Source organism: Microcaecilia unicolor, chromosome 1, assembly GCF_901765095.1.
Source record: "Microcaecilia unicolor chromosome 1, aMicUni1.1, whole genome shotgun sequence".
Classification (NCBI taxonomy): Eukaryota; Metazoa; Chordata; class Amphibia; order Gymnophiona; family Siphonopidae; genus Microcaecilia; species Microcaecilia unicolor.
The window spans coordinates 303,651,684-304,722,184 of record NC_044031.1 but is presented as its reverse complement, the minus strand read 5'-3'; the positions used below and the strand labels follow the sequence as shown (position 1 = coordinate 304,722,184).

The 1,070,501-nt window shown below is 45.9% G+C and overlaps 3 protein-coding genes and 2 long non-coding RNA genes across 7 annotated transcripts; 3 read left to right on the top strand and 2 right to left on the bottom strand.

The window, feature by feature from the left end:
• Positions 1–34,077: 34,077 nt before the first annotated feature.
• SNU13 (small nuclear ribonucleoprotein 13) lies at positions 34,078–57,657 on the bottom strand. The gene is made up of 3 exons (XM_030207757.1): positions 57,074–57,657; positions 48,821–48,941; positions 34,078–35,893 (listed from the first exon to the last, which is right to left on the bottom strand). The coding sequence occupies exons 1-3, from the start codon at positions 57,074–57,076 to the stop codon at positions 35,631–35,633; spliced, it is 387 nt and encodes a 128-aa protein (XP_030063617.1). The 5' UTR covers positions 57,077–57,657; the 3' UTR covers positions 34,078–35,630.
• Positions 57,658–171,294: 113,637 nt separating this feature from the next.
• Positions 171,295–840,346, top strand: MEI1 (meiotic double-stranded break formation protein 1). Its single transcript, XM_030213469.1, has 29 exons — positions 171,295–171,441; positions 171,994–172,117; positions 195,139–195,189; positions 221,396–221,469; positions 281,959–282,064; positions 328,310–328,513; positions 328,914–329,044; positions 386,177–386,291; positions 431,033–431,149; positions 437,919–438,018; positions 463,220–463,354; positions 464,788–464,899; positions 489,055–489,146; positions 524,412–524,556; positions 575,704–575,815; positions 617,403–617,463; positions 619,884–619,978; positions 643,599–643,776; positions 651,403–651,550; positions 652,284–652,503; positions 653,134–653,285; positions 658,132–658,297; positions 685,139–685,243; positions 742,123–742,233; positions 757,737–757,909; positions 815,530–815,614; positions 818,491–818,669; positions 835,882–835,963; positions 840,186–840,346. Exons 1-29 carry the CDS (start codon positions 171,295–171,297, stop codon positions 840,344–840,346), a joined length of 3,681 nt encoding a protein of 1,226 aa, XP_030069329.1.
• LOC115473093 lies at positions 784,641–801,982 on the bottom strand. The gene is made up of 3 exons (XR_003942605.1): positions 801,973–801,982; positions 801,281–801,285; positions 784,641–784,726 (listed from the first exon to the last, which is right to left on the bottom strand). It is a non-coding gene; the product is annotated as an uncharacterized LOC115473093 (long non-coding RNA).
• Positions 840,347–914,238: 73,892 nt separating the features above from the next.
• CCDC134 (coiled-coil domain containing 134) lies at positions 914,239–1,043,087 on the top strand. Of its 3 annotated transcripts, XM_030190039.1 has the most exons (8): positions 914,239–914,323; positions 915,202–915,288; positions 917,987–918,107; positions 1,012,565–1,012,686; positions 1,016,713–1,016,797; positions 1,030,040–1,030,221; positions 1,030,679–1,030,750; positions 1,042,595–1,043,087. In XM_030190039.1, the coding sequence occupies exons 3-8, from the start codon at positions 918,005–918,007 to the stop codon at positions 1,042,718–1,042,720; spliced, it is 690 nt and encodes a 229-aa protein (XP_030045899.1). In that variant the 5' UTR covers positions 914,239–914,323; positions 915,202–915,288; positions 917,987–918,004; the 3' UTR covers positions 1,042,721–1,043,087. The 3 variants fall into 3 exon arrangements, with proteins under 3 accessions (XP_030045899.1, XP_030045898.1, XP_030045900.1); XM_030190038.1 differs by lacking the exon at positions 915,202–915,288; XM_030190040.1 differs by lacking the exons at positions 914,239–914,323; positions 915,202–915,288 and adding an exon at positions 915,412–915,491.
• Positions 1,043,088–1,043,766: 679 nt separating this feature from the next.
• Positions 1,043,767–1,053,924, top strand: LOC115473091. Its single transcript, XR_003942604.1, has 3 exons — positions 1,043,767–1,044,781; positions 1,045,300–1,045,302; positions 1,053,912–1,053,924. It is a non-coding gene; the product is annotated as an uncharacterized LOC115473091 (long non-coding RNA).
• Positions 1,053,925–1,070,501: the final 16,577 nt, after the last annotated feature.

Here is a 1,070,501-nt window from a genome sequence, read left to right as displayed (position 1 = left end):
CTGGACTGAGCCTTTGGGATTAAAGGAAAGAAAATTATCAGGTAATTTCAAATGGAGGGCTAAGTGACTTGCCCACAATCAAGAAAGAACATCAGGAAGATTAGAGCCTTTCTTTCCCTGGTTCTCAGCCTGTTACTGTAACCACCAGGCTACTTGTCCATTTAAAGGCCTTCTCATTCTTTAACAAAGTGGCTAATACATGTTTTAAATAACTACAGTGTCTTCTGAAAGTCTTCCTACCCTTGTGCATTTTTTGCATTCTGGTGTCAACAAATACAATTCAAAATGCAAACTCCTACCTTAATGTATTTTGAATTGTATTTTTTTCAGACTCCAGAATGCAAGAAATGTACAAGGGTATAAAGATTTTCAGAAGACACTAGTTATTCAAAACAATTTTATGCTGGAGTTCTCTCAGCATCAACTTAGTCAACATGTGTTGACCTTTGTTTCTGTTGTATGGAGTGAATCTGAAGCAGCTTCATACTTCTTCCAGACTTACTTGGATCAGTTCAACTACTGTGATTTGGTACAATTGAGCTCTTTAACTTATGGACCTTTCTAAGGTAATTGTGGGAAGTAGAGCTAATTTGCTATGACAGAGGTCACGTGACGCGATGAGCGGGAGAAGACGCTAAGTGCGCAGCTCCTGCCTTCCCTTAGATTCTTTATCAAAAATTTGTCTCCAAAATTTGATACAACACCCCACAAACGAAGGTAAACGAAAGACATTTGAACGGAGAAAAGTTTGATACTACTTTGGGTGAGAATGACATCTAAGATCACCAGAAAAGAGAGAGAAAAGACCCGGCCACCCGACGACAAGATGGCGGCTCCGGCGAGCCCGGGGACATCAGCGGTGGGATCCGCATGGGCAGCCGAGATTGTTGGGGAAGTTACTCAGGCACTGGAAGCCATCCTAGAGAAAAAGCTGGGAGCGCTGGATAACAAGTTGGAACAACTACATAACAGCGTAACGCAAATACAATTGGACATGGGGCAATACCAACAACGGGCAAGCGATACGGAAGATCGTGTGGATAAGATGGAAACAGAAGTAAGTCGCTTACAAAAGCTAATCGCTACTTACACTGACAAAATTGAAGACCTCGAAAATAGATCGAGGCGTAACAATCTTCGCCTCGTAGGGCTCGCTGAAGACCAGGGAGAACGAGACCTGGCCAAATACCTTGAGACATGGCTTACCAAAGAACTACAGTTGCCGACTGCGCTGGGCCCGTTGCGAATTGAAAGGGCACACCGGCTGGGCCTTAAGCAGGGAGTAGAAGGGCGGCCCAGAGTAGTTATATGCCGCATACTGAATTTTGCCCACAAGGTAGCCATTTTGCAGGCGTTGAGAAGCGGGAAAGATCTGCACAGCAGCAATAGGAAGGTCTTATGTTTTGAAGATTACTCGGCCGCGGTAGCAGCGCAACGAAAGAAATTTTCCCCAGTGTGCTCGAAGCTGATACAGCGAAAAGTTAAATTCGCATTGATGTATCCTGCGAAGCTGCGAGTGACTTACCAAACGGGAAATAAAATATTTACTACAGCAGAGGAGGCGAAAGAATTCCTAGAACAACTGGACGGAGAAAACTGAAGCTCCACTATGCTCACATGAAGAAAGTATAAAACTGGAGGAGACAAATAACCAGTGCACCAATTGATGGCACTAAATTCAAGAAACCTCAACTGAAGGTTAACAGTAATAAATAATACTTTCACCCTAAAGTTGAGACTGTGTTAAATTAAACATAACAGAACGGATATGGGCATATACAGCGGAAAACATCACCCAGATGCAGAAAGGATAAAATACAGTATTCAATTGTGAACAGGGTCCCAATGGATGATTCTGCGTTTATAGTGGAAACTGAGATTACAAAAGACGATACAGTAAGATAGCACTGAAACACAGACTGAACAATTTTGAAGAGGGACAATGCAAACCATCTAAGATCACTAACTTAACCACAACAGACATCTCGATCTAATCTGGCAGCAGGTAATACAGAGATGAAGAAAGGTATGATGAATAAATGTGTCAAGCTGTACTGTTGCTACTATTAAATTGATTTGCAAGATCTCAGATTAAAGATAGATACAACGATTGTGGAAATAGCAAAGCATAAGAAGCAACTTTAACGAGAGCTATAATGTGGATGTTAGAAGGACCCACAACATACACGTGGGACTATAATTGAAATAGTTGATTATGCTATCACTACAGAAGCCTTGGATTACAAATGAAGCTGCAACACGGCAGCAATGGGACATAGATGGTGTAACACTGATTTGGGCCTGTGGAAACCATATAAGTTTATGAGAATGACCATCATAGACTTACGGAGCTAGCCTAATAGCAGATAATACAGAGATGAAGAGAAGAATGTTGAGTAATTATAAAACACTGCATTGATGTTCATGTTAATTTGCACTGTATGGTTAAAGTTTGAAATCTGTAATCAATATAGGGGTCAAAAAACATATAAAAGACTCATCAGGGAGTTAATATATAGAGGGAAGCAATAGCAAGACACATAAGACAGGGGATAAATGATATAAGGGTAGGAACTACAGGGAATGGTTAGAAGATTATAAGGAGGAGGAGGGAAAATTAAGATGAATAGAAGATGATGAATATACTAAATACAAATTAGAACAAAAAAAAAAAAAAAACAAGGGAAAGGCGTTGATGGTGACCTAATTCCAATAGGAATAGAAGGGGGGGAGAGAGAATTCACAGGGGAAGGGAAGGAACAGGGGAGGGGAGGAGGGAGGGGGGCTATAGGAGAACTTACCAGAAAACACAAATGATACCTGAAAAGAAGGATAGACAACTCGCTCGAATATTAGGAACGGGGGGGGGGGGGGCTGGAGGCTGGGCTGGCTCTCGGGCATCAAGATCACGCAAATATGAAGATGGATAGGCCAAAACAGACGCACTAATTAAGGTTATTACATGGAATGTTGGAGGCATCCCTTCGCCCATAAAAAGATCAAAAATCTTAAGGCACCTCCAACGGCTTAGAGCTGACATAGCCTTTTTACAAGAGACACATTTATCTGCAGAAGAACATGCTAAGCTGAATAAATGGTGGGTGGGGGAATGTGTGTCAACAGCAGCGATAGGGAGAAAAAGAGGAGTGGCAATTCTAATTAGAAAAGGAATAGCAAGCCACGTTCATAAGATAATTCAGGATCCAGAGGGACAATATGTGTTAGCTATTGTCACAATTAATAGACAAAAACTCTTACTGGGCAGTATATATGCTCCAAATGTTCTAGACCTTAAATTTTACAAAAAACTAGTGGCAAAAATAGTACATTTAGAATCACTACCCATAATACTGGGAGGAGACTTTAATATGACCTGGGACCCACAATTAGATCGCTCGCACCTTCCGGCAACAACCCACCGGACACAAACTAGAGGGTTACCAGAACTATGCACCACACTAGATCTCATAGATATATGGAGGACACTGCATCCTGGGATCAGAGAATATTCACATATGTCAAGAGCCCATGGCACCTCTTCCAGGATTGATTACCTATTAACATCAAGCACACTATTTCCCACAATTAGAGACGCTGATATAGGACCGTGCGTTATCTCGGATCATGCGACGGTACATATGAATTGGATGGGGGGGATTGGAAGAAGAGAAGTTTCGGGGGTGGACGTTCCCAACGTATTTAGTAAATAATGTGAGATTTCGAGAACATCTACAAACGAAATGGGCAGAGTACAAACATTTTAATGAGGAAACAGTACCAACTTCAACCAATTTTTGGGAAGCCGCAAAGGTGGTCTTGCGGGGAGAAATTATCAGTTTTACCACCCAATACAAACGTGCAAGAGAGAGGGAAATCCTGCGACTAGAGAAACAATTGCGAGAAGTGAATAGACACTATGGCTTAAATCCTTGCCCCCAACTTAGACAGGAGGTACTGGAAATACAGGCGGCTCTCAACTCCTTGCTTCATGACAGGGAAGTGAAATCCCAAACATATTATAGATTTCAACTATATAAATTTGGGAATAAGGGAGGGAAATTTCTGGCAAGAATTATTGCCCCTAGATACGCTTCCAGAAATATCACTAGTTTAAAAACACAAGAGGGGAGTTTGATACATTCTAATAAAGAAATCAGACAGGCATTTAAAACATATTATCAACACTTATATAGCCCCACAGAACAGGAAGGACTATCAGGCAAGCAATATCTTCAAAACCTTACGATCCCAAAGATAAATGAACATGACCGCAATCTATTGAACGCGGAGATTAGTGAGGATGAGATCACATGGGCTATAGGACACAGCAAGACGGGTAAAGCACCAATTTGGATACAAAGCAGAATTCTATAAATTAATGGGAGAGTCAATTGTACCTACATTAATTAAAGTGTTCAATGAATGGATATCAAATGGCACACTACTCGAGCATTTAAATATAGCACGTATAATCGTGTTTCCAAAGCCTAACCGAGATGCGCAACTAGTAACGTCGTATCGACCTATATCGCTTATTAACCATGAAGCAAAACTATTCGCAAAAATTTTAGCAAATAGACTAGGCCGTGTTCTACCAAAAATAATCCATGAAGCTCAAGTTGGCTTTGTGCAGGGCAGGTCGGTTGCCAAGAACCTCAGACAAATTTTGACATCATTGGAATATTTAGAGCACACTAATGAACAAGCTTTAATGATTAGTTTCGACGCTGAAAAGGCGTGGAATGGTCTTTCTTATATGAGGTGATGGAGGGGTATGGTATAAAAGGCGAGTTTATACAGGCGATTAAAGCTTTATACGCTGCCCCTCTAGCGCAGGTAATGGTTAATGGGAATTTATCTGAGGCAATTCATATAGGCAGGGGAACGAGACAAGGTTGCCGGCTATCGCCCTTACTTTTTGCATTATATTTGGACCCTCTAATTAGGGATATTCAAGACTGCCCAGCAGTGCCTGGAGTGGACATACAACATCAGATGTTCAAATTGGCTGCATTTGCTGATGACTTGCTAATTATTTTAAAGAACCCAAGAGAAGCGCTGGGTAATGTATTAGAAATTTTTAGGGAGTTCGGAGATTACTCGGGATTCACGCTAAATCTTGACAAATCAGAAGCCTTAGCTATAAATGCAGACGCCCATAGTATATGGCCCATAGATTTCCCGTTAAAGTGGGCAACTAAATCTTTTAAATATTTAGGCATCATACTACTGGTAATTACAAGAGACCTATATGATTTAAATGTTAGCAAACTCAAAGAGCAGACCATGCACCAGTTAAATTCTTGGCATAACCTTACGATATCTTTGACAGGGAGGATATGTTTAACAAAGATGGTGATAATGCCGAGGTGGCTGTATGTTTTACAGGTTCTACCACTAAAACTCAAGCAAACTGACATAAAATACTTTTAAGGGTCCAAGAAAACAAAGGGGCAGACGATCTGCAAACTCCAAAGTGGAAACTGTACAAAGCAGATCGTAGATAAACCAGTTTCTGCTTTGATCTGCTGAATAAAATACTTTTATAAACTTCTGAGAAAGTTCTGTTGGGCTGGGAAAAGGGCCAAACTTCAACAGAAATTCCTATTAGGAGGGTGGAGACAAGGGGGAATGGGGATTCCAAATATTAAATACTATAATATGGCTTGCTTGCTACGACAGGTTAGAGATTGGCTAATGAATACATCGGATCATACACCACTTGAGTATGAGACGGTGAACTTTGCCCCATATAATTATATAGCGTTATTACACACTCAGAATAAAATACTCCCCCATAGATTTAAACATAGTGTTTTGCTCCAGCCTATCAGGGAAGCGTGGAGATATGTAGGGAAACTCCTGGGGGGAGACCCCTCTATCACCGAGTTACTAACTATTAGGGGCAACCCGATGTTTATGCCGGGGATAGAAAATCAAACCTTTGTCACATGGGAAAGAAATGGCATAGTAACCATGCAAGATATACTGGGGGCTGATGGGCATATCAAAGCAGTAACACAAATGCAAATTACTGCACAATGGAGGGATCATTTTGCGCATCGCCAACTCACGCACTATGTGCGCACACTAAATACAGACGAGATTAAGAAGCAATTAGGTGAGAAAGTTAGAAGATTCTTTGAAGAAATAGCCGAAGAGGTTCCGTCGATCTCCAGCATACATTTGAAATTGTGGGGACTGATGCCTGGGAGAGAGTTTAGCCAACTTCGTCAGAAATGGGAAACAGATATAGGAAGGGCATTGACAGGATGGAATATTGTAAAGCAAATACAGGATATACCCAGAATAGTAGGAGGGGCAGGCCTTCGGGAATGTGCGTTTCGTGTACTGCATAGGGCTTATTTTACCCAGACACAACTATACAAGTCAGGGGGCATCCATACCGCTACCTGCCTGAAATGTCAGAGGGCAGATAATACGCTATATCATGCGCTGTGGGTTTGCCCTTTAATAAAAAGATACTGGAGACACATAGCTGTATTTCTGTCTACAATTGTCAATTGTGATATAGCATTGAATCCCTTATGTTTAGTATTAGATAAACATGACACCTTTCCCAGATTAAACAAAGACAAAATAATGATGTGTCGCAAAGTATGTCTCATAGCCAAAAAATGCATAATGCAGCACTGGACCTCTGCACACCCTCCGACCTTCTGGCATTGGCGGAACCAGGTACACCAATTGCTTACTTGGGAAGCGAGAGAGGCAAAAGGAACATACAAGCGAAAAGCGCGCTTTCTACAAATTTGGGGGTGTTATTTGGATGGGATGACTCACAGAGGGAGAAGTCGAATTCTTAACACTCTGTAATATTCTTGGGTATCAATTGTGATCACAGAAGACTCATTTATAGGTTAATAGGGGGGGAGGGGGGGTCTTTTGATTGAGATGTGATATTGGCTATATTATACAGCTGAGACCAAAGGGTAACAAATGAAGAGGAAAAAAAACATAAGACAATGGAGGCTGATATTATTATACTTTATTATGTAAATGATGTTATTCTTTTTCTTTTGTCAACAATTTTACAATAATATGTCAGCTTATTGGAGGGGAGGGGGGGGAAATTATTACAAAAAATATTGTTGATGTTATACTTAGTTGACTGTGATGTACTATATGTACTAAGTTTGGTGTTTGTATAACGGTTTACTATTACGATAATACAATAAAAAAGTTGAAACATAATAATTTGCTATGACAAAGGCTGCCAAGATTTACACAATCTAGACTTTCTTATACTTTCGTTTTTTAATTTTTTTATAATTGTTTTATCATGTTGAAAAAATAGAGGCACATACTCATATTTTAATACATTTTGAATTAGATTTTTATAGGCCGAAGAATGTTAAAAATGTAAAAGAATGTGAAGGCTTCTGCAAGGGAAAGGGAACTTGATATACTGCCTTTCTGAGGTTTTTGCAACTACATTCAAAGCGGTTTACATATATTCAGGTACTTATGTTGTACCAGGGGCAATGGAGGGTTAAGTGACTTGGCCAGAGTCACAAGGAGCTGCAGTGGGACTCGAACTCAGTTCCCCACGATCAAAGTCCACTGCACTAACCACTAGGCTACTCCTCCACTCCAAGGCATTATTAGGCCTAGTTGAAAATATTTGCAGGCCATTTTTTCTAAGGAAAATTACCAGTGTTTTACATAAGTATAAAGTATTTTACCTGCACTAAATTGGTTGTGTGAAAATTGTGCTTCCCAGATGCCCTTAAAATAGTGATTCTCAACCCTTCTTTTGTTGTGGCACACTTAGACCATGTTCACATGGGTGACATATTGAGCACCCCAATCTGTGGCTGAACAAAAAAGAGCCAAATATTTATGGTAGTTGAAAACTGATGCAAGGGAAATCTAAACTATTCATAATAAAAATTTACTTTTTTATAGACTGTTATTGAAATCAGTTTTGTTTTTTCTTATAATAATTATATTCTTCATTTTCTTCATCAGTTAGAAGTCTGGGACTGACATCCTACATGCAGTTTTCAAAACTAGGTTGAATAGTAAATACATTCACACTAAACTGTTTCAGCTATTTCCCTTTCCAACTTGCTATACAAAAAAACATAGATTCAGACTCTGGTTATCACTAGCCAATGCTTGGTTTAATGCACAAAAACGAAAGCCTCTACTACTCCACTCTCACACCCTCATATATATTCACACCTAGATGCCTTGCTCTCAATGTGACAGTTCCTTCAATGCCAAATATTTTGTGAGGTAACACAAACCCTTGCAAAGAAACTGTTCAGAACCTATGTGGCAAACCTTCCATATCCTAATAGCTGTAACTTTCAAGATAAAGAACAAGAACTGTGTGTTTGAGAAGACAGTATTGCAGGCATAGATTACCAATACACTTCTGATTGAGAAAAGCCAAACAAGTTGGACTCCTATAGATCCTCATGCAGAAACTACATGCCAGCAGAATCTCTCATCTTGGTTATAGTCACACACAAGACAGCTCAATCCTCACCCATTAGGAAATAAAGGACCAAAAAGTATAACTGGAAATCCAGTTGGTAGGACTTTGGTTTGCGTGGTGACACACTGTTATATCCTGACACTGGTTGAGAAGCACTGCCTTAAAAGTATGCATATTGTGCTACAGCATGTGTATTTTTAGCTGCATAAAGAGGTGATTGTGGGGATAATGTTCCATTAGGGAAGGAAATATATACACATAAATTGCATTTTTCACTTTACCTGTGTATTCTGTCAGTTTTCTTTTCAGAGAAAAAAAGTGACCCTGTGCCAAGTATTAAAGCACAAGTGCACACATACTCTACTTTTGAGAATTGGTCTAAGAGCTGCAGTTAAAAAGTATACATAGTTTTTATAAAGGATTTTCCATGTGTAAAGCCTGCTTGATATGCAGAAAAGGCCTTTTATAAATTTGCACTCTCAACCATGCAAAGAGATCACATGTACTTTATATATATATATATATATAGATAGATAGACTGCATGTCCTGAGTGTGTAGTTTAGGCAGAGTAAGGACAGGATTGTTTATCTTAGCGTTATGGTCACAGTTCCTTCAGTAGCCTATCTTTCTAACAAACTCAACTGATTAGCAGACAGTGTGAGCAGGAACAAGACCTTTGCTAATGGTTCATTCAAGAGATAGCGGTGCAAGTCTATTTAGTTGGTATGAGGTGCCCACTGCGACTTACACCTCAGCCTTAGATAGCATGCTCTTCTATAGCTATGTTGGGGACAGCAATGACCAAGCTCCTTGTGATCTTGTGTCTCTTCTGGTTCTTAAAACAACACTCGGTGCCTTACCGACACAGCTGCGGAGAGCCCACCTGCGATTTAAAGGAGCCCCACCATTACCTTGTCTTGGTTTATACTACAGTGCTTGGCTCCAATCAACCCAGCAGGAACAGGATTCAATCACCTGCGATACCAGAGGAAGACAATAACCCAACGCTCATTACTCCACACCACCACAGAGAATACAGCTGTCCTTGACTGCAGAGAGAGAGAGTGTGTCACGCCCACAAAGTGAAGTTTTACTGATACTATATACCTACTCTAACACTTCATTCCTGAGCAAGCAGTGCTGTAAAAACTACTTATCTTTTCATTTTACTTACTCCTCTTAATAAGGGTGTTCATCTGACCCAGATTACCAAGACAAACCACAAACACAGTATTAAATCTTAAATTAATTTGTTCATTTTAGCTAATGCAGAGTTCAAACTTCAGTAAGTTTATTCTTTCTCAAAGAACTTCAACTTTCAAAGACAAACCGATCACCCAGTGTTAAAACTTAAGCAAACTGGTTCATTTTAGTTCACAATACAGTATTAGAAATTAAGTGAATCTGTTCTTTTCATTTCACAATGCAGTGCTAAAGATTAAGTGAATCCAGTCTTTTTAGTTCACAAGACAAAAATGTAGACTATAGTCTGATGTAATATTAGGCCTAATACTTCCCATATTACTAGCAAATTCCTTTTACAAAATAGAATCTCACATGCAGCAGAAGTGAAAACTAGTCATTTAAACAGGCAATAGGCTCTAAAGGGGATTTTCTGTTCCTGAAGATATGTAACCGTGTACCAAAAATTTCCCTAACTATCCCCCTTTCCTCAAGTACTGCAACGATGGATTCTTAATACTCCACCCAAAACCCATCTTTCTCCTATCCTCTCTCCACCATACCCGGCCCATGCTACCCAGCAAAGAGATCCTCATTACTGCCAAACCTATAGAAAATAGAAGAGATTCTCCATTACTGTCCTCCAAACCCAAAGCTGATCCCAGCAAAACAAACACCCTCACCTTCAATTTCACTCCACTACCTTATGTCCAACCCAGGACAATTCCAACTATAACAGCCTGACCCTAACTGATGATACCAACCCAATATCAGATCCCCCGATGCAAAACCAACAAAATCCATCAATGAAAATGTCCAACACCAGAACTAACAAACACATACCTCAAGTCTATCCTACTCACTATACTCCTCATTTTCTCCATCTCCACCACATCCAACCTCCACACAATTTATACAACATCCCAATCATCTTTATTTATTTATTCCTGGCATTTATACCCCACATTAGCTCAAAATATAATATCCCATGAATACTTTAATGGCATATCAACACACACCCACATTACCGATCTCGCATCACCATTTGCATCATACAACAGCTTCTGCAGATTAACCCACAGAAACAAGAAGGCAAACAAAATAGAAATACAAAACCAAACTGGCAAACATAACCTCATTAAAATTCACTGCAACAATGACCCAACCTCCAGCTACCTACCATTACCAATCACAAGAATAACAAGAAACTATTAGAGACTTGATAGAGGAGGAAAACCTAGGAGCTTTATTCATTACAGAAACATAGATTCAACCCCCATCCTAAATGAAATATGCCCCCCAGGTTGCAAAATCATATACACACTATGAGAGAAAGAAGAAAAGGAGATGGAGTAGCAGTGATTTTCAGATCCTTCCTCAAAACAGAACTTATCTCCAAAGTCAGCTCTCCCCAACTTGAAATACTATCATGCACAATACAAGATGACACACTTCAAGATCATGCTGCATGCTCTTCTACAGCCCACCAGGAAAATAGTCAGAATCCTGCAGGAATTCACAGATTTCATCTCCAACACATGCATATCCCACTCAAACATACTGCTTCTCAGACATGTAAACATACATCTAGAAAACATAAACGATACAAACACCAAAGAATGCTTCAACTTCCTTCAACAATGAAACTTCCAATACCCTTCTCCAGTGGTGTGCTGGTAAATTTTTAACAACAGGCTCTCTCCCCGGTCCACCTCGGCGCCCACCCCACCCCCCGTCCACCTCGGCGCCCCCCCATCCACCTCTGCGCCCCCCCCCCCCGTCCACCACTGCGCCCCCCCCCCAAATAAAATTGCAGAGCTGGCTATACCCGTGGGGGAGGGGGCGGTGGCCAACACATTACTCTCTCCAGGAAAAAAAAATTAAATGATCCCAGGTTCCAATCTAATTCATGTTTAATATGGGATAAAATGCCATAAATAAGTAAATAAACATAAACTTTTAACTTTCAGCACCTGATTCTCAAAGTGGACATATTCCAAACACTATAATGAAAATAAAATTATTTTTTTTCTACCTTTATTGTCTGGTGACTTTGTTTCTCTGATCATGCTGGTCCAGTATCTGATTCTGCTGCTCTCTATCTGTTCCCTTGACTCCGTTTCCAGGGCTTCCTTTCCATTTATTTCTTTTCTTTCCTCCTTTCTTCTTCATTTCTGGTCCTCCGCATACTTGATTGTACAGTGGATCCAGCTTCTACCTATTTTCTCCATCCATGTGCAGTTTCTCTCCTCACTTCCTTTTCCCTCATCTAATCTCCTTCCTCTATCTTCCCTCCATGTCCAGCATTTCTTCTCTCTCCCTTCCCTCCCTCCATCCATGTCCAGAATTTCTCTTGCTCTCCCCTCCATCCATGTCCTGAAACTCTCCTCTCTCCCCTGCCCCTCTCTATCCATCCATACCCAGCAATTCTCTTCTCTCCCCTGCCCCCTCTGCCCATCCATGCCCAGCAATTCTCTCCCCTGCACATCCATGCCCAGAAATTCTCTCCCCTGCCTCCCTCTGCCCATCCATGCCCAGCAGTTCTCTCCCCTGCCCCCCTCTGCCCATCCATGCCCAGCAATTCTCTCCCCTGCCTCCCTCTGCCCATCCATGTCCAGCAATTCTCTCCCCTGCCTCCCTCTGACCATCCATGCCCAGCAGTTCTCTCCCCTGCCCCCTTTGCCCATCCATGCCCAGCAATTCTCTCCCCTGCCCATCCATGCCCAGTAATTCTCTCCCCTGCCTCCCTCTGCCCATCCATTCCCAGCAATTCTCTCCCCTGCCCCCCTCTCCCCATCCGTCTAGCAATTCTCTCCCCTGCCTCCCTCTGCCCATCCATGCCCAGCAATTCTCTCCCCTGCCCCCCTCTGCCCATCCATGCCCAGCAATTCTCCTCCCTCCCCTGCCCTCCCGCTCCCATCCATGTCTAGCGATGTCCTTCACCCCCCCATCCTCCCCTGCCACTCCCATCCATCAGTTTCAATTACCTGCCTCAAAGCACCGCATTATTTAAGGCCTGCCTGCTGCCCGTCTCCAGCTGCCTTCCCTGCTTGCTTCTCAGGAGTTTGGTTCACGCCCTTAGTCCCACCGCGGGAAAAGGAAATGACGTCAGAATGATGTCAGAAGGCGGGACTAAGGGCATGAACCGAACTCCTGAGAAGCAAGCAGGGAAGGCAGCTGGAGACGGGCAGCAGGCAGGCCTTAAATAATGCGGCGCTTTGAGGCAGGTAATTGAAACTGACGGATGGGAGCGGCAGGGGAGGATGGTGGGGCGAAGGACATCACTAGACATGGATGGGAGCGGGAGGGGAGGTAAGCATGGCGCCCTCCTGCCATGCTTACCTCGTTCAATGGAGCCGGTTCGCCCCGTATAACAATCGGCTCGCAAGAGCTGTCAAAATTTAACAAGCGGCTCTCGCGAGCCGGTGCGAGCCGGCTCCAGCACACCACTGCCCTTCTCAACCAACCCACAACAAATGCCACACCCTCAACCTAATAGCCTATAAATTCACAGAAACACCACCTAGCACACAACGATCTAAAATGGGAAGAAACGCCATGGTCCAAGCACTTCAAACTACTCGCCACCCTCAACTGGAAAGAGGACTCCCCCCCAAACCCCAACCACCCATACAATTTATGAATCCTGAGGCAGAATCGACAATGAAACCTTCTGGACCAACATATATTCCAACTCTTGCCCCCACCCCCCTCACAATTCCTATCATCCTGGGAGGACAGATGCCAGACCGTCTTCAATATCATAGCACCGTTGAAAACAAAGAAAACCACCAGGAACATTTGAATCCATGGTACAACAATGAACTAAAGGAACACAAAAGAGAATACAGACAATTAGAAAAACTATGGTAGAAACACAAAACAGACAACAAAATGAAATGGAAGTCAGAAATCAGACAATACAAAGTAAAACTCAAGAAAATCAAATTCAACTACTACAAACAACTAATTGGATCTGACTACAAAAACAAAAAAAAAATGCTACAATGTAATCAACTCGCTCATTTATATGGACCAACTGATATGCAAATTAGCAAACTCACCGGGACGGGAGCATAAGAACTAGTCAACTATTTCGAAGATAAAATAACATCAATGAGAGCCACCTTCCAAAAAGATGACCCAGACCTTGATATATATTTGGATTAACTCACCAGGAAAGACGAACCACTTGATGCTGATAGATCATGGTCATCATTCTCACTCCCAAACACAGCTTTAATTCGGCAATTGCTACTCAAAACTACCAAATCCTACTGCTCACTGGACTCATGCCCTAGCTACCTACTAAAAGAACCTCCCACCCATTTCCTAGAAAGCATAACAGCCTACCTAACTGACCTGTTAGCTGCCGGCATCTTCCTTAGGGAAAAGGGAGCATCATTCTAACACCAATCCCCAAAAACCCTAAATCAAGCAAAAGTGATGACAAAAATTACAGACCAGTGGCCTCCATACCTCTCATTGTCAAGATATTGGAACACATAGTCAATAAACAACTCACTAAATATATGAACAACTTCTCATTACTACACGATTCTCAATCAGGCTTCAGATCATGACACAGCACAGAAACTACACTATCCGCCTTACATAAGTACATAAGTATTGCCATACTGGGACAGACCAAAGGTCCATCAAGCCCAGCATCCTGTTTCCAACGGTGGCCAATCCAGGTCAAAAATACCTGGCAAGATCCCCCAAAAGTGCAAAACATTTTATGCTGCTTATCCCAGAAATAGTGGATTTTCCCCAATTTAATAATTGTCTATGGTCTTTTCCCTTACATAGTAACATAGTACAACTGTTCAGGTTGCAAAGAGCAAATCATAAAGAGACTCGAAACTGCCCAAAACACGGCAGCTAGACTCATTTTCAAGAAGAAGCAAGAAGAAAGGGCCACCCCTCTACTACAATCTCTCCATTGGCTCCCAATCAAGGCCTGCATAACCTTCAAACTCTGCACCATGGCCTGGCTCATAGTCCACAGTGAAGCACCTGCATACCTCTCAGACATGATCATCCTACCTCTCAAGAACACCATGAAAGAGGTGAGGAATGACCTGACCCTTCACTATCCCCTGTGTCAGAAGCTAATCTACAAATCCGTTCATTCAGCAAACTTCCCCTACCAAAGCTCCAAGTTGTGGAATGACCTTCCCAAGTCACTATGGTCCTTAACACATCACACCAACTTTCAGAAACATCTCAAAACCTACCTATTCAAAATGTTCCTACCCACATACAATAAAAAATGAACATGCTAGCTGACTCTTCCAACCTCTCCCTAAGCCACCCACTTAACCAACACTCCCTATGCCAACTACCCCCACCTCTCTAACCAAGACCTTCTTGTCTCTCTACGTACCTAATATACAAAAACTCTTTTAACATGTTTCTTTCTTGTCATTCTTCTCCCACTTTCTTTCTTGTCATTCGTCTCTCACTTTCTCCCTTCCTTTTAAAACTGTAATTTGCCACCTTTCCAACTAAATTTCTAAGCCACAGTGAACCAAACATGTTTGGAAAATGTGGGATATAAATACTGCTATAAAATAAAATAAACTCTCCATTGCTTTAGCTATAAGCCAAGATTGTGAGCCCTCTGGGGATAGAAGAATACCAACTGTACCTGAGTGTGTACCACATCAATAGCTTTTGGGCTTGCAGGCGCTATATAAGACATTAACATAAAAAAAAAATATATATATATATCTATACAGTATATTATGTGCTCTGAACTATCCTCCCTGTCTCTAGGGAATTCTCCCCAATAAACCAGCTTAAGTTGTGCTGGTGTTTACAGAAACAAAAAGGCCTTCCACAACAGTTAAATGATCGACAAGCAGGGTGGAGAAATGTTCCAAAGAATGAAAAGAAGTCAAATGTCTTTCAAAAGGTTTATTCTCTTCAAAAAGTCACATCTATCTGCTGGACCCAACAGTATATGCCATATGGAGCTCTAATTTTTGCATATCTTCTTTCCCCTACTCAGCATGCTAGAACAGTTCTCTCATTTCACACACAATTGTTTTTTTTATGTATGACACCTAATCAATATGCTTTTATTTAGGATTACACTATTATTTTTGTCCTCGAAGAGATGTTTTCTCCACGAAACAATAGTCACACATTCTGAGGTATTTTATCATGTTCTGTTTCAGTATACTCTGTCCTATATCATGTTTTTCATAGCTTAGAGCACCTTTCCCTTGGCGTGTTTATCTTATGCAGTGCTTTTTTTGTAGAAAAAAAGGTGCCGGTACTCATTATGGGCGGGGTCATCAAATATAGCTCCACCCCTGTGATAGCCACACCCACATTAGCCACACCCCTTATGCCAGCCATGGCGCAAATAAAAAGACATCATTTAAAATAATATACTAATATAGGAGAAAAAAATAATGTGATTTTTTTTTTCACTATAAATCATTTCTGTAAGCTGTTACAGCTCCAGTATACCCAGTGCAAAATAAGACAGCCAATGTAAATTCTCAAATTGGACGTATTCCAAACACTAAAATGAAAATAAAATGATTTCTTCTACCTTTGTTGTCTGGTGACTTCGTTTTTCTATCCATATTGGTCCTAGTCTCTGATTCTGCTGCTCTCTATCTGTTCTCTTAACTCCGTTTCCAGGGCTTCCTTTCCATTTATTTCTTTACTTTCCTCCTTTCTTCTTAATTTCTTGCCCTACATCCATAAGTAAAAGCTGGGTCCTCCTCCGTGGAATTGACTGGAGGAGGTATAACATGGATCCAGCATTTGCCTATTTTCTCCATCCATGTGCAGTTTTTCTCCTCTCTTTCCTTTCCCTCATTATTATTATTACATTTGTACCCCACGCTTTCCCACTCAAAGCAGGCTCAATGCGGCTTACATAGTAATAGGGGTAACAGGATCTTGATAAGAAAATAAAAGTTAAATATAGCAGAAAAACAAATGTGGTAGGCAGGTAGAGAAGGACAGGGGTGAAGGAGTAGGAGAGGTGCAAGCAAAGGTAGAAGAGGCAGGAGGAGGAAGGGTAAAGGATAAGCAAAAGCAGATGAACAGAAAAGATAGACTCAGCAATGTGATTAGGTATATTGTCTTCACTACACAATATAACTAAAAAGAAATAGCCAGAGAAACAGACAAGATACAAATTATTTTCACTAATACAATATGATTTCCCACAATTTGTAGAGCAACAGGAGTTGTAGAGCTCCGACGCTGCCAGCCTCTCTCAACCGCTGCCTGCTGCAGCCTTTCTTTATTGCTTCATAGCAGGCAGGCAGTGGAGAAGAAGGACGGGCTGGGGAAAGAATCGATAGAAGGGGAGGGCAGGGGGGAGAGAGGGGAATCGCTGGACATGGATGGAAGGGGAGGGCAGGGGGGAGAGAGGGGAATCGCTGGACATGGATGGAAGGGGAGGGCAGGGGAGAGAGGACGGAGAATCGCTGGACAGTAGGGGAGTGAGAGAAAGGGTGCAGGACTCGCCAGGAAAAAAAGGTGCCGGTACGCCGTACCGTTGCATACCAGCACAACAAAAGCACTGATCTTATGGTCCTCACTCAGCACACCCCACACTTTCTTAATACACCAGTTAATTTTAATCTTTATATTCCACATTCTCTTCTTTCTCTTTATGCCATGGAAATTCCACCATAGTCCATCCTTTCACTCATTTGTTTATCACATTAGATAATCATTTTTGTATAATAATTTTTGCATTATCACTTTTACATTACAATTATTTATTTACTTTTGAACCGCTTATCTCTGTACTATTTTATAATGTATAATTATATGTTTATACATTCATACATTTATGTTTATGCTCATATATTTGTAATATAGCTGTGACCCTGAAGAAGGCATACCACCGAAACAGGGACTGTATGGCTCCAGGAGATGGCCTAGTGGTTAGGGTGGTGGACTCTGGTCCTGAGGAACTGAGTTCAATTCCCACTTCAGGCACAGGCAGCTCCTTGTGACTCTGGGTAAGTCACTTAACCCTCCATTGCCCCAGGTACACATAAGTACCTGTATATAATGTTTCAATTATTTTATTGACACCTCAGTATAAGTAACAACACAATAATTGCAATAATACCGATCGTCTGAGTCTTACAATACTTAACCACATAACAGTAAAACAGTACCAAACTTTTATTAGTAATCTCCTCACCCTTCCCCCCTCCCCCTCCCCCCCCTCCCGATTGTTCACAATTACAGGAGCATGTTGAATGTTTTCAGAATGGGCAAAGACATGACTCCAATTTCATCTCTCTAGATATCTGGAAAACCACCTTTCTGCTCGGTGTCCAGTCTCTGACAGAAAGGCGCCCTCCTATCAGCTGAGAGGTGCCCAGCTCTACCACCGGCTGCCTTTCAGGTGTTGTGGAGGACTTGCAGCTCATCTGCATATCCTTACAGCCTTCTCCGGGGTGACACCCAGGTCCACTCCGATCCACTCAGGGCCTCCGCTCTAGGTGCCCAGCGCTCCCACCAGGTGCTGTGGAGGACTTGCAGCCCTTCTGCATTTCCTCACAGCTGTATCTAGGGTGACTCCAGTTCCACCCCGATCTTCCCAGGGCCTTCTCTCCAAGTGCACAAGTTTCCAGGTGCTTTTTGGCTAGGATCAGGCGACCCTCAGGGGGAGGAATGCTGGCTTCGGCCTAACCCCTGGTAAGCCTTTCCTCAGCTGAGAGGTGCCCAGCTCTACCACCGGCTGCCTTTCAGGTGCTGTGGAGGACTTGCAGCTCATCTGCATATCCTTACAGCCTTCTCCGGGGTGACACCCAGGTCCACTGCGATCCACTCAGGGCCTCCGCTCTAGGTGCCCAGCGCTCTCACTAGGTGCTGTGGAGGACTTGCAGCTCTTCTGCATTTCCTCACAGCTGTATCCGGGGTGACTCCAGTTCCACCCCGATCTTCCCAGGGCCTTCTCTCCAAGTGCACAGAGTTTCCAGGTGCTTTTTGGCTAGGATCAGGCGACCTAGCACGTTGCGACCACATGCTCTGAGCGATCCCCTCTATTCTTAAACATCATTTTGGAACTGTAACATTTCTTGTAACACATACACCACCAAACTCTTCTGTTTGTAAAATTTATCAGCCTGGGGGGTCACGTGATGCCTTGCTGAGAGAGCGGGTGTCGGTAGAAAGAGCTCCAAAGACTTGCCCCTAAAACTGACCTCTAAAAGATTTTTTTGCTAAACCCTTGAATATGACAGTGAAGGTAAAGAAGCCAGGAGTCAAAGTTCAATCTGCAGCGAGGTATTTGGAGAAGGTAATGGCAGCTAAAGCACAACGCCAAGAGAGGGACAAAACGCAGCAAGGCGAATCCAGGATGGCGGCTGGAGGAGACTCTGGAACTTCTAGCGTTAGCTCCACATGGGTGGCGGAAATCATGTCGAAGGTGAAACAAGCCATTGAGGTGTCGCTGGATAAAAATCTACAGATGATTACCGACAAACTAGACAGTGTGGATGGAAAGTTGGAGGCGATGCGTGGGGAGTTCTCAGCATATTGCCAGTGCGTATCAGATCTGGAAGATCAAATTCAGCAGCTCACTGCATCAAATCTAAATTTTCAGTCTAAACTCAAATTGCTGGAAGAAAAGATTGATGATATGAGAACCGATCAAGGAGAGGGAATTTGCGGTTGGTCGGCTTACCAAAATCTATCCCTGAATCAGATTTGAGAAAATTTCTGGAATCCTGGCTGGAATCTGAGCTGCACTTGCAATCAGTGGCGGGGCCTTTGCGGGTGGAATGGGCCCACAGACTGGGACCCAGGAGGTCAGCAGAGCTCAAGCCTCGTGTGGTCATTCTTAAAATTCTGAATTACGCACATAAAGCAGAGATTCTGAGGGCCATTAGAGGTAAGGGCCCACTAAAATATGAGAACAAATCAATCTTGTGCTTCCAAGACTTCTCTGCTAGAGTCTCGAACATGAGACGTGCTTTTGCTCCTGTTTGTGCAGAGCTACATAAGCGCAAGGTCCAGTTTGTACCCGGCGAGGTTAAAAGTTTTTACAAATGGCACATCGCAACTTTTTGATTCACCAGAAGATGCAAAAAAAATTACTGACGACAAGCGTTTTAGCTGGGGGTGAGCTGGAACGTACAGCGGAGGCTGGATCGTGAGAACGGCAGCTGAGGCAACAAGAGGAGAATTGTTGTGGTGGTTTGCTGCTGAAGAGTTGGGATGTGTTGCTGTCTACAGGACTCCTGGTTTTCTTTTATTATTTGTAGCATTTGTATCCCACATTTTCCCACCAATTTGCAGGCTCAATGTGGCTTACATTTGCCGTAAAGGCGGATGCCATTTCGGGTAGTAGAATTGCAAAGGTTATTGCGTATGGTGCCTACATACTGTCATGTGATAAGAGTTTGGTTTTGTATGGTTCGTGTGTAGTGTTATTATTTAGTATTTAAGATGGATGTTTATGGTATGCCTTCTTGAATAGCTCTGTTTTCATTAGTCTTCGGAAGATGGTTAGGTCTTGCATTGTTTTTATGGCCTTCGGTAGTACGTTCCATAGCTGCGTGCTGATGTATGAGAAGCTGGTTGCGTATGTGGATTTATATTTCAGCCCTCTGCAGCTAGGATAGTGGAGATTGAGGTATGTGCATGATGAACTCTTTGCGTTTCTCCTAGGCAAGTCTATGAGGTCTGACATATAGTTCGGGGCTTCTCCGTAGATGATTTTGTGGACCATGGTGCAAACCTTGAATGCAATTCGTTCTTTTAATGGGAGCCAGTGCAGTTTTTCTCTTAGGGGTTTGGCGCTTTCGTATTTCATTTTCCCAAATATGAGTCTGGCTGCTGTGTTTTGAGCTGTTTGAAGCTTCTTAATGATTTGCTCTTTGCATCCGGCATAGATGGCATTACAGTAGTCTAGATGACTTAACACCATTGATTGTACTAGGCTGCGGAATACTTCCCTTGGGAAGAAAGGTTTGATTATTTTAAGTTTCCACATTGAGTAAAACATTTTCTTTGCTGTGTTTTTCGCATGGTCTTCGAGTGTGAGGTTTCGGTCTATTGTGACTCCCAAAATCTTCAGGCTGTCTGAGACTGGTAGGCTGTAGTCTGGGGTGTTTATGGTGTTGGGTTTGTTTGTGTTGTATTGTGAGGATAGGATGAGGCATTGTGTTTTTTTCTGCGTTCAGCTTCAGTTGGAATGCGTCTGCCCATGAGTTCATTGTCTGGAGGCTGTGTGTGATTTTATTTGTGATTTCGGTTAGGTCTTGTTTGAATGGGATATATATTGTGACATCATCTGCATATATGTAAGGGTTAAGTCCTTGGTCAGATAGTGATTTGGCTAATGGTGTCATCATTAGGTTTAAAGTCGCTCGATAAACATTGAACATAATAGAAAATTCAACAATTTTTTTTTTTTTGGGGGGGGGGGGTGATTGCGGGGTGGGGGGGGAGGGAGTTGGCTGTGGGATAGGGACGGACGTCTCCAGAAAGTATGAAGCTGTTATTTTTTTGGTTACTTGCTCTTCACCGATGCATTTGATTATGGAGAAGTTGGGGGGGGGGGGGCTGGGAGAAGAGAGGATTTCCACACTGACCTCAGTCCACGTGTTGTTGGACGGAGAGGGGATAGGGGAGAAGGGTTTAAGAGAAGTTGGTTTCAGGGATGGGGGTCTGGGGTGGGGGGGGGGGGGGAAGGGGAGGAAGGTTTTGAAGCTGGTTTTGTTTTTGTGTAAGGGTTTTAGTATGGGATTTTTTTTCTCCTGGGGCAGGGTGCGTGCAATACTGATTTTTTGGACGGTTGGGATCGGAGGGCTGCTGGCTGGGACAGCCTTTTGGTCGGCTATACTATATATCTGCATACGAGATCATAATTCTTATAACAAGACCTGAGGGTTAAACTGGTTTCCTGGAATGTTAATGGGGTAACTTCACCTATTAAACAACAAAAAATTTTACAAGCTCTGCATCATCAGAAGGCAGATATTGCCTTTTTGCAAGAGACAAACATCAGCGACAGAACATTTGAAGTTCAGGCGATGGTGGGTGAGGCAAGTAATTGATTCTCCGGCAGTTCACCGTAAGGGAGGGCTTCTGGTCCTTGTGCGGAGGGGGTTAGATGTAGTGATTCAGCAGTCCTGGAGGGATCCCAAGGGGAGGTTTCTATTGATTAAAGCTCTTGTTAATAAGAAACCAATGTTACTATGTAACATGTATGGGCCTAATGTGTATGACCATGGGTGGATAAGAGCCATTATTCAGAAAGTGGTGGGGATTTATTTTATATTTTTGTTACATTTGTACCCCGCGCTTTCCCACTCATGGCAGGCTCAATGCGGCTTACATATTGTATACAGGTACTTATTTGTACCTGGGGCAATGGAGGGTTAAGTGACTTGCCCAGAGTCACAAGGAGCTGCCTGTGCCTGAAGTGGGAATTGAACTCAGTTCCTCAGGACCAAAGTCCACCACCCTAACCACTAGGCCACTCCTCCACTCTGATGGTAGATTTACCCATTTTGATGGGGGGGAGGGGTGATCTTAATATGGTACATGACCCAGCTTTAGATAAATCTCGAGGACTTGTACGGGAGAAGGGGAATTCTTCCAAAGGCATCCCGTTACTTTGTTCGAGTTTAGACCTTTTACATGTTTGGAGAACGCTGCATCCCATGGAATGAGACTATTAAGTATTTGTCTCGGGCACATGGAACTCAATTTAGAATTGATTATTGGCTCCTGTCGGTGATGCTTTTTTTCGTCTGAGAGATGCTGGCATAGGGCCTTATAGTGTATCAGATCATGCTTTGGTGTGGTGCACTCTGGATTTGGAAGGAGCTGGCAGTGACTTGTATCAGTGGAGATTTCCTCCACAATTATACTGGGATCAGGCTTTTTGGGAGTATTTGGTTCATAAATGGGAGGAGTATCAAGTGCATAAGGATCACATACAGCAGCCAGTGCTTTTTTGGGAAGCAGCCAAGACAGTGCTTAGAGGGGAGATCATAGCTTATTCTTCCTTTAAGAAAAAAATCTAGAGATCGGGAAATCTTGAGGTTAGGAAAATTAGTGGTTAAAGCATGGAAAATGTATGGTGAGCATCCGACAGCGCAGGCGAGAAGTTCTCTTTTAGCGTTGCAAAAAAACTCTTGCCGAACTTCATGACATGGCGAAGAAATCAGTGATTTTTTTAAAAATATCAACTATATTTACATGGGAATAAGTCCGGGAAGTTACTATCTCATTTAATCAAAAAGTCGGGAGGATCCGGCAGTGTGTTTCAGCTAGACAGGGGGGAGGGAGTTCGAGTGCAGACTGACTGGGAGATAGCGGAAACTTTCCAACAATATTAACAAAAACTATAAGCTAGCCCGATAGAAAAGCCTCTGGAGAGTGACCTCTATCTTGATAGTCTAGATTTACCCGGTTTGGGCAATGGCGATATTGATAAACTTAATGCTCCCATAACTGAGGATGAGGTGGCTTTGGCAGTGCAGCAGAGTGTTCTTTTAAAGTCGCCAGGCCCGGATGGGTTCAGAGCAGAATTTTATAAAATCTTATGTCCCTCCGTCATCCCTACTTTGCAGCCTTTCTTTACTCATATTGCAACAGAAAGAGAACTGCCGAAATCTCTTCAATTGACCAATGTGATCATGTTGTTGAAACAGGGGAGGGATCCGGACAATCCATCTTCTTACAGGCCCATTTCGCTTCTCAATGTAGAAGCCAAGTTGTTCACAAAATGTTTGGCTAATCGTATGGCTAAGGTGCTCCCTGCTTTGATAGAGGATTCCCAAGTGGGCTTTGTTAGAGGGCGTACTATTACACATAACTTACGGAAGATTTTTATCGCCATGGAGCAGGTTGGGCGAATGGCTAAACCCTACTTGTCAGTTTTGAGGCAGATAAGGCATTTGATCGAGTGGATTGGGGGTTCCTTTTTGCCACTCTACGCAGGTATGGTTTTAATGGCTACTTCCTGGATGCAGTTGGAGCTTTGTACTCGGATCCTATGGCGCGCATCCAAGTGAAAGGCGTGACGTCATCGGCCTTTAGGATACATCGAGGTACACGACAAGGTTGCCCCCTTTCACCATTGCTTTTTGTTTTGTCGTTAGATCCCTTGGTTAGGAATATTATCAGTAATGGAGACATTCAGGGGGTTCGCAAAGTAAGTCAGGAGTTCAAGCTGTTGGCGTTTGCGGACGATTTGTTGATGCATATTGTGGAACCCCAGACATCTTTAGCGGAATTATTGGAGAGTTTTGCGGAATATGGAGATTTTTTCTGGTTTTCGGCTGAATGTAAACAAATCTTTGGCACTACCTACAGTTCCATCAATTCGGGATGCCTGGAATGGCCCTTTTCCCTTGAAGTGGGAAACTACCTCTTTTCGATATTTGGGTATTCAGTTACCTTTTAAGACTACTATATCAGGTGAATTTGCCATTACTTTTGGAGCACACTAAAGCACGGTTAGCTCAGTGGATACATTTTCCTTTATCGACTCATGGCAGAATACAGCTTTTTAATATGGTCCTATTTCCTAAATGGCTCTATACTCTCCAGTTGTTACCTCTTAGAGTGTTGAAACGGGATTTAACTGTTTTAAGGAAGCTCTTATCTCATTTCTGATGGGCAGGCCGCAAGCCGAAAATGGCTTTTAAGCATCTGATTGGTGCCTTTAAATATGGGGGATTGGGCCTTCCCAATATGCACCTTTATAATTATGCATGTCTTCTCCATCATTTTGGTGACTGGGTACTTGAAGAGCAGAATTATACACCCCGAGACTATGAGAGGGCTTATTATTACCCTTGGCATATTAACTCGTTGTTACACAGTGCGAGAGCGGATTTACTGCCAGCTTTGCACCAGAGCGTGATTGTCAGTTCAATGAGACAGATGTTGCGATATCTGGTGCCATTGTTGGGAGGACAGCCGGAGGTTTCTGACCAACTATCGATCTGGGGCAACCTGGGTTTCACTCCAGGTCATGATGGAGCTAGTTTTCAACGCTGGGATGCTAAGGGAATTACCTTGATACAACATGTTTTGGATGATGGGGGTAGGATGCTTTCCTGGGACTAATTACAGGCAAGGGGAGTAGTTGAGCCTAAAGATTTTTTGGCCTATTGTCAGTTACAACACTACATTTGTGATCTTTCCGGGTCGGCTCTGTCTCCATCGCTGGGGGAAAGGTTACAGGTTTTTTTTGACAAATTTAGAGATGGGGGCCTGGCAGTTTCGGGTTTGCTTGTGGCTTTCAGAAGAGTCATTCCGAAGAAATCCCTGGAGGAACTTGCCCGCAGGTGGAGTGGGGATTTAGGGCCCTCAGCAGTTTCTCTTGATTTTTATAAGTCGATTAGAATTCTGGAAATTTCGGTGAGTGTGGAAATCCGGGAGTGTCAGTTTCGCACTTTACATAGGGCTTATTTTACGCAGGAACAGAAGTTTAAGGCTAGGGGCTTAGAAACTCCTGAATGTCAAAAATGCAGGTGAGATACTAACTCCTTTTTTCATGCTTTCTGGGACTGCCCGAAGATTAAACACTTTTCGAAGGAAATAGCAAGGTACATGGAGAAGTTATTGGATCGGGTGCTACCACTGTCTCCGGAGGGGTGGCTGCTGGATAATTATTAAAATTATAGGATGCACAATCGCGCACAGATATTGTTGCTACGCAAGGCGGGGGCTGTGGGTAAACGGGTTATTATGAGTGTTTGGGTAGGGGAGATTGCTCTGTCCTTTTCAGCGTGGAGAAATCGATTACATACAGTATGATGCCGCTGGAGAAGAAGTATGCTAAGGGTTCCCTGAAATGTTGGAAGGATTTTTTTTAGCAGTATGGGGGGTATATGTCGGGTCCCTTCTGCTCAGGGCTAGGAGTTTGATACTGAATTCCCCTTGAAAGGAATCTCCTATGGTTAGTTGATCAGGTGAACTGCTGGGTTGCCCCAAGTCGCTGTGTGTCATCAGATTTCGGCCTGGAGGCTGGAATTGAACTGTGTGCACCTTGTCCGAGGATTTTTTTTTTTTGTAGGGTGGGTTTGTAGAGTACGGATATGGGACACAGTATAGATTTCAGATGACTTTTTTTTTTTAACATAGCTGCCTGGGAAGTTATTATTGGGTTGGGCTGTTCGGCTTATAGATGTATTGTTTATTCAGATAACTGGTACTGTGTCCTAATGAAATGATTGAACTATTATTACAGGAAGGGGGGAGAAGGGGGATCTAAAAAATTTGGTTAAAAGTTTGATGACAGATTATATCGGTTTGTTTTTACTATGTACAGTCAAATGCAAAGCGCTGATACGGAAGACTAAGAGGGACTTTGAAAAAAAGATTGTGTTGGAGGCAAAAACATATAGTAAAATTTTTTTTAGGTATATTAAAAGCAGGAAGCCGGCAAAAGAATCGGTTGGACTACTAGATGACCGAGGAGTAAAAGGGGCGATCAGGGAAGACAAAGCTGTAGCGGAGAGATTAAATGAATTCTTTGCTTCAGTCTTCACCGAGGAAGATTTGGGTGGGATACCGGTGCCAGAAATGGTACTCGAAGCTGACGAGTCGGAGAAACTTAATGAATTCTCTGTAAACCTGGAGGATGTAATGGGGCAGTTCTACAAACTGAAGAGTAGCAAATCTCCTGGACCAGATGGTATTCATCCCAGAGTACTGATAGAACTGAAAAATGAGCTTCTGGAGCTGTTAGTAATATGTAATTTATCCTTAAAATCGAGCATGGTACCGGAAGATTGGAGGGTGGCCAATGTAACGCCGTTTTTTTAAAAAGGTTCCAGAGGAGATCCAGGAAATTATAGACCGGTGAGTCTGATGTCGGTGCCGGGCAAAATGGTAAAGACTATTATTAAGAACAAAATTACAGAGCATATTCAAAAGCATGGAATAATGAGACAACGTCAACATGGATTTAGTGAAGGGAAATCTTGCCTCACCACTCTACTACATTTCTTTGAAGGGGTGAACAAACGTCGATAAAGGTGAGCTGGTTGATATTGTGTATCTGGATTTTCAGAAGGCGTTTGACAAAGTACCTCATGAAAGACTCCAGAGGAAATTGGAAAGTCATGGGATAGGAGGTAGTGTTCTATTGTGGATTAAAAACTGGTTAAGATAGACAACAGAGAGTAGGGTTAAATGGTCAGTATTCTCAATGGAGGGTATTCTCCAAGGACAAGCAGGCTGCTTCTTCTCACGACTGGGTTGATGTCCACGGCAGCCCCCACCAACCGGAAGAAAAACTTTGCAGGCGGTCCCGCATGCAGGGCATGCCCACCGCGCATGCGCGGCCGTCTTCCCGCCCGTGCGCGACCGTTCCTGCTCAGTTTTTTTCTATTCCGCACTGGAGAGAGACAGGTTCCCGTCTCTCTCTTAGTCAGCCCCGGAAACCGGATTGCGGCCTAGCCGCGGTTTTTCTATTTCGAGTACGTGTTCGCGTGTTATTTTCTAGAAAAGAAAAAAAAAGGAGTTTTCTCGTCGTTTTTAGCCGTGAGGGTGCGTTGTTGCGGCCGTTTCTTCTTTTTCTGGTGTGCTTTTCACCGCCACCATCGATGATTTTGACTTCACCGACGCGATTTTTCCGTCGATGTCCTCGAAGGTCCCGAGCGGATTCAAAAAGTGTGGTTGGTGCGGCCGGCAGATCTCGCAGACCGATACTCACGCTTGGTGTCTCCAGTGCCTCAGCCCGGAGCATAATTCCAAGAGGTGCACCGTGTCTCGGCTTAAGGAAGCGGACACAGGTGGCGAGGCAAGTTCTGCTGGACCGTCTTTTTGGAACTTGCGCCGGCCCTTCGACATCGACCTCTACGGCATCGGTGTTGATGGCCAGGTCTTCGGTACCGGTACCGATGTCGACGAAGTCGGCGCCGACTCTGGCACCGACCCCAGGAGTACAGGTACCTTTGGTCCGCTGGCCTGCCGGTGACGGCGGGGGTGAGCGGCCGCGCGGGCAGTCTGCCCCGGCCACTCCCTCTGCTCAGGGCCATCGGGACCGAACCCTGTCGGATCCGATACCTCGAGGCCGGGGGGGCTCCACCTCCTCCTTGTCTCTTCTGCCGAGCGCTGATGACGGGCATCGAAAGAAAGCCAAGAAGCACCGTCATCGGTCGCCCACGGCGCACGGGACTGCCAGCTCCGGTACTTCGAGGGACGACTCGATGCCCAGGAAGCAGCAGTGCTGGGAGGAGCGTTCCCTCTCGGTCGAAAAGGTGTCGCTGCGTCAGTCCACGGGTACCTCGGTACCGTCTCCTGGACCCGAGCAGCTTCCGGCACCGGCACCCACACCGGCCCCTCTGCCTTTCCCGACAGCGGGCCTTGACGAGTGCCTCCGAGCCATCCTTCCCGGGATCCTGGAAGGGCTGATGTGCCAGGCTCTGCCGGCACCGGGGATGCTTGCGCCCCTGGCACCGTTGATGGAGGTGCCGGTGGGCTCTGGCCCGATGCCGAGGCCTCCGACGCCACTTGCGGCACCAGTGTCGACTGCCACGCAGGTGGAGTCCCCGTCGACGGAGGGAACTTCGTCCCCACCAGCGTGGGAGTCCACCGCTCGACGCCTTCATCAAGGACGTGGTTCCCTGCAGTCGAGACGGGCCCAATTGAGGTCTGAGCTGAGAGAGCTCATGTCCGACATCGAGGATGAAGCCTCGTGGGGGGAGGAGGAGGACCCCAGATATTTCTCCTCAGAGGAGTCTGTGGGCCTTCCCTCCGACCCCACTCCTTCACCAGAGAGGAAGCTCTCGCCTCCTGAGAGCCTCTCCTTTGCTTCTTTTGTCAGGGATATGTCTATCTGCATTCCCTTCCCCGTGGTTACTGTGGATGAGCCGAGGGCGGAGATGTTCGAAGTCCTTGACTATCCATCACCACCTAGAGAGTTTTCCATGTTGCCGTTGCACAATGTCCTCAAAGAGACACTGCTTCGGAACTGGTTGAAGCCACTGTCTAATCCCACCATCCCCAAGAAAGCGGAGTCCCAATACAGGATCCACTCAGACCCAGAGTTGATGCGGACTCAATTGCCTCATGACTCGGCAGTTGTGGACTCTGCTCTCAAGAGGGCACGGAGTTCGAGGGATACCGCCTCGGTGCCCCCTGGGCGGGAGTCTCGCACTCTGGACTCATTTGGGAGAAAGGTCTACCAATCTTCCATGCTCGTGACTCGCATCCAATCATACCAGCTCTACACGAGCATCCACATGCGGAACAATGTGCGGCAACTGGCGGACCTGGTCGACAAGCTCCCTCCGGAGCAGTCCAGGCCTTTTCAGGTGGTCAGGCAGCTGAAGGCGTGCAGAAAGTTCCTGTCCAGGGGTATCTATGACACCTGTGATGTGGCATCTCGAGCTGCGGCCCAAGGTATAGTGATGCGCAGACTCTCATGGCTGCCTGCCTCTGACCTGGACAACCGCACCCCAGCAGCAGCGGCTGGCGGATGTCCCTTGCCAGGGGGATAACATTTTCGGCGAGAAGGTCAAGCAGTTGGTGGACCAACTACACTAACGGGAAACCGCTCTCGACATGCTCTCCCACCGGGCGCCTTCAGCATCCACCTCCGCAGGTGGATGTTTTTCCTGGGCCCAGCAGGCGGCACCCTAAGCCTCAGGCACAGTCCCAGCGCGCTCATTCCCGTCAACAGCGTGCGCCTAAGCAGTCCCCTGCGCCTCCACAGCAAAAGTAGGGGACGGGTTTTTGACTGGATCCATGGGAACATAGCCGCCATCAAAGTATCTGTACCGGACGACCTGCCAGTTGGGGGGAGGTTGAAAGTTTTTCACCAAAGGTGGCCTCTTATCACCTCCGACCAGTGGGTTCTCCAAATAGTGCGGTGCGGATACACCCTGAATTTGGTCTCCACTCCGCCAAATTGTCCACCGGGAGCCCAATTCTTCAGCGCCCATCACAAGCAGATACTTGCAGAGGACCTCTCCGCCCTTCTCAGCGCCAATGCAGTCGAGCCCGTGCCACCCAGACAGGAATTCTATTCCAGGTACTTCCTTGTGGCAAAGAAAACAGGGGGGGATGTGCCCCATCCTAGACCTGAGAGGCCTGAACAAATATCTGGTCCAAGAAAAGTTCAGGATGCTTTCCTTGGGCACCCTTCTACCCATGATTCAGAAAGACGATTGGCTATGTTCCCTGGATTTAAAGGACGCTTACACTCACATCCCGATACTGCCAGCCCACAGACAGTATCTCCGATTCCGTCTGGGGACATATAATTTTCAGTATTGTGTGCTGCCCTTTGGGCTCGCCTCTGCACCACGGGTGTTCACAAAGTGCCTCGTAGTGGTTGCGGCGTACCTACGCAAGCTGGGGGTGCACGTGTTCCCTTATCTCGACGATTGGCTGGTGAAGAGCACCTCAGAGGCAGGAGCTCTTCGGTCCATGCAGTGCACTATTCAACTTCTGGAGCTGCTAGGGTTTGTGATAAATTACCCGAAGTCCCATCTCCAGCCAGTCCAATCTCTGGAATTCATAGGAGCTCTGCTGAATTCCCAGACGGCTCAGGCTTTTCTTCCCGAGGCGAGGGCTCAGAATCGCCTGTCTCTCACTTCCCAGACCAGAGCGTCTCAGCAGATGACAGCTCGGCAGATGTTGAGACTCCTGGGCCATATGGCCTCCACGGTCCATGTGACTCACATGGCTCGTCTTCACATGAGCTCTGCTCAATGGACCCTAGCTTCCCAGTGGTGCCAAGCCACCGGGAATCTAGAAGATGTCATCTGCCTGTCCGTCAGTTGCCGCAATTCGCTGCACTGGTGGACAATTCGGACCAATTTGACCCTGGGACGTCCATTCCAAATTCCGCAGCCCACGAAGTGCTGACGACGGATGCATCTCGCCTGGGGTGGGGAGCTCATGTCGATGGGCTCCACACCCAGGGGGTGTGGTCCCCCCAGGAACAAGATCTTCAGATCAACCTCCTGGAGCTCCAAGCGGTCTGGAACGCACTGAAGGCCTTCAGGGATCGGCTGTCCTACCAAATCATCCAAATTCGGACAATCAGGAAGCCGTCAGGATGTGGCGTTGGGCACGCCAGTTTGGCATGCGTCTTCAAGCCACATACCTGGCAGGCGTAAACAACAGTCTGGCCGACAGGCTGAGCAGAGTCATGCAACCGCACAAGTGGTCGCTCCATTCCAGAGTGGTACGCAAGATCTTCCGAGAGTGGGGCACCCCCTCGATGGATCTTTTCGCCTCTCAGACCAACCACAAGCTGCCTCTGTTCTGTTCCAGACTACAGGCACACGGCAGACTGGCGTCGGATGCCTTTCTCCTCCATTGGGGGAACGGCCTCCTGTATGCTTATCCTCCCATACCTTTGGTGGGGAAGACCTTGCTGAAGCTCAAGCAAGACCACGGCACCATGATTCTGATAGCGCCTTTTTGGCCCTGGCAGATCTGGTTCCCTCTACTTCTGGAGTTGTCCTCCGAAGAACCGTGGAGATTGGAGTGTTTTCCGACTCTCATTTCGCAGAACGATGGAGCGCTTCTGCACCCCAACCTTCAGTCTCTGGCTCTCACGGCCTGGATGTTGAGGGCGTAGATTTTGCTTCGTTGGGTCTGTCTGAGGGTGTCTCCCATGTCTTGCTTGCCTCTAGAAAGGATTCCACTAAGAAAAGTTACTTTTTCAAGTGGAGGCGGTTTGTCGTTTGGTGTGAGAGCAAGGCCCTAGAACCTCGTTCTTGTCCTGCACAGAACCTGCTTGAATACCTTCTGCACTTATCAGAGTCTGGTCTCAAGGCCAACTCAGTAAGGAATCACCTTAGTGCGATTAGTGCTTACCATTATCGTGTAGAGGGTAAAGCCATCTCTGGAGAGCCTTTAGTCGTTCAATTCAGGAGAGGCTTGCTTTTGTCAAGGCCCCCTTGTCAAGCCTCCTGCAGTGTCATGGGATCTCAACGTCGTCCTCAGCCAGCTGATGAAACCTCCTTTTGAGCCACTGAATTATTGCCATCTGAAGTACTTGACCTGGAAGGTCTTTGTGGCACTTACTTCAGCTCATAGAGTCAGTGAGCTTCAAGCCCTGGTAGCTCATGCTCCTTATACCAAATTTCATCATAACAGAGTAGTACTCCGTACTCACCCTAAGTTCCTGCCAAAGGTGGTGTCAGAGTTCCAACTTAACCAGTCAATTGTCTTGCCAACATTCTTTCCCAGACCGCATACCCGCCCTGCTGAACGTCAGTTGCACACATTGGACTGCAAGCAAGCGTTGGCCTTCTATCTGGAGCGGACACAGCCCCACAGACAGTCTGCCCAATTGTTTATTTCTTTCGACCCCAATAGGAAGGGGGTCGCTGTCGGGAAACGTACCATCTCCAATTGGCTAGCAGATTGCATTTCCTTCACTTACGCCCAGGCTGGGCTGGCTCTTGAGGGTCATGTCACGGCTCGCAGTGTTAGCGTCATGGCAGCGTCGGTGGCCCACTTGAAGTCAGCCACTATTGAAGAGATTTGCAAAGCTGCAACGTGGTCATCGGTCCACACATTCACATCGCATTACTGCCTCCAGCAGGATACCCGACGCAACAGTCGGTTCGGGCAGTCGGTGCTGCAGAATCTGTTTGGGGTTTGAATCCAACTCCACCCTCCAGGACCCGATTTATTCTGTTCAGGCTGCACTCTCAGTTAGTTGTTCTTCGTAGGTCAATTTCTGTTATGCCCTCGCCGTTGCGAGGTTCAATTGACCTGGGTTCTTGTTTTGAGTGAGCCTGAGAGCTAGGGATACCCCAGTCGTGAGAACAAGCAGCCTGCTTGTCCTCGGAGAAAGCGAATGATACATACCTGTAGCAGGTGTTCTCCGAGGACAGCAGGCTGATTGTTCTCACCTACCCTTCCTCCTCCCTTTTGGAGTTGCGTTTTACTCATTCCTTTGCTTGTCATTCAACTGAGCGGGAACGGTCGCGCACGGGCGGGAAGATGGCCGCGCATGCGCGGTGGGCGTGCCCTGCGTGGACTGCCCGCGAAGTTTTTCTTCCGGTTGGTGGGGGCTGCCGTGGACATCAACCCTGAGAACAATCAGCCTGCTGTCCTCGGAGAACACCTGCTACAGGTATGTATCATTTGCTGTTAGTGGGGTTCCCCAGGGGTCTGTGCTGGGACCGCTGCTTTTTAACATATTTATAAATGACCTAAAGATGGGAGTAACTAGTGAGGTAATTAAATTTGCTGATGAAACAAAGTTATTCAAAGTCGTTAAATCACGGGAGGATTGTGAAAAATCACAAGAGGCCCTTACTAGACTGGGCGCCTAAATGGCAGATGATGTTTAATGTGAGCAAGTGGAAAGTGATGCATGTGGGAAGAGGAATCAGAATTATAGCTACGTCATGCAAGGTTCCACGTTAAGAGTCACAGACCAAGAAAGGGATCTAGGTGTTGTCGTTGGTGATACGTTGAAACCTTCTGCTCAGTGTGCTGCTGTGGCTAAGAAGGCAAATAGAATGTTAGGTATTATTGGAAAAGGAATGGAAAACAAAAATGTGGATGTTATAATGCCTTTGTATCGCTCCATGGTGTGACCGCACCTTGAATACTGTGTTCAATTCTGGTCGCCACATCTCAAAAAAGATATTGTGGAATTAGAAAAGGTGCGGAGAAGGGCGACAAATATGATAAAGGGGAAAGGCTAAAGCGGCTGGGGCTCTTCAGCTTGGAGAAAAGGCGGTTGAGGGGAGATATGATAGAGGTCTATAAAATAATGAGTGGAGTTGAACGGGTAGATGTGAAGCGTGTTTACGCTTTCAAAAAAATACTAGGGCAAGGGGGCATGCGATGAAGCTACAATATAGTAAATTTAAAACAAATTGGAGAAAATGTTTCTTCACTCAATGTGTAATTAAACTCTGGAATTCGTTGCCAGAGAATGTGGTAAAGGTGGTTAGCTTAGCGGAGTTTTAAAAAGGTTTGGATGGCTTCCTAAAGGAAAAGTCCATAGACCATTATTAAATGGACTTGGGAAAAATCCACTATTTCTGGGAGAAGCAGTACAAAATGTTTTGTACTTTTTGGGGGATCTTGCCAGGTATTTATGACCTGGATTGGCCACTGTTGGAAATAGGATGCTGGGCTTGATGGACCTTTGGTCTTTCCCAGTATGGCAATACTTATGTAACTATGGATACCTCCAATAACTCAACTAGGTCTGTGGGACAGGCTAGGAGCCACCATCAATCCAGAGCTGCACAGATTATGACCATCCACTTATTAGACAGAAAAATACTGAAGAGAAGTTGGCTCTTCAGTATCCTGTATGGCAGCGCTCTGCATTCTATTTCCACCTGCTCTTAATTGGGCATAACCCACAAGTCTCTTAACTGATATGTGGGGCACTATGGAATCCATACTTTGACTATATAGCTAACCCTTGGGTGTTATATCCTCTCTCTTATCATTCCTTCCAAAACAGGATTTAGATACAGCTTTATTCAAAATCATCTCCTTTCTCCTCCAGAAGGTACACACACATGCAAAGACAACATCACTATAAATATGTAGAGGTTGGAAAGAGATCATGTGAACCATGCTCTGTCTCTTTTCTACACTTTGTTTTTCAGTTATCTGCTACTTCCACCATCATAATGTTTAAAAAGCTATCTTTTTCTACTTCTTTGCTGTCCCATCCCAGATGGTCTGGTTACAAGGGCAGTTAACCTTAAGACAAAAATATAAGGGCTAGTTGGAGAGATGAGTTCCAAAACCTGTTTTAAGTACATTTTTTCAACAATAAAGTTCACACCAGAAACAGACTGTCTTCATAAATAGCCATAGGATGTGTGAAATTCACAATAAAAGGTATATGATATTCAGTAAAAGTGTTTGATAGAATTCTTGAAAATAAAAAAAACACTTGCATTTATCCAGAAAACATCTTTTCGTAGAACTCACCCCTTCAAATTAATTCAAGAAGTAGCGAGAACACTGAAAATGTGTGCTCAATCCTTTTCATAACCATAGTCTTATAAATCCTTGCTACTCTTAAACCCCTCAATGTTACTCTTAGGACAGAAGGAACCAGCAGTGACACTTCATTTTAAGAGACAAGCCTCCCCCCTCCCCAATGACATTCAAAGGCATTTAACCAGCCAGGATCAGCACCTGGCCGGTTAAATACCACATAGCCTGCTCTCTGTTGATACTCAGCGGGACATGGTTGGCCATGTCCTGTTGAATATAGCAGTTTAGTGGCTAGCCAGTTATATCGGGTGATATAACCAGCTATCTGCCGAGTTTCAGCACATCGCCACTTAACTTTAGTGGTCAAACTTGGCTGTATGCAAGGCACACCAATCTTTGGCCAGTTTATTTTATTTATTTGAATTTTGCTCACACCTTTTTCAATAGGTAGTTTGACTGTGACCAGCCAGTGCTGAATATCGCCTTGGTTGATTAAATATCTGGTTTTAGTGTCAACCGCAGGGATTGGCCCCGGCTAACTCCCATGGTCTGAATATTGGCCTCAAGGTCTTTTCTAATTGACATATAATTGAAAAAGCTCTCACTTTAAGCAGGGGTCTCTGTGTATTTAAAAAATAAAATAAAGAAATCACATGCCAGAAGAAAATCTCTTTCCCACCTAACACAGGTTGGGAAACAATGCTTTTGCCCACCACTAAACAGAACAAGTAGGTTTCCATTTTATTGTAAATTAAACAAAAAACAAAAATACAGAGTAATTTAGTAAAATAAGTAGCCATAATGACCTGTGGGTAATCTTCCCATTTATAAGAATACAGTGTAAATTTGGATTATTATTTTCACAATCCAAAAGTTGTGAAGCATTTACATGAACAGATGAGTTTAATGTTCGATACCTGGGATTTTTTTAAATTTCAGCCAGGGCTGAAAATGCTCCTCATTTCCTTTCATTGCAAATTTGCATATCTATCAAAATAACAGAGCTTTAGAGTCTAATGGGACAGAGCCATTATAAATATCACACACGACATTAGATGGGCTTCACACCAGAAGTCGCTCAATGGCCTGTTGAACAGACTGAATCTGGGGCTTCAGTTGTGACCCCTCTTTGATGGTGACAGAGCAGGCAACTACAGGTCGGGAGACACCACAGGCCCGCCCCAGAGCTTGCTTGGAGCGCACAAAGACATAGGGAACATTCTTGTCTTCACACAGCAATGGGAGGTGAAGAATGATCTCCAATGGTTCAGCATCTGCTGCCATCACAATGAACTCTGCAATCCCACGATTCAGTGTTTTTGTTGCTGCAGAAAGGAGAAGGAAAGAATGGTTAAAAAAAAGAAAACAAACAAACCCCACAACAGTGACATTATCAAATAAGAGTGAATAGGAACAGTGACACTGCAAAGGCACAATTCTAGATCTGATTTCATTTAAGAATGTTGATTAAACAGATTACTACTACTACTACTATTTAGCATTTATAGATTGCTATGTTAGTCAGATAAGTTGATCAACAAATTGTAGCCCAAGGTGATAAGGACACATTTCCATTCCTATGAAGTGACAGTACAGCATATGTAAAGCACAGAAGTATTTAACATGTTATTCACTGAAACACTTTCAACAGCAGACTATCATCCTATATTGGACGGGCAACCAAAGTCTTAATTCTGGCTTTCAAGGCTTTATGCCTGGGAGTCCCTCGGTATTCACTGAATTTGACCATTCCTTCTACTCCTGCTCAGTTGCTGCGATCCTTAAATGACCACTGTTTGCTACTTCCAGGCAAGACTGGCCCAACTGGAATCACTTGACGTTGTGCTCTCTTTGTAGCCCCCTTACTCATAAGAACACATTTGCCTGGGTTTATAAAGGGGGAGAACTGTCATTAAAGTTTTACAATTCAAATTTAAAACACTAACAAGCCTATGGGGAAAGCAAGGGTTAGGTACCCACGAGACCTCCCACAATCTGAAATGTCAACAGTTACTACTATTTCTACATAGATATTGTGTTTGGAGAGTATGCCCTACTATGGGGTCATTCCTGTCCTATTTCAATGGAGTGCTTTATTCCTTACTTTTATCGTACATTGTATACCACCTTGGCCTACTTTCAGGGGCATTTTCGAAAGAGAAGGGCGCCCATCTTTCGACACAAATCGGGAGATGGGTGTCCTTCTCTCAGGGTCGCCCAGATCGGCATTTCGAAAGCCGATTTTGGGCGTCCTCAACTGCAGTCCGCTGCAGGGATGACCAAAGTTCATGGGGGCGTGTTGGAAGCGTAGCAAAGGCGGGACTGGGGAATGCTCAACACATGTGCGTCCTCGGCCGATAATGGAAAAAAGGGTGTCCCTGAGAAGCATTTGGTCAACTTTACTTGGTCCATTTTTTCTTGCGACCAAGCCTCAAAAAGGTGCCCAAACTGACCAGATGACCACCGGAGGGAATCGGGGATGACCTCCCCTTACTCCCCCAGTGGTCACCAACCCCCTCCCACCCTAAAATAAAATTTAAATTTTTTTTTGCCAGCCTGAAATATCATACCCAGCTCCCTGACAGCAGTATGCAGGTCCCTGGAGCAGTTTTAGTGGGCGCAGTGCACTTCATGCAGGAGGACCCAGGCCCCCCACCCCACACCTGTTACACTTGTGCTGGCAAATGTGAGCCCTTCAAAATCCACCCGAAACCCATTGAACACACATGCAGGTGCCCCCCTTCACCCCTTAGGGCTATGGTAGTGGTGTACAGTTGTGAGGAGTGGGTATTGGGGGCCTCAGCACACAAGGCAAGGGAGCTATGCACCTGGGAGCAATTTGTGAAGTCCACTGTAGTGCCCCCTAGGGTGCCTGGTTGGTGTCCTGGCATGTCAGGGGGACCCAGTGCACTACGAATGCTGGCTCCTCCCATGACCAAATGCCTTGGATTTGGTTGTTTTTGAGATGCGCGTCCTCGGTTTCCATTAACGCCGAAAACCGGGGACGACCATCTCTAAGGTCGACCATCTCAACATTTAGGACGACCTAAATGTTGAGATTTGGGCGTCCCCGACCGTATAATCAATGGGAAAACTAGGTTCTTTCCTTGGTAATTTTCTTTCCTTTAGTCACAGCAGATGAATCCATTAACTGATGGGTTGTATCCGCCTACCAGCAGGTGAAGATAGAGAACACTGAAGAACCACAGTGACCCTTGGACGGCTAGCCCCATCTGCCTTCAGTATTTGAAATTTCCAAAGCAGAATGAATAAGAAAGGTAATATAACAAACTTTCCTCACAGTGAACAAACGCCCCAGGACCGGAGCAATAACCACACAAAGGAGGGAGGGACAAACTCAACCTCCTGCAATAGAACAGCATGTAGAAACTCTGAGAGCTGATCTTCAACTCCTCCTAATGAGAAACAATATCTGCATGAAAGATCTGAACAAAAAACAAAATCAGACAGGGAGGGTTCATGGATTCATCTGCTGTGACTAAAGGAAAGAAAATTACCAAGGTAAGAACCTAATTTTCCCTTCCTTGTCATCAGCAGTAGATGAATCCATTAACTGATGGGTTGTACAAAAGCACTCCCTACGTAGGGTGGGAACAGGCCATGCCGCGCGCAAACACCTGCGCTCCAAACTGCATGTCCTGCTTCGCTGCAACATCCAGCCTGTAATGCCGCACAAATGAGAGCTGAGACGCCCAAGTAGCCGCACGACAGATCTCTTGAAGAGAAGATAAAATTATGTATCATACCTGATAATTTTCTTTACATTAATCATAGCTGATCAATCCATAGACTGGTGGGTTGTGTCCATCTACCAGCAGGTGGAGATAGAGAGCAATCCTTTTGCCTCCCTATATGTGGTCATGTGCTGCCGGAAACTCCTCAGTATGTCGATATCCAAGCTCCATCCGCAGGACTCAACACTTAGAGAATTACACCCACAAAGGGACACTCTGCCCAGCTCACCACCGCCAAAACGGGGGAGGGGAATTAACCCAGCTCATCCCCACACAAGTGGGGGAGGGGAATCCGTCCAGCTCATCCCCGCGGAGCGGGGGAGGGACACCACCCCGCCGATGCGGGGGGATCTGGCTTATCCTGCAACCGCGGGAGGAGCTGACTAACCCTAACACCGCCGAAGCGGGAGGGGTACAAAGCTGCCCTACAGCCGCACGAAGCGGGAGGGAGCGCCGGCAGAATTTGTGTCTCAATCCAGCCACGTAAAACGGAGGGGAGAGGAATGCAGCAGCTCACTGTAACACAAACTCGTCTCAACTCTTGAAGAATCCAACTGAAAAAACTTGAACACGAAGTCCTCCTGAACAGGAGCTGAAGACTAAACTTGAATCTGAAATGCAACCAGAATATAAACAGTACAGATATCTGGGAGGGGCTATGGATTGATCAGCTATGATTAATGGAAAGAAAATTATCAGGTATGATACATAATTTTACCTTCCATATCATCATGCTGATCAATCCATAGACTGGTGGGATGTACCGAAGCAGTACTCACCCAGGGCGGGACATTGAAATCCCTGACCGCAACACTGAAGCTCCAAACCGGGCCTCCGCCCGAGCAGCCACAGTCAAGCGGTAATGCCTGGAGAAGTTGCCGCCTTGCCAATCTCTTCCAAGGAGACGGACCCGGCCTCTGCCATCGAAGCCGCCTGAGCTCTAGTGGAGTGAGCCTTCAGCTGGATAGGCGGCACCTTCCCCGCGGCCACATAAGCCGCTGCAATGGCTTCCTTGACCCATCTTGCCACTGTAGGCTTAGCAGCCTGCAGACCCTTACGAGGACCTGCAAACAGGACAAACAGATGACCCGATTTCCGGAAATCATTGGTCACTTCCAAGTATCTGATGATGACTCGTCTCACATCCAGAAATTTGAGAGCAGAGTATTCCTCTGGATAGTCCTCCCTACGAAAGGAAGGGAGACAGAGCTGCTGATTCACATGGAAGCGAGAAACAATCTTGGGCAGGAAGGAAGGCACTGTGCGAATAGTCACTTCTGCCTCAATGAACTGCAGAAAAGGCTCTCGACATGAGAGTGCCTGGAGCTCGGAAACTCTTCTGGCTGAAGTGATAGCCACCAAAAAGACTGCTTTCAACGTCAGGTCTTTCAGAGATGCCCTCGACAAGGGTTCAAAAGGCGGCTTCTGCAAGGCTCTTAGCACCAGGTTGAGATTCCACGCAGGCACCACTGAGTGCAGAGGAGGGCGCAGGTGATTAACTCCCTTGAGAAAACGTACCACATCTGGCTGCGAAGCCAGGGAAGCACCCTTCAGGCGGACCTTGAAGCAAGCCAGAGCCGCTACCTGGACTTTAAGGGAACTGAGCGATAGGCCTTTCTCCAGACCTTCTTGCAGGAACGCCAGCACTGAAGAAATTGGAGCAGTGAAGGGAGAAAGTGAGCCTGCTTCACAACGCGCTGCAAAGGTACGCCAAACCTTGGCGTAAGCAGTAGAAGTAGAGCGCTTCCTCGCTCTCAGCATAGTGGCGATGACCTTGTCTGAGAAGCCCTTCTTCCTCAGACGCTGCCGCTCAATAGCCAGGCCGTAAGACCAAAGGGGGAGGGATCCTCCATCACCACGGGACCCTGATGCAACAGGCCCTGCTCCACTGGCAGCCGCAGAGGGTCGTCCACTGAGAGCCTGATCAAGTCCACATACCAGGGACGTCTGGGCCAGTCCAGACCCACCAGGATTATCCGGCCCGGATGCTTTGCCACCCGGTCTAGTACCCTGCCCAACATGGGCCAGGGCGGGAACACATAGAGAAGCTCTTGTGTCGGCCACTGTTGGAGAAGAGCATCTACTCCCAGAGATCGAGGGTCCTGTCCTCTGCTGAAAAAGCGCGGCACTTGGCAATTGGCCGATGACGCCATCAGATCTTGGTTCGGCGGGCCCCAGCGCTTCGTGATGTCCAAGAACGCCTGAGCCGATAACTGCCACTCTCCGGGATCCAAGGTATGGCGACTGAGAAAGTCCGCCTTGACATTCATGACTCCGGCAATGTGGGCAGCTGACAGCTGTTCCAGGTTCGCTTCCGCCCACTGGCATAGATTCATGGCTTCTTTGGCTAGAGGGGCTCTCTTGGTACCTTCCCTGGCGGTTGACATAGGCCACAGCCGTGGCATTGTCTGACAGGACCCGTACTGGCTTCAACGCCAGTACCGGGAGGAACTCCAAAAGCGCCAACCGAATGGCTCTGAGTTCCAGGAGGTTGATAGACCACTTTGCCTCTGCAGGAGACCAGAGCCCCTGCGCTGTCCTTCCCAAGCAGTGGGCTCCCCAGCCCGTCAAAGAGGCGTCCATCGTGACGACAATCCACTCCGGGGTCACAAGAGGCATCCCTGCAGACAACTTGTCTGTCTTCAGCCACCAGCAAAGCGCCTTGCGCACTGCTGGGTCCAAGGGAAGGCGCACAGCATAATCCTCCGACACCGGAGTCCAGCGCTGCAGCAGAGAGTGTTGTAGTGGTCTCATATGAGCCCTGGCCCAGGGCACTACTTCCATCGTGGCCGTCATAGAGCCCAACAGCTGCACGTAGTCCCAAGCCCGAATTGGAGAGGCTACTAGGAACTGGTCCACCTGAGCCTGAAGTTTGACAATCCGATTGTCCGGCAGGAACACTCTGCTCACTTGGGTGTCGAATCGAACTCCCAGATACTCCAGGGACTGAGTCGGGCGCAGCTGGCTTTTTTCCCAGTTGATGATCCACCCCAGGGAGCTCAAAAGAGCAATCACCCGGTCCACAGCTTTGCCGCACTCTGCATAAGAGGGGGCTCGGATCAACCAGTCGTCCAGATAAGGATGGACTTGTACTCCTTCCTTTCGCAGGAAGGCCGCGATGACCACCATTACTTTGGAGAAGGTCCGCGGAGCAGTAGCCAACCCGAACGGGAGGGCTCTGAACTGGAAGTGTCGGCCCAGGACTGCAAAACGCAGAAAGCGTTGATGAGGAGGCCAGATGGGAATATGCAAGTACGCTTCCTTGATGTCCAAGGATGCCAGGAACTCCCCTGCCTTCACTGCCGCTATAACAGAGCGGAGAGTCTCCATGCGAAAGTGCCGAACTTAGGTCCGCGGAGCAGTAGCCAACCCGAACGGGAGGGCTCTGAACTGGAAGTGTCGGCCCAGGACTGCAAAACGCAGAAAGCGTTGATGAGGAGGCCAGATGGGAATATGCAAGTACGCTTCCTTGATGTCCAAGGATGCCAGGAACTCCCCTGCCTTCACTGCCGCTATAACAGAGCGGAGAGTCTCCATGCGAAAGTGCCGAACTTTCAAGGACCGATTGACCCCTTTGAGGTCGAGGATAGGCCGTACAGAACCTCCTTTCTTTGGTACCACAAAGTAAATGGAGTAACGTCCCTTGCCAAGCTGATTTTCTGGCACCGGAACGACCGCACCCAGGCGGATCAGATTGTCCAAGGTCTGCTGCACTGCCACAGCTTTGACCGGAGACTTGCAGGGAGAGAGTACAAACCCGTCTCTTAAGGGTCGGCAGAACTCTAGCTTGTAGCCGTCTCTGATGACTTCCAGCACCCAAGCGTCTGAAGTTATTGTGGTCCACTCGCCCAGAAACGAGGACAGCCGTCCTCCAATGTGCACTGGGGCGTGGACCAAGGCCCCGTCATTGGGTACGAGACCCTGGGGGAGGACCGGAGGGAGCACCTCCGGGACGGCGGTCTCTGCGAAAGGAATGCTGCTTGGGGGAGAAATTCCTCTTGAAGGAAGAGGGGGTAGAGGAGCCCGACCTGCCCGGGCGGTACCGACGGGCTTCCTGAAACCGTCCTCTGGAGGTACCGGGACGAGTACTAGCCCGAGCCCTGGCCTCTGGTAACTTCTTGCCCTTAGACGTGCCGAGATCGGTCACGATTTTGTCCAGCTCGACCCCAAAGAGCAGCTTGCCTTTAAAAGGCAATCTAGCCAGGCGGGATTTAGAGGCGTGGTCAGCAGACCAATGTTTCAGCCAAAGCCACCGCCGCGCAGAGACTGTCTGAGCCATACCTTTAGCCGAGGCTCTCAAGACATCATACAGTAAGTCTGCCAAATAAGCCAAGCCCGATTCCAGGGCCGGCCAATCAGCCCTCAAGGAAGGATCCAAGGGGGAAGCCCGCTGCACAATCGTCAGGCACGCCCTGGCCACATAGGAGCCGCAAACTGAGGCCTGCAAACTTAAGGCAGCCGCCTCGAAGGACGACCTTAAGGCCGCCTCCAATCTTCTGTTTTGGGCGTCCTTTAGGGCCGTGCCACCTTCCACCGGCAACGCCGTTTTCTTAGTCACCGCAGTGATTAAAGAATCCACGGTAGGCCAAAGAAAGGCCTCCCGTTCACTTTCAGGCAAAGGATAGAGGCGGGACATAGCCCTAGCCACTTTGAGGCTCGCTTCTGGGACATCCCATTGAGCCGAAATTAAGGTGTGCATGGCATCATGCACGTGGAAGGTTCTAGGCGGGCGCTTCGTCCCCAGCATAATGGCGGAGCCAACAGGAGCTGAGGGAGAGACGTCCTCTGGAGAGGAAATCTTCAAAATGCTCATGGCCTGCACTAACAGGTTGGGCAAATCCTCTGAGCGAAAGATCCGCGCTGCAGAGGGGTCATCCGCTCCATCCGAGCGGGTATCCGTCTCCTCCAAGGAATCCCCAAAGGACCGTTGGGAGAACTCAGATACGCTGCCCTCATCTACATCAGAGGAAACAGAGTCCTCTAAGGCCTGGGAATCCACCCGAGGGCGTTTACTTCCGGGGGCCTCAACCCCTTTATCGGACAAGGGAGAAGGGGCAGCGTTTTGCATAAGGAAGGCCTGATGCAGCAGCAAAACAAACTCTGGGGAGAAACCCCCCAGACTGTGCACTTCCGCAGCCTGGGCCACAGCCCTAGACGCACCCTCAACCGGCGCTCGCAAGAGCGGGGGAGAAACATGCTGCGCATCCAAGATGGCGTCCGGCGCGACATTCCGCGAAGGAGCCGCGCGGGAAAAACGGCGCTTAACTTTAGCCGCTTTTTTGCTGTCGCCCAAATCAAGGGCGGCCATGGCATGAACGTCTCCCAGCTCAAGGGCGGCCCAAGAAGAAGCCGTCCGAGCAGAGTGGCCGGCCAAGATGGCAGAGGCGAGCAGCGGGGGATGGGCGTTTATGGCGGGAAAAAACGCCGCACCGGAGGAAGACCCGGGATACTGACCGGCCTCCGAACTGACACCCAACAAGGGCGAATCAGACTTTAAGACCCCCGCATCCCCGCTAGAAGCGCACACGCGGTCCGGGGAGCGATTCTTCGCGCCCTCGCCCTCCGACGCCATAGGCCACGTGGAGATCATCGGGGAACCCCCTGCCCGCTATAAAAAGGTAAAAATTACCTGCTTCTCGCTCCGAGCTGTAACGACCTGGTGTCCCAGTGAGTAGCTGCAATAAACGTCGAAATAAACGTCGAAATAAACGCCTTTAAGGACGTCCAAAATTTTTTTTTTTTTTTTTAAACGGAGCCAGCGGGAGGGGGGAGAAAAGGAGGGACCTGGCGCCACCAGGTTTGCACTTGCTCAAGAAGAGCCCTCAACCCCAGGCACTCAACAAAACCTAAAAATTAGGCTTGGAGACCTAGCCAGAGCTGCTGCTGTGTGTGACCACCACCTGCTGAGATAGAGAACATACTGAGGGAGTTTCTGGCAGCACATGACCACATATAGGGAGGCAAAAGGATTGCTCTCTATCTCCACCTGCTGGTAGATGGACACAACCCACCAGTCTATGGATTGATCAGCATGATGATATGGAAAGGACACCGTTTCAGCCCACGAAGAGGAAATCGCTCTTGTGGTATGCGCTTCAGGCGGAGACTGTCCTGACAGCAGATACGCAGCAAAAATGACTTCCCTGAGCCAACGGGCAATAGTGGCCGGGCACCCGTGTCGAGGACCTGTCAACAATACAAAAAGGTGATCAGAAGTCCTGAAGTCATTTGACATCTGTAGATACTGCAAAAGAGCCTTGCGGACATCCAAAAGATGCAATTGCCCAAAGAAATCCGGAAAGTCTTCCCTAGAAAAGGAAGGAAGAAAAATGGGCTGGTTTAGGTGGAACGCTGAAACCACTTTAGGCAGGAAGGAAGGCACTGTAAGTACCGTTACTCTGGACTTCGAGAATTGTAGAAAAGGGTCTCGACAGGACAGCGCCTGAAGCTCAGATACGCGTCTAGCTGATGTAACGGCCACCAAAAAGACTGTCTTGAGAGTCACATCCTTCTCCGAAGCTCGCTTAAGCGGCTCGAAAGGCGAATGCTGGAGAGCCTTTAACACCAGCCCCAGGTTCCAGGCTGGACAAGGCAACCGCACAGGAGGACGGAGCCGAAGCGCCCCTCTGAGAAAACGGGCAATGTTCGGATAAGCAGCAAGGGACAAGCCAGAGACTTTCCCTCGGTAGCATGCCAACGCTGCCACTTGCAGCCATCCTGCAAAATGTCCAGGACCATCGAGACCGTAGCCCACGTGGGTGTGACCTCTTTTGGGACACACCACTCCTCAAACTTACGCCATATCCGAGCATAGGCTGCGGAAGTAGACCGCTTGCGGGTCTGCAAGAGAGTGGAGATGACCTTGTTAGAGTAGCCCTTATCTCTCAATTGCGCCCTCTCAAGAGCCAGCCGTAAGACCAAATCGGCAGGGATCCTTCATGGTCACTGGGCCTTGAACCAACAGGTTTGGCACTCGAGGCAAAGGAAGTGGAGTCTCCACCAGCATCCGACGGAGATCCGCATACCACGGACGCCTTGGCCAATCTGGAGTGATGAGAATCACCAATTCTTGGTGCAGCCGAATCCGCAGGAGGACTCGCCCTATCAAGGGCCAAGGAGGGAACACATACAGGAGGCCCGAGGGCCAGGGTTGAGCCAGTGCATCCAACCCCGCCGAGTGAGGATCTCTCTGTCTGCTGAAAAAGCGAGGAACTTTGGCGTTTGCACTTGACGCCATTAGATCCATTCCGGGAGTCCCCCATTTGGCACAAATCTGAAGAAAAACTTCTTCTGCCAGTTCCCATTCTGCTGGGTCGATTTGATGCCTGCTGAGAAAATCAGCTTGCATGTTGCTCTGACCTGCTATGTGAGCTGCTGACAGAAGCTGCAGGTGGAGCTCAGCTCAGTGGCAAATCTGAGCAGCCTCCGCGGTGAGGGCCCTGCACTGAGTGCTGCCCTGACGATTTATGTAGGCCACCGCTGTTGTGTTGTCTGACAGAACCCGGACAGCAAGGCCCTTCAGAGTCTTGTGGAAGGCCATAGCCTGGAATATCGCTCTCAGTCCCAAGCGACTGATGGACTTCCACGGGTGTCCACTGGCCCTGAGCATAGCTGCCCTGGTAATGCGCTCCCCAGCCCAAAAGGCTGGCATCCGTTATCACCCGGCAACAAGAAAGAAGCGCGAGCAGCATTCCTTGTCGCGGCATCCTATCGGAGAGCCACCAATCCATACTGTGCCGGGCCGCAGGGAGCCACGTTAGTCTGCGTTGAAATTCCTGGGAAATCGGAGACCATTGATGGAGCAGGGCAATCTGCAGTGGCCTCATGCGCTTTCGCCCATGGAACTTCCCTATGAGTAAAGGCTAAAGCAGCTAGGGCTCTTCAACTTGGAGAAAAGACGGCTGAGGGGGAGATATGATAGAGGTCTATAAATGAGTGGAGTGGAACAGGTAGACATGAATCACTTGTTTACTCTTTCCAAAAATACTAGGACTAGAGGGCACGCAATGAAGCTACAAAGTAGTAAATTTAAAACCGGAGAAAATATTTCTTCAGTCAGTGTGTAATTAAACTCTGGAATTCTTTGCCAGAGAATACAGTAAAAGCGGTTAGCTTAGCAGGGTTTAAAAATGGTTTAGATGGCTTCCTAAAATAAAAGTCCATAAGCCATTATTAAAATGAACTTGAGGAAAATCCACTGCTTATTTTAAGCAGCATAAAATGTACTGTTTTGGGATAATTCTAGACAGAATTCATGCTCCCAGATTGGTGCTTCTCAAGCACCCATCTGGAAGAATGAATTCTGCCTAGAATTATCTCACTAGGAGGCTTTGAGGTCCATTTTGATTTAATACAAATTTATATCAGGGCTGCAAGACAAACCGTTCATTTTCAAAGTGGCTTTCGTATTAGTGGTTTGATATTTTCCAGTTTGATTCCCTTCTGGTATTTTTATGAGGTAATAAAATTTAATAATTACATTTTAATTGTGTTACCTTTATTAGTTGAATATTTCTATTGAAAATACAAGTTGGCAAAAGGGCAACAATACACTAAAAAGATAATGAAATTAGCCACAAATAACATGCATTCAAAAACACAGAAGGCACCATTTCACCCTCCTCACCACTAATGAAGTTTCTTTGGCGATCACCAAGCTCTCCAAATCTCACTGCCATCTTGACCCATGTCCCAACTACCTAATGAAAGATGCCCCAGAACGCTTTATTACAGATCTCACCTCCCAACTGAACTTTCTGCTACAGCAAGGTTTATTCCCTACTGAACATGGCAATATACTACTTACACCAATACCTAAAAACCCCAAGAAGCCAGCGAGTGATGTCACCAACTACCGCCCTGTCGCCTCCATCCCTTTGCTAATTAAACTGATGGAAAACAGGGTGACCTCTCAACTCGACTTTATAAAAAAATTCTCCATTCTACATGAATCGCAATCGGGTTTCTGTCCAGCCCACAGTACAGAAATTGTCCTACTCACTCTAATATCCAAATTTAAACAGGAAATCTCATTTGGAAACAACATTCTCCTTCTACAATTCGATTTATCCAGTGCATTTGACATGGTAAATCATAATATTTTTTTTTTTTTAATCTTTAATATCTTTACTAATGTCAGAACAGAAGGTCTTTACATACATTACGCTCATTTCTATTTGAGATGTACAAAATGTGGTAATCTATTAACCATTACTTTATACACATCATCTTTGCAATAACCACCTCTAATCATAACATGTGAACAGCAACATAATTACCAGTCCCCTGTAATCACAAATCGAATACCTTCCGCTAACTGACTTTTTAATTTTATGTTCTCCCCTCCCCTTACCTCCCATTCCAGCCCCCCTTCCTCCCCACACCTACACATCTTAATTCCCTGGCCTTGGTGTGGCTCCTCTCTTTCCAGAGCCTAACGAAGAATATGTCTGCCAGATTTAAGACCTAATTTATCCATTTGAGCTCCAAAACAGAGGCTGAAAATACCCCCCAGTGATTTAGCACATATCACTCATTCTTTCAAGGATTTACAGTTCAAGTAAAAGATAAAACCACGAACACGAGGCAGACTTGTTTCACTAGCTTAATAGCTTCAGATTCCCTTAATTAGTACATTCAATCTTCACACAGGTATTAACCTGAAATTTGTTACTGCTATTCGTTTCCAGACCTGTCAAATGTTCAGAATAAATATGCACATACTGGAATTGCCCATGAAGCCTTATCTACATGCTTAATGTTACCTAAGGGAGTACAATTACCGTATTTTTCGGACTATAAGACGCACCGGACCATAAGACGCACCTAGGTTTTAGAGGAGGGAAATAGGGAAAAAAAAATTTCCTTTTTCCCTCCTCTAAAATCTAGGTGCTCCGGTGCGTCTTGTCCGAATCCCTCCCTCCGAGTTCGGGATCGCCCTCCCCCCGGCCCTGTCACCACTTCTCCCTACTCACGTCACGCGATCTTCCCTGGTGGTCTAGTGACTTCGGGGCAGGAAAGAGCCCCCTCTTTCCTGCCCAGAGCGCTGCTCTCCATCCTCCTGTATGCAGCCTGACGGTCTCGTCGAGATTCAAAATGGCCGCCGAGAATTGAAGTCTCGGCGGCCATTTTGAATCTCGCCGAGACCGTCAGGCTGCATACAGGAGGATGGAGAGCAGCGCGCTGGGCAGGAAAGAGGGGGCTCTTTCCTGCCCCGACGTCACTAGACCACCAGGGAAGATCGCGTGACGTGAGTAGGGAGAAGTGGTGACAGGGCCGGGGGGAGGGCGATCCCAAACTCGGAGGGCGGGCGGCCTGCCAGCCAGCCAAATCTACCTTCGGACTATAAGATGCACCCCCCCCCCCCATTTTCCTCCCAAATTTTGGGAGAAAAAGTGCGTCTTATAGTCCGAAAAATACGGTAACTACCCTGCTTTCATGATCTTGCAATATAAGTGGGATTACTGTGCCATCTCAATTCCTCACAACAGGCCTTACCTTCATTGGCTCCTTTTCGAAGCTGTTTGTAGTTGGATGCTTGCTGTACCAAGTCTAACAGCGTCTTTGTGAGCTGAGCATCACCTAGGGGGTATGCCTTGGGGTTCACTTCTGGCTCAGTCTAAGAGAAAGAAGAATTAAGCTATTTGTAAAATTCAAAGAAACAGCATCCCAGGACAGCAAACTCTGATTCAACAGAATAAAGACTCCACAGATTAAAGACTCCCTTCTATGAATTTAGGATACGCTGTTATCCTGATTGTTCAGAATTATTTGGAGTAGTAACAGTTTATAAGTTTTCTACATAGATTTGTTCCTATGAAATTGCTGTACAATCCATCTTGGATAAAGTGGTAGCCATGTTAGTCCACTTTTAAAGATGAGACATAAAACAGAATAAAAAACAAAAAAAGTGTTCCATTTCTATTACCTGTACAATCCATGAATTTCTATGACAGTCATAGCTTTAAATCAAAGCAGCTGTTCAACTATGGCTAACAGATTAACATTTGCAAGTGTGTTTTAGCCTTGTACTAAAGAGTTGATGAATATTTTTGAATGCAGTAGGGCTGTAAGGCAGGGGCATATGATTATAAATGGGGGGTGGGGGGAACACATTGGTGTATCATCTTGAATGAACTTTGCTGCTCTAATAGTTCTTTGTAAAATTGTTAGTGCTTAATTTCTGCTATACCAGTGTTCCTATACTTTTTTGGAAGCACATGTAAAGAATCTATATAAATAAAATCCCCCCTCAGAGTTCTGAAGCTCACTCCATCTGTGGCAGTGAAGCCCTGAACTCCTGTCGTCCTGGTAGGCTAGGCTACTATTGGGACTACTCACCCTCTGTACTCAGCCACGCCCATCTGCTCCCTATAAAACTCACCCTCAACGTTCTATTGGCTTCTGACATCACTGAAGCCAAGGTTCGTATGTTCGAAGCTCTGAAGCCTCGAAAAACACAGTCTCTGGGCCCCGCCCTCGCGTCAAACGTTATGACGTTGAGGGCGGAGACGGAGCAATTCACCACCCTCGCGTCAAACGTTATGACGTTGAGGGCGGAGGCGGACCAATTCACCAACATCGATGACGGGTGGGGGGGCAGGGGGGCCACAGGAAAGCCTTGCTAGTGCCCGTTTCATTGGCTCCAGAAACGGGCCTTTTTTTACTAGTATGTAATAATTACCATCCTGGGTTACTCCAAAGGTCCGTCAAGTACCGTATCCTGTCTCCAGCACTGGCCAGTCCAGGGTCCCAAAAAGTAAATTACATGCTACTGATCTCAAATTTTTACCTAGTTAATAAAAAATGTACGCCTTTTCTCTTTCAGGACCTTGTCTAAACCTTTTTTAAACTTGGCTACATTAACTGCTTTTATCATATCTTCCAGCAACAAAATACTAGCACTTAATTATGTGTTCAATGAAGAATTTTCTCCAGTTTGTTTTGGAATATACTAGTTAGCTTCATTACATGCCACCTAGTCTTTGTATTTTTGAAAGAGTAATAAAACCAATGTATGTTAAGTATATAAGTATTGCCATACTGGGACAGACCGAAGGTCCATCAAGTCCAGCATCCTGTTTCCAACAGTGGGCAATCCACAAGTACCTAGCAAGATCCCAAAACAGTACATTTTATGCTGCTTATTCTAGAAATAAACAGTGGATTTTCCTCAAGTTCATTTTAATAATGGCTTATGGACTTTTATTTTAGGAAGCCATCTAAACCATTTTTAAACCCTGCTAAGCTAACCGCTTTTACTGTATTCTCTGGCAAAGAATTCCAGAGTTTAATTACACATTGACTGAAGAAATATTTTCTCCGGTTTTAAATTTACTACTTTGTAGTTTCATTGCGTGCCCTCTAGTCCTAGTATTTTTGGAAAGAGTAAACAAGTGATTCATGTCTACCTGTTCCACTCCACTCATTTATAGACCTCTATCATATCTCCCCCTCAGCCGTCTTTTCTCCAAGTTGAAGAGCCCTAGCTGCTTTAGCCTTTACTCATAGGGAAGTTGTCCCATCCCATTTATCATTTTCGTCAACCTTCTTGGTACCTTTTTCTAATTCCACTATATCTTTCTTAAGATGTTGTGACCAGAATAGAACACAATATTCGAGGTGTGGTCACACCATGGAACGATGCAAAAACATTATAATGTCCTCATTTTTGTTTTCCACTCTTTTCCTAATACCTAACATTCTATTTGCTTTCTTACTGCCGCCACATATTTTGAGAAGAGGGCTTCAATGTACCATCAACGATGACAACTAGATCCTTTTCCTGGTCGGTAACTCCTATTATGGAACCTTGCATTATGTAGCTATTGTTCGGGTTTCTCTTTCCCACATGCATCACTTTGCACTTGCTCACATTAAACGTCATCTGCCATTTGGGCACCCAGTCTTGTTTTACAGACCTTTTATTATACCTCTCCTCAACTGTTTCTTCTCCAAGTTGAAGAATTCTAATCTCAGAGGGGAAGTCATTGTATCCCCTTTATCATTTCAATCACCCTTCTCTGTACCTTTTCTAATTCTGCTATTTTTTTTTTTTTAATGATAGTGAGCAGAACTACACACAATTCTCAAGGTGTGGTTGCATCACAGAGTAATACTTCCAGTTCTTAAATACTGTAACTGTGGTTCTTGCACCATGCCAAGACTAAGCAGACAGGTGCTATGGATGGATCCTGGTGGTCACCTGCCTACCCCCTCCACCTGGATAGACCACATAGCTGGATCCTGGTACTTGTACAAACCGGAGACATGTGTAAGGAGACAAGAGTGTAGGTTATGTAGGAGACAGAAGAAAAAGTTTGCCTGCATATTCTACAGCAGTAATTCACAAACTTGTCCCACTAGCTACTTGTGTTTTCAGTATAGCCTTAATGAATGTGCATGAGAAATATCAAACATATAAATGGCAAGTGACCGACTCACCTGCAAATGCGCAGTAGAGACTTCCCTCTCTGTCCCGCCCCCATGTCAAGACGTGATGACGGAACAGAGAGGGAAACTCTGCGCTGAGGAGGAGTGCAGTCACTGCCACACGGACGTTGACGCTACCGCTCCCCCCTGGAGGTCGCCGCTGCTGCTCCCACCCCCCTGCAGGTCGCCGCCGCCGCCCCCCCCCCCCCCCCCAAGGTTGCAGCCAACCCCCTCCACCAGGCCGGGCCCTCTCTTCTACATTTAACTTACAGCGCCGAAACCGCAAGCAGATCAGCTCCCGTCGGCCTTCCTTCCCAGCCTGTGTGTCCCGCCTTCGCTGATGTTACGTCACACGAGGGCGGGACACAGGCAGAGAAGGAAGGCCGACGGCAACTGATCTGCCTGCGGTTTCAGCGCTGTAAGTTAAATGTAGAACAGAGGGCCCGGGTGGAGGGGGGGAGCGGTAGCGGCGACCTCGGGGGGGGGGGGGGGGGTGGAGAAGGCAGGAGAAATGCTCAGAAGGAGGACGGAGGGGAGGGACGGAGGGGAGCCTTGGAGTTGGCTTGGACGGGGCCCTTGGAGCTGGGAGGGGAGGGAATGGGGCCTTGGAGCTGGGAGGGAAGGAGGGAGGATGCTGGACATGGGAGGTCAGAAGTAGGGGGGCCTTGGAGCTGGGAGGGAGGATGCTGGACATGGGAGGTCAGAAGTAGGGGGGCCTTGGAGCTGGGAGGGATGCATAGAGGGGGGGCCTTCCAGCTGGCTGGGAGGGACGGAGAGGGGGCCCTTGGAGCTGGGAGGGAATCGAGCCTTGGAGCTGGGAGGGAGGGAAGGGAGTTATACATCAAAATAGAGCATACCAATACTTGCCCGTTTTAACGGGCTTAACGGCTAGTTTCCATATAATAGAGATACAGGCATGTAAGTCTGCCTCATGCACATTTCATTATTTTTTGTTACATTTGTACCCCGCGCTTTCCCACTCATGGCAGGCTCAATGCGGCTTACATATTGTATACAGGTACTTATTTGGGGCAATGGATGGTTAAGTGACTCGCCCAGAGTCACAAGGAGCTGCCTGTGCCTGAAGTGGGAATTGAACTCAGTTCCTCAGGACCAAAGTCCACCACTAGGCCACTCCTGAAACCCTAACTGGCCGGTGGTACCCCAGGACAGGTTTGAGAGCTACTGTACTAGAGTAAGTAGTAGTGGCAGAACTGGCCTCAGTCAGCAGTCTCAGAAGTATTTTCTGATATTGCTGACTCAGGCCAATTCTTGCCAATTAAGTATTTTAAATGGCAAGTCTTTTGGGATTGTTCCTTTGTGCAAGGGGAGAAGAGATGGTGTGTCATGTGGCCCTGAAAAACTCCTAGTGTCTGTTCTGTGTACTTGTCTTGACTAGAATAATAAATAGCAGTATCGGAGTTCAAACCTCACGTCTGTTTTACTGTTGTATGTGAAAAGAAGCCAAATTGAAAACAGTGTATTAGATGCCACAACACAGTGATAATCAAGGAATCGAATTATTCTCTAAGTATTTCAGCAGACAGGCTTAGGTGCAAGAGACAGCAAAACTCCTGTTAGTCCATATCATTTATTGTGTCAGTTCTGAAAACCAAGCTTGCTCAGGGGATTAGACAAACAGAGGATACTGCATGAAAGGACCACTTAATAGGTAGTCACAATGGGTAGACCAACAACTGGTAGTCAACTTCCTACTCCCTCCCTTTACAGCCCGTTTACTAAAGTATACTAAGCACCTCGTACAGATTTAGCATGAGACTGCAGTAACCGCTACTAGCTGTTTACCAAAGTATGGGCAAGAACTGGGCATGGATCATAAAATGCGATTAGCAAATGGTACTTACTGCATGCTGTCACTTCACTTTGATATTTAGCATAGGTACATCTACCACCTCTTCAAGGGGGGGGGGGGGAAGACAATTGCAATTAAATATAAGACAGATAAATAGCAAAGAATATTACTGTTCTAAAAATATGAGCGATATGATGGGCACACACAACAATCTGTGAACAGCTTTTGCTGTTATTACATATTAAGAACTTCCAACAGCAAAAATAACCATAAAAAATTAAACATACCCCTTTGTGGCTGGCTACTGAACACTTGAGAGGTTTATGGCCGTTTTTGCTCTAGATTATCATCCTCCTTCAATCTTCAACTGTGCTCCACTGCCCCTACTAAGCAGAATGGCCACTGTCTTGATCTTGTATTCTTCTCAAACTGCTCTCCTCCAATTTCCTTGCCTCAACTCTTCCCCTATCTGACCATCATTTTTTAACTTTCACACTTAGACACCCGCCTCCTCAGTCCTGTCCTATTCTAACCAACACGTTTAGGAATCTACAGGCTATTAACCCTTCTACCCTGTCCTCCAGTATCTCTAATCTTTTCTCTATTGCTACATCAACCAAATCAGTCAATGAGGCTGTCTCTTCCTATAATACTATTCTGTCATCTACTCTGGACACTCTCGCTCCTCCCGTGTCTCGTCCTGTAAAACGTACCAAACCCCAGCCTTGGTTGACCCCTACTATCTACGCTCTTGTGCCTGCTCTGCTGAACGCCTTTGGCTTAAATCTCGTGCCCATGCTGACTTCTTATACTTAAAATTCTTGCTGACCTCCTTCCAATCTGCTCTCCAACTTGCCAAACAGGATTACTATATCCAATTGACTAACTCTATTGGTTCTAACCCTCGACGTCTCTTTGCCACGCTAAACTCTCTCCTCAAAGTGCCTTCTCCTCCAACTCCCCCTTCATTTTCTCCCCAGACTTTGGCTGATTACTTTCACGATAAGGTTCACAAGATTAAACTTATAATTCGCAATCAGCTCTCCTCCACTCCCTCTTCCCTTAATCCACTCTCTCAACCCTCTTACCCCTGCCTCCTTTTTCGAAATCACTGAAGAAACTTTACTTCTTCTTTCATCCTCAAAACTAACCACCTGCCCCACCGGCCCTATCCCCACTCATCTACTCAACACTATCTCTCCTGCTGTCACCCCTTTCATCTGTCATATCCTCAATCTGTCACTTTCCACTGTGACTGTCCCTGATGCCTTCAAACATGCCGTAGTCACCCCACTCCTCAAAAAACCTTCTCTGGATCCTACCTCTCCTTCCAACTATTGCCCCATCTCCCTCCTCCCTTTCTTATCTAAGATACTAGAATGTGCTGTCCACCGTTGCTGCCTCGACTTTTTCTTCTCAAGCTATTCTTGATCCACTCGAATCTGGTTTTCGCCCCCTTCATTCAATTGAAACAGCACTTGCTAAAGTCTCCAATGATCTTTTCCTGGCTAAATCCAAAGACCTCTACTCTATCCTAATCCTTCTCTATCTTTCTGCTGCTTTTGACACTGTTGATCACAGCCTACTCCTTGGCACGCTATCCTCACTTGGATTTCAGAACTCTGCTCTTTACTGGTTTTCTTCTTATCTCTCTCAGCGTACTTTTAGTGTACGCTCCGGTGGATCCTCCTCTTCCTCTATCCCACTCTCAATGGGTGTACCTCAAGGATCTGTCCTAGGACCTCTCCTTTTCTCCATCTATACTTCCTCCCTTGGTGCTCCGATTTCAGCCCATGGTTTTCAATATCACCTTTACGCTGATGACTCCCAGATCTACCTCGCCACACCAGAAATCTCGGCAGAAATCCAGGCCAAGATATCTGCCTGCCTGTCTGACATTCCTGCCTGGAGGTCTCACTGCCACCTGAAGCTCAATATATCCAAAACTGAGCTCCTTATCTTCCTACCTAAACCAACCTCTCCCCTTCCCCCACTCTCTATTTCTGTCGACAACACGCTCATTCTTCCTGTCTCTTCTGCTCGTAACCTTGGGAGTCATCTTCGACTCCTCCCTCTCCTTCTCTGCACACATTCAACAGATTGCTACAACCTGTCATTTCTTCCTCTATAATATCATCCTCTCCTTTCTGAGCACGCTAACAGAACCCTCATCCACACTCTCATCACCTCTCGCTTGGACTACTGTAACTTGCTTCTTACAGGTCTTCCACTCAGCCATCTCTCTCTCCCCCTCAATCTGTTCAAAATTCTGCTGCACGATTAATATTTTGCCAAAGTCGCTATGCCCATTTCAGCTCTCTTCTGAAGTCACTTCACTGGCTCCCTATCCGTTTGCGTATACAATTCAAGCTCCTCTTATTAACCTATAAGTACACTCTGCTACCCCTCACTACTTCTCCACCCGCATCTCTCCCTACACTCCTTCCCAGGAACTCCGTTCACTAGGCAAATCTCTCCTAATTGCACCCTTCTCCTCCATCGCTAACTTCAGACTCCATTCCTTTTATTCTCGCCACACCTTATGCCTGGAATAAACTTCCTGAGCCATTACATCAAGCTCCATCCCTGGCCGCCTTCAAATCCGGGCTAAAGGCCTACCTGTTTGATGCTGCTTTCAATTCCTAACCTGTCACCTGCTCGTAACCTTTATCTTGTCTTCCTCTCTTCAATAGTCCCTTTTCCCTATGTGTCCTATCTATCTGCCCTTCCCTTATCTCTTATTTGTCCTGTCTGTCCTGATTTAGATTGTAAGCTCTTTTCAGCAGGGACTGTCTTTTCTTCATGTTCAATTGTGAAGCGCTGTGTACGACTGGTAGCGCTATAGAAATGATTTGTAGTAGTAGATTAGGCTCTATGATATGAAATAAATATGCTGGCACCCAAGACTGGAACAGCTCAACCTTACCTCTACGTTTTAAATGCCTGCCCTACATTTCACTGAAGGCCTATACCTAAAACGTAAATAAAACGTTTTAGAATCATTTTCAATGCAACACGTTTCATCATTTTGCTTGACCATTCTACAGTACTGTACTGGCTTACACTGTCCTTATGGATAAAGAAATCTACTAGACGTTTTCCTTAACTTTAAAGCACCACAAAAGCATCTTCATGCTTCTCCTATCACATGCAAAAAAGCATACATAAAACATAAGGAAAAAGTGAGAGATACAAAAGGCTATATTTGAGACTGATTTTGCAGTTCTATAATAAATTTCCCTGGAGTCCTCTTCTGGTTTATTTGTCCGTCCCTACTTCTTTTCTCGTCTGGTTCTTCACGTAGAGACTCCTCTTTTTCTGGTCTTTTTTTGGCTACTAATATCACCAGGGATTATGCGGTGCACCTCTTACAACCTAGAAAAAAGAACAAGGCCATACATCCCCAAAGCTATGCGCGTGATGCAGGGAGACAAACACAGGCTCGGAGCGTCTCTTCCTTCTTTGTACCCGTAAGCCACGTACTATGGATTCGTCTCCGTACTCACCATGACCGCAGAAGAAACGGCTTGAACCTCAGCCGCAATACACAACACGCTGATCCCTAAGTTGTTCCAAAGTAATGCTGCTTTCTAACAGCGTCACTTCCACCGGAAGGCGCGCGCTGGACACTGGGAAATTTAAATGAAACGGCGCTCCAGTCTCAGCCTCCGAAGGGTGGTTTAATGCAAGGAGGTAATTAAAAAAAAAAACAACCCCCAAAACAAAAAAACACTTAGCCTCGAACATGAGGAGGATGTTCAATAAGACCGAAGATGGGCTTATGCGCACTTCCTCAGTCAGTCACTCAGTCGTAAAGTAGATAAGTTTCTTGAGACTGGTCCCGTCGTAAAACCTCCTTGAAGAAAATCTAGATGCCCCGCTCACAACAATGCAGCACAATCTAAAAGATTAATTTTGAGAACCTAGGGAATTTTCTTAGACGTTAGCATAATAAGTCACTTATAGTAGACTATGTCCCGACCTCTCAGGTTGTTGTTTTTTTCCGTAAGAAATAGTGGCGTGCGAATTTAACATCAACCTCAGTGCATCTGTTTTTCTGCACTGGCAATGGCTTAATCTTAGACCTCCTTCCTTGTTCTCCCTGTCAGCCTTGCTCGCACTTCGGGATCCTCCTGCGCTTGCGGAAAATTATTACCGCCTTTTTCTAGTGTGCGCAGGCAGTGGCACGGCAGCGATAGCAGTGTTCTGGAGGTTTGAGTTATATGGAGGGCAGCTGGGTATTTTACACTATCTTTAATATATCTATCCATTTATATAGGAAGATATCTATATAATAAAACTCACCCTCAACGTTCTGAAGACACTGACATCACTGAAGCCAAGCCACTGACGTCACTTCCTTCATGAAGAGTTCGTAGTGGTGGTGAAGCCACCGAAATCACCAAATCTCTGGGCCTCGCCCTCGCGTCAAGCGTGATGATGTCGAGGGTGGAGCAATGGCGTCGCACATCGAGGGCGGAGCAATGGCGTCAGTGGCTTCAGAACAAAGAAGGTGATGAAGGTGTGTTGACGAGGTGCGGAGCAATGGCGTCAGTGCAGTGGCGTCGCGAGGGCAGCTGACACGGGGCGGGTCGCCGCTGCACAACCCCCCCGGGTGCAGCGCGACGCACCCTCCCCCCTCAGTAGCGCAACCCCCCCCCCCCCCCCCCCCCGCGAGAACATACCTGGAAGGCGGTGAGGGGAGGGCCAATCCGCCGAGTGCACGCCGCTGGGGGGTGTCGGCGCCTCGCTGGTTCTGAAACAGGCCCTAGGCTAAGTGAATCAGGAGACGAGGCAAATGATTCCGAAAGCAGGACACCTTTATTGCTAGCAATGAACAGTACTGAGTTCAGTCTCAGGATACTGCCTCCTGAGCGTCATCTGACATTCGGTCTTATACAAATTAGTGATCATGTGCATAAAATACACCATACGTCACACATGCACTTGCGCAGTACCTGCACATGCGCAATACATTAGTAATTCTGTAGTTCTCACAGAGAAAAGATACGTCAGTTTCATAGCTTTCATAGAAATTGTTACTTTGCAAGAAAATGTAACTTATTGCAGTGTTCCAGCACGTTCACACAATACAGCCTCTATACATGGGTCACGAGACTGCCTTGGCAGAGCCCGCTGCCTTCCCTACAACCCTGAATTGCTGACTACTACAACTTGTTATCTGACTACTGGTTAACAAATACATACTACTAGTAAAAGTCCAAACTGCACAGATTTAGGTCTTAGTCTAGGCTCATTATATGAAAGCTGAGGTTTTGGTACAAAGCAAAGGTGCAAGTGTGAATTCAAAGTCCAAACAGAAAATCCTGTTAGTGCAAAAGTTCACAAAAGTCCAGTAGTTATTCAAAGGTGGAACATGCCACAGGTAAGGCAGAAGTTCATAAGTGTTAGGCACAAGGTCTGACACAGGTGGTCTTGTCGGTCCCACAGTTGCTACATTACAGCCTTCCACTCCTACAGTTCCTTGCTCTCTCTGCCCCGGAACAGGAAGTAACCTGTTCCGGGGCAGAGAGAGCAAGGAACCAGCGAGGCGCCGACACCCCCCAGCGGCATGCACCCGGGACGGACCGCCCCACCGCCCCCCCTTCCTAAGCCACTGCGTCAGTGGCTTCACAATGACGAAGGGGTAGGGAGGGGGGTTGGGGAGGAAAACCTTGCTAGCGCCCGTTTCATTTACTCCAGAAACTGGCCTTTTTTACTAGTTAGATATATTTGCATACAATGGAAATAGTACGTGCAAATCAACCTCATACATATACATTAGGACAAGGAGGTGGACGTCTTGAAAACCAGCTAGGTCAGTGTGTCCCTAGAGAACTCTCGTTGCTCATCCCTGGCCTAAAATGTTTCCAGTCAAACAGATGGGCAGAAATCAGAAATGAAAAGGGACAACATAATTTTAAGCAATCACTCTATGTTGCACCACTGTTCTTAAAATACTTTAAATTCAAGTGAAAATTGCTTGCTGTCTCATATATATACAAACATACATACATACACGCATGAGGCAGGGAGACAATCACAGGCTTGAAGCAACACTTCCCTCTTTGTACCCATAAGCCATGTACCATGGATTCATCTCAGTACTCACTATGACCTTATGAGAAAGCGAGCAATTTTCACCTGAATTAAAAGTAGTTTAAGAATGAGGGTACAGTGCATGATTGGAAGCCCAAACTGCATCTCTGTGCTGCTTTTTCAGATTTAGCTGATTCTTTACATATCTGATCTACTGGCTGTCACGATTGTGACTTTTTCTTGGTTTGTGCCCCTCTCGCCCTCTGGTGGCCAGAACCGGTGGCTGCCATGGACTTTCCAGACTATTCAGTCCGGTCCAGATATTTTAGCCCTCCAGTCTTGCTTGGAAGTTTGGATGCTAGCCTCACCCTTACTACTACTACTAGTACTACAAATCCTTAGCTGCCTTGAGATTGCTGCAGCTGAGCCTCAGCTGCTGATGGGCTTATTAGCCACCTGGAAACTTTCTGCTTTACTTTTGCAAATTCCAAAGGTCCAGGTTAGTGTTTGGTGCTGATAGGAGCACTTCTGTCTGCTTGTTTGAGCTTCCCTACTTTACCCTTCTGGTGCTGATAGGAGCACTTCTGTCTTTCTGTGCCTTAGGAGCACTTCTGCCTTGTCTTAAGTACATAAGTAATGCCACACTGGGAAAAGACCAAGGGTCTATCGAGCCCAGCATCCTGTCCATGACAGCGGCCAATCCAGGCCAAGGGCACCTGGCAAGCTTCCCAAACGTACGAACATTCTATACATGTTATTCCTGGAATTGTGAATTTTTCCCAAGTCCATTTAGTAGTGGTTTATGGACTTGCCCTTTAGGAAACTATCTAACCCCTTTTTAAACTCTGCTAAGCTAACCGCCTTCACCACGTTCTCCGGTAACGAATTCCAGAGTTTAATTATGCGTTGGGTGAAGAAAAGTTTTCTCCGGTTTGTTTTAAATTTACTACACTGTAGTTTCATCGCATACCCCCTAGTCCTAGTATTTTTGGAAAGCGTGAACAGATGCTTCACGTTCACCTGTTCCACTCCACTCATTATTTTATATACGTCTATCATGTCTCCCCTCAGCCGTCTCTTCTCCAAGCTGAAAAGCCCTAGCCTCCTTAGTCTTTTTTCACAGGGAAGTCGTCCCATCCCCGCTATCATTTTAGTTGCCCTTCGCTGCACGTTTTCCAATTCTACTATATCTTTCTTGAGCTGGGGCGACCAGAATTGAACACAATACTCAAGGTGCAGTCGCACCATGGAGCGATACAACGGCATTATATCCTCACACCTGTTTTCCATACCTTTCCTAATAATACCCAACATTCTATTCGCTTTCCTAGCCGCAGCAGCACATTGAGCAGAAGGTTTCAGTATATTATCGAGGACGACACCCAGATCCCTTTCTTGGTCCGTAACTCCTAATGTGGAACCTTGCATGACGTAGCTATAATTTGGGTTCTTTTTTCCCACATGCATCACCTTGCACTTGCTCACGTTAAACGTCATCTGCCATTTAGCCGCTCAGTCTCGTAAGGTCCTTCTGTAATTTTTCACAATCCTGTCGCGAGTTAACGACTTTGAATAACGTTGTGTCATCAGCAAATTTAATTACCTTGCTAGTTACACCCATCTCTAAATCATTTATAAATATATTAAAAAGCAGCGGTCCTAGCACAGACCCCTGAGGAACCCCACTAACTACCCTTCTACATTGTGAATACTGCCCATTTAACCCCACTCTCTGTTTCCTATCCTTCAACCAGTTTTTAATCCACAATAGGATATTTCCTCCTATCCCATGACCCTCCAATTTCCTCTGTAGCCTTTCATGAGGTACCTTGTCAAATGCCTCTTGAAAATCTAGATACACAATATCAACCGGCTCCCCTGTGTCCACATGTTTGCTTACTCCTTCAAAGAATTGAAGTAAATTGGTCAGGAAAGATTTCCCCACACAAAGGCCGTGCTGACTTGGTCTCAGTAATCCATGTCCTTGGATGTGCTCTGTAATTTTGTTTTTGATAATAGCCTCTACCATTTTCCCCGGCACCGACGTCAGACTCACCGGTCTATAATTTCCCTGATCTCCCCTGGAACCTTTTTTAAAAATCGGCGTTACAATGGCCAACCTCCTATTTTCTGGTACTACGCTCGATAAGGATAAATTGCATATCACTAACAGTAGCTCCGCAAGCTCATTTTTCAGTTCTGTCAGTACTCTAGGATGAATACCATCCGGTCCAGGAGATTTGGTACTCTTCAGTTTGCTTAACTGCCCCATTTCGTCCTCCAGGTTTACCGTGAAATCAGTAAGTTTCTCTGACTCGTCCTCTTGAAATATCATTTCTGAGACCAGTATCCCACCCAAAATCTTCCTCGATGTCTTACCTGTAAGCCTTGTTCTTGTCTGGGTGCCTGTGGGCACTCCTGTTTTGAACCCTAACCCTGTTTCTGTCACGCTTGTTCTGTATCCTATTCCCTGTTGTCCTGTTTCTACTATGGGTGAGCCCTTAGGTTCTCTGAGGCCCCGAAAGACCTCAGAGGACAGCCGTGCACCCCGAATCTTCACCCGCGGCGGCCGCCGTTCACCAAGGGTTGAGCCCCCAGCTGCAGGCGGCCAGCAGGACTGCTGGAACCGCGGGGTGACGGCTGGCCTGGCTGGTAGTCAGCAACACAGTCTATGGTAGCACAGTCTCTGAAGGGCAGCTAGCAAGGGCGGCTAGCACTCTGTGAAGAGAAGTAGCACAGTCTCTGAAGGACAGCTAGCAAGGACGGCTAGCACTCCGAGATGAAAAGTAACACAGTCTCTGAAGGACAGCTAGCAAGGACGGCTAGCACTCCGAGATGAAAAGTAACACAGTCTCTGAAGGACAGCTAGCAAGGACTGCTAGCACTCCGAGATGAAAAGTAACACAGTCTCTGAAGGACAGCTAGCAAGGACGGCTAGCACTCCGAGATGAAAAGTAACACAGTCTCTGAAGGACAGCTAGCAAGGACGGCTAGCACTCCGCAGACCCACTGCGCCGGCTTCTGACATACAAAACAGAAGCAATTGGATCCTCCAGTCTCTCTGTTTAAATATCGCGCCATTCCGCCCCTTTCCCTGGAGAGGAGCCAACCAACCCGGCCCCGGCAGGCAGTGGAGCTCCTGGATTGGCCGGCCTGCCCTCCAGGCGGAGTCTTAGTTCCGGCGCGCCAATCCGGCGCGAAGTAGGAGGAGCTTCCGCGCCGGTCCGCTCAGGGCAAGGGAGGCGTCGGCGCCGGCGCCGCCATCTTGGCCGGCATGCTCCCTTCTTCAAGGCCTGCGTTCGCTCCAGCGGGTCGCCGGCCTCGGCCTGACCCGCGGCAGCGCCGGCTCCCCCGGAGGTCCGTCTCCGCCGCCCTGGACGCCGCGAGGCTCGACGACCATCGCTCCCCACAGCGGGAGCGCAGGTAGGGACACGGAACGTGACAGTATCCTCCCCGGATGCCCCCTCTCCCCCGGGGCTGGGTTTGGAAGGAAACTGGGCGTGGAAGGCTCTGATCAAATCCGGCGCATGTACATTCACCGCGGGTTCCCAGAAGTTGTCTTCAGGACCAAAATGCTTCCAGGACAATAAATAATATAGCCTTCCCCGCCGCTTCTTTGAATCCAGAACGTCCTCCACCTCATACTCCGGATCGGGATCTGTTTCTAGAACTTCGGCCTCCTGCCGTTGGGGGTGCCATCGGGACCCTCGAAAACTTTTCAACAGGGAAATATGGAAGGCGTTATGCACCCGTAGGGTACTCGGTAATCGCAACCGATACGTCACAGTTCCAATTCGTGATTGGATTGCAAACGGTCCAATGTACCGAGGTCCCAATCTCCGGGAGGGCACCCGGAGTCTTAGGTATCTTGTGCTTAACCATACCTTCTGCCCTGGCTGTAATACTGCGGCGGGTCGCCGGTGGCGATCTGCGAAGACCTTGTATTTGGCAGCTGTCCTCTGCAATTGTTCCCGGGCCATCTCCCAGACCCTTTGCAGATCTGCCAGAGTTAGAGTAACTATGGGGGTCGGAGATCCAGAAGGGAAAGGTGCTGGAAGCCGAGGATGTCGTCCGTATACCAAGAAGAGCGGAGAGTCTCCCGAGGCCGAGTGGTCACTGTGGTTATATGCAAACTCAGCCCATGGAAGCAGAGAGGCCCAGTTATCTTGACGCTTGTTGACAAATGCCCGCAAAAACCCCTTCAATGTTTGGTTAATCCTTTCGACCATGCCATTGGTTTGAGGATGGTAGGCTGATGAAAAGTGGGTCTCTACTCCCAATGCTGTACACAAGGCCCTCCAGAAGCGTGAGGTGAATTGGGGTCCTCGGTCACTGATGATCCGAAGGGGCAGCCCATGAAGCCGGAAAATGTGTTGAATGAAGAGTTGGGCTAAGGAGACCGCCGAGGGAAGTCCCGGCAATGGAACAAAATGGGCCATCTTGGAAAAACGGTCAACCACCACCCAAATCACCGTGTGTCCCCGGGAGCTGGGGAGGTCGGTGATGAAATCCATGGATAACTCTGTCCAGGGGGCTGTCGGTACGGACAGCGGTTGCAAGTCCCCCACGGGGGGCCCAATTACTGGCTTAGTCCGGGCGCACACAGGACAGGTGGTGACGAATTGGAGAATGTCTCGCCTCATTTGAGGCCATCGATACTGTCTTGCAATGAAACGGAGGGTCTTTTGATACCCGAAATGCCCGGCCCATCTGGACGAATGCCCCCATTGCATTACTTTTTCTCGATCGGCGGGCGGCACTAATTCCTTCGTAGGAGCGACCCCCCCCCCCCCCCCCCCGCGGCCGCACTGAGGCATGCCGGATCCAACATGGGATGGATCTCCTTTGTCTCCTCCGGGACCTCAATGCTCTGGAGAGAGAATCCGCAGGGGTATTCTGAGCAGCAGCCCGAAACACCATTTGAAAGTGAAATCTGGCAAAAAACAATGACCAACGTGCCTGTCGGGGATTTAGCCGTTGGGCCTCTTGAAGATACAGAAGATTCTTGTGGTCAGTGATCACCGTAAACCGGTGTTCGGCTCCCTCCAGCAGATGCCTCCATTCCTGCAGGGCTAATTTTAATGCTAAGAGTTCTCTATCCCCTACCGTATAATTACGTTCCGCCGGGGAAAATTTACGAGAGAAGAAGGAGCAAGGTTGGCGCCGGCCTTTGGGGTTAACTTGAGAGAGGACCGCCCTGACCCCCAAAGCGGACGCGTCCACCTCCACAATAAAGGGTTTCTCTGGATCCAGGGCCAACAAGATGGACGCTGAGTTGAACGCCTCTTTTACCTGGCGGAAGGCCGCTTGCGCCTCAGGCGGCCAATCCCGGACGTTCGCGTGTTTCTTTGTGAGCGCCGTCAACGGCGCTGTCAGTTGTGAATACTGAGGGATAAACTGGCGATAATAATTCGTGAATCCCAGAAAGCGTTGTAGCGCTTTCAATCCCAGCGGTTGAGGCCATTCCCGAATAGCGCGGAGCTTGTCAGGATCCATCCGCAACCCCTCCGGTAACAGAATGTGTCCCAAAAATGGCAGAGACCGCTGATGAAAAGCGCACTTACTGAGCTTGGCGAACAGGCGGGATTGCCGTAAACGTTGCAGCACAGCGCGAACATGACTCACATGTTCGGCGGGGTCCTTGGAGATGATCAAGATGTCGTCCAGGTATACTATCACCGTGGAGTTCAACAAATCCTCGAGCACGAAATTGATGAATCGCTGGAACACTGCAGGGGCGTTGCATAGGCCAAACGGCATCACCCGATACTCAAAATGTCCCTCGTGAGTATTAAATGCAGTCTTCCATTCGTCCCCCTGCCGGATCCGAACCAAATTGTAGGCCCGCCGCAAGTCCAACTTAGTGAATATCTGGGCTCCTTGCAGCCTGTCAAAGAGTTCAGGAATGAGCGGTAGGGGGAACCGATCCTTTACTGTGATGGCATTTAACCCTCGATAATCAATACAGGGCCTCAAAGAGCCATCCTTCTTGGTAACAAAAAAGAATCCGGCCCCGGCAGGGGACGTAGAGGGGCGGATGAACCCTTTCTGAAGATTCTCCCGGATATACTCTTGCATCGCCTTGGATTCTTCCCGGGACAAGGTATACAGTCGGCCCCGGGGAGGCATGGTGTGCCATCAATCTAATGGCACAGTCGAAAGACCGATGAGGCGGTAAGATCTCCGCCTCCACTGGGCTGAATACATCTGTGAAGTCCCGATAGTCCATAGGCAGGGAGCCCAGATCTGTCCGTGCCCCCTCGGGCGCAATAGCTAATGCGGGGCAGCCGCCGGTCCGCCCCTTACAACAGATCTCCCGACAGGTGTCACCCCAAGACCGGATCTTCCCCCCGGTCCAGTCAATAACGGGACTATGACACCGCAGCCATGGCAAGCCTAGGACCACCGGGTGAATGGTCCGGGATAGTACCAGGAATTGAACTTCTTCCCGGTGATCCTCCCCCACCTGAAGTCCCAAAAAGGGGGTGATTTCCGTGACCGGCTGCGGTAATGTAGTTCCCTGAATGGAGGTTACTTGCAACGCCGGTCGACGAGGAAGCGTAGGCCAGCCCATCTGTAGCAGTAGTTCGTGGCAAATAAAGTTGCCCCCCGACCCAGAGTCCACCAGGGCCCGGGTCCGGATCATGGTCTCGTGCCATCGTAGTGTTACTGGCAGTGTTACCAGGGAATCCGGTAGGGGAACGGAGTGCCCCAAGACCCTTCCCCTCAAGGTGCCTTGGGGGAAGCGTTTCCCGCCCGAGCGGGGCAAGTACGGACAAAATGCCCGGCCTCACCGCAATAGAGGCACAGTCCGTCCCACAAGCGCTTCTTCCTGTCTGAGGGAGCCAGCCGTTGACGGCCAATCACCATCGGTTCCTCCCCATTCCCCTTGGAGTCCCGATTCCCACGGCGGGGGGACGGGCCCTTACCGGTCCGGGAGGCTCCCTGCGCCCACTTTTGCCGTTCAGCCCGTGCTCTAGCTCGCTCCTGGAACCGGGTATCTACTCGTATACAGAGCGAAATCAGGGCATCCAATTGCCCCGGGACCTCTCGTCCTGCCAATTCGTCCTTGATTCGCTCTTGCAGTCCTTCCATAAAGATTGCCATCAGGGACTCTTGATTCCATCGCAGTTCCGTGGCTAGGGTCCGAAAATGAATGGCATAATCAGCCACCGTCCCCTCGCCCTGTTGAATCCGCAGCAGTTCCGACGCCACGGAAGATGGTCTGCCGGGGAGGTCGAACACCATGCGGAAGCGGCGCTGAAATTCGCCATAATCGTCCAAGATGGGGTCCTGTTGTTTGTTTAACGGTGACACCCATGCCAGGGCCTTCCCTTCGCATAGGCCCATGATAAATCCCACCTTACTTTGGTCTGAAGCAAATGCCTCCGGTTGCATCCGGAAGGCCAGGTTGCACTGATTGAGGAACCCCCGACACCCTCCGGGGGCCCCATCATATCGTGCCGGCTCAGGGAACCGAGGTCCCGTGCAGAACCCTCCCGAACGGGGAGTCGGCCTGGTTCTGTACCTGAAGCGTTGAGTTGAGAGCACACGTTCTGGAGCGCCCCTGACAGGGCGTTCAGCTGCTCCTGCTGCTGCTGAAGTACCTTGGCCAGGTCCCGTAGATCAGGCTGCGTAGGCGAGCTCATGGCTTCCGTTTCCTGTCCTGTTTCTAGTATGGGTGAGCCCTTAGGTTCCCTGAGGCCCCGAAAGACCTCAGAGGACAGCCGTGCACCCCGAATCTTCACCCGCGGCGGCCACCGTTCACCAAGGGTTGAGCCCCCAGCTGCAGGTGGCCAGCAGGACTACTGGAACCGTGGGGTGACGGCTGGCCTGGCTGGTAGTCAGCAACACAGTCTATGGTAGCACAGTCTCTGAAGGGCAGCTAGCAAGGGCGGCTAGCACGCTGTGAAGAGAAGTAGCACAGTCTCTGAAGGACAGCTAGCAAGGACGGCTAGCACTCCGAGATGAAAAGTAACACAGTCTCTGAAGGACAGCTAGCAAGGACGGCTAGCACTCCGCAGACCCACTGCGCTGGCTTCTGACATACAAAATGGAAGCAATTGGATCCTCCAGTCTCTCTGTTTAAATATCGCGCGATTCCGCCCCTTTCCCTGGAGAGGAGCCAACCAACCCGGCCCCGGCAGGCAGTGGAGCTCCTGGATTGGCCGGCCTACCCTCCAGGCGGAGTCTTAGTTCCGGCGCGCCAATCCGGCGCGAAGTAGGAGGAGCTTCCGCGCCGGTCCGCTCAGGGCAAGGGAGGCGTCGTCGCCGGCACCGCCATCTTGGCCGTTGTGCTCCCTTCTTCGAGGCCTGCGTTCGCTCCAGCGGGTCGCCGGCCTCGGCCCGACCCGCGGCAGCGCTGGCTCCCCCGGAGGTCCGTCTCTGCCGCCCTGGACGCCGCGAGGCTCGACGACCATCGCTCCCCACAGCGGGAGCGCAGGTAGGGACACGGAACGTGACACCTGTCTGAGAATCCCGTATCCTCAGTAGTCCCGAACCCTGTGTTAGTCAAGCTTGTTTAGTATCCTGTTGGTCTAGTCTGCCTGCAAGCTAGGTCCAGTAAGTCCTGCTGGCCGCCTGCACCTGGGGGCTCAACCCCTGGGGAATGGTGGTCAAGCGCAGGTGAAGACCGGTTGCTCTGTCCTGCTTATTCCCTGCCTGCCTACTGCTGTAGTTCCAGTCCTGTGGTTCCAGTTCGGTTGTTCCAGCTTTGCCTGTCTACAGCTTCTCCTGCCTTGCTTGCTTACTCAGTCCTGGTTGAGGGTCTTGCCTACTGCTGCCGCTTGTCGGCAGCGGTACAAGGGCTCACGTGATGCCAGTGTCCGAGAGGCTGAGACCGTGACAAATTGCAAAGGCGCTTCTAACCGAGCCTCCGATTCCAGTCCAAGTGGTGCTTCCAGTCAAGCCTCTGTCCAGTCCGAGTGGCACTTCTAACTGAGCCTCCGATTCCAGTCTGAGTGGCGCTTCGAACTGAGCCTCCGATTCCAGTCCAAGTGGCGCTTCTAGCCGAGTCCACTCTGACTTCCAGTTCCAGCTGAGATGCTGAGTCTACTCCAAGTTCCAGTTCCAGCCGAGATGCTAAGTCCACTCCGGGTCCCAGTCCCGGTTCGTCCCCTGATTCCAGTCCGAGTTCGTCCTGATTCCACTCTGGGTTCCAGTCCCGGTTCGAGTCCTGACTCCAGTCCGAGTTCCAGTCCTGAGTCCAGTCCGGGGCCCAGCCCTGGTTCGGTTCCTGAGTCCACTCTGGGTCCCAGTCCAGCTACCTATGGTCACGTGTTGAAACTCCTCCATAGGTTTCACCATTGTTACCCATGGAGACCTGAATCACCCATGGAGACCGGGGGGGGGGGGGGGGGCCTTGAGGAGGAGATGCTATCACGATTGTGACTTTTTCTTGGTTTGTGCTCCTCTCGCCCTCTGGTGGCCAGAACTAGTGGCTGCCATAGACTTTCCACTCTGTTCAGTCCGGTCCAGATATTTAAGCCATCCAGTCTTGCTTGGAAGTTTGGCAGCTAGCCTCACCCTTAGCTACCTTGAGATTGCTGCTTTACCCTTCTTGTGCTGATAGGAGCACTTCTGCCTTGTATTGTGTCTTACCTGTAAGCCTTGTTCTTGTCTGGGTGCCTGTGGGCACTCCTGTTTTGAACCCTAACCCTGTTTCTGTCAAGCTTGTCTTTATCCTATTCCCTGTCTGAGAATCCCGTATCCTCAGTAGTCCCGAACCCTGTGTTAGTCAAGCTTGTTTAGTATCTTGTTGGTCTAGTCTGTCTGCAAGCTAGGTCCAGTAAGTCCTGCCGGCCGCCTGCACCTGGGGGCTCAACCCCTGGGGAATGGTGGTCAAGCGCAGGTGAAGACTGGTTGCTCTGTCCTGCTTATTCCCTGCCTGCCTACTGCTGTAGTTCCAGTCCTGTGGTTCCAGTTCGATTGTTCCAGCTTTGCCTGTCTACAGCTTCTCCTGCCTTGCTTGCTTACCCAGTCCTGGTTGAGGGTCTTGCCTACTGCTGCTGCTTGTTGGCAGCTGTACAAGGGCTCATGTGGTGCCAGTGTCCAAGAGCCTGAGACCGTGACACTAGCTAGCCAAGTCGTTGGAAGAAGGAGTTCTTCCTCTGAGAAAAGCAGATGTTCTGTAGTTCTACATCTTTTAAAATAATTTTTATTAAAAATGAATAAAAATACAGTAATTCACACAATCATGTGTGATTCAATGCTTTTAACATTTTTCATTCCTAACCCTAACTCCCCACCTCCCTCCCATCCCTTCATGTTCATCTTATTTATTCAAAAGTAACATATCACAAACCAGCATAAGTCACTTTGGGCTCCTTTTACAAAGTCGTGCTACTGATTCCAAAGTGGCAAATGTGACATAGCCCATTCAATTCCTATGGGCTTTGTTGCATTTGCTATGCAGGAATTGCTAGCGTGGTTTTGTAAAAGGAGCCCTCAATGAATACAACTACCCTTAGGCGCCCGGTATAAGAGACTTGGAGGCAGATGCACTAAACGTTTTTCATCGTTAAATGAGCCCTCAGGGAAGAATTTCCTATCCTTTCCATGCACTTAAGCCTATTTTCCGACGACAGTAGCAGCTAACGAAAACGGAATGGAGATGAGCAATTAGTGTGAAAACCCCATTGAAACGACATGCACTAACCTTTTCCGATTGCCTTTACGCAGGAAAAAGGCAGGAAAACTAACGAGAGGTCTGGACCTCTCGTTAGGACAGCTCTGTGCCAAGAAAAAGTGTTAATTGAAAAAATAAACAAACTTTGAGCCAATCCCAGCGCATTAGCAGAGCTAAAAGCGCTGTGATTGGTCCAAAGGACCTCAGAAAACACATAAAAAAATAAAAATAAAAAAAGGATCGGGAGGGGGCAAGGGCGCTCATCAGGAGCGTCCTGTACGGACGGCCTTGCCCCCCCCCCCCCGCTGCTCCCCTCTTTCCGCCGCTGAAAAAGCAAACTTCTAGAAGCCCCTGCCCCCCTCCCTTCCTCAGTACTGAGGAAGGGAGGGGGGGCAGGGGCTTCTAGAAGTTTGCTTTTTCAGCGGCGGAAAGTGGGGAGCAGCGGGGGGGGGGGGGGCAAGGCCGTCCGTACAGGACGCTCCTGATGAGCGCCCTTGCCCCCTCCCGACCCTTTTTTTTAATTTTTGTTTTTATTTGGGAGCCATGTGCTTGCGATTTGACTGTGTTGTGACTGTTTGTGGCATGCGCAGAGCAGCTAACATAACGCTTGGCTGCTCTGCGCATGATTTGGGGGCCAATTAACGATGTGTATTGTGATTCTTTGATACATTGTACGTTTCACTACCGATCTCAGCATGTGTGACTTTTTTTTTTGGTGCATTTTTCGTTATTTTAAAATCGTTAGGGACTTTAACGATTTAGATTTTTTTACGTTTGGTTGCTGCATCTGCCTCTTGGACAGGCTAAACCTCCCCTGCTGTGCTCTGAGAGATTTAAATTGTTGATTTACCTCCATCCTCACAGCAGGAGCTGCAGTGAAAGCCCTCTAGCCTTGTGTAACCAATTGTAGAAATTGGTTTATGGTTTGTTTACCTTACTGCTGGGAGAGCAGGGGGAGGGGGGGTTGGCTGGGTTGCCAGGGAGATATTTAACAAGGATGACTTCCTGACCTGCACTGAGAACAGATAGCAGCAGAATTGGGACAACCAGACAACAAAGGTAGAAAAAATCATTTTATTTTCATTATAGTGTTTGGAATATGTCCACTTTGAGAATCAGGTGTTCAACATTAAAAGTTTATATTTATTTACTTACTAGTAAAAAAGGCCCGTTTCTGACACAAATGAAACGGGCGCTAGCAAGGTTTTCCTTGGAGTGTGTATGTTTGGGAGAGTATGTGAGAGTGACTGTTTGAGAGTCAGAGTGAAAGTGTGAGTGTGTGAGAGAGAGAGTGAGTCTGGGTGTGAGTGTGTTTGTGAGAGAGTGTGTGTGAGAATGAGAGTGTGTGTATGTGAGACACAGTGTGAGAGAGAGTGTGTGTGTGTGGGCAACAGAGAGAGTGTGTGTGAGACACATTCTCTGTGAGAGTGAGTGTATGACACCAAGCGAGTGTGTGAGTGACTGTGTGGCACATAGAGAGTGAATGTGATACTGTGTGAGACAGAGTGTGTGAGAGTGAGAGTCAGAAAGACATTGTATATGAGAGAGAGAGTGTGAGCCGTGCCCTCCCAATCCATGGCCATCTGTCCCCTGCCCCCTCCATTCATCCTTTTCCAGCAATTCCCCTCTGTCCCTGAGCCCTGCCCTCCCAATCCATGGCCATCCATGTTTGTCTGTCACCTGCCCCCTCCATTCATCCCTATCCAGCATTTCCCCTCTCTGCCTGAGGCCTGCCCTGCAATCCATATCCATCCATGGCCATCTGTCCCCTCCATTCATCCCTATGCAGCAATTCCCCTCTCCCTGAGTCCTGCCCTTCCAATCCATGCCCATCCATGCTCCTCTGTCACCTGGCCCCTCCATTTTTCCCTATCCAGCATTTGCCCTCTCTGCCTGAGGCCTGCTCTGCAATCCATATCCATCCATGCCCATCTGTCCCCTCCATTCATCCCTATCCAGCAATTCCCCTCTCCCTGAGTCCTGCCCTTCCAATCCATGCCCATCCATGCTCATCTGTCACCTGGCCCCTCCATTTTTCCCTATCCAGCATTTCCCCTCTCTGCCTGAGGCCTGCTCTGCAATCCATATCCATCCATGCCCATCTGTCCCCTCCATTCATCCCTATCCAGCAATTCCCCTCTCCCTGAGTCCTGCCCTTCCAATCCATGCCCATCCATGCTCCTCTGTCACCTGGCCCCTCCATTTTTCCCTATCCAGCATTTCCCCTCTCTGCCTGAGGCCTGCTCTGCAATCCATATCCATCCATGCCCATCTGTCCCCTCCATTCATCCCTATCCAGCAATTCCCCTCTCCCTGAGTCCTGCCCTTCCAATCCATGCCCATCCATGCTCCTCTGTCACCTGGCCCCTCCATTTTTCCCTATCCAGCATTTGCCCTCTCTGCCAGAGGCCTGCTCTGCAATCCATATCCATCCATGCCCATCTGTCCCCTCCATTCATCCCTATCCAGCAATTCCCCTCTCCCTGAGTCCTGCCCTTCCAATCCATGGCCATCCATGCTCATCTGTCACCTGGCCCCTCCATTTTTCCCTATCCAGCAATTTCCCTCTCTCCCTGAGTCCTGCCCTCCCAATCCATGCCCATCCATGCTCCTCTGTCCCCTGCCCCCTCCATTCATCCATTTCCAGTAATTCCCCTCTCTCCCTGTGTCCTGCCCTCCTAATCCATACCCATCCATGCTCCTCTGTCCCCTGCCGCCTCCATTCATCCTTTTCCAGCAAGTCCCCTCTCGCCCTTCCATGACCCCCCCCTCGCATCCATGCTACTCTCTCTGCCATGTCCCAGCCTGGCCCGCCCTCTTCTCCCCCACCCCCTTCGCATCCATGCCCCCCCCTTCGCATCCATGCCTCGCATCCATGCCCCCCCCCTTCGCATCCATGCCCCCCCTTCGCATCCAAGCCCCCCCACCCCTTCGCATCCATGCATCCCTTTTTTTTTTTTTTTATTCTTTTTAACTTTACCTCCGTGGCGGTTCGTGCAGCGAAGCGTCAGGGAAGGAGGCGGCGCTCCCGACGTCTAGCTTTCCCTTCGCTGTGTTCCGCCTTGTTTTGAAGGCGGAACACAGCGAAGGGAAGGGTAGACGTCGGGAGCGCCGCCTCCTTCCCTGACGCTTCGCTTCCGGATTTGTTTGTTTAGACACGAGGGCGGGGCAGAGACGGCTGGATGGCTTCACACCATGAACACCACGAACCCTACGAACGCCACGAACACCACGAACCCTGCAGCCAGGGACTCAGGGAGTGACGTCAGATGGCTTCAGAACGTTGTCCTCATTAGAACGTTCACGGTGCGTTTTATTATATTAGATTTTTGGCATTTTATCCCACATTAAGCATGAATTAGGGTGTTTTGGGGCTCTACATGAGAATTGTGATGATATGAACCCTTGTTTCATATTGTTGACGGTCTGCATATTCCGTATGGGTGGTATATTGGTGTATTAGGTTCTGCCCAGTGTAATATTTATGGTACAGTAAGGTTCTGAGTGTGTTTTTGCACAAAGTTGTGCATAGTGTTTTGCAGTTGAGCAATTGTGCTTAGAATATGCTTTGAGCAACCACTTTATTCTTTGACATATGATACATATCTAATATCTAAATTTAATAAAAGGTATTGTGACTTTTATTTTTATTTATTTTTTTCTGTGTTATCAGACAATTATGGATTTAAGCTCCACCCCTGGCCCCACCCCTAACCCCACCCCCTTTAGCCTCCCTAAACAGTTGGGCCACCGACCGCCTATGCAACTACCTGAACAATGTATACAATGCAAATCTGCAATAAACTATGAAATAATATAGAACAATATTTCATTATAATCCCACAAACCCCTTTCCCAACCTCCCTTCCACATCCCTCTTCCTATGTGGCAGAACAATCAAACCAAGACAAAAAAAAAATCCCATTAACAGAGCAATCCAGATTATATGTCCCAATGAAAGGAAGAGGGAACTCTTTACATCTTTTTAAAAATACTGAACTGTCAATGGTTTTTGTTAAATTCTTAGAATTTTGAACTCACCTAAAGATAAACCTGTTCAGGAGGGACTGGTGCAAATCTTTATATTGAACCTCTGCAAACTTTTGTATTTTGGGACACCAATAAATCTCCTCATATCCTGGAAAGTGCAAGCATGAAGATATTATCTTGTCGTGTTGGAGGGCACTCCAGGGCCAGTCTTTTTCTTTCTCTCTCTCTCTCCTTCTATCTGGAGGCACATGTGGTGGAAGTGTGTATCCCAGAGGAGACAAGAGGCAAGCTAAGCACACCCTATCTGGAAGCAGATGCATGGCACAGGAGGGTATCCCAAGAAAGCTAGTGGAAAGCTAAGCAGGAACAACCCAGGCTAACCACTGGAAGGGGACCTGGTGACACATCAGCCACAGTCTGAACTTTTGTTGGATTATCCATGTGAAAGTGATTGGAGGGAACCAAAGGAAACTGTCCAATGAGCCCACCAGATAGAAAGGCCTGCTCCATACAGAAAGAAGAGCCACACTTGGCACATTCTCTATTGTTTCCTTTTCCAGCAAACATCAAGGGGAGATCACAGCATGGACCCCAAGAATCTATTCTCATTCATGACCCATCAATTAAAGAAACAACAAGAGCAGGAGTCTCTTGCTGGCTCCCAGGCCCAGCAGTAAACCTCATTTAATTTGTTCAAGGACCTGTTGAATGTCATGTTGAAACTGTGAAGGACTGAAGGTTTGAATTTAGAACTCACCTGAAGATAAACCTGTTCAGGAGGGACTGGTGCAAATCTGTATATTGAACCTGTGCAAACATTTGTATTTTGGGACACCAATAAATCTCCTCATATCCAGGAAAGTGCAAGCATGAAGATATTATCTTGTCGTGTTGGAGGGCACTCCGGGGCCAGTCTTTCTCTTTCTCTCTCTCCCTCTATCTGGAGGCACATGTGGCAGAAGTGTGTATCCCAGAGGAGACAAGAGGCAAGCTAAGCACCACTATCTGGAGGCAGATGCATGGCACAGAAGGGTATACCAAGGAAACTGGTAGAAAATTAAGAAGGAACAACCCTCACTGACCACTGGAAGGAAGACCCAGTGACACATCAGCAACAGTCCAGGCTTTTGTTGGATCATCCATGTGAAAGAGATTGGAGGGCACCAAAGGAAACTGTCCAAAGAGCTCACCAGATAGAAAGGCCTGCTCCACACAGAGAGAAGAACCACCACCAAAGGACCACACTTGGCACATTCTCTATTGTTTCCTTTTCCAGCAAACATCAAGGGGAGATCTCAGCATGGACCCCAAGAATCTACTCTCATTCATGACCCATCAATTAAAGAAACAACAAGAGCAGGAGTCTCTTGCTGGCTCCCAGGCCCAGCAGTAAACCTTATTTAATTTGTTCAAGGACCTGTTGAACGTCATGTTGAAACTGTGAAGGACTGAAGGTTTGAATTTGGAACTCACCTGAAGATAAACCTGTTTAGGAGGGACTGGTGCAAATCTTTATATTGAACCTGTGCAAACTTTTGTATTTTGGGACACCAATAAATCTCCTCATATCCAGGAAAGTGCAAGCTTGAAGATATTATCTTGTCGTGTTGGAGGGCACACCGGGGCCAATCTTTTTCTTTCTCTCTCTCTCTCCCTCTCTCTGGAGGCACATGTGGTGGAAGTGTGTATCCCAGAGGAGACAAGAGGCAAGCTATGCACACCCTCTCTGGAAGCAGATGCATGGCACAGGAGGGTATCCCAAGAAAGCTAGTGGGAAGCTAAGCAGGAACAACCCAGGCTAACCACTGGAAGGAAACCTGGTGACACATCAGCCACAGTCTGAACTTTTGCTGGATTATCCATGTGAAAGTGATTGGAGGGAACCAAAGGAAACTGTCCAATGAGCCCACCAGATAGAAAGGCCTGCTCCACACAGAAAGAAGAACCACCAAAGGACCACACTTGGCACATTCTCTATTGTTTCCTTTTCCAGCAAACATCAAGGGGAGATCACAGCATGGACCCCAAGAATCTATTCTCATTCATGACCCATCAATTAAAGAAACAAGAGCAGGAGTCTCTTGCTGGCTCCCAGGCCCAGAAGTAAACCTTATTTAATTTGTTCAAGGACCTGTTGAATGTCATGTTGAAACTGTGAATGACTGAAGGTTTGAATTTTGAACTCACCTGAAGATAAACCTGTTCAGGAGGGACTGGTGCAAATCTTTATATTGAACCTGTGCAAACGTTTGTATTTTGGGACACCAATAAATCTCCTCATATCCTGGAAAGTGCAAGCATGAAGATATTATCTTGTCGTGTTGGAGGGCACTCCAGGGCCAGTCTTTTTCTTTCTCTCTCTCTCTCTCCTTCTCTCTCTCTCTCTCTCCCTCTATCTGGAGGCGCATGTGGTGGAAGTGTGTATCCCAGAGGAGAGAAGAGGCAAGCTAAGCACCACTATCTGGAGGCAGATGCATGGCACAGGAGGGTGTACCTAGGAGTGGTAGAAAGCCAAGCAGAATCAACCCAGGCTGACCACTGGAAGGAGAACCCAGTGACACATCAGCAACAGTCCAAGCTTTTGTTGGATCATCCATGTGAAAGAGATTGGAGGGCACCAAAGGAAACTGTGCGATGAGCCCACCAGATAGAAAGGCGTGCTCCACACAGAGAGAAGGACCACAGTTGGCACATTCTCTATTGTTTCCTTTTCCAGCAAACATCAAGGGGAGATCACAGCATGGACCCCAAGAATCTATTCTCATTCATGACCCATCAATTAAAGAAACAACAAGAGGAGGAGTCTCTTGCTGGCTCCCAGGCCCAGCAGTAAACCTTATTTAATTTGTTCAAGGACCGGTTGAATGTCATGTTGAAACTGTGAAGGACTGAAGGTTTGAATTTAGAACTCACCTGAAGATAAACCTGTTCAGGAGGGACTGGTGCAAATCTTTATATTGAACCTGTGCAAACTTTTGTATTTTGGGACACCAATAAATCTCCTCATATCCAGGAAAGTGCAAGCTTGAAGATATTATCTTGTCGTGTTGGAGGGCACTCCGGGGCCAGTCTTTTTCTTTCTCTCTCTCTCTCTCCCTCTATCTGGAGGCACATGTGGTGGAAGTGTGTATCCCAGAGGAGACAAGAGGCAAGCTAAGCACCCCTTATCTGGAGGCAGATGCATGGCATAGGAGGGTGCACCAAGGAAACTGGTAGAAAGCTACACAGGAACAACCCAGGCTGACCACCAGAAGGGGGACCCAGTGACACATCAGCAACAGTCCAAGCATTTGTTGGATTATCCATGTGAAAGAGATTGGAGGGAACCAAAGGAAACTGTCCAATGAGCCCACACAATAGAAAGGCCTGCTCCACACAGAAAGAAGAGCCACACTTGGCACATTCTCTATTGTTTCCTTTTCCAGCAAACATCAAGGGGAGATCACAGCATGGACCACAAGAATCTATTCTCATTCATGACCCATCAATTAAAGAAACAACAAGAGCAGGAGTCTCTTGGTGGCTCCCAGGCCCAGAAGTAAACCTTATTTAATTTGTTCAAGGACCTGTTGAATGTCATGTTGAAACTGTGAAGGACTGAAGGTTTGAATTTAGAACTCACCTGAAGATAAACCTGTTCAGGAGGGACTGGTGCAAATCTTTATATTGAACCTGTGCAAACTTTTGTATTTTGGGACACCAATAAATCTCCTCATATCCAGGAAAGTGCAAGCTTGAGGATATTATCTTGTTGTGATGGAGGGCACTCCAGGGCCAGTCTTTCTCTCTCTCTCTCTCTCTCTCTCTCTCTCTCTCTCTCTCCCTCTATCTGGAGGCGCATGTGGTGGAAGTGTGTATCCCAGAGGAGAGAAGAGGCAAGCTAAGCACCACTATCTGGAGGCAGATGCATGGCACAGGAAGGTGTACATAGGAAACTGGTAGAAAGCTAAGCAGGATCAACCCAGGCTGACCACTGAAAGAAGAACCTAGTGACACATCAGCAACAGTCTAAGCTTTTGTTGGATCATCCATGTGAAAGAGATTGGAGGGCACCAAAGGAAACTGTGTGAGGAGCCCACCAGATAGAAAGGCCTGCTCTACACAGAGAGAAGAACCACCAAAGGACCACACTTGGCACATTCTCTATTGTTTCCTTTTCCAGCAAACATCAAGGGGAGATCACAGCATGAACCCCAAGAATCTATTCTCATTCATGACCCATCAATTAAAGAAACAAGAGCAGGAGTCTCTTGCTGGCTCCCAGGCCCAGAAGTTAACCTTATTTAATTTGTTCAAGGACCTGTTGAATGTCATGTTGAAACTGTGAATGACTGAAGGTTTGAATTTTGAACTCACCTAAAGATAAACCTGTTCAGGAGGGACTGGTGCAAATCTTTATATTGAACCTGTGCAAACGTTTGTATTTTGGGACACCAATAAATCTCCTCATATCCTGGAAAGTGCAAGCATGAAGATATTATCTTGTCGTGTTGGAGGGCACTCCAGGGCCAGTCTTTTTCTTTCTTTCTCTCTCTCCTTCTCGCTCTCTCTCTCCCTCTATCTGGAGGCGCATGTGATGGAAGTGTGTATCCCAGACGAGAGAAGAGGCAAGCTAAGCACCACTATCTGGAGGCAGATGCATGGCACAGGAGGGTATCCCAAGAAAGCTAGTGGGAAGCTAAGCAGGAATAACCCAGGCTAACCACTGGAAGGGCACCTGGTGACACATCAGCCACAGTCCAAACTTTTGTTGGATTATCCATGTGAAAGTGATTGGAGGGAACCAAAGGAAACTGTCCAATGAGCCCACCAGATAGAAAGGCCTGCTCCACACAGAAAGAAGAGCCACACTTGGCACATTCTCTATTGTTTCCTTTTCCAGCAAACATCAAGGGGAGATCACAGCATGGACCCCAAGAATCTATTCTCATTCATGACCCATCAATTAAAGAAACAACAAAACGAGGAGTCTCTTGCTGGCTCCCAGGCCCAGAAGTAAACCTTATTTAATTTGTTCAAGGACCTGTTGAATGTCATGTTGAAACTGTGAAGGACTGAAGGTTTGAATTTAGAACTCACCTGAAGATAAACCTGTTCAGGAGGTACTGGTGCAAATCTTTATATTGAACCTGTGCAAACTTTTGTATTTTGGGACACCAATAAATCTCCTCATATCCAGGAAAGTGCAAGCTTGAAGATATTATCTTGTCGTGTTGGAGGGCACTCCAGGGCCAGTCTTTCTCTTTCTCTCTCTCTCTCTCTATCTGGAGGCATATGTGATGGAAGTGTGTATCCCAGAGGAGACAAGAGGCAAGCTAAGCACACCCTATCTGGAAGCAGATGCATGGCACAGGAGGGTATCCCAAGAAAGCTAGTGGGAAGCTAAGCAGGAACAACCCAGGCTAACCACTGGAAGGGTACCTGGTGACACATCATCCACAGTCTGAACTTTTGTTGGATTATCCATGTGAAAGTGATTGGAGGGAACCAAAGGAAAGTGTCCAATGAGCCCACCAGATAGAAAGGCCTGCTACACACAGAGAGAAGGACCACACTTGGCATATTCTCCATTGTTTCCCCTTCCAGCAAACATCAAGGGGAGATCACAGCATGGACCCCAAGAATCTATTCTCATTCATGACCTATCAATTAAAGAAACAACAAGAAGAGAAGTCTCTTGCTGCCTCCCAGGCCCAGTAGTAAACCTTATTTAATTTGTTCAAGGACCTGTTGAATGTCATGTTGAAACTGTGAAGGACTGAAGGTTTGAATTTAGAACTCACCTGAAGATAAACCTGTTCAGGAGGGACTGTTGCAAATCTTTATATTGAACCTGTGCAAACATTTGTATTTTGGGACACCAATAAATCTCCTCATATCCAGGAATGTGCAAGCTTGAAGATATTCTCTTGTCGTGTTGGAGGGCACTCCGGGGCCAGTCTTTCTCTTTCTCTCTCTCTCTCTCTCTCTCTCTCTCTATCTGGAGGCATATGTGATGGAAGTGTGTATCCCAGAGGAGACAAGAGGCAAGCTAAGCACACCCTCTCTGGAAGCAGATGCATGGCACAGGAGGGTATCCCAAGAAAGCTAGTGGGAAGCTAAGCAGGAACAACCCAGGCTAACCACTGGAAGGGTACCTGGTGACACATCATCCACAGTCTGAACTTTTGTTGGATTATCCATGTGAAAGTGATTGGAGGGAACCAAAGGAAAGTGTCCAATGAGCCCACCAGATAGAAAGGCCTGCTACACACAGAGAGAAGGACCACACTTGGCATATTCTCCATTGTTTCCCCTTCCAGCAAACATCAAGGGAAGATCACAGCATGGACCCCAAGAATCTATTCTCATTCTTGACCCATCAATTAAAGAAACAACAAGAGCAGGAGTCTCTTGCTGGCTCCCAGGCCCAGCAGTAAATCTTATTTAATTTGTTCAAGGATCTGTTGAATGTCATGTTGAAACTGTGAAGGACTGAAGGTTTGAATTTTGAACTCACGTGAAGATAAACCTGTTCAGGAGGGACTGGTGCAAATCTTTATAATGAACCTGTGCAAACTTTTGTATTTTGGGACACCAATAAATCTCCACATATCCAGGAAAATGCAAGCATTAAAGATATTATCTTGTCATGTTGGAGGGAACTCGGGGGGCCAGTCTTTCTCTTTCTCTCTTTCTCTCTCCCTCTATCTGGAGGCACATGTGGTGGAACTGTGTATCCCACAGGAAACAAGAGGCAAGCTAAGCACCCCCTCCCCCCCACCCTCTGGAGGAAGATGCATGGTACAGGAGGGTATACCAAGGAAACTGGTAGAAAGCCAAGCAGGACCAACCCCGACTGACCACTGGAAGGAGGACCTGGTGACACATCAGCAACAGTCCAAGCTTTTGTTGGATCATCCATGTGAAAGAGATTGGAGGGCACCAAAGGAAACTGTCCAAGGAGCCCACCAGATAGAAAGGCCTGCTCCACACAGAGAGGAGAACCTCCAAAGGACCACACTTGGCACATTCTCTATTGTTTCCTTTTCCAGCAAACATCAAGGGGAGATCACAGCATGGACCCCAAGAATCTATTCTCATTCATGACCCATCAATTAAAGAAACAACAAGAGGAGGAGTCTCTTGCTGCCTCCCAGGCCCAGCAGTAAACCTTATTGGATTTGTTCAAGGAACTGTTGAATGTCATGTTGAAACTGTGAAGGACTGAAGGTTTGAACCTGAAACTCACCTGAAGATAAACCTGTTCAGGAGGGACTGGTGCAAATCTTTATATTGAGCCTGTGCAAACTTTTGTATTTTGGGACACCAATAAATCTCCTCATATCCTGTAAAGTGCAAGCATGAATATATTATCTTGTCATGTTGGAGGGCACTCCGGGGCCAGTCTTTCTCTTTCTCTCTTTCTCTCTCTCTCTCTCTCCCTCTATTTGGAGGCACATGTGGTGGAAGTGTGTATCCCAGAGGAGACAAGAGGCAAGCTAAGCACCCCTATCTGGAGGCAGATGCATGGCACAGGAGGGTATACCAAGGAAAATGGCTGACCACTGGAAGGGGGACCTGGTGACACATCAGCAACAGTCCAAGCTTTTGTTGAATTATCCATGTGAAAGAGATTGGAGGGCACCAAAGGAAACTGTCCAAGGAGCCCACCAGATAGAAAGGCCTGCCCCACACAGAGAGAAGAACCACTCAAGGGCCACACTTGGCATATTCTCCATTGTTTCCCCTTCCAACAAACATCAAGGGGAGATCACAGCATGGACCCCAAGAATCTATTCTCATTCATGACCCATCAATTAGAGAAACATGTGGTGGAAGTGTGTATCCCAGAGGAGACAAGAGGCAAGCTAAGCACCCCCTATCTGGAGGCAGATGCATGGCATAGGAGGGTGCACCAAAGAAACTGTGTAGAAAGCTACACAGGAATAACCCAGGCTGACCACTGGAATGGGGACCCAGTAACACATCAGCAACAGTCCAAGCATTTGTTGGATTATCCATGTGAAAGAAATTGGAAGGCACCAAAGGAAACTGTCCAAGAAGCCCACCAGATAGAAAGGCCTGCCCCACACCTAAAAAAGAGCCACACTTGGAACATTTTCCATTGTTTTCTTCTCCAGCAAACATCAAGGAGAGATCACAGCATGGACCCCAAGAATCTATTCTCATTCATGACCCATCAATTAAAGAAACAACAAGAAGAGAACTCTCTTGCTGCCTCCCAGGCCCAGTAGTAAACCTTATTTAATTTGTTCAAGGACCTGTTGAATGTCATGTTGAAACTGTGAAGGACTGAAGGTTTGAATTTAGAACTCACCTGAAGATAAACCAGTTCAGGAGGGACTGGTGCAAATCTTTATATTGAACCTGTGCAAACTTTTGTATTTTGGGAGACCAATAAATCTCATATCCTGGAAAGTGCAAGCATGAAGATATTATCTTGTCATGTTGGAGGGCACTCCAGGGCCAGTCTTTTTCTTTCTCTCTCTCTCTCTCTCTCTCCTTCTCTCTCTCTCTCTCTCCCTCTATCTGGAGGCACATGTGGTAGAAGTGTGTATCCCAGAGGAGACAAGAGGCAAGCTAAGCACACCCTCTCCACAAGCAGATGCATGGCACAGGAGGGTATCCCAAGAAAGCTAGTGGAAAGCTAAGCAGGAACAACCCAGGCTAACCACTGGAAGGAAACCTGGTGACACATCAGCCACAGTCTGAACATTTGTTGGATTATCCATGTGAAAGTGATTGGATAGAACCAAAGGAAACTGTCCAATGAGCCCACCAGATAGAATGGCTTGCTCCACACAGAAAGAAGAGCCACACTTGGCACATTCTCTATTGTTTCCTTTTCCAGCAAACATAAAGGGGAGATCACAGCATGGACCCCAAGAATCTATTCTCATTCATGACCCATGAATTAAAGAAACAACAAGAGCAGGAGTCTCTTGCTGGCTCCCAGGCCCAGCAGTAAACCTTATTTAATTTGTTCAAGGACCTGTTGAATGTCATGTAGAAACTGTGAAGGACTGAAGGTTTGAATTTAGAACTCACCTGAAGATAAACCTGTTCAGGAGGGACTGGTGCAAATCTTTATATTGAACCTGTGCAAATGTTTGTATTTTGGGACACCAATAAATCTCCTCATATCCAGGAAAGTGCAAGCATGAAGATATTATCTTGTCGTGTTGGAGGGCACTCCGGGGCCAGTCTTTCTCTTTCTCTCTTTCTTTTTCTCTCTCTCTCTTTCTCTCTCTCTCTCCCTCTATCTGGAGGCACATGTGGCGGAAGTGTGTATCCCAGAGGAGACAAGAGGCAAGCTAAGCACCCCCCCCCCCACCCTCTGGAGGCAGATGCATGGTACAGGAGGGTATACCAAGGAAACTGGTAGAAAGCCAAGCAGGACCAACCCCAACTGACCACTGGAAGGAGGACCTGGTGACACATCAGCAACAGCCCAAGCGTTTGGTGGATTATCCATGTGAAAGAGATTGGAGGGCACCAAAGGAAAGTGTCCAAGGAGCCCACCAGATAGAAAGGCCAGAGCCACACTTGGCAGATTTTCTCCATTGTTTCCTTTTCCAGCAAACATCAAGGGGAGATCACAGCATGGACCCCAAGAATCTATTCTCATTCATGACCCATCAATTAAAGAAACAACAAGAGGAGGAGTCTCTTGCTGCCTCCCAGGCCCAGCAGTAAACCTTATTGGATTTCTTCAAGGAACTGTTGAATGTCATGTTGAAACTGTGAAGGACTGAAGGTTTGAATTTTGAACTCACCTAAAGATAAACCTGTTCAGGAGGGACTGGTGCAAATCTTTATATTGAACCTCTGCAAACTTTTGTATTTTGGGAGACCAATAAATCTCCTCATATCCTGGAAAGTGCAAGCATGAAGATATTATCTTGTCATGTTGGAGGGCACTCCAGGGCCAGTCTTTTTCTTTCTCTCTCTCTCTCTCTCTCCCTCTATCTGGAGGCACATGTGGTAGAAGTGTGTATCCCAGAGGAGACAAGAGGCAAGCTAAGCACACCCTCTCTAGAAGCAGATGCATGGCACAGGAGGGTATACCAAGGAAACTGGTAGAAAACTAAGAAGGAACAACCCACACTGACCACTGGAAGGAAGACCCAGTGACACATCAGCAACAGTCCAGGCTTTTGTTGGATCATCCATGTGAAAGTGATTGGAGGGAACCAAAGGAAACTGTCCAATGAGCCCACCAGATAGAAAGGCCTGCTCCACACAGAAAGAAGAGCCACACGTGGCACATTCTCTATTGTTTCCTTTTCCAGCAAACATCAAGGGGAGATCACAGCATGGACCCCAAGAATCTATTCTCATTCATGACCCATCAATTAAAGAAACAACAAGAGGGGGAGTCTCTTGCTGGCTCCCAGGCCCAGCAGTAAACCTTATTTAATTTGTTCAAGGACCTGTTGAATGTCATGTTGAAACTGTGAAGGACTGAAGGTTTGAATTTAGAACTCACCTGAAGATAAACCTGTTCAGGAGGGACTGGTGCAAATCTTTATATTGAACCTGTGCAAACTTTTGTATTTTGGGACACCAATAAATCTCCTCATATCCAGGAAAGTGCAAGCTTGAAGATATTATCTTGTCGTGTTGGAAGGCACTCCAGGGCCAGTCTTTTTCTTTCTCTCTCTCTCTCCTTCTCTCTCTCTCTCTCTCTCTCCCTCTATCTGGAGGCACATGTGGTGGAAGTGTGTATCCCAGAGGAGAGAAGAGGCAAGCTAAGCACCACTATCTGGAGGCAGATGCATGGCACAGGAGGGTATACTTAGGAAACTGGTAGAAAACTAAGCAGGATCAACCGAGGCTGACCACTGAAAACAGAACCCAGTGACATATCAGCAACAGTCCAAACTTTTGTTGGATCATCCATGTGAAAGAGATTGGAGGGCACCAAAGGAAACTGTGCGAGGAGCCCACCAGATAGAAAGGCCTGCTCCACACAGAGAGAAGAACCACCAAAGGACCACACTTGGCACATTCTCTGTTGTTTCCTTTTCCAGCAAACATCAAGGGGAGATCACAGCATGGACCCCAAGAATCTATTCTCATTTATGACCCATCAATTAAAGAAACAAGAGGAGGAGTCTCTTGCTGGCTCCCAGGCCCAGCAGTAAACCTTATTTAATTTGTTCAAGGACCTGTTCAATGTCATGTTGAAACTGTGAAGGACTGAAGGTTTGAATTTAGAACTCACCTGAAGATAAACCTGTTCAGGAGGGACTGGTGCAAATCTTTATATTGAACCTGTGCAAACGTTTGTATTTTGGGACACCAATAAATCTCCTCATATCCAGGAAAGTGCAAGCTTGAAGATATTATCTTGTCATGTTGGAGGGCACTCCGGGGCCAGTCTTTCTCTTTCTTTCTCTTTCTCTCTCTCTCTCTCTCTCTATCTGGAGGCATATGTGATGGAAGTGTGTATCCCAGAGGAGACAAGAGGCAAGCTAAGCACACCCCATCTGGAAGCAGATGCATGGCACAGGAGGGTATCCCAAAAAAGCTAGTGGGAAGCTAAGCAGGAACAACCCAGGCTAAGCACTGGAAGGGGACCTGGTGACACATCAGCCACAGTCTGAACTTTTGTTGGATTATCCATGTGAAAGTGATTGGAGGGAACCAAAGGAAAGTGTCCAATGAGCCCACCAGATAGAAAGGCCTGCTCCACACAGAAAGAAGAGCCACACTTGGCACATTCTCTATTGTTTCCTTTTCCAGCAAACATCAAGGGGAGATCACAGCATGGACCACAAGAATCTATTCTCATTCATGACCCATCAATTAAAGAAACAACAAGAGCAGGAGTCTCTTGGTGGCTCCCAGGCCCAGAAGTAAACCTTATTTAATTTGTTCAAGGACCTGTTGAATGTCATGTTGAAACTGTGAAGGACAGAAGGTTTGAATTTAGAACTCACCTGAAGATAAACCTGTTCAGGAGGGACTGGTGCAAATCTTTATATTGAACCTGTGCAAACTTTTGTATTTTGGGACACCAATAAATCTCCTCATATCCAGGAAAGTGCAAGCTTGAAGATATTATCTTGTCGTGTTGGAAGGCACTCCGGGGCCAGTCTTTCTCTTTCTCTCTCTCTCTCTCTCTCTATCTGGAGGCATATGTGATGGAAGTGTGTATCCCAGACGAGACAAGAGGCAAGCTAAGCACATCCTCTCTGGAAGCAGATGCATGGCACAGGAGGGTATCCCAAGAAAGCTAGTGGGAAGCTAAGCAGGAACAACCCAGGCTAACCACTGGAAGGGAACCTGGTGACACATCAGCCACAGTCTGAACTTTTGTTGGATTATCCATGTGAAAGTGATTGGAGAGAACCAAAGGAAACTGTCCAATGAGCCCACCAGATAGAAAGGCCTGCTCCACACAGAAAGAAGAGCCACACTTGGCACATTCTCTATTGTTTCCTTTTCCAGCAAACATCAAGGGGAGATCACAGCATGGACCCCAAGAATCTATTCTCATTCATGACCCATCAATTAAAGAAATAACAAGAGCAGGAGTCTCTTGCTGGCTCCCAGGCCCAGCAGTAAACCTTATTTAGTTTGTTCAAGGACCTGTTGAATGTCATGTTGAAACTGTGAAGGACTGAAGGTTTGAATTTTGAACTCACCTAAAGATATACCTGTTCAGGAGGGACTGGTGCAAATCTTTATATTGAACCTGTGTAAACTTTTGTATATTGGGACACCAATAAATCTCCTCATATCCAGGAAAGTGCAAGCTTGAAGATATTATCTTGTCGTGTTGGAGGGCACTCCGGGGCCAGTCTTTTTCTTTCTCTCTCTCTCTCTCTCCCTCTATCTGGAGGCACATGTGGTGGAAGTGTGTATGCCAGAGGAGACAAGAGGCAAGCTAAGCACACCCTTTCTGGAAGCAGATGCATGGCACAGGAGGGCATCCCAAGAAAGCTAAGCAGGAACAACCCAGGCTAACCACTGGAAGGGTACCTGGTGACACATCAGCAACAGTCCAAGCTTTTGTTCAATTATCCATGTGAAAGAGATTGGAGGGCACCAAAGGAAACTGTCCAAGGAGCCCACCAGATAGAAAGGCCTGCCCCACACAGAGAGAAGAACCACCCAAGGGCCACACTTGGCATATTCTCCATTGTTGGAGGGAACTCGGGGAGCCAGTCTTTCTCTTTCTCTCTTTCTCTCTCCCTCTATCTGGAGGCACATGTGGTGGAAGTGTGTTTCCCACAGGAGATAAGAGGCAAGCTATGCACCCCCCCCCCCCACCCTCTGGAGGCAGATGCATGGTACAGGAGGGTATACCAAGGAAACTGGTAGAAAGCCAAGCAGGACCAACCCCGACTGACCAGTGGAAGGAGGACCTGGTGACACATCAGCAACAGTCCAAGCTTTTGTTGGATCATCCATGTGAAAGAGATTGGAGGGCACCAAAGGAAACTGTCCAAGGAGCCCACCAGATAGAAAGGCCTGCTCCACACAGAGAGGAGAACCTCCAAAGGACCACACTTGGCACATTCTCTATTGTTTCCTTTTCCAGCAAACATCAAGGGGAGATCACAGCATGGACCCCAAGAATCTATTCTCATTCATGACCCATCAATTAAAGAAACAACAAGAAGAGAAGTCTCTTGCTGCCTCCCAGGCCCAGTAGTAAACCTTATTTAATTTGTTCAAGGACCTGTTGAATGTCATGTTGAAACTGTGAAGGACTGAAGGTTTGAATTTAGAACTCACCTGAAGATAAACCTGTTCAGGAGGGACTGGTGCAAATCTTTATATTGAACCTGTGCAAACTTTTTTATTTTGGGACACCAATAAATCTCATATACAGGAAAGTGCAAGCTTGAAGATATTATCTTGTCGTGTTGGAGGGCACTCCGGGGCCAGTCTTTTTCCTTCTCTCTCTCTCTCTCTCTCCCTCTATCTGGAGGCACATGTGGTGGAAGTGTGTATCCCAGAGGAGACAAGAGGCAAGCTAAGCACACCCTCTCTAGAAGCAGATGCATGGCACAGGAGGGCATCCCAAAAAACCTAGTGCAAAGCTAAGCAGGAACAACCCAGGCTAACCACTGGAAGGGAACCTGGTGACACATCATCCACAGTCTGAACTTTTGTTGGATTATCCATGTGAAAGTGATTGGAGGGAACCAAAGGAAAGTGTCCAATGAGCCCACCAGATAGAAAGGCCTGCTCCACACAGAAAGAAGAGCCACACTTGGCACATTCTCTATTGTTTCCTTTTCCAGCAAACATCAAGGGAAGATCACAGCATGGACCCCAAGAATCTATTCTCATTCTTGACCCATCAATTAAAGAAACAACAAGAGCAGGAGTCTCTTGCTGGCTCCCAGTCCCAGCAGTAAACCTCATTTAATTTGTTCAAGGACCTGTTGAATGTCATGTTGAAACTGTGAAGGACTGAAGGTTTGAATTTTGAACTCACCTGAAGATAAACCTGTTCAGGAGGGACTGGTGCAAATCTTTATAATGAACCTGTGCAAACTTTTGTATTTTGGGACACCAATAAATCTCCTCATATCCAGGAAAATGCAAGCATGAAGATATTATCTTGTCATGTTGGAGGGAACTCGGGGGGCCAGTCTTTCTCTTTCTCTCTTTCTCTCTCCCTCTATCTGGAGGCACATGTGGTGGAAGTGTGTATCCCACAGAAGAGAAGAGGCAAGCTAAGCACCCCCCCCCCCCCCCCCACCACCCTCTGGAGGCAGATGCATGGTACAGGAGGTTATACCAAGAAACCTGGTAAAAAGCCAAGCAGGACCAACCCCGACTGACCACTGGAAGGAGGACCTGGTGACACATCAGCAACAGTCCAAGCTTTTGTTGGATCATCCATGTGAAAGAGATTGGAGGGCACCAAAGGAAACTGTCCAAGGAGCCCACCAGATAGAAAGGCCTGGTCCACACAGAGAGGAGAACCTCCAAAGGACCACACTTGGCACATTCTCTATTGTTTCCTTTTCCAGCAAACATCAAGGGGAGATCACAGCATGGACCCCAAGAATCTATTCTCATTCATGACCCATCAATTAAAGAAACAACAAGAGGAGGAGTCTCTTGCTGCCTCCCAGGCCCAGCAGTAAACCTTATTGGATTTGTTCAAGGAACTGTTGAATGTCATGTTGAAACTGTGAAGGATTGAAGGTTTGAACCTGAAACTCACCTGAAGATAAACCTGTTCAGGAGGGACTGGTGCAAATCTTTATATTGAGCCTGTGCAAACTTTTGTATTTTGGGACACCAATAAATCTCCTCATATTCTGTAAAGTGCAAGCATGAATATATGGTACAGGAGGGTATACCAAGGAACCTGGTAAAAAGCCAAGCAGGACCAACCCCGACTGACCACTGGAAGGAGGACCTGGTGACACATCAGCAACAGTCCAAGCTTTTGTTGGATCATCCATGTGAAAGAGATTGGAGGGCACCAAAGGAAACTGTCCAAGGAGCCCACCAGATAGAAAGGCCTGCCCCACACAGAGAGAAGAACCACTCAAGGGCCACACTTGGCATATTCTCCATTGTTTCCCCTTCCAGCAAACATCAAGGGGAGATCACAGCATGGACCCCAAGAATCTATTCTCATTAATGACCCATCAATTAAAGAAACATGTGGTGGAAGTGTGTATGCCAGAGGAGACAAGAGGCAAGCTAAGCACCCCTTATCTGGAGGCAGATGCATGGCATAGGAGGGTGCACCAAGGAAACTGGTAGAAAGCTACACAGGAACAACCCAGGCTGACCACCAGAAGGGGGACCCAGTGACACATCAGCAACAGTCCAAGCATTTGTTGGATTATCCATGTGAAAGAGATTGGAGGGAACCAAAGGAAACTGTCCAATGAGCCCACCAGATAGAAAGGCCTGCTCCACACAGAAAGAAGAGCCACACTTGGCACATTTTCTATTGTTTCCTTTTCCAGCAAACATCAAGGGGAGATCACAGCATGGACCACAAGAATCTATTCTCATTCATGACCCATCAATTAAAGAAACATGTGGTGGAAGTGTGTATCCCAGAGGAGACAAGAGGCAAGCTAAGCACCCCCTATCTGGAGGCAGATGCATGGCATAGGAGGGTGCACAAAAGAAACTGGTAGAAAGCTACACAGGAACAACCTAGGCTGACCACTGGAAGGGGAACCCAGTGACACATTAGTAACAGTCCAAGCATTTGTTGGATTATCCATGTGAAAGAGACTGGAGGGCACCAAAGGAAACTGTCCAATGAGCCCACCAGATAGAAAGGCCTGCTCCACACAGAAAGAAGAGCCACACTTGGCACATTCTCTATTGTTTCCTTTTCCAGCAAACATCAAGGGGAGATCACAGCATGGACCCCAAGAATCTATTCTCATTCATGACCCATCAATTAAAGAAACAACAAGAGGAGGAGTCTCTTGCTGGCTCCCAGGCCCAGCAGTAAACCTTATTTAATTTGTTCAAGGACCTGTTGAATGTCATGTTGAAACTGTGAAGGACTGAAGGTTTGAATTTAGAACTCACCTGAAGATAAACCTGTTCAGGAGGGACTGGTGCAAATCTTTATATTGAACCTGTGCAAACGTTTGTATTTTGGGACACCAATAAATCTCCTCATATCCAGGAAATTGCAAGCATGAAGATATTATCTTGTCGTGTTGGAGGGCACTCCGGGGCCACTCTTTTTCTTTCTCTCTTTCTTTCTCTCTCTCTCTCTTTCCCTCTATCTGGAGGCACATGTGGCGGAAGTGTGTATCCCAGAGGAGACAAGAGGCAAGCTAAGCACCACTATCTGGAGGCAGATGCATGGCACAGGAGGGTATACCAAGGAAACTGGTAGAAAACTAAGAAGGAACAACCCACGCTGACCACTGGAAGGAAGACCCAGTGACACATCAGCAACAGTCCAGGCTTTTGTTGGATCATCCATGTGAAAGAGATTGGAGGGCACCAAAGGAAACTGTCCAATGAGCCCACCAGATAGAAAGGCCTGCTCCACACAAAGAGAGAAGAACCACCAAAGGACCACACTTGGCACATTCTCTATTGTTTCCTTTTCCAGCAGACATCAAGGGGAGATCTCAGCATGGACCCCAAGAATCTACTCTCATTCATGACCCATCAATTAAAGAAACAACAAGAGCAGGAGTCTCTTGCTGGCTCCCAGGCCCAGCAGTAAACCTTATTTAATTTGTTCAAGGACCTGTTGAGTGTCATGTTGAAACTGTGAAGGACTGAAGGTTTGAATTTGGAACCCACCTGAAGATAAACCTGTTCAGGAGGGACTGGTGCAAATCTTTATATTGAACCTGTGCAAACATTTCTATTTTGGGACACCAATAAATCTCCTCATATCCTGTAAAGTGCAAGCATGAATATATTATCTTGTCATGTTGGAGGGCACTCCAGGGCCAGTCTTTCTCTTTCTCTCTTTCTCTCTTTCTCTCTCTCTCACTCCCTCTATTTGCAGGCACATGTGGTGGAAGTGTGTATCCCAGAGGAGACAAGAGGCAAGCTAAGCACCCCTATCTGGAGGCAGATGCATGGCACAGGAGGGTATACCAAGGAAAATGGCTGACCACTGGAAGGGGGACCTGGTGACACATCAGCAACAGTCCAAGCTTTTGTTCAATTATCCATGTGAAAGAGATTGGAGGGCACCAAAGGAAACTGTCCAAGGAGCCCACCAGATAGAAAGGCCTGCCCCACACAGAGAGAAGAACCACCCAAGGGCCTCACTTGGTATATTCTCCATTGCTTCCTCTTCCAGCAAACATCAAGGGGAGATCACAGCATGGACCCCAAGAATCTATTCTCATTCATGACCCATCAATTAAAGAAACATGTGGTGGAAGTGTGTATGCCAGAGGAGACAAGAGGCAAGCTAAGCACCCCTTATCTGGAGGCAGATGCATGGCATAGGAGGGTGCACCAAGGAAACTGGTAGAAAGCTACACAGGAACAACCCAGGCTGACCACCAGAAGGGGGACCCAGTGACATATCAGCAACAGTCCAAGCATTTGTTGGATTATCCATGTGAAAGAGATTGGAGGGCACCAAAGGAAACTGTCAAAGAAACCCACCAGATAGAAAGGCCTGCTCCACACAGAAAGAAGGGCCACACTTGGCACATTCTCTATTGTTTCCTTTTCCAGCAAACATCAAGGGGAGATCACAGCATGGACCCCAAGAATCTATTCTCATTCATGACCCATCAATTAAAGAAACAAGAGGAGGAGTCTCTTGCTGGCTCCCAGGCCCAGCAGTAAACCCAGGGCCAGTCTTAGACAGAGGCGACCAAGGCAGCCACATAGGGCCCCACGCCCAGGGGGGCCCCACATGGCACACCTCAACTCTGCCTCACTCCGACCAACCCCCACTCAGACAACCACATCATGATCCCACTCGGCCACCGCCGCTCTGCTCCTGCCACATTGCAGTAGAGTGCCCACCCCCCACTGTGCCCACCATCAGCAGCCTCCCGCTTCCCCCAACCCCAACAGTTGCACCGACGGCCCCGACAGACAGTTGCAGGGCCAGCGCGACGGCCCCAGCTCCCGACAGAGAGTTGCAGTGACGGCTCACCCCAGCATTTCACTTCCCGCTCAATGTCCCACCTTCTGATGAGGTATTTCCTGTTTGACGGGCGGGAGTCACTGAGCGGGAAAGCTGCCTGGAGCCTGGTCAGAGGTGAGCCAATGTGCGAGTGAGTGAGACTTAAAAATAAATAAAGGCAGTCAAGTGGAGCTTGAGCAAGTTTGTGTCACTGCAATTCAAAGGCAAGCCAGGTATGATGATAGCTTTTCTTATAAGGAAGAAGGAAGTTTCAAACCCCTTTTGTGCCATTTTAAAGGTAAATACTATTGCAGTAGTCTATTATTCTCCCATCAGTGATTAAGTCAAAATTCAGTGTTTTATGAAGGGCAGTGACAGGAAAAGATCAAGAGGTTAGCTAAAGTGGTGCATGTATGTGAGGGACAGGGGCAAGTGGAGAGGGGTAGTAGTGTCAGACTTTACTGTTAATTTGCCCACTGTTATTGAAAACCTGAAGAATCCCAAGTGGGCAGACTAAAAATTGTCCATCTAAAGGTACTTATCTTGCTACGCTGGCCAGATCATGTGTATTTAGGAGAATTTGTTTCCAAAGCAAATAGCATTGTAGCCTCAAGAAAGAGGGACGTTTCTCTGAGCATGTTCAGCTTAGGAGAGGAAAAGAGCACATAAAATCCATTTCCAAGGAACCTTTTTAAATTAAAAAATAGGGGAATTTGAAAGTACTGGATCTTTTTTTTAGTATTTTTCCTTTATTCTCCTTTGTTATGAGAATTTGATCTACAAATTGTAGTGGACTTGAACTGAATTTCTGGGGAGGGGGGTTCATGATAGCATTGTGCTTATTATTTCAATCAGTTTTTTGTACAAGTTGTACAAGTTTATCTTCATTTGTCTTTATTTGAAATTTCATAAATAAAACTTTCTAAAAATGGAATAATCTTATCAGTGGGGTGGAGCTAGGGTGGGGTGGGGTTAGGGAGGGGCTAGGATGGGGCCCCACCAAATTGGTCTACACAGGGCCCCGCACTCGCTAAGACCGGCCCTGGTCCTATCCTCCACCCCATGGCTGTTTGTTCATTTTAAACAATTCACAGTTCCAACATCAAAACTTTGGGGTCTTCCCTTACCCCAGGACTTCCAGCCTGCCTCAGCTTCTCACACACAGTTCCAACATCAGTACTTTGGGGACTTCTTCCCTTACCCCAGGACTTTCAGCCTGCCTCAGCTTCTCACACACACAGTTCCAACATCAGTACTTTGGGGACTTCTTACCCCAGGATTTTCAGCCTGCTTCTCTCCCTCTTGGACCCCCTCAGGCTTCCGGGCGTTGCAGGTCCCCCTATCTTCTCCTTCGGGCAAAAAACCCTCCTTTACTGAGAGGAAGCTATTTATGAGGTGTCCAATAAACCTCCCTACCTCTTGAGACCTCGCCCCTCTGGTTCCAGAAAGATCTGGGTCTAGAAGTCTCTTCTCACTCCCCCAGCTATCTCCCTGGAGCTCCCTCTACTGGCCCCTGCAAGTCAATACTCAGCTAGATCCCTGGCGCTCCCTCTAGTGACCAGAATGGGCATTTTCCCGGTTTTCAGTGGGAGAGCGCCCTCTGGCGGCCTCCTCAAGTAAGGGCAGACACTGTGTTTATCACAACATCAGTCTGATCTACTTAAGCTTACCCTACCCTACAACCCTTCCTTTGGCCTTGCCCTTTGTTTTTTTGCTGAAGCCTTACCTTGCGCTGTTTGAGCTTTTGCTCTATGTGTTGTGGAATTGTGCTGTAGCCCTCTGTTGCTCTGTCTCAGTGTGCTTGCTGCTCCCAGCGTGTGTCTGATTACCCCTCTTCCCTCACCTGTGATTTCCTCCGTTTGACTGTGGTGCTTTGTGGTAAGCTCGTTTATCATTCTGTTTCAGGTTGTTTGTTTTGTTTCCCTTGGAGTTACCCTTTGTGCTGTGTTTGTATTTTGTCGTGCTTCTTGTCTTTGTGGCAGTCTCGGGACCTTTGTTTCTTTCCGTGGGGGTTGTTTGTTTGTTCTTCCCTGTGTTTACATTAACCCTTGTCTGCAGTGTTTCTGCCTCTGGCAGCTGTGTGTTCAGAGCCTGGTTAACCCTTTGACTGCAGTCTTTTGCTGCCTCTGGCAGCTGAGTGTTTGGAGCAGTCTTTCCCTTGTGACTGTTTTAATTCTTTTTTGCTGTCACTACCCTCGTTATTACTGTGTACTGCTCTTTCTGAGCAGGGTCTCGGACTAGCACAAGGGCTCACTTCAAGAACCTCCTCCTTTCCTTTTATAAGCGTGACACTGCCCATGGATCCAACAGTGCCATTAAAGAAGAAGGTGGACACTATGCTGGAGATAGGGAGACAGGCAGGCTTTCTTACAACAAAAGAATTTAATTTTATGCATGTAGAGTTCCCAAAGATTCCAATAATTTATATCCTGCCCAAGATTCATAAGTCTCTCACAAATCCACCAGGGAGACCAATTGTTTCTACAATTGGGTCTCTTCTGGAACCAATTTCTGTATTTGTTGACACTTTTCACAGACCCATGATACCCCTTATTCTTTCTTACACACGATAGTGCTTTGTTATTAACATCCTTCATGACTTTCATGTGACAAAGAGATTTTTTTGGTAACCCTTGATGTAGAATCACTATACACTACAATCCAACGGAATGAAGCACTGAATATCATTAGAGAGGTACTAACTAAAAGAACAATGACACTGAGAGTAGCAACAGAATACATTGTAGAATTGGCATCTTTAGCCCTGAAAGAAAACTTTTTATTTTGATGGTGAATTTTACAAACAGATAAAAGAGACAGCCATGGGGGTGACCCTGGCCCCCTCTGTGGTTAACTTTTACGTAGCAAACTTTGAAAAGGCTTTTTTAACAGACATTATATTTAAATGTGGCAAAGATATATGGATGACGTACTTTTGATTTGGAAAGGAAATGATTAAAACTTCTTAGTGTTTTATGATTTGTTGAATTCCAGAGAAAAAAAAATCTTAAATTCCAATTAAATTATGATGAAAGAGAGATTGCATTTTTAGATATTAAAATCATTTATCGGAATGAGAAATTCATTTATCGCAAACCCACAGATGCAAACAGCTACATTATAACAGCAATCATAATAGGTCTCTGAAAAGGAATCTCCCTTCCAACCAGTTTTTGAGGGTTAAATGGGTGTGTTCAGATAAACAAGATATGTTAATGCAATCAGAGTGTATGGCTGCAAGGTTCTGTGAGAGAGGATTTGATAGAGTGTCTCAGCAAGACAGAGAGTCTTTACTTCAAACCAAGTCAGGGTTGCCAAGAGACAGAGCTGGGCCCAGGGCAGGACCGCTTCCACCTCCCAGGCCCCCCCCCCCCCCACTCAGGATGCAGTCGCAGTTGCTTCCCCTCCCTCCCTCACTCATTCGGGCCGCCCCTGCATGCATGTAGCCAGACTTGAAAGGTTGGAGGGAGGGGCTGAAGCCAAAAATTGGGGGCCACATTTTGCCCCACCTCCCTGCCCCCCGCTGCAATTACACATACCTTGGCTGGCGGGGGCAACAATGCAAAGAAAAGAACAGACTGGAGCCACCTCTGAAACTGACCACCGGAAGACAAAGTGAGACTGAAAAGTGGAGTCATGAGTACAATCATGCCAGAGGAAGGCCCTCCTTGATTTAACTGGATAGCCATCCCAGAAGGGGAGGCTGTGGTGGATGACAGACAAACAAAGGAGACAATTTACAGTGCATATGTATTTACAGAGTATCTTCTCTGGGTACAGATCAGCTAGGATATTTTTCCTTTGGAAGAGACCAATGGTCAGTCTTTCCTTGCAGTTCATATAGCAGTGAGCTTGCTTTCTGAGCACTTACTTTCTTTATCTTGTTATGGATGTCTGCAAGAGGCTAGGTCCTCTCTATTTTGGTCACATGTCCTTTAGGGCTGAGTAATTATTTAGTTGTTTTAGCCTTCAAGATTTCTCTCAGTAGGCTGCCATATACATCTATGAGGACACTTCGTTCCTCCCAGCAGAACATTCTAGTAGTACCATCTTTTTGCTATATACATTTAGATGCAATTCGGGATTCAAATTTAATGTAGTAGCTCCCTTCTTGTGGAATGATTACCATGACACTTACAGATGGAATTGTCTTAAAAAAAAAAATTAAGGTTTTTCTGTTCAAAGATGTTTATGTACATCAATGACAGCATTGCAGTGGAAAGATTGGTAAGAGCAAGCCATAGACCAGGAACTCACATAAATGGCTGTTCTTTCTTTCTTTTCTGTAATTCCCTTGTTTTGGATTTAGCTGTGTATCTTTATTTCCTTTCCACAGCAGGGAAGGCAGGATAGGGATGTCCAAGAGATGATGGTGCTGTGGGGCTTGTGGGAACTAGTCCATAAGCAACAAGGCCAGCTCTTTCTGTCTCCCATTTGTGATGGGGATTCAATGCTTAGTATATGCTGGCCAGTATTCCTTTGCAGCTCAGATTTTATGAGCAGATGTAGCTGAGGATGTGGCTCCTACTGTGATTGCAGTTTTTATGTCAGTGGGAGCCACAGCCACAGCAGCATGACACTGAGGAAGTTCCCAGCTGTGATTCCATCTTAGAGAGTCCAAGTGGGGGGGGGGGGGGGGGGGGGGGGGCTCCCAGTTGTCTTGGGACCACAGTTTTTTCAGCTAATAGCTTGTTTTCAGAAGGCCCTCTCCTCACTAGAGGTTCCCTTTCATGGACAGAGCAGACTAGTGAGCATCAGTAATATAGTCACGTATGGGCCCAAGTGGGCAGGGACCTACTCACTTTGGGCTCAGGCTCATCCAGCAGCAGCACACCCTTATGTAGCTGGCAGGGATCCCCAAGCTCCAAGGTGTTCAGAATGCCATGCTGCCAAGTCCTGGACAAGTGGTTCTTGTTATTCTAGACTGTCCCAGAAGGTCATGGTATGTGGATCTGGTTTGGCTCCAGGTAAGGCTTCCTCTCTGGCTTCCCCTGGAGAAGGGACTTCTACTGCAAAGTCTGGTGATGATGGAAGATTTATCTTCCTTTGGTTTTTGGCTTGGCTATTGAGTGGGCAAGTCTAAGGTGCAGGTGTTACTCTGCCAAGGTTATTTATACCGTATTCCAGGCCTGCAAGCATTCCACTTCAAGGACCTATGCAAAACTTTGGCAAATATGTGAAGCCTGGTGTTCAAACAGAGCTTTGCCTCTGTTTTGAACTTTAATTGCTTACATTTTAATATTTCTATATGAAGGACATTACAAGGATTTAGCAGTGGGATCACTGAAAGTTCAAGTAGTGGCTCTTGCATTTATGCATCCTGATGTAGTTCATTTTTTGAAAAATGGATTAGGCCTCTTTTCTGGTCCCCTTGTCGCGGGTGGAGTTTGAATTTGGTCCTCAAAGCCTTGGGCTAGTCATATGTACATAAGTATTGCCATACTAGGACAGACCTAAGGTCCATCAAGCCCAGTGTCCTGTTTCCAACAGTGACCAATCCAGGTCACAAGTTGCCTTTAGAACCTCTATATACTGCATCTCTTAACTATCGTAACATAAAGGCAGTTTTTCTTCTGGACATATCTTCAGCTTGGAGAGTATCGGAGTTGCAAACTTTATCCCACAGAGATCCATTCCTCTGTCTTATAGATGCCGGTGTTTCTATTCATATGGTTCAGTCTTTCTTTTCTTCATAAAGTTGGCCAGCCTTTTCACTTGAATCAATTTCTCAATCTTCCTTCCTTTAAGAGGGATAAATGCAGTACTAACTTTAAATTCTTGCAGCTCTTGGATGTTTGCCATGTGCTCATGTGTTATTTAGAAGTGACCAATGAATTTTGGAGGTTGGACGGATTGTCCTCTTTGCTTGAGTCATAAAGGAGCTGGTAGATTCTATGTCTTCTATTACCTGCGGGCTTAAGGAAATGTTTCCTTCTGTTTATATTCTAATAGGCAAGCAAGCTCCATAAAGGTTAACAGCACATTCTACAGGGCATAGCAATTTCATGGGTGGAGCTGCATGTGATTTTGCCAAAAGATATCTGTAAGGCCTTCTTTCATATGTTTCTCAAGCATTACAGAATTAATTTGGCTGCAAAGATTGATTTACCTTTGGGGCCAAAGTACTAAGGGCAGGGGTGCTGAATCCCACCCATTATGAGAAGTGCTTTGCTACATCTCACAGGTTCTGGACTGGTCTGGTGAGGACGATAAGGAAGGAGAAAATAGTTCTTACCTGGTACATTTATTTTCTTGAGGCCCACCAGACAAGTCCAGCTACCCTCCCTGTTCTCTCTATTGGTATTTAAAAAAAAATAGAATGTTACTTTTATGTTGTTTCTGTTTTCAACAAAAAAAAAAAAAAGGGAAGCGAAATTGATGTATTTCCAATGAATTTGACCTTATAAGAAAGGAAAAGTTATTTTGATTTCTTAGTTCAGAGTGTTACCATTGCTTTGTTATCAAAATACTGCAGAACTCTTGCACAATCTTTTGTTTTCTGTCTCCATCTGCTGGTTGATGGGCATAACTCATAGGATATAGACTGGTCTGGTGAGATTCTAGGAAAGAAAATTAGCAAGTAAGACCTAATTTATCTTTAATGTATTTTTTTGATAGTGTGTTTTGCATTTCTTTTTTTCCCCTTCTCTTTTTTTTAAATTCTGTTTTCACTTTGTTAGTGATGATTGCTGTAAGATTACGTGGTTAGAAACTCAAAAAAAAGTCTATAAACATAGGTTCCCAGTGTCCCACAGTAAAATGATGCAACTGTACTTTCAAAGTATGTCCTGATAATGTAGCAAAAAATGGCTTTTTGTCAGCTAGGCAGTTTCATTGCCTGAATGCCCTTTGTTGCCTTAAAGTAAATGATAATATGATAGTTTCTTGGAGTCATGCATATACTTCCTAGTATTCAGCCTGTGGCAGTCAGGGTTTTAAAGCCACTGAAAACTGTGGGCTAAATCTAACATTGATGTTCAATGCTGGGCCATGTTTGGGCACTGGCACTGAGTATTCAGGTCAGCTGCTGACCCTGAAGTGTGCGGGTGCTGGCCGATACTCATTATTGGCACTTCTATAGCTAAACAGGCCACGATAAGACTGCCTTTGGTACAGTTATATCTGCCAGCTTGGCTATGGGGCACTGGCACTAAATATGGCTGGTGCCCGGATAACTGCCAGCTTCTCCCCAACTCATTAACTACACAGTGCTGTGGTGGTTATAGGGGATATTTAGCAGTACTGTGCGCTTAAGTTCCATTGAATATTTCAGAGTGGAATTTAAGTGGGCATGAGAGATTCTTGCCTCCTTAAACCCCAATGAATGTTGACTCTATTGTTTATTTCTAGAGCTCTGTTGTGACCTGGCAGCCATGTCGGTGGAGGCAGTGTATGAACGGGTACATTATCGACATGACCTGTGTTGGCGGCTTCTTCTTAGCATTCAAGAACCACAGGATTCTGAAATGGAGAGTGTCGTGTTGCTGTGCCTGGCCTGTGTCATCGAAATGATGGAAGATAGCTCTGTCTCGGTAAATAGAATTAGATGACGGGGTAGAAAAGAAGTAGGACAGTTCATGCACAGATGGGAGAAGGGAACTATAGAGTTTTTAACATTTGTTTTTCTTTTCTCTTTAACACTTTTTTGTATTCCAGTGGAGTAATCTAAACAGTTATGACATGGTGGTTTGTAGTCTTGGCATTACTGCTTTTTAGTTTTAAACTTATTCAGGACCAGATGCACAAAGGTATGGCTGCCGTGGGAGAACTTAACAAGTTGCATACAGCGACCAGTGCACAAAGGCGATGGCATACAAATGAGATACACAGAATCTCCTTTGTGTATCGGTTGTTGTTTGCAACTCGGAAGCTGTGAAATGCAATTGACAGTAGACCACCATGGAGTTTTTTGAGTTGCACAGGATGGAGGCTCGAGAGGAGGTCTACCGTCCAGCAGACCCCCTCTGAAGACCCCCCCATGCAACTCAAAAACTACATGGTGGTCTAGTGACCCCCTCCACTCCACTTCTAGAAAACCTCCATGGTGGTCCAGTGGATTTTTCCCAAGTCCATTTAGTAGTGGTTTATGGACTTGTCCTTTAGGAAACCGTCGACCCCTTTTTAAACTCTGCTAAGCTAACCACCTTCACCACGTTCTCCGGCAATGAATTCCAGAGTTTAATTATGCGTTGGGTGAAGAAAACTTTTCTCTGATTTGTTTTAAATTTACTACACTGTAGTTTCATCGCATGCCCCCCTAGTCCTAGTATTTTTGGAAAGCATGAGCAGACACTTCACATCAACCTGTTCCACTCCACTCATTATTTTATATACCTCTATCATGTCTCCCCTCAGCCATCTCTTCTCCAAGCTGAAAAGCCCTAGCCTCCTTAGTCTTTCTTCATAGGGAAGTCGTCCCATCCCCGCACCATTCCTACCCATCATAAATGAACTTATAGCTGCTGATGTGTTTTGATTCTGTCTTCTTTCTATTTAGGGATCCTTTATGTTCATCCCACTCATTTTTGAATTCCGTCACTATTTTTGTCTCCACCATCTCCACTGGGAGGGCATTCCAGGCATCCACCATCCTCTCTGTGAAAAAATATTTCCTGATGTTACTGTGCTGGAATCTGAACCAAAATCTCCTGCAAAGGAAAGGTTTAATTCTGACCTATAAATCCCCACACTTCTCAACTAGCTGGTTTCTTTAGGTGAGCTACCTGATAATCTCTTTAAAATTTTACTGCTTATTGCTGCTTAATTTTAATTTAGCACTGTGAAACCTCTCTCTCTCTTTCTTTCTTCCTGTTCCTGCCAAACTCTGATAGAGAGGAACTGCTATAATTATTGGGAATATTTAGACTTAGTGATAAGGAAAGTTAGCAATATCAGTTTTTAAAAGTTAAATCAAGTGAAAATTCTTGCTCAAACTGGACCATTTGGGTCCATTCAACTAGAGCATTCCCTTGATAACAACAGCATTCAGCTGACACTTTGGGACTTATAATCCCACCCACCCCAGGGTTGTCCACTCATTTATAGACAAGCCAGTCCTCATTAACTTTACCCAATCATACACAGGCAGTCTTGCAGGCTACTACTCCAACATAGTACACCTGTTCATACACATTTCAACCAATCAGGATGACTTTTATTCTCTGCAATAATTGTGATGCTTTAGTTTCAAGGCCAATCATCTGGAGACTTAAAGCTTGTCCTATCTGTCTTCAGCTATCTACTTTAAAACAAGAGCTCTGTAAAGTAATGCAAGAATTAGATACAATTAAAGCAACTTATAGGACTGTGCAGAATCATAACTTCTCACCACTGCCTCAAAGAATAAAACCACATAAGAACAGATGGTTCACAGTAGGCTCGGGCAGACTTCATCATGTGACACAGAAGCATCCGCCCGCACAAGTGTTGCCACTACAAAATTCTTTTGCTCCACTACAGCACTCTGATGTTCCTGAAAATAAAACTGAAGTGGAAAAAGAAGAAAAAGCAAGGAAGGGGGAACAAAAATATGAGAAGGTACCCAAAGAGAAAACACCCTCACAAATCACTAAAACCAAAACACATACTAGGAAATGTACATGGAAAGCGATGACCACAAATGCTCGCAGTCTAAGCAAGAAAATTCCTGACCTTCAAGCCCTGATTTTAGAGTCTAACTTGGACATAGTTGCAGTCACAGAGACATGGCTCAATGGTTCCCATGAATGGGATGTAAACATACCAGGCTATAATCTTTTTAGGAAGGATAGAGAGGGACGTATAGGTGGAGGAGTAGCTCTGTATGTCAGAAATGATATCCCAGCGACTGAAATGACAGGGAACTGGGGAAAGGAAGAAGCGATATGGATCACCTTAAAAAGAGAGGATAGAACATTGGTCCACGTGGGTGTTGTCTATAGACCCCCGACACAATTGGAAGAACTAGATAAAGATCTGATTGCTGATATTCAAAAGTTGGGGAAGAAAAGAGAGGTGCTGTTGTTGGGAGATTTTAATCTGCCGGATGTAGATTGGAAGGTTCCGTCTGCAAAATCAGAAAGAAGTAGAGAGATTGTGGATGCTTTCCAAAGTGCTCTGCTCAGACAAATGGTGAACGAACCCACAAGGGAGGGAGCCATGTTGGTGCTCACGAATGGGGATAGTGTGTCAAATGTCCGAGTGGCTGCGCACCTGGGAAACAGTGACCATCAAACAGTTTGTTTTGATGTAACGGCTCATGTGGATGGCAGCCACTCTAAACTCAAAGTCCTGGATTTCAAGCGAGCTGACTTTAACAAAATGGGAGAATACCTGAGGAAGGAGCTGATGGGCTGGGAGGACATACGAGAAGTGGAAGGACAGTGGTCCAGGCTAAAAGAAGTAATAAACAGGGCCACAGACCTTTATGTAAGGAGAGTAAATAAAAGCAAGAGAAAAAGGAAACCAATATGGTTCTCAAAGCAAGTGGCTGAGAAAATAAAGATTAAAGAGTTAGCGTTCCAGAAATATAGAAAATCTCAAGAGGAGGAACACAGGGAGGAATACCGGATGAAACTGAAAGAAGCCAAGAGAGAGGTACGTCTGGCGAAGGCGCAAGCGGAAGAACAAATGGCTAGAAATGTAAGGAGGGGAGACAAAAACTTCTTCAGGTATATTAGTGAAAGGAGAAAGACTATAAAGGGGATTGTGAGACTAAAAGAAACATCAAAACGCTATGTAGAAAATGATGAAGAAAAAGCCAATTTGCTAAATAGATACTTTTGTTCTGTTTTCACTGATGAAAACCCTGGGGAAGGACCGAGAGGGATTGGCAAAAGTACACCTGAGAATGAGGTGGATAGAGCGCCATTCACGGAAGAGAGTGTGTATCAACAACTTGGAAAGCTGAAGGTGGACAAAGCCATGGGGCCGGACGGGATCCACCCCAGAATACTGAGGGAGCTCAGAGAGGTTCTGGCGGGTCCTCTTAAAGACTTGTTTAATAAATCCTTGGAGACGGGAGAGGTTCCGAGGGATTGGAGAACGGCGGAGGTGGTCCCTCTTCACAAAAGTGGGGATAGGGAAGAAGCTGGAAACTACAGGCCGGTAAGCCTCACTTCGGTTATTGGAAAAGTAATGGAAGCCATGCTGAAGGAAAGGATAGTGAATTTCCTGGAAGCCAATAAGTTGCAAGATCCGAGACAACATGGTTTCACCAAAGGGAAATCGTGCCAAACGAATCTCATTGAATTCTTTGACTGGGTGACGGGAGAATTAAATCAAGGACGTGCTATGGACGTCATCTACTTAGATTTCAGCAAGGCTTTTGACACGGTTCCCCACAGGAGGCTCTTAAATAAACTAGACGGCCTGAAGATAGGACCCGAAGTGGTGAACTGGATTAGGAACTGGTTGATGGACAGACGCCAGAGGGTGGTGGTGAATGGAGTTCGCTCGGAGGAAGGAAAGGTGAGTAGTGGAGTGCCTCAGGGATCTGTGCTGGGGCCCATTCTGTTCAATATATTTGTGAGTGACATTGCCGAGGGGTTACAAGGTAAGGTTTGCCTTTTTGCGGATGACACCAAGATTTCCAACAGAGTGGACACCCCGGAGGGTGTGGAAAACATGAAAAAAGATCTGAAGAAGCTAGAAGAATGGTCTAACGTTTGGCAATTAAAATTCAATGCGAAGAAATGTAAAGTGATGCACTTGGGGAGTAGAAATCCAAGGGAGACGTATGTGTTAGGCGGGGAGAGTCTGATAGGCACGGAAGGGGAGAGGGATCTTGGGGTGATAGTATCTGAGGACCTGAAGGCGACGAAACAGTGCGACAAGGCGGTGGCAGTAGCTAGAAGATTGCTAGGCTGTATAGAGAGAGGAGTGACCAGCAGAAGAAAGGAGGTTTTAATGCCCCTGTATAAGACGTTGGTGAGGCCCCACCTGGAGTATTGTGTTCAGTTTTGGAGGCCGTATCTTGCGAAGGATGTTAAAAAAATGGAAGAGGTGCAAAGAAAAGCTACGAGGATGGTATGGGATTTACGTTCCAAGACGTATAAAGAAAGGCTTGCTGACCTGAACATGTACACCCTGGAGGAAAGGAGGAACAGGGGTGATATGATACAGACGTTCAAATATTTGAAAGGTATTAATCCGCAAATGCACCTTTTCCGGAGATGGGAAGGCGGTAGAACGAGAGGACATGAAATGAGATTGAAGGGGGGCAGACTCAGGAAAGATGTCAGGAAGTATTTTTTCACGGAGAGGGTGGTGGACGCTTGGAATGCCCTCCCGCGTGAGGTGGTGGAGATGAAAACGGTAACGGAGTTCAAACATGCGTGGGATATGCATAGAGGAATCCTGTGCAGAGGGAATAGATCCTCAGAAGCTTAGCTGAAATTGGGTGGCGGAGCAGTTGAGGGGAAGAGGGGGTGGTGGTTGGGAGGCGAGGATAGGGGAGGGCAGACTTATACGGTCTGTACCAGAGCCGGTGATGGGAGGCGGGACTGGTGGCTGGGAGGCGGGAAATACTGCTGGGCAGACTTGTATGGTCTGTGCCCTGAAAAGGACAGGTACAAATTCAAGGTAAGGTATACACATATGAGTTTGTCATGGGCAAACTGGATGGACCATGCAGGTCTTTATCTGCCGTCATCTACTATGTTACTATGTTACTATGTAAATTTACCACCCCACATCCTCAAATTATGTCCTCTAGTTTTACTGCTTCTCCGTATCTGGAAAAGATTTGTTTGTAGATTTATACTATTCAAATATTTAAACATCTGTATCATACTTCCTCTATCCCTTCTTTCTTCTAGGGTATACCTATTCAGGTCGTCAAGTCTTTTCTCATATGTCACTTGGTTCAATCCCAATATCATTTTCATCACCTTCCCCAGGAGTGCTTCAAGTCTTCTTAAGTTCTTAGATATTGATAGATACCACCTCAGATTTCTTTCTTTGCTGCCAGATAGAACTTTAGCATGGTTGCTGATGTCTTAACTCTATGACCATCTGCTCCAGGAAAAGTCATTCTTCTCCTGCAGTCCAACACAGTAGAACCAGCTCCTGAGCAGGAAAAGAATCCAGGCGTCAATTCCAGGTACTTCCTGATCCATAGGAAGAGAGGAGGTCTGGGCCCTTTTTCAAATCTCAGAAATTTTAGCCTATTCCTGTGCAAGGAAAAGTTCAAGATGAAAATGCTTTTCTTAATTCTCCTCTACTTAAAAATGGGAGATAGGCTTTGTTCACTGGATCTCATAGACATACACATATCCCAATCATTCACATTATAGAAAGTACTGTATTTCCATTTTCTTATGCAAAAGACAAAGAGGGATCAAGAGTACACAAACCAAAGCAATACAAAAAAAGCACACAAGAGCCTTCAAGACTGGGACAATAGGAGAAGATTTATTCAGAAAAAGACCCAACAAGGGCTGTGTTTTGGCAGCGGTCCACGTGCCTCAGGGGTCAAAAAAATATCCCAATTTTCTTGTTCAGGAAAAATATTGATAAACTATACAGAGGATAAGTCTTCAATAAATCATCTGCTTAATCACAGAGAGTAAATCACCACTTCATCAATGGACTGAAAATCCAAGCATGCCATCGGTATTTTCATACAATTATGTCCCAATGGCGTTCTTGGATTTTCAGTCCATTGAGAAAGTGGCAGTTTACTCTCTGTGATTATGCAAATGATTTATTGAAGACTTATCCTCTGTATGGTTTACCAGTATTTTTCCTGAAGAAGAAAGTTGGGACATTTTTTGACCACTGAGGCAGCTGAAACACGGCCCATGTCAAGTTTTTTTCTAAATAAATCTTCTCCTATTGTCCCAGCCTTGAAGGCCCTTGTGTTCATTTTCTTTTGCACACAGACAACTATCAGTACAAATTTGTTCTTTTCAGCCTTTCCTCAGTTCCCAGGATTTTTACCAGATGTCTCATAGTGGTCACACAATTCACTCACTCAAGCAGTCAGTTTTTCCATCTCTATTACTAGTTTCTATTAACGTCCTCAGAAAAACCTACCTCTAATCCTCAGACACAAAATACATATACGTTTTTCAAAACCTGGGCTTTCTTATCAGTTATATAGACCTTCAACACAACTCCTATCTGAGAATTTATGACAGTTTTCTATACCATCTCTGACAGAAAATTATGTAGAGACTAGGCAACGAGTATAAGACAGTGGGAAGTAGACCATGAACTCAAGAGACAAGGACAGTGATGTGAAGCTTCTTAACACAAGTTTATTAGTTGGATCCTTCTTCCATTTTCTGAAGGATTTTCTTTTTATCTCTAATAGTTTCCTTCACCTCACTTTTTAACCATGCTGGCTGTCATTTGGTCTTCCTTCCTCTTTTTTTAGAGGATAAAGGTGAGCCGGTCGATATTGTATATCTGCATTTCTCTGAGGACAAGCAGGCTTCTATCTTCTCACAAGTGGGTGACGCCGATCTGCGTTGCTTGGTCCGGCATTTTGCCAAAACTAAAATGAGAGCTTTGTGAAGCACGAACCGCAGTCCACCATGCATACGCGATTGCCTTCCTGCCCGTTGCACAAACAAGGTCTCCTCAGTTCTCTTTTTTCCACGTGAAAAGGTGCTGTTTTTTTGTCCTCTCCTCACTCACCTGTTTTTTTTTTTTAGAGCTATTTTGTGCCTTCCGGCTATTTTTCTATGTTTTCTCTTTGGCTTCTTTTATTGGATATTTTTACCCTTCCTTTAATTTCCTTAAAATCATTTTGCCCAGTTTTAAGTTTTATTATTTTTCTGTCATCATCGGGCCGCTTTTAGGCCCTGACCGGTCGGGTCTCTCCCTTTGTTTTTCTCTGTGCCCTGCCTCTTTTTCATGCACCATCAAGTAATTTAATTTAACTGACAAAAGTTTTTCCATCCATGTCCATGAAGATTCCCAGTGGCTTCAAGCACTGTACCCGGTGCAATCGGACTGTCTCGGGAAAAGACACCCATTCTTGGTGTATGCAGTGTCTTGGGCCCGACCATAGCCTTGCTAACTGTTTTCTCTGTGTTCGTATGAAAAAGAGAACACAGATTTTCTGAGAGGCTCAGTGAGAGAGAATTTTTGGAGCAAAGCCCGGTTCCTCGATGTCAGCATCAGTATCGAGGTCGGAGGCGTTGGCATTGAGCATCGCACCAGTATCGGGAGCATCAGTAAGCATGGTTGCTTCTAGACTCTTAGACACTGGGAGCAGTGAAGCATCGAGTGGGTCTCCACCTGTCTTGAGGCCTCCTGCTGTGCAGGCCCCCCAGGACCCTCCATTGTTAGACCCAACCCCGAGGCAACATGAGAATTCAACGTTGTCCTTGTCGACACCGAGGAGCCTAGGTGACATACTTTGGGCAAAAGCCAAGAAGCATCGTCATCGGTCACTCTTGATGCATGGTTCCAGGAGCTCCGGGGCATGGAAGGATTCGGCTCCCGAAAAGCATCAGCACTGGGAGGATCGCTCTCCCTCTGTATAGGAGGTGCTGATGCGCCTGTCTTCAAGCAGCCAAGATCCCGCTCCCGCATCGACCCCAGTGGTTCTGCAACCTGCACCTCAGCTGGCACCCCAGTTTTTCCCGGTGTCGTCTCTTGATGAGTGCATCTGGGCCTTACTCCCTGAGCTGCTGGATGGCCTTATGCAACTGTGTGCATCGGTATTGGGGGTGCTTGCGCCTACCTTACCTCCTGTTGTGACCCTGCCTGGCCCTCAGCCTGCGGTGCAGCCTCCGACACCGGCACTGCTTGTGGCCCCAGTGTCGACTATCACCCAAGCCGGCACCCTCTCGATGTTGGTGGAGGAAGCTGCGCCGGAGTCGAGGTGGGAGTCGACTTCTCAACACCACTCTCAAGGACATGGTTCCTCGGCCCCGAGGCAGGTTCAGTCTCGGCAGTCCCATAGGGAAATACTGTCCGACATCGAGTAGGAGCGCTCATGGGATTCAGAGGAGGATCCCATATGCTGTTCCTCAGATGAGTCTTATGAGATTCCCTTGGAACCCTCCTCTGCACCTGAAAGGAGACGTTCTCCTCCGGAGAGTCTTCAATTTCCATCTTTTGTTAAGGAAATGGCTGAGGCCATTCCATTTTCTTTGGAAGTGGAAGATGAACCCAGGACCAAGACATTCGAGATCCTGGACTATACATCTCCTCCTAAGGGGGCTGTGATTACACCTCTCCACAAGGTACTCAAAGAAGTCCTCGTCAGGAACTGGGTCCCCTCTGTCGGTCCCTGTTATGCCCAAGAAGATTGACACCTAGTATCGGCTCCACAGTGCGCTTGGTTTTGTAAGGCCTCAGTTGCCTTACCATTCCATGGTGGTGGTGTCTGCTCTCAAAAGAACCAGGAGTACTAGGGATTATGCCTCGGCGCCCCCAGGCAGAGAAGCTAGAAACCTGGATTCTTTTGGGAGGAAGATGTACCAGGCTTCAATACTCATCTCCTGGATACAATCCTACCAGCTCTTTACGATCATCTACTTGCGAAACTCAGTGCGACAGCTGTCAGACTTCATTGACACGCTCTCTCTGGAACACGCCAAGCCCTTTCACCAGTTGGTCAAGCAGCATAAGGAGTGTCGAAAGTTCTTAGCCAGGGGCACTTTACAACACTTTTGATGTGGCATCCAGAATCTCTGCTCAAAGTATAGCAATGCGCAGACTCTTATGGCTGCGTGTTTATGACTTGGAACACTCTGTTTAGCAGCGGTTGGCGGATACCCCTTTGCAGGGAGGATAACCTTTTTGGAGAGAAGGTTAAGGAGGTCACTGACCAAATCAAGAAACACTCTGATACAATCTTTTCTGTCAATCTCTTCTGCATCAACCTCCTCAGCTAGGAGGACTTTTGATAAGCTAAGGAGCAGTTACTACTTCTATTCTAGACGTAGGTACAATCCTTCGGGTCGCCAGCCTACTCAGGCTCAGCCCCAGCATGCTCGTTCAAGCCAACAGCATGTGCCTAAGGGCCCTGCTGATCCCCAGGCAAAGAAGCAAGGGACAAGCTTTTGACTGGCTCCAGCAGAGCGTAGCCGCAGTAAAAGTGTCCATCCCGGATGACTTGCCGGATGGGAGGAGGTTACAATTTTTTCACCAAAGGTGGCTTCTTATAACCTTTGACTGGTGGGTTCTTCAAATAGTCTGTCTCGGATACGCCTCAGTTGGCATCTGAAACCTCCAAATTGCCCACCAATAGCTCATTCATTCAGCTCTCAGCACAGGCAGGTACTTGCAGAGGAACTCTGCCCTTCTGAAGACCCATGCGGTCAAACCCGTTCCACCAGGGGAAAAACGGCAGGGATTCTATTCCAGATACTTCCTTCTGCAGAAGGAGACAGGAGGGATGCATCCCATCCTGACCTAATGGCCCTGAACAAATTCCTAGTCCGAGAAAAGTTTGGAATGGTTTTCCTGGGCACCCTTCTCCCAATGATTCAGAAAAATGATTGGCTATGCTCTCTGGACTTAAAGGATGCATATACTCAAATACCAATACTTCCAGCCCACCAGAAGTATCTTTGATTTCGGCTGGGAACACATCACTTTCAGTATCAAGTGTTGCCTTTTGGCCTTGCATCAGCTCCCAGGGTCTTCACCAAGTGTCTAACAGTAGTTGCAGCATCGCTACGTAGACTGGGAGTCCATCTGTTCCCGTATGTCGATGATTGGCTGGAAATGCGAGCAGACAATCGTCTCACTTGCATCCAAGGTTCGTGCCTCTCAGCAGGTCACAACTCGGCAGATGTGAGATTGGAGTGTTTTCCAATTCTCATAATGCAGAACAAGGGATCTCATCTACATCCGAACCTTTACTCTCTGGCCCTCACAGCCTGGATGTTGAGAGCTTAGAATTTGCTTCCTTGCATCTTACATAAGTACATAAGTATTGCCATACTGGGAAAGACCAAAGGTCCATCAAGCCCAGCATCCTGTTTCCAACAATGGCCAATCCAGGTCACAAATACCTGGCAAGATCCCAAAAAGGTACAAAACATTTTAATTTCAATAATTTTTTATTGATGATCAACAAAATACAGAAGTTAGACAGTTCTATTTAGAATCAGCATATAACACCAACTTGTCAAACTTCACAGAATGCTTCTTTTGCATTGTCATCATGAATTTATATTTCCTCCCTCCCATTCCCTTATCTTATGGTTCAATCTACTCATTAAACCTCCGTTTAGGCTATAATTCTTATATATCACATAAAATCCACTGACACTGCAGTTCCCACATAGAACACAATAGAAGAACAGGTATGTAACTATGCTCTGCAACACCGACTGCAAAATAGCCCTCTTTAAAAGCCTTCCTTTGCTCCACCCTCCCCCTCCCAGTTATCCCCTTTATTAAATTGTACAACAAATCTATACCAACACAACAACTGACTACTAGCTCCCTCTCTCTGAGCTTCCCAGGCTACTCCGTAGCCTGATAATATACTATTAAGCAAAAGGAGCTTACATTGCGGTTGCTTGAAATAAGATTCAGGCAAGGTCCCCCCTGAAACATTCCTCCCTAGTTACCAACACAGCGGTGCACCTTGGCTCTGATGGCCCACCACCATGACTATGGATCCAATGGAACCTTATGCTACTACCACCCTCCTCTGCCTATTTGCCTATGGGTCCCCTTTCACAATAAGGAACCATCTAGCTTGTAAGAAGAAATTATGAGAGAAAAAATAAATAAATAAATCAAACAATAAATAAATTATAATAATAATAAATAAAAATGTTTCAGAGCCTATTTAATATTAAACTCCGTGCCCTGGGTGACAGCGACTGTATATATGGTTCCCAAATATCCAGAAATGCTTTTCGTCTCTTGGGGAAGGATCCCACCCCCCTACGCTCCCTAACCATGATCTCATGAAACTTGTTCCTCCAATGCCAGTACTCTGGTGATTTCTCACTCTTCCATGCGCCCATAATAATTTTTTTCCCCACTATGCTGGCCTTGCGTATGAGCTGCTGAGCCCCTCTACCACAAATTCTGAATACTTCGTATTTGTCCAATATTATTCCCTGGGGTGAAAACGGAATCCAGTGCTGCACCAGGGATTCCAGATATCTGAATATCTGTTTCCAAAAGATCTGAATCATGCTGCACTTCCAAAGAGAATGAAAAAAATGTGCCTTCTCCCTGTTTGCACTTGGAACATAACGGGTCCTCGACACCTCCAAATTTAAACACTTGATTCTTAGCCATATATGCTCTAAAAATTACTCTGTACTGGCATTCCCGCAAGCCTGCATTTACTGAAATCTGCGGAATGCGAGATATCAATTTCTGAAAATCCAACTGTAGCTGTGGTTGCTCCAAATCCACCGCCCACCTCTGACCAACTTGTCCCGTGTCCTTTGCACCCTCTAGCTCTCCAAGAGCTTTCTGTAATCCCGATACGGACAATCTATCTCCAGGGATATCCCCGAGAAAAACTCTTAGTCTACGCCCGTGACCACCCTCCAGCTTACAGGGCTCCAGGGATCTAACATAGTGTGTCAACTGATGGTATGCAAATAGATGTGTCGGGCTAATGCCCACCCCCAGTGCTCCCAGAAACAAAATCCTCCCTCTAGAATCCAAAACGTGTTCAAGTCTTGTGATCCCCAACTCTGCCCATCTGCGAAATGTTGGACTGTCAGAACCTGGTGTAAACTGTAAATTCCCCTGTAACGGAAGTAAGTCAGAGGTATCTGTTCCCAGTCCCCACAGCCCATTGAGGTCCCTCCACACCTCTCTCAGTGGGCCCAGTAGTACGCTATTGCGCACATGTTCTGGTAATTCTCTTCTGGCACAATGTAACAAATAATACAGATGGGTTGGCCGAAATAAATCAAATTCCATATTACGTGGAGTGTAATCTTGTCTCCCCAACATCCAATCCCCTAGGTGTCTCAACAAACACGCTTGATTATATCTCCGCACATTCGGGAGCCCCAAGCCCCCCTCCCTCCATGGCCCAAAGAGAAATTGCAGTGGCACCTTGGGCTTTGCATCTCTCCACACGAACTTCCGCAGGTGTCTATACAACTGGCGGAGATCTTTTTGTCTGAGTTGCAAAGGCAACACCTGAAATGCATACAGCCACTTGGGAAATTCCACCATACGAAACAGGTGAATTCGCCCATGTAAAGTAAGCGGCAGCGTCCCCCATTGACCCAACCGGCCCTTCATCTTATCTAATAAATTTGTATAGTTCAGTTGATATAATTTGGTCGTGCTCATTGAGACTCTCACACCTAAGTATGGGAGGAAATCCGTCGCCCATTTAAGCGGGAACCCAGACTCCCATTCCCTCTTCACACTTGCGTGTGCTGTTAGTGCCTTGGATTTAGAGTAGTTGATCCGGAGACCCGCAAAATCACCATACTCCTGAAACAGTTCCAATAGGGCTCTCAATGAACGACCCGGTTGTGTAAGGTGGACTAATATATCGTCCGCAAAAGCAGAAACCTTGAATGAAGAAACACCCCAGGTCCTCCTCCACCTCTGGGTGGGACTCGATTTCCCTAATCAAAGGGTCCAATGCAAGCACAAAAAGCAGAGGAGACAATGGGCACCCCTGCCGCGTGCCCCTCCTGATTTTGAACAATGAAGATTGCTCCCCATTCACCCATATAAACGCCCTAGGATTGTAGTAAAGCGCCCCCACAACCTCTCGAAACATACCTTCTATACCAACTCTTTCCATCACCTGGAACAGAAAGTTCCAAACTACGCGGTCAAAGGCCTTCTCTGCATCAAAACTGACCAACAGAGAAGGCCTTTTCCCCGCCTCCACAATTTCAAGAGACACCAAAAGAGCCCTGACATTCCTCCCCACTGATCTACCCATCACAAACCCGACTTGTGGGGATGCAATCAAGTCAGGCAGCACTCTAGACCGTCGATTCACCAGAATCTTAGCATAGATCTTTACTTCACAGTTTAGCAATGATATGGGTCTATATGACCCTACTTCTAATCCATCCTTTCCTGGTTTCTTTAATACTATCACTTTCGCTATGTTCATGGAATCCGACATCTCTCCTGTATTGGCCATCTCATTATATAAATTTAACAGGGGAAGTGTCACCTGCTCTTGGACTATCTTAAAGTAGGCCATAGTAAAACCATCTGGCCCCGGCGCTTTTTGTATCTTACTTTGTTGGAACGCCAACATCACTTCACCTTCCGTATTGGGGCCATTTAGATATAACTTTTGTGAATCCGATATCCGGGGCAGGGTGTGATTAAGTAAATAAAGCATACTGTCTGGCACTATATCTGTGGGCTCCCGATATAAACATTCATAATATCTTTTAAAGCACTCCGTTATATCTTTAGATGTCCTAAGAAGTCGACCTCCCTCTTCCCTTATTCCCAAAATGCTGTTATTACCCCCTTTCCTTCCTAACAATCTACCCATCAACGCTCCTGCCTTATTTCCATGAATAAAATATTGGTATTTATAATACATATGCAACTTCTTCGCCCTCTGATGGAGCAATTCATTCAAGGCCTGCTGCGTAGCTAGAAGAGCACCTTTCCCTTCCGGTGTCATTTTTACCCCACATCTTACCCTTTGCAAACGGATTTCTTTTTCCAATCTAAGAATCTCCTTATCTCTCATCTTTTTGACCCTGGCCCTATAAGCTATGATCTCACCCCGCATCACTGCTTTGGAGGTTTCCCAGTATAAACGAGGTTGGTGTTGATGATCCTTATTGTGATCCGCAAACTCCCTCCATTTCCCATCTATGTACTCCTTAAACTTAGAGTCCCAAAACAATTCCAATGGGAATCTCCAACCTCCCCTACTCCCCACATCCCCTAACCCTTGCATCTGCAGCCAGATAAGCGAATGATCCGATATTTCACACGGACCTATCTCTGCAACTGAAACTTTAGAGAAGAGATCTCTGGAAATGAACAAGTAATCAATGCGTGACTGCGTAAGGTGTGCTCTAGACACATGTGTGTAATCCTTCTGGGTGGGATGTAAAACCCTCCACGCATCGATCAAGTCCAGTGTCTTACAGAGAAAAGGCAGGCACCAAGCAGCATGACCCAGATTCGGAGCTTGCACGCCCGTTTTATCCATCTGAATATCATATACTAAATTAAAGTCTCCCCCAAGTATAACATTTTTCCCCTGGTAAGGACTCAGCAGCTCTATAAGAGTTTTGTAAAATTTGCGATCCCAAACATTAGGCACATAAACATTGCAAAAAGCGTATGTAACATTCCCCATCTCCACTTCTGCCAGCACAAATCTGCCCTCTGGGCTCCGTTTAACCCTTTTAATCTGAAATTGCAGGCCCTTACGAAACATTATAAGTACTCCCCCTTTCTTGCCTACCGCCGGAACTGAGAATGTACCACAACGCTGCAACCCAAGTCTGCTCCGATAAAATGATAAGAAAGGAGAAAAAGAGAGAAAAGAAAAAAAAACCCCACAAACCCCACGTCCCTCGTCTGCTGTATCCCCCTCCCTCCCTCCCATTCCCCCCCCCCCCCCCCCACATGCCAAAAGCTTTACTTGGGTCCTCATTGAGAACCGGTCATGTTCCCGCCCCTCCCCTCGCGACATCTTGCACCATACAGATTTACATTACCCCTACATAACACACATCCCCCCCCCCCTCAGAAAATGAAATGACACTCAGTCTCTCACTCCTCATGCTAGAACATTCATTCAATCTTCATTTATATTGTTCAATGTAGTTGCTTGTCCATGTCTCAGCCATCTTCCTCTTATGCACGTGCTTCAGACCAATCTACATGTCCCATTTCCAATCAATGCACTGGACTGCTTCTGGAGTCCACCGCTGTACCACTCTCCTCTGGGTGAATCGTCATCCGCTTTACAAACTCCTTCGCCTCCTCTGGGGAAGTAAAAAAATGTAGCTTGCCATCATTCTGGACTCTCAGCTTGGCGGGAAATAATAGAGCAAAACGTGCTCTTTTCTCATGTAGCTGCTTGCAGACCTCTGAAAACCGTCTACGTTGGGCAGTCACTGCTGCCGAAAAGTCTTGGAAACATAAAACAGTTGATTCTTCATATTGAATCCTTCCCCGCCGTCTCCAGGCGCACAAAATTTCCTGTTTATGATCATAATTCAACACTCTGCAAATCACGATTCGTGGTCTCTCTTCCCCTTGTCTGCGCTGCCCCAGGCGATGCGCCCTTTCAATCTTAAAGCAGTTCTCCAGTTGGTTCAGGGCAAGTACCTGAGGCAGCCATTTTTCCAGGAACCCCCAAAGATACCTCTCTCAGGGACTCCGGCAGTCCCACCAGCCTTAGATTGTTGCGTCTGGACCTATTCTCTAGGTCCTCAATTGTTGCCTCCAGGCTTTCCAACTTTTTTTGCATAGCGCTTTGGGCTGCCACTTGCTGTGTAGTTTGATATTCTACATCTGACAGGCGCTGTTGGAAGCCTGCCATATCTGTTTTTAAGCCTTCGAGTTTCCCGTCCATCTTTTCTATTTGGTCAGAGATCCGCTGCAGTTTTCTATTGACCGACGCCTCCAGATGGCTCGAGACTTCTGCCGCGATCTCTGCCGCCCAGACCGATCCAACCGATTCTCCCGAAGAGGCCGCGTCCGCCATTTTACCTTCTCCCACGCGGCTCCTCGTCCCGTCCTTTCTGTTTGCTTTTGTTGTAATGTCAGCTTGAACAGAAATCGCCGCTGATTTACACCGCCGGGAGGTTCACACTGCTCGATCTTCACTTTTTAGAAGGTTTTATCGCTGATTTTGATGTCGCTAAGTGCAGATGATAGCGAGGGTCCGCGGAGCTCTAACGTGCGGCGTCCTCCCCTTAGCCTAGCATCACGTGACCTCAGGTACAAAACATTTTATACTGCTTATCCCAGAAATAGTGGATTTTCCCCAAGTCCATTTAATAATGGTCTATGGACTTTTCCTTTAGGAAGCTGTCCAAACCTTTTAAAAACTCTGCCAGGCTAACTGCCTTACCACATTCTCTGGCAACGAATTCCAGAGTTTAATTACACGTTGAGTGAAGAAACATTTTCTCCAATTCGTTTTAAATTTATTATATTGTAGCTGCATTGCATGCCCCCTAGTCCTGGTATTTTTGGAAAGCGTAAACAGACGCTTCACATCTACCCATTCAACTCCACTCATTATTTTATAGACCTCTATCATGTCTCCCCTCAGCTGCCTTTTCTCCAAGCTGAAGAGCCCTAGCCGCTTTAGCCATTCCTCATAGGGAAGTCATCCCATCCCCTTTATCATTTTCGTCGCCCTTCTCTGCACCTTTTCTAATTCCACTATATCTTTTTTGAGATGCGGCGACCAGAATTGAACACAATAGCACCATGGAGCGATACAAAGGCATTATAACATTTTTGTTTTCCATTCCTTTCCTAATAATACCTAACATTCTATTTGCTTTCTTAGCTGCAGCAGCACACTGAGCAGAAGGTTTCAACGGATCATCAATGACGACACCTAGATCCCTTTCTTGGTCTGTGACTCCTAATGTGGAACCTTGCATGACGTAGCTATAATTCGGGTTCCTCTTTCCCGCATGCATCACTTTGCACTTGCTCACATTAAACGTCATCTGCCATTTAGATGCCCAGTCTCCTAGTCCCGTAAGGTCCTCTTGTAATTTTTCACAATCCTCCCGCAATTTAACTTTAATTTTGTTCTTAATAATAGTTTTGCCCGGCACCGAGTTCAGACTCACTGGTCTATAATTTCCCGGATCTCCTTTGGAACCTTTTTAAAAAATCGGCGTTACATTGGCTACCCTCCAATCTTCCAGTACCATGCTCGATTTTAAGGGTAAATTACATAGTAATAGATAATAGATAATAGATAAATTACACATAGTAAAATATTTTTTAGGTATATTAAAAGCAGGAAGCCGGCAAAAGAATCAGTTGGACCACTAGATGACCGAGGAGTAAAAGGGGTGATCAGGGAAGCCAAAGCCGTAGCGGAGAGATTAAATGAATTCTTTGCCTGATCTGTCAATAAAAGATAGCCGAACTATATAGAAAGGAAGTGGAGATGAAAAAGTTAAATGATTGGTGACATGATGCAATCAGTTTGTTTTATTGAAGTTTTTCTTACAAATGTACTAGGTATACGTTTACTGTGCATTCTGTATATTTGGCACTGTCATCAATAAAAAACTGTTGAAACTAAATGAATTCTTTGCTTCGGTCTTCACCGAGGAAGATTTGGGTGAGATACTGGTGCCTGAAATGATATTCGAAGCTGACGAGTCGGAGAAACTTAATGAATTATCTGTAAACCTGGAGAATGTAATGGGGCAGTTCTATAAACTAAGGAGTAGGAAATCTCCTGGACCGGATGGTATTCATCCCAGAGTACTGATAGAACTGAAAAATGAGCTTGCGGAGCTATTGTTAGAAATATGTAATTTATCTTTAAAATTGAGCATGGTACCGGAAGATTGGAGGGTGGCCAATAAAATAATGAGTGGAGTTGAACGGATAGATGTGAAGCGTCTGTTTACGCTTTCCAAAAATACTAGGACTAGGGGGCATGCGATGAAGCTACAATGTAGTAAATTTAAAATGAATCGGAGAAAATCTTTCTTCACTCAATGTGTAATTAAACTCTGGAATTCGTTGCCAGAGAATATGGTAAGGCAGTTAGCCTGGCGGAGTTTTAAAAAGGTTTGGACGGCTTCCTAAATGGACTTGGGGAAAATCCACTATTTCTGGGATAAGCAGTATAAAATGTTTTGTACCTTTTTGGGATCTTGCCAGGTATTTGTGACCTGGATTGGCCATTGTTGGAAACAGGATGCTGGGCTTGATGGACCTTTGGTCTTTCCCAGTATGGCAATATTTATGTACATATTTCTAACAATAGCTCCGCAAGCTCATTTTTCAGTTCTATCAGTACTCTGGGATGAATACCATCCGGTCCAGGAGATTTGCTACTCTTCAGTTTGTAGAACTGCCCCATTACATTCTCCAGGTTTACAGAGAATTCATTAAGTTTCTCCGACTCGTCAGCTTCGAATACCATTTCCGGCACCAGTATACCACCGAAATCTTCCTTGGTGAAGACTGAAGCAAAGAATTAATTTAATCTCTCTGCCACGGCTTTGTCTTCCCCAATCGCACCATTGGGTTGGTCGTGAGCCCTTGGGCCCTGGCCGAGGCCAGCAGAGCGCCGACCCAGGCCAAGAGGAGACCGACCCACCACCACACACCCCAGCTACACAATACCCCTAAGCTACCCTTCCCCTCAGTACCTCAGTAACTGGAACCCAGGCGCGCAGAGCCACTCGTGCGGGCCTCACGGCGGAACTGAACCCAGACACACACAGGGAGGGGTGAAAGAAACCAGAGGGCCCCCCCGGGACCCCAAGATGCAGGTCACGCGCTAAACAACAGCAATAGGGCAGAGGGAGTAACAAAAGAACCAGAGCAGGGACGCACCCTCCCAGGGGACTAGCGCAGGACAGGGGAACTAATACAGTAAGCCCCGGAACCACTCGAGGACAAGGGGAGGGCCCCCACAGGACCAGGCTACCTCCCAAGACAGGCCCTCCCCAGGACAGAAGGGAAAAGAAATCCTAAAGGCCACAGCAGCCAGAGATAGGTACAGCAAACCAAAAATGGAGAGATAGCCCCAGCCAGCGGCCAGAGGTACAAGACACAAAAGGGAGGCAGAAAGCTCTTGCCTCAAACCCACTGAAGACACAGTATACAAAGGGTTAAGCTTGCTGAGCCAGCAAGTCGGCACACGAGAGAGAGAGAGAGAGAGAGAGAGAGAGAGAGAGAGAGAGAGAGAGAGAGAGAGAGAGAGAGAGAGAGAGAGAGAGAGAGAGAGAGCTCCTAAAGTCAACAAACAATTAGAGAGGAGGGGGAGCACTGCCCTACTGAACAAACACCCAGTCAGAGGCAGGGACACAATACACACAGTACACAAAGGGTAAAACTCACTGAGCCAGCTGACCGGCACATGGGGAAGAGAAATCCTAAGTAAACAGTCAACCGGAGAGAACGCTCTCAGACGAGCAGCCTAGCTGAATCGGAGGCTGAACAAAACCCAGCCCCCACTGACAAACAAGCAGCTGGCTTCCCACAGAGAACTGCAAGCAGCGAAGGGAAGCCCAGCTGGAAGCAGGTGAGCTGATTGCACACACACACGCACACCCTGCACCCAGCTCTACACACAAAGGAAAAGGGAAAAGAATCTTAGCACAGGAACACACAGAATCAAAAGTCAGCTCACCGTACACTGTACTGACAGGCTTCAGTCACACACAGATGCAACGCCAAAGCAGAGTAGGTAGCAACATGCATGCTTAAGTACTACCCACTGACGTCAGCACAAACCCTGGCAGCCAATCAGAAGAGACGTCCCCCCTCTCCCCCTGCCAAACCGGCAGAATCATAACATCACCCCCCCCCTTCAAGGGCCCCCCCTACCCCGGCCACGAGGTTTATGTTTGTGAGGGAAAAGGCGATGGAACCGTCTGACTAAGACCGGCGCGTTTGACATGAGTAGCGTCCTCCCAGGAGTTGTCTGCCGATTCATATCCCTTCCACGCAATGAGATACTGGAGATGTCCCCGGAAGCGCCTCGCATCCAAGACATCCCGGACTTCGTATTCCCCCTGGGAGGCTGAGACGGCTGGACTAGCAGGCAAAGCGGCCAAGGCACCTTTTCTCAGAATCACGGGCTTCAGCAAGGACACATGAAAGGTGTTATGTACCTGTAATGTAGGTGGTAACTTTAGCTGATAACAGACCCAATTCACTTGCCTCACAATAGGATATGGACCCACAAATTGAGGTGCAAAGCGGGCGGAGGGGATCTTCAGACGAAGATTACGCGTGGACAACCACACCAAGTCGCCAGGCTGGAAGCGCGGTTCCACTCTTCGATACCTGTCTGCTTGGCGTTTCATACGAGCGGAGGTCACTCGCAGCGCTTTCTGAACTGAGTACCAAATTACTTGGAGAGAAGTCACCGCATCGGCCACTGCTGGGACATCCGAGTTGGTTTTTAAGGGGGATGGTATTCGCGGATGTCTTCCATATACGATGTAAAAGGGCGAAGCGCCCGTGGCCGAGCTCACTTGGTTGTTGTGCACAAATTCTGCCCAAGGCAGCAGCTGACTCCAGTCATTGTGGTGCTCATTGACATACATCTGCAGGAACTGCTTCAGGCATTGGTTAACGCGTTCTGTTTGGCCATTGGATTGTGAGTGATATCCTGACGAAACGTTCAGCTTTACTTCAAGGGTCCGATCCAGAGCTCACCAGAACTTCGAGACAAATTCTACTCCTTGATCGGAGGTAATAGATTCCGGCAGACCATGGAGGCGAAAAATAGAGCTGATGAAGTACTGTGCCAGCTTCACCGCCGAAGGAAGGGTAGGCATGGGTACGAAGTGGGCCATTTTGGAGAACCAGTCCACCACTACCCAGACAACTGTGTGTCCTTCAGAGTTAGGCAGATCCGTAACAAAGTCCATGGCAATGTGGGTCCACAGTCTCTCAGGTACAGGTAAAGGCATCAGCAACCCCTGGGTTCTCCAACGGTCGGCTTTATGCTGGGCGCACTCCGGACATGCAGCCACAAACTCTTTACATCCCAATCAAGTGAGGGCCACCAATACTGCTGGGAGATGAACCGCTTGGTTCCCAGGATCCCAGGATGTCCTGCCATTCGAGAGGCATGCCCCCATTGGAGCATCCTTTCCCTCAGCCGGGGTGGCACAAAGGTCATACCCGCAGGTACTGCTAGCATCATAGCGGCCACAATGGCGTCAGGTTTGATTACATACTGCAGGGGTTCCTCCTTCAGGTCAGCCTCCATGGACCTGGAGAGGGCGTCTGCCTTATTGTTCTTCTCCGCTGGCCAGTAGGTCAGAGTGAAATCAAAGCGGGAGAAGAATAAGGCCCACTGGGCCTGGCGAGGATTCAATCTTCTCGCTTCCCGTAAGTAGGTCAAATTTTTATGGTCAGTGAATACCGTGAAGGGCTCCTGAGCCCCTTCCAGCAGATGACGCCATTCTTCCAGAGCCAGTTTGATAGCCAGAAGCTCCTGATCCCCGATGGCATAGTTCTTTTTGGCAGGGGTATACTTCTTCGAGAAGAAGGCACATGGGAGAAGTCTCCCACTGGAGTGGGTTTGAGACAGCACGGCTCCTACGCCTACCGATGAGGCGTCCACTTCCATAAACAATTTACTAGCTGGGTTGGGATGGCGTAGCACTGGTGCTCCGACAAAAGCCTGCTTAAGGTTTTCATAGGCCTTACATGCCTTCGGCGACCAATTCCGGGCATCAGCGTCCTTCTTGGTTAAGGCAGTAAGAGGAGCAGTCAGAGACGAGTAATTCCAAATGAACTGCCTATAGTAGTTCGCGAAACCTAAGAAGCGCTGTAGAGCCTTACGCCCGGTGGGTTGCTGCCAGTGCAGGATGGCTGTCAACTTACTGGGGTCCATCCACAGCCCGTTGTTTGAAATGATGTACCCCAGGAAGAGCAGTTTGGAGCGATGGAATTCACATTTCTCCAGCTTCACACAGAGATGGTTCTCCCTTAGCCGCTGTAATAAGACCTTCACATGTTCCTGATGCTCCTCCTCAGCTCTGGAAAAAATTAAGATGTCGTCCAGGTAGACCATCACAAACTTATACAGGAGATCAGTGAAGACGTCATTCATGAAGGCCTGGAAGACGGCTGGGGCATTAGCTAGTCCAAACAGCATGACCCAGTATTTGTAATGCCCGTCGCGGGTGGTAAACACCGTCTTCCACTCATTCCCCTCCTTGATCCTCACAAGGTTGTAGGCCCCCCTGAGATCGAGCTTGTAGAAGATCTGGGCACCCTGGAGGCGGTCAAACATCTCAGAAATCAAGGGAAGCGGGTACTTGTCCTTCCGCGTGATGGCGTTAAGTCCGCTGTAATCAATGCAGGAGTGCAACCCCCCGTCTTTCTTTTCCACAAAGAAAAATCCAGCACCCGCTGGCGAATTAGAGGGCCGGATGAACCCTCGGGCTAGGTTCTCCCGAATATACTGGGTCATGACTTCCGTCTCCGGACGGGATAGGGGGTATACGCGGCCACGAGGAGTTTTGGTGCCCGGTAATAGTTCTATGGCGCAATCATAAGAGCGATGGGGAGGCAGAATGTCTGCTTGTTGTTTGGAAAAAACATCTCCAAAGGATCGGTATGGGCTAGGTAACATGACATTGGCTCGATCCAGGGAGAGCGTCACTGGTGCTGGCGAGACCTTGTCCAAACAGACTTTCCGGCAGCCCGGGCCCCATGCCGACAATTCACCCCGGGCCCAATCAATGCAGGGGTTGTGGAGGCGAAGCCAGGGTAATCCCAGGATTATGGACTCAGTGGCTGACGGAAGGACGTAGAAGGAGATAACTTCTTTGTGTAGGACTCCTACCCGTATGATCATAGGCACAGTCCTGGAGCGTAGAACTCCCCGAACCAGTCCCAAAGCCTCTGAGACAGTGATGGACTGAGGTAACTTCTCCGTAGGAATTCAATGAACCCGCACCAGGTCCGCACTGATAAAGCTGCCTCCCGCCCCCGAGTCAACTAGCGCCTCAAAACAAGGGGTATCCTTAAACGCCAGTAGAACGGGAACCAGAATCTGCGTCCAAGGGGAGACGAACTTCGGCCCTGACCCGGTCTCCCTAACCGGTATCAGGGCTGCTGGTTTCCCGAGTTCTTTCTCTTCGGGCAATCACAGACAAAGTGCCCCTTCACTCCACAAGCCAGGCACAGCCCCTTCGAGCGTCTCCGCTGTCTCTCCTGGGCCCTCCGGTCAACCTGCATAGGTTTGGACCCTTCGGGCGCCCTCAGCGACTGGGAGGCAGGGCTCCTGTGCGAGCTCTTCGAGTTAGCCCCTCCAAACTGCTGACCTGCGCGACGTTCACAGGCCCGCTCCCTGAACCGAATGTCCACCTGGGTGCAGAGACGGATGAGGTCGTTCAGATCCGAGGGCAGCTCCCGACCTGTGAGTTCGTCCTTAATGTTGGACGAAACCCCATGCCAGAACACTGCAGTAAGGCTTGGATTATCCCAACCTAGCTCTGCGGCCAGGGTCCAAAATTGGATGGCGTACTCGCCCAGAGAGAGTCGACCCTGATATAGGTTCAACAGCTGAGTCGCCGCCGAGGAGGGCTTCCCGGGTTCCTCAAAGATAAGCCGAAATTGCTTCAGAAACTCTGCCAAGTTATCCAGGAGGGGATCCTTCTTCTCCCATAATGGAGAGGCCCAGGCCACAGCGGGTCCCGCCAGTAGGGAGATAATATATGCCACCTTCGCCCTATCTGACAGAAAATCCCGGGCCTGCAACTCGAAAACAATTTGGCATTGATTGAGGAAGCCCCGGCAGGTCTTACTATCGCCCTCGTACCGAGGAGGCTGAGCCACCCAAAGGCCTCGGCCACAGGCGAGGGAACCTGCCGGGGTGAGAGCCGATGGGCCCTCCGCAGCCCAGTGCCGGTCAGCGAGTCCACAACTCCCGATACCTGTTGTAGCTAAGCATGCAATTGCTGGAGCAGCTGCATGGGGGATGGTTCAGTCGAGCTCATGGCTTTGGCGTTCTGTAATCCGTTGGGTTGGTCGTGAGCCCTTGGGCCCAGAGCGCCGACCCAGGCCAAGGGGAGACCGACCCACCACCACACACCCAAGCTACACAATACCGCTAAGCTACTCTTCCCCGCAGTACTTCAGGAAGAAAGGGAAATAGGCATACAGGCGGGCCTCGCGACTGAACTGGAACTCAGGCATGCAGAGCCACTCGTGTGGGCCTCACGGCCGAACTGAACCCAGGCACACACAGGGAGGGGTGAAAGAACCCAGAGGGCCCCCCCCCGGGACCCCAAGATGCCAGTCACGCGCTAAACACCAGCAGTAGGGCAGAGGGAGTAACAAAAGAACCAGAGCAGGGACGTGCCCTCCCAGGGGACTAGCGCAGGACAGGGGAACTAATACAGTAAGCCTCGAAACCACCCGAGGACAAGGGGAGGGCCCCCAGAGGACCAGGCTACCTCCCAAGACACCGCAGCCAGGCCCTCCCCAGGACAGAAGGGAAAAGAAATCCTAAAGGCCACAACAGCCAGAGATAGGTACAGCAAACCAAAAATGGAGAGATAGCCCCAGCCAGAGGTACAAGACACAAAAGGGAGGCAGAAAGCCCTTGCCTCAAACCCACTGAAGACAGAGGCAGAGACACAGTATACAAAGGGTTAAGCTTGCTGAGCCAGCAAGCTGGCACAAGAGAGAGAGAGAGAGAGAGAGAGAGAGAGAGAGAGAGATCCTAAAGTCAACAAACAATTATAGAGAACGCTCCCCCGAGGGGGAGCACTGCCCTACTGAACAGACACCCAGCCAGAGGCAGGGACACAATACACACAGTACACAAAGCGTAAAACTCACTGAGCCAGCTGACCGGCACACGGGGGAGAGAAATCCTAAGTAAACAGTCAACCGGAGAGAACGCTCTCAGACAAGCAGCCTAGCTGAATCGGAGGCTGAATAAAACCCAGCCCCCACTGACAAACAAGCAGCTGGCTTCCCACAGAGAACTGCAAGCAGCAAAGGGAAGCCCAGCTGGAAGCAGGTGAGCTGATTGCACACACACACACACACACACACGCACACCCTGCACCTAGCTCTACACACAAAGGAAAAGAATCTTAGCACAGGAACACACAGAATCAAAAGTCAGCTCACCGTACACTGTACTGACAGGCTTCAGTCACACACAGATGCAACGCCAAAGCAGAGTAGGTAGCAACATGCAGGCTTAAGTACTACCCACTGACGTCAGCACAAACCCTGGCAGCCAATCAGAAGAGACGTCCCCCCTCTCCCCCTGCCAAACCGGCAGAATCATAACAGAATTCATTTAATCTTTCTGCTACGGCTTTGTCTTCCCTGATCACCCCTTTTACTTCTCGGTCATCTAGCGGTCCAACCGATTCTTTTGCTGGCTTCCTGCTTTTAATATACCTAAAAAACAATTTCTATGTGTTTTTGCCTCCAACGCAATCTTTTTTTCGACTTCCCTCTTAGCCTTCCTTATCAGCGCTTTGCATTTGACTTGATATTCCTTATGCTGTTTCTTATTATTTTCAGTTGGTTCCTTCTTCCATTTTCTGAAGGATTTTCTTTTAACTCTAATAGCTTCCTTCACCTCACTTTTTAACCACGCCGGCTGTCGTTTGGTCTTCCGTCCTCCTTTTTTAATACGCAGAATATATTTGGCCTGGGCTTCCAGGATGGTGTTTTTGAACAGCATCCACGCCTGATGTAAAAGTTTGACCCTCAAGCCGCTCCTCTAAGTTTTTTTTTCACCGTTCTTCTCATTTTATCATAGTCTCCTTTTTTAAAGTTAAACGCTAACATATTTGATTTCCTATCAGGCTTATTTTCGAAAGAGAAGGGCGCTCATCTTTCGACAGAAATCGAGAGACGGGTGTCCTCTCAGGGTCGCCCAAATTGGCATAATCTAAAGCCGATTTTAGGCGTCCTCAACTGCTTTCAGTCGTGGGGATGACCAAAGTTCCCGGGGGCGTGTCGGAGGTGTAGCGAAGGCAGGACTTAGGCATGCCTAACACATGGGCGTCTTCGACACATAATGGAAAAAAGAAGGGCGTCCCTGACGAGCACTTGGCCGACTTTACTTGTTCCCTTTTTTCTTACGACCAAGCCTCAAAAAGGTGCCCGAACTGACCAGATGATCTGCGGAGGGAATTGGGGAGGACCTCCCCTTTCTCCCCCAATGGTCACTAACCCCCTCCCACCCTCAAAAAACAACTTTAAAAATATTTTGTGCCAACCTCTAATGTCATACACAGGTCCCTCGCAGTAGTATGCAGGTCCCTGGAGCAGTTTTAGTGGGTGCAGTGCACTTCAGGCAGGTGGACCCAGGCCCATCCCCCCCTACCTGTTACACTTGTGGTGGTAAATGTGAGCCCTTCAAAACCCAGCAGAAACCCACTGTACCCACATCTAGGTGCCCCCCTTCAACCGTAAGGGCTATGGTACTGGTGTACAGTTGTGGGTAGTGGGTTTTGGTGGGCTCAGGTAAGGGAGCTATGCACTTGGGAGCAATTTGTGAAGTCCACTGCAGTGCCCCCTAGGGTGCCTGGTTGGTATCCTGGCATGTTAGGGGGACCAGTGCACTATGAATGCAGGCTCCTCCCACAACCAAATGGCTTGGATTTGGTCGTTTCTGAGATGGGCGTCATTAGTTTCCATTATCGCCGAAAATCAGAAACGACCAAGTCTAGGGACGACCATCTCTAAGGTTGACTTAAATTTCATGATTTGGGCGTCCCCGACTGTATTATCGAAACGAAAGATGGACGCCCATCTTGTTTCGATAATATGGGTTTCCCTGCCCCTTCACGGGGCTGTCCTGTGAGGACGTCCCCAGGAAAACTTGGGCGTCCCTTTCGATTATGTCCCTCTATGTATACTTACTTCAAAGCTAATATCAAATCCGATCATATTATGATCACTGTTATCAAGCGGCCCCAGCACCATTACCTCTGCACCAGATCATGCGCTCCACTAAGGACTAGGTCTAGAATCTTTCCTTCTCTTGTCGACTCCTGTACCTCATAAGTACATAAGTACATAAGTAGTGCCATACTGGGAAAGACCAAAGGTCCATCTAGCCCAGCATCCTGTCACCGACAGTGGCCAATCCAGGTCAAGGGCACCTGGCACGCTCCCCAAACGTAAAAACATTCCAGACAAGTTATACCTAAAAATGCGGAATTTTTCCAAGTCCATTTAATAGCGGTCTATGGACTTGTCCTTTAGGAATCTATCTAACCCCTTTTTAAACTCCGTCAAGCTAACCGCCCGTACCACGTTCTCCGGCAATGAATTCCAGAGTCTAATTACACGTTGGGTGAAGAAAAATTTTCTCCGATTCGTTTTAAATTTACCACACTGTAGCTTCAACTCATGCCCTCTAGTCCTAGTATTTTTGGATAGCGTGAACAGTCGCTTCACATCCACCCGATCCATTCCACTCATTATTTTATACACTTCTATCATATCTCCCCTCAGCCGTCTCTTCTCCAAGCTGAAAAGCCCTAGCCTTCTCAGCCTCTCTTCATAGGAAAGTCGTCCCATCCCCACTATCATTTTCGTCGCCCTTCGCTGTACCTTTTCCAATTCTACTATATCTTTTTTGAGATACGGAGACCAGTACTGAACACAATACTCCAGGTGCGGTCGCACCATGGAGCGATACAACGGCATTATAACATCCGCACACCTGGACTCCATACCCTTCCTAATAACACCCAACATTCTATTCGCTTTCCTAGCCGCAGCAGCACACTGAGCAGAAGGTTTCAGCGTATCATCGACGACGACACCCAGATCCCTTTCTTGATCCGTAACTCCTAACGCGGAACCTTGCAAGACGTAGCTATAATTCGGGTTCCTCTTACCCACATGCATCACTTTGCACTTGTCAACATTGAACTTCATCTGCCACTTGCACGCCCATTCTCCCAGTCTCGCAAGGTCCTCCTGTAATCGTTCACATTCCTCCTGCGACTTGACGACCCTGAATAATTTTGTGTCATCGGCGAATTTAATTACCTCACTAGTTATTCCCATCTCTAGGTCATTTATAAATACATTAAAAAGCAACGGACCCAGCACAGACCCCTGCGGGACCCCACTAACTACCCTCCTCCACTGAGAATACTGGCCACGCAATCCTACTCTCTGCTTCCTATCTTTCAACCAGTTCTTAATCCATAATAATACCCTACCTCCGATTCCATGACTCTGCAATTTCTTCAGGAGTCTTTCGTGCGGCACTTTGTCAAACGCCTTCTGAAAATCCAGATATACAATATCAACCGGCTCCCCATTGTCCACATGTTTGCTTACCCCCTCAAAAAAATGCATTAGATTGGTGAGGCAAGACTTCCCTTCACTAAATCCGTGCTGACTTTGTCTCATCAGTCCATGTTTTTGTATATGCTCTGCAATTTTATTCTTAATAATAGCCTCCACCATCTTGCCCGGCACCGACGTCAGACTCACCGGTCTATAATTTCCCGGATCTCCTCTGGAACCCTTCTTAAAAATCGGAGTAACATTGGCTACCCTCCAGTCTTCCGGTACTACACTCGATTTTAGGGACAGATTGCATATTTCTAACAGTAGCTCCGCAAGTTCATTTTTTAGTTCTATTAATACTCTGGGATGAATACCATCAGGTCCCGGTGATTTACTACTCTTCAGCTTGCTGAACTGACCCATTACATCCTCCAAGGTTACAGAGAATTTGTTTAGTTTCTCCGACTCCCCCGCTTCAAATATTCTTTCCGGCACCGGTGTCCCCCCCAAATCCTCCTCGGTGAAGACCGAAGCAAAGAATTCATTTAATTTCTCCGCTACGGCTTTGTCCTCCTTGATCGCCCCTTTAACACCATTTTCGTCCAGCGGCCCAACCGACTCTTTGGCCAGTTTCCTGCTTTTAATGTATCTAAAAAAATTTTTACTATGTATTTTTGCTTCCAACGCTAATTTCTTCTCAAAGTCCTTTTTTGCCCTCCTTATCTCCGCTTTGCATTTGGCTTGGCATTCCTTATGATCTATCCTGTTACTTTCAGTTGGTTCTCTTCTCCACTTTCTGAAGGATTGTTTTTTGGCTCTAATGATTTCCTTTATCTTACTGTTTAGCCACGCCGGCTGACGTTTAGTCTTTTTTCCCTTTTTTCTAATACGTGGAATATATTTGTCCTGAACCTCCAGGATGGTGTTTTTAAACAGCATCCACGCCTGATGCAAGTTTTTTACTCTACGAGCTGCTCCTTTCAGTCTTTTTTTCACCATTTTTCTCATTTTGTCGTAATCACCTTTTCTATAGTTAAACGCTAGCGTACTTGATTTCCTAGTTTCACTTCCTTCAATGCCAATATCAAAACCGATCATATTATGATCACTGTTATCAAGCGGCCCTCGTATCGTTACCCCCTGCACTAGATCATGAGCACCACTAAGGACTAAGAGGCAGATGCAGCAACCAAACGTAAAAAAATCTAAATCGTTAAAGTCCCTAACGATTTTAAAATAACGAAAAATGCACCAAAAAAAAAAGTCACACATGCTGAGATCGGTATTGAAACGTACAATGTATCAAAGAATCACAATACACATCGTTAATCGGCCCCCAAATCATGCGCAGAGCAGCCAAGCGTTATGTTAGCTGCTCTGCGCATGCCACAAACAGTCAAAACACAGTCAAATCACAAGCACATGGCTCCCAAATCAAAATAAAAATAAAAAAAGGATCGGGAGGGGGCAAGGGCGCTCATCAGGAGCGTCCTGTACGGACGGCCTTGCCCCCCCCCCCCCGCTGCTCCCCACTTTCCGCCGCTCCCCCCACCCCGAAAAAGCAAAATTCAAGCAGCCCCTGCCCCCCTCCCTTCCTCACTACTCTCACCTCAGCTCCGCCTCACGACATCCTCCGTCCTGTGCCCCGCCCCCTTTTGGGGTCGTCACCGCCATTCCCCTCCTCCATCGGGCCCCCCTCCCTCTTACCGGGCCCGTGCAGCGCCTCTCTCCTCTGTCCGAAGGCGCTGCACGGGCAAGAAGAAAGCCTGATGCCTGCCTTTGCCCAGCTTCGATGGCGCGTCTTTCTCCTGCTGGGCCCGCCCCTTTCTGACGTCGGTAACCTACGTAGGTTACTGACGTCAGACAGGGGCGGGCGCAGCAGGAGAAAGACGCGCCATCGCGAAGGCAGGCATCAGCTGATTCAGCTTTCTTCTTGCCCGTGCAGCGCCTTCGGACAGAGGAGAGAGGCGCTGCACGGGCCCGGTAAGAGGAAGGGGGGCCCGATGGAGGAGGGGAATGGCGGCGACGACCCCAAAAGGGGGCGGGGCACGGACGGAGGATGTCGGGAGGCGGAACTGAGGTGAGAGAGTAGTGAGGAAGGGAGGGGGGCAGGGGCTTCTAGAAGTTTGCTTTTTCGGGGTGGGGGGAGCGGCGGAAAGTGGGGAGCAGCGGGGGGGGGGGGCAAGGCCGTCCGTACAGGACGCTCCTGATGAGCGCCCTTGCCCCCTCCCGATCCTTTTTTTATTTTTATTTTTTTATGTGTTTTCTGAGGTCCTTTGGACCAATCACAGCGCTTTTAGCTCTGCTAATGCGCTGGGATTGGCTCAAAGTTTGTTTATTTTTTCACTTAACACTTTTTCCTGGCACAGAGCTGTCCTAACGAGAGGTCCAGACCTCTCGTTAGTTTTCCTGCCTTTTTCCTGCGTAAAGGCAATCGGAAAAGGTTAGTGCATGTCGTTTCAATGGGGTTTTCACACTAATTTCTCATCTCCATTCCGTTTTCGTTAGCTGCTACTGTCGTCGGAAAATAGGCTTAAGTGCATGGAAAGGATAGGAAATTCTTCCCTGAGGGCTCATTTAACGATGAAAAACGTTTAGTGCATCTACCTCTAAGTCTAGTATTTTTCCTTCTCTTGTCGGCTCCTGAACTAGCTGTTCCATGAAGCTGTCCTTGATTTCATCAAGAAATCTTATGTCCCTTGCGTGTACAGATGTTACATTAACCCAGTCTATATGCGGGTAATTGAAATCCCCCATTATTATTGTGTTGCCCAGTTTGTTTGCGTCCCTGATTTCCTTTAACATTTCCGCATCCGTCTGTTCGTCCTGCTCCATAAAGCTGTCCTTGATTTCATCAAGGAATTTTTCCTCCCTAGTGTGCCCCGATGTTACATTTACCCAGTTAATATCGGGGTAATTTAAATCACCCATTATTATTGTGTTGCCCAGTTTGTTTGCGTCCCTAATTTCCATTAACATTTCTGCATCCATCTGTTCATTCTGGCCAGGCGGACGGTAGTACACTCCTATCACTATCCTTTTCCCCTTTACACATGGAATTTCAATCCACAGTGATTCCAATAAGTTTTTTGTTTCCTGCAGAATTTTCAATGTATTTGATTCAAGGCTCTCATTAATATACAATGCTACCCCTTCACCAATTCGATTCACCCTATCACTACGAAGTAATTTGTACCCCGGTATGACAGTGTCCCACTGGTTATCCTCCTTCCACCAGGTCTCAGATGCCTATTATATCTAATTTTTCATTTAGTGCAATATATTCTAACTCTCCCATCTTATTTCTTAGGCTCCTGGCATTCGCATATAGACATTTCAAACTATGTTTGCTGTTCCTATTTACACAGTGCTTTATTTGTAGGAAAAACGGTGCCGGTACTCATACAGTGCCAACCTTAAGGGCGGGGTCACTATCTATGGCTCCGCCCCCATAGTAGCCACACCCACACATTAGCCACATCCATTTTACTAGCCATGGAGCATATAAGAATGTAGCATTGAAAATAGTACACAAGTCCCTAGGCTCAAAACAAGAACCCTGAAGACTGATTATAAACTAATAAAAATGTAGACAAAAAAAATCAGCTACAACCTTATGCGTGGAAAGGCAGCACTATAATTACACCAGGCTCTAAAACACCAGTACACAACCTAGTGAAACAAAAAAAAAAAAAAAAAAGGGCTGCAAATACTACACGCTAGCAGAATACTGCATCTTGATCACGCATGAAAAACACATGACATAACAGATATGAAGGCAAAATATTGAACTGGAAAGTTACCTCAAGAAGTCAGACTCAGTATGCAGCAATACTTCCTGAGCCTGTACATCTAGCTCCATCTCTACCTGTTTTCAAATGTGTGCTGAAAACCCACCTGGTCACTGCTGCTTTTGGATCCTAGCCACTACTCATTTGCCCTCCCACTTGTTCCTTCTTACCCAGTACTTCCCTCGCCCTTAATTGTCTTGTCTGTCTGTGTTATTTTAGATTGTAAGCTCTATTGAGCAGGGACTGTCTCTCTGTGTCAGGTGTTCAGTGCTGCATGCGTCTGGTAACGCTATACAAATGCTAATAATAAAAACTGGATTGAAACTTACATGCAAAATATCACAGATGCACATTTCCAAAAGCTGACATATTCCAATTAATAAATTCTGAATAAAAAAAATGTTTTCTGCCTTGCTGTCTGAGCATTTAGTTTTTCTATTAGCTTTGGTCCCAGTGTCTTCTGTTTTAAGCAGTGTATTTTTTCCATTTGATATTTTTTCTCTCACCATGTCCACCATCCTTCTGTGTCCTTATGATTCTGTCTAACATCTGTAGCCCTGTTCCTATCCTTTTTCCAGTTTCAACATCTGCCCTCAAAGTGTTCCAATCCAGCCCTTAAAATTCAGCAATTTTCCCTCCATCCATATCCAGCATTTCTCCTCACTCCCCTCCATCCATGTGCATCTACTTCCTCTGTCTTCCCTCCCCTCCATCCATGAACATCATTTCTCCTCTCTCCCTTCCACTCCATCCGTGTGCATCTCCTTCCTTCTCTTCATCCTTGTCCAACATTTCTCCTCTCTTCCCTGCCACCCACTCCATCCATGTCCAGCATTTCTCCTCCCTTTCCTCCCCTCCATCCATGTGCATCTCCTTCCTGAATTCTCTCCCCTCCATCCATCCATCCATGTCCAGCAATTCTCCTCTCTTCCCTGCCCTCCCCTCCATCCATCCATGTCCAGCAATTCTCCTCTCTCCCTGCCCTCCCCTCCATCCATCCATGTCCAGCAATTCTCCTCTCTCCCCTGCCCTCCCCTCCATCCATCAATGGCCAGCAATTCTTCTCTCTCCCCTGCCCTCCCCTCCTCTCCAGCGATCTCTTTTCTGTCCCCCTGCCCTCCCCTTCTCTCCATGTCCAGCGATCTGTTCCCTCCCCCTGCCGTCCCCTCCTCTCCAGCGATCTCGTTTCTGTCCCCCTGCCCTCCCCTTCTCTCCATGTCCAGCAATCTGTTCCCTCCCCCTGCCGTCCCCTCCTCTCCAGCGATCTCGTCTCTCCCCCTGCCCTCCCCTCCAGCGATATCGTTTCTCTCCCCTGCCCTCCCCTACTCTCCATGCCCAGCGATCTGTTCTCTCCCCCTGCCCTCCCATCCTCTCCATGTCCAGCGATCTGTTCTCTTCCCCCTGCCTTCCCCTCCCCTCCATGTCCAGCGATCTGTTCTCTTCCCCCTGCCCTCCCCTCCATGTCCAGTGATTCTCCCTGCCCTCCCCTCAGCTCACCGACAGCCCTCCTCTCCATTATATTCTGCCCCCCCCCCCCAAGCGTTTAACCTTTTTACTGTCCATGGCAGCGACTTCAGTAAAGAAGAAGGCACTGTAGGCTCGCCTCCAGCTTCTCCCTTCCCTCTTCACACAGTGTCCAGCCCTTGCGGAAACAGGAAATGCATCATCGGAGAAGGCGGGACACTGTGTGAAGAGGGAAGGGAGAAGTTGGAGGTGAGCCTGCAGTGCCTTCTTCTTTACTGACGTCGCTGCCACGGACAGTAAAAGGGTTAAACGTTTGGGGGGGGGAGGAATGGAGCTGAGTTGGGCTGCTGGAGAGGGGAGGAGGAACGGAGCTGAGTCGGGCTGCCGGTCGGGGAGCTGAGTCGGGCTGCCGGGGGGGGGGGGGTGGGGAGGGGAGGAGGAACAGAACTGAGTCGGACTGCCAGTCAGGGAGCTGAGTCGGGAGGAAAGGAGACCTACTGATTACAATTTATAAACAAATTACTACTCTACCTATAAAAAATTATTCTGTTATTATACTTCTTCTATGTACATCTGTATGCTACACAAGTCAGTATGTTTGAAAATGTAAGTGAGATTAAGTAAAAATGCTACCAACAATAAAGAACAATGTGGATGCAGCAGCTCATAGGTTTGTTTGTTTTGTTTTGAGTGTACAGCGATGATGGCTGCGCAAGGAAGGGGAAACAGAGACTACCCTGACTTTAACTCTGTCCCTCCCTCCCTCCCATCCACCTCTCTTCCAACCCTGGATGACCTCCCCACACATACCTCGCATCACCCTGGTGGTCTAGTGGCTTGCTTCTGAGCAGGAAAGGTCCCCACAATTTCCTGCCGCTGCTGCTGATCCTCTCGCCGTGGCCGCTTGTTTAAAATGGCCTGCTGTCCTCGTAGAATACCTGCTACAGGTAAGTATCCCTGCTTTACGTGTAACAGATGTTTTCCATAGACAGCAGGACTGATCAGGCAAACAATCTTTCCCATCTCCCTGAGAGCACCTTTCATTCTTGATCAATAGAAATAAGTGAGGGGACTGAGGAGACCACTGTACGAGGTAGGAGCTGTGCATGTTCAGAACTTTACACTAGTTCTAAGCTCTGGGAGAACAGTTCTGTCCTGGTGCCATCTGATGGCATCAGCCACTTGTGTACTTGCTAAATCCCAATGTCTATGGAAAACATCTGTTACAGGTGAGACATAATGCTTTCACTTATTAGTTTTCCTAAATAAGTGATTATAAGGCTTGGTCCTCAAGAGCTTCCAACAGGAGTGGTCTTCAGGATAGTTAAATTATGCAGACTAAACTGGCTCTTAGAGCACTTGTACGAAAATATATCTTGTGCATGCCTGTTCAAACATATATTCAGAGACAAGTTTGTGTTTGCCAGATGCTGGCAAATGCATAATTACCTTATCTGTTGTAACAGGTAGGGGTCCTCTGCCAGCAGTGAAGGTTCGCACACTTGTATGCAGTAATCCAATAAGAGGTCCAAGTACTCCACCATGAAAAAAAGGGGTCCTTCTCCCTTCAGGGCGGTCCCACAACTCTGGAGACCAAAGAGGGCTGGGGTCTGCTATACCCTGTTTACTGCTAGGGTCCTGGTTCTAGACCACCCTCCCACTCAGGTGAACAAACAAGTTCAAATCCAGACATCAGCATCACCACTGTATGTTTTGACATTTATTTGTATAAGTTAATAAGGTAAACTCCAACTTTGTATTCATCCCATAACACCTTTTAATTCAGCAGTTTTAACTGTCCATCAGTCATATGTAAAATGAGTACCTTCTTTCTGTCTCTGGCTTGGTTAGGGCTTCTCAGCCTTAAGAGTTCTGGGATCCCTGACAGCTCCTCCTCTTGGGATAGTTTTCTCTTTTGTTTTTAATTTATTATTTATAGGAATTTCTTAAATACATTTTCAACATAAGTAAACTTCTTGTCAGAGAAACAATATTATTATTATTATTTATTGCATTTGTACCCCACATTTTCCCACCTTTTTGTGGGTATCTATATCTATGGCACCTGGTAGCTTTTGATTCAATTGTTTTTTGACAAAGGGTGGAACATATTAAATTTGTGAAACTGGAGGAAAATTGTTCTGATACCTTTAAAGTCTCAGCAAGATATTTCTTAAAAGTAAGGCTGCTGCTGGAACTCGAGGGAAATTAATGAAATGAAACATCTTCTGCCTTGCCAAGTTTTCTAAGTTCTCTATGTTTCTATGAAATTGCATATTCTCCGAGGACAAGCAGGCTGCTTGTTCTCACTGATGGGTGACGTCCACGGCAGCCCCTCCAATCGGAACACTTTCTAGCAAAGTCCTTTGCTAGTCCTCGCGCACCGCGCATGCGCGGCCGTCTTCCCGCCCGAACCGGCTCGTGTACGTCAGTCTTCTTTTGTCCGCGCTCGGTACGGTCGTGTTACTCCGCGCCCCTTAAGTCGACCTTGCGTGTCTTTTTGGCTTTTCGCTATTTAAAAAAAAAAAAGGGAAAAGGATTTCGGAAGAAGGCCTTTTCGGTCTTTTTCCCCCTCCGGTATTTCCAGTTTTTACCCCGTTAAGTTTCTTTTCGTTTTTGGGGTAGGCCCTTTTGAGGCCTCGGGTCGAATTTTTTTCTTCCCCTCTTTTTTGGTGCCTTACCGCAATTACGAGTTTTGATTTTGCCGGCGTGATTTTTCTGCCCATGTCATCGAAGTCTCCCAGCGGCTTCAAGAAGTGCACCCAGTGCGCCCGGGTAATCTCGCTCACTGACAGGCACGCGTCGTGTCTTCAGTGTCTGGGGGCTGGGCACCGCCCGCAGGCCTGTAGTCTTTGCGCCCTTTTACAGAAAAGGACTCAGGTAGCGAGATTGGCCCAGTGGAACGTTTTGTTCTTGGGCTCTTCGTCAGCATCGGCACCGGGAGTATCGAGTGCATCGACGTCGGCAGCGTCAAGACCTCCGTCCTCGGCCGAGAGTGCATCGAGGCATCGACCCTCTGCATCGGGGCCGAGACATCGGAAGGCTGCGTCGGTGGTACCGGGACCTCCACTTCTGCTGATTTCGTCGGACGGTGGTGCTTCAACTGGAGTGCAGGTGAGGGCTGTCCATTCCCCTGCTGGTGGCGGTGAGCCTTCGGGTGGGTCTCCCCCCACCCTGAGGGCTCCTGCGGTACAGCCCCGAGGAAGCGACGGCTGGATTCTACGTCCTCCTCGTCGGTGCCGGGAAGCTCCGGTGACATGCTTCGTTTGAAAAAGTCAAAGAAGCATCGACACTGGTCCCCTTCCCGCGTCGGTACCGAGAGCTCTGGGTCGCCGAGGGAGTCGGCACCCAGTAGGCATCGGCACCGAGAGGACCGCTCACCCTCTGTTCAGGAGGTGTCGATGCGCTCCACTTCGGACAGCCCGGAACAGCCTCCACGCCCGGAACAGACTCTGACATCGACACCTGCATCGGCTTCCATGTCTTTCTCTACAGCCGCTCTGCACGAGAGTCTCCGGGCCGTTCTCCCAGAGATCCAGGGAGAGCTGTTGCGCCCTTCCCCTCCGGTACCGGGGGTGCTTGCGCCGCCGGTACCGTCGAGTGAGGCGCCGGCTGGCCCCTTGCCCGGGGTGAGGTCTCCGACATCGGTGCCGCTTGCGGTACCGACTGCGGTCGCCTCCCAGGAAGGCTCCCCGATGACGTCGGCGGAGGGAGCTTCGCCGGTGCGGGCGAGGGAGTCTACCTCTCGACGCTCACACCGTGGCCGTGGTTCCACGGAGTCGAGCCGGGCACGGCTTCAGACACAGGTCCGTGAACTTGTGTCTGATACCGATGGTGAGGCCTCGTGGGAGGAGGAGGAGGACATCAGATATTTCTCTGACGAGGAGTCTGATGGCATTCCTTCGGATCCCACTCCCTCCCCTGAAAGGCAGCTTTCTCCTCCCGAGAGTCTGTCTTTTGCGGCCTTTATCCGGGAGATGTCTACGGCCATCCCCTTCCTGGTGGTTGTGGAGGACGAGCCCAGGGCTGAAATGTTTGAGCTCCTGGACTATCCTTCTCCACCTAAGGAAGCGTCCACAGTACCCATGCATCATGTCCTCAAAAAGACATTGCTGGCGAACTGGACCAAGCCATTAAGTAATCCCCACATTCCCAAGAAGATTGAGTCCCAGTACCGGATCCATGGGGACCCAGAGCTGATGCGCACTCAGTTGCCTCACGACTCTGGAGTTGTGGATTTGGCCCTAAAGAAGGCTAAGAGTTCTAGGGAGCATGCTTCGGCGCCCCCGGGCAAGGACTCTAGAATCTTAGACTCCTTTGGGAGGAAGGCCTACCATTCTTCTATGCTCGTGGCCAAAATCCAGTCTTACCAGCTCTACACGAGCATACACATGCGGAACAATGTGCGGCAGTTGGCGGGCTTGGTGGACAAGCTCCCCCCTGAGCAAGCCAAGCCATTTCAGGAGGTGGTCAGGCAGCTGAAGGCGTGCAGAAAATTCCTGGCCAGAGGGGTGTATGACACCTTTGATGTTGCATCCAGGGCCACTGCTCAAGGATCCAGCAGCGGATTGCGGACTCGCCTTGCCGTGCGGATAATGTTTTTGGAGAGAAAGTCGAACAGGTGGTAGAGCAGCTCCACCAGCGGGATACCGCTTTCGACAAGTTCTCCCACCGGCAGCCTTCAGCTTCTACCTCTACAGGTAGACGATTTTTTGGGGGAAGGAAGACTGTTCCCTACTCTTCTGGTAAGTGTAGGTACAAGCCTCCTTCTCGACAGCCTGCGGCCCAGGCTAAGCCCCAGCGCGCTTGCTCTCGTCAGCAGCGTGCGCCTCAGCAAGGCCCCTCGGCTCCTCAGCAAAAGCAAGGGACGAGTTTTTGACTGGCTCCAGCAGAGCATAGCCGACATCCAAGTGTCAGTGCCAGGCGACCTGCCGGTCGGAGGGAGGTTGAAAGTTTTTCACCAAAGGTGGCCTCTCATAACCTCCGATCAGTGGGTTCTCCAAATAGTCCGGCAAGGATACACCCTCAATTTGGCCTCAAAGCTTCCAAATTGTCCACTGGGAGCTCAGTCTTACAGCTTCCAACACAAGCAGGTACTTGCAGAGGAACTCTCCGCCCTTCTCAGCGCCAAGGCGGTCGAGCCCGTGCCATCTGGGCAGGAAGGGCTGGGATTCTATTCCAGGTACTTCCTTGTGAAAAAGAAAACAGGGGGGATGCGTCCCATCCTAGACCTAAGGGCCCTGAACAAATATCTGGTCAAAGAAAAGTTCAGGATGCTTTCCCTGGGCACCCTTCTTCCCATGATTCAGGAAAACGATTGGCTATGCTCTCTGGACTTGAAGGACGCCTACACTCACATCCCGATACTGCCAACTCACAGACAGTATCTGCAATTTCAGCTGGGCACACGTCACTTCCAGTACTGTGTGCTACCCTTTGGGCTTGCCTCTGCGCCCAGGGTGTTCACAAAGTGCTTGGCTGTAGTAGCAGCAGCACTTCGCAGGCTGGGGGTACATGTGTTCCCATATCTCGACGATTGGCTGGTGAAGAACACATCCGAGGCAGGAGCTCTACAGTCCATGCAGATGACTATTCGCCTCCTGGAGCTACTGGGGTTTGTGATCCAAAGTCCCACCTTCTCCCAGTGCAGAAACTCGAATTCATAGGAGCTCTGCTGGATTCTCAGACGGCTCGTGCCTATCTCCCAGAGGCGAGAGCCAACAACTTGTTGTCCCTCGTTTCGCGGGTGCGAGCGTCCCAGCAGGTCACAGCTCGGCAGATGTTGAGATTGCTGGGCCACATGGCCTCCACAGTTCATGTGACTCCCATGGCCCGCCTTCACATGAGATCTGCTCAATGGACCCTAGCTTCCCAGTGGTTTCAGGCTGCTGGGGATCTAGAAGACGTGATCCACCTGTCCACGAGGTTTCTCAAATCCCTGTGTTGGTTGACGATTTGGCCCAATTTGACTCTGGGACGTCCTTTCCAAATTCCTCAGCCACAAAAAGTGCTGACGACGGATGCGTCTCTCCTGGTGTGGGGAGCTCATGTCGATGGGCTTCACACCCAGGGAAGCTGGTCCCTTCAGGAACGCGATCTGCAGATCAATCTTCTGGAGTTACGAGCGGTCTGGAACGCTCTGAAGGCTTTCAGAGATCAGCTGTCCCACCAAATTATCCAAATTCAGACAGACAACCAGGTTGCCATGTATTACATCAACAAGCAGGGGGGCACCGGATCTCGCCTCCTGTGTCAGGAGGCTGTCAGCATGTGGCTCTGGGCTCGCCGTCACGGCATGGTGCTCCAAGCCACATATCTGGCAGGCGTAAACAACAGTCTGGCCGACAGGTTGAGCAGGATTATGCAACCTCACGAGTGGTCGCTCAATTCCCGTGAGGTGCGTCAGATCTTCCAGGCATGGGGCACCCCCTTGGTAGATCTTTTCGCGTCTCGAGCCAACCACAAAGTCCCTCAGTTCTGTTCCAGGCTTCAGGCCCACGGCAGACTGGCATCGGATGCCTTCCTCCTGGACTGGGGGGAGGGTCTGCTGTATGCTTATCCTCTCATACCTCTGGTGGGGAAGACTTTGTTGAAACTCAAGCAAGACCGAGGCACCATGATTCTGATTGCTCCTTTTTGGCCACGTCAGATCTGGTTCCCTCTTCTTCTGGAGTTGTCCTCTGAAGAACCGTGGAGACTGGAGTGTTTTCCAACCCTCATCACACAGGACGAAGGGGCGCTTCTGCATCCCAACCTCCAGTCTCTGGCTCTCATGGCCTGGATGTTGAGAGCGTAGACTTTGCCTCTTTGGGTCTGTCAGAGGGTGTCTACCGCATCTTGCTTGCGTCCAGGAAAGATTCCACTAAGAGGAGTTACTTCTTTCTATGGAGGAGGTTTGCCGTCTGGTGTGACAGCAAGGCCCTAGATCCTCGCTCTTGTCCTACACAGACCCTGCTTGAATACCTTCTGCACTTGTCTGAGTCTGGTCTCAAGACCAACTCTGTAAGGGTTCACCTTAGTGCAATCAGTGCATACCATTACCGTGTGGAAGGTAAGCTGATCTCAGGACAGCCTTTAGTTGTTCGCTTCATGAAAGGTTTGCTTTTGTCAAAGCCCCCTGTCAAGCCTCCTACAGTGTCATGGGATCTCAATGTCGTTCTCACCCAGCTGATGAAACCTCCTTTTGAGCCACTGAACTCCTGCCATCTGAAGTACTTGACCTGGAAGGTCATTTTCTTGGTGGCAGTTACTTCAGCTCGTAGAGTCAGTGAGCTTCAGGCCCTGGTAGCCCAGGCCCCTTACACCAAATTTCATCATAACAGAGTAGTCCTCCGCACTCACCCTAAGTTCTTGCCAAAGGTTGTTTCGGAGTTCCATCTGAACCAGTCAATTGTCTTGCCAACATTCTTTCCCCGTCCTCATTCCTGCCCTGCTGAATGTCAGCTGCACACATTGGACTGCAAGAGAGCATTGGCCTTCTACCTGGAGCGGACACAGCCCAACAGACAGTCCGCCCAATTGTTTGTTTCTTTTGATCCCAACAGGAGGGGAGTGGCGGTAGGGAAACGCACCATATCCAATTGGCTAGCAGATTGCATTTCCTTCACTTACGCCCAGGCTGGGCTGGCTCTTGAGGGTCATTACGGCTCATAATGTTAGAGCCATGGCAGCATCGGTAGCCCACTTGAAGTCAGCCACTATTGAAGAGATTTGCAAAGCTGCGACGTGGTCATCTATCCACACATTCACATCTCATTACTGCCTGCAGCAGGATACCCGACGCGACAGTCGGTTCGGGCAGTCAGTGCTTCAGAATCTGTTCGGGGTTTAGAATCCAACTCCACCCCCCTAGGCCCATGTTTATTCTGTTCCAGGCTGCACTCTCAGTTAGTTGGATAAATTGTTAGGTCAATCTCAGTTATGTCCTCGCCGTTGCGAGGCCCAATTGACCATGGTTGTTGTTTTGAGTGAGCCTGGGGGCTAGGGATACCCCATCAGTGAGAACAAGCAGCCTGCTTGTCCTCGGAGAAAGCGAATGCTACATACCTGTAGAAGGTATTCTCCGAGGACAGCAGGCTGATTGTTCTCACAAACCCGCACGCCTCCCCTTTGGAGTTGTGTCTTCCCTTGTATTTGTCTTGCTACATATGGGACTGACGAACACGAGCCGGTTCGGGCGGGAAGACGGCCGCGCATGCGCGGTGCGCATCGGCGCGCGAGGACTAGCAAAGGACTTTGCTAGAAAGTGTTCCAATTGGAGGGGCTGCCGTGGACGTCACCCATCAGTGAGAACAATCAGCCTGCTGTCCTCGGAGAATACCTTCTACAGGTATGTAGCATTCGCTTTATCTTTATCTAGGGCAATATGTTTATCTAACACTTCTCTAAAGTTTTTTTCTATAGTAGAAGTATAAACCTCCATATGAGAACATTTTTGTGCCAAAATATCCAAAGAGGCAGAAGATTAATTAAATTGCTTTACCATAGCTACCAGCTTTTGGAAAAAAGAGTCCTCTAATCTTGCCATAGTGTTCTAGAGTGATTTCAGTGTGATCACCATTGGTTTTTGAGGAAAAGGTGGTCTTAATAACTCCGTCTGAAGTTGGGAGAAATTGAATGTATGCATCAACTCAACTGATGCCTTTTCAGTTCCGGATCCCCTGGAACTTTGAGCAGCAGATAGAACTACTGATAACCTCCTTGGGCGTTGAGGACCTCACCTGCAAGTGATCTCTAGATGCCGTCATCATGGAAGATCTCGGCAGATCTTGATTAAGTGTATTGTCAACCTCCAGTGGAAAGAGCAGTTCCTTTCGTTCTGCTGTCTCCACTAGCGAGGACTCCTGTCCAGCCAGCAATAGTGCAGTTGCAAAGTGGTCCATTTGCCCCGTTATGGGAACTGCGGACTCAGCAGAGAAAGTCTCCCATTTCCCTCTTCTTTTTGGCATTAAAAATAAAGGAAAATTGAAATATAAGGTAAATAAAAGAGAACGGTGGCAGAGTTCACGCTCAGCACTTCTTTCCGGGTGCCATCTTGCACCCCTCAGGGATAGTTTTCTCATGTATTAGGCTCTATCCCCCGCCCCTTAGCTGTCAACCAGAAAGTTGTAAGTAGATCTTCCAAGGTACATGAGAATCCCTTTTTCTCTGTCACATTTCCATACTCTGGGGTTCCACTCAATTGGCTGCATCAGAGCAGTCCATAAACTCCGCTTCCGAAATTTGATCATCCCCAAGTATCTCAGTCCCCTCCACTTCCATAGGGATACCTTCCTCCGGCCTCTTGGATCCTACTAGGAGCTCCTCCCTCTAGATCTGTTGGAAGCCATCACATACTGTACGGATCCAGGGAGATTTATCTTCCTCAGGGCTTCTCCCTTCGCTAACCCTTCTCCTGCAGAGTCTCCTAGGCACCTGTGACCTCTCCTCCAGCCCAGGAATTCCTTGTCTCCTGCTTTTCATGGGAAGGGGATTTTGGGCTCAGATTCAAGGGCTGAGTCGTGGGCATCTTCCTGAATATGACACTGTATTTTCAGAAAGATATGAATAGTATCAAGATGTTTAAACTGTTAACTGGCCTGATGCTATCTATGCACTTGTAAGCCAGTTGTGGGGTGAGGCCGGGCTAAATATGTCAAAGTACATAAGCATCGCCATGCTGGGACAGACCAAAGGCCCATCGAGCCCAGCACCCTGTCACCGACAGCGGCCAAAAGAACAAGCAATTTGTCCCGCCCATCCTAGAAATACTGTATTCCCTCGTCCATTCAATAACATTCTATGGCTTTTTCCTGCAGGAAGCCGTCCAACCCTTTTTTTAAGCTAAGTTAATCGCCTTAACCATCTTTTCCGGCAGCAAATTCCAGAGTTTAACTACTTGTTGAGTGAAGAAAAATTTCCTCCGATTCGTTTAAAATTTACCACACTGCAGCTTCATCGCATGCCCCCTTGTCCTAGTATTTTTGGAAAATGTAAACAGACGCTCCACATCGACCCGTTCCATTCCACTCATTATCTTATAGACCTCTATCATATCTCCCCTCAGCAGGGCCGTGCCAACACGGTAAGCGAGGTAAGCATGGCAGGGGGGCGCCTCCCTCTGGGGGGCGCTGCCGCACCATGCTCACTTCACTCACCCTCCCGCTCCCATTGTTCAACTACTGCACGCCCTCTTCTCCTCCCCCCCCAACATCCCTTTTTTTTTTTTTTCTTTTTAAATTTACCTCCGTGGTGGTCCAGCAGCACAGTGTCAGTGAAGGAGGCGGCACTCCCGACGTCTCTAGCCTTCCCTTCGCTGTGTTCCGCCTTCTTCTGACGTCAAGGAAATGACGTCAGAAGAAGGCGGAACACAGCGAAGGGAAGGCTAGAGATGTCGGGAGGCGAGCGCCGCCTCCTTCACTGACGCTGCGCTGCTGGACCGCCACGGAGGTAAATTTAAAAAGAAAAAACAAGAAAAGGGATGTTGGTGGGAGAGAAGAGGGCGGGCAGTAGTTGAACAATGGGAGCGGGAGGGCAGGGGAGAGACGAGCATGGATGCGAAGGGGGAGGGGAGAAAAGGGCGGGCCAGGCCAACTGGGACATGATGGGAGCGGGAGGACAGAGGAGAGAGGCGCATGGATGCGAGGTGGGGGGGGGGTCATGGAAGGGAGAGGGGAATTGCTGGATAGGGATTAATGGAGGGTGACAGAGGAGCATGGATGGGAGGGGCAGGGCTCAGGGAGAGAGGGGAATTGCTGGATAGGGAATTAGGGATGAATGGAGGAGCATGGATGGGAGGGCAGGGCTCAGGGAGAGAGGGGAATTGCTGGAAAGGGATGAATGGAGGGGGCAGGGGACAGAGGAGCATGGATGGGCATGGATTGGGAGGGCAGGGCTCAGGGAGAGAGGGGAATTGCTGGATAGGGATGAATGGAGGGGACAGATGGGCATGGATGGATATGGATTGCAGGGCAGGTGTCAGGTTCTCCGGTTCAGAGCCCGCGGGGCCGGGCTCTGGAGCAAACGTGAGCCCTTGGGCTGCTGCCGAGGAGCGACAGCAGCAGGCAAAACCCACCAACCAACACTGGGTAAGCACACCGGCAGGGACTGCAGGCACTGCCCAGTGAACCGGAACACATGGACTGGAATCCCCCGGACTGGAGGACACAGGACTGGAACACACACCGGACTGGAACACACTGGACTGGAGCACACCAGACTGGAACACACACCGGACTGGAGCACACCAGACTGGAACACACACCGGACCGGAACACACTGGACTGGAGCACACTGGACTGGTCCGCACAGCTTCACCTGTGCTTAGCTACTAAGCCCCCCAGGAGTTGAGCTTCTGGGTTCGAGTAGCCGACAGGACTTACTGGATACCGGGTGACATAGGGACCAGGACTGGAAACAGAAGTGCTCCTAACCCTAAACTGATCTATGTGCTCCCAAGCCCTAAACCAGCAGGAGTGTTCCTAACAGTAAACTGACAAAAGGACTTCCTAAGCCCTATACTAAAACAGGAGCTCCTAATCCCTGCTCAAGAAAGGGACTTCCTAAGCCCTAAACTAACAGAGCAGGGAACTAAACACAAAGCTAACACAGGTGCTACTAAGCACCAAGCTACAAGCAGAGCTTTACACTAATAAGCTAAACACAGAACTAACCAGCTACCTAAGCACTGCTCTAGCAAGCTAGATACAACTAACAAGGTGCTTCCTAAGCACTACTCTGGCAAGCAACCAGAAGAGCTCCTAGCACTAAAAGGGAAGACAGGGGAGCCACGAGGAAAAAGCAGGGAAGCTAACACATAAGCCAAAAGTGATTCTAAATCACCAAACACCAACAGCAAAGACTGCAATGCTCCCAATAGCACAAACACCAGAAGTATTTCTAACAGCAAACTCTGCAGTGTTCCTAACAACACCAAACCCTGAAGTACTTCTATCAGCAACAGAGCTTCCAAAGCCCTACACACAGCAATGCTTCCAAAACCAAGAGGGAAAAGCAGGGGAACCATAAGGGAAAAGCAAGAAAGCTAAATACACAAACACCAGTGCACACTGCACTAACACTAACCTGGACCTTAGCAAAAGCAAGCAGGGAAACTAGACACGAAGTCAGAAGTGCACACTGCACCACCCTACCTAAAGCAAACACCACCGTTGCAAAGGCCCTGAAGGAAACAACACCACTTCCTTATCAAGGCCCTCCCTGATGATGTCACACTCCCTAGACCTAGGCAAAAGCACACTGACCCAGAGAGGCCCAACCCACACCAATGCAAAACCGTGAAACACTTGAAGCCAGTACACCCAAAGAGAGTTAGAGCAACTCAGACTACCCACACAGGTGCAGTATAGTGAAACAATTAGAGCCCTGCTGCTGGAAGCTGCCAGCACAGAGAGACAGAGCCAGCTCAGAAAGGACAGAGAAAGAAACAGAAGCCAGCTAAGAAGCTGACTCCCAGGAAAGAGGTAAGTTTGAGAGGGGTTCAGACCCCAATCATAACAGCACCTCCCCCTCAAGGCTCCCGTGTCCCCACGGGAGCTCCAGGTCTCAAAAGACAATTTAGGTCTCCATGGGTAGCTGTGATGAAATCTCCCAATGGGTTTCACAACATAAATCTGGGCGGCTGGGCAGGACGTGACAAGTACATCTGGAACTTGGAAACCAGAGTGGCTTTGGCCGCCACAAGGCTCTTTAGGATGGCTGCTAGGCAGGATCAGAGTCTTGGATGCAACAAGTGGAGTTCTATTCAACAGGAACCATTTCCTGAAGGAGTCCACAACTTCTTTGACTTCCTGGCACTCCACTGTAGCAGCCAGAACTGGGCTAGAGCCCACACCCATCCTGGAATCTGAAGCCGGACAGGAACTCGAACAGGACTTCAGACTGGACCTTGCCTCTTGGCTGGAGCTGGAACTCAGGAGGAGTTCAACATCTTGGTTGAAGTGGGAACTCAGAGTAGACTCAGCATCTTGCCTGAGACTGCAACCTGGTCCGGCCTCAGCATCTTGGCCGGAACTACCACTCAACTCGGACTCAGCATCTTGGCTGGACTCGGTACTCAGCATAGACTCAGCATCTCGGCTGGCACTGGAACCCGCTCTGGACTCAGCATCTTGGCCGGAACTGTAACTTGACCCGGACTCTGCATCTTGCCTGGGACTGTAACTCAATTCTGATTCGGCATCTCGGCTGAACTCTGCACTTGGTGTAGACTCAGCACTCATCGTGGACTCATCATCTTGGCTGGGCTCTGCACTCGGTGTAGACTCAGCACTCATCGTGGACTCATTGTCTCGGCTGGACTCTGTACTCAGTGCAGACTCAGCACTCATCGTGGACTCAGTATCTCGGCTGACCTCTACACTCAGTGCAGACTCAGCACTCATCATGGACTCATCACTCGGTGTAGACTCAGCATCCCGGCTGGGACTGCAACTCGCTCCAGACTCAGCATCTTGACTGGAACTACAACTCGATCCAGCCTCAGCATCTTGACTGGAACTACAACTCGATCCAGACTCAGCATCTTGACTGGAACCGCAACTCGATCCAGACTCAGCATCTTGACTGGAACTGCAACTCGATCCAGACTCAGCATCTTGACTGGAACCGCAACTCGATCCAGACTCAGCATCTTGACTGGAACTGCAACTCGATCCAGACTCAGCATCTTGACTGGAACCACAATTCGATCCAGACTCAGCATCTTGACTGGAACCGCAACTCGATCCAGACTCAGCATCTTGACTGGAACTCCAACTCGATCCAGCCTCAGCATCTTGACTGCCAATGCTGCAACTCACTCCAGACTCAGCATCTTGACTGGAACTACAACTCAATCCAGACTCAGCATCTTGACTGGAACTGCAACTCGATCCAGATTTAGCATCTTGGCTGCCACTGCTGCAACTCACTCCAGACTCAGCATCTTGACTGGAACTACAACTCGATCCAGACTCAGCATCTTGACTGGAACTGCAACTCGATCCAGACTCCGCATCTTGACTGGAACTGCAACTCGATCCAGACTCAGCATCTTGACTGGAACTACAACTCTCAGCATCTTGACTGGAACCGCAACTCAATCCAGACTCAGCCTCTTGACTGCCAATGCTGCAACTCGATCCAGACTCAGCCTCTTGACTGCCAATGCTGCAACTCGATCCAGACTCAGCCTCTTGACTGCCAATGCTGCAACTCGATCCAGACTCAGCATCTTGGCTGCTACTGTTGCAACTCGCTCCGGACTCAGCATCTTGGCTGCCACTGCTGCAACTCGCTCTGGACTCAGCATCTTGACTGGACCTCCAACTCGGTCCGGGACTACTAAGCCACCTTCTTTCAGCTTGGGCTTCAGGAGTATCCCGTAGGGTTGGCTCCGAGAGGAGTTGGAAGCGGTAAAAGAACAGCTTGGTAGAGGGATCAATAGCAGAAACTGGGTTTTCTTCAAACCCAAGCCAGGAGACACGCTTTCTCTCTGCGGCAGCTTCAGGGGTATCCTTCAAGGCTGGATCAGACAAAAGGGCAACCCGGTACTCCTGGAGCGTCATAAATGGATCCAGCTCAAAAATGGGGTTGAGAGAGGAAGTGACGTCACGAGATTAGATGGCTGCCTAAAACTCTTGCTCCTGCACTTCCCTGCTGAATAGAGCTATTTTCTGTGGTGCCCCACTACAAATTCAGCGCCAAATCGGGTGGACAAGGTTGGAACAGCCTGCTCCACATAATGAGCAAAATTACGACTTCGCAGACGCGGGAGGGAGAACGCCACTCGACTAGGCAGATGGCGAAAGGCCTATCGCGCCATGCGTCTCCGGAGTAGCGGCGCTCATCTGACTCTGACACTGCGTCTTCCCACGTGGATCAGCGAAGTTCGGCGCTCAAAAAGAAAAGTTACCCTAAAGATCTCGCGAAATGCCTTGAAGCAATACGCGAAGAAATTAAGGCGTCCAGGGTGGAAATTCTGGAACACGTGGACTCCATTAGCCTTGATTTACGGGAGCTGGGAGGCCGCGTGGTGACACTAGAGGAGAGGGCCGACGAGCAGGCAGAGGCTAACGCGGCCATGGACGCGCGCATCGGTCAACTGGCTGACCAGGCTGAGGAGCTACAATATAAGATGGACGATTTAGAAAACAGAGGGCGCAGACATAATTTGAGATTCCGGGGAGTACCTGAAAATGGCGGCGGTGAAGATATTCCAACCGTCGTGCGAACTCTCTGCGAGCATATCATGGGAGAGAGCTACACCCCTGGGGAGCTGGAGATCGATCGTGCACACAGGGCACTGGGTAAAACAATGGCAAACAGGCCTAGAGATATAATTGTGCGCTTCACATCTTTTACATTCAAGGAGCGGGTCTGGCAGCGGGCTCGTCAGCTGACCACGCTAGAATATAAAGCAGCGCGGATTACAGTGTTTCAAGACCTCTCATTATACACGCTGGCTCAGAGGAGAGCAATGAAACCAGTCCTGGAGATCCTAAATAAGGAAAAAATTGCATATCGCTGGAGCTTCCCTTTTGCTGTATGTTTTGAGTTAAAAGGCAAACAGCTCCGGTTTCGCCGGGTCTCCGAAGCATGGCAGATGCTACACGAAGCAGGCCTGACCCCAACACCTGCGCTGCCAACAGAGATAGCGCCTTCCACGAAAGCTCGCTTGCAGAAGTGGAAGCGTGTGGGTCAGAAGACTCAGAAATAAAGGAACTGAGTTGGTTTGTACACTGGTAAACTCTGTTATAATTATTGATGTCAGCATAATGAGACTTATCAAACTGTTTGGCAGTTGGAAAGTTTTCAAGTGGTAAATGCTCCAACAAAGGGTGGGGGTGCCACAGATGAATAGCATTACGAGCTATGAATCCAAAGAGAGGGGAATTGTGTCTTGTGTGGGAGAGGGAGGGGTGGTCTATTTGATCGGGGGGGTTTCTTTCTCTGACAACCCATTCGGTGCCTGTGGCACTGTCTGGTGGGGGGATGGAATTAGGTAGAACTGGGGGGAGTGGGGGAACTAGGAGGGCTTTCAAGGGTTGGGTAGAAGGGAGGGTAGGAAAGGGGGGAGAACAGTGGGAGGAGGGAGGGAAGCGAGCACGGAAGGGATCTTGGGGTAGGATCACAGAAGGGGGGGATGGGGTGACTGAAATGATCTTATGTACAGACTGTAATGTATGCTGGGTGACTGAAATGTTCTCACGCTCATATTGTGGCGCATACTGGAATGTAAAGTTGCTGCTAATATCAAAGTCGCACACTATTTACATTTTGAATAATGTGTGCTGAGTTAAAGTTATTATCCTATAATGTTAAAGGTTTGAATATGCCCCAAAAGAGGCAGAAGCTCTATAGAGAACTACAACAGTTGAAGCCACATGTGGTTCTCCTGCAAGAGACGCACCTCCGAAGCAAGCATGAAAAACTTCTCTCCTGCTCGGGATACCCTGGGGTCTATTGTGCTTCTTCTGAGGCCTCCAAAAAAAGAGGGGTGGCTGTAATGTTCCACTCAGCAGTAGCGGTAAAGGTGCTGCGAATAAAGAAGGACCCGGGAGGGCGGTTTATATTTCTACATGTCCAAATAGATCAGGCCGACTTAACGATAGCATCTGTATATGCCCCCAATAGTGGGCAGGCAGAGTTCTTTACTAGGGTGAAGAATTTGCTGGCCTTATTTGTACAGGGCCCTTTAATAATGGGGGGTGATTTTAATGCAGTCCTTAACCCAGGCATGGACAGAACAGGACCTACCAATACGGATGGGAGAAGAGAGGCTTTAGCACTGGAATCATTGGCCCATTCCCTAGGTACATTAGATCTATGGAGATTGACACATGTGGCGGACAGAGATTATACATATCACTCCCCAGTGCACAATTCTTACTCTCGTATCGACCACATATTTGTAGATGTCTCGCTGGTAGAGCAAGGTCCAACAGCTGGCATAGGCAACATAACGATCTCTGACCATGCACCTGTATGGGTCTCCTTGCCGAACATAAAATTGGAAATAAAGGATAGGAGATGGACACTGAACACGAGCTTGTTGCTAGAACAGGAGGTGGAGGACGGCTATAGAAAGTTGTTGAAGGAATATTTGGAGTTTAACCTCAATTCAGGCCCACCCTTAGCTATTGTGTGGGATGCAATGAAAGCGGTCTCCAGGGGTTACTTTCTAAAACTAGCAAGTGCACGTTCTCGGGCACGTAAACTCCAAATAGCGAGATGTATGGACCGGATACAGGTGCTGGAGGGTCAACACAGAGCTTATAAATCTCCTCACATATTGACCCAACTGCGCGGAGAACGGATGAAGCTGGACTCCATTTATACAGAGCAGCTTAATATGGGCCGAGAGAGGTTAAGGGCTGGAGTATACGAATTTGCCAATAAGGCTGGCCGGCTCCTGGCTATTAAATTAAAGAGGCAAAAAGTTGATCGTACAGTAAAGCAGATACGTGATGGCACAGGTTCCATAATATATAAATCAGATCTTATTCGTAAACGCTTTAGGGAATTCTATCAAGCACTATATACACAAGAGATCACACCCCCTTCGGAATCTATCGACACCTACCTGGCTGATAGTGAGATTTCATGCCTGACACCCCAGCACCGAGAATTGTTAGATAAGCCTGTTACTCCACTTGAGGTACAGGAGGCAATGCGCAGTCTGCCCTCTTGTAAGTCGCCTGGACTGGATGGGCTTCCGAACGAATTTTATAAGAAATTTGCAATAGAATTGGCCCCACTTCTCGCGGATCTGTTCAATCAGGTGGGAAAGGGGGGGAGGCTGCCAGCCTCAATGATGGAGGCTTGGATTGCGGTATTGCCTAAGCCAGATAAAGATCCGGTTGACTGTGGTTCTTATAGACCTATTTCAATCTTGAACGCAGATGTTAAAATACTGGCCAAAGTGCTGACAAACAGACTGGCACCATTGATGCCGACACTCATACATCCTGACCAGGTTGGGTTTGTGTCGCATCGTAAAGCCACAGATAACATCAGGCGTACCCTGGACCTTATATATTTAGCAAAAAACACTAAGCGGCCTCTGTGTCTGCTTAGCCTGGACGCAGAAAAAGCTTTTGACAGGGTCCATTGGCCCTTCATGTATAAAGTTCTGGAGGCCATGGGGTTTGGAGGCCAATTCAGAGGATGGATCCAGGCACTATATGATTCTCCTCAAGCGTGTGTCCGGATCAACGGGAGTAATTCAGATCTGTTTGGACTCCAAAGGGGAACTAGGCAGGGATGCCCGTTGTCACCCCTCCTGTTCGCAATGGTTATGGAGCCGTTTGCTTCAAAACTAAGGTTAGATCCGGGAGTGTCTGGGGCCCGTGTAGCGGATAGAACACATAAGGCAGCTCTTTTCGCGGACGATATTTTATTATATGTTACTCGTCCTGTGCCCACTTTCTCTAACCTTCTGTGTCTTATAGAGGAATATTCAGCAGTTTCTGGTTTCAAAGTTAATATGACAAAATCGGAAGCTTTGAATATTTCACTTCCAGAGGACATAGTAGAGACTTTGAAGGCGCAATATCAGTTTAGGTGGGCTACAAAACACATCAAATACCTGGGGGTAAATATTACTTCCAATCTCTCTGAATTAACCGAGGCCAATTATAAGGGGCTGACTCGCAACATCGTTAGATTTAGAGCGTTGGGGGGATCAGGAGGTTTCGTGGTTCGGAAGGATAGCCATTGTTAAGATGAACGTGTTACCCCGTCTATTATATTTATTCCAAGCGCTACCTGTAATGCTGCCTAGGCGACTCCTTGCATCCATGCAAGATTCTATTATGCGATTCGTCTGGGCAGGTAAACGTCCGCGTTTAGCGCGTCAGTTGCTCTACCAGGATAGGAGAAAGGGAGGACTGGGTGTCCCGAATCTCCTATGGTACTACAGGGCCGTTCAAGGAAAAGCTGCGGTTGAATGGTATCAGAATTACCCTGATAGACAATGGGTGCATATTGAACAACACTCTTTGGGGACGAGGCCCTTGGGATCGCTTATGTGGCTTCCTAGGCCTTTTAGAGTGCTGAGGGAGGGAGTGTGTCCGTCCATATGTGTCACTCTTCACTATTGGGATAGTATGTTTCCACAAGGGCGTTGTATATTAACACGTATGGCCCCTATAGCATTTAATCCCATGTTTCTACCAGGGAACGAAACGGGGGTCTTTCAGCGGTGGCATATGGAGGGCCTGAGCAATTGGGGTCAGATGTTCGAGGAAGATTCTCTGATCCCGTTCGAGACCTTGAAGATCAGGTACTCCATACAGGATGGGGATGAATTTGCCTATTGGCAATTAGCCCATTTCCTTAAAATTGAGGCTGTACGTCAGGTCATAAAAAGGGAATGGTTATGTTTGGAAGACATATGTGGGAAATTTGCCTTCTCCCGGGGATTGATCAGTCGACTATATCACAATATTGCTGCACAAGTATCTAGCTATACTCTACATAGGAAGAGTTGGGAGAGGGAGATTGGAATGGCCCTGGGGGAGACCGAGTGGGAGAGAATAGAGCGACATGCAGTTGGTGTGTATGGTCATGTCCCATTTAAAGAAAATGCAATGAAAGTACTATATAGATGGTACCTCACTCCGGACCGTCTTCATCGCATATTTCCGGATTCTTCCGGGTTGTGCTGGAGGGGGTGCGGACAAAGAGGTACCATGGGTCATGTGTGGTGGAGGTGTGTAAAAGTTCGGGCATTTTGGAAGTCAGTTCATACTCGGTTACAGCAATGGGTGGGGTGCTCAATTCCGTGGACTCCTGAGCTCTTCCTCTTTTCAGCAAAACCACCAGGCCTAAAGCAGCCCCAACAAATCCTGGTGCAACAGGCACTGGGAGCTGCCAGAGTAACCATAGCATCCCATTGGAAACAGACAGGGGTCCCGCCAATCACAAAATGGCATAACAAATTGAGTTATGTGTGTGAGATGGAGAGGTTGATAGCTGTAAGAAAACGCCAGATGAACAAATGGCAATCGATATGGAAACATTTTTTTGACCACTATGCAAACTCTGTAGTGTGATGTTATAATGATAGCAGCCTGTACGGTCACATCGCTAAATCAACTGGGAGGGAGGGAGGGAAGGGGGAAAGTTGGAAGGGGGTGGGTAGGATACGGGTGGGATAATTAGTATATTTTGAAAAGTCTAAGAAATTTTTGAAGTCTACTGAGGTTTGGTTTTGAATGTTACAGTTGTATATGAGAAGTGTACTGGCTCTGCCTATGTTTATGTAAGATTTGTGGACAGGCACATCATTCTTCTTGTATTGAAGCAAATCTGTATTCTTGAATTGCATAATAAAGACTTCTTACAAATAAAAAAAAAAAAAAAAAAAAATGGGGTTGAAACTGGGATCCACACTGGTACTAGGAGACTCCGTAGACAGCGCCACTTGAACTGGACGCAGAGACTTGGCTTGACGTGCTGCTTGGACTGGAATCGGAGACTCGGTCAGAAGCACCCCTCGGACTGGACTCAGAGGCTTGAGTGGAAGCGCCACCTGAACTGGAGTCAGCGACTCGGTTAGGAGCTTCCCTTGGACTAGGCTCCGAGGCTTGAGTGGAAGCGCCCCTTGAACTGGCATCGGAGGCTCGGTCAGCAGCGTCCCTCGGACTGGACTCTGAAGCTTGGCTGAATGCGCTGCTCGGACTGGATTCAGAGGCTTGTCTGGACGCTCTGCTTGAATGGGACTGGACCCCTGCTGGGCCCAGAGCGTGGAATTCCCAAGACATCTCCTCTCAGCGACAGCTTCAGGAGTATCCCACAAAGCTGGATTCAAGACCAGGCTGCGGCGATATTCAGCAAGCGTGATAAAAGGGTCCATATCTGAAACTGGGTTTTCAGCGATTCCAAGCCACCGGACACGTTTTCTCTCAGCTGCCGCTTCAGGGGTCTTCTTCAAAACAGAATGAGACAACAGTTTATTCCGATACTGACGAAGAGTCATAGAAGGATCAAGAACAACGATGGAGCTGGACCCCAGCTGGGCCAGCTGGGCGGGGGTTCTTGCCGGGCTCATGGCCTTTGCAATCTGTCAGGTTCTCCGGTTCAGAGCCCGCGGGGCCGGGCTCTGGAGCAAACGTGAGCCCTTGGGCTGCTGCCGAGGAGCGACAGCAGCAGGCAAAACCCACCAACCAACACTGGGTAAGCACACCGGCAGGGACTGCAGGCACTGCCCAGCGAACCGGAACACATGGACTGGAATCCCCCGGACTGGAGGACAGGACTGGAACACACACCGGACCGGAACACACTGGACTGGAGCACACCAGACTGGAACACACACCGGACCGGAACACACTGGACTGGAGCACACTGGACTGGTCCGCACAGCTTCACCTGTGCTTAGCTACTAAGCCCCCCAGGAGTTGAGCTTCTGGGTTCGAGTAGCCGACAGGACTTACTGGATACCGGGTGACATAGGGACCAGGACTGGAAACAGAAGTGCTCCTAACCCTAAACTGATCTACGTGCTCCCAAGCCCTAAACCAGCAGGAGTGTTCCTAACAGTAAACTGACAAAAGGACTTCCTAAGCCCTATACTAAAACAGGAGCTCCTAATCCCTGCTCAAGAAAGGGACTTCCTAAGCCCTAAACTAACAGAGCAGGGAACTAAACACAAAGCTAACACAGGTGCTACTAAGCACCAAGCTACAAGCAGAGCTTTACACTAATAAGCTAAACACAGAACTAACCAGCTACCTAAGCACTGCTCTAGCAAGCTAGATACAACTAACAAGGTGCTTCCTAAGCACTACTCTGGCAAGCAACCAGAAGAGCTCCTAGCACTAAAAGGGAAGACAGGGGAGCCACGAGGAAAAAGCAGGGAAGCTAACACATAAGCCAAAAGTGATTCTAAATCACCAAACACCAACAGCAAAGACTGCAATGCTCCCAATAGCACAAACACCAGAAGTATTTCTAACAGCAAACTCTGCAGTGTTCCTAACAACACCAAACCCTGAAGTACTTCTATCAGCAACAGAGCTTCCAAAGCCCTACACACAGCAATGCTTCCAAAACCAAGAGGGAAAAGCAGGGGAACCATAAGGGAAAAGCAAGAAAGCTAAACACACAAACACCAGTGCACACTGCACTAACACTAACCTGGACCTTAGCAAAAGCAAGCAGGGAAACTAGACACGAAGTCAGAAGTGCACACTGCACCACCCTACCTAAAGCAAACACCACCGTTGCAAAGGCCCTGAAGGAAACAACACCACTTCCTTATCAAGGCCCTCCCTGATGATGTCACACTCCCTAGACCTAGGCAAAAGCACACTGACCCAGAGAGGCCCAACCCACACCAATGCAAAACCGTGAAACACTTGAAGCCAGTACACCCAAAGAGAGTTAGAGCAACTCAGACTACCCACACAGGTGCAGTATAGTGAAACAATTAGAGCCCTGCTGCTGGAAGCTGCCAGCACAGAGAGACAGAGCCAGCTCAGAAAGGACAGAGAAAGAAACAGAAGCCAGCTAAGAAGCTGACTCCCAGGAAAGAGGTAAGTTTGAGAGGGGTTCAGACCCCAATCATAACAGCAGGGCTCAGGGAGAGAGGGGAATTGCTGGATAGGGATGAATGGAGGGGACAGATGGGCATGGATGGATATGGATTGCAGGGCAGGGCTCAAGGAGAGAGGGGAATTGCTGGATAGGGATGAATGGAGGGGGCAGGGGACAGATGGGCATGGATGAATATGGATTGCAGGGCAGGGCTCAGGGAGAGAGGGGAATTGCTGGATAGGGATGAATGGAGGGGGCAGGGGACAGAGGAGCATGGATGGACATGGATGGGAGGGCAGGGCTCAGGGAGAGAGGAGAAATTGCTGGACATAGAGGGGAGGGAAGAGAGATGAAGGAGATGAAATGAGGGAAAAGGAAGAGAGGAGAAAAACTGCACATGGATGAAGAAAATAGGCAGAAGCTGAGGACCAGAAATGAAGAAGAAAGGAGGAAAGGAAAGAAATAAATGGAAAGGAAGCCCTGGAAACGGAGTTAAGAGGACAGATAGCAGCAGAATCAGATACTGGGCCAGCATGATCAGAAAAAGAAAGTCACCAGACAACAAAGGTAGAAAAAAATCATTTTATTTTCATTTTAGTGTTTGGAATATGTCCACTTTGAGAATTTACATCTGCTATCTTATTTTGCAATGTATAGCAGTTTGTTTCTAAGAATATTGCTGACAATTCCTGTCAGTGTGGCAAGTGGTGAGCGATCATTTTCACGGGGGGGGGGGGGCCGCCGCCAACTGATAGTCTGCAGGGGGGCGCCAGAGACCCTAGGCACGGCCCTGCCCCTCAGCCGCCTTTTCTCCAAGCTGAAGAGTCCTCCATGTGTAGGATGCCAGCGCTAACATGCTACACCTGTTTACTTGTTCTTTGAAATCTCTTCCTTCACCAAGCAGAGGAGTAGCCTAATGATTAGTGCAGTGGCCTAAGAACCAGGGGAACCAGGTTTGATTCCCATTGTAGCTCCTTGTGACTCTATCACCTAACCCTCCATTGCCCCAGGTACAAAATAAGTACCTGTATATAATATGTAAACTGCTTTAATTGTAACCACAGAAAGGTGGTATATCAAATCCTAACCCCTTTCCTCCATTGACAAGAAGTATCTGTGTATAGGGGGAACCAAAGCTGATGCCGGACAGAGCTCTACAGTCTGTGTCCCGCAAATGGCAAAAGACTGAGAAAGATTTGCCAAGTTCAGCATGGGGGAACTGAGGCCAATGCCGGACAGACTTCTGCGGTCTATGTCCCACAAGTGGCAAAAAACAGGTGAAGCTTCGGCAACTCCAGTGTTGTAGATTACTTTGAGGTTCATTTTCGAAAGAGAAGGATGTCCATCTTTCGACATAAATCGGAAGATGGACGTCCTTCTCACAGGGACATCCAAATCGGTATAATCGAAACCCGATTTAGGACATCTCCAGCTGCACTCCGTCGCAAGGATGGCCAAAGTTCAAGGAGGCGTGTCGGAGGCGTATTGAAGGCGGAACTTGGGCGCGCCTAACACTTGGACGTCCTTGACCCATAATCGAAAAAAACAAGAACGTCCCTGATGAACATTTGGACGTTTTCACCCGGACCTGTTTTTCTTACGACCGAGGCACAAAAAGGTGCCCGAAATGACCAGATGACCACCAGAGAGTTACTCCCCCAGTGGTCACTAACCCCCTCCCACCCTCAAAAAACATCTTTAAAAACATTTCGTACCAGCCTCAGATGTCATACTCAGGTCCATGTAGCAGCAAAAAGAGGAAGGCTACTGTAACTCTAACTCAAATAATTAAAAATCAACACATGAAGAGTCCAGTGTAGTGCTTAATCAAATAGTCAACACGATGTATTTAAAATTTTCAATCTTTCCTTTATTTTCAAATATTCTCTTCTTTTTGTATATAATAAAAAGTTGTTGAGCACTTGACTGTGGCTCGACGGTGGCCATACCCGTTTCACTTTACATGCTTCATCAGGAGCAGTGCATTAACTTTCATATAATATCATGTGTTGATTTTTAATACTCAGGTCCATGACAGCGCATGCAGGTCCCTGGAGTAGTTTCATAGTAGGTGCAGTGCACTTCAGACAGGTGGACCGAGGCCCATACCCCCCTACCTATTACATTTGTGGAGGAAACAGCGAGCTCTCCAAAACCCACCACAAACCTACTGTACCCATATATAGGTGCCCCCCTTCACCCGTAAGGGCTATGGTAGTGGTGTACAGTTGTGGGTAGTGGGTTTTGGGGGGAGTTGGGGGGGCTCAGCACACAAGGTAAGGGAGCTTTGTTCTTGGGAGCAATTTGTGAAGTCCACTGCAGTGCCCCCTAGGGTACCCGGTTGTTGTCCTGGCATGTCAGGGAGGCCAGAGCACTAGAAATGCTGGCTCCTCCCATGACCAAATGGCTTGCATTTGGCCGTTTTTGACATGGACGTCTTTGGTTTTGAAAATCGCCGAAAGTCAGAAACGTCCATGTCTAGGGACGACCAAATCTAGGGACGTCCAAATTTAAGGATTTGGACATCCCTGACGGTATTTTCGAAATGAAAGATGGACGTCCATCTTGTTTCGAAAATACGGGTTTCCCCGCCCCTGGATTTCGCCATTTTGCAAGGACGTCCAAATTGCAACTTGGATGTCCCTTACGAAAATGCCCCTTCACGTCATGTGCTATGAGTGAAGGTGCTGTGCAGCTCGTGGGGGGGGGGGAGGGGGGGGAGACAACGTGACTGGTAAGTTGAATACTGTCAGCCATACTTGGTAATGCTATATACATATAACCAAGACTCTCATGTTTGGCTGCCTACGTGGTTCGCATGGTGGAGACTTGACAACCAGTGTTTAAGCATGGGTGGCTGGGGCCTGCTCAGAGTGGCGGGCACGGCTCTGGCCACCTTGTTGGGTAGAGTGCATGGACCATGCAGGTCTTTATCTGCCATCTTTTACTGTGCTACTGTGGAAGCATGCAGTGAGCACCTCTCAGTGTGTTTTAAGCAACATACTGAGATAGAATTTTTAACTGTTGGAGTAGTTCTAATAGAAATTCACCGCCACATGCAGGTTGTTTATGGTGATGACTGTGTTGATGTGTATACTGTGTGTCACTGGGCCAAAAAATGTAAAAATTATGGATCAGGAAGGACTGATTTGTGTTATCAAAAACAAAGTAGACAACCAGTGACAGTAACAAACAAGTCTCGCATGAACCAGGTTGATGAACTTGTAAATGATAATCAGAGGAGCATTCAAAGCATTACATTGCAACCCTGAAAACTTTTTAAAAAACGATTGAGAAATATCATGAGAATGAAATTCTATTGCAGCATAAAAATGCTAGGCCTCACACAGCACGAAACACTAGAGGCAATTGCAAAAATGGAATTCAGTCTTCCCTCATTTGCTGTACACCATGCAATATCCATCTTTTTCCAAAATTGAAGGAATACATTCGGGGGCAGCTGTTTGAGTTGAATAAAGAGGTGAAAAGGACTGTGAGCAATTAGTTGAAGAGACAAAATGTGCAGTTCTTTCACGATGGCTTTCAAAACTTGTCCATCGTTGGCAGAAATGTGTGGTGAATGGTGGTGACTATGTAGAAAAATAAATATATGTAATAAAAGAGCAAGTTTCAAGTATTATTTTTGTTTTCTATTCATGACAATCCAGCTTATTTTCGAAAGAGAAAGACGCCCATATTTCAACCCAAATCGGGAAATGGGCACCTTTCTCCTGTGGGCGCCCAAATCGGTATAATCGAAAGCTGATTTTGGGCGTCTCCAACTGCAATCTGTCGGGGGAACGGACAAAGTTGATGGGGGCGTGTCAGAGGCGTGGTGAAGGCGGGACTGGGGCATGTTTATCGGCCGAGGAGAGATGGGCGCACTCGGCCGATAATGGAAAAAAGAAGGGTGCCAGAAGCGAGAATTTGGGTCACTTTTTCTGGACCCTTTTTTTCCCAAACAGGTTCCCCAAAAGTGCCCCAACTGCCCAGATGACCACTGGAGGGAATCGGGGATGACCCCCCCCCTGACTCCCCCAGTGGTCACTAAACCCCTCCCACCCAAAAAAAGAACTTTAAAAACTTTTTTTTCCAGCCTGTATGCCAGCCTCAAATGTCATACCCAGCTCTATCACAGCAGTATGCAGGTCCCTGGAGCAGTTGTTAGTGGGTGCAGTGGACTTCAGCCAGGTGGACCCAGGCCCATCCCCCCCTACCTGTTACACTTGTGCTGGTAAATGGGAGTGCTCCAAACCACCCCCAAAACCCACTGTACCCAAATCTAGGTGCCCCCCTTCAGCCATAAGTGCTATGGTAATGGTGTAGAGTTCTGGGGAGTGGGTTTTGGGGGGGGATTTGGGGGGCTCAGCACCCAAGGGAAGGGAGCTATGGACTTGGGAGGTATTTTAATTTTTTTAAAATTGTTACAAGTGCCCCCTAGGGTGCCCGGTTGGTGTCCTGGCATGTGAGGGGGACCAGTGCACTACGAATCCTGGCCCCTCCCATGACCAAATGCCTTGGATTTGTTTGATTCTGAGCTGGGCGCCTTCGGTTTCCATTATCGCTGAAAAACGATACTGCCCAGCTCAAATCCGCACAAATCCGATGTACTTGCCCGGCACAAACCGTATTATCGAAAACAAAGATGGACGCCCATCTTTTTGGAAAATATGATCTGTCCCGCCCCTTCACGTACCCGTTCTCGGAGATAGACACCCATGGAGATGGGCGTTCGCGTTCGATTATGCCCCTCTATATCTTTATTTAAACAAAAATTATGGAAGTGGAGGAATTACTTTTCATTTAACCCTTGTAACATTGACATAGTTTGTGGCAAGGGCGGGCATTGCCCTCCCAAAATACTGCTAGACCGGGTGCCTCCCTCATCTTCCCCAGCATAAATCCTTTTTTCTCTTCCCGTCAGCACTATCCCTTCTGGCTCCTCTCACGGCCCACTCCTCTCCCTCCTGCTTCAGACCTGTGGCTCTTTCCCACGATGGTTCTGAGAGCAGCTGGAACAGAGTCATGTGCTGCAATACTCACAACCAGGCTCTGCCAGAAACTCCCCCATGGCAGCAGGAAGTGCCATCACAGGGGGAGATTCTGGCAGAGCCTGGCTGTGAGTGTTGCAACACATGGCTCTGTACCGGCAGCTCTTTTTCTTTTTAGAGCTCAGAACTGCTGCAGGAAAGAGCTGCAGGTTTGAAGTGGGAGGAGGGAGACGTACCAAGGGAATTAGGGGAGCCAGAAGGGATAGTGCTGACAGGAAGAGATAAGAGAAAGATGGATTTATGCTGGGGCATGTGGGAAGGGGAGAGACACTGGACTAGTGGAGGTATGCCAGATCATGGGGTCAGGGATTGGAGGTAAAGGAGGAAGGGGGGAGATGCTGAAACTTGTGGGAGGGAAACAGAGGGAAGAGAGAGCCAGAGACATGGTGCAAAGGGGAGCTGAAGAGAGGGGGATAGATCTTGGACCTGGGGAAGTGAGTGTAGAAAGAAGAGAGACAGAGACCTGGAGCAAAGGGGAGGGAGTTAAGCAGAGAGAGAGAGAGAGAGAGAAACTGGACTGAGGGAGAGAGATGCTGGACCCGGGAAGGGAATGAGGGTAATGGATTTGATACTTGGCCTTTCTTGTGGTACAACCAAAACAGTTTAGAGAGAGAGAGAAAGAAATATGCTATATCATGGGTGATATGATACTAGCAAAAGAAGATGGGGAGGCAGGGGAGAGAGATGAAGAGATGGTGGCCCCAGGGTAGGGGTGCAAGAGAAAGGGAAGCGAGAGGGAGGAACAGGGACACAGGCGAGGTGCAGGACAGGACAGATAGGAGCACGGAATGATGGTGGACATGGAGAGAGAAGAAATATCAAATAGGCAGGAGACTCTGGAAAGAGCAGAAGATGAATGGGACTGGCAAAGTGAACAAGGGGAACACAGCAGAAGGTGGATGGTACTGGGGAGAGAAGAGGAACAGATCAGAAGATGGATGGGATGGAGGGGGAGAAGGAGAACAGGAGAACAAATACGCTATAGAAATGATAAGTAGTAGTAGTAGTAGAATGTGGATGGACTAGGGATGGGAGAAGGGGAACAGAGCAGAAGATGACTGGGACTTGGTGATTGAATGGGAGAGTGCTGAGGAGCAGAGCAGGGAATTATGCATGGGAGAGATGGAGTGGGAATTTCAAGCAGATAGTGTAGGGTTACCATATGGCTCCAGAAAAAGGAGGATAGATTGAGCCAGTCTGGGTTTTACTTCCATTGCTTTCAATGGAAGCAAAACCTGGACTGGATCAACGTGCCCTCCTTTTTCTGGAGCCATATGGTAACCCTAGGATAGTGAGTACGTGGCAATTGGTGGATATGAGTGGAGGTATGTTAATGGGTTGGGAAAATGAGTGAGAGTGTGAAATGAAGGGTAAGAGAACGGGGTTAAAATATGGGGAAAGGTTGAGATGTAGTGTGAATGACCTGGAAGAACAGAGAGAGGATGAGAGGCATTGAAAAAGGATAGCGGTACTGGAGAAGGATATGAGAGGAAGGGGATGGGTCTCCCAAGGGATTGAGTGAGAGTGAAAATAGGGTTTAGAAGATGGTGAAAGAGAGGAAGTAGGAAATGGGGTGAAGAAGAATGGCAAGGGAAGGAACGAGAGACAGGGATGGAACTGGAGTTGGGGCTGGTGAGGAGATGAGAGGCAGTAGAGAGCAGATGAGTACAAAAGATGGAAATGGACTGAGGAGGGGAATAGGAAACTTGGGAAAAAGGAAGATAGGGGGGGCAATAAGATTGATGGAGAGGGGATGAGAGGGAGATGGGAAAAGCTGGTGGGTAGATGAGAGGTGAAATGGAAACTAGACTAGAGGGTGATAGGGAGAATGAGGGGTAAACAGCATATATAGGTGGATATAGAGACAGAGAAGAAAAAATTAAAATAAAAAAGAAAGATTAATGCCAGGTGGATATAGAGAAGGAAGGGAAGAATGACAAGAGGAGAGAGAAGAAATAGAAAGGCAGACCTACTACTACTACTTATCATTTCTATAGCGCTACAAGGCATACGCAGCGCTGTACACCATACAGAAAAGACAGTCCCTGCTCAAAGAGCTTAATCTAGATAAGACAGGTAGACAGACAGAACAATTAAGGGTAAGGGAATAAAGAGGTGAGGATAAAGGACAGGGCACGTGAGTTAGGAGTCAAAAGCAGTGGTAAAGAAGTGGGTTTTGAGTTTGGACTTGAAAACAGCTAAAGACGGGGCTAGACGTACAGGCTCGGGAAGTCTATTCCAGGCGTGAGGTGCAGCGAGATAAAAGGAACAGAGTCTTGAATTAGCAGTAGAGGAGAAAGGGACAGATAAGAGAGATTTATCTACAGAACGGAGTACTCGAGAGGGGACGTAGGGAGAGACAAGAGTGGAGAGGTACTGGGGAGCGGCAGAGTGAATGCACTTATAGGTCAAAAGGAGAAGTTTGAATTGAATACAGGAACAGATAGGAAGCCAGTGAAGTGATTTAAGGAGAGGGCTAATGTGGGCATAGCGACTTTGGCGGAAGATGAGTCGGGCAGCAGAGTTTTGGATTGATTGAAGAGGAGAGAGATGGCTAAGACGGAGGCCAGTGAAAAGTAGGTTAAAATAATCAAGACGAGAAGTGATAAGAGTGTGGATAAGGGTTCTGGTAGAGTGCTCAGAGATGAAGGGACGGATTTTGCTAATGTTGTAGAGAAAGAAATGACAGGTTTTGGCAATCTGCTGAATGTGAGCAGAGAAGGAGAGAGAGGAGTCAAAGATGACCCCAAGGTTACGAGCAGATGAGACAGGGAGAATGAGAGTGCCATCCACTGAGATAGAGAAAGGGGGGAGAGGGGAGGTAGGTTTAGGGGGAAAGATGAGAAGCTCGGTTTTGGCCATGTTGAGCTTCAGATGACGCTGAGACATCCAGGCAGCAATATCAGACAAGCAGGCTGAGACATTGGTCTGGATGGTGGTTGAGATTTCGGGGGTGGAGAGGTAGATTTGGGAGTCATCAGCATAGAGGTGGTATTGAAAGCCATGGGATGATATCAGAGAGCCAAGGGAAGAAGTGTAGATGGAAAACAGCAGAGGACCGAGAACAGAACCCTGAGGTACACCAATTGGTAGAGGGATAGAAGTGGAAGAGGATCCACCAGAGTGTACACTGAAGGTGCGAAGCGAGAGGTAGGAGGAGAACCAGGAAAGAACAGAGCTATGGAATCCAAATGAAGACAGCGTATCAAGGAGTAGGCTGTGATCAACAGTGTCAAAAGCGGCAGATAGGTCGAGAAGGATGAGGACAGAATAGAGGCCTTTGGATTTGGCCAGGAACAGGTCATTGGAAACTTTTGTAAGACCTGGACAAGAATTTAGAAGACCGACACAAAAAGTGGAACAGATTGGGACCAACCTAATTAGAAAAGTGCACAGTAAACAAAGGAAGAAAAAAATATTTTTAATTCTTTTTAATGGTTGGAATATGTCTATTTTGAAAAATGTACATTGTATCAATTTTTGTATTTTAGCAGAGTACAGGAGAAAATGCATTTCTGTTTCTTTTACCAGAATTGCACAACATATAGAGTCTGGGTTTCTTTGGCAGAGAGGAAGGGGGTCTCCATTTCAGTTTATGTCTGCTTGTGTTTTGTGGTCCCCTATTTTGTATGAGGTAAAGGTCTGGAAAACATAGAACTAACCCATGTGAAGACATTACTCTAGAAGATATGAAACTATTTTCCATCACTGTCAGCCATTTTGCCTCCATAATACTGTATTTCTACATCTAGAGCCTGTGTATTTCTAAGGTCCACATTGGGGGGAGGAGGGAAGTGCTGGATAAGGAAGGAGAAAGAGCTGGACTTTGGAGAAGGAGAAAAGGTGAAGGTGGTGTTGTCAGGCCTAGGGAAGGGGGGCAGGGAAAGTGTGCTCCCCCTTTCCTAATTCATTAGTATGTGATAGGGGTCATAATGAGAGAAATTTCCCATTGTTGGCTAATTTTCAGTTAAAAAAATTATCTACCGTGTTTCCCCGAAAATAAGACATCCTCCGAAAGTAAGGCCTAGTAGAGGTTTTGCTGAATTGCGAAATATAAGGCCTCCCCCGAAAGTAAGACCTAGCATGCCCGCCGAACAGAACACCGGAGCCCCGTATAAGCTGTGACCTTCCCCACCTTTCTCCTCCAAATTGTATCTTCTGCCTCCTGGCTGAGCCCGCACTCAACTCCCGCTCCTGCATCGTTCTGACCCGACTCCGTCCTTGCCTTGCTGCACCGCTGTGCTGTCCATCTGCTCAGCCTCCTCCTTCAATGTTCCGGAATCCAGATTGACTCGGTCTTTGTCTCCGTGAAGCTTTCCCTCTGGCTCTGGCTGCTCGTTCCACTCCCGCATAGGCGGGATGGTGATCATCATGCTGCACAGTCAGAGCCGAGGCACAGCACAGAGGAGCTTTCGGGAGCCCGAACTTACCGTAGCAGTGGGCCGTGCGTGCATGTCTGTCCGACTCCTGTCCCTCCCGGGCTGGCTCCCGCTGCAGTCCCTGCATGCTCCCTGGACCGCCCTGCACACTTCATTGTTCCGGACCCGGAAGCTGTGCAGGGCAGGCTACAGTTTCCTTTTCCTGTCCCGCATAGGCGGGAATCTGCAGAGGGAGAGCGCCGAAGGCGAAGGTGGTTGTCACAGACGGTCGGTGTGCTTACTGGTGGGCGGCCCTGCCCCCGATCAGAATAGAACAGAACTGAAAAAGGGCAGAGACGTTTCAGAGAGCGAGCCAGCCCAGAGAGAGGTACAACATTACTACTACTACTACTATTTAGCATTTCTATAGCGCTACAAGGCATACGCAGCGCTGCACAAACATGCCAAGGAAAGGTGCCAACCCAGCGTTAAAAAGCTGAAGAAGTCAAGAAGGTAACTTTTACTTTTCCCTCCTTTGGTCTGCTGTCGGGTGGGGTCAAGTGCTGATGTTGGATTGGGGCGGAGAGAGATAGAAAAGATATCCTGGGAAAGATAGATGGATGATGTTGGATGGGGGAAAAAACAGAGAGGAGATGTTGCATGGCCAGCCCGAGAGAGAGAGAGGGGAGATAATACATGGAGGGGGAGAGGGACAGGAGATCCTTGAATGCAAACTAAGATTTCTTTTTTTGTAGTGGCAGGAAGAGGGAGAATATTGGGTTGTGTTCAGCACCCCCAATCATTTTGAAACGTTGGCTCCTATGCTCCCCGCCCTGCGTTTAAAGCTCAGCTGTTACCCGTATTTTAAGTTGCAGCGGCTGCAGCTGAAGTCCAGTCTCTCCCTTCAGTGTCCCGCCTTCCTCTGATGAGGTATTTCTTCTCACAGCAATAAACCAGTCATAATTTCTCCCCAAACACAGCCCTTGTTTTTTGTGGCCCTGTGTGTGAGTCGGGCAACCAGTGTGTCACTTTGATTCTTTAGGGGGGTGTCTGCTTTTCTGCTGAAGGGTCTAAAGTACGGTACAAGAAATATACAGTGCTAGTATATTTTTGCCCCTACCTAGACATGAGCGCAAAAAGAAAGAGCTATTCCGTCGAGTACAAGAAAGGAATCGTGGAAGACTCTTGGGGCAAAAATTTTACTGCTTTCTGCAAAGAGAAGATGTTGAGTATCCGATTGGTCCGAAAATGGCGAGCAGATTACGGTAACCTCAGTCAACAAGTGGACAACGGAAATGCTAAAAAGCGCAAGTGTGGATCAGGTCGGCAACCATTATTTTCCGAGCTGGAAGGCCTGATCTGTGAATGGGTTGTTGACAGGAGAGCAAAGACTTTGGTTGTGAATAGGGCTCAGATTCAAGAATTTGCCCTTGCAATGGCACCACAGTTCGAAATAGCCCCCGAAGAATTCAAAGCATCACAACACTGGCTGGATAGTTTCCTTCAGCGAAGTGAACTGTCTTTAAGAAGATCCACAACACTGTTTAGGCTGGAAGATGCTGAAATTATTAAACGTGCATTTGCATTCAAGTCCTTTATTGATGACGCTGACTTCTCTAAATACAATCTGTTCAACATGATTGCTATGGATGAAACTGCAGTGTTTATGGGCCAAGCATCTCAAACAACAATTGAACAGCGGGGTGCCTCCTCAGTGTACATTCCCTCCACTGCTTACGAAAGTGCACGTGTTACCTGTATTTTGGCAATTCGTCTGGATGGCACTAAAGTCCCACCTTTAATAATTTCTAAGGGCAAGAAGGATAAGATTGAACGTGTTTCAGGCATTTTTATTCTTGAAACTGAAAAAGCCTGGGCCACACAAGCAGTTATAAGGAAGTGGGTTGATGTAATGCTGCCGCTTGTTATGCGAGGGAGCCAAAGAGGTCTGCTAGTCTGGGATGCAGCCAGCACACACCGCTCGAAAGACATGAAGAAATTTCTTCATGAAAGAAAAATAGATCAAATAATGATTCCCGCAGGAATGACGGCCTATCTCCAGACTCTTGATATTGCAATAAACAAGCCATTCAAGGACAATTTGCGCATGGAAATTAATGACTACATTGAAAATAGAATGGAGAGAAATCAGCGTGGAAACTTTGTGAGGCCTAAACTGGAAGAGGTTGTGACTTGGGTGAAGAATTCATGGGAGAAAATCACTGACAGTTGCATTGCAAATGCACTACGAGCAGGCTACCTTGACAAGAAGTACTCATTTAAGGACAGTGCTATTGCTAGACATGAGAGATTTGGGCCAATGATTCTGAAAGAAATGGAGTCACAAGAAATTCACCAGGAAATTCAGGGTTTGAATTGTTATGATGATGTTCCAGAAGATGATGACATCATTGTCATTGAATAAATCTTGCTTTGTGTTCATAAATATCGGGATCGGTAAATGTACCATAGATTGTTGTACATGGAAATAATGGTAGTAATAAGAAATTCTTGATAGGATTCACAGTTTGTCTGGTTATGCTGGTTTGTGATGACAACTACTGTATAGTATACAATAAATGTTCATTTTTTTTTGTTCAACAATAAATGTGAATTCTTCTTCATGAAAAAATAAGACATCCCCTGAAAATAAGACCTAGCGCATCTTTGGGAGCAAAAATTAATATAAAACACTGTCTTATTTTCGGGGAAACAGGGTATATATCTTCACTGTTTTGATATAGTGGCTTCCTTTTCAGTTTGTTTTTGTCTTTTTTTTTTTTTTAATAACCATAATGTATGTATTAGATGTATGTATGCAAATGAATATGCTAACGTGGGACACCCCAACCTTTGCCCCCCAAATGAAACAGTCAAACTACACCCAAGATTATCTGGATAGTAGTGATATTCATTTGCTAAACAGTGCGGCACATTGACTGGACTAATCATAATCAAGGTTAGTTCTTTTTCACATTTTTTCACATTTTATTCACACCCATCTATGTACATGTTTAACCATACTTTATACATAACTATAATTGAAGATAATGTAAGTGGTTTTATAGATGTCATATTTTACAATTTGTATTTTATAGGTTCCAATGTGCATTTAGTCATAACTTGCATTGTAGTCACTAATATGACTATTGGTAATTATCCTCGTGTTGTCATCCTACAATTTATTTTTCATGTAAGTGTTACTTTTTTATGCATCTACTTACATCAAATGTCAATTATCTTTTTGTTTTATGGTTTGTTATTTTATATTTGTTCTCCGGTATTTATATTATTTAAATTATCTATATTAGCATGGTAATGTTCTTGACATTCTAAAAATATGATTTTACCACTTAAAAATATTCCTTTTAGTATTTATATTAGCATGGCAATTATCTTTTTGTCTTATATATGTACTTATTGTTTTCCAATATCTGTCCTCCAGCATCTATATCAACATGGTTATGTTTTTGATATTCTATAATTTATATGTTCCTCTTTACTGGACGTTACATCATTGTATATCTTATTTATGTTCTTATTGTTATTGTTTTTGGTTTTTAGACTCCTGATGTAGGCCATCTGGCCGAAACACAATGTTCTGTCGAGTAATTTTTAATGTGGAAATTGTTTCATTATAATTTGTTTGAAAATTAATAAATATTGTTGATTTTAAACTTTACTTTGGGTCCAGTTATTGGATTGCCTGGCTCATATTCCCACCTTTTTGATTACACTTGACGCTTCGTGGGATCTATTGAGTTCTCCACGTTCGTGGATTCTCTTTAGACTAATCATATATTCATCACTGCTACCTATAGTAGCAGTGAATGTATGGATTAAGTTAAATGCTACCAATGCACATTCACCTCATTGGCTGAATATTGGCCCCATTGTGAATATCCTGGAAACCAGATCTGTTGAAACTCTGAAGGACTAAATTTGGGAACCAGTGCCAATGTTCCCTCTTAAGATATGTGGGAATCCACTGCCTATGATCGTATCATTTGGGTGGGGCCGGCAGGCTCTGTGGGACTCCCAGTGAACTTGCCTGCCCCATATAATTGAAACTGTGGCATTGGCTGCATCACAGTAGGAGCACAGGCGGTGGACTTTGGTATACCTCAGAGAGAATATTGTCCAGTGCCTAGCTGTATACTTTTCTAATTAGACATTAACTAAGAAGTTACTGCTGTATTTTTAGGGGTAAATTATATAAGGGCATTGAGCATGGTTCAGCAGTTTATACAATTGCCTTGTGGTATAGGCTCCTACTTTTATGCAATACATGCTCCCATTCCTGGGAGTGGAACAGGGGCAGGATTGACAATTATGTACATATTTTTATAAATTACACAGATATATGCCTATTCTTCCTGGCAAATACATTCACACAGGTTTAGATGTATACACCTTTTTTTCCCTGGGCAATTTTAGAAAGGCATATAATCCCTTTCCCACCTAAATGCCCTATTATAAAATTACTCTCCAAGAGGATCCAAGATGGCGACGGACTGAGTAGCGTAAACGGACGCGCTCAGAATCGGCCCCAACGAATGCCGCTGTTAGCACCTTACCCGTCGGAAGATGGGCAAGTGGAGAGGCAAAGTTCGGGAGGTTCCCTCCGTCCCGAGTGGAATGCCTCAGCTGCAGCAGACGACGATGGACCGTTTTGCGGTGTTGCCCGGTCCCGAGATGGCGTCTACTCCAACTGCGGGAGCCTGCCTTGTGGAGCAGGACAACAGTATAGACTGGGCTTCCCTTAGCCCTGTCGAGCATGCGGCACACCACAACCCGGAAGGGAGAATCTTCAGGCAAGCCCTGCCGCTATGGAGAGAGACCAGGCTGTGCAGGGAGGGAGTTTGCAGGAGAAGAGAGCTGGAGCTGGAAACTTGGAGGAACCAGAACTAACAACTACTCCTGTTGTTTCATTAAGGACAGTGAGTATACTGGAACAAGTTTCAAAAGCCCCTCTACCGGATTGTATAATGGGAGAGGTAATGAAACCAGCCGTAGTGACATTAGAGTCACTTTGGGACTTGACTTCCAAGACCCAATCTGCATTACAAACTGTAATCCTAAAAAACATGGGGACAATAAAAGTTTTATCAGAGACTGCGCTAATTCATCTAAAGACTAGTGAAAGCCATGCTTCTGAAGTTAAAAGATTGTCTGAAAAAGTTGGAAAGATTGAACTAGTGGAGCAAACTTTGCTAAAATACAAAAATTTTACCTTAAGACACCTGAAATATTTAGAAAATCAATCTAAGAGACTAACTTTGCGTTTTATAAATTTTCCTAGGTCACCATTGGTAATTCCGACGCAAATGGTTAAAAAATATCTCATGGAGACCCTGGGTATGCCCAAAAACTCATTGCCTCCAATAACTAGAGCTTTTTATTTACAGACTGATGCTAAAACATCAGCAAATCTATCAGAACAAAGAGCAATGGGTCTTACGGCATTCCTGGAGTCGTCCCTTGAAGTGATAACACAAAGAACTATTTTGCTTGTAACCTTTGCATTGGAAATGGATAGAGACACCGTTCTTAGACTTTCCCTTAGGCATTTGGATTCTTTATTTTTGGGATCAAAAGTGAGAGTTTTCCCGGATTTACCCAGGGAAACTCAAAAGAGACGCAAGATGTTTTTGTTGCTGCGCCCGACAGCTTTGGCGATCGGGGCAAATTTTCTTTTGAGATACCCATGTGTATGTAGATTAATCTTGCAGTCTAAGCAATACCAATTTTTTGACCCAAATCAATTGGAAGATTTTCTAAAAAGCAGGGAAGAGGTCAATGTACAAGTCTAGTCACATATGCAACGCTGTATGCAGTTATTGAGTAACCTACTCAGGAATGTAGCTACTTGTTTGATTTAATTTAATGTGAAACTGTTTATTTAAGCAGGAAAATTTTTTTTTCTATTTCTTTCTTGGATCGATTTCATATTATTGTGGTCGTTAGTAAGAGTATTATTTCATGTAGAAAAACTTTCTTGTATTGAATGAATTTAATTCAATTTGTGTAATATCACTCATAATTGTTATGTTTGGTAAAAACTTAAATAAGGATTAAAAAAAAAAAAAATTACTCTCCAGAGAGGTTAAAGAAAACGTTTTTACTTTTACATTGTTTTTGTACTTGAGGTCGTGCGTAAGAAGTACATGCTGTTCTGCTTTCGCAATGCCATGCTCTGTCAACCGGACACTGTAACCAAGCTGCTACTGCAGGATGGAAGAATCTGTGCCCATTTCATCGGAACTCTGATAGGTAAGATAACTTCCTGGAATACAGCAAATTGGGCTACAAGTCCCAGCTTCATTTCACGTTGTTCCTGACAGAGAGGAAGAATATTATTTTTTGTATAAAAGATATAACAGTGTTTTCCAGTATTGTGACCTGCTGGTGGTGCAGGGGTTTGTTCAGATTGCAGATTGCTCCAGTTCAACAAACTTGGTCATAATTAATAATTAAAGCATTTTATCATTAATAGCACATTACATCATTAATAAAATGTTACATCATTAATAACACAGGTATGCCGTGACAGAAATGTGCATTTCCAAGTGTGCCACAGTCTTAAAAAGACTGAGAACCATTGCCCTAGGGTATATGTATTCAGGTCTTCAAGTCTCTTCTCATAGGTCTTTTAGCACAGGGCCCAAGAGACAGGCAGAGATCCAGAGTCTCAATGCGTGGATGAGATGATGGTGCAGGGAGGAGGGTTTTAGATTTGTTAGGAACTGGGCAACATTCTGGGGAAGGGGGAGCCTATTCCGAAAGGATGGGCTCCACCTTAACCAGGGTGGGACCAGGCTGCTGGCATCGGCATTTAAAAAGGAGCTAGAGCAGCTTTTAAACTAGAAACGGGGGATAAGGTATCTTTCAAAGATACCACCAAAACAGGGAAGATAGGGTATACCGATAGTGAGGTTGCAAAAGAGACCATAGTAGATCAGGTGTCCTTAAATAAAAATAAAAATCAGACAAAAGATTGCAAATTAATACTGTCAAGTACTGAGCATGATGTAAATAGGAACAACAAACATATTGAAATGTCTATATGCGAATGCCAGGAGCCTAAGAAATAAGATGGGAGAGTTAGAATATATTGCACTAAATGAAAATTTAGATATAAACGGCATCTCTGAGACCTGGTAGAAGGAGGATAATCAGTGGGATACTGTCATACCGGGGTACAAATTGACACTGTCAATCATGACTTACTTCTTGCCACACTGTCCTCATTTGGGTTCCAGGGCTCTGTCCTCTCCTGGTTCTCCTCCTGTCTCTCCCACCGCACCTTCAGAGTTCATTCTCATGGATCTTCCTCCACCCCTATCCCCCTATCTGTTGGTGTTCCCCAGGGATCTGTCCTTGGACCCCTTCTCTTCTCAATCTACACCTCCTCCCTGGGCTCCCTGATCTCATCTCATGGTTTCCAGTATCATCTCTATGCTGATGACACCCAGCTATATCTCTCCACACCAGACATCACCGCAGAGACCCAGGCTAAGGTATCAGCCTGCTTATCCGACATTGCTGCCTGGATGTGCAACCGCCACCTGAAACTGAAATGTCCAAGACCGAGCTCCTCGTCTTTCCACCAAAACCCATGTCTCCTCTTCCTCCACTTTCTATCTCAGTTGATAACACCCTCATCCTCCCCATCTCATCTGCCCGCAACCTCGGAGTCATCATTGACTCCTCCCTCTCCTCTGTGCATATCCAGCAGATAGCCAAGACCTGCCGCTTCTTCCTCTTTAACATCAGCAAAATTCGCCCTTTCCTCTCTGAACACACCACCCTCGTCCACTCTCGTCCACGCTCTCATTACCTCTCGCCTTGACTACTGCAACTTACTCCTCACTGGCCTCCCACTTAGCCATCTATCCCCCCTTCAATCTGTTCAGAACTCTGCTGCATGTCTCATATTCCGCCAGAACCGATATACTCATATCACCCCTCTCCTCAAGTCACTTCACTGGCTTCCAATCAGATACCGCATTCAATTCAAGCTTCTCCTTCTTACCTACAAATGCACTCAGTCTGCTGCCCCTCACTACCTTTCTACCCTCATCTCCCCTTACGTTCCCGCCCGTAACCTCCGTTCACAGGACAAATCCCTCCTCTCAGTACCCTTCTCCACCACTGCCAACTCCAGGCTCCGCTCATTCTGCCTCGCCTCACCCTATGCTTGGAACAACCTTCCTGAGCCCTTACGCCAAGCCCCCTCCCTGCCCATCTTCAAGTCTTTGCTTAAAACCCACCTCTTCAATGCTGCATTCGGCACCTAACTCTTACCGTTCAGTAAATCCAGACTGCCCCATTTTGACCGCCCCTATCGGACTAACCGTTCATTTGTCTCTTAGATTGTAAGCTCTTTGAGCATGGACCGTCCCTCTATGTTAAATTGTACAGCGCTGCGTAACTCTAGTAGCGCTTTAGAAATGTTAAGTAGTACAAATTATATTCTAGTGATAGGGTGGATCAAATTGGTGGAGGGGTAGCATTGTATGTTAAGGAGAGCCTTGAATCAAATAGATTGAAAATTCTGGAGGGAACAAAACACTTCTTGGAAACACTATGGATTCAAATTCTATGTGTAAAGGGGAAAAGGATAGTGATAGGAGTGTACTACCATCCGCCTGGCCAGGATGAACAGATAGGAGGATAGGAGGAAATGTCCTATTGTGGATTAAAAACTGGTTGAAGGATAGGAAACAGAGAGTGGGGTTAAATGGGCAGTATTCACAATGGAGAAGGGTAGTTAGTGGGGTTCCTCAGGGGTCTGTGCTAGGACCGCTGCTTTTTAATATATTTATAAATGATTTAGAGATGGGAGTAACTAGCGAGGTAATTAAATTTGCTGATGATACAAAGTTATTCAAAGTCGTTAACTCGCGACAGGATTGTGAAAAATTACAGAAGGACCTTACGAGACTGGGAGACTGGGCGGCTAAATGGAAGATGGGGTTTAATGTGAGTAAGTGCAAGGTGATGCATGTGGGGAAAAAGAACCAGAATTATAGCTACGTCATGCAAGGTTCCACGTTAGGAGTTGCAGACCAAGAAAGGGATCTGGGTGTTGTCGTCGTTGATAATACACTGAAACCTTCTGCTCAGTGTGCTGCTGCGGCTAGGAAAGCGAATAGAATGTTGGGTATTATTAGGAAAGGTATGGAAAACAGATGTGAGGATGTTATAATGCCGTTGTATCGCTCCATGGCGGGACCGCACCTTGAGTATTGTGTTCAGTTCTGGTCGCCGTATCTCAAGAAAGATATAGTAGAACTGGAAAATGTGCAGCGAAGGGCGACTAAAATGATAGCGGGGATGGGACGACTTCCCTATGAAGAAAGACTAAGGAGGCTAGGGCTTTTCAGCTTGGAGAAGAGACAGCTGAGGGGAGACATGATAGAGGTATATAAAATAATGAGTGGAGTGGAACAGGTGGATGTGAAGTGTCTGTTCACGCTTTCCAAAAATACTAGGACTAGGGGGCATGTGATGAAACTACAGTGTAGTAAATTTAAAACAAATCGGAGAAAATGTTTCTTCACCCAACGCATAATTAAACTCTGGAATTCGTTGCCGGAGAACGTGGTGAAGGAGGTTAGCTTAGCAGAGTTTAAAAAGGGGTTAGATGGTTTCCTAAAGGACAAGTCTATAAACCACTACTAAATGGACTTGGGAAAAATTCACAATTCCAGGAATAACATGTATAGAATGTTCGTACGTTTGGGAAGCTTGCCAGGTGCCCTTGGCCTGGATTGGCCGCTGTCATGGACAGGATGCTGGGCTCGATGGACCCTTGGTCTTTTCCCATTGTGCAGTATTAATCTGCAAACAAACCTTTTCCGGAGATGCGAAGGCGGTAGAACGAGAGGACATGAAATGAAAATGAAGGGGGGCAGACTCAAGAAAAATGTCAGGAAGTATTTTTTCATGGAGAGAGTGGTGGATGCTTGGAATGCCCTCCCGAGGGAGGTGGTGGAGATGAAAACAGTAACAGAATTCAAACATGCATGGGATAAACATAAAGGAATCCTGTTCAGAAGGAATAGATCTTCAGGAGCTTAGCCGAGATTGGGTGGCAGAGCCGGTGGGGGGAGGTGGGGCTAGTGATGGGCAGACTTATACGGTCTGTGCCAGAGCCGGTGGTGGGAGGCGGGACTGGTGGTTGGGAGGAGGGCGTAGTGATAGGCAGACTTATACGGTCTGTGCCAGAGCCAACTGGTGGGAGGTGGGGCTGGTGGTTGGGAGGTGGGGATAGTGCGGGGCAGACTTATACAGTCTGTGCCCTGAAGAGGACAGGTGCAAATAAAAAGTAGCACATAAGAGTTTATCTTGTTGGGCAGACTGGATGGACCGTAAAGGTCTTTTTCTGCCATCATCTACTATGTTTTATGTTTTTTACTTATGTAAGTGGATGCAGAAATGTTAAAGGAAATTAGGGACGCAAACAAACTGGGCAACACAATAATAATGGGTGATTTCAATTACCCCGATATTGACTGGGTAAATGTAACATCGGGGCATGCTAGGGAGGTAAAATTCCTTGACGAAATCAAAGACTGCTTTTTGGAGCAGCTGGTACAGGAGCCGATGAGAGAAGGAAAAATTCTAGACCTAGTCCTTAGTGGAGCACATGATCTGGTCCTGGGGCTGCTTGATAACAGTGATCATAATGTGATCAAATTTGATATTAGCTTTGAAGTAAGTATACACAGGAAATCCAATACATTAGCATTTAACTTTAAAAAAGAAGGCTATGATAAAATGAGAACGATGGAAAAAAACTTAGAGGAGCGGCTGTGAGGGTCAAAAATTTACATCAGGCGTGGATGCTGTTCAAAAACACCATTTTGGAAGCCCAGGCCAAATATATTCCATGTATTAAAAATGGAGGACAGAAGATCAAACGACAGCCGGCTTGGTTAAAAAGTGAGGTGAAGGAAGCTATTAGAGCTAAAAGAAAATCCTTCAGAAAATGGAAGAAGGAACCAACTGAAAATAATAAGAAGCAGCATAAGGAATGTCAAGTAAAATGCGAAGCGCTGATAAGGAAGGCAAAGAGGGACTTGGAAAAAAAGATTGTGCTGGAGGTAAAAACACGTGGAGGGGCATAATCGAACGTCGCCGGCGAAATATTTTGGCGGTGGCGCAACAGCTGGCCGGAACCGTATTTTTTTCGATAATACGGTTTAGCCTGGCCAAATGCCAGAGTTCGCCGGGGTTGAGATCGCTGGTTTTGTTTTTCAGCGTTAATGGAAAAAACTGCCGGCCATCTCAAACCCGGCGAAATGCAAGGCATTTGGTCATGGGAGGAGCCAGCATTTGTAGTGCACTGGCCCCCCTGACTTGCCAGGACACCAACTGGGCACCCTAGGGGTCAGTGCGGTGGACTTCAGAAAACACTCCCACATGCATAGCTCCCTTACTTTGGGTGCTGAGCCCTCCAACCCCCCCCCCAAAACCCACTACCCACAAATATACAACACTACCGTAGCTCTTAGGGGTGAAGGGGGCAACTACATGTGGGTACAGTGGGTTGTGGAGGGCTCCCATTTACCAGCACAAGTGTTACAGGTAGGGGGGGGAATGGGCCTGGGTCCGCCTGCCTTAAGTGCACTGTGGTACCCACTAAAAGTGCTCCAGGGACCTGCATACACGCAGGCCTCTAGGACTTGTTGCTGCTGTATAACCTTGGCACACCAGTTGACACCTGAAGACTAATCTCCTTGAAAAAGTCCTTTATTTGAATAAGCACGTTTACTCACAGTTAACTGCAGATCAGAGGTTGTGCCCCACTGGCAAAGAGTCTCCCTGGTACTGAGATTAGCAGTAGGTCAGAGCTGGCAGAATGGTGTACAATGCCCTCTTTCAGCAACATTCAAGGTAATAACTAACTTCTCTTACATGGGTAACACATGAAAGGGATCTAAAACTGGCTGACAAAAATGGCCACTACCTCATGGACTACCGGAAACAAAACTGGACACACTCTGACCCAGTTAGCAGGGGGAAAGCACCATGGGAGTAGAGCCCACTACCCTACACCCACCACAATGCATTGCTGATGTGACTCTGCAGTGCACCTAACAGAAAAGGTGTCACACTCACCCGAGAGCCACATCACAACCAGGGAAAGGCTGTCAGAGGATAGAACACATTCTGCTGTCATGGAGGTGGGTACGGCATTTAAGGCTGGCATACAGGCTGGCAAAAAAGGTTTTTAGTTTTATTGTTTTAGTGTGGGAGGGGGTTGGTGACCACTGGGGGAGTACGGGGATGTCATCCCCGATTCCTTCCAGTGGTCATCTGGACAGTTGGGGCACCTTTTTGAGGCTTGGTCGTGAAAATTAAAAACCAAGTAAACCCGGCGAAATACTGCTGAACACTGCTTTTTTTTTTCATTATCCGCGAAAGCCGGCCATCTGGTAGCCATGCCCATGGCCCGCCTTCGCTATGCTGCCGACACGCCCCCTTGAACTTTCACTGGCGAGGCGACAGGAAAGCGGCGATGCTGTCAAAAAAGTCGCTTTCAATTATACCGATTTGGCCGCTTTTGCGAGATCACCGGCCATCTCCTGATTTATGGCCGGCAATCACTTTCGAAAATAAGCTTGATAGTAAACATTTTTTTAGATATATTAAAAGCAGGAAGCCAGCAAAAGAATCAGTTGGACCGCTAGATGACCGAGGGGTAAAAGGGGTTTCCATTATAAGGGCAGCCATCTCTAAGGTCGACCCAAATGTTGAGATTTGGCCGGCCCCGACCATATTATCGAAACAAAAGATGGCCGCCCATCTTGTTTTGATAATGCGGTCGGGGACGCTTCTTTACAGGGCCGTCCTTATAGATGGGCGCCCCTGTTCAATTAGTCAACATGGATTTAGTGAAGGGAAATCTTGCCTCAGTAATCTACTACATTTCTTTGAAGGGGTGAACAAACGTGGATAAAGGTGATCCGGTTGATATTGTGTATCTGGATTTTCAGAAGGCGTTTGACAAAGTACCTCATGAAAGACTCCAGAGGAAATTGGAGAGTCATAGGATAGGAGGTTAAAAGATAGAAAACAGAGAGTAGGGTTAAATGGTCAGTATTCCAAATGGAGAAGGGTAGATACTGGGGTTCCCCAGGGGTCTGTGCTAGGACCGCTGCTTTTTAACATATTTATAAATGATCTAGAGATGGGAGTAACTAGTGAGGTAATTACATTTGCTGACGACACAAAGTTATTCAAAGTTGTTAAATCACAAGAGGATTGTGAAAAATTACAAGAGGACCTTACAAGACTGGGTTTCTAAATGGGAGATGACGTTTAATGTGATCAAGTGCAAAGTGATGCATGTGGGAAAGAGGAACCCCAATTATAGTTACGTAATGCAAGGTTCCACGTTAGTAGTCACTGATCAAGAAAGGGATCTAGGTGTCATCGTTGATGATATGTTGAAACCTTCTGCTCAGTGTGCTGCGGTGGCTAAGAAAGCAAATAGAATGTTAGGTATTATTAGGAAAGGAATGTAAAACAAAAATGAGGACTTTATAATGCCTTTGTATCGCTCTATGATGCAACCGCACCTCGAATATTGTGTTCAATTCTGGTCACCGCATCTCAAAAAAGATATAGTGGAATTAGAAAAGGTGCAGAGCACTGGATGCTGAGAAGGCGTTTGATAGAGTGCTGTGGCCCTTTCTGTTTGCACTGCTGCGGAGAGTAGGAATTAATGGGCAGTATTTCTGCTGGGTCACGGCGCTCTATCAACAACCGCTATGTCAGCTGCGGCTCAATGGCACGGTCACTGACCCCTTTGCATTGTTTAGGGGAACTAGGCAGGGGTGTGCCTTGTCCCCTCTTTTGTTCGCACTGGCTATGGAACCGTTGGCAATTCTGATTCGGACAGACCCCACGATACGGGGTATCTGCATAGGGACACATGAAACTAAATTTATGCTGTATGCAGATGACGTTTTGCTCACGCTGTCGCATCCTGAGAGCTCATTGCAGTCGGTGATGCAGGTAGTGCAGAACTATGGACAGGTAGCAGGCCTAAAGATTAATATTCAAAAATCTGTGATCATGCCCATACAATGCTCTGTTGAGATGCAAGAATCACTACAATCGTCTTTTCCTTTTCAGTGGTCCGCTAAATCTATTCGATACCTAGGGGTTAATTTGACACCAGACACAGGGGATCTGTTTCAGGAAAACTATCTGCCAAAGATGAGAGAGCTTTTTCAGGAATTGGAAAGATGGGGAGGGTTACATATGTCATGGATGGGCAGAATTGCTGCGGTAAAGATGACACTGCTGCCTAAATTACTATACCTATTCATGGCAGTGCCATTCCCCATACCGCATACATTCTTTCATACACTTAATAAGAAAATGTTCGCCTTCATCTGGCGTAAACGACCTCCATGAGTGGCTCGCTCTATTTTGTTTCAACTTAGGAGGGATGGGGGTATGGGAGTACCCAACTTTGGCTTATATTACAAGGCAGCCTTATTTCAAATGCTCTCTAATGTTCAGAAGGGCCCGACTAAACTATGGACCTATGCAGCACAGTGGGGTTTGAAGGGAGTACCAATTTGGGCGGTGGGATGGCTACCTTTATCGCTACTGAGAAGCCTGGTATCGGATCTGAAAGGTCAGATGAGGGTAGTATTGGGGGAGTAGATAAAGTGTAGAGCAACCTGGTTTCCAGGACGTAACTATCATTTGACCACCCCCATCATCTATGCAACTGATTTTCCGCCTGGCCGTGCAGAAAGAAATTATGGGCAGTGGTCAGCGTCCTCCCTGCGACTTCTTGGGCAAATCTGGGAGGATGGGAAGTGCCACTCCTTTGACACCCTAAAAGAAGAATTTGGCCTGGGAGATAGGGACAGGTTTTTTTATTTGCAAATTAGAGATTTTATTCAGAAAAAAGCGAGGGAGGACCTGTCCCTAGAGCCCTCGGAGCTTGAACTAGCTATCAGATCAGGAGAAGGACGTGGGGGGATATCACGTATTTATAGAGCCCTGCTACATAAGACCCAACCCTTGACCAAATGTATTAAAAAATGGGAGGCTTTGCTGGGTAGATCATATGAGGAGGGGGATTGGAAAAGAATATTCAAACGTTTATTGACATTTTCTGTGGCTACTCCCTTGCTGGAAAACGGCCATAAAATGCTGTATCAGTGGTACCTGACCCCTAGCCGGCTGGCCCGCATATTTAAAAATGGGTCGGCAGCCTGTTGGCGAAACTGTGGGGCAACGGGCACCTTCTGGCATGTGTGGTGGGACTGCCCACTGGTTCAGCAGTTCTGGACAGATCTACAGCATAGACTGCACAGTGGTCTGGGGATAGAGGTGGGGTTTGACCCTGGCCTATGTCTGCTGAATACTCCACTGGGAGTGAGCAGAGCTCCTTGCTCGGGACTGTTAGCCTACATTGTTACTGCAGCCAGGACTTTAATTGCTAAACATTGGAAACAGCAGACGATACCCACGGTGGATCAAGTGCTAGCTAAAGTGGACTACTGTTGCATAATGGACAAACTTACTGCTTTGAGGCGGGGGGGCATGGTAAGATATTATAAAACATGGTCCGCCTATGCAGAGTGGCGGGGACTGACAAGCTGATGTTGATATATTAATGACTTACAGTGCTGATACTACAAATGGGGAGATTTTCATATAAGAGATACCCTGAGGGGGGAGGGGGGGCGGGGTTCAAGTTGTTGTGTATTTGCAATAATTAGATTGAAATGTTAGTAAGCATGATTGATGTATATGATAAAGCTTTACTAAATAAACAGATGTTAAAAAAAAAAAAGAAAAGGTGCAGAGAAGGGCAATGAAAATGATAAAGGGGATGGGACGACTTCCCTATGAGGAAAGGCTTAAGCGGCTAGGGCTCTTCAGCTTGGAGAAAAGGCGACTGAGGGGAGATAGAGGTCTATAAAATAATGAGTGGAGTGGAATGGGTAGACGTGAAGTGTCTGTTTACGCTTTCCAAAAATACTAGGACTAGGGGGCATGCGATGAAGCTACAAAGTAGTAAATTTAAAACAAATCGGAGAAAATCTTTCTTCACTCAATGTGTAATTAAACTCTGGAATTCGTTGCTAGAGAATGTGTTAAAGGCAGTTAGCTTATATGCCTTTATAAAATAGGTTCCCAGAACCAGCTCCAGTAGTGCAGAAATGCCCACTCACAAATTTACACCTGAGCCAAAAGGTGCAAATGTAAGCAGGCACCCAAATTTTTGTAAAATGTGTGTACAGCACAACTTTTATCTCCACTCCTGAAAATGCCTATATGCAAATCGCATAAAACGTAGGTGTGGTTTTTTTGCACCTACATTTTATGTATATATGAAGCCATACAATTTTATAAAAGCTCCTTTCTGTGTGTACAACAGGCTTTACATGTGGAAAAGCTTTACAGAATTGTCCTCGGAGCATCTGACTTGAGAAGATAAGAATGCTTCTCCGAGGACAAGCAGGCTGCTTGTTCTCACTGATGGGTGACGTCCTCGGCAGCCCCTCCAATCGGAATCTTCCTAGCAAAGTCCTTTGCTAGCTCTCGCGCGCCCGCGCGCACCGCGCATGCGCGGCCGTCTTCCCGCCCGAAACCGGCTCGAGCCGGCCAGTCTTCTTTCGTCCGCACTCGGTACGGCTGTGTTTTTTGCCGTGTTGAGCCCCGGAGAGTCGACCTCGCGCGTCCGTGATTTAATCGACGTGTTTTTTTCTTCGGAAAGTTTCTTTTCATTCGGAAAGTGCTCCGGAAACCCCCTTGGGTTTCGTTTGCCCCTTCCCGTATTTCCAGTTTTTTGCCCCGGTAAGTTTTCTTTCGTTGTCGGGGTAGGCCTCTTTCGGCCTCGGTCGAGATTTTTCTCCCTTAAAGTTTTGGTGCTCCAAATTCGTCATTTCGGATTTTGACTTCGCCGGCGTGATTTTTCCGCCCATGACATCGAAGCCTTCCAGCGGCTTCAAGAAGTGCACCCAGTGCGCCCGGGTAATCTCGCTCACTGATAGGCACTCTTCGTGTCTTCAGTGTCTGGGGGCCGAGCACCGTCCCCAGAACTGTAGTCTGTGTTCCCTCTTACAAAGGCGGACTCAAGTAGCGAGATTGGCCCAGTGGAACGTTTTGTTCTCGGGCTCTTCGTCGGCATCGGCACCGGGGTCATCGTGTGCATCGACGTCATCAGCGTCCAGACCTTCTTCCTTGGCTGCCAGTGCATCGAGTGCATCGAGGCATCGGCCCTCTGCATCGGCGCTGAGACATCGGATAGCTGCATCGACGTCGGTGGTACCGGGACCTCGTCTCCTGATGTCGTCGGACGGTGGTGCATCGAGTGGAGTGCAGGTGAGGGCTGTCCATTCCCCTGCTGGTGGCGGTGAGCCCTCGGGTGGGTCTCCTCCTACCCTGAGGGCTCCTGCGGTACAGCCCCCCCGAGACCGACCTCCTTCGGCCTCGGCCCCGAGGAAGCGACGGCTGGATTCTACGTCCTCCTCGTCGGTGCCGGGGAGCTCCGGTGACATGCTTCGGAAGAAGTCGAAGAAGCATCGACACCGGTCCCCTCCCCGCGTCGGCACCGAGAGCTCTGGGTCGCCGAGGGAGTCGGCACCCAGCAGGCATCGGCACCGAGAGGACCGCTCACCCTCTGTTCAGGAGGTGTCGATGCGCTCCACTCTGGACAGCCCGGAACAGCCTCCACGCCCGGAACAGGTTCTGACGTCGACGCCTGCATCGACCTCCATGCCTTTCTCCGCAGCCGCTCTGAACGAGAGCCTCCGGGCCGTTCTCCCAGAGATTCTGGGAGAGCTGTTGCGCCCTACCCCTCCGGTACCGGCGGTGCTTGCGCCTCCGGTACCGTCGAGCGTGGCGCCGGCTGGCCCATCGCCCGGGGTGAGGTCCCCGACGTCGGTACCGCGTGCGGTGCCGACTGCGGCCACCTCCCAGGAGGGCTCCCCGACTACGTCGGCGGAGGGAGCTTTGCCGATGCGGGCGAGGGAGTCTACCTCTCGACGCCCCCATCGTGGACGTGGCTCCACGGAGTCGAGCCGGGCACGGTTGCAGACGCAGGTCCGTGAACTTGTGTCTGACACCGAGGGTGAGGCCTCGTGGGAGGAAGAAGAAGACCCCAGATATTTCTCTGACGAGGAGTCTGAGGGTCTACCTTCTGATCCCACTCTCTCTCCTGAAAGACAGCTTTCTCCTCCCGAGAGTCTGTCTTTTGCTTCCTTTGTCCGGGAGATGTCTACGGCCATCCCCTTCCCGGTGGTTGTGGAGGACGAGCCCAGGGCTGAAATGTTTGAGCTCCTGGACTATCCTTCTCCACCTAAGGAAGCGTCCACTGTTCCCCTGCACCATGTCCTCAAAAAGACATTGCTGGCGAACTGGACCAAGCCTTTAACTAATCCCCACATCCCCAAGAAGATCGAGTCCCAGTACCGGATCCATGGGGACCCAGAGCTGATGCGCACCCAGTTGCCTCACGACTCTGGAGTTGTGGATCTGGCCCTAAAGAAGGCTAAGAGTTCTAGGGAGCATGCTTCGGCGCCCCCGGGCAAAGACTCTAGAACCTTAGACTCCTTTGGGAGGAAGGCCTACCATTCCTCTATGCTCGTGGCCAAAATCCAGTCTTACCAGCTCTACACGAGCATACACATGCGGAATAATGTGCGACAGTTGGCGGGCTTGGTTGATGCTCTTCCCCCTGAGCAAGCCAAGCCTTTTCAGGAGGTGGTCAGGCAGCTGAAGGCGTGCAGAAAATTCCTGGCCAGAGGAGTTTATGACACTTTTGATGTTGCGTCCAGGGCCGCTGCTCAAGGTGTGGTGATGCGCAGGCTCTCATGGCTGCGTGCCGCCGACCTGGAGAATAGAATCCAGCAGCGGATTGCGGACTCGCCTTGCCGTGTGGACAACATTTTTGGAGAGAAAGTCGAGCAGGTGGTAGAGTCTCTCCACCAGCGGGACACCGCATTCGACAAATTCTCCCGCCGGCAGCCTTCAGCTTCTACCTCTACAGGTAGACGATTTTTCGGGGGAAGGAAGACTGTTCCCTATACTTCTGGTAAGCGTAGGTACAATCCTCCTTCCCGACAGCCTGCGGCCCAGGCTAAGCCCCAGCGCGCTCGCTCTCGTCAGCAGCGTGCGCCTCAGCAAGGCCCCGCGGCTCCCCAGCAAAAGCAAGGGGCGAGCTTTTGACTGGCTCCAGCAGAGCATAGCCGACATCCAAGTGTCAGTGTCGGGCGACCTGCCAGTCGGAGGGAGGTTGAAAGCTTTTCACCAAAGGTGGCCTCTCATAACCTCCGATCAGTGGGTTCTGCAAATAGTCCGGCAAGGATACACCCTCAATTTGGCCTCCAAACCTCCAAATTGCCCACCGGGAGCTCAGTCTTACAGCTTCCAGCACAAGCAGGTACTTGCAGAGGAACTCTCCGCCCTTCTCAGCGCCAATGCGGTCGAGCCCGTGCCATCCGGGCAAGAAGGGCTGGGATTCTATTCCAGGTACTTCCTTGTGGAAAAGAAAACAGGGGGGATGCGTCCCATCCTAGACCTAAGGGCCCTGAACAAACATCTCGTAAAAGAAAAGTTCAGGATGCTTTCCCTGGGCACCCTTCTTCCCATGATTCAGCAAAACGACTGGCTATGCTCTCTGGACTTGAAGGATGCCTACACACACATCCCGATACTGCCAGCTCACAGGCAGTATCTGCGATTTCAGTTGGGCACACGCCACTTCCAGTACTGTGTGCTACCCTTTGGGCTCGCCTCTGCGCCCAGGGTGTTCACAAAGTGCCTAGCTGTGGTAGCAGCGGCACTTCGCAGGCTGGGGGTGCATGTGTTCCCATATCTCGACGATTGGCTGGTGAAGAGCACATCCGAGGCAGGAGCCCTGCAGTCCATGCAGATGACTATTCGCCTCCTGGAGCTACTGGGGTTTGTGATAAATTATCCAAAGTCCCATCTTCTCCCAGTGCAGAAGCTCGAATTCATAGGAGCTCTGCTGGACTCTCGGACGGCTCGCGCCTATCTCCCAGAGGCAAGGGCCAACAACTTGTTGTCCCTCGTCTCGCGGGTGCGAGCGTCCCAGCAGATCACAGCTCGGCAGATGTTGAGATTGCTGGGCCACATGGCCTCCACAGTCCACGTGACTCCCATGGCCCGTCTTCACATGAGATCTGCTCAATGGACCCTAGCCTCCCAGTGGTTTCAGGCTGCTGGGAGTCTAGAAGACGTGATCCACCTGTCCACGAGTTTTCTCGAATCCCTGTATTGGTGGACAATCTGGTCCAATTGACTCTGGGACGTCCTTTCCAAATTCCTCAGCCACAAAAAGTGCTGACAACGGATGCGTCTCTCCTGGGATGGGGAGCTCATGTCGATGGGCTTCACACCCAAGGAAGCTGGTCCCTCCAGGAACGCGGTCTACAGATCAATCTCCTGGAGTTGCGAGCGATCTGGAACGCTCTGAAGGCTTTCAGAGATCGGCTGTCCCACCAAATTATCCAAATTCAGACAGACAACCAGGTTGCCATGTACTATGTCAACAAGCAGGGGGGCACCGGATCTCGCCCCCTGTGTCAGGAAGCCGTCAGCATGTGGCTCTGGGCTCGCCGTCAAGGCATGGTGCTCCAAGCCACATATCTGGCAGGCGTAAACAACAGTCTGGCCGACAGGTTGAGCAGGATTATGCAACCTCACGAGTGGTCGCTCAACTCTCGAGTGGTGCGCCAGATCTTCCAAGCGTGGGGCACCCCCTTGGTGGATCTCTTCGCATCTCGAGTGAACCACAAAGTCCCTCAGTTCTGTTCCAGGCTTCAGGCCAATGGCAGACTGGCATCGGATGCCTTCCTCCTGGATTGGGGGGAGGGCCTGCTGTATGCTTATCCTCCCATTCCTCTGGTGGGGAAGACTTTGTTGAAACTCAAACAAGACCGAGGCACCATGATTCTGATTGCTCCTTTTTGGCCGCGTCAGATCTGGTTCCCTCTTCTTCTGGAGTTATCCTCCGAAGAACCGTGGAGATTGGAGTGTTTTCCGACCCTCATCACGCAGAACGAAGGGGCTCTTCTGCATCCCAGCCTCCAGTCCCTGGCTCTCACGGCCTGGATGTTGAGAGCGTAGACTTTGCCTCTTTGGGTCTGTCAGAGGGTGTCTCCCGCGTCTTGCTTGCTTCCAGGAAAGATTCCACCAAGAGGAGTTACTTCTTTCTGTGGAGAAGGTTTGCCGTCTGGTGTGACAGCAAGGCCCTAGCTCCTCGCTCTTGTCCTACACAGACCCTGCTTGAATACCTTCTGCACTTGTCTGAGTCTGGTCTCAAGACCAACTCTGTAAGAGTTCACCTTAGCGCAATCAGTGCATACCATTACCATGTGGAAGGTAAGCCGATCTCGGGACAGCCTTTAGTTGTTCGCTTCATGAGAGGTTTGCTTTTGTCAAAGCCCCCTGTCAAGCCTCCTACAGTGTCATGGGATCTCAATGTCGTTCTCACCCAGCTGATGAAACCTCCTTTTGAGCCACTGAATTCCTGCCATCTGAAGTACTTGACCTGGAAGGTTATTTTCTTGGTGGCAGTTACTTCAGCTCGTAGAGTCAGTGAGCTTCAGGCCCTGGTAGCCCAGGCCCCTTACACCAAATTTCATCATAACAGAGTAGTCCTCCGCACTCACCCTAAGTTCTTGCCAAAGGTCGTGTCGGAGTTCCATCTGAACCAGTCAATTGTCTTGCCAACATTCTTCCCCCGTCCTCATTCCTGCCCTGCTGAACGTCAGCTGCACACATTGGACTGCAAGAGAGCATTGGCCTTCTATCTGGAGCGGACACAGCCCCACAGACAGTCCGCCCAATTGTTTGTTTCTTTTGATCCCAATAGGAGGGGAGTGGCTGTAGGGAAACGCACCATATCCAATTGGCTAGCAGATTGCATTTCCTTCACTTACGCCCAGGCGGGGCTGGCTCTTGAGGGTCATGTCACGGCTCATAATGTTAGAGCCATGGCTGCGTCGGTAGCCCACTTGAAGTCAGCCTCCATTGAAGACATTTGCAAAGCTGCGACGTGGTCATCTGTCCACACATTCACATCTCATTACTGCCTGCAGCAGGATACCCGACGCGACAGTCGGTTCGGGCAGTCAGTTCTTCAGAACCTGTTTGGGCTTTAGGATCCAACTCCACCCCCCGAGGGCCCTGTTTGTTCTGTTCCAGGCTGCACTCTCAGTTAGTTGGTAAATTTTTTAGGTCAATCTCAGTTATGTCCTCGCCGTTGCGAGGTCCAATTGACCATGGTTGTTGTTTTGAGTGAGCCTGGGGGCTAGGGATACCCCATCAGTGAGAACAAGCAGCCTGCTTGTCCTCGGAGAAAGAGAATGCTACATACCTGTAGAAGGTATTCTCCGAGGACAGCAGGCTGATTGTTCTCACAAATCCGCCCGCCTCCCCTTTGGAGTTGTGTCTTCCCTTGAACTGTATTGTCTTGCTACATACTGGACTGGCCGGCTCGAGCCGGTTTCGGGCGGGAAGACGGCCGCGCATGCGCGGTGCGCGCGGGCGCGCGAGAGCTAGCAAAGGACTTTGCTAGGAAGATTCCGATTGGAGGGGCTGCCGAGGACGTCACCCATCAGTGAGAACAATCAGCCTGCTGTCCTCGGAGAATACCTTCTACAGGTATGTAGCATTCGCTTTCATGTGGATCAACTTTCAGTGCCAAAGACAAACATTGTGGTGCAGGGAAATCCCCATATGTGCTAAGTGCCATAGCACAGTCAATAAGCTGCATGGGGTAAAGAGAGCAAAACTGGATATTGGCAGTCATCACAGTGCAGATTATGGTAGAAAATAACAGTCACGTTCAACTGAGCACCATAAGCGTTGTAAAACCAACTACTCTGCTCCAGAAAATAAATATTTCTTATCTAGAATCACAAGTAAGGGGCTAGATTTGCCAAAGTACGCTAGCACAATTAATGTGTGTTATTAGTAAATTCCGATTGCATAAGATACCAAAATCTATAACTGAGTAGGAGAAAGGAAGGGATTTTGGATTTAGCTTATCCCCTTTTTTTTTTTTTTAGTAGTAGTAGTAGCTCAAGGTGAGTTATATTCAGATAAGTTATTTCTGTGTCCTTAGAGGACTCAGTCTAAGTTTCTACCTGAGGCAATGGAGGATTAAAGACATTGAAAGTTTAGCTCTTCAACAGTTGCAGGACTTTAGACACAAATGGTCTTTTAGGCAAACATCATTTTGGTTTTAGACAAAAATGCAGCACCGAGTCATTGTTGGTGTCCGTCTGATTGAGATATGGTTCTCCAAGCAAGTGGCTGAGAAAATAAAGGCTAAAGAGTTGGTGTTCCAGAAATACACAAAAACTCAAGAAAAGGAACACGAGGAGGAATACCGGATGAAACTGAAAGAAGCCAAGAGAGAGAGATGTCTGGTGAAAGCGCAAGCGGAAGAACAAATGGCTAGAAATGTAAGGAGGGGTGACAAAAATTTCTTCAGGTATATAAGTGAAAGGAGAATGATTAAAAAGGGAATTGTGAGACTAAAAGATACTGCAAACCGCTATGTGGATAATGATGAAGAAAAAGCAAATTTGCTAAATAGATACTTTTGTTCTGTTTTCACAGAAGAAAATCCTGGAGAAAGACCGCGATGGACTGCAAAAAGTACAAATGAGATTGAAGTGGATAGAGCACCGTTCATAGAAGGGAGTGTGTATGAACAGCTTGAAAAGCTAAAGGTGGACAAAGCCATGGGACCGGATGGGATCCACCCCAGGATATTGAGGGAGCTCAGAGAGATTCTGGCGGGTTCTCTTAAAGATTTGTTTAATATATCCTTGCAGACGGGAGAGGTTCTGAGGGATTGGAGAACGGCGGGGGTGGTCCCTCTTCACAAGAGTGGTGATAGGGAAGAAGCTGGAAACTACAGGCCAGTAAGCCTCACTTCGATTATTGGAAAAGTAATGGAAGCGATGCTGAAGGAAAGGATAATGAATTTCCTGGAAGCCAATAAGTTGCAAGATCTGAGACAACATGGTTTTACCAAAGGGAAATCGTGCCAAACGAATCTCATTGAATTCTTTGATTGGGTGACAGGAGAATTGAATCAGGGACAAGCTATAGACGTAATCTACTTAGATTTCAGCAAAGCTTTTGACACGGTTCCCCACAGGAGGCTCTTAAATAAACTGGATGGGCTGAAGATAGGACCCGAAGTGGTGAACTGGATTAGGAACTGGTTGACTGACAGAAGCCAGAGGGTGGTGGTAAATGGAATTCGCTCGGAGGAGGGAAATGTGAGTAGTAGTGTGCCTCAAGGATCGGTGCTGGGACCGATTCTGTTCAATATATTTGTGAGTGACATTGCCGAAGGGTTAGAAGGTAAAGTTTGCCTATTTGCAGATGATACCAAGATCTGTAACAGAGTGGACACTCGGGAGGGAGTGGAAAACATGAAAAAGGATCTGAGGAAGCTAGAAGAATGGTCTAAGGTTTGGCAATTAAAATTCGATGCGAAGAAATGCAAAGTGATGCACTTAGGGACTAGAAATCCTCAGGAGACGTATGTGTTAGGCGGGGAGAATCTGATAGGTACGGACGGGGAGAGGGATCTTGGGGTGATAGTATCTGAGGATCTGAAGGCGACGAAACAGTGTGACAAGGCGGTGGCCGTAGCTAGAATGTTGTTAGGCTGTATAGAGAGAGGTGTGACCAGCAGAAGAAAGGGGGTGTTGATGCCCCTGTATAAGTCGTTGGTGAGGCCCCACCTAGAGTATTGTGTTCAGTTTTGGAGGCCGTACCTTGCAAAGGATGTAAAAAGAATTGAAGCGGTGCAAAGAAAAGCTACGAGAATGGTAAGGGATTTGCGTTACAAGACGTATGAGGAGAGACTTGATGACCTGAACATGTATACTCTGGAAGAAAGGAGAAACAGGGGTGATATGATACAGGCGTTCAAATATTTGAAAAGTATTAATCCGCAAACGAACCTTTTCCGGAGATGCGAAGGAGGTAGAACGAGAGGACATGAAATGAGATTGAAGCGGGGCAGACTCAAGAAAAATGTCAGGAAGTATTTTTTCACAGAGAGAGTAGAGGATGCTTGGAATGCCCTCCCGCGGGAGGTGGTGGAAATGAAAACGGTAACGGAATTCAAATACGCGTGGGACAAGCATAAAGTAATCCTATTCAGAAGGAATGGATCCTAAGGAGCTTAGCCGAGATTGGGTGGCAGAACCGGTGGCTGGAGGCGGGGATAGTGTTGGGCAGAATTACACGGTCTGTGCCCTGAAAAGGACAGGTACAAATCAAGGTAAGGAATACACAAAAAGTAGCATATATGAGTTTATCTTGTTGGGCAGACTGGATGGACCATGCAGGTCTTTTTCTGCCGTCATCTACTATGTTACTATGTTACTATATGAGTTTAGAAAAGGTTTGGACAGCTTCCTACAGGAAAAGTCCATAGACCATTGTTAAATTGGACTTGGGGAAAATCCACTATTTCTGGGATAAGCAGTATAAAATGTTTTGTACTTTTTTGGGATCTGGCCAGGTATTTATGACCTGGATTGGCCACTGTTGGAGACAGGATGCTGTGCTTGATGGACCTTTGGTCTGTCCCAGTATGGCAATACTTATGTACTTATGCACAAACCCCCAGTCATTTTTGCTGCCTTCCTCTGAACCGCCTCAAGCATTTTGATGTCCTTAGCGCGATACAGCCTCCAAAACTGAACACAATACTCCAAATGGGGTCCCACCACAACTTGTACAAAGGCATAAATACCTCCTTTCTACTACTGGAAATGTCTCTTCACAACCTGGCATTCTTATGGCTACAGTCACCACCTTTGTCACATTGTTTTGTTGCCTAAAGATTCTCCAACACTTATCAGTTCCCACTTTAAAAAAATTCTCTTTTGAGTTTATATACCCCATGTGGAGTGGAGGAGTAGTCTAGTGGTTAGTGCAGTGGACTTTCATCCTGGGGGACTGAGTTCAATTCCCACTGCAGTTCCTTTTGACTCTGGGCAAGTCACGTAACCCTCCATTGCCCCGGTACAAAATAAGCACCTGAATATATGTAAACCACTTTGAATGTAGTTGCAAAAACCTCAGAAAGGCAGTATATCAAGTCCCATTTCCCTTCCCCATGTGCATCACTCTCCATTTCTTCGCATTAAATTATAACTGCCAAACATTAGACTTAATTTTATTAAATCACTTCTCTTGTTGTCGACTCCTTCCAGGGTATCCATTCTGTTGCAAATCTTCGTGTTGTCTGCAAAATAAAAATTTCCTTCAACAATGTCGATCACATATATATTGAATGGAATTGGCCTGAAAACAGATCCTTGATGCACTCCACTACTTACTTTCTTTCCTCCAAGTGAATTCCTTTCACCATCACCCTCTGTCACTTGTCAGTCAACCAGTTTCTAAACCAGTTCAGCACTATTGGGCTAATTTTCAAAAGAGAAGGACGCCCATCTTTCGACATAAATCGGAAGATGGGCATCCTTCTCACAGGGTCGTCCAAATCGGTATAATAGAAAGCCAATTTTGGACGTCCTCAACTGCTTTCCGTTGCAGGGACGGCCAAAGTTCAAGGGGGCATATCGGAGGCATAGTGAAAGCGGGACTTGGGCATGCCTAACACTTGGACGTCCTCGACCCATATTGAAAGAAACAAGGATGTCCCTGACAAACACTTGGACGACTTTACCTGGTCATGTTTTTCTTACGACCAAGGCACAAAAAGGTGCCCGAAATGACCAGATGACCACCGGAGAGAATCGGGGATGACTTCCCCTTACTCCCCCAATGGTCACTAACCCCCTCCCAGCCTCAAAAATATCTTTAAAATATTTTGTGCCAGCCTCTATGCCAGCCTCAGATGTCATACTCAGGTTCATCACAGCAGTATGCAGGTCCCTGGAGCAGTTTTAGTGGGTACTGCAGTGCACTTCAGGCAGGCGGACCCAGGCCCATCCCCCCCTACCTGTTACGTTTGTGGAGGAAACAGCGAGCTCTCAGAAACCCACTGTACCCACATCTAGGTGCCCCCCTTTACCCATAAGGGCTATGGTAGTGGTGTACAGTTGTGGGTGGGGGGTTTTGGGGGGCTCAGCACACAAGGTAAGGGAGCTATGTACCTGGGAGCAATTTATGAATTCCACTGCAGTGCCCCCTAGGGTGCCCGGTTGGTGTCCTGGCATGTCAGGGGGACCAGTGCACTACAAATGCTGGCTCCTCCCATGCCCAAATAGCTTGCATTTGGTCATTTCTGAGATGGATGTCTTTGGTTTCCATTATCGCTGAAAATCAGAAATGACCAAGTCTAGGGATGACCAAATTTAAGGATTTGGACGTCCCTTACGGTATTTTCAAAATGAAAGATGGACGTCCATCTTGTTTCGAAAATACGAGTTTCCCTGCCCCCGGATCGGGACGTTTTGCGATTACATCCATATCAAAACATGGATGTCCCTTTCGAAAATGCCCCTCTTTGGGTCCTAACTTCAGCTCATTCATTTTTTTCATGAGGAACCGTGTCAAAGGTTTTGTTGAAATCCAAATAGACCACGTCTAACATGTGCCCTTGATCCATTTCTCTGGTCACCCACTCAAAGAAGTCAATCAGGTGGGTTTGATAAGATTGTTGACAACTTGTATGCATGAGGACGTTGAGCTCAAGTAACAGCGAAAGCGAGGAAGAGGGCTGTTTTGTAAGCTATAGCTGGCGACGCATTTGAGATTGGCAACTCATTGTATAACGGGTTGCAAAAAGTAGAACTGCGACGCAATGGCGAATTGAAAACTTGTGCACAGATTGGGACTCCATTTTAAGGTTCACTAACAATTTGCATAACAGCTTACGAACGATTTATAAATCTTCCAGTGGTATGAAGATGGAATTTGGAACGCTGAGTTGGACTGTTTGTTCAGCTTAAATACTTGATTTTTTTTACCAACATAATGAAAACTGGAGGAGACATTGATGCTGTATATGTATGAATATAAGTGTCCTGATCTGGAGCCTTAAAGAGGTATGTTGAGTGTGTGTGGTATGAATGAAGTATAGTGAGTAGTGAGGAGTCTATTCGTTTTATATTTTTTACTAGTAAAAAAGGCCCGTTTCTGACACAAATGAAACAGGCACTAGCAAGGTTTTCCTTGGAGTGTGTATGTTTGAGAGAGTGTATGTGAGAGTGACTGTGTGTGAGTGAGAGAGAGAGTGAATGTGCGAGTGTGTGTGTGAGAGAGAGAGTGAGTCTGGGTGCGAGTGTTTCTGTGTGAGAGAGTGTGTGTGTGAGAATGAGAGTGTGTGCAAGTGCGTATGTGAGAGTGTGTGAGAGAGAGAGTGTGTTTCACACAGATACAGTGTGTACGAGAGAGAGAGTGTGTGTGAGACACAGACTCTCTGTGAGACTGAGTGTATGAGACCAAGAGAGTATGTGAGTGACTGTGTGACACATAGAGTGAATGTGATACAGTGTGAGACATAGAGTGTGTGAGAGACAGTGTGTGAGAGTGAGAGAGAGAAAGACATTGACTGTGAGAGAGAGAGTGTGTGTGAGAGAGATTGTGTGTGTGTGACAGAGATACCTCCCCCCCCCCCCTCTGGTGTCAGGCCCCCCTCCCTCCTTCTCTCTGGTGTCAGGCCCCCCCTCTCTCTCTGGTGTCTGAACGTTACTGTGCAGGACGCTGAGCTCTGGCTGTGCTTCAAGGAACTGACCAATCCTATTTAATAGAATGCACCTCCAACATTCTGAAGCCGAGAAACCTCGTGTGGTTGGTCACTTCTGCTTGTGACGAACCCGGAAGTACGTGATGACAATTCAGGAGATGGATACAGAGAGCAGGAATGCCTCAGTCATGCAGTCAGCTTCAGAATGTTGGAGGTGCGTTTTATTATATAGGATATATTTTGTTAATAGTATAAAGAAGTGTTTAATAAAGCATATTTAATAGATTTTGAGAGCTGTTAGTGGTTACTAATTGTGTAATAATACATATTTATTAGAGAAATCCTGAAAACACCACTGGATTGTGGCCCTCGAGGACCTAGGTTGAACAGTCCTGATCTAGTGTTTCTGTTTTTCCACTGTTGCTGTCACTATCATCTGCACTTTAGATGAATGGCATTAGCTTCAGCTACTGTTCTGCTCTGTGCCAAACTATAGCAAATACTATAATGAATATCCTGTGCTCTCTGCAGCTGTGAAGTGGCGCTTCTGTGAGAATTCACATTGATATGTCTCTGGCTCTTTCAGGTATGTTACATAGTGTGGAAGATGGAGCGGCCTTGGATGTGATTGTGGATGGTAAGGATAAACGTTTCTATGCACAATTCCCTTTCAAAGGTTTTAACTTTATTATAGATGCTGAGAATTTGTCATCCATTGCAAGCTAGTTTCCAGTGGTAATGCTATTCAGGTTTAGAGAACTTGCGTGTGTTAGAGAGTGAAGGGACAAGAAAACTCAAGAAAGGGGTCAGTGAGCTAGGGACTGCATATGGGAAATCATTACTTCAAATATATAGTATCAGCAGAGGAAGACTGCTTTTAAAGGTGGAAAGATACATATATACAATTTGCATTTCTAATTGAAAAATCTAATGAATTATCTTCCTACCTAAAATAATTATAAGATGGCCTGATATCATAGGTTTAAGAGGCACTTTAGAAAAGCTATGTGCTGTTTGGAGGAGTAATGTAGTGGTTAATGCAGCTGACTTTGATCCTGAGAAACTGGGTTTGATTTCCACTGCAGTTCCTTGTGACTTTGGGCAAGTCACTTAATCCTCCATTACAACAGGTACAAATAAGTACCTGTATATACTATGTAAACCACTTAGAATGTAGTTGCAAAAACCACAGAAAGGCAGTATATCAAGTCCCATTCCCTTTACGGATGTTAATTGGCATGTACATATAATTAGCGATTTTAAAAAAGGTGCAGAATTTCAAGGAGGCACATTATGGATGTGGTTTGGGCTGTCCTTCAAAGTGCACTTGTATTCTCCATTAAAAGGCAGGATTGAATCAAGCACACAAATGGGTGACATCATTGGATGGTGATGGGATGGAACAGTTCTCTTAGAGCACTGAGCGTAAGTTCTGAGCATGTATGGCTCTTCCCATGTATGGCACTCTTTTCAGTTCCCTCAAATTTGTTTTTTCCACTCTGTCAAATGAATGTGAAACAAAGCTCTTTCAAAGCTCCAAAATGGTGCCATATATAAATGCAAACAACTGCAACTTCTTTTTCTTGTGCCATCAGTGTTTGTTAAATGTCTTAGCATACTTCTTGTGCAGACGTCACTCATAAGAGCAGAAACAGAGTGTTGACTTTCGTGTGCAAATGTAACTTTGGTGCCATCAAGCACAGTGTCTCAGATTCTTCTGGGCAATGAGGCTTCCAATGCAGAACTGAAGCAGATTCAATTGTGTTCACTCAAGTGCAGGATTCTAGTGTATAAGAGGATATGCACACAAAAAAGGCAATCTCATAACTGTGCGCCTGTAGTTCTCTGAGAACAAGTAGAATGCAGTGATTATGACTGATTGGTGATGTCATCTAATGGAGACCAGTGTGAGAGTCATTCCCCAGAGATTATTCCAGAAGACTGTTAGAGTGGCTCACCACATATTCATGCACCTTCATGCCTGCCATCACTGCGCTGGACGAGATTAGTTTTGTCATTTCTGTGGAGCAGTGTGGATGCATTTCTCTTTTTCTCCCACAGAGCTCATGTCTTTGCCATTTTTTCCTCACATGATTGTTTTGTTTGCTATTCTTATCTAGCATATAAGTGCTTTGTGGGGCCAGTGTTCTCTCTCTCTCTTTTCCTCCTTTTCTTGCATTAGTTAGATTTTTCGGTACTTATATGTATTTATTCTCCAAGGACAAGCAGGCTGCTTGTTCTCACTGATGGGTGACGTCCGCGGCAGCCCCTCCAATCGGAGATCTTCTTTAGCAAAGACGTTCGCTAGCCCTCGTGCGCACGCACACCGCGCATGCACGACCGTCTTCCTGCCTGAACTCGCTCGTGTTCGTTAGTCTTCTTTTTTCCACACTCGGGACGGCTGTGTTTACCGTCGTTCTGAGCCCTGAGGAGACCCTCGCGCTTTCTTGTGTCCTTCCGTTTCGGAAGTTTTCTTTATTTTCTAGTTCGCGTGTTCTTAAAAAAAAAAAAAAAAAGAAAACTTTTCTTTATTTTCGAGTTGTTTTTCCCGTACAAGTTTCCTTTCGCTTTCGGTAGCGGCCCTGTTGGCCGCCCGTATGGGTTTTTCTCCCATTTTATTTTTGGTGCCTTTGCCATCATCGCAAATTTTGATTTCGCCGGCATGATTTTTCCGCCCATGTCATCGAAGCCTCCCAGCGGCTTCAAGAAGTGCACCCAGTGCAACCGGGCTATCTCGCTCACTGATAGGCACACTTCGTGCCTTCAGTGTCTGGGGGCTGGGCACCATCCTCAGGCCTGTACTCTGTTGTTCGTTGAAAAAGAGAACTCAGGCGGCGAGATTGGCCCAGTGGAACGTTCTGTTCAGGGCCTCGCCTGGTGTTTCGACGGTCTCAGTATCGAGGTTATCGGCTGGTGCATCGACGTTGGCGGTACCGAGGTCATCGACTGGTGCTCCAGCGTCTACGGTACCGAGATCATTGTTGGTACTGATGTCGTCGGAGGGTGCCTCTTCGTCCGGAGTGCAGGTGAGGGCTGTCCATTCCCCTGCTGGTGGCGGTGAGCCCTCGAGTAGGTCTCCCCCTGCCTTGAGGGCTCCTGCGGTACAGCTCCCCCCCCCCCCCCCCCGGGACCAACCTTCTTTGGACCCGGCCCCAAGGAAGAGGCGCTTGGATTCGACGTCCTCGTCGGTACCGGGAGGTTCCGGTGACATGCTTCGTGTGAAGGCAAAGAAGCATCGACACCGGTCACCTTCCCGTCGTGGTACCGAGAGCTCTGGGTTGCTGAGGGAGTTGGCACCCACTAGGCATCGACGCCAGGAGGACCACTCACCCTCCATTCAGGAGGTGTCGATGCACTCTACCCTGGACAGCCCGGTACCGCCTCCGCGCCCCGAGCAGATTCTGAGTTCGTCACCTGTACCGGACTCCCAGCCTTCCTCGACAGCCGCTCTAAGCGAGAGCCTCAGGGCCATCCTTCCAGGGATCCTGGAGGAGCTGTTGCGCTGTTCTCCAGTACCGGGGGTGCTTGCGCCGCCGGTGCCGTCAAGTGAGGTGATGGCTGGCCCCTTGCCCGTCGTGAGGTCTCCGGTGCTGGTACCGCTGGCGGTACCCACGTCGGCTGCCTCCCAAGCAGACTCTCCGACGACATTGATGGAGGGAGCTTCATTGCCGCCGATGCGGGAGTCTACTTCTCGACATTCCCACCGTGGCCATGTGTCTGCGGAGTCGAGGCGAGCACGGCTTCGAACACAGGTTCATGATCTAGTGTCCGACACCGATGGTGAGGCCTCGTGGGAGGCAGAGGAAGACGTCAGATATTTCTCAGATGAGGAGTCTGGCGGTCTTCCTTCTGATCCCACACCCTCCCCTGAAAGACAGCATTCTCCTCCGGAGAGTCTATCTTTCGCGGCCTTTGTCCGGGAAATGTCTACGGCAATTCCCTTCCTTGTGGTTACGGAGGATGAGCCAAGGGCTGAAATGTTTGAGCTTTTGGACTATCCTTCGCCACCTAAGGAATCGTCCACAGTACCTATGCATCATGTCTTTAAGAAGACTCTGCTGGAGAACTGGGCAAAGCCGCTAACTAATCCCCACATTCCCAAGAAGATCGAGTCCCAGTATCGGATCCATGGGGACCCTGAGTTGATGCGGACTCAGTTGCCTCACGACTCTGGGGTTGTGAATCTGGCCCTTAAGAAGGTCAAGAGTTCTAGGGAGTATGCTTCGGCGCCCTCGGGCAGAGACTGTAAAACCTTGGATTCTTTTGGGAGGAAGGCCTACCATTCCTCAATGCTCGTAGCCAAAATCCAGTCTTATCAGCTCTACACTGTTCTATCCCCTAATAATATCCTGAATTTACTCTGTCTTATATAACTCTTCACAATGTAACCCATAATTGTACTGCAACCAATTGCACTTCCATCATTTACAATGTATTGTAAGCCACACTGAGCCCGCAAATAGGTGGGAAAATGTGGGATACAAATGCAAATAAATAAATAAATACACGAGCATTCATATGCGGAACAATGTGTGGCAGTTGGCGGACTTGGTGGATAAGCTCCCTTCTGAGCAGGCCAAGCCTTTTCAGCAGGTGGTCAGGCAGCTGAAGGCATGTCGTAAATTCCTGGCCAGGGGTGTTTACGATACTTTTGATGTCGCGTCCAGAGCCGCTGCTCAAGGTGTGGTGTTGCGCAGACTCTCATGGCTGCGTGCCTCCGACCTGGAAAATAGGATTCAGCAGCGGATTGCGAATTCCTCTTGCCGGGGGGATAATATTTTTGGTGAAAAGGTCAAACAGGTGGTAGAGCAGCTCCACCAGCGGGACACCGCTTTCGACAAATTCTCCCGCCGGGCGCCTTCAGCATCTACCTCAACTGGTAGACGTTTTTATGGCAGAAGAAGGACTGTTACCTATTCTTCTAATAGATGTAGGTACAATCCTCCCTCTCACCAGCCTGATGCCCAGGCCAAGCCCCAGCGCGCTCGTTCTTGTCAACAGTGTGCGACTCAGTAGGCCCCTGCGGCTCCCCAGCAAAAGCAAGGGACGGGCTTTTGACTGGCTCCAGCAGAGCATAGCCGAAATCAAAGTGTCTGTGCCGGACGATCTGCCGGTCGGGGGGAGGTTAAAATTTTTTCACCAAAGGTGGCCTCTCATAACCTCCGACCAGTGGGTTCTTCAAATAGTCCGGCTAGGATACTCCCTCAATTTGGTTTCCAAGTCTCCAAATTGCCCACCGGGAGCTCAATCCTTCAGCTTCCAGCACAAGCAGGTACTTGCAGAGGAACTCTCCGCCCTTCTCAGCGCCAATGTGGTCGAGCCCGTGCCACCGGGGCAGGAAGGGCTGGGATTCTATTCCAGGTACTTCCTTGTGGAAAAGAAAACAGGGGGCATGCGTCCCATCCTAGACCTAAGGGCCCTGAACAAATATCTGGTCTGAGAAAAGTTCAGGATGCTTTCCCTGGGCACCCTTCTTCCCATGATTCAGGAAAACGATTGGCTATGCTCTCTGGACTTAAAGGATGCTTACACTCATATCCCGATACTGCCAGCCCACAGACAGTATCTTCGATTCCGTCTGGGAGCACGGCACTTTCAATATTGTGTGCTACCCTTTGGTCTCGCCTCTGCGTCCAGGGTGTTCACAAAGTGCCTGGCTGTAGTAGTGGCATCTCTACACAGACTGGGAGTGCACGTGTTCCCTTACCTCGATGATTGGCTGGTGAAGAACACTTCCCAGGCAGGAGCTCTACAGTCCATGCAGATGACTATTCGACTCCTGGAGCTACTAGGATTTGTGATAAATTATTCAAAGTCTCACCTTCTTCCTGTTCAGAAACTTGAATTCATAGGGGCTGTGCTGGATTCTCAGACAGCTCGTGCCTATCTCCCGGAAGTGAGGGCCGACAATCTTCTGTCCCTTGTTTCTTGGGTACGAGCGTCTCAGCAGATCACAGCTCGGCAGATGTTGAGATTGCTCGGCCACATGGCCTCCACAGTTCATGTGACTCCCCTGGCCCGCCTCCACATGAGATCAGCTCAATGGACCCTAGCGTCTCAGTGGTACCAAGCTGCTGGGGACCTAGAGGACGTAGTCCTGCTGTCCACGAGTTTTGTTCACTCCCTTCATTGGTGGACAATTCGGTCCAATTTGACTCTGGGACGTCCTTTCCAAATTCCTCAGCCTCAAAAGGTGCTGACGATGGATGCGTCTCTCCTGGGGTGGGGAGCTCATGTTGATGGACTTCACACCCAAGGGAGTTGGTCCCTTCAGGAGAACGGTTTACAGATCAACCTCCTGGAGTTACGAGCGGTCTGGAACGCTCTAAAGGCCTTCAGAGATCGGCTGTCCCATCAAATTATTCAAATTCAGACGGACAATCAGGTTGCCATGTACTACATCAACAAGCAGGGGGGCACCGGATCTCGCCCCCTGTGTCGGGAGGCAGTCAGAATGTGTCTTTGGGCTCGCCGGAACGGCATGTTTCTTCAAGCCACGTATCTGGCAGGCGTCAACAACAGTCTGGCCGACAGATTGAGCAGGATCATGCAACCTCACAAGTGGTCACTCAATTCCCGAGTGGTATGCGAGATCTTTCAAGTGTGGGGCACCCCCTTGGTGGATCTCTTCGCCGCTGAAGTCAATCACAAGGTCCCTCAATTCTGTTCCAGACTTCAGGCCCACAGCAGACTAGCATCGGATGCCTTCCTCCTGCATTGGGGGGAGGGCCTCCTGTATGCCTATCCTCCCATACCTTTGGTGGGGAAGACTTTGCTGAAACTCAAGCAGGATCGAGGCACCATGATCCTGATCGCTCCCTTTTGGCTCCCTCTTCTTCTGGTCTTTCGAAGAACCGTGGAGATTGGAGTGTTTTTCGACCCTCATTACTCAGAACGAGGGGGCACTTCTGCATCCCAACCTCCGGTCCCTGGCTCTCACGGCCTGGATGTTGAGAGCGTAGATTTTGCCTCCTTGGGTCTCTCAGAGGGTGTCTCCAGAGTCTTGCTTGCTTCCAGGAAAGATTCCACTAAGAAGAGTTACTTCTTTCTATGGCGGAGGTTTGCCGTCTGGTGTGACAGCAAGGCCCTAGATCCTCGCTCTTGTCCTACACAGGCCCTGCTTGAATACCTTCTGCACGAGTCTGGTCTTAAGACCAACTCTGTAAGAGTTCATCTTAGTGCGATTAGTGCATACTATTACCGTGTGGAAGGTAAGCCGATCTCGGGACAGCCTTTAGTTGTTCGATCCATGAGAGGTTTGCTTTTGTCAAAGCCCCCCATCAAACCTCCTACAATGTCATGGGATCTCAATGTCGTTCTCACCCAGCTGATGAAACCCCCTTTCGAGCCACTGGATTCCTGCCATTTGAAGTACTTGACCTGGATGGTCATTTTCTTGGTGGCAGTCACTTCAGCTCATAGAGTCAGTGAGCTTCAAGCCCTAGTAGCTCATGCTCCTTATACCAAATTTCATCATAATAGAGTAGTCCTCCGCACTCACCCTAAGTTCTTGCCAAAGGTGGTGTCAGAGTTCCATCTGAACCAGTCAATTGTCTTGCCAACATTCTTCCCCCGTCCGCATACCCGCCCTGCTGAACGTCAACTGCACACGTTGGACTGCAAGAGAGCATTGGCCTTCTATCTGGAGCAGACACAGCCCCACAGACAGTCTGCCCAATTGTTTGTTTCTTTTGATCCCAACAGGAGGGGAGTGGCTGTCGGGAAACGCACCATTTCTAATTGGCTAGCAGATTGCATCTCCTTCGCTTATGCTCAGTCTGGGCTGACTCTTGAGGGTCATGTCACGGCTCATAGTGTTCGAGATATGGCAGCGTCAGTGGCCCACTTGAAGTCAGCCACTATCGAAGAGATTTGCAAGGCTGCGATGTGGTCATCTGTCCACACATTCACATCGCATTACTGCCTGCAGCAGGATACCCGACGCGACAGTCGGTTCGGGCAGTTGGTGCTGCAGAATCTGTTCGGGGTTTAGAATCCAACTCCACCCCCCTAGGCCCATTTTTTCACGTCTGTGGTCGTGACCACCCTCAGACTTACCCTATTTCTGGGAATCAGTATCTATGCTGGTTTCTGTCTACTTCTGAGTTGGCTCTGTTTCTGTCTCTGGGTGCTGGCCACTTCCAGCATGGTGCTGATTGCCTCAGTATACTGCACCTGTGTGGGTTTAACCTCTCTGTGCCTCAGTATACTGTTCCTGAGTTAGCTCTATCTCTGTCTCTGTGGGCTGGCTGCTCTAATTGCTTCACTACGCTACACTTGTGTGTATTGGGCCTCTCTGTACTGCAGTGGGCTGTTCCTGAGGCAGCTCTGTCTCAGGCTGGGTGGGCTGGCTGCTTCCAGCTTGACACTAATTACCTCACTAGACTACACCTGTGTGGGTTAGGTCTCTCTGGGCTTCTGTATGCTCCCTGCCTGTGGCCTGAAGGGGTGACCTCATCTGTCAGGGCCTTCTTAAGGAACTGGTGTTCTAGTCTTCAGTGCCTTTGCATTGCCAATGCCTACGCAGTGCCTTAGGTCCCAAGGTTAGTGTGCTGTCTGCACAGTTAGCTTTCCTTGTCTTTTCTTGTGGGCTTCCATCCCTTCTGCTTTGCTAGTTACTATCACCTGTGGGCCTTGCCTTCTGGCTCAGGGTATTATTGCTCGTAGGCTTTTTGCCTAGTCTATTACTTACCTGTGGGCTTCTTGCTTTCCTGCTCTGGGTATTATTGCTCTGTGGGCTTTCAGCCCTTCTGTGTTTATTGCTCTGTGGGCTTCCATCTCTTCTGTGTTTATTGCTCTGTGGGCTTCCAGCTCTTCTGTGCCTATTGCTCTGTGGGCTTCCAGCTCTTCTGTGCCCATTGCTCTGAGGGCCTCCAGTCTATCTGTGTATATCCCTTTATCTGTGGGCTTCCAGGCCTTCTGGGTGTATTACTGCGGCCTGGGGGTTTCCAGCCTTTCTGTGGGCTTCTAGCCTTTCTGGGTGTATCTCTCTGACCTGTAGGCTTTCAGCCTTTCTGTGTATATTATTCTCTGTGGGCTTCTTGCCTTTCTGTTATCCCTGTGCAGTGGCTCTGCTCCCTGTCTGAGGTTGGTTAGCGGCTGATGCTGCAGCCATTTCTCTCCTTTCTATCTGTTAGCTACTGTAGCTCCAGTCTAACCCTTCCTCTGGCAAGCGAATCTGTCATTCCCATTCCCTTGAGCTTAGCTTGTATGTAGCTCCTGTGTCCTCTTCCTATCAAGCTAAGCTTCCATGGACACCCTGCCTGCCTAGTGTTTGGGTGAACCCGGATCCAGTCAAGCTGTGCCAGTTTCCCGAATCCTGTGGGAGAAGCCTGTATTGAGTATCCTGTATCCTGCTTCTCTAGCCTGAACCCTGCTGTAGGACGTTGTTCCTGGATTCCTTGTTGCTTTCCTCTTCAGCTCCAGCCCAGCCACTCCAGTCCTGTCTACTTCAGCCCGTCTTAGGGTTGCCTGTCTCCTGCTGGGTGGTTTTGCCTGCTGCTGCCACCTCCGTGACAGTGGCCCAAGGGCTCACATTTCCCCGAGAGACCTGACAGCATTTTTATTCTGTTCCAGGCTGCACTCTCAGTTAGTTGAATAAGTTTAGGTCAATCTCAGTTATGTCCTCTCCGTTGCGAGGCCCAATTGACCTATGTTTGTTATTTTGAGTGAGCCTGGGGGCTAGGGATACCCCATCAGTGAGAACAAGCAGCCTGCATGTCCTCCGAGAAAGCAAAAGCTACATACCTGTAGAAGGTATTCTCCGAGGACAGCAGGCTGGTTGTTCTCACAAACCCACCCACCTCCCCTTTGGAGTTGTGTCTTCCCTTGTCTTTGTCTCTGCTATTTACTGGACTGACGAACACGAGCGAGTTCGGGCGGGAAGACAGTCGCGCATGTGCGGTGTGCGTGCGAGGGCTAGCAAACGTCTTAGCTAGAGAAGATCTCCGATTGGAGGGGCTGCCGCGGACGTCACCCATCAGTGAGAACAATCAGCCTGCTGTCCTCGGAGAATACCTTCTACAGGTATGTAGCTTTCGCGTTTTAAAAATGTATAAACCACACTGTCTCATGATTCTAGGTGGTTTCTAAAGCAACATACATATTAAAATTGTTCTGGCATAAATTAAAAAAAACATTTTAACAAAAATTAATATTAATTACTAAACAAAACATAGTATATGCATGCATCAGTTAAATATAATAATTCTCCCTCATAGCAGCTGCCTCTAAATATCAGCAAATGCTTAAGTAAACATATATGCCTTTAGTTGTTTTCTAAATTGCATAATAGAGCACATCTTGCACAGTGCCTCAGATAATGCGTTCTATAAAACAGCCCTCTCTATATAAAATATAGAGGAATGATATATATATACCCAACCAAACATGTCAAAAAGATGGGACATCAAGCAACAATTTGTCTCCGGATCTCAAAGATCGAACAGATCCATACATTTTCAGCGAGCTTGCTAAAATCAAAGGAACATTATCATTCAAAGCCTTATGAATCAAAGTCAAAACTTTAAACTGTATCCTCCAGACTATGGGAAGCCAGTGTAATCCTTTTAAGACTGGTGAAACATGGTCAAATCGAGTTAGATTTGATAAAAGATGGGCTGCAGCATTCTGAGAAATTTGTAAAACTTGTAACTTATAAGCAGGCAACCCTAAATAAAGAGCATTACAATTATCTCATAAAAGTATAACAAAGGCTTTGCTACAGTTCTGGAGATAAAAAAAATCCAGCATTCTTCGAATTAGTCTAAAGACTTTTTGAATTGTGCATTTTACTTGTTCAGTCATAGACAGTCATAGACAGAATTGAATCAACCCATACACCTAAATATTTCAAACAGTTAACAATAGAAATCTTAAAGATGATTTAAATACAAAGATCTTGCTGGAAAGAAACAGTTCAGTTTAAATCTGTTGGCAGTAAATGTTGCCCTCACTGATTGGAGACAGACACTTAAATATTCTTTTATTTTCTGCGGCTCATTGGGTACCCTTAGGCTTTGGACACTTGGTTGGGGCCTTTTTTCACTATTGAACCATTTGATTTCACCTCAGTTATTTCTGCCATTCCCCAAAAACTAACAGTAGTTTTAAGAAGTGTACCTAGTGCAGGACTATGTCCCTTATGGACATTTATGATTGGTGCCTACGGTGCCTGGGGCCCAATTATAATCCCTCTTCTTGTAAATTCTGCTCACAGATTTCAAGACGAGGTATAAGAGGCTGTGAAAATGAGCAAGAATAGATTTATGGCATTGAGAAGTCTGGCCCTTTGACTGGCATTGGAAGCATCAGTCTCTGTGGCTTCAAGAGCTGCATCAGATACTGGGGATGCATTGACATCGTGAAGGCTCCATTGACAATTCCCATCTGAATTGGACTGGCTTTAGGCTGCGTCATAGCACAGAAACAACCATCCTAGGTCTCACCACTTATATCCACTACCACTTGAATCAGGCTAAATCAATTATCCTTGTGTCCATAGATCTTTCTACTGCATTCGACATGGTTGATCACACCCTCTTACTGGGCTGGCTTTACCAGAGTTGATGAATATCGTTCTTGCTTGGCTTTCTTCTTACCTCTTTGAGCGTTCCTACACTGTTCACCTTCCTGATTCCTCTTCTATGCCATTATCTTCAGCTTCTGGGGTTCCTCGGAGCTCGATATTTTTTTCACTACTCTTTTCAATATTTTTTTCTGTCACCGTTGCTCCACTTCCGCACTCCTTAGACTTTACTTTCTTTTTGCAGGTGACATACCAAACTTACCATGATTGTATCCTGGATTGAAGACAGCAAGCTTATTCTTAATCCTGACAAATCACAGGCAGTGCTATTCACTGCCTGCACAAATAAGACGCTAGCAACACCTATTCTCCTAGGCTCTGTATCTATCCCACTTATTGACAGTATAGAAGTCTTAGGTGTTTGTATTGATAATTCTCTTATATATGCCCCCAAAATATCTTCTGTTGTGCAACGCTCATTTTACAAGCTCAGAATGATTTGCTCTGTATGATCCTTTTTCCATCTTCCTGCTCTAAATATCTTAATTCACACCTTGATTATCGTTCAGCTGATTATTGCAATGCACTCTACACAGGACTTAAAATGAGAGAAAGATGTTTACAGATTATCCAAAACACAGCCATTGTTAATCACTGGACACAAGAAATATGATCATGTTAAACTCCTTCTGAAAGACTCTCACTGGCTGCCACTATTTCACCGAATTATTATTTATTATTTGTTGCATTTATATCCCACATTTTCCCACCTCTTTGCAGGCTCAATGTGGCTTACAATACATCATGAATAGTGGAAATAAGAAGGAAATAAACATCTGGTATTACTGAAGGGTTATGGGTTACATGGTAAAAGAAATACATGATAGTAATATAACAGAAAACATTATAATACAATTCTAGATATAAATGGGGACTTTCACATGTGTTGATCCTTATGATATATCTTGTCAAAGAGATGGGTCTTCAATAGTTTGCGGAAGTTGGTTAATTCGTAGATCGTTTTCAGGTTGCGTGGTAGCACGTTCCAGAATTGCGTACTCATATAGGAAAAGGTTGATGCGTGCGTTAATTTGTATAGGCCTTTACAATTAGGGAAGTGAAGATTAAGGAATGTACGGGATGATTTTTTAGCATTCCTGGGTGGTAGATCTATTAGGTCTGACATGTAGGCTGGAGCATCACCATGTATGATCTTGTGAACTAAAGTACATACTTTGAAAGTGATGCGTTCTTTGAGTGGGAGCCAGTGTAGCTTCTCTCGTAAGGGTTTTGCACTTTTGTGTTTTGATTTTCCGAATATGAGTATGGCTGCTGTGTTCTTGGCTGTCTGAAGTTTTTAAAGTATTTGCTCTTTGCAGCCTGCGTAGAGTGAGTTGTAATAGTCTAAGTGACTGAGTACCAATGATTGTACCAGGTTGTGGAAGACAGTTCTTGGGAAGAATGGTCTTACTCTTTTTAATTTCCACATTGAATGGAACATCTTTTTGGTTATGTTTTTCGCGTGATTCTCAAGTGTTAGGTGCCGATCAGTAGTAACTCCGAGAATTTTTAAGGTGTCCCAAATTGGTAGATTTAGTTTTGGTGTATTGATAGTGGTAAATTTGTTCGTGTTGTATTGGGAGGTGAGTATTAGGCATTGGGTTTTTTCTGCATTAAGTTTCAGCTGAAATGCATCTGCCCAAGTATGCATGATGTGTAGACTTTGGTTGATGTCGTTGGAAATTTCTCTTAGATCTTGTTTGAATGGAATGTATATTGTTACATCATCAGCGTAATCGAATTTGATGTTACTTGATATGAATGTGTGGTTAGGAACCCCTTAAACCAATTGAGAACGATGCCTCCAATGCCGAAGTATTCGAGGATGTGTAGTAGAATTCCATGATCAACCATATCAAAGGCACTTGACATATTGAATTGTAGGAGTAGTATGTTTTTGCCGGTTGCAATCATTTGTTTGAATTTTGTCATGAGCGTAACTAGTACTGTTTCAGTGCTGTGGTTAGAACGAAATCCTGACTGGGAATCGTGTAGTATTGAGAACTTGTTCAGATAGTCTGTGAGTTGTTTGGTCACCATTCCTTCCGTTATTTTGGTTATTAAGGGAATGGACGCTACTGGTCTGTAGTTGATTAATTCACTAGTATTTTTCTTTGCATCTTTGGGTATGGGGGTGAGTAGAATGTTTCCTTTCTCCTTTGGGAAGAGTCCATTTTGTAGCATAAAGTTCTTGTGGCTCGTTAGGTCTATTATAAATTGTTGAGGAGCCGATTTCATAAGGTTATTTGGGCATATATCTAGTTTGCAGTGAGATTTGGCGAATCTTTTGAGCGTTATGGAGATGAGGTCTTCCGATAGTATCTCGAATTCAGTCCAAGTCCTATCTGCTGGGTATACTCCAGGGTCTGGGTCTAGACAGTCTAGAAGTACAGCGTATTCAATGGGGCTGACCGGTATTTTGAGTCGCAGTTGTATGATTTTCTCCTGGAAGTACTTCACGAGGTTGTCGGCTCCTGGTGTGTCTTTACTGTTGTTTGTGACTGGTGTGGTGTCTAGTAGTTTATTCACAAGTTGGAAGAGTTTGTGTGTGTCCTTGTAATTTGGTCCAATTTCAGTTTTGTAGTATAGTCTTTTGGTTTGTCTTATGGTGTATTTGTATTTTCTTCGGAGTTGTTTCCAAGCATTAAGTGTGAGATCATCTTTCTTTTTGTTCCATGCACGTTCTAATTTTCTGACTTGTGTTTTGAGTTTTTTCAGTTCTTCATTGAATCATGGTATTGAGCTCTTTCTGTGTGAGGTTCTGGTTTGAATTGGGGCAATATTGTCTAGTATTGATTTGCATCTATTATCCCATTCTACGAGGAATTGGATTGTGTCTGTCTTTGTTGTCCATCCGTTGTGGTAGATCTGTTGCCAGAAGTTAACCGGGTCTGGTTTTCCTCTCGTGGTGTAAGTTTTTCGTATTTGTTTATTAGGTTAGTCTTTCGTTCTCCATTGGAGGGAGATGTGTGCTTTATAGTGGTCTGACCACGGTGTAGGTGTCCATTTAGTGTTTGTTAATTTAAAGTTTAAGTCGTGATCGAATTTATGTGTAATGATGTCTAATGTGTGTCCTTTGGTGTGCGTTGGTTGCGTGTTTGGTTCGTGCAGTTCCCACAATTGTAAGAACTCCTTACATTCTTGGGTGCTTGTTGTGGTGAAGTCTTCAAGGTGTAGATTGATATCTCCTATTATGATGAGGTTTGAGGTAGAGACACAGGTGTTCGAGATAAAGTCCATGAAGTGTGTTTGGGAGTCTTGCCAGTTGCCTGGTGGTCTATAGAGTATAACTGCATTAAGGTGTTCCTGTAATTTTGGGTGATTAATTCTTACCGAGGCAATTTCAAGTTGTGGCAGTATGGATTGGGCTGTATTTGTGACAGTGAATTCAGATTTGTATATTATGGCTATTCCTCCTCCTCTTTTTCCGTTTCTTGTCCAATGGGTAATTTTGTATCACTTTCAAACTTCTTGTCCTTGTATACAAAATCCACTCCACTGGTGAACCCTCTTTCCTTTCTTGCCTTCTGACCCCTACTGCCCCTCCAGAACTCTACAGTCTTTGTAACAGAATTGACTCATCGTCCCCTCCTTTCACAAGATCACTTCTAGTACTACCCGGTGCTCCACTTTCTCAGTTCAGGGCCCTATCCTCTGAAACCAACTATTGCTCAGTTTCAAGGTTCTGCCCTCCCTGTCCCAATTTAAATCAGGACTTAAGAATTTTCTATTTACAGACGACTGGTGACCTGCAGGCAGTGTACTGGTTAACACAGCTATCCATTTGTTCTTTTTTTTTTTGTTACATTTGTACCCCGCGCTTTCCCACTCATGGCAGGCTCAATGCGGCTTACGTGGGGCAATGGAGGGTTAAGTGACTTGCCGAGAGTCACAAGGAGTTGCCTGTGCCTGAAGTGGGAATCAAACTCAGTTCCTCAGTTCCCCAGGACCAAAGTCCACCATCCTAATCACTAGGCCACTCCTCCACTCCACTCTTTCTTTCCCCCTCTTTTCTTATTGACATTGTAGTTCTCTCCTTCTCCTCATGTTGCTAGTCTAGTATGTCCTCTCCTCTTTCTCTCTGTATTTTCTTTCTTTAGATTGTAATCCACTCAGGCACTCTTTTAATGGGTGGGATAGTACATTCTTTAATAAACTTAAAGCTTGATGCTGAGTGTTGACTGTGGCTGCCAAGATTGGACATCCTCTGATCACCTCCCAGCGGTGAGAATGGATTCATCATTGTCCTCATTGATGTTGAGGGATTTTTATGCCAAGTATTGGTCCAATCGGTGGGACCATATCCTGGAAGTGAATACTCTGAGCACAGATAGGTTTGTTAAACATCTGTTTAGCTTGTGCTTAGCATGGAAGGTTTTTTTATGCCTATGAAGTTACTGCCCTTTGAACCTATATTTGTTTGAAGACATTAAAGGTCGGGCTCTGAGGGTTTTTCCTTACATATTATTTAACCTTTATACTTCTACAGTGCAAGAACACATTTATTGAAGAGTTTCTTCTATCCTTTTATTTGGTTTAACAATAAACACTGAGGATCCATGTATATCAAGAGAATGGAATCAAAGCAAAGCATATGACCATGCAGATTACACCCCTCTGTCATATGTTTTGCTTTGATTTAGAGGGGTGTAATCTGCATGGAGTGGCAGATACAGTCCTAAATGAAGGCACAGAAAAGGTAACCTGTATGTTCTGCACACAGTGACAATATGATTCTAGCTACCTAGATGGGCCGTGCTGGTCTTTATGTGTTTTCTATTATTCCTTAGCTTCAGCAGCAGATGAATCCAGGAACTGGTGGGTTGTATCCGCCTACCAGCAGGTGGAGATAGAGAACACTGAAAGAAGACAGTGACCTTGTGTGTATAGGTCCTACCATCCTCCTTATATCTCTATCTCCAACAGGTGGTGGACAGAGCTTGCCAGCTCCTGGATTCTGTCTTTAGGGGACTCCTGGATTTCCCAGTTGAGCTGGGGGTGTGTGGCTGAGGGTGCCCACTTTGAAGGCATACTTGCTCTGCGAGTCCCTGCCTTACCCTTTTCTCCCCGTGTCCCAGTTCTGCCTCTCTGTGCTGTTTTCTGCTGTGTATTTCTTCCATTGCTTTGCTCACAGCAAAAAAAAAAAAATGATCTAACAGCTGCAGCACTATCCCAGATCCGAGCTCTCTACGACCGGGTGCTGGAGCACTGGGACGCCATTTCAGCTCCTCCGGGGAGTGGCCGCTTCTGTCCTGTTCAACTCATCGGGGTGAGTCTGATTTCTTGCTTTCCCCTGCTCCTAGCGTTGACTGCCTTTTTTTATGGCGGCAGAAACGGTGAAGCGCTGCCCTCGCTGTGGCAATAGGCGCAGTGCAGTGAGTCTTTGCAGCACAGGCTGCCTAGATAACTCGGGGTCAGCATGTTTGCCGGTGGCTGCAGATGCAGATTTTTCCTGTGCTGCAGCTCTCGGCGTGGGCGCCATCTTGGAAGCGCCAGCGGATCCCGCTAGTGAGGTGGCTCGATTGGAGGACCTCAGAAAACAGGCTGGGGGCCTTGTAGAAGGTGCTATTTCTTCTAGGGAGAATCGGGGGTCGATGGATCCATGTACTGTTTACTTGGAGGGGCAGGGAGACCTGTTTTCTCCTGAGTTCATTCTTCTGATGCATCGGGCCTTCTTGTTAAAAAGGGCCTCCCCGAGTTCTCCCTGTCTACCTCTTCAGCTTTCTGTTGCAGCTGCCCCGAGTAGTACTGCCCCTGAGGAAGAGCTGTTGCCTCCAATGCCTGCAGATCTGCCTGCACTTAAGCGCAAGCGAGTACTGTCAGTCTCGGACGTGGCTCCCTGGGTTCGCATTCCCCCCCTCTGCCCCTTTTTGAGGATGGAGGGCCTAGAAGAGGGAGAAATTTTGTCTGAGGAACAGGATGATCCAAAAGCGGTCCGTATTTTTCATAGGGAAGAGCTTCCCTCTCTTATTACAGATGCTTTGCAAGCTCTCAATATTGAGGATTCGGAGGGGGGCGGCAGCTTCTTCAGTGACCTTCAAGATGGCTAGCACCAGAAAGCCTGCGTGAGCTTTCCCAGTTCACGAAGCCATTCAGGAACTAATTTCTGCTCAATGGATGGAGCCTGATGGGAGTCTAAAGGTGGCTAGGGCTATGGGCCACCTCTACCCGGTGGGTGAATCGCAGCTGAGCCTTTTTGCGTTTCCCAAGGTAGACTCTCTGGTGACAGTAGTCACTAAGAAAACCACTCTCCCGGTTGAGGGAGGGGTTGCGTTGAAGGATATGCAGGACCGCCGTCTAGAGGCGTCCTTGAAGCGCTCCTTTGAGGTTTCGGCCCTGGTGCTCAGGCGTCTATTTGTAGTTCATATGCGGCCAGAGCTTGCCTTTCTTGGTTACAGCAAGCGGTAGAGCAGAACTTGGGCAATTCTTCCTCTTTGGCAGATGTTGCGCCTCATATGGAATTGGGGCTGGCATACTTGGCTGATGCCCTTTATGATTTTGTGAGGGCCTAGTTACAGCTAGGCATTTCTTATGGCTTTGCCATTGGCTGCAGATATGGCTTCGAAACAGCGCCTCGCAAAATTGCCCTTTTGGGGAAAGCTTTTCTTTGGTGAGGACTTGGACAAGATTGTTAAGGATTTGGGTGATTCCAAATCCCAGCACCTTCCTGAAGACAAGCCAAAGCTCGATCCCAGGGCCTCCTTGTCGAAACCAAGGTTTTGTGACGCCTGGTGATACTGCCCTGGGCGAACCTCAGGCCCTTTTTAGCGTCCCAGATTTCAGCAGCATTCTTCCTTTCGTTCGGACAAGAAATCTGCTTTGTCAGCCCAGACGCAGGGAGGCCCAGGCCGTGCTACCCAATGATGGGGTACCAGTCCACTCTTCAATTCCGGGCATAGGGGGCCGATTGTCCCTCTTTCTCAAGGAGTGGGCCAAAATCACCACAGACCAATGGGTTCTAGATTTGATCAAGGACGGCTACAAGTTGGAGTTTGTGGCGCCTATTGGAGGCGCCTTTTGGAATCAAGGTGTTGCACAGCTGGCAGAAGGGTGGCTGTGAGCATCACGTTGCGATCTCTTCTGGACTTGGGGGCAGCAATCTGAGCTTTGCGTAGGACGATACTCCATCTATTTTGTGGTTACCCGGAAAGGAGGATCTTTCAGGCTGGTGCTCGACTTGTGCAAAGTAAACGAGTCCCTGAGAGTGAGGCATTTCCGCATGGAAACACTTCTTTCTGTTATAGCAGCGGTGCAGCCCAGGGAGTTTCTTACCTTGCTGGATCTTAAGGAGGCATATCTGCACATTCCAATTTGGCCTCTTTATCAGCGTTTTTTGTGCTTCACAATCCTGGGCCAGCATTTTTAAGTTCCGGGCTTTGCCGTTTGGGCTGGCCACAGCACCTCGCACCTTTTCCAAGGTGATGGTGGCAGTGGCTGCGTTTCTGCAGAGAGATGGGATCAGAGTCCATCCATATCTGGACGACTGGCTAATCCATGCGAATTCCGCGCAAGAGAGTCAGATGGCCATAACCCGAGTGATCAAGGTTCTCCAGTCCCTCGGGTGGGTCGTCAACTTCCCCAAGAGTCAGCTGACCCCCTCTCAGTCTCTCGACTATTTGGGAGTCTCTTTCAAAACAGCTCTGGGATGCGTCTTCCTTCCTGTCAACAAGCGTCTCAAGTTGCAGTCCCAGATCCTCCACTTGATGAGCCTGCCTCGACCTCGAGCTTGAGATTATGTTCAGGTTCTTGGCTTGATGGTGGACACTCTGGAGGTGGTTCCGTGGGCGAGGTCGCACATGAGGTCCCTGCAGCAGGCTTTGCTCAGTCGCTGGTCTCTCATGTCTCTGGAGTATCACTGTCGGCTGGCTTGGACTCCAGCGGCCTGGGACAGCATGATGTGGTGGCTGTCCAAGGTCAATCTGCGGCGGGGGATGCCGCTCGGATTCTGGTGACCACCAATGCCAGTCCTTCGGGATGGGGGGCTCACTGCCTCCACCATTGTTCCCAGGGACTGTGGTCGGCTGTGGAGTTGAGTTGGTCCATCAATTGCCTGGAGTTGAGGGCAATTTGCCAAGCCTTTCTAGCATTCCACGAGATCCTGGAAGGTCAGGCAGTGCGAGTTCTGTCAAACAATACGACAGCGGTGGCCTACATCAACTGCCAGGGGGGTAAGCAGAGCAGAGTGTTGGCCTTGGAAGCCGCTGCCATTCTGTCTTCGGTGGAACATCATCTCCAGCTTTTGTCCCCAGCTCACATACAATGTACAATGTCCGGGCTGACTTTCTCAGTCACCATTCTCTCGATCTGGCAGAATGGGAGCTGGTGACAGAGGCCTTTCTTCAGATTTGCCACAAATGGGGCACTCAAGGGATCGACCTCATGGCGTCCAGCTCAAATGCCAAGGTGAAGCAGTTTTTCAGCAGACGAAGAGAACCCGGGTCTGCAGGGTTGGATGCCCTGTCACAGCCATGGCCTTCGTCCACTCTCCTGTATGTGTTTCCTCCGTGGCCCTTGATCAGCCAGGTGCTTCACCGGGTTCGGCTTCACTCGGGTCTAGAGGTTCTTGTAGCTCCAGATTGGCTGCGTCGACCATGGTATATGGATCTGAGGCGACTACTGGTGGAAGCGCTGTTCCGTCTTCCTCTGCTTCCCGACCTACATCAGGGACCAGTGGCTATGGAAGATCCTTGCCGCTTTGGTCTTATGGCTTGGCTCTTGAAAGGGTGAAGTTGAGGAAGAAGGTTTATTCTAATGAGGTCATTGCTACTTTGCTGAGGGCCCTGAAGAGGTCCACTACTACAGCCTATGCCCATGTCTGGAGGGCCTTTGAGACTTGGTGTTCAGCTCACGCTTGGTCGGTGTTGTGGGCTTCGGTTTCCCAAATGTTGGCCTTTTTGCAGGAGGGTTTGGAGAAAGGTTTGGCCTACAATTCCCTTCGGGTTCAAGTGGCTGCACTGGCGTGTTTTCAGGGCCGTGTGTCTGGTTCTTCATTAGCTGCTCATCCAGATGTGGGCCGGTTCTTACTCGATGTTTTATGGCTTTGTCCTCCATTGTGTACTCCGTGCCCTACTTGGAGTTTGAAGCTGGTGCTGCAGGCTATGCAGTTGGCGCCTTTCGAACTGAATCGGTGAGCTTCGGAAAAAGATCTTACTCTCAAGACGGTATTTTTAGTGGCTCTAGCATCGGCGCGTAGAATCTTGGAGTTTCAGGCCCTCTCGTGTCGAGATCCATTTTTGCAGTTTTCGGAGTCTGGAGTCACAGTGCGGACGGTGCCTTCTTTTCTCCCTAAGGTGGTTTACACGTTTCATATGAATCAACCTCTTTTTCTCCCTTCCTTTAGAAAGGAGGGCTACCCTGATGCCTTTCGGCAACTACGCCTTTTGGACATCCGTCGCGTTCTGATTCAGTATTTGCAGATGTCGAACGAGTTTCAGAGTTCTGATCACCTGTTCGTTCTGCTTTTGGGTCTGCGGCAAGGGTTTCCGGCTTCTAAAGCCACTATTGCTCAGTGGCTCAAGGAAGCGATCATTTCAGCTTATATTCTGGCAGGGAAATCTCCGCCGGAGGCATTAAAGGCACATTCCATGCGGGCTCAGGCCTCCTCATGGGCGTAGACCAGCATGTGTTAAATTCTGGAAATTTGTCGGGCGGCTACTTGGGCATCGCAACAATCGTTTGTGAGGCATTACCGCCTTGATGATGTGGCGCGACATGATGCAAGTTTTGGAGTGGAGGTCCTCTCACGAGCAGCTGTGGTTTCTCACCCAGTTTAGGGAGTGCTTCGGTACATCCCACCAGTTCCTGGATTCATCTGTTGCTGAAGCTAAGGAAGGAAAAATTAGGACTTACCTGATAATTTTCTTTCCTTTAGTCGCAGCAGATGAATCCAGGGTCCCTCCCTGTATTCATGCTGTGTATATTTAAATGACATTTGGAAGAGAAGGTTCGATGGGTTACTCACTTATGAGTTTGGCTTACTCCAGTTGAATGAGGTTGTTTTCTTGTGAGTAAAGTTTTGTCTCTATTTCTTCTCTCTGCTTCGGAATATGTTCTATACTGAGGATGGTAGGACCTATACACACGAGGTCACTGCCTTCTTTCAGTGTTCTCTATCTCCACCTGCTGGTAGGTGGATACAACCCACCAGTTCCTGGATTCATCTGCTGTGACTAAAGGAAAGAAAATTATCAGGTAAGTCCTAATTTTTCCTTATGTTATTATGGAGCTCATTTTCAAAAGAGAAAAATGTCCAAAAAGTGGCATAAATCTTCATTTGGGTGTTTTTCTCACAAAAACATCCAAATTGGTATTTTCAAACCCAATTTTTAGATGTTTTTCTATGAAGTCCGTCAGAAGTGCGTTCAAATCAAAAGGGGGAGTGTCAGGGGCATGTTAAGGGTGGGATCTGGGTGTTCCTAACACTTGGACGCTTTTCAGCCATAATGGAACAAAACAAAAGTGTCCAGGACTAAAACTAAGACATTTTGAGCTAGATCTGTTTTTTATAATGAATAAGGCACAAAAGGGTGCCCTAAATGATGAGATGACCACTGGAGGGAATCAGGGGTGACCCCCCAATAACCCCCAGTGGTCACTGACTCCCTCCCACTCCCAACAAATGTGAATACAAATATGATTTAGTAGCCTCTATGACAGCCTCAGATGTTAGACCCAGGTCTGTTAGAGCAGCATGCAGGTCCTTGGAATAGTGTAATGGTCAGTGCAGTGCAGTGCACCATGGAGTGGGAGACTCTGGTCCCTATCTCCCTCTACCTGTCACATTTGTAGGGGAAACTGTGAGCCCTCCAAAACTCACCAGAAACCTACTGTACCCACATACAGGTGGCCCCTTCACCCATAAGGGCTGTTGTAGTAGTGTACAGTTGTGGGCAGTGAGTTTTGGGTAGGTTTTGGGGGGCTCAGCAGACAAGATAAGGGAGCAACGGTGAGATGTGTACCTGGGAGCATGTTTTTGAAGTCCACTGCAGTGCCCCCTAGAGTGCTCCATTTATCTCCAGGGATATCTGGGACACCAGTCTACTAAAACTGCTGACTCCTCCTACATCCCAATGGCTTGATGTTCTACGTTTTTCACTTGGACTTTTTTTTTTTTTGAAAATGGACTAAAAAAGAAAACTTCCAAAGCACAAAGCCTTGTTAGAAACAGTATTTTCAAAAACAAAAAGACGTTTTTCTCTTTTGAAAATGAACTTCTTTCCTATTCAGATTTTGGACGTTTTTTGCAAAATGTCAAAAGTTGGACTTAGATGTCATATTGAAAATGCCCCTCCATGTATTATTCTTATTATTAGATTTTTTTAAAGATAAGGTTAGCTGTCCATTAAAGAGCTAATGAGAAAAGACAACTTGAGCTTTGTATGTCTTTTTCTTTGTACAGTAATTGGATATGTAGAAAAGGGATGTAAGCAGTAGTCCATTCCCTTATTCTATACCAGACTACTGCAATACTCTTTTTCAAGGTTTCCAAATTGCAGATAGTAGACTTCTCCAATTGATCTAAAATACTGCAGTCAGGCTCCTAATAGGTGCACATAAATGGGACCATGTGACTCCATTGCTAAAACAAGGATAAGAATTCCATTTAAAATGCTAACTGTGGTCGGACCAGTTGCAGTTTTCTTTGCGTTGGCAAACCTCAGGCCTCCCCAAGCCCTGTCAAATTCGGCAATATTACACTAGAGGCGTCATTGACCTCAGCCTATTCTGGAAGTCCCTTTACAGTTGCGGCATGGACTTGCAACCAACTACACCCACCTACCTCTCTGACTGGGAATACCGCTGCAAGGTTGTGCTGGACCATATTGCACCTATCCATCTCAAGACTTCCTACATCCGCAACTCTACACCCTGGTTCTCAGCTGATCTCAGAGCCTTAAAAACAGAGACAAGACGTCTGGAAAGATCTTGGCGTAAGCGACCATCGGATGTTGCGCTGGGTGCTTGGAAAAGCTGTCACCGCAGGTATAAGTATGCCATCCGGCAAGCAAAGCGAAAATACTTTTCCACTGTGCTACAGTCTGCTGGCCGGGACACCACAAAAATATACCGGCTGATAAACTCTTTCCTTGACACCCGTACTCTAGAACTCTCCAGTGCTGATCTTCCTTCTGCTTCACAGCTTGCAACTTAATTCAATGAGAAAGTCCAGACCTTACGATCTTCAACTGTTGGCTGTCTCTCTGATGTGGACGACTTCCTGGAATCTTTGACTATGCCTACGGGTGTCTGCCCGGCTGATCACATTTGGACCAACTTCAGCCGCCTATCACTTGACAAGGTATCCACTGCTTTACTTAAGTTGTCCAACAAACCCTGCAGACTGGATGTTTGTCCGGTTCATCTCCTGAAAATTGCACCAAAGTGTTTTGTTGAAGATCTGACTAGTTACCTCAACTTCATGTTAAGTACTGGATCTTTCCTGCCAGGCCATGGTAATATCCTTCTCACCCCCATTCGGAAGAACCTAAAGATTAAACCAGACGTCATCTCTAACTATCGCCCAGTGGCTTTGATACCCCTAGTTACCAAGTTAATGGAGAGTATGGTCAACGCCCAGCTCAACGAATTCCTGACTGCTTTCGAAATCCTACACTACTCTCAGTCTGGTTTCCGAGCTCAATATAGCACCGAGACTGTCCTGATCACCCTCTTATCTAACTTTAAACGAGAGCTTTCCATCGGATGGAAGGTTCTACTGCTTCAATTTGACATGTCTAGTGCCTTCGATATGGTGGACCATGAAATCTTACTTCATCTGCTGGATTCTTTTGGCATTGGAGGTCCTGTCTTACACTGGTTTGTGGGCTTTTTAACAACAAGAACTTACCAGGTCTCAGTGAACTCGGCTACTTATGACCCGTGGAAAGCCTCCTGTGGGGTTCCGCAGGGCTCTCCACTTTCGCCTGCTTTATTCAATATTATGTTGATGCCTTTAGCTGCCGCTCTCGCAAAACTGGGCCTCAATCCTTTCATCTATGCCGACGATATTACAGTCTACATCCCCTTTCGCACCACCATGTCGGAAATTGCTCACCTCATTGATGCCTGCTTCTCCACCATAGAACATTGGGCCCAGGTCTTCCGTTTCAAATTAAACAAGGACAAGACACAGTGTCTCATCCTCACCCCAGTACTTGACACAGTGTTCCCAGTAATGGGCTCGGCCCTTCCGATTGCCACCAGCCTGCAGCTTTTAGGAGTGCAACTTGACACACACCTCCAGCTGGACACTCATGTGCAGTTGGTCTCAAAAAAAATGTTTCATGCCATGTGGAGTCTTCGGCGCATAAGATACTTCCTTACTAGAGATTTGTTCCGCACACTTGTCCACTGGCTTGTCCTCTCCCACTTGGACTACTGCAGCGGAATTTATGCGGGCTGCCAGGCCTCATTGTTGAAAAAGTTCCAAACAGTTCAGAACACTGCCGCGAGACTCATCCTAGGAGAGCGACGCTTTGCACATGCCGAACACTTGCGCTTCAAATTACACTGGCTGCCTGTACAGGAGCGCATTGCCTTTAAGCTCTGCTCCTTGACCCATAAAATCATCTATGGGCTTGCCCCGGAATATATGCACCCCTTGATCGATCTTCCGCCCAGGAATGCCAATCCTGCTGCTCGTTCCTACCTCCATCTGCACTTCCCAAACTGTAAGGGTGTCAAGTACAAGAAGATCTTCGCCTCGTCCTTCCGCTATTGGAGCCCTAAGCACTGGAATGCTCTCCCGCATCACCTCAAAACTCTTCAAGAAGTTGTTGAAGACCCACTTCTTTGCCAAGACCTACTCCTCACTTTATACCGCTGCCTGATGCACCCTCCCTGACCCCTATCCTGCTAGTTTGCCCTTTTAGATGCTTTTCCCCCTGCTTACTTCCTGTATACTTTTCTAAGTTTCCAATTTTGTAATCTTATTAACGTTTTGTAAGCCACATTGTGCCTGCATGAGTGGGAAAATGTGGGATATAAGCGAACAATAAATAAATAAATAAATGCCACACTGGGAAAAGACCAAGGGTCCATCGAGTCCAGCATCCTGTCCACGACAGTGGCCAATCCAGGCCAAGGGCACCTGGCAAGCTTCCCAAACGTACAAACATTCTATACATGTTATTCCTAGAATTATGGAATTTTCCCAAGTCCATTTAGTAGCGGTTTATGGACTCAAAGTACTTCTTAGAGCCCCTTTTGACTCTGTATAAACTGTCAAGAACCTGACACTTCTAAGAATGACACTATGAGGGGCATAATCGAACGGGGCTCCCAAGTTTTCCTGATGAGCTCTTGGTTTTTATAACCTCTCACCACACAAAAACTTAATCCTATCCATATCCTACCAATCTCCATCCCCTTCCCCCTTATTCCTAACAGTCTTTCAGTATCACTCCTCGCCGAGTTAGAAGAGGTCTAACATTTCAGTACTAAATTGCTGCTGCATCTTATTCAAAATTAAACTTCTTGCCTTCAGAATAAGAGACTGTATGTAAGGTTCCCAGCCTGTTTAGTATTACAGGACCAGCACTCTGGAACAGCGGTTCTCAACCCAATTCAAGGGACATATCTAGCCAGTCAGGTTTTTGGGATATCCACAATGAATATGCATGAATTAGACTTGTATAGCATAAAATGGTGCATGCAAATATATCTCATGCATATTCATTGTGGATATCCTGAAAACCTCACTGGCTAGGTGTGTCCCGAGGCCTAGTTTGAGAGTCTCTGCTCTGGAATAATTTACCTCTGTATCTTTGACTAGAGTCCTCATTCAAAAAATGCAAAACAGTTCTTAAAACTGACTTTTTTGAAAAACCTTTCCAGTAATGAGTGTCCCTCCGTACTACCAAGAGACAGTGGGATGAGGTTTAGACCTGGATTATAATACAGAATAGATTAATCTAATCTATGTCCTTTTCCTCCACACTATCCTTTTTATAAATTGTAAAATTCTCTATCTTTACCTCACTTTTTTCCCTACTCTCTACCCTCTATCTTAATTATATATTTTTTAAATTATAAATATTGTAAACTGCTTCACTGGAACCCTAATAAGTGGTATATCAAAAATTAAATAAACATGAAACTTGAAAACTAAACTGATATTGCCAGGATGTCCTTAAACTATGCTGCCCACACATGCAACTCAAAGGTTTAGCTTTTACAGTGATGCCTCTATTGGAATGGTACTAAATTTTGCAGTTTAACTGAAGATCTGTTACTGTTCTTTCCCTTTTACATTTAGTTCTGGTACATCTGATAGTGGAGCTGAAGTCAGAACAGTTTGTGCATTGTGTGCTAGATGAGTGCCACAAACAGGTCAGTGAAGTTTACTTTAAATGTCCCTGTATAAAGGGAGAAGTATGGTCCAAGGACCTGTCATCAGTTCATATCTGACTTAGGTTGCAGTGACCATCTGAAAATTGTTTAGTGAACTTTATGAAATGATTTGGTAGTCTCAGATTATATCACTAAAAGCCACTATCAAAGTTTTTAAATATATTATTTTTATTGCTTTCAAACATAGATCAACATTATATAGTGAATGCAACATAAATGATTTACCTTACCCAATTTTCGTAACAAATTGAAGCAGCCACTGAAAAGGCAAACCTCATTCCCCCTCCCCCTTCTCCTCATCACATCCCATCCTTTTCTCAAATGAGGTTGATCATAATTACACATACTGAACATCCCCACCCCCTTCCACCACTTTTCCTTCTTCTGGCTCCCCCATATCAAATACTATGTTTGTGAATATTAAAAGTTTAAAATACAACTAGGAGGATTAGAAGGTACAGTTAACCAAAAAGGCTCCCAGGTCTCTTGAAATTGACATCCAATTAGACTATCCAAAGACGAAATCCTTTGTTGTTTCCATCTCATTTGATAAATAAGCTGTGAACACCAGTATTGAAGTGTTGGGACGCTTGTTGAAAAAAGTTCTTAATTCCTGTAGGAATAGGATCAGAATATATGTAGAAATGGGGGGAAGGCCGACAGTCGCTCAAAAGAGCATGGTTCGGGATAAGGTATCTTTCAAAGATATCACCATAACAGGGAAGATAGAGTATCCTGATAGTGAGGTTGCAAAAGAGATTGTAGTAGATCGGGTATCTTTAAATAACAATAAAAATCAGACAAAAGATTGCCAATTAATACTGTCAAGTACTAAGCATGATGTACTTAGGAACAACAAACATAGTTTGAAATGTCTATATGCGAATGCCAGGAGCCTAAGAAATAAGATGGGGGAGTTAGAATATATTGCACTAAATGAAAAATTAGATATAATAGGCATCTCTGAGACCTGGTGGAAGGAGGATAACCAGTGGGACACTGTCATACCGGGGTACAAATTATATCGTAGTGATAGGGTGAATCGGATTGGTGGAGGGGTAGCATTGTATATTAACGAGAGCCTTGAATCAAATAGATTGAAAATTCTGCAGGAAGCAAAACACTCCTTGGAATCACTGTGGATTGAAATTCCATGTGCAAAGGGGAAAAGGATAGTGATAGGAGTGTACTACCGTCCGCCTGGCCAGGACGAACAGACGGATGCGGAAATGTTAAAGGAAATCAGGGACGCAAACAAACTGGGCAACACAATAATAATGGGGGATTTCAATTACCCGCATATAGACTGGGGTAATGTAACATCTCTACACGCAAGGGACATAAGATTTCTTGATGAAATCAAGGACAGCTTCATGGAACAGCTAGTTCAGGAGCCGACAAGAGAAGGAAAAATACTAGACTTAGTCCTTAGTGGTGCTCATGATCTAGTGCAGGGGGTAACGATACGAGGGCCGCTTGATAACAGTGATCATAATATGATCGGTTTTGATATTGGCATTGAAGGAAGTGAAACTAGGAAATCAAGTACGCTAGCGTTTAACTATAGAAAGGGTGATTACGACAAAATGAGAAAAATGGTGAAAAAAAGACTGAAAGGAGCAGCTCGCAGAGTAAAAAACTTGCATCAGGCGTGGATGCTGTTTAAAAACACCATCCTGGAGGTTCAGGACAAATATATTCCACGTATTAGAAAAAAGGGAAAAAAGACTAAACGTCAGCCGGCGTGGCTAAACAGTAAGATAAAGGAAATCATTAGAGCCAAAAAACAATCCTTCAGAAAGTGGAGAAGAGAACCAACTGAAAGTAACAGGATAGATCATAAGGAATGCCAAGCCAAATGCAAAGCGGAGATAAGGAGGGCAAAAAAGGACTTTGAGAAGAAATTAGCGTTGGAAGCAAAAATACATAGTAAAAACTTTTTTAGATACATTAAAAGCAGGAAACCGGCCAAAGAGTCGGTTGGGCCGGTGGACGAAAATGGTGTTAAAGGGGCGATCAAGGAGGACAAAGCCGTAGCGGAGAAATTAAATGAATTCTTTGCTTCGGTCTTCACCGAGGAGGATTTGGGGGGGACACCGGTGCCGGAAAGAATATTTGAAGCGGGGGAGTCGGAGAAACTAAACAAATTCTCTGTAACCTTGGAGGATGTAATGGGTCAGTTCAGCAAGCTGAAGAGTAGTAAATCACCGGGACCTGATGGTATTCATCCCAGAGTATTAATAGAACTAAAAAATGAACTTGCGGAGCTACTGTTAGAAATATGCAATCTGTCCCTAAAATCGAGTGTAATACCGGAAGACTGGAGGGTAGCCAATGTTACTCCGATTTTTAAGAAAGGTTCCAGAGGAGATCCGGGAAATTATAGACCGGTGAGTCTGACGTCGGTGCCGGGCAAGATGGTGGAGGCTATTATTAAGAATAAAATTGCAGAGCATATACAAAAACATGGACTGATGAGACAAAGTCAGCACGGATTTAGTGAAGGGAAGTCTTGCCTCACCAATCTAATGCATTTTTTTGAGGGGGTAAGCAAACATGTGGACAATGGGGAGCCGGTTGATATTGTATATCTGGATTTTCAGAAGGCGTTTGACAAAGTGCCGCACGAAAGACTCCTGAAGAAATTGCAGAGTCATGGAATCGGAGGTAGGGTATTATTATGGATTAAGAACTGGTTGAAAGATAGGAAGCAGAGAGTAGGATTGCGTGGCCAGTATTCTCAGTGGAGGAGGGTAGTTAGTGGGGTCCCGCAGGGGTCTGTGCTGGGTCCGTTGCTTTTTAATGTATTTATAAATGACCTAGAGATGGGAATAACTAGTGAGGTAATTAAATTCGCCGATGACACAAAATTAGTCAGGGTCGTCAAGTCGCAGGAGGAATGTGAACGATTACAGGAGGACCTTGCGAGACTGGGAGAATGGGCGTGCAAGTGGCAGATGAAGTTCAATGTTGACAAGTGCAAAGTGATGCATGTGGGTAAGAGGAACCCGAATTATAGCTACGTCTTGCAAGGTTCCGCGTTAGGAGTTACGGATCAAGAAAGGGATCTGGGTGTCGTCGTCGATGATACGCTGAAACCTTCTGCTCAGTGTGCTGCTGCGGCTAGGAAAGCGAATAGAATGTTGGGTGTTATTAAGAAGGGTATGGAGTCCAGGTGTGCGGATGTTATAATGCCGTTGTATCGCTCCATGGTGCGACCGCACCTGGAGTATTGTGTTCAGTACTGGTCTCCGTATCTCAAAAAAGATATAGTAGAATTGGAAAAGGTACAGCGAAGGGCGACGAAAATGATAGTGGGGATGGGACGACTTTCCTATGAAGAGAGGCTGAGAAGGCTAGGGCTTTTCAGCTTGGAGAAGAGACGGCTGAGGGGAGATATGATAGAAGTGTATAAAATAATGAGTGGAATGGATCGGGTGGATGTGAAGCGACTGTTCACGCTATCCAAAAATACTAGGACTAGAGGGCATGAGTTGAAGCTACAGTGTGGTAAATTTAAAACGAATCGGAGAAAATTTTTCTTCACCCAACGTGTAATTAGACTCTGGAATTCATTGCCGGAGAACGTGGTACGGGCGGTTAGCTTGACGGAGTTTAAAAAGGGGTTAGATAGATTCCTAAAGGACAAGTCCATAGACCGCTATTAAATGGACTGGAAAAATTCCTCATTTTTAGGTATAACTTGTCTGGAATGTTTTTACGTTTGGGGAGCGTGCCAGGTGCCCTTGACCTGGATTGGCCACTGTCGGTGACAGGATGCTGGGCTAGATGGACCTTTGGTCTTTCCCAGTATGGCACTACTTATGTACTTATGTACTTATGTATTGCCCAAATAACAGTAGTGGTATATAAGTTACTGTACAATCTCAGATAGTTGCTACTGTCCTCAAAATATGTCACCAGAGAGGAAGTGACGTCACGAGGCTGAATGGAAGCCTGAGCTCTTAGCTCCTACACTTCCCTGCTTTTAATTAGCAATATCTGCTGCCATTGGTTCCCGTTTTATTATCTGATTGCAAGGTGAGGCTGGTGGTGTTACAGAGATCGAAATGAGCAAACATGCAGGCTCGCAGCCTAGAGAGGGTGAACGCAGTTCGGTGAGGAAGTCAGTGAAGGGTTTGTCACGCCACGTGTCTCTGGAGCCAGGTCGCTCTTCGGGATTGGAATCGGCGTCTAAACTGGAGATTTTGGAGCATATGGAAGATATCAGCACTGAGCTACACGAGATAGGGGGTCGGGTCGAGACTCTGGAGAAGCGGGTAGATGAGCAGGCTGAAAGGCTAACGGTGATGGATACTCGATTCCTGCAAATGTCAGACCAGGCGGAAGAGATGCAATACAAAATCGATGATTTGGAAAATCGTGGTAGGAGATACAATCTCTGGTTCCTTGGGGTGCCGGAAAACATATGGAAGATGTGCCAGCTGTGGTCCACGCGCTATGCGCCAAAATTCTGGGAGACTCCCTGGAAGCAGAGGCGGTGGAGATAGATCGAGCGCATAGGGTGCTTGGCAAAACAAGTGATAATAGACCACGAGACATTGTTGTGCGTTTCACGTCATTTGCTTTTAAAGAGAAGTTGTGGATGAAAGCGCATCAAATACCACATTTGGAATACAAAGGTCACGGTATTTCAAGATTTGTCGCTATTTACCCTGGCCCAAAGGCGAGCAATGAAGCCAGTTTTAGAGATTCTGCAACAAGAGAAAATTACATACAGATGGTTGTTCCCGTTTGCTTTGTGTTTTGTTGTCAGTGGTAAGCAGATCTGGTCTCGGAGGTCCGCGGAGGCATGGAAATTTCTGCATGAGGCAGGATTAACTACAGCGGCTGCACCGCCGAGTGGTATGGCTCCCTCGTCGAGGGTACAGTTGTAGAAGTGGAAGAGGATCCCATAGAAGGCTAAGAAACAGCGCGACCAAACTTGACTATGTTTTCATTTTTACTATCATTAACTTGTGTTAGCGGTTAAGGAGCCCTGGTTTTTGGGTAGCAGTTTATATAATTTTTAGGTTCAAGTGCTTTAGTGAGACGAGGTGCGCTATGTGGGGACTGATGTGTGGTCAGATGTTATATTTGAGGGTATGTTAAGCATGTGGGGGGGTGTAGATGGGTTGATTGTGAGCTGGGAGGGGGGTCTGTTTAGCTTAAGGGGGGATCTTCCTGATTTTCCCAGTCAGGGCCTTAGGGTGCTGTCTGGTGGGGGTATGAGTGGTGTGTGGGAAGGGATGGAAGGGGTGGGGAGGGAGGGAGGAGGGGGGAAGGGAAGGGGTGGCTCATGTAAGAATGGTGGCTATAAGGGGCTCCTGGGCTTGGTAGCTGGTCTTATAGGTTTGCCAACTAGAGGTTTGGTATGACTGCGGATCTAAGATTTTTGTCCTGCAATGTGAAAGGCCTGAACGCTCCACAAAAACACCAGAAGTTGTTTAAATAACGTGTCCATTTTAAACCATAGGTGGTATTTCTCCAGGAAACACATTTGAGAAGGGATCACAAAAGGTACCTAAGCCTTTCCTCAGTATCCTCACATTTTCTGTGCCTCTGCGATTGATGGGTCTAAGAAAAGGGGGGTAGCCATTTTGATACACTCATCGCTGCAGTTTCAGGTTGTGAAGGTGAAGCGAGATAGTGAGGGGCGATTTTTGTTATTGAGTGTATTGTTGGGGGATCTTGCTATCATGCTGGCATCAATTTATGCGCCTAATGAAGGGCACCCGCTATTAGATAGGTTGGGTTCGCCTTCTGGGGTGGATGTCACAATTTCCCAAGCTTTCAATAGATTTGCTAGAGATATGGGTATAACAGATGCCTGGCGGGTTTCCCATCCGGGGGTCCGGGATTATTCGTTCTATTCTCATCCCCACGATACTTACTCTCGTACTGATTATATTTTGGTAGATGTCTCTTTGACTCACTCTGGATGGTCGGCAGACATTGGAACAGCACCTCTGTCAGACCACACTCTGGTCTGGGTTGGTCTCCCCTTGCTAGGTGGTGAGGAAAAGGACAGGAGATGGTCCTTGAACAATGCTCTGCTAAAAGAAGAGGAAATCATGGCTGGTTATAGGCAGACATTGAAAGATTATTTGGAGTTCAATGTTAACTCGGGACCTCCATTGAGGGTTGTTTGGGATGCGCTTAAAGCGGTCACTAGAGGTTATTTCCTCCAAAAGGCTAGTTTTAGGGCTAGGCAACAAGGATGGAGGTTGCTAAGTGTTTAACGCAATTGAGTCTTTTATCAGAATGCCACAAGGTTTCTCATTCAGTAGAAACCTTGAGGGAGATCCAGGCGTTGTGCTTGAGATTGGATCAGACGTATTCTGATCAGTTGAAGTTCCTTAGAGATCGCCAGAAGCATTCTCAGTTTGTCTTTAGTAATAAACCGAGTAGGGCTCTGGTGGTTAAACTGAGACAGTCATGGGTTGATAGAACTATTCTTAAGATGCGAGACAAGGAGGGTAGGTTAGTGAATAACTCTACACAGATCAGGGAGAAATTTCAGTCATTTTATCAGTCGCTTTACACCTCAGAAACTGTGTCTTTTTGGGAAGCGACACAGGAATTTTTCTCAAGAAGCTCTTTTCCTGTACTTACAATAGATAAACGAGAGGCATTAGAGGGGAAGGTTTCAGTAGAGGAGGTTACTAAGGTGATCAAAGCCCTTCCAATGGGAAAGTCACTGGGACTTGACGGGTTATCAAATTTTATAAGAGTTTTCGGGGGGAATTGTTAAGACCCGGGTAGTGAGCCCTTGTTCCATGACTGAGCACGGTAGAAGAAGGGCAGCGCCGTACTCGGTCAGGCAGCCGGACAACCCCTAGCTTCACCTGGGAAGCGACCACCGTTCCCTGGGAGTTGAACCCCCAGGTGCGGGTGGCCACCAGGACTTTGGGATACGGACGGGGTTGAACAGCCACTGACCTGGCTGGTGGATAGTAGAGAACAGTCCTAGGGTCTAGGCAGGCAGCAACACAGCGAGTAGTCGAGTTCAGTCCCAGGGTCTAGGCAGGCAGCAACACAGCGGGTAGTTGAGTTCAGTCCAAGGGTCTAGGCAGGCAGTAACACAGCGGGTAGTACAGTTCAGTCCAAGGGTCTAGGCAGGCAGTAACACAGCGGGTAGTCGAGTTCAGTCCAAGGGTCTAGGCAGGCAGTAACACAGCGGGTAGTCGAGTTCAGTCCAAGGGTCTAGGCAGGCAGTAACACAGTGGGTAGTCGAGTTCAGTCCAAGGGTCTAGGCAGGCAGTAACACAGCGGGTAGTCAAGTTCAGTCCAAGGGTCAATCCGGAAAGCAAGTAAGCACGTAGGCAGCAAAACACACGATATCAAGCACCAAACCTCTATAGCAATAGAAGCCGAAGCGAAGACTGAAGACGACTGCAGTTCTTAAATAGTTCCTCCATCAGCAGTAACTCTGAGCAGCTGAAGAGAACGATCCAGATTGGTGGCTGCTGGAAAAAGGTGGAGTAGTGGCGAAAGGCGGCCAATCCCGCACCATCAGGCGCAGCGAGGGAACTGCGCCGGAAGCAAGCCTCACTTCCGGAATGCCAACAGTCCGCGTGGCCCGCCACCATGGCCATTACAATATGGCGGGCCAACGTCAGCATGGCCGGCCTATCTTGACCTGTCACCACGATCGGCCTGGCATGGCCGGCCATCACGACCGGACCGAGCAATGGCATGGCTGGCCATCACGACTGGACAGAGCAAGACCGCCGCCGACAACCCGCATGGCCGGCCACCGTTACTGGGATTGCGCTCAGAGGCGAACCGGCCGCGCAGGCCGCACTGCAGGTGAGGGACGTAACAGGAATTTGCACCCATTTTGACAGAAATTGTGAATGCGGTCTTAGAAAGCGAAGGATTCCCTTCATCTATGATGGAAGCCTGGATAGCAGTAATACCCAAGCCGGGTAAAGATGTGACTGAATGTGCTTCCTATTGACCCATCTCCATATTGAACTCTGATATAAAAATCTTAGCAAAGGTCTTGGCAAATCGTCTGGCAAAAGTCATGCCTGATCTAATACATCCGGACCAGACAGGTTTTATTCCTTATAGACAAGCATCAGATAATATTTGTAGAATGGTTAACTTGCTACATATTGCTAAGAAAAGGAATCTTCCTGTTTGTGTACTGGGACTGGACGCTGAAAAAGCCTTTGACAGAGTTCATTGGCCTTTCATGTTCCAAGTGTTGGACCGTTTTAGAATTGGTTCAGGTTTCATTATGTAGATTTGGGCTCTGTATATGTCACCTAAGGCTTGTGTTAGAGTGAATGGTGGTAATTCTCAGATGTTCCCACTGTCCCGTGGAACTAGACAGGGATGTCTTCTATTTCCACTGCTTTTTGCACTGGTTATGGAAAGTCTTGCCATGTACGTTCGGTCTGACCCTAATGTATCAGGTATTCAGGTTGGGGATGGGGAGTACAAATTGGCACTTTTTGCGGATGGTATGCTTCTCTCTTTGAAAAAACCATTACTCTCATTGCCAAACCAGATGAAAAATTTGTCATTATACTCAGCAGTTTCGGGATTTAAATTAAATGTGAGTAAGTCAGAGGCTCTAGCAGTTGGAATTTCTCGGCCGGTGTTGGAGTCACTCCAGCAATCTTTTAGTTTCAAATGGGTAAAGGGAGGGATAGCTTACTTGGGGGTTACTGTGACTCCTAATTTTTCAGAGTTGTTCTCGGCCAATTATCCACCCCTTTTGAAGGCTATTTATAGAGATTTAGAGAGGTGGGATAATATGGACTTATCTTGGCTGGGTAGAATTGCGGTATTGAAGATAAACGTACTACCTTGTTTGATGTATCTGTTCCAAGTTTTTCCTATTAGGATCTCTAGGGGCTTTCTGTTGGGGGTACAGAATAAATTGGTGCGCTTTGTGTGGGCAAACAAGCGCCCTCGATTACCTAGGTCCTTGCTCTACAAGGATAGGAGGAAGGGGGTTTGGGGGTCCCAAATGTTCTGTGGTATTATAGGGCGGCTCAAGCGCGAGCTGCTTTTGAGTGGTACCAGGATCATCCTCATAAGTTATGGGTGAAACTAGAGAGGGGAGAGGTAGGCCCTTGTCTGCTCCATGCTCTAATGTGGATCCCCAGCAAGCACAGAGTGCTGTGTAAGGATTTGTGTCCATCCATCTCTTCAACTTTCTTCTATTGGGATGAGCTGTTTGCTAGGAAGGGTGTGGTGTCATCTAAATTATCACCAATAGCGGACAATCCTCTCTTCCCCCCTGGTGTTTCCCCGGGGACCTTTCATCGTTGGGGTACTCTGGGGTTGGTATCTTGGGGTCAGATACTTGAGGAGGGTCGTTTACTTCCCTTTGAGTCATTGAAAGAGCAATATGCTCTTTTATCAACTGAGAGGTTTGCTTATTGTCAATTGAGGCATTTTCTTAGCTCCAAGGAGATTTGGGCCTCTTTGGTGAGGGAGGACACGTTCCTTGAGGATCTCTGTGAAGATTCTACAACTACCAGGGGTCTTATTACATGTTTATACTCTTTTCTCCGAGGACAAGCAGGCTGCTTGTTCTCACGACTGGTTGACGTCCACGGCAGCCCCCACCAACCGGAACAAAACTTCGCGGGCGGTCCCGCACGCAGGGCACGCCCACCGCGCATGCACGGCCATCTTGCCGCCCGTGCGCGACCGTTCCCGCTCAGTCTTTTCTTTTCCGTGCTGGAGAGAGCCGTGTTCGTCTCTCTGTCTGTCAGCCCCGGAAACCGGATCGCGCCTTAGCCGCAAATTTTTTCTTCTTCGTTTGTTTTTTTCCTTTATTCTGTTTTCCTTTAAAAAAAAAAACTTTGTTTCCCCCCCTCGTAAACGTCTAGCAGGGGGCGCTTCGTTGCGGCCTTGTGGCCGCGCGGTCGATTTCTTTTCGGGTGTGCTTTTTACCGCCACCATCGACGACTTTGACTTCGCCGACGCGATTTTTCCGTCGATGTCCTCGAAGGTCCCGAGTAGATTTAAGAAGTGTGGTCAGTGCGGCCGGCATATCTCGCAGACCGACACTCACGCTTGGTGCCTCCAGTGCCTCGGGCCGGAGCACGATACCAAGACGTGCACCTTGTGTCTCGGTTTACGGAAACGGACACAGGTGGCGAGGCAAGTTCTGCGGGACCGTCTTTTTGGAACTTGCGCCGGCCCCTCGACTTCGACGGCATCGGTGTCGATGGCCGGATCTTCGGTACCGGTACCGATGTCCAAGAAATCGGCACCGACCCCAGGAGCACAGGTTCCGTTGGCCCGCCGGTCTTCCGGAGATGGCAGGGGTGAGCGGCCGCGCGGGCAATTGGCCCCGGTCACTCCCTCTACCCAGGGCCATCGGGATCGAACCCTGTCTGACCCGATCCCTCGAGGCCGAGGGGGATCTACCTCTTCCTCTTCGGTACCGCCGAGCGCCGATGACGGGCACCGGAAGAAGGCTAAAAAGCACCGTCATCGGTCGCCTACGGCACATGTGGCTACCAGCTCCGGCTCCAGAGATGACTCGACGCCGAGGAAGCAGCAGCGCCGGGAGGAGCGGTCCCCCTCGGTGGTAGAGGTATCGCTGCGTCAGGGCACGGGCACTTCGGTGCCGTCTCCTGGACCCGAGCAGATTCTGGCACCGGCACCTCCACAGGCCCCCTACCTTTCCCCGACAGCGGGCCTTGACGAGTGCCTCCGAGCCATCCTTCCGGGGATCCTAGAAGGGCTGATGCGCCAGACTGTGCCGGCGCTGGGGGTGCTTGCGCCCCCGGCGCCATTGATGGAGGCGCCGGTGTGCTCTAGCCCGGCGTCGAGGCCTTCGACACTGACGCCACTTGCGGCGCCGGTCTCGACCGCCACGCAGGTGGAGTCCCCGTCGATGGAGAGAGCTTCATCCCCGCCAGCGCGGGAGTCCACCGCTCGATGACGCCACCAAGGACTCGGTGCCTCAAAGTCGAGCCGGGCCTGGTTGAGGTCTGAGCTACAGGAGCTCATGTCTGACACCGAGGCAGAGGCCTCGTGGGGGGAGGAGGAGGACCCCAGATATTTCTCCTCAGAGGAGTCTGTGGGTCTTCCCTCCAACCCCACTCCTTCACCGGAGAGGAAGCTCTCGCCACCTGAGAGCCTCTCCTTTGCCTCCTTTGTTAGGGATATGTCTATCTGCATTCCCTTTCCTGTGGTCTCTGTGGATGAGCCGAGGGCCGAGATGCTCGAGGTCCTCGACTATCCATCACCATCTAGAGCGCTGCGTATGCCTTGTAGCGCTATAGAAATGCTAAATAGTAGTAGTAGTAGAGTCCTCCACGGTGCTGTTGCACAATGTCCTCAAAGAGACACTGCTTCGGATCTGGTTGAGACCTTTATCTAATCCCACCATCCCCAAGAAAGCGGAGTCCCAATACAGGATCCACTCAGACCCAGAGTTAATGCGGCCCCAATTGCCTCATGACTCGGTGGTCGTGGACTCTGCTCTCAAGAGGGCACGGAGTTCGAGGGATACCGCTTTGGCACCCCCGGGGCGGGAGTCTCGCAATCTGGACTCATTTGGGAGGAAGGCCTACCAATCTTCAATGCTCGTGACCCACATCCAATCCTACCAGCTCTACACGAGCATACACATGCGGAATAATGTGAAGCAACTGGCGGACCTGGTCGACAAGCTCCCCCCGGAGCAGACCATGCCTTTTCAGGAGGTGGTTAGGCAGCTGAAGGCATGCAGAAAGTTCCTGTCCAGGGGTATTTATGACACCTGTGATGTGGCATCTCGAGCTGCGGCCCAAGGTATAGTGATGCGCAGACTCTCATGGCTGTGTGCCTCTGACCTGGACAACCGCACCCAGCAGCGGCTGGCTGATGTCCCTTGCCGGGGGGATAATATTTTCGGCGAGAAGGTCGAGCAGTTGGTGGACCAACTACATCAGCGGGAAACCGCTCTCGACATGCTCTCCCTCCGGGTGCCTTCAACATCCACCTCTGCAGGTGGACGTGTTTCCCGGGCCCGGCAGGCTGCACCCTACGCCTACAGCAAGCGTAGGTACACCCAGCTGGGCTTAAGGCCTCCTCAGGCACAGGGACAGTCCCAGCGCACTCGTTCCCGTCAACAGCATGCGCCTAAGCAGCCCCCTGCGCCTCCACAGCAAAAGCAGGGGACGGGCTTTTGACTAGATCCATGGGAACATAGCCGCCATCAAAGTATCCGTACCGGACGACCTGCCAGTCAGGGGGAGGTTGAAAGTTTTTCACCAAAGGTGGCCTCTCGTAACCTCCGACCAGTGGGTTCTCCAAATAGTGCGGTACGGATACACCCTGAATTTGATCTCCACCCCGCCAAATTGCCCACCGGGAGCCCAATCCTTCAGCTCCCATCACAAGCAGGTACTTGCAGAGGAACTCTCCGCCCTTCTCAGCGCCAATGCGGTCGAGCCCGTGCCACCTGGGCAGGAAGGGCAGGGATTCTATTCCCGGTACTTCCTTGTGGAAAAGAAAACAGGGGGGATGCGCCCCATCCTAGACCTGAGAGGCCTGAACAAATACCTGGTCAAAGAGAAGTTCAGGATGCTTTCCTTGGGCACCCTTCTACCCATGATTCAGAAAGACGATTGGCTATGTTCCCTGGATTTAAAGGATGCATACACTCACATCCCGATACTGCCAGCTCACAGACAGTATCTCAGATTCCGTTTGGGAACACGGCACTTTCAGTACTGTGTGCTGCCCTTTGGGCTCGCCTCTGCGCCACGAGTGTTCACAAAGTGCCTCGTGGTGGTGGCGGCGTACTTGCGCAAGCTGGGGGTGCACGTGTTCCCGTATCTCGACGATTGGCTGGTCAAGAACACCTCAGAGGCAGGAGCCCTTCGGTCCATGCAGTGCACTATCCACCTTCTGGAGCTGCTGGGGTTTGTGCTAAATTACCCGAAGTCCCATCTCCAGCCAGTCCAATCTCTGGAATTCATAGGAGCGCTGCTGAATTCTCAGACGGCTGAGGCCTTTCTTCCTGAGGCAAGGGCGCAGAATCTTCTGTCCCTTGCTTCCCAGACCAGAGCGTCTCAGCAGGTCACGGCTCGGCACTTGTTGAGACTCCTCGGTCACATGGCCTCCACAGTTCATGTGACTCCCATGGCTCGCCTTCACATGAGACATGCTCAATGGACCCTAGCTTCCCAGAGGTGTCAAGCCACCGGGAATCTAGAAGATGTCATCCGCCTCTCCATCAGTTGCCGCAATTCACTGCACTGGTGGACCATTCGGACCAATTTGATCCTGGGACGTCCATTCCAAATTCCACAGCCCACGAAAGTGCTGACGACGGATGCATCTCGCCTGGGGTGGGGAGCTCATGTTGATGGGCTTCACACCCAGGGACTGTGGTCCCTCCAGGAACAGGATCTTCAGATCAACCTCCTGGAGCTCCGAGCGGTCTGGAACGCACTGAAGGCTTTCAGAGATCGGCTGTCCTGTCAAATTATCCAAATTCGGACAGACAATCAGGTTGCAATGTATTACATCAACAAGCAGGGGGGCACCGGATCTCGCCCCCTGTGTCAGGAAGCCGTCGGGATGTGGCGTTGGGCCTGCCAGTTCGGCATGCTTCTCCAAGCCACATACCTGGCAGGCGTAAACAACAGTCTGGCCGACAGACTGAGCAGAGTCATGCAACCGCATGAGTGGTCGCTCCATTCCAGAGTGGTACGCAAGATCTTCCGAGAGTGGGGCACTCCCTCGGTGGACCTTTTCGCCTCTCAGACCAACCACAAGCTGCCTCTGTTCTGTTCCAGACTACAGGCACACGGCAGACTAGCATCGGATGCCTTTCTCCTCCATTGGGGGACCGGCCTCCTGTATGCTTATCCTCCCATACCTTTGGTGGGGAAGACCTTACTGAAGCTCAAGCAAGACCACGGCACCATGATTCTGATAGCGCCCTTTTGGCCCCGTCAGATCTGGTTCCCTCTAATTCTGGAGTTGTCCTCCGAAGAACCATGGAGATTGGAGTGTTTTCCGACTCTCATTTCGCAGAACGACGGAGCGCTTCTGCACCCCAACCTTCAGTCTCTGGCTCTCACGGCCTGGATGTTGAGGGCTTAGACTTTGCTTCGTTGGGTCTGTCTGAGGGTGTCTCCCGCGTCTTGCTTGCCTCTAGGAAGGATTCTACTAAAAAGAGTTACTTTTTCAAGTGGAGGAGGTTTGTCGTTTGGTGTGAGAGCAAGGCCCTAGAACCTCGTTCTTGTCCCACACAGAACCTGCTTGAATACCTTCTGCACTTATCAGAGTCTGGCCTCAAGACCAACTCAGTAAGGAATCACCTTAGTGCGATTAGTGGTTACCATCATCGTGTAGAGGGTAAAGCCTTCTCTGGAGAGCCTTTAGTCGTCCGATTTATGAGAGGCTTGCTCTTGTCAAGGCCCCCTGTCAAGCCTCCTGCAGTGTCATGGGATCTCAACGTAGTCCTCAGCCAGCTGATGAAACCTCCTTTTGAGCCACTGAATTCCTGCCATCTGAAGTACTTGACCTGGAAGGTCATTTTCTTGGTGGCAGTTACTTCAGCTCATAGAGTCAGTGAGCTTCAAGCCCTGGTAGCTCATGCTCCTTATACAAAATTTCGTCATAATAGGGTAGTACTCCGCACTCACCCCAAGTTTCTGCCAAAGGTGGTGTCGGAGTTCCATCTTTACCAGTCAATTGTCTTGCCAACATTCTTTCCCAGACCGCATACCCGCCCTGCTGAACGTCAGTTGCACACATTGGACTGCAAGCGAGCTTTGGCCTTCTATCTGGAGCGGACACAGCCCCACAGACAGTCCGCCCAATTGTTTATTTCCTTCGACCCCAATAGGAAAGGGGTCGCTGTCGGGAAACGCACCATCTCCAATTGGCTAGCAGATTGCATTTCCTTCACTTACGCCCAGGCTGGGCTGGCTCTTGAGGGTCATGTCACGGCTCATAGTGTTAGAGCCATGGCAGCGTCAGTGGCCCACTTGAAGTCAGCCACTATTGAAGAGATCTGCAAGGCTGCGACGTGGTCATCTGTCCACACATTCACATCACATTACTGCCTCCAGCAGGATACCCGACGCGACAGTCGGTTCGGGCAGTCGGTGCTGCAGAATCTGTTTGGGGTGTAAATCCAACTCCACCCTCCAGGACCCGAATTTATTCTGGTCAGGCTGCACTCTCAGTTAGTTGTTCTTCGTAGGTCAATTTCTGTTATACCCTCGCCGTTGCGAGGTTCCATTGACCTGGGTTCTTGTTTTGAGTGAGCCTGAGAGCTAGGGATACCCCAGTCGTGAGAACAAGCAGCCTGCTTGTCCTCGGAGAAAGTGAATGATACATACCTGTAGCAAGTGTTCTCCAAGGACAGCAGGCTGATTGTTCTCACCTACCCTCCCTCCTCCCCTTTGGAGTTGCGTTTTCATCTTTTGCTTGTCATTCAACTGGCGGGAATGGTCGCGCACGGGCGGGAAGACGGCCGCGCATGCGCGGTGGGCGTGCCCTGCGTGTGGACCGCCCGCGAAGCTTCTTCCGGTTGGTGGGGGCTGCCGCGGACGTCACCCAGTTGTGAGAACAATCAGCCTGCTGTCCTCGGAGAACACCTGCTACAGGTATGTATCATTCACTTTATCTACATTCTGTTGGTTATGAGTGAAAAACTCTGTCCAACGATCATTCAAATAAATTTGAAAATCTTTGTTCTTAGCTAAATATACAGGAAAGTGCCACCCGGGAGATGCTTGACAATTCAATGGTGCCTCTAAATCAATCCAAACTAGGGAGTGGTCAGAAATAATTTTGAAACCAATGACCGCCTCCGTTACTGTGGGAAATAATGAGGAAGATGCCAAAATATAGTCCAATCTGGACAATGTATCATGAGCCCTAGATCTCTGGGTAAAATCTCTCTCATTCAGATGAAGGGACGCCATGTATCTACGAAAGGACACTAGAGCACCACGTTCTGGTCTAGTCTTGAATCCTCATCTGGGGGTGGCAGTGCTATCGAGAACTGAATCCACTAACACATTTGTGTCCCCAAATAAGTTCTTTGTCCTGGTATGGTATTAACTGCATTAGAAGAGTGGGAAAGAATGTACAGTCAAATGGGGTAGGTCCATAAAGTGTGAGAAGATAAAGCTCCCTCCCCTGCAACCAAAGTTTGAGAAGTAGAAACCTGCTTTTACCATCCTTCAATAGTACTTGTACTTCTGATGTACACGCTAAATGTTTATGTATCAGTATAGCCACTCCCCCTCTCCTACCCCATGATGAAGCAAAGTGCACCTTTCCCACCCATGCCTGTCTTAGCTTCAAGTGTTAACTGTAAGGCGGGGTCTCCTGAAGGCAAGCAATATACACTCCCGTTTTAAAGTGGCCAGTATTTTCTTCCTTTTAATGGGGGAAGTAATACCTCCTACATTCCAGGTTAGTATTTTGCTACTTGAAGCAGGCATCTAGGAGACATCTAAAAGATAAGCAGAGTACAGAGTACATATTTGAAAACAATGAGCTGAGCCCAGTCTCTCCTCAGCCCAATAATCAGCACTACAGTAACAATGAGATACATGCAAAAGATATAAGGGGGCGCTGCCACTGACCCACAAAATGACAGTTTCCTCCCTTCATCCCACCCCAAAACATCCACTACACAAAATCTGTCTTCCATTACATAGCTCTGCGAACCACCCCCTCTCATAACTATCCAACCCTCTTCCATAGTCATTCCCTGTTACAAGAGTAAGACAGAAGAGAATTACTATTGATACAAGGGGTCCCATACCCCACCACCTTCCTTGCAGTTAAGGAACTGGTTCCAAGTCACATACAGCACACAGGCCTACCAATAAAGGTGTTGCATATGCTCTTCAACCTCAGACATTTAGTGACAAACACGTTATCCTGAAAAAGTTATTTTACTGTAACCCAGCCAGACAGTCATGGGCTGCTTCTGGAGTATCAAAAGCGCACCATTGACCTTTAATATAAAGTTTAAAAATGGCTGGATACAGCAGCATAAAACGTAAACCTTTGACCTGACATGTTGTGCACAGTGAAGTGAACTTTCTGCGATGCTACATAAGTACATAAGTATTGCCATACTGGGACAGACCAAAGGTCCATCAAGCCCAGCATCCTGTTTCCAACAGTGGCCAATCCAGGCACAAATACCTGGCAAGATCACCAAAAAGCACAAAACATTTTATGCTGCTTGTCCCAGAAATATTTTCCCCCAATTTAATAATAGTCTATGGACTTTTCCTTTAGGAAGCCAAACCTTTTCTAAACTCTGCTAAGCTAATTGCCTTTACCACATTTTCTGGCAATGAATTACAGAGTTGAATTACATGTTGAGTGAAGAAACATTTTCTCCGATTTGTTTTAAATTTACTACTGTGTATCTTCATCGCATGCCCCCTAGTCCTAGTATTTTTGGAAAGCATAAACAGACGCTTCACGTCTACCCATTCCACTCCATTCATTATTTTATAGACTTCTATCATGTCTCCCCTCAGCCGTCTTTTCTCCAAGCTGAAGAGCCCCAGCCGCTTTAGCCTTTCCTCATAGGGAAGTTGTCCCATCCCCTTTATAATTTTCGTCGCCCTTCTCTGCACCGTTTCTAATTCCACTATATCTTTTTTGAGATGCGGCGACCAGAATTGAACACAATATTCGAGGTGCGGTTGCACCATGGGGCGATACAAAGGCATTATAACGTCCTCATTTTTGTTTTCCATTCCTTTCCTAATAATACCTAACATTCTATTTGCTTTCTTAGCTGCCGCAGCACACTGAGTAGAAGGTTTCAACGTATCATCAACAACAACACCTAGATCCCTTTCTTGGTCGGTGACTCCTAACATGGAACCTTGCTTGACATAGCTATAGTTCGGGTTCCTCTTTCCCACATGCATGACTTTGCACTTGCTCACATTAAACGTCATCTACCATTTAGACGCCCAGTCTCATAAGTTCCTCTTGTAATTTTTCACAATCCTCCCGCGATTTAACTACTTTGAATAACTTTGTGTTGTCAGCAAATTTAATTACCTCACTAGTTACCCCCATCTCTAGGTAATTTATAAATACGTTAAAAAGCAGCAGTCCCAGCACAGACCCCTGGGGAACCCCACTAACTACCCTTCTCCATTGAGAATACTGACCATTTAACCCTACTCTATGTTTTCTATCTTTTAACCAGTTTTTAATTCACAATAGGACACTATATCCTATCCCATGACTCTCCAATTTCCTCTGGAGTCTTTCATGAGGTACTTTGTCAAACGCCTTCTGAAAATCCAGATACACAATATCAACCCGGCTCACCTTTATCCACATGTTTGTTCATCCCTTCAAAGAAATATAATAGATTGGTGAGGCAAGATTTCCCTTCACTAAATCCATGTTGACTTTGTCTCATTAATCCATGCTTTTGAATATGCTCTGTAATTTTGTTCTTTATAATAGTCTCTACCATTTTGACCGGCACTGAAGTCAGACTCACCAGTCTATAATTTCCTGGATCTCCTCTGGAACCTTTTAAAAAAACCGGCGTTACATTGGCCACCCTCCAATCTTCCGGTACCACACTTGATTTTAAGGATAAATTACATATTACTAACAATAGTTCCGCAAGTTCATTTTTCAGTTCTGTCAGTACTCTGGGATGAATACCATCCAGTCCAGGAGATTTGCTACTCTTCAGTTTGTCAAATTGCCCCATTACATCCTCTAGGTCTGTAGAGATTTCATTCAGTTTCTCCGACTCATCAGCTTTGAATACCATTTCTGGCACCTCTGCCAAATCCTCTTCGGTGAAGACCGAAGCAAAGATTCTTCTGAAGAGTGGCCAAATAATCTTGGAAAATCAAAATAGACTCTCCATCATATGTTAAAGAGTTGTGTTTTTGCTTAAATCCTCTCAAAATTTCCAATTTATGAACATAGTTATGGACTTTTACTATTACCACTTTCGGCATCTGTTGCCCTGTCTGCAGCCGGCACAACTGATGCGCACACTTCAGGCAGAAGGGGCCCGTGCTTTCAGATAGCACAAACTCCTTACTAAGCCAACTTTCCAATAAGGGAGCCAAATTCCACTCAGGCGCCATCTCTGGAAGTCCGACTATCTGATGATTGCTGCAGCAGGAGCAGTTTTCTAAGTCATCAAGATGTTCCGCTTGTGTACGCACTCGCTTTTCCAAAGCCTCTAATTCACGCATGGTGGATCCCACCTCATCTTTCACGGTAGATACTCGCTGCTCTAGTTCACTCGTGCGGTGGGTGGTTTTGCCGAGAAGCATTTCCAAATGATTTAATTGCGCTGATATTTGTCCAAACCTTGGCTCCGTTGCTTTGACTATAGTCACTGATAACTAAGTTGTTGATTTATAAATATATTTATTTATTTATTACATTTGTATCCCACAGTTTCCCGCATAGCTCAGTGTGGCTTACAGGTTCTGGAGAGGAGAGTACCAACTCCGGGAATATATACAGAGTGGAAAATAGAGTAACAATAGGTGCAAGGATGCTGATAAGGTTCCGGAAAAGAGAATACAACTCTGGGACGAATATATAGTAGCATATAGAGAGAAGTAATCCCAATGAGGCTGATAAGTCTCCGGGGAAGGGACTACAGCTTCTAGTGAGCAATACAGAGTAGGATAAGGGTAGAAGTACACTTAAATATAACTGGAGTGGTAAAATTCGTACAGTTTGAAGTAATAGGATTATGTGGAAGGGGTATTGTTCATTTCTTAGTTCGATAGATGTGATGCATTGTTCATGAATTAGTTCGGGTCTGCTAGGTAGGCTTTCCGGAAGAGGTGAGTCTTGAGGTCTTTTCGGATTTTTAGATGGGTGTTCACAGTTCTAATGTTTCTAGGTAATGCATTCCAGAGCTGGGTTCAAATGTAGGGAAAGCTGGATGCATGTGTTGATTTGTATTTTAGTCCTTTACAGTTTGGGTAATGCAGGTTTAGAAACGTTCTTGATGATTCGATGATGTTTCTAGTTGCTAAGTTTATAAGTTCGGTCATGTAGGTTGGGGCCAGACCATGGATTGTTTTGTGGACCAGGGTGCAAATTTTGAAGGCTATTCGTTCCTTGATTGGTAGCCAATGCAGTATTTTGCATAGGGGTTTAGCACTTTCAAATCTTGTCTTCCTGAAAATGAGTCTAGCTGCCGTGTTCTGCACAGTCTGGAGTTTCCTTAAGATCTGTTCTTTGCATCCTGCATATACGGTGTTACAGTAGTCAACATGTGATAGTACCATTGTTTGAATTATGTTACGGAAAGTTTCCCTTGGGAAGAATTGTTTGATCCGTTTGAGTTTCCACATTGCCTGGAACATTTTCTTCGTGGTGGCAGAGGCTTGGCTCTCCAGGGTTAGGTTGGTATCAGTAGTAATTCCAAGGATCTTCAGTTTGTCTGATATTGGGAGAGTATGTTCCAGGGTTTTTATGGATGAAGGGAGGTTTGTTTTGTGGTGAGAAGAGATAATAAGGCAGTGATTTTTTTCTTTGTTGAGTTTGAGTTTGAATGCCGATGCCCAGGCATCCATTAAGCTTAAACTAGTCTTTATTGCAACAGTGATTTCTGTTGGATTAGAGTTGAACGGTATGTAAATGGTGACATCATCTGCATACAGAAAAGGATTAACATTATGCTTGTATAGGGCATGAGCAAGGGGGAATCATCATCAGATTAAATAATATGGGTGAGAGAGGTGAACCCTGGGGTACTCCGCAATTGGTACTCCGCAATCGGTACTCCATGATGGTGATATGTTTGAGTTTGCTTTTACTTAATAAGATCTTGTGGTTAGGAAACCCTGATCCATTTGAGTATATTCCCTCCTATGCCTATCTTGTCGAGTATTCTTAATAGTATATAATGGTCAACCATATCGAATGCGCTTGACAAGTCGAATTGCAAGAGGAGTATGTTTTTACCTAATGCGATTTCCTTTTTGAACTTGGCTAGGAGAGTTACCAGGACGGTTTCTGTACTGTGGAGAGAACTGAAGCCCGACTGTGATTCATGAAGGATTGAGAAATTGTCAATGTATTCAGTAAGTTGTTTAGCTACAATGCTTTCCATCAGTTTGGTTGTAAGTGGGATGGATGCCACAGGTCGGTAGTTGGTGTCTTTTGGTAATGGTGTGAGTAGTATATTACTACTACTACTACTACTATTTAACATTTCTAGAGCGCTACAAAGTGTACGCAACGCTTACACAAAGTGTACCTTTGTGTTTGGGGAATATGCCATGCTGGAACAAGAAGCTGAGGTGGGAGGTAAGTTCAGCGATGAATTGAGCGGGGGGGGGGGGGGGGGGGGGGGGGGGGGGGGTGGTAGAGTTTCATTAGATAATTGGGGCAGGTGTCCAATTGACAGTAGGCTGTAGAGATCTTATTGGTTGCTAGTACTAATGTTTCTTGTGTGATCTGGGCGAAATTTGTCCAAGTTCGGTCGGCTGGGTATTCTTCTGAGCGTGGGTCTAGCTCAGTGATGGCGAACCTATGGCATGCATGCCAGAGAGGGCACGCAGAGCCCTCTCATTGGCACACGTGCTGTCGCCAGGGCCGCTGAGAGGGGGGTGCAGAGGAGACAAAATTCCCCAGGCTCGGGCCTCCAAGGGGGCCCGGCACTGCAGTCTCCTCCACCCAGTGGTGTGCTGGAGCCAGCTCACAAGAGCCGGTTGTTCTTGAGGGCGAGCCGGCTCTCCTTCCTCCCTCCCCCGAGCTACAGGGTCCCTCCAAGTACCTGAGGAAGGCATTCTTCGGGGCAGGCAGGAAAGATCCCCAGTCTTGCCTGGAAAGATCCCCAGTCTTGCCTGCCTGCAGCCAGCGCTGATCCTCCCCTGCTGCCAGATCGCTCTTTAAAATGGCTGCCGAACTTCCAGCGGCAGCCTCGCGAGACTTCTGCTGAAGTCTTGGAGGCTGCCCTTATAAGTCTCAGTGGCCATTTTGAAGAGCGATGCAGTAGCGCCGTGGCAGAATCAGCGCCGGCAGCGGGCAGGCAACACTGGGGATCTTTCCTGCCTGCCCTGAAGAATCCACTGGACAACCTGGGTTCCTGGAGGGGGGACAGGGGAGCGAGGAGAATCGCTGGATATGGGTGGCTGGAGGGGGGGCAGGGGAGCGAGGAGAATTGCTGGGCATGAGTGGCTAGAGGGGGACAGGGGAGCGAGGAGAATCGCTGGGTATGGGTGGCTGGAGGGGGGCAGAGGAGAGAGGAGAATCGCTGGGTATGGGTGGCTGGAGGGGGGTCAGGGGAGCGAGGAGAATCGCTGAGTATGGGTGGCTGGAGAGGGGGGCAGGGGACAGGAGAATCGCTGTGTATGGGTGGCTGGAGGGGAGGCAGGGGAGAGGAGAATCGCTGGGCATGGGTGGCTAGAGGGGGGAAAGGGGGAGAGAAGAGAATCGCTGGACATGGGTGGATGGAGGGGATGGCAGGAGGAGAGGAGGGTTGCTGGACATGGGTGGATGGAGGGGAGGAGAGGGCAGGGGGGAGAGGAGGGTTGCTGGACATGGTTGGATGGAGGGGAGGGCAGGGGGGAGAGGAGGGTTGCTGGACATGGGTGGATGGAGGGGAGGGCAGGGGGGAGAGGAGGGTTGCTGGACATGGGTGGATGGAGGGGAGGGAAGGGAGAGAGAAGAAATGCTGGACATGGATGGAGGGGAGGGAAGAGTGAGGAAGGAGATGAGATGGGGGAAAAAGAAGAGAGGAGAAAAACTGCACATGGATGAAGAAAATAGGCAGAAGCTGGATCCACTGGACAGTCAAATCTGCGGAGGACCCAGCTTTTACTTACGGATGTAGGGCAAGAAATGAAGAAGAAAGGCGGAAAGTAAAGAAATAAATGGAAAGGAAGGCCTGAAAATGGAGTTAAGAGGACAGATAGCAGCAGAATCGGATACTGGGCCAGCATGATCAGAAAAACAAAGTCACCAGACAACAAAGGTAGAAAAAATCATTTTATGTTTATTATAGTGTTTGGAATATGTCCACTTTGAGAATCAGGTGCTCATCATTAAAAGTTTATATTTATGTACTTATTTATGGCATTTTATCCCACATTAAACATGAATTAGATTGGAACCTGGGATCATTTAATTTGGAACAGCAAAAATCACATTAATTATTCAAAAGCATGCCAAATGCTTTTAAAGTTCTGTTATTCAGGTTAAATTGCCCTGTTGGCACTTTACGATAAATAATTAGATTTGGGTTGCTGTTTGGGCACTCGGTCTCTGAAAGGTTCGCCATCACTCGTCTAGCTCATTAAGGAAGGTATCAAGGTTGGTGTAGTCCTCAGAGGCGTAGCCAGGTTTTGACATCAGGGGGAGCAAACTTTTGTAAATTAGGTGCTAGTCAGTGTCGGACAGGCAGCAGTGCCAGTATTGTTGCTCAGGTGTAGTGACTGTGGCCGGCAATGATTAACATGGGCTGCCTGCTGCATCCCACCCAGGGGCGTATCTGTAATGGGGCCAACGGGTGCCTGGCCCCCTTACATTTGGCCCTGGCCCCCGCTACCGCTGCCAACCTCCCCGTGCCGCCAATGGAAGCCTATGGGGGGAGCGAAAAATGGCCCCCACACTTCGGGCTCTGGCCCCCCCTACCAGGGAAAGTCAGATACGCCCCTGATCCCACCTACAAGGAAACGGAAAGTTACATTAGGAGGCGGGAGGTAGCAGAGGTATCGGGACCGGCCAGAGCAGGCAACCTGTCTTCTTAATTGCAAGTAAAATTATTCAAATTGTGGCCATCACCTCAGGAACACTCCTTCCACTAGTAGAAACTGTTTAAATCAGATGGGCTTTTGTTTGTGTGGTGACTCTACAGGATGTGGAGCCCATTAGTCCTGAGCATTTTATTTTTGGTGACAAGGGCCACCAAAGGCAGCCCTTGCTCCAGAGCGTACTTTCAAATAGAGCCAGACAGTTTATGAAATAACACAACACAAAACCCTGCAAAAAGACACTAAAACCTATACAGAAAACTTACCACACCATATCAATCCTAATTCACCTATGAAAAGCTAGTACTATAAATATTACACTGGGCCCTAGAGCACCAATATACCTACTGCTGGTAAAACAGAACAAGTGAGACTGCTAAACAGTTCTATGCAGAAACTATCTGCCCACAGAATTCCACACCTTGGTCACACACCAAATACAGAACAAGGGATCACAAATATAAAGATAAAAATTGAACTGGGAACTCCAAGAATTCAAACTAGGCATGTTCCACAACATAGGCAAAATGAAAACACAAATGTATTTTCTCTTGTACTGAAAAAAAGACATCTGTGATGCACATTTCCCAAAGCTAAATAAATTCAAAATAAAACACTTTTTTCTGCCTTTGTTGTCTGGGTGTTTTCTTTTCTGTTCTCCCGTCTGTCTTCTGCTCTCTTTCCAGTGGGTGCAGTCCATTTGTCCTTATTTCCCTCTTATCTTTTACTATTTCCTCACTTTATCTGTCTCTGGCACATTTCCTTTCACTGTTTTCTGTCTCTCCCCTCAGATTTTATCTTCTCACTCTTCAGTCCTTCACCTGTATTTAATTTACCAGTACCTATCAACTTTCCATCTTCTCTCACCCCTACCTCTCCTGTCGCACTCATTCCCTGGCCTCATATTACCTTCTTTTTCACCCATTCCACATTATACAATTCTACCCTCTGTACTTACCATCCTCTTCTCACTCATCTCTCCTTGAGAACCTCCATGGTCTCTCCCCACATTGTTCCACCATGCCAACATCTCCCCTCCCTCTCCCTTCTTATTCCCTTGTAGCCCAGCATCTCCTTGTCCCCACAATCCTTCTCCACCACTATGGTCCAGTATTTCCCTCTCCCTGTCCCCTCCACTCCTACAGACCAGCAATTCCCTGTCCCCTCTCTCCCTCTTTCCTCCTTATTGTGCCAGGAGACATGGCTACACAAATCCCCAATGCCATGTGCCTTCCAGGTTGTATAGACAGCAAACTGCACACAAGAAGTGAAAGCCTGCTAAGTGTACACAATCCAGGAAGGAACCAAGCCTGGCGCTGGTGAGCCTTTAACGCTAATGGACGCCTGAAACACTTTCTTGCTCGCTCAGAACTAAAAAATCATATGGATAAGCGTCTTTTGACAACCTTTCATTGAATCAGTTCCTGGATTTAAAGAAAATAGGCACCAGAGCACCTGATATCTTCCTCGAAATCTGAGTATTCATTAAATACACAAGGTAGATCAAAACGACTTAAGCACGATCCCCCCACACCCGAAAAAATGGCGGCAGGAAAAAGTGCTCAATCACTGTCTTCGGACCCGGCTATGGAAGAGCTGCGAGCCCTATGGGATCTCTCCTCCAAACATTATGAGACCACTTGTCAACTGCTTTTCAACAGCGAGTTGAAATTGTGGAGGAACGCTCGGCTCAAATGGCTCTGCAGCTATCACAGCTAGACCTTTCTGTAACATCGCACTTCAAAAAGCTTGAATCAGATCTTGAAGATCTTGCTAACAGATCTCGGCGAAACAACATAAGAATACTCAGCCTCAAAGAGGGCTTGGAGGGAGCTAACATAATTGAATTCCTTTCAAAATGGATTCCAGCTGTGCTTAACATAACCTTTGATCCTCCTCTGGAATTTGAAAAGGCACATCGTTCTCCCTCCATAGTAAAGCTAAATCAACAACACCCGAGGCCAATAATAGCTAAGCTGCTCCGTTTTCCACATGCTCTTCAGATTCTCATCACCGCTCGTGCACAGACATCACTTCGTGTGGAAGGAAGGAATATACTAATTGTACCAGATCTTGCAAAAACAACTGCATGCAAAAGGAAGGCCTTCCTCAACATGCGTCCTCACTTGAAATCGATGGGAACATGCTTTGGCCTCCAGTATCCTGCATGGATGACGGTTACACTTCACAACACAACTAAAACTTTTGATTCTCCGGAGCAACTGCAAACCTATATTGATCAGATTAAATCTCAGGGTATGACATGACTCTTTTGCTTCTATATTATACTGCATTAATTTTGTTGTATCTACAGAAGATTTCCCTCCTATGGAAACATTATCTTTCATTGCCAGTAAGAATACCATTGTTTTTCTCTCTTTATTGCTGTGCAATTTTTTTGGATACTAGAAATACTGTAATATTCTTTACCCCTTAGCCCTTTTTCTTTTAGCTAAGGGTTTCTTGTAGCCAAATACATCATTGTTCTCTACAAGTTAAAATTCGCTTCTCCTATTTTCAAATGTGTTTATTACTCCCTGATCTCTCTGAGTGGGAGTGGGACTTTTGGACGTCCCTGTCACTGGAACCAGCACTATGGTTGTTTTTGTTATAATATGGTTTCTGTTTAGATTTGTTGCATTTAGTAGAAGCCTTGTTGTTATTGGCTTCCATAATATGTTTTTAGTTTCTCTCTGTGTGCCAGGGATTTATATTTTTGCTTCTGATTTTGATACTATCCCAAATAATATTCTTGAATTTAACAAAATTTGAATTATGGTCTCTCTTTTATCTAATTCTTCCTCAATGTCAGCTATTGCTATAATATCATGGAATGTAAACGGTTTAAGACACCCAGTAAAGCGGAAGAAAGTGTTTACACACCTAAAGAAATTTAAACCTTCAATCATCTTTATACAAGAAACTCGTGTTCCTGATCTTGCACATTTGCTCACTCCATACAATTGGATATCTAAGTCAATAGATGCTGCTTCACTAGGAAGGAAACATGGTGTGTCGATCCTTTTTTGCAAAGATGTTCAATTTTCTCTCATAGACAGTGTTGTAGATGTACAAGGCAGATGGATAGTTGCTCATATAGAAATCACCTCTCAACCTATATTGTTGGTTAATGTTTATGCACCCAATTGCGATTCTCCTGAATTCTTCACTTCTCTATTCCAATCTATTTCCTCTTTCAGTGTAATGCCTATATGTATGTCTGGTGACTTCAATCTCCCACTTGATGTTTGGATGGATAGTCATTCCTCAGCACAAAAAATTGAAACAAAAGCTATACAGACTCTAAAATGAATAATGTCACAATTTAATTTGGTTGATCCATGAAGAATTCTCCATCCTGATAGGAAGGAATATACTTTTCAATCCTTACCACATAACAGTTTTTCATGAATAGATTTTTTTCTTCTCTCAGGTACTCTATTACCCCAAGTTTTGAAGTCTACTATTCACACCAGAGTTATCACAGATCATTCTCCTATTTCTCTTTACATAACCTCCTCAACTATGCCTGTGCCAAAATCACCTATTTGGAGACTTAACTCTCAGATATTGAAAGATGACACTATCAAATCCCGTCTGGAATCTTTTATTACGGAATTCTTCCAATTCAATCCCCCGGGCTCAGCCTCTCCGCTCACTATTTGGGAATCCTTCAAAGTTACTCTACGGGGTGAGTTAATTTCTATCACAGCTCATATAAAAAAACAGCAAAATATTCTCATTAAAAAAATGGAATCTGAAAAAGATTATGAGCAAAAATATCTTACCTCTCCTGATTCTAATCTTCTAAATTCAATATACAAATTAAAATACTCTTACAATAAATTATGTACTAGCTTGGCGAGGGGAAATCTTTCAAACAAAATCCAGATTCAATCTTGAGAGTAATAAATATAGTAAACTTCTAGCCAACTACCTCAAACATAAACGTATCAAAATTCAAATTCCTTCCATTAAACATAATAAAGATAAAATAATAACTACTACCTCGGCTATCCTGCAGACATTTTCAGAATTTTATCAAAAACTATACCGGTCTGAATTCTCTGGAGGACCAGAGGCTATTGAAGCTTTTCTCTCTTCTCTACAACATCCCAAATGGTCACTATCTGACAGTAAGCTTCTCTCTAGTTCTATTGATTTAAAAGAACTCTTAATCACATTTTCTGATCTCCCCTCCGGAAAAACTCCTGGCCCAGATGGATATCCAGTGGAGATGTATAAAATTCTTAAAAATTCTCTATCGCCAATTTTATTGGACCTATTTAACAAAATATCTCCTAATGAATCAAGTTTCAACCGTTTTTCTGAAGCTTCAATAACAGTTTTACCAAAGCCTAACAAAGATCCTCAACTTGTCCAAAACTATAGACCTATCTCACTTCTCAATTCTGATTATAAACTATTTGCCCAAATCCTTTCCAACAGACTTAAAAAAATTATTGGTAAAGTAATATCCCCTTCACAAGTAGGATTTATGCCAAACAGGCTGATCACAGATAACTCAAGGTTATTTTTTCATATTTCTCACCTGGCTAAATTTTGTCCTGTCCCTGTCATGGCCATGTCTCTTGATGCAGAGAAGGCCTTCAATAGGGTTGAATGGCAATATCTATTCGCAGTGCTCAAATGGTTTGGAGCTCCTGAAGATTATGTTGATAAAGTTAGAGTACTGTATGCTAATCCCACTGCTAGAATTATCGTAAATAATTCTCTGTCAGAATCCTTTACGCTATGTAGAGGTACCAGACAAGGCTGTTCTCTCTCGCTTTTCCTATTTAATCTGGTACTAGAACCTCTCTTAATTGCAATTCAAATAAATAATGACATCACTGGATTCCCATATAAAAACAAACAGTATAAATTATCAGCGTACGCTGATGACATTCTTCTTTATATCACCAATCCATCTTCCTCCATACTAGCATTACTCTCTCTTATAGATAACTTCTCCATTTTCTCAGGTTACAAAATTAACCATTCTAAATCTGAAGTTCTACCTCTCAACATCCTCATGTCTCATGATTTGATAAGCCCCTTTAACTTATCCTGGTCTTGTAAAACCATCAGGTGTCTAGGTATCGACCTTCACTCCTCAATACAAGACACTATCAAACACAATTGTGATAACATACTGAATTTTCTCAAACATCTTCTTCTTTCATGGCATCCCTTAAACATATCTTGGTGGGGAAGAATAGAAAATATTAAAATGATGGTTATGCCCAAAATCAATTTTATACTTAGCATGATACCAATAATATTTCATTCTGCATTCTACAAACAAATTGACAAATAATGCCATTATATCGCTCCATGGTGCGACCGCACCTTGAGTATTGTGTTCAATTCTGGTCGCCGCATCTCAAGAAAGATATAGTAGAATTGGAAAAGGTGCAGCGAAGGGCGACTAAAATGATAGTGGGGATGGGACGACTTCCCTATGAAGAAAGACTAAGGAGGCTAGGGCTTTTCAGCTTGGAGAAGAGACGGCTGAGGGGAGTCGTGATAGAGGTATATAAAATAATGAGTGGAGTGGAACAGGTGGATGTAAAGCGTCTGTTCACGCTTTCCAAAAATACTAGGACTAGGGGGCATGCGATGAAACTACAGTGTAGTAAATTTAAAACAAATCGGAGAAAATCTTTCTTCACCCAACGCGTAATTAAACTCTGGAATTCGTTGCCGGAGAACGTGGTGAAGGCGGTTAGCTTGGCAGAGCTTAAAAAAGGGTTAGACGGTTTCCTAAAGGACAAGTCCATAAACCGCTACTAAATGGACTTGGGAAAAATCCACAATTCCAGGAATAACATGTATAGAATGTTTGTACGTTTGGGAAGCTTGCCAGGTCACCTTGGCCTGGATTGGCCGCTGTCGTGGACAGGATGCTGGGCTCGATGGACCCTTGGTTTTTTCCCAGTGTGGCATTACTTATGTACTTATGACACACTCTTAACCTCTTTTCTATGGAAATCCAAACAAATCAGAATATCACTTAAAAAGCTTAGAGCACCTAAGGAAATATTTGGTGTACTTTTTCCAGATTTCCTACTCTACTCTGAATAAATTGAAAAATATCAAGCAATTACCATCAAACACCCTTCTGGTCATGATGGATGTAGAATCACTATACAGCAACATTCCACATGCGGATGGCATAGCTGCATGTGGGAGACTCCTAAAAACATCCACACTGGACCATCAATACTCACCAGAAACTATTACAAAATTAATCAAATTTATTTTAACTCGCAACTACTTCCGCTTTAACAATGATATCTATCTACAAATAATGGGCACTGCAATGGGCACCAGGACAGCACCCCAATATGCCAACCTTTTTATGGCTGAGCTGGAAGAGACATTTCTGAATACATGCCAGACCAAACCTCTAAAATGCTACCGGTACATCGATGACATTTTAATGATTTGGACGGAAGGGGAAGAAACTCTGAAACAATTTTACTATTCCTTCAATGCATACCATCCTACAATCAGATTCAAAATTGACTACTCCCCAGAAAAAGTCAATTTTTTGGACACCGCAGTCTCAATCAGTGATGGCTGTATACAAACGTCTTTATACAAGAAACCCACAGACAGATGCAGCTACCTCCACAACTCCAGCTTCCATCCTTCACATACAAAAAGATCCATTATTTACAGCCAAGCCACAAGATACCACCGTATCTGCTCTGACCCAGGGGGACAGAGACAGACACCTTAAAAGCCTGACTGCATCCTTCAAACAGAAAGGCTACAACCCCAAAATAATCTCCAAGAATATTGCCTCCTCCTTCAAAACACCCAGGGAAAATCTGCTACAGTACAAAGAAAAAAAAGCCGCAGACAGAATCTCCCTTGTGGTGACATACAACCCAGAGCTGGAGAAACTGAGGAAAATCATAAGGGACCTACAGCCTCTACTCCAGGAAGATGAATTACTGAAAGAGATATTCCCATCTCCACCAGTGCTGGCCTTCCGACAGCCACCCAACTTAAAACACAAGCTAATCAGAAGTAAACTCCCAACACAGACTGAAAAGGAAAAGAAGGGCACATTTCCCTGTAATATAGCCAGCTGCAAGCTATGCCAAAACATTTCACAGGACCCCACAGTCATTCACAAAGGAAAAATATTCAACATAAAGGAATCTTTCACATGCTCATCTTCCAATGTGGTATATATCATTCAGTGTAAAAAATGTAATGAAGGATGCTATATTGGAGAAACAGGCCAGATGCTTAAGACAAGATTTAATCTGCACAGACATCACATGAAGATAGCCGGTGCCAGTCAGGTTCCTACCCCGGTGGGCCAGCACTTTACAAGACCAGAACACTGCACCAGTGATTTTTTTTTTTTGTTTTTTTTGTTACATTTGTACCCCGCGCTTTCCCACTCATGGCAGGCGCAATGCGGCTTACATGGGGCAATGGAGGGTTAAGTGACTTTCCCAGAGTTACAAGGAGCTGCCTGTGCCTGGAATCAAACTCACTTCCTCAGTTCCCCAGGACCAAAGTCCACCACCCTAACCACTAGGCCACTCCTCCACTCCACTCCACTTTCATAGTAAGAATCCTGAAAGGTAACTTTAAAACAATACAGGAACGTAAGACCTTTGAAGTCAGAATGATTGAATATTTTGACACCCGACAACAAGGATCTGGGTTTTCTAGCCCATTATAAACCATAAAATTGTTTATCACCCTCCTCTCACCTACCCACACCCATCCTGTTAGAATATCAATGAAATGCTTTGATGTCCCCATGCATACCTCCTACCCACCCCCACCCCACCCTGTCAGACTGTCAAAGTAATGCTGTGATGTTTCACTTATATATGCTATCTGCTACCACATTTGCTCATTTCCGATCTGACGAAGAAGGGCAACCTTCGAAAGCTAATCAAGAATTGTATTAAGTTATGTCCAATAAAAAAGGTATTATCTTATTTTCTTTTCCATGTTTTATTTTGTTTGATTTCTATTGATAACCTTAAAAGTGGACTAACACGCAAGGCCGGTTTGAGGCAGAGGCGACCAAGGCGGCCGCATAGGGCCCCGCGCTTAGGGGGGCCCCGCGTGGCACACCTCAACTCTGCCTCACTCCGACCGACCCCCGCTCGGACGACTGCATCATGATCCCGCTTGGCCGCCGCCGCTCCACTCCCGCCACATTATGGCATGGTGCCCACCCCCCGCTGAGCCCGCCGTCAGCAGCCTCCCGCCTCCCTGGACCCCGACAGTTGCACGGACGGCCCCGACAGACAGTTGCAGCGCCAGCGCGATGGCCCCAGCTCCCGACAGACAGCTGCAGTGATGGGTCACCCCAGCGTTTCACTTCCCGCTCAATGTCCCGCCTTCTGATGAGGTATTTCCTGTTTGGCGGGTGGGAGTCACTGAGCAGGAAAGCTGCCTGGAGCCTGGTTGGAGGTGAGCCGGTGTGCGAGTGAGTGTGACTTAAAAATAAATAAAGGCAGTCAAGTGGAGCTCGAGCTGGAGCAAGTTTGTGCCACTGCCATTCAAAGGCAAGCCAGGTATGATGATAGCTTTTCTTATAAGGAAGAAGGAAGTTTCAAACCCCTTTTGTGCCATTTTAAAGGTAAATACTATTGCAGTAGTCTATTATTCTCCCATCAGTGATTAAGTCAAAATTCAGTGTTTTATGAAGGGCAGTGACAGGAAAAGATCAAGAGGTTAGCTAAAGTGGTGCGTGTATGTGAGGGGTGGGGACAGGGGCAAGTGGAGAGGGCTAGTAGTGTCAGACTTTACTGTTAATTTGCCCAAAGTTATTGAAAACCTAAAGAATCCCAAGTGGGCAGACTAAAAATTGTCCATCTAAAGGTACTTATCTTGCTACGCTGGCCAGATCATGTGTATTTAGGAGAATTTCAGTTTCCAAAGCAAATAGCATTGTAGCCTCAAGAAAGAGGGGCATTTCTCTAAGCATGTTCAGCTTAGGAGAGGAAAAGAGCACATATAAAATCCATTTCCAAGGAACCTTTTTAAATTAAAAAATAGGGGAATTTGAAAGTACTGGATCTTTTCTTAGTATTTTCCTTTATTCTCCTTTGTTATGAGAATTGGAACTACTAATTGTAGTGGACTTGAACTGAATTTCTGGGGAGGGGGGGTTCATGATAGCATTGTGCTTGTTATTTCAATCAGTTTTTTTTTACAAGTTGTACAAGTTTAGCTTCATTTGTCTTTATTTGAAATTTCATAATTAAAAAATTTCTAAAAATGGAATAATCTTATCAATGGGGTGGAGCCAGGGTGGGGCGTGGTTATGGAGGGGGCGGGGCTAGGGTAGGGAGGGGCTAGGATGGGGCCCCATCAAATTGGTCTGCACAGGGCCCCGCACTTGCTAAGACCGGCCCTGCTAACACGGCTACCACACCTCTCTACCCTACCATAAAGCCTTCATAGCTCAGCAAGGCTGTTACTGGTTTCACTCTAACTGTGACTACACGCCAGTTTTGCTATCTTTGGAACAAATCACAGCTAAACAATTTCTTCTCTCCTCACTCCTCAAATCTACATTAAGTTCAGCACAAAAAGAAAATCCAGTCATCATTAACACTAAAGCCTTTTGTTTCTAGATAATCTTCTTGAGCACCCGTTGTATAAATCTATACACTCCTAATTATGGTTTAATCCAGACTTCCTTATAAATAATAAATCTTTTCATTGCAAAGTATGGTCAGATTGTAATATTTGGTATCTCAAAGACATATATAATTCTAAGGAGCAATCTATTTGCTCATTCACAGAGTTGCAGTCTAAATTTCATATTCCTTCCTCTCAACATTATAGATGGCTACAATTATCACACTGTATAAATTCATTAAAAAAAAGAAGCCTTTTTCTTGCTATGATCCTACCATTTTTCAATTTTCTGAAACTTCGCTTACTACAGGGCATGTTGCATCTGCTTTGTACAAAATTTTCTTGTCTTCAATGTATAAAAAGTATAATACCCTTATACAAATATGGGAAAATGATCTACGACTTTTACTTCCAGAAGAGTCTAATGGTCCTCTCTTATTAAACCCTTGCCAGCTGCCAGCTTTATACAATCAATGTATTTTCTTTACCACAGATCTGTATGGACTCAACGAAAGCTGCACTCCGCACATTTAATACCCACCAATATTTGCTGACATTGTAATGAATCATCTGGAACATTATTGCACATGATATTTGAATGTCCTCTCATACAAATATTCTGGAAAGCAATATGGAGCTCCATTTGTAAAATATTTGAATCTAACATTCCTTTAACTCCTTCATTAATAATATTCAAATCCTGCTCTCCAGAATTCACCTTCTCTCCCCATAATTATAGACTTTTTGATATTTTAATTACAATAGCACAGCGTATGATTCTTGCCAATTGGAAAATCTCTTCATTGCTAAATGAACATTTTTGGTGGCAATCTGTTTTAATGTATCACAAACTTGAATTGGCCTCAGCCAGTCTTAATGGATCAATAATCAAAACAAATATTTTATGGTCTCCAATTGCTTCTTATTTAGCTTCCAATGCTGTTGAGACTACATATACGATAATGAATACTTATCTCATAGTCACAATTATAATTGTATAATTCTCTGGCACACCTCTATTAATATGTATTAACATATTTTACTATTTTTGTTATTGTTCTGTACTACTTGCATTATATTAAAACCAATAAAATATCATGGAAAAAAAAAGGAAGGAACCAAGCCATCAGGGTTTGTGTACTGTAGCTGTATCTCCTGTACATCCAGCATCATATCTCCCCCTTCTCTTACTCACTCTCTCCCTCCTCCTCCTCCTATGGTCCGCCATCTTCCTCTTCTCTTCCCACTTTCCATCTTTATAATACCAGGCTTCCCAAAGCAGATTACAATAGTTAACATAAAATTGAATCCATCAGGAAACAGGATATCCTCACTGAAATTTGGCCATCTGTATTATATAGAACAGTGTAGAAAAATGATCACAAAATACAGAGTTTATTAGTGCTGTTTCTACCAGCTACAATAATTTTTTAAGCTGTTTTAGTGATATTCAGTTGTTATTTCATGATATTTATGTCTACATATGGGACGCTTTCAAATAAATTAAAAAGCTGTCATATAAGTAAAAAAAATAAAAAATATATTTTGTCCTCCACCTTTTAAGGCACTGCCTATCCAACTAGAACAGCTTAAACTTTTCATAGATGGACCATGCATAGGCAGTCCCTTATTTCTAATAATCAGTTTTTGCTATTGTTTTGGGTCAATAGGCTAGATAGCCTCACCCTGTCTCCTGTTTTATCTAACCTCCTTGCCTTCAATCCCCCTGCCAGTCCAGCACCCTGTTTCCCCTCTCTCTCTCTCCACTGCCATCAATCACCCTCCCTAAGTCCAGCACCCTCTGTTTCCCTCTCTCCACCGCCATCAATCACCCTCCCTGAGTCCAGCACCCTCAGTTTCCCCTCTCTCCACCATCAATCACCCTCCCCGAGGAGTTCGTAGACCAAATCAAGAAACACACTGATACCATCTCTTCTCTCTCCTGCCATACACCTTCTGCATCTGCTTCCTCAGCTAGGAGACTTTTGGCAAGTTGAGGGGTCCCTATTACTATCAGAGGCTTAGGTACACCACCTTTACTTGCCAGCTTGCTCAGGCTCAGCCCCAGCATGCTCATTCTTGTTAACAGCATGTGCCTAAGGCCTCTGCTACTCCCCAGTCAAAGCAGGGAATAAGCTTTTGACTGGCTCCAAAAGAGCATAGCCGCAGTCAAAGTGTCCATCCCAGATGACTTGCCGGTCAGGGGGAGGATGAAGTTTTTTCAAGAAAGGTGGCCCCTTATAACCTCCCACCGGTGAGTTCTTCAAATAGCTCATCTCAGATACATCCTCCTACAGTGCTCAGCACAAGCAGGTATTTGCAGAGGAACTGTCAGCCCTTCTGAAGGCTAATGCAATTGAGCCCGTTCCACCAGGGGAGGAAGGGCGAGGATTCTATTCCAGGTACTTCCTTGTGCAGGGAACAGGGGGGGGGATGTGTCCCATCGTAGACCTAAAAGCCCTGAACAAATTCATAGTCCGAGAAAAGTTCAGGGTGGTTTCCCTGGGCACCCTTCTCCCAATGATTCTGGAGAACAATTGGCTATTCTCTCAGCACTTAAATGATGCCTGTACTCACATCCTGATACTTCCAGCCTATCGGAAGTATCTTCGATTTTGGCTGGGAACACATCACTTTCAGTACTGCATGTTGCCATCTGGCCTTGCATCAGCTCCCAGGACGGTGGGTCTGTAAGAGGGACGTCCTTCGGCAGTTCTGTGAGAAACACGTCCTTGTTACTGTACTTTAAACTTATGAATGTTCCTTATATTTCCCATACCTGGATGTCCGCAACTACATGCACTGTACTTGCGGAACATACAGCTATGGGAAATATCAGGAACATACATATTTTATTGTGTATATAAGAAGAGGTTTGCACACTTGATAATGATCCATATAAACAAGGCTCCGCACGTGTGAACACGTACTCATTCAGATAAGGCCCCGCACGCGTGACGACGGTCCATGCCGACCTATCATATATGGGTCATGATGTCCACGTGCTGACCCATCCATATATGGGATGGCTGTCCATATATGGAACTGTGCATGTAAGGACGTCCATCACGCATGGGCGTCCATATAAGGCGATGCACGTTTTCCAATGGTTATTCACTGGGAAACATGGCTCTCAGATGCGAGGCAAACTTTAGCGTGGCTGAGAGTCTGCTCCTAGTGCAGCTCTGCCTGAGGCACCGGCGCAGGCTCTTTATGCACCACCACCTGCCCCCCAGGACTGTGTCCATTAGAACATGGACACAGATATGACAGAGCCTGGAAAGGTAGCTGCTTTTTTTTCACTCCCCCCCCCCCCAACACACTGTTCCTGGGTTATCAGGTCCCCCTCCTGTAGCACCACATTTAAGAGCTCACATTTAAGCACTAACTGTAGTCTGCATTCAAGGGTAATCAGTGATATGTGCACATGCACATTCATTAATAGAATCTATGTACTAGAAAGGAAAAACATTCCCACATCCTTACTATACTGCACACAAATGGTACTCTCTGTCCTCATGTCCACCTCAATGACATTACCTGTACCAATGTAATGTTCCCCCCCCCCCCCCCCCCCAATCATCAGTGTTGTGTGTCTCTACAATTTGGCTGCCAAATGAATTTGTGTTGTGAAAGCAAGAAGGGCCATCCCCTGACTCCTGGTGTACAAACTTGTATCTTGCAGACGTTTTGGCATTTGGAGGAACCTGGAGAGATGCCAGTTCCACCGTATATGGCGGGTCAGCCCTAACCTCATCAGGAGCTTGCGATGGCGCCTCAGGGCTCAACGTAAGTATTGTAAACAGGGCACTGTACTCATTTGTAAATGTATTTCTACGATGACAAGCAGGCTAGATTATACTCACAACTGGGTCGTTGTCCGCAACGGCCCAGAGACTGGGAAAAATTTTGCACAGCAAAAAGATGATCTTTCCAGAATGCTCCGTTGCGTGGGACGAACACACAGCGCATGCGCGAACGGCTTGCCACCCGCGATGCGAGCGTGCCTTCCTCAATTCTTTTGATCCATGATTGAAGATACACGTCTTTTTTGGACTGCGTTTTTTGGCTCAGGAGACTCGGGTAAGCGTTTACCGCTTTCCCTTTTCTTTTTCTTATTTAAACTTTTCCTCTTCGATGAAAAAAAAGACCCTTTTTTCCCTTACTTATTAGGTTTTCTTCACCTTTTTTTCTTACCTTTTCGTTGCGGCCGCCCTTAGGCTGCTCGGCCGGGTGATTTTTCCTTTTTTTTTTTTTTATAATATTTTTATTGGTGTATGAAGTCATTCAAAGTACAACTTATGGCTCGAACATAACATAACTTGAGCATGGAAAAAACATTTGTAAATCATCTCGTATTAGCTTCTGATCTATCTGACCTTCATAACAGTTTGTTTATAACCCCCTTTCCCCCCTCCACCCTCCCTTCCCACCCCCTCCCACTCCCAACTTCCCCTCCCCAGTGAACAGTAAGTTCCCCAAAGCACACGCAGACTCTCCTACTCAGGTTTAGATCACTGTTGTGAGAACAGGGTTTGAGTTCTTCCCCAAAGGTCTCGGTATTGGCGGAGTCTAAGAGTAGCAGCAAATTTATATGTCGTGCTTATCCAGCTGCCCATTTCCATCATACAAGACTTCCATGACTCCAAGTCCGGGGGTTCCTCAGTGACCCACACCCTTAATATACACTTCTTCAAAATTATCATGGCCAGCAGTACAAATTTAGTCTGGGCGGCACCCAGTCCCTGTTCTTTAAGTGATTCCCCACATCCTATCAGGGTGACAGAGTACTGCCACTCCACCGTAAGTTGCAGTATATCTTCCAATAGTTGCAACGCCCTCGTCCAGAACAAATGCAGTGATGGGCATTCCATGAAGGAATGTAAAAATGAACCCACACTCCCCTTACATTTATTACACACGTCGTCCTCCCACATCCCCAAAGCTTTCCCTCTTGCTTTTGTGATATGCACCCTGTAGAGAATCCTATATAGGAGTGGAGGAGTGGCCTAGTGGTTAGGGTGGTGGACTTTGGTCCTGGGGAACTGAGGAACTGAGCTCAATTCCCACTTCAGGCACAGGCAGCTCCTTGTGACTCTGGGCAAGTCACTTAATCCTTCATTGCCCACCGCATTGAGCCTGCCATGAGTGGGAAAGCACAGGGTACAAATGTAACAAAAATAAATAAAAAAATATATTGAATGTCCTGTAATGATGCATTCAGGGTTATTTTACCCAAGTTTCTAAATGCTGTCCCCAGGCGTTCCACCGTAACCTCTTCTACTACGTCTCTGCTCCACTCCTGTGACAGGTGAGGCGCTTTTTTGTGATCTCTGATCGCTTGGTGCCACCTTGACAACCCATTGCTTAATGGAGTGGTCTGCATGAATAATAGATCTAATTTGGTAAAGCGACTTATAGCCCGAGTCCTGCACTCTTCACTCAGCACATAGTCTTGAGCTTGTAAATAGGCGAAAAATTGAGAACCAGCTATCTGCAGTTCATTTTTTACCATGTCAAAGGTTGGGAAGGCATCGTCCCCCTCTTTCCTAAATTGACCTATAAATCGACATCCCTTTCCTCGCCAGCTCTCGAATACCGATGCGCCCTGCCGGAAAGGCCATATTCCCCACTAGTGGCATAAATGGACTGACCCCCTTGCCCACTTCTCCATGCCCTCTCCACCACCTCCAAGCCCGCTGCAATGCAGCCACAAAGGGGTTCCCCACTATTTTTCGGGCCCTTGCACTGCCCAGGACTCTAATACCGTAAAGGGGTCGTTTGGACTGCACCAACTCTCCCAAAAACCCGGGAGGGCATAATGCCCCTCCCCCGAGATCAGTTCATGTATCCACCGCATTAACGCCACCACATTATATCTCCTCAGGTCTGGGAGTCTGAGGCCTCCTTGTGCTTTACCGTAAATCAGTTTGGTAAATGCTATCCTGGAGCGTTTGGAGTGCCAAATAAAAGTGCCCACTATGCTTCTATACTTCTTCTCCTCCTCCCTACTCACCCACAAAGGAAGCATTTGTATCGGGTATAAGAGTTTAGGTAAGAGTACCGTTTTCACCAATGCGATCCTGCCCATAAAGTTTACTGGTAAGTCTTTCCACTTTTTACATAGTTTTTTAACCTCATCTATACGGTCAACTAAGTTTCTTTTATATACCCAGGCCTGGTCCGCACTAAGATACACCCCCAGATATTTAATACCTCCCTGTGCCCAACGCAGCGGGAAATTCGGCAATTCTAAACATCGACATGCTGCACTAACAGGTAATGCCTCTGATTTTTCAAAGTTTATGCTGAGGCCCGAGAATTCCCCAAACGCTCGGATAATATGCATAACTTGAGGCAGAGTTTCAACTGCATTATCTATCAGCAGCAACATATCATCTGCGAACAGGTTTATTTTATGTTCTTCTCCTCCCACTGTTATACCTTTCAGGCTCGTGTCCTGTCTTATTTTGGCTGCCAGCGGTTCCAAGGTTAGAATAAACAATAAGGGTGACAGTGGGCACCCCTGCCTGGTCCCCCTCCCCAAAGCAAATGTGTCCGTCAGGGAGTCGTTTATGATTAATTGAGCCGTCGGGGAGCTATATAACGCCCAAATCCAATTCAAGAATTCCCCCTGGATGCCGAAACACCCCAAAATCCAAAACATATATCTCCAACTCACCTTATCAAAGGCTTTCTCGGCATCCAGGCTGGCCAATATGGCATCCCCACTCCTCCCCTTCCCCTCCAGTAGAACTCTACACACTTTTAAGATGTTAGCCGATACATACCTCCCCTTAACGAATCCTATCTGATCAGGGTGTACCAAACAGGGCACCACCTGCCCCAGTCGATTCGCGAGCACTACTGCCAATATCTTTACATCTTGGTTCAGCAAAGAGATTGGCCTGTATGATCCCACCAACTCCCCGTCCTTCCCAGGCTTGGGGATCACCACTATATGTGCATGGTTTAACACCGATCCCATGGTACCCACTTCTCTAATATCCTCACACATAGCAATAAACGGAGCCACTATCACATCCTGGAGGATTTTATAATATTCCACTCCCAGTCCATCAGGGCCCGGTGCTTTTGCTAGGGTTAAACGCTTAATCACACTGGACCTCCTTTCCTTGAATCGGCGCATTCAACATCTGCTGCTGCTCTGCCGATATAGTGGCCAAGCCCACCCCCTCCAGGAATTCTCTACATTTATCCTCTGGGAAAGAGCCCTCCTTATATAAGGACGAGAAAAAGCGTACAAACTCCCCTTGGATTGCCATTGGCGTCGCGCCTACTCTCCCCTGCTCGTTTCTGATTTTACTGATATATTTCCTCGTTGATCTCTGGTTCACGAGGGATGCTAACATTTTGCCCGTTTTGTTGCCCCACTGATGTAATTTATATTTTTACAATTTAACATTATACAGCGCACCCTCATCCAGCACCCCCTGTATATTTTTCCTGCACTCCATATATGCCTTTCTGTTGCCTTCAGATGGGAGATCTACCAATGCTCTTCATGCCTCCCGCAATTTCGTGGTAAGAGCTTTTATTTTTTCCCCCCGAGCTTTATTCTTAGAGGCAATGTATGAAATAATTTTCCCTCTTAACACTGCCTTTGCGGCCTCCCAATAAATTCTCAGGCTCACCTCCTGTGCATCATTGTCCGCTATGTAATCCAGCCAGCACTTCCTCAAGTAAGAGCAGAAGTCCTTGCTTCTATATATCGCCGGATTCATCCACCATCGGCCTGAGCCCTCTCTCTTTCCCCAAGACACCTCTACCCACACTAGGGCATGATCTGACACAGCTGGCTCTTCAATTCCCGAGCGACTCGTTACAACACTTATTGAGTGTGATACTAGCAGGTAGTCAAGGCGGGAGTGGGCCCCATGGGGGTGAGAAAAAAAAGTGTAATCAGTGTCTTCTAAGTGTTGTTGCCTCCATACGTCCACTAAGTCTAAATCTCGCATTAGCAAATTTACTCCCTTGTCCTCATGGTCCTTCCCTGCTCTCCGTGCCAGTTTACAATCTATTGAGGGATCGCTTGTGATATTGAAATCTCCCCCAACTATAAGTTGATAATTATCTAATGTTACCAACCTGGCTATCAGTAAAGTAAAGAATTAGTGGCTGTAAACATTGGGTGCATAAACACTGCATAGCCCCACTCTTTTCCCTTGCAGTTCACCTGTCACTATCAAAACCCGCCCTTCTGGGTCCTGGTACATATTATGTAAGTCAAAGGCCACATTTTTCCGGAGCAATATGGCTACCCCCCCCCGCTGCCTTCCATTATATGCTGCAAAGAATATGTCACCCACCCAGTCTTTCTTTAATTTGAGATGTTCTAATTTACTTAGATGGGTTTCCTGAATCATGGCCACATCAGCCTTCTGACGCTTAAGAGCCTGCAGTATTTTAGTTCTCTTTACCGGGGAGTGCACTCCGTCCACATTTAACGACACAATCTTAAGACTAGCCATTAGTAGCAGGGTGTCTCTTGTCAACTCGTGCACTAATTCCCCATACAGTCTGAAGGCTTCCCAGCTGAACCCCCAGACTCAGAGTACCCTGCACCTTTCTCTGTTGCCTCTCACACTCTCCACTCTTCTTGCCCTCTGTTCTCTCCCTTCGTCCGCTCATTTTCCACATAAGTGTTTGTTGGGAAACTTTCACTCCCTCCCTCCCCTCCCCCCTTAAACGCTCCCCATCCCCCCCTCCACCAAACTACCCCTGCAATTCTTTCCCTCTGAGCACACATACCCCTTGTACATACCAGTGCTCAACACGCACACTCCTCCTCACACTACCAACTCTCCCGGACTCCTCCCTCTCTACCCCTCCCCTCCCCCCCATTGTGATACCCCAACGTTCCGTTCTGAACAGGCTCAACATATATCTGAACATTATAATCCTGCAACTAAACACTTGTGCACCTGAAAACATATAGATATAAAACAAGAGCTCAATTAAGGTTCCAACATTTTAAACCTGTGTAACTTGAATCGGGCAGTTCATGGCTCAGGATCTCTTCTCATATCCCTGCGGGTGGGCTTACATAATATACCGGCAAGCTGCATATCTGCTGTCCTCTTTGGATTGCATTGATACTTGCATCCGCCCCTCTCACTTCCATCTCTCTTCCTGCCCCCTCTGCTGCCCGTAAGTTCCAAGGAGAGAGAGAAAAGAAGAAAGAAAAAGGGGGGAAATGTCTCTCTTCCTACTATCTCCTCCATTTCCACAGTTCCAGCGATCCCACGACCTCTCTTTTATTACACTCTCTCATGGTAAAGTTGACACAAACTTTTCCAGGTCTGCTGCCTCACTGAAAAACAAAGTTTTGTTCTCATGCAATACCCGCACCTTCGCTGGGTATAGTAAGGCAAATCGGACTCCCTTGTCGTACAGCCTGTTCAGTGTCGGCCCATAACTTTCCGTTGCTCCGATACTACTACTACTACTACTACTATTTAGCATTTCCATAGCGCTGTAGCCGAATAGTCCTGAAAGAGCAGAATTTTCTCCCCTTCATATGCGAGGCCTGGATTTTTCCTATACGCCTGCAGCAGTGCTTCCTTATCCATGTAATTTAACAGCTTTGCTAGCACTTGCCTTGGCCTGTTGTCATTCACTCGTACCGCTCTCACTCTATGCACTCTCTCCACCTGCAGAGGTATCCTGCTGGTATCTAGGCCCAGTTCTTTTGGCAGCCATTGTTCCACCAGTTTTCGTAGATCCAGCGCCTTCACTGATTCTGGGATACCCACTATCCGAAGGTTGTTTCTTCTGCTACGATTTTCAAGGTCGTCTGCTTTCTGGGTCTGCTGCTCACATCTTCTTTCCAGCGTTGCCAGTCGCTCGCTCGTGCCCACAGCTGCGTCCTCGCAATTCGACACTCTTTCCTCCACGTGTTACAAGCGAGCACTTTGGCGTTCCAGTGTCTCGCGGATCTGAGCTACCGATGTTTGCAGTTTGGACAGCTTTTCTTCCAACATCGTGGAAATCTGCTGCATCAGGTCCCGCACCATGTCTGCTGGTATCGGGCCCGCCATCGCCGTCTCCGGAGCCGCCGCCATCTTGACTTGCGCCGCGCTGGTGCTCTGTTTTCCCCGCGGGATCTTGGCGGGCATAACCTCCTTCGCACTCGACGGAGAGCTTTCCTAGCTCGTTCTATTATTAGCTCTCATCTTCCGCCGTCAGCTGTTGCGGAACCGGGGATCACCCTGGGGGGGGGGGGGATCAAAGGTAAAATAGCGGATTTTTAAGCGTTCGAGTCGGAGCCGGTGTCAGAGGCTTCCGCTCAGCTCCACGTCATCACCTTTTCCTTTTTTTGTGCCTTTTTATTTGGCACCATCGAGTCTTTTAATTTCGTAGCCGCTGTTTTTCCGTCCATGCCATCGAAGACTCCCAGCGACTTCAAGCGTTGTACTCGCTGCAACCGGACCATCTCGGGTACCGACCCCCACGTGTGGTGTCTCCAGTGCCTTGGGCCCAACCATCTGCCAGCTGCCTGCAAGCTCTGTCTTTTGATGAAGAAACGGACCCAAGTGGCTCGGGAGGCTTAACGTGAGAAATGTTTTTCTGACCGGTCCGGCCTTTTGACGTCGGCATTGACATCGGTACTGAGGTCGGCGGCATCGACGTCGAGGGAAGCAGCGACATTGAGAGCTCAGATAATGGCTGCTGAACGACTGCATCCCGCTGGGAGCAGCGAGGCATCGAGCGGGTCTCCACCTGTCTCGAGGCCTGCTGCTATGCAGGCCCCCCGGGACAGAGCTTTGTCAGTCCTGGCCCCGAGGGGGCGTGAGGATTCCACGTCCTCCTCTTCGGTACCGAGGAGTCTCGATGACGGGCATCGAGCGAAGGCTAAGAAGCACCGTCATCGATCTCCTTCCATGCATGGTGCTCCGGGGAGCCGAGAGAGTCGGCACCCAAAAAGCGTTGGCGCCGGGAGGATCACTCACCCTCCATACAGGAGGTGCCGATGTATCGGTCATCTGGCAGCCTGGTACCAGCTCTCGAGCCCCCTCAGATTCTACCACCGACTCCTGCACTGGCCCCCCAGACTTTTCCGATGGAAGCTCTCGACGAGTGCATCAAGGCCCTTCCAGAGCTTCTGGAAGGGTTGCTGCGCCAGTCTGCTTCGGTGTCAGGGGTGCTTGTGGCTTCTGTACCGACTGTGGAAGCGGCATCTGGGCCATTGCCTGTGGTGAGGTCCCCGTCCTCAGTACCGCTTGTGGTATCGGCGTTGGCCGCCACCCGAGTTGACTCCCCCTCGGCACCAAAGCAACCACCCACCCGCAAGGGTAATTTCAGCAAGGGAAAATTGAACTGCTGGTTCAGGAAATCCAGAGAAGGCACACACATCTCTTTGCTCCCACAGGCCAGAGGCTGGCTGCTACAACAAAGCAGAGAGAATGGGAGGCAGTAAGGGACCAGGTCAACGCGGTCTTCCACTGTGGCAGGGATGTGGAAGACTGCAAACGGAAGTGGTGCCGGCTGAGGCTTGATGTCAGGAAGAAGGCTGGTGCCAACCCCCCAGCAGATGACACCGCTAACTTGATCTCCATCGAGCGCATCATTCATGGGCTGTTGCCCCAGGAGGCAGGGCCGCCGAGAGACTGGGCCAGGCCCGGGACAAGGCCACCCCCGGGCCCCCCCCCCCCCCAAGGTCACTGCCGCTCCCCCTCCACCCGTCCCCCCTCCGCCCGCCACCGGGTCAGGCCCCTGCATTGAAATCACAGCGCCTCTCACCTCCATGTGAAAGCGCTGCAGGCAGCAGCAGATTGCCTCCCTCCTTCGGGCCTCCTTCCCTCCCTGTGTCCCGCCCTCATCTGACGTAACTTCCGTGAGGGCGGGACACAGAGAGGGAAGGAAGTCCAAAGGGAGGCGATCTGCTGCTGCCTGCAGCGCTTTCACACAGAGGTGAGAGGCGCTGTGATTTCAATGCAGGGGGCCCGGCCTGGTGGCAGACGGTCGATGACGGACAGGGCCAGTCTTAGCAACTGCAGGGAGCTGTGCAGACCAGTTCGCTGGGGCCCACCCATCCCTCCCTGTTCCAGTATACCCAAAATGACAGAAACCAAATTAGCATACAGATTCTGCATGCAGCACAATACCTGAAAAACAGAACATTGCTATACATTGCAAAATAAGACAGCAGATGTAAATTCTCAAATTGGACATATTCCAAATACTAAAATGAAAATAAAATGATTTTTTTCTACCTTTGTTGTCTTGTAACTGTTTTTCAGATCATGTTGGTCCCAGTCTCTGATTCTGCTGCTCTCTATCTGCTCCCTTAACTCCACTTCCAGGGTTTCCTTTCCATTTATTTCTTTACTTTCCTCATTTCTTCTTCATTTCTTGCCCTACATCCATAGGTAAAAACTGGTCGTCCACGGAGTTATAGAGTGGATCCAGCTTTTGCCTATTTTCTCCAGCCATGTGCAGTTTTTCTCCTCTTTTCTCTTTCCCTCATCTCCGTCAGGATGCATCTCCTTCCTCTCTCTTCTCTCTCCTCCATCCATGTCCAGCATTTAACCTCTCTCTCCTCTCCTCCATCCATGTTCATCTCATGTCCTCTCTTCCCTCCCCTCCATCCATATCCAGCATTTCAACTCTCCCCTCTCCTCCATCCGTATCCAGAATTTCTCCTCTCCCCTCCATCCATGTGCATCTCCTTCCTGTCTTCCCTCACTTCCATCCATGTCCAGCATTTCTCCTACCTCCATCCATCCATGTCCAGCAACTCTCCTCTCTCCACTGCTAACTCCAGACTCCGTTCCTTTTATTTTGCTGCACCATATGCCTGGAATAGACTTCCTGAGCTGGTACGTCAAGCTCCATTTCTGGCCATCTTCAAATCTAAGCTAAAAGCCCACCTTTTTGATGCTGCTTTTAACTCCTAACCCTTATTCACTTGTTCAGAACCCTTATTTTATCATCCTCACCTTAACATTCCCTTATCTTTTGTTTGTCCTGTTTGTCTGTCCTAATTAGATTGTAAGCTCTGTTGAGCAGGGACTGTCTCTTCATGTTCAAGTGTACAGCACTGTGTACGTCTAGTAGCACTTTAGAAATGATAAGTAGTAGTAGTAGTAGTAAAGTAGGTGGGGCGGAAGCACAATGGGAGCACTAGGGCATGTCTTACAAGGCGCATTTCTGGCTTGCGACACTCCTGGTTGCTCCTGCTGCACAAGCTGGCAAATATGCGCTTCTGCAGGCATTGTAGAAAAGACTCTGCATCAGCATAGTCGGACCATTTTTTGTCTGAATTTGTTTTATCTCAAAAGTTGTAATGAGAGACCTCTAGGAGATGTATAGATGGAGATAATTTTTAGAATATAGTTGTATCTCAACTACTTTTTGATTTTTCTGATCCTGAGGATTCCTATAGCAATTGGCATAGGGTTCTGCCTGAGACTGCAGACACGTTAGCTCCATTGACAAAAAAAAATACCATCATCCCATAAAGTAAAATGGTTTACTGAGAATCTTGCAAAACTAAAAACCAGTTGTAAACACCTTGAACATCAATGGTGTGGAACCCATGATGAACAGTTTAAATTAGAATGGAAAAAAATGATGAAAATGTATAAAAGAGCAATCGGTGATGCTAAAAAAATCATATTTTACCTCTTTAATAGAGAGTTCTTCATCTAGACAGTTATTTTCCATATTTAGGGACCTTGTGCCTAAATCTTATATTAATATCGATGTTGGAAAATATCCATCATCAACTCTATTACGACAAAGCAAAACCACATGATCCATTCCGGTTATTGCTTCCTTCTTTTTTTGGTATTAAATATAAAAAGATTTTGGAGACTTCTTTTTTCATTTTTTCCAGCGGCCCTGCATTTAAAAAGTTGCAGCGGCGGCGAAAAAGCAGGCTCGCATCTCCTTTAAGCCCTTCTCCCCTTCTCTCTCAGCGTGCACTGTGCCGCCTTCGCGGAAACCGGAAATCGCATCAGTGCACGCTGAAAGAGAAGAGGAAGGGCTTAAAGAAGAGGCGAGCCTGTTTTTTCGCTGCCGCCGCTGCAACTTTTTAAATGCAGGGCGGCTGGAAAAAATGAAGCTGAGCGTCGCAACGATGTTGTAGGGAGGGAGCGTCAGGAAGCGCCGCGGGGCCCCAGGTGGCATGAGGTCCTGATGACAGAGGGCGGGTGGGACTCTGGCGCCGGGCCCCCCTGGAGGCCCGGGCCCGGGGACTTTTGTCCCCCCTGTCCCCCCCTCTCGGCGGCCCTGCCAGGAGGGGATCCACGGCATTGGGTCCCTTGACACATCAGCACAGCCTGAGGGCTCAGGTAGGATGACCATTAGGAAGCTGGGGTATCTGTTGTGTTGTGCTGCACTACACTCTGTTTTACACAAGTGGGGGACAGTGTGGTGCTCCTCAGTAGGGGAAGGGGTGAGAACACCACATGCAATACAAATCACTATTCATTACAGACCATGACACAGGGAGTAGCCAGGGGGAGGGGGGATGGTTTCCAGCAATGTGTGTGCAGGTTACCACTGTTTCACAGCTTTGGGGGCCTTCCCCACTCCCTTCTCTTTTCCCATCACCAAACTCTGTATATCTCCTTCCCACACCTCTGTCCTGTAGCCACTGTGTCCTCTGCACTCCTTCCACAGTTCTATGTCTACCCACCTACCTGTGTGGCTGTCTTCCACATCAGTTTCTGTAGTACACTGCGCTCTTCGTCTCCAGCTCTGTACCATGTACAATGGCATCTGTGGCTTGCTTGCCAATCCCATTCCTCGCCATCTCTTTGCTGGGTCTTTGCGTGTGGGGCTATGTATATGAATGCTGAAATACAAAAGTGGGTTATTTTGACCAACACACTTCCTCTCCTTTTGCTATGCAGGTGATGACAGCCAGTCAAAGGAAGAAGTTGGCCCTTGTGGCCACCAGCTCCAGCACACAGAGCAGCAAACCAGTGGGCCTGCACAAGCACACAGGACCATGGAGTGGAACCACAGGACCCAGCAGCAGTGCCAGCTCTCCCTCCACCACCCGCAGCAGAGGCTCTCCCTCCACCACCCACAGCCTTTGCCGATGGTGGCACAGAAGAAGAAGAAGATGATGAACGGGGGGCACATCCTCAGCGGAGGCCATCCAGCCAGAGGAGGCAGCTACTGCGCTTCGCCACACATTTGCTGGGCCAGAATGTGCACATGGAAGATTACTGGCACCAGAAATTGGAGCTGCAACAGGAAGTGCTCCAGGTGCAACAGGAAGCGGTACAGGCCCAATGTGAAGTGGTACAGCAGCTCCAACGGCTAGAGCACAGCATCGAGGGCCTACGCCGTGATCTGAAAGCACCTAGTACAGCCCTGATGCAGCAACAAGTGGCGTCTACTTCCACCACTGCACAGCAATCACCCACAAAGAAGAGGAGCTTGAGATCCTCAGCCTCCCCAGCCACTGGTCCAGCAGCTACCACACCAGCTCCCCTTCTGGGTCCTGTGCCCAGGTTGCAGGGCAAGCCACAGACCGCAAGGTGGCCGGACTTCCACAGGGCAGCCGAGGCAGCAGGCTGCCTTGTGGACACAGAGGAGGAGAGTGGGAGCTCATCAGAGGAGGACTCTCAACAGAGTTCCCCTGCAGCACCAGCTGCAAAGGAACACGGTGGGAGGGGTGGGAGGGGCCAGGGCCAGGGGAGGGGGCGGGGAAAGTGATGGGACATGCTGGGGTGGAGGTGAGGGTTGGAGGGAGGGGAATATGCACAGAGTGGGTGATGGTGGTGGGAGGGGTGGTGGTAGTGGTGGTGTGTAAATACTATGTGATAGAAATAAATGTTAACTTACTCTCACACAAAACTTGTCTCGATCAGTCTTTGCCTGGTTCTGACCCCCAGCTGGTGTGCACTCTGCTCTGCTCTGTAGGCGGGAGGTGGAGGGGGCTCCTCATCCTGTTCATCTGGGGCCTGCTGCTGTGGTTCTTATGGGAGGGCCTGTCCTCTGCACATTGCCAAATTGTGTAGCATGCAACAGGCCAGGAATATCTTTGCCACCTTTTGGGGGCTGTACAGGAGCTCCCTTCCAGAATGGTCCAGACATCGGAACCTGTACTTAAGTTGTCCGAAGGTGTGCTCGATGATGCCACTTGTGGTCCAATGTCTACTGTTGTAGTTCTCCTCTGACCCTGTTTGTGGGTGCACTATGGGGGTCATGAGCCACCTCCGCTGTGGGCAGCCTCTGTCACCTTTGGGGAGAAGCAGGATGAGAAAGATGAGTGTGTATTGTTTGGAGTGGGTACCTTGTGGAGGTGGGGGGGGGATAGTGGGTTGTGGAGTGAGCTGGAGGGAGACAGTGCTGAGGGTTGCCCGGTGGAGGAGGTATAGTTTGGGCAGATCCATGCTGCACTTACCTAGGAGCCATCCGCTGGTGATCTCCCCTTGGTCAAACCTGCGGAAGATTCCTGAGTGCTGCAATATATAGGCATCATGGGTGGAACCTGGGTCTAGAATCTCCCCCTGGGCGTCACACACAACTTGCATATTGAGTAAGTGGAATGCTTTCCTGTTCCTATAAGTGGCCTCTCGTGCCCGGGGGGGGGGGGGGGGGGGGGGGATCTGCGTGTGAAATGTTTGCAGTCAATGGCGCCTATGACCGAGGGGAAGCGAGCTACGGCGTAGAAGTCAGCCATGTTGTTCTGCAGGGCCTGGGGGGTGGTGGGGAAGGTGATGTACTCAGAGGTGTGGGTAAGGAAGGCATCAAGGAACTGGGTGAGGCAGTTAGAAATGGAAGCCTGGGTGAGACCCATGTTCACAGATAGGACAGACTGGAAACTCTCAGTGGCCAGAAAAGATAAAGCAGTGATCTTTAGGTGCATAGGGATGGGGTTGTGCCTATGGGTCCTGGGCTGCAGGAGGGGTTTGAGCTGGTCACAAAGGTGCTGAATAGCAGCCTTTTCAAACCGGTACTTAGTGAGATACTGCAGGTCAGTGAGGTCTAGGAAACTGCTATGGGGCCTGAAAACTCTGGGGCGCGAGTACCTCCTGCGGTGCCTCCCCTCTTCTTCCAACATGTAAGCCACCTATGCATTTAGTGCCTCCATTTCCCCACACTACAGGTGCAGTGCAATGATACCAGTGCTCACCTCTCCCTACCAACTTGGTGAAACACAGCAGCAACAAACAGAAGCTGACACTCACTCTCCCACCACCGACAAACAATGCGGTCACACACAGCAGAGCCACAATGCAAGCACTCTCTGACCCACTACAAACTCTCCTGCCACACTCTTTAGCCACTCTCCAAGCAGTCTTCACAAACATGCTGCAGCAGTACACAGGACAAAGGCCAAGATGCACTAAAGACTCATTAAAGCCCTTTCCTTACCGATTCCCTTAGCGAATTGGTAAGGAACGGGCATGCATCAAGGAATAGGAATGCAAATGAGCTGCTCGTTGTAGCTCACTTGCATTCTCTATTCCATCATTAAACAGTTGGCCAGTTGGCCTGTCGAGCATGCGCAGAGCAGCCAAGCGTTATTCTGGCTGCTCTGTGCATGCCAAGGACGTCCTTTATGGACGTCACTATATATAAAAAAAAAGACGAGCTGTGCCTATGGACGTCCTTCACTATATATAAAAAAAAGACGAGCTGTGCCTATGGACGTCCTTTATAGGCACAGCTCGTCTTTTTTTTTTTTTTTATATAGTGAAGGATGTCCATAAAGGATGTCCTTTGCATGCGCAGAGCAGCCAGCGTAACGCTTGGCTGCTGAGCGCATGCTCGACCGGCTGACTGGCTGACTGTTTAACGATGGAATAGAGAATGCAAGTGAGCTACAACGAGCAGCTCATTTGCATTCCTTTTCCTTGATGCATGCCCGTTCCTTACCGATTTGCCAAGGGAATTGGTAAGGAAAGGGCTTTAACTCGTCTTTAGTGCATCTTGGCCCCGTTTGGTGGATAGAAGGGGTAGGGAAAGCTAAAAAATTAAAACACAAATGAGGCAGGTGAGGGTGAAAACGTTCCGACTACAGCACACAGACAAAGGTAACAGGTACTGAACAAACTTTCAGCTTTCTCTGCAAACAATGATTCAGCTTTCTCTCCCATCAACGCTCTCTCCACTCTCCAACTCCACAAAATCATTAATGGGTCTAAAAACGACTTCCCCCTTACCCTGGTCGCTTTTATTTCAGGTCTAACTAAGGATGCCCATGTTCCCACCCATGCAAAACCATTTCGCTAGCCGTTATACGTTGGAGGCGCCCATCTTGTAATGCAGCTGATAACACGCCCCCTGTGGGGACGACCATAGATGGGCGTCCTCGCGCTGAGGACGTCCTTATGGCCCTGTTTCGATTATTGGATTTGGGCGACCTTCTTCCATAGGGACGTCCATGTGCCTTTTGTGTCGCTTTTTGGACGCCCTTCTCTTTCGAAAATGAGCCTGATAGGCACCTACGCTGCTTAGTATAAGGGGCCCTTAGTGCTTATCATAACTTTGTAGAAGCCCATCTCTGGACAGCTTCTAGCTGTTCGCTTCATGAGAGGTTTGCTGTTGTAAAAGCCCCCTGTCAAGCCTGTGCCTGTGTAATGGGACCTCATCGTCGTTCTCTCCTAGCTAATGAGAACTCCTTTTGAGCCACTGAATTCCTGCCATTAGAAGTACTTGAAGGTCATTTTCTTGGTGGCTGTTACTTCAGTGAACTTCAGTCCTTAGTGGTGGATGCACCTAATACTAAGTTTCATCACAACAGAGTAGTCTTCTGCCCGCACCCTAAGTTTCTTCCAAAAGTGATGGAGTTTTATCTGATCCAGTCGATTATCTTGCCAACGTTCTTTCCCTGACCTCATGCCCATCCTGGTGAAAACACCTTGCATAGCTTGGATTGCAAGAGCGCATTGGCCTACTACATGGAGTGGACCAGGCCTCACATTATCATGGTTGTGATTGTATCCCATGCCTGCACTCACCTCGCCTCCTGGTGGCCGGGCCCTATGGCTGCTGTGGACTGTCTTCTTCCTATTTCCCAGACACGTTCCAGAGTTCATTCCAGTCCTGATGTTCCAGCACTCCAGACTTGCCCTGGTGTTTCTGCTGACAAGCCTCACCTGTGACCTCATCTGTAATTGCCTTTATTAAGCACCTGGGAACTTTCAGACTTGCATTTGCAACAGAGGTCTTCAGATGAGTTTTCGTCTGTGCGTGCTTGTTGCAGTCCCAGCCCTGCTAATTCTTGTCTTGTTGTCTTCAGCTTCAGTTCCCTTAATGCTTATGTCTGCCCTGTTTGTCTTTAGCTTCAGTTCCCTTCCTGCTTGTGTCTGCCCTGTTTGTCTACAGCTTCAGTTCCAATCCTGCTTGTGTCTGCCCTGTTTGTCTTTAGCTTCAGTTCTCATCCTGCTTGTGTCTGCCCTGCAAGCCTTCAGCTTTAGTTCTGACCCTGCTTGTGTCCGCCCTGTTTGAGAATCCTGAATCCTGTTTATTTGAGAATCCTGAATCCTGTTCCAACCAAGCTTGTGTGAGAATCGTGAATCCTGCTTGTTTGAGAATCCTGAATCCTGTTCCAGCCAAGCTTGTTTGAGAATCCTGAACCCTGTTTGAGAATCCTGAATCTGGTTCCAGCCAGGCCAAGTCCGTTCCAGCATTCAATTCCAGCCAAGCCAAGGCCGTTCCAGCATCCGGTTCCAGCCAAGCCAAGTCCATTTCAGCATCCGGTTCCAGCCAAGCCTGTTTGAGAATCCTGAATCCTGTTCCAGTCCTGCTTATTCCAGCTCTGCCTACCAACAGCTTCAGTTCCAATCTTGCTAGCTCCGGTCCTGCTCGTACCAGCCTGTCTGTGTTCAGCCTCGCTTCCTGTTTGGGTGGTTCACCTGCAGCTGCCGGTCACTGACAGTGGTCCAAGGGCTCACTACTCCAGACTTCCTGACAGTTGTGACACACATACAGTCCACCCAACTGTTTGCTTCTTTTAATCCCAACAGGGGGGGGGGGGGGGGTTGCCATTGGGAAATGCACCATTTCTAATTGGCTGACAGATTGCATTTCATTTATTTATACCCAGGCTGTGTTGTCCCTGGAGAGTTATGTCACGGCTCACAATGTCAGAGCCATGGCTGCATCGGTAGCCTGCTTGAGGTCAGCCTCCATTGAAGAAATTTGCAAGGCTGCAATGTGGTCTTCAGTCCACACATTCACATCGCACTCCTGCCTTAAAATTGGTAGAGGCTATTATTAAAAACAAAATTACAGAGCACATCCGAGGACATGGATTACTGAGACCGAGTCAGCACGGCTTTTGTGTGGGGAAATCTTGCCTGACCAATTTACTTCAATTCTTTGAAGGAGTAAACAAACATGTGGACAAAGGGGAGCCGGTTGATATTGTGTATCTGGATTTTCAAAAGGCGTTTGACAAAGTACCTCATGAAAGGCTACAGAGGAAATTGGAGGGTCATGGGATAGGAGGAAATGTCCTATTGAGGATTAAAAACTGGTTGAAGGATAGGAAATAGAGAGTGGGGTTAAATGGGCAGTATTCACAATGGAGAAGGGTAGTTAGTGGGGTTCCTCAGGGGTCTGTGCTAGGACCGCTGCTTTTTAATATATTTATAAATGATTTAGAGATGGGAGTAACTAGCGAGGTAATTAAATTTGCTGATGACACAAAGTTATTCAAAGTCGTTAACTCGCAACAGGATTGTGAAAAATTACAAGAGGACCTTACGAGACTGGGAGACTGGGCGGCTAAATGGCAGATGACGTTTAATGTGAGCAAGTGCAAGGTGATGCATGTGGGAAAAAAGAACCTGAATTATAGCTACGTCATGCAAGGTTCCACGTTAGGAGTTACGGACCAAGAAAGGGATCTGGGTGTCGTCGTCGATAACACACTGAAACCTTCTGCTCAGTGTGCTGCTGCAGCTAGGAAAGCGAATAGAATGTTGGGTATTATTAGGAAAGGTATGGAAAACAGGTGTGAGGATGTTATAATGCCGTTGTATCGCTCCATGGTGCGACCGCACCTTGAGTATTGTGTTCAATTCTGGTCGCCGCATCTCAAGAAAGATATAGTAGAATTGGAAAAGGTGCAGCAAAGGGCGATTAAAATGATAGCGGGGATGGGACGACTTCCCTATGAAGAAAGACTAAGGAGGCTAGGGCTTTTCAGCTTGGAGAAGAGACGGCTGAGGGGAGACATGATAGAGGTATATAAAATAATGAATGGAGTGGAACAGGTGGATGTGAAGCGTCTGTTCACGCTTTCCAAAAATACTAGGACTAGGGGGCATGTGATTAAACTACAGTGTAGTAAATTTAAAACAAATCGGAGAAAATGTTTCTTCACCCAACGTGTAATTAAACTCTGGAATTCATTGCCGGAAAATGTGGTGAAGGCGGTTAGTTTAGCAGAGTTTAAAAAGAGGTTGGACGGTTTCCTAAAGGACAAGTCCATAAACCGCTACTAAACGGACTTGGAAAAATCCCAAATCCCAGGAATAACATGTATAGAATGTTTGTACGTTTGGGAAGCTTGCCAGGTGCCCTTGGCCTGGATTGGCCGCTGTCGAGGACAAGATGCTGGGCTCGATGGACCCTTGGTCTTTTCCCAGTATGGCATTACTTATGTACTTATGTACTTAAGCAGCATGCCCGATATGACAGCCGGTTTGGGCAGACAGTATTGCAGAATCTTTTTGGGGTCTAGAATCCAACTCCACCCTCCTAGGCCCGTTTTATTCTGTTCCAGGATGCATTCTCATTCAGATTGTATATAGTTTCTGGTTAATCTGTATTATGTCCTATTGACCATTTTTGTTGTTGTTTTTTGGTGAGACTGGATGCTATGGATTCCCCACGTGAGAATAATAGGCCTGCTTGTCCTCGGAGAAAGCAAAGATTCTTGTAGCAGATATTCTCCGAGGACAGCAGGCCTTATATTTTCACAATCCCTACCACCTTCCTTTGGAGTTGTCTCCTTTGGTTTTTATTTTTATTTTTTACTTTCTTGCTGTAATACTCAACTGAGATAACCGTGTTTACGTGGCGGGTGGGAAGGCACTCATGCCCGCATGATGGAACTTATCTTGCGCTCCACAAAGCTCTTATGCTTGTCATAAGAACCGGACCTGGCAATGCGGTCTGTGTTACCCACTTTTGAGAATATAAGGCCTGCTGTCCTCAGAGAATTCCTGCTACAGGTAAGTATCTTCGCTTTAAACCCAACGGTGAATCCTAAGGGTGGTTGAACAATTAGGTATAAACTGTGTTATTTCTGATTTTGCTTTGGGTCCTGCTGATCTGTACATATGCTTTCTGAAATGTTGGAAGTTGAAAATTAGAAAATAAAAATACAAATTTGGATGTACTCTGTAGACGATTTTTAAAATTTTGAAGTGTGTGTATCACTGGAATTATGTGATGTACTGCATGATTTGTGCTTAAACGACTGTAGGAAGTTTAGGGGATTAGAAGGCTTGTTGAAGTATAGTATTTATGATACTTAATTGTGCTTTTGAAGGACAATTTGCCAACTGCACTGGTGCAAAACCAGTGGATGCTTGTTAGCTGCGGTCCTTAAAATAGTTTTGAAATGGAAAATACTTGGAAGTTGCCCGAAGAAGCAATATATACTAGGGCTGTACCGAATATTCACAAGAAATCCCGACATGCTGCTCAGAGCCAGAAACAAGCAGTGGGGAACAGCAGCAGTCCATTTATTTGGCTGGTGGGGCGCAGCATCCCTGCCAGCAAAGGTATGCCTAGTGTGCCCATGGGGGGGGAGGAATGTGCTCCTCCTCCACATTGCAGGGCTGGCTACACCCAGAGAGAGTGCCTGTTGTTAAAAATTTCCCAGCACACCACTGGAGTGGTATATATTTTACTACTACTACTATAAATCACTTCTAAAGCGCTACCAGTCGTACGCAGCGCTTTACAATTGAACATGAAGAAGACAGTCCCTGCTCAAAAGAGCTTACAATCTAAATCAGGACAAACAGACAGGACCAAAAAGGAGAAGGGAAGGACAGACAGAAGGACACATAAGGATAAGATAAAAGTTACAAGTCAGGAGTCGAAAGCAGCATCAAACAGGTAGGCCTTTAGCCCGGATTTGAAGGCAGCCAGGGATGGAGCTAGACGTAATGGTTCAGAAAGCCTATTCCAGGCATAAGGTGCGGCGAGATAGAAGGTGCGGAGTCTGGAGTTAGCGATGGAGGAGAAGGGTGCAATTAGGAGAGATTTGCCTAGTGAACGGAGTTCTAGGGAAGGAGTGTAGGGAGAGATGAGGGTGGAGAGGTAGTGAGGGGCTGCAGAGTGAATGCACTTATAGGTCAACAAGAGGAGCTTGAATTGTATATGGAGATGGATAGGGAGCCAGTGAAGTGATTTCAGGAAAGGGCTGATATGGGCATAACGACTTTGGCGAAATATTAGTCGTGCAGCAGAGTTTTGAACAGATTGAAGAGGAGAGAGATGACTGAGTGGAAGACCTGCGAGAAGCAAGTTGCAGTAGTCTAAGTGAGAGGTGATGAGAGTTTGGATGAGGGTACTGATAGCGTGTTCAGAAAGGAAAGGGTGAATTCTGGCGATGTTATAAAGGAAGAAACTACAGGTTTTAGCAATCTGTTGAATATGGGCAAAGAAGGAGAGGGAGGAGTCGAAGATGACCCCAAGGTTGCGAGCAGACGAGACAGGAAGAATGAGCGTGTTGTCGACAGAAATAGAGAATGGGGGAAGGGGAGAGGTTGGTTTAGGAGGGAAGATAAGGAGTTCAGTTTTGGCCATATTGAGTTTCAGGTGGCGGTGAAACATCCAGGTAGCAATGTCAGAGAGGCAGGCAGATACCTTGGACTGGATTTCTGCCGAGATTACTGGTGTGGAGAGGTAGATCTGGGAGTCATCAGCGTAAAGGTGATACTGAAAGCCGTGTGATGAGATCAAAGCACCAAGGGAGGAAGTATAGATGGAGAAAAGGAGAGGTCCTAGAACAGATCCTTGAGGTACACCCACTGACAGCGGGATAGAGGAAGAGGAGGAACCACCAGAGTATACACTAAAAGTATGCTGTGAGAGATAAGAAGAGAACCAGGAGAGAGCAGAATTCCGAAATCCAAGTGAGGACAGCGTGTCAAGGAGTAGGCTGTGATCAACAGTATCAAAGGCAGCAGAAAGATCGAGAAGGAGGAGGATAGAATAGAGCCCTTTGGATTTAGCCAGGAAAAGATCATTGGAGACTTTAGTAAGTGCTGTTTCAGTTGAATGAAGGGGACGAAAGCCAGATTGGAGTGGATCAAGAATAAGTTGAGAAGAAAGAAAGTCGAGGCAGCGACGTTGGACAGCACGTTCTAGTAACTTGGATAAGAAAGGAAGGAGGGAGATGGGGCGATAGTTGGAAGGAGAGGTAGAATCCAGAGAAGGTTTTTTGAGGAGTGGGGTGACTATGGCATGCTTAAAGGCATCAGGGACAGTCGCAGTGGAAAGTGACAGATTGAGGATATGACAGGTGAAAGGGGTGACAGCAGGGATGACAGCTGTTTGATGTTCTCTCTTCTTTATTCTTGTTCATGTTTTTCTTTCCTCTTTTTTTTTTTATCCATCAGTGCCTGTTTCTTCCTCTTATTGTTGCATGTTTCATGGTTATCTCCCTTTCCTTTCATTGTTGTCCTTTTCCCTTTGCAACTACCCAGGTTTGCCTTGATCCCCACAGCTTATTTCTTCATCCCTTGCTCCCCTACCTTTCTTATTCTCGTTTTTGTCTCTTGTCTATGTTCTTTTTTTTAATAATATTTTTATTAAATTTTCAAAATTATACAACAATAGTAAACAAATGAATAAAAAGTAGATTGAATCCAATGCCAATATAGTTATAAGAATACAAAAGTGGAAACTTAGATTGTCCTTATTCCTTTTTACTTCTTTTCTTCCTTGTCATCCTATTTTCATTGCCTCTCATTTCTCCTTTCACTGCAGTGAGAAACCCTTACGTTTTCTCTAGCCTCCTTATGGGGCTGATCCTTGTTGTCTGACACTGATCGTCTATTCCCTATCTCCTTTTTTCTCCTCATACCTTAAACCCTAATCGGGCTATAGGCTAAGAGTTCCTGAGCTGTACTGAGAGATGAGATGATATGGGAGCTGCCAAACTATCAGTTCTCTAAATATCAGCATGATCCTGGGGAAATGTGGAACTGTGATATTCAAGCAGAGAACATGAGACCTTTACAGATCGTACAAAATCGAACTTCTAGATTACTATCAGGCTTATTTTCGAAAGAGAAGGGTTCCCATCTTTAGACACAAATCGCAAGATGGGCATCCTTCTCACAGGGTCACCCAAATCGGCATAATCGAAAGCCAATTTTGGGCGTCCTCAACTGTTTTCCGTCGCGGGGACGACCAAAGTTCCCGGGGGCGTGTTGTAAGTGTAGCGAAGGCGGGACTGGGGCGTGCCTAACACATGGACGTCCTCGACCCATAATGGGAAAAAAAAGGGTGGCCCTGATGAACACTTGGACGACTTTACCTGGTCCTTTTTTTCTTACGACCAAGCCACAAAAATGTGCCCTAAATGACTAGATGACCACCGGAGGGAATCAAGGATGACCTCCCTTTACTCCCCCAGTGGTCACTAACCCCCTCCCACCCTCAAACAAATTGTAAAATATTTTTTCCAGCCTCAAATATCATACCCAGCTCCATGACAGCAGTATGCAGGTCTCGGAAGCAGTTTTAGTGGGTTCAGTGCACTTCAGGCAGGTGGACCCAGGCCCATCCCCCCTACCTGTTACACTTATGGTGGTAAATGTGAGCCTTTCAAAACCCACCAGAAACCCACTGTGCTCACATGTAGGTGCCCCCCTTCACCCATAAGGGCTATGGTAGTGGTGTACAGTTGTGGGGAGTGGGTGTCCCCTAGGGTGCCCGGTTGGTGTCTTGGCATGTGAGGGGGACCAGTGCACTACGAATGCTGGCTCCTCCCATGACCAAATGGCTTGGATTTGGTCGTTTCTGAGATGGGCGTCCTTGGTTTCCATTATCGCCGAAAACCAGGGATGACCATCTCTAAGGTTGACCTAAATTTCGTGATTTGGGCGTCCCCGACCATATTATCGAAACGAAAGATGGACACCCATCTTGTTTCGATAATACGGGTTTTCCCGCCCCTTCACCGGGACATCCTGCAAGGACGTCCTCAGGAAAACTTGGGCGTCCCTTTCGATTATGCCCCTCCATGTGGACTTACAAATTCAATCATATTATTCCTATTTTGAGTGAATTGCACTGGCTCCCAGTTAAAAGCCAAATGTAATTTAAATTTCTGATGCTAGTATTTAAAGCAATTATTATTATTATTATTAGCATTTGTATAGCGCTACCAGACGCACGCAGCGCTGAACACCTGACACAAAGAGACAGTCCCTGCTCAAAAGAGCTTACAATCTAAGTAATACAGACAAACAAGACAGTTACGGGTGAGGGAATTAATAATGATGTTTCTTTTTCACTGGCCACAACTTTGCATATTTATTGTCCAATCTGCACACTATGAGGCATATTTTCAAAGCACTTAGCCTTCCAAAGTTCCATAGGTTTCTGTAGAACTTTGGGAGGCTAAGTGCTTTGAAAATATGCCTCATAGCTCATCAAATAAGTTACTATTGGATGAACATATTTTATGTTGCAGGTGTACATTTGTGGAATTCTATTCCACAGGAACTGAGAGTTATGGGGAATTTTCTCCAGTTCCGGAAGTTGTTAAAAGCATTTCTATTTTCTGAAGCTTTTTAATGGTAGACAAATAATCAATTTATCATCTAAACATTGGTTTTGAATGATAACAATTAATTAGATGACTAACCCCATGCTTGTAGAATGAATTTAAGATGATATGGTTGAAGTATATGGCTATATTTTATGAAATGTTTGAATGTCATTGTCTAGTATTGCCTTATTTGACTCACTGTGTATGTTTTATTGTTATCCACCTAGGACGATGGATAGTGTAAGCTATAAATATTTTAAATAAATAAATAATGGCAAAAGACTAGGCAAAGTTTAACAAAGAGTAACAATAATGTAAGTTTGGTTGCTTATCATGTTGCTTTTGTATTCTGTTTAATTCTAGTTATCTAAGGTTGGGAACATGAGAGGGAACCTGTCTGTATTCATTTACCTGGGGAAGTTGGTGGATGCTATCCCAGCATTAGCAGTCACATTAGTAATGGAGCATGGTAAGTGACTTTCCTTTGTTAATTCCTGCAAAGGACAACAAAGAGGACAGCTGGTCATAATGGCCACATAATGGAATTCATATCTGAGGAAGATAGAATGAGGGCATTTCTAATGTGAAATAGTAACATAATAACATTGGGGATGGTAATCAGTGCTAGTTGACCAGGTAGGAGAGGCTCTTGGTTAACTAGCTTTCATCGGATCCAATCCAGTATTTAGTGGCACATACTTGGATAGTGCCATTAAATATCGAGACAGATCGCTGCAGCATGATCTGATTAGTGATGGAGTGGTCTGGAGGTAGAGTCAGGGTGGAGGCGGGAGTTACTGGGGCACCGCTCATATTCAGCAGCTGTACCCGCCTATCTTGTTAATTTAGAACAGCAAAAAGACTGTCCTAAGTTAATGGGGTAGCTATCCATGTATTGCCTCTGAATATCAGTGATACATGAGTAATTCCTTTAGGCCACTGAATAGCCAGATATTCACAGCCAGTACCTCGATAGGCCAACACTGAATATTTGGGCATAATTTAGCTGGAGGCTGCCAATGTTTAAGAAAACACCGACGTATGCAGGCTGAATATTGACTAGATTCTAGACTGACAAAATTGGTTTATCCAATCTGCCTAGTTATATCTGATTTATTATGTTAAGAATATATCCAAATTGCCTTCTCTAGAAATTTGATCACTTACTGGATATCACTTCTTCTCCACCTCATGGCTCTGCCCTCTGGCACACCTCAATCCCATGGCCATTCCAGAAAATATTTTATTTACAGCATTCCTTGTTTCCATCATACTAGATAACATAGTATATGATAGCAGATAAAGGCCTACATGGTCCATCTTGTCTGCCCAACAAGATGGCCAGAGTTGTATCTGTCACTCCACACAGGTTACACTTTTTCATGATTAAACACTGGTATAAAAATAGGGCATTCAGCAATTTGCCACCATGATAATCCTAGATAGGCAGTTGTATATGATGCAGTCTTGGAACATAATATCATGCCAATTTTCCAAAAAGTGGAGGAGTAGCCTAATGATTAGTGCAGTGGCCTGAAAATCCAGGAAACAGGGTTCAATTCCCACTGCAGCTCCTTGTGACTCTGGGCAAGTCACTTAACCCTCCATTACCCCAGGTACAAAATAAGTACCTGTATATAATATGTAAACTACTTTGATTGTAACCATAGAAAGGTGGTATATCAAATCCCATCCCTTCTTCAGTATTATTATTATTATTATTTGTTACATTTGTATCCCACATTTTCACACATATTTGCAGGCTCAATGTGGCTTACATAATACTATAAAGGCATTCGCCAAGTCCGGTAGGGGATAAGTACAAAAAATGTTATAGTGGGATAGGGAAGATAAGATTCAATCAAGTTGGGTTTGAGGTAAAAGGGTTTGTTAATGTCCAGTACGATCTTTGATAGTGAAGTGTTGCAGGGTTGAGGCATTTAAGTTGGGTCAGTCGGATATGCCTTTCCGAATAGGTGAGTCTTTAATAATTTTCTGAATTTTAGTTGATCGTAAGTTGTTTTCACCACTTGTGGCAGTGCGTTCCACAGGCGCGTGCTTATGTAAGAGAAGTTGGACGCATGGGTTGTCTTGTATTTTAGTCCTTTGCAATTTGGGTAGTGGAGATTCAGGTAAGACCGTGATGAACTGGTACTATTTCTGATTGGGAGATTGATTAGGTCAATCATGTAACCTGGGACTTCACCGTAGATAATCTTATGGATTAAGGTGCAGAATTTGAAAGAGATATGTTCTCTGATAGGAAGCCAGTGCAGTTTTTCACAGAGTGGTGTGGTGCTTTGGAATTGTGTTTTACCAAATATCAATCTGGCTGCTGTGATTTGGGCCGTCTGGAGTTTCTTTGTGAGTTGTTCTTTACATCCCGCATAGATTCCATTGCAGTAATCAACGCGGCTTAATACCATTGATTGAATTAAATTACGGAAAACATCCCTTGGGAAGAAAGGTTTTATACGCTTGAGTTTCCACATTGAATGAAACATTTTCTTTACGGTGGAGTTAACTTGGGACTCAAGTGTAAGATTTCAATCAATAGTAACACCTAGTATTTTGAGACTATCAGAGATGGGAAGGGAATGATCTGAAGTGAATAAGGTTGTGGGTTTGTAATTGTTGTACTGGGATGAGAGGATAAGGCAATGCATTTTATCAGTGTTCAGCTTCAATTGAAATGAGTTTGCCCATGAGTACATGATGTTCAATCCACTCTTGGTATCGTTGAAGATTTCCGATAAATCATGTCTAAAAGGGATGTAGATTGTAACATCATCAGCATAGATGAACGGGTGGAGACCTTCATTTGATAGGGACTTGGCCAATGGGATCATTAATATGTTGAAAAGTATTGGTGATAGAGGTGAACCTTGAGGAACTCCGCAGTCTGATTTCCATGTTGATGATATATTTGTATTAGATTTAACTTGGTATGACCTGGTGGTCAGAAAGCCTTTGAACCAATCAAGTACATTTCCACCAATTCCAAAGTGATCTAGAAGTCGAAGAATACTATGGTTGACCATATCGAATGCACTCAACATGTCGAATTGGAGTAGGAGTATGTTATTACCTAAGGCTATTTCACTCTTGAATTTGGCCAGGTGAGTGACCAGCACAGTGTTGGTACTGTGGGAAGGGCGGAAACCAGATTGAGATTCATGTAGTAAAGAGAATTTGTCCAAATAGTCAGTGAGCTGTTTGGTCACCAAGCTCTCCATCAGTTATTATGAGACACATATATTTTCAATACATGATTAACTTAACAAACCAACAATTTTTTACCTGCTCATTCGAACCTTAAGTTGTCTTCCCTTACCCCATTGAGATACATAGCACCTGCAATCATTATGATATGAATGTGATATAAAATATGCATACTTGATCCTGATCTGTCTTTACCATTTATTGATCAAAAAGCAACAAGACAAATGGTCCGCCAAATCCAACATGGAAGATAAAACCAAGAGGCAGACCTTGTAAGAAGTACAGTCTTTATTTATACACTAGTAAAAAAGGCCCGTTTCTGACACAAATGAAATGGGCGCTAGCAAGGTTTTCCTCGGAGTGTGTATGTTTGAGAGAGTGTGTGTGTGAGAGTGACTGTGAGAGAGAGAGAGTAAATGTGCGAGTGTGTGTGTGTGTGACAGAGAGAGAGAGTGAGACTGGGTGCGAGTGTGTCTGTGAGAGAGAGAGTTTGTGTGTGAGAATGAGAGTGTGTGCCATGGGCCCCCTCCCTCCCTCCCAGTTCCAGTGTCCCCCCTCCCTCCGAGTTCCAGGGTCGTCCCTCCTCCCTCCGAGTTCCAGGGTCGTCCCCCCTCCCTCCGAGTTCCAGGGTCATCCCCTCCCTCTCTCCAAGTTCCAGGGTTGCCCCTCCCTCCGAGTTCCAGGGTTGTCCCCCCTCCCTCCCTCCCTCTCTCCGAGTTCCAGGGTCGTCCCCTCCCTCCGAGTTCCAGGGTTGTCCCCCTCCCTCCCTCTGAGTTCCAGGGTCGTCCCCCCTCCCTTCCTCCGAGTTCCAGGGTCGTCGTTCCCTCCCTCCGAGTTCCAGGGTCGTCCTCCCCTCCCTCCCTCCCAGTTCCAGGGTCGTCCCCTCCCTCCCTCCTTCTGAGTCCCAGGGTCGTCCTCTCCCTCCCTCCCTCCGAGTTCCAGGGTCGTCGTCCCCTCCCTCCCTCCCTCCCTCTGATTTCCAAGGTCGTCGTCCCCTCCCTCCCTCCCTCCGAGTTCCAGGGTCGTCCCCTCCCTCCCTGCCTCCGAGTTCCAGGGGACCGAGTTTCAGGGTCCCCCCTCCCTCCCTCCCTCCCTCCCAGTTCCAGGATCCCCCCCTTCGGAACGCGACATCACATACATGAGGGTGTCGTCGTCCCTCCCTTCCTCCCTCCCTTCCAGTTCCAGGCCCCCTACCTCCAAATTTTAAAAGTCAACTTTTTATGAAGTCGGGTTTACGGCGGCCGACAGCAGCAGCAGTAACAGGCATGCAGGCTCGGCTCTTCTCTCTCTCTCAGCTCTGGTTCCGCCCTCATTTCCTGTTTCCGCAAGGGCGGGACAAGAGCTGAGAGAGAGAGAAGGGTCGAGCCTGCACACCTATTACCGCTGCTGCTGTCGGCCGCCGTAAACCTGACTTCGTAAGTGAAGTTGAATTTTAAAATTTGGAGGTAGGGGGCCTGGAACTGGAAGGGAGGGAGGGAGGAACGATGACATCCTCATGCGTGTGACATCGCGTTCCGTTGCCTGGCAACTCTGCAGCGTTCCCTTCCAGTGATTGGTCTTTACGAACACGGAAGTACGTGACGTCATTTCAGGAGATGGATACAGCAGGAGCACGAATGCTTCAAGGCTTCACTTTCTCAGCTTCAGAACGTTGGAGGTGCTTTTTATTATATAGGATTAGCTAAAAACTTCCATGAATTCAAACATCTGTGTCCGACATACCATGTTTCGTGCATCAGGGGCAAGATTATCAGCTGGTGTAAAACTGCAGACGTCACCTTGGCTGGTTCAACAGATAAAATAAGGCAAGCAATTCTGATCCTAGATTTGAAATGAATCCATTGTACCCTATCTATAAAGATGCACAGTTCTTTAATGGTGAATCTCCCCTCTCAGTGCATGTTGTACCAAACAAAGTGGATACTCAGTATCATACCCAAAAGGCTTATGGATTTGAGAGGGTGCAATTGCCACATCACTCTCTGGTGGTCAAATCTGCTCTCAAACGAGCCAGAAGTTCCAGGACTCATTCCTTGGCTCCCCAGTAGAAAGGTTCAGACTCTGGAGTCATTTGGGAGTAGAGGAGTGGCCTAATGGTTAGTGCAGCAGGCTTTGATCCTGGCAACCTGCGTTCGATTCCCACTGCAGCTGCTTGTGACCTTGGGCAAGTTACTTAACCCTCCATTGCCCCAAGTACAAAAACTTAGATTGTGAGCCCTCTCAGGACGGAGATAGTACCTGCATATAATGTGTACAGTGCTGCGTATGTCTAGTAGCGCTATAGGATTAGTGGTTAATTAGTAAAATGATTAGAGTAAACTTTATCAGGCCTCAATGCTCACTAACTGCATCCAATCCCTCCAGCTCTACACAAGCATATACTTGAAGTCTTTGAGGTGCAGTATATTCAGTCTCATGGACGCTCCATCAGGAGTGGGCTGAGGAGCTTTGCCAGTTGGCCAGCAAGCAGCTGGACTGCAGGAAATATCTGGCCAGGGGTGCTTATGACACTTTTGATGTTGCGTCCGGACTTTCTGCTATGGGTGTGGGGATGTGCAGACTCTCATGGCTATGTGTCTCTGACCTGGAACCTACAGTTCAGGAGAGGTTAGTGGATGTACTGTGCCGAGGTGATAATCTTTTTGGGGACAGTGTGGAGGAGGTCACAGACCTTATCAAGAAGCATACTGACACCATTCAATTCCTCTTTCGGCAGCCTCCAGCTTTGTGCTCCTCTGCTAGGAGGTTTTAGACTGGGCCTAAATGGCAAGCCTATTACTCTCAAAAGCTTAGGTTTCCACTGCCATCCTGCTCTATCCGGCAGCCCCAGCCCTAATGCTTCTGGCCATGTCAGTCCCAACCCTATAAGGCCCAGCCAGCTCCCCATTTAAAGCAAGGGAAAAGCTTTTGATTGGCTCCTGGAAGGCCTACCGGTGGGAGGGAGACTGAATTTTTACTATCAAAGGTGGCCCCTTATATCCACCGACCAGTGGGTTCTTCAAATAGTCTGCCTTGGTATATGCTTCATTGGCATTATAAACCACCAAATTGCCCATCGAGAGCATCTTACATCAGTTCTCAGCACAATCAGGTACTTGTAGAGGAAATCTTTGCCCTTCTACTGGCCAATACAGTTGAACCTGGGGAAGAAGGGAAGGGATTCTATTCCAGATAATTCCTTGTGCCCAAGAAGACAGGAGTATTTGGTCCAATCCTAGACCTAAGGGCCTGAGCAAATTCCTGGTCAAAGAAAAGTTCAGGATGATTTCCCTGGGCACCCTTCTCCCCATGATTCAGGAACAAGATTGGCTGTGCTCTCTGGACTTGAAGGATGCCTATACCCAGTGGTGTGCTGGAGCGGGCTCTCATGGGCTCGCGAGAGCAGTTTGTTAAGTTTTTAAGAATTTTGGCAGCCAGTTGTTAAAGTAGGCCTCCCCATGGCTACTTTAACAACTGACTCCCAAAATGTGGTCTTAGGCCCTCTCCTGAATTCTCTTTTACTTTGCTGGCAGTGATGTTGGCCCCACCAGCCAAGTAAATAGACTGCTGCTGCTCCCTGCTCCTTGTTTCTGACTCTGAGCATCAGGCTGGAACTTTTCATGCAAGTGCAAGAAGGTTCCATCATGCTGCTTAGAGCCAGAAACAAGCAGCAGAGAATGGTGGCAGTCCATTTATTGGCTGGTGGGGCTCGGGGAGAGAGAGGAATGTATTCCCCCCCAAAAAAAACTTTCAGGGCCGGCTATGCCCGGAGAGAGAGCCCGTTGTTAAAAATTTACCAGCACACCCCTGCCTATACCCACATTTTGATAATTTCCAGCTACAGGAATTATCTCAATTATCGAGTAGGGAAACACCACTACAGAGCTGCCAAGGGTTCCTGATTTTTGAGAGGGAGATTTTAGTACACACCCCAGCCACGCCTCACTCTGCCTTGGCTCCACCCACTCTACCTCATGGCTCTGCCCTCTGGCACACCTCAATCCCATAGCCATTCCAGAAAATATTTTATTTACACCAGTGACAGCAGGGATGGATAAGAGGGAGTGTTTCAGGTCACTCTATTACATTCACTATCTAACATCTCTTCCCCCCATGGATAACCATGAGGAAGCCTTGCCCCCAGCCCCCCACTTTGAGCTTAAGCCCACTCCAAAATTGTGGCACTAGTTGAATCGCTGGTGGAGCTGCCCAAGCCCTGCTAGTTGAAGAAGTCCACTGCATGAGCCTCCTACCATGCTGTTTGAGCAGTGCAGCAGTTGGGAGCATTCTTCAGCCACTGATGCTGGCCCTCTCACATATGCTCAGTTCAGGCACTTGAAAATGGAAAATAATATGATACCTTTTTACTGTACTATCCTAATACTCTTTTAGATTAGCTTTCAGAGGCCTCCTGCCTCAGGTCAGGTCAGGTCCAAGGAAACAGCAAGGCAAATGATCCGCAAACTCCAAGGTGGAAAACAACGAAGCAGATCAATGGTAAATGTAAGCAAACTTTATTAATAAAATAGCATATAGATTATACTGCCCTACTCTCAATGGATTTTAATTGTGGAATATTTGTATAGAGACTTTCTACATCAAAAGTCACTAAGAGCATATCGCTGCTAGGAGTCATGGTGTTAAGTATATTAATCATATCAGCTGAATCTCGAGGATATGAAGGAATTTCATAAACAAAAGGATGTAAAAACTTATCAATAAAAATTGAAAGTGGTTCCAAGAGAGAACCACAAGCAGACACAATAGCAGGCTTATTTTCGAAAGAGAAAGATGCCCATGTTTCGACCCAAATCGGGAGATGGGCGCCCAAATCGGTATAATCGAAAGCCGATTTTGGGTGCCTCCAACTGCAGTCTGTCGCGGGAATGGACAAAGTTGACGGGGGGGGGGGGGGGGGGCATGTCGGAGGCGTGGTGAAGGCGGGACTGGGGCATGTTTATCGGCCGAGGAGAGATGGGCGTGCTCGGCCGATAATGGAAAAAAGAAGGGCGCCAGAAGTGAGAATTTGGGTCACATTTTCTGGACCCTTTTTTTTCACGAACAAGTCCCCAAAAAGTGCCCCAACTGCCCAGATGACCACCGGAGGGAATCGTGGATGACCTCCCCTGACTCCCCCAGTGGTCACTAACCCCCTCCCACCAAAAAAAAAAGAACTTTAAAAACTTTTTTTGCCAGCCTGTATGCCAGCCTCAAATGTCATACCCAGCTCCATCACAGCAGTATGCAGGTCCCTGGAGCAGTTGTTAGTGGGTGCAGTGGACTTCAGGCAGGTGGACCCATGCCCATCCCCCCCTACCTGTTACACTTGTGCTGGTAAATGGGAGCCCTCCAAACTGCCCCCAAACCCACTGTACCCACATCTAGGTGCCCCCCTTCAGCCATAAGTGCTATGGTAGTGGTGTAGGATTCTGGGGAGTGGGTTTTGGGGGGGATTTGGGGGGCTAAGCACCCAAGGTAAGGGGGCTATGGACTTGGGAGGTATTTTAAAATTTATTTTAATTGTTACAAGTTTTCCCTAGGGTGCCCGGTTGGTGTCCTGGCATGTGAGGGGGACCAGTGCACTACGAATCCTGGCCCCTCCCACGACCAAATGCCTTGGATTTGTTCGTTTTTGAGCTGGGGGCCTTCGGTTTCCATTATCGCTGAAAACCGATACCGCCCAGCTCAAATCCGCCCAAATCCAATGCATTTGCCCGGCACCAACCATATTATCGAAACAAAAGATGGACGCCCATCTTTTTCGAAAATACGGTCTGGCCTATCCCTTCGTGTACCCGTCCTCAGAGATAGGCGCCTATGGAGATGGGCGTTCGCGTTCGATTATGCCCCTCCACCTGGAGTTCTCCGAGGACAAGCACGCTGCTTGTTCTCATGATTGGGTTGACGTCCACGGCAGCCCCCACCAACCGGAAAAAAAAAACTTTGCGGGCGGTCCTGCACGTAGGGCACGCCCACCGCGCATGCGCAGCCGTCGTCCCGCCCATGTGCGACCGTTCCCGCTCAGTTTTTTTCTATTCCGCGCTGGAGAGAGACGTGTTATCGTCTCTCTCTTTGTCAGCCCCGGAAACCGGATTGCGGCCTAGCCGCAGTTTTTTCTTGTTTCGCGTACGCATTCGCGTAGTCTTTTTTTCTTAAGAACTAAAAAAAAAAAAAAAAAGGGTGTCCTCGTCGTTCCTAGCCGCGAGGGCGCTTCGTCGCAGCCTTGTGGCCGCACGGTCGTTTCTTTTTTCGGGTGTGCTTTTCACCGCCACCATTGACGACTTTGACCTCGCCGACGCAATTTTTCTGTCGATGTCCTCGAAGGTCCCGAGCGGATTCAAAAAGTGTGGTCGGTGCGGCCGGCAGATCTCGCAGACCGATACCCACATGGTGCCTCCAGTGCCTCGGCCCGGAGCGTAATTCCAAGACGTGCACCTTGTGTCTCGGCTTAAGGAAGCGGACACAGGTGGCGAGGCAAGTTCTTCGGGACCGTCTTTTTGGAACTTGACCCGGCCCTTCGACATCAACCTCGACGGCATTGGTGTTGACGGCTGGGTCTTCGGTACCGGTACCGATGTCGACGAAATCGGCCCCGACTCTGGCACCGACCCCAGGAGTACAGGTACCGTTGGCCTGCCGGCCTGCCGGTGACGTCGGGGGTGAGCGGCCGCGAGGGCAGTCTGCCCCGGCTACTCCCTCTACCCAGGGCCATCAGGACCGAACCCTGTCGGATCCGATTCCTCGAGTCCGGGGGGGTTCTACCTCCTCCTCGTCTCTTCCGCCGAGCGCCGATGACGGGCATCGAAAGAAAGCAAAGAAGCACCGTCATCGGTCGCCCACGGTGCACGGGACTGCCAGCTCTGGTACTTCGAGGGACGACTCGACGCCCAGGAAGCGGCAGTGCCGGGAGGAGTGTTCCCCCTCAGTTGAAGAAGTGTCGCTGCGTCAGTCCGCGGGTACTTCGGTACCGTCTCCTGGACCCGAGCAGCTTCCGGCACCCACACCGGCCCCCCTGCCTTTCCCGACAGCGTGCCTCGACGAGTGCCTCCGAGCCATCCTTCCCAGGATCCTGGAAGGGCTGATGCGCCAGGCTCTGCCGGCATGGCACCGTTGATGGAGGCGCCGGTGTGCTCTGGCCCGATGCCGAGGCCTCTGACGCCGACGCCGCTTGCAGCACCGGTGTCGACCGCCATGCAGGTGGAGTCCCCGTCGACGTCGATGGAGGGAGCTTCGTACCCGCCGGCACAGGAGTCCACCGCTCGACGCCATCATCGAGGATGTGGTTCCTCGCAGTCGAGAAGGGCCTGGTTGAGGTCTGAGCCGAGAGAGCTCATGTCCGACACCGGGGAGGAGGAGGCCTCGTGGGGGGAGGAGGAGGACCCCAGATATTTCTCCTCAAAGGAGTCTGTGGGCCTTCCCTCCGCCCCCACTCCTTCACCGGAGAGGAAGCTCTCGCCCCCTGAAAGCCTCTCCTTTGCCTCCTTTGTCAGGGATATGTCTATTTGCATTCCCTTTCCCGTGGTCACTGTGGATGAGCCGAGGGCGGAGATGCTCGAAGTCCTCGACTATCCATCACCACCTAGAGAGTCTTCCACGGTGCCGTTGCACAATGAGACACTGCTTCGGAACTGGCTGAAGCCACTATCTAATCCCACCATCCCCAAGAAAGCGGAGTCCCAGTACAGGATCCACTCAGACCCAGAGTTGATGCGGCCTCAATTGCCTCATGACTCGGCGGTCGTGGACTCTGCTCTCAAGAGAGCACGGAGTTCTAGGGATACCGCCTCGGTGCCCCCTGGGCGGGAGTCTCGCACTCTGGACTCGTTTGGGAGGAAGGCCTACCAATCTTCCATGCTCGTGACCCGCATCCAATCATACCAGCTCTACACGAGCATTCACATGCGGAACAATGTGAGGCAACTGGCGGACCTGGTCGACAAGCTCCCCCCGGAGCAGTCCAGGCCGTTTCAGGAGGTGGTCAGGCAGCTGAAGGCGTGCAGAAAATTCCTGTCCAGGGGTATTTATGACACCTGTGATGTGGCATCTCGAGCTGCGGCCCAAGGTATAGTGATGCACAGTCTCTCCTGGCTGTGTGCCTCTGACCTGGACAACCGCACCCAGCAGCGACTGGCGGATGTCCCTTGCCGGGGGGATAACATTTTCGGCGAGAAGGTCGAGCAGTTGGTGGACCAACTACACCAGCGGGAAACCGCTCTCGACATGCTCTCCCACCGGGTGCCTTCAGCATCCACCTCTGCAGGTGGACGTGTTTCCCGGGCCCGGCAGGCTGCACCCTACTCCTACAGCAAGCGTAGGTACACCCAGCCGGCCTGAAGGCCTCCTCAGGCACAGGGACAGTCCCAGCGCGCTCGTTCCCATCAACAGCGTGCGCCTAAGCAGCCCCCTGCGCCTCCACAGCAAAAGCAGGGGACGGGCTTTTGACTGGTTCCATGGGAACTTAGCCGCCATCAAAGTATCCGTACCGGATGACCTGCCAGTCGGGGGGAGGTTGAAAGTTTTTCACCAAAGGTGGCCTCTCGTAACCTCCGACCAGTGGGTTCTCCAAATAGTGCGGTGCGGATACACCCTGAATTTGCTCTCCACCCCGCCAAATTGCCCACCGGGAGCCCAATCCTTCAGCTCCCATCACAAGCAGGTACTTGCAGAGGAACTCTCCGCCCTTCTCAGCGCCAATGCGGTCAAGCCCGTGCCACCCGGGCAGGAAGGGCAGGGATTCTATTCCAGGTACTTCCTTGTGGAAAAGAAAACGGGGGATGCGCCCCATCCTAGACCTGAAAGGCCTGAACAAATATCTGGTCAAATAGAAATTTAGGATGCTTTCCTTGGGCACCCTTCTACCAATGATTCAGAAAGACGATTGGCTATGTTCCCTGGATTTAAAGGACGCTTACACTCACATCCCGATACTGCCAGCTCACAAACAGTATCTCCGATTCCATCTGGGGACACGGCACTTTCAGTATTGTGTGCTGCCCTTTGGCCTCGCCTCTGCACCACGGCTGTTCATGAAGTGTCTCATGGTGGTTGCGGCGTATCTACGCAAGCTGGGGGTGCACGTGTTCACGTATCTCGACGATTGACTGGTCAAGAGCACCTCAGAGGCAGGAGCTCTTCAGTCCATGCGGTGCACTATTCACCTTCTGGAGCTGCTGGGGTTTGTGATAAATTACCCGAAGTCCCATCTCCAGCCAGTCCAATCTCTGGAATTCATAGGAGCTCTGCTGAATTCTCAGACGGCTCAGGCCTTTCTTCCCGAAGCAAGGGCGCAGAATCTTCTGTCCCTCGCTTCCCAGACCAGAGCGTCTCAGCAGGTCACAGCTCGGCAGATGTTGAGACTCCTGGGCCATATGGCCTCCACGGTTCATGTGACTCCCATGGCTCGCCTTCACATGAGATCTGTTCATTGGACCCTAGCTTCCCAGTGGTGCCAAGCTACCGGGAATCTAGAAGATGTCATCCGCCTGTCTGTCAGTTGCCGCAATTCGCTGCACTGGTGGACGATTCGGACCAATTTTACCCTGGGACGTCCATTCCAAATTCCGCAGCCCACGAAGGTGCTGACGACGGATGCATCTCGCCTGGGGTGGGGAGCTCATGTCGATGGGCTCCACACCCAGGGACTGTGGTCCCTCCAGGAACAAGATCTTCAGATCAACCTCCTGGAGCTCCAAGCGGTCTGGAACGCACTGAAGGCCTTCAGAGATCGGCTGTCCTACCAAATCATCCAAATTTGGACAGACAATCAGGTTGCAATGTATTATATCAACAAGCAGGGGGGCACCGGATCTTGACCCTTGTGTCAGGAAGCCGTCAGGATGTGGCGTTGGGCTTGCCAGTTCGGCATGCTTCTCCAAGCCACATACCTGGCAGGCGTAAACAACAGTCTGGCCGACAGGCTGAGCAGAGTCATGCAACCACACGAGTGGTCGCTCCATTCCAGAGTGGTACACAAGATCTTCCGAGAGTGGGGCACCCCCTTGGTGGACCTTTTCGCCTCTCAGACCAACCACAAGCTGCCTCTGTTCTGTTCCAGACTACAGGCGCACGGCAGACTGGCGTCGGATGCCTTTCTCCTTAAAACACAAGTCAGGAAACTAGAACGAGCTTGGAACAAAAAGAAAGACGAACAAACACGAAACGACTGGAAACTACTTCGGAGAAAATACAAATACACCATAAAACAGACAAAAAGACAACACTACAAAACAATAATAGGACCAAATTACAAAGACACACACAAACTCTTCAGCCTTGTGAACAAACTGCTAGATACCACACCAGTTACAAATAACGGTAAAAACATACCAGACGTCGACAGCCTTGCGAAGTACTTCAAAGAGAAAATCATACTACTATGACACAAAATACCCACCAGTCCCATAGAATACGCCACTCTTCTAGACTGTCTGGACCCAGAAGAAGGAGCACACCCAGCAGACAGAACCTGGACCGAGTTCGAACCAATACCAGAAGACCTCATCTCTAATACTCTCAAAAAATATGCCAAATCCAACTGCAAACTAGACGCATGCCCAAACAGCCTCATGAAATCAGCCCCTCAACAATTCACAATTGACCTAACGAAGCATGTAAATTACATGCTACAAAATGGACTCTTCCCAAAAGAAAAAGGAAAAATCCTACTCACCCCAATTCCTAAGGATACAAAGAAAAACTTGAGCGAAATTACCAACTACAGACCAGTAGCATCCATACCACTGATAACCAAGTTAACTGAAGGGATGGTAACCAAACAACTCACAAACTATCTAAACAAACACTCAATACTGCATGATGCCCAATCCGGATTCCGGTCGAACCATAGCACAGAAACAGTACTAGTCACCCTTATGACCAAATTTAAACAAATAATAGCAACCGGGAACAATATACTCCTCCTACAATTTGACATGTCAAGCGCCTTCGACATGGTCGACCACGAAATCCTACTACACATACTTGAATACTTCGGCATTGGAGGAAATGTCCTAAGCTGGTTCAAGGGGTTCCTAACCATGCGCTCGTATCAAGTCACATCACACTCAACCACGTCCAAGGCATGGATACCTGAATGTGGAGTCCCACAAGGATCACCCCTCTCACCAACTATTTTCAACCTAATGATGATCCCTCTAGCAAAACTCCTATCAAACCATAACCTCAATCCACATATATACGCTGATGATGTGACAATATATATCCCTTTCAAACAAGACATCAAAGAAATCTCCAACGAAATCAATCAAAGCCTAAACATCATGAACACATGGGCAGACACATTCCGTCTGAAATTAAATGCAGAAAAAACTCAATGCCTGGTACTCACCTCCCAATACAACACCAACGAATTCAACGCGATAAATACACCAAACCTAAACCTTCCAATCTCAGAAACGCTAAAAATCCTTGGAGTCACTATCGACCGCCACATAACACTTGAAACCCATGCAAACAACACAACTAAGAAGATGTTCTACTGCATGTGGAAACTGAAAAGGATAAGACCACTCTTCCCAAGATTCGTCTTTCGTAGCCTAGTGCAATCCCTCGTCCTCAGCCATCTGGATTACTGCAACTAATTATACGCAGGCTGCAAAGAGCAAACACTGAGGAAACTTCAAACAGCCCAGAACACAGCAGCCAGACTCATCTTCGGTAAACCAAAATATGAAAGGGCAACACCACTACGAGAGAAACTACACTGGCTTCCGCTGAAGGAACGCATCACCTTTAAGGTATGCACACTAGTCCACAAGATCATTCACGGCGAAGCCCCAGCCTACATGTCCGAGTTGATTGACCTACCACCCAGAAATGCTAGGAGATCTTCCCGAACATACCTCAACCTCCATTTCCCTACTTTCAAGGGCGTGAAATACAAGACGCTACACGCGTCAACCTTTTCTCACACGAGCACGCAACATTGGAACTCACTGCCATGCAACTTAAGAGCGATCCACAAACAAGCATCCTTCCGCAGATTACTGAAGACCCATCTATTTGAGACAATTTACGGAAAAAACCAAAACACATAGAGCCCACACTCACTTACATAAATGCATCACACATCCACTTATGATCTCTCATCCCCCTAATTCCACATTACTCATACATATACTTACAGGAATATGTACACCATGTGCCTATGTGTCTTAACACTGCCCTTAAGCTTCCCATTGTCTCCTCCCAAACTCTCCCTGTTGATGTCCCATTGTGATATTCCTAATGATAATTCGATTATCTCGCATAACTTGTACAATGTAACCCATAACCAATTTGTAACAACTGTATTCTCATTATTCATATCTTATTGTAAGCCACACTGAGCCCGCAAAGAGGTGGGAAAATGTGGGATACAAATACAAACAAACAAACAAACAACAAAACAACATTGGGGGAACGGCCTCCTGTACTGTATGCTTATCTTCCCATACCTTTGGTGGGGAAGACATTACTGAAGCTCAAGCAAGACCATGGCACCATGATTCTGATAGCGCCTTTTTGGCCCCGTCAGATCTGGTTCCCTCTACTTCTGGAGTTGTCCTCCGAAGAACCGTGGAGATTGGAGTGTTTTCCGACTCTCATTTCGCAGAACGACGGAGCGCTTCTACATCCCAACCTTCAGTCTCTGGCTCTCACGGCCTGGATGTTGAGGGCGTAGATTTTGCTTCGTTGGGTTTGTCTGAGGGTGTCTGAGGATTCCACTAAAAAGAGTTACTTTTCAAGTGGAGGAGGTTTGTCGTTTGGTGTGAGAGCAAGGCCCTAGAACCTCGTTCTTGTCCTGCACAGAATCTGCTTGACTACCTTCTGCATTTATCAGAGTCTGGTCTCAAGACCAACTCAGTAAGGAATCACCTTAGTGCGATTAGTGCTTACCATCATCGTGTAGAGGGTAAAGCCATCTCTGGAGAGCCTTTAGTCATTCGATTTATGAGAGGCTTGCTTTTGTCAAGGCCTCCTGTCAAGCCTCCTGCAGTGTCATGGGATCTCAACGTCGTCCTCACCCAGCTGATGAAACCTCCTTTTGAGCCACTGAATTCTTGCCATCTGAAGTACCTGACCTGGAAGGTCATTTTCTTGGTGGCAGTTACTTCAGCTCGTAGAGTCAGTGAGCTTCAAGCCCTGGTAGCTCATGCTCCTTATACCAAATTTCATCATAACAGAGTAGTACTCCGCACTCACCCTAAGTTCCTGCCAAAGGTGGTGTCTGAGTTCCATCTTAACCAGTCAATTGTCTTGCCAACATCCCAGACCGCATACCCGCCCTGCTGAACGTCAGTTGCACACATTGGACTGCAAGCGAGCGTTGGCCTTCTATCTGGAGCGGACACAGCCCCACAGACAGTCCGCCCAATTGTTTGTTTCTTTTGACCCCAATAGGAAGGGGGTCGCTGTCGGGAAACGCACCATCTCCAATTGGCTAGCAGATTGCATTTCCTTCACTTACGCCCAGGCTGGGCTGGCTCTTGAGGGTCATGTCACGGCTCATAGTGTTAGAGCCATGGCAGCGTCGGTGGCCCACTTGAAGTCAGCCACTATTGAAGAGATTTGCAAGGCTGCAACGTGGTCATCAGTCCACACATTCACATCACATTACTGCCTCCAGCAGGATACCTGACGCGACAGTCGGTTTGGGCAGTCGGTGCTGCAGAATCTGTTTGGGGTTTGAATCCAACTCCACCCTCCAGGACCCGATTTATTCTGTTCAGGCTGCACTCTCAGTTAGTTGTTCTTCGTAGGTCAATTTCTGTTATGCCCTCGCTGTTGCGAGGTTCAATTGACCTGGGTTCTTGTTTTGAATGAGCCTGAGAGCTAGGGATACCCCAGTCGTGAGAACTGTTGGATTATTTGTAGTAAATAATTAGCAGATTTTAGTATACACAGCTTCAGCTTTAGAAATGTTAATTTCTTTCTTCATCTCTCTCTCATTCACCCCTGAATAATTCACTGCTGAGTCACTTTAAAGTTGAAGTAACAAAACATCTGTTTACTCACAGTTTGTAGTTAGATTATAATCAGACAGGCTTATATATACATATTACTATACATTTGTCTTATCAGCTCCTTCCATGTGCTTAGATGGTAATGGATGCTCACACCACCATAGATCCTCTCAGGTTAGGAGAGATCATGAGCTCCATGTGCTCCATGTGCTGCATCTGCAGTGTCTGACCCCCACAGGAAGTTGCATAGCTATGTGACCTCTCTAAGTAATTCACATCAGAGGTCACAGAGTAATCACAGAGAAATAATAGGTGACAGGCAATGCATGTAAAATACAATTACATTCCAACAAACCCCTTCTCATGCATAACTGTCATGCAATTATTTATTCATACAAAGTCCAAGCTTTATACGCAGATTCACAAAATGTTCTCTGGGTAACGGTTTGGTCATGATGTCAGCTGTCATCTCACTGGTGTGACAATAGTGTAGACTGATGACCCCTTCTTTCGCCAACTCTCGCACGTTGTGGTATTTCGTTGCGATGTGCTTGGTGCGTGACTGAACCTTGTCATTCTGTGACAGACGGATGCAGCTCTGATTATCTTCCATTAACTGGATTGGTCTCTGTTCATCTATTCCGAAATCCAGCAAAAGTTTTTCAATCCACATCAGTTCTCTGCACGCTTCCGATACAGCCACATATTCAGCTTCTGTAGAAGACAAACTCACAATACTTTGTTTATGACTGGCCCATGAAATTTGTACATTTCCATACATAAACACATATCCACTTGTGGATTTATAATCAGAATGATCCCCTGCCCAATCTGAATCACAGTAACATATTAGTTTTGGATTACTATTGGTTGAAATCTTTAATTTACAATCAATGGTACCCTTTAAATACCTTACCATCCTTTTTACTGCAGTCCAATCTGATTTGGTAGGTGAGCTGACCCTTCTGCTCAAAATTCCTACTGCATTTGCTATATCAGCCCTGTATGTGGTAGCTAGATATAAAAGCTTACCTATGGCTGATCTATATTGGATGTTATCTGGTAAAGGTTCTCTTACTGTTTCATCCTTCAGAAAATCAGTGATCATGGGAGTGCTTACAACTTGGGCATCTTGCATACCTAAACTTTCAATAAGCTCATTTATTTTCTGCTTCTGGCTTAGAAGATAAGAACCATCATTTTGTTTCTCAATTTCTATACCAAGATAGTATGACACATTACCAAGTTCTTTTATCTCAACATTGTGGTTTAAACACTTTACAATGTCCTTGTACTCTTGCTCACTTTTGCTTGCAATGAGCAGATCATCAACAAAAGCTAAAATGTATGCATATTGTCCATTTGTGCACCTAGTGTACAAGCATTTATCTGCTTCACCTTGCTTAAATCCTAAATTTGTCAATATTTCATGCAATTTATCATTCCAACATTCTGCACTTTGCTTTAATCCATAAAGACCTTTGTTTAATTTACACACTAGCTGTCTTTGTTTTGTATTTATGAAACCTGTTGGTTGTTCCATGTACAAATCTTCAGTTATTTCTCCGTGAAGAAACGCTGTTTTCACATCAATGTGGTTGACTTGCATGCCTTTTGAGACTGCAATGCTCAGAAGTGTTCTGATTGTCGTGTGTTTCACTACAGGTGCAAACACTTCATCAAAATCTTCTCCATATTTTTGAAGATATCCCTTTGCCACTAATCTGGCTTTATACCTTTCCACTTTTCCTTGTGCATTCCTTTTTAACTTGAATACCCATTTGCATCCTATAGCTTTCTTGCCAGGAGGTAATTTTGTAAGAATCCAAGTATTATTTTTATCCAATGCATCAATTTCTTCTTGTGCAGCTTTATGCCATTCAGCAGCTTCTTCTGCTGGCATTTTCTCAATCTCATCCCATGTTAAGGGCTCTTGAGCTTCTGCTGACTTTGTTAGGTAAGACAGTCTTGGGGGTGGAACACCTTTGTTTTCCCTGGATGAGCGTCTGACAACAGGTTGGTCTGACCTTTCCGCATCCTCTAAATCTGAGAGTTCTTCTCCAATTGATTCCCCTTCTCCAACTGTACTGTCTTCTTCAATGATCCTTTCTGTGTCTGCTTCCTCTGCCTGTTCCTCGTTAGATACAGGTGAGTTGCTTTCAGACATCTGCCTTGGTATGGCATTTATATACACTGGCATGTCTATTATGGTTCTAGTTTCATATTCTGGATGATAAGGCTCATCTGGGATAATCCAGCCTTTATCAACCCTTTTGTTTTCATCAAAATATGTAACATGTCTTATGCCAACAATGCCAGTTTTCAGATTCAAAATTCTATATCCTTTGTGTCCTGGAGCATAGCCAACTAAAATGCCCCTTTGTGTTGTGGAATCCAGCTTATGCCTTCTTTGCTTTGGTACATGAGCATATGCTGTACTTCCAAATGTTCTTATGTGTGACAGGTTTGGCTTCCTACCATGCCATGTCTCATGTGGTGTGCGCTCAGCGCCTTTAGTTGGCATTCTGTTTTGTAGGTACACTGCTGTGAGAATGGCTTCCCCCCATAGTCTTTTAGGGAGATTGCTATCTGACAGCATACATCTGGTCATTTCCACAAGTGACCTAAATTTTCTCTCTGCAACAGAATTTTGCTCTGGTGTATAAGCTACTGTTGTGATATGTTGAATGCCTTCTTGTTCTAGAAATGTGCGCATGCTTTGTGAAGTGAACTCACCACCATTGTCGGTCTGAAGAACCTTTGGTTTTCTTTCAAATTTATTGCTCACCATGGCTACGTATTTCTTCAGCATGTCTGTGACTTGACTTTTTTTTTTCAGCAAATAGGCCACACAATATCTAGAGAAATCATCCAAGAATATTAGCACAAATCTGTTATTTCCCAATGATGGGATATTAAACGGTCCACATAAGTCACTGTGTATTAAGTCCAGCACTTTATTACTCCTATTTCCTGTGTATGCAGGAAATGAGGGTCTCACACCTTTTTGAGTAACACAGTCTATGCATTTCTCCATTTTACCAGCATCTGCACTTATCTGAATGCCGGTGGCTAGTTGCTTACTGTAAAGATCCTGGATCACCTTAAAATCACGATGTCCCAGGCGGCGGTGCCAGATTTCCAGACTACATTTACCATCATTCTTCCTTACTTGCGCCATATGTGAGGCTTCACCTGAAATGTTCAGCTTATAAACATCATTATGCATAAAAGCTTCAGCATACACTTCATCATTTTTAGAGATTGTGCACTTACTGTTTTCAAAATGAATCACAAATCCCTTCTTATCTAATGTAGATACACTAAGCATATTGCAAACTGCTTGGGGAATATACAAGACATCACTTACAGGAATTTCTTTAACTTCATTAGACACTTTGCATTTTAAGAATCCAATACCTTTTGCTTGGATCTTAGCAGTCCCTGCGTTTGCAGTTTTAAGAATACCTTCCTCTGGACACATTTCCTGAAAGAAATCTTTACAATTGGTTAAATGGCATGTGCTCCCTGAATCCAAAATCCAAGTACTTTCATTTGAATTATTATTTACCATAGTCAAAGATTTTTCTGCCATTAGAAAGCCCTTGTGTTTATCTTTGTCCTTCATACATTTCCTGGTTTGAAAATTCTTTAGTTCCATTGGCTTAGGTGAGCTAGAGGGAGTGTTTTGTGTTTCCTTACACCATTTAGATACATGTCCCTCCTTTCCACATGAGTAGCAAATCAGCTTGCCCTTGGGTGGAGTTTTCCCATAGCTCCGCCTTCCTCTGTTCTTTGCCAAGAAATTTGTTTCATTTCTCTCTGACTGACTTTGAGAACACATCTCCTCAGAATCATTTATTATGCATTCCTGCCTTAGTTTTGATGTTGTCTGTTCAAAAGATTGCCCTTCAATGGCCTCATTTACAGACCTAAAAACATCAAACTTCTTTGATAGTGAGGTAAAAAGAAATGCTCTTTTCAATGCATCACACATGGGAATTCCAGAAAGTTCTAGCTTTTGAAATGAAGACATAAGATGCATAATGTGATCATTACATTTACTTTTATCCCTTAATTTGGTTTCATTCAACTCTGCCAGCCAAATTGGTTGCTGCTTTGCATATGTAGTTGCATACATAGTTCTCAGTTTATATAAAATGTCCTTTGGTGTATCTTTTCCCTCCACTAATATGGCTTGTTTCTCTGAGAGAGCTTCCAAAAGCATGCACTTCACATAATAGTTTGCATTGTCCCATTCAGCCATATTTTCAGCTGTTCTGTCTTGGTCTAAGCATATATCTAATCTTTTTGCTCGAAGGAAACATATGAATCTTAATTCCCACTGCTGATAATTAAACTCAGTTAATCTAGGCACCTTGAGAGAATAGAACAATGGTGAATTTCTTCCCTCAGCCATTTTCTTAGCCTTCTGTCTGCTGTGTGGGGGGAGAGAGAGACAGACTGAATCTTTCCTTTAAAACTTAAGAGAAAAATGTGGCCTTTTTTTCTGCCTGGTAATATTTCTCTTCTTTTTCAATTCCTGGACCCTGGGCCCATAACCCTTTTGTTGGATTATTTGTAGTAAATAATTAGCAGATTTTAGTATACACAGCTTCAGCTTTAGAAATGTTAATTTCTTTCTTCATCTCTCTCTCATTCACCCCTGAATAATTCACTGCTGAGTCACTTTAAAGTTGAAGTAACAAAACATCTGTTTACTCACAGTTTGTAGTTAGATTATAATCAGACAGGCTTATATATACATATTACTATACATTTGTCTTATCAGCTCCTTCCATGTGCTTAGATGGTAATGGATGCTCACACCACCATAGATCCTCTCAGGTTAGGAGAGATCATGAGCTCCATGTGCTCCATGTGCTGCATCTGCAGTGTCTGACCCCCACAGGAAGTTGCATAGCTATGTGACCTCTCTAAGTAATTCACATCAGAGGTCACAGAGTAATCACAGAGAAATAATAGGTGACAGGCAATGCATGTAAAATACAATTACATTCCAACAAGAACAAGCAGTGTGCTTGTCCTCGGAGAAAGCGAATGATACATACCTGTAGCAGGTGTTCTCTGAGGACAGCAGGCTGATTGTTCTCACCTACCCTCCCTCCTCCCCTTTGGAGTTGCATTTTACTCATTCCTTTGCTTGTCATTCAACTGAGCGGGAACGGTCGCGCATGGGCGGGAAGAAGGCCGCGCATGCGCGGTGGGCGTGCCCTGCGTGCGGGACCGCCCGTAAAGTTTTTTTTTCCGGTTGGTGGGGGCTGCCGTGGACGTCAACCCAGTCGTGTGAACAATCAGCCTGCTGTCCTCGGAGAACACCTGCTACAGGTATGTATCATTCGCTGTCTGGACAAGGATTTGTGTATTTTAGGGAGAGTGTACAATGTTGGGAGAACTGGTTCTTCAACTATCAGAAAACCAGCTTTTTTCTGTGTGATATATTGTGCTTATCTCTTGAATATAATTGGTCAATCAAATTATCGGTATTTTTAGAAAAAAACTCAATAATTTTCAATTTCCTAATGAACAAAGAGCTCTATTCTTGTCTTAAAGGCATTGTATTTGGGTGTTGGTATAAAAGAAAGTCCTTTATTCAAAATATGCATTTCAGTCTCTGTTAATGTTCTATTACAAATATTATAAACTGTATTTAATACTTTTCCAAGTTTTCCTGTCCATATCTATTCTAGAGGAAGAGGTTGTGGACGAGGAAGAGGAATAGTGAGAGGTGTTTTTTGATTGACCAATCAGTAGTTAGACGTGACAGTAAATGGCTCCCACCTGGTAATACACAACATCTGATACAAACATTTGAAACCATGGTTCTCGATGATATACTGACACTTGAAAAACAAGATAACAGGAGGATCTTCTATAATATGACCAAAGGAGAGAAGAATGCAGTTAAAGTTTTACAGAATGATCCTAGCATTATCATTAAGCCAGCAGAAAAAGGGGGAGCCGTAGTTGTGATGAATAGGGATGATTATATTCAACAAATTTTTAGACAATTAAGTGATAAGATATTTTATAAAGAACTCAAGGAAGATTCTACATCTCATATTAAAAAAGAAATCTCCTCGTTGGTATTATTAGGTAGAGAAGCACAATATATCACACAGAAGGAAGCTGATTTTCTGATAGTTGAAGAGCCAGTTCTCCCAACATTGTATACTCTTCCTAAAATACACAAATCCTTGTCCAGACCTCCAGGTAGACCTATTGTGTCTGGTTGTGGTTCTCTCTTGGAACCACTTTCAATTTTTATTGATAAGTTTTTACATCCTTTTGTTTATGAAATTCCTTCATATACTCAAGATTCAGCTGATATGATTTATATACTTAACACCATGATTCCTAGCAGTGATATGCTCTTAGTGACTTTTGATGTAGAAAGTCTCTATACAAATATTCCATAATTTGAATCCATTGAGATATAGTCTATATGCTATTTTATTAATACAGCTTGCTTAAATTTACTAGTGATCTGCTTCGTTGTTTTCCATCAGGTCAGGTCAGGACAGTAATGGTGTCCTCTCCTAACCTGAGGAAGGAAGTATTGGTCTTTGAAGGCTAATCAAAAATGTATTAAAATCAGTCCAATATAAAGGTATCACCTTATTTTCTATTTTGTGTTTTATTTGCATTTATAAACCTTTATTAACACAGCTACCACATTACTTTATCCTAAATTAAAAATAAAATTATTTTCTGTACCTTTGTTGTCTGGCCATTTACTTTTTCTAATTGCGTTGGCCCCAGTCTCTTTTATTTTTTTGTAAACATATTTTTATTATTTTCCATAAAGCCATCTGCAAAACATCATCCAATAATGCATTATAATACAAAAATCCAAGATCTATTGCCATAAACATGTTCCGGCCCCAGTCTCTTGATTCTGCTTTCCTTCATCTTCTCTTAACTCTCTTGCCAGGGTTTCCTGTCCATTTGTCATTTTTCTCTCTCCTTTTGTTTTGTTCAGTTTATTTTTCTGCCTCTCTCTCTGTCCAGATTTAATTCATTCTTACTATTCAGTCTTTAATTTCCCTCTTTTTACTTCATCCGCCTATGGCTTTTCATCTTTTCCTCACTCTTGTTCTTCCCATGCCCCTTCCTCTTATTCTCCAGTCTTTCACTAACTCTGTCTTCTCCCCCTTTCCATCCAACAGCTCCCCTTTCTCTCCATTCCATCCAGCATCTTCCCTCTTTCTCTCCCCATCCTTCCAGTGTCTCCCCCCTCTTTCTCTCTTCATGCGTCCATCAGGATCTTCCCTCTTTCTCTCCTACCCTTCCACATTTATAAAGCGCTACCAGGGTTACGCAGCGCTGTACAATTTAACACAGAGGACAGTCCCTGCTCGAAGGAGCTTACAATCTAAAGGACAAAAAAGTGCAATCAATCAAATTGGGGCAGTCTAGATTTCCTGAATAGATGAATAATGGTTAGGTGCCGAAAGCGACATTGAAGAGGTGGGCTTTGAGCAAGGATTTGAAGATGGGCAGGGAGGGGGCTTGGCGTATGGGCTCAGGGAGGTTATTCCAAGCATAGGGTGAGGCGAGGCAGAAAGGGCGGAGCCTGGAATTGGCGGTGGTGGAGAAGGGTACTGAGAGGAGGGATTTGTCCTGTGAGCAGAGGTTACAGGTAGAAGCGTAAGGGGAGATGAGGGTAGAGAGGTAATGAGGGGCTGCAGATTGAGTGCATTTGTAGGTTAATAGGAGAAGCTTGAATTGTATGCGGTACCTGATCGGAAGCCAGTGAAGTGACTTGAGTAGAGGGGTGATATGAGCTTATCGGTCTAGGCGGAAGATAAGACGCGCAGCAGAGTTCTGAAAGGATTGAAGGGGGGATAGATGGTTAAGTGGGAGGCCAGTGAGGAGTAGGTTGCAGTAGTCAAGGCGAGAGGTAATGAGAGAGTGGATGAGAGTATGGGTGGTGTGCTCAGAGAGGAAAGGGCGAATTTTGCTGATGTTATAGAGAAAGAAGCGACAGGTCTTGGCTGTCTGCTGGATATGCGCAGAGAAGGAGAGGGAGAAGTCGAAGATGACTCCGAGGTTGCGGGCAGATGAGACGGGGAGGATGAGGGTGTTATCGACCTGCTGCTGAAGAGAGGCGATCCGAGAATCCGGCAGAAAAACACGACCCACTGCCGTGTCGAACCACACTCCCAAGTACTCCAGACTCTGCGATGGGATCAACTGACTTTTGACTACATTCACTACCCATCCGAGCAATTCCAGAAACGCGACCACCTGAGCCGTCGCCACCACACTGTGAGCCCGAGACTTCGCCTGGATCAACCAGTCATCCAGATACGGATGCACCAGAACTCCCTCCCTCCGCAAAGCCGCTGCTACCACCACCATTATCTTGGAGAAGGTGCGTGGAGCCGTTGCCAGACCAAAAGGCAGAGCACAGAACTGAAAGTGCCTCCCTAAAACAGCAAACGAAGGAAACGCTGATGGGCCTTTTGAATCGGCATGTGCAGATATGCTTCCGTAAGATCCAGTGACGTGAGAAATTCTCGCTGACGAACAGCCACTATGACCGAGGTCAGAGTTTCCATGCAGAAGGATGGCACCTTGAGCGCCCCATTGACCCTCTTGAGATCTAAAATGGGTCGAAACTGGCCCTCCTTCGGCACCACAAAGTAAATGGAATAACAACCCATTCCCAGCTCGTGCCGAGGAATGGGTACCACAGCTCCCAACTGGATTAAGCGACCCAGAGTCTTTTGAATAGCATTTAACTTGACTTGAGAGTGACAAGGAGAGGGAAGAAACAGATCCGGCAGCGGGTGCTTGAACTCGAGCGCATAACCATCGCAAACGACCTCCAGCACCCACTGATCTGAAGTAATTTGCGTCCACCCCTGATAAAACAGACGAAGTCGCGCCCCGACCTTCACCAGATGCTGGACCCGCACACCTTCCCATCCCAATCCTTCCATTCAGTGTCTCCTTCGCTCTCCCCTTTCTTCTAGCCAGTTCTCTCTACCCTTTTCCATTCAGCATGTCCTCTTTCTCTCTCCCCATCCTTCCAGTGTCTCCCTCTTTCTCTCTGCAGCCTTCTATCCAGCATCTCCCCTCTTTCTCCCTACCCTTCCATCCAGCATCTTTCCTTTTTCTCTCCCTATCCTTACATCCAGTGTCTTTCCATTCAGCATGTCCCCTTTCTCTCTCCCCATCCTTCCAGTGCCTCCCTCTTTCTTTCTGCAGCCTTCTATCCAGCTTCTCCCCTCTTTCTCCCTACCCTTCCATCCATATAAGAAGCAGTATCCAGAACCAACGGGGCTAGAAACCCATCCACATATTTACATGTTCTCTCCAATAGAGAATCCCGAGCTGACAAAATAGGTCTCCCCGGCGGTACACTGAGACTTTTATGGATTTTAGGTAACAGATAGAATATAGGTATTTTAGCTTTCTTATAATTCAAATAGGATATCTCATTTTTAGTAAGAAAACCTTGTGTGGCTCTGGTGGTAATGTCCAACAATTTCTCTAAAAGATCATTGGTGGGATCTATATAAATCTTACAATAAGTGGTTTCATCTCTCAACTGTCTGTAAGCTTCTTTTATATAGTCTTCTTTACGAAGAATAACCACTGCCCCTCCTTTATCTGCGCGGCGGATAATAATCTCGGTGTCATTGGCTAGTATTTGAATCGCTTTTCTTTCCTTAGCAGTGATATTGTGCTTGGTGAAAATATGTTGTTGTTCAAGATCTTGTAAGTCCTTCAACACATGTCTCTGAAAAGTGTCAATCATTGGATCCATAGGTCCGGGAGGAGACTACTTGCTCTTTTGATAAATATTAGAGAAACCTCTGCGTTGTATTTCTTCATTCCCAAAATACGCCTGTAGTTGAAGAGTTCTAACAAATTTAGCTATATCAACTCTAGTTTGAAAAGGATCATGTGTTGTTGAAGAAACAAAGGAAAGTCCTTTGCTCAGTACTTGTAATTGCACTGTGGAGAAACATCTATCAGTAAAATTAATCAGAGAGAGTCATCCCTCCTGCGTTGCCTCCCTCGTGATCTGGACTGTTCGAACGTTACAGTAGCTCTCCCTCCATTCCTTCGAGCTCCCCTTCCTCATCCTCTTGTTCGTGTGTATGTCGCCTCCGATTTAGGATCCTCCTCACCACTCGATGTACTTGAGGATAATTCTCCTCAGGGTTTATTATTGTCACCTGTCTCTTGTCCATCACTATTCTTCATCCATACATAGATGAATCCGTCTGAATAATCTTTTTTATCTCTTGTTGATTTTTTGTATTTAACAGCTTGTAAATCCTTATTAAATTTATCACTTTTGTTGTTAAAATCTTCAAGAGATCTTTCTAGACCTTCTTTAGAGAATATTTCTCTCTTCTTCTCTTCCATAATTGGCCTCTCTTCATTGATCTTACTTTGTAACGTTTGAATCAAATGTAACATGAGATCTAAAGAGCATTGATTTAATATGCTATTACAACTATTCACAAACGTTTCATCATCAGGGAACAATTTAGGGCCACGTTGCATCTGTAGTCCTCTTGGTGTAATTTCCAATTTACAGTATTCCACCAAAGTGGCACTGTGTAATTCCCAACAAACAAGTTTTTTGTATTCTTCAAGTAACTCTGACAATTGAGTATTGTCAGTGATAGTGGTCCTGAGTTGAGATAATGTAGGTGCTTGTAATATCGAAGAATGCTGGTCAGCTGAAAACCTCAATCCTGTCTGCCAATTTTGGGCCATCATAACAGTAAAAATGAACACTCAAAAATCTGCTAAGAGTGAATGTGATCTAAGAAACTAACATAATAATCACTCTGTCAAAGTGTTAGATTCGGCACTAGGATCTAAAACCTAATAGTGTCTTTTTCAAATATAAAAATAGCCTCAAAAGCCCAGGGAACCTAAACATAGGACTACACTGCAATGGCTATCATCATGGGCTCCTACCTCCTTCCGAAAAAAAACCACCAGAACTCTTTGGCCTTATCAGTTGATCAGAATGATTTTACATGTTCCCAAACTCTAAGTATAAACAAATTATGTTTAGGATAACATCTGCGAAGAAATGACTTCACAGGTAATTTTGCCCTCCTCAGCTCCCCCCTCCCTCTACTTGCACCTGACCCACTACTCACTTGCATTAGCCATAACATCTTGCTCATGACTTCTCGCAGGTGCCAGTCCCAGGATTGTTGACAAGAGCAAATGCCCCCTCCCTTGCCAGCTCTCTGGGAACTCACTTCAGCTTGAGCTGCAGTGAAATATATTTTGTATCAGAGATGATTTTTGATTTTAAGAGGTCTATCTCTTAACCTGAGCCATTGGCCTGTATTTCACTGAGAGCAAGTGACAGTATATTTCTACACTACCAAGGAACACATCCTGGTTAAGGTTCGGCAACAATCAGAGCTTACATGGCAAAGTTGTAAGGTCAGTGTTTATCAAGATCTGGCTTGGTCTACTTTACAAAAAAGACGCTCCTTTCAAGAAGTTACCAGATTCCTACGGGTGCGCAGACTGTGATACCGCTGGCTATTTCCATTTGCGGTATGGTTGACTGTTGGGGGTAAATCACGGAAGGTAAAATCTGTTTCGGAGGCGTGGGCAGCTTTGAAAGACTTGGGCTGTGAGAACTTACTGTCCCCTTCTGTCACGGTCTCAGGCTCTTGGACACTGGAACAACATGAGCCCTTGGTCTACTGTCGAGGAGCAGCAGCAGCAGACAAAATCCCCCAACCAGGATTGGACAAACGAGCAATGATGGCGCTGGAATCTGGAACGGACTTGGCTTGGCTGGACCCAAATACTGGACTGGACTGGAGCAACTGGACTTCACCTGTGCTGACCACTGTTCCCCAGAGGTTGAGCCCCTAGGTGCGGGCGGCCCGCAGGACTTACAGGATGGAGCTGGTAGACAAGAAATGCTGGACCAGACTGACTGGAACAATAGGATTCTCACACCGGACACTGGATACTAAACAAGCTTGACTAAAACAGGATTCAGGATTCAGGACTCAGGATTCTCACACAGGGTATAGGATACTGAAACAAGCTTGTCTGAACAGGGACTGAAGGTCAGAGGGGAAAAGAACAAACAAGGCAGGCTAGGCAGGATACAAAGCTGGACCACACAGACAAACAATAAAGCAATGGCTGAAGGCTGACAGGCAGCCACAAAGAAGGATGCACAGACAAGCAAAAGAGCAATGGCTGAAGGCTTACAGGCAGCCACAGAGAAGGATACACAGACAAGCAAAAGAGCAATGGCTGGCTGACAAGCAGCCACAAAGAAGGATACACAGACAAGCAACGAGCAATGGCTGAAGGCTGACAAGCAGCCACAAAGAAGGATAAAAACAGTAGTGCTTAAGAGCTTAACTGCACACAGAGTAAACAAGAACAAGGCAAGGCATACAGGCAAGAAACAAAGCAAGGCAGAAGTGCTACACAGCACACCAACTAACCTAGAGAAGGCTGGAAGATCCGGACCAGACTGGAATGACTTCTGGAACATGCTTGAGAAACAGGAACAAGACAGTTCATAGCAACCACAGGGTCCGGCCACCAGGGGGAAAGTGAGCACAGACATGGAAAATAGTCACAATCGTGACACCTTCACAATCACCAGCTCGAGAGGAAGGCGTGTAGTTGCAGATCAAAGAAAGAAGCGGCATAAGAGTTCCACCTGAAGCAAAGTTTGGACATACTGGTTATCTGGTCCTGTAATTGGATGTGTGATCCCCTCTCTTCCACCCCCTTTTTTTTTTTAGACATGTTAGATGCTGGTGAATGGTGGTTAATGTTATTTTGTTTTCTTCCTTAGTTTGATATGTTCTTTTTAACTGGCTTAATTGTGAGGGAGGGAGGGGATGGGTATTGTGGATTTATTTGTAAAGGGAGGGTTTTCTGCTTGGCTTTATGGAGGGTCTTAGTATGTGAGTGGGATTTGAGAAATGTGAGGGGATTGGGTATAATTTTGTGGTGTAAGGGTGCGTTGGGGTTAATGGATGTGAGTGCTTGAGATGGATGAGTGGAGTTATTCAGTCCAGTAGTAAATATATTGGTGGGGAGGGCCTGGATGGGTATGTTTGAAATTGGTTAGTGTAAAGTTGTGGGTTCTTGGGGGGAGATAACTTTGGGGGGGCGGGTAGAGCTTAGAGGATGGTTGCATTGTGTGTAATTATATCTATGTACAGAAGGAAAACAAAAGAAGAAAATTTGAGGGGAGTAATGTTTACTTGGGGGGACTTGGGATGGGGGTGTTGGGGGCAGGGAGGGAATCTTCAGTGGGGAATTGAGCCATTTGGGAGTTAGTTGTTTCCTCGGGGCATGGCTGATTCATTTGGAGATTGGTCAGCCAGTTTGAGAGGGGGGAGAGGGAGGAGAGGGGGGTAGTGAATCGTGGAGGAATGGGGTTGGGGGGAGGGCGGGAGTTGGGGGAGGGTGTGCTCAGCGAGTCAAGCAGCATGGAGTATGGGATCAGTATAAAGCACAGCTGATAACGGTGGACTGTTGGATTGTGAACGGTCTTAATAATCTGTGGAAACGAAGCATAGTCTTCAAAGAATTGGGTAGGCTTAAATGGGATGTAGCATTCTTACAAGAAATGCACTTACACCCCAGGGACCTCCAGGTGCTAAAGCGCCGTCCTTTTGGGACAGTAGTGGGTCACCAGGGACAAGAGGGTAGGCAAGTAGGTGGCGTTGCTATTTTAATTAGAGACGGTTTTGGATTCACTGTTCTCCAGGAGTTTAAAGATCCCAGTGGAAGATGTTTGGTCTTGAGAGGCTTATGCCAGGGTAAAGGAGATTACTCTGGTAAATGTATATGCCCCAAATTTGGGTCAAGCGGCTTTTTTTCGGAAGTTGTTGGGGGAGCTCCAGGGGTTTGTCCAAGGATTAGTGATTGTGGGGGGAGATTTTAATGTCACTCTCAATGCACGTTTAGATCACTCTTCTGGGGGTGGTCTTTATAGTAGACTACATCGGAGAGTAATGCAGGATTTCTTTCGGGGTCTGAAAGCAGTTGATAGTTGGCGTTTGTTACATTCGTCGCAGCATAATTATACTTTCTATTCTCATTCTGGTGACTCATATACCTGTATAGATAGTTTATGGGTTCATCGTAATCTTTGGAGTCACATGGGCAATGCTGAAATTGGGAATATCCAGATATCAGATCATGCTCCTGTTTGGATTACTCTTAAGGGCCTGGGGGGTTCAGTGAGGAAAGGGTTTTGGAGACTTAATGAATCTCTGTTAGGCATAGGCGGTCGGTGGCCCAACTGTTTGGGGAGGCTAAAGGGGGCGGGGTCAGGGGTGGGGCTTATATCCATAATTGTCTGACAACACGGAGAAAAAGAAATAAGTGAAAGTGAAATAGTCACAATTAATACTGTAAACATTACACTGGGCAGACCCTAATACACCAATTACCACCTATAGGAAAACACAGATTATCAACAATATGAAACAAGGAATCATATCACAATTCCTCATGTACAGCCACAAAACAACCTTTTAGGGTGGATAGTGTTCACAATGAGCTCCTTTTATTAATGACCAGATAGAGATAAGAGTTTTCAATTTCAACTGACACTAATATGCAATGGGATGTACCCCTATCAACACTACACTGGCTACAATTTCCAAAACAACCCGCCTTACTTACATATACTGCTTACAAAATCATTAGCAAACTTGCATGTAAATCGAAGTTAACTTGTTAAAGCTGATTTGAAACAACGCCCGAGAGATCTTAAAAACAAAACACCAACCTTCAAGAAAATAAACGTTTCTTAGAGCAAAGAGCATTTCGCGGAGCCGCATACGCGCTGCAGCATAGCTCAGGATCGGGAGTCAGAAGAGAAACATGAAGCGAGCCTCGGGGGTCAACTGACAGAAAGCGAGCAGGCCTGGATGATGACGGAGCAGGAGAAAGGGGTCAGACACTGAGCAGGGGCTGGGAGTGGGGGGAGGGGTTGGGGTGAGCGGCGGACACAGACCAAACAGGTGGAAAAGGGATGTCACACACCGACTAGGCCCCCGGACGCTGATTAGGCCCGCTGCACCTCTCTCCCTTTCCCCGAGACGCTGTAACAGGCAGAGCGGGACGGAACCCAGCACCCTTCACCACACTCGCTACAGGCCCGTGTCCCCAGCGAGAAGCTGCCGGAAGGCAATTCCCTTCCGGCAGAGATGGAACCGCTGCCGGAATCGCTAGGGAAGGAGGCTTAGGGAGATAGCGAGTCAGACAGGCAGGCAGTCAGTCAGCCTGTAAGAAAAGAAATGCGCGGTGGGGTGGGCGCTGGCGGGGAGCGGAAGATACAACAATTTTGTTCCTGAGGAGTTAGGGGAAGGTTACTCCCCAAGCCTCTTATACGGGGCGCCTACGATGTTAGGCGATGAGCAAGTTATGAAGGCGATGCAGAAGGCTATTGTTGACTATAGACAAGATAATGATAATGGGGAGTTTGGAGATGGCACACACTGGGATGCATTGAAGGCAGTGATTAGAGGGGTATTCATCCAGTGGGGCTCTAGGAGGAAAAGGGAGAGGGGCTCGCAGAACCTATATCTGAGGCACCGGCTTGTTGAGCTTGAGAATAAGGAAGTCAGGATCCTGAGGTTTGGAATTAACTTTGCCAGGTGCGGAGGGCACTTTCCTGGCTGCAGTTGCCGGAGGTTGAGTTTTTTCAGACTAAACTTAAGCAGGGATTTTTTGAATTTGCTAATAAATCTGGAGCGAGGTTGGCTAGATATCTTCGGGGCAGGAGAATTAATATGAATGTGCAAAAAATTCAAAATAGGAGAGGAGAATGATGTTATACTGATTTGGACATTTAAGCTTGCTTTCTTCATTACTATAAAGAATTATATCGAGCGGACGGGATAGCTTCCGAAGATATTGAGTGTGTTTTGGACAAAATTACTATCCCACATGTTACGACCTTAGAGAAAGAACAGTTGGGGGAACCTATCCGATTAGGGGAAGTGGAGAGTGTCATTCGACACCTGAAAAATGGTAAAGCTCCTGGGCTGGATGGGTTTTCGGCCAGTTTTATAAACTCTTTAAGGGAGGAGTGGGCGACCTGTTGGTTAGAGTAGAAAATGGAGTTTTGGAAGGGAAAGCTTTACCGAGTTCTATGGTAGAGGCAGGCATTACTGTCTTGCCGAAACTTAGGAAGGATCCCACTACTTGTGGGGCTTATAGACCCATCTCTCTTCTTAACATTTATGCAACAATTTTAGCCAAGGTTTTGGCTGATAGGTTGAGTAGAGTTTTACCGCGACTCATTCATATGGATCAGTCAGGGTTGTACCGCATAGAACAGTGGGAGATAACATTCGACGCACCTTACATCTTTTGTGGGCGGCTCAGCAGAGTAAACATCAGATAGCCTTCTTAGCCTTGGATGCGGCTAAGAGTGAGATGGCCATTCTTTCAAGAGGTGATGAAGCGTATGGGATTAGGAGATAACTTTAGAGCTTGGATATCAGCATTTTATATGGAGTCGCGGGCTTGTCTTCGTCTTAATAATAAGTATACATGCTTTTTCAACATTGGCAGGGGTACTTGCCAAGGGTGCCCTCTGTCACCATTGTTGTTTGCTATGTATATGGAACCACTGGCTGTCTATATTCATGAACACCCGGAAGTTAGAGGGTTACAGGTAGGAGGGGTGGAACATCATGTGGCTCTATTTGCGGATGATGTCTTACTTTATCTTAAAGACCCGGGACTTACTTTGCCAATTATTTTAGAGATCTTTCGGGAATTTGGGTATGTTGCCGGATTAAAGATTAACATGGATAAGAGTGAGCTCTTAGGAGTCACTATCTCGAGAGGAGAGGAGGATAGATTGTGCAGCGCTTTCCATTTTCGGTGGGTGTCTATTCATTTCAGATATTTGGGCATTCAGTTATCACGGGAGGTACAGAGTCTATATAGTTTGAACTATGATAGAGTCTTGAATCAGGTTTGGATAGATCTAGCGAGGTGGAAAGGACTTTGGTTGTCTTGGTGGGGTCGAATTGCAGTAGTAAAAATGAATATCCTGTTGTGACTTCATTTTTTATTTCAGACCTTGCCAATGCCCATTCCACGTAATTTGTTGGGTCGGTTGCAATCCATTCTCTCTAACTTTATATGGGAAAGGAAAAGACCTCGTCTGTCTCAGAGAGTGTTGTGGGGGGCTCCAGAGGAGGGCCGAATTTAGAGTGGTATTATTTGGCAGCACAATTGAGGATGATTCTGGACTGGGATACGGGTCGGGATAAGGCAGTGGTGAACTTGGAACAAGATTTTCTCCCAGGACAACCATTGAGTGCATTACTCTGGAACTCGCAGGGGGGGAGGGGTCAAGAGGGGTTACTAATCCATTTTTGAAACATTTGAGGGACATATGGTTTGAAGTTAATAAGAGATGGAGTCAGCTGAATCGAACTTCTATCTTAGCGGTTATCAGATGGGAACCTAAATTTACAGCAGGTTATCAGGGAAGTGTATTTAATCAATGGGCCACATTGGGGCTGACTCGATTTATTGGGGGAATCTTGGAGGCATATTTTCAAAGCACTTAGCCTCCCAAAGTTCCATAGAAACCTATGGAACTTAGCCTCCCAAAGTGCTTTGAAAATATGCCTCTTGGTCTCCTTTGAACATATTCAAGATAAATATGGCCTACCGAAAGGGGATTTTTTTTTTACCATACATGCAATTTAGGCATTTTGCAATACAGCAGGGTTGGTTGCGGGAGGACCCTACTAAGAGGGAATATCTGGAGAATCTCTGGTTTCTGTTGAAAAAGACTCCCAGGCCTATATTGGTGATGTACATATTTATGAGGGGATGGGAGTGGTTCAAACATAAATTTATGCGTGCTTGGGAGCAGGGTTTGCAAGCTAACTTTGCAGTCGCAGGTTGGAAGAAGATCTGTTATGGAGTGTTTGTGTTCTTGTGCAGGAGAATGCTTATAAAATACTTACTAGGTGGTACTACTGTATACACCTGAGAGTATTCAGAAGATGTTTCCCCAAGCGTCTGATGTGTGCTGAAGATGTATGAGTGTTAGAGGTACTTTTTTGCATGTGTGGTGGGAGTGTGACTTAATATCCTCTCTTTGGTTGGAGGTGATGGGTGTTATTTCAGCTATGATTCAGATTGAGTTACCTCAGTCTCCACAAATATGTTTGTTGGGTCTGTATGGGAATAGACTAAATTGGTGGCAAAATAGGCTGCTGCATTGGGGCCTAGCTGCCGTGAAGTGTTTGATTGCTGCACACTGGAAGACTACAGTGACACCTACAGTGGGGATGTGGAAGGAGAGATTATCATTTGTTCCAAATGGAGTGGCTAACAGCTCAGAGAAGGGACTGCATTTGGACTTATAAGGGGGTTGGGATAAACTGCAAGAAAAGATTTCAATGTTGGCTTAGTTTATTGAGATGATAGGATAGGAGATGTTTATATGTTAACAGGGTGGATTTCAACTTTAGGACGATTTGTTGGAGATAGGTTTGAATGATGTTCACTTAATTGGCAAAATATTTTCAAGTTTGGCAGTTTATATAATTATGTATTTGGGCTATTAATGTGGTTCACTATTCTGTTTCTTGATGGAAAATAAAAAATCATTGAAACTTAGAAAGTGTGCACATGGAGGCCTACAATATTATTTTCAGTTCTGGAGCAGATATAAATGTTAGCATGTAAATTATGCATGTACATCGCTACTCTGCTTATTCTCCACCTAAGTTCCTCCCCTATACAGGTCTACTCTAAAGACATGACATGTAAAGTATGTACCTAATTGTACCGTGTGTATTTTTTAATTTTATAAGATTCATTACAGTATATGTGTGTGTGTACTTGTAACAGAATCTTCGGCTAAGTAAATCAGGAGACAAGAGGCAAATGATTCCGAGAATGAGGCAGCTTTATTGCTAGCAATGAACAGCACCGAGATCAGTCTCAGGATACTGCGTCACGAGCGCCATCTGACACTTGTTCTTATACAGATTACTAGTCATGCGCATAAAACGCATCATACGTCACACATACACATGCGCAGTACAGGCACATGCGCAATACATTAGTAGTTCTGTAGTTCTCACAGAAAAAAGATACGTCAGTTTCACAGCTTTCATAGAAATTGTTACTTTGCAAGAAATGTAACTTATTGCAGTGTTCCAGCACATTTACACAATACAGCCTCTATGCCTGAATCACAAGACTGCGCTGGCAGAGCCAGCTGCCTTTCCTACAATCCTAAATTGCTGACTACTACAACTTGTTATCTAGCTGCTGGTTAATAAATACATATTACTAGTAAAAGTCTAAACTGCACAGGTTTAGGTCTTAGTCTAGGCTCATTATATGTAAGCTTAGGTTTTGGTACAAAGCAAAGGGTGCAGGTGTGTATGCAAAGTTCAAATAGAAAATCCTGTTAGTACAAAAAGTCCACAACAGTCTACACAAAATAAACAGTGTGTTATGCTGTCTATCTAATGCATCTGCATCCTGTCTCAATCAGTTATCTATCTAGCTATCAGGAGCTGACAGTTGATAGTTAAGGCACAATACAAGGAGATGCAAATGTTCAGTAAACACCCAAGTATAAAGTATGCCACAAAGAAGGCAAAGTCCATAAGTTGTGTGCAAAGAGCAAAGTCCATAGGTAGTATGCACAGAGCTTGAGGTTGTCCTGCCAGTCTAGTGATGGCCGCAGGCCGAGTAAAGTGTTTGCTTGTCCACTCCTACAATTCCCCCCTTTTGATACTTGAGCATCCATTCTGGTGGAGAGTATCATCTTCATGAGCCCTAAAAAGAAGAGTGAGACAGGGACAGTTAGCAAGAGGAGGCAATAAGAGAGCCCTAAGCCCTTGCGCAGCCGTTGGTTGCTTCGCCGGGGTCGAGATGGAGGGTCCCTAATGGATTCTCCCCCCCTTTGTAGCCGGACTTGTGCTGTCACAAGGGTGCCGGCCCATTGATCGCCTCGGGAGAAGAGACTTCAGCTTCATCGTCAACATCGGATTGCGGTAAGGGGGAATACATCTGGAGGGCCATGATGTGGGCGGCTGCACGCCGATCGGCAATGGTTTCCATGGTGGAACGGAGACATCTGAAAACAAAGGGAAGAGACAAGGGTATTAATAAACAGGACAACAAAAAGAGGCCCCCCGTGACAAAGAGGCCCTTAAGGCTCCCAGAGGTAGGTAGCCAGTCGGTTAAGGAAGAAGTCCAATCCCAGGCACTATTCCAGGTTTGGACAGGGACGTGGGCCAGCTTCACCATTCGGTCGGTGATATCCTTGATGACGTGACTCTGGTCGTCAATCTGCAGGCAGCAGTTGCTGAGGTTGAATTTGCCACACACCCCGCCCTCCTGGGCCAACCGATAATCAAGGGCAAGGCGGTTTTGATACACCGCGGTTATCAGCTTGGTGTTCTGTCGTGCCAAGACGTTAAGCGCCAGGGCTGAGTCATTCGTGAGGATTTCAAGCACCGCCTGCAGGCGGATGATGCGGTTCAGCATATAGATAGGGGTACGGTATCCATACGTGCCATCCTCCGCCCAGGTGGCCGAGCCATAATAATGAATAATGCGTTCCAGTGGCCACTCGTTGTCCTTCCAAACTCCAATCCAGACCTTGGTGTCGCGGGAGGACCGTCTCCGTCTGTCTCTGGGCCCCTGTTCCATGTAGAGGGGAATACCAAGCGTCTCGCCCACCCGAAGGGGCAGGAGGAAGAAACTGGGCCGGACTGTGCCCAGGAGGCAGGTGCCAAACCAGCGGGCCGGGAGCTGTTCGTAGGCCCTGCGGCCACATATGTAATAGTAGCCTTCCGGGGCTATCCATTTAAGGGAGGCGTTACCCCCGTGTGTCCACGTCGCGTTCAGAGTGGGTTCAGTCCAAATGGGCATCGGGACAGGCAGGTCATCAGTTTGCCACCAGGTGGTCTGGCTGCCATTATACTGGAGGACTCCCGTGCAGGCCGAGTCACCAATGGGGACAGAGTACCGTTTCGAGGGGGCCCGGCTGACACACAGAGTGCCTATAATGTTTGTTCTCAGTGCCCATTCATAAGGGCGCGGACGTTGGGGAAAGGAGATATTAGTAGTGTTCAGGGCATCCCACATATGCTGATGGACTTCCTTCGCTTCCCAGGGCCATTGCTCACCCATGTCGGTGCCCCCGCAGACAAAACAGTTAGTAACCCCAAGGGAGAGGACAATGTTCTCGGCCAGATTAAGGAACATGTTCCGGGCTTCAGGGGAAACAGGAAACTTAGTAGCTACTTCCTCTGTGTGAGCGATTTCATTGAATACCTCCTGGAATCCAACGATTGTGGTCTGATAGTGCGTGGGAGGCTTCTCTTCGAGGCTCTGGCAGATGGTGATATAGGTAAGCGGATCCGTCCCGGCCCCGTCAATGCCAAGACCCCAGGTTTGTTTCCAGGGGGTTCCGGGTCCTCTGAGGGGCCAATCCAGGAGCACAGTGTTACCGGGACCCCGACGGAATTCACCCAGACCGGCGCATCCGGGATATCCGCCTCCTGTGTAGGCGCACACTCGCTCCCATCCTGAGGTCTGAGTGTCCGCCGCACATGGGAGCCAAGCCCAAGGGGAACCATATCTCCAATCCAAGGTAAGAGGACAAACATATTTGTGGTTGTTAGCATAAGACTTATGCCAGCTTTGGCTTCCGCACTTATGAGACCAGGGATGCTTGTCCATGGCAGCACAAACGTCAAAAGTGAGGGTGGCCGTAGTCTGTACTCCGGCAACAAGGACACGGGTGGAGTTAACGTAATATAGGATGCCACCTCCCTGGACCCCGGTAGACGACGTGATGATCCGCCCTCGATATGCTTGGCCCGGATACTGAGGAAGACCCACACTCAGGGTGACATTGTAGTATCTGGGGGCTGAGGGAGAATGGCAAACAGTGTGGTTCTTATTCTCAAGGCATCTGTGGAACTGCTGGGGACCACCCGGGGTAGTAATAACACATGAAGCAAGGGGATGACAATCCTTCTCCGGGGGCTGAGACTGGTGAATGAGGGTAGTAACTAGGTTATACCCTTCGGCCGTTCGGTGACGCACCAGGCGCAAACACTCGGTACAGTTCAGACTAAGGACAGCCGGCTCCACCGGGACTGGGCAGAGGTGGAGGATGAAGAGTAGTTTGAACATCATGGTTGATGGATGAGGTATCCGAGCTGTTGCAATAGGAAGATGACGAGGCTTAAGATGACAGCTCCAATAAACAGTGAACCAAAGGCGCAGAAGGTCCAAGGGCTGAGCTGCTGACTAGGCATGGACCTGGTTCACTTTCTCTTCAGGGTTAATCGCAGTGGAGCGTCTGGATGGCTGTGAGCTGTCCAAACTGTGGGTGAGCCGTCGGTAGGTGCAGCTAGCTTCAGCCGGGTCCAATGTATCCACACGGGGCTTCCTGCAATTTTAACAGCGGTTGGGGTGGTTAGGAGAACAAGGGAGGGCCCCTTCCACTTGGGCTTCAAGCAGTCAGATTCGTCCCATTCTTTCACCCATACCTCATCTCCCACCCGAAATTGGTGTGTAGGGCTGGTAAGGACTAGGGGACCTACACTCTCAGTGTACTGTTGGATGTCCTGCACTACCTCGCGCAAGGCCCTTAGCTGTATTACTAGGGAACTCTCACCCTGTATCTGCAAGGAGTCGGGGAAGGAAGGCAAAGGTGGTGGTCTTGTGTACATCATCTCATAAGGGGTAAGTCCTGTAGCTTTCGGTGTGCACCGTAGATGCAGTAATGCTAGTGGGAGCAGGTCGGGCCATTTGGCTTTGGCTTCTTGGCATAGTTTAGCAAGCTGGTTCTTCAGGGATCGGTTGGCTCTCTCCACTACCCCACTGCTCTGGGGTCTCCAAGCACAATGTAGCTTCCAATCGAGGCCCAGTCTAGTGCTAAGTTGCTGGGTCACTTCAGTGGCAAACGCAGGCCCATTATCAAAGTTGATTTGTTTAGGGAGCCCGTATCGAGGCAAGATGTGGTGAATGAGTAAGGAAGTAACTTCTTTAGCCATCTCTGTCCTAGTGGGTACGGCTTCAATCCATCCGGTATACGTACACACTGCCACGAGGACAGCTTTGTAGCCCCGGGCCGGGGGCATGTGCGTGAAGTCAATCTGGCAGACGTGGAATGGGCTGGTGCCCCGCAGGATGTGACCAGGAGCAGGACCTGGTCCTGTCCGTGGGTTGTTCCGGGCACAAGTTGTGCATTGGCTGGAAGCATTTTTGGTCCATAGGGATAGTTTGTTGACATAGTAGGTCTTCTTGAGCAGGCGTCCCAAGGCATCTCTGCCCAGGTGGGTGCGGTTGTGGGCTTCCCTGACCACTGTCCAGGCCAGGGCTTCGGGTATCCATATTCGGCCGTCTTGTAGTATCCACCATCCATTTCGTGATTCCAGGCCCTCTTGCCGGGCCCACTCTGTTTCTTGTTGGGCATAGATGGGGGCTTCGGTGGGGAGATGGACGAAAAGCATGGGGTCAGAGCAATGAGGGAGCTGACTTGCCCTTTTTGCTGCATCATCCGCCCGCTGATTTCCCCGGGCGATGGGGTCTGTCCGGCCTGTGTGAGCCCTGCAATGTATCACAACTACTTTCTTTGGTTTCCATACAGCCTCGCGTAGTTGGCAGATCTCAGTGGCATTTGCGAGCCCTTTTCCCTCAGCTGTTAAGAAGCCTCGTTCTTTGTACAAGGCCCCATGTACCTGGAGGGTAAGGAAGGCATACTTGGAGTCAGTGTAAATATTCACAATTTTTCCTTCTGCACAGAGGAGAGCCCTGATGAGGGCGATCAATTCGGCTTTCTGAGCTGATGTTCCGGGTGGCAGGGCCATAGCCTCGATCACATGATCCTCAGATACAACGGCATATCTAGCTTTCCGGATTCCTTCGATCACTTGGCTACTTCCGTCCGTGAACAAAGTGATTCCCCCCTGCCAAGGCTGATCTTTCAGGTCAGGTCTGCTGGAATGTACAGTGGCCATTACCTCTGCGCAGTCGTGGAATGGGGGTTCCGGGGCCGGGAGAAGGGTAGCAGGGTTGAGGTTGGTGGTGTCCTGGATTTGCACCTCCGGGTTCTCGCACAGTAGGGCTTGGTACTTGACTAGTCGGGAGTTAGTCATCCATCGGGGCCCATGACTCTCGAGCAGGCCGCGGATGGTATGGGGCGTAGTCACAAGGAGCGTCTGGCCAAAGGTGAGCTTGTTGGCCTCGTGTATCAACAGGCATGCAGCCGCAATGCTTCGGAGACACCCCGGCCAACCTCTTGCCACATTGTCCATGCCCTTGGAAAGGTATGCTACAGGGCGTTGCCAGGTGCCAACCATTTGGGTGAGGACCCCAAGTGCCAATCCCTTCTTCTCGTCGACGAACAAGTGGAACGGTTTAGTCACATCTGGCAATCCGAGCGCTGGTGGGGCCACGAGGGCCTCTTTGAGGTCCTGGAGAGCCTTTAGTTCGTGTTTCTCCCACTGGAGGGTCTGGCCCTCGAGTTCAGGTCCCTTCAGCTTGGTGTACAAGTCCTGGGTCAAAACAGCGAAGTTAATGATCCAGATCTGGCAGTATCCGGCTGCCCCCAGTAGCGCACGCAATTCTTTCTTATTTGCAGGAGTGGGTTGGTTGCGGATAGCTTGGGTCCGGGGTGTACCGAGCCTTCGGGTTCCTTCTCGGAGGCGAAATCCCAGATACTCGACTTCGATCTCACATATCTGGGCCTTTTTTCGGCTGGCTCGGTACCCTTGAGCTTCCAAGGTTTTCAAGAGGTGTAGGGTAGCTTCTGCACAATCCGTGTATGTTTCCCGGGCTACCAACAGGTCGTCCACTGGACGACCGGCCCATACTCGTCCTGGTAGACCTTTAAGTCTTGGGCAAGTTGGTCACCGAAGAGGGTAGGTGAATTCTTGAATCCCTGGGGGAGCCGGGTCCATGTGAATTGCTGCTTACTCCCAGCCTGTAAGTCTTCCCACGTGAAGGCAAACAACTGCTGGCTATCGGCAGCAAGAGGGATAGAGAAGAAAGCATCCTTCAGATCTATGACACTATACCACTTGGTTTGGGCTGGCACTTGGGCTAGAATGGAATATGGGTTAGGTACGAGGGCAACTATGTCAGCCACCTGGTTGTTAACTTTCCTCAGGTCTTGGACAGGTCTGTACTCTGATGTTCCTGGCTTCTTAACGGGCAGCAGTGGGGTGTTCCAAGCAGATCTGACCTGTTTGAGGACCCCTTGCTGAAGGAGTTTCTGTAGATGCGTTTGCATACTGTGTCGAGCTGCATAGGGGATGTGGTACTGTCCTTGGTTGACAATCTGGGCATTTGGTTTGAGTTCGACCCAGATGGGGATGGCGTTGATAGCAAGTCCGCCGGGGTTCACTTCTGCCCACACGCCAGGCACCCCAGCCATGAGGGTTCTTCTCTGCCGTGCGAAAGGGGTATCCTGGCAGTAGCGGCAGTCGTCAGGGCCTGCAAATAAGGGGGCGTGCAGTCTCCATTCTTCTTGTACAGGACAGATAAGTGTTACTGGCCGGTTTTCAAACTGGGCTTCTACTTCTCCCGTAGCCTTGAATCTTAAGGTGGCTTGGAGCTTGCACAGTAGGACCCGGCCAATCAGGGGGACTGGACATTCGGGGATATGTATGAACTGATGAGACACCATTGTCCCTCCGATTTGGACATGGCGTTCCTTTAGGAGCGGGGCAGTCAGGGATTTTCCAGAGGCCCCCACAATCGGTATGGTTTCTTTCGTGGGAGGGGCTATGGCAGTGGTGATGACAGATCGTTGGGCCCCAGGGACTCTGCCCTCCCGGTCACTTCATGCAGGATAGTCCCAGGCCACGTCAAGGGCCATCTGCCATTCCTGTTGTTCAATGTGTCCCCGGCCGCGGCCTCGGCCTCGCTGTCCTTGCCTGTGGCCTCGTGGGCGGTCGTCGTCTGCCCCTTCTCGATTCTGGTCTCGTGGCTTCTCCGGGCAGTCCGCCCACCAGTGCCCTTCTTGTTGACAGTTGGCACACTGGTTCCGTCCTATGGGGGACCACGTTCCTCTACCCCTTCGGCCCCATCCTCTGCCGCGCGGTCTTGCTCCCAGGCGCTCTTCCAACACCGCGGCCAGTACATCTGCATTCTCACGCATCCGTCTGCTTGCCTCTTTCCGAGCCTCGGATTTCTCTTCCTGATCGCGGTATCCGAACACGCGATCGGCTATGGCCTTCAGTTGGCTTATACTCATCCCCTCAAATCCTTCAGTCTTCTGGAGTTTCTTTCTTATGTCCGGTGCTGACTGACTGACAAAGCTCATGACCACTGTAGGGACATTTTTTGGATCCTCGGGATTTATTGGGCTGTGTCTCCTAAACGCTTCCATCAGGCGTTCTAGGAAATCCCCTGGGCTCTCATGCTTTTGTTGAACAACGTTATGAATTTTTCCCATATTAGTAATCTTCTGTTTGCCTTTTTTCAGGGCCGCCAGATAGGCCTGCTGGTATTGACGGGTGCGGATTTGACCATCCTCCGTCCGATAGTCCCAATCAGGACATGCGATGGGCACCTCCCTCCTTAAGCGGTCCTCTATTTGTGCTTCATCCGGGTGGGCCCTTCGGACCGCTTCCTCCATATTCTGTTGTAACAGGCGACGTTCCTCAGTAGTCAAGATGTGGGCACTCAACTGCCTGAGATCACCCCAGGTTGGGTTGTAGCTGTATAATATGCCCTCCACCAGTTCTACAAGTTGTTCGGTTTTTTGGTCATAGGAAGGCCCATGCACCTTCCAGTTATACAAGTCAGCACTGGAGAATGGAACGTGACTGTAGACGGTTGACTCGATGGGCTGGCCTCCCGGGGTCGGAGTGTATGTTGATTGTCGGATCGGAAACAGGTCGGTAACATCCGCCCTCTTGCTTGGAGGGAGGGTACTTATCGGGCTCGACTGGGGAAATCGGGTTATCTGTTTAGTAACCCTCTGACTCTTTCTGGAGGTTCCGGGGCCCATTGATTCGGGAGTACTTGCCTGGGAAGTTTCTTCCGCGTCCGACTCTGGGCCGGAGGCCTCGGCGTTATTCAGGCCCTCTGTCAAATTTACGAGGTTGGGATATAGGGGACTATAGGGGGGAGGCGCTGCCTCCTCCTCGTAGGCCTCTACCGTACTAAGTATAGGGGCCTTCGGAGGAACCTTTTCGGGATTCTGGGGGCCCTGAACTTTCCCTCGGATTGCTTTTGGAGGTCTTGGTCTTGGGAGGGTACTGGAAGTACTGGTAGTACGGGGCGTGGTCTCCGGGTTGGTAGTACAGGGCGTGGCTTCAGTGATGGGGGTGTTCCCTACGGCCTTCGCGACGGCAACGGTTGCCGGAGAGTTGAGAATATTGGGCATGGTCTGGGCTTTCAACTTGGTGTTGCGACCCTTCCTCTGGCTTATTACCATAAGGGCAGCCTTTTCCACCTTATGCTGGGCCCAGACCGGCGGGTTCCGGACTACATCAAGCCACCCCTCCACATATGGGATATCCTCAGGACAGCCTGGATTTCCCTCAACTATAACCACATTCATGAGTGCCGCCACTTTTTCATATTCGAATGACCCTTCCAGCGGCCAATCAACACATCTCCCTAACCCGGGCCACATAAACTGACATCGCTGTATCATCCCGGCTTTACTGCATTGTTCCTGGTCGAACACTTCGCTAAAGTGTTCCGTCATTAAATCTAACGGAGTAGATCCACCCCCGCCCATCCTAACCTGAGTGCCAAAGGATAGGAGACAGACAAAAGGGGGAAAGGGATGGTGGAGGAGTAAGGGGTCTCGTTCCACCGGACACAAAAGGGTCAACAGCTGGCCTGACCAGAATGCGGTCGCCCGATCCGAAACTGCAGGCCCACTCACTCAACTTTCATACGCCACAAGAAACCCTCCCGTTCGGTTCCTTCGCAGGGCCTAGTGGGTTTCGGGACCTAGTCCGTATTAGCCACTGGCCAAAAGGGTGATCAAGCCTCTTCTTCGACCCTTTACCAGGCCGGTCACTACCCAGAGTATACTCACCTGTCCGCCGTCTTCGGATGTGGCCTGTTGGCGCGCTTCTCTCCGGAGCTCGAGCAAACAAAAAGGAAAAAAAAAAGAAAAGGTGCCTCACCGGAACCACACGGCCCCACCGCCTGTCAGCCGGCATCTATCAACCCTCCTTCGGGAGATGGACGCTGAAATCAGCGGTGGCCACTTACCACCGTCTCGGAGGGGGGCAGATTACCCGACTCGACCGCGGCGGGGGAGGGGAAAGAATACAATCCGTTTTCCCTCTATGTACTCCTGGCTGGCTCGCCAGAAAATGTAACAGAATCTTCGGCTAAGTAAATCAGGAGACAAGAGGCAAATGGTTCCGAGAATGAGGCAGCTTTATTGCTAGCAATGAACAGCACCGAGATCAGTCTCAGGATACTGCATCACGAGCGTCATCTGACACTTGTTCTTATACAGATTACTGGTCATGCGCATAAAACGCATCATACGTCACACATACACATGCGCAGTACAGGCACATGCGCAATACATTAGTAGTTCTGTAGTTCTCACAGAAAAAAGATACGTCAGTTTCACAGCTTTCATAGAAATTGTTACTTTGCAAGAAATGTAACTTATTGCAGTGTTCCAGCACATTTACACAATACAGCCTCTATGCCTGAATCACAAGACTGCGCTGGCAGAGCCAGCTGCCTTTCCTACAATCCTAAATTGCTGACTACTACAACTTGTTATCTAGCTGCTGGTTAATAAATACATACTACTAGTAAAAGTCTAAACTGCACAGGTTTAGGTCTTAGTCTAGGCTCATTATATGTAAGCTTAGGTTTTGGTACAAAGCAAAGGGTGCAGGTGTGTATGCAAAGTTCAAATAGAAAATCCTGTTAGTACAAAAAGTCCACAACAGTCTACACAAAATAAACAGTGTGTTATGCTGTCTATCTAATGCATCTGCATCCTGTCTCAATCAGTTATCTATCTAGCTATCAGGAGCTGACAGTTGATAGTTAAGGCACAATACAAGAAGATGCAAATGTTCAGTAAACACCCAAGTATAAAGTATGCCACAAAGAAGGCAAAGTCCATAAGTTGTGTGCAAAGAGCAAAGTCCATAGGTAGTATGCACAGAGCTTGAGGTTGTCCTGCCAGTCTAGTGATGGCCGCAGGCCGAGTACAGTGTTTGCTTGTCCACTCCTACATACTGGCATGGAAGCATGAAAAATCCTTTATAAAATTATCTCCATAGGATACGCACACAGAGATGTAAATGTGTACTTGAGCATTTGTGCACTAGTAGGAATCATTGTAGAAGCCTATTTTATAAAGACACATAGGCCTCTGTCTTGTCTTTATAAAATAGGCACCATTTTTGGACTTTTCACAGGTGCCCTCTTATAAAATTATCCCCTTTGTGGTCACCATATTGATCTTCAGGTTTATGTTTCTTGTGGCCATTATCTTTTCCTGGATTTTCTTATAGCTAACTTACTGGAACAGCTGATGCCAGGCTTGATGTATCCCAATGAAGGACTGAAGGCTGCTGTCTGCTATCTTTACGGCAAACTTTTCTCTTCCCGGAGCAGTGCTGAAAAGCTGTCTGTACACTTTTCGGAGCAGTTGTGTGGCCTCTTCCTGGCCACACTAGAGAATGCTCAGAGCAAGGAGCTGCAGATTAACTGCTTGGGTAAGACAGCGCTGAAAAATGGGCTTTCAAAAAGCATCTAATATCCTCTAAAACTAGAGTGCCAATAGAGCAACTCCTGTTTTGGTGTAGTATTATCCAAAACACTGAGGTACAGGGAAGAAAAGTAGCTCAAGTAACACGGAAAGGAAGTGATCAAATACAAACTACAGAATTCCAGGGGTCATTTAGACTCTTAAATTGGCAATCCAGCTGAACTACAGCTGTCGTCCCTGAAAACTCTGTATGTTGTGTGATAGGAATGACTCATCATCACCTGTGTTTCTTAGCCTGGAACTGGTGTGTCACTGGAATTTGTTTGTTTCCCAGATTCTAAACACTGTGGTGCTTGCTTCGTTAATCCATCAGTTGCTTGACTGTGTTCTTCCCTCTCTTTTCACAGGTTTTCTGAAACAACTGCTGGAATATGACAATTTTGTGTCAGTGATAATGAATGCTTCAAGGCAGGAGAAAGATTCTGAAAACACACAGCTATTACATGCAGAAAATCCACTGCCTCTGTTATTGAAAAAGGTAATTTGCTGTGATGTGATATAGTTCAAGGGTAGATATACAAAGGAATTTTTTCCATTCTTTGACTGTATGAAAATGCTTATTATATCTTCCTCTGTGTAATAACAAGAAAAATAATCAAGTAAAACCTATGGCATGTTTGAACATTAGTGTGTTATAGCTGTACCTAATTGTACCTAATTGACATGTTCATGAACACTTGTCAGATGGATCATTATCTGCTTCCACAGGTGCCTAGACAAGGGGAGTCCCTTTCAGTCTGGGTGCTATAGACAAAGCTTAGTGTGGCATATTTGCAATGAGATGGAATTACAATGAAACACTGACACTAGCACAGAAGGCCAGTGTGTTTGTTAACCCTTGCTGTCTAGGTCAGCAGATGTTGATGGGCTGAGGCATTTCATCTCTTCTAGCTTGAGCAGCAAGGGTTATCTGACACCGTGACCACCTGATGCTGATGTTCATAGCACTAGAATATAACTGATGAACGAGAAACCACCATTTGCAGCTCCCATGAGGGGGACCATAGCTTGCATGGTCACATTATTAATAGCAGTAAGCACAGGGTCCTTGCCTTATCTTGTGTGGAATTAGTTAGCAAATATTGCTGGAAACTGATACCTGGAAACCATGAGTACATGCACTCTTCAGCTGTCCTAGCCCCAGCAACGTGCTTGTGTCTGGAATTGTGGCAGCTACTTGATAGTACCCCAGTTTGCATCATGGGGATTTCCAATTCTGTTTAGAATAAACTCATGGCAGGGGTTCTAAACATGGCTGCTTTCCGTGTGGACGAGTAGAGCGCTGTCTCCTGCTAGCCATCCCTTTGAAGTACCGATATAACAGCTGATGTATCTGCACTTACTGCAATGTCATCAAAATCCAACCGAAATGACAGCTGTGCTGTACATTCAGCATCCAAGCTGAATAAACTTGTTCCTTGTCACCAAGCAGATGAAGCCAATACGTATGGGTTGTGTCCATCAACCAGCAGGGGGAGCTAGAGAGCACTCAACTTTTCACAGTGCCTCATGGCCAGCCAGCTCCACTGCCTCTTCAGTATTCTCTATCTCCCCAAGCAGGGTGGCTGCAGCTTCTTCGAGCTCCATCAAAAATCTGCCTGGGGGTGGCTCCTGGCTTGCCAGTTGTTAGCTGGGGTGTTAGAGGCTATAGCAGCTTCACTTTGAAGGCACATAGGTTAGCCCTTTCCCTGCCTTACCCATGCCCCCGTGGATGTGGACATATTAGCTTGCTTTTCCCTGTCCTTTCCCACTCAGTGGATGCAGGCACATTGGTTCGCCTTTCCCTGCCTTTCCCACTCATCTGAGCCTCCAGAGTTCTTATTACCTCTGCTTTCCTCACAGCGTTAAAAAAAAAAAAAATGGAACAGAGTTTTTCCTTTGATTCTTCTATGGGACCGGAGCTGTGATACTCGGTCCGGTGAGGTAAGAGTGTTTTCTAACTCCTCCGGGGTGGGCCCACGATCGGGGCGTTTTTGGCGCAAAACCACCATTTTGAATTTTCCCGCCGTTTTCGGCGATGGCTGCAGAGAATGTAAAGCGCTGTTCCCGGTGTGGCAAGCGCAAATCAGCAGCGGGGCTCTGTAAATCATGCTGTACAGGTGTTAGAGCCGGCCCAAGCATGGCGAGCGATGATTCTTCCCTCTCAGAGCTGGCAGCGGACGCCATTTTGAATTCTCCGCATGGCACGGCCTCCGTAGAGACGGAGAGCCCTGAGCCCGGGGGGGGGGGGGGGGGGGACCTCGAATTGAGGCTATTCAGGGAGCGGCTAGCCCCGGACGGGATCTGGGTGCCCAGGGCGAGTTTTTCTCCCCTGATTTTGTGTTATTATTGCATAAAGCATACATGCTGAAAAGAGCTCTCCCTCAAGGGTCATCTGAGGCCCCTTCTATTGTCCCCCCAGGTGGGTTCTGGCCTGGGACTGCCCGCTGAGGCTATTTTCCCTGATAATTGGCATAAAGAAAAGCGTAGAAGGGCTAATTCCCCTTCAGATTGTGGTGCACCTCCTCCCCCCCCCCCCCCCCCCCCCCCCCCCGTGGTCGGGCTGTGAGGATTCGGAGAGTTCTGGCAGGCCTTCGTAGTCTGAGGAGCCAGAGTCAGGTGCAGAATTACCACAGGATCTGGATGATCTCTCCGCGGTGAGGATTTTCCACCGTGATGAGCTGCCAGTGCTTATTTCAGATGCCCTACAGGTCCTTTCTATTGAAGAGCCTGACAGTGGCACGGCCTCCTCTGTGAATCCTAGGATGGCTAGTACCAAAAAGCCTGCTCGAGCCTTTCCTTTGCATGACTCCATCCAAGAGCTTATTTCCGCTCAGTGGGCTGACCCCGAGGGACCTTTGAAAGTTTCCAGGGCTATGGGGCAATTATACCCTCTGCGTGAGAAGCATTTGGCTCGCTTTGCAAGGCCTAAAGTAGATGCCCTAGTCACTGCGGTGACAAAGAGAACTACCCTCCCTGTGGAAGGAGGAGTTGCCCTGAAGGATATACAAGACCGTAGGCTGGAAGCAGCACTTAAACGGTCCTTTGAAATTGCAGGTCTTACTGTTCGGGCATCTGCATGCAGTTGTTATGCTGCTAGAGCCTGCCTGGCGTGGTTGCAACAGGCAGTGGAACAGCCCGAAGATGGAGCGGAGCCCTTCTCGGATGTGGCTCTGCGGCTGGAGTCGGCCTTGTCCTTTTTGGCTGATGCCCTTTATAATATTGTCAGAGCTTCGGCTAAACAAATGGCAGTAGCAGTGGCAGCTCGCCGTCTTATTTGGCTACGACATTGGGCAGCGGACATGGCCTCTAAGCAAAGGTTGGTGAAGTTGCCCTTTCAAGGCCTTCTCCTATTTGGTGAGGAGTTGGAAAAAAAATTGTTAAAGGCCTGGGAGATCCTAAACCCCAGCGCTTGCCCGAAGATAGGCCGAGGCCTTCCTCCAAGGGCCAGGCGGTCCACTCCTCTTATAGACCTCGCTTCCGTGAAGCTAGAAGGTACCGCCCGGGGTGTTCTGCTGGGTTCACTTCTCGTGCCCATTTTTCAGCAGAGGAACTCCTTTCGCTTGGACAAGCGTTCCGCAGCCACCGGCTCTAGGCCTGGAGTTCAGGGGCGACCCTCTCAATGATGGTGCGCCGGCCCCCTCATCGGAGGACGTCTTTCCCTCTTTGCCGAGGAGTGGGTTCCTCAGATCAGTGGGTTCTAGACCTGATCAGAGATGGCTACAGAATATAATTCAACGCCCCAGTAAGAGACGTGTTTGTGGAGTCCCGATGCGGTTCTGCCGCCAAAAGGGCGGCGGTAGAGGAGACTTTGCAAGGTCTGATTCAGTTAGGGACCGTGTCCCCGATACCTCCTGCTGAACACGGCTACGGCCGATACTCCATCTACTTTGTGGTGCCGCGAAAAGGTGGGTCTTTTCGCCCTATTCTGGACTTAAAAGAATTAAACAAGTCCCTGAGAGTGCGGCTTTTCCACATGGAACCCTGCGCTCCGTCATTGCTGCGGTACAGCCAGGAGAGTTTCTCACGTCTCTAGATCAATCTCCTGGAGTTGCGAGCGATCTGGAACGCTCTAAAGGCTTTCAGAGATCGGCTGTCCAATCACTTGTGAGTGGTATTGATGATGGGATTGGAGGCAATACGCTTTGGAAGTTGCATACCTACTAAAGAAGCAGGAAGTAAAGAGCTAAGTAAAGTCTGCTCCAGCAGCAACCATCTGGGCGGAGGTTCTGTGGTAGATGAGGGTTGGAAAACACTCCAATCTCCACGGTTCTTCGGAGGATAACTCCAGAAGAAGAGGGAACCAAATCTGACGTGGCCAGAAAGGTGCAATCAGAATCATGGTTCCGCAATCTTGCTTGAGTTTCAGCAAAGTCTTCCCCACCAGAGGTATGGGAGGATATGTATACAGAAGGCCCCTCCCCCAATGAAGGAGAAAGGCATCTGACACTAGTCTGTCGCGGGCATGAAGCCTGGAACAGAACTAAGGGACCTTGTGATTGATCTGAGTGGCAAAAAGATCTACCGAGGGGGTGCCCCACTCCCGGAAGATCTTGCGAACCACGCCCGGGTTGAGCAACCACTCATGAGGTTGCATTATCCTTCTCAACCTGTCGGCCAGACTGTTGTTTACGCCTGCCAGATGTGTGGCTTGGAGAAACATGCCATGACGGCGAGCCCAAAGCCACATCTGGACGGCTTCCCGACACAGGGGGCGAGATCCGGTGCCTCCCTGCTTGTTGACATAGTACATGGCAACCTGATTCAAAAGGGAAAAATATTCAAAATAAAGGACTATTTTACATGCTCATCTTCCAATGTGGTATATATCATTCAGTGTAAAAATGTAACGAAGGATGCTATATTGGAGAAACAGGCCAGATGCTTAAGACAAGATTCAATCTGCACAGACATCACATGAAAATAGCTGGTGCCAGTCAAGCCCCCACCCCTGTGGGCCAACACTTTACAAGACCAGAACACTGCACCAGTGATTTCATAGTAAGAATACTGAAAGGTAATTTTAAAACAATACAGGAACGTAAGACCTTTGAAATAAGAATGATTGAATATTTTGACACCCAACAAACAGGACTTAATAAGGATCTGGGTTTTCTAACCCATTATAAACCATAAAGCTGTATTTCTCTGTTTATTTCTCTGTTTATTACCCTCCTCTCTCCTACCAACACCCATCCTGTTTAGAATATCAATGAAATGCTTTGATGTCCCCATGCATACCCCCACCCTCCCACTCTGTCAGACTGTCAAAGTAATGTTTTGATGTTTCTCTTCTATATACTATCTGCTACCAAATTTGCTTATTTCCGATCTGACGAAGAAGGGCAACCTTCGAAAGCTAATCAAGGAAAATAAGTTAAAACCACACGTAATCATTTACCCTAGAGAATTTAATTGTAGTTAAAATTTAATGCCAAGAAGTGCAGAGTGATGCATTTGGGGTGTAGAAACCCCAAAGAGAGATACCGAATAGGAGGGGAGAGATTAGCAAGGTGGACTCAGGAGAGAGACCTTGGGGTGTTGGTGTCGGAGGATATGAAGATGAAGAAACAATGTGACAATGCGACAGCCATGGCTAGAAGGATGCTAGGCTGCATAGAGAGGGGTATAACCAGCAGAAGAAAGGAGGTGTTGATGCCCCTCTACAAGTCATTGGTGAGGCCCCACTTGGAGTATTGTGTTCAGTTTTGGAGGCTGTATCTGGCTAAAGATGTAAAAAGACTGGAAGCGGTGCAAAGAAAAGATACAAAAATAGTATGGGATTTGCGTTGCAAACCGTACAAGGAGAGACTTGCCAACGTGAACATGTATACCTTGGAGGAAAGGAGAAACAGGGGTGACATGATACAGATGTTCAAATATTTGAAAGGTATTAATCCGCATACGAACCTTTTCCAGAGACGGGAAGATGGTAGAACTAGGGGACATGAATTGAGGTTGCAGGGGAGCAGACTCAGGAGTAATGTCAGGAAGTATTTTTTCACGAAGAGTTTGGTGGATACGTGGAATGCCCTCCCGCGGGAGGTGGTGGAGATGAAAACGGTAATGGAATTCAAACATGCGTGGGATAAACACAAAGGAATCCTGTTTAGAAGGAATAGATCTATGGTATCTTAGCGGACATTGGGTGGCGACGCCGGTATTTGGAGAATAAAACCGGTGCAGGGCGGACTTCTGAGAAAGGCAGGGACAAATCAAACTTGGATATACATATAAAGTGTTACATACGATGTAAAATGAATTTATTTTGTTGGGCAGACTGGATGGACCATTCAGGTCTTTATCTGCCGTCATTTAGTATGTTACTATGTTACTAGTTCTACCGCTTCCCCATCTGTGGAAAAGATATTTTGTATGGACTTGGAATACTACCTTTCTGTGGTACAAGCATAGCAGTTTACACATTCTATGCAGTTACTATCTGTGTCCCTACTGGGCTCATAATCTAAGTTTTTGTACCCGGGGCAATGGAAAGATGAGTGACTTTCTCCATCAATGTCCCAGTGCAGTAGAAAGTCCTCAGTTGGCCCTGAAGACTCCTAGTTGACAAAAACTCAAGAGGGCCATGAGGTCACTAGCCTGCTTCTTTTTGAACTAGAAGGCCGACCATCTTCCGACACAAATCGGGAGATGGCCGGCCATCTCCTAAACCCAGCCAAATCGGTATAATCAAAAGCCGATTTTGGCCGGCTTCAACTGCTTTCTGTCGCGGAGCCGGCCAAACTTTAAGGGGGCGTGTCGGCAGGGTACAGAAAGGCGGCCCTGATGAGCATTTGGCCGACTTTACTTGGCCCCTTTTTGTTCACGACCAAGCCTCAAAAAGGTGCCCGAACTGGCCAGATGACCACCGGAGGGAATCGGGGACGACTTCCCCTTACTCCCCCAGTGGTCACCAACTCCCTCCTACCCCCCCAAAAAATTAAAAATAATTTTTTTGCCAGCCTCAAATGTCATACACAGCTCCATGACAGCAGTGTGCAGGTCCTGGAGCAGTGTTTAGTGGGTGCAGTGCACTTCAGGCAGGTGGACCCAGGCCCATCCACCTCCTACCTGTTACACTTGTGGTGGTAAATGAGAGCCCTCCAAACCCCCCCAAAACCCACTGTACCCATATGTAGGTGCCCCCCTTCATCCCTAAGGGCTATGGTAGTGGTGTACAGTTGTGGGGAGTAGGTTTTTTTGGGGGGGGATTTGGGGGGCTCAGCACACAAGGTAAGGGAGGTATGCACCTGGGAGTAATTTTTGAAGTCCACTGCAGTGCCCTCTAGGGTGCCCGGTTGGTGGCTTGGCATGTGAGGGGGACCAGTGCATTACAAATGCTGACTCCTCCCACAACCAAATGCCTTGGATTTGGCCGGGTTTGAGATGGCCGCCATTAGTTTCCATTATCGCTGAAAACTAAAGCCGGCCCAAATGTTGAGATTTGGCTGGCTCCAACAGTATTATCGAAATGAAAGATGGCCGGCCATCTTGTTTCGATAATACGGTCGGGACGCCGCTTTACGGGGCCGGTCTTGTAGATGGCCACCCTTATAGATGGCCGGCCCCATTCGATTATGCCCCTCCACACCATCAATAGGTGAGCCAGGCTTCTGGTTTGGCCCTTCTTCCTTTGAGTTGTCACTATGATCCACTGAATCTGGGTCAGAGTCAACAGCACCAGGTTGCTGCCTACCAGAAGGGGCTGACCCAACCAGCTGCTGGTCATCCCGCACTTCTTGGTGCACTACTATTCTCTATTGCTCAGCTCTAAGCCAGCCACTCTCCTTAAGCACCGATTCCAGCAACATCTGCCTGCTAGAGCCCAGCTGTCTGTGGTGTTTAACCACCTTCAGACTTAGAGGCCTTGGAGTCCAGAGACCTTCTAAAGTCTTCAGCCTCCTTAGGATTATTGAGAAAAGTATTCTTGCCCCCTCGCATAACCATTAAGTGTACAGGAAACCACATCCTAACTTGGATCCCTTTGTCTTGCAGTTCTTTTTTGTAGGGTCACAGTTCCCTGTGATACCGCACAGTAGCTTGACTCAGATCAGGAAATATGCGCAGCACAACACTATCATAGGTGCAGCTTTTGTCCTTACGAGCCTGCCTGCACACCAGCTCAGTCTCCTAGTAATGTAACAGTTTGAGCACCAAAGCCCTGGGTGGCATACTGGGGTCAGCATTGGGCTGCAACTCCCAATGCACTCTTTCAACCTCAAAAGGCAGGCTCACAACTATGGTGGGAAAACAAGCATGCAGGAGTTTCTGAACATAAGTCACCACATTAGGACCTTCATAGCCCTCAGGCAGTCCAGTAATGCGCAAATTAGACTCCTGGAAGTGCACTTTATCTTGTTTCTCTTCAGGAATTTAGCCTCCACTGTCTCCAAACAGGCTGAAAAAGTTTCCATTTTTTCCTCCAACCTTGTTGTAACCGGATATTAGCAAGTAAATCAAGAGGCTCGAGGCAACGGATCCAAAATCAAGAAAACTTTACTGCTAGCAGTGCCGCAGCTGAGTGGCTCAGTAACACTGCGTGCCCTGTATCATTTGCCACTAACATTTATAGGTTTTATCAGCAGTCATGCGCATTGAGTTCACAAAAGATTACACAGAAGTCAGGAAATCGAAACTTATCACACAGTTCATTTTCATTACACAGACCAAAGGAATATACTGATAAGCATATGGCAGAAGCGAAACTCAGCACAAGCTATAACTGTTATCTGGTTGCACCAGCATCCTCTAGGCAAACTGTCCTTTTTGCAAGCTTCAGCAGTTCAACTAACTATTACAAGTTATAGCTTCTATAGCAAAAACACAATAGAGTGTCGTTTATAGCAAAAGCCTAACCCTGAATCTCCAGTCTCTGTAAAGCTGCCCCCAACAATCCCCCCTTTGATACTTTATCATCTTCATAGTGGAAAGTATCACAATCTTGATCCGTAGGTTTGACCACGGAGCTGATGAGACCTTTGACCTTTCCATCGCTCAAACGGTGCGGTTCGTGGTTGCAAGGAAGAAGAAAAGGTTAGTCACTGGAAACAATCAATTGGCCCTAATCCCCTGCTCCGGCCGCTGGTTTCTTCGCTGGGTTTGAGATGGAGCGTTCCTATTGATGTCCCCCCCCCCCTTTGTAACGGACTTAGCCGCAGCAAGGGCTGGTGTCCTTCAGATTGGTCCTGCAAGGAAAGGAAGAACTTCAGTCAGTGTCAGACAAGGGTACGGGGGAATACATTTGTAGAGACATAATCTGTGCAACAGCCCTCTGGTCAGCAGTGCGCTCCATTGTTCGGCGGGCACAGGACAGCAGACAAGGTATCAAACAGGGTAAGAAAACAACACCCCCTAATAAGCATAATCCAAAAAATAACATCTTTTTCCACTAGGCACCTCCAAGCAAAGAGTCCCACCAACTACCATCTAACATAGATTTCCACCGCTGGACTGGTACGTGGGCAATTTTACAGATGTTAGTGGCTATGTTTAACAGTGCCTCCCCATTGTCGTCAATCTCCAAACAGCAGTTAGATGTATTCCACTTACCACAAACCCCACCTTCCTCCGCAAGGAGGTAGTCTAATGCTAGGCGATTCTGGTAAATAGCTGTTCTCATTTGGGTTTGTTGCCTGGCAATTAATTCAAGAGCTTTGGCAGTATGGTTAGTAATAACCTCTACCACAGCTTGGAGGCGAATAATGCGGTTCAGCATATATACCGGGGTCCTCTATCCCCACGATCCATCTTGAGCCCAGGTCGCTGGACGATAGGTTTCAATAATTCTTTCAGGAGGCCATTTGTCAGACTCCCATTTCTGTTTTCCCCCAATTTGTAAGGACCTACTTGGTCGGTACAAGTCATCATATACAGGAATACCAAGATCAGAACCAGCAGAGTGGGGTAATAGGAAGAAGCCTGGGTGAATCAACCTGAGAACACAGGAGCCGGACCAGTTGCCTGGTAATCTGGTGTATGCACTGTACCCACGTATCCAAAATAACCCATCTGGAGCTTGCCAGAAATGGGCACTTCGGTTAGATGGGTTACTCCAGCATTTCCTTAATCGGGGAATACCTTGAAAAGGGTTGGTCCCAGAACAGTTATACAAAACAATATTACCCGTAAAATTATAGGGCTGGCATGAATTGTTAGGAGAGCTCGGGTACCAGGTGGCAGCTGTGGGCCAGTATTGTAGTAGAGAGTCATTAACGGTGAGGGTTGATACGCAAGGAGTATTCCCTACTGGGCTGGTGAAGTTGGCATCTGGGTACCGGGCAATACATTCCTGGCCCATGGCAAGAGAACTGAGGGACCATTGTTTTGCTCGTTGGGTATGAGGGGAAACCTTGGTTCAGTTCCAGACCACCAATTGCTCTGGAGTCACTGGGGAACCATGCCAGGGCCATGATTCTCCAAGAAGGGCTCCCCCACAAATCCAGCAATTGGTGACATTAAGAGTCTTACCTATGCGAATGGCTAGGTCAATAAACAAATTCTTTCCTAGCTTAAAAACCTCATCAACATCAGAAGTTAATTGTAAGACGGAATCATATATGGAGGCACTATGATCCTTTCTTACGGGGGGTAAAGAAACGGGCTGGGTAACCCGTGCAATTGCTTTCTTTACCAATAGTTCCTGAACCCTATCTTGCTTTCCTCCTCCGTCGGACAATCCCCATTGTCCAGCGTAGGTGGCGCAGACGACCTTTTTGCCTTTAGGGCAAGTGTGACAAGAGCCAGAACATACAGAACCATGTTGGTATGCATGTGGCTTGAGTTCGCCCATCCAATACTTCTTGTTGTTTTCAGAACATAGGGTAGGTGGAGATGACCAACACTCTTTGTGGACAGAGGTATGGGAGACAAACATGCTACCACCAGTGTGATGTCCACTCCGAACTGGAGACGTGCAGTGTTTACACGGCTGACTGTCAGTTAATAGGACAAGGAGACAGTTACAAAGAAGAGCACACAGCATCTTAAACATCGTGATATAGTGAGAGATAATAACAGGTGTTAATGAAAGATGTAACCAAGTTTTTCTAAAACCAACAAAAGGATACTCAGAATTGCGACTCCGGTTATTAGCAAAAACCCAATACAAAACCTCCACGGGTGTGGATCCGGATTATACATGAGGTTGACGGAGGAGGTAGAGGTCTTGTGTCTCAAAGGTGTGCCCACACTGTTTGACCGCACAGTTTCACAACAGTGGGAAAGGCTGAGTGGAACAAGGTTGTCACTTCTTCCTTAAAATCAGTCGTAGGGGGTCCTCTGGATGTGTGTCAGCGGTCCACAGTTCTGGGTGGGGGTTGGGTCATGCAGCTGGTTTCACCCTGGTCCAATGTATCCAAGTCGGATTTCCTGCAATTTTAACAGCAGTCGGGGTGTTTAGTAGGACAAGGGATGGCCCCCTCCATTTGGGTTTCAAACAATCAGCTTCATTCCATTCTTTAACCCATACCTCGTCCCCTACCTGAAACTGATGTATAGGGGTGGTCAGGATTAGAGGGCCTGTGCTTTCCGTGTAATTCTGAATTTCCTGCACTGTTGCGCATAGGCCTTTCATTTGCTTCACTAAGGAGTTCTCTCCCTGTATCTGTAATGAATCAGGAAACGAGGGTAGGGGTGGTGGTCAGCCATACATCATTTCATAAGGGGTGAGGCCCGTGGCTCGGGGTGTGCAGCAGAGGTGCAGCAGAGCTAGTGGGAGGAGATCTGGCCACTTGATTTTGGCTTCCTGGCACAATTTTGCTAGCTGGGTCTTTAGGGCCCTATTGGCTCTCTCTACGGCCCTACTACTTTGGGGTCTCCATGCACAGTGTAGCTTCCAGTTAAGGCCTAGCCTGGTGCTGAGTTGTTGGGTCACTTCACTAGTGAAGGCCGGGCCGTTATCGGAGTTGATCTGTTTGGGGACACCATATCTTGGCAGGATGAGGTGGATGAGTAGGGACGTAACCTCCTTTGCCATTTCAGTCCTAGTGGGTACAGCCTCAAACCATCCTGTGTATGTACATACTGCTACTAGGATGGCTCTGTATCCTTTGGCTGGGGGCATGTGCGTGAAGTCGATCTGGCAAACTTGGAAGGGACTGGTTCCTCGGAGTATGTTACTGGGGGCTGGACCTGGCCCGGTGCGTGGGTTATTTCGGGCGCAGTTTGCACACCTGCTGGAGGCATTTTTCGTCCATAGGGACATCTTGTTGACATAGTATGTCTTTCCAAGCAGTCGGGCTAGGGCGTCCCTACCCAGGTGGGTCTGGTCATGGGCTCCCTTGACCACAGTCCAGGCTAGTGTCTCTGGTATCCAGATGTGTCCATCTTGCAGTACCCACTATCCGCTGCGCCGCTACAGCCCTTCCTGCCGTGCCCATTCGTCTTCGTGTGGTGAGTATGTGGGCGTTTCTTCTGAAAGATGGACGAGGAGCAGTTTTTCGGGTTCAGGGGGGCATGGCTCTTGACTAGCTCTCTTAGCGGCCTCGTCCGCCCGCCGGTTGCCCCTGGCAATGGGATCTGATCTCCCTGTATGGGCTCTGCAGTGCATCACAGTCACTTTCTCCGGTTTCCACACTGCCTCAAGCAACTGGCAGATTTCTGTAGCGTTTGCGAGCCCCCTTCCTTCAGCCGTCAGAAATCCTCTCTCCTTGTATAGCGCTCCATGGACTTGGAGAGTGAGAAAGGCGCATTTGGAATCGGTGTAGATATTTACTACCTTCCCTTCTGCCCATTGGAAGGCTCTGGTGAGTGCGATCAGTTCGGCTTTCTGGGCTGACGTTCCAGGGGGAAGGGGCTTCGCCTCTATTACGTCATCCTCTGATACAACAGCGTAGCCTGCTCTCCTGATTCCCTGTATCACCTGGCTGCTCCCGTTGGTGAACAACGTTGTTCCCTTATGCCACGGTTGGTCCTTTAAATCAGGTCTACTGGAATAGACTGTGCCCATTACCTGTTCACAGTCATGGCTTCCTGGTTCTGGGGCAGGCAGCAGAGTTGCTGGGTTTAGGTTAGTAGTGTCTTGGATCTGCACCTCAGGGTTTTCACACAGGAGGGCCTGGTATTTGACTAATCTGGAGTTTGTCATCCATTTGGGTCCATGGCTTTCAAGCAAGCTGCGGACAGTGTGGGGGATGATCACAAGGAGTGTCTGACTGAAAGTGAGTTTGTTGGCTTCCTGGATTAGTAGGCATGCAGTGGCTATGCTCCGGAGACATCCAGGCCAGCCTTTTGCCACGTTGTCTATACCTTTAGAGAGGTACGCCACTGGTCGCTGCCATGTCCCAAATGCCTGGGTCAAAACTCTGAGCGCCAAGCCCCTCTTCTCATCCACAAACAGGTGGAAAGGTTTGGCGACATCTGGTAGGTCTAGCGCTGGTGCGGACATGAGGGCTTTCTTCAGATCTGCCAGGGCCCTCAGTTCGTGCTTTTCCCATGTGAGGGTCTGGCTTCGGGTTCGGGTCCTTTCAGCTTGGCGTACAGGTCTTGGGTCAGAATGGCAAAGTTAATGATCCATATTTGGCAGTATCCCGCTGCTCCCAACAGTGCTCGCAGTTCCTTTTTATTCGCCGGGGTGGGCTGGTCACAGATAGCTTGGGTGTGCCGAGCTTCCGGGTCCCTTTCCTGAGGCAAAATCCTAAATAGTCGACTTCGACTTCGCAAACTTGTGCCTTTTTCCGGCTTGCCCGGTATCCTTGGGCCTCCAGGGTTTTTAAAAGGTACAAGGTAGCCACCGCGCAATCCTCATATGTTTCCATGGCTATCAACAAATCATCCACATACTGAACAACTGGTCCGTATTCGGTCTGGTACATCTTCAGATCTCTGGCGAGTTGTTCCCCGAACAGGGTTGGTGAGGAATCCTTGGGGGAGACGAGTCCATGTCAGTTGTTGTTTGGCCCCGGTCTGCATATCTTCCCACGTGAAGGCAATGAACGCCTGGCAGTCTCTGGCGAGTGGTATGGAGAAAAAGGCGTCTTTCAAGTCTATGACGCTGCATCATTTAGTTTGGGCCGGTGCCTGAGCCAGGATGGAGTAGGGATTGGGTACTAGGGCAACTATGTCCATCACTTGGTTATTGACCTTTCTTAGGTCCTGGACTGGCCGGTATTCCGTGGTCCCTGGTTTCTTGACCGGCAGTAATGGAGTGTTCCAGGAGGATCTGGTTGGCTTCAGGACTCCGAGGCAGAGGAGCCTTTGCAGGTGTGTCTGCATGCTATGTCAGGCTGCATAGGGTATATTGTATTGGGGCTGGTTTACAACCTGGGCATTTGGCTTCAGTTCGATCTAGATGGGGGTGGCATTTACAGCTAATCCCCCGGGATTGGATTCCGCCCAGACCTTTGGTACTTCTGCCATGAGGTCCCTCCTCTGTTGGGCGAAGGCAGTATTTTGAAAGTACCGGTTATCAGTGGCCCCGACGATCAAAGGGACGTGCAGTCTCCACTCTTCTTGGACGGGACATATGAGTGTCACTGGTTGATCTTCAAAAATGGCTTCCACCTCGCCGGTGGGTTTGAATTTTAAGGTGGCTTGTAGTTTACACAGTAGGTCTCTCCCGATCAGGGGAACTGGGCATTCGGGTACATGTATAAACTGATGGGATACCGTCTTGCCCCCTATCTGAATCTGGCGTTTCTTCAACAATGCTGCCATGAGTGATTTCCCAGAGGCCCCCACTATGGGTATAGTTTCTTTGGTATGTGGGCCTATTGCTGTGGTGATGACGGATCGTTGGGCCCCTGAGTCCAACAGGGCCTTCATTTGCTGTGTCCCCACTCAGATTTTCACCAGAGGGTCGGTGGGGACTCCGCCCTCCCGGTCTCTTCATGCTGTGTATTCTCCCGTGTTTTGTATGGCCATTTGCCATTCCTCCCGTTCCGATCGTCCTCGACCTCTGCCTCGGCTTTCTCCTCTTCTGGGGATCTGAGGGCAATCAGGGGGACAGATTTGTCCAGCGGTAACTTCCTCACTTCCATATTTTTGTCGTCTTTCCTCGCATTCTGCTTTCCAATGGCCTTCTTGTTTGCAATAAGCGCACTGGTTTCTTCCTAAAGGGGGTCTACTCCCCTGTCGTCCTCTGGTTCCCCCACTCCTTGGGGGTCCTTTTTCCCGACTCCCTGCCCGGGTGTCTTCCAAGGCAGCCACTAAAAGACTTACTTTCTCTCACATTCGTCTACTTGCTTCTCTCTTTTCTTCCTGATCTCTAGTCCCAAACACTCTATCCGCCATGGCCTTTAATTGACTAATGCTCATTCCTTCGAATCCTTCGGTTTTCTGTAACTTCTTGCGTATGTCTGGGGCGGACTGACTAACGAAACTCATGACTAACATTTGCCGGTTGTTATGGTCCTCTGGGTCGAACGGGATGTGTTTCCGGTATGCGTCCATCAATCTTTCCAAGAAATCCCTGGGACTCTCTTCCTTTTTCTGAGTTATATCGTGGATTCTGTTCATGTTGGTGATCTTTCTTTTTCCCTTTTTCAGGGCCTCCAGATAGGCTTGTTGGTATGCGGCAATGCAATTCCGCCCTTCCTGGGTCTGATGGTCCCATCGGGGGTCAGTAGTAGGGACAAGTTGGTTGGTACGAGTAACTGGATCGTCTCCCTGGGGGTGGTTGCCCTGACGGCGTCTTCCATATTTTGTTGCACTTGGCGGCGTTCCTCAGTCGTGAGGAGATAGGACCCCAGTTGTCGCAGGTCTGCCCAATTGGGGTTGTAACTGGTAATTAGGCCCGCCACCATCTCGATCATCTGTTCAGGCTTCTGTTCATACGAGGGGCCGTGGAGTTTCCAGTTAAGGAGGTCGGAACTGGTAAAGGGCAAGTAAGTGTACATTGTCAGTGGTATGGGAAAGGGAAATGGGACTTGATATACCGCCTTTCTGTGGCATTTTGCAACTACATTCAAAGCGGTTTACATATATACAGGTACTTATTTTTTTTTGTACCTGGGGCAATGGATGGTTAAGTGAGTTGCCCACAGTCACAAGGAGCTGCAGTGGGAATTGAACCCAGTTCCCCAGGATCAAAGTCCACTGTACTAACCACTAGGCTACTCACCCGCAGCTACCTGGGGTACATAGGTGATAGTCTGTTGGATGGGAAATGTCTTTATTGGCTTGCCGTGTTGGCTGTCAGGGCTGGGTTCCCATTTCTTTGAGGCCTTCGGAGGTGCCGGGGTCTTCCGAAGGGGGATTTTGCTGCTACGAGTGCTGGGTCCCGGGCCCTCGGTGGTAGAGAATGCGGTCGCACTGGGTGCGGTCGAGTCCTGGGGGGTCTGTTGGTCGTGATCGGAGTCAGATTCATCCAGGTCGGAGGCAGTGGACGACTGGTCTCCGGGGCCTGGGATGTTTGGTAGGTTAGGGTATAAAGGACTGTAAGGTGGGGGCAGGACCTCCTCTTCTTCGAAGTTTGGAAATATAGGGGGTGCGGTAGGGGTAGAGGTTTTGCCGGGTTTTTATACTGGTTCCTCTATTAGTAATTTCTATCGCGGCCATGGTAGGTGTGGCCGTGGTGGTCACTCTGTTTTTCTTTTTCTTCCGTCTATTATTCCTGTCCTTCATTTGTGTCATCATGACGAGAGCAGCCGCTTCAACTCCCCTTCTTGCCCACTTTGGGGGATCCCTGATAACTTTGATCCAGGCCTCTATATATGGTATATCACTAGGGTGGCCTGGGTTGCCCTCAAAGATAACTATGTTCTGAACCCGGGCCGCTCGGGTGAATTAGAAAGATCCTTCTTCCAGCCAGTCAACTATCTGGCCGAGTCCTGGCCACATGACTTGGCATCTCTGGATCATACCTCCCTTTGTTCATAGTTTCTGGTCGAACACTTCGCTAAAATGTTCGGTCATTAGGTCTAAGGGTGTGGACCCACCCCCGCCCATCCTGGCCTGAGTACAAAAGGATAGTAGACAGAAAAAGGGGAAAGGGTTGGTGGAGGGGTAAGGGGTCCTGTTCCACCGGACACGTGAGGGTTTTTCAGCCTGCACCGGCTGGGACGCGGTCGCCCAGCCCAGAACCACGGTTCCAGTCACACTCTTTCACACAACAAGAAACCCGATATTCCGTTCCTCCTGGTCTCGGGTGGGTTTCGGAACCTAGTTCCTACTCGGCGCCCGGTGGGCGTTGATCAGGCCCCCCTTCGGTCCTTTAACGGACCGGCCAAATTCCCAAGTATACTCGCCTGGCTTCAGGATTCAGGATACTCCGGAGATTAAAGCTTGTCTTGTTCTGATCCCGTAGCCCTGGTGCATGTCACCCGGTCCTGTGCAGCACCTCTTCTGGGCGGTCGGACACTGAACTCTGTGGTGCGCACTCACCGATTGGCTGGAGAGGGGTTGCCCGTCCCGACGTGACCGTGTGCCAAAGGGGGGGAATATCCTCGTTCCCTGAGCCTCCTGGCTGGCTCGCCAGAAATGTAACCGGATATTAGCAAGTAAATCAAGAGGCTCGAGGCAACGGATCCAAAATCAAGAAAACTTTATTGCTAGCAGTGACGCAGTTGAGTGGCTCAGTAACACTGCGTGCCCTGTATCATTTGCCACTAACATTTATAGGTTTTATCAGCAGTCATGCGCATTGAGTTCACAAAAGATTACACAGAAGTCAGGAAACCGAAACTTATCACACAGTTCATTTTCATTACACAGACCAAAGGAATATACTGATAAGCATATGGCAGAAGCGAAACTCAGCACAAGCTATAACTGTTATCTGGTTGCACCAGCATCCTCTAGGCAAACTGTCCTTTTTGCAAGCTTCAGCAGTTCAACTAACTATTACAAGTTATAGCTTCTATAGCAAAAACACAATAGAGTGTTGTTTATAGCAAAAGCCTAACCCTGAATCTCCAGTCTCTGTAAAGCTGCCCCCAACATTGTGATTAGTAGCTCTGCTATCTCGGATTTGGCCTCCCGGAAGTCCCTCAGAAGCTGCTCATAGAAGCTGTAGAAGCACGTAGTGAGGAGCCAGGCCCAGCGGGGCTAGGAGTACTGCCACCCACACCATCTTTAGGCTGCTTGGCTGGTTTGGCAGCATACATTTCCTGTATGGAAGGCCGTTCTCTAGGCTTCATTTACTTGGGCATTGCAACACAGCAGCCATCAAGGGAAAAGCAAACTACCTGGTACAGAGTGAGCCAAAGAGCCGTGGCCCTGGAAGAGAGAGCAGAAGTCAGTGGGGGGAGAGGCAAGGAGCCAAGCTAAACACATCTGACTGCCACAGTTGCTCAACGGAAGTCCCCTAGTTGCAGCATTTTTAATGCTCCCAAAACACCCTGCTTCACTGCTCCTAGGAGCTCAATCCTGCACTTCACAATCCTGGGGCTATGTTCTTTTCACATGCACCACAAAAGAAATAATTTACTTTACCCTAAAATATGCTCTCTCCTTTCAAGTCCTGGTCAGGCTTCCAGGCTTGATAAGCAGCGACCTCCCTCTGCACTGCTTCTCTCCTGCGGTCCACTCGTGCTGCTTTTGTGCATTTTTTCAGTAACAACAAACATACTTCTTAAGTATACTTATGCTTATACCTCCTCTTTGGGGCTTTGCTTCTTTATGTAATTCAATCAATTTGTCAGTTTTATTTATTTATTTATTGCATTTGTATCCCACATTTTCCCACCTCTTTGCAGGCTCAATGTGGCTTACAATACATCATGAATGGTGGAATTATATAAGAAAATAGACATTTAGTATTACAGAAGGATCTTGGGTAACATTATAATGATAAAGCATGATAGTAGTATAACAAGCAGATATTATAAGACAATTCTGGATGTATGCGGAGGAGTTCACATTTGTTGATCTTTGTGGTATACCTTGTTAAAGAGATGGGTCTTCAGTAGTTTGCGGAATTTAGTTAGTTCATAAATCGTTTTTAAGTTGCGCGGCAGCGCGTTCCAGGATTGTGTGCTCAGATATGAAAAGGTTGACGCATGCGTTAGTTTGTATTTTAGACCTTTACAGTTGGGGAAGTGAACATTAAGGAATGTGCGGGATGATTTTTTAGCATTCCTGGGTGGTAAGTCTATTAGGTCTGACATGTAGGCTGGGGCATCTCCGTGAATGATTTTGTGAACTAGGGAGGTTATTTTGAACGTGATGCGTTCTTTAAGTGGGAGCCAGTATAGCTTTTCTCGTAGGGGCTTAGCACTTTCATATTTTGTTTTACCGAATATGAGTCTAGCTGCAGTGTTCTGGGCTGTCTGAAGTTTCTTGATTATTTGCTCTTTGCCGCCAGCGTAGAGTGCGTTGCAGTAGTCTAGATGACTGAGTACCATTGATTGTACCAGGTTGCGGAAGATGGTCCTTGGGAAGAAAGTTTCTGGCCTGAGTTTAGGGATGTGGGATTTCTCGTCTCCTCTTGACTGGGAGTGTCTTTTCCAGGAAACACCAGACTGAGCATTTTCCTCCTCCCTGCCAGAGCCTTCCTATCATATATATCTGCCTGGGGAAGTGTGCGTCTGCCTTTGCTGTGCTCCCTTCTTCGATGCTTTCCATGATAGGCTTGGGTTCCTGGCTCTCTGGAACTGAAGATCTCTCCCAGGTACCTCCTGATAGGGCCATTAATCCTTCTGGGTGGAGCAAGTGCCTATCTATGCTTCCATCCTCCAACCTTTAAAAGGACATGCACATGTTCCTGATATTTCCACCTTCACCTTGCTTTGTACCTAGTATGTACTGTGGCAAGCTAAGGGAATGTTCTTCCTATTTAATATGCCAGATGTTGATTGGGGCAACCCTATTGTGAGGACTTTTAGAAGCAAGGAGATCCTGGATTTTCTATAGAGGGAACTATTCTAGCAGTTGGTAATGGAAATGGAGCCATATTGGACTTAGTGCTTACTAATAGGGAGAGTGTTTCTGATGTTATAGTAGGTGATAATTCAGCATCCAATGGGTTACAGTACCTGAGGCAGCAAGGTTTCACTAGAGGCAGGTGTTGTCAGACAAATCTGATTCATTTCTTTGACTGGGTGACCAGAGAGTTGGATTGAGGGAGAGCATTAGGTGTGGCATATTTAGACTTTAGCAAATGATTCTGCATAGATGACTAATAAACTGAGTGCCCTTGGTATGGGCTCTAAAGTGACTGACTGGCTTAGGAACTGCTTGAGTGTAAAGCCACAGAGGGTAGTTTTAAATGAAACTCATTTTGAGGAAAAGGATGTTACCAGTGATGTGCCGCAAGGTTCAGTTCATGGGCTGGTTCTTTTTAACATTTTTGTGACATTGCTGAAGGGCTCTCTGGTAAGGTTTGCCTCTTTGCAGATGATACCAAAATCTGCAATAGAGTAGACACCCCCTGATGATGTGGATAACATGAGCAGCGAAGCTAGAGGAATGGTCTGGAATTTGGCAGCTTAGATTTAATGCTAAAAAATGCAGTGTCATGCATTTGGGCTAAAAATCCCAAGTTTAGGGGGTGAAGAACTTTTGTGCATGAAAGAGGAGTGGGACTTGGGTGTAAATGTATTTGATGATCTTAAGGTGTCCAAACAGGTAGAAAAGGCAATGGCAAAAGCTAGAAGGATGTTTGGGTGCATAGTGAGAGAAATGGCCAATAGAAAAAAAGGAGGTGGTGATACCCCAGTATAAGACTCTGGTGAGACCTTGTTTAAAGTATTGTGTACAATTCTGGAGACTGCACCTACAAACAGATATAAGAATGGAGTCAGTCCAGAGGGCGGCTACTAAAATGGTCAGTTGTCTTCATCATAAAGCATATGGGGACAGACTTAAAGATCTCAGTATGTATACTTTGGAAGAAAAGAAACAGCAACAAGCAGACCAACTTAAGATGAAATATTTCTTTAATGTATAAAAATGCCCAACATGGCTACATTTCGCCAAACGACTGCATCAAGGGCTTATGACACACTGTTGGATGAAACAAAACATAAAAATCCTTGCAACAGCCAAATCAAAACATATGACACAAAATTATTCAGGGTCGTCAAGTCGCAGGAGGAGTGTGAAAGATTACAGGAGGACCTTGCGAGACTGGGGGATTGGGCGTCCAAGTGGCAGATGAAGTTCAATGTTGACAAGTGCAAAGTGATGCTTGTGGGTAAAAGGAACCTGAATTACAGCTATGTCATGCAAGGTTCCGCGTTAGGAGTTACGGACCTAGAAAGGGATCTGGGAGTCATCGTGGATAAGACGTTAAAAACGTCTGCCCAGTGTGCTGCCGCGGCTAAGAAAGCACACAGAATGTTGAGTATTATTAGGAAAGGGATGGAAAACAAACACGAGAATGTTATAATGCCGTTGTATCGCTCCATGGTGCAACCGCACCTCGAGTATCGTGTCCAATTCTGGTTGCCGCATCTCAAAAAAGATGTAAATCACAATTACAATCTAGGTCTTAACTCTATAATTAGTTATACATTATATTACAAATTACTCACTAGTAACTGTTTAACATTTTAAAATATATTTCTTTATTAATAGATCAATACAATTTTCCTAAAATAAAATCCATTCCCTTAACCCATAGTTATTAACCAATCCATACACCAATACATTTAAAACCAAACAATTCTCCACAATACTCTTTCAATACACATTCAAATAGCATATATCTGGCAATCTTTTACATCAATGTGTGATCATAGCTCTTTAGTCATGTGTTAATCCACTGCTCCAGAGTCTCCCACAAGATTCAGCCTTGCTTCAAATCAGACTCATTGAATCACCAACTTGTAAAATAGTTCTGTCCTTTTTTCCAACAAACCATTGTAGCGTTAGTGATAAATCTTGAATAACCATTGATGATATCAGTCAGCAACATCCAAAACTGTCCATTTTCACCATTAGCAGTATCATGTGTTCCAGATATATATATTTTTTGAAAATGTGGTTACATTTGTATTAGAGTTTCAATCTCTCCAATTCTTATAGTATTCCACCATACGACCAGGACCCAACATGCTCATGTTTCGCTATAAAAGCGTCATCAGGGGTCTTGAATTTGGCTCATCCAGGTGGTGGGGTAGTCAAATATCAGCGATGCGTTTGGGAGAGCAGTTCTTCCTGCCTGTGCGCGACTGTTCCCACTCAGTTTTTTTCTATTCTGCGCTGGAGAGAGACGTGTTACCCGTCTCTCTCTTTGTCAGCCCCGGAAACCGGATTGCGGCCTAGCCGCAGTTTTTTCTTTGTTCGCATACGCGTTCGCGTGTTTTTTTCTTCGAAAAAAAAGGAGTTGTCCTCGTCGTTCTTAGCCGCGAGGGCGCTTCATCGCGGCCTTGTGGCCGCACGGTCGTTTCTTTTTCGGGTGTGCTTTTCACCGCCACCATCGACGACTTTGACCTTGCCGACGCAATTTTTCCGTCGATGTCCTCGAAGGTCCCGAGTGGATTCAAAAAGTGTGGTCGGTGCGGCCGGCAGATGTCGCAGACCGATACCCACGCTTGGTGCCTCCAGTGCCTCGGCCCGGAGCATAATTCCAAGACGTGCACCTTGTGTCTCGGCTTAAGGAAGCGGACACAGGTGGCGAGGCAAGTTCTTCGGGACCGTCTTTTTGGAACTTGCGCCGGCCCTTCGACGTCGACCTCGACGGCATCGGAGTCGACGTCTGTGTCTTCGGTACAAGTACCGATGTCAACGAAATCGGCGCCGACTCTTGCACCAACCCCAGGAGTACAGGTACCGTTGGCCTGCCGGTGACGGCGGGGGTGAGTGGCCGCGCGGGCAGTCTGCCTCAGCTACTCCCTCTACCCAGGGCCATCGGGACCGAATCCTGTCGGATCCGATTCTTTGAGGCCGGGGGGTTCCACCTCCTCCTCGTCTCTTCCGCCGAGCACCGATGACGGGCATCGAAAGAAAGCAAAGAAGCACCGTCATCGGTCGCCCACGGTGCACGGGACTGCCAGCTCTGGTACTTCGAGGAACGACTCGACGCCCAGGAAGCGGCAGTGCCGGGAGGAGCGTTCCCCCTCGGTTGAAGAGGTGTCGCTGCGTCAGTATGCGGGTACTTCGGTACCGTCTCCTGGACCGAACAGCTTCTGGCACCGACATCCACACCGGCCCCCCTGCCTTTCCCGACAGCGGGCCTTGACGAGTGCCTCCGAGCTATCCTTCCTGGAATTCTGGAAGGGCTGATGCGCCAGGCTCTGCCGGCACTGGGGGTGCTTGCGCCCCGGCGCCGTTGATGGAGGCGCTGGTGTGCTCCGGCCCGATGCCGAGGCCTCTGACGCCGACGCCGCTTGCGGCACCGGTGTCGACCGCCACGCAGGTGGAGTCCCCATTGACATCAACGGATGGAGCTTCGTCCCCGCCGGCGCGGGAGTCCACCGCTCGACGCCATCATCGAGGACGTGGTTCCTCGCAGTCGAGACGGGCCCGGTTGAGGTCTGAGCTGAGAGAGCTCATGTCCAACACCGAGGAGGAGGAGGCCTCGTGGGGGGAGGAGGAGGACCCCAGATATTTCTCCTCAGAGGAGTCTGTGGGTCTTCCCTCCGACCCCACTCCTTCACCGGAGAGGAAGCTCTCGCCCCCTGAAAGCCTCTCCTTTGCCTCCTTTGTCAGGGATATGTCTATTTGCATTCCCTTTCCCGTGGTTACTGTGGATGAGCCGAGGGCGGAGATGCTCGAAGTCCTCGACTATCCATCACCACCTAGAGAGTCTTCCACGGTGCCGTTGCACAATAACCTTAAGGAGACATTGCTTCGGAACTGGCTGAAGCCACTATCTAATCCCATCATCCCCAAGAAAGCGGAGTCCCAATACAGGATCCACTCAGACCCAGAGTTGATGCGGCCTCAATTGCCTCATGACTCGGCGGTCGTGGACTCTGCTCTCAAGAGAGCACGGAGTTCGAGGGATACCGCCTCGGCGCCCCCTGGGCGGGAGTCTCGCACTCTGGACTCGTTTGGGAGGAAGGCCTACCAATCTTCCATGCTCTTGACCCGCATCCAATCATACCAGCTGTACATGAGCATTCACATGCGGAACAATGTGAGGCAACTGGCGGACCTGGTCGACAAGCTTCCCCCGGACCAGTCCAGGCCGTTTCAGGAGGTGGTCAGGCAGCTAAAGGCGTGCAGAAAGTTCCTGTCCAGGGGTATCTATGACACCTGTGATGTGGTATCTCGAGCTGCGGCCCAAGGTATAGTGATGTGCAGACTCTCATGGCTGCGTGCCTCTGACCTGGACAACCACACCCAGCAATGACTGGCGGATGTCCCTTGCCGGGGGATAACATTTTCGGCGAGAAGGTCGAGCAGTTGGTGGACCAACTACACCAGCGGGAAACCGCTCTCGACAAGCTCTCCCACCGGGCGCCTTCAGCATCCACCTCTGCAGGTGGACCTTTTTCCTGGGCCCGGCAGGCTGCGCCCTACGCCTACAGCAAGCGTAGGTACACCCAGCTGGCCCGAAGGCCTCCTCAGGAACAGGGACAGTCCCAGCGCGCTCGTTCCCGTCAACAGCGTGCGCCTAAGCAGCCCCCTGCGCCTCCACAGCAAAAGCAGGGGACGGGCTTTTGACTGGATCCATGGGAACTTAGCCGCCATCAAAGTATCCGTACCGGACGACCTGCTGGTCGGGGAGAGGTTGAAAGTTTTTCACCAAAGGTGGCCTCTTATCACCTCCGACCAGTGGGTTCTCCAAATAGTGCGGTACGGATACACCCTGAATTTGATCTCCACCCCGCCAAATTGCCCACCGGGAGCCCAATCCTTCAGCTCCCATCACAAGCAGGTACTTGCAGAGGAACTCTCCGCCCTTCTCAGCGCCAATGCGGTCGAGCCCGTGCCACCCGGGCAGGAAGGGCAGGGATTCTATTCCAGGTACTTCCTTGTGGAGAAGAAAACAGAGGGGATGCGCCCCATCCTAGACCTGAGAGGCCTGAACAAATATCTGGTCCGAGAGAAGTTCAGGATGCTTTCCTTGGGCACCCTTCTACCCATGATTCAGAAAGACGATTGGCTATGTTCCCTGGATTTAAAGGACGCTTACACTCACATCCCGATACTGCCAGCTCACAGACAGTATCTCCGATTCCGTCTGGGGACACGGCACTTTCAGTATTGTGTGCTGCCCTTTGGGCTCGCCTCGGCACCACGGGTGTTCACGAAGTGTCTTGTGGTGGTTGCGGCGTATCTTCGCAAGCTGGGGGTGCATGTGTTCCCGTATCTCGACGATTGGCTGGTCAAGAGCACCTCAGAGGCAGGAGCTCTTCGGTCCATGCGGTGCTCTATTCACCTTCTGGAGCTGCTGGGGTTTGTGGTAAATTACCCGAAGTCCCATCTCCAACCAGTCCAATCTCTGGAATTCATAGGAGCTCTGCTGAATTCTCAGACGGCTAAGGCCTTTCTTCCCGAAGCAAGGGCGCAGAATCTCCTGTCCCTCGCTTCCCAGACCAGAGCGTCTCAGCAGGTCACAGCTCGGCAGATGTTGAGACTCCTGGGTCATATGGCCTCCACGGTTCATGTGACTCCCATGGCCCGCCTTCACATGAGATCTGCTCAATGGACCCTAGCTTCCCAGTGGTGCCAAGCTACCGGGAATCTAGAAGATGCCATCTGTCTGTCTGTCAGTTGCCGCAATTCGCTGCACTGGTGGACGATTCGGACCAATTTGACCCTAGGACGCCCATTCCAAATTCCGCAGCCCACAAAGGTGCTGACGACGGATGCATCTCGCCTGGGGTGGGGAGCTCATGTTGATGGGCTCCACACCCAGGGACTGTGGTCCCTCCAGGAACAAGATCTTCAGATCAACCTCCTGGAGCTCCGAGCGGTCTGGAACGCACTGAAGGACTTCAGAGATCGGCTGTCCTACCAAATCATCCAAATTCGGACAGACAATCAGGTTGCAATGTATTATATCAACAAGCAGGGGGGCACCGGATCTTGCCCCCTGTGTCAGGAAGCCGTCAGGATGTGGCGTTGGGCTTGCCAGTTCGGCATGCTTCTCCAAGCCACATACCTGGCAGGCGTAAACAACAGTCTGGCCGACAGGCTGAGCAGAGTCATGCAACCGCACGAGTGGTCGCTCCATTCCAGAGTGGTACACAAGATCTTCTGAGAGTGGGGCACCCCCTCGGTGGACCTTTTCGCCTCTCAGACCAACCACAAGCTGCCTCTGTTCTGTTCCAGACTACAGGCGCACGGCAGACTGGCGTCGGATGCCTTTCTCCTTCATTGGGGGAACGGCCTCCTGTATGCTTATCCTCCCATACCTTTGGTGGGGAAGACCTTACTGAAGCTCAAGCAAGACCACAGCACCATGATTCTGATAGCGCCTTTTTGGCCCCGTCAGATCTGGTTCCCTCTACTTCTGGAGTTGTCCTCCGAAGAACCGTGGAGATTGGAGTGTTTTCCGACTCTCATTTTGCAGAACGACGGAGCGCTTCTGCACCCCAACCTTCAGTCTCTGGCTCTCACGGCCTGAATGTTGAGGGCGTAGATTTTGCGACGTTGGGTTTGTTTGAGGGTGTCTCCCGCGTCTTGCTTGCCTCTAGAAAGGATTCCACTAAAAAGAGTTACTTTTTCAAGTGGAGGAGGTTTGTCGTTTGGTGTGAGAGCAAGGCCCTAGAACCTCGTTCTTGTCCTGCACAGAATCTGCTTGACTACCTTCTGCATTTATCAGAGTCTGGTCTCAAGACCAACTCAGTAAGGAATCACCTCAGTGCGATTAGTGCTTACCATCATCGTGTAGAGGGTAAAGCCATCTCTGGAGAGCCTTTAGTCGTTCGATTTATGAGAGGCTTGCTTTTGTCAAGGCCTCCTGACAAGCCTCCTGCAGTGTCATGGGATCTCAACGTCGTCCTCACCCAGCTGATGAAACCTCCTTTTGAGCCACTGAATTCTTGCCATCTGAAGTACCTGACCTGAAAGGTCATTTTCTTGGTGGCAGTTACTTCAGCTCGTAGAGTCAGTGAGCTTCAAGCCCTGGTAGCTCATGCTCCTTATACCAAATTTCATCATAACAGAGTAGTACTCCGCACTCACCCTAAGTTCCTGCCAAAGGTGGTGTCGGAGTTCCATCTTAACCAGTCAATTGTCTTGCCAACATCCCAGACCGCATACCCGCCCTGCTGAACGTCAGTTGCACACATTGGACTGCAAGCGAGCGTTGGCCTTCTATCTGGAGCGGACACAGCCCCACAGACAGTCCGCTCAATTGTTTATTTCTTTCGACTCCAATAGGAAGGGGGTCGCTGTCGGGAAACGCACCATCTCCAATTGACTAGCAGATTGCATTTCCTTCACTTACGCCCAGGCTGGGCTGGCTCTTCAGGGTCATGTCACAGCTCATAGTGTTAGAGCCATGGCAGCGTCAGTGGCCCACTTGAAGTCAGCCACTATTGAAGAGGTTTGCAAGGCTGCGACGTGGTCTTTGGTCCACACATTCACATCACATTACTGCCTCCAGCAGGATACCCGACGCGACAGTCGGTTCGGGCAGTCGGTGCTGCAGAATCTGTTTGGGGTTTGAATCCAACTCCACCCTCCAGGAGCCGATTTATTCTGTTCAGGCTGCACTCTCAGTTAGTTGTTCTTCGTAGGTCAATTTCTGTTATGCCCTCGCCGTTGCGAGGTTCAATTGACCTGGGTTCTTGTTTTGAGTGAGCCTGAGAGCTAGGGATACCCCAGTCGTGAGAACAAGCAGCCTGCTTGTCCTCGGAGAAAGCGAATGATACATACCTGTAGCAGGTGTTCTCTGAGGACAGCAGGCTGATTGTTCTGATTGATAGGAAGAGAGAGGAGAGGCTGTTAAAACAGCATTGAATTCATTTGAGACTCAAAAGTAACATTTTACACAGCTGTAATTATTGGGAATATTTAGATTAAAAAGTTATAATTCTTAGACAATTTTAAAGGTTAATTCAATTGGAAATTCTTTGGTCCTGGTCCCACCCAGCTAGAGAATTCCCTTGATAAAACAGCAGTTAGCTGACACTTGGGGAGACAAAAACTTCTTCAGGTATATTAGTGAAAGGAGAAAGACTAAAAACGGAATTGTGAGACTAAAAGATACAACAAAACGCTATGTAGAAAATGATGAAGAAAAAGCCAATTTGCTAAATAGATACTTTTGCTCTGTTTTCACAGAAGAAAATCCTGGAGAAGGACCGCTAGGGACTGGCAAAAGTACACTTGAGACTGGAGCGGATAAAGCACCGTTCACAGAAGAGAGTGTTTATCAACAACTTGGAAAGCTAAAGGTGGACAAAGCCATGGGACCAGACGGGATCCACCCCAGGATATTGAGGGAGCTCAGAGAGGTTCTGGCGGGTCCTCTTAAAGATTTGTTTAATAAATCATTGGAGACGGGAGAGGTTCCGAGGGATTGGAGAACGGCGGAGGTGGTCCCTCTTCACAAAAGTGGGGATAGGGAAGAGGCTGGAAACTACAGGCCGGTAAGCCTCACTTCGGTTATTGGTAAAAAAATTGAAGCGATGCTGAAGGAAAGGATAGTGAATTTCCTGGAAGCAAATAAGTTGCAAGATCCGAGACAACATGGTTTCACCAAAGGGAAATCGTGCAAAACGAATCTCATTGAATTCTTTGACTGGGTGACGGGAGAATTAAATCAAGGACGTGCTATGGACGTAATCTATTTAGATTTCAGCAAAGCTTTCGACACGGTTCCCCACAGGAGGCTCTTGAATAAACTAGATGGGCTGAAGATAGGACCCGAAGTGGTGAACTGGATTAGGAACTGGTTGACGGGCAGACGCCAGAGGGTGGTGGTGAATGGAGTTTGCTCGGAGGAGGGAAAGGTGAGTAGTGGAGTGCCTCAGGGATCGGTGCTGGGGCCAATTCTGTTCAATATATTTGTGAGTGACATTGCCGAAGGGTTACGAGGTAAAGTTTGCCTTTTTGCGGATGACACCAAGATTTGCAACAGAGTGGACACCCCGGAGGGAGTGGAAAACATGAAAAAAGATCTGAGGAAGCTAGAAGAATGGTCTAACGTTTGGCAATTAAAATTCAATGCGAAGAAATGCAAAGTGATGCACTTAGGGAGTAGAAATCCAAGGGAGACGTATGTGTTAGGCGGGGAGAGTCTGATTGGCATGGACGGGGAGAGGGATCTTGGGGTGATAGTATCCGAGGACCTGAAGGCGACGAAACAGTGTGACAAGGCGGTGGCCGTAGCTAGAAGATTGCTAGGCTGTATAGGGAGAGGTGTGACCAGCAGAAGAAGGGAGGTTTTAATGCCCCTGTATAAGACGTTGGTGAGGCCCCACCTGGAGTACTGTGTTCAGTTTTGGAGGCCGTACCTTGCGAAGGATGTCAAAAAAATGGAAGCGGTGCAAAGAAAAGCTACAAGGATGGTATGGGATTTGCGTTCCAAAATGTATGAAGAGAGACTTGCTGACCTGAACATGTATACCCTGGAGGAAAGGAGGAACAGGGGTGATATGATACAGACGTTCAAATATTTGAAAGGTATTAATCCGCAAACGAATCTTTTCCGGAGATGGGAAGGCGGTAGAATGAGAGGACATGAAATGAGATTGAAGGGGGGCAGACTCAGAAAAGATGTCAGGAAGTATTTTTTCACAGAGAAGGGTGGTGGATGCTTGGAATGCCCTCCCGCGGGAGGTGGTGGCGATGAAAACGGTAACGGAATTCAAACATGCGTGGGATGTGCATAAAGGAATCCTGTGCAGAAGGAATGGATCCTCAGAAGCTTAGCTACAATTGGGTGGCAGAGCAGGGGGGGGGAAGAGGGGTGGTGGTTGGGAGGCGAGGATAGGGGAGGGCAGACTTTTATACGGTCTGTGCCGGAGCCAGTGATGGAAGGCGGGACAGGTGGTTGGGAGGCAGGAAAAACTGCTGGGCAGACTTATACGGTCTGTGCCCTGAGAAAGACAGGTACAAATCAAGGTAAGGTATACACATGAGTTTATCTTGGGCAGACTGGATGGACCGTGCAGGTCTTTTTCTGCCGTCATCTACTATGTTACTATGTTACTATGTTCTCACCTACCCTCCCTCCTCCCCTTTGGAGTTGCGTTTTACTCATTCCTTTGCTTGTCATTCAACTGAGCGGGAATGGTCGCGCACAGGCGGGAAGACGGCCGCACATGCGTGGTGGGCATGCCCTGCGTGCGGGACCGCCCGCGAAGTTTTGTTCCGGTTGGTGGGGGCTGCCGTGGATGTCAACCCAGTCGTGAGAACAATCAGCCTGCTGTCCTCGGAGAACACCTGCTACAGGTATGTATCATTCGCTAAACATTATATATACTTCTATATATATATACTTCTCAAATGCACGCTCTGTGGAATATTGAACAAACATTTAAATTGATATCAATAGCATGCATATTAGAAAATACATATATACATTTTTCTCACATTCAGGCTCTGTAATGTGTTTGTGAGCAAACATTTAAAATGGATAAAACAGAAACAAATTATACAAAAGTGTTCAAGTGAAGCACTCAATTAGGAAACTATTAAAATTAATAAAAGGTTGATTCATACTGAATTCCACTCTTCTACTCTGCTGGAATACTGTTGCAGTAAAATGATTCCAAGAGGTTTAAGATTAAACAAAGAACCAAGAATGTATAAAGATGATATGAAATTTATGTTAAAATGGGAAGCAATTCTAAATAAATGTTCACTAGATCTTATGATCTTAATCATACAGACTGCTACCAAAATAAGCAGAGAAATTGAAAGAAAATTTAGGTAATGAACTTATATTTCATAAAAATCATGAAAACAGTTTTAAAAATTTATATGATGATTTTAATTTACAGTTGGAGAGATTTAAGAAAGAGGTAAAAGTAGTAAATATGAAAAATATAAGAGGGATGAGGCAGACTACAAATATAAAACTGTATATCCATGGCATAAGAAAAAGACCAATCCAAGTGTTATGTCTGTCACTAGCTCCTGGATCGTGAGCCCTTGGGCCCAGGCCAAAAACAGAAAGGGAACCTAGGGAATGCCTGGGGTGGACCGAACCACCACTAACATCGTAACAGACTATAGGGTACTCACCCCGGACTCCAGGCTCTCGAGAAGAGGTGCAGAACCCCTCAAAGGATATGGAACTTCAGGACACTTAGGGCCTGCACTCAGTGACCAGGCTGCACCCAGCTACCGGATACAGAGCCGCAGGAACGGCTGGCCCCCACAGGAACTACACAGTTGATGCAGGAACACAGATACCGGAACAGCTTTGCCAATCTTCACCTGCACTTGGCCACTGTCCCCCAGAAGTTGAGCCCCTGGGTTCAAGTGGCCGGCAGGAGTTGGGGTTAGCAGCAGCAGCAGAAGTATCCGGCAAAGCTGCACCAGACTGACAGGTGGGGTAGGACCCAGCCCAGCCAGGCAAAGAGTCCTGAGCAAAGAAAGAGTATAAGCCAGAACTTAGACTACTAAGCACAGAAACCCACCTACAGCAGACACAGAGACCGAGGGGTTAACACAGCCCACTAACCCCAGAGCAAGAGGTGAAACCTCAACAAGCAGAACTAAAACAAACAAATTAACTAACTAAACAAACAAACAAGTTGACATAACACAGAAGGCAGGCACTAACCTCAACCAGAGAACACCACTCAGCTGCAGGAGAAAGACAATTAACCCCACGCTGAGATAACCACAAACAATGAACACAGAAGAAATGCTGACAGCCAGCACTTCAAGACACAGAGGCCCAGATGCATCAACCAAACGTTAAAAAATAAGAATCGTAAAAGTGCTTAACGATTTTAAAAAAACGAGGGATGCACTACAAAAACACTCCAGAAATTTTCGGATCGGTATTGCAAAGTAGGATGTATCACAGAATCGTTAAACCCATCGTTAATCAGCGCCTAAAGCATGCGCAGAGCAGCCCAAGCGTTATGCTGGCTGCTCTGCGCATGCCACAAAGGCCCAGCTGTCAAAACAAAAAAAAAACCCCCCACAAACACGTGTGTTTCGGGAGGGGGCAAAGGCACTCGTCATGAGCGTCCTGGGCCCGCCCTCCTCTGACGTAGGTAAACTACGTAGTTTACCTACATCAGAGGAGGGCGGGCCCAGGAAGAAAGAAGGGACGTCTGAGGAGGCCTTCTGACTCGCCGATCAGCTGTTCTTGCCCGTGCAGCAGAGGTGAGAGGCGCTGCACGGGCCGGTAAGGCAAAGGGGGGGGGTCGTTGGACGGGGGGAGCGGCAGCCACGACCAAAGGGGGGGCGGCGTGGGCGGGGCACGGGACCGGAGCATGGCAGGAGGCGGAGCTAGTGTGGGAGAATACAGGAAGGGAGGAGGGTCGGCCCGGGGCGGCTAAAATTGGAGATTTTTCGTGCAGGGGGGGGGGGGGCAAGGCGTCCATACGGGACGCTCATGACGAGTGCCTTTGCCCCCTCCCAATCCTTTTTTTTTTTTTTCTTTTTTGGTGCTGAGGGAGAGGGGAGCAGCGGCGACCTGGGGCGTCAATAAAGGACGCCCCTGACGCGTTTTCGCCCCCCCCCCCCAGTTATTTTTTTTATTGGATTTTGTTAACTTCTAGCAGACAGACAGCCCTAACGAGAGGTACAGACTCTCGTTAGATTTCACGGTGTTCTCCTGCGTTAAACGAATCGGAAAAGGTTAGTGCATGTCATTTCAATGGGATTTGTAGAAGAATTGCTCATCTGCATTCAGTTTTCGTTAGCTGCTACTGTCGTCGGAAAATAGGCTTTAGTGCATGGAAAGGATAGGAAATTCTTCCTTGAGGGCTCATTTAACGATGAAAAACTGGGCCAGAGAGACAGAGAACAGATCCCTCCCACACACAGAGCAAGTTCACAGGGAAAAAGGCAGGTGAGAAGCTACAGCAGGGAAAAAATCCTTAACGCTAAGCACTGTTTACCTGAAAGTGCAGGTAAAAATAGCTCCTGGATACTGACCTCAGTAGCTGCAGACTTCAGCTACCACCCAGCTGACCAATAGCAAGCAAGTCCCACCCAGCTACCCTAGCAGGGAGATCCTAGCCCCTCCCTAGCCCTAGCAGAGTGGATACCAGCCTCCCTCAGCCTGCTAGCAAAACATAGCAGAAACATAACACCAAGATATGAACTTAAAGAAAGAGTAAAGAATTTTGAAAGAATAAAAAATAAAGTAGTTATGGGAACAAAACGCCCATCAATAGAAAGAAGGAACAAAAGGATTAGGACAAATTCTGATGATATATTTGACCCTCAGCAACATTGTACATGTCACCTCCCAAACACAATTTGTGAGTTATTTCAGTTGGGAAAAATCTGGAAAAAGGGATCAGTAACAGACACACCTTTATCGTTACCACAAAAAGTACAGAGGAGCAAACTACCTTATTATACACAAAATCAAGTGAACCAGTTCAGGGATCTAAACAGGTTTTGGAAATAAGAAACCATGTTAGTCAAAATATGCCAACACAAAAGGTATTTCATTTGTCAACTTGGGTTTTGAATAAAGTGGAGCTTGCAGTTTTGGAGAAAGGATGACATTTGTTCCAACCCTGAGATATAATGCATTCAACACTAGGGTTGATTTATTTAAACTTACAAGGAAGCTGAAAATTATTGATTATTTTTCTAATAAAGGGAAAGGGAAGTGGGACTTGATTATGCAACTACATTCAAAGTGGTTTACAAATATTCAGGTACCGTACTTATTTTGTACCAAGGGCAATGGAGGGTTAAGTGACTTGCCCAGAGTCACAAGGAGCTGCAGTGGGAATTGAACTCAGTTCCCCAGGATCAAAGTCCACTGCACTAACCACTAAGCTACTCCTCCACTCCATAAAAGTGCCCCTAGTGCAGATTTGTAAGTCTTAAGGAATGATAGTATCTGGGGCTACTAATCCTATGATAAAAACATTTGAAAGAATGGCATTGAAAGACGTTGAAGCACTGGAAACAAAGGAGAAACAAACATTCTTTAATATGACTAAAGAAGAAAAACAGGCCCTTCAATCACTCAGAGAAGATGTGAGTATTTTTATCAAACAAGCTGATAAAGGGGGTGCAATAGTAGTCATGAATAAGAGCAAGTACATAGAAGAAATAAATAGACAAATTAATGATTTAAATTTCTATAAGCCACTTTTACAAGGATCCCACCATAGAGCTGAAACAAAGGATTGATTTGTTGTTAACAATAGGAAAAGAATCTGGGTTTTTAATGAAGAAAGAGTATGACCTTTTGATGATCCCTTTTCCTAAAATACCAGTTATATACAAACTACCAAAAATTCAAAAATCAATAGAAAATCCACTAAATCCACCAGGCAGGACTATTGTTTCTGCTGTAGGCTCTGAGCTTGAGCCATTATCTAGGTTTACAGATACCTTTCTCCGTCTAATGGTCCCTATTTTGCCTCTTATATTCATGATTCTACACATATAATTAACATTTTAGAGAACAGATGAAAGTATTTTGTTAGTAAAAATGAACATCGCATATACAGAAGCACTGAGTGTTATTAGGGATGTATTATTAAAAAGAATGACCAATCTTAGGATTCCTACAGAATATATACTAGAATTGGCATCTATAGCTTTAGAAGAGAATTATTTTAACTTTGAAGGAAAGTTTTACAAACAGATTAAAGGAACAGCTATGGGGGCCACAATGGCATTTTTTTAATTTGGAAAGGTGAAGAAGAGAAATTATTAGAGTTCCATACATGGCTGAATAGTAAAGACCCTAATTTGAAGTTTGATTTGAACTATAGTGCAGTAGAAATTTCATTTCTTGATATAAAGATTAAGTATATTAAGAATAGATTCAAGACAGGTCTTTATCACAAAACAACTGATGTAAATAAACTTACACATTTTAATAGTTGCCACAGTATGGCACTGAAGTGTAATTTACCATACAACCAGTTTTTAAGAGCTAAGAGAATCTGTTCAACAAGTTCAGAAATTAGGAATCAATTTCATTGACATGTACACAAGATTTCAGGAGAGAGGAAGACATGGTTAAGGCACACCAAAGAGATGTTCACTGTTAACTGCTCAGTCCAAGAAATCCACAGATAAAATAGTATGTCCATTATATTTTGACCATTTAAGTTATGATATAAAAAAGATTCTTAAGCAGCATTGGCCGATTATTCAAGCCATACCATCTTTTATAGGGAAAGAGATAATTGTAACTTTTAAGAGCTATAAGAACCTAAAGGATGTGATTGCACCATTCATTCTACCAATGTCAATTAAAAAAGACAAGGTATGGGGACTTTTTCTGTGTTGCGATTGTCCCATATGTCATGTTAATCTCAGAATGAAGATTTTCACACATCCAATTAGTGAGTAACGTTATGAACTAAGACACTATTCAAATTGCAAAACCAAACAGGTAGTTTATCTAGCATTTTGTCCGTGCAAGCTATTGTATATTGGCAAAACAAGGTGATCATTTAATAAGCGGATAATTGAGCATAGGAGTGCTATTAAAAGAAAAATTGTAGAAAAGCCTTTAGTTGAGCACATTATATTGAAAAATCATAACTTTGATGAGCTATGTTTCATTTTATTATGCAAAACTGTACTCCATTGGAGGGATGTGAATATAGAAAAGTTGTTATTACAAGAGGAACAATACCATGATACCACATGGTCTCAATCAGGAATCAGATTTGACAGTATTTTTGTAAACCAAAAAGAACACATACTATACGAAGACATTGCTTAACATATTTATTTGTTATTTTTATTATGGCAATTTACTCATTTATGCTTTTTACTTGATTTAATAGTTTTATTTTTTAAGTCATTTAAATGTTTGTAAATGGTTGTATAGTTAATCCATTTGGAATTGCTTCATTTTGATATTAATATACTTAAAAGATCACCTTTTAATTCATTCAAGAAGTTTTAAGTTGTTGCCATACTGTATTATGGATTTTCATATTTGTGATGCCTCCTCGTTTCTATGATGTCATATTTGTTATTGAAACACATCCAAGATGGCCACTGGAATGCATAACTTTTTAAACATTTTTAGTGATTCTTTTTGAGATTCCAAAGGCGATTCAACTTAATAATTAGTGATTTCGGGTAGGCATATTGAGCAGATTCTGGAAATATAATTGGTTCTGTGTAAAAAAATATTTTCGTTTTGGTGAGTTTTTTAAAAATATACAGTTCTTAAAGAAATGTTAGGACAAAGTGCAAGTAGAAGAATCAATTTTTAAGTATATTCATGGTTTAAACCACTTTTGTTGCATTTTTAGCGAATATTTGAGTTTTACTTGGTGAGATTAGTATGTGACCTATGAACTTCCCAGCCAGTATTTAAATCAGTACTGATTCATTCATGGAGTTTTTTCACTGTCAGAAGAGGTGAGGAGCTGCTGCTGAGCAGAAATGTTGCTACTATCTGTCTTCCAAGACTCTGTCTGGTAGTAAGTACATTGATTCTGTGCCTAGCCTTATACAATTGTTTTTAAGTTGTGGTATTATTTAAAGACAGTCTTTTTTAATAGGAAGTCTTGGATGCACAGTCCACTAAGGGGAAGCAATCTAGAAACCCCTTCTAGGTATGTGTTATTTTAAACACAAGTATACTTTTGAAGTGTTTCACTTGAATACTTTTATCTGCTTCATTTGATCACTTTTGCATGATTTGTTTCTGTTTTATCCATTTTAAATGTTTGCTCACAAGCACATTACAGAGCTTGCATGTGAGAAAAATGTATATATGTATTTTCTAATATGCATGTCATAAGCCCCTGACGCAGTCGTTTGGCAAAATGTGGCCACATCGGGCATTTTTATACATTAAAGAAATATTTCATCATAAGTTGGTCTGCTTGTTGCTGTTTCTTGGTTGACTTGACTGCAGATCACTGCCTTTCTGGATGGATTAGATATTTTGGGAGAGAGAAGATATGATTGAGACATTTAAATACATATTCGGCATAAATGCACAGGAAGCAAGTCTCTGTTGAGAGGAAGCTCAGAAAAAGGGGGCATAGGATGAAGGTGATTGGTGAAAGGGGATAGACTTAGAAGTAACCTGAGGAAATACTTTTTCATGGAAAGTGTGGTGAATTTGTGGAACGGCCTTCTAGTGGAAGTGGTGGCGATGAATTCAAAAGAGCTTGGGACAAGTATATAGGATCTCTAAGCGAGTGATAGGGAGAGTAGGTGGCATGGATGGGCAGACTGGATAGGCCATACGGTTTTTCTCTGCCTACATTTTTCTATGTTTATATGTTATCCCTTCCCTCTTGGATTTCTTCTCATAGTCTTGGGTCTCATTTGGGATACTATAATCCCTTATGCCATTGGTGTGCTGGTAAATGTTTAACAACAGGCTCTCTCCCCGGTCCCCCTCTGCCCCCCCCCCCCCCCCCCCCCCCACACACACACAAATTGCAGAACTGGCTATAGCCAGGGAGAGAGCCTGGGGGGGTGGCAATGCATTACTCCAGGAAAAAAAATTAAATGATCCCAGGTTCCAATCTAATTCATGTTTAATGTGTGATAAAATGCCATAAATAAGTAAATAAATATAAACTTTTAATGTTGAGCACCTGATTCTCAAACATATTCCAAACACTATAATGAAAATAAAATGATTTTTTTTTCTACCTTTGTTGTCTGGTGACTGTTTTTCTGATCATGCTAGCCCAGTATCCGATTCTGCTGCTATCTGTCCTCTTAACTCAGTTTCCAGGGCTTCCTTTCCATTTATTTCTTTCCTTTCCTCCTTTCCTCTTCATTTCTGGTCCTCAGCTTCTGCCTATTTTCTTCATTCAGGTGCAGTTTTTCTCCTCTCTTCCTTTTCCCTCATCTCATCTCCTTCCTCACTCTTCCCTCCCCTCCATCCATGTCCAGCATTTCTTCTCTCTCCCCTCCTCTCCATCCACCTGTGTCCAGCAGTGACCCTCCTCTCCCCTGCATGCACCCATACCCAGCGACCCTTCTCTCCCCTGCCCTGCATGCACCCATACCCAGTGACCCTCCTTTCCCCTGCCCTCCCTCCACCCATGTCCAGCAGTGACCCTCCTTTCCCCTGCCCTGCATGCACCCATACCCAGCGACCCTTCTCTCCCCTTCCTCCACAAATGCCCAGCGACTCCCTTCTCTCCCCTGCCACCCCCTCCCGAGTTGTTCGGCGAATTCTCCTCCCTCCCTCCCTCCGGATCCGGTCCCTCACGTCACCGACCTGACTCTTCAAATTCTTCGGGGCAGGCAGTCTTGCCTGCCCACTGCCAGCGCTGACTCACCCCCGCTGGCGCTGCCGGTTCGTGCTTCAAAATGGCTGCTGAGACTTACAAGAGCGGCCTCCAAGACTTCAGCAGAAGCCTCGCGAGGTCGCCTCTGGAAGTCTCAGCGGCCATTTTTAAAGCGCGAACCGGCAGTGCCAGCGGGGGAGAGTCAGCGCTGGCAGCGGGCAGGCAAGACTGCCTGCCCCGAAGAATTAGAAGAGTCAGGTCGGTGACGTGAGGGACCGGATCGGGAGGGAGGGAGGGAAGAGAGCCGGCTCGCACGTCGGTACAAAATTTAACAACCGGCTCTTGCAAGCCGGTGCGAGGGGGCTCCAGCACACCACTGTCTTCTTCCCTCAGGAGATAGCAGCTGGGTGTCTCTGGCTCTCTCGCTCTCTCTCTCCCCCCCCCCCCCCATTTTTAACCTTATCCTGAGGTTCTTCTTTTTATTTATTTTTATTTATTTTATTTGTTGCATTTGTATCCCACATTTCCCACATTTTTGCAGGCTCAATGTGGCTTACATATTACTGTTAACGGTGTTAGCCGGTATCAGTCTGAACAAATACAAGGTATGAATGAGTACAAGGTGTATTATGGTAGATAAGGTACATGTATGGTAGGTAATTGGGGGTAGGTAATTAGGGGAGTTTAGAGAGGGAGAGCGGGAGGAAGAGTCAGGTAATGTCCATTACAGTCTTTGGTTATATTGTGTCGCAGGTGTCCAGGTATTTTTTATGTTGGGTCGGTGGGGTTTGCTCTTCTGAACAGGACTGTCTTTAGTGCTTTCCAGAAATTTAGGTGGTCTAGCGTAGTTTTTACTGATTTTGGCAGTGCGTTCCATAGTTGTGCGCTTAAGTAGGAAAAGCTGGATGCATAGGTGGATTTGTATTTGAGTCCTTTGTTGAATGGGTAGTGAAGGTTTAGGTAAGATCGTGCAGATCTTGTGGTATTTCTGGTTGGCAGGTCGATAAGGTCTGTCATGTATCCAGGTGCCTCGCCGTAAATAATTTTATGAACAGTCGTGCAGATTTTGAAAGTGATATGTTCTTTGATTGGTAGCCAGTGCAGTTTTTCTTGGAGTGGTTTGGCGCTGTCAAAATGCATTTTCCCAAATAAAAGCCTGGCTGCTGTGTTTTGAGCGGTCTTGAGTTTTTTTTTATGATTTGATCTTTGCATCCCGCATAGATTCCATTACAGTAGTCTGCGTGGCTTAGTACCAGTGATTGTATCAGATTACAAAATATTTCCCTTGGGAAGAATGGTTTCACGCGTTTGAGTTTCCAAATTGAGAAAAACATTTTCTTTATGGTGGATTTTGCTTGGGTCTGTAGTGAGAGGTTACGGTCGATTGTTACTCTGAGAATTTTTAGGCTGTCTGAGATAGGGAGGATGTATCCTGGGGTGTTAGTGTTTGTTGGTTTGTATGTATTGCATTGGGATGAGATGATGAGGCAGTGTGTTTTTTCAGTATTGAGTTTTAATTGGAATGCATTTGCCCAAGAGGTCATGATGTTTAAGCTGAGCTCAATTTGGTTGCTGATTTCTGCCAAATCATGTTTGTAAGGGATATATAATGTAACATCATCAGCGTAGATAAATGGGTTAAGGCCTTGGGTGGATAAGGTCTTGGCTAGTGGAGTCATCATTATTATCCTAAATGCAAATTAACAAAACACAACTATACAACATGTATTTTCTATATCTCAACTGTTTTTGCTAATTATCTTGATTTCCTGTTTAATGATCCTAATTGTTCAAGCTATTTTTGTCATGCAAGCCACATTGAGCCTGCAAATAGGTGGGAAAATGTGGGACACAAATATTATAAATAAATAAATAAATCATAAGGTTGAAAAGGATCGGTGATAGTGGTGATCCTTGCGGTACTCTGCAATCAGGTTTCCACGGTGACGATATGTTTGTTTTTGATTTCACTTGATATGTTCTTGTGGTTAGAAAACCCTTGATCCACTTGAGAGTGCCACCACCGATTCCGAAATAATCTCGGAGACTTAGCAATATGTTATGGTTAACCATGTCAAACGCACTTGACATGTCAATTTGGAGGAGGAGAATGCTCTTGCCTATTGCTATTTCCTGCTTGAATTTGGTTAGGAGAGTAAGTAGTACTGTTTCGGTGCTGTGTAGGGGTCGAAATCCTGATTGTGACTCATGTAATATAGTGAATTTGCTTATGTAGTCATTGAGTTGTTTGGTCACCAGTCCTTCCATTAGTTTGACTACTAATGGGATAGATGCTACTGGGCGGTAGTTGGTAATGTTGTTTGTACTTTTCTTTGTGTCGTTTGGTATTGGGGTGAGTCTAGCTGCCGTGTTTTGAGCGGTCTGAAGTTCCTTTAAGGTTTGTTCTTTACATCCCGCATAAATTCCATTGCAGTAATCTAAGTGGCTTAGTACCATTGATTGTATCAGGTTGCGAAATGTTTCCCTCGGGAAGAATTGCTTCACGCGTTTGAGTTTCCACATTGAGTGGAACATTTTCTTTCTTGTGGATGCCAATTGGCTCTCTAGTGTTAAGTTACGGTCCATTTTAATGCCGAGAATTTTCAAGCTGTCTGAGATAGGAACGGTGTGATCTGGGGTGTTGATACTTGTGGGGATGTCCTCATGAGAGGATGAGACAATGAGTGTTTTCTTTATTGAGTTTTAGTTGAAATGCATTTGCCTATGAATCCATGATGTTCAGGCCGAGCTTGATATCGTTGGTGGTTTCTGTCAGCTTGGTTTTGTAAGGAATGTATATTGTGACATACTCTGCATATATGAAAGGGTTAAGGCTATGGTTGGATAAGGACTTGGCAAGTGGGGTCATCATTAAGTTGAATAGGATTGGTGTTAGCCGTGATCCTCGCAGTACTCCACAGTCTGCTTTCCACAGTGATGATATGTTTGAATTTGATTTTACTTGATGTTCTTGTGGTTAGGAAGCCCTTGATCCAGTTAAGTATGTTTCCACCAATCCCAAACTTATCTAGTATTCTTATTAATATATTATGGTTTACCATGTCCAATGCACTAGACACGTCGAATTGGAGGAGAAGGATGTTTGGCCTGTTGTTATTTCCTGCTTGAATTTGGCTAGAAGAGTGAGAAATACTGTTTCCGTGCTGTGGAGGGGGCGAAAGCCTGACTGTGATTCGTGTAATATTGAGAATTTGTTTATTTAATCTGTAAGTTGTTTGGTTACCATGCTTTCCATCAGTTTGACCACCAACGGGATAGATGCTACTTTGTTTTTTTCTTGGTATCTTTTGGTATTGGGGTGAGTAGGATATTGCCATTTTCCTTAAGGAAGAGGCCTTGCTGAAGCATGTAATTTAGGTGGGATGTAAGGTCTGCTATGAAGCGGTCAGGGGCGGATTTCATTAGGTAGCTGGGACAGGTATCTAGTTTACAGTGAGTGTTGGAAAACCTACTAATCGCCTGGGTAACTGTTTTGACGGTAAAGAGGGCGAGGTTTAACCAGGTCTGATCTGCTGGGTATTCTCCAGTGGTTGGGACCAATTCATTAAGGAAGTTTTCAATATCGGTGTTGTTCTGAGGTAGTGTGTTGCGTAGGTTTACAATTTTTTCATTGAAGTACTTTGCAAGTTTATCTGCAGATGGGATGTCTGTATTCATGGTAGTGACCAAGTTGGTGTTTAGGAGTTTGTTCACGAGTTGGTATAATTTCTTCATGTCTTTGTAATCTGTCCCTATTTTGGTTTTATAGTATGATCTTTTGGCCTGTCTTATTGCATATTTGTAATCTTTGTATTTGTTTCCATGTGTTGAGTGTATGTTCCTCTTTTGTTTTATTCCATGCTCGTTCAAGTTTCCTGGTTTGTGTTTTTAACTTTTTCAGTTCATCGTTGAACCATGATGTCAAGTTATGCTTGAGTGGGGTTCTTATTTGTAAGGGCGCAATTTCATCTAGTATGCTTTTGCATCTTTTGTTCCATTCTATGAGGTAGTATATGGAGTCTGTTTGTGTTGCCCATTCGTTATTGTATATTAGTTGCCAGAATGTTTTCGTATCTACTTGACCTCTTGTGCTGTAGGATGTGTGTTCTAGTATTAGTTGTATACCATTCTTCCGCCAATGTAGGGATACGTTTAGTTTGTAGTGGTCGGCCCAGGGTGTCTCTGTCCATTTTGTATTTGTTATTGTTAGTTTCTGGTCTGTTGAGAGTTTGTGTGAGATGAGATCAAGTGTGTGCCCTTTGACGTGGGTTGCTTGCATTTGTGGCCATTTGAGATCGCAAAAACAGAGAAATTCCTTACATTCTTGTGTGTTGATAGAGTTCGGGTCTTCTAAGTGAAGGTTGATGTCTCCTAGTATTAGTGTATTGGAGTTGGTTACACATGTGTTTGAAATGAAGTCCATGAAGTTGGTCTGACCTTTGTTCCAATTACCTGGAGGTCTGTAAAACAAGACTCAATTCACATGATCGCGTAGGGTTTTGTTGTGGATCCTGATTGAGGCAATTTCAAGTTGAGGTGTTATGGACTCGGCAGTGGTTTTGGTGGTAAAGTGGGACCGATAGATTAGTGCTATGGCTCCACCTGTCTTTTCTTTTCTGGTCCAGTGTGTGATTTTGTATCCTGGAGGGTACAGGTCTAGGATTATAGGGTCCTTTTGGTCATGGATCCAAGTTTCAGTGAGGAATAGTAGGTCAAGGTTTTCTGACATGATTCAGTCTTCTGTTAGTATTGCTGTTTTATTTACAGCGGATCTGGCGTTGACGTACCCCACTTGGATTGTTTGGAATGAGTCTTCTGTATTTAGTGTTAAGTGGACTTTTGTTAGTTGTCGTTTCTTTGTTGAGATGAGTTTGTTTGGGCCCTTCTTTCCCTTCTGTTGTGGTTGTTCGCATGTAAGTGTTCTTCCTTTGTTTAGGTTGTTATCAGTTTTGTGAGATGTGGTGTATTTGATCAATCTATGATGATTGTGTAGTATGGGTATGATGTTGATTTCTGCAAGTGGGGTGGTTAGTGTTAAGTGGATCAGTGTTAGGGAGTAGATTATTAGGAGTAGTTTGAGGGTATTCATTATGGTATATATTTCCTGTGGTTACTATTAAGATCGTGTTGCCCCAATCTGCTCTCCTCACAAGCCTGCCTTCTCCAGTTGATCAAATGCAGTGCAAAAGGCTCCTTCTCAGGCATGCCTATCCTGCTGAAGGTGTCGTCAGTTCACTAGCAATTATTCAGTTTTTACTTTGTTTTTTTACTGTCAGGCCTTTCAAGCCTTGTCAGTTTTAAAGTCTCAATTATCAGCTCTTCATGGCATATACTTGAGGAACATTGTGCGCAGAGTTGTGGAGTTTACGGAAACTCTTCCTAGGGAGAGGACCAAGAAACTCTGCTTGCTAGAAATAAAAGGGAAGTGGTGTGGGAAATACTTGAACCATGCAACTAGTATGGTATAAAAAGCTTGTGCTATGGGTATTGGTGCCTGCAAACTTGCTTGGTTGAGGGCTCAAACCTGTGATTAGATGTGCAAGAAATGCTCCTTGATGTGCTGTTCCACGGAGAGCTTCTCTTCAAAGATATGGTAAAAGAGACTACCAGTCTGATCAAGCAGCACAGTTACACTTTTTTTTTTAATTTTCAAGAAGTCTTTATTAATAAGTAATACACAAAATCTGAAACATAGTACATCATGCATATCGTGTTACATGTCAATTATGTAAAACACAAATCTCTAAAAATGAAGCCAACATGCAAGACAGAGCATAGTGAGAGTTTCATGATATACCAAAAGAATAATTCTTACTGCATTAGGATGCCTATTGAACTATTCAGAGTAACCAGTCCAAAACTTCAACTTTTCTAAGTTTTTTATATATTAGTCCCCGCTTCATTTGCACTCTTACCACACAGAGCCCCAACCCACCCTACCCCTCCCCCCCACCCTTCCGAGCACCACCTTAACATAAAACATCAATCAAATTATACATGAAGGAGAAAAGAATCCCAGATCAGATGCCATCTACACATTTGATTACGCCTTTCCGCTAGAAGTTTTTCCATCTCGCAGACATGCCTCAATATTTGGATCCACCTGGTAATGGGTGGGATTGTGGGCTGCTTCCAATGAGCAGCAATTATGACTCTTGCAGCGCTTATAGCCTGTCCCACGAAAGTGTACTGAGTGTTAGAGAGACCCGCAGCTCCCACAGAGAATAAGAAAAAGGTCGGGCTCCACGGTATCGGGCTGCCCGTCCACCTCTGCAACCTGCTGTGATTCGATCTCCAATATGCCCTGACCTTCCTACAGGTCCACCATACAGTGGTGGAAATAAGTATTTGATCCCTTGCTGATTTTGTAAGTTTGCCCACTGACAAAGACATGAGCAGCCCATAATTGAAGGGTAGGTTATTGGTAACAGTGAGAGATAGCACATCACAAATTAAATCCGGAAAATCACATTGTGGAAAGTATATGAATTTATTTGCATTCTGCAGAGGGAAATAAGTATTTAATCCCTCTGGCAAACAAGACCTAATACTTGGTGGCAAAACCCTTGTTGGCAAGCACAGCGGTCAGACGTCTTCTGTAGTTGATGATGAGGTTTGCACACATGTCAGGAGGAATTTTGGTCCACTCCTCTTTGCAGATCATCTCTAAATCATTAAGAGTTCTGGGCTGTCGCTTGGCAACTCGCAGCTTCAGCTCCCTCCATAAGTTTTCAATGGGATTAAGGTCTGGTGACTGGCTAGGCCACTCCATGACCCTAATGTGCTTCTTCCTGAGCCACTCCTTTGTTGCCTTGGCTGTATGTTTTGGGTCATTGTCGTGCTGGAAGACCCAGCCACGACCCATTTTTAAGGCCCTGGCGGAGGGAAGGAGGTTGTCACTCAGAATTGTACGGTACATGGCCCCATCCATTCTCCCATTGATGCGGTGAAGTAGTCCTGTGCCCTTAGCAGAGAAACACCCCCAAAACATAACATTTCCACCTCCATGCTTGACAGTGGGGACGGTGTTCTTTGGGTCATAGGCAGCATTTCTCTTCCTCCAAACACGGCGAGTTGAGTTCATGCCAAAGAGCTCAATTTTTGTCTCATCTGACCACAGCACCTTCTCCCAATCACTCTCGGCATCATCCAGGTGTTCACTGGCAAACTTCAGACGGGCCGTCACATGTGCCTTCCGGAGCAGGGGGACCTTGCGGGCACTGCAGGATTGCAATCCGTTATGTCGTAATGTGTTACCAATGGTTTTCGTGGTGACAGTGGTCCCAGCTGCCTTGAGATCATTGACAAGTTCCCCCCTTGTAGTTGTAGGCTGATTTCTAACCTTCCTCATGATCAAGGATACCCCACGAGGTGAGATTTTGCGTGGAGCCCCAGATCTTTGTCGATTGACAGTCATTTTGTACTTCTTCCATTTTCTTACTATGGCACCAACAGTTGTCTCCTTCTCGCCCAGCGTCTTACTGATGGTTTTGTAGCCCATTCCAGCCTTGTGCAGGTGTATGATCTTGTCCCTGACATCCTTAGACAGCTCCTTGCTCTTGGCCATTTTGTAGAGGTTAGAGTCTGACTGATTCACTGAGTCTGTGGACAGGTGTCTTTCATACAGGTGACCATTGCCGACAGCTGTCTGTCATGCAGGTAACGAGTTGATTTGGAGCATCTACCTGGTCTGTAGGGGCCAGATCTCTTACTGGTTGGTGGGGGATCAAATACTTATTTCCCTCTGCAGAATGCAAATAAATTCATATACTTTCCACAATGTGATTTTCCGGATTTAATTTGTGATGTGCTATCTCTCACTGTTACCAATAACCTACCCTTCAATTATGGGCTGCTCATGTCTTTGTCAGTGGGCAAACTTACAAAATCAGCAAGGGATCAAATACTTATTTCCACCACTGTATGTGTCCCGCTGTGCCCAGCACCCCACAACCCCTCCAGCACAACCCTGTCGTTGTAGGGTTAATGCGCCGAAAGCACAGTTACACTTTTAAATCCCTCTCCAAGCCCAGTTCGACCCTGCCTTCTCTTCTAGGAGGTATCAGAGTGGAGGGTAGTGGAGATCCTATTACTCTCATAGACTTAGGAATTCTCCACTCTCTCTGCTCCTCCCTGTCTAGACAGGGATCTCACTCTCATCCCAGACAGCAGATGGCCAAAAGCTCCAGCTTATGTTGCAATCAAACCAGAGATTGGGTTTTGACTACGTTCATGAGAACATAGCTTCAGTTCCTGTATCCATTCTGGATGAGGTAGGAAGAAGGCTAAACATTTATATTTCAGATTGGTAGTTTCTCAAAATCTTTGAATTATCCTTCAAATTGTCCACCAAGAGCATTTCGATCAAGCTCTGAGCATCAGGAAATATTTACAAAGGAACTTTCTTTCCTCTTACATTTCAATATAGTCTCACCCGTTCCATCATTAGAAAGAGGACAGGGGTTTTATTCCAAGTATCTCCATTTTACAAAGACATTGGGAGGATTCTGCCCTATCCTAGACCTGAGGTCCTTGAAAAAAACATGCCTCCAAACAAACATTTAGGATAGTTTCCTTAGGCTCCCTCATGCTACTTGAAAAGAAAAGGGGACTGGCTATGTTCTGGCGGACCTGAAGGATACTTATACTCATATACAGCAGTATCCAAGTCACAAAGTATCAGCAGTTCGTCGTAAGAAAGTGCCACCACTAATACTGCATTCTACCATTTGGCCTCATGTCATAGAGTGTAGCTGTCTCGTAGCAACGTATCTATGCAGACTGGGCATGCACATGTTTCTCTATTTGGACGATTAGCACAACAACTTACCTGTAGTAGAAATTGTAAACCGCGTGGTGGGGCATAATCGAACGCGAACGCCTATCTCCATGGGCGTCTATGTCCGAAAATGGGTACGTGAAGAGGCGGGACAGACCGTATTTTCGAAAAAATGGGACGTTTTTGAGCTGGGCGTTTATTATTTTTTTTTACCGATAATGGAAACTAAAAACGCCCAGCTCAAAAACGTCCTAATCCAAGCCATTTGGTCATGGGAGGGGCCAGGATTCGTAGTACACTGGCCCCCCTGATATGCCAGGACACCAACTGGGCACCCTAGAGGTCAGTGCGGTGGACTTCAGAAACTGCTCCCACATGCATAGCTCCCTTACCACGGGTGCTGAGCACCCAACCCCCCTCCCCCAAAACCCACTACCCATAAATGTACAACACTACCATAGCTCTTAGGGGTGAAGGGGGCACCTACATGTGGGTACAGTGGGTTTTGGAGACCTCCCATTTACCAGCACAAGTGTTACAGGTAGGGGGGGGGATGGGCCTGGGTCCACCTGGCTGAAGTGCACTGCGATACCCACTAAAAGTGCTCCAGGGAACTGCATACATGCAGGCCTCTAGGACCTGTTGCTGTTATATAACATTGGCACACCAGTTGACACCTGAAGACTAATCTCTCTGAAAACGTCCTTTATTGGAATAAGCACGCTTACTCACAGTTAATTGCAGATCAGAGGTTGTGGCCCACTGGCAACGAGTCTTGCTGGTACTGAGATGAGCAGTAGGTCAGAGCTGGCAGAATGCTGTACAATACCCTCTTTCACCCACATTCAAGGTAAGAACTAAGTTCTGTAACGTGGCTAACACGTGAAAGGGATCTAAAACTGGCTTACAAAAATGGCCACTACCTCATGGACTACCGGAAACAAAACAGGGCACACTCTGACCCAGTAAGCAGGGGGAAAAGCACCATGGGAGTAGAGCCTACCAACTACCAACATCGTGAGCATTTGCCACAAGCTAGTGGAATCACGGAGCCCAATACCCTACACCCACCACAATGCATTGCTGATGTGACTCTGCAGTGCGCATAACAGAAAAGGTGTCACACTCACCCGAGAGCCACATCACAACCAGGGAAAGGCTGTCACAGGATAGAACACATTTTGCTGTCATAGAGGTGGGTATGGTATTTGAGGCTGGCATACAGGCTGGAAAAAAAGGATTTAAAGTGGGGTTTTTTGGTGGGAGGGGGTTAGTGACCACTGGGGGAGTCCGGGGAGGTCATCCCCGAATCCCTCCAGTGGTCATCTGGGCAGTTGGGGCACTTTTTTGGGACCTGTTCGTGAAAAAAAAGGGTCCAAAAAAAAGTGACCCAAAATCGCGGTTAAAAACGCCTTTTTTTCGATTATCAGCTAAAGACGCCCATCTCTCCTCGGCCGATAATCACGCCCCAGTTCCACCTTCATCACGTCTCCGACACGCCCCCATCAACTTTACCCGTTTCTGCGACGGATTGCAGTTGGAAACGCCCAAAATCGGCTTTCGATTATACCGATTTGGGCGCCCACGGGAGAAAGACGCCCATCTCCCGATTTGTGTCGCAATATAGGCGTTTTTCTCTTTCGATTATAAGCAGGATAGTTGCCTTAGGGATCACTTGTGGTATATCAAGTGCTGAAAAATAAAAACAAATGAGAAGGAGAGGAAAGATTGGTTCACATAACCCAGGGGTGACCAACTTCAGCCCTCGCCAGGTCTGGTTTCAGGATTTCTCCAATGAATATGTATTAACTACTTCCAGTTTTAACTCCTTTTCTATTCTTTATTTTGAAATATTATTGCAAAAAGTTTTTTTTATACAAAATCTGTTTCCCTTTGCCATAGATCCCAAACTTTAAAACTCAATCACACCCATACATACCAATCACACTCAACCGAAGCACACTGTTCCCATTTATGTCTGGAGACCTCTAAAGGTGATTCTACTTCTTAACCACTAAATAAATCCTTCCTTATTTTACATTCTGTGTACAACAACAAATTCCTCAGTTTTGCTAGAGGATAGGGTCACATGAAAAACTAGCCTTGGATGTCTTCCTTCTTCATTGGGGGGAGGGGGAAGTCTTCTATATGCATATCTGCCTACTCCGTTCATAGCGAAGATCATTCTGAAAGTCAGAGAAGATCAGGGAACCATGATTATCAGAACCCACTGTTGTGGTTCCCACTACTGTTGGATCTCTGTATCAGTCCAATGAGACTGGAGTGTTTTCCAATGCTGATCATGTAAGAGCGGGAAACAATGTTTCATTCCAACATCAAATCACTAGTCCTCACAGCTTGAATGTTGAGAGGTTAACACTGGCTTCCTTGAACTTGCCTGGCAATGTCTTTCAGGTCTTGCTGGCTGCCAGAAAGCGTTCCACTAAAGAGCATATGGGTTTATGTGTAATCTTTTTAAACTATTAAATATAGAAAAATAAACAACTAGCAACTTGAAACAGAACAGACATATGAATATCAATCCCAAACTTTACTCCTCCACTTTAACCGTTCCTCTGAATATACCTAATGTCATATGTCTTGGGTAGACTGGCCTTGGTGCTGATGCTCTTCTAGGATCCCCTCGACAAAACTTCTGCACAGAGATCTTTGATCACCAGCCACCAGTTTTATTTTATTTTATAACCAGAACACAGTCTTAGCTTCATCAGACAAGGTAACTCAGCAGTACTCCTTCTGTACTTTTTCAACGACAGGACTATCTTAGCTTCAGCAGTTCCCATTAACTCAGCAGTACTCCTTCCAGCAGCATCTTCTAATGACCCATTTCTTTCAAACAGCTTTACTCCCCGATGCACTCCTCCTGTACCTCCCAGCCTTCTGGCTTCTGTACAGGGGCTATCCTCTGTAGCACTCTTCAGGTGAGTCTCACAGCTTCCCACTGGCTCAGTGCCTCTCTGGCCACCTAAGACACTCCTTTGGCCCTTTACCCTGACCTCTGCTTCCCAGAGCTAATGAAGGCAGAGGGGGAATGGTCCCACCCTATATTTCTGCTGGACTTGGAACCCTCCCTAAGATCAATTCCGAGGCTGGGGTCAAACAGTTACATTTCAGCTACTATGCCTTTAAAGCCAGCCACAGCTATCCATAGCTTCTTAACATTCCCCCAATGTCCTTATCAGCTTTTGGGTACTGCAGGTCCAAGGCAAGCTTATATCCGTATCTTCACAGGGAGATCAGATTCACAGCTCTGTCTCTCTGGGGTGGCTGCCCCTCTCTCCTTCCCTCTTGGGAACCACTGTCTTCTCCCTGCTCCCCTGCAAACTGCTCTTTTTGTTGCCCTTGTAGCTTCTGAGCCCCTCCTACCTTTCTCCCAGGAGTTCACTCTAGCTACCTTGCTTGCCCATTGGCTGCATCAGTCCAAGACTACAATTCCCAGCCTGCCCCAGGATTCTCCCCTCTAGCTTGGGCTCTGAGCATGATTGCCTCAGTTTGTGCCTGCCCCTTCTCCGCTTCCTATTGCCAGCATGCATGGAAGATCTTTCTAGTGTGCTGGTATGCTAGTCTCTTTCCCTTCCCCCTCCTGGCTTTCCCAAACCATCCCATGAAGAACATGGCAGCTCACGCACCCCCTCCTCTGGGAGAACACCACAGCCTCCCACCTTTGTCAACCTTTCAGGTAAAAGCTGGTTTGTTATCCATTTCTTCAGGGTGCCTCCCATGTTTAGTGCTGTGATTTCATTAGGGCTTCCTCTTTAAGTTCCTACCCCGGGAAGGTTATAGTCCTACCGACACCTTAGACCAGACTTCTTTTTGCCTCCCTCATAGGTTATCCTTAAGAATGCCTTATAACAAGCAATCTTCTGGCCAGGCTTTCTCACCCCTGGCCTTATCTTTTGCTCTCAGCCCTTTCTAAACTCTAAACTTTTTTTCTTTCATACTCTTTCCAGGCCCCTCCGCAGGATTTCAGTACATGAATTCCCTAACTTCTTTCCTGTAAGATCTATTCCTTTTGAGGCACCCTACTAAGTCTTCTTCCATAGTATGCATATCTAGCCCTATATCAACCAGTGAAAGGCAACTATTTTCTCAGCAAAGCTCCCCGCACCCTTTTCCCTTTGGGAAAGCTAGCCCCCTTATCTTGGTTCTTCGCCTTTAGGGTTCTACTTTCTGTGGACAGGCTTTGACTTACCTTTTTTCCTACAGCTATTCTAATTAGTAGGCCTCTCCCTTTCTTATGCCGGTCTACATCTTCTCCCTTTCTTTTCTGACATCCTTGATCTCCTTAATTTAGGCATATAGCCAGCTCCTTTCAGGCCTCTATTTATGGGTGTCCTGCCCTTGGGATCCTGGGAATGTCCCTTTCCTTTTGGGTCATCCTCTGCTCCCTTCCATCTAGGACTTCGGCTTTACCATGCCTTAAGAATTTTTAGGCTCCCCCTCTTCATCCTCGATACCTGTCCCTGAGTTCTCCTTCTCAGTTTACTGGGGACCTTTACCACTCTCGGTGTCAGGTACTGATTTCTTGCTCTTCGTCCTTTCACTTTCCTTTTCTGGGCCTGCAGTCTGAGCCTCTACCCCCAACCCCTGACCTTTCACCTGAATACAGTCCTCTTCACTTCAATTAAGGGCTTCCCTCAGTTGCCCGTTCAATTCTTTCTCTTCCTGCAATTGAGTTTGGGTGGCCTGCAGGTCCGCCTTCAACTGTGGCCTCCTGTGCCCTGGATTGGGCTTCAGATAACAACTGACCCAGATCCTTCAGAGCCAGCTGTAAGTTCACATTTCCGCACCTACCTCTAACCTCCTGGTGTTTTCTTCCTTTAACTCATTTTGGAGGTCTAGGACACAGGATTTTACCACCTGGAGGTCCTGTTCCCTAGCATTCCTCTCCTGGGAGAGCTCCTCCACCCGATGGGTTAATCCCTAACATTTTTCTTCCAGGGTCTGCTTAACCTCTTTTACCGCTTCTATTTCTTTTTCTACATTAACCAGCTGGACCTCTAATTCCTTCCGGGCCTGTTCATGGTCCTCTCTAATCCCTAAAAGCTGGACCTCATGCACCTTCCTGGCATCCTCAGATCCCCTCCTACACTGGGCCACTTCTTTGTCCAGGCACCCCTGGAGCTCTTGCTCCTGAGTTAACTCCTGGCTCAAGGCCCTCCATGCCTGTTCAACCTTTTCTTGCTCAAATTGCCACTCCTCTTTTCCCCTTACTTGCAGGGTCCACTCCTGACCTTGAGTCTCCAATATTTTGTTACAGAGCTTCATGCCTTCCACTAACCCAGAAACTTGCTCCAACTCCTCCGTTAGTTTGGCCACTGCAAGGGCCTTCTGTCGCTGGCACTGTTGGCGCAGCATCTCCCGTTGTTGCCTTTCCCTAGCCCAGGCCTCTTTCATTTGGGACACCTCTGCCTCCTTTTCCTGTTGGAGCCTTTGCTCCTCTGCCAGCTCACTCTTGAGACCTGCTAATAGGCTGTTACAGACCTTTTTATGTTTTTCCAGCTTCACCCTTTTTGCTTTGAGTTCCTTTTCCAGACCTTCTAGGGTATTCTGCCACTACTTTTCTATGTCTGCTTTCCTATTCTGAGATTCCTAGAGAGCCATCCCCCATAAGTGGACATTTTGCAGGTTCTCCTCATAGCCCTTAACCATACTCTCCACAGACTGCATCCAGAGCTTTGTCTCACCCAAGGTTGCCTTCAACCTATACTCTGTGGACCCCGCCCTAGGATTTATGGTTTCCCAGGCTGCTATCTCCATCTCTAGCAGGACGAACTTCCTTTTTATCTCTCGCATAATACTCCAGGGGCTCATACTTAGGACTTCTTTTTATGGCTGCATCCATTTCGGACCCACAGTACTATGACCATCCCCTCTCTAATCCTGGGGACTCCCAGTGCTCTGTCCCTTCTGTAGACCCCACTTGCCCACTCCTCAGAAGCACTGGCCATACCCCTGTCCTACAGGGGCAATCTACCTCCTCCTGGATCTCACAACTACTCAATCCATAATCAGCCTCACCTTCTTCAGACAACCACTCCCTTCTAGGGTCACCTTGCGCCTCACCGAGATTCTCTTCCTTATACATCATAAGAGATTCTTTATAGACACTGTGCCCCACCATACCTTTTCCAGAGGATTTGGCCTTTTAACCTTTGTGCTGGTCCAAACTTTTTTTCCTTTCAGGTGTTAGGGTGGCTTCCTGTTTGGGGCACCATCCCTTTGCCTCTGTGCCATCCAAATCTGAGGCCTCCCCAGTTCCCAGGACCACCAGTGCTTCCCCAGCAGCTGGCACCCCATGGCTCTCTCCACTGCCTGCACCCCTTGTCCCCCAGGCTTCCGGCCTCTCCAGGGTTCCTTGTATTCATGGCTTCTGGTTGTCCTTGAACTTTTCCTGCAGCTGGCGTTCCTCTTCCCCACCATTACCTAACACCCCTACACTCCATCACCCTCTGGGCCCACTTACAACTGAGCCCTTGGGGATTTTCAACTACACTCAAACTTGAACCCTGAAACTTGTAACTTCCACCCCTGTGGTTCCTTTGCAGGCCTTCTCATCCTCTCTTTTCACCCCAACTTGGTTAGATAAAAGACTCCCCAAATCTTTGTCCTACCCCCAAATCCAGAAATTTTCTGTATCTTCTCAAATGGGCTTTTCTGAGTCCAGTTCTTTTTTACTATTGCTACTGCTGTGGTCTTCGGCTACTCTTGAAACTGTCACTGCCGCTTCTACTGACAGCTTCGACTTCTCTTGCACCTCCGTCGCTACCAGGAAAATCCGCTGCAACACAAAACATGAAAGCAACCCAAATACGGCTCTTCTAACCCTTAGGCTGCCACCCTGTTCCCTGCTCACACGTTACCTCCACTACGTTCCCTTCCCCACCTGCATCCAGTGACTCTTACCTGCAACTCAGTTAAGTCTTCGCTCTACTGAATGTTGGAGCTTCTCCACCATTGCAGCTCAGGCTCTGCCTTCCCTCTGGTCTGGTCTGGAGCCTCCCGAACGCTGGCTCTTCTCTCCCCAAATCCTCTGGTCAGTGCCTGGTTCCTAATCTGCACGTCTAGCAGATGATGACTCTCCAGCACTTCTACCCCACATGCAGTTTTTTAGCTCCCCATACAGGCCATCATTTATGTCTTGAGTAGACTGGCCTTGGTGCTGAAGCTGTCCTAGTATCCCCCCAACACAACTTCTGCATAGAGCTCTTTGATTGCCATCCACCAGTTTTATTATATTTTACAACAGGAACACAGCCTTAGCTTCATCAGACAAGGTAACTCAGCAGTACTCCTTCTGTACTTTGCAACTACAGGTCTATCTTAGCTTCAGCAGTTCCCATTAACTCAGCAGTACTCCTTCCAGCAGCCTCTTCTAATGGTCCACTTCTTTCAAACAGCTTTACTTCTTGGTGCACTCCTCCTGCACCTCCCAGCCTTTTGGCTTCTGCACAGGGGCTATCCTCAGTAATGTCCTTCAGGTGATTTTCACTGTTTCTCACCGGCTCAGTGCCTCTCTGGCCATCTAAGGCACTCCGGCCCTTTGCCCTGACCTCTGCTTCCCAGGGCTAATGAAGGCAGAGGGGGAATGGTCCCACCCTATATTCCTTCTGGACTTGGAACCCTCCCTAAGACCAACTCCTGGGCTGGGGTCAATCAGTTACAATTCATCTAATATGCCTTGAAAGCCAGCCAGCAGCTATCCATAGCTTCTTAACATTCCTCCAATGTCCTTAGCTTTTGGGTACTGCAGGTCCAAGGCAAACTTATGTCCATAGCTTCACAGGCAGGGCAGATTCACAGCTCTTGTCTCTCTGGGGTGGCTGTCCCTTTCTCTCTTCCTCCCTCTGTGGAGCCGCTGTCTCCTCCCTGCTCCCCTGCAGACTGCCCTTTTTGTTGCCCTCTTCCCTTCCAGTCAAGGAGGTTTAATAAGACAGAAGACTGCAGGAGTGTGCTTGCCATTTCTGTGGGTTGAAGACAGTAGGCAAAGCTTGCTGCCATATTGAGTTACCCAAAACAATAGCAAATGCTTAATAAATCAATGGCAAATGCTTATTAGAAATAACAGACTGCCTATGTGTGGTCCATCTGTAAAAAGTCTAGAGCTGTTCCAGGCGGAGGATAAAGGATTTTATTTGTTTATTTATTTTTATTTATTTATTTGGCATTTATATCCCACATTATCCCAAGCAAACTCTGGTTCAATGTGGCTTGAAAATACAGTGAAGCAAAGGAAACACACAAGAGCCTTCAAGACTGGGACAATCAGAGATTATTCAAAATTGGCCCGATATGGGCTGTTTTGGCAAAACATCTGCCTGCATAAGGGGTCAATAAAATGTCCAAACTTCCTTAATGAATAGTGCAGAGAAATCCTTAATAAGCAATACAGAGATTTCTCTCTTCATGTGGGTATCTACACATATTCAGAAGGCAATTGTAGCTGCCCCCTTCCTTCTGATCTCCCTTGCCTTCCAAGGCAGCACCTAACCCCACTCCCACCCCCCACTGCAGCTCTGATCCTCCAACTACTGAGTACTGTGAGGTTGCTGCAGCCATTTTGTTGAGTCAGCCACTAGGGGCAGGAGTGAGTGGAATAATTCACTCCTAACTCTGTCGCCCCTGCTGAACCACTAGCCTGGTGGCACCAGGGACTATGAGTAGGCCCATGAGGCCTGTCGGAGGTCAGGAGTCATGGGTTAGGTGCTGCCTCAGGGGGGTGGAGGATTGGAGCTGCATTGTGGAACATTAAGGGAATGAGAGGAGGATCAGAACTGTATCAGAGGGAGATTAGAGCTGCTACAGGATATGTGGAGGAAAATAAATTTTTAATGCTAGTCCTCTCCACTGAATATTAGCCGGGACCTGCATAAGCACCAGTGGCTAGCCTAGTACTTAAAGAATTAGCCCCGTTGAATATCTGGGACTAATTCTGCTTGTGGCAGTCAGCGTTTAGAAAAACATTGACTGCCACAGGCTGAATATCAACCATTGTGCAAGTCTCAGCTGATACTCAGCCAGGACCTGTATAAGTTTCTTATGCAGGTCCCCATTGAATATTGACTTGGATCCACATAAGTACCAGCGGCTAGCACCCAAAAACTTAGCCCCGGATATTCGGCCTGGCATTGAATATCTGGGACTGCTGCAGGCTGAATATCGACCAATTAAAGACTAACCAGGGTAAGGGGTTAGCCCTAGGCCTGCAGTAGGCCAAGTAAATTGGTTGGAGCAAGAAAATGAATCCTAGTAACCAAGTAAGAAAGCCAGGAAAGAAAGGACTTTTTGGGAATGCCAGTGATATACTCTTTGGACTAATTCATATACATTTTGATGGAAAGGTGATTTTGGAGACTGAAGTGACCTCCTTGTAAGGAAGATTTTCTGTTGGAATTACTCTTAAACTTTAGTTTGGAAACCCTGAGTGGAAACCTACAGGCAGATGCTCAGAAGCACATGCAGACGCTAGAGGCCATTAGCACCCGCATTTGCTAATGCAAAATCTTCAGAGCTGGTGAGCACGTGAAATAATGAGCTTGCTAGCTCTGAACGCAAATTGCATGCAAATACACGTAAAAGAGGGTCTGCCACATTCCTCCCTATTGCTCAGCGGGCAGCACGCCAAACAAGGGTGCTGCTCCTGTGGTACACCCTATGCCATGTATAAAAGCTGTGTGTAGCAGTGGAACGTTTTGGAGATGCATCTATAGCACATGCTGTTCTGGGCATGTGCATAGCATCAATACTTAGCGAGTGACTATCCTACATATAAGCTGCTTAGCAGGTGCCTATCCTACGCATGCACTGGTGCTTTCCCTACTGAGCTACTTTGCATGAGATTTCCTTTGAGCATCACTTGCTATTTCAAACTCGTTAACTTTTACTAGGGATCTAAAAGCAACAGGTTTTTTATGGGGACTTTTGTGCATCGTGGTCTGAGTTCTCAAACTCCATAGACTCTTCCCTGACTTCACCTGAATCATTGGTGGTTTCCACTTCTATGGGCTAGGGAAAATGCTCCTCCTCCTCCTCCCAGTCCCATGTTCTAGGAGTTTTAAAGCCCTCCCCCTTTTCAGGAAGTTCCCTCCCCATTTGTATGGATAACAAAGATTTTTCCTGAACCTTCTTCACTTTTCCTTGGGTGCCTAGCAATGTTTTACTAAAAGACTTGGGAACCCTCTTTTGGTTGCAACTTTATTTGCCACTGGTTTTCTTAGGCTATCTTTATTCCATAAAGTAGTAGGAGAGTATTGAGCTTGAGATGGCAGTGTCCTTTCAGAGCCCCTCCCTCCCTCCTCACAGAAGAGAGAGGTTTGTTTTCTAATAAATTATGAAAAACTGAAATGCCTGATAGGTCAACTCATAAGAAGTTTTGTCCTAAGTCTGAGACGTGCATGAGGTACTGAAGAATAGTTAGACTGAACATGAAGAGGGGTCTTATTTATTAGTTTTACACTATAGTGTGAATCTTTTCCACTTGAGAGTACAGTATGTGATTTATTTGTAGAAGGTTTTCTAAAGGCATCTATGATCTGTTGTATAGATTGAGAAAGGAATGTCACCTTTGTCCCTTGGTCCTCTATACTACTAGATCGAGTCTTCTTAGGTTGGGATGAGAAAGATGGCCCTCCTGTTGGGAGAGGAGGGAGGACTATCACATCACCCAGACAGTTTACTGAGCTAATGAACAATTCTTTTCCTTTCTATTTTTCTTCAGTTTTTGCTGTCCAGGGATGAGATTCTGCAGGTTGCTAGTGCTCAGTGCATGGCTGCTGTCTTAGTTCATTCTCCAGCCAAGTATGCCCCTGTCTTCATCCATGCAGACGTACCAGGTAAAAGCAATGTTGTTAGAAGGGGACGGGCTTGGTATTTAACTCATGAGTTACATTCAGTCACAGCAGATATTTCCCTGTCTCTGGAGAGCTTACAATGTAAGTTTGTAACTGAAGCAATAGAGGGTTGAGTGACTTGTTGAAGATGATAAGGAATATAATGGCTTCCCTGGTTTTTAGTCTGCTGATGTAACCATGGGAGCCAACTTTTCAGAATTATTGGGGGTGCTAAGCCCAGTGGAAATAACCCCTCCCTGGACATATACAAGGAATTTTCTCAACATTGGGGTGCTCAAGCACCCACAGCACCCACAGAGCCGGCTCCTATGGATCATGTAACCACTATGCTACTTCTCCACTGCCTTTGTCTTCGCAGGATGCTCCAAGAAGAGTTTTCCTCAGTTGTGGATGTGGAAAGAATGGTATTTTAGAGAATTCTACTATTTCTGGGAAGTTTGCTAATTTAATAATGACTTACTAGCAGGGAACTGTCAAAGAAGATGATGGCAACAGAAATCAGTAAAAAGTAAATACAAATTAACAGTATTAATTAGGGACGGGCAGCCAGAAAATTCTTGTTCTGTGTTATTTGCAGGAATTTTTGGTTTTGGCCATTTTTTCATTACAGAGCAATGTTATTAAGTGTGTGCCTTCTTTGCAAATAGTTCGCATTACTATTGGCACATGAAAAAATACAAAATGTTATGGGTTTTCTGCTCATTTTTGTTTTAATAACATGCATTGACACGAGGTATGTCATTTTGACATTTTCCATGTTTTTGCAAACAGCCCATTCCTATTTAATAAATAGTGAAATACAATTATATCAAAATGGAAAATATAAATCAGCGGTTCTCAAAGTTCAGGTTTTCAGGGTATCTACAATGAATACGCATGAGATACATTTTCATGCAATAAGTCAGTTCATGTAAATCTAGCTTCTAAATATTCATTGCAGATATCCTGGGAGTTCATCCATACAGGTTTTGGAACCTCTGGCCTGGTGGTTAAAGCAGTGGGCTGAGAAAACAGAGTTCAAATCTGCTAATATTCCCTGTGACTTGGACAAGTCATTTCACCCTATATGATCTCAACTGCAAACGTAGGGGTCTATTTATAAACTGTGTTATTGATCAATTAATTGTAATAATTGGCAATATCGCAGCTTGAAGTAAAAACTTTCACCCTAACACATATAAAAAATAATGAGCTGGAGCTACTAGGGTTTGTTATAAATTATCCCAAATCCCAGCTCCGCCCATTCCAACCACTGGAGTTCATAGGAGCCCTGGAGGGGCATAATCGAACGGCGCCGGCCATCTATATGGTTCAAATCCCACTGGTAGTACTGAAAAAACCAAGCAAAAATACTTTTGATTTAGGACGTCCCTGACGAGCACTTGGATTTTTTTTTGGGTGGGAGGAGATTGGTGACCACTGGGGGAGTAAGGGGAGGTCATCCTCGATTCCCTCCGGTGGTCATTTGGTCAGTTGGGGCTCCTTTTTGAAGCTTGGTCGTGAATAAAAAGGGACCAAGTAAAGCCGGCGAAATGCTCGTCATGCCTGGCTTTTTTTTTCCATTATCGGGCGAAGCCGGCCATCTCATGAGCACGCGCCGTCCCAGCCCCGTCCCGCCTTCACTATCCTACAGACACGCCCCCTTGAAATTTCGCCGGCTCCGCGACGGAAAGTAGTAGAAGCCGGCCAAAATCGTTTTTCAATTATACCGATTTGGCCGGTTTCAGGAGATCATCAGCCAAATTCCGATTTGTGTCGGAAGATGGCCGGTGGTCTCTTTCAAAAATGAGCTGGCTGGAAGACATGACTCAGGCTTGTGCATTTCTCCCATAGCAATGGATAGAATTTCTGACATCAGTAGCTATAGAAACACACCAGAGTCAGCAGGTATCAGCTCGGCAGATGCTAAGAATGCTAGGCCACATGGCTTCCACTGTTCATGTAACTTCCATGGTACGCCTCGTGAGGCAAGCTCAGTGGGCCCTTCTTCCCAGTCTGTCACGGCTCCTCTCAAGGAGTCTCTGACTTGGTGGATAGTTCACTTCAGTCTGACCAGGAGTGTACCCTTCCAAATTCCTCAAGTTCAAAAGACATCGATGACGGATGCATCCAGCCTGGGATGGGGAACTCAATGTGGTAACATGAGAGAGGGTGGACTGTGGAGCCAAGTAAGAAAAGCCACACACACTCAGCAAGTTATGGTTAAAGCAAATATTTATTTATTAAAGTATTTGGTAAGAACTCCTGTTCACTTCACAGGAAGGGAGGAAGTAATACTCAAAACTATTTCTGTAAACACAACAGTATTGAGGTATCCTGCTCGTGCAGGGCCACAGCATAAGAGCATAACATAAGAGTAGCCATACTGGGTCAGAACAATGCGCCATCTAGCCCAGTATCCTGTTCCAAACAGTGGCCAAGCCAGGTCACAAGTACCTGGCAGATACCCAATTATTAGCAACATTCCATGCTACCAATCCTGGGACAAGCAGCTGCCTCCCTATGTCTGTCTCTATAGCAAACTATATCATACAAATATAATCACAACTATAACCAATTACAAAACTGTTTTATTCATATGCATACAATTTTTTAAAAATATCTCAACATTATTGATCTGGTGATAGTGCTATAGCCCTACTTCAATATACACACACACTCTCAAACTTCAATAGCAACTATAGCTTGTTAATAATTGCCCATATTACCTCATGTAACAAACAATGAAAGTCTCAATGAGCAAATGAACATTTATCTCAAGATCTTTTGAAAATTCTGTTCCACCAAGTCCACAATGTTCATCACCATGACAATCGCGGTATCCATGTTTATCCAACAACAAAGATGTAATCAGTGGACCCTCATCATGTCAGCAAGTTCACAAAAAGCTGTAGATCATGAGAGAATAAAATATCCAACTTCCCAATATCCATGAATGGAGGAGCAGCTTAGTAGAATATTGTCATAATCATATCCATTCATCGAGCCAAGGTTTCCTCATAACTGTTCTTTTCCTTCAACGTCCGTGTTTCGCTCTTCAAGCGTCATCAGGGGCTGGATATCTAAACACATACAACGTAATCACTATCACCCCTTACCATACAAAAATATCTAATACCATAACCCAAAATATAAAAATCAAATCAAATGTTATAATGTTTCACAGGCAGGCTAGCGGTTGGAAACTCAACAACAGGCTCACAATGTTCATCACAGGCACACCAGAACACCCATACATGCGCATAGGGCCCACCAGAGATTCAGCAAGATACTCATTGGAGGCTCACGCACTGTGCACTCAATCGATCAACTTTCTTGTTGAGCCCATAGGGTGTGACCATGTTCCACTGAAAAATGAATTGCTGTTCTTTCCTAGACAAAATTAAAGGAACATTCCCCAAACTTAACATCTTGAATGGAATGGCCTGCCTCCACCTAGTGCGACACCACGGGGGATTCCATTTGTTGAACTCGCAAGTTGTTCAAATATTGGGCCATACGGACTTTCATTTTCTGGATGGTTTGACCAATATACCACATATTACAGGGGCAGCATATTCCATATATGCACTGAATAGAATTGCAATCTGTACGGGAATGCAGTTTATAAATACGATTCTCAGTATGTGGTATAGTGATCTCATCCACGTGTAAAGCATATCGGCAATATGTACAGCATCCACAACTATAATGCCCCCGTTCTAATTGATAATTGAAGCTTAAGCCATTAGAAACGTGTCTAAATAACATTTCCCCAAAATGTCTTCCATGAGTATAAGAAAACATCGGAAAATCTTGAAACTGAGGGTGAATAGATAAAATAGACCAATGTTTCCTGATTATATTAGTAATCATATTGGAAGCATGTGTATAGGGCAGTATACAAGTGAGACGCTGACATTCTTTCACCGTAGAGGCCTGACATAACCATTGACATTGAACATTATAAACCCGCTTCACTGCCCTGCATATAATTTTGGAGGGATACCCCCACTGATTGAACTGGGTGATCATCGATCCAGCTTGTTCTTGAAAATCCTGTCGGGAGCTGCACAATCTACGAATTCAAAGAAACAGAATATCTGGTATGCTATTTTTTTAATTCTGGGGATGGTGGCTATGATAATGTAGGGTGGCATTGCAATCAGTATTCTTCCTAAATGATCGTGTAACAAACTGATCGTCCACCCAACAAATATTAGCATCCAAAAAGTTAACACTGGTACCCCCCATGTGATGGACAAACTTGATATTAGGATCCCTAGAATTTAAATACTCAATGAACTGTTTCAAACTGGGCAATGTACCCTTCCATAAAGGAATCCTGTTCGGAAGGAAGGGATCCTCAGCGGAGATTGGATGGCAGAGGTGGGGCTGGTGGTTGGGAGGCAGGGCTAGTGCTGGGCAGACTTATATGGTCTGTGCCCTGAAAAAGACAGATACAAATCAAGGTAAGGTATACACAAAAAGTAGCACATATGAGTTATCTTGTTAGGCAGACTGGATGGACCGTGCAGGTCTTTTTCTGCCGTCATCTACTATGTTACTATGTTTCCAAATAATAAGGATGTCATCAATATAGCTAAGCCACCCCACCACCTTTGAAAAATACTGAGAGGGATACACAAACTGCTCCTCATATTTGGCCATGTAGAGGCATGCAACCATGGGGGCTACAGTTGCCCCCATGGCTACCCCTTTTATTTGATGAAAAAATTATTGAGACAGAATGCCGTCCTGGTTCCTCTCCTCCCATGTCACTTCCCCCTTGGGCGGGATTATGGGGCAGCGACGTACCAAGGGCGGGGTGGTTACTTCCTGTTTGGGGCAGAGGGAGCAGGGAGCCATTGGAGCCAAGAGGCGCGCGGCTGCTCCCAGCAGCTAAGTATGCACCTGGGGGGGAGGGGGGTGGTCATTGCACTAGGGGGGAGGAATGTCATGCTGCACCCGGGGGGGGGGGGGGGTGCGCATCGGCGATCCGCCCCAAGTGGCAGCCAACCTAGGATCGTCACTGTTATGGGGTTCTAATATGATTTTGACACTGAAGGAAATGGCAGCATCCTATAGACTCCATCACACTCATGTAGATGGGTTCCACACTCAAGGTCTCTGATCTGCTAAGGAGAATCTTCAGCAGATAAACCTCCTGTTACTAAGAGCAGTGGGGAACATGCTAAAGGCTTTCAGAGATTGGTTGGCAAACCAAATTGCTCTAGTTCAAACAGACAGCCAGGCTATAGTCAACAATCAGGAAGGCACAGGATCATACCTCCTGTGTCAGGAAACGGTCAGGATATGGAAATGGCCATATCCCTTAGAATGTTTCTCAAGGCCACTTATCTGGTGGGGAAAGAAAACTATCTGGTGGATAGACTGAATTGGGTTATGCAATTCACAAGTGGTCTCTGGATATGGGTGTAGCTCAGAAGAACTTTTGAGAGTGAGGCATCCCTTCGATAGATATTTTTCCACTCTTCAACAAAAAAAGACTCTTAGTTCTGCTTCAGACTAGGATCACACAGCAGACTGACCTTGGATGCCTTTCTTCATTTGGGGGAAGGATCTTCTGTACATGTATCTTCCAACACCTCTCTTAATGAGAACTCTCCTGAAACTCATACAAATGATTCTGATGTACCCTTACTGGCCAAGGCATATCTGGTTCCCATTTCTTCTGGAACTTGCCACTGAAGATCCATGGAGCCTGGATTTCTTCCCAGCTCTCATCACTCAGGACAGGCAATCCCTTCTCTATTCCGACCTCCAGTCCCTAGCCCTCCTGATAGATGTTGAGAGGGTAATGGTTTCCTTGAACCTACCAGACAGTGTCTCTCAGGTCCTGCTGGCTTCCAGAAGACTCCATTAGGAGGTTTTACAGTTTGAAGTAGAAAAGGTTTGCAGTCTAGAGTGAAGGCAAAGTCCTAGATCCTTTTTCCTGTCCTACACAAAAACAGGTTAAATACCTTCTACATCAATCAGAGTCAGGTCTCAAGACCAATTCTATTAGAGTTCATCTCAGGGCAATTGGTTCTTACTATCATCAAGTAGAAGGTCATGTCACCTCTGCTCAGCCCTTAGTTATTAGCTTCATGAGGTGCTTACTTCTACTAAAGCCTCACATTAAGCCTCCAGCAGTGTCATGGGATCTCAACATCATATTAACCCAGCTGATGAAGGCTTCTTTTGATCTGCTGGATACCTGTCATCTGAAATACCTGACCTGGAAGGTCCTATTTTTGGTTGCAGTCACTCCAGCGCACAGAATCAATGACCTCCAGGCCCTAGTAGCTGCTTCATCGTAAAGTAAGTTTTTCAGCAACAGATTGGTCTTGCATACCCATTCTAAATTCCTTCTTAAGGTAGTGTTGGAGTTCCATCTTAACCAGCCATTTGTTCTAACAATATTTTTTTCCAAAACACATGCCCTGAAAGGTGAAAATGCACTGTATACTTTAGACTGCAATAGAGCCTTGCCTTCTATCTGGAGTGGACTAAATTCTATAGAAAGTCTACCCAGCCTTTTGTTTCTTTTCACCCAAACAGGACAAAGGCTGCCATCAGTAAACACATTCTTTCTAATCAGTTATCAGACTGCATTTCCTTTATTTATGTTCAGTCTGGAGGGTCATGTCATAGTTCGTGATGTCATAGATGAAATTTTTGTTATTGTTTATATTATTAGAAATCATGTAAAGAACACAAATTATCAAGCAATCCGCTGGTACAGTAAAGTGGTAAGACAGAGTACATCAGATAAAAAGAAATATTAAAGTAATTTCTATGTATCTAAGGAGAAGACAGTACAGAATATAAGCAAGAAAAAGGAACAAGTCCATTTTACAGAAGAAATGGGGGCATGCTGAAAACCGAAACAAAGCTCAAATTCCTGCTTAAAGAACCCCATTTCCAGCTGCAGCAAGGAGTTACAGGAGCCTCTGCTAGTAAAGAGTTTACATGGAAGTTTTTAGGAAAAAGAGAGCTTCTAACTGCAATACTACAAGACGCAGAAGCAAAAACTCCCTTGTCTTCTCTGAGCCTCCATTATCCGAGGCATTAAATTGGAAGCAGACTCCATGAGCCCTAACAAAGTGCTATGCCTTCTAGTCTCCTCAGAAGAAATACAAACTAAATACTACTACTACAAATCATTTCTATAGTGCTACCAGTCGTACGCAGCGCTGCACAGTTGAACATGAAGAAAAGACAGTCCCTGCTCAAAAGAGCTTACAATCTAAATCAGGACAGACAGACAGGACAAATAAGGGATAAGGGAAGGACAGACAGATAGGACACATAGGGAAAAGGGACTATTGAAGAGAGGAAGACAAGATAAAGGTTACGAGCAGGTGAATACTGAATGCACTTAGAGAAGAGAGTAAAGATTCTAAGATTGACGTTGTAATACATGTAGGAACAAATGACCTAGCCAGGGATAGCATACCTGTAGGACATTTCCACAAGCTGAGGGAAGGGTTGAGGTCTTTGGTAAAGGCGGTGGCTTTTTCTGAAATATTGCCTGCCTATGGAAAGAGTGAGGAAAGACTACAAAATACAGAGAACTTTAATAGGTGGCTCAAAACCTGGTGCCAAAAAAGGTTTTAAATACATAGGAGGATTGGGCAATATATGGAAAAACAAAAGGCTACTTTGTATTGATGGGCTGCATCTTTCTGACACAAGACAAAGGATCGTTAGTGAAAAATACAGGCAATACATTTCTAGAGATTAAAACTAGAAGGTGGTGGTGCTAAATGGAAGCAAATGAACTCTGGAAGTCACCCCCCAAAAAGCCAAAACCAACAACAAAAGAGTAACAGTAGTGGAATAAGAATTAAAATTGAAATAAACCATCCTAGCAACTATCAGCAAGAAGGTAGATGGGGAGACTAGGCAGAAGGATAAATAGAGGGTGAGAGAGACAATATGTAACTAGAGAGCTATGTGCACAAATCCTTGCAGTCTATGCAACAGAATTCATGATCTGCAACCCTGATGTTACAAGCAGACTGTGATATTGTTTCTACCACAGAGGCTTGGTTCAACGACTCCCATGATTGAGGTGCAAACATACCAGGCTATACCCTATTTAGAAAAGATAGAGATGGTCAGAAAGGTAGAAGGGTAGCTTTTTGTGTGAAAAACAGTATTAAAGCAGCTAAAATGCAGGGGACCTGGGGAGAGGAAGAAGCAATATGGATTGTCTTAGAAAGAGAAGATGGAACCTCCATTCCCACGAGTGTTGTGTACAGACCTCCAACACAGTCAGAGAAGTTGGACAAAAATTTGGTTATAGATATCCAAAAGTGAATGAAGGGGGAGGTGCTGTTGCTGGGAGAGTTCAACCTGCTGGATGTGGATTGGAAGGTCCCATTTGCAGAATCAGAAAGAAGTAGAGAGATTCTGGATGCTTTTCAAAGTGCTTTGCTGAGACAAATGATGATGGAACTCATGAGGGGAGGAGTGACACTAGATGTCTATTAGATTGTAAGCTCTTTGAGCAGGGACTGTCTTCTATGTTTGTGCAGCGCTGCGTACGCCTTGTAGCGCTATAAAAATGCTAAATAGTAGTAGTAGTAGTAATCTTGTGTTCACAAATGGGATAGTGAGTCCAACGTCTGGGTGGGTGCCCACCTAGCTACTAGTGATCATCACACTGTATGGTTTGATGTAAGAACTGAAGGAGAATGCAGACACACAAAGCTCAAAATCCTCACCCCCCCCCCCCCCCCCCCACGATATTCAGCCGGTGGCAGACAGCTCTTTCGTCCCATCGGTGGTACTGAAACGAAAGTTAATGCCAGGCCTCATGTGGGTTTTCTCACTGAATTTCTGTTTTTTTTTTAAAACGGCTATTCGACATTCAGATTTAACTCGCCATGGGTTAATGGATAAAGATAGGACTGCTATATATGCGGCCCGATTTATCCATATATCAGAACTTAACCAGTCATGTCCCCAATGTAGCGGGCTTAAAGATCATTGCTAACTGGTTATTTTCAGCGGCGACAACCAGTTAAATGCCACTGAAAATGACTGGTTAAGCATCGACAAGTGAGTTAATCGGTCGGCAGACGTTCCCGGCTGGTTAACTTGTATTGAATATCAGCCCGCTGGATTTTAAACATGCTGACTTTTTGTTAAAATGAGGTAGTATTTGAAGAATGAGCTGATGGGATAGAAGGACATAAGAGAGGTGGAGGATCTGTGGTTCAAACTGAAAAGAGCTATAAAATCAGCAAAAGATCTTTATATAAGGAAAGTAAACAAGAACAACAGCACAAGGAAACCGATATTCCCCATCTGTGGATCATTTATAAATATGTTAAAAAATAGCGGTCCCAATACAGACTCATGAGGAACCCCTCTATCTACCCATCTCCACTGACCATTTAACCTTACTCTCTGTTTTCTATCTCCAGTTTTTATCCACGATAGGACATGCTTTGTGGATAAAAACTGCTTTGTTTTAGCCTGTGAATCACATAGTTCTGCTTGTCAGTATAGCGGTATAGCATATACTGATAAAGAACTTACTATTTGTAGATGACCTGAAACTCCACAGTTCCAGTGACCAGCAATTAGCGGAACAACTTCGATTGGTGAAAAGCTTTTGTGATGATATCAAGATGACTTTTGGGCTGGACAAATACTTCGAAATCAGTGATGGTACTCTCAATTGGATTAAAGGTTTCCTAACCACAAGAACATATCAAGTGAAATCAAAAACAAACGTATTGTCACCATGGAAACCAGGCTGCGGAGTACCGCAAGGATCACCACTATCACCGATCCTTTTCAACCTCATGATGACTCCACTAGCCAAGACCTTTTACCCAAGGCCTTAACCCATTTATCTATGCTGATGACGTCACATTATACATCCCCTTCAAACATGATCTGGCGGAAATCACCAATGAAATCAAGCTAAGTTTAAACATCATGAACTCATGGGCAAATGCATTCCAACTAAAACTCAATACTGAAAAAACACACTGTCTCATCATCTCATCCCAATGCAATACATACAAACCCACAAACATTAACACCCCAGGATACACCCACCCTATCTCAGACAGTCTGAAAATTCTCGGAGTAACAATTGACCGTAACCTATCACTAGAGACCCAAGCAAGTTCCACCATAAATAAAATGTTTTTCTCAATGTGGAAACTCAAACGCGTGAAACCATTCTTCCCGAGGGAAATATTTTGTAACATGGTACAGTCAATAGTACTAAGCCACGCAGATTACTGTAATGGAATCTATGCGGGATGCAAGGATCAAATCATAAAGAAACTTCAGACCACCCAAAACACAGCAGCCAGGCTTGTATTTGGAAAAACACGTTTTGACAGCGCCAAACCACTCCGAGAAAAACTGCATTGGCTACCAATCAAAGAACATATCACTTTCAAAATCTGCACAACTGTCTATAAAATTATCTACGGCGAGGCACCGAGATACATGACAGACCTTATCGACCTGCCAACCAGAAACACCACAAAATCTGCACGATCATACCTAAACCTCTACTACCCAAGCAGCAAAGGACTCAAATACAAATCCACCTATTGTGAGCACTCTGGAGGGCTGGTGCGAGGGAAAGGGGATAGTGGGTCTTTCATCCGGCATCATCCCCGTTCATTCAGCCCAGCTAGGAGAACAGGGCGCCATCTAGGGATCAAACTGCCAGGGAAAGCTGTAATGCAGGAGAAAAACTACACTCCCCAGAAGCCAGTGCAGGGTCAGCTGAACTCCCAGGAGGGGGAGGGTGGAGTGACTGATTGGGAGATGAGGTCTGATCCCGGAGATGGGGAACAGCTGGTGGAGCTTGGGGAGGAGGAGATGGAGTGGAATAAAGAGGAGGTAGAAGGAGAAGGTAAGGAGGAGTGCATGGAGGTTGGAGGGCTTGCTCAAACTTTCTCAGGAAAGGTAAAGGCTCTGGTGGCGGGAGTGTGGCCCAAGCTGTGCATACTTGGAGAGGATAAAATAATCCAGTGGGGAAGCCACTGGTGGAAGAAATTAACCCATAAACTATCTAAGGATAGAAGATAGTGCTGATGAGGGGAGGCTACAATTGGGAGCAAGACAAAGGTTTGCTAGGTGTGATATTCTGAGTTAAGATTGGACTGTGTTAATAAGCTGAATGTGGAAAAACTGAACTGACTCTTGCATTCTTGATGAAGAAACTGCTTGAAGATTAAAGCTGTATTAAAAGATGCTGAGAAAATAAAGACCTGTGGTTTTCAAGAACTATAAGACTGCTGGAGTTTTGTGTGTCCCAGTTGTGAGCTGATCCTGGGCGCAGGTCAGCTGGGCAGCAGTTACACTAGGACAAGCAGTGCAGCAAGGCGGTGGTTGCAGCTTGTACCGGGGAAAAGCTAGCCAGGCTAAGCAGGGTCGACCCCGGCTCTCACCTGGAAGGGTGACCTGGTTACACTATGCATCCAGCTTTTCCTACCTAAGCGCACAACTATGGAACGCATTACCAAAAGCAGTAAAAACTACGCTAGACCACCTAAATTTTCAGAAAGCACTAAAGACAGACCTGTTCAGAAGAGCATACCCCACCGACCCAACATAAAAATACCTGGACACTTGCGACACAATGTAACGAAAGACCGTAACGAATATTACCTGACTCTTCTTCCCCCTTTCCCTCCCTAAGTTCCCCCCAATTGTACCTACCATACATGTACCTCATTCTACCACAATATCACTTTGTATTCATTCATACCATGTATTTGTTCAGACCGGAATCGGCTAACGCCATTAACGGTTATATGTAAGCCACATTGAGCCTGCAAAAGGGTGGGAAAATTTGGGATACAAATGTAACAAATAATAATAATAAAAGTTGAGCAAAATTGAAAACATCTCTCTGACTGATGACTGTGAGATAAAAGAACTTGAAGAGGAAGGTGTACATAAGTATCTAGGAATGGAGAAAGGAAAAACTATCAAAAGAAATCACGGAGAGAAAAAAGTCAGTAAACAATATTATAGGAGACTAAAACTGATATTGAAGAGTGCATTAACATCATGGAATAAGATACAGGCTATTAATCTACTGGCACTTCCTGCTCTCTCATATAGCTTTGGTATTGTAGACTGGCCTCTTAAAGACCTTGAAAAACTAGATGTGCAAACAAGAAAACTCCTCCATCTATAAGTATCAGTGTACACCTAGACTATGCATTCCTAGATCTGAAGGAGTGATGGGTCTCATGACAACATAAGCATAGGCGTTGCCATACTGGGACAGACTGAAAGTCCATCAAGCCCAGTATCCTGTTTCCAACAGTGACCAATCCAGTATCTGGCAAGGTCCCAAAACAGTAAAACAGATTTTATAAGAATATAAGAGTATCCATACTGGGTCAGACCAATGGTCCATCTAGCCCAGTATCCTGTTTTCCAAACAGTGGCCAAGCCAGGTCACAAGTATCTGGCAGAAACCCAAATCGTGGCAACACTCCATACTACAAATCCCAGGGTAAGCAGTTGCTTCCCATGTCTGTCTCAATAGTAGACTATGGACTTTTCCTCTAGGAATTTGTCCAAACCTTTTTTAAACTCAGATACACTAACTGCTGTTACCACATCCTCTGGCAAAGAGTTCCAGAGCTTAACTATTCAGTGAGTGAAAAAAGTATTTCCTTCTATTTGTTTTAAAGTATTTCCATGTAACTTCCTCGAGTGTCCCCTAGTTTTTGTACTTTTGGAACGAGTAAAAAATTGATTTACTTCTACTCGTTCTACACCATTCAGGATTTTGTAGACCTTAATCACCTTATCCGTCTCTTTTCCAAGATGAAGAGCCCTAATCTCATAAGTACAGAAGTACATAAGTATTTCCACACTGGGACAGACCAAAGGTCCATTAAGCCCAGCATCCTGCTTGCCTGTGGTACATGTGCCTGACATGGGAACCAAAAAAGGTCTCTGTGCACTTTCTTGGAATGTGTCAGGTATAACGTCCCCCGGTCAAGAGTAGCAAAATTTTGGCCCAACTAAATAGATACCAGGCAGACATTATCTGTCTGCAAGAAACTAAGTTATCTGGGCTTGAACACCAAAAATTGCAACAAGGATGGGTGGGGGGAAGTACATTTCTCTGCACCTTCTCGCAAGAAGGTGGGAGTCACTGTCCTTATTTGGAAATCTTTATGTGAGGTGACTCCTGTATTTCTGAATGGTGATGGTGAAGATAATTGTGCCAGGCTTGACCTTTTTTCTTATCAATGTTTATGCCCCAAATCAGAATGAGCATGCTTTAAAAAAAAATTTTGATTTGCTTAGGCATGTGGGAGCCCTCAGTTCCTGTGTTGCTGGTGGAGGATTTCAATCGAGTTATGGATCCTGGGGTGGAGGTCTAACTTTGGTGAATATTGACTGAGGTTTGCCTACAAATGCGAATTCTAATTACTTCCTCGACGAGTGGGACAAAAGATGCAACAATATATTAGATGAAATAGCTCCTCTAAAAAATAAGGAGAAAAAAAAAGATTAAATACTACAGCTTGGTATAATGAAGAACTAAAATCCTTAAACTCAATAACCAGAAAAATAGAACACAAATGGAAAAAAACAAAAAATGAACTCACACTTGCAGAATGGAAATTAGGCCTTAGAAAATACAAATATGCTACAAAACAAGCACGAAAGCTATATTATAAATCAAAAATCGGATATGATTATTCTAACCCGAAGAAATTATTCCAAATTGTCAACAGTCTCCTTGAAACAAATCTGGTAACATATACAAGCTCAGATTCCCCATCAGCAAATTCATTCGCCTGTTACTTCAAAGAAAAAAATGCAAAAATTACGCAACTCTCTCACCCCACAAAACTCTGACATCGATGACTTCCTTAATCTCCTTCATTGTACCTCCGGAGACCACCCAGCAGACCGCACTTGGCTGCATTTCACCCCTCTATCCACAGAACAAATCACCAAAGCAATTTCTAAATTTTCAAACTCCTTCTGCAAATTGGATACATGCCTGAATTATCTACTTAAATCCGCCCCTCCCTGCTTCATCCAAGATCTCACATCAGGTCTAAACTTTATGCTAAAATCTGGCTTCTTCCCAAACAATTATGGAAATATACTCCTTACCCCTATTCCTAAAGATAATAATGACATTACTAATTATTGCCCAATAGCCTCCATACCATTGTTAGCAAAATTAATGGAAAGCATGGTAACCAAACAACTTGTGGAATACTTGGATAAATTTTCCATCATACATGATTCTCAATCCGGTTTTCGCTCCTTATATAGTACTGAAACGGTATTGGTTACCCTTATATCCAAATTTAAACAACAAATTGCTGCTGGAAAGAGCATACTCCTTTTTCAATTTGACATGTCCAGTGCATTTGGCATGATACATCTTGGTTCATCTTTTGGACCACTTCGGTATTGGTGGATCTGTACTTGAATGGTTTAAGGGTTTTCTCTCATTTAGATCCTACCGTGTGAAAGTAAATTCAACTTTATCTTCTTCATGGAATGCAGTTTGCAGAGTCCCTCAAGGATCACCACTGTCCCCCATACTGTTTAACATAATGATGGCCCCATTAGCCAATGCCCTATCCAGATTAGGCTTAAATCCTTTTATTTACGCAGACGATGTAACAATGTATATACCTTTCAGTAAGAACTTTGATGAAATTACCAATCAAATTAATCTTGGACTGACCACAATGGAAAAATGGGCACATTCTTTCCATCTGAAATTAAACGCCGAAAAGACCCAATGTCTCATTTTATCATCTCACTATTACAAATATAATCCTATCACTTTTAAATACCCCCAACCTTTCATTGCTAATCTCGGATAGTCTGAAACTTTTAGGAATCACAATTGATAGATATCTAACACTGGAGACTCAAGTAACCAACACCACAAAGAAAATGTTTTAATCAATGTGGAGACTCAAACGAATAAAACCATTTTTTCCCTGTGAAGTCTTCCATAATTTGATACAATCCATGGTCCTAAACCAGATGGATTACTGCCATGCTATATATGCAGGATGCAAAGAACTTCTACTGAAGAATTTACAAACGGCTCAAAATACTGCGGCAAGACTGATATTTGGAAAACCTAAATTCGAATCTGCAAAGCCACTCAGAGTAATTCTGCACTGGCTCCCTATAAAAGAACGAATAGCTTTCAAAATATGTACATTAATTCACAGGATAATCTACGGTGAGATACCTGAATATATGCTTGAACTGGTTGACCTACCACCCAGAAACAGATCCAGTACCTCACGATCATATTTGAACTTACACTATCCAGACTGTAATGGCTTAAAATATACATCAATTTACTCCTCAAATTTCACTTACATTGGCACTCAACTGTGGAATGCCCTACCCAAACCAGTAAAATCTACCCAGAACTACCTAAACTTTAGGAAATTATTGAAATCAGTATTGTTTATAAAGGCTTATTCCCCAGGTTCAACATAATCAGAATTATACCTTACCATCATATGATCCCATGAACACTAATTACATGTTATTATCTTCCTTATTTTATTATTGATTAATTGTTAATTCTATCTTACTTAATAACTATTGCTGTTCAATTGTTATTCCTACCTTGTTTCTTAATTTGCAAAACTGTACTTACTTACATTGCAGCTTTATTACAGTACTTTTGTAAGCCACTTTGAGCCTGCAATCAGTGGGAAAATGTGGGATACAAATGTGATAAATAAATATCTGTGTACTTCGCTGAGCTTAGTAAATGCCGGGGACTATACCCATATTTCCAGGGTAAATAGCACTTTGTCCTGCCTTGATTATATCCTCCTTCCCCAAGCTCAGGTGGCCAGAGCCTGGGGACCTAGGGCCTCTAAACATTTGTGTAACACTTGGAAATACTTGACAGGTGTGTTAGTGCAAATCACTCTAAAAATGTGAGTGTAAAAATAATAGGTACCTTAAAATTAGTTTGCTTATGTATAATTAGGCCACAAGAAAACATGATTTCAAATATATGTATGTGTGTAGGCTGAACAAAAATAATGTACAATGTGTGGGACAGGTCTGCATCAACGGGTCCATTGTACTCTTTGGTAGAGGTATTTCAAGGCATTGCACAGGTTAGTGACAGGGAACTCTGTCCTGACTAGAGTCTGGCCTAGTTGTGAAATCACTCTTACATATGCAGTTATATAATCTGTATATACAATTCAAGCTTGAGACTATTTACAAATTATTCTCTCTCATACTGTTCCCTGTAAGTGTGTGCACTGATATTTTGTCAACTGGTGGTGATATTAAACTACCCTTCCTGAGAGGCGGACAGGGAAGTCCACAGATGTCCTGGCAGTAAACCTGTCAAAACCTGCACAGACATCAGTATAAGAACTTCCTTTGTAGCCCTCTGCTAGGTAATGCTAAAAGAGTAAACTGGAGGAAGTACCAATACTGTTGTTTATTTATGGATACAACCATGAGGTGGCAAACAGATGACATGTAGAAGTGATTCCCTAGAGCATAGCAATGCAAGGGCCTACCTAAGTTATAAATCCATGCTCCAGAGAAGACCCACTTCCCCATAGGCAGTCGGTGGCCCAACTGTTTGGGGAGGCTAAAGGGGGCGGGGTTATGGGGTGGGGCCAGGGGTGGAGCTTAAATCCATAATTGTCTGATAACACACAGAAAAAAATAAATAAAAATAAAAGTCACAATTAATACCTTTTATTAAATTTAGATATTAGATATGTATCATATGTCAAATAATAAAGTGGTTGCTCAAAGCATATTCTAACCACAATCGCTCAACTGCAAAACACTGTGCACAACTTTGTGCAAAAACACACTCAGAACCTTACTGTACCATAAATATTACACTGGGCAGAACCTAATACACCAATATACCACCCATATGGAAAATGCAGACCGTCAACAATATGAAACAAGGGATCATATCATCACAATTCTCATGTAGAGCCACAAAACACCCTAATTCATGTTTAATGTGGGATAAAATGCCATAAATAAGTAAATAAATATAAACTTTTAATGTTGAGCACCTGATTCTCAAAGTGGACATATTCCAAACACTATAATGAAAATAAAATGGTCTTTTCTACCTTTGTTGTCTGGTGACTTTGTTTTTCTGATCATGCTGGCCCAGTATCCGATTCTGCTGCTATCTGTCCTCTTAACTCCGTTTCCAGGGCTTCCTTTCCATTTATTTCTTTACTTTCCGCCTTTCTTCTTCATTTCTTGTCCTACATCCGTAAGTAAAAGCTGGGTCCTCCACAGAGTTGACTGTCCAGTGGATCCAGCTTCTGCCTATTTTCTTCATCCATGTGCAGTTTTTCTCCTCTCTTCGTTTTCCCCCATCTCATCTCCTTCCTCACTCTTCCCTCCCCTCTATCCATGTCCAGCATTTCTTCTCTCTCCCTTCCCTCCCCTCCATCCACCCATGTCCAGCAACCCTCCTCTCCCCCCTGCCCCCCTTCAGTCATCCACACCCACCCAGCGATTCTCTCCTCTCCCCTTCCCCCCTCCAGCCATCCACACCCACCCAGCAATTTTCTCCTCTCCCCTGCCCCCCTCCAGCCATCCACACCCACCCAGCGATTTTCTCCTCTCCCCTGCCCCCCTCTAGCCATCCACACCCACCCAGCGATTCTCTTTGCTCTCCTGCCCCCCCTCCAGCCATCCATGCCAACCCTCAACAATTCTCCTCGCTCCCCTGTCTCCGTCGCAGCAGCCGCAGTGAAAGCCCGTCTCTAGCCTTGTAAGCCTTCCCTTCATTTCCATCAGTGTCCCGCCTTCGCGGAAAGAGGAAATGACGTCAGAAGAAGGCGGGACACTGACGGGAACGAAGGGAAGGCTTACAAGTGAAATATTCAGATCCTTTTCTCAATAGAGAAACCTCAAACTTTCCACCAATCTCTTTTCACTAATATTTTCTCATTTACCACATAATCAGGCACTCTTTTATAATTTCAATTCTTTACTCCCCCCTGAGTGACACACAAAAGCACCGTGCAGTAATAGCTAGAGAAGACTAGGCGACCTGTGTAAGAACAACTAAGAACCAAAAGCCACTTGCCTTGCCCTGCTGGTGCACTCATAACACTGTTATATTCAGTAATTGAAAATGCTTTTACAGTGATGTGCTCCCCCCCCCCCCAACCTCGGCAGAGGAGAAATGCTGACAACTGGGAAAAGAAAAGTTGCTTGGCTTTAATTCAGTGCATGAAAAAAAACAGTATTAAATCAAAGATGTTTAACTCTCTCTTTCCTGTGATGAGCCTCCAGTGATCTGCATCATCAAACATCATCAGGATTCAGGAACTGCATAATGAAGAAACTATAACTGCAATTCCTTGAGTTAAAGTTCATATCTTTAACCTATATATCTCTACGTTTCTGATATTCTGCTGAAGGCAGGGTCACCTTAATATACAAATCGTTCTTTACAGTAGAAGTCATAGCCTGAACATAGATCCCCTGTGATTGAAATCATGGCATTCAAAATCACACTCAACATTAACTGATCAATTATGCGCTATATTTTTCTACTGCCTACCTGGAAGATGATCCAATGCCCCAAGAAAACTTCATGTACTTCATATCAAACATATGCACAAACTTCTCTAATGTCCTTCTACTAGGTGATATCAATCTACACCTAGACAAGCAACTTGACGCCAACACCAGGCTTTTAACAAACTTCCTGAACCAATGGAACTTCAGAACGATACCTGCCACCTCATCTCATATTAAAGGTCACCAATTAGACATACTAGCTTACAGACTCCTAGCCAATAACAACCATATAATAGAGAATCATAACTGGGCAGAGGTGCTATGGTCAGACCATAACAAACTCGCCTTCACACTTCAATGGAAAGCGAACTGCAAAAACAGAGAACCGAGGATACCACACACTGCCCTAGCCAGAGAAAAAGTGGACAACCATAGCTTCTGGTCAACAGCGATGAATGACCAAACAAACATAATACCCACTAACATTCACTTAATGAGAAACTGAGACAAACAAGTGAAAACACACTAAATGAAATAGCACCACTGAAAATGAAAACTAAGAGGAAATGACAGCTGCACCCCTGGTTCAATAAGGAACTATTAGAGATGAAAAAAACTGTGCAGGAAACTGGAAAGAAAATGGTTCAAAACCAAATCAGACATGAACAAAACCACATGGAGAAAAGACCTAAGCAAGGAATGGATCCACAGAGGCTTAGCTGAAATTGGGTGGCGGGGGGAAGAGGGGTTGGTGGTTGAGAGGCTAGGATAGGGGAGGGCAGACTTATACGGGGTCTGTGCCAGAGCCGGTGATGGGAGGCGGGACTGGTGGTTGGGAGGCGGGAAATACTGCTGGACAGACTTATATGGTCTGTGCCCTGGAAAAGACAGGTACAAATCAAGGTAAGGTATACACATATGAGTTTATCTTGGGCAGACTAGATGGACCGTGCAGGTCTTTTTCTGCCGTCATCTACTATGTTACTATGACATAACTGTTAAATGTATGATATGAAAGTAAATTAAACTTTTCTACCTAATGCTGACTAGTATATGTGACCTACTAACAGAGAACAGAATCTTTATTCAGAAAATTAAGTGTAAATATCATAGGTAAAACATATATGTGTAATGAAGGAGTTAGTGTAAACTCATAATGAAGACAAATAAAAAGTGTCTATAAGTATTGTAGAAAGAAAATTGGTACCATATGCTCTCCTATTCAGGAGGAATGTATATATATTGAGGAAAGAAATCAGTTATACTCTTTCTTTTTTAAGGAGATCTGTACGTATAGAATTATTTATTTTTCAAACAACAGATCTGTGTTGACTTCAGATATGAAATGCATATAATTTTGAAATGTAATTTAGAATTTGATTCTACATTCAATTTAAATTTCAAAAACTTTCAGTAGGTTTCAATTGTAAATTGTAAATGGTGCATCACAGTATTAACAGAAGCGTTGTTTATTTTAAAAGTAATGTCATGACTAGGTAAAACCAAACCCAAAAATTGCCACTTGGCCAACAAAATGTTAAAAATGTATGCACAGTGCAAAAAATAATGTGACCTATAAAATTTAAAAATTGGATCATGATCCCTTTCCCTGTTTTAAAAGCACAAAGAAAGACACAGAGCTCAGAGCTCAGTTAATTTCAAAACAAAGGATTCCTTCCTGGCTCAAACTGCCAAGTACCAAGGAAACCAGATAGGACTTTTTCTTTCCTTTTTTTTTTTTTAAACCAGAGCAAAGAGTGAACCAGGGAAACAGTTTTTTTTCTCAGCGGTTCTCTTTCCCTCTAAAGTTTTACTCCATAAACAAAAGAAACAAACCAACTTATTATTTAGGTTTAAATCTTTTTTTATTGACAGTAACATAACTGGTACAACATCTCAAAGCAGAACACAATCACCATAAATCAACATCGTAGCTAATGTCACTGTACAGTTTTTCATTTTCTCCCCACCTCCCAACCCCTCCCCCTTCCTCTTAATCCCATACATATTCTATAGTACCATCATAGTCTGCAGTCACATTGCAGACGTAAAGCTGTGTCTTGCAGTGTATAGAAAGATGCCATCAACATAGTGCCAAACAAACTGTCAGCAACAATACATAAATCTGTCTAATACTTGAGGCTAACTGCCATTTAGAGTAATACTAGTAAACAAAGGCCCGTTTCTGAGAGCAATGAAACGGGCGCTAGCAAGGGTTTCATGGCTGCATAGGTCGTCGCAGTTTTACCTGGTTCGTGGCGTGCACCGCTGTTGTTTTCGTTGTAGCTCTGTGTGGGTGGCGGTCCTCGACGTCATCGCGTTTTGACACGAGGGCAGAGCAGAGCTACAGTGTGGAAATCCGGAGTTTGTGGCCTGAGTAGGTGAGAATCGGCTCCGCCCTGAACGTCATAACGTTTGACGCGAGGGCGGGGCCCAGAGACTGTGATTTTCGAGGCTTCAGAGCTTTGAACATACGAACCTTGGCTTCAGTGATGTCAGCAGCCAATAGAACGTTGAGGGTGAGTTTTATATAGATATTGCAAAGGGCCTTGGCTCTTATCGCCCTGCACCTAACGGTATCCCTCTATTATTTTATGTTTTATGTTTCAACAATTATTATTGATGATGCAACATAAGAAATAACCATCAGTCACAGATCACAACAAGGGAAAAAAAATAATAATAAATAAATAATTCTGACTAACAGCACACTACTAAGCTCATCATTTGAGTTTCAACAGTGTTCTTCCCTCCCTCCCTTGACCAAACTTACATTAACAGCAATCAAAACAACTCCCTCACCAATGAACCCACCCCCTTCCACTCCCCTCCCCCAATGCCCCCCCTGAGGAGATGCCCGAACCCCCAGTCTAAATACAGGGTGAGTGGCCTATACCTTACTCCACTCCTAAAGTGAATTTACCATCAAACTCCTCCCTCTAGCAGACAAGCTTTGAACGTATGGCCCCCCAAGTTTCAAGAAACAATCTCAGCCGCCTGGGGGAACTGCCCACACCTCTTCTTTCGAATAACATAAATTCATGCAGTTTGTTCCGCCAATGCCAAAAATCCGGTGGAGAGTCTACCACCCACTGGCCCATTATAAGCCTCTTACCCACCAGACAGGCTTTCCGAATCTACTGATGGGCTGAACATCCCTGCAGAATAAAAAGCTCATGTTTGTCTAGCAAAATCCCCATAGGGGAACATACCACTCTCGATCCCAGAAGGGATTCCAAATATTGAACAATGGAACCCCAAAATTGCCTTACCTTGTAGCATTCCCATAAACAGTGAAAAAACAACCCCGGAGCTCTCCCACATTTTCCACACAGAGGCGTCCCTGTCCCTCCCATCTTAAAAATCTGGGCCTTTGTAAGGTAGGCCCTATGCAAAATCCTATACTGACATTCACGCAATCCCGCATTCCCCGTCAGACCAGGAATTCTAGATGTCAACACATTAAAATCCAAGGAAAGATGCGGTCTCAACAAATCGCCTGCCCATCGCTGTCGAATATACTCTCGATCCCTTGATCCCCAAAACTTCCCCAGCACCCTGTGTAAGCCAGAAATAGAAAGCCGCTCCCCCTGCACCGAATGAAAAAACTGCTGCAGGAAGTGACTATGTCTAGACCCCAAAGCCAATTTGTCCAAGGAGGCAACATAATGTGTCAACTGGTTGTAAGCAAAGATGTTCCCCATGTCATAGCCCATACCCAGGGCTCCAAGATTTAACATTGAACCCTGCACAGTTAACACATATTCTAACCTCGTTATGCCTTGCTGCGCCCATTTCCGAAAAACCACATTTTCCATACCCGGTTGAAATGACATGTTCCCCCTGATTGGGAGGAAATCCGATCCCTAGATCTCAAAAGCTTTCCCAACACCCTGTGTAAGCCAGAAATAGAAAGACTCACCCCCTGCACCGATTGGAAAAACTGCCGCAGGAAGTGGCAATGTCTAGACCCCAAAGCCAATTTATCTAAGGAGGCAACATAATGTGTCAACTGGTTATGAGCAAAGATGCTCCCCATGTCATATCCCACACCCAGGGTTCCAAGATTTAACATTGAACCCTGCACATTTAACACATGTTCTAACCTCGTTTTGCCTTGCTGCGCCCATTTCCGAAGCACATTTGAGTATATTGACCTCTGATCAGAAAATTAGTGTCTATTGAATTTTCATATCTCTATATGGATGTGCATATATGTTTTTATTGGCATTATTTATATGTTATATGTTTTGATTTGTAGTGTATTTATTGACCCCTGATGCAGACGCTTTTTAGCGTCGAAACACGGCCTGTGTTGGGTCGTTATCTCTGATATAATAAAGACTGTTGGACTCACGTCTCCAGTGGTGAATCGTCTATTAGTCTCTACTTTTGCCTTCTGTGATTCATCATCGTAGAGAACTTTTCCTGTTCTATATTTTGGATTCCCATTTCCGAAAAACCTCATTTTCCATACCCCGTTGAAATGACATATTCCCCCTGATAGGGAGGAAATCCGACACCCATCTACTTAACCCAAACACCCTCATCATATCTCTCCAAAGATTCCATAGAGGAATCAACAATATGCTATTACGTAGCAAGGCCGGAACCATCTTACTGGGGGCTTGCACTAGGAACTGAAACTGACAAGGTGCATAGTACTGGCTTTCCAGTTGCCTACAGGTATAATCATCCCTTGGCAAAAACCAATCTCCAAAATACCTCAAAAGGCATGCCCAGTTATATCGCCTCACATCTGGTAAACCAAGGCCATCCTCACCCCAGGATCCCATCAGAATGTTCAACGGGAGCTTTGCCTTTTTCCCCCCCAACAGAAGCGCCGGAGCGCTCTCTGAAGCAGTTTGAGATCTCCCCCTGCAAGATATATTGGTAACAACTGCATCAGATACAATCATCAGGGAAATTCCACCATTCAAAACAACTGGATCCGCCCACAAAGTGACAGAGGCAGAGATATCCAAGCGCGCAACCTCTCCGTAGTAGCCTGCAACAATCTAGAGACATTCAGGTGATACAACTGTGAGACCCGCATGGACAAATGAAGACCCAAATATCTAAAAGAACCCTTCGCCCATCGAAGAGGGAACTCCGAGCCCCACTCCTGACGCACAGTCTCCACAGAAGGCAACGCAAGAGATTTAGAATAATTGAGTCGGAATCCCGCGAAATCTCCAAATTCCCGAAAAAGATCTAGGAGAGCGGACAGAGAACCGTGTGGCTCAGTAAAATGTACCAACAAGTCGTTAGCAAAAGCTGAAAGGAGAAAATCCGAGCCTCCGATTGGTACCCCTTTAATCTCCAGATGCTGTATAATTTCACGAATAAGGGGATCCAGCGACAAAACAAACAAAAGAGGAGACAATGGACATCCCTGCCTTGTCCCCCTATATATCCTAAATAACTCTGAACACTTTCCATTCACCCACATATAAGCCCACGGCTCCAAATACAAGACCCGAAGGGCCTCAAAAAAAAATCCCCCAAAGCCATAGCTTCTTAAAACAGCAAATAGATAGGGCCACTTCACCCGGTCAAACGCTTTCTCTGCGTCGAAGCTCACTAAAAGCAATGACAACCATTTTTGGGCCACAACCTCTAAAAATGTCAAAATAGAACGAACATTTTTAACTGCTGTCCGCCCCTTCACAAACCCCACCTGGGACACATCAACCAAAAACGGGAGTACCATCGCTAGCCTATTGGCTAAAACTTTGGCATACAACTTAGCGTCCACGTTCAAAAGAGAAATTGGCCTATAGGATTCCGGCTCCGCCTCATTTCCCCCCCCTTGGGTAGTACCACAATCTGCGCCACCTTAAAAGTATCTGGGATCGCCTGGGTAGCCACCATTGTGTTAAATAAAGATATTAATGTTCAAAGAACTGCTTATAAAACTCTATCCGGTATCCATCGGGTCTTGGAGCCTTGTGAGAAGCACTCCGCTGCAGAGCCAACATCAAGTCTCCCTCAGTAAATGGCACATTCAACCGTCCCCGTTGACAATCAGAAAGCTGAGGTAAATCCAAATTCTCCAAATACATGTTGCTATCCAAGTCCACATCCAAGTTAGGGGCATACAATCTACTATAATAAAACTCACCCTCAACGTTCTGAGGACACTGACGTCAGTGAAGCCAAGCCCTGACTTCCTTCAAAAAGGTTCGAAGGTTCGTGGTGGTGAAGCCACCAAAATCGCTCCGGGCCCTGCCCTCGAGGGCGGAGCAATGGCAGAACAACGAAGGGGTTGACAGGGAGGGAGGCAGGGAGGCGGTGGGAAATCGCTCTGGGCCCCGCCCTCGCGTCAAACGTCTTGATGTTGGGGGCGGAGCAATGGCAGAACAACGAAGGGGTTGGCCAGGGAGGGAGGGAGGGAGGGGGGTGTTGGCGACGAAAACCTTGCTAGCGCCCGTTTCATTTGCTCTGAAACGGGCTTCTTTTACTAGTGTTTTATAAAACCGACCAAAAGTGTCTGCAATATCGTTGTCCGAACGCATCATCCGACCGTCCGGTGCCTTCAACTGTAAAACACGATGTGCACCCCCTTTTTTACAGAGCATCCTGGCCAACAGCCGCCCAGCCTTATTGCCATGTTGGAACAAATTATATTTATAATAGAGCTGGGACTTAACTGCCCGTTGATGGAGCAATTCATTTAATTCGTTTTGTGCCCCCAACAGAGCTTCCCTACACGAAGCAGTATGTAAGCGCCCATAAGATTTCCGCAACTTTTGTATCAGTGCTCCCAAACGCACAATTTCCCCGTCCCTTGCCTTCCGACGTCTCGCTAAATAAGAAATAATATCCCTGCGTAATACAGCCTTTGTGGTTTCCCAAAAAAGAGCCGGTTGATCCACATGGATGCCATTATGGTGCACATAATCCTCCCATCTCTCCATCAAGTAGGCCTGAAATTTCTGATCACGTACGAGCTCCAAAGGGTAACGCCAGATCCGACTACCCAGGCCACCCAATTTACCAGTCAAGTTCAACCAAACCAAAGCATGATCGGACACCGAGTATGGTCTGATCTCCGCTTGCTGCACCTGAGAAAAGATGGACCGGGAAACAAACAAATAATCAATACGTGACTGAGAGCCATGTGCCCTTGAGAGGTGGGTATAATCCCGCTCCGAGGAATGCAGCACCCGTCATACATCCACCAGATCTAAAGCCTTACACAACAAAGACAATGCCTTACAACCCCCCCCCCCCCCCCCCCCCCGACCTCTGTGCACCCGGATTTGATCTATCCATCAGGGGATCAAACACCAAATTAAAATCTCCTCCCAAAACCAGTTTCCCCCCAGCATGCGGAGACAGCCTTCCGATCAAAGCTTGAAAAAAACTCCCAGTGAAAACATTGGGGGCATATATATTGCAAAGCACTAGATGGCGACCAGCAAGCACTGCTTCAGCCAAAACCCACTGACCATCGGGGTCTGCTCTAACCGACTTGAGCTGAAGAGAAATATTTTTCCTAAAGAGAATCATCACCCCTGCCTTCCTCCCCACTGCAGGAGCCTCCACCAGAGATCCCACCCAATTGCGTTTAAATTTGGCATGTTCACCTGAAGACAAATGTGTCTCTTGTATAAAAGCCACATCGGCTCTCTGCCTTTGCAGTGCCTGCAGTACCTTGGTACGCTTAATGGGCGAGGTTACCCCCCCCCCCCCCACACATTCCAAGAGACTAATTTAAGTGACCCCATTAAGCCAATACTCATCTAATCCTGTAGCAAAATTTCTCAATCTCAAAAACAACAGAGGATGTCCCCCAGACCATAGCCACCCGCTCCCACAAAACCTTCTCCAAATTATTTCCAGGCATCTCCTCAGCCTCCCCCCTTCCCTTCCCTCCCAACCCCCTCTGCCCCCTTCCAACCCCCTCCCCCCGTCCCCATACAAAAATCCTCATAGCCCCTGTAGAGCCTAATCACGCGCGCTCCCTCCCCACCCACACAACAATTAAACTGCATAACCCCCTCACACATTCTCCCACTCTATAACCAATCCACATACACACTCCCCACTCGCTCCTTACCCAAATATAAATCATCTTATCCCAACACTTGTTGCAAACCCATCCACTTCCTTGTAATTCCCACAAAGCCCACGAAAAACCACAGACCACCCAAAACCTCCAAAGTTAAACCAATCCCAATATCATTCTATTAAACTGTAAAGTCCAACATAACAATGCCAACGAAGCACCCTGGCTCGCGTAAAAGGAACACTTGGCCCCAGCGTTACACCAGATACCTGACAGTCCCAGCCAACTACTCAGCTTCTCCTGCCTTAAGGTCCATGCCGGCTTCTCTGCATCCAAATCATGTTGCATGAATTTCAATGCATCTTCTGCTGTTGTGAAGAACTTCCGAGATCCTTGGTGCCAGATCTTCAAGTGCACAGGGTAAAGTAAAGCAAATTGGATCTTTCTTGCAAATAAACGTTGGCAGACATCGCGGAACGCCTTGCACTGCAAGGACACTGCACTTGAAAAATCTTGAAAGCAGCGCACCACAGAGTTTTCATATTTCAGCTGCCCCACCTTCCTAAGCGCCCAAAAAATGTCCTCTTTATGGGCAAAGTTCAAAACCTTAAATATCACCACCCTAGGGTGGGAATCCTCCTTCCACACGGGCCCCAGCCTATGGGCCCGCTCCACACGCAAAGGGCCTGTAGTCAGCTGTAATTGCAAAACTTTAGGGAGCCAGGATTCCAAAAAGGAGCGCAAATCACTTTCTCTGATTGCTTCAGGCAGCCCCACCATCCGAATGTTGCTCCGACAAGACCTGTTCTCCAGGTCCTCCAATTTCACTTCAAGGCGGTCTACCTGCTGCTTCAAAGCTGCTCCCGACCTCTCTTGCTGCTACACCGAGTCCTTGACGTCCGATAACCTCTGCTTGTATAAGGCGACCTCAGACTGGATGCTTCCCAGTTTTTCATCGATCCCCTGTAGCTGGTCTGCAATCTTTTGCAGTTTTAGGAACCTCCGCCGCCACCTCCGCAGCCCACGTGGAGCTCACTGTCTTAGGACTTCCGCTGTCAACATCCGTCATCTTGGCTTCAGGTACGCAACTCCGCGCCCCTTCTTTTTTCCCCGATTTCGCCACCATCCTCCGTTCGCTCTCCTGTTCCGCTTTCACAAAATCGATCCCTGCTCTGCACCCGATCACCACCTCGGTCCGCAGAAACAAGAAATACCGCTACACTGTTGGAATTTCGCAATTAAGTGCAGGTGAGGAGGGAGCTCCGCACGACGACAGCCTTCCTCTAGCCGTGCATCACGTGATCTCCCAACTTATTATTTATTTATTAGGATTTATTTACCGCCTTTTTGAAGGAATTTAGTCAAGGCAGTATAAAATAAGAATAGATCAAACATGAGCAATAGGCAATTACAGCAGTAAAAATATTCAAGTAACAGTACAAAGTATGGCATGGTATACTACTTGCAATGACTACACAATATGTAATAGAACATTATAATTGGTAGTGAAGGGTAATGTAAAGTTGTAACATATAGATGAGTAAGAAAGTAGGAAGAATTAGAAAGTAAGATGACTGATTTGAAGAAAGTTGCACATAGAAACATAGAAACATGACGGCAGATAAAGGCCATATGACCCATCCAGTCTGCCCATCCTCTGTAACCCCTAATTCTACCTGTTCTGGAGCAGTCCTCGACTCCACCACCTCCACTGGGAGGCCATTCCACGCCTCCACCACCCTTTCTGTGAAATAAATCTTCCTTAGGTTACTCCTAAGCCTATTTCCTCTTAACTTTGTCATATGCCCCCTCATTCCAGAGCTCTCCTTCATTTGAAAAAGGCTCTCTTCCTGTACATAAATGCCTTTGAGATATTTAAACGTTTCTATCATGTCTCCTCTCTCCCTCCTCTCTTCCTACGTATACATGTTGAGATTCATAAGCCTGTCCCTAAAATATTTGCATTCAAGACTGCTTATGAATTTCGTAGCCGCCCTCTGGGCCGACTCCATCCTGTTTATATCTTTCCGTAGGTGCGGTCTCCAGAACTGCACGCAGTACTCCAAATGAGGCCTCACCAGAGACTTATACAATGGCACTATCACCTCCTTTTTCCTGCTGGTCATGCCTCTCTTTATGCACCCAAGCATCCTTCTGGCTTTGGTCGTCGCTTTTTCTACCTGTTTGAAAGCTTTAAGGTCGTCAGACACAATCACCCCCAAGTCTCGCTCTTCCTTCGCACACTGAAGCACTAAACCCCCTATACTGTACCGTTCCCTCGGATTTTTGTGACCCAAGGGCATGACCCTGCATTTTTTGGGATTAAACCTTAGTTGCCAAATATCGGTCCATTCCTCTAGCTTCGCTAGGTCCTTCCTCATGTCATTCACACCCTCCAAGGTGTCCACCCTGTTGCAGATTTTAGTATCATCTGCAAAGAGACAAACCTTACCAGACAGCCCTTCTGCAATATCGCTCACAAAGACGTTAAAAAGAGCCGGCCTTAGGACCGATCCCTGCGGTACTCCACTGATGACATCCTTTTCTTCAGAGAAAGCTCCATTTACCACCACCCTCTGTCTCCTACCATTCAACCAATTTTTTACCCAATCAGTTACTCTAGGTCCCACACCGAGGGCACTCAATTTATTTATCAGTCGCCTGTTCGGAACTGTGTCAAAGGTCAGAGAGATGGTTAAATATCATCTCAGCTAGGGTAGGAGTGGATAAACATGTCTCCCTGCAGTAGGTAAATGAACATGCAAAACATTAACCTTTTAATTTAGTTGACATTTAATTAGAAGTGACTACTTTTAGTAAGAAACACAAATTGTTAGTTTCTCATTCAAGGGAAAGATAAACATAACAATAAGACAAACAAAGCATCATGAGAGAAATGCCCACACTCCCCATGGCCCCCACTACATCTGTCCTCTGCGTCTCCATTAAAACTTTATAGTGGGACATTACTTCACCCAGATTTTTCCCATGCATATATGTAAACCGGGATTGCTGTTGGAAATGCTCATGTACAGATAAGATTGGCCAAAATCGTTTCACTATTCTTTCCACCGCCATACTTTCCAAAGTGTATGGCAGCACTCATGTCAATCTTGGGGTATCTCATGGTTTTCCAGAAGTAGTAAACCACTCTCGCTGGGCATTAAATGCCCGCTTTACTGCCTTATGAATAATTTTAGGAGGGTACCCTTGCTGCTTGAACTGGGCTGACATTCCTTGTGCTTGTTCCTTAAACGTGTCACGAGAAGTCCTTTAGGAAACCGTCCAACCCTTTTTTAAACTCTGCTAAGCTAACCGCATTCACCACATTTTCCGGCAATGAATTCCAGAGTTTAATTACACGTTGGGTGAAGAAAAATTTTCTCCGATTTGTAGTAAATTTAAAACAAATCGGAGAAAATTTTTCTTCACCCAACGTGTAATTAAACTCTGGAATTCATTGCCGGAAAATGTGGTGAAGGCAGTTAGCTTAGCAGAGTTTAAAAAGGGGTTGGACGGTTTCCTAAAGGACAAGTCCATAAACCGCTACTAAACGGACTTGGAAAAATCCAAAATTCCAGGAATAACATGTATAGAATGTTTTTACGTTTGGGAAGCTTGCCAGGTGCCCTTGGCCTGGATTGGCCGCTGTCGTGGACAAGATGCTGGGCTCGATGGACCCTTGGTCTTTTCCCAGTATGGCATTACTTATGTACTTATGTAAGTGCACAGTCTCCCAATCCAGAGAAACTGCCCTGCCAGTATACTATTTCTCAACTGTAGCAGGTGATTTTTTTTTTGTTACATTTGTACCCCGTGCTTTCCCACTCATGGCAGGCTCAATGCGGCTTACATATTGTATACAGGTACATATTTGTACCTGGGGCAATAGAGGGTTAAGTCACTTGCCCAGAGTCACAAGGAGCTGCCTGTGCCTGAAGTGGGAATCGAACTCAGTTCCTTAGTTCTCCAGGACCAATGTCCACCACCCTAACCACTAGGGCACTCCTCCACTCTGTGTCCTTGCGATAAGATTGAGTGACAAACTTACCCTGATGCCAGGTAATGTTGACATCCAAGAAATTTACTGTATCACCCCCTATATGATAGTCAAAATGAATATTGGGGTCTTGCTCATTCAAATAAATCATAAATTATTTTAACTGATCCTCAGCCCCTTTCCAAATCAATAAGACATCAATATACCGCAGCCATGCCGCCACGCCTGAGAAAAAGAAAGAGCTATACACAAAATTCTCCCCATATTGTGACATATACAGGCATACCACTGTGGGGGCAACCGTGGCCCCCATGGCGACCCCCTTCACCTGTAAAAAATATTGATCTTCAAACCTGAAAAAGTTTGGAAAAATAATCGATTGTGCCATCTGATATAATAGGGATACTTGTCCTTCAGACAGCTGTAACATATTCAACAGTTGTTTCAGCATCTGCACGGCTGCCCATTGTGGTATGTTTATATATAACGCAGTAACATCTAGTGTTACTAGAATGACCTTGGACCATATTTGTTCCGAAAAATCCTTCAACAATTCCAATAAATGATTAGAATGTCTTACATACGATTTAATTGTCACGTCTGTGGCCGTGACCACCCTCAGACTTACCTTATTTCTGGGGGTCAGCTTCTAAGCTGGCTTCTGCATATCCTTTCTGGAGTAGTTTTCCTTCTGTGTGCTGGCTGCTTCCAGCATGGCTCTAATTACTCCACTCTCCTGCACCTGGGGGTGCTGCCTGAGTTAGCTCTACCTCTGTCTCCAGCCTGGCTCTGTTTGCTCCTCTGTGCTGCACCTAGGTATTCTAAGTCTCTCTATGTTCTGTGTGCGCTGTGCCTGCTCCTTGGTTTGTGCTCCTCTCACCCGCTGGTGGCCAGAGCCAGTGGCTGCCATAGTTTGTCTTGCTGTATCACCCCCTATATGATAGTCAAAATGAATATTGGGGTCCTGCTCATTCAAATAAATCATAAATTATTTTAACTGATCCTCAGCCCCTTTCCAAATCAATAAGACATCAATATACCGCAGCCATGCCGCCACGCCTGAGAAAAAGAAAGAGCTATACACAAAATTCTCCCCATATTGTGACATATACAGGCATACCACTGTGGGGGCAACCGTGGCCCCCATGGCGACCCCCTTCACCTGTAAAAAATATTGATCTTCAAACCTGAAAAAGTTTGGAAAAATAATCGATTGTGCCATCTGATATAATAGGGATACTTGTCCTTCAGACAGCTGTAACATATTCAACAGTTGTTTCAGCATCTGCACGGCTGCCCATTGTGGTATGTTTATATATAACGCAGTAACATCTAGTGTTACTAGAATGACCTTGGACCATATTTGTTCCGAAAAATCCTTCAACAATTCCAATAAATGATTAGAATGTCTTACATACGATTTAATTGTCATGTCTGTGGCCGTGACCACCCTCAGACTTACCTTATTTCTGGGGATCAGCTTCTAAGCTGGCTTCTGCATATCCTTTCTGGAGTAGTTTTCCTTCTGTGTGCTGGCTGCCTCCAGCATGGCTCTAATTACTCCACTCTCCTGCACCTGGGGGTGCTGTCTGAGTTAGCTCTACCTCTGTCTCCAGCCTGGCTCTGTTTGCTCCTCTGTGCTGCACCTAGGTATTCTAAGTCTCTCTATGTTCTGTGTGCGCTGTGCCTGCTCCTTGGTTTGTGCTCCTCTCACCCGCTGGTGGCCAGAGCCAGTGGCTGCCATAGTTTGTCTTGCTGTTCCTACCCGTTCCAGACTTTAGTCCAGTCCGGTTCTTCCAGGCTGCCGGACTTGTCTCTCTTGTTTGTGCCTAGACAGCCTCCGTAGTTGCTTACTGATGGCTGCAGCTGCTCCTTAGGTGTTGAAGGGCTTTATTAATCACTTAGAGACTGGAGCTCTGTGCACTGCTACCTTGTCCAGTTCAGTGTGAGTTTCTAGCTTGTTACTAGTAGCTTGGGCATAGCTTTTCTTGTTGGCTTGTGTACAGCTTTACTAGTTCTCCTGTGTGGTGTGTTGTGTTGTGTGAGTTCCTAGCGTGTGACTAGTTAGCTTTGGCATAGCTTTCTTGTTAGCTTGTGTACAGCTTTACTAGTTTTCTTGTGTTTAGCTATCTGGTTTTCCCGTGTGTGTTTTCCTTTGTTTCTGGAGCTTCAGCCCTAGTCCTGTCCGCTGCCAGTACTCCTTGCTGCTGGAGCTCCAGCCATAGTCTTGCTACTTGACCTGACCGTTGCCTGAATCTGACTACTCTCTGCCTGCTGCCTGACCCGACTACTGCCTGTTCCTGGATATTCTCTGCCTGTGGCCAGACCTGACTATTGCCGGAACCCGGACATTCCCTGCCTGTCTGCCTTGCTTTCGCCTAGGTGCCTGGGGGCACTTCTGTATCCTGATTCCTGTTGTTCCTGCTTGCTAGTTCCAGTTCCGGTTTTCCTGTAAGCCCTGCCGGCTGCCCGAACCTGAGGGCTCAACCCTTGGGGAACGTTGGCTAAGCGTAGGTGAAACCTAGGTCCAGTGTGTTCCTGTCCAGCGGGTTCCAGTCCCGGGTGTTCCAGTCCAGTGGGCTCCACTCCAGTGTGTACCAGGCCAGTGGGTTCCAGTCCAGAGCGCACCCATCCGGAGCATTCCAGTCCTGTGTATTCCAGTGCAGAACTCCAGTCCGGGGTTCCAGTCCAGCCTTGTCTCGTCTCTGCTTTGAAGGTGACCTTGCCTGCCACTGCCGCTCCACGGTAGTGGTCCAAGGGCTCAAAAAACCCAGTGCTTCCAGGGAAGAAGCCTGACATTAATATTATTTAGACATGGACGCAGATGAAAATCAAGGAATTGGGAAAGGGGTTCAAACAGACACCCTTTACTAGAAACAGTAGGACGACCAGGAGGATGGTGGAGGCTCTCATGAATTTTGGGTGCAAAATAAATTACGGGGACCACTGGGAATTGCTTGTACAAATACTTAAATTCTCGGGCTGATATCACTCCCCCGTTTATTAGCCTCAGACAGAACTTCAAAAATATTCTGCTGATATCGGGCCGTAGGATCTTGGTCCAACTGCACATAGCATGTTTCATCAGAGTTGCCTCATAGCCTCCTGACGATACTCCTGAACATCTTGCACTACCACCCCCCCTCCCTTATCCGCCCTACTGACCACAATCGTGTGGTCCTGTTGTAATTGATCCAGGGCTTCTTTATGTATTTTACTTAAATTGTGATGACCTTTACCCATCATACTCTCTAAGGTCCCCAACTCATGCAATACCCACCGGATCAACTGGTCCCAGAGGGACCCATACTGAAGGTAAACAATATTTCTGAAAAAATGAAGATTGCTTCTCCCCCCCCTTTTTCCATACACCCCACTGTACTTTCCCTATCCGAAAAATGTAAATGTAAACGCAGTTTACAAAAACATTTGTACAATGCCACCCACACACTAAAGGCGTCATTAACTGTGTGGGAACAAATGAAAGGCCCAAGGACAACACCTGTTGCTGAGCAGCCGAGAGATACTTAGGTGATAAATTGAGAACTATTGATACGCCTTCTTCAGTTGTCGTTTGGGCCGTGTTACTGGCGTCACTACACTTCCTTCGGGTCGCTGATTCTCGACCCCTAAAAAAGGGGGCAGAAAATTCTTACCTTCACCATTAGCTATCCCCCCAGATTGTGGCCTCCCCACTTCAGTACTTTCATCTCCTGAGGAATCACTAGAAGAACTAATGAAGGACACTTGCTTGTTCTTACGAGTGCATCTAGACTTTCTATTCCAATCCATCCAAGGGTATATGAACCCTTTCATATAGTCCAACTCATCCCTCTTGTACTTAGCTACTTTCTGTGAAGGTATTTTCTGATGATATCTATCCATATTTAATAAATGGTTCGTATAAAGTTGATCAAAATTCTCCACCACACTTCCTTGTTTCAATCAATCTACCTGTGTATTCAATTCCTCTGTACTCTTACGTATGATCTCATTCAATTTATCAATGGTAATTTACATGAGATCAAGGGAACACCTGGAAATAATATCGTTCCATCTTGACACATAATCTGAGTCGTCTAAAAATCTCAGCTCCTTGTGTAATGCTATTGCTCCCTTTGGTCTCAACAGGGAGGTTGAATGGTTGAATGTGTGTATGGGTGGGGTGTAGAGTGTTTAAAACCGCTGAGAATTGGAGCACTCCATACACATGCGACAGCATTTTTGCTGGGACATGTCCGCATGGAAGTGCTGTGAGTTCCTGTCTACCCGATATCCATAAATGAGGTGCAATCAACAATTGTAAGTTGGGCGATATTATATTAGAAAACTTTTAAAGTGTGAGATAAGCAGATACATATGCATTTTGTTGATCAATTTGTTTTAGGAATCCGGTTGATATTGTGTACCTGGATTTTCAGAAGCCGTTTGACAAAGTACCTCATGAAAGACTCCAGAGTAAATTGGAGAGTCATGGGATAGGAGGTAGTGCTCTATTGTGGATTAAAAACTGGTTAAAAGATAGAAAACAGAGAGTATGGTTAAATGGTCAGTATTCTCAATGGAGAAGGGTAGTTAGTGGGGTTCCCCGGGGGTCTGTGCTGGGACCGCTGCTTTTTAACATATTTATAAATGACCTAGAGATGGGAGTACCTAGTGAGGTAATTAAATTTGCTGATGACACAAAGTTATTCAAAGTCGTTAAATCGTGGGAGGATTGAAAAATTACAAGAGGACCTTACAAGACTGGGAGACTGGGCGTCTAAATGGCAGTTGACGTTTAATGTGAGCAAGTGCAAAGTGATGCATGTGGGAAAGAGGAATCCAAATTATAGCTACATCATGCAAGGTTCCGTGTTAGGAATCACAGACCAAGAAAGGGATCTAGGTGTCGTCGTTGATGATACGTTGAAACCTTCTGCTCAGTGTGCTGCTGCGGCTAAGAAAGCAAATAGAATGTTAGGTATTATTAGGAAAGGAATGGAAAACAAAAATGAGGGTGTTATAATGCCTTTGTATCGCTCCATGGTGCGACCGCACCTCGAATATTTGTTCAATTCTGGTCGCCACATCTCAAAAAAGATATAGTTGAATTAGAAAAGGTGCAGAGAAGGGTGACGAAAATGATAAAGGGGATGGGATGACTTCCCTATGAGGAAAGACTAAAGCGACTGGGGCTCTTCAACTTGAAGAAAAGGCGGCTGAGGGCAGATATGATAGAGGTCTATAAAATAATGAGTGGAGTTGAACGGGTAGATGTGAAGCGTCTGTTTATGCTTTCCAAAAATACTAGGACTAGAAGACATGCGATGAAGCTACAATGTAGTAAATTTAAAACAAATCAGAGAAAATATTTCTTCACTCAACGTGTAATTAAATCTGGAATTCGTTGCCAGAGAATGTGGTAAAGGCGGTTAGCTTAGTGGAGTTTAAAAAAGGTTTGGATGGTTTCCTAAAGGAAAAGTCCATAGACCGTTATTAAATGGACTTGGGGAAAATCCACTATTTCTGTGATAAGTAGTATAAAATGTTTTGTACTTTTTTGGGATCTTGCCAGGTATTTGTGACCTGGATTGGCCACTGTTGGAAACAGGATGCTGTGCTTGATGGACCTTTGGTCTGTCCCAGTATGGCAATAATGTACTTATGTACTTACGACCCCCGATGACGCTCATGTAGCGAAACACAGACTGTGTAGAGTACGGGAAACTGTGTGCGATAAAGGGTTTGGTTTGTGAAGACCTGTTTCAAGGACCTAGAAGTTACAATTGAATGCCTGCCAAGTTAATGAAAAGTTTGTCAGTACTGAGCAGCTAAATGTGGAGTTGAGGAAGATACTCTGGAAGGAGCAACAAGAGCAGCAATAACAGTGTTGGCTGATAATATGGACAATTAGTAAAATTTCTGAGAGGAAGTTTTATGAAGGAACTTTCAACTGGAGCGGGAGTTTACTGCTACATTTTTAATATTGTAGGCAGGCATGTGTAATGTATTAGATAGGTTAGGTGTAAGGTTTGGATGAATGTAGGTGTGTGTGTGTAGCTGCTTTAACTTTGATATGTGATTTTAAAGGTTTGATATACTTGTGATATATAATAAAGTGCAATTAAAGGATAGTTGGTACATGGTTAAGCAAATTCTTATGATATAAGAATTACCAGTTCCCAGCAGAAACGTCCTATTAGATTACCTACAAAATGTAATTAATTGCTAGAAATCATAAAGAATTCTTCTCTGAACAATCATCCCATTCTTAACAATTCAGAAAGTAATATGCCATGTAAACAGAAATCTTATTATTCTTTTCCCTTAAAAGTCATCATAAATGCAGTTAAGCGCTTTGCTGCCCTCTAATGCATTTTAGAGGCAACTGCTCTTTTAGCAAACTTTTTTACAAACCTTTTTCTTTTTTGTTTTTATTCTAACCCTGTGAATAAAATGGTAGCTAAAAATCTGTATCTTTAAAACATGAAACAGGCATACTTCTAGAGAAATAGGAGACGTGAGAATGCTCAATTGAATGGGAGGTGTGGAAATGCTTTATTCTTTACTCTGTCCCTGGGATGGTTCTCTCCCTGCTACAGACTCATCTGCCTTAAATTTCATCCTTGCCTTTGGCTGACATCTCCTTCGATGCACAGACCCTTTTGGCAGGCCCAGAGCAATGTGGCTTTAACATCTGGGACACTTCCCCCAGAGATGAAACCAATCATCTCTGCTCTGTCATTTGTCCTGTATTTCTTCAGGTAACACAGACATATTAATTGCCCCTCCTCAGCATACCACGGAGCTTAATCTCCTCTTATCAGGTGCACGTGGGTCTCAACCGTACCTGCATTTTGGCTTAACCTGCTTTTAAAGGTGGGATTCAATTTAAAAGCCATATTTACAGGAAACCAAATTAAATGGATTCACTCCTTAGAAGGCCACAAAACGTTTGTTGAGGTGTAATCTCTGGCTTCAGTTACTTGCTTATTCTGAGTTTGAGCAAATAACCTGAGTAATTCCTAATCCCTGATGACTCCTAGCTAGCTGGGTCTCAAAAATGCTGTTAAAGTTTGCGACTGCCAGACTGACTAGAGCTCCTGTGTAATGACTTGCATTCAAAATACTGTCTACCATGTCTCTGCAACCAAATCAGAGTAGTTTAAAATAGTTAAGGTAGCTATTCAGCTGCCCAACTTAAGGAAAGCTCATTAGTGCTTTTTACTTGCTTTTATCAGCACAAACACTGAAGACAATTAAACACTCTGAATAGTTATGGTAGCTGCCCAACTTAACAAAGCAACTTTAAAGAAAGCTCATTAGTGCTTTTTACTTGTTGTTATCAGCACAAACACTGAAGGCAATTAAATATTCTGTGGATACAGAGAGTGAAAACAGACAGCACAGAAACCGCTGCAACCTTCATCACAGGTGCTATAAAAGGAACAGCTTTACAAACTAACACACAAAAAATGATGAGCCTTTAAACAGTTAACAGTTCTTACAGTAAGTTGTAAATTACAAATTACTTCTGCCACGTTCCACAGAAGTGCTCAGTGGAGAAAAATAAACACAATCCGTGCAAGCAGTTGAAGACAGCACGCAGCATGGCGGCTCAGATACCAAACAAAGGTATGACTTTTAAAATGTGTGCTTAACACTAGCACATTAGCAGTACAATGGTGTAAAACCATTATAAATCAAAGGTGTGACCTCCAAATATAATTAGAATGTATTGTGAAAAACACTGCGTCTTAGTGGAACCTTCAAATATGTGGGGACGAAGCACATATCACCAAATCCAAAAGGGCATTAGCAATGAGTGAGGGGTATAATTTATCATAGTACTCTGGAAATCTTACAAACAAAACCAAGACTTACCTCACATCCTAGCAATCCTAATCATAACTGTCCAACATTATGCTTATACAGTGGGGGAAATAAGTATTTGATCCCTTGCTGATTTTGTAAGTTTGCCCACTGACAAAGACATGAGCAGCCCATAATTGAAGGGTAGGTTATTGGTAACAGTGAGAGATAGCACATCACAAATTAAATCCGGAAAATCACATTGTGGAAAGTATATGAATTTATTTGCATTCTGCAGAGGGAAATAAGTATTTGATCCCCCACCAACCAGTAAGAGATCTGGCCCCTACAGACCAGGTAGATGCTCCAAATCAACTCGTTACCTGCATGACAGACAGCTGTCGGCAATGGTCACCTGTATGAAAGACACCTGTCCACAGACTCAGTGAATCAGTCAGACTCTAACCTCTACAAAATGGCCAAGAGCAAGGAGCTGTCTAAGGATGTCAGGGACAAGATCATACACCTGCACAAGGCTGGAATGGGCTACAAAACCATCAGTAAGACGCTGGGCGAGAAGGAGACAACTGTTGGTGCCATAGTAAGAAAATGGAAGAAGTACAAAATGACTGTCAATCGACAAAGATCTGGGGCTCCACGCAAAATCTCACCTCGTGGGGTATCCTTGATCATGAGGAAGGTTAGAAATCAGCCTACAACTACAAGGGGGGAACTTGTCAATGATCTCAAGGCAGCTGGGACCACTGTCACCACGAAAACCATTGGTAACACATTACGACATAACGGATTGCAATCCTGCAGTGCCCGCAAGGTCCCCCTGCTCCGGAAGGCACATGTGACGGCCCGTCTGAAGTTTGCCAGTGAACACCTGGATGATGCCAAGAGTGATTGGGAGAAGGTGCTGTGGTCAGATGAGACAAAAATTGAGCTCTTTGGCATGAACTCAACTCGCCGTGTTTGGAGGAAGAGAAATGCTGCCTATGACCCAAAGAACACCGTCCCCACTGTCAAGCATGGAGGTGGAAATGTTATGTTTTGGGGGTGTTTCTCTGCTAAGGGCACAGGACTACTTCACCGCATCAATGGGAGAATGGATGGGGCCATGTACCGTACAATTCTGAGTGACAACCTCCTTCCCTCCGCCAGGGCCTTAAAAATGGGTCATGGCTGGGTCTTCCAGCACGACAATGACCCAAAACATACAGCCAAGGCAACAAAGGAGTGGCTCAGGAAGAAGCACATTAGGGTCATGGAGTGGCCTAGCCAGTCACCAGACCTTAATCCCATTGAAAACTTATGGAGGGAGCTGAAGCTGCGAGTTGCCAAGCGACAGCCCAGAACTCTTAATGATTTAGAGATGATCTGCAAAGAGGAGTGGACCAAAATTCCTCCTGACATGTGTGCAAACCTCATCATCAACTACAGAAGACGTCTGACCGCTGTGCTTGCCAACAAGGGTTTTGCCACCAAGTATTAGGTCTTGTTTGCCAGAGGGATTAAATACTTATTTCCCTCTGCAGAATGCAAATAAATTCATATACTTTCCACAATGTGATTTTCCGGATTTAATTTGTGATGTGCTATCTCTCACTGTTACCAATAACCTACCCTTCAATTATGGGCTGCTCATGTCTTTGTCAGTGGGCAAACTTACAAAATCAGCAAGGGATCAAATACTTATTTCCCCCACTGTATATACTTTATACTGAGAGTAACAGACACAAGGCTCAGATGTTATTAAAGAAAGGTAAGCTGTTTATTGTACAATACTGGCAGCTCACAATAATAGATTTAATCAATGAATTGTGCTAACCCAGAGTGATAGTAAAGGGTCTAGGTGATAATTAAGAGAGCTCACACTCCCCTAATCCTTGAAATATTAGGATGCCTAACATCCCACGCACTCACAGCAAATAAGGAGATAATAGTTCAGACCTGACAGATGATATCACTCACGACACTGGATCTGAAGGTAGCACAGGAACTGATAATGATAAATGAGGCCTCAGACAGCTGGTGGACTCCCCAGCTGGGAAAGTCTACAGGCAGGCAATGCCACAGTTTAACAAGCCATCATTCTGGGCATCCTGTTACCAAGTTTCCGACAGTTCGCATACCAGCTAACTGATAACACCTTCAAGGATGGTGTCTTTATACCTTTCTCCCAACGTCTTGGGGCCAGATGTCCTGGAACATGATGACATGAAGTCCCTGCAATGACTTCTATGCTGATAATAATATAACAACAAAAAGTTGTTATTGTCCAAGTTGTTTTGCCTTGAACTGACCGGATGACTCCTTATGGACTCGAGGCCTTTACATAGTATCAGGCCTCTGTATTAGGTCTTAAAATGGTTAAGACTGTAAAAGTCAGGTTCATGATGCAGGCTAGTGATGCATTGTAGTGTCTTGATGCAGGTTTTTAACTCTACAGGGAGATGCCACTTCACAAGAGTGCAGCCTGAGGCCCCTGCCTCTGGTGGATTAACAGTAGGGCCACCACTGAGATTAGGGCTCTTCAGCTTGGAAAACAGACAGCTGAGAGGGGATATGATTGAGGTCTACAAAATCCTGAGTGGAGTAGAACAGATAAAGTGAATCGATTTTTCACTCTTTCAAAAAGTACAAAGACCAGGGGACACTCAATGAAATTGTATGGAAATACTTTTAAAACAAATAGGAGGAAATATTTTTTACTCAAAGAATAGTTAAACTCTGGAACTAGTTCCCGGAGGATGTGGTAACAGCAGTTAGCGTATCTGGGTTTAAAAAAGGCTTGGACAAGTTTCTGGAGGAAAAGTCCATAGTTTTTTTATTAAAATAGACATGGGGGAAGCCACTGTTTGACCTGGGATTGGTAGCATGGAATGTTGCTACTAATTGGGTTTCTGCCAGGTACTTGTGACCTGGCTTGGCCACTGTTGGAAGCAGGATACTGGGCTAGATGAATCATTGGTCTGACCCATTATGACTATTCTTATGTTCTTAACCTTGGACCTGACTAACATCCTTACAAAGGACCACAGACTCCCCCCCCCCCCAAACATCCTCACAGAAAACCCCGGAACTCTTATGACATCTTTACCTAAGACCCTGGACCTCCCCCCACCCTCACTTTTACCAGGGGTTCTCTAGTGCTTGTTGGGGAGCAGGAGCAATCCCCAGATGCTTGGACCCTGTTACTGGCCTGGGTTCAAAATGGAGCCTCTGGCCCTAGCAGTAGTGTAACTTAGGAGTCAGGCTACCAAAGAAGGAGGCACTAACTGCATCAGTGACAGTGCACTTATTGCAATAAACAGGTCACATTCATTCTCTGCCTATAATCCTCCCATTTCCCTCTCTATAACAAGTTGTGCAGTTAGTACATCATGCATTAACTGGTACCATTCTCATGTTTTAACAGCTTGTGCTAATTTAATGCTAACTGCTTAACACACGTGGAAACAATCGCAAAGAAACTATAAATATGCCATCAAACATGCTAAAAGAACCTATTATACACAAAAAATCTCAACGTTTGGCACAGACATGAAGAAACAATTCCAACTTATAAAAAACCTCTTAAACACAGATCCAGTGATATCATCACCTTTAAATCATCCTTCTGCAGATCAATTGGCAAAATACTTCAGAGAAAAAGTAACTAATCTTCGTAACTCAATCTCTAAAGATAACTCCACTATTGACACCTTCCTTGACGTACTGGACCCTGGAACTGTTGAAACACCTGTTGACCGTTACTGGACTAATTTTACCCCCCTTACTACTGAAGAAGTCATCATAACCATATCAAAACTCTCTAGATCACAATGGGGCTCATTTTCAAAGCACTTAGACTTACAAAGTTCCATAGGTTACTATGCAACTTTGGAAGTCTAAGTGCTTTGAAAATACGCCTCAATGCCACCTTGACCCCTGCCCGAACTACCTTCTGAAAAGCGCCCCTTCATGCTTTATCTCTGATCTCACCTCCCACTTAAACTTTTTACTTCAAAAAGGCTCTTTCCCCACCAAGCACGGTAACATATTACTAACACCTATCCCAAAGAATACAAAGAAACCTGTGAATGACGTTACCAACTACCGTCCAATTGCATCCATACCTCTAATCACCAAATTATTGGAAAACAGAGTGACCTCACAACTTAATGAATATATTCAGAAATTCTCCATCCTCCATGAGTCCCAGTCGGGCTTTCGACCTGCCCACAGCACTGAAACGGGTCTTCTAACCTTAATATCTAAATTCAGACTTGAAATAGCAAACTGATACAACATCATCCTCTTACAATGACTTATCCAGCGCTTTTGACATGGTTGACCATTCAATCCTTACCAAACTCTTGGACAAACTTGGGACCGGGGGGAAACATTATCAACTGGATTAATAACTTCATTACTACCAGATCCTATCAAGTCAAAGGAGCTACAAATCTATCATCCCCATAGTCATCAGAATGTGGAGTACCACAGGGATCTCCACTCTCCCCGATACTTTTCAACCTTATGATGATCCCCTTGGCCAGAATACTAACCAAACATAGTCTAAATCCTTTCATTTACGCCGATGACATCACATAGTAACATAGTAGATGACGGCAGAAAAAGACCTGCATGGTCCATCCAGTCTGCCCAACAAGATAAACTCATACTGTATGTGTATACCTTACCTTGATTTGTACCTGCCTTTTTCAGGGCACAGACCGTACAAGTCTGCCCAGCAGTATTGCCCGCCTCCCAACCACCAGTCCCGCCTCCCATCACCAGTTCTGGCACAGACCGTATAAGTCTGCCCTCCACTATCCTCGCCTCCCAACCACCAACCTCTCTTCCCTCACCTGCTCCGCCACCATATATATCCCCTTTAAATTCAATCTATCTGAAATCCACGACAAAATCAATACTGCCATTACCACTCTAACCTCCTGGGCTAATGCTTTTAAAATTAAATAAAGAAAAAACGCAGTGCCTGGTTCTCTCTTCCCAATACTCCCCTTATCTCCCGACTACTCTCAACACCCCTGATGTCAAACTCCCCGTATCTGACAACTTAAAGATACTGGGAGTAATGATAGACAGCCATTTATCTTTTGATAACAACGCTAAGCTCACCACAAAGAAAATGCTTAATATGATGTGGATATTGAAACGAGTGAAGCCTTATCTCCCACTAAACACTTTCTGGAACCTGATACAGTCTACTGTTATTACCCACGCCAACTACTGCAACAGTGTCTTTTTAGGATGCAAAACCCAAATACTGAAGCGACTCCAAACAGCCCAAAACACGGCTGCCAGACTTATTATTGGCAAATCAAAATTTGAAAGTGCATCACCTCTTCGAGCAAAGCTTCACTGGCTCCCCATCAAAGAAAGAATAAATTTTAAGATCAACACAATGACCCACAAGATTATCCACGGCGAATCCCCTGGCTACATGAATGAATTGCTCGACCTCCCTGCTAGAAACAGATCTATTTCTTCACGAACTTATCTTAACCTGCACCTTCCCAATTGTAGAAGAATTAAATACAAGACCTACTACGCATCCAGTTTCTCCTTTTTGGGCAGCCAGCTTTGCAACACTATACCCAGACCAATCCGATTAATAAACGACTTCTTGCCCTTTAGAAAAATGCTGAAAGCTCATCTCTTTAAGCAAGCCTACCCAAATGCCCCAACCTAATCTTGCCAACTTCCACCCCCAATTCTGTTCTGACTTAAATACCAACCTCCCATCCTTCTCTTTCCATCTCTCCTTAATTTTATCCCTCCTTACCCTTTCTCCCAAATTACACTATCCTATTCTGTCTACCCTCTTTTATCCTAATCATATATTATCTAGCTCAACTTATCATACACTACTAAGCCCAACTTTACATTGTTTTCTACTATTTTATTAAAATTCTATTAACTTTGTATTTCAAATTACTATGTAAGCCGCGTTGAGCCTGCATTATGTGGGAAAGCGCGGGATACAAATGTAATAATAATAAACTAGCCCCTTAGTGTTTGAAATGGTAGGCCAGCATACTTCTGTAATGAATAGTGCCCTCTTTTTAAAAGATCTGTTTAAAACCACACAGAGTATATAAAACAGAGTTGGTTTCCAGTCCAAGGAAAACACCTTGCAAGACTTCATGGTCATGTGCTCTTCTTACAAGTATATTCCAGCAGCCATATGACTGCACTGCTTCATATTCTCAAAAAATACCACATTAACTTTGCTGTTTGCGGTTTTTGCTTATGTTACTGAAAGGGGGAAGGTGTGAAGTGTGTTCCTATATAAGCCTGAGTTTTGGATTTGGGCAGTACTGCAATATGTTTTTGCTGTTTTTGTTCCCTTTACATGTACAGAATTCCTGTTTGAGCAGCTTTCCTGCACCAGTGAAGTCCTGATCTGGTCCCTCTATTGTTGTCTGCTGCTGTTGACTGAGGAGAGACTTTTCTTTTCAAAATGCCACACTGTGTATGGTATGTTACAACTCTGGTTTTCTTTATTATGTGCAGCATGTATAGGGAGAGGGAAGGAAATGATTTATAAAAAGACAACAACAAAAAAACCAAAAGGTAAAGGAACTCCCAATGTGCAATACAAACAAATCCAAGAGCAAGGGTGAACCAAAAAGACTTTCACAACTGAATGAGTGGTATATAAATCTTTATTGGCCACTACTCTTGCAGCAGACCTGACATGGGGCCTTGTTTCGACGGGAAACACCAGTCTGCCTCAGGGATCATACACTCTGGAAGAACAAAAATGGTATGAGTTGGTGCAGAAATGAAACAATGAAATACCAAAAAACCTATACCACTATAAATGCTATAGTATCTAAAAGACGCCGCCAAGCCACACCAAAAGTATTGCTCATTTCCACAAATTTGTATGCATCTTCTTTTTGTCTGGCTAGTGAAGTGTGAAGGACAGATTTTGGGTAGGTGTGAAGCAAGCCCTAGGGTTCTCTTTGAATGGCTAAGGGCTAAGCTTGTGAAATTGTCAGTACGCACCACACCAATAACGAGTCAAGTAGGAAAATTCACAGATTTTGAGTACTTGATTCTGGTGTTCACCCAAGGCATTATAAAAAAGGATACACAGTCCAGAAATAAAAATAAAAAGCTAAGCCAGCAGTCATTGTCCAGAAACATCATATTTTGATTAGATTTATTTCAACTTATAATCAACTTTTACCCAAAGCGAAGTATAATAGTAACATATATAATAAAAACATTTTAAAAAACATTAGCCACTAACAATATTCAGTACTACAGGCAAACTCAGTCCATCAGTCAATAATTCTGAAGGCTATACAGTCATAGTCCAAGGGTAGCCTGTAACAACAAATGTTTGAGTAGTCTTTTAAAATCCATCAAATTGTTCTGCTTCCAAAGATTCACCAGCAGTTTATTCCATTCTATTGGTCCAGCAATGGAGTAAATCCTCTTCCGTGTGTATTTCAACCTCGTGAGCCAAAAGCATGGCACCCCCAACAGGCGGAGTGCTCACCGCAGTCTAAACCATTGAAGATGTTCAGTCAAATATTGAGATGAATCCTGGTATAGACTTTGATGAACCAACACTAAAAGTCTGAATCTAATCTGTTCTCCTAACAGTAACTGTGACAGAACAGTGTGTTTTAAGCCTGTTAAACTACCTTTATTAATTCTTGAAGTGTGTTTCTCTAGTTTGGCCAGCAGGTGGTGCATGTTATGTTTTAGGCCAGTGATGGCGAACCTTTCAGAGACTAAGTGCCCAAACAGCAACCCAAAATCGAATTATTTATCGCAAAGTGCCGGTACTCATTATGGGCGGGGTCACCACATAAGACTCCACCCCTATGATAGCCACACCCCTTACACCAGCCATGGCGCATATAAACAGACATCATTGAAAATATTATACTAGTATAGGAGAAAAAAATAACATGATTTTCTTTAATTATAAATCATTTCTGTAAGCTATTACAGCTCCAGTATACCCAGTGCAAAATAAGACAACAGATGTAAATTCTCAAATTGGACATATTCCAAACACTAAAATGAAAATAAAATGATTTTTTCTACCTTTGTTGTCTGGTGATTTTGTTTTTCTATCCATATTGGTCCTTGTCGCTGATTCTGCTGCTCTCTATCTGTTTCCGGGGCTTCCTTTCCATTTATTTCTTTACTTTCCTCCTTTCTTCTTCATTTCTGGCCCTCCATCCATGTCCAGCAACCCTCCTCTCCCCTCCAGCCACAAATATCCAGCCACCCTCCTCTCCCTCCTGCCCGCCCTCCCTCCCAGCACCAGGCAGCCCTCCCTCCCACCAAGCACCAGGCCGCCTTCCCACCCAGCACGCACCAGCAGCACCCAGCATCAGGCCTCCCTCCCACCCAGCACGCAGCAGCAGCAGCACCCAGCATCAGGCCTCCCTCGCACCCAGCAGCACCCAGCATCAGGCCTCCCTCCCTCCCACCCACCCAGCACCAGGCCTCCCTCCCACCCAGCACGCAGCAGCAGCAGCACCCAGCAGCAGGCCTCCCTCCCACTCAGCACCCAGCAGCAGGCTTCCCTCCCTCCCACCCAGCACCAGGCCTCCCTCCCACCCAGCACGCAGCAGCAGCACCCAGCATCAAGCCTCCCTCCCACCCAGCAACAGGCCTCCCTCCCTCCCACCTAGCACCAGGTCTCCCTCCCACCCAGCACACAGCAGCAGCACCCAGCGTCAGAGTATCCCCCAATCTAAACTCTCTTTTTATAGAGTGAATGCCAAACCCCTAATGGTGAGAAATCAATTACCAATAAATAAGTTCTCCCTAAACATACTGTCCCCAGAGTTCACCTTTTTTGAAAAACTTGAGCAAAGTCTTGACTTATTTACAAACCCTTCTTTAGCTTGAATAATAGACACTGGAATAAAGAACCCAGACAGGAGCCAACTTCAGTGGACCTGAAGTTAAAACCCTGGAGGACTGCGAAAACCTGATGGTCCTGAAGCAGTTTCTTCAGCGTTGTCATCCAGAGGTGAGGGAACACGTTCACGATCACCAGCCCCATACTCCAGAAAAATCGGCTGAGTTGTCTGACATTTTCATGGCTCACTGGTTAGCAAAGATAATCATCAGCCAGTACCTAAGGGCAGCCAGTGCCCTAAACCAAATATCCCTGCAACCTCAGAGACTGTCATCAAACTCTCCAGTGTTCCACAAAAACCTAAAGACTTTAGGTATGAGCGTGTTTGTTATCAATGTGGGCATATAGGACTTTTCAAAGTGGATTGCCCAGATAATCCCAAACCTGCAATAAAGAGCCTTTCAGTTCTTGCACCTAACCTAGCGGCTTTCGTGGGTGGTTGCAGTACCATGAAGGAGATTACCAGAACCTATGCCAGGGTGGGAAGCTAGGACTCTTGAATTTTTTAGGAAAAAGGTTTTTTAGGGCTCTATGCTTATATCTCACACACAGTCCTGCCAGCTCTACAAAAGCATCCACTTGTGGAACTTGGTGTGTAGTATAGCAGAATTTGCAGACACTCTGCCTGCAGAGCAAGCCACACAATCCCATGAGTTAGTAGCCAAGCAGAAGGAGTGTCAAAAGCACTGGCCTTGGGCACTTATGATGCTTTTGATGTGGTGTCCAGAGTACTGGCATGCACAGACTCACCTGGCTGCATGCTTCAGACCTAGATCCAGAGGTTCAAGAGAAGCTCCAGATGTCCTTGCTGAGTTGATAACCATTTTGGGGACAAAGTGAAAGAAGTCAGTGACCTCATCAAGAAGCATACTGATACCATGAAGTTCCTGTCTTGGCCCACTCCTTCTGCGGCCTCCACTTCTTGGACGTTTTTGGGCACTGGTCAGAGGACATCCTACTACTCTCATAGGGATAGGTATATGCCCCCTGCCTGCCCTTTCCAGCAATCTTAGGGCCCCTGTACCTGCCTTTTTGCACAATGTGCCCAAAAGCCCAAGACAGCTCCCCAATAAAAAGCAAGGGGCGAGCTTTTGACTGGCTTCAGGAGAGCATAGCCACTGTAAAAATGACTGTCCCAGACAACCTACCAGTACGAAGGAAGCTGAATTGTTTTTAAGCAAGATGACCCTTTGCAACCTCGGACTAGTGAGTTCTTGAAATAGTCTGGGGTGGTTATGCCCTTCATTGGCAAGAGCTCCCTCCAAATTGCCTACCACAAGTGTCAAAGTTCAGATCTCAGCACCAGGATGTGCTTGCAGAGGAACTCTTTTCTCTTCTACAGAAAAACAATTGACTATGCTCTATGGATTTGAAGGATTCTTATACCCACATTCAGATACAACCATCTCAAAGGAACTGTCTAAGATTTTGAGTAGGGAAACTCCATTACTAGTATCGTGTCCTGCCCTTTGGCCTTGTGTCCGCTCCCAGAGTTTTCTCAAAATGCCTTGACATAGTCACGCTGTTGCTATGCAGACTGGGAGTGCACGTATTTCCCTATCTGAACAACTGGGTGGTCAAGAGCACATCTCAGGAGGGTGCTCAAGAATCCATGTGGAGAACCATTCAGGTGCTGGAGTTACTAGGGTTAATTATAAATTAACCAAAGCCACATCTTTTCCCAGCTCAACAATTGGAGTCCAGTGGAGCCCTGCTAGACACAGTTCAGGCTTAAGCCTACCTTCTAACTCCCAGGACTGATGCCATGATCAACATTGCTGACAAGGTTTAGCAAAGCCAGAAGGTCACAGCTTGGCAAATGTTGAGGTTGGTAGGCCATATGGCTTCTACTGTGTATGTCATACCCATGGTATGTATCGAGAGAGGCCCAGTGGTATCAGGTCTTGGGGAATCTAGCGGACATCATCTCTGTTACTCTAGAACTCACTGAGTTGTTCTTATGGTGGACAAGTCAGCCTAATCTGGTCCTGGGGTGTCCATTCCAGATTCCTCCTCCACACATGATGCTGACAATGATGGCATCCAACCTGGACTGGGGAACGTATGTCTATGGGCTTCACACTTGGGTCTAAGGTCCGCTCAGGAGACTCATTTGTACATCAATTTCCTGGAACTGCAGGCTATCCGTAATGCTCTAAAGGTTTTCAGAGATTGGCTGATGCACCAAATTATTCTAATTCAAACAGAAAATCAGGTTGCAATATACTATGTAAACAAATAGGGAGGCAGAGATTCATAATTCTTACGTCAGGAAGCAGTCGGGATGTGGCATGGTGCTCAGGGCCACTTACCTAGAAGGGGAAACGCAAAAGCCTGGTGGACAGACTGAATAGAGTAATGCAACCAAACGAGTGGTCCTTCAACATGGGTGTTGCCCGGGAGATCTTCTGAGAGTGGGGTACTCCCTCTGTGGATCTTTTCACCACTCATCTCAACAACAAAGTCCTTCTGTTCCAGGCCGAGATCACATAGCAGGCTATCATTGGATGTCTTTCTCCTTGATTTGGGGAAAGGTCTTCTTTATGCATATCCTTAAATATCTGTCATGGGAAAGTCTTTGCTGAAACTTTGGCTGGAGTAAGGAACCTTGATCATCATTGCGCCTACTGGCCAGGCAGATATGGTTCCTTCTACTTCTAGAGTTATCCTCTGAAGATCTGTGGAGACTGGACTGTTTTCTATTCTTCATCACTCAGAATAAGGGGTCTCTTCTGCATCTCAATCTCCAATTCCTAGCCCTCATGACTTGGATGTTGAGAGAGTAGAAATTGCATCCCTTCAACTACACGAGGGTGTCTCCTAGGTCCTGCTTGCTTCCAAGAAAGATTCCACTAACATGTGATATAATTTCAAGTGGAAGAGTTTTGCCATCTGGTAGGAGGGCAAGGCCTTAGATTGCTTTTCCAGCCATACACAGAAACTGATTGACTACCTTCTACACCTTTGTGAGTCTGATCTCAAAACCAATTCTGTAAGAGTCCACCTCAGTGCAATTGGCACTTACCAGTAAACTCATCTCATACAGCCTCTAGATTTTTGTTTTATGAGAGGTTTGCTTTTGACTAAGCCCCCAATTAAACCTCCTACAGTGTCTTGGAACCTAAATGTCATTTTTACCCAGCTGATGAAAGCTCCTTTTCAGCTGCTTGACACCTGCCCTCTGAAATTCTTGACTTGGGAAGTTTTGTTCTAGGTGGCAGTCACTTCAGTGCGTAGAGTGTGTGAACTTCATGCCCTAGTAACTGATCCACTTTATACAAAGTTTTACTACAACAAAGTGGTTCTCCACATACATCTTAAGTTTCTTCTGAAGGTAGTGTCGGATTTCCACCGTAATCAGTCAGTTGTTCTGCCAAACTTTTTCACAAAACCTCATGCTCATCCTGGTGAAAGCGCACTGTACACCTTGGACTACAAGATAGCCTTGATCTTGTATCTGAAATGGACTAAATCCTATAGACAGTCCACTCTGTTTTATGTTTCTTTTTTACCCAAACAGGATAGACCAAAAAATAAAATAGGGCAGACAATCCACAAGATCCAATGTGGTAAAAGCAAAGAAACAGATCTGAAGAAAATCTTATAATTAAAATGACTTTATTCACTACAATAGATAAAAGAACCAGATGCCCAACACAGACCATGTTTTGTCCTTTGCAGGGCTGCATCAAGGGTAAAAGAACCACTAGGTGTAAAACATAGGTATCATCTATGTGTTAAAATAGTAGCTCTCTCTCCAGCAATCTCTGCAGCACAACTTGTAGCAGTAGTCAATGCATGATACAATTGTCAAAGGATTCTGAAATAATCAGAATGCTGGGTAGTGTCCGTGCCAGGGCTTCATTGGATGACATCACCCAACTGTGGTAATGTATGTCCTGCTGTTCTTGGTGAACACCTGCTAAAGGTGAGTAACTTCACTTTACTGTGCAGTAAGTGTACTTATAGGTAGCTTGGATACACTTACCTCCTTCTGTTGAGGAGGCAAATACATCTTCACTGTCTGCAACTGTGACAACATGTTTTAAGGTACCATTCACTAACTACAATGCTCAGTCTACACCCATTCCTACTGTACACCGCCTTGAGCGAATTCCATCAAAAAGGCAGTAAATAAATCCTAATAAATAAATAAATATGAATTAGTGCATGCAGTTAAGCCAGTGAGGTAATGGTTATCACAGTTACTACTCAATAATTCACAGCTGGTTGCTTAGTGTAAGTCTGTATAAGAGCAACTAAATATGATTATTCTCTGACTATATTTCTGCTTTGTAAAAGGTCAAATTGTACAACTGAGAGGTGCCTTTGAAAATAACTTTTTCCTAGGTATTGAGCCTGTAGTACGAAGCCTGAAACAAGTACTCCTGCTGAATAATGTGGAATTGCAGAAACAGGGGCTTCTGCTGTTCAGTGAGATACTGAAAAAGTAAGAATGATTGTTTCATTTTTTATGGGCTATCAGCCATAGCTGTAGCTTTCTTTTTTTGGTAGAAGCTCCAGGATAAATTCTTTGACAATGGTTAAAAAATTCTATAGCACAGTTTAAGGTTGTACAGTGATTCTGCAACAGTTATATGGCAGTTGTACATTAGTCAATATGCAATAAAATATTATTTTATGCACTATGAGCAGTTAGGGGGCAACAATCAGACTTCATGGCTAGTTTGCAGTTGCATGGGTGACTATAAATCTGTGAAACTGCAAGATTATTTTCAAAGAGTTTTGCTTTGAATATGCAGCCATGGGAATGGCACCTGTGCCTTGGTGGGTACATCTGTAGCTGCCTGGAAACAGGTGAAAATGTACCTGTGGAAAGCATATGCAGGGCTTTGAAAAGTAAGTCCTGTATGTAATTTTCATCTTCCTTAGTGTCCTCACCAAACCAGTCCGGAACCTGTAGGTTGTGTTCATCGACCGACAGATGGAGAAATGAAATAGTTCTGTGTGATTCACACCTTAAGGGCACCATGCAGCCTTAGCTACTCAGTATTTCTTCGCCTCCAGCAGATGTTTATAGCAGACTGTGCAGCTTCTTGATTGGTTATTGAGGCAGCTTCTGCCTCAGTTGGAGAACTGGGTGTCAGTTGAGCAGAAGAGTACCTCAGTTGAGGATTTTTACTCCCATTTTTAAAAATGCCATGAAGCAATTGAATTGGACCTGGAGGTAATTATGGAAGGCTTTTTTTTCACCTCAGGTCCCAAGACCTATAATATTCTGGTAGCTCCCTCTCTTCCTCAGGAAGGTAGTCTTGGACAGAAGGTTTGACTGGGTTGGAACCTTCCTTGTTGCAAACTGCTGTGTCCTGGCTGTACTTCTTCATAGAAACATGAACTTACCCTCTGCTCAGGGATGTGCAGGCAGCTACTTATTTGCCTTATAGCCATCATGCTCCAATCCTGATGACAGTCATGCAAAGTATGTTACAGTTCATTCTTGATTGATGAGTGGTGAAATGCTTCCAGAATCATCAGGAGAACCAGAATATACATCTAATATTTCAAAATGGAAACCTTTGTTTAGTAATAGTGGCCATGCATCCAGGACAGTTCTTAACAGCATTACATCTCAACAGGCTTGTCTTCATGTTTCCTTGGAGCTATTCCATTCTCTTCTCCATGGGTAACATCTCCCTAAGCGTGTTCCAAGAGTTTTTACTTGTTGCATCCTTTAATTCCTGAGAAGGATTTGGAGTGCATTCATATGGCATCATCTAGTTGGTCTGAGCCATTGCTCATTAAGACATCAAGAGGTGGCAACCCAAGTGCTACTCTCCTAATCTCTTGGCTGAAGAATCTCTCCTAGGGCAGGCTGGTTGCCTATTGAGGCCTACGCTTTTAAGTGAGAGAATTGTCTAAAGCTCACTGTAAGTTTTCCCATGAGTTTAGGGAGTATTCCTTTTCTGGCATACTGTTGCTTCTGTACCACATGGAGCATCAGTCATGGGACCAGATGTACCTAATGGGAATCAATGGTAGTGCCTATAATTTTAGTCTAGTAGCCTCGGGCTTACTCAAGACCCTTACAGAGTTCTCTATTCTTACACTGGTTGCTGCACTCCTAGAGCTACAAATCTGATCTACTCTTGGAGTTCCTGACATGATACAATTAAGGTGGTGGTCTTGGTTCTGCATTCTGTGTTGAAGTGCCAGCCTTAAAGCTCCAAGTTGGTTAATAAAAACACCAGATTCTAGTCTGTTGACTGGGATGCTCACTATCAGGATTAGGTGGCACAAGGAACAGTCTTGGTGCATAATATTCTGATCCTTCATCTGCAGAGTTTCACTATTGCTTCACACCTTCTACCTTAATTTTCATGGAAGAGCCCTGAGGGCATTTTCTTCTGAAGACTTTACTACACAGCCTGAAGTCAATAGATAAGGAGATATGAGAAGCATTTTCCTCTTCTGTCTGTACCACTCATTGCCAGAATACAAAATATTCAAGCAGAATTCCAGTTTGGCACTTACCTTCTTGATCAAAGGGAATTGCACCTGCCTCCTCTGGCCTTTTGCACGTAAATCAGTTGGTTGAAAGTGTCCATTCTGGTTCCCATGATGTCAGGGGCCAACTTTAAGATTCTGTATGTAACCAGGGGTTAACTTTAGATTTATTTATTTATTTTAAACCTATAGAGGGATTCTCCGAGGACAAGCAGGCTGCTTGTTCTCACATGTGGGTCAGCGTCCACGGCGGCCCCCAGGACGGAAAGATTTTCCAGTAAAATCTAGAACTTTTGCAACAGCCAGCAGGACGCGGGACGGACGCACTGCGCATGTGCGGCCATCTTCCCGCCCGCGTGCGTCCGTTCCCGCCTCAGTTTTTTCTTTTCCACTGTGGAGAGTGGCTGCGTGTTGGTCTCTCTCGCTTAGGTCCTCAGGAAAAACATAGGCGCCTTTCATTAGCGTTTATCGCTGTCTTTTTGTTTTAGGTCGCCTTTTTCTTGTTTTCTTTTTCCAGTTAAAAAAAATAACGACCTCTTTTTCTTAGTTTTTGCCCTGGTAAGTTTCCTTTTGGTTTCCGTTGCAGCCTTCTTTGGCCGCCCGTCTGCGGTTCTCCTTTTTTTTTGTGCCCTTTGTTGGCACGATCGAGCCGTTTAATTTCGCCGCCGTGATTTTTCCGCTGATGTCATCGAAGCCTCCCAGCGGCTTCAAGAAGTGTGCTCAGTGCCAGCGGTCTATCTTGGGCACTGACCTGCACTCCTGGTGCATCCAGTGCCTTGGGCCCGACCATCGCCCAGATGCCTGCAAGTTGTGTCTGAGCTTGAAAAAGCGGACACAGGTGTCGAGAAGAGCTCTTCGGGACTATCTTTTTGGAGCTCTGACTGATTCCTCGGCGTCGACGTCAACATCGATACCGAGGTCAGCGGCGTCGATGTCAGCACCGGGGGTGGCATCAACATCAGGAGCGCAGGTAATGGCTTTGAGCCTTTGAGTGGGTGTCCACCTGTCTCGAAGGCTCCTGCTGGGCAGGCCCACTGGGACCGACTGATGTCGGACCCGACTCCGAGGAGGCGTGTGGATTCTACGTCCTCGTCGGTACCGAGGAGTACCGGTGACGTGCTTTGAAGCAGCCAGCGTGGTTGAAAAGTGAGGTGAAGGAAGCTATTAGGGCTAAAAGAAACGCCTTCAGAAAATGGAAGAAGGAACCGTCTGAAAATAACAAGAAGCAGCATAAGGAGTGTCAAAGCAAATGCAAGGCACAGATACAGAAGGCCAAGAGGGATTACGAAAAAAAAGATAGCATTAGAGGCAAAAAAACATAGCAAAAAAATTTTTCGGTATATTAAAAGCAGGAAGCCAGCAAAAGAATCGGTTGGGCCACTGGATGACAGAGGGGTAAAAGGGGCGATCAAGGAAGATAAAGACGTAGCGGAGAGATTAAATGAATTCTTTGCTTCGGTCTTCACCGAGGAAGATTTGGGTGGAATACCGGTGTTGGAAATGGTATTTCAAGCGGACGAGTCGGAGAAACTTACTGACTTCACGGTAAACCTGGAGGACGTAATGGGGCAGTTCAGCAAACTGAAGAGTAGCAAATCTCCTGGACCGGATGGTATTCATCCTAGAGTACTGATAGAACTGAAAAATGAGCTTGCGGAGCTACTGTTAGTTATATGCAATTTATCCTTAAAATCGAGCATGGTACCGGAAGATTGGAGGGTGGCCAATGTAACGCCCATTTTTAAAAAAGGCTCCAGGGGAGATCCGGGAAATTATAGACCGGTGAGTCTGACGTTGGTGCCAGGGAAAATGGCAGAAGCTATTATCAAAAACAAAATTACAGAGCACATCTGAGGACATGGATTACTGAGACCAAGTCAGCATGGCTTTTGTGTGGGGAGATCTTGCCTGACCAATTTACTTCAATTCTTTGAAGGAGTAAACAAACATGTGGACAAAGGGGAGCTGGTTGATATCGTGTATCTGGATTTTCAAAAGGCGTTTGACAAGGTACCTCATGAAAGGCTACAGAGGAAATTGGAGGGTCATGGGATAGGAGGAAATGTCCTATTGTGGATTAAAAACAGGTTGAAGGATAGGAAACAGAGAGTGGGGTTAAATGGGCAGTATTCACAATGGAGAAGGGTAGTTAGTGGGGTTCCTCAGGGGTCTGTGCTAGGACCACTGCTTTTTAATATATTTATAAATGATTTAGAGATGGGAGTAACTAGCGAGGTAATTAAATTTGCTGATGACACAAAGTTATTCAAAGTCGTTAACTCGCGACAGGATTGTGAAAAATTACAAGAGGACGTTACGAGACTGGGAAGCTAAATGGCAGATGACGTTTAATGTGAGCAAGTGCAAGGTGATGCATGTGGGAAAAAAGAACCTGAATTATAGCTACATCATGCAAGGTTCCACGTTAGGAGTTACGAACCAAGAAAGGGATCTGGGTGTCGTCGTCGATAATACACTGAAACCTTCTGCTCAGTGTGCTGCTGCGGCTAGGAAAGCGAATAGAATGATGGGTATTATTAGGAAAGGTATGGAAAACAGGTGTGAGGATGTTATAATGCCGTTGTATCGCTCCATGGTGCGACCGCACCTTGAGTATTGTGTTCATTCTGGTCGCCGCATCTCAAGAAAGATATAGTAGAATTGGAAAAGATGCAGCAAAGGGCGACTAAAATGATAGTAGGGATGGGACGGCTTCCCTATGAAGGAAGACTAAGGAGGCTAGGGCTTTTCAGCTTGGAGAAGAGACGGCTGAGGGGAGACATGATAGAGGTATATAAAATAATGAGTGGAGTGGAACAGGTGGATGTAAAGTGTCTGTTCACACTTTCCAAAAATACTAGGATTAGGGAGCATGCGATGAAACTACAGTGTAGTAAATTTAAAACAAATCGGAGACAATTTTTCTTCACCCAACGCATAACTAAACTCTGAAATTCGTTGCCGGAGAACGTGGTGAAGGCAGTTAGCTTAGCAGAGTTTAAAAAGGGGTTAGACGGTTTCCTAAAGAAGAAGTCCATAAACCGCTACTAAATGGACTTGGGAAAAATCCACAATTCCAGGAATAACATATACAGTATAGAATGTTTGTACGTTCGGGAAGCTCACCAGGTGCCCTTGGCCTGGATTGGCCGCTGTCGTGGTCAGGATGCTGGGCTCGATGGACCCTTGGTCTTTTCCCAGTGTGGCAATACTTATGTACTTATGGCATTGGTCTCCTTCGAGACATGGTACCGGGAGCTCTGGGGCGTCAAAGGATTTGGCACCCGGAAAGCGTCGACGCCGGGAGGAGCGCTCACCCTCCATACAAGAGGTGTCTGTGTGTTGATCTTCGGACAGCCCGGTACCACCTCCCAGGCCTTCACAGATTCTGACTTTGACTCCGGTACAGACCCCACAGCCTTCCTCGACAGTGACTCTGGAGGAGAGCATTCGAGCCATTCTTCCATGCCTTCTGGAAGGGCTGCTGCATCACTCTGTTCCGGTACCAGGGTTGCTTGCGCCTTCAGTACCGTCGATGGAAGTGGTGCCTGGCTCCGTGCCTGTGGTGAGGTCCTCGACACTAGTACCGCTTGCGGCATCGGCCTCGGCTGCCACCCAAGTCAACTCCCTGTCGACGTCATTGGAGGGAGCTTCATCTACTACTACTACTTAACATTTCTAGAGCGCTACTAGGGTTACGCAGCGCTGTACAGTTTAACAAAGAAGGACAGTCCCTGCTCAAAGGAGCTTACAATCTAAAGGACACAATGTCAAGTTGGGGCAGTCTAGATTTCCTGAATAGAGGTATGGTGGTTAGGTGCTAAAGGGGACATTGAAGAGGTGGGCTTTGAGCAAGGATGGGCAGGGAGGGGGCCTGGCGAATGGGCTCAGGGAGTTTATTCCAAGCATGGGGTGAGACGAGGCAGAAAGGGCGGAGCCTGGAGTTGGCAGTGGTGGAGAAGCCTCCGGCGTGGGAGTCGACTTCTCATCATCGCCATAAGGGACATGGTTCCTCGGTGTCGAGACGGGCCCAGTTTCAGAATGTAGTTCGAGAACTCTTGTCCGATACCAAGGAGGATGCCTCCTGGGATGAAGGGGAAGACTCCAGATATTTCTCTTCTGAGGAGTCTTGTGGTCTTCCTTCTGATCCTACTCCTTCACCTGAGAGGAAGCTTTCTCCACCGGAGAGTCTTTCCTTCTCTTCCTTTGTCCGGGAAATGTTTGTGGGCATTCCCTTCCCTGTGGTAAATGAAGATGAGCCCAGTACTGAGATGCTCGAAGTCCTTGACTATCCTTCGCCACCTAAGGAGTCATCCACTGCCCCTCTGCATAATGTCTTTAAGGAGACATTGCTGAGGAATTGGATGAAACCATTATCTAACCCCACCATCCCCAAGAAAGCGGAGTCCCAGTATCGGATCCATGGAGAACCTGAGTTGATGAGGTCGCAGTTACCTCACGACTCTGCGGTTGTGGATTCCGCTCTCAAGAGAGCCAGGATTACTAGAGATTTCGCCTCGGCACCCCCGGGGCGAGAAGCTAGGACTTTGGACTCTTTTGGGAGGAAGGCCTACCAACCCTCTTTGCTCGTGTCCAAAATTCAGTCCTACCAGCTCTACATGAGCATTCACATGCGGAACAATGTTAAGCAACTGGTGGACTTGGTGGATAAGCCCCCTCCGGAACACGCCAGGCCTTTTCAGGAGGTGGTCAGGCAGCTGAAGGTGTGTCGTAAATTCCTGTCCAGGGGTGCTTATGACACTTTTGATGTTGCATCCAGGTCCGCTGCTGAAGCTATAGTGATGCGCAGACTCTCATGGCTGTGTGCCTCTGACCTGGACAATCGGACCCAGCAGCGTTTTGCGGATGTTCCTTGCCGGAGGGATAATATTTTTGGTGAGAAGGTCGAGCAGGTGGTAGAGCAGCTCCACCAGCGGGAAACCGCTCTCGACAAACTCTCCCACCAGGCGCCTTCAGCATCTACCTCAACAGGTAGACGATTTTTCCGAGAAGGTGGAATGCTCTCTGTGCTTACAATAAGCATAGGTACAATCCACCTTCTGGACAGCCTTCTCAGGCTCCGCCCCAGCGCGCTCGTTTGCGTCAACAGCATGCACCCAGGCAGGCCCCTGCAGCTCCCCAGGAAAAGCGAGGGACGGGCTTTTGACTGGCTCCAGCTGAGCATAGCCGCCATAAACGTACCTGTGCCGGACGATCTGCCAGTCGGAGGGAGGTTAAAAGTTTTTCATCAAAGGTGGCCTCTCATAAGCTCCGATCGGTGGGTTCTTCAAATAGTCCGATTAGGGTACTCCCTCAATTTGGTCTCCACTCTTCCAAATTGCCCACTGGGAGCTCAGTCCTTCAGCTTCCAGCACAGGCAGGTACTTGCAGAGGAACTCTCCGCCCTTCTCAGCACCAATGCGGTCGAGCCCGTTCCACCAGGGCAAGAAGGACTGGGATTCTATTCCAGGTACTTCCTTGTGCAAAAGAAAACAGGGGGGATGCGTCCCATCCTAGTCCTAAGGGCCCTGAACAAATATCTGGTCCGAGAAAAGTTCAGGATGCTTTCCCTGGGCACCCTTCTTCCCATGATTAAGCAAAACTATTGGTTATGCTCTCTGGACTTAAAGGATGCTTATACACACATCCCGATACTTCCAGCTCACAGGAAGTATCTTAGATTTCGTCTGGGAACACAGCATTTTCAGTATTGTGTGCTACGCTGTGGTCTCGCGTCTGCACCCAGGGTCTTTACAAAATGCATGGCAGTTGTTGCAGCGTCGCTACGCAGACTTGGAAGTGCCTGTGTTCCCTTATCTTAACGATTGGATGGTGAAGAACACCTTGGAGGCAGGAGCTCTACAGTCCATGCAGATGACTCTCAAACTCCTGTAGCTACTCGGGTTTGTTATAAATTACCCAAAGTCCCATCTCCTTCCAGTTCAACAACTAGAATTCACAGGAGCTCTGTTGGACTCTCAGACAGCTTGGGCCTACCTTCCCGAGGCGAGGGTGGACAATCTTCTGTCCCTGGTTTCCTGGGCCAGAGCGTCTCAGCAGATCACGGCTCGGCAGATGTTGAGACTTCTGGGTCACATGGCCTCCACTGTTCAAGTGACGCCCATAGCATGCCTTCACATTAGATCTGCTCAATGGACCTTAGCTTCCCAGTGGTATCAAGCCGCGGGGAATCTAGAGGATGTGGTCCAACTGTCCACCGAATTTCACAATTCCCTTCAATGGTGGACAATTCGATCCAATTTGACCTTCCAAATTCCTCAGTCTCAAAATGTGCTGACCACAGTGATTCTCTCCTGGGGTGGGGAGCGCATGTAGATGGGCTCCACACTCAGGGAGCTTGGTCCCTCCAGGAATCTGGTCTTCAGATCAATCTTCTGGAGTTGCGAGCGGTCTGGAACGCTCTAAAGGCTTTCAGAGATCGGCTGTCCAATCAAATTATTCTAATTCAAGTGGATAACCAGGTTGCCATGTACTACATCAACAAGCAGGGGGGCACCAGATCTCACCCCCTGTGTCAGGAAACCATCCAGATGTGGCTTTGGGCTCGCCGTCATGGCATGATTCTCCAGGCTACTTATCTGGCAGGCGTAAACAACAGTCTGGCCGACAGATTGAGCAGGATAATACAACCTCATGAGTGGTCACTCAACTCGGGCGTAGTTTGCAAGATCTTCCGACCGTGGGGCACCCCCTCGGTGGACCTTTTTGCCACTCAGATCAATCACAAGGTCCCTCAGTTCTGTTCCAGGCTTCATGCCCACGACAGGCTAGCGTCAGATGCCTTTCTTCTTCATTGGGGAAAGGGCCTTCTGTATGCATATCCTCCCATACCTCTGGTGGGGAAGACTTTGCTGAAACTCAAGCAAGATCGTGGAACCATGATTCTGATTGCGCCCTTTTAGCCACGTCAGATTTGGTTCCCTCTACTTCTGGAGTTGTCCTCCGAAGAACCGTGGAGATTGGACTGTTTTCCAACCCTCAGAACAAAGGGGCGCTTCTGCATCCCAACCTCCAGTCTCTGGCTCTCATGGCCTGGATGTTGAGAGCGTAGACTTCGCCTCTTTGGGTCTTTCTGAGGGTGTCTCCCGAGTCTTGCTTGCTTCTAAAAAAGATTCCATGGAGGTGTTATTCGTTTAAATGGAGGAGGTTTGCCGTCTGGTGTGACAGCAAGGCCCTAAATCCTCGCTCTTGTCCTACACAGACCCTGCTTGAATACCTTCTACACTTGTCAGAGTCTGGTCTGAAGACCAACTCCGTAAGAGTCCATCTTAGTGCAATTAGTGCTTTCCATTATTGTGTAGAGGGTAAGGCTATCTCTGGACAGCCTTTAGTTGTTCGCTTCATGAGAGGTTTGCTTTTGTCAAAGCCCCCTGTCAAACCTCCACCAGTGTCATAGGATCTCAACATCGTCCTCACCCAGCTGATGAAACCTCCTTTTGAGCCACTGGATTCCTGCCATCTGAAGTACTTGACCTGGAAGGTCATTTTCTTGGTGGCTGTTACTTCAGCTCGTAGAGTCAGTGAGCTTCAAGCCTTGGTAGCCCATGCTTCTTATACTAAATTTCATCATAACAGAGTAGTCCTCCATACGCAGCCTAAGTTCTTGCCGAAGGTGGTGTCGGAGTTCCATCTTTTTTTTTTTTTATTGATTTTGTCTTAACATTTATGTCAAAAACATAAATTGGCATCACAGAAATCATAATATTCGTAAAAATAAAACAATCAGGAAAACAGTGAATTATATTAGTCCACATTTAATTGATCCAAGAAATAGGTACTTAAATAAAAATGCACAAAGAGGTTGAGGAGGAACCCTTCTTCAACCTACAAAATACAATAAATCTTAATAAACAGAGAGGAGCAAGGACTCAGGACGGGGCAGCAGATTTAGTGTTCAATCCAAGTTACAACACGTTACTCCTTACTAACAATAAATTCTATAAGCTTTCCAGGTTCAAAAAAGATATAATTGGTGGAATCTAAAGAAATATGACATTTACATGGGAACTTAAGAGTAAAGGTCCCACCTAATTGTAGGACCCTCGCTTTCAATAATAGGAAATTTTTTTTCTTCTTCTTTGTGTCTCTCGATAGAGATCAGGAAAAACCTGAATTTCTGAACCCAGAAATGGAATGGAGATATGGCGAAAGAATAATCTAAATATATTATTACAGTCCAGTTCTAAAGCAAACGATACTAGTAATGTCGTCCTCTCTGTGATAACTTCCAGTGAATTTTCCAACAACTGTGTTAAATTTAGCTGAGGAGATTGTAAATTTCCAACTCCAGCCCCAGAGATATAAAGCACTCAAGTCAATGGGGGAAAAGCCAGAACTTCAATAAAGTATTTTTTTAACATTTCTTTGGCTGGGATTAAAGGAGACTTAGAAAAATTAAAAAACCAAAGATTATTTCTCCTCTGCTGATTTTCCATGTATTCAGTTTTCTTCCTTTGAGCATTATTTTCATTGATAATAGCTAATATAGAATTTTTATTGGAGTTTACCTCAGATTCAATGGAGTCCATCCTAGATGTTTGCTCACTCACCTTACCAGAAAGCTCTAAATGAGCCTGTGACAACTTCCCCATTTCTCCTCGTAAAGATTCTGGTACCTGAAGCAACATGCCGTTTAATCCTTGAATTGCCTCCCAAATGGAGTCCATTGTAATCACCGCTGGCCTCACAATCTCCAGAATTCCTTCGGAGGTCTCGTCCCGACTTTGCGCAGGTTGGGAGGCCCTCGGCATCAGGCCTGCTTGCGAGGGTGTTTTGATCGGTGACGAGGTAGCCACGGGGTCTCCACCATCAACCGCAGGGGCCACACTTCCGGACGCCTCTGTCAGCTGTCTCTCCGTAGCCCAAGAGATTCCTCCAGGTCTTGGGGGTGTTATCCTCAGAGGGGGGGACTTAAAGTCACTCCCTCTACACTGGGGTCCGAGATCTCCGTCAGACCCCTCGAAGCGCCGGCTTGAGTCCTCTGGACGATCAGACCTGATTCCTCCAGCGTCATCTGTCGAGCGGCAGGGGAAATTGCCTGACCCGTGGAGCAAGGTACACCAGGCTTACCCTTTCTCTTCCCCATTATTGAACAGGGAAGATTCCCGCTTGCGATTTTCGATGGTGGTTCAGGAGCTGGCGTTCATGCGACCCTCTTAGACGCCATCTTGGATCCATTTTCCGGAGTTCCATCTTAACCAGTCAGTTGTTTTGCCAACATTCTTTCCCCGTCCTCATACCCGCCCTGCTGAACATCAGTTGCATACATTGGACTGCAAGAGAGCATTGGCCTTCTATGTGGAGCGGACAAGCCCCTTCAGACAGTCCGCCCAAATGTTTGTTTCTTTTGATCCCAACAGAAGGGGAGTTGCTGTCAGGAAACGCATCATTTCCAATTGGCTAGCAGATTGCTTTTCCTTCACTTACGCCAAGGCTGGGCTGACTCTGGAGGGTCATGTCACGGCTCATAGTGTTAGAGCCATGGCAGCGTCAGTGGCGCACTTGAAGTCAGTCAGTATAGAAGAGATTTGCAAGGCTGCGACGTGGTCATCAGTGCACACATTCACATCTCATTACTGCCTTCAGCAGGATTCCCAACGCGACAGTCGGTTTGGGCAGACGGTGCTGCAGAAGCTGTTCAGGGTCTAGAATCCAACTCCACCCCCCAGGCCCATTTTTATTCTGTTCCAGGCTGCACTCTCAGTTAGTTGTTTCTTCGTAGGTCAATCTCAGTTATGTCCTCGCCGTTGCGAGGCCCAATTGACCAATGTTTGTTGTTTTGAGTGAGCCTGGGGGCTAGGGATACCCCAAATGTGAGAACAAGCAGCCTGCTTGTCCTCGGAGAAAGCAAAGATATTTACCTGTAGCAGGTATTCTCTGAGGACAGCAGGCTGATTGTTCTCATCAACCCGGAGTTTTTTAATTAATTATTTATTTGCTTTTAATATAACTGAGGCGGGAACGGACACACGCGGGTGGGAAGATGGCCGCGCATGCGTGGTGTGTCTGTCCCAAGTTCTGCTGGCTGTCGCAGACGTTCTAGATTTTACTGGCAAATCTTTCCGTTCTGGGGGCCGCCGTGGACGCCGACCCACATGTGAGAGCAATCAGCCTGCTGTCCTCGGAGAATACCTGCTACAGGTAAGTATCTTCGCTGTCTCTGGACTCGGCCACTGGGATCTGGGATGACCTCAGTGGATGCTGGGAGCTGGAATGGCCCTTGGGGGTTGCTGGGAGCTAGAGGGGCAAGAGAAATTCCAGGATAGAGAAGCAGTGAGCTGCCAATCAGAGGCTAGGAGGCAGCAAAGAGAACTGGTAGCCTAAAAAAGGCACACATTTGAGCCAATGAGGAGAGAGAAGGTGTAGCAGCACAAGGAGAGGGTTAGCTGACACTGCAGGCTGGCAGAGAGAGAAACAAGCCTGGGCAGGAGAGGCTGCAGGCTGGCAGAGAGTAAGCCAGTCCAGACAGGAGACAAAGGAACAAGCCCGGGTAGGAGTGGTGGCAGGCAGACTGAAAACAGAGAAGGGAACCTGAGGAGAAAGGAAGCTGTAGGCTGGAAAGGAGAGGCAAGCCTGAACAGAGAAGAAGTGCCAGGCTGGTGGGGGGCATAGGAGCCAACTTTTCAAAATTAATGGGGGTGCTAAGCCCAATGGAAATAACCCTTCCCTGGATAGATACAAAGAATTTTCTCAATATTGGGGGTGCTCAAGCACCCACAGCACCCACAGAGTCGGCTCCAATGGTGGGGGGCAAGCCTGAGCAGAGGAGATACCAGCTGGAGGCCAGGAAAAACAAGCCTGCACAGGAGAAGAAAAGCTGGACTGTAAGTAATTTCTGACACAGAGAGAGAGAGAGAGAGAGAAGCCCAGCAGTTGTTATACCCTAATCTATGAGAAAGAGTGAGAGCTGCAGTCAAGTTCAAGGAGGAGCAGAGCACCAAAGCAGGCCAATGAAAAACCTTTATCAATAAAAAAGTTACATTTTTCAGAAAAACACATTTGAAAAATTTCAAATTGCAAATATCTATACTCTGTAATCCATAGGAAGTTTAGACTGTGATCAAATTTCTTACCAAGTTTCATCCACAGCCATTAAGAACTTGTTCTGCAGCTGATATCTATATATATAAAAGGCACCACCAACGTTCTAATGAAGCCTCACTTCCGTTTTGCATGGTGGTGTACATATCCGGTTTCACAACCACATCCACACTAGAGGGGCAGAAGGATACAGAATCATACTCCTTCCTTCCAAGAAGATGTCTTCATGAATTCAGATGGCAGTAAAAGAAGGTCCGGATTCTTAAAAGCGGGAACACAACCAGGCAACACAATGGCGTTCTGAATGGCAAAATTCTCAATAAACTTTACAGCCGACTCTCTGTCTCAATTGGATGTGCACTTGCTTCTAATGCCTTCTGCAAATTGGCATGTGACTTAGGTGCAATTCCGTCTGATTTTAAGACTGATTTAAGTTTTCTGTACACCTTATTACTGATACCGTGAAGAAAGAAGAAAATAAATTTACAAACTGGCTTTCCCTGGAAAAAGATTTTTATACCTTTGGAATGTTTTTATTTTTAATCTTGGCTGTTTCAGACCTAATTGCAATACAGCAGTTCATGCTGTCTAACAGTCTGACGTGCGGAAAGTTGACGTGTTCAGCTTCACTATGATTCGGTTTAGCAGCATTCATACAGCATCTGACAATTGTGTCCTTTGGAAATTTCTCAGTGCATTTAAATCTACAGCAGTTTTCAGAAAGAAATTTATCAACAGTCTCAGCTCCTTTTTGGTCTAGGGCTTCTGAACTGCTTCTGTCATCAACACAGCCAATACTGAAGATTTCATGCTATATTGTTGGTTTCTCATTTCCCACCAAGCCCAAGCTGGAATGTTGTCGATCATTGCATGAACTCTGTAGTTGTTCTTGGTTGCTATCATCAAATCCACTGTCATCAATGTTGCTGTCATTTTCACATACAGTGTCTCTATTGCAGAAGTAGTTCACCAGAACATCATGAAAATCATCAGTGATATCCAAATTGACTGCATTTAGCCATTGCACAATATCTTCATATCTAAGTTCACTGATATGTATATAAAAAACAAAGATTTTAATGCATTACACAAAGACAAAACTTGGAAGTATTCTAATCCCACAGTGAGACAAAACTCATTGGTGGCTCTGGGTAATTTTATATAAGAATGCAACAATTGTGAAACAATTGGTAAGCCTATTAAATTATTTTAAATGTTCATGTGGTAAAATATTTAATTTAACCAAATTCCTGTAACATCAGAAATTTAAAATTTTGTTGCACATAGCAATTAAATTATCTTTGTTTAATCAACGCTAAAAAAATACACAATGAATGACTGCTTACCTTTTCACACAAGAGAAAAAGGTACCTAAGGTGGACATACTACGATAGGATCTCAATAACTCAAAAGTAATACTTTCAGTGATATCTCAACAGAAACACCTATAACTTAACATTAAGGCCCTGTTCACTAAGGTGCACTAGCATGTCTCTATCATTAGTGCATGCTAAAAACACTAGTGCATCTATAGTGCAGCTTAGTAAAAAGGGCCATAAATTAGATTAACTTCCTCAAGTTTTTCTTTCTGAGTATGTAGTAGTTAAGTTGTCTGAAAAAGAGAAATTAACCCAACTAGGCACAATATCACCATTAAAACAAGCAACTTCTGGTAAAAACAAAACAAAAAACGTAAAACTTAAATAAGAACTAGATGGACAAAAAGTAAGACTGATTCTTGGATCCTGCTTAAAACACAAGCCTTAGTTGCATTTTATGCTGTAATTAACCCCAGAAATCACATATCCCAGTTTAGGTACCTTTAGGGTACATGCAGTTTTTAGGCTTTAGAACATGAAAAACATCAAAATTGTGAAAAAAATTGCATTGTCCCTTTCTACTGACACTGTATAGTATGTAAAACTTTCAAAAATGAAAGTTGCCCAAATTTACTCCTTCAGTTTTTTATAGCCTTCATCTCTGTTATTTGTAACCCCACTTTTGGTACCTTTTCACTCATTGGATCACATATATACTTGATTTCATAAAGAGGCAATTACAGATTTTTCTACTGGAAGTGTTCAGCCTCATGAGCAGAGGTACAAGCAATACCTCTGTACAGCAGCTGCAATCTGATGATTTAGTCGTTTCTTGTTTGCATTCACAAAATGTTACTGGCTCCCAGTAGGAATATGACTATATACTGTGTTTGGGACTGAAATTATTTGGGCAGAGATTTTGGCGTTTCACATTTTAGGAATGCTTTCATACATCCCATAGGTTCTGGACTGATCTGGTGAGGATGCTAAGGAAGAAGAAATTAGATCTTATCTGCTAATTTTCTTTCCTTTAGGCCCACCAGACCAGTCCAAAGGCCTGCTCTAGCATATGAATGGTTATTCAACCACTCTACTTTCTCTGATGGTATACTTTTCCCTTCTAGTTATATACCATCAAGTTTCTTCTGAGATTCTGGTTTTTTTTCTGGCAGGTCACCTTTTCTAAATTGTTTGAGCACAGCATATTGTCATGGGTACATTAAGTGTCATTCCTCAAGTGAAAGAGATAACATATAATACATTGTTTTGCCAGCTGAAATATTGAGTAGCTAAGGCTGCATGGTGGCCTTAAATGGCAAATCACACAGAACTATTTTATTTCTCTGTCTCCATCCACTGGTCAGTGAATACACCCCACATGTTCTAGACTGGTCTGGTGGGACTAAAAGAAAGAAAATTTGCAGTTAAGATGTAATTTCTTCCATAACTACCTCACTCCAAGGAGGCAGTGCTGAGACCACAGAAAGGCAGTATATCGTCCCATTTCCCTTTCCCTATTTTTAAAGGAAATATAGATACTAATGTGCCTCTATCTCCAATAGCACACACATGCTCTTGTAAGGATTTACACCTGCTCTAAGGCAAGTGTAAAAGTATGCATGTATGCCCATACATTACATCTCTGTCCCAGCTCCACCTAAACTACTTCCTCAGGAAAGTCTATGCACAGATGGCAATTTCACTATGCCTACATTTTGTGTATGTAAACCTCACCTCAATTATGGATCCATACTGTCACCTGTTTTATTTAATATCTGTCTCAAGCCTCTAGCTGAGCTACTTTGGTTGACACACATGAAATTCTATATCTGTACAGATAGGGCTAGATCCAGTAAATGGCACTCAAAAAATTGATGCTCAATGCTATTCTATAATGGACACTCAAAGATGAGTGCCAATTATAGACTAATATGGAGTTCAGATTTTAGTGCCCAGATTTGGGCACCAGGACTTACACTTGCTGAAATCAGGTATAATTCCCTGCATCCAATTTGAGCACACATCCCTGGTATTCTATAACGCTGCATGCAAATTTTAAGAACACTCCTGACCTGCTCATGTACCTTCTATGGCCACACCCCCTTTTGGGTTACACGCTATGGGATTTGGGTGCACATTGTTGTAGAATAGCGCATAGCAATATGTGCGCACAAATCCAAATTGGTGCCAGTTAGCACCCAATTATTGCTACTAATTGGCTCCTTAGCCAATTTAGTTGGGCGCACATCTTGGATCGGTGCCCAAATATTGGTGCCCAATTTTGGGTCTAAAGAGAGTCTACGTGCATGGAGAACTCAGTAGATCCCACGGAGAAGGAGATAAAACAAAAGGAGTGGGAATATGGACCAGGCTTATCCAAAGGCTAGGACCAGACAAAGTTGTTGTGTCGAGTCAATTTTAAGGAAATATTAATAAATGTTGTTTATTTTATTATTATAAACGTTGTCTGGTCCTAGCCTTTGGATAAGCCTGGTCCATATTCCCACTCCTTTTGTTTTAGCCCAATTTTGGGTGCTATATATAGAATCTGGGGGTTAATGTGCAACTACTCACACCCATTGAACCAGATTCACTCACAGCTTTGAGTAAACATACTGCCCGTCTAACAGCAACTCAGGAATGGGCAAAAACTAACAAACTGTGCCTGAACCCAAGCAAAATGGAGATTCTGTGGGTTTCTAACATAAGTTGACAGGTATCTGACTTCAAAATACCATTAGGGAAGTATGAACTCCCCCTTAAATCACAGGTTAGGAATCTTGAAATACTACTAGACTCATCACTTATTTTGATTCCACAAATTCAAACAGCCTTTAAAAACTATTTCGGTCACCTGCATCAACTATGAAATCTCTTTCTATACATTCGATCTATGCTGTGATAATGTCACAATTTGACTACTGTAATGCCCTGTAAATTTGTCAAACCAAAAAGAGTTTGCACTGGCTCCACTTCAGAATGCTGTAGTGTGACTGATAGTGTGACCAAATCACACCCTTCCTGCAAAATCTGCACTGGTTACCTCTACCTTATAGGACCACATTTAAAACTCTTACCTTTCATTTTCAAGTTCCTCAGACAAAATGGGACAGAGTACCTAAAGAATAAGTTATCTCTCTATACACGTATGAGACCTCTAAGGTCCTCTTAAGGAGCATCATTATCGGTAAATTGTCAAAAGAAATTGCAAGATGTGATACCCACCAGTGAGCCTTCTCAGGAGTAGCCCCTACACTCTGGAATTTACTCCCAGAGTGGCTATGCCAAACTCAAGACTACCTCTAGTTTAGGAAGCAGGTGAAAGCCTGGTTCTTTTCTCAAGTCTTTAATACATGTGGCAGCTGACTATCTACTCCCTCTGCTCCTGGGCTAACTTACTGCACACCTTGTAATTTAGACTAATTCCTCATATCTTATTGAACTGTACATACAGTTCGCCTTCAGTTTGTCCTGTCTATATATCTCAACTACACTTGCTCCCTTATCTACTTATTAAGATGTTCCATTGTACTGTATTGTGTAATATTTGAATATTCGAATGTGTGCCTATTATGGTGTTTCATTTGTATTTTGGTGACATTGTGAGTATCATATCTTTGTTATATGAACGTTCTTCCATGCTTCCTCTTTTGGTATCATTTGTATTCTTGGCATTTATTATATTTCTGTTATATGATTGTTTTATAGCATGTTTAAATGTTTGTATTTCTGATATTGTTTCATGTTAGTTCTCTTATTAGGATTCAGTTTGCCATGTTTAAGTTTATCTCATTGATTGTATTCGTGCTATTAACAAAATTGTGAATTCCATATCATCATGCTGATCAATCCATAGACTGGTGGTTGTGTCCATCTACCAGCAGGTGGAGATAGAGAGCAATCCTTTGCCTCCCTATATGTGGTCTTGTGCTGCCGGAAACTCCTCAGTATGTTCTCTATCTCAGCAGGTGGTGGTCACACACAGCAGCAACTCTGGCTAGGTCTCCAAGCCTAATCTTTAGGTTTTGTTGAGTACCTGGGGTTGAGGGCTTTTCTTGAGCAAGTGCAAACCTGGTGGTGCCAGGTCCCTCCTTTTCGCCCCCCTCCCGCTGGCTCCATTTAAAAAAAAAAAATTTGGACGTCCTTTAAGGGCATTTATTTCAACGTTTATATCAGCCTCTGTTGGCTCCGCCATTATGCTGGGGACGAAGCGCCCGCCTAGAACCTTCCACGTGCATGAGGCCATGCGCACCTTGATTTTGGCTCAATTGGATGTCCCAGAAGCGAGCCTCAAAGTGGCTAGGGCTATGTCCCGCCTCTATCCTCTGCCTAAAGGTGAACGGGAGGCCTTTCTTTGGCCTACCGTGGATTCTTTAATCACTGCGGTGACTAAGAAAACTGCGTTGCTGGTGGAAGGTGGCACGGCCCTAAAGGACGCCCAAGACAGAAGATTTGAGTCGGCCTTAAGGTCGTCCTTCGAGGCGGCTGCTTTAAGTTTGCAGGCCTCAGTTTGCGGCTCCTATGTGGCCAGGGCGTGCCTGACGATTGTGCAGCGGGCTTCTCCTTCGGATCCTTCCTTGAGGGCTGATTGGCCGGCCCTGGAATCGGGCTTGGCTTATTTGGTACTTGCTGTATGATATCTTGAGAGCCTCGGCTAAAGGTATGGCTCAGACAGTCTCTGCACGGCGTTGGCTTTGGCTGAAGCATTGGTCTGCTGACCACGCCTCTAAGTCTCGCCTGGCTAAGTTGCCTTTTAAAGGCAAGCTGCTCTTTGGGGTCAAGCTGGACAAAATCGTGACCGATCTCGGCACGTCTAAGGGCAAGAGGTTACCAGAGGTCAGGGCTCGGGCCAGTGGTGCCCGCCCCGGTTCCTCCAAAGGACGGTTTCAGGAAGCCCGTCGGTATCGCCCGGGCAAGTCGGGCTCCTCTGCCCCCTCTTCCTTCAAGAGGAACTTCTCCCCCAAGCAGCATTCCTTTCGCAGAGACTGCCGTCCCGGAGGTGCGTCCTCCGGTCCTCCCCCAGGGTCTCGTACCCAATAACGGGGCCCTGGTCCATGGCCCAGTGCAGATTGGAGGACGCCTGTCCTCGTTTCTGGGCGAGTGGACCAGGGTAACTTCAGATGCTTGGGTGCTGGAAGTCATCAGAGACGGCTACAAGCTAGAGTTCTGCCGACCCTTAAGAGACGGGTTTGTGCACTCTCCCTGCAAGTCTCCGGTCAAAGCTGTGGCAGTGCAGCAGACTTTGGACAATCTGATCCGCCTGGGTGCGGTCGTTCCGGTGCCAGATCAGCTTGGCAAGGGACGTTACTCCATTTACTTTGTGGTACCAAAGAAAGGAGGTTCTGTACGGCCTATCCTCGACCTCAAAGGGGTCAATTGGGCCTTGAAAGTTCGGCACTTCCGAATGGAGACTCTCCGCTCTGTTATAGCGGCAGTGAAGGCAGGGGAGTTCCTGGCATCCTTGGACATCAAGGAAGCTTACTTGCATATTCCCATCTGGCCTCCTCATCAACGCTTTCTGCGTTTTGCAGTCCTGGGCCGACACTTCCAGTTCAGAGCCCTCCCGTTCGGGCTGGCTACTGCTCCGCGGACCTTCTCCAAAGTAATGGTGGTCATCGCAGCCTTCCTACGAAAGGAAGGAGTACAAGTCCATCCTTATCTGGACGACTGGTTGATCCGAGCCCCCTCTTATGCAGAGTGCGGCAGAGCTGTAGACCGGGTGATTGCTCTTTTGAGCTCCCTGGGGTGGATCATCAACTGGGAGAAAAGCCAGCTGCGCCCGACTCAGTCCCTGGAGTATCTGGGAGTTCGTTTTGACACCCAAGTAGGCAGAGTGTTCCTGCCAGACAATCGGATTGTCAAGCTTCAGGCTCAGGTGGACCAGTTCCTAGTAGCCTCTCCTCTTCGGGCTTGGGACTATGTGCAGCTGTTGGGCTCTATGACGGCCACGATGGAAGTAGTGCCCTGGGCCAGGGCTCATATGAGACCACTACAACACTCTCTGCTGCAGCGCTGGACTCCAGTGTCGGAGGATTACGCTGTGCGCCTTCCCTTGGACCCAGCTGTGCGCAAGGCGCTGAGCTGGTGGCTGAGGACAGACAAGTTGTCCGCAGGGATGCCTCTTTTGACCCCGGAGTGGGTTGTCGTCACGACGGACGCCTCTTTGATGGGCTGGGGAGCCCACTGCTTGGGAAGGATAGCGCAGGGGCTCTGGTCTCCTGCAGAGGCAAAGTGGTCTATCAACCTCCTGGAACTCAGAGCCATTCGGTTGGCGCTTTTGGAGTTTCTCCCGGTACTGGCGTTGAAGCCAGTACGGGTCCTGTCGGACGATGCCACGGCTGTGGCCTATGTCAATCGCCAGGGAGGTACCAAGAGCAGCCCTCTAGCCAAGGAGGCCATGAATCTATGTCAGTGGGCGGAAGCGAACCTGGAACAGCTGTCGGCAGCCCACATTGCCGGAGCCATGAATGTCAAGGCGGACTTTCTCAGTCGCCATACCTTGGATCCCGGAGAGTGGCAGCTATCTGCTCAGGCGTTCTTGGACATCACGAAGCGCAGGGGCCAGCCGAGCCTAGATCTGATGGCGTCACCGGCCAATTACCAAGTGCCGCGCTTTTTCAGCAGAGGATGGGACCCTCGATCTCTGGGAGTAGATGCTCTTCTCCAACAGTGGCCAACACAGGAGCTTCTCTATGTGTTCCCGCCCTGGCCCATGTTGGGCAGGGTGCTAGACCGGGTGGCAAAGCATCCGGGCCGGATAATCCTGGTGGGTCCGGACTGGCCCAGACGTCCCTGGTATGCGGACTTGATCAGGCTCTCAGTGGACGGCCCTCTGCGGCTGCCAGCGGGGCCGGGCCTGTTGCATCAGGGTCCCGTGGTGATGGAGGATCCCTCCCCCTTTGGTCTTATGGCCTGGCTGTTGAGCGGCAGCGTCTGAGGAAGAAGGGCTTCTCAGACAAGGTCATCGCCACTATGCTGAGAGCGAGGAAGCGCTCTACTTCTACTGCTTACGCCAGGGTTTGGCGTACCTTTGCATCGTGGTGTGAGGCAGGCTCACTTTCTCCCTTCACTGCTCCAATTTCTTCAGTGCTGGCGTTCCTGCAAGAAGGTCTGGAGAAAGGCCTGTCGCTCAGTTCCCTTAAAGTCCAGGTAGCGGCTCTGGCTTGCTTCAGGGGTTGCCTGAAGGGTGCTTCCCTGGCCTCGCAGCCAGATGTGGTGCGCTTTCTCAAGGGAGTTAATCACCTACGCCCTCTTCTGCGCTCGGTGGTGCCTGCGTGGAATCTCAATTTGGTGCTAAGAGCCTTGCAGAAGCCACCTTTTGAACCCTTGTCGAGGGCATCTCTGAAAGACCTGACGTTGAAAGCAGTCTTTTTGGTGGCTATCACTTCAGCCAGAAGAGTTTCCGAGCTCCAGGCGCTATCATGTCGGGAACCCTTCCTGCAGTTCACTGAGGCAGGAGTGTCTATTCGCACGGTGCCTTCCTTCCTGCCCAAGATTGTTTCTCGCTTCCATGTGAATCAGCAGCTCTGCCTACCCTCCTTTCGTAGGGAGGACTACCCAGAGGAGTACTCTGCTCTCAAATATCTAGATGTGAGACGAGTCATCATCAGATACTTGGAAGTGACCAATGATTTCCGGAAGTCGGATCATCTGTTTGTGCTGTTCGCAGATCCTCGTAAGGGTCTGCAGGCTGTAGCACAATGGGTCAAGGAAACCGTTGCAGTGGCTTATGTGGCCGCGGGGAAGATGCCGCCTATCCAGCTGAAGGCTCACTCCACTAGAGCGCAGGCGCCTCAATGGCAGAGGCCGGGTCTGTCTCCTTGGAAGAGATTTGTAGGGCGGCAACTTGGGCATCGGCTCATACCTTCTCCAGGCATTACCGCTTGACTGTGGCTGCTCGGGCGGAGGCCCGGTTTGGAGCTTCAGTGTTGCGGTCAGGGATTTCTATGTCCCGCCCTGGGTGAGTACTGCTTCGGTACATCCCACCAGTCTATGGATTGATCAGCATGATGATATGGAAGGTAAAATTATGTATCATACCTGATAATTTTCTTTCCATTAATCATAGCTGATCAATCCATAGCCCCTCCCAGATATCTGTACTGTTTATATACTGGTTGCATTTCAGGTTCAAGTTTAGATTGTAAGCTCTTTGAGCAGGGACTGTCTTTCTTCTATGTTTGTGCAGCGCTGCGTATGCCTTGTAGCGCTATAGAAATGCTAAATAGTAGTAGTAGTAGTAGTAGTAGTAGTAGTCTTCAGTTCCTGTTCAGGAGGACTTTGTGTTCAAGTCAGGAGTTGAGACGATTTTGTGTTACAGTGAGCTGCTGCATTCCTCTCCCCTCCGTTTTACGGGGCTGGATTGAGACCTAAATTCTGCCGGCGCTCCCTCCCGCTTCGTGCGACTGTAGGGCAGCTTTGTACCCCTCCCGCTTCGGCAGTGTTAGGGTCAGTCAGCTCCTCCCGCGGTTGCGGTTGCAGGATAAGCCAGATCCCCCCGCATTGGCGGGTGTGTGTCGCGTTCTCGAGGGCCTTGGCATACTGTCAGGTCCTCAAGGCAGCACTGGGAATTGTGAGCCCTTGGGCCCCTGCCGCGGAGCGGCAGGCAAGACCGTCTTGGAACTGGACGTCCGGAAGGACCGGACCGGAACTCTGGACTGGAAGTAGGCAACTGAACCGGCAGAACAGGAACCGCTTCACCTGTACTTAGCCACCTTTCCGCTAGAGTTGAGCTCTAGCTTGCGGGCGGCCGACAGGACTTGTAGGGCAAGGCCGGAACTGAAGATCCAGAGGACCCACCTCGGGTCTAGGAAACACAGGGGAACAATACTAGACTGCACTAAGCGCTGCACGCAGCCGCTAAGCCAGGCACACCAGACAGACAGAAGCTTATCAGGAGCAGGGACTAGGGCAGACATGCAAGCAAGGGAGAAGGGGAGTGGGAATGCCCCCTGGGCAAACCCACTAGCTAGGTCGAGGCAGGTAACAGGATAAATCCCCCAGAAGATACACGCTAGCTAGACAGATACAGGAATCAGGATACATAAGCAGGGATCCGGATAAGCACACAGGATATACAGGCAAGGCACAAGGTAGACACACGGGACAGAAGGTAGCTAGGCAGAGCGGGAAACCGGATAACACTAGCTAGCCAAAACCAGGACTCAGGACGAACAAGCAGGGACCAGGATGTGCACACAGGATATACAAGGTTCAGGATGTGCACACAGAACATACAAGCAGGGAGTAGGGCAGGCTGAAAACACAGACAGGGAAACCGGGCTGAGCTGCAGAGGCCCTGAACACAGACTAAAGGCAGGAGGGCTAGCAGCCAGGATATGCACACAGGATATACAAGGTTCAGGATGTGCACACAGAATATACAAGCAGGGAGTAGGGCAGGCTGCAAACACAGACGGGGAAACCAGGGCTGAACAGCAGGCTAAACACAGACTAAAGGCAGAAGGGCTAGCAGCCAGGATGTGCACACAGGATATACAAGGTTCAGGATGTGCACACAGAATATACAAGCAGGGAGTAGGGCAGGCTGCAAACACAGACGGGGAAAACCAGGGCTGAACAGCAGGCTCTAAACACAGACTAAAGGCAGAAGGGCTAGCAGCCCACGCAGAAGGGCAAGCAGCCCACAGGTACTGGGAACCGAAGGGCACTAGCCCACACAGAAGGGCAAGAAGCCCACAGGTACTAAGCAGAAGGGCAAGCCCACACAGAAGGGCAAGAAGCCCACAGGTACTAAGCAGAAGGGCAAGCCCACACAGAAGGGCAAGGAAGCCCACACAGAAGACAGGCTTAGAAGCAGCGCAGCAACACACTAACTAACCTGTCGGCCTCTGGGCATGACACCAGACAATGACACCATGCGAAGGCCCTGACTGCAAGCACAGGCCTTCCTTATAAAGGAACTCACTGATGAGTCACCACCAGCAGGACAGAAGCAGGAAGTTCCTTGCCTCCAAACAGAGGCTTGACACACAGAGGAAGTGAGTCCACAGGAAGGACAAGCAGGAGCCATCTTGGATACTGGCATAGAGGAGGAGGCGGCAGCCATCTTTGAAGAGGCATAGCCCACACAGGTGAGGTCCAGTAAGGCAATCAGCACACAGAGCCAGAGAGAAACTAAGACAGACACAGAGACAAGCAGAAGCCAGCACAGCCACTGACTCCCAGAAACAGGGTAAGTCTGAGGGTGGTCACGGCCACAGACGTGACAGTGTGGTGTCCCTCCCCCGCTCCGCGGGGATGAGCTGGACGGATTCCCCTCCCCCACTTGTGTGGGGATGAGCTGGGTTAATTCCCCTCCCCCGTTTCGGCGGTGGTGAGCTGGGCAGAGTGTCCCTTTGTGGGTGTAATTCTCTAAGTGCTGAGTCCTGCGGATGGAGCTTTGATATCGACATACTGAGGAGTTTCCGGCAGCACATGTCAACATATAGGGAGGCAAAAGGATTGCTCTCTATCTCCACCTGCTGGTAGATGGACACAACCACCAGTCTATGGATTGATCAGCTATGATTAATGGAAAGAAAATTATCAGGTATGATACATAATTTTACCTTTTGTATCAAGCTCTATCTGCTGTACACCACATTGGGTGAATCTCTTTATAAAGGCAGTTAATAAATCCCAATAAATAAATAAATAGCTGCTTTCCACTTTTAAAACACACCTTACATATGGAAAATGTGTTATAAAATTAATCCCAAAATTTGCTCATACTCTGCTATTGGATTATCTGTCTGGCTTTCAGCAGCAACTTTTAGCCATCTTTTCTGTTTATCTCTTGCTCAGACAGCCTTTAGAAATAAAGTTGTTTGGTGCCCCAGGAATATGTAGAGATGCTATTGGTGTTCTACAGGAGGCTGTGAACTGCCCATTGCTGGAAGCAGCAGCAGAGGGTGTAAGAGCTAGTACAGCTTTCCTCAGGTGAGAGAGACATTTATAATATATTTCCAGTTGTGAGAGACAGGTATGTTTTCTTGAAGCACTTAGGTTCTGAATTGGAATAGAGTGATATTGAGAGGTTAGCACTACACATTCTTTGCTGGCCTTGAATCTGTCTCTCTAATTATGTCTCATATTTTGTTGCTTGATCTCCCGTTTTTTCAAGTTTTGCCTCTTATATTATGTAAAGCAGATGCTCAGAAGAAAATGTGAACGCTAGAGGCCTCTAGCGCCGGACTAGCATCCACATTTTCTACCGCACAATGTTTAGAGCAGGCAAGCCTGAGCTCTGAATGCTAATAGCTTGCAAACGCATACTAAACAGGGCCATTAATATTACTCCTCAATACTCAGTGTGCAACACGCCAAACAAGGTTGCTACTCCTGTGGCAAACCCTATACCAGTTCGGAGCTGGTGTTAGGGTCTGCCAAGGCATTGGGGAGGAATGGGGAGACCATATTCAGCACGCATTGGCATGCTTCCAGGACCCCTACCCCCCAAACATGAGGACCTGGAGGTCTGGTGAACCTCCAGACCCTCCCCCCCCCCAATGAATACAGAACCCTGGTGGTCCAGTGGGACCCTTGCCAGCCCTGGCCCAGCCTCGCCTTCCCTCTGAAAGCTAGCCCTGGGGATCTAGCATTCCCCCCAAGCCCTCATACCTTAAAGAAAAGTGACTCCAATCTCAAACAGGGACTAGCACTCTGTCCCTCTTCCTGCAGGTCCTGCTTCAAAATGGTGGCGCTCTGCCCTGTCCATTGCATCCTGGGATGTACTTGGTGGGGCTTAACTACCATATTAGGAAGAAACTCCCTTATATGGTAGTTTAGCTCCTCCCAGTGCATCCCGGGATGCGCAGGGGAGGGAGCTGCCATTTGGAGGTGGCACCTGCAGGAGGAGAGAAGGAGTGCTGGTTCCTTCTCCTGTTTGAGCCTGGAGTCACTTTTTTTAAGGTACGAGGGAGCTTGGGGAGGAGAGTCGACACTAGACCACCAGGCCTAGCTTTTGGGGAGAAGGCCAGGCCTAGCAAGGGTCCTACTGGACCACCAGCGTTCTGCATTCGTGGTGGTGGGGATCTGGAGTTCCACTGGACTTCCAGGCCCTTGTGTTGGGTGGGCTTGGAGGTCCACCTGACCACAAGGGTTTTGGTTTGATAGGTTCGGGCTTTTTTTTTTTTTTTGAGAGCCCGGACTTGTCAACCCTCTTCTGTGGGAGGATTGTCCTTGAGCACATGCCCAGGCACAGTCCTCCCACAGGAGTCCCCCTATGATCAACACTGATAACCTGCATGAATTTGCATGTTATTAGCGTAGATCATTGAGGAGTTAATTCCCCGCATTGTTCCACCTCAGCTGTTTTCCTCCCTAGTTATTCCTGATATTTCTCTTTCTCTTTGTCTCATGTATTTGATTAGGAAACAGCACCTTAGCATCCCAGTACAGTATGTAGAACTACAGAAACTCATTGAGTCCGTGCTGAAACGATGCAATGATCTCACCCTGCCACCAGCAAACAGCAGGTCTGTGGTAAGTCATCCTACAATGGAAGTTCAGCCTTGAAAGTACTGACATCAATAAGTCAGATCTGATTCTATGGAGTCAGTTTTGAGGGTGATTTACATGGGTAAATAGCCTTACCTTTAAGTTTTCCTCCTCACCATGGCTAAAAATATTGTCAGACTTCATTTTAGTTGGATTAAAAAAAGGCTTTCCAGTTGGTATTCTCAGTTTGGAGGAGTAATCAAGCTTAGATAAAATGTATTTCATACATTAAAAAAAGATTCTAAGGAAGACCAAACGACTGCCAACATTGTTAAATGATGAGATGAAGAAAGCTGGAAAAGACAAAAAGGTGTCTTTTAAAAATTGAAAGGTTGATTTAAATGAAGAAAATAAAACAGAAGATAAGTATTAGCAAGATAAATGCAAAATATTAATAATGCAGGTCAAAAATAATTTGAGAGGAAACTAGCCATAGTGGCAGAGCTAGTAATTAAAGCCTTTTTTTAAAGTACATCAGAAGCAAGAACTCTGTGATGCAATTTGTCAGGATGTTAGCTAATTAGAGATTTAGAGAGTGCTCAGAGAGGATGGGATCGTAGTAGAAAAACTAAGGACCCTGTTTACTAAGGCGCATGCTAAAAATGAGTTTGCGCTAATGCTAGGGACACCCATATATTCCTAATTTGCGCTAATTTGTAGTACATGCTAAAAATGCTAGTGTGCCTATATCACAGTTTAGTAAACAGAGCCCTAAATGAGTTCTCCTCTTTGGAGGATGTTGGGGACATACGTGCACAGAAAATGGTCTTTAAAGGTGATGAGTCAGAGGAACAGAAACAAATAACTGTGAAGCTGGGAGGTGTATTGGAGTATCTTGACAAACAAAGATTAGCAAATCACTAGGACCAGATGGTATTCACCCCAGAGTTCTAAAATAACTAACATATGAACTTGCAGACTTGTTATTAGCAACCTATACCCTATTATTAAAATCAGCCACTGTGCCTGAAGGAGGGTGGCCAATATAACACCATATTTTAAAAAGGGCTCCATGGATAATCTGGAAAACTATAGACCAGTAAGCCTCATGTTGGTACTAGCCAAAATAGATCCTTTTTCTTGATTGGTGACTCCTAAAGTGGAACCTTGCATTAGGTAGATACCAGTTGGGTTATTCTTCCCAATATGTATCAACTTTCACTTGTCCACATTAAATTTCATCTACCATTTGGATGCTCAGTCTTCCTCAAGGTCATGTGTAATTTCTCACAATTCACTGTGATTTAACAACTTTGAATAATTTTTGTGTTATCTGCAAATTTGATCACCTTACTCGTTCCCATCTCCATCTCATTTATAAATATGTTAAAAAGTACTGATCACAGTACAGATCCCTGGGACATTATTCACCTTTTGCCATTGAGAAAATTGTTTAGCTTTACTCTGCTTTCTATCTTTAAACCACTTTCCTGTCTACAATAGGGCATTGTCTCTGACCCATGACTTTTTAATTTCTTCAGGGGTTTCTCAAGAGTTACTTTATCAAACACTTTCTGAAAATCCAGATATACTATTGGCAGTGGCGTAGGAAGGGGGGGCGGTGGGGCGGTCTGCCCTGGGTGTACGCCGCTGGGGGGGGGGTGTCTGCTCCGCTGATTCCCTGCTCCCTCTGCCCCGGAACAGGTTACTTCCTGTTCCGGGGCAGACAGAGCAGGGAACCAGCGCAGGCAACGTAGCTCCCAGCAACGTGCACTCGGGGGCGGATCGGCCCGCCTGCCCATCCCTCGCTTCTCAATGTAAGTAAAAATGCGCTCCGGGGGGGGGGGGGGGGTGCGCAGCTGCGACCCGCCCCGGATGTCAGCCGCCCTCGCTACGGCACTGACTATTGGGCTAATTTTCGAAAGAGAAGGACGTCCATCTTTTGACATAAATCGGAAGATGGACATTCTTCTTCCAGGGACGACCAAATTGGTATAATCGAAACCCGATTTTGGACATCTCCAACTGCAGTCCGTCGCAAGGACGTCCAAAGTTCAAGGGGGCGTGTTGGAGGCGTAGCGAAGGCGGGACTTGGGCATGCCTAACACATGGACGTCTTTGACCCATAATTGAAAAAACAAGGATGTCCTTGACGAACACTTGGACGTTTTCACCCGGACGTGTTTTTATTACGAATAAGGCACAAAAAGGTGCCCGAAATGACCAGATGACCACCGGAGAGAATTGGGGATGACCTCCCATTACTCCCCCAGTGGTCACTAACCCCCTCCCACCCTCAAAAAACATATTTCAAAATATGTCGTGCCAGCCTCAGATGTCATACTCAGGTCCATGACAGCACATGCAGGTCTCTGGAGCAGTTTTAGTGGGTACTGCAGTGCACTTAAGACAGGCGGACCCAGGCCCATACCCCCCCTACCTGTTACATTTGTGGAGGAAACAGCGAGCTCTCCAAAACCCACCACAAACCCACTGTACCCATATATAGGTGCCCCCCTTCACCCGTAAGGGCTATGGTAGTGGTGTACAGTTGTGGGTAGTGGGTTTTAGGGAGGCTCAGCACACAAGGTAAGGGAGCTATGTTCCTGGGAGCATTTTATAAAGTGCACTGCAGTGCCCCCTAGGGTGCCCGGTTGGTGTCCTGGCATGTCAGGGGGACCAGTGCACTACAAATGCTGGCTCCTCCATTGCCCAAATGGCTTGCATTTGGACGTTTTTGACATGGACGTCTTTGGTTTCGAAAATCACCGAAAGTCAGAAACGTCCATGTCTAGGGACGTCCAAATTTAAGGATTTGGACGTCTCTGATGGTATTTTTGAAACGAAAGATGGACATCCATCTTGTTTCAAAAATATGGGTTTCCCCGTCCCTGGATTTTGCCGTTTTGCAAGGACGTCCAAATCGCAACTTGGACGTTTCTTTCGAAAATGCCCCTCCACATCAACTGTCTGTCCTTTGTCCACATGTTTACTTCACATCTTCAAAAAAATGTAGCAGATTGCTAAGGCTAGACTTATCTAGGCTAAAGGCATGTTGACTTTCAGGCTCATTTTCAAAAGAGATTGACGTCCAAAAAGTGACATAAGTCAGCATTTGGACGTTCATCTCACAGAAACGCCCAAATCAGTATTATCAAAACCTCTTTTTGGACGTCTTTCTCTGAAGTCCGTCAGAAGGGCATCCAAATCTCAAGGGAGCGTGCCAGGGGCGTGGTCAAGGCGGGACTTGGGCATTCCTAAGACTTGGACATCTTTCAGCCATAATGGAACAAAGCAAAAACGTCCAGGACTAAAACTTAGATGTTTTGAGCTAGACCTGTTTTTATTACGAATATGGCACAAAAAGGTGCCCTAAATGACCAGACGACCACTGAAGGGAATCAGGGATGACCTCCCCTTACTCCCCCAGTGGTCACTAACCCCCTCCCACCCCTCAAAAATGTGATTTAAAACATTACTTGCCAGCTTCTGTGCCACCCTCAGAGGTTATACTTAGGTCCATCAGAATAGCCTGCAGGTCCCTGGAGTAGTCTAGTAGTGGGTGTAGTGCACTGCAGACAGGTGGACCCAGCCTCCTACCTCTCCCTACCTGTTACAATTGTGGAGGAAACTGCGAGCCCTCCAAAACTCACCAGAAACCCGCTGTACCTGCATATAGGTGCCCCCTTCACCTGTAAGGGCAATGGTAGTGGTGTACAGTTGGGGGTAGTGGGTTTTGGGGGGCTCAGCAGACAACGTAAGGGAGCAATGGTCAGATGTGTACCTGGGAGCATTTTATGAAGTCCACTTCAGTGCCCCCTAGGGTGCCCTATTGCTGTCCTGGGATGTCAGGGGGACCAGTCTACTAAAGATCTGGCTCCTCCTACGTCCCAATGGCTTGATTTGGGGCGTTTTACACTTAGTTGTGTTTTTTTTTTTTTAATGGCCGAAAAACAAAGACGTCCAAATCACAAAACGTCCATAGTATTTTCGAACGCAAAAGATAGACGTCCATCTTTTTTGAAAATGACCGTCTTTCCTGTTCGGAATTTGGACGTCTTTGTAAAACGTCCAAATTCAGATTTAGACGTTTCTTTTGAAAATGCCCCTCCACGTCCCATAAAATCATGTTTGTATATATGTTCAGTAATTTTATTCATTATATTGGTTTCTAATATTTTGCCGGGCTTACTGGTCTGTAGTTTTCTGAATTATCCCTGCAACCCTTTTAAAAAATTGCCAATACGTTGGCTTCCATTCAATCTTCAGATACCATAGACAATTGTAATGATAGTTTACAAATTACTCACAAGGTGCTCAGTACAATGTTTGACATAGAGCTAAACCAGTATTTAAACATTACCATGCGAAAACTCAAACACTGATTCCAGTTGTTCTTTAATGCCAGTAATCCAACAGAAAAAATGAAAATAAAAGCACAGCTCAGATGCTTTTGGAATGTATAGAGTCACTACCCTTCCTTAGATAGGAGTTTGTTCAACATAGGATAGGAGAGGCTGGGGATTTCAGTCACACAGGCTTGCAGGTGAAGTTGTGAAAATACTTATATAAATGTGTGGAAACTATTAAGGCAAATAAATGAACATTCCTTTCTCTCAGGCACATGATGGGAAGGGGAGCTGCTTTCCCAGCAGGTCTGAAGCCAGAGCAGAGCCAATAAGAGCAATAAGTAAAAGGAAGTGACGTCACTGACCGGGATGGCAGCATAATCATGGAGCTCCGTCGGGGCTGTTGTTCAATTGAATATATCCTGCTGTTTTGCCAGGCTTCCCGATGTCCCAGATAGTAGGGGAAGGTTCCTAGTGCTATGCCGCAGAAAAAGAGCTTGGAGAGGTTTAGATACATGACGGTGCAGAGCAAGAAAACGAACGTGGGCACGGCGGGGCCTGAGCCTCGAGAGAGCAAGATGGCGCCGATTCCCTCGGAGGTGGAGGAAGAGTGCTCCGCGGATGGTGTGACAGAGACCAGTGAGATCACCAAATCAGATGTGGTGTGGTGGTGGTTCCAGGACTTGAAGGCGGATTTGGCAGGGGTCCGAAAAGATGTGCAGAATGCCCTGAAGGATATTCGGGCTGAAATTCGGGACCTCGGTGTTCGCATCGGTGATATGGAGGAGGGGCTGGTGACGCTCAAGACGGACATGGGAAACCTTCTTAAGAAGGTGGATATGGACACTACCGAAGTACAGCAACTTAAGGAACAGATAGAGGCAGTGGCGTAGCTAGGGTAGTTGACACCCAGGGCCAGTCATTTTTTAACACCCCCCTCCAAAATCTAGTACTAGGCATGCCGAGAATACAAAACACTCAGGACCTATAGAGCAATTCTACCATACCATAAGCAAACATTTCTATGAATCACACAAGGAAAAGGAAATCATCTTAAACACTATAGTGAGCACAACGAAACCAGACAGAATAGTACAGATCGTCGATCCTGCACAGTCAATGCCAACTGAAAGCCATGTCTTTTTCACAAACACAGATACACCCTAATCCGCTATAGAATAAGTAATAATAAACTTTCTATTTAGACAGAAATTAAACTGAACCCCCAAGATGCCAGACTCTGTATACAATGCAACAACACAGAAACAGAAAATGTCCCCTAGTACTGTGCAAAATATAAAGACAGCAGATGTAAATTTGAAAAAAAACTTAACAAGAACCAATCACCACTTTACAAATTAACAAATAGAAATAAAATAAATATAGAAAATAAAATAATACCATTTTATTGGACTAATACATTTAGCTTTCAGAGGCCAAAACATCTTTCCTCAGGTCAATACAGTATAGTGCTGTTACAGTATCCTATCCTGACCTGAGAAAGGGGGTTTTGTTCTCAGAATGTTAGCCAAAATGTATAAAATTAGTCCAATAAAAAATTACCTTGTTTACATGTTCTATTATAAACATTTATTAACACACTACTTTATCCTAAAGCAAAAAAATAAAAATATATATTTTATTTACAGGTGTTTTGTCTCTGGTTTCGGCTTTCCTCATCTTCTTTTCACTGTCTTCCATCCAGCATTTGTCTTTGTTCTCTCTCTGCCATCTAGTATCTGCCCTCTCTCCCGGCCCCTTCCATCTACATCTGCCCTCTATCTCTGCTCCTTCCATCCACCATCTGCCCCTGTCTGCTCTCTCTCTCTCCCCCTTCCATTCACTGTCTGCCCTTTGTATCCCTTCCATCCACCGTCTGCCCTTTCTCTCTGCCCCTTCAATCCACCATTTGCCCTCCCTCTCCCATCCATCCAGGGTCTGCCCTCCCTCTCACTCCCCCTTCCATCCAGGATCTGTCCCCTCTCTCTGCCCCTTTTTTTCAGCCCCCAGTTCCAGGCCCACTATCCCACCAGTCCCCAGTTTCAACCCCAGCTCTTTTCTCCCACTAGTCCCGAGCTTCAGCCCCCCAGCCACTTCTCCCTGTCCCCTTTTCAGCCCCCAATTTCAACCCCAGCCCTTTTCTCTCACCAGTCCCGAGCTTCAGCATCAGCCACTTCTCCCTGTCTCTTCTTCAGCCCCCAATCCCCACAGCCCCTGCCCCTTTTCAGCCCCCAGTCCCAGTACTAGCCCCCCTTATCCCACCTACCCTCCTTTTCAGCCCCCAGTTCCAGCCCCCTTCATCCACATGCCTTGCATTAGGGCCCCCCTTTTCAGCCCCAGACCCATTCTCCCACCTGACCCAGGCATGGCCCCTTCTCAGACCCCAGTTCCAGCCCTCTTCTCCTATCTGGGCTCCCCATCCCCTTCTCCCCTCTGTGCTCCCCATCCCCTTCTCGCATTTGGGCACCCCATCCCCCATCTGGGCCCCCCGACCCGCCTACCAGCTCCATCGAGACGACAGCTCTCCTCCTGCCACCACCCTGCCTTTAAAAAAAATCTGTAAAGCGGCGTGGCAGGCAGCACCTCGCGTCTGCCCTGCTTGTAAAAGAAGTAGATCTCCTCGTCGGGCCTTCCCTCACTGTGTCCTGCCCTCGCGGAAATAGGAAGTTACCTCAGAGGAGGGCGGGACACAGTGAAGGAAGGCCCGACGATGACGAGGAGATCTACTCCCCCACCCACTGACACCCGGGGCGGACCACCCCCACCGCCCCGCCCTTGCTACGCCACTGGATAGAGGACCTGGAAAACAGGTCGCGGCGCAATAATTTGAGATTTAAAGGAATTCCGGACCTGGATATATTTAGTAATTGTGAAGCAGTGATACGGGAGCTATGTGGACATATATTGTCTTCAGAGGATGATAATCAATCTTTGGATCTTTGCATACAAAGAGCGCATCGAGTTGCGGGACCACAACGAGATTCTAACCCGAGGGACATTGTTGTATGTTTTGCGGATTTTCCCACGAAAGAGAAGATCTTGATTAAAGCATCATTTTTTTATTTGATTGTTTACTTTTATGACATTATATCTTACATTTTTTAAATATTAAGCATACGTTTTATTTAATATGTCCATTTTTTGTATTGTTGTATGATATGATTTTATATATTCACTAGTAAAGAAGGCCTGTTTCTGAGAGGAATGAAACGGGCGCTAGCAAGGTTTTTTCCTTAGTGTGTATGTTTGAGAGAATGTGTGTGAGAGTGACTGTGTGAGAGAGGGAGACAGAGTGAGTGTGTGTGTGTGACAGAGTGAGGCTGTCTGTGTGAGAGTGTGTGTGTGAGAAAGAATGAGAGTGCGGCAGGCCCCCCCCCCCCTCCATCTGCCGACCTCCTTCCACCTCCCCCGTCTTCCCTCACCACTTTCCTTCCCCTCCCCCTTTCCTTTTTCCTTCCCTCCCCCCCTCTCAGCTTCAGGGTCGTTGGCCCCGTTCCCTTAGCCTTTCAGGGTCGTGGCCCTCCCTCCCTTCTTCTTTTATCATGTTGAAGCTGGCTCCCTTGGTCCCACTGCCACGTTGAAGCTGGCTCCCTCCCTCCATCCCACGTTGAGGGTGGCTGGCTGTGTCGCTCCCGCTCTCCCTGCGTCGTTCTTGCTGCCTGCCTCCGTCCCTACCTGTGACGTTCAGGCAGGCTCACTCCCTCCTTCTGACATTCAGGCTGGGTTGCTCACTCGCTAGCGCCTGCTGCTTTGCGGTTGTGCACGCTGCTGTGCCAGTCAGTGTCAGCTGATGAGCGCGATGTGATGTTTGTCAGCACTTGCCGGTTCTCACTGCACTTGCCGTTTCGAATTTTTTTGGCAGAATCAGTGTCAGCTGCTGGGCATGAGCCTGATCGGTGCCTCCACTTACCGGTTCACAGTTTTGTACCGCATGCTGCTTCCTGGTTCTCCATTGTGTCCTGGCGATGCTGTGTGAGAGTGAGTGTCAGCTGATGGGCGCGCGATTGCATTCGCTCAGTGTCAGTGCTCTGCCCTCGATGTCATGACGTTTAACGTGAGGGCGGGGCACACAGTCATGGTAGAACAGTGATCTACACCATGACGGAAGTTGGAGATTTCTGATTTGGCCTCATTATAACGTTGGAGTTGTGAATTATGTCCGGAAGGGGTGTGGCTGAGGGCGGGTCTGTGAGTGAGGGTGAGTGGTGCTGACAGCCTAGCCTAGGAACAGTAGACTCAGTGCTTCACTGAACGTTGGAGGTGAGAATTATTTATATAGATTATTACTCTTTATGTTTTTAGACTATCATTGTGACCCCTGATGTAATCGTTTCAATACGCTGAAACACAGACTGTGTTGGGTCCTGATCAGTGGTGTGCTGGAAACTTTTTAACAGGCTCTCTCTCCGGGTATAGCCAGCCGTAGAAAGTGTGTGTGTGGGGGGGGAGGCCAAGGTGGATTGGCGGGCAACACACTCCTCACTCTTCCCTCCGCCCCCCCATGCGAGCATGCAAGGCATACCTTTGCTGGCAGGGATGCCGACTATCTTTCTCTTTTGATCTAGGCACAGGAAAAAAAGATTTTAAATGCTCCCAGGTTTCAACCTAATTCATGTTTAATGTGGGAATATAAATGTCATAAATAACTTAAAATAAGTGAATAAATAGATAGAAACTCTGGATGTTGAGCACCTGATTCTCATAATATGATATCTGTTTTAGTGGCTCTTTCCAGGAGAAAAAAAAAATCTCTGCATGAATACAATACGTGCTAGAGTGTCTCTATAACCAGCCCCTCCTCCAAATGACACACTAATTACGATTTATAACAATTTACTACTGTACCTATGAAAAGCTGGCATGTTTGAACATATAAGTGAGATTAAATAAACATGCTACTAACATTAAAGAACGACAACATGGATGCAGCAGCTCAAAGGACTGTTTGCTTTGTTTGGGATGATGACTGCACGGGGTAGGGGAAAGAGACAAACCTCTGAGGAATCTTGACTTAAAATGTCTTCTGTTCTCAATCTAACCTCTTTGAGCTGCAGCCCTGCATTCACTGTTGCCAGCTTCCTTTCTTCTCCCGGGCCAGTACTTCGGTGGCCTCAAGCAAGTACCTTGAGCTGCGATCCTCATGCTTGTGGCAGGCAAAACAAAAAAACTGTATGAAACCGTGCGCGGGGCCATAGCCCTGTACGTGCTGCTGCCAGCTTCCTTCCTCCTCCCTCCCCTCAGGATGTAACTTCCTGTTCTGGAGAGGGAGGAGGAAGGGAGCCGGCAGCGGCACACGCAGGGCTATGACCCTGCGCACGGTTTCATGTTCTTTTTTGTTTTGCTGCGAGGGTCGTACTCGGAGTGAGACGTCCAGCCACAGGGCAGCTGGAGCTGACGCTGCCAGGAAGGGCCCTGAGCCACCCCAGCCCAAATTTTGGGGGCCAGTTGTTAAAGTTTAACAACCGGCTCCCAAAATTCTTTAAAAAATAACAAATGGCTCTGGCGAGCTGGTGCGAGCCGGCTCCAGCACACCACTGGTCCTGATGTATAAGCATTGAATAAAGCATCTTTTAAGCAGTAGTTCCTGTGTTGGAGTGTCCATTGTCCATCCTCCTCTTCCACATACCTCACTATAAGAATATATCCTATATAATAATTCTCACCTACAACGTTCTAATCGTCTTGCTGACTGAGACCGTGGTTCCTTGGTCTGCTAGGCGCCGTAGATCAGGCTGACATCAGAGCCGGAGGAGGAGGGGCGAAAGGGGAAGGGCACAGGGGCGGAGGCGGAGCTTCAACGACAACACAATCCAAGGCAGGCTTGAATCAGCAGGCAAGGGAGATATAGATTGGCCAGCCAGCCGGAGGAGGTGGAGCCAGGATGCAAGTGGCCAAACCAGGGCATCGGAGTCGTGGCAAGAGTTCCCGGGCCCCGCGCCCGGAAAAGAAGTACTATGATCCTTGGAGCGCCGGCGCTGCCAAAATGGCTGGTGCTCCAAACTGCAGCAGTGGCAAGAGCGCCGCACCGGCGCCGCCATGATGGCTGGCGTAGCAATCAGGGTGAGGAGTGTGGTGTCAGCGCGTCGGCCCAGCCAGCATGGCCGATGCTCCCCTTCACGGAGGCGGGGCCGAGGAGCGGGCAGGATGCAAGGAGCGGGCAAGACGCGCAGCAGGTGAGGAGCACGACAGGTGCTCAATTAAAAGAAGTTGGGGCAGGGAGAAAGGGGGGGTGGGGGCACACACTCACTCTCTGTCTCTCACATACACTCTCTGTCTATCACACTATCTCTCTGTGCACATCGAACAGAAGGGGGATGCCTGGACCCTGAAACTGGGAGGGAGGGAGAGCGGGGGACGGACCCTGAAACTGGGAGGGACGGACGGACGGACCCTGAAACTGGGAGGGGGGGAGGGAGGAGGAGGAGGGACCCTGGCACACTCATTCTCACACACAGTCTCTGTCTCTCTCTCACAGACATACTCGCACCCAGTCTCACTCTCTCTCTCTGTCACACACGCACACTCGCACAGTCACTCTCTCTCTCTCACACAGTCACTCTCACACACACTCTCTCAAACATACACACTCCGAGGAAAACCTTGCTAGCACCTGTTTCATTTGTGTCAGAAACAGGCCTTTTTTACTAGTGTATTATAAAGTTCAAACCTTATTTAGCAAGAACTGTTGAAATAAAAATATTTTTACTGCCTTCCTAAAAATACCATAGTTACGAATCCTTCTTACAATAGAAGGCAAAGGATTCCACACTTTAACCCCTTGGTACGAAATAGTGGATTTTAAAAATTTGTTTGATATAATTTTAGAGACTATCAGAAAAGTCAACATAATCTACTTTCTGAGACAATAAGTCTCGTCCTCGGATAATAGCTGTACAAAGAACATCATATAGGCTGGAGAATTACAGAATTTTGAATATTATCATTCAGATTTTAAATTATACCCTCACTTCAATTGGTAACCAATGTACTGTAATAAAAAGTGGTGTGATTCTTTCATGTTTATGTTATGCACTGAAAAAAATCAATCTAGCCACTGTGTTCTGAATAGTCTGCAGTTTTTTTTGAAAATAGACTTAGAATAGCCTAAGTAGACTACATTCTCCGAGGACAAGCAGGCTGCTTGTTCTCACTGATGGGTGACGTCCACGGCAGCCCCTCCAATCGGAATCTTCACTAGCAAAGTCCTTTGCTAGTCCTCGCGCGCCCGCGCGCACCGCGCATGCGCGGCCGTCTTCCCGCCCGAAACCGGCTCGAGCCGGCCAGTCTTCTTTCGTCCGCACTCGGTACGGCTGTGTTTTTCACCGTGTCGAGCCCCGGAGAGTCGACCTCGCGCGTCCTTTGTACAATCGACGTGTTTTTTCTTCGGAAAATATCTGATTTCGTTCAGAAAGTGCTCCGCAAACCCCCTTGGGTTTCGTTTGCCCCTTCCCGTATTTCCAGTCTTTGCCCCGGTAAGTTTTCTTTCGTCGTCGGGGTAGGCCTCTTTTCGGCCTCGGTCGAGATTTTTCTCCCTCAAAGTTTTGGTGCTCGAATTCGTCATTTCGGATTTTGATTTCGCCGGCGTGATTTTTCCGCCCATGACATCGAAGCCTTCCAGCGGCTTCAAGAAGTGCACCCAGTGCGCCCGGGTAATCTCGCTCACTGATAGGCACTCGTCGTGTCTTCAGTGTCTGGGGGCCGAGCACCGTCCTCAGAACTGTAGTCTGTGTTCCCTGTTACAAAGGCGGACTCAGGTAGCGAGATTGGCCCAGTGGAACGTTTTGTTCTCGGGCTCTTCGTCGGCATCGGTACCAGGGTCATCGAGTGCATCGACGTCGTCAGCGTCCAGACCTTCATCCTCGGCCGCCAGTGCATCGAGTGCATCGAGGCATCGGCCCTCTGCATCGGCGCCGAGACATCGGATAGCTGCATCGACGTCGGTGGTACCGGGACCTCGTCTGCTGATGTCGTCGGACGGTGGTGCATCGTCAGGAGTGCAGGTGAGGGCTGTCTATTCCCCTGCTGGTGGCGGTGAGCCTTCGGGTGGGTCTCCCCCTACCCTGAGGGCTCCTGCGGTACAGCCCCCCCGAGATCGACCTCCTTCGACCTCGGCCCTGAGGAAGCGACGGCTGGATTCTACGTCCTCCTCGTCGGTGCCGGGGAGCTCCGGTGACATGCTTCGGAAGAAGTCGAAGAAGCATCGACACCGGTCTCCTCCCCGCGTCGGCACCGAGAGCTCTGGGTCGCCGAGGGAGTCGGCACCCAGCAGGCATCGGCACCGAGAGGACCGCTCACCCTCTGTTCAAGAGGTGTCGATGCGCTCCACTCTGGACAGCCCGGAACAGCCTCCACGCCCGGAACAGGTTCTGACGTCGACGCCTGCATCGGCCTCCATGCCTTTCTCTGCAGCCGCTCTGAACGAGAGCCTCCGGGCCGTTCTCCCAGAGATTCTGGGAGAGCTGTTGCGCCCTACCCCTCCGGTACCGGCGGTGCTTGCGCCTCCGGTACCGTCGAGCGTGGCGCCGGCTGGCTCATCACCCGGGGTGAGGTCCCCGACGTCGGTACCACGTGCGGTGCCGACTGCGGCCACCTCCCAGGAGGGCTCCCCGACTACGTCGGCGGAGGGAGCTTCGCCGATGCGGGCGAGGGAGTCTACCTCTCGACGCCCCCATCGTGGACGTGGCTCCACTGAGTCGAGCCGGGCGAGGTTGCAGACACAGGTTCGTGAACTTGTGTCTGACACCGAAGGTGAGGCCTCGTGGGAGGAAGAGGAAGACCCCAGATATTTCTCTGACGAGGAGTCTGAGGGTCTTCCTTCTGATCCCACTCCCTCCCCTGAAAGACAGCTTTCTCCTCCTGAGAGTCTGTCTTTCGCTTCCTTTGTCCTGGAGATGTCTACGGCCATCCCCTTCCCGGTGGTTGTGGAGGACGAGCCCAGGGCTGAAATGTTTGAGCTCCTGGACTATCCTTCTCCACCTAAGGAAGCGTCCACTGTTCCCTTGCACCATGTCCTGAAAAAGACATTGCTTGCGAACTGGACCAAGCCATTAAGTAATCCCCACATTCCCAAGAAGATCGAGTCCCAGTACCGGATTCATGGGGACCCAGAGCTGATGCGCACCCAGTTGCCTCACAACTCTGGAGTTGTGGATCTGGCCCTAAAGAAGGCTAAGAGTTCTAGGGAGCATGCTTCGGCGCCCCCGGGCAAAGACTCTAGAACCTTAGACTCCTTTGAGAGGAAGGCCTACCATTCCTCTATGCTCGTGTCCAAAATCCAGTCTTACCAGCTCTACACGAGCATACACATGCGGAACAATGTGCGGCAGTTGGCGGGCTTGGTTGATGCGCTTCCCCCTGAGCAAGCCAAGCCGTTTCAGGAGGTGGTCAGGCAGCTGAAGGCGTGCAGAAAATTCCTGGCCAGAGGGGTGTATGACACCTTTGATGTTGCGTCCAGGGCCGCTGCTCAAGGTGTGGTGATGCGCAGGCTCTCATGGCTGCGTGCCTCCGACCTGGAGAATAGACTCCAGCAGCGGATTGCGGACTCGCCTTGCCGTGCGGACAATATTTTTGGAGAGAAGGTCGAGCAGGTGGTAGAGCATCTCCACCAGCGGGACACCGCATTCGACAAGTTCTCCCGCCGGCAGCCTTCAGCCTCTACCTCTACAGGTAGAAGATTTTTTGGGGGAAGGAGGACTGTTCCCTACTCTTCTGGCAAGCGTAGGTACAACCCTCCTTCTCGACAGCCTGCGGCCCAGGCTAAGCCCCAGCGCGCTCGCTCTCGTCAGCAGCGTGCGCCTCAGCAAGGCCCCGCGGCTCCCCAGCAAAAGCAAGGGGCGAGCTTTTGACTGGCTCCAGCAGAGCATAGCCGACATCCAAGTGTCCGTGCCGGGCGACCTGCCGGTCGGGGGGAGGTTGAAAGCTTTTCACCAAAGGTGGCCTCTCATAACCTCCGATCAGTGGGTTCTCCAAATAGTCCGGCAAGGATACACCCTCAATTTGACCGCAAAACCTCCAAATTGTCCACCGGGAGCTCAATCTTACAGCTTCCAGCACAAGCAGGTACTTGCAGAGGAACTCTCCGCCCTTCTCAGCGCCAATGCGGTCGAGCCCGTGCCATCCGGGCAAGAAGGGCTGGGATTCTATTCCAGGTACTTCCTTGTGGAAAAGAAAACAGGGGGGATGCGTCCCATCCTAGACCTAAGGGCCCTGAACAAATATCTCGTAAAAGAAAAGTTCAGGATGCTTTCCCTGGGCACCCTACTTCCCATGATTCAGGAAAACGATTGGCTATGCTCTCTGGACTTGAAGGATGCCTACACACACATCCCGATACTGCCAGCTCACAGACAGTATCTGCGATTTCAGCTGGGCACACGTCACTTCCAGTACTGTGTGCTACCCTTTGGGCTCGCCTCTGCGCCCAGGGTGTTCACGAAGTGCTTGGCTGTAGTAGCAGCAGCACTTCGCAGGCTGGGGGTGCATGTGTTCCCATATCTCGACGATTGGCTGGTGAAGAACACGTCCGAGGCAGGAGCCCTGCAGTCCATGCAGATGACTATTCGCCTCCTGGAGCTACTGGGGTTTGTGATAAATTACCCAAAGTCCCATCTTCTCCCAGCACAGAGACTCGAATTCATAGGAGCTCTGCTGGATTCTCGGACGGCTCGCGCCTACCTCCCAGAGACGAGAGCCAACAACTTGTTGTCCCTCGTCTCGCGGGTGCGAGCGTCCCAGCGGATCACAGCTCGGCAGATGTTGAGATTGCTGGGCCACATGGCCTCCACGGTTCATGTGACTCCCATGGCCCGCCTTCACATGAGATCTGCTCAATGGACCCTAGCTTCTCAGTGGTTTCAGGCTGCTGGGGATCTAGAAGACGTGGTCCACGTGTCCACGAGTTTTCTCGAATCCCTGTATTGGTGGACGATTTGGTCCAATTTGACTCTGGGACGTCCTTTCCAAATTCCTCAGCCACAAAAAGTGCTGACCACGGATGCGTCTCTCCTGGGATGGGGAGCTCATGTCGATGGGCTTCACACCCAAGGAAGCTGGTCCCTCCAGGAACAAGGTCTACAGATCAATCTCCTGGAGTTGCGAGCGATCTGGAACGCTCTGAAGGCTTTCAGAGATCGGCTGTCCCACCAAATTATCCAAATTCAGACAGACAACCAGGTTGCCATGTACTATGTCAACAAGCAGGGGGGCACCGGATCTCGCCCCCTGTGTCAGGAAGCCGTCAGCATGTGGCTCTGGGCTCGCCGTCACGGCATGGTGCTCCAAGCCACATATCTGGCAGGCGTAAACAACAGTCTGGCCGACAGGTTGAGCAGGATTATGCAACCTCACGAGTGGTCGCTCAACTCCCGAGTGGTGCGTCATATCTTCCAAGCGTGGGGCACCCCCTTGGTGGATCTCTTCGCATCTCGAGCAAACCACAAAGTCCCTCAGTTCTGTTCCAGGCTTCAGGCCCCCGGCAGACTAGCATCGGATGCCTTCCTCCTGAATTGGGGGGAGGGCCTGCTGTATGCTTATCCTCCCATTCCTCTGGTGGGGAAGACTTTGTTGAAACTCAAGCAAGACCGAGGCACCATGATTCTGATTGCTCCTTTTTGGCCGCGTCAGATCTGGTTCCCTCTTCTTCTGGAGTTATCCTCCGAAGAACCGTGGAGATTGGAGTGTTTTCCGACCCTCATCACGCAGGACGAAGGGGCTCTTCTGCATCCCAGCCTCCGGTCCCTGGCTCTCACGGCCTGGATGTTGAGAGCGTAGACTTTGCCTCTTTGGGTCTGTCAGAGGGTGTCTCCCGTATCTTGCTTGCTTCCAGGAAAAATTCCACTAAGAGGAGTTACTTCTTTCTATGGAGGAGGTTTGCCGTCTGGTGTGACAGCAAGGCCCTAGATCCTCGCTCTTGTCCTACACAGACCCTGCTTGAATACCTTCTGCACTTGTCTGAGTCTGGTCTCAAGACCAACTCTGTAAGGGTTCACCTTAGTGCAATCAGTGCATACCATTACCGTGTGGAAGGTAAGCCGATCTCAGGACAGCCTTTAGTTGTTCGCTTCATGAGAGGTTTGCTTTTGTCAAAGCCCCCTGTCAAGCCTCCTACAGTGTCATGGGATCTCAATGTCGTTCTCACCCAGCTGATGAAACCTCCCTTTGAGCCACTGAACTCCTGCCATCTGAAGTACTTGACCTGGAAGGTCATTTTCTTGGTGGCAGTTACTTCAGCTCGTAGAGTCAGTGAGCTTCAGGCCCTGGTAGCCCAGGCCCCTTACACCAAATTTCATCATAACAGAGTAGTCCTCCGCACTCACCCTAAGTTCTTGCCAAAGGTCGTGTCGGAGTTCCATCTGAACCAGTCAATTGTCTTGCCAACATTCTTTCCCCGTCCTCATTCCTGCCCTGCTGAACGTCAGCTGCACACATTGGACTGCAAGAGAGCATTGGCCTTCTATTTGGAGCGGACACAGCCCAACAGACAGTCCGCCCAATTGTTTGTTTCTTTTGATCCCAACAGGAGGGGAGTGGCTGTGGGGAAACGCACCATATCCAATTGGCTAGCAGATTGCATTTCCTTCACTTACGCCCAGGCGGGGCTGGCTCTTGAGGGTCATGTCACGGCTCATAATGTTAGAGCCATGGCTGCGTCGGTAGCCCACTTGAAGTCAGCCTCTATTGAAGAAATTTGCAAAGCTGCGACGTGGTCATCTGTCCACACATTCACATCTCATTACTGCCTGCAGCAGGATACCCGACGCGACAGTCGGTTCGGGCAGTCAGTTCTTCAGAACCTGTTTGGGCTTTAGGATCCAACTCCACCCCCCGAGGGCCCTGTTTGTTCTGTTCCAGGCTGCACTCTCAGTTAGTTGGTAAATTTTTTAGGTCAATCTCAGTTATGTCCTCGCCGTTGCGAGGCCCAATTGACCATGGTTGTTGTTTTGAGTGAGCCTGGGGGCTAGGGATACCCCATCAGTGAGAACAAGCAGCCTGCTTGTCCTCGGAGAAAGCGAATGCTACATACCTGTAGAAGGTATTCTCCGAGGACAGCAGGCTGATTGTTCTCACAAACCCGCCCGCCTCCCCTTTGGAGTTGTGTCTTCCCTTGTATCTCTTTTGCTACATATGAGACTCGAGCCGGTTTCGGGCGGGAAGACGGCCGCGCATGCGCGGTGCGCGCGGGCGCGCGAGGACTAGCAAAGGACTTTGCTAGTGAAGATTCCGATTGGAGGGGCTGCCGTGGACGTCACCCATCAGTGAGAACAATCAGCCTGCTGTCCTCGGAGAATACCTTCTACAGGTATGTAGCATTCGCTTTACAGTAGTCTACTTGTGAAAGTATTAAAGTAACAATTTAAAAGTATAACATTCAAACTATTTTTTGATTGTTCTAAGCTTCATTAATAACACAAATGAGATTTAATTATTTATCTGAAGGTCCATAGACAACTGATTATCAACCTGGACACCCAAAATTCAAGCTGATAAATCATATACTTAATTGTTGGTGTTAATACAAAGCAATTGGGAAGTCCAAATATTCTCAGAATATTCAATTAATAAAAATTTATTTTTTTCTCTATTAAATTCTAATCTATTAAATTATATCCCTTTATCTTCCAATCCAAGCTTTCTTTTATCTTAAAAAGAGTTGAATCACAATCTCGAGAAATTGGAAACATAATCATAATATTGTCAGCATATATATGAATCCATGCCCAACTGATCTAAGTGTCTACCCAAAGAATGCATCAATACATTAAACACAATAGGAGAAAGTGGACATCCCTGAGTGACCCTGCATTTTGCATGCCATCAAACATATAAATGGCAAGTGACCGACTCACCTGCAAATGCGCAGTAGAGACTTCCCTCTCTGTCCCGCCCTCACGTCAAAACGTGATGATGTCAGAGGGCGGAACAGAGAGGGAAACGGAGTCAGACGCTGCCGCTGGAGCCTGGAAACGAACATCGCGCGCACCAACCTCCACCCTACCCCCCCCCATCCCTGCCGCCCCCTCCGTATTGGGGCCCCCTGCACTGACCTGACAGCGCCTCTCACCTCCGTGTGGAAGTGCTGCAGGCAGCAGCAGAGCGATCTGCTGCTGCCTGCAGTGCTTCCACATGGAGGTGAGAGGCGCTGTCAGGTCAGTGCAGGGGGCCCGGCACAGAGGGGGGAGGGAGCGGCAGCAAGGAGGGTATCTGGAAATCTTGCCCGTTTTAACAGGCTTAACGGCTAGTAATTCAGAAAAAGCACCTTGTATCTTCACCCTATTTGTCAAAAATCTCCCAAACCATTCCAGAACTTTGCCTACAGTACTGATATTCAAAATAGAATGATACTGTGGTCAACCAAGTCAAATGCACTCGAAAGATCCAACTGCATTTTACTCTTACTAAGGAACAACCTACCATAATTAATAACAGTGCTTAGCATTTAGTGCACTGGGAATGGGCATGCATTGAGCAGGTCTCCACCCGCTTTGATGCTGGCCACTATGCAGAGCCCCCAGGACTGGTGAGCATCGGACCTGAAAGCGAGAGCATATGGGGATTCGACATCGTTCTCGTCAGCACCAAGGAGTGTTGATACTCGGCATCAGGCAAAGGCCAAGAAGCAGAAGCATCAATCCCCGTTGACACATGATGCTGGAAGCACCGGGGAACTGAGAGTTCCGCTCTTTGAGAAATTGGCAGACTTGTGAGTTCTTGTACCAAGTAGAGCACTTCTGAGCCCAGTACTCAGACCAGATTCTGCTTGGTGGCCGGACAACCCCAGGTTTCACCTGCGCTGACTGCCATTCCAGAGGTTGAGCCCCTAGTTGCGGGCGGCCTGCAGGACTTACGAGACGGAGCTGGAAGCGGGGTGGTGAACGTATTGGCCTGGCAGGCAGCATGCAAGAGAGTGATCCAGATACAGGCAAAGTCAACAGGCAGGCAGCAGGCAGGGGAGTAATCCAGGTACAGGCAATGTCAACAGGCAAGCAGCAGGCAGGGGAGTAATCTAGGTACAGGCAATGGCAACAGGCAAGCAGCAGGCAAGGGAGTAATCCAGGTACAGGCAATGTCAATAGGCAAACAACAGGCAAAAGAGTAATCCAGGCACAGGTAAAGTCAGTAGGCAGGCAGCAGGTCAAGAGTGTAATCCAGGTACAGGCAAAGTCAGTAGGCAGGCAGCAGGTCAAGAGTGTAATCCAGGTACAGGCAAAGTCAGGCAGTCAGCAGGCAGAGAGTAATCAAGGAACAGGTAAAGTCAATAGGCAGGCAGCAGACAAGAGAGTAATCCAGGCACAGGTAAAGTCAATAGGCAGGCAGCAGGCAAGAGAGTAATCCAGGTACAGGCAAAGTCAAGCAACGAGGGACAAGTAGATAAGAAGCAAACTACTGCGCAAGTAACACCTACCAAAGTAGAAGCCGAAGCATGGAGTCCAGGAAGAGCTCAGCTGATAAAGTGCTGGTGTCTGACATCAGCAGGGAGAAGGAGCACAGCCGTAGGACAAGAGCAGGGGAAGGAGGAATCGGAAGACCAATAGGAGAGAAGCAAGGGACGCCAGGCAGAGAGAGAGAGCAGACACAGGTGCATGGAAGCAAAGCAATTAAGGAGCCTGCAACCACCACTCTCTGAACAAACCCAGAGAAGAACTACACACACATGGCTCAGGGCAGTGCCAGTCAAGTGTGTGTGTCAACAGGACCCTGCGCAGCCCGAGGACGCCGCTTGCGTTGAGGTAGGGGACATGACAGAAATATTGGCATTGGGAGGAGCACTCTCCGCCCTTTGAGGAGGTACTGACACAGGAGTCTCCATGTTGCCAGGACAAGGCACCTGCGCTAATCCCGACCTTTCAGCAAGCTGTCTCTGACCCGATGCCCCTGCTTTTCCTGATGTTAGCCCTTGTTGAGTGCATCCGGGCCCTGCTCCAGGAGCATCTTTCAGAGCTTCCTCAACAGAGTGCGTTGGCATCTGAGGTGCTTGTGCCTGCTGCCTTGCAAGGCCCTCAGCCTGCAATGAGGTCTCCAATGCCAGTGCTGCGTGTAATACTAGTGTCTGTAGCTGCCCATGCTGGCATCCCCTTGATGTCAATGGAGGAAGCTTCGCTGGAGTTGAGATTGGAATCTACACCTCAGTGCCCTTCCAGACAAAGACACGGTTCCTCTTTCTTGAGGTGGTCTCAGCCATCCCATGATGAGTTATTTGCTGATACCCAAACAGAGTGCTCATGGGTGTCTGAGAAGGATCCACAGTACTTCTCAGAGGAGCAATCCTGTGCTATTCTTTTGATCCCTCTCCACCTGAGGAAAGGAGAAAGTCTCCACCTGAGAGCCTTTCCTTCACAGCTTTTGTCAGGGAGATGGTGACTGCTATCCCTATTCATTTGGAGAAGGAGGATGAGTAACAGCAGAATGGCCTATGCGAATTGCTGTCAGTGCCCTCAAGTCTTTACAGAGAAACACTGTATTAAAGTGGGAGGGGGGTTTAAAGACAGAGGGACATACTAGACATAAGGGCTTCCCCCAAAGTGGTCCACACAGGGAAAGGTCAGTCTTGACTGTAAGAGAGCCTTGGCCTTCTATCTGGAGTGGACTAAATCCCATAGGCAGTCCACCCAGCTTTTGTTTCTTTTGACCCTAACAGGATGGAGGTTCCATTGGTAAACACATACTATCCAATCGGCTACTGCCTATTACTGGACTCCTGGTGTGACAACTGGTTTAGTCAGACAGTTCTTCAGAATTTATTCAGGGTCTAGAATCCAAGTCCACCTCCTAAGCCCTTTTGTTTCTGTTTCAGGCTGTCCTAAAAAAAGAAAAAAACAACAACAAAAAAAAAGCAAAAGAGTTATTTGTTACGCATTGCTCATTGCAGGCCTTCAGTTTTATCTCCTTTTTAATTCACCCTGCAGCCACTTAAAGGGTCTATACCCAACACAGCTCAGGTCTGCCTGCACCTGCCGCTTGTGCTGTACAGTAGCACCCTCCTCCCATCTACTGGGTCCCACAGTTCCCAGAAAGCACTCAAAGACCCAACATGCAAACCACCAGGATTCTTTATCAGTCCAGACAGGGAGAGTCAACAAACTGAAAATTGTTTATTGTCTTAAAAATATTAAACAATTAACAGAAAAAGTGCAATCAGCAAACAATAACAAGTAACTGAAATATGGATCAATTATAACACTATCTAAACATTTGTTTACTTTCTAAAAAGTACCTGGGGAGATCAGGAAATATGCCGCTCACAGATTATCAAATATAACTGATCCAGTGGCGTAGCCAGGGGGGTGCCAGGGGAGCAGCCGCTCCCCCAAACGGAGTTCTGCCAGCTCCGGCGCCTATGTTTTTCTCAATGTGTTGCATTGAAAATGTGCGCCAGCGCTGGCGGAAATCTGCTTTTGCTCCCCCCGCGCCGTCAACCTGGCTCCACTTCTGAACTGATCATAGAGCCTCATCAAAGAGATCTGTTTCTCTCTTCTCCCAGCTAAGGCTAGGGAAAAAGTCAGTAAAATCCAAATGAAAATGAGCTCCTGGGCCCATCAGAGCTCAGAACAACAATCTTTGAAAATATACTGCAGACTGCTTTTCTAAAAGGCTTAAACAAACAAAAACAGCCTTGGTTGCAGCAGCTTCAAAACATAAACATGCACCATCTGCTGGCCAAACTAGAGAAATACACTTCAGGAATTACCCAATACAATTTACAGTTTTAAAACACACTGTTCTCTCATAGTCAGGAATTACTATTAGTGTGGATATAGCATCCTGCTTGTCCTCAGAGGGGAAAGGGAATGGGGTTTGGTATAGCACCTCTTTGTTGTTATAATCAAAGCAGTTTACATATTATATTAGATACTTTTGTACCTGGGGAAATGAAGGGTTGAGTGACTTGCCCAGAGTCACAAGGAGCTGCAGTGGGAATCAAACCCGGTTTCACTTGTTTGCAGGCCACTGTACTAACCATTAGGATATTCCTCCAAGTTGCTCACCTGTAGCAAATATTCGAGAGCAGCAGAATGCTTATCCACACTGCCCCACCCACCTCTCCTAGGATTTGAATTCTATCAGCTTTAGTATTTGACTGCACTTAGGGAATAGAAATCCATGGGAGACGTATGTGTTAGGCGGGGAGAGTCTGATAGGTACGGGCGGAGAAAGGGATCTTGGGGTGATAGTATCTGAGGATTTGAAGGCGACGAAACAGTGTGACAAGGCGGTGGCCGTAGCTAGAAGGTTGTTAGGCTGTATAGAGAGAGGTGTGACCAGCAGAAGAAAGGGGGTGTTGATGCCCCTGTATAAGTCGTTGGTGAGGCCCCACCTGGAGTATTGTGTTCAGTTTTGGAGGCCGTATCTTGTTAAGGATGTAAAAAGAATTGAAGCGGTGCAAAGAAAAGCTACGAGAATGGTATGGGATTTGCGTTACAAGACGTATGAGGAGAGACTTGCTGAACTAAACATGTATACTCTGGAGGAAAGGAGAAACAGGGGTGATATGATACAGACGTTCAAATATTTGAAAGGTATTAATCCGCAAACGAACCTTTTCCGGAGATGGGAAGGTGGTAGAACGAGAGGACATGAAATGAGATTGAAGGGGGGCAGACTCAAGAAAAATGTCAGGAAGTATTTTTTCACGGAGAGAGTAGTGGATGCTTGGAATGCCCTCCCACGGGAGGTGGTGGAAATGAAAACGGTAACGGAATTCAAACATGCATGGGATAAGCATAAAGGAATCCTGTGCCGAAGGAATGGATCCTCAGGAGCTTAGTCAGGATTGGGAGGCGGGGCTGGTGGTTGGGAGGCAGGGATAGTGCTGGACAGACTTGTACGGTCTGTGCCAGAGCCGGTGGTGGGCAGCGGGACTGGTGGTTGGGAGGCAGGGATAGTGCTGGACAGACTTGTATGGTCTGTACCAGAGCCGGTGGTTGGGAGGCAGGGCTGATGGTTGGGAGGTGAGGATAGTGCTGGGCAGACTTACACGGTCTGTGCCAGAGCCAGTGGTTGGGAGGAGGGGCAGGTGGTTGGGAGGCGGGGATAGTGCTGGGCAGACTTATACGGTCTGTGCCCTGAAGAGCACAGGTACAAATCAAAGTAGGGTATACACAAAAAGCAGCAAATATGAGTTATCTTGTTGGGCAGACTGGATGGACTGTGCAGGTCTTTTTCTGCCGTCATCTATGTTACTATGACTGGCATAGTCTCACGCAATGACAGTGGGTGGGGAGGCACGAGCACTTGTGGTGTGCTGCCTTCAAAGGCTTACAGAAGTTGCTGGGGAGCGGTTCCCACACAGAAGCTCAATTGGATGATGTTGCACATCAGGGTGGATATGCATTCTGCTGTCCTTAGAGAACACCTACTACAAGTGAGCAACTTTGCTTTACGTGTGAAGCCTGCTGTACTTAGGCACACCCGTTACGCCTGCCAGTGACCTGGCATAACTGCCTGCCCCTACATTTAGGTGCACCAATAAGAGTTTATTGCTAATATTCTATAATGGAATCAGGGCACCCAGGTGGTGTTATAGAATAGGTACCCCACACGCAGCATTGGGGCACCTGAAAGAGGGTGCTCTGTTATAAAATTGCCACCTTAGGTTAAGTTTGACTAAAAATAGGGCACAAGTTTAGAAGCCTAACTTAGAAGCTTAAATTTAAGGGATCAGCTTTTTTGGAATATCAAGCCCTTTGTTTTTCTCCCTCTGGACACCCCTCAATATTTGAAAACTGTTTTTATGGGGGTGGGGGGGGTGGGACTGCAGTCTCATTAGTATCCATGTAGTTTGGGTCTTAAAAAACTTTGGCCCATTGTCTAAGCATAAATATGCATCTATTGTTTCCTTTTTCTTTAATGTCATAGGTTCATACAACAAACAAACACCAGAGTAAAAGCATTTCCCGACAGGGGCAGTTTCTGGTCATTTCTCTGGAAACTTTCCATAGCGCATGCAGGTAAGGAGTATTAAACCTCCTCTCTCAGCAATACTTCTGCCTATTGAAGCCAGCTTTTGTATTATAATTTTTGTGTGACATAATCTCTCTGCATCATTCATCATATATTATTAGCAGTTCTAAAGCACTACTAGGCATATGTAGCACTTTACAGATAAGTATACTAAAGAAAATTTGTTTTTTTGAAGCTTACAGACTAATAAGACTGATAGATGTTTTATTGCTGTGGCAGTCTTTCCTCACAAAGGGCTCCTTTTACAAAGGCACACTAGTGTTTTTAGCATGTGCTAAAAATAAGTGTGTGCTGAAGGCTAGAGACACGCATGTATTCGCTCATATATTCCTATTGGCGTCTCTAATATCTAGCGCACACTAAAAACGCTAGTGCGCCTTTTTAAAAGACCCTCCTCCCAAATTCTGCCCCCGAGCTGGCTCAGGATGTCACTGTGTACAACATAAATGCATTAGGCCACAGGTGGAACAACCAGGTGGACACAGACATCAAAGAGAGCAAGCCATTCAATGTTGGCAACTGCCACTGTTTGCACACTAGCCATGTGGAGGATCCCTTTTGTGTATATTGCATGGATATTGTTGAAAAGAATACTCAAGATACATGTGTTTTGTTTGACTATCAATGAATTTATGTACCCCTGATGCAGGCGTATGTTGAAACATGAGCGATGTCGGGTGTTGAATAAAGGATTGCTCCCTTTTTTTTGTATTGAGATTTTTTTGCAAACTAATATAAGCAAGCAATGAGAAATATAGAAATACATCATAAAAGAATCAAACAAATCATAACATTCAAATTCAAGCCCACATCAAGGAGAGATCAATAAGCAAGAACCATTACAGAAAAATAATAATAATAAAAAAAGCAAATTCTGCAAGTACAAAAACAAATCTATAATTTCCAAAGTAACCTGCTACAATAAACCAGGAAATATTATACAGAAGAAACCTTAGTAGAAAGAAAAGTTTCTAAATGTGCAAGATCTAGAAACAAGTAGGTATATTTCTCATAGGTAACCAGGCATTTGTCACGGATTCTGGGATGGTGAGCCCTTGGACTGCAGCAAGGGCTGCAGCAGACAAGTGCTCTGGAATGGCATAGGGCACACTGGACAAAGCAGAGGCAGGACAAAAAGCTGGATCCAGACAAGACCAGGAAACAAAGCAAAGGGCAAGAACTGAACCCAGACAGGAACCATGCAAGACACAGAACAAGACTATAAATGGGGTCAGGCACAGCAAGACAAGGCACAAAACACAGCAAACAAAGCAGTGCAAACTAAAGACAAGGCAGGAATGGAGCTTGGCTGTAGCAGGAACCAGGAACGAAGCTTGGCTGTAGCAGGAACCAGGAACAGAGCTTGGTTGTAATAGGAACCAGGGACGGAGCTTAACTGTAGCAGGAACGAGGAACAGAGCTTGGCTGTAGCAGGAGCCAGGAACGAAAGGTAGAACACTCATATGGGCCACAAGGCTGAACTGAAACCTAAAAATACTCAGCGTCACAATTGACTGCAACCTTACCCTTGAGAGCCAAGTAAACTCCGTAATAAAGAAAATGTTCTATTCAATGTGGAAACTTATACGAATAAAACCTTTCTTCCTGAGGGAAATTTTTCGAAACCTTGTACAATCAATGGTCTTAAGCCATGCAGATTACTGCAACGGAATCTATGCGGGATGTAAAGAAAAACTTGCAAAAAAACCTCCAAACCGCACAAAACACAGCTGCCAGGCTAATATTTGGTAAAACATGCTTCGAAAGTGCTAAACCCCTCCAAGAAAAGCTGCACTGGCTCCCAACTAAAGAACAGATCATCTTCAAAATCTGCACCTTGGTTCACAAAATCATCTACGGCATAGTCCCAGGATACACAACAGACCTCATAGATCTACCAACCAGAAACAGAATCGGATCATCACGATCATACCTAAACTTACATACCCAAATTGCAAAGGACTTAAATACAAAACAACTTATGCATCCAGCTTCTCCTATATAAGCGCACAACTATGGAATGGACTCCCAAAAGCTGTGAAAATAATCCATGACCATCTAAACTTCAGGAAATCACTAAAAACCAACCTCTTCAAAAAGGCTTACCCTACTGATCCAACGTAAATCCCCACACCCAGCAACACAGCATAACCAATACTCGTACTGGACAATACACAATCTTCACTCCCTCCGACCCTCATGTTGCCTGACACACAACTACCTCATTCGACCACAACATAACCTTGTATTTGTTATCAACCGTCTGGCGAACACCTTTACAGTATTATGTTGTTGTTTTTTTAATCGTTTATTTATAATTTTTCATTTTACAAGGGTCACTTGCAAACAGTAATACAGAGATGACTGCACATTAATACAAGATAAGAAGAAAACAATCCCAACTAGATATATGGATTATATACAATCTTTCTCTTTCTTAGACCACAAAGTGAAGAAAAATAGGGAGAGTGAGATAAGACAAGGAGATCAATTAAACAGAAAAAAGAAAACATGGTATTAACCTGATTATCCCCAGATATTACTCATCTAATTCATTATTCCACATTGATCATCTGGTTGGCTTCTTCAAGACCAAATACAGTGTATAGTCAATTCATTTCATTGAGAACATACTTATTGTCCAGATTTTAGTTAGAAATAATAGATCTGATTACATTCTCTCTCGTTTAAAAACCAGAAATTATTTAACAATACATATACTTGAGGATCACGTGACGCCATGAGCTGAGCAAGTCGCATGTTGTCTCAGCTCCGAGGCCTTCACCCCGGAATCGTACAATTTTGCAACGAAAAGTCTGTAAAACCCTGCATATTTAACAGGTAACCCGCGCATGGACAAATACCTGCAGAAGACGTCAGCTGAAATGGCGCTCAGGTCGTGGAAAAAAGAAAAACTCAAATCGAGCGCTGTGGACGGGAAAATGGCGGAAGGCCCCCCCCCCCCCCCCGATGTTCCGCCAGTCATGCATTTCAACGAACAGCAACTATCGCAGCTGACTGCGGCAATTGCACAGGCGTGGGACCCGAAATGGGCAATGCTAAACGAAAAGCTGGATGGTTACCAAACAGCGCTGGATGGTTTGGGGCTCCGTGTGAGCGATATGGAAACCAGAGTGTCAGCTCTCGAAGATGACTCCCGCGGTTATGGGCCCGACCTGCGCGCCTTACAGCAGCAGATGAAGGAGCACAGAGATCGCCTTGATGACCTGGAGGGCAGATCTCGTTGTAACAACCTCCGTATAGTCGGATTTCCAGAACAACTCCCAGAGAGAAATTTAGGGGAAAGCAACAGAACAAGATCCCCTAAGAAAATACTAACCAAGCAGCGCACGCTGCACAAAACACAGCCACAAACAAAAGGTCAAAAGACCCTTACACATAGGCACAAACAGTAACTGAAGGGTAAAAGACAACCCCACACAAAGAAATAGCTCACACTGTGCTTGAAAGCACAGTGAGACAAAAGAGCAACATAGTAGAATCAACAAGTAAAAGGTTAAAGTGAAATCATACAGAAAAACAGCTCAGGGCTGTGCTAGAAACCACAGCTAAATAGAAGAGCAGTTCACACAAACAGAAACCACACAGAGAGACAGCTCAGGGCTGTGATAGGAAGTACAGCTAAATGAAAGAGCAGCTCACTCAGACTCAAACAGAAACCGCACTGAGAGAGCTCAGAGCTATGTTAGGAAGCACAGCTAAATGAATGAGCAGCTCACTCAGACTCAAACAGAAACCACACAGAGAGACAGCTCAGGACTGTGCTAGATACCACAGCTAAACAGAAGAGCAGCCCAAACAGATACAAACAACAGATTCAGCAAGTAAAGGGTTAAAGGGAAACCGAGAGCTTCTCAGGGCTGTGCTAGAAACCACAGCTAAACAAAAGAGCAGCCCAAACAGATACAGATTCAGCAAGTAAAGGGTTAAAGGGAAACACACAGTGAGGCAGCTCAGGGCTGTGCTAGGAAGTACAGCTAAATTAAAGAGCAGCTCACTCAGCCCCAAACAGAAACCGCACTGAGAGACAGTTCAGGGCTGTGCTAGGAAGCACAGCTAAACAAAAGAGCAGCTCACTCAGACTCAAACAGAAACCACTGAGGCAGCTCAGGGCTGTGCTAGGAAGCACAGCTAAATGAAAGAGCAGCTCACTCAGGACTCAAACAGAACCCACACAGAGAGACAGTTCGGGGCTGTGCTATAAACCACAGCTAAACAGAAGAGCAGCCCAAACAGATACAAACAACAGATTAAGCAAGTAAAGGGTTAAAGGGAAACCACACAGAGAGGCAGCTCAGGGCTGTGCTAGGAAGCACAGATAAATGAAATAGCAGCTCAGCCCCAAACAGAAACCGCACTGAGAGACAGTTCAGGGCTAGGAAGCACAGCTAAACAAAAGAGCAGCTTACTCAGACTCAAACAGAAACCACACACAGAGGCAGCTCAGGGCTGTGCTAGAAACCACAGCTAAACACAAGGGCAGCCCAAACAGATACGAACAACAGATTCAGCAAGTCAAGGGTTAAAGAGAAACCACACAGTGAGGCAGCTCAGGGCTGTGCTAGGAAGCACAGCTAAACAAAAAAAATGTCAGGACGTTTTTTTGTTCACAGAGAGAGTGGTGGATGCTTGGAATGCCCTCCCGCGGGAGGTGGTGGAGAGGAAAACGGTAACAGAATTCAAACATGCGTGGGATAAACATAAAGGAATCTTGTTCAGAAGAAATGGATCCTCAGGAGCTTAGCCAAGATTGGGTGGCAGAGCTGGTGGTGGGAGGAGGGGATAGTGCTGGCCAGACTTATACGGTCTGGCCAGCATGCGTGGGATAAACATAAAGGAATCCTGTGCAGAAGGAATGGATCCTCAGGAGCTTAGCCTAGAATGGGTGGCAGAGCTGGTGGTTGGGAGGCGGGGCTAGTGCTGGGCAGACTTATACGGTCTGTGCTGGGGCTGGTGGTTGGGAGGCGGGACTAGTGCTGGGCAGACTTATATGGTCTGTGCCGGGCTGGTGGTTGGGCGGTGGGGACAGTGCTGGGCAGACTTAAACGGTCTGTGCCAGAGCCAGTGGTTGGAGGCAGGGATAGTGCTGGGCAGACTTATACGGTCTGTGCCAGAGCTGGTGGTGGGAGGCGGGACTGGTAGTTGGGAGGCGGGGATAGTGCTGGGCAGACTTATAGGGTCTGTGCCAGAGCTGGTGATTGGGAGGCGGGGTTGGTGGTTGGGTGATTGGGAGGCGGGGTTGGTGGTTGGGAGGCAGGGATAGGGCTGGCCAGACTTATACGGTCTGTGCACTGAAGAGGACAGTACAAATAAAAAAAATAGCACATATGAATTTATCTTCTTGGGCAGACTGGATAGACCATGCAGGTCTTTTTTCTGCTGTCATCTACTATGTTTACTATGTCTGTGCCAGAGCCGGTGGTGGGAGGTGGAGATAGTGCTGGGCAGACTTATACGGTCTCTGCCAGAGCCAGTGGTGGGAGACGGGGCTGGTGGTTGGGAGGCAGGGATAGTGCTGGGCATAGGCGCCCCGTATAAGAGGCTTGGGCCCAGCTGTGAGCTTCGCGGCGGCCCCACCTGCCTCCCTCTCCAAATCTACCCCGATGAAATCTTCTGCTGCCGCCGCTTCTATTGAGCAGCGCAGCGGCAGCCGCTTCTCTCGGAGCCAGCATAACGTAAGAAGAAAAAGAAGCGCGGGGCCGCAGCAGCGTTCAGACATGCGCTGTCGGCTCTGCCGGTCTCTGCCCCGTGACGTCAATTTTCCGTTCTGGGGGCAGAGGACCGGCAGAGCCGACAGCGCATGTCTGAACGCTGCTGCGGCCCCGCGCTTCTTTTTCTTCTTCTGTCAGCGCTGCTGTAAAGAAGCCCGGGCCGGAGGGAGAGAAGAGAATGTGTGGAAACGGTAGGAGGAGAGAGAAGGAGAGCAGGGGAGAGCCAGAGAGCGATAGGGAAAGAAAGAGGAGCCATGGAAAAGAGCAGGGGAGAGCCAGGGACATGGAAAAAAGCAGGGGAGGGCCAGAAAGAGATGGGGACAGAAAGAGGAGCCATGGAAAAGAGCAGGGGAGAGCCAGGGACATGGAAAAGAGCAGGGGAGAGCCAGAAAGAGATGGGGAGAGAAAGAGGGGCCATGGAAAAGAGCAGGGGAGAGCCAGAGAGCGATAGGGAAAGAAAGAGGGGACATGGAAAAGAGCAGGGAAGAGCCAGGGACATGGAAAAGAGCAGGGGAGAGCCAGAAAGAGATGGGGAGAGAAAGAGGGGCCATGGAAAAGAGCAGAGGAGAGCCAGAAAGAGATGGGGAGAGAAAGAGGGGCCATGGAAAAGAGCAGGGGAGAGCCAGAGAGCGATAGGGAAAGAAAGAGGAGCCATGGAAAAGAGCAGGGGAGAGCCAGGGACATGAAAAAAAAGCAGGGGAGAGCCAGAAAAAGATGGGGAGAGAAAGAGGGGCCATGGAAAAGAGCAGAGGAGAGCCAGAAAGAGATGGGGAGAGAAAGAGGGGCCATGGAAAAGAACAGGGGAGAGCCAGGGACATGAAAAAAAGCAGGGGAGAGCCAGAAAGCGATGGGGAGAGAAAAAGGGGCCATGGAAAAGAGCAGAGGAGAGCCAGGGACATGGAAAAAAAAGCAGGGGAGAGCCAGAAAGAGATGGGGAGAGAAAGAGGGGGCAAGGGCAGGAGAGAGAGAGAGAGAAGCTGCTGGGGAGAAACTGGGGGAGACCCTAGCTGTCAGACTGAGAAATGCTGGCTGGATGAAAGGAGGGAGAAAGAGGAAAAATGCTGGAAGGAGGGAAGAAACTGGTAGGGAGGGAGAGAGGAAAGACACTGGAAGGATGGGGTGAGAGAGGACATGCTGAATGGAAAAGGGTCAAGAGAGAGAACTGTCTAGAAGGAAGGGGAGATAGAGGAAGACAATGGTCGGAAGGATTGGGAGAGGATAATGGGTGGAAGGATGGAGAGAGAAAGAGGGATGACACTGGATGGAATGGTAGGAGAGAAAGAGGGAAGGTACTGGACATGGATGGAGGAGAGAGAAGTATATGCACATGGATGGAGGGGAGTGAGGAGAAATGCTGGATATGGATGGAGGGGAAACTACTGAATTTAAGAGCTGGATCGGGATACTGAAGGATAGGGACAGGGCTACAGATGGTAGACAGGACGCATAGGGACACAGGAGGATGGTGGACATGGTGAGAGAAAAAATATCAAATGGAAAGAAGACACTGCATAAAACAGAAGACACTGGGACCAAAGCGAATAGAAAAACTAAATGATCAGACAACAAAGGTAGAAAAAAGTATTTTATTCAGAATTTATTAACTGGAATATGTCAGCTTTTGGAAATGTGCATCTGTGATATTTTGCATGTAAGTTTCAATTTTTCTAGTATTGCTCCATGCTGAGTCTGAGTTCTTGAGGTAACTTTCCAGTTTTGTCTTCATATCTGTTGTGTCATGTGTTTTTCATGTGCAATCAAGGTGCAGTATTCTACTAGTGTGTAGTATTTACAGCCCATTTTGGGGTTTTTTTTGTTTCACTAGGTTGTGTACTGGTGTTTTAGAGTCCGGTGTAATTACAGTGCTGCCTTTCCACGCATAAGGTTGTAGCTCGTCCTGTCCTTGGAATTAGTGCTGTTATGGTTTGCTATGGTTATGAGTGTGTTTTTGCACAAGTTTGTGTATAGTGTTTTGCAGTGGAGAGATTGTGTATTGGCCTTACTGAGGTGGCACCAAAACATCAGAATGGGTTTTAGAGCCTAAATCACGACACACTACCTCTTGAAGGATCTACATATAGTCGTTCATAAAAGGAGCTCATTGTGAACACTATCCACCCTAAAAGGGTGTTTTGTGGCTCTACATGAGAATTGTGATATTATGATCCCTTGTTTCATATTGTTGACGGTCTGCATTTTCCGTATGGGTGGTATATTGGTTTATTAGGGTCTGCCCAGTGTTAAGGTACAGTAAGGTTTATGAGTGTGTTTTTGCACAAATTTGTGCATAGTGTTTTGCAGTTGAGCAATTGTGGTTAGTACATGCTTTGAGCAACCACTTTATTCTTTGACATATGACACATATTTAATATCTAAATGTAATAAAAGGTATTGTGTCTTATTTTTACTTATTTTTTTTTCTGTGTTGTCAGACATTTATGGTGTAAGCCCTGCCCCTGGCCCCACCCCTAGCCCCGCCCCCTTTAGCCTCCCCAAACAGTTGGGCCACCGACCGCCTATGGTGCTGGGTAGACTTGTATGGTCTGTGCCCTGAAAATGACAGTTACAAATCAAGGTAAGATATACACAAAAACTAGCACATATGACTTTGTCTTGTTGGGCAGACTGGATGGACTGTGCAGGTCTTTTTCTGCCGTCATCTACTATGTTAAACAAAAGAGCAGCTCACTCAGACTCAAACAGAACCCACACAGAGAGGCAGCTTAGGGCTGTGCTATAAACCACAGGTAAACGGAACAGCAGCCCAAACAAATACAAACAACAGATTCAGCAAGTAAAGGGTTAAGGGGAAACCACACAGACAGGCAGCTCAGAGCTGTGCTAGGAAGCACAGCTAAATGAAAGAGCAGCTCACTCAGCCCCAAACAGAAACCGCACTGAGAGGCAGCTCAGGGCTGTGCTAGGAAGCACAGCTAAATAAAAGAGCTCACTGAACCCCAAACAGACACTGCACTGAGAGACAACTCAGGGCTGTGCTAGGAAGCACAGCTAAACAAAAGAGCAGCTCACTCAGACTCAAACAGAACCCACACAGAGAGGCAGCTCAGGGCTGTGCTATAAACCACAGCTAAACGGAAGAGCAGCCCAAACAGATACAAACAACAGATTCAGCAAGTAAAGGGTTAAAGGGAAACCACACAGAGAGGCAGCTTAGGGCTGTGCTAGAAACCACAGCTAATTTAAAGAGCAGCTCACTCAGACCCAAACAGAAACTGCACTGAGAGACAGCTCAGGCTGTGCTAGGAAGCACAGCTAAACAAAAGAGCAGCTCACTCAGACTCAAACAGAACCCACACAGAGAGGCAGCTCAGGACTGTGCTAGAAACCACAGCTAAACAAAAGAGCAGCCCAAACAGATACAAACAACAGATTCAGCAAGTAAAGGGTTCAAGGGAAACTACACAGAGAGGCAGCTCAGGGCTGTGCTAGAACAAACAGCTAAACAGAAGGGCAGCCCAAACAGATACCAACAACAGATTCAAGACATGCAGAAATAAAGCCAAGCAGGAAATGGATCCAGACAGGGAACACAAAGACAAGGTTAAGAGATCTGATGCAAAGGCAAAGCATGAAAGTGGCAAGGTGCTTTATAAAGGACTTTGCTGAAGATGTCACAACTAGGAATGAGGTTTGTGTAAATATAGAGACGAAAAGAAGCCTTTACCTTGCCCCCCCCCCCCTCTTTCCTGGGAAGGGGGCATCTTGCAGAGAGCAGGGAGACACAGAGGACAAGCTGAGAGCCAGCAACAATGCTAGCACCTTTTGTTAGAATGTTTAGAGTGTTTAAAATGCTCCAGCACTGTTGTACAAAGAACTCAGATGTCCATGGCTGCTAGATGTGTGTTTATAAAGTTTCAGCAGTTTGTAACTGTGAGAGAAGGGCAGACTTGTTACAAACCTTCCGATTGGCTGTCTGAGAGCACAGTACAAGGTTCCTGATTTGCTGTTTGAGAACTGGAAGTAGAGGAGGGGACAGTGTGTGAGATAGCCAATAGGAGACAGGATCTGCAAAAAGGCACAAATTTGGACCAATGAGGTGGCAGGAGGCAGTCTGATCCTTCGATTGGTGCAAATTTCAAGCCAATCCAGGGGACAGAGAGGTGGGACAAAGAAGTTTTTACAGTGCAGAGGCTGCCTGGGAAGAAGAAGGCAATCAAGGCTACAGACAATGGAAGCTACAAGCATGGTCTGAGGGAAGAATGTGCTGCAAGCTGGGGCAGAAGCAGGGCATGCTCAAATAAGAAGAAGCAGCTGCAGGCTGGAACCCACAGATGAAGAAAGAGAGATGACAAAAGCCTGCCTTGGGGAACAGCTGCCAGCCTAAGCCTCGAGTCCTGCGACTGCCTTGCCTTTTGTGAGAATTAGGGTAGCAGTCCATCAGTGAGATTAAGGGTGGTTGTATAGCAGAAGCAAAAGGGGGCATGTTTTGGGTGGTGTAGATAGGAATTTCCCTTGCTTATCTTTTCTTTGAATCCAGTTAGTGCACAAGTTCCACAGAAAGTCAAGGTTTTCCTTTTTTGAGTTTTTTTGAGTCAGAGTAGTAGGTATCGGGAGTCCCTGAACCAGTGAGCTGACCTCACCAACCGAGGAGACGTAGAAGTGAAGAAGACTAAGGTACCCAACGCAAGAAAGCAGCGATGCTAGCGAAGACTTTAATATACTGGTAACGAAATTGTGTGCACACAAATTGAAAACTATATATATCAGATCTGAGCACACTAATTAGTGCTGTGTACATGTGTGGGATGTTTTGGGTTACTGCAGATGTGGAGTTGGGGTCTTGATAGCTGTGATCCTTGATAACTGTGATTCTTGGTGACTGTGACTGTAGTTTTAAAATTGTTATTGCCTTTATTTCCTTTGTAACTTATCTCAAAGCATTTAACATCTTGCACTAATTTTATTTAATACCATCAACCTGTAAAAATTGGTACCAACATTTAAGAAACATAACCAACAAGTGTTTCTATTTACTTTACCCTCTATTCATTTTACCCTTTAATAAAACCTTTAATATTATTTTTCTTGCTAAATCCCTTGGTTGTGTGGAGTTTATTTGGGAACCCTATTTAAAACTGTGAAACTCATATATTTATTTCTTCAATTATTCAAATTTACCTGCTCCACGACTAGGGGGTTTACATTTGACTGCAGGAACACCAGAGCGAGGCTTGACTGCAGAATCACCAGAGTGAGGCTTGCATTCAGGGAAACTTGCAGCAGAAGCAGCCATGCAAGAATAAGGTAGTCCGGAGACATCACAGAGCCAGATTACTTGGAAAAAAATTAATCTGGACATGGGGCACAGCCACAGACATGACACATTTATAAGGGAATTTAAGAAAGAAAAGGCCTCCCACAGCCAGATTTGTGCCTTTAATAGGAATGCTTTTCGATGAAGCTGAGTAGCTCTGGCCATTTCAGGAAACATCATAACCATCTGTTCATAGAAAGGAACATCCTTTTTCATGAATTAAGTTCTCAGTGTGTTCAGTTTCTTTTCAACAGGATACATTGTCACCAACAAAATAGCTCTTAACTATATTTTCCTGAGATGATTCTAAAAATGTCATTAGATCCAAGCTGTCAGAAGAGTTCAAATTATCAAACTGCCCCTCCTGATTGGTCTGCATTATCCCCTTAGGCAAATAATACACACTAATAAGATCACCAGCATCAAAGGTAATTTGCAAAATGTCTTTAAGATACATTTTAAACAATTCAATAGGGGATAAAAAATGTGTTACAGGAAAATTAAGCAAATGTAAATTAACATCTCTGTGTATTCTCTAAGTTCTCAATCTTGAGATGCATTAAGAAGCTATCTTTAGCTGCTGCTTGACAAGTACCAACATACTTTGTTCCATTTTAGAAAGCTTAGCATCCTGTTGAGCTATAGTTTCTACCACCTCCTCTGTAAATTTATTAAAATGAGAAAGATTGTCTCTTAAACCCATATGCATTTTCAAAATTTCTTCATATCTCTCTCTCAAAGAAATAGTTTCTGAAGAGGACGGCTTAGGCAAACCAGCTTATTGAAAGGAAACACTAGTCAATTTTTTAACAGACGCTCCTCCTACATTTGAAAAGTTAACATAAGAAGGAGCAGCAACACCTCCTGAGTCAGGACCTCCAGACCCAGGTCGACTCCCTACAGTGGTGGAAATAAGTATTTGATCCCTTGCTGATTTTGTAAGTTTGCCCACTGACAAAGACATGAGCAGCCCATAATTGAAGGGTAGGTTATTGGTAACAGTGAGAGATAGCACATCACAAATTAAATCCGGAAAATCACATTGTGGAAAGTATATGAATTTATTTGCATTCTGCAGAGGGAAATAAGTATTTAATCCCTCTGGCAAACAAGACCTAATACTTGGTGGCAAAACCCTTGTTGGCAAGCACAGCGGTCAGACGTCTTCTGTAGTTGATGATGAGGTTTGCACACATGTCAGGAGGAATTTTGGTCCACTCCTCTTTGCAGATCATCTCTAAATCATTAAGAGTTCTGGGCTGTCGCTTGGCAACTCGCAGCTTCAGCTCCCTCCATAAGTTTTCAATGGGATTAAGGTCTGGTGACTGGCTAGGCCACTCCATGACCCTAATGTGCTTCTTCCTGAGCCACTCCTTTGTTGCCTTGGCTGTATGTTTTGGGTCATTGTCGTGCTGGAAGACCCAGCCACGACCCATTTTTAAGGCCCTGGCGGAGGGAAGGAGGTTGTCACTCAGAATTGTACGGTACATGGCCCCATCCATTCTCCCATTGATGCGGTGAAGTAGTCCTGTGCCCTTAGCAGAGAAACACCCCCAAAACATAACATTTCCACCTCCATGCTTGACAGTGGGGACGGTGTTCTTTGGGTCATAGGCAGCATTTCTCTTCCTCCAAACACGGCGAGTTGAGTTCATGCCAAAGAGCTCAATTTTTGTCTCATCTGACCACAGCACCTTCTCCCAATCACTCTCGGCATCATCCAGGTGTTCACTGGCAAACTTCAGACGGGCCGTCACATGTGCCTTCCGGAGCAGGGGGACCTTGCGGGCACTGCAGGATTGCAATCCGTTATGTCGTAATGTGTTACCAATGGTTTTCGTGGTGACAGTGGTCCCAGCTGCCTTGAGATCATTGACAAGTTCCCCCCTTGTAGTTGTAGGCTGATTTCTAACCTTCCTCATGATCAAGGATACCCCACGAGGTGAGATTTTGCGTGGAGCCCCAGATCTTTGTCGATTGACAGTCATTTTGTACTTCTTCCATTTTCTTACTATGGCACCAACAGTTGTCTCCTTCTCGCCCAGCATCTTACTGATGGTTTTGTAGCCCATTCCAGCCTTGTGCAGGTGTATGATCTTGTCCCTGACATCCTTAGACAGCTCCTTGCTCTTGGCCATTTTGTAGAGGTTAGAGTCTGACTGATTCACTGAGTCTGTGGACAGGTGTCTTTCATACAGGTGACCATTGCCGACAGCTGTCTGTCATGCAGGTAACGAGTTGATTTGGAGCATCTACCTGGTCTGTAGGGGCCAGATCTCTTACTGGTTGGTGGGGGATCAAATACTTATTTCCCTCTGCAGAATGCAAATAAATTCATATACTTTCCACAATGTGATTTTCCGGATTTAATTTGTGATGTGCTATCTCTCACTGTTACCAATAACCTACCCTTCAATTATGGGCTGCTCATGTCTTTGTCAGTGGGCAAACTTACAAAATCAGCAAGGGATCAAATACTTATTTCCACCACTGTACATGAGTCTCATCTACTATCTCTGGTAAAGCCACAGGGTGTGGGGGTGGGGAAGGTCCCCCAGGCAATAGAGAAGCTTCTGGGGAGCAAACGGTACTCACTGTTGAAGGAGGTTCTGGCACCTTAGATGACTGCAGGTGAAGAAGGTCTGTTGATCCCCTGATCACAGTAACCGCTTCAGGTTTTTTCTTTGCTGCCTTTTGCTTCCCCATAGGAGCAGAGCAGAATACCACAACCTATGATTCTCAGGGGCTCCAAAGGGGTGGGATCTGCCCCTTTTGCCACACCCCTTCAGGCACACATACCACAGCAGGGCCCGCCTCTTAAGTGATAGTAACAGGGCCTCTCTCCTAAGCATCCCAGAGCCTCAGAGCATCCCAGCAGGTGCCTGCAGCAGAGTCGTGGCTCACTTATAGCTCTTCCAATGTTCCACAGCAGAAACCGGCGCTTAAGTAATGGTAACAGGGCCTCTCTCCCACGTCAGAGGAGCCTCTGGGCATCCCAGCAGATGCCTGCAGCAGAACTGTGGATCATTCACAGCTCTCCCAAGGATTGCTCCCTTTGATATCTGCATCTTCCTGGTTGTTCCACCTGTGACCTAATGCACTTCTTTTGTACTTGGCGACCTTTTGTGTTGTTATTCCCTCTGATTTGCATGATCAGGATGTCATTGTGATATCCAGCGATGCTGGCACAGTAGATTCAGAATTTATACATCGTGTGGGCCATACATCAGGCTACTATTGCTCTGAAATTGCTCCTGCAACTAATACCAAAAATCTTCTTGAGGACCCATGGTATACAGGAGTGAGAGAAATGTTTGCAGAAACCACATTATTCCCCTGTGCCCTTTCTTAATCCTACCTATGAGTGGATGGCAATGGTTTGGTAGCATTGTTATTTCTCAGAATTTTAATGCAGTTAGTGGTAGATGTTCATTTACAGGTGAGGATAGTTTCTGATGTAATACATAGGAATGAATTTTGAGGTAAATATTCAGCCGGCGGCAGTGAGTGTTTTGTAGCTGTTGCCAGCTTTATGCCCTGATATTCAGTGCAGGGCCATGACTGTGTTCATGGGCCGGTTTGTCTGGTTACTCTATGCTTAATCACATAAGTACTGACTTTGCCCCCGGACCACCCACAACATAGCTAGTTTCGGCTTATTTATTTATTTATGGCATTTATACCCCGCTCTTTCTCGCTCGATAGCAGGCTCAATGCGGCTTACAGGATATGGTACAGAGTATCACAGAGATAACACAAAAGTAAGGTACAAAGTACACAGAGTATGGTACTAAGTATAACAGAGATGATCCAGTTGTAAGGTACAAAGTAAGGTACAAGGTACACAGAGTATGGTACGAAGTATAACATAGTTGATCCAGTTGTAAGGAGTAAGACAATTGGGAGAATTGTGGGGGAGAGGATTGGAGTATGGGTAGCGTGGTTAAGTTCAAGAATTAAGTTGGGTTATTTGGGTAAGCTTGTCTGAAGAGGTAAGTTTTCAGCAGCTTACGGAAGGCTAGGTGTTCATTGGTTTCGGCTTAGGTGGTTAGAGGAGATATACAGTGGCACGATCTGATTAAGTGCTGCTTGAATATACCTGGATATCCCCACACAAGCGATTTAACTGGATCTGCCCAGTTATATCTCTTTGAATATTGACCACTTTGTGTTTAAGTAAATGCATTGTGTATAAATCCTTTTTAAACAATCTGGCTCCCAAGAAATGCTTGCCAGTTTCTTATCAGTGGGTTTTCCCTGTTTTGCTCCTCTTGTGAAAACAAAGACAACTACACCAAAAATAAGAACCTTCTGAAAACCCTTGGGAGTCCAGAGCACATCACTTTATTATAGCTATCAAACCCCTCACCTGTTCTCTGTGGTCTCCAGCAGCATTCCTGGAAACCCAGCACTTCCTTTATAGCTCTGCAAGAGGGTGCTGGCTCATGTCATCACTTCCTGTTTGATAGTATTTAAAGAAGCTCCTGTCTCCCAGCCAGTGCCTTTTCAACAGGTCTGCTAGAATAGTCTAGTGTGTGTTGCAACCTTGTTCCAGTCTGTCTCCTGTTCCTGCCTGTGCCTTGTTCTAGCCTTGTTCCTGCCCTGCTTTCTGCCTTGCTCCAGCCCTGATTCCAAGCTACTACTACTACTCCTCCTATTTAGCATTTTTATAGCGCTACAAGGCATACGCAGCGCTGCACAAACATAGAAGAAAGACAGTCCCTGCTCAAAGAGCTTACAGTCCTGTCTTCCAGTTACAGCCCTGACTATAAGCTCCAGTCCTATCTTCAAACACCAGCCTTGTCTTCAGTACAACCTTGCCCAGGTGTCTCGCTTGCCACCAGTCGGGGTACATCCAGGCCATGAGTTGGCTAGATAGCGTCAACTCGGCTATGGCCCAAGGGCTTTACCCGAGTCGTGACAGATTGCAAAGGCCATAAGCTTGGGTGAGTTACCCGCCTTGCAGCTGCTCCAGAAGCTGGCCTTCCAGCTCCATCAACTTTATGATTTTGTTAAGGACCTGACCAGTTGCATGGACCATTTCCAGCATCTCTAGGACCTTGCCCAAAAGGTTCAGCAACAATGGACTCAACTTTGGCAGATTACAGAAACCCTTCAGGGAATGTGCTTAGTTTGCAGTGATGCAAGCTGCAGGTCCTCTGGGTCCAAACCTGCCTCCAGGATCCGCTTCAGCAGTGCCACGTCCAGCTTACCCAGTGCTCATCTTCAACTCTCGGCACCACCGCACTTTGATGAGAACCCCAAGGTGTGCTGAGGATTTATTAACCAGTGTTTGGTGAAAATTTAACTACAGTCCTCTATCTTTCCTTCGGATCAAGTCAAGATTACCTTTTTTGTCTCTTTCCTTTCTGGGCAAGCACTGGCTTGGACCTCTCCCCTGTGGGAGTAGAATGACCCGCCTTTTGTCCACCTCCCGCAGGAGGTGGTGAAGATGTAAACGGTAATGGAATTCAAATATGCGTGAGATAAACACAAAAGAATCCTGTTTAAAAGGAATGGTTCCGTGGAATCTTAGCGGAGATTGGGTGACGCCGCCGGTAATTGGAAACAAAACGGGAGCTGGGCAAACTTCTGTGGTCTACACCCTGATCATGACTGAATAGATACAGATGGGCTGGAGTGTAAATTTTAAGGGGCTTCGATGTTAGCTTCAGAACTTAGTACAAGAACAGTATTTGGAAAGGGGATACAGGGTCACTCATCCTTTTTTTTTTTTGATTGGCTTAATTACCAGGATCCCAATCTCCATTTTAAGATCCAGTATAATGAAAAGGAGATTAGTTTTTTTAGATTTATTAATTTAAAAAGATGATTATCATTTTACTACTACACTTTTTAGATTGTAATGCATTTTTGCATTTTAGCAGTTATCACCACCTAACGTTGAAGCAGACCCTACCCCTTTGTCAATTTTTAAGATTAAAAAGAATCTGCACAGATTATGATGACTTTGCCAATCAATCCAAGATGATGGCACAGAGATTTAAGAACAGAGGGTATCCTAAGAAATATATTGAAACGGGTTTCCATAAAGCAGCATCTAAAGGCCTGATAGACTAGCACCAGACATAGTATGTACTCTGAAGTTTTCACATCTGGCAAGACAAATACAAAACTCCATAAGACGCCGCTGGCACATCTTGGAAAAACACGATTGTTTTAAAGACAAGCGTTTAGTGGTTGCCTATTCACGAGAAAAAAATTTGAAAGAGTTCCTGGTCCCTTTAAGCCTACCAGAACATATTCCACAGAATATAAACAGTACTCCTCCAGGACATAAAAGATGTGGAAGATGTAGTGTTTGTGAGCATGCCATGGAGATTTTTGAATTTTTAAATACAAGCACAGGAAAGATGTACAAATTAAGACAATGTTCGGATTGTACCACTCCTAATGTAATTTATCCTATAAAATAAAACGCACCTCCAACGTTCTGAAGCTGCCTCCGTGGCACTTAAGCCTTGAGGCATTCGTGCTTTTGTATCCATCTCCTGAAATGATGACGTCTCCCACTTCCGGGTGCGTCACCAGCGACAGTGCTCAATCACACCATAGCAGTGCGAGCCAACTCCAACGGACTAAAGAAACCAGCTAAACTCGCCCAAACTCAATTGACGAAAGGCAACTGGCGTCAACACTGCCGGTAACACCGGGTTAACCCCCACACCCACAGACGCGACAACCCCCCCCCCCCCCCTCCAGGAGTTATCTCCCTTGCCCATCCCGAGTCGCCAGTGGACCATGTCACACGGCCACAGCCCCCCTCACCCACCCTCCGCCCCAGCACACACCCGCCTACCTCCCTCTCTTCTCCGACTTCGGACCACTACCCTCCACCTCCACCTCCTCCCCGACCAACTACCTCCCGAGTCGCCGTTAAAACCCCCCAAACTTTCCCCCCTCCTGTCAAGAATCGCCTCTGCACGTAGAGGGCCGCACCCTTTTCCCACGAGTTCCAGGGTCGTCGTCCCTCCGTTCATCGCTCCATCACTTCAAGTTCCAGGCACCCTCCCACCAAAGCCATCAGCATCTGAACAAACCGTGCAGGCTCTGCCCTTCTCTCTCTATCTCAGCTCTGGTCATGCCCTTGCTGAAACAGGACATCAGAGAGAAAAGGGCCGAGTCTGCATTCTTTGGTCCACTGCTGCCGGCCACCACACATGCTGACCCCACCTCTAAGCCCAGTGCCACACCCTCTCAGTTCACCACCACCCTCAAAACCACCCACCACTTCCTTCAACTTTGCCAGCAAGGGACATCCCCCAACCACCACCCTCTTCCAAAAAAACCCAACCCAATTAAAAAAAAACACTCCAGCACCACACTACAGGCAAAACCCACTCCCCCACCCCCAAAAAACACTGACCCCCCTCCAAGCCCCCTGCCACAACCTATCAGTTCACCCCCACAACACACCCAGCCCCTGTCATTGTGAGACACACACACAATATCACACAACCATACACATCCACCACAAAACACCCAGTGCGCCCAACACTCTCTCACCTACACACACTCACACACAAAATCTCTCTGTGAGACACACACAGACACACTCACTCTCTCACACACACACACTAGCACTGTGACACACATGATCTTTCACTCTCACACACAGACACACAACCACCGCACCCCTCCACCCCAAAACCACGCACAAAAACACTCACACACATACACACTCACTCTCTATATATATATATCACCCCTGCAACAATAACCACCCTCAAAGCCCCCCCCCCCCCGCCACTTCCTCCAACTTTGCCAGCAAAAGACATCCCCCCCAACCCCCCTCCTCCTCCTCTTACACCAAAACCCTCTCAGTTCACCAACCCACCCCCCTTTCCATTGTGAGACACACACACAATATCACAAAAACAAAGACACTCGCCCCCACACTCCCAGTCCACGCCACCCTCTCTCACTTACACACACACACACACACAAACACACTCTCACACACACAAGCTACCTCTGTGACACACATGAACTTTCACACACACAGACAAACAACCACTGCACCCTTCCACCCCAAAACAACGCAAAAAAACACTCACACACACATACACTGATGCGGAACAGGGACACATGCACACTCCCTCTCTCTCTATATCACCCCTGCAACAATAGCCACCCTCAAAACCACCCCCCACATCCTCCCACTTTGCCAGCATGGGACATCCCCAAAACCCCCGCCCACCCCCCTAAAACCACAACCCTCTCAGATCTCCACCCCCGCCCCCCCCTTTCATTGTGAGACACACACAAAATAACACAAAAACACAGACACTCGCCCCCAACCTCCCAGTACACCCCACCCTCTCTCACTTACACACACACACACACACACACACACACACACTCTCTCTCTCTAGCTCTCACTAGCTCTGTGACACACATAAACTTTCACAAACACACACAGACACACAACCACCGCCCCCCCACCCCACAAACCCCACAACAACAAAAGAAACAAAAACACATACACTGATGCAGAACATGGATAGATGCACAGTCCAAACCACAACCCTTTCAGCTCACCACCCCGCTCCCCCCCTTTCATTGTGAGACACACACACAATAACACAAAAACACAGACACTCACCCCCAACCTACCAGTACACCCCACCCTCTCTCACTTACACACACACATGAACTCTCCCTGTTACACACACAAACACACACTCTCTCACACGCACAATATAGCTCTGTGATACACGTGTAGTAACATATAGTAACATAGTAGATGACGGCAGAAAAAGACCTGCATGGTCCACCCAGTCTGCCCAATAAGATAAACTCACATGTGTCATTTTTTGTGTATACCTTACCTTGATTTGTACCTGTCTTTTTCAGGGCACAGACCGTATAAGTCTGCCCAGCACTATCCCCACCTCCCAACCACCGGCCCCGCCACCCACCACCGGCTCTGGCACAGACTGTATATGTCTGCCCACCACTATCCCCACCTCCCAACCACCAGCCCTGCCTCCCACCGCTGGCTAAGCTTCTGGGGATCCCTTCCTTCTGAGGAGGATTCCTTTATGTTTATCCCACGCATGTTTGAATTCCGTTACCGTTTTCCTCTCCACCACCTCTTTAACACATACATACACACAACCACCGCCCCCCCAACCCCCCCCCCCCCCCACACAACAAACAAACACTGATGCAGAACATGGATAGATGCACACTCCAAACCAAAACCCTCACAGTTCACCACCCCCCCGCCACATACACACAGAAAAAAACACAAACACATACACTAATGTGGAACATGGATAAATGCACACTCCATCTCTCTCTCTATATATCATCCCAGCAACAATAACCACCCTCAAAGCCACACAACACTTCATCCCACTTTGCCAGCACGGGACAGCCCCCCCTTACAAAAACGCTTACACCCCATCCAAGCCCCCTGTCGCACCCACTCTGATCAACTCCCCCCTTGGGAGACACACACACAATATCACAAAAACACAGACACTCACACCCCCTCCCCAACCTATGCCCCCCCAAGACCCCCAAACTAGCAAGACTCCTGTACCTGCAAGACAAAAACAATACAACCCAACAGCCAACCCCTCCAAGTTCACCAGACATTCCCCCCCCCCACCAAAGTTACACACACACACACAATAAACACAACACACACACTGATACTCGCCCCCACATTCCAACTTTGCCCCACCCTCTATCACTTCCACACACACACACACAAAATATCTTAAAACTGTGGCACAAACTACTTTGTCAATCTCTTTTACTAAATCCTACAAATACAATAACATAACAACCAACACAACAAAAAAAACAAATTAAAATATATATATATATTACACACAACACAAAAAATGTAAATTAATCATTACCATGACAACACAATTATCCTAAATATCCCATTCAAAACATTAATTGCAGAAAGCAAATACCTTACTAGCGCCCGTTTCATTGGTCTCAGAAACGGGTCTTTTTTACTAGCATTCTATAAGGAAAGTAGATGCCTACTTTCCTTTATAGAACAGGCTTCTACCAGGCACCTTGTGGGTGCCTAATTTTAAGCACACCGTTACTTAAAAGTAATCTTAGGGCGCCACAACCACTATTCCCTCTAAGCTGAGCAGGATTCCTCCAACTTCATTGCCTGCCAGTGGGGATGGGGTGTGTGTGTGTGTGGGGGGGGGGGGGTTAGTGCTACAATACAGTGTTTTCAATCACTAGGTGGAGGGCTTGCCTATCCATCACTATTGAAAATGTGATAGTGAAACAGCATCACCCATTGGTAGGACTGTAAGTGTTGGCGAGGGTACACCCACACTTACAGCTTAGAGGGAACAGTAGCCACAACCTCTTGAGCCGGCCCTGACCCCTACCTTGATCGACATCTTCATCTGGAGCTCTATCTTCTACTACTTTCTGCATGGCACTTGCCTTCCACCATGTTAGCTGGGTCTGTCCCAAGTGTTGCAGCTCCCATGAATTTCAAAAGGTCCACTGTTCAGCGTTGCAATTTCATTCAGCCCACACATCAGTTATTTCAGCGCACTATGGCTAGCCATAGAAGATCCAGTGACCACTGTGGCTTCTCACTAAAGGGGTTATTGTATAACTGTGTGCTTAAATTTAGGCACCCAGAGGGTGCCTGGTAGATGACTATTCTATAAAGAAAAATAGGCATCTATGTAACTGGTTATATGCATGCATATGTGCTTAGGAATAAGCAGTTAGTCCAGCCATAAAGATGGTATAAGTTCATGTGCCCAGCTGTAGGAGATATGTGCATAATTTATAGTAATCTATATGTTATGCCAATAACTGTGTGCCCCCACCTACACTCTGCCCAGACCATGCCCATGTGTACACCCATCTGCAAACTATGCACTATTGAAGATATGTACATGGGTGCATAGCCAACATTTAAATGTGTAAATGTTAGTAACTACCTTAGACTTACCCCCTAAATGCTGGGGATTATTATAAACTTGTCTCAGATCCTCAGGCAATTACAGCTATCTTGGAGCAAGATGTCACTTCCTCCAAGTGTACAACTGCTTTGATCTCTGAGTCACTGAATTTCTGGGAATCCTAGAATTCTCCTTTAAAACCCTAATAAACGATCAGTTTATGCAGGGTTTGGACCACTAGAATGTCTACATTTATTCTGAGTCATTTTTTTGCTGTGCACATAAAGCACCAGCCTTGAACTAAGGAGACCACTGTTTGAGGCCCGTTAAAGCACTTTGGAGGTAATTCTGTAACTGTGAGCCTATAATCTGTTGCCCATAGGGCACCTGGTAGGAACCTAGTCTATAAAGGAACATAGGCACCAACTTTCCTTCATAGAATACTAATGTAACCGTGAAAATAAGTTGGTATAAGTGGATGTGCCAAACTTCTGGTGCATAATTTACAATATTATGTAAGCAGAGACACCAAGGGACATATTCTAATCAATAAATAGAAAATAAGGGGTGGATATTCAATTCAGGTCTTTGCCGTCATCTACTGTGTTATGTTTCACGTAACCAGCCACAAAAATGGCTACTGGCCAGTTAAATAGCCTGTTTGGGACTAACTGCTAATTTTCAGTGGCACTCATTGGTTAGTGCTGCTAAAAATGACCAGTTAGCGCTGAATTGAAAATCGGGGGGGGGGGGGGGGGGGGGGGGTGTTCCGGCGTCAGAGTCAGCACTTGGCCAGTTAAATGCCAATATTCAGCACTTAACTGGATTATTGCAGCGGAGTTTATGCGGGCTGCAAGGTCCCTTTGCTGAAAAAGTTCCAAATAGTTCAGAACACTGCCGCGAGACTGATTCTGGGAGAACAATGTTTTGCACATGCCGAGCCCCTGCGCTTCAAACTCCTTTGGCTACCTGTACAGGAGCGTATTGCTTTTAAGCTCTGCTCCTTAACCCACAAAATCATCTATGGGCTTGCTCAGGACTATATGTTCCCCTTGATCGACCTTCCACCCAGGAATGCCAATCCTGTAGCACGGTCTTATCTCCATCTACACTTCCCTAACTGTAAGGGCAGTAGTGTGCTGGTAAATTGTTAACAACAGGCTCTCTCCCCGGTTCACCTTGGAGCCCCCCCCCCCATCCACCTCGGCGCCTCCCCATCCACCTCTGCGCCCCCCCCAAAATTGCAGAGCTGGCTATAGCCGGGGGGGGGGGGGGCAATGCATTAATCTCTCCAGGAAAAAAAAATTAAATGATCCCAGGTTCCAATCTAATTCATGTTTAATATGGGATAAAATGCCATAAATAAATAAATAAATAGAAACTTTTAACGTTCAGCACCTGATTCTCAAAGTGGACATATTCCAAACACTATAATGAAATTAAAATTATTTTTTTCTACCTTTGTTGTCTGGTGACTTTGTTTCTCTGATCATGCTGGCCCAGTATCTGATTCTGCTGCTCTCTATCTGTTCCCTTGACTCCGTTTCCAGGGCTTCCTTTCCAGGCAGCTCCTTGTGACTCTGGGCAAGTCACTTAACCCTCCATTGCCCCAGGTACAAATAAGTACCTGTATACAATATATAAGCCGCATTGAGCCTGCCATGAGTGGGAAAGCGCGGGGTACAAATGTAACAAAAAAAATTTATTTCTTTTCTTTCCTCCTTTCTCCTTCATTTCTGGTCCTCCGCAGACTTGACTGTACAGTGGATCCAGCTTCTGCCTATTTTTCTCCATCCATGTGCAGTTTCTCTCCTCACTTCCTTTTCCCTCATCTAATCTCCTTCCTCTATCTTCCCTCCATGTCCAGCATTTCTTCTCTCTCCCTTCCCTCCCCTCCATCCATGTCCAGAATTTCTCTTGCCCTGCCCTCCATCCATGTCCTGAAACTCTCCTGTCTCCCCTGCCCCTCTCTAGCCATCCATACCCAGCAATTCTCTTCTCTCCCCTGCCCCTTCTACCCATCCATGCCCAGCAATTCTCTCCCTTGCCCCCCTCTACCCATCCATGCCCAGCAATTCTCTCCCCTGCCCCCCTCTACCCATCCATGCCCAACAATTCTCCTCCCTCCCCTGCCCTCCTATGTCCAGCGATTCTCTGTCACCCCCACCCTCCCCTCCCGCTCCCATCCATCTTTCTGTATTACCTCCGTCGAAGCGCCGCCTTATTTAAAGCCCTGCTGCCGTTTTTCCCGCTTCCGGAGAGGGCGTTCTCTGGTTGAATCCAGAAAGTTCTGTAGTGGAGCACAGTGGGGGTCACGTGACGCGATGAGCGGGAGTGGATGCTAGGAAGATCGCTCCTGCTTACTCCTCAAAAATCGGGGCAAAACAATTTCCGCAGAAGAGCCTTATACATTAAGACTTGAGAGAAAGTACTTGCAGAATCGATAGAGCACATAACGAGCGGAGAAAGAACCGGTAATGGCGACAAAAAATACAAGAAAAGAGAAAGAAAAGATTCGCTCCACTGAAGACAAAATGGCGGCGCCGGCGAGCCCGGGAACTTCGGCGGTGGGATCCGCCTGGGCCGCCGAAATTGTGGGAGAAGTCACACAAGCCCTAGAGGTAATACTGGATAAAAAATTGAATTCACTGGACATTAAACTGGAAACTCTCAACAACAGTATAAATCAAATACAAGCGGATATGGCGCAATACCAGTAGAGGGCCAGTGATACCGAAGATCGAGTCAGTGTCCTAGAAACGGAGATCACCCAACTAAGAAAAATAATTACCTCCTATGATGATAAACTTGAAGACCTAGAAAATAGGTCGAGGAGGAACAATCTACGGATAGTAGGATTGATTGAAGGACAAGGAGACCGTGAACTTAGCAAATACCTTGAAACATGGTTCACAGCGGAACTAGAGCTGCCGGAAACGTTGGGGCCGCTAAGAATTGAGCGAGCACACCGACTAGGGCCGAAGAACGGAACGGAGGGAAGACCACGTGTCATTTGCAAAATTCTTAATTTCAATCACAAGAATGCAATTTTGCAGGCGCTACGCAATGGAAAAGAACTATACAGTGGAAATCGCAAAGTTCTTTGTTTCCAAGACTATTCAGCGGCGGTAGCGGCGCAAAGAAAAAAGTTTTCGCCGGTTTGCTCAATGTTGGTGAATAAGAAGATTAAGTTCGCGCTATTATACCCAGCGAAGTTGAGAGTCATTCATTCATCGGACACGAAATTATTTGCTACGGTGGAAGAAGCAAAACTGTTTGTGCAGCAGATGGCAGAGAGGCTGGAGTCTTGAAATTGTAAAGAGTGCGTCGCAGAAACAAGACAATTCATAATTGCCTTTGCTAAATGATTGAGTCTACTAGAGAAGCGGTGGGCCAATTAATATATAAGTAAGATGAGGGACAACATGAATATGAAAGTTTAACAAGAATGCTGGATATCATGAGGGAATGATGTAATAGATAATACAAATTGTTGTAAGTTAATGCATCTGTTATTAGAATTTAAAGAAGTTGGGCAGTTTACATGGTGTGATCGGAAATTAGTTAAATATTAGAGCACTAATTTGAAAGATCTTGATAGTAGTGGAACGTTATAAGACAAATAATTGATAATGTCTCACTACAGTAGAGAACGATAAAATTCACAAACAATGTGATGAGAGATTGAATGTTGGGAGTGTGATATGACCGCTCAAACATGTAATATCTCATTAAAAGAAACATGTGGAAAGAAGGGACGGATACAGATAATGGGAGGAGAAGCGTCGTCAATGACCTGCTTCCTATGGGAAGAAGAGGGTTAATGGGGGGGGGGATGGGGGAGGGGGGAGTTAAAGGAGCAATTAACTAAGAGACTGCAATTTAAAGAAGGGAGGAGGAGAGGAACAAGTCAATGTAAACCTCAGAATCATATACTAGTGACACCGAGAGTATGGTATCAGAACAGGAGTGGCTGGAGGCTGGGCTGGCTACTCTTAGAGATACAAGTTGATCAGATGATGGGAAATCAATATATAAGAGATGATCAATTAAGGTAATATCCTGGAATGTGGGGGGAATACACTCCCCCATTAAGAGATCAAAAATCTTGCGGCATCTTAACCGTATAAAAGCAGATATTGTAATGCTCCAAGAAACACATTTATCAACAGTAGAACATGCTAAATTGACTAAATGGTGGATAGTGGAGTGTGTAGCGGCTGCGGCAGTGGGTCGGAAAGGGGGAGTAGCCATACTTTTTCGGAAAGGGCTAACATATAAAGTAGGTAAAACGATTTCAGATCCGGAGGGTAGATTCATATTAAGTATAGTAAACATTAATAATGAAAATATAATTTTGGGAAGTATATATGCCCCTAATGTATTGGATTTAAAATTCTATAAGAAATTGTTAGCACAAATTACTCAGTTAGGGAATCTGCCCCTAATACTGGGAGGAGACTTTAATATGACTTGGGATCCGATTATGGATAGAACACACCCACCAAAAGAAGCGAGGAAAATAGATACTAGGGGTTTACCGGATTTATGTAAAATGCTAGATATAATAGATGTCTGGCGTACGTTGCATCCATTGAATAAAGAATATACACATCAGTCTAGAGCACATGGGACATCATCCAGAATTGATTATTTGCTTGTATCTCGCAATGTATTAACAGATATTACTGAGGCACACATAGATCCCTGTGTCATATCGGATCACTCGGTGGTCGGAATGACATGGAAGGGAGGGGAAGGTGAAGACATGTTGAAAAGCTGGACGTTTCCCACATATTTAATGAAAGATACACGATTTGGGGAGCATATACAAGACAAATGGGCAGAATTTAAACATTTCAATGAGGGCTCTGTTACTGAGACCAGTACTTATTGGGAAGCGGCGAAGGCTGTGCTGAGAGGTGAAATAATAAGCTATGTAGTGCAATATAAACGAATGAGAGATAGAGAAATAATGAGGCTTGAACAATTATTAGGTAAGCTAAACCGACAGTATGGTCTGAAACCCAATAATAACATTAGACAAGAGATCTTGGCTATACAAACCACTTTAAATACTAAAATACATGAGAGAGAGGTGAAATCTCAGGCCTATTATCGTTTCCAGCTCTATAAGCATGGGAACAATGGGGGCAAATATCTAGCGCGGCTTATAGCACCTAAGTTTGCTTCCCGAAATATAACAACTTTGAGAAATAAGAATGGGACTCTCATTCATTCCAATAAAGAAATTAGACAAGCTTTTCAAAATTTTTACCAGGAGCTTTATAAGGGATCAGATCAAGATGAATTACAAGGGGAATCTTATATGGAGGGTAGTCAAATTCCGAAACTGCAAAATGAAGACAGACAGAGGCTCAATGCTATAATCAGCACGGAAGAGGTTGGGTGGGCAATTAAACTGAGTAAATTAGGGAAAGCATCAGGTCCAGACGGATATAAAGCGGAATTTTATAAGTTGATGGGGGACTCGATTATACCTACTCTGGCTGAGGTATTTAATGAATGGATAGAGAAGGGCACATTATCAGATAATATGAATCTAGCTAGGATAGTAGTATTTCCTAAACCCCAACGGGATGAGCAGCTGGTTGCATCTTATAGACCCATCTCCCTAATAAATCAAGAAGCAAAATTATTTGCAAAAATATTGGCCAAAAGATTAGGGGGGATATTACCTCAAATTATACATCCAGCACAAGTCGGATTTGTTCAAGGGAGATCAACTACAAAAAATTTGCGGAATATCTTGGCCACCCTAGAAAGCCTAGGTCATTCCAAAGAGCAAGCTTTGATGATAAGTTTTGATGCAGAAAAGGCATTTGACAGAGTGGAATGGCCCTTTCTGTACTCGGTGCTAGAAAAATATGGGTTTAATGGCACTTTTGTGCAGGCGATTAGAGCACTATATCATAAACCAAGGGCACAGGTGTTGGTGAATGGAAATGTTACGGAGGAAATTCAGATTAGTAGAGGCACCAGACAAGGCTGTCCTTTGTCACCCTTACTTTTTGCGCTTCAACTAGATCCATTAATAAGAGATATCCATGAATGTGCAGCAATCAAAGGGGTAAAAATCAAAAGACAAGAATTTAAGATAGCCGCGTTTGCGGATGACTTGTTAATGATAATTACGAAACCGAAAGATACTTTAGCGAATCTTTTGCAAATTTTTAAAGAATATGGAGACTATTCGGGATTCAAACTGAATATTGATAAGTCAGAAGCGTTACAGATTAATGTGGACATACATAAATTGTGGGGGAGAGATTTCCCATTGAAACGAGCACATAAATCCTTTCGATACTTAGGTATACAACTACCAGCTACACCAAAAGAGCTATATCAGCTAAACATTGAGAAATTACTGGAACAAACTAAGCAACAACTAGACTCATGGGGCATGTTAACACTTTCGATGATAGGGAGAATCAATTTACTTAAAATGGTGATATTGCCGAGATGGTTATATATTTTGCAGATTTTACCTATAACTAGTGAGGTAATTAAATTCGCCGATGACACAAAATTATTCAGGGTCGTCAAGTCGCAGGAGGAATGTGAACGATTACAGGAGGACCTTGCGAGACTGGGAGAATGGGCGTGCAAGTGGCAGATGAAGTTCAATGTTGACAAGTGCAAAGTGATGCATGTGGGTAAGAGGAACCCGAATTATAGCTACGTCTTGCAAGGTTCCGCGTTAGGAGTTACGGATCAAGAAAGGGATCTGGGTGTCGTCGTCGATGATACGCTGAAACCTTCTGCTCAGTGTGCTGCTGCGGCTAGGAAAGCGAATAGAATGTTGGGTGTTATTAGGAAGGGTATGGAGTCCAGGTGTGCGGATGTTATAATGCCGTTGTATCGCTCCATGGTGCGACCGCACCTGGAGTATTGTGTTCAGTACTGGTCTCCGTATCTCAAAAAAGATATAGTAGAATTGGAAAAGGTACAGCGAAGGGCGACGAAAATGATAGTGGGGATGGGACGACTTTCCTATGAAGAGAGGCTGAGAAGGCTAGGGCTTTTCAGCTTGGAGAAGAGACGGCTGAGGGGAGATATGATAGAAGTGTATAAAATAATGAGTGGAATGGATCGGGTGGATGTGAAGCGACTGTTCACGCTATCCAAAAATACTAGGACTAGAGGGCATGAGTTGAAGCTACAGTGTGGTAAATTTAAAACGAATCGGAGAAAATTTTTCTTCACCCAACGTGTAATTAGACTCTGGAATTCATTGCCGGAGAACGTGGTACGGGCGGTTAGCTTGACGGAGTTTAAAAAGGGGTTAGATAGATTCCTAAAGGACAAGTCCATAGACCGCTATTAAATGGACTGGAAAAATTCCTCATTTTTAGGTATAACTTGTCTGGAATGTTTTTACGTTTGGGGAGCGTGCCAGGTGCCCTTGACCTGGATTGGCCACTGTCGGTGACAGGATGCTGGGCTAGATGGACCTTTGGTCTTTCCCAGTATGGCACTACTTATGTACTTATGTACTTATGTACTTTATTGCAGAAAGATATCAGAAGTTTGTACCGAATAATGTTTAGATTTTGTTGGGCCAAAAAAAAAGCTAAAATACAACAAAAATACATGCTGGGAGGATGGAAGCATGGGGGGTTGGGAATTCCTAATATTAAATATTATAATATGGCATGTCTACTGCGACTAGTGAGGGATAGATTATTCCAAACAGATGATCACACACCAATAGAGATAGAAGATGCATTGTTTAGTCCATATCATTTTGTTACTTTACTACATATGCGACATATTGAAACTCCCCATGAATTTAGACACAACACTTTACTTAAACCTGTGAGGGAGGTGTGGAAATTTATAAGCACATTATTAGGGGGAGACCCAAGGATAACGGAGCTATTAAGTATTAGAGGGAATCCAAATTTTAAACCAGGAATAGAGAATAAAACTTTTAATGAATGGGGAAACGTGGGTGTGACAACTCTGACAGATGTGTTAGAAAACAATGGGGATATCAAACCATTGCCGCGGCTGCTAAACCATGAGGAAGTGAGTTGGCATGATACTTACGCATATTATCAACTCCAACATTATATACAAAAGCTAAATAAAGAAACACTTAAACTTAGGACAGGTAACAAAATTCTCAATTTCTTTGAGGAAATTACAGAAAATGCCCCTACTATATCGCAACTGTATCAGAAAGTGTGGAGCATAACCCCTGAAAAGGACATGACTCTGTTAAGACAGAAATGGGAAAAGGATATAGGAAAAGAACTGCAAGCATGGGATATAGTAGCACAAATTAAAAGCATTCCAAATTTAATTGGAGGAATGGATTATAGAGAATGTGCATTTAGAATGATACATAGGGCATATTTTACTCAGATTCAACTGTATAAATCAGGGAGAATTGAAACAGCTCTATGCTTAAAATGTAATAGTGTTGAGAACTCCATATATCATGCGATGTGGACCTGTGTATTTATACAAAGATATTGGAGACAAATAACTACTTATCTTGCAGGAGTGTTGTGTAGCAGAGTGGCAATGAATCCGTTACAACTAATATTAGACATGAAAGAGACAAGACCGAATTTAAATGTGGATAAAATGTTGTTACGACGTAAATTGTGTCTGATAGCTAGGAAATGTATTATGCAACACTGGACGGCGCATAACCCGCCAAATTTCTGGCATTGGCGGAACCAAGTACACCAATTATTGGTATGGGAAGCAAAAGAGGCTAAAGGAAATGAAAAAAGAAAAAAGCAATTTCTTAGAATATGGGGGTGTTATTTGGAACAGATGTCGCAACAGGGAAGGAGTTTGATCATCAATACTTTATGAATGAATTCTATAAGATATCAGAATGAATAGAGATTGCAGAGGGTTGCAGAGGAGATTAAGAAGAAGAAGGGGAAAAAGGGGGGAGGGAATAAGAAAAGAGAACTAATGGTTAAAGGTTATAAAAATGAAGAAAGGCAACATACCACCATTGTGTAAGATAAATATTGTTTTATTATGTTATTACAAGATAATTGAGGAACAGAAAATGCTTGTATTAGTTATATAATGCCAACAAGCTGTGGATGTGTTGATTTCTTTCATAATAAAAACAGTTGAAACATAAAGCCCTGCTGCCCGTCTCCAGCCTTCCCCTGCTTGCTTCGTGATCAGGGCCGGTCTTAGGGCGGGCGAGGGCACCTCGGGTCGCCCTGCCCGCCGCTCCCCCCCCGACGATCGATCACTGTTCCGTAAAAAATTTGAGAAGCGCCGAGTAGCAGGCAGCGCCTCGCGTCTGCCTTGCTAGTAAAAATCTCCTGCACGTCGTCGGGCTGGCCTTCCCACATTAAGTCCCGCCCTCCTCTGAGGTAATAGGCTCTTCCCGCATTAAGTCCCGCCCTCCTCTGAGGTAATAGGCTATTTTTACTAGCAGGGCAGACACGAGGCGCTGCCTGCTACTCAGCAATTCTCAATTTTTTTTTAAAAGTTAGTGGGTGCAGCAGGAGTTGGTAGGTCGGGTCGGGGGGGGGGGACTCAGATGGGAGAAGGGTGTGGGATGGGGTTCTCAGTTGGGGGGAGGGGTAAGGGGGACTCAGATGGGAGAAGGTTGCAGGGTGGGGGTTCTCAGATGGGGGGAGGGGTAAGGGGGACTCAGATGGGAGAAGGTTGCAGGGTGGGGGTTCTCAGATGGGGGGAGGGGGTAAGGGGGACTCAGATGGGAGAAGGGTGTGGGATGGGGGTTCTCAGATGGGAGAAGGGGGCTGGAACTGGGGTTTGAGAAGGGGCCATATGGGAAATGGGGGCCATGCATGGGGCTGGTGGGAAAATAGGGCATGCGTGGGTCAGGTGGGAGAATGGTTCTGGGGCTGAAAAGGGGGGCTCTAATACAAGGCATGTGGATGAAGGGGGCTGGAACTGGGGGCTGAAAAGGAGGGTAGGTGGGATAAGGGGGCTAGTACTGGGACTGGAGGCTGAAAAGGGGCAGGGGCTGAAACTGTGGGTACTGGGGGCTGAAAAGGAGATAGGGAGAAGTGGCTGGGGCTGAAGCTTGGGACTGGTGAGAGAAAAGGGCTGAGGACTGGGGTTGAAACTGGGGGCTGAAAAGGGGACAGGGAGGAGTGGCTGGGGGCTGAAGCTCGGGACTGGTGGGAGAAAAGGGCTGGGGCTGAAACGGGGGACTGGTGGGATAGTGGTGCTGGAACTGGGGGCTGAAAAAAAGGGGCAGAGAGAGGGGCAGATCCTGAATGGAAGGGGGAGCGAGAGGGAGGGCAGACCCGGATGGATGGGAGAGGGAGGGCAAATGGTGGATTGAAGGGGCAGAGAGAAAGGGCAGACAGTGGATGGAAGGGATAGAAAGGGCAGACAATGAATGGAAGGGGCAGAGATAGAGGGCAGATGTGCACGAAAGGAGCAGGGAGAGAGGGCAGACATTGGATGGAGGGGACAGCAGAGAGGGCAGACACTGGATGGCAGAGAGAGAGCGAAGACAGATGCTGGATGGAAGGAAGACAGTGAAAAGAAGATGAGGAAAGCAGAAACCAGAGACGACAAACTGTAAATAAAATATATATTTTTATTTTTTTGCTTTAGGATATAGTATTGTAGCTGTGTTAATAAATGTTTATAATAGAACATGTAAATAAGGTAATCTTTTTATTGGACTAATTTTAATACATTTTGACAAACTTTCGGAGAACAAAGCCCCCTTCCTCAGGTCAGGATAGGATACTGTAACAGCTCTATACTGTATTGACCTGAGGACGGAGGTTTTGTCCTCTGAAAGCTAAATGTATTAGTCCAATAAAAAGGTATTATTTTATTTTCTATATTTGTTTTATTTCTATTTGTTAATTTGTAAAGTGGTGATTGGTATTTGTTAGTTTTTTTTTCAAATTTACATCTGTTGTCTTTATATTTTGCACAGTACTAGGGGACATTTTCTGTTTCTGTGGTGTTGTATTATATGCAGAGTCTGGCATCTTGGGGGTTCAGTTTAATTTTTGTCTAAATAGAAAGTTTAAATATTACTACTTATTCTATAGTGGATTAGGGTGTATCTGTGTTTGTGAAAAAGACATGGTTTTCAGTTGGCATTGACTGCAGGATCAACAAGCCCTGGAGCTGGGGGCCTTGGAGCTCGGAGGGAGGGGTGGCCGGCTCTGGAGCTAGGGTGGGGGCGGAGTTAGGGTGGGGCCCCGTCAAATTGGTCTGCATAGGGCCCCGCACTTGCTAAGACCGGCCCTGTTCGTGATGATGTTCGTTCCCTCAGTCCCGCCGCGGAAAAAGTAAGTGACGTCAGAATGATGTCAGAAGGCGGGACTAAGGGCATGAATTCATCAGACGCAAGCAGGGGAAGGCTGGAGATGGGCAGCAGGGCTTTAAATAAGGTGGCGCTTCGACGGAGGTAATACAAAAAGAGACGGATGGGAGCGGGAGGGGAGGGTGGGGGGCGAAGGACATCATTGGACATGTTTGGGAGCGGGAGGGGAGGTAAGCATGGCCTGTGATGGCACCCTCCTGCCATGCTTACCTCCCGTAATGGAGCTGGCTCGCCCCAAAGAACAACCGGCTCGCAAGAGCTGTCAAAATTTAACAAGCGGCTCTTGCGAGCCGGCTCCAGCACACCACTGTGTAAAGGTGTCAAGTATAAGAAGATTGTCACCTCTTTTTTCCACTACTGGTGCCCTAAATACTGGAATGCTCTCCCGCAGCATCTCAAAACGCAAACGGACCACATCCTCTTCAAGAAGTTGCTGAAGACTTACTTTTTTGCTAAAACTTACTCCTCTATTTACTCTGCTGATTGATGCACCCTTCATGATCCTCACCCTGCTTAGTTTCCCACTGTTAGCTATTGTTCCCCCCGACTATTCTTTGTACTCTTTGCAATATTTTTTTACATTGTGTATTTTCTTAACTTTCTGTAAGCCACATTATGCCTGCGTGAGTGGGAAAATGTGGGATCCTAATGAACCATAAATAAATAAATTACTCTCATCTTCCCTTTCACCATCTTGTTCTCTCTTCCTCCCCCCTACCATTCTGACACCTCTTGCTCTCCTCCCTCCCCCCAACACTCTGTCTCTCCCTTTCCTTTCCCTACTCCCGCGAACCAGCATCTTCACTTTCTCCAGCCTCCTGCCCCTGTGGTCCTGCCAGTAGCTTCTGCCAGTAATGCTGAAAAGCCTGTTCTTCCAGCTGGCCTAGTGTCTTCCCTCTGCCTTGCCCTTCTTCTAGAAATTGGAAGTAGTGTCAGAGGAGGTGGGACACGGCAGAAGAAAGGCCCCACACTGACTGGAAGGTGAGTTTTACAGTACTACTGGCACAAGCAAGTTTGGAAGACCATGGTGACAGGGGGAGGGGTGGAGAAAGTGAGAGATGCTGGACAAGAAAAGGAAAATAAAGATGCCAGGTCACTGGCAGAAACAAGGAGCCAGTGCGTGAGATCATGGCACTTAGGAATATGAGCTAGTGAAGGGGCTTGAATACATATGTCATACGCCAAACACGTGCACCACATGTCAAATGCATGTGATTTGGCATGTCTGAGGTAAATAACATATGTGCGAGTCCTACCCAGACTCCACCTATGTGTATGCCTACCTGTAAAATACATGCTATGTAAGAATGCACATATTTACAGAATAGCACATAGGTTGAATTTTGGCATTTATGTGCATGTGTGCCCACATACATGCATATATGCCAATATTTAAATGATTTATTCCGTAATTGGTGCATAATTAGCACATACTTTATAGAATTATCCTCCACATGTCCTGACAGTTGGCAGTAATTGGTATGGTTTACCAATTGGGTCAAGAGAAGATGCTGTCAAATTTTTTCCTGCCAGTCTGAGATGCAGCCACAAGGCTGGTCAATGAGTTTGTTCTTAATGGCAAAACCAGCACTATGAAGCTGTCATTCTGCTTCCTATTGATGCTTCTGCTTACCAAGTCATGGTTAAGGCAGTAATGCTATATTTCAACACCTGAACTTTCGCTCTGAATGTTAAATCTTGCTCTGAGCATTCACCGTTCGTCTATAAGGGACCTGAACTGGGTCCCACAAACAATTGTGTGACTTTGTTCTTTTGTTTTGTTTGTTTTTTTTTTTATTGTGGCAAAGGTGATCCCACTTTATATGATTATTTTGTCAGACTAAATTATGTTCTGCACATTAGGAATTCAATATATAATTACTGCATAATGCAATAATAAATACAACAAATTAATTCTGCATTGTTCAGGGAGAGGGAAGAAAGCAGTATTTGTGATTATAACTTTTGTGTATCTTTTTTCATTAAAGGTTAGCAGTGGAATGTCAAAGTGATCCATCTGCCCAGGAAAATGCATTCACTGCACCAGGTTCTGAGGACAGAAATGATAACCTGGAGACGTTTTCTGAATTTTTGTTGAAGATTTTTGATGAACTTTGCATCCCCATTGTAATGGTAAGGAGCTTCCTGGGTTCTAACTGTTAGGTTGTATTAGTTTATTTCCTTATCATCTATGCCAGACCAATCCAGAGAAGTAGGCTATGTCCTCTGTTCTCTCTAAGCTGAGCAAGGGTATGCCACCTACAGTCCTGCCAGTGGGGGGTGGGAGGTGATGTTTCACTATCATATTTTCATAAGAACATTAGTCATACTGGGTCAGACCAGTGGTCCATCTAGCCCAGTATCCTGTTTTCCAAACAGGGTCACAAGTACCTTGCAGAACCCAAATTGTGGCAATACTCCATACTACAAATCCCAGGGCAAACAATTGCTTCCCATGTCTGTCTCAATAGCAAACTGTAGTCTTTTCCTCCAGGAATTTGTCCAAACCTTTTTTATGTTTTAACATTTTTTATTGACGACAATGCATCAAGAATACAAACAACATTTGGCTTAAACATAACGCCAACAAACAGTCACAGCAGAATTAACCGACAGAGTCTGACATCAACTTATTTTATTTATTTTCCCTCCCCCCCCTTCCTTATTTGATATATTATTTAAAGTTGCTACTAAACAAGGCAAAACAGGATTCAACACCATATAATAATTATCCTAAAGGTATACCAGCATTTTCAACAGTGAGAAAATGAATATCAGGCAGCTACTATACCCCCCCCCCCCCCCCAGTTCCCCTTTTTGTTGCCTTCAGAAAGTTACATTAAAAGTTTATTCAACACCATATAATAATTATCCTAAAGGTATACCAGCATTTTCAACAGTGAGAAAATGAATATCAGGCAGCTACTATACCCCCCCCCCCCCCAGTTCCCCTTTTTGTTACCTTCAGAAAGTTACATTAAAAGTTTATTCAGAAGAGTTACTGAAGCTCCAGCGTCAACCCCAGAGCTGATCATAGGAGATTCAGGAGCAAGCTGCGCCCACGCGGGCTAAGGTTATGTATGTATCTATTCCAGATCTGTAAAAAGTCCTTTTTCCTCTTGGGGGATCCCCGCGCATCCCGAGTCTCAGGATGCCAGTAAATGCACTTGGTTCCTCCAGTGCCAGTAGGCTGGCGGTTCCGGAGAAACCCAGCTTTGTAGTTTGGTTTTCTTAGTCACTAGGCAGAGTTTACGGCACCACATCCGGGACCCTTTATCTCACGTTCTAAAAGCAGCTTGCGTGTCTAGAATGTAATGATCCCAAGTGCCCCCTGTTGTACCTCCTAAAGTGAAATCCATATATCTCCGGATCATTCCCCAGTAGCGTTTAAGCTTAGGGCACCCCCAAAAAAGCGTGATATAAAGTGTGGGGTGCCTGGTTGCATTTAATACATCTACCAGTGAGTCTAATATCCAAATGTGCAAGTTGCTGACCAGTCATATACGCCTTCATGATTCCCCGGTATCCACATTCCGGTAATCGTTCATCCACTGTTAGGGATGGGATACTCTTTAAGGTGGCCCCCACATCCCATCCCTGATTTGACCACCCGCCTCTCTTTCCCAGTTTAGCTTTATAATCTGAAAGTTTCTAGGGGTCGATCGTTGTACTAATGCCTTGTGCAACGCTGACACTGTTCGTCCTGTAGCCTCTAGCTCTTGAAAAAATCCCCTCACCTTCTCCTCTAATTTCAAGCTTAGAGCTGGCTGGTGTAAGCTGGCCAAACCTTTTTTAAACCCAAATACGCTAACCGCTGTTACCACATCCTCTGGCAAAGAGTTCCAGAGCTTAACTATTCGTTGAGTGAAAAAATATTTCTCCCTATGTGTTTCAAAAGTATTTCCATGTAATTTCCTCGAGTGTCCCCTAGTCTTTGTATTTTTGGAACGAGTAAAAAATTGATTTGCTGCTACTCATTCTACACCACTCAGGATTTTGTAGACCTCAATTATATCTCCTCTGATTCGTCTCTTTTCCACCCTGAAGAGTCCTAACCTCTTTAGCCTTTCCTCATACGAGAGGAGTTCTATCCCCTTTATCATTTTGGTCGCTCTTCTTTGAACCTTTTCTAATTCCGCTATATATTTTTTGAGATACGGCGACCAGAACTGGATGCAGTATGCAAGGTGCGGATGTACCATGAAGTGATAAAAAGGCATTATAGTATTTTCTGTCTTGTTCACCATCCCAATGTTCCTAATAATTCCTAGCATCCTGTTTGCTTTTTTTGGCCACCACCACACACTGAGCAGAAGATTTCAGCGTATTATCTACGACGACACCCAGATCTTTTTCTTGAGTGCTGACCCCCAAGGTGGACCCTAGCATCAGGTAACTTTGATATGGATTATTCTTTCCATTGTGCCTCACTTTGCATTTGTCCACATTAAACTTCATCTGCCATTTGGATGCCCAGTCTTCCAATTTTCTAAGGTCTTCTTGCAATATTTCACAGTCCGCAAATGTTTTAACAACCTTGAATAGTTTTGTATCATCTGCAAATTTGATCACCTCACTTGTCGTCCCATATCATATAAATATGTTAAATAGTACCGGAACCTGTGCAGATCCCTGTGGCACTCTCCTTCATTGAGAGAAATGACCATTTAAACCTACCCTCTGTTTTCTGTCCAATAACCAATTCCTAATCCACACCAGAACCTTGCTTCCTATCCCATGACTCTTTAATTTTCTTAGGAGTCTCTCATGAGGAACTTTATCAAAAGCTTTCTGAAAATCTAGATACACTACATCAACTGGCTCACCTTTATCCACATGTTTATTCATGCCTTCAAAGAAATGAAGCAAATTGGGGAGGCAAGACTTCCCTCAGCTGAACCCACGCTGACTCTGTCCCATTAATTCATGTTTGTCTACATGTTCTATAATTTTATTCTTTATAAGAGATTCCACTATTTTGCCCAGCACTGACGTCAGGCTTACCGGTCTAAAATTTCCTGGATCACTCCTGGAACCCTTTTTAAAAATCAGCATCACATTGGCCACCCTCCAATCTTCAGGAACTATGGACGATTTTAATGACAGGTTACATATTAGTAACAGCAGATCAGCAATTTCATGCTTAATTTGCTTGATTTCTTTGAGTACCCTTGGATGTATGCCATCCAGTCCAGGTGATTTACTACTCTTCAATTTGTCAATTTGGCTTAGTACATCTTCCAGGTTCACCAAGATGTCTTTTAGTTCCTCCGCATCATCACCCTTGAAAACCATTTCTGGTACATTCACCACCATAACCACCCCAAACTTCTCCCTCCCCGGCTCGAACAACTTGAAAATTCTGGGAGTTACCATTGATCAAAATTTCTTACATCTTTTTCCATAAAGACAGAAGCAAAGAATTCATTCAGTTTCTCCGCTATGGCCTTGTCCTCCCTGAGCGCCCCTTTTGCTCCTTCGTGATCTAACGGTTAGGGACAGGCAAGTTCTGCAGGACTGAAGGGAACCTTCCTGTCCCTAGGGATTGAAAACACAACCTCCCACTTGCAGCAGTGCAGTTGGAGAACTCATGCTCAGCTTAGATGGAACAATAGTATACCCCCCTAACAACAGATAACAAAGCTCTAAGCTGACTTCACTCCCCTTGTAGGGGACTAGTGCTGCCTTCTACTCTTCAGTATTTCTGTCTTTCAGCAGATGGTGCAGAGATGTGGACTAGTTTAGCAGGATTACTAGGCCTCAGGGCAGGATTTCCAGGCCATTCTTCCCTAGTTGAAGAGGATCCCAGTTGGACTCCAGGGTGACAGTTCTGCCAGTTTCTCTGATTGAGCAGGCTCCTAAGGCAACAAACAGTCTGTAGGCTGATCCTCCTGGTTGAGCAGGATTTCTGGCTCCCAGAAAAACAATTTTGAACTGGTCGCCCTGATTGGGAACGCTTCCAGTGCAGTAGTCTTGAGCTGATTCCCTGAGTACAGCAAGTAACAGCTACATGCAAGGGGTTATATACCTAGCTTTCTCCGAGGACAAGCAGGCTGCTTGTTCTCACAATTGGGTCGACGTCCGTGGCAGCCAAGGAATCTGCAAAAATGTTGCAAGCAAAATAAAACGAAGTCTTTCTGTAGAGTTCCCTTGCACAAGCAACTTGAACCGCGCATGCGCGAACGTCTTCCCACCTGCCACGCGAGCGTGCCTCTCTAGTTTCTTTTTCTCTGCGGTGAGATGTGGTTCGTTTTTCATATCGCTCCTCTCTTAGGCCCAGGAAAACGTTCTGTGAGACTTATTTTGTTTCTTTTTGTTTTTCATTTCAAATCAAAAAAAAAAAAAAAAAGTAGATTTAGTTCCCATACTTCTCTTACTTTTTTTCCCCTGTTCGAGTTTCCTTTCTTTTTCGACGTGGCCGGCCTTTTGGCCGCGCGGTCGGGTTTTTCCCTTTTTTTGTGCTTTTCTTTTTTGGCACAATCACGTTGTTTGATTTTGCCAAGGCCATGTTTCTTCCATATCATCAAAGACACCCAGCGGCTTCAAACATTGTACTTGGTGCAACCAGACCATCTCAGGTACAGATACCCATGCTTGGTGTATCCAGTGCCTTGGGCCCGACCATAGCCCAGCCGCTTGTAGTGTGTGTCTTCGTATGAAGAAACTGACCCAAGCATCTCGAGAAGCCCAACAGGAAAAGCTTTTTGGGGCTCAGTCTGGAACCTTTGACATCGACATTGGTACCGAGGTCGGCAGCGTCGACGTTGACAGGAGCTGAGAGACCAACTCGCGCTGGGAGCAGTGAGGCGTCGAGTGGGTCTCCACCTGTCTCGAGGACTCCTGCTATGCAGGCCCCCCGAGACCGACCGTCGGATCCAGCCCCGAGGAGACGTGAGGATTCCACGTCTTCCTCTTCTGTATCGAGGAGTCTCGATGACAGGCATTGAGCGAAGGCTAAGAAGCACCGTCATTGTTCTCCTTCGACGCACGGTACCGGGAGCTCCTGGGTGTTGAGAGAGTCGGCACCCGAGAAGTGTCGGCGCTGAGAAGACCGCTCCCCCTCGGTATAGGAGGTGCCGATGCATCGGTCTCTTGGCAGTCCGGTACCTACTCTCGAGCCTCCACGGATTCTGACACCGCCTGCTCCACCGGCCCCGCAGCCTTCTCCGATGGCGGCTCTTGACGAGCGTTTCCGGGCCTTGTTTCCAGAACTTCTGGAAGGCTTACTGCGTCAATCAGCTTCGATGTCGGGGGTGCTTGCGCCCTCTCTGCCATCTGCTGTAGCGGTGCCTGGCCCTTCACCTGTGGTGAGGTCTCCGACTGCAGTACCGCCTGCGGCATCTGCGTCGGCTGCCACCCAGGTCGACTCCCCTTCGACGTCGGTGGAGGGAGCTTCGCCGCAGTCGGATAGGGTGTCGACCTCTCGACACCGCCACAGAGGACATCGTTCCTCGGCGTCGAGACAGGTCCAGTGTCAGAGTACCTTGACACAGGTACTGTCTGACACTGAGCAGGAGCGCTCATTGGAATCAGAAGAAGATCCCAGGTACTTCTCTTCTGATGAGTCTTTTGGGATTCCCTCTGACCCTTCTCCTCCACTGGAAAGAAGACTGTCCCCACCGGAGAGTCTGTCTTTTTCCTCTTTTGTCCAGGAAATGGCTATGGCTACTCCTTTCCCTGTGGAGGTTGAGGATGAGCCAGGGTCTGACATGCTGGAAGTCCTGGATTATTCTTCTCCATCTAAAGAGGCTGTGACAGTCCCTCTCCATAAGGTACTGAAGGAAGTCCTTATGAGAAACTGGTCCGCCCCTCTGTCTGGCCCTGTGTTTCCCAAGAAAGCTGAGTCCCAATACCGGATCCACTGTGAACCTGGATTGATGAAGTCCCAATTACCCCACAATTCCATGGTGGTGGATTCCACTCTCAAGAGAGCTCGGAGTACTAGAGACTATGCTTTGGCGCCCCCAGGCAAAGAAGCTAGGACTCTTCACTCTTTTGGGAGAAAGATGTATCAGGCCGCTAAGCTTGCTGCCAAGACCCAGTCATATCAGCTCTTCACGAGCGTACACTTGCGGGACTCGAGATGTCAACTGTCCAGCTTGGTTGATGCACTCCCTGCGGAGTTGGCCGAGCCTTTTTGCCAGGTGGTCAGGCAGCAGAAGGCGTGTCGCAAGTTCCTGGCCAGGGGTACTTTTGACACTTTTGACTTGGCATCCAGGATCGCTGCTCAGGGTATAGTGATGCGCAGACTCTCATGGCTGCGTGTCTCTGACCTGGATCATTCGGTCCAGCAGCGGATGGCGGATGTTCCTTGCCGGGGGGACAATCTTTTTGGAGAAAAAGTAGAGGATCTTGTTAATCAGATTAAGAAGCATAACGAAACAACTCACCAACCACCTAAATAAACACTCAATTCTACACGAATCTCAATCAGGATTTCGATCTAACTACAGCACAGAAACAGTACTAGTAACTTTAATGAATAAATTTAAACAAACAATTGCAACCGGCAATAATATATTGCTACTACAATTTGACATGTCCAGTGCCTTCGATATGGTCAACCATGGAATACTACTACACATCCAGGAATACTTCGGAGTCGGAGGTAACGTTCTGAACTGGTTTAGAGGATTCCTGACAACAAGATCATACCAAGTAACAACTAACGCAGAGATATCAGCCCCATGGATACCTGAATGCGGTGTCCCCCAAGGATCCCCCCTCTCACCAACCCTCTTTAACCTAATGATGACACCACTAGCCAAATTACTAGACAACCAAAAGCTCAACCCATACATATATGCAGACGATGTCACAATTTACATCCCATTCAAACATGACCTAAAGGAAATCACCAACGAAATCAATCAAAGCTTCCAAATCATGCACTCCTGGGTGGACGCATTTCAACTAAAACTCAACGCAGAAAAAACACAATGTCTTATAATCACCTCACAACACAATACAAATAAATTCACCACCATAACCACCCCAAACTTCTCCCTCCCCGTCTCAAACAACTTGAAAATTCTGGGAGTTACCATTGATCGAAATCTCACACTTGAAAATCACGTGAAGAATACAACTAAGAAAATGTTCCATTCCATGTGGAAACTCAAAAGAGTAAAACCTTTCTTCCCAAGGGCCATTTTTCGGAACCTGGTACAGTCAATGGTACTAAGTCACCTGGACTATTGCAATGCACTCTATGCTGGCTGTAAAGAACAGACAAACTAACACACGCGACTAGCTTCTCTTATATAAGTACCCAGCTGTGGAATTCACTTCCAACTTACTTGAGAACGATCAACGAATTAACTAACTTCCGCAAATCTCTAAAGACTTACCTCTTTAACAATGCCTACCACGAGAACCCTTAACTAACTATAACTAACTATGACACAACACCTAGCTAACTTTATTCAGAATGTATCTTTCTACAACTGCTTGACCAAACCCTCTTGTCTTCATTGACTTCTCTGTAACACCATTGTTCTCTTTAACCTGGTATGGTGATGCCATAACAGGTCTTTGTAAGCCACATTGAGCCTGCATATAGGTGGGAAAATGTGGGATACAAGTGCAATAAATAAAATAATAAATAAATAAATGATGCTATGGATTCTCTCTCCCACCGGGTGCCTTCAGCTATAGCCTCCTCATCTAGGAGGTTTTTTAGAGGGAAGTGAAGTGCTCCCTATTCCTACTCTAGGCGTAGGTACACTCCTGCTTCTCGGCAGCCTTCCCAGGCTCAGCCCAGCGCGCTCGTTCTTGTCAACGGTGTGCATCTAAAGCCCACTCTGCTCCCCAGCAAAAGTAAGGGACAGGCTTTTGACTGGCTCCAGTGCAGCATAGCCTCTGTAAAAGTGTTCATACCAGACAACTTACCGGTAGGGGGGAGGTTGATGTTTTTTCACCAACGGTGGCCTCTCATAACTTCCGACCGGTGGGTTCTTCAAATAGTCTAGTTAGGATATACCCTCAATCTGGAATCCAATCCTCCAAATTGCCCACCAGGAGCTCATTCTTACAGCTCCCAGCACAAGCAGGTACTTGCAGAGGAACTCTCCACCCTTCTAAAGGCCAGTGCAGTCGAACCCGTTCCACCAGGGGAGGAAGGGCTGGGATTCTATTCCAGGTACTTCCTTGTGCAAAAGAAAACAAGGAGGATGTGTCCCATCCTAGACCTAAGGGCCCTGAACAAATTTCTAGTCCGAGAGAAGTTCAGGATGGTTTCCCTGGGCACCCTTCTTCCCATGATTCAAGAAAACGATTGGCTATGCTCTCTGAATTTAAAGGATGCTTACACTCATATCTCGATACTCCCAGCTCATAGGAAGTATCTTCGGTTTCGGCTAGGAACACATCACTTTCAGTAATGTGTACTGCCCTTTGGTCTGGCATCTGCACCCAGGGTATTCACAAAGTGTCTGGCTGTAGTCGCAGCGTCGCTACACAGACTGGGAGTGCATGTCTTCCCTTATCTCGACGATTGGCTGGTGAAGAGCACATCGGAGGCGGGTTTGCTACAGTCCATGCGAATGACTATTCAGGTGCTAGAACTACTGGGGTTCGTCATCAATTATACCAAGTCCCATCTCACCCCAGTTCAAACATTGGAGTTCATTGGAGCACTGTTGGACACAAAGACAGCTCTACTCCCCGAGGCCAGGGCAGACAATCTCCCGTCCCTAGTGTCTATGGTTCGAGTGTCTCAACAGATCACGGCTTGGCAGATGTTGAGACTTCTGGGGCATATGGCCTCCACGGTTCATGTGACTCTCATGGCATGTCTACACATGAGATCAGCTCAATGGACCCTAGCTTCCCAGTGGTATCAGGCTGCGGGAAGTCTAGAAGATGTGATCCAACTGTCCACCGACTTTCGGAATTCCTTGTAGTGGTGGACAATTCGATCAAATTTGACTTTGGGACGTCCATTCCAAATCCCTCAGCCGCAAAGAGTGCTGACGACGGATGCATCCCTCCTGGGGTGGGGAGCTCATGTAGATGGACTTCACACTCAAGGAGCTTGGTCCTTCCTTTCAGGAAAAAGGTCTTCAGATCAACCTCCTGGAATTGCGAGTGATCTGGAACGCTCTAAAGGCTTTCAGAGACTGGCTGTCCAACCAAATCATATTGATTCAGACAGACAATCAGGTTGCCATTTATTCTATCAACAAGCAGGGGGGCACTGGATCTCGCCCTCTGTGTCAGGAAGCTGTCCAGATTTGGCTTTGTGCACATTGCCATGGCATGTTTCTCCAAGCCACTTATTTGGCAGGCGTAAACAACAGTCTGGCCGACAGATTGAGCAGGATAATGCAACCTCACGAGTGGTCACTGAACATGGGCATAGTCCACAAGATCTTCCAAGCGTGAGGGCACCCCCTTGGTGCATCTTTTTGCCACTCAGATCAATCACAAGTTCCCTCAGTTCTGTTCCAGGCTTCAGGCCCACGACAGACTAGCGTCAGATTCCTTTCTCCTGCATTGGGGAACAGGTCTTCTGTATGTGTATCCTCCCATACCTCTAATAGAGAAGACTTTACTGAAACTCAAGCAAGACTGTGGAACCATGATTCTGATAGCTCCTTTCTGGCTGCGTCAGATTTGGTTCCCTTTTCTTCTGGAGTTGTCCTCCGAGGAGCCGTGGAGATTGGAATGTTTTCCGACCCTTATCACTCAGAACAAGGAGTCGCTTCTATATCCCAACCTCCAGTCTCTGGCTGTCACGGCCTGGATGTTGAGAGCTAAGAATTGGCCTCCTTGGGTCTTTTGGAGTGTGTCTCTCGGGTCTTGCTTGCTTCCAGAAAAGATTCCACGAAGAGGTGTTACTCTTTCAAATGGAGGAGGTTTGCTGTCTGGTGTGACAGCAAGGCCCTAGATCCTCTTTCTTGTCCTACACAGACCCTGCTTGAATATCTTCTACACTAGTCAGAGTCTGGTCTTAAGACCAACTCCGTAAGGGTTCACCTTAGTGCGATTAGTGCTTATTATCACCATGTAGAGGGTAAGCCTATCTCTGGACAGCCTTTAGGTTGCTTTTGTCAAAGCCCCCTGTCAAACCTCCACCAATGTCATGGGATCTCAACGTCGTCCTCACCCAGCTGATGATAGCTCCTTTTGAGCCACTGAATTCCTGCCATCTGAAGTACTTGTCATGGAAGGTCATTTTCTTGGTGGCTATTACTTCAGCTCGTAGGGTCAATGAGCTTCAGGCCTTGGTAGTTCATGCACCTTATAACAAATTTCATCACAACAGAGTAGTCCTCTGCACGCACCCTAGGTTCCTGCCAAAGGTGGTGTCGGAGTTCCATCTGAACCAGTCAATTGTCTTGCCAACATTTTTTCCTCGTCCTCATACCCGCCCTGGCGAAAGCAGATTACATACCTTGGACTGCAAGAGAGCAATGGAGCAGTGGAGCGGACAAAGCCCTTCAGACAGTCCGCCCAGTTGTTTGTTTCTTTCAATCCCAACAAGAGGGGAGTTGCCATCGGAAAACGCATAGTCTCCAGTTGGCTAGCAGATTGCATTTCCTTCACTTATGCCCAAGCTGGGCTCTCTTTAGAGGGCCATGTCACAGCTCATAATGTTAGAGCCATGGCTGCGTCAGTGGCTCACTTCAAGTCAGCCTCCATTGAAGAGATTTGTAAAGCTGCAACGTGGTCATCAGTCCACACATTCACATCTCACTACTGCCTTCAGGAAGATACCTGACGTGACAGTCGGTTTGGGCAGGCGGTGCTGCAGAATCTGTTCGGGGTTTAGAATCCAACTCCACCCCCCTAGACCCATTTTGATTCTGTTTCAGGCTGCACTCTCAGTTAGTTAATTTTGGTTTCAGGCCAATCTATGTTATGTCCTTGCCGTTGCGAGGCCCAATTGACCAATGTTCATTGTTTTAAGTGAGCCTGGTTGCTAGGGATATCCCAATTGTGAGAACAAGCAGCCTGCTTGTCCTCGGAGAAAGCGAAGATACTTACCTGTAGCAGGTATTCTCCGAGGACAGCAGGCTGTTTGTTTTCACAAACCCGTCCTCCTCCCCTTTGGAGTTGTTGTTCTTGTGTTTATACTTTTTGATTAAACTAGAGAGGCAAGCTCACGCGGTGGGCAGGAAAATGTTCGCGTATGCGTATTTCGCATTGCTCGTGTGAGGGAACTCTCCAGAAAGACTTTGTTTTAAAATTTTTGCCGATTCCTGGGCTGCCGCAGACGTCGACCTAATTGTGAGAACAATCAGCCTGCTGTCCTCGGAGAATACCTGCTACAGGTAAGTATCTTCGCTTTATGGTCATTCTCCCCTATGATAGCAGTGTAGCCATAGATCACTGTCCTTATGTGTATGACTACTGATATGCCCTCTGCACCATGGAACCACTACCCCCTATGGTTGTGTGTTAGATTTTACCACTGGCCAGTGAGATGTGATGTGACATAGCAGGAGCCAATCCTACAACTATACACTTACAGTTATGTAGTGTGACTGGGGACCCCATCTCACACAGCACAAGTGCTCTATCTTCTAGAAGCACTGGCGGTGGTAAAACTCAAAATACAGCAGACAGTGTTACTGGCCAGCATGACAGTGATTGTGTCCCAAAGGCATGTGGTTGGTGGTATGAGGGAAGGGGGAAATAATAGGGATTGCTTGGAACAAGCACCTTCTGTATGACCTGTCAACCTTTGATGTCCATTTTACATAAGTACATAAGCACCACCATACTGGGAAATGACCATGGGTCCATCAAGCCCAGCATCCTGTCTCTGACAGTGGCCAATCCAGGCTTCAAGAACCCGGCAACCCCCCCCCCCCCCCCAAATTTTTTTTATAATGTTCAATGGACTTTCCCATTTTATTATCTGTCTCCTGTTGAACATGCAAGTAATTAAATTATATATATATATATATAATTTTTTTATTTTTGTTACATTTGTACCCCGTGCTTTCCCACTCATGGCAGGCTCAATGCGGCTTACATGGGGCAATAGAGGATTAAGTGACTTGCCCAGAGTCACAAGGAGCTGCCTGTGCCTGAAGTGGGAATCGAACTCAGTTCCTCAGTTCCCCAGGAGGACCAAAGTCCACCACCTTAACCACTAGGCCACTCCTCCATATATATGTTATAGTCTATTAAATTTGTGGAAGTCCAAATGCTGCGAGTCTGCATTGTTTGGAAGGTATGGATCATCATTGAGGGTAGGTGTATCACTGGAGTGACATTGGCCAGACATTCTCCTCACAGGGGGTTGGCAGTTGTGTTGCACCATGGCATGGCAATGGTTCAACAAACCAAACACAAAGGAAAAAACCCTTCCAAGGGCAATAACCGGTCAGGCAAAAAGAGTGGAAGGCAACAGGACAAAGTCCAAGATACTCGGTTTATTCCTTTAAAAACAGTGTGTCAGGACTCTCGCGGAACCACTGGGTTAGTGAGCCCTTGGACCACTGCTGAGGAGCGGCAGCGGCAGGAGAATCACCCAAACACAAGACAAGGCAGCACAGACGTACCAGCAAACCCAGGACTGGAACTAACAGACGGAAACTGCAGCCGAGGCAACACAAGCTGGAGCAAGCAGGACAGGAATCAGCCAAACTTCACCTGCGCTTGACCGCCGTTCCCCAGGGATTGTGCCCCCAGGTGCGGGCAGCCAGCAGGACTAAGAGACCAAAGAGGAAGTCAGAACTGCAGGGTTCAGCAGCCGGCCAGCAAACAGCAGAACACTCCAGAAACCAAACCAGGGTCCCAGACAGGCAGCAAGCAGAAGAATATTTCAGGAACCAGACAGGGTCAAAGGCAGGCAGCCAGCAGTAGAATCCTCCAGAAACCAGACAGGGTCAAAGACAGGATAAGAATAACAAAGTAGCCCTGCAACAACACTCACCGATGAGAAACTCATCAGACGACCTCTGTTGCAAGGCAAACTAGAAAGCTTTCCAGGTGATTAATAAAGGCAACATAGATCATACAGGGGGGTGGGGGGGCAGGGCATAGAAGAAAATGTTAGTGCAATTATGCTTCCTGGATGGTATTTGAATATACTCTTGTGATGAATGTCATGTTGCTTAAAGTGTTGATGGATTGTATCAGATTGTGTGGTTTATGAGCATGTATTGTACTGATGCCAATAAAGAGAATTGAAAAAAAAAATAAAGGCAACATACAAGGGAGTTCAGGTATGTGTACTGCTTAGTTCTAAAAAACTCCCAAAACAATCTGGAAGGCTGAAAGATCCGGACCGGAATATCTTCTGGAACATGGGAAACAGCAAGCATTAATAAGACTGGTCATTTATAAAGAGGAACAATTGTAGATCTGGGAGATTCTGCATTTTGGAAGGAGGGGTTTGGCTTAGGAAAGGAGGGGGGTGTATTCCCAGAGATTAAATCTTTATGTGAAGTTTAAAGGTTCGTGTTGGTGTGAAATTAAACGTTATGAGCTATTCCCCTCATCTCTTGCAGCATGTGTGACATAATTAGTGGAAACTGCACTTGTGTAAAGATATGAGTACTGATTTGCCCTGACAACTATTAATGTAGTTTTCTTTTCTTTCTTTCTTTTTTTTTTTATTGTGGCTACCTGTTTTCCTTCTGCTGCTTTGTGCACCCAGCTCAGCTGGAGTCTCGTCTTCCGCCAGGGTCGCTTTACTCATACTACCCCTCTCCTCAAGTCGCTTCACTGGCTCCCTATCCGTTTTCGCATCCTGGTCAAACTTCTTCTACTAACCTATAAATGTACTCACTCTGCTGCTCCCCAGTATCTCTCCACACTTGTCTTTCCCTACACCCCTTCCCGTGCACTCCGCTCCATGGATAAATCCTTCTTATCCACCTGTAACCACTCGCCTCCACCTACCCTCCTCTCCTCCTTCCTGTACACATTAATTGATTTGATTACTTTATTTTTGTCTATTAGATTGTAAACTCTTTGAGCAGGGACTGTCCTTCTTCTATGTTTGTGCAGCACTGCGTACGCCTTGTAGCACTATAAAAACGCTAAGTAGTAGTAGTAGTAGTAGCAGCAGTCAGTCCATAGCAGCCACCAGGTCTAACCACCAGGGGGCGAGGTGACAGAGCATGAAACATGGACACAACCGTGACACAGTGCAAGTATTCACAATACAGTCTTCGCATGCAGTATACAGGATGCACTTGAGAAAACTTTTTCCAACACAGGCCATGTTTTGACACGTATGCCTTCATCAGGGAACCTGTTAGCGTTACATCAATGCTAAAACTGCAAGCCACAAAGATCTAATAGGGCCAGCAAGCAGCACACAAATTGAATTCTGCCAGTCCCAGCTCCTCAAGTTCACTGATGCAATCCTAAGCAGATCTAGACTGCAAGAATAGCTGAGCCAAACACATGTCTTGAAGTTTTAGTGTTGATACAACATTGATAAATTCCTGTATACTGCATGCAAAGACTGTATTGTGAATACTTTTATTGTTTTTAAAGGAATAAACTGAGTATCTTGGACTTCCACTCTTTTTGCTTGAATGGCAATGGTTCAAAGCACAGGTTTGTGACAGTGTATGTAGGGTTGGCACACTGTACAGATGTATGATCAAACATAGACAGATTCATAGTGTGCGGTAAATGACACCCTACGTGGCTGGCCCACACATCACCTTGGCTGCCTTGTTATTCTATCTGCTCATGGGGACAGGCAGCATATGGTACTTCAGATGGTGCTTCTTTGTGGCTTACTTTCTCCTGTGAGGGAGCAGAGGGATGCCTCTTCCACACACTCCATAGCCATTGTGCCCTTTGATGCTGTAGAAAGGTGAAGCAGGATCTAAGAGGCACCTTTTGGATCCAGAGCTACATATAGGAGAGGCCAGGGTTCCATATGCTTGCTCTTCTAGGTATATGTGCCATGGCTCCATCCCTATAAGTGATGACAGGAAGTGGGGGTCAGTCTACTAGTGTGAGTGCATATGAAATAGGATGAGGTGGTGGAGGTACTATGTAGCAGCAATAGCCAGAGATGACAACTGAAATGTGAAGCATATAAGAAATACCTTTTGATAGAATCATTTTAATAAGCTCCTGGCCACTGGGTGATTCAGAAATGCACAGGCAAACTGCCCCACCAAAGCAGTTCAAAACAACTTGTGGTGGATCCCTGGTAACTCCAGCAAAACAGTACAGAAGCAAACAGTTCAAAACAAACGGGGTTTCCTTTATCTTTCCCCTGGTATTCTTGAACTAAGCCCTTGAGGTTCCCTGGCACTTGACTCCAGGACAATCTGTAAAGACCCATGCCCTTCCTGCTCTCTACCTGGCCTCACTGGTCCCAGGCTCCTGAGTAGACCTCCAGCTGGTCTTCTCCCACTCCCGTGGGAGCACCCACCTCTATATCTGGGGCTCCTGCCTTACTCAGGGTGACTGCTCGGGCATGCCTTCCTTCGGCTGGAAATCCTCTCCTGTCCAGTCCAGTGTGCCCCAGTCACCCCTCTGATCCAAGGGCCGTGACCCCTCGCACTCTCCTGGCACTTCAACTAGGATTCTCCAGCCTTCCCATATATGCAAATGAGACAGTCTTCAAAATGCAAATTCAATTTATTAGACTATACTGCCGTCTTGTTGAACCCACTTATTTCCAGCCGTTAGTCATCTAGCACAAGTTCTCTCACTGAGCCCCATCTACTGTGGGGAACCTGGGTCTCAGTGTCTAACAGTCTCCACCCCTGGATAGGACTTTCTTCATTCACCACAACTTTATAGTCCTATCCTCCACCCCACGGCTGTTAGTCCATTTTCATTAGCAATTGCCCATAACAATAGTACACAATTCCCTCCATCCATTCTATGTCCTTAATCCAGTAAGTACCTTCTTGGTCTTTTTAGGTTCCTTCTCCCCCTTTCCCAAGGCATCTTCTCCACTGGGCATCAGGCTTCTGGCTTCACTGGATTCAGGTAACTGGTCCTAGGTCCCCATCTGTTCTCCTCCCTCCTCTTCAGGAGCTAGGGTTTATATAGGGCTGCTAATAGCCCACCACACCCTTTCTGGGCCCCTCCTCCCCGTTCTGGAAGAGTCCAGAGCCTTCTGGGTGCCCTTCTCTTAACAGGGAATCTCTACTACATACTCCCTGGTCCCCATGTTCAGGCCTTAGCCGGAGCTCCCTCTGCTGGCTCCTTCAGGTCATTACCCTGATGTCCCATTTGGAGCTCCCCCTAGGGATTAGAACAGAGCATTTTCTCTATTTCTTGGAGGAGAGTGCCATCTAGCGGCCTCCTCAGGGTAGAGCAACCACTGTGTTTATCACAATATGGATGATGCCAGCATGCTGTAAGACAAATGTCAGATTTACCAGGGTACCTAACATGTGTGTTAGAGTGCACTCCATTATCTCACAGCACTCCTGTATGGCCCACATCCTCCAGTGCAGGGCTTCATACTGCTGGATCATCTCCTGCACCAATGCAGTTACTGGACATTTTTGTCTTACCTTTTGCAGATATTTTCCTTTTATGTCTGGAGCAAGATTCATTTGATAAAACACTTCAGCAAATTTGACTTATGCTTACTTTCTAAAGCTAAATAAACAAAAAACGTAATTAGTTTGGTTTGGATATTTCCCAGAAGTACCATTGTCATAAGAATTTAACCATTTATACTCACGAACAGCACAAGACCAAGTCAGGCTTTAAGCATTTTATTTCTTGCAAGAGAGACAAATTCAGCTTACATTCATGAAGTTGTCTAATCTACACAAATCCTTCTGTTCTTATATATCTTTCTTACACCATTAGATCAATTCATAGAAACTAATTCATTATCCAGCTTGTCCAATTATCTATTCCCTTATATGGTCTATCTGCTCAGTTTCCCACTTACATTTCTCCATGCCTTACCTCATTCTGCACCTGGGTCATTATTTTTTAAACTCCTTTTGGATGAACTTCATGACCCATAGAATTAACACATTCTTGTACTTTATTTACATTCAGCTGTACCTAAGTTCGGATAACATGTATTATAGCTAGCCAAAAGTATGTCTAAGACAAACTACAGTGCTTCTTGTCTAGAAGATGTATATGTAAAAATGATTAACCAATTAATTTCCCTAATAACCATCTAAAGAACTTAAATGATCCACGGGTGAGATGTTAAAAATAGAAAACAGATCTAGGGCCCTGTTTACTAAGCCACGCTATAGGCACACTAACGTTTTTAGCGTGCACTAATGCTAGAGACACCCATTTATTCCTATGCACACCATAGTAAACAGGGCCCCTAAAGTTTTGGGGATCATGCCATATTCTAGACTGACTTTTGAATGTCAGATTAATGAATTAACTAGGAAATTCTGTTTTAATTTACGCCAGATATGATCTATTCGCTCTTCATTAGAAGCACGTTTTAGAACTATTGCTCAGTCTGTTTTGCTTCCACAATTGGACTATTGTAATTCTTTATATAGGTCGGTCTCAACAAAATTACAGAGGAGATTGCAGTTATTGCAAAATACTGCTGCAAGATTGATCTTTAAATTACTAAAATTGGAAAGAGTGATACCACTTATAGACTTCACTGGCTTACAGTAAATTCATGTATATATTTTAAAACAGCATGCTTGAGGGCCTTTTTACTAAGCCGTGGTAAAAAAATGGCCTGCACAAGTCTTGGCGCACACACAGCAGGAAAAAGGCCTTTTTTAAAACGGGGCAGTAAATGGTCGTGTGCTAATATTAAAATTATTGTGTGGCTATTTACTGCCTGAGCCCTTACTTCCACCTATTTAGAAGGTGGTAAGGGCTCACACGCTAACCCTGCGGTAATTGGACAGCATTTGAGAATGTGGTTGCGCTGCCGATAACTTCCGGGAGCACATACACACACACACACACACACACACAGAGTACAGACCTGTGGTGAAGAGGTGCTGAAAGGAGAGCTGCTGTACCCTGTGGCTGCTGAACAATGCAGAGGGGAGGGGGCCCCCCTGCAGGAGGGCCCCAGGCTGAAAGGCCTAGCACACTTGGAGCTGAGAAACACTATGAAGGGGAGGCTTCCTCCACCCAAGCCCCAAGCATGCAACCAGGAGAACCAGGAGAGCCCAGGCCTGTGGACGGAGGAAGGACCAGAGCCCAGCAGCGCTTGCTGAGGAGCCAGCTCACCCTGACTGTAAGTCCTGGCCATAACATTCCTAAGCTGGGTGAAGAACAGGGGGCAAGAAGGCAGGGCCCGGGTTCCAGAGCAGGGTTCTCTGCATCCAGTATCAGAGGAGAGGTGGTGGAAGAGAATAGCGGAGAGTCTGAAGAGGACGTTAGTGAGGAAGAAGAGGAGGAGAAGGAATCCAGGCCTAGGGCCTGGCAGAAGAAAGAGGCCCAGCATATGACTCCTGAAGAGGTAATTAGATCAGTGAAGAAAATGAATCGAGTAGAAGGTGAAATAGAGGTACTGAGGAAGCGGCTGAAGCTAGCAAAAACTATGTGTAACCTGGCTTCCACTGGCCCACGAGACAAGTATGTTAAGGGAGTTGAAGCACTCCAGAAGCGGCTTACAGCAAAACAAAGGCAGCTGCAAAAACTAAAGAACTGCAGAGATAATCCCCTTCGTGAGGTTTTCCTGAACAGGGAACGCATGCAGCAGACCCAGACGCAGTCCCAGATCCAGCAGGAAGCAGAACCCAGAGACACACAGGACTCCGTGGTTCCAGACACCCCAGAGGCTATGCTGGAAGGGACAGCAGGGGAAGAGAAACAGCAGCAGCCAGAAGGAGGAAAAGACAAGACTGACACAAATAATTCCCAGTTATCACCAGTATTTTATTTCCTACAGGATTCCCAAGAGCTAGGTGCTCCATCCACTTACCAGCCTTGTAGAACAGAGGCTCCTAGTCCAGTTGTGGCAGGTACTGTGGATAAGGAGGGGCTCCAGCACTGCATGCAGCAAGAGAGCCTGGCAAGTGTGGAACACAAAAGAGCTATGAAACTGAAAAAAATTCAAAAACGTCCCTTATACTTAGAGAGCTGGCAGGGCATAGCCGAACCCACAGAGAAGAGCTCAGGTTTGCTGGGAGAGACAGAGAAGAAAGACAGCCTGGAGAATCAGAACAGTTTGAATGCTGAGGAGAATCAGAACAGTTTGAATGCTGAGGTAGGAGAAGAATCACTACACACTGAGCAAGTACAGAAGTTACCAGGAACAACGGGAGGGAAAGTAGAGCAAAAACAAGGGGTTTTGCAGATGGAGACAGAGACTAAAGAGGATGGGAAAGTACAGGAATGGAGTAGTGGAGTACTACAAGAGATGGAAGAAGCTGAGAGCAAATATGGTGGACAGAGGGCGGGAACATCGTGGGAACACCACAGTCACTCATGGACAGAATTGATAGGGCAGACCTCTGAGCAGGGCTGTCCAAGAGCTGCCATCCAATCTCAATCAGAAGTGCTGATGACATCATGGGGGAAGCTCAGTGACAGGCAGGGGCTCCCAATAGATTCTGCCACTCAGAAACAAGAAGAAAGAGCAGAAGGGAGCTTCTCAGAAACTCATGCCCATCAAAGCAGGAGTCCCAGAAAGGAGAGAGAGAATTGTGGAGAGTGTCAGCTGCACCAGGAGGCGGAGCCAAGACCCAGATCGAGTAAGACAGGGCATGGAGGAGAGTGTCAGCTGCACCAGGAGGTGGAGCCAAGACCCAGACTGAGTAAGACAGTGCCAGATACAGAGAGAGTACATGAAGGAGAGTGTCAGTTGCACCAGGGGGCGGAGCCAAGTCCCAGACCCAGTAAGACAGTGCATGGAGGAGAGTGTCAGCTGCACCAGGAGGCAGAGCCAAGACCCAGACTGAGTAAGACAGTGCCAGATACAGAGAGAGTACATGAAGGAGAGTGTCAGCTGCACCAGGAGGCGGAGCCAAGACTCAGACTGAGTATGACAGTGTCAGAAACAGAGAAAGTGCATGGAGGAGAGTGTCAGCTACAAGAGGAGACAGATCCCAGACCTGGTCTGAGTGGGACAGTTGCAGAGCAAGGGAACGAGTGCTGGTTGGGAACAGCAGCAACTGGCAAAGGACTGGAAGTAGAATATTGCAGAGGGGGAAGAGACAGAAACAGCACAAGTGAACTGAACATAGTGGGGTTAGTGGACATGGGAGAGGAGGGAGGGGAAGAGAGGGGGAGGGGAGGAAGGCAGGAAGGGAGTGGGGAAGGGGGGAGCATACTGGTATCAGCCCCTTTATCCTTTGCAGCAGTAGTACGGGGAGGAGGGGCAGAGACAGGGAAGGAGGAGGGGAGGCAGGAGTCAGACATGGAGACAAGGGGAAATCCATTTTCTGGTCCATTGCGGGGTCCCGGGAGCGGTGTTACCCCAAAACGTCGAAATGTTGTCCAACTGCGTTGGGTGGGCACAGGGGTAGCACCACCTAGAGAGGTTGTTTTAAGAATGGTATTCTCCCTTGGCTTTATCCCTGAAGATTTGTATGCATGCATACACCCTGTGGGAATCCCTGAATATGATATTAGTTTCTTAACAGGGCGAGGTTTGGACCTGTTTTGGGAAAAGTACACAGAGGTGCAGCATCAGGGTAGATGGGTGGATTTTAAGGCTGTCCCCATCAGTAGACAGGACGCAGTCCAGATTACCATTTTGGTACGTAATGAGTCTCTTATGGCTGCAGACCTGTCATACTGGTTGGGACGGTATGCCGAAATTAGGACCCCATTAAGCAAAATACCAGACCAGAGTCGTGTGTGGGCGGGGGGGTGGAGTGCCCTTGTAAAATTAAAACAGGCAGGCTATGTCACCCAACATATACCTTCAGCCGCATACATTGGAAGGGATCGAATTCAATGCTTTTATGCAGGACAACCCAGACAGTGCTACAGGTGCGGATCTTTCCGTCACTTAAGCATGTCGTGTACAGTGTTAAAGTGCTCGCGATGTGGTAGTGCAGATCATGACACCAGCGACTGCACTACCATACGCTGTAACCTGTGTGGAGGCTTGGGGCACCCTTTTAGCAAGTGCCCACAAGCATCGCACAATCAGGTAGAGGGAGAGAGGAGGGGGGAGGAAGGGGCACAAGCAGAAACTACAAGGATACAAGGACAGAAGTGGGAAGCATTAAAGGGATTAATGGATAAATCAAATACCGGTATTCATACAGAGGCAGGCACTAAGGGAAAGGGAAAGGGGGAGAAAAGGGCATCAGGTTTGGATCACATTCAAAGAAGGGGTATTTGTGAAAGGATGGAAGAAGGAGGTGGGGAGAAGGGGGGAGAAGAAGGGGAAGCATGGACCCTGGTAGGGAAACATGGAGGGAAGGGGGGTCAGAGGAAGGAGGGGAGGGGGCTAGCCCGAGCGGGGAGAACAGATATTCTGGAGAAGAGCCAGAGTAATCGATATGCAGTGTTTCAGGTTTCAGGTGAAGGAGAGGGTGATCTTGAGATGAATCCACCCCAAAGGGAGGTTTTGGAGGAGAAGAGGAGGGAGGGGAGGGGAGCGAGGAATGAATCATCTGAAAGACTTAACAGAGAGGAGCCAGCAGTGTTACCCCCAAGTCTAACATCACATCCTACTAGTTTAACGAAGGGCCTCATGCAGGAAATAGAGGAGGGTAAGGAAGGGATGAAAGGGGAAAGGGCTGGTCCAGAGGAAACCAAGAAAAAAAAGGGTAGAAAGAAAGCCGGGGAAGATGACTCAGAGTGGGAGGATTTGGAATTAGAAGAAATTATAGAGGATCCTGAAGAAATGATGGGGGCAGGAATATCTGTGAAGAGGGATTGCGGTGAAGAGATGAGGAGGGGTAAGAAATTTAAGAAATAAACCATGGCTGCCTTGTCCTTAATCTTTGCAACTCTGAATGTAGCCAGCATAAAGGCAGAGAGAACTAGATTTGTCGCCTTTAGCGATTTGACCCAGTGCAAGGTAGACTGCATCCTGTTGCAGGAGACTCATTTGGATTCTTTGCAGCTCCTGCACCGGGCCAAGAGAGATTGGAAAGGGGGGCCCTCATTCTGGTCTCTGGCCAAAGAAAGATGCGCAGGGGTGGCTATTCTTTTTGCCACCCGAGAAGTGGAGATTACGAGGGAAATAGAGGTGGAGATAGGGAGGTGTGTTGTCTTAGACGTTTTCATTAGAGGGGTAGCAGTGCGAATCATTAACTTTTATGGGCCCCAGATTAGTTGGGAACGCAAGCAGCTGTTGCTCCGGGTGAAACCGTATTTATATACAAGCAAATTGGTGGTATTTGGAGGAGACTTTAATATGGTCTTACAGCAAGCAGATAGAAAGGGGTCCAGGCGTCAGGTGGGTTATGACAGCCTCCAGCTGGCAGCAATTGTAAAACAGGCAAGACTGGAGGTGGCGGGAGGGAAGGGGTTCACTTTTAGAAGGGGAGACACGGAGAGCCGTATTGACTGGCTCTTTGTAGGCGGGTTGGCTAAGTTTCAGGGGCAGCCGAATAGATGGACGGAATATTCAGATCATGCCTTAGTTTCCACAGTCTTAACAATATGCGAAGGGGCGCAGAAAGGCCCAGGATTTTGGAAACTGAGTGCAAAGTTATTAGAAGTAGAGGAAAACAGACAAATATTTGAGGGTTTTTTAGCAGACCAAGAAACACTATGGGAGGTGATGGATGATAAGGGAGCCTGGTGGGACATGGTAAAGGGGCGAGTCAAGGCCCTTTTCCGGTCCCTAGCCAGGAAGCAGAGTCTGGGGTTACAGGCACAGTGCTGTCGTCTTCGTAAGCAATTGGACCACGCGGTCTCCAACCATCTAGAGAAGGGAGAGATAGAAGCTTTGCAGGCCCAGTTGAGGCTGTTGCAATATGATCGATACGCTGCTTTGCTTCTGGAAAGGGAATATGGGCATCGGTATTCCCCGGATCCTTTCCAGAATTGCAAGGTAGCAGTAGGACACAAGGTCATTTATGCTATGAGAGATGAAGCAGGGCAGCGATTGACGAACCAACGTTCAATCGAGGCCAGGGTCATTCGGTTTTACACCCAATTGTGGGGGAAAGAGAGCTTGGTTTCTAACTTCATGCTATCATACGTGCAGAGTGCCCCAGGCTTGGAAAAGGTTTCGGAGGGGGAGATGGAACAACTGCTTAGGCCCATTACCACAGGAGAGGTAGATGATGCTATTGATACGCTATCAGCACGTACAACTCCGGGTCCCGATGGGCTGACCCCAGAGTTCTACAAAAAATTCCGTGTGGTCCTGATTCCAGTGTTAGCTGCAATTTTTAATAATTGTTTGCAGAACGGGCGTTTGGCCCCTTCACAGCAGTGTTCTATTTTGGTTCTCCTCGCAAAGAAGGGAAATCTGGAACTTATCGAGAACTGGAGACCCATAAGTCTTCTGAATGTAGATAGGAAAATAATGGCCAGGATTCTTTACAACCGCCTGGCTGGGGCAGTGGGTGGTCTCTTGTCCTCAGCACAGTTTTGCTCGGTGAAGGGGAAAGGGGCAGTGGAAGCAGTTTGTACCATCCGTGAAATAGTGGAAAGGAGTCAAGGTGGGACAAAGGGAAAGTATTTGCTGACCCTTGATCAGTCTAAGGCTTTTGACAGGGTGTCCCAGGAGTACCTATGGCTAGTGCTTCGGTGCTATGGGATACCCGACCAGTTTATAGGGTGGATCCAGACTTTGTATCGCAATGCAAGGAGTAGCACTCTAATAAATGGTTGGGTGGGCAAGAGCTTTGCAGTGAGGTCAGGGGTACGGCAGGGGTGTCCCCTCAGCCCCTTGCTGTACGTCCTTTCCTTAGATCCTTTCCTCAGAAGGTTGAGTGGAGGGTTTAGCGGTCAACTAGAGGGCATCTCTTTGGGTTCACACACATGGCGATGTGTCGCCTACGCAGATGATGTCACAGTAGTAATCAGTAGCAAGGAGGAAGCCGAGCGAGTTCAGACCTGGATGGCAGAATACACACAGGCTGCGGGGGCCCAGATAAAGCAGGATAAGAGCTCCGCAATTTGGGTAGGACAGGGCAGACCAGCTTTCAAACTTCCCAGTCAGTACCCAGTAGCAAGGGATGAAGTACGGATCCTGGGTCTCTGGGTAGGCAGACAGGACTATGATACGATCAACTGGGAGAAGGGGCTGGGGAGAGTCGAGGAAAGGGTGGCCCAGTGGAAATCATATAAGTTGCGGTTTGTGGAAAAACTGCATGTCATTAAGACCTATCTGATACCCCTTCTCCTGTTCATATCCAAGGTCTGTTTACTGCCTATATCGTTACATGCCAGAGTATACAGCTTGTTTTTCCAACAGCTATGGGGGAACAGGATGAATATTATCCGGAGGGAGGTGACCTATTTGCCCAAAAGGGAGGGGGGGTTGGGAATGGTCAACCCTGTGGTACATTTTAGTTGTTTCTTTTTCCAACAAAATCTGGGAGGGGTCTTGCGGGAAGGGAGGCCGGCTTGGGCAGACTGCATGGCCTCCTGGCTTCAGCGGTACTTGAGGGATTGGGTGAGGGGAGGTCAGGCAATGCCCCTGCGAGGGAAGGCGGGATACTTGCCACAGTACATCTCACCTCTGTTGAGATTGGTGAAGAGATGGGGTATCACAGTACAGGAAATCCAGAAGGAGGACAGGAGGCAGCTACAACACCGCATTATTCAGACACACTTTTCAACACGTCTAGCCTTGAGGGACTGCCCAGGTCCACTACAGGAGGAAGGTCTGGCTTTCCTCAATTCATCACGCCTCCCCCGGAAGATTGCGGACATGGCCTGGCTGACTTTCCACAGCCGGCTTTATGTTCGAGCTAACATGAAAAATAGAAACAGCAATGATCGTAAGTGCCCGAGGGGGGAGTGCGTGACGGAGGATGAAACAATGGACCACTTCCTCCTCAAGTGCCCGTTCAATCAACAAGTCTGTCAGGCAGTAGCCCGCCAATTAGGGATTCCTTTCTTCCACCAGCTATCTTATGCAGAATGGGCCTATGGAGGGTTTCCAAAAGGAAAGGGGTGGTGTAGGGAGACACTGTATATCATCGCTGCAGCCCTTTGTTACTTCCTGTGGCAGGCACGCTGCCAAGCTTCATTATATCGGAAGTGGCTGTCTGTACAGGAGGTGGCAGGGGATGTGGTACATTTTGTCCAGCAGCTGGCAGTGAGGGAGAAGGAGCATTGTTCTGGACTACAGTGGGCAAGGCATTGGAGGGGTTTTTCGTTTCAGCCTCCCTGAGTGGGAGGGTTTGTTGAGGGGCGGGGGTATTGGCCAGTAAGGTTTTATTTATGTATTAGTTAGCGGGTTTTATTGCTTGTTTTATCGCTTGTTTGTATGCTTGGTTTGTCTTGTTGCAAGTTTCAATAAAGACAATATGACACACACACACACATACCCCACGATAGAAAATAGAAAATTATTTTCTACTGCAAGAAACTGTGTGCGCCAGCTTCGGAACTACTGCCAAGCTCCCGTGCTACCCCGCTGATAGGGCCAATTTGGCATGCTACCTATGTGTTATCTCTACCGTGCCTTTGTAAAGAAAAAGGCCCCTTGGTTTTTAAATGCTTTCATGGTAAAATGCTGAAGATATATGGCATTTACTTATATTTCCAACGTATCAACTTAATTCAAGTCGAAAACAGAGACTTGATTTAGATTTTACTTATATGAAGAATATTTGGCTAAAATCAATAGGGGGGAATTTTTTTTCTTACTAGAATGTGAAAATTTGGAAAGATATCCCCCTCAAGTTAGACAATTACCATCCTAATTGCACTTTAGGAAGACTCTAAAAAAATTGTATTCTCTAGAACTAATTATTGAATTCAACTGATTTATCTAAGATAAATTGTCTGTAATTCCATTCACTGTGAAGGCTTCTTGTACTGTAATCCGCATTGAATCCTTAGGGATACAAGTGGAATATAAGGCTTAGTATAGAATAGAATAAAGTAGATCAGAGCAAAAGATGGATCGGACTGGAGGCGAGAAGGGGAACAAAGCAGAAGATGGATGGGACTAGAAGGAAAAGAAGGGAAACAGAGCAGAAGATAGATGGGACGAGGGAGAAGGTGAACAGAGCAGAAGATAGATGGGACTAGGTATGGGAGGAAAAGGGGAACAGAGTAGAAGATGACTAGGACTTGGGTAGGGAAATAGAGCAGAAGATGATTGAGCAATTTAATGGGATAGTGTTGGGGAGCAGAACAAGGAACTATGGATGGGAGAAATGGTGTGGGAATTTCAAGGGGATGAGTACTTGGCAATTGGTGAGTATTAATGGGGGTATGTTTATGATTTGGGAGAATGAATGAGGGTGTGAAATGAGGAGTAAGAGAACAGGGATGAAGTTTTTGGATAGGTTGAGGCACAGTATGAATGATCTGGAAGAATGGAGAGAGGATGAGAGGCATTGAGAAGAGATGGGGGTACTGGGGTAGGATATGAGAAGAAAGGGATGGGTCTCCCAAGGGATTGAGTGAGGGTCTAATTAGGGTTAGAATGATGGTGAAGGAGAGGCAGTAGGATATGGGATATAGAAGAATGCCCTACAGGCAAGGGAAGGAAAGAGAGACAGGGATGGATCTGGGGCTTGGGTGTGAGGGATGAAAGGCAGTGGAGAGTATACAAGATGGAAATGGGGGACTGAGGAGAGGCATAGAAAACTTTAGAAAAAGAAATACAGACAGACAGAGGAGGCAATGGGATTACTGGAAAGGGGATGAGAGGGAGATGGAGTAAGTGCTAGTAGGTAGATGAGAAGTGAAATGGAAACTAGATAGAGGGTGAGAGACAGGGCCGGTCTTAGCATGTGCGGGGCCCTATGCAGACCAATTTGGTGGGGCCCCATCCTAGCCCTGCCCACCATAGCCCCGCCCCAGCCTGGCTCCTCCCCCACCCTAGCCCCACCCCATTGATAAGATTATTCCATTTTTAGAATTTTTTTTTATTTATGAAATTTCAAATAAAGACAAATGACGCTAAACTTGTACAGAAAAACTGATTGAAATAATAAGCAAAATGCTATCATGAAACCATAAACAGCACTAATTCCAAGGACAAGACGAGCTACAACCTTATGCGTGGCATGGAAAGCCAACTGTAATTACACCGGGCTCTAAAACACCAGTGCACAACCTAGTGAAAAAAAAACAAAAATGGCTGCAAACTATACGCTAGCAGAATACTGCACCTCCTTTGATCACACCTGAAAAACACATGAAGGCAAAATACTGGAAAGTAACCTCAAGAAGTCAGAATCAGCATGCAGCAATACTACAAAAATTGAAACTTACATGAAAAATATAACAGATGCACATTTCCCAAAACTGACATATTCCAATTAATAAATCCTGAATAAAATAGTTTTTTCTACCTTTGTTGTCTGGTGACTTTGTTTTTCTGATCATGCTGGCTCAGTATCCGATTGTGCTGCTATCTGTCCTCTTAACTCCGTTTCCAGGGCTTCCTTTCCATTTATTTCTTTACTTTCCACCTTCCTTCTTCATTTCTTGCCCTACATCAGTAAGTAAAAGCTGGATCCTCCGCAGACTTGACTGTCCAGTGGATCCAGCTTCTGCCTATTTTCTATATCCATGTGCACTTTTTCTCCTCTCTTCCTTTTCCCTCACCTCATCTCCTTCCTCACTCTTCCCTTGCCTCCATCCATGTCCAGCATTTCTTCTCTCTCCTCCATCCACCCATGTCCAGCGACCCTCCTGTCCTCCATCCAATCCATATTTGTCCAGCAACCCACCCGTCCCCTCTCCCCTCCCCTGCCATCCACCTCTGTCCAGAAACCCCCCTCCCCTGCCATCCACCCATGTCCAGCGACCCTCCTGTCCTCCCCTGCCATCCACCTATGTCCAGAAACCACCCTCCCATGCCATCTACCCATGTCCAGTGACCCTCCTGTCCTCCCTGCCCTCCCCTGCCATCCACCTATGTGCAGAATCCCCCCTCCCCTGCCATCCACCCATGTCCAGCGACCCTCCTGTCCCCCCTGCCGTCCCCTGCCATCCATCTATGTGCAGAACCCCCCCCGTCCCCTCTGCCCTCCCCTGCCATCCACCTATGTCCAGAAACCCCCCTCCCCTGCCATCCACCCATGTCCAGCGACCCTCCTGTCCCCCCTGCCCTCCTCTGCCATCCACCTATGTGCAGAACCCCCATCCCCTTTGCCCTCCCCTGCCATCCACCTATGTCCAGAAACCCCCCTCTCTTGCCATCCACCCATGTCCAGCGACCCTCCTGTCCTCCCTGCCATCCACCTATGTCCAGAAACCCCCTCCCCTGCCATCCACCCATGTCCAGCGACCCTCCTGTCCCCCCTGCCATCCACCTATGTGCAGAACCCCCCGTACCCTCTGCCCTCCCCTGCAATCCACCTATGTCCAGAAACCCCCCTCCCCTGCCATCCACCCATGTCCAGCGACCCTCCTGTCCCCCCTGCCGTCCCCTGCCATCCACCTATGTGCAGAACCCCCCCGTCCCCTCTGCCCTCCCCTGCCATCCACCCATGTCCGGCGACCCTCCTGTCCCCCCTGCCCTCCTCTGCCATCCACCTATGTGCAGAACCCCCCATCCCCTCTGCCATCCACCTATGTGCAGAACCCCCCATCCCCTCTGCCCTCCCCTGCCATCCACCTATGTCCAGAAACCCCCTCCCCTGCCATCCACCCATGTCCAGCGACCCTCCTGTCCCCCCTGCCGTCCCGTGCCATCCACCTATGTGCAGAACCCCCCCGTCCCCTCTGCCCTCCCCTGCCATCCACCCATGTCCGGCGACCCTCCTGTCCCCCCTGCCCTCCTCTGCCATCCACCTATGTGCAGAACCCCTGTCCGCTCTGCCCTCCCCTGCCATCCACCTATGTCCAGAAATCCCCCTCCCCTGCCATCCACCCATGTCCAGTGACCCTCCTGTCCTCCCTGCCATCCACCTATGCTCAGAAACCCCCGTTCCCTGCCATCCACCCATGTCCAGCGACCCTCCTGTCCCCCCTGCCGTCCCCTGCCATCCACCTATGTGCAGAACCCCCATCCCCTCTGCCCTCCCCTGCCATCCACCTGTGTCCAGAAACCCCCCTCCCCTGCCATCCACCCATGTCCAGCGACCCTCCTGTCCCCCCTGCCGTCCCCTGCCATCCACCTATGTGCAGAACCCCCCGTCCCTTCTGCCCTCCCCTGCCATCCACCTATGTCCAGAAACCCCCTCCCCTGCCATCCACCCATGTCCAGCAACCCTCCTGTCCCCCCTGCCCTCCTCTGCCATCCACCTATGTGCAGAAACCCCCCCTGTCCCCTATGCCCTCCCCTGCCATCCACCTATGTCCAGAAACCCCCCTCCCCTGCCATCCACCCATGTCCAGCGACCCTCCTGTCCCCTCTGCCCTCCCCTGCCATCCACCTATGTCCAGAAACCCTCCTGTCATCCCTGCCTGCCCCTGCCATCCTGTCCAGAAACCCCCCTCCCCTGCCACCATGTCCAGCGACCTTCCTGTTCCCCCTGCCCTCTCCTGCCATCCTCTTCTCCCCCCCAACCAAGGAAGGTTAACTTTTCATTTATTCTTATTGTCCCGCCCTCGGGGGCGGGACAATGAGAATGAACGAATCAGGAAGAGCTTCTGTTCTGCTACAGACGTCGGGGGAACTCGGGAGGGGAGGAGCGTTTTCACTGACGCTGCTGTGCTGGATTCTGGCGACAGAGGGTAAATTTAAAAGAAAAATTATCCTTCCCCTTGGGTGGGGGGAGAAGAAGAGGGTGGGCAGGGTGGCGGTAAGCATGGCGCGGCGGTGCCGTGCCATGCTTACCTGGCTTGTTGTTTACGTTGGTGCCCTGGGAAGAGGCTGACTGAGGCGTGCCGCGCGGGGCCCCCCTAAGCGCGGGGCCCTATGCGGCCGCCTCGGCCTAAGACCGGCCCTGGTGAGAGAACAGGTGAATGAGAGGTAAAAATAATTTCCTTAGGGGGTCTTTTACTAAAGCTTAGCTCGAGTTATCTGCAGCAGGTTTCATTTTATTCCTATGGGCCCTGCTGCTGATAACTTGAGCTAAGCTTTAGTAAAAGACCCCCTTAGTGACAGAGCAGATGAATCCAGAAACTGATGGGTTATGCCCATCTACCAGCAGGTGGATATAGAGTGCATAACTTAACTCATCCATATAGGATGGTGAGACTCCTGGTGATTCAGTATTGCTCTGTCTCCAGCAGGTGGTGGACAGTTTCTCATCAGCTCCTGGATTCTTTGCTGTAACTCAGCTCCTGTTCCCTTAGATGGTTCAGGCTTCTGCTGGTGCCATCTTGGGGTACACTTGCTGATCAATGATGGTGTGATTGGTGCTCCGTTTTGAATATTTAGAGCTTAAACAACAAATCTCAGATCTTTTTCCTCCACTGTGTGGAATTGGTTAGTTATAATACTTTTATTGATATGTGGTCTTGCATGCCTCATAGAAATATTTTGTTGTTTCTCTGACTTTCTGATATTGGTGTTATTACTCATATAGTTTTTCAGTTCTGATTTGGACATTTTATCTAAAATGTGCCTCTTAATATTGTAAGTTCACCATCAGAGGACGTGTCATGACAGAAAGGTTGAGGAGAACAGTTTTGGCCATAGACACTACAAAGACTACATAGATAAACTGGCTTTTTGTAATACTCAATAGCTAGAGAACTCTGTAATCTTACCTGCTTTAAACAAGAATGTACTTTGGCCTAACAAACCAAAGATCTTTATGCATCCCAGTAATTTGGGTAAGAAGAAGCAATAGACTCCCCTGTCTGCCTAGAGGACACCAACTCAAGAGTCAAATCACCTAACTATAACCACATGAAAACCTACCTACCACCATCAAGTAACCCACACAATTATGAAACTACTACTTGGAAACTTGGGCCTAGTAAATGCAGATCAGTCAATAAAAATTTTTCCTATGATCCATGATATTATCAGTGAATACCACCTAGACATACTGGGAATAACTGAGACCTGGCTGGATGAAAATGAAGGGGTACCATTGGCTGAACTATGTCCCACAGGATTCACTATCCCACACCATCCAAAACAAGAGAAGCAGGGTGAAGGGGTAGCAGTCCTGGTCTGAGAGACAATCAAACTGCGCAGTCTCTGTCCCAGGGCCATAGCCACAGGTGGGCCCACCCAGCAGTGGTGCACCCTTAACAGCGCTGGTGTTGAGGAGAGCATGGTGGACTGGGCTCCCATGATCCTGCCTCAATGGGTTCTGTGATAGTTACATCCAGGATAGTTGGGTTAAGGCAGTTTCAGTTGGAAATACAAGTCCCAGAAGGCATTGCAGGCAAGGAGCCAGGGGGTGAGATGAAGAACTCAGACTGGACTCCTAGCTGCAATTGGAGAAGACATGGGTGTAAGCTGGCAGGATGTGTAGAGTGGCTGCCACAAGGGGGAAAGAGAGATAGGAAACCCTGTGTGCAGGAGCTCCTTAGTCTAATGCTTAACTCAGCTGGTATGGATGTGGGGGAAACTAATGGAAGGAGAATGATTGGTTGTGAGAGCAGAAGCCATGGATTGATTAGGCAGGTGGGAAGGAGTCCCAGAGGAGTTCAATTCAGGAGGAGAGAAGAAGTGAGAGAGAAGCAGTTGCAGGGAAAATCCCTTGGATGTGAGAAGTCCCTAAAGTATTGAAACCTCCTGAAGGTAAAGGCTGCTTTGTGATTTAACTGGGATGATGAACTGAATGAACTGTTTGTCTTGGGAATTGAACTACTGTTTACTGTGCACTGGATAAAGAGCCCAGATTGAAGCTGACTGTGAGCCTGTATTGAATCCTGGTAGGTGCTGGCAGCCTACTGCTTAAAGGGGACTATTTGCCACACACTTTCAGGTGGCTTACATGTGTTTAAGATTGAAGGTGAATGCTGCTGTTGGAACCGTGTATCAGGTCTACTAGAAACCTGCATGGAATAAAAGCTTTAAGATTGAAGTTGTTGGTGAACATTTGTTTCTTGATTGTACCGGGAGCGCTCTCCCTGGTGACAGTCCATGGCAGTGATTCCCACATTCTGCCTGCCACTAACCTGGAAGCCTTCCCTCTGCAATATCCCACCTCCTTCTGTTGCAACTTCCTGTTTCTGCCTGGGTGGGATGCAGCCAAGGGGAGGCTTCCAGGTTAGCAGCAGGCAGTGTGTGAGAATTGCTGCCACTGCCAGGGACCTGTTGAAGCAAGAAGGAGAGTTGTGGGTGGGGGAGGGAAGGAGAGATACTACACAGAAGGGGGCGAGAGAAGGAGAATTGTTGGACATAGGGTGGAGAGGGAGGAAGGGAGAGATGCAGCAAAGGGGTGGAGAGGGGTGAGAAAGGGAAACATCTTGCATATAGGAGTGGAGAGGGAAGGAGAGATGATTTGGGAGAAGAGGAGTGTGAAAGAGAGAATTGTTGGACATGGGGTGGAGGGGAGGAAGAGAGAAATGCAGCAAATGGGTGGAGAGGGATGAGAAAAGGAGAAATCTTGACTATGAGGGTGGAGGGATGAGAGGGAGAAATGTAGTGAACATGGTAGTGGAAGGGAGGAAGGAAAAGAATGCTGTATGGGGGAGGGGGAAGGGAGACTTTGGACCTGGGGCACAAAGGGGGGAGAGAGAGAGAGATAGCGGACAGTGGGAGAGATGTTGGACATGGGGGTGGATGAGAGGGCGGGAGAGATACACAAGAGGTGGAGAGGGGAGAAAGAGGGAGATGTTGGATCCAGGAGTAGAAGGGAGTGATGGAGATGCCGGACAGTGGGAGTGAGGGAAGAGAGAAGGAGAAATGTTGGACTATGGGGGTGAGGGCAGGAGGGAAGAGAGAAGGAACGGAGATGTCAGGACGTGAGAGTTGGGAGGGGAGAAGAAGGGAGTAGATTCTGGACTAGAATGGTGGAGGGAGGAAGATGCTGGGAATGGTGGAACCATGTGGGAGAGGCCAGGAAGAGGGTGGCAAGGAAATGAATGAGAGGATAGTGGTTACAGAGGGTAGAAATATGGTAAATGGGAATAGATTAAAGATTAAAAGGAATGGAGGGCTGGGGAAGGAGTGAGGTGGGAGAGCTAGTGGGTGAGAGAAGATGGAAATTTGATAGGTAGCTAAAAAATAAAAAGGAGGAGAAGGGTGAGAGAGGGTGAAATTTGAGTTGACAGCAGAAAAGAAAAAAGAAGAAAGAGCTAAAACGGAACAATCAATATGTCTTCAGAGACAGGTTTACTACTACTACTACTACTTATCATAGGGAATAGACAGGAGAGAGGAGAAAAGACAGCTGCCTCTTGAGGAAGAGTTAGCAGATGACAGACAGAAAAGCAGAAAAGAGAAACTAGAACCAACATGATGGAAAAATAAAATGTCCAGACAACAAAGGTAGAAAAAAGAATTTTATTTTGAATGCTTTAAATGGAATATGCTAGCTTTGGGAAATGTGCATAGTAAATGTCTTTGTATTGTGTTCGCTAGAAAAGGAAATGCATTTCTGTTTTTATTTCTCCAGGTTTGCAATACGTGCTAAGTTTACCTCTTGGGATTCCCAGTTCAATTTTTGTCTAACTATTTTTATTTCTAATTTGTGATCCCTTATTATGTATTTCATGAGGGTCTGTCGGTGTGATAGTAATGGCAGCTGAGGAAATCAGAGGGGGAGGCAGGGAGGAGAGGGATTTATTTATTTATTTGTTGCATTTGTATCCCACATTTTCCCACCTATTTGCAGGCTCAATGTGGCTTACAATATTCCATCATGGCATTCGTCATTCAAAGTAAAAGATACAAGTGATATTACATAAAGAACATGGATAACATACTAGAATTAAGCAATCAGGTACAGAGGGAAAACATTCAGAATATTAGGTAAGTGGTGATGCGTTACAGTTCCTATTATGGATCGTCGTGGTATGCCTTGTTGAAGAGAAGTCTTCAACGATTTACAAAAGTTGATTAGGTCGTAGATTGCTTTCAAATCAAGTGGCAGTGCATTCCACAGCTGCGTGCTCATGTAGGAAAAGCTGGACGCATGTGTTAGTCTGTATTTTAGTCCTTTACAGCTAGGGAAGTGAAGATTTAGGAATGTGCGTGCTGATCTTTTAGCATTCCTGGGTGGCAAGTCAATAAGGTCTAGCATGTAGGCCGGGGCATCTCCGTGAATGATTTTATGAACCAGAGTGCAGACCTTGAACGTAATACATTCTTTGAGTGGGAGCCAATGTAGCTTTTCTCTTACGGGTTTGGCACTTTCGTATTTTGTTTTTCCAAATATGAGTCTGGCTGCAGTGTTTTGGGCTGTTTGAAGTTTCTTGATGATTTGCTCTTTTCAGCCAGAATAAAGTGCATTACAGTAATCTAGATGACTTAGCACCATTGATTGTACCAGGTTGTGTAAAATATCCCTTGGGAAGAAAGGTTTTATTCTTTTGAGTTTCCACATTGAATGGAACATCTTCCTTGTTGTATTCTTCACATGGCTTTCAAGTGTGAGGTTTCGATCAATGGTAACTCCAAGAATTTTCAGGGTGTCTGAAACAGGTAGGGAAAAGTTTGGTGTGGTTATAGTGGTGAATTTACTTGTGTTATGTAGTGATGAGAGTATAAGACATTGTGTTTTTTCTGCATTAAGTTTTAATTGAAATGCATCCGCCCATGAATGCATGATTTGAAAGCTGTGGTTAATGTCACTAGTGATTTTCTTTAAATCATGTTTGAATGGGATGTAAATCGTGCCGTCATCTGCATATATGTATGGATTGAGGCCTTGATTGGATAACGACTTGGCAAGGAGTGGCATCATTAGGTTAAAGAGGGTCAGCGAGAGTGGCGATCCTTGGGGGATTCCGCATTCAGGTATCCATGGAGCAGATGTATTCGAATTAGATTTTACTTGGTATGTTCTTGTGGTTAGGAAGCCTCTAAACCAGCTAAGAACATTGCCTCCAACTCCGAAGTATTCTAGGATGTTTAATAATATCCTATGGTCTACCATGTCAAATGCACTGGACATGTCAAATTGTAGGAGAAGTATATTGTTGCCAGTTGCAATTGCTTGTTTAAATTTATTTAGAAGAGTAGTTAGTACTGTTTCGGTGCTGTGGTTAGACCGAAATCCTGATTGAGAGTCATGAAGAATTGAGAATTTATTTAAGTAGTTGGTGAGTTGTTTGGTCACCATACCTTCCATTAGTTTGGTTATCAGAGGGATAGATGCTACTGGGCGATAGTTGGTTAAATCACTTGTATTTTTCTTTAAGTCCTTAGGTATAGGGGTGAGTAGAATATTTCCTTTATCTTTTGGGAAGAGTCCATTTTGTAACATATAATTTAAATGCATCGTGAGGTCTGATATGAATTGTTGAGGGGCAAATTTTATAAGGTTGTTGGGGCATATGTCTAGTTTGCAGTGGGACTTGGCGAATCTTTTGATCGCTTGGGAGATGGTCTCATCCAAGAGTATATCGAAGTTAGTCCAGGTTCGGTCAGCCGGGGATTGGGTCTAGACAATCGAGGAATTTTACATAGTCGATGGTATTGACTGGTAGCGTGAGTCATAGTTTTACAATTTTCTCTTTGAAGTATTTCGCAAGATTGTCTGCTGATGGGGTGTCTATGGTGTTTGAAGTGACCGGTGTAGTATCTAATAATTTGCTCACAAGTTGGAAGAGTTTGTGTGTGTCCTTGTAGTCTGGCCCGATTTTAGTTTTATAATATGATCTTTTGGTTTGTCTAATGGTATATTTATATTTTCTTTGTAGTTGTTTCCAAGCGTTGAATGTGGGGTCGTCTTTATTTTTATTCCATACTAGTTCTAACCTTCTAACTTGTGTTTTTAGTTTTTTCAGTTCTTCATTAAACCATGGTATAGAGTTCTTTCTACGTGAGGTTCTAGTTTGCAATGGTGCTGTGTTGTCTAATATGCTACTGCATCTGTTGTCCCATTCTAGGAGAAATTGATTTGAGTCTATTTGTGCAGTCCATTTATTGTTGTAGAATTGTTTCCAGAATATTAACGGATCAATTTGGCCTCTTGTGGTATAGGTTAATCATTCTTGTTTGTGGCGGAAATCTTTCTTTCGCCATAGAAGGGAAAGGTTTAATTTGTAATGGTCAGACCATGATATAGCTGTCCACTTTGTAATTGTTAATACAAGGTTTAGATCTGAGGAGAATTTGTATGTGATGATGTCTAGTGTGTGTCCTTTAGTTTGGGTTGGTTGTAAATTTGGCCAGTGGAGATCCCATAGTTGGAAGAAATCCATGCATTCGCATACATTAGTTGAGTTAGGGGCTTCAAGGTGAAGATTGATATCCCCTACTATAAGAAGGTTGGAGTTAGAAACACATGCGTTCGATATGAAGTCCATAAAGTATGTTTGGCAATCGTGCCAATTTCCTGGTGGTCTATAAAACAGGACTATGTTTAGGTGGTCAAGCAAATCTATATGATTGATTCTAACTGAGGCAATTTCAAGTTGGGGAAGTATGGATTCGGCTATAGTTGTAACAGTAAAATGGGATCTATGGATTACAGCTATACCTCCTCCTCTTTTTCCATTCCTTGTCCAGTGGGTAATTTTGTATCCTGGGGGCAAAGATATAAGATTATGGGGTCTTTAGGATCATGAATCCAGGTCTCATTAATGAATAGAAGATCAAGATTGTCTGTTGTGATCCAGTCTATTATTGTTGTTGTTGTTGTTTTGTTGACTACCGATCTGGCATTTATGTATCCCAGTTGGATTGATTGGTAGGGGTTGGTTAGTGTCGAAGATGTATTAATTTTTATTAGTTGTCTATTGTCATGTCCTCGAGGCAGAACCGGAATTCGTGAGCCCTTGGGCCACTGCCGAGGAGCGGCAGGCAACACCACCTTGGAACTGGATACACAGAAGAGCAGGACTGGAACTCTGGACTGGAGTTGAGCTCCGGAGGAATGGTGGCCAAGCGCAGGTGAAGCTGTTCCTGTTCTGCCTGTTCTAGTTGCCTGCCTCAGTACTACTCCAGTCCAGAGTTCCAGTCCTGCTCTTCTGTGTATCCAGTTCCAAGGTGGTCTTGCCTGCTGCTGCCGCTCCTCGGCAGTGGCCAAAGGGCTCACGAATTCTGGTTCTGCCTCGAGGACCTGACAGAATGCAAAGGCCCTGAATGCAAGCACAGCACTTCCTTATGAAGGCTCTCACTGATGATGTCACCTACTGCAGGACGGGAGCAGGGAACACACACACCAAGGAGAGGCTTGGAACACATAGGAAGTGAACACACAGGAGGGGCAAGCAGGAGCCATCTTGGAAGCTGGAACAAAACAAGCGGGAGCCATCTTAGATGCTGGCTCCTCAGCGAGGCATAGCCCACACAGGTGAGGTCTAGTGAAGCAATCAGCACACAGAGACAGAGACAAAATTAACACAGAAACAGGCAGGAGCCAGCACAGATGCTGACCCCCAGAAATAAGGTAAGTCTGAGGGTGGTCACAACCACAGACGTGACATCTATCCTCTTGGAATCTGGGTTTGTTGTGTCCTTTCTTTCCTTGATGTTGATTGTTGATTTAGGGAGGGGGTTCTCCTTTATTTTCTGACTTGGGCCCTAGCATAGCTAACACCAGTCCTGACCCCTGCTGTATAGCTGGTTGGGATCTTCAAGCATTCCCAGCTGAGGAGATCCTCCAAAGACAGACAGAACTTACTTCTACCAAGCTCTGTAGTCAGTGACAGCATACTTGAGCCATCGAGAAGTAAACATGAGTGGGGTGCCAGCATCAGCAACTTAAGGATGTTGCTGCTGCCTGCCAAGCTTGGTAAAAGGGAATTCTGGCCACCTTCAGAAAATTGTATTTATATTTTGGGGTGGGGTAGGGCAGGGAAGAGAAACTTTTGTGTCCACCCACTTTGGGCTCAGGCCTGCCCAAAATAGGCTGTCTGGCTATGCCATTGCTCTATCCCCCACCTATCTGAGTCAGAATGCCTCCTAATCCAGATGGGAGATAAGGAGCCAGTGTGGCTGCTAGTAGACTAAAGAGCACCTTGCAACAACACATCATCTGTGCAAGAACTGCTGAATCTGGTGACTGAGGTAACCCTGAGCTACCTAGGTTACTGATCATGGGAGTCTTCAACTTACACATGAAAACTCCTGACACCACCACTGCTGCCTTCCTTGATATGATGGTAGCTCTAGGATTCATTCAGGTGATCAACACTCCAACCCATGAAAAGGGCCATATGTTATACTTGGTGTTCTGAAAAAAAGGTCTCCCACTGTCTTTGTACGGAAAAAAGGTCAACATCTTTGAGCACAAAGCTGGTGGCATCGAGATAACACCCCTATCATGGACAGATCATTTTCTAAGCAAATTTTCTACTAAGGACTACCTAAATGAGATGGGCCCAACCAAAGTTTGGAAAGAAATCCGAGACATGAGAAATCTGACTGCTGATAACTTCCTAGAGGCCTTGTCCTATCCCCATTTGGATGAAAAGATGACAACAGTGTCAGAACATGTTGATATCTGGAATGCACGCTTAGCGGTGGCATTATTAAAATGGTTCCTCTAAAGAAGGTCAATGCTCTTTGCACAAATGTTCCCTGTGGTTCTCCCCAGAGCTACAGGTACTTCAGCGACGAGGATGTCAACTTGAAAGAAAATAGTGAAAATAGATGAAGACAGGCTCAATTGTAAGAAACACATGGCAATGTACACCAAACTTTAATAGCAGCCAAAAAAGAATATTTTTCTCAACTATTTAAAATAGTAAACAGCCTACTGCAAATCCCACAACAGAACCTGCCTTCCCAATCACAATTAACCAGCAATGATTTTGCCACATACTTTGCCAACAAAATTAAAGGTCTCCATAAGGATCTACAGACAGTCCCATGAAAGCTCCCACCAGCTAATAAGGAGAACATGTCCTCACCCCCACTATGTACAGCCATCTAGGACTCATTCAACCAAGTCATAGAGGAAGCTCTTGAAAAAAATCCTGAAATGTCTATAGCTGACAACCTGCCCTCTTGACCCCTGCCAAGCAAGGATAGTATAGCAAGAAATCATAGGCCTCATTGAAGGGACCACTAAAATTGTTAACTCTTCTCTTTGGAAGGTCAGCTGCCAAAAATACTAAAAGGAGCTGTGGTGCACCCCTTGCTGATAAAAGAACTCCTTGGATCAGGAGAACCTCAAAAACTACTGACCAGTCTCTAACATTCCTTTCCTGGCAAAACTTATAGAATGACAGTCTGCATTCAAATCAATGACTGACTAAATGAAAATAATTGGCTAGACCCATATTCTAGCTTCAGACCTCAGTATGGAACAGAGACAGTTCTTGTATCCCTTTTTTTTTTATATATATATATTTTTTATTTTGCATTTTCAAAATTATACAAGCCAAAATTTAAACACTACAATTCTCCAAAGTACATTAACTGGTCAAATCATCAACATTGCCAATTCTTAACCAATATCAATAATGTATCTTCTGACAAAATTCCCATGCCCCCCACCCCCCACCCCCTCTCAACTCCCCTACTTCACTCTTCTGCAAATTATGTGGCATCAGGGTTTTACAGTGGTAGCCCTCCAAGTTGTATAAGGTTCCCAGATCTTTTGATGTTGAGTCAAACGCCCTTTTTTTAATGCTGTAAGTTTGGACATCAATTGAATATACTCCAATTTTCCCAATACCACTGAGGTGTCCGGCAGTCTCGGCTTTTTCCAGACCGCTGCAAGTACTAATTTGCCCTCTACAAACACCTGGGTGGCAAATTGGTGTATATGCCGTGGTATATTGGGTGGTTTAAAATGTAATAGGCAATATTCCATTTTCACTTGATAATGTAAAGTAGTCACTGAGCAAATAAAATCTACAATGCTTGCCCAATATCTTTGCACGTGTATACAGGACCACCAGACATGATACATATCACCCTCCTCTCCACAGAGGAGGTGTAGTACCAGCCATACAAAATCTTATGTCCATTCTCTACCATGGTGCTGGATACTGATACCCGCAGCAAAGATTTAAAAACCTTTGCCCATTGTGAAGGGTTATGGGTTGTTCCCATAGCTAGGTCCCATTTTTGTGTATAGTGTTCTACTGGGTACTCTCGTGCCAATAGGGCTCTGTATATTCTAGTAATACACCCCCGTCCTCCTCCTCCCGTCATCCCCATTTCCAACTGTGTTTCAGTTAGCTCAAGTTCCTCTCCCGCTTTTCGCTTAATAAAATTTTGCACCCTGACATAGTGGAAGGCCTGAAGCGGGGAGAGCCCATATTCCTGACACAATTCCTGATACGTATGAATCCTATCTTCTTTACACATTTGTCCCAGTTCATAAAGCCCCATTTCTTCCCAGTCTTTATATACCTTGCCAAATTCTTCAGAGCCAAACTGAGAAGCAAATCTAAGGTAAGTATGTTGAAAGTAAGTGCGCTCTGGGAAGAATTTTTCCCTTATCTTAATCCATATTACTAAAGGCCATTGTAGAAAATAGGGGCTTCTCTGGCTTAGTTCCTTAAGTGTCTGTTTGGGCAGCCATGGGATCGCCCTAAGTGGGTATGGTTCCAACCAGTGTTGTTCAATGCCCACCCATATCTTCTCTGTGTTCTGGGACCAAGTTGCTAAGAGCCTGATGTGTGCCGCACAGTAGTAATCATAGAAGGAAGGAACCCCCATACCTCCTCTGTCTCGGGGTTGGTACATTGTGTCTCGTTTTACCCTGGGCAGTCTTTTCCTCCAAATAAAGGAGAAGACTTTGCCTTGTAGGCCTCGAAAGAAGGCATCAGGTATGTCTATGGGTAGTACCATGAACAAATATAGCAATTTCGGAAGCATTATCATCTTAACAGCATTAATCCTGCCCACCCAGGATAGTGTCAGGCCCTCCCATCTTTCCATTTCCCGGAATAAGTCACATACCTTACCCTGGAAATTATGCTCGAATAGGTCCTCTATTCGGCGTGTTATATTTATCCCCAAGTATCTAATGTAATTAGATGCCCATTTATAAGGGAATTGCCTTTTCAGTAAAACTAATGTTGAGTTAGGTATATTCACATCAAGTGCCTCGGATTTGTCAAAATTAATTTTGAAACCCGATATTGCCCCATAACTTTGTATCTCTTCTCCTATCACTGGGAGGGCCCTTTGAGGATCTTTTAGGGTGAGGAGAATGTCATCTGCGAAAAGAAGTATCTTAGTTTCAATACCCCCTCCTCTAAGGCCCTGTATCTCTTGATTCGCTCGAATCGTGGCGGCCAGTGGCTCCATCACTAGCGCAAACAGTAAGGGCGACAGAGCGCAATCCTGTCTGGTACCTCTGTGTAGGAGAAATGGACGTGTCAGTGTCCCATTAACGCGCACTGCCGCCGACGGGCTTTGGTAGATGAGATGGAGCCACTCTACAAACCTCCCTTTAATTCCCACCTTTTCCAATACTGCGAACAAAAAAGGCCAACCGACTCTATCGAAGGCCTTTTCCGCGTCTAAAGATAATATACAAAGTGGTGATTTAAGTATGTGGGCCCCCTGTACTACCTGCAATATTCTCCGGATGTTGTCAAACGTCTGCCGTGTGTGAACAAAGCCTGACTGATCTTCATGTATAAGTTGTGGAAGGTATTTCTGAAGCCGTGTAGCCATAATCTTTGTAAATATTTTATAGTCCACCCCTAATAGTGAGATCGGTCTATATGAGCTGCATAATTGAGGATCTTTACCTGGTTTAGGTAAGACCGTAATTGTAGCCATGTTCCAGGTGTGTGGCAAGCTTGTGGTCTCATCTAACTAGTTAAATACTCGTAATAGCATTGGGGCTAGCATTTTCTCATATAGTTTGTAAAATTGAGGGGTGAACACGTCTAGCCCCGGGGCTTTATTCGGGGATAACACTCGAATCGTCTGTTCCACTTCTTCTAATGTGATAGGCGCTCCCAATGTCTGTACGGCCTGTTCTGGTAGCCTCGGGAGGTCTATGTCTGTTAGATACGCCCCATATCTCCTCTTCTCCACCTTCTCCCTCAGCACTATATAAGTGTTGATAGTATCTTCTGAATGCCATTTCTAAAAACTCGGGCTCCGAGTGCACCCCTCCTCCAACTTCTCTAATTCCCCCTATCATGTTCCTATTGGTGTGTTGTGCTAATTTATGGGCCAATAACTGGCTGGCTTTGTTGCCAAATTCAAAGTGCATTTGACGCACACGTTGTAATTTTTCTGCTATATCAGCCAGCTCAAGCTCATGCAATTGTGTGCGCAGCTCATACGCCTGTCCCCTTAAACGTAGCGGGTTTTGAGCTGTCCCCTCTTGCAGCTGCTTCTCTACTTGCGCTAGCTGCTGGCGCAGAGCATTGTCTTTCGCACATCTCTCTTTCCATCGCTTAGAGCGCAAGGCTATTAAGTGGCCCCGAAGCACTGCTTTAAATCCCTCCCACACCATTTTGGGGAAACTTCCTCATTATCGTTAAACTGTATATATTCTCTGATGTGTTGTTCTATCTGAGCTATGTTCTCTGTATCTGACAGCAGTGCATTATCCAGGCGCCACTGCCGCCATCCACCAGGTGGGCCTAAGCCCCGGAGCCGCAGAAGCACCGGGGAGTGGTCCGACCAGGTCCTTGGTAGAATAGAGTGTTCTCCAATTGCTCCCACCAGTGAAGTGTCTCCCAGCCACATATCTATTCTAGATGCCGATTGATGGACTGTAGAGAAGTATGTATAGGCCCTCTGAGTGGGATTGTCCTTACGCCAGTAATCTTGAAGTTGCCAACGTGTAATAAACTCATGAAGCTGTCTTCTGTTGCTTTTTGCATAGTTTATTCTACGTATCGTGTTATCTATTTGTGGGTTCAATGTGAGGTTAAAGTCTCCTCCCAATAATAATGATCCTTCTATGTGTCTGGTTAGTATTTGGTCTACTTCATTAATGAAATCTCCTTGCCGTGTATTTGGACAATATAAATTCACTAATGTGTATGTTCGTCCCATCAGTGTGAAGACGATCAACAGGTATCGCCCGCCTTTGTCTTTTATGACTTTTTTTATTTCCCAGGGTTTCCCCCTGCCAAAAGCTATAAGAACGCCTTTACTTTTCGTATTATCAAAACTAGAAACGAAGTAAATTAAGGGATATTCCTTTTGTTTGCAGAGGCGTTCATATCTAGGTTTTAAGTGGGTCTCCTGTATCAGCCCTATGTCCACCCCTTGGCTTTGCAATTCCCGAAACATCAGTTTTCGTTTTCTAGGTATATTCAGTCCCCTGACATTTAGCAACATACACTTAATGTCCCCCATTCATCTCAACATTTAGAAAACATGCCATTGAGTCCTTCAACCATATGAAGCATTATCCTATATCCCACCTGTATCCCACACCACGCCACTCTTGTTCCCCTCCCCCCTCCCTCCCTTCTCGAACTTCCCTCCACCCCCCCCCCCTGCATCACCCCTGTGGATCATAGGCATCACTTGCTATCCCAGTGAATGCCTAATCTAGGAGGAAGGTACCACCTATCCCGTCCCGGACACCCCGCAGCACCAACACTTCCCAAACTACCTCTTTGTGTCCAGAGCCCCAACGGAGGCTTGTTATAACCAACCTCTTAAACAACTTTTACTTAATGTTCAAAAACTTTACCAATAGTAAGTGTCCATATTTCTTCAGGTAATTCGTGTTGCTGATTGTTGGTGCTGTAATCTTCTAGGCCCCTTCCCCACCCTCTGCCACTTCGGTGGGGGAAGGCGAGAACCAGGCCTCGTCCCGGAGCTTGTCCCTGATTTCTCCCCTGGTGTTGCTGTCTCCGGGAAAAGTTCTTGAGCTTCCTCCAATGATTTAATTTGATGTTGCTTTCCATCCTTATAGAACACAAGGGCGAAGGGATGTCTCCATCTGTATTGAATCTTTAAGTCTCGAAGATGCCTTGTGTATAGCTTCAGATCCCCTCTTCTTTTCAGCGTCGCTGCCGCCAAATCCTGGTATATTTCGATGGCGTATAAATCCCATTTAAAATCCTGCGTTTGGCGTGCCAGTTTCAGCACTTGTTCTTTTTGTTTATATCTAGTGAAGCAAGCAATAATGTCCTTTGGCCTATTATTGCGCATAGCTCCTAGTGCCCGGTGTGCTCTTTCAATCTGTATTGTTTCAAGTTCTATCATTTCGCCATTCGCTTTGAACAAGTCTTGCACAATTTGCTGTATTACCTGTTCACAGTTCTGGTAATTAGGGGTTTCAGGGAGGCCCCGGAATCTGAGGTTGCTGTGGCGGCCCCGATTTTCCAGGTCCTCTACTTTATCCAGTAGTTGTTGTTGTTCGCTCTGCAGCCCTGTGAAATGTTGATCTAGTGCTCCCAGGGCCTCCCCGTGAGCCTCCACCTGCGCCTCTGTGTCTTCCAGGCGCGCACCCAGTTCGCGGATCTCCCCCTGCAAGTTTACTCCTAGCGTTGCCACTTCTGTTCATAGGGCTTTAAGATCGGAGCTGATATTTTGTAGCCACTGATGCAGACTGAGTTGCTCCCCCTCAGTTAATTCCACGGGGATTTGCTGTTCCAACTGGACATCTTGTGTTTGAGCACTCCCCACTTCTGTTGTGCTTTTTGTTTTGCGCGCGTCCGCCATCTTGGATTTGGGCTTCGACCCAGCGCCCACGAAGGCAAATCGAGAGAGATCCGTCGCCGTGTAGTTTAATTGCATAGGTGGGCGCCGCGCTGTTTCCTGAGCCCAGTGAGGTTTATTTCTTGCTCTTGGACCGAGTTTTAAGTCGCGATTTTTGCTGTTTTTGCCGCGGGGCGGCCGGAGCTCGTCTCTCAGACGTTCATCTAGGTTGGTGACATCACTTCCTCTCCCTTGTATCCCTTCTTGATGATCTCAATAGAAATCGTGACAGGGGATCTGCCTCAATACTAGTGCTGCTGGATTTCTCACCAACTATCTGTACCCTCATCAAAAGAAATTGTACAATCTGATATCTGCCAATGAGCCTTCTCAGGAGTAGCCCCCACACTCTAGAATTTACTCCTAGAGGGGCTACATCTAATTTGAGACTACCTCTACTTCAGGAAGCAGGTGAAAGCCTGGCTCTTCTCCCAAGCCTTTAATACATGTAAAAGGGCATTTTTGGTATGATGTCTAAGTCTGACTTTGGACGTTTTGCTCAAAATGTCCAGAATCCGAGTGATGAATATAGCAATATTTCGAAACAGCAAAACATCTATCTTTTTTTTTTCTTTTGAGATTGGCCACTTACTAGATGTTTTTGTGCGCTGTGTGTTTATCTTTTTTGGTACATTTTCGAAACTAAAACCATCCAATTGAAAAACGCACAAAACCAAACCATTGGGATGTAGCAGGAGCTAGCATTCTTAGCAAACTGGCCACACAGACATCCAGGCAGAGCAGTGGAGCACTCTAGGGGGCACTGAAGTGGAATTCACAGAATAGCTTACAGGTACACATCTCACTTACCCCTTTATATTGTATGGGGAGCCCTCCAAAACCCACCAAAAATGTACTGTACTCAACTATACACCGCTATAATAGCCCTTATGGCTGCATGTATCACCTATATGTGGGTACAGTAGGTTTTTGTGGATTTCTTTTGGGGGGGGGGGGCTGATCCTTTCCACCGCAAGTCTAACAGAGTGGAATATAGGACTGAGGGTAGTTAGTGGGGTTCCTCAGGGGTCTGTGCCAGGACCGCTGCTTTTTAATATATTTATAAATGATTTAGAGATGGGAGTAACTAGCGAGGTAATTAAATTTGCTGATGAGACAAAGTTATTCAAAGTCGTTAACTCGTGACAGGATTGTGAAAAATTACAGAAGGACCTTACGAGACTGGGAGACTGGGCGGCTAGATGGCAGATGACGTTTAATGTGAGCAAGTGCAAGGTGATGCATGTGGGGAAAAAAGAACCCGAATTATAGCTACGTCATGCAAAGTTCCACGTTAGGAGTTACGGACCAAGAAAGGGATCTGGGTGTCCTCATCGATAATACACTGAAACATTCTGCTCAGTGTGCTGCTGCGGCTTGGAAAGCAAATAGAATGTTGGGTGTTATTAGGAAAGGTATGGAAAACAGGTGTGAGGATGTTATAATGCCGTTATATCGCTCCATGGTGCGACTGCACCTTGAGTATTGTGTTCAGTTCTGGTTGCTGCATCTCAAGAAAAATATAGTGGAATTGGAAAAGGTGCAGCGAAGGGCGACTAAAATGATAGCAGGGATGGGACGACTTCCCAATGAAGAAAGACTAAGGAGGCTAGGGCTTTTCAGCTTGGCGAACAGATGGCTGAGGGAAGACATGATAGAGGTTTATAAAATAATGAGTGGAGTGGAACAGGTGGATGTGAAGCATCTGTTCACGCTTTCCAAAAATACTAGGACTAGGGGGCATGCGATGAAACTACAGTGTAGTAAATTTAAAACAAATTGGAGAAAATATTTCTTCACCCAACGCGTATTTAAACTCTGGAGTTCGTTGCTGGAGAACGTGGTGGAGGCGGTTAGCTTGGCAGAGTTTAAAAAGGGGTTAGACGATTTCCTAAAGGACAAGTCCATAAACCGCTACTAAATGGACTTGGGAAAAATCCATAATTCTAGGAGTAACATGTATAGAATGTTTGTATGTTTGGGAAGCTTGCCAGGTGCCCTTGGCCTGAATTGGCCGCTGTCGTGGACAGGATGCTGGGCTCGATGGACCCTTGGTCTTTTCCCAGTGTGGCATTACTTATGTACTTCTCCATAGTGCAGTAGGCTGCTACAGGGACCTGCTTGCTGCTCTAATAGGACTGGCCATAATATCTGATGCTGTCATAGAGGCTGGTATGTACTGTTTCTTTCACATCTTTGGGAGGTGGGAGGGGGTCATTCCTTTATTCCTCCAGTGGTCATCTGGTCGTTTAGAGCACTTTTGTGTGGCTTAGTTATTAAAACAGGTGTAGCTCAAAACATCTTAGCTTTTCTTCTTGAACATTTTTGTTTTGTTCCATTATAGCAGAAAAACGTCCAAGTGTTAGGAATGCCCTAATCCAGTCCTGACACACCCGCTTGTGATTTGGACACACTGCAGATGAAATGCATGAATAAATGTCTGCAAAATAGGCTTTGAAAATAATGCTTTGAATGTTTTGGCAAGCAAAATGTCCAGATGCTGCTTTATGCCACTTTTTAGATGTTTTTCTCTTTCGAAAATAAGCCCCATGCTGACTGACTATACATTCACTCTGTACCTGGACTAGCTTGCTGCACACCCTGTACCTTAGACCAATTCCTCATATCTCGTTTAACTGTTCAAAGAACTTTCCTTAAGTTTAGCCACCCATTTGTTTATCTCAGTCGCCTCTATACTACCCATCTTGTCCCCATCTGCATATCTTATTATTATTATTTATTACATTTATATCCCGCGCTTTCCCACTCAAAGCAGGTTCAATGCAGTTTACACAGTAAAAGGAATACAGAATATTGTTAGAGAGGGTAAAAGTTAAATATACCAGAATAATAGATGAGATGAGTAGGTAGAAATAGGCAATGGAAAGGGGGTAAGGTGGGAGATGTGGTCTGGGTCAATGTCGTTATCATGAGGGTATTTGTTAGGTTGATGGTTCATAAGATTAATCTGGATCGTTTGGATTAATCTGCATTTGGCCCCTTGACTACATAGTAAATTGTATTGTAGAAAAAGCCTCAGCATCATATCTGTGTTATTTGAATGTTCTAATGTGTGCTTATTAGGTGCTTCATTGGGATTATGCTGACATCGAATTACATCTCTGTTATTTAAATGTTTTCTGTGCCGTCTATTATGGTATTATTTGTATTAAACTGACATTTATTGTTTTTCTGTTTGATTTTTCTGCATTGCTGTTAAATGTATATACTTCTGATACTGTTTTATGTTAGTCCTATTATTAGGTTTAAATTTGCAGTTTCCAAGTTTATCTCATGTGAAGGGGCATGTTTTATATGATTTCTTAAGTCCAATTTTGGACGTTTTGCTCAAAACGTACAGAATCCGAATAGCAAATATAGCAATTTTCGACACAGCAAAATGTCTATCTTTTTTTTTCTCGAACATGGCCACTTGCTAGATGTTTTGTGCTCTATGCATTTGTCTTTTTGGTCCATTTTTGGAAAAAGTCAAAGTGAAAAATGCACAAACTCAAGCCATTGGGATGTAGGAGAAGCCAGCATTCATAGTAAACTAGCCACACAGACATCCCAGCAGAGGAAGAGAGGAGGGTAGGTGGAGGCGAGTGGTTACGAGTCAAAAGCAATGTTAAAGAGGTGGGCTTTCAGTCTAGATTTAAAGGTGGCCAAGGATGGGGCAAGACGTAGGGGCTCAAGAAGTTTATTCCAGGTGTAGGGTGCAGCGAGACAAAAGGCGCGAAGTCTGGAGTTAGCAGTAGTGGAGAAGGGAACAGATAAGAAGGATTTATCCATGGAGCGGAGTGGGACACCCTAGGGGGCATTGTAGTGGACTTCACCTGAAAGCTCCCAGGTACACATCTCACCACTGCTCCCTTATATTGTATAGTGAACCCTCCAAAATAAGTACATAAGTAATGCCACACTGGGAAAGACCAAGGGTCCATCGAGCCCAGCATCCTGTCCACGACAGCGGCTGATCCAGGCCAAGGGCACCTCGCAAGCTTCCCAAACGTACAAACATTCTATACATGTTATTCCTGGAATTGTGGATTTTTCCCAAGTCCATTTAGTAGTGGTTTATGGACTTGTCCTTTAGGAAACCGTCTAACCCCTTTTTAAACTCTGCTAAGCTAACCGCCTTCACCACGTTCTCCGGCAATGAATTCCAGAGTTTAATTATACGTTGGGTGAAGAAATATTTTCTCCGATTTGTTTTAAATTTACTACACTATACTACTACTACTACTACTATTTAGCATTTCTATAGCGCTACAAAGCATACGCAGCGCTGCACAAACATAGAAGAAAGACAGTCCCTGCTCAAAGAGCTTACAATCTAATAGACAAAAAATAAATAAAGTAAGCAAATCAAATCAATTAATGTGAACGGGAAGGAAGAGAGGAGGGTAGGTGGAGGCGAGTGGTTACGAGTCAAAAGCAATGTTAAAGAGGTGGGCTTTCAGTCTAGATTTAAAGGTGGCCAAGGATGGGGCAAGACGTAGGGGCTCAGGAAGTTTATTCCAGGTGTAGGGTGCAGCGAGACAAAAGGCGCGAAGTCTGGAGTTGGCAGTAGTGGAGAAGGGAACAGATAAGAAGGATTTATCCATGGAGCGGAGTGCACGGGAAGGGGTGTAGGGATGGATGAGTGTGGAGAGATACTGGGGAGCAGCAGAGTGAGTACTATAGTTTCATCACATACCCCCTAGTCCTAGTATTTTTGGAAAGCATGAACAGACGCTTCACATCCACCTGTTCCATTCCACTCATTATTTTATATACCTCTATCATGTCTCCCCTCAGCCGTCTCTTCTCCAAGCTGAAAAGCCCTAGCCTCCTTAGTCTTTCTTCATAGGGAAGTCGTCCCATCCCCGCTATCATTTTAGTCGCCCTTCGCTGCACCTTTTCCAATTCTACTATATCTTTCTTGAGATGCAGTGACCAGAATTGAACACAATACTCAAGGTGCAGTCGCACCATGGAGCAATACAACGACATTATAACATCCTCACACCTGTTTTCCATACCTTTCCTAATAATACCCAACATTCTATTCGCTTTCCTAGCCGCAGCAGCACACTGAGCAGAAGGTTTCAGTGTATTATCGACGACGACACCCAGATCCCTTTCTTGGTCCGTAACTCCTAACATGGAACCTTGCATGACGTAGCTATAATTCAGGTTCTTTTTTCCCACATGCATCACCTTGCACTTGCTCACATTAAACTACTACTACTACTTAACATTTCTAAAGCGCTACTAGGGTTACGCAGTGCTGTACAATTTAACATAGAAGGACAGTCCCTGCTCAAAGAGCTTACAATCTAAAGGAAATCTGCCATTTAGCTGCCCAGTCTCATAAGGTTCTCTTGTAATTTTTCACAATCCTGTCACGAGTTAACGACTTTGTATAACTTTGTGTCGTCAGCAAATTTAATTACCTCGCTAGTTACTCCCATCTCTAAATCATTTATAAATATATTAAAAAGCAGCGGTCCTAGCACAGACCCCTGAGGAACCCCACTAACTACCCTTCTCCATTGTGAATATTGCCCATTTAACCCCACTCTCTGTTTCCTATCCTTCAACCAGTTTTTAATCCACAATAGGACATTTCCTCCTATCCCATGACCATCCAATTTCCTCTGTAGCCTTTCATGAGGTACCTTGTCAAATGCCTTTTGAAAATCCACCAAAAACCTACTGTACCCAACTGTACACCACTACAATAGCTTTTATGGCTGCAGACCTATATGTGGGTACAGTAGGTGTTTGGGGGGGGGGGGGGGCTGATACTTTCCACCGCAAGTGTAACAGTTAGAGTGGATTATGGGCCTGGATCCCCTTCTCCATGCGAGCAGTTCACCAACCACTAGGCTACTCCAGGGACTTGCTTGTTGCTCTAATAAGACTGGCAATAACATCTGAGATTGTCATAGAGGCTGGTATGTACTGTTTTCTTCACATCTTGGGTATGGGATGGGGTCAGTGACCACTGGGGGAGTAAGGGGAGTCATTCCTTTATTCCCCCAGTGGTCATTTAAGGCACTTTTTATGGCTTAATCATTATTAAAACAGGTCTAGCTCAAAACATCTTAGTTTTAGCCCTGGATGTTTTTGTTTTGTTCCATTAAGGCTGAAAAATATCCAAGTGTTAGGAACACCCAAATCTCGCCCTTAGCACGCCCCCAACTTGCCTCCTTGATATATGGATGCACTGCAGACAAACAGCATAGAAAAACAAAAATGGGTTTCAAAAATACCAATTTGGATGTTTTGGTGAGAAAAACATCCAACTGCCGGTTTATGATGCTTCTTAAACATTTTTCTCTTTCAAAAATGAGCCCCTTATTGTATTTATGTTTATGTTTAGTCATTTTATTATTGTTACACTGTTAACAAAATTGTAAATTTTATGTTAAACTGTACCTGCTATATACCGCCTTGTGTGAATCTCTTCATAAAGGTGGTTAATAAAATCCCAATCAATAATTAAATAAATAAATAAATAAATAATGATGTGTTCAGCTCTACTGATCTGGGAGATCCATTCTTTTTAGTAGAGAAATCAAGTCTGCAAGTCCTTATGCTTAAAGGAGGAAAACTAGAACTAAATGAGTCAATCTATTAGGACATGTAATCGTTTGGTAATCCTAGAAACTGTCTATGTCTTAGTGTTTTATTTATATCTCTTGCTTTTCATTCTTCTGCAGAAACATTATGAAAGAGTCCTGAGCCCAGCTGTAATGGAGGTTTTCTTCTCCATCCTCAGTAGCCTTTTCATTGTAGTACCAAGCAAGAGGGAGAAATTTGCAATGAAATTAGGTATGCTGCTCTGAATTCCCTGTCGCCTATCTTTGGATAAAGAAATTAAAATCAGGCCTGTGGAGGGGTGGCCTAGTGGTTAGGGTGGTGGACTTTGGACCTGAGGAACTGAGTTCAATTCCCACTTCAGGAACAGGCAGCTCCTTGTGACTCTGGGCAAGTCACTTAACCCTCCAGTGCCCCATGTAAGCCACATTGAGCCTGCCTTGAGTGGGAAAGCACGGGGTACAAATGTAACCAAAAAAAAAAGTGGTAGCTCCTTGAGTAATCTTACATGACCTTAAGCATTTCCTCTATATTCTCTCATGTCCTATCGGCTTTCAATGACATCAGCAGCCTTCTTTGCTCAGTGAGGTTTGATATAGCCACCTGTGGAGGGCAGCTCTATGTGCCAATATTTAGGTGCCTAGAGAACTCCTGATAGGAGCATATTCTAGAAAGGAAAATAGGTGCTTACTTTCCTTTATAGAACATTAGCATAACAGGTTAAATATGTTCCTATAATTTAAGTACAAGCACTCAAGCAAGTCAGAGAACTGGCGTAAGTGCTCATATCTAAATGCCAGAGATACACACATAATTTATAATATTCTATAACTTACATATAGAATATAAGCGTGAGTCCTTCCCAGGCTCTATCCATATGCGTGCCTACCTTTACATGCTATGTAAGATATGCACATATTTACAGAATAGTATTTGGCGGAAGTTTGGCATTTACATGCATATATGCATATATATGCCATTATTCTAATTGTGCAGTCCACTTAGATGTACAATTTATGGGCCCTAAATTCAAAAAAAAGATGGGCTCCTAAATTTGTACCCTATTTTCAGCTAAACTTAGGAGCCTAAGGGGTTAATATTCAGCCTGCAGTTTTTATGCCACTTAAAGACACGGGCTGAACACATACTGGATATTCAATACCAGCCCATGTCCGGACACTGGCATTGAATATCTGGGTTACACCAATCACCCTGAAGCTAACCGTCTACTAGCTGGTATTCAGACAGGTGTGTGGTTAACTTGGTACAATAAAGTTAAGACAGCCTTTTTGCTGTCCTAATTTTATCCACTTAGGACTAGATTCTATATATGGCACTGAAAAAATCAGTGTCGAAAAAAAATGCACTTAGCACTGTTCTTTTAGCCATGCTTAATGTTACGCTCGGTTTATAGAATATGTTCAGTGCCCAGACCTACAACTAAATTTAGGCGCAACCATATACGCTAACTAAAACCTGGTATAAATGCCTGCGCCTAACTGAGGCGCTGATTAGGTGTATTCTATAACAGTACGCGTAGTTTCCATGGAGCAGGAAAGTTTTTTTTTTAATGTCTCAGCACGTCAGGGTTTTGCCTTTTTGGTTCCTTCTTTTTTTCGGGATATTTTTTCTTCATGTTCTTCTTTTTCAATATTAATGTATTCAGTTTAGTCATTTTTTTCAATTATTTTTCATTTTTCAGATTTTAGCTTTTGGGGCCTCTGAGCCCATCTTTTTCCTGGGAACCACTGACCATTTTCAGGTACCGTGACTACTCACTCCCCGGGCCATTGAGCCTTTTGACCTTGCATCAGTTGTCTTTCCCTCCATGTCAATGAGGGTGCCAAGTGGCTTTAAGAAGTATACTTGATACAATAGGACTACTTCAGGCACAGACCCCCATAACTGGTGTGTTCATTGCTTGGGTCCAGATCACTGGGACATACAGTGTAGCCTCTGCCTTCGCATGCAAGCGAGGACCCATAAAGTCCAGCATGAAAAACATTGTGGTTCGGCATCCGCATCGAGCATGACAGAGGATTCAGCACTTGACACAGAACCTGCATCAGCATCGACATCAACTACACTGATGCAATATCGAGAGGGTTTGACGTCGGACTCGGTACTGCGACAGTGTAAGGACTCTTTGTCCTCTTCAGTGCTGCGTGCATTGAGGGACCTGAAGAATATGAAAGCTAAGAAGCATTGCCATTGTTCTCCCTCCAGGTACTCTGCCAACACCTCCCCTGCTTCGATGTCCTCAATTCACTGGAAGCATCAATTCTGCAGTGATTACTCTCCTTCCCTCCAACTTATTTCGCATAGAGAGCCTTCGAGGTCTTCAAGATCTCCTATGCCTGCAAAGCCTATAACTCAGGCTATGACCACACTACTTTCTCAGCCTACTCTACAGGAAGAAATCCGGGTTATGCTCAAGAAGGAGCTTTCAGGGCTACTGCATTTGCAATCTATACAGGCTTACAGGGTGCTTGAGCCAGCCTCAGCCCAGCCTGTTGATACATCTGAGAGACAGTCATGGGAGAGGTCCAGCAGACCAGCTCTGTGCTGACCATCAGGGAAGGCATAAACCTGCCTGACATTGACAGAGGAACTTTCTCCAATCTTGGAGACTCATCTGCCTCAACGCAGATCCAACACTAGTCGACACTCTCTTCCACATACTTCCCATAAACAGTACTTTAGAGTCAGATTCAGACCTCTCCTGGGATATGGATCAGGATCCACAGGACCCCTCAGTTGAGAAGTCCTCTGGCATCCCATCTGATGCTTCTCTGCCACCTGAGAGATGTAGGTTTCCTCCAGAAAGTATATCCTTTCCTGGCTTTGTCTGTGAGATGGCTCAAGCCATACCTTTTAAATTGAGACAGAAGAGGAACCTCGTTCAGAGCTCTTTCAGGTTCTAGATTATGACTCTCCTTCTACTACTACTACTACTACTACTACTACTACTACTTATCATTTCTGAGAAGGAATCACTATTCCACTTCATACAATTATGAAACATTCTCTGATTAAAAACAGAGAGATCCCACTAATAGTTCAAGTGGCCCCATACAAAATTGATACCATGTATAGGATATAGAAATGCACTGGATTTGAGAAAACTCACCTCATCGGTCCCTAGTTGCGGAATCTGCTTTAAAATGCACATACATTGCAAAATCTCATGCTTCTGCTCCTCCAGACAGAGAAGCTAGAACATTAGCCTCTTTTGGTAGAAAAACCTTTCAAGCTTCAATGCTAATTGCATATTAGGTTATCAACTTTATTCCACAATTTACTCTCTCCTTTGCAGAATTCCTTCCCCCTGATAAGGCTGATGAGTTCCATAAGCTTCACAGAAAACTTCTGGGCTGTCATAAATATTTGGCAAGACAAGCCTTTGATATATCTTCATACATTTCCGCCTTAGGAGTAGCAATGAAACATCTTTTCAGGCTCAGGGTCTCTGACCTTGAATCTGCTGTCCAGGAGCATCTAGCTGATGTCCCTTGTCATGGAGAAAATTTATTTGGTGACGTGGAGGGGCATTTTTGATATGACATCTAAATCTGAATTTGGATATTTTACACAAAACGTCCAAATTTTGGACAGGAAAGCAGGTAATTTTCAACAACAACAAAAAAAGGTCTGTTTTTTTCTTTTGAAAATACTGTTTTAAAAAACGTTTTGTGATTTGGACGTTTTGTTTTTCGGACCATTTTTAAACGAAAAACGTCCAAATGCAAACCGCACAAAATCAAGCCATTAGGATACAGTCCATAAGAAAAGTTTCAGTCACAGGAAAGCATTCATAGAGGAGAACAAAATTCAAACTGCTGTACAATCAGTCAGTTGTATTACATCTGAAAATTATTTTGTAGGAAGACTAATATTTCAAAATATCAAAACATTCATAAAAATGAGAGACTAGTGCTTGTTCTGACTGTGATGCTAGTGTCCATTAGAAGGGAAATCTAGCAGTGAACCATAGAATCCATTCAGAAGTTAAAACAGTTGTATATAGAGTGTGGCAAAAGCGTCATTGACAGTCTCACAGTCCACCAGAGAATCCATGTTGCAGTGAAACAATATACATGCCCTGAGTGTGGTAAAAGGTTTAGGCAGAAGGCAGACCTCACAATACACAAGAAAATCCACAATAGAGTGAAACCATTCACATGTTCTAAGTGTGGTAAAAGCTTTGATTACATAGTAAATGACAGCAAAATCTCATAGTGCATTGGGGAGTCCACACGGGAGAGAAACATTTGCATTTACAGAGTGTGGTAAAAGATTTGGTCAGAAGGTAAACCTCACAGTGCACCAGAGAATCCACACTGGAGTAAAACCATTTACATGTTCTGAGTGTGGTAAAAGCATTGGTTCGAAAGAAAGCCTCACACAGCATGAAAGAATCCACACAGAAATGAAACCATTTACATGCACTGAGGAGGTAAAGCTTCAGTTGCATTGGGACAGGTAATTTGGGAATGTACACTCTTGCTATGAAGTATGGAAAAATAGCGCTCTGGTATTTAGATATATGTAATAAGACCTCCTTTTTATCTATAGATCTGAATTCAAAGCCCAAATCTACTGATGAACAATAGACACAAGACTCAGATGTTATAAAAAAATAGAAAACTTGGCATCAGGTAGAATAATGGAAAAGTGACATCCCAGGAAAGCAATATGGCACCCTAGGGGGCACTTCAGTGGACTTCATAAAGTGCTCCTAGGTACACATTTCACCATTGCTCCTTTACCTTGTCTGCTAAGCCCCCCAAAACCCACTACCCCCAACTGTACACCACTACCATAGCCCTTACAGGTGAAGGGGACACCTATATGTGGGTATAGTGGGTTTCTGGTGAGTTTTGGAGGGTCCACAATTTCCTCCACAAGTATAACAGGTAGGGGATGGTAGGAGCCTGGGTCCACCTGTCTGCAGTGCACTGCACCCACCACTAGACTACTCCAGGGACCTGCATGCTATTCTAATGGACCTGAGTATAACATCTGAGGGTGGCACAGAGGCTGGCAAGAAATGTTTTTCATCATATTTTTGGGGGGTGGGAGGGTGTTAGTGACCACTGGGGGAATAAGGGGAGGTCATTCCTGATTCTCACCAGTGGTCATTTGGTTATTTAGGGCACCTTTTTATGCCTTATTCGTTATAAAAACAGGCCTAGGTCAAAACATCTAAATTTTAGTCCTGGACAGTTTTGTTTTGTTCCATTATGGCTGAAAAACGTCTAAGTCTTAGGAACACCCAAGTTCCGCCCTGAACATGCCCCTGGCACTCCCCCTTGAGATTTGAACACACTTCTGGCAGACTTCAGAGAAAAACATCTAAAAATAGGTTTCAAAAATTCTGATTTGGGTGCTTTTGTGAGAAAAAATGTCCACAAACAGACTTATGCCACTTTTTGGACATTTTTCTCTTTTGAAAATGAGCCCAAAAGTCAAGGAAGTGGCCAACCTAATTAAAAAACATATGTACTATAAAAACTCTACCCAGGCCACAGACTTCTACTACCTCTTCTTCTTCTTCTAGAAGATTTGCAGAAGGATTTCGATGCTCCAAATATTATATAAGCATCATTACACTTCTATGCCTCCTCCATCTGAAAGGACTATGCTCCAACGCTCATGTCCAAGGCAGCATTGGGGTCAAAAATCCCAGACTCCTTTTCAGTCAAAACAACAGCCTAGTTTTTGACTCCTTCCTACACAGCATTGCCACCATACATTTGTTTGTGCTAAGTGGCCTACCGGTAGGAGGGAGACTCAACCTTTTTCAACAGAGGTGGCCTCTCATAACCTCTGACTGTTGGATGCTACACACCATACAGCTCAGATATGCTCTGCATTGGGAAAAAAAGACCTCCTGACCATCCACCAAGAGAGTCTTATTTCAACTTCCTCCAACTGACACTACTTCAAGAGGAGCTCTCGGCCTTCCTCTGGCAGAATGTAATAGAACCAGGTCATCTGCCGGACAGGGGTTGAGGATTCTATTTCAGATACTTTCTCATACCAAAAAAGATGGGGGGAGTACATCCAGTTCTAGATCTCCAAGACTTAAATAAGTGCCTACGCAAAGAAAAATTTTGCATAGCTTCCCTGGGATCACTACTTTCCATGATACAACTCAACAACTGGCTTTGCTCTCTAGATCTCAAGGAGGCATAGACGTACATACTTATTCTTCCTGTACACAGAAAGTTCCTCCACTTCTGCTGTGGAATTCTCCATTATTAGTATTAGGTCTTACCATTTGGCTTGGCTTTGGCTCCTCAAATCTTCACAAAGTGTCTGATAGTGGTAGATGCAACTCTTTGCAAATGGAGCTCCTCTGCATTTTTTGTTTAACTCCGACTGTTGACGAGGGCTACTCGATGCTGGTTTGGCCATTAACACAAGCGAACTGGAGAGATCGATGAAATTAAGTAAACACAGTGTTTAAGAGCAGTTTTGGATGAAGATAGTCAGGTTACACATTTTGTGGGGTTTATCATACGTTTTGGAAGACTCATCAACTGCTTCTTACTTGATAAACAGCACTTTTAGAATCTGACTGCAGTTTACTTAAATGTTGATGGATATAATGATCAATGTGATGTTAATCAGCAGTAGCTGACTACAAAAATTTTATTATGGACAATCACTCTTGAATTTTTTTGCAGTTAGGGTTTAGCCCAAGAGCAAAAGTGGAAAAGTGTATGAATGTGGTATGAATGTAATAGGTGTGAAGATTTGTATGTTGTTATATTTTGTGTTGAATAAATATTTTTGGATATTATTTCAATTTACTCTGTACTGATGTTTAAGCATTTTAATGATATAGTTTACTCCAGTTGTTTACCTTTTTTCCCCAAGTTTGTGGTTTAATTAAATTTTAACTGCCAGACCCTCGACCATTCTTCTAACGTTTGGAGATCCCTTCTCATTGTTTCTATTCCTTCCAGGGTGTCCACTCTATTGTCTATCTTCGTGTCATCCACAAAAAGGCAAACCTTTCCTTCCAACCCTTCAGCAACATCTCCCACAAATATACTAAACAGAATTGGCCCCAGCACTGACCCCTGAGGAACTCCACTGCCCACCTTCCTTTCTTCCGATCGGATTCCATTTACCATCACCCTCTGCCACCTGTCTGTCAACCAGTTTCCTATTCAGTTCTCCACTTTTGGTCCTAAGTTTGACCCTTTCAGCTTATTCATGAGTCTTCTGTGGTGGGACCATATCAAAGGCTTTGCTGAAATCCAAGTAGATTACATCTAGCGCACGTCCTTCACCAAGTTCTTTGGTCACCCAGTCAAAAAAGTCAATAAGATTCGTTTGGCAGGATTTTCCTTTGGTAAAGTCATGTTGGCTCGGGTCCTGTAACCTGTTGGCTTCTAGAAAGTTAACTATCCCTTCTTTCAGCAGCGACTCCATTATTTTTCCTACCACAGACATGAGACTTACCGGTCTGTAGTTTCCCACTTTTTCCCTGTCTCCACTTTTGTGAAGAGGGACCACATCCACTTGTCACCAATCTCGCAGAACCTCTCCCATCTCTAAAGATCTATTAAATAAATAAGAGGTCCCGCCAGGACCTCTCTGAGCTCCCTCAGTATCCTGGGATGTATCCCATCCGGCCCCATAGCTTTGTCCACCTTCAGATTCTCAAACTGTTTATAAACTCTTTCTTCCATAAATGGCGCAGTATCCACTCCATTCCCAGATATTCCCTCTGCAACCGACCGTGGAACTTCTCCAGGATTTTCCTCCATGAACACCAAAGAGAAGTAATTGTTTAGCACGTTCGCTTTATCCTCATCACTAGCCATTCTCATTATCTTTCAGTCTTGCAATTCCATTCCAATCTTTTCTCCTTTCTCCAATATATATGAAAAAGTTCTTGTCACCTCTCTTTACATCTTTAGCCATTTTTTTCTTCCACTTGCGCTTTCGCTAGCTGTATTTCCCTCTTTGCTTCTTTGAGTTTAATCCGATAATCTTTTCCGTGATCCTCTTGTTGCATTGTTTAGTATTTCTTAAACAAAGCCTCTTTTGCTCTTAATTTTTCAGCTACTTGTTTGGAAAACCATGTGGAGGGGCATAATTGAACGAAAACGTCTATCTCCATGGGTGTTTATCTCCGAGAACGGGTCCGTGAAGGGGCGGACCGAACCGTATTTTCGAAAAAAATAGACGTCCATGTTTTATTCGACAATTTGTGAGCTGGGTGTTTTTGTTTTTCAGCGATAATGGAAAATGAAAGCGCCCAGCTCAAAAACGAATAAATCCAAGGCATTTGTTCGTGGGAGGGGCCAGGATTCGTAGTGCACTGGTCCCCCTCACATGCCAGGACACCAACCGGGCACCCTAGGGGGCACTTTTACAAAAACAAAAAAAAAGGTAAAAGAGCTCCCAGGTGCATAGCACCCTTCCCTTGTGTGTTGAGCCCCCCAAATCTCCCTCAAAACCCACTGCCCACAAGTCTACACCATTACTATAGCCCTAAGGGGTGAAGGGGGGCACCTACATGTGGGTACAGTGGGTTTGGGGGGGGTTGGACGACTAAGCATTAAGCAGCACAATTGTAACAGGTAGGGGGGATGGGCCTGGGTCCACCTGCCTGAAGTCCACTGCACCCCCTAACAACTGCTCCAGGGACCTGCATACTGATGCCAGGGAGGTGGGTATGACATTTGAGGGTGAAAATAAAAAGTTGTGAAACATCATGTTTTGTGGTGGGAGGCGGTTAGTGACCACTGGGGGAGTCAGGGGAGGTCATCCCCGATTCCCTCTGGTGGTAATCTGGTCATTTAGGGCACTTTTTGGGGCCTTATTCGTGAAAAAACAGGGTCCAGGAAAAGTGCCCTAAATTCTAGCTACAAACGCATACTTTTTTTCCATTATCGGCGAAAGGCGCCCATCTCTCCTCGGCTGATAACCACGCCCCAGTTCCACCTTTGCCACGCCTCTGACACGCCCCCATCAACTTTGTACGCTTCCGCGATGGAGTGCAGTTGAAAACGTCCAAAATCGGCTTTCCATTATACCGATTTATTCGTTTTTGTGAGATAAACGTCTATCTCCCGATTTGGGTCGAAATCTAGGCGTTTTTCTCTTTCAATTATAAGGTGGATAGGCTTCCTGTTTCTCTTGTTTTTGTTTACTTTCCTTGCATAAAGATCAGTTGCCATATTTATAGCAGCCTTTAGCTTTGACCACTGATTTTCCACTTCTCCTATGCCTTCCCATGCCAATAGCTCCTTCTTCAGGTATTCCCCCATTTTATCAAAATCAGCACATCTGAAATCCAGTACTTTGAGTTTTGTGAGTCCGCACTCTGCCTTTGCCCTTATATCAAACCATATGGTGTAACTATTACATAAGTGGGCACCCACCCGGATATTGGAAACACTTCCTCCATTCGTGAGCACTAAATCCAGCATCAACCCTTCCCTCGTGGGTTCCGTCACCATTTGTCTGAGCAAGGCACTTTGACAGGCATCCATAATCTCCCTACTTCTTTCCGATTCTGGAGATGGGGCGTTCCAATCCACATCAGACAAGTTGAAATCTCCCAACAGTAGCACATCCCCTTTCATACCAATCTTTTGAGTATCTTCTAACAGATCCTTGTCTAGCTTCTCTGGGCCGGAGGTCTGTAGATAACCCCCATGTGGATACAGGTTTCATCTTCTCTTTCCAGGACGATCCATAAAGCTTCTTCCTTTCCCCAAGTTCCCCTCATTTCAGCCGCTCTGATATTGTCTCTCACATACAGCGCCACTCCTCCACCTCTTCGGTCCTCTCTATCCTTCCTAAAAAGATTATAGCCCAGTTTGGTCACATCCCATTCATGGGAATCATTGAACCATGTCTCTGTAATAGCAACAAAATCCAAGTTTTCTTCAAATATCAGGGCTTGCAAGTCTTGAATCTTTTTACTTAGACTATGATAATTTGTGTTCATTGCTTTCCATGTGTTAAGTGAGTTTAGATGTTTTTCTATATTATTACCTTCCCCACTGTTGTGATTTTGCTGGGGGTGACTTTCTGAATTCCTTGCTTCCTATTGTCACCTTTGCCCTCTAATTGAAATGTCTAGAAACATACCATCTGAATTTATCCCCAAGGATCCTTTTTTTCTGTTACAGAAAGATGTATCACATCATTATAGTACAACCTGTTATTTTTCCACGTACTGTCCCATCCTCCTATGTATCTGAATCTTTACACCAAGCTTCAAGCCATTTATTGAACTCCTCTCTTTTAGGTAGTATTTCCTCTCCCTTCCCATAATTAGAGATAACTTCAGAAAAAGCTTCAGTTCGAACCAAAGGCTTGAGTCCAAGCTCCTGGAATGCTCTCTGTGCTCCAAACTTGCTACTGTTGGCCAGGTCGTTTGTCCCCAGGTGGATAACAATATCAGTATTAGAATCCTTGCTTTCTTCTTGAATCACATTCAATATTTGGTTGGTACTTCTGGTAGCAGAGGATTCTGGAAGGCATTTCACTAGATTGGGAGCCTTGAACTGTGTTCCTATATTAACGCCTCTTAAAATGGAGTCTCCTAGCAGTAAGAGTTTTCTGCTTTGTGCCGATCTATCGTTGTTTTGGGGATGTCTTTTGAATTGAGTTACATTGCTTGCCTCTGGCTCCTCAGTACTTCTTTTCTGAGCTTTATAATGATCCAGTGCAGCAAAGGAATTACATAAGGGCAAAGACTGGGAGGGTGAATGCCTCTGTGACATAGGTCAGTCTACCTGAGCCTACTGTGACCCATCTTTTCCTTTTTTGCTTTGTTCTTTGTGGCAGCGCTGGTAGTAAATTGAGTGGGAATTTGGTAGTCTTGGATGCTTCCTTACTTGCAGCCAATTCATTTTTGAGTTTGTTGATTTCATCTTTCAGTGCTGATATTTGGAGACATATGGGGCAAACTCTAAGGTACCTGTAAATAAAAGACATGTTGATATGCTTAATATATGAGGTGTACTATGTTAAGGAATATCATTATGCAGGATTTTCAAATGAGGGTTTAGTGAAATTAATTGTTTCTTGGTTTTCCTATATATGTCTAATACGCAGTGAAGGGTTTAAACTTTTAATACAGCAGTCTACAATATCAATAATATATTTTCTCAAAGACCACTTCTTATCTCTACATCACATACTTATTTATTGAAGTTATACAGAAAATCTTTAAAATCTGTTTATCAACACAATACAAAGTAGACAATAATCTCTCACCAAATGCAAATAGCAGTACAACAATGCACAACTGAATGTAATAACAAAGAGGAAAAAGCCTCAGTTGACCTCTGCTAGTTCATATTCACATAGCAATTAGGGGCTACAATGTCTATCATCAGCATAAAAAAACTCTTTGTATACTTTACTAAGGCAAAAAACATCAAAATGCTCACTGCAAATCACTTTCAAAAATAGCAGTACTTAGCTTAAAAATCTTCTAACCACCACAATAATCCGATGGTGGCCAGCGTTTTGTTCTCTGCATCAGGGACTTGCAGTAATTAATCAACAGGAGCAAACATTTCAAAAATTCAGGGAGCTATATTTACTCTTGGTCTCACTCAGCCATAGTACTTCACCACCTTCCTAATTATTTTAATTAGTGGAAACTATCAACACATACAATCAGATATACCCATATTGCCCCACATAAACCATTAAATTTCTATTACTAAACAATCAATACTTAATCATACTTATTTATCTCCTTTATTCCTATATAGGGAGATCTAGCCTAGGAGTGGTTGGGAGAGAGATGGAAAGTCAGGGACTATAAAATCAGAAGGACAGAAATACAGTAACATAGGAACCAGTAGATCTCTAAGTCAGAGGAAAGGAAGTTTTGTTTGTTTTAATATAAGATAGGTAGAGATATAGTCAACAAATACAAGAAATCTATTGAGCAAGAGGGACTGTGATGCCCCGAGCGAGGGTTGAGGGTGGGCTTGTGAAATAACATAGCTGGACAAAGGGTTATAAATGAAAACAAGTGTTTATTTAATTGAATCCTGAGATCAGTTATGTCACAGGATCAGGAACAAAAGACAGAATACCTCTGTAGTTCAGTGAGCAGTGTTAAGCAGGCCTCCAACTGGCAAGACCTGGACACAGTCTGTGGCTGGTAGAGTGGCCCCACCCCATATACAGCCTGGGATTCTTTCTTAGTTCTTCTCCGAGTACTAGGGTCTGGCTTCAGCCAGACCTCAGAGCAAAGCTTGTCAGTCTCAAACAAGAAGTAAAAGCGGCTTACCTCAGCCAGGTCACAATTCTCTTACTAGGCACCAGATACAATAGAAGCCAAATTAATGAAGCCTCAATCAACTCATAGTAACATAGCAACATAGTAGATGTCGGCAGAAAAAGACCTGCACGGTCCATCTAGTCTGCCCACGATAAACTCATATGTGTATACCTTACCTTGATTTGTACCTGTCTTTTTCAGGGCACAGACCGTATAAGTCTGTGCAGCAGTATTTCCCGCCTACCAACCACCAGTCCCGCCTCCCATCACCGGCTCTGGCACAGACCCCGTATAAGTCTGCCCTCCCCCATCCTAGCCTCTCAACCACCAACCCCTCTTCCCCCCGCCACCCAATTTCAGCTAAGCTTCTGTGGATCCATTCCTTCTGCACAGGATTCCTTTATGCCTGTCCCACGCATGCTTGAATTCCGTTACTGTTTTCATCTCCACCACCTCCCGCGGGAGGGCATTCCAAGCGTTCACCACCCTCTCCGTGAAGAAATACTTCCTGACATCTTTCCTGAGTCTGCCCCCCTTCAATCTCATTTCATGTCCTCTCGTTCTACCGCCTTCCCATCTCCGGAAAAGATTCGTTTGCGGATTAATACCTTTCAAATATTTGAACGTCTGTATCATATCACCCCTGTTCCTCCTTTCCTCCAGAGTATACATGTTCAGGTCAGCAAGTCTCTCTTCATACGTCTTGGAACGCAACTCCCATACCATCCTCGTAGCTTTTCTTTGTACCGCTTCCATTTTTTTAACATCCTTCGCAAGGTACGGCCTCCAAAACTGAACACAATACTCCAGGTGGGGCCTCACCAACGTCTTATACAGGGGCATTAAAACCTCCTTTTTTCTGCTGGTCACACCTCTCTCTATACAGCCTAGCAACCTTCTCGCTACGGCCACCACCTTGTCGCACTGTTTCATCGCCTTTAGGTCCTCAGATACTATCACCCCAAGATCCCTCTCCCCGTCCGTGTCTATCAGGCTCTCCCCACCTAACACATACGCCTCCCTTGGATTTCTACTCCCTAAGTGCATCACTTTGCATTTCTTCGCATTGAATTTTAATTGCCAAACGTTAGACCATTTTTCCAGCTTCTTCAGATCTTTTTTCATGTTTTCCACACCCTCCGGGGTGTCCACTCTGTTGGAAATCTTGGTGTCATCCGCAAAAAGGCAAACTTTACCTTGTAACCCTTCGGCAATGTCACTCACAAATATATTGAACAGAATGGGCCCCAGCACCGATCCCTGAGGCACTCCACTACTCACCTTTCCCTCCTCCGAGCAAACTCCATTCACTACCACCCTCTGGCATCTGCCCGTCAACCAGTTCCTAATCCAGTTCACCACTTCGGGTCCTATCTTCAGCCCTTCTAGTTTATTCAAGAGCCTCCTGTGGGGAACCGTGTCAAAAGCCTTGCTGAAATCTAAGTAGATGACGTCCATAGCATGTCCTTGATTTAATTCTCCCGTCACCCAGTCAAAGAATTCAATGAGATTCGTTTGGCACGACTTCCCTTTGGTGAAACCATGTTGTCTCGGATCTTGCAACTTATTTGCTTCCAGGAAATTCACTATCCTTTCCTTCAGCATGGCTTCCATTACTTTTCCAATAACCGAAGTGAGGCTTAGCGGCCTGTAGTTTCCAGCTTCTTCCCTATCCCCACTTTTGTGAAGAGGGACCACTTCCGCCATTCTCCAATCCCTCGGAACCTCTCCTGTCTCCAAGGATTTATTAAACAAATCTTTAAGAGGACCCGCCAGAACCTCTCCGAGTTCCCTCAGTATTCTGGGGTGGATCCCGTCCGGCCCCATGGCTTTGTCCACCTTTAGCTTTCCAAGTTGTTCATATACACTCTCTTCCGTGAACGGTGCTCTATCCACTTCGTTTTCAGGTGTACTTTTGCCAGTCCCTCTCGGTCCTTCCCCAGGATTTTCTTCAGTAAAAACAGAACAAAAGTATCTATTTAGCAAATTGGCTTTTTCTTCATCATTTTCTACATAGTGTTTTGCTGTATCTTTTAGTCTCACAATCCCCTTTTTAGTCTTTCTTCTTTCACTAATATACCTGAAGAAGTTTTTGTCTCCCCTCCATACATTTCTAGCCATTTGTTCTTCCGCTTGCGCCTTCGCCAGACGTACCTCTCTCTTGGCTTCTTTCAGTTTCATCCGGTATACCTCCCCGTGTTCCTCTACTTGAGATTTTTTTGTATTTCTGGAACGCTAACTCTTTAGCCTTTATTTTCTCAGCCACTTGCTTTGAAAACCATATCGGTTTCCTTTTTCTCTTGCTTTTATTTACCCTCCTTACATAAAGGTCTGTGGCCCTGTTTATTACTTCTTTTAGCCTGGACCACTGTCCTTCCACTTCTCGTATGTCCTCCCAGCCCATCAGCTCCTTCCTCAGGTATTCTTCCATTTTGTTAAAGTCAGCTCGCTTGAAATCCAGGACAGTAAGAAGATTAAAACAAGCCACAGATCTGGAAGTACAGCACCCTTATTAAACAATCATTTTCAGCATAAAAAATAAAACACAAGGCAAAAGTACAGTTTAAGTCAGGACAGAAATATAGCAATTTATAGGAACCAGTAGATCTCTAAGTCATTCTCACATCCCTCCCACCTCCTTTGGAATTGACTTCTTAGCTTTAGTACAGTACTTCTGTTGCAGGAATTGATGCATGAATTTATGATACTTCAGGAGTCAGACAGCACACCAGAATGAGATATAAATCTTCTTTATTTGCCAGCAAACAAAGCAGGACATCAGCATTAAGTCTCTTCTCCTCTTTCTCAGCTCTCTGTGTCTTTGTCGCTTCTGTCTCAGCTGCTTCTCTTCTTATGCTGTCTTCTCTTCTCTTCTGTCTGTTCCTTCTGTCCTTCTTTCTGACGTAAACTGCTTCTGCTCCCACTTAAATACAGTTCTATCTAGCCTAGCCTAGCCCCCTTACTCTCCAATTGGTTAAGGAATAGATTGATTACCTTGCCTCAACCAATCAGCTCTATACAAATATCAGTTACATAGGTTCCAGACATTCTAAACTGACCTGTGACCTGGGGCCCCTTACACCAGACATTTGGGCTCCAGTCTCTTACATGTTATTATGATTGATTTCTCATATTCCTAGTACTAACTGCTAACTAAACTCTGGCATTCATTAAAGGGGTCAAGGGCCAATCTTACTTAATGGCATACATATCGGGTTATTACTTTCAAGACCATTCCTACATTTTACCTATAATTAATCAAGGAGAAGAGAGCTGACTAGTCCTGACCTCTTTCACCTATCAGCTTATACATTGAACCAGCCAGAACTGCAGAATAACTTAAAACACATGTTGGCCTCTTCACTGCAGTCTAATCTTACTTAGAACGTCAGACAAAGAATGATACAGAATTTAAAAAGGTTTCCTACATATTAACTACACAGAATACATATTCTAAAATAAGCATAATCAAATTCCCAATAAAACAAATCTAAACATCAGGAATATCTACATATTAAGCACTTCTGAATAGTATTTCAGCCTATTCTTAAACTACAATATGTCATATGTCTGGCTCATGCCTGCTTGCAAAACTATTCAGTATGCCTAATAGTATACAGATGTTGAGCTAGCCTTCATCATTCACAAGGGACAGAGTTTCATTTCTCACTGACCTTTCTAACCTTTAGCTTGGCCAAGCTAGATCTAAACCATCTGGCATTCCTTCACTGTACTTGCAGAACTGAGAATTTAAAATAGTATTTGAGCACCTTTAAACAAAATTAACCCTTAATATGATTTCTCAGAATTAATCAATTTCTTTTGCCCACTGCCTCATTCCCCCCTTTGAGACTAAAATCAGCTTATGCAGAGATAAGTCTCACTACTCAAACTCTGGAGATTATAGTGGTCCTAACTAGGAATAGACTTATGAACCACCATTACCCTACTTGTTAAGGTCCGACAGCATACTGCCGAAGCACATGAGGCCAGGAAACAAAACAACAACCCTGCTAAAACTAAGACTATTAGGGAAATGAACAAGGGACGTATCCAGGAGGTCAATGACCACCACCAGGAGGTAAGGTCTAATCCTCCTCGGTAATCCTCCACATTAAGGCTGGCCAACTGTAGGACTTTATCCATAGCATGCCTAACTACATGCGTCCTATTTATGACAATAGTACAGCACTCTGAAGAATTTAGCACTGTGCAGAGGCCACCCTGGGCTGCAAAGAGATAGTCAAGACCCATACGGTTATACCGAGAAACTATACTTAATTCATTAATTTGATCCTGCAATGCATTGACTACCACGTTCAGCTCATGAACTAGAACATGAAGTAGGGATTGAAGTCTCCGGGTGGCCATACCTAGTTCAGTAATACCCGCTACCGGGCCCCCAATTGGAATCCAGGCCGTGGCAGAAAGGGCTACAAGTCTCTTTTTAGTCAGAGGATAAGTAGAATTGATATACTGGAGGGCTAATTCAATCGCCTCATCCTCTGTGGCAACGGAGGAGGGTAAAGACAAGGCCTCTCGCTTAGAGCGGTGCGGGGATGGTGGTTTGAGAAGAGGAATAACTTTAGGAAAATAATTCAAGGTTACCAATACACAAAAATCATATGTGGGGGGAAGAATCATGTGGAGGACATTATCACAGAGCCAGTAATGACCAAGGAGAGGGCGACGAAAGTTCCCAATAAATGTAGGCACAGGATGGAGATTAGGATGCCCATAATGCGAGCCCCTATCCCAGGGGGAACGAAGAAGAAATGGAGACTTTGTACACCATAGGTGCCAATCCCCAATTGTAACAGACCGCTCATATGATGCAACCCCTTCATACCCCGGGGACTTATGAAAGTAGAAAATAGGATGGGACACTATAGTCTTCTCAGTAGTATAGTTAGGAGCCAGATAATCACCCTGGTCATAATCTACAGGTATGGTAGTAGGACACATAGGAGTACCTGGAGAAACTACCCACACAGGTTCCTCCTTCTCTGGGAGAACATTAGTATAGTTACAGGGAATGGGAAGAACAGTTGAGATGTCTCTTGTTAAACAAAACACTCCAGAAGCTGGATAGGGAGACGTAAAAACCGGCCTTAGAGAAGAGTCAGAGGGGGAAGTAGCATTATAAAAGGACCACCAAGTATAATCCTGGCTCCAAGGGCCTGAACTCGAAAAGTAGGGAGGTATAAGAGCTGGGAGCTGCACAGGGACAGGAACAGCTGGGACATCTGTAGTATAAGGAGAAAATCGGGAACACACAATACAAGGGGAAGTAATCTTTGCCTGGCTAATTAGTTCCTGGACAGAGTGTAACCAAAGGTTGGAGCGAGTTGGGGTTTTAGGAACAAGGAGGCAAGGAGTAGAAAACAACAAAAGCATCCAAACTACTAACATTTTCTTTCTTCCTAATCTAAAACAAATACAGCAAACTAATTAAGCAATAATATTTCAACAGTCTGTGCTAATCACAGATTACTCTAATATAGTGTTCTCAGTCTTTGAGTTCTTATACCAGTTGGGATAGACCCTCAACTGACAAGGATCAAGCTCTCAAATTCCAAGAAAGCCAGAATCTAGGCAAGAAAGAGTCTCAGTGTGAAGCCGAAGTTCAGCAGCTCCTGCAGTATGCAGTTGACCCTTCTTTTCAGCTAGTAGATTCTTTGGTTCGGGTCAAGCGCAACTTCAATGGCTCCGCTGGATCTCTTTCTGCTCTCCACTGTCTAGGCTCCGTCTGATCCGTGCTGGGCTCAGTCTGATCAGCAGACTTAATTCGAGACCAATGGACCCATGGAGTTATCCCTGCGACCTTCACAGCTGTAGGGGTAGAAAGCAAAACAGTAAAAGGTCCTTTCCATCGGGGCCCCAAAGGCTGGAGCCTCCAGTCTTTCACCCAAACTCTATCCCCTGGCAGGAAGGAATGTACCTGAGCCTGGAAGGGGACAGGGTTTATTTCTCTCACTTAAGACTGAAGCTCAGAAATTATCTTGCCCAAGAGGGCTACCTGCTCCTGCACCTGGGCAGACCCTAAAATCCCTATCCTGCTTATAATCGAACGAGAATAACGCCCAAGTTCCGACCTAAATCGGGAGATGGGCGTTCTTCTCACAAAAACAAATAAAGCGGCATAATCGAAAGCCGAACTTTGGACGCTTTCAACTGCACTCCGTCGCGGATGCGGACAAAGTTGACGGGGGAGTGTCGGAGGCGTGGTGAAGGCGGAACTGGGGCGTGGTTATCACCCGAACAGAGATGGGCGCCCTTCGCCGATAATGGATGCGTTTGTAGCTAGAATTTAGGGCACTTTTCCTGGACCCTGTTTTTTGACGAATAAGGCCCCAAAAAGTGCCCTAAATGACCAGATGACCCCCAGAGGGAGTCGGGGATGACCTCCCCTGACTCCCCCAGTGGTCACTAACCCCCTCCCACCACAACAAATGATGTTTCACAACTTTTTACTTTCACCCTCAAATGTCATACCCTCCTCCCAAGCAGCAGTATGCAGGTCCCTGGAACAGTTGTTAGGGGGTGCAGTGGACGTCAGGCAGGTGGACCCAGGCCCATCCCCCCCCTACCTGTTACAATTGTGCTGCTTAATGCTACTAGTCGTCCAACCCCCCCCAAACCCCCTGTACCCACATGTAGGTGCCCCCCTTCACCGCTTAGGGCTATAGTACTGGTGTAGACTTGTGGGCAGTGGGTTTTGAGGGGGATTTGGGGGGCTCAACACCCAAGGGAAGGGTGCTATGCACCTGGGAGCTCTTTTACCTTTTTTTTTGTTTTTGTAAAAGTGCCCCCTAGGGTGCCCGGTTGGTGTCCTGGCATGTGAGGGGGACCAGTGCACTATGAATCCTGGCCCCTCCCACGAACAAATGCCTTGCATTTATTCGTTTTTGAGCTGGGCGATTTCATTTTCCATTATCGGTGAAAAGCAAAAACGCCCAGCTCACACCTTGGCGAATAAAGCATGGGCGTCTATTTTTTTTTAAAAATACGGTTCACTCCGCCCCTTCACGGACCCGTTCTCGGAGATTAACGCCCATGGAGATAGGCGTTTCTGGTCGATTATGCCCCTCTAAGTCTCCCTTAATTCCCTGCAAAATGGCTGGGGGCTTCCCATACACAATTTCAAAGGGAGAGAGGGCTGTTCCTTTAGTTGGAGTGCATCGGAGGCGGAAGAGGGCTAGTGGCAGTGCCTGTGGCCATTTCAGTTGGGTTTCCTGACAAATCTTTGCTAGGCTATTTTTCAAGGTTCTGTTTGCCCGCTCAACCTGCCCTGAACTCTGGGGACGATAGGCACAATGCAATTTCCAGGTAATGCGCAATGCGCGGGACAGGGCCTGAAGTGTAGCTTCAACAAAGGCGGGACCATTATCTGAACCTATGGCAAGGGGCAGTCCATACCTGGGGATGACATCCCTAAGGAGGGCTCGAGCTACTTCTGTGGCTTTCTCAGTGACTGTAGGATATGCTTCCACCCACCCAGAAAAGGTACAGACCATGACCAAGAGGTATCGGAGCCTACCGCTCCTGGGCATTTCTGTGAAGTCTATAACTAGAGACTCAAAGGGTGTTAGTCCCCTAGACTGAACTCCTGGTGGAATACGGGGTCCCTGACGAGCATTATTCTGGGCACAGAGAGTACATCGGGCAGAGGCAGTGGCAACCAGACTATCCAATCCTTCCAGCACCACTACTCGACTGAGTAGGCGGGCTAGTGCTGTTTTCCCTAAGTGTGATAGGTCATGAGCTTGAGACACTACAGGCCAAGCTAGGTGGCGTGGCACCAGAACTCTGGTATCAGGGAGATGTAACCAGCCATCAGGTCTCCTTACTGCACCTTCCTCTTGAGCCCATTTCTCTTCCATTTGGGTATACATAGGCGTCCATTCTTGCAGTCGAATTTGGAACAGGGGAGTCACAGTACTTGCTGGGGGTCCTCGAGCAGCTTCCTTGGCCACCCGATCAGCATGGCGGTTCCCTCGGGCCACTGGAGTATCTATCCTTTGGTGTCCCCTGCAGTGAATGACAGCTACCTTCTTAGGTGCCCACACAGCCTCTAGCAGCTGAAGTATTTCAGGTCCATACTTAACAGGTTGGCCTGCAGCATTTATGAGTCCCTTTTCCTTATACAAAGCTCCATGAGCATGTAGAGTTGTGAAGGCATACTTGGAATCAGTATAAATGTTGGTTACCAGTCCTGCTGCTAGCTCCAGAGCTCGTATGAGGGCCACAAGTTCTGCTTTCTGGGCTGAAGTTCCTTGGGGCAGGGCTCTTGCTTCTATCACCTTGTCTTCTGTCACCACAGCATAGCCTGCCAATCGCTTGGAGTTCTCCACATAACTGCTTCCATCTGTGAAATAAATTACATCTGGGTCCCTCCACGGAACATCTTTGAGATCTGGTCGACTGGAGTACACTTCATCCATGGTTTGGATACAATCATGATCCGGAGGTCCCTCAGATGCTGGCAAAAGAGTGGCGGGATTGAATGTAGCCACTGTTTCCAGGTGTATCCGTGGATTCTCACACAAGCTAGCTTGGTACTTAACCATGCGGTTATTTGTAAACCAGTGGTTGCCCTTATATTCCATGAGGGTGAGAACTGCATGGGGGACTTTAACAACCAGTTCTTGCCCCAAGGTCAGCTTATCAGCTTCCTGGACCAGTAAGGCTGTTGCTGCAATGGCCCTCATGCAGGCTGGCCATCCTTTAGCCACTCCATCCAGCTGTTTAGACAGGTATGCAACAGGCCTCTGCCAGGATCCCATCATCTGGGTCAGCACACCCAGAGCAACCCCCTGTCGCTCATGGACATACAATGAGAAAGGTTTCTCCACATCAGGAAGGCCTAACGCAGGGGCTTGGAGTAGGGCTTTCTTTATGGCAATGAAGGATTGTTGAGCTATAGGTCCCCATTCAAATGGTTCCTTTTCACCCCCCTTTGTGGCTTGGTAAAGGGGTTTCGCCATCAGTGCAAAATTTGGAATCCAAATTCTGCAGAATCCGGCTGCTCCCAGAAATTCCCTAACTTCTCTTCTGGACTTGGGTTGAGGAATTGCAGCAACTGCTTGCTTCCTACTGACATCCAGTCTCCGGCTTCCCTGGGAAATACAAAAGCCCAGATACTTCACTTCTGACTGACAAAGTTGGGCCTTTGAGCGTGAGACCTTATAGCCTGCATCCAAGAGTAGCTCCAGCAATTCTCTGGTAGCCTCAAAACACTCTTCCTGAGTCACTGCTGCAATCAGGAGGTCATCTACATACTGGAGTAAAACTCGCCTGGAAGGCTCAGATTTAAAAGTCTTAAGGTCTTGCCCTAGGGCTGTCCCAAAAATGGTGGGGGAGTTCTTGAACCCCTGTGGCAGGCGGGTCCATGTATACTGAAGCTTCCTTCCTGTTACTGGGTTTTCCCATTGAAAGGCAAAAAGCAGTTGACTGGCGGGGGCCACCCGAATACAAAAGAAGGCATCTTTTAGATCTAGTGTCGTGAAATGGGTAGCTCCAGAAGGTATCAATCCTAACAGAACATATGGGTTAGGCACTACAGGGTGTAATGAGATAGTAGATTTGTTGACCACTCGTAAGTCTTGGACTGGCCGGTAGTCCTCAGTCCCTGGCTTCTGAACTGGCAATAGTGGCGTATTCCATGGAGACTGGCAAGGTCGAATAATTCCATGGGATAACAAACGATTCAGGTGTGCTTGGATCCCTTCCAGAGCCTTTCGGGGAATTGGGTATTGGCGAAGATGGATTGGCCGGGCACTTGGAAGTAAGTCTACATGGACAGGAGGAATATTTCGGGCCAACCCTGGGGGATTATCTTCTGCCCATACCCCTCTGACCTGAAAGCTATCTGCCAGGGGTAGGTCAACTTGGCCCTGTGACTGATGCAGCTGCCATTCTTCTTCAAGGGGGCAGCAGAAACTCAATATACCCTTAGGGCTAGATGTCGGGGGCCGAAAGGAGACCGAAGTCTGGCCATCAGAGTCAAAGGAAATTTGGGCCCTAAGCTTGGACAGCAGGTCTCGACCTAACAAAGGGATTGGACAGTCTGGCATATACAGGAATTCATGAGTGACTGTGTGTGAGCCTAATTGGCATCTACGGGTTGTCAGGAAGGGCCTCCGGTTCTGCACCCCCGTGGCTCCCACCACTCGGACAGTTTTTCCAGACACAGGCGCTAATCGCTCCGTAACAACAGAATGTTCAGCTCCTGTATCAATCATGAATGGAATTGAGCGGCTCCCTATAGTTAACTTGACCATAGGTTCCTGGGAGCCCAGTTTGTAGGAACCCGGTCTGTCCTATTCGTCCCATTCTGCCATCTCGGCTATCCCAATGATGTCAGATTCAGGAGGCTCATATCTTCCCTCTCGAACTCGGCCTCGGCTTCCTCGATCTCCTGGTCCCCTTCTCAATCCCTGGCGCCTCTGGGGGCATTCATCTTTCCAGTGCCCTCTTTCCTTACAGTAGGCACACTGGTCCCTCTCCAATCTTGGTCTGGGATTCTCCCCCCTTGGCCGGGATTGATTGAAGGAATCTCGGGGCCTGGCTGGTGGTCCGGGGTCCCACTTTGGCTTCCCATTAGCTAGAGGTCGACCTTGATTAAGGGTGGAATTAGTAATGGCTGCCGCCAAAAGGTCGGCCTTCTTCTGCATCTTCCGGTCAGCCTCTCGGCGCACCTCCTGATCTCTATTAATGAAAACCTTGGTTGCGATCTCAATTAGCTGGGTGGTATTCATCCCTGCGAATCCCTCTTGACGCTGCAACTTCTTCCGGATATCTGGCATACTCTGGGCCACCAATGCACTATTCACCATTCTCTGGTTTTCTAGGGCTTCAGGGTCAAAGGGGGTGTATGTTCTGTAGGCTTCAATTAGTCGCTCTAAAAAGGCCCCAGGGGATTCAGTTGCCCCTTGGAGAATTTCAGAGACCTTTGCCAGATTAATGGGCCTCTTTATGCCTTTCCTCATACCTTCCAGCAAGTCCCGGCAATAGCCAGACAACAGTTCATAGTGCTGCCCATTATTTGGATCCCAAGCTGGAGCTGCGCGAGGGAACCGAGCTCTAACCCATTCCTCTAGGTTCTGTGTCCCCTCGGGGGCACGCGCTCGCGTTATGGCCTCAGCATTTTGCAAAATCTTCCGCCTCTCCTCAGTTGTGAAGAGGGTCAGGAGAAGTTGTTGACAATCAGTCCAGGTTGGGTTATGGGTGGCCATAATGCTAGCCACTAGGTCCACCACTGCCTGAGGCTTTTCAGTATAAGAGGGGTAATGCGTCTTCCAATTCAGGAGATCGGTGGTTGTGAAGGGTACATACTGATAGGCCTGTGCCTGTATAACCTGACCCTGATTATTAGGATCCGGTCGAGTGATGGTTACCTGTCGGAGTGGCAGAACTCTCGAGGAGGTGGGAATGGAATCTGAGGTAGAGCTAGGAGCTATCCTCCTATCATGCTCAAAAGTGATTGCAGCAGGTCTAACCCATTCAGTGGAGGTATGTTGAACCCCTGAGGGATGGGGAGGGGTACTCATAGACTGAGAGGTGGTCACAGGTGATTCAGTCCATTGAAAGGGATGCCGGGCCCCTGATGAGTGGGGAGGGGTATTAGAAGGAAAGGCTGGGCTGTCGGGAGTTGAGGAGTCAGGGGGTGCAGCCCAAAGCGGGTCTTGGGAGGTTAACAGGGAAGGATGTGGCAAAGGAGGGTAGAGGTTGGCTGAAAGGTCCACCCTAGGATGTGACGGGGTTTGCACAGAAGAGGAGCTATCCGGAGAAGCCTGTGCTGGAGAAGCTTGGGCTGGGCGGCGTGGATCTCTGGGGGTGGCACGGAACCCCAACAATGGGCCATAAGGTGGTGGCTCAAGGTCTGAGGGGTCATCAGAGAGTATGGGTTTCTCAGACAGGGTAGGGGCGGAAGCCACCGATTGGGTGGTAGGCTTCCTAGGGCTCTTTCCCTCTTCCAGTTTAGATTTTCTAATCTTTCTTTGAGCACGGCCTAACATGAATTTTACTGGGGATCCCATATAAGTTTTCAACCAAGAGGGAGGGTCAGTCACAAGGCTATCCCAGGAATCTATATAAGGGAGTTGTTCAGAATATTCTGGTTCTCCTACAACTATGCTGTAGACCTTCCGGATTACTTCAATATCTAAGCTGCCACTAGGGGGCCACCCCACTCCCATAGATGGCCACTCAACTTCACACAAGGTTCTTAAAGTACTTGAGCTTAAAGTCTGTCCATAGTCATTAATTAAAAATCCTTTTTTGAAATTCTTAAGCATACAATCTAGGGGAGTATCAATTTGTCTAGACGATTTCCCTCCCATAATGCTTACAGTTACAACACACAAAGAGGGGGGGGAATTTTTTTGGATTTACGGTAAGGGGTCCGCAGATCCAGAAACAAAATGGTAGACAGACAACAATCGCTTCCTTCCGTTGCTGGCCAATTGAACTCGCGTTAATTGGAAACGCAGCTATAAGAAGTCCGCACTCGTTTAACATTCACGCATCACACATTCTGCACAAAAAATCCCACCCAACAATTTCAGATTTCTCAGATACAGATAAGCTCAAGCGGTTTCGCTTCTAATCTCCACTAGACTAGAAGGTACTAGGGCCTTCGCTGAGAGTTGATCAGACTCTCCTTCCCCCAATTTTTGAGGGGCTGGTTTACAATTTCCTAGCTAGGATTACAATACAGAATACAGAATACATACCCGGCGAATGTTCTCCAGTCAGTTGGGTGCTGGGATTAATGCAGGATTCAGGATCCCACCGCTGCCACCAAGAATTGTTGCAGGAATTGATGCATGAATTTATGATACTTCAGGAGTCAGACAGCACACCAGAATGAGATATAAATCTTCTTTATTTGCCAGCAAACAAAGCAGGACATCAGCATTAAGTCTCTTCTCCTCTTTCTCAGCTCTCTGTGTCTTTGTCGCTTCTGTCTCAGCTGCTTCTCTTCTTATGCTGTCTTCTCTTCTCTTCTGTCTGTTCCTTCTGTCCTTCTTTCTGACGTAAACTGCTTCTGCTCCCACTTAAATACAGTTCTATCTAGCCTAGCCTAGCCCCCTTACTCTCCAATTGGTTAAGGAATAGATTGATTACCTTGCCTCAACCAATCAGCTCTATACAAATATCAGTTACATAGGTTCCAGACATTCTAAACTGACCTGTGACCTGGGGCCCCTTACACCAGACATTTGGGCTCCAGTCTCTTACATGTTATTATGATTGATTTCTCATATTCCTAGTACTAACTGCTAACTAAACTCTGGCATTCATTAAAGGGGTCAAGGGCCAATCTTACTTAATGGCATACATATCGGGTTATTACTTTCAAGACCATTCCTACATTTTACCTATAATTAATCAAGGAGAAGAGAGCTGACTAGTCCTGACCTCTTTCACCTATCAGCTTATACATTGAACCAGCCAGAACTGCAGAATAACTTAAAACACATGTTGGCCTCTTCACTGCACTGCAGTCTAATCTTACTTAGAACGTCAGACAAAGAATGATACAGAATTTAAAAAGGTTTCCTACATATTAACTACACAGAATACATATTCTAAAATAAGCATAATCAAATTCCCAATAAAACAAATCTAAACATCAGGAATATCTACATATTAAGCACTTCTGAATAGTATTTCAGCCTATTCTTAAACTACAATATGTCATATGTCTGGCTCATGCCTGCTTGCAAAACTATTCAGTATGCCTAATAGTATACAGATGTTGAGCTAGCCTTCATCATTCACAAGGGACAGAGTTTCATTTCTCACTGACCTTTCTAACCTTTAGCTTGGCCAAGCTAGATCTAAACCATCTGGCATTCCTTCACTGTACTTGCAGAACTGAGAATTTAAAATAGTATTTGAGCACCTTTAAACAAAATTAACCCTTAATATGATTTCTCAGAATTAATCAATTTCTTTTGCCCACTGCCTCACTTCTGGTCCCACACTTGAACATTGGGTAGAAAGGCACGTGCGCATGCACAATGGAGGCACGGCCTCAAAGATTTCAAGTGACAGTGTACTTGGCAGTGTCTGCACCAGGCTCCATGGATGGTCACACACATATGAGAATATATGTCTGTTGTCCTTGGAGAACACCTGCTACAGGTAAGTAATTTAGCTTTTTATGAAGTCCTATTTATGTAGTTATCTGGTTAAGTACTGAATATTGGCTCTTAACTTCTAAGTGCAGACTCCACCCACAGAAATAACCGGTTTTGGCTTGGGCACTAACTAGGTATTTTCAGTGGCATTATCCAGTTAGCTTTTGTTGAATATGCCCAGTTAGCCTGGACAAGTGATTTAAATGACCAGGAGCTGTTTCTAGCCATTTAAATCACTTTGAATATCGACCCCTAAATAGATAAACATGCATTTGAAGTTATATGTATTTTCAGCAACATATATCCATCTGTCACGGTTGTGGCCGTGCCCTTATGTTCAGACCTACTGTTTCTCTGTATCTAGCTCTGTGACCTCTCCAGTCTGCCTTTTTCCCTATTCCCTATTCCCTATCATGGGGAACTGGGGAACTGAGTTTGATTCCCACTTCAGGCACAGGCAGCTCCTTGTGACTCTGGGCAAGTCACTTAACCCTCCATTGCCCCAGGTACAAATAAGTACCTGTAAGCCGCATTGAGCCTGCCATGACTGGGAAAGCGCGGGGTACAAATGTAACAAAAAAATATTGTTCTTTCTGTAAGCCAAGCCTCGCTTTGGTCTCCCTGCTTCTGCTTCATTTCCTGTTGTTGTTCTTCCTGTTAGCCAAGCCTCGCTTTAGTCTCCCTGCTTCTGCTTCATTTCCTACTTGTGACATCATCAGCCTACTCCTTTATAAGGACCCAAGGAGCTTTCCTACATTGCCTTTGCAAGAGATCTCTTAATCTTGTGTTACCTGTTTAGAGCATACCCATGCTTGGCATTGTTCCTGAGTGTTTTGCTCCTGAAGGTCTGTGCTGTGTTTCAATGCTTTCCTTTGTTTCTGTGAGTTTGCTTTTGAACCTTGTTTCCTGAAAGCCTGGCTGTAGAGCCACACCCTGCCCTTGGTGTCTGTATCTGTTTGACTCTACCCTTGGCTCCTGCTTTCAGTCTAGCCCTGTTTTTGACTCTTGCTATAGTTAAGCTCTGTGTTTAAGCCAAGCTCTGTTTCTGTATTCCCTGTTCTGTTTCCTGTGTGTGTGTCTGTAGAAGCCAGCATCATACCTGATTACGTCACTGCTATCCAGCTGTGGGTGCTGGTAAGCACATTGCTTCTTTGTTTGCTTGTCTTCCCTTAGTCTGCTTAATCCTTTGCCTGCCATGTTTGCTTCCTGGCTCTTGAGCTCTGTTTCTGCCAAGTTCTGTTCCTGTGTGTGTTTGAGCCAGGTTCAGCTCCTGTTCTATTTTTGAGCTAGTTCTGTCCCAGTTCCCTGTTAAGCCAAGTCCCTTTCAGTATCCTGTTCCCAGTCAAGCCAAGTCCCTTTCAGACTCCGGTTCCAGCCAAGCCAAGCCCGTTCCAGAATCCGGTTCCAGTCAAGCCAAGTCTGTTCCAGCGTCCTGTTCCAGCCAAGCCAAGCCCGTTCCAGAATTCTGTTCCAGCCAAGCCTGTTTGAGAATCCTGAATCCTGTTTGAGAATCCTGAATCCTGTTCCAGCCAACCCTGTTTGAGAATCCTGAATCCTGTTTGAGAATCCTGTTCCAGCCAAGCCTGTTTGAAAATCCTGAATCCTGTTCCTGCCTTGTTTATTGTCTTTCTTCTGTTATTCTTGTTGCCTAGCTCCTACCCTTTCTTGCCTGTCTAAGTGTGTTTTGTCTTGTCTGTTTTAGTCTAGTCCTGTCTGGATCCAGTCCTTGCCTTGTCCTTGTCTTGCCCTTTTCTGGACCCAGTTTTAATCTACTTCCGTGTTTGCCTTGTCTTGCATTTTTGGGTCCCAGTCCCAGTTTTAATCCAGTTCCGAGTCTTGCCTTGTCCTGTCTGGGTTCCAGTTCTGGCCCTTTTCCTTCTTTTCCTTGCCTCGTCTGGATCCAGTTCTTGTGTTGTCCATTGTGTTTAGTTACCTCTGTCCTGCCTTGTTGAGTCTGTTAGTTTATCCTAGTCCAGTCTGTTCTGATTCCTGCCTGTGCCAGCCCCGGTGATTTGTCTGCTAAAGCTCTGGCTTTGGTCCAAGGGCTCACCATTCCTGACAGTTGTGACACATCTAACTACTGCTTCCATATTGTCTTACCATACTAGCCTTTCCAGGAGGTGGAGAGTGAGAACTACTGGGCTATAATGTCACAGAGATGCCAAGTTGCCCAGTTCCATGATGGAGACTTCTCGACCAGTCCTAGTTTTGAACTTACATCCCAAAGCAGTGCATGATCCTGCCCATTGAAATCAGTGCTGCCAGTTCCATAATTCACCAGGATGGGGTGGTCAGAAACCTAGAACTGTCCCAGAATCTCCAACCTGGATTTGGGTAACGTGGCATCTCTAATATCATCACTTAACAACCCTATGCAAACCCATGCCAGTAAGTATTTCGCAGTCTTCAGCAGATGGTGTGTTCCCATGCAGTCTCTGGTGATCTGGTAGGACTATTTCTATTTTCTTGGTCAGTCATATTTTAGAAAGTCAAGGGGGGGGGTCTGGCCTTCTAAAAAAATAAATAAAGATTTTAGGAGTATAATACCTGGGGGTCTCAGGTCTCCCTTCCTGACCAACCCTTTTCTTAAGGGGTTAGGTTTTTTTTATGCCTCAGACCTTTCCCTTGAGGGAAAACCTTGAGTGCCCAAACTTAATTGCTGTTCCACAGACAGTCTGACTAGCAGTTGTCTGTATCAGTGCTTTATTTAACCTCTGTGGTTTACCTGAAACAAAACGTTTGCTTGATTCTGTTAGTTTTCTTTGTAAGACTATTCTTTGTGCAGTGTCACTGGTGTGCTTTCATTATGGTGCTGTATGATCAAAACAAACGCTGGTCTGTTTGTGGGGCACGAAAGTCAGTTACAGTGTTGATGGGAAAATGCTGACAATGTGAAAAGAAAGCTGCAGTTTCTTTTTCTTTCATTGTTAAATGATTGTTGGATTAAGAGCTCTCTGGTTCCTCCGACTGAGCACAACTGGCAGTTAATGTGGCTGAAGAACAGCAGACCTGATTGTGGTGGGAACCACAAATATGTTTACAGCACCCATTGCAGTTGTTGCCAGAGATGAACCTTCTCAGTTGTCAGCATCCCCACTACCAGCAATGGACCCTTTTTTGTGGGTAATATGTAGGATTTTGATTTTGCTCAAAATTTCTTGCCTGAATTTATTCTCTTGTTGCACAAAGCCCTTTGTTTGGACAAAAGTTTTACCATCTACTTCTTTTGCTTCACCTAATGTCTGTGCTTCATCTAATATAGCTGCTATGTGACCCAAGTTAGAAAGGATAAAATATCATGATGATAGACTGTATGTAGTCTCTGGAGCAGAGGAGGAGCTAAATTTGCATTCAGCAGAGCAGCAGTTTGGCCTAGAGCAGGGGTCCTCAAATCCAGTCCTCGAGGTCTACAACCTAGCATGGTTTTCATGATTTCCACAATGAATATGTAAGAGATCTGTTTGCATTCATTGCTTCCACTGCAGGAGCAGACTTGGAGATTTAGCTCTGCACCTTAAGCTCTTTTCCTCCTTAACAATAATTAATATTATTTATTTATATTTTGCTCACACCTTTTTCAGTAGTAGCTCAAGGTGAGTTACATTCAGGTACACTGGATATTTTTATGTCCCAGGACAGCTGACAATCTAAGTTTGTACCTGAGGCAATGGAGGGTTAAGTGACTTGCCCAAGATCACAAGGAGCAACAGTGGGATTTGAACTGGCCACCTCTGGATTGCAAGACTGGCGCTCTAACCACTAGGCCACTCCTCCATGAAGAATTTTATTAATTTGCTATTTGGATTCTTTTGGTGTGAACTCATTTATTAGTAGGGCCATTGGGGGATTTTGAGGGAGGGTCAAACCAGTGTTATTCTTCAGTCAGCTGTTGTTTGGATTGAGTATGTAAGTTTGTGCTAATGCAAAAACTGATGGTGTGCCTTGACAATTTTAGCATCTTGTCAGCGTGCTGTAAGATGAAAAAGGTTGAAAATCACTGTTTTACAGGGGGTGGGGGGTTATCTGGAGGATGTTTAAGAAGCCCAGGAAATATAAACAAGAAAGAGTGAGTGCTATTCAACACAGTAGATTTCCTTTTAGTTTTTTGGAACTAGCTGTAGAGGATGGCTCAGAACGGCACAATAAAGGTTTGCAGACATGCTCTCTGGTGCCTTCGGTAGGAGATCTGCTAAAGTCATTATATCAGAGGTGGGCCGACATAACAACAGATCTTTGGCCACTAGAAGTTTTTGGGGATAATTATGCCCTGGAGGTTTGCTTGACCTCCTCCCAAGGCATTTCTGGACTTGCCCTGTCATTTTCACCTAAAAAGTGGCAGCAGTTCGACAGACTTTATTCAGGTTACTTCAGTTAGAAGCAGTGGTTCCACTTCCACCTCTGAAAGAGAGAACAGGATGTTATTCAATTTACAAAGGTGATGGTGGTAGTGGCAGCCACCTTATGCATAGAAGGAATTTTGGTCCACTACTACTACTACTATAAATCACTTCTATAGCGCTACCAGTCGTACGCAGCACTTTACAATTGAACATGAAGTTGTACCAAGAAAGCGAAACAGTAACACAGTGAGTGGTGCACTTCTTACAAGAGTTGAAATGGGTTGTCAATTTCTCCAAAAATAACCTTATCCTGACACAAACATTGATATATTTAGGCGCAAAGTTTGTCACTCCCCATGGCAAAGTGTTTCTTTTCACGTTGAGAAGGGAAAAGCTACAGTCTCAGATCAGAAACCTTCTCACTCTTTACAAACCATCAGTTTGACTCTACCTTCAAGCTGTTGGGATTGATGCTGTGACCTTTCAGTTAGTGCCATGGGCCAGGATGGACATGAGGCCTTTACAGAGGTCTCTTCTCTCTTGACGGTCTCTACAGAGTCAGGAATACCACTTGGTACTACCACTTGCACCAGAGATGAGACATTGTCTACTGTTGGCTACACAGTAACAATCTGTCCAAAGGAAAGAATTTAGAACCCCCAAATTGGACTATTGTGATGATGAATGCAAATCTCACAGGTTTTGGGCACATTGTCTCAATAAATGGGCCCAAGGTTGATTTTCATTGGTGTAAGATAAGTGGTCAGTCAACCATCTGGAAGCACAGATGATCCACTTAGCTCTCCTGGAGTTTCATAATCTACTTCAAAACAAAGCTTAAGAATTCTCTCCAACACCGTGACAGCAGTAGCCTATGTCAATAAACAAGAAGGAACAAGAAGTCTGCAAGTGGCAGAAGAGGTGCAGATGCTGATAGATTGGGTGGAGGAGAATCTGGAAGACATCTCAGTGGCCCATGTGGCTGAAACCAAAAATAACTAGGTTGATTACCTCCGCAGGAATTCCATGGATCCAGGAGAATGGAGTCTAGGAGAGGATGCTTTCTTGGAAATGGTACACCATTGGGGTTATCCATTTGTGGACCTGATGGCAACAGGCAAGAATGCAAAGATTCCAGTCTTTTTCAGTTAGAGGAAAGATTGGAAGTCACAAGGAATAGATGCCTTAATTCAGCTATGTCATGGCTGTGGTCGTGCCCTTATGTCTAGACCTACTGTTTCTCTGTATCTAGCTCTGTGACCTCCCTAGTCTGCCTTTTTTCCTGTTGTTGTTCTTCCTGTTAGCCAAGCCTCGCTTTGGTGTCCCTGAAGCCAAGCCTCGCTTTGGTCTCTCTGTTTCTGCTTCATTTCCTACTTGTGACATCATCAGCCTACTCCTTTATAAGGACCCAGGGAGCTTTCCTGCATTGCCTTTGCAACAGGTCTATTTTTCCCTTTTCTTGTTGTACTGTTGTTTGATTCTGAGGGAAATAGTCTTCTTGTTAAGCTGTGCCTCTGGGCACAGCCCTGAGTATATGGTTTTGGTTTGAATCTGTATGGATTACTTTACTGTTAGGTTTGCTCTCAAGCAAAGCCCTCTTCTGTTTCCCTGTGTGTGTGCAGTTCTGGTTTAAACCTGAATGGATTACTTGCCTGTTAGCTTTGCTTCTACTGTGTTGAATAGCACTCACTCTTCCTTGTTATCTATGCTCTCCAGCATAAGCCTGCTCTGTTTCCTTGTGTGGTTTCCCTTGTTATCTTTCACTGTTCAGAGAGCCGGTTGTTGCCAGCCCCATTGCTTTCCTGGATTATTTTGCTTCTGTGCAGCTGTGTGTGCTCTGTCTGCTTTGTCTCTGCCTGCCTTTCCTTTCCCTACCCAGCTGTGTGCTGGCTCAATTCTGGTAAGAACATTGTTTGTTTTTCCCTTTGGTTGCTTTAAACCTTTGATTGCAGTGTAAGCCTTGCTTCTTTCTGACTTGTGTATTAGAAGCAGCCCTTCCCTTTAGCATGCTTTAACTCTTTGTCTGCTGTGTTTGTCTCCTGATTCTTGTGAGCATTGCTCCTTATCTGATTTGTGTATGTAAAAGGCAGCTTTCCCAGTTTGCTTGCTTTTCCCTCTTCCCTGAGTGCTGTATGGTACAGCTTAGAGTGTTCCTTCTGAGTGACTTCCCTTTACCCTTGAGTGCTGTGTGGCCAGCCTTGTGTATTCTTGAGTGGATTCCCTTTACCCTTGAGTACTGTGTGGCCAGCCTTGTGTATTCCTATGAGTGGCTTCCCTTTACCCTTGAGTGCCATGTGGCACAGCCTTGCGTATTCCTATGAGTGGCTTCCCTTTTTCCTTGAGTACCTGGTGGCACACCCTTGAGTATTCCTTTGAGTGGCTTCCATTTTTCTATGAGTGCCTGGTAGCACACCCTTGAGTATTCCTTTGAGTGGCTTCCCTTTTCCCTGAGTGCTGTGTGGTACAGCTTAGAGTATTCCTTCATGAGTGGCTTCCTCTATCCTTGAGTACTATGTGGCATAGCTGAGAGTGTTCCTTTGTGTGGCCTTGTCTTGTGTTTTCCCTGTGTGGTTTCTGTTTTGAGTTTGAGTGGGTTGCTCTTCCGTTTAGCTGTGACAACTAGTGCAGCCCTGAGCGGTCTCTCTGTGTGGCACGAGTGGACTGTTCTTCTGTTTAGCTGTATCTACTAGCACAGCCCTGAGCATCCTCTCTGTTTGGTTCTGTTTGAGTGGGGTGGTTCTTCTGTTAGCTGTGACTACTAGCTCAGCCTTGAGCTGCTTATCTATGTGGCACGAGTGGACAGCTCTTCCGTTTATCTGGGCCTACTAGCTCAACCCTGAGCTACCTCTCTGTGTGATGTCTGTTTGACTTGGTTAGGACTATTCGTTTATAGCTGTGGTTCTAAGCACAGCCCTGTGCTGCCTCTCTGTGTGGTTTTCTTATCTTTTACTTGTGGTTTCTACTATGTGAGTCTAAGTGGGGTTGTCCTTTCCCCTTCAGTTTCTTTGTGCCTATGTGTAGGGTCTTTTGACCCCTTGTTTGTGGCTCTGGGTTTAGTGCAGTGTGTGTGCACTGCTTCAGTAGTACTTGCTCAAGAGATTCCATTCTGTTTCTTTTCCCTTTCCTCTGGTATGAGTGGGTTCCAGTTCAACCTTGCAGCCCGTATGCTTGGACTCTGTTACGGGTAGGTTCCAGTTCGGCCTTGCAGCCCATATGACCTTCCTTTGTTCCTGGTTTGCTGCTTTTGTTAAGTTCCGTTCCTGGTTTTCGCTTTAGCCAGGCTCTGGTTTCACCTTGTCTTGAGTGTGCTCTGTCTATTTGCCATGTCTGGTATCTTGTTTGTATTCAGTGCCTGGTTCGCCTCTGCTCTGCGCCTCCCCAGAGGACTTGTTTGCTGCAGCCCAAGGGCTGATCATCCCAGGAACCGTGACAAGCTATGGCCATGGTTGGGTCTTCTATATGGATTTCCGCTGTGCAAGCTCATAGTCAAGTCAGTCAAAGGCTAGAGAAGCATTGGGGGTCTAGTAATGTTGATTGCTCCAGATTTACAAGAAGACCCTGGTATGGAGTCTTAATCCACTTGAAAGTAGAAGGTCCTCTATTTCTGGTGAGCAGGGAGTGTCTTAGTTCAAGACCTGATCAGCCTGCCGTGCATGTCTGTTTTGTCTTACAGCTTGGCTCTTGAGAGGGCAAAGTTTAAAAAAAAGAAAGGCTATTTTAGTAAGATGACAGCTGTCTTGTAAGTTGTTTTTTTTTTTGTTACATTTGTACCCTGCGCTTTCCCACTCATGGCAGGCTCAAGGCGGCTTACATGGGGCAATGGAGGGTTAAGTGACTTGCCCAGAGTCACAAGGAGCTGCCTGTGCCGCAAATCGAACTCAGTTCTTCAGTTCCCCAGGACCAAAGTCCACCACCCTAACCACTAGGCCACTCCTCCACTCTAGAAAAAAGTCTAATTCATTAGCATACACAACTGCTTGGAGGATTTTTGAGAAATGAATCAAGATAAATGTATTTTTCCTATCCATTCATCTGTTCCAGATGCTTTGGATTTGTTGCAACATGGCATGGATAAGGAGTTGGCGTTTGCCTCATTGCAGATACAATTAGCTGCTTTGTCATGATTTCGAGGCCTATTGAATAGAAAGAGCTTGGCTTTGTATCTGGACGTGGTACTTTTTTTTTCCCAGTGTTAAAATTATCAATCCACTAGGTCATCTGTTGATTTCCCCTGGGATTTAAACTTGGTCTTGTCTATCTTAGCTTAGCCTCCTTTTGAGCTTCTGAATTCCACAACCTTGAAAGATATCATCTTTAACATAAGTTTTTTGGTAGCTATTTGTTCGGCTAGGCAAAATTTCAGAATTTCAGATCTTGTCCTGTAGAGAACCTTTTTTGGTCTTTAGCAAGGTAAAGGATGTGCTTAAACTGTTCTATTTTTCCTTCCCAAAGTGATGTTGCCCTTCCATCTGAATGACTACTTCTTCACCTATTTTTCAGGATCTTAAAAATGAAGGTAGTGTAATTGCCTTGCATGGATTGGATTTGGGATGCATGTTGAAATACCTGAAGAGTACAGAGACAATAAGGAAATCAGATAAGCTATTTATTCTTTTTGGTGCAGCTCATAAAGGGGAAGCAGCATCAAAAGTGAAAATCACTTGAAGGATTAAAGAGGCTATTCTGCGTACATTCTCCATGATCATCCCATTCCAGATGTTTTGAAAGCTCATTCTACAAGAGGTCAATCTGTTTCTTGGGCAGAGCACTCGTTATTTCTTCCTCATGAAATTTGCAAAGCAGCAGCCTAGAAATCTATGCATTCTTCTGTCCATCACTACAGGTCAGATGTTCAAGCTCAAAGTTATGTGGCCCTTGGGGTCAAAATGTTAGCGGCAGGGATTTCAGTGTCCCATGCGTCTGGAAGGGTAAATTTGTTCTTACCTGCTAATATTCTTTCCTTAAGTCTCTCTAGAATATTCTAGAACCCACAGTGATTCTTAGCAACAGTTTGCTTTCTATCTGCTGAAGCATAGTTTTTAGTTTTTCAAGGTTTTAGTGGTAACATATCCTTGTTGCAATGAAAATTGTTCTAGTATTAATATAGATGGGGTTATTTATCCTTTGGTGGATTTTAAGGGTTATTTTAGATCGAAAAATGGCTTTTGAAAAACAGGCTGCAACTGTTAACAACAGAAATGTTTTGAAGGATGTGAAAACTGAAAAGAATTCAAGTTTACTTCCCAAGAGAAGTTTTTCTTATGTTGGATCAAACTATGGTATTAACGCATGCAGATTATTGCAATGGAGTATATGCAGGCTGTAGGGAGCAAGTATTAAAAAAATTGCAAATGGCACAGAGTACAGTGTTGATAGAACAAGTCCATTACTACAAGCATTACATTTAGTTTAGTTTAGTGTATTGGTTATTTAATATATATACCACCTTTCATAAAATCAGAGTGGTTAACAATAAAATCAAATCATAATTAGAATATTGAAAGGAGAGTATTGGAATGGAGATTCAAGATGGCCGCGGCTGAGGCATGACCGGTCTCTAGCTCTCTGAAACATGCCTGTTCTCGGATATGCCGAAGAGAAGGGGCCGCCCTGCTTCCACTGCCCCTCAGTGGCATACGCCTTCTACTGGAGGAATTCAATCGCATTTTCAGAGACTGTTGGTTCCGACTTCTTCAGTGGAAAGCCCGCTGAGTCGCACCGGATTGAATGGAGACTCAGGTGCGTATCCAGGGCTAGAGTTGTCGCTCAGCCCCGAAGCAAGAGTACCTCCCCCGCAACCTTCGAGCTGTAGTACTCCACTGTTGGCGCCCTCTATGTCATGGCGCCCTCTATGTCATTTTCCCCAGTAGGGGTGGCTGAGGAGAGGCGGTACAAACAACCGGAGTAGTCCGGGCAGTTGAGGAACAGAGATCCCAGTTGGAGCCTTTAGCGACTGCTGGAGTGACGAAGGAAAAGGAAGCTGTATGTTTGGAGCAGACAGAACAGACGGCAATGACTGAGGTACACAGGGCCAGTCTTAGGGCGAGGCGACCGAGGCAACCGCATAGAGCCTCGCGCTCAAGGGGGCCCCGCGTGGCGTGCCTCCACCCCACCCCCAACCGCCCGAGTTCCAGTCCCCTTCCCTCTGAATTTTAAAAGTTACCTCATCGGGTTACAGGCAGTGGCAGGAGTGAAAAGCGTGTGAGCTGCTCAGTGCTTCAGGAGCCTTCCTTTCCCTCTCTCAGCTCTGGTCCCACCCTCATGGAAACAGGAAATGAGGGAGGGGCCAGCGCCGAGAGAGGGAAAGGAAGGCTCCTGAAGGGCCGAACAGCTCGCACGCTTTTCACTCCTGCCGCTGCCTGTAACCCGATGAGGTAACTTTTAAAATTCAGAGGGAGGGGAGGGAGGCCTTGGAGGGAGGGAGGTCTCGGAAGGTGGGGAGGGAGGCCTTGGAGCTGGCAGGGAGGGAGGCCTTGGAGCTGGGAGGGAGGCAGGGAGGGAGGCCTTGGAGCTGGCAGGGAGGGAGGGAGGCCTTGGAGCTGGTAGGGAGGCCTTGGAGCTGGCAGGGAGGGAGGGAGGCCTTGGAGCTGGGAAGGAGGCCTTGGAGCTGGCAGGGAGGCCTTGGAGCTGGGAGGGAGGGAGGCCTTGGAGCTGGCAGGGAGGGAGGGAGGCCTTGGAGCTGGTAGGGAGGCCTTTGAGCTGGCAGGGAGGGAGGGAGGCCTTGGAGCTGGCAGGGAGGCCTTGGAGCTGGCAGGGAGGGAGAGAGGCCTTGGAGCTGGCAGGGAGGCCTTGGAGCTGGCAGGGAGGGAGGGAGGCCTTGGAGCTGGAAGGGAGGGAGGACTTGGAGCTGGGAAGGAGGGAGGAGCCCTGGAGCTCGGAGGGGGGCCGGGCCCTGGAGCTCGGAGGGAGGGGATCTGGAGCTCGGAGGGAGGGGGAATGGTCCTGGAGCTTGGAGGGGATGGCCGGCCCTGGAGCTAGGGTGGGGGTGGAGCTAGTGTGGGGGCGGAGCTTGGGTGGAGCTAGGGTGGGGGCGGAGCTGGGATGGGGCCCCATCAAATTGGTCTGCACAGGGCCCCGCATTTGTTAAGACCGACCCTGGAGGTACAGTTCACACAATTTCTTACTACTACACTTAAGCCCAAAGAAGTTACACTAGATTCCTTATGGTCTTTAATTGTGGACCTTGGCAAGGCATTAAGCCCTCAAGTGCAAAAATTGTCACAGGATTTAGTCCTATTAGAACAAAATACAAAAGAAATGGACTCGAAATTAGAATTGGTAAAACAACAATTCAAAGAACACGATGAAGAAATTAAAAGTCTACAAAATACGCAGGAAATTTCAATTAAAGATTTAACTCTCCTACGGAGAAAGACTGAATCCTTAGAAAATTCAATTAGGAGTAGCAATTTGCGTTTTTTGAACTTCCCTAAGCAACTGATGGTAACCCCAAAAGAAATGCTGAGGAGATATTTAAAGGAAGTACTAGGAGTAGCTTAAGAAGTTATACCTCCATTTTCACAGATTTATTATTTGCCTTCAAAAATTCAAGTGGAATGTAATAATCAAGATCTAAATTTTTCAGCAGTACTCGAATCTTCAGATAATGATATTCCATCGACATTGATTGCAACAGTAGCTCTAGCTCCTGACAAAAAGTGGATAATGACACTGTTCTTTAAAAATAGAGAAAAACTGTTTTGGGGACAAAAAATACAAATTTTTCCAGACCTTGCAAAAGAAACACAAAAAAAGACGTCAACAGTTTCTTTTGATGAAACCTGGTGTTCTTCAATTAGGGGCTACGTTCTTCTTGAGCATAGGCGGTCAGTGGCCCAACTGTTTGGGGAGGCTAAAGGGGGCGGGGTTAGGGGTGGGGCCAGGGGTGGAACTTAAGTCCATAATTGTCTTATAACACACAGAAAAAATAAATAAATAAAAATAAAAGTCACAATTAATACCTTTATTAAATTTAGATATTAGATATGTATCATATGTCAAAGAATAAAGTGGTTGCTCAAAGCATATTCTAAGCACAGTCGCTCAACTGCAAAACACTATGCACAACTTTGCGCAAAAACACACTCAGAACCTTACTGTACCATAAATATTACACTGGGCAGAACCTAATACACCAATATGCCACCCATACGGAAAATGCAGACTGTCAACAATATGAAACAAGGGATCATATCATCACAATTCTCATGTAGAGCCACAAAACACCCTAATTCATGTTTAATGTGGGATAAAATGCCATAAATAAGTAAATAAATATAAACTTTTAATGTTGAGCACCTGATTCTCAAAGTGGACATATTCCAAACACTATAATGAAAATAAAATGATCTTTTCTACCTTTGTTGTCTGGTGACTTTTTCTGATCATGCTGGCCCAGTATCCGAGTGTGCTGCTATCTGTCCTCAGTGCAGGTCAGGAAGTCATCCTCGTTAAATATCTCCCTGGCAACCCAGGACACCTCCAGCCAACCCCCCCCCCCCTTGCTCTCTGAGCAGTAAGGTAAACAAATTAAACCATAAACCAATTTCTACAACTGGTTACACAAGACTAGAAGGCTTTCACTGCAGCTCCTGCTGTGAGGATGGAGGTAAATCAACAATTTAAACCCTCCAGAGCAGCGGGACTCCACAGCTGATCCATCCTGCTGCAGCAAGGGAGGCATAGCGTCCCCAAGCCTCTTATACCGGGCGCCTATGTTCTTGAGGTTCCCTTGTAAATGTGTGATTAAATATCAATCGATTAAATACGTCTTTTTTGAACCTGCCCAGCTAACAGCTTTTTTAACATCTAAGCATAAGTAGTGGGTGGTGAATATTCGCTCTTGATATATTAAATATAGAATCGACTAAGTAAGGTAACATGCTAGCTATTTCTTTAAAGATGTTTCTAATTTAATTACTAACTCCATTGTGTAACATCTTGAATCAATATAGAGGACTTGAGTAAATACGACAAAACTTATTCTGGTTAAACTTTATGTTGTGATATAATTCATGCTGATATTTTCTTTTCTGTACAAGTTCTGTATACTTGAAAATAATTAATAAACTTATAAATAAAAAATAAAAAAAGAATATTGAAAGGAACTCTAACAAATTCAAGAAAAAATAGTTAAGGGAAGAAAATAGCAAAAAAAAACCCAAAAAACTAGTGCTGATTAGAGCTGATTAGTACGCCAAGCCAACAAAATCAATCAAGGCGCGTATTGCTTTTAAGTTATGCACTGTGGTATATCAAATAATTTTTGGCCTCACACCTGTATATAGGTTGGAAAGAATGACTCTACCATTATGAAATGCAGAAATGTGAATGAGGAATTACCTCATTCTCCACTACCCCAGCTTCCAGAATTTGCAGTATAAGTCAATATGCTCTACGGGATTTGCTTACTAATGTACAAAGTGGTAGAACTCTCTGCCTAAAGAATTATGTTGTATGAATACTTATTTAAGTTTCCGAAAACATTTAAAAGCCTTTTTTAGAAACAATTTTTATGATGACAGTAAGGGCCCTGTTCACTAAGCCACGCTATAGGTGTGCTAGTGTTTTTAGCATGTGCTAAATTCTAGAGATACCCATAGGAGTATATGAGTGTCTCCAGCGTTTAGCATGCGCTAAAAACGTTAGTGCACTTTAATAAACAGGGCCCTAAAGAGGTTTAAATTACTTTTAGGTTAGGAATTGTTGTCTGCTTCTTTGGCTATTTTGATGCATTAGAGATCAATTTAATAGTATTTGTGTTTATGTTTTTTATTGTAAACCATATTGAACCAAAGTAATTTTGGAAAATGTGGGATATAAATGCTGCAATAAATAAATAAAGAGTTTAATTTTGATTTTGGCTACTTTGTTATTCTTGTTCAAACTTTATTCTGGAGGGCTTTATCCTATGTTAGTGGTTCTTTGTTGAGTGGTTCTTCTGTTCCTAGGGGAGTTTTTTTCTTTTTAATTGCCTTTTGCATTTCTGCTTTCTTATATAAATACTGATTTGCCAGGGGTTGCACAGGGTTTTTAAGTGATGTCATCACAGTTCAGCAGTCAAGCATCTGGACTGGTCTGGACTCAAGGAAAGAAAATTAGCAGGTAAGAACTAATATGCACTTTGAAAATATACCTATAACTTTAAATGAATAGTTATTCATTTAGAAGTTATTCCTGCTATTACAATAAATTATATATATTCTGCTACTGAATTTTGTTTTTGAACATCTAACTGTGCTCCACCTACCTGCTCCAAACCACACCTCTTTTTGGATGGCTAAATTAGGCTGTTGGGGGGATAAAATAGCCAAATTTATCCATGTGTGCTGCAGATTTGTTTAAAAACACTTATGTGCTTAGTGTCACCACCAACCACATAATTGGTTATGAATATTGGCTTCACTATGTCAGTACATTTTGCTGCTACTTGCTGACCTTTTCAGAATACTTGAGGGGAAAGCTGTCAGTCCCTTAGGAGTTCATGGTTTGGAGTAAAGAATCCAAGAGATACTGGCAAAATGCAGAAGATTGAATATCCTGATAGAGAGGTTGCAATAAATGCTGATGTAGGCCAGGAATATTTAAATGATAAATGATTCCAAATTACTCCCATCAATTGCTGCACAGGTGATTAACATAAATAAATTTTATATGAATGCCAGATGTTTCAAAAATAAGATGGGAGACTTAAAATGTTTGGCAGTAAATGAAAATCTTTAGATAAGCAGTCTTTTGCAATCTCTTTGCCTAGCAGACCTAGCAGGAGGAAATTCCAAGAATCCACAATGGATCTGTAGAAAATATAAAATAAGGTGCAGAATGGCAGTGAGCAAGATATTCTGAGAAGTCACCAGGTGGTCTGAAGAGAAAGCTTTTTGAGAATTTTGCTGCATCCATAGAATATAGTATGTTCAAACTGTTTTATTGAAACCATATACACAAAATAGACAGATATCACAGATAACTTATCAGGAAATCTATAGAAGGATATGTGAGGAAAATACATATTTTAATTTCAAAGTAAATCATAATCTACCTTGAATTGACAGCATCTGCCTCGTTTATCAGACTGACACTAGAGATGAAGGTCTTGTTCTGTGCTGGACAAAGGTATGAGATTCTCATATTAAACACTAATTGAACTTTTCCTAAGTTGTTTTTTTTTTTTTTTAATTGTTTCTTGGTCATACTCCCTGTCTGTGGTTTATCTCTTTGTCATACTGCTGTTTTTGACAAAAGCTAACCACAGAGTTGATTTTTCTAGCTTCCTTTTGTTATTTTTGCTTTTATTCTTCTAAAGCCTTTTTTTAAAATCTTACTGATCCATTTCTCAGCTAGTTCTCTTTTCTTGACTTGTACTGACTAATATTTTCACTTTCCCAGCCACTATGGGGCTGGGTCCTCAGACCCAACCAAGAATGAACTACAATGATCTCAACAGGAAGTACAACATACACAATATATAAGAAACAGAATTAAAATGATACCCCTTAATATTTATCAAACAATAGGTCTGAAGCAGCATATCAAAAGTTAGATAGGCTGTAATACTTTACTTTGGTATCTCAGACCATGGCAGAAAGACATAACTTTATCTCTAGGTCCCAGGCCCAACATAAGCTGAATATACTGTTCTTGAGAGGCAGTAGTACATGCTGTGGGCTCTATCCAGTTGGCTAGCAGACTGTATCTTCTTCACTTATGTCCTAGTAGGGCTGGCCCTTGAAGGTCATTCCAAAGCTGTTAAGGTCTGAGCCATTGCTGCATCAGCCTATTTGAGGTCGATCTCTGTGCAGGAGATTTGCAGGGCTGAGACATGGACTTCAGGTACAAAACTTAGATTGTGAGCCCACTAAGGACAGAGACAGTACCAGTATATATTATATAAACCACTTTGGTTGTACCACAGAAAGCTTTTATATCAAATTCATTACCCTTTACCCTTCACTTTTACGCTGACATCAGTTGACACATTTACATATTATTTGAAAATCAATTCCCGATGCAACCATAGATTGGGCAAGTCAGTCTTCCAAAATCACTTTGGGGAAAAGGGTCTAACTCCATCCCCCTAGAATCATGGTTTTTATTTCCCTTCATTTCCAGGCTGTCTTCCAAAAACAACAATAAAAATTAAAATGGCTTGATACCAACAAAAGCATTTTTTGTTTCTCCTTTAAAAAGTGCCTTTCTTGTGCTTTTTTCCCATTTTCTGTTGAAGGTGGCCTATAAGAAGGGAGTCCCATCTATGATGACTTGATATCCTGCTTATCACTGGAAATAACCAAGTTACTTAATCTGTAACAGATGTTTTCTGTGGACAGCAGGATACAAACCCTCAAATATCAATCCACATTGCCTGGGAGTTATCTTCTACTCTAAGCTGTCATAGAGACTGAGAGAGTCCCGCATGACAACAACAGTCAGGAAAATGCATCTATGCACGGTGTTGCTTCTCAGTGGTGTCTTGTGTAATCTAAGCTGCAGAAGCTTCTCCGCACAGGCTTTGTTGGATGGCATCATCCTTCTGTGAGGACCTGTATCCTTCTCTCCTTGAGAACTTCTGATACAGGTAGGTAACTTTGTTTGTTTTCTCATCCACGTTCCACATAGCAGAACTAAGCAGCTCTCAAGTGTCAAAGAACAATGTGGTACCAGAGATCCCTTTTCAAGAACCCCCTTGCCACTGATTCTTGCAGCAGGTTTACTACCATGTTTCTACTCTTTCTTAGGCCAGTTTATCAGTGTCATACAGAGGCTCAGGAAGCTGCGCTTCTTTTGCCCAGCAGTCTGTCAGTTCAAATCTGACAGAACCTTTTTACCCTTAAAGTTGCATGGGAGATTTGTGTTTGGAACAGGTTTGAACCAATTTGCAAAATTTTAGCTAGAGGAATACAAAGCATAAAATCACTTTCCAAGCCTATTCTTTTGTGGCCCCTGCTTTTTGGAATGCGCTGCCAAAGGAACTTTGTTTTGAAGGGGATTTTCATAGATTTCATAAATGTTTCAAATCATGTATTATTTCACAAAACATTTGCTTTTAATTGAAATTGTTTAAATATATATTTTATATGGCATCTAATATGTTTACTTATTGTATTTTGATGAAATGTATTGTTTATGTTATAATGCTTATCACTTTGAGCCTTTGGAGAGGCTAGTAATTAAACTGAAATAAATTGAAATTGTGTTCAAGTCCATGGTTAAATAGGGCTGGCAGGGTATGAGTGCTCTTTTGGGAATACTGTGCTTGAACTCTGGGAGAGAGAGTAGATGGCTGCCACACTTGTGGTAGTGTCTACACACTGTACAGCTGTGGTAAAGGATAGCTTTGGAGAAAGAAAATGCTATTTCCTCCTATAAAGTACTGTTTATCATGGGGGACCAATTAACCTTTGTTGCTTGTTAACTCATTTGAATCACTGCTTTAATAAGAAAACCAAGTAGAAGATATTTTTGAAACTGGTAATATATTAAATATAGGAATCTAGTTTTCTTCTTTCTAATTTGTCGTTTCATTCTTCTTCAAGTAACTTGCAGTTAAACACAGCCTGTTCTGGTTTCTTGTCCAACTTATGTTTTGAACTTTGGTTGAAACTGGCAAGGACTGGAAAATCCCATCAAGGTATGTGCCACATGGAAACAACTGATCCTCAGTATAGTGGTTATTTTTAAATGATTTACAGTCCTATAAAAAAGTTTTACTTTAATTATTTATTACATCATCTTCTCATAAGATCATAAGAATAGCTATACTGCATCAGACCCATAGTCCATCTAGCCCAGTATACTCCTTCTGTTACAAGAAATGATTTATTTTGGGGAAAATAGCTCTAGAGCAACTCGCCACTGTTTATAATTTAAGAGCAGGCGCTGTATTTATAAGTTTTAGGATATTAATTTCTCCACCAATCACCAAAGGTGATAATTGCAATAAATTAAATAAATTAAGTATATATATATACTCAGAACACAAGGAGACCGTATTTTTAGCTTCAAAAAAGGTTGATTTAATATACAATTGCACACGAGAGGTAGGTTTTAAAAGGATCTTAGAACAGATAATCTGTGCATAAAATAGAACAAAGTAGCAGGTAGGTTAATTTACAAGTCCTTGTTACAAGCATGCTGTGGTCCAGCTGATTGATGAGCACATGTTGAGGAGCAAGGCATCAGGGCTTCTGCAGTGAGTGAATCTGAGTTGCTTGCAGCTGAAGAGAATCTGAGTTGTTTGCAGTGAAGAGAATCTGAGTCTTGGGGAAACAGCTTTTGCTTTTATACCTTGCAAGCTGCAGGAGGATATGCCATGTGGATCTTTGCTGGCTTCCTGGTTTTTTGCACACAACCCCTGAGTCCTGGTCTCATGTTTGCACACGACCCCTGAGTCCTGGTCTCATGTCTTATGACATCACGAGACTTGCTGTCTGGCAAATGGTCTTTTGATGTCCTGTTCAGTCTCTGGGGCAGATACACATTACAAGTCCTTCCTTTCTGCACATGTCTGGAAGCTGATGGGAGGGGCAGGTATACCTTTGACAAGCAAATGTCCTGTTTATGCTTCCTCTGAGTTCTTTTGTTTTCAATGGGGTATTCAGGTGTCCACCTTAGTCAATCTTTTGTTAGGTGGGAGGGCAGAGGAAGCTCTTTTGTGTTTGTTAAGTGTTTGTACTTAACTATCCCTGCTATCAGAAGTTCCCAGAAAAAGGGATGGGGAGAGAGGGGCTTGAAATGAAACTATTCTCTCTGCTGCAGTGTCAAATATATAAAAGCTGCACAAATATATTGGTGTATATATAATCCAGCAAAATATAATAAACTGATACCATTACACTTCAAACAGTGCCAATTCAGGTCACAAGTACCTGTCAAAATCACAAAGAATAGCAAGATTCAACTCTACCAATCCCAGGGATAAGTAATGACTTTTCTCATGTATATTTTAGTAGCAGAATATGGACTTTTCCTCCAGGAACCTGTCCAAACCTTTTGTGAACCCAGGTATGCTAACTGCTGTTACCACATCCTCTGGCAATGAGTTCCAGAGCTTAACTAAACATTGAGTGAAAAAAATATTTTCTTCTGTTGATTTAAAAGTATTACCATGTAACTTCATGGAGTGTTCTGTAGTCTTTGTACATTTTGAAAGAATAAACAATTGATTTATGTTTGCCCTTTCTACTCTACTCAGGATTTTGTAGACCTCCATCATATGCCTCCTCAGCCATCTCATCTGCAAGCTGAAGAGCAGCAACCTTTTAAGCCTATGCTTGTATGAGCAGAGTTCCATCCCTTTAAACATTTTGGTCGCCCTTCTTTGACCCTTTTCTAATTCCACTATATACTTTATGAGATATGGCATTCTGTTTGCTTTTTTGGCTGCTGGATTGTCTACAATCAGGCTCATTTTCAAAAGAGATAGATGTCTAAAAAGTGACATGTCAGCATTTGGATGTCTATCTCACAGAAATGTCCAAATCAGTATTATCAAAACCTCTTTTTGGATGTCTTTCTCTGAAGTCTGTCAGAAGGACGTCCAAATCTCAAGGGGGCATGCCATGGGTGTGTTCAAGGCGGGACTTGGGCGTTCCTAAGACTTGGATGTCTTTCAGCCATAATGGAACAAAACAGAATTGAGCTAGACCTGTTTTTATACCAAATAGCTACAGGGGGGAATTGCACCCACTCCCCCAGGATTGAAGTCTGCTGTACTAACCACTAGGCTACTCCTCTACTCTACACAAGTGGTGCCCCAAATGACCAGATGACCACGGGAGGGACTTGGGGATCACCTTCCTTTACTACCCCAAATCACAAAGCATTTTTCCAAACAGCATTTTCAAAAGGAAAAGAGACTTTTTTTTTTTTGTAGAAAATGACCTTTCCTGGTCTGATTTTGGACATTTTACAAAAAGTATCCAAATTCAGACTTAGATGTCATATCCAAAAATGCCCCTTGTGCATTTGACTTGCCCAAAGTCACAAGGAGCAGTAGGTGGAATTGAACCCATGTTGCCAGGTTCATAGCCCACTGCACTAACCATTAAGCCACTCACCCTCTCTTTTAGATAGCTTGCATTTGGATGTCTTTTGTTTGAATATGGACCCAAAAAAAGGACGTCCAAATCACAGGACATCCATAGTATTTTCGAACACAAAAGATAGACGTCCATCTTTTTTGAAAATAACCTTCTTTCCTGTTCAGAATTTTGACGTCTTTGTAAAACGTCCAAATTTTGATTTAGATGTTTCTTTCGAAAATGCCCCTCAATGGCCCTTAGATGTTTTTCTTGGGTGATGACTTTTAAAGTGGAGTCTAGCATCAAGTAACTATGATTTGATTTATTCTTCCCAATGTGCATCACTTTACACTTGCCCACATTACATTTCATCTGCCATTTGTATACCCAGTCTGCATGTGTAACAACTTTGAATAGTTTTGTGTTATCTGCAAATTTAATCACCTCACTCATTCTTCACATTTCCAGATCATTTATAAATATGTTAAATAGCACCAGTCTCAGTACAGATTCTACCTCTGAGAGAATACTTAGTCTGAGGTAACTCAGCTGTACACGACTAGAACAGGGTAAAATAGGACTGAAGTATTTCTCTCTGCAGAGTATTTATTTATTCCCTGAGGACAAGCAGGCTGCTTGTTCTCATTGATGGGTCGGCGTCCACGGCGGCCCAGGAACGGAGATTTTTCCAGCAAAAATCCAACAAACTTTATGACGACTTCCGGAGCACGGGACAGACGCACTGCGCATGCGCAGCCATCCGTTCCTGCCTCAGTTTTTCTTTTTCCGCGGTGGAGAGTGGCTGCGTGTCAGTCTCTTTCCCTCAGGCCCAGAGAAAGACTTCAGCGTCTTTAGCACTGTTACTTTGCTCTTTCTTTTTGTTTTTCATTGCCCATTGTCTTTCTTTTCCAGTTAAAAATAAAATCCTTATTTTCTTGTTTTTTTTTCCCTTTTTTAAGTTTCCTTACGCTTCCGAGGCGGCCTTATTAGGCCGAGCGTACGCAGTTCCCATTTTTGTGCCCCTCTGTTGGCACAATCGAGCCTTTTGATTTCGCCGCCACGATTTTTCCGCTCATGTCATCGAAGCCTCCCAACAGCTTTAAAAAGTGTGCTCGGTGCCAGTGGTCAATCTCTGGTACTGACCCGCACGTGTGGTGCATCCAGTGCCTTGGGCCCGACCATCGCCCAGATGCCTGTAAGTTGTGTCTGAGCTTGAAAAAGCGGACACAGGTGTCGAGAAGAGCTCTTCGGGACCGTCTTTTCGGAACTCCGACTGATTCCTCGATGTCAACATTGGTACCGCGGTTGGCGGCGTCGACATCGGCACCGGAGATGGCATCGACATCGGGAGACAAGGTAATGGCTGTCCAGACTTCACCTCTAGCTGGGAGTAGTGAGCTGTCGAGCGGGTCTCCACCTGTCTCGAAGGCTCCTACTGGGAAGGCCCATCGGGACCGACCGCTGTCGGATCCGACCCCGAGGAGGACTGTGGATTCCACGTCCTCCTCATCGGTACTGAGCAGTGCCAGTGACGTGCTTCGAGCGAAGGCGAAGAAGCATCGTCATCGGTCTCCGAGACACGGTACCGGGAGCTCCAGGGCGTCGAAGGATTCGGCACCCGAGAAGCGTCAACGCCGGGAGGAGCGCTCACCCTCCATACAAGAGGTGTCGGTGCGTCAATCTTCGAACAGCCCGGTACCGCCTCCCAGGCCTCCACAGATTCTGACGCCAACTTCTGCACCGGCCCCACAGCCTTCCTCGACAGCGGCTCTAGACGAGCGCATCTGAGCCCTTCTTCCAGGCCTCCTGGAAGGGCTGCTGCATCAGTCTGTCTCGGTAGCGGGGGTGCTTGCGCCTTTGGTACCTTCAATGGAAGTGGCAGCTGGCTCTCCGACGCCGGTACCGCTTGCGGCATCGGCCTTGGCTGCCACCCAGGTCGACTCCCCGTCGACATCGTTGGAGGGAGCTTCATCGCTGCCGGCATGAGAGTCGACTTCTTGGCATCGCAATGAAGGACAGCGTTCCTCGGCATCGAGACGGGCCCAGTTTCGGACTGCAGTTCGAGAGCTCTTGTCCGATACCGAGGAAGATGCCTCATGGGATGAAGGGCACGACCCCAGGTATTTTTCTTCCGAGGAGTCTTGTGGTCTTCCTTCTGATCCTACTCCTTCACCTGAGAGGAAGCTTTCTCCACCAGAGAGTCTCACCTTCTCGTCATTTGTCCGAGAAATGTCTGTGGGCATTCCCTTCCCGGTGGTAACTGAGGATGAGCTCAGGACTGAGATGCTCGAGGTCCTTGACTATCCTTCACCAACTAAGGAGTCGTCCACTGCCCCTTTGCATAATGTCCTTAAAGAGACATTGCTTAGGAACTGGACAAAACCACTCAGTAATCCCACTATTCCCAAGAAAGCTGAGTCCCAATATCAGATTCACGGGGAACCTGAGTTGATGAGGTCCCAGTTACCTCACGACTCTATGGTTGTGGATTCCGCTCTCAAGAGAGCCAGGAGTACTAGTGATTTTGCCTCGGCGCCCCCGGGGCGAGAGTCCAGGACTGTGGACTCTTTTGGGAGGAAGGCCTATCAGTCCTCTATGCTTGTGTCCAAAATCCAATCATACCAGCTCTACACGAGGATCCATATGCGGAACAATGTTAAGCAACTGGCGGACTTGGTGGACAAGCTCCCTCCGGAGCACGGCAGGCCTTTTCAGGAGGTGGTCAGGCAGCTGAAGGCGTGTCGCAAATTCCTGTCCAGGGGTGCTTACACTTTTGATGTTGCATCCAGATCCGCTGCTCAAAGTATAGTGATGCACAGACTCTCATGGCTACGTGCCTCTGACCTGGATAGTCGAACCCAGCAGCGGCTTGTGGGTGTTCCTTGCTGGGGGAATAATATTTTTGGCGAGAAAGTTGAGCATGTGGTAGAGCAGCTCCACTAGCGGGAAACCGCTCTCGACAAACTCTTCCACCAGGCGCCTTCAGCATCTACCTCAACAGGTAGACGTTTTTTCCAGGGAAAGAGGACTGCTCCCTATGCTTACAATAAGCATAGGTACAATCCACCTTCCCTACAGTCTTCTCAGGCTCAGCCTCAGTGTGCTCGTTCACGTCAACAGTGTGCGCCCAGGCAGGCCCCTGCAGGTCCCCAGCAAAAACAAGGGATGGGCTTTTGACTGGCTCCAGCTGAGCATAGCTGCCATAAATGTACCTGTGCCGGACGATCTACCGGTCGGGGCGAGGTTAAAATTTTTTCACCAAAGGTGGCCTCTCATAACCTCTGACTGGTGGGTTCTTCAAATAGTCTGGTTAGGGTACTCTCTCAATTTGATATCCAGACCTCCAAATTGCCCACCGGGAGCTCAGTCTTTCAGCTTCCAGCACAGACAGGTACTTGCAGAGGAACTCTCCGCCCTGCTCAGCGCTAATGCAGTTGAGCCTGTTCCACCAGGGCAAGAAGGGCTGGGATTCTATTCCAGATACTTTCTTGTGCAAAAGAAAACAGGGGGGATGCATCCCATCCTAGACCTAAGGGCCCTGTACAAATTCATGGTCCGAGAAAAGTTCAGGATGCTGTCCCAGGGCACCCTTCTTCCCATGATTCAGGAAAACGATTGGCTATGCTCTCTGGACTTAAAGGATGCTTATACTCACATCCCGATACTTCCCGCTCAGAAGTATCTTCGATTCCGTCTGGGAACACAGCATTTTCAGTACTGTGTGCTGCCCTTTGGTCTCGCGTCTGCGCCCAGGGTGTTTACCAAATGCCTAGCGGTGGTTGCAGCATCGCTACGCAGACTAGGAGTGCATGTGTTCCCTTATCTCTACGATTGGCTGGTGAAGAGCACCTTGGAGGCAGGAGCTCTGCAGTCCATGCAGATACCTATTCAACTGCTGGAGCTACTCAGGTTTGTGATAAATTACCCGAAGTCCCACCTTCTTCCAGTTCAAAAGCAAGAATTTATAGGAGCTCTGCTGGATTCCCAGACGGCCCATGCCTATCTTCCCGAGGCGAGGCTAGACAACCTTTTGTCCCTTGTTTCCATGGCCATAGCGTCTCTGCAGATCATAGCTTGGCAGATGTTGAGACTTCTAGGCCTTATGGCCTCCACAGTTCATGTGACACCCATGGCCCATCTTCACATGCGATCAGCTCAATGGACCCTAGCTTCCCAGTGGTTTCAAGCTGTGGGGAATGTAGAGGACGTGATTCAACTGTCCACGAGTTTTCTCACCTCCCTACATTGGTGGACATAGCGCTCCAATTTGACCCTGGGACGTCCCTTTCAAATTCCTCAGCCACAAAAAGTGCTGATGACGGATGCGTCTCTCCTGGGGTAGGGAGCTCATGTCGATGGGCTTCACACTCAAGGAAGTTGGTCCCTCCAGGAAACAGGTTTTCAGATCAATCTCCTGGAGTTGCGAGCGGTCTGGAACGTGCTAAAGGCTTTCAGAGATCGGCTGTCTCATCAAATTATTCAAATTCAGACAGACAATCAGGTGGCTATGTACTACATCAAAAAGCAGGGGGGCACCGGATCTCGCTCCCTGTGTTAGGAAGCCGTCAGGATGTGGCTTTGGGCTCACCAGCACGGCATGTTTCTCCAAGCCACGTATCTGGCAGGCTTAAACTACAGTCTGGCCGGTCTTGGGCAGTCGGTTTGGGCAGTCGGTGCTGCAGAATCTGTTCGGGGTTTAGGATCCAACTCCACCCCCCTAGGCCCAGTTTTATTCTGTTCCAGGCTGCACTCTCAGTTAGTTGGTTCTATTTAGGTCAATCTCAGTTATGTCCTTGCCGTTGCGAGGCCCAATTGACCACTGTTTGTTGTTTTGAGTGAGCCTGGGTGCTAGGGATACCCCAATCGTGAGAACAAGCAGCCTGCTTGTCCTCGGAGAAAGCGAAGTTACTTACCTGTAGCAGGTATTCTCCAAGGACAGCAGGCTGATTGTTCTCACAAACCCGCCCTCCTCCCCTTTGGAGTTGTGTCTTCCCTTGTCTTTTGCTTTCTACTGGACTGAGGAGCACGTTCACGCTATGAGCGGGAAGACGGTCGTGCATGCGCGGTTCGCGCATGTGCACGCGAGGGCTAGCAAACAGATAAGTCCTTAAAAAAATCGTTATTATTTTTCAAAAAAGTAATTTAATATAAAAAAAAAAGTTTCACAACGAAAGGTTACAAGACTGATAGTGGTAACAAATTTAAAGTACAAATTTCTTAGAAAAGTTTTAACTTTCTTTCTAAATAAAAGATAATAGGGAAGATAGAAAATAGTCCTGCAATATCTTTCCATAATCTAGCAGTTTAAACGGGAAGCGTCTTCTCAAAAGCTAGTAGTCTCTTCTTACCCTTAATAGATGGAAATCTAAAATAATTAGCATTATCATAGTGCTGCAATTTTAAGGAGGTTGCAAGCTGAAAATGACCAAGAAAACAACTAGGAGCCAGAGGTTTTAAAGAGAAAACATTCCAGTTTAAAGATAATTCTGGCTTCAACTGGTAACCAATGAAGTCTGGTATAATAATGGGAGACACTATCATATTTAGAAAGGCCAAGATTAGCCTTACCGCCATGTTTTGCACAGTCTGAAGTTTCTCAAAGCCCCTTTCATGCAACCTATCCAGCTTATAATCGAAAGTAATCGCCGGCTATTTCCCGACACAAATCGGGATATGGCCGGCGATTTCGCAAAAGCGGCGAAAAGCGTATAATTGAAAGCTACATTTGTGATAGCTTCGCCGCTTTCCCTTCGCCGCGCCGGTGAAAGTTCAAAGGGGCGTGTTGGCGGCGAAGCGAAGGCGGGACATGGGCAGGCTTGGGCGTGGCTACCAGATGGCCGGTTTTCGCGGATAATGGAAAAATAAATCCCGGCGATAAGCAGTATTTCGCCGGGTTTACTTGGTCCTTTTATTTTCACGACCAAGCCTCAAAAAGGTGCCCCAACTGACCAGATGACCACCGGAGAGAATGGGGGATGACCTCCCCTTACTCCCCCAGTGGTCGCCAACCCCCTCCCACACTAAAATTATTAAAATACAAACCTTTTTTGCCAGCCTGTATGCCAGCCCCAAATGGCATACCCAGCACCCTGACAGCAGTATGCAGGTCCCTGGAACAGTTGTTGTTGGTTGCAGTGGACTGCAGAAAGGCAGAGCCAGGCCCATCGCCCCCCCCCCCCCCCCACCTGTTTCACTTGTGGTGGGTAATGTTGAGCCCTTCCAAACCCCCCAAAACCCACTGTACCCACATGTAGGTGCCCCCCTTCAGCCCTTAGGGCTAGGGTAATGGTGCACACTTGTGAGCAGTGGGTTTTGGAGGGGATTTAGGGGACTCAGCACACAAGGGAAGGGTGCTATGCACCTGGAAGCTAATTTGGTTGTTTATAAAAGATGTTTGAAGTGCCCCCTAGGGTGCCCGGTTGGTGTCCTGGCATGTGAGGGGGACCATTGCACTACAAATGCTGACTCCTCCCACGGCCAAATGCCTTGGATTTCGCCGGGTTTGAGATCGCCGGCAGTTTTTTCCATTATCGCGGAAAAACAAGAGTGGCGATCTCAAACCCGGTGAAATCCAAGGCATTTCGCCGGCCCACACCGTATTATCGAAAAAAAAGATGGCCGGCCATCTTTTTTGAAAATACGTTTCCGGCCAGCTGTTGCGCCGCCACCAAAATAGATCGCCGGCGACCTATTTCGCCGGCGACGTTCGATTATTCCCCTCTATGTATACTAAGCTGCAGTAATCCAAGTATAACAGCAATAATGCATGTACATGATGCTCAAATTTATTTATTTTACTTATTTCCAAAACTTTCTATACTGCTCTAGCTGACTAGCAGTGCAGAGCGGTGTACGGGCTAAAACAACAATTAGGTAAGAAAAGGAACTCCATTGTAAGATAGGAAAGCAGAACAATCACTAAGATTCATAAATGAAGAGTGGGGGAAACAAGGATATGATGGGTAAGGGTGGGGAGGTATTTTAATCAAAATCACAAAGAGAGCAATAAAGGTCAGGGTTGTTTATGGTGTTTACAGTCAGATATACTCACCGAATGCCTGCTCGAAAAGTCAGGTTTTTAACTCAGTCTTAAATTTCTTAAAAGAAGTGGTATTACGTAGAAAAAGGGGGAGATTATTCCAAGCGTGTGGGGAAAGAAAGAAACAATCACAGCATTGTATAGATTCCAAAATAGTACACAACTTTATCATTAGGAAAAGGCATCTTTAAACTAGTTTATTAACCTGTAGTTCCATAGAGAAAGTGTTATCAACTTGGATATCTAATACCTTAGCAGCTGAAGAAATCTTATATTCAGAATGGTTGATAGTAATAGACTGAAGGATATATTCAGGTTTATTGTTAAATAATAGAAATTTAGATTTTTTTTTGGTGTTAAGTTTTAATTTATGTAAATAAATCCATTTGTCTAGCAGTTCAATGCAGAATTGAATTCTAATTCTCCGAGGACAAGCAGGCTGCTTGTTCTCACTGATGGGTGACGTCCACGGCAGCCCCTCCAATCGGAACACTTTCCTAGCAAAGGCCTTTGCTAGTCCTCGTGCGCCGATGCGCACCGCGCATGCGCGGCCGTCTTCCCGCCCAAACCGGCTTGTGTTTGTCAGTCTTCTTTTGTCCGCGCTCGGTACGGTCGTGTTACGCCGTTCGCGCCCCTTAAGTTGACCTCACGCGTCTTTTTTGGACTTTTCGCTAGTAAAAAAAAAAAAAAAAAAGGGAAAAAGGATTTCAGAAGAAGGCCTTTTCGGTCTTTTCCCCTTCCTGTATTTCCAGTTTTTGCCCCGTTAAGTTTCTTTTCATTTTCGGGGTAGGCCCTTTTGAGGCCTCGGGTCAAATTTTTTTCTCCCCCTCTTTTTGGTGCCTTACCGCAATTACGAGTTTTGATTTCGCCGGCGTGATTTTTCCGCCCATTCTAATTAAATCAATATGAAATACTGATTCTCCAGCGGCTTCAAGAAGTGCACCCAGTGCGCCCGGGTAATCTCGCTCACTGATAGGCACGCTTCGTGTCTTCAGTGTCTGGGGGCTGGGCACCGCCCGCAGGCCTGCAGTCTTTGTGCTCTTTTGAAAAAGAGGACTCAGGTAGCGAGATTGGCCGAGTGGAACGCGTTGTTCTCGGGCTCTTCGACGACAAAAGCACGGGCATTGAGTGCATCAACGTCGACAGCATCGAAGTGTTCGACCTCGGCATCGGCATCGACTGCATCGAGGCTTCTACCTCCTGCATCGTTGGCACCGAGACATCGAAAGGTGGTACCAGGACCTCCGCTATTGCTGATGTCGTCGGACGGTGGTGCTTCGTCTGGAGGGCTGTCCATTCCACTGCTGGTGTCGGTGAGCCTTCGGGTGGGTCTCCCCCTGCCCTGAGGGCTCCTGCGGTACAGCCCCCCCCCCCCCCCCGAGATCGACCTTCTTCGGCCTCGGCCCCGAGGAAGCGACGGTTGGATTCTACGTCCTCCTCGTCGGTACCGGGAAGCTCCAGTGACATGCTTCGCTTGAAGAAGTCAAAGAAGCATCGTCACCGGTCTTCTTCCCGTCTCGGTACCGAGAGCTCTGGGTCGCCGAAGCAGTCGGCACCCAGTAGGCATCGGCACCGGGAGGACCGCTCACCCTCTGTTCAGGAGGTGTCAATGCGCTGCCCCTTGGACAGCCCGGAACCGCCTCCACAGACTCTGACCTCGATGCCTGCATCGGCTTCCCAGTCTTTCTCCACAGCCGCTCTGCACGAGAGTCTCCGGGCCGTTCTTCCAGAGATTCTGGGAGAGCTGTTGCGCCCTTCTCCTCCGGTACCGGGGGTGCTTGCACCACCAGTACCGTCGAGTGAGGCGACGGCTGGCCCCTTGCCCGAGGTGAGGTCTCCGGTATCGGTACCGCTTGTGGTACTGGCTACGGCCGCCTCCCAGGCAGACTCCCCGACGACGTCGGCGGAGGGAGCTTCGCCGGTGCTGGCGAGGGAGTCCACCTCTCGACGCTCCTACCGTGGCCGTGTTTCCACGGAGTCGAGTCGGGCACGGCTTCAGACGCAGGTTTGTGAACTTGTGTCTGATACCGATGGTGAGGCCTCGTGGGAGGAGGAGGAGGACATCAGATATTTCTCTGACGAGGAGTCTGATGGCCTTCCTTCTGACCCCACTCCCTCCCCTGAAAGGCAGCTTTCTCCTCCTGAGAGTCTGTCTTTCGCGGCCTTTGTCCGGGAGATGTCTACGGCCATCCCCTTCCCGGTGGTTGTGGAGGATGAGCCCAGGGCTGAAATGTTTGAGCTCTTGGACTATCCTTCTCCACCTAAGGAAGCATCCACAGTACCCTTGCATCATGTCCTAAAAAAGACATTGCTGGCAAACTGGACCAAGCCATTAACTAATCCCCACATTCCCAAGAAGATCAAATCCCAGTATTGGATCCATGGGGACCCAGAGCTGATGCGCACTCAGTTGCCTCACGACTCTGGTATGGTGGATCTGGCCCTAAAGAAGGCTAAGAGTTCTAGAGAGCATGCTTCGGTGCCCCCGTCAAAGACTCTAGAGCCTTAGACTCCTTTGGGAGGAAGGCCTATCATTCCTCTATGCTCGTGGCCAAGATTCAGTCCTACCAGCTGTACACGAGCATCCATATGCGGAACAATGTGCGACAGTTGGCGGGCTTGGTGGACAAGCTCCCTCCTGAGCAAGCCAAGCCGTTTCAGGAGGTGGTCAGGCAGCTGAAGGCGTGCAGAAAATTCCTGGCCAGAGGGGTATACGATACCTTTGATGTTGCGTCCAGGGCCGCTGCTCAAGGTGTGGTGATGCGCAGACTCTCATGGCTGCGTGCCTCCGACCTGGAGAATAGGATCCAGCAGCGAATTGCGGACTCCCCTTGCCGAGCGGACAACATTTTTGGAGAGAAAGTCGAACAGGTGGTAGAACAGCTCCACCAGCGGGATAACGCTTTCGACAAATTCTCCCGCCGGCAGCCTTCAGCATCTACCTCCTCAGGTAGACGTTTTTATGGGGGAAGGAGGGCTGTTCCCTACTCTTCTGGTAAGCGTAGGTACAATCCTCCCTCTCACCAGCCTGCGGCCCAGGCTAAGCCCCAGCGCGCTCGCTCTCGTCAGCAGCGTGCGCCTCAGCAAGGCCCCACGGCTCCCCAGCAAAAGCAGGGGACGAGCTTTTGACTGGCTCCAGCAGAGCATAGCCAACATCAACGTATCCGTGCCGGGCGATCTACCAGTCGGGGGGAGGTTGAAAGTTTTTCACCAAAGGTGGCCTCTTATAACCTCCGACCGTTGGGTTCTTTAAATAGTCCGGCAAGGATACACCCTCAATTTGGCCCCGAAGCCTCCAAATTGCCCACCAGGAGCTCAGTCCTACAGCTTCCAGCACAAGCAGGTACTTGCAGAGGAACTCTCCGCCCTTCTCAGCGCCAATGCGGTCGAGCCCGTGCCATCCGGGCAAGAAGGGCTGGGATTCTATTCCAGGTACTTCCTTGTGGAAAAGAAAACAGGGGGGATGCATCCCATCCTAGACCTAAGGGCCCTGAACAAATATCTGGTCAAGGAAAAGTTCAGGATGCTTTCCCTGGGCACCCTTCTTCCCATGATTCAGGAAAACGATTGGCTATGCTCTCTGGACTTGAAGGACGCCTACACGCACATCCCGATACTGCCAGCTCACAGGCAGTATCTGCGATTTCAGCTGGGCACACGTCACTTCTAGTACTTTGGGCTCGCCTCTGCGCCCAGGGTGTTCACGAAGTGCCTGGCTGTGGTAGCAGCAGCGCTTCGCAGGCTGGGAGTGCACGTGTTCCCTTATCTCGACGATTGGCTGGTGAAGAACACATCCAAGGCGGGAGCTCAGCAGTCCTTGCAGATGACTATTCGACTCCTGGAGCTACTGGGGTTTGTGATAAATTATCCAAAGTCCCATCTTCTCCTAGTACAGAGACTCGAATTCATAGGAGCTCTGCTGGATTCTCGGATGGCTCGTGCCTATCTTCCGGAGACAAGGGCCAACAATCTGTTGTCCCTTGTCTCCCAGGTACGAGCGTCCCAGCAGATCACAGCTCGGCAGATGTTGAGATTGCTTGGCCACATGGCCTCCACAGTTCATGTGACTCCCATGGCTCGTCTTCACATGCAATCTGCTCAATGGACCCTAGCTTCCCAGTGGTTTCAGGCTGCTGGGGATCTAGAGGACGTGATCCACCTGTCCACGAGTTTTCTCAAATCCCTGTACTGGTGGACGATTTGGTCCAATTTGACTCTGGGACGCCCTTTCCAAATTCCTCAGCCACAAAAAGTGCTGACTACGGATGCATCTCTCCTGGGGTGGGGAGCTCATGTCGATGGACTTCACACCCAGGGAAGCTGGTCCCTCCAGGAACGCGATCTGCAGATCAATCTCCTGGAGTTACGAGCGGTCTGGAATGCTCTGAAGGCTTTCAGAGATCGGCTGTCCCACAAAATTATCCAAATTCAGACAGACATCCAGGTTGCCATGTATTACATCAACAAGCAGGGGGGCACCGGATCTCGCCCCCTGTGTCAGGAAGCCGTCAGCATGTGGCTGTGGGCTCGCCGTTATGACATGTTGCTCCAAGCCACATACCTGGCAGGCGTAAACAACAGTCTGGCCAACAGGTTGAGCAGGATTATGCAACCTCACGAGTGGTCGCTCAACTCCAGAGTAGTGCGCCGGATCTTCCAGGTGTGGGGCACCCCCTTGGTAGATCTCTTTGCATCTCGAGCCAACCACAAAGTCCCTCAGTTCTGTTCCAGGCTTCAGGCCCACGGCAGACTGGCATCGGATGCCTACTACTATAAATTACTAGTTGTGAAAACCGTATCTGAGGTCTTTTCCTTGCCCCCCAAAATTTTGAAAGCAGTTTTTGCAAAGCTCTCACTTCCCAGTGTTTGAGGTATAATGGTATTGTTTGCAGAAAGTATAGCCATTTGGGGAAAAGCACCATGTTGAACAACGAGATGCGGCCCACCAACGATATCGGCAGTCCTTCCCATCTTCCCAATGTTCTCTTGGTACTTTCTAGCAGATACTCTATATTAGTTCTATAGAGCTGCTTGGGGTCTTTAGTAAGCTGGATTCCCAGGTATGTAAACGCACTCCCCGCTCTTTTAAATGGACAATGTAAACTTTTCCATTGTTCCTCTCTCATGTGGAGTGTCATAACCTTAGATTTGTCTAGATTAAGATGAAATCCAGAATAATCCCCAAATTCAGCAAAAATATCCAGCAGGGACGGCAAGGACACCTGGGGGTCCTGTATCATAGTTAGGAGGTCATCGGCAAAGGCAGAGATCTTAAAGGAAGTAGTCTGTATCTGTACCCCTCTCACCTCTTCTGTGCTCTGAATTTCTCTAATAAGGGGATCTAGCACCAACACGAAAAGAAGAGGTGAGAGGGGACACCCCTGTCGGGTATCCCTGGCAATCTCAAATGTTCCAGAGGCCTGCCCATTAACCCAAACCTCCGCAGTAGGTCTTTGGTATAAAGTCTCTATGGCTTTCAAGAAGAACCCCTCCATCCCAAAGGCCCTCAAGGTGGCAAACATAAAGTCCCATTTGACATGGTCAAATGCCTTTTCGGCATCAAAGCTAATTATTAAAGCAGGGGATGATAAATCATGTAAGCTTTCCAGTGCCCCCAAGATCTGTCTCATATTGCGGGCTACTGATCTTTCTCGTACGAAACCCACCTGGGACTCCTCTACTATCCCTGGCAATATCCGTGCCAGCCTGTTTGCCAATAATTTCGTTTCAAAGGAGAGTAAAGAAATAGGTCTATATGAACTAGCTAGGAGAGGATCACGGCCTGGCTTTAGCAAGACCATTGTTTGTGCTTTCCGCAAAGAGTCTGGCAAAACTCCCATTTCTACAAACCGATTGAAGACCTCTGTCAGGCAAGGCATACTATCTGAGCTAAGAAGCTTATAGAACTCGGAAGAGAGCCCATCCACTCCCGGTGATTTGTGCAACGGGCTGGCACGTATACCCCAGCTCACCTCATCTTCTGAAATTACCCTATTGAGGCTGATTTTTTGCGTCTCTATGAGCTTAAGAAGTTGTTGTCCTGCTAAATACCACTCGGCCTGGAGCCCCTGGTCCTCTGGAGGGGAATACAAATCTCATAGAACTGCCGGAATACCTCATTCACACCCTCCAAAGTATGTTGAATACCTCCACGTGCATCCCTAATTTGTGACACGTATCTTGAGCCCCCCACCTGCTTCACCAGTCGCGCCAGCAATTTCCCTTGCTTGTTCGCATGATTGTATAACTGATAGCAATAGTAATAATTTGATTTTTGTGCTTTGGCATGGATTAACTGGTTCAAAGATGTCTGAGCCTCCAATAGCCTAGATTTATTAAAGCTCGTTGGGCTGTTTCCAAACCGCTGGCGCGCCTGCCCCACTACGTTCCCCATCCTGATTATCTCTGTCTCTCGGGATCTTTTCTTATAGGAATAATATGAGATGATGGCTCCTCTCAACACGGCTTTGGCCGCTTCCCAAAATAGTATCGGATCTTCATGGTAACTATTCTCATTGAACTCTGAGTATTTTCTCCATTGGGATTGTATATAGGGGGCGAACTGGGGGTCGTAGTAAAGTTCTCTGGGAAACCTCCAGCGAGCTCTCGGGATCCCATCCCCCCCCCCCCCCCCCACACACACAAATGAAATCCACACAAAAGCGTGGTCCGACACCTGTGCCGGCCCTATCGCCGCCTGTTGTAACCAGGGTACACTATTTGGCGAAACCAGAATATAGTCAATGCGCGATAGTGTGTCATGCACTCTAGAGAGATGAGTATAGTCTCTCTCTCCCGGGTGATATAGGCACCATGCATCGACTAGATCCAACATGAAGTGAATCTAGAAATACAAAAAAAAAAGTGGGAGGCTTAGGGAAACGGCTTTACCCTCGGCATCCTGAATACATTTTTCATTATGTTAATTGGTTAAGGATACTTTCACTTCTGCACTACGTGTTTAACTGCAAAACCAACTCTCTGAAGAATTGTACCTCCAAAGTGGATGGCACCCAAAAATATTTTTATAAACATAACATTTTTAACAAAATGGGGTGAATTATTAGCGTATTACCGAGTGCTCGCTGGCATTTATTCAAAGAGAACCGGAAAATTGTGAGCCTAATAAAGCAGTACTTGGTCTATCACATCATAGAAGCCCCCTCATAATATATATACATAAACTATTACTGAGTGCTTTCACTCAGGAGGCCGCCATTCCCCTGGTAGAATGAGCCGAAAATTCCTTAGGGACCACGCGGCCCTTCAGCAAATACGCCGAAGCAATTGACTCCTTCAACCATCTAGCTATCGTAGCTTTGGAAGCTGCCGCGCCCTTCCTTGCACCACCATGGAGAACGAACAAACGATCAGAAAGCCTATAGTGTCGAGTTCTGGAAATGTAACAGCGCAAGACTCTTCGCACATCTAACTTGGCCAGTCGACGCTGCTCTGCATCCCCGGCCAAGTCACCCAAAACTGGCAAGGAAATCACTTGATTCACATGAAACTCTGAAACCACCTTGGGCACAAAAGACGGCACCGGGCGCAACGAAACCTTCTCCTTGGAAAAAGACAAAAAGGGCTCTCTACAAGACAAAGCCTGAAGTTCTGACACCCGCCGAGCTGAAGTAATAGCCACCAAGAACACCGTCTTTAGGGACAGATCCTTATCTGAAACAGAAACCAAGGGCTCAAACGGCGGCCTCACCAAAGCATCCAAAACGAGATTCAAATCCCACGGAGGCACCATCCGCCGCCGGGGCGGGCGCAATAACTTAACACCCTTCAAAAATCGAACCACATCAGGACTAGAAGCTAACGACTTTCCCTGGAGCTTCCCACGGAAACACGACAAAGCCGCCACCTGCACCTTCAAAGAGGACAAGGCCAAACCCCTGTCCATACCATCCTGTAAAAACTCCAAGACATCTGTCACCGACGCTCGAAAGGGAAGAACCTGTCTACCTGCACACCAATGCTCAAAAACTCTCCAGACCCGGACATACGCCAGCGAAGTGGACTGCCTACGCGAACTCAACATCGTATCGATTACTCTGGACGAAAAACCTTTCTTCCTTAACCTGTGCCTCTCAAGAGCCAAGCCGTAAGCGAGAACCGATCCGGATCTGGCATAACTATCGGTCCCTGACACAACACCCCTGAATCTGACAACGGCAGAGGATCCGCTATCGCCAACCGCACCAGATCTCCGTACCACGGCCGACGCGGCCAATTCGGTGCTAACAAAATCACTTGTCCGGGGTGCCGAGCGATGCACTGAATCACTCGACCGACCAACGGCCATGGGGGAAACACATACAGCAACTCCTGCGGCCACGGCATTAGAAGCGCATCTATGCCTTCCGCTCGAGGATCCCTCCGGCGACTGAAAAACCTCTGAACCTGAGTATTGTGGGCCGTTGCCATGAGATCCATCACGGGAAGTCCCCAGACCGACACAATGCGATTGAACACCGACCGATGAAGCGACCACTCTCCGGGGTTTGGAGCATGCCTGCTTAGGTAATCTGCCTCCACGTTGTCTACTCCAGCCACATGTGCCGCGGAGAGCGCTAGAAGATGAACCTCCGCCCATTGACACAACAGCGCCGCCTCCTCCGCGACCGCCTGACTCTTTGTGCCCCCCTGACAGTTGATATAAGCCACGGCGGTGGCGTTGTCGCAAAACACCCGGACTGCTTTCCGCACCAGTACACTCTGAAACGCCTGAAGCGCTAGTCGAATGGCCCGGGTTTCCAAACGATTGATGGACCACTGAGCTTCTACCTGAGACCAGCGTCCTTGAGCTACCTGACCGAGACAATGAGCTCCCCAGCCCTGAAGACTGGCGTCTGTGACGAGAACCACCCACTGCGGAGCCTCCAACGGCATTCCCTTTTCCAGATTGCCTGGATCTAGCCACCACTGGAGACTGAGGCGTGGGGTTACCGGCAGCTGAAGGCGTAAATCCAACTCCTGCGACAGAGGCGCCCACCGACTGAGAAGAGCTGACTGCAACTGCCGCATATGCGCCCGGGCCCACGGAACTACCTCTATGGTGGCCGCCATTAACCCCAGGACTTGCAGGTACTCCTGGGCCGTCGGAGCTGCCTCCGACAGAAATAGCCGAATCTGATTCTGCAACTTGCGAATCCGGGGGCCCGGCAGAAAGACCCGACCGTTCCTGGTATCGAATAGAACCCCCAGGTACTCCAGCGACTGCGACGGCACCAGGTGACTCTTGCCGAAGTTCACTACCCAGCCCAGAGACTGAAGAAACTGCACCACTCGAGCAGTAGACTCCTCGCTCTCCGACTGGGACTTGGCCCGAATCAACCAATCGTCCAGATACGGGTGCACCAGAATACCCTGCTTCCGCAAGGCCGCCGCCACTACCACCATGATCTATTTTTATAGGACACTCAAAAATAGGAATTTCAGTGTGGCCCCAGATTTGTACAAAAAAAAAATCAATTCATTGTCCATAACATTAGACCAATCAACTTATCTGTTGCACCTCTTGGTAATATGTGCTATCCAATAAGGTGCCCCATTTTTGGTTTCTTCATCAATGACACACTAGTGCTTTCATAATCCGCCAGAACTTGTGCAACCAATAAATTCCAACTATTATTGCTCAGACATTTTTCACAAAAAGTCTCCAGGGCTTACTGAACTCCCAATGGATACTTCTTGTTATACCTCCATATCAATGTAAGAAATAAACCTGGTGAATGTGTGGTTGGGATTATTCCAGATATTTAAGTGCCTAGGCAATGGGCATCCAGTCCGAAAATGGTGAGATTTTATCTATACACTTTTCTGTGCAAGCATGGGCTTATATAGAAATAAAGCTGGCTGCACAATTGCTTATTTTTGAAAATGTATATCTGTAGGTCTAACCAAGTCAGTGACCTCCCTGGCAGAATGAGTTTATGCTGGCTAAAGATTTATGATCTCTCCTTGTGACTCTGGGCAAGTCAACCCTCCAATGCCCCAGGTACAAAAGAAGTGCCTGTTTGTAAACCATAAAAAGGCGGTATATCAAGTCCCATTCCCTTTCCCTTTATGCTAGCAGTGGGGAAAATGTCTTGGTTGTGCACCACTAGGGATCCCTTTTCAAGGTGATAAGCTTGGAATCTGTTTAGGTCTAAATTCAGTATCCAGCCGGGAATATTTTCACTTGACTGGGCAAGACGCCATCATGAATTGTGGGAATCTGTTTAAATAAAGAATATAGCTAAAGTATGGTGAAAACGAGACTGCTTCTGGAAAGAATAAGAAATCAAGCACATTAAATATGCAATGTACATCAAGTGCCTGCATTTGCTATTTTCTAATGAGCTCGTTCTGGCCTGTTAACATAGTGCAATTCTGTGGCGAGATGAAATTATCTAAGCAGCAGAGCTGTGAAAATTCATACCATGTTTTGAATATACAGTATTCCTTCCAACTGGGATCGTATTTTCTCAGTGAGATGTGTTTTCCACCTCGGTATTAAAGAAGCTGGAAGTGATATTGTCGAAGGGCAGTAAAATAAATGAAGGAAGATGAGATGAGCAGCTGTTAGGAGAGCCGGCGCAGGAGCTGGCTTCCGGGTTGATTGGAGTATTATTTGACTGTTTTGTACCACAATAGTTTAGCATGTGCAGTGATTGTGTACCAAGAGATTTTAAGTGTGACCTGGCTTTATGTATTTTGCCATCTGCTGAGCTATATCTTGGTATATACTGTAGTCGTTTGTATTTGCTTAGCTCACACCATTCTTTATTAATTTTAGTGGAAAGTAGCAGTGTTACTAGTTCATGGAGCTGACTTTGCAAATTTTATACGTTTTTACTAAATCACTCTCTTAGAGACCTGTGCCGTAAGCCCGCTAATGATAGAGAATGGATCCTCAGAAGCTTAGTGGAGATTGGGTGGCAGCACCAGTGGTTGGGAGGCGGGGCTAGTGGTTGGGAGGCGGGGCTAGTAGTGGGCAGACTTCTACGATCTGTGCCCTGAAAATGGCAGATACAAATCAAGGTCAGGTATACATATAAAGTAGCGTATATGAGTTTATCTTGTTGAGCAGACTGGATGGGCCGTGCAGGTCTTTTTCTGCCGTCACCTACTATGTTACTATGTTAACGTAGAACACAGCCGTGGGACTCCCTTTGTCAAGTTCACGAGCCCCACTCTGGAGGCACCAGTACTATCCAATAACAGGTCATAGACTGAGTTAAAGTCCCACCCCCATAATTATAGGCAGCTGGTCAAAGGAGTGCACATGTCTCACCAGGGTCTGATAAAACCTCCTGTTATATTGATTCGGTGCATACACATTAATTAGTAAAAAAGGTTGGTTGTTCACATGGGCCTCTAAGAAAACATATCTTCCCATCAGGTCCGCAATTACCCGCTTCTTAGTAATATGGAGCCCCTTGCGGAATAAGATGATAACTCCCGCCTTCCTTTTAGGCGACGGACTCTCCACATAGTCCCCCACCCACCATTTACATAACTTCTTATGTTCCACTGCTGTTAAGTGTGTCTCCTGTAGCATTGCTATATGTACTTTTTGTCTATTTAAAGTCTGTAAGATCTTACTCCTTTTAATTGGGGAGGAAATCCCCCCCACGTTTCAAGATACAAGCTTAACCATATCCTGTCGGAATTAGCCCAAATATGTTGTTAAATGTGTAGTAAAGAGAGAGGCGTCCCAGCCTACACCTCTCTCTGCTTCCTTTTTCTCCCTCAGAAACTCCCAATTGTCGTCCCTTTTGGCATCAAGTTGCAGACTCCTGTGACAAACTTTTAAGAAAGTCTTTAGCTGCAGACACCTCTTCAAAGAATTTCTCCGCACCCTCATGTTGAACCTTCAGTTTCGCAGGATTAATCAGTGCAAACCTGATTCTTCTCTCATGTAGGGCCGCACACACGGGCGCAAACTCCTTTTGTGCCGCGGCCACAAGTGCAGAATAATCCTGGAAGCAGAGGATTCTTTGGCCTTCATGGCTAAGCTCTCCTCCAGCCCGTACAGCCTGCAATATCGCCTGTTTGTGCCCGTAGTGAAGAATCTTCAATATTACCCCCCATGGTCTCATCGCGCCCTGTCGCCTTGGCCCCAGCCGGTGCGTTCTCTCGATATGCAGTGGGCCCAGTAAGTTATTCAGCTTTAATGTGCTCGGAAGCCAGGTCTCTAAAAAAACTCCCCAGCTCCAAGTCCTTGATCTGTTCCGAGAGCCCAATTAGTCGTAAATTATTATGACAAGACCTGTTCTCTAGGTCATCCAGTTTATTTTCTAGCTCCACGATTTTCTTCTGTAGGGCCTCCGCAGGTTGTTCTGATGCTGCCGTTCGGTCTTCCAGATCACTGACCCGCTGCTGCTTGTGGTCCAGGTCAAGGTGAAACCCGTCAAGACGTTCGTGGGTGGATTCTGCTTGGTCAAACAGCGCTTGCAATTTTTTATCGAGAGCCGCCTCTACCGCCGCTGTTACCTTTGCGGTGATTTCAGCTGTCCATGCCGAGCAAACACTCGAAGTCGGCGATTGCTGCCCAGGCGCCATTTTAGGTTCCGCGGCCTTGCCTTTCTCTTTGTCTTTTCTAAGCATTTTCGCCGCCCTTCTTCTTACTCGAGACTGTCAGGCAAGCCCCCACTCGGTCTCCAAATTGTTATGCTGGCGATGCAAGGGTTCATTTTTCCCCTTTGAGGCTGATAATAGCGTTAGATGAGGGGGAATAGCAGGAGCTCTGTTCGAACATGACTTCATTCCTGCATCACACCACGGAACCTCTCTTTTTTCTGCATTTAAATCCCTGCAGTCTACCTTCTAAGTGTATAAGCTGCATCTTCTTTAAAATCACATTGTATACATTTATGCTGTTTTACACATATAAATGTACTATTTATACATGTAAAAGGCACCTTCAACTTCTAAAATTCACACCTTATTGTGGCACAGTTTTTCTTTTCCCCTTTTCTCAGTTGGTAGTATGTGTAGTGGACGATTGCACAGAGGGAAGGGAGGTGTACAGAATAGGCTGTATATGTAGAGGGAGTATGTTTGAGGGGAGGTTGTGACCACCGTTTCCTTTAAGCTGAATGAGAGTCCTCCAACTGCATTGCTGCCAGTAGGGGGTGGTGCTTCAGTTTTGTGCTTTCAATCGTTAGGGACAGGCAGGTTCCCTGAAGTCTTGCAGATCTTGCCTATCCCTCACTATTATGTGACTGTAGGTACAGGATTCCTGCTCATCTTAGAGGGAACAGTGGTTGTGACTGTTTATGTATATGCACACTTGCATATGTGTGAGTACATGGACTTGAGTGTGTGAATAATGATTGTATGTATGAAGGGGTAGTGCATTGTGGGAGGCGGAGTTGTGGGATGTGTGAGTATAGAGAATACCACTCCTTTTCCTCTCTTGATTCCCCCTTTTCTCTCCTTATTCCCTCCCCCTCTACTTCAGCCAATGGGGCTTGGGAATCCCCGTCAGCACAGTGATTTTTAGACTTCACTATGCACACATTTTCCTTAAGCTGGCAGGGCTTGGAAACCTCCATGGTGCCCTTTGCAGTGCTGCATCAGTCTCCTGCATGCCCTTTGTTTTTTATCCGGCCACACGTGCACAACTGCTAATGTATATGGATGGACAAGACAGACAGCCAGTCCCGCTTAAGCAGAATGTATGTAGCTACAGGGCACAAAAAATAAATATTGAAGGTTTTTCCCAATTAATTCCTATGTGTAAATCCTTAGTATTTTAACCTACTGTATCTTAGGGATGTGCAGGTGCTTAGATTATAGAATTGCCCTTATAGGCAGCAATTCTATAGATTGGTGCTTCGGTTTAGGTGCCCCATTGCTAGGTGCTTGGTGCCAATTCTATGATGGCATCTTGGCATCAAGATTCCATTATAGAAGGCATTGGCATGCCCATGCCAGGTGCACCCTCTGATGCTATATTAATGGCACCTATTTGCGCAAAGTGGCATGCATAATTAAACATTTTTGGCCTGTACACCACTACAATATATATAGCCCATTAAGTTATAACATATAGGTGAATACTAAACCTAACTGAATATGTGTTCTCCACATATTGTATGACCTTGAATGTTATATTACCTCAAAGATTTTCTTTCTGCTGAAACCACTTTTCCACTTCCTGATTACACATTCATTCTCATGTTTTCATACTGCAGGACTCACAGAAGTGTCAGCTCTACTGCAAAGGAGTGTACCATATTTAAATTGTAGCATCCCAGAAAGTCTCATTCTTTTGTCAGAGTCCCCAAACATCCTTGGTGTAGACTGTGCTCTTCGAGACCAGCAGTACTGCCTCATACTCATCCTGTGCCTCATGTCACTTCTTGAAGATAGGTGAGATGATTTTCAATTCATTTTCAAAGGGTTTGTGATAAGATTAATGACAGACTCTTGATCTGAGAGACCAGATAGTTCAGACCACTTAGTTAGGCTTCATGTGGGTTTGAAGAAGCTTTGAAAGTACATTGTGGAACGTGGTGTTGAATTTCTACCTATAGCATACCTGCTGACGTTAGAAGAAACAGCATTGAAAATATAGGGACGCATGCAAGTTCAGTTAAGTACTGTCTCACGTTCCATTCAAGCTTCATACAGAATTTTGGTGAGGAATTGTGGTCTTTTTTGACAAAAAAGGATAGGGTGTTTAATAGGCAGCAAAGAAATAAATTTGATTATTTTGTAGTCCAAGCTGTTTTTTTTTTTTTCAACGGTGTATTTTTTTCCTCTTTAGGAGTTCTTTCCCACTGTTGTTTTTTTCAGCTGGGCTAAAGTCAATGATAGAAACCCCATAGAGATTTGTTGAAAAGTCTGACTTCCCTGAGTGGTTGAGGCTTTTGTTTTTTAAATTTCTAGTAATGACCCTATGCCTGGCTACACGGGGGCCCTTTTACTAAGCCACGTAGGCGCCTATGCATGCCCAATGCGCGCCACTTCAGAACTACTGCCTGGCTCCCATATGGCCTGGGTGGTAATTTCAATTTTTACGTGCGCCAGAAAATATATTTTCTCTGATGACAAGCAGGCTGCTTGTTCTCACATGTGGGGTCAACGTCCGCATCGGCCCGTGAACCGGCGTTTTGCAAGAGCAAAATATTTAAAACGTTTTGCCAGAGTCTTCTGGTACGTGTGCAGCGCACGCGCGGACTGCCTTCCCGCCCGCTGCGCGAGTGCGTCTCCTCAGTCGCCTTCAGTTTCTTTTTTTTCCGCAACGAGGTGCGGCAGATTACTCCTGTTCTCCTCGTTTAGACCCGGGAAAAAGTCTTCACTTTCGCGAGTTTTTCGCGTTTTTTTGTTTACTTTGTTTTTTAAAAAAAAGAGTTATTCCTTTATTTTTTGTTTAGTTTTACTTTTCTCCAATTTTTAAGTTTTATTTCTTTTTCGATGCGGCCGGTCTTTAGGCCGCGCGGTCGGGTTTCTCCCCTTTTGTGCCCTTTTCTTTTTTGGCACAATCGTGTTGTTTGATTTTGCCGAAGCCATTTTTCCTCCCATGTCATCGAAGACACCCAGCAGCTTCAAACATTGTACTCGGTGCAACCGGACCATCTCAGGTACCGACACTCATTCGTGGTGTACCCAGTGCCTTGGGCCTGACCATAGCCCAGCTGCTTGTAGTCTGTGTCTTCATATGAAGAAACGGACTCAAGTGTCTTGAGAAACCCAGCGAGAAAAACTTTTTCAGGCTTTGTCCGGTCCTTCGACATTGACATCAGTACCGAGGCAGGTACTTGTAGAGGAACCCTCCGCCCTTCTCAGCGCCAACGCAGTCGAGCCCGTTCCACCAGGTCAAGAAGGGCTGGGATTCTATTCCAGGTACTTCCTTGTGCAAAAGAAAACAGAGGGGATGCGTCCCATTCTAGACATAAGGGGCCTGTACAAATTCCTGGTCCGAGAAAAGTTCAGGATGCTTTCCCTGGGCACTCTTCTTCCCATGATTCAGAAAAACGATTGACTATGCTCTCTGGACTTAAAGGATGCTTATACACACATCCCGATACTGCCAGCTCACAGGCAGTGTCTACGATTTCGTCTTGGAACACAGCACTTTCAGTATTGTGTGCTGCCCTTTGGGCTCGCGTCTGCGTCCAGGGTGTTTACCAAATGCCTAGCGGTAGTTGCAGCGCCGCTACGCAGACTGGGAGTGCATGTATTCCCTTATCTCGATGATTGGCTGGTGAAGAACACTTCAGAGGCAGGAGCATGCAGTCCATGCAGGTAACTATTCAAATCCTGGAGCTACTGGGGTTTGTCATAAATTATCCAAAGTCCCATCTTCTTCCAATGCAGAAACTAGAATTCATAGGAGCTCTGCTGGATTCACAGACGGCTCATGCCTATCTTCCAGAGGTGAGGGCGGACAACCTTCTGTCTCTGTTTCCCGGGCCAGAGCGTCTCACAGGTCACAGCTCGGCAGATGTTGAGACTATTGGGCCATATGGCTTCCACAGTCCATGTGACTCCCATGGCCTGTCTTCACATGCGATCAGCTCAATGGACCCTAGCTTCCCAGTGGTTTCAGGCCACAGGGAATCTAGTGGATGCAATCCAGCTACCTACCGAATTTTGCAATTCCCTTCAGTGGTGGACAGTTCGATCCAATTTGACCTTGGGACGTCCCTTCCAAATTCCTCAGCCGCAAAAAGTGCTGACTACGGATGCATCTCTCCTGGGGTGGGGAGCCCATATAGACGGGCTTCACACTCAAGGAGCTTGGTCTCTCCAGGAATCAGGTCTTCAGATCAATCTCCTGAAGTTGCGAGCGATCTGGAATGCTCTAAGGGCTTTCAGAGATCGGCTGTCCAACCAAATTATTCAAATTCAGACAGACAATCAGGTATTATGTCAACAAGCATGGAGGCACCGGATCTCGCCCTCTGTGTCAGGAAGCCATCAGGATGTGGCTGTGGGCTTGCTGTCACGGCATGTTTCTCCAAGCTACTTATCTGGCAGGCATCAACAACAGTCTGGCCGACAGATTGAGCAGGATAATGCAACCTCATGAGTGGTCGCTCAACTCGAGCGTGGTACGCAAGATCTTTCGAGCGTGGGGCACCCCCTCAGTGGATCTTTTTGCCACTCAGATCAATCACAAGGTCCCTCAGTTCTGTTCCAGACTTCAGGCCTACGGCAGGCTAGCGTCGGATGCTTTTCTCCTTCATTGGGGGACAGGCCTCCTGTATGCATATCCTCCCATACTTCTGGTGGGGAAGACTTTGCTGAAACTCAAGCAAGACTGCGGAACCATGATTCTGATAGCTCCTTTCTGGCCGCGTCAGATCTGGTTCCCTCTTCTTGGAGGTTGGAGTGTTTTCCAACCCTCATTACTCAGAACGAGAGGGCGCTTCTGCATCCCAACCTTCAGTCCCTGGCTCTCACGGCCTGGATGTTGAGGGCGTAGAGTTTGCTTCCTTGGGTCTTTCTGAGGGTGTTTCCCGAGTCTTGCTTGCTTCCAGGAAAGATTCCACTAAGAAGAGATATTCTTTCAAATGGAGGAGGTTTGCTGTCTGGTGTGACAGCAAGGCTCTAGATCCTCGTTCCTGTCCTACACAGACCCTGCTTGAATACCTTCTACATTTGTCAGAGTCTGGTCTCAAGACCAACTCCATAAGGGTTCACCTTAGTGCGATTAGTGCTTATCATCAGCGTGTAGAGGGTAAGCCTATCTCTGGACAGCCTTTAGTTGTTTGCATCATGAGAGGTTTGCTTTTGTCAAAGCCCCCTGTCAAACCTCCGCCAGTGTCATGGGATCTCAACATCGTTCTCACCCAGCTGATGAAGCCTCCTTTTGAGCCACTGAATTCCTGCCATCTGAAGTATTTGACCTGGAAGGTCATTTTCTTGGTGGCTGTTACTTCATCTCGTAGAGTCAGTGAGCTTCAAGCCTTGGTAGCCGATGCTCCTTATACTAAATTTCATCATAACAGAGTAGTCCTTCGCATTCACCCTAAGTTCTTGCTAAAGGTGGTGTCGGAGTTCCATCTGAACTAGTCAATTGTCTTGCCAACATTTTTTCCCTGTCCTCATACCCGCCCTGCTGAACGTCAGTTGCATACATTGGACTGCAAGAGAGCATTGGCCTTCTATGTGGAGCGGACAAGCCCCTTCAGACAGTCCGGCCAAATGTTTGTTTCTTTCGATCCCAACAGAAAAGGAGTTGCTGTCGGGAAACGCACCATTTCCAATTGGCTAGCAGATTGCATTTCCTTCACTTACGCCCAAGCTGGGCTGACTCTTGAGGGTCATGTCACGGCTCATAGTGTTCGAGCCATGGCAGCGTCAGTGGCGCACTTGAAGTCAGCCACTATAGATGAGATCTGCAAGGGTGCGAAGTGGTCTTCAGTCCACACATTCACATCTCATTACTGCCTTCAGCAGGATACCCGACATGACAGTCGGTTTGGGCAGTCGGTGCTGCAGAATCTGTTTGGGGTTTAGGATCCAACTCCACCCCCAAGGCCCATTTTTATTCTGTTGCAGGCTGCACTCTCAGTTAGATGTTTTCTTCGTATGTCAATCCTTGTTAGAGGCCTAATTGACCTTTCTTTGTTGTTTTGAGTGAGCCTGGGGGCTAGGGATACCCCATTCGTGAGAACAAGCAGCCTGCTTGTCCTCGGAGAAAATGAAGATACATACCTGTAGCAGGTATTCTCCGAGGACAGCAGGCTCACCTTTGGAGTTGTCTTTCCTTCTTTGCTTTGTTATCAAACTGACGGGGCTCTCGCGCGATGGGTGGGAAGCTGATGGCTGTGCGTGCGTGCGCCTGCGCGTGATCGAAGACTCTAGCAAACTTTTGTTGCTAGGGAGATTTCCGATCTCGGGGCTGCCGTCGACGTCACCCATTCGTGAGAACAATCAGCCTGCTGTCCTCGGAGAATGCCTGCTACAAGTATGTATCTTCATTTTCTCCGAGGATAGCAGGTTGATTGTTCTTACAAACCCTCCCTCCTCCCCTTTGGAGTTGTTATGTGTTATTTCATTTGCTTTTTGATTTAACTGAGGAGACGCGCTCGCATGGTGGGCGGGAAAGCAGTCCGCGCGCTGCACGTGCGCTAGAAGACTCTGGCAAAACATTTTAAATATTTTGCTCTTGCAAAAGACCGGTTCCCGGGCCGACACGGACGTCGACCCCACATGTGAGAACAGTCAACCTGTTGTCCTCTGAGAATACCTGCTACAGGTAAGTATCTTTGCTTTATTTTCTGGCACACGGCGGTAATCAGCATTGTACACACACTGTTGATTACCACCTGGTTATCGCATGAGACCTTACTGCTAAACGAATGTGTGGTGGTAAGATCTCAGGCCCAAAATAGATGCACGCCAATTTTCATTTTGCCACATGTCCATTTTCAGCTATCATTCCCCAGAATGTAGCCCAGTTCCTTACAAATCTAAAACCCTCCTCCCTGCACCATTGCCTCATCCACGCATTAAGACTCTGGAGCTCTTTCTGTTTCTTGGGCCCTGCACACGGAGCAAGTAGCACTTCGGAAAATGCTACCCTAGGGGTTCTGGATTTGAGCTTTCTACCTAAGAGCCCAAATGTGGCTTCCACAACCTCTCTCCCACATTTTCCTATGTCATTGGTACCCACATGTACTAAGACAGCCATCTCCTCCCCAGCACTATTTAAAATACTATCTAGGTGACACGTGAGGTCTGCCACCTTTGCACCAGGCAGAGAAGTGACCAAGGCAATCCTCACGTCCACCCGCCACTGAACTAGGCCCTGCTGTGCCTTCTAGAGTCTATCTCTTAATGCTATGGAAAAAAATTCAAGTTTTAAAACTATGGGAAAAAGGGTATGGAGACTAGCTAAGGGTATGGAGACTAGCTAATAATGTCATTTACCCAGAGTGAACCCCTTAGCTGAATCCATGCTGACTCTGTCCCATTAAACCTTGTTTGTCTATGTGTTCCATAATTTTATTGTTTATAATGGTTTCCACTATTTAGGCCAGCACTGAAGTCAGGCTTAGCGGTCTGTAATTTCCCAGATCACCCTTGGAACCCTTTTAAAAAATTGATGTTACATTGCCCGCCCTCCAATCTTCAGGTACTATGGATGATTTTAACAACAGGTTACAGATCTCTAACAGCAGATCAGCAATTTCATGTTTGAGTTCTTTCAGTTCCCTGGGGTGTGATGTATCACTCTTTCATTTGTCAATTTGGCTCAGTACGTCTTCCAGGATCACTGAGATTTCTTTCAGCTCCTCCACATCGTCACTCTTGAAAACCATTTCTGGTACAGGTAGATCTCTTACATCTTCTTTCATGAAGCCCAAAGAAAAGAATTCATTCAGTCTCTCCACTATGGCCTTGTCCTCCCTGAGTTCCCCTTTTGCTCCTTCATGATCTAACAGTCCCACGGATTCTCTCACAGGATTTCTGCTTCTGATGCACCTGAAAAAGGTGTCACTATGAGTTTTTGTCTCGTTAGCAAGTTTTTCTTCATATTCTCTTTTAGCCTTCTTTATCAATGCTTTGCATTTAACTAGCCAGTGCTTATGTTGCTTCTTGTTTTCTTTATTTGGATCATTTTTCCTTTCTTTGAAGGATGTTCTTTTGGCTCTAATAGCCTCTTTCACTTCACAGAGGCAGAAAAGAAAGGGATGGAAGAGTTAAAAGGGAAACAACAGTATGTCAGAGACAGATGTAGTGAGGCAATGGAACAAGACAGGAGGAGAGAGGAGAAATGACAAATTGACAGCAGCCCCTGGAAAGAGAGTTAGCAGAAAACAGACAGGAAAGCAGAAAACAAAAACTGGGACCAACATGATGTAAAAATAAAATGTCGAGACAACAAAATTAGAAAACAAAAAGTGTTTTATTTTGGAATTTATTAACTTGAATATGTTCATTTGCAAAATATGCATTGCAGATATCTTTCTATTATATTAAGTACAATAGAAAATGCATTTCTCTTTTTATTTCTCCAGTATTGCAGTATATGCCGAGGTTGACTTCTTGCGGTTCACAGTTAACATAGTAAATGACAGCAGATAAAGATCTAAATGGTCCATCCAATCTGCCCAACAGTCACACTCACTATCAAGTCATGATTAAACTAGCAATGAATGCGATATAAAATACAGACAAAAGAAAGTAGAGGCTGGCAAAAGGACGATCCATCACAGGAAATGTTGCTTAAACACACTTTATTCACAACACCAGAAGAAGGGCCCAACACGGTCTGTGTTTCAGCAGAACCACCTGCCTGCCTCAGGGGTCACAATTAAAATCTCTAAAGGCCGAATCTGGAATGGATACATATACAAGTCGAGCCCACGAGGCCGCAGTATGCTCTTGAACCTGACCTGCTAGATATAAGGATATGCTTGGTCCTATGGCTGCTTTCCGATGTAGTGGAGTGACTCTGCTCCCTTGTGGGGGGGGGGGGGGGGGGGGGGGAGGGAGGGGGGAATCAATGTAAAAGAAAAAATGGATGACAGAAATTGCTGTACATAATTGTGGATATGGACATGTATCGCCACCAATGAAACAATTGAAACATAAGAGACAAGAGGCTATAAGAAACAAAGCTTCTTGCCTGGGTTTTCAGTTAGACTATTGTGGAAATTATAATGCATGGCATGCCTTTACATGACAAACCATGACTTGATTGTTTTGAAATGAAGTTTAAGTATGTTCCATGTTCTTTTACTTTAATAAAATAGATTTAAACATAAAATCTCTAAAGGCAAAAAGGTGTATAAAATGTTGGTGAATAAATGCTTGTGAAACACAGTGAAATAATTCTGCAAACAGAGCAGCCTGGAAAAAGCTACCTTGATCATTGTCTCTTTGGAATTTCTGGGACACAGACTCTAGAAGTCCGTCCAGCCTTGAGATATTTATGTGCATTGTATTTTCCATAATGACTTTGTTGGAAGCTGTGCTTGATTAATAGCCTAGAATTAATGGATTAGTATGAGTTTTCCCCTTTTTTTTGGTTTGTAGGTTAATTCCAGAGAGAGATTTATTCTCTGAGCTGAGTGTCTTCCTTCAGTCGGTGCAGGACAACGGAGACAGTCCTGCCTCAGAAGTGCTCAGAGCCATTCTTTTCCTTTTTGCAGTTTGTCAAGACAAGTGTGATGACCTAGACATGGTAAGAAACAGTTCTTCACTTCCTTACTAGTTGATCTTTGATGGGTCTCTTTGTTAAGTTCTGGTAAGTATTAATGCAGATTTTCACACATTATTGGTGAACAGGCCCCCTTAGACATAATGGTAGCCATAGTACATAATGCACTTTAACATGCTCTGCACTTCGGTAAATAAACCCGTAGGGATGCATATTATTGACCACAATTCTGTGGTACACCAGTGCAGTTGAAAATGTGTGTAAAGTAATTGCACATAGATAAAAACAGAGACCAGCACCTGAGTTAAAACATGTCAACTTGCCACATGGCTTTAATAAAAGTTTATACCTATTATGACCTCAGCATTATTTCAGAATTACTGCACCATGGCAAGTGATAATACAGTGTACTAATTATAATTGTTATTTGAATCTGTTATTTTGGAAGTACTATAGAAACGATCATGTTTACTATCCTGAACTACAGGGATCCTTGACATTAGAAACTGTGTCACAGACAATGGAGCCTAAGTAGTTCTTTGATTATAACTGAATTACAGCAACTAAAAGTCACAAAGATTTGTTTTCGTTATGGTGGAGTGAAGACACTGTATTAACCAACTGGATACTGGGCCACATGATAAAATTTACTCTTCATTTCAAACTTCGATGCTCCTTGAGGTACAGAGGCATAAAGAAATTTTTTAAGTAAATGTAAAAGTTAAACTTAGTATCCTTTTTTTTCTTCCTTTATCAGGCTTCTTTGAGTACTGTAAAGAGGATGCTGGAGCATATATCAGATCTTGGCTTGATCTACATTCATGATGTCCGTTTTCTCAAGTTCTTCTTGCGCTATCCCCAACTGGCAGACAAGTTTGGCCCCCAGATTCTTGAACTCTGGATCTCCTGTGAAGATTACCACCAGCCTGAGGAGGAAATATCTCCTGGGATTTCTGAATTGTCAGAATTCTGTCCTGGTATTCAAAGTGGCCTCCGTCCATTACTCAGAGTCTTGCAAAACAGTTGCAGTGCCTTTCTCATTCTATTGGTATAGTATATATTATTATTATCAATTCCCTCAGGCTCTTGCAATTTTGTGGATTCAGGAAAAACTGCATAGCTAGGGTGTTATCTTAGAATTTACACATGTCAACACAACCAACAAACCTGAAACTCCCCTGCCACATAATTTAGATATTTCAAATGATTTGCAAAGTAAGGCTAATTCAGCATAGGTTTCCTATCTTAGCCAAGAACATTACTAGAGTCAATAAGTATAGCAAACACATAGTTTAGTCAGTAGGGCAGGAGCAAGCTAACTTAAACAGAGAAACAGTTTTCCATATAGACTCAGTAGAAGCATCTGCTTCTTAAGATGTAGACTTACCTGATCTCATTGCTGTTGCTCTGATTTTGAGAGGTATGCACTGTTTGAAAATAATTTTGCCTCATTTTTGTTATCTACACAAATTTATTGTTTTTGCATAGTATTTTTATTCATCTCCCCTTTTATTTTCTATGTTAAGTATTATACCTTCCAAAAAGTTTAATATATTGTGGTGTGCTGGATAGCATTATACTATTTTTACATTGGTTGAACACTAAAGGGTGCGCCAGAGTAGGTATCAGTGCTCTGAAAGAAAGTAAGATCACAGGAGTGCTGGAATTTATAGTTCCTGGGAGTCCTGGATTGATTGGAAACTATTTCACAAATGCAAGCAGTCTCAGCCCACAAGTGAAGGCAATTAAGCATCTGCAGGTAATTAATTTGTCTGCTAGTGAATGCAAGAAGAAGAAAGATTGTTTACAGAAATGAGATGCAGAGATAATGCAATGGGAGCTCAGCAGCCAAAGCCATAAAAATGGTTTTAGGAAGAAAACTTGTAGGTGTAGAATCCTTTGAGAATTGTCAGAACCTGGAATAAGGAAGACATATAAATGCTGTTCTAGGTTTTTATGTTTATGGAATAGAGAAACTGTCCATTCTGGAGTAGTAAACAGATCAGAGGGAAACCAACACAAATAATCGTGGAGCAGTGACAGTGTGTGAGTCACAGATGGAACAATCAGGTGGAGCAAGAATTTGGAGGAAGCAATTTATTGTAAGACCCAACATGGCCCGTGTTTTGGCGAATATCTGCATCATCTGCGTACATAAACATACAGCAATTAAAAACCAAAAATCCAAATAAGCAATACAAAATAGAATAAAATAAAATTGCATGCTATATACATACAAACATATAAATACCAGAATTGGGTCACACCACAACGTCTTCCTTTAAGAATTAAAATGTAGAACAACAAATATGAAGGTACTGTAAAAATACATAAAATAATATTAATAATGTAAACATACGAATCTCAAGTTCTAATGTACTATCAAAATATCAATATATCACAAAGAACAATTCTTTCTATACTGAAGTTATATATGTAACTTAATTAACATAATAAATCATGTCAGGTATAATTGTCTTAGCAGAGGAATTGCTAGTAAAACACCATCACATAATTCAACTATTATTTAAAAAGTGTGATCATAAATAACATTGTTTGTTCATAAATAGCTTCATATAAAAACAATACTCACAAGCTCCTGATACATTATAATCAAAGTTAAATGCTGAGCCTACACCTAGACGCAATGTTATGACTCTATCTGTGACAGCAAATTACATTGCTGAGTACATAAGTACATTAGTATTGCCATACTGGGAAAGACCAAAGGTCCATCAAGCCCAGCATCCTGTTTCCAGCAGTGACCAATCCAAATTACAAATACCTGGCAAGATCCCAAAAAAGTACAAAACATTTTATACTGCTTATCCCAGAAATAGTGGATTTTCCCCAAGTCCATTTAATAATGGTCTATGGACTTTTCCATTAGGAAGCCTTCCAAACCATTTTTAAACTCCGCTAAGCTAACTGCCTTTACCACATTCTCTGGCAATGAATTTCAGAGTTTAATTACACGTTGAGTGAAGAAGGAATTTCTCCGATTCGTTTTAAATTTACTACATTGTAGTTTTATCTCATGCCCCCTAGTCCTAGTATTTTTGGAAAGCGTAAACAGATGCTTCACATCTACCCATTCATCTCCACTCATTATTTTATAGACCTCTATCATATATCCCCTCAGCCGCCTTTTCTCCAAGCTGAAGAGCCCTAGCCGCTTTAGCCTTTCCTCATAGGGAAGTCGTCCCAATCCCTTTATCATTTTTGTCACCCTTCTCCACCTTTTCTATTTCCACTATATCTTTTTTGAGATGTGGCGACCAGAATTGAACACAATATTCGAGGTGCGGTCGCACCATGCAGCGATACAAAGGCATTATAACATCCTCATTTTTGTTTTCCATTCCTTTCCTAATAATGCCTAACATTCTATTTGCTTTCTTAGCCACCGCAGCACACTGAGCAGAAGGTTTCAACGTATCATCAACGACGACACCTAGATCCCTTTCTTGGTCCGTGACTCCTAACGTGGAACCTTGCATGACATAGCTATAATTTGGGTTCCTCTTTCCCACATCCATCACTTTGCACTTGCTCATATTAAACGTCATCTGCCATTTAGATGCCCAGTCTCTTAAGGTCCTCTTGTAATTTTTCACAATCCTCCTGCGATTTAATGACTTTGAATAACTGTCATCAGCAAATTTAATTACCTCACTAGTTACTCCCATCTCTAGGTCATTTATAAATATGTTAAAAAGCAGCAGTCCCAGCACAGACCCTGGGGAACCCCACTAACTACCCTTCTCCATTGAGAATACTGACCATTTAACCCTACTCTCTGTTTTCTATCTTTTAACCAGTTTTTAATCCACAATAGAACATTACCTCCTATCCCATGACTCTCCAATTTCCTCTGGAGTCTTTCATGAGGTACTTTGTCAAACGCCTTCTGAAAATCCAGATACACAATGTCAACCGGCTCACCTTTAGCCACATGTTTGTTCACCCCTTCAAAGAAACGTAGTAGATTGGTGAGGCAAGATTTCCCTTCACTAAATCCATGTTGACTTTGTCTCATTAATCCATGCTTTTGAATATGCTCTGTAATTTGTTTTTTAATGATAATCTCTACCATTTTGTCCGGCACCGACGTCAGACTCACCCGTCTATAATTTCCCAGATCTCCTCTGGAACCTTTTTAAAAAATCGGCGTTACATTGGCCACCCTCCAATCTTCCGATACCACGCTCAATTTTAAGGATAAATTACATATTACTAACAATAGCTCCGCAAGCTCATTTTTCAGTTCTATCAGTACTCTGGGATGAATACCATCCAGTTCAGGAGATTTGCTACTCTTCAGTTTGTAGAACTGCCCCATTACATCCTCCAGGTTTACAGAGAATTCATTAAGTTTCTCCAACTTGTCAGCTTCGAATACCATTTCTGGCACTGGTGAAAACCGAAGCAAAGAATTCATTTAATCTCTCCGCTATGGCTTTGTCTTCCATGATCGCCCCTTTTACTCCTCGGTCATCTAGCGGTCCAACCAATTATTTTGCCGGCTTCCTGCTTTTAATATACCTAAAAAAAATTTTTACTATCGGGCTTATTTTCGAAAGAGAAGGGCACCCATCTTTCGACACATATCAGGAGATGGGCGTCCTTCTCCCAGTGTCGCCCAAATCGGCATAATCAAAAACCAATATTGGGCATCCTCAGCTGCTTTTCGTCACGGGGACAACCAAAGTTCATGGGGGTGTGTTGGAAGCATAGCGAAGGCGGGACTGGGGCGTTGCTTAACACATGGGCGTCCTTGGTCGATAATGGAAAAAAGGTGGGCATCCCTGACAAACACTTGGCCGACTTTACTTGGTCCTTTTTTTTTTAACGACCAAGCCACAAAAATGTGCCCTAAATGACCAGATGACCACCGGAGGGAATCAGGGATGACCTCTCCCTACTCCCCCAGTGGTCACTAACCCGTCCCACCCTGGTTGATCATATAATCTTCAAAAGAATACTCGATAAAACTGATATTGGGGAGAAAGTGCTAGGCTGGTTACTAGGCTTCCTAACTACCAGATCCTACCAAGTGGACAAACTCCTCACTCTCCCCTCCATGGAAAGCAGAATTTGGGGCTCCCCAGGGATTGCCACTCTCACAAATATTCAAATTGATGATGGCCCTCTTGCCTGAACACTATCCATACAAGGTTTGAACCCTCTCATGTACTCTGATGATGTTTCAATCTATATCTCTTTCCAAAAGAATCTGCACGAAATCGTGACCAGGATGATGGACGGCATAAACATAATGGAATCATGGGCAGCAATGTTCAAACTCAAACTGAACAAAGAAAAAAAACACATTGCCTGATACTCACATCACCACAGAGCACCAATCCCTTCTCAAGCACAATCATGGGCACATCCCTTCCAATAACCAACAACCTGAAAATATTAGGAGTCACTAAGGACTGCTACCTATCCTTCGATAAACAAATCTCATACACCACAAAGAAAATGTTCCAAATCATGTGGAAACTAAAATGCATAAAAGCTACTTCCCTAGAGATAAATTCCGATCACTAGTCCAATCCATGGCCCTCTCATATGCAGACTACTGCAATGGAGTTTATATTCCGGATGTAAGGAACAAATATTAAAGAAACTGCAAACAGCTCAAAACACAGCTGCAAGACTAATATTTGGAAAAAATCAATTCAAAAGCGCAAAATCATTGCTCCAACACCTCCACTGGCTACCCATTAAATTATGCATATCTTTCAAGGTATGCTTAGTGGCCTACAGAATAATTTTCAGTCTTGCACCGGAATACATGTCAAACCTAAAAGAATTACTTATACGCAATGCAATAAAGGGAGCAAGAACCTATCTCACCCTACATTTTCTCAAAATACAAATCCTCATACTCAACCAGCTTCACATACATTTGTCCCAAGATCTGGAACACATTACCCACAGCCCTAAAAGACTCAAATAATTACATAATTTTCCAGAAACACCCGAAAGCTCACTTCTACAGAAACTTCTTTGTCAGAGAACCCACATAACCTACTGGAACACCAACTAACACCACAATGACTGACCAATATGGATTCTGATCTAAGCCCGCATCTACACCAAACAACTTTGTAACTGATCTATTCAAATCAAAATGTAAGTCACATTGAACTGACAACTAGTTTGGAAAATGTGGGGTATAAATGCAGAATTAATAATAATGCATCTCTTATTGTTTCCTGTGTTCCCCTTGTGTTACCTCTCTGTACCTTCTGCTCTTTATCCTTCTCTCCCCTGTGCTCCTTTGTCTTTCTATTCTGCTTCCCCTATGTTCTTCATTCCTCTAATGCCATTGTCATTTTGTTCTTCCTTCTGCTATTTGCATTGTTCTTTCTTCCTTCACCTCCTGGCTGCTGCTACTTCCTTCTTCAAGAATGGCCTTGTGCCACCTGAGGCTAATTTACTTTAGCATACTTTGAGATATACTTTTGTAATTCATGTAAGCCACATTGTTCCTGCATTTGTGGGAAAATGTGGGGTATAAATGAACCATAAATAAATAATAATAATAATAAATAATACTCTAGAATTTCAAAATCTTTTTCTTCATTTTCCAGGATCTGATGTGCTCAAGCACTGTGGATATGGCTTACAAGGTACTGGTTGTGTTGGAAACATTTTTGAAAGAGAATGAGAATTTCCTCTTCTCTGATCTTTTTCGAAACAAATTTCTTCAGACTCTACAGAGGCTGCTGATAGAGAACAGTTCTGAAGCATTACAAGGTGTGAACCATGAGAGAAGAAAGCAAAACCAAGGATGGGGAGAGGAACTGGCAGTTGTTACAGCCTTCCTTTATGGATGACGCATTGCATTACCTTTTTTATATGGTTTAAGTATTTATTCAGATTTATTAACTGCCTTTATGTAGAGATTCACTTAAGGTGGTATACTACAATAGCAGTAACAATAGTAAAATGACTAAATGTCAGTATTATATGTAGTTAAAACAATGAGTTAAACTTGTAGATAGTCCAATTAAATCCTAGTAGTAGCACTAATATGATAAAGTGTCCGGAATATGCACGTTAAAACAGCACAGTAGAACATTCATAAAACAGAAATTGAATGAATTGTCAGCATAATATAATTGAGATACACCATAATAAGTAGCATAGTCTTGTATGTGCTTGGCATACATCTATCATAGTATACAGTACTGTACCACAAGGGCTATCATGTGTTATTTTGTTCATGTAAATCGTCTCCGATTTCCTTCTTGTAAAAGGGAGCTGTGGGTGCAAGATTTCCTAGCAAGAAGGGAAGATTCATTCCTATGCCTATGCAGTTTACACATTTGGACTCTGGTACATCATTTATCCCAACTGTGGATGGTGTTCTAACAGTAAACTTTACTCTTCAGTTGAGACAATCTGGCAAACAGATCGCTGACTTGGTAATGAATCAGTTTCTTCCATTTGCACATAGATAAGCCAAACAAGCTGAATTCCTTAGATTGTTAATGTAGGCTGTCCTAATGGGCAGGTTTCAGGAGTTCTTGAGCCTCTTAGGACACCCCCAGTACCTGACTGGCAATGGCTGTCTCCTGTTTTATAGGACAGTTTCCTTCTCTTGTCCTTTCACTTGAATATTGCATGTGTACAGGTTTCTCTTTACTTAATGATGATATAGCACCTTTTAGCACCAGGTGGCACTGACTGGAAGAGTCAGAATGAAATTCTCTTCTTCCTTGAATTTATAGCAGGAAGCTGTGTGATTTCCAGGTCCCTTATTAGCAAAACAATTGAATGTCTCTTCCGGCTAGGATATTTTCTTCCATGGAAAAACTCTAAATGCAAAAGCTCTCATGTATGAATAAGAACTTCTCATGTCCACAATCTTAGGACTTTAGAAAAAATATATAGGAATGTAAAGCTTCATACTTGATTTCCCTCCTTAATACTCCAACATAGGGGAGAAAACCCTTCAAACTTCTCACTCAGATCTGCAGCTACTCCTTCGCACACACTACAGCCTTTGCTGCCTGTGTGCCTCCCTGCTTTTCTCTACAAAGGGAGAGAAAGAGAAAACTGACTTTCGCTGAAGTACTATATCACAGAACTCCTAGAAAACTCTCAGAACCATTCCATTGCAAAAACCTGTTCTGATAACAAAGGGATACTTTTAAAGATAGATCATATCAAACTCTTTAGAAAAACTTATTCTCTCAAAAGGAGACACGTTATTTAATGGAGAACTAAGGAATCCCTACATTAAAGGTTTGTATGCCTGTCACCGCTTGATAACAGTGATCATAATATGATCAGATTCTGATTTGATATTAGCTTTGCATACACAGGAAATCCAATATGTTAGCATTTAACTTTCAAAAAGGAGACTATGATAAAATGAGAAGAATGGTGAAAAAAAACTTAGAGGAGCAGCTGCGAAGGTCAAAAATTTACATCAGGCGTGGATGCTGTTCAAAATTACCATCCTTTAAGGCCAGGCCAAACATATTCCATGAGGTGGATAATCGAAAGGCGCCGGCCATCTCCATGGCCGGCCATCTCCGAGTACGGCGCCACGAAGGGGCAGAGCCAACCGTATTTTTGAAAAAGATGGCCGGCCATCTTTTTTTCGATAATACGGTTGGGTCCGCCCAAATGTCAGAGATGGCCGAGTTTGAGATGGTCAGCCTCGGTTTTTGCCCATAATAGAAACTGAAGCCGGCGATCTCAAACCCGGCCAAATCCAAGGCATTTGGTCATGGAAGGGGCCAGAATTTGTAGTGCACTGGTCCCCCTCACATGCCAGGACACCAACCGGGCACCCTAGGGGACACGTCTAAAAAGTAAAACAATAAATAAAAATAGCTCCCAGGTGCATAGCTCCCTTACCTTGGGTGCTGAGCCCCCCAAAACCCACTCCCCACAACTATACACCACTACCATAGCCCTAAGGGGTGAAGGGGGGCACCTACATGTGGGTACAGTGGGTTTTGGGGGGGGAGGTTTGGAGGGCTCCCATTTACCACCACAAGTGTAAAAGGCAGGGGGGGAGGGGCCTGGGTCCGCCTGCCTGAAGTCCACTGCACCCACTAAAATTGCTCCAGGGACCTATATACTGCTGCGATGGACCTGAGTATGACATTTAAGGCTGGCATAGAGGCTGGCAAAAAAAGTTTTGAAAGTTGTTTTTTTTTTTAGGGTGGGAGGGGGTTAGTGACCACTGGGGGAGCCACTAAAGAATTCTTTTGCTCCATTACAGCACTGTAATGCTCCTGAAAATAGAACTGAAGCAGAGGAAAAAGCAATAAAGTTGGAACAAAAAGACATGAAGGTACCCAAAGTGAAAAGACACCCCCAAATCACTAATGTTAAAACACATACCAAGAAATATAGGTGGAAAGCAATGGCCACAAATGCTCGTAGTCTAAGCAATAAAGTTCATGACCTTCAAGCCCTGATGGTGGAAGCAGACTTAGATGTTGTTGCAATCACAGAGACGTGGCTCAACAGTTCCCACGAATGGGATGCAAGCATACCAGGCTATAATCTATTTAGGAAGGATAGAGAGGGTCGTAAAGGTGGAGGAGTAGCTCTGTATGTGAGGAATGATATCATGGCGACTGAAATGACAGGGACCTGGGGAAAAGAAGAAGCGATATGGATCACCTTAAAAAGAGAGGATAGAACTTCTGTCCACGTGGGTGTTGTCTACAGACCCCACACACAATTAGAGGAACTAGATAAAGATCTGATTGCAGATATTCAAAAATTAGGAAAGAAAAAAGAGGTTCTGTTGATAGGAGATTCAATCTGCCGGATGTAGATTGGAAGGTTCCGTCTGCCAAATCAGAAAGAAGTAGAGAGATCGTGGATGCTTTCCAAAGTGCTCTGCTCAGACAGATGGTGACGGAACCCACGAGGGAGGGAGCGATGCTGGATCTGGTGCTCACAAATGGGGATAGTGTGTCAAATGTGCGAGTGTGTGCACATCTGGGAAACAGTGACCATCAAACGGTTTGGTTTGATATAACGGCTGAAGTGGAGGGCAGCCACTCTAAACTCAAAGTCCTGGATTTCAAGCGTGCTGACTTTAGTAAAATGGGGGAATACCTGAGGAAGGAGATGATGGGCTGGGAGGACGAACAGGAAGTGGAAGGGCAGTGGTCCAGGCTGAAAGAAGCAATAAATAGGGCCACAGACCTTTATGTAAGGAGAGTAAATAAAAGCAAGAGGAAAAGGAAACCGATATGGTTCTCCAAGCAAGTGGCTGAGAAAATAAAGGCTAAAGAGTTGGCGTTCCAGAAATATAGAAAATCTCAAGAAGAGGAACACGGGGAGGAATACCGGATGAAACTGAAAGAAGCCAAGAGAGAGGTACGTCTGGCGAAGGCGCAAGCGGAAGAACAAATGGCTAGAAATGTAAGGAGGGGGCGACAAAAATTTCTTCAGGTATATTAGTGAAAGAAGAAGGACTAAAAAGGGAATTGTGAGACTAAAAGATACAGCGAATCGCTATGTAGATAATGATGAAGAAAAAGCCAATTTACTAAATAGCTACTTTTGTTCGGTTTTCACTGAAGAAAATCCTGGAGAAGGACCACGAGGGACTGGCAAAAGTACACCTGAGAATGGAATGGATATAGCACCGTTCACGGAAGAGAATGTGTATCAACAACTTGGAAAGCTAAAGGTGGACAAAGCCATGGGACCGGACGGGATCCACCCCAGAATATTGAGGGAGCTCAGAGAGGTCCTGGCGGGTCCTCTTAAAGATTTGTTTAATAAATCCTTGGAGACGGGAGAGGTTCTGAGGGATTGGAGAACGGCGGAGGTGGTACCTCTTCACAAAAGTGGGGATAGGGAAGAAGCTGGAAACTACAGGCCGGTAAGCCTCACTTCGGTTATTGGAAAAGTAATGGAAGCCATGCTGAAGGAAAGGATAGTGAATTTCCTGGAAGCAAATAAGTTGCAAGATCCGAGACAACATGGTTTCACCAAAGGGAAATCGTGCCAAACGAATCTCATTGAATTCTTTGACTGGGTGACAGGAGAATTAAATCAAGGACGTGCTATGGACGTCATCTACTTAGATTTCAGCAAGGCTTTCGACACGGTTCCCCACAGGAGGCTCTTGAATAAACTAGAAGGGCTGAAGATAGGACCCGAAGTGGTGAACTGGATTAGGAACTGGTTGACGGGCAGACGCCAGAGGGTGGTGGTGAATGGAGTTCGCTCGGAGGAGGGAAAGGTGAGTAGTGGAGTGCCTCAGGGATCGGTGCTGGGGCCCATTCTGTTCAATATATTTGTGAGTGACATTGCCAAAGGGTTACAAGGTAAAGTTTGCCTTTTTGCGGATGACACCAAGATTTCCAACAGAGTGGACACCCCGGAGGGTGTGGAAAACTTGAAAAAAGATCTGAAGAAGCTAGAAGAATGGTCTAACGTTTGGCAATTAAAATTCAATGCGAAGAAATGCAAAGTAATGCACTTAGGGAGTAGAAATCCAAGGGAGACGTATGTGTTAGGCGGGGAGAGTCTGATAGGCACGGACGGGGAGAGGGATCTTGGGGTGATAGTATCTGAGGACCTGAAGGCGACGAAACAGTGCGACAAGGCGGTGGCAGTAGCTAGAAGATTGCTAGGCTGTATAGAGAGAGGAGTGACCAGCAGAAGAAAGGAGGTTTTAATGCCCCTGTATAAGACGTTGGTGAGGCCCCACCTGGAGTATTGTGTTCAGTTTTGGAGGCCGTATCTTGCGAAGGATGTTAAAAAAATGGAAGCGGTGCAAAGAAAAGCTACGAGGATGGTATGGGATTTACGTTCCAAGACGTATGAAGAGAGGCTTGCTGACCTGAACATGTACACCCTGGAGGAAAGGAGGAACAGGGGTGATATGATACAGACGTTCAAATATTTGAAAGGTATTAATCCGCAAACGAATCTTTTCCGGAGATGGGAAGGCGGTAGAACGAGAGGACATGAAATGAGATTGAAGGGGGGCAGACTCAGGAAAGATATCAGGAAGTATTTTTTCACGGAGAGGGTGGTGGACGCTTGGAATGCCCTCCCGCGGGAGGTGGTGGAGATGAAAACAGTAACGGAATTCAAGCATGCGTGGGACAGGCATAAAGGAATCCTGTGCAGAAGGAATGGATCCACAGAAGCTTAGCTGAAATTGGGTGGCGGGGGGAAGAGGGGTTGGTGGTTGAGAGGCTAGGATGGGGGAGGGCAGACTTATATGGGGTCTGTGCCAGAGCCGGTGATGGGAGGCGGGACTGGTGGTTGGGAGGCGGGAAATACTGCTGCACAGACTTATACGGTCTGTGCCCTGAAAAAGACAGGTACAAATCAAGGTAAGGTATACACATATGAGTTTATCGTGGGCAGACTAGATGGACCGTGCAGGTCTTTTTCTGCCGTCATCTACTATGTTACTATGTTACTATGATCCCCGATTCCCTCCGGTGGTCATCTGGTCAGTTCGGGCACTTTTTTGGGACTTGGACCTGAAAAAAAAGGGTCCAAATAAAGCGGACCAAATTCTTGTGAAGGCCAGCTTTTTTTTCCATTATCGGGCAAAGCCGGCCATCTCAACGCAGGCCCTCGTCCCGCCTTCGCTACCAGGCCGACACGCCACCTTGAACTTTTGTCGGCCCCTTGACGGAACGCAGTTGAAGCCGGCCAAAATCGGCTTTCGGTTATACCGATTTGGCCGACTTCAGGAGATCACTGGCCATCTCCCGATTTGTGTCGGAAGATGGCCGGCGATCTCTTTCGAAAATCATAAGTACATAAGTAATGCCATACTGGGAAAAGACCAAGGGTCCATCGAGCCCAGCATCTTGTCCACGACAGCGGCCAATCCAGGCCAAGGGCACCTGGCAAGCTTCCCAAACGTACAAACATTCTTTTTTTTTTTGAAATATATTTTTATTCATACAATGACAGGCTGTATGCACAAAGTATACATAGTAATGCTCAATATACAATCTACAAGCTCCAATTTGTGGTTTTAATCTACAACCCTGTCAATCCAAGGTGTCCAACACAACCCGCATTGCATTTTATTTTATTAATCCCCTTCAGCCATACACCCTTGCACTCCCACAGGCAAACCAGTCCACTTCTCAACTTTCACACCGTCCCCCCTCCCCCCCTCTCATCCCTACACACTCCTTCTCCCAACCCCCTTCCTGTCTTCAAACGAGCACATGTAAACATTCCTCCCACAGCATGGCATATTTCCGGGTCTCTGGTTTATTGGCCTTGGAGTAAAGTCTTCTTTCAAATGTGCCAACCTCCTTCATTTTAGCTTTCCATACCTCTCCTAATGCCCCCTCTTCGGCAATCCAAAACTGTAAGATCGTTTTCTTGACCAACAGAAGGACAACATACACCAGCCTTCTATATGGTTGTGTTAGGCCCTGTTGAATTAGAAGGGTTTGTTCTCCCAGCAGCAAAGTTGCGTAGTCCCATTCCAGGGTCCTTTGCACAACACTATCAAGCACCTGCAGGGCCTCATTCCACAGTGCCAGGGCCGGGCATTCTAAAAGGAGTGCAGCAGCGTCCCCCCCGCCCCATGGCATTTGATACAGCATTCATCTGCCCAGAGTCCCAACTGTTTCCCTTTTGCCCTAGATATAAATGCTCTATGCAAAATCTTATACTGCGTTTCCTGCAGCTCCGCTATCTTAACCATTTCATAAAGTGTCACAAACAGCTTCTGAAATGTTGGTTCTGTGTAGCTAGTGCCTAATTCCCCATTCCACTTGGCCATCAGTTTCCTCATTTCCTCTTCCCGCCTGTTTTCATTCAGCACTTTATACCAGGTCGATAGCCCATTACATTGATATGGGATTTTAAGAAGAATTCTATCTAATGGTCCCCATGTCCACGCTTCCCCATGTTTCGTTCTTAGAGAGGACCAGTAGTGCCTAATTTGAAGATATTGTAACAGATTTTTATTTGTCAAGTCCCATTGTTCCTTTACCCTATCAAATGTGTGAAAGGTATCAGTGTCAGTTTCCAACAGTTGCCCCAGTATCCTACACCCATTATCCCTCCAGGTAGTAAACGCCGTTCTGCCCATTCCCGGTGGGAACGCTTCATTACCCACTAGACTCACAAAGGGTGAAGCTTCCGGTGTCTTCTTTTGCTGACGTCTCCACCACCCCCAAGCTCTCCGCATAGGCCCTATTAGCTCCCTTCTACTAGCAATATTAATATCCCCGCTAGGGGACCCATGTATCAGATTGATAAATGACCAAGGCCTACTCCAAGATTCCATCCCCCCCTCTGGCAAGTACCGCTGCTGATCTATTATCCCTTCATAGATGAAGCGCATCAGCGCTGCTACATTATACATTCGAAGATCTGGGAGGCCTAATCCCCCTCTCTCCTTTTTTAAAGATAGTTTAACATAACTTATCCTGGCCCCTTTTCCTCTCCAGATAAAACTCCTGATGATGGACCGAAACAATCGTTCTTCTTTTCTTAACACCCATATAGGGGCTGCTTGCAAGGGATAGAGGATTTTTGGCAGAAGGATCATTTTTACCAATGCTATTCTACCTGTCAACGAGAGTGGCAGGTCTCTCCATTTGTCACAGAGTCGCTTAATATTTTCAATTTGGTCAACCACATTTTTTTTATAGAAAAGCTTTGTATCTGTGCTAAGGAAGACCCCCAGGTATCTCATCACTCCTTTAGCTGGTGTTATTGGTAACCCCTCCATCCCAGGGTCTCCCCCTATTCCCGACAATGAGAGTAGCTCCGATTTAGCACAATTCACTCTTAACCCTGACAAATCTCCAAACTCTCTTATTAGCTCCAGGGCTCTAGGCAGGTCTCTGGGGCCGTTCTCCAAATACAAAAGTATATCATCAGCAAATAAATTCAGCCGGAACTCCTTATTTCGTACTCGGAGTCCCCTTATCTGTGCCGCACTACGGATCTTAATGGCCAGTGGCTCAATTGCCAGCAGAAAGAGGAGCGGGGAAAGAGGGCATCCCTGCCTTGTACCCCTGCCCAGAGAAAACCTTTCAGTGAGCTTCCCATTAACCATCAAGCGGGCCAGAGGGCTACTATATAGGGCTCCAATCCAAGATACTACTGGACCCGATATTCCAAAGCGGCCCAAAGTTTCAAACAGATAAGGCCAAGATATACTATCAAAGGCTTTTTCCATGTCAAGCCCGACTATAACTTCTAGCCCCCCTTCTCCCCGAAACTTGTGGATGGCCATTAATGCTCGTATGATGTTCATAGAACCATGGCGGCCCGGCACGAAGCCTACCTGATCTTCGTGAATCAGCGTATGCAATACCTGGTTAAGGCGCCTTGCCAATATAGCTGCCAGGATTTTAACATCTTGGTTTAACAAAGATATTGGACGATATGAGCCCACCTGTTCCAGATCTTTACCGGGTTTTGGCAGTAACACTATATGGGCCACATTCTGTTGTATAGCTAATCCCTCCCCCACAATCCCATTAAACCAGGCCTCCAGTGGGGGTGCTACTAAGTCACTTAATATTCGGTAGTATTCGGGACCAAACCCATCCGGGCCTGGCGCTTTAGTGAGTTTTAGCGTTTTTATACCCAGCCGTATCTCTCTCTCTGTTATGGGCTCATTCAGGGAACTCACTTGGTCCCCTGTCAATTGTGGTATCTGTAGCCCCCGAAAAAACTCTGCATGTTGGGTTGCATCATAATCCCGCTCCCTATAGAGGGAACTATAGTATTGAACAAATTGCTGCATAATCTGGGGTTCAGCGGTAAATACTTCCCCCCGAGCATTCTTAATGGTGGAGATTAATTGCCGCTTTCGTGGGGGCCTCACCAAGTTCGCTAGCAGCTTTCCAGCCTTATTGCCCCACTTAAACAGTTTGAAACGCTGGTAATATATATCCCTCTCGGCTCTCTTATGCAAAATTTCATCAATCTGTTTTTTAAGTTGGGCTAACTGCGCTTTGTGTGAGTCATTTATATTCCGTATATGTGCCCTCCTTATGTTATGATACTCCTGGGAAAGCCGCAATAAGTCTGCCTCCCTCTGTCTCTTTTTCCCCGCTACATATGCAATAATATGGCCCCTCATAACTGCTTTAGATGCCTCCCAGTACGTGCTGGCATTAACGTCTGGCGTGTTATTATGTGCCTGGTAGTCCAACCATTTAAGTCGCAAAAAATCTCTGAACTCCCTGTCCTGGTAAAGATAGGGGGAAAGCCGCCACATCCTCTCGCCCGGCTCCGCAGCAAAGGAAACCGCCACCTCAACCGCCAAATGGTCGCTAAGTACACTATCCACTATTTCTGCTTTCACAATTTTCGGGACTAAAGAAGGTGCCACCAGCAAATAGTCTAGTCTAGAATATACCTTATGTGGGTGCGAATAAAATGTATACTCCCCATCTTGAGGGTGCAGAAGTCGCCATATATCCTCCAACCCCAGTTGAGATGCCACAAAGGGGATTCCCCTATCCTCCCAATTCCTCACCCTGGGTTTTGTAGGTTTACAGTCATTAGTGGGGTCAGCTACTATATTAAAATCCCCTCCCATTACAATCTGATAGCCAGAATAAGTTGTTACTCTTGCCACAAGGTCAGAGAAAAATTTATGGGAGTATACATTGGGCCCATATATATTACAAAAAAGAAGTTGTTGTCCCCATAGTTCTCCCATAACCAGTACATATCTCCCCTCCTTGTCCTGAATCACCTTATGACAGTGAAATGGTATTTGTTTGTGTATTAAGATAGCCACCCCCCTCTGTCTGGAGTTGTATGCTGAGTATCCAATCTCTCCAACCCATCCCCTCTTTAGCTTTTGATGTTCTGAGGCTGTAAGGTGGGTTTCTTGGAGGTAGGCAATGTCGGCCTTTTCTTTTTTTAACCAAGAAAGAATTTTAGTTCGCTTGATGGGGGAATGCAAGCCATCCACATTAAGTGTTATAATTTTCAGACTACCCATACCCCCGACACAGGTGCCTAATAATCTGATTCACTATGTGACATACCTTGCCAGCCTCCCAGCAGAGCCCGCAAGGTCTTAATCTGTGTGTGCCAACCTCCCTCATGGGTTTCCTACACCTCTGCTGCCTCCACAGTTTATTCACCTTACTCCCCACATATCCCTGGTGACCCATGTGCCTCCCGTTCTCAATGATCAAAGTCCTTCTCCAACCCCCCACCCTCCCACCCCCCCACACATCCAATACATTCATACCCTTACTGCCATACAATTCCCCATCCCCCCTCCTCCTCCCTTGTCCCTCCCACCCCTCCACTTTCCCTTCCCCCTTATTATTTGTCCTCATCCTTCACCTACCCAATACAGCCCAAAGAGGACATATACCCCACCCCCCCGCCTCTCCCTGTTATCCTAATATGGATGCAAAACTAAATATTGTAAACATTAATACCTAGGAACTTTCTTTATGCAACTATTTTTGCTTCTCCATCTACTTTCAACAGTTATTATTTAAACAACATATACATATTATTAACCAGCACATGTGTTTTGCTGACAGATCTTCTCTGTCCCATACTGTCTGCCCACTGACTTCCTCTGTTCCAAACTCTCAAGCATAGGACAGTAAAATAATGCTTTACCCTTCAGTTCCAAATCCACAGTGTCCTGACGGAGCAGCACAGTAGCGCCCACTAGTCTCTGCCCCTGCGCTCTTATAATATCACGATCATTGAGTCATAGGTACTCCCTGTGAGCATCCACTTCTGCCACTCCGTCTACTTTCATTAGTTATTAATTAAGAAATAGAAGCTCAGTTTTATCTTCTCACGTTTAAATCTGGGTAATGTTCCACCATTCAGCTCCAGCTCCTCGATTCTCACAGTTGAATTCAATGATCTCCTCTCCCGCTCTCTCATATCCCTTCCACTCTCTGTTCCGGCTCGTGTTGGGCCCGATTTCTTGCTTGATTGTATGTCTCCAGGAAAGCCTGCGCCTCTGCCACCTCCGATAGTACCAGGACCTTGCCCTCATGCCAGATTCGTAGTTTAGCCGGGTATTGCAAGGCGAATTTTACCCCTCGCTTGTAAAGCGCGGAGCACGTGGGCGCCATGGCCTTCCGCAAGAGCGCCACTCTGGCAGAGTAGTCATTAAACAGTAGCAGTCTGTGCCCTTCATACTCGAGTGCTTCTCTTGTTCTGGACGCTTTCAAGATGCGTTCTTTCGCCTGCCAGCTCGTATAATGCGCTATTGCTGTGCGGGTTCTGGTGGTATTCTCCCCCCTCGGTCCAACTCGATGCGCCCTGTCGCAGCAGTAGGGGCCTCCCTGGACATCCAGCCCCAACCGCTCTGGAAGCCATTTGGCGAAAAATTCATAAAGGCTCTGATCTTTTACCGCCTCTGGTAAGCCTATGACCCGTAAGTTATTTCTACGAGAGCGGTTTTCCTGCTCCTCCACCCGCTCTCGCATGACTTCCATCTCCTTTTGCAAAGCAGCCATCTGCACAGCGGTACTCCGCGCCTCGTCCTCCCGCGCGGAGATTCGCTGTTCCACCTCGCTGATGCGAGCCGCGTGCGAGTCGAATTTTTCATTTATTTCGTCGACCGCCGACTGTAGCTTGTTCAGTTTATCTGCCAGGGCAGCGGATACCGATCGAGAGATCTCCTGGGTCCATTCTGGCAGGAGCGTTAAGGTTGCTGGTGGCTGGTGTTGTGAGTCCGCCATTTTAGGGACGCTGCTCTTCGGGATATTCGACGGCTTTTTTTGTGCTTTTGAGGGCATACCTTGGTTATCCACCCTGTTGCAGACTCCTAGTGGATCCTGCCTTATTCCCCAACACTTTCTTTCTGGTCAGAGCTATCCAGTTTTGCGCAAATTGCTGATATTAGCGGGTAGGGTGCGGAGCCTCTTTGTCTTGCTGCTGCTTAGGTAGCAGGCATCACGTGACCCCCCACGTACAAACATTCTATACATGTTATTCCTGGGATTTTGGATTTTTCCAAGCCCGTTTAGTAGCGGTTTATGAACTTGTCCTTTAGGAAACCGTCCAATCATGCCCATAGTATTACAAAAGGAGGGAGGAAGACCAAACGACAGCTGGCATGGTGAAAAACTCAGGTGAAGGAAGCTATTAGAGCTAAAAGAAAATCTTTCAGAAAATGGAAGAAGGAACTGTAATGGAATATTTTAAAGATTGTTTTTCAACTCTGCTCTAAACCGACAGTCTACTTTAAAGTTCCTGTTTTCTGACCCAACAGTGGCGTTCCTAGGGGGGCTGGCACCCGGGGCGGATCGCCGATTCGCCCCACCCCCGGGGTGCAGCACCCCCCCCCCCCGGCGAAAAGACCCCCCGTGAAGGAACACCCCCCCCCCCCCCGCTGGGTGCACGCCGCCGGAGGGGTGCCACGCGCGCCTGTCCTCCGTTCCATGCTTCTTCTCTGCCCCGGAACAGGAAGTAACCTGTTCTGGGGCAGAGAAGAAGCATGGAACAACGGAGGGCAGGCGCGCGCGGCACCCCCCCCCCCCCCCCCGGCGGCGTGCACCCGGGGCGGACCGCCCCCACCGCCCCCCCCTAGGAACGCCACTGTGACCGAAACTAATTTTTTTCTTACAAAGCAAGATGAAGTCATGTCTCTGATTTATTTGGTGCAAAAGGGAAGTGGAGCATGTTCAAGGATCAAGAGATAAGCCATCTGGTCAGTGGCTTGTTTACTTGAAACCAAGAGCATGTGACTACATTCTCTTGCACATCTTTGTAATTTTCCATGGCTCTGAAAAAACCTAATAAAAAGGGGAGCTTTGAACAGTGAAGTCAGAAGCTCATCTATGGGTGGACGCACTGCATAGAAGGACCTTTTCCTGGTCACGAGACTCCGGCTTCGCTGAAAAAGGGGCTTCTCTCAGCTGATAAAAAAAGCCTGGATGATGTAATGATCAGTGATGTATGTATATTATCTTTCTTTATTCTCCTGGTCAAGAAGCTCCTAGCTATACTGATAAGGAAGCCTGGATGTAGTAATTAATGACCAGTGATAGTGATGTAATGATTATTGCTTCTTTTCCTGGTCTAGAAACTCCTAGCATTGCTTGAATGTAGGGACCAGTAATGTAATGATTGTTTATAGGTATTATTTCTTTCTCCGAGGACAAGCAGGCTGCTTGTTCTCACATATGGGTGACGTCCACGGCAGCCCCAGGTCCGGAAAATCTTCCTAGCAACAAAAGTTGCTAAAGCCTTTGAGCGCGTGGGTGCGCACACGGCGCATGCACGGCCATCTTCCTGCCTGTCGTGCGAGATTCCCGCTTCAGTCTTCTTTTTTCCGCGGTCGGCTGTTTACAGCGGTTCTGTTGCCCCAGAAAAGAAGAGCCTTCGTTTAGCCGGCTTTTTCGCCGATTTTTTTTCTTCGTTTTTGTGCTCACATTCGATCTGTTCCGTTTTTCTCTAAAAAAAAAAAAATCAAAAAGAAAAGTTTCCGTATTTTCCTTAGTTTATCCTTCAAGTAAGTTTCCTTTCGTCTTTGTGTGCGGCCATTTTGGCCACCCGTACGGGGTTTTTTTCCCCTTTTTTGTGCCCTTCTTTTGGCACCATTGCGAGTTTTGATTTTGCCGCCACTATTTTTCCGTCGATGACATCGAGGCTGCCAGCAGCTTCAAGAAGTGCACTCGGTGCAACCAGGTAATCTCAGGCACCGACCCTCACGTGTGGTATATCCAGTGCCTTGGGCCCGACCATCGCCCAGACGCATGTAAGTTGTGTCTTAGCCTTAAAAAGCAGACTCAAGAGTCGAGACAAGCTCAACAGGAACACCTGTTTGGAGCTTTGCCCGGTACTTCAACGTCGACAGCGGCGGTGTCGATGTCGGCACCGGAGAGTGCATCGACCTCAGGAGCGCAGGTAATGGCTGTCCAAAGACCACCACATGCTGGCAGCAGTGAACCATCGAGTGGGTCACCACCTGCCTCGAGGGCTCATGCGGTACAGACCCATCGGGACCGACCCCTTTTGGACCCGACCCCGAGGAGGCGTGTAGTTTCCACGTCCTCATCGTCGGTACTGAGGGGTACCGGTGACGTGCCTCGAGCGAAGGCAAAGAAGCACCGTCATCGGTCCCCTTCTCGTCATGGTACCAAGAGCTCCAGGGCGTCGAGAGAATCGGCACCCGTGAAGCGTCGACGCCGGGAGGATCGCTCACCCTCCATTCAAGAGTTGTCGATGCGCCGGTCTCCAGACAGCCCGGTACTGCCTCCTCGACCTCGGCAGATTCTGGCCTCGACTCCTGCACCAATTCCACAGCCTTTCTTGACAGACATTCTTGATGAGCGCCTCCGAGTCATTCTTCCAGAGATCCTGGAAGGGCTGCGGTGACCGTCTGTTCCAGTACCAGGGGTGCTTGCTCCGACGGTACCATCAATAGATGCGGCGGCTGGCTCCCTGCCTGTAGTGAGGCCTTCGACGTTGGTGCCACTTGCAGCATCGGCCTCGGCTGCCACCCAAGTTGACTCTCCATCAACATCGATGGAGGGAGCTTCATCGCCGCCGGCACGGGAGTCAACTTCTCGACATCGCCATCAAGGACATAACTCCTTGGCATCGAGACGGGCTCGGCTTCGGACTGCAGTCAGAGAACTCCTGTCCGATACCGAAGGGGAGGCCTCGTGGGAGGCAGAGGAAGACCCAAGATATTTCTCTTCTGAGGAGTCTTGTGGCCTTCCCTCTGACCCTACTCCTTCGCCAAAGAGAAAGCTTTCTCCCCCTGAGAGTTTGTCTTTCTCGTCCTTTGTGCGGGAAATGTCTACGGCCATTCCCTTCCCGGTGGTAACTGAGGATGAGCCCAGGGCCGAGATGTTCGAGGTCCTGGACTATCCTTCGCCACCTAAGGGGTCATCCACTGTTCCTCTACATAATGTCCTCAAACAGACATTGTTAAGGAACTGGATGAAACCATTATCTAACCCCACCATTCCTAAGTATCGGATTCACGGGGACCCGGAGTTGATGATGGCCCAGTTGCCTAATGACTCGGGGGTTGCGGATTCCGCTCTCAAGAGAGCCAAAAGTACGAGAGATTTTGCCTCGGCGCCCCCTGGGCGGGAAGCTCGGACTTTGGACTCTTTTGGGAGGAAGGCCTATCAGTCCTCTATGCTCATCTCCAAAATTCAGTCTTACCAGCTCTACACAAGCATTCATTTGCGGAACAATGTGAAGCAACTCGTGGACTTGGTCGATCAGCTCCCTTCAGAGCAGGCAAAGCCTTTTCAGGAGGTGGTCAGGCAGCTGAAGGCTTATCGTAAATTCCTGTCTTTTGATGTGGCGTCCAGAGTGATGCACAGACTCTCATGGCTGCGTGCCTCTGACCTCGACAATCAAGTCCAGCAGCGGCTTGTGGATGTTCCTTGCCGGGGGGGGGAGGGGATAATATTTTCGGCGAGAAAGTCGAACAGGTGGTAGAGCAGCTCCACCAGCGGGAAACCGCTATCGACAAACTCTCCCACTGGGAGCCTTCAGCATCTACTTCATCAGGTAGATGTTTTTACGGGGGAAGGCGGAATGCTCTCTATGCTTACAATAAGCGTAGGTACAATCCACCTTCCCGCCAGCCTGCTCAGGCTCAACCCCAGCGCGCTTATTCACGTCAACAGCGTGTGCCTCGACAGGCCCCTGCAGCTCCCCAGCAAAAGCAAAGGACGGCTTTTCACTGGCTCCAAGCGAGCATAGCCCGAATAAAAGTGTCCGTGCTGGACGATCTACCGGTCGGGGGGAGGTTAAAATTTTTTCACCAAAGGTTGCCTCTTGTAACCTCCGATCGGTGGGTTCTTCAAACCTCCAAATTGCCCACCGGGAGCTCAGTCTTTCAGCTTCCAGCACAGGCAGGTACTTGCAGAGGAGCTCTCCGCTCTTCTCAGTGCCAATGCGGTCGAGCCCGTGCCACCGGGGCAAGAAGGGCTGGGATTCTATTCCAGGTACTTCCTTGTGCAAAAGAAAACATGGGGGATGCATCCCATCCTAGACCTAAGGGCCCTGAACAAATATCTGATTCAAGAAAAGTTCAGGATGCTTTCCCTGGGCACCCTTCTTCCCATGATTCAGAAAAACAACTGGCTATGCTCCCTGGACTTGAAGGATGCTTATACACACATCCCGATACTGCCAGCTCACAGGCAGTATTTTCGATTTCGTCTGGGAACACAGCAGTTTCAGAATTGTGTGCTGCCCTTTGGGCTCGCCTCTGCGCCCTGGGTTTTCACCAAATGCCTGGCAGTCGTTGCAGCGTCACTACGCAGGCTGGGAGTGCATGTGTTCCTTTATCTCGACGATTGGCTGGTGAAGAACAACTCGGAGGCAGGAGCTCTACAGTCCATGCAGATGACTCTCAAACTCCTGGAGCTACTCGGGTTTGTTATAAATTACCCAAAGTCCCATCTCCTTCCAGTTCAACAGCTAGAAATCATAGGAGCTCTGCTGGACTCTCAGACAGCTTGGGCCTATCTTCCCGAGGCAAGGGTGGACAACTTTCTGTCCCTGGTTTCCTTGGCCAGAGCGTCTCAGCAGATCACAGCTCGGCAGATGTTGAGACTTCTAGGCCATATGCCCTCCACAGTTCATGTGACTCCCATGGCCCGTCTTCACATAAGATCAGCTCAATGGACCCTAGCTTCCAAGTGGTATCAAGCTGCTGGGAATCTAGAGGATGCAGTCCAGTTGTCCACCGCTTTTCACAATTCCCTGATATGGTGGACAATTCACTCAAATTTGACCTTGGGACGTCCCTTCCAAATTCCTCAGCCTCAAAAATTGCTGACTACGGATGCATCTCTCCTGGGTTGGGGGGCTCATGTAGATGGGCTCCACACTCAGGGAGCTTGGTCCCTTCAAGAATCAGGTCTTCAGTTAAATCTCCTGGAGTTGTGAGCGATCTGGAGCGCTCTAAAGGCTTTCAGAGATCAGCTGTCCAATCAAATTATCCAAATTCAGACAGACAACCAGGTTGCCATGTACTATGTCAACAAGCAGGGGGGCACCGGATCTCGCCCCTTGTGTTGGGAAGCCATCCAGATGTGGCTTTGGGCCCGCCGTCACGGCATGTTTCTCCAGGCCACGTATCTGGCAGGCATCAACAACAGTCTGGCCGACAGGTTGAGCAGGATAATGCAACCTCACAAGTGGTCTCTCAACAGGGCAGTTGTCCGCAAGATCTTCCGGGAGTGGGGCACCCCCTCGGTGGATCTTTTTGCCACTCAGATCAATCACAAGGTCCCTCAGTTCTGTTCTAGACTTCAGGCCCACGACAGGCTAGCCTCAGATGCCTTTCTACTGCATTGGGGGTCAGGCCTTCTGTATGCGTATCCTCCCATATCTCTAGTAGGGAAGACTTTGCTGAAACTCAGGCAAGACCGCGGAATCATGATTCTGATTGCTTCCTTCTGGCAGGGCCGTGCTGACCCGGTAAGCGAGGTAAGCATGGCAGGGGGGCGCTTCCCTCTGGGGGGCGCCGCCGCACCATGCCCACCTCGCTCGCCCTCCCCCAACATCCCTTTTCTTTTTTTTTCTTTTTAAATTTACCTCCGTGGCGGCGGTTCCGGCAGCACAGCGTTAGGGAAGGAGGCGGCGCTCCCTACGTCTCTAGCCTTCCCTTCGCTGTGTTCCGCCTTCTTCTGACGTCAATGATGACGTCAGAAGAAGGCGGAACACAGCGAAGGGAAGGCTAGACGTCGGAAGCGCCACCTCCTTCCCTGACGCTGCGCTGCCGGAACCGCCGCCAAGGAGGTAAATTTAAAAAGAAAAAAAAAAAAAAGAAAAGGGATGTTGGGGGGAGAGAAGAGGGTGGGCAGTTGAACAATGGGAGCGGGAGGGCAGGGGAGAAACGACAGCAAGGATGCGAAGGGGGGGCATGGATGCAAAGGGGGGGGAGAAGAGGGCGGGCCAGGCTGGGACATGGGAGAGAGAGGAGCATGGATGCGAGGGGGGGGGGTCATAGAAGGGAGAGAGGGGAATTGCTGGAAAAGGATGAATGGAGGGGACAGGGGACAGAGGAGCATGGATGGGCATGGATTGGGAGGGCAGGGAGAGGGGAGAGAGGGGAATTGCTGGAAAAGGATGAATGGAGGGGGCAGGGGACAGAGGAGCATGGATGGGCATGGATTGGGAGGGCAGGGAGAGGGGAATTGCTGGATAGGGATGAATGGAGGGGACAGATGGGCATGGATGGATATGGATTGCAAGGCAGGGCTCAGGGAGAGAGGGGAATTGCTGGATAGGGATGAATGGAGGGGGCAGGGGACAGAGGAGCATGGATGGGCATGGATTGGGAGGGCAGGGCTCAGGGAGAGAGGAGAAATTGCTGGACATAGAGGGGAGGGAAGAGAGATGAAGGAGATGAAATGAGGGAAAAGGAAGAGAGGAGAAAAACTGCACATGGATGAAGAAAATAGGCAGAAGCTGAGGACCAGAAATGAAGAAGAAAGGAGGAAAGGAAAGAAATAAATGGAAAGGAAGCCCTGGAAACGGAGTTAAGAGGACAGATAGCAGCAGAATCAGATACTGGGCCAGCATGATCAGAAAAAGAAAGTCACCAGACAACAAAGGTAGAAAAAAAATCATTTTATTTTCATTTTAGTGTTTGGAATATGTCCACTTTGAGAATTTACATCTGCTATCTTATTTTGCAATGTATAGCAATTTCTTTCTAAGAATATTGCTGACAATTCCTGTCAGTGTGGCAAGTGGTGAGCGATCATTTTCACGGGGGGGGGGGGGGGGGGGCGCCGCCGCCGCCGCCAACTGATAGTCTGCAGGGGGGGCGCCAACTGATAGGCTGCAGGGGAGCGCCAGAGACCCTAGGCACGGCCCTGCCTTCTGGCCACGTCAGATTTGGTTCCCTCTTCTTCTGGAGTTATCCTCCGAAGAACCATGGAGATTGGAGTGTTTTCCAACCCTCATCACTCAGAACGAGGGGGCGCTTCTGCATCCCAACCTCCAGTCTCTGGCTCTCACGGCCTGGATGTTGAGAGCGTAGATTTCGCCTCCTTGGGCAGCAGATTGCATTTCCTTCACTTACGTCCAAGCTGGGCTGACTCTTGAGGGTCATGTCACGGCTCAAAGTGTTAGAGCCATGGCAGCGTCAGTGGCCCACTTGAAGTCAGCCACTATTGAAGAGATTTGCAAGGCTGTGACGTGGTCATCAGCCAACACATTCACATCTCATTACTGCCTTCAGCAGGATAGCCGACGTGACAGTCGGTTTGGGCAGTCGGTGCTGCAGAATCTGTTCGGAGTTTAGAATCCAACTCCACCCCCCTAGGCCCATTTTTATTCTGTTAAAGGCTGCACTCTCAGATGTTTCTTCGTAGGTCAATTTTTGTTATGCCCTCGCCGTTGCGAAGCCCAATTGACCCTGTTTGTTGTTTTGAGTGAGCCTGGGGGCTAGGGATACCCATATGTGAGAACAAGCAGCCTGCTTGTCCTCAGAGAAAGCGAAGTTACTTACCTGTAGCAGGTATTCTCCGAGGACAGCAAGCTGATTGTTCTCAGCAGCCCACCCGCCTCCCCTTTGGAGTTGTTCATTTCTTTGGTTTTGCTTCATAAGTTGACTGAAGCGGAACTCTCACGCGACGGGCAGGAAGATGGCTGCTCATGCGCGGTGCGCACACCCAAAGGCTTTAGCAACTTTTGTTGCTAGGAAGATTTTCCAGACCTGGGGCTGCCGTGGATGTCACCCATATGTGAGAACAATCAGCCTGCTGTCCTCGGAGAATACCTGCTACAGGTAAGTAACTTCGCTTTTCAGTTATATAGCTTAATCATTTTGTATTTAGAACCTATAATAAAAGTCTCATTTACCTAATACGAGTCCAAGAGAATCCACAGTAATTACTGAGTAGTCTGTGTCAGTAAAGCAGGCTTTAAAACCAGGTCAGAACAGGAACTGACTGAAAATAATAAGAAACAGCATAAGGAATGTTAAGTCAAATGCAAAACGCTGATAAGGAAGGCAAGGAGGGACGTTGAAAAAAAGATTGCATTGGAGGTAAAAACACACAGTAAAAATTTTTTTAAAGGTATATTAAAAGCAGGAAGCCGGCAAAAGAATCGGTTGGACCGCTAGATGACCCAGGGGGTAAAAAGGGGTAATCACGGAAGACAAAGCCATAGCGGAGAGATTAAATGAATTCTTTGCTTCGGTCTTCACCGAGGAAGATTTGAGAGAGATACTGGTGCCAGAAATGGTATTGAAAGCTGATGAGTCGGAGAAACTGAATGAAATCTCTATAAACCTGGAGGATGTAATAGGGCAGTTTGACAAATTAAAGAGTAGCAAATCTTTTGGACCAGATGGTATCCGTCCCAGAGTACTGATAGAATTGAAAAATGAACTTGCGGAACTATTGTTAGTAATATGTAATATATCTTTAAAATCAAGTGTGGTACCAGAGGATTGGAGAGTGGCCAATGTAACGCTGATTTGTAAAAAAGAGGAGATCCAGGAAATTATAGATTGGTGAGCCTGACGTCGATGTCGGGCAAAATGGTGGAGACTATTATAAAGAACAAAATTACAGAGCATATTCAAAAGCATGGATTAATGAGACAAAGAAGGGCATTTTCGAAAGGGACGTCCAAGTTGCAATTTGGACGTCCTTGCAAAATGGTGAAATCCAGGGGTGGAGAAACCCGTATTTTCAAAACAAGATGGACGTCCATCTTTTGTTTCGAAAATACCATCAGAGACGTCCAAATCCTTAAATTTGGACATCCCTAGATTTGGTCGTCCCTAGATATGGATGTTTCTGACTTTCGACGATTTTCAAAACCCAAGACGTCCATGTCAAAATCGACCAAATGCAAGCCATTTGGTCGTGGAAGGAGCCAGCATTTGTAGTGCACTGGTCCCCGTGACATGCCAGGACACCAACTGGGCACCCTAGGGGGCACTGCAGTGGACTTCATAAATTGCTCCCAGGAACATAGCTCCGTTACCTTATGTGCTGAGCCCCCCCCAAAAAAAAAAAAACCCCAAACCCACTACCCACAACTGTACACCACTACCATAGCCCTTACGGGTGAAGGGGGCACCTATATATGGGTACAGTGGGTTTGTGGTGGGTTTTGGAGAGCTCGCTGTTCCCTCCACAAATGTAACAGATAGGGGGGGTATGGTATGGGCCTGGGTCCACCTGTCTCAAGTGCACTTCAGTACCCACTAAAACTGCTGTCATGGACCTGAGTATGACATCTGAGGCTGGCATACAGGCTGGCATGACATATTTTGAAAGATGTTTTTTGAGGGTGGGAGGGGGTTAGTGACCACTGGGGGAGTAACGGGAGGTAATCCCCGATTCTCTCCAGTGGTCATCTGGTCATTTCCGGCACCTTTTTGTGCCTTAGTCCTAAGAAAAACAGGTCCAGATGAAACCATCCGTTCGTCAGGGACATCCTTGTTTTTTTTTATTCTGGGTCAAGGATGTTCAAGTGTTAGGCACGCCTAAGTCCTGCTTTCACTAAGCCTCCGACGCCTCCTTGAACTTTGGCCATCCTTGCGACGGAGTGCAGTTGGAAACGTCCTAAATCAGGTTTTGATGATTCCAATTTGGACATCCCTGGGAGAAGGATGTCCATCTTCCGATTTATGTCGAAAGATGGACGTCCTTCTCTTTCGAAAATGAGCCCAAAAGCCAACATGGATTTAGTGAAGGGAAATCGTGCCTCACAAATCTATTACATTTGTTTGAAGGGGTGAACATACATGTGGATAAAGGTGAGCCAGCTGATATTGTGTATCTGGATTTTCAAAAGGAATTTGATGACGTACCTCACGAAAGACTCCAGAGGAAATTGGAGAGTCATGGGATAGGAGGTAGTGTCCTTTTGTGGATTAAAAACTGGTAAAAAGAGAGAAAACAGAGAGTAGGGTTAAATGATCAGTATTCTCAATGGAGAAGGGTAGATAGTGGGGTTCCCCAGGGGTCTATGCTGGGACTGCTGCTTTTTAATATATTTATAAATGACCTAGAGATGGGAGTTACTAGTGAGGTAATTAAATTTGCTGACGACACAAAGTTATTCAAAGTTGTTAAATCGCGAGAGGATTGTGAAAAATTACAAGAGGACTTTACGAGATTGGGAGACTGGGCGTCTAAATGGCAGATGACGTTTAATGTGAACAAGTGCAAGGTGATGCATGTGGGAAAGAGGAACCTGAATTATAGCTATGTAATGCAAGGTTCCACATTAGGAGTCACCGACCAAGAAAGGGATCTAGGTGTCATCGTTGATGATACGTTGAAACCTGCTCAGTGTGCTGCGGTGGCTAAGAAAGCAAATAGAATGTTAGGTATTATTAGAAAAGGAATGGAAAACAAAAATGAGGATGTTATAATGCCTTTGTATCGCTCTATGGTGCGACCACACCTCAAATATTGTGTTCAGTTCTGGTCACCGCATTTCAACAAAAATATAGTGGAATTAGAAAAGGTGCTGAGAAGGGTAACAAAAATGATAAAGGAGATGGGATAACTTCCCTATGAGGAAAGGCTAAAGCGGCTAGGGCCCTTCGCTTGGAGAAAAGACGGTTGAGGGGAGCTATGATAGAGGTCTATAGAATAATGAGTGAGTGGAAAGGATAGATGTGAAGCGTCTGTTTACTCTTTCCAAAAATACTATGACTAGGGGGCATTCAATGAAGCTACAAAGTAGCAAATTTAAAACAAACTGGAGAAAAGGTTTCTTCACTCAACATGTAATTAAACCCTGGAATCTTGCCAGGTATTCATGACCTGGATTGGCCACTGTTGGAAACAGGATGCTGGGCTTGATGGAACTTTGGTCTGTGTCAGTATGGCAATACTTACGTACTTAAGTCCTATGTTTATCAAATAATGTTAGGTGGGGAGTGGGTTTTGGGGGGATTTGGGGGGCTCAGCACACAAGGTAAGGGAGGTATGCACCTGGGAGCTATTTTTGAAGTCCACTGCAGTGCCCCTAGGGTGCCCGGTTGGTGTCCTGGCATGTCAGGGGGACCAGTGCACTACAGATGCTGGCTCCTCCCACGACCAAATGCCTTGGATTTGGCCGGATTTGAGATCGCCGACATTAGTTTCCATTATCGTCGAAAACCGATGCCAGCCATCTCAAATCCGGCGATCTCTGACATTTGGCCAGCCCCAACCGTATTATCGAAACGAAAGATGGCCAGCCATCTTTTTCAATAATACGGTTTGAGACTGCTCTTTGCGGCGCCGGCCAAATTATTTTCGATCTCTATGCATGCATTTCTATATGAATTGGGAATGTCTCCATGTGTACATATGTGTGGTTTATTTTCTTTGTGTGTCTATAGGTGTATCTGTATTTGCATGTGTGTGTGTGTGTGCCTATGTATATGAGAAATCAGAAAAGAGGAGAGAGGCAGCTTGAAAGGAGCAGTTCTCTGCTATTTCCTTATCTTCCTGTTGTTATCCTGTTAAACCAATTCAGAAGAATGGGTTTGTGACCTTGCCAGCTGATGGAAGCAGAGAATGCAGCTTTGCAGTGACATTCCCACTGCCTAAAAGAGGCAGTGCCAGTATTCTCTGCCACCAGTGGCATGTGTTCTGCTGTTCTAACAGGATTGTGGTAGGGCCTAAAGGTTGAGTACTAATCAGCCCATTTCCTAGGACAATAGCTTACAAGTTCTCTTTTCTGGTTGAGAGAAGTGTTTAGGCTCACAGTAGCAAACCTCTTGTTCTCCAGGTCAAACTTGTCCCAGAGCTCCTAAGGCAACATTCTGCAGACTGTCCATTGGTAGAATAAGTGCCAGGTCTTCCAGGGCAGCAGCCTGGGTCATGCTCTCAAGCGATCCCATTTGGTCTGTTTTTCTTCAATCTGGGCCAGCGGTGTCATGACTTCAATGCTTGATCGAGCATTCGTGATTGAGCAGGAGGGGGGGGGGGGGAGGATCAAGATACAATTTGTACCTCCATTAGCCAGTCCTGTAGCTCTAGGAGAACTTGTTTACATGATGGCCCTTTTTATCCCCACTGGGTCCTTGGTGTGTTTATGTATGTATTTGTGTCCCCCCCCCCCCTTTTTTTTTTTTGTTGCTGTAGTGTTTCTTGGTCTTCCTTTATTGCTTTGTGCCACCAGCAGTAAAGTTTGAAAAAAATAAAAGAAATCCTGGCAGCCGCTCACAGGGGAATAAGAAAGGCAGCAGGGAGTGTTGAGCAGTGGTGGCTGGCCACACAGAGTCAGAGGGCGTACCCCATTTCTGGATTGCTAGTGGGAGTTGAGGTGAGTGATGGAGACTGCATCTGAGCCGCAGCTAAGCATGTCAGGTGGCTCTGAGCACAGTTGATGTAAGGTAGCAAGTGTTTTCACCCTGGCAGCGCTTGGGCCTGCTAAGCATGTAAGGGTAAGGATCAGGTGTTTGATATACCGCCTTTCTGTGGTGCAACCAAAGCAGTTTGTATATTATATGCAGGCACTTTTGCGGTCCCTACTGGGCTCACAATCTAGGTTTTGTGATGGAAAGCCCAATTTTGATCATGAGGCAGTGGTTCCTCTCTTGTGCTCTCTCACTTGTAGGAAAACTGCAGAAGGGGGACTGTGGCCCCAATGGTGGCTGATATTCAGGTGGAAATCTTTGCTGTTCTAACTGCCCCAAGTGATGTACCAGTCTCAATAGCTGGGGCTTTGAGGAAGATAGCTCCAAGTTCCTGTGCCACTAGTGTGGTGACAACAGAGGGAAGGGAGTACAAGGGGGTGCCAGTACCCTCAATTCCAGGCCATAGGAAATCTCCCCAGAATTTGTTTTGGTCATGCACCAGGCTTTATGTCAGATGCAGAACTCTGGTGCCAGGAGCCTGCCAGATCTGGTGACAGTAACTGGCAGGATTTGGTCCTGGCTCCAAAGAGGACAGAATCTCATTTGTGTAATTCAGTAGGGGCTGGAAAGCAGGCCATTCATGAAACACAGTTGCTCAATAACAGCACCAGCTCTGCACAGAGACAACACAGATATATACACACACACATTGATATGCAAAAGAGTTGGAAAGGAATCCATGAACAATGTTCTGCATGCTTTCCCCACTTGTTTCACTATCAGGCTTATTTTCGAAAGAGAAGGGCGCCCATTTTCTGACACAAATCAAGAGATAGGCGTCCTTCTCCCAGGGTCACCCAAATCAGCATAATCGAAAGCTGATTTTGGGTGCCCTCAACTGCTTTCCGTCGCGGGGACGACCAAAGTTCACAGGAGCATGTAGGCAGCATAGCGAAGGCGGGACTGGGGCATGCCCTGACGAGCACTTGGCCGACTTTACTTGGTCCATTTTTTCTTGCGACCAAGGCTCAAAAAGGTGCCTGAACTGACCAGATGACCACAAAGGGAATCGGGGATGACCTCCCTTTACTCCCCCAGTGGTCACCAACCCCCTCCCACCCTAAAAAAAAACTTTAAAAACTTTCTTTGCAAGCCTCTATGCCAGCCTCAAATGTCATACCCAGATCCATGACAGCAGTATGCAGGTCCCTGGAGCAGTTTTAGTGGGTGAGGTGCACTTCAGGCGGGCGGAAATGGGAAACCTGCTTTTTACCCACTGCGGTAAAAGGGGGCCTCAGCGAGCGTTAAAAACATTCCGACACCAGTGCAAGCCCCATTTTGCTGCAGCTTCATAAAACGACCCCTGAATGTGAGAGCTTGGGTATAGGACATAGATAATTTTAAAAACTGTATGCGCAACCTTAAACTTTACGCGAGCGTCCACTGGCAGCCAGTGCAAATCTTTCAGCAATGGTGTAGTATGATCAAACTTCTTAGCCCCGTAGATCAGTTTTGCAGCAGTATTCTGCTTTAAATGCAGTCTATTTAATAGTTTCCTATTAATCCCAACATGCTAAACCTCGTGGACCTGCCTCCCAGAAACGCCACAAGATCATCTGTCAAATTTCTCAATCTACACTTCCCCAGCTGTAAAGGACTAAAATACAAGCTAATACATGCCACTACCTTCTCTTACATGGGCACGCAGTTGTGGAATGCACTACCTACAGCCATGAAAACTATTGACGAAATATCTAACTTTCGCAAATCTCTTCAACAAGGCCTATAAAGAAAACCCATAGCCTTACTAAACTACCTCACCAACCCACCCCAGTTATGAAAGTCCACCTTCTATACTTACCCCCTAACACTTTCCTTCTTTCTTCCCTTACTCAATCTTTGTACACTACTAATTGTATCTGATATCCTGGAATGACAATGTCATAACAAAACTCTGTAAGCCACATTGAGCCTGCAAATAGGTGGGAAAATGTGGGATACAAATGCAATAAATAAATAAAAATATAAAACATTAAATAGTCCAACTGAGACAAGATTATTGCCTGAACTAATACTAAAAAATGTTCAAGAAAGAGCAAAGATCTGATGGCTCTCAGCTGACGTAACTTGAAATATATCTCTTTACTCAAGCTTCTTAATTTAATGTTCCACTGTCAGCTGCAAATCCAATATAACACCTAAAACTCTTTCTGGTTTCAAATTGTAGTCCTTCAAGTATTTGAAAGGCTACACTGGTCCTGTCTGTTCAAAAGACTGTTAGATCCAAAGAACATGTCCCATGAACTGCATAGATTTTGCTGAATAAATCATCGTCTTTTATTTTCTAGAAAACAAGAACCTGCCCCTGGCACTGCACCTTCTCACTCTGGTGCAGTTGAGAAACACTGTGGGAAGCGAACTGGATAGCACAGACTTCAAACTGCTTTATCAAGGTATGAAGTGCTGATTCTGTTTGGCTTATCTGGAGACTGATGCTTCTGCCTATGGTAAGAAATTTTTGTTTGAGGGTTATAAAAATGCAATGAAAATGACATATGTAAACGGTGTATTCTACTATTTAATCCTTTGCACTCCTGCTCACCTCTGGACCTCTCTTCCCTTTGTTGTATGACTGATCACTTCTTTCCCCTTACATTCTATTCCTGATTAAATTTGAGAATCGGCCTGGTTGGCCATTGAGGTGATGTCAGGCTACTACTTTCACCCTCCTGTAGATTTCAACCTCTTCTTCCACCTCAGTCTGACTGCTTTTCTTCCTTCGAAGTCCACTCCATCCATCTATTCACTCCTCTGCCTCTCCAAGTATCAGTCATTTATCGACCCCCCTGATAGATCCCTTTCTTCCTTTCTCACTGACTTTGACGCCTGGCTTTCCTTCTTTCTTGAACCTTCATCTCCTTCCCTCATTCTTGGGGATTTTAACATTCATGCTAATGATCTCTCTGACTTTTATGCTTCTCAGTTTCTCGCTTTAACATCCTCTTTCAATCTTCAGCTGTGCTCCACTGAAGCCACTCACCAGAATGGCCACTATCTTGATCTTATCTTCCTCAACAGCCAACTCTCCAGTTTCTGCACCTCAGCTCTTCCCCTCTCTGACCATCACCTGATAACTTTCACATTTAAACACCCTCCCCTCCAGTCCCGTCCAATCTCGACCAATACATTTAGGAATCTTCAGGCTATTGACCCTTCTACTCTGTCCTCCATTGTTTCAAATCTCTTCTCAACCACTATGTTATCCAAGTCTGTCAATGAGTCTGTCTCTTCCTATAATACTACTCTGTTCTCTGCTCTGGATACTCTCGTTCCTCCCATTCCCCATTCTGTAAGGCATACCAAACCCAGCCTTGGCTGACCTCTAGATTCCACTACCTACGTTCCTGCTCTGCCGAACGCCTTTGGCTGAAATCTCGTGCCCATGTTGACTTCATACATTTCAAATTCTTGCTGACCTCCTTCCAGTCTGCTCTTTTACTTGCCAAACAGGACTACTACATCCATTTGACAAATTCTCTAGGCTCAAACCCTCGACATCTCTTTACCACACTGAACTCTCTCCTCAAAGTACCTTCACCTCCAAATCTCCCTTCACTTTCTCCCCAGACTCTGGCTGAGTACTTTCATGGTAAGGTTCACAGGATTAAACTTGAATTCTCAACCAAGTCACCTCCACCTCTTCTTCCCTTAGTCTATTCTCTCAACTGTCCTTCAACCCCTGCCTCCTTTTCTTCCTTTTCTGAAATCACTGAAGAGGAAACTGCACATTTTCTTTCCACCTCGAAACTAAATACCTGTTCCTCTGATCCTATTCCCACCCATCTACTTAGCACTATCTCTTCTACTATCATCCCTTTTATCTGTCATATCCTCAATCTTTCACTTTCCACTGTGACTGTTCCTGATGCCTTCAAACATGCCAGTCACACCACTTATCAAAAAACCTTCATTGGACCCTACCTGTCCTTTCAATTATCACCCCATCTCCCTCCTCCCTTTCCTATTCAAGATACTTGAATGTGCTGCTCACCGCCGTTGTCTTGACTTTCTTTCTTCTCAAGCTATTTTTGATCCACTTCCACCTGGCTTTCACTCTCTTCAATCAACTGAAACAGCGCTTGCTAAAGTCTCCAATGACCTGTTCCTGGCCAGATCCAAAGGTCTCTATTCTATCCTCATCCTTCTCAATCTATCTGTTGCTTTTGACACTATTGATCACTCCTTGATACAATATCTTCACTTGGATTTCAAGGCTCTGTTCTTTCCTGGTTTTCTTCTTATCTCTCCCATCGTACTTTTAGTGTATACTCTGGTGGATCCTCCTCCACTTTTATCCAACTATCGGTGTACCTCAGGGATCTGTCCTGGGACCTCTTCTTTTCTGCATCTATACTTCTTCCCTTGATACTCTGATCTCATCCCATGGTTTTCAGTATTACCTTTATGCTGATGACTTCCAGATCTACCTCTCCACACCAGAAATTTCAGCCAGAATCCAGGCCAAAGTATCTGCCTGCCTGCCTGACATTTCTGCCTGGATGTCTCACCACCATCTGAAAGTAAACATGACCAAGACTGAGCTTTTTATCTTCTTCCTAAACCAACCTCTCCTCTTCCCCCATTCTCTATCTCTGAGGATAACACTCTCATCCTCCCTGTCTCATCAGCTTGTAACCTTGGGGTCATCTCCACTCCTCTCTCTCCTTCTCTGCACATATTCAACAGACTGCTAAAACCTGTCATTTCTTTCTCTATAATATCACCAAAATTCATCCTTTCCTTTCTGAGCACACTATAAGAACCCTTATCCAGATTCTTATCACCTCTCACTTAGACTATAGCAACTTGCTTCTCACAGGTCTCCCACTAAGCCATCTCTCTCCCCTTCAACTGTTCAAAATTTCTGCTGCACGACTTATATTCCTCCAGTGTCGCTATGCTCATATTAGCCCTCTCCTCAAGTCACTTCATTGGCTCCCTATCCATTTCCACATACAGTTCAAACTCATCTTATTGACTTACAAGTGCATTCACTCTGCATCTCCTCAGTACCTCTCCACTCTTATCTCTCCCTACACTCCTCCCTGAGAACTCCATTCACTGGGTAAATCTATTTTATCTGTACCCTTCTCCTCCACTGCTAACTCCAGATTCTATTCCTTTTAACTTGCTGCACCATATGCCTGGAATAGACTTCCTGAGCTGGTACGTCAAGCTCCATCTTTGGCCGTCTTCAAATCTAGGCTAAAAGCCCATCTTTTTGATGCTGCTTTTAACTCCTAACCCTTACTCACTTGTTCAGTATCCATGTTTTATCATTCCCACATTAGTAATTCTCTTATCCCTTATTTGCCTTGTTTGTCTGTCCTAATTAGATTGTAAGCTGTATTGAGCAGGGACTGTCTCTTCATGTCCAGTGTACAGCACTGCATACATTTAGTAGTGCTATAGAAAAGATAAGTAGTAGTAGTAGTAGTAGAATTTGTCAATACCAGCATTTCGGCAGCCTATGCCAAGATCTGTCCCCTCTCTCCTTTCACATTTTCTCTTACTGCTTTCTCCAGACAACTTACCCCCTTAGATGCCCTGAAATGTATTTCTCCATCAACATGCAGGTTGAATCAGCCACAGAATGGGTGATGTCATTTGATGACACCAACACAAACTAGCTTTCTTAGCTCAAGAAAACCAAGAATGTTTTTTTCTGAGCATGCGCAGGAATTCTTATGTGACTGCTATCTCATAAATCTTGTTGTCGTGTTTTTTTTTTTCTTTTGTCCAAGATTCTGCTCTAACAGTGCTTTTTTTTTTTTTCATTAAAGCTGCTGAGAGAAAGTTATTCTTATTTCTTTTTCCTCTCCTTCATTCCAAGTCACCTTGGAACTTTGGTACCTTCTTGAAAAAGGTCTTTTTTTTGTTTGTTTGTTTCTCTTTCTTTCTTTCTCTCATCCATTTTTTTTCAGCTGACAGACGTGTGCCTAGTGGCTTCAGAAGGTACATATATGGCTGACAAATGTGCTGTATGGACACCTGCTATAGATTCCTAGGGGCAAACTATGATGACCTGAATCAATCCCAGTATATGTGAATGATACCCAGAGCTTCGCACTTCAGAGCCTACAGGATGGAAGCTCTGCATCCATCATCATCAGACATCCCTCCCACCAAGGAGAGGAGTAACTCCAAAAGCCAGTGGCTCTCTGACTGAGAGAGCAGAATCAACTCCTCTTCTAGGCATGAATCCTTATCTGAGGAAATGGAGTCATGCTGTAGAAAATGGCATGATAGAGAGGGCACTTCCAAGAAAATAAGGCTAGATTTCACTCTGCCACAGTTTTTCCACAAGGTTCCTTTGTGCCAAAAGCAACAGCTGCCAGCGCAGAAGACAAATGGGTATTACAAATAGAGAACCAAGAATACTGACTGCATATCTTTCGGATTCCATTACACTGCTCCCTTCAATTTTAATGTTATTGTTATTGAAAGACACTAGCAGTAATGTACAAAATACAAGTTGCCAGCTAGCAAACAAACATGAAGTAAGTAGTCATTACTAATACATTGTGATACAACCTTAACTACTGTTATAATTTTATCACCTCCCTCCCCACAACAAACCTCAAAAGCAAGTCTTCAAATATTTCCCCAATAGCTCCTCAATCCTAGAGAGTCCCAGGCATAGTGGTATTCCTTACACTCCTGCCAGCGTAAAGTAAGCGTAACACCCTCCTGTCATCCCCCTCCCTCCCCCCCAACCCCTTCCCCCTGTTGGCCACAGACTAGACTTGCCAATAATACCATCCCTCTTTCCTAGAACCACTTAATCACCCAAAGGAATTAAGAATTCCACTCCAAGCTTTGGGGGCAACGAGTAGATATAGTCCCCCCCCCATATGAACAAAATAATTTTTTTCCTTGGTGGATTGCTCCCAACATCAATTTGTTCTAACAGCATTAAATTGTTCATGGAATTCAAATGAATGGGGATTCCTCAGAACACCTCACCCCCAGAATCACCTTATGCCACTATACAATCTTTCCTAAGTAATAATTTTTCAGGTTTCCCCTGTACTGGGATTGTGTTGGAGAGTTCCAGTATAAGACATGCTGGAGCTCCTGCTATTGTTTGCCTCAACAAATTCACCAAATAATGCAGAATTGTTTGCCAGAATTGTTGATCACAAGCCCAAACTGATGATCCAAAGTAGCTGCTTCTTTCTGACATTTCAAATAATGATCTTCTGCCACCTGGTGAGATTTGGAGATGAACGCTGTATACAATATTTTATACTGTTTCCAAAGATAACCACAGTGAGAATCTGTGGGACCCTGGCAAAGGCTCTCTATAATAGTTCAGGGTTGAGATTTAATCCCATATCCTGTGCCCATTTGATCTCTAATTGTTCAATGTAGCCTGGGATGTCAAATTCCCAAATCCCTTTATGCAACTGGGATATACGGATTAGGCCTAGGTGGTCTAAATGAAAGAAATCCTGCACCTTCTCCATAAAGGGACTACTGAATTAGGGATAGCACATAGTTCAAGATCTGAAAATAAGCTAAGATCTCTTGTCCCCCCCAGTCAATGCTGAAGTTGTCCATTGACAATATCTGTCCTTCCCCAGTTACAAGTTTAACTAGGTCCGTAACTTCATGATTCTCCGAGGACAAGCAGGCTGCTTGTTCTCACGACTGGGTTGACGTCCACGGCAGCTCCCACCAACCGGAACAAAACTTTGCGGGCGGTCCCGCACGCAGGGTACGCCCACCGCGAATGCGGGGCCGTCTTCCCGCCCATGCGCGACCGTTACCGCTCAGTCTTTTCTTTTCCGCACTGGAGAGAGCCGCGTTCGTCTATCTCTCTGTCAGCCCCGGAAACCGGATCACGCTTTCGCCGCAAACTTTTTTCTCTTTTGTTGTTCTCCGTTTTCTCTTTTATTTTGTGTAAAAAAAAAACCCGCTGAACTTTGTTTTTCCCCTTGTTTTTTAGCGGGGGCATCTCAGAACTTTGGTACCTTCTTTATTTTCGAGGTGTGATTTTTACCGCCACCATCGACGACTTTGACTTCGCCGACGCGATTTTTCCGTCGATGTCCTCGAAGGTCCCGAGTGGATTTAAAAAGTGTGGTCGGTGCGGCCGGCATATCTCGCAGACCGACACCCACGCTTGGTGCCTCCAGTGCCTCGGGCCGGAGCACGATACCAAGACGTGCACCTTGTGTCTCGGTCTCCGGAAACGGACACAGGTAGCGAGGCATGTTCTTCGGGACCGTCTTTTTGGAACTTGCGCCGGCCCCTCGACGTCGACTTCGACGGCATCGGTATCGACGGCCGGATCTTCGGTACCGGTATCGATGTCCACGAAATCGGCACCGACGGCACTGACCCCAGGAGCACAGGTCCCGTCGGCCCGCCGGTCCTCTGGAGACAGCAGGGGTGAGAGGCCGCGTGGGCAATCGGCACCTGTCACTCCCTCTACCCAGGGCCCTTGGGACCGAACCCTGTCGGACCCGATTCCTCGAGGCCGAGGGGGATCCACTTCCTCCTCTTCTGTCCCACCGAGCGCCGATGACGGGCACCGTAAAAAGGCGAAGAAGCACCGTCATCGGTCGCCCATGACGCATCCGGCTTCCGGCGCCAGGGATGAGTTGACGCCGAGGAAGCGGCAGCGTCAAGAGGAGAGGTCCCCCTCTGTAGTAGAGGTATCAGCATGTCAGGGTGCCAGCACTTCGGTGCAGTCTCCTGGACCCGAGCAGCTTCCGGCACCGACACCTCTACCGGCCCCCTCGTCTTTCCCGACAGCGGGCCTGGACGAGTGCCTCCGAGCCATCCTTCCGGGGATCCTGGAAGGGCTGATGCGCCAGACTGTGCCGGTGCCGGGGGGTGCTTGCGCCCTCGGCGCCGTTGATGGAGGCGCCGGCGTGCTCTAGCCCGGTGCCGAGGCCTTCGACGCCAACGCCGCTTGCGGCGCTGGTCTCAACCACCACGCAGGTGGAGTCCCCGTCAACGTCAATGGAGGGAGCTTCATCCCCGCCGGCACGGGACTCCACCGCTCGACGACGCCACCGAGGCCTCGGTGCCTCGACGTCGAGCCGGGCCCGGTTGAGGACTGAGTTGCAGGAGCTCATGTCCGACACCGAGGAAGAGGCCTCGTGGGGGGAGGAGGAGGACCCCAGATATTTCTCCTCAGAGGAGTCTGTGGGCCTTCCCTCCGACCCCACTCCTTCACCAGAGAGAAAGCTCTCACCACCTGAGAGCCTCTCCTTTGCCTCCTTCGTCAGGGATATGTCTATTTGCATTCCCTTTCCCGTGGTCTCTTTGGATGAGCCGAGGGCTGGGATGCTCGAGGTCCTCGACTATCCATCACCACCTAGAGAGTCCTCCACGGTGCCGTTGCATAAGGTCCTCAAAGAGACACTGCTTCGGAACTGGTTGAGACTATTATCTAATCCCACCATCCCCAAGAAAGCGGAGTCCCAATACAGGATCCACTCTGACCCAGAGTTAATGCGGCCCCAATTGCCTCATGACTCGGCAGTCGTGGACTCTGCTCTCAAGAGGGCACGGAGTTCGAGGGATACCGCTTCGGTGCCCTCGGGGCGGGAGTCTCGCACTCTGGACTCGTTTGGGAGGAAGGCCTACCAATCTTCCATGCTCGTGACCCGCATCCAGTCTTACCAGCTCTACACGAGCATCCACATGCGGAATAATGTGAAGCAACTGGCGGACCTGGTCGACAAGCTCCCCCCGGAGCAGTCCAGGCCTTTTCAGGAGGTGGTCAGGCAGCTGAAGGCGTGCAGAAAGTTCCTGTCCAGGGGTATATATGACACCTGTGACGTGGCATCTCGTGCTGCGGCCCAAGGTATAGTGATGCGCAGGCTCTCATGGCTGCGTGCCTCTGACCTGGACAACCGCACCCAGCAGAAACTGGCCGACGTCCCTTGCCGGGGGGATAATATTTTTGGTGAGAAGGTCGAGCAGTTGGTGGACCAACTACATCAGCGGGAAACCGCCCTCGACAAGCTCTCCCACCGGGCGCCTTCAGCATCCACCTCAGCAGGTGGACGTTTTTCCCGGGCCAGGCAGGCTGCGCCCTACGCCTACAACAAGCGTAGGTACACCTAGCCGGCCCGAAGGCCTCATCAGGCACAGGGACAGTCCCAGCGTGCTCGTTCCCGTCAACAGCGTGCGCCTAAGCAGTCCCCTGCGCCTCCACAGCAAAAGCCGGGGACGGGCTTTTGACTGGATCCACGGGAACATAGCCGACATCAAAGTGTCCATACCGGACGATCTGCCAGTTGGGGGGAGGTTAAAAGTTTTTCACCAAAGGTGGCCTCTTATAACCTCCGACCAGTGGGTTCTCCAAATAGTGCGGTTCGGATACGCCCTGAATTTGGCCTCCCCTCCACCAAATTGTCCTCTGGGAGCTCAATGCTTCAGCTCCCATCACAAGCAGGTACTTGCAGAGGAACTCTCCGCCCTTCTCAGCGCCAATGCGGTCGAGCCCGTACCACCCAGGCAGGAAGGGCAGGGATTCTATTCCAGGTACTTCCTTGTGGAAAAGAAAACAGGGGGGATGCGCCCCATCCTAGACCTGAGAGGCCTGAACAAATATCTGGTCAAAGAAAAGTTCAGGATGCTTTCCTTGGGCCAATGATTCAGAAAAACGATTGGCTATGTTCCCTGGATTTAAAGGACGCATACACTCACATCCCGATACTGCCAGCTCACAGACAGTATCTCAGATTCCGCCTGGGCACACGGCATTTTCAGTATTGTGTGCTGCCCTTTGGGCTCGCCTCTGCCCCACGGGTGTTCACGAAGTGCCTCGTGGTGGTCGCGGCGTATCTACGCAAGCTGGGAGTGCACGTGTTCCCATGTCTCGACGATTGGCTGGTCAAGAACAGCTCGGAGGCAGGAGCTCTCCGGTCCATGCAGTGCACTATTCAACTCCTGGAGCTGCTGGGGTTTGTGATAAATTACCCAAAGTCCCATCTCCAGCCAGCCCAATCTCTGGAATTCATAGGAGCTCTGCTGAATACTCAGACGGCTCAGGCCTTCCTTCCCGAAGCGAGGGCCAACAACCTCCTGTCCCTGGCTTCCCAGACCAGAGCGTCTCAGCAGATCACAGCTCGGCAGATGTTGAGACTTCTGGGTCCTATGGCCTCCACAGTTCATGTGACTCCCATGGCTCGTCTTCACATGAGATCTGCTCAATGGACCCTAGCTTCCCAGTGGTGCCAGGCCACCGAGAATCTAGAAGATGTCATCTGCCTCTCCATCAGTTGCCGCACTTCACTGCACTGGTGGACCATTCGGACCAATCTGACTCTGGGACGCCCATTTCAAATTCCTCAGCCCACGAAAGTGCTAACGACGGATGCATCTCGCCTGGGGTGGGGAGCTCATGTCGATGGGCTCCACACCCAGGGTCTGTGGTCCCTCCAGGAAAAAGATCTTCAGATCAACCTCCTGGAGCTCCGAGCGGTCTGGAACGCACTGAAGGCTTTCAGAGATCGGCTGTCCTGACAAATTATCCAAATTCGGACAGACAATCAGGTTGCAATGTATTACATCAACAAGCAGGGGGGCACCGGATCTCGCCCCCTGTGTCAGGAAGCCGTCGGGATGTGGCATTGGGCCTGCCAGTTCGGCATGCTCCTCCAAGCCACATACCTGGCAGGCGTAAACAACAGTCTGGCCGACAGACTGAGCAGAGTCACGCAACCGCACGAGTGGTCACTCCATTCCAGAGTGGTATGCAAGATCTTCCGAGAGTGGGGCACCCCCTTGGTGGACCTTTTCGCCTCTCAGACCAACCAGAAGCTGCCTCTGTTCTGTTCCAGACTACAGGCACATGGCAGGCTAGCGTCGGATGCCTTTCTCCTCCATTGGGGGACCGGCCTCCTGTATGCTTATCCTCCCATACCTTTGGTGGGGAAGACCTTTCTGAAGCTCAAGCAAGACCACGGCACCATGATTCTGATAGCGCCCTTTTGGCCCCGTCAGATCTGGTTCCCTCTTCTTCTGGAGTTGTCCTCCGAAGAACTGTGGAGATTGGAGTGTTTTCCGATTCTCATTTCGCAGAACGACGGAGCGCTTCTGCACCCCAACCTTCAGTCTCTGGCCCTCACGGCCTGGATGTTGAGGGCGTAGACTTCGCTTCGTTGGGTCTGTCTGAGGGTGTCTCCCGTGTCTTGCTTGCCTCTAGGAAGGATTCCACTAAAAAGAGTTACTTTTTCAAGTGGAGGAGGTTTGTCGTTTGGTGTGAGAGCAAGGCCCTAGAACCTCGTTCTTGTCCTGCACAGAACCTGCTTGAATACCTTCTGCACTTATCGGAGTCTGGCCTCAAGACCAACTCAGTAAGGAATCACCATAGTGCGATTAGTGCTTACCATTATCGTGTGGAGGGTAAAGCCATCTCTGGAGAACCTTTAGTCGTTCGATTCATGAGAGGCTTGCTTTTGTCAAGGCCCCCTGTCAAGCCTCCAGCAGTGTCATGGGATCTCAACGTTGTCCTCACCCAGCTGATGAAGCCTCCTTTTGAGCCACTGAATTCATGCCATCTGAAGTACTTGACCTGGAAGGTCATTTTCTTGGTGGCAGTTACTTCAGCTCGTAGGGTCAGTGAGCTTCAAGCCCTGGTAGCTCATGCTCCAAATACAAAATTTCATCATAACAGAGTAGTGCTCCGTACTCACCCTAAGTTCCTGCCAAAGGTGGTGTCGGAGTTCCATCTTAACCAGTCAATTGTCTTGCCAACATTCTTTCCCAGACCGCATACCCGCCCTGCTGAACGTCAGTTGCACACATTGGACTGCAAGCGAGCGTTGGCCTTCTATTTGGAACGGACACAGCCCCACAGACAGTCCGCCCAATTGTTTGTTTCTTTCGACCCCAACAGGAAAGGGGTCGCTGTCGGGAAACGCACCATCTCCAATTGGCTAGCAGATTGCATTTCCTTCACTTACGCCCAGGCTGGGCTGACTCTTGAGGGTCATGTCACGGCTCATAGTGTCAGAGCCATGGCAGCGTCAGTGGCCCACTTGAAGTCAGCCACTATTGAAGAGATTTGCAAGGCTGCGACGTGGTCATCTGTCCACACATTCACATCACATTACTGCCTCCAGCAGGATACCTGACGCGACAGTCGGTTCGGGCAGTCGGTGCTGCAGAATCTGTTTGGGGTTTAAATCCAACTCCACCCTCCAGGACCCGAATTTATTCTGGTCAGGCTGCACTCTCAGTTAGTTGTTCTTCGTAGGTCAATTTCTGTTATGCCCTCGCCGTTGCGAGGTTCAATTGACCTGGGTTCTTGTTTTGAGTGAGCCTGAGAGCTAGGGATACCCCAGTCGTGAGAACAAGCAGCCTGCTTGTCCTCGGAGAAAGCGAATGATACATACCTGTAGCAGGTGTTCTCCGAGGACAGCAGGCTGATTGTTCTCACCTACCCTCCCTCCTCCCCTTTGGAGTTGCGTTTTGATCATTTTTGCTTGTCATTCAACTGAGCGGGAACGGTCGCGCACGGGCGGGAAGACGGCCGCGCATGCGCGGTGGGCGTACCCTGCGTGCGGGACCGCCCGCAAAGTTTTGTTCCGGTTGGTGGGGGCTGCCGTGGATGTCAACCCAGTCGTGAGAACAATCAGCCTGCTGTCCTCGGAGAACACCTGCTACAGGTATGTATCATTCGCTTTTTCTCAGTTCTGAAATGCCCTACCCACAACCCAGACTCAAAAGCAAGATTTCCCTGTATTGGTAAAACCCCCAAACCAATAGATTTTAACATAGTAATATAGTAGATGACGGCAGAGAAAGACCTGGACAGTCCATCCAGTCTGCCCAACAAGCTAAACTCATATGTGCTACTTTATGTGTATACCTGACCTTGATTTGCATTTGCCATTTTCAGGGCACAGACCGTAGAAATCTGCCCAGCACTAGCCCCACTTCCCAACCACCGCTAAGCTTCTGAGAATCTATTCCTTCTGAACAGGATTCATTTATGTTTGTCCCACACATTTTTGAACTCCATTACCTTTTTCATCTCCACCACCTCCCGCGAGAGGGCATTCCAAGTATCCACCACTCTCTCCATGAAAAAATACTTCCTGACATTTTTCTTGAGTCTGTCCCCCTTCAATCTCATTTCATGTCCTCTAGTTCTACCGCCTTCCCATCTACGGAAAAGGTTAGTTTGCGGATTAATACCATTCAAATATTTGAACATCTGTATCATATCACCCCTGTTTCTCCTTTTCTCCAGGGTATACATGTTCAGGTCAGCAAGTCTCTCCTCATATGTCTTGTAATGCAAATCCCATACCATTTTTGTAGCTTTTCTTTGCACCGCTTCAATTCTTTTTACATCCTTAGCAAGATACAGCCTCCAAAACTGAACACAATACTCCAGGTGGGGCCTCACCAACGACTTATACAGGGGCATTAAAATCTCTTTTCTTCTGCTGGTCACAGCAGGTCTCTATATAGCCTAGCAACCTTCTAGCTATGGCCACCGCCTTGTCATACTGTTTTGTCATCTTCAGATCCTCAGATACTATCACCCCAAGATCCCTCTCCCCGTCCGTATCAGACTCTCACTGCCTAACACATCCGTCTCCCGTGGATTTCTACTCCCTAAGTGCATCACTTTGCATTTCTTCGCATTGAATTTTAATTTCCAAACCTTAGTCCATTCTTCTAGCTTCCGCAGATCCTTTTTCATGTTTTCCACTCCCTCCTGGGTGTCCACTCTGTTACAAATCTTAGTATCATCCGCAAAAAGGCAAACTTTACCTTCTAACCCTTCGGCAATGTCACTCACAGCACTGATCCCTGAGGCACTCCACTACTCACCTTTCCCTCATCCGAGCGAATTCCATTAACCACTACCCTCTGGCGTCTGTCCGTCAACCAGTTCCTAATCCAGTTCACCACGTCGAGTCCTATCTTCAGCCTGTCAAGTTTATTTAAGAGCCTCCTGTGGGGAATCATGTCAAAAGCTTTGCTGAAATCTAAGTAGATTACATCTATAGCACGTCCATGATTCAATTCTCCGGTCACCCAGTCAAAGAATTCAATGAGATTCGTTTGGCACGATTTACCTTTGGTAAAACCATGTTGTCTCGGATCTTGCAACTTATTGGCTTCCATGAAATTCACTATCCTTTCTTTCAGCATCACTTCCATTATTTTTCCAATAACCGAAGTGAGGCTTACCGTCCTGTAGTTTCCAACTTCTTCCCTATCACCACTTTTGTGAAGAGGGACCATATCCGCCGTTCTCCAGTCCCACGGAACCTCTCCCGTCTCCAAGGATTTATTAAATCTTTAAGAGGACCCGCCAGAACCTGTCTGAGCTCCCTCAATATCCTGGGGTGGATCCCGTCCGGTCCCATGGCTTTGTCCACCTTTAGATTTTCAAGTTGTTCATACACACTCTCTTCCGTGAACGGTGCTATATCCACTCCATTCTCGTATGTACTTTTGCCAGTCAGTTGTGGTCCTACTCCAGGATTTTCTTCTGTGAAAACAGAACAAAAGTATCTATTTAGCAAATTTGCTTTTTCTTCATCATTATCTACATAGCGGTTCGCAGCATCTTTCAGTCTCACAATTCCCTTTTAGTCTTCCTCCTTTCACTAATATACCTGAAGAAATTTTTGTCATCCCTCCTTACCTTTCTAGCCATTTGTTCTTCCGCTTGCGCTTTCGCCAGATGTATCTTTCTCTTGGCTTCTTTCAGTTTCATCTGGTATTCTTCTCCGTGTTTTTCTTTTTTTTTTTTTTTAGTTCAATCAGTTTTTTATTGATTTTATAACATATTGTAAATTTAGTACCAATGACAATAACAGTTAACAGAAAGGTCAATGTACTCTGACTATATATATATACATATATGTATATTCGTATGAAGTATGCATGCATATCAGATGTTTTAGTATTAATGCCAATGTTTGTAAAGTACCTGTACATTAATTACTTAGCTGGATGAATATTTAATCACCGGAGACCAAATTTTATTATATGCCATAAAGGAACCACATTTCTCTGCTGCTACTTTTTCGTATTTAGCTGTTAGACATACTGAGTTCCACCACATTTCGTAGGTTAACTTTGTAAAATCTTTCCAGTTTTGACATATCAATTTTATAGCCACTTGGATCAATATACGTAGTAGTTTAATTATATGTGGTGATAATGTATTGTTAATGCCAAAATCTCCTGCTATTATCGTTTTGTAAGTTAAAGAAATCTTTAAATTTAGTATAAGAGAAATTGTTTTCTCTATTTGAGACCAATATTCATCCAGTAATGGGCAATGATATATTAAATGGTCCAAGGTTCCTATATTGTTGCAGCAGGACCAGCAACGATTGGAAGCATCTTTTGATATCTTAGATAGTTTATATGGTGTCCACATAGCTCTATGTAATATATAAAATGACGATTGTGTAAGAGCTGATGATTTTGACGATTTGTATAGAGATGACCAAATTTCTTCCCATTGATCTTCTGATAGTTGAGAGTTGATTTCTCTATTCCAAATGTTCTGTAAAGCCATTGGAGGATGAGAAGAATGTTCTTGTAGGATTTTGTACCATATGGAGGCCGTTTTCTTTTTTGTATCCAGTTGATGACATAATGTTAAATAACTTGGTGTATCGTCCTTTAAAGTATTAATGTTAAAGCTAGAAGAAATACAATGTTTTAGTTGGATCCACTGGAAAAGGCAATGTTTATGCAGATTATATGTTTCTTGTAATTTGGAGAAGGGTATCCATTTATGTTTGTCCAAGAGTTGATGTAGATACCAAATTTTAGCTTCCATCCAATTGGGCCATGCAATGCACTTCCCATTGATTTTAAGATTTGGATTATTCCAGAGAGGAATCATGGTGGTTGAGTGAATTGGTGCTTTTACACAAGAGTCCAGTGAATTGAAAGATATTTGAGATGCAGAGATAATTGGATTAGTTTCTGATTTGTTTGTAAATGACCATGGTAGTAAGTATAGTGGGATATCTTTATATAGTTTTTCTCTTCTTGAGCTTTTCTGTATTTCAGGAACGCCAACTCTTTAGCCTTTATTTTCTCAGCCACTTGCTTGGAGAACCATATCGGTTCACTTTTTCTATTGCTTTTATTTACTTTCCTTACATAAAGGTTTGTGGCCCTATTTATAGCTTCTTTCAGCCTGGACCACTGTCCTTCCACTTCTCGTTCATCCTCCCAGCCCATCAGCTCCTTCCTCAGGTATTCCCCCATTTTACTAAAGTCAGCATGCTTGAAATCCAGGACTTTGAGTTTTGAGTGGCCGCCCTCCACTTCAGCTGTCATATCAAACCTAACCGTTTGATGGTCACTGCTGCCCAGGTGGGCACCCACTCGGACATTTGACACACTATCCCCATTTGTGAGCACCAGATCCAGCGTTGCTCCCTCCCTCGTGGGTTCCATCACCATTTGTCTGAGCAGAGCACATTGAAAAGCATCCACAATCTCTCTACTTCTTTCCAGTTCTGCAGATGGAACCTTCCAATCTACATCTGGCAGATTGAAATCTCCCAGCAACATCACCTCTCTCTTCTTTCCCAACTTTTGAATATCTGCGATCAGATCTTTATTTAGTTCCTCCAATTGTGTCGGAGGCCTGTGGACAACACCCACATGGACAGAGGTTCTATCATCTCTTTTTAAGGTGATCCATATCGCTTCTTCCTTTCCCCAGGTCTCTGTCATTTCAGTCGCTGCGATATCATTTCTCACATACAGAGCTACTCCTCCACCTTTACGACCGTCTCTATCCTTCCTAAATAGATTATAGCCTGGTATGTTTGCATCCCATTCATGGGAACCATTGAGCCATGTCTCTGTGATTGCAACAATATCTAAGTCTGCCTCCAACATCAGGACTTGAGGGTCATGAACTTTATTGCTTAGATACAAGAGTTTTATTAATAGACTGCTTTTAACTTGTAGCGGCAAGTCTCTTTGGGGTGCATGTAACAAATACCACAAACGCAATGCATAAACTAACCTGCTTATTTTCGAAGGAGAAGGGCGGCCATCTTCCGAAACAAATCGGGAGATGGGTGCCTTTCTCCTAAGGGCAGCCAAATAGGTATAATCGAAAGCCGATTTTGGCCGCCCTCAACTGCTTTCCGTCGCAAGGCCGGCCAAAGTTCAAGGAAGCGTTTCGGCAGTGTACTGAAGGCAGGACAGGAGCGTGGTTAAGAGAAGGCCGGCCTCAGCCGAAAATGGAAAAAAGAAGGAAGGACCTGACGAGCATTTGGCCGACTTTACTTGGTCCATTTATTTTCAGGACCAAGCCTCAAAAAGGTGTCCAAATTGACCAGATGACCACCGGAGGGAATCGGGGATGACCTCCTCTTACTCCCCCAGTGGTCACCAACCCCCTCCCACCCTAAAAAAAGAAATTTATAAACATATTTTTGCCAGCCTCTATGCCAGCCTCAAATGTCATACCCAGCTCCATGACAGCAGTATGCAGGTCCCTGGAGCAGTTTTAGTGGGTGCAGTGCACTTCAGGTAGGCGGACCCAGGCCCATCCCCCCCCCCATCTGTTACACTTGCGGTGGTAAATGTGAGCCCTCCAAAACCCACCCGAAACCCACTGTATCCACATGTAGGTGCCCCCCTTCACCCATAAGGGCTATGGTAGTGGTGTACAGCTGTGGGGAGTGGGTTTTGGGGGGGATTTGGGGGGGCTCAGCACCCAAGGTAAGGGAGCTGTGTACCTGGGAGCAATTTTTGAAGTCCACTGCAGTGCCCCCTAGGGTGCCCGGTTGGTGTCCTGGCATGTGAGGGGGAGCAGTGCACAACAAATGCTGGCTCCTCCCACGACCAAATGGCTTGGATTTCGCCGGTTTTGAGATGGCCGGCCTCGGTTTCCATTATTGGCGAAAACCAAAGCCGGCCATCTCTAAGGGCAGCCATCTCTAAGGGCAGCCATCTCTAAGGTCGACCCAAATGTTGAGATTTAGCCGGCCCCGACCATATTATCGAAACGAAAGATGGCCGGCCATCTTGTTTTGATAATACGGTCGGGGACGCTTCTTTACAGGGCCGTCCTTAGAGATGGGAGCCCTTATAGATGGATGCCCCCGTTCGATTATGCCCCTCCACGTCTTTTTCCACTAGCAAGGGAATATAGACTTGGGAGTCAAATAACCAGTCATTTAAGTGATGGACCGGGAGTCATTTTCAAAGCACTTAGATTTACAAAGTTCCATAGATTACTATGAAACTTTGTAAGTCTAAGTGCTTTGAAAATATGTCTCGGAGTAGACAAGTCAGGTTAAACTTCCTGAGGTCTGACAAACCTACTTTTTGCTTGGCCCAGAACCCATACATCTTTTTGAGGCCTTTTACTAAAGCTTAGCACATACTAATGGACATTAGCACGCTCTAAATGCTATGCATCCTATTTTATATCTATGGGCCATGTGGCACTTAGTGGACACCGATGTCTGTTAGCGCGTACTAAGCTTTAGTAAAAGGATCCTTTTATTTGCTATTCTCTGTTTCTTACCTCCCCAACAAAACTGCTTCACTATTTGATTCACTGTCAGGAGAGATCTTTTTTTAACAACTTAAGGGATAAAAGTTGCAGGTGTATAATCCTTTTGGAAATACTGTCATTTTAAAATTTTTTATTTGAGATCAAAAGAACCATACAACAATCAGTGAACACAATACAAGATACCATCAAGAAAGGGTAATATAACTAAACAAAGCCCCACACAGCATGGAGCACAAGAAACTGACAATCCCGATTTTACTAGCCCACCCCCACCCCTCACCCCCTGTTTTTATCGGTAAAGAACGCAGCAGTGACGACCCGTGCCTGGACTTTTATAACTCTGAGACATCTTAGTGGGATGAGTATGAGGAAATACTGTCATTTTAAATGAATTTGTCCTCTTTAGTAGTGAAAGAGGAAGCAATTTCCAACTGTCTAAGATCTAGCATAGTGTTGTCTATGTATAACTTTAGAGGATCAGCTGTTTAATGGATCCCCAGGTATTTAAAGGAACCCTCTGCTCAATGCAATAGAAAAGTACAGCCCAGTTATTCTGCACTGCCAGGTTTATTTAAAGTTAAGTTTAAGGCCAAAGAAAGAGCCAAATACTTCCACTTCACCCTTCAAAGTTGCCAAAGACCCTTGGGTATTAAGCAAGTGAACTAAAATATCATCCACAAAAAACTGATACCAGCTCATCCAGATGCCTTCTATTGCAGGGCTACGCACTGCTGCTCTGAGAAGGGGCTCAATAGAAAGCAAAAATAAAAGTGGTGACAAAGGGCAACCCTGCCTAGCCCCCTCTCCAAAATGAAAAACAAGAACATTTTACCATTAGCCACCACAGCCATCCTCAGTTTGCGATACAAAGCCTGGGCCATATCCAAAAAATGGCCTGTGAAGCCAAAGCCCTCCATCACTGCCCAAAAACAATCCCAGTATACCCATTCAAAAGTTTTTTCCGTATCAAACCTGACCAGCACCAAAGTCACCCTAGATGTGACACAAGTTTCTATAGATGCTAATAAAAGCCTCATATTTTTGACCAAATAGCAATGCTGAACAAACCCCATTTGATAATTTAACACTAAATCTGGGATCACCTAGGCCAGCTAGTTAGCAAGCACTTTGGCTGTTATCTTCACATTAAAATTGAGTGAGATGGACCTATAAGACTCCAGTTTGGTTTGGGGACCAATGTAATACATTTATTTAGTATATTTATTTAATTCAGCAATTCCCTGGTCCGCTAAGTAACTGTGTCAGAACTCCCACTACCTTCTCTTTAAGAATCTTATAACACTTACTTCTGAAACCATCCAGTCCTGGTGTTTTGGCTAGAGCTGATAATTGTATGATCCCTTCCTCCTCCTCTGTAACTGGATCATTCAGCAGTTTTTGTTGATCTGTTGAAAGCCTAGGCAAATTCACTGTTTGCAAATACTGGTCCTGATTAGCCCTGTTACTAGGTCCTCTTTATAAAGGTGAGAGAAAAATTGTTGAAATATATTAGTGATCTGGTCTCATTGTGGATCAATTCCTCTACTCTATTTTCTAACTGTGTAATTTTTTGTAGCCCTGCCCATTTCCTTGTCAGGGAAGCCAACAGTTTACCAGGTCTATTACCATATCATAGAAAAATGACAGCAGATAAGGGCCAAGTGGCCCATCCAATCTGCCCATCCTCAGTAACCACTCCTTTTCTAAGGGATCCCACATACCTGTCTTACACTTTCTTAAATTCTGACTCAGTCTTCGTCTCCTCGACCTCCACCGGGAGGCCATTGCATGCATCCACCACCCTTTCCGTGAAAGAATATTTTAACTTCATCGTATGCCCCCTCATTCCAGAGGTTTTCTTCAGTTGAAAAAGGCTCACCTCCTGTACATTAACACCACTGAGGTATTTAAATGTCTCTATCATATTTTCTCTCTCCTGCCTCTCTTCCAGCATATACATGTTGAGGTTCCTAAGTCTATCCCAATATGTTTTGTGACCGAGACTGCTTACCAGTTTTGTAGCTGCCCTCTGGACTGATTTCATCCTGTCACGATTGTGATTGTTTTCCTTGGCTGTGCTCACCTCACCCTCTGGTGGCCAGAACCGGTGGCTGCCATAGACTGTCTTGCTGTCTCCCTACACATTCCAGACTTTCATTCCAGTCCGGTCCAGATATTCTAGCCCTCCAGACTTGGTTTGAAGTTTGGCAGCTAGCCTCACCCTTAGCTGCCTTGAGATTCCTGCAGTTGAACCTCAGCTGCTGATGGGCTTTATTATCCACCTGGAAACTTTCTACTTGGCCTTGGCAACAGAGTCTTCAGTGAAGTTCTTGTCCCTGTTGGTCTGTTGCGGTTCCTGCCCTGTAAGCATTCTGTGTCAGCTTGACCCTGCTTGTTTTCCTGGATTATTCTCTTGATTCCTGCCTGCCTAAGACTTTGTTTGGTTCTGGTTTTTTTCTCTTGATTACTGCCTGCCTTTGACCCTGCTTGTGTCCTGGATTATTCTCTTGATTCCTGCCTGCCTAAGACTCTGTTTGGTCCTGGATCATTCTAATGATTACTGCCTGCCTTTGACCCTACTGATTTCCTGGATTATTCTATTGTTGCTGCCTGCCTTTTGACCGTGCTGGTTTCCTGGATTATTCTACTGTTTCCTGCCCTGCCTGTTCCAGCTTGCTGTGCCTCAGCTGCAGCTTCAGTCCGTCTGTTCCAGTCCTGTTTGTACCAGTCCATCTGTGTTCTGCCTTGCCTCTTGTTTGGTTGATTCTCCTGCCGCTCCTTGGCATGGGCCCAAGGGCTCACGATTCCAGACTATCCTTGAGAGTCTGACACATCCTGTTTATATCCTTCTGTATGTGCGGTCTCCAGAGTTGCACACAGTACTCTAAATGGGGTCTCACCAGAGACTAATATAAGGGCATTATCACCTCTTTTTTCATGCTGGTCACTCCTCTCCTTATGCAGCCAAGCATCCTTCTGGCTTTGACCATCGCTTTTTCTACCTGTTTGGAGACCTTAAGGTCATCAGACACAATCACCCCCAAGTTCCGCTCTTCTTTTGTACACAGAAACACTTCACCACTTATTTTGTACCGCCCCCCTGGATTCTTGTAACCAAAGTGCATGACCCTGCATTTCTTAGCATTAAATCTTAGTTGCCAATTTTCAGACCATTCTTCAAGCTTTGCTAGCTCCTTCCTCATGCCATCCACACCCTCCGGGGTGTCCACCCTATTACAGATAGCCCTTCTGCAATATCAATCTCAAAGATGTTAAAAAGAGCCGGCCCGAGAACTGAGCCCTGCGGTACATCACTGATAACATACCTTTCCTCAGAGCACGTTCCATTTACCACTACCCTCTGTCTCCTTCCATTTAACCAATTTTTAACCCAGTCAGTCACTTTAGGTCCTATACCGAGGGCACTCAGTTTATTTATCAGTCACCTGTGCGGACCCTTGTCAAAGGCTTTGCTAAAATGCAAGTACACCACTTCTCGCGCACCTCCTAAGTCCAACTGTTTGGTCACACAGTCAAAGAAATCAATCAGGTTTGTCTGACATGGCCTTCCTCTTGTGAAGCCATGCTGGCTCAAGCTTGTGTTTGTAATATAGCATAGATTTTTTGGCATGCTGATGTAATAAGGTGTTTAGCTTCATAACCCCTGCCATCACTTGCTCCTTCAAAGCCTGTGAAGTTCAATTCGCCAGGATCCTGCGATCTCTTCTGATTTGCAAAGCAAAATTCTCTTCTCCGAGGGCAAGCAAGCTGCTTGTTCTCACATGTGGGTCAGAGTCCATGGCGGCCCAGGAACGGAGCATTTTACTTAGCAAAAATCCATAGAGCTTTGTGACAGCTTCTGGAGCGCGAGGGACTCACACCACGCATGCACGGCCATCTTCCCACCCGCGCGCGTCCGTTCCCACCTCAGTTTTTCTTTTTCCATGGAGGAGAGTGACTGCGTGTCGGTCTCTGTTCCTCAGGCCCAGAGAAAGACTTAGGCGTTTTAGTGCTGTTTATTCACGCTTTTTTTTGTTTTAGTTGCCTCTTTTGTATTTTTATTTTTCCAGTTAAAAAAAAAAACCAAAACCTTATATTCTTATTTTTTTCCCTTTTTAAGTTTTCTTTCGCTTTTGTCACGGTCTTTTTAGGCTGCGCGTATGCGGTTCCCATTTTTGTGCTCTTCTGTAGGCACAATCAAGCCTTTTGATTTCGCAGCCGCAATTTTTCCGCTCTTGTCATCAAAGCCTCCCAACAGCTTTAAAAAGTGTGCTCGGTGCCAGTGGTCGATCTCTGGTACTGACCCGCATGCGTGGTGCATCCAGTGCCTTGGGGCCGACCATCGCCCAGACGCTTGTAAGTTGTGTCTGAGCTTGGAAAAGCGGACACAGGTGTCGAGAGGAGCTCTTCGGGACCGTCTTTTTGGGGCTCCAACTGATTCCTCAGCATCGACGTCGACATCGGTACCATGTTCGGCAGCGTCAATATCGGCACCGGGGATGGCATCGACATCGGGAGCGCAGGTAATGGCTGTCCGGACATCACCACTGGCTGGGAGTAGCGAGCTGTCGAGTGGGTCTCCACCTGTCTCGAAGGCTCCTGCTGTGCAGGCCCACCGGGACTGACCACTGTTGGACCCGACCCCGAGGAGGCGTGTGGATTCCACGTCCTCCTCGTTGGTACCGAGGAGTACCGGTGATGTAGTTCGAGCGAAGGCGAAGAAGCATCGTCATCGGTCTCCTTTGAGACAAGGTATTGGGAGCTCTGGGGTGGCGAGGGATTCGGCACCCGAGAAGCGTCGACGCCGGGAGGAGCGCTCACCCTCCATACAAGAGGTATCAGTGCGTCGATCTTCGGACAGCTCAGTACCGCCTCCCAGGCCTCCACAGATTCTGATGCCGACTTCTGCAACGACCCCACAGCCTTCCTCGACAGCGACTCTAGACGAGCGCATCCGAGCCATTCTTCCAGGCCTTCTAGAGGAGCTGTTACATCAGTCTGCCTTGGTACCGGGGGTGCTTGCGCCTTTGGTACCGTCGATGGAAGCGGCAGCTGGCTCTGTGCCTGTGGTGCGGTCCCCGACGCCGGTGCCACTTGCGGCATCAGCCTCAGCTGCCAACCAGGTCGACTCCCCGTCGACGTTGCTGGATGGAGCTTCATCGCCTCTGGCATGGGAGTTGACTTCTCGGCATCAACATCGAGGACTGGGTTCCTCGGCGTCAAGACGGACCCGGTTTCAGACTGCAGTTAGAGAACTCTTGTCCGATACCGAGGAGGATGTCTCGTGGGATGAAGGGAAAGATCCCAGGTATTTCTCTTCCGAGGAGTCTTGTGGTCTTCCTCCTGATCCAACTCCTTCACCTGAGAGGAAGCTTTCTCCACCAGAGAGTCTCTCCTTCTCGTCATTTGTCCGGGAAATGTCTGTGGCTATTCCCTTCCCTGTGGTATCTGAGGATGAGCCCAGGACTGAAATGCTCGAGGTCCTTGACTATCCTTCGCTACCTAAGGAGTCATCCACTGTCCCTTTGCATAATGTCTTTAAGGAGACATTGCTTAGGAACTGGATGAAAACACTAAGTAATCCCACCATTCCCAAAAAAGCTGAGTCCCAATATCAGATTCACAGAGAACCTGCAGTTACCTCACGACTCTATGGTTGTGGATTCCGCTCTCAAGAGAGCCAGGAGTTCTAGAGATTTTGCCTCAGCGCTCCCGGGATGAGAATCTGGAACCCTGGACTCTTTTAGGAGGAAGGCCTATCAGTCCTCTATGCTCGTGTCCAAGATCCAATCATACCAGCTCTACACGAGCATCCACATGCGGAACAATGTCAAACAACGGCGGACTTGGTGGACAAGCTCTCTCTGGAGCACGCCAGGCCTTTTCAGGAGGTGCAGTGACTCTAGGAAACAAATTTCAAAAAGATGTGCTTAGAAGTGGAGAAAACCCTCAGAAACCTGGGACAAACAGTCGCAGGTTTAGAGCGAGGTTACTGACATCAAAAGTAACACCCGCCCAGATTCTATCATTGGGTATAAAAACTCCACTATTTACTTATTGGGATTTTTTCAAGGTTTTATCAAACATTTTAACTTTGTCTAAAGGTATGATTCTTGATTGCTAAACTGTTAAACTTCCAGCATTGCTTCGCTTAATAACAAAAGTAAAACACTCTTATCTTTATGTTCGACGGGGGCCACCTCCGTTTCACCCTAACATCAAGGCTTCCTCAGGAACAGAGTGTTAGATCACGATGCTGAGAAAACCTTGAAAAAATCCCAATAAGTAAATAGTGGAGTTTTTATACCCAATGATAGAATCTGGGCGGGTGTTACTTTTGATGTCAGTAACCTCGCTCTAAACCTGCGACTGTTTGTCCCAGGTTTCTGAGGGTTTTCTCCACTTCTAAGCACATCTTTTTGAAATTTGTTTCCTAGAGTCACTGCATATTTTGTATATATTACGAGCCTTTAGACTCTAGACGACACTGCAACATTGTAGTCTTTTCAGGAGGTGGTCAGGCAGCTGAAGGCGTGTCATAAATTCCTGTCCAGGGGTGCTTACAACACTTTTGATGTTGCATCCAGATCCGCTGCTCAAGGTATAGTGATGCGCAGACTCTCATGGCTGCTTGCCTCTGACCTGGACAATCAGGTCCAGCAGCGGCTTGTGGATGTTCCTTGCCGGGGGGATAATATTTTTTGCAAGAAAGTCGAGCAGGTGGTCGAGCAGCTCCACCAGCGGGAAACCGCCCTCGACAAACTCTCCCACTGGGCGCCTTCAGCATCTACTTCATCAGGTAGATGTTTTTTCAGGGGAAGGAGGAATGCTCTCTATGCTTACAATAAGCGTAGGTACAATCCGCCTTCTCAATAGCCTTCTCAGGCTCAACCCCAGCGTGCTCGTTCTCCTCAACAGCGTGTGCCTAGGCAGGCCCCTGCAGCTCCCCAGAAAAAGCAAGGGACAGGCTTTTGACTGGCTCCAGTTGAGCATAGCTGCTATAAAAGTGTCTGTGCCGGACGATCTGCCGGTCAGAGGGAGGCTAAAACTTTTTCACCAAAGGTGGCCTCTCATAACCTCCGACCGGTGGGTTCTTCAAATAGTCCAGCTCGGATACTCCCTCAATTTGCTATCCAAACCTCCAAATTGCCCACAGGGAGCTCAGTCCTTCAGCTTCCAGCACAGGCAGGTACTTGCAGAGGAACTCCCCGCCCTTCTCAGTGCCAATGCAGTCGAGCCCGTTCCACCAAGGCAAGAAGGGCTGGGATTCTATTCCAGGTACTTCCTTGTGCAAAAGAAAACAGGGGGGATGCGTCCCATCCTAGACCTAAGGGCCCTGAACAAATATCTGGTCCGAGAAAAGTTCAGGATGCTTTCCCTGGGCACCCTTCTTCCCATGATTCAGAAAAACGATTGGCTATGCTCTCTGGACTTAAAGGATGCTTATACACACATCCCGATACTTCCAGCTCACAGGAAGTATCTTCGATTTCGTCTGGGAACACAGCATTTTCAGTATTGTGTGCTACCCTTTGTTCTTGCGTCTGCGCCCAGGGTCTTTACAAAATGCCTGTCAGTAGTTGCAGCGTTGCTACGCAGACTGGGAGTGCATGTGTTCCCTTATCTCGACGATTGGCTGATGAAGAACACCTCGGAGGCAGGAGCTCTACAGTCCATGCAGATGACTGTTCACCTGCTACAGCTACTCGGGTTTGTTATAAATTACCCCAAGTCCCATCTTTTCCCTGGGACAGACTGGAATTCATTGGGGCTCTGCTGGATTCACAGACTACTCGCGCCTATCTTCCCAAGGTGAGGGCATACAATTTTCTGTCCCTAGTTTCCTTGGCCAGAGTGTCTCAACAGATCACAGCTCGGCAGATGTTGAGACTTCTGGGCCACATGGCCTCCACAGTTCATGTGACGCCCATGGCCCGCCTGCACGTGAGATCAGCTCAATGGACCCTAGCTTCCCATTGGTACCAAGCTGCAGGGAATCTAGAGGATGCGATCCAGCTGTCCACCAAATTTCACAATTCCCTTCACTGGTGGACAATTCGATCCAATTTAACCTTGGGACCTCCCTTCCAAATTCCTCAGCCTCTAAAAGTGCTGACAACGGATGCATCTCTCCTGATGTGGGGAGTGCATGTAGATGGGCTGTACACTCAAGGAGCTTGGTCCCTCCAGGAATCAGACAATCAGGTTGCCATGTACAACATAAACAAGCAGGGGGGCAACGGATTTCGCCCCCCTGTGTCGGGAAGCTGTCCAGATGTGGCTTTGGGCTCACCGTTTCGGAATGTATCTCCAAGCCACGTATCTGGCAGGCGTAAACAACAGTCTGGCTGACAGGTTGAGCAGGATCATGCAACCTCACGAGTGGTCGCTCAACTCGGGCGTGGTACGCAAGATCTTCCAAGTGTAGGGCACCCCCTTGGTGGATCTTTTTGCCACTCAGTTCAATCACAAGTTCCCTCAGTTCTGTTCCAGACTTCAGGCCCATGACAGACTAGCGTCAGATGCCTTTCTCCTTCATTGGAGGAAGGCCCTTCTGTATGCATATCCTCCCATACCTCTGGTGGGGAAGACTTTGCTGAAACTCAAGCAAGATCGCAGAACTATGATTCTGATTGCTCCCTTTTGGCCGCGTCAGATTTGGTTCCCTCTTCTTCTGGAGTTGTCTTCCGAAGAACCGTGGAGATTGGAATGTTTTCCAACCCTCATTACTCAGAACGAGGGGGCACTTCTGCATCCCAACCTCCAGTCTATGGCTCTCACGGCCTGGATGTTGAGGGCGTAGACTTCGCTTCCTTGGGTCTTTCTTTGGGTGTCTCCCGAGTCTTGTTTGCTTCCAGGAAAGATTTGACGAAGAGGTGTTACTCTTTTAAATGGAGGAGGTTTGCCGTCTGGTGTGACAGCAAGGCCCTAGATCCTCGCTCTTGTCCTACACAGACCCTGCTTGAATACCTTCTACACTTGTCAAAGTCTGGTCTGAAGACCAACTCCGTAAGAGTCCATCTTAGTGCGATTAGTGCTTTTCATTATCGTGTAGAGGGTAAGCCTATCTCTGGACAGCCTTTAGTTGTTCGCTTCATGAAAGGTTTGCTTTTGTCAAAGCCCCCTGTCAAACCTCCACCAGTGTCATGGGATCTCAACGTTGTTCTCACCCAGCTGATGATAGCTCCTTTTGAGCCACTGAATTCCTGCCATCTGAAGTACCTGACCTGGAAGGTCATTTTCTTGGTGGCTGTTACTTCAGCTCGTAGAGTCAGTGAGCTCCAAGCCTTAGTAGTGCATGCTCCTTATCTCAAGTTTCATCACAAAAGAGTAGTCCTCCGCACCATCTGAACCAGTCAATTGTCTTGCCAACATTCTTTCCCCGTCCTCATACCCGCCTTGCTGAACGTCAGTTGCATACATTGGACAGCAAGAGAGCTTTGGCCTTCTATGTGGAGCGGACAAGCCCCTTCAGACAGTCTGCCAAAATGTTTGTTTCTTTTGATCCCAACAGAATGGTAGTCGCTGTTGGGAAACACACCATTTCTAATTGGGTAGCAGATTGCATTTCCTTCACTTATGCCCAGGCTGGGCTGACTCTTGAGGGTCATGTCACGGCTCATAGTGTTAGAGCCATGGCAGCATCGATGGTTCACTTGAAGTCAGCCACTATAGAAGAGATTTGCAAGGCTGCGACGTGGTCATCAGTCCACACATTCACATCTCATTATTGCCTTCAGCAGGATTTCCGATGCGACAGCCGGTTTGGGCAGTGTTGCAGAATCTGTTTGGGGTTTAGAATCCAACTCCACCCCTCTAGGCCCATTTTTGTTCTGTTCCAGGCTGCACTTTCAGTTAGATGTTTCTTCGTAGGTCAATCTTTGTTATGTCCTCGCCATTGCGAGGCTCAATTGACCTTCTTTTGTTGTTTTGAGTGAGCCTGGGGGCTAGGGATACCCTATCAGTGAGAACAAGCAGCCTGCTTGTCCTCGGAGAAAGCGAAGATACTTACCTGTCGCCATAGGTGGTCGGTGGCCCAACTGTTTCGGGAGGCTAAAGGGGTGGGATTAGGGGTGGAGCTTAAATCCATAATTATCTGATAACACACAGAAAAAAATAAAAGTCACAATTAATACCTTTTATTAAATTTAGGTATTAGATATGTATCATATGTCAAAGAATAAAGTGGTTGCTCAAAGCATATACTAACCACAATCGCTCAACTGCAAAACACTATGCACAACTTTGTGCAAAAACACACTCAGAACCTTACTGTACCATAAATATTACACTGGGCAGAACCTATTACACCAATATACCACCCATACGGAAAATGCAGACCATCAACAATATGAAACAAGGGATCATATCATCACAATTCTCATGTAGAGTCACAAAACACCCTAATTCATGTTTAATGTGGGATAAAATGCCATAAATAAGTAAATAAATATAAACTTTTAATGTTGAGCACCTGATTCTCAAAGTGGACATATTCCAAACACTATAATGAAAATAAAATGATCTTTTCTACCTTTGTTGTCTGGTGACTTTGTTTTTCTGCTCATGCTGGCCCAGTATCCGATTCTGCTGCGATCTGTCCTCTTAACTCCGTTTCCAGGGCTTCCTTTCCATTTATTTCTTTATTTTCTGCCTTTCTTCTTCATTTCTTGTCCTACATCCGTAAGTAAAAGCTGGGTCCTCCGCAGACTTGACTGTCTGCCTATTTTCTTCATCCATGTGCAGTTTTTCTCTCTTCCTTTTCAATAAATCTCATCTCCTTCCTCACTCTTCCCTCCCCTCCATCCATGTCCAGCATTTCTTCTCTCTCCTTTCCCTCTCCTCCATCCATGTCCAGCAACTCTCCTCTCCCCTGCCCCCCTCCAGCCATCCATACCCACCCAGCGATTCTCTCCTCTCCCCTGCCCCCCTCCAGCCATCCACACCCACCCAGCGATTCTCTCCTCTCCCCTGCCCCCCCTCCAGCCATCCACACCCACCCAGCGATTCTCTCCTCTCCCCTGCCCCCCTCCAGCCATCCACACCCACCCAGCGATTCTCTTCACTCCCCTGCCCCCCCTCCAGCCATCCATACCCACCCTCAACAATTCTCTTCGCTCCCCTGCCTCTGTCGCAGCAGCCACAGTGAAAGCCCGTCTCTAGCCTTGTAAGCCTTCCCTTCATTTCCGTCAGTGTCCCGCCCTCGCGGAAAGAGGAAATGACGTCAGAAGAAGGTGGGACACTGACGGGAACGAAGGGAAGGCTTACAAGTGAAATATTCAGATCCTTTTCTCAATAGAGAAACCTCAAACTTGTAAATTTCCACCAATCTCTTTTCACTCATATTTTCTCATTTACCACATAATCAGGCACTCTTTTATAATTTCAATTCTTTCTATCAATCCTTACACATGGAGCTCAAAGCTGCATGTCCTCTCAGTCCAAATCTTCAGTTGCTCTCTTCTCTCTGTTCCCGGGCAGATTTCCAACAGGAGCTGCTCATCCAATCAGAGAGCTCTATTTGAATGCAGATTAACATACAGACACTCTAATGGGAATTTTTAGTCAAAAACACTAGATAAACCCTTCGTTTTTGGATCAAACTTCACATTTTTGATCAGAGCCATGCCCTAACATTAAGGCTGTAAACATTTCCAACAATTTTTACCCATAAATATGCAAATGAGAACCTCCCCAAAACGGACTAATTTGCATATAGCTTGAGCAAATTTGAGTACATAGCATACAAATCCCACTTCCTAGCACCTAAATTCTGCAATTATATTTAATACAAATACTTTTAAAACTTATTTTTAGCACTTTTAAAATCTCAGGTGTCAGTGCAAGTCTCTTTGGTATGAACTGCTCATGCAGGAAGTCATCCTTGTTAAATATCTTCCTGGCAACCCAGGACACCTCCAGCCAACCCCCTGCTCTCCCAGCAGTAAGGTAAACAAATTAAACCATAGACCAGTTTCTACAACTGGTTACACAAGGCTAGAGACGGGCTTTCACTGCAGCTGCTGCTGCGAGGATGGAGGTAAATCAACAATTTAAACCCCCCAGAGCAGCGGGACTCCCAGGAGAAACAGCTGATCAATCCTGCTGCAGCAGGGGAGGCTTAGCCTCCCCAAGCCTCTTATACCGGGCGCCTATGCCTGTAACAGGTATTCTCCGAGGACAGCAGTCTGATTGTTCTCACCAACCTGCCCACTTCCCTTTTAGAGTTGTTGTTGTTCTTTATTTGCTTTTTGATATAACTGAGGCGGGAACGGACGCACGCAGGCGGGAAGATGGCCGCGCATGCACGGTGTGAGTCCCTCACGCTCCGGATGCTGTCACAAAGCTCTATGGATTTTTGCTGGGAAAAATGCTCTGTTCCTGGGCCACTGTCCCACATGTGAGAACAATCACCTGCTGTCCTCGGAGAATACCTGATACAGGTAAGTATCTTCGCTTTATCCAAAATGCATTTTTTACAAATTGCATAAGCTATTATTTCACCTCAGAAATTGGCCTTCGCTGCATTCCAAAAAAGGGTGGGATTCTCCAGATGGCAATAGTTAAACTAATAATACGTTTCCTATTTCGTATGTAAGAACTCATGAAATGGACTAGCCTCCATATAAGAAGATGGGAGAACTATCAATGGAATGGTGTGGGTTCTTCACTCCCCAAAGTTAGCTCAACCCAGTTCGAGTGATCAGAGATCACTAGGGGCCATATGGTTGTTTGTCTCTGTTAACTTAGGAAAAATACCTTCCATTACCAGTAAGTAATCAATTCTACATTGGGTCAAGTGGACCATTGAAATACAGATGTAATCCTTCTCTGTGGGGTGTAATGCTTTCCAAGCATCTACTAACCCTAATGAATCACAAAAATTGGATAACCTTTTCTCCAACTCAAACAGAAGTATTATGGAGATTTTGGGGTCCTTTTACTAAGTTGCAGTAAGCAGACTAAAACCCACTACCACTGGGCACACTCAGGCATCCCACAGTAGTTTTAGGATCAGCGTTTATTTCCTACACACTAAAAAACAGATTTTATTTTGTAGCCCTGGGGTGGAGAGTAGTCATGTACTCTGCTAATCAGTTAGCATAGCTATATTGCCACATGGTAACAGATTAGCGTGTGATTTACATGTTAGCCCTTACCACCTAGAAAATAGGTCTCGGTAAGTGCTCACTTTCTATTAATGGCCATGCACTAATGGGAAAATGAGGGTGTGCCTATTAATGGAATTATGGAAAATTGGCCATTTTACTGCCATGCTAAAAGTGGCCTCAGCACACAGGAAAGACCCACACTGGGAAAGAGCTGGCCACTTTTTAGCGCAGCTTAGTAATAGTGCCCCTGTGTATTTTATCCATCTGCAGGTCATACTGAAATTACCTCCAACAATAATATGAGTCTCAAATTGTTCTAGCAATCTATCTTTTGGAAAACCTAGCATCAAAAGTACTGGGAGCATATATGTTAGCTAGTGTTACTTGGGTGCCCCCCAGAGTGCAGTGAACAATAACATAGAGGGGCATAATCAAACGGCGCCATGCCGCAAAGAGCAATCCTGAACCGTATTATAGAAAAAGATGGCTGGTCATCTTTTGTTTCAATAATACGGTTGGGGCCGGCCAAATGTCAGAGATGGCCGGGTTTGAGATGGCCGGCATCAGTTTTCGCCGATAATGGAAACCGATGCCGGCCATCTCAAACCCAGCCAAATCCAAGGCATTTGGTCGTGGGAGGTGCCAGCATTTGTAGTGCACTGGTCCCCCTGACATGCCAGGACACCAACCGGGCACCCTAGGGGGCACTACAGTGGACTTCAAAAATTGCTCCCAGGTGCATACCTCCCTTACCTTGTGTGCTGAGCCCCCCAACCCCCCCCCCAAAAAAAACCCACACCCCACAACTGTACACCAACCACTACCATAGCCCTTAGGGATGAAGGGGGGCACCTACATATGGGTACAGTGGGTTTTGGGGGAGGTTTGGAGGGCTTAACATTTATCACCACAAGTGTAACAGGTAGGGGGGGATGGGCCTGGGTCCACCTGCCTGAAGTGCACTGCACTCACTAAAAACTGCTCCAGGGACCTGCATACTGCTGTCATGGAGCTGGGTATGACATTTGAGGCTGGCAAAAAAATGTTTTAAAATTTTTTTAGGGTGGGAGGGGGTTGGTGACCACTGGGGGAGTAAGGGGAGGTCATCCCCGATTCCCTTCGTTGGTCATCTGGTCAATTTGGACACCTTTTTGAGGCTTGGTCCTGAAAATAAATGGACCAAGTAAAGTCGGCCAAATGCTCGTCAAGGCCAGCTTTCTTTTTTCCATTATTGGGCGAAGCTGACCATCTCTTAACCACGCCCCCGTCTTGCCTTCTGTACCCTGCCAACACGCCCCCTTGAAGTTTGTCCGGCTCCGCGATGGACTGCAGTTGAGGCCGGCCAAAATCGGCTTTCGATTATACCGATTTCGCCGGACTTGAGAGATGGCTGGCCATCTCTGGATTTGTGTCGGAAGATGGCCACCCTTCTCTTTTGAAAATAAGCAGGATAGTGCTCTAAAGTCTGTGATCACTTGTTCAGTGGAGTATACCAAGGATTCATGATATAGCAGCACCAGTGAGGTCCCCATTATTTTACCGACCCACCATTTCTATAACTTAGTGTGTTCTGCCTTTGTAAAATGGGTCTTTTTTAACTTTATCACCTTCTGTGGATTAGAAATTGGTTATTGGACAGAAAACAGAGGGTAGGGTTAAATGGCCACTTGTCTCAATGGAGGAGGATGAATAGTGGAGTGCCACAGGGATCTCTACTGCGACTGGTGCTATTTAACATATTTATAAATGATCTGGAACTTGGAACAGTGAGTGAGGTGATTACATTTGCAGATGAAACAAAACTATTCAAAGTTGTCAAAATATTTTTATTTTGTTTATTTTTGTTACATTTGTACCCCGCGCTTTCCCACTCATGGCAGGCTCAATGCGGCAATACATGCACATTGTGAAAAAATTGCAGGAAGACTTAGAAAACTGGAAGACTGGGCATCCAAATGGCAGATGAAATTTAATGTGGACAAATGCAAAGTGATGCACATTGGGAAGAATAATCTGATTCATAGTTAACTGATGCTGGGGTCCACCTTAGGAGTCAGCACTCAAGAAAAAGATCTAGGTGTCATTATAGACAATACACTGAAATGTTCTCCTCAGTGAGTGGCAGCGCCCAAAAAAGCAAATAGGATGCTAGGGAATTATTAGGAAAGGGATGCCAAATAAGACCAAGAATACTATAATACCTCTGTATCGCTCCTTGGTGCGACCTCACCTTGAGTATTGCGTTCCATTCTAGTCACCATATCTCAAAAAAAATATAGCAGAATTAGAAATGGTTCAAAGAAAAGTGACCAAAATGATAAAAGGGATGGAAATCCTCCCATATCAAGAAATGCTAAAGAAATTAGGTGCTTCAGCTTGGAAAAGAGACAGCTGGGGGGGGGGGGGGGGGGGGGAATATGATTGAGGTCTATAAAATCCTGAGTGAGTTTTATATTTTGCAATTTACATTTTGGTGTTTTATGTAAATGTTTGTTTACATTTATAACCCATTCTGGGCATTATCAGTAGAACGGGTTAAATACATGAATAAATAAATAAATAACAACAAATGAATGAACAAAAGAATGAAATTTAAAAAAAACAAAAGTAAGAATGAAAGAACAAAAAATGAAAGAAAGAACAAAAGAAAGAAAATGAAAGAACAAAAGAACGATTAAAAGAACAAACAAAAGAATGAAAGAACAAAAAATGAGAGAACGAAACAATGAACAAAAAAAGAAAAAGTAAGAAAAATTAGAAAACAAACGAAAGAAAGAACAAAAGAAAAAACAAAACAATGAAAGAAAGATTGAAAATACAAATGAAAGAACCAAAGAAAGAATGAAAGTATGAACAAAAGAATGTAAGAAAGAAAATGAAAGAAAAACTGAAAGAACAAAAGAATGAAAGAACGAAAGAAAGAAGGAACAAAACAAAAGAAAGAAAGAATAAATGAAAGAAGGAAAGATCAAAAGACAGAACAAAATGAAGGAAAGAATGAAAAAGGAAAGATTGAACAAGGGAAAGAAAGAATAAATGAAAGAAAGAACAAAAACCATGGAAAGAATGAAAGAACGAAAAAACAAAATAACGAAAGAAAGAACAAAATATTGAAAGAATGATGAACAAAAGAAAGAAAGGATGAAAGAATGAAAGAAAATAGGAACCAAAACATAATGAAAGAAAGGAAAGATCAAAAGAGAATGAAAAAATAAAAAAAGAAAGTGAAATAATGAAAGAAAACAAAGAAAGAACAAAAGATTGAAAGAATGAATGAAAGAATGAATGAAAGAAAGAAGGAAAGAAAGAAAGAAGGAAAGATTGAAAGAGAATGAAAAAAAGAAAGACCTAAAGAAAGAATGAAAGAAGAGAAAGAAAAATGAAAGAAGAAAAGAACAAAAATATGAAAGAATGAAAGAGAACGATAGAATGAAAGAACACAAGAAAAAAAAAAGATTGAAAGAAACAAGGAAAGAAAGAAGAAATGAAAGAAAAAAAGAAAAGATTGAAAGAACAAAAGACAGAATGAAATGAAAGAATGAACAAAAAAATGAAAGTAATAGTGAAAGAAAGAAGGAAAGATCAAAAGAGAATGAAAAAACAAACAAAAGAAAGTGAAAGAAAAAGAATAAAATAAAGATTGAAAGAATGAAATAATGAAAGAAAGAAAGAATGAGATTGCAAGAGAATGAAAAAAGAAGGGCCTAAAGAAAGAGCAAAAGAATAAAAGAAGAGAGAAAAAAATGAAAGCAGAAAAGAACAAAAATATGAAAGAATGAACGTCAACGATAGAAAGAATGAAAGAACAAAAGAAAGATTGAAAGAAACAATGAAATAAAGGAAAGAAGAAAGAAAACAGAGAAAGAAAGAAAGATCAAAAGAAATAAATGAAACAATTAATGAAAGAAATAAATAATAAAAGCAAAAACAAAAAAAGAATGAATGAACGTACAAAGGAAAGAATGAAAAGAAACAAATGAAAGAATGAAGGAAAGCACTAAGAATGAAAGAACAAAAGAAAAAAAAGATTTTAAGAAACAATGAAATAAATAAAGAAGTAAAGAAAGAAGAAACAATGAAAGAAAAAGAATGAAAGAAAGAAAGATCAAAAGAAAAAAATGAAACAACGAATAAAAGAACAAAGGAAAGAATGAAAGAAAGAAAGAACAAACGAAAAAATAAAGGAATGAATCAAAAAAAGAATGAAAGGAAGAAAAATCAATCAAAAGAAAAAAGAAAGAACAAACAAAAAAATGATTGAAAGAATGAAATAAATAACGAAAGAAAGAAAGATTGTAAGACAGGACAAAAAAGAAGGATGAAGGAAAGATCAAAAGGACAGAAAAGAACAAAAGAAAGTGAAAGAAAAAAATGAACAAAAGAATGACAGAATGATATAAAGAATGAATAAAAAAGAAAAAAATCAGAAAGACTGAAGGTACATAAGAATAAATGAAAGAACAAAAAATGAAAGTATGAAAGAACAAAAGAACAAACAAAAGATAAATGAAAGAAAGAAGGAAAGAGGAAAAGAAAGAATGAAAAAGGAAATGAAAGAAAGAATGATCAAATGAAAGAATGAACATGAATAAAAGAGAACAAATGAAAGAAGGAAAAAAATCAAAATTAAAAATGAGAACAAAAGAATCAAAGAAAGCATGAAAGTAAGAAAAAAAATGAAAGAGCCAAAGAAAAAAAGAAAGAAAGAAGAAATGAAAAAAGGAAAAAGAAAATATGAAAAATAAAGGAAAGAACAAAATAACGAAAAAACAAAAGAATGAAATAACAAACAAAAGTATAATAGAATGAATGAAAGAGAATGAATCAAAGAAAGAAAGAGAAAGAGCATAAGAAAGAAAAAGAACAAAAGAAAGAATAATAGAATACAAGATAGACAAACAAAGAAGAGAAAGAATGAAAGAAAAAGAAATAATGAAAAAAGAAAGAAAAACAAAAGACAAAGAATGAACAAGATAAAGAATGAAAGAACAAATGAAAAATATAAACAATGAAAGAAAGAAATAAAGAATGAAAAACTAAAGATTGAACAAAAACGAATGAATGAAAGAAAAAATGAACCAAAGAATGAAAGAAGTAAAGAAAGAATGAATAAAGCATAGAAAGATCAAAAGAATGAAAGAACAAAACATTAGAAATAAAAAAATGAATGAAAGAACGATAGAAAGAATGAAAGAACTAAAAAACAAAAGACAAAAAAGAATGAAGATTGAAAATTAAAGAACGAAAGAATGAACAACAGAAAGAATGAAAGAAAACAAGTAAGAATGAAACAATGAAAGAAATTTTAAAAGAATGAATGAAAAAGAAATTAAAGAAATAATGAATTAAATTTAAAAATGAAGAAATGAAAGGAAAAAAAGTAAGAAAAGAAAGAAAGAACAAAAGAAAGAAAGATCAAAGTAAGAATGAATGAATGAAAGAACCAGGAATAAAAGAATGAAAGTAAGAACAAGAAAATGAAAGAACAAAAAAGTAAAGAAATGCTTAAAGAAAGAGCCAAAGAAATAACAAAGAACAAAAGAAAGATTGAAATGAAATAAAGAACAAATTAGAGAAAGAAAGAATGAAGGAAGGAAAGAACAACAAAAGAACAAATGATAGAAAGACAATGAGTGAATGAAAGAACAAGTGAACAAAAGAACAAAAAAGGAACGAAAGAATGTTATAGAAAGAATGAAAGAAATAAAAGAACAAATGAGAACAAGAATGAAAGAATGAGTGAAAGAATGAAGCAAAGAAAAGAAAGAATGAACAAAAGGATGAGAAAAACAAAAAAAGAACAAATTATAGAAAGAATGAAAGAAAAAATGAAAGAACAAGAATGAATGAAAGAAAATGAACAAAAGAACAAATGAAAGAAGGAATTAAAGACTGAAAGAACAAATGAAAGCATTCTGGAAGAAAGAATGAATGAAAGAATGATAAAAAGAAAGAACAACAAAAGAACAAATGATAGAAAGACAATGAATGAAAGAACAAATGAAAAAAGAACAAAAAAGGAACTAAAGTATGTTATAGAAAGATTGAAAGAAATAAAAGAACAAATGAATGATAGAATGAAAATGAGTGAAAGAATGAAGCAAAGAAAGAAGAAAATAACAAAAGAATGAGAAAAAACATAATAGTAACAGAAGAACAAATTTAAAAAAGAATGAAAGAAAGAATGAAAGAACAAGCATGAATGAAAGAAAATGACCAAAAATCAAATGAAAGTAGGAATTAAAGAATTAAAGAACAAATGAAAGCAAGAAAGAATGGAATAATGAATGAATGAAAGAATGACAAAAGATCAAAATAACAAAAACGTAAAAGAAAAAAATGAAAGAATGAATGAAAGAAAGAAAAAAATAATGAACAAAATAATGAACAAAAAAACAAAAGAAAGAAGGAAAGATCGAATTAAAAGAAAGAAAGAGAATGAAAAAATAAAACAAAACAAAATATCATGAAGATGCAAGAATGAAAGAATGAATGAAAGTACAAGTGTAAAAATGAAAAAAGTAACAAAAGAATGAAAGAAAGAATGAGTGAAAGAATGAAAAAAGAAATGAAACGGAATGAAAGAAACAGGAAGAAAAACAAAAGAATGAAAAAAAGAATGAGCAAAAGAGTGAAAAAAGAATGAAAAAACAAAAAAGAAGGAATGAAAGTAAGGAAGAATGAATGAATGAAAGAAAAACAGGAATGAAAGAAAGAGAACGAAACAAAAAATGAAAGAACAAAAGATCCAAAGAAAGAATGAACAAAGCATCAAAAGAAAACAAATGAAAGAAAAAAATGAAAGAATGAAAGAAAATAGAGAATGAAAGAACAAATGAAAGTACAAAATAAAGAATTAGAAAGAAGGATTGAAAGAACAAATGAAAGCAAGTAAGAAAGAATTGAAGAACGAATGTACAAAAGAATGATAAGATTGAAATGAAAATGCGAAAGAATGAATGAACAAAAAATGAAAGAACAAAAAATGAAAGAATGAAATAAGAACATAGAGAATGAAAGAACAAATGAAAGTACAAAAAGAACTAAAGAAAGAAGGATTGAAAGAACAAATGAAAGCAAGAAAGAATGGAAAAATGAATGAACAAAAGAATGACAAAAGATTGAAAAAGAAAAAACAGAAGAACAAAAGAATGAAAGAAAGAACAAAATAAATAATGAATGAAAGAACAAAAGAATGGAAAGATCGAAAGAATGATAGAACAAAATAAATAAAGAATGAAACAAAATATCGAAAGAATGAAAAAAATAAAAGAACAAAAGAAAGAAAGAATGAAACAAAAGAACAAAAGAATGAATGAAAGTACAAGTGAAAGAATGAAAAAAGAAACAAGAAAGAGGAAGAAAAACAAATGAAAGAATGAGAGAGAATGAAAAAAGAATGAAAGAAAGGAACGAAAGAAAGATAAACTGAAGAAAAGAAAGAAAGATAAATAGAAGAAAAAAGAAAGAGAGAACGAAACAAAGAATGAAAGAACAAAAGAAAGAAACTTGAAAGAACCAAAGTGTCGCCTGCTCGAGGACCTTGGCATACTGTCAGGCTTCTTCCCCGGGAGCACTGGGTTCATGAGTCCTTGGGCAGGTTTAAACACAATGACTAGTAAGCTGTACCCAAGCTAATAGGAAAGCTATGCCCAGGCAAACCAGTCATACACTGGAAACATACACAGAGCAAACTCAGGAGACTAGTAAAGCTATACACCAGCTAACAAACAAAGCTGTGCCCAAGCTAACAAGTCATACACTGGAAACATACACAGAGCAAACTCAGGAGACTTAGTAAAGCTATACACCAGCTAACAACCAAAGCTGTGCCCAAGCTAACAAGTCATACACTGGAAACATACACAGCGCAAACTCAGGAGACTTAGTAAAGCTATACATCAGCTAACAACCAAAGCTGTGCCCAAGCAGGGCCGTGCCGATGCGGTAAGCGAGGTAAGCGCCGCAGGGGGGCGCCCACCTCTGGAGGGCGCCGCCGCGGTGCTTACTCTCGCCCCGCGCCGCCAAGGCCTTTAAATCTTTTACCTGGTCGCAGCAGCGTCAGTGAAAGCGCTGCCGACGTCTCCCTTCCCTTGCACTCATTGGTTCCCTCAGTGTCCCGCCTTCTTCTGACGTCAGAAGAAGGCGGACACTGAGGGAACCAAGAGCGCAAAGGGAAGGGAGACGTCGGCAGCGCTCCGCTTTCACTGACGCTGCTGCGACCGGAAGTAAAAGATTTAAAGGCCCCAGGGCGCGGAGGAAAGAGCAGAGAGGCATAGGCGCCCCGTATAAGAGGCTTGGGGAGGCTAAGCCTCCCCAGCCCAACCATGACCTTTAAAACCGGCTCCGGTCCCCACCTGGCAGTGTCGACGGCATCCCCTGTGCCTTTGGGCAGCTTACCGGCACACGCAGCACTTCTCTTGTTTCTCCTCTTCGTTGCCGTCGCGTCGTCCCACCCCCCCTTCACGCGATTCACGAACCGCGCTGCCACTTAGCACTGCTTTAAAAAAAAATTTACACGTCAGCAGGAACAGGCTGCTTCAGCCAATCCCAGGAGCCTTCCTTCAGCCCTCAGGGGCGGAACACGCTGAAGGAAGGCCCCTGGGATTGGCTGAAGCAGCCTGTTCCTGCTGACGTGTAATTTTTTTTTTTTTTTTAAGCAGTGCTAAGCGGTTCGCGAATCGCGTGAAGGGAGAGGACAATTTGCTGGAAATGGAGGGGAGGGGAGAGAGGAGGATTGCTGGCTATGGATGGAGGAGGGAAGGGCAGAGAGGGACAAGGATGGACATAGGGGCCCAGGGAGAGGACAAATTGCTGGAAATGGAGGGGAGGGGAGAGAGGAGGATTGCTGGCTATGGATGGAGGAGGGAAGGGCAGAGAGGGACAAGGATGGACATAGGGGCCCAGGGAGAGGACAAATTGCTGGAAATGGAGGGGAGGGGAGAGAGGAGGATTGCTGGCTATGGATGGAGGAGGGAAGGGCAGAGAGGGACAAGGATGGACATAGGGGCCCAGGGAGAGGACAAATTGCTGGAAATGGAGGGGAGGGGAGAGAGGAGGATTGCTGGCTATGGATGGAGGAGGGAAGGGGAGAGAGGGACAAGGATGGACATAGGGGCCCAGGGAGAGGACAAATTGCTGGAAATGGAGGGGAGGGGAGAGAGGAGGATTGCTGGCTATGGATGGAGGAGGGAAGGGCAGAGAGGGACAAGGATGGACATAGGGGCCCAGGGAGAGGACAAATTGCTGGAAATGGAGGGGAGGGGAGAGAGGAGGATTGCTGGCTATGGATGGAGGAGGGAAGGGCAGAGAGGGACAAGGATGGACATGGATGGGAGGACAGGACCCAGGGAGAGAGAAGAAATTGCTGGAAATGGATATAGAGCAAGAAATGAAGAAGAAAGGAGGAAAGTAAAGAAATAAATGGAAAGGAAGCCCTGGAAATGGAGTTAAGAGGACAGATAGCAGCAGACTCAAATACTGGGCCAGCATGATCGGAAAAAGAAAGTCACCAGACAACAAAGGTAGAAAAAAATCATTTTATTTTCATTTTAGCATTTGGAATATGTCTACTTTGAGAATTTACATCTGCTATCTTATTTTGCAATGTATAGCAATTTGTTTCCAAGAATATTGCTGACAATTCCTGTCAGTGTAGCAAGTGGTGAGCAATCATTTTCACCGGGGGGGGGGCATGATCATTTTCACCGGGGGGGGGGGCGCCAACTGATAGTCTGCAGGGGGGCGCCAGAGACCCTAGGCACGGCCCTGTGCCCAAGCTAACAAGTCATACACTAGAAACATACACAGAGAACTAGCAAAGCTATACACAGGCTAACAAGCAAAGCTGTGCCCAAGCTAGCTAGTCAAACATAGAAACTCACACAGAGCAAACAATGTAGCAGTGAACAGAGCACTCCACATACCAGGGCCCTTAGACGAAATGCAAAGGCAAAGGCTGTAGTCTCTAAGTGATTAATAAAGCCCCTCAACACCAGAGGCACAGCTGCAGCAATCACCTTGCATCCAAACAGAGGCTTGACACACAGAGAAGTCAGCCCACAGGAAGGAACAGCAGGAGCCATCTTGGATACTGGCACAGAGGAGGAGGCGGAAGCCATCTTGGAAGAGGCATAGCCCACACAGGTGAGGTTCAGTAGGGCAATCAGCGCACAGAGCCAGAGAGAAACTAAGACAGAGACAGACACAGAGACAAGCAGAAGCCAGCACAGCCACTGACTCCCAGAAAGAGGGTAAGAATTAGGGTGGTCACGGCCACAGACGTGACACAAAGAAAGAAGAAAAAAGAAAGAAGGAATGAAAGAATCAAAGAATCAAAGAACAAATGAAAGGAAAGAGAGAACCAAAAAAGAAAACAAATGAAAGAATGAACAAAATAAAAAATGAACAAAAGAATGAACAATGAAAGAATGAAAAAAAGAAAGAGAGGAAGAAACATAAAAGAAAGAAAGAATGAGAGAGAAAAGGAAAAAAGAATGAAGGAAAGAACAAAAAAGAAAGAATGAAAGACAGATAAACAGAAGAAAAAAGAATGAAAGAGAACAAAACAAAGAATGAATGAACAAAAGATCCAAAGAAATGAATGAACAAAAGATTGAAAGAAAGAACAAATGAAAGAACAAAAATGAAATACAGAATGAAAGAACAAATGAAATTACAAGAGAAAGAACTGAAGAAAGAACAAAAGAAACAGTGAAAGAAAGAGATTATGAAAGAAGAAGAGAACCAAAGAAAGAATGAATGAAAGAAAAGAACAAATGAGGGAAAGAAAGATAGAAAGAATGAATGAACAAAAGAACACATGAATGAAAGAGTGAACAAATGAAAGAAAACAAATGAATGAATTATAGAAAGAACAAAAGCCAGTCAATAGAAATAGAATAAAATAAAACATAGTAAAGAAAATAAGATGATACCTTTTTTATTGGACTAACTTAATACATTTATTGATTAGCTTTCGAAGGTAGCCCTTCTTTGTCAGATCAGAAATAAGCAAATTTTGATAAGTAACATCAGATACAAGTGAAACATCAAAGTATTTCAGTGACAGTCTGAAAGGATGAGGGAGGGGTGGCCTGGGTGAGAAACAGAGAGGGCTGAGAGGATGGGGGACAGGGAGAAGAAATGCATGGTGATCAGAGGGTGACAAAGCAGTGAAATTTCATGGTTTATAATGGGCTAGAAAACACAGATCTTTGTTAAGTCCTGTCTGGTGGGTGTCAAAATATTTAATCATTTTGACTTCAATGGTCTTGTGTTCCTGTATTGTTTTAAAGTTTCCTTTAAGTATTCTCACTATAAAATCATTAGTACAGTGTTCTGGTTTTGTAAAGTGCTGTCCCACAGAGGTAACATCTTGATTGGCACTGGCATTTTTCATATGATGTCTATGTAAATTAAATCTCTTCTTCAGCATCTGGCTTGTTTCTCCAATATAGCACCCTTCATCACATTTTTTACACTGGATGACATATACTACATTGGAAGATGAGCATGTGAAGGATTCCTTTATGTTGAATATTTTTCCTTTGTAAATGACTGTGGGGTCTTGTGAAATGTTTTGGCATAGTTTGCAGCTGGATATATTGCAAGAATATGTGCCATTCTCTTCTTTTTGGGTCTCTGTTGAGCGCTTGCTTCTCACTGACTTGTGTTATAAATTGGGTGGCTGTCAGAAGGCCAGCACTGGTGGGGATGGGAATATCTCTTTCAGTAATTGATCCTGCTGGAGTAGTGGCTGCAGATCTCTTATGATTTTCCTCAGTTTTTCCAGCTCTGGGTTGTATGTCACTATAAGGGGGGTTCTGTCTGTGGCTTTATTTTCCTTGTATTGTAGCAGATTTTCCCTGGGTGTTTTGAGGGAGGAGGCATTATTCTTGGAGATTATTTTGGGGTTGTATCCTTTCTGTTTGAAGGATGCTTATTTCTGATCTGATGAAGAAGGGCTACCTTCGAAAGCTAATCAAAAATGTATTAAGTTAGTCCAATAAAAAAGGTATCATCTTATTTTCTTTTCTATGTTTTATTTTATTCTATTTCTATTGACTGGCTTTAGAAGTGGACTAACACGGCTACCACATCTCTCTACTCAAGAAAGAACAAAACAAAGAATGAAAGAAAGAATGCATGAATGAAAAAAGAAAATCAAAGAATGAATGAGAGAACATAAGAAAAATGAAAGAAAGAGCAAAAGAATGAAAGAAAGAAAGAAAGAAAGAACAATAGAGAAAGAATGAACAAAAGAAGAAAATGAATGAAAGAACAAAAGAAAGAACAAAATAAAAAATAAATGAACAAAAGAATGAAAGAAAGCAAGAAAAACAAAAGAAAGAGAAAAATGAAAGAATGAATGACAGAACAATGAAAGAATGAAATAAATAATGAAGAAAAAAAACAAAATAAGGAAAGATCGATAGAATGAACAAAAGAAAGAATGAAAAAAGGAATGAAAGAAAAAATGAACCAAAGAATGAAAGAATGAAATAAAGAAAGAAAAAAAGGAAAGAATGAAGGACAATAAAAAGATCAAAGAACGAAAGTATGATTGAAAGAAAGAGAGAAAGAAAACAGAGGAAAGAATGAACAAATGAAAGAAGAAGGGAAAGGCTGTGACAGGATCAAACACATTCTGCTGTCATGGAGGTGGGTACGGCATTTGAGGCTGGCATACAGGTTGGAAAAAACGTTTTTAAAGTGGGGGTTTTTTGGTGGGAGAGGGTTAGTGAGCACTGGGGGAGTCCGGGGAGGTCATCCCCGATTCCCTCCAGTGGTCATCTGGGCAGTTGGGGCACTTTTTTGGGACTTGTTTGTGAAAAAAAAGGGTCCAAAAAAAGTGACCCAAAATCGCGGTAAAAACGCTTTTTTTTCCGATTATCAGCTACAGACGCCCATCTCTCCTCGGCTGATAACCACACCCTGGTCCCGCCTCTACCACGCCTCCGACACGCCCCCGTCAACTTTATTCGTTTCCGCGATGGAGTGCAGTTGGAAACACCCAAAATCGGCTTTTGATTATACCGATTTGGGTGCCTTTGCGAGAAAAACGCCCATCTCCCGATTTGGGTCGAAATATAGGCGTTTTTCTCTTTCGAGTATAAGCTGGTTAGTCTTTTGTTGTTTTGTGCTTTCTTTCACAAAGTAACAAAAGAAAGAATGAAAAAAGAAAGAACGAACGAATGAGAGAAAAAAGAACAAACTAAAGAATGAACAAAAGAAAGAAATAGTGAAAGAATGTGTGAAATAATGAAAAAAGAAACAAAAGAAGGAAAAAATATGAAAGAAAGACTAAAGGAAAGAACAAGAGAATGAATGAAAAAAGAATGAAAGAACAAAAAGGAAGAAAGAATGAAAAACAAAAGAAAGGAAGAATGAAAGAATAAAAGAAAAGCCAAAAGAGTGAAATAAAGAGCTAAAGAATGAATGAAAGAACAAAATAAGAACAAAAGAATGAACAAACGAAAGTATAAAAGAAAGCACTAAAGCATAGGCGGTCGGTGGCCCAAATATTTGGGGAGGCTAAAGGGGCGGGGTTATCGGTGGGACCACGGGCGGGCCTTACATCCATAATTGTCTGACAACACACAGAAAAAAAATAAGTAAAAGTAAAAGTCATCACAAACAAAATATAAGAAAACCAATGGACTGCATTAGGGGCTTATAGCCCATTTAGTTATGTTTAAACAAAAGAGATCTGCATGAAACAAAATATTTATTTTTTTTATTTTGACTTATAATATAAAACCTGCCTCAGAGACAGCACCTCTCCTGAAATCCAAGTACGGCGTGCCACAATTTAGGTCTGGGAACACTAGTATCAGACAGCCACACTGGGTAGATAGTATTCACAAAAATGAGCTCCTTTTATTAATGACCAGATAGAGATACATTGATAAGTTTTAAAATTTTAATTTTGGCACAGTATACTGTAAGTTATTATCACAAACAAAATATAAGAAAACCAATGGACTGCATTAGGGGCTTATAGCCCATTAGTTATGTTTAAACAAAAGAGACTCTTTTGTTTAAACATAACTAAATGGGCTGAGATCTGCATGAAACAAAATATAAATTTTTTTTATTTTGACTTAAAACCTGCCTCAGAGTCAGCACTTACCTCTCAATGTGCGCTGCGTGCCACAATTTTCTTTTGAATTTATATAGCTGGGTGAGTTGGGGCTGGAATAAACAGTGGGAGACACAGCGAGATTGTGGTGGAAGGAAATAGTGAGATGAGGGAGGAAAGAGAGTGCAAATTCAATTTTCCAATGGGGGCCGCTTAGCTTAGTTGTCATGAGCAACCGCCATTCACTTGACTCACACAAGAGACCGGTGGAGACACGAGAAGTTTTACGGCCAACTGCAGCACTTAAAACAACTTGATTCTGCAAGTTTGTACCAGTAATGCCTTGTGCCCTTTCTTTCAGCATACTTAACAACTTTCGCTTCATACTGGTTATTCTCTTTAAATAATGAACCTGGGTGTCAACTCCACATCTCTGCCTTCCTGGTTTTTTTCAATCTCTGTAAGCCTATCTCTGATCCGACTCTGATCTAGTAATTTGTTGTATTTAAAGCACTGGCACTTCCTTCGTCTAATCTCCAGAGGCTCTTCGGGGTAGACCTTTACACGTTTTTACTGTCTGCTACCAGGTAAACATTTATGAACCCCTTGATCATCCAAAGTTACTAGACCCCTTACCATCAGACACAAAAATTTGGAAAGTTTCTGCGTGGGAAATTTTAGTAGGGAAAAACATGACCTGCCAGCCACCCACATGCCTTTTATCCTCTGTAGGAGGAAGACACCTGAACATTCGAAAAAGAAACTCTGCATCTGACATGACATGAGCCCTAACTTGCTTCTCGCGCGAGCCACCGACGTCACGTGATCTGCACTGACCACGAGGAGGCGAGGCCCGGGAAGCGCGCGAGCAGAATAAATAATTAATTTTGGTGATAATGATTAATTTTGGTGATTGGGCGACCCGACTTGTCTAGGCCGTTGATTGGCTGAGAGCGTGCGCCTGCTGTCAGGGGTACACCCCAGAGCTGCCTTAGAGATAGCAGCGGCTTAAGGGTCGTTTCTGTATAACAACCCAGTGCCTGGTTGCAAACTGTAGCATCATGAAACGAAAAGCGCCAGCCTTAAAATTTACTAGTGCTGTTGGTTATCAGAGACTTATATCAACATTGTAGAGCTGCAATGAAACAGTCAATAAATGCTGTCGTGTGATAACATTTCAAAGATCTTATGGATTTTACCGGTTTAAAAAAAAAAGTTCAAGAGGACAAAAGCTTAGCAGCTGCCAAGTGCAAAAATCACTGTGGCTAACACCTACTTGGGGGAGGGAACAAGGAGAAACGGGGCGCAGGCAGCACTGCAAAGAAGAGAGAGGAGTCGGGACTGGTTGGAGGAGGAGAACGGAACGGAGAAGAATAAAGACGGAGAAACAGCTGATCCATCCTGCTCCTGTTGTTGAGAACTTGTGGCTGCCGGCTGGGGAGGCTTAGCCTCCCCAAGCCTCTTATACCGGGCGCCTATGCACTAAAGTAAAAAAACAAGAAGGAACAAAAGAAAGAAAGAACAAATGAACAAAGAACAACAAAAGAAAGAGGAGCCAATGAAAGAACAAAAGATCAAAAGAATGAAAGAAAGAGCAAATAAAAGAATGAAAAAAGAAGAAATTACATAATAATGAAAGAAATAATGAAAGAACTATAGAAAGAAAAAATGAAAAGAATGAATTAAAAATGAAATAAAAATGAAGAAAATAAAAGAATGAAAAATTGAATGACAGAATGGTAGAACAAACAAAAGAAAGAATAAAAAAGAATGAATGAACGAAAGACTGAAAGAAAAAATGAGCCAAAGAAAGAAAAAAATGAGCCAAAGAATGAACACAATTAAGAAATAATGAGAGAACAAGCAAAGGAACAAAAAAAAAAAAGAAATGAAGAAAAGAAAACAAAAGGAAGGAAGAAAAATGAAAAAAGAATGAAAGAATGAGCAAAAGAATGAATGAAAGAATGAAAAAATAGAAAGAAAGGAACAAAAGAAAGATTGAAAAAGAATAACAGAACAATAAAAGGAAGAAAGAATGGAAAAATGAAAGAATGGAAAATTAAAAGAATGAAAGAAAGAACAAAAGAAAGATAGAATGAAACAAATAATGAACAAAAGAAAGAATGAAAGAAAGAACAAAGAAAATATGAAAGAAGAAATGATAGAGCGAATAAAAAAAAAATTAATGAAAGAACAAACAAAAGAACAAAATAACGAAAGAAAGAAAAATAGAAAGATCAAAAGACAGAGTGAAAGAATGAATAAAAGAATGAAATAAAATACAGAATGAATAAAAGAAAAATGAAAGAACCAAAGAAAGAATAAAAGTATGAAAGAAGGAAAGAATGAACGAAAGAACAAGTGAAAGAATGAAAAAAGAAATGAGATAGAAAGAACATGAAAACAAAAGACAAAGAGAAATAAAAAAGAATGATCAAATGAATGAAAAAATGAATAAAACAGCGAAAAAACAAATGAAAGAAAGAACAAGAGGACAAAATGAAGAAAGAACAAATGAAGGAATGAAAGAAAAAGCAAAAGAAAGAACAAGAATAATGAATGAAAGAACAAAAGAAAGAATACAAATAAAGAATGAAAGGACAAACGAATGAATGAAAAAAGAAAAAGAAAGGAAGAAAATTGAAAGAAAGAACAAATGAGAGAAAGAATGAAAACTGAACAAGAATGAAAGAAATAATGAAAAACAGAAAGAAAGAAAAACAGGAGAAAAAAGCAAAAGAATGAAAGAAAGAACTAGGCGAAAGATAGAATGAAACAAAGAAAGAATGAAAAAAAGAAAAATGAAAGAACAAAAATTGAAAGACCTAAATAAGAACAAATAAAAATACAAAAGAAAGAACTAAAGAAAGAATGAAAAAATAAAGAACAAAAGAAATGACGAAAGAAAGAGCCAATGAAAGAACAAAAAATGAAAGAATGAATAAAAGAACAAATGAATGAATGAGAGAAAGAATGAATGAATGAATGAACGAATGAACAAAACAATGAAGGAAAGAACAAATGAGAGAGAACAAATGAATGAAAGAATGAACGCGAGAGAAAGGAAAGAAAGAAAAAAACAAAAGAAAGATCGACTGAAAGAAAGATAGAAAGATAGAGAGAAAGAACTAATGAAAGAAAAAAGAACAAAGAATGAATGATAGAACAAAAGAAATAAGGAACAAAAGAAAAGAATGGGAGAAAAGAATGAATGAAAAAAATAAAATAATGAAAGAATGAATGAAATAGCAAAAGAAGAATAAAATAACAAATGAAAGAACAAAAGAAAAAAGGAAAGTTTGAAAAACGGAATGATAGAACAAACTAAAGAAAAAACATAAGAATGTAAGAAAGAATTAAAGATGCAAAGAACAAATGAAAGAATGAAATAAAAAAGAATGAACAAAAGAAAGAACGAAAGAATAAAAGAAAACTGAAAGAACTAAAGAAAGAAAGAACAAGTGAAAGAATGAAAAATAAACAAAAATGATTGAAAGAACGAGCAAAAGAACAAAAAAAGAAACGAAAGAAAACAAGGAAGAATGAAAAAACAAACAAATGAATGAAAGAAGGAAAGAGCGATATTAATAATAATCAGAAGAACAAACAAAAGTATGAAAGAAAAGAATGAAAGAAAGAAAAAACAAAAGAATGAAAAAGAAATAAAGAATGAAAGAGATCGAAACAAAAAAGAACAATTGAAAGATTGAAAGAACAAAATATCCAAAGAATGAATGAGCGAAAGAAGAAAAAATGAAAGAAAGAACAAAAGAAATGAAAGAAAGAGCCAACAAAGAACAAATGAGGGAAACAAAGAACAAATGAATGAAAGAACGAAGGATAGTACGAACTAGAGAATGAAATAAAAAAGCAGAACAAAAGAATGAATGAAAGAAAAATCAAAGCAATGAATGAAAGAACAAACAAACAAACGAAAGAACAAAATAAATAATGAATGAAAGAAAAAAAGAAAGAAGGACCTCCGGTCTCCCTGACACCCCTCAAAAAGGTTCTTGTGGCCCAGTAGGCCGCAAATGCAACCCCCCCCCCCCCCCAACACACCTGGTGGTCTAGCGGCCACCTCTCCCCCCATACCTCCGCGATGGAGGAGGGAATAGTACACTCCCTCCTCTTTCAACATCGCCTTCAAAATTGCGGTGCCCTGCCCTGCCCAGTGCATCCTAGGATGCGCCGGGTGGGGCTTCCCTACCATATAAGAGAGTTTCCAAACAGTACTCTAAAAAGGTGCTGGAACAGCAAGGGGCTATAACGCCCCTATGATCAGAGCTAATAGTATGCAAATTTAGGCATGCTATTAGCTCTGTTCATAGGAGTAAAGTTTGACAGGTCAGCGCTGTCGAAAGCCTGGACATGTCAAACGCAGGAGATGGAGGTCTGTGGGACTCCCCCAGATTTTCGCCATCCCTTCAGCCCTAGTGGCCTAGTTGCCACCCCAAACCAATGATATGGGGGCTGATCATTGACCCTCCCCCCCCCCCGACACAAGGGTACAAGGGCTAACCCCCCTTACACCTAAAAAACAGCCCTGGTGGCCCAGTGAGTCGCAAACCCAAACCTCCCCCCACACCTGGTGGTCTAGCAGCCCCCTCTCCCCCTTCCATTCCTCTGTATTGGAGGAGGGAGTAGCACACTCCCTCCTCTTCCAGCTCTGCCTTCAAAATGGTGGTGCTGTGCCCTGCCCAGTGCATCTGCAGTGGGTGGGGCTTCCCTACCATATAAAGGAGAAACTCCTTTATATGGTAGGGAAGCCCCACCATGTAAAGATGCATTGGGCAGGGCAGGGTGCCACCATTTTGAAGGCAGAGCTAGAAGAGGAGGGAGTGTGCTATTCCCTCCTCCATCACGGAGGTACAGAGGAGAGGGGGCCACTAGTCCAGCAGATGGAGGGGTTTAGGTTTGTAGCCCACTGGGCCACCAGAGCTTTTTTTGGGGGGGGGGGGCTTTGATGGGTTAGGGGGGCTGGAGGTCAGGTGGACCTGTTGGGGGGGGGGGCAATAGGCCACCAGGTCTGAAGGGATGGCTAAGGTTCAGAGGGTCCCACAGACCTCCATCTCCTGCATTTGACGGGTCAGGGCTTTTGAAGGGACCTGTCAAACTAGTGTGGGAGAATTGTGTCCCTAGGATCAGAGATAATAGCATGCCTAAATTTGCATGCTATTAGTTCTGATCATAGGGGCATTATAGCCCCATGCTGTTCCAGCGCTATTTTTAGAGCACTGTTTGAAACAGTACAAGGCTTCTGATCATCGGCACTTCAGTTTGAAACTTGACTATAGGTCCTCTCCATTACAAAGTTGTCAGAGGAGCAATTTTTAGGAAACCTTTCAGACTATGGCATCACAAGCCACAACTCCTTCCTGTTCCCCCTTATCCCTCCAGTAAAATAACTTATATATCCTGGTGATCATAGGGCTGGAGGAGAAGGGCAAAATACCAGCTACTCCCCAACCTTGAATCTGCCCAGCTAGCACAAAAAACTTTGCTACAACAATTTTCCAACCTTTGTGTCTGTAGTTTTCTATTCTCTGTCTCTACTTATTCTTGGTCTTCGCTTATGGTTTCTCTCTGTCATTGTGTTACTTCTCATTTAAGAATTCTTTTTCAATGTCCTCTAATTTTTTTTCATTTCTCTTCCCTCCATGTGTTTGTTCCAAATATCTGAGTTGCCATTTCTCCATAAAAACACTATCAGGCTCATTTTCGAAAGAGAAAGACGTCCAAAAAGCGACATAAAGGGCACATGGACATCCTTGTTAAAGAAAGACGTCCAAATCCAATAATCAAAACCGAGCCAAAAAGACGTCCCGAGCAAAAGGACGTGTTTTGGGTGGCGTTATGAGATGGACGTCTCCACCGTATAACAGATAGCGAAATGCTTTCGCCTTGGCGGGAACATGGACGTCCATAGTTAGACCTCATATAAAAGCGTCTAGAGTAAGAGGTAAGTTGTCTTTAGACCCATTAGCAATTTTGTGGAGTTGGAGAGCGGAGGAATAGTTGTTTGGAGAGAAAGTTGAGAGTTGTTCAGTGCCCTGTTACCTTTGGAATAGTTTGGAGAGAAAGTTGAGAGTTGTTCAGTGCCCTGTTACTTTTGTCTGTGTGCCTGGTTCCCTATGCAGGCACACCTCCAGGCGCACTGGTTTGCTGCTCTATCTGCCCTTCAGTGTGCTGGGGCTGGTGGCCACTAAGATCAGCGTCTGCGTCTGACTGGTGTCATCACCTGCATAGCAAAAGTGGAGGAAGTGTGTTGGTCAAAATACCCAGTTTTGTTTTGCAGCATTCATATACGTGAGTCCCACATGTGAAGACCCAGGAAACAAATGGTGAGGAATGGCATTGGCAGGCAACCCACAGATGTCATTGTAGATGGTACAGAGCTGGAGTTAAAGAGTGCAGTGTACTGTAGAGACTGATGTGCAAGAGAGCTACACAGGCAGGTGGGTAAACTGTGGAAGGAGTGCAGAGGACACAGTGAAATTACCCTTGCGAGTGGGTGTCTGTTTTGGTGCCATTCTGACAATGGGATCCAAAATTTCAAAAATACTGAGAAGGATGTTTAAATACTGCTCCAAAAACATCGAAATAAGAGCAGGATGGACATCCTAATTTCGATTATGGGCAAAATCCATAAATGTCCCCAGGTGCTCTGCCAATTTGTTCGTCCTAATTTCAATTATAGGTAGGAATGATGGACGTCCCCAGCTGCTCTGTGTTTTGCACGTCCTAATTTCGATTATGGGTGGAAATGATAAACGCCCCAGCTGCTCTTTCGGTTTGGAAGTTTGCATTCCAAACCATTGGTGCCTCTTTAAAACATCTTTCTCTGTGCTTGCACTTTAGATGTTTTTCTTTAGATTATGGGGTGGCATTTGTAAGCATTTTAGCTTCAGTTATAGTAAACCTTGTTTTTGCCACTGTATGCTTATGTGTACACCTTTTGGCCAATTCTTGAAAGATAACTGGTGTGTGGGCTGTATACCTTTCCTTTGGAAACATTTCAGGCTGGGTGTTAGCTGGCAGCTTAGCATATACTCTGCATTTTCTACATCTGACCAACTCTCTATTCTCTACCCTCCAGGTGCTGCTTGCTGTGTCTGATGCGGTCCCTCACTGCCCCCCATTCTCTCTCTTTAGTTGAAGCAGCCAGGCTCTGGCCCCTCGGAGCAAACAGATTGGTGTTCCTTTTGGCAATTTCTTGCACCACAAGATGTGATAAACACAGGACTGCCCTACCCTGAGGAGGCCGCTAGATGGCGCTCTCCTACCAGCACTAGGAAAAGGGACATCAGGGTAATGCCCTGAAGAGGCCAGCAGGGGGATCTCCCGCTAAGGCCTGTTAAGAGAAGGACACCCAGAAGGCTCTGGACTCTTCCAGAACTAGGAGGGGGGGGGGGGCCAGAAAGGGTGTGGTGGGCTAGTAGTAGCCCTATATAAACAGTACCTCCTGAGGAGCTAGGGGAAGCAGGGGGAACGAGATGAGAGCCTGGAAAACCTGCTGGAAAAGAAGTACCGGGAAGATGGAAGAGAGAGTGAGAAGGAAACTCTAAAAGTCTAAGAAGATACTTACCAGACCGGGTTGTGGATGGACTTGTGAACCAGGCCATGTTGTTGAGGGACTTTTGACTGATGTAAAATGAGCTAACAGCTGTGGGGTGGAGGATAGGACTGTAAGGTCAATGTGAGTGAAGAAAGTCCTATCCAGGGGTGGTGGCTGTTAGACACTGAGACCCAGGTTCCCCACAGTAGATGGGCTCAGTGAGAGAACTTGTGCTAGATGACTAACAGCTGGAAAGGTGGGTTCCACAAGACTGCAGTATAGTCTAATAAATTGAATTTGCATTTTGATGACTGTCTCATTTGCATATATGGGAAGGCTGGAGAATCCTAGTTGAAGTTCCAGGAGAGTGCGAGGGGTCACGGCCCTTGGATCAGACGGGTGACCGGGGCACACTGGACTGGACAGGAGAGGATTTCCAGCCAAAGGAAGGCATGCCTGAGCAGTCACCCTGAGTAAGGCAGGAGCACCAGATATAGAGGTGGGTGCTTGCAAGTGATTAGGAGATTAGCTGAAGTCCTGCTCAAGAGTCTGGGGGCCAGTGAGGCTGCGTAGAGAGCAGGAAGGGCATGTGTCTTTACAGACAGTTCTGGGGCCAGGGAGCCTCAAGACAAGAGGGCTTAGTTGAAGAATACCCTCAGGAGAAGAAGATAAAGGAAACCCCTTTTGTTTTGAACTGTTTGTTTCTGTGCTGTGCTTACTGGAGTTACCCTGAAGGGGTGGGGGGAAGATAAAGGAAACCCCCTTGCTTTGAAGTGTTTGCTTCTGTGCTGTTTTTGCTGGAGTTCCCAGCGATTTACCACAAGTTGTTTGAACTGCTTTGGTTGGAACTGTCTGTGGCTGAGCAGTTTGCCTGGCCAATTGCAATTAGCTTGGCTTGTGAGCCAAGGGAACTCTGAGGAGACTGGCAAGTGAGACCCCGGCCAGCAGAGGGCTGCATTTCTGAATCACCCAGCGGCCGGGAGCTTCACAAAGTTCAAGGTAAGCTCATACCTCTCAGCCACCTCTTCCCTTTCTGCTATGTAGGTGCTAAACAAAAACTTCTTGCCTCTTGCAGGACAGGTTACAGCACTAGCTGGTCAAGAGGATTGCAAGAGACAACAGTGGACTCTAATACACTGGACTCTGATAGTGATGATTGTTTTTACCCAATTTATTATACAGATGTCTTGCTCTCTATTGGACACACTCAGTTGTGGCTGCCTGTGGGGTGGGGGTGGGGGAGGGGGAGGGGAGGGGAAGAGGCCCTGAGAATGGATGTGTGCATCCTCATGATCAAGGGCTCCCCATTCTTTGTATGTTCTCTGGATTCAAATCTTACCTCTATTTTCACCAGGTTCACAGGTATCCACATCTGGTAGCTTTTCTCACGCTTTGCACCCCATGTGTCTCCTCAGTAGGTTCCATACTTCTTTATGTGGTGAACCCCAGTCCCCTTTTATGAAGTGCCCACCCATTCGCAAGGTTGGTGAGGGTGGGGAGAGGGAAGCATATATGCACTGAATGTCTTTTACACATTATTGAACACAGTCCTACAATCCTCCATAGTTATGGAACAACAACCAGTGCTTTTTTTTTGTGCCAGTACACAACAGTACGGCGTACCGGCATCTTTTTTTGCCCCCCCCCCCCCCCCCCCCCGGCAACCCCCCTGGCGAGTCCTGCATTTCCTTTCAGTCCCCTACTTACTTTTTTTTTTAAGACTCAGCAGCGCGAACGGTGCAGGCAGCGATTGAAAGAGGTTGTCAGCGTCAGAGCTTCCCTCTGCAAGTCCCGCCTATGTGGTTTCAACTTCCTGTTTCCGCATAGGCGGGACTTGCAGAGGGAAGCTCCGACGCTGACAACCTCTTTCAATCGCTGCCTGCACCGTTCACGCTGCTGAGTCCTACGCTGGCAGGCAGTGGAGAAGGAGGACGGACTGGGGGGAGGATGGGCTGGAAGAAGAATCGCTGGACATGGGAGAGGGGAGGGCAGGGGAGTGAGGAGAATTGCTGGGCATGGATGGGAGCGGAGGGCAGGGAAGAGAGATTTGCTAGACATGGAGGGGAGGGGAGGGCAGGAGAGAGAGGAGAATTGCTGGACATGGATGGGAGGGGAGGGCAGGGGAGAGAGGAGAATCGCTGGACATGGAAAAGAGGAGAATCCCTGGACATGGATGGGAGGGAAGGGCAGGGAAGAGAGAATTGCTGGACATGGATGGAAGGGGAGGGCAGGGGAGAGAGGAGAATTGCTGGACATGGAGGGGAGGGCAGGGGAGAGAGGAGAATCGCTGGACATGGAAAAGAGGAGAATCGCTGGACATGGATGGGAGGGCAGGGGAGAGAGGAGAATTGCTGGACATGGATGGGAGAGGAGGGGTGGGGAGAGAGGAGAATTGCTGGATATGGATGGGAGGGGAGGGCAAGGAAGAGAGAATTGCTAGTCATGGATGGGAGGGGAGGGCAGGAGAGAGAGGAGAATCGCTGGACATGGATGGGAGAGGAGGGCAGGGGAGAGAGGAGAATTGCTGGATATGGATGGGAGGGCAGGGGAGAGAGGAGAATCGCTGGACATGGAAAAGAGGAGAATCGCTGGACTGGATGGGAGGGGAGGGCAGGGGAGAGAGGAGAATCGCTGGACATGGATGGGAGGGGAGAGCAAGGGAGAGAGGAGAATCGCTGGACATGGATGAGAGGGCAGGGGAGAGAGGAGAATCGCTGGACATGGAAAAGAGGAGAATCGCTGGGCATGGATGGGAGGGCAGGGGAGAGAGGAGAATCGCTGGATATGGATGGGAGGAGACAGCAAGGGAGAGAGGAGAATTGCTGGACATGAATGCGAGGGCAGGGGAGAGAGGAGAATCGCTGGACATGGAAAAGAGGAGAATCGCTGGACATGGATGGGAGGCCAGGGGAGAGAGGAGAATCCCTGGATATGGCTGGGAGGGGACAGCAAGGGAGAGAGGAGAATCGCTGGACATGGATGGAGGGAATGGGAGGGGAGAGGAGAATCGCTGGACATGAATGGGAGGGGATGGCAGGGGAGAGAGGAGAATCACTGGGCATGGAACGGCGCGAACGGTGCAGGCAGCGATTGAAAGAGGTTGTCAGCGTCGGAGCTTCCCTCTGCGAGTCCCGCCTATGTTGTTTCAACTTCCTGTTTCCGCATAGGCGGGTCTCGCAGAGGGAAGCTCCGACGCTGACAACCTCTTTCAATCGCTTCCTGCACCGTTCACGCTGCTGAGTCCGATGCTGGCAGGCAGTGGAGAAGGAGGACGGGCTGGGAGGTGGATGGGCTGGAAGAAGAATGGCTGGACATGGGAGAGGGGAGGGCAGGGGAGAGAGGAGAATCGCTGGGCATGGATGGGAGCGGAGGGTAGGGAAGAGAGAAATGCTAGACATGGATGGGAGGGGAGGGCAGGGGAGAGAGGAGAATTGCTGGACATGGATGGGAGGGGAAGGGCAGGGGAGAGAGGAGAATCGCTGGACATGGAGGGAGGGCAGGGGAGAGAGGAGAATCGCTGGACATGGAAAAGAGGAGAATCCCTGGACATGGATGGGAGAGGAGGGCAGGGGAGAGAGGAGAATCGCTGGACATGGAAAAGAGGAGAATCCCTGGACATGGATGGAAGGGGAGGGTAGGGGAGAGAGGAGAATTGCTGGACATGGATGGGAGGGGAGAGCAGGAGAGAGAGGAGAATTGCTGAACATGGATGGGAGGGCAGGGGAGAAAGGAGAATCGCTGGACATGGAAAAGAGGAGAATCGCTGGAAATGGATGGGAGGGGAGGGCAGGGGAGAGAGGAGAATCGCTGGACATGGATGGGAGGGGAGAGCAAGGGCGACGATGACATTACATTGGTACAGGTGATGTCATTGAGGTGGACATGAGGACAGAGAGTACCGTTTCTATGCAGTATTGCAGGGATGTGGGAATGGTTTTCCTTTCTAGTACATTGATTCTATTAATGGATGTGCATGTGCACATATCACTGATTACACTTGAATGCAGACTACAGTTAGTGCTTACATTGCTGAGGGAGCTGTTATATGTGGTGCTACATGAGGGGGACCTGATAGCCCATGCCCAGTGCTGGGGGGGCATTCCTTTCCAATGTGTCCCTTATTAGAGTCCACGCTCTAATGCAGACAGTCCTTGGGAGCAGATGGTGGTGGTGCATAAACAGGCACTGTCTATGCCTCAGGCACAGCTGAACTAGGCACAGACTTTCTCCTAGAGTATAGTTAGGCTTCCGTCGCAGTGCCATGTTTCTCAATGAATAAACGTTGTAAAACGTGCATTGCCTTATATGTACATCCAAAACATATGGACGTTGTCACAGGCACAGCTCCATATATGGACGCCCATTCCATATATGGATGGTCAGCACGTGGACGTCCATGGACGTCCTAGCCCATATATGGTCGGTTGGCACGTGGACGACCATCATGCAAGGACGTCCATCATGTGCATGGACCGTCTTCACACATGTGGGGCCTTATATGGATGATTACTTGTTCATACATGTGGAGTCTTATATGGATCATTATCAAGTATGCGAACGTTTTCATATATACAATGTAAAATATAAACGTTCCTTACATTTGCAGTACCTGAATCTCCCGCAAGTACAGTGAATGTTTGTAGTTGGCAACATTTGCCTTATGGACGTCCTTCGGTGGTTCTGTAAGATGGACGTCTTTCGGCAGTCCTGCGAGAAAGACATCCTTTTTACTTTACTTTGGATGCCTCTGATTTGGACGTTTTGCACTGCGATTTTCGAATGTCTAAAGACGTCTATACTATTTTTCAATTATACCTACCTGATTTTGGACGTCTTTGTGAGGACGTCCAAATTCAGATTTGGACGTCCTTTCGAAAATGCCCCTCCACATAACATGCCTTATCTGTGTACTGTTGCCAGTATTGCATTTTTCAACTTGTTTATGTATAGTCTCATATATTTATTTTGCTGCAACGTGATCTCTCTCCCACCCCCACCCCCATTTTGTTTTACAGTCAGTAATTTGATTGGAAAATGCAAGCCTTTGAATGTAAAGATCCTTCAGCCTTCCTTTAACTTCCTGTACTGCACTCTGCACCAGACCACTCTAGACAGTCAGAAGAGAGGTAATATGATGAGCCATTTGTTGTGAAGAAGGAAAGATGGGATGGTATAAAAAGCAAAGGAGGACCCATTGGAGCCTATGTACTAAATATTAATAAACTTGTTAATATTTAGTACAAAGACCCTGGAACCCAAGATAATGCATGCTGTTTAGTACAAAAGTGAGTGCTTTAAATTTTCAGATGCCTGCATCTAGGAGAGGAAGAGACTGTAGAACTTAGTAGGTGGTGTAGATTGGCATACTGTTTCTATATGTGAAACAGGTACATAGCATGCCAATTACCTTATTAGTCATCGGCATGCTGTGTGCTAAAATTCACTGAGCAGGAGCTGAATTTAACATTCACATTATATCATATTAAATTTAGTTGTAGTTAAAAGCCTGCCTTCTCATGATTCCCCTTCCCTGTCTTGGACCAACTACACTGTTAATACATAGGTCCTATGGAGAACACAGGAATATTTTAAAATGTGTATTTTATTTCTCCGAGGACAAGCAGATCATAATTCTCACAATTGGATAATGCTATCCCATGTTGCCTGGTCCGAAATTTCTAACAAGATTAAACAGAGCTTTGTGGAGCACAAGAGGTGCTCTACTGCGCATGCTCGAGTGCCTTTCTGCCCACCACAAGAGAGCAGTTTCCGCAGTTATTTTTCTACCGCTGCCAGGAGAAGCTGCTTATGTGGCGTCTCTTTACATTGAGTCCAAAAAAGAACTTTTTTGGTGCCTTTCAGCTTGTTTTTCTGCTTTATTTCGGTGTGCCCATATATCCATATATTCCTAGTTGTAATTTTTAAGTTTCCTTCATTTTCCGTGTCTGTAGGCAGCGCTTAGGCCTTGACCGATCAGGTTTTTCCCTTGTCTTTTTCTGGTGCCTTGCCCCTTTTTTCAGGCACCATCGCTTTGTTTGATTTGGCTGTGGAGATTTTTCTGTCCATGTCCACTCCAGTTTGCAGTGGCTTCAAGCACTCTAGCAATCAGACCAACTGTCACGATTGTGTGATCCCTCTTTTAACTCACCTTATTTCTGCTGGTCAGCTCATGGGCTGGCTTCTATCTGCATTGTTGTGTTTGTCCTGTGTGTTCCAAGCCTAACTTTGGTGTTCAGAGTATAGGGTTTCTACTTCCTGTGTGTTCCAAGCCTCACTCCGTTGTTCAGTGTGTATTTCCTGTTTCTGTCCTGTAGGGTTTCCACTTCCTCTGTGTTTCAAGCCTCACTTTGGGTTATGTGTATTTCCTGTCTCTGTCCTGTTTATAAGGAAGAGGTTGACTTTCATTCAGGGCCTTTGCAATGCCAAAGGTCCACAGGTCAGTCCGTGTGCTGTGTGCACTTCTGCCTTGTTCTTGTCTCTGTGTCACGTCCATGGTCGTGACTCCTCTTTTGCTCACCTGATCCCTCGAAGTGCAGCTTCTGGGGTGGCTGCTGCCTGGCCAGCATCTAAGATGGCTTCTGCCTGTTCTGTTCCAGCTTCCAAGATGGCTCCTGTTTGTCCTTCCTGTGTGCTCTTCCTATGTGTTTCAGGCCTCTCTTTGGTGACAGTATGTTCTCTGCTTCTGTCCTGCTGTAGGTGACATCATCAGCAGGGGCGTATCTGGAATCCGGCGGTAGGGGGGGCCACAGCCAGAGAGGGGGGGCACATTTTTGCCTCCCTCCCCCCCCCCCCCCCGCCGCCGCCGCCGCCTCTCTCCACCCCCTCCCCGCCGTCAACCCTCCCCCGCTGCTTACTTTTGCTGGCGCCGAGGTCCGACCCGCAATCTCCGTTTTTCGTCTTCCTCCGTGGCCATGCTTCCAGGAAGTAACGCTGCAGTGCTGATTCGTTGAATCCAGTTCGACGTCTGACGTCTGACGTCAGACGCCGAACTGGATTCAACGAATCAGCACTGCAGCATTACTTCCTGGAAGCATGGCCACGGAGGAAGACGAAAAACGGAGATTGCGGGTCGGACCTCGGCGCCAGCAAAAGTAAGCAGCGGGGGAGGGTTGACGGCGGGGAGGGGGGCCAGGGCGAAATCTGCGGGGGCCCAGGCCCCTGTGGCCCCACGCAGATACGCCCCTGATCATCAGTGAGAGCCTTTATAAGGAAGTGCTGTACTGGCATTCAGGGCCTTTGCATTGCCAAAAGGCCATCAGGTTAGTCAGTGTACTGTTGCGCTGCTACATAGCCTTTCTCTGGGCTCTTGCCCATTTGCTTATTGTGTCTGTGGACTGCTAGTCCTTCTGTGTGGGCTCTTGCCCTTGCTGCTTATTGTGTCTATGGACTTCTAGTCCTTCTTTTGCCCATTTGTGCTTGGAGCTACTGAAGCTTCAGCCATTGCTCTGCTTTTTCCTGGTTTATTCTCTCTGTCTGCTGCCTGCCCCAAGACTCTACTAGTTCCTGGTATATTCTCTCTGTCTGCTGCCTGCCCCAAGACTCTGCTAGTTCCTGGTATATTCTCTCTGTCTGCTGCCTGCCCCAAGACTCTGCTAGTTTCCTGAGTGTATATCCTGAATCCTGCTTCCACCTAGCTAGTGTATTTCCTGAACCCTGCTTCTGCTTAGCTAGTGTATATCCTGAACCATGCTTCTGCCTAGCTAGTGTATATCCTGAATCCTGCTTCTGCCTAGCTAGTGTATATCCTGAGTGTATATTCTGAATCCTGCTTCTGCCTAGCTAGGGTATATCCTGAACCCCGTTTCTGCCAAGCTTGTATGTGTTTCCTGACCCCTGCCTCTGCCAAGCTTGTATGTGCCTCCTAACCTCTGCTTTGCCAAGCTTGTATGTATATCCTAGCCCCTGCTCCTGCCAAGTCTTTGTGCACATCCTGTCTGGTTAGTCTGTCTTGTGTTTCTTGCTTAGTGGCTGCGTAGCAGCTTTCAGTCCTAGTCTAGTTATGTGCCAAGCCTCCCTCGTGTATCCTAGACCCAGGGTGGGTCCTCTGGGTCTTCAGTTCCTCTGCAAGTCCTGCCGGCTGCCAGCACTCAGGGGCTCAACTCCTGAGGAACGGTGGTCAAGCGCAGGTGAAGCTGTTCCTGTCCTGCCTGTTCTATTTGCCTGCCTCAGTTGCAAATCCAGTCCAGAGTTCCAGTCCTACTCTACCTTGTATCCAGTTCCAGGGTGGTCCTGCCTGCCCCTGCCACTCCTCGGCAGTGGTCCAAGGGCTCACGAATTCCGGTTCTGCCTCGAGAACCTGACACTCTGTGCCTGTGGGCACTTCTGCTTAAGGTGCTGGTGTGCACTTCTGTTTCTGTTCTTCCCTGTTTGTTAGTTTTGTGTCCTGCCTAGTCTGCCTTGCTAGCTCCAGTCCCCTTCCTGCTTGTCTCTGCCTTGCAAGCCTTCAGCTTTGGTTCTGTCCCTGCTTGTCTGTCTTTACCCTGGTAGTCTTCAGCTCCAGTCCCCTTCCTGCTTGCCTCCGCCTTGCAAGCCATCCCAGTCTTCACTCTAAACTGCAAGTTTCCTTTCCTTTTTTCACTGCAATGACTGCCAAATGCAGGTTTTTAACCAAAATACGCTGGCTTTATCTGATTCTGATTCTGGGTTTAGGAGGCCGGTTGGGACCACCCGAGGTGGAGATTAGTGCTAACAACCTTTCCTCTATCCCCATAATCACCAACTAGCCAAAAGGACCCAAAAAACAACATGCACACACGAAACCCTGAGAACCTGATTAACTGAATGCTCACATGTCCAAGAGCGAGACTAGTACATGTTGGGGTTAGCCAGAAAAACAAACGACTAGGAAATCAGAACCTAGTCAAGATCCCCCACAGGTGGGTCAAAGATCACTCTCCCCTTCCCTAATTTAATTACAGAATGTGTATTCTTCAACGCCAGATCAGTCTGCGGGAAGGCCCAAATAAAGATATCATAGCTGACTTAGTTCCAAATCTGGTTTTCATAACTGAGACATGGATCCCCAATCTCAACTCGCCTTATATCCTAGCTATTTGCCCAGCAGGTTACAAAGCCATACACTACCTAAGGCAAGAAAGGAAAGGAGAGGGTCTTGCTTTGGTTTACAAATCTTTCTTTGGCATTAACCTTGTAGACAGCTATCGTGATAACAATCTTGAAATTATGATGTGCCAATGCACAAATATATGTCACAAGGGTACAGTAGGGCTGATGCTGATCTATAGACCTCCCAAATACTGGCAAAACATCTGGCAAAGATTATTTGGAAGAATCACATACTACTCAACTCGGTTTACAGAACTACTATTGCTGGGGGACCTAAACCTACATCTAGACAACTCCTCCAACACAGGTGTACTGAACATCCTTAAACCTAGTTCCAAACCCCATGTCATCCACACATCAAAAGGGTCACAAATTAGACTTCGTAGCCTACTCAAAAGACACCAATCTTATGTTGCTAGATCATCTACACTGGAAACCTCTGATATGGTTGGATGATTACTTTCTCTCATTTTATCTAAAACTTATCACACAACATAAACACACGAATAGTAATGTCCAAGCTAGAGTTAATAGGAGAAGAGTAGACCTGCAAAGTTTCTGGAATGCAGTCTCCCTCAAGTTGCTTCAAGACTCTAATTACAATGAGCTGAAAATGTGGGAAAACACAATCCGTAAGACCTTAGATGATATGGTGCCTTTGAAGCTAAAAAAACACAATAAAGGGGAAAAACTATGGTATAATGAGACACTCTCAAACACCAAATGTTTGTGTAGATGGCTAGAACGAGCCTGGAGAAAATCTAGAGTCAACTGAACCTACATTGCCTGGAGGAGAGAAATCAAAACTTACAAAAACCAGATAGCTGAGGCAAAAAAGACTTTCTTCAGTCAAGAAATAAGAAACTCTAGTAACTCCTCAAAAACCTTCTTTAAATTCTTCAAAGACCTCACTAACACAAACCCAATCCTGGCGATCCCTGAGATACCACAGCCAAGCGCAGAAGAACTGGCACAACAAGGTGAAAAAAATCAATTTGGACTATCTGGTAGGATTAATTCCAAACAGTCAGAAAAATGACATCCTCGCAGACAGAATATGGGAAAAGTTCGAAGAAATCGCTTCTACTACAGTCAGGAAGACCCTAACTAAACCCTCAAAAAAAACAATGCTGCTTGGATGTTTGCCTATCATATCTACTAACCAATATTCCACCACAAATTCTGAACTGGTTGACCGACTTCACAAATAGAATTTTGCTAACAGGCTACTACCCTGAGTCTCTGTCTGAAATTATATTGACACCGTTACCAAAATCTTTAGGAGCAAACCTATGCAAAGTAGATAACTACCATCCAGTCACAAGTTACCATGGATGGATAAGCTCTTAGAATTCTTGGTAAACGAACAGCTTCAGACTTTCTTAGAATCCTTCAACATTCTACATAAAACACAACATGGTTTCGGGTCTCAGCACAGTACAGAAACTTTACTCCTCATTCTTACCACCAAGGTCAGACAATTTCTGAGCAAATATCAACAGGTCATACTATTGCAATTCGACATTCAGCAGCATTCGATGCCGTGAACTACTCAACACTTCTTTTTCTACTAAACAAGATAGGTATAACTGGAAACATGCTGTGTTAGTTTGATTCATTCCTAAAGAATAGATCATACCACGTCAAGGATAAAAATGGAAAATCCTCAAGTTGGTGCCCTGGAAGCAGTGTACCCCGGGGCCCACCATTCTCCCCTTCCCTATTTAATATATATCTGAGCTCTCTAGGACATCATGTATCAACCAACAGGATCTCTATGCTATCATATGCAGACAATATCTTCTTTCTATGCCCAGCATTGGAAACGTTTGAGGACACCTTAGACTCCCATCAGACACCACATCTCTGTTTTAGATGGGGGTGGGCTACAAATTATTTCCTGAAGCTAAACAAACAAAAAATGAAAAAAATACTTTAGTTTGGAGATACAGATAGTCTCCCAGCAATTTCGATAACACTGACTACAGGTGAAACACTAACAATAGAAGTTCATCCAGGGGTACTAGGAGTAATCCTTGACTCTAGACTATGTTTGGATAGGCACATTAATGCCCTCAGTAAAAGATTCTTCTTCAAACTCAGACAACTAAGAGCAATAAGATCATGTTTCCAACAAGAGGACTTCAGAATTTTAGTCCAAGCAGTTCTGCTACCACAACTAGACTACTACAATTCGTTATACCTTTGAATTGCGAGTAAATTACACAGCCGTTTACAACTACTACAAAACACCGCCATTTGGCTAGTCTATGGTCTGGGCTGCCGCAATACTGTGTCATCTCATAGACAAAACCTACACTGACTGCCAATCAATCAGCATATTAACTATAAAGTAGTCTGCTTAATCTTTAAATCTGTATTTGGTCTGAACCCAGAGGGCTAGGTGAACTGCTTGATGTACCATCCCCAAACAGGAATTTAGACTTTCTGAAGACACTAAAACTGGGTTTTCCCTCTCTGAAGGGTATTCGCCTCAAGACCATGATAGAAAATTCTTTCCCTTTCACTGGGACAAGACTTTGGAACACGCTACCATCAGATCTAAGACACTCATTTTCCTATCTCTCCTTCAGGAAGATTTTGAAGACCTACCTGTTTGACAACAGGCCTGTGTTAAATGATCGGATTTCTTATGTACTCCATCCTCTGTTCACCTTAATGCTTATCGTTCCATGATGTTAACATCCCTCTACTGTTGAGATCCTCTTGCACTTCAAACCACTGTGAATCCCTTTGGAAAATAGGCGGTATACAAGTCTCCAATAGAATAGAATAGAAAGGCCTCAATGCTTGTGTCCTGTATACAATCTTACCAGCTCTTTATGAGTGTGTACTTGCAGGACTCGGTGCAAAAATTGCTAGACTTGACTGACTCTCTCCAATCGAGTCAGTATGCCATTTGGCCAAGTCAGTATGCCAGTTGGCCAAGGAGCAGAAGGCATGTTGTAATTCTTCGCCAGGGGCACCTATGACACTTTTGATGTGGCATCCAGAATTTCTGAAATTAATAAATGTAACAGAAACCTTCAAAACTAATTTAAACATAAATTATAACTCTCATTATTCATATATGTGTAATATTTTTTATATATATATGTATTGTGCTCAGTTTTTGGTGTATTGCTGTGGACTTGATAATCCAAGCTTGGCAAGAACACCACCCTTACATCATGGCACATCCTACCTCCATCCTATTAATATTGTTCAATAGATTGGTAAAGTTCATATAAATAATAAACTTGATGTTCAAGAAGTATATAAATAGCAGTTACTTAGCTTAAGTAGGACTGTGCTGGAAAAAATTTTTTTCCTGCCGAGTTCTTGTCCACTGCAATGCTTTTTACAAAAAATCCCTCCGTGCAAAATATAAGACCAAAATGGTCACAGTTCAGCCAGTTCAGCAATTTCAATTCCCTACATGGGCCATGTTTCGCCAAACTAATGGCGTCTTCAGGGGAACTGATTGTTCAGCAATACCAGGGAGGAGCCCCACCCTGTCCGGTTCACTAGCCTGCCAGAATCCAGAATTTCTGCCCAGAGTATAGCAATGTGCAGTGTCTCATGGTTGCGTGTTTCTGACTTAGAACCTGCGGTTTAGCAGAGTTTGGCGGATGCCCCATGCTGGGGGGATAAAGTTTTTGGAGAGAAGGACACCTTCTATATCAGCCTCATCTAGGAGTTCTGGGGGTGCCTACTACTCCCAGAGACATAGGTACGCCACCTACTCTCACCAGCCTGCTCAGGCTCAACCCCAGTGCGCTCGTTCTCATCAACAGCATGCGCCTAAGGCCCTGCTGCTCCCCAGTCAAAGCAAGGTACGAGGTTTTGACTGGCTCCAGCAGAGCATAGCTGCTGTCAATGTGTCCTTCCTGGATGACTTGCTAGTTGGGGGGAGGCTGAAGTTTTTTCACGTAAGATGGCCCCTTATAACCGCCAAACGGTGGGTTATCCAAATAGTCTGCCTTGGATACGCCCTAAATTGGCTTCAGAAACCTCCAAATTGCCCACCAAAAGCTCATTTCTACAGCTCTCAGCACGAGCGGGTACTTGCAGAGGAACTCTCTGCTTTTCTAAAGGCCCATGTGGTCGAGCTCATTCCACCAGGGGAAGAAGGGCAGGGATTCTATTCCAGGTACTTCCTTGTGCAAAAGAAGACAGGGGGGATGCATCCCATCCTAGACATAAGGGCCCTGAACAAATTCCTGGTCAAAGAAAAGTTCAGGATGGTTTCCCTGGGCACCCTTCTCGCCATGATTTGGGAAAACAATTGGCTATGCTCTCTGGACAAAGGATGCATATACTCACATTACTCACATCCCAATACTTCCAGCTCACTTGAGGTATCTTCAGTTTCGGCTGGGAACACATCACTTCCAGTACCACGTGTTGCTTTTTGGCCTTGTGTCAGCTCCCAGGGTCTTTACCAAATGCCTAGCAGTAGTTGCAGTGTCGCTACACAGGCTGGGGGTGCATGTGTTCCCTTACCTCAACGATTGGCTGGTGAAGAGCATGTTGGAGGACCGTGCTCGGGAGTCCATACAGAGTACTATTCGGGTTCTTGAGCTACTAGGGTTCATTTTAAACTACCCCAACTCCCACCTTCTCCCTGCCCAGCGATTGGAATTAATTAGAGCCCTACTCGATACACAGAAGGTTCAAGCCTGTCTCCCAGGACCAAGAGCAGATGCTCTAGTGGCACTGGCTTAGGTTCGAGCCTCTCAGCAGGTCATGGCTCGGCAGATGTTGAGGTTGTTAGGCCACATGGCTTCCACAGTTTATGTGACTCCCATGACACACCTTCACATGAGATCATTCCAATGGACTCTAGCCTCCCAGTGGTACTAAGCCACAGGAGGTCTGGAAGATGTCATCCAAGTGTCCCCAGAGCTTTTTTGCTCTCTGTGCGGTGGACCATTCAATACAATTTGACTCTGGGACTGCCATTCCAAATTCCTCAGCCACAAGAAATGCTGATGACGGATGCGTCTGTCCTGGGTTGGTGAGCTCATGTGGATGGGCTTCACACTCAAGGAGCTTGGTCCACTCAGGAAACAGATCTCCAGATCAATCTCCTGGAGCTCCGGGCAATCTGGAACACTCTAAGGCTTTCAGAGATTGGCTATATCACCAAATTATACTCATTCAAACAGACAATCAGGTTGCCATGTATTACACCAACAGGCAGGGGGGCACAAGATTACACCCTCTGTGTCAGGAAGGCATGTTCCTTCAAGCCACTTCTCCAGCGGGCAAAAACAACTGTCTGGCCGATAGGCTGAGCAGGGTTATGCAACCACACAAGTTGTCTCTCCACATGGGCACTACCCATGAGATTTTCCAAGCATGGCACACCTTCGGTGGATCTCTTTGTCACTCAAGTGAATCACAAGGTCCTTCAGTTCTGTTTCAGGCTTCAGGCCCATGACATAATAGCATCGGATGCCTTCCTCCTTTACTGGGGGACAGGTCTTCTGTATGCATATCCTCCCATTCCTCTTGTGGGGAAGATTTTGCTGAAACTCAAGCAAGTCCACAGGACTATGATCTTGATCATGCCATACTGGCCTCGGCAGATCTGGTTCCCTCTTCTTCTGGAGTTATCCTCTGAAGAACCGCGGAGATTGGAGTGTTTTCCGACCCTCATCACGCAGAACAAGGGATCTCTTCTGCATCCCAACCTTTGATCTCTGGCCCTCACAGCCTGGATGTTGAGAGCCTACAATTTGCTTCCTTGGGTCTTTCAGAGGGTGTCTCCAGGGTCTTGTTGGCTTCAAGGAAAGATTCCACCAAGAACTGTTACTCTTTTAAATGGAGGAAGTTTTCCGTCTGGTGTGAGGGCAAGGCTCTAGATCCCCTTTCTTGTCCTACACAGACCCTGCACCGTAAGGGTTCCCCTCAGTGCAATTAGTGCTTACCATCAACCTGTAGAGGGTAAACCCATCTCTGAACAGCCTCTAGTTGTTCACTTCATGAGAGGCTTGCTTTTGTCAAACCTCCACCTGTGTCATGAGACCTCAATGTCGCTCTCACTCAGCTAATGAAAGCTCCTTTTGAGCCACTGAATTCCTGCCATCTGAAGTACTTGACCTGGAAGGTCATTTTCTTGGTGGCTGTTACTTCAGCTCATAGGGTCAGTAAGATTTGGGCTCTAGTAGTGGATGCACCTTATACTAAGTTTCATCACAACATATAGTCCTCCACACACACCCTAAATTCTTGCCAAAGGTTGTGTCAGAGTTCCATCTGAACCAGTTAATTGTCTTGCCAACATTCTTTTCCCGACCTCATGCCCATCTTGGTGAGAGCACCTTGCACACTTTGAACTGCAAGCGAGCATTGGCCTATTACATGGAGCAGACAAGGCCTCACAGACAGTCCGCCCAACTTTTTGTTTCTTTTGATCCCAACAGGATGGGGTCAGCATCAGGAAACACACCACCTCTAATTGGCTGGCAGCTTGCATTTCCTTCACTTATGCCCAGGCTGGGCTGATTCTGGAGTATGATATCAAGGCTCACAATGTCAGAGCCATGGTTGAATCTGTAGCCCATGGAGGTCAGCCTCCATTGAAAAAATTTGCAAGGCTGCCACATGGTTTTCAGTCCACATATTCACATCTTATTGCTACCTTGAGCAGGATACCCGACATGACAGTCAGTTCAGACAGACAGTTTTGCACAATCTGTTTGGGGTCTAGAATCCAACTGCACCCCCCCCCCCCCAGGCCCATTTTATTCTGCTCCAGGCTGCACTCTCACTCAGTTTGTATAGGTTAATCTGATTTATATCCTCACCGTTGCAAGGCCAATTGACCAATGTTTGTTGTTTTCAGTGAGCCTAGATTCTAGGAATACCCCAATTGTGATAATTATGGCCTGCTTTTCCTTGGAGAAAGTGAAGATACTTACCAGTAGCAGGTAACCTCTGAGGACAGCAGGCCTTATATTCTCACAAACCTACCTCCCCCCTTGGAGTTGTTTCCTGTTTTTCCTTTTTTTATGCTTAGTAGCTAACTGCGCTCTCGCAGCAGGCAAGAAGGCACTCTTGCATGGTGGTGGAGCGGCTGTCGTGCTCCACAAAGCTGTTTAAGTTTGTTAGAAGCTCCTCTCTTACACCATGTGATTATGTAATGGCTTTTGACATCATGTTTTTGACCTAATTTGTTTTGACATATCTTTTTGCCAGTCATTTCGAGTGGACGTTTCAGTACAATCCAAGAGATACTTATATGCTTTATCCTATATAATAATTCTCACCTCCAACGTCCTATGCGTCTTGCTGCCTGTGTCCGTGGCTTCTTCGGAGTTGGTCTGCTAGGCTCCGTAGCTCAGGCTGACGTCACTGGACCCATTATGACATGAACCCGGGAGAAAAAAAACCTCACAGCCGGGAGGGGAGGTCTGACCGGCCGGAGGTTGCCTGCAGGGGCTGCTAGATCAAAAGGAATATTAAAATCACCCTTAGAAGCAGCTGTCGGGAGACCCAGCAAGGCCCTCCGCGGCCAGTGACTTCCCTGAGCCTCACGCAGCCTGCCAGGAGCTGGTGAGGAAGGGGCGCACTCACCACTGCAGCACCACGAGGAAGGTGAGCTGCTGGGGAACTTGACAGAGTCGGGTGCGATGGAGACGCTGGAGCCGAGATGCGGGCACTCCATGGCGCTGGAACACAGCACGGGCTCAGCCGCCGCAGCAGTGCCCCGTCACAGCCATTTTTACTTTGTTCACAAACAGCCAAAGGCGGCTAGGCTCCGGCCTTTAGCGACTGCCAAGCTCTCTTCTTTCCATTCCAGTCTGGAACAGGTTGAGATTCCGCATGCTGGCCTTTCCCGCTAACCAGAGCACACGACCCACCAGCACGCAACGGTAGCACGTATGAGGGAAGGAAGGGAGGGGGGAACCCTGAAACTCGGAGGGAGGGAGGGACCCTGGAACTTGGAGGGGGGACCCTGAAACTCGGAGGGAGGGAGGGGTCGACCCTGGAACTCGGAGGGAGGGGGGATGACCCGGGAACTGGGAGAGAGGGAGGGAGAGGGGGCTCCTGGCACACACTCCCATTCTCACACACACACTCTCTCTCTCTCAGACACACTCGCACCCAGTCTCACTCTCTCTCTGTCACACACACGCACATTCACTCTCTCTCTCTCTCTCTCACAGAGTCACTCTCACACACACTCTCTCTCTCAAACATACACACTCCGAGGAAAACCTTGCTAGTGCCCGTTTCATTTCTTACAGAAATGGGCCTTTTTTACTAGTTATATTATATACATGTTTGTTTATCTTCTCTGTATTTGTAACTGATTCTCTGTTTGTAAGATATTATGGTTGTTGATCTGCATTACTGTGTCAAAGTTCGTTATTTTTTATCATTCACTTTTATGTTTTTGACCTTATGTTGTTTTTAACATTTTTTACCTTATGTTTATTTTAAATTTATTATGATTATTTATATATATTTTGGTAACAGACTCCTGATGCAGGCCTTGTTGACTGAAACACAGCAGTGTCAAGTTTTGTTTGCTCCACAATAAACTTTTAGACCATCTGAAGCATCGTCTGCTTATTATGGACTTTTAGGAAATTAGCTAAACCTTTTTAAAACCCTGCTAAGCTAACTGCTTTTACCACACTCTCAGGGAAATTCCAGAGTTTAATTACACATTGAGTGAAGAAATATTTTCTCTGATCCGTTGTAAATGTACTACTTAGTAGCTTCTTTGTGTGCCCCCTAGTCCTGGTATTTTTGGAGAATTTATACAAGCAATTTACGTCTGCCTGTTCCACTCCACTCCTGATCTAATCCTGTTTAGAAGGAATAGATCCACAAAATCTTAGCGGAGATTGGGTGATAACACAAGTAATTGGGAAGCAAAACCAGTGCTGAGCAGACTTCTACGGTCTGTGCCCTAATTGTGACTGAATAGATATGGATGAGCTGGAGTGTAAATTTTAAGGGACTTTGATGTTAGCTTCAGAACGTTTTGTACAAGAACAATGCTGGGCAGACTCTGTGCCCTGAGAATGGCAAGGATAAATCAAACTCGGGTACACATAAAATATTGCATACCATGTAAAATGAGTTTATCTTGTTGGGCAGACTGGATGGACCTTACAGGTCTTTATCTGCTGTCATTTACTATGTTACTATGCCCACTCAGTATTTTATATACCTCTATCATATTTCCCCTCATATGCAGGTGCCAGCTGAATACTGCTTGGGATCCGCAGAAGAGGATTAGTCCTTTTCTTCCCCCTCCCAATTCTACATCATGAACCACCCTTCCCAAGAACAGACCCTTCCGGCAACCCCCCCAATAGTAGACCACCTTGGCCCTTCTCACCCACCCACCTGTAGATCCATGCCCCCAGGGCCTTCCTCTTGCCCCTGGTAGTCCAGTGGGGTCAGTTGAGCAGGAGCAAACCCCATTCACTCCTGACCCTAGTGGCTCCTGGTAGGAAGGCTGACCTCTAGCGGTAGTACAGTGAGATTATCCTGCTTATAATCGAACGAGAATAACGCCCAAGTTCCGACCTAAATCGGGAGATGGGCGTTCTTCTCACAAAAACAAATAAAGCGGCATAATCGAAAGCCGAACTTTGGACGCTTTCAACTGCACTCCGTCGCGGATGCGGACAAAGTTGACGGGGGAGTGTCGGAGGCGTGGTGAAGGCGGAACTGGGGCGTGGTTATCACCCGAACAGAGATGGGCGCCCTTCGCCGATAATGGATGCGTTTGTAGCTAGAATTTAGGGCACTTTTCCTGGACCCTGTTTTTTGACGAATAAGGCCCCAAAAAGTGCCCTAAATGACCAGATGACCCCCAGAGGGAGTCGGGGATGACCTCCCCTGACTCCCCCAGTGGTCACTAACCCCCTCCCACCACAACAAATGATGTTTCACAACTTTTTACTTTCACCCTCAAATGTCATACCCTCCTCCCAAGCAGCAGTATGCAGGTCCCTGGAACAGTTGTTAGGGGGTGCAGTGGACGTCAGGCAGGTGGACCCAGGCCCATCCCCCCCCTACCTGTTACAATTGTGCTGCTTAATGCTACTAGTCGTCCAACCCCCCCCCAAACCCCCTGTACCCACATGTAGGTGCCCCCCTTCACCGCTTAGGGCTATAGTACTGGTGTAGACTTGTGGGCAGTGGGTTTTGAGGGGGATTTGGGGGGCTCAACACCCAAGGGAAGGGTGCTATGCACCTGGGAGCTCTTTTACCTTTTTTTTTGTTTTTGTAAAAGTGCCCCCTAGGGTGCCCGGTTGGTGTCCTGGCATGTGAGGGGGACCAGTGCACTATGAATCCTGGCCCCTCCCACGAACAAATGCCTTGCATTTATTCGTTTTTGAGCTGGGCGATTTCATTTTCCATTATCGGTGAAAAGCAAAAACGCCCAGCTCACACCTTGGCGAATAAAGCATGGGCGTCTATTTTTTTTAATAAATACGGTTCACTCCGCCCCTTCACGGACCCGTTCTCGGAGATTAACGCCCATGGAGATAGGCGTTTCTGGTCGATTATGCCCCTCTATGGCAGCCATTTTCTAGGGGCAAAGATAGGTCTTGGTGTGGTCCTGCAGGTTGGTGAGGGGGACCAGGAGGGGTCTGCTATTGGGGGGGGGGGAGCTGGAAGCTGTTATTAGGAAGGGGATCTGTTATTGGGGGATCCTGTTTTGGCATTGGAGGTGGATTGCCAGGAGAGTGCAACACTCGTGGTTGAGGGGTAGGGTTAGGTCATATTGGTGGGTTAGGACCTTGGGGGAGGTGCAGGATAGAGGGGAGCTCAACCACAGCTTTGGCTGCTTCCCAGAAGTTATGTGAGTACCAGCTGATATTCAGTGCCGGCACCTGCATAGCTAAGCAAACAAAGTTAGGCCTGCTATTTGGTCACTTAGCTATGCGGTGCCAGCACTGAATATTGCAGCACTCGCATAGCTCCTGGATCCTCCCCAACTCCACTTTTGGAACACCCCTCTCTTGCCAACTTTTAAAATGGCTGGTTAGTGCAAATATTCAGTGGTATACCCAGTCAAGTGCTACTGAATATCAGTGGCTGATCTATTGAGCACAATTTAAGCAGGCAGGAGCCTCTCATACCCACTTAAATCACTTTGAGTATCGAAGTGTGTGTTTATTGGTGTTTTTGTTCCATAGACACTATTGTTGGGTACCTTTGCTGGTGAATTCAAATATCTATGTTTGTGTCAATCAAGAGTCATCAATGCAAAAAAGGTACAATAAATGAGTGAGAGAGTACTAGTGGAAGTAGCATTTTCCATTGTTTACCCAACAAATACATGATTTAATTTGTTTTGCATCAGAGGTGTTTTATCTGTGTTTATCAGTTAAGACCTAAAATAAGAAGCCCTAACTATAGGGCACTTGTACTAAAGCCTGGCATGTGCTAACGGAATTAGTGTGCGCTATATGCTAAACAGCCCATTTTATATCTATGAGCGTCTTAGCATTTAGCGTGTTCTAAGCTTTAGCAAAAGGGCCCCTCTTCTCACTGGTTTTGTACTTGTGTTTTCTCGTTACAGCTGTAGCCATGCTCCTTTCCAATGTTTCTTTGATGGAACTTTTGCAGAAGGTGCTAGAGTTGACCTGGGCTAGGTCATCTTCTTCATTCAGACTCCTGTCTCAGTCCTTTCTCTGCTCATCTTGGCTGCTGATCTCTTCTCTGCTGCATTACCAACACAGTTATGGCTCTGAGGTTAGTGTTCCTGGAGGAAAACCGATTCAATTTTCCTTTTTTTTTTTTTTTTTTTGAGTCGGGGAAGAAGGTAAGATCATTTCTGTTGATTAAAGCTTTAGTCCCTCAGCTCCTCCAGAGTACAAGAGAAAATGTTGCTGAGTTTTTATTCAAATCAACTAGTTCAGCTTGTTTATGTTATGTTATTGTGACAGAAATTAAATTCTGCAAACATTATTACTCCAGAAATTACTCCAGAAATCATCATTTAGTCTGTATTGTCTGGAGGAGTTGAAAAGCTGAAAGTTTGTCTCGAATCGCACTGCAATCAACTTCCTGGCTATGCCAGAATTTTTCTAGTTTTTGTGCACTGAGTTGCACTGTAGATTCCAGGAACTTGCATCTTTCAACCTAAAGATGATTTATCTTTTCCTGTTACTCTGTATTGCAGTAGAAATCTATTTCTCTTTCTTTAACTCTTGCAGACCTCCACAACAGAAGTCTATTTGGAAATCATAGCATTTTTTTCTGAACTTATTTTTAGGTGGTCTTCATATGTTCCATCAACAAGCAGGAGTGAGTCAGGCATACAAATGGGATAATGTCACCTGATCATGCTGGGACGGAACTGCTCTCCCAGAGCTCAAAACTTAGTGAAAAGTTCTGAGCATGCACAGCCCTTTCTGCACACAGCAGCCTTCTCAGGTCCTTAGTTTTTTTTTTTTTTTCCATTATGCTGAATGTGTTGCAGGAATGGATGCATGAATTTGTGGTACTTCAGGAGTCAGACAGCACACATCAAAATGAGAGAGAAATCTTCTTTATTTGCCAGCAAACAAAGTAGAACATCAGCATTAAGTCTCTTCTTCTCTTCTCAGCTCTCTTTGTCTCTCTCTCAGCTCTCTGTGTCAGCTCTCTTCTCTTCTCTTCTGAGCTCCTTCTTCTTCTGTCTGTTCCTTCTGCTCTCTTTCTTTTGTCTGTTCCTTCTGCTCTCTTTCTTTTGTCTGTTCCTTCTGACGTAAGCTGCTTCTGCTCCCTCTTATATACAGTTCTAAGCCCCCTCCTAGCCTAGCCCCCCTTACTCTCCAATTGGTTAAGGAATAGATTGATTACCTTGCCTCAACCAATCAGCTCTATACAAATATCAGTTACATAGGTTCCAGACATCCTAAACTGACCTGTGACCTGGGCCCCTCACACCAGACATTTGGGCTCCAGAACTCCTGCATGTTATTATGATTAATTTCTCATATTCCTAGTACTAACTGCTAACTAAACTCTGGCATTCATTAAAGGGGTCAAGGGCCAGTCTTACTTAATGGCATAGCTTGTTATTACTTCCAGGACCATTCCTACATTTTACCTATAATTAATCAAGGAGAAGAGAGCTGACTAGTCCTGACCTCTTTTCACCTATCAGCTCCATACATCAAACCAGCCAGAACTGCAGATAATTCAAACCACATGCTTGACCTCTTAAACAGCAGACAAAGAGTAATACAGAATTTAACAGACATTCTACACAGAAACAAAACTTATTAATTTACACAGAATACAGCATATTCTAAAGTAAGCAGAATCAGTATCCCTTATAAGCCATATCTACATATTAAGAACTTCTAAAATCTAACTAAACAGCATTTCAGCCTAATCCTTTTAAATTGCCTGCAATATGCCTTGTTCATAATAGGATACATATGTGTTTGCATTAGCAATCCATCAATCACAAGGGTGAAAGAAATTCCTGTCTCTGACCTTTCTAACCTTTAGCTCGGCAAGCTAGACTTTCAAAATAATCTGAACCATCTGGCATTCCTTCACTTGCAGGGTGAAAGTTGCAATAGAATTTGACCACGCTTTTAAACCCTGGATTTTTAAACCAGAATTAACACTTAATATGATTTCTTATATATATAATTATGCCTATGGCTGCCTCAAATGAATGTAAAATAAAGCCCTCCCATGCTAATTTTTTTATAAATAATGATTTTCTTCAACACTGTTTTCATTAGTTCCTTCTTTGTTATTTTCTAAAAAAAGAAAAAAAGAAATTTCACCAAAGTCAAGATGTAGACCTTGCCTGAAATGCAATAGAAAGATCCAGAATTTAGACACTCATTCCAAGTGACTCTTATGTTTGGGTGATGATCACAATCAAAAGGTGTGTAAAAGTTGTGCTCGAATATTGTTGCAAGCACAGAGAGGTGTTTTGAATTGCATTCAGAAGCATTTCAAAGCTGAGAAAAAACTACTTCTTGGAAAATCACACGCACACACACAAAACAAACTCCTCTGCACAGACTGCATATACCAGTCAAAAATCAGCCATGAAAAGAACATTAACTTCAAGACATGGTGACTTTACATTACATTATATAAAATTCGTACATGCTGCTACTACCCTTGAGGCTAGTTGCTCAGAGGAACTGCCAGATATTAGTCAAAGTGACCTGAGTACCTCCTGAGGTTTCCAGGCTTACAGCACAGCAGCTTTTGGAGCACCTGCAAAAGCCTGAGGAAAAACTGCTTTTGTTAACCCCAGGTAAAAGCCCTAACAAAAACATATACATATCAATACGGAAACTCCTACAGCTAAGAGGAAGGGCATAGACTTGTTTTCTACACACAATACTAGCAGTTCAGTGTTAATACCTCTTCTATTCAGCCTCCTGAGACTGCATAGACAGTGCAGACTGGCCTACCTTTGTGCATGTTTAGTCAGTGGCATAGCTAGGTGGGGCGCAGGGGGAGCGGTCGCTCCCCTAAACAGATTTTTAAAAAAAACAGCGCCTATACAGTCTTGAATCGGTGGAGCCGATAGCCACATTTTTTAAAAAATTTGCACTTTCTCCCTGTCCTCTCCCTTAGTTCAGATGAATTTCCACTTTGCTCAGTTGGCTGTTCAAGTACATCAGAGTGTCATTTACTGACATACAATAAAAATAAAGGTTTGAAATTAATTGAAGAGCTTCTGCCTGATCAACAGAAGTTGTTACAAGAGCGTTCTGGTCAACTTTTCGATGCTGGATCAACTATTTGCCTTCATCATGAATCCTTACTGTTGAAAAAGTTTGAATTTTTGCAAAGAACCTGCTGTAACCCATTTTCCAAAGGTGGTCATAATGCAAAAAGGGGCTTAAGAGTGCTGGCTGACACACTAGCAGCCCAGCTAAAGGCCTTAACAAGCAAAATATTTGTGCCAGGTCAGAAACTATGTCCATCTTGTCGAAAAGACGTCAGTAACAGAGCTGCTGATTTTTTATCATCATCAACAACAGCAGATGATGAACACAGTGACATTTCTGGCAAGTTGAACACAAGTTTGACATCTCTTGGTATTTCTCCATTAAAGTTAAAAAAAGTCAGCAAGCGTGATGTACGAGGCTACACCAAGCGCAAAATCAGGCGAGTGCAAAATACTTTGAGTCATCATCTTGCAGTTGCTGGTGGCTTAGACCTAAATGAGTTTGAAACTCAACCTTCTACCAGTCAGAAATGTGACAAATGTTCTGATTATGATGACCTGCTAAACGAGTTGAAAAACAAAGTCCAAGTTTCAGCAAATCATGCAGAAAAACTGCAAATACTAACTTTAGCACCAAAAAGCTGGTCTATTGAAAGAACTGCCTCAGAATTCATGGTTTCAACTAGAATGGTTAAAAAAGCAAGAAATCTGAAATCAGTTTGTGGAATTCTGGCAAAACCAGACAAGAAGAAAGGTAAAGTTTTACCAGAAGAAACAGAAAAAAAAATTCTTGGCTTTTTTGAAGATGATGAATTCAGTAGACTGTGCCCAGGGAAAAAAGATTTTGTCTCCGTCAGAACTGGCACTGAAAAAATTCAAATGCAAAAGCGCTTGCTGCTTAGCAATCTAAAAGAAATGTATGTTGCATATCGTACTCGAAATGGGCCAGAAGTGGGTTTTTCCAAGTTTTGTGAGCTAAAGCCAAAATGGTGTGTCACTGTTGGCTCATCTGGTATGCATTCAGTGTGTGTTTGTGTCATTCATCAAAATGTGAAGTTTATGCTTGCTGGAAGCCATCTGCTGAACGAAGATTACAAAGCACTGATGGCTAAAACTGTGTGCAATTTGGAATGCAAAGAATGCATGCTTCACAGGTGTGAAATATGTCCAGGTAAAGATGTGCTTGAAAATTACCTGACAGAAGTGTTCAGTGATGCTGACCCAGGTGAAACAATCGAGTTTAAGCAGTGGGTTCATACAGATCGCACCACACTGGAGACCAAACAGATGTATGTTGATGATTTTGTATCTGAGCTTGCACTGAAAGTTTCAAACCTGTCAATTCACCATTACATTTCCAAACATCAGACACAATACTTAAAAACTGTTAAAGAAAACCTAAATCCTTGTGAAATTGTTGTTCTCTTGGACTTTGCTGAAAACTATTCCTTTATTGTCCAAGATGCTGTTCAAGGTTTCCACTGGGAAAACAGTCAAGCTACACTGCATCCATTTGTTGTGTACTTCCGTGATGCTTCAAGTGAAATTCAGTGCATAAGTGTTTGCATAATAAGTGACAGCTTGCGGCATGATGCAGTTGCTGTACATGCATTCTTGGAAAAATTAATCGCGTTCTTGAAAAGCAAAATTGGAGAAATAAAATATGTAACATACTTTAGTGATGGCTCAGCTGCACAATACAAGAACTTCAAAAACGTTGCCAACTTGTGCTATCATCAAACAGAATTTGGAATAAGTGCACAGTGGAATTTCTTTGGCACAAGCCATGGCAAGTCACCATGTGATGCCATAGGTGGTACAACAAAGCGACTAGCTGCTCAGGCTACTTTGCAACGACCTAAAAATAGCCAAATTCTCATAGCACAAGGCTTGTTTGAATGTTGTGATCAAAAAATAAATAAAATCAAGTTCATTTTTGTTTCCAAGGATGAAATTGAATCTTCAAGATCTGCACAAGAGGAAAGATTCAGTAAAGCTTCCACAGTTGCTGGAACTCGTGAAAATCACCAGTTTATTCCCATTGACTTGAACCAAATTTCAGTCAGTAGAGTGTCAAATGATTCCTCCTCATTTGTTGTCAAACTTTGTCAGTCAGATGACCCAGTGAGTGTACCTGGCATAAATGTGTCTCAACTTCAGCCTGGGCAGTATGTTGCCTGTGTTTATGACAACAAATGGTGGATTGGCAATGTCTGTGACACATCATTTGAAGAACATGATGCCTTGGTCAACTTTATGCATCCATGCGGGCCTGCACGATCATTTCATTGGCCTAGCAGAAGAGATTCTTGTTGGATTTCTGAACAGCATATTCTAGCAGTTCTTCCAGTACCAGCAACTACAGCACTTGGACGACAGTATACATTTCCAGAAACAGCAGTGAAACTTATCAGTGAAAAATTCTTGTCACTTCAGCACTGAGGTTTTACTTGGGAACCATTAAGACACCCCCATTAGGCTTGAGAAACTAGGCAAAGACAACCAAATGAGGCTTGGGAACCTCAAGTAAGATGCCCACCTTCAGGCTTGGGAACCTGTGCCAAGTGGCTGGACTTGCCTGGCTATCGGGCGTGACCTCTTGGCGATGAGGTTGCCACTTCCTATTGAATTGGTAGTGGCGTAGCCACCATGGACCAACGCATGCTTAAAGCAACTGAGTGACTTATACAGCAATTAGAAACATCGATGAGCCCTATATCCGTTTCATCTATCATTCAACAATACTGGCCAAAAAACACTTTTTTTGCAATCCTTATATGAATAGACTCCAAAATGAAAACTACATATTTTGATAGAAGGAAATCTGCTCTTTCTAATGGTGCTAAAAGAAAGAATATTGAAGCTGTCCCACTGGAGATCAAGGGCATCAAAGATAGCCCAAAATGGGCAAAAATGCTTTTTATACCAACTTTGAACGCTTATAATTTTTCAACCACTTGAAGGAAAGTGCTGCAAATTGGAATGCCTCATTACAGCCGTGCATTTAGTACACCTACCAAAAATCAACCTGAAAGGCCAACTAATTTATAAACTACAGCAGCCTCAACATCGCTGTAAATTGATTTTTGCCGTCTTTTTGGCAAAGTTTGAGCCTAAACCATTCAAAATGTAAGAGGACTAGGAACATGGGGTTTTGCCAGTTCATTAAGCCCTAAAAGTAGTGCAGGTTCTCCAAATATCCTCCTTGTACTACTAAAACTTCCAGTTTTACAGCTTCTGGAAGTTGGCCCAAAATGTCATTTTTGCTCAGGCGACATTTTGCAACCCTTTACTTGAGGTCCCCTAGAACCTCCAATTTTTAGTCTTTTGAACTAAAATTTTGCACAGCTTAGTTTTTTATCATAAAGAAACTATGTACCAAATTTCATCAAAATCTGAGATGGTGAGGTGGGGACGACCTTTAAAATTGGTCCATTTGACACGGAATGACTTTGAGCATGCCCTGCAACCTGCCTGATTGACGCTGGACTGGGCTCAGATTCCTTGCCCTGCTAGCATCACGACTCACAAGTCCCTCCCTCGCGCAAGCACAGGAAGTGTCTGAGAGGAGCTGGACGTGGATGGTAGAGGGAAGGATGTGAGTTTGACTGACGCCGGCATGCTATCGCTGCAGGGGCGGGGCTGATAAATGAAGAAGCAGGTTTGATGACGGTCCAGGTTGGGGGGCCAGAAACCGGCACTGGACTCGGAGGGAGAAAGAGAGGGGGGAAACAAAGCGGTGCTGGACTTGGGTGGGGAAACAAAACGGTTCTGGACTAGGGAGGAGAAGAGAAGGGGGAAACAAAGCGGTGCTTGACTCCGGGGGGGGGGGGGGGGGGGAGAGAAGAAGGAAACAATAGTAAACGCTATTGAAAACAATAGCAAAAAGATTATTAGCAATAAGGGGTTGCCTGTGTGTGGTTGTTCATATGTAAAAAGTCTTGAGCTGTTCTAGTTGGATGGGTGCCTTAAAAGGTGGAGGACAAAATGTATTTTTTTATTTTTTGGATTTTTTTACAGCTTTTCAATTTATTTGAAAGTTTCCCATATCTAGATTTAAATACCATGAAAACAGCTTTTAGTGATGTTCAATTTTTATTTCATGATATTTAAATCTAGATATGGGAAGCTGGTAGAAACAAGCAGTTATATCTGTATTTTGTGCTCATTTTTCTGCTCTCTTCTATACAATACAGATGTAGAAATTTCAGTGAGAATAGCCTGTTTCTTGGTCTTGATTTTAACTGTTCATCTGTTTCTGTAATATGCCTTTGGGAAGCCTAGTGTTATAAAGATGGGATATATTGAAATTAAATTGAAATAGAATTAAACTCTCTTTCCATTGGGGCACAAGGAATCACATCCGTATCTGATGTCTGTTTTGGTAACTTGGTGGCCCTTTACTAACATCTCTGCATGAATACAGGGGGCGTTCCTATAGCCAGCTCCTCCAAATGACACTGATTTAAAATGTAGAACAAATTAGTACTCTAATCGATGAAACCAATACTTCCTCTGTGTACATCCATATGCTGCACAAGCCAGCATGTTTGAAAATAAGTGAGATTAAATAAAAATGCTACCAACAATAAAGAACGACAACAAGGATGTAGCAGCTCATAGGCTTGCTTGCTTTGTTTTGAACGTACTAGATGATGGCTGCGCGGAGAAAGGGGAAACATAGACTATTGGCTTCAACTTTTTGATGTTATCATCCCATCTCCTGTTTTCTTCAACCTTCTTGATGTCAGACTTGATGGGATTGGAAGGAGGCAAGGGAAACAAGGAGGAGATACCAGACCTTTGGAGGGGGGACAAGGGGAGGAATGAGGAGATGCTGGATCCAAGCAGAGGGAAGGAGCAGAAGATGGATGGGACTGGGAGAGGTTGGGGCAGAGGGAAGGAGCAGGAGATTGATGGGACTGGGAGGGGTGGTGAGCAGAGGGAAGAAGCAGTAGATGGATGGGACTGGGAGAGGTGGGGCAGAGGGAAGGAACAGGAGATGGGTGGGAGAGGGGAAGAAGTAGGATGTGAAAATAGGGATATAAGAAGAAGGGCAAGAAAAGGGGATGATGTGGGGAAAGGTTGAGAAATAATGTGAATGACCTGGAAGACTGGAAAGAGGATAAGAGCCATTGAAAAGGGATTGGGGTACTGGTTAGGGGTATAGGAGAAGGCGGTGAGTTTCTGAGGGGAGTTGAGTTAGGGTAGAAAGGAGTTAAAAAGATGGTGAAAGAGAATCTATTGGGCATGGGGTATAGGGTAACAGACAGAAGAGTGACCTTGGAGGCAAGGGAGGGAAGGAGACATGGATGGAGCTGGGACCGATAGGGTGATGAGATGCAGTGGAGGGTAGATGATGACAGAGTGAGTACAGAGGATGGGAATTGGGGACTAATGAAGTGGGTGAAAGATGGGAGAGGAACTTAGGAAACTGGGTAAGGGAGAGATAGAGGGGGGAACGGGAGTGCTGGAAAGGGAATGAGAGGGAGATGGATATTAAGGACTAAAGAATGAGAGAAAAGTGTGTAGGGGGAGGGGAAACATAAAATGAAAGATCAGTGGTAGACAGAGAAGGACAGGAAGAAGACAAGAGAAGAGCAAAGAAACGGAAAAGCCAACCTGGAAAAGAATTTAGGAGAAGACTGACACATGAAAAGTGGAAAAGAGACTGGGACCAGCCCAACTAGAAGAATAGAATGCTCAGACAACAAAGGTAGAAAGCAAAACATTCTTTTTATTTAATGCTTTTTAAGGACTAAGATGTGCCTGCTTTGTGAAATGCTCACATCAATGGCTATTATTTTGTAATAAGTTGTTGGAAAACAAGCATACAATCCTAAATAGTAATTTCAGTATATCCAACTGACATACAATGTAATATCACTTCATGATTTAATGCTTTAAATGACCTCAGCGATGTCCGTTGCCATCATGTTTATTGTAATGGCAACGTTAGACAACATCAATCATCTTCATCGGTCCAATGTAAACTCATTCAAAATTTTTTATTTTTTAATCTTTTAAATTGACTTAGCTTTTGGCTTAGCTTTTAAAGTCCATGTATCTTCAAACTCAGGGGGTCAAATGCCCGACATATGTTTCGCCCGAGACCGAGCTGTCTCAAGGGACTACCCCTATATATACAAAAAAAGACTTATTAATTCCCATGCAGATAACCCAGTCAATCTTCTATGGGAAATAAACAGGGAAAATATTAATAGAACACACTTACCCTGAAGGTATTTTAGCGTCAGCTCTGCCCTATATAGTATGAACAAAGATGGCAACAGCGTTTTGAAGAAACTGATGGTATATCTGCAGAGACTATATTGGTGACATTGGATATTGTGTCCCTTTATACGAAGATTCCTCAATCAGGAGCTTTACAGATCATTAAAGATGTGGTGGAAGCACGACCGGGACCCCAGCGGATATCATCGGAGTTTATTCTCATGCTGGCAGAACTAGTGATCTCGAGCAATTATTTTTGGTTTGATAAGAATTTCTACCTACAAACTGAGGGAGTAGCGATGGGGGCGACTTTAGCCCCTTCTGTGGCCACTCTATATATTGCTCAGATAGAATCGAAGAAAATCTATGGTTCTCATTATTTCAAATCAGTATCTATGTGGAAACGCTTCTTAGATGATATTTTTTTTTCTATGGACTGGGTCAGAACTGATTCTGCAGAAATTTGTAGAATGGTTAAATTCATTGGATGTTAACATTTCCTTTACGATGTCATCAAGTAAAGTGGCAATTGAATTTTTGGATTTGTGGGTATATAAGGAAGATAATAAGCTTTTAACATCTTTATATCGTAAACCTGTTAGTAGAAATACATTCCTACAATTTGGGAGTTTTCACCCATATCAGCTAAAGTTTAATCTTCCAGTAAGCCAATTTTTGAGGATTAGGAGGGTTTGTTCCTCTGTTGAAGATTTCAAAACCCAGTCACGAGAATTTAAATCGAGATTTCTCTCGCGGGGATACCCTCATGCTGCTGTTAAAAAAGCATATACTAGAGCTAGATATGCTCATCGTTCGTGGCTTTTGATGGAAAAGAATGTTAGCGAGGAGATGGATAGTTTAACCTGTGTACTACCTTTTACTGATATTAGCCAAAAAATAGCACATATTATTAAAACACACTGGCATATTCTTCAATTATTTCCCTGCTTTTTAGAAAGACCAATAATATCGTATACTAAAGGTAGATCTATTGGGGAACGGCTAGGGTTTAAAAAGTTTTATGATCTAGAAGCACATGGAATGGGAATGGGAGGTAACCATGGAACATGTGGGCATTGTCAGTGATGCTCTCTGTCAATTTTAGGCAGTTCTTGGGTGGCTCCAGGGAAAAATAAAACTTTGAAATCTAATATGTATACTAACTGTGAGAGCAAGAATTCGATTTATGTTATTATTTGTCCTTGTGACTTGATTTATATAGGGAGGAGTTCTAGATCTGTTAAAATTCGTCTCACAGAACATAAATCTCGTATACATACTCAAAATCTCCAAGCTCCTCTGGTAGAACATTGGCTTCAAATGAAACATCGGGTAGAGGATATAAGGTGGAGGATTATTGAACATATTGTAGAAAAGAGAGAAGGAGGATCCATTGCTAAGATTTTGAATTTCCGGGAACAGTGGTATATTTTTTCTTTACAGACAGTTTATCCTAATGGATTGAATAGCGAGCTTGATTGGGCATCGCTGATTTAGACTCGGTCCAATAGGAATAGAGGGGGAGGGGCTATGTACGTCATTAGGAGGGGATATTTAAACCTTTAGAAAAAACGCTGTCGCCATCTTTGTTCATACTATATAGGGCAGAGCTGACGCTAAAATACCTTCAGGGTAAGTGTGTTCTATTAATATTTTCCCTGTTTATTTCCCATAGAAGATTGACTGGGTTATCTGCATGGGAATTAATAAGTCTTTTTTTGTATATATAGGGGTAGTCCCTTGAGACAGCTCGGTCTCGGGCGAAACATATGTCGGGCATTTGACCCCCTGAGTTTGAAGATACATGGACTTTAAAAGCTAAGCCAAAAGCTAAGTCAATTTAAAAGATTAAAAAATAAAAAATTTTGAATGAGTTTACATTGGACCGATGAAGATGATTGACGTTGTCTAACGTTGCCATTACAATAAACATGATGGCAACGGACATCGCTGAGGTCATTTAAAGCATTAAATCATGAAGTGATATTACATTGTATGTCAGTTGGATATACTGAAATTACTATTTAGGATTTTGCTTTGTGAAATGTACATTTTATTTTTGTATTGTTGTATTTTGCAGAGTACAGGAGAAAATACATTTCTGTTTCTCTTTTTACCAGTATTTGCACTGCTTACGGAGTCTGGCTTTCTTGAAGAGATCTATATTTCATTTTTGTGGGAATGTTTTTTGTGGTTCCCTATTTTGTATCACATGAGGGTCTGTCTGTGTTCTGCAAATGTGACTGAGATGACAGATTCTGCTAGCATGTATTGTTTTGTGTAGGAATGTGTAACAGTCCAGCATGCTCCATTTTACAGTAGCAGGTATATTGGTGCTCTAGGGTCCAGTGTCTTTTCATAGGTGGGTTAGGGCTCTTGTGTGTTAAGTTTTCTGTATAGATTTTGAGTGTCTTTTTGTAGGGTTTTGTGTTATTTCATAAAGTGTCTGGCCTTATTGTTTTTGATATGCTGGCTTCATATTCAGCATTTTAGTCTGGTGTGTGTGTGTTTTTTTTGTTTTTAAATAGCTTTAACGACTATGTATGAGATGTATATATGCAAATGAATATGCAAATGTGCCAAGCTACACTCTTTGCCCCCCAAAATGAAACAGTCAAACTATGCCCATACAAAAATCTGCTCCCCCAGACATCAAAACCTAGCTACGCCTCTGTGTTTAGTGTAACAGCTTACATCATGTATGCTAGTGTTGGTTACAGTAGCTGATGAATCTTCATCTTTGCTGATTTTGTGAAATGTTATTTCAAGAACCTATTTGAAGTTCTCTCACCTTTATGGGCTAAGCAGCCCTTTCACTCGTTTGGCCCATTGCCAGCACAGAGAGACACTTGTTCAGATCACATTCTCCCACTGTTATCTATTTCAGAGTCCAAACACAAGCCTTTCTCTCTGGACTCATTCCAGTCTAATATAGAGGGCTTCCTAGATCCTTTTGGTCTCCAATTGCCCTCTTCAGATAATGAGGAATAGGGCTCCATAGGAACTGTATCTGACCCTTCTCCATTGCCAAGAAATGAGTCTCCTAATGAGGACATTTCATATGGCCATCTTGTGAACAAAGACATTCCCTTTCCATTTCAGCAGAAAACAGAACCAAGGTCTGATATTTTTGACCTTATAAAATATACAGAAACCCCCCAAAACAACTGTTTCTGTACTTCTTCATGGCCTGCTTAAAGACCAGCAGCACCATGTATGTCAAAATATATTTACTGTTCAATTTGTTTCTCAAAGGTTGGACATAAAGTCTAAACAACTCCACAGTTTAATAAAGTCCAGTTATCATACTCTTCAGTAGCAGTTGAAGCAGCCATGAGAAGGTCAAAGAACAAAACCAAAAACAAAAAAACAATGTAGGGATTTCCATATCATCATGCTGATCAATCCATAAACTGGTGGGTTGTGTCCATCTACCAGCAGGTGGAGATAGAGAGCAATCCTTTTGCCTCCCTATATGTGGTCATGTGCTGCCGGAAACACCTCAGTATGTTCTCTATCTCAGCAGGTGGTGGTCACACACAGCAGTAGCTCTGGCTAGGTCTCCAAGCCTAATTCTTAGGTTTTGTTGAGTACCTGGGGTTGAGGGCTCTTTTTGAGCAAGTGCAAACCTGGTGGTGCCAGGTCCCTCCTTTTCTCCCCCCTCCCGCTGGCTCCGTTAAAAAATAAAAAAAATTTTGAACGTCCTTTAAGGGCGTTTATTTCAACGTTTATATCAGCGTTTCTCCGAGGACAAGCAGGCTGCTTGTTCTCATTGATGGGTGACGTCCACGGCAGCCCCTCCAATCGGAACACTTTACTAGCAAAGGCCTTTGCTAGTCTTCGCGCGCCGATGCGCACCGCGCATGTGCGGCCGTCTTCCCGCCCGAACCGGCTCATGTTCGTCAGTCTTCTTTTGTCCGCGCTCGGGATGGTCGTGTTTGCGCCGTTCGCGCCCCTTAAGTTGACCCTCGCACGTCTTTGAGCTTTTTGCTTAAGAGAAAAAAAAAAAGGATATTGGAGAAAGACCTTTTCGGTCTTTTTCCCCTTCCCGTATTTCCAGTTTTTTGCCCCGCTTACTTTCGTTTTCAGGGTAGGCCCTTTTGAGGCCTCTGTTCAAGTTTTTCTCTCCCTCTTTTTGGTGCCTTTACCGCCATTACGAGTTTTGATTTCGCCGGCGTGATTTTTCCGCCCATGTCATCGAAGTCTCCCAGCGGCTTCAAGAAGTGCACCCAGTGCGCCCGGGTAATCTCGCTCACTGATAGGCACGCGTCGTGTCTTCAGTGTCTGGGGGCTGGGCACCGCCCGCAGGCCTGTAGTCTTTGTGCCCTTTTACAGAAAAGGACCCAGGTAGCGAGATTGGCCCAGTGGAACGTGTTGTTCTCGGGGTCTTTGTCGGCAACAGCACCGGGGGTATCGAGTGCATCGACGTCGACAGCGTCAAGACCTTCGACCTCGGCATCGACTGTATCGACTGCATCGAGGCATCGACCCTCTGCATCGTCGGTACCGAGACATTGGAAGGCTGCGTCGGCATCGGTGGTACCGGGACCTCCACTAGTGCTGATGTCGTCGGACGGTGGTGCTTCGACCGGAGTGCAGGTGAGGGCTGTCCATTCCCCTGCTGGTGGCGGTGAGCCTTCGGGTGGGTCTCCTCCTACCCTGAGGGCTCCTGCGGTACAGCCCCCCCCCCCCCCGAGACCGACCTTCTTCGGCCTCGGCCCCGAGGAAGCGACAGTTGGATTCTACGTCCTCCTCGTCGGTACCGGGAAGTTCCGGTGACATGCTTCGTTTGAAAAAGTCAAAGAAGCATCGACACCGGTCTCCTTCCCGCATCGGTACCGAGAGCTCTGGGTCACCGAGGGAGTTGGCACCCAGTAGGCATCGGCACCGGGAGGACCGCTCACCCTCTGCTCCACCTTGGACAGCCCGGAACAGCCTCCATGCCCGGAACAGACTCTGACCTCGACGCCTGCATCGGCTTCTATGTCTTTCTCCACAGCCGCCCTGCACGAGAGTCTCCGGGCCGTTCTTCCAGATATCCTGGGAGAGCTGTTGCGCCCTTCCCCTCCGGTACCGGGTGTGCTTGCGCCACCGGTACCGTCGAGTGAGGCGCCGGCTGGCCCCTTGCCCGGGGTGAGGTCTCCGACATTGGTGCCGCTTGCGGTACCGATTGCGGCCGCCTCCCAGGAAGGCTCCCCGACGACGTCGGCGGAGGGAGCTTCGCCGGTGATGGCGAGGGAGTCTACCTCTCGACGCTCACACCGTGGCCGTGTTTCCACGGAGTCGAGCCGGGCATGGCTTCAGACACAGGTTCATGAACTTGTGTCTGATACCGATGGTGAGGCCTCGTGGGAGGAGGAGGAGGACATCAGATATTTCTCTGACGAGGAGTCTGATGGCCTTCCTTCTGATCCCACTCCCTCCCCTGAAAGGCAGCTTTCTCCTTCCGAGAGTCTGTCTTTTGCGGCCTTTGTCCGGGAGATGTCTACGGCCATCCCCTTCCCGGTGGTTGTGGAGGACGAGCCCAGGGCTGAAATGTTTGAGCTCCTGGACTATCCTTCTCCGCCTAAGGAAGCGTCCACAGTACCCATGCATCATGTCCTAAAAAAGACATTGCTGGCGAACTGGACCAAGCCTCTAAGTAATCCCCACATTCCCAAGAAGATCGAGTCCCAGTACCGGATCCATGGGGACCCAGAGCTGATGCGCACTCAGTTGCCTCACGACTCTGGTGTTGTGGATCTGGCCCTAAAGAAGGCTAAGAGTTCTAGGGAGCATGCTTCGGCGCCCCCGGGCAAAGACTCTAGAACCTTAGACTCCTTTGGGAGGAAGGCCTACCATTCTTCTATGCTCGTGGCCAAAATCCAGTCTTACCAGCTCTACACGCGCATACACATGCGGAACAATGTGCGGCAGTTGGCAGGCTTGGTGGACAAGCTCCCTCCTGAGCAAGCCAAGCCATTTCAGGAGGTGGTCAGGCAGCTGAAAGCATGCAGAAAATTCCTGGCCAGAGGGGTATATGATAACTTTGATGTTGCGTCCAGGGCCGCTGCTCAAGGTGTGATGATGCACAGACTCTCATGGCTGCGTGCCTCCGACCTGGAGAATAGGATCCAGCAGCGGATTGCGGACTCCTTGCCGAGCGGACAATATTTTTGGAGAGAAAGTCGAACAGGTGGTAGAGCAGCTCCACCAGCGGGATACCGCTTTCGACAAGTTCTCCCGCCGGCAGCCTTCAGCTTCTACCTCCACAGGTAGACGTTTTTATGGGGGAAGGAAGACTGTTCCCTACTCTTCTGGTAAGCGTAGGTACAATCCTCCTTCTCGACAGCCTGTGGCCCAGGCTAAGCCCCAGCGCGCTCGCTCTCGTCAGCAGCGTGCACCTCAGCAAGGGCCCGCGGCTCCCCAGCAAAAGCAGGGGGCGAGCTTTTGACTGGCTCCAGCAGAGCATAGCCGACATCAACGTGTCAGTGCCGGGCGACCTGCCGGTCGGGGGGAGGTTGAAAGTTTTTCACCAAAGGTGGCCTCTAATAACCTCCGACCGTTGGGTTCTTCAAATAGTCCGGCAAGGATACACCCTCAATTTGGCCTCCAAACCTCCAAATTGCCCACCGGGAGCTCAGTCTTACAGCTTCCAGCACAAGCAGGTACTTGCAGAGGAACTCTCCGCCCTTCTCAGCGCCAATGCGGTCGAGCCCGTGCCATCCGGGCAAGAAGGGCTGGGATTCTATTCCAGGTACTTCCTTGTGGAAAAGAAAACAGGGGGGATGCATCCCATCCTAGACCTAAGGGCCCTGAACAAATATCTGGTCAAGGAAAAGTTCAGGATGCTTTCCCTGGGCACCTTTCTTCCCATGATTCAGGAAAACGACTGGCTATGCTCTCTGGACTTGAAGGACGCCTACACGCACATCACGATACTGCCAGCTCACAGACAGTATCTGCGATTTCAGCTGGGCACACGTCACTTCCAGTACTGTGTGCTACCCTTTGGGCTCGCCTCTGCGCCCAGAGTGTTCACGAAGTGCTTGGCTGTAGTAGCAGCGGCGCTTCGCAGGCTGGGAGTGCACGTGTTCCCCTATCTCGACGATTGGCTGGTGAAGAACACATCCGAGGCAGGAGCTCTACAGTCCATGCAGATGACTATTCGCCTCCTGGAGCTACTGGGGTTTGTGATAAATTATCCAAAGTCCCATCTTCTCCCAGTACAGAGACTCGAATTCATAGGAGCTCTGCTGGATTCTCGGACGGCTCGTGCCTATCTCCCAGAGACGAGAGCCAACAACTTGTTGGCACATGAGGAAAAAGACCTCAGACACCCAGACGCTAGAGAAACCTTGGGTCTTTACTGGGGCTGTAAATTCTATCATTGGTCAAAAAATACTTCCTTGCCTCTGTATTCAGTTAATCGTCGTGTATAATTTAAAAACTGCAAGTAAATGTATATAACACACGAGTGTTTTAAAAACTTTCACCCAACAGTGACCCAGCCATTTCTGGCTTCATCAGGGGTTGTGATTCAAAATATTAATGTTGCAGTTGCAAAATCTCAAAAGTCCTCATGATTAATGGAGACTAGATTGCAGAGTTGTTATCCACTTATTCAGGGTAACCTGGTAAAGAAATAAAGCAATCACCAACTAACTATCAAAAAAATAGGCATATGGATTAATTTAAATGCTTGCAAAATCTAAAACCACACAACATTGTTTTAATTGTGGCAACTCTCAAAACATCAACTATCTGGGCTTCATGGATGAAGACTGAATGAACACAATCAAGCGCTGATGATAGCTCCCTTGAGAAAGCCGGTGGGCCAGTGGCATAGCTAGGAATTGCGCCTATGCGCCTCTCCTGCCCGCTCTCCCCATCCGCATGGTCACTTACTGCCCTGAAGCGCCTCTCCTCAGGCGCGTCCCACCTCTGCAGAAAAAAGGAAGTTGTATTAGAATAGGCGGGACGCGCCTGAGGAGAGGCCCCGACGCTTGCAGAAGGCTGACTATGGGAATCGCCGGTGCCAGAGGGAGAACGGCGCTTCAAGGCAGTAAACGTGACCACACGGACGGGGAGAGTGGGCAGGAGAGGCGCCTAGGTGCCATTTTTTCTAAAAACTCGGGGGGGGGGGGGGGGATAGTGAAGTCCACTGTAAGCAAGGGAGCCCATTTGGTTAATCTGTTTCCACTCCCTCCCCCCCCCCCCCCCCCCCGTCCTCCCCTGCGCAGCCGTCATTTCAAGTCACTCAAAACAAAGCAAGCAAACTTAAAAGGTGGAGGAGAAAAGAAATAACAATTGAATATCATTAAAACAGCTTCAAAAATTATTGTAGCTGGTAGAAACTGCAATTCTAAACTCTAGTTTGTGCACATTTTTCTTCACTGTTCTTATATATAGAGCCAAGTGAAAACTACAATGAAGAAAATGTTCCACTCAATGTGGAAGCTCAAACGAGTGAAACCTTTTTTCCCGAGAGAAATATCTCGCAACTTGGTACAATCTATGGTACTAAGCCATAGAACCAAAATCTCCTGCAAAGGAAAGGTTTAATTCTGACCTATAAATCCCCACACTTCTCAACTAGCTGGTTTCTCTAGGTGAGCTACCTGATAATCTCTTTAAATTTTAATGCTTATTGCTTAATAATTTTAATTAGCACTGTGAAACCTCTCTCTCTTTCTTTCTGGCTTTCTTTCTGTTCCTGCCAAACTCTGATAGAGAGGAACTGCTAAAATTATTGGGAATATTTAGACTTAGTGATAAGGAAAGTTAGCAATATCAGTTTTAAAAGTTAAATCAAGTGAAAATTCTTGCTCAGACTGGACCATTTGGGTCCATTCAACTAGAGCATTCCCTTGATAACAGCAGCATTTAGCTGACACTTTGGGACTTATAATCCCACCCACCCCAGGGTTGTCCACTCATTTATAGACAAGCCAGTCCTCATTAACTTTACCCAATCATACACAGGCAGTCTTGCAGGCTATTACTCCAACATAGTACACCTGTTCATACCCATTTCAACCAATCAGGATGACTTTTATTCTCTGCAATAATTGTGATGCTTTACTTTCAAGGCCAATCATCTGGAGACTTAAAGCTTGTCCTATCTGTCTTCACCTATCTACTTTAAAACAAGAGCTCTGTAAAGTAATGCAAGAATTAGATGCAATTAAAGCAACTTATAGGACTGTGCAGAATCATAACTTCTCACCACTGCCTCAAAGAATAAAACCACATAAGAACAGATGGTTCACAGTAGGCTCGGGCAGACTTCATCATGTGACACAGAAGCATCCACCCGCACAAGTGTTGCCACTACAAAATTCTTTTGCTCCACTACAACACTCTGATGTTCCTGAAAATAAAACTGAAGCGCAAAAAGAAGAAAAAGCAAGGAAGGGGGAACAAAAATATGAGAAGGTACCCAAAGAGAAAACACCCTCACAAATCACTAAAACCAAAACACATACTAGGAAATGTACATGGAAAGCGATGACCACAAATGCTCGCAGTCTAAGCAATAAAATTCCTGACCTTCAAGCTCTGATTTTGGAGTCTGACTTGGACATAGTTGCAGTCACAGAGACTTGGCTCAATGGTTCCCATGAATGGGATGTAAACATACCAGGCTATAATCTTTTTAGGAAGGATAGAGAGGGACGTATAGGTGGAGGAGTAGCTTTGTATGTGAGAAATGATATCCCAGCGACTGAAATGACAGGGAACTGGGGAAAGGAAGAAGCGATATGGATCACCTTAAAAAGAGAGGATAGAACATTGGTCCACGTGGGTGTTGTCTATAGACCCCCGACACAATTGGAAGAACTAGATAAAGATCTGATCGCTGATATTCAAAAGTTGGGGAAGAAAAGAGAGGTGCTGTTGTTGGGAGATTTTAATCTGCCGGATGTAGATTGGAAGGTTCCGTCTGCAAAATCGGAAAGAAGTAGAGAGATTGTGGATGCTTTCCAAAGTGCTCTGCTCAGACAAATGGTGAACGAACCCACGAGGGAGGGAGCCATGTTGGATCTGGTGCTCACGAATGGGGATAGTGTGTCAAATGTCCGAGTGGCTGCGCACCTGGGAAACAGTGACCATCAAACGGTTTGTTTTGATGTAACGGCTCATGTGGACGGCGGCCACTCCAAAGTCCTGGATTTCAAGCGAGCTGACTTTAACAAAATGGGAGAATACCTGAGGAAGGAGCTGATGGGCTGGGAGGACATACGAGAAGTGGAAGGACAGTGGTCTAGGCTAAAAGAAGTAATAAACAGGGCCACAGACCTTTATGTAAGGAGAGTAAATAAAAGCAAGAGAAAAAGGAAACCGATATGGTTCTCAAAGCAAGTGGCTGAGAAAATAAAGATTAAAGAGTTAGCGTTCCAAAAATATAGAAAATCTCAAGAGGAGGAACACAGGGAGGAATACCGGATGAAACTGAAAGAAGCCAAGAGAGAGGTACGTCTGGCGAAGGCGCAAACGGAAGAACAAATGGCTAGAAATGTAAGGAGGGGAGACAAAAACTTCTTCAGGTATATTAGTGAAAGGAGAAAGACTATAAAGGGAATTGTGAGACTAAAAGATACAACAAAACGCTATGTAGAAAATGATGAAGAAAAAGCCAATTTGCTAAATAGATACTTTTGTTCTGTTTTCACTGAAGAAAACCCTGGGGAAGGACCGAGAGGGACTAGCAAAAGTACACCTGAGAATGAGGTGGATAGAGCGCCGTTCACGGAAGAGAGTGTGTATCAACAACTTGGAAAGCTGAAGGTGGACAAAGCCATGGGGCCGGACGGGATCCACCCCAGAATACTGAGGGAGCTCAGAGAGGTTCTGGCGGGTCCTCTTAAAGACTTGTTTAATAAATCCTTGGAGACGGGAGAGGTTCCGAGGGATTGGAGAACGGCGGAGGTGGTCCCTCTTCACAAAAGTGGGGATAGGGAAGAAGCTGGAAACTACAGGCCGGTAAGCCTCACTTCGGTTATTGGAAAAGTAATGGAAGCCATGCTGAAGGAAAGGATAGTGAATTTCCTGGAAGCCAATAAGTTGCAAGATCCGAGACAACATGATTTCACCAAAGGGAAATCGTGCCAAACGAATCTCATTGAATTCTTTGACTGGGTGACGGGAGAATTAAATCAAGGACGTGCTATGGACGTCATCTACATAGATTTCAGCAAGGCTTTTGACACGGTTCCCCACAGGAGGCTCTTAAATAAACTAGACGGCCTGAAGATAGGACCCGAAGTGGTGAATTGGATTAGGAACTGGTTGACGGACAGACGCCAGAGGGTGGTGGTGAATGGAGTTCGCTCGGAGGAGGGAAAGGTGAGTAGTGGAGTGCCTCAGGGATCGGTGCTGGGGCCGATTCTGTTCAATATATTTGTGAGTGACATTGCCGAGGGGTTACAAGGTAAGGTTTGCCTTTTGCCGATGACTCCAAGATTTCCAACAGACTGGACACCCCGGAGGGTGTGGAAAACATGAAAAAAGATCTGAAGAAGCTAGAAGAATGGTCTAACGTTTGGCAATTAAAATTCAATGCGAAGAAATGCAAAGTGATGCACTTGGGGAGTAGAAATCCAAGGGAGAAGTATGTGTTAGGCGGGGAGAGTCTGATAGGCACGGACGGGGAGAGGGATCTTGGGGTGATAGTATCTGAGGACCTGAAGGCGACGAAACAGTGCGACAAGGCGGTGGCAGTAGCTAGAAGATTGCTAGGCTGTATAGAGAGAGGAGTGACCAGCAGAAGAAAGGAGGTTTTAATGCCCCTGTATAAGACGTTGGTGAGGCCCCACCTGGAGTATTGTGTTCAGTTTTGGAGGCTGCATCTTGCGAAGGATGTTAAAAAAATGGAAGCGGTGCAAAGAAAAGCTACGAGGATGATATGGGATTTACGTTCCAAGACGTATGAAGAGAGGCTTGCTGACCTGAACATGTACACCCTGGAGGAAAGGAGAAACAGGGGTGATATGATACAGACGTTCAAATATTTGAAAGGTATTAATCCGCAAACGAATCTTTTCCGGAGATGGGAAGGCGGTAGAACGAGAGGACATGAAATGAGATTGAAGGGGGGCAGACTCAGAAAAGATGTCAGGAAGTATTTCTTCACGGAGAGGGTGGTGGACGCTTGGAATGCCCTCCCACGGGATGTGGTGGAGATGAAAACGGTAACGGAGTTCAAACATGCGTGGGATATGCATAGAGGAATCCTGTGCAGAAGGAATGGATCCTCAGAAGCTTAGCTGAAATTGGGTGGCGGAGCAGTTGGGGGGAAGAGGGGGTGGTGGTTGGGAGGCGAGGATAGGGGAGGGCAGACTTATATGGTCTGTACCAGAGCCAGTGATGGGAGGCGGGACTGGTGGTTGGGAGGCGGGAAATACTGCTGGGCAGACTTATATGGTCTGTGCCCTGAAAAGGACAGGTACAAATTCAAGGTAAGGTATACACTTATAGGTTTTTCGTTGGGCAGACTGGATGGACCATGCAGGTCTTTTTCTGCCGTCATCTACTATGTTACTATGTAAGCCATCTAGACTACTGTAACGGTATCTACACGGGATGCAAAGAACAAATCATAAAGAAACTCCAAACTGCTCAAAACTCAGCAGCCAGACTTATATTTGGAAAAGCGAAATTTGAAAGTGCCAAACCCCTACAAGAAAAACTGCTCTGGCTCCTAATCAAAGAACGCATCACGTTCAAAATCTGCACCCTGGTTCACAAAATTATTTACGGAGAAGCCCCGGGATACATGACAGACCTCATAGACCTACCAACCAGAAACACATCAAGATCAACACGAACATACCTAAATCTCCATCACCCAAGCTGCAAAGGACTCAAATACAAATCAACCTATGCATCCAGCTTCTCCTATATAAGCACACAACTATGGAACGCATTACCAAAAGCCGTGAAAACAATATATAACCACCTGAAATTCCGGAAATTATTAAAAACTAACTTGTTCAAAAAGGCATACCCTAACGATCCAACTTAAATGACTTAACCCAGCAACACAACAAAACCAAAGCACATACTGGACATTACCTAACTCTTCTTCTAATGATTCCCCAATGTGTCTTTCACACATGAACTTTACCACAACCTCACTTTGTATTTGTTATAACCGGTATTGGCGATCGCCTCTACGGTACTATGTAAGCCACATTGAGCCTGCAAATAGGTGGGAAAATGTGGGATACAAATGTAACAAACAAATAAATATAGATGTCCAGATTTCAGTGAGGCTATCCTGTTTCGTGATGTGTTCATCTTAACTGTAGTTGTAATCTGCCTTCGGAAGCCTGGTGTTATAAAGATGATAGAATATACTGAAATTAAATGGAAATAGAATTAAACTCTCCTTTCATTGGGACACATGGAATCACATCTTCATCTGTTTTGTAGACGTTTACCTTTTAGATACACAAAGGGATTATTCTGTGTTGAACGTGTTTCAGGGGCAAGTAGTTTTATAAGTCAAAATAAAAATAAATATTTTGTTTCATGCAGATCTCTTTTGTTTAAACATAAATGGGCTATTAGCCCCTAATTCAGTCTACTGGTTTTCTTATATTTTTTTCTTGTGTTGACTTACATTGTGCCAAAACTGAAAACTATCTGGTCGATAATAAAAGGAACACTATCTGCCCTAAAAAGTTGTTTTGTGGCTCTACATGAGGAATTTTGATATTGAATAAATAAGTGTATGTTTTTGCCCCTAGTCACGCATCTTACGTTTATATAATCCTTTCAAGAAATCCAGTTAATTGTTTAACATTAGTGGAACATAGCCACAGAGGCTTGGTATGGTTGCATTTTTAATATGGTAATACTAGGGCCCAGCTAAGAAACAGGTTACTTTGAGTTAGTCTTCACTGGACCAAACTTGCTTTCCTTGTGCCATCACTATCCAGCAGGATAGGCAGTGTCTTAAAAGGTGGCGGATAAAGGATTTTTTTTTTAACAATAAAGAGTGACAACATGGATGCAGCAGCTCATAGGTTTGCTTGCTTTGTTTTGAGAGTACAGCAATGACAGCTGCGTGGGGAAGGGGAAAGTGAGATTGGCCTAATTGGTTTCAACATTTTGATGTCACTTAGAGGTTCATTTTCAAAGCACTTAGACTCACAAAGTTCTATAATCTAAGTGCTTTGAAAATACGCTTCTTAGTCTCCTGTCTATTAAACCTCCTTGGAGCTGCCAAAGGATGGACCATGGGAGCAAGCCAGGGAGATATGTGGCCCCAAGGAGGATGGGGAGCGCTGAAAGAGACAGGGAAAAAGGTTAACATGGGAAGAGAGAAGGGTAAATGCTGGACAGGGAGGGAGAAGGACACAGAGTCAATACAGGACATGGAGAGGAGAGGGACAGTGGAACGCAAAGAGGCAGTGCTGGAAAATGAAGAAATGGGGACACAGGAGCACTACTGAAAAGGGGGGGGGGGAGATAAGGGCTCTACTGAAAAGGAGGAGGATAGGGACACAGAGGGGCACTACTAAAAAGGGGAATGGAGATATGGGGACAATGGTGAAAAAGGAGCAAGACGGGGACAAAGAGGTAATGCTGGAAAAGGGAGAAGATGGTAACACAGGGGTAGTGGTGGAAAGGGGGGAAGATGGGGACACAGGGCAATGCTAGAAAAAGGGAGAGATGGGGGACACCTGGACGGCAGATGCTAGAAAAGGGGGAGATGAGGAGACCAGGTAGGCTTGTGCTAACAAAGTGGGGGGGGGGGAGATGGGGACACAGAAATGGCAGATGCTGAACTTGGGGGTAGGATAGGGACAAGGGACACAGAAGGGAGATGCTGGACAGGACAAATAGTGGTGCAGAGGAAAGAAGGATGGTGCACTTGGAGACAGAAGAAATGTCAGATGGGGAAAAGGCCCTGTAAAGGGAGAAGAGACAGAGAAATACAGAAAAGAGACAGCGGGACCAAAGCAAATGAGAAAATAAATTGTTCAAACAACAGTAGAGGGGTTCTTAAGTCATTTTGGATGTACTGCAGTACAGATTTTGATGGGTAGAATCAGAGACTGCAAATCCCATATGAATTTAGGATGTGAGTTCACACTAGGACTGGTTGAAAAATCTCTCTTCTGGAACTGGATCATGTGGCAGCTCTATACACAGCTATTTGATAGTGGGGATGTAAAATGCAAGATCAATGCCAAATAGATGTAGAGAAGGAAAGGAAGAAGACAAGAGGCAAGAGAAGAAATGGAAAGGCCAACCTGGAAAAGAATTTGTAAAGCTGACTCATGGAACATGGAAAAAAAGACTGGGATCAGCCAAATTCCCAGACAACAAAGGTAGAAATTTTTATTGAATACTTTGTAAAGACTGAGATGTACCTGCTTTGTAAAATGTACAGGAGAAAATGCATTTCTGTCTCTTTTTTCTTTACCAGTATGTTTATAGAGTCTGGCTTCCTTGGACAGAGAGTGGGTGGGGAGGGTCTCTCTTTCAATTCTGTTGTTGTTGGGTTGTTGTTTTCTTTTGTGGCTCCCTATTCTGTATTAGATTGGTAGAATGGAATGTTGTCACAATTTTGGTTTCTGCCAGGTGCTTGTGACCTGGGTTGGCCACTGTTGGAAACAGGATACTGGGTTAGATGGACCATTGGTCTGACCCAGTATGGCTAATCTTATGTTTATCTAGATGAGGGTCTGTCCATGTTCTGCATGTGTGACTGAGGTAAAGGATTCTGCTAGCATGTAGTGTCTGTGTAGGAATGTGTAATAGTGCAGTTTGTTCCAGTTTCCCAGTAGTAGGTATATTGGTGCTCCACAGTCCAGTGTAATATATATAGCACTGTCTTCTGATAGGTGGGTTAGGGCTGTTATGATGTGGTAAGTTTTGTGTTCTAGGGCAGTCCTGGAGTACCCCCTTGCAAGTCACCACACAAACAAAAGCCCATCTAATTTAAGCAAGGTATCTAGCAGTGAAAGGAATGTGTGTGCTATTCCTGAATATTTTTACTTTGTAGTTAAGACAGGTTGCCTGCTCTGGCCAGCCCAGGGACCTCTTCTGCGTCCTGCCTCCTGATGTAACTTACTATTTCCTTGTAGGCAGGATGCAACAGAGATAACCTGTATTAATCATTGCCCGCCATAGCACCTAAGCAACAACACAGACACTGCTGTCTAACTGACACCAACCGGCACCTATTTTATAAAAGTCTGCTCCCCCTGAGATCAGAACTTGGCTACGCCTCTGCGGTGGGCGAAATGAGTCCCTGTCGGGAGTATCGGTATCGGGTGTTCAACAGCCTGACAAGTTCCAGAAGTTAAGTGACCTTAATTATCATTTATAAAATGTACAAGTGGATTGTTTGAAGATGGTTTGAATTAGCAAGTGGATAAAATTTGACAAATAAAAGGTTTTGCTTTAATAAAAACAGTGAAGGTACAGAGGAGGTTTTTGGCCAATGATGAGCAAAGGTCTGGTGAATGCTCTGAAGACATTGGGCGCCAGCGGATGATTTGAGGTCTTTTAGTTCTAAAATAATCAGGAGAGTGTCTACAGTCCATGGTTTGATTTGATAGTCTATGTAGAAGAGTTCAATATATGTGGAAGTGATCTTTGTTTCATTTTATGACATAGACTGCAACTTGCTGTTGCAATTACTGAACTGTTTAAGATTATAAATTCTGCCAACTACTGGGTTAGTGAAAAACTTCAATTGTAGTGTAATTTCACCTATAATGTCCAATAGGACCATGATTGGCCGATCTCTTCTTGCTGGGTAAATAAGAAGGGCTCAAAATCTCTTTCAAATTATGTCCTCTGGAATAAGCAGTTTGTAAAGATGCATCTTTAAACAAAGGATGTTTTTGAACAATCTTCCAGTGTTTGCATACAATTCTATTCAATGCAGGACCTGCATTCATATGTTTAGTTACAAAAGTGTACATATTATTTTCCTTATCATATCCACTTGTACTTTTCAGTAATAAATCATGATCGTTATATTTAGCTTGATGATAAGCCTTTCTTAAAATTATCATTCCATATGCACGTTTTTGCAGATTGATTGTTGCTTGTAATCCTTCATTTCACTGCATATTTGATGATATCTTAAAAATTGCGAATAGGGCAAATTTTCACAACAATATCTGGAATAACAACTATCAAATTTCAAAAAAATAATTCTGTCTGTTGCTTTCTTATGCACCCTTGTTTTAAAACCATCTAAAGTCTGATTCACTTCAACATCCAAAAATTAAATAGTTTCTTATGAATATTGATGGGTGATCTTGGAACTGCAAGAATTCAACCATTTGATGAACATCAAAAATTCCTCTACATTTCCTGTCCATAACAAAAAAGTGTCATCAATGAATCTATAGACAACCAAACAGCAGCAGCGATCCAAAGAAGGACAAACACAGCAAGAGTTTATCCAAATGTCAACTTTAATGGAAACAGGACCCAACCTGGCCAAGTTTCAGAAAAATCTTCGTCAGGGGTCACATAAGTTTTCAGAATACATTCACGGATCCAAAGCATGTACTACAATACTTGCATTTAAAAGATAAATGAGGTCCAATGTCAAAAGTAAAAGAATGCAGACAACAGCATCTGCATAGCAAAAGCTCTGGTCCAGTTCCATAAATCAGTAACCACTAAGTTGGACTTCATGGTTACTGACTTTTGGAATTGGACCACAGCTTTTTTCTTTTACTTTTGACATTGGACCTCATTTATCTTTTAAGTGCAAGTATTGTAGTACATGTTTTGAATCTGTGAATGTATTGTAGAAACCTATCCAGCTTATTTTCGAAAGAGAAAAACGCCTATAGTGCGACCTAAATCGGGAGATAGACGTTTGTCTCGCAAAGACACCCAAATCGGTATAATCGAAAGCCGATTTTGGGCGTTTCCAACTGCACTCCGTCGCGGAAACAAATAAAGTTGACGGGGGCGTGTCGGAGGCGTGGTGGAGGCAGAACTGGGGCGTGGTTATCAGCTGAGGAGAGATGGGCGTCTTTAGCTGATAATCGAAAAAAAAGGCGTTTTTACCGTGATTTTGGGTCACTTTTTTTGGACCCTTTTTTTTCATGAACAAGTCCCAAAAAAGTGCTCCAACTGCCCAGATGACCACTGGAGGGAATCGGGGATGACCTCCCCGGACTCCCCCAGTGGTCACTAACCCCCTCCCACCAAAATAAACCCACTTTAAAAACTTTTTTTCCAGCCTGTATGCCAGCCTCAAATGCCGTACCCACCTCCATGACAGCAGAATGTGTTCGATCCTCTCACAGCCTTTCCCTGGGTCAGATGTAGCTCTCGGGTGCACTACAGGGTCACATCAGCATTGCATTGTGGTGGGTATAGGGTATTGGGCTCCGTGATTTCATTAGCTTGCATTACAGTCTCACGATGTTGGTAGTTGGTAGGCTCTTCTCCCATGGTGCTTTTCCCCCTGCCTACTGGGTCAGAGTGTGCCCTGTTATGTTTCCTGTTGTAGTCCATGCGGTAGTGGCCATTTGTGTAAGCCAGTTTTAGTTCCCTTTCCTGTGTTAGCCACGTTACAGAACTTAGTTCTTCCCTTGAATGTGGCTGAAAGAGGGCATTGTACACCATTCTGCCAGCTCTGACCTACTGCTCATCTCAGTACCAGGGAGACTTGTTGCCAGTGGGGCACAACCTCTGATCTGCAGTTAACTGTGAGTAAAGGCGGTTATTCCAATAAAGGACGTTTTCGGAGAGATTAGTCTTCAGGTGTCAACTGGTGTGCCAATGTTATATAGCAGCAACCAGTCCTAGAGGCCTGCGTGTATGCAGGTCCCTGGAGCACTTTTAGTGGGTACCGCAGTGCAGTTCAGCCAGGTGGCCCCAGGCCCATCCCCCCCCCCCCCCCCCCCCACCTGTAACACTTGTGCTGGTAAATGGGAGGCCTCCAAAATCCACTGTACCCACATGTAGGTGCCCCCTTCACCCCTAAGAGCTATGGTAGTGTTGTACATTTGTGGGTAGTGGGTTTTGGCGGAGGGGTTGGGAGCTCAGCACCCGTGGTAAGGGAGCTATGCATGTGGGAGCTTTTTCTGAAGTCCACCGCACTGACCTAGGGTGCCCAGTTGGTGTCCTGGCATATCAGGGGGGCGAATGTACTATGAATCGTGGCCCCTCCCACGACCAAATGGCTCGGATTAGGAAGTTTTTGAGCAGGGCATTTTTAGTTTCCATTATCGCTAAAAAAAAAACAAACGCCCAGCTCAAAAACGTCCATTTTTTCGAAAATACAGTTCGGCCCGCCCCTTCACGGACCCGTTCTCGGAGATAAACGCCCATGGAGATAGGCGTTTCCGTTCGATTATGCCCCTCTGTGTGACCCCTAACAAAGGTTTTTCCAAAACTTGGCCAGGTTGGGTCCTGTTTCCATTAAAGTTGACATTTGGATAAACTCTTGCTGTGTTTGGCCTTCCTTGGATCACTGCTGCTATTTGGTTGTCTGTTCTACTTCTGCAATAGCCTGTCTCCTGTTTGCTTCTGCATCAATGAGTCTATGCCAGAAATATTTTTTTTCTGAAAAACGAGAATTAAAAACCCACTCATTTTCAAATTTGTTCTTGAAGAGGCATGCAACAGATGGCACAAATTTTCTTTCTTGGCTATCCTTGCCAGATCCAAGATGAATTCAGTATCCTGAGAGAGCTGTACCTACACACTAACTCTTCATGTAACACCTATAAAGAGCTGAAACGTCCAGCATTGCCATAAAATGGAATCCTCTAAGCAAGGAGTTAGCTCTAAAATGTTTAAAAAAAATAGTGGTGTCCTTAATGTATGTTTTATTATTTTCCACCTCAGATCTTAAAAAAAATATTCACATACATTAAGAGAGGTTCTAAAAGAGATCAATATGATGAAATTATAGGATGCCCCAGTGGTAAACTCTTATGAATTTTAGTAATATATAAAGTACTAGAGTCACAGAATTCTGAGCATTTAAAAACCTTAATTTACTTTTCGTCAGAAAACCTTATGTGGTTCCTTGTTTGGTGATTTTATTAATTCTAGATTTCAAATAATAGGTAGGGTCTAAAATAGTTTCTCATACCCAGTAACATCATTTAATCGTGACTCTACCTCAGTTTCATAATCCTTTCTACTTTAAATCACCACTGCATTACCCTTGTCAGCTTTCTTCATAACTATATTTTCATCATTCTTTAAAAACTCAAGGGTCAGACAGAAATAGGTTTTTGAAATTTGATAGTTGTCATCCCAGACATTCTTGAGAAAATTTGTCCTATTCACAATTTTTAAGATATCGTCGAATATGCAGTAAAATGAAGGATTTCAAGTGTCAGGGTGCGTCCAGTTCAGGTGGTCATCTGAATGTGGGGTACCACAGGGATCTCCGCTTTCCCCGATACTCTTCAACGTCATGATGATTCCCCTAGCCAAGTTACTAGCCAAACATGGCCTTAATCCCGTCATCTATGCTGATGACGTCACTATATTTATCCCTTTTAAATCCAATCTATCTGAAATCTCTGATAAAATAAATATAGGCATGACCACCCTACCCTCTTAGGCTAACGCTTTCAAGATGAAATTAAACAAAGAGAAAACACAGTGTCTAGTCCTTTCATCTCAATACTCTCCACTTCTCCCGACTACTCTTAGCACCCGAGACGTTAAACTCTCCATATCTGACAACCTAAAAATACTTGGAGTAACGATTGATAACCATTTATCATTCGAAAACCATGCTACATTCATCACAAAAAAAATGTTTAATATGATGTGGATTTTGAAATGAGTGAAATCATACCTTCCCCTGGACACCTTTCGGAACCTGGTACAATCCACAGTACTCACGCACGCAGATTACTGCAACAGTGTTTTCTTAGGATGTAAGACCCTAATCCTGAAGAAACTTCAGACTACCCAAAACACAGCAGCCAGACTTGTCTTTGGCAAGTCAAGATTCGATAGCGCAACACCTCTTCGAGAGAAACTTCATTGGCTCTCCATCAGAGAAAGAGAATAAATTTTGAAGTCCACACTCTGATTCATAAGATCATATATGGAGAATCCCCTAACTACATGAATAACCTTATCGACCTCCCAACCAGAAACAGATCATCGTCTTCTCGTACTTACCTCAATTTAAACCTTTCCAACTGCAAAGGTATTAAATACAAGACCTCCTGTGCATCCAGTTTCTCCTTTTTGGGCAGCCAGCTTTGGAACGCTCTGCCAAGATCCATCCGAACATTCAACAACCATCTACCATTCAGAAAAATGTTGAAGACCCATCTCTTCAAGAAAGCTTACCCTAATGACCCAACTTAACTTTTTAAGCCCACCCACATGATTCCTGCCCCGATGATTATTATACCTTTGACCATGTCTCACAATCTCCTTATGCTCATTCCTCAATCTCTTCCTCTCCATCCTTTCTACTCCTTACTCCTCCCAATCTCTTCTCCTTTTGCTCATCCTATCTTTGTTTACTTCTCCATGCTCAATTTACATATCCTCAAAACCCCACTACTACTATGTTTACTACAACTTGTAACATTCTCCTTCAAGACTTTGTAATTCTATTTACTATGTAAGCCGCATTGAACCTGCTATGTGTGGCAAAGCGCGGGGTACAAATGTAATTAATAATAATAATACATTGGCTCTAAAAGTTGTATTTGCTTCTTGGAAATCCCTGAGTCAAGCTACACATAAGAACTGGTGGAAACTTATATATACTACTTATAAATTTGAAATGTATATTTCCAAAAAGATGAAAAATTATGTACATTGCACCAAGAAATGGTCTACCTTAATTTCATATCTTGAGCACTCTTAATATGCTTTTCATTTCATGCTCTTTGGTCTTCTACTTATGTATATTGACTATTGCCCTCTTGTTCTTTTGTTAAATATTCTTGTATGATTGTTAAACTTTTCAATAACAATACGAATACTGAAAAAAAATAAAACAACAGAGGCTATTGAAACTATGTTGCACAGCTTGACAATGCTGTACAAGAGGTGCTTCTAATCTGCCTCTAGTTAAACTGGATCTATGTTCATTCAGTTTTAGACTTCTGATTGTTTTTCTAACATAGGAGCCCTTTTACTAAGCTGCGTAAGGCTCTACGTGCACCCAACGTGTGCCAAAACGGAGTTACCGCCCAGCTACCACATAGCTCTTGTGGTAATTTCATTTTTGGCATGCGGCTGAAAAATTTATTTTTGGGTGTGAGTATCGGACGCACACCAAGTGGCATTTGGCACGCATAGGTAATTACCAACTCTTCAATGGCTGGCGGTAAAGTGGCAGACCCAAAATGGACGCATGGCAATTTTGATTTTGTCGCACATCCATTTTTTGGCAAAAATTAAAAAAGGTATTTTTACAGGTGTGCTGAAAAATGATTCTGCACGCACCCAAAACAACGCGTATACACTACCGCACGCCATTTTTCAGCGCACCTTTGTAAAAGGGCCCCATAGATTTTATTGCATGGAGATTTATAACATAGACTGCAACTTGCTGTTGCAATTACTGAACTGTTTAAGTCTTAAGATTATAAATTCTGCCATCTACTGGGTTAGTGAAAAACTTCAGTTGTAGTGTAATTTCACAGTTCTTACAAACACTGCACCTATAGGACTAGATTCTATATTTGGCAGGGCTGCCGAGAGACTGGGCCGGGCCCTTGTTGGGTGTCAGTTTGGAGGCCGGACAGTGTCCCGGTTCTTCCTCCGGTGCGGCGGTTTTTCCCGCCATAAACGCCCATCCCCCGCTGCTCGCCTCTGCCATCTTGGCCGGCCACTCTGCTCGGACGGCTTCTTCTTGGGCCGCCCTTGAGCTGGGAGACGTTAATGCCATGGCCGCCCTTGATTTGGGCGACGGCAAAAAAGCGGCTAAAGTTAAGCGCCGTTCTTCCCGTGCGGCTCCTTCGCGGAGTGTCGCGCCGGACGCCATCTTGGATGGGCAGCATGTTTCTCCCCCGCTCTTGCAAGCGCCGGTTGAGGGTGCGTCTAGGGCTGTGGCCCAGGCTGCTGAAGTGCACAGTCTGGGGGATTTCTCCCCCGAGTTTATTTTGCTGCTGCATCAGGCCTTCCTTATGCAAAACGCTGCCCCTGCTCCCTTGTCCGATAAAGGGGTTGAGGCCCCCGGAAGTAAACGCCCTCGGGTGGATTCCCAGGCCTTAGAGGACTCTGTCTCCTCTGATGTAGATGAGGGCAGCGTATCTGAGTTCTCCCAACGGTCCTTTGGGGATTCCTTGGAGGAGACGGATTCCCGCTCGGATGGAGCGGATGACCCCTCTGCAGCGCGGATCTTTCGCTCAGAGCATTTGCCCAACCTGTTAGTGCAGGCCATGAGCATTTTGAAGATTTCCTCTCCAGAGGACGTCTCTCCCTCAGCCTCTGTTGGCACCGCCATTATGCTGGGGACGAAGCGCCCGCCTAGAACCTTCCACGTGCATGATGCCATGCACACCTTAATTTCGGCTCAATGGGATGTCCTGGAAGCGAGCCTCAAAGTGGCTAGGGCTATGTCCCGCCTCTATCCTTTGCCTGAAAGTGAACGGGAGGCTTTTCTTTGGCCTATCGTGGATTCTTTAATCACTGCGGTGACTAAGAAAACAGCGTTGCCGGTGGAAGGTGGCACGGCTCTAAAGGACGCCCAAGACAGAAGATTGGAGGCGGCCTTAAGGTCGTCCTTCGAGGCGGCTGCCTTAAGTTTGCAGGCCTCAGTTTGCGGCTCCTATGTGGCCAGGGCGTGCCTGACGATTGTGCAGCGGGCTTCCCCCTCGGATCCTTCCTTGAGGGCTGATTGGCCGGCCCTGGAATCGGGCTTGGCTTATTTGGCAGACTTACTGTATGATGTCTTGAGAGCCTCGGCTAAAGGTATGGCTCAGACAGTCTCTGCGCGGCGGTGGCTTTGGCTGAAGCATTGGTCTGCTGACCACGCCTCTAAGTCCCGCCTGGCTAAGTTGCCTTTTAAAGGCAAGCTGCTCTTTGGGGTCGAGCTGGACAAAATTGTGACCGATCTCGGCACGTCTAAGGGCAAGAGGTTACCAGAGGTCAGGGCTCGGGCCAGTGCTCGCCCCGGTAACTCCAGAGGACGGTTTCAGGAAGCCCGTCGGTACCGCCCGGGCAATTCGGGCTCCTCTGCCCCCTCTTCCTTCAAGAGGAACTTCTCCCCCAAGCAGCATTCCTTTCGCAGAGACCGCCGTCCCGGAGGTGTGCCCTCCGGTCCTCCCCCAGGGTCTCGTACCCAATGACGGGGTCCTGGTCCATGGCCCAGTGCAGATTGGAGGACACCTGTCCTCGTTTCTGGGCGAGTGGACCAGGGTAACTTCAGACGCTTGGGTGCTGGAAGTCATCAGAGACGGCTACAAGCTAGAGTTCTGCCGACCCTTAAGAGACGGGTTTGTACTCTCTCCCTGCAAGTCTCCGGTCAAAGCTGTGGCAGTGCAGCAGTCCTTGGACAATCTGATCCGCCTGGGTGCGGTCGTTCCGGTGCCAGAAAATCAGCTTGGCAAGGGACGTTACGCCATTTACTTTGTGGTACCAAAGAAAGGAGGTTCTGTACGGCCTATCCTCGACCTCAAAGGGGTCAATCGGGCCTTGAAAGTTCGGCACTTTCGCATGGAGACTCTCCGCTCTATTATAGCGGCAGTGAAGGCAGGGGAGTTCCTGGCATCCTTGGACATCAAGGAAGCGTACTTGCATATTCCCATCTGGCCTCCTCATCAACGCTTTCTGCGTTTTGCAGTCCTGGGCCGACACTTCCAGTTCAGAGCCCTCCCGTTCGGGTTGGCTACTGCTCCGCGGACCTTCTCCAAAGTAATGGTGGTCATCGCGGCCTTCCTGCGAAAGGAAGGAGTACAAGTCCATCCTTATCTGGACGACTGGTTGATCCGAGCCCCCTCTTATGCAGAGTGCGGCAAAGCTGTGGACCGAGTGATTGCTCTTTTGAGCTCCCTGGGGTGGATCATCAACTGGGAGAAAAGCCAGCTGCGCCCGACTCAGTCCCTGGAGTATCTGGGAGTTCGATTCGACACCCAAGTGGGCAGAGTGTTCCTGCCGGACAATCGGATTGTCAAACTTCAGGCTCAGGTGGACCAGTTCCTAGTAGCCTCTCCGCTTTGGGCTTGGGACTATGTGCAGCTGTTGGGCTCTATGACGGCCACGATGGAAGTAGTGCCCTGGGCCAGGGCTCATATGAGACCACTACAACACTCTCTGCTGCAGCGCTGGACTCCAGTGTCGGAGGATTATGCTGTGCGCCTTCCCTTGGACCCAGCAGTGCGCAAAGCACTGAGCTGGTGGCTGAAGACAGACAAGTTGTCTGCAGGGATGCCTCTTGTGACCCCGGAGTGGATTGTCGTCACGACGGACGCCCCTTTGACGGGCTGGGGAGCCCACTGTTTGGGAAGGACAGCGCAGGGGCTCTGGTCTCCTGCAGAGGCAAAGTGGTCTATCAACCTCCTGGAACTCAGAGCCATTCGGTTGGCGCTTTTGGAGTTCCTCCCGGTACTGGTGTTGAAGCCAGTTCAGGTCTTGTCGGACAATGCCACGGCTGTGGCCTATGTCAACCGCCAGGGAGGTACCAAGAGCGCCCCTCTAGCCAAGGAGGCCATGAATCTATGCCAGTGGGCGGAAGCGAACCTGGAACAGCTGTCAGCGGCCCACATTGCCGGAGTCATGAATGTCAAGGTGGACTTTCTCAGTCGCCATACCTTGGATCCCGGAGAGTGGCAGTTATCGGCTCAGGCGTTCTTGGACATCACGAAGCGCTGGGGCCAGCCGAGCCTAGATCTGATGGCGTCATCGGCCAATTGCCAAGTGCCGCGCTTTTTCAGCAGAGGACGGGACCCTCGATCTCTGGGTGTAGATGCTCTTCTCCAACAGTGGCCGACACAAGAGCTTCTCTATGTGTTCCCGCCCTGGCCCATGTTGGGCAGGGTACTAGACCGGGTGGCAAAGCATCCGGGCCGGATAATCCTGGTGGGTCCGGACTGGCCCAGACGTCCCTGGTATGCAGACTTGATCAGGCTCTCAGTGGATGACCCTCTGCGGCTGCCAGTGGAGCAGGGCCTGTTGCATCAGGGTCCCGTGGTGATGGAGGATCCCTCCCCCTTTGGTCTTACAGCCTGGCTATTGAGCGGCAGCGTCTGAGGAAGAAGGGCTTCTCAGACAAGGTCATCGCCACTATGCTGAGAGCGAGAAAGTGCTCTACTTCTACTGCTTACGCCAGGGTTTGGCGTACCTTTGCAGCGTGGTGTGAAGCAGGCTCACTTTCTCCCTTCACTGCTCCAATTTCTTCAGTGTTGGCGTTCCTGCAAGAAGGTCTGGAGAAAGGCCTGTCGCTCAGTTCCCTTAAAGTCCAGGTAGCGGCTCTGGATTGCTTCAGGGGCCGCCTGAAGGGTGCTTCCCTGGCTTCGCAGCCAGATGTGGTGCGTTTTCTCAAGGGAGTTAATCACCTGCGCCCTCCTCTGCACTCAGTGGTGCCTGCGTGGAATCTCAACCTGGTGCTAAGAGCCTTGCAGAAGCCGCCTTTTGAACCCTTGTCGAGGGCATCTCTGAAAGACCTGACGTTGAAAGCAGTCTTTTTGGTGGCTATCACTTCAGCCAGAAGGGTTTCCGAGCTCCAGGCACTCTCATGTCGAGAGCCTTTTCTGCAGTTCACTGAGGCAGGAGTGACTATTCGCACAGTGCCTTCCTTCCTGCCCAAGATTGTTTCTCGCTTCCATGTGAATCAGCAGCTCTGTCTCCCTTCCTTTCGTAGGGAGTACTACCCAGAGGAATACTCTGCTCTCAAATATCTGGATGTGAGACGAGTCATCATCAGATACTTGGAAGTGACCAATGATTTCCGGAAGTCGGATCATCTGTTTGTCCTGTTTGCAGGTCCTCGTAAGGGTCTGCAGGCTGCTAAGCCTACAGTGGCAAGATGGGTCAAGGAAGCCATTGCAGCGGCTTATGTGGCCGCGGGGAAGGTGCCGCCTATCCAGCTGAAGGCTCACTCCACTAGAGCTCAGGCGGCCTCGATGGCAGAGGCCGGGTCCGTCTCCTTGGAAGAGATATGCAAGGCGGCAACTTGGGCATCGGCCCATACCTTTTCCAGGCATTACCGCTTGACTGTGGCTGCTCGGGCGGAGGCCCGGTTTGGAGCTTCAGTGTTGCGGTCAGGGATTTCAATGTCCCGCCCTGGGTGAGTACTGCTTCGGTACATCCCACCAGTCTATGGATTGATCAGCATGATGATATGGAAGGTAAAATTAGGTATCATACCTGATAATTTTCTTTCCATTAATCATAGCTGATCAATCCATAGCCCCTCCCAGATATCTGTACTGTTTATATTCTGGTTGCATTTCGGGTTCAAGTTTAGTCTTCAGTTCCTGTTCAGGAGGACTTCGTGTTCAAGTTTTTTCAATTGGATTCTTCAAGAGTTGAGACGAGTTTGTGTTACAGTGAGCTGCTGCATTCCTCTCCCCTCCGTTTTCGGGGCTGGATTGAGACATAAATTCTGCCGGCGCTCCCTCCCGCTTCGTGCGGCTGTAGGGCAGCTTTGTACCCCTCCCGCTTCGGCGGTGTTAGGGTCAGTCAGCTCCTCCCGCGGTTGCGGTTGCAGGATAAGCCAGATCCCCCCGCATCGGCGGGGTGGTGTCCCTCCCCCGCTCCGCGGAGATGAGCTGGACGGATTCCAGAGTGTCCCTTTGTGGGTGTAATTCTCTAAGTGCTGAGTCCTGCGGATGGAGCTTGGATATCAACATACTGAGGAGTTTCCGGCAGCACATGACCACATATAGGAAGGCAAAAGGATTGCTCTCTATCTCCACCTGCTGGTAGATGGACACAACCCACCAGTCTATGGATTGATCAGCTATGATTAATGGAAAGAAAATTATCAGGTATGATACCTAATTTTACCATCACTCCACTGCAAAACACTATACACAAACTTGTGCAAAAACACACTCATAACCTTACCAAACCATAACAGCACTAATTCCAAGGACAGGACGAGCTACAACCTTATGCGTGGAAAGGCAGCACTGTAATTACACCGGGCTCTAAAACACCAGTACACTACCTAATGAAAAACAAAGCAAAAAGGGCTGCAAATACTACACACTAGCAGAATACTGCACCTTGATCACACATGAAAAACACATGACAACAGATATGACACTAGGAACTAGAAATAAAAAAAATATGAAGGCAAAATACTGAACTGGAAAGTTACCTCAAGAAGTCAGACTCAGCATGCAGCAATACTAGAAAAATTGAAACTTACATGCAAAATATCACAGATGCACATTTCTAAAAGCTGACATATTCCAATTAATAAATTCTTAATAAAATACTTTTTTCTACCTTTGTTGTCCGATCATTTAGTTTTTCTATTCGCTTTGGTCCCAGTGTCTTCTGTTTTATGCAGTGTCTTCTTTCCATTTGATATTTTTTTCTCTCACCATGTCCATCATCCTCCTGTGTCCTGTCTACCATCTGTAGCCCTGTCCCTATCCTTTCTCCAGTTTCAGCATCTGCCTTCAAAGTGTTCCGATCCAGCCCTCAAATTCAGCAATTTTCCCTCCATCCATATCCAGCATTTCTCCTCACTTCCCTCCCCTCCATCCATGTGCATGTACTTCTTGTCTTCCCTCCATCCATGTCCAGCATTTCTCCTCTCTCCCTTCCCCTCCATCTGTGTGCATCTCCTTCCTTTGTCTTTTCTTCCCTTCATCCTTGTCCAACATTTCTCCTCTCTTCCCTGCCCTCCACTCCATCCATCCATGTCCAGCATTTCTCCTCTCCTCCCTCCCCTCCATCCATGTGCATCTCCTTCCTGACTTCCCTCCTCTCCATCCATCCATGTCCAGCAACTCTCCATTGTCCCCTGGCCTTTCTGCCATCTACCCATATCCAGTAAATTTCCTCTCTCCCCTGCCCCCTCCATTCATCCATCCATGTTCAGCAATTCTCCTCTCTCCCCTGCCTTCCCCTCCTGTCTAGGAATTCTCCTCTCTCCCCTGCCCTCCCCTCCTCTCCAGCGATCTCTTCTCTCCCCGCCTTCCCTCCCCTCCTGTCCAGCAAGCTCTTCTCTCCCCCCTGCCCTCCCCTCCTGTCCAGTGATCTCTTCTCTCCCCCCCGCCCTACTCTCCTGTCCAGCGATTTCTTAGTTCTCTCCCCCCTGCCCTCCTGTCCAGCGATCGCTTCTCTCGCCCTCTGCCCTCCCCTCCTGTCCAGTGATCTCTTCTCTCCCCCCTGCCCTCCTCTCCTGTCCAGCGATCTCTTAGTTCGATCCCCCTGCCCTGTCCTCCTGTCCAGCGATTGCTTCTCTCCCCCCCTGCCCTGCCCTCCCCTCCTCTCCATGTCCAGCGATTTCCTCACCCCTGCCCTCCCATCCATTGCCAAGTGATTCTCCATGCCCTCCCTCAGCTCCCTGACAGCCCTCCTCGCTCACCATTCCTACTGGGCCCCCCTGCCATTCCTTCCTACCCCCCCCCCCCCCGTGCGCATTTAATCGTTTTACATTTCTTCCTCCATCACCAGCAGCGCTGCCATTCATTCTCACAGGCAGCTCCGCTCCCCTCTGCTGCGTCCATCTGGCCCTACGTTACGTAAACAGGAAGTGCATCAGAGAGGGCCGGATAGACGCTGCAGAGGGGAGCGGAGCTGCCTGTGAGAATGAATGGCAGTGCTGCCGGCGACGGAGGAAGAAACGTAAAATGGTTAAGCGGTGGGGGGGGGGGGTAGGAAGGAATGGCAGGGGGGCCCGAAGGAATGGCGAGCGAGGAGGGCTGTCGGGGAGCTGAGGGAGGGCAGGGAGAATCGCTGGACAATGGATGGGCGGGCAGGGGGCGAGGAAATCACTGGATGCAAGGGACGTGCGGTGCCGGGCCCAGGGAATTTTGTCCCCCCTGCCCCCCCCCCTCTCGGCGGCCCTGATATTTGGTGCTGAAAAAATTGGCACTGATGGAAAACATGCTTAGCTGTATTCTATAAACCACACCTAAAGTTAGGCACGGTTTACAGAATATGCCTAAACCTATTCATGTGCCTAGAATTTAGGCACAGGCAATTACGCCAATGAAATTGCCCACACCTAACTTTAGGCACAGAACGGGTTATTCTACAACACTGCACATACATTTTAGGAACATCCACAACCCGCCCATGCTCCTTCCATGGCCATATCCCCATTTGAGAGCTGCATGGTAGAATTTACACAGACTACTTTATAGAATACACTTAGCGAGCATTGCACATAAATTCTAATTAGTGCCAATTAGTTCTGATAATTGCTTGTTAACATCCAATTATCAATGCTAATTTGCTTATTAACCATTCGAGTTGTGCGTGGAAATCAGAATATGCCTAGATTTGCACATAGAACTCAAGTCGTTCTAGATAGAATTTGGGGGATAATGTCCATAAGGACCACTGTCCGATCTCTTCTCACTGGGTAAATAAGAAGGGCTCAAAATCTCTTTCAAATTATGTCCTCTGGAATAAGTAGTTTGTAAAGATGCATCTTTAAACAAAGGATGTGCTTGAACTATCTTCTAATGCTTGCGTACAATTCTATTCAATGCAGGACCCGCATTCGTGTATTTAGTTACGAATGTGTATATATTATCTTCCTTGTCATATCCACTTGTATTTTTCAATAATAAATCATGATCGTTATATTTAGCTCGATGATAAGCCTTTTTTCAAAATTCTCATACCATACGCACGTGCTTGCAGAACCTGCATTAAAAGTTTTGGTTTTTTCTTGTGTGGTGAGGTGGGGGTTGAGTCCCTTCCAAATGCAGGCATCTACTAGAAGGGGGAACCAGGGAGGCCACCCAGGCATAGGCCAGCTAGGGTAAAGAGAGTGGAGTCACACGGGAGTGCTTGGAGGGCTAGGGAATCATGGGAAAAGGAAGTAGGAGGGCAGGCGCCTCCGGGAAAGAAAAGGAAGTCCTGGAGATAATGGATAGGAGGAGAGATGAGCAAAGATGAGCAGGTGGCTGAACCAATGGACTAGATAGAAGCTGGTGCCCGATTGAACCATGAACAATTTTAGGACCGGGCTGAAGACAGCATGGAAGTAAAGCTAAGTCCTTAATAGGTCCTGGGTGCTACCCATTATTGCTAGATTGGACTATTTGCATAATTTTCAGTTGAAAACCCTGACAGGTGGAGGAGGAAGCATGTACCAGAAACGCTGAATGGCAGCAGGCTGTCCTAGCTAGGCTAAGTGCTAGTGAGCCCTCTGCTAGAAGTTTTTTTATTTTTCCTTTAGGTTAGAGAGGATAACCTTTTGATGAACAGAGTGTGATTTGGAACTATAAAATATGCTGCACATCTTTGAATTTTGTGGGGAGAAGGGGGTGGGAAGGGGCACTGAGTTTTCTCAGTGGGGCCCTAGAGGCATCAGAACTGGAAGCCAGGATTGCATTTATTTTTCCTAGTTTTGTTTTCTTTCCGTGAGGGAGGGGAAAGGAAGTTCCTACTCACAGTGAACTTAGCCAGCCTACAGTAGCTGAGAGGGGTGATAGAGGTCCAGGCTGCAGTCTATTTTGGGTGTGAAGAAAAGCAAGCCAGAGTACTGTTAAGTGACTACATCTGGGGAAGCACAGTCTGTGTTTGGTGGTAGAATGTTTGACCAAACCTTCAATTAAATCCAGAAAAGTAGTGGAGCCAAGTCAGAAGTATATGTGTCAGAAAACCAGAGGGGAATCATCATGAGGTTGAAGAGTATCAGGGCAGAGATCCCTGTGGTACCCCGCATTCAGATGACCATGGGGAAGATATGTTTGTAGTTCCTTTGACTTGGTAAGGTCTTGTGGTAATAAAGCTTTTTATCCAGTTGATGATATTGCCTCCGATTCCAAGTTTGTCCAGAAGTTTAGTTAGGATAGTATGATCAACGATGTCAAAAGTGCTGGATAAGTCAAATTGTAGGAGAAGGATACGGTTTCCAATTGCTATTTCTTGTTTGAATTTGGATATTAAGGTAAGAAGAACCGTTTCAGTGCTATGGGCCGAACGAAAGCCCGACTGCGATTTGTGCAGGATTGAGAATTTCTGACTATATTCATTGAGTTGCGAGGTCACTCTGTTTTCCATCAGTTTTGCGATTAGAGGGATGGAGGCAATTGGACGGTAGGTAGTTGGTAATATCATTTGCAGGTTTTTATTGGGGGGGGGGGGGTTGGTATAGGTGTTAGTAATATATTGCCATGTCTGGTGGGGAAGGAGCCTTGCTGAAGTAGGAAGTTTAAGTGGGTGGTGAATAGAAGTGAACAATCATATTCATTCAATATTGTTGAGAAACAGATATCTTTGAGAAGTATATATTTAAAACAGATGACATTAGGTATTTTAAACAAGCATTAAATAGTATGCCAGACTTCAGCCCAGTATTGCTTAATGAATGAGTAATCAAACACCAGGTGTTTGAACGTACCAGGGGCTTGTTTACAGGACCATGTTATTTCATTATTTGACATCATTCCTGTACATATTAAAGGAGGAGTTCACAGCAGAAACTTGTTACAATGTGAGCAGCATTACACAAACTGATCTCTACAACCTACTGGGTTAAACAATCATATAGAGTGGAAAATCTTCATGTGAATTTGTTTTTTTTCTTTTAATGAATTTCAACACACTGGTGATCATAGTGAGTTGTAGCCAATACAACAGTGTATTGTGCAGCTCTTATCCGCTGCAAGACTGATTGTGTTTTTGTAAGTCAGTGCCATTTTGAAACCAGTGTTGCTAGCAGCTAAGAAGATTATTTAACTGCAACAGTTTTGTAAGTTATAAATTGTGTTTATTTTTAGCTGTTAGCAGAAGCAGGCAATTATAGAGTGGAGTGGCAAGCTGCTATTTTGTTCAAGCTTCCCAAGTTTACTTCATTTAAAAATGATGGAACATGACATCAATTCTATTGAAGCCCAGATAGCTGATGTTTTGAGAGTTGCTACAATTGTAAGAATGTTGTGTGGTTTTAGCATATGCCTATTTTTTGATTATTGGTGATTGTGGTATTTCTTTACAAGTTTACCTGAATGAGTGGATAACAACTGTGCAATCTAGTCTCCATTAATCTGAGGACTTTTAAGATTTTGCAACTGCAACATTAATATTTTGAAACACAACCCCTAATAAAGCCACAACAGTGAAATGGTTGGGCCACTGTTGGGTGGAAGTTAAGTGTTTCTTTTTCATATTTTGAGCACATGTATGATATGTAAATTTAGTTGCCATTTTTTAATTATGCACAGAGAAGAATTTAAATTGCACATGGTGATTAATTGAATACAGTGATAAGGAGGTATTTTTTGACCAATGATAAAATTAACAACCCCAGTAAAGATGCATGGTTTCTCTATTGTCTATGTGTCTGAGGTGTTTTTCCTTGTATGCCTTAATACCATAAGCTCATACCAACAGAGTGTACTTAACTCATTGTGTTGTTCAGTGTTTCACTTATTATTGAGCACAAGTGTTGTCTCCATATTGTTGTTTGTTATTATTCCTCTTACTAGAAAAGCTTATGAGTCTTTTAAACCTTAATTAGAATTTCTGCTTCTACAATTGCAGTCTGATGCCTGTTTCTGATTAGCAGATGCTCCTTATACTGGAGACTCCCTTTATAAGCAAAACATTCAATGACAGAAACAGTTAGTATCTCTCAGCAGTTGAACCTTCTGCATTGACCTTCTCTGCTAGGCATACTTCTTTCAACCAATATTGATAAGGTTATTAATACCACAAAAGATTTTACTAGCAAAAACAACCTCAAAATCAATAACCACAACCAATAGAAAGGGTTTAGCCTAAAGAAGTGGGTCCTGCTCAATCTAAGTAGCAGCCTTCTTTTTTTTAACTATATTCTGAGCCTCCACTCCTACTTGTGGGGGACTGGGTTCAGTATTTTCCTTCCGGCCTTGCAGGAGATCGCAACAGACTGTTGGGGGGGGAGGGGGGTCCTTTTTGTAATCTTGGATGGATATCATCTCAGATTTATCAGCTGGCCTCTGGATCAACTTTTATCATGGACTCAACCTGCCTCTGATCATCTCAGTCTCTTACAAGAAGTAGTCCATAAGAACATAAGACTAGCCATTCTGGGTCAGACCAATGATCTGTCTATCCCAGTATCCTGTTTCCAATCCAGGTCTCAAGTACCGGGCAGAAACCCAAACTGTAGCAATACCTTTTCCTCCAGTCCAAGGACATAAAACCTATTCCACCACAGGAGAGGAATAGAGGTTTCTACTCAAGATACTTTCTCATTCTGAAAAATATAGGAGGCTTTCACCATATGCTATGGGGCTCATTTTTGAAAGAGAAAAACGTCCAAAAAGCGGCACAAAACAGCAGATGGACCTTTTTCACAAAAATGCCCTAATTGCTATTTTCTAAACTCATTTTATGACCTTTTTCCTATGTAGTTCATCTAAATATAATATGTAAGCCACATTGAGCCTGCCATGAGTGGAAAAGCGCGGGGTACAAATGTAACAAAAATAAATTTAAAAAAAAATCTGAAGGGGGCATGTTGGAGTTGTGTTTTGGGTGTGCTTACAATTTGGATGTTTTTCTAGGAAAATGGAACATTCCAGGGCAAAATAAAATAGGACATTTTTGGCTAGACCTATTTCAGTAATGACTAAGTGCCAAAAAGGTACCCAAAATGACCAGATGGCCACTGGAGGGATTAAGGCACAACCCCTCTTTAATCCCCCAGAAGTCACTGACCCCCTCCCACCCCCTAAGAGGTGAAAGTGACAGTATATACCAGGCTGTATCACAGCTCCAGATATAATGGCTATTCCTTTTAGAGGAGCAAGCAGGTCCCTAGAGTAACCTAGTTGTTAGTGCAGTGGACTGTAGAGAAGGGACCCAGGCCCATATCCTCCCTAAACTGTTACACTTGTGAAAAGTGTGAGCACCCCAAAAACTACAGAGCACCTACTGAACCCACATATAGGTGACACCTGAAGGCATAAGGGATATTGTAGTAGTGCACAGTACATTTTTTGCTATTCCTAGAGGGTTCACCATATAATATTAGGGGGTTATGATGTGATGTGTATCTGGGACCTTTTATGTGGTTTACTGCAGTGCCCCCTAGGCTGCCCCACTGCTCCACTGGGATGTCTGTGTAGCCAGTCTTATAAGACTGCTGGACCCTGGCAATCCCAATGGCTTACTTTTTGTGTGTTTTACCCTTGGACATTTTTTTGTTTGAAAATGGCCCTTAAAGATGCACTGAGCACAAAAACATCTAAAAAGATAGACACTTTTCCGGTTCAAAAATGACCATGTTTGGCACTGGATTATTGGATGTTGTTTGCAAAACATCCAAAATTGGATTTGGACATTATATCAAAAATGCCCTTCTATATCTCAGAGACCTCAACCATTTCCTTCTCAAGGAAAAGTTCAGATTGACCAATCCCCCCTCCTTTCTTCCTCTGTTCAATAAAAAGGGGACTGGATGTGTATTTTGGATCTCAAGGATACTTATACAAATATTCCAACACATCCTTATTACAAGAAGTAACTCACATGTACCCAGGGGTGTGCTGGTAAATTTTTAACAACAGGCTCTTTCTCCGGACGTAGCCAGCTCTGCAGTTGGAAGGGCCAGGGGTGGCCGGGTGGGGGGGGGGGGAAGCAATATTTGCCTCTCTCTCCTCCCTCCCTTCGTGCGGGCACGCTAGGCATACCTTTGCTGGCAACCAATAAATGGACTGCCACCACTCCCAACATCTTGCTCTGAGCAGCATGCTGAAACTTCTCACACATGCTAGAGAAGTCCCAGCCTGCTGCTCTGAGCTGGAAACAAGGAGCGGGGAGCAGCAGCAGTCTACTTACTTGGCTGGCAGGGCTCAGCATCCCCACCAGCAAAGTAAAAGAAAATTTAGCAGGGGGCCCAAGTCCACATTTTGGGAGCCAGTTGTTAAAGTAGCCATGGAGGGCCCTACTTTAACAACCGGCTCCCAAAATTCTTAAAAACTTAACAACCGGCTCTTGCGAGCCTGTGAGAGCCTGCTCCAGCACACCACTGCATGTACCCTTCAGTCCAACCATTTCCAGTACAATGTCCTCCCTTCAGCCTGTTGTCAGCCTCCATGGTATTTTCAAAATGCCTTATGGTGGTAGTTACTCATCTTCACCAACAAGGGTATGAAGCATTCATATACCTCATCAACTGTCTTTTAGTGGCTCAGTCAGAGTCACAGGTTTTAACTGTCTGAAGAAAAAAATTACTCTTCTTCAGATTCTGGGATTTCTTTTCAACTTTTAAAAGTTCACCCTACATCCAACCAATACCATTTCTTTTACAGGAGTAGTCATGGAGATTATCCAATGCACAGTTTTTCTTCCAGATTACAAGCTCCAGAGCCAGTGGTCTATATTCATGCCATACAGTCAGCAATAATAATAGTGGTCTCTTTTTGTATGTCCCCTCATCAAACAAACTTGCAACTTACTTAAATCAAAAGACTGATTAAATTAGAACCAAATTTACACTCTTCATATATTGACTTTTAGGACAAGACAGTTTAGTTTGAATTTATACCAATGGAAGAGTCTTCTTATTAAGTGTAAAACAATTCACTAAAAGTAATTGTGATTTAGTTCCTTGTCTTACAACCATAAGACCTTTCCTCAACAGCCATAGATTTAAAAAATTGAGGAGATCTTTTACTAAAAGCTTGAGTTATCTGCAGCAGTTCCCATTTTATTCCTATGGGCCCTGCTGCAAGTAAGTTGAGCTAATCTTTAGTAAAAGACCCCCTTAATGACTAATTTATTCTTTTCAACTGGTAATTTTCCAGAAGACATCAGTACTATAATGCTGACTCCTATTTTAAAGGTAAAATACAAAACCAAACTGTGTGCAATTGCTGCCAGACTAGTTCCATGCAATCATTTAGCTCAACAGTGAAACCCATGCAAATGTGTACTTTGAATTATTCCTTATTTTTCTTTATGTTGGGGGAAGAAAAATACCTCTGAGACCCATCTGGGGGTCATAGCCACTATTGCAATGCTGGCATGGTTTCTTTCATCGGTCTAAAAACTCCCCTTTTTTTAATTTCAATGTGCAAATTCAGTTGTCTGAACTTTAAAAGTAATGTGGTGGTCAAAATGTCAAGCTATAGCAGTAATCTCGTGAGCGCAATGGTGATGCTTCCTCAGGAGTTAAGTGCTTCCATCTATAACACAACATTCTTGATTGTCTTTCCCACGTGAACTTTGGAGATATTAGCTTAAGGGCCACTTTGCTTCCCTGAGCCTCCCCCAGGTACTAGAGCCCAGCCATCTCCTTGGGAGGAATCCTTCTTTCACAGCCTTCCTCCAGGAGACCTCTTGCTTCTTCTCATTTCTCAAATTTGATCTATTATTTGAGAATATTAACAGTTGGCCCAGTTTCTGCATTCAGTCCATATAAACTTTTATAAACCAAACATGCAAGCTTGAAATATATTCAACTATCAACCCTAAGCCAATGCAATTCATTTAACAATGGAATGGACTCAGTATATCTCCCTACACCAAATATCAAAAGTGTAGAGCTGTTTTGAAGTAATTTAAGTCTCTTTCTAAGACACAATGTAATGGAACAATAAAGTGAATTACAATAATCGAAATTTGGCTGTAGAATGCTTGAGCAATTGTTCTAAAATTTACAGGACTTAAAAAAGATCTAATAGACCTGAGATGAAGCAATACAAAAAAATAATTTTTTAACTAATTCATTAATCTGGTATTCAGATGTCAACTTACAGTCTAAGATTGTTTCCTAATGCCTTGGTTTTTCTTCAAATTTGAGATTAGCTCCAGAAGTCAAAACAATTTTAGTCGATACAGCTTGCAGCTGATCTCCAAACCAATGTAACATCGTCTTTTGAGTATTTAACATAAGAAAATTGGCTTTTGCCTGCTCTTCTATGATAAGTAATAAAACATTTTACATTTTGAATGGTATCATCTAAAGTACAAAAATATCATCCTCATCCTATATAATAAAAAGCACCTCACTTTCTTAAGAAATATCTCCTTGAAATTCTGGCATACCCTCAGTCTGCTATTCCGCCAATTAATAGAATTTATTACCTTCCAGAATATAAACAGTCTGAGGTGAATCCAATAGTTAATGATCAAAATCCTGAATTAAATCTTCAAGAGATTTCAGCTTTATTGGAGGAATCTATTTCAGAAGTGTCTACTCGAAGGACTTTACTGATATCGTTTGTTTTTGAACAAGACTTGAAGGCTCTTTTGAAATTATACTTCAAAAATTCTCAAAAAATATTTTGTGGACAAAAAGTGTGGATCTTTCCAGATATGATGGGAACTACGCAGGATCGAAGAAGAACTTTCCTAGCTTATAGAGAAGTTAGATCTTTTCTTGTTAGCATACCCTTGCAAATGTTGTATAAAGTATATGGGGAATAAATATATTTTCTTTGACCCAGACCAGCTTAAAAAGTTCATAGAAAATAAGAAATTGCCCAGATAGTTGGTGTAAAGGTTCTAAGGGAAATATAAAGATACTGGGGATTTGTGGATCAGGCCATTTTCCTTTTACCTATATGTCATTAGACTCCTTATTTGAGTACTCCTCCCAAACTGATGGTGGTCTAAGGAAGCTGAATATTTGCCTTTAGTATATTTTTTATTTATTTACAATTGATACAAAGATTTTGTTGTTAATAATTCTGGCTATTATTTACTTACCTTTGTAATTGCTGCTGTGTTGCAACTTATAAGTTTATTTTGTAAACTGTAAGAAACTAATTGGCCGGCCATCTTTTTCTTTCGATAATACAGTTTAGCCCGGCCAAATGCCAGAGTTCGCCGGGTTTGAGATGGCCGGTTTTGTTTTTCAGCGATAATGGAAAAAAATACCGGTGATCTCCAACCTGGCGATATCCAAGGCATTTAGTCGTGGGAGGAGCCAGCATTTGTAGTGCACTGGTCCCCCTCACATGCCAGGACACCAACTGGGCACCCTAGGGGTCAGTGCAGTGGACTTCAGAAAAAGCTCCCACATGCATAGCTCCCTTACTTTGGGTGCTGAACCCCCCAACCCCCCCCCCCCCCCAAAGCTCACTACCCACAAATGTATACCACTCCGTAGGTCTTAGGGGTGAAGGGGGCAACTACATGTGGGTACAGTGGGTTGTGGAGGGCTCCCATTTACCAGCACAAGTGTTACTGGTAGGGGGGGATGGGCCTGGGTCCACCTGCCTTAAGAGAACTGCGGTACCCACTAAAAGTGCTCCAGGGACCTGCATACACTCAGGCCTCTAGGACTTGTTGCTGCTGTATAACCTTGGCACACCAGTTGAGACCTGAAGACTAATCTCTTTGAAAAAGTCCTTTATTTGAATAAGCACGTTTACTCACAGTTAACTGCAGATCAGAGGTTGTGCCCCACTGGCAAAGAGTCTCCCTGGTACTGAGATGAGCAGTAGGTCAGAGCTGGCAGAATGGTGTACAATGCCCTCTTTCAGCCACATTCAAGATAATAACTAAGTTCTGTAACGTGGGTAACACATGAAAGTGATCTAAAACTGGCTTACAAAAATGGCCACTACCTCATGGACTACCGGAAACAAAACTGGACACACTCTGACCCAGTTAGCAGGGGGAAAAGCACCATGGGAGTAAAACCCACTACCCTACACCCACCACAATGCATTGCTGATGTGACTCTGCAGTGCACCTAACAGAAAAGGTGTCACACTCACCCGAGAGCCACATCACAACCAGGGAAAGGCTGTCAGAGGATAGAACACATTCTGCTGTCATGGAGGTGGGTACGGCATTTGAGACTGGCATACAGGCTGGCAAAAAAGGTTTTTAGTTTTATTGTTTTAGTGTGGGAGGGGGTTGGTGACCACTGGGGGAATACAGGGAGGTCATCCCCGATTCCTTCCGGTGGTCATCTGGTCAGTTGGGTCACCTTTTTGAGGTTTGGTCGTGAAAATAAAAGGACCAAGTAAAGCCGGCGAAATACTGCTTAACGCCGCTTTTTTTTTCCATTATCCATGAAAGCCGGCCATCTGGCGGCCACGCCCATCCCCACCCATGTCCCGCCTTTGCTTCGCCGCTGACACGCCCCCTTGAACTTTCGCCAGCGAGGCAACTAGAAAGCAGTGATGCTGTCAAAAAAGCTGCTTTCGATTATACCGATTTGGCCGCTTCTGCGAGATCGCCGAGCATCTCCCGATTTATGTCGGAAGATGGCCGGTGATCACTTTCGAAAATAAGCTGGTCTGTGTCACTGTGGCAGTGTAGGGTTCGTAAGTCTGTAGTTCAGCGTTTCATTGGCTCTCACTGTCCCTGCCCTCACATCGAGGAAATGGAATGCTGCATAGTTGCCAAGCAAACAAACGCGACATCACAGGAACGAAGAACCAATCAGACAGAACGGAACTTGGAGGAGGGAAGTGGAGTGGATTGAATCTCTAACAAACAATCGTATACAGGGATGTACGAACATCAGTGGAGGCAAGTGCACACAACGGAAGGGAAGAGAAACATTTGTATTTGAGCAAGATCTGGAGGCGATTAAACGCCTATACTTTAGAAATGCAAAGGCACTTTTCCTGGGTAAAAAGATATGGATGTTTCCAGACGTAACTAGATCAACCCAGGAGAGAAGGAGAGCTTTTCTATCTCTTAGGGCTGAAACTTTAGCCCTAGGAGCATCATTTTATCTTAACTATCCCTGCAAATGTGTGATTAAATTCTTGGGGATAAAGTATGCTTTTTTTCAGCCTGAACATCTTAGTGAATTTATGAAAATGAAGAAATTGGCTGCTGGCTAGAACCTATTATTCGGGTGTATTTAGTTTGGATAGATGGGTGCTAAGCTGTATTATTTTTATGTTTTCCTCAGGATTTCTCCATGTATTTTCTTTCATGTGGCCCTTCCTATAGTGTTCTAAAGAGGGGGAAAAATGTTTTTCTTTCATAAATGCATTAAAAATAAAATAAAAAAAAAAGGAAGTGTCCCTCAACAAACCTCCCACTGTGTTATGGGATCTCAACGTTCACACATAGCTGATGAAAGCTGCTTTTGAACCACTTGACTCCTATCATCTGAAGTATCTGACAGGAAACTTGTGTTTTTGGTGGCAGTCACTTCAGCTCGCAAAATCAGTGAGCTTCAGGCCCTAGTAGCTGATCCACCTTACACAAAGTTTCATCACAACAGAATAGTTCTTTGCAAATACCCTAAGTTTCATCCTAAGGTGGTGGTGGAGTTCCATCTTAACCAGTCAATTTTTCTGTCAACATTTTTCCCAAAACCACATGCCCGTCCTGGTAAAAGTGTACTGCATACCTTAAACTGCAAGCAAGTCTTAGCATTCCACCTGGAGCGGACCCAAAAAGGATGGGGGTAAGCAGCAGCAAATGCACAATCTCCAATTGGCTAGCAGATTGCATCAGGTTCACTTATGCCCAAGCTGGGTTGACTCTTGAAGGTGAAGTCAAGGCTTATAATGTCACAGCCATAGCTATGTCAGTAACCAACTTGAGATTAACCTCCACTGAGGAGATTGGCAAAGCAGCAATATGGTCTTCAGTCTACACTTTCACATCTCAATACTGCCTTGAACAGGATACTTGACATGACAGACGGTTTGGTCAGATAGTCCTACAGAATCTGATTGGTGTCTAGAATCCAACTCCACCCTCCTAGGCCCAGTTTTCCAATGTTCTAGGCTGCACCTTCACAGCTAGTATGTATATAGTTTCAGGCTAATTCATTTGGAGGCCTCAATGTTTTGAGTCCCTGTTGTCTCAACGTTGTTATTTTCAGTGAGCCGGTAGCTATGGATTCCCACAAGTGTGATTGGGCCTGCTTGTTCTCAGACAAAGCGGTTTCTGACCTGTAGCAGGTGTTCTCTGAAGATAGCAGGCCAGGTATTCTCACATACCCTCCCACCTCCCCTAGGAGTTGTATTCCTTTAACTATATTACCTGACTGAGGGACCCATGCTTATGTGTCATGCAGGAAAGCATCTGTGCATGCGCAGTAGGATGCAACTAGAATTTTCTTGAAACATCTATATACTAGTCAGCATCCACACCAGGCTTCATCAGATGGTGTTGCGCAAATCGAAAAACACCAGCTACAAGTGAGTAACTTTGCTTTTCTTGAACAGAGAATATTCCAGTTTGCCTCAGGACAAGACTAAAACCCAGGGCAGTAAGAAAGATGGTTTATGGTTTATTAGAAATGTAATATACTGCCTTTCTTTGGATAAAATCAAGGCAGTTTACAATCATTAAATTAAAACACACATACATTGAAAAGAACATTATCATTTTGACAGAATAGAAAAATTAGAATATAGAATTAAGTTGATACGAGCCGACAAACACAGTCAGCCCCAACCTCCATAAACCAAAAAAATTTGGGCCTGTCCCTGGGAAGGGATTGGTTTGCGGCATACATGTTCCTCCAGGGAGCGCAGCCATCGGTCTTCAGGTAGGGGGAGGAGTTAAAACACAGCTCAGACTTCCTGAGTAACGAAAGAATATGTATTAGAACCAAAGAGAGGCTGGAAGGAGAAGGGGTACTGCAGTGCTTCCTTGGAAAATGCCATCAGAGTAGAAGGGGGAGCCTGAAAATAGGATCTCTGAACAGCCTATGGAAGACATGGAGGTTTTAGAGGAGTGGAAACTGTCCTGAGGAACTGACAGAGGTTACAGCAGAGTAAATCCAGGCTTAAAACTGTGCCTTTGAGGTTAAGCTTGCTGATGTTCAACAACCAGCCCAGTGGGTGGCTGTCAGGTGATAGACATATAGAATCCTGACGAGAGGGTGGAGGGCTGCATGCACAATGTTGGAGAGTTGTGACCTGGATTTTTCTTTTGAGCAGTGAACATACAGTGGTGGAAATAAGTATTTGATCCCTTGCTGATTTTGTAAGTTTGCCCACTGACAAAGACATGAGCAGCCCATAATTGAAGGGTAGGTTATTGGTAACAGTGAGAGATAGCACATCACAAATTAAATCCGGAAAATCACATTGTGGAAAGTATATGAATTTATTTGCATTCTGCAGAGGGAAATAAGTATTTGATCCCCCACCAACCAGTAAGAGATCTGGCCCCTACAGACCAGGTAGATGCTCCAAATCAACTCGTTACCTGCATGACAGACAGCTGTCGGCAATGGTCACCTGTATGAAAGACACCTGTCCACAGAATCAGTGAATCAGTCAGACTCTAACCTCTACAAAATGGCCAAGAGCAAGGAGCTGTCTAAGGATGTCAGGGACAAGATCATACACCTGCACAAGGCTGGAATGGGCTACAAAACCATCAGTAAGACGCTGGGCGAGAAGGAGACAACTGTTGGTGCCATAGTAAGAAAATGGAAGAAGTACAAAATGACTGTCAATCGACAAAGATCTGGGGCTCCACGCAAAATCTCACCTCGTGGGGTATCCTTGATCATGAGGAAGGTTAGAAATCAGCCTACAACTACAAGGGGGGAACTTGTCAATGATCTCAAGGCAGCTGGGACCACTGTCACCACGAAAACCATTGGTAACACATTACGACATAACGGATTGCAATCCTGCAGTGCCCGCAAGGTCCCCCTGCTCCGGAAGGCACATGTGACGGCCCGTCTGAAGTTTGCCAGTGAACACCTGGATGATGCCGAGAGTGATTGGGAGAAGGTGCTGTGGTCAGATGAGACAAAAATTGAGCTCTTTGGCATGAACTCAACTCGCCGTGTTTGGAGGAAGAGAAATGCTGCCTATGACCCAAAGAACACCGTCCCCACTGTCAAGCATGGAGGTGGAAATGTTATGTTTTGGGGGTGTTTCTCTGCTAAGGGCACAGGACTACTTCACCGCATCAATGGGAGAATGGATGGGGCCATGTACCGTACAATTCTGAGTGACAACCTCCTTCCCTCCGCCAGGGCCTTAAAAATGGGTCGTGGCTGGGTCTTCCAGCACGACAATGACCCAAAACATACAGCCAAGGCAACAAAGGAGTGGCTCAGGAAGAAGCACATTAGGGTCATGGAGTGGCCTAGCCAGTCACCAGACCTTAATCCCATTGAAAACTTATGGAGGGAGCTGAAGCTGCGAGTTGCCAAGCGACAGCCCAGAACTCTTAATGATTTAGAGATGATCTGCAAAGAGGAGTGGACCAAAATTCCTCCTGACATGTGTGCAAACCTCATCATCAACTACAGAAGACGTCTGACCGCTGTGCTTGCCAACAAGGGTTTTGCCACCAAGTATTAGGTCTTGTTTGCCAGAGGGATTAAATACTTATTTCCCTCTGCAGAATGCAAATAAATTCATATACTTTCCACAATGTGATTTTCCGGATTTAATTTGTGATGTGCTATCTCTCACTGTTACCAATAACCTACCCTTCAATTATGGGCTGCTCATGTCTTTGTCAGTGGGCAAACTTACAAAATCAGCAAGGGATCAAATACTTATTTCCACCACTGTATATATTTTTTACATTATAAGAAAGAACTGTGTGATACATAACGGAAGGGGGAAGGGGACATTCAAGCCAAGATCAATGAACTGGACCGCTCAGTGCCACAAATACATTTGTGCTACTTTTCATGACCAAAAAGACCTCTCTTGAACATCTGTAAAATGAAGAGAAATCATGGTTGTGGCACCAGTTATGGGTATCCAGAATAGATACAGTCCTTTTACACCACATACACTTCTAAAAGCCACTGGGAGCTTTTTTCTTGGACATATCATCTAGGAAAATAGCTACTGCAAAATCAAATGATTAAATTTTGACCAAAAATACTCTGACTGAGGCCTACATTGGGCTAAACACAAAAAATAAAGGAAACTTAAAAACAGATTTAAAAAAAACTTTCTAAAATGCTAATTGGAAAAAATACCACATGACAGCAACAGGACTACCAACAAAGCTTACAAAATAAAACTCTTTTTAAAGCAATAATTACATCTTGAGATGAGCTCCAGTGACATGCGTTTGACCAGCTCCATGGAAAGATGAAGATTGAGGTGGTCCTACCCAACAGCAACAAGAAACATAGAAACATAGGCCATATGGTCGTTATCTGCCTACATTTTTCTATCTAGTCTGCCCATCCATACCATCTATTCTCCCTATCTCTCCCTTAGAGATCCTATGTAGTTGTCCCAAGCTCTTTTGAATTCAGATACTGTTTTCGTCTCCACCACTTCTACCAGGAGGCCATTCCACGAATTCACCACCCTTTCTGTAAAGAAGTATTTTCTCAAGTTATTTCTGACTCTATCCTCTTTCACCTTCATCCTATGCTCCCTCGTTCCAGAGCTTTCTTTCAATTGAAAGAAACTCATTTACTATGCATTTATGCCATGTAAGTATTTAAATGTCTTTATCATATCTCTCCTCTCCTGCCTTTCTTCCAAAGTATACATATTGAGATCTTTAAGTCGGTCCCCATATGTTTTATGACGAAGACTACCGACCATTTTAGTAGCCTTCCTCTGGACTGACTCCATCCTGATTATATCTTTCTGGAGATGTGGTCGCCAGAATTGTACATAATATTCTAAATGAGTTCTCACCAGAATCTTATAAAGGCAGGCAGAAAGTAGTGTACATGTGCAGTGAAGTGTCCTAAAGGCTTCCAGTACTTACTAAGATGGGGAAGCTTCCCTTTGTGGTTTCAATTGGTAACATCACCCATGTTGTGAGGATTTGCTATCCTGCTTGTCCTTGGAAAAAATGTCATTAAAGTCATTAGACTGTAATGTGTGTCATGGAGGGGCAGAACAGTTATGTTTAGGGAACTTTGTTAACTATTCAGAAAATGTACTTTGGATTAAGTTGTACAAGGACCTGTAAGTTTGCTGTTTACAGCCCGTAATCTGTAGTTTGAATAATGGAGAGTCAGAACAGCTATGTCTAGGGATTGTTCTTTGTAATTGCACTTTGGAGTGAGTTGTGTGAGAGTGCTGTATGTTAGTTCAGGAAAGTTATTAATGAGAAACCCATGGTGATGCATCTCCTTAAATTTGTTAAGCATGTAAATATTACACCAGTGTATCACTTATCTACGGAAGGGAAGGTAGTGCTGAGTTCCTAACCCAGAGAGTATAATAAGAGGGAGAATTGGGGCCAGTGACCCTCCTTACATCACAGTTACACACATCCTAATGGATCCTAAGGAGCTTAGCCGAGATTGGGTGGCAGAGCCGGTGGTGGGAGGCGGGGATGGTGCTGGGCAGACTTATACAGTCTGTGCCAGAGCCGGTGGTGGGAGGCGGGACTGGTGGTTGGGAGGTGGGGATGGTGCTGGGCAGACTTATACGGTCTGTGCCAGAACCGGTGGTGGGAGGGCTGGTGGTTGGGAGGCAGGGATAGTGCTGAGCAGACTTATACGGTCTGTGCCCTGAAAAGGACAGGTACTGAGGCAGCTTGGGCAAAGAAATCATATTAATTTGGTGTTTAACTTTTCAGTCCTGTAAAGTGGAGGAATGCCATCTGGGTTTAATTTACTCAGAAGTCTAGCTTTTGCTAGACTAGAGGTTAGAAGGTCAGAGAGAAGTAATTATTTACCACATCTGGATAATCTCGAGGGGATCAGCAAGCAAGGCATACTGTAGTTTTGAAAGGATTAGATTGAATGCTGGTTAGAAGAAGATAGTTCAGATTTAGATATTCTAGATGAGTTAGAATTTGTCTTATAAGGAATTCTGATTTCTGCTTATTTTAGAATATGTTTTATTCTGTGTAATTAATAAGTTCTATTTCTATGTAGAATATCTTTTCAATTCAGTGTTACATCTTTGACTGACTTTTCAAGTGAGCTTTGTCTGCAGTTTAAGAGGTCATCATCTGGTTTGAATTATCCACAGTCCTAGCTAGTTTTGTGTATGAAACTAATAGGTGAAAGAGGTCAGGGAAAGTCTTGATTAATTTTAGCTAAGTATAGGACTGGTATTCTGAAAGTAATAAATGTATGTGTGCTATTAAGCAAGATTGGCCCTTGACCCCTTAATGAATGCCAGAGTCCAGTTAGCAGTTTAAGCTATGACTGGGAATATGAGAAATAATAATAAAATGCAAGAGATAGGTGCCACATTGTCTAGTTTGAGAGGCCCCAGGTCATAGGTCAGTTTAGGAAATATCTCAAACCTATGTAAATGATATTTTTAAGTAATGTGTAAGTAATAATTAGTTCAAGACAGGGTAATCAATCTATTCTTTACCATCTGGTGAGAAAGGGGGGCTAGAGAGGTGTAGGACCCTATATAACTGAGAGCAGAAGCAGCTTACGTCAGAAGAAGAAGAGAAGGAGCTGAGACAGAAGCCACAAGACACAGAGAGCTGAGAAAGAGAAGAAGAGACCTAGTGCTGATGTCCTACTTTGTTTGCTGGCAAATAAAGAAGATTTCTCTCTCATTCTGGTGTGTGATGTTTGACTCCTGAAGTACCACAGATTCTGCTAACAATAGTGGTAATTCCTGCAACAGTACAAATCAAGGTAAGGTATACACAAAAAGTAGCACATATGAGTTTATCTTGTTGGGCAGACTGGATGGACTGTGCAGGTCTTTTTCTGCCGTCATCTACTATGTTACTATGTATATCCTTGTGGGAGATAACCTTCTCCCTTTTTGGAGGATAACTTAGTGGTGAATTACCAGCTTTCACCAGACAACGTTGTTAGCAAACTTTGTTCATTTATTGTTCTCATACAAAAGCAGAAGTACATAAAATGCAGCCTATAATACAAAACAGAAGAACAGGTTAAGGGGAGAACCTCTCCTAACTAATTCCTCAGCCAGGGAAGGTAGACTCTCCCTTGGAGTTCTGTTGTTCTTTACTTTTATACATGTGTATAAACAAACTGATCATGTGACACAAGTCATCATACAAGAAACTGTCAAAACACACACCCATCTCCATACTTGGCGTTATGCTTCTAACTGACCACTACTTTACAGTTTTTTCTGTTGCAAAGGCTGGGTATGCTCCTCATTTCATTTCCCTTTTTCTTGTAGCTGTTTGCACTGGTCAAAACTGGTTCTACTCTCTGGCCACTTACTCAGCCATGTCAGCTAATAACATGTTTTCTCAGAACTATCACCATATCCTTATATGGCATAACTGTCAAACAACATACCCTTTCTGCACCCACACTTTCTCAGTCTGGTTCTTGCTCAGTAATGGCTTTTCAAGGCCTAATTATTTTCAGGTCTGGCTGGTCTCTGACAGTACAAGAGCTAACTTAGAGGGACCATTCTGTGTGACATCATATTAAAAAAATACCAATAAAGAACTTTTCTAGGTTATTCTCTTAATAATGTGAGAATTTTTGTTTTAAAATTGTTTTTTGTCTTTGAGGAATTGATGAGTTCTTTACCCCATTTGTTTCTGCACTGAACAGGTTTACAAAGGAGTCTCTGTAGATCTAGATGAGATACTCAATATTATTTCCTTCAGGAAGAAGGACTCTTCATTCCTGTTCTTAGGTATGTAATCATAGAGTTCCTGACATAGAATAAGGCTTTCTTGCAGTGCCTCATGCAACCATGTCTATTTCTCCAAACCTTGGTTATTTTGTACAGTAGCTGACTCCAGTTGGAGTTATAGAATTGGTGCCTGGATATCAGTGTTGTGTAAGCCATAAAATACAGGAGGAAAATTAAGGTATAAGGTTTGGCCTGATAGCTCTAGGGCTGGTTGAACATATTGACAAGTAATAGACCCTGATTCTTCATACTGATCATGCTCTTTGGGCCTGATGGACTCCCCCCCGCCCCCTCCTTCAGCACTAACCGGACAGGGTGAACTATGAAATAGTTTGAGGGTTACCTGAAATGCTTTAGAGGAATTGCTCCAGATGAAAATCACATCATGACATGGAAGGCTATTGCGTGAGCTTGATACAGAGATAAGGGGCTGCTTCTTAGAACTAATCCATGAAGGGGAGGAGGTTGGTTAGCAGCTTATTCTAGACAAGAAAAACTTGATATTGATCAACTTCTGAGGTGGGGATAGATGGACAAAACAGTAAGTACCTCCTCTTCATTTTCTCTAACTGACAAACAAATAATATAATGCAAGTGGCACAAATCCAAAAATATTTTGAGAAAAAGGAGACCTCAGAATCAACACAGCCACAAATGACAATAGCGAATATCTCAAAAGGCTTGTGATACAATCACATGGCATCCTAAAATAATTTGGGGGTAATATTCAGCCCATGGCAGTCAGCAGTTTTGAAGCCACTGACAGCTGTAGGCTGAATTGAGCCTGGATATTCAATTCCAGGTCATGTCCAGGCTCCAGCATTGAATATCAGGTAAGTGCTGTCACCCGGATGTTAACCAAGCATTGGCCAATATTCAGACGATGCACGGTTAGCTCAGCAGATAAAGTTAGGACAGCCTTTTTGCTGTCCTAACTTTATCAGCTTACTTAGCAGACTATCACCGCTCACTAATTAAGTGCAAGCTTTACCTAAGCTCCACTCCAAGATCCCCCCCATCCCCCAGCACTAACCAGACAGTGCCACATCAGTCAGAAGCAATATTTAATAGCACTACCTGCTTAAGTGCTGCTGAATATTGGTGGATAGCCAGCTGAGCCTCTCCTGCCCGGTTGAACACTTTTATATATCTGTCTCTTAGTTTTTTTGTTTTATGAGGCCAGTCAGTGATCAAATGACATAGGAGACTGATTTTTGGAAGCAGAATTAGTTTTAATAATCACTCCTTGTTTTATTTTTTTTTTCATGTGGCACTTGTAATACTTGTCAATAGTGCTACAGTAGCAGAACCTTGGCTTCTGATATTACTACAGGATTGTAGCTCCAACACCGCCTCGAGTGAATTCCTTCCAAAAGCCGGTAAATAAATCCTAATAAATATAAACGTGGCCCTGCTGTAATGATATCCATGCAGAAATGTAATGCCTGCAGTATCAGAAGCCAACCTTCCACTGTTATAGTACTATATTTAAAAAAATTAAGAACAGATTTTTAAAGATGTCATTTCCAAAATGACAGCCTGTTATAATAAGTAATTCCCTTGTTGATTTAGAATAATCTTTAAACAAATCTTCAATAGTCCTTTAACAGTTACCGCCTCAGTACTTTTCTTTTCAGATGTACCATAATGTTTCCTTCTTCTCGGTGTCTCTCTGATTCTGGGGGGAGTCCAATCATTGAGAAGACACCCCATGAGCTGGTCACTGATGAGATCCAGCAGCAGGCAAAGATCATCCAGAAGCAGAGAAACTGAAACATCATGACAAATTTTTTTTTAAGTTATCGGGTCAATGTTCAGCCTGCAACAGTCAGCATTTTTTTACAATGCTGATTGTTGCCAGATACATTAGCTCTGGATATTCAGTGCTGGGCCATGTGCAGGCCGCCAGATCTTATGCAGATCCTAGGTGATACTCGGCCGGGGCCAACATAAGACAGCATCTCATGCCCACTTAAATTGCTTTGAATAGTGGCCCGTAAAATATTTTCTGAGTTATTTTTCCATGCAAAGTGTGTATAATGCTTTATGTTTTTGATTGAGGTATTCAGCATATTCGGTGTTTAGTTACACATGGTGAAATGTTTTTTAGTTCTCTGGAAAATGGCTTATCTGAAATTGTTGCCATTAGCAAGCCTTTTTGTACCTAATTATAAGTGAGTGCTACAGAATGGAAGCCTGTATGTACTTTTAGCCAGACAAAAGAGAAAGGTTTTCAGAGAGGATATGTTTCCCAGATACATCTCTGTTTACCTCCTTAAATGGCTCACAAATGTGCCCTTCCCATGTCTTGTTTAAATAGCCAGTACAGCCAAAAGCAGAAGTGAAAGGAAATAGCCTTATTCCATATTGGCTAATGAAACAAGTGTGACCCAAGCACAGCCTGGGCTGACAGATTAGTACAACAGCATGTGTTTTTTGTGCCCACATTTCACACTCTTATGCATCCTTTCTGGCTTTCACCATTGTATCTGCATAAGTAAATACAGTACATTGGCCACTTTGACTAATAAGCTTGATTTACAATGGTTGCTTCCATAAACATCAAGTAGGAGAAAACCCTTCATAAAACAGATCCACTGTCTTTTGGCACAACTCTGTAACCAGATTTCAGTGAAATAATCTCCATTATGTGGTGCACGTTATGGACACAGCAAGCAACAAGCCTCTTTTATCTATGTAATAGTGTATTAAGCACTTGGACATACTCATTGATTAATGGAATACAACTTTCAAAAACTAGTCACAGATATATTAAGCTGGTCACCATATATCCACACAACTTCATTCTGAAATGTTTTCTGAAGCTTTCCAGATGTGAATTGGTGTACTTACTAATAATGATCATCCTGTATCAGTCAGCCTTCTTCAGTTCCTGAGATCAATCCTGAGACTGAATTTCAGCTCAACTCTGGTGACAGTCATCCATTCCAAAATGCGAAACAGGCCACTAACAGAACAGGATGCTGCTCTTTATCCTCTCGATACACAAAGGGTGCAATTTTTGGTGGCTGGCTTGCAGAACCTCTTGGTCCAGGTACTTTTAAGTAGTCATTTAAGACAGGGATATGATGCATCTCATTTCTGTGTATTAGGTTCTGAGCAGAGATATGATACCTCATCAGAAGACCTTTAGCAGTCATATTTTCATATCCTCCGGATACTTTTCAATATGGCTCTCATTTGAAAGCATTAATCAGGTTTTCAAAGGTAGCTGAAAAAGAAGTTTTCCTCTACTGAAATATTAGGGGGTTACTGTGCTGTGTTTTCCCGTTCCTTAACTCAGGCGTTAAATGCTAATATGTATGTATTGGAACAGATTCAGCACAAAGTCCCTGAAGAGGCCTTAAATGTGAGTAGCAGCATGCTACGTGTTCTGGGAAGACATTTTTTTCCAAAAAGGGGATAGTGCTGGGCAGACTTATAGGGTCTGTGCCAGAGCCGGAGGTGGGAGGCGGGGATAGTGCTGGGCAGACTTATACGGTCTGTGCCCTGAAAAAGACAGGTACAAATCAAGGTAAGGTATACACAAAAAGTAGCACATATGAGTTTATTTTGTTGGGCAGACTGGATGGACCGTGCAGGTCTTTTTCTGCCATCATCCACTATGTTACAATCCAGCTTATAATCGAAAGAGAAAAACGCCTATATTGCAACCCAAATCGGGAGATGGGCGTCTTTCTCCCGTGGGCGCCCAAATCGGTATAATCGGAAGCCCATTTTGGGCGTTTCCAACTGCAATCCGTCGCAGAAACGGGTAAAGTTGACGGGTGCATGTCGGAGGCGTGGTGAAGGCGGAACTGGGGCGTGGTTATCGGCCAAGGAGAGATGGGCGTCTTTAGCTGATAATCGAAAAAAAAGGCGTTTACCGCGATTTTGGGTCACTTTTTTTGGACCCTTTTTTTTCACGAACAGGTCCCAAAAAAGTGCCCCAACTGACCAGATGACCACTGGAGGGAATCGGGGATCACCTCCCCGGACTCCCCCAGTGGTCACGAACTCCCTCCCACCAAAAAAAACCCACTTTAAAAACTTTTTTCCAGCCTGTATGCCAGCCTCAAATGCCGTACCCACCTCCATGACAGCAGAATGTGTTCGATCCTCTCACAGCCTTTCCCTGGGTCAGATGTGGCTCTCGGGTGTACTACAGGGTCACATCAGCATTGCATTGTGGTGGGTGTAGGGTATTGGTCTCCGTGATTTCATTACCTTGTGTTACAGTCTCACGATGTTGGTAGGCTCTTCTCCCATGGTGCTTTTCCCCCTGCCTACTGGGTCAGAGTGTGCCCTGTTGTGTTTCCTGTTGTAGTCCATGCGGTAGTGGCCATTTTTGTAAGCCAGTTTTAGTTCCCTTTCCTGTGTTAGCCACGTTACAGAACTTAGTTCTTACCTTGAATGTGGCTGAAAGAGGGCATTGTACAGCATTCTGCCAGCTCTGACCTACTGCTAATCTCAGTACCAGGGAGATTCGTTGCCAGTGGGGCACAACCTCTGCAGTTAACTGTGAGTAAACGCAGTTATTCCAATAAAGGATGTTTTCGGAGAGATTAGCCTTCAGGTGTCAACTGGTGTGCCAATGTTATACAGCAGCAACAAGTCCTAGAGGCCTGCGTGTATGCAGGTCCATGGAGCACTTTTAGTGGGTACCGCAGTGCACTTCAGCCAGGTGGACCCAGGCCCATCCCCCCCTACCTGTAACACTTGTGCTGGTAAATGGAAGGCCTCCAAAACCCACTGTACCCACATGTAGGTGCCCCCTTCACCCCTAAGAGCTATGGTAGTGTTGTACATTTGTGGGTAGTGGGTTTTGGGGGAGGGGGGTTGTGGGCTCAGCACCCGTGGTAAGGGAGCTATGCATGTGAGAGCGTTGTCTGAAGTCCACCGCACTGACCTCTAGGGTGCCCAGTTGGTGTTCTGGCATGTCATGGGGCGAGTGTACTACGAATCGTGGCCCCTCCCATGACCAAATGGCTCGGATTAGGATGTTTTTGAGCTGGGCATTTTTAGTTTCCATTATCGCTAAAAAAAACAAACGCCCAGCTCAAAAACGTCCATTTTTTTGAAAATACGGTTCGGCCCACCCCTTCACGGACCCATTCTCGGAGATAAACGCCCATGGAGATAGGCGTTTCCGTTCAATTATGCCCCTCCACATTTTCCACATGTAAAGCCTGTAAAATTGCAGATGGTATATGCATGTAAAAAAGTACATGTGCCATAAGATTGAACATATTTCTACACAGAATGTGTATAGACATTCCTGGAGAAGTAGTTTCGGTGGAATGGAGGCAGAGTTACAATGCATTTATGTATTTTATGAAATATGCAGGGACACAGATTGAATGAACACAGGTCCAGATTTAGGTATAGGCAATATGGGCAACTGCCTCCCACACCAAATTTTGATAGGCACCAGATCATTGCCTTATCTTGATCTGGGCCTTTGATGCGTTTGTACCTTAGATCCCTGCAGCAGCCAGAATACTCCAGTGTAAGACCTTCCAGCATTCAAATACTGACAGACCTTGTGATGCCCTGCCCTTTGCATGGGTTTCCCTGGTGACAAGAAGCCCATGCCAGAGAGGGCAAGGCATCACAGGGCTTGTCAGTGAAAGAATGCTGGAAGGTCTCATACTGGAGTGTTGCTTAATGGATGCTTCTGTGGGGGATATAAGTATAGCTCAGAGGTAAGAGGGAACTATAAAAGGTAGGCTCCAGGCGAAGATGATGAGGTGAGATGACCATTCCCTCCCTCTTTGCCTATGGGCACCCACAACTGAAATCTGGCACTAAATACACACAATTACTAATTAGGGGATAACTCTTTTTCTCCGAGGACAAGCAGGCTGCTTGTTCTCACTGATGGGTGACGTCCACGGCAGCCCCTCCAATCAGAATCTTCACTAGCAAAAGCCTTTGCTAGCCCTCGCGCGCCGATGCGCATCGCGCATGCGCGGTCGTCTTCCCGCCCGAAACCGGGAAAATATGGGCCTTTACCCACTTGTCCAGTTCGGCCACTTTGTAGTTCGCATGCATTGCTTTTTTTGATGATTTCTTAAGGGCCTGCCAACAAAACAGTAGCTTACTCTCTGATGATGGAAATAGTGTCAAAGGATCACAGAGAAGTTGTATTCTCATGCTTGTGTAGCTTGAACTTTCTGCAGATTCAGCCTGATAGGATCTCTGGCTTTTCTCAGTCAATCTTGCATTGAAAGGATACAGTCCACCAGAGCCCCGGGTTTTGATTCTCTTTCCAAGTCTCCAGACTACATCCAGGTTTCTATGGAGTATCCCCTCATAAAGCAACTCAAAACGGAGAAAACAGGGAGTTCTATTATTACTCTGTGTGCAATTTTCATTACTTAGGTGTTCTCCTTGACTCTCGTCTTACATTTGATCCCCAGGTTTCTTCTCTATGTAAGTCTGGTTTTTGTGTTTTGCAGCAGTTACACTCCATTCATTCTTTTTTTGACCATGATACTTTTCATTCTCTGCTTCTGGCATTATTTTAATCGGGTTGGATTATTGTAATTCAATATACTTAGGTATTTCTAAAGCTCTGCTTTATCAGCTCTAGACACTTCAGAATATGTTTGTCCATCTCCTCTGCCACCTCCGTAAGAATGATCATGTTACATCTGCATTAGTCAACCATCATTGGATAGCCAGTTAAGTGCCGTATTCAATACAAACATCTTTTGGTGGCCTTTTGAGCCTTTTGTCAGGGAACTCCTTCATACCTGTCCAAACATATGATCTCTTACTCTCCTATATGAGTTTTAAGAACAATTAGGGGTCCTTTTACTAAGCCGCATAAGCTTCTACGCGTGCTCAAGTTATGCCAAAATGGAATTACCACCTGGCTACCATGTGGCTCTTGTGGTAATTTAATTTTTGGCGCACGTCCAATACAAGCATCTGAAAAATTAATTTTTCTTTTTGGATGCTCGTATTGGACACGCACCAAGTGGCATTTGACGTGCATAGGACATTACCACCTGGTTACCACATGAGACTTTACCGCTAGGTCGATGGCTGGTGGTAAGGTCTCAGACCCAAGATGGACGCGCAGCAATTTTGATTTTGCCACATGTCCATTTTCGGCAAAAATTTTAAAAAGGCCTTTTTTTACAGGTGCGCTGAAAAATGGATCAGTGCACTCCCAAAACCCGCGCCTGCACTACCGCAAGCCATTTTTCAGTGTGCCTTTGTAAAAGGACCCCTAATGATCACTGCGAGGTTCTGCCAGGTCCTCTTTCTGAGGAGGCTTACGGTGGTTGTAGATACTTAGCATTGGTTTTGGCATGCCCCAGCACAAGGTATTTGAGAGTTGTTATTGTCTGCCTGCTCTTTACTTGTCTGATTGTTTTACTTTTCTTATTTTTATATTGTAGTTCCTCTTCTCTGAGGATAAGCAGGCCTATAATTCTCAAATGTGGGTAATGTGGTCTGTTTTGACTGATCCGGAGTTTGTAACAAGCTTTACAGAGCTCTTTGGAATGTGAGTCTTGCTTCATGCGTATGCATGAGTGCCTTCCCACCCACTGCAAGAGCACAGGTCCAACAGTTCTATTTTTTTCCACGGTGAGGAGAGGACATGTGTTTTTCTCCGCTCCTCATAGCTGCCAGTTCGGTTTTCACAGAGCTTTTTTTAGTGCCTTCCTAGTCTCTTTTTTTGTTTTTTTTCTACCCTGTAGCTCATTCAGGATATTTTTCTTCCTCTCCCCTTATGTTTTAGTTTATTTTTCCCTGTTTTAAGCTTGTTTTCTTTGTACTGTGCTCAGTAGGCCATACTTGGGTTTGAACCGCAGTCAGGTTCTTCCCTTGATTTTTCTCTGGTGCTTTGCCCCTTTTTCAGCACCATTGAGTCTTTTGATTTAGCCATAGCTGTTTTTTCTTCCATGTCATTGAAGGTTCCCAGTGCCTTTAGGTGCTGTAGCCAGTGCAATAGGACCATCTCTGGCAAAGACACCCTTTCTTGGTGTCTCCAGTGTTTGGGGCTTGAACATATCCCTTCTAACTGTGTTCTGTGTCTTGTGACACGTGAAGGACTGGGCAGATCTAGGAACCGAAACTCCAGACCGGGGGGGGGGGGGGGGGGGGGGGGGGGCTGGAGAGGCAGACGTAGGTGGGAACTATGGAGGGACTACCAATCCCAGCATCCTCGGGAAGGATCACCTGAATACTCTAGAACAGTGATGACGAACCTATGGCACGCATGCCAGAGAGGGCACGCAGAGCCCTCTCTGTTGGCACACGCACCGTCGCCTCAGCCAGTTCCAGCCCCCCGCCCTCCAAGCACCAGGGCCCACCTACGAAATGTAAAAGTCATACCTGGTCGGGGTTAAGGCGTCGGCAGCAGCAGCAGTAGTGAAAAGCGTGCTGACTCGGCGCACCTTCAGCCTTCCCTTCTGTCTCTCAAGCTCTGGTCCCGCCCTCATTTCCTGTTTCCGCAAGGGCGGGACCAGAGAGCTTGAGAGACAGAAGGGAAGGCTGAAGGCGCGCAGTGTCAGCATGCTTTTCACTGCTGCTGCTGCTGCTGCCGACGCTGCCTTAACCCTGACCAGGTATGACTTTTAAATTTCGGAGAGGGCCCTGGTACTCGGACGGAGGGAGGGCGGGCTGCTCAGGAAAAGCTTTTGTTTGGAACTGGGTGGGAGGCAGGGAGAGGGGAGGGGGGACCCTGGCCCTGGAACTGGGAGGGAGAGGGGACCCTGTGGAACTCAGAGGGAGGGGGGATCCTGTTGAACTGGGAGGGAGGGGGATGAGGGGGACGGGGGATAAGGGGGGAATGGCACTTTGCGATAAATAATTAGATTTTGGGTTGCTGTTTGGGCACTCAGTCTCTGAAAGGTTCGCCATCACTGCTCTAGAAAGGCTAACCAGCGTTGCAATGCCCCAGACTCCCAGAGGAGGCCACTAGACTCCCTTTGAGAAGGTGAACCAGACTACAAGTCTCAGGTTCCCAGGGGAGAGGAACAGGAAGCCTTTGAGCAAGCTCAGAATAAAGATGGGGAACAGCTGGAGAGGGGAAAAAGACAGATAGACCCTATGGAGTGGCTGCCAGAGGAGGTGATTGCAGAGGCCAAAGAGGTTGGTGAAGGGACGGGGGTAGAGCCCATGAATATTTCTGCTTTAGCCCAGGTAAAAAGGGGGCAGTCTAAGGGTCTGCTAGCAACCTTGATGAACCAGTTCCTTCAATACATTGAGAGGAAAGCCCAGAGAAGTATCTGAGCGGGTTCCCGGGAGAGGTAGCTTCTGCCTGGCCCTGGGCTCTAGCGTGACCCTTGGGGAGGATACCAGGAGTTATTGGCTAGTATGAATGGGAGGGGTTCCCCTTTCCTCAGGTTGCTTTGAGGGGAGGGTTTGGATGGCTTGAGTTGGAAGCGCTAAGCAGAACCTTTTTTGTGAATGAACTTTGGGGAACTTTTGTGAATGAACTTTGGGGAACTTTTTGAGAAAGCTTTTTTTTCTTGCTGGGTAAAGTGTTGGAACTTTGTTGGAACTTTTTGCCCCGGGATTAAAGGACTTGGGCTGTGGGGCTGAGGGCTGTGTTCATGCCCGGTGGAAAAGAGTTTGTTTTTCTTTTCTGTTGCAAAGTTGGAACTGTAAGCGTGGGAAGAGACTGCTCACAATAAAATACAGGAAGTTATCTAACTTGTTTGCTACTGTTTGAATTGCCAAGTAATCAAGTGTTACCTAGAGAACCTGGCGTGGAGTTGTGCCTAGGCCTGGGGGAGGCGAAGCACAGCCAAGTGGTGTGGGAAGTGCTCACAGCCTGCATATGAAGAAAAGAATCCAGTTAGCCAGCGAGGCTCAGAGAGAGAAAATTTTTGGAGCCAGGTTTGAAGCCTCGGCATTGGATGCATTGGTCCGTATGGCTTTAAGACCCTTGGACACTGGGAATGACCTGCATTGAGTGGGTCTCCACCCTTCTCGACACTGGCCTCTGTGTCAGCATTGTACCCGACCCCAAGGTCGGCATCAGCATTGTTCGCCCTCAACGCATGGTGCTGGGAGCTCTGCAGAACTGAGGGATTCCCTGGTACCCAAGAAGCGTCAGCACTAAGAATACCGCTCCCCTTCCATCTAAGAGTTGCCGATTCGTGGGTCTCTAGGGCAGTCAGTACCAGGCATCTGCTTCGACCCAACAAGTTCAGCAGCCTGTCCCTGCACCAGTGCCCCAGCCTTTCCCGATGTTGGCCCTTAATGAGCGCCTCCAGGCCTTGCTCCCTAAGCACATGCATACCATGGAGGAAAGGAGAAACGGGGTAATATGATACAGACATTCAAATATTTGAAAGATATTGATCCGCAAACAAACCTTTTCCAGAGATGGGAAGGTGCTAGAACTAGAGGACATGAATTGAGGATGAAAGGGGGCAGACTCAGGAATAATGTCCGGAAGTATTTTTTCACGGAGAAGGAGGTAGATACCTGGAATGCCCTCCCGTGGGAGGTGGTGGAGATGAAAACGGTAACAGAATTAAAAAATGTGTGAGATAAACACAAAGAAATCCTGTTTAGAAGGAATGGATCCAAAGAAGCCTAGCAGAGATTAGGAAGCAACACCTGTAATTGGGAAACAAAACCAGTACTGGGCAAACTTCTATGGTCTGTGCTTTTATTTTATTTTTATTTATTGCATTTGTATCCCACATTTTCCCACCTATTTGCAGGCTCAATGTGACTTACAGAGTTTGTTATGACATAGTCCTTCCATGATATCAGACACACTTAGTATTGTATAGAGATTAAGTAAGAGAAGAGAAAAGGAAGGTGTTAGGCAGGATAGGAAGGTGGACTATAATAATTAGAAGGATTGGTAAGGTAGTTTGTGAGGTTATGATCGTGGTTGGACAGATTCAGCTTCAGAAGTTGGAGAACAAGGCCAATGCTGGGCAGATTTCTGTGGTCTGTGCCCTGATCATGGCTGAATAATTTGTATGAGCTGGAGTGGAGCTTTTCAGGGGGCTTCAATGTTAACTTCAGAAATTTTAGAACAAGGACAATCTAGGCAGACTTCTACGGTCTATGCCCTGAAAATGGCAAGGACAAATCAAGACCAGGTATACATATGAAGTATCACATACCATATGTAATGAGTTTATCTTGTTGGGCAGACTGGATGGACCATACAGGTCTTTATCTGCCATCATCTACTATGTTACTATGTTACTACTACTTAGCATTTGTTACTGTGAAACAGATTGCATTGGCGTCTAGGGTACTTGCACCTGCCATGTCTCTGGTTTCTGCCCCACATGGCCATCAGCCTGCAGTGGCGTCTCCAATGCCAGTGCCACTTACAGCCTCAGCTTCGACTGCTACCCAGCACCCCCTCAATGTCAGTAGAGAAAGCTTCGCTGGAGTCAAGACTGGAGCTGACACCTTGACATCCCTCTTGGGGACATGGTTCCTCCTCATTGAGGAGGTCTTGGTGTCAGCTCTCCCATGAGGAGTTCCTGGCTGACACCAATGAGGAGAATTCATGGGAATTCAGATGAGGACCCATGGTACTTCTCAGAGGAGTAGTAGTGGCAGCAGCAGCAGCAACAGTAGTAGATGTGAAAGGGAGGTATGTCAAGCTCACTGGCTACGTAGGTAAGGGGATTCCTGGGAGATAGAGGGTCACTGGCTAATTCACGGGGTGTGAATTCAGACTGGAAGAGACAAGAGGGTTGAGTGAGAGAGAAATACTACTGGGGACAGGGGACATGAGACAGAGTTGAGATGGGGGATTGGGAAAGGAAGACTCCTGGGGATGGGATGAGGGTTGAGAGTGTGAGAAACTGGGTGAGAGCAAGGTGGGATGAATGAGAGAGACTGGTGGGGTGTCTAACAGTATTATCAGTTTGTCTGTGGTATGTATATTAGTGTTGTGTTTATGTGTGTTGTTGTGTCTGTCTGTGTTATGCATGTTTCTATATTGAATGTGTGGCATATGCATATGTATGTGTTGGATCTGCATCTGTCAATGACCAAGAGGTTAAAGAAGAGAGGAGAAGCAGTTTGAAAAGAGCACTTACTCTGTCTTCATACAGACAGGTATTCTTGACCGAAGAACAAACAAACTGCAGTATCTGCTAGAGTTAACAAAAGGTAATCTAATACTGAAAGATACAAAATCTAGCTAGTATCGTTCAAAAAAAGCTGTGCTTTAATTCATCATTTGGAGAAAAGCCCTCAGAAACCAAAGGCAAATTGCCAGTGGTTTTGAACGCTATTACACAAAGTAAATATATGTGTAAATGGCGCTTGATTTCTATCACTGGGCTGTAAAAACTCCAAAGAGATTTTTTTGATTTTATTAAAATTATGCTTTTAAAGATTAAACAAAATTCACTTCAATATTACAAAGTTGTTATCTACTTGTCTCAGCAATTGCAATTGATAATAATTACTGGCATGAACACATCATGAAAAGAGCTGCACTTAGCTTAATTCTCGTTTTCTTAATCCAGCACCATCACTTTTGCATTCAACGGGGCCACCGTTTCACCCCAGCAAAAGGCTTCCTCAGGAACAAATGCTGAATGGTAGTGCCGAGAGTCTGGAGAAGTAAAATTCACAAATTAAACAAAATTTAAAAAATAAGGCTAAAGAAAATGAATACACAAGCCAAAACAACTCGCTAGTTCACTTGCTTACAAAAAATGCGTTCTAGGTTACAAAATGGTGCTGCAACATCACACGCTGAACATCAGAGTTTAAATAGGCTCCTCCTATAAATTCTTAAAGGGTGACGTATGGAAAGCCTATATAATTGTTAATGAGATTAACTGGTTGTTAGCTAATAAAAGATATACCAGTCTACAGAGCTGTTCAAACCCTGTGGTTCAATTGTTTTTAAATTAAAAATCCACTTAGCTTCCTTCCTTTGCAATAACAGTTTGCGATTGCCACCTCTTCTCAGAATGTCCAGTCTGTCTATTGCAAAGCATTCTAAATCTTCAAAATTATGCTTTTTCTCTAGACAGTGCTCTACTAAGAGTTCTTTATGAACTATCCTTCTAATGTTAGATCGATGTTCTAAAATTCTAACGTTTAGGGGTCGAGTTGTTATTCCTATATTTTCTCACATCTGGGTGACGTCATTCGACAGAGCCTGGTGCAGATGCTGACTAGTGAGTAACATAAAAGCTTCTAGCAGTGTCCCACTGCATATGTGTGGGTGCCTTCCCCCCTGACACATGAGCACAGGTACCCCAGTTTTCGTTTTTCAGCAAAACTTGAGAGGACATGTTCTTGTGTTCTCTCCCTCATGCTGTGTGTTTGACCCTTCTTATTTTATTTGGTTTTTTTTTAGCTCTTCAAGCTTTCTTTATTTTTTCAGGTGTGGCTGTGCGGTTTAGGCTGCAGCCCTAGCCCCAAAATGATGCCCCATTTTGAGAGTTCAAGATTGAGGAATTTAATTTAGCTGCAATTCTTTTTTCAGCTTCTCGGAAGACCCCCAGTGGCTTCATGAGGTGTGCCCAGTGAAACCACACTCATAGTGCATTGGGTGCCTTGGACCTGACCATGACCCTTCTGCTTGTTCTTTCTGTTTGCAAATGCATGTGAGAACTCAGTGGGTGTGGAAGGTTCAACAGGAGCAGCTTTATGGCTTCTCAAAGGCCGATACATCAACTTTGGCACTGGAAGCACTGACCTTCATGGCTGCTCAGACTTCTACCTGTCTCTACATTGGGCGCTGATAGCAGGCTCCGGGACCAGTCAGCATCAGACCCGATATCAAGGGCACACCTGGATTTGGTGTCATCCTCTACAGCAACGGGGGACCAGGACCCTATGCATCAGGGGAAGCCCAAGAAGCATACGCACCAGTCTTCCTCAGCGCACTGTACCGGGACATCGGATCTCTCGATACTTGAGAAACATTGGCACTGGGAGGAGTGCTCATCTGCCTCCTTGGAAGAGGTGCCTGTGCGCAGGTCCCCGCTACCAGTTTGGCACTGATACCTTCTCAGGCTGCCTCTCCTGGCTCCCATTCCTTTGCTGATGCCTGCCTTCGATAAGCGGTTCCAGAACATGCTGAGAGAGGAGCTGGCACAATTACTGCAGGGGCACACTGCTTAGGCATCGACGACAATGGTTCCACCAGCGGAACACCCTCAGGCCCCCTCTGAGCCTCCATCAATAATGATGCAGAGATTTTTGATGCCAGCATCTCGCAGGATGTTGACTTTGATGTCGATGCACACTCTTGACATCGGGGGAGAAAGCTTCTCCAGAGTCAGAGAGTAGGACTATGCCTCAAGGCTCTTCAGGGTGTGGACATCGTTCCACTAGGCTGAGGTTGGTGCAGATTCACTCAGTTACATCTATGCTGAACAGTCTGGGACTGCTTATGAGAGTCAGATGAGGATCCACATTACTTCTTGGAGGAGGAATCGTGTGGAATAGCACCTGACCCTTCTCCTCAAGAGAATCTGAAATCACCAACTGAGGCGCTCTCTTTCATTGGTTTTGTCAAAGAGATGGCTGTGGCTGTCCCATTTAAGTTGGAGATGGACAAGGAGCCCAGGGTGCACTGTTGAAGAACTGGGCATCTCCTCTCACAGTATAGGTCACACCTAAGAAAGTGGATACGCAGTATAATATCCAAAATGCTCCTGGATTCAAGAGGGTACAATTGCTGTACCACTCCATAGTGGTCGAATCCATTCTCAAACGGGCCAAGAGTTTTCGGTCTCATGCCTCAGCACCTCTGGGACAAGAGGCCTGGATCTTGGATTCATTTGGGAGGAAGACTTTTCAGGCCTTGATACTTGTTGCCCGCATCCAGTCCTATCAGCTCTACGTGGGTCTATATTTGGAGTCTCTAGTAAACAGTATACTCAGTCTGGCAAATTCTCTCCCACTAAAGCAGGCTGCAGAGCTTCACCAATTGACCAACAAACAGATGTAGACATTTATTTATTACATTTGTATCCCGCGTTTTCCCACTTATCGCAGGCTCAATGCGGCTTACATAGTAACAAGAGAATACAATCTGTAGTATCAGAATCAACAAGGAGGTATGTGACAGGTGTGAGCAGGCAGGTGAGAAGGGATCACGGAAGTCACGAGGAAAGGGGGTGCAGAGAGCAGGGGAACCCCAGCAGGCAGATTTTATACTCACCACTCCGGCATGCAGAAAGCCGGACTACCGGAGGCTGAAAGGCTAGCAGGGTTAAGGAAGAAGGGGGGGAACTACCATTCCCAGAATACCCCTCTCTTCCCCACCCGGCTGTGCAGGAGTTAGGGGAGGAGATAGAAGATTGGGAAATGGTTTCTGAGGAAGGTAATGAGGGCCAGCTGGAGAGGTTGGGGGCGGAGGAAGCTGGGGATGAGGTTAAAATGGAGGTTGCTGAAGGACTAGGGGAGGAGCCGATGGAGATTGGGGCTTTGGCCCAAACGAGGAAAGGTATTGTGAGGGAGTGGCTGGCGGCTCCTTGGAGACAGTGGTGGAAGACCGGAGGAGAGAGGCTGAGGCACTGGGGGAGGTCTCTGCTAAAGAGGGGACAGGTGCTGGCCTCAGGAAGAGACAGGAGCTGAGTACAATTCAAACCCCAGCATGAACAAGGTGGGAGAAGTGCTGTTTATCTGTGCTGTTAGATGGAGCAGGAAAAGCTGTATAAACTGTTTGATACTGGAAAGTGCTGGGGCTACACAAGACAGAGCTGCTGGGTTTCCTTTCTGGATATGCTTTGTTCCCAAGAGAAGTAATTTTGGTTAAAAGGAGTGAAGTTACATGGACTATTTAAACCCTGAATGAGACTTTGGCAGCAAACCTTAACCTGGGAGTAAGGTGTTTTCCTTTTGTGTCTATGCTGAATGGAAGCAAGAAAATTTTTTTATTCTATAAACGTTTTGCCTTGATTGAGCCTCTGTGGAAACAATAGAGAGAGGAGGAAGTCCTGCAAGCTCTCAGGGGGTCTGGCGCTGAGCTCCCAGATCAGGCCAAGGTGGTGTGGAGCGAGGCAACAGTCGTGTGATGAAGGAAGCTAAGCAGGGTCAAGCCTGGCTGGGTCCTGGAAGGGGGACCCAGCTACACAGGACAAATGAACAAGGAGTAAATGGGATAGAAGAGGTGTGAGAGAAAGGATAGGGTTAGGTAAGGAGGTGGGGCGATAAAGGAGAAGTTGAGAAGAACATGGAGGATAAGAAGGTTGGTAGGAGACATTTTCTGAGTCATTGTTTTCTGGCCAGGTAAGCCTATGACTCTTTTGATGTTGCATCAAGACTCTCTGGCATGGGTGTGGGGATGTACATATTCTCATGGCTGTGTGTCTCCGACCTTGAACTTGTGGTTCAAGAGGTTAGCGGACGTGCAATATGTTTGGAGAAAAGATGGAGGAGGTTGCTGACCTCATTAAAAAAAACATACAGTCACCATCTCCACTCTGTCTCAGCATCCTTCATCTGTGTTTTATTCAACAAGATTTTCAAGCGGGCCTAGAGACGGCGACCCTATTACTCACAGAGATGTAGGTTCCCACCTCCCGCCTGCTCAATTCAGGCAACCCAGCCCCAGCATTCCAGGGCTCACCAGCCCTGCACCCAGAAGCCCCAGCCGACTCCCCAATCAAAGCAGGGCACAGGCTTTTGACTGGCTCCAACAGAGCCGAGCTGCACTCAAGCTGCACTCAAAGTAACCATCCGGTAGGGGGGAGGCTGAATTTTTATCATCACAGATGACCCCTTGTAATCTCCAACCCGTGGGTTCTTCAAATAGTCCGTGTTGGTTGCACTCTGAATTGACATCAGAGACCACCAAATTGCCCACCGAGAGCATCTTTCATAAGCTCTCAGCATAAGCAGGTACTTGTAGAGGAAATCGCCGTCCTTTTCCAGGCGAATATGGTCGAACCCATACCACCAGGGGAAGAAGGGAAGGAATTCTATTCCAGGTACTTCATTGTGACCAAGAAATCAGGAGGATTCTGGCCCATCCTAGACCTAAAGGCCCTGAACAAATTCCTGATCACAGAAAAGTTCAGGATGATTTCCCTGGGCATCCTTCTCCCTCTAATTCAGGAAAATGATTGACTGTGCTCTCTGGAATTAAAAGGTGCCTATACCCACATTTTGATGCTTCCCAATCACAGGATACCTCCAGATTCCGACTAGAGAAACACCACTACCAGTATCAGCCTTGTTTCTGCTCCCAGAGTGTTTACCAAGTGTCTGGTGGTAGTAGCAGTGTATCTACACAGACTGGGAGTGTATGTCCTTTCCCTATCTAGATAATTGGCTGGTCAAGAGCACATCGCAGGACAGATTATCAGAGTCAATGCGGATGACTATTCAGGTGTTGGAGCTATTGGGGATTGCCATCAATTATCCCGTCCCATCTCCAACCAGTTCGCCAATTGGAGTACATAGGAGTCCTGCTAGGCACTTTGCAAAATCGGGCCTTTCTTCCCCAGGTGAGGATGGATACCTTAGTGATGCAGGTTTCAGCTTTGCACATGTTGAGACTGATGGGCCAAACAGTCTCCACAGTGCATGTCACACCCATAGCACTTTTCCTCTTGAGTGCAGCCCAGTGGTCTCAGGTGACAGGGAACCTAATGAACGTTATTCACATTACCTTGGAGTTGGCTCATTCTCTGGTGGACAATCAGGTCCAGTTTGACCCTGGGACATCCATTCCAAATTCCACCACCTCAGAAGATGTTGACAATGGATGTATCGAACCAGGGATGGGGAGCTCATGTAGATGGGCTTCACACTCAAGGAATGTGGTCTGCTAAGGAGGTCTGATTCCACATCAACCTTCTTGAGATTTGGGCCATTTGGAATGCTCTAAAGGCTTTCAGAGATCAACTGCAGAATCAAATTGTACTCATTCAAATAGAGAACCAGGTTGCAATGTTCTATATCAACAAGCAGGGGGGGGGGGGTATGGGCTCCTTCTCCTTGTGTCAAGAAGCAGTCAACATGTGGCAATGGATTCTGCTTCACGTAATGGACCTCGGTGCCACGTATTTACCCGGCAAACACAACTGCCTGGTGGACTGACTGAGCAGGGTATTGCAACTGCATGAGTGGTCTCTCAACATGGGTGTAGCCTACAAGATCTTCCGAGATTGGGGCACTCCCTCTTGGATCTCTTTGCCACTTATCTGAACAACAAGGCCCTTCAGTTCTGCTTCAGGCTTAGGTCACAATAGGCTAGCATCAGATGCCTTTCTTCTACATTGGGGGGAAGGACTTTTGTATGTGTATCCTCTAATACCTCTCATAGAGAAGACTGCTGAAACTCAAGCAGGATCAAGGAACCATGATCTTGATCACTTCTTACTGACCGAGGCAGATCTGGTTTCCTCTTCTTCTGGAGTTGTCCACTGAAAATCCGTGGAGATTGGACTGTTTTCCAACCCTTATCACGCAGAACAAGGGTTCTCTTCTGCATCCCAACCTCCAATCTATGAACCCCACAGCTTGGATATTGAGAATGTAGAACTTGAAACCCTGGGCTTGCCTGAGGGTGTCTCCTGTATTTTTCTGGCTTCCAGGAAAGATTCTACTAAGAGGTGTTACTTCCAGGAATAACATGTATAGAATGTTTGTACGTTTAGGAAGCTTGCCAGGTGCCCTTGGCCTGGATTGGCCGCTGTCGGGGACAGGATGCTGGGCTCGATGGACCCTTGGTCTTTTCCCAGTGTGGCATTACTTATGTACTTATGTAGGAGGTTTGCCATCTGGTGTGAGGGCAAGGCTTAAGATCCTTTCCCTTGCCCTACACAAAAACTGCTTGAATGCCTTCTGTACCCCTCTGAGTCTGGTAAAAAAAAAACAACTCTGTAAGTATTCACCAGTGCAATTGGCACTTATCATCAATGTGTAGGAGGCAAGTCCATCTCTGTAAGCCTTTAGATGTTCACTTTATGACAGCAGGGGCGTAGCTACGTGGGGCCACAGGGGCATGGATCCCCAGATTTGGCCCTGCCCCCCCCCCCCCACCGCCGCCGACCATTTCGACCCCCCCCCCCCCACTTTTCCACCGCCGCCAACCCTCCCCTGCCACCGCCGTCAGGTACCTGTGCTGGCAGGGGTCTCCAACCCCTGCCAGCCGAAGTCCTCTTCAGCTCTGGTCTCTGGGCCGGCGCATTGCTGCAGCAGCTGATGTGAAAGGATTCTGTTTCTGTGTCACACAGAAACAGAATCCTTCCACATCAGCTGCAGCAGCAACGCGCCGGCCCGGAGAGCAGTGCTGAAGAGGACTTCGGCTTGCGGGGGTTGGGGACCCCCGCCAGCACAGGTACCTGATGGCGGCGGCGGGAAGGGGGGTCGAAAGGGGAGGGATGCCGGGGAGAGGGTCAAAAAAGTGGTGGCAGCAGTGGTGCTGGGGGGGGGGCGGTCAAAAGTGGCGGGGGTCGGTGGCACCGGGGGTGGGGGGGCTAAAATGTGCCCCCTCACCTCAAGCTCGGGACCCCCCTCCCACCGAAGTCTGGCTACACCCCTGCAAGAGAGGTTTGTTGTTAACAAAGCCCCCTACCAAACCTCCCACTGTGTCATGGAATCTCAATGTGGTTCTCACCCAGCTGATGAAAGTTCCTTTTCAGCCTCTGGATTCCTGTCATCTGAAATTTTTAAGCTGGAAAGTTGTGTTTCTGGTGGCGGTCACTTCAGCTCTTCTCTTGAAACTCTGAAATCATGGGCCCAAAATACAGCCCCTTGGTGTCACCATTACACAGTGACTGTGACTCATTACCCTCAGGGATTATGAACAGAGTCCCAAGGAGCAGAAAACCAAGCTCAGGAATTCAGCCTAGGTTGTGCCACATGGCACTGTACGCCATTGCCACTGAATTAGTGCACCAGTTCATCATCCTGATCTTTACAGGCAACTTCTGCATGTGTCTTGCGTGCATGAAATTATATAGGCAACTCTGTTATATACATCACAGAAAATGTATCCTTGTATTTTCAGTTTCAAGATGATAAAATTGATCCTTCAGCCTCAGGAGATTCATTGTTAGACATTCAACAGATGGAGGAAAATGTTTGTCTTTACAATCTGCTGTAGAAGAGCTGAAAGAATGGTTACTGATTATACAAATACAATTCCTAATGTGTTATCTAAAATCATACAACTGCAAAAATACAAAATTGACAAATAGTCTGCATGTCTGGGAAAGGTAGCTCTCTGATTGCATTTCTAGGCTGCTTGGGCAGACAGTGTAATTGGCCACACCCTCTCTACATAGCAGGATTGTGATACCTTTAACAATTATGGCTTCTTTTTGTTGTTATAGAAGGATTCTCTGCTTCCAGAAGCTTCGACTGGATTCCTGGAGACACTTTTGGAATACTTGCACATCAGAAATAAGGAAATGGGTAACGCTTGGATACTTCTAATTTGTTTAGCCAGTCTTCTGTTGCATTCCCTTTTTCTTGCACATCTTTATTCTCAACACGTATTATTTGAACTTCATCACTAAGCACACGGACTCGGACTCCACAACTCACTGTGATTCATCCAAATATCAAAAGGAAGGCAGTCCAGGATAGTGCTGTTGAGAATCTTTAGAGACCACACGTCACTATCTGTATGGGATAGTGCCAGGGCAGAGAAATATGTTATCCAGATAGCAGTGATTTTCAGTGCCACCATCTAGGTTACTATCTGGGTAACTTAGGACAGCAAAAAGCTGCCATAAGTGCTATCTGGATAAGCTATGCAGATAGCCCCTATTTCTATAAATTTGTATGCAAAATTGTATGCCTAGGGCTAGATTCTATATATGATACCTGAAAATTTCGCATGGAAAAAATACGCCTAGGCGTATTCCCTAAAATATGCCTAAATTGTATAGAATAGACTTAAATTTCCACAAGGTATATAGAATACGCTGAGCACCTCTCCATGCAACCAAGTTTAGTCATGGCCATTTACACCATGTTTTACTTTGCGTAAATCCCGATGCCTAAATTCAGCACAGAGTGGGTGTATTCTATAACAACGCACATGCCCCCTTTTCAACTATGCAACTTAGAATTTATGCACACCATGTTACAAAATATGCTTAGCAAGATGTGCGTGTAAATCTTAATGCCAATTAGTGCTGATAATTGCTTGTTAACATCCAATTGACAGCGCTGATTAGCTAGTGAACCTATTAAATTATGTGCAATGTTGTAGAATACTCTTAGATTTCCACAAGGAAATTAAGGCACAATATATAGAATATGGCAGATAGCGTGCTAAGCATTCTATAAATTGTGTGCACAACTATAAGATTTGCGCATAACTTAATTCAATAATTAGTTGTTAATTGGTGTTAATGACCAATTACTGGCTATAAATTTTGTTAATTGGTGCTAATTGACATTAGTTAGTAGTTACACATGTAACTGCCCTTAGTCAGTATTCACCAAATTACACACACAAAATCCATAGCGCAGAACTGCAAGAGCATGTGGACCTGGGAGGGGCATGGTCAGGTCAAGGGTGTGCCTAGAACTTATGCACACAACTTCTGCAATACTGGCATTTACACGCCTAACTGCCTACATTTAGTTGCAAGTATTTTATATCAGCCATTGAGCTACATAGCTGCTTGCACCTAAAGTTAGGTGCATAAATGCAGACTTGCACTAGTATTCAATAACAGCGATTGCGCACACAATTGCCAATATAGAATTTGCACTTAGCACTCATCATCCCAGTGCCTATCGTTAGCCAACCTATAGAGAATCACCACCACATCCCAGTGCCTAATTTTAGGTGATCTATAGAGAATTACCCCCACAGTGACTGAATATTGACAAAATCCAAATGGCACCAGCATCCCCGTGCGCTTGCTAGATATTCAGTGGCAGCCACTATCAAGATACTGCTGCTGAATATCTTCCCTGTAGAAGCCAGAATGTAGAGAAAATACTTACTGCTGTGGGCTCAGTAGTGGATGGGGGTGAATCAGTTTATATAAAAATAACATGCACAGACTTGACCCTTGTATAACCACATCAACCACTCAAATGAGTAAAATAACAAACATCTCTCTATATAAAACGCACTTCCAACATTCTAATGAAGCCTCCAAAAGTCCCAACGTTCTAAATCCGTGGTGGTATAGATCGAAGTTTGCCCATGAGTGTTTGCCCCGCCCTCGCGTCAAACGTGATGACGTCGAGGACGGAGCACTAACACTCAACGAATTGCATCGCTACCAGCAGATGACAAGGGATCGCCGAACCGCTGCTATGCAACGTAACCTGACGTCAAACGCTTTGCGAGACAGAATAATGACGAACACCTGCATGGGGACAAGGGAGGAGAATGAGCAGCACAAGCGCTGACTTCCTGAACAGCACGAAGACGACGAACATCGCTGGAAGGAGATTACAATTTTGAGGCCCATGCTCCAGCTCCCGGTATGAGCAGCATCCTTACAAGTCGCATACCACTTCAAGCCCCCCCCCCCAAATCAAAACGCAGCCTTCCAAGGGGGAGAGGCGGACTGGCAAGGGGAGAGGACGGATGGGAAGAGGTGGCAGAGGGGGTCCACAAACTCAGATGGAAATAAGTGGGAGAGGTTTCTGGAACTCAGACAGGGGTGGAAGGGGGAAAGGGAGAGGGGGAGGGGAGGGAAGAGTAGGAGGGGGGTAGGGAGACGGGGGAAAACCACACTCTCTCTCTGTCACACACACTGTATCTGTGTGAACACTCTCACACTCACTGTGTCCAACATACGCACTCTCACACAGTCATTCTGAAACACACACACTCACTCACAGATACACAAGCACCCAGTCTCAATCTCTCTGTGACACACAATCACACAGTCACTCTCTCTCTCTTTCTCTCACACAGTCACTCTCACACACACACTCTCTCTCAAACATACACACTTCGAGGAAAACCTGGCTAGCGCCTGTTTCATTTGTTTCGGAAACGGGCCTTTAATACTAGTTATCTATAATTACATTAAATATCACTGGCACACATTTGTCATACTTTATGCAATTATGTGATGATTATATTAAAATCTGTCTCATTTTATGATTATGCTACTACATGATGGTGTAATTAAGGGGGTAGTTATTAGGGTGTGTTATGGCCTTAGCACATGTTAATGAGCAGTAACATGCATTATATTACAGTAATCCATATTGAAATAAGTTACTATTACTACTACTTACACAGTATGTAATGAGATGCAAAGCATGCAAATGTATGCATTACTAAGTAAATAATAATATCACCAGCAAAAAGGTAGACCCAGGGGAGCCTATAGGATGGTGGAAGGGTGCGTCTTCAGGGCAAGGGGACAACAGGAAAGAGTATGTACTGGGGGGCATTAGGAGTGAGGGATGTGCAGGAGAGCATTGAGGAAGGGAGTAGGGGCAGCTGCAGAATTTGTGCTGGCCTCTTTAAGAAGCACCCAGGAACACTGGGCTGTGGCTTAGCACCCAATGTTCCTGGGCACTTTGAATAGTGCAACTTGCAAGTTGGTAACAAGTTGTGCTAGTCATATACCTTAAAATGACTAACCTGTGGTACTGAGCTAGTTAGTCACTCCCATCGAAAATTAAGATATGGTAAAAACCCATCTTTTACTACACCTTAATAAATGCCCCTCTAAGTATTTGTTAGAGAGAACCTGGAAAACTGTAATCTGCCATTTCAGACTCTATCCAGCTTTTAATTCTCACTTGCTGATGGGGTTTATGTGTAGTTAGGAAACTGGAGAAAACTGGCAAAATCCTTTGATGCATGCTGAATTTACAGCCTTATGCAGCAGACCAGATGATTGTAAACAAACAAATATAGATGAACTTCAATATCTGTCCTCAGTGGAAACCTTTCATTTCATTATCAACTGATGTTTTTCTACAAAATCTAGTTATTCTTTCCAATTCTCTGCTCTGCCTTCAATTTTTTCAAAGAATTTTTTACTGTGCTGTGTCAGTTCTCTTCATTTTATGCATTTTTCCATAATTTGATTTGTAGAGGGGTTTATTTGTATTTTGCATTGTTTTAGAAGACAAATTGTTAACATTAATCAAATGTATTATTTGGCCATTTGTCATTATAATTATTGTTTAAGTTCAAAATACAATATAATGTAAAAAAAAACTTATATGCTTGATGGATTGAGAAACCAAGGCTAGTTAAAGTGCCTTAGCTGTTCAAGGTATATTTTACTGATAAAGGACAACACTGCCTGCAGGGTTTTAATTATTTCTCAGTATATATTTGCCCTTGTTGATTTTATTTGTTGTGTTTGTCTTTTGGAGGTTACTGATACACATGAGCTCTACATCTTGAGACCATATCCTAAATGTAGGCACATAAACTATTCAGACTGCAACTTTAGAACACTTGCTAATTGATTGTATTTATGTTTATATTTGGTCATTTTACTATTGTTATGCTGTTAACAAAATTGTAAGTTTTATGTTAAACTGTACCTGCTGTACACTGCCTTGGGTGAATCTCTTCATAAAGGTGGTTAATAAATCCCAATACATAAATGAATGAATATAATAATAATTTTTAAAAACAAAGTATCCACACCATTGTCTAATATTTTTTCTTTGCTTCTTCTCTCAGCTTTGCATGTGGCATCACAACCCTGGAACCGGTTGGTGCTGTTAACGCTTCTGAGCTCCTCTGGGGAGATAGGTTTTCTCCAACCTGCAGTCCTTAAACTAATGACTTTGGTGAGCAAGCAGAAGAACCATTATGGAAAGAAGGACCATGTCTGTCTGTAGCAAACAAACATTCTGCCTATATTATGAACACATATACCAGGGATCTGGAGTGGCCAACCTTTAATATACCAAAAGTCCGAAAACCAAAAAGCACAGTTGCAAAGAGCCTCATGTTGGAGGAGTGAAGGACGGGAGGAATTCACATCAAAAAACCTCCTCCTCCTATCCCCAAAAAGAAGGCCTACTGTCTCTTCTCATTCTTGCTAGTCTTTCCCTAAATCCTCCAGTGCTGCCTGTATCAGTATCTCAATCTCTGTCTCAGTCCCCCACCCTTTTTCTAAGTTATCCACTCTGTGTCAACCAATCTTTCTCTCTTCCTGTGTTCACCAACTTCTCATTTTCATCACATGGCTATCAGTCTCTCTCTTTCTCACCCTATCTTCACTAGTCTCTCTCTCTCTCTCTCTCTCTCTCTTGCTTTTTATCACCCTTGCCTTTTCCCATGTGCATCTCAGTGGTGTAGCCACGGGTGGGCCTGGGTGGGCCAGGGCCCACCCACTTAGGGCTCAGGCCCACCCAACAGTAGCACACATTTAGTGGTAGCTGGTGGGGATCCAAAGCTCTGTCAACTGAAGACTTCCGCCTAATGATAACAAAAATGCTACTCTCAACAATACCGGAACCTGCACATGCTCAGTTTTCAGCGCATGCCTTCTGCAGATTGCCAAGGTGGAAAGAAGCGTTTTCCTGCCAGCTTAGATATTTTTTTTGTGGTGGTGGTGGTGTGGAGAACACTTGGTTCCCACCCACATCTTGCCTAGGCCCACTCAAAATCTGTTGTCTGGCTACACCCCTGGTGCATCTGTCTCTCCCACTCTTTCTCTATCCCCATGTTTTTCACTTCATATCATAAGGCAGAATTTCTCCCAAAAATACAATACCTTGTTAGAAATTAGATCAATTTCATTCAATATCAGTGCATCTAGAGTCTTATACCCAAATTACCACAAAAATCAAATTAAAATATTCAACAGAGAGGAAGTGACATCAGTCACCCGGATGGCCACGTAAAGCTGACCTCCTATCCCTTACCTGCTTAAAAAGAGTCAATCCTTTTGCATCTGGAACTCCCAGCTAGACATTTTCTTGGTTTTACAGCACAAGTCTGAGCGTATAAGTCAAACAAACAGTGATATTAAAGAAGCTGTCGAAAACTTCAGGCACCATGAAGTGAGGTGATTTCACTGCCTGTTTTCCCCATTCGTAGTGCAGTCAGTGAGTCCATGGATGGTTCAGCTGATGAAGAGGAAGGGCAGCACAGTGTACAGAGCCTTGGCCAAAACCGGAAGCAGTGCTTTCATGAGCTATGCGAGGCAACATCAGGTTCAAGGCTGGAGTGGGCTTCCACAGCAACTAGTGTTTGGGAAGTAAAGTCTGTGCCAGACAGACTTCTATAAAGTGTGCCCCAAAATTGGCACAGACAGAAAGAAAATAAACATGCCAGTTTTAATTATGAAGAAGTGGAACCTGCACAGAGTGCCAGATATTTATTGTTATATATTTGTTTACTGCATTTGTACCCCACATTTTCTAACCTAGTGATAGGTTCAATGTGGCTTACAATTAACTAAATGAAAACTGGTTACATGTTAAGAAGCCGTGTGGTGTGATTATGCCAGGTTCAGGTCACTTCAAGTTCAGATCAGATTCTAGTTCGTGATTAAGGAGTGTTGTCCTAATCTCTGTTGACCAGGTGGTGATGTCAGGGAGGAATGTTTTTTTTTTTTTTTTTTTTAAAGAAGTGGGCTTTCAGGTGTTTTCTGAATTGTAGGTAGTTGTTCATGTATTTTAAGTCTTTCAGTAGGGAGTTCCAGATTTTGGTGCAAAGAAAAGCTTGTTATGTAAGTGGTTTTGTATTTCAGGCCTTGGCATCTTGGGAAGTGGAGGAAAAGGATCTCACGCTCTTGGTTGCACTGTGTAGTGATAGGATTATTAGGTCAGTCATGTAAACCGAGTCGAAGCCAAAAATTATTCTGTAGGCCAGTGTATAGAGCTTGAAGGATATTCAAGTTTTAATAGGTAGCCGGTAGGTTTTGGAGTAGAGGTCTTGCACTTTCGAATCAGTTTTTGCCATATTTAAGTCTTGCTGTGTTTTGCTCAGTTTTTAATTTTTTTCAATGTTAATTCCTTGCATCCTGCATATATTCTATTGCAGTAATCTGCATGGGCGAGGACCATGGTTTGGACGAGAATGCAAAAAACGTACCGTGGAAAATAGTTTTTTGTTTGAGTTTCCACGTTGTGTGGAACATTTTCTTTGTAGTGTTTGCTACCTGTTTGTCAAAGGATAACTCACGATCTATGGTAATTCCTAAGATCTTCAGGTTGTTTGCTATAGGAAGACTTAGTAACGTGGAGGGGGCATAATCGAACGTCACTGGCAAAATAGATCGCCGGCGATCTATTTTGGCAGCGGCGCAACAGCTGGCCGGCCATCTTTTTTTCGATAATATGGTTTAGCCCGACCAAATGCCAGAGTTCGCCAGGTTTGAGATCGCCGGTTTTGTTTTTCAGTGATAATGGAAAAAAATGCAGGCCATCTCAAACCCGGCGAAATCCAAGGTATTTGGTCATGGGAGGAGCCAGCATTTGTAGTGCACTGGTCCCCCTGAAATGCCAGGATACCAACCGGGCACCCTAGGGGGCACTTCTAAAAATGTTTAAAAAATACACAAATAGCTCCCAGGTGCATAACTCCCTTACCTTGGGTGCTGAGCCCCCCAAATCCCCCCCCCCAAACCCACTCCCCACAACACTACACCATTACCATAGCCCTTATGGGTGAAGGGGGGCACCTACATGTGGGTACAGTGGGTTTTGGGGGGGTTTGGAGGGCTCAACACTTAGCACCACAAGTGTAACAGGTAGGGGGGGATGGACCTGGGTCTGCTGCCTGAAGTGCATTGCACACATTAAAAACTGCTCCAGGGACTTGCATACTGCTGTCAGGGAGCTGGGTATGACATTTCAGGCTGGCATACAGGCTGGTAAAAAAAGGTTTTTATTTTTTTAGTGTGGGAGGGGGTTGGTGACCACTGGGGGACTACGGGGAGGTCATCCCCCATTCCCTCCGGTGGTCATCTGGTCAGTTGGGGCACCTTTTTGAGGCTTGGTTGTGAAAATAAAAGGACCAAGTAAACCCGGCAAAATACTGATTAACGCCACTTTTTTTTTCCATTATCTGCGAAAGCCGGCCATCTGGTAGCCACGCCCATGCTTGCCCATGTCCCGCCTTCGCTATGCCGCCGACACGCCCCCTTGAACTTTCGCCGGCGTGGCAATGGTGTCAAAAAAGCCGCTTTCGATTATACCGATTTCGCCGCTTTTGAGAGATCGCTGGCTATCTCCCGATTTATGTCAGAAGATTGCCGGCGATCACTTTCAAAAATAAGCCTGATAGTATCATAGTAAATGACGGCAGATGAAGACCTGAATGGTCCATCCAGCCTGCCCAACAAGATAAATTCATTTTACTTAGTATGTAATACTTTTTATGTATACTCGAGTTTGATTTGTCCCTGCCTTTCTCAGGGCCCAGACTGTAAAAGTCTGCCCAGCATTGTTCCTATACTAAAGGTTTTGAAGTTAACGTTGAAGCCCCTTAAAATTTACACTCCAGCCCATCCATATCTATTCCGCCAGGATCAGGGTGCAGATCGTACAGGTCCACCCAGCACTGGTTTTACTCTCCAGTTACTGGCGTCGTCACCCAATCTCCGCTAAGATTCCATAGATCCATTCTTCTAAACAGGATTCTTTTGTGTTTATCCCATTAATGTTTGAATTCAATTACCGTTTTCATCTCCACCACCTCCCATGGGAGGGCATTCCACATATCTACCACCCTTTCCATGAAGAAATACTTGCTGACATTACTGGTGAGTCTGCCCCCCCTTCAACCTCAATTCATGTCCTCTAGTTCTACTGCCTTCCCATCTCCGGAAAAGGTTTGTTTGCGGATTAACACCTTTCAAATATTTGAACGTCTGTATCATGTCACCCCTGTTTCTCCTTTCCTCCAAGGTATACATGTTCAGGTCAGCAAGTCTTTCCTCATACGGTTTGCAGCACAAATCCCATACCATTTTTGTAGCTTTTCTTTGCACCGCTTCCAGTCTTTTTACATCTTTAGCAAGATACGGCCTCCAAAACTGAACACAATACTCCAAGTGGGATCTCACCAATGATTTGTACAGGGGCATCAACACCTCCTTTCTTCTGCTGGTTATACCCCTCTATGCAGCCTAGCATCCTTCTGGCCACAGCCGTCGCCTTGTCACATTGTTTCTTCACCTTCAGATCCTCGGACACCAACACCCCAAGGTCTCTCTCCTGAGTCAAGCTTACTAATCTCTCCCCTTCTATTCGGTATCTCTCTTTTGGCTTTCTGCACCCCAAATGCATCACTCTGCACTTCTTGGCACTAAATTTTAACTGCTCAACTCCTCTGGGGTATATATTATTTTAAATAATCTTGCTTTCAAAAAACCATAAAAAACTGAAAATCTAAAAATTACCTATAGTGCAGTGTGTACAATTTTTTTTATATTTTTTATATAATATGCTGATGGTGCTCAGTGACTGAGTATCTTTCACTGAGCTGACTGGCAGTCCTGAAATATTTCATACCTGACCTGACATCATAGCACCAGCGCCTCCCGCCTACCTATAATGTTAAACTATTGTTATTATCAACAGTTCTAATACAATGGCAGCCTCTATACAGGTAGAAGTCCCAAAAAGCATGTAAATACATAAACTTCCACATAGGATGGGTTACTTATCTTGGTGCTGTAACAGTTGGTTCAATCTAGTCCAGTTGGGGCCCCAGTCCAGTCCAGTCAATGACGTGCAGTAAAACATGATTTCGAAGAATGCTCCCTTTGTACATTTCCTTTTTAGTTCCCTACATGCGGGCATGTTTCGCTGGAAGCGTCATCAAGGGAACGTAATTCTAAAACAAACAGAGTTTAAATCATAAATTGAACTGGCGTCATTATTTTGAAACTAAGTCAATATATCAAACACCATATAAACCATCTTAAAACTAAATCATGAAAAAATCTACTAATTATCAAAAAAATGTTTCTGGGCTACCTTGTAGGGAACTAAAAAGGCAATGTACACAGGGAACGTTCTTCGAAATCATGTTTTACTGCACGTCATTGACTGGACTGGACTGGGGCCCCAGCTGGACTAGGTTGAACCAATTATTACCCCCTCACAGCACCAAGATAAGTAACCCATCCTACGTGGAAGTTTATGTATTCACATGCTTTTTGGGACTTCTACTTGTATAGAGGCTGCCATTGTATAAGAACTGTTGATAATAGCAATAGTTTAGCATTATAGGTAGGAGGGAAGCGCTGGTGCTATGATGTCAGGCTGGGTATGAAATATTTCAGGACTGCCAGTCAGCCCAGTGAAAGCTACCAAGTCACTGAGCACCATCAGCATATTATATAAAAAATTAAAACAATTTTTTTTACACACTGCACTATAGATTTTTAGATTTTTCAGTTTTTTATGGTTTTTTTGAAAGCAAAACTAAATTTTAACTGCCAGACCCTCGACCATGCTTCTAACTTTTGGAGATCCCCTCTCATTGTTTCTACTCCCTCCAGGGTATCCACTCTATTGGCTATCTTTGTGTCATCCACAAAAAGGCACACCTTTCCTTCTAACCCTTCAGCAATATCTCTCACAAATATATTAAACAGAATGGGCCCCAGCACCTACCCCTGAAGAACTCCACTGCTCACCTTCCTTTCCTCCGAGCGGATTCCATTTATCACCACCCTCTGTGACCTGTCAGTCAACCAGTTTCCAATCCAGTTCACCACTTTCGGTCCTAAGTTCAGTCCTTTCAGCTTATTCACGAGACTTCTGTGGGGGACAGTATCAAAGGCTTTGCTGAAATCCAAGTAGATTACATCTAGCGCACGTCCTTCATCCAGTTCTTTGGTCACCCAGTCAAAGATGTCAATGAGATTCGTTTGGCAGGATTTTCCTTTGGTAAAGCCATGTTGCCTCCGGTCATTTAACCCACTGACTTCTAGAAAGTTAACTATCCTTTCTTTCAGCAGCGACTCCATTATTTTTCCTACCACCGATGTGAGACTTACTGGTCTGTAGTTTCCCTGTCTCCACTTTTGTGAAGAGGGACCACATCCGCTCATCTCCAATCTCGTGGAACCTCTCCCGTCTCTAAAGATCTATTAAATAAATCTTTAAGAGTTACAGCTAGGACCTCCCTGAGCTCCCTCAGTATCCTGGGATGTATCCCATCCAGCCCCATAGCTTTGTCCACCTTCAGATTCTCCAGCTGTTTATAAACTCTTTCTTCCGTAAACGGCGCAGTATCCACTCCATTCCCAGATATTCCCTTGGCAGTCAACCACAGTCCTTCTCCAGGATTTTCCTCTGTGAATACTGAAGAGAAGTAATTGTTTAGCACATTCGCTTTATCCTCCTCACTTTCCACATAACCATTCTCATTATCTTTCAGTTTCAGTTCCATAACTATCTTTTCTCCTTTCTCCAATATATCTGAAAAAGGTCTTGTCACCTCTCTTTACATCTTTAGCCATTTTTTGCTTCCGCTCGTTCTTTCGCTAGCTGTGTTTCCCTCTTCGCTTCTTTGAGTTTAATCCGATACTCTTTTCCTTGATCCTCTTGTTGCATTCTTTTGTATTTCTTGAACAAAGCCTCTTTTGCTTTTTTTTTTTTTTTTCAGCTACTTGTTTGGAGAACCATATAGGCTTTGTTTTTCTCTTGGTTTTGTTTACTTTCCTTGGGTAAAGATCAGTTGCCATATTTATAGCAACCTTTAGCTTTGACCACTGATTTTCCACTTCTCCTACACTTTCCCACTCCAACAGCTCCTTCTTCAGGTATTCCCCCATTTTACCAAAATCAGTACGTCTGAAATCCAGTACTTTGAGTTTTGTGCATCCACACTTCACCTTTGCCCTTATATCAAACCATATCCTGTGATGATCACTATTACATAGGTGGGCACCCACCCGGATATTGGAAAAACTTCCCCCATTCGTGAGCACTAGATCCAGCATCGACCCTTCCCTCTTGGGTTCCGTCACTATTTGTCTGAGCATGGCACTTTGACAGATGTCCACAATCTCCCTTCTTCTTTCCGATTCCGCAGACGGAACGTTCCATTCCACATCAGACAAGTTGAAATCTCCCAACAGTAGCACCTCCCCTTTCATACCAATCTTTTGAATATCTTCTATCAGATCCTTGACTAGCTTCTCCATTTGTGCTGGAGGTCTGTAGATAACCCCCATGTGGATACAGGTTCCAGCATCTCTTTCCATGTCGATCCATAAAGCTTCTTCCTCTCCCCAGGTCCCCCGCATTTCAGCCGCTCTGATATTGTCTCTCACATACAGTGCCTTATCTTCGGCCCTCTGTATCCTTCCTAAAAAAATTATAGCCCAGTATAGTCGCATCCCATTCATGGGAATCATTGAACCACGTCTCTGTAATAGCAATAATATCCAAGTTTTCTTCAAACATCAGGGCTTGCAAGTCTTGAACCTTATTACCTAGACTATGAGCATTTGTGCTCATTGCTTTCCATTGGCATTGGCAGGGCTTTCAGCCAGTGGTGAGGTCTCCGACACCTGTGCCCCATGTGGTACCGTCAAAAAAATCAAATCAAATCAGATTATGCAAATAGATGGTTCACATGCTACAAAATTACGCACTGTTTACTGAAGCATATAAACTTGCACAAATAACTTTACAAGTGCCTTTATTCTCAAGAAGATTTCTGTGCTCTGGGAAGGAGGACATATTGGCACTTAGGCCTGAGGAAGGCCTTATCTAACTGCATGCGACAAAAGATAACTAATACTAGAAATCTCAATTCAAAAATAGCTTTATATTGGAAAGCCTGAAAAATACATCAACCTCACAATGGAGCAGTGCTGTTTTATATACTTCACTGAACAAGACAGAATTCCAAAACTGGTGATCAAAGCTTTTCAACCTTTTTCACACTGTCTTGAAGAGTCTTTACCATGGAGAATGTCATTTTTTGACCACCCTCTCTCCAGCAGAATACATTTCTCCTCATTAGTGATGCACAGTAAATAGGTGGGGGTGGCCTATAGCCTGTGTGATATTTGTGACCTTGGGGGTCAGCTAGGTATCTTCTCCCTTCCTTTTCTTGTCTTTTACTGATGTCTGACTTTCTCCTCTATCTCTCTGTACCACGCTCCTCTTCCTGCCTCTCCACTATGCTCCTTATTATTCAACTTGCTACTCCATTTCTACATCTGCTTCCCCTACTCATCTTATGTGTTGTCTGGTTCTTCTATACAGTAATTTATGCAGGTAACTGTGCATCTCACCCATGCTCCACCCAGCCTCCACCTATTCATACACCTACTTTCAAGCTACATGCCACTTCATTTTGACACCATTTTATAGAATAATATGTAGCTGTAATATTGCCATTTGTGCATATATGTGTGCACAAATGCCAGCATTCTGGTCATTTACATGCATTCCTGGCACATAAATGTTGGCACCTTGCTTATAAATTTACCCCTATAGAGGATAGTAATACAAAGGGTGCATACTTCAAGTAGTGCAGTTTTTTAGATCACTTGCCTACTGTGCCCACAACCTGAGTTTGAATTCCACACTGGATTTCTGTCAGGTAGCCAGTCTCTGGCCAACTCAGCCATTTTTTTTTTTTTTTGTAAATGAGTACTTGATCTTAGCCGGGGGCTAAAGATGACTAGGGAAGGCAATGGCAAATCATACCACTAACAGTCTGCCAAGAAACTGTCACTCAAGTGGTGGCCCCCATAAGTCTTTTACAACTTGGTACTTGAGTACAGGGGACTACTTTTACCTGTCCTCAGTTCCCTGTTATAAAATTACCCTCATGGAGGTGCTGGATGTATATGTTAATTTAAAAGCCGACGCTGGCATTTTCTCCACTCGCTGCAATCACTAAATTTGACCCCATAGAAACTAGCACCTCTGAGTTAAAATAAAACTAGTACTAATTGTGCCAATAGACTGTACCACAGTCAAGAAGGAAATGTCAAAGGAGGCCTTAATTAGGGGGGAAAGAAACATAAAAGCATTAAATTAAACCACATTTGTTTTTTCATTTCCAAGTTTGTAAGGTATGAAAGCAGAAATATTATTTGTCAACATGAGATTAATCACATCCTTCAGGAGTCGAAGAAACTGCAAGTCCTGGACCTTCCTTTACCAACTTACCATGCTTTACACTTGTTTCTGGTACAGGTAAATACCCTTGACTATTAATATGTTGACTATTAATATGTATTTTGAGGGTAGGATATGAAGTCTGACACAATGTACTCTACAGAGCAAGGGCCAGATTTAAACTGAGCAAAAAAAAAAAAGTATAAAAAGCCTGGTGTGTTTACAGAGTTTTGAAGTAGTACATATTTTCCCCGAGGATTTAATATACTAGAATTTCAAAACAGGAAATATTTCTGCAGAAACTTGTGTAAGCAAAAGCATGTAAAAAAAAAGCCTTACAGAAATTTTGCTTAATGTATTTATTTATTTGTGACGTTTATATCCCACATTATCCCAAACAAGTTTGAGTTCAATGTGGCTTACAATAAACAGTATAGAATATATAAGAAAGAATAATGCATAAGAAAGAATGTTGTAAGAATCCAAATTTACAATATAGTATCATAAATGTACTGGGATAGCTATGGATGTTTAACATTTATTTTATTAATTAGGATTTATTTACCGCATTTTTGAAGGAATTCACTCAAGGCTGTGTAAAGTAAGAATAAATCAAACATGAGCAGTAAATATTCAAATAAGAATACAAAGTATGGCGTGGAGGGGCATAATCGAAAGAGACGCCCAAGTTTTGCTGAGGACGTCCTCACAAAACGTCCCGATGGAGGGGCGGGGAAACCCGTATTATAGAAACAAAATGGACGTCCATCTTTCGTTTCAATAATACGGTTGGGGATGCCCAAATCTTGAAATTTAGGTCGCCCTTAGAGACGCTCGTCCCTAGACTTGGTCGTTTCTGATTTTCAGCGATAATGGAAAGCAAGGACGTCCATCTCAGAAAAGACCAAATGCAAGCCCTTTGGTCATGGGAGGAGCCTGCATTCGTAGTGCACTGGTCACTCTGACATGCCAGGACACTAGCCGGGCACCCTAGGGGGCACTGCAGTGGACTTCAGAAATTGCTCCCAGTTACTTAACTCCCTTACCTTGTGTGCTGAGCCCCCCAACCCCCCCCCCCCCAAAACCCACTACCCACAACTGTACACCATTACCATAGCCCTTACGGGTGAAGGGTGGCACCTAGATGTGGGTACAGTGGGTTTGTGGTGGGTTTTGGAGGGCTCACATTTACCACCACAAACGTAACAGGTAGGGGGGGATGGGCCCGGGTCCGCCTGCCTGAAGTGCACTGCACCCACTAAAACTGCTCCAGGGACCTGCATACTGCTGTGATGGAGCTGAATATGACATCTGAGGCTGGCAAAAAATATTTTTAAAGATATTTTTTGAGGGTGGGAGGGGCTTAGTGACCACTGGGGGAGTAAGGGGAGGTCATCCCCGATTCTCTCCGGTTGTCATCTGGTTATTTCGGGCACCTTTTTGTGCCTTGATTGTAAGAAAAACAGGACCAGGTAAAGTCGTCCAAGTGCTCGTCAGGGACGCCCTTTTTTTTCCATTATGGGTCGAGGACGTCCATGTGTTAGAAACGCCCAAGTCCCGCCTTCGCCTCCGATACGCTCCCTTGAACTTTGGCCGTCCCTGCGAAGGAAAGCAGTTGGGGTTGGGACGTCCAAAATCGGCTTTCGATTATACCGATTTGGACGACCCCATGAGGGACGCCCATCTTTCGATTTGTGTGAAAAGATGGGCGTCCTTCTCTTTCGAAAATGACCCTGATGGTATACTACTTACAAATAAATAAATAAATAATGTCAGCACAATACGTAGAAGAACATTAAATTGACAGTGTAGAGTATAAGCAAAGATGGAACATATGGTAAGAGGAGTTAGAAAATAAGGTGAGGGTGACTAATTTAAAGAAAGGTGCACAAGAGGTCAGAGAGATGGTTAAATATTATCCCAGCTAGAGAAGGAGTGGATAAACATGTCCTGATGCAGTATGTGCAGCCCGTGTCACTCCTTGTGTGTGTGAGTGAGACTAACAAGTTAGTTACAAGTTAGAAAATCTATTATGAATGAGAAATTGTACATGAAGCAAAGAGAAGTTAATGGTAATAACCAATTCAAGTAATAATTAGGCCTAGTGAGGAGTGGAGGAGTGGCCTAGTGGTTAGGGTGGTGGCCTTTGGTCCTGGGGAACTAAGGAACTAAGTTCAATTCCCACTTCAGGCACAGGCAGCTCCTTGTGACTCTGGGCAAGTCACTTAACCCTCCATTGCTCCATGTAAGCCACATTGAGCCTGCCATGAGTGGGAAAGCATGGGGTACAAATGTAACAAAAAAAATAATTAGTTTTTTTGAGATACGGTTGTTCTTTGTGAGGGTTTGTTTGAATAAGAATGGTTTGAGGATTTTGTGGAATCTAGTATATTCCTGTATATTTCTTATTTTGGGTGGTAAGGAGTTTCACCATTTGGTTCCTAGGCAAGTGAAGTCTGCAGAGTGGATAGTTTGGTAGATCACTTTTTTTTGCATTTTGGGGAGGTGTAGTCTGCGATAGTTTCTTGCCTCATATTTCTTTGAGGTAAGTTTATTAATTACCATATAGTTTGGAGCTGTGCCATTTAGGATTTGAAAGATAAAGGTACATAATTTGAAGGTGATTCTCACTTTGTTTCAACAGTTTTTATTGAAAACAGTATACACTTTTATCAACAGCATATAGTGCAATAAGTACAACCAATCATTGAATCCCATCATATTTAAACATCAAACAGTTCGAACCTTCTGCTTTCAGCTTTCTTTGTTAGTTCCATTATCCGACCCCCCCTCCCAATTCCCTCCGCACACCCAACCGCACCCCTCCCCTTACCCTCCTAATCTCTCCCTCCCTCTCTTTTCCCATGGAAAACTCACAATCATCCTAAAGAAGGAATTATCCCAACTCTCAACTCCAATATAATGTTTACAGCACATTAAGTACAAAGCTCTTACCCTTAGCTGATAAGGTATCTATATATTTCCCCCAGATCTTCAAAAACTGAGTTTTTCGTTTTGGGGATCCTCTGGCTTCTCTTGCCTCCCACATCAGTAGCTGATGCACCAGATTTCGCCAGTGCCAAAATTCTGGCACTGCTTCTGAAGTCCAGTACTGAAGTATACATTTCTTTGCTAACAGACACCCCTTACGAAAGAACAATGTTTCCTCTGAGCGACCCATATATATCCAATAACATCTGTGAGGGGGTTCCTGCTACATCACAAGACAGCAGATTTGACAGGTAATTAGCTACTCTGGACCAGAAGCCCTGAATGGTTTCACAGCTCCAAAATGCACATTCCCGATATTGGGCCCCACTAACTAATTTTGCAATACCCTTCACTTGCCTGTTTATATCCCAAGTAGAGAGATCTACTCCCAAATCGTTCTCCCACCGTTCTTTAACTGTTTTCAAGTCTTTAACTATTCCCACTGCCCCTAGCGCCTTATATACGTCAGAGACAGATGGTTCAGTATCTGAAATTTCCTCAAAAAATCCCTTCAATTTAGACTCCGACCTTTGTTTCAGTCTCTCCCCTTCTAGGGATTGTATAAAGTGCTTCAATTGGCAATAAGCGAAAGTGTCCCCCCACTGCAGCTTCTCATTACCGAAAATTTGCTCTTGCGGTTTTATCTGTCCCTCTACCCCTATTACTTCTTCCAGACAAGTTATTCCTCTTTCTTCCCATCTTTTAAATACTGGATTCTCCAAGCCTGACACAAACTTAGGATTCCCTCGAATGGTCATTAATTCCTTGATTCCCATATCCACTTTCAAACATTTCCCCAAGAACTGCCAAGCGTCTCGCAGCGGAGTCAACAGCAAACTTTGGCTTAGGTATCTAGGGATCAAAGATCTCTCCACTTGCAACAGTGACACCACTTCCATCTCTAGGGAGGTGTATTTATTCGATTCAAAAAGCCAGTCTCTAATATGTCGCAATAAACATGCCACATTATATAATTTCACATTAGGCAAGCCTAGTCCCCCCTGTGACCAGCCCCCCCTACAACAGCTGGTATTTGGTTTTCGCCTTTTCATTTGCCCAACAAAATCTCATTACCAACCAATAGAAATTAGTCAGATCTTTATTTAACAGCCGAAGGGGGAGAGTTTGCATTACATATAACCAGCGAGGAAGAATGACCATACGTATGAGCCCCAAACGACCTATCAGAGAGAGCGGCAATGCATCCCATTTCTCCAGTTGTTGTTTGGTTTGCGTCAGTAGTTGTTTTATATTAAGCTTATAAAGGTCATTAGTCTTTGTGGTTAACAGAATACCTAAGTAGCAGAAGTGTCCACTCGCCCACCGCAACGGGAAAGTCCCAGGCCAAGTTCTACCAGTTTCTTCATCAGTAGCCAATGCCTCTGATTTCTCCAAATTTAGTTTAAGACCAGAGAAATCACTAAATTCCTGAAATGCCTCTAATAGAGCTGGCAACGATATCTCTGGCCTTCAGCGAAGGCTGCCAGTTTAAACTGAACTGTACCCAAAGTTACACCATGAATGTCCGGATTAGAATATACATCTCTTATCAATGGATCCAAATACAGTGCAAACAGTAGCGGCGACAAGGGGCATCCTTGACGGGTACCCCTCTCTATCCCCACGTTTTCTGTACAATTACCATTCACCACAACTCTAGCTTTTGGTGAGGAATAGAGAGATCTAACCGCTCCCAGGAACCATCCATCAAATCCATATTTTTCCATTACTGTAAACAGAAAATTCCATCTTACATGGTCGAAAGCTTTTTCTGCGTCAAAACTTACTATGAGGGCCGAGCTATTCCCCCTACCAATCTGTTCCAAAGAAAGTAAAATCCTTCTAAGATTCTTAGATACAGCTCGGCCCTTGACAAAGCCCACCTGTGCTTCATGTACAATTCTTGGCAGCACACGACTCATTCTGTTTGCCAGTATCTTTGCGAAAAGTTTTACTTCACAATTCAACAGTGATATGGGTCTATAAGACTCAGGTAGAGTGACATCTCTTTTAGGCTTCGGAATTAATATAATACGAGCTATATTGAATTGATCAGGTAGTGACCCTTTCTCCACCCATTCATTATACGCATCCACCAGTGGTGGAAGAATAGCCTCTCCCATCATTTTATAGAACTCTATTTTCAACCCATCCGGCCCAGGTGTTTTCCCTGATTGACTTCTTCCATTTGCCCATCTCACCTCATCAATAGATATAGGGGCATTGAGCTTTTCTCTCTCCCTATCAGTCAGTCCTGGAGAATCCAGATTGTCCAAATATAAAGTACTTTCCAGGCCTGAATCTTCCCTTTCTGCATATAATTGCTGGTAGAAGTTTTTAAAAATATCTCTTATTTCAGAGTCTGAGTGGCATAGTTTGCCTGTCTGGTCTCTCAAGGCTGCTACAATGCGAGAGGCCTGTTTCCGAGCTATAAGTCGAGCCATCATCTTTCCGCCTTTGCCCCCAAATTTATATAATTGAAATTTATAGTAGGCTTGTGATTTGACCTCATGTTCATGAATTAATGTGTTAAGAGTCACCTGAGCCTCTAGTAGCTCCTTTCTAGTACGAGCGTTCGGGGTTTCTCCAAATCTTTTCCGTAAGTTTCGTGTATGGGCCTCCAATCTCAAAATTTCTTTATCCCTAGCTTTTTTAAAGTGACTGACTTAGCTTATCATCTCTCCTCTCATGACTGCTTTGGCTGCTTCCCAATAAGAGGAGGCACTTTCGACCGAGTGTTCATTGTTAACTTTATATTCAGCCCAATTAGCTAATAGTCTGTCCTTAAATCCTGTATAAAGTTAAATAGCACGGGAAAGACCACAAGCGCATTTTCTCCTCCTTCCCCATCGGTTGCCAGTTCACCCAGACGTATGCTTGATCTGAAATGGCGTAGGGTCCTATTCTCACCTCTCTAACCCCTCCCATTAATGATCGGGACATCAGTAGGTAGTCTATCCTCGATTGGGTATTATGAGCCCTTGACATGTGAGTGTAGTCCCTGTCTTGCGGATGTAATATCCTCCATACATCTAGAAGGTCCAGTACAGTGCAGAGATTGGACAGACCTCTCGAGGACCAGTGTCGTAACTAGGGAGGGGGCTGATATTTATCCATTGTTGGATCACACATCATATTGAAGTCCCCTCCTAAAATCAATGGGATGGGGTCCACTTTAGTGAGTGTGTCCAACAGATTTTTATAAAATTGAGCCTCAAATTGGTTCAGAGCGTATATACTGCCTAGCAGCACCTTCTGTCTTGCTATTATCACCTTACCAAAAATATATCTCTCCTCTTGGTCTTTAGTCACATCACTCAGTTCCGTCACCAACCCTTTCCTAATTAAAATGGCCACTCCTCCCTTTTTCCCCTTAGCTGGTGAAGCTACACAGTCCCCTACCCACCATCTGACCAACTTTTCATGTTTGTCACGTTTTCAAAGCTGGAAACTGGGTTGTGAGCCCTTGGGCCACTGCCGAGGAGCGGCAGTGGCAGGCAAAAACCACCCCACACCGGAGACTAAGCAGAACCAGAGTGGAACTCCGGACTGGAGTTGCAGCAGAGGCAAACAGGCAGGACTGAAGCAGAGCAGGCACCCTTAAACTTCACCTGCACTTGGCCACTTTTCACCAAAAGTTGAGCTTCTGGCTGCAGGTGGCCGGCAGGGCTTACTGGGCAAGGCAGGACTGGATACCCCACTAGGCTGAACCAGGACTGAGGGTCAGAGGGGAGAGGCCTATACAGAGACAGCCAGGCAGGGAACGAGAAGCCAAAAGACCAGACTGAAAGCTGTAAACAGCCACTGCAGCAGGGAACCAAACACTGAAAAACAAAAGACAGACTAAAAGCTGCCAGGCAGCCACTAAACAAGAAAACACAGAGAACCCAGAATCAGACACAGTAAATACAAACAAGAGTCAAGACTATGACAGTACAAGCTAAGCTACACATAAACTAAACAGAATCAGGCAAGGAACTAGAACAGGAATCAAACTAGGCTGAAGTGCAACAAGCACCAACATACCAGGGCCTTAGACGCAATGCAAAGGCAAAGCAGAGTGTTTCAGAATGGCTAATAAGCTCAGCAGCACCTGGAGCTCAGCTGCAACCATCACCAGGAAACTACGGGTGCTGTGTAGGTTCAATCCAAGCAAGCCAGTCTGGCAGCCCGGAAGATCCGGACCGGGCTGAAATCTGGAATGGGTGACAGCACACAGACAATCTAATGCAGCCAGCACACTGAGACAGAGACAGAACTAACTCACAAGGAACAGACAGAAGCCAGCTCAGAAGCTGACCACAGGACATACGGTGAGTCGGAGAGGGGTCACGGCCACAGACATGACAATGTTCTTTATCCGAGAGATGTGTTTCTTGTAAAAGAGCAACGTCTGCTTGAATTCTTTGCAGGTATTTCAAAATTTTTGATCTTTTAATGGGTGAGTTAATACCGCCAACATTCCATGTTACTATTTTAATCATTTAAGGGACATAAAAACATCCTATTTGCCATTGAAACCTTTTATCTCCTGAAAAAGACCACCCCAGCTTATTGGCCTCTCTTAGCTACGTCTATGTACTGTGTGTACCAATTCCTCCCTAAATTTAATATTTTCCTGTTCCTCCTTACCTCAGTAATACCCGTATCTTCCCTTTGAGTTTTCCTTCCTGATAGAATCTGCACCCCAATTCCTTGAAATCCCCCCTTCTCCTCCCATATCCCCCTCTTCATCCCCCCTACCCTCCTTACTACTTTCCCTCGAGGAACAAGTCACGTTTGACTCCCCCCCACCTCGCTAATTCCCGCCCAATTAACATTTTAATTTTGTGCTCCGATATTCACATCTAAAAGTATTTTTTATTCCCCTTGTCTCACTATTCCCAAATTTTGGTATTTAAAATTTCCTCATATAATATCCCGCAATTATTAATAAGTCATGTGAACCATCTGCAATTTGTTGTAACTGCCAAACAAATATAACATTTCAAACATTCTTAGAGCTCTCAACTCCAATACATGCAGTTGATCTCCCAGCTCTGTTATACCTCAGTAGAGTGTAGGAGCAAGAAATACATTTATCTCAGATAATGTCAGCCATTTACCCATATAGTCTTTCATGAACTTGTCTCCCAGCCTGAGCAGACTGTGTTTCTCTTCCACCGTGTCCACCACGACTGCTGGAGCAATCAATAGTTGACCTGACTTTATAGTTATGGAAACTAAGCCATTTGCTCTGTAGATACTCTTTGAAGCAGGAGCGTTTACTTCCTGAGATTCTTAGTCTGTTTTTGTTTAATTGTCTCCCTCCTGTGTCTATCCAGAACGCTTCTCCGAGAAACTCTGGCCTCTGCTACCGGGTTAGAGTGTTAGCTCCGAGTATGCTTCCAAACTTGCTCTTGCTCTTCGCATACATCAATCGCCCCCGCTGGGTCAGTGTAGATGTAAACATCAAGTCCACAGAGCTCCAAACTACTGCTCCATTGTCTTTTGTTCTTGTAAAACCAGATCTGGCTCTTATTAGGTGATCTTGTTTTCCATGCTCCTCAAATTCTTTCCTATGGGGTCGTCGGAATCTTGCATTTTTAAGCTCGTTTGAACTGATCTCTGCTTTGTAGTTTTCTCCAGCTTGCTTCCATATGGTATTAAAATTTTATCGCATTTCAGTTTGTATAGTAGTAGAAGCCTGTGTCATCAATCTCATCATTCATCTCCCGTCTGCAGCAGCTGTTTCACAAAATCTTGTGCCGCTTGCGCCGTTTCATAGGTTTTCGTAGTGGACTGATGAGTTACCTGCAATTTCGCCGGATACAGCAAGGCAAATGTAACCTTATGTTGCACCAGTTGGGAGCAAATTGGTGAAAAGCTCCTTCTCTTCACTGCAACTGCAGCTGAATAGTCCTGGAAGCAAAGAATTTTCTGGTTGTTGTATCTAAGAGCCATACCTCCTCTCATAGCTTGCAGTATCGCTGCTTTTTGGGCGAAGTTAAGCAAACGGCAGATAACTTTTCTGGGCCTAGCGTCACCAGGTCTCTGCATCCCCACACGATGTGCTCTCTCAATTTGGAACGGGCCCATCTCTGCGTTTAATTTCAGTTCTTTCATCAGCCACGTTTCAAGAAATGCATGGAGGTCTTTGTCGGTGATCTCTTCGGGAAGCCCAACAAAGCTTAAGTTATTACGTTGGGATCTATTCTCTAGATCCTTGAGTTTCTCTGCTTGTTCTTCCACCAGCTTTTGGAGTTTAGCATATTTTTCTTCCACGGCTCCTGTTCAGTCTTCCAGGGCCCTGTGCGTTGTTGGTGTGCTACAAGGTTTTGACTCAGTTGCGCCATATGGTGCTGTAATCCCTCCAGCTTTGAATTTAAGCTTTCTAATTTTTTGTCTAAGATAGCCTCCATCGCGTTCGTCACCTCTCCCACGATCTCTGCCGCCCACGCAGACCCAACTGCAGAGGTTGGTGGGCTGGCTGGAGCCGCCATTTTGTCCTCCAGCGCTTTGCTCTTTTCTCTGTCTTTTTTTAGTGATTTAGTTGCCATAGTTGTCAGCGATCTCACTTTCAGACGCAGAATCTTAGTGTAGCAGCTTTCCGCTAATGGATGTTCGGGTTCACGTCGTTTTTTAGAGGTTGTTTCGGCGGGAATTGCAAGGAGGTACCTGGAGCTAGTCTAACATCGACCGCTCCGGTACACAGCATCACGTGACTCTCTGTGATTCTCACTTTGATGGAAAGTCAGTGTAATTTGATTAATAAAGGGGAGGCACTTTCAAAACAAGAGATTTTGTATATGAACCTGGCTGCAGTGTTTTGAGCTGTTTGGAGTTTTTTCAACAGGTACTTCTTACAGCCATTATATATGGCATTACAATAATCGAATTGGGATAATAATAATGATTGTACCAATAGTCTGAATGTTTCTGATGAGAAATGGGGTCTAATCTTTTTTAGTTCCAAAGAGACCTGAAAGATTTTGTGATTACTGAGGAAATTTGAGAATCAAATGTTAAATGTTTGTCTATAATTATATCTAGAATTTTCAGATTATTGTCAATGGGGAATGAAGTGTTGTCAATTGTGAAACTATTGCAGTCGTTTTGGTCAATTAGGTTGGTAATGACCATCAATTTAGTTTTTCCTTTATTTAGCTTTAGTTTGGATTCTGTCGCCCAGGTTTCCATCAAATTTAAGCCAAGTTTTGCCTTTTGTAATATGTCTTGAAAGTTCTTTTTGAAGGTTATGTATATGGTAACATTGTCAGCATATATGAATGTTTTGAATCCTGCTGTTGCTAGTCTATTACCTAGTGGTGACATCATTACATTAAACAGAATGGGCGATAGTGGAGAGCCCTAAGGGACGCCACAGTCCGGTGACCAAGGAGAGGATAAGGTTCCTTTCATTTTCTCTTTGTAAGACCTTGATTTCAGGAATCCTTGAAACCATTTGTGGACTGTGCCACATATGTCAAAGTTGTCTAGTATGTTTAGTAGGATATTATGATCTACTATATCAAATGTGCTAGACATATCGAACTGCATTGTTAAGATGTTAGACCCTATGCTAATTTCTTTTCTGAAATTTGATATTAGGGTAGTAAGGACAGTCTCGGTGCCATAGCATGGTCTGAAAACTGATTGCAATTTGTGTAGTAGGGAGAAATGTGAAAGGTAGTCCATAGTTTGTGCTGCTACTATTCCTTCTATTGCCTTTATTATCAAAGGAATGGAGGCTACGGGTCTATAGTTTATCAGTTTTGGTGATTTTTGATATTGGTGTTAGGATAATAGAACCTTTATTATCAGGGAAAGTGCCGTGGAATACTAGGAGTAGGAAGGAGATATATTAAGAGGTTCCTTCATAAGGTAACTAGGACAAGGAGGGTCTAGTATGCATTGTGAGGTTGAGTATTTTAGGAGGCAATGTCATGGGTTGGTAGTTAGAAGGAAGACCAGATTGTGTTAGTGGCTATTCCTGTATGTGTGTCTGACTGTTTTCATAACTAGATGGTTGATTTTTAATTTGAGTACTCCTTCTCTGATTTTTTAAAATTATTTTATTTTTAACATTTTAACATATATACCAAGTCTCCACTTGTACAGAAAAGTGATTTTTCTAATCAAAAAATAAAGAAAGGTTTTCAATGATAAAAAGATATTCACTCAAATCCCCGTTATTGGATCAAAGTCTTACAATGGGAGGATACAAAAGGAAATGTTTACAAAATAAAAATAGCAACTAAAGCATTACAAACTGGATACCAATTCTCATGAAGAGCAAAATATGAATGTTATTTACTCTCCCACCACCCTTTTAGTAACCAGAAAAGCTGAAAGTTGTGACAGCTCAAAGAAGACATATTTAATAGACTTAGAAACATAGAAACATGACAGAAGATAAAGGCCAAATGGCCCATCCAGTCTGCCAATCCTCTGTAACCCCTAACTTTTCCTTTTCCTAAGCGATCCTGCGTGCTCATCCCATGCCTTTTTAAATTCTGACACAGTCCTCGACCCACAACCTCTACCAGGAGGCCATTCCATGCTTCCACCACCCTTTCTATGAAATAATACTTTCTCAGATAACTCCTAAGCAGTGTGTTTCTTCTAGCAAAAAAGGTGCCGGTACTCAAATGTTTAGGCCACCCTCCAGGGATGAGGTGATCACTGAGGGACTCACCCCACAATAGCCAGGACCCCTGCAACCAGTCACAGAATCTAAGACAAGGCAGAATTGGTGTGTAGAGCCTGAGCTCTTTCATTAAAACTTGGGGACCATGGGCCAATTTCAGCACACAGTGGAAAAGGTGCCGGTACTCAGTACCCCCAAGTACCCCCTCAAAAAAAAGCCCTGCTCCTAAGCCTATTCCCTCTTAACTTCATCATATGCCCCCTCGTTCCAGAGTTATCCTTCAGTTGAAAAAGGCTCACTTGAGATATTTCCTTGAGATATTTAAACGTCTCTATCATATCTCCTCTCTCCCTTCTCTCTTCCAGCATATATCTAGTGATGCATTTACAAAGGTAACACAAAAAAAAAGTTGCACCAACTTGGAGAACTCCTGGTTTCATAGGCAAAAATTGCCTATGACAACGTTGGGTATCTCTATCAACATCAGCAAAAACTTGTATTTTATAACCCAGAAACAGTTTTTCTCAATTTTTAAAGTACATCCTCATAATTCAAAATTTATCAGGGGCCAAAGCAACTGTAGCCAATAAGGTAGACACCTTGGCTTCCTCTGAGTCTGAAGATTCCAACACTGCATAAATAACCAAAGCTGTCAGAGATTGCCCCTCCACCCTTCCAGGTAATACACCTGAGAAAATGTAGGAAGTTTATCTTCAGAAATACCCAAAATCAATAGCTGGGATTCAAGATGGCCGTCGTAGTGTTTGCATGACCTTTTGCTAGCTCTGTGAAGTCTTACCTTTGTGCATATGGCGAAGAGAAGGAGCCATCCAGCTTCCACTGCCCCTCAGTGACATATTCCTTCCACTGGAGGGATACAATCTTACCTCCAGAGACTATCGGTTCTAACCTCTCAGGTGGTTAACCCGTTGAATCGCACCGGCGTGAATGGAGACGCCGATGCGTCTCTAGGGTTAGAGCTTTCGCTCGGCCCCGAAGAAAGAGTACCTCCCCCACACCCTTCGAGCTGCAGTTCTCCTCTGTTGGCGCCCCCTACACCATTTTCCCTAGAAGGGTTGGATGAAGTGATGCGGGAAGTGGCGCAAACAACCGGATGTCTCCGGGCAGTTGAGGAACAGACGTCCCAAGCAGAGCTTTCTGCGACCGCTGGAGAGCCGAAGGAGAAAGAAGCTGAAAGTTTGGGGCAGACAGAGCAGGCAAAAATGGCGGAGGTACAGTTAACACAATTTCCTATATCTATGTCTAAACCTAAGGAAGTTACACTAGATTCCCTTTGGTCATTAATTGTGGATCTTGGCAAGGCTTTAAGCCCTCAAATACAAAAACTGTCTCAGGACTTTGTGGTGTTAGAACAAAATTCAAACGAAATGGAGTCAAAATTAGATTTGATAAAGCAACAAACTAAGGCCCAAAGAGAAGAAATTAAAAAGTTACAAAATGTACAGGAAATTTCGATAAAAGATTTAACTTCTTTACGAAGAAAGACAGAATTTCTAGAAAATTCAATTAGGAGTAATAATTTACGTTTTTTGAATTTTCCAAAACAACTGACGGTAACGCCGAGAGAAATGCTGAGAAAATAATTAAAGGAAGTTTTGGGGGTAGCTGAAGAAGCCATACCCCCTTTTTCACAGATTTATTATTTGCCTTCAAAGATTCAAGTAGATCACGGCAATCAAGATCTTAATCTCTCAGCAATACTGGAATCATCGGACTCTGATCCGATTATACCATCGACTTTAATTGCTACAGTTGCCCTGGCCCCAGATTAAAACTGGATTATGACAGTGTTCTTTAAAAATCAAGGAAAATTGTTCCTGGGACAAAAAATACAAATTTTTCCAGACCTTGCAAAAGAAACACAAAAAAGACATCAACAGTTTTTGATGATGAAGCCTGGTGTACTCCAATTAGGGGCTACTTTTTTTTTTAAGTTTCCCTGTAAATGTGTGATAAAATTTCAGTCGATAAAATATGTCTTTTTTGAGCCTGCCCAACTAACAGCTTTTTTTACATCTAAGAATAAGTAGGGATAGGGATAGAACATTCTCTCTTGATGTAATAATTTAGAACCGATAAATTAAGGTATCATGCAAGCTATTACTTTAATGTTGTTTCATAAATTGAATGTTAATTCCATTGTGTAACCTCTTGAATCTATATTGAGTACTTGAGCAAATATGGCAAAATTAATTTTCCTTGGTTAAATTTATGTTGTGATATAATAGGTGCTGATATTTTCTTTTCTGTACAAGTTGTATACTTGAAATTATTAATAAATGCATAAATAAAAAATAAAAGAAAGAAATACCCAAAATCTTCATCAAATATCGTTTCAACATATCCCTAGGAAGAAATGTATTTAATCGGGGAAAATTCATCCTTCTCTGATATTAACTATTTTTTTGTTCAAAAAAAGTAGCCAGTTGCTCTGCTGTTGGTGGGGACTTAGTGGTTGTGGTTATTTCTTTTGTGGATAATAGGTATTAAGGAAACTACCACTGATTATTTTGTTATAGTATTGTGTTTTTGCAATTTTGACCTCATTTTTATATGTTTTGATGGCAGTTTTCCAAGTTAATTTGCTTTCGTTTGATTTGTCTTTTTTATTATTATTATTATTATTATTATTATTTTATGCATTTTCAATATTACATTCATATTCATACAAATGCAAGAAATTTTTGAATATACAATAAATGAAATTATAATTACTTAGGAAATATTAACCTTTTACATTGACCACACTTTTGGAGGCAAGATATAGAAAAAATTATTAACAACCAAAAAAAGAGAAAAAGAAATAATTACAATATCAGAGAAGGAACTGCAGTTAACTCGCTAGCGGTCTAACAGCATAGTTTCTTGTGTGAAGATCAGGTAGGAACATCGTCCTTTTCTTTAGATATTATATATTCCTGCCTCTTCTTTGGATCAAGAAATATATAATTTACACTAGGAAAAAATGCCCGTTTCTGAGCGCAATGAAACGGGCGCTAGCAAGGGGCTCCCTCCCTCCGTCCCTCCGAGTTACTTGCCTTGTTGGGGGCTGTGTGTGGGGAGGGTTTTTTTTTTTTTTGCTGCGCCTCCATGGCTGTGCCTGTGGCATTTCCGTTTCGGCCCTCGAGTGTCATAGCTCCGCCCTCGACGTCATGACGTTTTGACGCGAGGGCGGTGCAGACACTCCAGGGCACACCGGATATCTTGGGTGCCTCAACTTCTGTGGAGGCTTCAGAACGTTGGGGTTGCCTTTTATATAGAGAGATTATTCATGGATACAAGACATCTACAAGGATATTTTAACAAATATGTACCACCTAAGGCGAGTATTCTAGGTTTTAAAGCCATGAACTCTCGTCTTCTTTTTTGTGTATCCTTAGTTAAGTCAGGAAATATTTGAATCCTTTCACCAAAGAACTTAGCATTTGTTCCTGTCTGGTTCAAATGCAAATGATACTAAGAGAGTTGTCCTCTGTGTTACCACTTCTAATGAGCTTTCCAAGAATTCAGTAATATTAAGTTCAGGTAGAGGTTCCAAGGCCGAGTCTTAATCCCGGTTATATACTGAGCTCTTACAATAGGTGGGAATCCTTCCTTCAGCACTAGTAAAACTTCTCCAAAGTACTTTTTTAACATATCAATTGCAGGAATTAAGGGTGCTTTTGGGAAGTTTAAAAACCTTAGATTATTCCTCTTTCCTTGGTTGTCAAGATATTCCAGTTTCCTAATCAGAATATCCCTGTCCTTAATCACTGATCCTGTTAAGCCTTGCATAGTCTTAATATCCAGTGGCGTAGGAAGGGGGGGCGGTGGGGCGGTCCGCTCCGGGTGCATGCCGCTGGGGGGGTGTCGGCTCTGTTGGTTCCTTGCTCCCTCTGCCCCGGAACAGGTTACTTCCTGTTCCGGGGCAGAGAGAGCAAGGAACCAACGGAGCCAACGCAGCTCCCAGCGACTTGGACTCAGGGGCGGATCGGCCCTTCCGCCCGCCCCTCGCTTCTTTGTTTCTTCGTTTCTTCGTCAATTAAGAATGCGCTCCGGGGGGAGGGTGTGCTCCGGGGGGAGTGCGCCAAGGGGGGGGCGCCGTGCTGCACCCGGGGGGGGGGGGTGTCAGCCACCCTCGCTACGGCTCTGTTATTATCTCCATTCAATTGTTCTAATTTATTTTCATTTGTTTGGACTCTGCCAGACAAGAGCTCCTTAGATTGTTTTAAGTCAAAGAAATCTCCTTTTATAGATTTTGTAACTTGAATAAGGGTTGAGTTCATACCTTGTATCAGGGCCGGTCAAACCTGGTAAGCAGGGTAAGCACTGCAGGAGGGCGCCTGCCTTCAAGGGCGTCACTTTGCAAGCAATCTAATCTCTGCTGCTCATCTCAGTCTGGCTCCAAAACTGTCAGCTCTCTGTCCCGTCCCCTCCCCCCTCCCAAGCAGAGAAATATCCTCCTTGTGTTTGTCAGAGGACGTCACTGCTCCAACTGGCTCTGAAATAGCTTGTGGGAGCTCAGCTAACCTCTGTCCTCTGCCCAGAGAGGGCTCAGACAGAGACAGCACAGCAGAGCCTGGACCCTTGTTTTGTCAGAGACTGCTGTTTAGTGCTGCACCAGACCCACCCTTTTCCACCCCCACCCCCAACACAGCAACTCACAGGACAGGAGGGCTAGATGCCTGCTTTCAATTCCTAACCATCTCCTTTCTATCATTCCCACTTCAGTAACTCCTGTTAGTCTGTCCAACTCAGATTGTAGAATATGTTAGTTTATGCTGATTAAGTCTGTCCTAGCTAGATCCTAAGCTGTACTCGATGGGAAGGCTATTGTGCTGCATGCAGAGTCAGGATTTCAGGTTAATTTTTGAAGAATTTGAAGAGGGGCTATCTCTGTTCTACATGTGTGACTGCAAGGCCAAGTGTCTGAATAGGGATCTGTTTGTTAGATTCTGAAATTTTGATAACACATTGTTTTTCAGAGTTGGCAAGACTGTCTGTTCTCCTAATTCCTGGTCTGTGTACTAAGTTAGTTTTCTTCTATACTGGTGTAATATTTTCAATGATGCCATGGCTGGTAAAAGGGGTGTGTCTACTGTGGGGGTGGAGCCATAGTGATCCCACCTCTGGATGGGTAGGGGCGCCAACTAATAGACTGCAGGAGGGCGCTAGAAACCCTAGGGCCAGCCCTGCCTTGAATGGCATCCCACAGGCTTTCCATCGTTATTACGGCTGTTTTTTTAAAAAAAACCATTTCCACCGAAGCAGTTCCCATCTTAATAGGAGAAGTGAGGTTGTTTACCGTCATATCTCCCTTTGATGGCATTTCTGGGGTCGATGTAGCCGCAGGACCTCCTCTTGCTGCTCAGAGGCTCGACTCTTCGGTCGGCGTCTCTTGCTGCAACGCTGCTGCCAACAAACTGCATCCGGGTCTTGGAGGAGCTGAGCGCGTGGGCGGACTCAGCGACGCCTCTTCTATGCTGCGGTCCTGCTGACAAACATTGGACTTGACCAGCGCGGAGTTGGATTTTCAGGCTTAGAGGAGGTCTGTGTCCCGGTCTTCCCTTTCCTCTTCCCCATGTTGTATCTAGGGTTAGAGGCTTACTTCCTCTGAAATGTTCGCTGGAGGTCTGGAGCTCACAAACACTCAACCTCTCTGGATGCCATCTTGCCCCCTGTCATTTGATTTGTCTTTAGCCCATTTTCTTTCCAGTTTTCTAAATTTCCTTTTCAAAAGGATAGATTGATTAAACCAAGGTGAAATTTTATGGTTTAGTTTGGATGTAGATTTGAAGGGAACAATGTTATTTAAGACATTTTCGCATAGGTTATCCCATTTAATCATGAAGTTGTTATTGTCTGCTGGGGGAAGAGCAGAATTGTTCAAGACGCTAGACCAGAAGGTTGTGGTATTTATTTTTCCTCTAGTTTTGTGAGGAGTCACAGTACTTTTATTTTTCATTGATTTTGTATTTTCCCTCCAATAGAGGGAGAACTTGAGTTTACTCTGATCTGACCAGGGAGTTTGAGTCCAAGTATGGTTACTTAGATTAAAATTGTTGTTGTTTACGAATTTATAGGCTAATAGGTCAAGTAAGTGACCTTTATTGTGAGAGGTATGGCTGAATGGTTGTGTGAGTTGCCAGTAGTTAAAAACAAAATCAAGTAAATGTTTTGAATTACTGTCATTCTGATTATCTAGGTGTAAATTGATGTCCCCTATTAGTAGGACATTATCAAATTTAGTGCATTTGTTAAATACAAATTCAGTGAAGATATTTTCTGTTGATTGCCACCTCCCTGGAGGGCAGTAAAAAAGGATGATGCAGATAGGATCAGATAGAGTGTCGTCTCTGATTTTGCAAGCAATTGTTTTGAGAGTAGGAGAGTTAATATGAGATATCAGTTCTACTTTGAAAAAGGATTTATATATTATGGCAGTGCCTCCTTCTTTTTTCCCTTTTTGAGCTTGATGAAGAATTTTGTAACTTGGGGGACTGGTGTAAATGAGAGTGAATTATGAGTGTTGCATTTAACATTTTTGAGATGTTTTTTTGTGAAGAAAGGGTTATGTTTTGTTTTTGAGTAGCTTTGAGAAAGTTGTTTTTTGATTGATGTTGTGTATGTGATTTAGTTAATTACAATAATCGAATTTGTCATATTGTGCTTTGCGGTTTCCTGCTTTAACTTTAAACCTGTTAGAAATAATGACTGGGATATTAAAGTAGGTTTCTAAAGTGATAGAGGGTGAACCAGTTAAAACGTGACATAGAATAGTAATACATAGCCAATTAACTGAATAACTGGAAGAACTTTTGAGACTAGTGTGAGATAATGTTTGGAAGTAGACTTACTGCATATGAGGAATTTAAGGCATATATTTGATAAAGATATATGTCTCTGATGTGGAGTGTCCTGGTGCTCCTTTGGCACGCCCGTTCAGTGTAACGTTTCTGAGCTTGATTTCCCTTGAGCCTGCTTGGCACTGACCTCAGCACCTGACAGCGTGCCTCAGGCTGTGATTGTTGGTAGATGACAGCTTGGAGAGAGGCAGCAGGGCTCGCTGATGGAAGCAGTCCTTTGAAGTGAGAAGTTGTTTAAACTGCAGCCTCAGAGCTTGATTTTAAATGCCCATAGCTCACACATTTTCTGTTGGGTCAATATTCAGCCCACAGCAGTCAGCATTTTTTTAAAATGCTGACCAACATGGGCAGAATTAATCGCACGTCATGCCTGGCTACCAACATTGAATATCTGAGGTTAATTCGATAGATCCTAGCCACTGGAGTTGTTCCTCAAGGGAAACTCCTGTACCACATCTCCCTCCAGGTTCTTATACAAGGGCAGGTTTCAATCATGGAATCTGTACATATGTACAATCCTCCTGTTTCATGCCTATCCTGTGGGCAGTGTTATTCCCACTAGCTGTTTCTCCTTCTCTCGCACTTTACCCTATGATCAGAGATAATAGCACACATAAATTTGCATGCTATTATCTCTGATCATAGGGATGGTAAAGGCCCGCGCTGTTCCAGCACTATTTTTAGAGTGCTGTTTGGAACAGCGCGGGGCTTTCGATCATCTGGGCATATATGAGTTAAATGAGTATGTGCAGAATAGTACTGTGATAATGTGAGTGGGGATAGGGTGAGAAGCTTTCACAAACACAGACCATAGTGTAAAAGTGAACAAAAAGTTTTTATAAAATAGTGTGGATCAAAAGAAAAACATACAGAAACCTGTTGTTCTCACAGGCTGTTAGCTCAGGAGTATATATAAAGCAGCTTGGAGTCCTTTAAATGTATGTTTTATAGGTGAACTGGAGGTCTACTTCTTCCTGCTTCAGGCCTCTCTGACTTGTCTTTGCTCTAGGTTTTTGTCTTCCATAACTGAACCACACCCTCCCTGGAGAGTACTCTAAAGCTGTGCCTCTAAATATGGCCCTGGGAGGGAGTATGCTTAATGGACACTGGCAGTTTCCTATATACTCCATCACGTGCATAATGGGTGCATAAATTGCATAAATGTTAGTGCCCATGTTATAGAAATGCCCTGCTTATGTTACTGTCAACAGATTTCAAAGGATTGATTTTACAGTTTAGCCCAATGGTGTAACTGGAGGAGGGGGGCCTGCCTCCTCCCACTTTGAACTGAAGCCCCTTCCAAACATGCAGTTCCTGTTAAATGGCTGGCAGGGATGCTGAAGCCCTTCCAGCCAAAAAAAATTAGTTGCCATGCTGCTCTCCTCCTCCTCCTCCTCCACATACTGTCTGTTGCAGTACAGAAGAAGTTAGCAGCGTGCCTCCAGACACTGGCACCAGAACTCCTTGCACATGCTCAGTTTGCACAAGGACTAAGCATGCTCGGTGAGTCCTGGCTTCGGCAGCTGGCGGCACGCTGCCGACTTCTTTTGTACTGCAGCAGTGCGAGGACGAGGTTTGACCGGCGGGGCTTTGGCGTCCCAACCAGAAAAGGAGGTATTTTTGGCATGGCTGGGGGGGAGGAGAGGAGGGAGAGAGAGAATGCATTGTCCCTCCAGTCCACCTCTGGGTCATCCCCAAATCAGAGGGCTGGCTATACCCCTGGTTTTTCCACAGGGTGCAACTGTTTCATGGCAACAGTGCCAGTACACATAGCAACCATTAAGAAAGGTATGTAGTTCAGTCAGTAGAATTTACAGTAAAGAAATTAAACATCTAAATTACTAAGAGACAGCCCATTATGAATATGAGTGTGGCAGTATGGGGGGGAGTGCATAATAGGGAAAGCAAGTGGAGATTCTTCATAGAATTATTTCCATTTCCTCTGTGTGTGTATGTTTGTATGTATGTCTTTTGGGTTAAAAAGAATTTCCATTACGTTCATTCCCACTATTCCAGGACGAGTGGGTAGTTATGTCCATCGACCAGCAGGTGAAGATAGAAAATACAGAACTGAGTACCACTACCTAGCTCCCTGCTAGCAGCTCAGCTCCTCAGTATCTTCTATCTCCAGCAGGTGGATGGACAGACTTCCTCTGTCTCTGAGGCCTTGCTCCTGGTCCAGTTGGTCAACTGGTTCCCAGTTGAGCAGAGTGAGCAGTTGAGCAGACATACCTGGTGGTGCTGGGTCAATGTCATGCTTTCCCCCTGGGGTGTTCTGCGCCTTTTCCCTGTTTTCCCTCTGTGTGAGAGCTTGCTCAGCAACCAGTCTGCTCAGAAGATGAGGAGTCGCAGGCAACACAGTGAGTCTGGCAGGCCGGTACTGCTGCCGCGGCCTGCTCTGGAAGGGAGGGGGTGACTGTGTCCCCGAGTAGCGTGTACCCAGGGTGGTTGGTCCTTTCTGCTGTGCTTCAGGCCTTGGGACATCGATGGGAGCACTGTGTGTCGGTGCTACAAAAATAAATAAATAAACAAAACCATGGAGGAAGTGGAGGAGCAGTTTAATGATTAGATCAGAGAAGTGAGAACCAGGGAAGCCTGGTTGAAATCTCACAACTGCTCCTTGAGGTCTTTGGTAGATACAAACAGACTGTGATTCCTCCGAAGACAGAAAACTGCCTAATCTACCTGAATGTAAAAAAAAAAAAGGACATATTTTTGTGTGCTGTGCTCCGGTTTAAAAAAAAAAGTGGGTGTGTAGCACGGTGTGCCACATGTTTTCCCGTGCAGCGGCAGTCTCTGGCCATGGCAACCCCCACTTAGTGTGTGACCTGCTGCCCATCTTGCAGTGAGTGATGTTCCTCCTTGGGCCACTGCACGGTGTACAGTCCAGTTCCCAAGTGGAGGAGCTGATTTGGGGCTCGCACATACAGGACGCACTCGGTCAAAGCAGCACGTTTCTTTCGTCTCTGGTCCCTGGTGCAGGGCCTTGGTACTTTGCCTCAGAAGGAGGCAGGAATGGTGGCCATTTTGGTTTTTTCCAGCAGAAGCGAAGCCCCTGCACAGGCAGCTGTGTAGGTGGGGGGCCCTTTGGGGGGGGCCCTAGGTCAGGGCCAACCCTCCGTCTGCTCCACCAGGCCTTGGGCTGCTGCTAGGAGCCTTTTCTCCAGCAGGCCTGGCAGCTCCGGGGAGAGAGGAGATGGGGATCTCCCTGCCTGTTCCCAGTGGATCACGACTGCTGCCCCATGGAGACTTAGTCTCAGATTTCGCTGCAGTTGGGCTGCTAGGAGGCGGCCCCCTGATTTCAGAGGCACTTGCAGCGCTCTCTTAGGGAGTTTCCAGAAGGTAGTCAGGCGGCTAGCCTTATGAAGAGCCTTAGGGGACCGTCCAGGATATTTCTCCATTCACCTGGACATTCGGGACCTGCTTGCCGCAAGGTGAAGTGCGTCTGACACAGGTCTACAGGTTGGGAGGACCGTGGCCCATCCTTCTTCTCTGATGCCAGAAAGAGGAGATGTTCCCTTACCTAAGTTGGACTTGGTGTCTGCAGTCACCTAGAGTACTACCCTCCCAGTGGTTGGCGGCCTTGCCTTGAGGGATCTGCTAGATAGGAAGCCGAAACGGGCTTTCCAGCACACCTTGAGGTGACTGCTTTAGAGCTGCAGGCTTCTATTTGTAGCCCTTTGGTGGCACAGGCCTGTTTGCAGTGGCATCAGCAGTCCTTTTTCCCGGGGCAGTCCCGGGCTGCCTGGATGGAGGCGGGCTTAGCCTGTCTGATGGCCACTGTGTATCTCAGTTTTCCAGCCACAGGCATGTCTTTGATTCTCTTCGTGAGGCGTCAGTTCTGGCTGCGGGCGTGGGTGGCCCTTGCCACTTCAAAGGCCTGCGTGGTCAGGTTACCCTTTTGAGACACATTTCTTTTTGGGAATGACCTCAGCAATTTGATTCAGGAGCTGGGTGAGCGGGCCCCAGCGTCCTCCAGAAGACGTTCCTTGTTCCTCTGCTTACCTTGTGGGCTCAGCAGGTGCCCTGTTTCATGACAGCTTCTTGTGTAGGTCTGGTCGTCAGACCTTTGGCCAGAGGGCTCAGTTTTGGGCCCGGCAATCTTCCTTCTGGGGGACAGAGAGCCAGCAGGGCACTCAGAGTGAGTGGCTGCTCTCTCCCGGCAATCCCAATATAGCCAGGCCAGATGGTCCCTCTGGGCCTACAGGGGGCCACTTCAGGCCTTTCGGGACATGTGGTCTACCTTTTCCTCAGCTCTGGCACTGGTTATTCTGGGTGATGGCTTCCAGTTGGAGTTCTCCCCTCTGGTAGCTCCTCTCTTCTTACAGTCTCCTTGTCTGGGGGCCTCTGGCAGCTGAGAGCAGAAGCTCAGTTGAGGTACTGCTGGCCCTTCGGGCCATTGTTCCCATCCCTCCCGCCGAGCGCGGTCTGGTCGGTTCTCCTGCTATTTTGAGGTTCCCAGGAAGATGGGAGCCGTGCAACCCAATTGGGATCTCTAGGGGTCCAGTGGTGTCCGTTTTTGGATGGTGACCCTGAGGTCTGTGCTCCCATCTGTTCAGAGAGAGAGTTGTCTCTGCTCTTGAGACCAGTGAGGCGTAATTACCTTCCTCTCTTGGGGCTGCTTCTGCAGTTCTTTTCCAATTCCGGTCTGGACCATTTTGTCTCCTCACAGACCTGGGGACCATTTCCTAGGTCGTCGGTGTAGCAGTCTTTCTGCGGAGATGGACGTTTTGTTTCCTCCTGCACTTGGACAGCTGGCTAATCTGAGCCTCCTCTTCCCAAGCCTGTGTAGAGGCTCCTTCAACAATGGTTCGCCTCCTGTTTTGTTTTTTCTTTTCTGGTTTGGGTGTTCAGTTTCAGTGGGGGCGGCTGGCGCCAGCACACCAACTTGGAGCATCTAGGTGTTCTTTTCGATTCCCTGTGAGCTTGAGTGTTTCTCATAGAGGGACGGCGCTTTAAGTTAGCACACTGGATTCTTCACTTCTGCTTCATTCCCAGCTTCCAGTCTGGGATTTTGCGCAGCTCCTTGGTTCTGTGACAGCAGCTCTGGAAGAGGTACCTTACCCTCGGATGCGGCCAATTTATAGGGCCCTGTTCAGCTCCTGGTCTCCGATTTCAGAGGGTTACAGCCTCTGGCTTCTTTGCCCCTGGTGGTCAGACAGACCTGAGGTGCTTGTGGCTTCACCAGTCGTTGACCCTAGGGAGGCCCTCCCCGTTCCTGCCTTGGGAAGTGGGGTCTACGGTTGACAGTTTCTTGGGCTGGGGGGGCCCTTTACAGGGGACCCATGGCATGGCTCTTGGTTTCCAGTAGAGGTGCATTGGCCCTCTGGAGCTTTGAGGAGTGCGCTAAGCTCTGGAGGTTTTTGCCCCGCTGTTGGGAGTGCTTTGGTTTGGGCCTTTTCGGACATTGCTATGGCACTAGCCTCATCTACTAGCTAGGGGGGGACTCCTAGCAGTCTGCTGGCTCTGGAGCCCAACTGGTTAATGGCCGGGGCAGAGAGACACCTGTTGTGCCTTTCTGCAGTTTTGAGGGGTCCCTATCATGGGGACCAACCTTCTTAGCAGGCACGCTCGGACTTCCAGCGATTGGGAGCTGTCGGTCGAGCCATTACAGCTGTTGATGTGTCAGTGGGGCTTGGTTCTCTTGGCCTATTCCTATGTCACTGTTCCTTGGTTCTTCAGCCGTCACAGGGAAGAGAACTCTCTGGGTCTGGACACCCTGCTGTGTTTGAGCGAGGGACTCCTGTACGCCTTCCCCTGTGCCGAAGTTAGGCCGGGAGTGGTAGAGAGTGGGAGACCTTCAGGATACAGTGCTTCTCTTCTCCAGCCTGGACACGGCTCCAGTGCTATGCAGTTCTTGTGAAGCTCCTAGTTGGGGAGCTAATGCGATTCCCTCAAGTTCGAGGTTCTTCTGTTAGGGCCTGGTGGTCATGGAGGATTCTTCTCCCTTTGGTCTTATGGCCTGGCCCTTGAGAGGGCTCGGCTGAGGAAGAAGAAGTATTGGTTTCCGTCCTGCCTTCCCTGCTGCAGGCTAGGAAGCGCTCTTCTTCCTTGGCGCCTACCAGTACTTTGCTTCCTCCCTGGGCCATTTCCTGGCATTTTTACAGGAGGGAGTATCAAGGGCTAGCGCTGGGTTCCTTGTGGGTTCCAGTGGCAGCCATGGCTTGCTTTCAGGGTCGTTGGCAGACCTCTTCTTTAGCGGCTCTTCCGGTTGTGATTCGTTTTCAGAGAGGTGTGGGTTGCTTATGCTGCCCTTCATGTGCCTTTTCCGAATGGGAGTTTATGCTGGTCCTTCGGGTGCTGCAGCACTCTCCATTTGTGCCCCGTCGCTAGGAGATCCTGATAGTTCTCACGTAGAACTCGGTGTTATTAGGGCACTTCCGTTGGCCTGTTGCTTCTTGCAACTTCAGGCTCCTTCTTAGGATCCTTTGTCAGTCTTTGTTTTGGAGGCGGGGTCCCGTTTCAGGCAGTACCATCCTTCTTGCCTGAGTGCTTGTTGGTTTCTTTTTATTTAGTCATCTATATGCCTCTTGCAGGCTTCTGAATTTTCACAGGGCTCTCTTGTGTTTTTTCAAGGTTCCCGATGTCTTCCGCCTTTTGTATAGACCTTTTGTGCAGTTTGGAAAACAGCAGTTGGGTTTCATGGCTTCCAAGGCTTCCTTTGCGCGGTGGGTGAAGGTGGCCATGGTCTCTGCTTGTATTCTGGGAGGCTCTTCTCCTCCTCGTGTTGGAAGGCACACTCTCCTGGGCATGTGACTACGTCTCTGGCAAAGGCGTTTGACAAAGTGCCTCATGAAAGAGTCCTGAGGAAACTGGAGAGTCATGGGATCGGAGGTAGGGTATTACTATGGATTAAGAGCTGGTTGAAAGAAAAGGAAGCAAAGAGTAGGGTTGAATGGTCAGTATTCTCAGTGGAGACGGGTAGTTAGTGGAGTCCCGCAGGGGTCTGTGTTGGGACCGCTGCTTTTTAACATATTTATAAATGACCTAGAGATGGGAGTAACTAGTGAGGTAATTAAATTCGCAGATGACACAAAATTATTCAGGGTCGTCAGGTCACAGGAGGAGTGTGAAAGATTACAGGAGGACCTCGCGAGACTGGGGGATTGGGCGTCCAAGTGGCAGATGAAGTTCAATGTTGACAAGTGCAAAGTGATGCATATGGATAAGAGGAACCCGAATTACAGCTATGTCATGCAAGGTTCCGCGTTAGGAGTTATGGACCTAGAAAGGGATCTGGGAGTCATCATTGATAAGACGTTAAAAACGTCTGCCCAGTGTGCTGCCGCGGCTAAGAAAGCACACAGAATGTTGAGTATTATTAGGAAAGGGATGGAAAACAAACACGAGGATGTTATAATGCCGTTGTATCGCTCCATGGTGCGACCGCACCTCGAATATTGTGTCCAATTCTGGTCGCCGCATCTCAAAAAAGATAAAAAGGAATTAGAAAAGGTGCAGAGAAGGGCAATGAAAATGATAAAGGGAATGGAACGTCTTCCCTATGAGGAAAGGCTGAGAAGGTTAGGGCTCTTCAGCTTGGAGAAAAGGCGGCTGAGGGGTGATATGATAGAAGTCGTTGCCGGAGAATAGTGACAGCAGCTGGCCTTACGGAATTTAAAGAGGGTTTGGACAGATTCCATTAATTTTTTTTTTTTTTTTGGGGGGGGGGGGTTGCCGGGTTCTTGAAGCCTGGATTGGCCGTTGTCGGAGACAGGATGCTGGGCTTGATGGACCCTTGGTCTTTTCCCAGTATGGCGGTGGTTATGTGCTTATAAGGCTTCGTTGTCTTTTCTGATGGATATTTGTAGGGCAGAGGCATGGGCTTCTCTGCTTTCCTTCAGTAGCATGATAGTATAGCGGGGGCCACGCAGGCAGCGGCTGCATTTGGGGTGTCAATTCTGCTTGTGGCAGGTTCAGCTTCCCACCCTCGTAGGGATAGCTTTGGAACATCCCACTCACCCTGGAATAGTGGGAATGAACGTAATGGAAGGAGAAATTAGGACTTACCTGATAATTTTCTTTCCGTTAGTTCTTCACACTATTCCAGGAGCCCTCCCGTGGTTTGACGCCCTGATTGGTGGCTCTATGCATGGTCTTTGTATCCTGTTTTTCAGGGACCTTGTCTTCGGATGGTTCTTGGGGCTGGATGTGTTGGTTGCTGACCATGCGCCTGATTGGGCATTCTTTCTTCCTTGCTTGAGGACTGATACTGAGGAGCTGAGCTGCTAGCAGGGAGCTATGTAGTGGTGTTCAGTTATTTCTATCCCCACCTGCTGGTCGATGGACATAACTACCCACTGGTCCTGGAATAGTGTGAAGAACTAATGGAAAGAACATTATCAGGTACGTCCTAATTTCTCCGTAAAAAGTACTAATTAAACAGGTGAATCAGTATTAATTCCTTTTGTTTAATAAATTAGGTTTTTTAAGCATCTGTCTTAAGATCAGATGTGTTCATTCTTTCCTCAGCTGCAAAATTGTACAAACAGCCTTGAACCAGAAGATAGGACCATTATTCAGACACTACTGGAACAACTGTCGGACAGGACAATGACCCAGACTGACCAGCCAGATCTAGTGTATCCTTTCATTAAATAAAATGCAAAAGTAACCATAGCAGTTGCGCAAAGCCAAATAGTCAAAAAGGGGATAATTTTACAACAGAGTACCTATTCTATAAAGGAAAATAAGCACCTACTATTCCTTATATAATACTAGCATTAGCTGTATATGCATACACCAGCAAAAATTATTTATTTACTTATTAGGATTTATTTACCACCTTTTTGAAAGAAGTCACTCAAGGCGGTGTACAGTAATAATAAATCAAACACAAGCAATTACATAGTAACATAGTAAATGACGGCAGATAAAGACCTGTATGGTCCATCCAGTCTGCCCAACAAGATAAACTCATTTTACATGGTATGTGATACTTTATATGTATACCTGTTAAGCACGCTGCAAGAATAGTGAATCCCTGAGGCAAACAATGGCAGCCGAACAACCCTGGTCTTAACTGCGGTAGGAGATGAAGAGCAGGGCACTGGAACCACCACCTGGCGACAGAAAGCAAAAGCAGAAGTCAGGTTCCGGCAGGATCTCAAGGCAAGTGGCAGGCAAAAGCGATAGGTTCAGGCAAAGTCTGTAGGCAGGCGGCAAGCAAAAGCAGTGGTCAGGTCCAGGCAAAGTCTCTAGGCAGGCAGCAAGCAAAGCAGTAGTCAGGTCCAGGCAAAGTCTCTAGGCAGGCGGCAAGCAAAGCAGTAGTCAGGTCCAGGCAAAGGTCAGCTCAGGTCAGGCAGCAAGTAGAGAATAGACAGAGTCTCCCAGTCACCAGCAATCTACCAAAGTAGAAGCCGAAGCAAAGATCATGGAGAAGAGCTGCCTCTTAAATAGCTGCCATCATCAAGGAGACAGACACCAGCTGACAAGAGGCAGGGAGAGTGGAGTCAGCTGGCCAGAGGAACACAGATTGGCTGCCGAGAAACCAATCCGATGGGGGCATGGCCAGAGTTCCCGGGCTCCGCACCAGGAAGAGAAGTGCCCCTCCAAGACCACCGACGCCGCCAAAATGGCCGGCACTCCGAACTACCGCAGGGGGCGGTCGACGCTCCCTCTCAAGGAGGCGAGGCCGGGGAGCGGGCCGGCCACGAGGAGCGGCATGAGGAGTGGGCGGGACGCGCAGGTGAGGAGCATGACAATACCCAAGTTTGATTTGTCCTTGCCTTTCTCAGGGCACAGACCATAGAAGTCTACCCAGTACTGTTCTTGTACTAAGTTCTGAAGCTAACATCGAAGCCCCTTAAATTTACACTCCAGCCCATCCCTTATCTATTTAGTCACGATCAGGGCTTAGACCGTAGAAGTCGGCCCAGCTTCCGTTTTGTTTCCAATTACCGGCGTCGTCACCCAATCTCCACTAAGATTCCACGGAACCATTCCTTCTAACCAGGATTCCTTTGTGTTTGTCCCACCCACGTTTTCATCTCCACCACCTCCCGCAGGAGGGCATTCCACATATCCACCACCCTCTCCGTGAAAAAATACTTCCTGACATTAGTTCTGAGTGTGCCCCCCTTCAACCTCAATTCATGTCCTCAAGTTTACCGCCTTCCCGTCTCCGGAAAAGGTTCGTTTGAGGATTAATACCTTTCAAATATTTGAACGTCTGTATCATATCACCCCTGTTTCTCCTTTCCTCCAAGGTAGACATGTTCAGGTCAGCAAGTTTCTCCTCGTACGGTTTGCAACGCAAATCCCATACCATTTTCGTAGCTTTTCTTTGCACCGCTTTCAGTCTTTTTACATCTTTAGCAAGATATGGCCTCCAAAACTGAACACAATACTCCAAGTGGGGCCTCACCAACGACTTGTAGAGGGGCATCAACACCTTCTTTCTTCTGCTGGTTATGCCCCTCTCTACCCAGCCTATCATCCTTCTGGCCACGGCCATTGCCTTGTCGCATTGTTTTTTCCAGGGGCGTAGCCAGACTTCGGCGGGAGGGGGGGTCCAGAGCCCGAGGTGAGGAGGCACATTTTAGCCCCCCCCCCCCCCGCCGCCATTGCCAACACCCCCTCCTCGCCGCTGTCAGCACCACCACCAACAACTTTGACCCCCCCCCCCCGCCGATGACCCTCTCGACCCCCCCCCACCCGCTGTCTCCTGCCTTTGCTGGCTGGGGACCCCAACCCCCGCCAGCCAAAGTCTTCTTCCTTCATTTGGTTTCTGAGTCTAACCTCCTGCACATACAAACGTGCAGGACATCAGACTCACAGAAACAGAACAACGCCTTGCGATCTGCAGGACTTCGTTCTGTTTCTGTGAGTCTGACGTCCTGCACGTTGTACATGCAGGACGTCAGACTCAGAAACCAAACGAAAGAAGAAGACTTCAGCTGGCGGGGGTTGGGGTCCCCCGCCAGCAAAGGTAGCAGATGGCGACGGCGAGTTGGCGGCGGGAGGGTGGGTTGAGAGGGTCTTCAGCACAGGGGTCCAGGGCCAAATCTACGGGGGCCCAGGCCCCCATGGCCCCATAGTAGCTACGCCCCTGGTTTCTTCACCTTCAGATCCTCAGCAACACCCCAAGGTCTCTCTCCTGAGTCAAGCTTACTAATCTCTCCCCTCCTATCCGGTATCTCTCTTTTGGGTTTCCGCACGCCAAGTGCATCACTCTACACTTAAAATTTTAACTATAACTACCAATAGGGGATATATAATTACAGATAGAGTACCATCTATGCAAACAGTAACAACTGTACTCTCTTTGTCAGTTTAAACATAAATTTCTTCTTTAATCACCCCCAAACACAATCCATACTCACATCCCAACACAGATTAACCTGAAACCCCGAGTAGAGACGACCTGCGGGAGTCCTCCCTTGGAAGCTGGTTCCCGAAGGTACTGCAGCCAGAAAGTTTATTTAATATTTGGATTACTATGTTATGATGAAGAATGGGTTACATGAGAGAGACATATAGGGTGTTTTTTTGTATTTTGTTTTCTAGGATATGTAGTTGCTCCTCCTGAAGAAGGGCAACACGAAATGCGGTCTCGCATTGAGGAGCTAGAAGGATTTTAAATGCCGGATGGCCTGTAAGCTGTACCGGTAGCTCTCTTCATGCCGTGTTAAGCTGTTCGGAGTCCAATTGGCGGCCTAATTGACAACAAACTGTTTTCAATATAAGATCCCTCCAGGGTATCCACTCTATTGGCTATTTTCATGTCATCAGCAAAAAGGCACACCTTTCCTTCTAACCCTTCAGCAATATCTCCCACAAATATATTAAACAGAATAGGCCCCAGCACCAACCCCTGAAGAACTCCACTGCTCACCTTCCTTTCCTCCAAGTGGATTCCATTTACCACCACCCTCTGCCACCTGTCGGTCAACCAGTTTCTTATCCAGTTCACCACTTTCGGTCCTAAGTTCAACCCTTTCAGCTTATTCACGAGTCTTCTGTGGGGGACCGTATCAAAGGCTTTGCTGAAGTCCAAGTATATTACATCTAGCACATGTCCCTCATCCAGTTCTTTGGTCACCCAGTCAGAAAAGTCAATAAGATTTGTTTAGCAGGATTTTCCTTTGGTAAAGCCATGGTGCCTCAGGTCCTGTAACCTGTCGGTTTCTAGAAAGTTAACTATCCTTTTTTTCAGCAGCGACTCCATTATTTTTCCTACCACCAACATGAGACTTACCAGTCTGTAGTTTACCACTTATTCCCTGTCTCCACTTTTGTGAGGAGGGACGACATACGCTCGTCTTCAATCTCGCGGAACCTCTCCCATCTCTAAATATCTATTAAATCTTTAAGAGGTCCCGCCAGGACCTCTCTGAGCTCCTTCAGTATCCTGGGATGTATCCCATCTGGCCCCCTAGCTTTGTTCACCTTCAGATTCTCCAGCTGTTTATAAACTCTTTCTTCCGTAAACGGCGCAGTATCCACTCAATTCCCAGACGTTCCCTCGGCAGCCAACCGCGGTCCTTCTCCAGGATTTTCCTCCGTGAACACCGAAGAGAAATAACAATTAGGTTTTTTAAGCCTTATCTTCATCACTCTCCACATAGCTTTATCTTCATCACTCTCCACATAGCCATTCTCATTATCTTTCAATCTCGCAATTCCATTCCTATCTCTTCTCCTTTCTCCAATATATCTGAAAAAAGTCTCGTCACCTCTCTTTACATCTTTAACCATTAAAAATATTCAAATAACAATACAAAGTATGGCATAGTATACTACTTACAATGTCAACACAATACGTAATAGAACATTTTAATAAAGCATAGGGTGTAAGCAAAGATGGAACATATAGATAGGTAAGAGAGTAAGAGGAGTTAGAAAATAAGGTGACTAATTTAATTATTCTATAAATTATATTTGTGTGAGCCCTGCCTACACTACACCTACATGTATGCCTACCTGTAAAATATACACTGTGTAAGATATGTGCAAATTTATAGAACAGGGATTTGGTACATATTTGGCATTTACATGTGCATGTGTACCTGTTTTATAGAATTACTCCTAAATTTCTCTAGATTACAGATATGTTTTATTGTTAGAGAACTATGTTTCAGCAAATTGTCTTGTGGTATTTGGAAAACAGGTGCCCAGAAGGAAATTATTTTGTATTTCTAATGCATCCTATTTTCCAGGAGCACCTGAATGTCTAGAAATTTGAGTCTTTTCAGGTCTCAGGAGGTTAGTCTGTACCAGAGAATTATTGCATTTAGCTAGTCCCTCTGTATAGATCCAGCATTTGATCTTACCCAGTCAACAGCCATTCATTCTATAGCAATTCCAAGCTGGTCTGTTCCATTCACACTGTCACTTCAATGCATTATTTTATTTATAAATGTATTTAAAAAACATGCATTATACATTTCACCAATGCATCGAGAAGCAGGTTTCAATGTCTCAATTACCCAAGGAAAACTTACCCCTTCTCAGGAAACACTATATAGTGGCATTTGTCCAATTTTCATCTGATTTTCAGACAGGAGTTGAATGTTATGGGGTTATAAATATGAATCACTACCCTTAGCCTCACTGTGACTAATTCTTTTAGAAGGCACAATTCTGGACTTTGTAGTCTTTCTAGGGTCCATAATCATCACAAAGCTGTACCCAGGACTGCAAGTTACCAGACTCCTGGAGAGTCCTGATTTTGAACTTACATCCCAAAGCAGTGTGGTATTTGTAGTCCCAGCTGAAAAGAATTTACAGGCAATCACAGATGCTACTATTAGTTATCCTAATATAATTATGCTGGGAGACTTCAACATTCAGGTGGGTACCCTGTCCCATCCACATTTGCAGGTTTTTCTATCTCTCTTATCTGACCTCAGTTTTACTCAATGGGTCTCATTCCTATTCACCAAGGTGGACACACCTTGAACCTAATTCTAACTTCATCCGATTCCCCGTTGCGACTGCATATCGGACTTCCTGTTAGAATCCCTTGATCTGATCATGTACTTGTTAAATTTTCTTTCCCTTTTCCTTCTCTGCCTACAGGCTTTTGGTCTTCCCAGAAATGGACCAAACACCTCATTTGGATTGATCCCTCTACTCTCTCACCCTCTAAGCTCTTATTCCGCTCAGATTGCAACTAGTTTAATTTAGACGAAGAGACTACCTCCTTACATACCCATTCTCTCCTATGTTGGACTGTATTGCTCTACTAACATTGTCTAATAATAGCCACTCTTTTTATAAGAAGAAGCCATGGTATCATGATGATTTAAGGTCACAGAAGCGGTAGCTATGTACAGCCGAACGCTGTTGGAAGAAGTGGAGATCTGAGGCTGCCCTCTTATCTTTTAGGACTGAACTGGAATTACAACTACCAGCTGAGAAAGGACAAATATACAAAAAGCTCCGAATTTATCTAAGAACATTTTTCGCAATCTTGCAGTAGTACTACCCTGAATCTCCTCTACTACAGATTCTGATCAAGTCACTCTGTCTTCCTCCTGGTCTTCATTCCAACCACAAACAATCCATTCCCTGACTAAGATACTCTCAAACGTCAGCATGACAATCTGTCTACTTGACCCACTTCCATCTGCTTAGTACAAGTTTCCACAACTCCAGTTATTGCCTAAAATTCTTTTGATCATTAATAATAGCCTGACTATGAGTCAGTTCCCAGCTTCTTGGAAATCTGCCATTGTTCACCCACATTAAAAGTAACCTGTTTTAGACCCCCAAATTCCTGTAAGTTATCATCTGGTTTCTAATCTATATTTCCTTTCGAAGATACTTGGTAAAATAGTTTACGTTCAATTCTCTTCTTTTGTTGAGAAGTCATTAGCGCTGCTTCCCAAGCAGTTGGGCTTTCGATTACACTACAGCACTGAGACAGTTCTCACTATGGTTCTCAATGAAATTTATTCTCACTTGGACAAGCACAATTTTGTTCTGTCAATTTCTCTTGATCTATCAGCAGCCTTTGATCTAGTAAATCACTCTCTCTTACTATCTAGGCTTAGTTCTTTAGGGCTGACAGACACGGTCCTTACATGGTTCTCCTCTTTTTTCTCAGGTCGCACTTACCAAGTAAAGACTTCATCTTCGACTGCGTCCCCTGGTCCTTTGACTTGTGGTGTGCCACAAGGCTCAGTCTTATATCTTCTTTTGTTCAATTTGTTTCATAGCCCCCTGGGTTCACTCATCCAGATCTATGGTGTTTCTTTTCATTTCTGTGCTAATGATATTTTTACTTTTTCCAGTTAATTCTCAGTCTTTGTCATTGAAACCCCTCCAAGACTGCCTTGATTGTATCCAGAGCTGACCATTAGAACATAGGTTACTTCAGAACAAACAGAAGATGGTAGCATGTTGGTTTACCAGTGGTCTCATGCCACAATCAATTCCATTGCTTCTGTTTGATACTCCCATCTTCCTCAGTTGATTCCTTCCAGTATCTCGGTATCATTTTAGATGCGCAGCTTACTTTCACACCTCAGATTTCTAAACTATACAATCCAGGATTCTCCATTCTCAGACAATTGTGACTAATCAGGAGATATTTTGGTCATAATACATTCCATTCCTATTCTTTCGTTATTAATTACCAGAGCTTAACTATATGTTGAGTGAAAAAATATTTCCTCCTATTTGTTTTAAAAGTATTTCCATGTAACTTCCTTGAATGTCCCCTAGTTTTTGTACTTTTGGGACAAGTAAAAAATCAATTTACTTCTACTCATTCAAATGAGCCTGCACAGTACACCTGCCCATCCATCCATCCATCCCACATTATTTCTTGTGATACCAATGTACATCACAAACCATAGCTCACACTCACCACCTCCAACTACATCACCTAACGAAGCTTGTTGAATGGTCTGGAATTTGGCAGCTAAGATTTAATTCTTAAAAATGCAGGGTCATGCATTTGGGCTGCAAAAATCTGAGGGAACAGTACAATTTAGGGGGTGAAGAATTTTTGTGCACGAAAGAGGAACAGGACTTGGGTGTGATCATTTGTGATGATCTTAAGGTGGCCAAACAGGTAGAAAAGGCAACGGCAAAAGCTAGAAGGATGCTTGGATGCATAGGGAGGGGAATGGCCAGTAGGAAAAAGAAGATGTTGATGCCCCTGTATAAGACTCTGGTGAGACCTCATTTAGAATATTGTGTACAATTCTGGAGACTGCGCCTTCAAAAAGATATAAATAGGATGGAGTCAGTCCAGAGGGCAGCTACTACAATGCTCAGTGGTCTTCGTCATAAAGCATATGAGAAATCAAAGGCACTTCTTTTCACTAATCAGCCAAATATGCATCTCAATTTGCCTGTCTATGGAATTCAATCCTGCAGGTTTCCACAACATGCATTCTCAAGGTTATACTAAATACTAATCTTACATTTCAGCCACAAATAGGGCAAGCAGTACGTTGCTCCTTTTACAGATTCCATCTTATTCGTTCATTTCTTCCCCTTCTACAACCATCAGCATTAAATAATCCTTGTCCACTTGTACTACTGTAACTCACTATATAAAGGTATCTGGCTCAAAGACCTGCGACGGCTTCAAATAGTACAAAACACTGCAATCCGCATTATCTTTAAGACTAGCAAATAAGAACATATTATACCTTAAAGCTGCTCATTAGCTTCCCATCTCTCAGAGGATCACATATAAATTGCTTCTTTTAGTATTTAATTTATTGAAATATATTTTATTGAAGTCACAAAAAGACACAGCTAGCAAGCACATACAGATATTCAAGTTTACCGCAATACAAACCAGTTCTATAATGTGACTACAACAAAAGATGTTATATACTATTCCCCCAACCAATCCCTCAATCCCTCCCCATCCCTTATAGCCACAATTAACTCTTACACTCTATAACCATGAAATCTGAAATATGCCAATATTTCAAAGTTACACCTCCAATATATTCAAAAATGTGGAATGGACTGTCATCGACAAAGTGGTCAAATATACCTGCTAGTGTTCCCTCTAAGTAGCAACCCACTGTATACAAATTTGTTTTTCTGAGTGAGCACCAAAAATAGCCCAATAGCCATAAAGGAGTGGGGGTGTCCTCCTGAGCTATCTGGAGAGCAGAGGAGAGAGTCCCCCTAAGTTATTTAAAGAGCAAATTTAGTGTTAATTATTAAAAACAAATTTATTTCAAATCATAATTTCAATGATTATTCAAACAGTGCAGTGACATTATAGCTGTCCTCTCAAACTACCTCCAAACTCTGATCCAATTTATGTTTAAATGGTAAATAGAAAGCCCTGGTGATTGGGGGAATAGTTTCTGGAGGAACCCTAAGTACTTCTCTATAGTGGTGTCTTAAATCATGCAAAGGAGGAACCAGATCAGTCTTTGGAAACTTCAAGATCCGTAAAATTAAATCTTTTAGTAACATTTTCAAATGTCTTGTCACTGCAGGTGAGAGGAAAGCAAGCCCGTTCATATACTTAATCCATAGCAGTCAGTTTGCAGACAAAGTACTGTACAGCACAAGAGAAGGAGTTTACAAGGGGGGTTGGAGGGAGGAAAAGCTCTGAGCAAGCCCCTTCATATACTTACTCAGCACTTGCGATGCTGTCCTCTACCGGCTGCAATTGTCTGGTCACTATAGGAGGGAGGAAAGCAAGCTAAGGCGAAAGGGAAAGCAAGGCAGCACTTGCAACGATCTCCTCTGCCGGAAGCAGGAAGACTGCACATCATAGTTGACATGACTCAAGGTGGCCGAACACCAATCTGGAGACAGTGAGCAAACATTGATACTGCGTGAGCGATGCTCCCGGTTTCTATGAACGATTGCTCACATACTCAGCTTAGAAGGACCACTGATGCCTGCCATACTTTAAGGAACCGTTTCTTTGCTCTGAGTCCCTTTGCCTCCACCTTATGGCGCTCCATAAGCAGTAGTTCATACATTGGATTTCGCCATTGCATAAGTGTAGGGGGGCTGATCTTTGATCCACTGGATCATAATACAACATTTGGCAATGAAAACTGCTTTATTGTAAGAATAAAACTGACACTTGTGTGCTCTCCTTTATATGAGCCATATTGTCCAAAAGGCTATGCTGCAGGGTCGATTCCCAGTGGCAGCCATACAGATGACCAAGTTGCTGCCATAAAGAGTCCCAGAAGTGACAAACAGGGCCACAGTCCCACACACGTTTGTATGTTACATCCAACGTGCCACATTTAGGGCATTTGCCATCCGTTGGGAGTTCCATTTTCCTTGCACGAGAAGGATATACATAGGCATGCAGTAAGAATTTATAATGCAGCTCTTGCAATGCAATACTCTGCCAAGTTTGTTCCTTCCTGCAAATGGGTCAAAAGGTTTTCCATATCATAAGGGTCAAAATCAGCAATCCATTTATCCAAAACAGTCAACAAATAAGTGGGTTCCAAGGGTTTTTGAAACCATCATAATAACTGCCCCAGCAAGCATTTATGAGTCACCAAATGTGGCCAATGCTCATCAAAACTAGTCTCCTCAAAATCGATTTGAAACTTCTGAAACAAGGAATGAACATAATGATGTTTATTTAGTTGTACCATCTTTCAATATATTGGAGTCATCCAAGGCCAGTCTTTATATAATTTGAGAAATACTTTATAACAGTAACAATGGTGCCTATGTGCCTTTCTAAAATAGGCACCTACAATGACTCCCAACAGCACACAAACTCTCTGGTTCAAATTTACACCTATTCCAAAAAAGGTGTAACTGTGTGCATGTACCTACAGGCCTTATTTACTAAAGTGTGGTAAGGTTTTGCTACTGAAGACAAAACAACGAAGATGACTAACAAAAACCAAAAACGAAAATAAACAATAAAAATTAAAAATTAATAAAAATTAAAAAATTAAAAATAAAAATTAATAAAAATTAAAAATAAAAATTAATAAAAATTAAAAATAAAAATTAATAAAAATTAAAAAATAAAAAATAAATTGAAAATAAAAATAAAATTGTATTTAAAAATGTAAATACATAAAAAAGACGAAACTCTGATAATGAAAATTAAAAATATATCCTTTATTAGCCATAAATTGGTGGGGAGAAAAGGACTCGACACAGCTGTGTTTCGGTCATACAGGCCTGCGTCAGGAGTCTTCTCACCGTTGATGGTAGCTAATCCTTTCCAAATCTCAAAGAAATATATATATCTTCTTGCTAATGTTGTATCACTAGTCGATACTCAGAACAGTATCAAGCGCAGCGATTAAAGGCAGTGTTTCATATCTCTATAATGGTAGTATAGCGCTGAAGTGTACTCAAAAACAAAATTGGGCGAAAATGTTCTGAGCAGGGGCGTAGCCAGACAGCAGATTTTGGGTGGGCCTAGTCAAGAAGTGGGTGGGCACCAAGTGTTCTTCTCCCCCCCCCCCCCCCCCCAATGTGATGAGGCCAATATCAGCAGCTTAGGAAACTTAGACTGCTGAAGTGGAGAGCAGTGTTTTCAGCACCATCAGGGGCAGGTCTTCAGCTGGCGAACTTGGGATCCCCACTAGCTAGCACTAAATATGTGCTGATGTTGGGTGGGCCTGAGCCCTAAGTGGATGGGCCCCGGCCCACCCAGGCCCACCTGTGGCTACGCCACTGGTTCTGAGCCTTCAAATGGTTCGTGTAAAAGTATACATGCTTTTGTCACTATTTTATTTATTTATTATCTTATTTGTACCCCACAGTTTCCCAACAGTGTCAGGCTCAATGTGGCTTACAACGCACCAAAGAGGCAGACGCCAGTGCAGTAAAATGAAGCTAATACAGCAGAAAACTTACAAGAGATACTGGGGAAGAGTAGGGATGGACGGAAGGAGTAGGGAAACTTTGAGGGAATACGGAAGGGGGATGTGTCCAAATGTCTCTAGATCGATGCGCTTCCAGCAGTGGAGACACATGAAGAGGCCGTGGAATAAGCACTTCCAAATAACAAGGTCTTCAGAGATTTCCTGAAAGTTAGATGATCGGGGATGGTTTTCATGGTCTTCGGCAAAGAATTCCAAAGCTGAGTGCTAATGAAAGAGAAGGAGGTAGCATACGTGGACTTGTACTTAATGCCGTTGCAGTTTGGATAATGAAGGTTAAGATATGAACGGGAGATTCTGAATGTATTCCGAAGCAGTAGGATGATGAGATCTATCATATAGCCAGGGACTTCACCATATAGGATTTTGTGAACTAGAGAGCAGAGTTTAAAGGTGATACGATCTTTGACAGGAAGCCAATGTAGTTTCTCTCGGAGGGGCGTGGCACTCTCAAACTTTGACTTTCCACAAACCAATCTGGCCGCTGTATTTTGCGCCGTCTGCAGTTTCTTAATTAGCTGCTGTTTACATCCAGCATACACTCCGTTACAGTAATCCAGATGGCATAGTATGATGGACTGTATGAGGTTGCGAAAGACCTCACGAGGGAAAAATGGTTTTATTCTTTTTAGTTTCCACAGCGAGAAGAACATCTTCTTTGTGGTGGCGTTAATGCATTGTTCGAGTGAAAGTGAGCGGTCAAGGGTGACTCCTAAAATTTTGAGGCTATCTAATATGGGAAGGTTTAAGGTGGGGTGATTAATGTGGTTGGTCTGTACTTGTTGTGCAGAGATGATAATAGAAGGCAGTGCATTTTGTCAGCATTCAGCTTGAGTTTGAAAGAAGATGCCCAAAAGTACATCGTATTTAAACAGCGGTTAATTTCTCTAGATATCTCAGACAAGTCATTTTTGAAGGGAATATAAATATTAACATTATCAGCATAAATATGCGGGTTAAGTCCTAAGTTACTTAAGGTCTTGGCCAGTGGAATCATCATAATATTGAAGAGGATAAAATATGCTTTACATGTGAAAATTCTTTAGAAAATTGCCTCTTTATGTTTGCTTTGTATTTGTAGTCCAAAGGAAGACAACAGACCTAGAAAAGCAACTGGAAAAAACATGCAGAGCATAGCTTGTGTGTTTATGCGTATCTCTTTTATCTGTTTGTGTATGCATGTGTATATATTTGTGGGCTGTTATGTCTATGTGTGTTCATATGCACGTTTTTGTGTGTCAATGTATGCTTGCATATGTGTGCATGAATTCTTGCATGTGTGTGTTTGTTTGTGAATGGGTGTGTTAATATGTGTGTATGTGTCTTTATTTATCTCCGAGGACAAGCAGGCTGCTTGTTCTCACGACTGGGTGACGTCCACGGCAGCCCCCACGAACAGAAATCTTCCTAGCAACAAAGCTTGCTAGAGCCTTCGAACGCGCGAGCGAGCACGCACCGCGCATGCGCGGCCATCTTCCCGCTCATCACGAGAGAGTCCCGATTAGTTCTTTTCTTTCCGCGGTAAGGGAGTGACTGCCTGCTGTCTCTCGCCGTGTGCCCCTGAAAAGAGCCTTCGTTTCGTGGTCTTTTTTCTGCTTTTTTCTTTCATTTTTTGCTCTTGGAGCTGTTTCTTTTTTTTTTTTTTTAAATCCTTATTTCTTTAGTTTTTTCCCTCTTAAGTTTCCTTTCGTTTCCGTTGCGGCCCTCTTAGGCTGCACGTACACGTTTCTCCTTTTGTGCCCTTCTTTTTGGCACCATCGAGAACTTTGACGTTGCCGCCGCTATTTTTCCGTCCATGACATTTAGGATTCCCAGCAGCTTCAAGAAGTGTGCTCGATGCAACCGGGCAATCTCAGGTACCAACCCCCACTCGTGGTGTATCCAGTGCCTTGGGCCCGACCATCGCCCAGACGTGTGTAAGTTGTGTCTTAGCCTTAAAAAGTGGACACAGGCGTCAAGACAAGCTCAGCGGGACCGTCTGTTTGGAGCTTTGCCCAGGACTTTGACATCGACATCGGTACCGAGGTCGGTGGCATCGATGTCGGCACCAGAGATGGCATCGACATCAGGTGCACAGGTAATGGCTGTCCAGAGACCACCACACGCTGGGAGCAGTGAGCCATCGTGTGGGTCTCCACCTGCCTCAAGGACTCCTGCTGTGCAGACCCAACGGGACCGACCACTTTCGGACCCAACCCCGAGGAGGCGTGTGGATTCCACGTCCTCCTCGTCAGTACCGAGGAGTACCGATTACGTGCCTCGGGCGAAGGCTAAGAAGCATCGCCATCGGTCTCCTTCTAGACACGGTACCGGGAGCTCTGGGGCGTCGAAGGATTCGGCACCCATGAAGCGTCGATGCCGGGAGGACCGCTCACCCTCCATTCAAGAGGTGTCGGTGCATCGGTCCTCGGATAGCCCGGTACCGCCTCCTCGCCCTTTGTAGATTCTGCCTCCGACTCCTGCACCGGCCCCACAGCCTTTCCCGGCAGAGACTCTTGACGAGCGCATCCAAGCCATTCTTCCAGGTCTTCTGGAAGGGCTGCTGCGTCAGTCTGTTTCGGTACCAGAGGTGCTTGCGCCCTCGGTACCGCTGATGGAAGCGGTGGCTGGCTCTGTGCCTGTGCTGCGGTCCCCGATGCCGGTACCGCTTGTGGTATTGGCCTCGGCTGCCACCCAGGTCGACTCCCCGTTGACAATCGCTGGAGGGAGTTTCATCGCCACCGGCACAGGAGTCGACTTCTCGGCATCGCCATCGAGGACGGGGTTCCTCGGCGTCGAGACGGGCCCGGTTTTGGACTGCAGTCAGAGAACTCTTGTCCGACACCGAGGAGGATGCCTCATGGGAGGAAGAGGAGGATCCCAGATATTTCTCTTCTGATGAGTCTTGTGGTCTTCCCTCTGATCCCACTCCTTCGCCAGAAAGAAAGCTTTCTCCCCCTGAGAGTCTTTCTTTCTCTTCATTTGTCCGGGAAATGTCTGTGGGCATTCCTTTCCCTGTGGTGTCTGTGGATGAGCCCAGGACTGAGATGCTCGAGGTCCTTGACTATCCTTCGCCACCTAAGGAGTCATCCACTGTCCCTTTGCATAATGTCCTTAAGGAGACATTGCTTAGGAACTGGATGAAACCACTAACTAATCCCACCATTCCCAAAACAGATGAGTCCCAATTTCGGATTCACGGAGAACCTGAGTTGATGAGGACGCAGTTACCTCACGATTCTATGGTTGTGGATTCCGCTGTCAAGAGAGCAAGGAGTTCTAGAGATTTTGCCTCGGTGCCCCCGGGACGAGAATCTAGAACTCTGGACTCTTTTGGGAGGAAGGCCTATCAGTCCTCTATGCTCGTGTCCAAAATTCAGTCTTACCAGCTCTACACGAGCATCCACATGCAGAAGAATGTAAAGCAACTGGCGGACTTGGTGGACAAGCTTCTTCTAGAGCACGCCAGGCCTTTTCAGGAGGTGGTCAGGCAGCTGAAGGCGTGTCGGAAATTCCTGTCCAGGGGTGCTTGCGACACTTTTGATGTGGCATCCAGATCCATTGTTCACGGTATAGTGATGCGCAGACTCTCATGGCTGCGTGCCTCTGACCTGGACAATCGAACCCAGTAGCGGCTTGCAGATGTTCCTTGCCGGGGGGATAATATTTTTGGCGAGAAAGTCGAGCAGGTGGTAGAGCAGCTCCACCAGCGGGAAACCGCCCTCGACAAGCTCACCCACCGGGCGCGTTCAGCATCTACCTCAACAGGTAGACGGTTTTTCCGGGGAAGGAGGACTGCCCCCTATGCTTACAATAAGCGTAGGTACAATCCACCTTCTCGACAGCCTTCTCAGGCTCAGCCCCAGCGCACTCGTTCACGTCAACAGTGTGCGCCCAGACAGGCCCCTGCAGCTCCCCAGCAAAAGCAAGGGACAGGCTTTTGACTGGCTCCAGCTGAGCATAGCCGCTATAAAAGTACCTGTGCTGGACGACCTACCAGTTGGGGGAAGGTTAAGATTTTTTTTTTACCAAAGGTGGCCTCTCATAACCTCCGACCGGTGGGTTCTTCAAATGGTCCGGCTCAGATATTCCCTCAATTTGATCTCCAAACCTCCAAATTGCCTACCGGGAGCTCAATCCTTCAGCTTCCAGCACAGGCAGGTACTTGCAGAGGAACTCTCCGCTCTTCTCAGCACCAATGCGGTCGAGCCTGTACCACCCGGGCAAGAGGGGCTGGGATTCTATTCCAGGTATTTCCTTGTGCAAAGGAAAACAGGGGGGATGCGTCCCATCCTAGACCTAAGGGCCCTGAACAAATTCCTGGTCTGAGAAAAGTTCAGGATGCTTTCCCTGGGCACCCTTCTTCCCATGATTCAGGAAAATGATTGGCTATGCTCTCTGGACTTAAAGGATGCTTATGCACACATCCCGATATTTCCCGCTCACAGGAAGTATCTTCGATTCCGTCTGGGAACACAGCACTTCCAGTATTGTGTGCTGCCCTTTGGGCTCGCCTCTGCGCCCAGGGTGTTTACAAAATGCCTAGCAGTAGTTGCAGCGTCGCTACGCAGACTGGGAGTGCATGTGTTCCCTTATCACGACGATTGGTTGGTGAAGAACACCTCAGAGGCCGGAGCTCTACAGTCTATGCAGATGACTATTCAACTTCTGGAGCTACTTGGGTTTGTTACCCAAAGTCCCATCTCCTTCCAGTTCAGAAACTAGAATTCATAGGAGCTCTGCTGGACTCACAGACGGCTCAGGCCTTTCTCTAAGGACAAGCAGGCTGCTTGTTCTCACATATGGGTGACGTCCGACGGCAGCCCCAGGAACGGAATCTTCCTAGCAACAAAGCTTGCTAGAGCCCTCGCGCGCACACGTGACCGTCTTCCTGCCCGTAGCACGAACGTGCCTTAGTCTCTTTTTTTCCGCGGCTGTTTTCGGGTGTTCTGCGCCCCAGAGAGAGAGCCCTCATGCCTTTTGGGGGGGGGGGATTCGCCTCTTTTCATTGTGTTCGAGCGAGTCGCTCGTGTTTCTTTGTTTTTACAAAAAAAAGTGTTTACTTTTTCCTATACCTCTTAGTTTATCCCCATAAGTTTCCTTTCGTTGTCGCGAACAGCCATTTTGGCCGTCTGTTCGGGTTTTCCCCCTTTTTGTGCCCTCTTTTGGCACCATCGCGGATTTTGACTTCGCCGCCACGATTTTTCCGTCCATGACCTCGAAGATAGCCAGCGGCTTCAGGAAGTGCACGCGGTGCAGCCGGGCAATCTCAGCCACTGATTCACACGCTTCGTGTCTTCAGTGTCTTGGGGCTGGTCATCGCCCCGATGCTTGCACTGTGTGTCTTTGCCTAAAAAAGCGGACACAAGCGTCGAGATTGGCCCAATGGGAGCGCCTGTTCCGAGCCGTGCCCGGTCCTTCGCCGTCAACGTCGGTAGCAGTACCTAGATCGTTGGAGACGGTATCGATGTCGGCACCGGAGACTGCATCGACGTCAGGAGTGCAGGTAATGGCTGTCCAGAGACCTTCTCACGCTGGCAGCAGTGAGCCATCAAGTGGGTCTCCACCTGCCTCGAGGACTCCTTGCGGTACAGGCCCCCCGGGACCAACCTCTTTCGGACCCGGCCCCGAGGAGGCTTGTGGATTCCATGTCCTCCTCGTTGGTACTGGGAGGTACCGGTGATGTGCTTCGTGCGAAGGCAAAGAAGCATTGTCATCGGTCACCTTCCTGTCACAGTACCGAGAGCTCCGAGATGCCGAAAGATTCGGCACCTGTGAAGCGTCGACGCCAGGAGGACCGCTCACCCTCCATACAAGAGGTGTCGATGTGTTCTTCTCCGGACGGCCTGGAACCGCCTTCGCGCCCCAGGCAGATTCTGACTTCGTCGCCTGTACCGATCCCACAGCCCTGCTCGACAGACTCTTTAGACGAGCGCCTCTGAGCCATCCTTCCAGGTATTCTGGAAGGGCTGCTGCGACCATCTGTTCTGGTACCGGTGGTGCTTGCGCCATCGGTACCGTCGAGAGATGCGGCAGTTGGCTCCCCGCCCGTGGTGCGGACTGCAACGCCGGTACCACTTGCGGCATCGGCAGCCACCCAAGTTGACTCCCCGTCCACGTCACTGGAGAGAGCTTTGTCGCCAGCGGCGCGGGAGTCTTCTTCTCGGCATCGCCATCGAGGACATGGTTCCTCGGCGTCGAGATGGGCCCTGCTTCAGACTGAAGTCAGAGAACTCGTGTCCGATACCGAAGGGGAGGCCTCGTGGAAAGCAGAGGAAGAGCCAAGATATTTCTCTGATGAGGAGTCTTGTGCTCTTCCTTCTGATCCTACTCCTTCGCCAGAGAGAAAGCTTTCTCCCCCTGAGAGTCTGTCTTTCTCTTCCTTTGTCCGGGAAATGTCTACGGCCATTCCCTTCCCTGTGGTTACTGAGGATGAACCCAGGGCCAAGATGTTCGAGGTCCTGGACTATCGTTCGCCACCTAAGGAATCATCCCCTGTTCCTCTGCATAATGTCCTAAAACAGACTTTGCTGACGAACTGGGCGAAGCCATTATCTAATCCCTCCATTCCCAAGAAGATTGAGTCTCAATATAGGATCCACGGGGACCCAGAGTTGATGAAGACCCAGTTGCCTCATGACTCTGGCGTTGTGGATTCTGCTGTCAAGAGAGCCAAGAGTTCTCGGGATTACGCCTCGGCGCCCCCGGGGCGGGAGTCTAGAACTCTTTTGGGAGGAAGGCCTATCATTCTGCTGTGCTCGTGTCCAAAATTCAGTCGTACCAGCTCTACACGAGCATCCACTTGCAGAACAATGTGCGGCAGCTGGCGGACTTGGTCAATAAGCTCCCATCGGAGCAGGCCAAGCCTTTTCAGGGGTGCTTACGACACTTTTGATGTTGCGTCCAGGGCCGCTGCTCAAGGGATAGTGATGCGCAGACTTTCATGGCTGCATGCCTCTGACCTGGAAAATCGAACCCAGCAGCGGATTGCAGATGCTTCTTGCCGTGAGGGATAATATTTTTGGTGAGAAGGTCGAACAGGTGGTCGAGCAGCTCCACCAGCGGGACACCGCCTTCGACGAACTCTCCCACTGGGCGCCTTCAGCATCTACCTCATCAGATAGATGTTTTTATGGGGGAAGGAGAAATGCTCCCTATGCTTCTAATAGGCGTAGGTACAATCCACCTTCCCGACAGCCTGTCCAGGCTAAGCCCCAGCACGCTCGTTCACGTCAACAGTGTGCGCCTCAACAGGCCCCTGCAGCTCCCCAGCAAAAGCAAGGGACGGCCTTTTGACTGGCTCCAGGCGAGCATAGCCGCTATAAAAGTGTCCATGCCGGACGATCTACCGGTCAGGGGGAGGTTAAAATGTTTTCACCAAAGGTGGCCTCTTGTAACCTCCGATCGGTGGGTTCTTCAAATAGTCCGGCTAGGATACCCCCTCAACACCTCCAAATTGCCGACTGGGAGCTCAGTGCTTCAGCTTCCAGCACAGGCAGGTACTTGCAGAGGAACTCTCTGCCCTTCTCAGCGCCAATGCGGTGAAGCCCGTGCCACCGGGGCAGGAAGGGCTGGGATTCTATTCCAGGTACTTTCTTGTGCAAAAGAAAACAGGGGGGATGCATCCCATCCTAGACCTAAGGTCCCTGAACAAATATCTGGTCCGCGAAAAGTTCAGGATGCTTTCCCTGGCACCCTTCTTCCCATGATTCAGAAAAACGATTGGCTATGCTCTCTGGACTTGAAGGATGCTTATACTCACATCCCGATACTACCAGCTCACAGGCAGTATCTTCGATTCCGTCTGGGGACACGGCATTTTCAGTATTGTGTACTACCCTTTGGTCTCGCCTCTGCGCCCAGGGTGTTTACAAAATGCCTGGTGGTTGTAGTGGCGTTGCTGCACAGACTGGGAGTGCATGTGCTCCCTTATCTCGACGATTGGCTGGTGAAGAACACCTCGCAGGCAGGAGCTCTACAGTCCATGCAGATGACTATTCAACTCCTGGAGCTACTGGGGTTTGTGATAAATTATCCAAAGTCCCACCTTCTCCCAGTTCAGAGACTAGAATTCATAGGAGCTCTGCTGGATTCCCAGACTGCTCATGCCTACCTCCCCGAGGCGAGGGCAGATAACCTTCTGCCCCTTGTTTCCTGGGTCCGAGCGTCTCAGCAGATCACAGCTTGGCAGATGTTGAGATTGCTAGGCCACAAAGCCTACATGACTCCCATGGCCCGTCTTCACATGAGATCAGCTCAACGGACCCTAGCTTCCCAGTAGTTTCAAGCTGCTGGGGATCTAGAGGACGCAATCCAGCTGTCCACGGGGTTTCTCAAATCCCTTCATTGGTGGACAATTCGATCCAATTTGACCTTGGGACGTCCTTTTCAAATTCTTCAGCCACAAAAGGTGCTGACCACAGACGCGTCTCTCCTCGGGTGGGGAGCCCATGTCGATGGACTTCACGCTAAGGACATTGGTCCCTCCAGGAAACCAGTTTTCAGATCAATCTCCTGGAGTTGCGAGCGGTCTGGAACGCTCTAAAGGCTTTCAGAGATCGGCTGTCCAATCAAATTATTCAAATTCAGACAGACAATCAGGTTGCCATGTATTACATCAACAAGCAGGGGGACACCGGATCTCGCCCCCTGTGTCAGGAAGCCATTCAGATGTGGCTATGGGCTCGCCGTCACGGCATGCTTCTCCGCCATGTATCTGGCAGGTGTAAACAACAGTCTGGCTGACAGGTTGAGCAGGATCATGCAACCTCACGAGTGGTCTCTCGACTCGAGAATGGTTCGTCAGATCTTCCAAGCATGGGGCACCCCCTTGGTCGATCTCTTTGCTACTCAGACCAATAGCAAGGTCCCTCAGTTCTGTTCCAGACTTCAGGCCCACGACAGACTAGCGTCAGATGCCTTTCTCCTTCATTGGGGGAAGGGCCTCCTGTATGCCTATCCTCCCATACCTCTGGTGGGGAAGACTTCGTTGAAACTCAAGCAGGATCGCGGGACCATGATTCTGATCGCGCCTTTCTGGCCGCGTCAGATCTGGTTCCCTCTTCTTGTGGAGTTGTCCTCCGAAGAACCGTGGAGATTGGAGTGTTTTCCAACCCTCATTACTCAGAACGAGGGGATGCTTCTGCATCCCAACCTCCAGTCCCTGGCCCTCTCGGCCTGGATGTTGAGAGCGTAGACTTTTCCTCCTTGGGTCTGTCGGAGGGTGTCTCCCGAGTCCTTCTTGCTTCCAGGAAAGATTCCATTAAAAGGAGTTACTCTTTTAAATGGAGGAGGTTTGTCATCTGGTGTGACAGCAAGGCCCTAGACCCTCGCTCTTGTCCTACACAGACCCTGCTAGAATACCTTCTACACTTGTCAGAGTCTGGTCTTAAGACCAACTCCGTAAGAGTTCATCTTAGTGCAATTAGTGCTTATCATTATCGTGTGGAAGGTAAGCCTATCTCTGGACAGCCTTTAGTTGTTCGCTTCATGAGAGGTTTGCTTTTGTCAATGCCCCCTGTCAAACCTCCACCAGTGTCATGGGATCTCAACGTTTTCTCACCCAGAAGAAAGAACTGTTTTGAGGGGGTGAAATTTCATAATTGCTATATTCCTGTGAATCAGTGTTTGTATGCTGTAGCTGTTGGAACTGTTTTTCCCATCTGTGGGATGGCTTCATATTTCTTCCATCTCCCTATAACAAGCAGAAATTTTGGAGTTGATTGTTCCTATTTGGATAAGTCCCACTGAATGGGTCATACCTGGATTTTCAGTGGCATTTGCTCAGATAGTGCTGCTGAAAATCTGGTCTGATCACCTTGGTGCTATCCAGTCTGTGCAAGATATTCAATGTTGGTATCCAGATGCAGTCCAGTACTGAATATCCAGGAGTATAAAGCCTGCAGTGGTCATTGCTTAAAACCATGTTGACTACCACAGACTGAATATTACCCCCCCCCCCCCTTCATTGCTGTAGTATAGGGCTCATATCTTGTTAGTTTATCAGTGGCATTGCCACAGGGGACCTTGGGAACCTAAGCCCCCCAAATTGGATTCAGGCCCCCCAAGATCTGCTGGTTTGGCTGGTAGGGGTCTCCAAGCCCTGCCAGCAGAAGCCTTCCTCCAGCGCTATTCGCAGCTGTGCTGCCTGCCCTGCTTCCCCACCCTCCCTGCATGCATGCTCAGTTTTAGTGAAATTAAGCATGTGTGAGGTTTCACATATGCTCAATTTCATTAAAACCGAGCATGCGTGAAGCCTTCTGCTGGTGGGGCATGGAGACCCCCGCAGCACAGATATATGGGGTTGCAGTGGGGGGGCAAAGAGCAGCAGGGAGGCAGGGCAAAATGTACCCCCCTCACTTTGGGCTCAGCTCCCCCCCCTACAAAAAAAATTGCTGTCTGGCAACACACCTGTTATATACAGTGGTGGAAATAAGTATTTGATCCCTTGCTGATTTTGTAAGTTTGCCCACTGACAAAGACATGAGCAGCCCATAATTGAAGGGTAGGTTATTGGTAACAGTGAGAGATAGCACATCACAAATTAAATCCGGAAAATCACATTGTGGAAAGTATATGAATTTATTTGCATTCTGCAGAGGGAAATAAGTATTTAATCCCTCTGGCAAACAAGACCTAATACTTGGTGGCAAAACCCTTGTTGGCAAGCACAGCGGTCAGACGTCTTCTGTAGTTGATGATGAGGTTTGCACACATGTCAGGAGGAATTTTGGTCCACTCCTCTTTGCAGATCATCTCTAAATCATTAAGAGTTCTGGGCTGTCGCTTGGCAACTCGCAGCTTCAGCTCCCTCCATAAGTTTTCAATGGGATTAAGGTCTGGTGACTGGCTAGGCCACTCCATGACCCTAATGTGCTTCTTCCTGAGCCACTCCTTTGTTGCCTTGGCTGTATGTTTTGGGTCATTGTCGTGCTGGAAGACCCAGCCACGACCCATTTTTAAGGCCCTGGCGGAGGGAAGGAGGTTGTCACTCAGAATTGTACGGTACATGGCCCCATCCATTCTCCCATTGATGCGGTGAAGTAGTCCTGTGCCCTTAGCAGAGAAACACCCCCAAAACATAACATTTCCACCTCCATGCTTGACAGTGGGGACGGTGTTCTTTGGGTCATAGGCAGCATTTCTCTTCCTCCAAACACGGCGAGTTGAGTTCATGCCAAAGAGCTCAATTTTTGTCTCATCTGACCACAGCACCTTCTCCCAATCACTCTCGGCATCATCCAGGTGTTCACTGGCAAACTTCAGACGGGCCGTCACATGTGCCTTCCGGAGCAGGGGGACCTTGCGGGCACTGCAGGATTGCAATCCGTTATGTCGTAATGTGTTACCAATGGTTTTCGTGGTGACAATGGTCCCAGCTGCCTTGAGATCATTGACAAGTTCCCCCCTTGTAGTTGTAGGCTGATTTCTAACCTTCCTCATGATCAAGGATACCCCACGAGGTGAGATTTTGCGTGGAGCCCCAGATCTTTGTCGATTGACAGTCATTTTGTACTTCTTCCATTTTCTTACTATGGCACCAACAGTTGTCTCCTTCTCGCCCAGCGTCTTACTGATGGTTTTGTAGCTCATTCCAGCCTTGTGCAGGTGTATGATCTTGTCCCTGACATCCTTAGACAGCTCCTTGCTCTTGGCCATTTTGTAGAGGTTAGAGTCTGACTGATTCACTGAGTCTGTGGACAGGTGTCTTTCATACAGGTGACCATTGCCGACAGCTGTCTGTCATGCAGGTAACGAGTTGATTTGGAGCATCTACCTGGTCTGTAGGGGCCAGATCTCTTACTGGTTGGTGGGGGATCAAATACTTATTTCCCTCTGCAGAATGCAAATAAATTCATATACTTTCCACAATGTGATTTTCCGGATTTAATTTGTGATGTGCTATCTCTCACTGTTACCAATAACCTACCCTTCAATTATGGGCTGCTCATGTCTTTGTCAGTGGGCAAACTTACAAAATCAGCAAGGGATCAAATACTTATTTCCACCACTGTATATACATTTCTGTTCATTGTGTTCTTTCCATGTGTTATGTCTTTCAGGGTAGTTGTAGGAGTTACAGTTTGTGGGATGGTGGTACAGTTATGAGAATAGCTTTAGAGAGTAGGAGTAGCTTAAGGGGTGGTGGAGCAGTTGAGGGAGATATTGTTTGGGAGATGAGGCAATTTGCAAGGGTATGGATCATTTGCAGGAGGTTATGTTTGGAAGTGGAAGCAGTTTGCAGGATGGTGGGTCAGTTGCAGGAATGTAGTTTTCAGGAGTGGGGCAGTTTTGGGGGTGGTAGAGTGGGGTAGTGGGGCAGGCAGTTGTGGGAGTAGTTTTTGGAGGTGGTGATGTGGTTGCAGGGGGTACACTACCCAGTCTTGAGCGGTATCCAGGACCATATAAATATATTATGAGCGGAGGAGTGGCTAGGGTGGTGGACTTTGGTCCTGGGGAACTGAGTTCAATTCCCGCTTCAGGCACAGGCAGCTCCTTGTGACTCTGGGCAAGTCACTTAACCCTCCATTGCCCCATGTAAGCCGCATTGAGCCTACCATGAGTGGGAAAGCGTGGGGTACAAATGTAATAAAAATATGGGGAGCTATTGGTACTGGCATGAATGCACCATTTAAGATATTTAAGATATTTTCTTTTAATTCTTTCAAGATGATTAGAATTTGCATAATGAGCAAATGTACAGGGTCATAATTGCATTTGAAAATCATTTACTGTTCAACTTGCTGGCCAGATGTTATACACACTCCTTTATTCTACATTCATCAGATGTTTGGGAGGAGTTGCTGTCTCTCTTTCCCATGTGACAAACTGAAAGAAGAGGAAATGTTAAAAACATGGATCTCTGCATAAGCTAAGGCTTATGGACAATCTGGATATTTTTGAAACATCTCTTCTTGTCTCAGATAAAGAACCAGGGAATTTCTAGCCACTGGATTATGGAAGGCTGCAGTCTGTTGCACTTATGCATTGTGGGTATATTTTTCCCCAATGTCCTTTTTCTTTCACCCTATGTTACAGTAGTGTCAGTAGATAGGCCTATGTTACAGTGATCATTAACCTTTCCTGTATTGTTGATAATGCTTCTCCTGTGTTGGTTGTTGACTATTTGCTGTTAGTATTTGGGTGTTTTGTTGTATGTATGTATGTATGTATTCTGTAATCAACTTGTTAGTAAAGGGAAGGAGGAAATGATAAAAATGGAGAATAGTGCAGTAAATTTCCTTGACAAGGAAATATAGCAGAATTAAATCCATGGGACCTTCTGCTAACAGAGTGCCCCATAAAATTCTGCTAATGAATGGGTCAAATAGAATTCTGTTGGAGCTAGATGCATTGCAGTTAGGCACAGCCTACCACAGCTATGTATCTCCTCTTAGCCCATTATTCAGTATTCTCCTGAATCACACTCCCCCAAATCTCTGTTTACCCGTATTTCTGTGAATTCTTTATCCTCCACTGCCTCGGCCTGATGTTCCTACTCCAACTGATCCCAGTACCTGTTATGACATGTCAAGTATTTTCAAAAGAGTCACACTTACAAAGCAATACAGAGATCAGCTCGTATGTTAGTTTAATTGTAGAGCAATAATAAAAGAAAATCAAATTCATGATTTTGGACTTATTTTCTTCATTGATTTACTAGAATGCATCTTATGTGCGGATGCTATAGTGAACACTATTTTGCTTTGTGCTTTGGGAACTTAAAGATTGGGGTTTAAAGGAGGAATTGTAGGTTAGTGATAGGTAGAATAAAAATATAAAAAAGCAAATTTTATCAACTAATCTCCATAGTCTTTTCCCCTTAGTTTTAAAACTTAAACTTTGTACCACAGCATTAACAGATAGCCTCTAGCAGGCATTGCAGGATCTAGTTTAGTATTAAATGGGAATAAAAAAGAGAGAGAGAGAGGGAAAAGCAAGCAGGACCTAGTTTAGTATTAAGGGGGGAAAAAAAGAGAGGGAGAGAAAAGCAAGCATTATTAACTAGTTGACGTGGAGGGGCATAATTGAAAGGGACGCCCAAATTTTGATGAGGATGTCCTCGAAATACGTACCCATCCAGGAGCGGGGAGACCCGTATTTTTGAAACAAGATGGACGTCCATCTTTCGTTTCAAAAATACAGTCAGGGACGCCCAAATCCTGAAATTTAGTCGTCCTTAGAGATGGTCGTCCCTAGACTTGGTCATGGGAGAAGCCAGCATTTCTAGTGCACTTCTCCCCCTGACATGCCAGGACACCAACCGGGCACCCTAGGGGGCACTGCAGTGGACGTCATAAATTGCTCCCAGATACATAGCTCCCTTACCTTGTGTGCTGAGCCCCCAACCCACCCCCCCAAAACCCACTACCCACAACTGTACACCATTACCATAGCCCTTATGGGTGAAGGGGGGCACCTAGATATGGGTACAGTGGGTTTCTGGTGGGTTTTGAAGGGCTCGTTGTTTCCTCCACAAATGTAACAGGTATGGGGGGATGGGCCTGGGTCCACCTGCCTGAAGTGCACTGCACCCACTAAAACTGCTCCAGGTACTTGCTGTCACACTCTGTCACACTGATCAGGAAAAGTGAGCCCTTGGGCCACTACCGATAACCGGCAGCGGTAGGAGAACCACCCAAACAGGCAGCAAGGCGGACCCCAGACAGACGGGCACAGGCCAGACTGGAGCAGCTGGACTGGAACAGAAGCAATAAGCAGGAGAATAGTCCATGAATCAAGCAGAGTCTTACTGGCAGGCTGCAAAGCAGAAGGGAAACCAGGAACCAAACAGAGTCTATAGGCTGGCGGCAATCAGTAGTAAACCAGGAATCAAGCAGGTACTTGGGCAGGCAGCAAACAGGAGAATAAGCCAGAAAACAAGCAGTGTCTTGGGCAGGCAGCAGACAGTAGAATAAACCAGGAACAAGCAGGGTCTTGGGCAGGCATAAGACAGTAGAATAAACCAGGAAACAAGCAGGGTCTAGCTGAAACTGAAAGTAGCAAGGTTAGTACTGCAACAAACTCTCACAGATGAAAACTCTTCTGAGGACCTCTGTTGCAAAGGCAAACTAGAAAGGTTCCAGGTGGTTAATAAAGGCAAAATACCAGGGAGGTCACCAGGTAAGGGTGCTGCTTAATTCCAAAAATCCCAAGACAGTCTGGAAGGCTGGAAGATCTGGACCGGAATGATTTCTGGAATATGGGAAACAGCAAGCAGACAGTCCATCACAGCCACCAGGTCTGACCACCAGGTGGCAAAATGAATGAGAGCATGAAACATGGGCACAATCGTGACACTTGCATACTGCTGTGATGGACCCGAGTATGACATCTGAGGCTGGCACAACATATTTTTAAAGATTTTTTTGAGGGTGGGAGGGGGTTAGTGACCACTGGGGGAGTAAGGGGAGGTCATCCCCGATTCTCTTCAGTGGTCATCTGGTCAGTTTGGGCATCTTTTTGTGCCTTGGTCATAAGAAAAACACGACCAGGTAAAGTCGTCCAAGTGTTCATCAGGGACGTCCTTATTTCTTTCGATTATGGGTCGAGGACATCCTAGTGTTAGGCACGCCCAAGTCCCGCCTTCGCTATGCCTCCGATATGTCCCCTTGAACTTTGGCCGTCCCTGCGACGGAGTGCAGTTGGGGATGTCCAAAATCGGTTTCGATTATACCGATTTGGACGACCCTGTGAGAAGGATGCCTATCTTCTGATTTATGTCAAAAGATGGGCGTCCTTCTCCTTCGAAAATGAGCCCAACAGTGTACAGCACTTTTCCCATAGTTTTAATCTGAAATTTTCTCTAGAAATAAGCATTTTCCCCATAGTTTTACACTGAAACCTTTTCTAGAGGTAGAAACTTAGCAGCCAAAAACTCTTTTTCTAAAAGGCAGTTATTTTCTGTTCTTTGGTTGCTGGAGAGGTAGCACGACCAGTGACCTCAATTAGGTGTTACTTAAGGTGTGGGGAAGTAGAATATTTGCATAGGTTGCTGAGTTAGCTTGAAAGAGCTGTTTTAAAAAAGGCCCCTTAGATTCAAAACTATATAAAGAGGAAAGGTCTCACTGAACTTTCTTTCTGAGAAGTTCTGAGAGAAGAGGAAATTTCTCTGGTAAGTGAACACTATTTTGCTTTGTGCCTTGGGAACTTAAAGATTGGGGTTTAAAGGAGGAATTGTAGGTTGGTGATAGGCAGAATAAAAATATAAAAAGCAAATTTTATCAATTAATCTCCATAGTCTTTTCCCCTTAGGTTTAAAACTTGAACTTTGTACCACAGCATTAACAGATAGCCTCTAGCAGGCACTGCATATTCAAAAGCATGGATTAATGAGACAAAGCCAAAATGGATTTAGTGAAGGGAAATCTTGCCTCACCAATCTATTACATTTCTTTGAAGGGGTGAACAAATGTGGATAAAGGTGAGCCGGTTATGTATCTGGATTTTCAGAATGTGTTTGATAAAGTACCTCATGAAAGACTCCAGAAGAAATTGGAGAGTCATGGGATAGGAGGTACTGTCCTATTGTGGATTTAAAACTGATTAAAAGATGTCTGTAATTGAGATTACACTAGAAAACAAAATGTCTTTATATGATGAGTTTTATGGAGAATTGTCCTTGCTGTGCTCTGTATCCATTGTTGGTGGACGGCCAGGAGGTTCTCTGGATGCAGAATATGTTTGGCTTCAATACCATATATGTGTTGGAAGACCATGGCTCAGCGGGGCTGAATAGTGCAGTCTATTGTACTTCCCTTAGCTCTCAATTGGCCTGCAGCCACTGAAGCCTGCACTGCAACCCTCATTGAAGTTATGGGGAGTGGGGTAGGGACAGAGCATGGGTGCATCAGGTTTGCTGTTTTTTTCTTTTTCAAAAAAGTTGGCAACTCTAGTGCCCACCCATCCAACCTGTTGGCCCACCCAAAAATTGCCTTCTGGCTACGCCACTGGACTACACAAAGTTATTAAATCACAGGAGGATTGTGAAAAATTACAAGAGGACCTTATTTATCTAGATTTTACTCACACCTTTTTCAGTAGTAGCTCAAGGTGAGTTACATTCAGGTACACTGGATATTTCTTTGTCCCAGGAGGGCTCGCAATCTAAGTTTGTACCTGAGGCAATGTAGGGTTAAGTGACTTGCCCAAGATCACAAGGAGCAGCAGTGGGATTTGAACCAACCACCACCTCTGGATTGCAAGACCAGTACTCTAACCACTAGGCCACTCCTCCACTCCTTATGAGACTGGGAGACAGGGCATCTAAATGGCACATGATGTTTAATGTGAACAAGTGCAAAGTGATGGGTGTGGGAAAGAGGAACCCGAATTATAGCTACATCATGCAAGATTCCACATTAGGAGTAACCGACCAAGAAAGGGATCTAGGTGTTATCATTGATGATATGTTGAAACCTTCTGTGCAGTGTGCTGTGCTGGCTTAAAAAGCAAATTGAATGTTAAGTATAATTAGGAAAGGAATGAAAAACAAAAATGAGGTCATAATGCCTTTATATCGTTCCATGGTGCGACAGCACCTCGAATATTGTGTTCAATTCTGGTCACCGCATCTTAAAAAGGATATAATGGAATTAGAAAAGGTGCAGAGAAGGGTGACAAAAATGATAAAGGGGATGGGACGACTTCCCTATTAGGAAAGGCTAAAGTGGCTAGGGCTCTTCAGCTTGGAGAAAAGATGGCTGAGGGGAGATATGATAGAGGTCTGTAAAATAATGAGTGGAATGGAAAGGGTAGAAGTGAAGCATCTCTTTACTCTTTCGAAAAATACTAGAACTAGGGGGCATTCGATCAGTGGCGTTCCTAGGGGCGCTGACACCCGGGGCGGATCGCCGATGAGCGACCCCCCCCCAGCGAAAGGACACCTCCCCACCCCGGTGAAAGAACCCCCTCCCCCCCGGGTGCACGCCGCTGGGGGGGTGCTGCGCGCCGGTCAGCGTCATTCGTTTCCATGCTCCCTCTGCCCTGGAACAGGTTACTTCCTGTTCCGGGGCAGAGGGAGCATGGAAATGAGCCACGCTGACCGACGCGTGGCACCCCCCTAGCGGCGTGCACCCGGGGCGGACCGCCCCCCCCCCCCCCCCCTTGGTACGCCACTGCATTCGATGGAGCTACAAAGTAGTAAATTTAAAACTAATTGGAGAAAACTTTTTCTTCACTCAACGTGTAATTAAACTCTGGAATTCATTGCCAGAGAATGTGGTAAAGGCGGTTAGCTTAGTGGGATTTTAAAAAGGTTTGGACGGGTTCCTAAAGGAAAAGTCTATAGACTTGGGGAAACGCCACTGCTTATTTCTGGGATAAGCAGCATAAATGTGTTGTACTTTTTGGGGTCTTGCCAGGTATTTGTGACCTGGATTGGCCACTGTTGGAAACAGGAATATGGGCTTGATGGACCTTTGGTCTGTCCCAGTATGGCAATACTTATGTACTTATGAAGCCTACAGGAAATTCTTCTGATCTCACAGTGCACTGTAAAAGCAGCTCTAGGAGGTAGATTCATTCTCTCATTCTCAGCAAGTCAGAGGAATGTGTGAGAACTGGAATTGAAATCAAGATTATATGTGTTCATACTTTCTCCAATGACATGCACAACTGTGAATCCTCACATATAGGTAAAGTTATCGACAGAGCACAGCATGGGAAACAGTACCCAGGAACTTTTCTAGAAGCATGTGGGCAGTCTAACCACAAATTTCCTTTTTATTTATTTTATATAGGAAATGTATCAAGCTGTTTTATTTCATAGTAACATAGTAGATGACGGCAGAAAAAGACCTGCACGGTCCATCCAGTCTGCCCAACAAGATAACTCATATGTACTACTTTTTTTGTATACCTTACCTTGATTTGTGTCTGTCTTTTTCAGGGCACAGACCGTATAAGTCTGCCCAGCACTAGCCCCACCTCCCAACCACCAGCCCCGCCTCTGCCATCCAATCTCCGCTAAGCTCCTGAGGATCCCTTCCTTCCAAACAGGATTCCTTTATGTTTATCCCACGCATGTTTGAATTCCGTTACCGTTTTAATCTCCACCACCTCCCGCGGGAGGGCATTCCAAGTTAGTTGCTGTTGAGACTTGGAAGGAGGAGGAAGTGCTGCCAGAGGCTCTGCAGGCTTCCAGGGGGAAGGGAGTGAGGCCTAGCTCCTTCCCCATAGGGTTACCATATGGCTCCAGAAAAAGGAGGACGGATTGAGCCAGCCGGGTTTTACTTCCATTGCTTTCAATGGAAAGCAATTGCTTTCAATGGAAGTAATTGTCCATTGCTTTCAGTGGAAAGCAATGGAAGTAAAACCCGGCTGGCTCAATCCGTCCTCCTTTTTCTGGAGCCATATGGTAACCCTACTTCCCCAGAAATGAGGAAGGTCCCTGGGGAGCGGTCCTCAGGCAAGGCCCAGGCTATGGGTAGGGTTACCATATGGCTCCAGAAAAAGGAGGACGGATTGAGCCAGCCGGGTTTTACTTCCATTGCTTGAAAGCAATGGAAGTAAAACCTGGCTGGCTCAATTACTTCCATTGAAAGCAATGGAAGTAAAACCCGGCTGGCTCAATCCGTCCTCCTTTTTCTGGAGCCATATGGTAACCCTAGCTACCACCACCAATCATTCTCCTTCCCTTAGCTTCCTCACACCCAAACCAGCTGAGTTAAGCATTAGACTAATGAGACCAATGATGAGCTCCTGCACACAGGGTTTCCTAACTCTCTTTCCGCCAAGTGGCAGCCACTCTACACAACCTGCCAGCTTCACCCATGTCTTCCCCGATTGCAGCTAGGAGTCCAGTCCGGGTTCTTCATCTCACCCTCTGGCTCTTTGCCTGCAATGCCTTCTGGGACTCGTATTTCAGACTGAAACTGCCTTAACCCAACTATCCTGGAGGTGACTTTATCACAACACAGAGTACCTCCTATACAAACACACAGATTAACCCCTCCCTGTACATAGAGTACCTCCCCCCCGTACACATACACGGTGTACCCGACATACACGCCAGTACTCTCTGCACACGGTGCACCTCCCCATATACAAGCACACACACGCATGCAGAATAACCCCCCCCCCCCCGTACACACACAGACAGTACCCCCTAGTATACACACCAAGGAGGTTAGATTGAGAACAGGAGATGGTATGAGGCTATCTAGCCCATTATATGGGTTGATGCAAGTAGGTGGAGCTTGCTAGTAGTAGGTGGAGTCACTGGTTCACCCCCCAAAATTGCAAATGCTATTGAAAGCAATAGTAGATTATTATTAGAAATAATGGACTGCCTATTCGTGGTCCATCTGTAAAAAGTCAAAAGCTGTATCAGTTGGATAGGCAGTGCCTTAAAAGGTGGAAGACAAAAGATTTTTTTTTTTACTTATTTGACAGCTTTTTAATTTATTTGAAAGGTTTCCATATGTAGATATAAATATCATGAAATAAAATATATCACTAAAACAACTTCAAATATTATTGTAGCTGGTAGAAACAGTACTAATAAAGGCTGTATTTTGTGCTCATTTTTCTACACTGTTCTATACAAAACAGTAATACATGGCCAAATTTAATTGAGGATACCTTATTTACTGATGGGTTCATCTTAACTGTTGTTGTAATCTGCCTTGGGAAGCCTGGTGTTATAAAGATTGGAAGTAAAATGAGTTTCCTTTCATTGGGGCACATGGAATCACATGTTCACCTCATCGCTTTTGTACAAATGGATTATTCTGTTTTGAGCATGTTTCAAGGACAAGAGGTTTTCATAAATCAAAATAATAAAAATAAATATTTTCTTTCATGCAGATCTCTCATTTGTTTAAAAATATAACTAAATGGGCTATAAGCCCCTAATACAGTCCATTGGTGTTCTTATATTTTGTCCTTGTGATGACTTATACTGTACCAAAACTGGAAATACAGTGAGACAGAATAATTGAATTCTGTAACATCCAAAACTTATTAATTAACATTATAACTGTGTTCACATTTGGGTAATAACTGAGAAAATGCTGTTGAAAAATTACTTGAAGAAATAAATATATATCACAGAACTGGAAAATGTTGGCACATTTAGACCGACTCTGGACTTCTGCATGAAGGTAGCTTTGCTCTCATTGTTGATTCAAGATGGCTGACTAGATTGAACCTGTGTTCGCAGCGTTCTCTGCGTTCGCGTCCTAGCCTTCGCTATGCCTAAGCAAAGGGGCAAATTTACCGTCACGGTGTCCTCAGGTCGACATGCTGCCCTGGTGACCGGACCTATGGACTCGTTCGTACAGAACCTACAAGAGAGCGTCGACGGGAGCGAGTGGAGGCCCAGAGTCGGCGTCGGTGCTTGAAACAACTTTGAGCCCAAATCAGAAGACTCCACCCCCGCAACCGCAGAGGGCGAGTACTCCATCGATGGTGTCACCCATGGAGGAATTGGGCAGACATGAGGCATGGGAACAGCTGGGAGTTGACTCGGAGGGTTCCATAGTTGTGGATACCGAAACTGCTGCGAGACAACTATACCGGCAGGTGATCTCTTGGCTACGGGAAGTGAGATAAGTACTTCTCTTCAAAATAATCAAACTATACAACTTTTTTCCTCTTTAGAAAAACCATCTGAAGTGACTTTAGACTCACTTTGGGCCTTGATTGCCTCTCTTGGTAAAGCCATATGTCCTCAAATTCAACAGTTAGAAATACGAACGCAAACCTTAACGGATAATATGGTAAAGATTACGGATGAAGTTAAACAACTAAATGAGAAAGTTCAAAATTATGAACAGGGGAAAAAAAAGTCCAAGAGACTCAAGTAATAATGATTAAAGATTTAACGAATATGCGAAGGAAAATTGAAGCGCTTGAAAATAATCAGAGAAGTAAAAACGTTCGATTTATTAACTTCCCCAAAATTGAAACAATTTCGCCGAAAGAAATGTTAATAAAATATATGAAGGAGATATTTCAAATTCCTGAAGAAGCGATACCTCCTTTTTCACAGATATACTACCTCTCGGTGAAATCGGTTGAGCCACAAGAGATTTCAGATTCCCCTTTGGATGTGTCAGCACTCTTAGAGTCTTCTGATTCAGAAAAGATTATTTCCTCTACATTGATAGCTACTGTAGTTTTGGCACCTGACAAAGTATGGATGATGAAACTCTTCTTTAAAAATAGAAATAAGGACTTTTTTGGATTAAAGATAAGGTTCTTCCCAGATGTGACAAAAGAGACCCAAAAGAGAAGACGTCAATTTCTTTTAAGTAGACCCAGAGTCCTACAGATGGGAACTTCCTTCTTTTTGCATTATCCTTGCAAGTGTATAGTCAGATTTCATTCAACAAAATATGTTTTCTTCGAACCTACACATCTTACTGAGTTTTTGGTAACCAAAAGAATTGAAAGAGAGACCCAATAGTCCTAAGAAAGTAATCTCTTTTGCAACTACACAGTTCCATCTTTTGTTCTTATTAAATATGTTATTCCTTAGTTCTCCATATCTCTAAATCTTGAATTGCGAATAGTGGATTTGAGTATGTTAAAAACATAATATGTAATGAATCATAGTGATGTGTATGCATTTCTTTCTTCCTGTTTTGATTATTTGTAGAAATAATGTTGTAGTTAACTACTTTACTGTGCAAGCAGTTGCTTGGAATTTAAATTGAAATTATAAATAAATTATATATATATATATATATATATATATATATATATATATATATATATATATATCACAGAACTGGAAAATGTTGGCACATTTAGACCGACTCTGGACTTCTGCATGAAGGTAGCTTTGCTCTCATTATTGAATATCTCTTTTTTTTTTTTTTTTTAAATAGTACTAATAAACAATATTAAGTCCATTTTTATTTATTTATTTATTTGTTGCATTTGTATCCCACATTTTCCCACCTATTTGCAGGCTTAATGTGGCTTACATAGTACCGTGTTAGCAATTGCCAATTCCAGTCTGAGAAATACAGAGTGGTATTGCATTAAAGTTACATAAGTGACTTATCACCAGCTGTGACAATTCATACAGTTCACCTGCTACCGGTCCCGGTCGCAGCATCCCTTCTTATACATCCCGCCCCCTCTGTGACTTGTTACCAACCTCCTTGCTTGTTACTTTCCCCTGACCACGCCCTGCCCCTTCTGGCGCAACTTCCTCCTATGACAGGGGGTGGGATATCAAGGGGGTTGCGGCGGGGATGAATGCATGTGTGGTGCTATCTGTGCATGCATGTACAAAGGGATACTGGTACTCTGTGTGTGTGTGTTGGGGGGGGGGTCTACTGTCTGTGAGTGTGTGTACAGAGGGCTACTGTGTGTGTCTTATCCGGGGGGGGGGGGGGAACTGTGTATGTATCAAGGAGATTTGATTGAGAACAGGGTACGGCATGACATCAAAAGGTTGAAGCCACTTAGGTTATTCTGTTTCCCCTTCCCCGGCGCACAGCAGTCATTCTGCATACACTCAAAGCAAAAAAACAAAACACATTGGCGTTCTTTATTGTTGGTAGCATTTTTATTTAATCTCACTTATATTTTCAAACATGCCAGCTTGTGCAGCATATGGATGTACACAGAGGAAGTATAATAACGGAATAACTTTTCATTGATAGAGTAGTTTGTTGTAAATCGTAATCAGTGTATCATTTGGAGGGGCTGGTTACATTTGTGGAGAGAGATTTTTTTTCCTCCTGGTAAAAGCACCAGTAAAACACATTTTGAGCTTTTATCTATTTATTTATTTATTTATGACATTAATGTCCGAACATCAAACATGAATTAGGTTGAAACCTGGGAGCATTTAAAATATTTTTTTCCTGTGCCTAGATCAAAAGAGAAAGATGGTTTGTGGGAACTTGCTCCTTTTTGTTTTGTGCAGTGGTATATTATAATGACAAAGACAATTCCTAATGACAAAGGCAACATACTACTCACCCCAATACCTAAAGACTCAAAGAAAAAAGCAAATGAAATCACCAACTACCGCCTGGTAGCATCGATCCCTCTGGTAGTCAAACTGACGGAAAGTATGGTAATCAAGCAACTAATGTGGCTTACATAGTACCGTGTTGGCAATTGCCAATTTCGGTTTGAGAAATACAGAGTGGTATTGCATTAAAGTTACATATGTGACAGAGTGAATTAGATAGTCAAGGAGGGAGAGTTAAGTTTTGTCCAGATCTGGTATAAATTTCGTTGTGTTGTAGGGTTCAGGTGACTAGGTTGGATCATTATGGTATGCCTTTTCGAACAAATTGGTTTTTAATGATTTCCAGAAGTTTGTTAGGTCGTGCATTGTACTCATGATGTTTGGTAGTGCATTCCATAGTTGCGTGCTTATGTAGGAGAAGCTGGATGCATATGTTGATTTATATTTTAGTCCTTTGCAACTTGGGTAGTGGAGATTTAGGTATGTGCGTGCTGACCTATTTGTGTTCCTGGTTGGTAAATCTATGAGATCTGTCATATAGGCCGGGGCTTCGCCATGAATAATTTTATGAGCCAGGGTGCAGATTTTGAATGCAATTCATTCTTTGATTGGGAGCTAATGTAGTTTTTTGCATAAGAGTTTGGCGCTTTCATATCTTGTTTTTCCAAATACGAGTCTGGCTGCGGTGTTTTGGGCAGTTTGGAATTTCTTAATAATTTGTTCTTTGCATCTGGCATAGATTGCATTACAGTAGTCTAGGTGACTTAGCACCATTGATTGTACCAGGCTGCGGAATACTTCTCTCGGGAAGAAAGGTTTTACTCTCTTAAATGTCCACATTGAGTGGAACATTTTCTTTGTTGTAGTTTTCGTTTGGCTTTCTAGCGTGTTTCAGTCAGTTGTAACTCTGAGAATCTTCAGGCTGTCTGAGACAGGGAGAGTGTAGTCTGGGGGATTTATTTGTGTTGTATTGTGATGAGAGGATGAGACAGTGTGTTTTTTCTGCATTTTTAATTAAAATGCATCTGCCCATGAGTTCATGATTTGTAGGCTGAGTTTGATTTTGTGTGTAATTTCTGTTACATCTTGTTTGAAAGGAATGTATATCGTGACGTCATCTGCGTAAATATAGGGGTTAAGGCCTTAGTTGGCTAGGGATTTGGCTAGTGGGGTCATCATTAGGTTGAAGAGGGTCGGTGACAGTGGTGATCCTTGGGGTACTCCGCATTCTGTTTTCCATGGTGATGATATATTTGATTTTGATATCACTTGGTATGTTCTTGTGGTTAGGAAACCCTTGATCCAACTAAGTACATTTCCACCAATTCCGAAGTATTCTAGGATGTTTAGTAGTATTTTATGGTTTACCATGTTGAATGCACTAGACATGTCGAATTGTAGGAGAAGTACACTTTTGCCATATGCAATTTCTTGTTTGAATTTGGTTAGGAGAGTAATTAGTACTGTTTCGGTGCTGTGGTTGGAGCGAAATCCTGATTGTGACTCGTGTAATATTGAGAATTTGTTTAAGTAGTTGGTAAGTTGCTTGGTTACCATACTTTCCATCAGTTTTGACTACCAGAGAGATAGATGCTACTGGGCGGTAAGTTGGTGATTTCATGTTCTCTTTGTCATTAGGAATTGCCTTTTGTCATTATAATATACCACTGCACAAAACAAAAGGTGCAAGTTCCCACAAACCATCTTTCTCTTTTGATCTAGGCACAGAAAAAAAAATATTTTAAATGCTCCCAGGTTTCAACCTAATTCATGTTTGATGTTGGGCCATAAATATCATAAATAAGTAAGTAAGTAAATAAATAAATAGATAAAAGCTCAAAATGTTTAGTGGGGCTTTTACCAAGAGGAGAAAAAAAAATCTCTCCACGAATATAACCAGCACCTCCAAATGACACACTGATTACGATTTACAACAAACCACTCTACCTATGAAATTTATTCCGTTATTACACTTCCTCTGTGACATCCATATGCTGCACAAACTGGCATGTTTGAAAATATAAGTGAGATTAAATAAAAATGCTACCAACAATAAAGAACGCCAATGTGTTTTTTTTTTGTTTTTGTTTTGAGTGTATGCAGAATGACTGCTGTGCGCCGGGGAAACATAATAACCTAAGTGGCTTCAACTTTTTGATGTCATGCCGTACTCTGTTCTCAATCACATCTCCTTGATACACACACAGTTCCCCCCCCCGTACAAGACACACACAGTAGCCCTCTGTACACACACTCACAGACAGTAGACCCCCCCCCCCGACACACACAGAGTACCAGTATCCCTTTGTACACACACGCACAGACAGCGCCACACATACATTCATCCCCGCCGCAACCTCCTTGATATCCCGCCCCCTGTCGTAGGAGGAAGTTGCGCCAGAAGGGGCAGGGCGTGGTCAGAGGAAAGTAACAAGCAAGGAGGTTGGTAACAAGTCACAGAGGGGGCGGGATGTATAAGAAGGGACGCTGCGACCAGGGCCGGTAGCAGGTGAACAGTCACAGCCGGTGATTTCAAAGGCAACTGTGAAGGTAGGGGGGGGAGAAGGCTAGAGGGAGAGATGTTAGACCACGGATGGGGAGATCGCCACAGATGCTAGATTGTGGGGTTTGTGCAGTCGCGTGCTGAACTGAGGGAGCTGTGCAGTCTTCGTACACAATGTGTGATGTAACTAAAGATAGTATTCGTCTACGTTGGGCAACGTACGTTGCATAGTATGAGTGAGACTTTGCAGTATGCATAAGGCTGGTGGTGTTAAAAAAATGTGCCGAAGTTTAATTGATTTGCGGATTGTGTTGGGATTGATTTTTTTTTCTTTGTTTTAGTTTTATTTGCACAAGAATTTTGTTGGTAAGGACCAACAATCTACCTCTTGTGCTTGACTGGTTAGCGAAAGGTTCTGTGCTAGGGAGTAGTTTTGCAAACGGATTGTTGACGGGGCGCATAGTATTGCTACACAGAGCAAAGGATTCTCTGCACCGGTTTCGCAGGTTTCTAGGAGTGTAAATGTTGGTCATTTTTGTAATAAAAAGCACTTGTCAATCTTTTTGTGGCTCTGAACCTATGCTATGATCATGGACAAATAAAATTGTGTGACCCCCCACCCCTGTTAGAGGTGCATAGTAATGATGCACCTATTGGGTATTCACCAAGGTTGTGACCCCAGACACAAGTTTTGTGACCCACAGTTTGAGAAGTTCTGCCAAGGGTCTTCCTTCTGTGTGGTAGGCACATATCTTTGTCCTTTATAGCATGTGTGTTTACCGGATGTTGGCTCCGTTTTGCTCCATTTTTAGTGAGGTGGAGTGGATGATCGAGGAAACAGTCCAAATTGTGCTCACCCCCCCCCCCCCAATATGACTAGAAACCACAGCTGTAACAGACAACCATATTTCCTTTTCTCCTATAGCCACTCATGCAAGAGTTGGCCCAGAGTCTCATTGAGCCATGACCTGACTTCTTCAGCAACACAGCCTACACAAACGTGTACTTTCTGGTTAGTTGTTTTTGCATGTTGGTTTTAATTGATGTTTGTGTAAGTTGACTTTATGATATCATTTTTTAATCCATTTGGTTACACAAGCAGAACATAAATTAATAAATATAACCTGTAACAGTTCTATTGCTGCTCCTGTGGTGTCACATGCCTCCAAAGAATCCATATCAGTTGGAGCCAGTGTCGGGGTACCTGTAATTGTGGTAAGCCCACCTATTGGTGTTTAGTATTGTGTTTTTGAATAGCAGTACCTACAGCTGTAGTAGTAGGTCTCTGTTTCCAGAACAGCAACAGCACCACAACCTAAGCAACAACAATGGCCAGAATGGCGGGGCTACTCTCCAGCAAAAGCAACATTGTCTGTCACCACCATGGTGCTGCACTTCTACTCCTGGAAGAGTGGTAATGGCCTTACATGTAGCCCACTGTTGCAGTGGCAAATCTTTGAGGGCTCAAGGTAGCAGCAGGAGCAGCCCTGGGATCACCATAGTATGCATAAGTTTCTACAGTCTGTGTTATTCATAGTAGAGCATGCAAGAGGCCATATCAAAACACACAAATCTAAAAAAACACTTTTCACCCACAATACAAAGAGCCTAAATCAGAGAGCTACCTAAATAATGCTCAGAAAATAGAAAAGGCCTGTACATAGTAATGTGACTTCAAAACTTTTCCTTCCAATCTAAAGTGACAGAAATGTTTGAAGAAACTAGTAGTGATTCACAGGACAGGTCTAGAAAAGATGTGAAATTGTACGTGTAAGAAATTGCAGAACAGTGCTGCGAAAAATTGTTTGACCCATTCCTCCTACCCTCCCCCCCCCCCCCCTCCTTTGATTCAGTGATGCCTTCAAATGTCACATACCTGAAGCAGGTCTGTATGGAAGAATGGGCCACAAATCCTCAAGGGTAATATGAGAGACTGATCTACAGTTACAGGAAATGTTTAGTTGAAGTTATTGTTGCTAAGAGGTTCCACCAGTTATTAAATAACTGGTTTCGCATATTTTTTTCAGACAAGGATGCTTATTGTTGATTATGTAATCAAATATATACATCCGCTTTTTAGTTACCTATTCAATGGGATTATCTTTCTCCCTTAGTAGGATATGGATTAGGATCTAATCATGTTTCCAGTATAAAATGTGCTAACGTCTGGGATGGTGGGGGGGGGGGGGGGGGGGGGGTCACAAACTTTATTTCCTCAGCATTATATCTTCTTGAGTACATACCTTCTATCTGAAGATAAAATCCTGACGTTTTAAGGTCAGCTCCAGGGAGCCAGGAAGGGCCTTCTTCCTCATGCCTCTGTTCTTCTGATACAATTTTATGATTGGATTATATAAAACTTCAAGAAAAATCAAGAACTAGAGAGGGATGTCTCAGAGAAGCATACAGGAAGACATAAGCGCTAAAACAACAACAACCCCTTCTGATTGGGAAGATTCGTCCTATCCAGAGTAGTACTGTGCAGTCAGTAAGTTTTGGGAATATTCAGTGGTGGCGGCTATTGTATTCATTTAAAAGCTGGCATATAAATTAATATCTATATTCAGCACTGCTACATGTATAGTAGCAGCACTGTTAGCATCCATTGTCTTCAGAGAAATTGTGTTTGTTTGTAAATTACAGGCTTGAGGCTGGAGTACTTGGTAAGTAGAGTTTGTATGGGATTGTCGTTGTAACATATATGTAAGCCACATTGAGCCTGCAAATAGGTGGGAAAATGTGGGATACAAATGCAGCAAATAAATAAATCCATTGGTTTTCAAACTTTGCTTCTCTGGACCCAGTGGAAGAGAACATTCTCACCTCTTTCCCCAGTGCCCATTGTTCAGTCATAACTGCCTTCCCTACTCTTGGTTCCGTACCTTCTCTCTGAACTTCTGTTGCTCATTCCCCCCCCCCCCCTTTTTAATTAATGTCCCTCTGATGTACCTGCTGACTCCTGGCTCTCTGTAGAGTTCTCAGCCACTTTGATAAACTTCTTGGTGCCTGTATCTGTGATCGCTGCAAAAATAATGGCGGATTTACTTTTTGGGTTCTCTCCAGTATTTATGACCCAGACTGACCAGTTGGGAGACAGGATGCTTTGCTTGGTGGCCCTTAGTTTGACTTGGCATAGCTTTTCTTATGACAGCTCCAGGTTCCTGAGAGCTATAACATTCCAAGTTGGTGGTGAAATGACAGCATCTGCTGTAATTTTTGGATAGCTGGAATGGATTGAGGCTGTGACCCCAAGTTTTCAATCTCCTAAAAAATATTTGATCAGTTTGAGTATATCAGGGATGAGGAGCTGGCTTGGTGTCTGCTTTTCTGCACTGCATACTGGGAGACCCGAATTAGGCTAGTGTAGGCTTTCTTTTTGACAGTTGGGTGCTGGAAGTGCTCACAGACTGAGGGGTGAGGAAACCAAGTAATGCTCTTAAAAGTTCTGCATGCTGGGTGATTAAAGAGCAGCACCTTGCTCTCTCGATCAGAGGAGCTGGCTGCAGTTGTAGGTGCAGGGAGGATGGCCATCCAGAAGATCCTAACCAGTTGTTCTTTAGGTGGTTCCACATTTACACTTGCATAATAATAGCAGGAAGACATGACACTTAAGAGGAAACCAGTGAAAGAAAAAATTTGTCCTATGATTAGGTATGCGATTACGTTTAAAGAGGGAGTCACCCTTCAGTCTTCATCTGTTCACCTTGCAGGTGCTTCTGGTTCAAGTCATGGGGGCTCCTCAAGTCTGCATTTCTCTCATTGTGCTTTTCTTGACCCTCGGTGGCACATCGGACATTAAGAAACAGAAGAGAGACACGGGCTTTGAAATCTGTATCCTTTTCCCTTGTTCATTAGAGCTCTCCAGCCTCAGGGTTTGGTAACCCAAAGTGTAAATCCCAGGTTTTAGTATGTGAATTTTTCTGCCATTGCTGGATTAGCAATATTAACTTTTTGCCCCACTGGCATGGTGGGAAGTAGCTCAGGGAGTATGGAATATGTGTCATGCAGAGCAAGATGAGGAGGATTTCCTCTTTGGGGAGGGGGGAGGTTCATGGTTTTTACTACTTGTTGAGGTTTCTGTAAAGATGTTTAGCAGTGACTGGAAGCCAAAGATTAGATGGCATTACTGTACAACCCACTGAATTACTAAAAAAAACAGGGCAATCGATCTGCAAACTCCAAAGTGATGGTAAAAAAAAAAAGGGCCAGAAGAAAGATCAAACCAAATTATGGATGTGCCATCCATACTGCTACGTATTGCTGTTTGTGTGTGTCAGGTTCAGAGCCCGCGAGGCCGGGCTCTGGAGCAAATGTGAGCCCTTGGGCTGCTGACGAGGAGCGACAGCAGCAGGCAAAACCCACCAACCAATGCTGGGCAAGCACATCGGCACCGGCAGGGACTGCAGGCACCGCCCAGCAAGCCGGAACACACGGACTGGAATCCCCCGGACTGGAGGACACTGGACTGGAGCACACTGAATTGGTCCGTACAGCTTCACCTGCACTTAGCCACTGCCCCCAAGGGTTGAGCCTCTGGGTTCGAGTGGCCGGCAGGAGATACCTAAACTGACATAAGTGCTCCCAAGCCCTAACCAACAGAAGAAGAACTCCAAACAAAAACCAACAAAAATTTTCCTAACAATAAACCAACAAAAGGACTTCCTAAGCCAGTGATGGGCAACCTTTTGAGCTTGGTGTGTCAAAATTCGCCAAAAAACCGAGCATAACTCGGGTGGTGTGTCACTTCGAGAAAAAAACCATAATTTCGCGATATTTATAGTTTAAATAACAAAAATGTATAATTGTAATATAAAACTGTATTTAATAAACCAAAAACTAATTATTTAACTTACCTACTTAGTGACTTCTTTGTTCATCTGTCAGTCGGTTTCTTTTGTTGGTCTTGATATTATTTAACTTGTGTGGGGTGCCATGAACTAAGATAAGTGAGGGGGAGGGGGAATTCTTTAACTAATCTGCCTATTAGTGACTTTTTTGTTGCTGAATTTCATTGGCTAAATCTTCAATTGAAGGTTGGTATTTTGTACACTTCAAGCCCAAGCAAGCGCTACTAACTTCATCTGTCAATCTGTTTCTTTTGTTGGTTTTGATATTATTTAACGCTGAGAATAAGGTTTCACAAAAGTATGTAGAGGGAAAAATTGTGAGTAAAGCCATTGCTATATTTTTCAGGGTGCTAAAAGTGGTAATCGGATCCAGGCACTCCAAATTTCCTGGTAACTCAGATATTCTCTTAATAATTGCATCTTTATTCTGCATATCGTGAAATAGAACTGGTGCACATCTTAGGAGAGATTCTTTAATAAATTCTCCCTCACTGAGTGCTTTTCCATGCTGAGCTATGGAGTGAGCAATGCTCAAACTTGCAGATGTTAAATTTGTAGAACCTTTTACAAATTTAAGGATGGACTTAGATTGGCTCTTATAAAAGTGTAGCTGCCTGGAAATGTATTCCTTCCGTTCATCCTCACTTTTTTTCAAGAGCTGGGAATGATTAGTTTCAAAATGTCTATTTATATTCCACGTTCTGCTTACTACCGTTTCAGTACATAGAACGCAAAATGATTTGCCATTTTTTTCTATAATGCCATACATCTCGGTCCATGTCTCTTGAAAGGGTCGGCTACTGCTACTACCACTTCCTTTACTTAACCTTGGTTTTTTATTTTTTGAGTTCTCCATCAGGGGGGCAGAGACAGAAGATAGAATTATAGATAGCCTGTTAGCCCTGCAGGCAATTAAGGGTTAACTAGCCTAACTGACCACCTTATGTAAATTAAGATGGCTGCCGCTATTTCTAATGGCGGGAAACGGCACCCATAGCACATGCCCTCGCCTCCCCCTCACCTATCTCAGTAATGGTGGTCAATTACAAATCCACGACACCCCAGAACAGTAGATTGGATGATGGTTGCTGGTAATGGTGATCACAGGGCCCTCAGAGATGCGTCCCCCACGGCATTCCGCTGCTCTCTGCTCCGCCGGCCGGAAGTGAGGAGCCGGGGCAGAGGGAGCAGCAGGGAGGGAGCCAATAGGAGCGCACACGGCACACCCCCAGCGGGTAAACATGCACCGGGTGATTTCGCCGGGGGGGGAGGTCGCGCTGCACCGGGGGGGAGGGGGGGCGCATCGGCGATCCGCCCCAGGTGTCAGCAAGGAACTCCGCTGCTTCTCTGTATGCGGCCACATGCGGCCGCGTGTCACTGAAAATGGCTACGCGTGTCAGTACTGACACGCGTGTCATAGGTTCGCCATCAGGGTCCTAAGCCCTATACTAACAGAAGTGCTACCAATAGTACCACTAGGAAAAGCAGGGGAGCCACAGGGAAAGAGCAGGGAACCTAAACACATAAACTAGCATAGGTGCTCCTAAGCACCAAGCACAACAGCTCTACAACCCTAAACTAACTACGGGGCTCCTAAGCACCAAACCACCAGCAGAGCTCCTAGCACTAAAAGGGAAGACAGGGGAGCCACAAGGGAAAAAAACAGGGAAGCTAAACACAGAAGTGCTTCCAAAGCACTAAACACAACAGAACTTCCAAAGCACCAAAACACAGTAGTGCTTCTAAAGCACCAAAAGGGAAAGCAGGGGAGCCACAGGGGAAAAGCAGGGAAGCTAACACAGATCAAAAGTGCACACTGCACTACCACTAACCTGGACCTAAAGTAAACGTTGCAAAGGCCCTGAAGGGAAGAACACCACTTCCTTATCAAGGCCCTGCCTGATGATGTCACCACTACCAGATACAGGCAGGCAGCATACTGAAACAGAGCTGGAGCTAACTCAGGCTTAACCCCCACAGCTGCAGTATAGCAGAGCAATTAGAGCCAAGCTGGAAGCAACCAGCACACAGAGGCAGCTAGCTCAGGTAACACACACAGCTGCAGTATAGTAAAGCAATTAGACTCATGCTGGGAGCAGCCAGCCCACAGACACAGAGCCAGCTCTAGCAACACAGAAAGAAGAAACAGAAGCTGACCACCAAAATAAGGTAAGTCTGAGAGAGGTCACGGCCACAATCGTAACAGTGTGGTAGTAGAATCTTATGCTCCTGTGTGCTGAAGCCCGCTGTGGAATAATTTATCTCCAATATTTAGAGCCCCTGATGTGGACGAAACACAGCTTGCGTCGGGCAGTGTGAATTCATGTGGTGTTAATACACTTTGGTTTGACCGTTCTTCTGGCTCCTCTTTTTTTTTTTTTGTCTGCTTTCTTTTTACCAACCCACTGAATTAGCCAATGGCCAAGAAGCAGATTCTGGGATTCTTGCGATTTATGGTAAGAAGATGCAATGTTTTATAGCAGGAAAGTTTAGTTAATTTTTTTTCTCAAAACAAATTTGTAAAATGAACGTGCTTTAAAATTTCTTAACCTGCTTTGGGAAACATAATGCATGTTGATTTGTAGGATAAGAGTTGCCAAACTAATTCTGTATGCACTCGGGAGGATCCTTCTATTAAAGGGCTCATAGATGTAAGCCCCTCCCCAATGCAGTTTGGGGAATGCCTAGAATAGCATCTGGGCACTCCAATTCTATTATAGAATACTAGTGTAAACCTGCATCAGTGCAACTAAATGTAGGCACACCCACTTAACACCAGCTCTGTCGGGTGTAAACGGTAAGGTATTTGTATAGAAGGGTTGAGTACTTCTGCAACACAGGTGTAGCAGAAAGAAAATCTTATTGGGCTAAATCTTTCAAAGCCGACTTACATATGTATCTTTTAGATTAAGGCATCTAAACCTGCAAGCAAGCATCTAAGGAATCATAAGCTGCTTTCCATTCACTCATTCTTGGTTGCATAACTGAGGGATGTACCAAAGACAGTTTGGATGTATAGGAGTGTCATTCCCCCCACTTCCAGATTTGAGTGTCTGTCCTGTATCTCCCTTCCTGGCTTACTAACTGACCTTTACTACTGCACTGGTGGCCACATCAGTTCTTCCTGGGACCTCTAGCAGCATCAGTGGTCATAACAGTAAAGAAATGCAGGGCCTCATCGAGCTTGAGTGCACTGAAAACAAAGCCTCCACTGTTTCTTACCCACTCTGTTTCAGACTTCTGTTCTGGTAGGGGCAGAACACGGCAGAGGCTTGTTTCGATGCACTTAGGCTAGACGTGGCCCTGCAGGTTTTTAGTGTTATGACCACTGGTGCTGCTGCATTTCCTAGGAGGATTGATTTGGCCATCATAGTGCAGCAGTACAGTTCAGCTGGTATGTGGGGAAGGGAGATCAATGTTGTTGAATTTGTGGAGAGGGGGTGGACGGACTGTTGGGAGATCCTGGACTGGGCTGGCTGGTGATATGGTGGAGAATTGGAGCCAGGAGGGGCAGGAATAAAGGGAGAGGGGTGACATGGTGTTGCGTTCTCGAGGCCCTTGGTATGCTATCAGGTCCTCGGGGCCACACTGGGAATCGTGAGCCCTTGGGCCCCTGCCAAGGAGCGGCAGAGGCAGGCAAGACCACCTTGGAATCGGACATACGGAAGAACAGGACTGGAACTTGGGATCGGAAGTAGGCAACTGGAACCAGCAGGACAGGATCGGCTTCACCTGCGCTTGGCCACCGTTCCGCTAGAGTTGAGCTCTAGCGTGCAGGTGGCCAGCAGGACTTGAAGGAGAGGGCTGGAACTGGAGACCCAGAGGACCCCCCCCCCCCCCCTGGGCCTAGGAAACAAGAGGGAAACTAGACTAGGAACTAAACTCAGACAGGGAGCTGCTGCACCGCCACTAGCAAGAACCAGAAAGCAGACCTAGGAACAAAGACTAGGGCAACATGCCAGCAAGGCAGACTGGGGATCAGGGAATACCCAGCAGGTAAACCCACTAGCTAGGAAGCAACAGGAAACAGGGACCACACCCTGGCAATAAACACTAGCTAGACAGAGAGACAGGATTCAGGAAATACAAGCAGGGTAAGCACACAGACTAGGCAAGGCAGGATTCAGGATATACACTCAGGAAATACAAGCAGGGTTCAAGATAGGCAACAGAGTAACCAGGAAGAACAGGCCAAGGGTCTTGGGCTGGCAGCAGAGCAAACAGAGAACAAACACGGACCGAGGCTTCACCTCAAACACAGAGTAAGCCAGGAACAGAGGCTTCACCCCAAAAAGAGTAAGCCAGGAGCAGAGGCTTCACCCCAAACACAGAGTAAGCCAGGAACAGAGGCTTCACCCCAAACACAGAGTAAGCCAGGAACAGAGACAGGGAAACCCCCCACGGAAAGACAACAAACACAGAAAGAAGCTGGGCTGAAACCCAGAGAGAAGCTAAGCAGTAGTGCAGCAGACACCTACTAACCTGACCTGGCCTAAGAGCAACACTTCATGCAAAGGCACTGACTGCAAACCCAGCACTTCCTTATGAAGGCTCTCACTGATGAGTCACCAGCAGTAGGCCAGAAGCAGGAAGTACACTGACCCCAAAGAGAGGCTTGACACACATAGGAAGTGAGCCCACAGGAAAGACAAGCAGGAGCCATCTTGGATACTGGCATAGAGGAGGTGGCAGCCATCTTGGAAGAGGCATAGCCCACACAGGTGAGGTCCAGTAAGGCAATCAGCACACAGAGCCAGAGAGAAACAGACAGAGACAGACACAGAGACAAGCAGAAGCCAGCACAGCCACTGACTCCCAGAAACAGGGTAAGAATGAGGGTGGTCACAGCCACAGACGTGACACATGGGGAAATCTGGACATGGGGAGGGGGGAATAGAGAGATGTCTCCTGAGCTCTCCTCTCGGTCCATCTCTAACAATGGAAATTCTGACATGGGGAAAAGGATGATCACAAGATGATGGGGAGAGTGGAGGCATGCTGGATATAGGGTGAATAGGGAGATGCTGGAGAGAGGTCAGAGTTTTTGGAGGGCTGTGGTGAGGAGAAGAAAGCTGTAGTTAGGTTCTGTTAAAAAAGAACAGGAATATTAAGGGTTGGTAAGAAGAAATCTGGATAGGATAGCAGAAAAGTAAATGGAAGAAAGCTGGAGATCAGTAGGGATGGATGCAAGGGAGAAAGTGAAGACAGGAGGAGAGAAGAAATGGCAAATGGACAGTACCAGGGGCGTAGCCGCAGGTGGGCCTGGGTGGGCCCAGGCCCACCCACTTAAGCCCAAGGCCCACCCAGAAATAGTGCACCCCAACCACCCATGATCCCTTCCCTCCACTCCCACAGATCTGGTACTTCTTTGTTTTCCCTCCCTGTTTGCACGGTGCTTCGAACTTACAGGATTGGCGCTACTCAGCAGTGATTCAAACACACAGGCCAGCTCCGGCGTTCGCTCTGACGCGTCACGCCCTCACTGACGCAACTTCCTATTAGGACGGGACGTGGCGGGAACTCCGGAGCTACTGCGAGGTGCGACTCGTGCGAGCCTGTGTGTGTGAATCGCTGCCGGGTAGTTCCAGTGCTGTAAGTTGCAGACACTGCATTAGAAGCAGGGAGAAAAAAAAAGTACAGAGGTGCCAGAGCGGAGACTGGAGGCAGGGAAGGGAGAAAAGTGCCTGGACCGGTTGGAGGAGGGGAAGGGGGAGAAAAGTGCTGGACCGGGGGGGGGGGGGGCATTGGAAGTGAGGAAGGGCATGAATGCTGCATAGGTGGGTGGGGGAAGAGAGAAGTTGGCTCTGGGGTACAAGGGAGGGGGATAGAGAGATGTAGGACATGGGATTGGATGAGAGGCAGGAAGAGATGCACAGGTGGAGAGGGGGAGAGAAGAAGATGGATCCAGGAGCAGATGAAAATGATTTATAGATGCCAGACAATGGGATTGAGGGAAGTGAGAAGGAGATATGCTGGACCATGGGGAACAGGACAGGAGGGAAGAGCGGACAGGATATATCAGGCTACAAAGGTGGGGATGGAAGAAAGAGATAGATGCTGGGCTAGAAAGGTGGAGGGAGAAGGCGCTGGGAATGGTGGAACCATGTGGGAGAGGCCAGGAAGGGGAGGAGAAGGGTGGCAAGAAAATGGACGAGAGGATAGTGATTACAGAGGGTAGTAATATGGTAATGGAGAATAGATTAAAGATGGAAGCCTGGGGAAGGAGTGAAATGGGGAATGAGAGAGCTAGTGGGCGAAAGAAGAAGATAGAAATCTGATAGGTAGCTGAAAAGTAAAAAGGAGGAGAAGGATGAGAAAGAGGGTGAAATTTGAGTTGACAGGCGGAAAAGAAAAAAATGAGAGGACAGAACTAAAAAGGAATGATCATTATATCAGAGGTAGTTGTAGTGAGGGAATAGACAGCAGAGAGAAGACAAATGTACAGCAGCCGCTTGAAGGAGAATTAGTAGATGACAGACAGGAAATTGGAACCAACATAATGGAAAAATAAAACATCCAGACAACAAAGGTAGAAAAAAGCATTTTATTTTGAATGTTTTAAATGGAATATATTAGCTTTCGGAAATGTGCATAGCAATTGTCTTTGCATTGTGTTCAATAGAAAGGAAATGCATTTCTGTTGTTATTTCTCCAGTGTTGTAGTATATGTTAAGTTTAACTTCTTGGGATTCTCAATTCAATGTTTGTGTAAATATTTTAATTTCTAATTTGAGATCCCCTTGGTCTGTATTTGGTGACGGTCTGTCAGTGTGATTAGTATTGGCAGGGGAGGCAGGGAGGAGAGGGGATCAGAGAAAGTGCCCTCCTTTATTTTCTGACCTGGGCCATAGCATGTCTAACACTGGCCCTGACCCTTGCTTTATAACTGGTGGGGAACCCCAAGCATCCCCAGCTGAGAACCTCCTCCAAAGGCAGCCAGAATTCCCTTCTACCAAACTCTCCAGTCAGTGACAGCATCCTTGAGCCACCGATTACTAAGCGTGCATGAGGTTCTGGCATTAGTGGCTTAGGGACATTGCTGCCTGCCTGCCAAGCTTGGTAAAAGGGAGTTCTGGCTGCCTTCGGAGAAAGTCTTCAGCTAACAGAGCTTGAGGATCCTCATTAGCTAAAGTATTTATATTTTGAGGTGGAGGAATGGCGGGGCAGAGATAATTTTGTGCCCACCCACTTTAGGCTCAGGCCCACCCAAAATTGGCTGTCTGGCTACGCCACTGGACAGTACTAGAAACCCTGGAAACAGAGTAAAGAAAGCATGGACAGATGAAAGAAGAAATTAGAACCTGGGACCAACACAATTAGCAAAATGAAATGGCTAGACAATAAAAGTAGAAAAATAGTTTGATTTTTAATTTTGTGATTGGAATAGCTGCCATTTTGTATTTTACACATTGCGAGGGAAATTTTGGGTTTTTCTGGTGTTGTACTGCAAGAAAGATTAGATTCTTGGGGTTTCAGTTTAATTGTCTATATATTTCTACTTTTAGTTTGTGTCCTTTTACTTTTTATTTGCTGAGGGATTTATGTGTCGATCCAGCTATGTCCATCCATCCAAGGCTGGGCATTCTGTTAGCATGGAGTTTCTATGTAAGGATTTGTAATCTGGTTTGTTTGATTTTCCCAATGGGTGTCCTCATGTTCTAGGGGGTTCTGGAGTTGCCTTGTGGTGGTTAGACCACTGGCCTTGACATTCAGAGGTGGGCAGCTCAAATCCCACTGCTGCTCCTTGTGATCTTGGGCAAGTCACTTAACCCTCCGTTGCCTCAGGTACAAACTTAGGGACCTGTTTACTAAGCCATGCTGTAGGTGCGCTAGCGTTTTTAGTACGCGCTGACGCTAGACACCCATATAAATATATGGGTGTCTCTAGCATTAATGCGCAAAAAAAACACTAGTTCACCTTAGTAAACAGGGCCCTTAGATTGTGAACCCAGGGAACTACCTAGTGTACCTGAATGGTAAATCACCTTGAGCTACTACTGAAAAAGGTGTGAGCAAAATCCAAAAAATAAATTATTTACAGCACTGTGTTTTCCTTGATATATCCTTTTTGTGAGATTTGAAAGTAAATGCTGGAATGGTATATTTGTTCTAGGTCCAGAGTGACTTTTTTTGTAACGAAAGCCTGTTGTTTGTTTTTGTTAACAGTTCAGCAGTAGCATTCTAAAACATATCCCACAGTATATAAGGTAATTCAATGGCTTCACCTTCCCTGTTTTTACCTGTTCCATAGAAAGAAGCTCTATTGGGTAATGCAAAAAAAAAAAAAAAACACTCCTCCCCCACCTCCAGAGAAATTCCTCTCTACACCCAAACTTATACATTTGATAGTGAGTGCTAACCACACATATCCTTAGAGCTAAAAATGTCACCATAGCCAAAGTTTAACATTTTATCATTATAAACTGCTCTGTAGCCAAACATTTTTACATTTTAATTTGGATGGGTTGTGGATGGAGGAAAAAGTTGTACAGAGCTGTGGTGTAGCCATGCCCCCCCCCCCCCCCCCCCAAGGCTGCAGTACTCTGAAAGGCAGGCAAGGATGCCCAAGCCCTGCCAGTAGAAGAGCTCCCTGGCCCAAACCTCCCCTGTACTAAGTTGGCAGCATGCTTTCGTGCCAGCATCATCGCACATGCTCAGTTCATGCATGTGAACATAGCATGTGTGAGGAATGCCACTGATACCTTTACACCGGGGGGGGGGGGGGGAGGTTTAGGCTGTGGCGTTCTTTGGCTGTTAGGGCTTGGGCATCCCCTCCAGCAAAGGTAAAACTTTTAATGAAGGTGAGGGAAGAGCAGAAAGGAATGGGTGGCCCCCTCCTAGTCTACCACAGCCCCCCCCCCCCCAATGGGCTGCTGGCTACGCACCTTGTACAGAGTGCAGTGAAATTCCACCACTCTGTATATAACTGGTATTCAGCTCTGAACACTTGAATAATGGGTATAACCTTAAATAGATAACAAATCCATGGAAATTGACACTTGGATTTTAAGGAACAACACATGTGTAGTTAAGGTAGTAACGTGAATATTCAGTGCTACTGAAAATCTGCATGTTTAAATAGGTTTCTAATCTGTTAATATACTACTTGAATATTTCTCTCTAGGTGTTTAAATGTAGTACCATTTATGTATCAGGTAAGTGTGAAATCTGAAAACAAAGCAATAAGGCCAAGTATCAGTTTACTTCCACTTTTACAATAAAATGTAGCATTGCTTGACTGCGTAGGTGTTTTAAAGATGTGTTTGGAGTTCCTCAAGCATCTTATTAATTCCCACACAGCCTCTGCTCTGACCATTTGGGTGTATATAATGGTTAGTAATTTGTCTGTCTTTTGGTGCAAATCATATTTATTGATTTGGATCATGAGTTCTCCTTTGCCTTGTCTATATCAGGCACTCTTTTAAGTTTGTGATATTTTTCTATCATATAGGAATAGCATGAAATAAAGCAATTATGTTTGATCACTGTGGTTTGCAATGCCTTTGTTAACATGGATTTCTGGTAGATTAATGTGTCTTTATGTATTTTTTTTCCCATACTGAATAGAGTTGAATGAGCCTGTTTCTGTTATGTTCCCACTTTTGTTTTTGAGCTATACGGAAGCCTAAGAGGCCCCTTTTACCAAGCAGCGGTAAAAGGTGGCATGTGGTGGCATCAGCGTATGGGATTGCTGCACACAGGCCACATTCTTACTGCAGTGGATAAAAGGGCATTTTCCCTATAGAAGCAGCAATGCGCTACATAAAAATTTGGCGTGTGGCCACTTACTGCCAGAGCCCTGATGAGGGTTCAGGTGGTAATTGAGCCATGCGCACACTGCCCAGTTTACCACTGGGCATGCCTACTCCCCGCCCACCAGTGCTAGAAAATAAGGGCATTGTTTACTAAGCCATGCTGCAGGCGCTATAGTTTTTAGCGTGCACTAATGCTAGAGACACAGATAGGAATATAGTAAACAGGGCCCTAAGCTATTTTCTAGTACTGGAAATGGAACTACCACTAGGCTTCTGGAGAGCCTGACGGTAGGGCTGATTTATGCACTATCCTGGCGGTTGCCCTACCGCTGGTTGGTAAAAGGGCCCCTAAGTTAGATGGCTATTTGGAATTTCATCTCTATAGAGAGACAAAATATGTGAATTAAAGTCTGGACACAAATTTCATTCCACTGGACATTTGACACAAGTGTTCAATAGTTTGCACGATAATATCCATTTTTTAAAAATTGTTTGTCTCAGAGCAATAATTATAAGTGTGCAAAGATGGATTACAAACAGGCAACATAGATGTTGAAATCTTCAAATTTTTCCTTTAACACTTGACCCAATTAATTTTATTATTTAGCCCCCCCCCCCCCTTCAATACCATATCCACTCTTGCTGTACTACCTCTGGAAAGGTCCCCACATTGCACTGAACATATCAAGTTTTTGTTTCCTTATAGCTATTTTATATAGCCACAGTTGTTTAACAATTTGCCCATCTACCCAGCAGCAAGGCCCACTTCCGATTAACAGCTATGTGTTATCTTGCAGCCATTAGGATAAGCAGTATACATTTTTTCTTCTTCCTGTTCAAATCTAATTGTATCTGCCCCCACAAATAGCATTATGTTTTTACCACTTGTAATCCTGTCACTTCCTTAATGACATAGCCCACTCTTCTCCAGAACTCCTGATCCCCGGGACAATCTTACAACTGTATGTAGCTACGTACCTGAGTGCACCCCTGCCAATAACCTATAGCCAATCTCTGGGAATACTTTCTTTGGTATTAGTAGGGTGTTATGTAGGTCCTGTATAAAATGTTGCCTCCATTCCCTAATAGGTAGGCTGACAATGTTAATTTAGCTATACTGTCAAATAAACTCACCCCCCCCCCCCCCCCCCGTCTACAAAGCCACGCGGCAAAGTCGACACAACCCATTCAAAGTGAATGGGCTGTGTTGGCGTTACCGCGCCAGCAGCCTCTAGCACAATTTTTTGTAAATGAGGGTTTATTTTGTAGGGATGGCCCTAAATCTGCTTCCTAGGTTTTAATATATGTCAGTGTGTACTGCATTGGGGGGCTTCGCCATATGATATAATTTGAACAATAACCTCATACTTCCTTTTTGCTTTAAGTTGAGTTTTTCAAATGAAGTCCTGTCCTCCTATTATCAACAGCTCTGCATTATAATGTTGAATTTGCAAATATAGGTAGAATTCTCTCTTACCTTTGATTGTTCTTTGAGCTCCTTGAGTACGGATTAGAAATAAAATTCAATTTGCTCAGTCCTTTCTCCCTCCAATTTTAGAACCCCTCAAGTCATACCTGAATAAAAAAAATGTTAAAGCCTATCAGTGCAGATCCTGAAACCTCCTTTCTGTGTAATAGATGAGAATAAGCATCATTCCGTACCCTGAATTGTAGTTGATTGAAGGGATTCTCCATTGCATTGGGTGGCCAACCCTTTTTTTTTTTTTAAGCCAAATCATTTTCCAAAAGGAATGTCTCCTGCTTGGATATGCTCAATCATTTCATTTGTGTCATCTGAATGACTGACAGATGACATTAATGTGAGCAAGAGCAAAGTGATGCTTGTAGGAAAGAGGAATCCAAACTATGTGATGCAAGGTTCCACATTAGGAGTCTCTGCCCAGGAAAAGGATCTAGGTGTCATTGTTGATATGTTGAAGCCCTCCGCTCAATGTAGCGGTGGCTAAGAAAGCAAATAGAATGTTAGGAATTATTAGGAAAGGAATTAAGAACAAAACTGAGAATATTATAATGCCTTTGTTTCGCTCCATAGTGAGACTGCACCTCAAATTTGTGTGCAATTTTGGTTACCACGTCTCAAAGATATAGCAGAATTAGGAAAGTTAGACAGAAGTCGACAAAATTGATAATGGATGGGATGACTTCCCTGTGAGAAAAAGCTAAGAATAATCTCCAAAAATACTAGGACTAGGGGGCATGCAATAAAGCTACTAATTGTAATAAATTTATTACAAATCAAAGAAAATATTTCTTCACTCAGTATAATTACTACTACTTATCATTTCTAAAGCGCTACTAGACGTACTCAGCGCTGAACTGTGGAGTTTGTTGCCAGAGAATATGCTAAAAAGCAGTAGCTTAGCAGGGTTTTAAAAAATGCTTGGCTAATTTCCTAAAAATAAAAAGTCCATAAGCCACTATTAAGATGGACTTAAAAATCCACTGCTTTTTTAGGATAAGCAGCATAAAACCTGTTTTACTCGCTTGGTATATTGCCAAGTATGTGTGACCTGGATTGGCCACTGTTGGAAACAGGATACTGGGTTTGATGGACATTTGGTCTGTCCCAATATGGCATGGCTTATATTATTTGAAATTTTAGATAGCCTGCAGTGTTTGAAATTTAACTTCAAATTTTATATGCCTAATGTGCTTTAACAATGAATCTTAGAATTCAGGTCTCTTGAAAATGTGGACATTTGACCAAGGAAAGAGAGCTACAAGCACTAGAATCAGCTCAATTGCATTTTATAGAGGTGTTCTAGTTAAAAATTAAAAATGTAGCAGACTAACCAGGGGGTCTGCCGGGCCAGCCGGCCTGGCCTATCTGGGGGGAGGGGCACTGGACCACCAGGGCATTTTTTAAGGTTGTGGAGGGGGCCAGGGCCATTAGATCACCAGACTTTTTTTTAATTGGGGGAAGCCCAGTTGGGTTGGAGAGAGAGAAGGGGTGCCATTAGACACCCTCTCTCAACCAACCATTCTAAAGCTGTCTTAGACCTGTGAAAAGTTTCCTACACTAAATGCAACTGAGAAACGTTTTGGGGGAGCATTCCTGCAGGGTATTTAATGACTGTATTTAAATGTGGTCTGTACTAATGGGGGTTGATACTAATGTTGATGCTTTTCAGTGGCTGTTAGTGGCATTATGAAAGGACTCAAGATAAAAATGTGGCTGTGCGCAAATACTTTTCAACAGATTGTGGTGTTAAACCCTTTAGAAGGGATGGAAAAGATAAAAGCTGGCTTGAATAAAACCTGAAAGAATCATCAAGTATTTGCAAGCTATGCTGCAGCATGGAAAAGAGTAAAATTGTGTATCTGGAGTGCATACACCCATCAGCTTATTGTCTGTTACCAGGGCAAGATGTTGGAATTGTTAACTCCTAGGTCTCTTTCCAGTTTATCGACCCAGAGGGCATGAAGGGTGCTAACCAGGATAGTAAATAATATACTTAGAGGAGGGATGTTGGGAAGGTAATAAGTCAACTGTACAATGAGGCAATATTGCTGTGATATAGCTTACTGGTGAGCGCTCACCTTCAGTATTGTGTTCAGGTCTGGAGATTGTGTATTTGCAAGGATTTTGAGTAAATAGAAATGGTTGGCCAAAATGGTACAGCAACACAAACCCTGCTCACAGAAGATTAAAAGCATGGGGAGTAAGATAGAAAGTAGAGCTGTATCAGCATATTTTACTATTCAACTGAATACAAATAATGAAAAATATTTGGCCAAATATGAATACTGAATACGAATAATGGACCTTGAGCTTTAACATAATGTGGATCCTGGAGGAAAATTCCTCTGATTCTGTGAAACAAAGAATGAGACTAGCAAGATAGCCTTTCAATTTATTTATTCACTGTTTAGTACAAAGATATATTTTGTCTAGAGAAGGAACAGATCTCAGACATAAAATTGGTTAGCTAGTTGGCTAATTAAGAAGATAAATGGCTTTAAGACAGACTAGGAAAAACAGGTTACAGATATTCTGCTCATATCAAGATGTCCACACTTTAAAGATACATAATTGGCATCACAAGGCACAAAAAATACACAGTCAGCAAATTCTCCACATACAGCAAATGTTCAAAAATCTAATCTAAACAAAATAACATATGGCTATTGCTAATTTATCATATGTATAGCTATAGGCCCTTTGAAAGTACTGTCAAATTACAATGATGAATAACCTTGAGATTTAGCAATGTCTAAAAAGGGACAGGAAATGTCCCCATAATATTACAACAGGTGGGGATTCTCTGGTTGTTTCTGAGGAGGAACATCTGTGTCCTTGAAACACAAGCATTCCTGTCTGCAATTACAAGCACTGCAGTTAAATCAAGCTTCATTTCAAAGAATATTTTTCTAATTTGAGGCTTATGATTTTTAACTCTGTCATCTCCACAGATTCCTCTGTTACTTTCCCAAACCTTCTTTCACTTCCACAATAACCAATAATAAAAGAAGCAATGTGAAATCAGATCAAGGGGTCCTTTTACTAAGGTGCACTAATGGATTTAGCGTGCGCTAAGATGCCCATTATATTCCTATGGGCGTCTTATTTAGCGCACACTAAATCTGTTAGCATACCTTAGTAAAAAAAGACCCCTTGATCTGATTTCACATTGCTTCAAGTGTTTCAAATGTATTTCAAATGCCTAAGTGTTTCAAATGTATTTGGATCACTATGTGGGATCAAATATGAATATTCGGTACAGCCCTAACAGAAACATTTTTAACGTGTAGATTTTCACTCTCTCATGGCAAACTCAAAGTGCTTTTTAATATAGAATATGATGGTAGATAAAGCGACTCATTTAATCTGCCCAGTTTGCTTTCTTGAAATACAGCAGATCACTGGTGTCTTTTTTGTGGATAAAGCTTTACTATGCTGGGGAGATAACAGCAAATTAACTTCTTTATATACCTGCAGTTTGCAAGTGCTCTTTTGCTCTTGAATCATCACAGTTGTAATATATCTTAGCTGACGGTTCCCTTTGTGTGATCTTTCATGTGGATTCAAGTGGACTTTGAATGTAGTATTGTACTGTTGATTTCTCAAGCATTGTCAGTTTTCCTCTTTGAATGGAGTTGACATTAGATGTTTTTAATTTATTAGTTGTTTAATACCTACTTCATTGACTATTATTGCAGTTTGGAGAGAAAGCATGGACTTGAGTTGCACTTGCAGTTAATTTCTTTGAGTGTTATAAAGCGTGTTTATAAGCCTGACAGTGCAGGAATATGACTTTAGAATAGAGAATGACAGAGACAGAAGTGGAGCTGGGCCCGTCCTCTGGAGATGGAGCCCCAAGCAAGAATCTGAGCTGCCTAGACAAAGGAGGATAAAACTCTCCTACTGCCTCAAAGATGCTATGCAACTCTCACCCGAAAGGACCATGGTCCTACAAGAGTAGTCATAGCCAGAAACCCCAGGGTGCCAGGAGGCCACGCTCCGCACCAGTAGTTGGCCGGATACCGAGAAGGAGGAATGCCCCGCCAAAAAGATACCAATGCCCCCAAGAAGGAGGCCAAGGAGCTGCAGAGGACCCGATTCCTCCAAAAAAGGGCAATGGAAGGAGGCCATGTCGCTGTAAAAGAACAAGAATGGGAGAGAACCCTGTCAGCATCCTGGGGCATCCAAAGGAGCCTGGGGAGATTACCTTTGTGTGGGTTTTTTTTTTTTTTTAACTATGCAGAGCAGGAAGCACAAACAAAACAGAAAGATGCAGGAAACGGGAGCTGCAAGAGACTCAAACCGCTAGATACCGGAGGAAAAAGGAGACGAGCAGCATGCCAACCAGGTCCAGCAGACACTGCAGCTGAGCAGGTCAGAGACCTGAGCTCCGAGACAGAAGCCAGGACAAGATGGTGGACAGAGCAGGTGACTGGTACAAAGCCCGCCAAACAGAGCCCTAAAAAGCCTGCTGCACCATGTGAGAAAGTTCTCCGGGCCAATGCAGCAGCAGAGAAATCGGAGAAAACAGACTGAGGAGAGGCCAGACCACGCAGTAACAGGGTAAATATAGCAGGCAGCAGCATATAAAAGCACAAACCGGCCACAGAAAATGGCCCTGAGATTAAGCAAAGGAATGGAGTAGAGACCCACTGTCGGCCAAGGAAGCATACACACCATCATGGAGCACTCGAGAAGACCACAGCAGAGTAAGATCCAGAAAAAGCTGCAAAATCGCCACACAGAAGGAAATCCAATTGACGTGTCAGATCACCGGCCCATAAGAAGACCACAGAGGTGGGCAAGGGGGAGAGGGACCTGGCACCACCAGGCGTACCCCATTAGCTGAACTTCGCTTGAACCCTCAGTTCAACTAAGCCTAAGGGAAGAGGCTAGGAGCAAGCACCAAACCAGAGCTGCACAGATGTCCATCTACCTGTTGAGATACAGAGAATACTGAAAATGAGGCTGCTGCACAGTATCCTATATGGCAGAGCTCTAGCATTCTCTCTCTCCATCTGCTGGTAGGGGGACATAACCCACTCATTTCTGGATTGATCTGTTGAGACAAAGAAATTATCAGGTGAGAAACATAATTTTTCCATCTACATACTGTGTGGTTGCTGTTATGTATGGCACTCCAGTATCATCTTCAGTTCACACATCAGTTTTAACACCAAATTTAATTTGCTGTCAAGACGCATCACAGTGTTGCTTTTTCCTTAGCAGCAATAGCAGAAACCATGTCTTGAAACTGTTCTGCCAGAGGGGAGTCTCTGGTCTGCAAAGAGCCAGACATGTTTTGCACCAATTGAAATTGACTTCTTAGCAAGACAAGTGAAGCCAGTTTCTTCGAACATAGCGAAGGGCCTGATGTCCATAGCGCATATCAAGTCAACTGCTTCGGTAACTTCCGCTTTAACTGTTGCGGGTTTGATCACAGCTTGTTGTATGCACTTTCAGTCCATTGGTACCGTCATGCAACTTCTGTTTCAACATCGCCTTCACATGATGAAACTTCAGCTTTCATCATCCATGTTGATGATAACAAATGCCTTCCACACTGTATTAATTCCATCATTTTCGTTAACATAATTGCTCACTTTAGTGCAAATGAGGTTTTGTACTGTTTTATTCATGACTAGAGAGAAGTGGTAGCCGTGTTAGTCCACTTTTAAAGGTAATCAGTAGAAATTAAAACATGGAAAAGAAAATAAGATGATACTTTTTTTATTGGACTAACTTAATCCATTTTTTGATTAGCTTTCGAAGGTAGCCCTTCGTCAGATCAGAAATAAGCAAATTTAGATATTTGCTTTTCTGATCTGACGAAGAAGGGCTACCTTCGAAAGCTAATCAAAAAATGGATTAAGTTAGTCCAATAAAAAAGGTATCATCTTATTTTCTTTTCTATGTTTTATTTTATTCTATTTCTATTGATTACCTTATTCATGACTAGAAATCAGTTCCAATATTGACCATGCTGTAACTGGAAACAAAGAATGACTGACTAGAAAGGGTGACTATAATAAAATGAGGAAAATGGTTGAAAAGAAACTAAAAGGATTGGCTGTAAAGGTTAGGACACTGAATCAAGAGTGGACATTATTCAAAAATACTATCTTGGAAGCCCAGTCCAGATGCATTCCACGTATTTGCAAAGGTGGAAAGAGAAAACGTCAGCCAGCATGGTTAAAAGGTGAAGTAAATGAGGCCATTAAAGCTAAAAGATTGTCCTTCAAAGAATGGGAAAAAGGCCCAATTGAAGAAAATAAGAAGCAACATAAGCACTGGCAAGTCAGATGCAAAGCATTAATAAAGAAGGCTAAAAGAGAACATGAAGAGAAACTTAGCACAGAGGCTAAAACACAATAACAACTTTTCAGGTACACCAGAAGCAGAAAGCCTGCAAGGGAGGAGCATAAGGGGCACTCAGGAAGGACAAGGCCACAGCAGAGAAACTGAATGAAATTCTTTGCTTCTGTCTTTATGGAAGAAGATGTAAGAGATCTGCCTATACCAGAAATAGTTTTCAAGGGTGATGATGCAGAGGAACAAAAATCTCGCATCTGGAAGGTGTACTGAGCTAAATTGACGAAGAGTAGTAAATCACGTGGACCAGATCATTTCTTTCAATGGAGGAGGGTTAACAGTGGAATGCTGCAGGGTTCTGTACTGGGACCGGTGCTATTTAACAAATTCATAAATGATGTGGAGATCAAATTTGCAGATGACACAAAACTATTCAAGGTTGTCAAACACATGCGGACTGTGAAATATTGTAGGAAGACATTAGGAAACTGGAAGACTGGGCATCCAGGTACCAGATGAAATTTAATGTGGACAGATGCAAGGGATGGTGAATAAGATCGAAAATACTACAATGCCTTTGTATCACTCCATGGTGTTTCTGCACCTTGAGTATTTTGTTCAGTTCTGGTCGCCATATCTTAGATACAGTGGAATTAGAAAAAGTTCAAAGAAGAGCGACCAAAATGATAAACTCTTGTATGAGGAAAGGCTAAAGAACTTAGGGCTCTTCAGCTTTGAAAAGAGATGGATGAGGGGGAGGTATGATTGAGGTCTACAGAATCCTGTGTGATGTAGAATGAGAAGAGGTAAATCGATTTTATTTCCCCCCCCCCCCCCCCCCCCACAAACTCATTCCATAGTACAAAGACTAGGGGACACTCAGTTACATGGAAATACTTTTTTCACTCAAAGAATAGTTAATCTCTGGAACTCTGCCAGAGGATGTAGTGTGGTAACAGTGGTTAGTGTAGTTTGGACAAATTCCTGGAGGAAAAGTCCATAGTCTGCTATTGACAGTCATGGGATTTGTAGTATGGAGTGTTGCCATGATTTGGGCTTCTGCCAGGTACTTATGATCTGGCTTGGCCACTGTTTGGAAAACAGGATACTGGGCTAGATGGACCATTGGTCTGACCCAGTATGGCTACTCTTATGTAACCTAGAACACAACTACCGCTGAAGACTATAAATCACTTAAGGTAAATGATGCTGTTTAATTTGCTTGATATTAATGATGGGTCTTTGATGTGATAAGATTATGCACATAAAGTAATTTATATTTAGGTCTATTAAACTTACCGTGGGGAAAAATGCATTTTACACGATGCGCTTTAGAGGGGTTTTTTTTTTGTCCACATGTGCAATAATTCCATTAAAACTGTTACTGCTACCATGCATCGCTATGTCATTCTCTACTTTTGAAATATATTTTTTCAAGTCTCTGTTCATGCAGTCTGAATGTGCCATTGAAATTGATTTCTTCATCGTGCTCTTCCCTCTCTCCCCTTGTCCACTTCCTATCTCTCCCTCTCCTGTCACTCTTTCTTTCTCTCTCTCTCTTTCTTTCTTTCCCTGTCTTTCTCTTTCTCTTTTCATAGTTGAGATCTTCCTACATCTATCTTCTCAGCTGATCCCTGGCCTGCATAATTAGTTGTCGTCTTCTGAGCAAGTCCCTGACCTATGGAAACATACCTTGGTATGCCCCCCTATGTAAGAAACCTAATTTTGACTCTGCTTTCCCAGCTAATTCCTGTCTTATCTCTAACGTACCTTCCCCCCCCCCCCCAAAAAAAAAAAAATCTTGGAAAAACTTGTCCTTTATCAATTGGATTCCTTCCTAGAAAATACCGATACCCTCCACCCCTTGTGAGGTTTTTGCTGCTCCCATAGTAATGAGACACTTCTAGTACAATGATTGTTTTCACGCCTCCCTTGACCAACACTACTGGGTTGTAATTCCCTTGACCTTTCTTCCACCTTTGACATCGTCTTCACTCCTTAGGTATTCAGGGAACAGTCGGCTTGGTTCTCCAGCTATCTTAGAGGTCGCATATTCAGACTATTTCACAAAACCTCCTACTCTCTGGTCTACTTATTACTCTCTGGTGTTCAACAAGGATCTATCCTTGCTCCCACTCTCTTTAACCTTTCCTTCTCCTTTTACAGTAGTTCAAAAACAAGGTTGTGTTCCATTTAATTACACCGATATCTAAATTCTTTGTCATTCAACTGACCCCATTACTGTACAGGCCACTATTAACTCGTATCTATCCAAGATTTCTTCCTGGCTCAGAGCAAATGGCTTATTCCTTAATTCATTAAAATGTGAAGCTATTTATTTCTCTTTATCTCCTTCACCTCCTCCCCAGTTCTTGATGGTCACCCACTCCCATACCGCAAAACTATTAAGATTCTTGGCTTTATTTTTGATTCATGTCTCACCTTCAAACTTATTTATTTATTTGTTGCATTTGTATCCCACATTTTCCCACCAATTTGCAGGCTCAATGTGGCTTACATTATACCGTAATGGCGATCGCCATTTCCGGATAGAGATTACAAGTATTATTACAGTAAGGACGGTGACATATACATAGTGGTGTTACATTGAAATTCCTGAGTGATAGAGTTGGTAATATCAATAAGTTAATTAACTTCAAATGATTCAGTTGTTTGCTCCTCTTTTTGCTCTTCAATGCATTCACCCCATTTATCCTTGTCTTGATCCCTTTCTCTTGTGCACTTACTCCTCTCACTTGTCTCTAATATAGATTAACTCAGTTTGCATTCCTCCTTTTATTCTTTGACGCATCAACTTGTCCGATCAACCGCAGTCAAAGGTTCTTCACTCAGCGCACCACTTTGATCATGTCACCCCTCCACCCACGCTGAGGAATGGCCACCAGTTGCCTAAGTTTTAAGCAGCTGTATCTTGTTTTCAAGTCCAGTCTTCCTTCTGCACCCCCCCCCCCCAATCTCTCCTCACCCCTTACACACCCTCTCGTTCTCTTCACTCCTCATCAGGTCATCTATCAATCCTCTCCCTTCCTTCTTTTTACCTCTTTTTTTTTTTTTCATTTCAATAGAGGCTAGCTTTAGCTTTCAAGGGCCATTCCTCAGGAACTCTTCCCCCTCACATTTGCCTAGAATTTTCATATCCTATGCTAGTCTTTACTTAAAACTTTCCTATTCACAAAAGCTTTTGGTACTACACCCTGATGTTTCCCGACCCCATCACGTTTGTTTTTAGAGTTGTAAATCAAATAGTCGCTTTCATAGACAACTTGTGGTATAGCAAGTACTGAGAATAAATAGATTTTTGACTGTGTTCGCTGATTAGTCAGTCAGGCTTCCTCTACTGGCTTATTTTCCCTTGGGGAAATGTTTCTAGATTTGGCTGTTTGTTCATTGTGGTGTGCCTGTTAGAATGATGTTGGGACAATAACTTTGAAGACACATACATATTCCTACTAGATTTACCAGTACTTTTCCACCAAGGTCATGTACTGTGTCAACTAAGGAGATAAAGTTGTTTAACCATCTGCCGGGTTCAGCAGATAACTGAAGCAGTTTTGGATAGAGGTCGACGTGGTGACTATCCTAGGTACTCAATTTGGACACAACCACCTTTTTTATTAATAAATTTGCTTCAGTTGGCAGTATTTTTCTCAGTTTCTATTTTGCCTATCCCACAGTTGTTTTAATGCTGATCAGTTTGTAATAAATCCAAGGTTATATATGGTTTAATAGGAGATGCGCAGTTTGTTCTTGCACATGTTGCTGAGACTTGGCTAACTTTCTGGGACAATATTGTAATTTATGCGCTATATCAAACTGGGTATGGCATTTTATATGTGGAGGACTGGCCTAGTGGTTAGAGCACCGGTCTTGCAATCCAGAGGTGGCCAGTTCAAATCCCACTGCTGCTCCTTGTGATCTTGGGCAAGTCACTTAACCCTCTATTGCCTCAGGTACAAACTTAGATTGTGAGCCCTCCTGGGCCAGAGAAATATCCAGTGTACCTGAATGTAACTCACCTTGAGCTACTACTGAAAAAGGTGTGAGCAAAATCTAAATAAATAAATATATATGTTGTACCTTGGAAAAAAAGGAGGCAAATTAGTGGCCATTTATAGAAATATACTGCAACTCAAAAGCTGTGTGGAAATCTTGGACTTGGAGCTTGGAGGAGTAGCCTAGTGCTTAATTCAGTGGCCTGAAAACCAAGAGAACTGAGTTTGATTCCCACTGCAGCTCCCTGTGACTCTGGGCAAGTCACTTAACTGTTGTCCCAGGTACAAAATAAATACCTGTATATAATATGTATATGTAAGCCACACAGAAAGGTGGGATATATAATCCCATCCCCCTTCTTCCTTTACAATGAGTGATGGTCTTTCATATTATGTGATTGGATTTATTTTGCTCTATAGGCGATCTAGGACCTTGGGAAATGAGTGGCAAGATTTTTGGTAACAATTTATTAACCCAAACTCCTTTTAATTATTAGCATCTTGTGGTTCTGGGAGATTTATAATTGGATGATTCAATAAGGTTTCGGGGTTTTTTTCTGTCCTGACTAATTTAAATATAATCAAGGTTAGTTATACAAGTACTCGGTTAGATGTTCCTTCCCCCCCCCCCCTCTTTATATAGTAACATAATAAATGTTGGCAGATACAGTGGTGGAAATAAGTATTTGATCCCTTGCTGATTTTGTAAGTTTGCCCACTGACAAAGACATGAGCAGCCCATAATTGAAGGGTAGGTTATTGGTAACAGTGAGAGATAGCACATCACAAATTAAATCCGGAAAATCACATTGTGGAAAGTATATGAATTTATTTGCATTCTGCAGAGGGAAATAAGTATTTAATCCCTCTGGCAAACAAGACCTAATACTTGGTGGCAAAACCCTTGTTGGCAAGCACAGCGGTCAGACGTCTTCTGTAGTTGATGATGAGGTTTGCACACATGTCAGGAGGAATTTTGGTCCACTCCTCTTTGCAGATCATCTCTAAATCATTAAGAGTTCTGGGCTGTCGCTTGGCAACTCGCAGCTTCAGCTCCCTCCATAAGTTTTCAATGGGATTAAGGTCTGGTGACTGGCTAGGCCACTCCATGACCCTAATGTGCTTCTTCCTGAGCCACTCCTTTGTTGCCTTGGCTGTATGTTTTGGGTCATTGTCGTGCTGGAAGACCCAGCCACGACCCATTTTTAAGGCCCTGGCGGAGGGAAGGAGGTTGTCACTCAGAATTGTACGGTACATGGCCCCATCCATTCTCCCATTGATGCGGTGAAGTAGTCCTGTGCCCTTAGCAGAGATACACCCCCAAAACATAACATTTCCACCTCCATGCTTGACAGTGGGGACGGTGTTCTTTGGGTCATAGGCAGCATTTCTCTTCCTCCAAACACGGCGAGTTGAGTTCATGCCAAAGAGCTCAATTTTTGTCTCATCTGACCACAGCACCTTCTCCCAATCACTCTCGGCATCATCCAGGTGTTCACTGGCAAACTTCAGACGGGCCGTCACATGTGCCTTCCGGAGCAGGGGGACCTTGCGGGCACTGCAGGATTGCAATCCGTTATGTCGTAATGTGTTACCAATGGTTTTCGTGGTGACAGTGGTCCCAGCTGCCTTGAGATCATTGACAAGTTCCCCCCTTGTAGTTGTAGGCTGATTTCTAACCTTCCTCATGATCAAGGATACCCCACGAGGTGAGATTTTGCGTGGAGCCCCAGATCTTTGTCGATTGACAGTCATTTTGTACTTCTTCCATTTTCTTACTATGGCACCAACAGTTGTCTCCTTCTCGCCCAGCGTCTTACTGATGGTTTTGTAGCCCATTCCAGCCTTGTGCAGGTGTATGATCTTGTCCCTGACATCCTTAGACAGCTCCTTGCTCTTGGCCATTTTGTAGAGGTTAGAGTCTGACTGATTCACTGAGTCTGTGGACAGGTGTCTTTCATACAGGTGACCATTGCCGACAGCTGTCTGTCATGCAGGTAACGAGTTGTTCTCCGAGGACAAGCAGGCTGCTTGTTCTCACGACTGGGTGACGTCCGCGGCAGCCCCCACCAACCGGAAAGAAGCTTCGCGGGACGGTCGGCACGCAGGGCACGCCCACCGCGCATGCGCGGCCGTCTTCCCGCCCGTGCGCGACCGCTCCCGCCAGTTCCTTTTTTTCCGCGTCTGGAGAGAGTCGTGCCTCGCCGCTCTCTCTTTGTCAGCCGCCGGAATTTCGATCGCGTTTACGCGATCGCGCTTTTTTTCTTTATTTCTATCGGTCTAGTTACCGCCCGGTTTCTCTTTTTTCAAAAAAAAAAAAAGGAAACCCTGCGCGTGTGGAGCACGCGCTCCCTTTTTCCCTCGCTTCCAGCGGGGACGCCGCGTTGCGGCCTAGTGGCTGCACGGTCGTTTTTCCTTTTCGTGGTGTGATTTCAGCCACCATTGACGACTTTGACTTCGCCGACGCGATTTTTCCGTCGATGTCCTCGAAGGTCCCGAGTGGATTTAAAAAGTGTGGTCGCTGCGGCCGGCCGATCTCGCAGACCGACACCCACGCTTGGTGCCTCCAGTGCCTCGGGCCGGAGCACAATATCAAGTCGTGTTCTCTGTGTCTCGGTCTCCGGAAACGGACTCAGGTTGCGAGGCAAGTTCTGCGGGACCGTCTTTTTGGAACTTGCGCCGGCCCCTCGACGTCGACCTCGAAGGCATCGGTATCGACGCCCGGCCCTTCGGTACCGGTATCGATGCCCGAGACATCGGCACCGATGGCAGCGACCCCAGGAGAACAGGTCCCGTCGGCCCGCCGGTCCTCCGGCGAGAGTGGGGGTGAGAGGCCGCGTGGGCAGTCGGCCCCGGTCACTCCCTCAGCTCGTGGGCCACGGGACCGAACCCTGTCTGACCCGGTACCTCGAGACCGAGGGGGATCGACCTCCTCCTCCTCCATGCCCTCCGGCGCCGGTGACGGGCATCGCAAGAAAGATAAGAAGCGTCGTCACCGGTCGCCCTCGGTGCATCCGGATATCGGAGAGGAGGCGACGCCGAAGCGTCATCGTCGAGAGGAGAGGTCCCCGTCGGTTGTGGAGGTACCGACGCATCGGGGTTCCGGCACCTCGGTGCCGTCTCCTGGCCCCCAGCAGCTTCTGGCGCCGACACCCCTACCGGCCCCACCGCCTTTCCCGGCAGCGGGCCTGGACGAGTGCCTCCGAGCCATCCTTCCGGGGATCCTGGAAGGGCTGATGCGCCAGGCTGTGCCGGCGCCGGGGGTGCTTGCGCCCTCGGCGCCGATGACTGTGGCGCCGGCGAGCTCTAGCCCGGCGCCGTGGCCGTCGACACCGCCACCGCTTGCGGTGCCGGTCTCGACCGCCACGCAGGTGGAGTCCCCGTCGACGTCGATGGAGGGAGCTCCGTCCCCGCCGACGCGGGAGTCCACCGCTCGACGACACCGAGACCCTGGTGCCTCGACGTCGAGCCGGGCCCGGTTCAGGACTCAGCTACATGAGCTTATGTCCGACACCGAGGATGAGGACTCGTGGGGGGAAGAGGAGGACCCTAGATATTTCTCCTCAGAGGAGTCTACGGGCCTTCCCTCGGACCCCACGCCTTCACCGGAGAGGAAACTCTCGCCTCCCGAGAGTCTCTCCTTTGCCTCCTTTATGCGGGATATAAAGCATTCCCTTCCCCGTGGTCTCTGTGGAAGAGCCGAGGGCCGAGATGCTCGAGGTCCTCGACTATCCATCACCACCTAGAGAGTCCTCCACGGTGCCGCTGCACAATGTCCTGAAGGAGACGCTGCTTCGGAACTGGGTGCGACCGTTAACTAACCCCACCATTCCCAAGAAAGCAGAGTCCCAGTACAGGATCCACTCCGACCCAGAGCTAATGCGGCCACAATTGCCCCATGACTCAGCGGTCGTGGATTCTGCTCTCAAGAGGGCACGGAGTTCGAGGGATACCGCCTCGGCGCCCCCGGGGCGGGAGTCTCGCACTCTGGACTCGTTTGGGAGGAAGGCCTACCAATCCTCCATGCTCGTAACCCGCATCCAATCATACCTGCTCTATATGAGCATTCACATGCGGACCTATGTGCAACAACTGGCGGACCTGGTCGAGAAGCTCCCGCCGGAGCAGTCCAGGCCTTATCAGGAGGTGGTCAGGCAGCTGAAGGCGTGCAGAAAGTTCCTGTCCAGGGGTATCTATGACACCTGTGACGTGGCATCTCGTGCTGCGGCCCAAGGTATAGTGATGCGCAGGCTCTCATGGCTGCGTGCCTCTGACCTGGACAACCGCACCCAGCAGAGACTGGCCGACGTCCCTTGCCGGGGGGATAACATTTTTGGTGAGAAGGTCGAGCAGATGGTGGACCAACTGCATCAGCGGGAAACCGCTCTCGACAAGCTCTCCCACCGGGCGCCTTCAGCATCCACCTCCACAGGTGGACGTTTTTCCCGGGCCCGGCAGGCTGCACCCTATTCTTTTGCGAAGCGTAGGTACAACCAGCCGGCCCGAAGGCCTCGTCAGGCACAGGGACAGCCCCAGCGCGCTCGTTCTCGTCAACAGCGTGCGCCTAAGCAGCCCCCTGCGCCTCCACAGCAAAAGCCGGGGACGGGCTTTTGACTGGATCCACGGGAACATAGCCGCCCTACAAGTGTCCGTACCGGACGATCTGCCGGTCGGAGGGAGGTTAAAATTTTTTCACCAAAGGTGGCCTCTCATAACCTCCGACCAGTGGGTTCGCCAAATAGTGCGGTGCGGATACGCCCTGAATTTGGCCTCCCTGCCTCCAAATTGTCCCCCGGGGGCTCAGTCTTTCAGCTCCCATCACAAGCAGGTACTTGCAGAGGAACTCTCCGCCCTTCTCAGCGCCAATGCGGTCGAGCCCGTACCACCCGGGCAGGAAGGGCTGGGATTCTATTCCAGGTACTTCCTTGTGGAAAAGAAAACATGGGGGATGCGTCCCATCCTAGACCTGAGAGGCCTGAACAAATTCCTGGTCAAAGAAAAGTTCAGGATGCTTTCCTTGGGCACCCTTCTGCCAATGATTCAGAAAAACGATTGGCTATGTTCCCTGGATTTAAAGGACGCATATACTCACATACCGATACTGCCAGCTCACAGACAGTATCTCAGATTCCGCCTGGGCGCACGGCACTTTCAGTATTGTGTGCTGCCCTTTGGGCTCGCCTCTGCCCCACGAGTGTTTACCAAGTGCCTCGTGGTGGTAGCAGCCTACCTACGCAAGCTGGGAGTGCACGTGTTCCCATATCTCGACGATTGGCTGGTCAAGAACACCTCGGAGGCGGGAGCCCTCCGGTCCATGCAGTGCACTATTCAACTTCTGGAGCTGCTGGGGTTTGTGATAAATTACCCAAAGTCCCATCTCCAGCCAACCCAGTCTCTGGAATTCATAGGAGCGCTGCTGAATACCCAGATGGCTCAGGCCTACCTTCCCGAAGCGAGGGCCACCAATCTCCTGGCCCTGGCCTCGCAGACCAGAGCGTCTCAGCAGATCACAGCTCGGCAGATGTTGAGACTTCTGGGTCATATGGCCTCCACAGTTCATGTGACTCCCATGGCTCGTCTTCACATGAGATCTGCTCAATGGACCCTAGCTTCCCAGTGGTTCCAAGCCACCGGGAATCTAGAAGATGTCATCCGCCTCTCCACCAGTTGCCGCACTTCACTGCTCTGGTGGACCATCCGGACCAATTTGACCCTGGGACGCCCATTCCAAATTCCACAGCCCACGAAAGTGCTGACGACGGATGCATCTCGCCTGGAGTGGGGAGCTCATGTCGATGGGCTCCACACCCAGGGTCTGTGGTCCCTCCAGGAAAAGGATCTGCAGATCAACCTCCTGGAGCTCCGAGTGATCTGGAACGCACTGAAGGCTTTCAGAGATCGGCTGTCCTACCAAATTATCCAAATTCGGACAGACAATCAGGTTGCAATGTATTACGTCAACAAGCAGGGGGGCACCGGATCTCGCCCCCTGTGTCAGGAAGCCGTCGGGCTGTGGCGTTGGGCGTGCCGGTTCGGCATGCTCCTCCAAGCCACGTACCTGGCAGGCGTAAACAACAGTCTGGCCGACAGACTGAGCAGAGTCATGCAACCGCACGAGTGGTCGCTCCATGCCAGAGTGGTACGCAAGATCTTCCGAGAGTGGGGCACCCCCTCGGTGGATCTTTTCGCCTCTCAGACCAACCACAAGCTGCCTCTGTTCTGTTCCAGACTTCAGACACACGGCAGGCTAGCGTCAGATGCCTTTCTCCTTCATTGGGGGACCGGCCTCCTGTATGCTTATCCTCCCATACCTTTGGTGGGGAAGACCTTACTGAAGCTCAAGCAAGACCGCGGCACCATGATTCTGATTGCGCCCTTTTGGCCCCGTCAGATCTGGTTCCCTCTTCTTCTGGAGTTGTCCTCCGAAGAACCGTGGAGATTGGAGTGTTTTCCGACTCTCATTTCGCAGAACGACGGAGCGTTGCTGCACCCCAACCTTCAATCCCTGGCTCTCACGGCCTGGATGTTGAGGGCGTAGACTTCGCTGCGTTGGGTCTGTCTGAGGGTGTCTCCCGGATCTTGCTTGCCTCTAGGAAGGATTCCACTAAAAAGAGTTACTTTTTCAAGTGGAGGAGGTTTGTCGTTTGGTGTGAGAGCAAGGCCCTAGAACCTCGTTCTTGCCCTGCACAAAACCTGCTTGAATACCTTCTGCACTTATCGGAGTCTGGCCTCAAGACCAACTCAGTAAGGAATCACCTTAGTGCGATTAGTGCTTACCATTATCGTGTGGAAGGTAAAGCCATCTCTGGAGAGCCTTTAGTCGTTCGATTCATGAGAGGTTTGCTTTTGTCAAAGCCCCCTATCAAGCCTCCTACTGTGTCATGGGATCTCAACGTCGTCCTCACCCAGCTGATGAAACCTCCTTTTGAGCCACTGAATACCTGCCATCTGAAGTACTTGACCTGGAAGGTCATTTTCTTGGTGGCAGTTACTTCAGCTCGTAGGGTCAGTGAGCTTCAAGCCCTAGTAGCTCATGCTCCATATACTAAATTTCATCACAACAGAGTAGTGCTCCGCACCCACCCAAAGTTCCTGCCGAAGGTGGTGTCGGAGTTCCATCTTAACCAGTCAATTGTCTTGCCAACATTCTTCCCCAGGCCGCATACCCGCCCTGCTGAACGTCAGTTGCACACATTGGACTGCAAGAGAGCATTGGCCTTCTACTTGGAGCGGACACAGCCCAGCAGACAGTCCGCCCAATTGTTTATTTCTTTCGACCCTAACAGGCTAGGGGTCGCTGTCGGGAAACGCACCATCTCCAATTGGCTAGCAGATTGCATTTCCTTCACTTACGCCCAGGCTGGGCTGACTCTTGAGGGTCATGTCACGGCTCATAGTGTCAGAGCCATGGCAGCGTCGGTGGCCCACTTGAAGTCAGCCACTATTGAAGAGATCTGCAAGGCTGCGACGTGGTCATCTGTCCACACATTCACATCTCATTACTGCCTCCAGCAGGATACCCGACGCGACAGTCGGTTCGGGCAGTCGGTGCTGCAGAATCTGTTTGGGGTGTAAATCCAACTCCACCCTCCAGGACCCGAATTTATTCTGGTCAGGCTGCACTCTCAGTTAGTTGTTCTTCGTAGGTCAATTTCTGTTGTACCCTCGCCGTTGCGAGGTTCAATTGACCTGGGTTCTTGTTTTGAGTGAGCCTGAGAGCTAGGGATACCCCAGTCGTGAGAACAAGCAGCCTGCTTGTCCTCGGAGAAAGTGAATGATACATACCTGTAGCAGGTGTTCTCCGAGGACAGCAGGCTGATTGTTCTCACCTACCCTCCCTCCTCCCCTTTGGAGTTGTGTGTTTCATCTTTTGCTAGTCATTCAACTGGCGGGAGCGGTCGCGCACGGGCGGGAAGACGGCCGCGCATGCGCGGTGGGCATGCCCTGCGTGCCGACCGTCCCGCGAAGCTTCTTTCCGGTTGGTGGGGGCTGCCGCGGACGTCACCCAGTCGTGAGAACAATCAGCCTGCTGTCCTCGGAGAACACCTGCTACAGGTATGTATCATTCACTATTTGGAGCATCTACCTGGTCTGTAGGGGCCAGATCTCTTACTGGTTGGTGGGGGATCAAATACTTATTTCCCTCTGCAGAATGCAAATAAATTCATATACTTTCCACAATGTGATTTTCCGGATTTAATTTGTGATGTGCTATCTCTCACTGTTACCAATAACCTACCCTTCAATTATGGGCTGCTCATGTCTTTGTCAGTGGGCAAACTTACAAAATCAGCAAGGGATCAAATACTTATTTCCACCACTGTAGACCTACACAGTCTATCCAGCCTGCCTGTAAGAGAATGAGTAATATAGCAGAAGGTTTCCCTAAGAACACTTCCTCACTGGTGTTGAAGTTAAACTACCTTACGGCAGCTGGTGCTAACCTGCTGAGTCAGAGGACAGGGCCCAGTCATAGAGGTGGTTAAATGCTCTGGGGCAGAACATAGGGAGGTCCTGACAGAAGAGGCCTCCAGGAGAGAGATCATAAGGCAGCTGGTGTTAACCTGCAGAGTCAGAGAACAGGGCCAAAGCATGGAGGTGCTTAAATGCCCTGAGGCAGAATAAATCAGGGAGGCCCTGACGGAAGAGGCCTCCAGGAGAAGAGACCCTGTGTGCAGACGTCTCCTGGAGGGATGCTCCAAGTGAAGGAATCCTCTCAAAAGTGTTGGCTGGGTTGCACACATGTGGGGGAGTGGCTCTAACTTAGATTTTCTACCTTGTGTTAAGAAGTAGACACCCAGGGATTACATGAGAAGAAACAGAAGACTGTAAAGGTAAGAGTACCTTTATTTATCTGGGAAGAACCAGGTCCTGAGTGTCCCAGGTGGAGTTACTTGACCTGTGCTGAGGAAACCTGACTAGATAGAACTGATGAGGAAATAATTGTTAGTGTGGTTGTGGTTGTTCATGTTTGAGCCAGAGTCTGACTGGAACAGACTACTATTTTGATAGCTAGCTTGATAATAAAGCTTCTCTGCCTGCCTCTGAGTTCTGCGTAGGTTCCACTTCATGATTTAACACTGGTATATTTAAAACAAAAAAAAATGGCACGTGGCAGATGGACATGTTTCTCAAGTAGTGCAGGGGGTGACACGTCAAGCAGGTCATATACTGGATTTAGTGTTTGTTTCTCAAAAGTTATTTCATGCATTAGTTTCTATTCCAATGATTTAGGATTTAGGTTGGTCAGATCATTATTTAATTACTTTGAATTTTCCATTGGCAATGATTTTCATGCTTGACGTAAAGAACCATCAATAGTGATTAGACCTGAGTTTGATCTGACCTAAAATCTCTGGCGTCAGAAATTAATCTTTACAGATGAAATGGATCAAGATAATATGATGGATAAATAGACAACCTCTTTTGAGTCCTTGGATTTAATAGCACCACATTGAGAGGAGTATGTAAAGGAGTAAGAGCAACTGAATGTGCTTGGAGAAAATCTTGGGATGTTGATGACTTGACTCATATGTATTTAAGTTGGCCAAATATAAGGGGCTAAGTGAGACTATTTATTATCAAGAGAAAATTAGGACCGCAATGAATAGGCCAAAAGAGCTGTTTCAGATGGTGAATTTTTTGATTAATGGGAATAATGAGGTTAATCGGGGTTAACTCAAATTATGGTGTGTGGCTGCAAAAGAAGCTGTGGATGAAAATTGGTCTGCTGCCACTAGTTTGGAAGTTGCAATGTTTTCTGATGTGTGGTCAGAGGTTGGTCTGAATTTCAAGTGGTGGGAGAAGAGGATATTATAACAATACAGAGCCTTTCTCCAACTCAAGAACCTGAATTATAGTTACGTAATGCAAGGTTCCACATTAGGAGTCATCGACCAGATGATATATTGAAACCCTCTGCTCAGTGTGCAGCTGCATCTAAGAAAGCAAATAGAATGTTAGGTATTAGGAAAGGCATGGAAAACAAAAGAGGATGTTATAATGCCTTTGTATCGCTCTATTTTGTGACCGCATCTCAAATATTTTGTTCAATTCTGATCACCGCATCTCAAGATATAGTGGAATTAGAAAAAGTACAGAGAAGGGCGATGAAAATGATAAAGGGGATGGGATGACTTCCCTGTGAGGAAAGGCTAAAGCGGCTAGGGCTCGTCAGCTTGGATAAAAGGCGGCTGAGGGGAGATATGATAGAGATCTATAAAATGAGTGGAATGGGTAGACATGAATTGCTTGTTTACTCTTTCCAAAATTACTAGGACTAGGGGGCACACAATGAAGCTACAAAGTAGTACATTTTAAAATGAATCAGAGAAAATATTTCTTACTCAATGTGTAATTAAACTCTGGAATTCGTTGCCAGAAAATGTAGTAAAAGCAGTTAGCTTAGCAGGTTTTTAAAAGTTTTGGATGGCTTACTAAAGGAAAAGTCCATAGACCATTATTAAAATGAACTTGGAGAAAATCCACTTCTTATTTCTAGAATAAGCAGTATAAAATGTATTATACTGTGTTGTGGTCTTGCCAGGTACTTGTGACCTGGATTGGCCACGGTTGGAAACAGGATGTGGCTTGATGGATCTTCAGTCTGTTCTAGTATGGCAATACTTATGTACTTATCCTTGTTCTTCAGTGTTCCATTCACTGATTTGGTGGCATTGCCTTTAATGAAAATGGTGAACAAATCTTTGTTATAAAGACACTTATCTGTTGAAGTTTTTGTTGAAAAAATGTTTGGCTGATATGACTCTATACCTAGTAATTATAGGCCGACTTTAGGTTTTAACCAATAACATGGATAAAACACTCCCAAAGTAAAAATATTAATGAGTGCTCTCTCGCCCCTTCCTTTACTTGCCTGGGATTCTCCACTCTGCAGTTACGTGGGTTTTTCTTTTTCTTCTTGCCCTGATGACATCTCAGCTGCATAAATGTATACATTTGATCCACCAGAAGACTCATTCAGCAATGGCACCTGTGCTGTGAAGACTTCAATAGACATGGAGATTTATATAGATGGTAGTGATATTCATTTGCTATCCATGAGTTCAAATTTGAATGTGGAAATAGCAGGAATAACTTTATACAGATGTTTGTATAAAATTTTTTATGCTGGCATTTTGAGTGCTGCAGTTCACTCTTTTAACTCTGCATGTGTATCCTAGAGGGGTTTTTTTTCTGGTTTTGTAGTACTGTTTTGTTTTTTTTTAACTGAGGTTCTTGGATATTTCTCTTGTTTTATTTACATCAGTATCTCATCCTCCCACAGTGTGCTGCTGCTTGAATTTCTACTCACAAAGGGAGAAATCTTTATAAAGCATGGTAAATGCACTAAAACAAATAAGCACAGCTTATATTAGAAAACACCTCAGTCGATCACCTTATGTTCTTGGAGTAAAGGGAAGCATTTCTGAACAGATATGCCATGATGGATGCATAGGCTTACAATGCAAGTTTTTTGCTAAAAAATGTTGGTCAGGTAGAGTTTTCTGGAAGGTCATGGTGGCCATCTATCTTTATCTTCTAACCTGTAAATGAATATTTCAAGAAAAGAAGTTTTGGGGTCTCCACATCCCCTTGTGATAAAAGCATTGTTTAAACCTGTGGGTAAGGAAGTAAAAAGATCCAGTAGAGTCTCTTTATGGTTCTCTGTGGAATTTACCAGAAATATTCAGTGGTGCAAGCGTAACCTAATAGCAGTTTGGAAAAAAAAAAAAAAACCCTGCTATTAAGGGCAGTGCTATAACTGGGCACATGTATTTAAATGCTCCTTACATATGCAAAATCAGAGTACTAGCCTTGCACACACAAGTGTACATTTTACCCAGGTCCATGGCTAATGTAAATGTAAGACAGTGATACCGGGTTTTGTTTGTGTTCTCCTCTAACAGAATCTGGATGTCCAGATGCCATTATAAAATAGGTTTCCACCATGTGGCCTCAAGGTGCCTAATTTTAAATGTAAAACCTTTTTCCATAGACACACTGGTGGCTATTTCTTTGAATATAGCCCATTGTTGATAGAATATTCAGTTGTCACTGTCAGTCATCTTGTCTGTCATTTGTTTTTTGGCAACTTGCTTGTTCCAGTTAAATTTTTATAGCCCTGTGTACAGCAGTAAGTTCCAGAAGTTGGAAGAGGTGGTTTATGGCTCAGACTGCATCAAACCAGAGCCAGGCTGAGATTCCTCATAAAGGGGTATTTTTTATGTGGAGGCTATTATAGAATTGTGCAGGGAGTACAGAGATGTAAAAAGTAGGCACAAAAATTTAATGCTCTTACACAATATGAGGGAAATTCTATATATGGCGCCTTTAAAAAATTGGCACCTTAAAACTACACAGCGTTATTCTGGAAACTATGCCTAAAGTTAGACGTAATTTATAGAATACGCTTGTGCGCCATTCTTGCGCCTAAAGTTTAAGTGCACCCATTTAGGCCACCTAAAACCAGGCTTAAATATCTGCGCCTAAATTAGGCACAGATCGGGTATAGTCTATAATAGTGTGCATAGTTTTTGAAATGCCCATTGCACACCCATGGCCACACCCCCTTTTTGACTGTGCACGTTAGGATTTACACGCACCATGTTATAAAATACACCTAGAAAGTTGTGTGCGTAAGTTCTAATTAAAGTTGGCTAGTTCCACTAATTTGGTTAAGTACCAATTATCAGCATCGATTGGCTTGTTAATCAAGTTATGCATGTGATTTGGCTGTGCAGCCAAATTAGTGTGCACAACTTAAGGCACCATATTTAGAATTTGGGGATATATATGTAGTTGTTCCTAGGGATGATATTGTGATGTACTCTGTTACCTGTAAAAGTGTTTTTTCTATTTCTGCTCCAATGTTATGGAATGCTCTTCTTGGTCCTTTGCGATTTTGCTGTTCCCTTTTACAATTTAAAAAGATTTCTTCTGTAATTCCATCTGATTAAGATGTTTGTTTTCTTGTAATTTGCAATAAATCCTTGTGGAAATACAGCGAAATAATTATGAATGGAAAAGGTTTTAAAAACACATCTTTTTGTGCAAGCTTTTCGGGGAATTTAAATGTATGTTTTGATGCAAAGGGAGCTACTGTATTTTGTTGTATTCAGGTTATGTATGTTTTTATTGGAAGCCACTCTGTTCTATTAGGCGGGGTATAAGTTTTTAAAAAAAAGAAATAACATGTACATATGTAATGCTCTTAGTTGCACTAGCTTTGGAACAGGGGTAAACTTGTGTGAGATCATTTGTGTTCCCCGCTGGGAATAGTTCTGGGATCCTATTTACACACATCCGATGCATTTTGTAAAAATTGCCCTCTAACAAAGTAAGGTTTCTCTTGAGGGACAGGGAAATGCTGTTTCAATTATGCATTCATTGAAGTGTGCCAGGGGCCAGAACAGGTTGAGAAATATTGAGAAAAGCAAGGGGGTTTTAATACAGATTTTTGTAGCCCTTATAAATTTGACTGAAGAATTATCTGGTTTTAGTAAGGACAGACCTGACTGGGGACCAGCATTGCTATGTTGTCCATATACTGTATTTTAATCCTAATTTGAGAAGCTTGTTCTCTGTGCTTGGAATTCTGGCAGTGAGCAGGAAAATCTGCTGCTGGTTCAGTAATATAATTGTGTGGGTTGTGGAAAGCAATAACATTGCTGTGCAATAATGTTAAAAATATTTTCCATCATCAAGATTAGATGTAACACTTTTAATATACAATCCAGCTCATATGGGGGAAAGTCAATTTGTTTCCTGTGATTGATTATTTCTGTATAGCATTGATAATATACACTTACTGGTTCTTTTGTTTCATGTTGTACTATGAAAAAAATATTATTTCAGGGTTTGTTTGTACTAAGCAACATTAAAACTGGCATGATGATGCAATTTTTCCTGCCAGTTTTAATGCGTTGAGGTAGATTGCACTTTAATAATATGCAGAATATAGTGAAGTTAATATGACTACCTTAATGGCACAGCTGTGAATACCAAGTAATACACTGCATGGAGGTTGCAAGTGTGACATTCCTACCAACTCTTGAATCAAAACGAAATCCTTCATTAATATTGCCAGGGAACTTGAGTTGCTTGTTTTGATAAAGGACAAAAGAGTGATTTCAGAAATATGGGCAGAACTTATTAAATCCTGTGGGAAAGAGCTCCAAGGCAGAATACCGTGTTACGGAAGAAAGACTTGGTGTTCCGACTTCAAAAGATATATAACGTCAACATCTTTTCTCTAAATTCACAAATTACCTTTCAGGAAGATTTTCCACTACCCTGGATAAAAATTTAGAAGTAGTTGTTGGCAAGGTTGCCCAACGTTCTTCAGCCCAACATTGTACAGTTTGCTTAACCTCACTGATCTGATTTTGCTTAAGACAAACTTCTATTTTAGTACAGTAGTAAAAAAAAAAAACAGATTTGCTGAAGAGGAAATTGCACACACTTATCAAGCACTAAAAGGACTTCAAGAACCACATTTGCTGCAATAACCTTTAGACGGTAGGACTCTCAAAAGAGGCTCTTGGACTCCTTGGCTGCTAGATATTGAGGTTAAGTATCATGGTACATATGTATTTATGTTTCAACGGTTTTTATTGATGATACAACGCTTAACAGAATCATGAAATTTAACATTTTTCATCGAAACATCACATTGTAATTATATACAGACATCTGAACTACCATCATCAATAGTTTATCAATTTCTCCCACCCTCCCCCCATCATCCTCCCATCACCCTCCTCCCCCCACCTTCTAGCAACCCACTGACCTCTATGCTCCATGTCTTAACATCTAGGCTCCCTACCCCGCCTCCCGCCTGACTCCCTCTACCCTTTTAATCATAAGGAGTGTTCACTCTACAATCGCTCGTTCAAACTTTCCAGGGTAACCCCGCAGTCCATGATATTATACTCTATGTTAACTTCAGTCCCTTTCCCATTAGGACTGTTGATAGGGTACCATGAAACAAAGATCGTTAAACGAACGGGGAGCGGCTTTCTCTTCTCACCCCCCACTCGTCTGCATTGCCCTATGAGTGAGTCCCTCTGTTCCCGAAGGACCCCCATACATCATATAATTAACTAAATCCCTTAAAAGTAGAACTTGAACAAAACAAAAAAAAAACCCAACTTATAAGCCATTCAATATTAAGCTTCGCGCACGCGGCGCCAGGGTCTGGATGTAAGGTCTCCAAATCTCCAGAAACTGTGTTCTCTTCTTCGGAGAAGTTCCCACCGCCCTACGTTCATGTAATAATAGCTCGTGAACTCTGTTTCTCCAATGCCAGAACTCTGGTGGGTCCACACTCAACCACCCAGTCATAATCAATTTTTTCCCCAGCAGGCAGGCTTTGCGGATCAGTGTCTTCTGACTTCCTCGTTGGAGGGCAAAGAGCTCGTGTTTATCAAGGATAATCCCCATAGAGATAAAATTAATCTGAGATCCCACCAAGCCCTCCAGATATTGTATTATGTTGTGCCAGAACCTTTGCACCCCGGGGCATTCCCACAGACAATGATAAAGTGTACTTTCTCGTTGTCGGCACTTAGAGCATAGTGGGTCCGGCACTCCCTCCATCTTAAATACCTGTAATTTGGTCATGTATGCTCGATGTAAGATTCGATATTGACATTCCCGTAATGTCGCATTGATCGAGATCTCAGGTATACGAGATACCAACTTTATATAATCTAGCGCCATGCTGGGCTTCTGCATATCTAGTACCCAACGTGCGGTAATTGCTGCAGTATTTTTCTGTGGACCCATCACCCATATAACCTTGTGCAGGCCCGATATTGTGAGCCGCTCCCCAGGTACTGCCTTGAAAAATTCCCTGATTTTCTTCCCATGTCCACTATTTAGCTTTTCAATATTTAGGGATCTAATATAATGAGCTAATTGCTGATGAGCGAATGTATGACTAATAGTGATACCAACCCCCAGAGCGCCCAAATTTAACAGACCTCCTCTGGTCCCCAGTACGTGTTCCAACCTCGTAATCCCCTGTGAGGCCCACCTTCGGAATACCCTGTTTTCTGACCCAGGTGAAAAGGTAGGGTTACCTTGTAGCGGTAATACATCCGAGATATCTCCTTCCAGCCCCCAATAGCTATTTAGATCTCGCCAGATCGCCCGCATTGGTTCCAATAACAAACTTCCCTTAAATTTATTTGGCAGCTTATTCCTTGCCCCATGAAGTAAATAATGTGGGTGAAATGGCGAGAAAAAAACCTGTTCCAATTTCCACGGGGTGAAGTCTTGTCTATCCAATAACCAGTCTCCCAGATGTCTCAACAAACACGCTTGGTTGTATTTTTTAATATCTGGGAGCCCTATGCCTCCTGTTTTCCAAGAGCCTACCAGCACGTCTAAGGGTGCCTTTCGGCTTCCCCCCCGCCCCCCCCCCCCCCCAAAATAAACTGTCGTAAGTACTTATGGAACTGCTTAACATCTTTGTTTTTTATGCGCAACGGTAAAACCTGTAGTGTATAGAGCCATCGGGGAAACTCCACCATGCGAAACAGCTGAACCCTCCCGTGCAACGTCAGTGGCAAGACCTCCCATTGTTTCAGCCGATACCTCATATTATCCAGTAGTTTAGTAAAGTTGAGAGTATAAAAGGCCTTTGTGCTCATGGCCACCTGTACTCCTAAGTATGTAAAGCATTCCCTGGCCCACTTTAAAGGAAAATCATTCCCCCACTCCATCCTCACGCTATCTGTATCTGTTAATGCCAAAGATTTGGAATAGTTTATTTTAAAGCCAGCAAAGTCTCCATACTGAAACAATTCCAACAGGGCTCCTAGCGACCTCTTTGGGTCTGTGAGGTGCACTAATAAATCATCCGCAAATGCGGATATTTTAAAGCCAACAGAACCCCAAGTAACCCCCACGATCTCCGGGTGAGACTCAATCTCTCGTATTAGTGGGTCTAGAGCCAGGACAAATTATAACGGAGAGAGAGGACACCCCTGCCTCACTCCTCTCCTTATCGAGAACGGTAGCGACCCTACCCCATTTATCCACATATACGCTTGGGGGTCTGAGTAAAGAGCCCCTACTGCATTCCTGAAAAAACCCCCAATACCAACCCTCTGCAAAACTTTAAACATAAAGTGCCATACCACCCGATCAAAGGCCTTCTCTGCATCAAAGCTTATTAGCAGAGAAGGCCGTTCCTGCTCCTTCACTTTCTCTAAAGAAGCGATAAGAGCCCTGACATTACTTACCACCGATCTTCCCTTTACAAACCCCACTTGCGGAGAGGCCACCAAATCTGGCAGTACTCGAGCCAATCTATTTGCCAAAATTTTTGCGTAAAGTTTGACATCACAATTTAATAGGGAGATCGGTCTATATGATCCCATCTCCCCTGGATCCTTGCCGGGTTTAAGCAGAACAATCATTTTGGCTAATCCAAAAGTCTCAGGAACCGTGGCAGTATCAGCCATAAAGTTAAATAAATTTAATAGAGGTAAGGTCACCTGTTCCTGTAGAATCTTATATAAAGCCATGCTAAAACCATCTGGTCCTGGTGCCTTGTGTATATCACTCTGTTGCAGGGCTAGCATTAACTCCCCTTCCCCAATAGGGGCGTCAAGGATTTCCCCCTGTTTCGTCGATATCTGTGGCAAGTCAATATTATCCAGAAACAATGTGCTATCTGGTATTATCCCCGATGGCTCCCCATACAGGTCCTCATAGTATCTGCGGAAGCTCTCTACTATGTCCTTTTCACGTCTAACTACTTTGCCATCCTGGCGTTTTACTTGTAAAAGTCGAGTCGCCCCTTTTTTCCCCTTAGCCAATCGACTCAGCAACGTTCCTGCCTTGTTCCCATATTGGAACAACTGGTGTTTATAATACATTATAGATTTCTTAGCCCTCTCATGCAGGAGCTCATTTAAATCTCTCCGGGTCGTCAAATAAACTAATTTTTGTTCTTCTGTCTGAGTAGCCCCGTATTTCAGCCGATGTATTCGAACTTCTTTTTCTAAGCGTAATATTTCTTTATCCCTTCGCTTCCGCGTCCAAGCCCTATAATTAATAATTTCTCCTCTCAGGACCGCCTTTGCCGTTTCCCAGTACAACCCATATTGGTCTTTATGGTCTTTGTTGTTATATTCATATTCTTTCCATTTGCTCTGTAACATTTCCCGAAATTTCGCATCTCTATACAGCTCAAATGGAAAAGACCACCCCCCATGCCCTCTCCGATCTCCTCCCAATTCCAGCTGTACCCATATGGGAGAATGATCCGAGATTTCACTTGGACCAACCTCCGCCTCCACTGTTTTAACGAAAAGGGGACGTGAGACAAATATGTAATCTATTCTGGATAGTGAAGAATGTGCCCGGGATAAATGAGTATAATCCCTACTGCCCGGGTGTAACACCCTCCAAACATCTACCAATTCCAAAGTAGAACACAAGAATGGTAGCCCCCTTGAATAATGCCGAGGCCCCGGGCCTCCCTTACTGGTCTTATCCATCCCTGGGTCATATACCATGTTAAAATCACCTCCCAGCACTACATTGCCCCCCTGATATGGAGATAGCAGGTCTACAATTTCTTTATAAAAATTTTTATCGTATACATTCGGTGCGTATATATTACAGAAAACGTAGGGAATTCCCCCCAGCTCCACCTCTGTCAAGACATATCTACCCATTGTACTCCTCCTAACCGATTTTATAGATATTGGTAGCCCCTTTCGAAATAATATCAATACTCCCGCCTTCTTATTATTAGCAGGTGCACCAGCTACAGTACCCACCCAGCCCTGCTGGAATTTATCATGCTCTTGTGTAGTCAAGTGTGTTTCTTGAAGGAACACAATATCAGCCGCCTGGCGTTGCAAAGCCTGTAAAATTTTTTTCCGTTTTACGGGCGAGGAGACCCCCCCCCCTACATTCCAAGATAACAATTTAACTGACCCCAACACACCACTTCATCCATTTCCACTGTCTCAGCCTTTTCCTGTTGAACAGAGAGCGTACCTCCCAGCCCTTAGGTACCCCTCCTTTTATCCAAAGTAACCTCCCCTGCTGCTCTTTAGCGCGCGAAGCCAATGATATAAAAAAAGTTAATTAAATAAAATAAACCCAATAAATTCCAAAAGAAAAGAATTTAAGGCCCCCCTCTCCTCTACCCACTGTCCACCCCCTCCCTCCCTACTGCCCTCCCTCCTCCTCTTCAATACACTACACATTGTTCTCTCTGAGAACCTGTCACGCTATCGCTCTACCCCTCCCCCCCTGCAGCTTCCTCTTTATCGAGATGTACAGGGCCCACTCCACTGTGCCACTTTATATTGAAAACTCTCATCTCCCGTTAACATATTCGGGAAATCCCATCCAAAACAACATTCAGTTTAAACATCTTTATATTGAAAACTCCCTCCTCCCTTAATCATATTTGGGGAATCCCATCCTAGACAACCTTCATTTGAAACCACAAACGTATCTCTTGAAACAACTTTTTGTACATATTGAACCCCTAGCCCAACCGCAAGTCCCCAACTCACATGAAGTTAAAGCAAGTTTACAGAATGTCTCACATCAGTAGCGCGCTCAAGGCTCTGCTCCCGCTACTGCTTAAAATATCCTCCGCATCTTCTGCAGAACACTGTGAAAACTCTTCAGCCATCGTTCTTATGACGATTTCCACTCATCTTTCAGCGTGCTTCATCCTCAACAGGCTGCTCCGCGCCTCCTTGTATCTGCTTGGTAAACTGCAGCGCTTCCGTTGCGGTGTCAAAAAAGCGGGTCCGGCCTTCATGGTGGACCCTCAATCTTGCCGGATAGAGCAATGCGAAACGAATCCGTCTGTTGTGGAGTTCAGTGCATGCTCCCACAAACTGCTTTCGCTGTGCCGCCTCTGCAGTCGAAAAATCTTGGAAGCACAACACCTTGTGCGTTTCGTAGCACACCGTGCCCTGGGATCGCCATAGTCTCAAAACCTCCTGTTTGTGGTTGTAATTTAGTATTTTACAAATTACCACTCAAGGTCTCTGCGCTTCAGGTCTCAGTTGACCCAGACGGTGTGCACGTTCAATTCTTAAGTTGTTCGCCAAATCCTGTGCATCGAGCACCTTCGGCAGCCACGTTTCCAGCACGGCCCGCAGGTCTACTTCCCGTACAGTCTCTGGGATCCCCACCAGCCTGATATTGTTTCTTCTTGATCTATTTTCTAGATCTTCCACTTTTGATTCCAGCTGGGTGATCCTCCGCTGCCATTCTTTATGATTACCTTCCTGCTGAGCACTCCGGTCTTCTAACTCCGATAGCCATTGCTGGAATCCCGTCATATCCGTTTTTAAACCTTCTAATTTCTCATCCATGGCATCGAGTTTCTCGGAAATTCTCTGCAATTTCAGGTCCACGGAGGATTCCAGCAATTGTGATACCTCCGCTGCAATTTCAGTGGCCCAAGCGGAGCTCACTGTTTCCCCCGAGGGGCCGGGATCCGCTATTTTACCTTCTCCCGTCCTCCCTCTTGTTCCGTCTTTCCGCATCGTTTTGGAGGACATACTGTTGGTTTTTCTCCTGTAAATTCCACAGTTCGCTTGTCTGGGATGTCCCGTCTGTGCTTTCTCCTTTTGCAGATTTCAAATTCGCCGATTTAAGCTGCTAGGGGGGTGATGTTACATCGGGGCCTCAGAGCTCAGTCTTGCGGCATCCTACCCCTCGCCTAGCATCACGTGACTCTCCTGTACATATGTATTTATAAGAATAGATATACCATTTCTCTGAACCTTGATAGAATGGCTAACTTGGTTTGTGGTGTACACTAGAGAATGACATGGGAGCGGGTAAACGCGGTAATCTGCAGTAAAACTGTGGTAATTAGAAAAATTTTCAAAGCTTTACTGCGGGTGCAAACAGGTTTTTTTCCTCACCCCTCAGGAGCAGTAATAACCCCTGCATATAGAGGCTTTTTTTCCCCACCCCACGGGAGCAGTAATAAACACTGCACCCGCAGTAAAACTAACGCTTAACTTTTTACTGTCAAGTTGATGTCATTGTTGGCTCTCAGCTGCTCACACCACCTCATCCCAGGCTGCAGTAGTAGCGTGCATGCACAGGACGTACGTGTGTAAGAGAGGACCCCTGACTGGCCTCTCTTCTTGCATCTCCATCTATCCCATTGGCATAGGTCCAGGAGCAGGACTCAGGTCGGAAACACAGAACAGCTCAGAGTCAGCAATTGCAACTGAAAGAGGAATCTCGAGTGTCTCTTTTGGTGGCGACGGTGCATGCACAGGGAGGGAGGACAGTAGAGTCCAAGAGAACAGCCTGTGATTTGAGACTGAGTGAGTCTGACTGAGACCTGTTTTTCCCTGTCTCGGAAGACCCAGCCTGTCTTCCTCCTCCTCCTCCAATCCGGCTCATACTGTAGTTGAAGCCAGCCCGGGCCAGCACTGAACTGAAGCCAGGGCAGTGAGGGAATCATCAACTTGGAGAAGGACTCAGCGCCTGGCCTGGACGGCTGCTGGAGCTAACATAAGGCTGCCAGCCCGAGGTCAGTTTTATTCATCATTTAGGGCGGCCCTTTCTGAAGACCAATATGGTAAACTCAGGGCTTATTTTGAGGGGGTACTGAGTACCGGCACCTTTTCCATTGTCAACTAAAATTGACCCATGGTCTCCAAGTTTTAATGAAAGAGCTCAGGCTGTACACACAAATTCTGCCTTGTCATAAATTCTGCGACTGGTTGCAGGGGGCCCAGCTATTGTGGGGTGGGTCCCTCAGAGATAGGGTTACCATTTTTTGTCCTCGTAAAAAGAGGACACTTGCCCCGCCCCTTTCACATCCCCTGACACATATTCCCCTCCTCCCCCTATCACCTTGCCTCCCCCCTGTCATCTCCACTCCCCCCCCCCCCCCCGTCACCTCCCCTCCCCTTACTCTACTATCCCTGGTGGTCTAGAAGTACCTCTTCGGGGCAGGAAAGAGCTCCCTCTTTTCTGCCCGAAGCGCTGCTGCCAGCTGCCCTGCATCCTGTGGTGGTGAGTCCAGCTCTCGGCGTTTCAAAATGGCCGCCGAGAGTTGAAGTCTCGTGAGGCTGCTTCAACTCTCGGCGGCCATTTTGAAACACCTAGAGCCGGACTCACAGTATGCAGGGCAGCTAGCAGCAGCGCTCTGGGCAGGAAAGGGGGGGCTCTTTCCAGCCCCGAAGACGAAGAGGTACCTCTAGACCACCAGGGATAGTAGAGTAAGGGGAGGGGAGTCCCGCCCCCGCCAGCCAGCCCGTTTGTCCAGAAATCCGGACAAACGGGCAGGCTGGCCAAATCCGTCCGGACGCCCGGACATGTCCGGGTAAATCCGGACGTATGGTAACCCTACTCAGAGATCACCCCACTCCTGCACGGTGGCCTGGCATTTGAGTCCCAGCACCTTTTTCGCTAGAAAAAAATGCACTGGGTAAACTGCTTATCGTGCTACTGCTTGTGCTTATTTCAAAATGTGCATTGAAGTTTATTGTAAAAAGATTAGAAAATGTATTTTTGTGTGTGTGTGGTGTGGTGGGTTCTCCCCCCCCCCCCCCCCCCCCCCCCCCAATAACTGGGATCGTGGTCCACATGGCAGCTTCAGTGTGCACCAAAATGGGATTCGAGGTTGTGCAGGACTGGTCAGTCAGGGAGTCGGATAATTGTTGCTGGTCTGGATGAAAGACAAGAAAAGTGTCCTTTTGATTGGGTCATTTTTTTCACTTTTTGTGCCTTTTTATTTGGCACAATCGAGTCTTTTAATTTCGCAGCCGCTGTTTTTCCATCCATGTCATCGAGGACTCTCAGCGGCTTCAAGCGTTCTACTCGCTGCAACCGGACCATCTCGGGTACTGACCCCCACGCGAGGTGTCTCCAGTGCCTTGGGCCCGAGCATTTGCCAGCTGTGTGTAAGCTGTGCTCTTTAATGAAGAAACGGACCCAAGTGTCTCGGGAGGCTCAACATGAGAGGCTTTTTGCGGGCTGGTCCGGTCCTTCGACGTCGGTACCGAGGTCGGCGACATTGAGAGCATTGGTAATGGCTGCCGAATGAACGCATCGCGCTGGGAGCAGCGAGGCAGCAAGTGGCTCTCCACCTATCTTGAGGCCTACTGCTATGCAGGCCCCCCGGGACCAACCTTTGTTGGACCCGGCCCCGAAGAAGTGTGAGGATTCCACATCTTCCTCTTCGGTACTGAGGAGTCTCGATGATAGGCGTCAAGCGAAGGCTAAGAAGCACCATCATCGTTCTCCTTCCATTCACGGTACCGAAAGCTCTGGGGAGCCGAGGGAGTCGGCACCGGGAGGACCGCTCACCCTCCATACAGGAAGTGCCGATGCATCGGTCATCTGGCAGCCTGGTACCGGCTCTTGAGCCCCCTCGGATTCTGCCACCAACTCCTGCACTGGCCCCTCAGCCTTTTCCGATGGAAGCTCTCGACGAGCGCATCAGAGCCCTTCTTCCAGAGCTTCTGGAGGGATTGCTGCGCCAATCTGCTTCGGTGTCGGGGGTGCTTGCGCCTTCTGTACCGACTGCGGAAGCGACATCTGGGCCATCGCCTGTGGTGAGGTCCCCGTCCTCGGTGCTGCTTGCCAAGAGTACTAGAGACTATGCCTCGGCGCCCCCAGGCAGAGAATCTAGGACCTTGGATTCTTTTGGGAGAAAAACTTATCAGGCCTTGCAGCCAAAATCAAACGTACCAGCTCTACACAAGCATCCACTTGCGGAACGCAGTGAGGCAACCGTCTAGTTTGGTTGAAGCACTTCCTCTGAAGCTGGCCGAACCTTTTCACCAGGTGGTCAGGCAGCAGAAGGCTTGTCGCAAATTCCTGGCCAGGGGTACTTAGACACTTTTGATGTGACATCCCGAGTAGCTGCTCAAGGTATAGTGATGCACAGACTCTCATGGCTGCGTGTCTCTGACCTGGATCATAAGACCCAGCAGCGAATGGCAGATGTTCCTTGCCGGGGGGATAATCTTTTTGGAGAAAAAATAGAGAACATGGTCGATCAGTTCAAAAAGCACCATGATGCTATGGATTCTCTCTCCCGCCGGGCGTCTTCTGCTGCCCCCTCATCTAGGAGGTTTTTTTTTGAGGGAAGAGGACTGTTCCCTATGCCTACAACAGGCATAAGTACACTCCTGCTTCTCAGCAGCCTGTGCATGCTCGTTCCCTTCAATGGCGTGTGCCTAAGGCCCCTAGGGCTCCCCAGCAAAAGCAAGGGACGGGCTTTTGACTGGCTCCAGTGCAGCATATCCTCAGAAAAAGTGTCTCTGCCAGACAGCTTGCCTGTCGGGGGGAGATTGATATTTTTTCACCAAAGGTGGCCTCTTACAACTTCCGACAGGTGGGTTCTTCAAATAGTCCAGTTAGGATACATTCTCAATCTGGAATTCAGGCTTCCAAATTGCCCACCGGGAGCTCAGTCCTTCAGCTCCCAGCACAAGCAGGTACTTGCAGAGGAACTCTCCGCCCTTCAAAAGGCCAATGCGGTTGAACCTGTTGCACCAGGGGAAGAAGGGCTGGGATTCTATTCCAGGTACTTATGCAAAAGAAGACAGGGGGGATGCGTCCAATCCTAAGGGCCCTGAACAAATTCCTGGTCCAAGAAAAGTTCAGGATGGTTTCCCTGGGCACCCGTCTTCCCATGATTCAGGAAAACGATTGGCTATGCTCTCTGGACTTAAAGGGTGCCTACACTCACATCTCGGTACTTCCAGCTCACAGGAAGTACCTTTGATTTCAGTTGGGAACTCAGCACTTTCAGTACTGTGTACTGCCCTTTGGTCTCGCGTCTGCACCCAGGGTTTTCACAAAGTGCCTGGCAGTTGTCGCAGCATTACTACGCAGACTGGGAGTGCATGTGTTCCCTTATCTCAACGATTGGCTGGTGAGCACCTCTGAGGCAGGAGCTCTGCAGTCGAGTGCTAGAACTACTGGGATTTGTAATCAATTATCCCAAGTCCCACCTTGTCCCGGTTCAGAAATTGGAGTTCATTGGAGCTCTGTTGGACACACGGACTTCTCAAGCTTATCTTCCAAGCAAGGGCAGACAATCTCCTGGCCCTAGTGTCCTTGGCTCGAGCGTCTCAACAGATCTCAGCTCGGCAGATGTTGAGACTCTTAGGGCACACGGCTTCCACAGTTCATGTAACTCCCATGGCATGCCTACATATGAGATCAGCTCAATGGACCCTAGCTTCACAGTGGTGCCAAGCCACAGGAAATCTAGAGGATGTGATCCATCTCTTCACCGACTTTTGCAGTTCTCTTCAATGGTGGACCGTCGATCGATTTTGACCTTGGGACGTCCATTCCAGATTCCTGAGCCGCAAAAGGTGCTGACGATGGAGGCATCGCTCCTGGGGTGGGGAGCTCATGAAGATGGACTTCACGCTCAAGGAGTTTGGTCCTTTCAGGAAAAGGATCTTCAGATCAACCTCCTGGAATTAAGAGCGATCTGGAACACTCTCAAGGCTTTCAGAGATCGGCTGTCCAACCAAATCATTGTAATTCAGACAATCAGGTTGCTATGTATTACACCAACAAGCAGGGGGGCACCGGATCTCGCCCTCTGTGTCAGGAAGCCATCCGGATGTGGCTTTGGGCGCACCATCACGGAATGTTTCTCCAAGCCACGTATCTGGCAGGCGTAAACAACAGTCTGGCCGACAGGTTGAGCAGGATCATGCAACCTCACGAGTGGTCGCTAAACATGGCCGTTGTCCACAAGATCTTCCGAGAGTGGGGCACCCCCTCGGTGGATCTTTTTGCCACTCAGATCAATCACAAAGTCCCTCAATTCTGTTCCAGACTTCAGGCCCACGACAAAGTAGCATCAGATGCCTTTCTGCTACATTGGGGGACAGGCCTTCTGTATGTGTATCCTCCCGTACCTCTAGTAGGGAAGACTTTGCTGAAACTCAAGCAAGACCGGAAAACAATGATCCTGATTGCTCCTTTCTGGCCTCGTCAGATTTGGTTCCCTCTTCTGGAGTTGTCCTCCAAGGAACTGTGGAGATTGGAGTGTTTTCCAACCCTCATCACTCAGAACGACGGGTCGCTTCTACATCCCAACCTCCAGTCTCTGGCTCTCACGGCTTGGATGTTGAGAGCCTAGAAGTTGCCTCTTTAGGTCTCTTGGAGGGTGTCTCCCGAGTCTTGCTTGCTTCCAGGAAAGATTCCACGAAAAAGTGTTACTCTTTCAAATGGAGGAGGTTTGCTGTCTGGTGTGAAAGCAAGGCACTAGATCCTTTTTCTTGTCCTAGACGGACCCTGCTTGAATACCTTCTACACTTATCAGAGTCTGGTCTCAAGACCAACTCTGTAAGAGTTCACTTTAGTGTGATTAGTGCCTATCTCTGGACAGCCTTTAGTTCGCATCATGAGAGGTTTGCTTTTGTCAAACCTCCACCAGTGTCATGGGATCTCAACGTCGACCTCACCCAGCTGATGAAAGCTCCTTTTGAGCCACTGAATTCCTGCCATCTGAAGTACTTGACCTGGAAGGTCATTTTCTTGGTGGCTGTTACTTCAGCTCGTAGAGTCAGTGAGCTCCAAGCCCTGGTAGTGCATGCACCTTATATCAAGTTTCACCATAACAGAGTAGTCCTCCGCACTCACCCTAAGTTCTTGCCGAAGGTGGTGTCGGAGTTCCATCTGAACCAGTTAATTGTCTTGTCAACATTTTTTCCCCGTCCTCATACCCGCCCTGGTGAAGACAGGTTGCACACCTTGGGCTGTAAGAGAGCATTGGCCTTTTACTTGGAGCGGAGAAAGCCCTATAGACAGTCCGCCCAGTTGTTTTTCTTTTGATCCCAACAGGAGGGGAGTTGCCATTGGAAAATGCACAATCTCTAATTGACTAGCAGTTTGCATATCCTTTACTTATGCCCAAGCTGCGCTGACTCTAGAGGGCCATGTCAAGGCTCATAATGTCCAAGCCATGGCTGCGTCAGTGGCTCACTTGAAGTGAGCTTCTATTGAAGAGATTTGCAAGGCTGCAACGTGGTCATCAGTCCACACATTCACATCTCACTACTGCCTTCAGCAGGATACCTGACGCAGCAGTCAGTTTGGGCAGTCGATGCTGCAGAATCTGTGGTTTAGAATCCAACTCCAGAAGGAGACTTCCGGTGGAGCCGAGCAGCGGGATGGACGTCGTGCTGTGAGCTCCGTCCCGCCCGCATGGAGCCCCCGATTTTAGAGCTGTTGAACCCGCTCCTGAATGCCCACATGAATATCGGGGAGTAGCAGGAGCCAAAACAGACCTCAGTGCTCACCTGGCAACGCCGCTGCCGCTCCCTGAACAGACAAATAATACCTGAGTGAACGGAGTACCTGTACAAGATGGCGGCGGTGGCTAAACCGCGAGGTGCATAACGGTCATCCTTGGTGGTGAGCGCGAGAAGCGTCCAGCCAGACGGGAGGAGGAAAACCTGAACCGGCTGTGGAAGGCAGCGATAGTGAACGAGGAAGGCCACGATAAAGACCTGAGTGAGGGCAGCATCCTTACTGAGGTAAGGCGGGGGAGCCGGCAGGCCCAATTTTAATCTCGGTGTGAAAGGAGCACTTAAAAGGCCCGAAGGGCGGAAAAGCCACGGATCACAAGCGTGATCAATTTTGACCCCTTGAGATCGAGGAATTTATAATTAAATCTGCAAGTCTGGGAGAAGATAAGAAATAAGATCCTATAGTAATTTGTCTGCCTGCTCTGACCAGGAGGACGCCTTAGAAACACCATACCAGTTGCGCGGGGCCATGAACTGAGATTCTGATATACCTGCAAGGCAATTTGAGGGCCCGGGACGAAGTACTGGCGGAGGCCTCGCACTACATAATAGCTCAGTGAGAACTCAAGGTGCGAGGAGGTCATAAGTGACTTGTTCATTTTGTGTATGGAGCAATACTTGAAGCCCATGTCATCAGGGACCACCCGCAGAGGAACAAAATTTGATAAAGAAAAAATTTCACCCCTCAAGCCTGGTCACAAAATGGCGGACTCGAAAAGTGTGTCTGAGGGAGAATTTACAGATAAACAATTGGCGCAAATAACAGCAGCGGTGAGTGCTGCCCTAAATCCAAGATTTGACCTATTGGCTGGACAGTTGAAAAACTTGGAATCGTCTGGGGCCGAAATGGAGAAGAGAGTGGGAGAAGCCGAAAATCGGATTGCAGCCACAGAGGACTCTTGTTCTCAGAACACACAGGAGATAGCCAGGCTTAGGGCACAGCTTAAATCGCAACAGGAAAAACTAGAAGACATGGAAAACCGTGCCAGAAGATGTAATTTGAGAATTGTAGGTTTACCGGAAAAGATCCCTGAAAAATCACTTGGACAGCTGTTAGAACAATGGTTAAAAAGAGAACTGGCTCTCTCTGATAGCCGAGGAGAGCTGTGCATTGAGCGAGCCCACAGGTTGGGGCGTTGGCAACCCAATCTGCAGAGACCGAGAATAGTCATCATTAAAGTGCTCAACTACCTGCACAAGGAAGAGATCCTAAGGGGATTTAGACTGAAGAGGGACTCACTTGCATATGAGGGGAACCCGATTAAGATTTTTCAGGATTATTCGACAGGGGTTCAAGAACAACGACGCCGTTTTCATCCAATATGCTCTGCACTAGTTTCCAAGAATACTAAATTTATGCTGCTTTATCCAGCCGTCCTAAAGATCAAACATGGAAGTCAATGGCGATCCTTTCAAAACGCACAAGAGGCCCAGCAGTTCCTGGATGTGGAAATGAAAGAGCCAGATACATGACTCTTGGGTGGGAAGGGAGTTGAGCAGGACATTTGAAGGCCTCCTCCAGGTTTTCTAAACTTGGGGAGAGGGGGTAGGGGGCCTGGATGGGTTGGATGTGGTAAGAGTTGCATTGAAAGTCCTCTTTCGGGATTTGGATCATTGATATATAACAGTTGCAGATGATAAGGTATAAACCCAAGGGGCATTTATTATTCGTCCGGAATTGGGCCTATTCGGGCCGCCGACTTATACCCCCTTGAGGGGTGAGGGGTTCAGAAATAAGATGATTGTAATTAAATTGGGGGCTTTGTGGGGCGAGAGAAGTCTAGGGTATGGAGGGGACCTGGAAGTGTGATGAGCGGGGAAGAGGGGAGAAGGGAGGGATGGGAAGAAGTTTGGGGCAGGGGAGAGGGAAAGGGGCAGGGAGTGGGAGGGATACAAGTTATTTGTGTGTATGCAATGAGACTGAGCGGGATGTCTGGAGTGATAAGAGAGTATGGAGGACCTGGAAGATAGTGCTGGGGAGGTGGTGGCTGGGACGCCTCCCTGGCATGTTTGCTGGAAGATTGTATGGAAGTACTGATAGACAGGGATCACATGACTTCATTACAAGTTATAACTTGGAATGTAGGGGGTATTCACTCGCCTATTAAAAGACAAAAAATTTTAAAAATACTTAATGATCAACAGGCATCAATTGCATTTCTGCAGGAGACACATTTAACAGGAGCAGAACATGCCAAACTGAAACGTTGGTGGGTTGGAGAAATTTTTGAATCCCCGGCAGTGGGGGGAAAAGGAGGAGTGATCACACTGGTACGTAAAGGTATACATGTGCAGGTTCTTAAGATCGTAAGATATGCCCGTGGCAGATATGTGCTGGCATCCATAATACTAGACAGACAGCCGGTATTGCTCTGCAACATTTATGCCCCCAACACATATGAAAAGCAATTCTATCTACAATTAACTAAAGCATTGCAGGGACTAGGAGAGGCCCAGATTGTAATGGGGGGAGATTTCAATGAGGCAGCAGACCCGTCATTGGACAGGTCTAACCCATCGAGGAGGGAGCTGGCCAGGCCTGGGAGAGGTATAGCAGGGTTGGAAGAGGCGTTTGCTGTGGTAGATGTGTGGAGAACCTTGAACCCTTTAGAACGGGATTATACCCACTTATCGAGAGCGCACGCCTCTCTATCTCGTATTGATTATATATTTGTCACTGGAGACTTGTTCACACAGGTGGAAACAGCAAAAATTGGGCCAATAATGATCTCAGATCACGCATGGGTAATGGTGAGACTGCAGATAGAGGGGGAGAGGAGAGAGGATTATGTATGGAGATTCCCAACTTGGCTGTACTGGGACAATCAATTCTTGTCTCACTTGCTAAAATGCTGGAAGGATTTTAGCACCGATAATGAGAATCATAGGGCAGACCCAGTGCTCTATTGGGAGGCAGCTAAAGCTGTACTTAGGGGGGAGATCATAGCTTATACAAGTTTCAAAAGAAAAGCGAGAAAACAGGAACTTCTTAGATTGGAGAAGAGAGTGACTAAACTACGGAGACAATATAGTGTAGACCATCCACAGAGACTAAGGGTGCTGTTATTAGAGGCGCAGCAGAGTCTGAATGAATTGCTGCATCGCACAGTCCGGAGGTCTATGGCCTATTATAAATACCATCTTTACAAGTTTGCTAATAAAGGAGGGTTTTTTTTGGTGCGGGTCATGGGTAGGAAAGCAGGTTATCAGAAGATACTTACATTAAAAGACCGCCGAGGATCACTCGCAAATAAAGATAGTGAAATTTCGGGAATCTTTAAAGAGTTTTTTGCCAAATTATATAAATCACAGGAAGATCTGGTCACGCCTAGTGCGGCTTATTTGGCTAGTGTTGAGTTACCTCAAGTAGATGCTGAAGAACTGAGGGTGCTGAATGCAGACATCACGGTAGATGAAGTGATGTGGGTAATTAAACAGAGTTCCTTAGGGAAGGCACCAGGTCCTGATGGACTAAGGAATGAGTTCTACAAGTTATTGCAGACAGAAATTGGCCCGATATTGACCGAAGTCTTTAACATAACAGTTCAACGGGAATCAATGCCATTACATATGAATCAGGCCCATATAATGGTATTGTTAAAACCAGGTAAATCAGCTCAATACCCAGAATCTTACCGGCCCATTTCACTCTTAAATTCAGAGGCAAAATTTTTGGTCAAACTGTTAGCTAATAGGTTGGCTAGATACCTTCCCTCTTTGGTAGAAGACCCACAAGTGGGATTTGTAAGGGGCAGGAAAATAGCAAAGAATATGAGGAGGATAATCTTAGCGCTGGAAAAAACGCGGCGGGAAGGGTTACCAACAATGTTAATTAGTTTTGATGCCGAAAAGGCATTTGATAGGGTGGATTGGGGATTTCTCTTTGAAACACTTAAAGCATATGGCATAGGCGGATTCTTCCTGCAAGCGGTTAAAACTTTGTATACCGATCCCAAGGCGAGACTCCTGGTAAATGGTAGGGTCTCGGATTGGTTTCCTATCAGTCGAGGAACGTGCCAGGGATGCCCTCTCTCACCACTTCTCTTTGTCTTAACACTTGACCCACTGATATGAGAGATAAGTAATAACATTGATATAACGGGAGTCCATATCCAAGATAGGGAATTTAAAATAGCAGCATTTGCGGACGACCTGTTAGTTCTATTGACGAACCCCACGACTTCTCTGAGACCCCTTATGGAAAGTATAAAGGAATACGGGGATTTTTCCGGATTTCAATTAAATTTGATGAAATCGGAGACATTGGCGAGTCAGGAGGGAAGCCTGGGTACAGTTTCCATTACGGTGGGCGACAGGGTCATTCAGATACCTGGGCATTCAATTAACATTGGATCCCATGCAGCTCTATGCCGCTAATATTCCCCAGTTACTACGAGATACGAATGAGCAATTGGCTAAATGGAGCTCCCTGCCACTGTCACTTTTTGGTAGGATTCACTTATATCGAATGCTGGTGTTCCCAAAATGGTTATATACATTGCAAGTATTACCATTGTGGCTATGGAAAAAAGATTTGAGGGCGCACCAGAGGCAGGTAGCTCGATTTTGTTGGGCGGGAAAGAAGGCAAAGCTCAAATGGGACTTCATTAAGGGAACTCAGGGGAATGGAGGATTAGGAATGCCTGACATGCGAATATATAATCAAGCATGTCTCCTAAGACATTTAAGAGTCTGGATTATGGGAACGAGCACGTATACAGATCTACAGTTAGAAAATCAGTATTTTAGTCCTTGGCACCTTAATTACTTACTACACGCAAAAACTGGAAATCTCCCACAACAGGTTAAACACAGCCTGCTTCTACAACCATTACGATATTTGTGGAAAGAGATGACAAAGCTCTGGGGGCATAGCTCAGAGAGTAGTGTGATGTTAGCCATTGTAGGTAATGTGGAGTTCTCACCTGGGCGAGAAAGTAAAATTTTCAGAGATTTGGGGAAACAGAGAGTGATACTTTTGGGGAACTTCTTATTAAAAGATGGGACGATAATGCCTTATTCTGAGTTTGAGAAACTTAGCAAAATTAGCTTATCATCAACTTTCTCACTATGTACGTAGTCTTCCCATGGTAAACCTCTTACCAGGATTTGAGAAGGAAATCCAGGATTTCCTGACTGGGGATGCAGCAGGACAGATATCAGTGTCCTGGTTTCATAAAGCACTGGAGGGGAAACAACCCAAAAGAGATGTTAAACTGGTTGCTGAAAGATGGAGTCTGGAGGTGGGAAGCCGAATAGCAGAAGGGAAGATTTTAGCAGCGCTTCAGGGAGGTATGAGGGTGGTGCACAGTGCCGAATTACAGGAATGTCACTTCCGCACTGTCCACAGGGCATATTTCTCGGTGAAGCAGGCCTGGTACGCAGGTGTGGTGGAAACAAGTGAGTGCCCTAAATGTGCAGAAGTGGGTGCCTCCTTTTTTATTTTTTTTTATTTTAGAAGTCTTTATTGAACATGGTTAATTCTGAACATAGCTTACCTAACACATTTTCATTTCAAAAATACACATAACAATGTGCCAGTTGCATAACAAAGAATTTACAATATAGTTGCAGTATGTAGTCAAATACATATTATACTTCAACTTTTTACTTTTTATTTGTAAGTAACACCCCGTTCCCTGCCTATCACCCTCCTCTCTAATATCTCCCTCCCCCTCCCAAATTCCCTATCCCCCTCCCTTCGAGTGGGTGCCTCCTTTTACCTTGGTATGTGGCAATGTAGAGAGATACAAGGGTTCTGGTCAGCCCTTTCCCGATTTACAAGCTGGGTTCTAGGACGTCAAGTGGTCCTGTCCTTTGAGGGGACGATACTGAGTTCTATAATGGCATGGAATAAGGGAACGCTCGAAGAAAAGATATTTCTTAGCAAGCTTTGTATTCTGGAGAAAAAATGCATTCTTACAGTGGGGGAAATAAGTATTTGATCCCTTGCTGATTTTGTAAGTTTGCCCACTGACAAAGACATGAGCAGCCCATAATTGAAGGGTAGGTTATTGGTAACAGTGAGAGATAGCACATCACAAATTAAATCCGGAAAATCACATTGTGGAAAGTATATGAATTTATTTGCATTCTGCAGAGGGAAATAAGTATTTGATCCCTCTGGCAAACAAGACCTAATACTTGGTGGCAAAACCCTTGTTGGCAAGCACAGCGGTCAGACGTCTTCTGTAGTTGATGATGAGGTTTGCACACATGTCAGGAGGAATTTTGGTCCACTCCTCTTTGCAGATCATCTCTAAATCATTAAGAGTTCTGGGCTGTCGCTTGGCAACTCGCAGCTTCAGCTCCCTCCATAAGTTTTCAATGGGATTAAGGTCTGGTGACTGGCTAGGCCACTCCATGACCCTAATGTGCTTCTTCCTGAGCCACTCCTTTGTTGCCTTGGCTGTATGTTTTGGGTCATTGTCGTGCTGGAAGACTCAGCCACGACCCATTTTTAAGGCCCTGGCGGAGGGAAGGAGGTTGTCACTCAGAATTGTACGGTACATGGCCCCATCCATTCTCCCATTGATGCGGTGAAGTAGTCCTGTGCCCTTAGCAGAGAAACACCCCCAAAACATAACATTTCCACCTCCATGCTTGACAGTGGGGACGGTGTTCTTTGGGTCATAGGCAGCATTTCTCTTCCTCCAAACACAGCGAGTTGAGTTCATGCCAAAGAGCTCAATTTTTGTCTCATCTGACCACAGCACCTTCTCCCAATCACTCTCGGCATCATCCAGGTGTTCACTGGCAAACTTCAGACGGGCCGTCACATGTGCCTTCCGGAGCAGGGGGACCTTGCGGGCACTGCAGGATTGCAATCCATTATGTCGTAATGTGTTACCAATGGTTTTCGTGGTGACAGTGGTCCCAGCTGCCTTGAGATCATTGACAAGTTCCCCCCTTGTAGTTGTAGGCTGATTTCTAACCTTCCTCATGATCAAGGATACCCCACGAGGTGAGATTTTGCGTGGAGCCCCAGATCTTTGTCGATTGACAGTCATTTTGTACTTCTTCCATTTTCTTACTATGGCACCAACAGTTGTCTCCTTCTCGCCCAGCGTCTTACTGATGGTTTTGTAGCCCATTCCAGCCTTGTGCAGGTGTATGATCTTGTCCCTGACATCCTTAGACAGCTCCTTGCTCTTGGCCATTTTGTAGAGGTTAGAGTCTGACTGATTCACTGAGTCTGTGGACAGGTGTCTTTCATACAGGTGACCATTGCCGACAGCTGTCTGTCATGCAGGTAACGAGTTGATTTGGAGCATCTACCTGGTCTGTAGGGGCCAGATCTCTTACTGGTTGGTGGGGGATCAAATACTTATTTCCCTCTGCAGAATGCAAATAAATTCATATACTTTCCACAATGTGATTTTCCGGATTTAATTTGTGATGTGCTATCTCTCACTGTTACCAATAACCTACCCTTCAATTATGGGCTGCTCATGTCTTTGTCAGTGGGCAAACTTACAAAATCAGCAAGGGATCAAATACTTATTTCCCCCACTGTAATTGTTGGACTGTAGATAAGGGACCCTCGTTTTGGTATTGGAGAAATAAGTTACACGAGCTCATGTTATGGGAAATGCAAGATGCCCGCAACTCGCCGAAGAGGCGGCTGCGATTTATAAAAATCTGGAAGGCGTATATAAACAAAATATCCCCACGAGCACGGAGTCAAGTCCTGAATACTTTAGGTTAGCTGGAGTGCTTGGAACGAGTGTGGAAAGACGCATGAAGTTAAATCGTTAAGTAAGACATCACTGCTCAGTGGTAGAGTGCATGAGGAGGGGGGGAGGGGGAAGGACAATAAAATGTTTTGGAGATTTCTGCTGCTATGGATATGTTAATGAAGGTCTTAACATTAGACGAAGTGTGATAGGAATGTTATAGATACATAATACCTGGGACCTTCAATAATCGTACTGAGATGGGGAAGGGGGGGGGAAGAGGGGGGATTCTAGGGGAGGGGGGTAAAAGGATTGGGCACTGTTATAGTGGGTAAAGAACAGTTATAGCATAAAAGTGTTATGATCTAACGTGTTATTTGGAAGTTAATTGTGTTAGTTTGCATCGTGACTACATGTGTATATTTCGTACGAACTGTATAAGGATGAATAGATAGGGGTGGGGATGTAAAGGTTATAAAATGATGACTGTCTATACGAGTACAATTTCCCTAATGTATGAAGTGATATGGAGAGAAAAGTTTGTTTACTGTTGACAGCTTGTTTGTATTGACCTGTCATCAATAAAAATTGTTATTACTTTAGAATCCAACTCCACCCTCCTAGGCCCATTTCTGTTCTGTTCCAGGCTGCACTCTCACTTAGTTGTGTTTCTTTTCAGGTCAATCTAAATTATGTCCTCACAGTTGCGAGGCCCAATTGACCAATGTTCTTTTTTTTTTTGAGTGAGCCTGGGGGCTAGGGATACCCCAATTGTGAGAACAAGCAGCGTGCTTGTCCTCCGAGAAAGTGAAGATCTATACCTGTAGCAGGTATTCTCTGAGGACAGCAGGCTGATAGTTCTCACAAACCCACCGTCCTCCCCTTTGGAGTTGTTTCAGTTCTATTTTTTTGCTCTTTAATTAAACTGAAAAGGGCAGGCTCGCGTCGCAGGCGGGAAGCCGTTCGTGCATGCGCAGTGTGTTCGGCCTGCGCGACGGAGCGTTCTCGAATTCTTTGTTTTTGCTATGCAAGTTTTTTCTCGTCTCCTGGGTCATTGCGGACGATGACCCAGTTGTGAGAACAATCAGCCTGCTGTCCTCAGAGAATATCTGCTACAGGTATGTATCTTCACTTTATTGTATAGCGGTATCTGGTGCCCATGTTTGTTTGTTTTTTTTTATTTATTCATGACATTTTTATCCCATATTAGCCTGAAATAGACTAGAGTTCAATGTGGCTTACAAACAAAGTGAATAAAACAAAATAATGTACAGAATATAACACAAATTATAGAAAGTTCAAGAAGCAAATTAAAACACATGCAGTAAGTAACCAGGGATTTAGACTATCTCAAGGACAAACAATTAAGGGTGGATAGACGAATGCATAATTAGGCAGGACTAGATGGGAAACGAGATTAAGAAAAGGGTGTGGGAAAAATTCAAATAGAGTTCTTTATGGAATACTAGCGTCACCTGGCATCTAAGTACATAACATTTAGGTACCCACCTAGACCTGGCATTACTGTGGCAAGGGCATGTGTAGCTTAAGTATTCAGTAATGTACAGTGTAAGTGGGAGCTCTGCCCATGTATATTTCCTGCTTAGGTGCCTTGTTTGCACTTTATGGATGAGACACTTAAATGTGGGAGCACTGTTTTAGAATTGCTCTGTAGCTGCAAATGGGACATTTATAAATAAGCACCTTCTGTCCTGTTAACCTAGGGGCCCTTTTTAAATAAAATTTACCCTGTAAATGTTTTGTTTTTTTATTTTGTAATTTGTGATACAGTGCACAAAATCTGTAACATCACTGTACAAAATGTTTGAATGTTATATGATATATATAGTAGATGACAGCAGATAAAGACCTGTACAGTCCATCCAGTCTGTCCAAGAAGATAAACTCATTACATAAGGTATGAGGTGATACAGCATATGTATACTTGATCTTGATTTGTCCATGCTATTTTCAGAGCATAGACCGCAGAGGTCTGTCAAGCACTGTCCTTCTAAAACTTCTGAAAATGTTCAAGTACAGTGGGTATTTCCATAGAGGGCTTACAGTCTACTTATAGCTGAAGCAGTGGAGGGTGACATGACTTGCCCAAAATCACAAGGAGTGTCTTGGATTTGACCCCAGGCTTCCCTGGTTCTCAGTCTGCTGCTCAACCATTAGGGCTACTCCTGAGCTCTATTTTGCCGTTTGTAGTTCTGATTTCTGTTCAGATGCCAGAGCTCTGTTAGGGCTTATATCCACAATGGGGGGGGGGGGGGGGGGAGGGGGAGCTAGTCACCCTATTATATAAGAATATAAGAGTACCCATACTGGGTCAGACCAATGGTCCATCTAGCCCAGTATCCTGTTTCCAACAGTGGCCAAGCCAGGTCACAAGTACCTGGCAGAATCCAAATCATGGCAACATTCTGTGCTACAAATCTCAGGGCAAGCAGTTGCTTCCCCATGTCTCAGTGGCAGACTATGGACACTTCCTCCAGAAAGTCATCCAGCAGTGGCCAATCCAGGTCTCAAGTACCTGGCAGAAACACAATTAGTAACACCATTCCACGCTACCAATCCCAGGACAAGCAGTGGCTTGCCCCATGTCATGTAAATAGCAGGCTATGGACGTTTCCTCCAGGAATTTGTTTAAACCTTTTTTTTAAACCCAGATATGCTAACCACTGTTACCACATCCTCCGGCAAAGAGTTCCAGAGCTCAACTATTTGTTGAGTGAAAAAAAATATTTCTTTCTATTTGTTTTAAAAGTATTTCCATGTAATTTGGAATGTCCCTTAGTCTTTGTACAGTACTTTTGGAATGAGTGAAAAATCGATTTACTTCTACTCGTTCTACAGCACTCAGGATTTTGTAGACCTCGATCATATCTCCCCCTTATCTGTCTCTTTTCCAAGCTGAAGAGCCCCAACCTCTTTTTAGCCTTTCCTCATACAAGAGGAGTTCCATCCCCTTTATCACTTTGGTCACTCTTAGAGCTTTCTCTAATTCTGCTATATGTTTTTTGAGATACGATGACCAGAACTGAACACAATACTCAAGGGGCATGGAGCGATAAAGCATTATAGTACTTTCGGTCTTATTCACTGTCCCTTCCCTAATAACTAGATAAGTACCAATCCAGGTCACAAGTACATGGCAAGATCCCCAAAACAGTACAATACATTTTATGATGCTTATCCCAGAAATAAGTAGTGCATTTTCCCAAGTCCATTTTAATGGCTTATGGACTTTTCTTTTAGGAACCTATGCAAACCTTTTTTTTTAAACCCTTCTACATAACTGCTTTTACCATGTTCTCTGGCAATGAATTCCAGCGTTTAATTGCACGTTGAGTGAAGAAATATTTTCTCGGATTCGATTTAAATTTACTACTTTGTAGCTTCATTGCATGCCCCTTAGTCCTAGTCAGTGGCGTTCCGACCGTAGCTGACACCCGGGGCGGATCGCCGATGTGCCCCCCCCCCCCCCCCCCACGGGTGCAGCGCGACCCCCCCCCCCCCCCCGGCGAAATTGCACGCCGCTGGGGGGGGGGGTGCCACGGCGCGCGCCTGTTGCCCTGTTTCAGCCCGATTTCGCAATTCGCATGTGTTCACTGCTCCCTCTGAGTCTGCCCCGGAGCAGACTTAGAGGGAGCAGTGAACACATGCGAATTGCGAAATCGGACTGAAACAGGGCAACAGGCGCGCGCCGCGGCGTGCACCCGGGGCGGACCGCCCCCACCGCCCCCCCCCCCCCCCTTGGTACGCCACTGGTCCTAGTATTTTTGGAAAGAGTAAACAAGCAATTCACGTCTACCTGTTCCACTCCTCAGCATTTTATGTACCTCTAATGTATCTCCCCTCAGCTGTCTCCAAGATGAAGAGCCCAAGCTGTTTCAGCTGTTCCTCATAGGTAAGTTGTCCCATACCCTTTATCATTTTTGTTGCCCTTCTCTGTACCTTTTCTAATTCCACTACATCTTTTTTTGAGATGCAGTGACCAGAATTGCACACAGTATTCAAGATGCAGTCGTACCACGGAGTGAAACAAAAGCATTATAACATCGTCATTTTTATCCTCGTTTTTATTTTCCATTTCTTTCCTAATACCTAACATTCTATTTGCTTTCTTTGCTGCCGCAGCACACTAATCAGAGGGTTTCAAAGTATTGTCAACGATGACTCCTAGATCCTTTTCCTGGTCAGTGACTCCTAACACGGAACCTTGCATCACGTAGCTATAGTTCGGGTTCTTCTTTCCTACATGCATCACTTTGCACTTGCTGACATTAAACATTATCTGCCATTTGGATGCCCAGTCTCCCAGTCTTGCAATTTTTCACAATCCTCTTGTGATGTAACAACTTTGAATAACCTTGTGTCGTTGGCAAATTTAGTTACATACCTCATTAGGTATTCCCATATCTAGATCATTTATAAATATGTCAAAAAGCAGCGGTCCCAACACAGACCCCTGGGGAACCCCACTATATACCCTTCTCCATTGAGAATACAGACCATTTAACCCTACTCTGTTTTCTGTCCTTTAACCAGTTTTTAATCCACAATAGTACATTACCTGCTATCCGATGGCTTTCCAACTTCTCTGAAGTTTTTCACAAGGTACTTTGTCAAATGCCTTTTGAAAATCCAGTACACAATATCGTTCGGTTCACTTTTATCCACATGTTCATTTACCCCTTCAAAGAAATGTAGTAGATTAGTGAGATAAGATTTTCCTTCACTAAATCCATATTGGTTTTGTCGCATTAATCCATGCTTTTGAATATGCTCTGTAAATTTTGTTCTTTATAATAGTCTCTACCATTTTGCCCAGCACCAACATCAGGCTCATCATTCTGTAATATCCCAGATCACCTCTGGAACCCTTTTAAAAAATGTTACATTGGCCACCCTTCAGTCTTCTGGTACCATGCTTGATTTTAAAGATAAAGTACATATTACTAACAATAGTTCCGCAAGTTCATTTTTCAGTCCTGTCAATACTCTGGGATGTATACCATCCGGTTTGGGTGACTTGCTACCCTTAAACTTGTCAAATTTCCCCATTACACCCTCCAGATTTACAGAGATTTGATTCAGTTTCTCTGACTTGTCAGCACTGAATACCATTTCTGGCGCTAGTATTTCTCCCAAATCTTCCTTGGTGAAGACCAAAGCAAAGAATTCATTTAATCTCTCCGCTATGGCCTTGTCTTCCCCGAGTGCCCCTTTTACCCTTGGTCATCTAGTGGTCCAACCCATTCTTTTGCCAGTTTCTTGCTTTTAATATACCTAAATTTTTTGCTATGCATTTTTGTCTCCAGTGCTATCATTTCAAATTCTGTCTTTGCCTTCCTTATCAGCGCTTTGCATTTGATTTGCCATTCTTTATGTAGTCTCCTATTTTCAGTCAGATCCTTCCTGTTCTGAAGGATTTTCTTTTAGCTCTAATAGCTTCCTTCACCTCACTTTTTAATCATGCTGGCTGTCATTTGGGCGGTTGTCCTCCCTTTTTTATATTTCAACGTTTTTTTATTGAAAACAGTGCACAGAAAAAAATAAAATAAAATACTTCAATATACTGTTTCTCAATTCAAAGAACATCCATTAACATAACTTTGCTGTATTACATAGCTTTTCCTAACTGTCTCCAAGTTTTCCCTTGCCCCCCCCCCACCCTCCCATCCTCCCCCCTTGTTTATCTCATTCATGTTAATTACCATACAGTGTCATGATGAAACAATGTACCATTACAAATTATTAACAAGGCTTCGACCTTTCTGTGTCATTTTGTCTAAGTAGCATCCCCATACTTTGAGAAATCGCATTTCCATATCATCAAGCTGATCAATCCATAGACTGGTGGGTTGTGTCCATCTACCAGCAGGTGGAGATAGAGAGCAAACTTTTGCCTCCCTATATGTGGTCATGTGCTGCCGGAAACTCCTCAGTATGTTCTCTATCTCAGCAGGTGGTGGTCACACACAGCAGCAGCTCTGGCTAGGCCTCCAAGCCTAATTTTTAGGTTTTGTTGAGTGCCTGGGGTTGAGGGCTCTTTTGAGCAAGTGCAAACCTGGTGGTGCCAGGTCCCTCCTTTTCTCCCCCCTCCCGCTGGCTCCGTTAAAAAAAAAAAAAAAAAAAAAATTTTGAACGTCCTTAAAGGCGTTTATTTTGACGTTTATTTAAGCGTCTATTGCAGCTACTCACTGGGACACCAGGTCGTTACAACTCGGAGCGGACAGCAGGTAATTTTTACCTTTTTATAGCGGGCAGGGGGTTCCCCGATTCTTCTCCTCGTGGCATATGGCGTTGGAGGGCGAGGGCGCAAAGGGTCGCTCCCCGGGTCGCTTGAGCGCTTCTAGAGGGGATGCGGGGGTCTTAAAGCCTGATTCGCCCTTGTTGGGTGACAGTTTCGTGACCGATGAATGTCCCGGTCCTCCGGCGTGGCGGTTTTTCCCGCCATAAACGCCCATTCCCCGCTCCTCGCCTCCGCCATCTTGGCCGGCCACGCGGCTCGGACGGCTTCTTCTTGGGCCGCCCTTGAGGTTGGAGACATTAATGCCATGAACGCCCTTAATTTGGGCGACGGCACAGAAGCGGCTAAAGTTAAGAGCCGTTCTTCCCGCGCGGCTCCTTCGCGGAGTTTCGCGCCGGACGCCATTTTGGATGTGCAGCATGTCTCTCCCCCGCTATTGCAAGCGCCGGTTGAGAGTGCGTCTAGGGCTGTTGCCCAGGCTGCGGAAGTGCACAGTCTGGGGGGTTTCTCCCCCGAGTTTGTTTTGCTGCTGCATCAGGCCTTCCTCATGCACAACGCTGCCCCTGCTCCCTCGTCTGGTAAAGAGGTTGAGGTTCCCAGAGTTAAACGCCCTCGGGTTGATTCCCAGGCCTTGGAGGAATTTGTCTCCTCCGATGTAGATGAGGGCAGCGTGTCTGAGGTCTCCCAACGGTCCTTTGCGGATTCCTTGGAGGAGACGGATCCCCGCTCGGATGGAGCGGATGACCCCTCTGCAGCGCGGCTTTTTAGCCCAGAGGATTTGCCCAACCTGTTGTTACAGGCCATGGACACTTTGAAGATTTCCTCTCCGGAGGACGTCTCCCCCTCAGCCCCTGTTGGCTCTGCCATTATGCTGGGGACGAAGCGCCCGCCTAGAACCTTCCACGTGCATGATGCCATGCACACCTTAATTTCGGCTCAATGGGATGTCCCAGAAGCGAGCCTTAAAGTGGCTAGGGCTATGTCCCGCCGCTATCCTTTGGCTGTGAGTGAACGTGAGGCCTATCTGTGGCCTACCGTGGATTCTTTAATCACTGCGGTGACTAAGAAAACGGCGTTGCCGGTGGAAGGTGGCACGGCCCTAAAGGACGCCCAAGACAGAAGATTGGAGGCGGCCTTAAGGTCGTCCTTTGAGGCGGCTGCTTTAAGTTTGCAGGCCTCAGTTTGCGGCTCCTATGTGGCCAGGGCGTGCCTGACTATGGTGCAGCGGGCTTCCCCCTCGGATCATTCCTTGAGGGCTGATTGGCCGGCCCTGGAACCGGGCTTAGCCTATTTGGCAGACTTGCTGTATGATGTCTTGAGGGCCTCAGCGAAAGGCATGGCTCAGACAATCTCTGCGCGGCGGTGGCTTTGGCTGAAACATTGGTCTGCTGACCACGCCTCTAAATCCCGCCTGGCTAGGTTGCCTTTTAAAGGCAAGCTGCTCTTTGGGGTCGAGCTGGACAAAATCGTGACCGATCTCGGCACGTCTAAGGGCAAGAAATTACCAGAGGTCAGGGCTCGGGCTAGTACTCGTCCCGGTACCTCCAGAGGACGGTTGCAGGAAGCCCGTCGGTACCGCCCGGGCAAGTCGGGTTCCTCTGCCCCCTCTTCCTTCAAGAGGAATTTCTCCCCCAAGCAGCATTCCTTTCGCAGAGACTGCCGTCCCGGAGGTGCTCCCTCCGGTCCTCCCCCAGGGTCTCGTACCCAATGACGGGGTCTTGGTCCACGCCCCAGTGCAGATTGGAGGACGGCTGTCCTAGTTTCTGGGCGAGTGGACCACAATAACTTCAGACGCGTGGGTGCTGGAAGTCATCAGAGACGGCTACAAACTAGAGTTCTGCCGACCCTTAAGAGACGGGTTTGTACTCTCTCCCTGCAAGTCTCCGGTCAAGCTGTGGTAGTGCAGCAGACCTTGGACAATCTGATCTGCCTGGGCGCGGTCGTTCCGGTGCCAGAAAGTCAGCTTGGCAAGGGACGTTACTCCATTTACTTTGTGGTACCAAAGAAAGGAGGTTCTGTCCGGCCTATCCTCGACCTCAAAGGGGTCAATCGGGCCTTGAAAGTGCGGCACTTTCGCATGGAGACTCTCCGCTCTGTTATAGCGGCAGTGAAGGCAGGAGAGTTCCTGGCATCCTTGGACATCAAGGAAGCGTACCTGCATATTCCCATCTGGCCTCCTCATCAACGCTTTCTGCGTTTTGCAGTCCTGGGACGACACTTCCAGTTCAGAGCCCTCCCTTTCGGGTTGGCTACTGCTCCGCGGACCTTTTCCAAAGTAATGGTGGTCATCGCGGCCTTCCTACGAAAGGAAGGGGTACAAGTCCATCCTTATCTGGACGACTGGTTGATCCGAGCCCCCTCTTATGCAGAGTGCGGCAAAGCTGTGGACCGGGTAGTTGCTCTTTTGAGCTCCCTGGGATGGATCATCAACTGGGAGAAGAGCCAGCTGCGCCCGACTCAGTCCCTGGAGTACCTGGGAGTTCGATTCGACACCCAAGTGGGCAGAGTGTTCCTGCCAGACAATCGGATTGTCAAACTTCAGGCTCAGGTGGACCAGTTCCTAGTAGCCTCTCCCCTTCGGGCTTGGGACTATGTGCAGCTGTTGGGCTCTATGACGGCCACGATGGAAGTTGTGCCCTGGGCCAGGGCTCATATGAGACCACTTCAACACTCTTTGCTGCAGCGCTGGACTCCGATGTCGGAGGATTATGCTGTGCGCCTTCCCTTGGACCCAGCAGTGCGCAAGGCGCTGAGCTGGTGGATGCAGACAGACAAGTTGTCTGCGGGAATGCCTCTGGTGACCCCAGAGTGGATTGTCGTCACGACGGACGCCTCGTTGTCGGGCTGGGGAGCCCACTGCTTGGGAAGGACAGCGCAGGGGCTTTGGTCTCCTGCAGAGGCAAAGTGGTCTATCAACCTCCTGGAACTCAGAGCCATTCGGTTGGCGCTTTTGGAGTTCATCCCGGTACTGGTGTTGAAGCCTGTACGGGTCCTGTCGGACAATGCCACGGCTGTGGCCTATGTCAACCGCCAGGGAGGTACCAAGAGCGCCCCTCTAGCCAAGGAGGCTATGAATCTTTGCCAGTGGGCGGAAGCGAACCTGGAGCAGCTTTCAGCGGCCCACATTGCCGGAGTCATGAATGTCAAGGCGGACTTTCTCAGTCGCCATACCTTGGAGCCCGGAGAGTGGCAGCTATCTGCTCAGGCGTTCTTGGACATCACGAAGCGCTGGGGCCAGCCGAGCCTAGATCTGATGGCGTCATCGGCCAATTGCCAAGTGCCGCGCTTTTTCAGCAGAGGACGGGACCCTCGATCCCTGGGAGTAGATGCTCTTCTCCAACAGTGGCCGACACAAGAGCTTCTCTATGTGTTCTCGCCCTGGCCCATGTTGGGCAGGGTGCTAGACCGGGTGGCAAAGCATCCCGGCAGGGTAATCCTGGTGGGTCCGGATTGGCCCCGGCGTCCCTGGTATGCGGACTTGATCAGGCTCTCAGTCGACGATCCTCTGCGGCTGCCAGTGGAGCAGGGCCTGTTACATCAGGGTCCCGTGGTGATGGAGGATCCCTCCCCCTTTGGTCTTACGGCCTGGCTATTGAGCGGCAGCGTCTGAGGAAGAAGGGCTTCTCAGACAAGGTCATCGCCACTATGCTGAGAGCGAGGAAGCGCTCTACTTCTACTGCTTACGCCAGGGTTTGGCGTATCTTTGCAGCGTGGTGTGAAGCAGGCTCACTTTCTCCCTTCACTGCTCCAATTTCTTCAGTGTTGGCGTTCCTGCAAGAAGGTCTGGAGAAAGGCCTGTCGCTCAGTTCCCTTAAAGTCCAGGTAGCGGCTCTGGCTTGCTTCAGGGGCCGCCTGAAGGGTGCTTCCCTGGCTTCGCAGCCAGATGTGGTGCGCTTTCTCAAGGGAGTTAATCACCTGCGCCCTCCTCTGCACTCAGTGGTGCCTGCGTGGAATCTCAACCTGGTACTAAGAGCATTGCAGAAGCCGCCTTTTGAACCCTTGTCGAGGGCATCTCTGAAAGACCTGACGTTGAAAGCAGTCTTTTTGGTGGCTATCACTTCAGCCAGAAGAGTTTCCGAGCTCCAGGCACTCTCATGTCGAGAGCCTTTTCTGCAGTTCACTGAGGCAGGAGTGACTATTCGCACAGTGCCTTCCTTCCTGCCCAAGATTGTTTCTCGCTTCCATGTGAATCAGCAGCTCTGTCTCCCTTCCTTTCGTAGGGAGGACTACCCAGAGGAGTACTCTGCTCTTAAATATCTGGATGTGAGACGAGTCATCATCAGATACTTGGAAGTGACCAATGATTTCCGGAAATCGGATCATCTGTTTGTCCTGTTTGCAGGTCCTCGTAAGGGTCTGCAGGCTGCTAAGCCTACAGTGGCAAGATGGGTCAAGGAAGCCATTGCAGCGGCTTATGTGGCCGCGGGGAAGGTGCTGCCTATCCAGCTGAAGGCTCACTCCACGAGAGCTCAGGCGGCCTCGATGGCAGAGGCCGGATCCGTCTCCTTGGAAGAGATATGCAAGGCGGCAACTTGGGCTTCGGCGCATACATTCTCCAAGCATTACCGTTTGACTGTGGCTGCACGGGCGGAGGCCCGGTTTGGAGCTTCAGTGTTGAGGTCAGGGATTTCAATGTCCCGCCCTGGGTGAGTACTGCTTCGGTACATCCCACCAGTCTATGGATTGATCAGCTTGATGATATGGAAGGTAAAATTATGTATAATCATACCTGATAATTTTCTTTCCATTAATCATAGCTGATCAATCCATAGCCCCTCCCAGATATCTGTACTGTTTTTATTCTGGTTGCATTTCAGGTTTAGTCTTCAGTTACTTCAGAAAGACTTCGTGTTCAAGTTTTTTCACTTGGATTCTTCAAGAGTTAAGACGAGTTTGTGTTACAGTGAGCTGCTGCATTCCTCTCCCCTCCGTTTTACGGGGCTGGATTGAGACTTAAAATTCTGCCGGCACTCCCTCCCGCTTCGTGCGGCTGTAGGGCAGCTTTGTACCCCTCCCGCTTCGGCGGTGTTAGGGTCAGTCAGCTCCTCCCGCGGTTGCGGTTGCAGGATAAGCCAGATCCCCCCGCATCGGTGGGTGTGGTGTCCCTCCCCCGCTCCGCGGGGATGAGCTGGACGGATTCCCCTCCCCCACTTGTGTGGGGATGAGCTGGGTTAATTCCCCTCCCCCGTTTCGGCGGTGGTGAGCTGGGCAGAGTGTCCCTTCGTGGGTGTAATTCTCTAAGTGCTGAGTCCTGCGGATGGAGCTTTGATATCGACATACTGAGGAGTTTCCGGCAGCACATGACCACATATAGGGAGGCAAAAGTTTGCTCTCTATCTCCACCTGCTGGTAGATGGACACAACCCACCAGTCTATGGATTGATCAGCTATGATTAATGGAAAGAAAATTATCAGGTATGATTATACATAATTTTACCTTTCCTTTTGCAATATCCTTTCACCTCTTTCGCCTCCCACACCAGCAGCTGGTGCACCTGGTTACGCCAATGCCAGTAAGAAGGCGGTGTGGCTACCGTCCAACATTGCATTATACATTTCTTCGCCACCAAACATAATTTACGATACAGTAATGTTTTGTCGGCATTTAGTCTTAATGGTGGTTCTTTCAGATCTAATACCAATTGTAGTGCATTCATGTTTATTCTAGTACCCAGCACACATGTCAAGTAAGTAACTATTTGTCTCCAATATCTCTGTATTACTACGCAACCCCACATCGCGTGAAATAAAGAATTATCATATAAATTGCATTTCAAGCAAAGAGCTGTCTCAATGCCCCCAGATTTATATAGCTGAACTTGAGTAAAGTAGGCTCTATGAAGAATCCTGTACGCACATTCCCTGTAAGCTGCTCCCCCTATTATTCTTGGTATATCTTTTATCTGCGCAATAATGTCCCAACATTCCAGATTGTGACCCACATCCTTTTCCCATTTCTTTCTAATCTGGGTCAGCTCTTTCCCCGGAGCTAGCCCCCACAATTTCTGATGTATATGAGATATGGATGGAGCATTTTCAGAAATCTCATCAAAAAAATTTTCAATGTTATTCCCCAATTTACGATGTAAAGCTTCTTTATCTAAAGTTTGTATATAGTGTTTAAGTTGACAATGCACATACTTGTCACCCCATCCCTGCTCACCCTGAGCCAACAGCTGCGGCAGCGGTATTATGTCCCCATTCTCTCCCAATACATCTGCTAAGCGAGTCAATCCTAGCTGTGCCCATCTATCAAAAGTTTTGTTTTCCAGCCCTGGCACAAATGCAGGATTGTCTCTTATATTTATGTGGTCAGTCACTCTTGGATCTCCACCCATTAATGTCCCTAAGAACCTCCACACTGCTCTGATGGAATTAAGCAGCACATTATGTCTGAGTCTATGTGGAATCTCTTTTTTCTGTAAGTGAGCTAGTGTTATACCATGATATGGATTATACAACGCTTCTTCTATCTCTAAAGGTGTATGTTCCTGGGAGTGAAATAGCCAATCTCGCACCTGCCGCAACAGACATGCCATATTATAATATTTAATATTGGGTATTCCCAATCCCCCTTGTCTCCATCCGTCCAACATATATTTCAACTGCATCCTAGCTCGTTTTTTGGCCCAACAAAATCTGGACACCAAGCGATACAAACATTTTATATCCTTCTGTAGTAACACTATGGGCAGGATCTGTAATGTATAGAGCCATCTCGGCAATATCACCATTTTGATGAGGCCGATCCTCCCCGCTAAGGACAGCGTTAAGGTTCCCCATGATTCTAACTGCCGAGCTGTCTGCTCCAGTAGTCTGGTGACATTTAAAGTATAAATCTCTCTCGGTTTGATCGGCAGTAAAATCCCTAAATATGTAAAATAATTTGTCGCTCGTTTCAATGGAAAGCCATCTGGCCAGAGAGTTTGGATATCTAGATTAATTGCAAGAGCTTCAGATTTGTCTATGTTTAGTTTAAAGCCCGAATAATCTCCATATTCCCGAAATATCTCTAAAAGATTCTGTAAAGTCTCCTTCGGTTTTGTAATTATCACTAATAGGTCATCAGCGAATGCAGCGTTTAAATTCTTGATTTCTAACCTGTATCCCAGGGATCGCTTTGCAATCACATATGTCTCTAATTAAAGGATCCAATTGAAGCGCAAATAAGAGGGATGACAATGGGCACCCTTGCCTAGTACCCCTACCAATTTGAATTTCACCCGATACATTACCGTTTACCAGAACCTGTGCTCTAGGTAGGTAATACAAAGCTCTAATCGCTTGTACAAAGCTACCCTGAAATCCGTACTTCTCTAGCACCGAGTACAGAAAGGGCCACTCCACTCTATCAAATGCTTTTTCAGCGTCAAAGCTTATCATTAAAGCCTGGTCATGGGAGTGGCCCAATCCCTCCAACGACGCTATAATTCTCCTCAAATTTTTGGTGATTGATCTTCCTTGTACGAATCCTACCTGGGCCGTATGAATAATTCTCCGAGGACAAGCAGGCTGCTTGTTCTCACGACTGGGGTTGACGTCCGCGGCAGCCCCCACCAACCGGAAGAAGCTTCGCGGGACGGTCGGCACGCAGGGCACGCCCACCGCGCATGCGCGGCCGTCTTCCCGCCCGTGCGCGACCGCTCCCGCCAGTTACTTTTTTTCCGCGACTGGAGAGAGTTGTGCAATTGCCTCTCTCTCCGTTCAGCCGCCGGATTTTTCGACCGCGTTTACGCGGATCGTTGCTTTGACCCGTTCGGTCCCTCTTTCTTTTCTTTTTCTTTTGTATTAAAAAAAAAAAAAACAAGATTTTTTGCGCGTGTGGAGCACGCGCTCCCCTTTTCCCTTGCTTCTAGCGGGGACGCCACGTTGCGGCCTAGTGGCCGCTCGGTCGGTTAATTTTTTCGTGGTGTGATTTTAGCCACCATTGCCGACTTTGACTTCGCCGACGCGATTTTTCCGTCGATGTCCTCGAAGGTCCCGAGTGGATTTAAAAAGTGTGGTCGCTGCGGCCGGCCGATCTCGCAGACCGACACCCACGCTTGGTGCCTCCAGTGCCTCGGGCCGGAGCACAATCTCAAGTCGTGCGCTTTGTGTCTCGGTCTCCGGAAACGGACTCAGGTTGCGAGGCAAGTTCTGCGGGACCGTCTTTTTGGAACTTGCGCCGGCCCCTCGACGTCGACCTCGACGGCATCGGTATCGAAGGCCGGTTCTTCGGTACCGGTATCGATGCCCGAGACATCGGCACCGATGGCAGCGACCCCAGGAGAACAGGTCCCGTCGGCCCGCCGGTCCGCCGGTGAGAGTGGGGTTGAGAGGCCGCGTGGGCAGTCGGCCCCGGTCACTCCCTCAACTCGTGAGCCACGGGACCGAACCCTGTCGGACCCGGTACCTCGAGACCGAGGGGGATCGACCTCCTCCTCCTCCATGCCCTCCGGCGCCGGTGACGTGCACCGGAAAAAAGATAAGAAGCGCCGTCACCGGGAGCCCTCGGTGCACCCTGAAGAGGAGTCGACGCCGAAGCGTCATCGCAGAGAGGAGAGATCTCCGTCGGTGGTGGAGGTACCGACGCGTCGGGGTTCCGGCACCTCGGTGCCGTCTCCTGGCCCCCAGCAGCTTCTGGCACCGACACCCTTACCGGCCCCACCGCCTTTCCCGGCAGCGGGCCTGGACGAGTGCCTCAGAGCCATCCTTCCGGGGATCCTGGAAGGGCTGATGCGCCAGGCTGTGCCGGCGTCGGGGGTGCTTGCGCCCCCGGCGCCGATGACTGTGGCGCCGGCGAGCTCTAGCCCGGCGCCGGGGCTGTCGACACCGCCGCCGCTTGCGGTGCCGGTCTCGACCGCCACGCAGGTGGAGTCCCCGTCGACGTCGATGGAGGGAGCTCCGTCCCCGCCGGCGCGGGAGTCCACCGCTCGACGACACCGAGACCTCGGTGCCTCGACGTCGAGCCGGGCCCGGTACCGGACTCAGCTGCATGAGCTAATGTCCGATACCGAGGACGAGGACTCGTGGGGGGAAGAGGAGGACCCGAGATATTTCTCCTCAGAGGAGTCTACGGGCCTTCCCTCGGACCCCACGCCATCACCGGAGAGGAAGCTCTCCCCTCCTGAGAGTCTCTCCTTTGCCTCCTTTGTGCGGGATATGTCTATAAGCATTCCCTTTCCCGTGGTCTCTGTGGAAGAGCCGAGGGCCGAGATGCTCGAGGTCCTCGACTATCCATCACCACCTAGAGAGTCCTCCACGGTACCGCTGCACAATGTCCTGAAGGAGACGCTGCTTCGGAACTGGGTGCGACCACTAACTAACCCCACCATTCCCAAGAAAGCAGAGTCCCAGTACAGGATTCACTCTGACCCAGAGCTCATGCGGCCCCAGTTGCCCCATGACTCAGCGGTCGTGGATTCTGCTCTCAAGAGGGCACGGAGTTCGAGGGATACCGCCTCGGCGCCCCCGGGGCGGGAGTCTCGCACTCTGGACTCATTTGGGAGGAAGGCCTACCAATCCTCCATGCTCGTGACCCGCATCCAATCTTACCTGCTCTATATGAGCATCCACATGCGGACCAATGTGCAACAGCTGGCGGACCTGGTCGATAAGCTCCCGCCGGAGCAGTCCAGGCCTTATCAGGAGGTGGTCAGGCAGCTGAAGGCGTGCAGAAAGTTCCTGTCCAGGGGGATTTTTGACACCTGTGACGTGGCATCTCGTGCTGCGGCCCAAGGTATAGTGATGCGCAGGCTCTCATGGCTGCGTGCCTCTGACCTGGACAACCGCACCCAGCAGAGACTGGCTGACGTCCCTTGCCGGGGGGATAACATTTTTGGTGAGAAGGTCGAGCAGATGGTTGACCAACTGCATCAGCGGGAAACCGCTCTCGACAAGCTCTCCCACCGGGCGCCTTCAGCACCCGCCCCCACGGGCGGGCGTTTTTCCCGGGCCCGGCAGGCTGCACCCTATTCTTTTGCGAAGCGTAGGTACAACCAGCCGGCCCGAAGGCCTCGTCAGGCACAGGGACAGCCCCAGCGCGCTCGTTCCCGTCAACAGCGTGCGCCTAAGCAGCCCCCTGCGCCTCCACAGCAAAAGCCGGGGACGGGCTTTTGACTGGATCCACGGGAACATAGCCGCCCTACAAGTGTCCGTACCGGACGATCTGCCGGTCGGAGGGAGGTTAAAATTTTTTCACCAAAGGTGGCCTCTCATAACCTCCGACCAGTGGGTTCTCCAAATAGTGCGGTGCGGATACGCCCTGAATTTGGCCTCCCTGCCTCCAAATTGTCCTCCGGGAGCTCAGTCTTTCAGCTCCCATCACAAGCAGGTACTTGCAGAGGAACTCTCCGCCCTTCTCAGCGCCAATGCGGTCGAGCCCGTACCACCCGGGCAGGAAGGGCAGGGATTCTATTCCAGGTACTTCCTTGTGGAAAAGAAAACAGGGGGGATGCGTCCCATCCTAGACCTGAGAGGCCTGAACAAATTCCTGGTCAAAGAAAAGTTCAGGATGCTTTCCTTGGGCACCCTTCTGCCAATGATTCAGAAAAACGATTGGCTATGTTCCCTGGATTTAAAGGACGCATATACTCACATACCGATACTGCTAGCTCACAGACAGTATCTCAGATTCCGCCTGGGCGCACGGCACTTTCAGTATTGTGTGCTGCCCTTTGGGCTCGCCTCTGCCCCATGAGTGTTTACCAAGTGCCTCGTGGTGGTAGCGGCCTACCTACGCAAGCTGGGAGTGCACGTGTTCCCATATCTCGACGATTGGCTGGTCAAGAACACCTCGGAGGCAGGAGCCCTCCGGTCCATGCAGTGCACTATTCAACTTCTGGAGCTGCTGGGGTTTGTGATAAATTACCCAAAGTCCCATCTCCAGCCATCCCAGTCTCTGGAATTCATAGGAGCGCTGCTGAATGCCCAGACGGCTCAGGCCTACCTTCCCGAAGCGAGGGCCACCAATCTCCTGGCCCTGGCTTCGCTGACCAGAGCGTCTCAGCAGGTCACAGCTCGGCAGATGTTGAGACTTCTGGGTCATATGGCCTCCACAGTTCATGTGACTCCCATGGCTCGTCTTCACATGAGATCTGCTCAATGGACCCTAGCTTCCCAGTGGTTCCAAGCCACTGGAAATCTAGAGGATGTCATCCGCCTCTCCACCAGTTGCCGCACTTCGCTGCTCTGGTGGACCATACGGACCAATTTGACCCTGGGACGTCCATTCCAAATTCCGCAGCCCACGAAAGTGCTGACAACGGATGCATCTCGCCTGGGGTGGGGAGCCCATGTCGATGGGCTTCACACCCAGGGTATGTGGTCCCTCCAGGAAAAGGATCTGCAGATCAACCTCCTGGAGCTCCGAGCGATCTGGAACGCACTGAAGGCTTTCAGAGATCGGCTGTCCTGTCAAATTATCCAAATTCGGACAGACAATCAGGTTGCAATGTATTACGTCAACAAGCAGGGGGGCACCGGATCTCGCCCCCTGTGTCAGGAAGCCGTCGGGATGTGGCGCTGGGCATGCCGGCACAGCATGCTTCTCCAAGCCACGTACCTGGCAGGCGTAAACAACAGTCTGGCCGACAGACTGAGCAGAGTCATGCAACCGCACGAGTGGTCGCTCCATTCCAGAGTGGTACGCAAGATCTTCCGAGAGTGGGGCACCCCCTCGGTGGATCTTTTCGCCTCTCAGACCAACCACAAGCTGCCTCTGTTCTGTTCCAGACTTCAGACACACGGCAGGCTAGCGTCAGATGCCTTTCTCCTTCATTGGGGGACCGGCCTCCTGTATGCTTATCCTCCCATACCTTTGGTGGGGAAGACCTTACTGAAGCTCAAGCAAGACCACGGCACCATGATTCTGATAGCGCCCTTTTGGCCCCGTCAGATCTGGTTCCCTCTTCTTCTGGAGTTGTCCTCAGAAGAACCGTGGAGATTGGAGTGTTTTCCGACTCTCATTTCGCAGAACGACGGAGCGTTGCTGCACCCCAACCTTCAATCCCTGGCTCTCACGGCCTGGATGTTGAGGGCGTAGACTTCGCTGCGTTGGGTCTGTCTGAGGGTGTCTCCCGGGTCTTGCTTGCCTCTAGGAAGGATTCCACTAAAAAGAGTTACTTTTTCAAGTGGAGGAGGTTTGTCGGGTGGTGTGAGAGCAAGGCCCTAGAACCTCGTTCTTGCCCTGCACAGAACCTGCTTGAATACCTTCTGCACTTATCAGAGTCTGGCCTCAAGACCAACTCAGTAAGGAATCACCTTAGTGCGATTAGTGCTTACCATTATCGTGTGGAAGGTAAAGCCATCTCTGGAGAGCCTTTAGTCGTTCGATTCATGAGAGGCTTGCTTTTGTCAAAGCCCCCTATCAAGCCTCCTACTGTGTCATGGGATCTCAACGTCGTCCTCACCCAGCTGATGAAACCTCCTTTTGAGCCACTGAATACCTGCCATCTGAAGTACTTGACCTGGAAGGTCATTTTCTTGGTGGCAGTTACTTCAGCTCGTAGGGTCAGTGAGCTTCAAGCCCTGGTAGCTCATGCTCCATATACCAAATTTCATCACAACAGAGTAGTGCTCCGCACCCACCCAAAGTTCCTGCCGAAGGTGGTGTCGGAGTTCCATCTTAACCAGTCAATTGTCTTGCCAACATTCTTCCCCAGGCCGCATACCCGCCCTGCTGAACGTCAGTTGCACACATTGGACTGCAAGAGAGCATTGGCCTTCTACTTGGAGCGGACACAGCCCAACAGACAGTCCGCCCAATTGTTTATTTCTTTCGACCCTAACAGGCTAGGGGTCGCTGTCGGGAAACGCACCATCTCTAATTGGCTAGCAGATTGCATTTCCTTCACTTACGCCCAGGCTGGGCTGACTCTTGAGGGTCATGTCACGGCTCATAGTGTCAGAGCCATGGCAGCGTCGGTGGCCCACTTGAAGTCAGCCACTATTGAAGAGATCTGCAAGGCTGCGACGTGGTCATCTGTCCACACATTCACATCTCATTACTGCCTCCAGCAGGATACCCGACGCGACAGTCGGTTCGGGCAGTCGGTGCTGCAGAATCTGTTTGGGGTGTAAATCCAACTCCACCCTCCAGGACCCGAATTTATTCTGGTCAGGCTGCACTCTCAGTTAGTTGTTCTTCGTAGGTCAATTTCTGTTATACCCTCGCCGTTGCGAGGTTCCATTGACCTGGGTTCTTGTTTTGAGTGAGCCTGAGAGCTAGGGATACCCCAGTCGTGAGAACAAGCAGCCTGCTTGTCCTCGGAGAAAGGGTATGATACATACCTGTAGCAGTTGTTCTCCGAGGACAGCAGGCTGATTGTTCTCACCTACCCTCCCTCCTCCCCTTTGGAGTTGTGTGTTTTCATCTTTTTGCTAGTCATTCAACTGGCGGGAGCGGTCGCGCACGGGCGGGAAGACGGCCGCGCATGCGCGGTGGGCGTGCCCTGCGTGCCGACCGTCCCGCGAAGCTTCTTTCCGGTTGGTGGGGGCTGCCGCGGACGTCAACCCCAGTCGTGAGAACAATCAGCCTGCTGTCCTCGGAGAACAACTGCTACAGGTATGTATCATACCCTGATGTGGTAGTACCCTGCCCAATCTATTTGCCAAAATTTTGGCAAACAATTTGGCTTCTTGGTTAATTAAGGAAATGGGTCTATAAGAAGTTACTAGCTTTTCATCTCTTTTGGGTTTAGGGAATACCACTATCCGGGCCAAGTTTAAATGTGCAGGCATCTTGCCACTTTCCATCCATTCATTAAACACTTTGACCAATGTAGGGACTACAGAGTCTCCCATTAGCTTATAAAATTCTGCTTTGTATCCATCCGGGCCAGGGGCTCTGCCTGACTTACTCTGAGCTATCACCCAAGCCACCTCATCTGCACTAATTTTGGCATTTAATTGATTACAATCACTAATTTGTAATTTCGGGGTCTGAACCCCATCCAAGTACATCTCTCCTGAAAGTCCCTCTTGTTCTGATGCTTTATAGAGACTTTGATAATATGTTTGGAACGCTAATCTAATCTCTTGATTAGAGTGGAGACAATTCCCCTTCTTAGTTTTAATAGCTGTTACAGTCCTTGAGGCATATTTTGATGCAATAAGTCTAGCTAGGTATTTGCTTCCTTTGTTCCCATATCGATATAATTGAAACCGATAATAGGCTTGAGATTTCAATTCTCTATCATGCAACAGTGAGTTCAGGGTTGTTTGTAGTTCCATCACCTCTTGTCTGATCCTAGTACTTGGGGTTGAACCATATTGTCTATTCAATTTAACCAGTTGCCTTTCAAGCCGCACAATTTCTCTATCTCTTGCACGTTTATATTGGGTGACATAACTTATTATTTCTCCTCTTAAAACTGCTTTCGCGGCTTCCCAGAAATTAGTGGTACTCCCAACCGACCCCTCATTGAAATGTTTATACTCAGTCCACTTATTTTGTAAGTATTCCCCAAATCGTGCGTCTCTTAACAAGTATGCTGGAAACGTCCAGCTTTTTAATTTCTCTTCCTCCTCTCCCCCACTCCAGCCCATTCGTATCACCGAATGATCCGATATTTCTCCGAGGACAAGCAGGCTGCTTGTTCTCACGACTGGGTGACGTCCGCGGCAGCCCCCACCAACCGGAAAAAGCTTCGCGGGACGGTCGGCACGCAGGGCACGCCCACCGCGCATGCGCGGCCGTCTTCCCGCCCGTGCGCGACCGCTCCCGCCAGTTCCTTTTTTTCCGCGTCTGGAGAGAGTCGTGCTTTGCCGCTCTCTCTATTCTCAGCCGCCGGAAAGTCGATCGCATTTACGCGAATCGTTTCTTTTTTCGTTTCTTTTTTCTATTTGTTTTTGTACACCGCCCGGTTTTCTTTAAAAAAAAAAAAAAAAACCTGAGCGTGTGGAGCACGCGCTCCCCTTTTTCCCTCGTTTCTAGCGGGGACGCCGCGTTGCGGCCTAGTGGCCGCACGGTCGTTTTTCCCCTTTTTCGAGGTGTGATTTCCGTCACCATCGACGACTTTGACTTCGCCGACGCGATTTTTCCGTCGATGTCCTCGAAGGTCCCGAGTGGATTTAAAAAGTGTGGTCGCTGCGGCCGGCCGATCTCGCAGACCGACACCCACGCTTGGTGCCTCCAGTGCCTCGGGCCGGAGCACAATCTCAAGTCGTGTCCCCTGTGTCTCGGTCTCCGGAAACGGACTCAGGTTGCGAGGCAAGTTCTATGGGACCGTCTTTTTGGAACTTGCGCCGGCCCGTCGACCTCGACGGCATCGGTATCGACGCCCGGTCCTTCGGTACCGGTATCGATGCCCGAGACATCGGCACCGATGGCATCGACCCCAGGAGAACAGGTCCCGTCGGCCCGCCGGTCCTCCGGTGAGGGTAGAGGTGAGAGGCCGCGTGGGCAGTCGGCCCCGGTCACTCCCTCAGCCCGTGGTCCACGGGACCGAACTCTGTCTGACCCGGTTCCTCGAGACCGAGGGGGATCGTCCTCCTCCTCCTCCATACCTCCCGGCGCCGGTGACGTGCATCGCAAGAAGGATAAGAAGCGTCGTCACCGGTCGCCCTCGGTGCATCCGGACATCGGAGAGGGGGCGACGCCGAAGCGTCCACGTCGAGAGGAGAGGTCCCCGTCGGTTGTGGAGGTACCGACGCGTCAGGGTTCCAGCACCTCGGTGCCGTCTCCTGGCCCCCATCAGCTTCTGGCGCCGACACCCCTACCGGCCCCACCGCCTTTCCCGGCAGCGGGCCTGGACGAGTGCCTCAGAGCCATCCTTCCGGGGATCCTGGAAGGGCTGATGCGCCAGGCTGTGCCGGCGCCGGGGGTGCTTGCGCCCTCGGCGCCGATGTCTGTGGCGCCGCCGAGCTCTAGCCCGGCGCCGGGGCCGTCGACACCGCCGCCGCTTGCGGCGCCGGTCTCGGCTGCTACGCAGGTGGAGTCCCCGTCGACGTCGATGGAGGGAGCTCCGTCCCCGCCGGCGCGGGAGTCCACCGCTCGACGACACCGAGACCTCGGTGCCTCGACGTCGAGCCGGGCCCGGTTCAGGACTCAGCTACATGAGCTTATGTCCGATACCGAGGATGAGGCCTCGTGGGGGGAAGAGGAGGACCCTAGATATTTCTCCTCAGAGGAGTCTACGGGCCTTCCCTCGGACCCCACGCCTTCACCGGAGAGGAAGCTCTCACCTCCTGAGAGTCTCTCCTTTGCCTCCTTTGTGCGGGATATGTCTATCAGCATTCCCTTCCCCGTGGTCTCTGTGGAAGAGCCGAGGGCCAAGATGCTCGAGGTCCTCAACTATCCATCACCACCTAGAGAGTCCTCCACGGTACCGCTGCACAATGTCCTCAAGGAGACACTGCTTCGGAACTGGGTGCGACCGTTAACTAACCCCACCATTCCCAAGAAAGCAGAGTCCCAGTACAGGATCCACTCTGACCCAGAGTTAATGCGGCCCCAACTGCCCCATGACTCGGCGGTCGTGGATTCTGCTCTCAAGAGGGCACGGAGTTCGAGGGATACCGCCTCGGCGCCCCCGGGGCGGGAGTCTCGCACTCTGGACTCGTTTGGGAGGAAGGCCTACCAATCCTCCATGCTCGTGACCCGCATCCAGTCATACCTGCTCTATATGAGCATCCACATGCGGACCAATGTGCAGCAACTGGCGGACCTGGTCGATAAGCTCCCGCCGGAGCAGTCCAGGCCTTATCAGGAGGTGGTCAGGCAGCTGAAGGCGTGCAGAAAGTTCCTGTCCAGGGGTATCTATGACACCTGTGACGTGGCATCTCGTGCTGCGGCCCAAGGTATAGTGATGCGCAGGCTCTCATGGCTGCGTGCCTCTGACCTGGACAACCGCACCCAGCAGAGACTGGCCGACGTCCCTTGCCGGGGGGATAACATTTTTGGTGAGAAGGTCGAGCAGCTGGTGGACCAACTGCATCAGCGGGAAACCGCCCTCGACAAGCTCTCCCACCGGGCGCCTTCAGCATCCACCTCAGCAGGTGGACGTTTTTTCCGGGCCCGGCAGGCTGCACCCTATTCTTTTGCAAAGCGTAGGTACAACCAGCCGGCCCGTAGGCTTCGTCAGGCACAGGGACAGCCCCAGCGAGCTCGTTCTCGTCAACAGCGTGCGCCTAAGCAGCCCCCTGCGCCTCCACAGCAAAAGCCGGGGACGGGCTTTTGACTGGATCCACGGGAACATAGCCGCCCTCAAAGTGTCTGTACCGGACGATCTGCCGGTCGGGGGGAGGTTAAGTTTTTTTCACCAAAGGTGGCCTCTCATAACCTCCGACCAGTGGGTTCTCCAAATAGTGCGGTGCGGATACGCCCTGAATTTGGCCTCCCTGCCGCCAAATTGTCCTCCGGGAGCTCAATCTTTCAGCTCCCATCACAAGCAGGTACTTGCAGAGGAACTCTCCGCCCTTCTCAGCGCCAATGCGGTCGAGCCCGTACCACCCGGGCAGGAAGGGCAGGGATTCTATTCCAGGTACTTCCTTGTGGAAAAGAAAACAGGGAGGATGCGTCCCATCCTAGACCTGAGAGGCCTGAACAAATTCCTGGTCAAAGAAAAGTTCAGGATGCTTTCCTTGGGCACCCTTCTGCCAATGATTCAGAAAAACGATTGGCTATGTTCCCTGGATTTAAAGGACGCATACACTCACATCCCGATACTGCCAGCTCACAGACAGTATCTCAGATTCCGCCTGGGCGCACGGCACTTTCAGTATTGTGTGCTGCCCTTTGGGCTCGCCTCTGCCCCACGAGTGTTTACAAAGTGCCTCGTGGTGGTAGCGGCCTACCTACGCAAGCTGGGAGTGCACGTGTTCCCATATCTCGACAATTGGCTGGTCAAGAACACCTCGGAGGCGGGAGCCCTCCGGTCTATGCAGTGCACTACTTGACTTCTGGAGCTGCTGGGGTTTGTGATAAATTACCCAAAGTCCCATCTCCAGCCAACACAGTCTCTGGAATTCATAGGAGCTCTGCTGAATGCCCAGACGGCTCAGGCCTACCTTCCCGAAGCGAGGGCCACCAATCTCCTGGCCCTGGCTTCGCAGACCAGAGCGTCTCAGCAGGTCACAGCTCGGCAGATGTTGAGACTTCTGGGTCATATGGCCTCCACAGTTCATGTGACTCCCATGGCTCGTCTTCACATGAGATCTGCTCAATGGACCCTAGCTTCCCAGTGGTTCCAAGCCACCGGGAATCTAGAAGACGTCATCCGCCTCTCCACCAGTTGCCGCACTTCACTGCTCTGGTGGACCATTCGGACCAATTTGACCCTGGGACGTCCATTCCAAATTCCGCAGCCCACGAAAGTGCTGACGACGGATGCATCTCGCCTGGGGTGGGGAGCTCATGTCGATGGGCTTCACACCCAGGGTCTGTGGTCCCTCCAGGAAAAGGATCTGCAGATCAACCTCCTGGAGCTCCGAGTGATCTGGAACGCACTGAAGGCTTTCAGAGATCGGCTGTCCTACCAAATTATCCAAATTCGGACAGACAATCAGGTTGCAATGTATTACGTCAACAAGCAGGGGGGCACCGGATCTCGCCCCCTGTGTCAGGAAGCCGTCGGGATGTGGCGCTGGGCGTGCCGGTTCGGCATGCTTCTCCAAGCCACGTACCTGGCAGGCGTAAACAACAGTCTGGCCGACAGACTGAGCAGAGTCATGCAACCGCACGAGTGGTCGCTCCATTCCAGAGTGGTACGCAAGATCTTCCGAGAGTGGGGCACCCCCTCGGTGGACCTTTTCGCCTCTCGGACCAACCACAAGCTGCCTCTGTTCTGTTCCAGACTTCAGACACACGGCAGGCTAGCGTCAGATGCCTTTCTCCTTCATTGGGGGACCGGCCTCCTGTATGCTTATCCTCCCATACCTTTGGTGGGGAAGACCTTACTGAAGCTCAAGCAAGACCGCGGCACCATGATTCTGATCGCGCCCTTTTGGCCTCGTCAGATCTGGTTTCCTCTTCTTCTGGAGTTGTCCTCCGAAGAACCGTGGAGATTGGAGTGTTTTCCGACTCTCATCTCGCAGAACGACGGAGCGTTGCTGCACCCCAACCTTCAATCCCTGGCTCTCACGGCCTGGATGTTGAGGGCGTAGACTTCGCTGCGTTGGGTCTGTCTGAGGGTGTCTCCCGTGTCTTGCTTGCCTCTAGGAAGGATTCCACTAAAAAGAGTTACTTTTTCAAGTGGAGGAGGTTTGTCGTTTGGTGTGAGAGCAAGGCCCTAGAACCTCGTTCTTGTCCTGCACAGAACCTGCTTAAATACCTTCTGCACTTATCAGAGTCTGGCCTCAAGACCAACTCAGTAAGGAATCACCTTAGTGCGATTAGTGCTTACCATTATCGTGTGGAAGGTAAAGCCATCTCTGGAGAGCCCTTAGTAGTTCGATTCATGAGAGGCTTGCTCTTGTCAAAGCCCCCTATCAAGCCTCCCACAGTGTCATGGGATCTCAACGTCGTCCTCACCCAGCTGATGAAACCTCCTTTAATACCTGCCATCTGAAGTACTTGACCTGGAAGGTCATTTTCTTGGTGGCAGTTACTTCAGCTCGTAGGGTCAGTGAGCTTCAAGCCCTAGTAGCTCACGCTCCATATACCAAATTTCATCATAACAGAGTAGTGCTCCGCACCCACCCAAAGTTCCTGCCGAAGGTGGTGTCGGAGTTCCATCTTAACCAGTCAATTGTCTTGCCAACATTCTTCCCCAGGCCGCATACCCGCCCTGCTGAACGTCAGTTGCACACATTGGACTGCAAGAGAGCATTGGCCTTCTACTTGGAGCGGACACAGCCCCACAGACAGTCCGCCCAATTGTTTATTTCTTTCGACCCTAACAGGCTAGGGGTCGCTGTCGGGAAACGCACCATCTCCAATTGGCTAGCAGATTGCATTTCCTTCACTTACGCCCAGGCTGGGCTGGCTCTTGAGGGTCATGTCACGGCTCATAGTGTTAGAGCCATGGCAGCGTCGGTGGCCCACTTGAAGTCAGCCACTATTGAAGAGATTTGCAAGGCTGCGACGTGGTCATCTGTCCACACATTCACATCACATTACTGCCTCCAGCAGGATACCCGACGCGACAGTCGGTTCGGGCAGTCGGTGCTGCAGAATCTGTTTGGGGTGTAAATCCAACTCCACCCTCCAGGACCCGAATTTATTCTGGTCAGGCTGCACTCTCAGTTAGTTGTTCTTCGTAGGTCAATTTTCTGTTGTACCCTCGCCGTTGCGAGGTTCAATTGACCTGGGTTCTTGTTTTGAGTGAGCCTGAGAGCTAGGGATACCCCAGTCGTGAGAACAAGCAGCCTGCTTGTCCTCGGAGAAAGTGAATGATACATACCTGTAGCAGGTGTTCTCCGAGGACAGCAGGCTGATTGTTCTCACCTACCCTCCCTCCTCCCCTTTGGAGTTGTGTGTTTCATCTTTTTTGCTAGTCATTCAACTGGCGGGAGCGGTCGCGCACGGGCGGGAAGACGGCCGCGCATGCGCGGTGGGCGTGCCCTGCGTGCCGACCGTCCTGCGAAGCTTTTTCCGGTTGGTGGGGGCTGCCGCGGACGTCACCCAGTCGTGAGAACAATCAGCCTGCTGTCCTCGGAGAACACTTGCTACAGGTATGTATCATTCACTAACGCAGGGATCTATATGTGCCTCTGTAATGTTTGTGAGTAATGTGCGGGAAGCAAGCAAATAGTCAATTCTAGCCGAGGTGCCATGTGCTCTAGATTGATGTGTATATTCCTTTTCTAGTGGATGCAGTGTCCTCCAGATGTCAACTAGCTCAAGCGTGGTGCAAAAGTCAGGCAAACCCCTAGTGCTTATCCTTCTTAAATCAGTTGGGGGATGTGATCTATCTAGTATAGGATCCCAGGTCATATTAAAATCGCCTCCTAATATCATGGGTAGTGTTTCTAGCTGCATGAGTTGTTTAAGCATTTTCTTATAGAATTTTACATCTATTATGTTAGGAGCATAAATGCTACCCAAAATTAATTTTTGTCGATTCAGAGTAACAATGCAGAAAACAAATCTACCTTCTGGGTCTCGTATTGTTTTGTGCACCTGGATTGATATCCCTTTTCTAAAGAGTATTGCCACCCCACCCTTGCGCCCCACAGCCGCAGTTGCAACACAGTCTGCAACCCACCACCTAGCCAATTTAGTGTGTTCAATATCTGACAAGTGCGTTTCTTGTAGCATCACTATATCAACTCCAATGCGCTTAAAGTGTCGTAAAATCTTGGAGCGCTTGATGGGGGAATGAATACCTCCTACATTCCAAGATGCTACCTTAATCTATTAACCTCCGGTATTCAGCCTATCTATCCCCAAAATATCTTTTACATTTGAGAGAAACCAGCCCATCCTCCAGCCTCCCTCATGTGAATACCAGGTTCTAACAGGCTTCAGCCTTCGTTTACATGACACTGAATAAATCAATTCCCATCCACCCAACCCCCGTTTTAGCCCAATCTCCCCCCTCCCTAACCCTCTTAGTTCCCCCCTTCTAGTCCCTTCCATTCCCTAAGGAATCAGGTCACTTACAACGCCCCTACTCCTCTTTCCATGATACTTCGTGCTCATCATTATTCGTCTAACGACTATGACAGATTATTCCTGTATATTCCCCTCCAATCAGCCCCCCTCCATTCAGTGTTTTCTTTCTCCTTCCAAATAAAATAAATCTAAACCACATCACCTGCCCTATTACATATTCAGTCCTTTCTGTCCAGCCCACAAGCATCCTTATCGGATATTTTATCTTCCCAAACAGTGAGCTATGCTTTCATCACTTAACAACAGTTTGTTTTGGTTTCTTTCATTTATATCAGGATGTTTAGAATTTGCAACGCTGGTCTCAGTGAGCAGGATAATGTTCAAACAGTGTCAGTGCACTAACAATTGTCCAACTGATAATCCAGCTCTACCTTTAATTTATCAGGATCTCATGTCCATCCTAGCGTCCCCGATATCCTAGCAATGCCCGCCAATCATATTGTCTTCCACTCAATTCTCATGCTCATCAATACGTTATATAAATTCCATGTTTCATATTTGGGTTCTTATTCAGTAGACGTTCACATAAAAAGAACATCTTACCATACTATATCCAATTTTCGCGGGTTTCCTTACCAACTTTTCTCTGTGCGGTCGTTTCCCATGTTCAATATCTTTCAAGATGATTTGTAATCCAAAGTTCTATAGCAGCTCCATGTATTACATCGCCAACATTATTGATCCTTTGCCATCTGTTGTACAAACAATTGCGCTTCTTCCACTGAAGTAAACAGCTTTGTTCCCGAGTGATGAATAACCCTCAATTTTGCCGGGTAAAGCAGCGCAAATTTGACTTTCCGGTTGACGAGCTCAGAGCAGACTGGCGAAAACTTTTTTCTTTGCGCTGCCACCGCTGACGAATAGTCTTGGAAACAAAGCACTCTACGATTCCCGCTGTGCAGCTCTTTTCCACTTCGCAAGGCTTGTAGAATCGCGTTTTAATGAGCAAAATTAAGAATTTTACAAATAACCACACGTGGTCTCCCTTCTACCGTCTGCTTTAGGCCCAAACGATGTGCCCTTTCAATTTTCAGCGGGCCCAGTGCCTCCGGCAGTTCAAGCTCATCTGCTAGCCACGTTTCAAGATACCTGCTCAAGTCACGATCTCCTTGCCCCTCCGCCAGACCTACTATGCGAAGATTATTCCGTCTGGATCTGTTTTCTAAGTCTTCCAGCTTTTCGTCATACGAGGCAAGTGTTTTTTTCAACTGATTGACTTCTGATTCTAATATTCCGACTCGGTCTTCGGTATCACTAGCTCGTTGTTGGTAATTTGTCATATCCAGTTGAATCTGAGTTACACTACTGTGTAGCGATTCTAATTTAGTGTCCAGCGAGCTGAGTTTTTTTTCAAGTATGGCTTCTAGGGCCTGTGTGACTTCACCTACGATCTCGGCGGCCCATGCGGATCCAACCGCTGATGTTCCCGGGCTAGCCGGCGCCGCCATTTTGTCCTCAGTCGATCGGCTCTTATCTTTCTCTTTTCGAGCGTATTTTGTCGCCATAATCTTTTAAAGAGGTGATCAAGGGATCTCCTGTCGTTTCAGTGATCTTTCCTCTCACGGGTGGCAGATTGAAAGTTCTTTTGAGCGAGTTTAGTAGCTCGATTCTTGAGGAGAAGGCAGGAGCAATCTTTTTAGCGTCTGCTCCTGTGCATAGCGTCACGTGACCCCTTTCTGTCCTCCCTTTTTTAATAGACTGAGTGTATTTGGCTTGGGCTTGGGCTTCCAGGTGGTATCTTTGAACAGCATCCATGCCTGATGTAAATTTTTGACCTTTGCATCTGCTGTAAGTTGGGGGGGGGGGGGGTTTCACTGTTCTCATTTTATCATAGTCTTCATTTTTTTTTTAATTTATAGAAGTCTTTATTAGATGTCATTTAGACAAAGCAAACCAAGAACAGTGCATAACATTTCACACCATAACAAATCTGCAGTAAGTGTAACAAAATACCAGATAGTAACAAGAAGAACTGCACTAGTCCATCATCCAATTATACTTCAGAATTTAACAGTTTTTTGAAAAGTTATTTAAGCCCTTCCTGGAGCCTTATGGAATCCTTAGTCTCCCCCTCTCCCCTCCCTCCCCTCCCTCCCTCCCTCCCTCCCCCCCCCCCTCCCCCCTCCCCCCCTTGCATTTCAATTAAGTAATTATCCAGAACAAGCATTCAAGAAAGATCTCCATATTTTGTCCCACTTAGGCAGGGTTTTCTTTTTAACTGCTGTCAATCGCTCCATCTCACATATATAATGCACCTTTGTAATCCAACCCACCAATGAGGGTACTAGCGGGGATTTCCAACTTCTGGCCAGGTTTATACGAGCTGCCTGTAAGGCCCCTCTCACCATATACCATTGGCTACTCGTTAAGCCCGTGGGTCTCTGGCCCAATAAGAAGATTAAAGGATGCCACTGCACAGGTCTGCCCACCCAGGCCTGAAGGCGAAACCGGACTCCCCTCCAGTATGCTACAGCTTTAGGACAGGACCACCAAATGTGACCCATTGTCCCCTCTCCTCCACAATTTCTCCAACAACTCGCTGTTACCTTAGGGAACATTTGGTGCAATCGTTGCGGAGTAAGATACCACCTATAGAATACCTTAAGCGAGTTTTCCTTGACAGCCACTGCTATAGTGGATTTCAAGATACCCTTCTCCAATTGCAACCAATCCGTTTCAGGTAAAGTGAAGTTCAGCTCCTGCTCCCATCTTCTACGATGTAAGTGGGAAGGTTTTAATTGTATCCCCAAATAGCCATAAAGATAAGTTATCAATCCACGTGTACTGCGAGAGTCCACACACACTTCTTCTAAGGGATGGACTTCTCTCCTTCGACACTCCACATATGCGGGTTCTTTCAGAAAGTGCATCAATTGCCCATAGGCATAATGTTCACAATTGTGAAGCCTATAGTCCGCCACCAATGTCTCAAAGGGCACCAACTTTTCTCCTACATATAGTTGACCGAACATTTCCACACCCGAGGTAGCCCATTTACGAAAAACCGTATTCCCCATTCCCGGGCCAAACATAGGATTGTCAACAATCGGGGCCAACCCCGACACAAGGGGTCGGCGCTCTTGGAACATTCGGTCCCAATAATAGAATGTAGCCTGTATCATCGGCGGAAATCGTTCAACCTGTCCCCTATATTTAGCCGGTAGCCACATCAGGTGCCCCAGTCTACGAGAGCCAATCAAGTCTTGTTCAAGATGGACCCATAGCTTATGATCTGCCCTTCGGAACCATTCCACAGCCGATCTAGCCTGCGCTGCACAATAATACCAGTACAGGTTAGGCACTCCAAGACCTCCCTCTCGCTTGCTTCTATACAAGAATGCTCTTGGCAAGCGTGGTCGTTTCTGGTGCCAAACAAAACGAATCAGGCCATCCTGAAGCTTAGATATGAATGCCCTGGGGACCCGCAGCGGCAGCACCTGGAATAAGTATAGCAGACGGGGTAATATATTCATTTTAAGTGCAGCTATGCGTCCCAACCAGGACAGTTCCAACGAATCCCATCTGTCTAAATCCCTCAGGACCTCTTTCTGAAGAGCTGGGTAGTTAACCGCAAACAAGTCCGCTAGGTTCCCAGGGATCTGTACCCCCAAATATCTAATGTCTCGTTCAGTCCACTTAAATGCAAAGGAGGCCCTCAACGCCTCCAAACGCTCCTGCGACATCCCCACTGCTAATCCCACAGACTTCCCCCCATTGAGTTTATAGCCAGATACCCTAGAGTAGGTTCCTATTTCTTTCATTAAGTTTGGAAGGGAAACCACTGGATTAGTTAAGGACAGGAGCACATCATCCGCAAATAGAGCAATCTTATATTCCTTATCCCTCACCCGCACTCCAGTTATGTCTACATTCTCCCGAATGGCGGCCGCCAGGGGCTCCATCGCCAGAGCGAACAGCAGAGGCGACAGAGGACATCCCTGACGAGTGCCACGGCCCAGTTCAAACATTTGCGAGTTACCACCATTCACTCTTACACAGGCCCGAGGCGAGGTGTATAGTGCCTGAATCCATGTTCTAAAATAAGGACCAATTCCCACTCTATTCAACACCTTATCCAGATACCCCCAGTGGACTCGATCGAAGGCCTTCTCCACATCCAATCCCAGTAAAACCACTGGCAAGGCCCTCGACCGAGCCACAAAGAGCAGATCCAGTGTTCTACGGATGTTGTCCAGGGCCTGTCTGTTTGCTACAAAGCCAACTTGGTCAGGGTGCACCAGGCTAGGCAGCATATCACCCAATCGATTTGCCAGGGTCTTAGCCAATATTTTTACGTCAGTATTGAGAATCGAGATGGGGCGGTAAGAGGCGCATTCCGTATTATCTTTCTCTGGCTTTGGTATCACCGCCACCCATGCTTCCATCATCGATGGCGGGAAAGGCGCACCCTCACGTACCGAATTAACAACCAACGTCAAATAGGGTGCCAACTCTCCCCCGAAAAGCTTAAAAAACTCATTAGTAAATCCGTCTAATCCCGGCACTTTCCCCGTTGGGAGTGCTTTAATAACTCTAATTACTTCCTTCACTGTCACCGGGGCTTCCAACACTTTTTTCTGAGAGTCAGTTAGCGCCGACATACCCCGGTCTGCCAAATATTGGTCAATGGCTTCAGTCTGTACAGCAGCATCCTCCTTATATAGGTTCTCATAGAAATGGGCAAATCGCTCTCTAATCTTATCTGATGTATGCAACATGGAACCCCTGGCATCTTTCATTCTCAGGATGTGTCTATCTGCCCTCATTTTCCTTAATTTAGTGGCCAGCAACCTGCCTGGTTTATTTGTAAATTCATAGTGAACTTGTCGCAGGCGTGCATTTACAAACTGCAAGGTCTCATCATGTAAAGCTGCGAGCTCCAATCTTATTGCTTGCAGTTTGCGGAAGTCAGCCACTGAGCCATAGGCCCTATACCTGTCTTCCAGGGCGCCTAACCGCTCCATGCACTGAGCTAATCTTACTTTATGGGTTCTAGATCTTTGGCTTGCACATTTTATGAAGTAACCTCTAGATACAGCCTTAAATGCATCCCACACTATACCCAGTGTTGGCCCTGAATCCAGGTTGATATCAAAATACTCCTTCAACACAGAACGAAAGTTAGTTACAATTTCTGGGTCCTGTAGCAAACAGTTGTTAAAAGTCCACCTTCTATCACGCATCTCTTCCTTCAATGAGGAGATTATTGTCCACACAGGGGCGTGGTCTGAAATTGTCGTGTGTCCTATGTATGATCCCCCCCCCTCTTCTGAGAAACCCTTATCCAAAAAAATATAATCCAGTCGGGAGTGAGAGAAGTGAACATGTGAATGAAATGTATAGTCTCTTCCCCCCGAGTGGTCAAGTCTCCATACATCATAAAGTCCCATAGTCGTTACAAAATTCCCCAGGGCTTTGGAAATTCTATAGTCATTAGGGGAGGGTGCAGTGGTCTTATCCACCCTAGGCTGCATAGTAGCATTAAAGTCCCCCGCCACTATCACCTTACCCCGAGCAAAGTTCTGCAACTCCTTCTGAAGGTGTAGGAAAAATCTCTCCTGTCGTTCATTGGGAGCATAGACACTCGCCAGCGTATATTCCTTATTATCCAGCTTAACATGCAAGAATAGAAAACGACCCTCTGCATCCCTCTTGGAGTGCAGAAGTTGCATCTGTACATTTTTGTGGAACATAATAGCCACTCCCCTTTTCTTGACACCTTTCACATCAGAAGCATAAAAGATTTTTGGGTACTGCATAGAAGTCAGCAAATGTTCATGCTTTTTATGTAAATGAGTTTCTTGTAAGAATACCACTTGAGGACCCATTAGCTGCAATTCCTTAAATAAGGAATGTCTTTTAAATGGGGTATTTAAACCTTTGATATTATATGTGAGGATTTTAAAATCAACCATCTACCTCATTCTTTGTGGAACACTTGCTGGACAAATAAATTTTTTGCTGCTCCCCTATTTCCCTTGACTCCCTCCTCTCCCCTCGAACTATCTGTCCTTTACTTACCCACTCCCTCCCTCCCACAAGTCCCCTCCTCCCTGACAACCCCCCACCAAACAGCGCAGTAAGCCACTGAATGAGATAGCAGAGGAACAATGACCCCGGAACCAAATGCATACCCCCCCAAACCCTCCACCCCCCCTCCCCCCCCCACCTTTAATTTTAATCTTTACATTATCCTTCTGCTTTCGCAACTCACATAACCTTTAAATTTGAGCAAGTCAAGCACCCTTTGCATATTAACAGCCATCCAAGTTTTATCCAACCATATCAAACTACCAGTCTCAAGTGTGGCTGCTCGCTGCATTCTCCACTCTCTGCCACTTTTGGAACCTTTTCTTGGTAGAGGGTGCCATCGCAACCGGCAAGGTTTCTTGAAGAGCTAAACCAGCCTCGTGTAGATATTTCCACGCAGCTTCCACCGAGCGGCAGCGGAGTTGTTCCCCTTTAAGGGTAAAACAGATTGCAAAGGGAAAAGTCCATCGGTAAGCAATTTTCTCTTTCACCAAAATCTCAATTACTGGCTTCATTGCTCGCCTCTGAGTTAAAGTAAACAAAGAGAGGTCTTGGAAAATATAAACTCGGGAGTCCTTGTATTGTAATACCGGATTCTGACGAGCTCTCTGCCATAGCTGATCTTTAACCGCATAGGTGGAAAAACGTACTACAATATCTCTTGGTTTATTATCTCTGGGTTTACCCAAAGCTCTGTGTGCACGTTCTATTCCCAGCTTTTCAGCATCAAAGGTCTCGCCCATGAGTTGCTCACATAAGGTCCGCACTATGACTGGAACGTTCTCTTTGTCGCCATTTTCCGGCACTCCTCGAAATCGAAGGTTCTGGCGACGTCCGCGATTTTCAATATCGTCGAGTTTGTATTTCAAATCTTCAGCTTGTGCAGCTAATTTAGCCACATTCACTTCCATGCCCTCGTACTTTTCCGCTTGTTCGTCGACTCGCTCTTCAAGCGTTTCAACTCTGCCTCCAAGTTCTCTCATTTCAACGCTGAGCGCGTCCACGTGCTCCAGGATCTCGTCCTTAGAGGCGCGAATCTCTGCCCTTATTGCCTCTAAACACTTTGTTAAGTCCTGTGGGCTCTTAGATTTAGCTCCACGCTCACCTCGTCCTACTTGTGAGGAGCCCGAATCAGACCCCGAAGACTCCCGTGCGGCAGGGGAAGCATGGCGCGAAGAGCCCCGCGCTGACTTTCGGACTGCCGTCCGTTCGCTGTCCCGCGGGACCGCTGATGTTTTCTTACTCATTTTACCCCTCAAGGTGCAGATAAGTCTCCGGGAGTCTGGCAGATGTAATTTTGAAGGAAAATATAACACTTTTTGCTGTAGAAAGGTGGGAAGGTTCGGGAGCTAGTAGCTTAAGCGGCCATTCAGCTCCGTGACGTCACTTCCTCCCCCATAGTCTTCATTTTGAAAGTTAAATGCTAATGTATTGGATTTCCTGTGTGTAATTACTCCAGAGCTTATATCAAATCTGATCATGTTATGATCACTTATCGAGGGGCCCCAGGACCATTACCTCCTGCACCAGAGCATATGCTCCTTCTTTTCTACCGTTGAAACCTGTGCTCATTACTTCATGTCTTGTCAGCACTGCCATTAAATCCGTGCATTCTATCAACATCACACTTTGCAAAGCTTCAGTGCAACTTACTGCCCCATTCTTTCAAAGTCCAGGCCTTGCAAAGTGTGATGTTGATAGAATGCACATCTTTAATGGCAGTGCTGACAAGACATGAAGTAATGAGCACAGGTTTCAATGGCTGATACCCACTTATATTACATACATGTCTACCTTTAACACAGAAAGGTTAAAAGTAATCCATCAGAACTGCATGCCAGTAGAAAAGAAGGGCCATATTCCTTCCATATTAAAATAATCTGAATGGTGGTAATGTTCATAGAAAGCAAAATTTCATGCTTTTCGATTTTATGCTTTTCATACGCTGCAGCCATAAGTATTTGTTCATGTGGCAAATGTGTATTGTGGGGGGAAGTGATGACGTCCAGGGGTGACGAGCATGTTACCTACCTATTATTATTATTAGCATTTGTATAGCACTACCAGACGCACGCAGCACTGAACACCTGATACAAAGAGACAGTCCCTGCTCAAAAGAGCTTACAATCTAAGAAATACAGACAAACAAGACAGTTATGGGTGAGGGAAGTAATGGGTGAGAAGGGAGGAAGGAACAAGGGGAGGGCAATTGTGGCTAGGAGCTAAAAGCAGCAGTGAAAAGGTGGGTTTTCAGCATAGATTTGAAAACAAGTAGAGATGGAGCTAGACGTATAGGTCCAGGAAGTCTATTCCAGGCATAAGGTGCCGTGAGAGAAAAGGAGCGAAACCTGGAGTTAGCAGTGGAGGAGAAGGACGACGAGAGATTTGTCAAGCGAGCGGAGTTCACGGGGAGGAATGTAGAGAGAGATGAGAGTGGAGAGGTAATGGGAGGCTGCAGAGTGGATGCATTTAAATGTTGAACATATGCTATCTGCTGCCTTATTGACCCACTTGGAGTGCTCTTGGTTTTGGTAAAGCCAGTGTTTATAATTAATTTAGCAAGGCAAATTTACAACAATATCAAAATGCAAAAAGTAAAATTGTAATATAGTATCCACTATGAAGCAGCAGAGATTTTCATAGAAGTATTAAGTGTTACTGTGACTGATTGCCATGATGCACAAGTCACATCATCATTAGTTCTATTGATGTTTATACGTATCACCTAGTAATTTTTCTGATTTTTGTCACTTTGATACCTAAGGTCATAATGGTTTGCCATTGTACAGCCTACGATCTAATGCCACCTTCAATAGAAAGGTTTGTATAATATGGTGCACCAGTTTTCTGTGTGCTCCGATTTCCTCTTTGTTCTAAAAGTATTTCCAGATCTTGACGATAACCATTTTTTTGGTGTGTGTCATTGCCCCAAACTGCTCTCTGCTTTCTTCTGTCTTTTGTCTGTACCATATCAGCATGAAATAACAGGCTTTTACAGAAGTATTGATTGTGCATTGATGCCTTGGTTCTTGAAACTCAGAAGTACCTCTTGCCCTTGACATGACTGCAGATAAGAAGCTTTTTGAAGTGAAACGCAAAGACCAGATCAGTGCCCTGAATAACCTGATAGAGCTGAATGATGTGAATCAGCAGTATAAAATCATTGACATCATGCTTAAGGGGCTGTTTAAGGTGAGATGCATCATTGCTCATCCATCAGTTAACATATAGTTGATCACATAGTCACAACATGATCTGAGAACTAGAAAGAAATAGGTGGCAAGGGTAGAACCAGATTCAGAGAGGGAGCATGAGTTAAGCACCATTTTTTGCTTAGTCCTGAGTGTTGACGAGCAGAGGTGAGTTTGACTGGTGAAACTGTGTTTTGTTTTTTTTAATCAGACCTGTGATACCAACTTAGTGGAAGCATTGTTATAACACATTTCCCTAGAAAAAAATCTGTCCTCATTTTGTGCAGGTTCTCCTCAGAAAGTTATCTTACACTTCTAAGTTTTCCTGGGTTTTGCTTTACTCAACATTCTTTTTCAATATAGTAACATAGTAGATGACGGCAGAAAAAGACCTGCACGGTCCATCTAGTCTGCCCAACAAGATAAACTCATATGTGCTACTTTTTTTTTTTCTGCCATTTTTATGGCACAGACCGTAGAAGTCTGCCCAGCACTAGCCCCGCTTCCCACCACAGGCTCTGCCACCCAATCTCCGCTAAGCTTCTGAGGATCCATTCCATCTGAACAGGATTCCTTTGTTTATCCCACGCATTTTTTTATTCCGTTACCAATTTCATCTCCACCACCTCCCACGGGAGGGCATTCCAAGTATCCACCACGCTCTCTGTGAAAAAATACTTCCTGACATTTTTCTTGAGTCTGCCTTCAGTCTCATTTCATGTCCTCTAGTTCTGCCACCTTCCCATCTACGGAAAAGGTTCATTTGCGGATTAATACCTTTCAAATATTTGAACGTCTGTATCATATCACCCCTGTTTCTCCTTTCCTCCAGGGTATACGTGTTCAGGTCAGCAAGTCTCTCATACGTCTTGTAACACAAATCCCATACCATTTTTGTAGCTTTTCTTTGCACCACTTCAATTCTTTTACATCCTTAGCAAGATACGGCCTCCAAAACTGAACACAGTACTCCAGGTGGGGCCTCACAAACAAGTTATACAGGGGCATTAAACCTCTTTTCTTCTGCTGGTCACACCTCTCTCTATACATCCTAGCAACCTTCTAGCTACGGCCACCGCCTTGTCACACTGTTTTGTCACATTAAGATCCTCGGATACTGTCACCCCAAGATCCCTCTCCCCGTCCATACATATCAGACTCTCACCACCTAACACATGTCTCCCGTGGATTTCTACACCCTAAGTGCATCATTTTGCATTTCTTCGCATTGAATTTTAATTGCCAAACCTTAGAACATTCTTCTAGCTTCTGCAGATCCTTTTTCATGTTTTCCACTCCCTCCTGGGTGTCCACTCTGTTAAAAATCTTAGTATCATCCGCAAAAAGGCAAACTTTACCTTCTAACCCTTCGGCAATGTCACTCACAAATATATTGAACAGAATCGGCCCCAGCACCGATCCTTGAGGCACTCCACTACTCACCTTTCCCTCATCCAAGCAAATTCCATTAACCACCACCCTCTGGCATCTGTCCGTCAACCAGTTCCTAATCCAGTTCACCACGTCGGGGTCCTATTTTCAAGTACCTCTGTCACCTCCTGCGAATAAGAGAACAAAGGGCATTTATAGAGCTACATGTAGCTCTGGTCTTTTGCTGATTGCTAGTGTATCTTGTAAGATTTTTTATGTATTGAGCTTCGCTGTCCATTTGTTCATCTGAGTTTCTCTGAATCTGGCAGATTGTACCAAAATTGCTGAAAATCTCCAGGAGACTTCTGAAAGCCCATTGAAGTCATTCTTCAGATAGCAATAGTCAAGTCCCATTTCTTTCCCTAACTGTGATCTGTGTTCTTAGACTGATAAGCAGGCTCCAAAGCACAAACTGCAGTTTCATCAAGATGCGTTTTGGTTGACATCACAGCACATGAAATTCAAATGAGGGCTGGCACTATAGCTTCATGGCTAGAACACACAACATTTTTTTTTGGTTTATTAAAATGTTGTTATAGACTGCCTTTCTTAGATAAAGCAGTTTACAAATATAATTAAAATCAATCCGTTAGAAAAGAACTCCAAAATTTGTAACACAGATTTAAAAAGTGAAGGGAGAAAAAGTGCAAAGTGGTTATTCATGCCAGCAGGGGGCCCTCAAGCACATTCACCATAAACCAAATGAAATTTAAACAAGAAAAGGGACTTTAATGCTTTCTTGAATTTAGGAAATAAAGGATCAAGTTGTTTGGCAGAGGTTTAAAGAACTCCACAGTAGTGGTCCTAGAAAAAAAAGGCCCTATTTCTAATTTAATTCAAATGAGCAGCAGAGACAAAGGGATGTAGTAGGCATTTTCCAGATGACTCCTTTTTTTTTTTTATGCTCAACATGAATGGGATTAAGAGAAACCAGATAGAGAGGAAACCGTTTATAGTACAAACATTTCAAGCTGAATTTCTACCTTCCCTTTACACTGTATAGCCATAATCAAGTTAAAAGGCAGTTAAATATTTGAAGCAAATGGCTGTGTGTTGTAGATAATAGCCATAAAGTGATGTGCAGGTAGCATATAGATTACGGTTCAGTAACTAAGAAAATGAGGAGCTACTTTTAAGTACAATGTAAGTGAAAACACAACCGGAGGGGTGGTGACTGTGGCTTACCTGCCAACGCCTGACTTAATATGTATAATCTGAGAGGATAAACAATAGCTAGCCAGCTTGCCCCCAGAGTGGAAGCCAGAAAGCCATATTAGCATCCCTCTTCTGAAACTTTACAGCTGTGTGCTTAATGTTGGTTAGCATCTTCAATGCTGACCACTTTTTTTTAAATCCATATTCTAATCTGGCTTCCATGTCTCTCAAAGCAGTTTTTGGCATAGTCATGGGATTAGAAGTTCTACTTGTGTTGTTCAGACACTTTAATATGTTAGTTTCCATCTGCTTTCCAAATTCATTAGTTTCACCATACTGCCAACCTATTTATCTGGGGAAGGTTCTCGTCAGCTGATACAGCATATTGAATGAGCCAAATGCTGTGTAGTCCATAAACCATTTCAGAGAAGACCTCTCGCTAGGAGTTGCTGAGTTATGCTATCCTCTTTGCACACAAGGAAAGGAGTGTAGGAGCATAGCAATAGTTCGTCTTCCTTTCTGGGCCATATTGTGTTGGCAAGTTTGATTAGCAGCTCTCCTTGAAGTACAGCTGTTTTAACTAGTTTACCTGGGTGCACACCTACTCAAATCTGGTGGTATTCATGTTTATACGTAGCTACAGTCTTCATTTTTAGGATTCTTTGAAGTCCTAAGAACATAGTCTCCTCTGTTTCTCGATTTAAGAGCCTTATCAGACAATTTTTAGGTTTTTTTGTTTTATTTTTGTTTGTTTTTTTCTCGGAAGATATAATGGGATGTCTTGGTGGTTTTGAGTTATTTGGCTTGTGGCTTCCTGCCTCAATGTGGAGTCTGAAGTTCTTCCCACAGTGTAAAAATTCTTAAATACAATCTCACCAATGTCATGTTGTAGATGTTTTCCTGGTAGGCCTATTACTTGTTGTTTCTGTTCTGCAGAACTCTTTCTAGGCAGTAGGCATAGCTGCTCAGGGGTGGGGGAGAGGCCCCATTTTTTGAATGTTTAAAAGCATCCACAGGGTGTTTGTATAATTTGGATTTGTCTAGTAGTATTTAGAAGAGGATTTGACAGGGAAGATTGACAATTTTAAAATCAGATGAACCAGAAACATATTTTGGACTGCTACAGGTAACTTTTTTTTTTTCATAGTGATCTTAACTGCCAAGTAGCAAACATGCCATATTTATATCTCCTTATCCTATCATATTTCTTCCTGATTGATTTCCATGTCTCTTTTCTTCATGTCTCCTTGCCATCTATCACTCTCAAAACTGCCATGTGTTCTGTCCTGTGAATCTTTCCTATCTTCTCACCCATTTTCCTTCACTTTATCACGTTCATACTCATGCGTTCCCACCTATCAGTTTCCTGTTTCCTCCGTCTTCATCTCCCTCCCACTGTTGCTCCATTGAAGTAAGCTCTGATTTCTGTGGTTACTGTCAGGTACTGGAGGACTCCAGGGCTGTGTTGATTGCTGCCGATGTCCAACCTGATGGTCCTTTTCCTGAAGACGACAAAATAAAAGATGGTAAGGCAGCTTCTTTCCTGTTGAATGAAATTACCCAGTTATCTTGCATCACTTCTCTTGTCTTCCTGTCTTTTAGATGTTCAGTACAGATTTGCTTTGATCTTTTGTTAGTAAAGGTGGTATATCAAATTCTACAATATACATAAACATAGGGACACAGAGGAAAGATTTCACTTAGTATTGCTGCCTCTTTATTTTGGCATCAGTAAAGCACTCTTCCCCTCTACAAATGTCTTAATTTTCTACCCTCCCCCCCCCCCCCCCCCCCACCACCACCATTTTGTTTTATGCTTTATCACTGGACTTTTCATTGCTGTTTAATTGAAGTTAAAGCAGATATATTAAGGCTGTGCAAGAATGCAAAAATTAAGATCAGATGTATTTAAAACAGAGATACTCTGAGACTAATTACTCAAGGGATGAGTAGCATACCATTTATTCAGTAGTGCTTTACATTTAGAAAGATGTTTGAACTTATATCTGCTTTTGTACTGGCGGAGCTACACATGTAATCTGTAAGTGAAGTGACCGAATGACGCCACTTTTTTTTTTATTTTATTTATCATTTTACTTAATTACATTCACATTTATCACATAAATGTAAGGAAATACAGAAATTAATATAAAAAGGAAAACATTTTCTCTCAACAATATATATTTACATAATTGTCCACAATTGGAAGATCCAAGATCAGGAAAACAATCTTAAAGAAAATAAGAAAAACTCAAAATGGTTAATCTTACACTTCACATTTTCTGAGGGAGGAAGGTTAATCGGTTATTGCAGCCAGTACAGTGGTAACTGAAGGAAGTTGCTGCAGAGCATTTTTCATCTGTTTCCACAAACTCTTATAATTTCTTAGGTTCAAACAAAGAAGTAATAAGGAAATAAAACACTTACAAGGGAATCGCGCTAGGAAGGTCCCACCTAGGGCAATGATTCCTGGCTTAAAAGCCAAGACTTCACACCTCCCAGTCTGCGATTCCCTTGATATGTCAGGAAATATATGCATCTTTGAACCCAAAAAACTATCAACCATGTATCGGAAATACAATTTCAAAACATTGTTCCTATCTAAATCAAAGACGAAAGTCACTAATAATATAACTCTATCTATAACTTCTGAATTTTCCAACTTACATCTCTTTTCTCTGATAAAGAAGATTTTAAAGGAAATATAATTTTAGTCACCAAAAGGTGGCTATCAGAAGGTATTAGCAAAGTATCAGAGAAATATTTCTTCAAGAATTCAGTAGCTGATATATAGGATATTATAGGTAAATTTATCATTCTCAAGTTTTTTTCCCTTAATTGGTTCTCCAGAAATTCCAATTTTTACAAGAAAGATAACTATTCTTAATTACCAAATTGTCTGATTTTCATAGAGAAGCCATTTCCATAATCAAAGTCTCTATTTTTATATCTTGGACTTCCACTTTGTTAGATAAGTATTAATATAAATTCTTTAACTCACATAGTGAAAAATTTTAAACATCTGAAGAAGTTATTCACATTCTGCTGCAGTTCCTATAGTACGTCCATTATGACATTCAAATGACGCCACTTAGACGTATAAATTATACCTGCTGCTGGCACTGCCCCAGACCACCTCAAACCCTATCTCTCTGGATGTATAATAACTTATTCATCCAGAATTAAAAATAAGATGGCCCTGATTTAAAAAAAAATGCTTTGAGCATGGGCACTGAACATATATTGCCCCAGGTACAAATAAGTATCTGTATACAAATATGTAAGCCGCATTGAGCCTGCCATGAGTGGGAAAGCGCGGGGTACAAATGTAACAAAAATAAGTGCTTTTCCATGTTATCCTTAACAGCATTTATATCAGGAAGGAAGTGTGGTCTGATTATTAGAGCAAGGGTGTTCAATGTTGGTCCTCGAGGGCTGCTAGCTTTTCAGGATTTCCCTAATAAATATGCATAAGATCTGTTTGCATACAATGGAGGCAGTGCATGCAAATAGATCTCATGCATATTCTTTGTGAAAATCCTGAAAAGTCAATTGGGTTGCAGCCCTCGAGGACCAACACTGAATACCCGTGGCATAGGGACTGTATTTGTGGCTGTTATGACTGATTGGAGGAGTAGCGTAATATTTAGAGTAATAGGCTGAGAACAAGGAAAGTTACAGCTCAGATCCCACTTCTCACACTGATGCTCCACAGGACATAGGGCAAGATGCACTAAACTAAATGAGCCTTTAACCACACTTTAACGAACAAGTTTTTAACCCTGGCATGTACTAAAGCCCAATTTCTGACGACGGTAGCAGCAAACGAAAACAGAATGCAGATGAGCACTGTATAGAAACCCTATTGAAATGAGATGCAGTAAAGTTTTCCGCTTGCCCTAACGCAGGAAAACTCCGGGAAAGCTAACGAGAGGTCTGTACCTCTCGTTAGGACTGCCCGGCTTAAAAAAGTAAAATGTAAAAAAAAAAAATCGCGGGGGGGAGGGGGGACAAAAACGCTCGTCAGGAGCGTCCTTTATGGACGGCCTTGCCCCCGCCCGAGGTCGCCGCTGCTCCCCCCTGCATTAAGAAATCAAAACTTTAGGCAGCCCCAGCCCCCCTCCCTTCCTCTCTTTCTCCTCAGCCCTGCCACCCCCCTCCGTCTTACCGGGCCCTCACAGCGCCTCTCACCTCTATGTGAAGGCGCTGCACAGCACAGGGAAGAACAGCTGATCGCATCGCATCTTCGGACGTTCCTCCTGGGCCCGCCCTTGTCTGATGTAAGTAACCTACGTAGGTCACTTACATCATACGAGGGCGGGCCCAGGAGGAACGGAGGGACGTCCGAAGATGCGATGGGATCAGCTGTTCTTCCCCGTGCTGTGCAGCGCCTTCACATAGAGCTGAGAGGCGCTGTGAGGGCCCAGTAAGTCGGAGGGGGGCCCGGTGGAGGGGGGGAGCGGCGGCGACGACCTCAGGAGGGGCGGGGCACGGGGTGGAGGATGGCGGGAGCTGTTTTTTCTAAAAAAGCAGAAAGAGAGGAAGGGAAGGAGGGCCGGGGCTGCCTAAAAAAAGTAACGATTTTACTGCAGCGGGGAGCAGCAGCAATCTCGGGCGGCGAGGGGGGGGGCAAGGCCGTCCATAAGGGACATTTTTGTTTGTTTTTTTTACGTTTTTTGCATGCGCAGAGCAGCCAGCATAACGCTTGGCTGCTCTGCGCATGCTTTACGGGCCGATTGCAGACAGTTTTAACGAAGGGTTAGTGAATGCAAATGAGCTGCATCAAACAGCTCATTTGCATTCCCTATCCTTCGTGCATAGCTGTTCCTTACTGATTCGTTATGGAATTCGGTACGGAACGGCTCTAACGAGGACTTTTGTGCATCTTGGCCATGTGTCTTCGTTTAGGCACACCAAGGCCGCATGTTGGGAGCAGATTCTATAACAGAACCTGGACATCTGAATTCTGTTAGGTATGCTAATGTATCTACCATTTCATGTACATGCATGCAGTTACACCACTCGTACGTAGGCCTGCAGTTGTGCCATCCACATAAGTGCAGCAAGGATGTATATAACTTACAGCATTCTGTGAGTAATTAGAGAGCTCTACTTACGTCCCTTCTACACCATACAACTCCCCATATGTACTTCCCCTCCCCCCCCTTGTGTTTAGGCACACCATTAGAGAATAGCACTTAGTGCCTTGTTGGCACATCACAGGTAACTGTTTACTTCTGTGTGTAAGTGCTAGTATGCTAGACAGTTACTCATGCAAAGGGCACATAAATGTTGGTGTCTAGATTATAGAATTGCTCTTTGTGCACTTAGTAGATAAGTCCCCATTGATGACAATGGGGCTTAACATTCATTATTAAAATCTAGGCCTTACAATATAAGCCTTCAGGAGACTTCCTTCTAGGTCTGAATGCAACTCACTTTGAGCTGCCAATGAAAAGGAAGGGGCTAAACCCCAAATTAAAAAATATATATATTTTAAACATACCTTGTACCATAACATTTGGAATTGAATAATATACAGTAACATAACCATTCTTTTTATCCATGATGAGTGTCCAGAATAGTATGTACTTCAGGAGTAACCTAGTAGGTTAGTGCAGTGGCCTGAGAGCCTGAGGAATTGAGTTCAATTCCCACTGCAATTCTTTGTGACTCTGGGCAAGTCACTTAACCCTCCACTGTCCCACGTACAAAACAATACTTGTATATAATATGTAAACTGCTTTGATGTGTAACCATAGAAAGGTAAGTCCCATCCCCTTTCCTTTTTCACTGGCACTAAAAAAATAAATGCTCAAACTCTAGAATTTGGATCCAAGATGGCCGTATAGTGAGGTACGGCTTCAGACGCACCCAGACTCTCCAAGCAAACGCTGTGAAGGCTCTCTGAATCTCTTGCGATATGGGGAAAAGGAGAGGCAAAGTGCGGGATAATCCCTCTACCCCCACTGGGTCCTACCTCCGGCAGCAACCGACGTTGGAGCAGTTTGGGATGACTGGTCCCGGGCAAGCCTCCTCTCCTGCTATCGGCGCCGACGTTCCTGAGTTGGCCAGCAGTGTAAATGGGGTTTCTCCAAGGACAAGCAGGCTGCTTGTTCTCACGACTGGGTTGACGTCCACGGCAGCCCCCTCCAACCGGAACAAAAATCTCGCGGGAGGTCCCGCACGCAGGGCACGCCCACCGCGCATGCGCGGCCGTCTTCCCGCCCGTGCGCAACCGTTCCCGCTCAGTTTTTTTCTTTCTGCGCTGGAGAGAGACGCGTCTTCGTCCCTCTCCTAGTCAGCCCCGGAAACCGGATTGCGGCCTAGTCCGCACTTTATTTTGTTGTTGCGCGTTCGCGTTTTTTTCGTTTAAAAAAAATAGTAAAGAAAAATTTTCCCTCGTCGTTCTTTAGTCGCGAGGTCGCATCATCGCGGCCTTATGGCCGCACGGTCGTTTCTTTTTCTTTCTTCTGGTGTGCTTTTCACCGCCACCATCGACGATTTTGACTTCGCCGACATGATTTTTCCGTCGATGTCCTCGAAGGTCCCGAGCGGATTCAAGAAGTGTGGTCGGTGCGGCCGGCAGATCTTGCAGACAGATACTCACGCTTGGTGCCTCCAGTGCCTCGGCCTGGAGCATAACTCCAAGACGTGCACCTTGTGTCTCTGCTTACGGAAGCGGACGCAGGTGGCAAGGCAAGTTCTTCGGGACCGTCTTTTTGGAACTTGCGCCGGCCCTTCGACGTCGGCCTCGACAGCATCGGTGTAGACGGCCGGGTCTTCGGTACCGGTACCGATGTCGACGGCGTCGGCGCCAACTATGGCATCAACCCCAGGAGCATAGGTTCCCTTGGCCCAACGACCTGCCAGCGACGGTGGTGGTGAGCGGCCGCGTGGGCAGTCTGCCCCAGCCACTCCCGCTGCTCAGGGCCATCGGGACCGAACCCTGTCGGATCCGATACCTCAAGGCCGTGGGGACTCCACCTCCTCCTCGTCTCCTGTTGAGCGCCAATGACGGACATCGGAAGAAAGCTGCCAAAAAGCACCGTCATCGGTCGCCCACTGCGCACGGGACTGGCAGCTCCGGGACATTGAGAGAGGACTCAACCCCAGGAAGCGGCAGTGCCGGGAGGAGCGCTCCCCCTCGGTCGAAGAGGTGTCGATGCGCAGGTCGTCGGGTACCTTGGTACCGTCTCCTGGACCCGGGCAGCTTCCAGCACCGACGCCCACACCGGCCCCCCTGCCTTTCCCGACAGCGGGCCTAGACGAGTGCCTCCGAGTCATCCTTCCAGGGATCCTGGAAGGGCTGATGCGCCAGGCCCTGCCGGCACCGGGGGGTGCTTGCGCCCTCGGTGCCGTTGATGGAGGCGCCGGTGGGCTCTGGTCCGGTGATGAGGCCTCCGACGCTGACACCGCTTGCGGCACCGGTGTCGACTACCACTCAGGTGGAATCCCCGTCAACGTCGATGGAGGGAGCTTCGTCCCCGCCGGCGCGGGAGTCCACCTCTCGACACCATCATCGAGGACGTGGTTCCTCACAGTCGAGACGGGCCCAGTTGCGGTCTGAGCTGAGAGAGCTCATGTCCGACACCGAGGAGGATGCCTCGTGGGGGGAGGAGGAGGACCCCAGATATTTCTCCTCAGAGGAGTCTGTGGGCCTTCCCTCCGACCCCACTCCTTCACCGGAGAGGAAGCTCTCGCCTCCTGAGAGCCTCTCCTTTGCCTCTTTTGTCCAGGATATGTCTATCAGCATTCCCTTCCCAGTGATTACTGTGGATGAGCCGAGGGCGGAGATGCTCGAAGTCCTCGACTATCCATCACCACCTAGAGAGTCTTCCACGGTACCGTTGCACAATGTCCTTAAAGAGACACTGCTTCGGAACTGGTTGAAGCCATTATCTAATCCCACTATTCCCAAGAAAGCGGAGTCCCAATACAGAATCCACTCAGACCCAGAGTTGATGCGGCCTCAATTGCCTCATGACTCGGCGGTCGTGGACTCTGCTCTCAAGAGAGCACGGAGTTCGAGGGATACCGCCTCGGCGCCCCCTGGGCGGGAGTCTTGCACTCTGGACTCGTTTGGGAGGAAGGCCTACCAATCTTCCATGCTCGTGACCAGAATCCAATCATACCAGCTCTACATGAGCATCCACATGCGGAACAATGTGCGGCAACTGGCGGACCTGGTTGACAAGCTCCCCCCGGAGCAGTCCAGGCCATTTCAGGAGGTGGTCAGGCAGCTGAAGGCGTGCAGAAAGTTCCTGTCCAGGGGTATCTATGACACCTGTGACGTGGCATCCCGAGCTGCGGCCCAAGGTATAGTGATGCGCAGACTCTCCTGGCTGCGTGCCTCTGACCTGGACAACCGTACCCAGCAGCAGCTGGCGGATGTCCCTTGCCGGGGGGATAACATTTTTGGCGAGAAGGTCGAGCAGTTTGTGGACCAACTACATCAGCGGGAAACTGCTCTCGACAAGCTCTCCCCACCGGGCGCCTTTAGCATCCACCTCCGCAGGTGGACGTTTTTCCCGGGCCCGGTAGGCTGCACCCTATGCCTACAGCAAGCGTAGGTACACCCAGCTGGCCCTCAGGCCCCCTCAGGCACAGGGACAGTCCCAGCGTGCTCGTTCCCGTCAACAGCGTGCGCCTAAGCAGCCCCCTGCGCCTCCACAGCAAAAGCAGGGGACGAACTTTTGACTGGATCCATGGGAACATAGCCGCCATCAAAGTAGCTGTGCCGGACGGCCTGCCGGTCGGGGGGAGGTTGAAAGTTTTTCACCAAAGGTGGCCTCTCATAACCTCCGACTAGTGGGTTCTCCAAATAGTGCGGTGCGGATACACCCTGAATTTGGTCTCCACCCCACCAAATTGTCCACCGGGAGCTCAATCCTTCAGCTCCCATCACAAGCAGGTACTTGCAGAGGAACTCTCCGCCCTTCTCAGCGCCAACGCAGTCGAGCCCATGCCACCCGGGCAGGAAGGGCAGAGATTCTATTCCAGGTACTTCCTTGTGGAGAAGGAAACAGGGGGGATGCACCCCATCCGAGACCTGAGAGGCCTGAACAAGTATCTGGTGCGAGAAAAGTTCAAGATGCTTTCCTTGGGCACCCTTCTACCCATGATTCAGAAAGACGAGTGGCTATGTTCCCTGGATTTAAAGGATGCTTATACTCTCATCCCGATACTGCCAGCCCACAGACAGTATCTCTGATTCCATCTGGGGACACGTCACACTCAGTATTGTGTGCTGCCCTTTGGGCTCGCCTCTGCACCACGGGTGTTCACGAAGTGTCTCGTGGTAGTTGCAGCGTATCTATGCAAGCTGGGGGTGCACGTGTTCCCGTATCTCGATGATTGGCTGGTGAAGAGCACCTCAGAGGCAGGAGCTCTTCAGTCCATGCAGTGCACTATTCAACTTCTGGAGCTGCTGGGGTGTCACGTCTGTGGCCGTGACCACCCTCAGCCTTACCTTCTTTTTGGGGGTCAGCAGCTCTGCTGGCTTCTGTCTGTGTTTGTGTTAGTCTTGTCTCTGTCCTGGTGTGCTGGCTGCTTCCAGCATGAACCTGATTGCTTCACTAGACCTCACCTGTGTGGGCTATGCCTCTCTAGGGAGCCAGCATCTAAGATGGCTGCCACCGGCTCTGTGCCAGCTTCCAAGATGGCTCCTGCTTGTCTTTTCTGTGGGCTCACTTCCTATGTGTGTCAAGCCTCTCTTTGGGGTCAGTGTACTTCCTGCTTCTGTCCTACTGCTGGTGACTCATCAGTGAGAGCCTTCATAAGGAAGTGCTGTGCTTGCAGTCAGGGCCTTTTGCATAAGTGTTATGCTCTTAGGTCAGGTTAGTAAGTGTCTGCTGCACTACTGCTTAGCCTCTCTCTGGGTTCCTGCCCAGCTTCTTTCTGTGTCTGTGTCTCTGTTGTCCTTCCGTGGGGGGTTTTCCCTGCCACTGTCTGTCTGTGGACTGCGGGTCCTTCCTGGCTTACCCTGTGTTTGGGGTGAAGCCTCTGCTCCAGGCTTACCCTGTGTTGGGGTGAAGCCTCTGTCCCTGGCTTACCCTGGGTTGGGGTGAAGCCTTTGTCCTGGTTTTCTCTGTCTGTTCTCCTGTCTGCCCAAAGACCCTTGGTCTGTTATTCCTGGTTACTCTGTTTGCTCTACTGGCAGCCCAAGACCCTTGGCCTGTTCTTCCTGGTTTGCTCTCTATACCCTAGTCCTGCCTTGCCTAGCCTGTGTGCCTACCCTGCTTATATGTCCTGTATCCTGTATCTGTCTAGCTAGTGTGTATTTCCTGGGTGGTTTCCTGTATCCTGTCTCCACCTAGCTAGAGGGTTTACCCTGTGGGTATTCCCAGATCCCCTTTCTGCCTAGTGTGTTGCTGCCCTAGTCCTTGCTCCTGCTAGCTTCTGTACGCCTTGTGTTCCTTGGTCTGTCTTCTGGGTCTTGCTAGTGGCTGTGCAGCAGCACACTGTCTGAGTCTAGTTCCGTGCCCCTTTGCCCTCGTGTATCCCAGACCCAGGGTGGGTCCTCTGGATCTTCAGTTCCTGCCTTATCCTGCAAGTCCTGCCGGCCGCCTGCACTTCGGAGCTCAACTCCGGAGGAACGGTGGCTAGGTGCAGGTGAAGCTGTTCCTGTCTCATCTGTTCTAGTTGCCTGCCTTGTACTACTCCAGTCCTGAGTTCCAGTACTACTCTTCTGTGTTTCCAGACCCAAGGTGGTCTTGCCTGCCGCTGCCGCTCCTCGGCAGTGGCCCAAGGGCTCACGAACTCCAGTCCTGCCTCGAGGACCTGACAGAATGCCTAGGCCCTCGAGAACGCAACATGGGGTTTGTGATAAATTACCCGAAGTCCCATCTCCAGCCAGTCCAATCTCTGGAATTCAAAGGAGCTCTGCTGAATTCACAGACAGCTCAGGCCTAGCTTCCCGAGGCGAGAGCTCAGAATCTTCTGTCCCTCGCTTCCCAGACCAGAGCGTCTCAGCAGATCACAGCTCGGCAGATGTTGAGACTCCTGGGCCATATGACCTCTACAGTCCATGTGACTCCCATGGCTCGTCTTCACATGAGATCAGCTCAATGGACCCTAGCTTCCCAGTGGTGCCAAGCCACCGGGAATCTAGAAGATGTCATCCGCCTGTCCATCAGTTGCCGCAATTCGCTGCGCTGGTGGACAATTCGGACCAATTTGACGCTGGGACGCCCATTCCAAATTCCCCAGCCCACAAAAGTGCTGACGACGGATGCATCTCACCTGGGGTGGGGAGCTCATGTCGATGGGTTCCACAGCCAGGGGGTGTGGTCCCCCCAGGAACAAGATCTTCAGATCAACCTCCTGGAGCTCCGAGCGGTATGGAACGCACTGAAGGCCTTCAGGGATCGGCTGTCCTACCAAATTATCCAAATTTGGACAGACAATCAGGTTGCAACAGGGCCGTGCCAATGCGGTAAGCGAGGTAAGCAAGGTAGGGGGCACCTGCCTTCGAGGGGCGCCGCTGCCCTGCCTTCCCTGCCTTCCACTCACTTGCAAAATGTATTACCTGCAGTTGTGATGAACCGGAAGTGAGGCAGGCAGGCTCTTCAAGTTATTTGAGAGAATGCAACCAGATTGCTATATATGCTTTGGTTTGCGGATAACTCCTCACTCAGGGTGAGCTTCAGAGCTTGAACAGCATTCAAATTAAAGAGAACCTGAAATTTTAAAAGTGCTAAAAATAAGTTTTAAAAGTATTTGCATTAAATCTAATTGCAGAATTCGGGTGCTGGGAGTCTGTACTTGGTTATCATATGCTCAGATTTGTTTAAATCATATGCAAATTAATCCATTTTTGGGAGGTTCTCATTTGCATATTTATGGATAAAATGAGGGAAATGTTTACAGCCTTAATGTTAGGTCATGGCTCTGATCAAAAGTGTGAGGTTTGATCCAAAAATGAAGGGTTTATCTAGTGTTTTACACTAAAAATTCCCATGAGTGTCTGTATGTTAATCTGCATTCAAATAGAGCTCTCTGATTGGATGATCAGCTTCTGTTAGAAATCTGCCTGGAAGGGAACAGAGTGAGACAGCAACTGACCGTCTGTTTGGCCAAGAGAGACATGCAGCTGTGAGCTCCTGTGTGTGTTGACTGAAATTATAAAAGAGTGCCTGATTATGTGGTAAATGAGAAAATATGAATGAGAAGAGGTTGGTGGAGATTGAAGTTTGAGGCTCCTCTAGTGAGAAAAGGATCTGAATATTTCAGGATTACTTGAAGTTTATGAAGAATAGAAAAGGGTGAATTTCAGTTTGTGTTTAAATCCTATAAGCTATATAAAGGCTAGGTAGATTTAAGTGACTGTAAGCAAGGAAACCTTAATATTTGATCTGAGATAGTTGATCAGAGATAAATGTTTGATCTGAGTTATATCCTTTGGTGCAAAGGAGATTAGAAAAAGAATCTTTGGAAACTAAGAGGACTTTGCTCACATTTTGAATTAGCATTCCTATTTTGAGTTGTACTGCCGAAATAAAGGTATTGTCTGAAGCAGTCCTCTTGCAGGCACGGATAACTGCCCAACATACCTCTGAGTTAAAACAATTGGGGGGAAAATTACAAACATTAGAAACTCTGGGGCAAGTCTCAATAAGGGATAGAAATTTTACCTTTCGTCGTTTAGAATGCTTGGAAAGCCAATCTAGAAAACTTAATTTGAGACTAACTAATTTTCCCAGATCCCCTTTAATATCTTCAGTAGATATGGTAAAGAAATACTTGGTAGAAATATTAGGGATGCCAAGTGATTCACTGTCTCCTGTAGTTCGGGCACAGTATTTACAAAGTAACAGAAATTGGATGTTGGAATTTCTTAACCGCAAACAGGAGATGGCATGAACTTGACATCATTTTTAGAATCTTCATTGGAAGTTATTACTCAGAGAACTACTGTGGTGGTTTCTTTTGCCCTGGAGATGGACCGAGATGCTGTTTTGAAACTTTCCTTTAGACATTTGGACTCACTGTTTGTTTTTAGGATCTAAAATAAGAATTTATCGCGATCTCTCCAGAGAAACTCAGAAAAGGCGCCCAAGAACTTTAGCCCTTGGGGCTAATTTTGTACTTAAATTTCCTTGCATTTGCTGAATATTGTTTCAATCCAAGCAATTTCAATTTTTGATCCTAAGTGGCTAGAGGAATTTTTGTTAACTGAAGAGGATGTTAATTTAATAGTTAACTAACAGATAGCACACTGTATGATAGGCTTGAGGAGGTTTGGTGGGAAGTAGTAACTAATTCTTTAATTACTAATTTCTTTACTATTTGATTTTTCTTTTTTTCCTTTTCTTAGATCAAAATTGCCTTAGTATAATGGTCGAAAGTGACACATTTATTTCTGCTTAATTGTTAATATGAATAATCGATTTAAGTTGTTTTCAAATTTCTTAATCATCTTTTTGAGTTGTAAAATATCATAAAAAAAGAAAAATGCTTAGCACTCATCTAAAAATACATAGAAACAGAGAAAATGATGATAAAGGCCTTATAGCCTATGCATTGTGTCGATCCATATCATTAGTAAACTCTACAGTCCCTCCCTTAGATAACCTTTGTACTCATCCCATACTTCCTTCAGATACAGTCCTCTTCTCCACCATCTCCACTGTGAAGCTGTTCCACATATCCACCACCCTTCCCATAAAGAAATATTTTCTTAGATTACTCCTGAGTCTTTCCCCTTCACCTTCATCCTTTGACAGCGGTACACAGGCTTTTGATTTATAAGATCAAAGATATTCACCAGTACTTTATGCATAGCAATCTCTTTACTAAAGGGATCATTTTACTAATCATTAAGAGGTGTTATCTGCTAAAGGATCTATAGGAATAAAATGTGGAGAAACATGCAGAGCATGGCTCATGGAATTTTTTTAACCCCTCTGATGTGTGTGTGGAGAGACAGTTTCAGGAATAAGTTTTTGTACGTGTAAGCAGTTTGTGAGGTAGCAGGGCAATTGCAGAGTAGTAGCATTATGTTTTTGTTTTGTTTTTTCTCTAAGAACAAGCAGGCCAGTTGTATTCTCACAATTGGGTGACATCATCCGACAGAGCCCGGTGTGGTTGCCGGGTAGCGAGATTTCTGTAGAACTTTTCTAGCAGCATTCAACTGTGCACATGCTGGCCTTCTGCTCAACACGAGTGCGGGTCCTTCAGCCTTCATTTTTATTCGGAGCAGGGAGAATGTGTCATCGTATTCTCCGTTCTAAAACTGAACTTTTGGTTCATTCTTGGCATTAAAGGAACAAAGTTAAATAGAATTTTATAAAGCTGATCAGAAGAGCATCCAGCCAAATCTTGGTAACTGAAAAAGGTGACTTTTTAGCTTAGACTGCAAACAGGTCTCTGGTGCCGAAAGAGTGGTTCACAAATCTTAACAAATGTTACATCTATAAGAATGAACAGCCAAAGCTTTTTTCTGTCAGGGAGGAAGAGCTTGGGTATATTGTAGAGTTGGTGTGCTCCTACCCTACTAGTAGGTGAGCAATTTATTTATTTATTTGTTACATTTGTATCCCACATTTTCCCACCTATATATTTTGCTGCTGTACACTGTACAACTGCTGCTATTTGGAAGATGGATTCAGTGTTGAAGGATGCATTCCTTCCATTTTAATGTTAACATGGAACTTCAGTGAATTGTGATGGTTGTCAGAATGAGCTGGCTTTGGAAAAGGGGATAATAAAGCTGGGATGGGTGGGAAGCAACATGTTTGCTACTCTAACTTGGTCTGTTATTTCAGCCTATTCACACACAGTGGAAAATTCAGCCTTTTTCGGGGATGTGGTCCTGCGGTTCCCCAAGATTGTCCACCACTACTTTGACCACAACTCAAACTGGAACAACTTGATCCGATGGGGAATTGGTTTCTGTAATTTGTCGGGCATTTTTGACGATGGTCCCCATTCTCAGCTGCTCGGGCTGGTAAGATATATATTTGAGAACTGATCGTTCCATATAATCTTGTAGGTTTTTGGGGTTTTTTCAGTATCGTAGGTGATGTAGGCCTTACCTCTAAATATCTGTTATTACTGTGATTTGAGACATTTTATCACCTGTATTGTGTATTCTATTTGAATCTTCTAAGGACTTCAGAATATCACTTATGTATTTTAAATAAGTAAATATTAATGATTGTGTGACACACCCAACTGCAGCATGTACTTCAGTAGCAGTTATGAAACTTGAGTACACTGAAGCTGGTGTAGAAGGCCTGGGCAGGCCTGGATTTGGTACTAAACAGCATGGTATCAGCTGAGAATGAGTTGGTTGCGGCAGTATAGCAAATTTTAGTAAACTATAAACCCATGTATCTCTCATTGTGTAGGTTTGACTGAGGGACCCAATGAGCCCCTTGTAATGTATTGTTTTGGTCCTACAGATGGCACAGGAGCTGGGGATCAGTGAAAAGTCACCAGATTATAGGAATCCCTTTAAAACTGACCATTCTGAGGTAAGACAGCAAAGTTCTGAGCAGAAACAGAACTCCGCATTGCTCATAGTCAAACTCTCAATTTACATCATCTGTGAAGTTTTATGCCTAGACCTTACATGGACATACTGTTATAAACAATTACTCTCCATGGGAAATATTTAGAGTTCTGCCTTTAAAAGGTTTCCTCTGAAGAGTGCTATTAGCCTCAGATTGACAAGCTGACCAATTTAGTCTTGTTTAAGAGGGGGGGGAGAGGACTGACCAGAGGTGGCAGAGAAGATGCGGGGTCAGGGATAAACTTTGTCCCGTCTCCTTGTCATTCTCTAATGCAGGGAACTATGTTTTGATGTTTTGGAAAAACCAAGCAAACGTGCTGGCCAAAACTGGAAAAACTTGCACGGAGGTTCCTATGCATTCCTGCTGCCAGCACGTCTTCCAAGAGGATATTTTCTAGTTATTTATTTATGACATTTATATCCCACAGTATTCCCACCCAAGGGCAGGCTCAATGTGGCGTACAATAGTTTATAAGCAAACAATGGTACAAAATACAAGGTCACAAGAGAGAGAAAGCAATAACTGAGGAGGAAAGGAAGAGAGGGGAGGTGATAAATTGTCACAGAGAGAGCCGTGGGTTAAAAGGGCGGGGCACCAGAAGGGCTCAAAGCATATGCTCTGCCAAAAAGGAAGGTCTTGAATTGCTTCTTAAAGGTCGGGTGATCAGGAGTGAATTTGACCTCTCGAGGCAGCCCGTTCCACAATTGAGTGCTGAGATAAGGGAAAGAGGAACCATAGACTGTCTTATATTTGAGGCCACAAGGAGCCGGGTAGTGGAGATTGTGAGGTACGAGCGGGCCGACCGTTGGGAATTCCTGGGCGGCAGGTTAATGAGAGTGTCCATTTAGGAAGGGGAAGAACTGTGGAAGAGCTAGACTGAATCCTGAGATTGTTGATGACTTATAACGGTGCTTCATAGGGCATACAGAGCGGGTTGTATTTTGTGCGCCTGGGTAGAAGGGTTCCTTGGGGTAGTAGAAGTAGCTATTGGTAGGGTTGGAAGGGTAGAGGGTAGTGAAGGGGATGGTTATAGTTGCTGCTTGTTGTGTTCTATTTGCGATTTATAAACAGTTGTACAGAATATTGTTCCTTTTTTATTCTTTTAATCAAAAGATTTAACTATAAAATCATAAGTGTTCAAGGCTTGTGCAGATGGGGACAGAGCTTGAGGGGATGGGGACAAACTTTGTCCCTGTGTCATTCTCTAGTAGCAGGGTAAGGCTTATGATGTAGCATGTTCACACTGATTTTTAGCACTTGCAGGGTAATTCTGTAACTAAGCTCCCACTGCAAGAGAAAGCAGTACTTATGTGAATGAGCACCCCGATCACCAATCTGTAAGAGCATGCATAAGTGCTATAGCACATAATTCAAGGGTGGCATGGGCAGGTCTTCCATTTACGTGTACAACTTATAGAATATTGTGAGTGTGTCTTTATTGAGGCAGGTCTGTGTCTGGTGTGCCTAAATGTCTGGTACACTGACACCAGATTACACTTGTATTTTGTGATAACACTTGGGCGCCCAGCTGTGTTAGAATACATTCATATTGCATGTTATCAGTACATCTAACAGTAAACGGAGGTGTTCTGATACAGAATTGCCCCCTAACTGGCTATGTTTAGCCATTCAACTCCATGCACACCAATGCAGACTTAAATTCTAAATGGCTACATTTGGGGGGTGGGGTTCATTCAGAAGTTAGCTGGTTAAGATCTGCTGAAAACTCATCTGAAGAGTATCAGTTGAAAACTAGGGGTCCAATATGCAGCCAGCAATGGTTAGCGGTTTGTAAGCAGCTGCAGGTGGAAATAATATCAGATGTCAATGCCATGACGTCTCTGGCTTCTGGCATTGAATATTTGGGTATCCGCAGTTACCTGCAAGTTAACTGGGCACAGGATGATAGTCACACTGGTGCCCAGTTAATTTGGCAGATAACATTGGGATAACTTTTTTTCTATCCACATGCTTAGCAGACAGAATATTGCTACTGACAGGCTAGGTCACATCTCCATGCAGACTTCTCTTTCAAGCCGTTCCTGACCTGGCTGGTTAGAGCAGATATTCTGCAGCACTGCCTGGTTAAGTCTACTGAATATTTGATGGCGGTGGCCAGCTCAGCGGGACTTAACCAGGCAGGAGCCTCTCCTGCATAGTTAAACCCCTTTGAATTTCTACCCTAGCTGATTATCTTTGCCCTTCTACCTCCTTCTGTTAAAGGTTAGTATGAAATAAAAAGCTTGATACGATTGGTTTTGCTACTTGTAGATAAAGAATTTGTTTGCCTTCCTGTTGCCATTGCTTCTGATGTAGCTACACTGATTCTGATGTTGTGCTCTTGTTTAGTATAGAGCTGTCTGGTTTTGCAGATATCGGCCAGCTTTGTATATGTAACTTATTCCCTTATCTATGATCTACAGCTATAGCTTGTGTTTTCTTGGCCTTTTCAGGGACAAGTTTAACAGACAGGCTTGCTTGGCGTAAAATAATGTGCCATAAACTTTTATGAAATTTAGACTGATATAAATAAGAATTCAGTTTTCTGTAATACTGGGATAAAATAATTTTTATTGTAATCATTTATTTACTGTAATAAATGTTAGCATTATTATAAGAGAGAAAAATTAAACTCTGAAGTGATTTTCCTTTTGCCAGAAGGGCTTTCTTTCAGTCTCTTCTGAAGTTGTTTAGCTTCTCTTCAGAGGCAGCTTTACACTCTTCACATAGTATGTTCAGTTAATTTGTGTGGCTGTTTAGTTGTCAATCTGGCTCTAAAAGCAGAAAACGATAGAGGTAATTCACTGATGGTATTGGCCTACGTTTTGCTTGTTTAGATAGATGGTATCAGTGTAAATGATGGTGCAGAGGTTAGTCCATAGTCTTGGTTTATAAACCTGATGTATATTTCCAAGTCTAATCTTTCACCATATTTTTTTGTTTGTTTCCATTACTGTATTCATAATTCCTTTTGGCCTGCAGCACCACTACAGAATAGCACTATTTCCACACATTTGTTCCAGTTCAAGATGAGTTTAGAAGTTTACAAAAATACATTTGGAGGTAGGTCTTGTGGTACCGTGGAGCAGAGTGGATGCTGAAAGGCTGTGCTTCTGGCTTCATCTGCTTCACCTCATCTATAATGTGGAAATTCACCAATAAGTGCTTCTGCTGTCTGGAAGTGCCCAGCACAAGCCTTACCGTGTGCCTGGAGTTCAGATGAAAATGACAGCTAAACCTCCTCATCAAGACAGATAGAAATCATACAGGGGGACTCCATCTTTAGCCATTTTTTCTTTCACTTGTGCTTTGACTGGCTGTATATTCCTCTTTGCTTCTTTGAATTTAATCCCATTCAAGGTCTGCCATCAACCCTACCTCCTCCTCTGTTCACTACTTCCATTATTTCACTCTGTTTTCATTCTTCCCCCATTCCTTGCTCTTGTCATTTTCACTCCTTTTTTCCCCCTCATCCAGCTCATTGGTGCAGAACAGAGCCACTAGGAGGGTTGTTCTGAACTCTGGATCGAGCTGATGTGCACTCTGTACCCATGGCAGCCTCATCCTGCCCTCTGATGTGAGCTTCCTTACTAAACAGGAAAGCTGTGAGAAAGCAGCAAGTTTTCAATAGAGGCTGATTGCAGACATGTTCACCATTCCCTGCTCAGTGCGGGCAGTAGGGCAGGTGGAGGAAGCAATGGTCTTAAACTGTCAGTGTTCTCTGCCTCCATCTGCTGATAGGGAGACCTTACCAGCTTGATTGATGGGATAATCTTGAATTGTGATATTACCAGTATAAGCAGTGGTGCATCCCTGAAGCTTGCCTGTATGTTTCCAGTATATGGTGTTGGTGGACTGGTTGCAGAGGATTGATCAGAGGACCTGACTCACTGGAGTGCAGGCTAAGGGCTGTGACCCTGTGGTAAAGTCCTTGACCTGGGAATTCTCATGGGGTTCGGTCTATGGATCTTTGCCCTTCTGGAGCTTGGAGGGCTGATCTCCCTCTTCAGCCTTGAGCTATGGGTGGCTGGGCTAGCAAAGGTCATCAATTTATTTAGTCCGCTGAACCTGGGGCCGAACTACCAGCGATTTGACTATGAGCAAGTGCATAGAGCCCTGGGCCCGGTGCCAGTGAATTTCCCTCGAGATATAGTGGCTTGTTTATGTCGCCCAGTAAAGGAGCGCATCCTAAGAGCTGCGAGACAAGTGGGGCATATACTATGGGATAACGCAAAAATTGAAATCTTTGCAGATATCTCGCCTTTTACATTGCGCAGGCGTAGAGAATTTGGAGAAGTGACAAGATGTTTGGCTTCCCACAACATTCAATATCATTGGCTCTATCCCTTTGGATTATCTTTTACATTACACAATCAACTTCATAAAGTCACCACTTTACAAGAGGCTCAGTCTTTGCTGAAAGATGCATCGCTCTGGATGGAAGGAGAGGCGAGTGCGGGTCTTGATTCTAGTAACCCCGGGCCCTCGGGGCAAGGTGGCATAGAAGACAATCTAAGTCAGCCCGACTGCAGCGAGATCCTGCGGCCTCAGCTAATAATCCCACCTGAGTGGACTTCTGTCAATTTCAGTTTTTTGGGGGGGCTCTTTTCTCCATGATGTAATGTGAAGTTAAATGCTAAGATTATGTCTGTGATTCTTTTTTAATACAGAAACTATATTTGATATATAAGGCGGGCAGGGGAGGAGGGAAAGAATGGGGGAAATTGTCACTTCTGATAAGACCCAAATGTGCTGGGTCCGATTGTTGGATAGGGGTTAGAGAGATGGTTGGGTTTTGTTGAGAGTATCCTGGGTGAGAGGGAAGCGCTTGTTTAAACGCCAGAATAGTCCTTATGTTGAATTATGGACAAGCTAACTTGTTTGTGACTGCGTCTTTTCTAGCAGGTAAACTTATCTGTTGATTTTCTTTACTTTAAAAGTGCTAGGGCTTAACACACCCCGCAAATGCCAGCTGCTCTTTAAAGAGACTGAACGTTGATGGCAGGAGTGGGGTTTATTCAGGAAATGCATCAACATTTTGAAACATGAGTGCCTAATGTGTCCTAAAAAGTACACCCATATTTTTTTGGCCTCTAATCTCACTCTAGAACAAATGAGGTGGGAATCATTATTGCACGGTCGCTTAACCCAGAGGTGGTGCGAGAAGGTTGGGAGGTATATTTTTCTTAAGGTCTGCTTGGGTTGTTCCCTCTACATTTTGGTTAATATATGCGCTCCAAATTCTGATCAAAAGGGGATTTACCTGGAGATAGAGAAACAATTGGGCTTCCACTTGGAGGGGCAGGTGTTGATAGGAGGTGATTTTAATATAACTCCAGTCCCACTCCTGGATAACTCTACAAGGGGGATCCAATAAGGTAGTGCTGATCAACAGCAGCTGCAAAGGCTGTTTGCTGCTTTTAACCTTATAAATACTTTGATGCATCTTTACCCTACGAAACATGATTATACCTGTTACTTAGGAGTACATGATTCCCACTCCCGTATTGATTTCTGGGGGATCGATGCCACGCTCATTCCCAGGCTCATTTGTGGTCTGATCATGCACCAGTGTGGTTCTCTTTTTTTTTTTTTTTTTAGGCCCCTGATTGTTTTGTGCAGCGCTACTGGAGGTTTGATGACTTAGAGACCCTCCATCGGTAACTCAAATAGAAACAGCTATTAAGGACAATATCTCCTTCAACGCCCTACCTGAAATATCCCCTGAGGTTTTCTGGGAGGGCTTAAAGGTAGTTATTAGAGGACAAGTGATTTCTTTGGGGGCCCATAGACTAAAGCTTTGATCGCAAAGGCGAGCTGAGCTGACTAAGTGTCTAGAAACTCTTGATCAACAACATAAAAAGAGGAGCAGAAATAAGACTATCCTAACTATCCTAACTCTGCTAGAATCTGTACGCAACTCAATTCAGGAGTTAAGTTTGGAAGACATAGTGGAACGCTTAAATATTGTGCAGCAAGAATATTTTGAGACTGGTAATAAGGCGGGCAGGCTATTAGCTTATAAACTAAAGCAAAGACAGATAAGAAACCATATTTCTGCTATTCAAGACTTGACTGGTACTGAGTATAGGGATTCCCCATGGATTAGCTCTGTCTTTACTCAATTCTATAGAGAGCTCTATATTCCGAAATCTAGTTTAGAACCCCAGGAACTAGATGGATATTTTGGACCAGTTTAACCCAGAGGGAGCCTCCTACCTTTCTAGCCCTATCACAGAGGAAGAAACCCTAAATGCCATCAAAACCTTGTCCATAGGTAAAGCCCCAGGTTTGGATGGTTTCACCAATGGGTTCTATAAATGTTACCGCGCTCTTTTGTTGCATCCATTGATGCAGCTTTTTAATAGTTTTCATCAGAAAGGGATACTTCCCCACTCGTGGCGATTAGCTGGGGTCTCCCTGATATTGAAGCCTCGTAAGAGCCTCACTAGTTGTGGTTCATATTTCCCTATAGCAGCATTGTTAGGTACGGACTATAAGATTTTTACAAAAATATTGGCTGCCCACCTCCAGAACTATATGCCAAGGTTGATACAAGATCAAATGGGTTTTGTAGTTGGACGACAAACTTTTGATAATATTAGATAAGTACTCCATGCGTTTTCTTTAGCCTGTGAGCAACAAGAGCCTGCCCTGATATTGGGAATTGATGCTGAGAAAGCATTTGATAGGGTGTCTTGGGACTTTCTTTTTAGAACGCTTCAACTCATGTTGTTCTCGCGTCAATTTCTTGCTTGGATTAAGCCATTATTGTTTGCACTAGAAATGGAACCCTTATCTGAGATAATAAGATGCTGAGCAGATATAAAGGGTGTCCAGGGAGGGGGGTGTACCACAAAAATTTTAATGTTTGCTGATATCATTCTAACCCTTTCAGATCCCTAAGAGTCACTTCCAGGAGTGATGCAGGTTCTTGATGCTTATGGCAAAGTATCTGGGTTTAAAATTAATTTAACGAAATTTTAAATGTTTCTCTAAGGCAGCAGGCTATGGAGTGGATCCGCACCCATTATCCTTTTGACTGGGCAGGGAAATCTTTGAAATATTTGGGGATCCAGCTTACAGCCAAAAGGGGGGATCTCTATGTAGCCAATTATCCTTCCCTGTTGTGTTCATTGTGGGCAGATTTGGAGAGATGGGAGCCACTTCATGTTTCCTGGTCGGGGGGGGGGGGGGGGGTCCAAGTGATTAAGATGATGGTGCTCCTCTATGTATGTATTTGCAGCACTCCCCATAGCTCTCCCAGATATGTTTTTATAGAAGAATACATCAAAAAATGTTTCAGTATATCTGGAGGCACAAGCTGCCTCGAGTTCCCTGGACTGTGATGGTTAGTGGTAAGTCTAGTGGGGGAATTGCAGTGCCTAACCTTAAAAACTATTATCTAGTGGCCCAACTGACCGTAGGTGGTGGCTTGGCAGAGAGATAAGAGTTGGGTGCAGATGGAGCATTGGCAGAGAGATAAGAGTTGGGTGCAGGCAGATGGAGCAATCTATGGCGGAGGGGGGGGCAGCCCTTTTCCTGGATACCTTGGCTACCTCGGGATGAGCTTTGGGCTTTAGCCAAGCGGGTCAGCCCAATAATTGCTCTGCCTATACAAATTTGGAGGTGCATTTGGCAGCGTTTCTTCCCTGGGCGATTCTATTTTCAGAATACACCTATACAGGTGGCATAGGGGTTTGAGCCCGGTAGATCAGACACTCTCTATATGCGCCCTGGGCAGGTTTGGGTTTGTCTCGGCTGGGTCAGTTGATGGAGGATGGATGAGTGCTCCCTTTTTCTGACCTAGAAGAAGAATTTGGGATGGGTAGGGAAGATTTTTTACCAGTATAGACAAATCTCCCACTTCCTCTACAGCCGGGCACTTAATCAACTTAACCAAGAGACCACCCCAATGGAGTGTGCAATGCAGGGAGGAAGTGGTAGGGGCTGTATTTCTCGGTTCTACTGAGCTTTGCTTCTACAAGATGCTCCCCCCCAATTAAATATATTGGCAGATGGGAAAGTGTTTTGGGAAGAGCATATTCTCAGCAGGATTGGGAACAAATATATAGTAGGTTGCTTAAGGTTTCTATAGCAAGTAATTTGGTAGAAAATGGATATAAAATGTTACACATGTGGTATCTCACCCCAGAACACCGACATAAGATTTTTTCCCTCTACGTCTGATCAATGCTTGCGTAACTGTAGTCAGCAAGGAACTTTTATACATATTTGGTGGGACTGCCTCCAGGCACAGATCTTCTGGACAATGGGTTTTGTTCTCCTCCAAGATATCTTGGGTATATCGATTCAAGCCAGCATGGATTGTGGACATCTGCACATTAAGCCCGTGGATTTGCCGAGGAATATTGCAAGCTGACTTAACAATATGACAGCAGCCCGCTTAGCTTTGGCGGCCTTATGGAAGCAATCCCGGATACCTACACGTGACTCTCTAATATCTAAAGTGGTATGAATAAGCTGACAGCGCTTCGTGGAAACAAAATGTTATCTTACATGCGTACTTGGGATCCTTTTGTACAATGGCGAGCTGGATTGTCTGTATAAAGACTTACGGTTTAGTACCCTTTAGTCTCTCATGAAGCTACTGTTGGTGTAGGGGGGAAGTTGAAGGGGGTTAGTGGTTTGGTTGGTTGGCGTGGGGGGGTTAGTTGGGAAGGTATAGGTTATGGACCTCCTCTTGCTATAGACATGTTTCCAAAGAGTTGTGGTATGAAGTATTTCTTCAGCAAGATTTACTGTAGTGTACTTTTTTTGTTTTCTTCTGCACTTGATTGTATTTGTGTGTTTTCATTTAATTAATTTTTTTTTGCAAAGATATGTTGTGCTTCCAGATGACTCTAAACATATCTCATGCACTTCTGAAAACACAGGTGCAGGGACATCAGAGTAAATGCTAGAAGGGGTAGATTAAATCTAGGATGCACATTCATCTCGAGCAATGAAAATCTGCTGCCTATCCAGGGCATCAGCAAATCCATTCAGCCCTTAAGGTCTGATTGGAGCCTGTTCAGCACAGGCAGGTAAATAAGAAGAAACAAATCCCCCAGACCACAGGTCACCCTCATCTCTAGAAACTGCAAATCCCTCCTACAATCTTACATCTCAAGAGCACTGCTAGAACTACTACCTCCTATCCCCACCCCTCTAGCAGTCCAAAATACTTTTGATTTTGACATGTTAGCAACATAATCCAGAGCCTTCCCCATGGGACCAGAACACCAGTAGGAGACACTATCCCCCATTTCTAACCCTTTATTTACCCACTCCATCATGCAGCCCGCACAAGTGGTTCTAACACTGTGTGGAAATGTGGTGGCAAGAATAAACATCCTTGTCTTGTTCTTCTACAAATCTTGAGAAAGGTGGACAGTTCTACATTAATAAGAATTTCTAGCATATGGGTTTCTATACATGATATGAATCCATGCCAGTTATTTCTCAGAAAAACCAAACCACTTCAACATGCAGAAGAGCCTTTTCAGCCTATCAACGGCTTTGCCAACCTCCAAAGCCCAGATCACCCCTGGAACCACTTTCAAGGCCACCAGTTGATAAATATAAAACAGCTGCCTCATGTTATGGACCGAGGAGTACCCCTTGACAGATTGTCTGATTCGAGTGGAAGATTCATGATAAATGTTAAGCCTACACTGCAGGACCTTGGTTAGAATCTTTATAAATGCATTTAGCAGAGAGAGAACCTGTATGTACTCCAATCCATCTTGTCTTTTCCAGATTTATAGTGTGAGCAGGTCACCCTTCCAGGACCTGGCCAGGGCTGACCCTGCTTAGCTTCCTTCACACACAGTCACGGTTGGGCTCTACACTTCTCGGTAATTCACCAGGAGTCTGCCTCAAACACCGGGGAGTTCTCTGCCTCCTCTTCACCTTTCACAGATGTTCACCAACACCAGGCTTCTTATAACTAAAGGTTTTATTAGTTGCTATTCAACATAATCTTCATGGCTTATTCCTTCTTTAACTTAAACATTTCTTCTTCAGTTCAAACATTTAAAACAGTTCCTCAAACTTTCATAGTTCAAACAGTCAAACAAAAGCATTTACTTTTCTTTCTCAGAGGGTAGTGCAGCTGTCATCTCTTCAGCAGAGAGCTTCAAAAGTCCACAGAGTTCAGCCAGTACCCTCAAGGGGATCTTTTTCCTCCAGCTGCCAGGTCTGCAGCTCCTCTCTTCTCTTTCACCACTCAGGCAGGTATAAGGTGGTTAATTAGCTTCTCCACCCCTTAAGGCTCTTCCCCCTAATTCCAGGCAGTACCCAGCCCCTAACCACCTACACCTGTTTCTAGCCCAGGACTCTCCTTGGTCCTAGCAACCTCCATCTAGACATTCCCCTACTGGCTCCCTCTAGTGACTCAACCTGGACATTTCCCCCCATTTCTATGGGAACAGCGCCATCTAGTGGCCTACCCAGGATAGGACAGCCACTTATTCTTCACAATAGATAAGTATGACGGTGATGTCTGACAAAGTTCTTGTCCTGGTGTCCCTCTTAACCAAATAATTGAACAACTGCAATGGGAGCCCCAACTGAAATGAGCTCTTTTATAGTTGGACAGATGGGACATTCTCCCCCCTCCCCAGGCGATTGCAAATCACCTCTTGGATCCCCTTCAGTGCAATTGGGGCCCTCGTGTCTTGTATCTGCTGTTATGATAGTGGGCAAGCCTAAACCCTGCAGAAATGTCAGTCTTCTTCTTGGTGGGGGGGGGGGGCATCTCCTAAACCCCACCATACAGGCCCTCAAAGCTCCCGGCTATGGGTTTACACATTTCTTTTTGCTACTGTATCCAAGACTTGGAACCAACAGATCATATTGGCCTACATGGTCTTCGAGCAAAAGCTGTGTCTATTGCCAGTCTCCACACCACTTCCATTGCTGACATTTGCAAAGCAGCTACATGAGCTACTGTTCATACATTCACTAAGAATTATTGGACCAGTTGTCTTAAGATGCTGCTTTTGGACAAGCAGTGCTGCAGAATCTCTTTGCATGTTAATCACTGCCTTCTGGATCCCCCTCCCTATGTTTTCTCAGGCCACTCTGGAAAAACTAATTATGTGGCCCTTAGCTGGTGACTTATTTGGAGGGTGCCTGTATTCCCCACCTTGCTGGCTGCAGAAAAGACAAAGTTGTTTACCTGTAACAGGGGTTCTCTGTAGATAGCAGGGAAATGCAGCACACTCGCCTAACCGCCTTCCCCTCAGAGCCAGAACATGACAATATACCACTTTCCTTAGCTCTGATTATAGATTGAGGAGGCTTACTGGAATGAGGCAATGCAGGACTTCTTGTGCATGCTCAGAGAGGTAATTTTAAACCTCTCTGATCTTCCGGCATGCAGCACTGCCAAACAACATCAATGGAAGTGTGGCTGTATTCCCCTGCTATCTACGGAGAACCTCCATTACAGATGAGCAACTTTGCTTTCCTTGAGGGTATAGTGGCAGTCCTTTTGATCTGGCCTACATTTCTGCTTGAACTACTTGGCCTGTCCAAAGCAGACTCCCCCACTGCTGCACTTTATGTAGATCACTGCCAGTCCAAGTCCAGGTAAGAACTTCCTGCATTCAAGGGGTGTCAAAACTGCACAACTCTAATTAACTCATTCAGATATAAGGCAGTGTTACTTAGCAGGAAAAAAAAAAAGAATTATTGAAGCTGCCTTTCTGTTGGTGGCTTAAGAAGTTTGCGCAGAGCAATATGATAAATTGCTGTTTCTGAATAAATACTAAATAAAGCTGTTGTGGCACTTGCCAGTTTTTCCCCAATGCAGATGCCTTCCAGAAAGCACTGAGAGAAGAAGAGAAGAGACGGAAGAAAGAAGAAAAAAGAAAGGAAATCCGGAAGGGACCTCGCATCACACGGTCGCGATCGGAGTTGTAAAATTGGACTGGCCTTATTTGGACATTCAGCATGGTTGGGAGGGGAGAAGTTCAGAAAGAAGTATCTCCTGGGGCCATGGATGATAATGGAAGAGGACTAAAAAGGGAGAATGTGCTGATATCAATGGTGAGGTAGACAAGGTTTCATTTGTTGAGACTATCATGCCAAACTTAATTATTTAAATAAAGATAAAAAATATTTTTTATTGCTGCTCACTGATGGATTGAAATTAGAGCTGTACCGAATATCATATTTTACTATTTGGCTGAATACAAAACCTGAAAAATGTTGTTCATACAAATATGAATAGTAATCATTGAGCTTTAACATCAAACATATAAAAGACAAGTGACCGACTCACCCGCAAATGCGCCGTAGAGACTTCCCTCTCTGTCCCGCCCTCGCGTCAAGACGTGATGATGTCAGAGGGCGGAACAGAGAGGGAAACTGCCGCTGGAGAGCCTGGAGACGAAGGAAAGGAACATCGCCAGCACACCAACCTCCACCCTCCCCCCCCCATCCCCGATGGTGTCACCGCCGCTCCCTCCCCCCTCCATATCGGGCCCTCTGCACTGACATGACAGTGCCTCTCACCTCCGTGTGGAAGCGCTGCAGGCACGGAGGTGAGAGGCACTCTCATGTCAGTGCAGGGGGCACGGAGGGGGGAGGGAACAGTGGCGAGGAGGGTAGCTGGACATGGGGGGAGAGAGCAGGGCAGAGAGGACGGTTGCTGGACAGGGGGGGGAGGCCAAGGGAAAGAGGAGGGCTGCTGGACATGGGGGGGAGGGCAGGGGAGAGAGCAGGGTTGCTGGACATGGATCAGGGAAGGGTAGGGGAGAGAGGAGGTTTGCTGGACATGGAGGTGAGAATTACAAATCTCGCCCGTTTTAACAGGCTTAACGGCTAGTAAATAATAAAAGAAGCAACGTGAAATCAAAGATCAAGTATTTATTTCAGTAGGATTTATCACAGCCCCAGACTATTTGTATTTGAATTTAAATCACTATTTGGCCAAATATGATTAATATATTTGGGGCACTATTCGGGGCTGAATCAAATTGAATATGAATATTTGGTGCAGCCCTAATTTAAAACATTTATCATTTTGAACCTAGAAAAAAAGAGAACACTTCATAGATAGGTATCATGAACTGGACCAAGATAAAGTGATCAAGGAGGCTCCTAAAGGGAGTGTATAAGCAATATGGGAATAACTTTATTTGAGATAGTGTATAGAACACTATTTTATACACATGATGACTAGGCCCTTCCAAACTTCCATGAAGGTGCGTAAGTATAGAAATACATGCTCCAAAAACATAGCATGCACTTCCATGTGATACAGGTTTTGGCATTCCTGGGATGAACAATGAGTATTGCAGAGGTGAAACTGGCACTTAGGCATGGAATACTGTAAAATTGTATGGGGGTTTACACATGTAAAAAAAAGTAGGTACACCAAAAGATAACACCTACGTTTGCATGATCTACACACTGGACTTCCCAAGAGTGTATTTTGGGAGTTGCTAGGGCAGAGTTGCAATACACATATTTACTTTATTTACACCTTTCTCAGATCTAGTGCAAATATGTGTATCTGAGCTACAGAGGCTAGATCTGGGAGCCTATTTCATAAAAACACATAGGTGTTTAAAGCACTTCTTTTATTTTGTAAAGATGAGATAAGGTTTTTTAGGCTTCCAGTTATACCCCCATATGTGAGCATAATTTTCACATCCCATAGCAAGTTTGTAGTCTTGCAAGCTAGTTTTTCAAGGGAAATGCCTTGTAGTGTTTTCCTTTGAAAATTTCACCATAGTTAATGTCCCAGGAAAGAGAATATGCAGATATTTAAAAATTAAATACCCACCTGTATTTTAGAAAGCCTGCCCTAATCCTGCCTCCAGTACCATACCTCCCTCCTCCCCCCAGTTGGAAGAGAGTCAGTTTTCAAAGTGTTTTTCACTGATAAATTTATATTTACTCATGAAAATCTCTTGGCAAGTTATTCCCTAGGGGTTGGCCCAATGACAGAAATCACAGCCTCCACAGTCTCTTTATGTATCTCATTCAAAATATGTTCAAAATGTCCTTTTTATATATGTAAAAATTAAGGAGAGCCACAGAACTTTAGGCTACAAAATTATAGTAGTCTGACTCCTCTGAGCTGGTGTCAGCACTTTGGATGGTAGCATGACATTTTCCTCCCCATTGAAATTAACAGGGCCTGGGTGGTGCTGCAGCTTACTTACATGATGACATGAACCGATGTGGTTGACTGAGTAGTTCCAGCTGGTTCCTGTATTAGTCCATCTCCATGGTACTCTGGAGTTTCTAGGGTGATTTTTACTGTCCTGATCGCAGGACCATGTGCTCCAGAATTCCCTGAGATGGGATTGGACCTGCCTTCCTCTTGTGACTGTACACGTACTGTTGGTCTGGAAGAAATTACAGAAGCACAAATTCATTTCTTTAGTGATTGACTTCTATTTTTGTGTGTTAGAAAAGAAAACAGCAGGAACTGTTGCATAGTACTGCAGTCTGACTTGCTGCTTCCATTGCCAATGACTGTACTTAAGTTTGTGCAGCTATGTTTTATGATGGTGAGCCAGTTGCCATCTTTTTTTTTTTAATTATTAAATTTGAATAATTGCACTGCTCTCTCTAAATGTTTGTTCATGTTGCTTGTGACTCCAAAAAGCACTGGTTAAGTAGCAGGAGCACCCCCCCCCCCTCCTAGTTTGATGGCTTAGACTGCCCAAGGGCTTGTAGAACACCTCACATGTTGCTCCTGAGTGTGGTTTTCATACATTTTGGGGGAAGAGGGCGGGTGGCAGTTCTGTAATTGGACATTTCCATATAGGTGGCTGTAGTGCTGAGGCAGCACACTGGTATATACTCGTGTAAGAGCACACCTACATGCGTCCGTCAGTATTCATTCTATTTACTTCATTTGTATTCCACCTTTTGACTGCAACTGCAAAGTGGATCACACTGAGTCACTTCAAATCAGAAGGGAGTTACATTAACAATATATCCAATACTATGCCTGACAGAAATATTACAAAACTTAATATAGTGAAAACAAAATACGTTTTAAAAACTTTACAAAACAGTATGAAGTTATCTGATGAATATTGACCGGAACACTGTGTCAAAATCAAGGTACAGCTCTCATCATAATGCTGCCTACAGTTCTACCTCTGTGTCTGAAACAAGTAAAGGAGAAACTTGCTTCATATGCTCTAGGATGAATCCACCCCAAGTAGACATCACAGCAAAAGCAGAACCCTTGCTGCCTTAAAGGGGTGCACCCTCATCCTCAGGAAAGAGAGCCAGCATCAAAGCCTAGCTCCCAATTGAGGGTCCCATTGTCTGCAAGCACAAGGCATCTCAGGACGGAGAACAGTCACTCATGCCCTCATTGCCACCAGAGTACAGGACACTAGATGCTGGTGGTCAACCAGTAGATGCAAGCATGCTGCTATTACAGCACCTGAAAATTTAATCCAAGATGACACTGCAGACTTGCTAACAATTGCTAATGTTCTTTTTGCCACTAGCACCAGGCATTCCACCAAACACGCCACTTGAATTTCATTCTAAATTCTACCAGCACCCTGAGAGAACTTCTAGCCCTACCTATCCATCAAGTCTTTCAGGATTTACAATGAAAAATGTGGAAGAACTCTCTTTAATGCAGATGTCCAGTGTAGACATTTTAAATATAATGTGCTCCCTGCTCCAGAACACTTAACATTTCAGCTGCCACATCAGTCACAATTGTGGCTGCATTCCCTGCTGTCCATTGAGAACTGTGGTTACAGGTAAGACAACTCTGCTATCAAGTTCAGACACACATACAAGATGAGTAATTTCTAGTAATCACTTAAAGTATTATAATAAAACATGATTAACGTGAGATGGTCAAACTCAGAAAGAACTGGGATTTTGGATTTTGGGATTTCAAAGCCTTGAATACGGCCCGCTTTGAGACTCGCGGGCTGAATCTTTACAGCACTAATTCTCAGTTCATCCTCAGGCCTAGTTCTCAAGCTGTTAGCAAATATGCAGAAGATAAATTTGCATGCATTTTGTTTGGGATCCAAGTAATTATCATGTGTTAGTTACCCTGGAAACAAAACCGGTTTTAAAGACCAACAACGAACAGAGTCCAAGAAGTTTTGTTCTTGAAGCATATGGAGATCAAAGGTCTCTGTACTAGTATATCAAAGCATGGATCTCTTAATTTTTTTTTTTTTTTAATAAAAGGGATGGGGCCCTGTATCATGGTTTGGTGGATGTACCTAATTTAAATTGGAAGTATATGTACTCACACCATTCACAAATACATGAACGCCACCAGCAAGAGAAATTGACATTCAGAATATGTTACTTTGTTACAGGACATTTGTAAAAACATGGAAAACTTTGGAGAGTGTTTGACAGCAAATTCTGTTCTGAGCGTTTACCTGTATTTTGCAAGAGCTGCAGTCTTCATTTGGCTCCAAGCAGTTTCATGCCTTAACAGCATTGGCAGCAGAGCTTCAGACCTCCCCCCCCTCCCCCTCCCCCCCACCCCCCCCCCCCCCTCCCGCCACCGCCGCCCACTGACAATTCATTGCTCCTTTTGAGCTTGGCTAACTCTATCTCTCGCAAAATAACCAGTGCTCAAGCAGGAATAAACAAACTTCCTGCTAGAGAAAAAAAACCAAATCCAAAGTTGATTACTGAGAAAATTTGTACCATTTCCAGAATTTCCACTGTTGCACAGCTGCTGTTCAGGAATTCTTTTTACTTCAGGTGGTAGTAGAAGCTGCTGAAGGGACCAGGTTTGAGTACTGTATCTTTGCCAGGTATACGGGCAAATCAGTGCTTTGATGTTTTTGCAATAGGTGGTATGTCAAATATTAATAAACAGAATAATAGTACTGCCATCAGCAGAGTGTCTCTCATCTTGTGTACATCATAAGAACTTGGAAAAACTGCATATGTACAGAATTGCATACATGTATATGATTGAATGACATTCATTTGTGTGTAATTATGTGATAGTGTTAATTTATTTTAGTGAGTTTTCTTCAAATCTGCCTTGAGCAAATGAGGTGAATTTTAAATGTATGAGCAATACATTGAAAGCTATTTTGATATTGAGGCTGCATGAAAACAGCTGTGAAGTGATACTAATTGAATGTTATGATTATTTTAATCAAGGTGTTGTGTATTTGATCTAGTATGCACTGACTGATAACAGGAAAAATGGAATAGGCAAAAATACGTATTAAATGGGAGTAGCAGCACTCCTGAAAAGCTTTGCTCAGTGCAAGACTATTTCTACTTCAGAAAGCAAGTGAAGGCTTGGTTTACCTACTCAGCCTCTAATGGAAGCAGTTAGCTGGCTAGTCAAAACACACCAACTGCATATGCGGTAGCAGGACTTGCTTATCTATTATATTATCCAAACAAGCGTGGGATAAACATAAAGGAATCCTGTTCAGAAACAATGGATCCTCAGGAGCTTAGCTGAGATTGGGTGGCAGAGGCAGGGCTGGTGGTTGGGAGGCGGGGATAGTGCTGGGCAGACTTATACGGTCTGTGCCCTGAAGAGGACAGGTACAAATCAAGGTAGGGTATACACAAAAAGTAGCACATATGAGTTTATCTTGTTGGGCAGACTGGGTGGACCGTGCAGGCCTTTTTCTGCCGTCATCTACTATGATACCATGGTTGAGATCATATTAACGCATCTTTATGACTTCATGTGCAACTTATAGTCCCCTTCTTTTCTATCTGACTCCTGTGACTATCTTATCTGTCTATTTTCCACTTCTGCTTTACCCTATGCTGTCTTTTCAGATGTTTTATCATGTTAATATTGTAAGTACCGTATTATACCATAATACATACTGTTTGAATATTTTTTCTGCTGTAATTTTCTGTTGCCTAGGTTTGGACTTTTTCTTGCAGTACACCACCTTGGCTGAATTTCTTCAAAAAGGCTGTAAATAGGTCCAAATAAATAGATGGAATTACAAATTGATCTTAATTATCATCCATTCTGATACTATTATTTCAGTCCATGAGGTAGTTAGAACAGATCATGCTTCATGTATGGTGAAAGGTAATGAAGAAAAGGAGAGGGAAGCAGGCAGTAGCTTATTGATGGACTCTTGCCTTTATTTGCTTGCTTAGATTCATAATGTAATAAAGGTGCCTAAGCACTGTGCAAATTTACCCTGCTCGGTCAGAGGAAATTGGAGAGTCATTGGATAGGAGGTAGTGTTCTACTGTGGATTAAAAACTGGTTAAAAGTTAGAAAACAGAGAGTAGGGTTAAATGGTCAGTATTCTCAATGGAGAAGGGTAGTTAGTGGGGTTCCCCAGGGGTCGGGGCTGGGACTGCTGCTTTTTAACATATTTGTAAATGACCTAGAGCTGGGAGTAACTAGTGAGGTAATTAAATTTGCTGACGACACAAAGTTATTCAAAGTCATTAAATTGCGGGAGGACCTTAGGAGACTGGGTGTCTAAATGTCAGGTGATGTTTAATGTGAGCAAGTGCAAAGTGATGCATGTGGGGAAAAGGAACCTGAATTATAGATACGTCATGCAAGGTTCCACATTAGGAGTCACAGATCAAGAAAAGGATCTAGGTGTCATCGATGATACGTTGAAACCTCAGTGTGCTGCTGTGGCTAAGAAAGCAAATAGAATGTTAGGTATTATTGGGAAAGGAATGGAGAACAAAAATGAGGATGTTATAATGCCTTTGTATCGCTCCATGGTGCGACCGCACCTCAAATATTGTGTTCAATTCTGGTCGCTGCAACTCAAAAAAGATATAGTGGAATTAGAAAAGGTGCAGAGAAGAGTGATGAAAATGATAAAGGTGATGGAACGACTTCCATATGAGAAAAGGCTAAAGCGGCTAGGGCTCTTCAGCTTGGAGAAAAGGCGGCTGAGGGGAGATATGATAGAGGTCTATAAAATAATGAGTGGAATTGAACAGGTAGACGTGAAGTGTCTGTTTACGCTTTCCAAAAATACTAGGGGGCATGCGATGAAGCTACAAAGTAGTAAATTTAAAACGAATTGGAGAAAATGTTTCTTCACTCAACGTGTAATTAAACTCTGGAATTCGTTGCCAAGGAATGTGGTAAAGGTGTTTAGCTTAGCAGAGTTTTAAAAAGGTTTGGACGGCTTCCTAAAGGAAAAGTCCATAGGCCATTATTAAATTGGACTTGGGGGAAATCCGCTATTTCTGGAATAAGCGTATAAAATGTGTACTTTTTTTTTTTTTTTTGGGGGGGGGGCGGATCTTGCCAGGTGTGTGTCACCTGAATTTGCCACTGTTGGAAACAGGATGCTGGGCTTGATTGACCTTTGGTCTGTCCCAGTGTGGCAATACTTATGGACTTATGTATGTACTTATGACAAGCCAGAAGATTACTGTCAAAGCTAAGGAAAAGGGTTTCCAATGCTCATTTTTCTACACTGTTCAATACAATTCAGTGGCCAAATTTCATTGAGGATATCTTGTTTATTGATGGGTCCATCTTAACTGTTGTAATCTACCTTGGGAAGCCTGTTTTTATAAAGATTAGAAGTAAAATTAAACTCTCCTTTCATTGGGGCACATGGAATCACATGTTGACCTCATCTGTCTTGTACAAATGGGATTACTCTGTTTTGAGTATGTTTCAGGGACAAGTGGTTTTCATAAGACAACATAATAAAAACAAATATTTTCTTTTGTTGATCTCTCATTTTTTAAACATAACTAAATGGGCTATAAGCCCCTAATGCAGCCCATTGGTTTTCTTATATTTTGTTATGATGGCTTATACTGTGCCAAAACTGGAAGTACAGTGAGACAGAATAATAGAATTCAGTAACATCCAAAACTTATTACTTAAACATTATAATTGTGTTTACATTTTGGGTAGTAACAGAACATACTGTTGAAAATTTGACTTGAAGAAAAAATAAATATGTATCACAGAACTGGAAAATGGCACATTTAGACTGACTCTGGACTTCTGCATGAAGGTAGCTCTGCCCTCATTATTTAATATCTTTTTTTAATAGTAGTAATAATATTAAGTGCATGTTTATAATTTATCACTGCATTCCACAAAACAAAAGGAGAAAGTTCCCACAACCCTTTTTTTTTTTTATCTAGGCACGGGAAAAAATGGATTTTAAGTGCTCCCAAGTTTCAACCTAATTCATGTTTAATGTGGGATATATCTATAACTACCATAAATAAACAAATAGATAGAAACTCTGTTGAACACCTGATTCTTATATCATGTCTGTTTTAGTGGCCCTTTACCAGGAGAAAACACAATTTCTGCACAAATATAATGCATGCTAGAGTGTCCCTGAAACCAGCCCCTCCAAATGACACACTGATTACGATTTATAACAAATTACTATTACCTATGAAAAGTTATTCCGTTATTATACTTCTCTGTATACTGGCATGTTTGAAAATATAACTGAGATTAAATAAAAGTGCTACCAATAAAGCACAATAGCATGGATGCAGCATCTCGTAGGTTTGTTTGCTTTGTTTTGAGTGTGTACTGAACGACAGCTGTGCGGGGAAGGGGAAACATAAGTGGCTTCAACCTTTTGACGTCATGCCAGCTCCTGCTCTCTATCAAACCTCCTTTGTTAGAACCAGGGAGGTTTAATGATAGGAGATGCCCTGCCCTCTCAAGGCTCAAGCCAGTTCTCCCAGCACCTGCCGTCTTATTATGTCCAAAACAAACTATTAGCTGCTGCATCCATGTTATCGGTCATTGTTATTTTGTCTTAGTTATATTTAGAAACATGCTGACTTGTGCAGTTTACAGATGCAGCAAATGGGTGTATAACAAGAGGTGCTAGAAACAACATACAGCAAAGTTTGAAGAGACTTGATGGACCTGAAGCCTCTATAATGCCTATTTCTTCTTTCAATCCAGTAAGACCAGCTGTCTTTACATCTCATGAAATTTGTAACGTAGTCTTCTCTCTTGGACAGAATTTGACACAGCAGCTAATACAAAATAGCATTAAAGTTTCAACCTTGGAAACAATTGAAAGACAGGAGGCTCAATTAATGGTTATGAAAATTTGATTTAAATATCTGGAAACTAAGATAAGGTGGATAATGTTATAGGTAAGGACAATTTAAAGAATATTGTATGACATAGAAACTTGTGATTTGATAAATTTTCCAAGGACACGAATTTCTACTCAAGACATTTTTAAACATTATATAGTAGAAGTTCTTCATGTTTCCATATAGTCTGTGCCACCAGTCTCAAGAGTTTTTTTAATGTTTCAACATTTTTATTAAAGGTGATTCAAACTAGTCACAACCCAGCTTGTTAACAGATGACGTTTCAGAACAGATCCAATGCATTGACATTGAAGTTAGAAAAACAGTTATCAAAAGTTTTTTAACAGTTTTCTCTCCAAACGCCACCAACTTTATTCCTTCCCCTCCCAGATTATTAACTACAACGTCCTGTCTTCAGTGCCAAATCCCCAACTTGACATATTTACCTGCTCATCATCGGCTTAATCCCCCTGTTGAACCCCTTAATTATCTTAGCAACATCTTCCCATCCCTCCCAACCTTTGCCAGCAGCCAACGAGTAATGGATTTAATATCTTAATTCTAACATAACAATACCTGTCCACAGATCATATCACTCATTCAATCTCCCCTAAAGGGTTTTTTTTTATTTACCATTTTTTTTTAAGAAAAAAGCTGGTGTAAGCAGTAAGGATGTTTTCTCACTGATTTCTGAGAACAGTTTAGATCTTACTGCCTTTCTGGGGTCTTCTATGGATGAAACTGCAATACCCTCAGCACTGGAACGGAGGAGTAGCTTAGTGGTTAGAGCACCGGCCTTGACATCCAGATGTGTCCCAGTTCAAAGCCCACTGCTGCTCCTTGTGGTCTTGGACAAGTCACTCATCCCTCCGTTGCCTCAGGTACAAAATTAGATTGTGAGCCTTCCAGGGACAGGGAACTACCAGTGTACTTGAATGTAGCTTGCCTTGAGCTACTGCTGAAAAAGATGTGAGCAAAATATAAATAAATAAACATTTTACTTTGAAATTAGACCCAGACAGAGACTGGCTAAATGTGAGGATGTGACCTAGGACTCTTAAGAAGTCAACAATTTCAGTTCTTGTGTTAGCTATTGTTTTTAATTACCCCTCTCTAGACCCCCGCAGGACCCTTGCCCACGGAGGTGGAGAGAGGGTTTCAGAAGGTTCATAATAAGTCTCTTAAATATGACCTCTGTTTTCTGGCTCCTAATTTCCAAGGACATCCTAGGGCATATATTCTCCCACATGATGTACTAGAGTTTAAAAGATAGTCTATTTATGTGATATAAGGTGTGAAATGAAACAGAAATTAACACAGAGACTAGAGAATAGTGAGAGAGAATTTTACTTGTGTGTTTGTGAAACAGTTTAAAGAGAAGAGATTGAAACAGAGACTGAAACAGTTTAGTGAAAGAAATAGTCTTTTATTCTCATCCAAATCAGGACTTCAATTTGGTACATTCATCAGACAGATTCTGGGTTCAACCGGCCAGAGCTTCGCCTTTCGGAGATTCGTTGGGGAAAAATGTTCCAACGATAACTCTGATGCCCACTTCTTATATAGTATTTGGTCCCCATACAAGTCTATGGAGAGGGATTTTTTTTATCTTAACCACAGGTCAGGTGTCCACCTGTTTCTTAATCTTTTTCCTGTCTTGCAAATAACCCCTAATATGGTCAACTCCTAATATGGACTGTTCCTAATCTTGTGCAACCATCTCTTCTAAGATGAAGAGATCAGTTCCATATCTTGTGACTCTGGCTGCCATTTTAACTGCAACAGACTCCATGTTCTGAACCAAACTTTTTAGGATTTTAGCCATCAATTCCTTGATCTTGGCTTTTACACTGCTTTTGAATGTCACACTAAATTCTAATAAGGCTTATCAAGCAGCCCTGCTTCTGCAGGTGCTCAGCAACAAGGCCATCATCAGATTTTTAGGCCTAGTCAGTGCCTTTTAGCAGTTTAAGCTGTTTAAGGTATGTAAATTGACCCACCACTATTCCAGTGGATGGATCCCAAGCTGGGACACATATTAACTTGCAGGAAAAGCACGTCCTTGCGCAGCCAGTCATAGATTTTTAAACCTAGCTGGTATTTTTACAGCCTGAGTCCTAAAATCTGGCCTTCCACCCTTCCGGTGGGCATCCAGTGAGGGCCTCTTGCTGTACTATAATTATACATTCCCCACTTGTCACCCCAGCAGCTGGGGGTGACACAAAACTAGTTTGTCACTATCTATTCCAGAAGGTGCCAAACTATCAAACGAGAGGACGAGTTTTGCGCTTATGAATTGCTAGCAGATATTATGCAAGACAGGAAACTTCATTCTCAGGTGGTATATTATTGGGCATATGGAATTCCCTTTATATTACCCAACCCCTTGGGCCTTAATCCTGATGTCATCTCTCTTGACTCACTCAAACCTGTAGTGAGAAAGGTTTTATGAATGGGACAAATCCATGAGTTCATCTACAAAATCTCATGAAGTATAGGTATGTGGGTAATAGCAATTTCAGGTGGGTCATACTAATAAACACTTTCAGGTCTTTCTATGGCTTCTATTGTATCTGTTGCATAGTGCATGGGGAGATAATCTTTTTGCTTATTCCTTTGCCAGCCTCTGACTCTTGATGGACTAATTATGATGGTGCATGCCTAGAATAAAGACATGGAAAGATCCAAGTTTGTACACCGCAAGTACGTCTTCAAGATCTATCCAGGCCCAAATGATGTTAGATCCCCCAAGGTTGTGGCAATAATCTTTACACCTTGCAAACTACTGGACCACAAGTCTTGGGTCCATGTGAAAGATATACGGGTTTACTCAGCCGCAGAACCAGATGTTACCAGCCTAACCATCTCAAGACCGGCCACTTCCTTCAGCAGGCCAGCCTGAAAATCCAGCCCTGTTAGATCTTCCAGATCTTCGTCCAGATTCTTCTGCACTTCCACCACCTCAACCACGATCAATGGAAGAGAATTCAGAACCAACTTGAGATTTACTGTTGCTGTTTATGGACATTATAGATTCATATTTTGGTTTTATTTTTATTTTCCTATTATTTCCTTTATTGTGACTGCATGCATCAGGGGACAGAGCCTCATGAGCACTTGAGCTTGATGGCTCAGAGGCATGATTGCTACCACAGGCCCACTGCCATGGCAGAAGAGGCTGCACTAGAAAAGAGGGAAAGAGATAGGTTTGAGGAGACATGCTGGATGAGGGAGAGGGACAGTGGAGATGATTTTGGACAGGAGGTGGGATGAGAGAGGGGTTGATGTATGGATGAGTGGGAGGGGAGGGACAAGAGAGGGGGTGATGCTGGACAGGTGGGAGGGAAGGAAGCGTATGAGCAAGGCTGGACCAAAGCCAGGGAGGAAAGGGGAGGTGATGCTAGACAAGTGGGTGGATGAGAGGGAGAGAGGCGATAATGCTGGATTGGTGGGTGGGTGTGAAGTGAGAGAAGGGGTAATACTGGACAGGGAGGGGGAAGACATTTGCTCATGGCAGTCCATATCCCTGCATCAATCATCATTCCTTTGTGCACCCATGTACCCCATGCCCAGCATCTCCCTTCTGTTTTCCTCTTCTCCCCCTTGTTTGATATCTCCCCTCTGTGTCCATTGTATCTTTATTCCCATATCTCCGTCCCCCCCATGTCCATTATGTCTCCATTCTCATATCTCCCTCCCTCCCCATGTCAGGCATTGCCCCTCTGTGCCCATATTCCATCCCAATACAGCATCTCACCTGTGTCCCTGTTCCCATGCTCCCACACAATGCCCATCATCTCCCTTCTGTTTCTCTATAGCTCACTATATCCCCTTTCTCCCTCCCCCACACCAATGTGTCCCTCTCCTCTGACCCCACCCCATCCAGCTCCTGTCCTTTTCTCTTCCCTCCCCTGTATGCATCTGGCTCATTCTCCCACTGTGGGTTCAGCATTTGACCCCTCTCTTCTTTTATCTTCTTGGTCTAGCATCTCTCTCCCTTACTGCAGCCCCCCTTGCAGGTCCACATATCTCCCCTTCCCTCCAGCCCTTCCCATGTATATCCAGCACCTCTTTCCCTTTGCTCCCACCCCCCTGCATATCAAGCACCTCTCTCCTTTCCTCCCCCCCTACATATCCAGCACCACAGGTTCACATCTCTATCCCTTCCCTCCTTACATGCCCAGTAACTCCCTCCCTTCCTTCCAGCCTCCCCCACTCATGTCCAGTGCCTCTTCCTGGACCCTTCCCTCCAACCCCTGCATATCCAGTGCCTCTCTCCCTTCCCATATTTATGGCACTCCACGTCTTCCTTACCCTCTCCCCATCCCGGCGCTTGCACTTCATGCTATCATCAGGGAACTCCACACAGGCCTGCATCGAGGCCTACTCTCTCTGCTGCGTCCTGCCCTGCCTGTGTAAACAGGAAGTTGCATGAGTAGGTGAGACGCAGTAGAGGGAAGGCCCTGACGCAGGCTCGTGTGGAGTTCCTGCCAGGTGGTATGATAGCATAAAGTGTAAGCACCACCGCAGTGGGGCGGTGGAGGGTAAGAAAGGTGTGGAGGTGCCTAAACTGCGGGAGGAGGGCCAGAGGGATGTTGAATTTTGCATGGCTGGGGTGTAGTGCTTCTGGGTGGGCCTGAATGAAAACTGGGTGGGCCTGCACCCGTAGCTATGCCCCTGCTATCTCTACTTCAGGAAGCAGGTGAAGGCTTGGCTCTTCAATCAGGCCTTTAATGGAAGAAGTAACTAACTTGCTAGTCACACACACATAAGTGACACCAGCTACACATACTATAGCAGGACATGTTTATCCACTTCTACCATAGCTGAGATAATATTTAATCATCCATAATGGAAAAAAAGAAGGGGGTCCCTGACAAGCACTTGGGCGACTTTACTTGGTCCATTTTTTCTTGCGACCAAGCCTCAAAAAGGTGCCCGAACTGACCAGATGACCACTAAGGGAATCAGGAATGACCTCCCCTTACTCCCTCAGTGGTCACTAACCCCCCCCCCCCTTAAAAAAACTTTTACAATATTTTTTGACAGCCTTTATGCCAGCCTCAAATGTCATACCCAGCTCCCTGACAGCAGTATGCAGGTCCCTGGAGCAGTTTTAATGGGTGCAGTGCACTTCAGGCAGGCGGACCCAGGCCCATCCCCCCACCTGTTACACTTGTGGTGGTAAATGTGAGCCCTTCAAAACCCACCAGAAACCCACTGTACCCACATGTAGGTGCCCCCTTCACCCCTTAGGGCTATGGTAGTGTTGTATAGTTGTGGGTAGTGGGTTTTGGGGGGCTCAGCACCCAAGGTAAGGGAGCTATGCACCTGGGAGCAATTTGTGAAGTCCACTGCAGTGCCCCCTAGGGTGCACGGTTGGTGTCTTGGCATGTGAGGGGGACCAGTGCACTACGAATGCTGGCTCCTCCCACGACCAAATGGCTTGCATTTGGTCGTTTCTGAGATGGGCGTCCTCGGTTTCCATTATCGCAGAAAATCGGGGACGACCATCTCTAAGGATGACCTAAATTTCGTGATTTGGGCATACCTGACCATATTACCTAAATGAAAGATGGACGCCCATCTTGTTTCGATAATATGGGTTTCCCCACCCCTTCACCAGGTCATCCTGCAAGGATGTCCTCAGGAAAATTTGGCGCCCCTTTCGATTATGCCCCTCGATGCCATACTTTGTATTGTTACCTGAATGTCTATTGCTTATGTTTGATTTAGTCTTACTGTAAACCGCCTTGAGCAAATTCCTTCAAAAAGAAGATAAGTGAAAAAAATAATTAATTTGTGTGTGGATCTGCCCTGCTTGCCCAAACTTGGGTAGCCTATATAGAATCCAGAGGATATTGTCAACTGTGGAAGTCTGTGCAACTTTTGCACACTCATACTAATTTTGCTTAAAAGAATGCACTCTGCATCAAGGGTACACACTTCATGAGCATATACTCCTGGGCATCTTCAAAAGCATCTATTTCTGCAGCTAATGTGCTGTGTTACTCACAGAAAACAAATATACATTTACTTCCTTCAAGTAATTAAGTCTGCCAAAAAATTGCTACTGATTTTTCTACATTTTTCTCATATTTTCTTCAGGAGCTGATCTTTTTGACTCATTTCTCATTCCCTCTGTACTCTTTCACTTGTCCTCCATCTCCACTCATCCCTTTGTATACTTCTGATTTTAGTCATGCCTTTATCGAGGTAGTTTGGTGTTTAGATTTTTAGAGTTATTTGCTTTTCCAACTCGGAGATTTAAGATGAGTTGCAAACAAGTATACAAGTTGTTTCCCTGTCAGAGTTAGCTCTATTTCCATTTTAGCACACAGTTTTATACATTGTGTACCATTTACTTTATTACTTTGAAAATAAATTAAAATATTAGCGCAGATTTTAAGTGCACTCGTTACATTAGTCTCTGTGTGCTCTCTTTAACTGGGCCCACCCCATCACCACTTTCTCTGTTGAAGCTGTGGGGTTATTTGAGGACTGCTCTGTTTCACATCTAGTCTCTATGCTTCACATGGCTATGTTGATGATATCCAAGTCATGAGCATTGTTTGTCTTTATCCATATATCCATCCGCTTTGGCATTTTTCTCTTTGCTTTTGGAGCAGCTGGTGCAGGAGCCGACGAGGGAAGGAAAAATTCTAGACTTGGTCCTTAGTGGAGCGCACGATCTGGTGAGGGACGTTATGGTACTGGGGCCGCTTGATAACAGTGATCATAATATGATCAGTTTTGATATCAACCTTGAAGTAACTATACAAAGGAAGTAAAATACGTTAGTGTTTAACTTTTAAAAAGTAGACTATGATAAAATGAGAAGAACGGTTAAAAAAAACTTAGGGGGCAACTGAGAGGGTAAAAACTGTACAACAGGCATGGACGCTGTTCAAAAATACCATCCTGGAGGCCCATGCCAAACATATTCCATGAATTAGAAAAGAAAGACGGAAGTCCAAAAGACAGCCGGCATGGTTGAAAAGTGAGGTGAAGGAAGCTATTAGGGCTAAAAGAAACGCCTTCAGAAAATGGAAGAAGGAACCGTCTGAAAATAACAAGAAGCAGCATAAGGAGTGTCAAAGCAAATGCAAGGCGCAGATAAAGAAGGCCAAGAGGGATTATGAAAAAAAAGATAGCATTAGAGGCAAAAAAACATAGCAAAACATTTTTTCGGTATATTAAAAGCAGGAAGCCGGCAAAAGAATCGGTTGGGCCGCTGGATGACTGAGGGGTAAAAGGGGCGATCAAGGAAGATAAAGACGTAGCGGAGAGATTGAATTAATTCTTTGCTTCGGTCTTCACTGAGGAAGATTTGGGTGGAATACCGGCGTCGGAAATGGTATTTCAAGCGGACGAGTCGGAGAAACTTACTGACTTCACGGTAAACCTGGAGGACGTAATGGGGCAGTTCAGCAAACTGAAGAGTAGCAAATATCCTGGACAAGATGGTATTCATCCTAGAGTACTGATAGAACTGAAAAATGAGTTTGCGGAGCTACTGTTAGTGATATGCAATGTATCCTTAAAATCAAACGTGGTACCGGAAGATTGGAGGGCGGCCAATGTAATGCCGATTTTTAAAAAAGGTTCCAGGGGAGATCCGGGAAATTATAGACCGGTGAATCTGACGTCGGTGCCAGGGAAAATGGTAGAGGCTATTATCAAAAACAAAATTACAGAGCACATCCAAGGACATGGATTACTGAGACCAAGTCAGCATGTTTTTTGTTTGGGGAAATCTTGCCTGACCAATTTACTTCAATTCTTTGAAGGAGTAAACAAACATGTGGACAAAAGGGAGTTGGTTGATATGGTGTATCAGGATTTTCAAAAGGCGTTTGACAAGATACCTCATGAAAGGCTACAGAGGAAATTGGAGGGTCATGGGATAGGAGGAAATGTCCTATTGTGGATTAAAAACTGGTTGAAGGATAGGAAACAGAGAGTGGAGTTAAATGGGCAGTATTCACAATGGAGAAGGGTAGTTATCGGGGTTCCTCAGGGGTCAGTGCTAGGACCGCTGCTTTTTAATATATTTATAAATGATTTAGAGATGGGAGTAACTAGCGAGGTAATTAAATTTGCTGATGACACAAATTTATTCAAAGTTGTTAACTTGAGACAGGATTGTGAAAAATTACAGAAGGACCTTACGAGACTGGGAGACTGGGCGGATAAATGGCAGATGACGTTTAATGTGAGCAAGTGCAAGGTGGTGCATGTGGGAACAAAAACCCCGAATTATAGCTACGTCATGCAAGGTTCCACGTTAGGAGTTACGGACCAAGAAAGGGATCTGGGTGTCGTCATCGATAATACACTGAAACCTTCTGCTCAGTGTGCTGCTGCAGCTAGGAAAGCAAATAGAATGTTGGGTATTATTAGGAAAGGTATGGAAAACAGGTGTGAGGATGTTATAATGCCGTTGTATCGCTCCATGGTGCGACCGCACCTTGAGTATTGTGTTCAATTCTGGTTGCCGCATCTCAAGAAAGATATAGTAGAATTGGAAAAGGTGCAGCGAAGGGCGACTAAAATGATAGCGGGGATGGGAAGACTTCCCTATGAAGAAAGACTAAGGAGGCTAGGATTTTTCTGCTCGGAGAAGAGACAGCTGAGGGGAGACATGATAGAGGTATATAAAATAATTAGTGGAGTGGAACAGGTGGATGTGAAGCGTCTGTTCACGCTTTCCAAAAATACTAGGACTTGGGGGCATGCGATGAAACTACAGTGTAGTAAATTTAAAACAAATCGGAGAAAAGTTTTCTTCACCCAACGCATAATTAAACTCTGCAATTTGTTGCCAGAGAACGTGGTGAAGGCGGTTAGCTTGGCAGAGTTTAAAAAGGGGTTAGACGGTTTCCTAAAGGACAAGTCCATAAACCACTACTAAATGGACTTGGGAAAAATCCACAATTCCAGGAATAGCATGTATAGAATGTTTGTACGTTTGGGAAGCTTGCCAGGTGCCCTTGTCCTGGATTGGCCGCTGTCGGGGACATGATGCTGGGCTCGATGGACCCTTGGTCTTTTCCCAGTGTGGCATTACTTATGTACTTATGTACTTCTCTTTCTAGGTATCATTGCTCCATCTCAACTGTAAGACCTGGGAAATTGAGGGGCCCTTTTACTAAGCTGTGTAAGTGTCTACAAGAGCCAAAATGGAGTTACTGCCTGACTACCACGTGGCCGTTGTGGTAATTTTGTTTTTGGCGCATGTCCGATACATACATCTGAAAAATATTGTATATTTTCAGACACATGTAATAGACATGCTCCAAGTGGCATTTCATGTGCGTAGGTCAATACCAGCTGGATTCTTTACCGCTGGGTTAATGGCTGACAGTAAGGTCTCAGACCCAAAATGGACACATGGCAATTTTGATTTTGCTGCATGTCCATTTTCGGCAAAAAAAAAGGCCTTTTTCACAGGCGTGCTGAAAAATGGATTGGCGTGCGCCCAAAACCCGCACCTACACTACCGCAAGCCATTTTTCAACGCGCCTTTTTAAAAGGACCCCTGAGCTTGCTATCCTTCTTAGTCTGTCTCCTCACCTGTGTATGTTATGTCTCTGTCTGTGCTGCAGCTCAGCACCAGTAAGCTATCTGGGCTAACGGTTTAGGAAGACGTCTCGCACATATCTGAAAAGAAGGCCATTAAATGGACAAAGGTGGCAGAAGAAGAAATACACCACATGTGTGAAAATCAGTTACTACTAAGCAAAACAGACATTGGCTTGAATGAGCATTTAAAATTAAATAACACGCAGACCGTAAAGGCAACCAGGAGACGTTATGAAAGGTTCTTTATAGAAATAGGGAAAGGAGTATGACAACATTGATGCTGGTGGGTGTGCATATAACAGGTAGCACATTACTAAATATAGCAGCAGAAAAGAGAATTTATTTATTTATTTATGGCATTTATATCCCACAATATTCTCACCCACGGGCAGGCTCAATGTGGCGTACAATAGTCTATTAACCAAACAATACTTCAAAATACAGTATTCAAAGTCATAAGAGGGAAAGAGAAATAACGTAGGAGGGAACGGGAGAGAGGAGAAGGTGACAACAGGCATTCGTACACTGTAAACTATATGAGGAAATCAATGTGGAACGCTACCACAATAAAAAAAACATGCAAACAAACCACATCATATATATAAATTACAAAAAAGGATATATATAAAGTCAATCAAGCCACCAGAGTGTGGTACATTAAAATAAATACTGTGCTCAGAAGAGTGACTGGATGACAGATGGGTTTGTGTACTCACATATGTTGATGAACTGCTGATATATTTTGAGTGAGAAGGTGATAACTGGATTCATAAGAGCATTAAACCAACATTTCATGACAAAACCATGGGCAGCATCGCATACTATCTATAAATACTGGTGGAGAAGAGGATGTGAGTAGCATAGGGATTACAAGATGTATTACTGCAGGTTATTTGGGGAGGAAGGGTGGGATAGGGTAGGGAGGATAAAAGTTAATTGATATGTGTTATGCAACACTGTTTGTACACTGTTTCACATATGTTTTGGTGAATAAAAAGATTGAACCATAAAATAGAAAAAGTGATTGAGAGATTCATAGGAAGCAGGATTAGCAGACTTGCAATATTGTTGTAGAGAGGACATAGTAGCAGATGTTCTTGCAAAAAGGTTAGCAGGAAGGTGACCTCATAAGGTACTGGTTTATTTGTTCATTAGCAGATTTCATCCCATCTTTCTGGTGACATTCAAGACTGTAGTAACAGTATTAACACCACCCACAGCTCAGTATTGTATTCTAACCTTCATAGATCAATAATACAAACCAGATTCCTTCTTAAAATGATTATTAAGAGACAGTTTCGTATTCAACAACTTTCACTACCTTCGCCACTAAAGTTGAGATAAGCCCTTGCTAGGAAAGACTTTCCCGGCCTTCATTTGTGAACGTTATAGTCTCTGATGCAATTTCCTTGGGGTAGGACAAGGCATTTGTGGGGCCAGGTGGAAGAAGCTTGTTTTTTATCACTGCCTCTGCTGGTGACCCATTGTGCACTTGGAGGACTTATGGGTCTGACAGAGATAAACACCTCAAAATCATCCCTGAATCCTTCAAACAAAAAGGATACAACCCCTAAACAATCTCCAAGAATACTGCCTCTTCCTTCAAAACATGCAGGAAAAATCTACTGCAATACACAGAAAAGAAAATCACAGAGAATGTGCCCCATGTAGTGATGTACAAACCAGGGCTGGAAAAACTGAGAAGAATTATAAAATATATACTACCACTACTCCAGGAGGATGAATTACTGATAGAGATATTCCCAGCTCCACCTACGCTGCCTTCCAACAACCACCTAATCTGAAACAAAAATTAGTGAAAAGCAAGCTCCCAGTAGAAACTGAAAAGGAGAATGGCACACATTCCTGCAATATAACAAGCTGCAAACTGTGTCAGCACATATCGCAGGACCCCACAGTCACATGGGAAAAACATTCAACATAAGAGGATCCTACACATACTCATTTTCAAATGTAGTATGTATTATTCAATGCAAAAAGTGTGAAAAAGGAATGTTATGTTGGAGAGACAGGCCAAATGCTTAAGACACAACTGAACCTACACAGACAGTAAAATACTGTGAGAATTCTCCATGTCCTGACTTGAATGTGGGAATTCCCCTATCCATGTCCTATCTAGAATAGGGTAGCAACAGGAAAAAGGAGTGAGGTGAGAATAAAAACAAGGATTCCAAGCATGCAGTACCAAAGTCTTTATTGCGTATCACATCTGAAGGTCTATCCCTCTGTTGCAGCATCCCACCTATGCAAGGCAGGAAACTGTACCAGAGGGAAAGCTTCCAGGCCACCAAAGCAGTGTGCTTACCTCACTGACGCTGCTGGCAGCCTGGAAAATTGAAGGACAGTGGTGCAGGGAGCGGGAGGGCAACCAGTAGTGCCCAAAACACAGGCACTTGATTGGCCACCAGGGTTGAGTGGCCCTGGGCCACCATAGCTATACCACTGGTTTACAGGGAGATCCAGTTCTTCAAGTACTCTGGGCCATTTCCTTTAAGGGTCTTGAAGGTCAAACATAGAGTTTTACATTTGGCCCTGTATTGTACTGCTAGCCAGTGACATTTTTGCAAAAATGATGTGATGTGGTTACATTGCTTACAACCGTTTATTAGTCTTACCGCAACATTCTGAATCAATTGGCGCTGGTGCAAACCCTTTGTAGTCAGACCAGTGTAGAGTGCATTACAATAATCCAGTCTTGATGTTATCATGGCATACACAACTGAGGCAAGGCTTGCCTTCTCAATGTAAGGAGAGAGGCAGCACAGTTGTTGCAAGTGATAGAAGGTGCTCTTGAAGGTTGCTTGGATTTGAGGGATCAGAGTAAGTGTTGAATCTAACTGTATTCCAAGGTTCCTCCCTGAGGGGAAGTTGGTACTTCCCAAAAGAGATTTTGATGTCAGGTATGTGTCCACTTGTGTTAGGGGCCCATAGAAGCTCAGTTTTACTTGTGTTCAGGCAAAGTTTGCTGTTTTTAGCAATTCTTTAATTGATGTTAGACAGGTAAGTCATTCAGGGCTGTGGATAAGCCAGGTTCAATGGATATGAGTAACTTAACGTCACCCACATAGATGTAGAACTGAATGTTAATTGACTAGTGGCTTGAGGTAGATATTGAACAGAATAGGTGACAGTATCGATCCTTGTGGCACCAAAGGTCAGTGCCCATGGGGGCGATGAGTTGCTGCTGAACACTATGGACTGTTGCTTGTCTGATAGATAGGATCTGAACCAGGCAAGTACTGTTCCACTGATTCCTGTTTCTGCCAGTCAGGCTAGCATGATATCATGATCCACAGTGTCAAAAGCTGACTCAGTTTCTGTGAAGATCATCTAATAGGGATACAAGAACTGTTTCTGTTCCATAACCGGATCTGAATCCAGATTGACATGGATCTAGCCAGTTTCTCTCTTCTAGCCAATCACTGAGTTGATCACAGAGTTCTCTATAAGAATTCCTAGAAATGGGTTGTTGGATACTGGCTGTTAACTTTCAAATTTGTCCTGGTCAAGGCTGTTATTCTTTAGCAAAGGATGTGTCACTGCCCTTTTTAATGCTGTTGGTAGTTGCCCATTAGAAAGAGAGTTGTTCATGATTTTTGTGGCACCTTCTATGAGGCCTCTGCTTGCCTGCTGCATTGCATTTGATGGGCAGGGGTTGAGGGAACAGGTAGTTGGTTGAATCAAGGAGGTTTAATAGACAGGAGATGAAGTGACGTCAGAACGCTGAAACCAATTAGGTTAGTCTGAGTTTTCCCTTACCCACGGTGCTATCATCCCCATATACTCAAAACAAAGCAAGCAAACCTATCAGCTGCTGCATCTACAGTCGTTCTTTTTTTTGGCAGCATTTTTATTTAATCTCATATTTTCAAACACAGAGAAGCATAAAAACGGGATAACTTTTCATAGGCAGAGTAGTAATTTGTTAAAAATCTTAATCAGTGGTCAGTTAGAGGGGCTGGTTAAAGGGACACCCTAGCATGTGTTATATTCATGCAGAGACTTTTTTTCTCCTGGTAATGGGCCACATCATGTTATGAGAATCAGGTGCTTAACATTCAGAGTTTCTATTTATTTATTTATTTATGATAGTCATATCCCACTTTTAACATGTATTAGGTTGAAACATGGGAGCATTTGAAAGCTTTTTTTTTTACCTGTCCCTAGATGGTTTGTGGGAACTTGCTCCTTCTGTTTTGAAGAATGCAGTAGTATATTATAAAAATGCACTTCATATTGTTTATTACTATTATTTACTATTGGTTGATATACAGCAGAAGCTAACCAAATCAACTTCATGCTTTGTAATATAATTTGTAATAGCATTTTTCTCAGTCATTACCCAAATACAAATAAAATTATAATGTTAATTATACGGCCGCGCCTGCCTCTTATGGTAACTTGTTAATTAAAGCTGTGTCAGAAAATTATTTGCAAGTGTGATTTTATTATGTAGGCAAACAATACACCGCCAAAATGCAAAATAGCAAGCAGCACAGTCACCAAGTTTATACAAAGTTGATTATTTTCAGTAGAAAATAAATCTGTTGGCTGCCTGCTATGTGAATATTCCATCACTGTTTATTATTGCAACCAAGTATTATATATTTAGGGCATATGCCTTAAACATAGATTGTTTACATTTGTTTATCTAGACCTTACATGCACATGGTATTGCTTATTAAACCCGAAAGCAAAACCAAAGTGTGGTTAAACAATTTGGTATAAACTGTGTTGTTTATGGCTTTACTTGTTATGAAATGCTTTGAGTCCTACTGATCTGTACACCAGGCGGGTGGAAACAGGTGGACTTATAGGGAGGGAGGGGAAGGGTTATTGGGGTAAAAGTTTTTATTGTGCCATGTTGGATGGTTTACTGTTTTTTTTTTTTTCTTGATCTGTATGAAGCTTATCAACCAACATGTTTTGCTTTTAATAAAGATGATGAAAACATACAAAATAAGTTTTGGATGTTACTAAATTCTATTATTCTGTCTCACTGTATTTCCAGTTTTGGCACAATATGAGCCATCACAAGAACAAAATATAAGAAAACCAATGGGCTGCATTAGGGGCTTATAGCCCATTTAGTTATGTTTCCACAAATGAGAGATCTGTTTGACAGAAAATATTTTTATTATTTTCACTTATAAACCACTTGTCCCTGAAATATGCTCAAACAACAGAATAATCCATTTGTGTATCTAAAAGGTAAAGTTCTACAAAACAGATGACGATGTGATTATATGTGCCCTAATGAAAGAACAGTTTAATTCAACTTCCATTTAATTTCAATATATTCCATCATCTTTATAACACCAGGCTTCCCAAGGCAGATTGCAACAACATTTAAGATGAACCCATCAGAAAACAGGATATCCTCACTGAAATGTGGCTATCTGTATTGTATACAGTCGTGTATTTATTTAGTTTTTAGTGTAGAAAAATGAGCACAAAATACAGAGTTTAAAATTGTTGTTTCTAGTAGCTACAATAATTTTTAAGCTGTTTTAGTGATATTCAATTGTTATTTCATGATATTTATATCTACAGAAGGGAAGCTTTCAAATAAATTAAAAAGCTGTCCAATAAGTAAAAAACAAAACAAAAACAAAAACAACTTTTGTCCTCCACCTTTTAATGCACTGCCTATCCGATTGAAACAGCTTTAGACTTGCTACAAATGGACCAACAATTTAAAAATGACAATGTGTGTGCAGCAGCTCATAGGTTTGCTTGCTTTGTTGAGTAAACGGGGATGATGGCTCCGCTGGGAAGGGGAAACAAACTATCTTAATTGGCTTCCTTGCTTACAATGGACTAGATAGGCTCACTTCTACTCCTGTTTATTAAACCTCCTTGGTTGAAGGTCTCTTAGGATTTTGTCTAGGCCCTCTTCTGTTATTGGGTTAAAAGAATCCCATATGTCTGTGTCAGGATGGGGAAGTCTGTGTGCTCCTGGTTAGCTAATTAGAGACTGGGTGGGACTGCCTGTAAATCCTGGAGGAGACTTTTAATTTTGTTGACAAAGTATGCAGCAAAATCACTGCAGTTCAGTTGTGCCTAGGCAGGCTGGTTCTGTTGTGGGGGTTGCAGTAGGCTGTTTACTATGCTGAACAGGTGCTTGATTGAATTGGCAGACTGTTCATTGAATGCATTGAGAGATTTCTTTTTGTCTGCTGTTCAGGCTTGGCAGGACTTTGTCATGTGATTTCTACAGTTTAGCTTGTCCTCATCCAGGTGAGATTTACATCATTGCCTTTCCAGTTTCTGTCCTTCGCACTTAAGGGTCCAAATTTCTGGAGAAAACCAAGGTGAGTGTTTGTCCCATAAGACCTTTTGTAGTGGTTACATTTTCTCTAAGGTCTTAACTAAGTGTGTATTCCAAATATGAACCTGCTCTGACACTGTATTTGTCTTTTCATCTACATGTGGATAGTCCAAGGCCTTTAGGAAATTGTTAACAGTCAGCTTTTTCTTGTATCTGATCTCCTTCCAAATTCTGGTACCATTTGTCTCAGGTGGCCACTTAGGGAAAACTTAATTAGAAAATAATCTGACCATGATAGCGGTGTTATTTCAATACCGTTATCCCAGTATTCTGGGATATCAACCCCTTTGTAGAATACTATGAGGCTCATTTTCAAAGCACTTAGCCTCCCAAAGTTCCATAGAAACCTATGGAACTTAGCCTCCCAAAGTGCTTTGAAAATATGCCTCCATGAGGCATATTTTCAAAGCACTTAGCCTCCCAAAGTTCCATACGTTTCTATGGAACTTTGGGAGGCTAAGTGCTTTGAAAATAAGCCCCCAAGTCTAGTATGTGTCCCTTTTTATGGATTGATGAATTGATCACCTGTGTGAATCCTAATGCTGCCAGTGTGTCCGGGTGGTATCTGGGGTTTTGATGTGTAGCTTGAAATCTTCCATGATCACCATTCTAGGGTAATTCAGGGTCACTTGTGTAATCAGATCAAAGAGTTCTTGCACAGATAATGTGTTGTTACGAGATGTTCGGTATACCATGAGCAGCCAGATTGGTTTTTCCTCTTCTAGTTGGATTAAAAGAGATTCTGATTCATTTAGCTGGGAGATGGCGATTCTGGTGCATTATGGAACCTGCAGCACTGATTTCAATGAGTAGAATCATTGACTACAACTCCTCCACTGCTCTGGGATGTAAGTTTGAGTAAAGTGGTTTTTTAGTCGGGTTAGTCCACTTTTAAAGGTAATAAATAGAAAGAAAACAAAGAAAAGAAGATAAGATGATACCTTTTGTATTGGACTAATTTACTACATTTTTTTAATTAGCTTTCAAAGGTAACCCTTCTTCTTCAGATCAGAAATGAGCAAATACTGACAAATACTGGAATATATATGTTTATTAAAATTTGATGAATCGCCTTTTTAACAAATGAATCAAAGCAATTAAAAACACATGTAAAAGAAAAGAACCACAAAAAATATGCAGGAAAGAGACAATCATACTAACATAATTTCCTAACTACTACATGCTCCTCTGGCACACTAACCTGCAAATGCAAATACACACCAAATATTTAAAAATAGATGAGTTTTCAGAGCTGCCCTAGAGCTCTTTATCGAAGACTCAGCTCTTAAAAGTAATGGCTATTCCACAAGAAAGGAACAAAAAAAATAAAAGGTGCTTCTTTTTGTAGTTTTGTAATAGGCTTATCTAGGACTAGGTAGAATGAATTTATGATCGTTAAGCGAGCGCAGACGTGTCAGATATGTGGTTGTAAACACTGGGGTAAAAAATATAGCTTAATCTAACGACTGTTTCAATAATTCATAGAGGAAGTAAAATACTCTGAGTTATTGAGACAGTCATTGTTTACAGCCACATATTTATTTTGAAAAGTTGTTTTCAATTTGGGTGGTTGGGTTATTGAAAAATTGGGAATATAAGGGATAGTCAAAGATGCAAGGTAATCTGGAAAACTACTATAAATTGCTTTATGGGTCAATGCAAGTACTTTAAATTGAATTCTTCAGTTTGGGACAGAATTTGTATTATCTTTCATTTGAATCTCCCTCTTTCATTCCATATTATAGTTTTTCTTTCTGCAGGGTTGAAACAAGCAGGAGTTAAGTGTAACTATAAATTATTTGATGCACTATTAGGGGTAGCAATCTCTACTATTATAAAAAATTGGAAAAATCATAAACTGGTTTCTTTTTGCTTTCGGTGGGCTACTGTATGTATGACTTTTAAATATGAAAAAATACTGGCTGAACGTATCAATTCTTTACTGGTATTTCATAAAACGTGGGAACAAGTAGCCAAATTTTGTCAAATTTCAACTGTGAATTAACTCCTTGATAAGTAAACCTGTTTTTGTTCTTTAACCGTCTGTAATGGCATTCTATATTTAAAGATATTGCATTGTATAGAACTTTTTATGACATCCTGGTTAGGACTGTGTTTCTTTTATTTGTATATTTTTTTGAAAACTTAATAAATACATTTGAACTTAAAAAAATTGAATTCTTCAGGTAACCAATGTAATTTCAACAGCAAAGGAGTAGCATGATCTGAGGGTCTTACATCATAATAAATAAGCTGCTGTATTCTGAAGGGTTTGAAGAGCTTCACTGCAGAAATTGGGAGACCAGCATAAATCACTTTACATTAACCCAGCTGGGAACAGACAAAAACGTGAAACAATGCCGGGCTTGCTCAATGGTAGTTATGCCCCTGGGCTTTTGAGGGGGGTTAAACAAATTTGGTATATGTTCCCAGATGTGCCAAGTTACCCAGGTCCAGGTTGGAGATTTTTAGGCAGTCCTATCTGTCTACCACACTGTCAGTGCAGCATGGGACTTGTAGCACTGATTGCATTAAGCAGGATAAGTCACTACAACTCCCACACTGCTTTGGGATGTAAGTCAACCAGTACTGGCCAAAAACCTCTCCAGCCTGGAACGGGTTTCTTGGTATCTCTGTGCTCCCCTTTCGTCCCTAAAAGGTGTGCGCCTGTACTGAACTATGAAGTCTAGCTCAGCGTTGACTTTATGGGGAACCTTCGTAGAGCCTAAATAG

What these genes read in the sequence shown, in the direction of transcription:
- MEI1 (XM_030213469.1), top strand. Translation starts at nt 171,295, where the DNA reads ATGGGTCTTACGGCATTCCTGGAGTCGTCCCTTGAAGTGATAACACAA. An exon ending in CACATTAGTAATGGAGCATG is followed by an intron (nt 282,065 to 328,309) that starts GTAAGTGACTTT and finishes ATTTTCTTATAG; the next exon opens with CTAACTTACTGGAACAGCTG. An exon ending in GCTAGTACAGCTTTCCTCAG is followed by an intron (nt 463,355 to 464,787) that starts GTGAGAGAGACA and finishes GTATTTGATTAG; the next exon opens with GAAACAGCACCTTAGCATCC.
- CCDC134 (XM_030190038.1), top strand. Translation starts at nt 918,005, where the DNA reads ATGGGGGCTCCTCAAGTCTGCATTTCTCTCATTGTGCTTTTCTTGACC. An exon ending in AGACACGGGCTTTGAAATCT is followed by an intron (nt 918,108 to 1,012,564) that starts GTATCCTTTTCC and finishes ACATGACTGCAG; the next exon opens with ATAAGAAGCTTTTTGAAGTG. An exon ending in TTAAAACTGACCATTCTGAG is followed by an intron (nt 1,030,751 to 1,042,594) that starts GTAAGACAGCAA and finishes GGCACTTGCCAG; the next exon opens with TTTTTCCCCAATGCAGATGC.
- SNU13 (XM_030207757.1), bottom strand. An exon ending in TCGAAAAGGAGCCAATGAAG is followed by an intron (nt 35,894 to 48,820) that starts GTAAGGCCTGTT and finishes TCCTTTCTGCAG; the next exon opens with CAACAAAAACACTGAATCGT.